This window comes from Bos taurus, chromosome 1, assembly GCF_002263795.3.
Source record: "Bos taurus isolate L1 Dominette 01449 registration number 42190680 breed Hereford chromosome 1, ARS-UCD2.0, whole genome shotgun sequence".
Classification (NCBI taxonomy): domain Eukaryota; kingdom Metazoa; phylum Chordata; class Mammalia; order Artiodactyla; family Bovidae; genus Bos; species Bos taurus.
The window spans coordinates 60,302,809-61,456,241 of NC_037328.1; the positions used below are offsets into that span (position 1 = coordinate 60,302,809).

Consider the following 1,153,433-nt stretch of genomic DNA (forward strand, 5'->3'; position numbering starts at 1 on the left):
TCCTGCAATTCAGGAGACCCAAATTCGATCCCTGGGTCATGAAGATCCCCTGGAGAAGGGAATGGCAACCCACTCCAGTATTCTTGCCTGGAGAATTCCATGGACAGAGGAGCCTGATGGGCTAGAGTCCACAGGGTTTCCAAGAGTCAGACACGACTGAGTGACTAACATTTGAGCCTCCCTTGCTTAAAGGAAAACTAATGCATTAGAATTTATTCCATATTATTCAAATTAAATTTAGAATCTTGATCTCCCTTCTGGGATGTAATTTTTAGAAGTCCACTGACAGAATAGTCTATGTCCAGAGGGAGTCATCCAAAATTGTGAGGACTCTAAATGCTGAGGCACCTGAGGATGGTTGAACATATACTGAGGATATATATATATACACACACTGGGTGGATATATACTGAGGACTTGCTATTGAATGCAGGTATCAATGTGTTCTTCATGACTTTTGAGTGTAAGGGCTGGGCTAATAGGTGGACCTTTCAGGATGCTGATTTCATTTCAACACAAAAGCTTCCACTACACAGTCTAAACTCCTAAGGATCAGAAGTAATGAGGTGTAGAAGCCCATTGAGTGTTGCTGTATTTTAGTGGTTAATGGGGTCTGGAGTTGTGGCTTTACCTCTTGTTACCTGTGTGTCTTCATCTAGGTACTTAATTTATTAGTTTAAATAGTCCCATCAAAATGAAATTAATGATTGTATCTACCTCATTTTGAATATTAAGTGAAATAATGTATGTAAACTGCTGAGAAAACTGGGGTTAACAAAGGTGGTTTAACATACTAGGTCACATAGTTCATCCAGGCCTGTGCCTGATTTTGAACTCTAGACTCTGATTTAATCATGCCATGTTGTTTCCAAGTTTCCTCCCCACAAATAAAAGGGTAAAGAAGATATAAATGGGAGAGCTGAGGAGTCTATTGAAAGGGAAAGGAGTTGGCCCCTTTCCATAGCCAACTATGGTCCTTGTTAGGCCACAGTGTTGATGCAATGATCCTATCTATGAATCTGTTTAAATACCCAATTAAGCTTTCTTTCCTCTCTCTCTCTTGCTGTCTGTTCTCATCCCTCTGCTTCCTCCTTTTATCACCCTCCAGCCCTCAGCACGCTAAGCAGGCAGACACTAATCTCAACAGGAATGACTCTGATGAAGCTGTTTCTTATCCATTGTTTACCTCTTCTATCACTTACATGTATAGATGGTTGTTTTTGAAAACTTGGCTTTGACTGGTCTCATTACAACATTAAAAAAAATATTAAACTCAGAACCTAATTCTTTTTTATCATTAAATATGAAAACTAAGAAGCAAACTGAGAGGAGTAAAAGACCAAGTAAGGCTGGATCTGAAGCAGGTCATACTCAAGAAGTCCTCTGGGAATAATTTATAACCATTACCCCACTGGGAATCTCTCTGAGACAGTCCATTCTAAGGTGAGTGTACCTTGAACTTTGTCAAAATGTACTGAGCACCTATTAAGCCTAGTGATCTTGATAATAAGTAGGATAATAAGTTGTCTGGTTGATGGACTCATGTCTGGGATGGACTAGAAAGAATATGAGCTATTTAATTGGGTTTCCCTGGTAGCTCAGATGGTTAAGAATCTGCCTGCAGTGCAGGAGACCTGGGTTGGATCCCTGGGTTGGGAAGATCCTGTGGAGAAGGGAGTGGCAACCCATCCATTCTTGCCTCGAAAATTCCACAGACAGAGAAGCCTGGCAGGCTACAGTTAATGGGATCGCAGAGCTGGACACGACTGAGCGACTAACACTTTAGTTACTTTAACTGGGAATGCTTATCATCACTAATGAACAACAAGAAAGAGTTTGAAAAGTTCTTCAAGATATTTACTTGAAAATATCAACAAAATTTCAGAAAAGTACAGTATTTGAGGTAAAGCTACTATGTGCTGAGAATGACTCTATTGTGCTTTGCATGAATTATATTATTTGGTCCTCACAACATGTTGACAAGGTTGACATTATTATCCCCATTTTACTGATTGGAAAACTGGGTGAAGGGACTTCCCTAGTGGCCCAGTGGCTAAGACTCTGAGATCACAATGCAAGAGGCCAGGGTTCAATCCCTGGTCAAGGAACTAGATCCCCCAAGCTGCAGCTAAAGATCCCGCATGCCACAAGGAAGACTGAAGATTCCATGTGCTGCAACTCTGACCTGGCACAGCCAAGTACACACACACACACACACACACACACATATATATATATAAAGAAAACTAGGCACGGAGAGGTTCAGTAACATTCCCAAGATCACACAGCACTATATATATCTAAAATCTATGCCATGTATACTTTCTTTAAAGTCATATTTTCCTTCACCCAAATTATGAAAAACCATAGATGAAATTGAAGAAATAGCCTTCATGATATATTTTCTCTTCTCATGACAGATGAATTTACTTTTATTCCTCTTGTCCAAACTGTAAACTATCATTCTGGGCTTGCCAAACAAAGAATGTCACTAACCATCTAACTCTGTAAGGGTTACGTCATTAGCCCTGCTGTCACTGACCTTTAATACACTCTGAAAGTTCAGGGTGGAGATCAGGAATGAAGCACTCTGTGCTCTGAGAAAACCAGCAGAATTGGCCTTCCAATGGATATGTTTAGGAAAAATTTTTAAAGAACATGGATTGTTGTACCTTTCCATTCTTAGAAAAGCTCTAAAACCATTAACGAAGATAAAAGCACTAAAACCATTCATCAAGATATCTGTTCCTTGTGTCTAGCAGTAATCTTTATACCAAGATGGACCAAGCATATGTTACCAAGATCACCTGTGTGCCAACCTCCCCACTTACCTCAGCAGCTCCTCAGAACTCTCTGAGAGCCTGTTTCCCAGGCTATAGTCCTTAACAAATCCCCAGTTTTGTAAAATGGAAAAAGTAAAATGGAAACTCAGAGCTATCACATTGTGTTTTTACTTCAGTCAATAGACATTATTCATATTACACAGATAGCTCAGCTTTTTCAGTAAAATTAGAAGAAACTCCAATTTTCAAACAGGTGTATGTGCATTAAGAAAAAAACTACCATGTGATTTTTATACATGAATGCTAAATCCTAAACATTAGTTATTACTTCTGAACTTGAGTGCTTAGAATGTTTAAAATGCAGTATATTCATGTGGGTTTTTCAAGGCTTTTGGAGCATGTATGAGATATGTTTGTGCATGTCTAAATTTATACACATGTATTTAAGTTATATGAGTGCTGAGCACAGTGTCTACAGGGTAGGATATTCACATGTTTCATTTTGGGGGGAGAACTTAACCCTCACAATGATTAACTGTGCATAAAATCTAAATAGCATATATAATGTATTGTATAGGTCTGACTACTCTTTCAGAATAGCAGTTCTTCGCTTTTACAGTATTGGGAAAAGAAAAAAATTAGTAAAGAAATATTAGCATTCCTCAAGCTCCTCTTCTCTCAAACATATTCCATAAAATCTCTTGAACAGGCTGGAATACCCTTCTATGCCCCCACCCCACCATCCTCTCAATACAGTGGGAAAGTCGGTGGGTAATTGGGTCCAGATTGGAGATGTTTAAATATTCATGAGGCTGGCAGGGGACTGGGAGGGGGGTGACTGTCTAGAATGGGGGTGGGGGCTGGGGGAAGTGATTAGTCATTGAAAGCTAGTGAACAATTCTGAGAAAGAGATCCAGAGACAGGGAAGAAAAAGAGATAGGCAGAGACTGGGTGGGGAGATGAGAAAAGAGGAAGAGAGGCAAGAGAGAAGAGTGAGAGCCAGAGAGGGAGAGCGAGCATGTGCGGTGAGCAATAGCTGTGGACCTTACAGTTGCTGCTAACTGCCCTGGTGTGTGTGAGGGAGAGAGAGAGGGAGGGAGGGAGAGAGAGCGCGCTAGCGCGAGAGAGAGAGCGAGTGAGCAAGCGAGCAGAAAAGAGGTGGAGAGGGGGGGAATAAGAAAGAGAGAGGAGGAAAGGAGAGAAGGCAGGAAGAAGGCAAGGGACGATACAACCATGCTGTGCTGTATGCGAAGAACCAAACAGGTAGACCTAAAGATTTTTACTTCTTCTTGTTGTGAAATTACCAGTGTGCAATATTTCCCTGTGAAGGTAGAAAAAATATTTTAACCGCTTCTGCTCTGGCCATGGTGCTCCCGTTTCCTTAGCATATGGCAACTGATGCTTGCATCCCAGCTTTTATTCTCTTCTTTCATGGTCTGGTTTTGGAATGCTGCTTCTAATTAGGAGGAGGTTAGAAAAAAAATACGCCTGTTTGGCTAGAAAAAAGGTTTTTTTTTTTTTTTTTTTTAAGGTGTCTGGTTTTGCCGGTGTGGATATGAAGAGAGGTGTGGGGGAGAAAATGTGGGGTCTACCTACAAGATGGGGAGGCAATCCTTTATATTATTCGCAAAAAAAAAAAAAAAAAACCCGGGAGGTTGAAAGAATCATATTCAGTAATGAGTATTGCTTGTTCTGTCGTACAATTTTCTCACATGTGCTGCGGAAGAAGCCCTATTTCCCACATGCATGAGCTTCACATTGGCGCAGGTATTAATGGGCAAACATGTGAAGGTTGAATTTATTTATTTTTCAATGAATGAATGAAACTGTAATGTGGGAGATTTTTAAAAGAGAATCAAGAGACTGTTGGGGCTGGGAAAGAAATTGGCCATGTAGAAGGGGAAAATTCAGTCGATTGTGCACCAGCTGGTCCGAGGAGAGGGTGGATGGACCACGCCCCTAGGAGCTTTGAGCACCGACGGGATGGGAAAGACGAGCGGAGAATTACCTGTTGGAAATCAGGTCTCTTCTCCCCTTCCTTTGCATCTTTCCTAGAATTGTAGTGACCAAAGACGGACTAACATTCCGGATTATAAGCATGGTGACTCATTTTCATCAGGAAAAGGGACACATAGAAGATTAGCAAGAAGCAGAGCCCCCTCCCTCTCTCCCACACTGCTCCCACTGCTCAGGTTTTCCTTCCATTTTCAAATTGCTCACTTATTTCGTGAAAGACAGATTAGAAACTTGATTGGGGTACGGGTGGGGAGGAATGACTAGGACGGTATTCCGCAGCAACCGACAGTGCCGCGGCATCCGCCAAAAGGCGCTTTCCAACATTGATGGGAACACCTCTGAGGGATTTTGGCGAAGGTTAAGGAGGAAAATGGATGTGGGATTTGGGTGAGTGTGTGCTTGTACGTGTGTGTGCGTCTTCCTGGGAGGGGAGGATGTCTTGGGCAAAAGAGCCCTTTGCACATTGACTGCCTTATGGGTGGGGTGCAAGATACAGGATTTGGGCATTATTTCTGTGCAGGTATTGGATAGGGGGGTCAATTTGTAATATACCTGGCGAATCCGAAGAGAGTGGAGAGGTGGGGAAGAACCTGGCTGCCAGCTTTGCACTTTTAGCCAGCGCCCTGGAACGGGGGCGCGGAGGGGGGGCGGGGCGGGGAGGGACGAGGTAGTGAGGATGAAGGAGAAGGAAGAGGAAGGGGAAGGGAGACTGAGCAGAATCTCAGAGCAGTGGGTGGAGAGGGTGGAGAGGCCGGGGGCAAAACTAACTAAATACATAAATAAATAGGTAGATAAATATTAATAGATAGATGATAGATAAAGTAGCAGGCACCTGTGGTTATGCGTGTGGTTTGTGTAAGGATGTTTGGGGAAGGCGAAGAGTCTTACATGTGCCACTTCGCTAAACTGCTCTAGGATTCCAGAGACTGATGCTTCCGTTCGCTCATTTTTCAAACCTGCACGTTTCCTCTCCTTATCTTCCTTCATTCTAATACATAAATGCAGTAGATACAGGTGGCTGGGCTAAGCACACTGTCAAGAAAATGTTCTGAAGTTGCCTTCCTGATGAGCTGCAGAAATAAAATTTAGGAAGGCAGAGCCTTAAGAAAATTAATGCTAGTCATTAAAAAAAAGCTTTAATTTGGGGAAAGAAAAAATATGCTGGTTTACAACTTTTTGTCACCTTATGTATACACATACATGTGTATACACACATGCCCCCTCTGACAAAGGAAACCAACCATGATATTTTGAAAGGGAATTGAGGCTAAAGAAATTCCCTTCCCCAAAGAGGACAGCTGCCTTCACCTGGGTCCTCTCACTGACAGCCCCAAGCATTCACTAGGATGTGTGCAAAGTGATGAAACTGAAGCAGTGTGTTTCAGGAGTTGTAGAAATTCATATGTGAATGTGTACAGTGTCCGCATACTTCACATAGGACAGTCATGCATGAGCCCTGTATGGTTTCCATATGCCGGCATGCGTTTTAGCATAATTCGTATTCAAGAGAGAAAATTGAAAGGTATAGAAATAGTCCTCTTTTGCCCATATGTTTTATACATGTGCACTTCTGTGTGAAATGGTCCTGTCCCCTACTGACCATTGCTGTGTATCACTCACATAAGTCAGTATTTAGGATGCCATTAAATCAGATGGGAGGAAATGGTGTATTCAGGGTGTGGGCTCACACTGCACTGACTGGCATTTCTATAGCTTGAGTACTTAGTCTCACACAGGTTTTGTGCTTGAGGGTGAAATGATCCTATATCATTTATGACAGACTCCGATTGTATTTATCTTTTTTCTGCCATCTATTTACCATCCTAGTGCTTAACAGGGAATAAAACAAGGGCAAAATCCTGCAAAGGTCTAAACTCTGCCACACCCATGAAATCCAGCATAAACGTGGGAGGGGGCTGGGGGCTGCACTTCCTTCCTCTTCCACTTGAGCTGCATAAAGAAGCAGTCCAGGATTTCCGAGTTGTAATACATTGCCTATGGCTGCGAAGAAAGCATAAATGATCTTTATTAGCCTCTAATTACCACTATAGATTATTATAGCAGGAAGAAGAGAATGAGAGTGGGGTGGAGAGAAGTAGATGATAAAGGAGGGGTTAAAATAGAAATAAAATAAAAGGATCCCTGAGATTTTATTGGCTTATGATTTTCAAATGTCTTGGGGCTAACTTTAAATAGCTTAATTACCATGCATTCTGCAGATGATGAAAAACTTGCAAGATGTGATCTGTGTCCACAAAGCAATAGAACTGCAAGGTGTTTCTTTTGTTGAAAAATAAAGACTTTAATTTGTAACTGAAGTATAAAGAATACCAATACAAGCAAGAAGCCTTCTAGCCCCCACCACTCAACACCACCAACATCTGCATTTTTCTGCATATGACAGATAATTCTTAGTGTGATCTGTGGTTCAGAATTCCAACCTGGTTGTGTCTTTCCCTTGCAATGCTTGAAAGGTGTGGAAGGATGCTGCCTGGTTGCTTGGTGCAGACGATTCCTTCTAGTGATAAATTGAACTCCTCCTAAATTTCACCGAGCCACACCCAGTGTCACCAGGGACTAAGAGGATTAATTAAATGGAGGCATTCTACTTAATATAGTTGAAACTGTTCAGTTTTTCTTTTAATGGTGATTTCTACCACACATTTCCAAATTTAAACAGAAGAAGAAATCATTTAAAGGGCATTTTTTTCTACCAAATTGTCTAGACTTGCAGAGAATCTTAGAGAATTAATGGTGTATCTAGAAATGCATTAATATCTGGTGAATCTATAATTCCTTCTAGCCCATGCCAGGGTGCAGATACAATGATCCCTGCTCTCTCATGCTGACAGTCTATAACCCTGGTACCCTCTTTCTCCACCCATGTTGAGGCAATTGGGTTAAGAAAATGTAGGGTTAATTTTCTCTCTTGCTGAGCTGGCATAACTACACAAACCTTTCATGTTTTATGCTAAAGGGCAGCACTCCTGTTCACTGAGAAGGAGAGTGGCTCCAGGTCTCCTTTTCCTCCGTCATAGTGAAATTGTCAGTGTTAAGCCTGGGGCTGATTAATCTACATACTTCAGTTTTACCTGGCACCATAAGGAAAAGGGCGGGGGTGTCCTTGCATTAGTGGTAGGCAGATATATTAACCAAATGTTCTCCTTGTTTATACTGATAAAGTAAGAAAAGTCTAGAACTTCCTCTAATATTAAAGGGACATTTCAAAGGGTGCACATACTTAGGTCATCTCAAGAGAAGATACAATATTTAAATAATTACTTCCCTATTAGCTGTCATAGAAGCATTCAGGCAACCAAGTGTGTCTGCTGTCAATCAAAGAAGTGATTGTGGGCAGGAATTCTCCTTTCTGAATTTCTGAAGTATGGTCTGGTTGCCCCTGCACCACTGTACTGATTTTCAGAACATTCTCTTTAGTGTTGGGAAGAGCACTGTGCTGAGAGTCCTCAGTTTATACCACTTTCTGATTCTGTGGTCTCGAATGAATCATATAATCTTTGGCTTCAATTTCCTCCTGTAGGATGGAGACTAAAAACCAAAAAATGAAAACAAACAAAAGTCCTTCCGTGCTTACTTTAAAAGTTTCTGTGAGGATCAAGCAAAATTGATATGAAAACAAAGATCGATACAAATAAAAGAAACTTTTCTCTCTGAGGTTTGCAACATGAGGCTTGGCTTAGAAATTGCCCGCCTTTCAGGACTGTCAAGCGCCTGCTACACTTCCGTTTCCTGTTGGAGAAGTAGTTCCTTCTGTTCATCCTTGATTCCTCCTCTTCATCACTCCCCATTCACTATCCCATTTTTTAATAGAGGGCTTCTGTTCCCGTAATTCCACTAAAACGAGTTCTGAAAGAGATACCATATCCAGTGACTGTCTTTTAGTTTGCATCTCATTTGCTGTCTCTTTGGTATTTTATATTGTTGTCCATGCCTCTTCCTGAAACTATCTCCTCATTTGGCCCTATCATATCCTTCCTCTTTCTCCTCCTTCTCACATAGGTCCTTTTCTGTTCTTTGCTGGCTTTGTTCATTCTCTCCCTCCCCAAATATCAATTATATGCTAATTATTTATCTTGATCTCTTTCTCTTATTCTACACACTAATTTCTAGGTGGTCTCACTCACCTCCAGAGTTGTAAATACCTGTGTGATTTCCAAATCTGTAAACTAGATCTCTCTCCTGAGCTCTGATCCATAGACATCTCTGTCAATATTTCAGAGATGCCCATGCTCATGATGAATAAAGCCAAACTCAGTGTCTCCCATTTTGTACCACTTAGTCTTCCTCCAAATTCCCACCCTTATTGCTGTAACACCATCTATCCAGCTTCCAAACTCTAGAAAAATGGTATTGATTCTAAAACTATGATTTTCTTTCAGTCCCCAAATCTAGTTATGAAATTCTTAGATCCTCATTAAAAAGATTTTGAATTCATCCTCTGCTTTTTCACTTGCACCACAAATAACCTAGTTCTGACTTTCATTACCTCCTATCTGGACAAAGACAATAACTTCTTATCTGGACTCCCTACCTCCACCGTCTTGCTCTCCTTCCATTCTTGTAAATAACACTGCTCTTATCTTTACCTAACACAAATCTGATCAGATTATTTCCTTCCTGACAATCTTCTAATGGTTCTGTATTAATGGTAAGCTAAATACAAACTCTTCAGCGCTGATGGAATGATCTAGTCTTGACTATCTTTCCAGTACTGTCTTCAAATACCTCTTCTCTCAACCGATGCCCCATCAATATTTCAGGCCTTGGTGTCTTTGCTCTATGCCTAGAAAATTTCCATTCCCTCTGCAAAAGTTAGCTTTTTTAAGCCATTCTTGACCTCCCTTGTATTGTTTTCTTCTACCTTCTTTGTGACCATGCTATAGTCTGTATAATCACTATTATACCCCTTGTTACACTATATAGCATTGGTTTTTTCCACATACTGGTGTCCATACTGTGAGCTGCTTAAGGGAAACGGTGAAACCTTGATCATTCTTCTATCTCCAGTGCCTACCACAATGCTTGGCACATAATGTAATGGACTTTAACTGTGGATAATCTGTTTGTTAAGTGAATACAGAACTCGTTTTACAGTCTTTCCATGAGTTGTGGTGTATATAAATGGATGGAACCTCTACTAGATTTTTTAAAGATCTATTGGCACCAAAGTTTGAAGTGGAACTACTTATTGATACCTGTTAATAATCAACAGACATGAAAACCATTGCTTTTTAATGAAAGCAGATACAGAATGCAAAATGAGCCCATGTAGACTATGTTTCTCCCAACTATCGTGACTAGTACCATCGGCAAACCGCTCTTTGATGTCTCCTCCCCACCACTCAGCACACTAGCCCCACCCTCTGAGGTTAGCAGAGTCCCAGGTTATGCACACACTTATCTTGGATCTTCTCAGGCCCTTCCTTTTGGGCCCCAGTTGCTTACACATGTTGCTCTGCTCCACAACTATTCCAAATAGACCATGACTCAATCCCTCACTAGCCTTCGTTATTTCATTGATCACACAAACTTAAAAAAAAATGTGTGTACTCTGGCCTATGCTCAGAGGCCCACATCCAAGAATTAATTTTAGTTACATTTGGGTTTGTTATCTTCCCACTGAACTAGCCACATAATAATATTCTGCAAAGAGAAATCTTGCATGAAGGTAAAGGGAGATTGAATGGTAAGTAGTCCCTCAAATGTCCGTTGAATGAATGAGAATCAGATAAAGTTTATCTTTCTTAGCTTGGAATAGGGTAAAGGAATTTGGATTCTGGGGCAGGCCTATGGTGGCCAGGATGAGGCACATTGTGAATACAGCTTTACCTGAAAATACTCTTTGCCAGACCCTCAGTAGTGGATTTTTCCTGACTTAATTAGCATGGCCTTGAGAACAGTAAGACCAGATGATCTATCAGTGAAGCTGAATAGTGCTTCCCAGTCTCCACACCCTCTTGCTCACGGCTCTCAATTTTTTCCTTTCAGCTTTCCTTTTTTTCTCTCCTCCCCTCATGTTCAAGTGGAGTTTTTCTAATTAAGTAATGCCAGCTCACATTTAGTGGACGAGGCCAAAATATGAGAGTTTTAAGAAAAAGTATGTCCCTTCCAACTTTCCAAATAGGTGTTTTAGACAACACAGGTACGTTAAGCTATATCTGGCACATAGTAGCTTATCAATAAAAAATATTTATTGAGGGAATAAAAGTAGGGAGGGAGAGATCCTCGTGATGGGCCCTGAGGGGATATGTTATGGTACAGAAGACCATAGCCTATGTACCTACTGAGAACTGGCTATGTGTATATGCACACTCAGTTCTACTGATCCTCCTCTCAAGGTGTGTATGTGTGTGTGCTTAGTCACCCAGTCATCTGACTCTTTGCAACCCTTTGGATGGTAGCCCATCAGGTTACTCTCCATGGGATTTTTCAGGCAAGAATACTGGAGTGGGTTGCCATTTTCCTCCTCCAGGGAGCTTCCTGATCCAGGGGTTGAACCTGCGTTTCCTGTGTCTCCTGCATTGGTAGGCAGATTCTGTATCAGCTGAGCCATCAGGGAAGCCCTGACCTCAAGGTGGTGGTGGTCAAAGTTACAATTCTGTCACCGTTCTGCTCAGAGTAGAGTGACACCCTTGCAGTGAGTTTAGATTGTACAATGGGAGCATGACCCTCTAGATTCCCTATCCTTAGTTATTTACAGATCTTATTTTCTTAGATGTTGTGTGTTTAATGTCCTGTTTCATGTCTTTGTAGTGGAATAAACCCTACCCTGGGTTCTAGACCCGGCTCTGCCAATTGCTTGTCCTGTGACCTTGGGTAAGTAACATCATCTTTCTGAGCCTCAGTTTATCCATCTATATAAGTGGGCAAGTACAAAGAATACTCCAAATCCAGACCTGCCTTTTCTACTAAGTTGGTGTGAGGCTCAAATAAAGTCATAAAAATAAAAGTGTTTTGTAAACAATGTGTTTTTCAAGTGCAAAGTATTATTAATTGAGGAATTCCACATATTGAAACCTAAAGTACTCATGGTTCTATGTAAAGGAGTACTCTTGCTCTCTATAGAATATACATACATTTTCAGTTTTCACTCCTCCTCTCCTGTTCTCTAAAGAGTAAGCATACCATGCTAACGGGTGGGAGCATGTGCTTGCATGCTAAGTCACATCAGTTGTGTCCAACTTTTTGGGACCCTATGGACTGTAGCCCTCCAGGCTCCTCTGTCCATGGGATTCTGCAGGCAAAAATATTGGAATGGGTTGCCATGGTCTTCTCCAGGGGAATCTTCCCAACCCAGGGATCGAACCCACATGTCTTATGTCTCCTGCATTGGAAGGTCAATTCTTTACCATTGGCGCCACCTGGAAAACCCTCGGGTGGATAGGAACGTAGCATATTTCTATCATTTCCTTTGAAAACTTCAGTGAGAGAAGTTAAATAAGCAGATGTTCAAATTGTCATGCAACACCAAGGATTGGTTAAAAGACATTTTTCTTTTTATCCTCTATTTTTCTTTTTATCTTTTTCTGTTTTAGCCTGTTCTTCACATTTAGATTTCTCGTCTCCATTTGCTAAACTGGCTGCTTCTCCCCATCCTCGTCCCCACCCCCACATCACTTCCAAACTGTGTTCTCAGCACTAAGATTACCAGGCATGCTGTGCTCACATCAATCACTGGAGGGCCCAGTCAAGCAGAAGAGTGGAGAGGAAATGTGGGGCTGATTGGGAGACTAAAAATGAGGATGCAGCCTGGTTGGGGACAGCACTGTGGAAAGGTGATCACCTAAGTACAGTCTTCAAACAACCTCAGGGTGCCTCAGCATCAGGAATTAACCTTGATCAGAAGTGATGCACAATCCTTGAACCTTTGCCAACTCATCTCTAACACCATAAATAATCCAAACTCTCAGGACCTCTACAAAGAATCTTTCAGTTCTCCTGTGTCCCCTGGTTAATTGGGAAAAGTTACCTATTTAATAATACAAAATTTATCCAATTCTGATACAAGCAATAAACTTTTACAACCCGAAGGATCTGATTTCTTAATGTATGGTTAATATTTTAAAAATATTTTTAAGTATAACAACTGGATCAAGTTTGTCCAAGAGATTTGTTTATCCTAGAAGCCAAAAGTTTAAGCCAAAAGTTTAGAAAAATTAATATCATGGATATTTTGAAAAATATTTTTATAAAGGGAGATTATTTAGAGTTTAGAAAGATATACTAATTAGAAATTTTGGGAAAAGCAGGACTTCCCTTGTGGATCAGACAGTAAAGAATCTGCCTGCAATATGGGAGACCTGGGTTTGATCCATGGGTCGGGAAGATCCCCTGGAGAAGGAAATGACAACCCACTCCAGTAATCTTGCTGGGAGAATCCCCAAGGACAGAGAAGCCTGGCAAGCTACAGTCCATGGAATTGCAAAGAGTTGGACACAACTGAGTGGCTAAGCACAGAGGGAAGCAATTTTTTTTTTTTTAATTTGGAGTATATTTATAGTTGGTTAATGATCACCTTTAATCTTTCACTCTACCTTCCTTTCTCTGTCCTCTCTCTGTCTCTGTGTATATGTGTGTGAGTGTGTATGTGTTTTTCTCTCTCTCTCTCCCTGTCTCTATCCACACACTCACACATATGTACTTGTGTTATTTATACGTCCTTTGATTGGGTATAAGTAACAGACACCACCTTTAGTGGTCTAGAAAAGGAATCTGTTGAAAGGAAACTAGATGTCACAATTAAGAAAGCTGAAAAGCCAAGCTTATGGGAACCAAAGTAGATCTGGAAACTTCAATATAAGGAATTCACAGACTTTCTTTCTGGAGCCCTGCATTTAAAAGATTTGGTTACTAATAACCCCAGCTTCTCTGCCTTTCAATTAAAAATTTTAGCTGAGAGATAGAAATATATCTCTGTACATACACATATACAAAGAGCAATAAAAAGGAGATAGAGAATATGAGAGAAAGAATGAGATTGAGTAAACCTGATTGGTCCTTCTCAGCTCAGCTAGTTATCAGTAGACCATTCATCTCTGACTGGAGGAAGAGCTAGATCATGTGTTTTAGACAATTTCTGGAAACTCATACCTGTGGATCTAGGGAGAGACTAAATTGGCTGAGAAAGAGTCTCCAGTATATATACCTGTATGTCCATAATAGGAACGGAGAAGGCAATGACACCCCACTCCAGTACTCTTGCCTGGGAAATCCCATGGACGGAGGGGCCTGGTAGGCTACAGTCCATGGGGCCGCTAAGAGTCGGACACGACTGAGCGACTTCACTTTCACTTTTCACTTTCATGCATTGGAGAAGGAAATGGCAACCCACTCCAGTGTTCTTGCCTGGAGAATCCCAGGGACAGAGGAGCCTGGTGGGCTTCCGTCTATGGGGTCGCACAGAGTCGAACACAACTGATGCGACTTAGCAGCAGCAGCCGTAATAGGAAAGCTCAGCCAATTAGGAGTGATTTACCTCAGAAGTGGTAGATCACTATTTTTCCTTTGGCTGTTTTAATTTTGCCTATATTAGATTCTTATTATTGGTAGGGTTGTCGTCACTGATGACTCTGAAAGGAAGCAGTAACCACACAAATAACTGATCTCAAGAGCTCTCATACCTAACAGAGAAAGGATAGGGCACATCTCCATACCTAGAGTTAACAAGCACTAGGCCTTCACTCTTTTCCAGGAGTTAAACTCTGGCAGGTACCCCCTGACTAAAAGGAATATCAGCTGCCATATATTCTTGCTAATTTGGCATGGTGGAACTTTGATCTATGTTTTCCGTTGGGTTTATGGGATTCATTTCTGTGAAAGGATTGGGCAATAATGAGTATAAAACATCTCCCTTGAATTTATATCAAAGAAATGCTACTCCTTGATATTAGTCATTTCATTTTGAATGTCCTTGAATTAATTCCAGCTGTAATCATCATATTTATCTATTTTTAGCAAATTGACACTTTCTAAAATATTGAGCTGTTGTCTCCATATGCACCAGTTTGCTCTAAATGGAGAATTTTGGTAATTAGCTTTCATCTATTTGTAATCTCAGTTCCAATAACTATTCAGAATGTTATTTTTAAATGAAAACTTGAAAGACCCTAATGTCTTCCCATTAATGACCATATGTAAGAGCTAGATGAGGCAGAGCAAAAATAAACGAAATGATCTCCAAAGGTTAAGCAAACTCAGGAATTGGCTGCTTTTCTAAATGGCTTCAGAACCTCTTAGTCAGCACAACCAGCCTAGGAACTAGCTTAAAGTAGGAGCTGTTAACATGCAAATCCTCTTCCCTCTCCTACTTTGCTTTTTGTTCAGAAACCAATTTACCAGTTTGGAGTATAAACTGAAAAGTAAAAGCTCTTCTTAATCACCAAACTAGATCCTCAACAGCTATTCCAAGAGAGGCATTCCATAGTTCTACTCAAGCTTCAGTACAGGTGATTGTCTCTGATATGTACCTGCCCTCTCCCCCAAAAAAATTAAGGCAGGATCTCTTTAAAGAGAAATTATTAGTTTCTAAATAATTAACTTGCAATTAGATTTCTAGATACATGTTGTATTGATGGCAACCCACTTTGGCTATCCAGACTCTTACAGAGTTCTAATGGGGGATAGGAAAAAGTATTGAGTATTTTTTTTATTTTTTTTTTTAGAGAGTAACTTCTTTTTTTTTTCTAATTTTATTTTATTTTTAAACTTTACATAATTGTATTAGTTTTGCCAAATATCAAAATGAATCCATCACAGGTATACATGTGCTCCCCATCCTGAACCCTCCTCCCTCCTCCCTCCCCATACCATCCCTCTGGGTCATCCCAGTGCACTAGCCCCAAGCATCCAGTATTGTGCATTGAACCTGGACTGGCATCTCGTTTCATACATGATATTTTACATGTTTCAGTGCCATTCTCCCAAATCTTCCCACCCTCTCCCTCTCCCACAGAGTCCATAAGACTGTTCCATACATCAGTATTGAGTATTTTTACCAGGGGCTTCCCTGGTAGCTCAGTGGTATAGAATCTGCTTGCAATACAGGAGATCTGAGTTCAATTCCTGGGTCGGGTAGATCCCCAGGAAGAGGAAATGGCAATCCACTCCAATATTCTTGCCTGGGAAATCCCATGGACAGAGGGTCCTGGCAGTCTGTGTTCCGTGGTGTCGCAAAAGAGTGAAACAAGACATAGCGACTAAACAACAGCAATGTTTAGGGTGAACATTGCATTTCAAAGCTGATTTTCTTGATATCTTTATTTGTGAGATGTAAAGGAATAGTGAGACTTTATAATTATCTGTTGTAAACATCCTGCATTTCATCTTCAGCTAGGCATTTGGGCCATTTATCTTCCACAGCTTTATTGGATTAATATTTCTAAAAACTTCTAAGATTTTCAAAAGGAAGGAGAGAATATTATCTCATTTAAAAAATACTGGCTATTTCTTTAGACAAATCTGAGTCGGGGGGGGGTGAGTTATTCAAATTTTTTTTCTTAAGAGTAAGCACCATTTGCAATCTTCCCTTAATGATTGCATCTCAAGGACTTATTTACTTCAATGAAAGAGAAAGTGATTCTGTTTTCTCTATCATCCTGGAAAGCTATTCAGGAGAAATCAGGTTGGTATTTAGGATTCATTTGAATAAATCATTCTTGCTAATTTAAAACCTGTGTTCCTCATGACTTTGATTGCCTTTGATTGAGAACACAGAGTGATATCTTTTGATCACTCAGTCAGATTTGTGCTTCATACTGATGGACAGCTAACTGGAGAGCTGTACAGAAAACAGCAACAAGATCTAGTTTCTCGCATAGTTTCTTCCACCTTGAACTTCATACCTTACCCCTTTGGAGCAAAACCAGGATAGAAGAGGAAATGAAGAGGACTCTTCTTGAAAAGGGAAGAGGAGTTACAAAATAGAATTACTGTTTGGAACTGGGCCATTGCCCTCTAGTGAAAACTGTCAAGGGAACATTAAAGGCCACAGATGGCTCAGACTTCACTTCTGAACATCATCTGGAAGATACAGTGAATCCAAGAATAAAAGTGTTTAGGAAAGAATCCAAGAAGTTTGGACACTAGTATACTAAGTATACTTGAGCAAAAAAAATCAGTTTTTATCCTCACTTAAGTGAAAAGAAACTTAATTCTTAGCTTAAAAAAAAAGACTATATCTTTCCTGTAGGCTCTATAATTCTTCTATGTTCTCATTGTAGTGGCACTAGAAACTGATTGAATCATATATATATATATAAACTGAAGTTTGTTTTACTAAATATGTCTTATCAAAATTGTTATTTTTACCATACTTGGGTATATTATAAAAATCCACTCATAAAGGGCCAAAATCATGAGAACAGGAAAGTCAATAGAAAAATTAAATTTCCCATAATCTAAGATTTCCAGATACTAAAAACATTATTATTTTTCTTTATCTTTTTGTTATTACCTCAGAAAGTGTCTTGTTAAGCTAATTATCTTTTCCCTAGACTAGACCCCTGACTCCCGTACTCTTGCAGTATCTTTTTGGAGAGACATCAGACATATGAGTCAGTTATCAAACTCATAATATGGAAGTAACTGATTACTCTTCCTTCCCTCATAAAAGCCACACTATCAGTTACCAAATTCTATTTGCAGTATTTTATACATCTGTCTTTTCCTTCTTCTGCCAGCCTTTCTCAACCAGAGTTTCAGAATAGAACCAAGCCTTAACACCCCTTAATGCCCTAGAGTTCCTAATTGTACATAATGAATTAATCTCCTTCCGATACATCTAGCCCATACTAGTTACACACCATCCTTGGCAGAATGGAGAAACACTCAAATCATTTTTTATGTGTCTGTGGTTCAGATGAGAAACCCCAGGTAAGAAAAGCTGGATGGATAATCACCAAAATTTCTTGCTTTTTTGGCATCACCTTTGCATACTCTCTGATGGTTAATCTTACTTTTTACTCCCCTTTTTCTCAAAATTTCAATGGTTGTTCTTTGTTTAGAGCATTAATTTTAATTTATTTATTTATGATTGGTTTTCATGGCTTCTCAGAATCTGGTACCAATCTTCTAATCTTGCCTTACCTCCTATTGGCTCTGCCATGGACTTGGATTGTGAATTTAAACAAATTTAATGTCTCTGGGCTATCATTTTCCTCTACATAAAATAAGAATACTGAACAAAATTGTCTCTAAGACTTTCCAGCTCATGAAATAACAAATTCTATAGCAAAACTCCTCCTCCACTTTGGCGCTTTGTCTCAGCTGGCCAGACTGAGTACGAATGTAAATATTCGTGTCCCTATACTTTTGTTCATTATAATTTCCTCAACTTGAAATATGCCCTTTGTGCCTAGGTCAGTTTCACCCACCCTTTGAGGCCTAAGGAAAGAGTTATTTCATTTGTGAAGGCTTCTTTGATGGCCAGTGACTTCTTCCCCGCTTAGATCTTCAGTAACATATACTACCTATCCTGTTTTTTCAGCATTCATTAAACAAAGTCCTACTTGATTATCCATTAGTATGTACCTGATCTTCCCACACTAGTCTGCAAACTCTTTGAAAATAAGGTATGGAGATCAGAACCTGGCTCAAGATACACGTTTGAGTGTTTCTGGGGGAATGTACAAGACAAAGTAATGGATCGGTAAGTTTTCAGAAAGATAAGTAAAGCTATCTTTATGACCTCTCTGGGACATTTAAAACCACAAAACATACCTTCTTATTTATTTTCTTGGCTTCCATACTACTTATTTCTGCTGTGTTTTCTCTTCTCTATCCTTAGTTTCACATTCTTTTGTTTTCCCCTTGGCTCGTCCTTCTCTATCAACCCTTGAAATGTTGTTGTTATGTAGGTTTTGTCCTTCTTCTTGGGCTTCCCTGGTGGCTCAACAGTAAAGACTCTGCCTCAATGCAGGAAACCTGGGTTCGATCCCTGGGTCAGAAAGATCCCCTGGAGGAGGGCATGGAAGCCCACTCTAGTACTCTTGCCTAGAGAATCCCATGGACAGAGGAGCCTGGCAGGCTGCAGTCCATAGAGTCACACAGAATTGTACATGATTCAGGTGACTAAGCAGCAGCAGCACAGTCCTTCTTGCATGTTCTCATTTGACAGAAGCTCCAAGAATAATCCATGCCTACAACTCCTACATGGCTCAGTTCAGTTCAGTTCAGTAGTTCAGTCGTGTCCGACTCTTTGCAACTCCATGAATTGCAGCACCCCAGGCCTCCCTGTCCATCACCAACTCCCGGAGTTCACTCAAACTCATGTCCATCGAGTCAGTGATGCCATCCAGCCATCTCATCCTCTGTCGTCCCCTTCTCTTCCTGCCCCCAATCCCTCCCAGCATCAGTGTCTTTTCCAATGAGTCAACTCTTCGCATGAGGCGGCCAAAGTATTGGAGTTTCAGCTTCAGCATCAGTCCTTCCAGTGAACACCCAGGACTGATCTCCTTTAGGATGGACTGGTTGGATCTCCTTGCAGTCTAAGGGACTCTCAAGAGTCTTCTTCAACACCACAGTTCAAAAGCATCAATTCTTCAGCGCTCAGCCTTCTTCACAGTCCAGCTCTCACATCCATAATGACCACTGGAAAAACCATAGCCTTGACTAGATGGACCTTTGTTGGCAAAGTAATATCTCTGCTTTTGAATATGCTATCTAGGTTGGTCATAACTTTCCTTCCAAGGAGTAAGCATCTTTTCATTTCATGGCTGGAATCACCATCTGCAGTGATTTTGGAGCCCAGAAAAATAAAGTCTGACACTGTTTCCACTGTTTCTCCATCTATTTCCCATGAAGTGATGGGACTGGATGCCATGATCGTCGTTTTCTGAATGTTGAGCTTTAAGCTAACTTTTTCACTCTCCTCTTTCACTCTCATCAAGAAGCTTTTCAGTTCCTCTTCACTTTCTGCCATAAGGGTGGTGTCATCTGCATATCTGAGGTTATTGACATTTCTCCTGGCAATCTTGATTCCAGCTTGTGTTTCTTCCAGTCCAGCGTTTCACATGATGTACTCTACATATAAGTTAAATAAGCAGGGTGACAATATACAGCCTTGATGTACTCCTTTTCCTATTTGGAACCAGTCTGTTGTTCCATGTCCAGTTCTAACTGTTGCTTCTTGACCTGCATATAGGTTTCTCAAGAGGCAGGTCAGGTGGTCTGGTATTCCCATGTCTTTCAGAATTTTCCACAGTTTGTGGTGATCCACACAGTCAAAGGCTTTGGCATAGTCAATAAAGCAGAAATAGATATTTTTCTGGAGCTCTCTTCCTTTTTCCATGACTGCTGCAGCTGCTAAGTCACTTCAGTCATGTCCGACTCTGTGCAACCCCATAGACGGCAGCCCACCAGACTCAGCCATCCCTGGGATTCTCCAGGCAAGAACACTGGAGTGGATTGCTATTTCCTTCTCCAATGCATGAAAGTGAAAAGTGAAAGTGAAGTCGCTCAGTCGTGTCCGACTCTTAGCTAATGGGGTTCAACTTCTCCAGGGTCTTTAGCCACATCTACTTCCTGGGCTTTAGAGCTTTGTATCCAACTGTCCACTAGAAATCTTATTCTGATGACCATCAGGAGCCCAGTCTCCACACGTCCTAAAACTAAGTCTTCATCTTTTGGTCCCAAATCTCTTCTCCATTCTCATTCAGTCATCAAAATGGAAATGGAATCCTGACTCATTCCCCAAATCTCCCTTTTATGTTTAGATGCTACTACTTTTTCTAGTTTTCATAGGTAAAAAACAAACAAAATAGCTGTTTATTCTTCCTTTGCCATTGCCCTCTACCTCAAAACATCTTATCTCTGACCCCTTTTTTTCATTTCTACTATCATCTCTAACCCAGTTGTCACTCATGAAAACTAACACAATGGCCTCCCCTTCTAATCTGCTATCTTTCATCCTCAACCCCTTACAATCATTCTCTCCTCAGTAGAAACAGTGGTATTTTAAAAAAGTGTTTATCAGGTTATGTGTTTCCACAATTTAAAAATCTTTAATGCTTCCTATTCCACATAGAACCAAAACCAAACTCATTACCAAGGCCTATGAAAGTCTACACGATCCAGGACCTCCTCCTCCCCTGAATTCTTCTTAGAAACATACCATTCTTGCTTACCAAGTCTAGTGGCCTCCTTTTAGTTTTTAAAATCCACAAAGCACATTCCCTCTTCAAAGCCTTTGCATGTTTCACTCTCTACCCAGAAAGCTCTTTCTCTGACTCTTGAAAGACCTTTTGTGACAAATCCCTCTGAATGGTGTCCAGGTCATTTTCTAATATTGCCCCACTTCTATTTTCTTTAAGGATTGTGCGCAACCTGTTTTTTAAAAAATTTACTGGCTAATTTTCTGGTCCCTGTCTATATCCTCAAACTTCAAAATCCACTCCTCTTCTTATCCCACACCAGGTCTTCCCTGGTGGCCCAGTCAGTAAAGAGTCTGCCTGCAATGCAGGAGACCCAGGTTCAATCCCTGGGTCAGGAAAATCCTCTGGAGAAGGAAATAGCAACACACTCCAGTATTCTTCCCTGGAAAATCCCAGGAACAGAGGAGCCTGGTGGGCTACAGTCCATGGGGTCACAGAAAGTCAGACTTGACTAACTAACACTCATATCCCACACTCCATTGTAATTGTTCAGTTTCATGAAACAACTCATGTTACTTCATTCTTTATTCCTCTCTAAACACTATTCCTTTTTGCTAGAATGTCTTGCTTTCCTTTTTTTCTAGATGCCACATTTCTCATGTATTTCCACAATGTGGCTACAGTCATTACCTTCTTTGTGGAGACTCCTTGATCCTCCAGATAGATACGTGTTTACCATTGTTGTATCTAGTACCTGCCTATACACCATTCCACAGACTTTATTATAAATATTCACTTATGTGTCTGTCCCTTTTGCTATACTAGAAGCTCCACATTATAGGCTCCCATTAAATAGAAGTTGAGTCAATGAAGCCCACGCCAAGGACCAAATATCAGTGTCTAATGAGTCAAAATTTGGTTAGTCTAAGGCAAACATTGCCCACTTCCCACCAATTAATCATGGAACGTGCCCACTCTGGCACACTTTATAATTAGGCACCTGATAGAGATCTCACACAGAGCTAAGATCGCACGGATTTGGATTTCACCCAAGTGGTGCCAGCTGGTTGCTTCAGCAAGTAACAGTCCTCATGTTGTGGAGAGATACTTCAACATGGAAAGATAGCCATGCTGGATGCTATAAACTTCTTATGATTCGAGCTAAGGATGAGTAGCTGTTTAAAATGATATAGTTTTTTAACCCACTAATATGCCTTCTTCCAGTCTTGGCCTTAAATATTCAACCTTTTAATAATATCTAAAACTGGAGACCTCTGAAACCCCTCCCAGAGGAATCCTGGTGAAATTTCACATCTTTCCTCTTTGTTAATGATGTGACTTGTAGTCTGCATGCATTTACTCTTTTTCCTTTTACTCTCTTTAATTCCAAATTAGAAAAAAATGTGCACGATGATGTTTAATTGTTGTTTTGTCTGGTGCCTGTCTATGTGCTATGGAAGCATCCATCTGTCCGATGTTGTATCTATCCACAAACTGATAAACAAAAGGAAAGATTTTCCTACGGGGGAATGAAACAAATGGCCAGGTAATCACTGAGTTAACAACACCTAACATATGTCTCACACACAAAATTTATGATTCTGACTGGGGAATGGAGCTGAGGAAGAATGGGAATAATCTCCAATGTACTCCGTTTCCTTTTTAAGAAAATAGATGATAATCAAGAAAGGAGAAGAATGATTCATGGTCATTAGGCAGCTAGGTCCCTTTGAACTAAATCTATATAACATGGAGATTAAAAATACTTTTTTTGTCTGGCTGGAAACTTAAAAGCTCTTTTAAATTTCTTTCTTCAGGAAATGATATTCTAAGTTTCAAGCTGCTAACTTGCAAAACAAACTTTGGAAACACTTCTCATTTATAGGTTGGGGTAATGCTTATTCCAAAATCAAATTTGAGGAGGATCAAAAGAATATAATTTTCCTGTTTAGGGAACGGATGAGCATAAGGAAAGCAAGCTGAAGCAGACTTCAGCTGAAAAAAAAATGAGTCACTTTTCTCAGTTGTACATTTTTTATTTCGGTAATTATGTGGGAGGTGAAGAAGATACATGAGTAGTTTGGGTTGCTGAGAAAGTAGATGGAGAAGCAAGTATTCAACCTTGGAGAAGTTGGATTGGTTAGATATGATAGAACTCTGAAAGATGTACCTTACATGGATGGAACCCTTGGAGCCACTTCTAGAAGAAAATTCATTTTACATCCCGCTAATCTAGCCAAACATTCTTTTGCCACCACTTTCCAGACTTTTGGGCTTCCTTGTGGCTCAGCTGGTAAAGGATCTGCCTGCAATGTGGGAGACATGGGTTCGATCCCTGCGTTGGGAAGATCCCCTGGAGAAGGGAAAGGCTACCCACTCCAGTATTCTGCCCTGAAGAATTCCATGGACTGTATATATAGCCCATGGGGTCACAAAGAGTCGGACACGACTGAGAGACTTTCACTTCACTTCACTTCCAGGCTTTTCCATAGGCTGTTTTCTCAGTAGACATTTTAAAGAGTGGAAAACCATTTTCACAGAAAGGTTCTACCTTTTCAATTGTTACATACCCAGAGATGCCGCAGTGTCAGGCCAATGTAAATTTTAAGCTGCCAATAACCTTATCATTCTCCAGGAATAGTCAACAAATCTGGGTTGTTTTGATTAAACAAAATTTCAGCCAAATTCTCTGAAACTAAGAAGAAAATTTTCCTTGGATTTCAGTAGAGGTTCAATGGGTCAGGCCTAAGTTGATTCAAAAAGATTAGAGAATAGGCTAATTAAACTAGGGGATAACAAGATCTAGTAAGCATTATACGTATAAGCTATGTGCTGTACTCGGTAGTTCAGTCATGTCCGACTCTGCAACCCCATGGACTGCAGCCCACCAGGCTCCTCTGTCCATGGGATTCTCCAGGCAAGAATACTAGAGTGGGCAGCCTTTCCCTTCTCCAGGGGATCTTCCCAACCCAGGGATTGAACCCAGGTCTCCTGCATTGCAGGTAGATTCCTTACTGACTAAACCACCAGGGAAGCCCAAGAATACTGAAGTGGGTAGCCTATCCCTTCTCCAGGGGATCTTCCCACCCAGGAATCAAACTGGCATCTCCTGATTCTTTACCACCTGAGCTACCAGGGAAGCCCCATACAAGCTATACATATAAGCTTTTATTACCTCCTAACATTAAGTGGTGCTGTCTTCTCCATCTGAAATGTATTCTTTCCTCCATCTGCCAAACTATATTCTGAATCCAAACATTCTGTTGAAACATCACCTTTTTGATAAAATCATGCCAGACCTTTCCTCATTCTCCATCTGAATCCATGCTGTAATCACTGTAGTAACCTCCCTAGTAACTCTTCCTTCCACATGTTGTCTACCTGTTTGTGTATATGTTGCACATATGTATATGTATAAGCACACACACACCAGACACCCACACACAGAGAAAGAGAGAAAGCACTTATATGTTCTGTACTTGCTGTCCTTTCCTATTTCCCTGGACACTGCTTAAGTTTCGTTCCTGGGTTCACCACTATTTTCGATTTCATAAAGCACTCTACACTGCTTGCTACTAACCACCCTTTTATTTACTCTCCCAAGGAAAAGTTGTCATCCTGTCACTGTATGCCTGATGGTAATAAATATCACTGACTAGTAGGGTTAAGGGATCTTTGTTGATGTTTAGTTGTTCAGTCATGTCTAACCTCCTCTGTGACTCCATGAACTGTAGCCTGCCAGGCTCCTCTGTCCTTGGGATTCTCCAGACAAGAATAATGGAGTGGGTTGCCATTTCCTTCTCCAGGGGATCTTCCCAACCCAGGGATGGAACCCAAGTCTCCTGCTTTGGCAGGTGGATTCTTTACCACTGACCCAGGGAAGCCCTGAAGAGATCTTCCAGATTATCTAGTTTGTTTTTTAAATTTCTTTTGAGCCACAGAACTTTTGGTTCCAGATATTTCTCAGAAACCAATACACAAAATAGATAAAAGGTGCTATTTGGCTAGAGCAGAGTTTGGTGGCCCAGACTTCTGTGTTGTCAGTCCCCTCCTGTCTGCCCTGATGCTCTCTGAGGAAGCCTAGGGAGCAGTTTGGGAAACACTGGTCTACGTGCAATCCTCATAGTGCAGATGTTGGGAAATTAAGGTCATTCAGCTCAGAAAAGGCTGAGATGGAATTTCTTCCTGTGTCAGTGCCACTTGTTTCAGAGGGCTAACAGAAGATTGTCCTTCAATTTCTGGATGTATGAGTCCCTAAACATTCTAAATTTGTGCAATCAGCATTTATGTTGTTTGTAAACGTACAGGATTCTTTAACAAATGAAGACTAAAAGTTTTTCTTTTTCTAACTTTTGATTAATTTAATCTTATTTTTCAATTAGTCTTTTTCATCAGTATTCATTTTAGGAGACAATATTTTCCTCAAATATTATGGTGGTGGTGGTGGTGGTAGTCGTTAAGTTGTGGCCAACTCTTGTGATCCCATGAACTGCAGCCTGCCAGGCTTTTCTGTCCAAGGGATTTCCCAGGAAAGAATACTGGAGTAGGTTGCCATTTCCTTCTCCAGGGGATCTTCCCAACCCAGGGATCGAACCCATGTCTACTGCATTGCAGGCAGGTTTTTTACTGCTGGACCACAGGAAAGCCCTTCAAATGTTATATGGAAGACATATATTCATTCAAGAAACATTTTTTTAGCCATCTACTGAGTCAGGAATTATGCAGAGTACTGAAAAATGCAGAAATAATTTTCTTTAAAAACACACACACACACACACTCTACCCTTAAGCAGCTCACAGTATAATGTGGTAGACTTACTTCAGAGTACATATTCTAGACTGTGCTCTGGATAATTTTATTTATGTTGGACATCTTTTCCTAATTGTTCAGAGCTGTTTTCCACTATAGGAACAGACCAGTGTTTCTTCTCATGTAGATATGATGGTCCAATCTCCCTTGGAGGCCTGAAGAGTGAGTTTTGTGAGTAAGAGAACATTTAAAGGCATTAAGATTTAAATGCCACAATGCCAAAGGGTTTTAAGGATTAAATGTGCTAATATACATAAAATACTTAGAACTGTACCTGGTATATAGTGAGCACTTAATGTTAGCTGTTGCTTGTTATTGTTGATGTTGCTGATAATGGTGTGGGGTCCCTGTTTAATGAATCATATATCTAAGTATCTTTTGATAGGAATTCTTCAAGGACTAGTTTCTGAATTTTGAGTAGTGTGTGTGTGTGTACATGTGTACAAACATGTCTGAAGTTTATTGAAAATACAGTTGGTTAACTGGGAAATGAAATAATGATGTCACTGGTTTAAATTTTGCATACCTTGTACTCTCAAAAGTTTTATATATATATATATATATAGTGTGGACTTCCCTGGTCGCTCAGACAGTAAAGGATCTGCCTGCAATGCAGGAGACCCAGGTTAGGTTCCTGGATTTGAAGATCCCATGGAGAAGGGAATGGCTACTCACTCGAGTTTTCTTGCCTGGATAATTCCACAGACAGAAGAGCCTAGAGTCCATGGGGTTGCAAGTCAGACATGATTGAGCAACTAACACACACACACACACACACACACATACATGCATATGTATTGGCTTGGAATCTGAAACTCAGAATTGTAATTATCTTACCTTACAAATGTGGCCAATAAAATAAGAATAGAAATTTTAGCCGGCTTCACACTTAGAAGAAGGAGAGGCTTATCACTTCCAGGCAACTGGAATGTGAGCATCTCAAGACCTAGACTCAGCCACTCTGAATCTTGAAGGAATGATACAAAGATGCAAAGGCAATGATAAATTATCCTCAGTGATAGTGGTATCTGGGGTCTGGTACATATGGTGCCTGCAAACTGATGTCCTAACCAGTCAGCAGTTTTGCCTTGACTGTGTTTCCTGGGTCCAGCTTGCTTTCCTTAGTTCCTGCCACTTTTTGAGCCTTGTTCTTTGGCCTTCCCATCAATAATGTGAACTTTGATATTATCTAAATCCAGTCTAGCATGCAAGAGTCTGACTGGCACAATTCTACTCTCAAGAAACCAGACCAAAGATACTAATATTTTTCCTCATATTATGGCAGCAGTCTCAGGGCTTTTGCACTCCTCGTTCCTTCGGCCTGAAATGCTTTGTTCATGCCTATTCTTGTGATTTGCTCCCTTACCTCCTCAGGACTCTGCTCAGATCTCACCTGTGTAAATCTCAAGGAGGCTTTCTCACATCATCCTGTATAAAGAAGAACCCACCCGACACTCTCTTTCTCTCCCATTTTGTTTTCTTTCATTTTTCTCTTTAACCCTTGCATCCACCCAAGATATTTATTCTGTATTATTTTCTGACACTAGTGGCGTGTAAACTTCATGAGGGCTCCCTAACTCTTTTAGTTACTGATGTTTCCTGACACCTAGCTCAGTGGCTGGTACATTGAGATAATCAATAAGCATTTCTTGAATAAATAAATGAATTTAAATTCTGCTCAAATGTAATAATAACAATAAGCTAAAAATGTGCTATGGGTTTTTCAGGCAGCACTAGTGGTAAAGAACCTGCTTGTCAAAGAAGGAGACATAAGAGACTTGGGTTTAATCCCTGGTCAGGAAGATCCCCTGGAGGAGGGCATGGCAACCCATTCCAGTACTCTTGCCTGGAGAATCCCATGGACAGAGGAGCCTGGTGGACTACAGTTTATAGGGTTGCAAAGAGTCAGACACAACTGAAGCTACCTAGCGCACACACACACAGACGTGCTATAGCTAATACATTCACTCCACCTTCTGCCATGTTCTTCTTGGTCTCTGCCCCTTAATCCTGACCTTCAATAGCCCATATATTTCCATCTATCTGTGACAGATATATCACAATACACGTGATAGAGTGGATTTCCTGAGAGCAATGAAGGCAGAATTTGGTCCTGTCTACCACTACGAAATGCTTATTTATCTCTCCTTTTACATTTTAATTGTTTAAATATTTGGGGAGGATTTTCCTGCTGTGGTAAATTTATACTCATTAAATTGTCAAACATGATGGTATTATTTATTTATTTGTCGCAGGCGCTGTAGGGGAAATGCTTGCTGTTGCCACTGGCACCATCTGGCTTTGACTGATTATTGTATTTCACCTGATAGTCTTTGGACAGGACTATCAGGGTGATGAATGGATGAGAGTGGGAGGAGTTCAAACACTGGTTGAGAAAGGATAACAAACCTGTAGCAATAAGTCAGACACCAGGAGGCATTCTAAACACCGAATAAGATAGAACATCATCCATCGCATGTCCTATTTGCATTCCAAGTTAATCTTCAAAGAGTCAACATGGCAAAAACACTCCAAGATAAAGATTCTAGAAAAGATTTAAGTTGCTAGGCAAAAAGAAAAATCCTTTATGGTGGTTACTGAGTTTACCATGATTCCACGTGGTTGTGACTGCAGCTAGAATTCATATATCTTTTCTCAGCATAAGAAACTTATACTCTTACAGAGATTTAAATAAAAATAAACCTTTTCAAGACATTCCAACATTCTAAAAGATAATTTGATTTGTGGGAATTAAAGAATAGAATGGGTTTCCCTGGTGGCTCAGATGGTAAAGAATCTGCCTGCAATAAGGGGGACCTGGGTTCGATCCCTGGATTGGGAAGATCCCCTAGAAGAGGAATGGAATGTACAATATCGAATGGTGGTATAATGGCCAGGCACTGGGTTCTGGGATGATAACTTTATCTTGAACCAAAACCCAACCTGCCTGGCATTCTCAAAGCCTGATCTTCATCAGAAGTTTTATTCCAGACAGAAATGAAGTGATAGCTTTGCCAATGTGGGGTATCCTCAGCATGCCTGGATCCTTCTGACTGTCTTGTTGAGGCAGGGGGCCTAAAAAAGCTATTATTCAATCATTCATCTTTCCCTGGCTAGAGACATCTTTAAGGTACATGGATTATTTTAGTTTATCAGTAGATCACCTCTTACTTTCATAGTATCTTCCAGTTAGAAGTGATTTTCATTCATGTATTAATCTTTGCTGTTGTCTAGTTGCATCATGTCTGACTCTTTGCAACCCCATGAACTGCATCATGCCAGGCTTCTCTGTCCTTCACTAACTCCCGGAGTTTGTTCAAATTCATGTCTATTGAGTTGGTGATGTCATCCAACCATCTCATTTTCTGTCTTCCCCTTCTCCTCCTGCCTTAAATCTTTTCCAGCATCAAGGTATTTTCCAATGAGTCAGTACTTCGCATCAGGTGGCCAAAGTATTGGCGTTTCAGCTTCAGCATCAGTCCTTCCAATGAATTTCCTTTGTGGATTGACTGGTGTGATCTTCTTGTTGTCTGAGGCACTCTCAAGAGTCCAGCACCACAATTTAAAAGTATCAGTTCTTCGATGCTCAACTTTCTTTATGGTCCAGCTCTCACATCTGTACATAGTTTTGACTATATGGACCTTTGTCAGCAAAATGATGTCTCTGCTTTTTAACATGCTTTCTAGGTTTGTCATAGCTTTACTTCCAAGGAGTGAGCATCTTTTAATTTCATGGCTGCAGACACTGTCTGCAATGATTTTGGAGCCCAAGAAAATAAAATTGGGCACTGTTTCCATTTTTTTCCCCTTCTATTCACCATGAAGTGATGGGACCAGATGCCGTGATCTTAGTTTTTTGAATGTTGAGTTTTTAAACAAACTTTTACACTCTCCTTTTTAACTCTCATCAAGAGGCTCTTTAGTCTTTTTTAAATTTCTGCCATTAAAGTGATATCATCTGCATATCTGAGATTGCTGATATTTCTCCCAGCAATCTTGATTCCAACTTGCAATTTATCATTTATTCATTAGGAAATATTTATTAAGTGTCTACTATAAATTAAAGGATGCTGATTGAAAAAATGAATCACATATGGCTGTCCCCTCTATAGGATACATGAATTTCTCTTCATGACATCATTATTAGCTTGGAGTTCAGCCTTCACTGGAGTATCTCTGACAATTTGGGTGATGGTATTTACAGCACTCCTCAAGTGAGAGAAAGCAGGTTAACCTCACTTAAAAGGGTAGAAGGGCCCAACCAAGACTTTGCTTACCCTCATCATTCAAAAAGTCAGATGCAGAATCTTTGAAGTCAAAGTTACATACTTGAATCTCTGAACAGTTAATTTAGTGAACTGTTTTCCCCGTGTCTTCTTATCTTGACCTTTGTCAAACTTCACTGTGCCTGGCCATTTTTCATGCTCACCCAGAGGTGGGAGCTAAATACCAAATTTAGATATTTGTAACCAATGAGTTTTAGACTCTTGTTGCCAGAAAAAGAATCCCAAACCTTTTAATGAACATTCTCTCCTCTTAATGAATAAAATTTCATCAGCTCAGTTTAGTTTTGTTTGCACAGAAAAATCAAGGTTTGGAATAAGTCTAGGGTGTTAAAATTCCTACAGTTGTCCAAAGCTTTGAAATATCTTGGGAAAAAACACTTACTGAGATTTTTTAGAATTTGGCCTTGGTAAGAATTTCGGTGTTAAATGTTCCCCACAAAATGAAAAATAAAATGACACGCAAATATATACATATATAAACAAAACCCAAACTGTGGATTGGGGTTTTAGAGATTTCTGAGATTTGTAGTTTAGGTCTAATGTAATGGTCAATTGTAATTTGTCATAACTTTGGTTTAATAATAATTTTAAGAAATTTAATAGTGGACTTGTGCAGTTGCTAAGTCATGTCCAGCTCTTTGTGCTCCAATGTCCTCCACTATCTCCCTGAGTTTGCTCAAATTCATGTCCACTGAGTCAGTGATGCTATCTAACCATCTCATCCTCTGCTACTCCCTTCTCCTTTTGGACTAACTTAAAAAAATGTTTAACATGCTGCTGAAACTAAAACATATTAGATTATGCCTTGTGATAACATTTTTCTTAAACCATGATTTCAGATTCTCCTAATATTCCCTCACTGTCAGGGTCCAGAAACTCAGGGCCAAGGGTAAGTCAGCCTTAGATAAACAGATTGTCTGGCCTAGGCCACCAATCTGTCCAGCATTTGTGACCTACAAAGATTTTTCCTGCAAGCATCTTCGCTTATGCCAACTGTTTATATGCACAGTGGAAACTTCCAAAGCTGTCACTCCCAGGTTAGCTTTGCTTACACAACTAACTGATACTGTGCTGGGGCATTCTTTTTTCTTGCTTCCTTTTTCCTCTTTCTTTCAAAGCCAAGAAAGGCTCAATTAACCCATGAGTTTGGTCAAGAAAAGAAGCTGAAGGACAAGACCTGAAGATCACAGCATTTAAACTTTGCACAGTGTCTTGATGATGGGGCAGGGGCTAAGAGATGGCTACTATAGGTGGAGATACAGAAAGAGTCTAGCGAAAAAGCACAGTGGAGATTACACATACACTTTAAATCATTCTGAAGAAATTGAAGAAAACAGAAATAAGCTAAAGACAAAGGAGGCAAAGCTCTGCAGCTATTCTGAATTAAGCACAAATCCTCAGAAATAATTGCAGTGCCCTAATGAGTAGATTACTATATCTTATGAAGAAGATATAATCAGGAAAGATCTCAACCATTGAGAATTACTTGCAATTTGATGCTATATTGTATGTCAAAACCCTTTTTCTCATCCTTTTTTATATGTCATGTATCTTTTTCCAGGAAAGTAAACAACCATCTCGTGTTTCCTGAACTCTGACTGTGGACCTAACTCTGTTACTAATATGTACTATAGGATGCATTATAATAAACCCCACCATTAAGAAGGGGAAAGAAGGCTGATGTCTAAGAAATATGTACAAACTAAATAACACTCATGAAAATAATAAAGCAAGGTAGTCTGTAATTAAGGATATGAGACATGACTTGAGCAACTTCACTTTCACTTTTCACTTTCATGCACTGGAGAAGGCAATGGCAACCCACTCCAGTGTTCTTGCCTGGAGAATCCCAGGGACGGGGGAGCCTGGTGGGCTGCCGTCTATGGGGTCACACCGAGTCGGACACGACTGAAGTGACTTAGCAGTGGCAGCAGTGCTGTAAGAGATCAGTGAGGGGTCACTGATGAGGCAGAGGGACAGGAAGCCTTAAGGATGGGAAAAGTAGGAGAGTGTTTAAGATGAGAGAGAAGAGACAATATTCCAGCTAAGTGGGATGACATAGTGCCTTGTGGAACCTTTAGGAGACTATTCTGAAGAACATGAAGAGTGTCTGATGGTAACAGTTAGGAGGTGAAATATGAGTGTAGATTGTCTTAGCCACACACACACACACACATGCACATTTAAAAAAAAAAAAACCTGCTGTGGTAAGAAATTGTGTCATGAGCAGCTTTTGACTAAGGGAGTGACATGATGAAAGAGGTATTTATGGTACCTGGGTATGCAAGATTGCATGGGGAGACTGGAGACAGGGAAAGCAAGTTACAAGATTATTTTTAAAGAAAATAAGAATGAGCAGATGAAGCCTTGAACTAAGGTGTTCATGACTGGAATTGAAATGTAAAACTAATTGCAGACCTTTTGAGAAAAAGGGGCCATTTTAGTTCCTGTGGGACATGAAGAAGTGTCTCTATCAATACATGTGGTCTGTGACCGTTCTAACTTTTTCAGACCAAGTGACATGTGGTATAGGCAATATCACAAAGCCAGTTGTAGAGGCCTTCTTTGTTTTATACAATTACTATGGGCTCTTCTGCAGATTTATTTGTGCTTCATTTTCACTTCCCTAGTTCTGGGATTGCTAGCTTTGTATATCACTTTATTTTCTGCTTCTGATCCCTTCAGGTAGACCCTATCAAATATTCTTTCTTGGCCTCTGAGATTGGGGATGCCCTGGGCATGATATTCTCAGTCCTGCTGTCTTCTCTAGACTTGGACATCTTCTAAATGCAGATATTCCCCAGAACAAGGTCTTAGTCTTTCTTATCTTTTATCTCTAATTTTCATTAGAAATCTTATCCACCTTTATAGCTTCAAGTATCACCTCTCCATAAATATATCCCTCAGGTTTACATTTCCCATCCTAAAATGCTTCTTATATCTCCAGTTGGATTCCACCTTCTAAATGTTTGAAGCTGAGTCCATTGCCTTTCTCCAAAATCCATCTTAACCTTTGAATTCTCCATTTTCTGTTCATTCTTCCAGTCTCAGTGATGATTTTTCTCTTCTTAATTTCTAAAGCACATATTAGCTGTACAAGTCATTTAATTTTGGGTTTATGCTACTTTATTTATTTAATTTTATTTCTTGTTACCATACATAATTATATATATTTGATGGCAAGAACTGCATTTTTTACATTTCTGTATTTTTTATTCCTACCTAGTATTCAGTAAATGATTTTTTATTGTTAATGTATCTCAACTAAGATGCTAATATGTTGCATATTGCTTTCTCAATTTGTCCATTTTTGAAAGTGTTGACATATTTTGATAAAATTAGTAAATATGAAGATTTAACTGTGGCTCAGACCAGCATTTTGAGACAAAATGGCAGCTAATAAATTTACTGATAAGAGATTTTTCTCTAACATTATTAACAGTGGGTTCTGTACAATTTTATAAATGTTTGCACTGAATAAGTCCTGCTATTCAGAACCTCTAATAGAGTGAGGTATCAGTCAAAACTTTTTGAGTTGAAGGATCTAGAGTTAGGTTAGGTTATGCAGATACCCTAATGAGAGGTAAGGCTGAGCTAAACATCAAAAACTGGATGCCTACACCTTATTTGAGAAAATACTGACAGTAGGAACTACTCATTTCTCAATTTTTATTGACCAAACCACAAGACAGTTTTTTCAGCATCAAAAGAGGTTAGAAAAAGATTTAAGGAATAGTTTCTGCTCTCACTTTGTGTTTTAAGCCATTAGTTTACTTAGGGTAACCTCTGCTTTTCAAACTTTTGTGTCTCCCAGAACTGGGTTTACAGATGCCTAGAATGAATGAGCTAGAAAGAACTTGACTATCTAGTTTATCTCTTGTTTAGAGATATGCTACTTGCCTCCTCTGTGCCTTATCCCTGAAGCCCCGACTTTGTACTGACCCCAGAGTTTGGGTGGTGGTGGTGGTTTAGTCGCTAAGTTGTGTCCAACTCCTGCGACCCCATGGACTGTAGCCCGCTAGGCTTCTCTGTCCATGGGATTTTTCCAGGCAAGAATACTGGAGTGGATTGCCATTTCCTTCTCCAGGGGATCTTCCTGACTCAGGGATCGAACCTGGGTCTCCTGCATTGCAGGCAGATTCTTTACCGACTGAGCTATGAAGGAAGCCCATAGAGTTTGGGTAATTCTATCCAAATGGAAATGTTGCCATTTTTGCCTGGTTCATATTTAATAAATTTTTCCATCAAAAACTAGATTGACTTTTCACTTTTTAGACACTTTCCCATGAAAAAATAGACTGATTCTCACTTTTTAGGTACTAAATATTTGAAATTTACAAATTAGTCCTAAAGAAGAGTTTTCAAAATATGTAGAACACTAGTAGGAAGGAGAAGCCTGGTTGGCTGCAGTCCATGGGGTTGCAAAGAGTCGGACACGACTGAGCGACTTCACTTTCACTTTTCACTTTCATGCATTGGAGAAGGAAATGGCAACCCACTCCAGTGTTCTTGCCTGGAGAATCCCAGGGACGGTGGAGCCTGGTGGGCTGCCATCTATGGGGTCGCACAGAGTCGGACACTACTGAAGTGACTTAGCAGCAGCAGCAATAGGAAGGAAACATCACTTTCCATCTCTCTCCTGCCCATTCCTCCCTCTACCACAAATCCACTGTATATAAGATTTATGTATTGCTTCCACAATAATTCTACCATTCTTAAGTCTGGAAAATCAGTTCAGTTGACTCTCATTAGCTTGAAGTTATTTGTTCTGATGTAAAATAGTCTGTATTTCATGTATTCAGTTGTTTTCATTTATCAATCGGCCACTATGTGTACAAAACCGAGTTAATGCTCACAGCAAAACACTGTACAAAGTCTCTTGAACATTGACTATTATACCCATTTTTGGTATGACCCTAAGCAAGATCCCTTGTGTGTGTGCTCAGTCACTTAGTCATGTGTGACTCTGTACAACACCATGGATTGTAGCCCATCAGGCTCCTCTGTCCATGGGATTTTCCAGGCAAGAATGCTAGAGTAGGTTGCCGTTTCCTCCTCCAGGGGATTTACTGACCTAGGGATTGAACCTGCATCTCCTGCATTGGTGGGCAGATTCTTGTCCACTTATCCACCTACTGTGGATGAAACAGCAAATTACAAGAGTTTATCTGAAAAGTTCTTCTCTGGAGAAAGAGACTTAGGAAATATAAACTCTCCTTACTGAAGAGCCCAGCAACTCTTCCCAGGTTGATCTGAGAAAAAGACAGGCAAATCCAATACTACTTCAGCACACCTCTCCCACAGCCTTTTAAAAAAATCCCTATTTTATTTGAACACTAAGTTCCTGAGCCAAAAGAATGCTTCAGCCAAATCTTCCTTCCTGGGGGCAAAAGCAATCTCACAATGTTATACTCTCAGAAAGGCAGATATTGCTGAATGTTAACTGGACAAAAGATGGCTTTCTTTTTCCTCCAGCAAAAATTGCTCTAATTACTTGAGAAAGAGACACAATGTGATGTTTATGCCTGTTTACAGATGTTTAACCAGTGCCCCTTCAGAGGGTCATGTGTCTACAAACAGCATCATGGTAATTATATCCACTGCTGTAAAGAACAGATGTGGAAATTGGTGGTTTCTTGGGGGAAATAATACCAAGTCCACTTTCTAGAAACGTATCCAGTGCCGCACAGCTGTAACATTCTGTGTGGTGGTCTCTTTAGTGTCTGTAACTGCATGTGTTTACACTCAAAGAATATGGGAGTTCAGCGGGGCACCCAGCAGAAAAGCCCAGGGGCACCTCAAAAAAGATGCAGATCTTTTGACATACCTGACAATGCCTAGTGATACTGGACACATCTCCATAGACGAAGAAGGTAAATCTTTGATTCTAAAATTTTCCAATCAGGAAATATGTACTGAAAAGAGAGTAGAATGAAGAAATCTCTGCTGCTCCACACATCTCCGAGGTCTGTGCATCCTAGCTATAGCAAGACTTTTGTGAGGCTAGACTGCTTCAAAGTGATCATACTTTAACCTGTGAACACCACAGTATTCTTAAACTCATGACTACAGGGTCTGGCAGGGATCAGGGGTCTCTGGTTGTCTCCTGAAAACTAGAATTCAGTGGTTCCTTATCTTAAATGCCTATGTTACCTTGGACATAACAAGAAGAATTAGATGGAATCTAATCTATGTCATATATTGTGAGCAGAATGTTATACAGAGATCCAGTGTGTGCCTAAAGGATGAGATTTCTTCTGAATCAAGGCTATCCGTGCCTTCACACATACCAAGGAGACATGCAGAAGACAATATGTATCCTATAAATTAGTAATCATGATGAAACACTGGAAGTTAATTTGCATTTACATTGCATACAATGATATGCAGTGGCATTATGCCTAATTTAGGAATTTTGCTTCTGGGGCAAAAAAGTGTAATCTTCTTCTTCCAGGCTATGCTTTTCTGCTTTTCATGATTCCACATAAACTACCCAACAGCACCAAACCAGATCTTTATGATTGAAATTTAACAGAGGAGCCATCTAGTCTGCTAATCTGGATCTTTCAGGCCCAGAATGCAGGGATAATAAAGAGACCTGCCAAGTGCCTTAGGCCAAAGCATGCCTTTTGACACTAATGATCCAATTCAGCTATCTACTTTGTCCCAATTTCAGCCTTCTCATTCTCTGTGGCTCTAGGGACTCAAAGGGAAACGTAAGAGGTGAGTAGGCCTAGCCCCAGCTCTCTCACTGTTGCCTCACTCTCTCTCTAGGCCTAGGCCTATGGAAGGACATGGTTTAATGATCTCTCCTAGGTCTCGTGTTGGGTTGAGCGTACCTACACATGTTAGAATTTAAGACAGGAATTCTTGATCCTAAATATGGCGCGCTTGTTTGCTAAGTCGCTTCAGTAGTGTCCAACTCTTTGTGACCCTGTGGATTGTAGCCCACCAAGCTCCTCTGTCCATGGGATTCTCCAGGCAAGAATACTGGAGTGGGTTGCTGTGCCCTCCTCCAGGGGATCTTGCTGACCCAGGGATCGAACCTGCATCTCCTGCAACTCCTGTACTGCAGGTGGATTCTTTATCACTGAGCCACCCAGAAAGCCCTCATATGTGTGGGATAGCTTCCTAATTGTCCCTAAAATCTGGAGGCAATATGGTAGGAATAGAAAATTCTGACTGTTGCTTGATATAAGCATTTTCAGTAAAATCAAGGAAGCGATTTCCAAACGGAAGTGTGGCTTCAGTTTATGACCCTCATTGTGGTCTAAGCCCAGTGGGATAAGGGTCCCAGTCCCCGGGCCCAGAACCTGTACCGGTCCACAGGCAGTTAGGAACCCAGGCCACATAGCAGGAAGTAAGTGGTGGCAAGCGAGGAAGCTTCATCTGCTGCTCACCATTGCTCCTCATGGCTCATATGACTGCCTAAACCACCCCCCAACACTGCTGCCCGCCATCTTTGAAAAAATTTGTCTTCCATGAAACTGGCCCTTGGTGCCAAAAAGGTTGGGGACCCCTGCCCCAGGGTACTTATTAGAATGCATTTCAGGCCTTCTGCAGAGCTACTCAATACTTCCTCAGTCAGCACTGGGGGAATCTGCTTTATGGAAGCACACTAGTGGTAAGATACATACGCTAAGATTGGGAACTCTCCATCTGGACGAATGAGCACTTTTTTTGCTCATCTGTAAGTTGGTTGAGAGAAAATCATTAGTCTACTCTAAACTTCAGTTCTGCAATAATGAAAATCATATCTATCTTTCCCGTTTCCCAGAAAATGTTAGTATCTTAGTAGGACAGGCTCTTAGGAAACAGCTTCTTAGAAGAGCAAGCAATTTTTAGTTACAAATGGCTTGTTTTTCAAAAATAAACTTGATGATAAAAATGCTTTTGCTACAGAAATAGCTTTAAATTGTGTTAATGTTTCTGGGCCTGGCTATAAAACTCAGGTTGATCCAAAATGTAGCTGGAATGCTATACATTTGCAATGAAAACACAGGAGAAAACAATAATGCTATTTGGGTTTGGAAAAGTAATAGAACCTGTTCTTCATATCTAATTCCACACACATACCCCTAAAACTTCCTTTTTCTGATCTAGAGGTATTATACTAGCCCCATTCAACAGTAGCCAGAATGGAAATTATAGTAAAACTCTTGTTTACTAGGTAACTTTGAATCACGATGGGATTCTAAAGAGGAATAAGAAGAGGGGTGAATAAAAGGGAAATTTCTCATGTTGACTGAGCAACAGAAGAAATATTGCAGGGAGGTGAACTCAGGTTGGTGGGTAAACAGTGCAAAGGATATTAAAGAGGAAATGAGTGGTTTGGTGAAGACCTGATTGGAAGTGTAGAAGAGGTTAGTTGCTTAGGTCTAAGGAGAACTTGTAGGATGAATGGCTGTTCCCCAACTCCCTGGCCCCGCCTATCAGTCTACACAGAAAAAAGGAATAGTGGGTAAGAAATTTTGTCAATTACCAATAGTTACCACCAGATGGCGAAATTGATCCCAGGCCTCCTGCTGCTACGGCTAAGTCGCTTCAGTCATGTCTGACTCCGTGCGACCCCATAGAAGGCAGCCCACCAAGTTCCCCCATCCTTGGGATTCTCCAGGCAAGAACTGTGGAGTGGATTGCCATTTCCTTCTCCAATGCATGAAAGTGAAAAGTGAAAGTGAAGTCGCTCAGTCGTGTCCGACTCTTTGCGACCTCATGGACTGCAGCCCACCAGGCTCCCCCATCCATGGGATTTTCCAGGCAAGAGTACTGGAGTGGGGTGCCATTGCCTTCTCTTGCTACTGGTCAGTTTATTGGGAAAAGGTGAAAAGAATCTATGTATTGCTTGGGAATCCATTCATTTATTCTACAAATATTTAATGAGTGTCCACTATCTTTGATGAACTGACTGATACTGAAACAGGAGGGAAGGGAGCAGGGCACAACCTTTAAAAGAGTGACATAGCCCAAGAACACAACATATCAGAACCAAATAGGTCCGAGATGGCAGACAAGTAGACTTCCACTAGACCTTGAGCTTCAGTATACACTCACTGTAACATATCAGCAAAACGACACACCCACAGTCACCTTGAAAGTTCCAAGGCTGACCATCAAAGACCAAAAAGGAGGCAGTGGCCAAATTCCTGGAAATCTTCCCCCTTCCCCAAAATAGAATAATCTTCCCACTCATTATCCTCTGAAATTACCCAGCCCATAGAAGCTAACCACACCACATCTTGTCTCTGCACTTGCCCCTATGATAGCCCACACGCTTGTCTATGGAGTGAGTTTCCCTTTAAATAAATCCACTTATAATCTATCACTTTGTGAATTCTTTCTGCAATGAGACATCAAACTTCAACTTCATTAGGTCCTAAAACCAGGTGTGATCTCAGTTGAAAGACCATGGGTTTTGGCCAGGGATTCAAGTCCCACTCTGAGGTACACAGCTTCAATATGTCCAACCTAACAAAATCTCTGCCCTCAATGAACTTACAGTTGGGTGGTGAGCTAAACTGGCACAAGAATTTTGTTGTTGTTCAGTCACTCAGTCATGTCCAACTCTTTGAGATCCACTGGACTGCAGCACACCAGACTTCCCTGTCCTTCACCATCTCCCAAAGCTTGCTCAAATTCATGTCCATTGAGTCAGTGATGCCATCCAACCATCTTGTCCTCTGTTGTTCCCTTTTCCTCCGGCCTTCAACCTTTCCCAGCTTTAGGGTCTTTTGCAATGAGTCAGCTCTTTGCATCAGGTGGCCAAAGTATTGGAGCTTTGACTTCAGCATCAGTTCTTCCAATGAATATTCAGGATTGATTTCCTTTAGGATTGACTGGTTTGATGTCCTTGCAGTCCAAGGGATGCTCAAGAGTCTTCTCCAACACCACAGTTCAAAAGCATCAATTCCTTGGTGCTCAGCGGTCTTTATGGTCCAACTCTCACATCCATACATGACTACTGGAAAAATCATAACTTTGACTATATGGACCTTTGTTGGCAAAGTAACGTCTCTGTTCTTTAATATGCTTTCTAGGTTTGTCATAGCTTTTCTTCCAAAGAGCAAGCATCTTTTAGTTTCATGGCACAAGAATGGCCCTAGAATATTAGTTAATATTCTTCTTGGGTAGTGAAATACAGGCTTTCTCCTCTGGTGATTTGCCCCAGTGTCAGCTCAGACAAAACCAAAGATAGACAAAGCCCGTACTTCTTTTCCTCCAGGAACCTACCCATACCTGGAAGACCGCCCCCTAGTTTCTCCTCCACCCCACCCATTGGTCTTCTATGAGCCAACCTTCAGTTTTCCCTCAAATAAAAATGTACTAGCCTTTGGCTTCTTGCTTTCAAAATACAATTCACTGTACAGTTCACTAAGTGAACTGTATTAATCTGATTAACCTAGAGAGGTGTTACAGAATTCCTCACCTTTGATATTATTTGCATTTTAGGTAAACTTACTGAGTTTTCAGTGTTTATTTGTTTGCTTGTTTTGCTTCTTTTCCACTGTGCTTCCAAAGCCTCGTAACATTTAACCTTTTTTGGGTATTGAATACCTCTGACAATTTTAGAAAAGCTATAGGGAACCAACTGCAAAATAATCCTATGAACAAAGTACAAGGCATTTTATTTCACAATCAGGGACATCCTGAAGCCCATTCTTAGACCATCTTAGACTTTAAAAAAAAATTATCTATCATCTCATTCAAAGAAGTGACACAAACCATGGGAGCGTGTGGCACAACACTCTGAAAAGCAGTGGAAGGGGTTTAAGCAAACTTTCTTATTTTCCCTAAGCAGAACAAGGGCCTGATTTGTGTCTGTCCCCGGTTTCTGTCCAGCACAGACAGCTGACAGCTAGGTCTCTCTTCTACGAACCACTCAGCCTTTGTCTCCCAGCCCCTCCTTCCCCTCGCATTTCGACTCTGGTTTCCGTCCCATAGTCACTCTTCCCGTCTCATTTTTTCCTCCCTTAGGCGTTTCCTCCGGCCTCTCTTTAGGGTGACCTCATCCCTTTGTTTCTCTTCATCAGCCCCTCCCCACATCCTCGTCCTTGGCTGCGGGCGTGGCCGGGCCGATGGTACCCTGGGGACCTCAGGGCGTGGCTCGGACCCCCTCCTCCAATACCCCAAACCTCGGGAGAGAATTCCAGCGCCCCCGGAAGACTGGGGACTTTTGTTTTATCTTAACGGGCATTCACAAACTCTCCTGGGGAAATAATTGCTTCTTTCAGCTGCTGGGACGACAAAAGCATCAGCCGGCGCCCCAGGCCGCTCGGTGGCTGGGCAGCGCGAGGCGGTGAGTGAGAGGCGGTGTGCCAGCTCCTCCTTTGCCCTCGTCAGTCCGCGGGCAGCAGTACAGCCGCCCAGCTTACCAGAGACCAAGCCCCCAGTCACGTCTAGGTTACACAGCGGGTGAGGAAGGCAGAAGAGAGAAAGTTGGGTCAATTGCAAGTCTCACTCCTGTCCCTCCCAGTTTTCCCTTGTTTGGGGGCTGCAAGGAGCACGTTAGCACTGCTCTGGCTGTTGGCACCTGTTTCTTTAGTGAGGGCTGGGAGCAGCAGACAGGAAGGTTTCTATGTATCAGCAGGGAAACTGAACAGGAATACCTTGTCCTTAGGTTACAACATAGGCGTGAAAATCAGCTAAGGTCAGGGCCAGAAACAATGAGCCTTCATTATTGAAAAAAAAAAAAGTTACCCACATTTCCTCACTTGAGCTTTCCATTTCCCAGGATGAAACACAAGGTCCACAGACAACTGCAAATAAGCTACTTTCGGGTGGGGACGGGGATGGGCGAAGGATGGTAAATGGAGCAGGTGGGAAGAAGTGAGACACTTTCTCTAGGGGTGGCCAAATTTATACTGTGAGATTTTCTCTTAGCCTGGAATCATGGCACCAGCATGAATGTTTCATTCCTTAAATAACATTTTTAAAACGACTTTAAAAGACAATTAAGGTGATATAAACAAACTTTATTCACTTCATGAGGCCAGCAGTCTCTGGTCTCAGGGGTCTGGGCACATGCGAAATAGGGCAGAAGTCAGGATGCTTTTATAGGATAAAAAATAAGAAAGAAACAAGGATAGAGCCCATAGCTGACTCAGCATTTGGGGATTGGCTGACTGGTTACACTCTGTTTCTGGTCACATGGGTAATTTACAGGTACACAAAAATTATCTTAGGTTTCAGTTTGCTGACCTAGCACCCTGGGCAGGAGTGGCTTCATCTTGACCTGAGAGGATGGATGAACTGCAGAGGAAGGAAAATCAACTCCATTTGCAAGTGATGAGGGTCTGAAGCTGAGGGGAGTTAGAGCTTTCTCTCCCTGTGTTCTGACCTCTTTTTCATGTTTAAATAGGTTGAAGCCAACTGCAGCACTGGATGAGTATTTTGCATATCTTGTTTATTTATTTTTAGCAGTCTTGGATTTCTTTTCCCCCAACTAGGACAGTAGATTTCATTCAGATTTTCTATACATTTTTTGGCTTTAAAAATTGTCAAGTAAGGCGTTCCTATAGAAGGCTTTGCTCTCACACTAAGGCCTTTGGGGAAAGTGCAGCTTTTTCAGTTCAGTCGCTCAGTTGTGTCTGACTCGTTGCTACCCCATGGACTGCAGCAAGCCAGGCCTCCCTGTCCATCACCAACTCCCGGAGTTCACTCAAACTCATGTCCATTGAGTCGGTGATGCCATCCAACCACCTCATCCTCTGTCATCCCCTTCTCCTCCTGCCTTCAATCTTTCCCAGCATCAGTCTTTTCCAATGAATCAGTTCTTTGCATCAGGTGGCCAAAGTATTGGAATTTCAGCTTCAACATCAGTCCTTCCAATGAATATTCAGGCCTGATTTCCTTTAGGATGGACTGGTTGGATCTCCTTGCAGTCCAAGGGGCTCTCAAGAGTCTTCTCCAACACCACAGTTCAAAAGCATCAATTCTTCGGCACTCAAGCTTTTTGCTGACTGATAAAAGATGTGTTCTTGCATTCTGAGAGAGTTTGAATTAGGTGCTAAAAGGAAGATGGTGTCTGTTTTCCAAATGAGTAAGGTCATTTGCTGGTTCACAGAGTATGCAAGTAAAGGCATCTTGAAATGTGTTAGAATCAGGAGTCTTGGCACCTGGGGTCCTGGCCAGTGGACAAATTCTGTGCTCACTCACTTTGGTGATTCTCTCTGGGGACTGGTACTTTTCAGAAATATCTTAGTCTCATGATATGTTCAATGTACTACATAACTCATTTTAAAAGGTAAGTGACAGTTGATGTTAACGTGTATGAGAGAGACCTTGTCCATTTCAGAGTAAGATTAGATCACAAGAAACTTCTCTGAGGCTTTCTTTTTCAGGACGAATAGAAAAATGGAACACATATATATTTGCATAGTTGATACCGAAAGCTCACTTCTCTATACACTGATGCCCAATCAAATCTTGGAGATAGACAGAAAGATTGTGGGTAAAGTAGAAAAGGATAGCTTTATCGCTTTGCCAGGCAAAGGGGGATACAGCAGACCCATGCCCTCAAAACCATGTGTGCCCACTTGGGGAAGATAGTGACAAGTTTTATAGTAATGGTTCAAGATGGCTTGGTCAGCTTATGGACATTCTTCTGTTGGGTTGGTGATGAGGCAAGTAGAAGTCAATATCGTCAGCCTTCAGGTCCAGCTGGTCTGTGGTCTACATGCTTGTGGGCAGCATACCATCTTTAATCATTAACTTCTTCCACCTGGAGGGGGCGTCACTGTCTGCAAAATAGCTCAAAGATCCTGTTGTGTTTATCCCTTGATTGGGGCTTCTCAGGTGGCTCAGTGGTAAAGAATGCCCCTGTCAAGCAGGAGACCTGGGTTCTATCCTTGGGTTGGGAAGATCCCCTCGAGAAGGAAATGGCAACCCACTCCAGTATTCTTTCCTGGGAAATCCCATGGACAGAGGAGCCTGGCAGGCTACAGTCCATGCGGTTGTGAAGAGTTGGACATGACTTAGCAAGTAAACAACAACAGTCCCTTGATGTGGCAACAGGACCTTGCCACAAGGCTGCACTTGACTGTCTTCTCCCTGATCTTGCATCCCCTCCCTTCCCTAATTAACAGCTGCTTGAATCTGCCCACTGGAACTCAGGGAAGGTCATGGAAGCTGAAGGAAGACTGTTTCCTATAGTCTAAGAAATGGAGGACACAGAAAGGCCCTGTGCCCAGGTGCTCCACAAGGCCCTGAGTGGTATCACAATTAGGACTTTGGTATTTTGACTGTTTGAGTCTTGACTCTCATAGTCAACCCCCTCAGTGTACAGACACAGAAACCGGGGTCCAGAGAAACAGAAACTTCTATGGGGTTACAGTGGAGTGGGACATGTCAGATTTACAACACTGGTCTCCTGATTGCCAATTCATGGCTTTAGCTAATTTATCTGCTGCTTCTTATTTCTCTGAATTCCATAATAGAGGCATCTCTGAAATTGCACTTTTCGTTTGAAGAAATATTCAAAAGGAACTGTGGATCTTCCAGGACAGGTGTGTTTAGTCTGAGCACCATAGGCCAGGACATTTCACACGGTGATGTGCAAAGGATTCGTGAGAATGCAGATCCTGATGACTAGATCTGCGTGGGGGGAGGACGGCGGGAGGGGGGACCCAGCTCTTGGAAGCATGGACACGGTCACTCCATGTACTCAGCGGCAGAACAGCAGCCAGCATCTTTCCTCCTTGCCTTTCCTTTCTCACTGGCAGAACAGCCCTGGGGATTTCAGGAGCCCTTGTTTCTCCTGTTACCAGGTCGCTATGCTCCCTCAGCTGATCAAGATGCCTTTCACTGCTCTGTCCTCACCCAGACCTGAGACTGTAAGAAAGAGTCCCTAGAGACAGGGACTTGAGCTAGAGGGTGTGATCTTTTGTCTAGTGACTTAGCACCATCTAAGCTGCTTCCACAAAACCTCTTACACATAAGCAACAGACTCAATTCTGATGGTTAAAAAAACAGTCTTTTTTCTCTCGCACAAGTGGCCTCCCAGCTGCAGCTCATTTCTCTCCTTCTGGGAGAGCAGCTGGCGTGCTGCAAGCTCACAGGCCTGACCCTAACCCTGGGGCTCAGTAGGTCTCTCTGTGCATTTCCCCAGATTGCTTCTACCTTGCATTTCTCTAGCAGTTGTACCCAGATTCAGGTCTGAGTGCCTCTGTGCACCCTCTGAGCTGAGCAAACAGCTGAGCAATGACAGGGCAGGACTCTTCGAAGGTAGGCAAGCTTAGGACTTCCCCAGCGGTCCAGTGGTTAAGACCTTGCACTTCCAATGCAAGGCATACTGGGTTTGATCCCTGGTAGGGGGATTAAGATCCTACATGCCTTGCAGTGTGGTAAAAAAACATATAATAATAAAGCAGTCCAGCTTCAGTGGCACCCACTTCTCATGTCTCCCTTCTACGAAGCTTACCTGCCTTTGACGTCCTCTGCTGTGGCTCTTTAAGTTGCTCTGTCAGTTTTTTCAATCTTCCTTATTATCAACTATTCTCAGGAAAGAAACAATTTAATCCAAACTATAACACACATTCACCAGACTTTTATTAAGGCCTTACTATGTGAAACAGGGTTAGAATGGTAGAGAGGATGAGCTCTGGTCTACCTACCTAAATAATCAAATCAGAGCACTACACTTATTAAATATGGAACCTCCCCAAGTATATTTCTGTAAAAAATAATATCACTTATCTCATACATTAAAATTATCATAATACCTACCTCATGCATTTGTTATGAGATTTTCCACGCAAAACCTTTAGCTCAGTGCCTTAGCAAAGTGATCAATAAATGTCAGCCTCTAAAATTAGGGTCCTGAACCCAATTCCAATGTGGCAGTGGAGGGGGTGTCCCACGCAAACAGCCATTCCCCAGGTGCCAGCTATGTATCCCACAATCAATTCAATTCCACCACCATCTACCCAGAGACAGCAGATTCCACTGGTAAACACTCAGTCCTGGAAGACACCTTCCACTTCAGATACCAGCTGCAAGCCCTGGTTGTTCCCTGTGCTTCTGATTGATTGGCTACTTAATTAGAGGTTCCAACAACCCCCTTCGACTCAGGATCCAATTGCAAGTCCATATTATTACCTGTATCTCTTACAGACTGGCTATAAATCGAGGTTCCCATGACCCTCTCCTTGGATTTGATTAATTTGCTACAGCAGCTTCCCAGGTGGGTGCTCTGCTGTGCTTAGTCGTTCAGTCATGTCTGGCTTTTTGCAACCCCATGGGCTGTAGCCCATTAGGCTCCTCTGTCCATGGGAATTCTCCAGGCAAGAATACTGGAGTGGATTGCCATGCCCTCTGCCAGGGGATCTTCCCAACCCAGGGATGAAACCCAGGTCTCCCTCATTATGGGCAGATTCTTTACCATCTGAGCCACCAGGAAAGCCCAAGAATACTGGAGTGGGTAGCCTATGCATTCTCCAGGGGAATTCCCCTGTTCTGGGAGTGCAACTGGCGTGCTTCGAGCTCACAGGCCTGCCCCTGCCTGGGTTTGATTCCAACCCAGGAATTGAACCCAAGTGTCCTTCTTTGCAGGCAGATTCTTTACCAGGTGAGCTACCAGGGAAGCCCAGGTGGGTGCAGTGGTAAAGAATCCTAGTCCACTGCCAATGCAGGAGACAGAGGAGACCCAGGTTCGATCCTGAGTCAGGAAGAACCCCTAGAGAAGGGAAAGGCAACCCACTTCAGTATTCTTGCCTAGGAAGTCCCATGAACAGAGGAGCCTTGTGGGCTGTATACAGTCCATGGGGTTGCAAAGAGTCAGACATAGCTGAGCACACACACACACACATGGCTTCCAGGATTCAGGAAGCTCCTTTACTCACTAGTTCACCAGTTTATTTAACAGATTATATAACTCAGGAACAGCCAGATGGAAGAGGGGCCTAAGGCAAGGTGTGGGAAAGGACACTGAGCATACCGTTCTCCTTAAATCTCCACAGGTTCATGGTGAACCAAACCTTGTTTTGAGTTTTTTATGGAAGCTTCATGACACAGACATAATTGATGAAACCACCGGCCCTTGTTGACTGATTCAACCTCCAGACCTTCTAGCCTTTCAGCAGGTCAGAGGGTGGGACAGAAGCCCCAGCCCTCTAATCATGTGGCCGGTTTTGCCGGCAACCAGTCTCCCCCAGACCCTCAAGCAGTCACTTCATTAATATAACAAAAGACACCTTTATTGCTCTCATCACAGGAAATTCCAAAGGTTTTCCGAGCTCTGCGTCCAAAATGGGGATGAAGATCAGTATGTTTTTTTTTTTTACCATAAATCACAATATCTATTGAGTAGCCTCAATGGAGTAGCCTCTATTATTAAGATAATATTCCTGTCCTCAGAGAGTTTACATAGTAACGGAGAGTTTGAAGAATAAGTACATCGACTACTACAATGAAAACATGATAGATAAATACATAGATATGCAGAGGCAGATGTTTGATGAGGGCCCAATTGTGAGTGAAGTCACAGAACTTGGGAGTAAGGAGCGATTTTCAGTGAGAAGCCCGTGGAGTTTAACATAAGGGTAAACCCTGCCCCAGAGATGAGCAAAGAAACCTTCAAGCTAAGAATGATTTCTACATTTTTAAATGGTTGACAGAAAATCAAGAATAATGATATTTCACGTGCATGGTAAGTCGCTTCAATCTGTCCAACCCTTTGCAACCTCACAGACTGTAGGCCGATCTTCCTTCCCAACTCAGGGATTGAACCCGGGTCTCCTGTGTTTCCTGCATTGGCAGAAGGGTTCTTTACCACTAGAACCACCTGGGAAGGGATATTTCATGATCCCTTAGAATAATGTAAAGCCCAAATCTCACTGTTCATAAATAAAGTTATATTGGAACACAGTCATGCTCATTAATTTAGGTAGCAGCTATAGCTTATTGCATGCTATAAGACAGAATTGTGACAAAATTGAGTGATTGTGACAGAAACCTGACGTCCCAGAGAGCCAAAAATATTTACTACCTGGCCCTTTGCAGAAAAATTTTGCTGGCCTCTGAACTGCCCATCTAGGAAGGTGCAAGAAAACTCTCCAGTCAAGGTGAGGATTGGACTGAATCTTGACAGGTGTTTGGAGTTTCAAAAGACACACAAGGTAGATGTCTGTAGAAAGCCACATTGTTAGTAAGCTCATAGAATTATGGGGGTGAGGAGCATGTTCAGTGAGCTGCATGTGGACCTACTTGGCTACAGTAAAGGGTGTGCTTGTGAGAGAATCAGGCAGGGAAGACTGGGTCCATTCCATGAATTCCTCAAATGCTAAAGCAATACATATCTTCTTGGCTTGCTAAGTTATGGGAATATTTAAAGAATTGTGTGTGGGGGGGCATGTAATGATGAAACCATAACTCTATTTTAGCTTAATCTCACAAAATATGTAGCACAGTGTGGAAAACAGACCAATTAAGAGATCTTCTACAGTGTTCGTTTTTAGTGTCTGTTTTAAACCTTAAAATTAGGGAATAATGCTTGAAGGTGGAATTTCAGACATTGATAAAAAGAGAATTTTTGTCTAGGTCTTTCCTGTATACCCACTCTGCTACTGCCAAAAACTATGCCATTATTACCTCAGTTCTCCACGGTAATTTAAACTTTCTGTTGTGTATTTCTGGGGTGCACAGCCGGGGAGGCTATGGAGGTACCAGGCGAGTACCAGGGTTTGCTTTTACTATGCCTTTGGCTTTTGGAGAAACTAGGGGATTATTCTAACCTAGAGCCACAGAGTTGCCCCAACCATATGGAGAGATAGCTAATGAATTGCCCTGGGAATCTTTTTTTTTTTTTAAACTTTACATAATTGTATTAGTTTTGCCAAATATCAAAATGAATCCTCCACAGGTATACATGTGTTCCCCATCCTGAACCCTCCTCCCTCCTCCCTCCCCATACCATCCCTCTGGGTCATCCCAGTGCACTAGCCCCAAGCATCCAGTATCGTGCATCGATCCTGGACTGGCAACTCATTTCTTATATGATATTTTACATGTTTCAATGTCATTCTCCCAAATCTTCCCACCCTCTCCCTCTCCCACAGAGTCCATAAGACTGTTCTATACATCAGTGTCTCTTTTGCTGTCTCGTACACTGGGTTATTGTTACCATCTTTCTAAATTCCATATATATGCGTTAGTATACTGTATTGGTGTTTTTCCTTCTGGCTTACTTCACTCTGTATAATAGGCTCCAGTTTCATCCACCTCATTAGAACTGATTCAAATGTATTCTTTTTAATGGCTGAGTAATACTCCATTGTGTATATGTACTACTGCTTTCTTATCCATTCATCTGCTGATGGACGTCTAGGTTGCTTCCATGTCCTGGTTATTATAAACAGTGCTGTGATGAACATTGGGGTACACGTGTCTCTTTCCCTTCTGGTTTCCTCAGTGTGTATGCCCAGCAGTGGGATTGCTGGATCATAAGGCAGTTCTATTTCCAGTTTTTTAAGGAATCTCCACACTGTTCTCCATAGTGGCTGTACTAGTTTGCATTCCCACCAACAGTGTAAGAGGGTTCCCTTTTCTCCACACCCTCTCCAGCATTTATTATTTGTAGACTTTTGGATCGCAGCCATTCTGACTGGTGTGAAATGGTACCTTATAGTGGTTTTGATTTGCATTTCTCTGATAATGAGTGATGTTGAGCATCTTTTCATGTGTTTGTTAGCCATCTGTATGTCTTCTTTGGAGAAATGTCTATTTAGTTCTTTGGCCCATTTTTTGATTGGGTCATTTATTTTTCTGGAGTTGAGCTGTAGGAGTTGCTTGTATATTTTTGAGATTAGTTGTTTGTCAGTTGCTTCATTTGCTATTATTTTCTCCCATTCTGAAGGCTGTCTTTTCACCTTGCTAATAGTTTCCTTTGATGTGCAGAAGCTTTTAAGGTTAATTAAGTCCCATTTGTTTATTTTTGCTTTTATTTCCAATATTCTGGGAGGTGGGTCATAGAGGATCCTGCTGTGATGTATGTCAGAGAGTGTTCTGCCTATGTTCTCCTCTAGGAGTTTTATAGTTTCTTGTCTTACGTTTAGATCTTTAATCCATTTTGAGTTTATTTTTGTGTATGGTGTTAGAAAGTGTTCTAGTTTCATTCTTTTACAAGTGGTTGACCAGATTTCCCAGCACCACTTGTTAAAGAGATTGTCTTTAATCCATTGTATATTCTTGCCTCCTTTGTCAAAGATAAGGTGTCCATACGTGCGTGGATTTATCTCTGGGCTTTCTATTTTGTTCCATTGATCTGTATTTCTGTCTTTGTGCCAGTACCATACTGTCTTGATAACTGTGGAATCTTTTATTTGTAGTTTTGTGTCCAGTCCTGAGCTGACATGGAGTATCATTGATTTCTGATGAGTAAATCAGAATTGTGGGAAGAGTGGTTGCATCATCCTACCTTCCCGGAACTCTGGAGTTCAGGACAGTCTCCAAGCCTTCCCCACGTTAGGACATGTCTTTAAAACTCCCCATTTTTTAGAGTTTCATAGTGCTGGATGTGAACCTGACGTTCTGTGTGACACGTTCTGTGTGATACAATGGAAGGTTATGCAACATCTCATAGTTGTCTCCGCATCAAGAAGAGAAAGTAATTTTCATTACTTCAAGACCTCAGAATCAGACTTAATACCTCCTTAGTAGTAATAGAAGTGTTAGTTGTTAAGTTGTGTCCGACTCTTTGTGTGTCTGACTCTTTGTGTGTCTGACTCTTTGTGAGTTCATGGCTGCAGCCCACCAGGTTCCTCTGTCCATGGAATTCTCCATGCAAGAATCCTGGAGTGGGTTGCCATGCCTTTCTCCAGGGGATCTTTCTGACCCAGGGATCAAACCCTGATCTCCTGCATTGCAGGCAGATTCTTTTCCCTCTGAGCCACCAGGAAAGCCACCTGCTTAATTTATTTTACTCAGTTATCCAGCCTAATTTTTACAGCTCAAAGATCAGGTTATCATACCTCTTTGGAAGGTAGGTTCATCTAGTTTAATCTAGAAGTTGAAGAATTTGCTTCAGTCCAGTCCAGTCACTCAGTCATGTCCGACTCTTTGCGACCCCATGAATCGCAGCACGCCAGGCCTCCCTGTCCGTCACCATCTCCCGGAGTTCACTCAGACTCACATCCATCAAGTCAGTGATGCCATTCAGCCATTGGCATCCTCTGTCGTCCCCTTTTCCTCCTGCCCCCAATCCCTCCCAGCATCAGAGTCTTTTCCAATGAGTCAACTCTTCGCATGAGGTGGCCAAAGTACTGGAGTTTCAGCTTTAGCATCATTCCTTCAAAAGAAATCCCAAGGCTGGTCTTCAGACTGGTTGGATCTCCTTGCAGTCCAAGGGACCCTCAAGAGTCTTCTCCAACACCACAGTTCAAAAGCATCAATTCTTCGACGCTCAGCCTTCTTCACAGTCCAACTCTCACATCCATACATGACTACAGGAAAAACCATAGCCTTGACTAGACGGACCTTGTTGGCAAAGTAATGTCTCTGCTTTGAATATGCTATCTAAGTTGGTCATAACTTTCCTTCCAAGGAGTAAGTATCTTTTAATTTCATGGCTGCAGTCACCATCTGCAGTGATTTTGGAGCCCAAAAAAATAAAGTCTGGCACTGTTTCCACTGTTTCCCCATCTATTTCCCATGAAGTGGTGGGACCGGATGCCATGATCTTCGTTTTCTGAATGTTGAGCTTTAAACTAGTTTCAAAAACGAAAGCGGGAATTTTCTCTTTGATGGCTTCAAAGGGTGCAGTGTTTTCTTCTTGTAGAACCACAAAGCTGATTCTTTGTGCCATGATGAGCATTGTCACTAAACTCATCTTCCAGGAAGTTGTGTGGCATAAATAGTGTGATATTTTTTTGAGAATATAATCAGAGCTACAAGTATGACGTCGATGGAATAGTTCTAGATAGATTTCTCTATCTGCCTCAGTACAATTGTGAGTCAAGTAACAGGAATAGTTGGTTCAAGAAAAAGGCAATGTTTAATTCAGGAACTCTGGATTTAATCCTCAGACTTTTGAATAAATCTTTCCCACCTGCTCAGCCCCTTTCCTCTGGTAAGTATAAGAGTGACTCCAGTTTATTCATCTGCTTTTCTCCTGTAATTAAATAGACCTGATTCCTGACCTGAGGCCCTCCCCTCACACTTCCCCCAAGATTACTTCCTCTATTCCGGTGTTTTTTCTCTCTTGCTTTCAGAATTAATAGGAAATCTGGTCTCTGAGCTGTTCTCAACATCGCAAGTGTGAACCTTCCCTGTCAAAATCTTCACAAGGAAAATGAGTCACAGCATCACCAGGGTGATGAGGTCACGATACCACAGCCCCTGCTTTAAAAATGTATTTGTACTTTTCTGTTGTAAATCGATTTTACGAGAACTATGAAATTGGGGTGACAGCTCTGAAGCCTGTTCTTTTCAACACTGGTAACTGGCTCAGCCTTGGCAGGCACTGGCCATGACCAAGTCATGCTCTGGGTTCTCCCACCATGCACTCCGCTTTTCACCTTGCCTGGGAGGCTGGAGACAGCGCAGGCCGTGAGTGCACCAGCCCTATTTTCCTGGGGTCATTTACCTCCTGTGCAACTGTGCAAAGTTTTGAGTTCAAACCCTGTTACTTACTAGCTGTGTGATTTTGAGCAAGTTATTTAATGTCCATGTGCCTAAGCCCCTTCACCTATAAAATAAAATTAAATTTAATAAATCTATTTTTATATTTATAACATATAATAAAGTGCCTAGAAGAGTAGTTGGCACATGGTACTATATAATTCTTCAATTTATTATTAGAATAAAGTACCCTCAGAGGGTATTTTATAGTACCTTTAAAGAGGCTTTTTGAGAGAAGCATTTGTTATTTTTATGAAATATGCATAGCCCTAAAAAATTCCTCCATAATCTATCAGAGACAGAAAACTATAAAATATTTATCAAACAATGCACCTAATACTTAGTCTCTAGAAAGTAGCAACTTTCACTTCACTTGTATTGTCTTCTTCCAGACAATTATTTATTGAGTTTTTAAATACCAGACATTTTACAAATACTGTTTTCTTTCATCCTCAAGAAAGTCTGCACAGTAAATGTTAGTATCTATATGGTGGATGTAGAAGCTAAATTCTGAAGAAATTAAGTCATTTATTGCAGGTCATATATTTAAACCATGGCTGAACCAGGATTTGAACATGAATTGTTTGAGCCAAAAACCATGCCAGGAAATATTTAATCAATGAATTCAGTGCGTGGTGACCTAAAGAGAATTTGATGCCTAAAAACAAAGGGAGGGGCAAGAGAACAGTGACAAGAATAACAACACTAGCAAATTTAGATTCAGTTATGATTTATAGATTTTTCTAGAGTCTTGTATGTTTGCCCTTACACTATCCAACAGCTTGGGGACAGAATTTCAGTTAAAATGGAAATAAGTCTATTTGTCTTGAAACTGTATGCCATTGAACTGACATCCCCACCCCTCCTCACCAAAAATATTGTTTTTTCCACACATGAAAGAATACAACATATCTTCTAGAATCACAAAGAAAGCATGTTGTTCTTTTTTGTTTTTCTTTGGATTTCTCACGTGCTGTTCTAAATGGGCAATCACATACCTGGTGATTGATATAGACCATTAAGGCATGTGCAAATTACTGTTGACAGAGAGCAATGTGCCTGCAAAATCATCCCACTAGTCACCTCATAGAAATAAGCGTACTGTACAAAGCAGTATGCTTGCTGTGCAAGTGCAGTGTCAGGAAAAATCACCCACTTCCCCCTTTCAAACGTGTTCCTGCTCCTAATCCCTCCTATACAGAGATTCTGGAGCCATCTGTTATAAGACCTGAAATGTAGACCAGTTCTGTTCATTATAAAGTACTTCAAGTAGTCTTAGTGCTGATATTAGCATTGCTACTGTAGCAATAGTAGCATTGCTACTATTCAGTGGCTCTTCTTTTTCGGAGTATTTTGTATTGAATTCTTAGATTGAATTCTGTTAGGTTGCTTAAAATTCAAGGAGACTGAAAACCTGCGTTTAAGATCTATTCTACTATTCGCTGGGCTTTCCACCAATCTGTGTTTCAGTTGCTTCGGTTTATGAAGGGGAAAGCATACTTGCTCAGCCCAATTCATTGTAATTCCTCAAGGAACAGTTTTATGAGGTGAAAAGTACCTCATAACCTGAAATATGTAAATTCAATTTACAGTCATTTTTTGTTAAGCAAATAGCATCTCAGGTTCGTTTCCATCTTTTGTCAACTATGTTTCATAATGACGTGCACCCTAATGACACGTGTTAGATGTGTGCTAGGTACACTGACACTTGGAGGAGCTTCACTGACATCCAACGGGCACGCACTGGATAGAGTTGGAAGCCCCAAATCTTGATCTCCCTCTCCTTAGGACCACATGCTCCTAAGCTAACCTCCCACAAAGTTTCTGGCAGCTGCATTCACAGCTCTCACCAAGGATGAATAAACAGAGGAGCTCTCAGAACCTACAGGGCAATTGTTTTCCTGATGTGGAAGAGCTATAGACAGATAGTGAGATAGAGATGTGAAATAGTAGCTATATTAGACTTTTTCTGTTGTTGTTGGATGGGGGTAGGGGTGCCAAGTAAAAGGTACATTTTGAGAATGAACACACTTCTAGTTTAAGTGAATTTCCATCACAAAGATGCTGGATCATGTGGTGGTTTAGACACAAGTAAAGTTAAAGAGGATTGGTGTGTGTTAGAAGAGAGGGATTGTGATTTACCCTTGACAGCATAAACAGATCTGCTCCCTTCCCAAGGATAGGAAAGAACTAGATTGAGTTTTATGGCATGCTTTAGATGATTTTTGTTTCTCTCTGTGAGCATAGATAGTACTATAGAGTTAAAGATCTGGACGCTCTCCTCCCTGGGTGGGGATACCAGCAGTCATGGACTCAGTCTAATGGTAATGTAGACATTACATTGAGATGAGAGTGATGATGACAGTGACTATGATGTGAAAATTAGCTGTCCCTTTTTGAGAATGTACAATATGACAGGGACTGTGCCAAGTACTTTATATATATTAACTCATATAATGCTCACAGCAACCCAGTGAGATAACCCTGTTATTCCTCCATCTTACCTGGTGGCTCAGCTGTAAAGAATCCACTGCAATGCGAGACACCTGGGTTTGATCCCTGGGTTGGGAAGAACCCCTAGAGAAAGGAACGACTACCCACCCCATCCAGTATTCTGGCCTGGAGAATTCCATGGACTGCACAGTCCATGAGGTCGCAAAGAGTCGGACATGACTGAGTGACTTTCACTTTCACAGGTAAGGAAACTGAGGTTAACTTGCTCAAGATGAGGAGCTGGTAATTAAGTGTCAGAGACAACATTTGAACCTATGTATATCTAACTGTATAGCCTATGCTCTTACCACCAGGGAATATTGGCTTCCTACAGTCTATTTTAAAAAGCATTAAGTAGGGCTTCCTTGGTAGCTCATTGGTAAAGAATCCACCTGCCAATGCAGAAGACACAGATTTGATTCCTGGTCTAGGAAGATCCCACATGTCATGGAGCAACTAAGCCCGTGCACCATAACTAATGAGCCTAGAGGAGGCGCTCCGCAACCAGAGAAGCCACTGCAGTGAGAAGCCCGTTCACTGAAACTAGAGAGCAGTCCCTGCTGTCTGCAACTAGAGAAAAGCCCGTGCAGCAAGAAAGACCCAGCACAGCCAAAAAGGAATAAATAAAATAATTTTTTAAAGACAGTTTTTTTTTTTATTAAAGCACTGAACAAAGGCAGGGATTGAGGGAAAGCCCAGTCTTTAGACACTGGATAACAGCTTTCTGTTTCCCAATTTACCTTGATTATAAAGCAGACACAGTGATGTATTCCTCACAGGATTTTGATGAGAACTGAATTTAAATACTAACTATGTATGTGGTATGCTCACTATAAAGTAAGAGGAGAGAGAGCTATGGCTGCTGGGGAGTAGTTTGACAAAACCCCAAGCATTAGTTTTCCAGAGAGAAGCAATGACACCCAGCCAGTTATCTGGGTGCTGCCCATTTACATGCTTGCTGATCACTAACACAAGCATGGCATGGAGTCACTTAACAACAACCACAAATAAATATTTTGGAGGTATCAACCATGTGCCAGCCCTGGCCCTGTCTTACCTACCAAGGCTTTGAGGATTATACAAAATTGACAAAGCCCTGCTTCCAGAGGCTTTATAGTCCAGGGGACAATTCGGTTAATAATGAGATAAAAATATATGTCAGGTTCATATAAGCACAAAGAAGGAAAAACCAGGTACGTAGACCAACAGTGACATTATTTGGGGAAGGACATATAGCAGAGTGAATGAGGAGTGTCTCTCTTGCTCATTTGTTCTCTGAAAAAAATTTATCCAGTACTACTGACTTAGAATGTAGTAAATTACATTTCATAATGAAAGAAGTTTAATTAAGAAAAGAACAAATCAGTCATCGCTAGTCAGTATAGTAGGAAGAATATGGTGATTTAATTAAATATTTATCTCATTGTGTTTTAATTTCCTGAACCAGAGACATTTTGCAGAGTCTTACCAGATAGGAAAGCAGAGCTTTTGGTCAAGTTCACTGGGTTCTGGGGCTTCTCTTCCTCCTGGTTGGCTCTGGGAACCTTCTCCAGCAGCTTGGGGTGTGGTTTGTTCTTGGGAATGCTCAACTGGATGGAATTCACCTGCAATGGTGGTACAAGGGACTGTCTGCCAGTCAGGCTTGTTGTCTTTTCCCAGATGTATTGGCTGCCCTCTGCTCTCCTCTTTCTTCACTTGTTGGCAAAGGAAGCCTCACAGTCCCACTCATCATCTGGTGTGTGAGTTCAGCCGCTTCAGCAGCCTGATAAGGAGTCCCTCTATTGTGTTCCCAGCTCAGTGGCCATTGTAGGCATAGAAACTTCTCCTAGAACAGGGTTTGGTGTCTCCTCACCTTGTCCACCTCTCCTTCCTTCCACTGTGCCACTTAAGAGGTAGTGATCACTTGTAGAGGTTGTTTTGTTGTTGTTGTTTAGTCACTAAGTAATGTCTGACTCTTTTGTGACCCCATGAACTGTAATCTGCCAAGCTCCTTCTGTCTATGTGATTTCCCAGGAAAAAATACAGGAGTGTGTTGCCATTGCCATTTCCTTCTCCAGGGGATTCTTCTGACCCAGGGATTGAACCCAAGTTTCTTACATTGGCAGGCAAATTCTTTACCATTGAGCCACCTGGGAAGCCAAGGTAGAGAACAGCAATCAGTAGCTCTCATCAGAGTCTACAGCTGCTGCTCAAGCATGGAGCCCCTTCCTTTCAGAGCTGACTCTCAGCTAGCATTTGCTTGAGGATCACTGACCTTGACCCTTGATTCAGTTAGCTCACTTATATCTCTTTCACCATACCCAAAGAGTATTCTTTTTCTGAAAGAGTTTAGTCAAATTATTCTGTCTAGCATGGGCCCTTAGAGATTTGTTATTCAGTTGCTAAGTCATGTCCAACTCTTTGCAACTCCATGGACTGCAGCACACCAGGCTTCCCTATCCTTCACTATCTCCTGGAGTTTGCTCAGTCTCAAGTCCATTGAATTGGAGATGCCATCCAACTGTCTCATTCTCTGTCATCCACTTCTCTTCCTGCCCTTAATCTTTCTCAGCATCAAGGTCTTTTCCAATGAGTTGGCTCTTTGCATCAGGTGGCCAAAGTATTGGAGCTTCAGCATCAGTCCTTCCAATGAGTATTCAAGGTTGATTTCCTTTAGGATTGACAGGTTTGATCTCTTTGCTGTCCAGGGGACTCTCAAGAGTCTCCTCTAGGACTATAATTCAGAAGCATTAATTTTATAGACCAGTAGAAGTATATACCTCATCTGAACCCTGGTCTCTTCCCAGTGCCCATTTGAAAAAGGGGGCTTCCTTCCTTGAATATCTAAGGGACCAGTCATCTCTAACCTATAACCCTAGGCCATGGGGCTCATCATACAGATTAAGTCTAAACAGGGAAGACGAGAGTCTCCAACAACCTTCCCTGAATATTTTCACCTGTTTAACTTATAAAGAGGTGAGATGTATATTTGAAAAATAATTTGATTGATATGATTCCAGATAACCCATGGGTAAGATGAATATGGTTTTTTTTCTATATTTGTTTCCCTTTCTAAGTGCTTTTAAAACTATTTTCAATGTCATTTCTATAGTTTTGTGACTTGTCTGATTCCTGCTCTTTCATTTCTATAATTGGATTCTTTGTTCAACTCACTACAAGAAGTCAGTTATTCAGTTAGGTGTTGGGCAAACATATACTTGTCTTAGCCAGATGCTCTTGAAGTCCATCACTGGGAAATGAAGCATTTTAAAAGTTGACCAAAAAAATTAATCCCAGATTAATTTGCTTATCACTGTCTTTCTGAAATGGCAGTAATTGAGTTTAAAATTTTAAATTCATCCAACGAATATTAATTGAGCATCTACTATATGCTAGACACCGTTCAAGAAACTGGAGATTCAGCTGTGAACAAAAAAAGCCTTTTGTATGCTGACTTTCATCTGTCAGAAGGTGCCAATTATAGTATGCTCTTTGCTTCATTTCCATCTGTCTTTGTGGGACAAATAGAGTTATACATACACAAAATAAAAGATAACTCTTTTGAATGGAAACTGAGTTCTTCACCAGTAGTGCTTTATACTGTGTTGAATGTGCCACTTCATATTCTTTAGGAAGTTGCTGGGCTGCACATGTTAAATAAATAATATATGAAAGTGAGTGAAGACTCGTATCTTCATCAGTATCCATTACTTGAAAAGTTCACATCGTTATTCCAGTTTCCATTGTGGGATGATTTGGTTTTTTACATAGTCAGTCAATAAGTAAGCATTTCTTGCCCACTTGTTATGACTCTGGAACTGCAGTGCTATGCTGCATGCTTCATCTGAAGAGGAAAAAGAATTCCCTCACTACCACTGTGCCAGGATTTGCAAAGTAGCTCTTTTTTTTTTTTTTTTTAAGGGAGCAGATATACTCTTAGTGTATTTCTCTCTCTCTTTTATAAAATAATTTTATTCTGTTTACTTTTTTATTTTTTAATGTGCTGGGACTTCGTTACTGTTCTGGCTTTTCTCTAGTTATGGCAAATGGAGGCTACTGTCTAGTTGCAGTGCACAAACTTCTCACTGCGGTAGTTTCTCTTATTTCCCAGCACAGGCTTTAGGGTATGCAGTAGTCATGGCATGTGGGCTCAGTATTTGCACCTCCTGGATTCTAAAGCTCAGGCTCAATAGTTGTGGTACACAGGCTTAACTGATCTACGGCATGTGGCATCTTCCCAAATAAAACCCTCATCTCCTGCACTGGTAGGCAGATTCTTCACCACTGAGCCACCAGGGAAGCCTGCAAAGTCCATCTTGATGTTTCACGTTCCCCCAGAGAATTGCCCAGTTGTCATATGTCTGGGCCCCCAACTGTCTAGGAACTAAAAGAATTCTTCATTGCACTGAAGATCAGAGTTCAAAAACATGATGGCCATTGTTGGCTGGAGCACAACAGTTTCATTGCATCTATTTACATCCTGTTCCCCATCCCCTCACACCCTTATTGAGTGTTGAGAGACCCCCATATCCAAGCTATGCCTATTCATCTTTTAAATGACACCTTCTTTCCTAGAACTGCCTGAAAACCTGAAGAATTTCCTCTACAACACTGAACAAGGTTGGACCATCCTCCTTTTGCTCCTCCATAACGGGTGATTCTCTGAATTTCTGATCTTTGACTAGATTCAGTGCAAGTACAGAAACTCCACTGGGGGTTTCTTTAATACTTGGACATGTCTCCTAAAGTATATGCTATCAACTATGCTCAAAGCCAACTAAATAGAAAAACAGAGTGAAATTTTCTTATGTGAATTTCCCCTCAATACATTATTAACAAAAATAGAGTGAGCCATAAGTAGATATTTATTAGATTTGTACAGATCCATCCACATCTTACTCTGGTTCTGATCTCTCTGGCCCTTCAATCTGGCTTCTTGGAAATATCTTTTGCTCAATCAAATTGAAAATATTTTAGTTTACTAAAGATATTCTTGGAAATAAGAACTGATGCACAGCAATGACTTTTTAAAAGTATTTAAAATTCAATCCTGTTTCAGAGAAAATGTAAAGTATTATCACTGTAGTATTAAGAGCTAGCAGAAGTAGATACAGGGCCACATTTTTCTGTATTTGGAAGGCTGAAGTATTCTGTGATAACTGCAAAAAGCTAAATGAATTGAAGTGTCCCAGTTGAATGCCTGATGTTATATTAGTTCTGAAAACTAGGCATTTATAGATTTTTGCCTAAAGCTCTTTTGTAACATAATAAATGCAAATGTTTGTCCATCTTAGACTGAATCCTAATTTGTCCATCCCTCTCCCCCCAGAGAAAAAGGACATTATTAACCAGAGCTTATTATTGGGTATGAAATAGCTGTTTCTTTTATCTGGCTTTCTTATCTATGATTCTTAAATGGTGATGAAAAGTATTGCCCTTTCACCCAATGGACCTTAAAATTTGACTAGATCCCAGAAAGTTAGTAGGCTTCCCTAGTGGCTCAATGGTAAAGAATCCACTGGGTTTGATCCCTGGATTAAGAAGATCCCCTGGAGAAGGAAATGGCGACCCTCTCCAGGCAAGAGCCTGGGAAATCCCGTGGACAGAGGAGCCTGACAGGCTATAGTCCATGGGGGTCACAAAAGAGTCAGATATGACTTAGCAACTAAACCAAAAAACAGCAAGTTAGTGAAATGGTTCCTTTCATCTCCTTCAAACCAATATTCATCCAAGATTTTACCCTTAGTTGAGAAGTAAACATTTTCCATACTTTCGTTTCCTTTAACATCTCACAAATTACAGTGCTCCCGAAGAACTTTTCAGTAAAAATTCTCAGCTATAACAATGAAGATTTCTGAAAAAATTATGGTGACTCATCATGACCCTTTTCCTACATGTAAGGAACTGCATTGGCAGGTCCCCATTCATTAATTCATGGATAGCAACATCTCCATGTAAAAATGAGAGGATTTCATCAGAGCTCAGCACAAGCTTATTTGTGGCCAAGCTGTGTTTAAGAAATAAATATTTTAATGAAACTATAAACTGACTTTTTTTAGCCATTAAATACCAGGCTCTCCTTTTTACTGACCTCCTCCATCTGTAACTGACATATTTAGACTATTGGCCTTACTATATAGGCTTCCCAGTGGTGGTGCTAGTGGTAAAGAACCCTCCTGCCAATGCAGGAGAGGCAAGACATTTGATCCCTGGGTTGGGAAGATCCCCTGGAGGAGGGCATGGCAACTTGCTCCAGTATTCTTGCATGGAAAATTCAATAGACAGAGGAGCCTAGCGGGCTACAGTCCATAGAGCTGCAAAGAATTGGACATGACTGAGCATACACACCCTACCATCCTTACTTTATAGATGGGTTAAAGTTCAGATGTCTCCTTGAATTCCTGAGAAATTACTGATTGCTAAATACTATGAGGTTATTTTTTTTAAGTGTATTTTAAAGAGAGTCCTGTGTGGAAAGACACAGTTTCTGTCTGCTCACTAGTATGTCTGTGGTGCCCAGCATAGGCACTCAGTGTTGTTAAATGAATAGATGAACCAGGATGTTGACATGACACTTTACAGACGGTCTGCTATGAGAAAGACTAAGTTATTCAAAGTCACTGATGCAATAAAACTGGACTTGGAGTTGGGTAGGAAAGGAGAGGACCTGAGTTCAAATACAAACGAGACCACTGACTGATTCACTCATGCTATAAACTGAAGCAAATTTTCAGGGCACAGCTTTCCCCATTAGAAGCTGAAAGGGTTGTGCTAAATGTACTGAGTGATCTCTGGTCTCCTGGGCTCACATGTTCCTTGTTTGGGGCAAGCTCTTCTATTTCCAGCTGGGCAAAGTTCTATGTGGTCTGATGCTCTGTGGCTTCCCCCACAGCCAGTCTTGGGAAACCTTCCCTCCTTGTCTCCCCTCTCAGCAAAATATACTACCACTGCTATTACCTCTAGGACTGCGAAAGGAAATTTACCAGAAAATAACCTGGAGTTTGTCATATTTATGGAATTAATTACAAGCACCAAAGAAATTATGTACACTTTGGCATTTTCTGGCTTAAGACCTGGTTTGTACTTAAAATATTTTTATTTCTGTATGCCTCTGTACAGTCATTTAAGCTGACCTCATCTTAGGCTGGTTCTCCTTCCCCTCCTTCCTCCCCACTCCCCTCCTCTTCTTCCTTCCCCTGTCTTTCCTTTCCCTTTCGGTTCCCTCATATCTGTCTCTTTCCCTCGATCTGTACGATTTGTATTAGTTGTCTATTCCCACTTAATTCCTAAAATCCAACTCCCCTAAATCTCTGATGATATTAAGGGGCCCAGAAGTGCCTCCTGGAGAAGCTGCATGTCTGTGGGGGTACTTTGGGCACTTCTTTGGGTGTATTTACCTCCTGGGTTCCCAGCTCTTGTAGGGTTGTCTCACTTCTCTGCTAACCATGTTTTTTTTTTTTCACATTCTCTCCCTTCCTGACCACCCCTTCCTATCTTGTGCCCCTTCCACTCCTGGATTGTTCAGGTGAGCCTGATCCCACAATCTTCGCACCCACGTCTAGTTTGAACCTTTCTAAATAGCCATTTCAACACAGAGGCTGTGCACAGAAGCTTAAGTCCTCATCATTTGGAAAGTTAAAGTGACAGACGATTTGATAAATTGAGATAGAGAGAGAAAAACAGATTGGGGATGGAGGTGAAAAGAACTTAGAGGGGCTCTTCCTTCATCCTTATAAAGTAACCTTCTTTATATCATTCAGACACTCAGCTTCCTTGTAAAGTATCTTCTTTTTATCATTCAGACTTAACTTCCTTCTTTTTATATTTTCCAAAGTTTTAAGAGTTTATCCCTTTTCTTTTGTGTTCTTAAAAGAGTAAAGGGTGATGCAGTTTTCTTGAGTCACCAAACGGTCTTTTATGCACTTGCCTACTCAAATATTTGGCTTGTTTACTCTCACAAGTACCAGTACTTGTATTAAAGAACCATTTGGCATCAAGGCCCAAGTGCAGATGTCCTATCACATAAGACGGTGCCTCATTCAGAAAATTCAAGATAGAGTAAAATAAATTAACAACATCTTGGCTGCATGCTCCATTCACAACTGTTAATTTAACAGGGTTATGCTTCCATCTCTGAGCAGAGGGCTCCTGGCAGGGACAGCTGCTCCCGTGCCCCAGATTGTGCTGCGTGTGTCCCAGTAGGAGTCCTCAAGAGCAGCAGGAGAGCGGGAAGGTGGTGGTGCATCAGAGCACCAAGCAGTGTGGCAGCACGGCACTGGTAGGAGGAGGCAGAGGGGCTCCTCCAAAGAGTTGTCGTGCACTCCTTCATTCTCTGTGTGAATACATGTTGGAGAAAAAGAATAACTTGCCTTGAGTTTTACTGGAAATTTATCCATCCTGCTTTTACTCTCAGAGGCAGTTTATTTTCAAAACTAGCTTTGTATACCCATGAGCATGTTGATGGACCTAAGCAATACAGGCCCATATGCTTGTCTGGAGAATGTCAGGTCTACATCATGATGAACAGGATCTGGGTCACTGGGACAGAACTGGTATGACAGGTGGAAAACATGCCTTATGTTGGCCTGCTGTGATTTGCATCCTAAACTGGAGCAAAGGCCAAGGTCAGGCCAAGGTCGAGATTGGGGCCAAGCAGAGGACTTGGTACATGATAAGCATTCTTTAATTAATGGTCTTTTGCTGCATTGTTCACTGCTGTATTTCCCCATTGCCTGAGAGAGTATTCACAAAAGTTAACTCAACTTATTATGGTGATTATTTTGCAATATATACAAATATTGAATCATTATGTTGTACACCTGAAACTAATATAATGGTTATGTGGGAACGATAAGTAACCACTCCGGGACAGCATGGTAGGCAATGACACTATAGTGAATTCTGAGCGCTCACTTGCCTAGGTGTTTCTTTTCATGACTAAACCTTTTATTCCTCTCCTCTGATTCAATTTGCATGTGGAAAAAAGTTATTTGCAGCCTATGTTATTCTGTAACCTGATCAAGTGGTAAAAAGTTCACATTCTAGTCTCTTGCCTTCAGTACTAGGATGGTTCTACTGATGATCATATAAAACTAATTTTAAGTTTAAATTGCTTTGAGAATAAGAAATTGTGATCTAGTGAATATATGCCACTGTTTCAAAAGTGGAAGCTGTGTTTTCTACTCTTTCTGTTTAAAAAGAACTCAAGATTAATGACCATTTTCTGAATTCAAACCTTGAAGGCCTGGTATGTTCATTACTGATGCTGGACCACACACAGAGGGAATTGGATGTTATTTTGTAACTAGCATTTTGAATTCTCAAATCCTGAACAAACCTCACAGAGTGCTGGAACTCTTCTGTATTTTGTACAAGACCCTCATGGAATTTCCTGTTTAAACCCTTAACATACTCTTTGCCCCAAACCTACTGGTTTCCTGACCAAGCTTGAAATCTTGAGGAAACAAATAAACTTCCACAATACTTTTTTAAATCATAAAGTTTTTCACAGAGTCTCTCACAAAAACCTGAAAAACCAACATCTTTCAGAGCTCTTTGATGAAAACCTAGAGTGGGTGTGACTTGAATTTCCAAAGTACATCTACAAAAAGGCTGATTTAAGTTTGGCCAAGGAGAGGCACTGAGTTGGGAAAAGAACAACAGATATGCCAGTGATTCTGGAAGGCCAAAAGGACATTAATTTTTCTGTAAAATAATGTAGTCTCTCCTAAGTTCTTTACCAGGGAAAGAAAGGAGGCTTGGTTTGAATTTCCAGAGTACTGCTGATTGCTTAACTCCAAGTATGGTGCCTAGCACAAAATAAGTCATTCAATAAATATGTGTTGAATGCTGTGATTTGAAGGAAAAGAACATTGTTCCATCTCTCCTTTTTCTCCCCCACTTTTCTCTACAAAGGTTGAAAAAAATGATGAGGACCAAAAGATTGAACAAGATGGCATCAAACCAGAAGATAAAGCTCATAAGGCCGCGACCAAAATTCAGGCTAGCTTCCGTGGACACATAACGAGGAAAAAGCTCAAAGGAGAGAAGAAGGGTGATGCCCCAGCCGCCGAGGCGGAGGCAAATGAAAAGGATGAAGCCGCCGTCGCGGAAGGCACGGAGAAGAAGGAGGGAGAAGGCTCCACTCCGGCGGAAGCGGCCCCAGGCGCCGGCCCCAAGCCGGAGGAGAAGACCGGCAAAGCCGGCGAAACTCCTTCCGAGGAGAAGAAGGGGGAGGGCGCCCCCGATGCTGCCACAGAGCAGGCAGCCCCCCAGGCTCCTGCCCCCTCGGAGGAGAAGGCCGGCTCTGCTGAGACAGAAAGTGCCACTAAAGCTTCCACTGACAACTCGCCGTCCTCCAAGGCCGAAGATGCGCCGGCCAAGGAGGAGCCTAAACAAGCCGACGTGCCTGCTGCTGTCACTGCTGCTGCCGCCACCGCCCCTGCTGCAGAGGATGCTGCTGCCATGGCAACAGCCCAGCCTCCAACGGAGACTGCGGAGAGCAGCCAAGCCGAGGAGAAGATAGGTGAGCGACCTCCAGGGTCAGACGCCAAGATGGGGCGGGGCGGGGGGCGGGGGGCAGGCGGCCTATCCGGAAAGCCAGGCCACCTGTGCCATCAAGAGAGGGGAAAATTCTAGAAGGTATTTTCAGGAAATCAAGGGAAGCTGCGCTGACTTCCCCAAAGTGACAGGAGTTAACTCTGGCCACTTACATTCCCAAGTATCTCCAATCCTGAGCGAGAACTCAGGCAGGTCTGTGTAGCAGCCAGTACTAGACAGTCTGGCAATTGCCTTGTTACTTGAATTGGCATAAAAAGTAAAGCTAGGTAATCCTGGATGGGGGAAAAAAAAAAAACAACACAGCAACATTCTGTGTGTAGGATAGACTTCGTTTAATAAATTATTACGGAGACTACACATATTTTATGGATGGGAATTAGCTAATGTGATTATCTGGCTCTAGGAAGTGCCTGGTATAAATACAGCCAACTCCCTGTTGATTCAGATGATGTAGTTTGTGAATTGCCAGCAGCAAAAACATAATCTCAGACCACCTTTCCCTGTCCCACAATATGTTTCTGGGCATTCTCCCCACCATCAATTGGTGAACAGTGTACATATGTGTATGTACGCTCAGAGAATGTTAATCGTAACATTAATTGGGGTCAAACTAATTAGGAAAATAAGTCTGTTGATCTTGCCAAAAACAAAAGAAAACTCCCAAATATAGAACATGTTGTGAAGTCAAACAGAAATTATCATTTTATTATTGAAGATACTACCTTCTACCATACGCATACATGGTTGAGGGTTGACTCTGCTTATTAAAAGGTACTAGGTTCTCTTTGGTTTGGAGAGCTAACTTGGAGTTTTTTCACTATAATTGCCCAAAGAGCCTGTGAAGTATTGGAATAGGGCTTTCTCAGTGCAAGATAAATTTAAGGGAACTTCACCCCCAACATGACCTGCTCCTCACCCCAGCACATCCACAGCAGTGAAGGAGGTCAACAGTTTCCAAAGTCTTTCTCTGGCATGGTATGACACATAAATATCTTTCAGCCCCAAATCTTAAAGATAAACTTACTTCTGTGCCTGTTGAAAAAGTTGGGTTTACTCTTTTAAGATTTAGTGATTTAATGCATGTTGTGTCTAAGAACTCAGATTTGGACTGGACCACATTGTATCCTTGGGAAAGGAGTCTTGCCATCTGACCATTAGATTGAGAAAGTAATTACTGGACATTTGCCATGATATCCACTTCTCCACATTAGATACTGCAGGATGGCACAAGATTATTCTAGATATTTTCAGGTCTATGTCTTTCATCTTACTCCCTAAATTCTGTAAGAAGCCAGAGTGTATTAATCATTATTGTTATTAGCATTCTCTAACTTCAGATAAAGTGCACATCTCTTTCTACCAGTGACTCATTTTAAATCTTTATTCTAACTATATAACTGCCCCAGGGGCCACACCTTGAGGTTAAGAAGATGGGAATATTTCCCTGGAAAAGGTAAGGCATGTGATAATGATGGTTTTGGTTTTAATTTACTCAGCAAGACAAACCTTGTTAACTATTCTTCTTTAGGTGTAAGTTCTAGCCTTAGGCATGATGGCTGGAAGTCACATTGCATATGATAGACTATCTATTAGGTAATTTTCATATATCTTAGAAATTGATTATGATTTAAATATAGAAAATATTTGACACTGCTCAGATCATATTTTTAAACTGGGTTTTCTGAAGTTGTAAGTAAAGACAAAAGCATATAATGTGATGAGGTAAATGCTCATGATCTGGATTAATAGAAAGAATTGCTTGAATCAATGAAAAGTCTAAAAATAATATATTTTAAAGGAAGTTCGGTTTTATTATTTTTCAAGTTAGAATAATTCCAATGAATTAATAAAATATTTTAAGTAGTTACATGGTCAGTACATGTCACGTGATGAATGAAAACTGGACAGCATCAATTCCTAACTGGACAATTCAATTCTTAATCATTTGTTTACACATTCATATAGTCTTCCTACTGCCTTTCTTATGCCATTCACTTATTTTGTTAAAAATGAATCTGGTCAGTGAAAGCAAGTAGAGATCATGTACTGTCCTAAATTTTACAATTTCTGCTTGAAATATGTTTCAGTTAGTCTGAGTTTCATATGTACACTGAAAGGTAATTGATAAGTATAGATGAAGTTCAATTTGAAGCTAGTCACCAACGGCACTTTATTTTACATTGTTTCTGAGCTTAGGTAGGTATTGTCATCTTGGTTAGATCTTCAAATGCTGCCTGTAGTTTCTTCCTGGACTGATGTATCTATTAGCCTTGCCTGCTATAGGTGACAAGCACAGATTACCCGATATAGCAAGTCTCATGGAGTTGTAGAAACTAGAGGTGACAAGGAGATCCATCACAGCACATCAAGCCCAGATTCCCATGGGCCCTGCACCAAGTCTCCTCTGTGTCTTATTGGATTTCATTCTAATCCAGGATAAAAGAACAATATTCCTAATTGATCTCTACTGTCTGGGAATAGATGGCTACCCTGGGTTGCTTTAGGATTCTGTGACTGCCTGAAGGGGTGGAGAGAGCAATCTGAGAAGGTTGAGTGGGGTTGGGGGCAGAACAAGCCACAAGAGAGAGTCAAGATAAAAATTGCTGTCAGTGAAAGGGTCAAAATTTTGGATCAGTTTGATCACTTCTGCTGCTAAGTCATTTCAGTCGTGTCCGACTTTGTGCGACCCCATAGATGGCAGCCCACCAGGCTCCCCCGTCCCTGGGATTCTCCAGGCAAGAACACTGGAGTGGGTTGCAATTTCCTTCTCCAATGCATGAAATGAAAAGTGAAAGGGAAGTCCCTCAGTCGTGTCCGACTCTTAGCGACCCCATGGACTACAGCCTACCAGGCTCCTCCATCCATGGGATTTTCCAGGCAAGAGTACTGGAGTGGGGTGCCATTGCCTTCTCCGAGTTTGATCACTACTTTAGTACAAATGGAAATTCTTTCTAAATTATAAATGTTTGGTTTATTTTCCTACCTTTGTATTAGTGAGTTTATAACAGATGGATCTGTTGCAGTAGGACTTTTGGATTTTTTTAATCCTCCAACCATATCTTCCTATCTCTGCTTTGCCACTCTGCCTGCACATCCTCTGTATATCTAAGGCAAAAAATTTTCTGTGCATTTCTGATGATGATTCCTTTATAGCAGAAGGAGTGTTTATGTTATCTTTATGGCACTGTCCCCCTTCAGCCATAAGGAGAGCACCTTCAAGCCTCTTTTAATGACAGTGTCTCTGGTGTCTCTTCGATGGATAGAATCACTGTGCTCAGTGACTTTCAGGGAAAAGAATTGTCTTCTGTGTCTCGTCTTCTCCATGATAATCTGCTGACTTTCCCTGACAAAAGACGCCAACATTTCTTCTCTGACTATTCTAAGTGATGTCATACTACTAAGGGAACACATCCAGGAAGCTAGAAATTGAGATGTTGACTGAGTAACCTCCACAGGGTACTTGATTGTGGGATGTAGGATGTATTACTCTAGTTTATGCTACATTTTCTGTATGTTGAATTTGGCTGCATTTTGTTGTCACGGTCTCTTTACCTTTCTAATTGGGGTCATCAATAATGATCTAGGAACGAGAGGAGTTCTATTTATCATCCCTCTGAATAGAAATTCAGTGTCTTCCTACCTCTTTTCTTCCTTTTTCTGCCTCCTTCTTCCTTCCTTCCCTCCCTCTTTTCCTCTCTCTTTTTGTTCTTTCCTTTTTGCCTTTCATTTATATTAACTTTCTACCATACCAAGCATTAGGGTCACAAAGATGAATTAGCTATGGTTGCTGATCTTAAGGAGTTCTCATTCAGTAATGGAATGGGATGAAATTCAAGCAGTAATGTTGAAAACAATCACAGTAATCATCTCAACTCATTTGAACTCTACAAAAATATGTGGAGTACCTTTATATGTTAGTGCTCTGTGGGACAAAATATGGATGAGATAGCACTTCATGCAGTTGGGCTACATGCTAAAAAGTTTTTAGTAATATGTGTCTCTATAACCAAATTATTAGAAAAAGAATAACTACAAATTTTATAGTTTCTGAAACGATAATTAAGTGTAAAAAAAAAATGAAATACCCAATCCGTTTCTAGAATTGGAGAAAATTTTTTACATTCCCCAGAACAAAATGTTCTAAGGCCCAAGGTATCCATCCATAATAGTCTTAGCTCCCCAAAGGATAGGCTCACTTTCACAGCACTGTGTTACATGTGAGATTTCCCAAGGATGTTTACACTTACTTGGCAGGGTGCCTCAGAAGCAGTTTTGATTTGATATGTGGTTTCAACCACTTCCTAAATTTACACACAAGTCATAAAGAGTCAAAATTTGGGTTGTGAAAGTCCATAAATGCTGTCTATAAAACATGGGCACCCTGTTAGCTACTCAGTGACACGCTGCTTAAATACTGTTGAGTATTAAGCTTTAATGGCACACTTTTATATTGCTAGAGTAATCATTTTTATTGGCTTTTCTTGACAACAATCCCGTGGTATTTGATAACGTTTTTCTTTCTGCTTTTACATTCTGAAAATAGGAGCAAATTAAATGGATATATTGCCCATAGACACAGTGACAAAATAAGGGTCAAATTGATAGACCTGTAATCTTAACCTTAGCCTTGCAGTTCTTTACCTCTCTTTTATGTATTATCTCAATTCCTGCATTTTCTCATATCTTAACAGCTGTGACAATTTCTGATTATCGTCAAGAAATACCAACCAGGTCCTGGGACATTTCTGTGTCCTGTGCTCCCAGTAAGATAATGCTGAGGAGAGAATGTTGGACTCAAATAAGAAGACCAGGGCTCTAGCCTCAATATCTTTACTAATCAGACATGGGATACTAAGCAAGTCATTGCTTCTCTCTGGACTTCAGTTGTCTCATCTTTTAGAGAAGGGGCTAGGAGAGTTGGTTTCTTAAGGTTTTTTTCAAGGTTTAAACAATTAAGTGTCAGACCCTGTGCTATGTGGGGATTATTCCATTTAATCATCGGAACCATTCTGTAGTATAAGTGTTGTCATTTCCCATTCCCCTTTTGCAGTTGTGAAAATGGAAGTTTAGACATACTGAGGCACCTAATCATCATCAACAGATTGCAAGGGGCTAAACCAAGAGCTGAACTCTGACAGCCTGATTGCAGAGGTTATTTATTGAATCCTGACACCCAGGGAGAAATGAAGATGAGAGGAATGTCTAAGAGCCTTAGCTTCATGTCCTAATCTAAGACCACTCCATCATTTGTATAATTGGATGCTCAAACCTCTTGTCTGAGAATCATTACTGATCATATGTTTAGATGGGTACCCAATAACTAACCACACTCCTTGGTCACAACTTCCTTACTGCTCCATCACCCCAGAGTTGTTAGGAATATTACACTGGTTTTGAATCTTGAGTTCTTAGTTTAAAAATTCCTCAAGTACTGTTGGATTAGGCCTCAGAGAGCTTTGCTATGCTAAGTCACTTCAGTCGTTTCCGACTCTGTGTGACCCCATAGACGGCAGCCCACCAGGCTCCCCTGTCCCTGGGATTCTCCAGGCAAGAATACTGGAGTGTGTTGCCATTTCCTTCTCCAGCGCATGAAAGTGAAAAGTGAAAGTGAAGTCGCTCAGTCGTGTCCGACTCTTAGCGACCCCATGGATTGCAGTCTAACAGGCTCCTCTGTCCATGGGATTTTCCAGGCAAGAGTACTGAAGTGGGGTGCCATTGCCTTCTCCACAGAGAGCTTTAAGATCAGTTAAAAATTGACTGTTCTTAACAAGAATACTGCTTACTCCATTAAATATGCCAGGAGAGCTGAAATTTAGAAATTGAAGTTTTTGGAACTCAATCAGATTGAAAGTAGTTTCGTCTATTCTGGAAAATTCCTGCCCTAAATTTAGCTTATCAGAATTAATATCTTTTAAAATTCTTGTTTATATTTTGTTCCTCCCTTTTGGCAAGTGCATTTCCAAAGGATGCTGATACTTTATAACCAAAAAAGGGTAAAGAACTTAATAATTAGGACTGATCAGAGAACAATCACTATATCTTTAAACAAAGATTTAAGGTAAAAGATAAGAGATATATTTTAGAGTCAAGAAAATCATATTGTGATGTCTTTTATTTATTGCCCATTCTTTCATAGTTCATATTTAATAACTTCTACCAACAAAAGTCCATCTAGTCAAGGCTATGGCTTTTCCAGTGGTCATGTATGGATGTGAGAGTTGGACTGTGAAGAAAGCTGAGCACCGAAGAAATGATGCTTTTGAACTATGGTGTTGGAGAGGACTCTTGAGAGCCCCTTGGACTGCAAGGAGATCCAACCAGGCCATTCTAAAGGAGATCGGTTCTGGGTGTTCTTTGGAAGGAATGATGCTAAAGCTGAAACTCCAATACTTTGGCCACCTCATTCGAAGAGTTGACTCATTGGAAAAGGCTCTGATGCTGGGAGGGATTGGGGTCAGGAAGAGATGGGAATGACAGAGGATGAGATGGCTGGATGGCATCACTGACTCGATGGACGTGAGTGTGAGTGAACTCTGGGAGCTGGTGATGGACAGGGAGGCCTGGCGTGCTGCGATTCATGGGGTTGCAAAGAGTCGGACACGAATGAGCGGCTGAACTGAACTGATCACCTTATAAAAGGAGCCAATAAGCAGAAAAGCATGTATGTAATTCATTCCAATCTTAAATTGGTGAAAACTATATTTGGAACTGAAAATCAGTATTTCTTAAAATGAATATTTTTCAAATACTAATGCATATTCATCAAGTATTTTTTTCTCTACACACACACATGCACACACACATACACACTCAATTCCAAAGGGATTACAAGGAAAAGGAGGAAGAACCAAGAACAGGAAGAGTTACCTAGTCAGTCCATTTGGCTAAAAACAGAGAGAGAATAGAGTATCCATTTTAACGGACTAGGAAACATTGAGTGGATCATTACTCTTATTTTTTTCTCACAATCATAGGTTCATTAAATGAAGAATGAAAAGTTTTCTATAATCAGACATAAAAGCAAGGGAAGAAGGAAACTGATAGTGCTTCTTAAAGCTACAAGACTGGAGCCCTTGAAGGTCTCCCAAGACATATGGTTTACAGCATGCACAAAGAAGAGGGAAAGGTTTAAAAGGATGTGGAAATTTTGCCAACCCTTACTTGTGTTTGAATTTTGTACCATAAGAAAATAACTTAATCAGGTGCTGAATTTCGGACCAATTCATGTCATCAAGAACATTTGAATCATTGCCTTCTTCAAAAATGTCTCCAGCCAGTTATTAATCTCATAGTGATAAAGCTTGGCTCTTTAAGTAACTAATTTATTTTGAGGCTTGTTTAAAAGAATTGCCCATAAACTTTTTTCACAAGGATGATGAATAGCATCAGGTTTTTAATAGATCCAGTATCTTGTGGGAAGTATATAGTACAAGTGCTCTGTATTTTTAGCACAAGAGACTAAACACAATCTTAAATTAAGAGAACTGGATTCGTGTTCAGATCATATTGATTTCAGGCCAGGTTGTCTGCCCTCTGAGCCTAGGTCTAACACCTGCAAAGTCAATGCTTTCAGCTAGGTCTTCTCTGCCTTCTCACTTCAAAAGGCATGTGTGCAGTGGTAGACTAAAGAGACATCTGGAAGAGTAGCAACCATTTTCTAACTCAACCATTCTCTCTTCCCTGCAGGGCCTTGTTTTCTAAACTATTAGATAGTGGGTTTAGGGGGCAGGGCAGTCACAATAACTGGATCTTTGACCATCAGTGAAATTGGCTAACAGGCCCAAGTATTTGGAATTGGGCTATTGTTCATCCCAAGAAAAGATAGTGTAGATGTTACACAAGTTAGATGTGGTTACTCAGCAGTTCTCACATGTATTTTCAATTTTTGAATCACAAATTATAAGATGGTGGAAGATAAAATATTTTGGTTCAATCATCTCACACCATTCTATTTGGAATGGAAAATGCAATATCTTCAGGGATAAAGGAAGTAACCTAGGAAGGCTACATGTCTTTCCTTATGAATCAGGTTCAATACTAATGTTCTTTTCTGTAGGCATATATGTAGTCAAGTAAGTCCTGAGGCTAGTTCTTGGTTTTTATTCTTTCTAGTATAAGTTGGTAGAATCTTTTGGATTTCAGAATAGAAACCAGAAACCATTAACCTAAATGATCTGTTCTGTGTGTGTCTCTTAGAGTGAAGATGAACAGTTTTAGAGCCCTGCTAGAATATTCTCTTTGGGGTATGAAAAAGTGAAGAATATAATTTAGATATACTTTAGCACTGTCTCCATGCCTGTAGCATATTCTTCTGCCAATTCACAAGTACATATGTAGACATACAAAGACATGCACACATACACACAGATCCAGTATGTAGGAAAGGTCTCCCAAGAGTTTAGGCCATTGGAGAAAATCTAGAAGAACAATGAACTACATATTTTTTCACTCTTCAGGCCAGCAAGAAGTGGGGAATGGCTCCAGGCACATCTCTCTATCCCTAGGAAGGGGTATGTACAGAGTGAAGTTCTTTTCTATCCTGGTTGTGTTATTGAGATGTGTTTGTGAGTCTATATTGAGATGGGGAGAGTTAGGCATTAGTACTAAGGCACCCTATGATGAAATTACTGTGGGTGACAGTTAAAGTCCTGCTTAAGCTGGTTAGGCTTCCCTGGTGGCTCAGGTGGTAAAGCGTCTGCCTAAAATGTGGGAGACCTGGGTTCAATCCCTGGGTCAGGAAGATCCCCTGAAGAAGAAAATGGCAACCTGCTCCAGTACTCTTGCTTGGAAAATTCCATGGATGGAGGAGCCTGGTAAGCTATAGTCTATGGGGTTGCAAAGAGTCGGACATGACTGAGCAACTTCACTTTCTTTAAGCCGATTAGGGAGAGGTGGTTCCAGAAGACTTCTTGGTGTAGAGTTTCCACTGCTGGATCTTAAAGGACAAGATGTATCTAATAAAAAGGGATACTTTTATTTTTAAAAACTTGAGAAACCACCTTTCATTCAAATTAACACAAAAATACAAATAATTGTATTTAAGTCATAACTTAGCAATTGCTTTGGAGAAGGAAATGGCAACCCACTCGAGTATTCTTGCCTGGAGAATCCCATGGAAGGAGAAGCCTGGTGGGCTACAGTTCATGGGGTCACAAAGAGTCGGACACGAGTGAGCAACTTCTTCACTTTGAAGATTAACCCTCAGTGGAAAAAGTAGCTCCATCATTTGTATTGATTATTGTTGAATCTCTTGCACTTATGGAAAGTGTCAGTTGCTCAGTCATGCCTGACTCTTTGCGACCACATGGACTGTAGCCCACCAGGCTCCTCTGTCTTTGGAGTTCTCCAGGCAAGAATACTAGAGTGGGTTGCCATTTCCTTCTCCAGGGGATCTTCCTTACCCAGGGATCAAACGCAAGTCTCTTGCATTGCAGACATATTGTTTACCATCTGAGCCACCAGGGAAGCCCATCTTGCACCTATAGCAATGGGAAATAGAAGGTAACCGATAAGTATTTGATGAATGAGTTAAGAATGAATGAACAGTGTTATCATAGTAAAAGTCCTAAACTGACCTAAAAGACTAGTTTCTAACCTCAACCCAATTATAACTTTAAGCACACATATAAATTGCCTAAAACTGTTGGACAGAGTGCTTCCAAATCATTACCATTTATAAAATAGCTCGATGGTGCCTGTTACGATACATCACAACTTATTTGCAGATTTTAAGTGACAAAGGGAGGCAGACACTTGCTCAAACAGAAAGCTGTGCTGCTGTCCACCTGTCTTTTATTTTGGAAGCTGAATACACAGGCTCCCTGGAAAGTTTTGTTGTTATTCAGGGTCATACGTCATCCTCAAGGTAGCCAGAATTCATACCACTTAGGGCTTTAGAGACCAATGTGAGCATTTTGCATTATGTTCAGGAACATATTGAAGACTAGAGGAAACCAAAGCTACTCCCTCCTGAAAGCAGTTGATTAATTTCATTCCAGCCCCATGAGTGACCTGTGTGTGACTCTTGCCAGTGTGTGACAGGTACACCCAGGGAAGGAATGATTTGCCAGGTCCCTTGGCTTCTTTCCTCATCTGACATGTTTAAGTCATCTTTGCAAGGTGTTAAGAGTCTACCGAACCTGCTGTGCCCCAGCTATAGGCTGAATTGTTAATATGTTCCCAAACCAACAGTGTTGGGACAGAGACCAGAAAATCGGCTTTCCCATTCCTGTTACTGATTCTCCTTTGCCAGAGGAGTGTAAACATAATTTGCCTACAGCTCATGAGCCATTCAGACTGCATACCACAGGGAGGTTGGACTGGGAGGCAGAATAGTTTTGCCCCTGCATGTAACTTGCAGCAACTCTCATGTATTTGATAAAAAGACAGGAATGGCTTGTCTTTGTGAAACTGTCTCTTATTCATTTTAAAGGGCTAAGAAAGACCAGGGTTTAGCGGTGTGGTTGCAGTATTCTCAGATCCTTTGAGAAAGAAAAGCAGGTGGATTCTTTACCACTGAGCCACCTGGAAAGCCCTGAAACAATATCAGTTCCCCCAAAAATGTATTGATATAGAAACACATAAATATCAACTAATAACTCTCACATACTTGTATACATATGTAAGTAAGGCCTTGAGAACTAAATTTAACATGTGTTGTGATTTCTGTTATGGATTGCACACTTATTATAAAGGTTAAGAAAAATGATAAAGTTTAGAATTATAATAATAACTGCTGAAGAGATGGATGGATATATTTTCCTCAAAAGTGTGATATGAATTGAAAGACCTTTTATCTTTTTAGAGATGAGTTCAGCATTTGGATTGAATTGTGATCTTGGTTAACTTTTCTAACTTCTAATGTAGAGGAATGGTTGCCTCCTTCCTTTCCTCAAATTTTTAGTGCAAATGATGCTTTTAATTCTAGGCAGAGCATTGTGAAACAATGAATTCATAGACAGCAGGAGCAGAATAGGAAGTCATTTTTGAAGAGTGAAGCTTTCAAAATTCTTAGCTGGGCATCATTTGTTCAGATAACTGTTTTATATATATATACATACATATATATGTTTCAGTTCAGTTCAGTTCAGTCACTCAGTCATGTCCGACTCTTTGCAACCCCATGAATCACAGCACGCCAGGCCTCCCTGTCCATCACCAGCTCCCGGAGTTCACTGAGACTCACGTCCATTGAGTCAGTGATGCCATCCAACCATCTCATCCTCTGTCATCCCCTTCTCCTCCTGCCCTCAATCTTTCCCAGCATCAGGGTCTTTTCAGATGAGTCAGCTCTTCACATCAGGTGGCCAAAGTATTGGAGTTTCAGCTTCAACATCAGTCCTTCCAATGAACACCCTGGACTGATCTCCTTTAGAATGGATTGGTTGGATCTCCTTGCAGTCCAAGGGACTCTCAAGAGTCTTCTCCAACATCACAATTCAAAGGCATCAGTTCTTCGGCACTCAGCTTTCTTTATAATCCAACTCTCACATCCATACATGACCACTGGAAAAACCATAGTCTTGACTAGATGAACCTTTGTTGGCAAAGTAATGTCTCTGCTTTTTAATATGCTGTCTAAGTTGGTCATAACTTTCCTTCCAAGGAGCAAGTGTCTTTTACTTTCATGGCTGCAATCACCATCTGCAGTGATTTTGAAGCCCCCCAAAATAAAGTCTGCCACTGTTTCCACTCTTTACCCATCTATTTGCCATGAAGTGATGGGAGTGGATGCCATGATACTAGTTTTCTGAATGTTGAGCTTTAAGCCAATTTTTTCACTCTCCTCTTTCATTTTCATCAAGAGGCTCTTTAGTTCATCTTCACTTTCTGCCATAAGGGTGGTGTCATCTGCATTTCTGAAGTTATTAATATTTCTCCTGGCAATCTTGATTCCAGCTTGTGCTTCCTCCAGCCCAGCGTTTCTCATGATGTACTCTGCATATAAGTTAAATAAGCAGGGTGAGAATATACATCCTTGACGTACTCCTTTTCCTATTTGGAACCAGTCTGTTGCTCCATATTCAGTTCTAACTGGTGGAGATGGTGCCTGACCTGCATACAGATTTCCAAGAAGCAGGTCAGGTGGTCTGGTATTCCCATCTCTTTCAGAGTTTTCCACAGTTTATTGTGATGCACACAGTCAAAGGCTTTGGCATAGTCAATAAAGCAGAAATAGATGTTTTTTCTGGAACTCTCTTTTTCCATGATCCAGTGGATGTTGGCAATTTGATCTCTGGTTCCTCTGCCTTTTCTAAAACCAGGTTGAACATCTGGAAGTATACTAACACCCCCTCCCCCCAATTAGGGCCGATCTGGTTGAGGATGGTAGAGGGAAACGGTGATGGCAGGAGAGATCCAGAGCCCCTCTTCTGCTTCTGTTCCTTCCATCTAAATGGACCTTCTCTGGCCTCTGAAGTATAGTTTGAAAAATACAAATTTAAGGAATTTCTCTGGTATTAACTTTCTACACATGGACAGCAAAATGGTCAAGTGAGATCTGAACCTGTCATTCTCACTGTCATGGTCTTCGCAATGAGTATGAATAACTGCAGCTACACTAATTAGGTAGTAGAATACGTGTATTATTTAGAAGATGAACAGAAACTCCTCCAGTATTATAGTCCAATTGTTTAGTCATAGATAGGATTAGTCTGTGTAACCTCCAGGCAGGATGTTAGGTACATTAAAGTACATTCTACTTTGGTTCCAAATTTATTTTTAAAATAAGAAACCCAAGTTTTATTTTCTAAAGCCTTGTTTTAAAACCATAAACCAGTGAATGTTGAATTGTCTCCCTTGGAGCCCTGAAATTCCAGGGAGTAGGACCTCAGAGTGGTATCTGGGAATTAGGTTGTTTCACAGTGGCCAGGTTGGTGGGCACTGGGTCCTCCACCATCCCACAATTCTCTGTTCTTCCATTAGTTCTGGATCTTAGTAAAACTTTGGCATTTTAATTAATAATAACTGAAAATTACTATAGTAAACTTACGGCTAATTTCAAAAGTCCTTGAGTTTTGGCATGATTAAAAATCAACTGCACATAATTCAGAACTCATTTTTCATTCAGGCATCCACTCTATACTCAGCTTCAATTGTTTGTTTTATAAACAGATGATCTTCCCAGATATAGGACTTGTTCAAATTCTGTTTGCATTCAAATGGGAATTGTTCAAATTCTATAAAAATTTGTTTCTTATGCAAATTGTTAAAAAATGGAAGTTGGATGACTCATGCAAGGTTACTAACCAAGACTAAATAAAATTTCTACATCCGTAGCTTCTGAGTCTTTAACAAAAAGAAACACACTAATAATGCAATAAAATTTTTTAGTTCTACTCCAATTTGCAACATAATTGTATAAACAAAGCATTTTCTCTGATGAGATACCACTTAAGGAATTCTATCCATGTAATTTTGAAATATTCACAAAAATAAGATTACTAGAAAGCCAAAGCCCAAAATCTGTCTCAAGAATTCTAAAAAATCTGTCACCTTTCTTTCTTCCATTCCTCAGTCCCAGTGAATGCAACAGGGTCAGTTTTATTTAACTCCAGAGATGAGCATCCTGAATGTCATTTGAATGCTTAAAGTCGTGTAGTGAAACAGCCCAGCTGGCTAAAGAGGAATCGATCCAGTAATGGCAAGACAGGCTTAGGGTTGAATGGGCTTGGCTTCTTATAATTTCTAACAGATGACTTGAAGACCACTCATATAAAACTACAAACTTATATCTGTCCAAACAAATACCTTGCCTTATACCTTCCAGTGCTTACCTCTGGAATGGAATCTAGATTATAACCATGACCTGCAAGGCCCCACATGATCTGACTTCTGCATCTGCCTCTAATCATATGTCCTAGTCTGCCCTTCTTCACTCTTCTCCAGCCATCCCACATTCCCTGGGGTCTCTTGAACACGCTGTTTGTTCCTATCTTAGGGCCACTGCATTTGCTTTCTGCCCCAATCTTTCCATAGCTTCCTCTTCACCTTGAAGTCTCCATTTGGATCTTACTTGATCAAAGAAGACTTTCCTGACCATTTGACCAGAATAGCACCTCCTCTGCCAGCCCCATCAGTTCTACCCAATTTGTGTTCTTCCCATCACTCTCGGTGCCTAGAATGAATGATTTATCTATCTCTCACTACACTTTCCATTCCCTGAAGGCAGGGACATGGCATTCTTCAGCACAACATCCCCAGTGCTCAGAATGGACCCCTGCATGTAGAGAGCCCTCGATGGATGTCATTGATCAACTATTTTTTTAGTATTTATTTTATTGTTTATTTATTTGGCTGTGTCAAGTCAGTTGCAGCGTTGTGCATGTGAACTCTTGCACTGTTCACACTTCTCTTTACTTGTGGCACGTGGGCTCAGTTGCCCTGCATCATGTGGGACCTTAATTCCCCGACCAGGAATCAAACCCATGTCCCCCACATTGGAAGACAGATTCTTAACCACTGGAACACTAGGGAAATCTCTTGGTTGATTATTCATAGGAATTTTACCTATGGAAAGATTTATCCTTGTAAGCAGCTTTAGAGAGGGAAAAGCATCATTTTAGTTTTCAAATTTGAAGACCCACCAAAAACTAAGAATCTTTTAGACAAGGGTCCAACTTTCTTGCTCACAGAGAAACTCTCATAGACTTTCTAAATCAGCATCCTCTATTCCATGACCTGTCATCCAGGCACCAGCCAGTCTGCATCTGGAGGAGAGTGTTTAGCTCAGAAGGGAAATTGGTCTGAATATAAAAAGGAGTCGAGACCCTTAGGAAGAGAACCAGGTGAGGTGTGGTGGGGACTGTACATTTGAAGAGAGAGCAAGGAGGAAGTAGCAGGGAGGATGAATGAGGCAGACAATGGGTGAGGAAAAAAGGAGAAGAAAACTACTGATAGACGCGTTCCGGAAGTGGAAACATCAGAGGATTCAGGAAGAGTAAGAAAGGAAGTAGAGAAAGAAGAGAAGGTAGAAATGAGAAAAAGAAAGCAGGAGGCGTGGGAGAGGCAGGACGGGAGGGGCAGTGATGGGCCCGCAGAGGAGAGGTATGAGAGCTGTGGATGCCCTCCAGCCCTGCTGCCAGCACACCCTCTGCAGTGGATGGTCCCATTTACCTTACTCTCTGGTAAAAGGATATGGTTTTGAAGGTGCCTTCCCTCTCTAGCACTCTCTCTTCTCCACTTCACAAATCAGTCTGTTCATTTGCTCAGTCGTGTCCGACTCTTGTGGCCCCATGGACTTCAGCATACCAGGCTTCCCTATCCATCACCAACTCCAGAGCGTACTCAAATTCATGTCCATCACATCAGTGATGCCATCCAACCATCTCATCCTTTGTCATCCCCTTCTCCTCCCGCCTTCAATCTTTCCCAGCATCAGGGTCTTTTCCAATGAGTTGGTTTTTCGCATCAGGTGTTTCGCATTGGAGTTTCAGCTTCAGCATTAGTCCTTCCAATGAATATTCAGGACTTATTTCCTTTAGGATTGACAGGCCCTAAAGGCCTGCTTCACAAATAGCAGGCCCTAAAAGGACCCCCTGGCAAATGGATTTTCTGTCTCCAAGAAGATCTAAGTGGCAGATGGGGCCCAGCTCCCCAAGGAGAAAGCCATTCCCCTCCCCACCCCCAAGGTTCACTATTGTTCAGTCCTTCAACATCATCAGTCCCCAGCCAGCATAGCCTCAGCAAAGGGAGAGGGGCCGCCCCAGCCTGCTTCTAGGCAGGAAAAGGAAAGGCGGGGTGAGCTTTACTGCCCCACAAGTTTAAATGGAAATCTTTCATCCTAATACATTCTGGATTCCAAGCATTTTTTCAAAAACTGTTTTTACTTAGAATGCCTCATAGGGAAACAGTTTTGGAATTGTGTTACCCTGAGTTCTCACTCTGTGGCTTTCATAATGTGTTTATGAAACACGTCCAGTTTCTTTATGTCCAGTTTATGTCCAGTCTCTTTATTTATAAGATGGAGATAACAACACCATCCTCAAACAGAGGATGTGAGGATTTAAAAATGTAACCTTGTTAAAGAATCTGTTACAGAATAAGTTTTCAAAGAACATTGTTTTGCTTCATCTTTTTTTCTGGTAATCTGAAATAAGTAGTTCTCATACTCCCCTCTCCTCATATGGAAATTCTCTGGGCCGATCTTCAACTTGGAGATGGCAAAAACAAGGATCTTCTATCATCTTTTCATTCATAAAATTGTTAGTGGAAGAGATTCTTTCATCAAGTAAATAAAGAACCACCACCTTTTTTCTTTTCATTTTGGTGACCCAAAGTAAAATATTTCAAGGAGTATAAAATACTACAAAACGAAAGTGTGTTACCTGATGGATACTGTAACAGTAGACAGAATCGCAACAGCAATGGATGTAGCCACCTCTCTTCCTTAAAGGATTGCCATACAAGGGAAGGATCACAGGTGTTGGAATTGGACCTACTTTCATTTGAATGAGGAGGCTTCCCTGGTGTCTCAGTTGGTAAAGAATCTGCCTGCGATGTAAGAGACCTGAGTTTAGTCCCTAGGTCAGGAAGATCTCCTTGAGAAGGGAATGGCTACCCACTCCAATATTCTTGCCTGGAGAATCCCATGGATAGAGGAGCCTGACAGGTTACGTACAGTCCATGGAGTCACAATGAGTGGGACACCACTGAGTGACTAACACTTTCACTTTTCAAATGTTTGAATTAAAGGCCTGATCTCTAACCAGCTTTATGTCACCAACTCAACATCAGTTTTGGTATCTATAAGATAATACAATATCTTCATTGCTGAACTTGGTAGTTGCTAGTACTAAATCGATCACATGTAAGGACCTACTGTGGTGTTTTATTGAATACATGGCGTCTAATAGAAAGTCATCACTGCTTCTGGTTAAGGGCCTACTATGGTATTTTACTGAACACATGTGCATGCTAAGTTGCTTCAGTCATGTCTGACTCTGTGTGACCCTTCCTCAGCAAAGGGAGAGGGGCTGCCCCAGCCTGTCCTCTGTCCATGGGATTCTACAGGCAAGAATACTGGAGTGGGTTGCCATGCCTTCCCAACCCAGGGGTTGAACCCACCTCTCTTACATCTCCTGTGTTTGCAGGTGGGTTCTATACCACTAGTGCCACCTGAGACGCTTTGGTGTCTATGAAATAATATAATATCTTAGTTGCTAGACTTGGTAGTTGCTGGACTACATAGATCACATGTAAAGGGCCTACTATGGTGTTTTACTGAACACATAGTAAGTGTCTAATAGAAAGTCATCATTGCTTCTGGTTCTTTTCAACTGAAGCTATTGAGAAACTTTATTTTTTTCCTTGGCTCTACTACTGACTTTATAAAGGAAGTTAATGAGCAAATAGGATGTATACTATGGCCAACAAGAGAGACACATAATGATTTGCAGTCCTTCTGGGAGTCAGAGACTGTTCTATTTGGCCTACCTTGTAGCTCAGCAAGATTACCAAGTCCTTACATTATCAGTAATGATGGAGCTTCCACCAGGTAGTGATGTTAGGATTAATTTAGGCTCCATATAATTGGTCCCTGGGAAACTGCAATCTAGGGATTCAATAGAAGATGGTGGGGTCCGTTAAGGGAAATAATTAATACACTCTTTCTAGGTAGATACCAACTATAAACTGTCACATCTTGGATTTCAGTCTTACAAACTTAGACCTAAAGGGTAACTTAGAAATCTAGATATGGGAACTGGGTGAACTTCAGCAGGTTCCTTCAATCCCCTGAAATTATTTGCAACGTATTATACTGGATGTGAATATGCATGATATTCTGGTATCCTCCTCTTTCATCAAATATTCAGCTGGGACCATGACACAAGAAGATTAAGATCCACCATACTCATACACACTCCAGGAGAAGTTATATTGTTGTGTGTTTTAATGAAAGCTGAAACGTGCCCCAGAATCCAGCTTGCATGGTCTGTCCATGGTCTCACATTGAGTTCAAATTAGAATAGAGGAAATAAACCCAGAAGTCCCAAAGACTTTATTTATTTATTAATATGCATAATTCCAATACCACACAAGGCACTGTGTGGTGCATAAAAGTGAATATCTGTTATCATGGAAGTTATAATCTGTCTGAGAAAGAAAAGTGACCTTAAAAGGGTAAAAATTCAGGGCCAGTCAAGAACATTGTAAGTAAGTGCCAGCTTGCAGGCTGCAGTCTGTAATTGCAAAGAAAGGAATTCCAAGGTTGGGATGATGGGTAGTGTCCGAAGGAAAGACAGAAACATCACTATGGCATATCAGTGAAGATGCTGGCCCAACACCTCCTGTCAGTGTGCGGAAGGTAGGGTGTGCTGAACCTGCTTATTATTAGAAGCCTGAAAGTGGTTAGAGGATTTCACTCGTACTATCACAGTTAATGGAAGGTGAATAGAGGGTGGTTGAAGTTTTTACTTTATTATATTATTTTTGCTTCAAGAATGACTCTGATGTTTCTATAAGGTTTACACACAAATAGTCTATACTTACTAATAATTTTAGCTTATTCGTAAAAGTGGCTTCAATGAACAGTCTTGAGACTGAGCTTTTAATCATTTTAGAAGGACTGAATAATAAAAAGTAATTTCAGGACAACTTAAAAATAGAACCCAGTCACAATAGGCTGTTCCAACCATGAGGCATCGCTTTATCACTTGCCTGCAGCCCTTTCTTCCTGGAGAGCGGTTCGACTTTGACTTTCACCCAGGCTCGCCGGCTGGGAACAGAATTACGCTGGTGCCCTCTGCTGGGAGGAGATGGGAAGTTCAGCAGGAAACAATGGTGCCCTGGTCTTTGCACAGTAGGGCCTGAGTGGGTGATTCAGGGCCCACAGCAGCCTCTAGGCTGGATTCGTTCAATGCTGTTTACACGCCTCCCAGTCAGGTACGCTCTGGCATCATGCCCAAATTCATTTACAAGGATTAATTAGATTTTTATTGTAAGGAGATTGTCAGCTAATTAAAAAAAAAAATTCAAGGAAACTGTCCCCCTTTACCCTGACAATTTTCGAACTGGAGCCTCCTTTCACTGAACAGAGTACCGTGACTTATGGTGGGAGGTGGCCATCTTGCTACTCAACACTACCTCTTGAGAGGCCAGTGAGAGACTCTAAGGCCATTTTTTAATCGTGTTCAATTATTGTTTTCTTTTAGAGGCAGGGAAAGCACATTGATATTCATCGCTGATTTCTTGGCTCAGATCATCAGAATTAATGCCATGGTGTTAAATTAGATTTAGAGTGTCTACTCTGGTGTTCCTTTGGTACACTGCTCAGCTGATTTTTGGCTAGAGGTGAAAAAAACATTCACTTGCAATTAGGAACTGGATAGGGGAGTGCTGAGAAGGAACGCAAAAGTGAGAAGAGTTTTAAATTCTCCTGTGTGCAAATTGGAGGTGAACTTCTAAAATAAAATGATGGGTGTGAGGGAAGAGAGGATGGTTTGAAATGATTGTTTCCAACATTCCACTTTTATTTTATTATTTTTTAGGATCAATAGCACGGACATGGAGGTCTGCCTGTGGTTTCCATAACAACATGGCTTATTGAAAGACGGCAGGCTCCACAAATCCCCAATTATCAGCCTTGCAGGGCTTATTAATGGAGCTGAGGATCCCAGTGAGGCAGGCAGCTCATTGCTGGCACGTGCCTGGTGGCCTGGCAGGAGGGTGGAGGAGATGGGAAAGGGAGCTGCATGGTGAGACAGCAGCCATTTGTTCCCCTGTCACTTCGGGGGCTGCGGCCATACAGGAGGCTCTGTGAGCGTCCCTGGAAGCCTTGAGTGGTGGTGGCTGCTGTTGCAGAAATCGAAGTGGAGATTGTTCTTTCCAGTCCCGCCCCAAAAGCCATCCGTCTGGAATAAATCCATATGAATATATCACACGCCCTGTATGTTTATTGAGCTCCTATAATTAATTGAGGCTTCCTCACAAAGACAATGGTGACTCTATATTACTAATATTAACTCAAGCCTTAATTAACATGTGAAGCCAACCTAATGCATATTAGATAGCTTTGAATTATTCAGGCTTTGGTCTGGTGTTCGCTTATTAAGTCCTCACCATAGAGTAACTGCAATAGCAATAGTAATAACTGATGATGATAACAATATAAATAACACTTAATTGTCAGGCTCTCTACTAAATGCTCTATGTGGAGTTTCTTGTTTAAGCCTCATAAGAACCCTACAATGCGCAGTATCATTGTCCTTTTACGGAAGTCAGAGAACTTAAAAGATATCTTAAGTCACGTGGTTAGTGAGTGTGACTATATCAGGCTCTTATTTCTGTTGCACATAATTATTTTTATTCTCCCCTTTCATTTAACTTGGGTGTCCTCAAGACAAAAAGGGGACAGCACGTTTATAGTAAGTTCTGTGTTCCCTAGTGTGATTGGGGAATGGAGCATTCTGGCTAATCAAATGTTTTGATTCATAATTGCCATCATGTCATTATTGAATTTTCAATTAGAAAAGGTTTGGGATATAATAAAACATGTACAACATTAAAAGTATAGTAATCATAGTCATAAAATGCTTCAGGACCACTATTACAAATGTCAATTTTTACTGCAATGCAGAAGTGTTAGTTGATAAAGATGTCTGTTTGACAGCATGCCAGATGAACTGCTTTTGTAACATGGAGATATCAATGTCTTAACACTGAATTTTATATATTTCAAAATACTTTATGTGAACTACCACTAAAGTTCTATGTGATCAGAAAAAAAAATATTTTGGAGTCTTTCAGAATTAAAGAATATTAGTACTTGGAATGGAGAAGGCAATGGCACCCCACTCCAGTACTCTTGCCTGAAAAATCCCATGGACAGAGGAGCCTGGTGGGCTGTAGCCCACGGGGTGTCTAAGAGTCAGACATGAATGAGCAACTTCACTTTCAATATTCACTTTCATGCATTGGAGAAGGAAATGGCAACCCACTCCAGTGTTCTTGCCTGGAGAATCCCAGGGACGGGGGAGCGTGGCGGGCTGCCGTCTATGGGGTCGCATAGAGTCAGACACGACTGAAGTGACTTAGCAGCAGCAGCAGCAGCGCTTGGAAAACCTCAAACTCATCAAATACTCTGGGTCCCTAGACTGTTTTTATTAAATCATAATCTTACACTATGTGGAAAATGAACTATGACACTCCATTGAGGTGGTTCGATCCAAATCTGCCATAGAACACCATGAGAATAGATCAAGGTTCACAGAGTTTTCATTATATTTGCTCAAACAATTTTTTTTTGCTTTTAGTTTCCAGAACCAGTAATAGAACTTGCTCACAAGGACCATGTTTTATGAAGGATTAAAAGAAGAGATGATAAGAACTGTTCATGTTAATAACTTACTGAGCACATCAACTAATCATTTCATATGTCTCATACTTTAAAACAACCCTGTGAGGTAGGTACTACCCCCCATTCTGTAGATGAAGAAATCAAGGTACAGAGAGGTTATATAATGTATTCAAAATATCACATTTGGGAAGTGGTGGATTCTCAGTTCAAACTCAGACCATCTAGCTCCTGAGTCTGTCTTCATAATCACACCTACCCTACCACCCTTCACTGAAACAACTTTTGCCCAAGCCGCAAATGACTTCCTCATTGCTAAAATCCAGGGGTCACTTCCGTGGCTCATAGTCTTTGATTTACCGATAGGATTTCATAGTTGATCACTTTCCACTCTTTGAAATACCATACTTACTATTCTAGCACGTTCCCTATCCCTGATTTTTTTCTCCTAACATATTGGCTATTCCTTTTCAGCTCCCTTTGTCCTTGTTTCTTCATCTCCTTGTTTCTAATCATTGGAATCTCTCACAGCTCAGTCTTGAACCTCGTCTTCTCTCATTAACTTCTTTGGTGATCTCTCCCAGTTCATGGCTTCAAATATCACGAACATACAACCTGACAAATCCCAATTGTCCATCTGTAGCCCAAACCTTTCTCCCTACTCCAGACAACCAGTCACTCAACTGGTGTATGTAATAGATACCTTAAACCAAACATTTTGGAAAAGAAAAAAAAGAACTCCTGTCTTTTCTCCCAGAGTCTGCTCCTTCTCAAGTTTCCCCATCTCCAGAAATAGCAAGCCCATCTTTTCCTGAGGCTCAGGCCACATATCTTGGAATTATCCCTGACTATTTTGTCTTTTCCTGTATTAAATCTGTCAGCAGATCTTGTTGGCTCCACTTTCAAAATATATCTAGGATCTGAGCACAATTTTATTTTCTCTTGCTTCCATCTCATTCCAACAAAAGCCAAGGTCTTAAAATGGTCTCCAAGCCTTGCATGATTCACATCCTGCAAAGGTCACCACTGGGAGTTGGTCTTATCTGTTCTCTCTCTCCTACTCCCTTCTAGCATCTCTAATATCTGTGCTAAAACCCCAGTGACCACATGTGCTCACAGCCACGGCATTGTGCTACTGATCTCTCTGCCTCAAAACTCTTTAGATGCTCATTGAGTTACTCTCTATCTTCAGCTTCTGTCCACATGTCACCTTCTCAAAGAGACTTTCTGTCTGATCTTATCATGCTGCCTTCATCCCTGTTCTCCTTCCCAACATTATGTTTTTCATAGCTTTCACCACCACTTGATGTGCTATATATTTCACCTGCTTATTTATAGAATAATATAAGCTCCACAAATGGTGTTTTTTGTTTTTATTATTATTAATATTTTATACACTGCTGTATCCCCAGCAGCTAGAACAGGTACAGAATGTTCAATAGATGTGTGAGAAGGTAGATACCTACTTAGTCAAACAGCAGTTGAATCAGTCCTGATGGTCAATGCATAGGCGGCAAAACTGATCCAAGATCACTGTCACATTCAGTTGGTTTACTCCTTATCACCACTGAAGGAACTTCTCCTCTGCCATCTGGACAGACATTCCCCCATCTTCTTGTGCCCTTTCAAGTTCCTTGGAGACTAACTCCTCTAATTCTTACAGGTAATACCATCCCTCCTAGTGATTGAAAGCTGTTGGCAGTAACCCTGATTGGGATGTCAGTGGCACCGGAAGGCCAGAGCTGTGTCCTAGTCTCACTGCATTATAGTCACTCCCTAGATGGAACACAATCATAGAGAAGAGAGTGCTTTCATCTCCCCATGCAAGGATACATCTGTGAAAGAGAGCCATTTTATTAATAGCAATTCCAAACCACTAGGAATTCTGCTCTGACCAAAAATAGATGGTACAGACACATTTTTGCTTAGGGGAGATCTGCCTTTCTCTCAGGTTAAGTCATCAGATCAAAGTCATGGAAGCTTTAAAGTCTAATGAAGAGTCTCTGGTGGATTAAAATGTTCTACTTTTCACAAACGATAGTTATAGCTAACTCAGTATTTACCTGTTAGTAGCTCTTTTTTGTGGGAAAGGAAATGGCAACCCACTCCAGTGTTCTTGCCTGGAGAATCCAAGGGACAGAGGAGCCTGATGGGCTTCCATATATGGGGTCGCACAGAGTCAGACATGACTGATGCGACTTAGCAGCAGCAGCAGCAGCAGCAGCCCTTTTTTGTGGAGAAGGCAACGGCACCCCACTCCAGTACTCTTGCCTGGAAAATCCCATGGACGGAGGAGCCTGGTGGGCTGCAGTCCATGGGATCCCTAAGAGTCTAACATGACTGAGTGACTTCACTTTCACTTTTCACTTTCATGCATTGGAGAAGGAAATGGCAACCCACTCCAGTGTTCTTTCCTGGAGGATCCCAGGGATGGTAGAGCCTGATGGGCTGCCGTCTATGGGGTCGCACAGAGTCGGACACGACTGAAGCAACTTAGCAGCAGCAGCAGCCCTTTTGAGTGTGTTGAATTCGCCTCCATGTTGATTATAGCTCAAGATGACTGGAAGATGTTTTCATACAGGAATAATTCTTCAGAGTAACCACTGCATAAAAATTTACAGATTCTTTCTCTCTCTCTTTCTCTCATCAGTAAGAGTCCAAGTGTTAATTCTCATATCTTCAATTAGGTTGCACAATTAGAAAACAGTTTTGTGAGCCAGATAACACCAACAAAATCAGAGGTCTTGTTAGACTCCAACAGTGATAGATAAGATTGCCCAAGTGAGGGCAAGACACTGCGAGACAGACAATAAAGGTAGGCCGTGTCAGTTCAGTTCAGTCACTCAGTCGTGTCCGATTCTTTGCAATCCCATGAACCACAGCACGTCAGGCCTCCCTGTCCATCACGAACTCCTGGAGTTTACCCAAACTCATGTCCATTGAGTCCGTGATGCCATCTAACCATCTCATCCTCTGTCGTCCCCTTCTCCTCCTGCCCTCAATCTTTCCCAGCATCAAGGTCTTATCCAATGAGTCAGCTCTTCACATCAGGTGGCCACAATATTGGAGTTTCAGCTTCAACATCAGTCCTTCCAATGAACACCCAGGACTGATTTCCTTTAGGATGGACTGGTTGGATCTCCTTGCAGTCCAAGGGACTCTCAAGAGTCTTCTCCAACACCACAGTTCAAAAGCATCAATTCTTCTGTGCTCAGCTTTCTTTATAGTCCAACTCTCACATCCATATGTGACCACTGGAAAAGCCATAGCCTTGAGTGGATGGATATTTGTTGACAAAGTAGTGTCTCTGCATTTTAATATGCTGTCTAGGTTGGTCATAACTTTCCTTCCAAGGAGTAAGTGTCTTTTAATTTTATGGCTGCAGTCACCATCTGCAGTGATTTTGGAGTCCAAAAAAATAAAGTCAGCCACTGTTTCCACTGTTTCCCCATCTATTTGCCATGAAGTGATGGGACCAGATGCCATGATCTTAGTTTTCTGAATATTGAGCTTTAAGCCAATTTTTTCACTCTCCTCTTTGACTTTCATCATGAGACTCTTTAGTTCTTCTTCACTTTCTGCCATAAGGGTGGTGTCATCTGCATATCTGAGGTTATTGACATTTCTCCTGACAGTCTTGATTGCAGCTTGTGCTTCATCCAGCCCAGCATTTCTCATGATGTACTCTGCATATAAGTTAAATAAGTAGGGTGAGAATATTCAGCCTTGACGTACTCCTTTTCCTATTTGGAACCAGTCTGTTGTTCCATGTCCAGTTCTAACTGTTGCTTCCTGACCTGCATACAGGTTTCTCAAGAGGCAGATCAGGTGGTCTGGTATTCCCATGTCTTTCAGAATTTTCCACAGTTTATTGTTTTCCACACAGTCAAAGGCTTTGGCATAGTCCGTGTAGCTGTAGACAAACTTTAGTGAGAAAGGGCTTCTCTGCATCACCAAAGGGCCTGGAGGTCCTGGCGAGGGGAGTGGGGGTGGGGATGTGTTTGTATGTGGTGGTAGTTGGTCAAGGAAGTGGAGTGGAGAGATGGGGTAGCGAGTGGGAATGGGCACAAAATTAGGTGATGAGAAGGGTGGGTGTTAGGGGTGTCAGTACTACCTAAAAATTCCCATCCAACATGAATGTGTGGTATAAAGGGTCCAGGGTTACAGAAAGCAACTGAAGAGCTGGAAAATCTGTGGATTGGAAACCTCTGATGATAGGCATGTCTCTATGAAGAAGAGAGCAAAATATGTTTATATGATGGACGATTTGACCCTAAACTGGCATCTCTTCATTTTTACTCATTCCCTCAACAATCGCACCACCAACCTCTTTTATTTAACAGTAGCCCAGCCCTTTCCTAGGACGAAGGATGATGAGTGCAGCAGGAAGGGTGGACACTTTGGGTAGGAGCAGCGAGTAACCTTCATCTCTGAGAGCTCGTGAAAGCAGCAGCCATTCTTGAGGACCGGAACTTCCCACGCCCAAGGCTTCCTCAGGGAATTGTTGATCACATCTGTTTTCTGTGGAAAGCCTTGGTTTACTGAGGCAGTACTTTGGCACTGGCAGGAGGTTGATGGGAATATAATCATTCCAGCTCAGCTATTCATCTTTAGCAACCTGTGTCCTGCCACCAGCCGGTATTGCAGATTTGTACCTTGTCACTGCATGTAGAGTGTGCCTGAGAAAGATGGGAACAAGGTCAACGCCCCCATTTCACAGAGAGCTGTTTCCTCTTGTTCTCCCTCCATTACTCTTAACACTCTCTGTGCCATTACTCCCAACCTTCCTCTCTCCCCACCACCAAGCTCCCAACAGAATCTCCTGAGAGTCGTTATTCCTCAGCCCATCAGCCAAAGTTGTGGGTTTCCATGGTAACCAGGCAGCTGGTGTCTAGACACTCTGAGAGATGCCTTGCAATTGAGCTGTGGATCCAGCTTCTATCTCACAACCCCCGCCCCTCCCACCTCCTCTTTCCTCCCATTTCCTCTTATTTACAGCAGGCACTAACGCCAACACAGGATGGAATTTCCTTTTGACAGGCCATTAAAGGAAGGAGGGGAAGGAGAGAGGATGAAAAACCCAAACTTGTCTCATCATATCAGTGAAGTGAGAAAACAACCGAAGTGACAGACCCAATGTGGTTCGCTCTTTCTTCCTCAGGAAGGATTTTATTTAATTAAAATATGTTAAATTAGGAAGAAGTGCCACTAGTCCATTGGGAGCCATCAGCATCTTTAAGAGCCAGTAAAAGCCTTTCAGGATAGGATTTCAGCTGATGACACAGCACTGAGGTAGAACCTTTTCACTGTTTCTTAACAATCAGTGCAATTTCTTTCTGTGCTCAGGGAACTCACACATCCATAAGGATTCCCAGAGGGAGAACTCTGGAGGGGGACACAGGCAGTTACAAGGGAGGACCTTAACAGAGACACCTCAGATCTAGAAAAGTCAAGTTTAGCCTCGCCCCTGTTTCTTCCAAGAAAGAGAAAAGCAGCCTGACAGGAGCTGGCCTGGCCACCACAAAAGAGCCCTAGTCTTCTGCTATTAACATACACGGTTTCATAGAACACAGTGTCGGAGGACTTGTGTGATGGTCCCAGACAAAGCAAGACCCTGTAATCATGTCCGCACACAGACTAAGTATGGACGGTGTCTAAAGCATACAATGACCAAATCTTTCCCTAGCCTGCTGTATGGATGATGATACTTACCTCATTCTTCCTTCTAGATATTTATGGGGAGGCCCAACCATCAAATGACACTTGTGATAGCATCCAATAAAGAGCAAAGCTCTGCTTCCTTGAATCCATCTCCAAATCCCTTCCCACAAGCTCAGATCAGTCCTTCCTAACCCCTTCTTACTGCCATGCTTCCTGATTCCCCTGCTATATGTTCTCCCTAGTTGTGCTGTGTCAATAGACCAAGTTTAGTTCAACTGTGGGTGTGTTCCTGGTAATCTTTTGGTACACTTTACCACAGAAAATTTCTTTCTGCATAGATGAGGTGGTTACCTGATTATGGGATCAGGATTGAAATTGTTAGAATGAGTTGTTTGATGCAGAGCTGGTGAAGAGAATGTAGAATTGAATCTTGGATTGTGTCTTGTTGCTGCTGCTGCTAAGTTATTTCAGTCATGTCCGACTCTGTGCGACCCCAGAGACGGCAGCCCACCAGGCTCCCCCGTCCCTGGGATTCTCCAGGCAAGAACACTGGAGTGGGTTGCCATTTCCTTCTCCAATGCGTGAAAGTGAAGTTGCTCAGTCATGTCCAACTCTTAGCGACCCCATGGGCTGTGGCCAACCAGGCTCCTCTGTCCATGGGATTTTTCAGGCAAGAGTGCTGGAGTGTAGTGCCATTGCCTTCTCCATGTGTCTTGTTAGGGGATAGGAAATAAACACTAGACCCAGAATGGAAAGCAAATCTAGGAAATAGCAAACATAAATCGAGAACTTTGTCTTCACTGAAGTTAAGAAAAAGGGGATATTTAAGAAGATGCCCAAACAAAAATACACCAACAATGAAGGAGCTAGTTTTGTTTAGTCTGTTACAATAGGGACAGTGTCTTGGTAGGATGGCTTTCCCTTAGCTTTTGTAGGAGGAGTAGGTAAGTTCTAGGTGGGTGACTTACAACTGGATTTATTTTGCAATCAAGGAAAGTCTAGTCAGTTAGCGGAACAAGATTTATTTATTTCTATGTCTACCTTGTGTCAGAGGAACAAACAATTCTGATCTAAGCTAGTCATTCATGAAAAAAAGAATAGAAAGTTCAGGAGTCTGGCTTTGTCAGTAGGTTCAAGCAAAGGAAGAATGACCTGTCTTTGGCTTTGTTATGGGTAAACAAGGGAATCACACATGAGTCTTCTGGAATCATGAGAGAGTAGACAGCAGATCACTTGGGGAAGAAGGTTTTATAGTGAGCCATTTCCTAGAGTGTAAAACAGTGAGGAGACTTCAGGAAAAAAAAAAAATTATGAGAATTTCTTAACTTCCACTATTTTCTAGAACATGGAGCTCAAGTAAAGGTCAACACTTTCAAAAGGAGTTGTCAGAAGAAGATCAAGTGTAGTAGTAAATGAGAAAAGTCCTTCTGATTTGGATATAATTGGAGGGGGTGAATTTGAGGAGAGCATTGTTAGAAAAATGATAAAGTCAGCTCCAAAAGAATGAAGAGGTGAGACAAAGAAAAGGTGGCATAATTAAAAAAATATATATATATATATTTTAATGAACTTTGTTGATTGAAGAGGGGAAAAAAAACAGGTAAAATTCTTGAAGAAAGAGGCTGTTATCTTTTCATTTTTGGACCTTCTTCTACAAAAGAAAGCATATTGAGGGTATATTTTGTTTGGTGTTATTCTAGAGGAAAGAACTGCATGGAAACTTAGGGGAAGCAGATGTTAGCTGATTCTCAGGAATAATGTACAGTTAGAGCTGGAGTGGTCTGTTGAGGAGGAGGCTGTCCATCTGCTAGGAGGGTTCTTCTATTAGGTGAGTTGTTGGTGGCGGGTCTCCAGCGAGCCTTTCCATCCTAAGGTTTCTGTGTGTTGCTTTCAAATAAACAGGATTATGAAGAAGGAAAGAGAGTAGGAGGTAGATTCTGGATATAAGGTGTGTCTTAGAAAATAGTTTTATTAGAGAAAAAACTCTGAGTGGAGAAAAGAGAGATAGCCTTCCTAGGACAAGCTTCCCCAGAGCAGTGCTGTGTGATGAGCAGGACAGGTATGAGTCCATGGTTCTGTCTCACATAAGCTACAGACTGACCATGAATCTCATTCTTTAACTGATTTTTGTCCCAATGTCTCCAAATAGCCAGGTGTATTACTCTCTTTGCCACTAAATAGAAGAGCTTTGAGATCTTTACAGAAAAGAGAGAAATCAGCACAAATATGAATATCACCTTTTTTTGATACAGTTCTGGTTATGTTCCAGTGAATGCTATTGATTCTCAAAGCAATTTTTCATTCAAAGGCAATGCTGTAATTTGACAGGCCCCAGGAAACCAAAACACACAATGAGTGCAGAATGAATTGTCCCAGTGAGGGGTTGGGGGTTGCATCTATTTACCCACATGCAAGCATATAACACAAACACCTTTTATAGGGCTTTCTTGTTACAATAATCTTTTTAAAAACTAATTTCAAAATTGAGTTAACCTTCTCAGTCAGCTTTTGAACAATCTGCTTTCATTGGGAAGCAGAGGGAGTGACAGATGGGGGAATGATATGCACTTTTATGTCTTTTTCTCTGGATCTAATACTAATCTCTTACAGATTCCTGTATCTGTAGTAATTTCAGTGACTTCTGGACTTTCATTATCCAGTAACTCTTCAATCCCTTTCACGGTCCAGTAACTCTTCAATCACTTCCCTGGTGGCTCAGACGGTAAAGAATCTGCCTGCAATTCGGGAGCCCGGGGTTCAATCCCTGGGTTGGGAAGATCCCCTGGAGAAGGGAATGGCAGCTTATTCCGTGTTCTTGCCTGGAGAATCCCATTGACAGAGGAGCCTAGTGGGCTACAGTCCATGGGGTCACAAAGAGTCAGACACGACTGAGCAACTAAAACTTTCTTTTCTTCAGTCACTGAGTTTATGAAGCCTACCATAATCAATGATAACTGTTTAGCTTAAGCCACTAATTGCAGAGGTCCCCATTTTTGTCCCCTCTCTATTTAGAATATTCACGTCACCTCTCACCATCTGTGCATAATGTTTTGAAGTTTGATAAAAGAGTAGTCCTCAGACCTGGTTGGGCAAGCCTCCAGCATATCTAATATTATTTCTGGTAGCTCTTAAAGTAAAATTATATTGAGTTTACCCTTTATTTCATAAAGGAGAGAAGGAATGGAGGGAGGGAAGAAGAGTGATGAGGGAAGGGAAAGGGAGGGTGGGGAGGGAAAGAGCAGGGAGGAACAGACCTACACAGTGCATTTAGGCCTAATAAGGAGAGATTCAAGTTAAAACCAACAGTGCAATACATCATCCCCAAAGAGTCATTATGGTATTACAGGAGGACTGCTGAATTTTAATTAGCTGTGAGACGGGGCAAGTCACAGAAACACTCTACCTTCAGTTTTTCTCGGAGTGAGGGGCTGAGATCAGATAATCTCTAAGATCTTCAGCTTTCATTATTCTGTAATTTTACAATTTCACAATTATGAGCTCACTCCACGACAACATATACAGATTTTGCATTTTGTCCTGAATTATGTGGTTTATCCACTTGCAGTGATAAAATTAGCAAGACAACTGCCAAGTCTTCAGTTCTCTTTGTGCTGTGTAGATACAGCCATAAGGGAAAATTAAACAACACAGATAAATAATTGTCTGGCTAATCTCAATCACTACCCAAACACATCATGGTGAGACATGGCAAAGCATGAGCTGAATATGACTCATAAATATAGTGCTTCTATTATAAAATTTAAATGTTATCCAAGCAATAGATATTTATATGTAGGAAAAAAATTTTAGACAGCTGTAGTCACTATTGGAGTGACCCTTATAGAATTAGAATTATTTCTAGTTTGGGTTTATGCATTTTAGCTGTGGAGTCAGATAATCAAATCGATCTGACATATCTAGATCTGCTTTTGCTTTTAAAGACAAACGTTGAAAATATTTGTAATTTTTTAATAAAGCATATTAACTCAAATATGTTAAAACATTACAGATCATTGGTTGAATTTTTAAATTAAAACCAGTATAATCTAGAAAATAGTTCACTAACTTTCTCTAGGTCTGACAGACACAAATTACTACACTTCTGATCACAAGATAAGACTTAGGATAACTCACTGTTGAAAGCAATGAGTATAATGGAAATACCTAAGGAAATACAGTAATTTGAAATAGCTTGGTATAATACCTAAGAAGCCTGATTCAATCAATGGAAAAAACTTCAAGAAAGAATAGCTAAGAGTAAATTCAATGAAAAATGAGCAACAGACACAATTAACCTGTTTGACATTTCCTTATCTCCTAAGTATGGACCTAAATAATTAACATCAACTACATGAGGTTTGATTTTTTAGAAAGTTATTAACTTTCTATGAAATGCAGGAAGAGGAAGTATAGATAATCTTTTGGTGAGGAGGGGGAATGCTAACTTCAATCATGTTTGATCAAGAGTCCTAAAGAAGTATGGCGTTTCTTTGCCTGGAATTCTTTGAAGAAAGTGGCCACTTTTCCTCCATCTTTGATCTCTTTATTCTTCACAATATGCTGGGATTCCCTGCTTGAGAAATCCAAGAACTGAGAGAGCATGTGCACAGGCAGAAGGAATAACCCTATCAGAGCAGTCTTCCACGAGGCAGGGATTTCTCCCCACAACATGCCTTGTCCACAGATGACTGAAAGCCTTCCAGGAAATGAAAAGTTCTTTCTTATAATAAAGCTGAAAAATCTCAGTTTGATCATTTTCTTTGAGACTAAAGGACAAGATGTCCTGGGTTTATTTTTCAAGTCTTGGATTCAATAATTATTATTGAATCAGGGAATTTTTCTTAAAATTGGATGTACTATCTTAAGCCTGGAGAACTGCCATCCCCTCTGTAACTTGCCCACTGGACACAAGGTTTACTGTATATCTGAGAGCAGGAGGTCCCGTGGTTCTTGCTCATCCAATATAGTAAATGTATTTTTGCTACAACCTGGAGGGAATCAAACGGAGCTAAGGGCAGGGATAAGGTGGTTACCTACAGACTGTCATGTAGGTATGAAATAGAGAAGATTGTCCTCTTCTTAAGTAAAAGCAATTTCAGAGAAGTTCCTGCCTTTTGAGATATTACTATTTAGCATCTTGGTTCTTGCATTAGAGAATCATGCCTCTCAAGTTTGGCCAACAGTCAGCTTTGCCCTGGTGATTAATTTTGGGCTTTAGACCTTGACCTCAAAGCTGTTTTTTCAAATAATTATTATTATTTTTACTCTACAAGCAAAAGCTTTATAAGGCACAGACTTCTCTCTCCCTTTCTTGGGATACTTGAAGAAAGTTTATCTTCGGCTGTGGGCTAAGAATAGATGAAAGTGGAAGTTAAAGTCTGCCAGTCATGTCCAGCTCTTTGTGACCCCATGGACTGTACAGTCCATGGAATTCTCCAGGCCAGAATACTGGAGTGGGGAGCCTTTCCCTTCTCCAGAGTATCTTCCCAACCCAGGGATCCTGGGTCCCCCACATTACAGGTGGATTCTTCACCAGCTGAGCCATGAGGAGAGCCCCAAAATACTGGAGTGGGTAGCCTTTCCCTTCTCCAGGGGATCTTCCCGACCCAGGAATTGAACCTGGGTCTCCTACATTGCAGGCAGAATCTTTACCAACTGAGCTATGAGGGCTTCCCTTGTGCATCAGCTGGTAAAGAATCTCCCTGCAATGCAGGAGACCTGGGTTCGATTCCTGGATTGGGAAGATCCCCTGGAGAAGGGAAAGGCTACCCACTCCAGTATTCCAGCCTGGAGAACTCCATGGACTGTAAGGTCCTTGGGGTTGCAAAGACTGTGACACAATTCACCTGTGCTATGCAGATTTCCTGTTTGGACTTCCCTGATAGCTCAGTTGGTAAGAGTAGATAAGCATGAATTAGTGGAGAGAGAGAAAACTCTTATGTATGAAGCACTTAGGTGACCAAGGAAATGGAACCATATTAGTTTTTTTTTCCTCTCATTTAATGATCATCACAAATCTATGAGGTAGGTATCATTATTTCTACTAAAGGAATAGCAAAGCAAGGGAAATATATCAATATATTAAATACCAATATGTGAAAGCACTTAGCACCTGGCTTGGCACATAGTAAACATTAAACCAGTGTTAGTTCCCTTCCAATTACTTAATAATAATATTTACTGAGCAGTTTACTGAAACATGCCATTCATTATTAAGTACTTCAAATAATTAACACATCTGAGTGTTTTAATAACCACATGAAGTGGGTTCCAATATTAACACCAGTTATAGATAAGGAGAGTGAGACAATAGAGGTTGAGTAAATTACTCCAAATCATGGTAAGTATCAGAGATGAAATTTTAAAGGAACTTAAAATGTAAATATAGTAAAAATAAAAAGCAAAAACAGAGCAAAATATGACCACCCAAAGTCATGATCCCCAGGCTGACAGCTGGTACCCAGCTCAAGAGGAAGATCATGTAAGTGACAAAGGGACACATGTGAGTTTGCTACTGAAATTTTTGATTACTTTCCTTTGAGCCTTTGAGGAGATGATATTTAATATTCAAGAAAAGTGAAAATCAGAAGGAAAGGAAGCACACGTCCCAGCCCAGTCGTGGTTGGTAGAGTAATTGTGGGCATGGCCCCAGGATGATAGCAGCTTCTATTTAATAAATGTTGACAAGGCTGGGGAGAGCTGGGCAGGTCCCAAGAGATAATGTTTTACTGGGAAATCCACTCAACCTAATTTCAGTAATGTAGGGCTGCGGAGGGGCCTGGACCAGTGCCAGTAAACAGGGCCATTAGAGTGCAGCGTAGGCACTGGCAGCTGGGAGCGCCGCCATCCCTCCTCAGCCCTGCAGCCGGCGCCTGGCTGAGCACACAAGCAGCCGCTGCTGCATATGCTCCCGGTATTTGCTCACCAACAGAACTTGCAGGCGTGCTGTTCTCACCCTTTCCAGGAAATGAATGGAATGCACAAAGGCAGGAGCTGCTTCCGGAAACTATTTTCAGCAAGAATCAGAGAGCCGGTTAGACATACCTATTTCAAGGACCACCGTGAAAACATCCACGTGGGTCCCCTTACTTGTTTAAGGCAACCACCACCCAGTTCCAGATGGATGTAGAAATGACTTTGATTTTTATTACTGTCTTAATGAGGTCTTGATCTTTCTTAGGACTGGTAGTTGCGGGTCAAGAATATGAAAACTACTAGAGTTTTACATATTTCAAATTTTATGATATTGTTTAGAGATATTCAACTTTGCAAGTCCAGGAGAAGTGGCCTAGGAGAAAATATGTCTTTTTAGGCTGCTCTTGTCTTGTCTAGATATTACTGTTTCCTTTACCAGCCCTTCTCCCACAAACAAAGCACATGAAAATAATTACTAGCATATGAATTCCAAGAAGGCAGATTTTTGCTTGGTATTTTAGTTGCTGTATCGCCATTGCAATGCATTGCATTTGAAATGCATGGCACAGTGTATGGTGTGTAATAAAGGTCCAGGACCTTTTACTGAATAAATCAATGAATGAATGAACACATTTCTTTCTTCCCTTTTGAAGTACCTTTCAACTCTAGAACATGAAGAATACATGGCTTTACTGTCTATAATGTTAACTTACTCTCTTTAAGGTAACACAGAAATCACAAAATTCATGAGATTGCTAGTGAACATGGTGATTTCTGAGAGGTTCAGTGCTGGACATGGGACATTCAAAGTTGACCAGAAGATACTGTCATTACCCTTGAAGATTTTAAAGGTCCCTCTCACTGCCAACATCCTATAATTATGAATGTCATTGCCTATTAATGGTATTAATACTAAAGTCTTAAACAAGAACAAGGATATTTTCTGGTTTTCTCACTTTTCTTCTCAATACTTGGAGGAATGTCTGGCACACTGCAAGTGTTCAAAATCAGTTTATTGAACAACCAAATGAATAATTATATTTCAAATAGTTTGAAGCATTTAAGAGAAAATGATATGTAGATATTGAGGCTCTTTTAATAGGGAACAGACCGCAGTGACTTCCTGTCACAATGAACAGATGCATGTCCAGCTTAACCTTTCCTCCTGGACCCAAGCAAAGGATAACAAGAGAAAGTGAGGGAATTTGGAAAGATTTAACCTGATTCTACCTCCAAAAGTGGATCGAAAGTTTGGCTGCTTCTCAGAATTTTCTGGATCTTTGTTCCTTTGATTTCCCCTTTTGAATTGTGTTCTTTTATTTCCACAAATATACCTCTCTTCTCACCTATCCTGCTTACTTTCTGATCTTTTGGGTTTCTTAACCTCCTTCAAGTCATATATAATAGCTCCCAAGTTTTTGAGTAAGAGAGGTTTGAAGTCTTCTCTTGCTCCTGCAGTCAATCTTTTATGTTCTTCTAGACAGTTCAAATCAATATTCTCTTTCTTTGCAGTTTGGAGACGGCATTAAATATGTTGTTTCTTGGAACTGGTAAGAACAGTAAAGCACTATAGGCATATCTTTAGTCTCCAAAGGTTTGGGCAGGGCTAGGGAACTAAATAAATTATCTGAAAGAATTCCAAATTGCTACAAAAAGATCTAACAAATGAATCTGGAAGCTTTCTTCTGGTAGAAAATTAAGTGGTCCATTAAAGCATTGAATTCTGTGATCCATGAGGCACACTGCTGGTACATAGAGTATTATGAAGATCAGAATTGAGTTAGTTTTCACCCAAAACTTTTGGTTGGAAAATGTGATCAGTGTGCTGGTTCTTCAAAAGTCACCTTGGAGGGAATAGCCTTAAAAAATCTCTATGAATAGTTGCAGATAGTCTTTGCAAACCCCACAAAATAGATCAGACTTTAAAACTTTGATCAAAAACAAGTCATAAGATAAAACGACCTATCATAGTTGCTGTTTACCAGACCTGGAATTTATTTATTCTTAAAACACACACACAGACACACACACACACACACACATTTATTTTCAAAAAGATAAGCATTTTCTCCTACTGAAGAGATTTAAAAGAATATTATTAGATAGATGTTCTAAAGAAGAAATTCCAAAAACTATATTTAGCAGCAATGGTCTTGTTTGGATATAAATGTTTGGCTTTATCAGAATATAAATATGTAGCTGACTGATTTCAAAGAAACATTTTATGAGCTCTTCTAATAGTCTCCCAAAAGTTTTCCATTTCTCTAGTCTCAGCATCTCTTAATTCTTAGAAATATTTTTTGAAAAATTGACTCCTTGGCTGGTATCTGGGAACTTGAATTTTGAGAGGGTTCTCACCACTTCCTAACTAAGAGCATTACCATGCCTAAACTCTTTGTGCCAACAATATGGTTTATGCTGGACATCTGTTTTCCTCTAGGAGTCTGGATTTGGTATATGCTAGGTAGAGGGTGCCTACATGACTAGCCTTCAATAAAAACCATGGCCTTGTACACTTAAGAGAGCTTCCCTAGGCTATGACATTTGCACACGTGCCATAATTCATTACTGATGAGGAATTAAGCACATATTGCATGACTCCATGGGGAGAGGGCTCATGGAAGCTTGTGCCTGGGTTCCTCCAAACTTTGCCCCATACAACTTTTTCCTTTGCTTTAAAAAAAAATTATTGGGATATAGTTGCTTTACAATGTTTTAGTTTATGCTTCATAACAAAGTGGTCAGCTATATGTATACATATATTCCCTGTCTCTTGAATCTCCCCCTACCATCTAGGTCACCACAGAACACCGAGCTGAGCTCTCTGTGGTATACAACAGGTTCCCCCTAGCTATTTATTTTACACATGATAATGTATATATGTCAATACAATCTCCCAGTTCATCTCACCCCCTTAACCCACCTTGCCATGTCCACATGTCCATTTTCTATGTCTGAGTATCTACTCTTGCCCTGCAAATAGGCTCATCTGTACCATTTTTCTGGATTCCAGATTTATGCATTAATATGTGATATTTGTTTTTCTCTTTCTGACTTACTGTATGACAGACAGATTCTAGGTCTATCTGCATCTCTACAAATAAGCCAATTTTGTTCCTTTTTATGGCTGAGTAATATCCCATTGTTTATATGTACCACATCTTTATCTATTCATTTGCCAGAGGATATTTAGGTTGTTTCAATGACCTGGCTATTGTTAATAGTGCTGCAATGAATATTGGGGTACATGTGCTGCTTTTTTTCCTCTTCATATTCTTTCATTTAGTAAATAATAGCCATGAGTAAAACTATATGCTGAATCTGGTGAGTCCTTTAGCAAATCTCTGAACCTGAGGGGAGTCGTGGGGATCCCAACACATGGAGTTTAGTTTAATAACAGATGTGACATCAGAGTGAATGGATTCTCTTTCCATTAGGTGGCATATTAGTAAGCTGTCTATAATACGAAATCTGTGAGTTCTGTCAGAAAACCACACAGCAAGTTATTAGAAAATCAACTCTTCCTTAAGGAAAAAAATGATCCTTTATAAAAGCACAAAGTATTTCTTATTTAGCAAAACACACTTGCCTTATGGATAAGTATAGTCATCTGGAATGTTTTTGATGGCAAAAAACTAAAAACTACTACAGTGGCTTGAAGAGATGAGTTACTTGTCTCACATTAATAAGAAGAAGTCTAAGGGAAAGTGTCCCGGAAGTACTGTGGTCCATCACAAGTAGGTTTTTTCCTGCTTTTCTGCTTCATCATCATCATGTGCTCAGTGTTTCCAGGTGGTGCAGTGGTAAAGAATCCCTGCTGATTCAGGATACATGGGCTCGATCCCTGAGTCAGGAAGATCCCCAGGAGAAGGAAATGGAAACCCACTGCAGTGTTCTTGCCTAGAAAACTCCATGGGCAGAGGAGTCTGGCAGGCTAGAGTCCACGGGGTCACAAAGAGTCAGACACGACTCAGCACACACATCCTTAGTGTGTAGTTTTTGTCTTCATGATCGCGGGCTGGCTGCTACACTACCAGGTATTGTTTGATGTCACGGTCATCAGGAATAGGAGAAAACAAAGGGCAAACACCTCTTCTAGAGTCCTCCTGGGGAAACCTGTCTCTTAAGTGACCATCACTGTGTGACATGAACATCCCTACCTCCAAGGGGATTGTACAAAGACAAGTATTGTACTTTCCAACCTTTATAATATTAGAAATAAGGAGTGAGAAATTTGAAATGGATGTTGAATGATCCAAATAGTATCTGATAAGTCTGACATTGATGCAAAAGAAATACAAGCTCAAGGACTTCTCTGGTAGTCCAGTGGTTGAAACTCCATGCTTTCAATGCAGGGAGCACAGGTTCGATCCCTGACTGGGGAACTAAGATCCCACATGCCATGCGGCAAAAAGAAAAAGAGAAATACGAGATTGTTGTGGACCCTCTATGTGTGGACACCTTGTTTGTACAGCTGAGAGATTACAGACCATGGTAATTTCTGTTTAGTGGACTCCTTGCCCATGATATCATGGTTTGATTCCTGAGCTCTTTCCTATACATCACTGAGCAACTTCTTGGGGGTAACCTCTTCTGAACCTGGAAATTACATTACTGAGATAGCAATAGTCTCTTTATGTCTGAAATCTTTTATGAAGCAGTATGAAAAGAAGAAATCCATCGCACTGTCATCTGAGCATATGAGACGAAATACTAACTCTCCTTCTCTCACCCTCCACCCCTCTGTTTTCTTCCTCAGAAGCTGTAGATGAAACCAAACCTAAGGACAGTGCCCGGCAGGATGAGGGTAAAGGAGAAGAACGTGAGGCGGACCAAGAACATGCCTGAACTTCAAGAAATGGCTTTCCACGTCCCCACTCTCCCCTCTCCTGAACCCTGTCTCTCCTCACCCTCTTCTTAACTCCACTCTGAAGTTTCCCTTCCTGTCCTGCTCACGTCTGTGAGTCTGTCCTCTCCCACCCACTGGCCCTCTTTCTCTCTGTGTGGCAAACATTTAAAAAAAAAAAAAAGCAGGAACGATCCCAAGTCAAACAGTGTGGCTTAAACATTTTTGTTTCTTGGTGTTGTTATGGCAAGTTTTTGGTAATGATGATCCAATCATTTGGGAAATTCTTGCACTGTATCCAAGTTTTTTGATCTGGTGCGTGTGGCCCTGTGGGAGTCCACTTTCCTCTCTATTTCTCTCTGTTCCAAGTGTGTGTGCAATGTTCCGTTCATCTGAGGAGTCCAAAATATCGAGTGAATTCAAAACCATTTTTCTTTTCCTCCTTTTCAATGTGATGGAATGAACAAAAAGGAAAAAAAAATTCAAAAAACCCAGTTTGTTTTGAAAATAAATAAATAAAGCAAATGTGCCAATTAGCGTAACTTGCGGCTCTACGGCTCCTTTTTCAATCTGAATATTAATAAACCATGAGAGTAATCAAACTCCAATGGCTCTGTGTTTCTGTACTGCCTTCTCGTGGGTTGGGTTGACACACTGAGGTTCTTACATTTTATCTTTTATTTCTGACCTCCCAGTCTGATACCAACAACCCTGACAAAGAAAAGATGGATGAAGCCATAAGGCTTCAGTCAGAACAAATGGCGTAGGTCCTTAATGGGCCTGTTGGGCGCCATATTATTTTTGTAGGACTGCTGTAACAAAGTACCACAGACTGGGTGGCTTAAACAAGGACCGACATTTATTCTCTAACAGTTCTGGAGGCTTGAAGCCCAAAATCAAGATGTTGTTGGCAAGATTGAGTCCTTCTCAGGGCTGTGAGGGAAGAATCTGTCCCAGGTCTGTCTCCTCATTTTATAAATGATGGTTTCCTTCCTGCATAACTCTTAGAAACCCCCAGGCTTTTGCTTAGATAATTTATTTTTAATCCAAGTATTGACCTGTGTATTTGATTATTTTCTCAGTTTATTAGCTTCTGTTAGACTCATCCCTTCACAATGCAACTGACAGACTCTTGGTTAGTCATAATCACTGTTCCTGCCAGCGGTGATAGTATACAAAGAGACGGTACATTTAGCACGTCCACCTTTTTCCAATATCCTTCCAGTTTCTGTTTTTTAATATCCTCTACTAGGAAGTAAAGAGTTCCCTTCAGAAACAAAGCAACGTCCCTAAATCTTGAAGCATCTGATGCTGTTCTTTTTCCCTCTAAATTCCCTAAGTCAATTCTGATACAAGTTCTTAACATGTCATCCTTTGCCCTGACCTTGATTCTTACAGACAAACAACGCCAGTGGACTCCCTTCAGCTTCCTACATTCATCTGCACATAGAATTTCCCAGCAAGGAAGAAAAAATTGTGTCAAAGCCTTAAAATTAATGAAGATCATGGAAAGAAGTGATCTTAGGAGATACAACCTACAGGTTGGTAGTTCTCAGCTTTGTGTGGAGCTAGTGCCCAGTTAATGCTCTGAAGAAACCTGATGTCATGTGAAGGATGAGTCCTTACTGGGTTAAGGGGTCTTTCCTCATCACTGACAGTAAGTGGAAGAAGCACAAGGAAAAGGTCTGTAAGAAAAAGCCCAGCGACTTCCCTAGTGGTCCAGTGGTTCAGCTCTGAGCTTCCACTGCAGGGGGCATGGGTTCAATCCCTGGCTGGGGAACTAAGATCTCAGATGCCAAGAGATTTAAAAAAAACAAAAGCATAAAAATATCAAAAGGGAACCATCAATAACATCATATTAAAATGATTTAAGAGTTTTTAATTTATTCTGAGTTTGTGTGATTTCCACAGAGGACTTTGCAAGTATCTGGAATTAAATCTTGATCTGATTATGGTCTCATCAGATGTGAGAAGGGATTTTAAAAAAAGGTCTTCCGTGGGTTGGAGCCATAGTGGCAAGATATTACTTTAGGAATTCTTTACCTCAAAGTTTTTTTGATAGGGTAAATGTTTTAATTTCTTTCCCAAATCTATACTTCAAAGCAGCATTCCTCTGACCTGGCACAATCTACCTTCTTCAAAGTATAATTCTAAACTTCATCCACTGAATCTATGCTGCTGCTGCTGCTGCTGCTGCTAAGTCACTTCAGTCATGTCCGACTCTGTGCGACCCCATAGATGGCAGCCCACCAGGCTCCCCCGTCCCTGGGATTCTCCAGGCAAGAACACTGGAGTGGGTTACCATTTCCTTCTCCAATGCATGAAAGTGAAAAGTGAAAGTGAAGTCGCTCAGTCGTGTCTGACTCTTAGCGACCCCATGGACTGCAGCCTACCAGGCTCCTCCGTCCATGGGATTTTCCAGGCAAGAGTACTGGAGTAGGGTGCCATTGCCTTCTCCGACTGAATCTATAGTTATACTGAAAACAATAGCAATATGACCTTTTAAGTCTATATTAACATTCACTGTTCAGTGGTATTACTTGTTGTGTCAGAGTTGGAATTTTGTTTTTACTGATTTTTATTTAGTTTTTAAAAACTTGTCCCCTTAATAGAAATTTTAGAATAGGGGAAGACACATCAGAGAGGCTTGTAATGATCCTGAAAGACATGCCAGGGATAACTGCAGCTGTTACACTGGTACAAAACAAGTGACTCAAATATATACACAACACACACAAAATCAGCTGATACTGGGAAACAGAGACTGTTCAACATGCAAAGGCGAATAGATTCTAAATTCTGTTCAGAATTTGATGATCCTAAAACATCTACATCTGGATTACTGCTTAAAAAATAAAAGCTAGGTTGGGGACAAGTTAAAAAGGCCTCAGCATTGACAAGTGAATCTTTCAGGTGGTAATAAGATCATATTCTGGGCACCAGGCCAGATTGATAGCAAAACCATGGCCATGTCTGCATGAAATAAATTCTTTTGACAGAGCTATATTATTTAAGTCTAAAATGTTCCAGCATGACGTAATACATTTGATCTCTTTGAAGATGAAGAGGTTTCTAAAATAGAACCTTTTATTCCTCTCACCCAGCTCACACTTTTTCATCTTTCAGTCTTTACCACCATCATCCACCTAGTGGTTTAGTTCAAAAATCTAAAAAGCAGCCTGATTCCTCTTTTTCTCATATAACATTTAATTCATGAACAAGCCTTCTGATGTGGATTCCAGAAGAGAATGAGGATAAAACTTGCACCTGCAGTTCTGACCAAACCTACACATTTCATAGTTACCTTGAGGTGATCTAAGGGCTTTTTTGGTTTGTTTTGGTGGGTGGGAGGGAGGGAAGGTTGTTTTGTTTTCTTTTAATAGTAGTCTCTTCCCATATTCAGCTCATAAGAGAGATCAAGGGAGGATTACCAAACTCTCTATCTCAACTCCCTAGGGAAAGGCACGCTGGAGCTCTCAAAAATGTATTCTTTCCAACATGAGCCAGCTCCAGGAAAGCTGGTTCTGCAATTGGCATGGAATCCTGAGCAATAGGAAAATCAGATTAATGAATGATTTCCATAGAGCATTGTTAAGATCACCACAAATTCCATTAACTTTTTTTTTTACTTTCCATAAGTTGTCTGTTGTCATGGAAACACAGCTTCTGCTAAGCTGCCTATAAAAATAATTTAATGATAGGTGACCCTTCTAGCTAAATGCTAGCTAATGAACATTAAAAATGTGGGCTTTTTTATTTAAAAATAATTTTACTTTTTTCCCCTAGGGGATTAAATCTCATCCTAAATCTCATCCTGCCTTTTATGCAGGAAAAGCCTGCATCCACACTGACCACCTTTTTCAGTCACATATTGACTTGTATATAATTGCACTTTTGTCTTTTCTTCCTAGAAAGAAATTCCCAGTCAAAGGGAAAGAGGGAAAGATTATAGCTATGAGAATGATGAGTCATTAAGAGTTCTTGGGGAATTTGATTAAATTGGCAAGGGCATTTTGAATGTATATTTTCTAGCAGATTGGTTACCTGATTTTTTTTTTAAACAGGTATGCATCCGTGTTGGTAATTATAGCGTATTTAGTGTCACAGACAGTATCTTACTAAATATATTTTTGATGAAGTGAGATGCCTCCATACAAAGAAAATCATTGCCAGCTAACATGGCAATGAAAGCATGTGGGATTGTCATAAGAACCTTAAAATAGTTTTATTGCTTAATTTCTCAAATAATATGCTTTCAACGTAGAAAAGTAAAAAATACAAATAAAAAAGAAGGCAAAAATAATCTACAGTTTACCACCCAGAATTGAGCATGTTAACATTTAGAGATATAGCTTCACATAGCCTGTCTGCCTGCTTATCTGCCTTCCTCCCTTCCCATATATTCTTCACGTATTTATTAAATATTCATATGTGTGCATAGACATATATTTAAGGCTAAAATAGGCTCATGCTGTACATATGATTTTGTAAACTGTTTTCCACACCACAGACTGCTAAATAAGAGAAGACCTTAAAGTCAACGGTTCCCATTGCTGTTTTCCTGTGCATTAGTGAAGCCTGAGCTAATATGAAAAATGTGCATTTCTGTATACACTCATTAAAACATCAGTCTGTATTCTGTAGTTTGAACCAAATAGGAACGTTAATATAAGCTCTATAATAAAACACATAACTATACATATATATTATAGAAAGTTCCACGTTGCCCCAACAGTTGGCACACAATCAGCCCTCAAACCCACCTGCTAGTGGACAAGGGGCACAATGCCAGGCCAGGGAGCTGAGGGCTGATGAGGAAGGGCTGGCCCCAGGATGCAATAACGCAGGGTCATAAAACACACAAGCAACAAAAACAACAGAACTTTTTATTGAAATTTTAATATCTGTTTATCATAGACATTTTAACATTAATTTTGATTTTTAAAATATTGCATTAAATGCGTATATGTGCTCCGTTGTGTCCAACTCTTTGCAACGCTGTGGACTGTATGTAATGCACCAGGCTCCTCTGTCCATGGGATTCTTCAGGCAAGAATATTGGAGTGGGTTGCCATTTTTCCTCCAGGGGATCTTCCCAACCCAGGGATCAAAAATGTGATTCCTGTGTCTCCTGAATCGCAGGATTCTTTACTGCTGAGCCACTGGGAAGCCCTTGCATTAAGTATTATTTATCTTTTTCACTGATTTTTGGATGCACCTCACCCTATCCCTGGCCCTGCTTCTCCCAAAGGGAATGCTGCTGCTGCTGCTAAGTCGCTTCAGTCGTGTCTGACTCTGTGCGACCCCATAGACGGCAGCCCACCAGGCTCCCCCATCCCTGGGATTCTCCAGGCAAGAACACTGGAGTGGGTTTCCATTTCCTTCTCCAATGCATGAAAGTGAAAAGTGAAAGTGAAGTCGCTCGTCGTGTCCGACTCTTCGCGTGAATGCTAGAATTGTGTTTTCTAGATGAACACTTTCTAATGACAGTTGGGCAGCTGTGATTATGTGAGGTCTCAATGACACCCAGGGACTGTAAGGCTTGAGAGTGAGTTGGCCCCTGAGGACCTGGGAATTAAATGTCTAATATTCCCAGAAGTTTCCTTGAGAAATATAGACACGATGGAGTGGTTCCAAGCTGATCAGGGCTGGGATGAACTAAAGAATACATAACTTACCTAAACATTCTGAAAATAAATCAAAAAGTAAACAAGAGTAACTCCGGGCTGCCAAACCAAACCACCAATATATGATGCCTGTTGGGCTTTCACCGCCCTTGCCAGCTGTATCTATCCCATGCCAGGGAGAGCACAATTCTAAAGCCAGACTCAGTCACTTCAAAACTCATGTTCATGAAGGGCTCACTGATTGTACACAGTGGGTACAAATTTATTTTTAAACTATAGATAAGAAGATGATAGATATTTCATTTCATGCATTGGAGTAAACACAAGGTTATGTCTCTCAGAATTTTTATTTTAAGCCTGGAGGGAAGAATTATGCTTTTTAAAATTTCCTCTTCCCATTATATTAAGGAAAGAAAGATGCAGAGTAGAAACAAAAGCAAGAATTTCGTGCCTTTTTCTGTTTTTTCTACCTTCATGGCCTTTCCTCCTCTTCCTTTATGTCAACTACAATTGGCACTTGCCAAGATTTGCCAGCAACTGAACACCACCACCAAGGGCCTTTGCCATCTGCCTGTGCTGTTGCAGCTCCTGACCTTCGACACTCCCTGAAGGGAATTCAGGGTGGAGGGTGAGGCACTCTGTTCTCCCAGGATACTGGTGGAATAGGTCTTTAGATAGCTAGACATTTCAAGAACTGATTTCATGATCCCAATCCTTGCATCGCCTCATATCTAGAAAAGCACTAAATCCCTTCATGGTGACATCCATTCCTCATGACTAGCAAAAAACCTTTTGTAAAAGAAGCGCTTGATTGCACTGAACTCCCCGTTCACCAAAGTCTTATATCCTGACCTCCCCCACTGGCGCTTTGGAACCACTGCTCAGAGCTATCTGAGGCAGTGTCTCCCAGCTGGCAGTCCTCATTTTGCCCCAAATAAAACGAATTCACAACTCTCACGTTGTGCATCTCTTTAGCTAACGTTTATTAAGTAGAGTGAGGACAAAGCCTGGAAACCCAGAAGTGTTCATTAAGCAAGGAGGGGCTGAGGAGCAGCAGGTGAGGAAAGCAGCCCTTGGGTCCCAGTTTTTATAGCACCAAGAGGCGGGAAGCCTCCCAGCATCACTCCACCTGGGAAGGAAGGCAACCTCGCCTCTGTACTGGGGTCCCCGACCCTGACGGTGACTCTGCAGTGCTGCCCTTGCACACCTAAACCAGGCATCCTGCGTTCCCTCCCTGACACAGCCCAGCCTGTCTGCATAAACAACTGCCAGACTGCAAACTGCTTAGCTATGGGATTTTTGTCTAGCTTAGTCCTGTATTGTAGTTACACAAGTACCTGAAACTAGCAAGCAGATACTGCAAGCCATGCTTCAAGAATGTATGAATGGATGAATGAATAAATGAATGAAAGGGCTTTGGTTCTCACTGGTCACTCTCTACCTCCTTTCCCCTTCCTTCAGTTTTGGAAGCTTCTCATGGGAGCTCCAAGTTGCACCTCAGGCCCCTTGTCCAAGAAGAAGGAGGAGTATTTCCCCGAGAACCTAGCACTCTCACATAGCAGATCCAATGCTGAACTTGGGGTAGCCGTGGCCACATAACTCTGAGAAGTCTTGATTCAGGTACTCAGTGGTGGCCAGTACTCCAGCCACCGGGGCCTCCTCATTGTCCGTGCTTACTCCATTCCTGACGTTGCCACTTCTGCCCTCTCTGTTCCCTCTGCTTGAAATGCTCTTCCTGAGATATTCACGTGGCTCTTTCAAGTCTTCCCTGAAATATTACCTTCTCATCAGAGCCTCCCATGAGCAGGTTGCTCAATGTTTTCTATCACTCTTTCTTGTGAAAATATTTTAAGCAGAGATAAGTCCTATTTCTGCTAGAATCTGTTAAAATGCTATATCCTTTCTCAGTTGCTTTATTCACCTAGTTTCAGTCACTAGACTATAAGCTTCCTAAAGTTAACAACTTACTCTGTTTCTGTCTCTAGCTCTCAAGACACTGCTGGTTGTTTAAAAGAATCTCAATAAATGGAAATGAATGCACTTCTCTCAAAACCGTAATCTAGAGCAGCATTGACATATATACTCTACCATGTGTAAAGTACTAGCGCCAAGCTGCTGCGTAGCACAGGGAGTTAGCGTGGTGCTCTGTGGTCACCTAGAAGAGTGGGATGGAAGGGAGGCAGGATCAAGAGAGAGCGAATATATGTATACATGTAGCTGATTCACATTTTATGGAAAAACTAACACAATATTGTAAAGCAATTATATTCCAATTTTTAAAAACTTTTTAATTAGAAAAATTTAAGTGTTTTACCTAAATTTGACACATACTTTTTCACCTTTTCATTTATAAAACAATAGAGTTATCCATGGACCACTTTCTCATAATTTTACTTAGCAGAGGACCTCTTTTGTTCTTGGTCACCGGCACCCTTTCCAGCCCTCTGGCAATAGACTGCCTCTTTCTTCTGTTGAATCTATGCTGATTAGTCTTAAGGGAGCTGACTCTGAACCTTGTCCTTTCCTCCTCAACGTAGAATAGATACAAGAACCAGGCCTGGCCAATCAGATCATATATATCCTGGACACAGTAATTGGTTTAATCACAGGCGTGTGACTTAAGCCAGTTTGCCCATGGAATTTTCTGCCAAAAACTCTTTTTCTTGGTAGGATTTCTAGACAAGTGAATGCATTTCACAAATGATGACTGTTTTCTCACCACGTGGAAAGAGCCTGCCCCCCAAATGGAAAGAGACAGAGTCCTGGTAACATTGTTTGGTTGCCTAGTTCTAACAATGCCTGAAGCAAGTACTATTCTTGGACTTTTCAGTTATATGTGTTAATACCTTTTTTTTTTTTCCCTTTAGTTAAGCTAGTTTGAATGGTGCTCCTGCCATCTACAATTTAAAAGCTTCCTGATATATCAGTCCCTCCATATTTGCCCGAGCCCCAGTAACTGCCCACCAGGTGTTCATAGTTTCTTGATCCCTGGACGTTTTCACACTATCTGTGGCATAAGCATGGTGATTTGCTGCCCAGGGTATATAGTGCATCCTCATTCTTCCTCCAAATGTGTTCATTTGATATTTTCAAGATTTAATGCATGTGTGTGTGCTCAGTTGTGTCTAAATTTTTGCAACTCTATGGACTGTAGCCTGCCAGGCTCATCTGTCCATGGGATTTTCCTTGCATTGAAGGTGGATTATTTACCACTAAGCCATGGGGAAAAGCCCCTGAAAATGCTAAGAGATGAGGTCATTATGTCTACTGAGGAGGAAGACATTATCAGTTCAGTTCAGTCACTCAGTCGTGTCCGACTCTTTGCGACCCCATGAATCATAGCACGCCAGGCCTCCCTATCCAGCACCAACTCCCAGAGTTCATTCAGACTCACGTCCATCGAGTCAGTGATGTCATCCAGCCATCTCATCCTCTGTCATTCCCTTCTCCTCCTGCCCCCATCCCTCCCAGCATCAGAGTCTTTTCCAATGAGTCAATTCTTCGCATGAGGTGGCCAAAGGACTGGAGTTTCAGCTTTAGCATCATTCCTTCCAAAGAAATCCCAGGGCTGATCTCCTTCAGAATGGATTGGTTGGATCTCCCTGCAGTCCAAGGGACTCTCAAGAGTCTTCTCTAACACCACAGTTCAAAAGCATCAATTCTTCGATGCTCAGCCTTCTTCACAGTCCAACTCTCACATCCATACGTGACCACAGGAAAAACCATAGCTTTGACTAGACGGACCTTTGTTGGGAAAGTAATATCTCTGCTTTTGAATATGCTATCTAGGTTGGTCATAACTTTCCTTCCAAGGAGTAAGTGTCTTTTAATTTCATGGCTGCAGTCACCATCTGCAGTGATTTTGGAGCCCAGAAAAATAAAGTCTGACACTGTTTCCACTGATTCCCCATCTATTTCCCATGAAGTGATGGGACCGGATGCCATGATCTTCGTTTTCTGAATGTTGAGCTTTAAGCCAACTTTTTCACTCTCCACTTTCACTTTCATCAAGAGGCTCTTTAGTTCCTCTTCACTTTCTGACATAAGGGTGGTGTCATCTGCATATCTGAGGTTATTAATATTTCTCCCGGCAATCTTAATTCCAGCTTGTGTTTCTTCCAGTCCAGCGTTTCTCATGATGTACTCTACATATAAGTTAAATAAGCAGGGTGACAATATACAGCCTTGATGTACTCCTTTTCCTATTTGGAACCAGTCTGTTGTTCCATGTCCAGTTATATATATAGCTAAAGTTGAAAGTGAGTTTTAGGGATGCCAATGACACTTTCCCTATCCCTAAGCTCTGAGCAAAAGACATAAAGCATATTGTGCGTTTAAAAGAATGGGATATTAGATGTGATCTAATTTTTAAACCATAGGTATCACCTTCAAAAATCGAACCTTATTTTGCATCAGAAGAGCATATGGTATGAAAGTAATTATACATCTTAAAGAACACAAATCCTTTCCTGTTAGCAAACTATGTTGAACAAATATTTTTAAATATTTACTCTGGGTATGTTACTGTTATGCTACAATGAGTGGGTGTTTAATGATATAAAAATTAGTATAATATTTTTTGCTTAGAGTGGCAAACACTGTATACACACACACACACACACACACACATATATATATATATATATACTGTATATATGGGCTTCCCTGGTGACTGAGTGGTAAGGAATCTGCCTGCAATGCAAGAGACCTGAGTTCAATCCCTGGGTCAGGAAGATCCCCTGGAGAAAGGAATGAAAACCCACTCCAGTATTCTTGCTTGGAGAATTCCATGTACAGAGGAGCCTGATGGGTTACAGTCCATGGGGCCACAAAGAGTCAGACGTGACTTAGATACTGAACAGCAACAGCACACTGTATATATATATATATATATATATATATACATATATATACACATACTGTATATATACACATAATGCATCACATGCATGTATACATGAGTATATATGCATGTCTATATGTATATATACATGTTTAATATGTATATGGTATATGTGTGTGTCTATATATATATATATATTTGTTGTTGTTGTTCAGTCGCTAATTTGTGTCTGACTCTTTGTGACCCCATGGACTATAGCACACCAGGTTCCTCTGCCATCCACTATCTCCTGGAGTTTGCTCAAATTCATATCATATATATATGTACATATATATACATATATATATATAATTTAATAAGGTATAGAAAGTGAGATAAGAAATTTTTTAAATTGTAAATAAAACAAAAACACAGGAGCCTCATCTTAACAGCTGTAAAAAAATCAATTGTCTCTAGTAATTATCCTGGATTTTTTTCCCAAAGGAATTAAGATGTAGGAAGAACTCATTTAACCAAGGTATCACTTAAAATAGGGATGATTAGCCAATCCCCTAGGCCTACTCTGTAAAGGGGTTTGTATTCCTGAACAGGCAAAGTCATGTTTTTTTCTCTCCTGGTTGCTAGCCTTTTCTTCTGCATCATGCTGTGTATTATTAAGTTCAAATCCTCGTCTGCTACTTTAAAACCATTATCAGGACCACTTCTCCTGTTTATACATACTCAGTCTCTGTTTTCTGACCACTCCCCTGGAGCCTAGAAACTACTACAGTTTCAGGACATCAATTGATTTTACAGAAATTTATCAAGCCCTTGCACTTCCCTAACCACAGAAACAGCATAAGAAATGACACAGTCCACACAGTTAAATGATAATGGCATGAAACAAGGGAAGGGAAGGGTGTGAAGGCTGCCATAGAGGAATAATCAGTTTTGTGAAAACTGGGTAAGGCATACCTAAACCATGCAGAGAATAATAAGGGCTCCCTGGAGGAGAAGACAGAGTCAGAAATACTTAATCTTAAGTGATAAAGAAGACTGTTGGGTGAAGTAGAAGAAAGATACTTTAGTCAGAGAGACCACCCTTAGACTTAAAGACACAAAACAATTTGATAGAATTGCACATGGCATGAGGTCTGTATGTCTGGAGATTAGATTACAAGAGGATATGTGGTTTTGTGGACAGAAGAGGCTGGAAAAAAGTTCTGGAGATATTTGTAAATCACTTTAAAAATGAGCTAAGGAGTTTTGACTTTACTGCAAAAACAATTGGTATATAGGGACTCAACTACTAGAATCCATCTGGAATAGAATTCAAGGGGCTTGTGAACTTAGATGGGAAATAAAATACATCTTTATTTTTACTGATTGTTATGTGAAATATAGTGTTTCCTTCTGTCTTTTTCTCCTTGGGCTGCTGAAACAAAATACATACACTGAATGGCTTAAACAACAGGTGCTTATTTCTCACAGATTTGTAGGCTGGGTAGTCCAAGATCAAGATGACAGCAGATTTGGTTATTTTTTTTTTCCAGGGAAAAATATATTTTATTGAGAATTAGGAAGGAAGAAACATTAAAGAGCTTGGACTACTTTTCAAAATTAACTTATTTAAAAAAATTTTAATGGAGGATAATCGCTTTACAATGATGTGTTGGTTTCTGCTGTACAACAGTGTGAATCAGCCATAAATATACATGTATTTCCCCCCTCTTGAGCCTCCCTCTCACACTCATCTCCCACATTTGACTCTTGATGAAGACCTTCTTCCTGGCTTACAGATTGCCACTTTCTTGCTTTATTCACACACAGCAGAGAAAGAACTCTGGTGTCTTTCTCATCTCATAATGACACTAATTCCATCATGGGGGGCTCCACCTCATCACCTTCAGAGAGTCAATTCCTAGGCGGGTGGATAAGAAGTCCAGGGTCCCTGAGGAGGAGAAAGGAACTGGGGCTTTCAAAATGGAGATAGGGATCTCAAGCATCTGAATGCAGAGTTCCGAAGAATAGCAAGAAGAGAAAAGAAAGCCTTCCTCAGATACTAACGCATATATATGGAATTTAGAAAGATGGTAACGATAACCCTGTATACGAGACAGCAAAAGAGACACTGATGTATAGAACAGGCTTATGGACTCTGTGGGAGAGGGAGAGGGTGGGAAGATTTGGGAGAATGGCATTGAAACATGTGAAATGTCATGTATGAAGCGAGATGCCAGTCCGGGTTCGATGCACGATGCTGGATGCTTGGGGCTGGTGCACTGGGACGACCCAGGGGGATGGTGTGGGGAGGGAGGAGGGAGGAGGGTTCAGGATGGGGAACACATGTATAATTTTTTTTTAATTAAAATTGAAAAAAAAAAAAAAACAAACAAAAATTAAAAAAAAAAAAATAGAGGAAAACAACAGAATGGGAAAGACAAGAGATCTCTTCAAGAAAATCAGAGATACCAAGGGGACATTTCACACAAAGATGGGCTCCATAAAGAACAGAAATGGTATGGACCTAACAGAAGCAGAAGATATTAAGAAGAGGTGGCAAGAATACACAGAAGAACTGTACAAAAAAGATCTTCACAACCCAGATAATCATGATGGTGTGATCACTCATCTAGAGCCAGACATCCTGGAATGTGATCCGTAGAAAGCATCACTACAAACAAAGCTAGTGGAGGTGATAGAATTCCAGTTGAGCTTTCAAATCCTGAAAGATGATGCTGTGAAAGTGCTGCACTCAATATGCCACCAAATTTGGAAAACTCAGCAGTGGCCACAGGACTGGAAAAGGTCAGTTTTCATTCCAATCCCAAAGAAAGGCAATGCCAAAGAATGCTCAAACTACCGAACAATTGCACTCATCTCACAGGCTAGTAAAGTAATGCTCAAAATTCTCCAAGCCAGTCTTCAGCAATATGTGAACCGTGAACTTCCTGATCTTCAAGCTGGTTTTAGAAAAGGCAGAGGAACCAGAGAGCAAATTGCCAACATCTGCTGGATCATGGAAAAAGCAAGAAAGTTCCAGAAAAACATCTATTTCTGCTTGATTGACTATGCCAAAGCCTTTGACTGTGTGGATCACAATCAACAGTGGAAAATTCTGAAAGAGATGGGAATACCAGACCACCTTACCTCCCTCTTGAGAAATCTGTATACAGGTCAGGAAGCAACAGTTAGAACTGGACATGGAACAATAAACTGATTCCAAATAGGAAAAGGAGTACGTCAAGGCTGTATATTGTCACCCTGCTTATTTAACTTATATGCAGAGTACATCATGAGAAATGCTGGACTGGAAGAAGCACAAGCTGGAATCAAGATTGCCGGGAGAAATATCAATAACCTCAGATATGCAGATGACACCACCCTTATGGCAGAAAGTGAAGAGGAACTAAAAAGCCTCTTGATGAAGGTGAAAGAGGAGAGTGAAAAAGTTGGCTTAAAGCTCAACATTCAGGAAATGAAGATCATGGCATCCGGTCGCATCACTTCATGGGAAATAGATGGGGAAACAGTGGAAACAGTGTCAGACTTTATTTTTCTGGGCTCCAAAATCACTGCAGATGGTGACTGCAGCCATGAAATTAAAAGATGCTTACTCCTTGGAAGGAAAGTTATGACCAACCTACATAGCATATTCAAAAGCAGAGACATTACTTTGCCAACAAAGGTTTGTCTAGTCAAGGCTATGGTTTTTCCTGTGGTCATGTATGGATGTGAGAGTTGGACTGTGAGGAAGGCTGAGCGCCAAAGAATTGATGCTTTTGAACTGTGGTGTTGAAGAAGACTCTGAGAGTCCCTTGGACTGCAAGGAGATCCAACCAGTCCATTCTGAAGATCAGCCCTGGGATTTCTTTGGAGGGAATGATTCTGAAGCTGAAACTCCAGTACTTTGGCCACCTCATGCGAAGAGTTGACTCATTGGAAAAGACTCTGATGTTGGGTGGGATTGGGGGCAGGAGGAGAAGGGGATGACAGAGGATGAGATGGCTGGATGGCATCACTGACTCAATGGACGTGAGTCTGAGTGAACTTCGGGAGTTGGTGATGGACAGGGAGGCCTGGCGTGCTGCGATTCATGGGGTCGCGAAGAGTCGGACATGACTGAGAGACTGAACTGAACTGAACTGCATTCTCAAACATCTTTTTTTCCTGTACACTCCTTAGTCTCAGTCACATAAAAGGTTTTTTTCTTTAAGCCCAGAACTGATGATTACACAACAAAAAACAGTTTAAACTCTGTACTAAGGATTATACAACAACAATGTATCCTGCTTGAGGACAGTTTATCCTTCCTGAAAACCTTCTGACTAATCCTGTTATTGTAAAAATGTAAATTGTGGAAGTGAGTCTGATAAAATTTTCACAAACTTGAAACATTCTTTTGATTTATTGTAAAACTAATTTTAAAAAGTATATAACTCCTTGCAACACTAGCGAGGGGAGCCCTCTCTGCCCCCCTTCTGATGTTATGTCAGAAGTTTTCTCTGTCCCTTTTCTTACTTTAATAAAACTCTGCCACACAAAAGCTCTTGAGTGATCAAGCCTGGTTCCTGGTCCTGAAGCTAAATCAGAGATCACGAATCTGACATTGTTCACAGTAAGCTATCAACCTCATCTAAATCTATTTGCCTCCTAAAGGCCTCACACTTGGATATCAAAATGTTGAGAGTCAGGGCTCCAGTCCAAGCATTTTGTGGGGAAGAAAAGCACTGAGTCCTAAAAACTTCAATTATGAATGTAGCTAACAAAATACAGTGGTCTAGCAATACAAATCACCCTATTCTCAAAAGAAATTGGATATTTTTATTTCATATTTCAGTTGTTACAGACACCTTAAATTGTTTATGCTAATCACATCTTCAAAATGTTGGTAATGTGATCCACAGTTACATCTTGTTATTAACAAAGAAGCACCTTGATAACTATCACAAATTTCTGAAAAAATCAGTAACATATTTCACAATAATTTGTGCTATAATTGTATGCATGTTGTTTGATTATTTTCAGACAACATTCCGGAAAGAGAATAATAAGTGCTGATATTTGGTCAGCTGCCAAATGTTCTATGGAACAAAGAAGGTTAATAATTTTGTGTTAGAGATATTTTAGAGCCTTTATTTGTGGTTTTTAAAACTCACAGTACTGCAGAGGACAAAAACGGTGTGAAGATGAAGGCTCTCATGAGGAGGCTAAAGTTCTTGTTTAGGTGAGATATGATGGGAATGAACAGAAACACTGGCAATAAAGAGTGAGAAGAAGGAAGCTGTGGGAAGAAATGAGGAGGAGACGATGGGGCAGTGGAAATAGCACACGCAAAGCCCTACAGTGGGCAAGAGCTGGCTGTGTTCCAGGAGACAAAAGCAGAGCAATCTGGCTAGAGGTGATAACTAGAGAGGAGTGTGGGACGGTGTCAGACTGCCAGGGTGGAAGGCCCAGGTCATAAGATCATGGTGGCCTTAATAAGGAGATTGCGCCTCACCCTAAGTAGAAAAGGAAGCTGCTTAGGAGGTCAGAGAGGTCAATGTGATTTTATTTATCTTATAAAAAGTAAACTGACTGCTGTGTAAAGTGAGGATTGCAGACAAAATTGAGTGGAAGTGGGGCACTGAGAGATGATGATGGCTGGGACAGGGCAAAATGGTGGCAGAGAAGGAGGGGAAAGGGTAAATATGGTGTGATGATTAATTTTATGTGTCAACTTGACTGGACTATGGTGCCCAGCTAATGTGTTTTAGGATGTGATTCATTTCAGTTCCTCAGTCGTGTCCGACTCTTTGCAACCCCATGAACTGCAGCACACCAGGCCTCCCTGTCCATCACCGACTCCTGGAGTTTACTCAAACTCATGTCCATTGAGTCTGTGATGCTATCCAACCATCTCATCCTCTGTTGTCCCCTTCTCCTCCTGCCTTCAATCTTTCCCAACATCAGGGTCTTTTCAAATGAGTCAGCTCTTTGCATCAGGTGGCCAAAGTACTGGAGTTTCAGCTCCAACATCAGTCCTTCCAATGAATATTAGTATGAGATTAGTATTTATTTATTTATTTTCACACAATGGAACATGGAATATAACTCAACCATTAATAGGAACAGAATTGGTTCATTTGTCGAGATGTGGATGGACCTACAGAGTGTCATACCGAAAAAAAAACAAATATTATATGTTAACTCATATATGTAGAATCTAAAATAATGGTATAGATGATCTTTTTTGCAAAGCAGAAATAGAAACACAGGCATAGAGAACAGATATGTGAATACCAAGCAGGAAGTGGGGGTGGGGGTGGGAGGGATTGGGAGATTGGGATTGACATATGTATGCTATTGATACTATGTATAAAATAGGTAACAATTGAGGACATACTGTCCAGCACAGGAACTGTACTTAATGCACTGTGATGCCCTGAATGGGAAGGAAGTTCAAAAGGGAGTGGATATATGTAAATATAGGGCTGATTCATTTTGCTGTAGTGTTGAAAGTAACACATTATAAAGCAACTGTACTTCAATAAAATTAATTTTAAAATAGAGATTAAAATTTAAATTGTAGGACTTTGAGCAAAGCAGATCACCTTTAAGTATGTGGTCAGACCTCACCCAATCAGGTGAAGACCTGAATAAAATAAGATTGACCCTTCCCCAAGTAAGAGAGCATTCTCCAGTAGATAGACTGAACTCAAACTGGAACATTAGCCCTTCTGGTTCTCCAGTCTGCCAACCCATTCTGCAGATTTTGGACCTGTTAGCCTCCATAATTATGTGAGCCAATTCTTTTAAAAATCTCTTTTTCCTCTGTGTACATATACTATTGGTTCAGTTTCTCTAGAGAACACTAATACATATGGTATGGTTAGTAAATGTATAAAGGAACATCATCACATTAGGTATACACATTTCTTAAAGAGGTGTCTCATTTTAGAAATCCTAACATATGAAAAGTCCACATTTTAGGAATCAGGAAATATGTCCATACTCAACTTCAAATTGTCTACCTGCCAGGTTGTGACTGTCCTAGCACTCCAGGACTGCCTGCCTCTCAGTTCAAAGCCATCTTCCAGGTTTACTTCAACTACTTTATATTCAGTTTAAAATGAAGTTGCTTAGAAAATTTGAGTAAATATAATGCCACCTGCAAAATGGTGTCTCTCTTCACAACTTTGGCATCCTATTAGTTAAACCTTCCTTACCATGAATAAGCCCTTACCTGAGAGCAATCTCAAGTCATATAAGTAATAGCAAACTGAATCATGCATCACTGACAAAATTTCCAGATCATTTCTAATTGCTTGGTCTTTGTATTATAATTCATCCCAAGTAAAAGAAAGAGTAGCTGGATTTTCTGCTGATGGCAAAATTTATAATGCCGATGACTAGAAAAAAGAAAAGAACGTGTGCTGATTGGTATGACCGGTTGAATAGTTAAGAGAGGGAGAAGAACATAAATCCAGAGTCCTCAAAATCTATATTAATACTCTACGCTTATTCTTTTTTCATCTCTCTCATATTAAGTTGGCTCATTTAGCAAATGAAAATGGAACTTTTTTAAAAGACAAAAATCTTCCCTTATGTTTTTGTAAGGAACTGAGAGGGAAAGATCTGCAGGGCAGTGCTGAATCACCATTATTGTAAGTAGGGTTCCCTTTGCCATTGTTCCGGCTCCAGCTTATACCTTCAGAAACAGGCATTCTCCCTGCACCAAATAGAGTTAAACTGGCAGTTGCTGAATTTGGGTGAGAAAAGTTGCTTTGTCCTACTCCTACAATATTGACTCCAGCTTGGCTGACAGTGGGGAGACAGGTATATTTCAGTGACTCGAGCAGATTGAAACCCTCCTCTTTCGGATTTGGTCATGTAGTGGACTCCTGAGAAATAACACAGTGAAGAATTTATCACAAGTTGGGATGCAAAGGGTGAAAAAGAGAGAGAAATTGAAGGTGGCTGTTTGGTTGTGAGTCTGAGAATTTAGAAGGATGCTGGCGGCAAGGAAGACAGATGGAATTGTGTGATCGCAGGGACATTTGACATTAGATAAACAAGTTGGCTGTTTGCCTCTTTAAGCCCCATTTATTACTACTTAGACTGAATTGATTTTTGCATGGCAAATATTGACTCATCTTTCAAAAGTCCCAGCTAAAATGTCACCTCTGTAGAAAAGCCTTTCAGATAATCCCTAGGCATTTAGTTGCCTCTCCAGAGCCCACAAAGTGCTCAGTGCATGCACTGTTCATGCTGCTATATTTCCCATGATGCAAATTGCTTCTTACACATTTTGTCTCTGTGACCAATGAGTCAGCGTGACACGGTAAAAAGAGCACTGCTTTGGTATAGACAGACATGGTTCCAGTCACAGCTCTGTCACCACAGAATAGAGAACTCAGAGGAAATTTGTTACATGTAACATGGGGACACTAGCAATTCTGTGGGACAGTGGTAAAGATTACACTAGAAACATACCCCAGAGCTTGGCACAAATGTGGCACTTCATTCATGCTTTTCCTCTCTGTTTATCTTGTTACATCATGTGCCACAGGTAAGTGCAAGATTGATGGATCACCCAACATCAAAACCCAGAATGACCATGACGAGTGTTTAGGATGAGTTGCATTCAAGATCTGGAGAAGGAAATGGCAACTCACTCCAGTGTTCTTGCCTGGAGAATCCCAGGGATGGCAGAGCCCAGTGGGCTGCTGTCTATGGGGTCGCACAGAGTCGGACACGACTGAACCGACTTAGCAGCAGCAGCAGCAACATTCCAGATCACCATACATGCGTAAAAGCAGTTAGGATATCTCCACAGAGTACATGTTGTGTCATCTGTCTTCATTTTATAACAGCCGCACCTGCCATTCCAGAATTATGAGACTCTCTTGCAGAAAGGTGGAGTGGTACATGACATGGGGGTAACAACACAATGCTCCCGATCATAGTGTTCAATGCACTTCCAGATCATAGTGTTCCATGTCCTTCGAAGTAACTACCTTTTGAACCATGCACAGTCACCAGACAGGGACTGCAAACACCTGATTCTCAACATGTAGGATGGGAGTCTTGTTTAATTTTTATGTGACTTAATTGCCAAGTGTCTAAAGCTTCATGTGCTGTGCTATATAAACATTTTGTAGATTTAACACTGCTTAGCTGTCATTTTGATGCCAGAAAAGTTTTAGGGGATAAAATGATACCTGACCAACATCAAATGACTTTTTGACTGCAAGAAATTTGACTGGCACGTGGAAAGGTTCTGTATGTGAGGAGGAAAAAGTAAAATAAAAGTGGATTTGAAAGATTTAAAAAAAGGAAGGAAGTGGGTTCTTGAGATCCCTGGTTCCTAGCACAGTATAGATCCCCAATAAATGTTTTTTGAAAGAATAAATTGGTCCACTGTGTCTCTACGCTCTATGAAGTCACCTTTTCTTATAGTCACTGTGCAGTCTTTATGTGTCCATCTTTTTCACACTGTGAAATATTCAAAAACAGTAGACCATTAATACTTGGACCAACAGAATCTCCCTGCTACTCAGCAACCCTTCATGGCTCTCTGCCTTCTGGCCACTTGCTGGGATGTGCTTCTTGTTCTCCTTGTGGCTGTTTCTGAGTCATGTGACTAGTTCTAGTCATAGAGTTATAAGTAGTAGTAGTTTCTAACATAAGCAAATACGTGCCCATGTGAGACCTCAAATTCTTTCTTTCATCATTGCAATTGGTAATACTCAAGATGGTCAGTGGCTTGTGTCCTTGAGAGAATACAGAGCAGAGCTCTCATCTTCCACTTACCATCTAGGAGGGACAAGTTAAGTAGTTAAGAATATACCTTAGCTGATTTAAACCACTAAGATATGGTGGATGTTCATTATTGTAGCCTAATCTCACCTGTTCTGACTGATAGAGGCAGTAATGGATAGAAATGTCTAGCACTATACTCAATAAAAGGCAATTATCAGAAGGCATGTTAAATAAATCAAATTTACAGTATTTTGCTATTTAAGAAGAGTTTCAGAAGTATTCTGTCATTAGCACTTCATAATCCCATGACATGGCCAAGAGAGGTATGTGATTGCTATCTTATAGATGGGGCAACTAAAACTGGCAGATGATATCCCTGAGAACTTTAGCAAGTCATACACAATTTTTCGGAGTAAGGAGAAGAATCCATGGGTTTTGCCTTTCAGATAGTTGACCTTTGACAAAAGCACACAGGAAATAGTAGAAATATATAATTCACATTGATAAAACTCCTACTCTTGAGAAGCTCACAATTTCACAGAGAGCAAAACGATTTGAAATAGTTGTAAAGCAGCATTGAAAGCTTTGGCTTTATTTAAGTTCTAAATTATAGGTATAAGGGAATAAACTATAGAAGATCAAAACCAGGTAAGATTAATTTGAAATACAAGAGTCAGGCAGAATTCTTCATATAAAGATGAGATTTGAGATCAGATATATAGCATTTAATCTGAGGGAATTTGCTCTAATGAAACTACAAATTCTATATTGTATTCGACAATTAGTTAATTCTTACTCGTATTTCAAGACTCAGCTCAGATGCCAGCACTGGCTGAGAGATCTTTCCTGACCGTCCCCATCTGCTTAGCGACTCCTCGTGCCATGGCACTTAACTTCTTCTACTAGCACTCCTTGCATTGTTGTTGCTGTTCAGTTGCTCAGTTGTGTCCAACTCTTTGAGACGCCATGGACTGGAGCATGCCAGGCTTCTCTGTCCTTCACCATCTCCCAGAGTTTGCTCAAACTCACGTTCATTGAGTTGGTGATGCCATCCAAACATCTCATCCTCTATGGTCCCCTTCTCCTCCCACCTTCAATCTTATATCAGGGTCTTCTCTAATAAGGCAGCTCTTCTCATCAGGTGGCCAAAGCATTGGAGCTTCAGTTTCAGCATCAGTCCTTCCACTGCAATAAAATTATCCATTTAATTGTCTACCAGTGAGTTGATGATTAGATCCTAAATTCAATTGTCTCTTAGACTCTAGGATTCTAAGGGCAGGGACCAAGTGTTTGTTGCACACCCACCATCTAATGTTGAGGTTGACAGTTCAGTTGTTACTTAGTTGCTAAGCACACCAGGCTCCTCTGTCCATAGGATTTCCCAGACAGGAATATTAGAGTGGGTTGCCATTTCCTTCACCAGCAGATCTTCCTGACTCAGGGATTAAACTCACGTCTCCTGCATTGGCAGACAGATTCTTTACCACTGAGCTACCAGATTTGGTAGTCAAACAATAATATTTGCAAAATGGACTGATTGTGTCTCCCCAAAGTTTTTATGTTGAAGCCTAATCCCCGATATGATGGTATTAGGAAGTGGGACCTTTGAACGGTGCTTAGATCATGAGGGTGGAGCCCTCATGAATGGGATTCGTGTCTTTATGAAAAAGGGCTCCACAGAGTTCCCTCAGTCTTTGCACTGAACAGGGAGAAGTCAGCAGTCTGCCATCCAGATGAGGGTCTTCCCCAGAACCTAACCAAGCTGGCATCTTGATCTTAAACTTTTAGCCTCCAGAACTGTGAGAGAGAAATTCCCACAGTTTATAAGCAGTTTATGATGTCCTCTTACAGCAGCCTGAACTGACTAGGACAGTTTGTGAGTAGAAATTGCAGTATTTTTCAACGGCCCAGAGAAAATTCTGTTAATGTTGAGACTACTTTGCCGATTAACTGATCCCAAAACATCTTGGTCAGTGCCTATACCACCTCTGCCCTTGAGGAATTTACACAGAGCTTGTCAGTGGGAGAACAGAAGTACACCAGTACTCCCAGAGTTCGAAAGAGACACCCACTTGGGCTCTGAGTTGATAATGACACACACATGTGGTCTGACAACTCAGAAGTGATTTTTATATTGGGTGGAAGTCGCTAAAGAGAGACAAGGGAAAGAGGCATATTTTCCCCCCAGACCAGAAAGCAGAAGGTATCCCCTATTATACACCTTCTGACTAAACTGGTCCTGACAGTGCAGGGGCCATTAATAAAGGTTTTCTAGCCTGTCACATGCTTGTGTGGGCTTAAAAGCCCTGTTCCCCCAGGGCCATTAGAAAAAGGAGTGGATCTGCTACAGCATATGCATCTGTCAGGCAGACCTTGGCTGCTTGCCACTGGAAATGCCAGGCCTGGCTGCTGACTTGACCGATGGGGCAGAAGCTGTGCACAACTGTGGTCTGGAAAGAAGTTGGGAGAGGAAGATAGTTCCTACGAGCATAGGAAAAAGTGGAACAGAACAACTTAATAATAATGTTTTTAAAAAGGCATTTAATACATGATTAATCTGTGCTCCGAGATGTGTGTGTTTTGCCATGTGTAATGCTCATCACTTTATTTTAAAGTGAGTGCTGTATCTCTGTCCCTGATCCTCAATTTCTTCATTTGGTAAGGAATAAAATGCCTTTCGAGGTAATGCCAGTCAATGTGAGAACTCAGGATTCTTGGATGAGAAATGCTAATCTTTAACCACTTGCTCTTTGGCCTCCTGTGCCTTTTCATGGTGATGGCATAAATCTGAAAAAATTGGCCAAGAGAAGATAGAAAGAAGAAGGCTAGAGAGGGAGTCGAGATTTTGTCGTGCTGAGAAGCATTTTATTTCATCTCTGCCTGTTTTGCTCTGAAATCGTCTTTGTATCTCCTAACATTTCATTATTCAGCTCTTTCTGCATTTACAGAAGAGTATACAAGGTTTAATGGAGTCCCCTGATTTTTCCCTTTGAAATATTTATGGGTCTTTAGCAGTTTCTTTCATGCTCACCTTCTCCTCCATCAGGGAACAGACCTTGGAGGAGACAGCTGAGAGGAAGCAGTGCAGGAGATGTGTGTGTGTGACGGGGGCTTGCTCCCAGCTCCAGGAGCAGAAAGAAAGTCCTCACCCCCCAAGGAGCTTGCCTGCCTCCACCAGATCTGAAAGAAAGGCAGTGAGGAATGGCACATTCTGGGAAGTGGATTTTGACTATGTCATTTCTCTACCTATGTCTGCCCCTCTCCCCCACCCCTCCACTAGACACGAGTCACCAGGGATCAAATAATGAGAAACTGCCTCCATGAAAAAGCTTAGTGAAGTCAGCAAACAAGATAAAACGGGAATGGGCCTCATGCTTCTCAAAATGGCATCTTTGCGTCACCACCCTGGGGCCCCTGCTCCACCCTCAGACCCTCTCACCCAGCTCCATTTTCTACTTGCATCCACCTATTGCCTCTCAGTCACAGAGTAACATAGCATCACATAGTGACACAGCAGGGACCCTTGGTGGTTTTAATCTTGGTTTACTGAAGTGAAAACAAGAAAAAAAAAATATGTATATATTTATTGTTCAATCGGTAAGTCCTGTCCAACTCTTTGCCAACCCATGGAGTGCAACATGCCAGGCTTCCCCGTCCTTCAGTATCTCCCAGAGTTTGCTCAAATTCATGTCCATTGAATCAGTGATGTTATTTAACCATCTTATCCTCTGTGGCCCTCTTTTCCCTTTGCCTTCAGTCTTTCCCAGCATAAGGGTCTTTTCCAATGAGTCAGCTCTTCACATCAAGTGGTCAAAATGTTTGCGCTTCAGCTTCAGCATCAGTCCATCCAGTGAATACTCAGGGTTAATTTCCTTTAGAAATGACTGGTTTAATTTTCTTTGCTGCCCAAAGGACTCTCAAGAGTCTTCTCCAGCACCACAGTTCAAAAGCATCAATCCTTTCTTTGGCGCTCAATATTTTTTATGGTTCAGCTCTCACATCTGTACACAACTGCTCAAAAAACCAAAGCTTTAACTATATGGACCTTTGTCAGCAAAGTGATGTCTTTACTTTTTAATACAGTGTCTAGGCTTGTCACGGCTTTCCTTCCAAAGAGCAAGTATCTTTTGATTGCATGGTTACAGTCACCATTCGCGTGATTTTGGAGCCCAAGAAAATAAAATCTGCCACTGTTTTCACTTTTTCCTCTTCTATTTGCCATGAAGTGATGGGACTGGATGCTATGGTCTTCATTTTTTGAATGTTGAATTTTAAGCCAGCTTTTATACTCTCCTCTTTCACCCTTATCAAGAGGCTCTTCAGTTCCCCTTTATGCCATTAGAGTGGTATCATCTGCGTATCTGAAGTTGCTGATGTTTCTCCCAGCAATCTTGATTTCATCTTGTGATTCATCTAGCCCAGCATTTCGCATGACATACTTTGCATATAAGTTAAACAGACAGGGTGACAGTATACAGTCCTGTCGTACTCCTTTTCCAATTTAAAAACAGTCAGTTGTTCCATGTAAGGTTCTAAGTGTTGCTTTTTGACCTGTACACAAGTTTCTCAGGACACAGGTAAGGTGGTCAGGTATTACCATCTCTTTAAGAATTTTCTACAGTTTGTTGTGATCCACACAGTCAAAGCTTTTAGCATAGTCAATGAAGCAGAAGTAGCTATTTTTCTGGAATTCCTTTGCTTTCTCTATGATCCAATGAATTTGACAATTTGATTTGTAGTTCCTCTGCCTTTTCTAGCTTGTACCATCTGGAAGTTCTCAGCTCATGTACTGCTGAAGCCTAGCTTGAAGGATTTTGAGCATAACCTTACTAGCATGTGAAATGTAATACTACTGCCCGCCTATCAGGCATGAATCCTTAATTCATGAATTTTTAATTCATGAATCCATGAATAAAAGAGCAAAGTCTAGCTCTTTTAATAGCTGTCCTTTTCAGAGTATTTATTATGTTTCAGGTACCATAACTATCTTCTCAAACAAATCCTCTTTGAGAGAGGAGGAATTTGAGGATGAGCGAAATCAAGTAACTTCAAGCTTCTTTTGGATGAGCTAAGATTTGAACTCCACTTTAATTCCAAACCCCAAGCCTTCTTCATTTTTCTGCCTCTCTTGCTAAAAGTAGTTTGAGAGCTCAAACTCTTAGTATTATTAAAACAAACAAATGTTTTTCAAGCAGAATATAGATACCTTAATTTTAAGCTTGGAGAATTCATGAATAACTCCAATTAAATAAGTTAAAAATAAAGATTATAAATTAAACAAAAACCATAATAATTTCTCATTGTAAGCTTATATAAATATCATATAATCAGATATAAATCATGTTAAATGGAGAAATCCCTATGGGAAGGAATTATGAAACTGTATTTATATGCATAAAGGAAAAGCTACATAAGACTTAGAGATGAAATAATATGCAAGATAAGAAAACAGTGTCTAGAAAAAGTAGATTATTTATTAATACTGTTTTTTAGACCCTAAAATTGTCCTCCCTTTCGCTAGGAATTCTCCATTTAACATAATCTGTAGTCAGATTACATGATATTAATATAACATCTCTGTGTATTCACTGAATATGCATTTATTGAGCAATGATAACTAATATTTATTAAGTACTTACTATGATTTCAGCACTGATCTAAGTATTTTATATTTATTGCCTCATTTAATCCTCACAATGATATGAAGTCCACATTATTTTATTCCCATAGACAGAAAAGCACAGAAAGGCACAGAGGTTATGAAACCTGCCCAAGGCCACTCAGCACAAGGCAGAAACAGAAATTAAACACAGGAAGTCTGTTTCCATACTACAAAAGATACATCTCCTAACATTTCCCCACACTTTCACAGATGTATCTTTTTGTAGGAAATGTATCTCCAGATCTCAACCTCTAATCCAGGATCCTTCACTACTTCTCAAGTGTCAGGCACTGACCATTAGATGACAAAGGTACACACAACTCTCTCTTAAGGATCTCATAGTCTCAAAGGAAATAAAAACCTGGGATCAGACTTCTCACCCACGACCTCTGACCCAAACCCCCCAAACATCCTGCATTCTGTTGAGATTTCAGTGAAGGCAGGTCCCAGAAACCCAGAAAAAAATACATCTACTCCCTAAAGAGAAGCTAATGTTGAACTGTTACAGAATTGTGTAAGAGATGCAAAATCAGTATAAAAGAGCATTAGAGTATTTTACACTATTCCCCTGTAACACACCTCCTGAGGTAGAAAAGTAAAAATTGACATGAGGTATAAAACTGAGCTCTGATTTTATCTGAGAAACCATTTGGCCTGCTTGTCCCAATATGCTGAAAAGGCAGTTCTGCCTGGCCATGTAAAAATAGAGCTTTCCCCAACTCAGTTCTGTAGAGAGCGGGTAGGACTCCTGCCTTAACTACTGAGATAAGAGAAGCAGAAATGAGAAAGAAACAGCAGGTTAGATGAAATTAGTGCAGGGCCAGAGGCAAAGTTCCTGTCCCTCATTGCTATGGATTTTTATCCCCTTTAAAAAAGTTAACGTGCTTTGCAGGGGCTTTAAAACATAAAATGATATTACATAATCATCCCAGCTGGGATAGAGGTTTGATAGTCTTCCTTGCCACCTGAATTAAGTGGATAATCAGGCAATTTCTCTGCAAAGGTCAAATGAGTAGAATCCTCCAGTTTCCCCATCTCTAAGGCCTGAGATGGCGGAGAAGGCAATGGCACCCGACTCCAGTACTTTTGCCTAGAAAATCCCATGGACGGAGGAGCCTGGTGGGCTGCAGTCCATGGGGTCGCTAAGAGTTGGACACGACTGAGCGACTTCACTTTCACTTTTCACTTTCATGCATTGGAGAATGAAATGGCAACCCACTCCAGTGCTCTTGCCTGGAGAATCCCAGGGACCGGATGCCGGGTTGGCTGCCGTCTACGGCGTTGCACAGAGTCGGACACAACTGAAGCGATGCAGCAGCAGCAGCAAGGCCTGAGATGGAGCTGAACATAAGCATCAGGCATCCCCTGCATATGCCCCACTGTCAGAATCTGATAAAATACAACAGGATTAGGGTCCAAAAGAGGGCCATGAGAGTGAAACAAAACTGAATCCAGGACGCCAACCTCTTCCATAAAATATCTCCATCTCACAAAATCAGCACGTTTACGCTTCAATATAGTCTCACTGACAAACTGGTAATTACCTCATTTTCTGCTCTCATTTAAGTTAAAATATTTATTGGTAAATTGTACCTGCAGCTTGTCCCTACATATCATTGGCAACCGTTTTATATCCTCTGGATCTCTCCGGTCCTTTGTTTTCAGTGAAATGTAGCTAATACTACATATTTCCTTAGATTACTGTGACAATAACAGGAAATCAGATCAGATCAGATCAGATCAGTCGCTCAGTCGTGTCCGACTCTTTGCAACCCCATGTATCACAGCACACCAGGCCTCCCTGTCCATCACCAACTCCCGGAGTTCACTCAAACTCATGTCCGTCGAGTCAGTGATGCCATCCAGCCATCGCATCCTCTGTCGTCCCCTTCTCCTCCTGCCCCCAATCCCTCCCAGCATCAGAGTCTTTTACAGTGAGTCAACTCTTCGCATGAGGTGGCCAAAGGACTGGAGTTTCAGCTTTAGCACCATTCCTTCCAAAGAAATCCAGGGCTGATCTCCTTTAGAATGGACTGGTTGGATCTCCCTGCAGTCCAAGGGACTCTCAAGAGTCTTCTCCAACACCACAATTCAAAAGCATCAATTCTTCAGTGCTGAGCCTTCCTCACAGTCCAACTCTCACATCCATACATGACCACAGGAAAAACCATAGCCTTGACTAGACGGATCTTTGTTGGCAAAGTAATGTCTCTGCTTTTGAATATGCTATCTAGGTTGGTCATAACTTTCCTTCCAAGGAGTAAGCATCTTTTAATTTCATGGCTGCAGTCACCATCTGCAGTGATTTTGGAGCCCAGAAAAATAAAGTCTGACACTGTTTCCACTGTTTCCCCATCTATTTCCCATGAAGTGATGGGACCGGATGCCATGATCTTCGTTTTCTGAATGTTGAGCTTTAAGCCAACTTTTTCACTCTCTACTTTCACTTTCATCAAGAGGCTTTTTAGTTCCTCTTCACTTTCTGCCATAATGGTGGTGTCATCTGCATATCTGAGGTTATTGATATTTCTCCCAGCAATCTTGATTCCAGCTTGTGTTTCTTCCAGTCCAGCGTTTCTCATGATGTACTCTGCATGTAAGTTAAATAAGCAGGGTGACAATATACAGCCTCGATGTACTTCTTTTCCTATTTGGAACCAGTCTGTTGTTCCATGTCCAGTTCTAACTGTTGCTTCCTCACCTGCATACAAATTTCTCAAGAGGCAGGTAAGGTGGTCTGGTATTCCCATCTCTTTCAGAATTTTCCACTGTTGATTGTGATCCACACAGTCAAAGGCTTTGGCATAGTCAATCAAGCAGAAATAGATGTTTTTCTGGAACTCTCTTGCTTTTCCATGATCCAGCGGATGTTGGCAATTTGATCTCTGGTTCCTCTGCCTTTTCTAAAACCAGCTTGAAGATCAAGAAGTTCACGGTTCACATATTGCTGAAGCCTGGCTTGGAGAATTTTGAGCATTACTTTACTAGCGTATAAGATGAGTGCAATTGTGCGGTAGTTTGAGCATTCTTTGGCATTGCCTTTCTTTGGGATTGGAATGAAAACTGACCTTTTCCAGTCCTGTGGCCACTGCTGAGTTTTCCACATTTGCTGGCATATTGAGTGCAGCACTTTCACAGCATCATCTGTCAAGATTTGGAATAGCTCAACTGGAATTCTATCACCTCCACTAGCTTTGTTTGTAGTGATGTTTTCTAAGGCCCACTTGACTTCACATTCCAGGATGTCTGGCTCTAGGTCAGTGATCCCCTCATCGTGATTATCTGGGTCATGAAGATCTTTTTTGTACAGTTCTTCTGTGTATTCTTGCCAGCTCTTCTTAATATCTTCTGCTTCTGTTAGGTCCATACCATTTCTGTCCTTTGTGGAGCCCATCTTTGCATGAAGTGTTCCTTTGGTATCTCTGATTTTCTTGAAGAGATCTCTAGTCTTTCCCATTCTGTTGTTTTCCTCTATTTCTTGCATTGATTGCTGAGGAAGGCTTTCTTATCTCTTCTTGCTATTCTTTGGAACTCCACATTCAGATGTTTATATCTTTCCTTTTCTCCTTTGCTTTTTGCTTCTCTTCTTTTCACAGCTATTTGTAAGGCCTCCCCAGACAGCCATTTTGCTTTTTTGCATTTCTTTTCCATGGGGATGGTCTTGATCCCTGTCTCCTGTACAATGTCACAAACCTCATTCCATAGTTCATCAGGCACTCTATCTAACAGGAAATAGTATATATAAAAATGTTAAGAACATAGTTGCCTGGATGTGGTTGGTCTATTGCAAAAATGGTTGCAGATTTTGAGCCCCTTATGTGCTTACGTCCTTTGTAATATGACTTTGGAGCTTCTTCCCTTAAGAGGTGGAGGCTATTTCCAGTCTGGGCATCTGGATTGTCCATGTACTTGCTTTGGCTAATAGAATGTAACAGAAGAGATGGTGCATCTTGTAGGCTTTTGTTCTCTTTATTGTCCCCTGGCTTTTGCTGTAAATAAGCCTGGATGACTCTTTTGGAGGGATGTCAAAGAAACATGGAGAAGAATCCAGGCTGTCTTAAACCACACAAGAGAGAGCCTACAGCCAGTCCCCAACCTTGAGGGAATCCATCCAACTTCAGCAGAGCCTTTACCCAGATGACTGCAGATGCATGACTGAAGCCAATTGAGACCAGAGGAAGCACCCATAGGCTCCAGAGCAATAGTAAATTCTTGCTGGACTTCCCTGATGGTCCAGTGGTTAAGATTCCTCGCTTTCACTGTAGGAGGCTCAGGTTCGATTCCTGGTTGTGGAACTAAGATCCTGGATGCTGCGCAGCACAGCCAAAATAAATAAATAAAAAATAAATGGTTGCTGTTTTAACCCATTAGGTTTGGGGATGATTTATTATGAAGCAGGAGCTTAGCAATATCCTAAGCCTTACCTTGATCCTCAGGGTCAGAAGACACAGGAGTAAAGTCCAGGCTTCTGCAACTTCATAATATCCCAGCTTCACACCTGGGATGTTAGTTTAAAAAATGTACTTTTCTAGGACCTATCTCAGTTTTAAATCAGAAATTAGAAGTAAAGGGACCTGAGATTTGCATGTTTAACAAGCTCCTCAGATGATTCTTAATCACCAGTAAGAACAAATGCTCTAAGACAGCCTTTTTCCCTCTTGAAAGTACATGCCACACTTTGAATAAACTTTTCTCTGTCTATCTGGAGTCATAGAACTATAACTTCAAATTTAACATCTCTTTCAACTGAGTTATGGAGGAAAACCTTTAAAACTATGCAATAGTTTACAAACACACACCTTTACACACAAAATTTCATGAACCAGACTTTGGCAAGACTGAGTGGCAAGGTTCAAAGGCCCTGTTGTAAGCTTGGCTGCATATTGGAATCACCTCAGGGAGCCTTAAAAACTGAGCTGAGTCTCAGCCCCAGAAATTCTAATTTCATTGGTATATGGCATGGACTCGTCACTGGAATTTTTTAAACGTCATCAGATAACTCTAATGTGCAGCCAAGTTTGAGAATCACAACTCTCAATTCTGCTACACAGCACCATTTCCAGTTAAATAAGAAAAAAATTTTAATAAATCAAACAAGACAGGTGTGTGTCTCATGGCCATTAAGATTCCCTGTGATGGTCCAAATTACCTACTCTTCAGGAAGTCTTGTAGCTCAGTTGACATCATTTATCAGCAACCTGGAAGGAATCGTGGGACATGGAAATCTGGCCAGATACTTCTTAAATTGTTAGTACATTAAATTCTCCCATGAGGTTGGATTATTTGGCCATTGATATTCTACACATTTTTTTTTTTACAAATATGCATTTATTCTAGGAGTACTTTTCCCAGTACATTAAGTGTATTGTCAATTACTGTGACTGGAGCACATATTTGGTGAGGAATCTTAGTTTGAACAAAGAGAAATCCTTCCATAGCCTTGGATGGTTTTAGTCTTGGTTGACAATGGCCAGCTCTACAAAAATCATCATGAGTAGATGCCTTGTTTAATTAAAGTGTTGATACTATCATTAATGTAGGATGCTAATGTGATGTGTGAACCATACAACCCCCTTCCCTTATTACTTGAAATCCAGATTAATATAATTTCTTAAAATAAGCAAGGATGGGAGGAGAAAAAACATGGCACATGGGTTGATGCTTAACATTTTTGTTGATTTGTTGTCTGGTAACTAAGCATTTTTAAAGCTTTGATTTTAATTACTCAATCAAGCAGAGCCTGAAACAGCTCTTCTTCTACTGGACTGGTTCTTTCCTGCTGAGTCTTGATTGTGAAATAAGAATTTAAAGAAATCAGTGCTCATAATTGCCTTACCTGTGATGCTTATGTCAATATAACCACCAACAAATATAAGTATTGAACACTTACTATATTCTAGAGATTGTACTAAGATCTTTATAAGCATTGGCTTTTTTATTTAATTCTTAAAGTTGCCTTGCAAGGTAGAGCTATTATTGTTATCATTACCTGTGTTAAGGGAACTTTATGGAGATTATTTACCTTTTTTGTTCTTTAGCTTCTTTGTACTTTATATAAGAAGAAGCTAAAGAATTAAAAAAGCTAAATAATCTCTACAAAGTTCCCTCAATGCGTAAGTAAATAAATGCAGTGCAGTCAAGACTGGATCTTTGGCTGACAGACTCAACCACTAGACTACATTGTTACATGTGGCATGCAATGTATTGTAATAACACTTACCAGAATCAGTATGCGCAGAGTGAGGTGTAAACGTAGAGAAATTTCCAAATCCTGTTTTGTTTTGTGGTTGAAAAAACAAAATCCCAGAAAGATAAAGTGATTTGTTCCAGATCATGGCTCAAGTTTCTGGCAGCAATAAAATTAGAATGCATGATTCCTCAGAAAATGTTCTTATACCTCCACATTTAAAAAAAAAAAAGAATCTTAAAATTTGAATTATCATCCATAAAACACAGTTTCCAGGAATGTTTTCATATTCTAACATATATGTGAAATTATTAGCTCGGTTCCTAGTACACAGTTGGTGCTCAAAAATATTAATACTTCTTTGGCATTTTCACTAAGATTCTTTCTCTCTTTATTAATTATTCAGAAGAATTTAAAAAATACACTTGACCTATATGCTACACACCCTCTTAAAATTCACTCTTCTTATCTTCTCCTGATTACTCTCCACCTCTGAAAAGATCACTTTCAGTCTTCTTTAAGTCTTCTTTTCCTTCACCTGATCTTTAATGATAATGTTTTCAGATTTTGTCTCCATTCTCATCTCTTCCCAGTCTATACGTCCTCCCTGGCAATTTGTTCCTTGTCTATTGTTTCATCTACTTCCTGTGTGCCAATGATATATTTTTAAAAATGTACCTTAAGGTAAGATGTCTCTTCTGAGCTACAGTCTTACAGTTTAAGCTGCCTACTATATACCTAAATGTCATCCTCTCTGAGGTTAAGGGATACATGATTCAATGTAGAACATTTGAGGGGATGGTGCTGATTGCAGATACAGAAGTTCCACCTTAGTGTCTGAAATGGATCACTGCCCTCCCTGCATTTAACAGCAAAGCAGACTAATTCAAGACTTCAGAGATGCCCAGTGGGTTAGCCTGCCCCTCTTACAGGTAGAATCCAGAACTTACCACTTCAAAGGTTTATTTTAGAACCTCTATTTTAGGATATGAGAGTCTTTTCTTTGTTCATTTTTTCCCTAGGCAAACTATATATTTATCTGGATGCAGAAGTATGTATTTATACATACCGATATACATACATATACATTTATATGCATAATAAACATTCATATACACATACATATAGATAAATAAACATTATCCCCTTCTCATAGCATGGTTGAAAGGTAGCTGGGTGGGGTGGGAGTAGAGGCCACAACATCAACATATTTATTCATAGCATGAAAATATTCATCCAACCGCCTACGCACTTTCCAAGAATGAAATGTTTATCAAAATGTTCACAGACTGTGCCATGCTGCTATGAAATCATCCTATCGTGCCCAGAATTATTCCAATTACCAGGTATTCATACACCTCCCACAGATCTTTCTACAGGGGTATGGCATTGACTGAGGAGTCTCTGTCTGCCTGCCTTCCCAGACGTAGAGCCATCCGGAAGCCGCCTGTTTGGAGCAGCTGTCTAGAGATGGTGGAGAGCAGGCAGAAGGCTGTACTTTCCTGGTGGAGATCAGAGTAAACAGCCACTGCTGCCACAGTGCTTTAGTTCACAGGGATGGAAGTGTTCACTTCCAGGTGGGGTTTAGCACATAGATTTACTTCTATATTTTATGAGGGTATTAATTCTGAGTCAGACTTCCATTTTCACTCTGTGAAGGTGCATATTCCTAAATTCAATTTCCTATAAGTATAAAATATATTAACTTGGTTTTACTCTGAATATGAAAAAAACATATAAAGGAGATGGACAATTTTCACTTCTACTCCCCACCTCAACTTATCAAGCCAACCTTCCCACCCTAAAATAGAATTGTCTTAATATTAGTATTATTTCAAACTCCCCCTGAACATGGATCATTGCCTATACAACTGAGGGCTTAATTAGTGCTATTATTTTATAAAATTCAGAAACATTTATGTATAAATTCTATAATTAAAGATCTCCATGAATTTCCATTTGTTATATGTATATAATTAAAACTTAGCTCTTCACCAGGTTTTCAATTTCTAAGTATAAAATTTTACATTAATTTTAAAAGCTTGAAATCAGTGTAGCATAGTAGAAAGAGTCAGAGGCACACAATGCCTGGAATTTTACATTTCTTTTGCATTTAGTTACTGTGTGACCTTGGTCAAGTTACTTATCATCTTTTTTAGCTTTCGATTTCATATCTGTACATTGGGAATAACAATGTCTATGTCTCAGGATTAAACACCTTCTAGAGGTTAGTTCTCACTTCCACTGTATAATCATAAGGGATTTGATTTAGGTCATACCTGAATGGTCTAGTGGTTTTCCCTACTTCCTTTAATTTAAGTCTGAATTTGGCAATAAGGAGTTCATGATCTGAGCCACAGTCATCTCCTGGTCTTGTTTTTGCTGACTGTATAGAGCTTCTCTTTGGCTGCAAAGAATATAATCAATCTGATTTTGGTGTTGACCACCTGGTGATGTCCATGTGTAGAGTCTTCTCTTGTGTTGTTGGAAGAGGGTGTTTGCTATGACCAGTGCATTCTCTTGGCAAAACTCTATTAGCCTTTGCCCTGCTTCATTCCGTATTCCAAGGCCAAATTTGCCTGTTACTCCAGGTGTTTCTTGACTTCCTACTTATATATTCCAGTCTGAAGGAAAGTTATGACCAACCTAGACAGAGCGTATTAAAAAGCAGAGACATTACTTTGCCAACAAAGGTCCATCTAGTCAAGGCTATGGTTTTTCCAGTAGTCATGTATGGATATGAGAGTTGGACTGTGAAGAAAGCTGAATGCTGAAGAATTGATGCTTTTGAACTGTGGTGTTGGAGAAGACTCTTCAGAGTCCCTTGGACTGCAGGGAGATCCAACCAGTCCATTCTAAAGGAGATCAGTCCTGGGTGTTCTTTGGAAGGAATGATGCTAAAGCTGAAACTCCAGTACTTTGGCTACCTCATGCGAAGAGTTGACTCATTGGAAAAGACTCTGATGCTGGGAGGGATTGGGGGCAGGAGGAAAGTGGGACGACAGAGGATGAGATGGCTGGATGGCATCACTGACTCGATGAACGTGGGTTTGGGTGAACTCCGGGAGTTGGTGATGGACAGGGAGGCCTGGCATGCTGCGATTCATGGGGTCGCAAAGAGTCGGACATGACTGAACTGAACTGAACTGAACTGAGAGGTTAGTTCTGAGTCCCTTACCTCCTCTAGGACATGGGAGGGAGGGTGACATGAATCTTCATCCTTTTTGGTGTGGCTAGACTATGAGGGAAAGAGATGGCTTTCATGCAGATGAAGAAGGAACTCTGTGAGTAACAGTAATAGTCATTGCATTCAGCCTGGGTTCTTCAGGTCCTGGGCTTCCCCAGTAGCTCAGAGGTAAAGAATCTGCCTGCAGTGCAGGAGACACAGAAGACTCAGATTCGATCCCTGAGTCAGGAAGATTCCCCTGGAGGAGGAAACCCACTCCAGTGTTCTTGCCTGGAAAGTCCCATGGACAGAGGAGCCTGGCGGGCTATAGTCCATGGGGTCACAAAGAGTTGGACACAACTGAGCATGTACACATACATACATATTTCAGGTCCTAGCAGTGCTCAGAATCTCTCCTCTGCCAGTCTCTGAAGTTCTACCATGCACTGACCCCTCTAGCACTGCAGCTGCCCCCTCCTCTCTGATCCCAGCAGATCACTCATTTTCAAGCATGGATGAAGGTGAAGTGGCAGCTTTTTACTTTTTCCAGGTATCCCCAACAGCAGGAGACAAAGATGACGCAGACAAAACCAATTTGTAAAAAATTTACCAAAGCAATGGGGTTGTTTTGTTGCAAAGGGGTGTTGTTAATGTGGACACATTGAAAGCAAACCCTCTCTAGACTGTAGCCGTAAGAGAGGAACAGCAGGCTCATCCTTAGCTATTAATTTAGCTGTAAATTAATAATTGAAAAGCTGTCCAACAGAGAAGGAGGCATTCAATCCCAGCTCTGGGAGTCAACCTCTCTCAGGTTTTGTCCTTCTTGGACAGGGCTGGAGGATGATTTTCATGGTAGCAAGACTAAAGAAGTATAAATATATGGCTATGGTTTAGCTAACCTTCCTCCTTGACCACAAGGCACAAAAATGACCAATTCTTCAATGATTTAGAAGGCCCAGAAAAGGAAAAATCTGCAGAGGAAATTCTTCTGAAATAACGTAAAAAGATATATGTCTCTATGTACAAAACTGATTAACTGTGATTTAAAATGTCTCTGTAGCACAAGGCTTTTGTTTTGGATGAAGTGGGCTATAGAGAAGGTGACAGATGACTCACACACGCTGACAAACTGAGCTGATGACTCGCTATCCTGAAGTAAACCAGAAAAGATCAAAAGATGAGGAAGGTAAAGCCACATTATTACACTGCAGGATGGAGGGGCCAAGATCTCAGAGGATTCTTTTTCTCACGGTTGTCACTTGTACCTTCCCTGAGCCCCAAGACCAAGGAGGAGGCAGATTAGAAAAGCGCTTTCTCATCCCACTCTATGCAGCATTAATGGCATAAAATCCCATTAGTGCACTCTGGGGGTTCATTTCAAAACAGACAATGGCCTCTGAATCAGTCTGCCATGCATAATCATTTGGCAATAGGGAAATTACACAATCAAAAATTTAGAGAAGCTCTATGAAAGGCAGCTATATGAGGTCATACCTATTCCTTCTTTTGTGCAGATGAGAGGAATCACTTTAAGGCCAGCCAAGTAGTATTTACTTCCTAGCTGAATTTTTATGATCAAGTCCGGAAAGAGATTCTATATTCTTTTAGAAGAGAAAGTAAGAGGAAATAGTTTGACAATTATTTTATAAGCAGATAAAAATAATTCTACCTCCCACCAACTTAGATGCTCCTGTGACCAGCCCTTTTAAAGGGAACCCTCCCACATTCCCTTGTTACACTCAAGTACAGAAGAATTGTCCTTTGTCCCTGTCTTCCCTCTGTATTTGCTCCTCAGCTGGCTAACCCTGCTTTTCCAGTAGTTTGTCAGACTTTATTGCACAAATTTCCTTCAAATGCATGTCTGATAGTAAAATATCATCATCATGTATCTCATCCTTTATTTTCAGATACATTTATTGTTCCATTAGTACAGTTCCTTTCTATTCTTAATGTGAATTCGTATAGTAGATTATCTCAATTCTTATAACTGGGCTGTAACAAATTCTATCAGGGTTCTCTCAAATCCTTCTTTCTCTTTCTATTCCCACTGCCATCACCCAGCTTAAAAATCTTATTATGCCAAGTGAAGGTTATTGCCATCTTTATTCTGGGTTTTGTATCTTCAGTTATTTTTTTCTTCAATTTCCCCTGCTGGTAGAGTAATCTTATAATAACAATTTCTGGTTTAACTCTCTTTTGCTTAAATGGCTTAAATGATTGGCTTAAATAAAAGAATTAAATTATTTGTCATATAAAAAAGCCCTTCAGCCTTGCATTTATAGCCCTCCATGTAAAAGGCCCAAATTATCTTTTTTTTAAAAAAAAAAAAAAAACCTTTCCTTTATCCATCTTTTCCCATCCACCTCTGGAAAATTCCTTCTGGAAAAGGTCTTTGAAGAGTTCACTGGGCCATATTTTCCTGAGTAGCCATGTGAACCCACCCATCTGGCTACATATGATTGAACAAGGGGTAGACAACTTGACCCAACTGGACCAATCAGATTTTCTCTTCAAGGAATTTGGATTTAGGATGCAACAGCTCAGTTGGTTATATAATATTACTGGGCTTAGATGGAAATGTGGATGCGGGAGTGCATGGCTGTCATTTTGCCACAGCTATTTGGAGCCTATGGGATGCTAAGAACTGTATGAGAGCACTCTGCAGAGAGAAGCACGTAAATGGAGCAAAAATCCAGAAAATAGTAAAAATAAGAGGCCCAGAAAGAGAGTTATTAAAAAGTAGATGCCTCAGTTCTTGAAGCTGTATCTACTTTTAGTTCTACACTAATATGAGGTTTGGCTGGTCTTCCTGCACTTGGATTCCATGAAGTACTCTACTACTTAGAATGCTACTGCTGTTGCTGCTGCTAGGTCGCTTCAGTCATGTCCGACTCTGTGTGACCCCAGAGATGGCAGCCTACCAGGCTCCCCCATCCTGGGATTCTCCGGGCAAGAACACTGGATTGGGTTGCCATTTCCTTCTCCAATTCATGAAAGTGAAAAGGGAAAATGAAGTCTCTCAGTCGTGTCCAACTCTTGGTGACCCCATGGACTGCAGCCCACCAGGTTCCTCCGTGCATGGGATTTTCCAGGCAAGAGTGCTGGAGTGGGGTGCCATTGCCTTCTCCAACTACTTAGAATAGAGCCTCATTAAGTTAAGATAGTTTGAGTGAATTTTCACTTCCTGTAACTAAACAGCCCCTAATAAATATTCCCCAGGGACAACCAGATTAGCCTTCCTGCCAGGCCTGAAATACATCTTGCCATTTCTCACACCATCTGTCAGAAAGGCCCTCAATTTTCATTTCTCACATTCTTTAGCATTTATTTCAATGCCATTTCTTTTATCTTTCATGATCACCCTCGTCTCAAAGATAGAACAACTTGCAGCAATTCTGCAATCTCAAAGTGTCAAGAGAATTTCAGGAAACGACTTGTGATCTATTGGATCTTTGGGCAAATAGTTCAAGAGAGAGAAAAAGTAGGACAGTTCTCTGTTTTTTTTCAGAAGGAAAAATCTATGTCTCACTTCTCCTTAGGGACGAACCGGTTCAATGAGTTAAAAGACATTTGGGGCAGAGTTAAATCTTCCATCTTCAGTCCCCATTTGGCCAGTGCCTTGACCTTACCCCCTGCCTCTCTACCAAGAAGCAATTTTTGTCTTATTTTAATGATGCAATCCCATACCTTGGGTTAGTGGTGGGTGATATAACCTCCCTGGGTGTACTAAAGGGGCCCCCCTGTTCCCTTTCCTCCTGTGTTGTGTAGCCCAACCTGGCCACTTCTGACTACCATCTGACACTGAATTTGCCACTCACAGTCACCTCAAGGTCTCTTTCATTAGCATTCGTGTTCAATGGGCTCCTGCTCATTGAGTATGTAGTGCCTTGGCTCTTTTCCACAATGGTTCACGCTGAAACTCATCTTCCCCCTGTTTTCACAGATTCTGTTTTGTACTATACTGCCAAACATTTTTTTTTCTTATCTTGTGTGTTAGAGGAGCCTGATGAATTATGGGCTTCAAGCATTTGGTCATGACTTTGCCCTGACAACTTTACAGTTAAAATGTGCACTGGTTTTGAAATAGGTTGTTGTGATAATTTCTCCTTCATCAGAGGTCTCCATTGATGAAGCCTCATTTGATAGCAAATATTATTTGAATTCTAAGAGTCACTATATTTGGAACTTTAAAAAAATTACTCACACATTTGTTAATTGAAGTTTTAATTTTTTCAGTCTCTTCAGGGTAAGTCTTTAATTCTGTGGAAATCATATTAAAGATTTCTGGTATGATTCCACCACTTGTTCTATTGGGTGCCCTTTCCAGCCCTCATAGACCCTGACACTGCCAATCAGCTGATATATCACCCCTAAACACTTCTCCTTGACTTCCTAGACTTGGGAACCTACCTTTCTAGTCACATGGCACCTGCTAGTCTCTGTTCTTTATCAGAGCTCCCTTTTATGCTTCCTTCTAATCATCTTGTTCCTGAAATTTCCTATGCTGTCTTATAACCAAATTCTTTTCTGAAAAATAATCGTGTAATACATACATTAGTCACATCTAAGCAGACCTTTCTTCTGCAGTATTCTGATAGCCAGATTTCTATGACATGGCCTTGCTCCTTTCACTGCAGCTAGACATGCAATCCAAGCTCAACCATTCATGCTTTTTTCTTTTGGAGACTTGAACAGAAGTGGAAGCATCATGTTTCAGTGCCGACAGGAACAATTTAGTGGAGAGCAAACATTTGATAAATTAGTAGAGAGAAAAGGGAACTAGTTGGATCAATGTCTTTGAGTAGACGAGAATCAGTGGAATCCAGTCCACAAATGGAGAAATTAGTTTTGGATAAGAGTACGGGAATCACCTATCGTTACAGGAGGGAAGAGATATACATAGTTACAGACGCTGGTAGATGGCAGTGTAGTTGGCCATTTTCTACTGACTGTTTCAGCTTCAAGGAAAGTGGGAAATAAGTCATGAGGTGAGGCAAGGAGATGTTGGAGGTTAGAAAAGAAAAAAAAAATCTGAATAGTTGTGAATAGTTGTAGAGGAGGTTGGAAGAGGGAAGTGAATCACACAGATTGATTGCTTACTAGTGGTGAGAGCCCACTTGGGAGTCAAGATCATAAATTTGAAGTTAGTGTTGTTGTGTGTTTTTCTCCAATTATGTTCAATGACACAGGTGCAGTCTGAAGCAAAAACAGATTCCAGCGTGAAACTGAACTAAGCATGTACAAGAAAGCAAAACAAAAAAAAAAGAGTTAAGAAAGTGATTTCAATGACTAAAGAACTTAGATGGGTAAAGAGAAGAGTGCAGGTACCAAGGGGGTAGGAAAAAAATAACAGAACTGTAGGAGCCAAAATTTGGAGATTCACCTAGAGTCAAAGTATTGTACAGGTTGGGATACTAGAGGGAATTGAGCTAGAAATTGAGAAATGATGGACTGAGAATGGGAAGCAAGAAGATAAGCTTCTAGAGGATCTGCAGCTACTGGGATGAAAAATAATGTGAGAGTAAGTGACTGAGGTTGGGGAAGAACAAGATACCCGCAGAGAAAGAGTTTTAAAAAACTGAGAGGTGAGGGTACTGGAAGGATCATCTCAATGCACATAAAAATCATGAAGAATAAAGGTAATCATATTATTAGATGAGCCAAAAGTGCAAAGTCAAGAAAGGAGGGGAGGGCGATTTCCCTGGTTAAGATTTCCAGTGGTTAAGAATCCACCTTTCAATGCAGGGAATGAAGGTTCAGTCCCTGGTCAGGGAATTAAGATTCCACAGGCCATGGGGCAACTAAAGCCACACACTGCAACAGACATCGTGCATACCAAATCTAAGACCAGATGCAGCCAAATAAATAAATAAATATTTTTAAAAAGAAAGAAAGGAGGGGAAAAAATGGCTTAGGTCTTGGTAGATGTAAAGGGTCATAAAGACTATAACCTAATGTCATGCGATTCAAAGTTGAAGGAGTTTCAGGGAGAAGGAACAGAGAATGGTCTAAAAGTGGTGATGGGGAAGCAGCTCGAAATGATTAGACAACCAGAGCTTATTGTGCTTATTAATTGCTGGAATATCTGCTCAGTTGCTCAGTTGTGTCCAACTCTTTGTGATTCTCTGGACTGTTAGCCCCTCATGCTCTTCAGTTTCTGGGAGTTTCCAGGCAAGAATACTGAAGTGGGTTGCCATTTCCTCCTACAGGGGATCTTCCTGGTTCAGGGATCAAACCTGCATCTCTGGCATCTCCTGCATTTGCAGGCAGATTCTTCACCACTGAGTCACCTGGGAAACCATGCAGTAATTGCTGGGGTCAGTCTTAAGACACTAATATGTTTTAACTCATTTAATCCTTAACTATTCAATGAAGTAAATAATATTATTACCCTTGTTTTAAAGACCCTGCTGCTACTGCTGCTGCTGCTAAGTCGCTTCAGTCGTGTCCGACTCTGTGCAACCCCATAAGACGGCAGCCCACCAGGCTCCCCTGTCCCTGGGATTCTCCAGGCAAGAACACTGGGGTGGGTTGCTATTTCCTTCTCCAGCGCATGAAAGTGAAAAGCGAAAGTGAAGTTGCTCAGTCGTATCTGACTGTTAGCAACCCCACGGACTGCAGCCCACCAGGCTCCTCTGTCCATGAGATTTTCCAGGCAAGAGTACTGGAGTGGGGTGCCAGACCCTGATGCTGGGAAAGATTGAAGGCAAAAGGAGGAGAATGGGGCGACAGAGGATGAGATCGTTGGATGGCATCACTGCCTCAAAGGACATGAGTCTGAACAAGCTCCAGGAGATGGTGAAGGACAGGGAAGTCTGGTGTGCTGCAGTCTCTGGAATTCCAAAAAATCAGACTCAACTTTGTAACTGAGCAACAACAATAAGGATGAGAAAATCAAGACCTAGAACTGTAACTTGCCCAAGGTCACACAGGTAGACTGGCTCCAGGGGATGTGCTCTTTTTTCTGAAAAATTTTTCTAAAACCTTTTCATTTATAAATAATTTTAGAATTACAGAGAGGAGGCAGAAATAGCACAGTGAGTTTCCATAGTCCCTTAACTCAGCTTACTCTCATGTTAACATCTTGCATAACCAGAACACTCATGAGAACTAGGACATGAACGTCAGTACAAAACTATTAAACTACAGACTTTATTAGAACTTAAGTAATGTTTATGCCAATGTCCTCTTTCTGGTCCAGGATGAACCCAGGATCACGTTATTGTCTTTAGTTTTGCTGTTTCTTTAGTTTCCTCTAATCTGTGACAGATCCTCATTATTCCCTTTTCTTTCATAAACTTGACGCTTTTGAAGAGTCCTGGTCAGTTACTTCATAGAAAGTTTCTTAATTTTGGTCTGTCTAGTGTTTTCTCACAGCTAAATTCATGTTGTGGCTTTGGGCACGAATATCACAGAAGTGATGGTGTGTCCTTCTCAGTACATCATTTCAGGGGGTCCAAAGGTTCATATATGTTATGCCTGATGATGTTACTCTTGGGCACTTGGCTAAAGTGGTGTTTGTTAGACTTCGCTACCATAAAACTGTTGCTTCCTGACCTGCATACAGATTTCCCTAGAGGCAGGTCAGGTGGTCTGGTATCCCCATTTCTGTCAGAATTTTCCACAGTTTATTGTGATCCACACAGTCAAAGGCCTTGCCATAGTCAATAAAGCAGAAATAGATGTTTTCCTGGAACTCTCTTGCTTTTTCCATGATCCAGCAGAAGTTGACTATTTGATCTCTGGTTCCTCTGCCTTTTCTAAATCCAGCTGGAACATCAGGAAGTTCACAGTTCATGTATTGTTGAAGCCTGGCTTGGAGAATTTTGAGCATTACTTTACTAGCGTGTGAGATGAGTGCAATTGTGCAATAGTTTGAACATTCTTTGGCATTGCCTTTCTTTGGGATTGGAAAGAAAACTGACCTTTCCCAGTCCTATGGCCACTGCTGAGTTTTCTAAATTTACTGGCATATTGTGTGCAGCATTTTCACAGCATCATCTTTTAGGATTGGAAATAGCTCCAGTGGAATTCCATCACCTTCACTAGCTTTATTCATTGTGATGCTTTCTAAGGCCCACTTGACTTCTCAGTCCAGGATGTCTGCCTCTAGGTGAGTGATCATGCCATTATGATGATCTGGGTCATGAAGATCTTTTTTGTACAGTTCTTCTGTGTATTCTTGCCAATTCTTCTTAATATCTTGTGCTTCTGTTAGGTCCATACCATTTCTGTCCTTTATTGAGCCCATCTTTGCATGAAATACTTCTTTGCATGAAATATTCCCTTGGTATCTCTAATTTTCTTGAAGAGACCTCTAGTCTTTCCCATTCTATTGTTTTCCTCTATTTCTTTGCACTGATCACTGAGGAAGGCTTTCTTATCTCTCCTTGCTATTCTTTGGAACTCTACATTCAAATGGGTATATCTTTCCTTTTCTCCTTTGCTTTTTGCTTCTCTTCTTTCACAGCTATTTGTAAGGCCTCCTCAGAAAGCCATTTTGCCTTTTTTACATTTCTTTTTCTTGGGGATGGTCTTGATCCCTTTCTCCTGTACAATGTCACGAACCTCCATCCATAGTTCATCAGGCACTCTATAAGATCTAGTCCTTTAAATCTATTTCTCACTTTCACTATATAATCGTTAGGGATTTGATTTAGGTCATGCCTGAATGGTCTAGTGATTTTCCCTACTTTCTTCAATTTAAGTCTGAATTTGGCAATAAAAAGTTCATGACCTGCCTCTTGAGAAATCTGTATGCAGGTCAGGAAGCAACAGTTAGAACTGGACATGGGATAACAGACTGGTTCCAAATAGGAAAAGAAGTACGTCAAGGCTGTATATTGTCACCCTGCTTATTTAACTTATATGCAGAGTATATCATGAGAAATCCTGGGCTGGATGAAGCACAAGCTGGAATCAAGATTTCTGGGAGAAATATCAATAACCTCAGATATGCAGATGACACCACCCTTATGGCAGAAAGTGAAGAAGAACTAAAGAGCCTCTTGATGAAAGTGCAAGAGGAGAGTGAAAAAGTTGGCTTAAAGCTCAGCATTCAGAAAACGAAGATCATGGCATCTGGTCCCATCACTTCATGGGAAATAGATGGGGAAACAATGAGAGGCTTTATTTTGGGGGGCTCCAATTCACTGCAGATGGTGATTGCAGCCATGAAATTAAAAGACGCTTACTCCTTGGAAGAAAAGCTATGATCAACCTAGACATCATATTAAAAAGCAGACACATTACTTTGTCAACAAAGGTCCATCTAGTCAAGGCTATGGTTTTTTCAGTAGTCATGTATGGATGTGAGAGTTGGACTATAAAGAAAGCTGAGCACCGAAGAATTGATGCTTTTGAACTGTGGTGTTGGAGAAGACTCTTGAGAATCCCTCAGAGTGCAAGGAGATCCAATCAGTGTGTCCTAAGAAAATCAGTCCTGAATATTCATTGGAAGGACTGATGTTGAAGCTGAAACTCCAATATATTGGCCACCTGAAGGGAAGAGCTGACTCCGTTGAAAAGACCCTGATACTGGGAAAGATTGAAGATGGGAGGAGAAGGGGACAACAGAGGATGAGATGGTTGCATGGCATCACTGACTCAATGGACATGAGTCTGAGTAAACTCCAGGAGTTGGTGATGCACAGGCAGGCCTGGCGTGCTGCAGTGCATGGTGTCACAAAGAGTCGGACACGACTGAGCAACTGAACTGAACTGAAGCATTAAACCACTATTTTTTTTCTTTTGTAATTGATAGATACCTTTGGAAATATACTTCAAGACTCTGTAAATATGTTTTTTCCTCTCAACAAAGGGTCTGCCCATAACTACCTTTCTATGTTTCCCCTAATCAAAGTAATTTTATTGGGGAATTAGGAATGCATTAATAGAAAAGAGGGCATTTAATTTTAATCAGAAGCTAGATTTTCATAGCAGAAATAAGAGGGAAGAGTGTTCCTGGCTGATGGGATAGAATCAGCAATGGCTCAGAAGTCTGAACATGCGTGTTGCAGTCAGTGAGACTAGCATGTAGGCTGATGTGGTAAAGCTAGAAATGAGACTTAAAAGATACCAGAGCACCATGCCTTGAATTCTCTGCTAAAGAATTTGGACCATTTTCCAAGTACTTCATTTTCTTCAGTTTCCAACAAACTGCAATTTTGGTGGTGAGGAGGGTGAGGGGGAGAAGTCCTACTTTTTAGAGTCTGTATCTTTATCTATAAAAGGACCTCAGACAATCTCTAAGGCACCTCTCACTCATGAAGTTCTAAGATTCCATGAATTGGTAACATGTTGATTCTATCCATGGGCTTCCCCGGTGGCTCAGCTGGTAAAGAATCCACCTGCAATGTGAGAGACCTGGGTCTGATCCCTGGGTTGGGAAGATTTCCTGGAGGAGGACATGGCAACCCACTCCAGTATTCTGGCCTGGAGAATTCCATGGCCAGAGGAGCCTGGCAGCTACAGTCCATGGGGTCGAAAAGAGTCAGACAGTATTGAGCAACTTTCACTTTGACTTTCTGATTCTTTCCATGCCATTGTATACATAGCTTGCTGCTGCTGCTGCTGCTAAGTCACTTCAGTTGTGTCTGACTCTGTGCGACCCCATAGATGGCAACCCACCAGGCTCTCCCATCCCTGGGATTCTCCAGGCAAGAATACTGGAGTGGATTGCCGTTTCCTTCTCCAATGCATGAAAGTGAAAAGTGAAAGGGAAGACAGTCGTGTCTGACTCTTAGCGATCCCGTGAACTGCAGCCTACCAGGCTCCTCCGTCCATGGGATTTTCCAGGCAAGAGTACTGGAGTGGGTTGCCATTGCCTTCTCCGATACATAGCTTAGTGGCTTTCAAAAAAAATTTATCCTATGAGGCCACTTTCTCTTTTCCTTTCATGAAACCTTACTCATAATCTGAGTTGTTTCAGTTGAAGAGGATGCAGGAATTTATTAGCCAGACTCTCCCTCCCTACCCTCCACCATTGCCTCCAATCAAAAAAAAAAAAGGAAAAAAAGGAAAGGGTTGATCAGGGAGAATGATGGACTCAAGTTTTGGCATAGTTATATTGATGAGATAATAGGATTTTTAAAAATCAGATAGAAAATATAGGGGTAGCTGTGAGGATTCCCTTGCTTTACTGTACAGTCTTCCATGGGTTGGTGGCAATACAATTAGAGACCAAGAACTGTTCCTTCTCCTGGAATCATGAATTTTAAAAAGTTCTGAGATGGCAGTGGGGGCTTCCCTGGTGACTCAGAGGGAAAAGAGTCTGCCTGCAATGCAGGAGACTGGGTTCGATTCCTGGGTCAGGAAGATTCCTTGGAGAAAGGAATGGCTTATCCCCTCCAGTACTCTTGCCTGGAGAATTCCATGGACAGAGGAGCCTGGCAGGCTATAGTCCATGGGGTCACAAGAGTCGGGTATGACTGCACAGACACACACACACACACGCACACACGCACACACGCACACACACGCACACACACGCACACACACGCACACACACACGATAGTGGTAGACGGAAAAGAGGAGAAAAACAACAAAGGATACTTGGAAAGGCAGGGCAGGATGTCAATAAATTGGCAGGAAATGTAAAAAGCGCTGGTCCTGCTGTGAATTTAGAGACCCACCAGAAAGACCACCTTGATTCTTCCCATAGGCATTGGGGAAAAAAAATAAAAGGGCACTCAGACCAGCAGTTAGTAGGGTTTCCTAAATCCACTCAGTTCTATTAGCAAATGTGGCTTTGTAGCCAGGCTATATTGATAAAAATGATTTTACGTTGCCTCCTTTTTATTACTGAATGCTGTTATGCTTTATAAGAGAGCCCCAGACTGATCTTAAAATTCCAGATCAATGAGAGACAAGCTATGATGGATTGTCACCAGGTTCTCAATGTTCTCTGTGAGCTTACTCTGTAATGACTCTCTGTGTCCTGGGTGGTGCCTTTGATGGCTCCCTGGTGTAGACATGATACAGCAATTTTGAAACCTTGCCAATTTGCTGGACTTGTTACTTTAAATCACTTGTCTTTTTAAAAAACTAGCTAATAGTCTGTGTGGTATAACCATTCTAATTTGTTCAAGTATATTATCACAAATAACATCACAGTTTTTGCTTTCTGGGTTATCAGTATCAGGGATATTTTGTTTTACGTCTGCATTATTCCAGGAAAGATTTAAGATGGCTTCAAGGGTACATGCCATATATCAAGATAACGTAAATTAGAAACAAATGAGAAAGAGAAAAGTTAAACATTGGGTCAGGACATAAATTAGAATCAGAAATGAAACTAATGCAAAACCAGATTTCCATTCTAAGCTTTTTAGCATCCATTTATATAAATTCTAAGACTATAAGGACTTAGGAAACAAGTTTGTTTCAGCGAGGAATAGACTTTTTTCTTAGACTCTAAAACCATTTCTCTTGAGGATTTTTATGAAAACATGCTACATTATCAGGAATGAATTCTTCAACAACATTCTTATGTTTGAGGCAATGCATATTGTAGGGCTGCTTCTTAAAAAAAAATCCCTCAAAAAAAGAAAATGTTCTGAAAAGCTATTCTAGAAGTCTTGGAAAGGGGTTGGTGATAAAAAATCCATTAAGTTAGCAGTTCTGCTGGCTTAATTTAATCCAGAAGCAGAGTTTTACAATATCTGGAGAAATGGATGTACTGCAAACCATCAGGCTTTACCTGTTCTCTCAGCTAAGCTCATGAGGGCTATTGGGCAGCTATTATGCTACAGTCAGGGACATGGTTAGTTGGAGGGACCAGAGACCCACATTATTAGCACAAGAAAAGAATATAGGGATACAGAGAGGGCTCCCACAATTTAAATATGAGAAGTAAAGGACAGCTTGGTTTTATTGGAAATGTATCTGGAAACTGCAAAGAAACAAAGGCTGCCGATTGACCTATTTCTTTCTCTGGGCTTACCCTGTCATCTCCACCATTTTGTATCTGCTGTTTTGTTCTCACTAGAGAGGCTTTGCGACCATAGCCCAAAGCAGCTGCTCTAGCCCTCAGAATTAATAATTCAACATCCACGGATGATAAACATCATTCACTTGAATTGCCCAAACCCAAATTCCCAGGAAAGGCACCTGACTCAGCTCTTCTTTTTGACCACCATAGGCAGTTGTCGAGCGTTAGAGAAATGACCTTTGATCAAGTGTTTCTTGGTCCAAAAAGTGTGTGTAGAGGTGTGGGATGTTTGGTACAGATCTTAGGTGTGACACCTGCAGGATAAGAGTTGTAAGTGAGGACAGGACCATCACTCAATGTGGCGTGCCACCCGGCTAGCCACGTTTCTTACGGAGACAGCCTATCGCATGGCCGCGGGATGGGATATTTTCTAGACAAGGCAAGCTGGTCCAAATCAATTCAGAGAAATCTGTTGGGGGGAGGAAGATAGAATCATCTGCTGCATCCTTTCTATATTGTTTCTCCTTAATTAAAATTGGCCCCATAAAGCAGTAGCTACCGCGTGCTTCGTTTATGTCACTCAGGTGCTCCCATGCTCTGCAGCTTCATTTTAGTCCAAAAGCAGTGGGCGGAACCACAGTCCTAACTGATGCACGTTTTTATCATAAGTCTATCCTTAGCCCATTTATCCAAACTAGATGCCCTATTCATTGTCTAGTTATGTAAAGAGAAAGTGCCTAATAACCAAAGGGAATTTGTGTACTGTCTTCACACATCTTACCCTTTCTGCTAACCCTCTGTATTACCTGGGTTCGATCCCTGGTTTGGGAAGATCCCCCAGAGAAGGGACAGGCTACCCACTTCAGTATTCTGGCCTGGAGAATTCCATGGACTCTGTAGTCCATGGGGTCACAAAAAGTCAGACAGGACTGAGCAACTTTCACTTTCCCTTTCCCTCTGTATTAACTGGGGTGTGCATAATAGAGGTGGGGGAGAAGACAAAGGTCACTGATCACTGCTCCTTTCTCAACCCTTTTCCTTGATCAAACTCAAATCCAAGACAAGTTACTTACTTAACTGCACATTTTCTAGCATTTAGGATTAACCTTTCTATCTATTAAACTGTTTTAAGATAGATAGGTCTATTCAGCTAATCAGTGATCTCTGAAGAGTATATGTACAAGATGATTCAACAGAATGCAAAAAGAAAATATTAGACCTTCTATTTGTTTTTATTTCACCCTTTAAAAAGATTTATTATTTCCGTGTGTTTTAAATCACATACAAAACATTAGTATAGAAATGCAGCTACAGACTTTATAAAAAATATATATATTAGAGGGTATATGCTCAAAATTATTTTTTCTGAATTGAGCACATAAACTAAAATTTGGAGCCCACTGGCGTCAAATTCTCAATGAATGGACATTACAGTATGGTTTTTATATCTAGATAAAGATGAATAGTTCCCATTTTGGGCCTGTGGCCAAATCCGACTCCAACGTCCTCAAAAGGACTTGGACTCAGCACATTACATTATTCAGCGCATTAGGCTTTCAAACAGCTCACCATTTATTTAAATGTTTATTTGGTATGAAACACTGTTTATTTTGTATGAAACACAGATTGGGTTATGGTCATTTATTTATGTGTTTAATTTTGAATTAGAAAGTTTGAAACAACTAGTCCATGATTAATACAGAGTGAGGACCAGCCTCTGAGTATCAGCTCTCCTCAATTTACAGGGTTCCCTGGGATCCTTGTTAGAACAGTGAAGTTTTGAACAGGGAACCAGAAAGTTAGGCATCTGTTTTTGTGTGAGTGTGTGTGTGACCACTCCATTAGCTAATATGTGCCTTATGTCCTACAATCAAACATATAGTCCCTCCACATGTATTACAATTCTTAATATATGTAGATAGTCAATGATTGTTTAACTGGGTGGGGCTGAGATCTAAGAGGCCTCAAGGATCACTATTTCAGTGGTGAACAAGGGGACAAAGACAGAAGGCTATGGGTGTGGGAAGAGTGGACAGGCCCTAAGGCTTAGGTGAGCACTTTCCGTTTTATTCATAGAAAAATCCTGTAAAATTGCTGTCATTGTCATTAAACAAGTTGCTCCTTTCCTAAGAGCCTCAGGTTTCTCACTGAGATAATGTTACCTTGCAAGTAAGTGGTAGTGTTAAGATTTGAACCCCAAACTCTCTGCTGTGGCACATTTCCTCTCAGTAATTTAGATCTGCTCCAGAAACCTCACGTTGACACCCAGGATCATACTAATAAATATAGATATTACAAACTTAATACTTAGGAGACCTTTGGAAGTGGCACAGACTGTGAAGGATTAGAGTGAAGGATGGAATTAAAAGTACAAGTTTTAACATACTAAATATCACCCAGCATCGCTGTTTGTGGCTGGCCTTTTCTGAATTTGCTACTTGTGCCAGAGAGGTGAACAGGCAATTTTTCTTCATATCTTTTTTTTTTTTTTTAATTCTTGATATCCTGTTTATCTTATAAGACCATAGTGAATCCTCCTTGTCTTAATTTCTGTTGAAAGGTCTGGGCTGTGTGATTCTACCTGAGTTGATGTGTCTTCTCCTCTCGAGTTCATACTCTAAAATCACCCACAGCACTTTCCTCTTTGCTGATCTTTCTCCCACTGAATCTCTACAGCCCCCATATCAGTGGTGCTAGTGGTAAAGAATCCAGCTGCCAGTGCAGGAGATATAAGAGACATGAGTTTGATCCCTGAGTTGGGAAGATCCCCTGGAGAAGGAAATGGCAACGTACTTCAGTATTCTTGCCTGGAAAATCCCATGGACAGAGGAGCCTAGCAAGCTATAGTCCATGAAGTCACTAAGAGTCCGAGACAGATGAGTAACTGAGCACACACACCCACACACACAGCCCCCAAATTAGGAAAGTAGTCTGATGAGTACCTAGAAAGAATATTGCTGGGGCCCATAGATCTGTGATTTACTTTTGAATATTCAAAATACATTGCTTTCTCCCAAGTAGTAAATACAATGACCTTTATGCTACAACCATAAAGATGTCTATATATATCTGGTGGCTTTGTGCTATGTCTGCATGGCTAAGATGGAACCATACTGCCAAGAATTCTTTGTTTGCAGGTTAGGGCTGGCCACAAGAGACTCTGTATGAGATCTGGATGGCAGGAGAAGAGCAGCCATCCTTCTTCCTTGAAGGGAGGCAACAGCTCATGCAGGTTGCTGCTGATTCACTGGCTCATGCATGCGGCTCTCATGCCTGCGTGGCAGAGACCATATGCCTTGCATGAATGATTTCTTAGTCCTTAAAAAATAATAGAGGCCACCTTTATAGTAGTCTAGTGCTTTAGTGTCCTATTGCCCATTTCATTCAATAATTTTCCATTCAACAGCAATCACTGAATACTTACAATGCTTCCAGATCTATGAATTTCTATGAGGGATTCAAAAGAAATATAAGACAGAGTTCCTAGTCTCAAGAAATTTATAATCTAATAGTTTTCTTTTTATGCTTAATATGAATTTTTTATTTTTCATCAATTGTAAGTTTCTATAAAACTCTGAGTTTAGTACAAAGCTATTTTTTTCCCTCTGAGTCAATAGAAAATGTTAGCAATACAATGCTTCATAATCCTTGAGTCCTTTATTGTGTGCATATATATATAAGTCTTCTATGTAACTTCACTATAATCATCAAATCAAAAATTAACATTGATTCTTTGCTCCTGTCCTATCTTCAGATCCCATTCAAGTTTCACCACCAACTATCCTAACAATGGTTTTTATAACAAAAAGAGGACATGAGTTGCATTTAGTGGTTATGTCTCTTCACGTTTTCTTCAATCTGGAATAGTTCCTCAGTTTTTCCTGATTCATAATCTTGAAATTTTGAAGACTGCAGGCCAATTATTTTGTAGAACCCCCCTCTGTTTGAGCTTGTATACATTTCCTCATGATTATGCTCATCGCAGAAGTGATGCTGTGCTCCTTCACTGCATCCTATCAGAAGCCCATGATTACTGATGATGTCCTCGTTAGATTTTCAACTTATGCATTAATTTATTTATGTCAGTGTGATTCATCTATTTTATTCAATGATTTGTAATCTGTTGCTCTCATACTTTAATGTTCAAATTATCCCAGATTTTTCCAGTGACAGTTCATTCAAGCTTCTATTCTTTTCCTATGCTTCTCTTATTCTCAGAGCTTTTTTTTTGGCTATACTAGATCTTAGATGCGGCATGGCTCTCCTCTAGCTATAGAGATCGGGGGTCACTGGCTGTGGGCTTCTCACTGCGGTGGCTTCACTTGCTGCGGAGCGTGGGCACTAGGGTCTGCAGGCTTCCGGAGTGCAGCTCCTGGGCGCTAGAGCACAGGCTCAATAGTGGTGTCACAAGGGCTTAATTGCTCCAAGGCATGTGGGAGCTTCCTGGATTGGAGATCGAACCCATGTCTCTTGCACTGGAAGACAGGTTCTTTAACACTGAGTCACCAGAAAAGTCCTTGTGTAGCATTTAAAAAAACAAAACTTTTTGACACAGTATAATGCTCCAGGTTTATTTTATACTTTCTCTGCTCTGACCCGGGCTTCAGCCAAGAGCCTCGGTTCCTTTTAATGAAGATAGGTATTTAGAAAGCAGGTTCCAGGAACTGAGCTCATTACTTTGGGGTGTTACTGCTTTTATGGGACAGTGCTAGGATTATGTCTGTGTGCACACAGGTGCATGGTATACATGTAAATCTACGGTTATCTGCTCTCACCTATCTGGTATCATCTATCATCTCTATTTATATCTGCCTCTATAAAAAAAGTAAGTTCCCACCAGTACCTCTGATTCCATCCTATTGTGATAGGTTCATTCTATTTTCAGTATCCCCCCTTTCTTCTATGACAATGAGAAACATGGCTTCCATCATCCTCAATAACTTTATTTTTTTGGTTCATTTCCCTCAGTGTTACTACTTTCCCACAGCCAAGGCCACATGGTGACACTAAGCTTCAGGGCCTCTCACGCCCATGCTGGGACACCTACGAAAGCTGGGGTTCTAGCACCTTCCTGATGGGAAGGGAAAGTCAGGTCATAATCAGCACAGTTTTGCATGGAAGCATTTTTGGTAAATTGCCTGAAAGTATCTCAAAAGAAAACAACCTGATTGTGGACTGCTTCTATTATTTGTTGGGATTTTCTTCTCCTTCTCAGTAAACATTTACTTTTAGTAGCTAGTTTTTTAAGCAATATTTTTTTGTCCTGAGATAGGGTCCTCTAAATTGAATACGAGTAGCCACCTCAAATTCTAAACATTTACTTTCAGCAGCTTCTTTGGTAAAAATGTATTATTCTTTTCCTTAGCTAGCTTCTCTAAACCCAATAAAGTTTAGGAACCCCAAATTCTGGACTTGCCTGTCGATACAATGTATTTCTGGTGCATTTTCTTATTTAGAGCCAGGCCCATAGTTAACCTTTGAGGCAAACACTGGGACTGTCAAATAAAAACACTGAACCTCTGCCAACTTAGGTCATTTGCTCAAAATCACATAGCTTGGAACTTGAAGCCAGCTTTCTGACGTCAAGTCCACTGCTCTTTCTAATATATCATACTCCCTCATGGATTACAGGCTTGATGTAATGATGGCTTGGGGTTGAAGAGCTAGTCCTTCAGGGAGCATAGAGTTTTTCTCGCTTGTTGAAATGTGAGTAGGGAAAATGTCTTTGCTTTTTCTCCACTAGGCAGGAAGTGCCTGCAAAGTGTACAGATTAGTATAGACCCTAGGGAGGACTTGACAGACTATAGCCCATAAGCCAAATCCAGACTGCTAACTGCTTTTCTTCCCCTGCCTGTTTGTGTACAGACTGAGAAGTAAGCTAAGAATGGGTTCTACATCTTTTACTTGTTGAAGAAACTTTAAGAATAATATTTTATGGCAAGCAGAAATTCACATTCCAGTGCTCATAAATAAAGTTTTATTAGGACACAGATATGTTCATTCATTTATATATTATTTCATGCAATAATAGAGTAGAGTAGTTGCAACAGAGACTATACGGCCACAAAGTCTATAAGATATCTACTATCTGACCCATGCTGGGAGAATTTGCTGACTCCTGGACTCGAGTCACACATTCATCTGCATTTAAGACTTGGTGCCACCTTTTACTAGTTGTATGACCGTGCTCATTTTATCTAAGTTCCCATGTCTTATTTTCCTCAGACAGAAAGTGGGAATAACAATGATGTCCACTTCAGTGGGTTATTATAAGAATCAAATGTAGCATAAGAAGCCCTCTGTAAATGTTTTTTTATTGTTTAGTCCCTCAGCTGTACCCAACTCTTCTGGGACCCTATGGACTATAGCCCACAAGGCTCCTCTGTCCATGGGGATTCTCCAGGCAAGAATACTGGCGTGGGTCGCTGTTTCCAGGGGATCTTCCCAACCCAGGGATCAAACCCACATCTCCTGCATTGGCAGGCAGATTCTTTACCATTGATCCACCAGGGAAGAGGCCTGTAAATGTTAGTGTTATGAATATATGGAGAGAGGAAAAAAATTACATCTCCTTATTTGTCTAAGATAAATTAAGTGATGGCCCAGCTCTCACAGATCAACATTGACAGGTAAACTTTCTTCCATCATTTTTTAGAGGGGATCCTTTCCACCTCCATTGGGATCATACAAGAATCCCAGGGGCTCAAGAGTATCCTTAAAGAGGTCACTTGTAGGTAATCCCTGTTGTTTCTTTGATCCAGCCCACCTGGCCTGGCCCCAGGCAGGGAGCTCTGACGGTGAATCCTCATCCATCACTAGTACAAGAGGCCATGGAACCTTTCCCCACAGCTCCCATACCTAGGGCCCCAGGAATGACAACACTCTTCCCTCCCAAGCTTTGGCCACCTCTGAGCACTGTGCGGTAGCAGAGTTCTGATCCATTGTGACACCTTTTATGGAGCCATTTTTCCCAGGCTCCTGAATCCAACTCTGTCCTCAGATCACCCATTCCCTTCTCTTTGTGGAGAAAGGAGCCTCCGCATGGAGCTTCCTTCTTGATAGCTCAGTTTTGCACTGCTATAAGCCCTGAGTATACCAGGAATCTCCTGTTCAGATGCCTCACAAGGCCATGCAGGTGAAAAAGCTGAGTGTAAGGCAATAGGGGGAGGCAAATACTGTGGCAAACTTGCCTCCGCTCCTCGGTTCCCACCCATCATCACCATTTAGGGCCAGCATCTCCAGATGTTCTGTTTGTTCAAGGGAAGCTGTGAATCTGGGTAGTTACATGAAAATTCCCAAAAACTCTCTGCAGGCTGAATCTTGCCTAAAGTTAGCCAGATAACCCTAGCTTCTCTAAAAGTAAATAAATATAAGGCTGCTAACTCCTCTGGAAGTGGAAAGACTGCAGACCTAGCTGCCTTCTTGGCAGGGAAAAATACCTCTCCTGCTCTCAACCTGAAACCATGGAAATATTGATAAGCTAGAATTAAATTCTCAGTTAACGTTATTTTGGCATATTGCTATTAGTTATTATTTTACTACCGTTTATGTAAAAACAGTTCATGCCTGGCACAGTTAGCTCTCAATAAATGTTTATTATTACTATTTTATTAATGGTATTACCCCCATTTTAGAATATTTTAGAAGGAGTGGAATGCCAGTGGGGGCACCAGGAATATGTGTGTGTGGGGGGAGCGGGTCTGACCTATGACAAACACATCCACAGAGCTCCAATTCCAGCCGGAGGAGCCAGCAGGTTGACAGGTGCCGTTACCGCCACCTGCCGTCCAGTTCTCAGAACTATCACGGTTCATAGCCGCGCCCGCAGGGCTGGGATGCTCGCTGGGCTGGCCCTTTGAGGCTGCAAATCCATCTTCCCCTGCAACACACACACACACACACACACACACACACACACACACACACACAGAGTAGGTTGTCTCCGTCTCTGCCTGACGAACACACATACACACACTCTAGGTTTCACTCTGTAGGTTTCTCCGTCTCTGCCTTGGCGCACACACACACACACACACACACACACACCACATACACCCCCCCCCACACACACACACTGTAGGTTGTCTCCGTCTCTGCCTGACGAACACACACACACTCTGGGTTTCTCCGTCTCTGCGTGGCAAACACGCACACACACACACACACACACACCACACTCTGTAGGTTGTCTCCATCTCTGCCTGGCCCCCAGATGGCCAAACACAACCCCGGCTTTTCGATTTCTCCTGATACACACACACACACACACACACACACACACACACACACACACACACACACGGCAGGCAGGCTCCGTCCCTGCCTGGCCCCAAGGTGGCCAAACATAGAACTCCTCTTTTTGGATTTCTCCTGACCTGGCGACATGGGTGATTGGTCCAGCTACCAGGAGAGGGGGAGTAGGAGACCCCGGGGACCCAGACTGAGAGGAGCGAACAGGAACGCCGGGGAGACGCACGGCTGCGGGACCCAGCGGATTCGCCCAGCTCTGCCTCTTTTCCTTCCCTTATCAGAGGCAGCATGACTCACTCCTTTGTTTCTGGAAAAGAGGTATCTGTACTGGCCCGAGGCGGAATTCACCCCGCCTGCACTCATTAGGAATCGCTTGCTTATTCGCTGGGCCCAGCCGTGCTCGCCCGAGACACGGGCAGAATTCTTACGCGGGCTGACAGCCGCAGTGATGGGTGACACCGAACCAGCGACCCTCCGAGCCCGCCTCCCAGGCAATCCCGGGCGTGCCTGGCGGTGGAACTCGCTGGTCGGCGCTCACCTCTGCCCCCTGGTGGCTGGTGTGAGCATCGCAGCAGCGCCCACCCCACAACTCACCTGCAGCCCCCCGCAGCGTTACCTCTGGGTGTTTTTCAAAGGGAGCATTTTTACAGTTCCATTCAGCTGCTGGGGATAGGAGATGTGGTTCTCAGATTAATTACTAATGAATGAGAAGGTTGTGTGTGTGTGTGTGTGTGCGTGCAAGAGAGAAACTCTTAAGAGCGTGTTTGTGACGGGATAATGGAGAGGAGAGAGAGGAATAGAAAAAAGGAAGAAAATTAAGAAGCGAGAGAAGCAAAGTGACAGTGATGAGGGAATAGAATGACAGCAAAGGATGCATAAAGAATGTAGGGAGCAACAATTTGATGAGAAATGGGAAGGGACTTACGCATGAAAAAGGGGGGAAGATTTGACATCTGCGAGACGGAAAGTTTCATTTCAGTGAAGTGAACCTTGTGAACATTTCAATATACCTCTCTCCTATTTTACATTCCATTTTGTTTGGCAGCTGCTAGAAATGAGTTTCCATTTTTCTGTCTTGTTTTAATATTCTTATGTCTCCCACATCACTAGATCATTAGAGGCAGAAACAATTATGCCATACATTCCTGTCTGACAGAACCCGGGGTGCACGCAGGCTTATTATCGCCTGGCCTTGCCCAGCCGCTACCAGCCACATCTGCTTTTGTTGTCTGATCCAGATTTCGTGCTCACTCTCTCTCCACTGACCTCCATGTGCTAGCTTGTCCTTTGGGAAATAGACCAGTAGCTGCTCAGAATCCCAATGTACATGACAATCAGGCTCACAAAGGCTTCTGCCACCTAGTCTTCCACCAACAAACCAAGCAAAGCCCACCAGCAACATAGAGCTTCAAAAATGAATTCTTTTGAATCTCATCTGTAGCTTCTGACCTAATCCTTTTCATCTTCTCTAGAAGTACAACAGAAGGAGACAGGTTTTGCAAGGTGTCTGCTAGCTATAGCTCATACAAACCGTGAGAAGGTTGAAAGGGATTTTCCCTATCCCAGTCTCTGTTACTATTTTGTCAACATTACCCAGTCTGGTTCCAGATTTGAGGGAGGGGGGTCACATTTAGAAAGCCTGGAGAGGATGATAAAAACTGTTTTGGCAGGAGATAAATCAATGCATATGGGCGTGGGCAGTGATGCCCAAACTCATTCACCACAACAAATGGTCTCTTGGAAATGTTTTGGTCAATACAGCTAATTTTGCTATATGAGGAGCAGTTGCCTATCTGCATGAGTGAATGGGGGTGGGATGGACATCTCATGGTCACTTGGAGAGGTCTCTCAGCAGAGTGGTCATCTTGGTGTTTGACCCTTATTCTGGAACATTCTGGGGATATTCTAGGAATGCAGTTTGGAGATAAACTATTTCTCATTGAGTTGAATGGATTGTGATGCAGATAAGAAATAGGAAGAGAAAAACTTTAAATGTTTTAAACACATTAGCTTAGCTACCCATACCAAAATTATGTACCTGATCATAAGCATATGACCAAGAACACAGGAACAGGTATCATTGATTTTTCCTTAATCAGTGTTGGGCCCTCAAAATGCAAAGCCTTTTTATAATATGGTTTCTATTATCAAGTGGGGAGACACATTATTCTTGTCAGTGTATGAGAGTCAAAAGATGCTCCCCAGGGCCAGGGCAAGACAACACTGTGCAGGAGAAGCATAGGTTTTTGCCATAGGCTTTTCAGAAACATTCAACAATCTAAACTCCCATTGTTGAATAATTCTTTAATTATCTTCCTAATGTTTGAACATTTACATTTCACTTCCTCTTTTTTGACAGCTGTTTCTGCTTGAATCTGCTTAGTGCATTTTCTTTTTTTTATTTTTTAAATTAATTAATTTATATTAGTTAAAGGCTAATTACTTTACAATATTGTGGTGGTTTTTGCCATACATTGATGTGAATCAGCCACGGGTGTACATGTGTCCCCCACCCCAAAACCTCTTCCCACCTCACACCAGCTTTGAGTGTCCTGTTTCATACATTGAACTTGGACTGGTCATCTGTTTCACATATGGTAATATACATGTTTCAATGCTCTTCTCTCAAATCATCTCACCCTTGCCTTCTCCCAGAGTCCAAAAGTCTGTTCTTTACATCTGTGTTTCTTTTGCTGTCTCACATATAGGATCATCGTTACCATCTTTCTAAATTCCATATATATGCTTTAATATACTATATTGGTGTTTTTCTTTCTCACTTACTTCACTCTGTATAATATGCTCCAGTTTCATCCACTTCATTAGAATGGATTCAAATGCATTCTTTTTAATAGCTGAGCAATATTCCATTGTGTATATGTACCACCATTTTCTTATCCATTTGTCTGCCGATTGACATCTAGGTTGCTTCCATGTCCTACTGTAAACAGTGCTGTGATGAACATTGGGGTACACGTGTCTTTTTCAAGTCTCGTTTCCCCAGTGTGTAAGCCCAGCAGTGGGATTGCTGGGTCATATGGCAGTTCTATTTCCAGTTTTTTAAAGGAAATCCACACTGTTCTCCATAGTGGCTCCATTAGTTTGCGTTCCCACCAACAGTGTAAGAGAGTTCCCTTTTCTCCACACCCTCTCCAGTGTTTATTGTTTGTAGACTTTTTGATAGCAGCCATTCTGACTGGCATGAGATGGTACCTCATTGTGATTTTGATTTGCATTTCTCTGATAATGAGTGATGTTGAACATCTTTTCATGTGTTTGTTAGCCATCTGCGTGTCTTCTTTGGAGAAATGTATGTTTAGTTCTTTGGCCCATTTTTTTGATTGGGCATTTATTTTTCTGGTATTGAGCTGCATGAGCTGCTTATATATTTTTGAGATTAATTCTTTGTCAGTTGCTTTGTTTGCTATTATTTTCTCCCATTCTGAAGGATATCTTTTTACCTTGTTTATAGTTTCCTTCATTGTGCAAAAGCTTTTAAGTTTAATTAGGTCCCATTTGTTTATTTTTACTTTTATTTCCATTACTTTGGAAGGCGGGTCATAGAGGATTTGCTGTGATTTATGTCAGAGAGTATTTTGCCTATGTTTTCCTCTAGGAGTTTTATAGTTTCTGGTCTTACATTTAGATCTTTAATTAATTTTGAGTTTATTTTTGTGTGTGGTGTTAGAAAGTGTTCTACTTTCATTCTTTTACAGGCAGTTGACCAATTTTCCCAGCACCACTTGTTAAAGAGATTATCTTTTCTCCAGTGTATATTTTTGCCTCCTTTGACAAAGATAAGGTGTCCATAGGTGCATGGATTTATCTCTGGGCTTTCTGTTTTGTTCCATTGATTTATATTTCTATCTTTGTGCCAAACTGTCTTGATGACTGTAGCTTTGTAGTATAGTCTCAAGTCAGGCAGGTTGATTCCTCCAGTTCCATTCTTCTTTCTCAAGATTGCTTTGGCTATTTGAGGTTTTTTGTGTTTCCATACAATTTGTGAAACTATTTGTTCTAGTTCTGTGAAAAATACCATTGGTAGCTTGATAGGGATTGCATTGACTCTATAGACTGCTTTGGCTAGTATACTCATTTTCACTATATTGATTCTTCTGATCCATGGACATGGTATATTTCTCCATCTATTTGTGTCATCTTTGGTTTCTTTCATCAGTGTTTTATCATTTTCTACATACAGGTCTTTTGTTTTTTTAGGTAGATTTATTTCTAAGTATTTTATTCTTTTCATTGCAATGGTGAATGGGATTGTTTCCTTAATTTCTCTGTTTCCTCATTGTTAGCGTATAGGAATGCAAGGGATTTCTGTGAATTAATTTTATATCCTGCAACTTTACTATATTCATTGACTAACTCTAGTAATTTTCTGGTGGTGTCCTTAGGGATTTCTGTGTAGAGGATCATGTCATCTGCAAACAGTGAGAGTTTTACTTCTTTTCCAATCTGGATTCCTTTTATTTCTTTTTCTTCTCTGATTACTGTGGCTAAAACTTCTAAAACTGTGTTCAATAGTAGTAGTGAGAGTGGGTGCCCCTGTATTGTTTCTGAGTTTAGGGGAAATACATTTTCTTACCATCTTCCATCAGAGGTTCAGCCATGGAAGCCATCCTTTAGCTGGGTTTCTTTGAAGCTGTGACAAGCTGAATCTATTGACAATTTACTGAGTGGTTGGTGAGTGCTTCTCAGCTCTATGCTCAGAGCTGGGCCATGATGAGAGCTCTTCTCACAGAATTCAGATAAATCTGTGGATCTATGTTGTGGAGCTGGGGTGGGACACTCTCTTAACTCTATTGAGAGTGGAAATGTAGTATGCATGTGTGTGTGTGTGTGTGTGTGTATAGTCTCACAATATGTTTATTAACCACCCTTCCCCAGTGGCTCAGACAGTAAAGAATCTGCCTGCAATATGGGAGACCTGGATTTGATCCCTGGGTTGGGAAGATCCTTTGGAGGAGGGCATGGAAACCCAGTGCAGTATTCTTGCCTGGAGAATCCCCATGGACAGAGCAGCCTGGCAGGCTACAGTCCATGGTGTTGCAAAGAGTCAGACATGACAGTGATGCAGCACATAGCAGCTCACACACACATGCATACTAATGTTTCTTGTCTTTTTTTAAAATTTTTATTGGAGTATAGTTGCTTTACAATATTGTATTAGTTTGTGCTTTACAGAAAAATGAATCTTTTGTACTTATACATATATCTTCTCTTTTTTGGATTTCCTTCTTATTTTGGTTACCACAGAGCATTGAGTAGCATTCTCTGTGCTACACAGTATGTTCTCAGTTATCTATTTTATAAACAGTATCAATAGTGTATATATGTCAATCCCATTCTCCTGATTCATCCTACCTTCCCATTCTCCCCTTGGTGGCCATACATTTGTTCTCTACATCTGTGTCTCTGTTTCTTCTTTGCAAATAGGTTCATTTGTACAATTTTTCTAGATTCTACATATATGGATACTCCTGCCAATGCAGGAGACATAAAAGATGTGGATTCCATCCCTGGGTTGAGAAGATCCCCTGGAGGAGGGCATGGCAACCCACTCCAGTATTCTTTCCTGGAGAATCTCATGGACAGAGAAGGTTGGTGGGCTACAGTTCATGGGGCTACAAAGAGTTGGACATGATTAAAGTGACTTAGCATATATAGTAATTGTCACCCTAGGGTTGAAACATAAAAAACATTTAGCAAAAATCTAACATGGACCAATAAGCCTGCTTTCTGTACTAGATTGCTGAGACTACTGAAACAGAATACCACAGACTGGGTGACTTAATCAACAGAAATTAATTTTCTTATACTTCTGGAGGCTGGAAGTCCAAGATCAAAGTGCCAGCTGGATTGGTTTCTCCTAAGGTCTTTCCTTGACTCTCAAATGGCCACATACTTGCTCTGTCGTCATATGGTCTTTTTCCTCTGTGTTTGCATCCGTTCTGTCTCTTCTTTTTATAAGGAAACCATTCATATTGAATTCAGGCCCCACACTTAGGACCCCAGTTAACTTTGATTGCCTCTTTAAAGGCCCTATTGCCAAACACAGTCATATTCCAAGGTCCTGGGGGGGGGTATTTAGAGCTTCAACTATGAATTTTGGGGGGACACTATTCAGCCCATAACTCCCTCCAAGCAAATTCACATGGGCTAGTAAAGCAGGCCATTAAGTGTTCTCTTCCAAGTTCCACAGGGAGTTCATTTCAGTTCAGTCGCTCAGTCGTGTCTGACTCTTTGCGACCCCATGAACCACAGCACTCCAGGCCTCTCTGTCCATCACCAACTCCTGGAGTTCACCCAAACCCATGTCCGTTAAGTCGGTAATGCCATCCAACCATCTTATCCTCTGTCGTCCCCTTCTCCTCACGCCTTCAACCTTTCCCAGCATGAGGGCCTTTTCCAGTGAGTCAGCTCTTTGCATCAGGTGGCCAAAGTACTGGAGTTTCAGCTTCAACATCAGTCCTTCCAATGAACACCCAAGACTGATCTGCTTTAGGATGGACTGGTTGGATCTCCTTGCAGTCCAAGGGACTTTCAAGAGTCTCCTCCAACACCATAGTTCAAAAGCATCAATTCTTTGGTGCTCAGGTTTCTTTACAGGGAGAGAGGTCTAATATTAGACCAAAAGGCATAGAGATCAGGACCTAGGGTATCACTATCCTGCCAGCTCTGTGATGTTGGCCAGGCAGTTAATTTTCTGAGGCTTGGTTTCCTTATCTATGAAACATGTACTAACTCTTATTATCCCACCTTTAATTATTATTGCATTATTACTATTTGATGCCCTGAGATAATTATGTAAAAAAGTTCTGTGAAATGATATGTGCTGCTTCAATATATGATATTTTATAGTGAATCTTCCGAATGGTAACTTTCCCTTGTGCTCGGAGATAATATTGTGGTTAAAGAGCAGTGCCTGTGGAGGTATATAATCTGAGTTTAGATTCCAGTCTATTCACTGCCTTTGGGCTATCATTTAGCTATGAAAGATTCAGTTTCTTTCTATACACGATGGAAGGAATAATATAAATAGTCATATAGAATTCAAATGATGATTCAAGAAAAAAATGTGTATAAAATATGTGGGCTTGAAAATGGTTTATTTATCACCACTGTCAACAATGTATTTCCTTAAAATCTTTCCCTTTCCCACACTATGTTCACCTCCAAATGGAATTCAGTCCTACTCTTGATTTGGGGTTCCTGAATAATCTTTATGACACCCTTCTGTGCCAATGATAGCAATTTATTTTTCAGTAAGGTCTTTTTCCTTTTCCTCCTTTTCCCTAACCAGCTTTCAGTGGGATGAAGCTCTGCGCCTTTGTAAAGATGGAAAAAAACACTCACGAAATTTGCTTTCAGACACATCATCTCCAGTTCCTTAAAGCAATCCCATGTCACATCCCACATGATCATCGTAAGCAGTTCTTCCGCTATGCAGTGCTGATTTACAGACACAATGGCATCTCACTTAACATCTTTCAAAACATCTCTCTCAACCTGAAGCTTGAGGAAGCAGCTGGAGATGAGGATCAAAAACAACAACAACAACAACAGTATTCCTCTTCACTCACAAGGGCCTCCCAGCACTTAGCAGAGCACCCAGCAAGTAGTGAGAGCCAACAAATACTTGGGTGATGAATGATTACACAAATGGTGTGTTGACAAGAGAGTAGCCAAAACACTAACCCTGTCTTTTCAGTGACAGATAATAAATGGGGAAAATTCCAGAGGGGATAATGTTGGAGGACAGCATGAAGCTTAAAGTTAAGAAAACATTGTGTGTGTGTATGAAAGAGAGAATGGAGCAGGAAGTATAGTTCAGAATCAAATAGTTTTTTTTTAATTGAATGAAAGATTTTTTAAAATTTACAGTGCTTTACAATGTTTCATACACACGATTTCATATAATCCTATAATAACCCATTTCTTCTCCTACCTTTCCCTTCACCACCCCTCCCCTTCGCTCTCCCTAAGAATCAAATAGTTTAAAAAGAAAAGGAGGAATCAGGACACAGCACATAAAAAAGAGTTCTGAAGAGCTGTGTCTTCTCTTCGTAAACCATGTTCACAGTCCCATCTCTTAGGGATCCCAATTTAACTTGAACCCAGCTCTAGGCATTCATAGTCTGGCCAGAGAGCAGGACTCTGAAAGGGTCATTAAAATTGCATATCTGCATCATGAAAGAATTGACTTATAAACCATTGTTAAATATCTGTCTTTCCAGCCAGATTTGAACTCCAGTGGATCCAAGATTGCCTTCAGGGAACAAGTGAATAACTGAGCATGGTGCCCAGTCCACCACAGCCTCTTCATGAAGAACGAACACCACAGTGGTTGGTATCTTCGTATTTCTCCAGAGTGGTCTTCATATTTCTCCAGAGTGTTTTCCCACCAGTCCTACTGAACCACTTGTTAATTACTAAGCAGTAACCTTGCATCTGTAGCTGCCACATTCTTCTGCACGCACCTCCCTTTCCAGGTTGAATTTTGCACCATGTCAACAAATGGTGGTTTTCTTTCTCCATCTCGACTGGCCACGGATGTCTTCATTAGCTTTCCTTCCTTCTCACCACTACATCACACGTGTTGATCTCCAGTTAGTTCTTTTGTTATTTATGTGATGATATTTTAGGGGGTATTCATTTCAAAAAGGATAATGTACTTAGCAAATGTTATATATGCAGGACGTTTTAAGTGGGACTAAATGCAGCAATTAATGCTAATGAGTCTGCTGTTAGCATGTAATATTCTTGGTTTTATAATCATGCATTACTGGATGTGGAGCCTCAGTTTGTTTAACAGATGCTGAACTTAATGGCTACATTCTCTTCCCATGGATAAGTTAGCTTTAGTTAAATGTACCATTAAAAATAACCATTTAAAATGCTAATGAAAACAGAGACTGTATCTATCAGGAATTTTGTTTTAACCTCTGGTTTTACTACTTCTTGTTTTCAAAAGGACTTTGGGAAGAGGAGGAGCTTTTTGTCTACTTAAGGTGCTTTAAACAGAAAAAGAAAAGTTCAGTTCATTGCAGTTCACATGTAGTGTCTGTAGGCAAAGTCAAGAAAAAGGGATTCACAGTGAAGGTCAATGTCACTACAGTCTGGGGACTTCAGGCCTGCCTTGTTAACGCTGACCATACTTGGAAACTGACTCTCCTGTGGTTGGCATCTCTTGTTTCTTTTCAGTGTTCATTTCGGATGTGAATCAAAATCAAACAGTTCGAGTTAATGGTAGTTCAACTGGTTAATATCCAAATACAGTCTTTGTGAAAGTACCATTATTCTATCACAGATTAGGATCAAAGAGGGAAAAATACCAGGATGTTGCTACTTAGGAATGAATACCTGATCCTTCCTGAACATCAAGAGGCCTAGTTTGGGCTTTCTCATGGGAAGATGGAGTTTGTCTAATGAAGGATTAATAGATGCCCAGGGAGAGCTCTATACCTTTCTTTATGGCATCTCTAGTGATGCCCTAAAACAGTTTCTCCAGGTCTCTGAATGTGGCTGCATGGTGACCAGGATAGGGTCAAGGGATGTCTGTGTGTTGGGAGAGCCCATGTGTATTTAATGGTTATGACTCAGGCCTCCTGGACCTTCTAGTTTCTTGGCTCAGCTATATACCTCTCCAGGCTAAGTCAGTTCAGAGCAGGGTAGCTGGTACATGCTAGGAAGAGCTACATGGGGAGGGATTAGCCAGATGCAGTAAGCATGTTTATAAGGAGTTTTTCAAGTGTGAAATCTAACTCTCTTGTTTGTAGGAAGTGACTTCATCCAGTAGGAATACTCATTCCTTCCCCTGGTGAGTCCTCTTGGTTCTGGGAGCTTTTGTTTTCTCTTTTTCTTTCAGAATTTACTCAAATAATAATGTATCTGGGGGAGAACCAATGCTACTTGAAGGCAATGTAATCTCAGGATTGTTGGTTCAGAGCTTGGGAGCTTATATATTAAGGTAAAAACTCAGTAGAGCAAGTTAGGCTAATTATCTGGAAGCCAGAAAATAATGAAAGGATAGAAAGGCATCTTCATAGTCTGAGGATTTGGAGCCAAAGTGTTTACAGAATACAGGTCTATGGATGGAGCCTGTGGTTGCTGCCACATTTTTTTCATTGACAGTTGCCCAGGAGCTTTGGAAGGCTTTTAAGATGGAGCTGCTGCTACTGCTAAGTCACTTCAGTCGTGTCTGACTCTGTGTGACTCCATAGACGGCAACCCACCAGGCTCCCCCGTCCCTGGGATTCTCCAGGCAAGAACACTGGAGTGAGTTGCCATTTCCTTCTCTAAGGATGGAGCTACTTGGAGCTAAAACTGTACCATTTCTCTTAACCAGACCAGCATCCTTTCTGATTTTGAGGTTTTTGATCATGTCCACCTCTGGATTTGCTCCCATTAGTAGGAACATCTTCTCCAGGCATGCAGAACCTGAGGTAGAGGTTCTTTGGGAAATAGGAACCTTTGCTACCTGATCAGTGGATGTCCAGTCTGATCTGGGAGATTCAATAGGACAGGGTGAGCAGATAGAGTGATACAAAGTAAAGATAACATGACCAGTGAAAATTTCACACTATCTTATGGAGTGAAAACTTAATGTCTTGTTTTAAAATACATGCCAAATCAGCTAGCAGAGATTGTTCAGTTAGCTGGTGCATCATTTCCATCCATGTTCTCACATACAGCTCCCTGGGTTCACTATACCTCCTCAATAGTTTGAGATTCTTTGGTCAGGAAATACCTTTGACTGATGGAAATCTACCCTAACTGTCCAGTTGCCAGTCTGGGGAGTAGAAGAGAACAACTTAGGTAGAAAGTGGAAAGAGGACCTTTTCCTCTTCACAACAAACACCATTTCAACTTCAGTCTTGGGACTCTAGGCAGCCAAGTTTCCATATTTGTGTAACAATTTTTGTGTATGTGTAAGGGAGGGATCTGCCTTTTGTTCCAAAGTTTTAAATTCAGGAATCTTCCACAGCTGTGGTGAGGTTATAGTGATTGGTAGAAAAGAATTCCATATGGACTAAATTTGTTGGTTGCATTGAACATGCTTCAATTCTATTTTGACAAATGTTTGCTAAGCCACTGGGGTCTTTTACCATGCCAGGTCTGAAAGAATCACAAGAGTGGAAAAGACATGGTCCTTTCCTTAAGAAATCATAGACTCACCTTTTCCCCAATCTCACCTACTGCTTTGAATGTATTTTTAAATAGATGGGTATAAAGGGGGTAGAAAATGGGAGTGTATAAGAAGGAATTTCTTCTGGGTTACTAAGAAACTTCTGACTTGATAGCAAAGCCTACAGCTGGTGTTAACTTTTTAACATGAAGCTTCTGTGACTTAAAGGAAATAGAATCTCAAATCAGCTGGGGGACAATGCTGATTGAGACACAAGTGGTTTTTCACAAGATCAGTAAAGGGTGGTGTATACTAAAGACTTCAGCTAACCTTTGTCCCTAGTTCCTGGGAGGTAACCTCTAAATCCTTGGAATTTTTCTAAGTCATAGGTGTTTCTCTGTCATTTCCTGTTGGGCTCTCTTGGACCACGCTTGATGAGGGGATTCATGGTGGGACCCTAGATGGTTTATGCTAACAAGATGACTCAAGGTGGGGTTGGCTATGCCAGAAAGACCCACCCACTATGTGATTAGAGTGCTGGGGCAGGAGAGGGGACCTGGAACACTGAGGTCAACCAGTAGCCAGTGAATCAATCAATCATGCCTAAAAGCAATGAAAGTCCAGTAAAAACTCTGGGCACCTCAGCTTGGGAGAACTTCAGCTGACAACACTGTACATTGTCACCCATCAGTGTGCTGGGACAGTGGACTCATGCTTGGGGCTCTCTCAGACTTCACGCTACACATTTCTCCCTTTGGCTGATTCTTTTCTTTTTGTAAACATTTTTACTGGGACAAATGTTCAGACAATATATTCCTAGTGGTCATCAAATACTTCTTCTTGGCCACATGGCATTTAGGATCTTAGTTCCCCACCAGGGGCTGAACCATGTCCCCTGCAGTGGGAGCTCAGAGTCTTAACCACTGGACTGCCAGGGAAGTAGCTGACTGATTTGTATCCTTCTATATAATAAAACTGTGATCACAAGTATAACATTTTCCTGAGTTCTGTGTTATTCTAGAAATTATTAAGCCTGAGATGCTAATGGGAACCCCTGAAATTGTAGTCAGCTGATTGGTCATCCTGGCCTGAGGATGCTGCATTTGTGTCTGACACCTGATGTGAGGGCGATTTTTCTTGAGAATTATGTCTTAAGCTTGAGTTTGGCAAACTCATTGAAGAAGGGCATTATCAGGAGTTTTACATAAAATTTAGATTGGGGCGATGGGCCCATAAACTGTCTCTTTGAACTGGAGGGGAACAGAGGTTTTGCTTCTGTGTGAGACCCACTGCTGACTGTTGAAAGCAATCATTAGTGCTCGGCTCCTTCACCCCAGCCACCCACCCCAATTTGGGACCAGTTCCTTTTTTTTTGACCCAGTTTGGCAGCTCAGGGTCCAGATCACTTCTGATGCACAATTAATCAGCCTCACCTGTTTGGATTGCTCATTTCTCATTTTCTGCCACCATCTCCTGTCTGTCCTGTGCAATGCTGCTGGGGTTCTATGGAGATTCTGAAGACATTTTATGAAGGTAATAATAGCTCTCACCAAGAACAGAGAACAGCTTATTTCATAAGTTTAAAAAAAGAAAAAGTGACTTTAGAAGATAATTGATTTCCTCCTACTGCTATCAGGTTGGATCTTAATAAAACTAAACCTTAAAGGATGACCTTTATTATGGAGATTTTAAAGGAGTATACCCCCTAATGATTTTTGGTATCATATCCAAAGGTCTCACTCAAGTCTAAAACTCACAGAGTCTTAATGTTTTATCTGTAGCTTCTCAATGGTAATTTCTGCTTATTTCTTATTATCCCTTTAAGGGAGGAAAAGAAAAACTTTCAGAAACTCTCTTTGCTGAGATGAAGACAATTATTGTAAATACCACAGTCCCTTCGGTGACAGAAAAGACACAGATAGAGGGCCTTCAAGTGATTCTTCAGTGTCTGGTCTACCCCTTCCTTTACATATTTTTCATTATCATTGGCTTCATTTCTATATTATTCAGGAAAAACTTCCAAGAAGCAGTGCAGTCAACCACAAGATCACTGACTCAGGTCAATAAAGACACATCTCCTTTTCACGTTTATTTCATTTTGTTTTAAGATCACAGAAGAGCAGAGCATTCATACGTGTAATGTAACAGAAGAGAGAAACTGAATTCAAATACATTTAAAAAGAAAAGGAAAAAAGCTTTTTTAATTTTAATTTGTTTAAACACACACTTGCGCTTTTTATTTTCCTTCACAGAGCTAGTATCCAGGGAAAAAATCCCCCCAATAAACAAATAATAATAAAAAAAAAACCTTGAACAACAAAAAACCCAAACAAAAAATGGCCATGAGTTTTTGTCATCAAGGAAAGTTTTGCTTATGTCTACAGGGATGAAAAAAGGAATATATTTATATATATATATTTATATGTATATAACACTGTTAATAAGGAGAATTCTAACCAAGAGCAGGATTTATACACCCTTCAGTAGAGCAGTGAGAAGGAAGGGGTGAACCAGTGCCGGGGAAGGAAGTTGGAGGTTTTCTCCCATGCTTCTCTCCTTCTGTAATTTCCACTTCACCCTTCTCCTACTCCCAGTAAATACTTAGGGAGCAGAACATGGTCATAATTCACCAGGATGAACCTTTAACGTTCTCTAGTAAAGAACAAAGACTAAGTAAGGGAGTTTTTGTTTTTTGTAAAGGCTCCAAATAGCTTAGAATTACTGCTGCATGCCAGAAAGCGAGTGGTCCCAAGGGTTTTCTTCGTTTGGAAGAAACAGATTTTCACTCTGTACCTGGCTTTACATAGAGAGGGCTTATGCAGAGAAGAACATAGCTGTAGGAGTTGGTCCAGGAGCATCACTCAAAGACGCCTCTGAAATCACCCTGGAAGTGGGGAGTTATCCATGGGCAGGTCACTTTCCCACTTAAAGAGAGTTTCAGACCTACTCTAAGCACATTGCAAATTGTCATCTATATAAAGTGATACTAATGCTGGGAAGTTATGAATAATCCTTGCTTTTCAATGCACAGGAGACTTATATTATTTCTGTTCTCTTAAGCAATGCATGAAAAGCCACCATTGGACAGATGCTAAGTTGAGCATCCAGGATAGTGTGGGTCTATACTTTGATGGGTCAAGACAAGCGCACCTGTGCTCAGGCCATCCAGAACAAGGTGCATGATAGTAATTCCTCATCAACCACCTGAGAAACCATCCTATTTACCCTCTGCTTGGAGTATTTAACTTTTACATTTGATTTTGACCTTCACAACTCCTATTACATTCAGCTCTGTAACCTGCTAAAATGTGTTTATTTTTGTCTTGTTTTCAACTTGTTTCTTTAAAATTGTACTGACTTGTATTTTGTGAACGTGAGGTTTGTTTTCTCTCCATCCATTTACTTGACTACATAGCCTATAAGTCAAATTTAGAGAAACTTATGCCATGAGATGTTTCTTCCAAAACAAAATATATTATCTTGCTCATTTCTCCTAGAACAGACTTTTGAACCTACCTGGGATCACTTGCTTATGGCCACCTGCACAAGCAAAGAGGTTTCAAGGACAACCATTTACTATCACGAGGCACTTGGCCCAGGAGGAGAAGACTGATGTTTCCTTTCCTTTTACATGAACAACTTCCTCACTAGTTATGTGACCAATACCTAGTCTGGCTGTTTTCTCCCTATGAAAGATTATTAGAATATAGTCCAACAGTTAGATTTTATAACATTTCAATTAAAGAAACAACTCCAGCTCTCTCAACGCCATCGGTATAATTTGAATGTGTCCCTTCTCTAGGTTACTAAGAAATTTTGATTAGGAGAGAATTATAGAACCAGTCCAGGGACCCTGTATTCTAGAAAGTTTTGGCTTTTGACATGGAGATGATGGAAGGATGGTTCCAAGAAGTGAAGATCAAACTAGATCAAAGAGATCAAACCAGAAACAACAAATAGCTGCTTAGAATGACAAGCTGGGCATAGTGCTACATGAAGATTCAATTCTTATTCAGAATCAGAGAGTTTGGAGATGGCAGAGGTTTTAGAGAAATCATTCGAATTTCTCACTTTCAGGATGAGAAAATCAAAACTCAGAAAGTTTAACTAATTTGCCAAAGGTCATATGACTTGCTTATAGGCCAGACCTGGGGCTAGAACTCATTTCTCCTGACTCCCAATCCACTTTCCACCTACTTCGCTTTATAAAGTTGTCATTTGTCTTGGGTAGAGGAGTATACTTTAAGCATAATATTAATTTGACCCAAATTTCTTTCGATAACAGTCTTTGCAAAACATTCATGTGATCCGTGAAGAGATCTCTTTGATGACTCCTTATGTACCAGCTGTGCTGATCATAGAAGACATATATATGTCATTCTGTTAAACACACCAGACACTTCAAAAAGACTTCAAGAGAACATGCTGAGAGAGATACTCTCAATGAAAATGATTCTGTCCTCATTTGCAATAGTCAGTATAGAAATATAGGTAATAGATCCACCAGATTAAGCAAGAGTAATTCTTTCCTAGAGTGTTTTAGCAAGATGTTTCTCAAGGACGTAACATTTTTCAATATCCCTTAATTAGGAGTGAGATGACGAAGAAAGTACCCCAAAGTTCTGTTGAATGGAAAATAAAGACTGAGTAGCACTGTGCTCATCAAGATATAGGTGACTTACTTTCCTTCGAGCTATTGAAATAAGACTTTAGGTTGTAAGTAAGAAGTAACAACAATAACAAAAGCACTTGACAGTTGATGTAACAGACACATGAGCCCTTCAAACTCTGTCCTCCCTGTCTCTTCATTTCCCTTGCTCTGGGGTCAGGTGGGACAGCTGTGGTAGGTGTTGGACGGAAGTCCTGACTTCCTAAGTCCTAAGTCAGCACTTAGGTCCTGAAGGAACAAAGAGGTGACCTCTTGGGAACAGAGCAGGATGCGAGCTTATAACAGTTCTGTGGGTCTGCTTCCTTTTGCTGAGACAACCTTATGTTTGGGCCATTAGTCATCTTTCATCCCATTCTGACCTGTGACAGGCTTTGGTTTTTATTTATTTTTACTTGCTTTTTTTTCCTTTCAGATTCATAGTTTAGCTGAACTTGGGCATTGCATGAAAAATGAAGTTTACATAGTTTATATTATGTACATAAACTACCGATTTACATTGATTTACACATGATTGGTGCCTAATTTATTAATCAGCACACAGAATGTAAATGCGCTGAAAGGAAATCAAGGTTTTAAAATAAATTTTCCATAATATCCATAAACATTTACGCTGGTGTAAATGTTAAACCAACACCTAACGTTAACACCAGCTAGCTTGTCAGCGGGTTAGTTATGCACTGGTTGCTGTGGTTGCTGGGTGAAGATAAAGTCTTTCTTGCATATCACGTGGCCACATTTAACAACATAGCTGCAAACGAGAACGGTTTACTTCTCTTCCACTGTATGCACATAAACGTAAACTTCATTTTGCATTTAGTGAGACACTTACAGATATTATGCCAACTACTATAGAAAATTTACTCCACCAGAGCAAATGCACTAGAGAAGAAATATTTTAAACATTTAAGAAAGAAGACTTCCTAAATCGGATTTACATTTCTTAACTCAGGGTCTTCGCTGTTTCTGTGGTATATTTAATATTTGTCTTCAAAATATTAATTGTTTTGTAGGTCGGATAACAGCATTGCACTTATATATCTATAAAAATGATACTTATTAGAAATCAAGGCTAAATACAGGTTGAAAATTTACGAAGTCGAAGAGCTAAAATAAGGTGATGGTTATTCCCATGGAACATGATCCATAAGCAAATTCCTTTCAAACAAATCATTACAGTGTGGAAAAATGGGGCTCCACGTCTTTCAAAATGAAGTATAGCTCTTTTTTAAAACCAAATTCAATACTTTTCTTCCTTTTAAGTTTAAATCATTATTCTAGATTTGGTTTATAATACATACAATATTGCAAATATAGCATCTGTAAAGATAAGGTTAAAAAAAATACATACACATATATATATATTTCCACAAATAATTTAAGACCTTCAAAAAACAAAATGGGAAATTCTGGGATGCAAGCCAATAGACACATTCAAACCACAACCAACCTGGGGATGGAACCTATGATTCTGGAACAGTTAAGAAGCTAATAACTCAGTAGGTAACAACTGAGAAATATTTTCATGCTGAGGAGTTTAGTTTTTGTGTGCAAAGGAGGTAAGTCCATTTTTGGAGGAGAAACAGATTTTTGTTTCTGTCCTCCAATAACATGAAAATCACGAGTACTTTTACAAGGTCTCTATGAATAGCCCAAATTGTCTGAAGATGTAGTAAAAAAAAAAAAAAAATGCCCAGGGCAAAGGTGATGTCTGACTTGGAAGAGAAGGCAAAGGTCAGTGGGACAATTCTTCCCATCAGAAAAAGCAAGGACCTATCCCTAAGCCTTAGTTCTTTCAGGGCAGAGGGATGTTTTGTGCCCAAACTAGTAAGACTTCCTCCAATAGGGCAAAACCTTCTGATGAACAACTGCACAGAGGAAAGAATTTTGCAGCTGTAAAACCTAGGATAGTTTTCATTCTTCAGGAAGGACCCTTCATCAAGGTCATTTCTGCTTTGGTTAACTGTAAGTCAGGTCTCAGGATTTTGTTTTATGAAGAGTGGAGTTTCAGTTTGCATACAAAGGATATTAAATGTGTTAGCCATTCAGATTAATTGATGTATTTCACTCCTCTCAGTATATTATTTCCAGCCAGTTGATTCTTTTCATTGCAGGATTTCATGCTTTGATTACCAACGGACAAAAGTCTTGAAGAAAGTTATCACGTTGTGATGAACTAAATTCCAAGAAGTCCCATGTTTGAACTTATTATCTCGATGTCAGTAATCTGGCTTCTACCTTTTACCTGACCCTTTTCCAAACTATGTTCTCTTCCATTTTTCACATTGCTCAAAAACATCCTCAAACCTATGAAATTTCTGGGGTCAGTGATTGCTCTGAAACGGGAGACAGGACAAAATTCCCAGATCCTACCAGAGATGCAAACATCACATATGCAAACACCACAATATTCAATACATGTTTAATTATGTTTAATATACGGACCATTTTAATAAAATTCAGGGAACAAATGGCGCTGACAAGGCAAAGACATTCCTTTCAATGAGAATCTCCTTCTATAAAGCCAAGACCTTGTCCTTAGGATAGGGTAGAGGCAATAAGAAATCTAGATGTGTGATGAAAAATCCGTGACATGCCATGGGGATCTGTTCCTGAAATTGATACTAAACTGAATTAACTCCTGTTACTTTTCTTTTCTTATGTATCTTTAAATTAGCATGCACTCCACTAAAGCTTCCACTTAAGGATGTGGTTGACTCTTCAATATAGGAAATATTGATCGTCAAGGATGATAAGATTTTATTCCTGTACTAAGAAGACTAAATTGTTAGAGAAATCCCTGATTGTCAATAAATTGATGCTGCCTAGGAACAAGGCTCACCTTCTCTATGTTTAAGTAGCTACCATCTTGGATAAGAATTTTGGTCCTATGCCAGGATCTGCCACAAATACTTTTATGCACTCCCAAGTCCAATTTGTCCTTCTGTTTCATGTCTAAACTGCAGAATCTTAAAAGAAGTCTGGTGATAGGCTTTTAAAAAATCCCCTAGAAGAGATTAAAAGTACCACTCATCAGGAGATCATTACCTTTAAAGATGAGACTCATTGCAAAGAGCCTTCAATTAATAAAATCTATCAAGATAAATTTCAGATTTATTATTTTCCTTCCTTCCTCTTCACTCTCCTTCTATACTCCTTCCCTTTCTTCCTTTTTCTCTTCCTCACTCCCTTTCTTTCTAGTTCTTCCTCCCTTCCTTCTTTCTTCCCTTTCTTCCTTCCTTTTCTGATTTGCAGTTATGAAGCTTCCTGTTTTACATCATATAACAGCCATTTTCCAGGTTCTAAGACTTGGTGAGGTACCATATTTGGCTCGGCTGCAATACATTCTACTGTGACCTCAATAACAATCCTATGTCTTCTCACTAATGAGCCATTTCCAATGCCTATTAGTCTAAGTAAAAGCAACGGTTGGTTTCCTGACAAAGATCTACACACCAGGGAGCTCTCTCTGTAAGGCTTTTCCTAAGAAAATCCTTCTGGTGTGGTGGTGATGTCAAGTTTTGTGGTATGTATATAGCTTTTGCCTAAATGATTACAAGTTTCTCAGCTGTTCTGGTTGAGAGCTAACTCATATATCAGGGTTAACAATAAGATGTCTCTTGTATATGTAAACTTAAATATCATATCTCCCACTGTATCTTTTTCAGAAGACAAGAAGCCAAGAGTAAGTTGGAAAGATGGAATACAGTGCTGTTCCTAGTGGCCTGGTGCAGGATAAGGACAGAGTGCTATCAACAGCAGTGCTGTGAACACCATCCATGGATGAGAAAGGAGATGATGCGGGCAATCAAATCAAGTATTAGCCTAGAACACCAGGACACAGCTGCAAAGGAGCAGCTACAAGGAGTAGATTTCCCCTTTGTTATGGCCAATGCTTGTATTGGGGCTGGCACAGTATTTCTACCACATGAGTAGGGACCTGGGTATCTGTACTTCTCTTGCCTTGCTCATGGCTCACTGTATTTTATCTGAAATATGGAAAAATCTCTGCTCAGGGAAATCCATGGGAGCAAATGCAGTGTTAACTGAAGATTGGAGAGGGGGCATAACAGGGCTGCTAAGGATCTCCGCGTGGCTCAGCATCCTTTCACTAGGACTTAACCCTTGGAGACCTTCCCACTTCTGGGGATTTGCTCCATACCTGCTACTGCTGCGGCAGAGCAGGACCAAGTCGGCCAAAAAGCTGGGAAGCACATGAATCCTTCAGACTCACTCGTGAAACAGAGTGAAATCAGAAACTTCTGTCCTAGGTCACCTTATCCGCATCACTGATTCTTTCTACTGTTTGCTCACCCCATCAATAGTAGGCACTTTCATTGACAGTGATAATCTGAGTGACTCTGGACTGGGTTCTGATGACTGGACTGGGAGGAAGATGAGGATCTGCCCGTAGGTGGGGCACAGCTTGGTCTGAAATACACGCTGAGGTGCAGTGACAGCCATGGATGGGGGAGCGGCTCTGCTCCTTGCCTCCTTCCCCTCCCACGGCCCCCAGCGCCTCGTCACAGCCGCATCTCAAGATTACAATGAGGGACAGTATCTACAGCACAATGAGTTTATGTACACGTGGACCATTCCCTCGGCATGCTTTAGAGAGAGGCGCACACGCCCACACACGTACACCCACGTTGAGAGAGAGAGAGAGAGAGAGAGAGACGGCACGCGCGCACAGTGGAGAGAATTAAAATGGCACTTTCTAGCATCTGCGGCATGACGAGTGCTGGGAGGTGGGGGTTAAGGGGTGGGAGTGAAGGGAAGCGGCCGGGGTGAGGATTAAGAGCAGATATCCGGCGCGGATGCGCAGGGATGCGGGGCAGATCGAACACGGAGATGGTCTTAAAAGTTGGAGGGAGAGTGGAAGCAGGAAAACCAGATAAAGAGTCAGGTAGGACTCCAGCATGGATTCCATTGATAGTCTGAATGGCTATGCGTCAGCTCAAATTAAAAAACAGAATAAAATGATGTTGGTAGTATAAACACCAAGGCAAGACCATATTTTTTTCTTTCCGCGCAGATGAAAAAGGCTGAAGGAAGGATAAAGAGTGTGTGTGTGTGTGTGTGTGTGTGTGTATGTGTGTGTGCGTGTGGTGGGGGGTTAATACCCATCTGGTACTTCTTCACTTGTCATTTTTTTATAACATCAAATCTCCTTAATTGATGGAGTCTTTACACAGTCTACATTTGCTTAGATATACACATTTCTTGGTAGAACTTTTCCCACCTGGAATTATACTTCAATTTTTATTGATGGACTTTCAAATTGTTTTAAATGTTGTATTTTCTTCTTCATTTTCTTATTTCCCCCTTCATTTATAAACACACAAAGTTGTGAAAGAAACAGTCTCCCCCCATTTCACTCTCTCTCTCGCTCTGTATCCTGTGTGACGCATTTTTGTGTGTTTTTTTTTAATTATTTTTAAACTTTTATTCTATTAACATTTGCTGAGAAGGCAGAGCAGAGATGCTGCCAGCAGCCACAGTGGTACGGCCAGACTGATAGATCCATTTATTCCTCTCACCGACCCAGGTCCTGCAGTGCAAAAGAGAGAAAAGAAAGTAATTATTAATACATCCAGTCCACTCTATGTCACAACTGACTGCTCCTTATTTCAGAGGTAAGACTGGGCCGTGTACCAGCATCTCAAAGTCTGGGCACTTATATACAGTCTAAGAAGGACTCACCATCTTTTCTAAATCCTTCTGGTTGATCTATAAGTATCTTAGGGGTATCTTGTATGATGCTGGATCAGTCTCCTCTCCACCCAAATTTATCTTGCACTCTCTGGTCTGCACAGCAGTGGGATGTCAGCACTCATTAAGATTCCAAGCATTGCTGAGGGTCCTTCAGCAGCCAGACACCGGCTCCTCCAGCTGATTCACCACAGTATCTCCATCAATAAAATGTGGAACCAGTCTGTAATGCTCTCTTCTCAAGGGGGCAGGGGAGGGGTGGTGGTGGTGGCAGTGGCTATTTATTTGTTAGTGGGGAGAGGAATTGTTTTAAAGTAACGTTTTTGGCTGGGTGGCACCTTAGCTGCAAGGCAGAAAATAAGTCAACTCATGGTGGGATTTTAAGCAGCAGCAGGGGGTCATCTGGTCCAAACCCTTCATTTGACACTAAAAATTAATTATGATGACAACAAAAACAAACAAACCTAGCCAGGCAGGTCCAAACTGGAGCAGAGCTGAGACTTGAACTTGCCCAGAATTCATCCTGGAGGGGTTATCTGTGGGTTTCCCACTGCCAACCTGAGTTTTCCCAATGTAGAAGAATTTGGGGGATGTGGGTGTGCAAATGGAGAAGAGAGTGGGTGAGGGATTTGTGTATTTATACAGAAAGAATTGAGGCAGTGAGTGTAGGTCTAGAGCTTGCCTCCTACGCTTTGCCTGTTGCATTTCCTCCTTTTGTATAGTTCTGTTCATTTAGATTCATTACAAGAGGAAAACAGTTTTTCACAACAGAGACTTTTGGATTTAAGACTGTATGCTTAGACATGACATTCAAAAGGAAAAAATGGTGTCATTGTAACCATGGGTCAGTTGAAAGTTTTGAGGGCATTTAAGGAGATCAGTATGTGTGAATGAGTGTGTATGTGAGTGTGGGTGTTTGTACTTGTGCAAATGCAATGGAAGCATCCTCTGGCATGTGAACATTTCCAAAATTGTCTACAAACATACCAGGTCAGATATAAAATAACTGGGAAAATGTTGAATATAAGAATATTCTCCCATCTATGTTTCACATATCAATAAAAATAATATTATAGGAACAACAGCAACCAAAGACAGCCAAGAAACAACTACATAGCACTTACGACACGTCCTGTTAAAAATGCTTCACAAATATAAGCACACAACCATGTTACAAGGCAGGTCCTCTAGTGAACCCTGATTTCCAGGGAGATAAGGGAGCCACAGAGAGGGTAAGTTCACCACATGAGTTTACACAGTAAGCAGAGAGCTGGGCTTTCCCCCAGTGACTGACTCTAGAGTCTGTGCCTGTCACTGCTGCGCAGTGAGGTTATGTGGTGAAGGGGTGCCCCGAGTCTCCTGTCAAACATTCGGCAAATGAAATCTGGGTTTGTTTAAAACAGTAGCCCAGAACCAACAAAGCAACAGGAAGGTATCCATTATCTTTGAAAAAAATGATTTTCAATAGATCTTTTTTCTTTAAACTGAAATGTCTTATTGAGAATATTAAAAATGCTACTTAATATATAATATATATATAAAGTTTGAATAGCATAGTTACAGTATAAAATGAGTGTTTGAGTGTTACTATGTGTTGAGCAATGGAAACACAGAATAAAAGATTTAAATATCCAGTCAATTCTTTAAGTTTTCTGAATGACTGCAGGATTATATTAATAAGACACTTTAGCTATCTTCAGGTTCATGCCTTACATGAGGAATTAAGGATCAAAAAGATTATGCATTCTGCATAAAGCGCCTGATTAGTAATGGTGACCAGGCACTAGAATCTAAATATTAAGTCAGTGTTTTTCCTAATTCACACCCCCCACACACACATCATTCTTTTTGGCCTTTGGGGACCGTTAAGCTCCCTTAACGGCCCCTCGCCAGGGCCCCCAGCCTGATGGCAATGCAGTCCCCCATCATTTTCATTTCTCTCTGGGCTTTAGATGTCATGAGTTCTGTGGCACGTTTGTCTGGATTAGTGTGTCAGTGATGCTTCCCAAACAGAGAAAGACTACACACAAATTGAGGCCAGACAGGGTTAAGCAAGGATGATTTTTGTTTTGCCCCAGGGATCCTTTGAAAACAGGTTTTCAGACTCAATTCTGCCTATTTCCTTAATCTCATTTTTAGTGCTGAGACAGGTTGGATTATCTTTCAGACATCTTGGAGTTGAGTGGTACCTGGGGGAAGTCTGGTCTTAAACCATTTTACTTGAAGGATAGTAAATATGTGATAAAACAAAAATGCCATCACTGAAAAATATGATATATGCATATATGAACCTAGATACACATGTTCACATATAACATTCTTGCTAATGTATGTACACATACATATGCAGATGCCAAGAGAAGTGTATTTGTTATATGCATACTCATATACACATATGATAGACACATGTTAAAGGTATTTTAACACACAAAGTTGACAATTAGCTATTACTCTTACATGCTATTCTATGTTATACATAGGGAATCTTAGTGTGACTCTTAATAATCTTTAATTTTATCTCTAATAGAATTGTTACCACATAATTGAAATATATTTTGTGGCTCTCTGAAAGATATTTTCATCTCTATCAATTATTATTTATTAAGTGCATTAAGTGCTCTCATATAGCTATTTGATGTGCTTATATGACTTGCTCTTTTCATAATTGGTTTTGAGAGTAAATAAATAGGCTTGAGAAAAACAAGGGTAACCTGTGATAGTTGGGGAATCAACACAAGTGTGTATACAATTACAGATACGTGTATATATGACTGCATAGGAGACTACTTCAGTTAATGGCTATTTCAGGGAAGAATCATCAGCAAAATCATTAATTGTGTTTTAGTTCATAGTTATGAAATTTCTGCTTATTTGTGGAAATGCAAATGATAAATCTTATTTCCCATACCAGATGGCCACACTCAGCAAGTGCTTTTATACACTGACAGATATAATGAAAGCAAGAGTCTGCAAACATAAATTAGCCTTAAGAATAGATGGGCAAATAGAACCACAATTCAAAAATTGCTACATGTTTTTCACATAACAGAAAAAAATCATATTTTGGTATTTAGCCACATCCTATATATATGTATATATGTGTATGTGTGTTTATCTAGTAAACATTTAATAAGAGGTAGCAACAGAGGATCAGATGGTTGTATGGCATCACCAACTCAATGGACATGAGTTTGAGCAAAGTTTGGGGGACAGTGAAGGACAGGGAGCCTGGCTTGCTGCATTCCAAAGGGTCAGTCATGACTTAGCGACTGAACAACAATAACAAGATTGTCATTATTGTTATTAACTCTGGAAGTCTATGTTACAGGATGGCATGAAATACCTCTGGATCAAAGACACTGGTTTGCGAACTGGGTCAAGGCTTTTAATGTTTGACATGAAAAGTGCAAAATTTAGCTGCAGCGGGAGTGGGAATCTTAAGTCAACACATCAGGTCAAGGTTTTCAACTCCAAAGATAGTTGAGACTCTGTATCAAGGTGAAGGCCGGACGGCACTTTGCCAGGACAATGCTTATCCAAGGGAATTGGTGATTAAGGGCAAGACTGATAGAACATAGTTCAGCCATACAAGAAAAGAAGGGCCAGGTGAATTTAAGCTCAAACTCTTCTTAGAATTATTAAGGATTGACAAAACGACTAAAATAAAAACATAAACAATATGCAAAACAATTGTTAAACAAAGGAGAAAAATAATCTACTAAACGTCTCTTAGATATTATCTTGATGCCCAGGCTGAGGTCCCCTCAGTGGCCTGGAGCCACATTTAAAAGGGAAAAAGATTGACTTTGGTGCCACCTGCTGATCATTTTCTGTCAGTACAGCTTCCTCTGCGTGAAGGAATCCACTGGGGAGGAGAGCCTGTAGTTTCTAGGCCTGGAGCAAATTATAAGAGGGGGTATACTGATGTTTTCTTTGAGCAGTGTGTCTTGAAAATAAATTTGGGTTCCATTTCCACAATGCTTTATGCATTATCTCCCTTTTCTATAAAAACGGTCTTGGAGTATTCTCACAATGAAGTTGGAATTATCACACTTTTTCCATCAAAACAACATCAAATATTTTGACTTGCAAAATCTTGAAACTTTAGGCCATTACTTTCCTTTGAGTGACACTATGAATTTTTCTCATTGATCTTTGAAATTAAAAAAAAAAAAATCGGATGCTCTATTTTCCCCTCCACTCCAAAGCTCTGTGGTATCATTGTGTTCTAACAACACCAGTTACTTAAGATTCAAATGTAATAGACAATCTTGGCATGCAGAGAGAAGAAGGTATGAAGAGGACAGCAGTTTATACTTCTTGTCCCAAATAATCTTGATCCTATATATGTATTTCTGGTCACGTCTTCCCTGCTGCATTCTGTGAGGGCTTGCTAGCACTGGTCATAAACTAGATGCTGGCCCTTTCCTGGGTATAACCAACAAAGCTGGTCCACAGTCTCTGAGGCTCACTGCCTGGTTGGGTCTAAGGACCATAAGAATAGGTTTTCACTCTTGAGAGTGATCTTGGTAGCTTTAGCCCCTTTGACACTCAGACAAGAAGATGTCTTCATAGGAGACACTTATCAATCCAAGTGGGTGGCCATGAAAATTTATGCAGGGTGGTGCCTGCCACATAGATTTTTCCATGACTCTGGTATGGGAACAGACACTGTTAGGGATTTCTGTTGGTCTTGTAAAGATAACACATCAGAATTGGTAATTGTTTGAATCTTAGGGTCCATGTCATGAAGTGTTGACCTGACTATATTGTCTTTGTAGGGGAAAGTGTGTGAATCACGTGCCACGTGGCTGACAGAGCTACATGAGGCAGTTTGACAGCACAAAAAGGCAGTTACCAGATGTCCCTGCAGCCTGGGTATAGGGTGGCAGGGCCAGGGTATGGGAGAAGGTTCTGGCAGGAGGGCATAGGGAATGCTCAAGTTCTTCATTTTTGGAGACCCTACTCTATCTCCTTGAGCAATATATCTGCTTCAACAGCCAATGAGGGGTGATGAAGTGGACTCTCTGTCTCAACTGAGAGCCCTAACACTGGGAAGTGGACATTTCCAGAAGTGCAGCTTTGCAGGAATTAACCAAGGGAACTTAAGGACAATGGGAGAGGGAATAACTTGCTCAGTTCCAGAGATTCAAAAATGAATAAGTCAGAAGCAATAGAGGGGTCATTGTTGGATCAGAGACTTATTGTAAATGAGAAAGTTCACAGTTTGGGAAAAATAGTGGCAAATGTGTTATGGAAATTATCACAAATTATCAATAGGGAATAATCACGTGTAGAAGGCTCCAATGTATTGCTGCGGACTCTCAATTTTAACATACAGAAGGGAATCAGAAATAAGAACCATACCTTTTTGCTTGAAGTGCACGGTGGTGCCAATTTCTAAAAAGGAAACATTTAGCAAAACAAAAACAGGTAAAAAATTCTGAATCAATTGAGAGTAAGCACAAAGGTCGTCTGGTACTCTCCACTGCAAGGAGAACGAGAGGAAAGGAGAAAGAGCACGCTCAGAGGAACACACACTGGTAGAGACTGAAAGAAAGGTACATGGAAAGAGACTGCTTTGTTGGAACAAATGTGCGGTTGGAGGTGGCAAAAGCAATTTGCAGCTTCAGGTACTTGATGTAACATGTGATGAGTGCAGACGAGTACGAGATCTCTGAGGATGACAGATGAAAGGACTCTTGACTGCAATGTAGCCAAGGAGAGGTTGTGTCTGCCTCCCCACACCCAACCCCATTCTACCCTTTTGCATCTGCTTTGCTCTGCTCACACCGGTTACCTTTCTTCCTTTTCCTTTCTACCTTTTTTTTCTAATACACTAAATCCCTTCCAACATTACAACCTTTGCCCTAGCACCTGCTTGGAACGTCCCTCCCCAGACCTCTGCCTGGCCAGCTCAGTCACTTCATTCAGATTTCTGCTGAAATGTCAGGAAGGGTTTCCCCCATCATCTTCTCAAAAACGGTATCCTCTGTGACTTCCTGTTATTTTACCCTGGTTTGCTAATATTAATAGTCCTGATCCCTACTTCTCCCCATGTTACACATTGACTTACTTGCTTGTTCAGTTTCTCTCCTCCATGAAGGCAGCCACAGTGCATATCTTGTCAACCACTGTACCCTGGTGCCTAGATCAGAACCCAGCATGTAGCAGGTATACAATAAATACTTGTTGAATCTACTAATAACTCTCAGTGTTGGGAGAGCTTCTATAGGTAAAATGCTTGGATTCCCTTTTAAGTATCTTGCTCAATTAAAGCACAGCGCTCCTCGATATTTAGAAGTAAATATGGAAAATTTCCATAGGATACTTTGAATCTCAGGACCAACTGGATGACTGATCAGATATAGGAGTCCAAACCATGGAAGCTGGACATAGGTTTTCTTCTCTGTGAGGATCAGGACACAGCCCTGCATTCCTGAGTGGCATGCTTTCACTAAGGGCATAAAGTGACCTGGACTCTGAAGAGAAAAAGAAGCTTCAGATTTGGAACCCAGTCACCTCACCATCCTGCTTGAAACTGGCTTATGCTTTCTCATGACTTCCAGAATAAAGACCAAAATACTTAGCATGCCATCCATGGCTCTGCCCTTTCACCTTTCCAGCCTCATCTCATGCGGAGATGTTTATTATCCCGGTGTCCCAGCCCACAAACCTTCCTGATGCTCCGTGGTACCCCGTTTTCTTTGTCGTGGGGTCTATGGCCTGATGATATCTCTACTAGGAATCCCACTCACCCTTCAAAATTTAGTTACATATTCCACAGAGAAATCTTCCTTAGACTCCTTGGTAAAATGAAGTCCCTCTATTATAAGCTCTGTTCTCCTTCACAACACTCATCTCAGTTTTAATTTCAAATGTATTTGTCTGGTGTTTTGATGAATGCTTATTTCACTAGTGGGCTGTGAGTTCCACAGAAGCAGGAACTGTATCTGTTACTGCCCCCTTGTTGGCACAGCAAATGAATGACGGCACTCTGAGTACACAATGGACCAAATCACTGAAATATGAGAAGAATAAAGATATGCCAGGCATCCTTCTAACAGAGGAGCTGAGACTCTGTAAAACAACAGAGAGTCTGAGTAGCTAAAATCTTTATCCTCTGATTTAGCACAAAGGGGTCTGAGCTTCAGAATCAGGTCTGCAACGTTTTGGAGGTTCAGTGCAATCTAGGAATCCTCTCCCTCGCAGATTTTCCTTTTGCCTTTATGATTTAAGGAGATCACAAGGAGAAGTCTCAAACAGCCTGATGTTTTCTAGCATACTCATGATGGCTATAAGAAGGGCACCACTGTCCTAGCATCCAAAGTCTTGAAAATGTTTGGCTACTATTCAGCATTTGCTGGGCTGTTCATAGAGCAAACTGTGTCCACAAGTGAGGACAGATGTGGGGTGAGGCAGCTGGGGGTGTGTGAAGGTTCTTTTATACCATGATTGCTGGTACACTTCTGAAGACACTCAAAGCCATCAGCATCTGCCCTTCTGTCCTTGACGAGCTAGTCCATTATTTGCAGAAGGATGGAGGTCCATTCAGAAGATTGGAGCACGATTTCTGCTCCTCTTCTAGCAGTAGCCAGTTACTGAGGTCACTGTCAACTTAGAAGTGAAGTCAGATTCTATTAAGACTTAAAATGCTGGTGTCCACCTGTTGACCACACAGATCACCTGACCAGCAATGTTTCATTTGTGTATTAAACCTGCTGTCACCTGTTTCCTTTGATAATACCTGTTCTCACAACTTTTCTTTAAAATCAGCATATTGCTTTCAAATATTGCAAAATCTCTGTAGAGAACTGCTCATCAAAATATGAGGAAAATGAGGCCCAGACAGGTTAATCAGTTCCCCAAGGTCACACAGACAGCAAGAGGCAGAGCTGAGACTGAAATTCAGGGCTCCCACTTCTCCAGGCAGAACTCTGTCCATTATTCACAATACCCCTCTGGAATTTTTATGATAGCAGGGCTGAGTAAATGTACCCTACATAACTCTAGGGTTATCACTGAGACATTTATATGATTCAGTATTGACTGGGGAAACTTTGGCTCTGCTCCTGTGCAAAGTACAAGTTCTCCTCTTTCTTTGCTCAAATTCTTTGGTTTATCATTCTTTAGAATTTATAAGGACTTCTCAAGGTTCCAGGTGGTGCAGTGGTAAAGAATCCACCTGCCAATGCAGGAGATGCAAGAGATGTAAGTTTGATCTCTTCTCCCCTGGAGAAGGAAATGACAACCCACTCCAGTATCCTTGGCTGGGAAATCGCATGGACAGAGGAGCCTGGTGAGTTATAGCCCTTGGGGTTGCAAGAGTCAGACGTGACTGAGCACAGCAGCAGCAGTAGCTCAGGGTCACAGAGTGATGCTCTTCACCCTAAGGGGTTTAGATTTCCTGATGGGATCATCTTCATGTAAAGAACCCCTTAGGTTTCCCATGGTCCATCCCAGGTCTCATAGAATAATTCCAAGCAGTTGTTCAAGAACCTGGGCAGGCAGGGACACCAACAGTTCTGCTTAACTAGAAATTATCACTTCATTTCTTTTTGCCTCAGTTTCATCAACTGTAAAGTCAGTTTAATTACAAGCTTCCTGTAAGTTTGTTCTGGGGCTTCCCTGGTGGCTCAATGATAAAAGAATCTGCCTGTCAATGCAGGAGACCCAGGTTCAATCCCTGGGTTGGCAGGACCCCCTGGAGAAGAAAATGGCAACTCACTCCAGTATTCCTGCCTGGGAAATCCCATGGACAGAGGAGCCTGTCGGGCTACAGGCCATAGCGTTGAAAAAGAGATCAACAAGACCTAGTGACTAAACAACAACAGCTTTGTTCGATCACTTAGATAATTATCATACTCTGCTTGGAATGCTGCCAGACACATGCTAATTGCTCAATAAATAAGAGTTGTTGTTGTCAGATTTATGGTAAAAATTGCTTACAGAGGAGACTGTCAGGAAAAGTTTTGTGGAAAAAGAGAAAAACAGATCTTCAAAGTCAGCCATGGCAGTACTGTTTCAAAAAAAAAATTTTTTTTTTTAAATCGATAGCACTACGGATGAACAAAAGATTCTAGCACACTGAAGTGATAATGAAGCGGACTGATTAGGGAGCATTTTGGTCAGGAGAAAACTAGCAATAGGTTAACCAGTAAAGGGAACAGACTTGAGCAAAAGTCTGAATGTCCTAAATGGGAATGGACACTGCCTTACTAGTTGATTAAAAATAATTTAACAAAAGAATTCAAAAACATCGCTCAAACTTTACATTCTATGAAGAAAATATTTTTAAAAATCAGATAAAAAATATACTCTTGTTTAAGTTATCTTTAAAAAGCAAACTGCCAGTTAAAAGTCTAGGAAGTCTTCCCTATGGCAATGAATGACATAGTTTGTGAAATACCAACGATCTTAAGACTTGGAATTCCATTTGTATTTAGAAAAAAGAGAATGTAACTTTTATTTTGTATTATTATGTCTTATTCATCCGCTTCTGTTGGAGTAGACCGTTCTCTTTTGAGGAGCAAAATTCTGAACATTTTTGAGGAGGGCTCTTTGAAAAGTTGGTTGTATGCTGCCATCTTGTGGTAATACTAAACATGTACCTTTGCGCCGTCTAAAGTAATTACCTTTGTCCACCAGGCGGCAGTAGTGAAAAAATTATCTTTGTTATTTTCAAAAGGAGTCTTTAATATTACAGATCAAAAAAAAAAAAAAAAACCAACACAACTCTTGGTCCTTAACAACTGACAATAATTCTTTCTTTTCCAACATGAAGGCGCTCTCAAGTTCTTGAGTAAAACTGCCTTGCCAGGGACACCAATTCTGTAGGGATTCCTGGATACACTCATTAGAACATACCTGACAACTACCATTTTTATGCCTCTCCTGAAGACTTCTCTCCACACGTCAATTTAGCTTCAGCAAATAGACTTAACAAGTAAGCATGGTAGTGCCAGTCTGAACATTGAAATAAAAGGAAAAATCTACAGCAGCAGTACAATGGACAAAACTTTAGGGGGTTCAAGTACAAAGAAAGTTCTAAAATTCTGTGAATGCATTATTGTCATATGCTTAGATCTCAGCTCCTGATGAGGGTGTAGGAGGCAGCAATGGGGAAAAGAATTTAATACTAGAAAAGGCAAGTGCCTTGATAAATTTATTTATGCCAATCTTTGACTTTCGACTTTCAGATTCTTTACAACCAGCTGTGTTAGACAAATGTCCCTGGTGGTACTAGTCATAAAGAACCTGCCTGCCAATTCAGGAGACAAGAGAGACACAGGTTCAGTTCCTGGGTGGGGAAGATCCCCTGGAGGAGGGCATGGCAACCCATTCCGGTATTCTTGCCTGGAGAATCTCATGGACAGAGGAGCCTGGCGGGCGACGGTCCATAGGGTCACACGCAGTTGGACACGACTGAAGCGACTTAGCACACAGCACACACAGCATCAAAAAGAGCTGAGTGGGCCTGGCTCATCGGCAGGACGTCTTCCTTGTTCACTACTGTAGCCTTGGCCTCACTATTTCTTCAGCACAGAGTCTGTATTCAGTAGATTGGGTGAATAAGTGTCTGAATACATAAATGAATAAATGAATGAGTGACTGAGTGAATTAATCCATCAATACCTTAAGAGCTGCCCTCTAAAATTCTAGGTAGGGGGAAATATTATTCTTTGAAACCACCATGCTTTAACACAGAGGCAAAATGACTGTTGGGAATTCACAGTCATTTAAAGAATAATAAGGGGCTAGGAGGTTCTTCAGAGAAGGCAATGACACCCCACTCCAGTACTCTTGCCTGGAAAATCACATGGGCGGCGGAGCCTCGTAGGCTGCAGTCCATGGGGTCACTAACAGTGGGATAGGACTGAGCAACTTCACTTTCACTTTTCACTTTCATACATTGGAGAAGGAAATGGCAACCCACTCCAGTGTTCTTGGAGAATCCCAGGGATCGGGGAGCCTGGTTGGCTTCCATCTATGGGGTCGCACAGAGTCAGACATGACTGAAGCGACTTAGCAGCAGCAACAGCAGGAGGTTCTTTCATTAGTCTCCAAATCCCTGGCAGGTAGAAAATTTTCTGGAGGACCGAGCTTTATTTATGAATATCCTCATGAAATTTAAACCTTAGAAAACAAAAACCCAAGCTTTTTTTTTTGTTTGTTTCAAAATCCAGAAGATTTCTTCTTACCTTTCATCTGTCACTATGCGGTAGGACTAGGTCTCTTGCCATTAAAGTGAGTGTTGTGAAGGCAAGAGATGCTTCATTGGAAGCTCTACAGTTTACAGTTAACTCTGTCACTGCTGCTGCTGCTAATGCTAAGTCGCTTCAGTCGTGTCTGACTCTGTGCGACCCCATAGACAAGAACCCACCAGGCTCCCCCGTCCCTGGGATTCTCCAGGCAAGAACACTGGAGTGGGTTGCCATTTCCTTCTCCTGTGCATGAAAGTGAAAAGTGAAAGTGAAGTCGCTCAGTTGGGTCTGACTCCCTCACTACCTGAGGAAATTTCTGTATCTATATTTATGAAGAGTTACCACATTTCTCCTTCTTTGAATTCTATCTGGGAGAGGAGGTGAGGGTACAACAAACCCATGAGGAGAAGAATTGATTTCTAGTGCTCTGACAGCTTACCTCTAATCCTCTGCTTATAAGCATTCATTCCAGTTCACAGGTAGGATACATAGAGTTGGAGGGTTTGTATTGTTTGCACAGTTGTTCTAATTCCAGGGTATTTATTTGAACATAAGGCTCACTTTTCAACCTGCCACAGTCACTGGAACAAGGAAATGTTCTCTGTTGCATATGGCACAACTCTTTTTAAGCTTTCTGATGAGCCCTGGGTTTTGAAAATAACATATTAGCGGACTTAACTAACTGGACTTTTTTTTTGTTTCCTGTATCAGAATGGGAAGGTCCGAATTCAACAGGGGAGCTATCTTCCAATTGTCTGGGAAAAGTGAGAGAGGGATAGAGTTAAAATCATTAAGAAGTTTAATAAAATAAACATTTAAGAATATTCCCTGTGCCACTTGCTCCTTCACTGATGCTGAGGACCTGAAGCATAACATTTGTAAGTGTCCTCCATGGGAATTTATGTGTTTTTGTGCTCTTTTTTTTTGCCAATTAAAAAAAAAAAAAATAGAACCTTTCCTATTATATTGGCTTAAAAGGGGGACATTTTTATTAATTCAATTTTCAAAGCCACACTCTGAAAGTTGTTAATTTCTTTCTCAATGGTTTCTCCGCTCTACTTGGAGGCTTTAGGGATTAGCAGCTTCTACTTACAAGAATTATTATTATTTTTCCTTTTGACATAGGAAAAAAACATGCCTGTGGTTTCTATTTGGATTGTTAGAGTTTTAATTTTCTCTTTTGTACTATATCCATATTGTATAAACTCTAATGCCTAATATTTATAGAGTAATGTTCTCTGAGAATCTCAGTGATCATTCTGGGTCTGGTTCTGGAGGAAAAGCCAACATAGAGAAATAGGTCTAATCCTCAACCTTAAGGTTGTAGCTGTTTTCTGACCGAGTTCATAGGCCAGTCACTATCCTGACAACTAGGGAAATATGCCAGACTGGCTGGGGAAACTAAAAAGTCTTAGCTCAGCATGTCATCAATATTTGAGAAGGCAAGTTGGCCTCCCCCTTGGCTAGATTTGGGTCAGAAAGGACTCCTACACTTTACTTTTAAATACTCCTAGGGGCTTCTGATCATTGACCATGACCAGGAATGGACTTCAGATAGTCTGATGCTGTTTCAAAGTGAGTCAGAGACATGAATGATGTATCAAGCTTTTTGCCACCCTGGATATTCTGGTGATAATTCGGTGTTGAATGAATGAGTATACCCAAATCAAAATTAATGTTGATATAACGTCTCATTATATAATAGAATAATTGAGAATCATTCCTTATTCTCATCAATTAGTGGACCAACCCTCCATTATGTTCTATACGAAAGAGAATCGGAGAAAATATTTTTAAAATAAAAGTTCATCTCATTAAACAGAAGATAACTTTGTCTTATACCCCAATTTAGAGAGAGAAAGTAGGAGGTTCAGTGACTCAGTGGAAATGTCTTGCAGGGTGAGTCAGGTTAGACTCAGGACCAGGAAGAGCGGAGGGTGTCCTGGTCCCTGTGGAGTGGGCGGTGGCCTGAGGGGCAGGGACTCCTGAACCTGAGTGTTCTGTGACCTTGAGCAAGACACAGGGCTAGGCCAGCCTCAGAGGGGCAGAACGCAGAGAACCGGTCAGGTGTTTTCACTCGAATATGTTATAATACATCGACAGCTCAAAGATTCAGACAAAACATTTGTTTCTATCATATTAATGGTGTTATCTCTGAGGAGAGAGATTATATGTAATCTTTATTTTCTTCTTTATAGTTTCATATATTTTAAAATTCTTCCATAATGAAAATGCATAACATTTATTATCAGAATGGAAAGCTATTTATAAAAACAAATCTGGGGTAAAGAAAATAATCCCCTAAATCTGGGGAAAAGAAAATAATAATTTTCTGATTCTTTAGCTTTGAGTTGACATCATTACAAGGAGACTGAGTTTTCCCCGCCACTTTTTAGTTGGCTGGTATTAGTGAAACTAAAGAGAAGCTAAGATAGGTGAGGTCTAATTTCTATAAGGAACATTGTCTTTACAGCATGAAATGACAATGCAATAAAATATGTATTATATGGGTTTATGAGGTCCTTCTGACTGCACACTTGAAGTAATTGCTCTGTGGAGTAAGTACAGGTACATGAATTGACTTTAACTGCTATAGGTTCTGCTTGATGGCGATACGGACTGTTCCAGAAAGTACAGGATCACTAAGCACTCCCAGCATAAAGGAAGGGTTTCATTAAGTCTCTTAAAGCAAGTCAGCCTGCTCAAATCCTGCAGGTTTCTTATTTAGCCTGAGAGGTTTAATTTTTAATAATCAGTGAATTATAATGTTAGAGAATGCCCAATGGGGTAAGTTTAATAAAGGAATTTCTCTGGGCCACTCCACCTAAAAATACATATAAGATAGAAAAACTCCAGAAGTAAATTTTTTGAATCAGTAAGTTATTAGAGCCAGACACGAACTCTTTGCCTTAAAGAAGAAACAAATGCTTATGCTCCTGTGCCTATAACACACCCATTGCACCTGTGGGTAAAATCCTGGCATTTGGTCCTCATTGGAATGAAAGAACAGTCATCCAATTTCATAAAGAGCTACTTCCTAGCCCCGAATCTACTTATTGTTGGGGCAAAGTAGATTACAGTTGAAAAGACATAATTTCATGTACATTTGGAAGCCTTCTGCGCCTTCATGTATTTGACTTGCTAAAAAAGGATTTTAAAAGTACAGGTTTGTGTAGGTCTCTAGAGATTTGCCTCCTGTCTGGTTTTCTCCCTCTGTTTCCATGCTCTAAATTGTGAATTGCAGATCCGTTTCAGAATACATTTTAGATTTAAATTCTAAGGGATTCAAGACTGGCCTTAATCCGTGTAATATGTGTTTTCATTTCATATGTTTGAAACCAAAAACATTCAAATACCATGAAACAAGGTAACTCGCTGTGGAATTTGAATGCGGAGATAAGTGAATTTGTGAGATTTCCTGGGATTTTAAGGCTCTCACAAATAAGAAGATAAGGGATTAAAAAACAGTGGTATGCTCAGAGTTACCCCAGAGCCTGCGTCTATAGCACTGACCGCCGCAGGGCAGAGAATTTGGTGAAGGCGGTTCTGCTTTGGAACCTTGGCAATGCCTTTACTACTGGGAGCACCAGGACCCCTCAGGGATGTATCTGTAATTCCTGCTGTGTCACTGACTTGAGACATAATATACCTCCAGGTTCTAGAGCAAGCAGCTCCTGGAAAACACAGATGGCTCCAACTGACCTGACCATCCCGACAACTAACTTAAAAGCCTACTGTCAAGCCTCCTTGTTGAGAGGCTAAAAGCTTTCTCTAGAAGCTCTGATAGAGAATGGCTCTCAGCATCCTCCAGAAAACTCACCTCTGTAACACCACCTACCACATAGTATACCCTATCCACACATGTCCGCACAGTAGTCAAGTTGACAGCTGCTCTTTCTTATCTTAAATGTGTAACAGGTAGTAATGCCCATCTCTTCTCTTTTAACTCCACTGGTTTATCACCTTTCTTTTGTTTTTAAACAGGCTAGATGCAAATGAGGAAAAGTAAGAAACTATTAGGAAAAAAATGTGGGTTTTTCCCCCATATTTAAAAAATTATTTAGACACTACTGTTGAGCTGTCTCTGGATTCTAATTCTCTGCAATCCTGGGATGTTCTGCTCCTTTCTACCTTCTCTTCTTTCTGCCTTAATTTTAAACTTCACTTTCACTGGTAAGAGAACTGACTAGTCCAGGTTAGCTAAGGTGCCCCTGTGCTGAGTTCTCCATAGACCACACAGGTCTCCTCAACTTAGCAAAGTTTCTCGTAACTGCTCATCAACAACTACTGCCCGGGCAGGTCTGTAAGGTCTATTACTGTGGAGGTCGTGTCTGGCTTCTTCCCACAGCACTTCCCAAGTACCTAGCTCAGAGCTAGAGCTTGACATAGAAAGTACTAGGATGGTACTTTTTCTTTGAAGGAATGAATAGTGTAACCAAAATACTGTGTATTGTCAAATAAACTTCGTCTGGGCCAGAAACTAGATTTCACTGCCCATCAAGAATGAGGTTTCTTTCTGGTGTTCCTAATGGTTGAAAATCAGATGAAAAGAAAACATGAACAGAAAAAAAAGGAACTTTACAGAGCGAAGGCAAGTGGAGAGTACATTTAAAGGCAGAATAGAAAGTGATGCATTCGTTTAATGACAGATGGGAAGACCAACCTCCAGTGGGTGAGAGCATGCCGTCTATTTCAGCACTGTGACATGAAGTAAACAACCTTCCACAATGAACTTACCTGTGTTCAGGAACTGCAGGGACGAGAACACATCTCCCAAGTTACTCTCTAAGTTGTGATTCAACAAAGAGAAGTGAAAGCTACTGCTTTTTTTACCTTCCTTTTTTCCCTTAGTCATTTCTGCCCTCCAAACATTCACATGTACAATTGAGAAAGCACTTCAGAATGGCCAAGCAACTTTCCAACATAGCACATGGGTGGGGATGCTCAGTGTCCTGCGGGCTACAGAGGATGGGATGGTGCATGGGATGGGTACTCAGTCAAGGCACAGTTATCTGTTTTGTTTTTGTTTTTTTTTTTTAAACCACAGGATGCTACGGTTGCCCCAAGCAAGATTCTCTTAAGTAGTTAAAAAAGAAAAGTCATACTGGAACTACAAGGTTTGGAAGGTAAGTGGTTAAAACAGAAGAATCTCCATTGTGAGTATGGGGCGGATAAAGTAGAGTGGACTGATAGCTGTGATTTATAGCAAAGATACTCTGTTAGTGGTAATGTCCAGCTATTAAAACGTACATATGTGTTACAGAAACGTGGGAAGCGTTTTCTTTTACAACCAACATTGTGATGAGTAAAATAGTGCAATAAACTATGGCAGTTCTCAGGTCCCCAGGGTCCAATTAGGAAGCATGATAAATGACTTGTAAGGTCTCTCCTCCTACTGATTTGCAGTGGATATAAGCTGCCGATTCTCGGTGGAGTCCTAGTGAGTGGTCTGCCTACTCCCATCATATATCTGGGTACAAATGAACACCTTAAATTGGAATTCCAAGCTCATTATGCCACACTGTGTCCTGACTTGGCAGGTGTGTTCTTCACAGCAGTGTACAAGGGGAGATGTAAGGTGGGACCTCTTAAGCTGGGGGATTTTTCCCCTATGGCAGTGCTTGTTTAATTTAATGCCTACAAATGACTTGTGATGATTAAAGACCATTGTGGGGACAGAGTGACTGTAAAAGGGAGGTTGTTGTGAAGGTTCATTTGTATCTAGCCTCTCCAGATAGATGGGATAATGGCTTTGTGGTGCTTCCCTGGGTGGTATCCAGTGTCAAGAATTGAATGCTAACACCATCAAAACCTTTTCTTTGGTTTTGTTTGAAGGATGTCAAAGAAAGAGTGTATAAAAAATGCAAGGTGAATATGGTGGAAAATGTAGAGAAAAAGAAGATCAAGAAATACAGATAACAAAAATAAGAATTTCAGGTGAAAAAGAAAGAGAGGGAGCCAAGGGGCAGACTAAAATGAAAGATTATAGTTTTGCGGGGCTATCCTATGAAATTTGTCAGGAGCCAAGACTTTACTGATGATTGAATTCTTGGAAGAATATGTGTTCTTTCTTGACTTTTTTTCCTTTGAAACTTTCTACCTATTTTTTTTCATTTTTATTGTAGCATAGTTGCTTTGCAATGTTGTGTTAGTTTATATTGTACAAGGGAATCCATTACACATATACATACATCTTTTTGACTCTTAAATAGTGCCACTTGATCTTAAGGACTCTTGACCTTTTCTCTGAACCTAGAGCAGAACTTCCAAAGAAAGGACCATCTTCTTGGCTACACTCAGCAACTCTCCTCAAAGTACATGGCTATTTAACATTCAGCTGAGGGACTGAACCCAGGTCTCCTACATTGCAGGCAAATTCTTTACTGTCTGAGCTACCTTTTGGTACCTTTTGGTAGGGATGTACTGGAAGTCCCCAGTACATCGCTACCCACCTGCTAAATGTCACACTTGATGCAAACACCAGGGTGAGCTCCCCTGGGGGTGCTCTCCAAAGACCAAAGGGACCTGTATAAGCATTTTCTGTCCATTCAAGATCCTGGTCTTGTCACCCTTTGGGGCAGCAAGCCAGTATTTTCTGCTGCAAATCTCTTTGAGCTCTTCTTAGGCAGCTTTATTCCTTTTACTTAAAAAGACAAGACTGTCAATTACTTAAACTTAATCCCCACATGTAATTGTTACTTTGAAAGATATTTTTTCTCATAAAGCTCATAGAAGAGAAATATTTCCATCAAATTAAAATTTAGTGGGAGCTTGCATTTTCAAAAATTATATATATTCATCTTTAAGTCCCTGCTGGCTATAGAAATCTAAATAGCACAGCAAAGTTTAAGTGCGGGGATCACCATGAAAGGCTGCCTGATGCAGGCCGATCCAGACTAGGAAAACAGGAAAAGGCATTAGGAAAGAGTCCCACTACTAAAAATTCTCCTACCTTTAAATTGATGCTATAGGGTTTTTAGCCATTTCACTTGAAGCTCAATGTAAATTCTAAGAGAGGTTAAGATTTCCAAGCTTCTTTTGAACTTTTAAATAAGAGCATGAATAAATTCAGAATTATTCTGGCTAGAAAACTTTAATGAGGAGAGAATAAGAACTTCTTAGGAAACGGCAAAAGGAAGAAGGAAACGGTTGAAGAGCAAAACAAGAAGTGGATTCAACAGAGAGAAGTGCATGTTACAATGGGTCCAAATTGGTGGTGTGGCCCACCTGTAACAGCTGAGTCTAAGTCACTGAATTGGTGGGTAAAGTATTGATTCTAGGTGAAGTATTGGCCAAACTATCCCCCTTGAGATAAACCAGGAGGAAGTTAGACTTTTGTTCCCGTGAAAGGAGTCAGGGGATTGTTGTCAGATATTCGTGTCAACTCTCAGTTATCTTCATGTGAATTAATCAGGGCTCGTGATTCTACTGTAAATTCATGTTGACATGGCTACCTAAGTTCTGTCAATAAAATCAAGGTCCTTATTTCCATCGGCTAGTGGGAAAGGAGCAATGCACTTAAACACTGAAGCCTTTCCTCGGACATACTTTACACCTTTGACCAGAAAAAAAGTGCAGGTTTTTTAGATTGATCATTATGGACTAGTCTGACAGGTGCTAATGCCCAGTCGGGCATCCCCTGCAAGTGTGTGCCTCACAGTAGAGAACTGTGTAACCGCGGCTCCTCTGAAGTGGAGCGTTATGACAGTGTTGAAAAATAATGAAAAGTATACTTTGTTTGGCCTTAGGATCCTTCTGTATTTACATTATTAACAGTGTGGGTATTTCAGACACCCCTAGAATCCAAAATACAGCCATCTATAACAAAGCCAAGGGTTTCCCTGGTGGCTCAGATGGTAAAGAATCCACGTGCAATGAAGTAGACCTGGGGTCAATCCCTGAGTCAGGAAGATCCCCTGGAGAAGAGAATGGCTGCCCACTCCAGTATTCTTGCCTGGAGAATCCCACAAACAGAGGAGCCTGGAGGACTACAGTCCATGGGGTCGCAAAGAGCTGGACACGATTGAGTGACTGTGCACAAGCACAGAATGAAGCCAAATCAAGTTTTATCAAATTAATATCTAGGCAACGTAATACTCGATACAAGTGCATCTTTAAAAAGTATAAGACAAATGTGTATCTGAATAGGATTATTTTGAATTCAATAAGCATTCTTTTGAGGAACTTGAAGCTCTCTTTTACATATTATTTAAAACACCACTTTGAGTTTGTAGGCATGAAAAATATAATTTCTTTCCCATTTCACAGTTGGAAAAACTGAATTAAAGAGAACAATGCTAGTAATTATCCATGATTAATAGAGGTGTGTATGTAAATCAGCCTGAATAAGTGTGTGAAATTAGATGTCCTGATGCCAGATAGCTCTGCTCATGTTTTTTAACGACTAAGCTTTCAAATCTCTGTGTGTTGAGTGGGTCTGGAATGAACTTTGTAAAGGTGTATGGATATTAAGGCAACTGTATTGTTTATTAGAAGCATTATAATACATAAAATAAATTAGATGAGTGTTTAAAATTCATTAGACAGATATATCTAATACATATCTAATGAACATGAATGCATACATACTGTCTATTTATAATGTGCTAGAGTTTATATATGTGCCTGGGTGCAACAAGGAGTAGACTGAAATTTGGGCGGAATTTGATGGTTAAAAGTGTGGGAGAAGGTGCATGTTAGTTTCTTAGGGGTGTGGGGATTAATTGGATTAGTACATGCCAAAGCTCTTAGAATTCTATTGTTACATGAGAATTCCACTATGTTAACGATTATTATTATTATTACTGTTATTACTAGACAAGGTGACACTGCTGTTATAATAAGGAGCTGAAAAGAAGCATTCTCTCTTCAATACCTGGGAAAATATCCTACAGAAAATAAATGAAGCTGTAGGGGTGGTCCAGGCACCCTCACAGCCTGGGATCTTTGGAGGATTTTCCCCCCAGTTTTTCTTCCATGCCAGTGGTCTGACTTGAGAACCCATTCCTGGGAGTGCCGGGTGAGGGTAGGTCCATCTCTTCCTCTTTCTGGATACAGAATCTGGTTGTTCTGATGCCAGGCCTGCCCTGAGCCAACACTGGTCTCCCTGTGGGAGGAAGCAGGCCAGGCGGACTGCAGATTTCTACAAGCCTGGTTTGTTTGTGGGCTGGATTTTAATTTTTTTTTAAACTTTAATTTGGGAGGGGGGGTTGTTTTGTTTTCAGAGCGAGCTTTAGACAGCTGTATTAATCATGCAAACCCAGCCATGTGCAATGCGTTTTATCAATGGAAAAACAGGAACGGAATGGCAAGCAGCTGTGAACAAACCCAATGCAGTGCCTGAACTTGGAAGATAATCTCAACATTTCCCAAACCCGCTCGCCACATGGGGTTAGTGAATGGAAAGGCTGTTCACTTGGGATAAATAATCAGATGGGAGGCAAACAGAGGAGACAGATTCTAGGGTTATTAATTTTTTTTTTTTTAAGTGGCAGCGATTGCGACCAGAGCGCCTTGAGCTCACGGGAATTCTTCACTTGAGGGTGATAAACACACAACAATGGTGGCTTGTCCTTGGCCTTTTCTCTTCTTTCCCTTTATTTTTAACTTCCTGAGGCTGGTTTCCTCACCTCACTCTGCGCCTGCGGTCCTTCTAAAGGTGAGAGCCTGTCTGGTTCATGTCCGTCACAAGGGGCTGTTCCCAAGCGAGTTGATGGGGAGGAGATGGGAGCCCGGTTACCATGTCTCAGTATTCAGAGCCCTCAGGAAATGATTTAAGACTAACAAAGTGAGAAACGCTCCCTCAGATATTTAGAGTTGGCTCTTTCCTCATTTTACAATTCAGTGGATTTTCTGCAGCGATATAGTCAAGGATAGTTATGCAAATATATGCAATTCAGGACTCATTTCAGAATAAATAAACCTAAATTAAAATTAATGGGAAAAACACCTATCAGAAACAGATCAAAAATGGAACACTATTTGTTTTATTTATTTATATGTGTCTCTTAAATTAAGGAGCAGGGAAGCACCCTGATTTTTGGGTTTTTTGTTATTTGTTTCTGGTATAAGAGGAAAGGAAATTTGAAATTTTCTGATTGGCTGCAGACAATACAAATTATTCTTTGGTGTAATTCCAGTATTATTATTATCACTGCAGAAAATCAAGTAATATGATGAAGGGAACCCAAGGGAAATACATTTGATTTATTGAGCCTTGTTTTTGTTTAATCACAGCTTGAAGGGGTTTAGGACTGCATTCCTGCTGTGACTCTGCTGTTTATCCCCAGTCAGCTTGATGAGCCATGTAGAGTGGGGGTAAGGAGGGGAGACCCTCCAATGAGAGATATTAACAATGAAGCAGCTGAAATTAAACATATGTTTCTGTTACTGGAAAGTAGGAGGGAAAGTTCTCTTTTTTTATGACGGGAGGACAGAAAGAAGCTTTGGGACTTTCTCCTACTTTCAAAACACCTTAAGGAAATTAATTGGCTCAGAATCCTTCAAGCCATTTGCATCAACCATCTGCTTCAAGACATCTTCACACTTTAGGGTGGGAAGGTAGGATTCCACATAGATGATGACAACATAGGATATTTAATGAAATGAAGGTGTCTTGTCCTAGAGCTATGACCACAGTGAAGCAGTCATCTTTTCTTAGAGACTTCAGTACTCAAGGGGCACCATAAAAAAGATTAAGGATCCTGTGTGTTAGTATTTTTTTCCATAGGAAACTGCATTTCACATGGGCTGCCATCTTGACTGGAAAGAGGAGTGGGGAACAGATTTGATTCTAGAAATTAAAAGTCCTTATGAGACATAGGAAACTTAAGGGGGTACTTTCTATAACCACCTCTCACACCAGCTACCCCAAGTCTCCATGAACAGCTTTTCAATTTCTACCAGCAGAAGCCCTAAGTATTAGTAGTAAGAGAAACTATATTCTCTAAAACTATTGGATCTAAAGAAGCTATATCTACGGTCTATCTACAATGCAAAATCAAACTAGGGTCATTCTCCAATCAGCAATTCCGTTTGTGGGAATATATCAAGTTCAACAAAATCCCACAAGCTCCATCCTGGTCCGGACTGTTTTTCAATATCAAACACTGTTCCTTTGTGAACAGTGTCTGGCTTCATTTTGTTCACTGTTATATGTATCATAAAGAGTAATCAGATAAAATATTTGGCTTTGGGGCTGCAGAACTGTTCTCATAAAGGATACCTTGAGTCCTAGTGACACAGTACAAAGCTTGTCTTGGATGGAGCACAACCTCTTTGAGAATGTTGTCCATTGGGACAAATGTGTATGTGCATGTTTGTCACATCAAGATACTTGCAAGATGGCAACACGATAAAATGGTGTCAATCTCTGCAGCAACAGTAGAAGATAAATGTCTTAAAATAATTGCGCATGTCAGGAATTCAAAATGGGATACTTCCCATGAACACTAAGTCTCATGTCATGTCTGAAAAAACAGACACATTTTAACAGTCGTATTTTTAGTGGCTGGGGAAGAAAACGGATTTCATCAATGTTTTAGGGAAGAATCTTATTCAACAGAATTCTTCTCTGAATACTTTGGACCTTACTTGAAATTTAAGAATAATTCTTTTATTAAGTTGTCTAGTTGATCCCTGAAACCTTGCGATTCTCATTTCTAATATAATTAAAATAAGTTTGTCTATATGTGAATATATGCATATGCAACACATTGCATTATTGACACTCTGCATATCTACACTCATTTCTGGCCTAATTTTTAGTTTAGACAAGTGTTAATGAAACATGATCCGTCTTCAAACTTAGAAAACAGCAGCTTCCAACCTTTAATTCTGAGCACATTTCCTTTAGAATGTATATGATAATCTTGTTTAATTGGATTTATTTTCTCCACACGAGGCCCTGCATGGCCTACTTTCCATTTTTTTTCCTCAGGTCTTTGAGTGTTATTTGCAAATCACTTTTCTGGAATTTAATTTCAATGGTAGGTTGGTTTCATTTCAGATTTTTGTATTGTTTTAATTTTATTTGCCAATTTGCCTTTAAATAGCCTTAAGATAGAAGGCTGGGGCTGTAACTTGCATTGAAATGTGCTGTAGGAAGCAAAATTTAATTTGAGTGTGTGGAAAGTTCTGTGAAAAGGAATACCAAATGACTACCTTGTTTTCTCATTTGTGTTTTCTAAAATAGTTGTGTTTAAAAGGAAAAGTCCCCAAATTAGCCACAATTTTAAGAAAAAGAAATGTCCTCATAATATGGTTGAGTTCAACCTTTGGTGATAGGTAAATTCATTTGTACAAGTGATACAAATGATTTCAGATTTGGATTGTATAAGGTGGTCAGTTAGAAGATTCATATTTTTATGAGCTACAGAATTTAACTAGCTGTGTTCCAAATATGTAAGTTCATAGTTACCTGTAATATGTATTAATTGAACAAAAAATCACTTTCTTAGCTTAGTACTATCTCCCCAGTTACTGACCAACTTGAAGTATAGACCAGTTTTCTGCTTTTCAGTTCATGTGAGGACAACTGACTGACTTTTCTTTGAAGGTTTAAGTTAAAAAAAAAAAGTTCCTATTTGTATGTGTATGTGAATTTTGTGAATGTATTTATCCCTTTCTGTGTTTTGAACATTACAGATGATGGAGAATGACCCAGCAATAGAGCTATGATGATAAAAACAATACTGACCTTGAAGGGGGTGGGGGATTGTGGGTGAAACACGCTCTAAAGGGGAAAAAATAGTAAGCATCATGGAGAGTTTATATGGATAGATAAACAGATATAGGTATATCTTACTCATGTTTTAGCTACTTGGACAATTATAAAATAGAAGAGTTTTCATACCTAGGGGATCATATCTCCTATACAGCATTTGTCTGTCTTTCCTGCCACTGCTAAATGATCAGAGAGCTGTTAATAAAATTTTAAATCCGAAGCCTTTAAAAAATTTAGCTAGAGTAGAGGATAACACCCTATTGTGGTAAGCTTACAAATAGAATCCTACCCTCCTCTGGAGAACCCACCAAGATTAGAGACTTTTTGGAGTGTTTAAATTAGTAGTGATCAGATTCAGGGCATATATCTTGGTCCTGGTGCTGGGCTCTTTAACTTCTGATGGATGAACCTTGGTAACTAACAGCTCCTTTCCTCCCTCTAAGCCCTCCTGTTCATATCAGCTTTAGCCAAGCATCCAGAAAATTTATTTTGGTAAACACTAATTCAGATTTTCCTTCAAATTTTTCCTTCCACATTACTGATACCAGGACAAGGGTTATGTCAGGATATAAGCTTCTTGCCATGATACAATTTGAGTTTTAGTCTTTTCCTTAATCCCACCCACTTATGATAACACAATCTCATCTGAAGTTTGAAGTCAAATGTGCTTGATGACACCTACTGGTGAGTAGTAAGACATGCTTTTCTTTTAAACACAAGGGTCTCAGCTTATGAGTTTCTCAGAGTTCCATCCCAAAGCTACTAACCATAAACTGAACATGCTGAAAGAGCTCAGGCTTTAAGGTATCCTCTATCTGACTCATTAAAACCCAGGTTTAATTAAACTCTTCTCTGAGGCTCTTTCAGAGAGAGAGAATGTTGCATTAAGGATAAGATGCTTTACTTGGTACCCCCAAACCCTATAATGTAAGTACAATCATAATGCTTATAATGCTTTTCTACATTCCTCCTAGCAGCTTGGTTAGATAAAGACCAGGGATAAATGAAAATTAACAACAGTCTAAATCATAAAAAGGAAAGCATATTTACATATGCACATCTGTTCTGCTTGCCATCTTATATCATAAGCTCAGAAATTCTGACCAGATTTTTGGCTGAAATTTGGGCACTCGGTACATATGGACACTAAGAAAACCAAGTCTCCTTGCAGAGTGAGCTTTCCTCTAACTTGGATGAAAGTTTTGGTTGAATGCCAAAGTTCTGTAAGTGCATTAAGATGGAACAGGTCAATAACAGCACAGTGAACAATTGTGTCTTAGTTCCACAAGTGTGGAGGAGAAAAATGCTTTAAACCTCCACCAGTTACTTGGTATTAAAGTTTCCAGCTTTGAAAATAAATAGCTAAACTGCTTTCAGCATTTATAAAGCAGTTGGAGACTACTGTTCCATATTATATTCTATACATCCTATCTTATTTTTATTATTACAATTATTATTCATCCTGTTTAAAGGATTCAGCTTAATATTTTCTCATCACACTGTTCACAGCTGGATAAATGCACTCTGCTCTCATTTCAACAAGACCATTTATATTGCTAAACCATCTCATCCACCCTCCTCTTCACCTCTTCAAGTTTCCCAGCTTGTCATTATTGTCTCAGCTCCACCCTGTTATCATCATCTTAGCCCCATCATGGCCCATTAGTTATTCTCATTCTCTTAATTCCCTACCGACTTATCTTTCCTTAGATCCTTCCCCATCCCAGCTTTTTAAGCCTTATTCTTCCAACATCATTTCACTTTCATTTCATCCAAGAGTAGCTGGTTGAGAGGCTTTGCCAAGTCTTAACTAATATCATCAAGTGGTGTATACTTAAACGCTGGGCCCCAGAGATAGTAAAATGGCTTCAAAAGAAGCAGGGAGGCTCTCATTTAAAGCATTCCCTCCAGGGATGGGTTGCTTAGGTGGTACTTGAAATTTAATCAAGCATAGGTTAAAGATTTTTTTTAATTAAAAAGAGAATTTTAAAACTTCCATACATTGATGTGGTACTGGCTCAGTGTAGATTTCTTTGTATTTTTATTCTTTTATACTCAGTCTCAAAATATCTTACTAATCCATGTATTTCTCTAAAATAGAAGGTAATTGATCAGTAGAATAGTCTTTCTTTAATCTGTTGAATACTCCCTTCCTAAGGGTCAAAGGCTGAGTATAAGGCTGGACTCTCTGCTCAAAATCTCAAGGTACCAAAAACAAGCCAACAGTCTCACTAGTGTAGCAAACCCAGGCTGCTGAGAGTTAATGAAAATAGGAGTGGGAGGTGTTGGAAACATTGCCCCTGGGTGAGAAGAAAAAAAACAGTGTCTAGTCAGTGAAAAGACATCATTAGTGAAAAAGGGAGGAAGAAATTAGATGCCATTTTATCTCTGAACTACAAAAGATACATCTCCCAATACTTTCCCTACATCAGTTCAGTTCAGTCCCTCAGTCTTGTCTGACTCTTTGCGACCCCATGGACTGCAGCACGCTAGGCTTCCTTGTCCATCACCAGCTCCTGGAGCTTGCTCAAACTCATGTCCCTCGAGTCAGTGATGCCATCCAACCATCTCATCCTCTGTCGTCCCCATTTCCTCCTGCCTTCAGTTTTGCACAGCATCAGGGTCTTTTCTAATGAGTCAGTTCTTCGCATCAGGTGGCCAAAGTACTGGAGTTTCAGCTTCAGCATCAGTTCTTCTAATGAATATTCAGGACTGCTTTCCTTTAGGATTGACTGGTTTTATTTCCTTGCAGTCCAAAGGACTCTCAAGAGTCTTCTCCAACACTGCAGTTCAAAATCATCAGTTCTTCATCGCTTAGGTTTCTTTACAGTCCAACTCTCACATCCATACATGACTACTGGAAAAAACCATAGCTTTGACTAGACAGACCTTTGTCGGCAAAGTAATGTCTCTCCTTTTTAATATGCTGTCTAGGTTGGTCATAGCTTTTCTTCTAAGGAGCAAGCATCTTTTAATTTCATGGCTGCAGTCACCATCTGCAGTGATTTTGGAGCCCCAAAACATAAAGTCTGCCACTGTTTCCATTGTTTCTCCGTCTATTTGCCATGAAGTGATGGTACTGGATGCCATGATCTTAATTTTCTGAATGTTGAATTGTAAGCCAACTTTCAACAACAGGGTCTTCAGTTCCTCTTTGCTTTCTGCCATTAGGGTGGTGTCATCTGTGTATCTGAGGTTATTGACATTTCTCCCAGCAATCTTGATTCCAGCTTGTGCTTCATCCAGCTCAGCATTTTGCATGATGTGCTCTGAATATAAATTAAATAAACAGGGTGACAATATACAGCCTTGACTTACTCTTTTCCTGAATTGGAACCAGTCTGTTGTTCCATGTCCAGTTCTAACTGTTGCTTCTTGACCTGGATACAGATTTCTTAGGAGGCAGGTTAGGTGGTCTGGTATTACCATCTCTTTAAGAATTTTCCATAGTTTGTTGTGAACCACACAGTCATAGGCTTTGGCATAGTCAATAAAGCAGATGTAAATGTTTTTCTGGAATTCTCTTGCTTTCTAGATGATCCAATGGATGTTGGCAATTTAATCTCTGGTTCCTCTGCCTTTTCTAAATCCAACTTGAACATCTGGAAGTTCTTGGTTCATGTACTGTTGAAGCCAGGCTTGGAGAATTTTGAGCATTAGTTTGCTAGTGTGTTAGATGAGTGCAATTGTGCAGTAGTCAGAACATTCTTTGGCATGGCCTTTCTTTGGGATTGGAATGGAAACTGAACTTTTCCAGTCCTGTGGCCACTGCTGAGTTTTCCAAATTTGCTGGCATATTGAGTGTAGCACTTTCACAACATCATCTTTTAGGATTTGAAAGAGCTCAACTAGAATTCCATCACCTCCACTAGCTTTGTTCATAGTGATGCTTCCTTCCTAAGGCTCACTTGACTTCACATTCCAGGATGCCTGGTTCTAGGTGAGTGATACACACCATTGTAGTTATCTGGGTCATGAAGATCTTTTTTGTATAGTTCTTCTGTGTATTCTTGCCACCTCTTCTTCATATCTTCTGCTTCTGTTAGGTCCCTACCATTTCTGTCCTTTATTGTGCCATCTTTGCATGAAATATTTCCTTGGTATCTCTAATATTCTTAAAGAGATCTCGAGTCTTTCCCATTCTATTGTTTTCTTCTATTTCTTTGCATTGATCACTGAGGAAGGCTTTCTTATCTCTCTGTGCTCTTCTTTGGAACTCTGCATTCAGATGCTTGTATCTTTCCTTTTCTCCTTTGCCTTTAGCTTCTCTTCTTTCCTCAGCTATTTGTAAGGCCTCCTCAAACAACCATTTTGTCTTTCTTTTTCTTGGAGATGGTCTCGATCACTGCCTCCTGTACAATGTCACAAACCTCCATCCATAGTTCTTCAGGCACTCTATCAGATTTAATCCCTTGAACCTATTTGTCACCTACACTGTATAATCATGAGGGATTTGATTTAGGTCATACCTGAATGGTCTAGAGGTGTTCCCTATTTTCTTCAATTTCAGTCTGAATTGGCAATAAGGAGTTCATGATCTGAGCCACAGTCAGCTCCTGTACTTGTTTTTGCTGACTGTATAGAACTTCTCCATCTTTGGGTGCAAAGAATATAATCAATCTGATTTTGGTGTTGACCATCTGGTGATATCCATGTGTAGAGTCATCTCTTGGGTTGTTGGAAGAGGTTGTTTGCTATGACCAGTGCATTCTCTTCACAAAACTCTTTTAGCCTTTGCCCTACTTCATTTTGTACTCCAAGGCTAAATTTGCCTGATACTCCAGGTATCTCTTGACTTCCTTCTTTTGCATTCCAGTCCCATATAATGAAAAGGACATCTTTTTTGTGTGTTAGTTCTAGAAGGCCTTGTTGGAGAAGGCAATGGCACCCGACTCCAGTACTCTTGCCTGGAAAATCCCATGGACGGAGGAGCCTGGTAGGCTGCAGTCCATGAGGTCACTAAGAGTCAGACACAACTGAGAGACTTCACTTTCACTTTTCACTTTCATGCATTGGAGAAGGAAATGGCAACCCACTCCAGTGTTCTTGCCTGGAGAATCCCAGGGATGGTGGAGCCTGATGGGCTGCCGTCTATGGAGTTGCACAGAGTTGGACACGACTGAAGTGACTTAGCAGCAGCAGCAGCAGCAGCAGCAGCAGCAGCATAAGGCTTTGTAGGTATTCATAGAACTGTTCAACTTCAGCTTCTTCAGCTTTACTGGTTGGGGCATAGATTTTGATTACTTTGATACTGAATGGTTTGCCTTGAAAATGAACAGATATCATTCTTTTATTTTTGAGATTGCACCCAAGTGCTGCATTTCAGACTCTTTTGTTGACTATGAGGGCGACTCCATTTCTTCTAAAGGATTCATGCCCGCCGTAATAGATATAATAGTCATCTGAGTTAAATTTGCCCATTCCAGTCCGTTTTAGTTCACTGACTCTTGTTATTTTCTGTTTGACCACTTCCAATTTACCTTGATTCATGGACCTAACATTCCAGGTTCCTGTGCAATATTGTTCTTTACAGCATTGGACTTTACTTCCATCACCAGTCACATCCCCAGTTGGGCATTGCTTTCACTTTGGCTTTGTCTCTTCATTTTTTCTGGAGTTGTTTCTCCACTCTTCTCCAGTAGCATATTGGGCACCTACCGATCTGGGGAGTTCATCTGTCAGTGTCTTATCTTTTGCCTTTTCATTCTGTTCATGGGGTTTCAAGGCAAGAATACTGAAGTGGTTTGCCATTCTCATCTCCAGCGGACCACATTTTGTCAGAGCTCTCCACCATGACCCGTCCATCTTGGGTGGCCCTACACAGCATGGCTCATAGTTTCATTGAGTTAGACAAGGCTGTGGTCCATGTGATCAGCTTGATTAGTTTTCTGTGGTTGTGGTTTTCATTCTGTCTGCCTTCTGTGGGATAAGGATAAGAGGCTTATGGTAGCTTCCTGATGGGAGAGACTGACTGTGGGGGAAACTGGGTCTTGTGATGTGTAGGGCTATACTCAGAGCAGGGCTGTATTCCCTTCCTGTTGTTGACCTGAGACCAAACTATGGTGGAGGTAATGAAGATAATGGTGACCTCCTTCAAAAGGTCCCATGGATGCACTGCCTCACTCAGTGCCCCTGACCCTGCAGCAGGCCATCACTGACCCATGCCTCCACCAGAGACTCATGGACACTCCTGGGCAAGTCTGGGTCAGTCTCTTGTGGGGTCACTGCTCCTTTCTCCTGGGTCCTGGAATGCAAAGGTTTTGTTTGTGCCCTCCAAGAGTCTGTCTCCCCATTCCTGTGAAAATTCTGGTGGCTCTATGGTGGGGTTAATGGCAATCTCCTCCAAGAGGGCTTATGCCACACCCAGGTCTGATGCACCAGAGCCCCTGGCCCTGTGGCAGGCCACTGCTGACCCATACCTCCTCAGGAGACACTCAAACACTCAAAGGCAGGTCTGGTTCAGTCTCTGTGAGGTCTGGTGTGCACAAGGTTTTGTTTGAGCCCTCTGAGCATCTACGTATACACATCTAGATAATGTGTTAGTCTGGAGCCTGGACTCTGGAAGGAGGTTCAGTTCAGTTCAGTTCAGTCGCTCAGTAGTGTCCGACTCTTTGCGACCCCATGAATCGCAGCAGGCCAGGCCTCCCTGTCCATCACCAACTCCAGGAGTTCACTTAAACTCATGTCCATCGAGTCAGTGATGCCATCCAGCCATCTCATCCTCTGTTGTCCCCTTCTCCTCCTGCCCCCAATCCCTCCCAGCATCAGGGTCTTTTCTAATGAGTCAACTCTTCACGTGAGGTGGCCAAAGTGTTGGAGTTTCAGCTTCAACATCAGTCTTTCCAATGAACACTCAGCACTGATCTCCTTTAAGATGGACTGGTTGGATCTCCTTGCAGTCCAAGGGACTCTCGAGAGTCTTCTCCAACACCACAGTTCAAAAGCAAGGAGGTTACCTGAGTTTAAATCCCAGAAGTCTTATTTAGTAACACTAATTATTTGACCTCTTTGTAGAATGGAGGAATGTGAGCGCCTGGTAAAGTAAATCATCTTTCCTGGTGATTAAGCGAGATCACACATGTTAGGTGTTTGGCATGTGCACAGTATGTCCTACGTACTCGCTAGATAAGAAGTCATTATATTATGGATAGAATCATCTCCCTTATTATTCCTCCCTAGTTATTTCTTTAAAAATAACTCCATGTAAGCACTGAAACAAGATAGTTTCCCTTTGTGGGTATCTTGCAGTCACAAGTTTGGATACATGGGATCTGTTATTTTACATATGCTGACAATAGAATATCTCTTGGCACCACCAGACCCAGTCTTCACCTATACGATGCATATTCCTACATCTGACAAAAGCTAAGGAGCTGAATCCTTTTCCATCCATGTTGTACTCCTGGATTAATGTGTTCAGAAAAGCGATATAATGTAACACTTTGCCCAGGATGAAGACAAAGCTATCAAAGGCATTACTTGGCTAAATAGACTAAGGTATTATGGATCCTTAATAAACAAGAAGACTAGAATGAATGGAGGACAAGACAAATGAGAAAGGAATGATTCCACTGGCTTAGAAAAAATTACTATGAATACAATGTATTCTTGCCCTCTCGTTCAATTATTTTGACCCCTTTGGAGGTCAGTATTTGAATAGAGTGTGGAGAAGTGTATGTCTGTGTGTGGTGGATATATCAGTGACCGCAAACTGACACTGTGTACCCAGTCAGCACACGTCACTGTGGTAGACATGGAAAATATGCTGATGCACCTGTGAAGGTGGATAATTGTGAACTCTTCAGGGGTTCTGGCTCGAGATTTACCTGCTGCTGCCTCTGGCTGGCCGCAGCTCACCAGCTGCCTCGTCTGCTCTGGACTGGCTGGGTCAGCAGAGCACACTGCTGCCCACATAATGCTGTCTGTCACATGGGGCTGGCCGTGGCCACCCTCCCAAGCATCTCTCTCCTCCTGACCTTGTGCTATGGGAAAGTACTGCTAACAGCAGTGTCTTCCTTCTTCCCAATAAACCTGTCTACTTTGAATCTAAGTAATGGGCAATATGTTCTCATACATGTACTTTCTTTTTTCCTTGTCTTCTTTTCCTTGTGTGCTCTCTTCCTCCACCCCCACGTTTCTTTTGCCTGTGCAGAACTGGCTACAATAGAGTCATGTTCCTAAAATATCCAGCTATGAAGGCTTTAACAACATATCTCCCAAACCCAAATTGGGGTGGCAGGGTGGGCTATTCCTCCTACAAGAAGCAGAGCTTTCCCCTTAAAATATTCACACTTGGGCCTTGGGTCAAAAAAACAGGACTGTAAATTCACTAATGTTTGGCAATTTTAATAGCTTCTTTTCACCTCAAAGCTCAGTGACCTTTTGCATCTGTTCTTCCGTAAGGATTACACCTCCTAACATTCTCATCAAATGGGAAATCAATTCCAGGCCGAATGCTGAGACAGGTGTCTGTGTGCAGAGCAGGTGCCTGTGTGGGTGGTCCTGCAGAGGGTCCCCTGAAAGTGGCACATTAATCATAGCCCTGTGCACTTCTCAGATGTATAATGAGGGTGACTTCTGCAAAACCATCAAGGACAATATGACCATGATACACTTGCCCGATTTCTTGATTCTTAGTTAACAAGCAGAAATTCTGTAAGATTCTTGATATTTCTTTATCTTACTGGGTGGAGTCCTTAATGCGGACTTTTGTGAACAGAACCATAGTATTTTAGAGCTTGAGATGACCTTTCATTACCACCAGTGGTATCTCTATTATCTTTGACCTAGCCTGGGCTCTTTTTCTCCTCTTCAAATGATTCTTTTCCTCTTCTTCCTCTTTTTCTTTCTTTCATACCTGTGTAAAATAGGCTACCATGGAGCCTACACCATCTTTCTATCCTTCTTGCCCTTCTTCTTTCTCAGTCTATAGGTATCATTGTATTTATTATTTGAAATATGTCATTAGTACAGTCCTTCTGAGTGGGAAAAGAAGATACTTTTATGCCAATTTATAGTTGCTCACTTTCTCTAACTAATCCAATTATACCATTTTCTCTTTTCCAATCCCCCTAAAAACCTCTTGTTAACTGTATGTTGTTCTACTTAATCAGCTCCCCTTAGATTTGTCAGAATCTCAAGTTTCAGAGTTGAGGCTGCTTTCCCCTCTATTTATGGAATCCCTAATGTCAGGAATGAAACAGGTAAGTACATTTCTTAATAAATGTCTTCTCAAATGTTTTGAGATATCAATGTCTCCTCCAGCTTAAGTCAAAAACACTGATGTTTGGTCTTTGGAGACAAGTAAACAGGGATATGAATTTTAAACTTCATATTGACGCAATATTTGTAGCACAGCTGTATCCCATCAAACGTACCAACTGAAGTCAATGGGAGTTATGGATGAGAAACTGAAGGTCAAATTCAGAAGAGTTTGTGGTGGTGTTTTGTTTGTTTGTTTGTTAGTAAGTGGAGTTGGATCTTGAGCAGTTTTAAAATGACTTTAATACTGTTTCAAGGGAACTCTTAAATTGATTCTTCTCTTAAAAATCTTTTCCTTGAAGGCTTATCTAAACTGAATAAAGCAAGATGAAGACATTTCTCCTGGCACTAGTGTTTCTAAATTTTCCAATTTAGCCCATGAAAGAAACAACAACAGCAAAGCTTCTAGTAGCTTGTTATTTCATAATAATAATAATAAATTTGTTGGACTTTCTCTGGCCAAATGAACTCTCTGGTCCAGCATGTGCTAACTCTTTGGTTTGTTTTACTTATTCTGATAAACATTTTCCTATCCTAATTGTCCTCATTTTCCCTGATCTCATGGATCATACTTCTATTTTTCAGGAGGCATATGATTCTACACTCATATGCTCATAGTTGCCAGGCCAACAAGTCGGGGGGCAGGTATCTAACTATAACATGCTATTCAAGGGAACAGCTAGAAGGTGGGCTTTCCTATGAAATTACTGTTTCCAGTAACTTAAAACAACTTGTCCTTCCTTAGTCTGCCTTGAGGATCTTCTTTGGTCTTCAGAAGAAACTTTGCTTCTGTCTCTCATCATCCTATTTCTCTTCCAAAAAATCTATCAGACAAATAATGTTTCTTGCTGTCACACTGAAACCTTTCTGCAACCATTTCTCCTCCTTTAGATTTTATATTATGTTTTAATCATTCATTCCACTCTACCTCTTGTGTTGTTAAAAATACACTTTCTTTTTCCAGCTTCTCCCTTCTCCCAGCACCTTATCCATCCTCCCTGAATACTGCTTCTTCAATCATCCCATGCCTGCCATTTTTAAAGAGCTATCCACTTTCCAGGATCTTACATCATCTAGGCTCCTTAAAGAGACCATCACCAGAGAGATTTTTGTTCAATGAATATTCTTACAGTTTAACCAACCAGGAAAGAAAAACTAAAAAAATCAGACAAAGAAACAAGGCAGTTATCACAAGTAAGTCAGGGACTAGAGAGGGCAGGTATTCCATTTGTAAATTTTGTCTTATGATAGGGATTGAGAACTTGTGGTTTTGTTTCAGTGGTGATACTCTGATTTTTGCATAAGTTTATATTTAATAGTAAGGGAATGATGTTCAAATTTTCCACGGGAGAAACTTCGACTTGGTTCTCCTAAGTGGGCTCCCTCTTTGGCATACTTACTGAAAAGGACGAGGCTGGCGTTGGTCATCCCCAGATTGTTGGCAGCCACGCATGTATAGTTGCCATAGTGCTCCTCAGTGACATTGGTCACTGTCAGGGAAGACTGGCCCTCCGTGCTCTTAATCTCAAGGCCATTGGCACTGTTTATCCTAAGGGTTCAAAGACAGAAGAGTAAAGAGAAACAACTATGAAGATTTGGTGTAGTCATTTATTTTTCATCTTTTAAATTGAAGTAAAGGGAGCGAAAGGAAGTAGTTAGAGCCTGTTGATCCTGCTCAATTCCGCATTTTAATGGCGCAGTCCCAAAGTATCAGAATAAAGTCTACTGATGGAGACAGCTCGGGAATGGATGAGTTTCACTGGGCTTTGGTTTCTGTTCCAGGCGAGAAAGACTTGCAGGTGGAAACTGCCCACTCTGTGCACGTAACCTGTGTGCTTTGGGGCTGGAGTCCAAGAGCTACAGTCCCAAAGCACCAGGTAAAAAGCCTTGGAAAAGGAATAGTCTAATTGGAAAGGCCTAGTAATTATGGCTGGGGTGGGTGTTTCATCAGGGCTTCCGGTTTCCCTCGCTGAGGAGTGAGACCCAGGAGGGCACAGCAGATTGGGAACAAACCTGGTGTCATCTCGGTACCACTCAAAGTCAGGTGCAGGCACTGCCGAGGCCTCGCATTTGAGGGAAGCTTTTCGGCCGGTGGTGGCTTCGTTGCTCTTGGATTCCGTGATAGTGGGAGGATCTATAGGAAGGACAGACACACAGTTTAGTTTACATGAGCTTTGGATGGTGCTCCAGAATTTCCATGCCAGGAGGAGTTAGAAAGAATAGTGTGACTGCAGAGGAGCAGGACAAAAACAGTCTTAAAGCTCCATTTATGTGAATGATGTGATCAGCTGAATGGGATTGATCACTAGAAAACTAAATGAAAATCAGAGATCAATGAAACTGTAGACTTGGTTTATTTAAATGTGGCACTGAAAAGGGTTTTATGGAAATGAAATCTAGGATTTCTTTTTCTCTTCCAATAGATCATCCATTATTCCAATCACAGGTTATCATATTTACATAGTTTTTTTTCTTTTTGTACATTAAGTGGTGATACTAAAGGACTTGGGATTTGAAATGTGTAATCTGAGCTTTTTTCTTTTTCACCTTCATCAGCATCATTATTATTATTGTTACCTTCAGAGATGGTAGTAAGAAATCTGACCAAAACCATAGAGCACTAAAGTCCTTTTATCTCAGGCTTAGCCTGATACCGTTGCAAGAATTCAGGAAAACAAACTGATGCTAAATAATTACTATACTGTTTTTCCTCCTCTGTGTTCCATTATTTCCATTCTCCAGGTCAGTTTTGCTTTTATGAGTGAGAGTGCAGTTTGAAGTCTATTGTGGTACATGAATATCTTCCTGGGGTTCCATCTTCTCTCTTTGGCTGTTGCACACTTGATTTTTTCTGCTTAGTACTGGGCCTACAAAACTGACAGCCTTGAAATGAGCTCAGAAATACATTCTAATTTTCCATGATTCTCTCAAGCAGTCCCATGGAAAGTGGAACAAGGGTTTACAGGATCACAGGACTCAGCCACAAGGGTAAACTTAAGCTCTAGGCTTGAGGATGCCGTGTTTGTGCAACTTATGGACTTTTCAAGGAGAAAAAAACTTCTGTCCAAAGGTCATTTGCCAGAAAATGGCAACTTGGCTGTGTGTACATGGATAAAATAGACCCAAACCACCTGTTTATATTTTACAGATGAAAAACCTTATTTAGGTAAATTAGTGAAGTGAACTTTAGTATTAAAAAATCATTGAATTCATCTCTGCTCTTTAGCACCTGGTTCAAATCACTTTTTTTCAGGGTTTTATCTTCATAATCAAAAACTATTTTCCAAGTTTTCTGCCTCTAGAAGATCTGGATTCTCTTAGTTTAAAAAGATGTACAAAAGCATTAGGTTAGTCTGCAATTTTCTCCCCCATTTCATTTTCACATGAGCTTGGGCATCTTTAAATTACTGTCAGAGAGAGGAAGAGTTAGAGCACACCTGGAGAGCATGGCCAGCCCATTCGTAAACACGTGCCAGAGAGGGAGGGGTTGTTGTTCTGTTTTAGATTGATCTCCTCATTTCTGTAGAGACACAGAAAGGCAACATGGAGAGTGGAAAGAACCCTGGACTAGAACCTAGGCTTGCTGGAATTTAGTCTCTGTTTGGTTGTGAGGACTTCCCATCACACACTGTATCTTTCTGAGCCTTGGTTTTATTATTTATAAAATGAAGGAACAACACATTAGAGATCTATAGAGTATCCCTTCAACTTGGAAAAAAAAAAACGGCCAATTCTAACCCAAACAGCCCATTCATCACAAATGGGTAGCGTGAGGACCCAAGTGTATTTTCATACCATTAATCCTTAAATTGCTAATTTCAAAATTGTAACTCATTTATCTAATATATGGGTTGAGGGGTCAGGATTAGCAACCAGAAACAGAAACTGGAGGTCTGATTTTGACTCTTAACCAGAGCTGTGGCCTGGTCAAATGTCTGTACCCCTTTGAGCTTTCTCTGTCTCATATTTTCAAATAAGAAATTAGTTTAAAATGATCACCAAGGTTCCTTTTAAAATTCTTTCATTCCATAATTGGTTATGTCGATTGTTAGAGCACATGAGTTCAGAGGTTAATGTAATGATTAGAGGTAGTGGTATGAGGGAGGTATTTGTACAGAGGTGGGGCATTGAGTAAAAATTAAGAGCTTGGATTTAAAGTTTGACAGACCTGAGCTCAAATTTAGTCTCTGTCCTTCATAATTAAGAGAGCTCATTACTTTGTCTAGAGTCCCACTGTTGCAATATCGTCATCTATAACATGCTGGAACCAGAGGCAGGGAGGATCATTTGGAGATTGCTGAAGGAACCCAGAAATAGCCTGCACTAGGTTTGTGATAAAGGGGATGGAAAGGAATGAACAGGACCGATTTGAGATGGAGAGATATGGGCTGTAGAACGGACAAGATTAGATGTGAACAGTGAGGGAGGAGTATCAAAGATAACACCCAAGTTTCCAACCTGAGTATCCACGTGATGCCGCCAATGAATAATGTTAGTTTCCTATCTTCACAGCCTCGCTGTATTAGGTTAGGTTCTTACATTGCTAATAACCCTACAATCTGTAGAATGTTGAGCAGAGGGCTGATCTTGTTTGTGAGTCTATAGGTTTGTTTAACTTCTTAATTTGTAAAATGAGTTTTCACCAGTGTTTGTGAGTTTCTGGAGCCACATGGTTAACAGTGTGATGACCAGCCCCAACCTGGGCCAGACTCCATGTTTTCCATCGCCTCCACCCTGGAGCTCGTAGTTGGAGCGCCTCAACATATTAATAGTCCATGGTGGAGGTCTTCCAGCCCCTCCAGCATGGGACCAGTCATACAAGTCCTAGCTGTACAGTTTTACAGAAGCGTTTTTCCTCACTCTGGATGTTTCCTTCTGTGTGGTGGGTGGGAGCTTACTTAGTAAACCTCCTTGCTCTGGAACCCAGGGGGTGATTTTTCTACCAGAAAAATTAGGGAAGAACAAACTTGGTTTGTTTGCTTCATCTCTCTTCTTTCCTTCTTCTGGGACCAAACTTCTGGTGGGGATCAGAGGTTCTCTGCTTCTCTAGACTGATGTCTTACATAGGCTCTCTCCTTCCTGCTCTCATGTGGGCAGGCCTGTCCTGGTCCAGAGCTGCCATGTCTGGGGAGGTAGATGGGGCACACCAAGTTACTACCTCTAACCATGTTGATTTCTCACAATAGGGGCAATTGGGCCTCCTGTATGTCTCTTTTACTCATTTCTCAGAACCTGAATAGCTAAGTAGTAACCTATTTATTGGGCTTCCCAGGTGGGCTAGTGGTAAATAACCTGCCTGTCAATGCTGGAGACATGAAACACAGGTTCAATCCCTGGGTTGGGAAAATTCCCTGGAGAAGGGAATGACAACCCACTCCAGTATTCTCACCTGGAGAATCCCATGGACAGAGGACCCCAGCAAGCTACAGTCCATAAGATCACATAGAATCAGACACAACTGAAGTGACTTAGCACACACACACACACACACACACACACACACACACAAGCTATTTATTAGCTCCCCAGAGATGCCAGCATGGTGAGGGTGGTGTTGAACTAGGGTTAAATATTTTTAAATGCATTGATCTTGGGACAGGATGAACTGGTCAGTTATAAAGGCCAAACACTTGTTCTTCTCCTTGAACATCTAGGAAGTTTCTCATACCAAGGTGTAGTCACAGAGAATGATAAATGTATGAATAGTTCATTACTTCTAGTATTTCTCAAATGGCGCAGGTCTGTTCTGTTCTACAGCTTATTGGAATGAACATTTCAAAATTCATTTGTAATGAACTTTGTATAGGTGAGGCTAAGAAAGTTATTATAAATCATATCATGGCATGTCTAGTATGGTTAAAATAATAGATGTCCTTGTTCAAAATACAGTTATAATTAAAATGTGGCTTAATAAAAATGCTGCACAGAGGTCCATTGTTATTCTTTACCTGACTTTGCAATAGCTTACAATTGTCAGAGGACTCTTCTGGTTATTACTTTAAAATTTTGGGTTCTGAAAATATTAATAAGGGTTTTCTTCTTATATCACCATCAACAAGATTCTTTCAATTAGAATGAACATGATAACAATGATAGTGGCCTAGCAAACAGAATATCATCCATTTAATCTTCCCAGTGTTTGGAATAATAGTATAAAGGAGCAAAATTCTTAATAAAAGCTTCAATTTATAGACATTTACCATGTGTCAGCACTCCCCTAGGCTTTATTCATTCTTTTCATCCAAATAGTAGCCCTAGAAGTAAGGATTATTAACCATATATTATGAATGAGAAGGCAGGTCTGCAGAGGGTTAGTTAATTCTGCAAATTCGCACAGCCAGCATTTGATGGAGTCCATATTTAAACTCATGTTCTGAAGCCCATGCTCTGAACTTCTCTGTATTTCCATTTGAATGAGTTCTTTTGGAGAGAAATTGACTCCTAATATGGAAGAACACCATTTTGGAGAGCATGCTGGTAGCTTAAAAGGTAAATGTTACATATTCAGCTATTATAAGGCACCCAAAGTGGCAGAACATACACTGGCACGGTGGATATAAACCCACATTAGAAATCAGGATTTGTGGGCTCAATTGCTGCCTCTGCCACTTAGGTTGTCACCTCTTGAGGGTGACACAATAATTTCTTAGAGTCCCTCACCTTTGAATATAGATAATAAGACCTTCCTACCTGTCTCACAGGCTTGATGAAAAGACCAAATGAAGTCTCATATATCAGAGCACATTTATCATCTGAAGTGATTACATTTATTATTATTATTATTTTTACTATTTCTCACATGATATCTTGGAAGGAAAGAGGGCTTTAGAGTTAGACCTGGGCAGAGTCCTGTCTCTACCACTCACAGGTTCTTTGGTCTTGTGGCAGACAATGCTTACATTTTCTGAGCTCTGTTTTTGTCCTCTGCATGGGATGATTTGATTATCCCCCAGGTTAAAGTGTGATGGTGGGCCAGCTGGGTGGCAGGGGGCAGAGAACATCGGCAATAAGAAAGTCATTGTTTGCAGAGAATTTAAAAACAATAAAGACTGTGGCAGATTCATTTTGATATATGGCAAAACCAATGCAATATTGTAAAGTTAAATAAAATAAAATTAAAAAAATAAAAAATAAAAACAATAAAACTAACTAAAAGTTGTCTTTTTTTTTTTTTTAAAGATCCATATTGTACCAGCAATGCTAAACCAAACATACCAAAAACTGTCAGTGATAAAGTAGGTCAATACTCCTTTTGTGGAGGCAGGCCAGGTCCCATACACTCTTTCCTTGGCCACGGTTGGTGAGGTGATTACAGTGAATCATAAAAATCTCCAATAGAGTCTTGGTACTCTGGAGGTACGCAGGAAATGATGGTTATTGCTCACATTGCAAAGTTCCAGTAGAAAATTGCAGTACTCTGGATTCTTACTGAGGGGTTCGTCTGACAATCCCATAATAGATTCACGGACATTAGGATGTGTCTTTACTGACATCATCCCCAACACAAGAGTAAACTTCAGGTTGTCATGGAGAATAGAGAGGTGTAGCCATGAAGTGTTAGAGAAGGTAGCCAGTCTGGTTCCATACTGAGCAGTTATTTTCCTCAACTTTTATCATTAGGTGATGAATCAAAGTATTGAAGAGTTCAGTTAAAATACAGATACATTATCTGGAGACAAAGGATGTCCCCAGTCACAGCTGTGGAAAATATGGTAGGTAACCTCACTTCCTTTAATACATGGCTATCGAATGTAAGGGTGAGCTTTAGAAATGCCAAGGTCTCATGTCCCACAGCACCTTGTTGGGTTGGTTAGCTCTGGACACCAGAGTGGAGGTAGAGCTGAGTTCAAAGGGAGAAAAGAAGAAAATAAAAGTAACAGAGTGACAGTGTGATCGTAGTTGGAGAGGTAGCCATGGAAAAGCTGAAGGCAGGAATATTAGCTGCTCAATGGGTTCGGCAGCAGGCCTGACAACTGGGGGCAGATTTTGAGAAAAAGTTCTCCAAGAATAGGAAAAGCATCCAGTATAAGAAGAGTCCAAATAAAATTCAGTCCTCTGGCAGCCCACTCCATTGTTCTTGCCTGGAGAATCCCAGGGACGGGGAAGCCTGATGGGCTGTGGTCTATGGGGTTGCACAGAGTCAGATATGACTGAAGCGACTCAGCAGCAGCAGCAGCAGCAGCACTTGCTGAACACTTACTATGCACTAGACATTATCCTTGGGATACTGGGCACTAGGATAAGACAGATCCATGAGTAGCTACTTTTAACTCTCCGTGAGAACTGAAATGGAGGAATTACACCTAGAACTAGTAAATGGAAGGACAGTGGTCCCTAGGGTTGGTATCTGGATGAAATTGGTAGCTAAATTCTAAGATATGAGAAAATAGAAGTCCTGCCTATTGAATGAAATTTTACTAAGTTTATTTAGTTGAAGAGATTTCAGGTCAATAATTTAGCTTCTGTAAATTCTGGGACCTCCTACCACTTAGAAAACAGATTTTGCATGTCTAATGCGAATGGCTATGCACAGTGCTGTAGACCAGCTGTGGAGAAGGATTATCCAGTGAAGCCGCTCAGTCGTGTCCGACTCTTTGCGACCCCGTGGACTGGAGCCTACCAGGCTTCTCCGTCCATGGGATTCTCCAGGCAAGAATACTGGAGTGGGTTACCATTTCCTTCTTCAGGGAATCTTCCTGGCCCAGGGATGGAACCCGGGTCTCCCGCATTGGAGGCAGATGCTTTAACCTCTGAGCCACCAGGGAAGCCCTGAATTATCCAAGAGGAATAAAAAGGAGAGCTTGTAAGATCCAGCTTGTGAACTAAACAGAGGAACTGTTTTGACTCTCTTGTTTACTGCTTTAGCTTTCAGTGCCCTTCAACAAATATCTGTTGGCAACTAAGTAAATGAATCAATGAGATGCAAGTAGGAAAAAATTACCAGCACTGGGATTTTTTTTTTAAAGTGGTACACTGAATCAGTTTCATTATGATGATCTATTCAGCCATTAATTCTCTTAGTCATTCTGCTCCCCTGACCTAATTGCAAACCTTGTGCCTTGAAAAGGAAGAGGAATCAGCTTAAAGAATAGGCCATTTTCACAGTACAACAACTACTCGTGCTCAGTCATGGAAAGCTCTTTGCGACCCCACGGACTGTGCCCACCAGGCTCCTCTGTCCTTGGGATTCTCCAGGCAAAATGCTGGAGTGGGTTGCAGTTTCCTCCTCCAGGATATCTTCCCCACCCAAGGATCGAACCTGCATCTCCTGCATTGGTAGGCGGATTCTTTTACCGCCTAGCCACCTGGGTAGGCAGGCTTATGTGAGGTGATGAAGGTGATGCTGGAAATTTGTCATTTTCGATGAATTTTGCTAACCAGACCTCAAACTGTAATTTCATCTTGGAGACTTCATCTTCTTAATACAACTGCATTTAAGTAGGGTGAATTGTTTGAACGGACAACAGGTGCAGTGCCTAGTTGTTTTAATATAATATAAACACAGCTTAATGAAGTGCTGGTAACAAGGTGTTTCCAAAGGACATTGACTTAGAATATGCTTCTTGATTTGTGACCAATATCAATTTGCAAAGTCTGGAGAAATGTTAAGAGAGCAGAATTTACCTGTGAGCGTGTGGGTCACCTATTCATTCAGTAAACATTTACTGAGAAATTTTTATAAAGCATGTGTTAGGTGCTGCTGTTTAGGACAGACTGGCTGACTAAGCTCATTTTAGTTTCCTGTGTAATTTCTTATGACATGTCTTTTTAGCATCTTGAGGCTCTGTACACATTCTTCTGTGGTTCACTCATCATTTGGAAAAGCTCACATTTTTATAAAAGGCTTTTCTTGAAAATTATCAGTATTTTCTTCTGTTCTAAGTTACACTTCAGGGACAGTCAAGAAGGAGCAGTGTCAGACTAATTGCACTAATAATAATAGGACCCAGGCGGCTGGCTTTGATCTAGGGAACCATCTGCAACGCCGACCGCTTTGATGTTTCACACAATGGAAGCATAAATATTTTCAATGTACTCCATGATTGGACTTTCAGAAATCTAATTAAGATGAAGGTCAATTAAGAGAAAATAAAATCTTAACTCCGAAAGTCAGAGAAGAGGTGGAAGAGGATGGCATGGCTGTGTGTACATAAAAGAGGCTAGCTAACCTAATTATAAACTTATATCAACACCAGAGAAATTGCCTTTCATGTGAAAAAAAGGTCCTAAAGCATTTTATAACATTGAGATCATTAATGTGTCTTTGAAACACACCCAGGACTGGAAAAGAATAGTAATACTGGCATTTCAAATCTCTATTACTTAAAAAATGATCACAGACAGTGACAGGATAAAAACACTCTGGACCTTTTCAAACACAGCCCCTTGCTTCTTGGAAATGAGTGCCATAGATGATACAGCAGCGTTGTATCTGTAGATCCGTCGAAGTCTGGTGTGAAGGGGATTTCGCTTTCTGTTTCAGAAGGCTGCCAGGCTGGAGCAAGGCCATGGGAAAGAGCGCAGCCCAGAATAGACCAGGTCACCTAAGGCAAGTTTCCTTGGTTCTCTATGCCTCTGTTTCCAAATTTTTAAAATCAGACTAAGGATGATTATCCTATGAGTTTGCTGTGAGGATTAAAACTCAAATATAAATCCCTTAGTACATACTAAGAGTTGAAAACACCTGTTCCTCTTTCTCCTAAGGAAAGGCATGGGCTTTAGAATCACAGACTGGAGTCTGAATCCCTTTTCTCACCCTTGCTTTCTGTGTCACTTTGGAAAGGCAATTACACCTCCTTGGGCTTTAGTGTTTCAAACCCTGAAATAGAGTCACTGGTACCTTCCTGGCTAGCACTTCATACAGAGCCAGCAGCACCTAGGTCAATTGCATGGAAGGCTTAAGATGGTGGAAAGTACCTTATCACTGTCCAAAGCATATTTTCAAATATGGGTTAAGATGTCTATGCATGTGTATCTGTGCGCCTTTGGGCATGTGTGTATATATGTCATCTGTGCATATGTGTCTGTGTGGAGTATGTACTTGTGTGTGTGTATGTGTTAAACACACAGGAGAGAAGAACTGTCAGGACACACTTTTGTCCCTGTCACTAGCCACAGTTATGTGATGTGGAACTTGAATGACATGGAAAGTCACTCCTCGCTGAACAGGGTAAACGAATTCTCTTTATTCCTTTGCTGGGTGACACACATCATGTGGATCTGCCCCTGCCTCCCCCTCTTCTCTTTTGAACTACATCTAAGGATCCTTTCATCTGAGGAGTTCAAAGTATGCCCACTTACCTATGCATCTTACTGAAATCTTCCTTTCTAATCTGCCCAACTTGGGGACAAATACATAACCAGTATTAACCTATCAGGTATCCCTAGTCGCCGTCAGGGACACATGGTATCTGACCACGGTGGCTTAAGTTTGTTCCCAAGGCCAATTAGCTCAATGGCCGAGGATAAAATATGATCTTGAATTATTCTCTTCTGACAAACAATCCCTTAAGATGGAAATTCCAGCTAAAACAGATACGAATTGTTGTTTTTCCCAAAGTGGTATGACCTTGGTCTTCCCAAAGACCAGAAGAGTAATTGCCTGAACTTCTAGTGCTGTCTGATCATGTTTTCTTAATTCTATAGTCTGAGTCAAAGACAGAGTGTATTGTTGAATGCATTATGGGTTATATTTAGAATTGGTACAGTTGATTTATCAAATTCAAAGGCCAAGTCCTGCCCTTGGATATGTCCAATGTACAAATGTGCATCCCTGACCAGAGGAGCATCTGCTTGGAATGCAATGTTCTCTTGCTAACAGGATCTGCAGAACTCTCGGGACGTGGAGGCGGGCCCTGGGCACATGGCCTCTGCCGGCTCCTGCCATACTCACAGTTCACAGTGACCTTGACTTGTTTGACATCCGCTGAGGAGACCTCATTGGCAGCTTTGCACTCGTATTTGCCTGACTGCTCCCTGGTGATGCCGAGGATCTCCAGATATTCTTCTTCTCCTTCAAATTCTCTTCCTGAAAAACAGAGGTTTGCATGATTTTTTTAAGTTTAAAATATGCAGCAGATCACCTTTTTCTTTTTCTTTTTAGAAGCAATAAATCCACATGGCTTTTCAATAATTTGATAGTGTTCTTTGTCTGAGGTCAGGTTCTATGGATGCAGACTCCAAGACAAAAAGTCATGTGAAAATGATAAAGGAGACAGTGTTCTCAGGAAAAACTGGTAGGGGAGTGGGAAAATGGGATCTGGGAGACAAAGGAGCCAAGCCAGGGAGCAGTGCCAAGTCTTGTTTCACAGCGGGCAGCCTGGCTCAGTCCCCCAGGGAGCTCTGGGCACAGCATGGAGCCCAGTTCCAAGTTGTCCCCATCAAGAGTCAAGAAACTGGAATGTTTATACATCACACTCATCAGTCACTGGTTAAAGGCTTAGAGCAAAGTGGGAGTTGTGGGGAGGGGCATGCCAGTCGTAAAGGGCTCAGAGAGGCAGCCCCGAAGGGCTGAATCATCCATTAGACCACATTGCAAATCACACTTTCCACTAAAGTTGTTATTAGGACAAGCTGCTTCCTTTTGAGAAGCTGTCACTCTTCTCTCCCAGCTTACGTGGAATTCTATTCACAAAGGTCATGTCCGAAACCCTGTGTTGTAGTTATGGCTTCCTTCTTCAGTACCAAACTACATCATCCATGAGACTTTCAGGGCATGGACCAGATCCATGAGAATGTGATGCTGATGGCTCATTTTGTCACATGGTGGGGTGGGGAGGGCTAGGGAGCTAAATATCATTGGCCTAATTCATTGGAACCAGGGGTCTGGAGGCCCATTTTGGAAAGCTGCACAAAGCTGGATGTGTCCATTTTTATAAAGACGTCTCAAGATAGGCAGGTTTGTTGATTAAATGACTTTTGTCTGCAGGTGCAGGAGTGAGACATGGAGGGGGAAGAAGAGAAAAAGGGGAGAAAGAAGGTGAAGAGGAAGGGGGATTGAGTAGGGAAGAGTTTGGCCAGAAAGTCCTACAGACTGCAGCTAAATTCAACTTCCGTGGCCCTCAAGTTACCAATGCCTCTGCTGTTGCGTTAGAACAGAGTAGCTGGGAGGGTCCCAGAGGACACAGTCCTGCCACTGCTTCTGGTCCTTCTACACTAAACGGTACCAAATAATAGCTCTGTTCAGATACTACACGCTGCTTTCCTTTTCAGGAAATTCTCTGAAGGCCAAATCAACATAACAGCCAGCCAGCAGAGAGACAAATTCACTGTCTAAATATGTCAGCTAACTCTGCTAACTAGGCTCCAAATAAAAGCTAGTGCCTCTTTGATAACATCCTTTAACACAGCTGTCAGGATTCTCTTAAGTTTCACGTCTTCTGTTAATTGTCACTATCACTAGTTTTGAGGAAACTTTGAAATCCCAGCAACAAAAAGGGAATAGTTATAATAATTTGGTTTGGAGTCCTGCATATTATCAAGTACATGCTTCTACTGAAAATTTTATAGAATTAGTCTGTAAGTGCCTAGCTGCATACGGGCTACTCTGGTGGTTCAGTGGTAAAGTATCGCCTGCCACTTTAGGAGACATGAGTTCCATCCTTGGGTGGGAAGATCCCCTGGAGAACGATATGGCAACCCACGCCAATATTCTTGCCTGAGAAATCCCATGGACAGGGGAGCTTGGCAGGCTACAGTCCATGGGGTCGAAAAGAGTCACACACAACTTAGTGGCTAAATGACAACACGTAGCTGCATATTACAGTATGCATATGAACAAGGTCCATTCCAAGAGCACGTTCCTAAGGCCAATTTGTCCATAAGTTCAACAGAGTTAGCCTAGGTACCCAACTAACATAATCAGCTATATAGTAATGTAATATAATGTGTTTATAATACTTTTCACACAAATAATACATAAAAACAAACAGAAATAAAGAAAAACTTTTAATCTTATAGAACAGTATCTTGAAAAGTACAGTACTACAGTACAACAGCTGGCATACATCTGTGTACAGGCAAGAAGAGTTACTAACTGGAGGAGGAAGAGAAGATGGGAGATAGGAGTTAAGAGTCATCAGCAATAGGAGATGAAGGGCAAGCTGCAATTTCACTCATGCCTTACGTGACTGGACATGCAAGGGTACATTTGCATCTTTGAAAGTTTGCAACTTGAAGGTTTGTATATAGGGGACTTACTGCATTTATAAAACGCTATTTTTTTCTTCCTTTTGTTTTCACTTTTTTCCTTCTCCACACTCATGCAAGTAGTCAGATCTGACTTCTCGTGCCACAGAAGTTGAATGCGGTACGAAAGAAAACAGAAATCTTGGAAAGGGTAACAGTCTACTTTACTGGATTAGCTGGGAAGAATTTGGGTTTGGAGGAGACAAAAAGATCTTTCCAGCATCCTTGCAACCATGAACTTAGAGTCATGCCAACTAAGTGATGCTAAGAATCTTCAAGCTAAATATAAATACTCTGAAGACAAATGGCAACACTGACAACTGCAGACTAAAATAGGACAAAGCTCATTAAAAATCTGAAGTGCAAAAGTGGGATTTACAGTAAAGACAGCATTATTGATTTTGAGAATAATGGTGGATTATAATGAAAAAAGAATTGAAGATGAGTTCAGAATAGTTTGGGATTTCTGCCCTGCTCTGCTTCCACATCCATCAACTTTATTCCTAGGTACAGAGTTGTTAGTAGAAGAAAGAGAAAAGGACTAGAGTTTTCTTATAAATGGCCAACAACACCGAATTCTTTTCCCATTCCATAAAATAACTAGAAATGCTGAGCAATGAATCCCTATCTTGCATTTTTCTTTCAAGTAGTCATGTATGGATGTGGGAGTTGGACTATAAAGAAAGCTGAGCACCGAAGAATTGATGCTTTTGAACTGTGGTGTTGGAGAAGACTCTTGACTGCAAGGAGATCGAACTAGTCCACCCTAAAGGAAATCAGTCCTGAATGTTCATTGGAAGGAGTGATGCTGAAGCTGAAACTCCAATACTTTGGCCACCTGATGCGAAGAACTGACTCATTTGAAAAGACCCTGATGCTAGGAAAGACTGAAGGTGGGAGGAGAAGGGGATGACAGAGGATGAGATAGTTGAATGGCATCACCAACTGAACGGACATGAGTTTGAGTAAACTCTGGGAGTTGGTGATGGACAGGGAGGCCTGGTGTGCCGCATTCCAGGGGGTCACAAAGAGTCAGACATGACTGAGCAACTGAACTGATCTTGCATTTTGAATTTCTGAAAGGTATAGACCAGTTCCAGGCATGAGAAAGATGATTTTTAGCGACAACCAAGGCCCTGTCCATTTGGGAAGATGGCACCTGTGAGAGTAAACACTGCGATGAATTAGAAAAAATAAAGTAACATTTATTGGGTTTGGCATCTGGGATTCTCACATGAATACTAATGTAGGTACTCATCATCTCATTTTTTCCTGATAGTGTGTTAGTCACTGAGTTGTGTCTGACTCTTTGCAACTCCATGGACTGTAGCCTGCCAAGCTCCTCTGTCCATAGAATTCTCCAGGCAAGAATACTGGAGTGCGTTGCCATTTCCTTCTCCAGGGGATCTCCCCAACTCAGGGATTGAACTTACATCTCCCGCATTGCAGGCAGATTCTTTACCATTTGAGCTACCTGAGAAGCCATGATAAGCAGATAATAAATCAAATCTTCATGGGATGAATTTTCAATCTTATGTGTTTAGGAAGAATTCACTCAGTACTCCCTCAGGATAAAGGGGGAGTTTTCCTTTAAATGTCCTACCCATAAGGCAGAAAGGTCATTTTGCTTCTCCCATGCTAGCTCTCCTACGCTCTGAAGGCCACCTGTCTCTCCGGCACACAGTGTGCACAGCTGGTCCATCAGAGCAGGGGATTCTCAAGACGCTAACCAAATATAGTTAAGAGAAACTAGACGGTCTTCCCTCATTCAACAATCTTGACAAAAATTTAAAATATTAAACAATATCTCTGGGCCCTTCTTGTCATTCTTCCTTTATCTCTTGGATCCTTCAGTGGGACCTCTTATCCTGCCACTTTTTGCTAGCCTATTTCTCTTGTACCCACAGGACACTATGCCTACAACACACAATCTCTCACTTGATCGTTTCTCATTAATCCACTGTGATTTGAGAGGAAATGGGCTTTTTTTCAATTGCTAGAAAGTCAAAGAACCAGACTATAAATTCCTTGGAGACTGTGTCTTGCAATATCCCCATGCACAGCACGGGGTCTAACACAGACTGCTGCTGCTGCTAAGTCGCTTTAGTCATGTCCGACTCTGTGTGACCCCATAGATGGCAGCCCACCAGGCTCCACCGTCCCTGGGATTCTCCAGGCAAGAACACTGGAGTGGGTTGTCATTTCCTTATCCAATGCATGAAAGTGAAAAGTGAAAGTGAAGTCGTTCAGTCGTGTCTGACTCCTAGCGACACCATGGACTGCATGCAGCCTACCAGGCTCCTCCGTCCACGGGGTTTGCCAGGCAAGAGTACTGGAGTGGGGTGCCATTGCCTTCTCCGGAACACAGACTAGTTACTCAATAAACATTTGTTAAGTTAGCTTAACTGACTGAGAAAACAACAGCAGAAACTAGGGTCAGATTCAACACATCATCTTGCTTATGGGAACCAACTACTGGAAGGTAATTTCCATACCTTCTGTTCTTTCTGTGACAGAAGCTGATGTGTACATTCACTCCCTTTTAATGATGCTAACAAAGAACAATTTCACTGGGGAAGAATTGGTGTGCTGAGTATTCTGCTGTTGAAACGCTGGATGGGGCATCTCTGGCAGTGTCCTAAGGATGTATCTACTGTGGGTATTTATTATTTCAGGAGAAAGTGCAAGGCCCCAGGTGGAAATGGGCACAATGCCATTTTTTTCATCTGACCAACGGCAGTTTCTTGTTTCAAGGCATGGACTACAACACATTTATCTTAAGTCACAGAATTTTAAAATGCACTCAGATCTTCTTGTTCCCCTCCCTTGGCCCCCATGTGTCTACCCCTCAGGGCACCTGTTTTCCCATTCTTTCAGTTTCAGCAGACTAGCTGCTCTCAACCCAGGGGTCCTGTCACCATCTCCCTCTACTCTCTCAAAGGAAGACTCCTGGACCAGAGTCTGCCACTCTACCTGTTGGTAAATTCTCTGGTGGAATATGGGCCCTTCTCATATTAGCCATAGTGTGGCTAATATGGGCCCTTCTCTTGTTCCTATCATTTCAGCCCTTGTATAAATGTTTACTTGAAATGCAAATTTCAGTATTTTGGTATTTTAAACATCTCAACCTATTTCCACAAGCTTGCTCACGTCGCTGAGTGTTATATTTATTCTGGGATCTGGAGTTTAGTTTAAATCTCCCTTTGCTTGCTGTGCTTTTGTGTCTTCTGGCAATATTCAGCTACCAGGCTAAATAACTTCTCGTCCTCCTCAGTGAATGTACCTTTCAAAGTCTTCACATAATTAGCATATTGCCCCTTAGCCACTGTTTACTCAAGTTGTACATATTAGTTCTTTTAATATTTCTTCATAAGTCAGAGAGAAGGGCCTCGAGCTGATGGCAGGAGGAAAATGTTCTCTTCTGTGTTCCCTGATGTAGAGGCAAATCAGTCAGGAATAACACCAATTAAAGTACACCAGGTGCTACCTTCTGAGTACAGTACCTTCAGAGGATCGTGCTTTGGTGAAATCTGTAGAGTTCACATCCAAGATATTGATTTATTTAGATTTCCAAGGTCAACCAGGCATTTGGAAGCAAGCAGCCATTTGAAATTAAACACATGGCCTTGGTGTTTCTCTATCTCCCCTTCTTTCCTTCTTCCCTCTCTCCTCTATCTCCCTCCCCTTCAATATGCATACATACAAAGGGCTATATATTTACATATAACCATTTAACTTTTAGGAAAAGCATGCAAATTCACTAACACCCAAATATTTGCTCACTAAACACAGCAAGCCTATTGAAAATTCTCCATGGTATGACATCCAATACCCTATTTAAATTAAAAAAAAATTGCTACCCTAATAATCATTGTATCTGTCTTTCTTTTACCTTTATCTGAGATACAGGAAATAAAATTTAGAAAACTTGTTAAATTTGAGTGTTTTATGACTTTAAAGTAAAATTCCAAGGATTCTCACATGTTAGGAAATGGATGAAGCATTTTTCCCCACTATTCTGAGTTATATGTATCACGTTTCTGTAGATCATTCTTTTACAGAAGGGAAGATGGGTTTTAAATGGGGTTGCCATTCCCATTATTAACCTAAATTGGAATATTTTCTAAGTAAGTGACTGTAAACCCATTGGCTGTAAATACAAACACATATACATAGATTAATGAAAGGCAAAGAGGTAGCACTTGTCTTTCAGGTATATATGTATGTATGTATGTGGGTGTTTGTGTGAGTCTGTGGTCAGAAAGGGGGGAGTGAGGAGGGTGAGCAAAATCCAGCTATGAACTTCTACCTCTAAAAAGAAAAGAAAAAAAAGATCACGAATCAATGATGCCATTTGAAGTTTCCTGTGGTAACTTCAAATGCTGTAACAAGTTTCTGTTCTTACAGTACATTTCATGGTTTCATTTTTTTTTAATCCTAAGGACATACCTGTTCCTGTTTTTGCTTCTTCCTTTTTTTATGCACATTACTTTCTGTACAGACATGCTAAAAAAAAAAAAAAAAGGAAGAGAGAAACACAAGAAATCTAGGAAAAAAAATGCTTGTGATGGGGTTCTGTTTATATTTCCAGCCATGTCTCTAGATCCTTTGAAGTTTTTGTTTCTCTGCTTCACATTCTACCTGAGAGATCGTTCAGTATTTGACAACAGTTCTGTCCAAAGGTGGAAACAGCTTCTCATTCCCACTTTTCATCACCTATCAAGGGAGGGTTGAAGAGTAGTAACCGATCCATGATTGAAAGAAGGGAGGGTAGGCGGCAGACACAGCTGCCAGAGCAGCAATCATAAGAGAATAAGGAGACACAGGGAAAAACAATGTATTGAAGGGAATGGGGGTGGGGGGGTGGGAGGCATGGAGGGGATGGAGAGAACGGATACAATGAGGATGATTATAAGGAATAGTTAGAAGAATAGAAATGAAAGAATAGAGAATTCTCCAGAGACAGAGGCATCTGACTATTAAGATATTTGTACCTACATAGAAGGGAAGGGGTTGGTTATTCAGCTGTAGAAATGCTCCCTCTTTGAATAGTGAGACACAACAGGGTGTGGATTATGCAAATTGGCCCCATGCCTTCTGTGGCCCCAAAGGGTGTAGTTAGTACCCAGAAATCAGAGGCAAGCACAATGCCTGGAAAGATTCACAACCGGCTTTGACTCTATGAATGAGCATAGGGCAAATGAAGAAGTACACCCTGGCGTTATATTTCCTGGCATCCAGAGAGATCCAATTCATTACGGTTTGGGTTTTTGCTTTCATATACAAAAAATCAGCTAGCTGACATAGTTTGAGCTCAGCATCCAACCAGAAGCTGCCTTCCACACATCCTTCTCAGGGCCATGCCATTTTGTTATTGTGCTCATACTTAACCATTCCCTCCTACTTGGTGTCAGTTTACAGAAACCATTCAGCCCTTCTAAATGCTAGGCTTGGAATCAAGATCCTCTATGTTTAGTCCTCTGATGGGGAATTGTATTGGTGACAGCTAATCTTCCGCTGTAGGGACCATGTCTGGCTTTGCTCATCATTGTCCCCCTAGTGAACAGCACAATGCGGGATGCTGGAGTGCTCAAGAAATATTGCAGAGGGACTGTGGAAGGAGCTACCACTTGATAAACACACGTAAGATACTTTGCTAAGTGACTCAGACATTATCATATTTAATTCATAGTGATGGCTTAGAGGATAAAGAAGCTGCCTGCAATGCAAGAAACCTAGGTTCCATCCCTGGGTTGGAAAGATACCCTGGAGAAGAGAATGGCAACACACTCCAGTATTCTTGTCTGGAGAATTCCATGGACAGAGGAGCCTGGTGGGCTACAGCCCATGGGGTTGCAAAGAGTCAGACACGACTGAGAGACTTTCACACTCACACCATTAAGATGAGGAATCCAGGTTTAGAGTGTACCTTTAAGGAAATTTCTGGAGTTTGTAACGATATTAAGGAAGAACGTAGGTTTGAACCAGGTCTGTGGACATTTGGAGACCGTTTTCCTATCTAGGCATGACTATTTTTATCAGTAAAGATTCTCGTTAGCTCAATTCTTAGCTCTCAGAATCTGCTCTAGTTCTGTCTTCTGAATATAAATATGAGGTTGAGAATGGGACACTTGGGGAATTTCCAAAACAGTGGAGCTCAGTTATAGATAAAGAAAATAAAAAGACAGTCTTCAGTTTTTTCAAAGTTTCTCTACGTACTTACTCATCAAGAGAATCAAATAAAGCAATCAATGAGAAAAAAGCTGGTATTTAAAAGTTTATACGTCCTCATTTACAGAGGTCCTTCCAAAAGCAGTATAAAGCCACTGCTGTACACAAACGCCAACAGACAGCAAAGGAGCTGCAGGACAGTGTGAAAGTGTCAGTGAAGTCGCTCAGTTGTGTCCGACTCTTTGCGACCCCATACACTGTAGCCTACCACGCTTCTCCATCCATGGGATTTTCCAGGCAAGAATACTGGAGTGGGTTGCCATTTCCTTCTGTAGAATGCACTTATATGAGTAAAGATTTACTGGGAGAAGTGAGTTTTCAGGAAGTTGAAAAACACAAGTGGAGAGAATCAGAGCCAGCGAATTGTAAAAGGGTGTGGCAATCTGGTTATCCTGCCTGAAATAGAGTTCTCCACACAGGAGAAATGAGCAGCGTGATATGACAGCAGTACATAGGCTGCAGTGTGAGGGGTGGTGTGAAGACTCTGGACTTGCCATGTTCAGTATCTCTGCATCTCAATGAAGGCACCGTGGAGCCTTCTGGCTCCCATCAGGCATTGAGTAAGATGACATTTCAAAATTTGATTTATTTTAAGCTTTCTTTTTTCCACTTTTCCTTCCTTTCTTTCTTGAGAAAACAGGGTATGTAAGTGGGGAACGTCATGGAAATTTTACCTGTCTGAAGTCCTTTGTATAACAACACTGCTTACTCTCGGTGCCAATTTCTTGGTGTGCTGAGTACCAAAATGTACAGTGATAAGCTGCCCTGTGAACTGCTGTGAAAGTGGAGATGTTTCTTCAAGGTTGTCAAACAGCCATCATCAACCCTGACAAACTGACAGTGGTTCAACACTGCGGAGGATGCTGAGGCAGAGTCTAGACTCAGTGGGAAAAAGTGCAGATGTCTGTGAGGGCAGGAGAAGGGAATGCATCACCCATCCTTGGAGCCTCACCTGCCCTGGGGTCTCCTGTGGTCCACTTGAGTTTTCTACTGTGTGAAGAAATAAATTCTAAATACAGCATGTTTTCATAGATTGAAAGCTAGTGACTTCCTCGATTTGAAGGCAGTTGGTATCATTCAGGTAAGTAGGAAAGAATGCATATTTGGGGATGAAAATAATGAGCTCCATTCTTGACAAGGTTGGTATCAGGTTGGACTATCCTGGGGATTGCATTTCACAGGCATTCAGAAATATATAGAACTGCTCAGAAACTAGGGCTAAATGTGATTAAACATGTAATATATATACTGGTAGTAATTCAAGCCTTGGTAGTAGGGACTATAGTACATTTGTATGATGTAGCATTATGTCATAAAGCAAGGAATCACTGTCTTACTTCTTTTTTATTATTCTGGGATGAGGGGAAGAAGAAGTAAAGAGGTAAAACTGAAAAAAAAAACAAAAACACTTAGAAGACTCCTTTGGAATAAAATAGACATAAAACTTTCTGCAGGTGTTGATTGTTTCTAGACTATTTCCTAAGAAGGGGGGAGGCAGAGATTAGAGCGGCTGGTCAGAGGCAGCAACAACCAAGATCCTCCCACCATTGTCATCAGAACTGCAGGGGTCTTCCATGACCTGTCATTAGTGACTCTGCCAAGGCTGAGGATTAAATATCAAGAGAGATGAGAGCAGTGGCTGCTGCTTTTAAGAGTCACATAAATCAATTGGCATTTTGTAAGTGAATGTGTTAAACTCAGCAGGGCAACTGCACTGTGGAAGGATTACTGGGCATAATTTTGGGCTGCTGAGAAGTCTTTGAAAGGTAATTAAAACAAAGGAGGCCTTGGCCACATCTGGTCCTAGGTCCTGTCATCCCAGGCCCTGATGTTGCAGTGACATTTCTGGAGCTCAACCCCAAACTCTCAGTCTCCCTTCTTAATCTAGCCTCACTGCTAAATGAGCCCTTCTAACCAATATAGGAAAGTATTCTTGCTTAGAGTCAATAAGCAAGTAATGAAGAGGAAAGTAGTGTGTAGGGATGAGGGGAGGCCAGGAAAGAAAATGGTTTAATAGACTCATAGACAATAGAGAACAGATTTGTGGTTGCCAAGTGGGAGGGAGGGTAGGGGGAGGATAGACTGTTTGGAGCAAGCAGATACAAACTATTATAAATGGAACGGATAAACAAGGTCCTACTGTATAGCACAGGGAACTATATCCAATATCCTGTGCTAAATCACAGTGGAAAAGAACGTAAAAAAGGATGGACGTCTGTATAACTTAATCACTTGGCTGAACAGCAGAAATTAACACAACATGCTAAATCAAGCATATTTCAATTTAAAAAATAAATAATTGAAAACCCAGTGAATAAGAAGAAAGTTTTAAAAAAGTGAAAGAAAATAGTTTAAGCAGGTAAGAAGTCTGGCAATTTGCTTCTTGCCTTTAGGCCGAAGTGAATGAATGAGCAATTACCCCATCAACTTTCAGTTTGTGTTGCCGCCCTCTGTGGACCAATGCCCCTCAGCCTTGGGGTTTTTCAGCCTCTGTGAGGCAGATGGATTGTAGTGGAAGTGAGGGTCTTGGCTGCAGAGTTGGGGCTACACTGGACAGGTGGAGTGGGAGGGACAAGGAGACAGCTCATGCCTACTCTGGCAGCAGTCGCCCTCCCAGGGTGGGCCCAGGAGAGGCTATGAGGCCAGTGGGCCAGCACTTAATAAGAAAACAGCAGCGATTTGTCTCCACCGCTATTTATGTTTCAAGTGCATGACAGGCTGTCGGTGCAAGTGAGGGTCGCTAAATTTACTGCCTTTCAGATTATGGCCACAGTCTCTGACTTGACAAGTCACTTCATTTAAAAAGCACTGTGTGAGGATGTTTCCTCCACTTCTTTTTAAATAAAAACAAAGGGAGAGGAAAAGGCCACCACAGAGGTTTAAACGATTGAAATGAAGGAAGCCCCCAAGACTGCCTTCGCCTGATGGAAGGGCGCTGCCTTCACACACTCCACTGTAATTAAAGTGGCAAGTGAGGGAAAGGGGTGGCCCCGAAGTTCTTGGTTTGACTGATTTGTGGACTGGATGATATTTTTATGCAGCTGGGGTAGGGGTGTGTGTGTGTTATAAAATGAATTTTCATACCTTAAACATTCAAGTGGAGATTCCCTTTAAACAGCTGGATATTGTTGTTTAAACAGCTGGATATTGTTGTTTAAACAGCTGTTGTTGTTTAGTCGCTAAGTTGTGTCTGACTCTTGTGATCCCATGGACTATTAGCCTACCAGGCTCCTCTGTCCATGGTATTCTTCTCCAGGCAAGAATACGGGAGTGGGTTGCCAGGCCCTTCTCCACGGGATCTTCCCAACCCAGGGATTAAATCTGTGTCTCATGCTTTGGCAGGCCGATTCTCTACCACTGAGCCACTAGGGAAGTCCAAATAATTGGATATAGGTGAAGAATAAAACTACTTATTTTTTAATACTTCACTTTTATATCTGTTCATTTATTTTCTGAGCTCTTTATAAACAGAAGAAGATAACTACAGCCAAAAAAAAAAGGAATTTATCATCAGTGGGGTAAATGGGAGAGAGTTAGGGTGACTCCCAATGCTGAATAAGAGTAACAGTTCAAAATATAAAGTTTTGGCATAATAAGACCTAAATACTTAAAAATACATATGCTAGTGGATTTTGATCTGAACAGTGAAGCACAGTTTCTGAGTACAGTTACAAACAGTCATTTGACAAATATCTATTGCTACCATGTAAGGCCAATATTTAAACCAGAATTACAAGAATTAGAGGAAGTAGAAGAAATATATTATTCCTAACTCTATGGAACTCACACACTTATTAAGAATCAGATCAGATCAGATAAGTCGCTCAGTCGTGTCTGACTCTTTGCGACCCCATGAATCGCAGCACGCCAGGCCTCCCTGTACATCACCAACTCCCGGAGTTCACTGAGACTCACGTCCATCGAGTCAGTGATGCCATCCAGCCATCTCATCCTCTGCCATCCCCTTCTCCTCCTGCCCCCAATCCCTCCCAGCATCAGAGTCTTTTCCAATGAGTCAAGGATAGATACAATTAAATACCACTGGAAGGCCCTGATTTTATTTCATATGAGTGGTGGTGGTTTAGTCACTAAGTCCTGTCCTACTCTTGAGACCGCATGGACCCCTGCCAGGCTCCTCTGTCCATGGGATTCTCCAGGTAAGAATACTGGTGTGGGTTGCCATTTCTTTCTCCAGGAGATCTTGATCCAGGAATTGAACCTTCATCAATAAAGTTAATACATAAATATTAAGACTAAAAATGTATTTAAAATACATATGACATAAAACGGGCTTCCCTTGTAGCTCAGTCGGTAAATAATCTGCCTGCAATGCAGGAGACCTGGGTTTCATCCCTGGGTCAGGAAGATCCCCTAGAGAAGGAAATGGCAACCCACTCCAGTATTCTTGCCTGGTGTAACTCCATGGACAGACGGGCCTGGCAGCTTATGGCCCATGGGCTTGCAAGAGTCAGACATGACTGAGGGACTAGGCACACATGACATAAAGTAGTGGCTTCCAGTTGGTGCTAGTGGTAAAGGATCTGCCTACCAATGCAGGAGACGCCAGAGACAAGGATTCAATCCCTGAGTTGGGAAGATCCCTGGAGGAGAGCATGGCAGCTCACTCCAGTGTTCTTGCCTGAAAAATCGCATGGACTGAGGAGTCTGGCTAGTTATAGTCCATGGGGATGCCAAGAGTCAGACGTGACTGAGCAACCAAGCACACACGCACAAACATGACATAAAAGGGCCAAACTCCTCAAAAAGTTGAATTTTCAAAGTCAGCAGGCTCGACTGACTATTTGGGAGACAGTTTGACAATACCTACTAAAGCTGAGGACATGAAGGGATCCAACAATTCCACTACTGTGTGCAGAGCTGTCCACAGCAGCATCGGAAGCACCCACATTGTGAAGAGATTAAATAGATTGTGGCATATTCATATAACAGAATCCTAGACAGCAAAGAAAATGAAAAGATGACAGCTCTATATAGCATGTGGGCCATCTCCCAAACAATATTGTGTGAAATAAATAAAACAATCAGTACAGTATATAAATGCCCTCCTATGAAAATTACAGATAAGCAAAACCTATTTTTTTCATGAATGCTGTATAGTTGTAAAATTACAAAACAAACCAATGGAAAGTTCATCACAAAGTATTTTTCACTGTTTTGTGTGTGTGTGTGTGTGTGTGCTTAGTCATTTAGTCATGTCCAACTCTTTGTGACCCCATGAGCTGCAGCTCACCAGTGCCTCTGTCCATGAAATTCCCCAGGCAAGAATACTGGAGTGGGTAGCCACTCCCTTCTCCAGGGGATCTTCCCAACCCAGAGATCAAATCCAAGTCTTCGCATTGCAGGTTTATTCTTTAATGTCTGAGCCACCAGAAAGCCTGCACTGTTATATCTAGTATCTATTATGTGCTTTTCATATAAATGTATTCACTTAAGAAAGTTTCATTCACATGCTATAACTCTATATAGTCATAAAAAGATTGTTGGTTATAAAATACTATGTATATCTGTTTTGTATTTATGTATATATACATAAATGCATATATTCATATGTATACTTTTTAACACATTTGCTTGTATATACACAATATCTACACAATATTACTTGCAGTCTGATTTATGGATTATGGAATCAGGAGAGGCAGAAGCATGTGGTCAGGAAATTTCTCTTCATTTTATGCTCCCTCTACTGCTTGAATTTTTGACATAGATCATATATTACTTCTATATTAAAAGTCTCTTAAAAATGGAATTGGATTTAGTAATTTCAGTCTGGGGGAAAGACTTACCCACCCTTGTGGCTGTTATCCTCAGGGCAGGATTTTCATAATGAAAAAGAAAATCTCTGAGATTTTTCTATTTCTGGCATAAGGAAAGAAGAATTAATGGGAAAATAAGATACCATTATCAAATGACAGGAGGAATGGTAGCAAGGAAGTTGATACCACATAAAATCAGAGCAATTCTCTAATTAGCATGCATTAAGGAGATCCAACCAGTCCATTCTAAAGAGATCAGCCCTGGGATTTCTTTGGAAGGAATGATGCTCAAGGCTGAAACTCCAGTACTTTGGCCACCTCATGTGAAGAGTTGACTCATTGGAAAAGACTCTGATGCTGGGAGGGATTGGGGGCAAGAGGAGAAGGGGACGGCAGAGGATGAGATGGCTGGATGGCATCACTGACTGGATGGATGTGAGTCTGGGTGAACTCCGGGAGTTTGTGATGGACAGGGAGGCTTGGCGTGCTGCGATTCATGGGGTTGCAAAGAGTTGGACACAGCTGAGCGACTGAACTGAACTGAACTGAACTGAAGGAATTTTATACTACATGGGCATTGTCTGCTTCAGTCTACCTCCTGTACTATGTCTATTAAAAAATTGTGACCTGCAGGCCCACTCTGCACTGAATCAGTGAGACTCAAGCATGGCCAACTGTTAGAAGCTCTTCACCCATTGTTGAGAGGGGTCTGGACTTCCATGCTTACCCAGAATGTGGCAGCTACCTTTATGCACAGTCAGACACTTTTTCTCTTCCTGTTCTCCACCCTGCTGACCAGTTTGCTTGGTTGTTCTTTGGTCCATGTTGCTGGCACTCATATTTCACTCCAGTGCCCATCGGGGGCTAAACTATGAACTTGACCCATCATCTAGTTGTCAGTAACTCCATTCTTCTGAGGCTGGAGGCTTGTAAGTCCTCTCCTTTCTATCACTGATTAATAGCCTGCTAGCCCTGACGCAGCGCCACTACACAGGAATCTCTGTACCCTATTATCATCATAGCCACGGGACCTGCATATTCTGAGAACAATCTCAACTTGATTTTCTGTAATGATATGAACCAAGAGCCTTTCAGAAAAGGGGAGGAGGTCTGAGGTGTAGGTAGAAAGAATCCATCCTTTCTTTCTAGTGTTTTTCTTCTTTTATATTCCTTCAGCCCAACCAAAACTCAACTTATCTTCCCCCTCCCCCCTGCCTGGGGGACTTCTAAATTCACTAGTGGCTTAGGCCCCCTAGGGTCTAACAAGCAAGAATCATGAAATTACTTCCTTAAAAGTATACAATTTATAGGATCTATATAGAGACTTTTTATGGATGGAGAGAGCAGGTACTAAATAATACCTGTCATACAAAAATATTAGGCTCAGTTTTTTTCCCCCCACAGTATATAGCACAGAACTTTGTATCTCAACCAAGCACATAAATGTACTCAATCATTTGTTTATATCAGACAACTTCCCAGGTCAGTGTTGAAGCCATTTTCTTATTCTAGGAAGCTGATCAATCTGTTTAGAAGGTTTTCCTTCTCATTCTTACCTTATAAGGATCTCACTGCAACCATACAAATAACTGTATATATAGAGATTTAGTTGCTAATAGATTTCAATCTGTGCTGTGTGCTGTGCTTAGTCCGACTCTTTGTAACTCCATGGACTGCATCCTGCCAGATGCCTCTGTCCATGGGGCTTCTCCAGGCAGGAATACTAGAGTGGGTTGCCATGCTCCATTCCTGGGGATCTTCCTAACCCAGGGATTAAACCCAGGTCTCCCACATTGCAGGCAGATTCTTTACCGTCTGAGCCACCAGGAAAGATTTCAGTCTAGGACTTGTCAAATGCTTGTTGAAGACACTTGAGAATTGCAAAGCATACTGTTATAGACTGAATATTTGTGTTCTCCCAAAGTCCATATGTTGAAATTCATCACCCCCACTGTGATGGTACTAGGATGTAGGGCCTTTTGGAAGGTGCTGAGTCACTGAGGGTAGAGTTCTCATGAATGGAAGTACTGCCCTTATAAAAGAGGCCCCAAAGAGCTCTCTGGCCCCTTCAGTCATGTGGGGACACAGGAAGGAGACTGCTGTATATGAACCAAGAAGTGAGTTCTCACTGGATACCGAATCTGCTGGCACCTTGATCTTGGATGTCTTAGCCTCCAGAACTGTGTGATGTAAATACTTGTTGTTTAAACCATCTAATTTATGATGCTTTGGTATAGCAATCTGAACTGACTAAGATAACCTCTCTACTGAGTACGTGTGTATGTGTGTTAGTTGCTCAGTCATGTCCAACTCTTTGCAAAGCCATGGACTACAGCTCAAAAGTTCCTCTGTTCATGAGGATTCTCCAGGCAAGAATACTGGAGAGGGTTGCCCTCTTCCAGGGAATCTTCCCAACCCAGGGATAGAACCCAGGTCTCCCACATTGCAGATGGATTCTCTACCATCTGAGCCACCAAGGAAGCCCATTATCCATTTATTTATGAGTCTCTGAAGTAGATCCAAGGACTGCATATTTAGAAAGCAGGCAACTTGGACTGTAATTATTTATGCATGTCCTAGAAATGGCTTCACTGAAGTGAGACCACAGACTTTTCTGTAAGGACTATTAAAAATTACCATTTTGAGTACATTTTCTGTGCATTTGATAAACTTCAGTCAAATATTCTGTTGAATACATTACTCTATAACCTTTACAAATGGCCTCCATGCATCAGATATTTGAGGAGCACGTCACCTCAAATGAGTTTTAAAACTTGCTGCTGTTTTTGAAATAAAAGGTAGCTGCATGAATCAGTGTTTCTTCCCTTTTGTTTTCACTTTAGAAAAATTATGCAAATATTGTGCCTAGGCATAGTGATCAGCTTATCTCAGGTTCCTGCCAGCATCTATTCCAGTGCCTCTCAAACAGTGATCCACAGATGACACGTGTAAGAACCACACTGGGAGCTTATACAAGCAGATCACTGGGCTCTTTAACAGATTTATTAATCAGAACTGCCTGAGGTAGACCCAGGCATCTGTATGTTTATACAGCTCCCTACTACTTGGGCATGCCTACATTTGGTACTCATGCAGCTGATCTCAGTAGTCTGAGATTCAGAGGCATATCCCCTTTCTTCTCTCTAACTGCAGTTGGCAGGTTTAGCCTTCACCTGGGATTGGGGATCAATCCAGTTTTTAGGTTGGGGGAGATTGAAGGAGAAAAGTTAAATTATCAAGAGAAGAATCAATGTTCTGCATTGAACTTGACACTCAAGTCCCATCATTGAGCTAACAATTCTTCTGTTTGTTAGTACCACTTTGTAACATGCAGGCTTCTTACATATACTAGTTCATCTATCTGCACAGGCTTATTCTTCTCTCTTTATTTAAAAATGAAGCTACTTAAGTTTAGTAAAATTAAGAAGCTTGCCCAACATCACACAGAAAATAAACAGCAGAGCCAAGATGTCTGTGTGACCCTGTTCCTGGGACTAATCTCCATCTTGCCTACCAGTACTAGATACCACAACAGCCCATGCTGACTACCTGCTGGCCTGCCTGGAACTCTAAACAAAGCTTGGGTCTCAGTTCCTAATTGTTTGCTGTCCTTTACTTTCCTTTCTTGCTCCTGTATTTCACTGTGTTTTGCCGGATATGATCGCTAGATTTTTATACTGTAAAAATCACCAAGAACAACTCATTTATATGCAGAGTTGGATAAGAAAACACAAACTGCCTTTCCTACCTCCATTATGCATAAATTTTGTGACAAAACACCTTTGATCAGTGGATAAGCTATCTGTGAACTTGAAGAATGACAGATGGATGACTGCTGAACTTCTCAAGAATTAGAAGATTTTCTAAGAGTAAATTAATTTGTAAACAGATTTAATTTCCTCGGATCATGTGACATAGGATTCTGAGCTATCCTATCTCATACTCTTGCAGTGTGGCTGTAGAGTTTGCATGGAAATTACATGTGGCCAACATGAGGTGTAAGCAGATACAGTGATACAAAGCAGAGGCTGCCTGTGTCCCTGAGTCCCTGAGGGTGCCTGTGTGGTGAGATTTGACAGGTTGCCAGACAGGATGAGGGTGGTGGGTTTGGTTGCTAAGTCATGTCCTACTCTTGTGACCCCATGGACTGTAGCCCCCCAGGCTCCTTCGTCCTCTTGTGGAGTTTCCCTCAAGAATACTGGAGTGGGTTACCATTTCCTTCCCCAGGAGATCTTCCCAACCCAGGGATCAAACCCAAGTCTCCTGCACTGTAGATGGATTCTTTCCCACTGATCCACATAAATTGTCTCAAAGATATCAAACTTTAAAGCTTAATTATTTTCCCATTAAGACTCCTTTAACAATGCAAATATTAATGCATGTGGTTACACATTTTATCAGCTAATGTCTTAATTGTCAGTGAACACCTAAGGGACTTGTCAGCCTGCAGGCAATCAGAACAGGGAGCTGTGGGAAGAGGTTCTGAGGAACGCAAGGACTGGACTGAAAGAAGACACTTGGAAAAGAGTGGTTGCAGCTCAATACCACACTGAACACACATCTAAATGTTGGAGCTAACAGTGAGACAGGAAATAATTCTCACTAACATCTAAGTTGTGGTGTGCAATTAATTACAGATAGGAATAAAAAGGTCATAGCTTATGATATTTATAAATAAATAAGTCTTGGAATAGGTATAAAACACACTAAAAATCTTTGGGTTCATTTGAGGTCATGGTAGGGGTCTTTTAAACTTGCTGATCCATGTCTTGATAAGAGCAATACTGTCCAGGTTTTCAGAAGATAAGGGTAAACTCTGAGCAGAATGTCTTGGGATGTATTTAAAAAATCAATAGACTCTTAAATATCTTCAGCCTCCTCTTCTTTATCTACTATTCTAAAATACTGCTGGTTTCCAGAGTATGAAATTTGATTATATCAATATCTCACCATAACATGTACTGATAACCTTTTAGACTCCTGGTCTAACAAACCTTGCTTGCGAAAAAAGTTAAGCACCTCAAATCACTACCTTTGGACGGATGGTTTCACCTTAAGGCAAACTTAGCAGTGCCTCTTGGACAGCAGCACTGTCTGACCTGCTGTGTTCAAGGCTGGAGGAGATCACAGGGAAAATGTGAACGCAGGAAAGCATGGGGAGGGGACCGTGCAGAAAACAAGAAGGCGGTGGAGTGGGGCATGGAGATCATAGGAAGAAATCTAGCAAATCAGACTGTGGGGAAGAGAAAGAGCCTAAAGCAGATTCATAGATACCTGCAAAATCAGCCTGTTGGCAGTCAGGGCAGCCAGCTTCATTTTGGTTGGTTGAATCTAAGCCTAGTCACAAAAATAGTTCCTTTGTATGACATATAATCACCATGCTAAGAAGCAGCTATCTGTCCTACAATCTGAAAGTAAATGAAGAGATGAGCATATGACGGCAAAAGTGGCTAGGTATAGAAAAGCTTAAGGGTCACAAAAGTTTGGAGTGGACATTCCTGTCAACATAGCGATAACCTTTAGGCTTCTTTAAAAGACTGGAGGTTCAAACAATTTTTTTTTTTTTTTTTACCAACATCCCTGGTTTTGATATAGTTCCAGGTGATCTAAGGGCAGGTTGTCAAAGTACTCTCTGCACATCAGGGATAAGGATAAAGTTTTGTCCTTATGTTCAACACTTATTTAATGAAATCTACCTAAAGAACTGTTGAGTGCTGTTATGCATGAGAGCTATCAGCCACTGGCACAAGAAATGGGGGTTCTGTAAATTTTCCAAATTATAATCCAGGACACAGGTTCTCAAAATTTTTCAGGTAGCAGAGCACTGGATAATCACGGTGAAAGGGTAACAAGCAGGAAGGCCAGGGGTCTCCAAACAGGAAATAGGATGCAACTGTCAGATATTTTTTATCTCTCCCTTAAGTGGCAGGAGGCCTCAAACTGCAAGTGTCAGATTTTTTTCCTTTTCTATACAAAATTAAAAGGAGGTGTCTCTTAAAATTCTGTGTTGCCATGATGACACCTGGTTCCATCTGAACTTAACTCTTCTCAAACCTTGAGCTAACCAATGCATTTCTCTTATGGAAATGTTTTTCTTAAGCTATGTTAGTGAAACTGTGCATTTGCTCTGGAATCCGACTTTCTTCAAAATGGTTCCACCTAAGACTAATTTTTTCTTTTCTCAAACCTTGGGCTGATAATAGCTCAACAAACCAGTATTCATATCAACTGTTTTTTGGCTGGGGGATGACACACCTCGTGCCATCTGTCTCAAAAATGCACATTGTGGGAGTAGGGCCTGGTGAAACTCCCTCAGCCTTGAGGTGTCTCTCTTATCTGATTAATAGCTTTCTAACATACATAAACTAGCTTGCTAAAACTAGCAAGGGGGGCACCCTTTCTGCCCTCTTCTGATGTCTATGTCAGAAGCTTTGTCTATCTCTTTTACACCTTAATAAAACTTTATTACACAAACTCTCTGAGCAATCAAGCCTCACCACTGGCCCAGGATTGAATTCCTCTCCTCCAGAGGCCAAGAATCCTGGTGTCTTTCACAGCTCAGCAACAACCTTTCAGTAGTACTGCTTGTCTAACTCAAATACAAGAAGCTAAATATTTGACTATGTGATTTTGTTCATCCTATACCTGCACTGGATTGTTTGATTTTAATTCAGAAAAAAAATGGTATAGACATTAAAAAATTTGAGAATGTTTTATGGGACAACCTTCAGTCAATAAAATCCTATTTTATTTAGTAATATTTTCCTTCTATGAATCAGTAAAAAAAATGCCAATGTTTGATTTTAGCAACAGAACCCTAAGTTCAGTTTCTGGAATGGCAGGGTTCCTTAGCATGTAGTTTGAAAACCATCGAAGAGTTTTTAAAGAACGAATCAGTGCAATCAAACTCAAGAGACAAACTAAAATCAAGTGATATAAAGGGATAGTAGATCAACCGCCAAGCTCCAAGTTTGATAGACATAAGTGGAAAGGTAAATGCAATCAGGTGATTGACATCCTTGGGTTCTTCACAAAGCTGAACTCTCTATCTCATACCACTAAGACAGAGAGAGAGGAGTCTACAAGCACAGGAATGGTGGCTCCCCTTTGTAATGAGTACCAGCTCCTCAGAATAAAAAGTATAATAGAGAATTTAATCTGACAACTATTATACTGCGAAGATAAAGCATAAGAAGACAATACTAAAATGTAAAAGAATATGTTATTACTTAGGAAATTATTATATTAATAACAACTAATTATTAATAAAATTGCTTTAACTGTCGATATTCATTACTTTTGAATATTCTGCATACATGCTAAGTTGCTAAAGTTGTGTCAGACTAACCGGGGTCCTCTGTCCATGGGATACTCTAGGCAAGAATATTGGGGTGGGTTGCCTTACCCTCCTCCAGGGGATCTTCCTGACCCAGAGATTGAACCTGCATCTCTTATATCTCTTGCATTGCTAGGCGGGTTCTTTACCACTAGCACCACCTGAGAAGCCCTTTGAATATTCTAGTTTCTTTCTTTTGAATCTAATGAACAGTGCATAACCTGCCTGATAACTGATGAACCACTTTTAAAATGTAAGATTAGAGATTTAACACAGATGTCTTTCCTGATTGAAAATCTTTCATTGATGGCATATATCTAGAAATCTATATTTATCCTATTATTTTATTGATAGTCAAAAATGTTCTTGAAAAAAGTATTTCCTGAGATTGAGCTTTATTTTTTTTCCAAGTTTGTCTTAAGTTGGAATCAATACAGGTGCAGAGATGGAGTTAGCAAGCTATACCCCATGGGCCAAATGTGACCTCTACATATTTTTGTATAGCCCATAACTAGGAGTGGTTTTGCACTTTAGAGTAATTTTAAAAAATTAAAACAAGAAAAATATCTGTGGCACAAGAATCTGTATTTTAACACTATGGGGATGATCCAGGGGTGCACCCTCACTGCAAAAGCTTTGCAAAAACCCCTTGGTTCACAGTCCCCTTTGCCCTGGACTCAAAAAACTGGCCATGATATGAAAAAAGAGTTCAAAACTCTGGCTGCAGGTCTGAACTGTAATATTTTAGCTTTCATCCTGAGACTTTCTACAAAAGAGAGTTCTGCACTGGCCACGGCGTTGCTCCCAGGTGAAATACAGTAAAAGTTAGAATCAGACGAACAGCCTTCTACTTGTTTCTTTCCAAAAAAGCCAAAAAGACCCAAGGCGTTGCTTTTGCCTGCTGGAGAGACAGTGATCACAAACCCAAAAGGTGCATAGCATTTGGGTTCTCACAGCAGAGAAAAGCCATTATATGAAATCACACACAAACGCCCAACAAGATGGGAGAGAAACGCTCAAGAATTGTTCATGAGCTTTCAAATTATGAAACGAGAAATTATATTTCCAAGAGTTGAAAAGTTTTCCCCACCGAGAATTGTGTTATCCCAAATTCACAATAAACCTCATTCTCATTTTATGCTGCCTGGGAGTTCTTAAAATTGATGGACCATAGAAGAAATGGCATGACATTCTCATAAGGACTGGCAGCCTGGAATGGCTAAATGGTTTAGACCCTGAAGTGTAGAAATATTCATTCCCCCTTCCCCCTTTTAAATTGTCCTCTTTGTTCTGAGTCAAGGCTCAAGACTAAGTCTATACAGCACAGACAGAGAAAGAATGGCCACAGGAAATCAGAAGACAATCGGCCTTAGAAAAGTGCAGCCCTGGGAAATCAACCTTATCATAGAAGATTTCAAAGTCCCTCGAAGATCTTGGAAAAGGCAGTGAGTTAAAAGGAAAAATGTTAGTAGTGCAGTGCTGAAATAAAGTATAAAGAAAGGACAACCCTGTTAAAATTATTCCAATGTACAAACAGCAACCAAAATTGCTTTGCACATTATTTTAATGTACAAAGAAAACCAATCTGAAAGTAATATATGTGTGTGTGTGTATGAGACAAAGAGATAAAAAGAGAGAAAGTGTCTCCAATTTCCTACTCGTTTACATTTTCCCCTCTTTGTCCCAGCTGAAGGTGCCCTGATTTTCCTGGGATACTGTTGATGCTTTGTAAGATTCTAGGAAGAAATAAACATTTAAGTGAATAAGCAAAGCAGGAAACAGCATCTGCTCTATACAGCTGGAAAAAGTATGATGTACACTGTCAATCCTTTCGCTTCAAGACATAAAGCAGTCACCAGCTGGACTCAGAAACATGTAGCAGAGGGCCTTGTGAGAAAGAAGAGTTATAAGCTGCTCAGAATAAGTGTGCAGCTTGGCTGATACAGTTAAGAGGATGCTAGTTCTCAAAGTATTAAAATGTTCACGACTAGTTGTTGTTTATATCGCAGCATCTCCTTTTTTATGTCCTTTTTTATTTCTTCTCAGATTTCTATTGGTTTACATACTTTATTTCTGAAGTCATGAAAACAAGAGAAGAAAAATTAAATATAAATGCAAAAATAAAAGGACTTACAAGAATGAGTAAGGAAGTGATCACATGCATATTTCTTGAGTAGACTCGTGTGTGTGTGTGTGTGTGTGTACTTGAAAATATGGAAGGAGATGAATTGATGATCCTCATTGTTCAATAAATTTTGTTGCCTTCATTTTCCCAAATCAAAGACATCGAAATCATTTATTCTTCAGTGCTTAGAACAGCTTGAAAAGTCCTCTGGGCAGGTGGGATTTCTCCCTCAGCCACCTTTAGACATCACCTGGTCTCTACTTCAGCTCTTGAAGAGTTGGCAAAGGTGAGTGAAAAGGCATCAGGGATTAAGAAGCGGATAACAGAAGAGTGCGAGTTAGAAAACAGGAGTAGAAATCTGAAAAGAAGAGAGTCAACAGTGCCAGGAGAAGGACTACAGTAGAAGGTAGAAAAGTGAACAGAATTGAGATCCTTGATAATTGATAAATGAAGAGTTTAAATGGTGTGCAGAATGAAAATACTAAAAGGAAGAGGAAAAATCACAAGTATTTATTGAGTGAAAACTATGTGCTAAGGACATGAATTCTATTACTCAACCTTCTTGAAAACTTTAATACAAGTACTATTATCTCTATAGATGAGGAAACTGAAGCTCTGAGTTATTAAGTATCTGGCCTAAAATCATACAGATAGTGGGGAAGGAGAAGAGAACTAATATTAGTTCTCTAAACAAATATGTATTGAGAGCTTACTGTGACCCAGGCATGTACTAAGCAATTCCACAAATACTAATTTATTAATTCAGGAAGTTTAACATCCATGCTAAGTCACTTCAGTCGTGTCCGACTCTGTGCGACCCCACAGATGGCAGCCCACCAGGCTCCCCCGTCCCTGGGATTCTCCAGGCAAGAACACTGGAGTGGGTTGCCATTTCCTTCTCCGAGGCATGAAAGTGAAAAGTGAAAGTGAAGTCGCTCAGTAGTATCCGACTCTTAGGACTGCAGCCAGGCTCCTCTGTCCATAGGATTTTCCAGGCAAGAGTACTGGAGTGGGGTGCCATTGCCTTCTCCGTTAACATCCATAGATAACATATATAGTGTATATATATATATATAATTTATACATATTAAATATAACATATAAAATATATAATACATAACATATGCATATATTTAGAGATGTGGTAAGACACAGAGAGACATCAGAATTAGTTTTTCAAGATTATAAAAATAAGTGACAGAATCAGGATTTGAATTCAACTCTGTCTAGCTCTGAAGTCCATGCTTTAAAAAAAAAAAAAAGAATTGGAGTATAGTTTTTTTAGAATGCCGTCTTAGTTTCTGCCATACAGCAGCATGAATCAGCCATATGTATATGTATATCCCCTCTCCCTTGGACTTCCTTCCCATTCAGGTCACCACAGAGCACAGAGTAGAGTTTCATGTGCTATGCAGTAGGTTCTCATTAGTTATCTATTTTATACATAATAGTGTACATATGTCAATCCCAATCTCCCAATCCATCCCATTCCTCTTTCTGCCCTTAATATTCATACATTTGTTCCCTACATCTGAGTCTCTATTTTTGTTTTGCAAATAAGCTCATCTATACCACTTTTCCAGATTCCACATATATGCATTAATAGATGATATTTGTTTATCTCCTTCTGGCTTACTTCATGCTGTATGACGGTCTCTATGTCCATCCACATGTCTGCAAATGGCACAGTTTCATTCTTTTTTATGGCTAAGTAATGTTCCATTGTATATATGTACCATATCATCTTTATCCATTCTTCTGCTAATGGACATTTAGGTTGCTTCCATGTCTTGGCTAGTGTAAACAGTGCTGCAGTGAACACTGGGTTGCATGTATCTTTTTGAATTATGGCTTTCTTGGGGTATATGTCCAGCAGTAGGATTTGAAGTCTGTGTTTTTAACTAGAGCAGAAATTCTATTTTAGAAATTGGAAAAAGGGACTAGACTGAAAAAGAGCTTGAGAGAGAAGAAATTTAGAAATAAAGAAAAAAGAGAGACATGTATTCTAAGATAGGAGATATTTGGTGAATAGATCAAATATAGTTAGATCAGATTTTAAAACTTTCTGTTATAGCAAGAGAGTCAGAAAATTTACTTTAACACTTGCATTGGATTTTTCTGGTGATTCTACTTTATTTTACCTGCTTTGTTTCATTTTGTTTTACAGAATAAGTAAGCCTGTGTAGTATAATCAAATCTTGGAACTGAATTTAGGGATCCTGAGTTTATAGCTTTGCCATTAACTTTGAGCAAGTCATTGACAGTCTCCAAAGTTCACTTTCCTCATCTGTAAAATAGAGGTTATAATACCTTTCGTGATGACCTTATAAGATGGCTATGAAGTTCAAAAAAGGTAATATATGCAAATTACCAAGTGCTATACATTTATAAGTAAATGCACACAGTTAAATTTCATAGCATTCCTGTCCTAGGCTATTGGAGAACCTCCAGCTTTCTCTTCCTTTGTCCCCTCTGTGGATTATCCTGGGATTCGACCTTCCATGCAGGAATCAGTCCATAAAACTGCATGCCCAAAGGAGCTGGCCACTACTCATTTGCATGGGTTAGAGTCTGCATGTTCTTAGAAATACTTTACACTCTGAGCTCTGCCATCTTATAGGTTTATTCTTCCCTTTTGGAGCGATTCCAGAAATTTTATTGTATGTTTAAATCTAATCAAGGCTTGACTATTGCCTTTGACTATTGCAAAACATCCGTTTGTTTTGTTTGGCATAATGGAGGTGGAACTTTAGATTTCAGCGTACAGGTTAATGCAAACAAAACATGCCATCCCTCTTCCTCCAGAAAGACATTCCTCTCCTCTCTCTCTGGGCTTTTTCTAAGTCAACCTTCAAGAATCAGTCCACGTGACGGCTCCTTTATGAAGCCTTTCTCAGCATCTTCCCTTCTGCCTCCTCCTCCTACTCAAAATTACCCCTATTCTCAGCCTAAACTCTTTTGGTCTCCCTATAATTGCCAGTAATTTTGTTCACGCAGTCATGGCAGCCTTGATCAGGTTGTTCTGATGTTGTTTGTATATATTTCTGTCTCCCTGACTTGATGATGAAATTCCTAAGGTGAGATCTCCAGGTCTATTTATCTTTATATCCCTGCCACCGCATTTGTTCATTGACTAATCCATTTATTTATGTCGTCAACTAAATATGTTATTGAGTGCCTGTTACATGTCAGACCCTGTGCTAGGTATTAAAGACAGAGAGGGGAATAAAACCAACCCATTTTCATGTTCACGAAGTTTGCCTCTTAAATGTGTGTGTGTGTATATGTGTGTGATTATTTGATTAAGTTTAAGTTACAACCCTGATCAGTGCTAAGAAGGCAATATCACCTAAGAAAAAGTCACTTAAATTGTTATCTCAAGAATAAGTGCTTTATTAAAAAGTAAGGTGTTCACAGAACATAGCAGATGATTAAACACACAAACAAACAAACAAATGGGAGACTCTTCAAATAAAACATACATTCAATGGAAATAATTGTTATTTTAAAGTCTTTCTATTCATATCTATATTATCTCAGGTAACTCTTGTAACAACCGTATGAGAGAATATTATTGCTTTTCTTTCTTTCTATAACAACTTCATAATGGATAGATTAGAAGTAACAGTGAAACAAATGTAAAACAGACTGTCTACTTTTAGTTCAAATCACAAATTTTTCTGGAGATTCCCTCCCAAATATTTTTCTCAGAAGAGATATTAACCTGTTCTTTTCTATCAGAGAAAACCAGCCAAGTAATCTTAATCTATCATTTGAATTTATTTTTTCCAATTTTATTTTTTATCTTCACTTCCCAAATAAGATGACTTCATACCCTCACTAAACTGTACTGAAATATTTAATTGAGTGAGAGATGAAAGTAGGGGCTTTAGAAGTGGCTGCAGTATTCCATTTTAACAAATTTGATAAGCTGTAACCATATCTCTATAAATAGACATGTATTACTAGAGGGTCCAGAATAATTTAATATTATCCCAAATATCACTATGCCTGTCACTTAGTAGATACTCAATAAATGATGACTTTCTGATGATGAATCAGATGATTTGTCTTTGACAAGCCATTGCTGTTATGACTGAATATTTATTTGAGAGTTCACTACCAGGGTTAAAGACTGTGGTCAGAGGACAAAGTAAAGCTTGCTAGGTTATGGAAACTGTGCTTATTGTTCTGACCTCATCAGCATCAGTTCCAGGGGTCTTGGACCTAATATCAAAAATAAGTCTTATGACTGCATTAAGGAAAATTATAGTTCCTCTCTATAGGATCACAACCAAGGAAAAGTGAAAATATGCATATATTTTGAAGTAACCTTACAAAATGTGACCCTGGCTGAGCTCTAGACAACAATGTTCTGAAGTTTAGGGACACTACTGCTAATGCTGATGGTATATTTCTATAGGTAAAATCCTTCCCCTAACTTCCACATGTGGATTGACTTTTTCTTTTCCTTCTTTCATTAGAAAGAGCACTGAGGAATTCCTTTCTGTTCCAAACTATAATGAGGACTGTGTTTGGGAGATTTGTCTCTGTAGCTAATCTTTTATGCTAATCAGTCCTACGGTTATCTCCACCTTCACACCCCTACTGTTTCAATCTTTTGCATGAATTATGTCTTAGCCTTGTAGAGGATTTTAAACAGTAATGTCTTGAGCTCCTTATTCACTTCTGCTCAAAGAAATAGTTCTGATAAAGAAAGCTAATTGTTTTTTGAAGCAACAAATGATATTCAGAGTTTCATAGCACTCATTCACTTTACCTTGAGGAAAGTTTAATTTCCATCAGTTTAATTTCTGTACTGACCAGTGTAATGTATTCAGACTCACCAAACAGTGTACTGCTAAGAAATGAGCATGTGTTGGCAGTATGTTACTACAAGGAGGTCCAAGTAGAAAATGCTTTCTGCCACAGAGTATGAAGCCACTATTGATTTCTCCCTTATTCCTTTGCTCCGTTGATCTGATTTCTGTTGCAATCCTGCCATAAGTCTATTGTCTGGACCAAGGCCCGTTCATCACAACCCTGTGCAATGACTTCGCCTGTGTTCCTGTCATCATGATCTCACTCTCAGGGTCTCACCCAGGACTTCCCTGTTATCCTGTGCCGCTTATTTCAACCACCCCCGGAAGTTTTACTTATCCCTCTTCCATTCTCTTTTTCTCTTCCTTTGTGCTTTTTTCCTCTGTTGTGATCATAAACATGTGAGGAACAACAGGCTGGGATTTCATAAAACCCCTGAGTTATGAACCTAGAAGGCATAGATAGTTCCCCATTATCAGGAGAGCAGTTTTAATTAGCTTTTTCCTAGAGTTCTTCCTCATTTGGTCCACCCTCTCTCCCCTCCCTAGCTCACCCCTTCCTTTCTGGAAGCTTTCCAGCAATAAAGCAGAAGGAGGCAGTCTGAGAAAGGTTAGGCAAACACAACAATATTACTGGAATAAGTAACATATTGCTCATTAAACATTTAAAATCAACAGTTGCTCGCTCGATCTGCCAATATTTTGAGAAATGCCAGTTTTACTGCTAGGTGCCACTTGGCTTGAGCTGCTTAATTCATGATTTGTGAACTGACATCCAGGATAACAAAACCATATTCCAGTTAGGATTTTTTTTGCCGTCAAGAGGAAAGCTGAAATATCACAACACAAAGCTCCCTGACTGTTCTGCCTCTCCTTCCTGCCTCCCCGCTTCCCTCCCTCCCTCCCTCCCTCCCTCCCTCCTGCCTCTGCCTTCATTCCAGAAACAAATGGATGTGTTAAAACAGTGAAATGTGTTTGTGGAAGATAAATAGTTTATCTTAAATATACTGTTGTAGTGTCAAACCGAGTCTCAAATACATGTACATATTTTATTCACAGACATAACATTTCAAAATAAGTAGCGTTTTTTTCCTTTTCAAACATTTATACATGAGTGGAGGCCTGCAAAAAATAAGAAAGGAACGACAGTGTACCTCAGATCCTATCAGTGTTACGTGCCGATCTCATCAAGAACATGAGCCCAGAGCACAGTGTTTTGTTCCATAAAAGGCATCCCTTCCCGAGTGGCGGCAGAGAGAAGTCTCTAGATTTTTAACACATCTCGTTTCTTGCATCCATTGTGAAGTTTTGCTGTAAGTGCGTCACTTCGTGGCTAAGGCCTTCAATCCTATGGTCACACTCTATGTATACTTCAGCGAGGAAATCCTTCAGTCAGTTGGATCATTAGTAACTACGGCCCAGACATTGTACTGTCCCAGGGAGAGGAATTGCAACAATAAATAGAATGTGTGCTCCCCTACCCTTAGGCGGATCATATGTTACTGGAGAGAGAGCTAAGCAGATGGATGGTGTTGCCATGCTATACACATGCTAGAACTGAAGTGTTTTGATCTTCTACTACAACTCAGGCTTTCAACACAATGGGCTAGGGTGTGTGCCATCAGGCCAATGGGCTCCACCTCCCTGAACCATGCCCACAAGTGCCATTTTCCATCACAAGTATGAAGTGTGTGGCTGCCCTGGCTGAAATGTATTAAACGTACTAAAATGCAATTCTCCATATCTCCACATTCTCCATATCTCCACAATGTCATGGCTTCCCTGGTGGCTCAGTGGTAAAGAATCTGCCTGTCAATTCAAGAGACAAGGGTTCGATCCTTGAGTTAGGAAGATCCCCTGCAGAAGGAAATGGCAACCCACTCCAGCACTGTTGCCTGTGAAATCCCATGGGCAGAGGAGTCTGGTGGGCCAGTCCATGGTATTGCAAGAGTCAGATGTGACTTAGCAAGTAAACTACAACAACAGAGCCAGTAGGGGTGCTCATGAGTAGGAGAGAGAATGTCACAGGGACGTGGGACCCTTCATGAATGTCCTCTCAGAACACTGGTGTGTCTCAGCTTGAAATAATCTAAAATAAAAGGGGAGCAAGGAAAAGATGATGGAGGGCACTCTGCACAAGCCTGATGCCATAGGGCACGGGACACAACTGTGCTGCTTAAACAAAGTGGGATAGGGGGCCTCTCTGTTGGCTCAGATGGTAATGAATTTACCTGCAATGCAGGAGAGCTGGGTTCAATCCCTTAGTTGGGAAGATTCCCCTGGAGAAAGAAATGGCTACACACTCCAGTATTCTTGCCTGGAGAATTCATCAATTTTGGTTCACAAGAGAGAAGCAAAAGAATGCATTCTCCTCGTTCATTCAGTTCAGTTCAGTTCAGTTGCTCAGTCATGTTGGACTCTTTGTGACTCTGTGAACCGCAGCACACCAGGCCTCCCTGTCCATCACCAACTCCCAGAGTTTACCCAAACTCATGTCCATGGGGTCAGTGATGCCATCCAACCATCTCACTCTCTGTCATCCCCTTCTCCTCCTGCCTTCAATCTTTCCCAGCATCAGGGTCTTTTCAAATGAGTCAGCTCTTCGCATCAGGTGGCCAAAGTACTGGAGTTTCAGCTTCAACATCAGTCCTTCCAATGAACGCCCAGGACTGATCGCCATTATGATGGACTGGTTGGCTCTCCTTGCAGTCCAAGGAACTCTCAAGAGTCTTCTCCAACACCACAGTTATTAATAACTGATAAAAAATTTACTCTATACTTTGAGAACATGTTTTTCTATAATAGAACTGTAATAGTAATAATGATGGTGGGACAGGTCAACAGGTCCAGAAGTAAGAGAGAATTACTTGGGAGTGAATCTACAAGTATGGCAGCTAAAAAGGATTTGGGGACTCCATAGAGTTTCGGTGAATTACAGGGTCAAATTGAGTAGTAGAGACTGATGCTCTGTATTTGCACTATCCACGGGATGAATACATTATTCCAAAACTGTAGTTCCCATATCTCAAAATTTTGATGAAAGTTACATGACACTGTATTTATGACAGGCCTTAAATAACCACTTTCATGCATTTGGGACTGCAAGTTCAGCCAAGTTCACATCATTATTACCATTCCTTGGGTTTACAGAGGGCAAATTTTATGATCCAAGAAGTACAGTCCAGCCAAGCAGGTAAGTGGGTTCAGATTTATTGTGAAGATGCACTGTTCTACCCTTTTCTGTAGCCTATGATACAAGTCCAGAAGTGTGTGCATTTAATAAAATTAATGGAAATTGTCCATTTCAAATTACCCAAGCCATTGGATGCTCAGAGTATCATAAATGAGTAAATGAAACCCAAAGATAAAAGTCAAACTTTATACTGCTAAAAAATTTCAACTTCCACCTCCATCACTGAAGCATTTATTAGTTACCATCAGGTGGAAAATCTGACCAATCTGGGTTTTATATGCCTCTTTAGAACTTGTACACACTAGTTTATATTGCTAATAGTAAATAAAAGCTGATGTTATAAAGTAAGAAGAGGAGTTGTAGTCACTCATTCCCTGACTCATTCAACAAACATGTCATTAGTGTTTAAGTCCATTAAGCATAGGACTATACAGATGGAGGGCAGGGCTCCTGTCCTGCCAGGGTTCACATTTGAGTGACAATTTTAAGGCTAGACAGGAAGCCCTGAGCAACTGAGAATTTGTTGATTGGCTAAGCTAACATGTAGATGTGAAATAATATCATCTTATTGAGAAAGAGGTCAACTTTTAAAAAAGGAAGCCCTGATAAAACTAACAGCCATTTCTCTGAGCACTGGGATACCCCAAATACAGTCTTTCTTTTCTGATCCTTCATTAAAGAAGTCTTATGGCAATCCCTATATCACAGATCAAATGCTTAATTTGACTTTAAGATATGAGTATTAAACATAATCTTGGTAACTATGAATTTAAATTTATTTTACATTTTTTGAAACATCCTAACTAGGTGTAAATATTTAGGCCCATTAAAGAAACACATAAATAAAAATAAATTTAAAAGCTTTTATAGATCTTAACACTCTGATGACCACAGATAGTAAGGGTCAGACTCTATTGCTTAAGCCACCATAGACTGGATGGCTGCCTGGACATCAGTAACTTTTCTGGTGACCATTTCTGTGTCACCAGCCTCTGGAAAGGCTTACTGATCCCAGGGGGAGAAATGACTTAGGCTAGACTAATACACTCTTCTAGAAATGCAAAACTTATGTGGGGAGTCTTAGAATGAGAAGTTTCATTGATGGCATCATGCTGCAGAGAAAGTCCCCAGACATCTCCCGCTTTAGGGTCATCTTATTTTTGCCATATCAAGGGTATATTTTCATCCTTTCCTTCAAGTCTAGATTGGCTCCTGAAAATTCCTAATAAATTCTATTTTGCCCTGTTAGGTCAGTTAGTTTCTGTTGCTGATCACTGAAGAACAGTAACAGAGATAAATACTCAAAAACCAACTTTTTCTCTTGAGATACTCAGAGTCTGTACAAAATACAGGGCCAAACTTAAAATTCTGTGTACTTACCAAACCTCAGTAGGATAATCTAAGTTCAGAATTATGAGTAAAATGTATCTAGCAGCAAACACAGAATATTTTTTTATGTTAGAAAATTACATTAAAAGATTATGGTCAGACTGAAGCCTAAACATTTGATATCTGCTGTGTTGTAATAATGTACGTGGTGCTTAATGTGCCATTTCCAGTGAGATTGTATCACCCTTACACCCAAAGTTATTAATGCCATACTTGAACCTGTAACGTTTTAATAACGGTCTTACCATTTTCATTCATATATCCCCAGGTGGCGCTAGTGGTAAAGAACCCACCCACCTGCCAATGCAGGAGACATAAGAGGCACAGGTTTGATCCCTGGGTCGGAAGATCCCCTGGAGAAGGAAATGGCAACATACTACAGTATTCTTACCTGGAGAAGCCATGGACAGAGAAGCCTGGTGGGCTACAGGCCATAGGGTTGCAAAGAGTCAGACACGACTGAAGCAACTTAGCATTCATTTTCATTCACAGATGTTGTTGCTAAAATGGCTGTACACCTGTATTCAGGTAAAGATTTAACACATAACCCTCGTCTTGGTCAGTCTAGGCCCTCGTTCTCTGTCAGTCTATGCATCTTTGAAAACTTCCCTGGGGTCAATAAGTTGTCATGCCTGTGCTTTCTACCATTTGAGGCCCTGGATTAGGTATACTTAAAAAGAGCAATCCATACACCCAAGTGATTTGGGTGTCACTTGCATATCCTGTATTTCCAAGTATTCTTTTTGCCTGGAATTATAGAGCCTTTCTGCATGGTTTAAGACCTTGCTTTACTGTGCTCTGCTAGGATGTCTTCCAATCACCTTCATGATCTCACCTATCCAGCTGCTTATTAGTCTTGTTCTCTTTATCTTGCCAATGAAAACTATCTTAAGAGCAAACATTCTTCTCTTGCTGCTTCTTGACTTGTGTTCTTATATATATTCACTTGCTACTTAAATGTGGGTTCTATAATGCCACTGAGTAAGCCAGGTGGGATGTGTGTAATAGGCTGAATGAGATTAATGGTCATAAAGAAAAATTGGGAAAATATTAAATTTCCATAAAATGTGAAGTTAGAGTCAGATTGGGCTATGCTCATCTCTTCACTCACCTAATAAATATTTATTGATTATTGCAGTCTGTGCTTTGAGGAGCTAGTCCGGATTCCCTTTGCTAAGGGCGTACCTGTTTTCTAGCTGCTGTGAGGACGATGGTCAGCAGCTTATAGCTGTGGCCTTCTCTGAATAATTTTTGGTGGAGGGAAACTGATATGTCCCTAAATGCTGGGGTTGCAACTTACCTGCTCCCAAGTGATTGCTGACATACGGATTCAGGATTAAGCCTAGCCCTTCTGTCTCAAGGTGGGACAACACTGCAGTACTATTTGCAATCCAGAGCCTCCCCATGGCCTGGGATAAGGTAAGAGCTTCCTTGAAGCGCTATTCTTCTTGGATATTTCACCTTCTGCACCCCATTTCTCTTTTGCTTACAGGTGTTTTTCTGAGGAATACTCCTCAGTAAATCACACAACCCTAATCCCCTGTTGCAGTCTCTATGCCTAAGTAATCTGACCTAGGGCAATTACCTACTTTGTGCTAGGTACTAGGGCTAAATATTTGAATAAGACATTGTCCCTTACCCCTAAGTGTTGGGTTATTTCTGTTCTGGATTCCTCTAGACACATTTTCTTCCAATAATTTCTGATCCAATAAATGATTTTCTTGATTATAATTTTCTGTTTTTTGGAACCCATAGCTTCTTGATACACTTAATCAGGATCCATGTGCATAGAACATCATGTAATAGACTCTGTAAATAGAGTCATATTGGAAGTGGCATGATCAGATCAGATCAGATCAGTCGCTCAGTCGGGTCCGACTCTTTGCGACCCCATGAATCGCAGCACACCAGGCCTCCCTGTCCATCACCAACTCCCAGAGTTCACTCAGACTCATGTCCATCGAGTCAGTGATGCCATCCAGCCATCTCATCCTCTGTCGTCCCCTTCTCCTCTTGCCCCAATCCCTCCCAGCATCAGAGTCTTTTCCAATGAGTCAACTCTTCACATGTGGCCAAAGGACTGGAGTTTCAGCTTTAGCATCATTCCTTCCAAAGAAATCCCAGGGCTGATCTCCTTCAGAATGGACTGGTTGGATCTCCTTGCAGTCCAAGGGACTCTCAAGAGTCCTCTCCAACACCACAGTTCAAAAGCATCAATTCTTCGGCGCTCAGCCTTGTTCACAGTCCAACTCTCACATCCATACATGACCACTGGAAAAACCATAGCCTCGACTAGATGAACCTTTGTTGGCAAAGTAATGTCTCTGCTTTTGAATATGCTATCTAGGTTGGTCATAACTTTCCTTCCAAGGAGTAAGCATCCTTTAATTTCATGGCTGCAGTCACCATCTGCAGTGATTTTGGAGCCCAGAAAAATAAAGTCTGACACTGTTTTCACTGTTTCCCCATCTATTTCCCATGAAGTGATGGGACCGGATGCCATGATCTTCGTTTTCTGAATGTTGAGCTTTAAGCCAACTTGTTTACTCTCCTCTTTCACTTTCATCAAGAGGCTTTTTAGTTCCTCTTCACTTTCTGCCATAAGGGTAGTGTCATCTGCATATCTGAGGTTATTGATATTTCTCCCGGCAATCTTGATTCCAGCTTGTTTCTTCCAGTCCAGCGTTTCTCATGATGTACTCCGCATATAAGTTAAATAAACAGGGTGACAATATACAGCCTTGATGTACTCCTTTTCCTGTTTGGAACCAGTCTGTTGTTCCATGTCCAGTTCTAACTGTTGCTTCCTGACTTGCATACAAATTTCTTAAGAGGCAGATCAGGTGGTCTGGTATTCCCATCTCTTTCAGAATTTTCCACAGTTCATTGTGATCCACACAGTCAAAGGCTTTGGCATAGTCAATAAAGCAGAAATAGATGTTTTTCTGGAACTCTCTTGCTTTTTCCATGATCCGGCGGATGTTGGCAATTTGATCTCTGGTTCCTCTGCCTTTTCTAATGCAAAGATGGGCTCGATAAAGGACAGAAATGGTATGGACTTAACAGAAGCAGAAGATATTAAGAAGAGATGGCAAGAATATACAGAAGAACTGTACAAAAAAGATCTTCACGACCCAGATAATAACGATGGTGTGATCACTGACCTAGAGCCAGACATCCTGGAATGTGAAGTCAAGTGGGCCTTAGAAAGCATCACTACGAACAAAGCTAGTGGAGGTGATAGAATTCCAGTTGAGCTATTCCAAATCCTGAAAGATGATGCTGTGAAAGTGCTGCACTCAATATGCCAGCAAATTTGAAAAACTCAGCAGTGGCCACAGGACTGGAAAAGGTCTGTTTTCATTCCAATCCCAAAGAAAGGCAATGCCAAAGAATGCTCAAACTACCACACAATTGCACTCATCTCACACACTAGTAAAGTAATGCTCAAAATTCTCCAAGCCAGGCTTCAGCAGTATGTGAAGTGGCATAAGGAGTATCCAAATAAAAGTGTTACTGTCAATCCCTTTAGAAATTGAATAATCATGACATTATTCTACTTTGAAATTTCCTTACAGCACATTAGTATAAAAAGAATGTACTGATTTCCTGGGTAATGTATTAATGCCAGAGGAATTTACTACTGGCTTCATTCCCACCTCTTCCCCACTCCCCATTCTTACATTTGGACTCCCATTCCTGCCTTAATGGTTTTGATATCTTGGCCCCAGTCCTTCCTTCCTGCTAAGTTTACCTTATGCTGATCAAATCCAGTTATTTTCCCATATTTCTTTATGCTCAGCATGTGGGTGGAATGGCTTATAAGCAAGAATTTGTCATGGTATAGGGAGAATAAGGCAGAGAGACTGAATGAGGAGTAGAACTGAAGTCAACGCCTATTCCACTAAATTCCTAAGGATTACTCACATTTTTTCAGTTTTTAAAACCGTCTTTCATCAATTGCTTCCCTGGTGGCTCAGACGGTAAAGTGTCTGTCTACAACGTGGGAGACCTGGGTTCGATCCCTGGGTTGGGAAGATTCCCCTGGAGAAGGAAATGCAATCCACTCCAGTACTATTGCCTGGAAAATCCCACGGACAGAGGAGCTTGGTAGGCTACAGTCCATGGGGTCGTAAAGAGTTGGACACAACTGAGCGACTTCACTTTCACTTTCCTTTTCCTTTCATCAGTTGCTGCTGGAAACAAGAAGACCACTGGCTAGTGCTTGGGAATACCTTGATTAAACAGAAGATTTTGTTACACTGTAGTCTATTAGAACAAATTTGGATAAAAGAATAGAAAAGTGACCCAAAAAGGATGAGAAGTAAGAAGGTCAGGAGGCAAGAGATAAGCAGAGAGATAAAGGAAAGAAAAAGTGGTGGGGAGAAGAGAGTCATGGTGTGACTGTGTATTGATGGAACAAGGGCTGGGAAATACTCATTACAAGATTACGTGGGTACCCCATGCAGAGCTGATTGGCATATGACTGGATCTATAGTGTAGAAGCAAAGAGTCGGACATGACTGAGGGACTGAACTGAACTGATAGTGTAGAAGGCATAGGCAGTGCATGTGGAGAGCATATGTATAGAATTCAGATCCTCAGTGTAGCTGATAGGATCTCCAAGCAGGCCCTGGGTCCATCTCTTGGGATCTGTAGAAATCCTGGATCTGAATCAAATATGGGGCAGTAATCTTGGCTATTCTCTATTTGCTCACTATTAAAGCCACTGTTTACATAAAGAAATGCTAGGGTATTGTAAATTAGAAGAGAAACAAAAGAACACCAGAAAAGGAGAATGAGTCAGGGTTGGCACAAATGGTTAAAGCTAAAACGAAGTATTTTTAAAACACCATACAACAACGGAGAAAATAACAGTGAATGAAATCAAATAAAAATGAGAGACATGACATTTATGATAAGTCCAAATGGCTAAGAGACTCAATTAATTTCTTAAATATTGTTTTAATAAGAAAACAATTACTGTGTATGATTAGGACATAATTAAGTTTCTGCAAAAACAGGCCCTAAAAGCAGAGAATGGAGTAATTGGAAAATCCAGACCTTAACAAATCAGTGACACTAGGCATACGATACCTACAATTGACTTGATAGTTGAGTGTCACAGTGATTGAACTGGATTTTGCAAAGGTATGAAGAAAAGAGAGAGCTCTATGTATGTCCAAAAGATGTGGTAATAATGGATGAATGCAAATAATTTTCATAATGGGTAAAGAGAATGATTTTGGAGGCTGACTCCAGCAGTTTTTAAAATGAACAGATGTTCATAGAGAACAATCTTAAACATCAAGATGACAGGTAAGCAATATTATCTTGAGAAGAATAAATGGTGGACATCATTTCTGATAGCTTTATGGTGGACGGAATCATAAGCAAGTAAAAAAAAGTCAACACAGGACAACTCATATAGTTAAAATTCAATAAATGTGAAATAGAGAGTAAGATTTTAATTCAGCTCAAATTCAATTCTAATTTAATGCTATTAATTTGTCAACTAGAGATTCCAAGGGAACATTTCATGCAAGATGGCCACAATAAAGGACAGAAACTGTATGGACCTAACAGAAGAAGAAGATATTAAAAAAGGTGGCAAGAATACACAGAACCATACAAAAAAGGTCTTAATGATCCAGATAATCATGGTGGTGTGATCACTCACCTAGAGACAGACATCTTGGAGTGTGAAGTCAAGCGGGCCTTCGGAAGAATCACTATGAACAAAACTAGTGGAGGTGATAGAACTCCAGCTGAGTGATTTAAAACCCTAAAAGATGATGCTGTTAAAATGTTGCACTCATTATGCCAGCAAATATGGAAAACTCAGCAGTGATCACAAGACTAGAAAAGGTCAGTTTTCATTCCAATCCCAAAGAAGAGAAATGTCAAAGAATGTTCAGCTGCTGCTGCTGCTAAGTCGCTTCAGTCGTGTCCGACTCTGTGCGGCCCCATAGACAGCAGCCCATGAGGCTCCCCCATTCCTGGGATTCTCCAGGCAAGAACACTGGAGTGGGTTGCCATTTGCTAGCAAACTAATGCTCAAAATTCTCCAAGCTAGGCTTCAACAGTACATGAACCAAGAACTTCCAGATGTTCAAGCTGGATTTAGAAAAGGCAGAGGAACTCAAGATCAAATTGCCAACATCTATTGGATCATAGAAATAGCAAGAGAATTCCAGAAAAACATCTACTTCTGCTTTTTTTACTACATAAAACCTTTGGCTGTGTGGATCACAACAAACTCTGGAAAAATTTTAAAGAGATAGCAGTACCAGACTATCTCCCTTGCCTCCTGAGAAATCTGTGTGCAGGTCAAGAAGCAACAGTTAGAACCAGACATGGAACAACAGACTTGTTCTAAATTGGGAAAAGAGTATGTCAAGGCTGTATATTGTCACCCTGTTTATTTAACTTACATGCAGAATGTGAATGTACATAATGTGAAATGCCAGGCTGGATGAAGCACAAGCTGGAATCAATATTGCCAGGCGGGAGAAATAGTGATAACCTCAGATAGGCAGATGACACCACCCTTATGGCAGAAAGCAAAGAGGAACTAAATATCCTCTTGTTGAAGGTCAAAGAGAAGAGTGTAAAGCAGGCTTAAAACTCAACATTCAAAAAACTAAAATAATGGCAACCAGTCCCACCACTTCATGGCAAATAGATGGGGAAACAATGGAAGCAGTCAGAGACTTTATTTTCTTAGGCTCCAAAATCACTGCAGATGGTGACTGCAGCCATGAAATTAAAAGACATTTGCTCCTTGGGAGAAAAGCTATGATCAGTGTAGACAGCATATTAAAAAGCAGAGACATTACTTTGCCCACAAAGGTCTGTCTAGTCAAGGCTATTATTTTTCCAGTAGTCATGTATGGATGTGAGAGTTGGACCATAAGGAAGGCTGAACACCACAGAATTGATGCCTTTAAACTGTGGTGTTGAAGAAGACTCTTGAGAGTGCCTTGGACTGCAAGGAGATCAAACCAGTAAATCCTAAAGGAATCAATCCTGAATATTCATTAGAAGGACTGATGCTGAAACTGAGCTCCAATACTTTTGTCACATGATGGGAAGAACCGACTCATTAGAAAAGATGCTGATCCTGGAAAATATTGAAGGCAGGAGGAGAAGGGGATGACAGAGGATGCGATGGCATCACTGATTCAAAGGACATGAGTTTGAGCAATCTCTGGGAGATGGTGAAGGACAGGGAAGCCTGGCATGCTGCAGTCCATGGGATCACAAAGAGTCGGACATGACTGAGTGACTGGACAACAACGAGTTTGTCAATTAGTAAAGATTTATCATGAATGGCCAGAGATGTAGTTCTGATGACCTCTTTAGAGGGAGTATTATATGGTTCATTGGGGCTTCCCTGGTGACTCAGATGGTAAAGAATCTGCTTGCAATGCAGGAGATCCAGGTTCAATCCCTGGGTCAGGGAAGATCCCCTGGGGAAGGGAATGACTACTCACTCCAATATTCTTGCCTGGAGAATTCCATGGACAGAGGAGCCTGGCGGGCTACAGTCCATGGTGTTGCAAAGAGTCAGACATGACTAAAGGACTACAGTTGTTGTTGTTTATAAGGTTAATCATTGTATATAAGAATGACTATGGAGACATTGCAGATGACATAGATTTAAAGATATTACAAATGTCAGAGAACATAAAATAATGCAAGGAATGCCAACTCACAAATATAAACAGAAAGCATCTAAAATAAGATTGAGTTTGGAAAAAATAAATGTTCTAGCAGAGGGAAAAAACAATCTAACAGACACATATATTCAATTAGAAGATAAACCTGGAAATCAGTAACACTGAACAAAGAACAAGTATGAATGATTATAAGAAACACAAGTATATTATGAGTACAGCAAATATAAACAAATAGTTGTTCTTTTAGATGCTCAGCGTAAGGAAGCACTCTTCAAAGGTCAGAGAGGCGCTTGTAGATACGACACAGGGAAATTAAGTTTAAAAAATGTTATTTAACACTTAGGATGTGCAAAATACTAAGTAAGGTTCAAATGAATGTATATGAAACATGCAAAACAGAACTGAATATCTTTATGACACAAATATTTAAAAAATGAGGAAATTTACGGAAGAAAAGAGCAAAGCCTGAGATGGAGATGCTGTAAGAATGCTGCAAACTTAACTTGAACAAGAACACAAATTTAACAACTGCAATGTGCAGTGCAGCGTGCTTGGTGTTCTGAAACAAACAAATACAGCAGAATTTGTATTCATGTATTCATGTTCTCCAGTCTTTTAATTTTCTTTGGGAAAGAGATTTATATATAACATATCTTGCCATATTCAAGAACTTTAAGAGCTGTAAATATGGAATAATGAAAAGGACAGTAGAGTGAGCAGAGATCCAAGATCCATTATGATTATGAGATTAAGTGGTTGGATGAGATAATCTCAAATCCCTTCTCTATTTTACAATTCCATGGTTTTCCTAGAAAAGATTAGAAGACAAGAGAGGGAGTGAAGCTATATCAACCAAGGAAATAAAAAGAGTGAATTGAAGAAGATAGGTGTAATATCAGCTATAGGCATGAGCAGCTGGTCAAAAGCAAGTCTGTACTCATAAAGGATTTACGCTCTAACTAGCACAGGCCAAGTTTGAAAGATAAAACAACAGTTGGGGGGAGGGTACTGTTTGCCATATAATGCAAGATACTCCCTTATCTCAAAGGATATTGGAAGGATATTCCAAAGGACATACCAAACAGGATATTGGAAGCAATTTAGAAAAGCAAAGTCGAAGTTAGAACCAAGAATCATGCAGGTTGATGCTGCCAGGATCTGAAGCAGTACCATGGAGAGCTCCCACCAAGCCTGAGGGCCTGAAGACAAGGTTGCTCTGTCATTCCATTAAAATTCCCCATCCACAAAGGGAGTGCTTGAGCTCATAAATTACCCAAAGATGAGTAACTTTGGAATTTTCATCTGTAACAGGGCTTTGTCTGCCCAAATATGGCTTCCAAAGGAATACTGGTTTCTCTAAATTTTTGGCAGAGATTTATTCTTTATGTCTTTTAGTCTCTAATAGAAAATTGCTTATTTTTTTTTTTTTTGAGAGCACAGATCCTAAGTCTTCTCCTTTGATTCACTCTCTCTTGGTAAAGGACTTATTTAAAAGAGCACAAAGGAATTACTGGTGAACATGAACATCAGAGTGAATATGCAATATCTACCCATTCATTCCTTCCTTATTTTTATTGGATATTTTATAATATTACTATGTCCATATATTAAAATATTATTAAAATGAAAACTATAAGATAGCCTATTAATTTCTACCTTATAACACAAAATAAATGGTAAGGGAGAATCTTATTTTAACATACTATTTATGATATGTTTTGTGATGTCTTGCAGGCATCATTTTAAAAGGTTAGTATGGATAAATGAATGAAGAAAAGTTAAGGTGAAATATTACAAAAACATATTCAAAAGTCAAAAGCATATTCAATAGAATCAGAATGTTAATTATAGAAAGGACTTTGGGGATTTAAGTCCTTATTATACATTTGAGATAAATGAGACCAGAAAGATGAAGTTAGTAGTTGACAGTAGCTCCAATTAAAATTTAAATCTTCAGATACCTATTGGTTTGCAGTCTTTTTCTTAAACTACATGCTAACCATCACTATTATTCAAAATATAATTTATGAATTTCTTTTACTGGTTTACCAGGTAAGTATACTTATTCAAACATTTACTCTCAATTTCTATATTTATCTCATAAATATATACATTTTTATACAAGTATAATGTATATTCATAGACATTAACATTTTACCAGCTGGCACTGGCTGGTGGACCCATATGTTGAGCAGCAGTGATGTAAATGACAATACACACCCATTTGAAATTAGAACAGCCAAAGATGATTATAGAGTGAAAAGACGCTATGTCCACCTAATTGAAGGTTCAAAATTCAACTCTAAATTGTCCTTTTTTTCCCTCTCACTTGAAATACTAGTGGAGTTGTGTTCCTGTATTTCCTCCAAACAAAACTGTTAATGCTGCTTTTAGTCTTGACTTTCTGCGTGCCCAGTTCATCTATTCCTGGTTGTCAGAAACAAAGCGGGCAAGTGGCATGGGCCGAACAGGCTAAAACTGCAACTCCACAAACATGCTTCATTTATGACCCAGGATGAAACGGAGCAGTTGTCTCGAAGGGTGGGGCGCAGGTTAACAATGTGTTATCCTTTTGTATGTACTTTGGAAATTGGAAATCACCTTTAAATAGTAAGTTAACATTTTTTTTTTTTTGCTCAAATTGCTGAATGTTCCATTGCTGCCTATGTCAGCAGAGTTCAGCAATAATGTTCCCTTGGATAAATATGCTCAACTTTAATCATTTTTAAAAAACCATTCTCCCGTGTCAGAGGCCTAATACATATGCCAAAAAAGCATCAGCAATAATTAACATACAAGGAATTTTATATGTTCTTGCTATTAGAACAACAGGTTTTCTTTGAACCATTTTGACCTTAAAACATGGGGCAAAGTAATAGTCCATGCAGACAGGAATGGCCTTCATAAGAACCCAAATCATTTTTTTATCAAATATTTTATCAGCAAATTCAATTAGTTTTTGAAGTAGCTGTTAATACTTTCTAGACTAGGGTTAGTGTGGTGACTCTATGCAGCTGCCTTTCTCCTTCCCATTACATATATTATCAGTACAGTTTTATTATGTCTATACATGTATGCAAGTATCAGAAAGTCTAAGAACAGCTTATTGACTTTTATCTTAGAGCATAAATCAAAGATAAATTTTATTTTAATACATAGCATAAAGCAAGGTTCTGCATATATTAAGACCACTTCACTGCTCTTGATAAAATGAATGAGATGCTTTAATAAATATCAGCCGTCTAATAATTTCATTTGGGGCTTCACCAGTGGTGGCTCAGTGGTAAAGAACCCACTTGCCAATGCAAGAGATGCAGGAGATGTGCGTTTGATTCCTGGATTGGGAAGATCCATTGGAGGAGGAAATGGCAATCCACTCCAGTATTCTTGCCTGGAGAATCATAGGGGGTCACAAAGAGTTGGACACGACTGAGTGACTGAGCATGCATGCATACAATAATTTTATTTAATTCAGATGTTGCTCTTCTGGTTTTTCATTAGGTAGAAAAATTATATTAAATAAATTCATGTAGGAAGATAAATATTTCTAATATTTTTATCCCATGTCTCCTAATAGCAGCCAATTTTGAGGGGTAGAGATAGGATGTGTTGTTTTTCAAAGGCAGGGATAAAAGCTGAGGCCATTGCCATTTAATGAATCATCAATTCATTAAGTGTTTGGTATATATACACATCCACAGTATTTTAAGGGATGAAAGAGGCAATGGCTAGAAATAGGTAGTAACTTAGAGTAGGTGACCTCAGAAAGATTGGTGGATTATGTATTCTCCTTTGTGAATTGCATGTGAACTAAGAACTGTTTCATCTGGCTACAGTTAGCTTAATCATGCTAAAAATAAAAACAAAAACAAAAACACAGAGTGAAGTACTGACTGATATTTATCAGGTAGTAAGCACTGTTTCGGAGAAGGCAATGGCAGCCCACTCCAGTATTCTTGCCTGGAAAATCCCATGGATGGAGGAGCCTGGTAAGCTTCAATTCATGGGTTCGCTAAGAGTTGGACACGACTGGGTGACTTCACTTTCACTTTTCACTTTCATGCATTGGAGGAGGAAATGGCAACCCACTCCAGTGTTCTTGCCTGGAGAATCCCAGGGACAGTAGGGCCTGGTGGGCTGCTGTCTATGCGGTCGCACAGAGTCGGACACGACTGAAGCGACTTAGCAGCAGTAGCAATAGCAAGCACCATAAGATACTCTTTTTCCACTGAATCAAAAATCTTGACCTATTTAATGGTCAGTAAGAGAAGCCACATCTCCCACATCTTAAGGGTCTTCACTGTAGACGGAAGAGATAGATACCTGAAGCCTTAAGGTCTCACAGGTCAGAATTTATCTGGCATCCTTTTCACTAGCAGCTGCAGCCATTTGATGCTGAGGGGGGCTATGGTGAGGTGAAAGATGCTGACTATTCTTCATTGTCATATATTTTATCTGAGGCAAAGGGCCATGAATCCTCATGATCTATAAGGTGACTGCACCAAACCCAGAGAAAATCATGAGAGCAGGTTAGAAATTAGAATGTGACCATTAGGTAGTTCACCGAATCAAAAAAAATTCTATATTTAGGTTAAAAAGTAGTAATATGAAGAACATACAGCCAATCCTATTAAGAATTTAATGGTAAGTACCAAATGTTTATTACTTATAAAGAGTACACAGGTGTACTTCGGAGATATTGTGGGTTCAGTTCCATACCACTGCAGTAAAGCAAATTAAATACAGTTACATGATTTTTTTGTACATATGAAGTTACTTAAATGCATATAAAAGTTATTTTTACAATATACTGTAGTCTGTTAAGTGTACAATAGCATTATGTCTAAAAAAGCAAAGGACATACTTTAATTAAAAAAAAAATACTTTATTGCTAAAATTTGCTAACCATCCTCTTAGGCTTCAGTGAGTTGTAATCTTTTGGAAATAGTAACATCAAAAATCACTGATGACAGGTCACCATAACAAATATAATAAAAATGAAAATGTTTTAAATATTGTGGGAATTACCAAAATGTGACACAGAGACATGAAGTAATATGAAAATGTTGTTGGAACCATGGCGCTGATAGACTTGCTCAAAGCAGGGCTGCCACAAACTTTCCAGTTTGTAAAAAATGCAATTAAGCAAAGCACAATAAATCAGGTATGCCTGTCTTTATGCTTGTAAAGAGTTCTTGCTCTGCTTAATATCCTCTCAGCACCATTCTTCATGTAGTCTTCATGTATTTCAGCTCAGTCTCCTGGGATTCTCCCACTTGCCCTGAGAATATGTCTTGTTCTTGAAGCCTGAGCTCCAGCAAGAACATATATAAAGTTCCCTGCTGAACCCAAACTGCAGCAGGAAGCCAAGCCCATCCGACTTGCAGCCTGATGCATATTCATATAGCTGAGCCTCATCTAGATCGATTGTGTGTGCGTGTGTTGGTCGCCTAGCTGTGTCTGACTCTTTGTGACCCCATGGACTGTAGCTGGCCAGGCTCCTCTGTCCATGAAATTCTCCAGGCAAGAATATTGGAATGGGTTGCCATTTCCTTGTCCAGAGGAAATCAGTTGAAACATAGATCAGTTGAGACATGGTTAACTTGAAAACCTATGAATAGAAGTGTGTGTGCTTAGTCACTCAGTTATGTCCAATTCTTTGCAGTCCCATGGACTGTCACCTGCCAGGTTCCTCTGTCCATGGGGATTCTCCAGGCAAGAATACTGGAGTGGGTTGCCATTTCCTCCTCCAGGGGATCTTCCCAAATTATGGGATAAAACCCAGGTCTTCCACAATGCAGGCGGATCGTTCACCATCTGAGCCACCAGGGGAGCATGAATAGGTGCTGCTGCTGCTGCTAAGTCGCTTCAGTCGTGTCCGACTCTGTGCAACCCCAGAGACGGTAGCCCACCAGGCCCCGCCGTCCCTGGGATTCTCCAGGCAAGAACACTGGAGTGGGTTGCCATTTCCTCCTCCAATGCAGGAAAGTGAAAAGTGAAAGTGAAGTTGCTCAGTCGTGTCAGACTCTTAGTGACCCCATGGACTGCAGCCTACAGGCTCCTCTGTCCATGGGATTTTCCAGGCAAGAGTACTGGAGTGGGGTGCCATTGCCTTCTCCCATGAATAGGTGAGTGAAGGCCTATTTTTGAAAATTCAGAGTTTGAAGACTGTTTGTTACACAACATTATTGTGCCAAGAACTAACTGACATAAGTATCAAGCCTGAATTAAGGGAAATGATCACTGGCTAAATGGTAGACACTGTCTTAGGAAAGTACAGTGACATTCACCTCATCATTTGATTGAATTTAGATCAGGCACTGATGAATAAAAGAGAAAAAAAATCTATCCTTTCATGTAGGCATGCTAAGTTGCTTCAGTCGTGTTTGACTCTGTGCGATCCTATGGACTATAGCCTGCCAGGTTCCTCTGTCCATGGGGTTCTCCAGGCAAGAATACTGGAGTGAGGTGTCTTGCCCTCTTCCAAGGGATCTTCCCCACCCAGGGATAGAAACTTCATCGCTTATGTCTCCTGCACTGGCAGGCAGGTTCTTTACCACTAATGCCACCTCAAAATACATGTATGTGTGGGGTGTGTATACAGCTCTTTATATAAGCAAACTGGTTGATTTAGAAAGCGGCAGCATAAGAATCCTTATTTCATTTTTTTTCTCATACACCATGAAATACCACAGCAAGACTTAAAAGAAATAAAAGCTCTTAAGTGCCAATTAATTATCTTCTTATTGACTTAGGTGTGCTAAGAGCTACTTCTCTTAGTACATTTGTGTTTGTTTTCCTATTACCACCCCAGGCCTTTTCTGAAGCTTCTAGTCCCATCTGTTCCAAAAACCTAGCTTTTATTTAGACTATAGCTGTTAATTAACATCTTTCTGCTACCTCACACAACATCTGACCCTATGCCAGTATCTCAGTGTCTTTTGGTATAAATCCCTTTTGTCGTTCAGAGTTCCACATTTCCCCATTTTCTCTCTAAAATCAATACTTCCCTAATACCTTTAAAGAGAAGTGGGGAATATACTCAAATTGATCTTCATGCACTCTTGAATCCCTGGTCCACTGTTTCACTGAAACCTTGCTCCCCTTGACAATCAGACTTCCATGCTGACTGCCTGGTCTCTTAAAGCTCACCATCTTTCTTTTTGATGTTCTAAAAAATTCAAGCAAAAAATGCACAGGTTAAACAGATTTCTATTTTCTTCACAGTCCCTTCTTTGCCACCCTTATCTCAGACTGTTGGGAAGGATAAGTTTAGAAAAGAGGAGAGTCAACTCTGCGGCACAACGGGATTGTTGAGGTTATTTGGAATGGAAGCCTTGTCTGTCCTCTTTGGCTGGAAGGAGTGAATGTGGAAAAACAAGAGAGAGCCACTCCATACTAGTCTTCTAAGCACTACAGATGTCAGTTCGTCTTAGGGCTAGGCTCTGTCTTCCAGAACATAGAGCAGATAAACTGGTCCCCCTCTCCATTCTGCCTCCAGTAAGCGGAATTAAAAGCTTGTTTTGAGGATGGGCAACATTCTCTGTGTTGAAAACTGGAATGCAGTTAGCTGTTATTCTACTTAGTGGAAATCATGCTTTTTTGAAATTAAACGTAAAATATGAGGTTGAATAGCTGTAAAATCTAAATATCCTTAATTTTATATTAGAGAATTTTCATAGCTCTATGCACTGCTGGCATGTGTGTGTGTGTGTGTGTGTGGTGGTGGTGGTGGTGGTTTCTAAGGAATAAAACTTGGATTCTGGTGCTCAAACTGGGGTTATATTTGGATGGGGTCTAGGAAATTCAGAAGGAGTCCAACTATAAAGTCTGGGTATAGATCCAAGTGCTGGAAAAACTGAGATTTCTCATATGAACATCATTGAATTAAGTCTCAGAAAGCCTGATTTTCAGCTCTGATTTGGCCCCCTATTAGGTGTAACTCATAAATGGATAAGGGGGCATTCAAGTATCGATGAAATAATCCCGGAGAGCAAAATGAGAATGAAAACTGTCAATGGGCTTATAGATTCATATTCTATAACTCTACATGATAAGCCTATAAGAATAATTTATTATATCTGAACTCTCTATAAATGATATAATACCAGCAATTCTGTTTAGGCATCTCTACCACGCTATTGCCTAAGATAAAGTCTTAAAACCTGAACAGCATGAGAGAATCCTTGTCCATGTCTCCATTACTACTAAAAGAATGTGAAAAATGTACAAATCATATTAAAAGCATCTAAATTGCATTTACAATACAGTTAGAGTGGAAAAGATAATTCTAGGCACACCCTCAGAACTGGCAAGAACATCCTCTTTCACATCTCTCTCATTTGTTATTGTTTGCAGACATAGTATGTACCTAACACTTATTTTATGTAAACAAATGAAAAAACTCAATAAACAGTATATCCCTTCATACTTTGTGACAGTAAAGTTCTATTTTAATGAGATTTGAATTCAATAAAATGATTCCGATTTCTCTTCGAGTTGGTTAAGATAAGATTCTATCTGAATTCTTAAATCTTAAAAGCATCCATAGTCCTCAGACAGACCCAATGCAGAAAATGTTAATGCACTCTCTTTCTGGGTCATTCTGCAAATAATCCCCTGAACTTGTACACAGGATATGGAATATCAACCCATAATGCTCCATAATTATTAATGACTTTACAGATTAATAGTCAAATAACTCTACTTGATAATCCAACAAGAATAATTTACTTTCCTACTATATCTAAACTCTGTGAAACAATATGGCATGAGTAGTTCAGGTTAGACATCTCTTCTAGGGTACATTAGTAGCTTGGCATGAGGATACTCTTCACTTTTCCAATAAAGGTTAAGATGTCCGAGGTAGAGACAGTTGAATCCAAATTATGATGATATTTGCTTTTTAAGTCCTCTTTCTTCTTCTTTACTGTTTCTTTTTTAAAATTTATTTTTTTATTTTTTGGCCACATCACATGGTTTGTGGAACCTTAATTCTCCAATCAGGGATTGAACCCACAGCCTCGTCAGTCAAAGCATGGAGTCCTAACTATTGGATTGTCAGGGTTTCCCTGTATTGTTTCTTTTCTATATTTCCAGAGCAAATCTTCTGTTCTGGCCTGTGTAAAGCCTTTTGTAAGTTTATCTTTTCTTTTACCCATACAACAAAATGAATGAAAGTGAAATTTCAGTAAAAGAGAGTGACTAAGCCTTTACATATTCATGCATGATGACTGATAAGCCTTATAGTATTACATCCCCCCCACAGAGATACTTCCAGATGGCAAGAGTTTCACACACCACAGGGATGAGTATGTAGTGGGGAAAGCCTGAGCAGTCTTAGTCTTCTCATTAAGTCCTTCTCAACTAGTGTGCTGGATCGTACAAATGTGACAGGAACCGATTTCAGGTATGCAGAGATACTGTTCTCCTTAGTCCTTGGAGGACTCACCCAATTCCCTCCTCATCATGAGAAGCCCGGGTTAGTAGGTGGAAAGATGTCATAATTTTCCATTCATTTCTTGATGTGAAGCGTTTGTGGGAAGCTTGGTTAGGACACCTGTAGACATTTTGGATGTGGAAGGGGTATTTCCATCGTGATACAGATTACACCACAGTGTGCCCTTTGTATACATTTCTCACCCTACCCTAACTTACTCCTAAAGACACTCCCAGTTGTATGCAGAGGGAAGGCCAGGGACCAGAGGTGGATTTACTAGATACCTATTTGTCATGGAATGGTGGCAGGAATACACCCAATATTCCCCCTTTTTATTTATCCACACTTACTGCTATGTTGCTATGAAGTTTTGTAGGCTCCTTCCATTTCTGACCATTGAAATTTAGCAAACATGATGCATACTGAGGCCTGTTTTGCTTATGCCTTTTGCTACTGCCATGAGAAGAAACAAGCTTAGTTGACCTGATGAAATTTGAAGGGCATGAGAAGAGCTGAGTGATCCCAAGTGATGCCAGTCAAAGCCTTCTTAGAGCAGTTGATACCCTCAGCATACAAGTAATCTCAGCCAAGATGAGCAGAGCCACTTTGTCAATTACCCCACACACATGAGCAAAATATGCTTATTGTTGAATGTCACTGAGTTGTAGCTGTTTGTTGTATGGCAGTACTCAACAGATATTGGATAGGCTAATGAAGCTTAAGTTTCATGGTATCTTACTTGTCAAGGTCTCTTTTGAAGCCCATGGGAGAGGCCTTGGCCATTTGTCCAATTTGGCCAGATATTTTGTAAAATTTGCAAAAGTATGATATTCTAAGCACAGCAGGTTATAACTGTTGCTTCCTTTCACCCCTCATCAAGACAGTATGGTACTGGCAGAAAAACAGAAATATAAACCAATGGAACAACATAGAAAGCTCAGAGATAAACCTATGCACCTATGGCAGCTTATCTATGACAGAGGAGGCAAGAACATAAAATGGAGAAAAGACAGCCTCTTCAATAAGTAGTGCTGGGAAAACTGGACAGCTACATGCAAAAGGATGAAGCCATGATACTTCTGATTAAGGCTAAATAAGGACAAAAATCCCTCCTCCCCTTGGGAAGGTGGGAGCTGCGATGAAAATCAGGAAATACAACCCCAAACTCCTCCCTCTTTAATGAATATTCCACCCATTCATTTTCACACTGCATACGACCAACTTGTCAAAGAAACTCAGGGCAGCTACACAACTGAATCTGGCCCCTCTCCCCCTGAGAGTGACTACTGCTTAATAAATCCTTGATTTGCTCACTTGACCTCTATGCCTTATTTTTTTTTATGTAAACTGAAGGCGTTTATTAGCAATCTTATTTTTAGGAACGTTGTCTTTCACATTATTAGAAATACTGGGTGTGGTGGCATGGAAAGTTGTAAAATCCCACTGTATCACTGAATCAAGCAATATTTAAATTTCTTGTCAATTTTGCATAAAACATTAAAACCAACAAAGATAACATAAAATGTTTAGTTTGCCACCAGAATGAAAACACTGGTCAATAGAGTCAACTCAAAGAATATTTGAATAGTTACTGTATGAGAAAACTTGAAATGCCTTTATTTGACAGCTCAAAGACGAGAGGATCCCAATAGAGGTTTCCTTTCCCCCAAACTGACAACATTCCAAAACATGTGCATGATATTGCCAATAACAGATATGAAATTGAAAGGAATTTTTAAAATTATCAATGCTATAATACATCTTTGAACATTGGTAGCAAAGAAGAAATTAAATTGTCTTTCTACATATTCTATAGAAAAATTATAAAAATTTAGTCTTATAAAGAAGCCATCAAAATATATGCAACCAAAAAATGGAGGGATAAAAGTATTAGATGTATATCAGCAGTTAGTTAATAAAATGATGATAATCTGTTGATTTTGTTGTATTTCAGTATGGTAGCTTGGACTGTAAAGAGTCTGCCTACAATGCGGGAGACCTGGGTTCAATCCCTGGGTTGGGAAGATCCCCTGGAGAAGGAAATGGCAACCCACTCCGGTATTCTTGCTTGGAAAATCCCATGGATCAAGGAGCCTGGTGGGCTACAGTCCATGGGGTCGCAAAGAGTCGGACACAACTGAGTGACTTCTCTTCTTCACTTCACCAGTTTTTAAAGTTTTTCAATTTATTGCAACATCTATCTTTACTGTAAGTAAAAATTGACTTTTATACCCAAAATGTATTCTTGTTTTTCAAGAGGATGCCCAAATTATGGAAGTTTTAAGCCTTAAGGAAGCTGGAGGCCCATGTTGGGAATCACCAGGCATACTTCACAGTTGTCTCCTGCCAGGCAGGATGTCATTGCTTCACAGCCCCTTCCACCTTCTAATTCCTTCTATGCCATAGTTCAGTCAGGTCTCATTTTCTGCTTTCCTACTTGCACTTTCACTTTCTGTTCTCTCTCACTCTTAATTTAGATGGCCCCATTATGCACTACAATCAGAATTAAAGTATGCATGGATACTTCTTTAATGCACCAGCCCTAGCCCAAGAATTTAGATGTCTCTTTTCTAGTGTAGAAGGGGAAAAAGTGGAAAAAGTGACAGATTACATTTTCAGTTCAGTTCAGTTCAGTTCAGTCACTCAGTCATGTTTGACTCTTTGCAACCCCATGAATCGCAGCACGCCAGGCCTCCCTGTCCACCACCAACTCCCAGAGTTCACTCAAACTCATGTCCTTCGAGTCAGTGATGCCATCCAGCCATCTCATCCTCTGTCGTCCCCTTCTCCTCCTGCCCCCAATCCCTCCCAGCATCAGAGTCTTTTCCAATGAGTCAACTCTTTGCATGAAGTGGCCAAAGTATTGGAGTTTCAGCTTTAGCGTCAGTCCTTCCAATGAACACCCAGGACTGATCTCCTCTAGAATGGACTGGTTGGATCTCCTTGCAGTCCAGGGGACTCTCAAGAGTCTTCTCCAACACCACAGTTCAAAAGCATCAATTCTTCGGCGCTCAGCTTTCTTTACAGTCCAACTCTCACATCCATACATGACCACAGGAAAAACCATAGCCTTGACTAGACGGACCTTTGTTGGCAAAGTAATATCTCTGCTTTTGAATATGCTATCTAGGTTGGTCATAACATTCCTTCCAAGGAGTAAGTGTCTTTTAATTTCATGGCTGCAATCACCATCTGCAGTGATTTTGGAGCCCCCCAAAATAAAGTCTGCCACTGTTTCCACTGTTTCCCCATCTATTTCCCATGAAGTAATGGGACCAGATGCCATGATCTTCGTTTTCTGAATGTTGAGTTTTAAGCCAACTTGTTCACTCTCCTCTTTCACTTTCATCAAGATGCTTTTTAGTTCCTCTTCACTTTCTGCCATAAGGGTGGTGTGCATATCTGAGGTTAGTGATATTTCTCCTGGCAATCTTGATTCCAGCTTGTGCTTCTTCCAGCCCAGCGTTTCTCATGATTTACTCTGCATATAAGTTAAATAAGCAGGGTGACAATATACAGCCTTGACGTACTCCTATTCCTATTTGAAACCAGTCTGTTGTTCCATGTCCAGTTCTTGCTGGGCTCCAAAATCACTGCAGATGGGAACTGCAGCCATGACATTAAAAGATACTTGCTCCTTGAAAGGAAAGCTATGACGAAGCTAGTGAAAGTGAAAGTTGCTCAGTTGTTGTCCAGCTCTTTGTGACCCCATGGACTATACAGTCCATGGAATTCTCCAGGCCAGAATACTAGAGTGGGTAGCCTTTCCCTTCTCCAGGAGATCTTCCCAACCCCTGGGATTGAACCCAGGTCTCCCGCATTGCAGGCAAATTCTTTACCAGCTGAGCCACAGTGGAAGCCCCATGATAAAGCTAGACAGCATATTAAAAAGCAGAGATATCACTTTGCTGACAAAGGTCCATATAGTTAAAGTTTTTCCCAGTAGTCATGTATGGATGTTAGAGTTGGACCAAAGAAGGCTGAGATCCAGAGAATCAATGCTTTTGAATTGCAGTGCTGGAAAAGACTCTTGAGAGTCCTTTGGACCACAGGGAGATCAAACCAGTCATCCTAAAGATAATCAACCTTGAATAGTCTTTGGAAGGATTGATGCTGAAGCTTCTATATTTTGGTCACATGATGTAAAGAGCTGACTCACTGGAAAAGAGCTGACTCATTCCCCTGATGCTGGGAAAGATGGAGGACAGGAGGAGAAGAGGGCAACAGAGGATGAGATGGTTGGATGGTATCACTGACTCAACGGACATGAATCTGAGCAAACTCTGGGAGACAGTGAAGGACAGAGGAGCCTGGCATGCTGCAGTCCATGGGGTCACAAAGAGTTGGACGTGACTTAGCAGATGAATAACAACCTCTAGTGTAATCAGAGAAAGGTCTGTGGTGCACCTGATTCATGTAGGGCAATCATATCCAGATATCTGATTCATCCGCCCGAGCCCTAACATTTTCCTCAGCACCTACCATTCCTTGCTTCCGGCCACCATCTATACCCTAATATTCCCTTCTGTACTTCCACTTTGTCCCTATTTACATGCTGCACCTAAAAATAAAAGGTGAGAAGCTGGGAAGTAAAGTATGTGCTAACCATACGTGAGTTTATCCAAGACCCTTTGGATGAAAGAATATCCTCACACTGAAATGCTATGTGATATAAAGTGGGGAGAATAAGCTCATTCTGAGCTTTCTATGTTAGGCTATAATTTGGGGAGACAGAGAACACAATGCAGGAAAAAGTGAGGGCTTCGTGGCAGACCATCTTATTTAAAATACCATCTTCTGAGTTAGAATCACTAACTCAGCATTCAGATTTAATTCACTGTTCCTGAAAAATGAAAACCATTGATACATATTTTTTTCCCACAAGGAGTTCAGAAAAAAGTCTCAAGTCACTGAAAGAAGGATTAATTTGCCTGTAATGAAACTGACACGCAGGAAAAATTTAAAATCAATCTCGTGCTTAAAAGTAGAACAACACAGATAGTACCTCCATATTTTCTCCCTCTTCCTACTGCTAGCTTGTTACCAGTGAACACATATTATGCATATTACCCACCAATCTTTCCTCTATTTAAATTACAAAAAGAAACACCATGTTTTTAATCTATCTATTTGCACTTGGCTGTCAAAACCCACAAAAGCACTCTGATTTCCCTTCATTATTCTCAAGAGAACCAAATGCAGATGAATGAAAAGGAATGAAAGGAGGGGAAATCAAGGGTTAATACATCTTGCTAAATGCAGGAAAATGTAAAAAAAAGGAAAAAGGAGAACTGAGTTTATTCACGGCCTTTAAAAAATCTATGTTAGGCTTTTTCCAATGACAATTACCAGAATCATCAGGTATAAATACAGGCTTTGATTCTTTAACTATCAGATTGTTGTTCTACGATCCTTTTTTTCTATTTCACAAGCAATGGCTCTTGATATCAAAGCAGTCCGATGTCTTGATTGGACTTATAGAGTCTTAAAGGCCAGGAAGGACCATCCCTAAGAACTCTGGGGATGTATCATTTTGATGTTGTTGGTCAAAGATCTTGGACAGCCAAGAGACCAAACGCTCATCAAAGGATCAGAGAGATGAAGTTGGATGACTCCTAGTAAGTTCTGGGTCCTGGGGGCAAGGTGTCTTTAGAGGAACAGCACAATCTCCACTAGTTACACAAATCAATTGATCATTAGAACTTCATGAATGCACTTTACAGGCTTAGCAAATAAAAATAAAGGATGCCCAGCTGAATCTCAATTTCAGATTAATAACATCAATTTTTTTAAATGGCAATGTTTATTTTTTGTCTTTTTTTTTTTCTTGCAAGATATTTACTTTACAGTATTGTGCTGGCTTCTGCCATACATCAACATGAATCACATCAATTTTTAATATAAAACCCTGGATCTTCCCTGGTGGTCCAGTGGTTGAGAATCCACCTGCCAATAGAGGGGACACTAGTTTGATCCCTGCTCCGGGAAAATCCCACATGCTGCAGAGCAACTAAACCCAGGGGCCACAACTACTGAAGCCTGTGTGCCCTAGAGCCCATGCTCCAAAATAAGAGAAGGCACCGCAACTTGAGAGTAGCCCTCACTCTCTGCAACTAGAGAAAGCCTGGGTGCAGCAACGACGATCCAGCACAGCCAAAAATAAATAAATACACAAATACAAATCTTTAAGAAAAAAAAAAAAAACTTTTTCTGGGAGTGGATCAAGGGGCTATACATGTTATTCAGTATGGATCTATGGATTGTGGGAGGAGCAGGTAGGCAGAAGTAGCATGAGAAGGGATGTGTGTCTTTAATACATAATAAGGACATATGACAAACTTGTAATTCCCTTTCAGTATATTTATTCCTGGCAGAATAAAATCTATCTGTAAGACCATATTTATCTAAGACTCTTTGGGAATGATTCCTTCTGGATAGCCAAGTTTTTTGTTTGTTTGTTTCTTAATAGCTGGGGAGTTCCATCTTTAGGCAGTAAGACATTTTACATTTTAGCTTCTTTGCTTGGAAATCTTCCTTAAATATGTCACACATATATTCCTGCCATTTTAAACAGAAAACACTGCTATTAAGTAAATTTCTGGGACTTTTCTGGCGGTCCAGTGGTTGAGACTTCATCCTTCAATACAGGGGGTGTGGGTTCGATTTCTGGTCAGGGAGCCAAGATCCCACAGGCCTTGTGGCCAAGAAATAAATACAGAAAACAGAAGCAATATTCTAACAAATTCAATAAAGACTTTAAAAGAATGGTCCGCATCAGAAAAATCTTCAAAAGATTCATCTTCTTTCTTTGAAGAGTCAGGGTTATAATCATGAGCATCTATTACTTAAGATTTTGATATCTTTAAAATTCATTGAAGGATGTGTTGGACTATTGGCTCTTTCACTAAATATAATCTCTATTCTGCTCTTAGTTTTAAATATTCATATCTGCTTTTGTTTTTCTTGTCTTCTCCTGGTCAGGCTATTAACTGTTATTCTTCCTCTTTTCTAGTTTTTCAAAATTCTTTCTCCCTTCAATTTGTTTCTCTTTATCTCCTAAGGTTTAAAAATAAGACAGCAAAGCACTAAATTTTGCCTTTAAAATTGTATGAAATTTAAAAGATTCCATGCTGCTGCAGCTGCTGCTAAGTCGCTTCAGTCATGTCTGACTCTGTGCGACCCCATAGATAGCAGCCCACCAGGTTCCTCTGTCCCTGGGATTCTCCAGGCAAGAATACTGGAGTGGGTTGCCATAAAAGACCCCATATTAAGATACTAATGGAGTCTCCTATGAAGAAAGCACACTAACAGGTAAAAAGTGACCATAAGCTGTCCAAATAGTTGCCACATAGATATTCTACTCAAATTGATTCCTAGCTAGCACCAGGTAGGTATTGTTATAAAGTGGGCACTATCTATCCCAGGTATAAATGTAAGATGTAATATGCTGCCTCTGGATATATACAGTGGTGCCTAAGGTAAAAATAATCATGGAGAAAAGAGGGTAGAAAAAGATGAGACCAGTAGCCTATAGGGTTGGTGATTTTTGGTCCAACAGACAGTAGACACCAGGGCATCAGAAACAAGAGAGACCATCTGGTCTGCCATGCCCTAGCTTATGTGAAACTTTAGCATTCATTTAATCACCTGTACCATGGTTTTCTCATTTGTAAAATGATGTTGATAGGTAATACCACTCTTGGGAAGTAAGGAATATTTCCTGCTGTTGTCATTTTTCTAAACTGCTCCTAAGAGACACAGTGTCTACTATTTTTCCGTGTGATTAGCCTCAGTGCAAGGACTTTCTAATGGAACAGAACCCTGGTCCTTATGGTCGTGATTTACAAGTGCAGAGTTTCTATGTCTTGAAGGTGGCACTTCCGTGCTTATGTATGGGCTGATCTCTTCTATTCCCTAGAAAACAAATCTTGAGCAAGGCCTGCCATTTGGTTTGGAACTCCATGTCTGTTTCTATTCCCACTCTTTGCCTCTGACACAGATTGGGTTAATGAAGACCTGGACTTGTAGATGTGTGTGGCGGGGAGAGGGTAGGGTGGGAAGTGAATAAATAAGAAGCCTTACTTATGACTCCAAGTTTAAGTTTCCTATTGGTACCTCTTACCTGAGAAACCTTGAACTGCATAGGGTTGGGCTATGGTGTTTGTGGGCAGAATAGGGGGTGGTGGAGGGGCATTCCTTAGGTGTTTGTCCAGCTCTTTATAAAGCCAACAATTTATTCCCTTATTTGGTTGGTGTCATTGTTGCACACAATTTTCTCTATAGCAGACTTGGAGGGAAGAGGGCAGAGCAGCATGAATCTAACTCAGCCCCATCCAGAAATCTTCTCACTACTAAGGATTATGGTGACTACATGATATGAAAGCTTGACACACAGTAGGCCCTGTGTAAGAGGGAAGGGGACAGAGTAGAGGAGAATAAAATGGAAAAGTGGTAAATCACTACCTGTTAGGTAATGTTGTACCTAACAGGGAGGCTGTGAGGAATAACTAATGAATGATTGTAAAGCTTTCTGGAGAGATAAAAGCTATAGAAATGCAAAATAATAATATCAAGGAAGTAGAGATGTCAGTTGAATATAAAAGAGACAGCTTTTATTCTCATACAAATATCTTGGTCACTATCAGCAGCAGTGAAGAAGAAAACAGAAGAAGAATATGTGACAGTTTAATAGCGTTTTGTTAAAAATAGAACACGTTTTAAGAGTGTCTGGACTTTCTTTAAAATGAAAAGATGAGACCTGACTCACTGCCTGATGGAATAGATTCAGAATGCCTCTGGCAAAAATCACTGGCTTTCCCACCTCTGATTTCTTACATTAATTACATTGGAAGGGCAAATTTGGTTTATAAGAGGAACGACGCCAGGAGGCCACACTGGTAGGCAAAGTGCCACTTCCCATGGGGGCAGTTTGTGAGTGTCCAACTCTGAACAGCTTAGTCTTCCACCCTAGATTTACATCTCACTTGAGCTTCAAATCTCTGGCCCATCATATTCCTCCTGAGGATGTCCTAGGGGTTTGAATAAATTGAAAAAACACCCACCAGCTTAAGGATTTACATTAAGGAAACTGGGGTGAGGGGGAGCTCTTAGCTCTTTCTATGAGTGTTCTGAGACTGCACTGCTATGCAAAAAATAGTTCATCTGGCAGAATGAATTTGGGAAACACTGGATTAAAAAAACCAGCTTATTTTTAAATGTAAAAGTCCCTACAACATTTAAAATGTTATATGTATCATGAATTTCCAAAAGGTAAAGGCAGTGTATTCCTCAAATTTATCTGACCATGAAACTGCTTTCCAGAGTGTTTAATAGAGTAAGGCATAAGGCACACTTTGGGGAATACTGTTCTGGGGCCACCTACAGATTTTTCTTTTCGGCTTAGGCTTCCTAAGTATTTTCTAGAGAGAGCTGAATTTCCAGAAAAGCCAAGGAAACAGAGTTGAGGATTCCATTTCACTCTGAACAAATTATTTCGGTTGCATCTCAGACCACTTTAGTAGCAATAGATGATTCTCTAAATTTGTTCTAGAGCCTGAAGTTTGCTGCATACATTCAGGCACCCAAAAGAGAGTTCTTTGAGCTTAACAAGATATAATTAGATGGAGATCTATCTGGTGACCAGCCAGTGGCCCATCCTCCCTCAATGTGCCTGAATCAGGTAGACCTCACGTAGAAAAAAGCTCAAGATTTGGGCAGCACGAAGCTTTTTTATCTGAAGATTGTGAGAAATCTTCAGTTATGACCACCTCACTGAATAGCCATAAAGGGAGCTCAAACTAGGCAAGAGAGGAACTAGTGTGTGTAAAGTTCTCTTTGGTCACTCTGAGTGCACTTCGAGTGTGGGTTACAGAGGCCAATGAGCTATCATTTGAAGCCATACATCAAGAGGTAGACAGCCATGGGCATCTCAGATGGTACCACAGTATAAATGTAGACAAATTAGTTCAGTATCTAGAACCCAAAGGATACAATTGTGCTGAAGTCATGGAAAAGGATAAAAGAAGCCTCATTTTAATGTTAAACACACACGCTATGTAACTAAGTCGGCCAATCTGAAGCCAAAGCAGATGAGTTCAGGGTACAAAGAATAACATTTTTAGCTAGCTCGGCTTCCTTTCAAACAGTCTTTCTCACCAGTGAAAGCTTTCTGAGAAATGCATTTATATAGGTAAAAAGCATGTGTCTCCATGACAGCAGGAGTCTTTATTTGCATCAGATTTACTTTAACACCTGTTTGTTTCAGAGGGCAGAGCCTTCCTAGGAAATCCTCCAGAAATGGGATTACATAAGGGAAGGATGCCTCACTTTGGAAAGAAGAGGCAGAGCAGAGCATTCACAGTTACTATAAGTCATTGGGCCTACTTTCCTTGGTGAATAATAGAAAGGTACTTCAAAAAAAATTATTATTAGGAGAGCTGTGATTACCCTTGTGTGCATAACTGCCTGATGCCTAATTTTAAACTACATCCTAGGAACACATAAGTATTCATCAGAAGGTGGAGAGTGAATTATCTCAATAACTCAATCTTACACATCCACTAAATCTTATTTGTCAAATTGCCATGAAATCTAAATGTGATGCTGTTTTATTCTGTTGATTAGAATGATCTGGTATCTGCCTCTATACATAGTCCAAACATCAACTTTGCACAGTCAGCAACACACTAGATTCTTAAACATCCTGAGAAGGGGACATGGCATCTGGCTCTGCTTTAAATTGTGCTTACTATTGACAACAAAATTCTCTAAAAACGGCACTGGAGTCTATATTTATTCACATCTAATTTATTGCAGAGGGACAGACCTAGTTTCCAAACTGAAATATGGTCTTCCTGATGACCATTAGGAATGTCCTGCTTTCTTAAAATATGAGTGGCAGAAAGACAATGAAGGATCACTATAGATTATAATCCTTTACTTCCTCGCAGTGGTTCTCTAAGTATGATAAATAATTTGGATGTGGAATTACACTTAACTATTTACCCTTGGGATGTCTGTTTCATGACAAGCCTTCCCTAAGCTCGACAGACTACAGAATTTGGGTATGGATTGTGATCTTGCAGATGCTACTTTCTAAAAAAGTTGAAGTAGGAGAAGAATAAGAGCTTCATCTTAACTCAAATTGCTCTTGGATATCAGAGCCAGCATTTCCTACAAACTTTGACCCTAAGTCTCAAAGACAGGCATTTGAGGATCATCTACATTTACCAGTTTTCTGCATAGTGTTAAGTTGGAAGGTAAAAGAGCAGATGCACAACCAAAGGGAGAAAAGTTGGCAGTCCCATTGGTTTGACTCCTGTTTTTTTTTTTTTTTTGTCGTCTTCAGTATCAAGGGGGAAACTAAAAATAAAACAAAAAGGACAAATTAGAAAAAAAAAAATCGTATTCTCTTGTTACGTGCTTCATGGGCCCATGGCCCTAATACAGTGGATTCTGCATCAGATGGAAACATTTGATGTTGGCTTATGGCTATAGATCCTGTAGTCAAAAATGTCTAATGTAGTATAAACTATTTTCTTATTTATTTGTTAAAATTCTTCTTTACTGAAGTTTTTACCTTTTTCTCTCCAGATTTTGACAAGGTCAAAAAAATTTCCATATCTCCGACCCACACATATTCTCCTCATCCCTCTGTGTTCAGCTTAGCTCTGGTCGTGAGTAGCAGGCTCCTCTTTAAAGCTTAGTGAGAAAACTAAAGCAGCAAGAGCACATTTATGGACTGCCGTCAGCTTCTCGGAACAAACCTTTTGGAGTCTCTGCTACAAGAAACATTCTGGGTCTGAGAGTCTGGATTTAAACTGTCAGTGATGGCAACTAAGAGCAACTTACATAATCACTGCCTTTTGCCAATTTAGCAGCAAAATACTAGCTGGAAGGCATATGAAGAAGGCATATGTATAATAATACATTTTTATAGGTTTCAAAGTGTGTCCTTGGCTGCCTTCTCTTCTCGTTCTACTTACTTAACTTAGGCTGCAATTACCCCCTTGACGTGGATACCTCCCAAAATAGTGTTTTAAGGCCACGTCTCTCTGCTGAGCTACAGATACATTATTTTCAACTATTTTCTACATATATTAACCAGCATTTCAAAAGTAACATGTCAAAAGTCAATTTTCCATCCTATCATCACAAACCAGCTTATCCCCTTGTATTTCCTCTCTCAATGTGCTCAGTTGCTCAGTTGTGCCTGACTCTGCAGCCCCATGGACTGTAGCCCACCAGGCTCCTCTGTCCATGGGATTCTCCAGGCAAGAATACTGGAGTGGGTTGCCATTTCCTCCTCCAGGGGATCTTCCTGACTTAGGGATTGAACCCACATATCTTGCATCAGCAGGCGACTTCTTTACCACTAGCGCCACCTGGGCAGGCCAATATATGGCATCTAAATCCCCTTAGTAACCTAAGTCAGAGTACTGTTAAATCATCTTAAAATTTCAACTTCCATAATATCAACATCCAATTAATGAAGTTAGCTCCGATACATCTTCCTTCTCCATTATCATGGCCTTAGTTGGACACGTTATGTTAACTCATTAAGGCAACCAATTTCTAGGCATATTCAGAGTATCATACCTAACAAGTAGAGAATACAAATTCTCCTAAATACATATGGATCATTTACATTAACAAGTCACATTCAGGAACAAAAAAGCAAGTCTCAATAAACAGGACTGGTATTCACAGATCACAATCTCTGGCCAAAATGCAGTTAAAATTATAAGCCGGACAAAATTTAACTAGAAAACAAAATCCTGTCCATTTAGAAATTATAGATAACTCAGGAGCAATGGTATAAATCTTAATAAAATAAGAATGAACAATAAAAGAAATACTGCAAACCAACTTCTCTGGGTTTCAGTTCTCAGAGGGTGACCTATGACATTAAGTGTTTACATTATGAAGAAAAAGATGTTGAAGATTAATGAGCTCGGCATATACTTTTAGAAGTTATTATATGCAGAGTATATCATAAGAAACACTGGTCTGGAAGAAGCACAAGCTGGAATCAAGATTGCCAGGAGAAATATCAATAACCTCAGATATGCAGATGACACCACCCTTATGGCAGAAAGTGAAGAGGAACTCAAAAGCCTCTTGATGAAAGTGAAAGAAGAGAGTGAAAATGTTAGCTTAAAGCTCAACATTCAGAAAATGAAGATCATGGCATCTGGTCCCATCATTTCATGGGAAATAGATGGAAACAGTAGAAAACAGTGGCAGACTTTATTTTTGGGGCTCCAAAATCACTGCAGATGGTGACTGCAGCCATGAAATTAAAAGACGCTTACTCCTTGGAAGGAAAGTTATGACCAACCTAGATAGCATATTCAAAAGCAGAGACATTACTTTGCCAACAAAGGTCCATCTAGTCAAGGCTATGGTTTTTCCAGTAGTCATGTATGGAAGTGAAAGTTGGACTGTGAAGAAAGCTGAGCGCCGAAGAATTGATGCTTTTGAACTGTGGTGTTGGAGAAGACTCTTGAGAGTCCCTTGGACTGCAAGGAGATCCAATCAGCCCATTCTAAAGGAGATCAGTCCTGGGTGTTCATTAGAAAGACTGATGCTAAAGCTGAAACTCCAATACTTTGGCCACCTCATGCAAAGAGTTGACTCACTGGAAAAGACTCTGATGCTGGGAGGGAATATGGGCAGGAGGAGAAGGGGACGACAGAGGATGAGATGGCTGGATGGCATCACCGACTCGATGAACATGAGTTTGAGTGAACTCTGGGAGTTGGTGATGGACAGGGAGGCCTGGTGTGCTGTGATTCATGGAGTTGCAAAGAGTTGGATATGACTGAGCGACTGAACTGAACTGAACTGAAAACAACAACATAATAAACTCATAGGAACTAGAAGAAAATGACAACATAGATAAGACCCTAAATTATTGTAAAATGGAACAATATGACAAAAACACAGAAGAAAATGAACAAAATTATGTTTGTCCTTTAAAAAATTAAAAATTATCAAGCCTCTGTCAAGAGCAGTCAAAAAAAAAAAAGGAGAAAAGATACAAGTAAATATTAGGAGTAGAAAAAGTATCTAGAAGTATAGATGTTAGTCAAAAATTGAATATCACTATAGCTGAAAAAGACAAGAAACGATCATGCATATTTTCAGAATTATTGTTGTGAAATTAAAAATATTATGTCAAATGCTTTAAAAATTTAGATGAAACAATTATATATCCAAACAATATAACTTATCAAAACTGATTCAAGAAGAAATCTTAAAAGCTTACAGTTTTATACTCATTTTAGAAGTTTATCTTATAGATTCAAATTCCCCCATCCCTCAAACACACAAAAAACAGGCTCAGATAAAACTGTAAGAAACAAATTAGAAGAACAATTCAAATTATTTTATCACTCCATGTTACTTCATTTTATTAGGCTAGCAAAACTGAAATTATTTCTAAATATAATATTTAGATATTATATATATAAATTATTTACACATATATATGTATATATTATATTTTATCTATATATATAGATATTATATTTATATATATATTATATATATTATATATATAATATATATATATATAAATATCTGTGTCCCAGTCTCCTCTCACTTCTCCCAGATCTACCCTTCATTCTCAGCACAATTTTCCTAAAATGCAGATCTGATTATGCAAATCTTTTGGGGATACTCTTTATAATCATTTCTCATCACTACCAGGATAAACCATCAAAGTTCCTTCCTCTGGTACCCTGTCTCAACATTCATTTCATCTCTTGCCTGCCTTTCCAACTTCATCATTCTTCGTTCCCCACACATCTCTATTGCACTTTCCCAAAGATACTGTGCTTTTGCACTTCTCTGCTTCTTTACTCACTCTCTGACTTTACATTCTTTTCTTTAAAAACTAGATTTAGTTGTTCCCTCCTTTGCAATGCGGGAGACCCGGCTTCGATCCCTGGGTCGGGAAGATCCCCTGGAGAAGGAAACCACTCCGGTACTCTTGCCTGGAAAATCCCATGGATGGAGAAGCCTGTAGGCTACAGTCTATGGTAGGCTACAGTCTATGTGGTCACAAAGAGTCGGACACGATTGAGCGACTTCACTTTCTTTGGACCCCAGGGCATTTTTGCGTATCTTCCTCACAGTACCTATCTCACCATATTGAACCCTGCTTTCCAAAACAGTTTGTATTTTTCACAATAATGTAAATTTCTTAAGGGAATTTGTTTGTGGGTCTTCATGGCTCAGCACGTGACTGGCACTTGGTGGTTATATAGTATATTTCAGTGTATCATGGATGAAATGATTTTCTGTATGCTTATTTTGCAATTTAATCATCAAGTAGAATCTTATTTCTGCGGGAAATAAGTACAAAGGGTACAGAGAACAACCAAAAACGCACTTTTGAAATACACTCCATTTGTAGGTTGGGATTGTCTCTATTAGGTATGAAAAGTTTCTCAAAAGTTTGGAATATGGGGAGACAATAAGAGCATCGCCTTTCTCTCCTAAGTACTTCAAAGGGCAGGAAGCTCACAGGTGCTCTAATAGGAGACACTGATGAGATTGGGAAGCATTCTTTAGTGCACAGACACACGGCATCCTGAAAAAAATCAATGTTTTACCTTCCTCCCTGCTGGGTTTCATTTCACAATACAGAGCTATCATTACAAGCTTCCAAAATATACCTGTTCAGTTTTTCATCTGTGAACAACATTGCACTGATTTCAATTAAATTTCAAAATAGGTACTCTAGAGTCCTGTCTAGAATTTTTAATATTTGGCCTTTAATATAAATTGATCCTTTTCGAGTGAGTCAGTAACACAAAACCAGGAAAAGGCTTTGAGAGTTATTAAAGTCACAGGCTGTGCAGCTGTATGGGGCTTACTTGGGAACATGTACTACAGGAAATTCAGCTCTGCATAGAGAAGTCACATGTTTACAATACATCAAAGATCTGGCATAAGAACCCAGCAGGAGACACCAAGATGCTCATTTCCCTCAGCTGCACTGGCACTTGCAGTTCTCGGCAAAAGAGGAGGCTTCATGTCGATTGCCCCTCAGGTGCATCTCTCATCCTAGAGTGTCAGCAAGTCAAGAGCCTATAGCATATTTGTGAGGGGCTTCTGGGAGTGAGAAAATACTGGGCACTCCTGGTTTGCAAAATGCTGGGGAGGTGAGATGAGGTCAGCCAGAATTCCCAGGTCATGGGGCTCTGGCAGAACTGGAAATAGCAAAAATGACTTTTGGCATTCTGTCTGTTCATCTGACCACTGGACCATGGAAACAGGTGCTGAAACCTTATGGAGAGTAATTAGAGCTCCCATCCAGACTATAGGCTTTTGCCAATGTCAAAAGGAAAAAAGAGCTGATGAGGTTACCAGCCCAGGGAATTTCACTCTGAGGCTCTTGCCTTCAGTATTATGCCAGAAAAGGATTCAGTGATGGAGTTCTGCCATTTATAACATGTGTCCCTTTGTCTTTGAGAGATCCGAAGTTACTTTTATTCACTCCATTTTGTCTATCTGAGATCAGTATTTATTAGGCATGGTACTGAGACTACACTTGATTTCCCCTCAGTTTTCTTGAATTGTTTTTCATATAAGTCTTGAGGAAAATAATACTGCTCTGGAGAGCAAAAGACTTAAATGAATCAGATGTTGTCTGGGGGTAGGTACTGCCATGAGATCAACTTCGTTATCATAGTTATTGCAACACGTAGCTATCTGCAGAGTAAACTTCAAAGAGCAAGCAGTTCACAGCTCTGTAATCCAAAGAGGGAGACAGTATGGAAGAGCAAAAAGATCTTTAACTTGGGAATCCCATTTCTCTCTCCTCCTAGCTGCATATCCAGGAGCAAGTCACTTCAACCATCAAAGGCTTAATTTATTCATCTGTAAAGTAAAGCTAATAGCTTTGTTTGCTGAAGGCTTTAAATAAATTACTATGTATAAAGAGTTTGGCACAGTTTTTGGCACACAGCAGGTGCTCCTTGCATGTTAAGTCCTGTTCCTTATTTTAGACATGCTTTTCCAAGAGAGCTCAGAGATGAGATGTGGTCCAATAATCAGGTATTACATATTAAACTGAATTAGAGGTGGCTAATTCTATCTTTGCTAGTTTGATTTCAAAGAATGAGCAAAATAACTTTTGGGGAACTGATCTGAATTCTTAGGTTCTACATAGAGAAACCCAAGTAAAGAGGTAAACAGTAACCCTAATAATTTGATGTTATCATCAAGTCAGAATAATTGGGATACGGAAAACAAACTCCCTTTCCTTCAACAACTGCACAAGTGGGTTGGTTTCCCATCTCAGTCCTGAACTGTCAAACAGCCAACACACCCAATGTAATTAGCTACAGTTGTCTTCAAGTCTTGTTTCCTGCTTCCATCTTGCTCCCACTTGGATCAATTTACTGCTCAGCTTATAAACCTTAGTTCTAACTCCCATTCCTGCTTCTCTAGCTTATCCATCTTCTGAGTTTCTGCTCTCCTTCAAGCTCACTGTAGGCTATGTCCCCAGTCAGATTTGCCTGACTCCACATCAAAGAAAATTCGCAGGGAAGAGTAAGATAACAAAGGGCAGTTCCCAAATAATTGGGTACTTGTTTGTGAGCATAATATAAACAGTAAAAAAAAATGTTTTCAATGAAATGGTTTAGCTTGTAATCAAAGCAAAATTACATATTTGTATCTGAAGCATTTTGCAGAAGCAAAGGAAAGGCTGCTGCTGTTAGCTAAGATGCCCAACCGCTGTTGGATAAGACAGGACACCTTGGGAGAAACTCAAAGTCTTCTTATCATGACGATCACCATGACACTTGCTGAGCAGTTTGCACTCAGACAACATAGTTTGTCTCATGTCACTGCTGACTTCAACAGTCTGCAGATGGATCTTTCACGTTAAAAGAGTGCTAGGAGAAGGCAACGGCACCCCACTCCAGTACTCTCGCCTGGAAAATCCCATGGACGGAAGAGCCTGGTAGGCTGCAGTCCATGAGGTCGCTAAGAGTCGGACATGACTGAGCGCCTTCACTTTCACTTTTCACTTTCATGCATTGAAGAAGGAAATGGCAACCCACTCCAGTGTTCTTGCCTGGAGAATCCCAGGGACGGGAGAGCCTGGTGAGAGGCCGTCTATGGGTTCGCACAGAGTCGGACATGACTGAGCAACTTCACTTTCACTTCACTTTCAGTGACCTATACTTAATTCATGGAGAGATTTGAAGCCAGTCGGTGAAGTCCTGCTTCTTAACCAAAAGAGGACAATAAGAAAACTTTCCCTATATTTTCTTAAGAAAAAGAACCAACACTGGAAACCTCTCTCTCAACATCTGATCTAATGATTTTAGGTCACTCCACACCTTAGAAAATTGCTGTACCAAACTTAATCAATTACAGACTTATCTCTTATCTTATTGCTAATATGGATTCTCTAGTATAATCTGTCCATCTGTAAGGATCAGAATAGAACATTACTGATGGGCAGATTTGCAGATCTCAAACATGGGAACTGATCTTGGTATTTAGTTAAGTGAAGGATAAGATGAACTCCTATTTAAATCTTCTGCAAGTCCAACTTTGACACTCATAGCTTGACCTTTTCTCATATATTCTTCATATATTCAGCCTGTGATATCTATATAGAACTTATTTCTACTATGACCAGATCACAAAAGAGAAATAGGAAAATAAAAGGATGAGACAGCATTACTACGTGATTGCTGTTAATATATCCCTTTTAGTGCAAAAAAAAATAATTATTTTTGAGTTCTTAATCTACATCAGAGACTTCACAGTTTCTTTCCTGAAGTCCTCTCCACTTACAGCATGCCTGTCTTCACCACCAACCTACCTAGAAGATCAGTCTGGCCCCAGGCACTGAATCCCTCCTGCCCTCAGTCAAGAGGGACATAAGGTGCTCTAATTCACTTCTAGGGTTCCAAACCAGATCACCCTAGATGTTTGTTTTGTCTCCCATGACCTTGAATTTAAATAGTATAACTTTTATCTATTTCTGGAAGTCTCATTTTAGCTGCTAATTCTGGTAAAACCTGGATTCCAGTGTTGTTTGATATAATATATACACTTTCCTTATCTTAAGGATTGTGTAGATTCAGTATCTGTCTAGGACTGGGGAGTGACCTGATTTTAGACAGTCTTATTGCCTCCTCCCTCTTAGCCTTGATTTCCCTTTTGCTATCCCAATAACAACAGGTTTCTGATACCAACTGCATTCTGGAATTCCAAGTGTTTGGGGTCTAGATTTCTGACTCTGCTCACTTGCCAGATCTCATATTTCTGCTAGTTCCCCAGTTTGGCTTCTCTGAGTGTGCATAATCATGAAAATGGTCCTTTTTGGCTTGTTTTTTACACTTTTGTTTTTTTACACTCATGACATACGAGTGTAAATCAGTTGAAAGATATCCAAATGAATGATTCAAGTGTCAAATGCCCAGGTGTTTATTTCTGTTCTCTTGGTATAGTCATTCACTTAGCTTACAATAGTACTTGTTTTTATTTCAAGAGCAATATAAGATTTCCACCACCATCATTGCCTACAAATACACTTTGACTTGCAAACTCCTATTTCTAGGTGCTGACTCAATCTGTATGTTTGTATTTCCTAACTTTTTCTTTAAAATTAAGAAATATATCACTTCTTAGGATGAGCAGTATCTGTTTGATAGATTGAAGGCCTCTCTCTGTTTGATTTTGGGGCAATGGTACCCAAGGATACAACTTGAAATATTCTAAACAGCCACAGAGATATTATCTGTACTCCATCAATTGTGGGTCAAAAGTAGTAAGAAACTAGTCAAGATAAATATACTTTCATGAGAAATTTGTTATATTAGAGAGGAGGTAATTTTGTGTTCATTTAGCTCATTCTATATAAAATTTCTATTCTATAAAAAATTCTATATAAATGTACCCTTCTAAAAAGCCAACACGAATATATTTATCCTCCTCTTTACACTACTATGTTTAGCTTAGTTATTTTTTGCTTGTAAAGACACATCTGAATTCTTGATTCTGTGTGCTCTTATTAGTGTTTGTCTTAATAATAACAATACTTTTCACACTATATACATGTTCTCTCACTTGATCTTATTATAACCCTGGGAAGAAAGTAAGAAAACATTTTTAGTATACTTAGTTTACAGATGCTCAGAGAAATTAGGTAAAATATTTAAGGCCCTAGGGCTAGTAAAAAGTAAAATCCAGGTATTTCTCTAAATCCTCCTTCTTTCCATCCAGCAGTTCTCAAGACTTTTCACTTAAGAAAACTGGGAAACAGAGTCAAGCAGATTCTTGTTTCTAGAGATCTACAATATAGTTTCAAAAGTCTATTGCAAATGTAAGATGTCTTTGATGTTTCATGTTTTATAAAAATTCAGGTAAAATTTGCATTTTCTCTGTATTATATCAGTGTGTCTTTCATGTAAGCAATGCCTACTCTAGCTTTTCCACCCCTCTTTTTATTTTTTTTTTGATGCATCTTTTTTATTTTGTCTATTACCTAAATTAAAATTAATATTAAGCAAAACTATATTTCATTGTACTTAATTCTGTGTACATAGAACTTAAAAATAGAAACTTTTTAAACATCATTTTTGAAAGAAATTCTGAATGTAGGTTCAAGATATTTACCTTAAGCTGTTTTGATTTTTGTTTTTTTTTTAACTGGAGTATAATCGCTTTACGATGTTGTGTTAGTTTCTGCTGTACAACAGCATGAATCAGCTGTACATGAATCCTCTCCCTCTTGAACCTCCCTTTCATCCCTCTAGGTCATCACAGAGTACTGGGCTGAGCTCCCTGTGCTATACAGCAGCTTCCCAGTGATTTTTTAAACTTTAAAATCTTGAGTTAACTGTAAATTCACATGTAGTTGTAAAAAATAATGCAGAAATCACTGTGAACTGCCTAGTTTCCCCATGGTAAAAATATGGCACAATACCACAGTCAGGATGTTGGTAGTTTAAGATAAAGATACTAACATTCCATCAACACAAGGATCCCTCACATTCCTCTTTTACGGCCACAATACTGCCTACCCATCCCCATCTCTTCCTTAGCCCGAAAAACACTAGTATGTTCTTCATTTCTATAATTTTTTTCCTTTTCAGTGTTATATAAATGAAATTGTAGAGTACATAACTTCTGGTGTTGGCTTTTTCCAGTCAGTGTAATTCACTGAAGAATCATATGGGTTTCTGGGAGTATCCATAGTTTATTCCTTTTTATAGCTGACTTGTGGCCCATGGAATTGATATACCACAGCTTAACTTTCACTGGACATTTGGGTTGTTTCTTCTTTGGGGCTATTATAAATAAAGTTGCTATAAACATTTGCGTACAGGCTTTTGTGTGAACATAACTTTTCATTTCTCTAGGATAAATGCCTAGGAGTATGGTCACTGGAACACATGATAGTTGTATGTTTAATTTTTAAAGAAAATGCCAAACTTTTTTCCAGAGTGGCTGTACTATTTTACATTCCTAATAGCAATATATGAGTAATTCAGTTTCTCCACATCCACACCATCATTTGGTGTTGCAATATTTTTCTTAATTTTAGCCATTTTGAGAGATATGTAGTGGTACCTCATTGTGGCTTTAATTTGCACTTCCCTAATAGTTAATAATGTTGAAAATCTTTTCATCCTTGTTTGCCATCTATACATCCTCTTCAGTGAAATGTGTGTTCATTTGTTTTGTTCATTTTCTGAGTTGTTTTTGTTTGTTTTCTACTACTGAGTGTTGAGAGTCTCATATATTCTAGATATCAGTCTTTTGTCAAATAAGTAGCTTCTCCCACTTTCTAATTTATTTCACTTTTTTCAGAGGTTTTTTTCAGGATATAAGTTTTTAATTTTGATGAAGTCAAACATCATTTTTTTCTTTTTGTGGATTATGTATTTGGTGTCAAGTGTAAGAAAACTCTAACACCTAGGTTGATTTTTTTCCTCTAAAATTTTATAGTTTCATAGTTTATACTCAAGCCCCTTTGTTGGTCTTTGGTTAGAGACAGCAAGCTTTAGTTGAGGCTTTTTGGTCTATATTCATTGGCATTTCCAGGTTGCCAGTTTCTACAACTCTAAGTCTGGGATTTATAAACACAACAAAACCACAGGGAAGTTACAGCCATCTTGTTCCTTGCATCCCAAGGACCTGACCTAGTTTGTCTCTTCTCTCCAACTTTTAGACTCTTCTATGTTTGTTTTAAATGAATCGTGTGCTGCTGCTGCTGCTAAGTCACGTCAGTCGTGTCCGACTCTGTGCGACTCCATAGATGGCAGCCCACCAGGCTCCCCCGTCCCTGGGATTCTCCAGGCAAGAACACTGGAGTGGGTTGCCATTTCCTTCTCCAATGCATGAAAGTGAAAAGCGAAAGTGAAGCCGCTCAGTCATGTCTGACTCCTAGCGACCCATGGACTGGAGCCTACCAGGCTCCTCCATCCATGGGATTTTCCAGGCAAGAGTACTGGAGTGGGGTGCCATTGCCTTCTCCCAAATGAGTTGTGTAGGCTTTTGTAATTTTATTTTTCTGGAGAAATAAGGATAAATAAGTTTACTCTGTCTTTCCATAAGTGGATGTTCCCCAATTTAACTTTTAAGTAGAACCTGATGGTTTAGAAAATATGTCATGTTTATTCTGGCAGGTAAACTATATGATTTTAATATGCTCTTCAAAGTCCATAGCACAAGACTATGGGGGGGGGGGGCACAGATAATAATAAGTTGCAGGATTTTCATGTTGATGATTTAAAAATGAGAGAGAAAAACCGATCTTCATCAGTTAATTACCTCTAGGGGAGAGCATATAATTGATACTATTTTTTTCTCTCTGACTTTACTTTTCTCTCTAGACTTAACAGCAACTCATTTTCCAGTGTTTTTACTCCATCCCACTCAACTGGTTGTATTGACATCTCCAGCTCACCGGCTGCATGACAAATCTACATCCTTATTGACCTACAGGCTTCTGTCAGTCCACAAATGTTTATTGAATGCCCCCTGGGGCAGAGACCTGTGCTGGGTGCTCAGCAAGCTAGCAGCAGCCAGTGTCCTTTGGCCTTCAGCCTCCCCAGAGCAAGGACTGTCAAGACAGCCGAAGGGTGCACAGGTGTTTTAGGTTAAAAAAAACTGCCCTAGAAATGCCTTTCTTCAACAAAGCTCTTTTGAAGCTGTCTGAGTATAATCTTCAAAAAAGGGGGGGGCGGGGGGCGGAATATGTAAACTTCCACTGATGAGGGATCTCTCTTTGACATGGAAATTGAGGAGAAAAGTGAGTGATACATCATTAATATGGGGCTCTTCCATGAAACATTAGTTTTTCCATAAGGACTGTGTCTTCTTCATGCATGTCTCCTAGCATGGTCCCTGGCACAAAGCAAAGGCTAAAATCTACATCACATTGAGCCACAATCATGTGTAAAGCTATGTAAAGCCACCTTGAGAAGGTAATGTCCAGGGAACCAAACTGCATAAATCACTATGGCAATTTTGCCAGAATCCTTCTACCCTGATCACCCTCAATATCTGATTAAATTCCTTATCCCCCACTATGCCACCCTTGATATCTGATCATGCTGGCCTGCCTTTAGCAAGAATCCAGCTAGGTCAATTGCCAAGGTTAAGAAATTCCTCTTAAACTTGGATATCTCTTCCTATAGTAATTTTGATCGGCTAGCCTCCACCGTCCCAACCCCAAGCCCCTGCCCTAACTTAGTCCTTGGCTATAAATTCCTATCTGTTCTTGCTGTACTGGGAGTTAAGCTTGATCTCTGGGCCCTACTGGAGTAGTCTTCATATTTTTCACAAGTCCTGAACAATGCCTTCCTTACCATTTTGACAATGTCAGAATAAGTTTTCCTTTAACAGTCTCTAAATCTAGGGGAGAACTTGAGAGGTAGCTTCTTTTCTCTTCCTTTCTCTTATCATATTTCTTTCTATTATCCCTAAGAGTTAGATAAACTGAAGAGATAAGCATCTCTCTTAAGCTATCCCTAGATCTATGTTTTTTAGCCGCATACCATATAAAATTTGACCTAGTGTCAGAAGAATGGGGCCTTAAGTGCTCTAAGGCACAGAGACACAAAACTTATCCATTCTTCCTAACCTCTCAGGATTTTTCTGCATTGATGGCAAATTGGAACTAGGAAGTTTATTTTTATCCTTGAAAGGGCTGTATCCTGGGTTTGACTCAAAAGGGGGTGAGACAACAATCACCTTGAAAGGGGCAAGGGTGGGGAGAGGTGCAGAAGGTAGGGACTGTTTATTTCTTTTATTTACCAGGAAGCCAGAAAGCAGTGAGAGGTTGATGTCTTGCTGTGATATAGAGACTGTCTGAAAAGGGTTTTCCTCTCACCCTTTTCCTGCTCTTATGTAAGTGAAGCTGGAATTGGGACACCCAGGATTTGCTGCATCTTTCTACTCTCTAGTTCTTTTCAACTGTGACCAAACACCCGAGTGAAAGTCTGACATTGCTAACTTGGCTGAGACAACTCCCACACTATTAAATATGGCTAAATCAGCTCTGTTCTATTGGGCAAAGTTTCATGACAACTCAAGTGATAAATTTAGAAGTGGAGAAATGAGATGGGGTTTTCTCAAGTGTCTGCTTGCCTACTTCTAAGTGGTTTGGCTGACTACAGAATTTTGCTGCTGGAAAAGACCTTTGAGATCAACTAGGTCAACTCCTCCCTTATTTTATGCATGAGGACATGAAGTTTAGAAAGGTGAAACAACATGACTTAGATCCTGCAGCTAATTAACGGCAGGGGTGGCTCTTGAATCTAAGTTTTCTCACTCCCAGCTTTTTCTTCTCCATCACTGAATGAAAAACTTCTGAGGTCACCTTGCTGCAGCCTTTAAATGTTAGTCTCAGGAAGTGATCTGGTCATGGGATGACCTTGTGCCAGATACAATCCCTAGAATATTATGTGAACTCTGGCCCCGAAGGGAGGGTAATTAACATAAAGTCACCAGAAATACCTTGGGAAGACAGCTGTGTTTCCAGTCATTGTCATTTGACAGAGAAATAATGAAATATGGGTTTGAGGCCTTGTTTTTACTTTACAGATGAATGAAGCACATCCTAAATGTAGAATATTAAGGCTTAAGGTCCGCACCAATCATCCAGCAGTGAAGTAGATGCAAGAAACTGCAAGAGGCGTAGAGGATGCCAGACCCTGCTTATAGTTATGCCTCCCACCTGTTTTTTTCTCTTCAAAACATACTGCTTAATCAACTGGGGCCTGAACTGTAAGGGATTCAGAAGAGAGCTCTGATATGGGGAGCTCCAAGGGGCTCAACAGTCATGAGACAAAATAAACAGATATTTTCAATATGGAAGCCAAAACATCTTAAATATACAATAAGCACTATTAACTTTATATAACATGTTTGGCAAATATCACCACTTCCTCTCAAGTATAAATTCCTATCATCTAATGGAACTTAATCAGATCAAGAGCATAAAGGCCATTCAATCATTCATAACATTGATGTATGAGATGTATCAAGCTAGGGAAAATCTCTCTAGTGTTTAGTGGTAGTCTTTTTTACCTTCTCTTACAATAATTTCATGTTTATCATATGTTTTTTGTCCAGCTTTATTTGAGATATAACTGACATACAATATTTTTTAATACATTGTGATAGTTTGATACATACATATATTGTGAAAAAGACAAAATGATCTTGGTTTGTTTCCAAGGCAAACCATTCAACATCACAGTCATCCAAGTCTACGCCCTAATGCTGAAGAAACTGAAGTTGAACAGTTCTATGAAGACCTCCAAGATCTTCTAACATCAAAAAAAGATGTCCTTTTCATCATAGGGGATTGGAATGCAAAAGTAGGAAGTCAAGAGATACCTGGAATAACAAGCAAGTTTGGTCTTAGAGTACAAAATGAAGCAGAGCAAATGCGAACAGAGTTTTGTCAAGAGAACACACTGCTCATAGCAAACGCCCTCTTCTAACACAAGAGACAACTCTACACATGGACATCACCAGATGGTCAATACTGAAATCAGATTGATTATATTCTTTGCAGCCAAAGATGGAGAGCTCTATACAGTCAGCAAAAACAAAACCTGGAGCTGACTATGGCTCAGATCATCAGCTCCTTATTGCAAAATTCAGGCTTAAATTGAAGAAAGTAGGGAAAACCACTAGGCCATTCAAGTACGACCTAAATCAAATCCCTTACGATTGTATAGTGGAGGTGATCAATAGATTCAATGGATTAGATCTAGTAGATAGAGTGCCTGAAGAACTATGTACAGAGGTTCATAATATTGTACAGGAGGTGGTGACCAAAGCCATCCCAAAGAAAAAGAAATGCAAGAAGGCAAAGTGATTGTCATAGGAGGGCTTACGAATAGCTGAGAAAAGAAAAGAAGTGAAAGGGAAAGGAGAATGGGAAAGATACAGCTAACTGAATGCAGAGTTCCAGAGAATAGCACAGAGAGATAAGAAAGCTTTCTTAAGGGAACAATGCAAAGAAATTGAGAAAAACAACAGAATGGGTTAGACTAGAGATCTCTTTAAGAAAATTAGAGATACCAAGGGGACATTTCATGCAAAGATGGGCACAATAAAGGACAGAAATGGCAAAGACCTAACAGAAGCAGAAGATATTAAGAAGAGGTGGCAAGAATACACAGAACTGTACAAAGAAGATCTTAACGACCTGGATAACCATGATGATGTGGTCACTCACCTAAAGCCAGACATCCTGGACTGTGAGGTCAAGCGGGCCTTAGGAAGTGTTACTATGGACAAAGCCAGTGAAGATGATGGAATTCCAGCTGAGCTATTTCAAATCCTAAAAGATGATGCTATTAAAGTGCTACACTCAATATGTCAGCAAATATGGAAAACTCAGCAGTGGCCACCGGACTGGAAAAGGTCAGTTTTCATTTCAGTCCCAAAGAAGGGCAATGCCAAAGAATGTTCCAACTACCGCACAATTGCACTCATTTCACATGCCAGCAGCAAGGTAATACTCAAAGATTCTTCAAGCTGGGCTTCAATAGTACATAACCGAGAACTTCTAGATGTACAAGTGGGTTTAAAAAATGCAGAGGAACCTGAGATCAAACTGGAGAAGACTCTTGAGAGTCCTTTGAACAAGATCAAACCAGTCAATCCTAAAGGAAATCAACCCTGAATATTCATTGGAAGGACTGATGCAGAAGTTCCAGTATTTGGCCACTTGATCCTAAGAGCTGACTCATTGGAAAAGACCCTGATGCTGGGAAAGATTGAGGGCAGGAGGAGAAAGGGGTGACAGAGGATGAATGAGATGGTTGGATGACATCACCGACTCAATGGACATGAGTTTGAGCAAACTCTGGGAGATAGTAAACGACAGGGAAGCCTGGTGTGCTGCAGTCCATGGGGTTGCAAAGAGGCAGACATGACTTAGCAACTGAACAACAACAATATATTGTGAAATGATTGCCACAATAAGGTTAGGTAACACATCATTCACCTCACTACTTACCAGTTTGTTGTTGTTATGGAGAAAACATTTAAGATTTATACTTTTAGTGATTTCATTCTTTTACATTAATTTCATTCATTCATTTCTTTAAAATACAATTTTCCAGGTATTTTAAGTAATTTAAAAATGCTTCTAGGATGAGGTAATAATTGAATATAATTTCATTTATTTCTCATGACAATAATCTGATGAAATAGCTACTATTCTCATACTATAGGTGGGAAAATTAGAGCTCTGAGATTGTAATTTACTTGTCCAAGGACAGAAGCTACATGCAGGTCTGTCTGTCATAAAAGAATTATATACCTTGCATATACACCTTTATATTTCTAGAGACCTGGGGAGGATAAGTATAGAAAGTAGAGAGATAGGAAAAATAGTGGTAATATTTGCCTTATAAATGGTAGCTTCACTTTTCTATGAATGAGATCCCCAATGTGTATATTATTAAAAACTCTTAAGTAAGAGACTCATAGTACTGCAAAATATAGAATAGAGGAACTAGGGGCTTTGTTAATGATTTCCTGAAACTTGCCTCAGGCTTGCAGCTGGGAAGAAGGAAATGATTGCATCCCAAGGCACACAGTAACTTACTGTGGATGGTTTCAGGTATTTCTCAGGTTGGGAAACATAAGGGAAAAATAAAATATTAAGGTAAGGGTTGAACTAGGACATTAAAAAATGGTCAGTAGCTGTGGGCAATCCCTGGATACTTGCTTCCATATTTCTAACTTGCAACCAAACCTTTGGTTCCACCTCTTTAGCTGATTGTTTATTACTCGCCTTGGCTCATATATTGATGCTCCCTCCTGAAATAAAACACGTCAATCCCGGGATCACAGCACCAGGACAAGTCTCTCAGTGATTTCTTCTTCATCACTTTTCTGGAGGTAGCTCCCAAGTTGTGTTATCACCACCTTCTCTTCCTTCCTGATACTTCTAAAACATATTTCCAGTTAATTTTTTCCATCTTCAGAAACTATATAACCCATGTTTCTTTGTTGGGCACTACTAATAAAGGTCACTATATGTTTTTCATATTCTCTTATCATTTTTTTCTAATCTTCTTCATTCTACTAAACACTTTTAAAAACACATTTTTCAAGTTCATCATAACTACTAAGTATCTGAAAGCTTGCTTTGTTTAAGAATAGTATCCCCAGTAGGAAGAAGGGTTAATTTGCTCTTTATTGGATATTCAAAATGGAATGAAATTTTCTTCACTTTTCCCATTTTTACAATTTGCCTGAACATTTATAAAACTATTTATTTTATTAGGTACAGTACATTAACCTTACAAACATGCTAATGACTGAAAATCTGCTGCCTCGGCAACTTCTCTGAAGAGAAAAATTATTTCTCTTTATCAGAGAGATTTTAATTATATATTATTATTTCCTAAGAGCACCTCCTGTTCCAAACTGATGCAGTCTTCAAAATGCAAGGACTGTTCAGTGAAAAATAAGAAACAAAGTAGAACCTGTAGCTAACACTGTGGCTGCAGACAAAGGTCATGTTCAACTGCACATTTCTATCTGCTGACCTCTCCAGCTCTCTGATCCTACGGGTCAGTGGTCATTGACTGTTAGCAGAGGACAAAGAAGCAGTTTTATTCTTTGAGTGCCATTAAGACCCCAGGTCTGATGGTGGATTCTTATGTAGGGATACTACCAGCACAGATCTAGGATAAGATCATGCTATTTCAAGCAATGCAAAGGTTAGGATTACTCTTCCTAGCCATGGCAAAAACAAACAAACAACAACAACACCAAGTGAAATCAAACGCTCAAAGATTTCTCTCAAAGCTGAGAAATGAATGATGTTATTAGGTATGACATTATGTGTTCCTTCAGTAAAACAAATCCCAATTCAGTCATTCAAGGGACACTTTCTGAGATCATGATAACCTCTTAGGATAGCCTGCTTAAATTTGAGGTGTGGGGGAGGGCTTTTTATGCTGTGTCTGGCCAAGACTTTCACCTACATTAGTCTCCTACTGGCATAGCTGTGATGAAGGGCATAGGAATAGCCCACAGTTGGAGCAATTATTCTGGCCCTGACTATGGCTTTGGCAGGGTGATGATGAACAGCCACTCTCAGTGGCTGCTTTGCTCAGAATAAATCCCCAGATGGCTTTATTTTTAGATTTGGGATGAGATTCCACAAGATAGCATTTTGTCCCTATTTCCATGGTGCTTATGGCTCAAAGAGATGGGAGCGGGGTATTCTTAACTGCCTCAAAAGTTGTTTTGAATGAGTTAAATTTGACCAGATTAGATAAGAGCTACCAATCACTTAGTGCTTTCTACATGTCAATCATTGTGCTGAACTCTTTACATGTATGATCTAATTTAGTCTCACAAACTTAACACAATCTACAGTGTCTCCCAAGACAGGCGAAAAGAGGTGAATTATCTGCCCCAGAAGAGTTGATGCATCCTTATTTCCTGTAGGACAGGCCACACAGTACCTAAAAATTTCTGCCATTTTTATCCCAACTGTCCTGTTCAATGCTGGGCTGTCAATAGGACATTCTATATTTAGTTTTCTGAATCTACAAATTAAATGCCAACACAATCCATTCAGAGTCATGTTTCTATACACCTGGGTTTATTTAGCCTTGAGGGAAAAAGTTGCAGGTGACCTTTCTTTATTGTGCTTACCAGACTCAAAATACATATAGTTAAAGTAGCTTGACCAGATCAGCTCAGAGAGACAGATATAACTGCCTCATAACAGGCCAGAGTTATGCTGGCCAACACTTTGTTTTCCACTACAATTCTAGAGGGCCGTTTGGGGTTAAGTATGCACATGAGAGGGGTGTGTGTGTGTGCACACGTGTGTGTACTTATTGATGTATGTGAAGTATGTCTGTGAATGAGTGAATGGGGTGTCTGAGATGTGAATATTGTTAACATCTCCCTTGTTGACTTCTTTCTTTTCTGCACCTGAAAATGCTACAGAACAGGTTTTATTATTTCTTCCATTCATTCACTTTCCACAGAAATCTCAGGTTGCAAGAGGTAGGTTCTGATACAGATGGAAGTTGGTGAATTCTCTGTAGTGGTCAAATATGGGATGAAAAAGTTGAATGTACTATAATAATTTATCTCTGAAAAATAAAAATGTCTCTTTCATATATATATTATGCATAATGTTCTCTCTCTGACTACACATGCATATATACATACACATATTACATATATATCAGTTAAGTTTGCTTCAACCTGAAGAGTCAATAATTCTGGAAAAATGCAAATTCCATAGTGAGGTATAGGAAAAGATTTATAATATATATTTTAAGAATAACTTAAAGGAAAGAGAAGAATAGCATGGTGGTCTAAAGCATCCTGGAGACTTAACTGGCTTTAGATCCCAACTTCATCACTTGCTAGCTATGAGACTCTGGAAAAATTTTGCCTAAGCCTCAGAATTCTCTTCTGCAATAGCAGAGACAGTAACAGTTGTTTATAGGGTCATTGTCAGTCTTTTTGGAGTAGTGTTAACTATAAGCACACTGTTGTACAGCAGCTCTCTAGAACATTTTCATCTTGCATGACTGAAACTTCATTCGTTGAATACTAACACTCTCGTTCCCCTTCCCCCAGCCACTGGCAAGCCCTGTTCTACAGTTGACCCTAAGACAACATAGGTTTGAATAGCGTGGGGCCACATATATAGGAACTTTCTTCAGTAGTAAATACTATAGCATTACTTGGGCTTCCCCTGTGGTGCAGTGATAAAGAATCTGCTTGCCAATACAGCAGATGCAGGAGACATCTGGGTTCAATCTCTGGGTCAGGAAGACCCCCTGGGGGAGGAAATGGCAACCCACTCCAGTATTCTCGCCTGTGGAATTCTATGGACAGAAGAGTCTGGTGGGCTACAGTCGATAGGGTCACAAAGAGGTGGACATGACTGAGCATGCACACACAGGAGTACTACATGATCCATATTTGGTTGAATCTGTGGCTGCAGAACTGTGGACACGTTAGAACCACATATATAGAGAGCTGACTCTAAGTTATAAGTAGATTTTTTTTTGCTATATAGATGGTCACTGTGCCTAATCCCTGCATTGGTCAAGGGTCAATTGGATATTCTGTTTCTATGGATCTAACTACTTCAGAAATGTAAGTGAAGCAATGTAGTACTTGTCCTTCTGTGACTGGTTTATTTCATGCTTCAAAATGACCTCAAGGTTCAACTATGTTGCAGCCTATGACAAGATTTCCTTCTTTTTCATGGCTGAATGATGTCCCATTATATATATGTCACATTTTCTTTATACATTCAACCATTGCTGAACATTAGATTGTTCCCATCTCTTGTCTACTAACAATATTACTGCAATGAACATGGGAATGCAAATATCTCTTAGAGATCTTGACTGCAATTCTTTTGGATACATATCCAGAAATAAGATTACTGGGTCATATGGTAGTCCTAGTTTTAATTTTCTGAGCAACTGCCACACTGTTTTATCATATTAGCTAAACCAATTACATGTCCACCAACAGTGCACAGGTTCCAATTTCTCCTCATCCACTCCAACACTTGTTTTTCTAGTTTTGTTTCTAGTCGCCAGCCTAATAGGCATCAGGTTATATTTCATTGTGATTTTGATAATAATGTTGATCATTTCATATTCATGTTCGCCATTTGTATGTCTTTTTTGGAGACATGCCCATTTTTAATTGTTTTTTGTGGGTTTCTTTCTTTTTTTTTTTCTTGTGCTATTTAGTGAGAGGGGCATGCTGTTTCCCACCTCCATCACTCCCACCCCCACAACCTGGGGCGTTTATAAACTCTTCCTCCTCCTGGCATCTTTCTGTGGCATTGCAAATTACCTTGTTTTATAGCACCTAATGTACTGTTCTGGAGAAGGCAATGGCAACCCACTCCAGTACTCTTGCCTGGAAAATCCCATGGACTGAGGAGCCTGGTGGGCTGCAGTCCATGGGGTCGCTACGAGTCGGACACGACTGAGTGACTTCACTTTCACTTTCATGCATTGGAGAAGGAAATGGCAACCCACTCCAGTGTTCTTGCCTGGAGAATCCCAGGGAGTGAGGAGCCTGGTGGGCTGCCATCTATGGGGTCGCACAGAGTCGGACACGACTGAAGCAACTTAGCAGCAGCAGCAGCAATGTACTATTCTTGTCAGCATTCACAAAGCATCCAAATTCAGCTGGTTCCCATCAAGGCCCAGGGTCAAGAGAACAGATGTCAGTCACTCCCAAAAGCTAGAATGACAGATGCATTCTCCACTCCTCTGTTTCCCTCCCAAAGAAGTCCTGAGTCAGTGCCTTTTCCCAATCATGATGAGCTGTGCCAGCCATGGCAAGTCACCCCACCTCTTTGTTCTCAGTGCCCTTCAAGCATCCAAACCACGTCTATTCTGTGGGCACTTTAGGTGGACAGAAAAAGAAACTAGTCCCTCAGGCAGCCTTCTAACAAGGTGGGGCATTGGATATACTCTACTCTTTTCATTCTGCTGAGGAAGAAGTTCCAAGGTGGTACATTCTTTCCCAGTGCAGAGCTGGATCAGCTTGGGAGAAGGGCTGATGCAGATAAAATGGCTTATCTGTTTCAATGCCACTGCTCTTGGCTTTGTATTCACCTGGGGTGCTGAAATTTCTTAATTGGATTCTGGAATTCTCAGAAAGGTATTTTGGTTCCTATATCATTGTTAAATCAGTATTTCTCTGGGGCAACAAGGACTGGGACTGCTTATTCTGTGATCTTGCCAATATCACTTCTCTCTCTTATTGAGATAATCTATGTGAAGTGCTACGCATAATTCTTATATGTAGTATATGTCCAGTATGTTCACTTGGCTATTACTATTATCAGAATCATCTTTTACTTTACTAAACATTTGAACTACTTACTAAACATTTGAACTATTTACTGAACACATCATCTTTCCATGTCCTGTATCTTCTACCTGGAATGGCTTTTCCTTCCCTTTCCACTCAGTGAACTTCTACTTAGCTTTCTAGAAGAAGTCTTAATGTCATCATTGTAAATCACACACACAAAAAACCTTCTAAAATATTCATAGCACTTTTTTCATTTTTACTTTAAAATCCATACCACATAATATCATCATAGATTCAGATTTCAGCATTACCTGTTTTAGAACTTCGTCAGGAGAGGGGCACAACCTAAACTGATCTGTGTTTCTATTCCTGACACCCATCCTTTCTGTTTTCTGTCCATAGCCAGCAAGGTGACTGGCAGGAGGTGCTTGTTAAATGTCTACCAAATGAACTGTATAGGGTAGACATGCTGCTTTCCTGGAATCTCCAGGAAACCTGATTTCAATTTTACATTAGCAAGAGATAATAAAGTTTTATTCTTTCTTAATTTGAATTTTTTCATCTTGACTAAAATTCTCAGCCAAAACGAAATGTCAGTGGATTTGTTCTGGATGGCTCTAAAACAGTAAATGTATAAGCATGGCAAAGACAATGTTGAAATTGAGAGGAAACTTACTGATTGCCCAGGGGCTTCACTGATGACTCAGCAGGTAAAGAATCAACCTGCAATGCAGGAGATGCAGGTTTGATCCTTGGGTCGGGAAAATCCCTTGGAGGAGAAAATGACAACTCACTCCAGTATTCTTGCCTGAAAAGTCCCAAGGACAGAGAAGCCTGGCAATCTATAGTCCAAAGTGTCACAAAGAATCAGACATGACTGAGCAACTGAGTACACACTACAGATTGCCCAAGCATTGTTGCTTCTCATTTACTAGAGGAATAAACTAACTTATCCAAAGTCACTTAGCATTTTAGAAAGAGTGAAGATACTGCCTCATTTTGGTTCAGGTGGAAGGCAATCTTGAAAGATTATTTCATTAAATATTACCTATGCTGATGAAGCAGGACACATTTTCTCTTGTTATTTTTTTCTAAAATTCTTCACTGAATCTCTTAAGAAGGTATAATAGGAAGTCTCTTAGGAAGGTATAGCACCTTTTAAAAAACATTAGAAATTACCCATGAATAAATGTTGGCTCAAATTGATGTTAACTAGAAACCCATTTTAATTTATTCCTTGCAACTAAAATCCTTCTAAAACATAAAGTCCTACTCCTTTTCTGTTAGTTCTGTCCTGCACATAGACTCAGGCTAGGGAATTCCCTGATGTGGGTCTTACACCTCAGCAGGCCCTATTCTGGCCCTTCTCCTTCTCATGAGACAAAGAATCCATGGGACTAATGGGGCATGTTTTCCCAGAGCCAGTATCTACTCCACAACCTTCTAGACCATGTTCCAGGTGTATGGGACTCCCAAATCCCCTGTCACATAGCTCCTAATCTGCTCCCTGGCTATCCTTGGGCTTCCTTCCCAGTTCATTCTTTGGAGGGTATGCCATGTCTCAGGTTTGCGTATTTGTAAATTCTGGAGGTAGACAAGAGACGACTGTTCATGGGGAGTACCTATGGATCTTGGACACATGGGCCAGGGTGTCTGCACACATGTTCAGAAGGCTGCCTGTGCTATTAGACAAAGCCAAATGTAGAAAGAAGAGAGGAATGGGCTCTGAGCCAGGATCCAGGATTCAGCTCTTATCACCACCATATTCTGGCACAGAATTCTGAGGTATTCAAGAACTTTAATTCAGACTTGGCTTCATTGCCTTTAAAAGCAATTTTATAAGTTAGAGGATAGGCTTTTTTTAAAAAAGCTTGATTTGTAGCTTTATATATATATTAGGTTATGGGCATTTTCACTTTTGCTCCAGGACCCAGCATTAGGGGAGGGCTTGCCTTTCTTGGTAAGTATCAATTGTCATGAAAAAGACTAGATTTGTTTTGATAATTGCAACCTGTACAATATAGGCCAGAGACACTGCCAACATTACATAGGGTAGTTAATGTGAATTGACCCTGAAACATACCCTGAAAGTTCTTCTTAATTAAACTTTCAGTTATTTGCTCATTTATTTTAAATTTTGCTTTTTATTCTAAAAGTGGAATGCTGCTGATTGAGTGTTCCAATTAATTGGGTCAATCAACATTTTTCTGAATAATATTATTTATGAATTGATAGAAGATGTTGACAGGCAGAGTGCAGAAAAACAGGAAGAGATGCTGAATCAATGAGAGGGTCTTCATAAGGCAAACCAGATGCATTTAATCAGGCTTTGGGGACAATGGTAGATTCGACAGCCAAAATCATGAAAGAGAACTGGGCAACATACATTATGAATGCATAAGATACAAAGAAAATCACAGAGAAGTATCACAGTACATCCTAGAATTCATTAAAAGGAAAAACTTGTGAGGGAATGTGTTGAACGCTGTGTAAGATGTATGAAGAAATGAGGAAAACAGGTGCCTGGAGATGAGCGGGTGCTGCCTCCATGGCCACGGGCAATGCTGTGCTAATTCTGGGCACTGCACTTAAGAAGCAACATGAGCACTTGGAACATGTTTAAATGACAGTAACTGGGAGGATAATGACATCATCTTTTATACAGAGGGATCAAGAAAAGGTGCTGTCTTCTGATACCTGGAGGACTGCCACATTCAAGAGCTATTGAACTTCTTCATAGTCCCAGAGGACATAAGGGAGTCACAGGGAGTCACAGGGAAATGGGTTTTGAACAAGTATATATATATATATAAGCACATACCTAGCACTGGGAGTTCACCTAACACAGTTCCGTCAGGACAGAGAAAATGAGTGTTGTGTTTACAGCTGGATCACAAATGTAATGGTTCTTCAATATGGTTGAACATCTGGTGGAGCCTTTTGAAAAAATAGGCATATTTTAACTCCCATCACCAGAGATTTTGATTTAGAAGGTTTTGCAGGGGTATGCTCCTCTGAAGTCCTGAATTGTTCCATAGGGGTGCTGATGTGCATTACAAATCAAAAGCCATTGCCTTGCTGTGAAATACAAGCCCTGGTACATGCTAAAACTTAATAATTTATTGACTCCGGATCTTTGCACTTACTGTTCTCTCTGCCTAGAACATTATTCTCAGACTTCTGAAAGTTTTGCTGCCTCATTTCATTCAGATCTAAGATAGGCCCATCTCGCATTCTCCCATCACTTCTTTTTGTTTTCTTTTCTTTCTTTTTTGTATTGCTCTTTATGAAATTTTATTTATCTCTCTATGGGTCACTTTGCCACTAGAATATAGATTCCATGAGAACTGTGACTTTGTCTTATTCTCTGTTGTCTAGTCATGGCTTAGAATAAAGCCTAGGGAATCATAAATGTTCAACAAATACATGTTAAATTAATGAGGAGAAACTTCATGAATGAGGGCTTGTTGATGATTGATGGTTTGATTGACAGGCTGAATGACAACTCACCCTCCTCCCCACTGGAGAAGTTATTAAAGCAGATGCTAGACCACATTTTTTGAGGATGCTTTGGGGTCAGTCACGTATCACATGTAAGGCTGATCTCAAAAGTTTCTTTCCAGCCACAAAGATGACATAGGGGATGGTGAAGATGAAGAGAAGGAGAGGACAGGCATAAAAGACAGCAGAATTAAGGAGGAACTCGAGAGCACTGGAGTGAAACAGCTTGCTGAGAAGCTGGCAATGGCAGCTGACTTGTTGAAATATTCACCACACTCTGAAATAACAGATGTTATTTGAGGGATCTGTGTGAGCATTTGTAAACTGCTGCTTTCTAAGCCTTTCTCCTTCTCCCTGCATCCCACACACAGCAGCTTGCTGCCTGTCCATCCACTCCCAGAAGGTACTTTTTCTTCTTTCACAAAGAGAGAGCTAGTGCCCCTCTACCTAACCGTGGTCATACACTATCCCATTCTTGAAGAGAAGGATCTGCGTGCCTCCTGCCCTTAATTCTTTGTCTTCGCCTTGTTCCTCTCCTGCCACTTACCCTTGCTCACTCTTCTTGGGCCACACTGACCTTCCTGCTTTTCCTTAAACACACCAGGCATGTCCTGATTTCAGGGCTTGGCACTGGTTGCACTCTTTGCCTAGAAGGTCTTCCTCCAGAGGCCACCTGACTCCTTCCCTCCCCTACTTCAAGTCTCTGCTCAAATCTCACCTTCTCAGTGAGTCTGATTTGACAACCCTGTTTAAAACAGCAATCTCACCCTCTCCACATATTTATGAAACCATTATCCTGCTCTATATTTTTCACTGTTCCATGTACTTCTTGCTTGATAATGTTTTTAAATTTTATTTATTGTATCTAATTAACTATCTGTCTTCCCACAACAGCTCCTCCTATTAGAACATTTATGAGGAGAGCAAAGCATCTTTGTTTTGTTTGAAGATGTATTCCCAATGAGCAGACGAGTGTCTAGCATATAGTATACAAAACAATACATAATAAACATGTGTTGCATGGCAAAATGAATGAATGATGTGTTAAAATTAAATAAAATCCAGGAAAGAGTTCACTTAACAATTCTCTTCCAATGAAGCAACTTGGGAATCCCTGATCCTTTGGACTTCATAGCTTGTGTTCACATTTGTTTTCCTTCTTCAATGATTAATTTACTCAAAAAGCACTTACCACTGTGTACAAAAGGCCTCAATGAGTTCTTGAAGGAGGCAAAATCAAGAGAAGATAGTCCTAACTAGCTCGCAGTGCAGCTATGAAAAGACAATGATAAGAATGTGTGCATACTTGCGTGCTCAATTGTGTCCAACTCTTTGCGACCCCACAGACTGTAGCTTGCCAGGCTCCTCTGTCTATGGGATTCTCCAGGCAAGAATGCTGGAGTGGGTTTCCATGCCCTCCTCCAGGGGATCTTCCTGACCCAGGGATCAAACCCACATCTCCTGTGTCTCCTGCATTGGCAGGCAGATTTTATACCACTGCACCACCTGGGAAGGCTCTTATGATAAGAATATCCTGTGACTAAAGACTGTGGATTATTAAAAAGGCTTGCACCACATTTCCTTTGCTAATATGTAAATGTGAAACATAAAATAACTTTATCACATTATTATATTTGTTTAATGGAAATCGGAGATTTGGGGGAAGATGGGAGCTTATTTCACAATGTTAAGTGCATATTGTGAATCTCTGGATTTGTTTTATAGGATTTCTTAAATCCTGTAAAGTGATAAGTCATAGGACCTTTGGGAAAAATAGACATTGTGACAACAGAGGGATTGTGGGAGGTGGGGGTGGGAGGGTGAGGAGAGGTATAACGGGGCTGCAGGGGAGAGGGGGTGTACAGGAGAAGGGTGAGAGAAAGAGGAAGAATGAGTCCAGAATATTCATAAACTTGATCCCAGGATGTATCAGTCATACTCTGTAACCATGGATCTCAGGTCACAGGCCAGTGAAAGGAAATGGAGAGAAAATGAGAATCCTGAGCGAATGTTAACGTATTTTCATCTGAGGTGTTAAGGGCAGAGAGAAGAATACAAAGGCAAGGATTTGCAGTGTGAGAAGACTATTGTCATGAAGGTTGGGATGTTAATGTGCCTCGTGCCCTATTTCACTTAGGATTTATTGGGCAGATTTTTGAGATTCTGCTTGTATATGACAGGAACTTGAACATGGCCTCCTTTTACCTGTAATAATATTCTACAAATATCTTGCCTGATTAACGTGGACTATGAATATAACCAGATGAAGGGGTGTCCCTAAGCCCCACCAGGAAACCCTCTTAATAATCTAGTGCCCCTAGTGGAGAGTAAAGGTAATTAATTAACTAAGGAACGCATGGCAGAATAGTAAAACAAAACATAACCCTGATGTCTGGAGGAGAAACATAGAACCTTCAAGAGAAAGGAAGGAGAGTCTATAAGCATCTGTGAGGGCTATAAACATGGAAAAATTAATGAGGCTACATGGGACTGTACTTGTGACATTATCACAGACCTCAGGCCTCAATCCTCAAATAGGTGGTATTTCAACTAATGATATTCTGCACAGAAGAAGAGTGAGTGAAAATGCAAAGAAATCCTCTTCCTTAGTCACACGGTGGTGGCTCTGAGGAGGAAACATCTAGATGTACTGAGAAGGTAGGTGAAAATACACACATGGCATTTGTTGCTCAGTTGTGTCGGACTCTGCGACCCCATGGACTGCAGCATGCCAGGCTTCCTTCACCAACTACTGGATCTTGCTCAAACACATGACCTTTGAGCTGGTGATGCCACCTGACCATCTCGTTCTCTGTCATCCCCTTCTCCTATCTTCAATCTTTCCCAGCATCGTGGTATTTTCCTAATAAGTTGGCTCTTTGCACCAAGTGGCCCAAGTATTGGAACCTCAGTTTTAGCATCAGTCCAGTGAATATTCGTGGTTGATTTCCTTTAGGATTGACTGGTTTGATTTCCATGCAGTCCAAGGGACTCTCAAGAGTCTTTTCCAACCTTGGTTGAGAGTTAAAGAATTTGGTGTTCTGCAGAAGCTCAGCCATTGACTAGTTATGTAATCATAGGTAAGTAAATTTTACTTTTGAAATAGGTAGGTTATAAATTCCTTTCCTACTAAAATGCTATGAGATTCTGATTTTGTTACATAAAGAAAAGTAATATCATAAAACCAGAAAAGAGCTCATTCTGAGATACACAGGGCTAGGTCTATGACTCAGCAGTAAAAGTGCTAAACTTCAAGAGAAATTAAAAGGACTAAGTGGTCCTCCTATCCCATCCCTACACCCCCTAGTTTCTTGAAATTCTATCCTTGGTGTCAGTCTTTTGTGATTAAGTATAATTTTATTCCTTGGTGGCACAATTGGTAAAGAAACAACCTGCAATGTAGGAGACCTGGGTTCAATCCCTGGGTTGGGAAGATCCCTTGGAGAAGGGAGTGGAAAATATGTGGTTAATCTGCTACCAGAGCAAGGAGAGACTCTCTTAGTTAGGACAGTCTCCTGGTCAGTAGATTCCTAGGGAGATCAGATGGGGAAACCCAGTCTACAAGAAGTAAAAGGAGAAATATATGAAAGAAGAAAACCTACTCCAATTAAATGGATTAGCATTTCTTATCTATATTTCTTAACTTTCTGTCACTGAGCAGCACACAGACCAATAACTTTTGGTTTGAAGGGCTTTGAATACATCAAAATATTTCACTGGTGGCTTAAATCTCAACTTTTGCATTTTCCACTACGAGGGATGAGAGGGGATTAACAGTTACCTCTGTCTTCGGAAGTTTCTCCCCTTAAACACCATGCTACCATGGGGCTTTTCCTGGCTTGTTTTTCAGGAGGTCAACTGGTCCTCTAGGTCTAGATACATAGGTTGAGAATGTAAGCCTGAAAATCTTAAGCGCATATTCTGAATTATTTGCCTTACATTTTATAAAGACAAGAAGACCAAAAAAATCATATCTTAAATTGAAGTGAGTCTCAGGTTCTTTAATGAATACTTCTTGCAGAAAGTGCGATAAGGTCAACATTGACTGCAGATGATGACAGACCCAGTTGGGTGTTCTTCTAAATACATCACTTTCAGTATCACCCTTGGCAGCACCCCACTTCCTCCTTCCATCCTGGATTTCCCATCAGATGTGGAGGGAACTCATTACTAACCAGGATGGGAGAACTGATGCTAACACCCACTGCAGCAGTTCAGTCAACCCCTTCATTACTCTTCCTTCTGGCTAAACTCCTAGCAGCCTCTAGTGAAAACCTTGGCCATGGCACACTGCAAATCCCAGGGCTCCTCACTAACACTTCACTTTTCATGGAGGTCATGACTAAGCCGAGCAAGACTTTCTTTGCCTGCCCCCAGCTGAGTGACCTGCTTTCACAGCAGCACGATTTCTCTAATGAGATTGTTTCACAAAGAGAAGAATGAAATCAAGTGTCAGGGGCTTGGATCAAAGTGATTCTTATGCTCTGAGGCACAGGGTCAGACTGCAGGTAGGAATGAGCTCTTGGACTAGACAGGATCCTGTTGAGAGCACCTCCCCACCACCCTCACGTCTCTCCTTTCTCCTTGTCAAGACTGACCTTTAAAACTTTAGAAAGGATCTCCCATGCAAATACTTGAATTTGTTTCAAGAAAAATTCCTAGAATATCAAACATACAGCTATTCTTCTGAACATGTAGCTCAACTGATACAAATTCCCATGATGATTCCCATGAGGTAGGAAATACTATTACTTCAAGTTTATTAAAGGAGGAACTGAGGCTCAGAAATGTTGAGTAACTTGCCACCAAACCAAGTGCTAGTAAGTAGGACAGTGGAGATTTTAAATCATTTTCATTCATCTCCAAAGTTTATGAGCTCAAACCCTAAGACACAGCAAGTAATATATTGAGGGGGGATATTGGGTTGTTGAGATGAAACAGATTAGGTGTGGCTTCGAACACCTATATACAATGCATGCTGCTGCTAAGTCACTTCAGTCGTGTCCAACTCTGTACGACCCCATAGATGGCAGCCCACCAGGCTCCCCCGTCCCTGGGATTCTCCAGGCAAGAACACTGGAGTGGGTTGTCATTTCCTTCTCCAATGCATGAAAGTGAAAACTGAAAGGGAAGTCACTCAGTCATGTCCGACTCTTAGCGACCCCATGGACTTCAGCCTACCAGGCTCCTCTGTCCATGGGATTTTCCAGGCAAGAGTACTGGAGTGGGGTGCCATTGCCTTCTCCGATATACAATGCATATTTGAGACTATATACAATGTACAGTATATAGAAATATACAGTGTATAGTTGAGACAGACATGAGTTTAAATTATAGAAAGACAATATAAGGAAGAATGTGAAAACTGTGGGCCTGAGTCTTCTGACCACGGTGCCACATCTCCGCTTCTATGTGATTCTAATTGATGGAAGGGAAACATTTTATAGGGTAATTATAATTTTAGCTGGGCCTGAATTGATACTGTTTTTTAATATGGATGTCTTTTTATTTTTACTTATTTTGGCCATGCTGTGGCATGCAGGATCTTAGTTCCTCAACCAGGGATCAAACTCATGACCCCTGCAGTGGAAGTGAGGAATCTTAACCACTGGACCACCAGGGAGGTCCCAAATTGATTTTTTTTAATATGCTTGCAATGCAGGAGACCCAGCTTTGATCTCTGGGTTGGGAAGATCCCCTGGAAGAGAAAATGGCAACCCACTCCAGTATTCTTGCCTGAAAAATGCTATGCACAGAGGAGCCTGGTGGGCTACAGTCCATGGCATCACAAAAAGTTGGACACGACTGAGTGACTAATACATTCAAAGAGTGTGTAGGTCATTCTAGGCAGTGAGAAAAACATGTAAAAAATCTCAGATGTGGGATAAGATTGCAGAATTAATTTCAAAATCACTGAATAGTCAACTATGGATAGAAAGGAGAGATGGCTCATTGCTAAAGCTAAAGCCTAAAGAAGCCTCCCAGATTTTGTTTTGTACAAATGGTACAATTTATATATTATGAAGATCATAGGGCAGTCAATTTGGAGGAAAAATCAAAACACATTTAACAGTTCTGTAGATAATCTCTAGATATTCTATGTTTATTAATTCTTGGTCTTTTCTAACATGGAAGTCACTCAAAAATTGTACCTATTTCATGACTTTCTTGACTACAGGAATATTCATCTAATTAAAAATGTTTTCTGATTACTAACAATGTACAAGTCACTGGTTAAATAAGAGAGCAGTGGCCAAGAAACACATATTAAATTAAAGAAAGAGAAGAGATAAATGAAGAGATAAAGAGATAAATAAAGAGATAGATTTATCTCAAATGAAGAGATAAAGCACTGGACAATAAGTCTCCATAGTGAAAAGTGGGTACACAGTGGAGACAGGAGGTGACGTGGCTGTTAAAGAAAGGAGGAGAAACTGAATTAGTCCTTGAGCAGTCCTTCAACAGATAATGATTTAGAGGAAGAAGGAGAAAATCAAGCAGGAGAATCAGGGTGAGTGAAGTGAGAGCTAGTAGCCAAGGAGGGCTAGAGCACAGAAGGGCATGATCTAAGTCTAGACAAGAATGGGGAAACTCATGGCTCTGCATGGCAAGCTGAGCTTGAACTCTACTAAGACAGCAGTGGGAAACCACTGAAGGTTGTACATCATGTAGTGACAGTACCAGAGCATTAGAGACTCTGATTCTGCAGTGGTAAGCTTGAACGGTTTGGAGCTGGAGAGACTGAAGTGGGAAAGACCAGGTGCAATTCTATAGCTCTGGCTCAAGTAAGTGGTCACAGTGGTGACAATAGAAATGATGGGATGGGTTGAAAGTTGATACAGAGAAAAGATCAATAGGATTTGTGGGTGACTAAATTTATGGAACAAAGGAGAAAGAAGAATCAAGGTAGTATCAATGGGTAGAGGTAGAATTATTAATATTAAGAGAATCCAGTTGTCATAAAAAAAGATCTATTGACCATGTTGAAATTGAGGTATCCGTTAGACATCCAGATAAAATGATTAGTAGGCAGGGAATTCATGTCTAGAGTTCAGAACAGCCTATTTTTAAGCTCTGGACTATATAGGCTTAAAAGCAGCCCAGGAGGAAAGAGAAAACAGTAGCAGAAAATCTGCTAAGAGATTTTCTTAGCAGATTTCTTATTATAGAGATAAGAAATATCTCTATATTCAGGTGACAAGGAGATGAACAGCTATCTAAGGAGTTGGCAGAACTTTCTTTGGCAAAGTGTTACAGGACAAGAAGAGGAGTGTCAACAATGTCATAAACTGCAGAGACATTAATCAGGATGTGCCATTTGGGGCTGGTAACTTTCTGGGCAGGAAATACAGAGTGTAGGACAGAGGTCAGCAAGTAGAATTAATATGCGCCAAGGAAGCAGGGACAATAAACATAATCCATTCTTTTCACAATGTGGGCACTGAGAGGAAAAGGGAAAGATGGAGCAGTAGGTTGAGTAACTAGCATTATGCTCAAGGGAAGTTTTTACAAAGGAAAGTATAATTCTTTCAATGTCTTTTGGATATGGCCTTGGAACTTAAAAGCTTAAATTTATTCTCCCAAATGGTTTCCTTAAATGTATAGTTTACATCATGTTTTTAAAAAGTATTGTTATTGAACTTAATGAATGCCCTATATAAGATACAAGTATACTACATTTTATTTGAACCTTTAGGCCATGAGAAATTTAGACAGTGTATTATGTAAACAGCAGGACTGAATGCACTAATAGTTTGAGAAGATAGAGTGTGTGTTCTGACATTAAGTCAAATAACTTCTTATATTTTCTGCACAAATTACTTAAGCCTGGCTCTGTTCACATGTGTATAGGAACAATATAGGTAATGGTCCTGGGTGTGTCAGTGACCAGCTGTGCAGCCTGGGACAAATTCATTGGCTTATATGGGCCTCTGCACCACTTTCTAAAAATAATGATTTTAGATACAACCTCTTAAAAAATTCCGGCTAGGAAATGTTATGTTTTCCCTGTCTTATTACATGGAAGGGAGGGTATATTTTGGGGAGGGTATTGAAAACATTCTGTATATGTGATAGATTGGCTTAGAAAATTGGTCAGGCTTTAAGAGAAAAAGTTTCAAAAACTGAGCACCTAATGATTTATTTGGAAATAAGGACAAGGCATGGATTGAGACCAAATACATAAATTTCACCAATTGGGGGGTGGATGGGGAGAGAATGACAGTTTCTGGAATGTTAAATATAATTTTGAAAAAGAAAACAGAAAGGTAATTCAATAAATAAAATATGGAAGCAAATTCTTTATGTGGTCAAACTATACTTCCAGACAAGTGTTTTCTGTTGGCTTAATGAATAAGAATCCTTGAAGTTGTCTTCCAACACATAATAATGTGGCCAGACTCTTTGGATATATCCTATTTGGGTGATGGGAAAGAACAGAATAGGAACGAGGGAGGAAAGAAACAGAGAAAGTAAAGTTCATTCAATACAGGCAATTTTGTCACCTTGCTCAGTTTCAGATGGAAGAAAGTCTTGATTCTGAGGATGATGAATGAACTGGAGGCATGAGAGGGCCTGAGAAAGGGATGTGGGATAAAGAGCCTCTTGAGAAAGTCAAGTGGAAAGAACCACAGACAATGGCAAATTGCAGTCTTACCTTCATGGTTTTCGAGAGGCAGTGGACGGAGCACGTGTGCTGTCCTTCACCTACTGTTGGTTCCCGCAGCATGGAAGTCCATTACCCATAGGAGGTATTACGATCTGAATGTTGTGCCCCTGCCCCCATTTGGATGCTGAAATCCTAACTGACAAGTGATGGAATTTGGAGGTGGGGCCTCTGGGAGGTGATTAGGTGATGAATCAGCCTTCATTAAAATAATTAGTGCCCTTATAAAAGTGGTGCTAGAGAACTCCATCATCTTTTCTGCTGTATGAGGTTGCAATAAAAAATAGCTATCTAGGAAACAGGTTCTCATCAGACACCAAATCTGCCAGAGCCTTGATTTTTGGACTTCTCAGCCTCCAGGACTGTGATAAATAAATTTCTGCTGTTTATAAGCCACTCAGATTATGGTATTTTGCTAGAGTGGCCCAAATGGACTCCGACAGGTGGCTCTGCTCTTTTCTACCAAGTTCTCTCTTCATCTCCTTCTCCACTGCCTTGGGACGGGATGTCAAAAGGCCTCTCTCACTGGGAGTGGGTTGGATAGTTGCCACTTCATTCCTTTCTGATCCTGAGACATATCTCTGCATCTGCTGTATTCTATATGAGAAAAGACTACCATCTCAGAATGCCAGGATGGAGGATGTCTTTGGGGTAGTAGGAAAGGAGGATTTTTCACACTGTGATGATTTCAAGAAATAGCAAAAATGTTTTAGTATCTGTAAAAGCTAGCAAGGTGTCATGACACTTCTTGGCTGTAAATAGCACTCTTTCAGGACCCAAAACATAATTCGAGGTGTCCTGCCAGTCTCCTCTCTATTCTTCTCACCACACATGCTATAATGCCTGTCCCAGGCAATTCCATCAGTTGTGACTTTGTGATCTGACCAAACCTTCACTATTTTGGTATTAAATTGGATTTGAACTTGGGTCTCAATTCAATTCAGTTCAATTAACATTTATTGAACACCCACCAGGCAAGGTCTTCAACCTTCTCTGTAAGTCACATCCAAACTCTCTAAACAAGCAAATTGAACTGGAAGTCGGTAAGAACCACACTTTTCTAAAACACTTCCAGTATCTTTAAGTATTTTGCTTCTTAAAATATCTCAGGTTTGTTTTAGAGAGCAGTATTACTTGGTAACTGAGAAGGCTAAAAGACTAATTTCATGTGAATCTTCACCTGCATCAGGAGAATGGGTTCTGCCAAAGATTCTGTAGGTCATATTTAAATGGTAAGTCAAGAATAACAAGGCCACAGATTTGAATTTCTGACACTGGCATTTCAGAAATCAAATTTGAGTGTTTCATGACTCTGTTTTGGGTGCTTTTTTCTTCACTATTTATTAAACCATTTTGAAAACAGGTGTCATGGAAAAAGAATCCTGGATTGGGCATACATTACTTGTGGGACTCTGGACAAATTACTCGATTCTCGCTGGGTTTACTTATTTCAGTAATATCTATTATCTGTCACACCATATCTAGCACATTAGATGAATAATCCTTCCTCTTATACATTGGTGATTAAATGATGTCCTTTATATATGGAAAGAGAAAATCATTAAATGCAACAACTGGTTTTGTTCTATTCAAATGTGCTTTAAATGTTTAGTTTGGTTGAGATAATGACAACATTATTATCGTAGCAATATTATTGCCAAAATAATAACATCTTCTTGCTTGAGTCGTCAGAAAAACAACAGCTGATGTGTTAGACAGATTCCTTTTGATTTTGGTCTGGACAGACAATTGGAGTGATGATAGAAGGCCATTTTTGTTTTGATTTTTCAGGGAGTTGACGAAGACCTATTACTAGTCTCCAGAGTAAAAGAAGATAGGTGAGACCCCTAGGTGATAAGGGAAAGCAGCAAGAGGGAGATAGGGGTGAGGGGGAGATTTCTAAGCTACTGTAAAAGTCTTGTTCAAAATTAATGTATTCAACTTATTTAAAATTATTATATTAAAGCTCTACAATATTTCTGGGTACAGTTCTAGGTTCAGGTAATACATATAGAGTTGCTACATTAAAATTAGCTACCATAGGGAAATTCTGATCACAGGAAGAAAATTTGAGGAAATATGCAAACTAAATATGAATAACTTCAGCATTTGTCAAAACTGTAATTAATAGGTGTTGTCATTTAGTTCAGTACATAAACTATATTCAGAAATTTTAGTTAAAGCTTCTCATGTTATATCTCTTTCATATATTCATGTATTATCCTAAGGATGCCACTAAAATAATATTCATCAAGATGTTTTAGATCACAAACATAATGTAAACTGAAAATGTGTGCCTTATCTATTTACTGACTTTTTATGTTTTTTTTGTATAAAATTTTTCTTTGAGGAGACCCTATCACTTTTTCTACCAGACTATTAACAGCAGCTGGATCATCAAAAAAGCAAGAGAGTTCCAGAAAAACATCTATTTCTGCTTTATTGACTATGCCAAAGCCTTTGACTGTGTGGATCACAATAAATTGTGGAAAATTCTAAAAGAGATGGGAATACCAGACCACCTGACCTGCCTCTTGCAAAACCTGTATGCAGGTCAGGAAGCAACAGTTAGAACTGGACATGGAACAACAGACTGGTTCCAAATAGGAAAAGGTGTATGTCAAGGCTGTATATTGTCACCCTGCTTATTTAACTTATATGCAGAGTACATCATGAGAAAAGCTGGGCTGGAGGAAGCACAAGCTGGAATCAAGATTGCTGGGAGAAATATCAATAACCTCAGACATGCAGATGACACCACCCTTATGGAAGAAAGTGAAGAAGAACTAAACAGCCTCTTGATGAAAGTGAAGGAGGAGAGTGAAAAAGTTGGCTTAAAGCTCAAAATTCAGAAAACAAAGATCATGGCATCCGGTCCCATCACTTCATGGCAAATAGATGAGGAAACAGTGGAAACGGTGGCAGACTTTATTTTTAGGGGCTCCAAAATTACTGTAGATGGTGATTGCAGCCATAAAATTAGAAGATGCTTACTTCTTGGAAGGAAAGTTATGACCAACCTAGTCAGCATATTAAAAAACAGAGACATTACTTTGTCAACAAAGGTCCACCTGGTCAAGGCTATGGTTTTCCCAGTAGTCATGTATGGATGTGAAAGTTGAACTATAAAGAAAGGTGAGCACTGAAGAATTGATGCTTTTGAACTGTGGTGTTGGAGAAAACTCTTGAGAGTCCCTTGGACTGAAAGGAGATCCAACCAGTCCATCCTAAAGGAGATCAGTCCTGGGTGTTCATTGGTAGGACTGACGCTGAAGCTGAAACTCCAATACTTTGGTCACCTGATGTGAAGAGTTGACTCATTTGAAAAGACCCTGATGCTGGGAAAGATTGAGGGCAGGAGGAGGAGGGGACGACAGAGGATGAGACGGCTGGAAGGCATCACAGACTTGATGGACATGAGTTTGAGTAAACTCTGGGAGTTGGTGATGGACAGTGGGGCCTGGCGTGGTGCAGTCCATGGGGTCACAAAGAGTTGGACATGACTGAGCGACTGAACTGAAATGATTAACAGCAGCTCCTGGGACTGACTTCTGGAATTTTAGGAACAATTAACAGAGAATATAGTTTCAGATCAGATCAGATCAGTCGCTCAGTCGTGTCTGACTCTTTGCGACCCCATGAATCGCAGCACGCCAGGCCTCCCTGTCCATTTGGTTCAATATAATTTTTATGTGAATTGCAATTTTGCAATAAAATATGGTAGCATAAAAATATAATGTTTTAATTTACATTACATACAAATTTTAAAATACTGTGGCTGATCTCTTAATCAGATTCCACTTATCACCTTCATCTTACTTAATGCTCTGTTCATCCATTGAAAGGGATGACCACTGCATGCTGAATGGTATTGGCTAGTACTGTATGGCTACCTATTTCTTCCACAGTTAAGTCGTATGCTTATAATGACATGGTTGTGTTTATTATCAAACCTATTTCTCACAGTTGTATTAATAACTATAATTAAGTGATTTAACTTAATATTGTATAGACCACTAAAATACATATGTGAAAGATATGCAAAGGAAATAAGCCAGTCTGAAAAGGCTACATGCTGTCCATGAGTGATATGATACCAACTCTATGACATTCAGGCAAAACTATGGAGACAAAAGAGCATCAGTGATTGCCTGAGGGGTTGGGGGAAGGATGGCAAGGTGGAGCACAGAGGATTTTCCAGATAGCAGAAAAATTATGCTGTAATGGTGTAAAGGTGACGCTGTGTGTTTGTCAGATCTATAAACTATGGAACACAAAGAGCAAACTCTAATGTAAACTAAATGGAATTTACTTAAAAAGAGAGAGAGAGATTGGAAACATTCACTAAAGGAAAGGTGCTTAAAAAGTATTGTTAAGTTGGATGTGGGCAAGACAACTGTAAAAGAAGAAAAGCAACTGTAAACAGACAAAGGTCTCTAGGTTTTCACTGCACATAATATAAAACTGGAAACTGAGGAGGATCTATTATGGATGTGGTTTATAAGAGAAAAATGACACTGAACTCTAATCAGCAGACCAACCCTCACAAAATACTATGATCCTAAATCAAGAGATAAGTGGATACATTTATTTGTATACATTTAAATACTGAAATGTCTATAGGATGTATATTTTTCTATGATTTCCATGTTTGAACTAACTTGTCCAATGACTAAACATTTAGATTTCCTATTGTATCAGATTCCTTCAGTAATAAGTATCTTCCAAAATATTTTACAAAAAGCCAAGAACTATTATATCAGATGACATATTGAATAAGCTATAAATAGTATTTATACTCTTAAATCATGAATGTACCACTTTAGCTAAGCAAAATGTCAATATATGCCATATTTGGTAAAATTAGTCCTGAATAATATGAGTTATCAACTTATAAAAGGATTTAAAAGACAAAAAAAAATGCAGGTAGAAGAAAGATGAATACTAAAAATTTAATTCTCTAGATATATCTTATTAAAAGTAGGCACATAAATAGAGAAGGATTAATAGGGATTTTCAGTATGTGAACAACTGCAGTTACATAAGGCTACCAAAACAAACATCTGAAAAAACATCCATTCACACTGAAATGCATTTCATTGTTTCTGTAAATATATCCTGTCTGAGATATTAAATCCATTCACTTCAGTACCATGCCTTTAAAAAAAAAATTTCTAGCATAAGGACAGCAGGCATTCAACAAATATTAATTTATTATAAGAACATGTAAACTTGGTAGTTTTCATTCTGTTTCATTGATTTTCCAATTTGGGGTCAATTTTAAGGGAAATCAACCCTGAATACTCGTTGGAAGGACTGATGCTGAAGCTGAAACTCCAGTATTTTGGTCATCTGATGCAAACAACTGACTCATTGGAAAAGCCCCTGATGCTGGGAAAGATTGAATGCAGAAGGAGAAGAGGGTATCAGAGAATGAGATGACTGGATAGCATCTCTGATTCAATGGACATGAATTTGGGCAAACTTTGGGAGATGGCCAAGGACAAAGAGGCCTTGTGTGCTGTAGTCCATGGGGTCACAAAGAATAGGACATGACTATGTGACATGGAACAACAGACTGGTTCCAAATAGGAAAAGGAGTACGTCAAGGCTGTATATTGTCACCCTGCTTATTTAACTTATATGCAGAGTACATCATGAGAAACGCTGGGCTGGAAAAAGCACAAGCTGGAATCAAGATTGCTGGGAGAAATATCAATAACCTCAGATATGCAGATGACACCACCCTTATGGCAGAAAGTGAAGAGGAACTAAAAAGCCTCTTGAAAGTGAAAGAGGAGAGTGAAAAAGTTGGCTTAAAGCTCAACATTCAGAAAACTAAGATCATGGCATCTGGTCCCATCACTTCATGGGAAATAGATGGGGAAACAGTGGAAACAGTGTCAGACTTTATTTTTTTGGGCTCCAAAATCACTGCAGATGGTGACTGAAGCCATGAAATTAAAAGACACTTGCTCCTTGGAAGAAAAGTTATGACCAACCTAGATAGCATATTCAAAAGCAGAGACATTACTTTGCCAACAAAGGTCCATCTGGTCAAGGCTGTGGTTTTTCCAGTAATCATGTGAGAGTTGGACTATGAAGAAAGCTAAGTGCCAAAGAATTGATGCTTTTGAACTGTGGTGTTGGAGAAGACTCTTGAGAGTCCCTTGGACTGTAAGGAGGTCCAACCAGTCCATCCTAAAAGAATCAGTCCTGGGTGTTCATTGGAAGGACTGATGTTGAAGCTGAAACTCCAATACTTTGGCCACCTCATGTGAAGAGTTGACTCATTGGAAAAGACTCTGATGCTGGGAGGGATTGAGGGCAGGAGGAGAAGGGGACAACAGAGGATGAGATGGCTGGATGGTATCACCGACTTGATGGACATGAGTTTGAGTGAACTCCGGGAGTTGGTGATGTACAAGAAGGCCTGGTGTGCTGCAATTCATGGGGTTGCACCGAGTCAGACATGACTGAGCGACTGAACTGAACTGAACTGAACTGATCTGATGTGACTGAAACAACAACAAATGTTTCAATGAAGCCCCAGTCTTAGTTCCCCCATTGTAAAAAGATATACAGTAAAATTGAAGAGGATATATATATATATATATATATATATACATGTAAAACCTAAAATAGAACAAAACAAGCAGGCACTGACCTCATTGTCAGGATTCAGCATCATGTTCCTTTTACCATATCAGATTGCTTACTGAAGGATAATGTTTTATTTCTTTTATAAAATTATTTTATTATTTTTACATTACATTTTCCCTACTAGTTGTGCAGCAATTTGGTACTTATTTAATAAATTCTTCTAAAATGAACATATTAGTACATTTTGAACTGCAAAAGAGAACCAGTAATTTGGCTAGTTGATGAAAGAAGAAGTAATAGATTTCATTATACAAAGACAGGAATGGAAGGATAGGTTAAGGAAAGAAAAACAAAGTAAATACCTTTGCAAACAAATTTAGTGTTGCATTTGAGTTCTATCATGTTATCCAGTTTAAGCATATGTTTTATTACTTTCTCCTTTATATGAAAGCTTGTGTGTGTGCTCACTCACTTTTTAGTGTCCAGCCTTTTGTAACCCATGAACTGTAGCCCACCAGGTTCCTCTGTCCATGGGATTCTCCAGGCGAGAGTACTGAAGTGGGTTGCCATTTCCTTCTCCAAGGATCTTCCCAACCCAGGGATCAAAACTACATTTCCTGTGTCTCCTTCATTGGCAGGCAAATTCTTTACCACTTGAGCCATCTCAGAAGCCCCTTATATGAAAGCTTGGCTCCTTTAAAAAATTTTAATATTTCCCATCATCAAAGTCATAATTTTATTGGTTAATCCAGATGAAGAATTTCTAAGGAGAAGTCAAAGCTGTAAAAACTCAGACAAGGCCAGACTATGAAGATTGAGTCACCATTTCTCCTCTATAAGCTGATAATTATCTCACACTGTCACAGAAGTAATTATGTAGTGGAGAATATATATGTACTATAAGAAGGTGCAACATTCCAAAAAGTATTCCACTGTTTTCAATACAACATTTGAACTGTAATGTTTCTAGTTGCACTCACATCTTTTGTCTTTGCTTCATCTTATCACCATAAACATGATTGATTCCATCATCTTAATACTAGAGTACTAGAAACTCTCAATGTGCTTGTTAAAATGTGTTTTCCAGACTCCCTCCTCCCATAAGATTCTGATTCAATAGGTCTTCAGTGAAGCCTCAGAATGAGTATTTTTTTAAATTGTCCAGTACATTTTCATACAAGTAATCTATAGACTGTATTTTGGAAACCTTGGATAAATACCTATCTTGAACTTTTTGCTTTTATGTTAAAGATGAAAAGGGAATCATACTAGCATTCATGGCTTTGATAGCCTCCTTGTATATAGTTGTCAACACTAGCATTTTCACAGATTGATTTATAGTCCAGTGGAAGGAGATGAGCATAGATTCAAATGAGCGTAATGCAATGCAATAAAAAAGTACTCAGTGAATTGCAAGGATGAACAATGTAAGTTAAGAAGAGCTCAGACAAAGGAAAAATAATTTTCAGCTGTAAGGTTCAAGAGAAGAATTCATTTGAAATGAGATTTGAAAAGTGAGCATTTATGTGGGGGGAGAAAAGCAGCTCCATAACAGGGCAGGTTATGAAGAGACACCTAGAAGAAGAAGGTTTCACCTGTGGTACAGCAGGTGCACAAGCGAGGCAGGAGCATAGGATGTGGGTCAGACTATCAGATCAGTTCAGTTCAGTAACTCAGACATGTCCAACTCTTTGTGACCCCATGGACTGCAGCACGCCAGGCCTCCCTGTCCATCACCAACTCCCCGTGTTTACTCAAACTCATGTCCATTGAGTGAGTGATGTCATCCAACAATCTCATCCTCTGTCGTCCCCTTCTCCTCCTGCCTTCAATCTTTCCCAGCATCAGGGTCTTTTCCAATGAGGCAGTTCTTCGCACCAGGTGACCAAAGTATTGGAGTTTGAGCTTCAGCATCAGTCCTTCCAACGAATATTCAGGACTGATCTCCTTTAGGATGGACTGGTTGGAACTCCTTGCAGTCCAGGGGACTCTCAAGAGTTTTATCCAACACCTCAGTTCAAAAGCATCAATTCTTCAGTGCTCAGCTTTCTTTATAGACCAACTCTCACATCCATAAATGACTACTGGAAAAACCATAGCCTTGACTAGATAGATCTTTGTTGGCAAAATCTCTGCTTTTTAATATGCTGTCTAGGTTGGTCATAACTTTCCTTCCAAGGAATAAGCATCTTTTAATTTCATGGCTGCAGTCACCATCTGCAATGATTTTGGAGCCCCCAAAAATAAAGTCTGACACTGTTTCCCCATCTATTTGCTATGAAGTGATGGGACCGGATGCCATGATCTTAGTTTTCTGAATGTTGAAATTTAAGCCAACTTTTTCACTCTCCTCTTTCACTTTCATCAAAGGGCTCTTTAGTTCTTCACTTTCTGCCACAAGGGTGGTGTCATCTGCATATCTGAGGTTATTGATATTTCTCCTGGCAATCTTGATTCCAGCTTGTGCCTCATCTAGCCCAGCATTTCTCATGATGTACTCTGCATGGAAGTTAAATAAGCAGGGTGACAATATACAGCCTTGATGTACTCCTTTTCCTATTTGGAACCAGTCTGTTGTTCCATGTCCAGTTCTAACTGTTGCTTCCTGATCTGCATACAGATTTCTCAAGAGGCAGGTCAGGTGGTCTGGAATTCCCATCTCTTTCAGAATTTTCCACTGTTGATTGTGATCTACATAGTCAAAGGCTTTGGCACAGTCAATAAAGCAGAAATAGATGTTTTTCTGGAACTCTCTTGCTTTTTCCATGATCCAGCAGATGTTGGCAAGTTGATCTCTGGTTCATCTGCATTTTCTAAAACTAGCTTGAACATTCATGGTTCATGTGTTGTTGAAGCCTGGCTTGGTGAATTTTGAGCATTACTTTACTAGCTTGTGAAATGAGTGCAACTGTGCAGTAGTTTGAGCATTCTTTGACATTGCCTGTTTGGGTCAGAGTATAAGGAAGAGAATTTGGGGAGGTCGGCTAGGCTGAGAATTAGATTACTGGTCTATTCTCATTATTCCCTGATTTGGCTCTGACTTCTCATTAGAAATTCTTCATCTGTGTTGGCTCCTCCTCTAAACCAGTAGCACATACTCTTCTAGGGAATGTGGGAGCTTAAAGTCCCTCTTTTACTGGACAGTTAAAATGAACCCTTTAACTGAGGTGATGACCCCCAGTGAGAGAATAAGTTGAATGCTGTTTTCTTACCACTCTACTATTGTTAGACTGACGTATGCATGCTTGTTAAGTTACTTAGCTGTGTCTGACTCTTTGCGACCCATGGACTGTAGCCTGCCAGGCTCCTCTGTCCATGGGATTCTCCAGGTGAGAATACTGGACAGAGTTATTTTCTTCTGGGGATCTTCCTGACCCAGGGATCGAACCCATGTATCCTGTATTGGCAGGCGGATTCTTCACTATGGTGCCACCTGGGAAGTTCATGAGACTATTATCCCTTAAAATCAGTGAGACTCTGAGCACCTGACAGGCCGTCTTCTCTTAATTCCCTATGATCTTACTTCCTGAAGTTCCCACTGAGGGGATTTTTCTTTAAGTAATAGGCAGCTGCAAATCCTGACTTGTAGCTGTTCTCATTTAAATGCCTGGAAGATGCTACTTCATCTTCTCAGGTCCCATCTGAAATCGGAACTATTAATAGGCTGCACATAAGGAGCTTTAGAGTGTTCTGCTATTTCTGTGACCTCACTGCTGCCTCTGGGAAGCCTTGGGCGGGACCTGGGGTTGTGGGTAGCTCTTAGAGGATCCTACTTTTTCAAGAATGCCTGAACTAGTACTTAAACAAGCCTTTGGGGAAATTCCCAACTGCCTTCTAACTGCTCCGAGGGAGAATGCATCTCCTTCTAACAGACTTATTTAGGAGCAAGTCCTCAGAAGCTCTCTTTCTGGTGGCTTAAAGTCTAGAGATTCCTGAAGAGGAAAATGATACATAACCAAAAGGACAGATTTCTAGTGCTGTATTAAAAGCAGTCATTAATATCACTTTTCTGCAGTACTTAATGAGGGTGCCAGCTGGTGGTAAAGATGAATTTCTGACTGTATACTCTTACTCAGGGCCTCTGGAGAAGGGAGCTATGGCTGGCTGAGGCATTTAGAGTTTGTGCTCAACTCTTAGTAGGAATGTCCTTGCTGGTGCTGCTGAGGGGATGAAGGATTGAAGGTGAGTCATTAGTTCTCATTGAAAGTAAGAACATATCGACCACAGGCTATTAAAGACAATCTCTATGGATGCATGCATTGTTATCAATAAAATGACAGTTTTGCCTATTTGAAATTCAGCCTCGTGCTTCACACTGAACCCTTGGGTGATTGTCAATTCAAACTTTAAAGAGGACTTGACCAACTAAGTTTCAGTCCCTGCAATTCCACCCTGTTATAGTTTAATTATTCCTGGTGGAAACAAACAAACAAAAAATGGTGGCTTCAAGGGCTCTGAGACCCCAGTGTACCTCATTCTACTGATACTGAAGTAATCTTAGCTACCACTTACGGAGTGATTATGGGACCAATACTTTATACATTTTCTTAGTTAATAATCGTAATAGCTGTTTATGTTACTACCTTTATCCAAATCTTACAAATAAGGAAACTGAAACTCAGAGTTAAGGTATTGTCCAAGGACACATGTATGACAAGCAACGGAGTCAGAATTTGAACCCAAGACTATCTGATTCCACAGCCAGGCCTTTTTAACCTCTGTAGTGCAGTGTGTCCTAGGGTCCTGGGCCCATCCATGGGCCTGTCCACTGTGCATTTGCTCAGATTATCTGGGTCACCTGAAGAGTTAGGTCCCCTGTCTGAATTCCCTTCCTTCCTCATATGTACCTGTCAAAAGAATATATATTTATTCAATTCAATCTTCTCTGTAAAGACTAGCCTAATTTCCTTTTCCTCTTTTCTACACTCCTCTAACCAGATATGGGCTCCATTTTTCAGTATCTTCAGCAACTTTCTGATAACTGGCTATTTAACTGAAAAATCTCAAATTCTGGCTCACACACAGACTTAATCAAATGTTTTTCATATGATGGATATTCAATAAGTTATCTATAAAATGCAATTTGCTAAAAGTATTTGTAGGATTAATATGGATCAGGGTTCAGACCAAGTATCTATCCTACGAGGTATGGAGACTTTGGATTACAGGTCTTTGTGTTTCATGGGAGAACTGAGGGTCGTGATGAAGTTTCTGGCTCTATCAGGGTTGAGATAGAGTAAGGACATAGGGGATGAGAGTCAAGAGAATGCTTAACAAAGGTTACACAACTTTGAAGCTCCAGGGCCACTGAGCTATGACTCATCTCACCTTTATCCTAGCGCAACTTTCTTTTTGCTACATCATGCTGACATAAACAAGAGAAGGCAATGGCAAGCCACTCTAGTACTCTTGCCTGGAAAATCCCATGGACAGAGGAGCCTGGTAGGCTGAAGTCCATGGGGTCGCTAAGAGTCGGATACGACTGAGCGACTTCCCTTTCACTTTTCACTTTCATGCATTGGAGAAGGAATGGCAACCCACTCCAGTGCTCTTGCCTGGAGAATCCCAGGGACGGGGGAGCCTGGTGGGCTGCCGTCTATGGGGTCACACAGAGTCGGACACGACTGAAGCGACTTAGCAGCAGCAGCAGCTGACATAAACAGAACGACCAGAGATATTTCAAGGATCTTGCCATCAATATTTCTGGTCCTAGAGTGCAACAACTTTTCCCTAAAAAGGTGATTGGAAAGTTTAGAAAACAGTTTACATTAATTGATTCTTTACTGTTACAGAAACCCTTTGCTCAAATATACACCTCTCAATTAATCACAGATGGATCATCAAGGACAAATTTTGCTTTTGAGTTCTTATTGACACTATCACTACTCAATTTACCTAAATCCTTTGTTAAGGCAAGTTTAGTGTACTATTCTTTGAAGTTTTTGAATACAGTAAGAGTTTGAAAATACTGTTTTAAAGTCAAACTCTTAATCAGAACATTGTCTGAAAATTCTACTTACATATTTAATACATTTTGATTGAACAAAGCCAATTTTTCCAAACTAAACTGAGAAAATTTATCAGCAGGAGGGCAACACTAAACATTAAAAAATACAAAGAGGAGTTCTTTAGTAAGGAGGTGAACAATTCCACATAGAAGTACAGTAGAGCAAAAGAAATAAAGAGCATCCTAAAGGATGAATATGTGGTCAGTTTAACTGAAAACCCATAGTTTAAAACAAAAATAACATCCTGCAGTGTTCGAGATATATGGTGCATTAAAATATGCTGCAACATATATTTCAAACACTACAGGATGTTATTATTGTGGGTAAGTGGAATTGAAGGGTTGTTTTGTTTAATAAAAGTATTAATTTAAAGTAAACTCTAGTAAGTCAAAAATGTACATTGCCATGTTTATGGTAACCATTAAAAGAAGGTTTTTAAAAGTGTATAGTGAACAAGGGAGCACTCTTTATAATGTTGGTGGGAATATAAATTGATATGAAGAACAGTATGGAGATTCCTTAAAAAAAAACAAAAATAGAACTACCATATGAACCAGCAATTCCATACCTGGGCATACACCCAGAGAAAACTATAACTGGAAAAGGATACATACACCCCAATGTTCATTGCAGTACTATTGACACTAGCCAGAGCTTGGAAGCAACCTAAATATCCGTTAAGAGAGGAATGGATAAAGATGTGGTACATATACACAATAGAATATTACTCAGCCATAAAAAGGAATGAAACTGTGTCATTTGCAGAGAAGTGATGAACTTAGAGACTGTCATACAGGATTGAAGTAAGTCAGAAAGAAGAAAATCAAATATCATATATTAACACATATATATGAAATCTAGAAAAATGGTATAGATGATCTTATTTGCCAAGCAGAAGTAGAGAAGAAAGCTATGGACACCAAGTGGGGAAGAGGGGGAGTGGGATGAATTGGGAGACTGAGCTTGACATATGCACACTACTTATACTATAAATAAAATAGATAACTGATAAGCTGAAAGTCCCTCTTCTTTCATCAGAAAGTCAAAATGAGGCCTTCACTGAGGCGACCACTCTCAATGAAAGAACAAACTGGATGCTGTCTAGCTCATGAAATTCTACTCAGTGCTCTGTGAGAAAGTGACAGTCACTCAGTCATGTCTGACTCTTTGTGACCCCATGGACTGTAGTCCATGGAATTCTCCAAGGCACTGGAGTGCATAGCCTTTCCCTTTTCCAGAAGATCATCTCAACCCAGGGCTCAAACCCAGGTCTCCCGAATTGCAGGCAGATTCTTTACCAACTGAGCCACAAGGGAAGCTGGCTCTGTGAAAAAAAAAAAAAACCCAAAAAAAGAGGGGATATATGTAGCTGATTCCCTTTTCTGTACAGTAGAAACTAATACAACATTGTAAAACAATTATAATCCAATAAAAACTAGGAAAAAATCATGAAAAGGTAACGAGAAAAGCCCCAAATGTGCCAAATCAAGCAACACTTTTCTAAATAAGCCAAGGGTCAAAAAAATATTACAATGGAAATTAGAAAAATTTTCAGCAGTATAACAGTGAAAACAAGATACAAGGGTGCAGCTAAATTAGTATTTGAAGTAAATTTATGTCTTTAAGTATATTAGAAAATTTTAAAAGACCAGAAATAATGATAAAAGAATCCATTTAGAAACAAATGAAAGGCAAAACTGAAATAGAAAATCATAAATCATAGAAATTAATAAAGCAGAAGGCAGATATACTATAAAGAAAATAAAGCTTTAGTTTAGTTTTTAGGAAAGAATAATATTAATAAAGTTGATAAATTCATGTGAAATTATTTGCAAAAAGAAATACACCAAAATTTCTGAATACTAGGAATGAAAAGGTATACAATAGTATAGAATTTACAGAGAATTAAAATATAAAAACTAAATGTAAATAACTTAATGCCAAAGAATTTGAAAACTTGGATGAAAATAATGAATCTCTTGAAAAATAATTCATCAAAACTGGCAGAAGAAGTATCAGAAAACCTAAATAGCCCAATATCTATTGAAGAAACTTAATGCATAATTAAAACCTTCCCGCAGAGTAAACTATAGGCCCTTCATTGATGATTTTTGCAAACATTTAAGCCAGGGGAAAAATTCTTCCAGAGAATAAATAGAAGGGGAAATATTTCCAAAAGCATTTTTTGAAGTCATTAAAACTTTGATAACAAAACCTGACCAAAAAATACAAGAAAGTAAAATAAAAAGCCAATTTTTAAATAAATGTAGATGTAAAAATAAAATATTAGCACATTGGAATCATATATATTACCTTATACAAATATAATAATATTTCAAACCAGGTTAGACTTTTTTTCTCAGAAACACACAGTTTGTTTAACGTTTGATAAAAATCAATGAAATTCACTGTATTAAAAGAGTAAAGAAGAAAAAATATCATTTTCTCTATATATGCACAAAATGAATTTTTTTCAATTTTATTACACATTCATTACAAAAACTCTCCAATTAAGATAAGAAAAAAATGTTCTCACTCCAATATAGGGGGTCAACCAAACATCTACAGTAAACAATACATTTGATGGTGAAATACTGAAAGTTTTCCCTTAGAAATAAGAAATGAGACAAGGATTTCTGCAGCCCTTCTAATCATACTACATGAAGCCCAGAGGTAGTGCAGTAAAGCAAGAAAAATGATGAATGTTAGGAGAATTGTAAAGGAAGTACTAAAGCTGTCATTATTTGCACATGACACTATAGTGTAACTAGCATGTACACATAATACTGAGTGAAAGACACCAAACATGAAAGAGTATATAGGATGGCATCCCATTTTACTTAAAAAGGGAGAAAGCAAGCCTTCTTCTAAAAGTGAAAGAAGTAGTCATGACAGTTGTTACTTGAGGGAGTGGTAACGCTGAGAAAGGCAAGAGGGAGGTGTCGGGGTTTCTGGTTGTGTCTTTATTTCTTGATGTGGGATGTGGTAACACTGGTATGTTCACTTTATGGAAAGTCATCAAAATGCATATGACTATTAATCTGTACTGCATGCACATTATAACTTAATTAAAAGTTTATAAAAATAATTTTTAAACTAATTGCCTAATAACCTATGCATATAACAGGCTTAGATTAAAACTGACAAGTTGACAATTAAGTGTGATACAAGTTTATGAATGAACTGGTGGAGAGTGGAATAAACTGAGGGAGGGGTGAACTTGGTAAAAGACAACCTCAATAGGCTGTGCATTCTTGTCATGTAAGAGCTTACTCTTGTGTCTCTAAGCTGGGAGCTCCCTGATGGGAGGGCCACTGTCAGGGGTCTGTCCAAAGACTATGCATTTAGGAAAGTGTTCAGGAGAGAGCTCAGAGAGAAAGTATATTTTTGTATAGGTAGAGCCTTTGATTAAGCTCTGCAGAAAGGCAATGCTCATCTTACTATGGAATTTGAGTGTGAAACAGAAAAAATCTTGGGCCTAGCTAGTCAAATCTAAAAGCATTTCAATCTCCTCTGGACCAGTCTTAACAATAAAGAGGGCCTATTTGAAATGATATGAATTTTTAAATATACATCCTCATAAGTAAGAAAACATATTACAAAGAAGATTTTACTGAATGGAGATTTCATTCATTTGGTTTCCAGTTCATTTTCTGCTTCCCTTCTTTTATGCTTATTCAAAACAACCTCGTGTTTTCTCAGGCTCAATAGGCTTACTTGGGGTCTGATCTCTTGCACAACAGATTTAGGCTGAGGGAAAAGCAGGATATGCAAAAAGCAACAGACATAATAAATTTGAAATATAAAGAAAACTATCATAGTAAAAACAATTGCTGAATACTTACTGTAACTGTGTAAAATACTAGATTATTTAATTTAATATTGACAAAATGTTATTGTGTTAGTCCCTCAGGCCATATCTGACTCTGTGACCCCAAGGACGGTAGCCCGTCAGACTTCTCTCTCCATGGAATTCTCCAGGTAAGAATACTGGAGTGGGTAGCCATTCTTCTCCAGGGGCTCTTCCCAAACCAGGGATCAAACCCAGGTCTCTTGCATTGAAGGTGGATTCTTTACCATCTGAGCCACCAGGGAAGCCCCAGTCTTGACAAAAACACTATACAAAAGACATTGTTAACCCTACACTTACAGATGAGCAAAGTGAGGTTTAGAGATTGAAGTAATTTATCCAAAGTTAGAGAGATGGATGGTAATTGGCAGAAAGGGGATTTGAACTTCTTTCAGTCAGACCCAGAGCCTCTTCTCAAGCACTATATTTCACGTATGTGGCAGTAGAGATAGCCACAGGGGATATTCCTTTTGTTTGGTTTTCAGAACCCTTCATTCAATTCCTGCCGATTTTTCCCCCCATAAATGACTATTTTGTTTTATCTTTGAAAAAGGAGAGTAATCAACTTTGATTATTGGGTTGATTTTCCATGGCACAGTTTAATCCTGAGTCATTTTCTATGCATCCCAGTCACATATGTATGTATGTAGTGGAATCAGACCAATGTTAATTAGCAAAACTGATCAGTGAGACAAATTTAATGAGATGAAACAATAGTGTAGCCTATTTTTATATATACACGTCTCCATGATAAGCCAAATAAACTCCCTTTTAAGCAGCACTGGGGGTTTCTGCAACACTCTCTCCAGTCAGGCTTACTCTTTCCCCAACTTTTCCTTTACTGGGCAACTCAGCTTAGTGCTCTAGCTAGCAAAATTCTGGTGCCAGCAGAGCTACCATAAATGTGACCTAAAAAAGACTTAAAAATTAAAAGGGTAAGTTTGTAAGGAGTGCCAATAAAATAGGAAGACCACAAAATGTGCAAAATTCCTTACCAGAGTCTACAAGTCCTTGCAGAATCTGGCCTCTCCTATCTCTCCAAAGTCTTCTTATGGCAGGGTGGCTCTCTCTCACTGTGCTTACCTGCATTGTCCAGTTTTCTCTTCCCCTAGTCCACGCCTGCTTCAGAGCCTTGCTTGGGCCTCCTGGTCCCCTTGCCTGGAACGCCCTTTGCCCAATTCTTCCCAGGATGGGTCTATTCTTCTCTTCTAGGTCTAAGGTGAAATGTCTTCGTCTGTGACAGGCAGTCCCTGAGCTCTTTTGCTAAAGTAATCATTCCTGAACCCTTGACCTCCTCTTACATCACCCTAGTGATTTTACTCCTTTTGGATCACATATAATAATCTAAAAATATCTTATTCATTTGCTTTTTCATTGTTTATTTTCAGTCTTATCCCCTAATCCCCTTTCCTTATTCCCAGGTGGCATGCTATATCCATAAGATACTTGATGAATATTTGTTGAAGGTTTGTTTGTTCCTTCCTTCCTTCATTCATTTAATTTTCTGAGTCTCCCTGTTTGGAGGGCCTGCAACTTCTCCCCATTCATCTCTGGCATTTGGACTGCCATAAGCAGCCAAGCTAGGAACACAGCTCTACTGTAAGACAGCCCACAGTGGGCCTTTGCTGAAGGACAGGGCCTTATCTCTACTGCCCTACCCTTGGACATTCATGCACTTAGCTCTGAGATCTAGTGATGGGATGAAATCGACCTGCCTGCTCCTCCAGATATACAAGTATAGGGATACAGCACTGGGGAATGAGAAAAACTAAGTTCAAACTATGCAGGGACTTTTTTAAAGAAGAGGCCAGATAAGTTGAAATGGGTATGACAAATGTAGAGAGAAAGAGGACTGGAAAAAATACAAAGGTCTGATACATTCTTTTAGACACTCAGCTGCAGCACTGAGATAGAACACTCAACTGCACTAAAGCCAAGCTCTTTCAACACTGAGACTAAAAATGAACTAGAACAAAAGGGTAATGTGTTTTTAACAAATCGCATTATTTTAGGATGGCTGGCAAGGAAAGGGTATTCTTTTGCCAGAGCCCAGCATGCATTAGATGCTACATTTAAGATAGTCTCTGACCAAAGATGAGCACATTGACTCAGACTTTTACAGTAGTTCCATAAGTATTTCCTCCTCAATGTACCATATCCTATTACCAAATCAGTCGAGCTGGTTCCTGATCTTGCGGATCAACCTAGTCCTTGCCATTTTAGGCTAGGCCTACTCTACTCGACTTTGGTATTATCTTTCTATCTGACTGCTCTCTAATGTATCTGATATTTTATCTATAATTTGGAGGTAAATCTTGAGCTAAGGCTCAACCTTTGAATCTTGAATAGGATTTCTCTGTTTTCTTGAAGCTTCTCTAGAATTATAATTGTTCTACCCATGTTCTGGTTTAATCCTAACTTCTTTACTAAACCATGTTAACATCCCACAAAAATAGAGGTGATAGCATACTGCATTCATTCCTTTAATCCATTCATTTACAAATGCTTATTAGGCATCTACTGTATGTGAGACTGTGTACTACCAGTAAACAAAACCAGCACGGTATTTACCCTCAAGAAACTTACATTTGGGAAGGGGAGACAGATATTTTAAGAAGTCACTGTAATACTGCCAGTGGGAAAAGAAGGGGTGCTCACCCAGCACACAGCTGTAGGTGTGTATTATCACATTCAACTTTCTGGAAGAAACGCTAAGTTGAGGCCTGAGGCATACACTGGAATGAGCCAGGTACTTTGTAAGGACAACTGCAAAAGAAAGTCTCTCTCCTTGCTGCTCTAATGGCACCCACATCCTGCCTGCTTGGCTGGTCAGGGAGCTCATGTAACTCTGGAGTTGCTTTCAACACAAATCTCCAACACGAGTCCAGCTGATTCTGAAAGGATGAGTGGTCTCTTTCACTTAACTATTTGGACAGGTCAAGAGAGTGAATGCCTATGCATAAATCCCCAATGCCCTCATTAGGTCAGCATAAGATCTTTTTTTTTCCAGGAGCTTTATTAAAAAATTTAAGATACTACCAAAGAGGAAAACTGAAACTGAGTCACACATCAGGGTCAACAGGGGTGTAACTCCATTCAAATGTAGGCTACTATGATGCACCTTGCCCAGAACCTCACCTGGAAACGTGGTACTTTCTATGATAAGTTTGAGGTGGCTATATTAAGAAGAGATGGCAAGAATACACAGAAGAACTGTACAAAAAAGATCTTCATGACCAGATAATCATGATGGTGTGATCACTCACCTAGAGCCAGACATCCTGGAATGTGAAGTCAGGTGGGCCTTTGGAAGCATCACTACAAACAAAGCTAGTGGAGGTGATGGAATTCCAGTTGAGCTATTTCAAATTCTAAAAGACGATGCTGTAAAAATGCTGCACTCAATATGCCAGCAAAGTTGGGAAACTCAGCAATGGCCACAGGACTGGAAAAGGTCAGTTTTCATTTCCAGAGAAAGGCAGTGCCAAAGAATGCTCAAACTACAGCACAATTGCAATCATCTCACATGCTAGCAAAGTGATGCTTAAAATTCTCTAAGCCAGGCTTCAACAATACGTGAACTGTGAACTTCCAGACATTCAAGCTGGTTTTAGAAAAGGCAGAGGAACCAGAGATCAAATTGCCAAATCCATTGGATCATCGACATAGCAAGAGAATTCCAGAAAAAAACATCTATTTCTGCTTTATTGACTATGCCAAAGCCTTTGACTGTGTGGATCACAATAAACTGGAAAATTCTGAAAGAGGTGGGAATACCAGACCCCCTGACGTGCCTCTTGAGAAACGTGTATGCAGGTCAGGGAGCAACAGTTAGAACTGGACACGGAACAACAGACTCTTTCTAAATAGGAAAAGGAGTACATCAAGGCTATAGATAGTCACCTTGCTTATTTAACTTCTATGCAGAGTACATCATGAGAAATGCTGGGCTGGATAAGGCACAAGCTGGAGTCAAGATTGCCAGGAAAAATATAAATAACCACAGACATGCAGATGACACCACCCTTATGGCAGAAAGTGAAGAAGAACTAAAGAGTCTCTCGATGAAAGTGAAAGAGGAGAGTGAAAAAGTTGGCTTAATGCTCAACATTCAGAAAATGAAGATCATGGCATCTGGGCCCATTACTTCATGGCAAACAGATGAGAAAACAGTGGAAACAGTGTCAGACTTTATTTTTTGGGGCTCCAAAATCACTGCAGATGGTGATTGCAGCCATGAAATTAAAAGATGCTTACTTCTTGGAAGGAAAGTTATGATCAATCTGCTGCTGCTGCTGCTGCTAAGTCACTTCAGTTGTGTCTGACTCTGTGTGACCCCATAGATGGCAGCCCACCAGGTTCCCCCATCCCTGGGATTCTCCAGGCAAGAATACTGGAGTGGGTTGCCATTTTCTTCTCCAATGCATGAAAGTGAAAAGTGAAAGTGAAGTAGCTCAGTCATGCCCGACTCTTAGCAACCCCATGGACTGCAGCCTACTAGGCTCCTCCATTCATAGGATTTTCCAGGCAAGAGTACTGGAGTGGATTGTCATTTCCTTCTCCGATGATCAACCTAGACAGAATATTAAAGAGCAGAGACATTACTTTGCCAACAAAGGTCTGTCTAGTCAAGGCTATGGTTTTTCCAGTAGTCATGTATGAATGTGAGAGTTGGACTGTAAAGAAAGCTGAGCACCAAAGAATTGATGGTTTTGAACTGTGGTGTTGGAGAAGACTCTTGAGAGTCCCTTGGACTGAAAGGAGATCCAACCAGTCCATCCTAAAGGAGATCAGTCCTGGGTGTTCATTGGAAGGACTGATGTTGAAGCTGAAACTCCAATACTTTGGCCACCTGATATGAAAAGCTGACTCTTTGGAAAAGACCCTGATGCTGGGAAAGATTGAGGGCAGGAGGAGGAGGGGACGACAGAGGATGAGATGGTTGGATGGCATCACCGACTCAATGGAGATGAGTTTGAGTAAACTCCAGGAGTTGGTGATGGACAGGAAGGCCTGACATGGTGCAGTCCATGGGGTTGCAAAGAGTCGGACGTGATGGAGCGACTGAACTCAACTGAACTGATGCTAAGTTTTGGGCTTCTCAGGATGTACTAGTGGTAAAGAACCTGCCTGCGAACGCAGGAGAGGTAATAGACCAGGTTCCATTCTTGGGTCAGGAAGATCCCCTGGAGGAGGGCATGGCAACTCACTTGAGTATTGTTGCCTGGAGAAACCCATAAACAGAGGATCCTGGCAGACTACAGTCTATAGGGTCACACAGAATCGGACACGCCTGAAGCAACTTAGCATGTATGCATGCATAAGTTTTAGAAATGTCACCTCTTCCGTCATTATTCTCCAAATAGCTACATTGAAAAATTTACCATCTGGTAGAAAACAAAGATTCAGCAAACCCCTAGGGTATGAGATTAAGGACTTGGAGCCTGAACCTGTGCATAGAGTTCTGCAAGAGAGATCTGAACTAGTAGGAGTGAAATCCCCAAATGAGTGATTCTGCCTTGTTCTGAAAAACCAACCCTGAACCAGAGAGGCTTCTACTACCGCCCAACTAGTCACTTCCAAATGACCTGAATGCACAGAGGACAAAAGCTCTGGCTTGCCAGATTGGCAGCATTAAATACCTACCCCCATTAAATTCACCACTTCTGTACCATGGGCTTAAATTGACTCAACATCCCGCTGGTTGCCCACCTCTATTTTCAGATAGGAAATACTTTTTGGTAGAAGATACTCATGTTCTAAAGATATGCTTTATGAGAGTTTCACTAAAGATTTGGATTTAGGTTCATGTCAGCATGTTTCCATGACAGAAGAAATCCAAATGGCAAGAAGGGAAAGAAAATGTTGGGGACTTACATCAAAACTTTTGCAATTCTTTAATTACTTTCCAATAAAGTATATCAGTCTAGATTTAATTCTAGCACATAAGGAGTTTCAAATGTTCCTTGGATTTAAGATATTTATCCCTTCATCCCCAATCTCCCCTTATACACTTCAAAGGAGTCAGTCTGGGCTTCCCAGGTGGTGATAGTGATAAAGAACCTGCTTGCCACTGTAGGAGACGTAAGAGCTGCAGGATTGATCCCTGGATAGGGAAGATTCCCTGGAGGAGGGCATGGCAACCCTTTCAGTATTCTTGTCTGGAGCATCCCATGGACAGAGGAACCCATGGGCCACAGTCCATAGGGTCACAAAGAGTTGGACACGACTGAAGCAACTTAGCACACATGCAAAGAAGTCAGTCTACTATTCTTCAGATACCATAAGCCTCTAGAACTTGCAAGCACACTTTCAGAGACTTTTGAGAGACTGACCCAGTCTAAATGTACCCCTAACAAATACTTATAGTCAAAATTAATACCCAAGCATTTATAATTGTCCAACTTTGTTTTAAGGGCCCTGATGCTATCTCCATTGTGTGTGTGTGTGTATCTTGTAGAAAGTTAACTCAAATTATCTGAATATGTTACGTGGCATAAAGATAGTCATGATGGGCATTAGAAGTTTGACATTTTTATTTGAAAAAGTTTAGTATCTAAAAGACTTCCCTCATGGCTCAGACGGTAAAGCATCTGTCTACAATGTGGGAGACCCGGGTTTGATCCCTGGGTTGGGAAGATCTCCTGGAGAAGGAAATGGCAATCCACTCCAGTACAATTGCCTGGAAAATCCCATGGACAGAGGAGCCTGGTAGGCTACAGTTCATGGGGTCGCTAAGAGTTGGACACGACTGAGCGACTTCAGTTTCACTTAGTATCTAAAAAGGGTCAAAACTCCTATCAAAACATCAGAAAGCTCTACTAATGATAGATGCAGGAGTCCATTCTACATCACATTCATTCCCAAGGGCTACAAACAACTCTGCAAAGGGCTGATGTTAGAAACAGAGCCTATTTAGGAAGCTATCAACTTGAGCACTTTGTTGCCACTGACCCACTGAACATTCAGTGAGACTTTGTCAATTCTATCCTGGCCCCAAACTGCATCCAAAGTATCCAGAGGCCCCATCACCAATATATTTACTTTTTATTTTTAATCTCTTCTTTGGGAAGACCTCAGCTCAAATACATCTGTGACAACTGGATATAACCACCTGAATTGCAAAGGGGTACTGGGAACAATAGATAATTCATCAGTTTTGTTTTTTTTTTTTGTCATTACATGACTTTACACTGTGAGTTCTATATCAAGACAAAGGAGCTGAGGAATTTTTTTTCCATGTCAGTTTCAAAGCTTTTGTGATATTATATCAATGACCATAATGGCTCAGTTGCTTCCATCTCAAAGCCTTGGAACCATCCTTGTGGTTTTAGTCTTCAGAGCAAGAATATATCTTTTTTTTTCTGGAAAACATGCTGACCCTCTTACAGTGGAGAGCTCTCAAAAATATGCTCTCCCAAACCATAGGATTTCCAATTGTAACAATCATCACCTAATTATGGAACGTCCTTGTCTATTACCTCTGTGTTACTCATATCTCTTGTCCAGTGTTCTCTCGTATGTGCTGCTCAGGTTTCTCAAGAGCGGAGAGAGGGAGGGAGCTCCTCTGGTAGGAAAAAGTAAGAAAAATTTTACAATTGCCTGTGATGCTGTGACAACCGTTACTTTTATTGAGATGAAAATAATTACTTTTTTTGTTTATTTATTCATATGTATACACACATATGTGTGGCTCACTTTATGAAGAATTTGAAGTGCTGCATAAATACATGCTTATCAGAATTGCACAATGCCTTCTTAATATCTTCTTCATAGAATTTTACATGTAAGAGGGAAAATGACTATAAGTATTGAGATGTTATCACAAATCTTCCAATTACATGTTTTATTTTCCAAGTAGATTACAAATGACTAAAAGGTAGAGATCATTTTTTAAAGGATCTTCAATGGACTCAGAACTGTGTTTTCGAAAGGGGGGCATTTGAATGCTTCAAAGATGTTTGTGAAATTCTCTGCTGACATTAGTATTTCTTCTCAGTGTGCTCAGACATTGTAAGTCATGTGTGGTAAGTGAGGAGGAAGTTGAGCATAAATAGGAGGTTGATACAACTTACCTGAAGGTCAGCCAGCAAGCTGGGGTTTGGGGGAGGACAGAATTAGAACTCATACCCCTCCATTTTCCAGACTGGTGCTTAGCCCACTGAACCCTACTGCCTCTGACTCAGTGCATGAATATAGACTGTGAAACACAGATTGTCTGAACATATGGCAGAGAGGATGAGAAGATGATATTCCATAGCAGGATTCGTTTCTGCAGACGGGTGGCTGCAAAGGTTGTTTTTCTGCAGAGGATTCAGCAAGTGAAGCGTTAAGTGCTTTTCTTATTTCTGTCTCCAAATGAAACAACTTTTCCCCTTGAATGAGATCAATTTCTGGGCGTTCCTATTGTCAAGGGAAACTGGTAGAAGTGAGGCCAGGAGGGTTGCAGGCCTTCTCATAGGCTGTGGGGAATAAGCGATAAATCCCACGCTGAGCAGTCAGCGTTAGACCTGGAGGGGGGCCTGATAATTGTTCCCTCTCCTTTCCCAGCAAACCGTATCCTGTATTTAGGACATAGGTTCTAGAAATGTCTCTTGATCAAAATGCTTCTAATTCTCCTTAGCAGTAATCTATAATATCTATGCTCTTAATAAAGCCTACCTATTTATTTATAACTAGATGCCACTAATAATCTAGTTTAAGGGCTTCATAAAATATATTGGACAAGTTACTATGGATTTTAGCCCCAGATTCTTTCTTGAGCAGGATACAGAAATAAAAAGTTTATAGAGAGGGGAAGAAAGTCAGAGATCAGACAGGGTTCAGGCTTTTAAGACAGAGAATCCAAAAGCATTAAGGATTTAAGGCACAAATTAGGGTTGTGGTTTTCAGATTCGTGGAACCTCCAGGAAGAGGCAGTGGGGAGATTGAATGGACAGGGTTCTATACCCCTTTTCTTGATTTATACACTGTGTATCTGTGCTATCTAATAGAGCTCAGTGTCAGAGTTTGGTTGGAAAAATAGAGGGTTTTGTAACTCAAAAGACAGTTTTCAAAGCCTGATTTAGGAAATGGTTGGTTCTATACAATAAAACGTAGTAGTTAAAAGCATGGCGATTGGTTTAGGCAGAATATAGCTCTGCATCTAACTAACCCTTTGAACCTGGACCAGCTGCTTAGCCTCTCTGGACCTTGGTTCTCTCCTCTATAATAATTTTCTCTGCCTAACTGAGATAGCACATAGGAGTACTTGACATGGAGACTGGCGCACAGTAAACATTCACTGACAGGTAGCTGCTGTTACAATTTTACCATTGCTATTAACTATTACTTTTGCTATTATTATAGATCTGAGAGGGAGATAAAGAAGGCTGAGTGCCACAGAATTGATGCTTTTGAATCGTAGCACTGGAGAAGACTCTTGAGAGTCCCTTGGACAACAAGGAGATCAAACCAGTCAATCCTAAAGGAAATCACCCTGAATAGTCATCAGAAGGACTGATGCTGAAACTGAAGTCCAATACTTTGGCCACCTGATGCAAAGAGCTAATTCACTGAAAAAGACCCTCATGCTGGGCAAGACTGAGAGCAGGAGGAGAAGGGGGCGGCAGAGGATGAGATGCCTGGATGGCATCACTGACTCAAAAGACATGAGTTTGAGCAAACTCTGAGAGATAGTGAAAGACAGGGAGGCCTGGCATGCTTCAATCCATGGAGTTGCAGAGTTGGACACAACTTTGTGACTGATCAACAACCACAACAACCTCCAGAAATGTGAAAAAATAAATCTCTGTTGTTTATCCCACCTAGTCTGCGGTACTTTGTTGTGACAGCCTAGCAAACCCTGGAGATTTCATATTTTAGTTCAGTTCCAAAAGGTGGCCTTTCTTTACCAATCCAAATGCAAGCAAAACAGTCTGAGGCCTAGTGCTCCCCTGGAATTTCAGTTTTACTCCTCCTTTTTCCTAAATAGAATGCTGTTAGTATATGGTTGATCTTTATGTATCCCCCAAATCAGCACTGAATTTTTTTTATCCAATATATTTCAGCCAACTTTTCATCTGGTACTCCCTCCCAACCCCATCTTTTCAGAGTCTTCATAATGACCCTGCCTTCCAGCTACACCCTGGGACCTTGCCTATCCAGGCCCACCTAGAAGAGGAGCTTAAAGAGTTAACAGTTAAGGTTTTAAAAAGATGATATAATGTCTGCCAAGATAATGCCTCTGGAATACCCTGGAATCAACTGTTAATAAAAGGCAAACAATTTTTTTTTAATTGTTTTTTTCCCATAAAGGAAAAAAATTATTTTTAATCCAGCTGCACCCAAAATGAAATAGCTATCAAAGAGAGCTCCCCCATCAGCTGTCAGTTCACAGCAACTTCAATCAGCTAATGTGTCTGAGCCTGCGGTAACATCTCCCCAGCAGCCTCCCACATGCCAAGCTTGACTGCTCTGTTCGAGCCACATTAAACCTGTCTGCCATCAATCCCCAGGTTTCCTCTGCAGCGGCAACTTAACTAGGTGAGGGAGCTGGCATCACCAAGAGGCAAATGCTATTTTAGAGGAACTGAGAGATGCCGAAAGAAGAGTGGTGGTGGAGAAAAGCTAGATACAGGCCATTAAGCAACAGGGTTTTTCTCCTAAGATCTTCCTGTATTGTCATTTCTATGCAGATGTGTTGTTTTAGAATTTTCTAACATCAGAACATACAGTGGAAGATGAGTTAGGAAGCACCAAATCACAGCAGGCTGACTACACCTTCATGCTATTTTATCTTATGGAGAAACTGAAGGATACTCTGTCAGTTTCTTTCCACTCAACTCAGAGATGGAGACCCATCTTTTTCCAGGATGGGCTAGAACTGCTTTCAGAATTCACAGCAAGAAACTCTAAGAAAAGCATGTTTTCTTTTCACCCTTTCAGAAAAATCTGGCTTGAAGCTTACTCACAGTGTGTATCACCACCGGAGGAGCTGATCTAACTCCCCATTCCCCATCCCCACCAACAAAAAGGCCAGTGAAGGGGACCTCACCTCTTGCAGTAGGGCCAGAAAGAGAAACAACTTAGTTACAAAAGATAGAAACAGTCCCCAAACCAATTGCCTGCACTAGCAACCAGAACACCATGTAGGCAGCTCCACCTTCTCCTTCACTCCCTTCCTGGAGGCCAGTTTCACAGACTGCTTGAAGACCACAGCAGGGCTGGATCTGGAGAGGCCTCTGGGAATAGAAGCTGAACTTCTATTTGAAATGCCTCCGTCCTGCTGTCCTTAAATAACACTGACTACAATAATGGGCATTTATACCGATAGGGTTCTTCAGAACCTTTATTAAATCCTTCCAAATATACTCTCTTACTCCTCTCCAGCAAAGATAATATGCTTTGTGGCAGGTGCCCAGAAGATGGATGCATAGCTCTTGGCTACTGGAGCCACCTGCTGTCTAAAATAACTCCCTTATTTGTGTCCAGGTTCTGAAAAATGCCCAGCAAAGGCACTGGCCTGCAATTTTTTTTTTTTTTTTGGACCCAGTAATGTGTGCCATGTTGTTTTAAAACCACAAAAACTCAGCCATGAGACTTTAATGATCCACTTGCTGGATCACACATTCAAATATGTGACATTTGAAGGAGCATTGCAATCAAGTAGCCATCCAGTCTGGCCTTGAAATACTGGGATAGAGAATTTAAAAGTAATAATCTCCGTCATTCTGACTCTCATTGAACATCATTTCCCTCTTAAAAGGCTTAACCTTTCTTTTCACTAATTCCATTTAACTCACTCCTTTCCCCCAAAGCCATGAGTAAAAAGGCAGTTCCTACAGAACATGACCAGTGTTGTAAGAGTAAAATTTTCTTCTTGTCTTGTATTATACAATTTGGGATAATTCTCTAAGGACACAAACTGGCATAGTGAAGACAGTTAAGACCTTGAGTAAGAAGATACAGGTGTGAGTTCCAGCTTGCTCAATTACCACCTTGTGAATTGGGAGGTCTATTAGTCTATCTGTTTATAAGAAGAGAATGAAATGGTATGTCCTCAAGAGGGTTGCGGAGAGAGTTCAATGGGGGTAATAGATGTGAAAAGAATTTGTAAATGGTAAATTGTACATATTCATAAGTTGTTTATTCCTTTTTTAATTTTTCAACTTTTAGGTTATTCCTTGGAAATTTGTGCCAAAGCTGTAAGAAAGGGAGAAGGGCAAGAGTGTGGTGATTTAATTAGATCCACAGGACATTGCCTTCACAATGTAGTTGGAGGCCCCGGCCCTTTGGATTTCAGCTCGTTGATACGTGGTAACTTAACATGCAAACGAAAGGCCTCAGAGGGCACCCAGTCTCCACATGTGCCAATTAATCAGAGGAAACAGTATCATCCTCTAATTCCACTAATTAGAGGATCATTCACAAGCTACTAGGCTTCTGCGCTAGTGAGGTTTAATACATTTGCAATAAATTATAAGCAATACTTTAGCCAGGGACTAAACTTCTGCTAAGCAATATGATAAGAGGAGGGCTCAGGTTACCTGTACATTTAAAGACTTTTTTAAAGTTAATTTCCTTTTTATTATTCTCCATCCTGAAGTGTTCTGAACACATTGGTTGTATGGGGCAGTAGCTCCCCTTGGTTCAAAGTAACATGGGTCCAGAAATAATATATTAAGTACAACTATTAACTATTGTGATTTAATTTTAACCATTAAGCAAATATATAATTTATCCAAATAGTTGCTTGCTTTAAAATAAATTGTGAATTTATTTACTTGTTCTAATGATGCCACTATTGCTAAAAATCAAGGGATTCTTTGAGAATTGCCTTCACAGACTCCTTTATTCATTTAAATCTTCTCAAGAGTGGCAAATTTTCAGCTTCAATTTGAAGGCAGATAAAAGATGTTTGGACCCACTCTGGCTACTAAGGTAGGTAATCAAGCAGAATAACCCTCTGGTCATCACTTGAAGGACCTATCTCATCACCTATATGCCTATGTGAGGGGATTTTGCTAGAACAAAACTCTGGCTATTAGATTTGAACTCCATTACAAGATTGAGTTTGTTCGAGGGTAAATTGGATATATCTAGTTTAAATCTGTTTAAAAGGCTTCTGACTTAAAAAAAAAAAAAATACTGTAGTTAAAAGCTTTCACACAGCAAAGGAAACCATAAATAAGTCAAAAACACAACCCTCAGAATGGGAGAAAGTATTTGCAAATGAAGCAACTAACAAGGGATGAATCTCCAAAATATACAAACAACTCATGCAACCCAATAGCTATAAAACAAATAACCCAATCAAGGTTAGTATGGGAATAAGAGCTAAATAGGCATTCCTCCAAATAAGACATATAGATGACCAAGAGCCATATGAAAAGGTGTTCAGTATCACTAATTATTAGAGAAATGCAAATGAAAACTACAGTGAAATGCACCTCTCTATGGTCAGAATGGCCAGCATAAAAAAATCTACAAACAATGAATGCTGGGGAGGGTGTTGAGAAAAGGGAAGCTGCTACACTGTTAGTGGGAATGTAACATCAGCACAGCCACTAAGGAGACCCATATGAAGGTTCCGTAAAAAAATAAAAATAGAACTATCACATGACCTGCAATCCCACTCCTGGGCACACATCCTGAGAAAATGATAATTCAAGAAGATACATGTACCCCAGTGTTCATAGCAGCACTATTTACAGTAGTCAGGACATGGAAGCAACATAAATGTCCATCAACAGAGAAATGGATAAAGAAGATATGGTACATATATATAATGGAATACTCAGTTCAGTTCAGTTCAGTCGCTCAGTCGTGTCTAACTCTTTGCGACCCCATGAATTGCAGCATGGCAGGCCTCCCTGTCCATCACCAACTCCTGGAGTTTACCCAAACTCATGTCCATCGAGTTGGTGATGCCATCCAGCCATCTCATCCTCTGCCGTCCCCTTCTCCTCCTGCCCCCAATCCCTTCCAGCATCAGGGTCTTTTCCAATGAGTCAACTCTTTGCATGAGGTAGCCAAAGTATTGGAATTTCAGCTTCAGCATCAGTCCTTCCAATGAACACCCAGGACTGATCTCCTTTAGGATGGCCTGGTTGGATCTCCTTGCAGTCCAAGGGACTCTCAAGAGTCTTAGCCATAAAAAGAGGCTTTTGGCTTTTAACCTCACTCAGAGAATGAGTATAAGAATCGAGGCCTTTGCTCATGCTGTCTCTAAACCTAGGATTTTTGTTATAATTCAAATCCTATCCATTCTTCACTATTAATATAAAGTTTATGCATGCATGCTAAGTCACTTTAGTCATGTCTGACTCTTTGCAACCATAAGTACTGTGGCCTGCCAGGCTCCTCTGTCCATGGGATTCTTCAGGCAAGAATACTGGAGTGGGTTGCCATGCCATCCTCCTGGGGATCTTCCCAACACAGGGATCGAACCTGCATCTTTTACATCTCCTGCATTGGCAGGCAGGTTCTTTACCACTAGCACCACCTGGGAAGTCCATAAAGCTCATATGCCATCTCAATTTAAAAGGTTTTTCTGATAGTCTCTAATTTGCAGATTTGCTCTGTTCTTGAGCTTTCATTTGTCTACTTGAACCTCTTTTACGGCACTTACTACTTTCTGTGTTTTATTGTGTTTGGTTTAATATAGTTCTTATCACTTCTCATAGATAGTACACTTTTGAGAAGTAGGATTTGTGTCTGATTCTTCTTTAAATCACACATAACCAGCTTAAGCTTTGAATATTATATTTACCTAATTAATATTAGTTAAATAATGAGTTACTGAGCAACCTGGAGATTTTATTTAGTATACTGCAAGAATGACTTCTATCACCACTTCTATTCAGCATTATGGGTAGGTCCTGACTGGTACCATAGGACAAGAAGAAAAAGTGTAAGGACTAGAAAGAAAGAAACAAAAATGTCCACTATGCAAAGGATGATAAAATTGTTTATATAGAAATTACATAAAAATCTGTACATTTGGGTTATTAAGAGAGTTTACAAAACTGGATGACTACAGAATGAAAAAGCAAAAATCAACTGTATTTCAATATACCAACAAATTCATTCTAAAAAGATAAATGAACAATAGCAGCAATACTGTAACACATTTAGGGATTAATCCAACATGTATGTGCTGGGCCTTTTTGCATAAAATTGTAAAACTTTACTTAAAGCCATTAAAGATCTGACAAATGAAAACTATACCATATTCATGAATAAGACTACCTAATATTATAAAGATGTCACTTTTTCTCAAATTGACCATTAGATTTAGTGAAAGTCTGCCACGTGTGAATTGCATTTTTAAAAATTGTTGTTGAACTTCACAAACTGGTTCTAAAATTTATGTGCAAGGACAAAGAGCCTAGGATAACTAAGAAATACCTGAAGCCAAAAAATAAGATGAAGAGAGGATCCTAATTTAACAGACAGCAAGTCTACTTATAAATGGCTTCTGTGGTGCCTCCGATGGTAAAGAATCCACCTGCAATGTGGGAGACCTGGGTTCAATCCCTAGGTTTGATCCCTGGGTTGAGAAGATCCCCTGGAGGAGAGCATGGCAACCCTCTCCAGTATTCTTGCCTGGAGAATTCGCATGGACAGAGGAACCTGGCTGGCTACAATCCATGGGGTCGCAAAGAGTTGGACATGACTGAGCAACTGAACACAGCGCAGCTACTTATAAATACAAGGCAAATGTGTATATAGATCTTTAAATACAGAGAGAAAATATAGGAATATAGAACTAGTTCTCAGAATCAGACTTCTGTTTGTAAGAAAACTTGTATATGATTGAGCTGGCATTTCAAATTAGTAGGAAAATGTTAGACTCTTATAATTGTGCTGAAACTATTTTAGTTGTCCATAGGGAAATAAATAAAAGTGAAGTACCAGGACTTCCCTGGTGGTCTAGTGACTGAGACGCCGGGCTCCCAATGCAGATGGCATGGGTTTCATTCCTGGCCTGGGAATTAGATCCCGCGTGCTGCAACTAAAGATCTTAGATACCAGGTGCCACGACTAAGACCTGAAGCAGCCAAATAAATAAATACATTAAAAAAAAAAAAAAGTGTAGTCCTTCTCTAAAATATATAAAAAATCAGTTCTAAGCCACTGAAATGCATAAAGCTTCAAAACTTCTAAGAGAAATTGTATCGATATAATCATAAAGTGAGGAAGGATTTCTCAAACAAGATATAAAATGTTTAAATCATAATGGAAAGGACTGATGAATTCAACTCCACTAAAGAACTTCTTTTCATCAAACATTTTGAAAAAATAAAAACCTAAGGCACAACAAGATTTTTTTTCACAATTTTTATAATGATGAAGGGTTATTATTCAGAATGAATCCAAAAACTCATAAAATCAATGAGAATAAGATAAACAACATAAAAACGGGAATACACGAACATGCAGCTCAAAGACAAGGAAATCCAAAATACTAATAAGCATATGAAAAGATGAAATTTTAGTATTAATTATATACAAATTTTTAATGGTCTTATATTAATACCTATCATTTTGACAAAAATTTAAAGTCTGATCATTTTAATTGTGACAAATAGAGAAAACAAAATCTCTCTTAATTTTCAGATGGGGGTATAAATCAGTATAATTAGTGGCGAAGAGCCAGCTAGTTACCACCCAATATTTGTCTTTCTTTTCTTTCTCAGTAATAAGAACTCTATTTTTAGCTGAATTCCTGACCAGTTGGACTAAAGACTTCATTTCCAACTTTCCTCTGTAGCCAGATATGACCATGTAAATTCTGGCCAGGGAGATACAAGTAAAAGCGCTATGTGCATGTTTGGGGAAAGTGCTATCAACTTCTTATTTCTTTCTTCTTGACAGCCAAAATGTGGATGTTTTGGCTGGAGCTTCAGAAAGCATTTGGACCTTAATATGAGCTTGTGGATGAAAACAGCACATGGGAGGTGATCCACACAATAGAAGGAGCCTGGGTCTTTGACAATGTGCCTTCTCACCTTTGGACTGACCACTCTCCAGACTTCTGGAACCTAAGATAGAAATGCATAGCTCTAAACTACTGCGATTCTGGATTTTTTATTACTCACAGTAGCCTAAACTAATCCTAACCAATATAACCTCATTATGAAAATTTGGGGCATTATCTCATGAAGTTGAAGATGTACAAATCCTAAAGCCCAGCAGTTTACTCTCCTAAGTATGTGCCTTGAAAAACTACATCCAAATGTGCATCAGGAGGCATGTCCAAAAATGTGCATAATATCACAGTTCTAAGACTAAAGATGGGAAACAATCTGAAAGTCCATAGATGAAAGAACAGATTATTCACTGTAGTGTTTTCATTCAATAAACTACTAACATACAGCTAAGAGTAAACTAAATCTCTAAGGAAACCATCAGCATGATATAATTTATAAAATTCAATAAAGGGACTTAAACAATATATTCTTTAGTATTACATACATCGATATAATTTGTAGGTAAAAGCAATGGAATAATACACTCAAATTCAGACTAGCCATTACCTCTAGTATCCTGGAGAAGGGAATGGCTACCCATCCCAGTATTCTGGCCCAGAGAATTCCATCGACTGTATAGTCCATGGGGTTGCAAAGAGTCCGACACGACTGAACAACTTTCACTTACCTTTAGTATGAGGGAGAGGGGCTGCAATCAGAGAGGGGCATAGAGGGAGCCTCAAAATACTGAGAAGCTTCTTTTTATAAATGCTAGGCACTAAGGTCCGTCTAGTCAAGGCTATGGTTTTTCCTGTGGTCATGTATGGATGTGAGAGTTGGACTGTGAAGAAGGCTGAGCGCCAAAGAATTGATGCTTTTGAACTGTGGTGTTGGAGAACACTCGAGAGTCCCTTGGACTGTGAGGAGATTCAACCAGTCTATTCTGAAGGAGATCAACCCTGGGATTTCTTTGGAAGGAATGATGCTCAAGCTGAAACTCCAGTACTTTGGCCACCTCATGCAAAGAGTTGACTCATTGGAAAAGACTCTGATGCTGGGAGGGATTGGGGGCAGGAGGAGAAGGGGACAACAGAGGATGAGATGGCTGGATGGCATCACTGACTCGATGGACGTGAGTCTGAGTGAACTCTGGGAGTTGGTGATGGACAGGGAGGCCTGGTGTGCTGCAATTCATGGGGTCGCAAAGAGTCGGACACGACTGAGCGACTGAACTGAACTGAACTGAAGTACAAGAATATTAATTTTATTATTTTTATTATTAGTTTAATACATGTTTTGACATTCTTTGAATTTTACTGTATAATTTTTTTTCCTACAGTACAAGTGGGAAAAGAGTAAGGAGGACAAAGCAGTGCTTGGATTTTGAGGTGAGTGTGTGAAATCTACCTCTGAGACCACAAAGAGATTTAAGCCTGACCATGGTGGCTCGGTGGTGAAGAATCCACCTGCCAATGCAGGAGACGCAGGTTCAATCCCTGTGTTGGGAAGATCCCCTGGAGAAGGAAATGGCAACCCACCCTGGTATTCTTGCCTGGGAAATCCCATGGACAGAGGAGCCTGGTGGGCTATGGTCCATGGAGTTGCAAAAGAGCTGGGCACAACTCAGCAACTAAAAACAACAATCATAACTCTTAGGCTTATGCAAAGTTACGAGAGCAGAGCACTTCCATCTCTGCTTTTAACTATGCAAAAGTTTATCGAGGGTATGCAAACTAAGTAGATGAAGGGGACTACCCCTCTGGCAAGGAGACTGAAAGCTCATGTCTAATCGTTACCACCATAATTGTCCCCTCCATGGCTACCACCTTCACCATTTTCACATCATCATTATTTTGTATTATCTTTTTTTTTTTTTATCTTGGCATTTTACTGGGCTGTATATCATTACTGACCTGCCTCTTGAGAAATTTGTACGTAGGTCAGGAAGCAACAGTTAGAACTGGACATGGAACAACAGTCTGGTTCCAAATAGGAAAAGGAGTGCTTCAAAGCTCTATATTGTCACCCTGCTTATTTAACTTCTATGCAGAGTACATCATGAGAAACGCTGGCTGGAAGAAGCACAAGCTGGAATCAAGATTGCCGGGAGAAATATCAATAACCGCAGATATGCAGATGACACCACCCTTATGGCAGAAAGTGAAGAGGAACTCAAAAGCCTCTTGATGAAGGTGAAAAAGGAGAGTGAACAAGTTGGCTTAAAACTCACCATTCAGAAAACGAAGATCATGGCATCTGGTCCCATCACCTCATGGGAAATAGATGGGGAAACAGTGGAAACAGCGTCAGACTTTATTTTTCTGGGCTCCAAAATCACTGCAGATGGTGACTGCAGCCATGAAATTAAAAGATGCTTACTCCTTGGAAGGAAAGTTATGACCAACCTAGATAGCATATTGAAAAGCAGAGACATTACTTTGCCAACAAAGGTCCATCTAGTCAAGGCTATGGTTTTTCCTGTGGTCATGTATGGATGTGAGAATTGGACTGTGTAGAAGGCTGAGCACCGAAGAATTGATGCTTTTGAACTGTGGTGTTGGAGAAGACTCTTGAGAGTCCCTTGGACTGTGAGGAGATTCAACCAGTCCATTCTGAAGGAGATCAGCCCTGGGATTTCTTTGGAAGGAATGATGCTGAAGCTGAAACTCCAGTACTTTGGCCACCTCATGCGAAGAGTTGATTCATTGGAAAAGACTCTGATGCTGGGAGGGATTGGGGGCAGGAGGAGAAGGGGACAACAGAGGATGAGATGGCTGGATGGCATCACTGACTCGATGGACATGAGTCTGAGTGAACTCCGGGAGTTGGTGATGGTAGGGATCCATGAATCGCAGTCTGGTGTGCTGCGATTCATGGGGTCGCAGAGTCGGACACGACTGAGCGACTGAACTGAACTGATATATTTACTCAGTAATCCTCAACAGTCCAATGAGCCCCATTTTATCAACCTTTCATAAGATCTACTTGAGGTTAAGCTCAGAGTGATGAAAGAACAGGCCTTATCATAGCTAGTAACTGGCAGTGCCTGGGTTCAAATGCAAACCTGTCTGTTTCTAAAACATGTCCTTTCATACAGCTTCTCTTACTTCAAATATGGCTATTTTTTACTGTCATCCCTTCAGTTACAATAATGAGTACCAACAGCTCCTCTGAAGCAATATTCATAGAGATATTTTAAAGGATTAAAAGAAAGGGAAGAATATAGTGAATATATGACTAAATAATGACAATATTTCTGAAAGGTAGAAAGATGAGACACTGAGAGAAAAGAAGCAAGGCATTCTGAAAGACTGAGGGTGAAAGAACATAAATAGAAGAAGACAAATTAAAACCAGAGAAATAGACAGAAAGAAGAAGAGATCAGGATGAACAGAAAATAATAAGATCATCCTAAAAAATTTACTTTTTTCCTTTTCCTTGTCCCCAGAAGCCTCTCTCCTCACCTTGGAATAGGTGTTTCATCTTTTGAAATAAGTTGGATAAATAAGAAGCAAAGGTTGAAAAGTAATTTCAAGTCCACAGAGAAAACCTTAGGAAAAATTGTTTTTCCCTCATAAGCCTTTCATCCAAATAGCTTTAAGAGCTCATGGATTTGGCAATAATTATAGAAGTAATAATAATAATAATACTGTCTAGCTGGTGTTTTCCCCTTAGCAGCATGTCTGTACCAATAGGTTTGTCACAAATATATCTTCAATTTTACACACTCATTTGCATGAGTCCATTTCTTAGCGGACAGAAGTAAGGGCTCTTTCCTGCCCTTGGACATCAGTGTATTTGGGATTTTCTATTTGGACATCTGTGTTAATGAGGTACTTTCAGGTCAGAAAAAAGAAGTTCTTGATTTAACTTATCATGTATATTTGAATATTTTAGCTGTGCATTTGAATGTATATATCAAAGATATATGTAGAACTTTCTTTGGGGTGTGAAGATTCAGACTGTTAGGGCGAGAGTATGAAACTCTGCACTCGTAAAAGTTCTTTAAAAATAGGATATCTACCTGCTTATTAAAAAGGGTAATTTTGGTACTGCTGGCTAGCAGGGGGGATGTGTGAAAGAACTGTTCCTCCTCTAAATTCTGTGACTGTTGTTTTGTCATGAGACCTGTGAGCTGAATGTATTGTGTGGTTTTAATAGCAATCACTGTACATTACAGTTCATTTACACCTTCTTTTGATTTTAATGATGTTATAGGCGTTGAGGATATGAGAGAGGAAAGAGGCAGAAATAGTAATGGATACAGTTCATTCAGATTCTTCAAGGCATACCAGGGCAAGAAAATTCAAGGGTATAATCAGATAGATTTGAGAAGCAATCCTATGATGGATAGATACTATATATGTGCTGGAGGGGAAGCTGGGTCTGGAAGTAGTGGGTCTGGAATCAGGAAAAGGGTGCAAAACAGGTTTTTCATTCTTCATTTTAAACGCTCAAAATTATGCCTATATGTAAAGAGAAATATTGATAAGGAGAAATATAATTATGATGAAATACACCTGTTTTCCCCCAAATTTCACAATAAACAGAGGTTAATAATGAAGTTAAAATCCAGTTGACTTTCTAAAATAACACAATGATGTGTTTAAATTACAATGGCAAGAAAAAACTACTGTTAGAATTGAATGATAAAGCTCTTTAAAACTGCTTTATCTTATTTTCAAAAGCCCTAAAGCAGAATACTTTCTCATTTGCTTTCATATTACTAAAAGGACTCTTGCTTTTATATGAAAACTAGTTCTCATTTTTAATATACTAATTGACTTAATACTACTGAAGCTTTAAACCCATTCTGGGCAGCAAGTCTTATTTTCCTAATTATTATTATTTCATTGCTACTGAGCATCAGTAATATACTAGATATTATCTTAGCTCTTCCTAAATGTTAATAAAATATAAAGGTTCTCTATCCTTTTGGTGATTCTAACATTTAATTATCTTAGCTATTAACTCTTGTCAAAGTCATCATCACTCTGAATTTCCTTTACATAGTACACATGAAGTTAACCAGTTAGAATATCTGTTAAATGGTAGGCTGTTTAAGAAAGACTCATGTTTTTTTCACAAAGAAAGTGCTTAATAAATGCTCACTGGATGAAGGAATGGATGGATCAATTATTTGTATAGGTTTAGCAGAAATGCAGCTTTTTGAAAAAAATGGATTCCATGCTTACAATTCCCCCTATGATTTCATTCTGAATTGCACTGAACCATTCTTTGAGAAGATACATTTTCTAGTTTTTTGTTGCTCTGCTGCTGCTGCTGCTGCTGCTAAGTTACTTCAGTCGTGTCCAACTCTGTGCGACCCCATAGATGGCAGCCCACCAGGCTCCCCCGTCCCTGGGATTCTCCAGGCAAGAACACTGTGGGTTGCCATTCTCTTCACCAACGCATGAAAGTGAAAAGTGAAAGTGAAGTCCCCCAGTCATGTCCAACTCAGCGACCCCATGGACTGCAGCCCACCAGGCTCCTCTGTCCATGGGATTCTCCAGGCAAGAGTACTGGAGTGGGGTGCCATTGCCTTCTCTGCTCTATAACAGTACAAATCTTACAAATTCTATATATCCACTAGATAAAGAAGAAATAGTTTTCAAGACTACAGATCTCACTATGTTTAGGACACCAATAGGAAAGATCCAAAGGGAGAAAATTTATTAAAGCTGGTTATAATTATAGACTTCACTTCTCATTCTATGAACAAATTACCTCAGTTCATAAAGAGGCATGTGGAAGGGACTTTCCTGGCGGCCCAGTGGTTAAGAATTTGCCTTCCAATGCAGGGGATGCAAGTTCAATCCCTGGTCTGGGAACTAAGATCCCACATGCTTGTGCACCACAACTAGAGAGCCTGCATGCTGCAATTACAGATCCCATAGGCTCTGGAACTAAAGGGCCCATGAGTCTCAACAAAGATCCTGCATGCTGCAACTAAGACCTGGAGCAGCCATAAATAAATCAATAAATGGGTTTAGAGAATTGCTAGAAATTATGTGAACAATATCCAGCATTTCCACAGAAATACAGGGCTAAAGGAAAACCAAAAGTTGTTGGAACTAAATCAAATTACTGCAAAAATAAATCATCTGACATTAAATGGAAAAATTTGGAAAAAATAAAGGTATAAAATGCCTAATTAATAGAACTGTGCACTAAACCAGTTAAATTTTACTCTATGTAAATTATACGTTGATAAAGCTGACTAAGAAAAAGGCCTTTTAAAAGTATAATGTCATTATTAAAAAGTTTCCTCCATTACTATGGCTTCAGTAAAGTCATGGAATTTATTATCAGATGAAGGTGATTGTAAAACTTAAAAATATTTCTGTCAAGATTAAGAGTAGTGACTGTGAGGCCTAACAAATAAGGAAAGCTGAGTTATGATATTTTGGGCAAATTTAAAAACCACATATAAGCACTAGCTTATACATTAGTAAAACTTAGAAGAGTAGATATGTGAGAGGGTTATTATGAGAACTTAGCATGATAATGTATATAACACACTTAACATATAGCTCCAAATGTTTTGAATTATTCTGCCAGGGCAATCAACAAATGCTTCCCAGAGAAGTGTGAGTAGAAAGGACATTACTGACAAAGAGAGAAGAACGAACAAAGGAATTGAGACAGACAAGAAAGTCACTCTAGTTTGAAAGCAGTATTGGGTATCTGAAAGGGAGACATGGAAGACACATCTAGAAATGTGGGATATCACCAGATGGTGGATGGTGTTAAATGTTATTTTAAGGAGTTTGGATTTTATTCAATGGGTAATAAAAAGCAGCTAAACATTTTGGAGTAGTAGAATGACATGGTTTCAACTGTACTTTATGATGATTAGTTTGGCAGCAATCTGTAAGGACAGATAAGAGGTGAGAATCACTGGAAGTGGGAAGTTTGTCTAGGAGATGGTAGTGGTGGTGTTTTAGTTGCTAAGCTGTTCCACTCTTGTGACCCGATGGACAGTAGCCTGCCCAGCTCCTCTGTCCATGGGATTTCCCAGCAAGAATACTAGAGTGTATAGTCATTTCCTTCTCCAGGGGATCTTCCTGACCTAGGGGTCAGATCTGCATCTCCTGCATTACAGGTAGTCTTGTGCATTGAAAGTGGATTCTTTACTGCCGAGCCACCAGGGAAGCTTCTTATTTAGGAGATAATACCACACATAGTGACAGTAAGGTCTTGAATTAGAATGGCAGTGGTGGTGATAGTAATAATGCAAAAGGTATGGATTTGGGGGATGTTCTCTAGGTAGAATTGATAGGAAGAAATGGAGAATAGTAAGGAGCAAGATAGATAAACAAGTCAAAGCTGTTTTTTAGGTTTGCAACCTGGACATCTTGGAGTGTTTCTGAGTCATTAAAGATATTTTACTGGAAGATTATGGGTATGTTTGAGATACAAACATGAGACCTCCGAGTGGGCTTTTTGGCTTATCTATTGTAAATACAGATCTGGAACTGAGATTGTGATATAGTTTTGTCATTTTTCTGATTTATAAAGATGATTGAAGCAGAGGACTGAGGATAGAACCTTGGGGGGATTCTTGATATTTAGAAGACAAAAGGAGGAAGCCAATGAGACAGAGAAGATAATATTTTCTGAAAAACTGACTTCAATAATCTTTAAAGGCAGGGGCTTGATTAATGAAAGTTCCAGAGCATGAGAGAGGGAGAGGAGGTGACAGTGTGTAGACATAGGATCAGGAAAACTCATTCAAGAATAAACACAATTTTCTTGGCTTCTGTACTTCTGTTTTCATACTGTTCGGGGGCAGGAGGAGAAGGGGACAACAGAGGATGAGATGGCTGGATGGCATCACTGACTCGATGGACGTGAGTCTGGGTGAACTCTGGGAGTTGGTGATGGACAGGGAGGCCTGGCGTGCTGCGATTCATGGGGTCGCAAAGAGTTGGACACGACTGAGCGACTGATCTGATCTGATCTGTACTTCTGTTTCATGCAGTTATCCTCCTACTTTTCTGACCACAGAGATTTCTAACCACTAAACTATTGATTTTTACTTGGTCATCATTGTAGATAACCTCTCATACTATGTTACTGACCTCTTGATAGTCCTTAACTAATATCTTCTATGTGAAGCACATCTCTGTTTCTAGTACCTGTCTCTTTCCTAAATCCTAGCCTACATTTCTAGCCATTCACATAGTCATAGTCTCATATCTGTCTACCTGATACTCAAACTCAGCATGACCCAATATCTCTCTCTTTCCAAAGCAACTTCTATTTTGTCTTTATTTCACCATTCTTTCAGTTGTGATGGTTGATAGTATATGTCAACTTGCCTGTGCCAGACTTCTGATCAAACATTATTCTGGATGTGTCTGTAAGGGTGTTTCTGGATGAAATTAACATTTGAGTTGGTAGACTGAGTAAAGCAGAGGTCCTCCCTAATGTGATGGGTATAATTAACTGAAGATGTAAAAACAGAACAAAAAGTTGGAGCAAGAGGGAACTTGGTTGAGCAGGGACATCAGTCTTCTCCTTTTCTTGGACTAAAACTTAAATCATCAGCTCTTCTGGTTGTCAGGTCATCAGACTCAGATGAGAACTACATCATTGGTGCACCATGGTCTCCAGCTTGCTGACTGCAGATTTGGGGATTTCACTCAGCCTCTAGTATCATGTGAGTCAATTCTTTCTATAAATCTAATTCCTTGGTTCTGTTTTTCTAGAACCCTAACTAATAGACCAAATCACTACAGTTTGAAAGCTGTCAAGAAACTTTGATTTTCTCTTCTCTTTCACGTTAATCATTAGTAAGTTTCTCAGCTTCCGTTACCATGTTTAACACTCTTCTTCATTTCCTTTGATACCCCTCCAGGGGATGATTGAAGTCTTCTTCCAATTGCATTTCTGTTTCCCCTTATTTCAATCTGTTCTATTTTTGGCTGCCAGATTAGTCTAGCCAAAGAAAATGTTGATCATGCCAAATAATTGCTGTGGCTTCTCACTTTCTACTTAATCAAATGCAAATGCATTAGCCATTCAATAATACTGTTCATAAAATAGTTCCAGTTTGACCGAGGGAATAAAAACTTCCTTATTTGGATTCAAAACACTTAAGTTTTGAATAAGTTTTGAATAATGTTTTCTTATGAAAACATAAGAAAAAGATTAGGGGAGATAGCAAGGAGAAAGGGGTAGAAGGAAGAAACTGGTTTAGCAGCTATAAATAAGCCAAGCCAACTAATTTTATTGGAGGCATACTATAGATATGACAAAAAACGCAATCTCCTCAAAAGTGCTGAGCAGAAACAATAATCAAGAAATATTACTACCATTGAAGGGACTGTGAAGAAAAAAATTTCAGAAGATACTAGAAAAAGATGATCTCTCAGGGATGGATAATACAGTATTACTTCATCCTATTTGATCAGGATTCATGGTGAATATTTTATTCAGTACTAGGTATTATTCTATAAGATGGATACAGGAAAAAAAAAAAAGAACATTCTTAGGAGTAAGCATAATGTTGAGTAAACAAAATGAATTTTATGTCATTAAAGTCCATGTTATATATCATGTTACATGAGATATTGCTTAAGGAACTGATGATATTTTACAAGAAAATGAGAAAATTTAGATGGACCTGAGATGTCTTTTAAATATATAAAGAATAATCAGGAAGAGAGATAATTTAACTTGTATGGTATGGCCCAGACAAGCACATTAGGACCAGTGGGTGAAAGAAGATAGATTTGTGCTCAATGTAGAAAGAAGCTTCTTATAGTCAGTGTAGTCAAAAGGTGTACTAAGGTACTTCATCAAAAAAGCAAGAGAGTTCCAGAAAAACATCTATTTCTACTTGATTGACTATGCCAAAGCCTTTGACTGTGTGTATCACCACAAACTGTGGAAAAATTTAAAGAGATGAGAATACCAGACTACTTGACTTGCCTACTGAGAAAGAAATCTGTATGCAGATCAGGAAGCACAGTTAGAACTGGACATGGAACAACAGACTGGTTCCAAATCGGAAAAGGAGTACATCAAGGCTGAATATTGTCACCCTGCTTGTTTAACTTGTATGCAGAGAACATCATGAGAAATGCTGGGCTGGATGAAGCACAAGCTGGAATCAAGATCGCTGGTAGAAATATCAATAACCTCAGATATGCAGATGATACCACCCTTATGGAAGAAAGTGAAGAAGAAATAAAGAGCTTTGATGAAAGTAAAAGAGGAGAATGAAAAAGTTGGATTAAAGCTCAATATTCAGAAAACTAAGATCATGGCATCCAGTGCCATCACTTTGTGGGAAACAGATGGGGAAACAATAGAAACAGTGGCAGACTTTATTTTGGGGGGCTCCAAAATCACTGCAGATGGTGACTGCAGCCATGAAATTAAAAGACACCTCCTCCTTGGAAGAAAAGTTATGACCAACCAAGATAGCATATTAAAAAGCAGAGACATTACTTTGCCAACAAAGGACCATCTAGTCAAAGCTATGGTTTTTCCAGTAGTCATGTATGGATGTGAGAGTTGGACTATAAAGAAAGCTGAGCACCAGAGAATTAGTGCTTTTGAACTGTGGTGTTGGAAAAGACTCTTGAGAGTCCCTTGGACTGCAAGGAGATCCAACAAGTCCATCCTACAGGAGATCAGTCCTGGGTGTTCATTGGAAGGACTGATGCTGAAGCTGAAACTCCAATACTTTGGCCACCTGATGCGAAGAACTGAGTCATTTGCAGGGAAAGATTGAAGACGTGAGGAGAAATGGCCGACATAGGATGAGATGGTTGGATGGCATCACCGACTCAATGGACATGAGTTTGAGTAAACTCCGGGAGTTGGTGATGGACAGGGAGGCCTGGTGTGCTGCAGTCCATGGGGTCGCAAAGAGTCAGACTCGACTCAGGGATTGAACTGAACTGAATTGAGGGTACTTCAAGAAAGAGTGAGTTTTCTGTCATCAAGTTTTTCATTTATTCTGAGAAGAATATTACAGGGTTAATTGAAACATCACTAAAAGAGCCATATGACCTCTAGGGTTTCTTCCAAACTACCGTATCTAAAATCCTATCTTTCTAATGCAGATTTAGCCCAATCGCTTTAAGTTTACCATAGGTTCTTGTCAGACATGGCTACTGAGAATCTCTTATGTTTATACCTTCCCAACATAATCCCTTTACTCAGGTTTTGTCCTTTTCCTGAAATGATTCTTGACTAACACACTCAGCAGCTTGAATGCTACCTGGATTATTCTTCTTTATTGAATGTTTCCCAATTTAAGTACCTTCTCCTTATCATCCTATCTACTTGTTGTTGTTTAGTAGCTAGGTGGAGTCTGATTCTTTTGTGATCCCATGGACTGTAGTCCACCAAGCTCCTCTATCCATGGGATTTCCCAAGCAAGAATACTGGAGCTGGTTGCAATTTCCTTCTCCAGGGGATCTTTCCAACTCAGGGATCCAACCTGCATCTCCTACATCTCCTGTCTCTACTGCACTGCAGGCAGATTCTTTACCACTGAGCCACCAGGGCTTCCCAGCTATTAGGTATGATGAAAGCACTGGAATGAACATAACAGAACATTGAAAAATCTGTCTTATTTTTTTCCCTCCTTCCTCCCTTCCTTCTTCTCCCATTCCTCCTCCCTCTCCTCCCTTTCACTCTCTCTCTTTCTCTCTTCCATTCAAGTTTAAATATAAATAGTTAATTGGGACAAGTTCCAGTGGTTCCAGTTGTGAAAGAAGGAAAAAACTGAAATTGAAAGAAGATACCATTTTCATGGCCTTGAGGGGCTGAATGAATTAAATTCACTTTAGATTATTAACAACTTGGTAAATCTTATGACAGATGCAATAGCTATCATTTTTGAGTAGTCAAAGGTAAAATCCCCAAGGACACAGCTCTGGGATTTGGAAGGAATTTGAAAGGGCACAGCCTTCTGCCATAAGTCTAGGAAGTTATAATCAACCCCTTCTTTGGCGGAGGCAGCTATACCCGTATAAAAGAGATTGGTAAAGGACAACTTTGATATTATGTGGACCTTTTAAACATTGGTTCCCAGGAAGAACATGATAGATTGAAATGGTATTTTAACATCTACAAGATGCTTTTATGTACAATTTGTCATCTGATTATCACAACAATGAGGTAAACAGACATTTTAATCCTTATTTGCAGATAAGGAAACTCAAAATCCCTGAGGCTAAATCCTCAGGATCTTTAATATTCTATTCTTGGTAGCTCAGTGGGTAAAGAATCTGCCTGCAATGCAGGAAACCCAGGTACAATTCCTGGGTCAGGAATATGTCCTGGAGAAGGAAATGGCAATCCACTCCAGTATTCTTGCCTGGAGAATCCCATGGACAGAGAAGCCTGGCAGGCCACATCCATCGGGTCGTAAGAGTCAGACATAACTTAGCGACTAAATGACGACGACAACCCCCGTTTATAAAAAATGATCCATCAGCAATTTGCTATGAATTTTTGAAAAATTCTGGCGCCAAGTAAGAAATTTTCATCCTTTCATGATAGTGGTAAATTACAAGGAGAAAGTAAGCTCAGAAATGTGGTATTATTAATAGTGTTGCTACTAAGTACAGCAACTTTACCCTTTGAAGATCTCATCCAAGGTAACAAACAAACAAATCTCATCACATTTCACAGAAGGGAAAAAGAAGACAAGGAGTCAGTAAACAAAAGAGATGAGTGGTTAAAAAAAAAGAAAGAAAAAAAAGAAATAGGGCTTAGCAGTGAATTGCTGATGGAGGCTTGGTTTTTAAGGAGGAGGGAACTACCATAAAACAAGCAGAATTAGTATGATGCCAAGATTTGATTTTGCAATTAGGAACAAACTGGTGATTGCCAAATTTAAAGGAATGCAAAAGAGGTGACCAAGAAGATGAAGTTCACTATTTTGAAAGATCTGGTCCAAAAGACAGTATTTGTTTATTGGTAGAAAAGGCAACAATATAAGAGGGTTAAAGTAGAATATTTAGAAGATAGGAAAAACAGCACAAAGAGAATAGGCGGAAAGAAGAGACTACGATAGCTGGTCTTACTGGAGCTCTTTCCTCTATCTTAGAACACTGTTTATCTTGTACTAGTATTTATTTTAGGAAGGATAATCTGAAGCAGAGAAAAGGGAAGATGAAAATGCTGATGCCCACGGAATCAAGCTTATAAGGCAGAGGGAAATGAGAAGAAACCAATGATATTTTGGGAATTATAGGCATTGAAAATAATGGGAAATTCTTGTCATATCCATTATGGAATGAATATGAGATATTTAGAATGAGTTAGATAAAAGTATTTGCCAGCAGCAGCAAGGATTCAGCTGATATAAGAAAGCATGGCTTTGATGGTTCTATGATTTTCTTTAGCAGTACCTTTGGGCTCAGGAATATAAACAGAAATTAGATAGTGGCTATTGCTCTGAGTAGCTGTTTAGAACATAGTTTTTTTATATAACCTTGGAATGAGCTTCCAGGGAAGACCAACGAATCTCCATTCTCTAAAATCTCTAGAAACAGAATAAACAATGATGTTCTTTTGAGTACTATGATCCCATGAAAAATAATTTTGATCACTCAGATATTTCTCCTCTAAATAGATTAAAAAAAAAGAGAGATCATTCCTTATAATCATAATGTATTTTCCATTAGTACAAGTATTAATCTCTGCATGTAATAGGTGTTTAATAAATATTTACTAAATTAGTTCTATAGCTTTAGAGCGATTGGAGCACTTTTAATGAAGCTTATGATTTTTCTGCTTATAGATGCCCTTTCATCATTAGTGGATTTGTTCACTATTTTCCTTCCATATTCTACTAAGCTAAATTTGCATACTATTTCGCTCTAAACTCAATGTATATTTCAATTTAAGTAAGATATGGTACCTGTAATTCACTGCATCTTATTTTAAGTTAAGCCTGTCATACACAATACATAATAAACCTTGTTAGGCTCCAACATTTTATCCTAAATTTGGGAGAGGTTTTAATTTAAAAAAATATTCTCTTAAAATTTCAGACTACAGATCCTTTGCCAATTCATTTCCTTCTTAAGAAGGGATCATTTCAAACAAACAAAACAAAATAAGAGAAAAATAAATGATCACTTTATTTAAACTGTAAATTTATTACTGGTTTCATAATGATGCCAAAAAAAGGTAGATTGTAATTTCTTTCTCCTGCTGAATTAGTGTTGAAATCTTCTCTTATAATTTGGAAATTTTCCACATTTCTCAAAACTTCTAAATAGATAATGTTTTACAATTTCTCACTATTTTTCCTCAATTTTCTTCCTGTATAAAAGAAAAATAAGCCCCATAGTGACCCCTATTTGCAATTTGCCTTTCTATTAGTGTAGGGGAAAAGTCTAAATTTTTACTCTGAGACACAGACAGTAGGAAATATTTCTGTGTTAATTTTCACACATATTCCCTTCAATCCTGGCTTTATAAAAGCATAACGGAAAATACTGGAATACATCAAGCTGGTTGACACGTTTTGAAACTCTTAGATGCCTTGAATAATTATTGAGACCTTTAGGTTATTATGTGTACCAAGTCTTTTAAGGTTCATCCACCTCTATTTTCCATCTAAAGGAGACCTTGGTCCTTGTGACTTCAGAAAGGACAAGCCCCAAGGTCCCAGCTGTGTTCCCCTTTTATCCCCTAATCTGAGTCATCTCACTCACCTCTAAGGCCATGTAGCTCTTGCTGTTCTCTGTTGCATGAAGTGGCCTTTATGCTTCAGAAAATTTAAAGGTCATTTTCCTTTCTTTGAAACCTCACTACATTTTATTACTTAAAGTGTCAGTTTCAGTAAAAGAAAACAGAGAGGTGAATTGTTATTTTACTGGTGATAACCAGAGCTTTGGGGAGTACCCCTGAGAGTTGTTTTCAACCGTGGGTCATAATGCCAATGTCCCAGACTGAGTTCCCTTCCCTTTTAAACACCATAAACAATAACCCAACAATGGCACTGTATTCCTGGTGTGAAATGAAAGTTGTCCCATAAGAAATTGCTTCACCAAAGAAAACATTTATAAATAAGAAAAGAAGTGAGCTCACTGAATAAACAATGAACATTAGGAGAGGGCTAAATGATTTTGCCCTTCAAAGCTAGTTCTTTTAGAAGATTTTGTGAAATTAACATCCACTACAGCTTCATGGTAAGCTTCTAGGATAAATCATTAGATATTTACCTAAGTGGAGCCTTTTGTGGTAAATAGGAAGCAACAGGTAATACCTTACAAAGTCCCTTTTGTTTGTCTGTTTTGGACCTATACTGTTAATAGTAAGATCTTATAAAAAATTATTTTGTTGCTGCTCAGTCACTCAGTTGTGTCTGACTCTTTGTGACCCCATGGACTGCAGTAGGCCAGGTTTCCCTGTCCTTCACTATCTCCCAGAGCTTGCTCAAACTCACCTCCGTTGAGTCAACGATGCCATTCTACCATCTCATTCTTTGTTGACTGCTTCTCCTCCTGTCCTCAATCTTTCCCACTTTCTAAAGATACAAAGTACATTTTCCAAACCAGTTAACACCGTAGCTTTGTAAAGCTGCACTCTGATCCATTATTTTATAATCATTACATACCTGAATGCTGCCTTTACTCCATTTTCTGACATCAACTGGTTACTAATCACATGAAATGAATTCCGGTTAGATGGTCTATTTGCCATGAATTCTGATTGGCTAGTGGCTCAGATGCATGAAGGTCACTTACTGAATTGTTTTGTACACTAGTCAATATTGTCCCATGTTCTCTAGCACTCCCGATTTCTAACAACATTATTTAACAACAAAAAAACAACAAGAAAGAAATCCACACATCGGAATTCTGACCAAGAGCCCTTGTTTCCTCTCAACGTGGGAAGCAGAACTCCAGCTATGATAATTACATCACTCCTTTTTGGGCACTTTCCCAGTGCCAGAGTCAGTCACATAACAAAATCTTCACAGAGATATCTAGAAACACCCACCTTTCATGTGACTAGGTGTTGAATGGTAAAGGTGTCACTAATGATGGGAAAGTGTAATTTGGAGGTCCAAAGTGTACTGGTTTCATTCACATTTATGCTTTTGATGAATTTTTTTTTTTTCTTTAGGAAAAAAAGGAACATTAATGCCTTCATGTGTTATTTCTCTTTGAAGGAGAGAAGCCATTGAATAAAACTTCATCATCATTACCAATGTATTCTGCAGACAAAGGGACAGAGTTGAGACATTCCAAAGCTTTCATCAACTGCTGTTGGAGAACTAGAGGCAGTAACACCTTTATGCAACTGGTGGATGCACATGAAGGATGAACTCTGCATACAGAAGAAAACATTTACAGAAAGGAACACAGGGATGGGAGGGGACTGCAGGAAATGCAGATGGTATGACTCCTGTTCAGAAGATATGTTTGCCAAGTTCTCTAATTTCATATTTTAGGAACTGAGCTTCCAAATCATCTGGATGCCTTTTGTTAGCTCACTCTGATTTTGAACACTTCTCATAACAGAGAGACTCCTTATTTAAATATTTATTTATTTATTTTAAATGAGAGAGGGGAAAAATCCTCCAAATGACCCATGATTCTTCTGGTACAGAAATTAATGAAACAACTCAGAAGTGAGACCGTCAGAGGTTCTTGGTGTCTTTCCATACTCTGGTTTCTCATTTTTCAGCTTCTTCCTGTGTTCAATTTCCCCCTTTATTGTTCACTTCTTTCTTTGCCTCTCTGAGCCTCCATCCCCCATTCCTCCAGCCTCTCCAATTACCAGCAGTACTGATTGTATTTCTCCTCTTTCTCTTTTTATCTCCTTCACTGTCTCAGCCAGGGCTTTTCAGATACCTGAGATTTTTTATTTTTAAATGCTTCTTCCTTTTCTGTTTATCTGCTTGTCACTGTCTTTGCTTGCCTCAGCCTCCTCCCGTGGGCGAATTTTTATCTCTTTTCTCTGTCTTAACCAATCATTGCCCATGGAGGCTTTTTTTTTTTTCCCTTTCTTCTTCACTTTTTTTTTTTTTTAAATCCAGTCTAAGGCAAAGTATGAATAGTGTATCCGAGAGGTCATTTGAGATCCTATTTAAAATGAAGATATGGAAAACAAAACTTTTTAATATCCTTTTCTTGTTGCCCTCACCAAAACCAAAATACAACAAAAAACAAAACCCCAACTAAAAATATGGCTTTCTGAGACACAAAAAGGAACACAGAGATGGATTATTTCAGTCATTATAGGAGGATCCTAACATCTAAGGCGACATTTAGTAGTATAAATAAATTAATGGCTAAATTGCAAATATATTGTTTTTAGATTTTGTGCTTTTCAGTGTTAAGATTTCTGATGATCATATATTGAGTTAACACATATTTACAGAGAGGGCTGCCTATGAGTAGTGTTTTCCGAGATATGTAGTCAACATTTAGCCAGAGAATTATTTGGGGCCTACAGGGAGAAGGAAGATAGGCAAGAGAAGTGTTCCCAAATCGGTAGCAGTAGAACCACAGAGTGTTCTCTGTGTCAGCACAAAGGTAGCAGTATTAACACAAAGGCAATAGGAAACAGCGGACGGTGTTTAAACAGAAATGGCACGTGGCTAATTTATGTTGGAAAACAATCATGTTATAGCCATGCAGAGAACAAAGTGCAGAAATGTCAGAGAGGAGGCAGGAAAACCAGTTTGGAGATTCTTGCAGTATCCTACACAAGACATGATAAGAAATTTTTTAAAAAGGTAGAGAAAGAGGAATAATTCAAGACACATACTAAGTCATAAGCACAGTGACAAGTTGGGTATGAGGAGTAAGAAAATAAGAAAAGCCTGGGATGACACTCAACCTTCTGTCTTGAGTAAACTCTGGTGCCACAATTTCACTGCTAGATACTTTTGAAAAATCTTGGACCACCATGAGCAGAAGTTGAGCTTTAAAAGTTGTATAGTTTCCAAAGAGAACATACGTCCAAAGTCCTACTGCAGATGTCAACAAGGAAATGGTGGGTGAGTGATGGTCTCCCCGACCCCTCACAGAGGGCAGATCTAGGAGCCACTGAGAAAGAAAGCAGGCAAGAACACAAGATCAAAGAGGCTCAACAACCCCCAGGCTGGGGGCATGGGGCCCTTACAATATAACAGCCAGTGGAACTGTCCTGGATCCAAGACCAGGATGCATCTCCCATTTCTCCCTCTCCCAGTGGAAGTCCATTGTGATTATATCACCTCTGCTCCATCACTGTATGTTAGGGGTACACATGATGGGAAAGGGGAGGGGACAGGCAACTTATCTTTTTCTGTCCTCATTTGTTGAACTGAGAAGACCAATATCTGGATCTCATGGGTAAGGCTGTGGAATTTGAGGTACACACCGTGACTGGGTTTTCTCCCTAAGGGAGGGGATCGTGGTATTCTGTGTGAAAAAAGAAGTCTGTGACTATCTGGAGGCTAGAAGAGTTGACTGTGGCAGGGAAAATGTTTTGCATTTACTGTGTCTTCTTTCATTTACTTCTTTCTGGGTACAAATAAAATCACATGTTTAGTCTTCTTTGCAGTCAGGTAGGGTCAAAAGTGTGCGTCTTGGCCAATGAATTATGAGTGGAAGTGAAGTTATGAGCTAGTGACCTACCGTGTCCCCGCCTCTCCCCGCATCACAGTGATCTTGGAGGCCACGTTTACAGCCATAGGGTGGCAGAGCTACACGATGAAGAATGATACACATGGGACTGTAATATTAGGGTGTGGAGTACCTTTTTAGTGTGTTACCTCACTGAGATTTTGGGGATTGCAAAAGAATCAGGCACAACTTAGCAACAAACAACATAGAAGCAACATCCTCATAGTTTAGAGACATTCATCAGATAGAATATAGTTTTACAAAGTTTCATTTAAAGCAAGGTTTCTTGGATGATTTGTGAATTCTTCTTCATGCTATCATATGATAAAACATCAGGACCTATTTTATCTATATATCAAGTTCTGCATCATACCTACAAATGATACTTCTGATATGGGATCTTTAATACATATATATTTTGCAATAATGAAAAAAATGCTTGAATACAGAGCTTCTTTCTACTAAACAATTGCATGGAATGGCTCCCTTATCATTGTATACATAAAAATCTTCAAATCCTTCAAATTCTTCCACCAAGTCAGAACTCCTACTTTCCTTCAAAGTTTCTCTCTATCTAAGTGTAATAAGAAATTGTAGGTCTGTGATGTGTCTAAAACTAAATATGTATTTCCTCTCTAGTCACACTCTACCTGGATGCCTTTCCAATCTGATGTCTACATTGTCCTTTCTTCTCTACGAATATGAGAAGATCCATCTTATCCAAAAGCTATCTAACTACAAGAACACCAGAAAAATGTAAACCACTGCAAGGGGTAACCTCTTTATTCCTTGATTTTAGTGATAACAAAGTCACATAAAAATTGTCACTTCAAATGCTCCCAAATAGATAACTTGTCATTCTTAGCTACTATATTTCACTTAAAATTACATCATTAATTATCTTATAGCATTTCATTTGGTTCCATGTACTCATGGAAACAACAAGCATACTTCAAAGAGTAGTAGCAAGGAAACATATCATATAGATAATTTATCTCTTAAAGGTAAATTTTTACATTAAATGAGTTGTTTTGAGAGATGAGAGTACAGTTCAAGATATGTGGCAAATAGAACTAAAGAAAGTGAAAGAAATTCACAGGGAGAGAAAAGGAGGAAAAAAGGGAAAAGTGAATGCTTATGTTCTGTGTACAATATAAATAAACAGCAAATAAATGCTGGCTACATCCTTAGTGGTTTTCTATTCAAGGAAACAAAACCATCATAATTATCATTTTCATTATATTTCATCCAATATACCTAGCAAGGACTTCTTCCTAAGAAGATACTGGTAATTTGACAAATATCACTAGTCAATAAGTAGTACTTTTAATTTGTACTAACGACAAAGCTTGAGACTTCAGAAGAAGCTTGATACTGGACACTACATTAGTATTATATCTGGCTACTGACATCTAAAGTGAAAGTGTTAGTTGCGACCACATGGAGTATATAGCCTGTCAGGCTCCGCTGTCCATGGAATTCTCCAGGCAGGAATACTGGAGTGGGTTGCCATTCCCTTCTTCAGGGGATCTTCCCAGCCCTGGGATTGAATTCAGGTCCTCTGCATTGTAGGAGGATTCTTTACCATCTAAGTGACAAGAGCTGTCTGACATCTAAAAGGATACCAAAATCTTGTTAGAGTTCTTTTTCTCTTTGTCCATCTGTTAATAATTGAAAAGTATTCTATCAAGAAACTAGATCATATTAATGTAATTGGTCTCATCTGTAGTAGTAAAGGAAAAAAAAATCTTTGTGTGCTGGAATTCCTGGGTGCAGTCTGATATATTTTTATTGTCAGTGACCCAGGAATATTGTTCAAGGGTTTGTAGGGTGTCTATTTCCAGAAGGAAACCATTGACAGTTTGGCAATATAGTTTGGCACTAGAATCATTTTCTTCAATTCTTAGATATAAAATAGACTAGATAGGACAGCTTGTTTTGTGGCCCCAATGTTTAATAGTTAATATTAGTGATGATAAATAGACCAAATCTAGGCTGCGGACACAAGTTAGAGCAACTCCGAAACAATCGAGAATCCTGTAAGAGGCATCTGATACCTAGCAAAATGATAGAAAAGAGTATCTCAGGCATCATTCAGGGCTATAATATAAGCGAGGAGAAGTCCTTGCATAGGATGAACATTTAGGATCAGCCTTAAGATCTAGAGAGGTTTCTGAACTAAGTGTGTTGAGATGACACATAAAGAGATTTGTATGAAGATCAAGAGAATCCAGTTCCTAAGCAGCTGACTGTGGTTTTAAAAACATCCCTGTACTGATTCCTCCTTGAAATGTAATCCAGTCAGTGAGATAGAAATCTCCTTACACTTGAGTCTTATTTGTCATAATTATGCATCTTTAGGGTTTCATAATGACCAATTTAATCACTCTGCTGTTTAGAGGACTATAACAGCCAATCATGATAATAGGTTTGGTATTTGGTAGGAACCATTTAACGCCCAAGAGCCCTTATTCTGAGCCTCTTGATGCTACTTCAACTTGACAGGCAGCTTCTGATTAGCACGCTTTGCAAAACCTTTGGTAAAACGCTCATTTCATTTAAATAAATTCTGTGACCTAGTAGTATGCATGTTGTCTTGCAAACAAGGTCACCATTTGTGAGAAGTTTTCTCCAAAATGCTTATTTTCTTCCTGGTCATCCGTTATAAATCTGAACACACCAATTAGCCTCTACTTCCATAAGAATTCCAAGTGTAGCTTGGTTCTAACTGGTGGCTGGTAACATACCAGGGCTTCCAAACAAGCCTTGCCATTGTCATTGAGTGATATTGTGAAAGTCATGAGCTATGTTGTGATATTGTGAAAGTCATGAGCTATGTCCATCTAAAACTTACCATTTTCCTATCATCAAAGGCACTTTCCAGTAACTTGTCACACTAACATGATGAAAAACAGCACAGGATGTTAGGAGATTTGTTCTCCACCCTCAGTGGACATAAGGATAACCCAGAGAGTATGCTTTCAATGTAGATTCTCTGAATTTACCCTCAGAGACTCTTATTTATTATGTCCAGGATGCCTTCCAAAACCCCATTTAGCAAGCATGCCAGTGATTTTCATATAACTAGCACACAATCACATCTTGAGAATTATTGTATAAGGCTCATTACTGGTAGGTTGGCTACCATAGGTAAAGATATCTCAGAATTTTATCTAAATGCATTGATAAAATGATTTTCCTTTTTTTTTTTTTTTTCTGACTCTGCCCCTATCCCCTCTAAACTAAAGAATCTCTTTTCTAAATTATTTTGCAAATGAACATTTGAGTGCATTTATTTCCTTGGGGAAAAAAAGAAGGTAAGAAAATACAGAGCTCTTGCAATTACATTTAAAAGTGATTTTGGAAATCTTTGCCAAGATCATAACTCACAGTATGGTATTTCATGGTAAGATGTGGGTTTAAGTACCATCTATGGTATTTACTAGATTTTAGTTATTTAACCCTCTAATCTTCAGTATCCTCATCTGTAAAATAGGAATAATGATATATTTCTTTTAGAACTCCATAAAAATTAAATACAATTTTACATATGTATATGTACATGTAAGATACATACAAGATTTTACATAGACATAAAAGATTGTATATACATATAAGGTCAGGGCTTATATCAGGGCTTGTCTGATAGCTCAGTTGGTAAAGAATCCACTTGTAATGCAGGAGACCCCAGTTCAATTCCTGGGATGGGGAGATCACCTGGAGGAGGTATAAGTTACCCAGTCCAGTATTCTTGGGCTTCCCTTGTGGCTCAGCTGGTAAAGAATTCACCTGCAATGTTCAGATCTGCGTTCAATTCCTGGGTTGGGAAGATCCCCTGGAAAAGGGAAAGGCTACCCACTTCAGTATTCCGGCTTGGAGAATTCCATGGACTGTATAGTCCATGCGGTCACAAAGAGTCAGACACAACTGAGCAACTTTCACTTTCTTTCAAGATTACACAAATATATATCTAAGTGAAGTGCTTGACCCAGGGTAATCTTACAACTTCATTGTAATTAGTAAAGGACTAGAAAGAAGTGTTAACATTTTAAAATATCTTTATCTGGGAAAAGGAAAATGTGGCTTCTAGTCACTCTCCCTAACCTAGCCTCCTGGTCCTCCTTACAAGTATAAATAGCAAAAAACCATAGAAGAAAAAAGTCCCATTTGAAGACCGACAGGCTGAAGCTCTGGATGGAATGCCACAGAATGCACTGCAGGTGGCTAAATGTGCTGAGGTCGGCCCATGCCCAGCAGGACTGCTGCAAGCTCAGATGGCAGGGATACAGCAATGCCCTGCTCTAGGGTAAAGCAGATCATCTGGAACTGTCTCCTTTTCCCCACCCATGTTTGCTCTTGCACATGCTACTAGATTTTATTTTTTTGCTCACTAATGACCCAGTTTTATTCTGAAAGGGGACAAATGAAGGTGGATGACATTAGCTGCAGGAACTAAGTTATCTTCTTTGCTGTCAGTAATAGTTTGAGAAGAAAATGTGCAGCACACATGATTTTGTTAGAACATCCTTTACAAAGCATGTCAACAGAAGAGCAACACATTGGGTTGTTTTCCCCAGATCAGATGTCCTTGTCCCCCAGCTCTAGCTCCATGCCAGCAGCAGCTTAGTGTGACGCAGATGGGGACCCGATCAAAATGGCTGCCTAAGCCCTTATTTTTGATGACAGCTGTGGTTAACGAGGTCAGAAGGTGGGTGAGGGCGCCATACTGATGACTCACAGAATTGCAACCACCCCCCACCCAGGGTTAAAACTTTTTGCGGCTGTGGCTGCTGGTCTTCTTGCTTTAGAGTCTTGGAGATAGATGTCTGGACTCCTATCAGTGAGTAAGATGGTCAAAAACATCCTCCTTCCTCTCCTATCAGTATTAAAGTCAGCATGCAAGCAGATGAAACCACTGAGTGGATTTAGTCATTTGAAGCCTTAGAGACAAATCTTTTCACATGTAATGCAAATAAATAACAGAAGATATATTTTGCAAAATATTTTCTTCATTGAAAACTTTGCAGAAATGCATTTATTTTGTGTATTGACGGCCTTCTTTCCTTTGCGGTGGATTGATGACGTGATGTCGACATAGTTCATAAAGATGATGAAAGGGTAACAATGGGATAACTTGTAGTAAAAGTAAATTTATAACAAGTCAAAGCTATCTAGAGGTGGATAATTAAGTCATGCCTTGACGTGACTACTCATAAATTTATCTGCTGCCTGAATTAAAATTGTGTGTCAGTTTAACACTGACTTCCTTCTTCAGTCATAGGACTCTCAGAACTCAGTGGAGATACTCTTCTCTGCCTCTCTTCCTGTCTACCTGGTTCATACTGGTTGTATGGATGGCGGCAATTTCTCTAGCTCTTAGTTTCAGATATAACATGAAGATATCTAACCTCTAAGATATGCATGGTTTAGTGTTCTATTCTGTAAGCATGGAATAATTTAACATTTCCCCTGCACACAATATAGGGGTATTCTTATTATTTACAAGTCAATGTTTGTAGAGCATGAAGATTGTTGAGACAAAATTATAATAAATGTTTAAAAAAGGAAACAAACAACATTTCCTCTGATTTTTTTCAGTGGCCGTTTGAATATCTGACACAAACCTGGGCTCTCAGCTCCAGTGAAATCCAGCATGTCCTTTTGACAGCCTTGAAAGCATTAGGGAAAATCCCACTTTTGTTTTTCATTCCAACTGCTGTGTTACCTATGGCCATGAGTTCCTCTGATCTGTGGGGCATCTAGGAGATATAAGGAATTTAGTATTCCATAAAAGAATCAATCTCTCAAAAATTCTGCCTATATTACATAGGTTCAGATAATCTTATTAACATTTAATGATTATATAAACTAAATTCACCTATTCCTCTTTTGAAATTTGCTAATAACTTGTCTCTTGAAAGTTTTGTAAAGTCATGACATTTCATGCTAATTTGATTTTTTATTTTCATGACTGTTTCCCCTGTGGTCTTAAAGGAACAGATTTTATTTTTCATTGTAAAGATTAATATACATTTTTTTTTACCTTTCCCCTGAAAATTGTGACACTTTTGAAATGGTGGTATTTTTTAAAATATTTAATATAAAAACTGAGATATCCCTTAAAATGTAAAATGATCATATTTCTCCCATCCTTTTCCCTTTTCTTATTGGTATGCAATATTTTTTATTCCTGACAAATGTATGAATCAAAATCAGAATGTTGATTTATCTCAGCAAAGGCATGCTATACTTGAAAAAAATAGTGCTGGTGGGTCATGAGCGCAGACCCTTAGAAAAACATATTGCAGAGATTGTTTTCCCGGTTTGAGTTCTGTTTGAGAGTCTAACAAGTACAAGTTCAAGTCCCACAGTTTCCACGTGGTGGAAGTTGGGACAAATAAACTTCTGTCATTTCCCCCCCATTTCTCTGATATGAGCCTGGACTTTGGAAATGACCAGAGGCAGCCTGGCATTGCAGCAGTGACAACAAAAATCAGGACAGTGACTTCCTGGAGGTCAGAGTGACTTCAGCTCCCAGATCTCCTGTTCATGATGGTGGCATATTCAGGGGGGAAAAAAAAAGTCAGCTTTAGGGAAAGAGAGAGGAACCAGGATGGAATTTCATGAGTCTGGGGACTTGTAAGGGTAATTCTCAGGAGGAGAGAAGGATAGTCTATAGCCAAGAAAGAAGCTCCAGTCATTATGATAGAAACAAACACCACCCCCAGGATGCAGCCTTATTTGGCAACCCAACTTGGGAAGTGGGTCATACCACTTATCAGCTATAAAATTATTTAATTATAAAAGTATATGTCTCTTTCATAAGGCATACTTTCTCTTAGTATTATTTGAGTCTGTATCTGTAACTGACGTATTGTGGTATTGAATAATCAATAGAGGGGACACATTTAACTGCTGAAAGGCAGTTTCATTTCAGCACAGTTAGTGATCCCTACATACTGGTAGTGAAATGCTTTGAGATTTGTATGGTAAGAGGGAAAATAAGTCAATAGAGAGTCATTAAGATTGAATCCTCTTTTTGAGAGGCTTGTTTTATATACTAAACTGTAAAGTGAAGTTTGGCCAGAATGAGGCCACTCTACCTTTAACTTCAATTTGTGTTCCTGAAGGAACTATAGTCCAGTTTAGCTATTAAATCAGTGCATTCTACACGGATTTGGATTTGGTTAATAACAGGCATTTGCGTGGAGATGCTGGGGTGATAACATACTAGTGAATGTCTTTCTCCCCCATATCTCCCTGAAACAGATGTAGCAAGTGCGATACAGGTGTAAGTGAGAATGTAGCTATCTGGGCATGGCATAGAGCCCATTTTTCCAGACAGGTGCAAATAAAAATTTATGCAAAGCATTCCCAGAAGCCCTCCTGTGTGCCTACCATTACTGGTCTTGCTAGTTCAAGTTTATCAGATTTCCCTACACAGAAGTCATTAAAGGAATGTCCCTTTTTTTTGTTTTTTAATAAGGGAAGGAGACTGCACTGCCTTAGGGCCATCCATTTTCTGTGTGATGCCACCATTATTCCTGTCAATAGCAAATAATTAAATGTATACATGGTCAACAGCTTGCCTCTTCCAGCGCTCACTCTATCTTCACCCCAAAGCCCAAACGGCCTGTATATGTTTGAGATCAGTGCTGATCCCAGAGAAGGGGGCCCTTTTTCCTTTTGTTTAATTTAACATCTTCACTCTCCTCTGTATTCAGGACCCAGTTGACTTCTGGACACATGATACTGGCTGCTCAGGGAATATCTGTTGGTGATGGTGATGATTATTCCATACCGCAGATCATTAGCAGTTTCTCTGAAGAGAAACCAAACTCCTTAATTACTGGTTTTATGTTTTTGTTGTTGGTGAATTTAAGAAACTGTATGCATTCCAGAGGGTGTTCAGAAGATAGTTAGATAGTTTCAGGAACAGATTCAGACTTTTTTTCCCAATCATCTGTTTAATAATCAATGTTGTACTAGGTTTACAGAGGTAGGGCAAAAGTAGTAAAATAGGAAGGTATATGTTTTAGTTCACTGACTTTATATGTTAGTAACAGGGCAGAAGAGTCATTCAGTGCAAAACTGAGAAAAGTAATAAATAGTACTATTGATCACCAATGATTTATCCCACAATTGGATTTTCCCATAAAATTAATGAGCATTTATTAGGAGCTGTTGGGGAAACCAGTATATTTTATTTATCTGTGAAGCATCAGTGATTTATCTCTGGGGATATGTGAATAATTATCAGAGAAAGCTTAGCTTGAGACATAATATAGTAACAATCAGAACTCTGAACTGAGTAAATGCCTGGGTTGCATTGATTATTATTGCCAAACAACTGATTTGGAGTGGTGTAGAATATATTAGAATTTGAACAAAACATTTGAAATATGTGGACTAGACAATGGCAGAGTGAATTCATATCTAACTGAAAACTTTTCCCAGAAAATCAAAGGACTGGTGTCAATTTGAGGAACCTATAAAGAACATGAAAATCAAATTTACTGATTATAATCTGTTAAACAGATTAAAATAGCTAACCCACAGAATAACAGTAATAATAATAATCACACTTTGAAATTTACTACATGTTAGGAATAGTTACATGGTCCTCCGTCCATGGATTTTCCAGGCAAGAGTACTGGAGTGGGCTGCCATTGCCTTCTCCGTGAATAGTATCCAAAGGGTGACATATTCTGGAGTGACATATGCAGATAAACTCCCATCACTTTTTATTTCAAGCAAAATTTTCAGGGTATTGATGTCTTGTTTAGACTTTTGTAACAAGAATTTCGAGATCATTGCCTTATTATAATATTTCAACAATAAAACAAATCTAATCTGATTGCATGTAACAAGGATAAATGCAAAGATTTTCCCTGACATTAAAAAACAGTGATGTAAATTCAAGATGGGAAATAGACGGCTCATTAGACTTGTGTGTGAAATCACTGAAAAGCTTTTTGTTTGACTGTGATCTCACAGCCACTGGTATGGCTTTGGGCTAAAAAGAAATTCCATCAAAGTCCTCATGAAACTCATGATAATTCATTTAGGTTAAATTCATATAGTTTTCCTTATCCTTTATTCATTCCTCACTTTATTGCAATTTTCTCAGGAAAGGTCATTTCATCTCCCCTTAGGGTTCCTTCACTTTTCAAGAAAAATAAACCAGGTCTATTCAACCTCAAGGTAAGGATGAATTGGATTCCAGGTCAGAGCCATACTCCAGACCTGCCTCCCCATTTCGTACCCACAGAGAAAACCAAAGACAGGACTCCTAGCTGTTTCCCCTCCTGATAGTAAAGAAGTGGGTCTGCTGGCGAGATACCCATGCAGGCTGGGGAGCAATGCCTCCCTGTGAGTCCAGGAGTTAGTTACTCACTATCTACCCTGGTGGAACGCACACTCCAGTGTGTATAGGAATGGCAAAGAAAGCTTGTTAAAATCTAGGTTCCTGGACCCCATATTTAAGAGACTGTTTCAGTAACTTTGAAGTGAGGCTTTAGAATTCTCCATTTTAAAAAACACATAACCAAGCAGATTCAGCTGTGTGTTCATTCATTTGCTAATTAATTCAACACATATTTTTGAGCAGTAAATATGCCCTGGGCACCCTTCTAGGTTACAGCAGGATTGCTGAGGATACAGCAGTGAACATGACGGACAAAGCACATGGTCATCGTGGGACTCACATTCTGCTGTGGGCTACAGAGTTTAAAATCTCACAAAGAAGCAAATCATGAACTTTCAAACAGTGACAGTAATTAAAAAAAAAAAAACACACACACAGTGGAGAAACAGTAGCAGAGAATGAATGCTATTTGAGCTACGTTGATTAGAACAGCTTTTCTTACAATGCTGTATTTAAACTGAGACGTTAAGATATAAAGAAGCATGTGTATATATATATTATATATATTGTATACACGTGGGTATATATATGTTGTACATTATATAAACACATCATATACATAGGCATGTATATACATATGTGTATATACACATGTATGCATGCATAAACATTTACACACATGCATGTGCACACACATAATATGTGTGTATACACATACATATATGCACACACATGTATATAATATGTGTATACATGTATGCATGTGTGTGTGTGTATACACACACATATATATACACACATATAATGAGTCTGAGGGTCAAGATATACAGCAAGTGCAAAGGCCCTGAAGTAGGAAGAAGCTTGATGATCCTGAGTAATAAAAAGTAGTTCGGTGTGGCTAGAACAGGGTTTCTCAACAGTGGAACTACTGATATTTGAGCTAAATAATTCTCTGCTATGTGGGCCTTCCTGTGTATTATTGGGTTTTAGTAGCATCTCTGACCTCTTCCCACTAGTGCTGGCCATACCCATTCAGTTGCGACAACCTACAGTGTCTCCAGCCATTGTCAACCTGAGTTGAGAACCACTTTATGGTTGAGCTGTTGGGAGAAGGTGGATGGTAGGAAATGAGGTGAAAAGTAGAGAAAGGCTAGAGCACACAGGGCTATAAAGATCACCAAATTTAATTCCAAGAGATTCTGGAAATTACTGGAGGCTTTCAACTGTGATTGTTGAAGTTATATGGTCAACTTTTATTTTTAGAAGGACATTCTGATGCTAGGCGGCAAACACAGGAGGTAAACAAGTGGAAGCTAGGACTACTGAAGCAGTATAACAGAAAGATGGTGGGATTGAAATAGGTTTAGGAGAGAAAATTGTAAGAAGACAGTGGATTCAGAAAGTGTATTGGAAGGAGTCCTAACAGGTCTTTGGGTGGCCGGTAGACCACCCCTGGAGAAACAATAATCTTGATCTTTGCTGCTCAAAATGGGATCCACAGACCAGTAGCATGGTCTTCACCTGGGAACTCAGATGTACTATCCCAGATCCTACCTACCCCAGACATGCTCAAACAAACTCTACACTTTAGTAAGCTCCCCCAGGCAATAGCTATGTATCTCAAAGTCTGAGAAAGCAGCTCCAGGCTAGCTTTTCATTATAAGAAAAGAGATGCTCTGAGAGGAAGGGTGGTCTGTCTGAATTCACAGAGAGAGTCTTGGGGAGTCAGAACTAAAACCCACTTCTTCCATCTCCTGGTCCCAGGTCCTCAGTAGCAGCTTGCTCCATAAGATAATGTCTCCTGTTAGAGTCCTTCCTTAGCCAGAAATTGCAATTTTTGTCCCTTAATTCTTACAGGACAAGAAAAAGTCACCCTTCAAAAAATAAAAGATTGAAATTCCTCCAGGGAAGAAGAACGAAAGACCCACGGTATCAATTTAGAGCAAAAAAGCGTTTAAAAACCAATTACCAAGCTGTGTTGCTGCTGCTCACAGGGCTGGCATCTTTTCCTCGCTCAGAGTGTTAACACTGCAAATACAAAACAAATCCCTTGAAAAATGATGCCAGGCTTGGAGTGTGGGCAACAATGATGAGGCTCTGAGATCAGACCCTGCTCAGAGAGCTGTTCAGTGACAGGAATCTTCTGGATCACAGGCAGCAGCAGGATTTGCAACTTGAACTATGCGAGGAGAGATTTTGGAAAACTGAGTATCAGTCTGTGTTTCCCTTGCCTTTATCATCCCATTCTCTGGCTGCCCAGACTGGCCACTTTCTCATCCCCCAGGGAAACGGACCATTTGTCAAATTCTCTTCTCCTCAAAACCTAAAGCACAAAATAGCTACTGTCCTTCTTGGCAGCTCCTGCAGAGCTAATATGCTGTGCTTATCCCAATATGTGGGCCCCATCATATCATAAATTAGAGAGACTGCTTTGCAGGATGAGCTTGAGGCGAAAGAAGGATAAGGAAAGTAATTCAAATCCTCAAGTCTGATTTTCATTTGACAAGATACTGATCTTGGTCTCTCAGCCCAGTGAGTGCGAGGGCAGTCCTGCCTCCTTCGAAGCCTGGGAGTGAAGGGGGAACCACTTCAGGAAGGAGGTTTTAAAGAGCGGATAGGAGGTTTATAAAGAGTGGATAAACCAACTGCTGAATGAGCACGGTGGTCGGTGGGCAGGGAGATGACCACAGATTCACAAGGGAAGGAAGACAAAGGAGTGCCTTTTTAGGGCTGAATGTGAACTGCTCCTCTCTGTAGGGGTCTGGCCCCCGAAGCACATACTTCTGTCATTGCACAGCTGTCAGCTGCCATTATCAGGTTCCTGACAGAGACAGGCAGAGATCCCCTGTGCTTCTCCCCAGCAAGCGAAGCTAGGCAGTGATGCAGGGTGTGTGTGAGTGTGTGTGTGTGTGTGTGTGTGCATGCATGCGTGCTGGGAACAGACAACAAAGAAAAAAGAAGAGGGATTAAATATTAGTGCAAGTGTGCTCAGTCACATCCAACTCAACTCTTTGCAACTCTATGGACTGCAGCTTCTCTGCCATGGCTTCTCTGCCACCGCCAGGCTTTTCTGTTCATGGGATTCTCTAGGCAAGAATACAGGAATGGGTTGCCATTTCCTCCTCCTGGAGATCTTCCCAATCCAGGGATCAAACTTGTGTTTCCTGCATCTCCCTGTATTCGCAGGTGGATTCTCTACCACTGAGCCACCCAGGAAGCCCTGTTAGTTCTGAACACTCAGATATTTACACAGTACAGAAAGAGACTAGGATTTGAGCCAGATTTTCCATTCTGTTATTAGGACTGTAGGTAAGTCATTTTATGCCTCTGGTTTTCTTTATCCTTCTTCACCCACCGAGAAGAACAGAAACCTATGATTTATGGACTCCTTAGCAAGTGCCAGGCCCCATATTAGAGCACATTGTAAGTGCCAGCTCAATCTTCACAGTAACCCAGGTAGGAACTATCCTTCCCCCCCTTTTTTTTTCTTTGCAGTTGAGGACACTGAAGCTTAAGGAGGTTAAATAAATTTTCTCCACAACACTCAGGCAGGGGATGACGGACCCTGGATTTCACCCAGGCTGTGTGAGTCTGGAGTCCTCAGGCTACAGACCCCTCAGATTACGCCTCTTCAAACAAGGATGTCCAGCTCATTCAGTGTCTGGGTGTCAGCTGAGGCTTTGGTGGGAAAGCACATAGTACTGTGAGAACTGCATGCATGTTGCTGTTGCTGCCGCTAAGTCACTTCAGTCGTGTCCAACTCTGTGTGACCACACTGGAGTGGGTTTCTATTTCCTTCTCCAATGCATGGAAGTGAAAAGTGAAAGTGAAGTTGCTCAGTCGTGTCCTATTCTTCGCGACCCCATGGACTGCAGCCCACCAGGCTCCTCCGTCCATGGGATTTTCCAGGCAAGAGTACTGGAGTGGTTTGCCATTGCCTTCTCTGTTAGCCATAGTTATTTAAAAAATTCAGCATTAACTTACTTACTCATTGAGTACTTGCCGAGAACCTGGTTCTATTCTACAAAGTGTGGTCAGTTTTCCAATACGGAGGAGAGTGAAAATAAAGCTGTTGGCTCTTTTGTCAGGTCACTTACATTTTATCAGGTGTTTGGAAGAAAAACAGTGCTATCCATATAGCAGGTTCACAACACAGGAAATCAAGGATACCCCACATGCTCACCAAGTGAAACTAAAACAAGACAACTGCTACCTAATCTCTGTTCTACTGGAGGTCACTTCCAGTGAGTTCTAGTACCAAATGGCATTTAAAAGTAACTCCATAGTAAAGGACTGATGCTGAAGCTGAAGCTCCAATATTTTGGCCACCTGATGCAAAGAACTGACTCATTGGAAAAGACCCTGATGCTGGGAAAGACTGAAGGCAGGAGGAGAAGGGGACGACAGAGGATGAGATGGTTGGAAGGCATCATCAACTCGATGGACATGAGTTTGAGCAAGCTCCGGGAGTTGGTGAAAGACAGGGAAGCCCGACGTGCTTCAGTCCCTGGGGTCACAAAGAGTTGGACATGACAGAGCGATTGAACTGAACTGAACTGAACTGAACAGTAACCAGGAGTCCTCCTTCTGTGTCTCATTCTCTCTCTCTCTGGCAAATTTCAAAGCAAATATCTGAAATCAGTATTTTAGTTCTGACACAGTTATGCCATATTCCCAAAGCTGTAGTTTAATAGACATAGTCTAGGTGCTACATCATAAATGATGGTTTATCTAGTGTTCATTACATGGAAATGTTACTATTAGCAGGTGCTTCTGTGTTTCAATGGTACAATGATAATTGATGTTCACAATGATTATCCCAAGGCAGTGCAATTTCCTAAAGTGCTTTGTAGATCACAAAAAGATCTACAAAGGAAGAAAAGAAAAAAGGCAAGAAAAAAAGAAGTTTCCACTAGTATATTTTTTGCAGTATAGGTTATCATAATAAAATTCTTTGAATATTAGTAACCAGTTACAAAATGTGATGATATGAATCAGAGCATCTCCATTCCCCATCATGCCAAAACAGGTAATTTGATATAGACACATGCTTAGAATCTTTTTCTTTCCCCAAAGCTTAAGCCAATTTTATATTACTGCATGTTGGCTATGAAAAACTCTTCAGTGTTCACTCCATGCATTATTGTCATATAACTGCTGTAAAAAAATTGCAAATTTAGTGTTTAAAACAATAAACCAATTCTTGAGGTAAGAAATCCCAAATGGGTCTCACTAGGCTCAAAATCAGCGTGTCAGCAGAGCTGCCTTTATTCTGGAGATTTTAGGGCAGAATCTGTTCCTCTGGCTTTTCTAGCTTCGAGAAGCTGCTGTTTCAAGGGAACCCCTTGGCTTGTGGGCCCTTCCTCTTTCTTCATGCCAGCAGTGCAGCATCTCCAAATCTCTCTCTCTGACTACAACCCCTGTTTTTGTCATCACACCTTCCTCACTTTGACCTCCTGCTTCCCTCTGATAAGGACCTTTGTGATTACATTGGGTCCACACAGTTAATTCAGAATAATCTCCCATCTCGAGATTGTAACTTAATCACACCTTCAAAGTCCATTTTGCCAAGTAAGATAACATATTCACAAGTTCTGGAAATTAGAATGTAGTTATGGGGTGCATTATTCCATATACCACATTCGGTTTAACAATGACTCATTCATCGTAATGTTTTCTTTCTCTGTCATTTCTCTTTGGCTTTGACTATTTCAAAGCAGTAGCCTCTTCCCATATACAATGGGTAGGATGACCCTGACATGAAAATTAGCAAAGCTCATGAAGATTAAAAGAAGCAAGTTCATACAGAATCTCTTCTAATATTTTACCAATGGGGTGAAAACCAGCAAGAAAGGGGCAATGTGGACAACTATCCACTTAACCATGTCTGGCCTAATAGCCTTTGAAGTGAAGTGAAGTGAAGTGAAGTCACTCAGTCGTGTCCGACTCTTTGCGAGCCCGTGGACTGTAGCCTACCAGGCTTCTCTGTCCATGGGCTTCTCCAGGAAAGAATACTGGAGTGGGTAACCATTTCCTTCTCCAGGGGATCTTCCCGACCCAAGGATCGAACCCCGGTCTCCCGCATTGGAGGCAGATGCTTTAACCTCTGAGCCACCAGGGAAGCCCAAATGGGAGTTGCTTAGACTTCTATTTCTTAAACTTTTAACTTAAAGGTTAGAACAATTTGAATTTAGGCTATGAAAGGAAGAAAGAAAATGATGGAGAATATTTTCCCGGTGCCAGACAGTAGCGAACTCAAGAGGAAATGAGGAAGGAGAAACGAGAAGGCAGAGAGCCATGCTGAAAGAAGCTTTGGATGCCATCTGACAGGCCTTTTGAATGTGCAGGTTTGGCTGCCTGCCCACTCACCATGTGCCCTACATCCCTCTGTGCATTGCTAGAGAAGCAGGAAGGCACATCCTTGGAGAAAACATCCCAGCACACCCAGAGAATAGGGAAAGTCATAACTCAGGTGATGAGAGAGACACCAGCCAGGGGATAGTCGAGGTTACAGCTGTTGTGGACAAAATGTTCAGACAGCAAGGAAGTTTACACAGGTAGAGCCAGATGGGGTTTCTGTTTCTCAGCTGTAGACAAACATCCTCTCTGCTAACCTTCTGCCCTAAACTCACACTGGCTGCTTGCCTCTGAAGTATGTTGCATATGTCTTTTTTTAGCTCAAGTTTGGGTATTTCATAATTCTTGCTATTTGCAAAACCATTATGGTTTAGACAGGACACGTGAAAGATCCACTATAAGCAATGCCCGAAGGAAAATGTCTATTGTTGCAAGCCCAGGTGAAGCACAGAAAAAATCCACTGCTGAAGCACTGGGGGCACAGGAAAGATGCAGAAGCATCACTGTTTGCTGCATGGTTTCTCTTGGTTTTCCCTCCAGGCGTGATCACTTTTGAATTGGTGCCTTTGCACACAAATCATGCCTTCTTCCATTAGAAATTCTAAGAGAACAACAATAACAGCAACTATCTTTATTAAGAGTTAAACAGGTCAGGTGTTATGGGAAGTACCTCAGGAACATTATCTCTTTTAGTCCCACAATGATAATGAGAAAGTCAGATGATTCTTCTCCATTTCATAAGAGGTCATTGCATGGCTTAAGGAAGTCATTCTGTCATGATCATACAGTCAGCAAATCATATCTAAAACTCAAACCCAGGTGGCCTATTTTCTAATTTTTTCCTCTTAGCAACAATGCATATTTCCTTTATATTTTTCCATAAAGGCCTTTGTCTTCATAGGGAAGCTCATAGAATTATGTAATCTTTAAAATCTATTCTCCTCAGGTTACTTGATAAAAAAGCAAGGTGTAATTACATTTAATTTGAATATGGCAATACTTGGAGATTCCCATATTTTGCCTTTCATAATTCATTTAGATAACACTTGAATTTCATCATTCTTTTCTTTTTTAAGATAGCAGTGGGTTGAACAATGGCTGCCAAAAAGACATGGCCAAGTCCTAACTCCCAGAACTACTGCTGCTGCTGCTGCCAAGTCGCTTCAGTCGTGTCCAACTCTGTGTGACCCCATAGACGGCAGCCCACCAGGCTCCCCCGTCCCTGGGATTCTCCAGGCAAGAACACTGGAGTGGGTTGCCATTTCCTCTCCAATGCATGAAAGTGAAAAGTGAAAGTGAAGTCACTCAGTCGTGTCCGACTCTTCGCGACCCCATGGACTGCAGCCCACCAGGCCCCTCCATCCATGGGATTCTCCAGGCAAGAGTACTGGTGTGGGGTGCCATTGCCTTCTCTGAGTATGACCTTATTTAGGAAAAGGATCTTTGCAGTGGTACTTATTTAAGGATCCTGAGCTGAGGTCATCCTGGATTATGTTGGAACTTAAATCTAAGGACTGGTGCCCTATAAGGGAAAAGAAAAGGAGACTTGAGACACTCAGATACAGAGACACAGAGGAAAAGGGTATATGAGGATGCAGGTGGAGATTGAAACAAGTTGCCACAGACCAAGGAAGACCAGGAGCAACCAAAAGCTGGAAGAGGGCAGGAAGGATCCTCCCCTAGTCTCTCAGAAGGAAAGCGACTCTGCTAATACCTCAAGACAATGAAAAAATAGAGCCACTATGCCTGTGGTAACTTTCAGTGGCAGCAAGTTACCTAGAAAACTGACACACAGGTATATTTTGATGATGCAGGTATCAAGGTAGTTTGGCAAATGTTACGAAGGGAAACTGATTTGTGACTACAACTGTGTCTTAGGAATGCAGCTTTGTACCTTAGTTTCTTACTGATGTAAACTGAGAAATCACAAGGTACATGAAAGTGAAAATGTTAGTAGCTCAGTCATGTCCAACTCTATGTGATCCCATAGACTGTAGCCTGCAAGATATCTCTGTCCATGGGATTTTCCAGGCAAGAATACTGGAGTAGGTTGCCATGCCCTTCTCCAGGAGATCTTCCCAACCCAGGGATCGAACATGGGTCTCCTGCATTGAATACAGATTCTTTATCATCTGAGCCACCAGGGAAAGTCCTATTTCTAAAACTTAAAAGATCCAATAATGTCAAATTCTATAAACAACATAAGCAAATCATGTTTATACATATACATATACACACATATGTATAAGCAAATGTATATGTATACACATCTGTAAGCAAATGTGTACACACATGTATATATACTCATGTGTAAGCAAAATATATATAATATACTATAAATGTATAAAAAATCTGTGTCATTTGTTGTATATTTGATTGGTTTCTTGTTAAAGATCAATTTAGAGAAAAATTCATTTAGAGATGACTAATATCTGGTTTCCCAGGTGGCTCAGTGGTACAGAATCCTCCTGCCAATGTAGGAGACACAGGCGATGCAGGTTCAATCCCTGGGTTGGGAAGATCCCCTGGAGGAGGAAATGGCAAACTACTCCAGTATTCTTGCTGGGAAAATCCCATGGACAGAGGAGCCTGGAGGGTTACAGTCCATGGGGTTGCAAAGGGTTGGATACGACTGAGCACACACACACATTTTTCTCTGTCCCTGATCAAGGCCAGGAACACCCCTAGCAATGGTCTCAGGTCCAATTTTTAATTCATAAGTTATCACCTGGGCTTGAGCTGGGAATTGGTTCTGAAAAATTCATGGAATCATTCCTGAGTGACTGGCCAGTATGTCCTATAATTAGCAATTACAAATGTTGAATTCCTTGGACGTGACTGGCAAGGGCTAGACATCCCATCATTAATAGCAGTAATTGAAACTAGTTAGGGTATTGGAGAAGGAAATGGCAACCCACTCCAGTGTTCTTGCCTGGAGAATCCCAGGGATGGGGGAGCCTGGTGGGCTGGTGTCTATGGGGTCGCACAGAGTCGTACATGACTGAAGCGACTTAGCAGCAGCAGCAGCAGCAGCAGGGTATTATTAGTGTTGATGGTAGGCAACCCACTCCAGTGTTCTTGCCTGGAGAGTCCCAGGGACAATGGAGCCTGGTGGGCTGCCGTCTGTGGGGTCGCACAGAGTTGGACACGACTGAAGCGACTTAGCAGCAGCAGCAGCAGATGTAGTAATAATAGCAGTAACGGTATATGTGGTGAGAAAAGACCTAAATTATTTTTGTTTGTCCGAATCTCATGGAACTCTCTCATTTAAGATAGAAGGATCAAAGAAAGAGAACCAGTTCCAAATCTGGGTGTTTTAATGGATATTGAGAATCTGTTACATCCCAGAAATGTACCACCTTAGGCAGCTGAGATTTTAAAAACAGACTGTGTGGATCTGATAAAACAACTCCAAGTATGTATCCATAAGAAGACACTATTTAGAACCAGGTCAGAAGCAAGATGAGGTACTTATAGGCTGCCATGGTAGTAGCCCTTTATAAGTCTTCCAGTCACCAATCATCCACCCTTACACAGCATGATAGAATAAGCTTGTGAGTTACCATTGCTGCCAGACACTTCCTTGGCAGAACCATACCATAGACAAGAAGCAGACCTAAGTGAGGATTCACACATATTCTTAAAGGCTTAGCAACAGTGCACAGTAGACTCAGCAGAGCCTCTGATCCACTCTGACAGCCAGCAGTCAAATCAGACTGCTACGGAGACCTTAGGGTGCTTAAATGTTCCTGGGGAATTATCTCCTCTAGAGACAATCAGCAACAGAACTGCCAAGGGCAGAAGTTAGAGCTACTCCCACATATATGAAACAAATTTTCCTTCCCACCTGGCTTTGTATATTATAGGAATTACTGAGTGGGACATGCTTTGAACTTCCTACAGTTTCTCTGACATTATGGGGTTTCCTCTATTGATAGGACATTTGGACTCAGAGAGCAGAGCCAGCAAGAGTGCTATTGCCATTCCCAGTTGGTCTCTGGATTATGGCTGTCTAGGATATGCAGCCCTAACCCCTATATGACAATATTTGGAGATGTGGCTTTGGGGTGTAATTATGTGCATGTTTAGTCATGTCCAACTTTTTGCAACTCCATGGACTGTAGCCCACCAGACTCTTCTGTCCATGGGATTCTCCAGGCAAGAATACTGGAGTGGGTTCCTTTTCCTCCTTCAGGGGATCTTCCCCATCCAGGGATCAAACTACATCTCCTATGTCTCTTGCATTGGCAGGTGGATTCTTTACCACTGCATTACCTTGAATTAAGGTCATGAGGGTGGGGCCTTCATGTTGGGATTAGTGCCCTTATAGGAAGACACACCAGATATTTTGCTTGCTCCCTCTCTCTCAATCTTGTACCCACCAAAAAGAGGTGCAGTGTGTACACAGAGAGACACTAGTTGTCTAGAAACTAGGAAGGGAGTTCTCACCAGAGTCTGAGCATGCTGCACCTTGCTAGTGGACTTCTTGCCTCCAGAACTGTGAGAAAATAAATACCTGTTATTTAAGGACCCCAGTTTATGGTATCTTTTTTTACACAGCCCAAGCTGAATAATAAACTATGTGCATGTGTTCTGAGTCACTTCAGTTGTGTCTGACTCTCTGCAACTCTATGGACTGTAGCCTACCAGACTCCTCTGTCCATGGGATTCTCCAGGAAGGAATACTGGTGTGGGTTGCTATGGATAAAACCTGCATCTCTTATGTCTCCTGCACTGGCAGGCAGGTTCTTTATCACTAGCACCACATGGGCAGCCTGAATAATACACTACAGTGATTGTTAAAAAAAAATAAGTGGACTTACTTAATTTTTTAAATGAGTGGGCTCATAGAAGTCATTACAGAGGCAGCAAGCATAGTTACCATAATTAATTAGTTTCTGTGAAAATAAAAGATGTCTTCCTCTTCAAGGAACAAGGGAAGCCACCCATCTTCTCTCACACGGCTCCAAAATTAAGCTGCCAAATTCAAGAATTACCCGAAGAACTGTCCACATCTCTGTCCATACCAACTGATACTAATCTATGGGCAACCAAGTCCTCAATATTTGGAATGCCTCTTGTTCTAAGGTGAAACTTTGGAATTTATAATTTGTTGCAATTTGTAAAGCAATTTTCTTGTGGCTTCCTTCCTTTCTTGGAGTGGTGAGGGTTTTTAAAAATACAAAATGTCTCTTAGATTGCCCCATGAAGGCTAACTTTCTGTAACTACTTTTCTGTTTGCCTTTCAAATCCCTCATTCCTTGATATGAATCTGTCTTTCCACAGGTACACCGTTTCAGTGACCAGGCCAAAAAGAAGATATTTTTGAAAAAGACTGATGTCATTCAAAGACTGACATTTCAGTTTTTATTACTAGAATACCTTGAAGAATTAGATCTGATTTGCATTGATATTTGCCAACTGAATTATTAAAGTTCTTTTTTTTTTTCTTTTCCCTTTCCCTCATCAGATTTTAACACTTCAGTCAACAATAGACAAAGTCACAATTTAACAATCATATGACTTCACAGAGACTTCTGGGCTTTTGAACTGTTGACCAACTTGAGAAAAAAAATATCAGATATGATGCATAAAATGAAGGTGACTACATATAAAGGAAATGGCAAGAGGGCTTACTTAATTTTTTAAATGAGTAGGCTTATAGAAGTCATTACAGAGGCAAAGGTTTTTTGTTTTTTTTGTTTTGTTTTTGTAAAGGAATCTGCTTTTCACATCTATTTCTTAAGTGACCTGGGGTAACTTCATTGACATGTCTTTTGTGGGCAATGTGACACCATTTGAGTTACCTATTGAGGTTTTTCTCTTTTATTAGAATTAATTGTAGACTCAGTGTACTGGAACATTTGAAAATGAACATGTATGCCTAAAGAAGGATGAGGGTTTCAGAAATGTGTGCACATTTAAAGTGATATATTAGCCTTAAATATCATTAGACTGTAGATGGAAAAAAAGTGGGAATTTCTGCGTAGTTTTTACTTCTAAACCTCTTCATCTAAAGTGACAGAACTACTAGTTATAGAAGTGTAATAGTGCACCTCTACATCAAAGTTTTAAACATATCAGACACACACACACACACAAACCAGGTCATCAGGTTATTACATAGAATCTCAAATGGTTCCATACTCAGGCTTGATAAAAATAGCACATAATCCTACCTCAAAAAGATATATTTTCTTTACTTCCTTTATAGTGTGGGAGTCCTATGAGTTTATGGCATATCAGAATCACCTGGCAGATTTGTTAAATTACAAATCCCTGGGGCCCCCTCCTAGAGTTTCTGATTCTTGTAGGTCTGTCTGGGGTCTGATAATTTGCATTTCTAACAAGTCCTCAGGTGATGCTAATGCTGCTGGTTTGGTGACCAGACTCTGAAAAGCTCCGCTCTGGTTTTATTACTTATTTTGGTTCAATGGTGTGCGTCACAGCCTTGCAGTCAATTCTTTCTACTCTCTAACCAAAATAACTACTGTAATTTGAGTCTATGTTTGGCTCTGTAGAATCTAAGATAATAGTAACAGTAAGCATCCTTGAATAATGCTTTATCATTAATAAATCATTTTTGCAAACACTATCTCATTTGACACAGCACAGGTATCCTGGTAGGTGAGCAAGTATTATATTATTCATATTTTACAAATGAAAGTAGAGAGTTTAATGGACCCACTCAAAATCCCTAAAAAGTAAATGGTGAAGAACAGAGATTTGAACTCAAGCTTTCTGACTCTTAAATCCTGCATTCTTTCTACCAAGTCACTCTTTCTCTTAATCCCTTACAGTTTTTAGACAGCTTTACCCTATTCAAACTACCTTCATATTCATTATCTAATTTGATTTCTCAAAGCAACAGCACCAGGCAGACAGAGCACATATTATTGTCTAGATTTTATAAGTAAAGACGTTATAAAAGATGATGAGAAAAGTGGCTACTGTCATTCAGACAGTATTTCTTCATACACAGGCTAAAATTTTCTTGTAGTATTTAGCAGCAGCGTCTGATGTAAAGCATCAGATGGTTCTCCTTTCCGAGTCATATTCTATGGCCCAGTATTCTAACCTCCCCCTAAACCCACACCAGTTTTCGGTTTGTTTTGTTTTCTTGGTAGGAATATATTTGGAGGGAATGCAGGTGGAGATGAAGTTTAGGGTTATTAGTAGAAAGGGAGGAAAAGTTCTTAAATTTTAGACTTTAAATACTAAAGAAAACAGTTTTCTCTGCATACAAAGACTTTTTCACCTCTCATCTTGGGTTTTTCAAAGTTTAATGTATATACAAACGACCTGAAGTTCTTGATGAAATGAAGATTCTGATTCAGTGCATCTGGAGTGGAGCCCAGCATTCTATAAAGCTCCAAGGTCATGCCAATTCTGTTGATCACAGTCCAACCTTGATAGGCAAGGGTCCATCCTATTTCTCAACACCATAATTATTTTAACTATTCTCTAAACTATCTATGAAGCTCTAGGGTGAAACAGAAAATTTAAATATAAAACACTGTAACAATATTTTGTGAATACTCTGTACATTGTGGGACTTCCCTAAATGCTATTCTGTGCTAGGCTATTTATAACACCCTTGTATTTTCTGACCTATTCTCATCTCAAGATCCAGGATGATGCTGAAAATGTGGTCCATGAGTCACTAGCAGAACCAACATTACCTGGTCCTTGTGAAAAACAGAATTTCAGGTCTCATCTCAGACCCCCTGAATTAGAATTCACATTTTAACATGATTCTTCAGATGATTTTCCAGTACAGTGAATTTAGAGATTCACTCCTTTAGATCTTTTTGTCCATGTGTACTTACACAGTTATCATTATGCTCATGTGGCTGGTCCTCCGGCTCACTGGGAGGATCTAATCCTCCAGAATCCCAGAATTCACCAAAGGAATTCAGCAAAAGAGATGATTTAAATGTGGAGTGAGGCAGGAAATCTGCATTTTTGAAAACTTGCTTTGAGGTAATCCCAATGATTGGCCAGATGTAGAAATCTAATAGTGGAGATGAAAGTGATGCCACATATGGCTACAGCCAGAACGGATGGTTTATAGGTAGGGAATCATACGAGATGTTATAAAACTTTCAGCTATGCAGCAGAGGTTCATTTTTCAGACTGACTCAACCTGTGAACTGTTCTCTACTTCTAAAACCAAGGTGGGTCTGAACTTCTGCCACCCAACTCCCACTACAGCACTAATGCATTGGTATGACAGTGCTGAGAGCTTTGTTACCAAGTATTAAATTTTTTTTCCCCAGATACAGAAACCTGAAGTAGGCATTTTAGTGTGTCTTACAGAAAGACAATGTCCTATATATTTGACACAGTAAAGCAAAAATATAGTTTCTGAAGAGTCTATTCTTAAAGTCTAAACTTCAAGCAGATTCTAACAGAGTCTGACATTTAGCTAGCATAAGTAATTCATTTATTCGTTTAGTAAATTTTTGCTGATCATTTACTCTGTGCTAGGCATTATAATGGCACCAAGAACATGTAGGTGTTTGCTTTCATAAGGAAAATAGTAAAAACATAAACATTTAAGACAATTACTGAGTGTGAGACCTGCTTAGGAGAAGAACAACACGTTAGTGATAAAGAGAATGTCAAAGATTTGATACAAGAATATAAAGATTTCAGAGCATTCTCTGTAGTCCAATGGATAATAATGAGAATCCCATAGAAGCAAACCGGCACGTCAGGGCAACAAAGAAGAAATGGATCTGAACACGACCTAGAGAGCTTTCCTGAAATTTCCAAAACCTTCTTAGTAAGAGATTATCAAAACTATTAGTTGGATAGCCTTAGTTAGATAATTCTATTGTAGCATTTGCTGTTTGCTTTCTACTCATCCATCCTTGAATTACTTGTCAATGTCTATGTAGTTTACACTTCACAATGTGAGTTATTTCCCAACAATACTATTTTTATAAAGCCTTTAATTGACTAACTCAATTGGTTGGTGGATTGATTGAGCACTTATATGCCAAGCAATGAACTAAAAATATACACATAAGTAGGATACAGTTTCTGCACTTTTATGGATCTTATAATCCAGAGATTGCACATAATTAAAATGAAATTTTATTACTTCTATTATGTGGCTTCCTGAAGGAAGTGTCATTTTGAACGCTTCAAAAGAAAAAGTTATACGGGCAAAATGATGATACAGGTGAGATATGAAATCATGTTTGAAGAAGAAAATCAGGATGTGTGAAGGCCCCAAAGCAAGTGGACAAGACATATTCTTGAAATATAAGTAGTATTAATTTAATCTACCTACTACCTAAAGTAGAGTGATTAGGGGTTTAGGGATAGGAAAATAAATTGAATGAAGGGTTCTGCCATGCTTAGTTTGAACTTTATCCCAAAGGCAATGGGAATTCTAGCAGGAAAATTAACTCAATAATTTTAAAATTTAGAAATAGCATTTTTGTAGTAGGGGTAAAATCCCATGGACGGAGGAGCCTGGTAGGCTGCAGTCCATGGGGTCGCTAAGAGTCAGACACGACTGAGCGACTTCACTTTCACCTTTCACTTTCATGCATTGGAGAAGGAAATGGCAACCCACTCCGGTGTTCTTGCCTGGAGAATCCCAGGCACGGGGGAGCCTGGTGGGCTGCCGTCTATGGGGTCGCACAGAGTCAGACACGACTGAAGCGACCTAGCAGTAGGGGTAAATACCTAGTAGCAAGAGGTCCAACTGGAAAATTGGGAGAAATTTTGGTCATTTTTTGGTGTTGTACTACCATTGCCTGAAATTATTAATTTTATTAAGAAAATAATCACTGTAATTTACAACCTATAGGTTTTCTACAGCTACAGTTAATAATGTATTAGCTGTTACATAGCCAGACTCCGGGAGAATGGTCCCCTAGGAGAAGACACATGGACACAAGAATAAAGCAGACCAGAAAACTCTCCCTATCAAGTTGTTGTCATGCCCTTTTGAAAAATTAACACCTCAAATGAGTATGTTGAGATATGAGGCAATACAAGATGTGAAATATTAAAACTAGCCTTGCTGAGGAACTTCCCTAGTGGTCCACTGGCTATGACTCTGCGCTCCCAATGCAGGGGGCCTGGGTTCGATCCCTGGTTGGGCAACCAGATACCACATGCTGCGGCTGAGAGTTTGCATGCCGCAACTAAAGATCCCGCATGCCACAATGAAGATCAAAGATATCACATGCCGCAACTAAGACCTGGCACAGCCAAATAAATAACTATAAATATTAAAAAAAAAAAAAAAAAAGACCAGCCTTGGTAAGAGCATTTAAAAAGTCTGCCTGGCTGCTTGCTGGAATGGATAAAGATGGCATGGAAGTCGTCTACAATCAAATCATCAGCCTCCCCCAAACTTTCACTATGGAAAGCTGACATATGGATTAATAATAATTAAAATATATTGAGAATAAGGATATCAATAATAGCTAATGCCGTACTAAAGACTTTGCTAACATGATCTCTTTTAATTCTCATGATAACCTTTGGCAAAGATTTTATTTTTAGAGCTACTTTAAAATTAGAAAACACAGACTCTTTGGAATAATGGCAAAAATATTTGAAGTCATGAGACGCTGAGAGATGTGGACTCTATTTCTGTTCTACTAGGCCATGTGCAAAATGTGATTAAGCTATCCCTCCACCCGCTACATGCCACGCAAGCTTCTAAAATGTCCTGGAGCGCTCATATCCAAGCTAGTGCCCCAAGGACAAATTTAGGACAGCTCATTTCTCTTCAGAAAGTTTTCTGGGGATCTGATGACAGATCTGGGGAGGCCAAGAGTGAGGTGCTGGTGGTCCAAGGTCTTCTGTACAACACTCACCAGAATGGCCAGCACGTCTGCTTGTGGAAATCCTCCCATGGCTTAAAGACTGTCCGTGTCAGTTGTTGTGAGTCTCTTAAGCATTTTATGGTTTGGAGGCCAGTGATCATGTAGTTACATTTTGTAAGTCTTCATTTTCTAGATTACCCATTTGTTTTAATGACAAGGTTACTGAAAGAGTTTGTATTTACTTGATGAGGCTATTATGAAATTATATGCATGGGAAAAGAATATGTTTCTGACCTAAATTTAAGATTTTTTTGTTGTTGTTTAGTCGCTCAGTAGTGTCCAACTCTTTGTGACTCCATGGACTGCAGCCTGCCAGGCTCCTCTGTCCATGGGACTTCCCAGGCAAGAATACCGGAGTGGGTTACCATTTCCTTCTCCAGGGAATCTTCCCAGTCCAGGAATTGAACCTGCATCTCCCGCATTGACGGGCAGATTGTTTACCAATGAGCCACCAGGGAAGCCCAAATCTAAGATACTCACATACAAAAATAACTATCTATATACCTGCTACACTGGTATATACTACATTGTATATTTAAAATCAATGTACCAGTAAGGTTCTGAAAAGAAAACATAGCAAGAGTTTTCTATATTTTCCTGCTCTTTGAAAGGGGAAACTAAGAATGTTAAAAAGTAAAAGGAAATAATGTATGCTAAAGAAAGAGATTAAATGATTAAATTTTAAAAGAAAATCATCATAACCTAACACTGACATCATGGTTTCACGTAAAGATGCTGGCCTGTATTGTCAATGCATTGTTTACATGTGCTCTTTTGTTACAGAGTCCACTCTTGCTCTGCTCACCACATGATGGGCCAATGAATCCAAGAGATGAGGGGTTGAGACAAGGAAGAGACTTAAATCAGGAGCCAGCTGACCAAGAAGATGGCACGCTAGCACCTCAAAATAATCATCTTATCTGAGTCTGGATGCCAGGTTCTTTTATAGATCAGAAATGGGGGGGAGGTGAGGAAGCAAAGTAAAAAAGCCATTAATCTTGCAAAAATCTCTGAGAAAGGTAAGCCTCAGGCAGGGTATGTGTTAATTTCTTCCCTCCTGCCATCTGCAGGTGGACAGGGTTCTGAACAAAGGCAATTTAGCTTAATAGTCAGGCACAGGGGCAGGATTCTCTGAAGCAGCCCATTCTGTATGATTATAATAACAAAAGTAATGAAAAGCAAGTCAAGAAGAAACAGTTCCAACATGGAGTCAGAATTGGCTTCTCTGCAACACCTTCTCTGCCAAGGATAGTCTTCCTGCCTCTATTTTCTTGCCCTGGTTCTATTTATCCTTGAAGTCTTAGCGTAAGCTTCCTGGAGCTTTGCTGGCCTTGCAGATTTTGCTATGTTGGCCCTGTTTTATGGTCTTACTGAATGCTACTATAATTTTCCTTTATACTATATAAATCTATTTAAGTGGTTATTCACGCAATTATTAGCTTAATTCTCTGCTTTCTTGTTGAACTATAAGTTCTACTTGTGTGGGGACCATGTCTGTCTTGCTTCTCATTTTGGCCTTTTACAGAGTGAGCATTCTATAAATATTTCTTTTCAGAAAAACAAAGTGTAATCAAGATTAAGATTAATTTGAATATAATTCTATATTGATGGAAGATATGCTTTAAAACCAATATATATTTTGGGGCTCCAAAATCACTGCAGATGGTGACTGCAGCCATGAAATTTAAAGATGCTTGCTCCTTGGAAGAATCAAGCTATGACCAACTTAGACAGCATATTAAAAAGCAGAGACATTACTTTACCAACAAAGGTCCATCTAGTCAAAGCTATGGTTTTTCCAGTAGTCATGTAAGGATGTGAGAGTTGGACTATAAAGAAAGCTGAGTACCAAAGAATTGATACTTTTGAACTGTGGTGTTGGAGAAGACTCTTGAGAGTCCCTTGGACTGCAAGGAGATCCAACCAGTCCATCCTGAAGGAAATCAGTCCTGAATATTCATTGGAAGGACTGATGCTGAAGCTGAAACTCCAATACTTTGGCCACCTGATGCAAAGAACTGACTCATTGGAAAAGACCCTGATGCTGGGAAACACTGAAGGCAGGAGGAGAAGGGGATGACAGAGGAGGAGATGGTTGGATGGCATCACCAACTCGATGGACATGAGTTTGAGCAAGCTCTGGGAGTTGGTGATGGACAGGGAAGCCTGGCATGATGCAGTCCATGTGGTCGCAGAGTTGGACACGACTGAACAACTGAACTGACTGACAAGACAATGGAAAGAAAACATAGCAAGACTTTTCTTTATTTTCCTTCTCTTTGTAAACAGAAAATGAGAATATTAAAAATTAAAGACTGCAAAAATAAATAAAAGTAATCAATAGAATATGTTGAACCAATATTGTTTAAATTATCACTAAATGGTCAAGACTCCTTACCTGCAAAGGTAGCAGGCTTGACTCTTTCATATCATTATATTGATACTACCAAGACTGTCTTAACAGAACCTTCTGGAAGGTCCATAAAAGAAATCCCAGAGAAAGACTTTTCTGAAACTTCAACTGTAGATTATATAATCTCTACATTCTCTCTGTAAAATGTGAAATAAACTAATTCTAACATGCTAACTGAAAAGGCCAGATGATAGCTACTTGCAATATATGCTTCTGGAATTCAACTTAAAGAAATGAATTTAGTTTAACATTATGTATTTCTTCCAAACCCATGAAGGCAGAGTCTAGGCTGGACATATTAATAATTGGGTAAGTTATAAAATCAGAAGTAAGACAGATGGAGCTATAACATCAATGGAGTTTAAGAGCACTATTAGGCAAGGATTCAACTTGTAAATGAACTGAAAGAGTCTGGCTAAGTGATAAAACCCAACCTCCAATGAACAAGGGGATTTCAGACTCTTCAGAGTCCTGTTCTCCTTAGAATGTTTTCCCAACCCCATCAACATAGAAAATGCTTCTTTTTTACGGAAGGATAGTTGATGTACAACTATATTTATATAAGTTATAGGTGTACAATATAGTGATTCACAAGTTTTAAAGGTTATACGCTGTTCATAATTATTATAAAATATTGGCTACATTCCCTGTGTTGTACAATATATCCTTGTAGCTTATTTATTTTACACATAATACTCTGTACCTCTTACTCCCCTACCTCTATATTGCCCCTCCCCACTTCTGCTTCCCTCCGCCCACTAGTAGCCACTAGTTCTCTTTATGAGTCCGTTTATTTATTTTTTTATATTCACTAGTTTGTTGTATTTTTTAGATACTACATACAAATGATATTATATATTTATCTTTCTCTCTCTGACACTTCACTTAGTATGATAATCCCTAGTTCCATCCATGTTGCCACAAATGGCAAAATGTAGTTCTTTTTTATGGCTGAGTAGCATTCCACTGTATAATTAAACCACATCTCTTTTATCCATTCATCTCTTGGACACATAGGTTGCTGCTGTATTTTGGTAATTGTAAATACTGTTGTTTGAACATTGGGATGCATGTATCTTTTCAAATTACTGTGTGTTCTTTTGTTCTTTTATAAATATAAAATATTCCTTACATGAGCTTTCTATATGTGGTGCTGATGTTAAATCTGACTTAGGCAAGAGAATTATAAAATGCCTACTAAATTGCTCTCAGCCTGAGGGGCTAAGTTCTCAGTGTTCCAGGTATAGAAAGCTACTGAGGATGTAAAAACTTTTGTAGAAATAAAATATATAGAAAAACTATTATTGTCATTGTTGTTTAGCCACTAAGTAGTGTCCAACTTTTTGTGACTCCATGACTGTGGCCCACTAGGTTCCTCTATCCATGAGATTTCCCAGGCAAGAATATCAGAGTGTATTGCTATTTCCTTCACCAGGGGATCTTCCTGACCCAGGAATTGAACCTGCATCTTCTGCATTGGCAGGTGAATTCTTTACCACTGAGCTACCAGGGAAGCCCAGAAACTCTGTAACCGTGAACAAACCTGACAAGGCATGAGGCACAGTTGAGAAAGATACTTCCTCTGGAATGTGAGAAGAAAGATTTAGAAACAAAGTTAAATGAAGATGGGAGCAGCTTAGCTCATAGAAGTGAGATCAAACACACCATAGAAAATACATGTTACAGTGCAATTGCCCTCTGGGAGTTACAGGATTATGAAAGTCTAACTTAATTAAGGGAGAAAATAGGTCACATTTAACAACCGCATATGTGACACATCATTTTGACTACAGAAGAACTGAAGAGGAGAGAAAAATTAAGATATCAAAAATACAGGGAAGGGAACCATAGAATTCATCAATCTCTTCTCTTCCATCTATATCAAGTATGTTCTGATTTTATACATATAAAAAATTCACCATTGTTCTAATCTCCCTCATTAAAAAACACTTGCAGTATTCTTGAAAAAGAGATTTCAGGTGTCAAAAGAAAAGAGAAACAAAATGATCCAACAAATTTTTTTTTAAAAAAGGACTGAATTAAGAGGTAATAAATATTCTTCTTCTCATAAAAATATACCTTGCACCTACCTTCCTTTCTCCCCCTTGTGTCATCAAGTGACAGGTAATCAAGTACTTGTGAACCCTGCATGAAATCTCCCCCTTTTCAGGGCTCAATGTCCCTGTGGGGTCGAGCTAATTACAGGTACATTTCCTCTGCAAGGCAGTCACACTCTGTTCTATTGAAGGCACAATTAATTATTGAACAAAGCTAGCTGGATATTTTTGCTCGTATGGCCATGGGTTACAGGTAGCTTTGCTGTCACACAGGGAGCAGAGCCTCTTCTTTGAGTGTCTTTATGAAAGGCTTTGGATTATAGCTGAAAAGGATCAACCCCTGTTTCCAAATTTTGCAAAGGAAAACACACAAAACAACACCCCCCCCAATTTCCTATATAGAATAGTAAAGACAAATTCTCTCTCATGTAATCAAGAATATGATTATGATCAGGTGGTTATTTAGGTCAGATGTGAAGAAGATGAAAAAGTAGACTTGGGAATTAATACCCATTGTAGAGCGAATTGGAGTCTGTCCTTGAGTCTGTGGGCTTCCCTTGGGCTTCCCTAGTGGTTCAGAGGTAAAGAATCTGCCTGCAATGCAGGAAACCCGGGTTCGATCCCTGGGTTGGAAAGATTCCCTGGAGGAGGGCATGGCAACCCACTCCAGTACTCTTGCTTGGAGAATCCCATGGACAGAGGAACCTGGCAGGCTATACAGTCCATAGTGTCACACAGAGTTGGAAGCGACCAAGCAGCAGCAGCAGCTTGAGCCTGTGAATGAAGCAAGGAAGTAGTTTTGCAGGTGCCAGGGCAGGATTTGACCCAGAGAGAGGGCCTAGATAGATTATAGAAGAATAAAGTTATTTCTCTTAAGATGTATTTAGGAACTTAATGGGAGATCTTCCCAAAGCCCCATGGAGTCATAGACGAATGCAGAAAATCCTTGTCTCACGCTTCAAGCCATAGTCTTGAGCAAGGGTCTTTAAACTATTCTGTAAAGGGCCAGATAGAAAATATTTTAGGCTTTAAAGGTTAAACCATATCTGTTGCAACAAAAGTCTGCTGTCTTTTTTTTTTTTTTTATAGCAGCCATAGACATCATATAAATGACTAAGCATGGCTGTATTTCATTAAAACTGTGTTTAAGGGCACGGAAATTTTAGTGTCCATATATTTTTTAAAATTCTTTTGATTTTTTTCTAACCATTTAAAAATTATTCTAAGCTTGCAAAAAAAAGTGAGGTGGGTTGAATTTGGCCCAGGGACTATAGTTTCCTGACACCACCCTCCCCCAACTACTGGGAATCCTTCTGTGTACACCAATTTTTCTATTAATTTTGAAGTCCCTCAGGTTCTCTGACTGTATGTAAATGGTCCCTTTATTCTGGAAGATCTAGCTTGTCCTTTGATCTTTAGATGACTTGAAATATCATGGATAACCAGATTATTCAGGGTTCAAACCATTTGTTTACTGTCATTAACAAGTTAACTAAAGTTAGCCATGAAAATCTACACTTATAGAACAAGCCTGGGGAAGTCTTGAAACTGGTTTGATTTCATTACTTTTCTGAACTGAGGGGATAAAAAAGAATTATCTTTCGTTTCAGATCATCAATAGTATTTTTCCCTGAAAAAAAACAAAACAAAACTATTTACTAGTCAATAATGCACCAAAGGGATAAGGCATTTTTATTAATATTAATGCAGTTCATTTCTTGATTATAACTTGAATATAATCTATTTCCTCCTTTCTTATTTTCTTTTATCTGCCATATATTCCATAAAAAATAAGAGATCATAAATACTATACAAACATTTAAATTAATTACAAAAGGGAGATGATATGAAAATAATGATGAGAAAACAAGATGAAAGCAAGAGTGTGTCTATATATGGATTTGATGCCATAAATCCCACACAGTTTGTTCAAAATCCATTTCATTAACGTGTAATTTATATATGATTTCCTCTATTCTTTTTCAGACTGGTTATAAATTTGGCTCTAAGTTTGGTAACAGCTAATACAATGAAGGACTCCTCATTATTTGTAAAAATTCATTGGGTTCATTTAAAAAAACAAACCATTGCTTAGAAATAGGACAGTAGAAATACTGAAATAAAAGAGGAACTTCCTCAAAGGGTCCTTTCAGAGCAAACTATGTAATGCAATAACAATCTCTCAAAGCAACATTACAGAAAATACAATGATTTCAGAGGATATATCTTCTGTAAATCCTTAAATATGTGCCCCAAACTTTTATACCAAATTGTCACTTAGTAAAATCAATTTTACAGGAGAAAGGTAGGTATGTTGTGGGATTGAGGGTTAATATATGCAATTCCATTCAAGGAGAATGTGCTCTGGAGGTTAAATTTAATCCAGGGGAAAGGTATATGATAACCAGTGGCTCAAACTTCAGATAATCCTGCATTTGTATTTTTTTCCATGTGAGGTTTAAAATGAGAATGAGAGGATATGAGTTTGAGGTTCATCCCATAAATAAGTGCCTCATTTACTGCTTTTATATATTCTCAACAAATAACAAGCTGTAAGCATTAATAACAAGAATGAGTTTTGACTTAACATCATCTTAAGAAAATAGAAGCCTCTAATCAGAACTGGTGCCTAAATAAAAGACTATTCCATAGGTTAGTCCAAACTTCACCTGGTAAATTAATTTGAGGGCTAATATGAAATGGAGGCCCATATTTTCATACCACAAAATATAAAATTATTTAAAGATGCTATAACCAAACACTACCCTAGTCTGGTCTTTCAGAAGTATATCAATATAGATCCCATTGTCTATCGAGCTTTGCATAACAATATTCATGGTGTTCACTTCAAAATTAATATGTTGTATTTGAATCTGTAGATATTTATATGAGAAAATGTTAAGAGAATATCAGATATAAATAAGTTAAATGTTTGGGGCTAGTTACCAAAATAAATGATATTTTATAAGAAAAATTGATCCATAATTCCTCTTTCTGAAAGAACTAAATAGCAGACCCGATTCTGTGAATGCTGTGTCATTCACAAAGGCATAGTTTTGTAGGTAAGAAAATTCAGTCTGTGGAGTAGGAGAGGACACATGCAGTTAATCCTAAATACTTCGGTAAAAACATTTAAATGGGATTTAAAAGGCAGTAGAACTTCAGAACCCAGTGACGGTTGTGGGAAGGAGGAGGGGAGAATGCAGACATTTCCTGAGAAATGATTTTCCAACTTTCATTAAATTAGCATCAATAGCTGGAGATGCATAATGAGTTCATGAAGGTTAGTCCATGCCTGGTACCCCTCCAGAGAGCCAGATGCTAAGGACAGGCTATTGCAAGTCACAACTTTGTATTATTCCTGAAAGATTTCTTCACAAGGTACTACAGTATTAGGAAACTATATTTAAAAGCAAAGCAACACAAAAAGCACACAAAGAACTATGGGAATTTAATCCATACAAAATATTGTCCCAAGACATTCAGATACCGACCTGCTTTAGACATAATTATTAAGTCATTTAATGCATTTAATGTTTCTATATTGGTTGCCTTGGGGGAGTGGCCTATTAAAATGAAATATACCTTATATATAAACCACAGAACTATATATATAGTATAATATATATACGGTATGGTTATAGACTTTATAGAGATGGACATATTAGCCAAGACCAGAGATGACCCTAAACAAGTTAGCTCTATGCAACTATTCTAACAGTGTTTTTTAAAATTTATTTACTTTTTAATTGAAGGATAATTGCTTTAGAGAATTCTGTTGGCTTCTGCCAAACATCAACATGAATCAGCCATAGTTATACAAGGGAGGGAGTTCTAATAGTGTTTTAATAACAACACACAGGCATGCCTTTTGGATCCAATGGAATCACAGAAGCATGAGGATATTTTAAATGGTGTGTTGTATCTTGGGGCCTGGAGAGTTGCTTACCAGTTGGTGTAAGGTGTCTCCAGGTGATCACGGGTTCAGGACGGCCATTGGCCATGCAGACCAGGGTGACGTTGCTGCCCTCATTCACAGTGACATCCGAAGAGATGTTGGAGATCTTTGGTGGAACTGTTAAGACAAAAGCAAATGGAATAAGTAACCACATCATTAAAAGTAGGTTTGCAGTGCTGGTCCATGCAATTGGAAGTGGCAAATCTAAGCAAAGTACTTTTCTGACTTGAACCATTTGAATTTTTGTGTTAAGAAGATTACATACTTTAGGACTTCCTTACAGGTTCAGTGAGCAGATGTAAAGGATGGGTCTTACTATAAGGTGAGAATCTTTCCACTGTGGTCAAGCACTATAGGAAGTACACAGAGTAACACAATGAAAATATCTTAGCTCTTTTATGATTCCAAGGGACCTGGTTTTGTTATTAGAGAGTGTGCACAAGTATAAGCATTAAGAATAGATTTTTCTTATCACTAGGTACTACTTACATTTATTTTCTTATGTAGATAAAATGAATGTATTTTCTTCAAATGTCAGGAAAAGAAAAGCAATGTTATTTAATATCAGATTGCAATTTCTGTTATTAAGATGCAGTAATCTGGTTGTTTACAATCTAGCCACATAATGAAACCCCTAGTTAATCACTACAACAGAAAGCCCTAAATATCATCTTGGTGACTGACAGGTCTGATGATGTTACCTCAGAGGTTAAACATGGAATTTATAAGGCCTATGTCACAGACAGGAGGGCGTGCATGTGTGCAAAGTCTCTTTAGTCACAACCTATTCTTTCCAACCCTAAGAACTGTAGCCTGCCAGGCTCCTCTGTCCATGGATTCTCCAGGCAAGAACATTGGAGTGGGTTGTCATGCCCTCCTCCAGGGGATCTTTCAGACCCAGGGGTCTAACCTGCGTCTCTTGCATCTCCTGCATTGGCAGGCAGGTTCTTTACAATTAGCGCCACTGGGAAGCCCCAAGTTCAGTTAGGTCACTCAGTTGTGTCTGACTCTTTGTGACCCCATCGACTGCAGAACACCAGGCTTCCCTGTCCATCACCAACTCCCGGAGCCTACTCAAACTCATGTCCATCATGTTGGTGATGCCATCCAACCATCTCATCCTCTATTGTTCCCTTCTCTTCTTGCCTTCAATCTTCCCTAGCATCTGGGTCTTTTCAAATGAATCAGTTCTTTGCATCAGGTGGCCAAAGTATTAGCATTTCAGCTTCAGCATCACTCCTTCCAATGAACACCCAGGACTGATCACCTTTAGAATGGACTGGTTGGATCTCCTAGCAGTCCAAGGGACTCTCAAGAGTCTTCTCCAACACCACAGTTCAAAAGCATTAATTCTTCGGTGCTCAGCTTTCTTTATAGTCCAACTCTCACATCCATATATGACCACTGGAAAAACCATAGCTTTGACTAGACAGATCTTTGTTGGCAAAGTAATGTCTCTGCTTTTTAATATGCTGTCTAGGTTGGTCATAGCTTTTCTTTCAAGGAGCAAGCGTCTTTTAATTTCATGGCTGCAGTCACCATCTGCAGTGATTTTGGACCTCCCCAAAATAAAGTCTGTCACTGTTTCCATTGTTGCCCCATCTATTTGCCAACAAGTGATGGGATCGGATGGGATGATGGGAAGACCCAACACCTTATGTAAATTATAAGTAATATCTCAATAACTCCTTATAATAAGTAAATAATATCCTATGAGGATTTTATTTATGGGTAGGAAAATAAGTTATAGAAGAGGCTAGGTGACAAGCAGAAAACAGATGTGAATCTAAAAAGACTCCAGGGCCCACACTCTTAAGCCCTACTTGAATGAAACTTCATCTTCACAATCCAGGCTACCAGATGGCCAAAAATAATGGGAATTACTTTTTGGTGATGTGAGAAATGAGTCCCCAGGGGCTAGCTGTACTGCCGTCTGACTTCCTTCATTAGTGTTCAGGGCAGCAACATTAGATTTCATACTGGTGGGCTTAAGTGGAAAGTGAATTACTTACTCACAAATTTCATCACAGAGGTTATGCCCTGATTACAAATTGGAGAGTTTATGCTTTGACGGTGATTTTCCTTTTCCTATTTTTTTTAACTCTTAGTTGCTTGTGCTGTCCCTGAGAAACTCTGTGTCAGGGGAGGGAAGAAGACAACAAAGCATGAAGAAGTTCAATAAAAAACAAAACCAAACTAAAAAACTTTCCCCCCCCACTCTTCCTGCCCATTAGAGACTCTGCGCAGAGATAAATAAAACGGGAACATTTTCTGCTTGTAGAAACAGCTGCCTGACAACCATAAGATTCTGCAGATCTCTGTTAGCAGTTATTGATGGGCAACTGACCAGGGCAGAGTGTCAAAGGAGGAAGTGGGAGGAGAATTCTCTTGACTAGCATTCTTCTCACGATGGCATCTTATATGGGCTCTGGGTAGGAACCAATAATTCCAAACCAAACACAATGGCAGAAATAGAATGTAGTTGATTCCTGTTACTTATTAATTTCTATTGGTAGAGTTTCTGTTTCCTCTTTGGGTTAAGAGTATTTTTCTCATATTCATACTTTGACTTATAATATAGTATCTTAGACTTTCACAAGGAGGACCTGAAAAGTTATACCCATTTAATAGGGAAGAACTTGAGGCCCAGAGTGGAATAATGGCTTATCAAAGGTGATCCCATCAAGAAATATGGCTAGGCTTAGAATTCAGAGCTCCTGTATGTCCAATTGTTCTATTGTTTAATAGTCACACTTTCTCTTTGTCAATTGAATAAGCCATTGTTCTGATCATGTCCCATAACAAATACAATACTACTCATGATGGTGTTGGAGAACAAGACTTAGACATCCTAGGAATCTTTCCTCAACAATCTAAAATCTGTAAAAGGAAGCTGTGTAGTAATTACAAGAGCTCACATCACTTAATTCATTGTTAATTCTGAATTCCAAGACAGGACACGGAGTACAGAAAAAAAAAACAAAAAACAACTATGGTCTAATTTAAAAAGAAAAAGTGGAGGGGGAAAGACTCCATACCCCTAAAATATTGACTATAAAAACATGAAAATTAACAAAACAAAAATCTCCAATGGTCAAGATCCCTGAGAGCTTTTAACAATGATAAAATTTACTATATTGCCTCTTCTTTATATGAGAAATATATATGTACTAAGGACTTTGATTTTACATGGCACAAAATGGGGGGTGGTCACTTGTTCAATGTTACATAGACAGGTGGTGATAAAACTGAGAATAAAATAAAGAACAATTGACTACAGGGCTATGTTTCGGCCACCAACTATATTCCTTTTCCTAATTAAGGACAATATGTTTAGGCTCTGGCTCTCAGATACTGGAGATGTAGACAGCATCTGGGCTAAACAGTTAGAAATGTAATCGTGCTTACATTGTATCTCATCCTGGGTCACTAACTAATAGTTTTTACTCCACCATTTATCTTCTTATTTTATTGGAAGTTTTTTCCCATAAGCATTTATATATGATGTAGTCTTTCTGTTCTAGAGAGAAGACCCCCCACAACCCTGCCAAATCCCATCTTACCTATTTTCAAACCTCTCTATCTCCACGTTCTTGAAGGAACTGTTCTATCTCATGTCTTCATTCCCTAATTCACATTTCATACTCCAACCTTCCGTGCAATCTAGACTCACTCATTAACTTCCAAAGAAACTGCTCTTAAGAAGCTCACCAATGTCCTTGAACGATATTGCTTTTAGGTCCAATGAAAAACTTTGTTATTATTCCCATTTTTCTCTGAAGTATTTTTTGTTGATAGTCACATCATTTTAGCATGGGCGGATGTGACCGGTGCATTTAGCGTGGGCGGCCGCGACTGGCGCTACCCCACGTCTGAGGTTAGGGGCAGAAGCCGGGAGGACCCCATGCCCGAGAGGAGGCAGGCCAAGAAGAGTCACCCCACGTCCGAGGTCAGGGGCTGCGGCCGGGAGGAGCTACCTCACGTCCCAGGAGCGGTGGCTGTGCGGGCGCAGGAGGGCCTAGAGGAGCTATTCCACGTTCAAGGTCAGCAGGGGCTGTGGTGAGGAGATACCCCTCATCCAAGGTAAGGAGCAGCAGCTGCACTTTGCTGGAGCAGCCGTGAAGAGATACCCCATGTCCAAGGTAAGAGAAACCCAAGTAAGACAGTAGGTGTTGCAAGTGGACATGAGAAGGCAGACACACTGAAACCATACTCACAGAAAACTAGTCAATCTAATCACACAAGGACCACAGCCTTGTCTAACTCAGTGAAACAAAGCTATGCCCCTGGGGACACCCAAGACAGGCGGGTCATGGTAGAGAGATATGACAGAATGTGGAAACGAACAGAGATCATTCTGTTGTTTTTGAGATTGCAAAACGTTTTTGAGATTCTCCACTGGAGAAGGGAATGGCAAACCACTTCAGTATTCTTGCCTTGAGAACCCCATGAACAGTATGAAAAGGCAAAATGATAGGATACTGAAAGAGGAACTCCCCAGGTCAGTAGGTGCCCAATATGCTACTGGAGATCAGTGGAGAAATAACTCCATAAAGAATGAAGGGATGGAGCCAAAGCAAAAACAATACCGAGTTGTGGATGTGACTGGTGATATAATCAAGGTCAGATGCTGTAAAGAGCAATATTGCATAGGAACCTGGAATGTCAGGTCCATGAATCAAGGCAAATTGGAAGTGGTCAAACAGGAGATGGCAAGAGTGAATGTCGACATTCTAGCAATCAGCGAACTAAAATGGACTGGAATGGGTGAATTTAACTCAGATGACCCTTATATCTACAACTGCAGACAGGAATCCCTCAGAAGAAATGGAGTAGCCATCATGGTCAACAAAAGAGTTCGAAAAGCAGTACTTGGATGCAATCTCAAAAATGATAGAATGATCTCTGTTCATTTCCAAGGCAAACCATTCAATATCACAGTAATCCAAGTCTATGCCCCAACCAGTAATGCTGAAGAAGCTGAAGTTGAACGGTTCTATGAAGACCTACAAGACCTTTTAGAACTAACACCCCCAAAAGATGTCCTTTTCATTATAGGGGACTGGAATGCAAAAGTAGGAAGTCAAGAAACACCTGGAGTAACAGGCAAATTTGGCCTTGGAATACAGAATGAAGCAGGGCAAAGACTAATAGAGTTTTGCCAAGAAAATGCACTGGTCATAGCAAACACCCTCTTCCAACAACACAAGAGAAGACTCTACACATGGACATCACCAGATGCTCAACACCAAAATCAGATTGATTATATTCTTTGCAGCCAAAGATGGAGAAGCTCTATACAGTCAACAAAAACAAGACCAGGAGCTGACTGTGGCTCAGACCATTAACTCCTTATTGCCAAATTCAGACTGAAATTGAAGAAAGTAGGGAAAACCACTAGACCATTCAGGTATGACCTAAATCAAATCCCTTATGATTATACAGTGGAAGTGAGAAATAGATTTAAGGGACTAGATCTGATATACAGAGTGCCTGATGAACAATGGATGGAGGTTCGTGACATTGTACAGGAGACAGGGATCAAAACCATCCCCATGGAAAAGAAATGCAAAAAAGCAACATGGGTGTCTGGGGAGGCCTTACAAATAGCTGTGAAAAGAAGAGAAGCGAAAAGCAAAGGAGAAAAGGAAAGATAAAAAGCATCTGAATGGAGAGTTCCAAAGAATAGCAAGAAGAGATAAGAAAGCCTTCCTCAGCGATCAATGCAAAGAAATAGAGGAAAACAACAGAATGGGAAAGACTAGAGATCTCTTCAAGAAAATTAGAGATACCAAGGGAACATTTCATGCAAAGATAGGCTCCATAAAGGACAGAAATGGTATAGACCCAACAGAAGCAGAAGACATTAAGAAGAGGTGGCAAGAATACACAGAAGAACTGTACAAAAAAATCTTCATGACCCAGATAATCATGATGGTGTGATCACTCACCTAGAGCCAGACATCCTGGAATGTGAAGTCAAGTGTGCCTTAGAAAGCATCACTATGAACAAAGTTAGTGGAGGTGATGGAATTCCAGCTGAGCTATTTTCAAATCCTGAAAGATGATGCTGTGAAAGCGATGCACTCAATACGCCAGCAAATTTGGAAAACTCAGCAGTGGCCACAGGACTGGAAAAGGTCAGTTTTCATTCCAATCCCAAAGAAAGGCAATGCCAAAGAATGCTCAAACTATCGCACAATTGCACTCATCTCACACACTAGTAAAGTAATGCTCAAAATTCTCCAAGCCAGGCTTCAGCAGTATGTGAACTGTGAACTCCCAGTTGTTCAAGCTGGTTTTAGAAAAGGCAGAGGAACCAGAGACCAAATTGCCAACATCCACTGGATCATCATCAAAAAAGCAAGAGAGTTCCAGAAAAACATCTATTTCTGTTTTATTGACTATGCCAAAGCCTTTGACTGTGTGGATCACAAGAAACTGGAAAATTCTGAAAGAGATGGGAATACCAGACCACCTGATCTGCCTCCTGAGAAATTTGTATGCAGGTCAGGAAGCAGAGTTAGAACAAGACATGGAACAGACTGGTTCCAAAGAGGAAAAGGAGTACGTCAAGGCTGTATATTGTCACCCTGCTTATTTAACTTATATGCAGAGTACATCATGAGAAATGCTGGGCTGGAAGAAGCACAAACGGGAATCAAGATTGCCTGGAGAAATATCAATAACCTCAGATACGCAGATGACACCACCCTTATTGCAGAAAGTGAAGTAGAACTAAAAAGCCTCTTGATGAAGGTGAAAGAGGAGAGTGAAAAAGTTGGCTTAAAGCTCAACATTCAGAAAACGAAGATCATGGCATCTGGTCCCATCACTTCATGGGAAATAGATGAGCAAACAGTGAAACAGTGTCAGACTTTATTTTTTTGGGCTCCAAAATCACTGCAGATGGTGACTGCAGCCATGAAATTAAAAGATGCTTACTCCTTGGAAGGAAAGTTATGACCAACCTAGATAGCGTATTGAAAAGCAGAGACATTACTTTGCCAACAAAGGTCCGTCTAGTCAAGGCTATGGTTTTTCCAGTGGTCATGTATGGATGTGAGAGTTGGACTGTGAAGAAAGCTGAGTGCTGAAGAATTGATGCTTTTGAACTGTGGTGTTGGAGAAGACTCTCGAGAGTCCCTTGGACAGCAAAGAGATCCAACCAGTCCATTCTGAAGGAGATCAGCCCTGGGATTTCTTTGGAAGGAATGATGCTAAAGCTGAAACTCCAGTACTTTGGCCACCTCATGCGGAGAGTTGACTCATTGGAAAAGACTCTGGTGCTGGGAGGGATTGGGGGCAGGAGGAGAAGGGGACGACAGAGGATGAGATGGCTGGATGGCATCACTGACTCGATGGATGTGAGTTTGAGTGAACTCTGGGAGTTGGTGATGGACAGGGAGGCCTGGCGTGCTGTGCTTCATGGGGTCGCAAAGAGTCGGGCATGACTGAGCAACTGAACTGAACCGAACATCATTCTTCCTTTTCTTAGTTTTTAGGTCACCAAACTCAACTGCTTTTCCTCTTATCCTTTTGGCCAGCCTTCCAAGTTTAACTTTTGGGCTTACCTTATCCCATTCCCTAAACATCTGAAGGTCTGATCACCGTCCACATTTTTTTATATTATGCAATGTGATCACTCACTACACATAAACTCTGTAGCTTCAAAAGCTACAGCCATGATACTGATGACTTCCACATCAGTATCTTCAGCCCATGTTTTTCTCATGACCTTTACATCTATACTTTCAATGAAATGACTATTCTATAGTTCTATCAACTGTCTCACAGAAATACAGGATTTAATATACTCAGAATTGGGGTCATCATCTTCCTTCCCACAGAGAACTTGTAATTTTGTGATCAGTTTTTTCTTTCAGTAATGGTGTTATTATGCAAACAGTTGCCCAAATCAAAAAAGAAGTTTATCTTCCTTGATTGCTCTCTCTCCTTTACTGTCCCCGCATAAAGTGGACCCCCAATTCTATGGCTTATGACTTTTAAATATCTCTCAGATTCATTTATCACTCTCAATTGCATTATAACTAGTTTTTTTTTTTTTTTTTTACCTCTAAGTGTTCTCTCTTCAAGCTCACTGTCATTCATTCACCATACTGCAATCAAAATTTTCCCCTAAATTGCAAATATGAGTACTATATCCTTCAACCTCATTGCCCTCAAGATAAAATCAAAACTTCTTAATATGACTTAATAGGCCATTCATGGTTAGCCCCTGATTCTCTCTCCTGCCTTATTTCATATTCTGTTTGAGTTGTACCAACCAATTAGATCAAACAACTTTTGGTTCCTGGAATACACCATCTTTGTTTACTCCCAGGCATTTAACATTCTACTTTTTTTTTTTTTCTAATGGAATAGTTTTCTTTCAACTTTTCATATGGTTGTTCCATTTCCTCCTTCGGGTTTCAACTTGTCAGCTTGATTTCGCACTTGTTCCAGGAGACTGTCTTGTCATCACCCCAACCCCACTCCAGCCCACTCCTGCTTCCATACTGGGTGCCTATCTTGTGTTTTCATATTGTACCCTGTATTTCTCCACACAGCACTGAACCATAATTGCTGGATTATTTACCTATGCCTGTCATTAAACTGAAAGAGGCAGATAAGGAGGGCTTTTGTTTTCTTGACCACTAAATCTTACAGAGCACAATATTTGGAATATTAAGTGCTCACAGAGTGTTCGGAAAATAAAAAAAAAAAAGAATGAAAATCTTCTCCCCAACTCTTTTCTGAGCTCAAGGAAGTCATCTCATTAAATTTTTCTCAGGAAAGAGCAAGCTCTTATTCTGAACAACTGAAACAACACAGCTTTTATCAGTATGTCTTTAGTAACCAATCCAGTTATCTATTTTGGTGTCAACTGGAAAAAAAATTAGCCATGGGGCAAAAAAATGTTCATATATTTTAGGAATTACAATAAACTTGATGTCCAGTTTCCCCGATTATAGACATTTCTGAGTTTTAATTTTTTTCTTCTATACCTCAGGAGTTTTATACATAACATACATGTATGTATATAAATATATATATCTTTTTTGTTTGAGGCCTTGAAAGTTCCTTCCTAGTTTCCTATAGCAATCCATGCAGTCTACATTTACCCCATCACTGATAACATTAAAGTGACAAATCGAAGTTTTTATTCTATTACCAGTGAAATTTTAATAAAGATTCTGAGAAGTAAAAAAGTGTTTTTATTATTATTGGCATTTTACACATGTGGATATAAGGCACAAAATGCGGGAAACAAAATCACATTAGCTAAGGAATTATAGAGCTAGTCCCCAAACCAAAAGGCTTACAAATCTTCTATACTTAACTCCTCTCTATTACACTTGCTTTTGCAAAAGTGGTTCCAAATAGTTTTTAATCTATTTTAATTCTCAGTAAGGATGACTACTCAGGAAATACTGTTTAACATGTTAACCTTATTTGCATCAGCAAACATAAGTTATTTATCAAAGTCACTGAAATATTGATTTATGCTCAATTCTTGGGTTATTACAGTATTCTGGGTAATTTGTTTTGGTTTTCTCTTTCTTGAGTATTTCCTAACAATTTTTATTCAAAGGATATTAGTACTTTTCAAATTTATTTTTATTTAAAAATATTTTATTGGAGTATAGTTGCTTTATAATGTTAGTTTCTGCTGTATAATAAAGTAAATCAGTTATACATATGATGTGTAAGATTAACAACTGGTAAGACATCATGTGTGCTGTGCTTAGAGGCTCCATGGACTATAGCCCACCAGGCTGCTCTGTCCATGAACCTTTCCAGGCAAGAATACTAGAGTCGGTTGCACTTCCTACCCCAGGGGATCTTACATATCCCCTCTTTTTTAGCTCTCCTTCCGAGCCTTGTCAGCACTAAGTAGAGTTCCCTGTGCTATAGAGGAGGTTCTCATTAGTTAGTTAACCGCTTTATACATAGTAATGTATGTCCTGGGTGTTCATCGGAAGGACTGATGCTGAAGCTGAAAGTCCAGTACTTTGACCACCTCATGCGAAGAGCTGACTCATTGGAAAAGACCCTGATGCTGGGCAGGATTGGGGGCAGGAGGAGAAGGGGATGACAGAGGATGAGATGGCTGGATGGTATCACCGACTCGACAGACATCAGTTTGGGTAAACTCCGGGAGTTGGTGATGGATGGGAGGCCTGGCGTGCTGTGATTCACGGGGTCGCAAAGAGTCGGACATGACTGAGTGATTGAACTGAACTGAATGTATGTATGTATGTCAACCACGTCTTAATTTATCCTACCCCTTCTTCCACCCTTGGTATCCATAAGTTTGCTCTCTACACCTGTGTCTCTATTTCTGCTTTGCAAATAAGTGGAAGCATGGAGTCCTATCCACTGTACCACCACAGGTAAGTCCCAATGTCTTAACTTTTTTGTTTCTCTTTCTCTTGTGCTTTCTTCTATTGCTTCTGGGTATATTAGATCCTTCTATAACATCAGATCAGTTCAATGTTTATCTCTGCTTCTTTTTTTGTTTTAATGATCTGTTTCATTAAGAAAAATTGAACTCTTTACATCATATGTAATATACTTATGGTGTGAATTGTAACTAGATTTTCTCCCATATTTTTTAGCCAATTTCCCCAATAGCATTTACTAAATAATATAAAATGTGTACATCATTTTGGTTTTCAGAATTACCATACATAGTGTAACCTATTTGGCCAGAGTAATATTTTCTGGGAAATATAAATATAAACCTTACTTACCACTTATCAAAATATTTGAAAATATAATTCAGTAATCTTTCAGACACCACATTATTATTAGGTGTTGCTTGTTTCAAAATTAATTGTTTATTAGAATAACCCCTCCTAAAATACTGAGTGAAAAACATAATTTAGATGCCCATCTTTCAGGACATTATCAAAATACATTATTCAAAGTAATCCTCAGGGTTTCCATTGTTAAAAAAAAATGTAGAGTGAATATGATGCACCCTAAAGTTATTTTTAAATCTGAATTATTAAATAGGTAATATTTTTTCACTGAAATTCACATACAGTTGATGTTAAATGCATGTTTTTCCCCTTATATGCAGTACGAAGTGAATGGAAGTTTCTAAAATAATGTTAGCATCTAGTTGTTCTGGGATATATGAATTCCTTCAGCTGTGCAATGAATCAGCATTAAGTAAGATTAGGACACAGTCAATCAGACTCTGGCACTCATGGTTTTATTGTCCTGTGTCACATTTTTGGTAATTTTCTTATCCACTATCTCTACTAGATCTCTAGGGTTTGCTCTGTATTTTGGGGACTCAGAGCTGCCTCTGCATTTTTGTACAGTTTTCCAGGTTCAAACTCATTCCTTCTTCTCTTTTGTATGAGACTAACATTTCTCGTGTATGAACAAAAGTGGAAAAGCAGGCAAAGTCAAGGATATAGTAGACTGTTTCACCTGCCCCAGTCCATGCCTTCTTCTTCTGGTAAGACACCCTAGTTTTCCTTTGGAGAACTACCTCTCATCTCACTGCCATTGGTTTGCTGGGATTTTCAATCAGGTGACCTTTTTTTCTTCCCTCAGCCAATGAAAATTACCTAAGTTATACATTTCAGACCCTCTCTCTCTAGAACTGACTTCCCCAATAGCTCAGCAGGTAAATATTCTGCCTATAATATAGAAGACACAGGAGATGTGGGTTCAATCCCTGAGTCAGGAAGACCCCCTGGAGAAGGAAATGGCAATCCACTCCAGTATTTCTTGCCTGAAAAATGCCAAGGACAGAGGAGACTGGCAGGCTACAACCCAAGAGGCTACAAAGAGTCTGACACAACTAAGCACACACATTCCCTAGAACTTGGTTTTTATAAAAAATAGATGAAGAAGAAGTGGAAACTGATTGACTGTGTTAATGTCCAGTTTTCCACTCTGCCCTCTTTCTACAGCCTGTGCCATGCCCAGGCCCTCCTATTGCGGGGGGTACACATTTTTCCGTTCCTGGAGCATGTTATTTATTTTGGCCAAAGATATCAGTACAGGTCATATAAGCAGAGTCTTGACAAATGCTGGCACAACTGGACTCCCTTGGTCTCCTGCCTCTGCCTTTATCAGGAGAAGAACGTGCTCAACCGAGTCTTTTGATCCCTGGAGAAGGAGGATGGGAAGCAGCAAATAGGATTGCCAGATAAAATATGACATATGCAGTCAAACAGGAGTTTCAGATAAACAGCAAATTTTTAAAGTATGTTCCAAATATTTCATGGAATATATTTATACTAAAAAGTTATTCATTATCTAAAATTCTAATTTAACTGGAATCCTGTATTTTCACTTGATGAATCTGACAACCCCAGGAACACAGTCACCTGTAGTGAAGCCCAGCATAGAAGTGTCCTGACTTGTACACTTGTGAGAAACAAAGAATAATTATTATTGCTTTATGCCCATGAATTCCAGACTGGTTTGTTCATCAGCAATAGTTAGCTAAAACATAGCATGAAAGCAACCACCTGAAAGAACCATTATTTTTCACTAGTGTCTGTAACTTGCATCTAGAGATCCAGGATTTTGTGGTTTCCAGGGCAAGATATTTCTGCTTTTCCTTTGGTTCTGCGAGCTATTCCATATTCTTCCAATGTATCATCCCCTTCTTACATAAAATTAGCCAGTCAATTTCAGTTTCTTAAACCAAAAAATCCTAATTGTTCCAAATTGAGAAGCAGTCATAATAAGGGAAAATTTTGAAGGGGGTTCTTTCCATAGAGGAAAGGAAAATTGTCATCTCTGCTTAGGTCCTCACTGTACTCCCACAGAATCAACTTAGTTGCATGTCTACAATTGCATCTTATCTGCCAGCACAGACTGCTTTAAAAATACTCCTAGGTTTGCATAGCCATCTAATTTTGGCTGTGAATGTTTTACTGCCTTTATCCTCAGTTCCTAACTGACCAGCCTACAGAAGGAAAATAATAAGTTTCATAATAGGGGAGAAAAGTGGTCAGTTGGCTCATTTCCCTAACCTCAAATAATTAGTGTTATTACTTGTATTCAATTCAAAATGTCATTCCTAATGGTACAAATTAGAAACAAATTGGTCTCAGTTATTGTTCATTTGAAGTTGGGGCAAGGTGTGTGTACCACTGTGTATGGCAGTGAGGGGGTGTTAAAAACACAACACTGTCAGCTTCCTAATTTCTACCCTTTCTTTCCTAAGGTTAGACAAACTTAAACCCTATCTTTTGCATAGATAACAGACTATGGAACAGTATGGCAGGTATATATAAGAATTGGTTTCAAAAATCTACAGGGATTTTTTGAGTAGCACTTGTTTTTAATAAGCACGATCAAAGAATTCAACGATAAGGATAAAAATACACAATATAACTCATAAATGCCATCTTGTGAAACATCAATCATCCATCCAGCCTGGCATTTGCTTCTGAAAATGCCACTGAAGCACGTTTAGCTGCATGGTGTGGTAGTTTCTAGGATGGATGACAGGAATGGAAAATGTAGCACAGTGAACTAGACTGAGAGCCAGGGGATTCTGACCCTGCCCTGTCACCAGCTCATAAGGCGATCACACATTCTCTGATATGTGAGTTTGATTTTGAATCCCCATGATTAGGCACACTGTAGGTACTTAATATATTTTGAATGCCTAAAAATGAGCAAACTAATGACCGATTATTTAAATCTGTTTCCTCATCTGTTAACAGGAAGCAATGTGCAACATTGATATTAGGCTATGTTATGGGATTACTATTAGGGCTGAACATGAGTGAACGGAAAGAGGTTCAATCTATAGTGTAGCCATTATTTATTACATGCTAACACTAGTTAAAAAAAGCAGTGTTGGCCTTATTACTTCTAAGATAACATGATAAAAGAATTCTTAACATTTCTATGGCCAATGGTATTTTAAATATAGTTTTACAGCCACCATTATTGCCAAAAGGATAAAAGTAATTATTACAATTCATAATCGATTATTAATATCAGTATTAAAAATAAATTACCCCAAGGACATGCACTCAGTTTTTATCTATTAATGGACAGAGCTATGTCAATATGTCATATGTCAATATTGACATATATCAATATGTCAACCCTTCAGTTAATGTCTGGACACTTTATAGCTACAACAAAAAGTGACATAAAAATGTCATAGATATGATAGTGTAGAACCATAAGTTAAATAAGTTTTCCCCAAATTTTTAGAAGCTCCAGGGAAAAAGCAAAAACACTCCAGGTCGGGGAGGGATCAATTAGAAGGCTGGGATTAACATGTGCACACTGCTACATACATACATACATACATACACACACAAATATATATATATATATATATATATATATATGGGCTTCCCTGGTAGATCAGTTGGCAGAGAAGCTGCAAATCTGCCTGCAATGCAGGAAATCTTGGTTCGATTCCTGAGTTGGGAAGATCCCCTGGAGAAGTGAACAGCTACCCACTCCAGTATTCTGGCTCGGAAAATTCCATGGACTGTATAGTCCACGGGGTCGCAAAGAGTCAGTTGCAAAGAGTGACTTTCATTTTCACTTTCACACTGCTATATATAAAACAGATAAGCAACAAGTAGAGCATAAGGAACCCTACTCAGTATTTTGTAATAACCTATAAGGGAAAATAATCTGAAAAAGGGATGTACACCTGAAACTAACACAACACTGTAACCAGATATATTTTAATAATAAATAAATAATGGATCAAAGAGGAAAACACTCTCAATAAACTTTTGTCACCCTTATATAATTTGTACTGTCTTGCAGACAACAGATATTGTCAGGTGTTTTGTGTCCATAATTTGAGTCTCTGAAGCCTTAGACCTTGCAGTAGAATAAAATAACTAGCAATGGTAATTTCTTTCCACTAGTACTAGCTCCCACTCTTATTAGGATCCATTTGTAAAGCAAAAAACATCAGCCTCCAAAGTAGGTATTTGAAAAGGAGCACTCTCCAGGAACATGATTCCTTTTAGATACAAATTTCATGGGTGAATGGGAAAATATGGGTTCTCTGAGTGTCAGATGAGGCTGAAGGTAGGAGAAACTCATTATGAGCTTCAGTTACTCAAATTTCTCTGCCAGGAATGATTACAAATGCTGCACTTATGCATGTAGCAAACAATGAACAAAATAACTTAAAGAAAGAGGAATAATATACTAACAATTTTGAGAAAAAGATAAAATGTATGTATAAAACAAAGCAATACCAAGTACCATATGACTGATAATGTGGTAAGTCTAAGTCGCTTCAGTCATGTCTGACTCTGTGCGACCCATAGACAGCAGCCCACCAGGCTCCCCTGTCCCTGGGATTCTCCAGGCAAGAACACTGGAGTGGGTTGCCATTTCCTTCTCCAATGCATAAAAGTGAAAAGTGGAAGAGAAGTTGCTCAGTCGTGTCCGACTCTTCGCGACCCCATGGACTGCAGCCCACAAGGCTCCTCTGTCCATGGGATTTTCCAGGCAAGAGTACTGGAGTGGGGTGACATCGCCTTCTCCGATAATGTGGTAAAGTCAGGGAAACTGCAGTGAGGAAGTTTGTGAAAATGACATATTAAAACAATGGGCAGTCAAGAAAAAGCCATCCTCTTTTAATTTTTTTTTTAATCCGGCAGGAGTAGTTTCTGAACTGTACATGCAACTGAAAGTGCCTGAAGCCTCACTCGTTACAGTCCTCTGAGATGTAGCTGGCAGTTGACCATGTGGCCAAGCTGGGTAAGACGTACTTTTCTCGGCTTTGAGTCCTACATTACATAGCATTCTCAAGTGGTGCCATGAGTTCCTGACACTGTTCTAGGCAGTCAGATTCATCCCAAAACTGTCCCTATAGACCCATCCAGACAGTAAGCACTACCAAAAGGGAGGGTGAATTTGGGTCAGCCTGCTGTAAATTACTCAGATCTAGTGGCCATGGGGCAACGACTTGCTATGCACTCACTTGCATACCGCTCAGTGGTTGATGTGTGCTTAGGGTGTTACATGTATGGCACAGATATCTGCATCTAGTTGAGTTCCCTAGTCTACCTGAAAAGAAAGTACATTAAATTGGAATTTGTCTATATTTATTAAATGCTCACAATTTACCCTGGCATCTAAGTGTGTGGGCTGGTTTAAAAAGGGGACAAATTATTCAGACAGCAACATTTGCATTCATGCCCAGTTAAGGATGCCCATTATTGCTGCTTCAGCAATAGGTTTACTCCGTGGGATGTCAAATGGCTGTTTCCACGTACGGGTCATTGCCTTGCTAAATAAGAGCAAATGGATCTATCCTGACTCTGCTCACTGAGGCTGCACTTACTCAGCAAGTCAGCAGCTCCTCCAAAATCTCCTATTCCCAGATCTTTGTTCCAGCTGTTTGGATATTCATTTTTGCTAATCGGGGAAAGCATCCAGGAGTTGAATTAATGGATAGGAGGAAGGAAGGAATCTGCCCTCTTGCCTTTACCTGGGCCAAATCACTTTCTTGTTTCTGGAACTTACAGAATCATCTTCAGATGCTGTCCAACCAGAGCAGATGGTTTTGTTATTTGGCAACAATAGGGGTAACGAGCAGAGGGAAGCTCAAAAATACCAGGCTACCTAGGGTAGGTGGCAAATAGCAACTGGGCTGTTTCCAAGGTCTGAGAAATGGCACCTGGAGACTTTACAACAGAAGAGAAATGTATCTTTTCCCCCTTTGCACTCAAAAAGACATTTTATATGATAAAGGTTGGTGTTCACTATAATAATAGAATAGGTGAAAATTCAGGTTATTCCTGAATCTACTAAAAACCCACCCCTTCCTCCAGGAAAACCCTATAAGATTTAGCCTTAAATCATGAAAGTGAAAGTGAAGTCGCTCAATTGTGTCCCACTCTTTGGACGCAATGGACTACGTGCCTACCAGGCACGTTCATCCATGGGATTTTCCAGGCAACAGCATTGGAGTGGGTTGCCATGACATATCCTTAAAAGCTACAAAGTACTTTATGGGCCACCTATTTCTTTTTCTGTTTTCCATTCAATTCAGTTCAGTCACTCAGTAGTGTCCGACTCTTTGCCACCCCATGAACCACAGCATGCCAGGCCTCCCTGTCCATCACCAACTCCCGGAGTCCACCCAATACCATGTCCATTGAGTCAGTGATGCCATCCAACCATCTCATCCTCTGTATTCCCCTTCTCCTTCTACCCTCAATCTTTCCCAGCATCAGGGTCTTTTCAAATGACTCAGCTCTTCCCATCAGGTGGCCAAAGTATTGGAGTTTCATCTTCTACATCAGTCCTTCCAATGAAAACCAAGGACTGATCTCCTTTAGGATGGACTGGTTGGATCTCCTTGCAGACCAAGGGACTCTCAAGAGTCTTCTCCAACACCACAGTTCAAAAGATCAATTCTTCTGTGCTTAGCTTTCTTTATAGTCTAACTCTCACATCCATACATGACCACTGGAAAAACCATAGCCTTGACTAGATGGACTTCTGTTGGCAAAGTAATGTCTCTGCTTTTTAATATGCTGTCTAGGTTGGTCATAACTTTCCTTTCAAGGAGTAAGCATCTTTTAATTTCATGGCTGCAATCACCATCTGCATTGATTTTGGAGCCCAGAAAAATAAAGTCTGACACTGTTTCCCCATCTATTTGGCATGAAGTGATGGGACCAGATGCCATGATCTTAGTTTTCTGAATGTTGAGCTTTAAGCCAACATTTTCACTTTCCTTTTTCACTTTCATCAAGAGGCTCTTTAGTTCTTCTTCACTTTCTGCCATAAGGGTAGTGTTATTTGCATATCTGAGGTTATTGATATTTCTCCCGGCAATCTTGATTCCAGCTTGTGCTTCCTTCAGCCCAGCATTTCTCATGATGTACTCTGCATAGAAGTTAAATAAGCAGGGTGACAATATACAGCCTTGACGTACTCCTTTTCCTATTTGGAACCAGCTATTTGTTCCACGTCCAGTTCTAACTGTTGCTTCCTGACCTGCATACAGATTTCTCAGGAGGCAGGTCAGGTGGTCTGGTATTCCCATCTCTTTCAGAATTTTCCACAGTTTATTGTGATCCACACAGTCAAAGGCTTTGGCATAGTCAATAAAGCAGAAATAGATGTTTTTCTGGAACTCTCTTGCTTTTTCTATGATCCAGCAGATGTTGGCAATTTGGTCTCTGGTTCCTCTGCCTTTTCTGAAACCAGCTTGAACAACTGGGAGTTCACGGTTCACGTATTGCTGAAGCCTGGCTTGGAGACTTTTGAGCATTACTTTACTAGCGTGTGAGATGAGTGCAATTGTGCGATAGTTTGAGCATTCTTTGGCATTGCCTTTCTTTGGGATTGGAATGAAAACTGACCTTTTCCAGTCCTGTGGCCACTGCTGAGTTTTCCGAATTTGCTGACATATTGAGTGCAGCACTTTCACAGCATCATCTTTTATGATTTGAAATAGCTCAACTGGAATTCCATCACCTCCACTAGCTTTGTTTGTAGTGATACTTCCTAAGGCCCACTTGACTTCACATTCCAGGATGTTTGGCTCTAGGTGAGTGATCACATCATCATGATTATCTGGGTGTGAAGATCTTTTTTGTACAGTTCTTCTGTGTATTCTTGCCACCTCTTCTTCATGTCTTCTGCTTCTGTTAGGTCCCTACCATTTCTGTCCTTTATTGAGCCCATCTTTGCATGAAATATTTCCTTGGTATCTCTAATTTTCTTGAAGAGATCTCTAGTCTTTCCCATTCTATTGTTTTCCTGTATTTCTTTGCATTGATCACTGAGGAAGGCTTTCTTCTCTCTCCTTGCTATTCTTTGGAACTCTGCATTCAAATCGGTATATCTTTCCATTTCCCCTTTGCTTTTCACTTCTTTTCACAGCTATTTGTAAGGTCTCCTCAGACAGCCATTTTGCTTGTTCGCATTTCTTTTTCTTGGGGATGGTCTTGATCCCTGTCTCCTGTACAATGTCACAAACCTCCGTCCATAATTCAACAGGCACTCTGCCTATCAGATCTAGTCCCTTAAATATATTTGTCACTTCCACTGCATAATTGTAAGGGATTTGATTTAGGTCATGCCTGAATGGTCTAGTGGTTTTCTCCACTTTCTTCAATTTCAATCTGAATTTGGCAATAAGGAGTTTATGATCTGAGCCACAGTCAGCTCCTGGTCTTGTTTTTGCTGACTGTATAGAGCTTCTCCATCTTTGGTTGCAAAGAATATAATCACTCTGATTTTGGTGTTGGCCATCTGGTGATGTCCATGTGTAGAGTCTTCTCTTGTGTTGTTGGAAGAGGGTGTTTGCTATGACCAGTGTGTACTCTTGGCAGAACTCAGTTAGCCTTTCCCCTGTTTCATTCTGTTTCCAAGGCCAAATTTGCCTGTTATTCCAGGTGTTTCTTGACTTTCTACTTTTGCATTCCAGTCCCGTACAATGAAAAGGACATCTTTTGGGGGTGTTAGTTCTAGAAGGTCTTGTAGGTCCCCATAGGACTATTCAACTTCAGCTTCTTCAGCGTTATTGGTCAGGGCATAGACTTGGGTTCCCGTGATACTGAATGGTTTGCCTTGGAAATGAACAGAGATCATTCTGTCGTTTTTGAGATGGCATCCAAGTGCTGCATTTCAGACTCGTCTGTTGACTATAATGGCTACTCCATTTCTTCTAAGGGATTCCTGCCCACAGTAGTAGATATAATGGTCATCTGAGTTACATTCACCCATTTCATTATTTTTCCTAAAAAAATTACACGTGAGACAAGCACTGCTTGTATCCCATGGATGAATTCTTTAGCTGTTAAGGGAATATCATAAACAAGTCTGTATATCAAACGCAGAGAGAATTTTAAATCAGAGAGAAAGGAGCTGTAAGTGATCAGGGAAAAGAATCAGAAAGTATTAAGAGACCGATATACTGCCTATTCTGCTTAAGAATGATACAAATCAACATTTATTGAGAGCTTTCATGTGTAAAGGGCTTATGTGGGGCATGGCAGAGGTGAGAGGTAAAACAATGATGATTATAACCTAGATCGGCCAATTTTTATTGTTTCCACAGAAGTGCCAGTATGAGCTTATGACACAAATACTAAGGCTATTTAACATTTTCAAATGGCTTACTGTTCATCTCTTTTCTTCATTTTATTTTGGGAATCAGAATGCAATACACAGAGGTAACTATAGTGCCGATAAGAATTCCTTGCACTTAAAAATTCCATGTCCATATTACTAGCATAAATTCCATTTTTTTAGTTGCTTAGCCTTAAGCAACTAAGAAAAATAGCACATAGTTATATGTAGGGAAGGAGGTAGATTCTAATAGAAACCAATTAGGGTGAACGAAAGCACGCCTAGATACAATGAAAACAATAACAGCTGTTTCCTGCCACTGCTCAAGAGCCCAGAAGATAGACTATTTAGACAAAGAATAGGTCTGACAGGAGGTTTTAAGAATTTCTTTCTTTGCATTGCCCCTGTTCACATCTTACCATGAACCATTACAAACAGAATGTGGAACATTCATATTATTTACTTCTAACCAAACAGAGTTACTATTGTGAATTAATACATTCATGCTTATTATAATTTTTCAAACACTATATACAATGGTAGAAAACACAGTAATTATTTCAAGTGCTAAATGTAGCTAGGAGAAATAGAATACTTTCTTCAACTATACGTAGTTTTGAAAATTCCAGAGAGGTAAATAGGTGTGCACCATTTATGGTGTGGAGAAAACATAAAAAACAAAACCTCAAGTTGATGAACATGAGGTAGATCTCCATTTTATCTTTGCTTGCCCTACACTGGAGATGCAAATGAACACCAAACAATGAAAGAATATACAAGCAAGTAGAAAAGTAAGGAAAAAAATACTAAAATGGTAAAAGATAATTAAATAATATCTTAGGTAGTATTTACCCCTCACCTCTGCCGACATCCCACAAAGTGCCTCTGTGTGCTCTGCATGCATGTGTTCCCACCTGGGTTCCACTCTTTGCGGCCCTGTGGACTGCAGCCCATGAGACCCCTCTGTCCAAGGGATTTCCCTGGCAAGAATACTGGAGTGTGTTGCCATTTCCTTCTCCAGGGGATCTTTCTGACCCAGGGATCAAGCTCACATCTCCTGTGGACGTGGCAGATAGATTCTTTAACCTGAGCCACCTGGGAAGCCTTCTTGCTGCTCCTGCTGCTAAGTCGCTTCAGTCCATAATGGCTTTCCTGGTGGCTCAGCTGGTAAAGAATCTGCCCAGAATGCAGGAGACCTGGGTTTGATCCCAGGGTTGGGAAGATCCCCTGGAGAAGGGAAAGGCTACCCACTCCAGTATTCTGGCCTGGAGAATTCCATGGACTATACAGTCCATGGGGTCGCAAAGAGTCAGACACGACTGAGCGACTTTCACTTCACTTCACTTCCCTTCCCTGGTAGCTTAGTCAGTAAAGAATTTGCCTGCGATTCAGGAAACCTGGATTCGATCCCTGGGCCAGGAAGATTCCCATGGAGAAGGAAAAGGCAACCCAACCCAGTATTCTTGCCTGGAAAATCCCATGGAGAGAGGAGCCTGGGCTCCTCCTGGACAAGTGGGTTATAGTCCATGGGGTCGCAAGGGTGAGATATGACTTAGCTACTAAACCACCAATATATAAAACAGCAGTATGTCCCTTGCCTTATTTGATCCAAACCTTATCCCTGTGTGATAGCTTGACCAACTTTATTACTACCACCTCCCACCTAAGTATTGATCGAATAATTACTGAGCTTGAAGTTCAATAAGGTCTCAAAGCTTTGGCCAAGGTCTCAAAGCTAGAAAAGGAAACCATTAAATTTATAACCAGCTCTTCTGATTGTGTTAAGATGATCCAGAAGACCTTGATATATCACAGACTACTTCTCAAATGGTAGATGCTGCCATGATGATTAAACAACTGTTTCCAGAGTAAACAAGAACAACTAGAGCCAGGATAACCTGAATAGGTGAGCATTTGTCCCGAGCATGGTGACAGAAATGCTGTTAAATGTATACAGACTCTGGAAATTTTGTTTACTTTCATTTGTTTTCTCTGCATTATTCAATTCAATAATAAGATATAGTTAAGAATTGGGCTTTCTGATTTTTAAGGTATTTTAAAAATAATGCTGATAGTATTCATATCTGCAATTTGAAAGGCTTCCAACAATTTTACAATTGATAGTAGATCCATCCTCACATGCCTTATATACTGCCTATATCACATTTCCTCTCCCTTTGTTTGGCCGAGGGCTTCCTGGGTGGCATTAGTGGTAAAGAACCTACCTGCCAGTGAAGGAGACATAAGAGACATGGGTTTGATCCCTAGGTCAGGAAGATTCCCTGAAGGAGGGCCTGACACCCCACTCCAGTATTCTTGCCTGGAGAACTCCATGGACAGAGGAGTCTGGTGGGTTATGGTCCATAGGGCCGCCAAGAGTCGGACATGACTGAAGCGACTTAGCATGCATGCAGTTTGGCCGGTGCAAACGGGATTCCTCTCCTTAAAACTGAAGAGGCAGGCACGGTGGTGGCGGTGAGAAGAAAATGGTCTGTGTCTGCTTCTCCAGATGAATCCTGAATGGGGTGAGTCTCATTAATCTTGAGTTAAATGTGAAGTTAGACATGAAGGCACCTCGGGTCCCACCTGTTTGTTCAGAGCCTTAGGCATGTTATGGAGAAAATGTCAAAGATTTCTATTCCCTTGTTTCTGTACCCTGCAGTGATGTTTTATTCAAACCTTCATGTCCTAAGGACACAAATGCTGCCTATTAAAGTCTCCCCCACCTGGCTCCCAATCTCACACATAAACATGCACAACAGCCGTGTTTAGGAGACCTGCTGATCAATTCTTGCAAAAAGCAGTCTATTGGTAACATGCTGCGAGGCCAGAGCACTCGGGCAAATGCTTTCTGAGGCAGTGTGACCCTCCACGACTGTATTTGTCTCCATCTCACAATGCCTGTCCTTATACAACATAAAGTGTCCATTGACCTTGTCTTCCAACAAGAGATAGTTTTAACTGTGAGGGGAACTCTGGGTTCATATTGAGAAAAACTGACTGCTGGGAAAATAGGGCAGGGTCAGTGGAGAAGGCAACGTGGATGTGACTGAGGACGAGGGAGAATGAGCAGTGCTTCCATGAGCGACGGGGAGCAGGAGGAATCTCTCCGGCTTGGCTCTGCATCAGCTCTGTAATTGGTATTGCCCTGGAGTCCAGCAAGGGCAGCAGCTTGTCCAAGGGGCCCGGGCCCAACCCTATGGAAATGCATTGGAGTTTCTATAGAGACTGTATGGAAAGTAGGAGCATTAGAGGGGAAACGTGAGCAGGCCCGTGGTCTCTGTCCATCTTAGGTCTCTGACAAGCACACAGGGCAGGTGGTGGAGCAGAAGTCAGGTAAAGGTGGTCATGGTGATCATGTAATGGGATGCACACTGGCCCAGCTGGTCCTCTTGTCTACTAACATTCAACTGACTTAAGGCAGCTGTTGTGGTAGCTGCTTCATTCTCTATAAGCCACATGCCTCACAAGGCAGAAGCGTGCGGAGCAGTAAGATTCTTGTGTCCCTTGTCAGTTCCAAACAGTTCCAGATGGACTGAGAACCAGGCTTTTTGGCCACCAGCATGATTCTTGAGTCTCAGCCCACATCTTTTCCTGTTCAATCCACGGGGAAAGGGCAAGTGCTCCTTCTGCCTGTTGCTTTACCCATTCTTCCTCTGGCCTCAGCCAAGGCACTTAACCTCATCTAGAGAGTGACTTGGTCCTGAGAGTCTTTGGCCATTGATGATCTTTGATTTGCAAGATGCACACTCACTCATACCTGTCACAGCAGCAGGCGAGCACAGTGCCTAGCCTGAAGGGGCTTCTCATTAACTTTATATTAGAGGAGTGAAACAAGTAACTTACTGTCTCCTCAATGCCATGTGTAAAATTATGGAAACAATTATACTCAAGACCACTTGTGATTACTTTGCTCTGTTAGCTTTTTGCTAATGCTCCCTTCCACTAATTATACAGCCATCACATCTCTCTTGATGGTAACACAGCCCAAGAGGCTCAAGTCCAAGCTGTACATTTTCAGCTATTTACCCTTCCTCTAATGATGAGAGGCTATATGAGAGAAAATAATATTGCCTCTTTCCACGTCCTATAAATTGATTGTATGCTCAGAATAGCTAAGGTTTAGTGGAAGTGTAAAAGAAAATCTTCTTCATCAGATTTAACATACATATGTATATATAATGTTACCAAAGACATACATAAGAATGTCAGACACCCCTGTTTTCATGAAGCTCCATAACACATTATGCTTTGCTTTATGCTGGTCCCTCTGATGGCTTTGGGAGTCAGATCAGGTCTCAGCTATAAGCCAGCTGGTGCCATTCATTTAAAGGAAAATAGTTCTGTAAGTGAGCAAGATTCTAATCACTAAATCTAATTACAAAAGAGAGTAAATTATTATAAATGTTTTTAGAAGTGTCTTAAAACACTGTGAAAGAGAAAAATTATCAACCAAACAGAAATCTGCTATGCTGGTTGTTGATAGCATCGTTAGGGATTAGGACATTCACATGTGTAAATGTTCTATGCTCTGCCTATTTCTGAAGCCTGAATCTAGCATTCACACATTAAAAACTTTATAACCTTCCTCTCTTGTTCAATCAGACGCTAAACTGTTTGACTCAAAGTACACCTTAGTTTATAGATCCTAATGGGAGTCATAGGAACATTTCACTTACACAACACTGAAGGGAACCTCACATCATTCCGTTACAATGGTAAGAATTAGTCAAGGGAAGGAAGAGGCGGTGGGAAAAAGAGAGACATGTAAGATAGATATGTGTATCACCCAGTGCAGATCCATCCTCTTCTATTTAATGTCCTTCATTAAATATTTCAAATGCCACACATTCTCCACATCACAATGCAAAACCAAAGACAAACACATTAACATTTAATCTCTGGCTTCAGAGCAGGCCGTCTGCCCAGGCATTTACTGCATCAGTCGTTTCTGTGTGTTGTCAGGGTGTCACGGGCCTCATCCTTTAGCCCATCTGCTTCCTCACGGGATGAATGCGTGTGCTTGCCACGTGCAGAGCGCTTCAGAATGCTGTTTTCAAGTCACTGTCCACTATGACCTTGGGAGTTGTGGGAGAGGTTATTAGTGCTCACCAGGTGTCTACATGTCTCTCTGCATTTTCCAACCACCTGTGGTTAGTATGGAACCATATACCTGGGGTCCAGCCAGTAAAATGTTAAAGAAAGGAAGGTAAGCCACAGCTGGGCCCTGGCCCTTTAAAAAAGTTGGTGTGTTGCTCCAGCTCTTTCTTGTCATGAAACTGCGGGCATATGTGATCCAGATGGCAGAGTTGCTATGCCAGGAGCCGCCCATCCTAGACTGGAGTTCATAAGCAAGAAAGAACCCTCAAGAGTTCAGCAATATATACTGTGGCAGCTAACATTAATTACTCTGATCAAGACATCATTGAGAAGAGCAAAGAATAAAACTACTATTTAGAAGTATATTGGCCTAAAGTTGGAAACTGGATATGATGTTCTCTCGAGGTCCCTCCTATTTCATGATGATGCCTGTTGAATGAAAATTCTCTTCTTCATTCAGTGAAGACTTTGAACATTGCTCATGACTACACAATTGATCTTCCAGTCTAAGCGTCCGTTTATTTTGTTATTTTATGACCAATCATTGCCTCCTGTCTGACATTGGCTATCACCTATAAGAGGTATTGGAACCTCTCCTCTGCTCTGTGGTATGGAGGCCACTGGGCAGAGTCAGAAATGGTGGTCTTTCCCCAATTCTGTGCTTTTCTTTTTCTTGCCACCTATCAGAGGTTTTCTACCTTTATACCTACCTCTGATGATAAGCCTCTGGTATTAAGAATCTGAAGTTGCCTGCTTCCAGTCCCCTCTTCTGCAAGCCACAGATCGTAGAAATTTGGTATTCTCAAGTTTGAATTTTATAATTTCATATAGGATGCAGATTGTGAAAACAAGTACTTATTAAAAATCTAAGCAAAGATAGTATAAAGGAATATTATTTGAATTAACAAAATAGTATTTCCCATCACAAGTCACAACCTCTATTCCCAGCTATAGAGATAATGAAACATTATCAGATATTTCTAGAAATTGCCTGAGGAAATATTGTACTGAAATGCTTTTTGTACTCAGGTATTATAACCAAAGCTCTCTTTATTTGCATATGCTTGCTAGTAAATAGCACAGCTGCCTAGAAATACGTGAGTCCTGGGTTATATTTTTGGTTTTCCCTCTATTCTGGTATCTTTTGAACCTATAGGGTCAATGCTCTTTTTTTACCCTTTCCTCCAGCTGAAGGAGGAGGACAATGCCTCAGGAATTATTTAAGGAAACTGTGTTACATAACCAGCACAAGGACTCCGGGACCTCTGTATTAGTTTCCCTTACTTAAATACCAAATCACACTTTATCAGAACAAATAAGGTTCGAACATGAGAGGAGCATGTCCTCAGCTTTCCCGTAGTGAAATGGTTCTATATTTGGCATTCCACAGGCCTCCTTATTATACAATCACTTCTTCATGGGAAAAACATAAAGGAATTTCACTGAATATGTTTCTAGTACAGGAGTTATTTTTAAGGCCAGCCAGGGAGAATTTCAGGATAATAGTGAGGGGGACATGCTGAAAATGTGTGACTCTGAATAGAAAATAAGATCTGACCCACATAAGTAAACAGAGTTATCTAAGAGCAGCTTCATTCACTAAATAGAAGGCTGCCAGGAGACCTAGATTTTGAGCCTTGTGCATTCGCTCACTCCCAGCAGGGCTCCTTCAGGCCACAAAACTTCATACCTCAGTGTATTCATCTCCAGAAATAGCATATGCTAATTTTCTAAGTTCCAGGAGGGATACAAGGATTAAGAAAATAATTTAGGAAAAGTATATTAGGTATATATGCTTACATACTTTAATTTTTTTCCTGGAAATCATTAAAGGAAGATAAAATTGAGTCAGGATTGTATGTTAATATGACCAATTTTCACGAGACTGTAGAGAATGTCCCATGACTCAGTAGTCATACTTGGCCTCATACGTGTTATAACATGACTTAGGGACTTAGGAATTGACATTTATAGTCTGTATATAAATCAACAATATCCTGTATAAAAAGATTTTACCCAATCTCAGTGATGTAAGCTTATTGTATAGAAAAGACAATTTTAGGAGCCAATAAGGAAGATTGCTCCTTGAGTTGGACCACCCAGCCCCATGGCTTAGGATTCCTTGTACCCATGAATGTAAGAGGTGAAGAGTCTAAGGTCAAGGTGTGGGTGTGATAAATGTTCTGGCCAAAGGAAGAACTTAGTAATGCTTGAAGTTGTATAAGGGTAGGGACCTTCTCTTTCAATACATATTTATAAAGTATAATTTAGTGGCTAGACAGTGAGTTCTGAAGCCAGGCAGTTTCCAATTCTAGTTCCTCATCCATTAGATCTTAGGGAAATTGTTTAGTCTTTCCTGGGCTCGGTCTTCTCATCCACAAAATGAGAATGTTAACCTGTCTCAGAGGATTTTCAAGTATTCGATGAGATAATTAATGCATGTGAAATACTTTAATCTGATGTCTTGAATATGGTAAATGCTTAGAATAAATGCTGCTGACCTTGGAACGTGTTGAAGCCACATGATTAGGATGTTGTGGACAGTGGCTGAAAATATATTTTTGGAACATGTGAAGGTATAAATGAATGAATGAATGAATCAGTGAAAGGCAGAAAACTTCTGTCTAGAAATGCACTTTTAGGCAATAATGGTGAACAGTACCTTCTATTTACTTTGATCTATGATATCTCTGAAGAACAGACTAAAGCATATACCTAGTATTTATTTTTCAACAATGTGATACACTGAATGCTTTCTTTCTAGTATTTCTAATGTTTTTGTTCTCATATGAATCGAAGGAAGCCCAGCTATGTCTACAGTTTCCTAGCGCTGCTGCTTTTAATTGAAGGCAGGTCTAAAATAAAGAAGTGCACATCAAAAAGGCAAAGGAGGACACCAGAATAGAAATATTGCCCAAATGCTTGTTCTTTTTCCATATCATAAGCCTAATAGGGCTTCCCTGGTGGCTCAGGTAGTAAAGAATCTGCCTGCAATGTGGGAGACCTGGGTTCGATCCCTCGGTTGGGAAGATCTCCTGGAGGAGGACATGGCAACCCACTCCAGTATTCTTGCCTGGAGAATCCCCATGGACAGAGGAGCCTGGTGGACTACAGTCCACAGGCTTGCAGAGTTGGACACGACTAAGCAACTCAGCACACAATGACTAAGATCATCTCTTATATGGGTTAAGACTTAAAGTTGATTGGGAAACCACAAATGGATAATTTCTCTTTTGTGCAATTAAAACACCAACCTTAAGGCAGCATTACAATATTTTGCATAATATTTGCTTCAGGTTTTCATGAGAGAGGAAAAAAATTTATTTGATGCATTCCAAGGTCTTGCATTCTTTCCTGCCAGGGTTTGAAATAGCCTATATTTAAATGTATAGAGAGGTGTCTTCAGAGAACCACAGGCAGAGAATTAGAAGTCTGTAACTGGAAGAATCTTTTGGGGTTGAGAAATGTAAGCTATTGTGAAAGCTCAACAATACATGTTGAAATAATTAAATCTTTTGGAAATGATTGAACTAGAGGTTTTCAAATAAGCAAATCTACATTTGTCATGCACAAGTTTTTTTATGGAAAGCTGGTGGGTCTCCTTCCTGTTTAGGTCATTAAAAATAGTCATCTGATAATCATTTATTATCAAACATTTTTGCACATGGAAAAGAAATGTTCAAGGGCTGAGACCTTGCTTGCAAAATTTCATCCTTCAAAGGAAGTCTTTCTCCAGAAGCTATTATTCCCTATCAGAATGGGATTAAAAGCATCACTTCACGCCTAAGTAACATGTTCACAGCACACAGCATCTCTCCCTTGGTGGCTGGGTTCCAGGGCCCGCATTTTATGTAGATGCCATGTGCCATCCTGAAGAGCTGGACCATTTCCAGTGGCATTAGTGTTTGGAGGAAGAGCTGTTGCTCCTCGGAACTTTACTTCTCTTATGAATATTATTGTCTCAGTTTATTTTAATGCAATGAGTGGGAAAGAAGGTAGGAATAAAATGCATACACAGAAACCTCTATCTAACCATCCTGCTGATTTGGGCATCACAAGAAGAGGCACAGGAAAACCTTTGAGAGTTTGAAGCCTGCTGTGTGAGAGAGATAAAAGTAGAAACAGCAAATTGGCTGCAATATGAATGGCAGGTGCATTTGTTCACTGGAGGCAAGTTGGCAATTTTGTTTTCAATGACCAGCTTGTCTCTCGAAGATTCACCTTTCAAAGTCCTCTCTTTGCCCTCAACTTACATTGCCGAGCTCTGCCTCATCTTGAATCCCTATGCGCCAGGTAACGGTGACTCTACACTCTTTCTTTTTGGAGAAGAATGTCCTGCTCCTCTTTTCCGCTTATGAGGTATTGGAATTAAAAAAGAAAGAAATGGAAAACGTGCTGAAGCTAGCACAGTGGCGCAACATAGCCAGAGAGGAAGCAAATGTGTGTTGTGTGTGGATGGTTTTGTCTCATCTGGATAAACACAGACTCAGGGGAGGGCAACTCTCTCGCGAAACACTGGGTGTCTGACCTCCCTCCAACATTCCTGCAGACAGCAGAGAATTCAAAGCCCTTGTTCATACTGCCAGGATGGGGCATAAGAAATGCAGGTCAGAGGAGAATTCAGGATGGAGAGGCTGATGAGAGAAATTTGTCTTCACTAAAAGGAGATGGAGGGAGGTGACAGTTGTCCAACTCCCTGCCACAGATAAGCAAGGAGAAATGACTGCTTTCTGGGTACAGCTCATCTGGACCAAAAAAAAAAAAAAAAATCATCCATTTCCCCTTAACATAAAGGCACACATAACCTTAAAATGTATATGACATACATGCCAACCATTACTTATTTTTGTGCCTAGCAGTCTCATATATTGTTTGGTCCTTAACCTCTGTGTTTCCATCATTGTTAACTATCTTAGCAATTCCTCGTTTGAACATTTTTGGTAGAGATGGAAAAGATCATGGTAGGCTCATCCATGAGAACTTCATATTAGGGATTCTAAAGTATATGGCATGAACGAGGCCACATGATTATAAGGCCTAGTCAACAAAATGGCAAATTGATCTTGGGCAACAATCAAAAGAAGGTCGTACAGCAAGTAAGTGATTTCTGAAATGCACAGTTGTCTGGCAATGAACATCAATTTATTAAAAATGTTTGTCCGAGGGGTAGCTGAAAATTGATGAAACAACACTGTCTCAAAATTGTTTCTCTCCTTTATGAAATCAAAGGCTTCTGTGTTTAGGCAGGTGAATATGATTCCTATTCAAAATTCAGTTTGTTTGCAAATGAATGACTAAACTAAATGAGTGTCCCCCAGGATGGGGCCTCTTCTGCCTGCTCCTAGAGTAGAAGGAGAGGGCAAAAAACTCAGATGTTTCACTTTTCAAGTGGCATTGATCGTGCCATAAACATGTGCACAATAAAGAATGAAACAGTAGAAACTAGTGCTCGATTCTAACAACAACGACACAAAAACTTGATATTCTCAGTCGATATAGCTCCTGGGATATCACTGCATTTTAATTTAGCAAGAAGGAAACAAAGTCATGCATATGTTTTGAGTGCCATTAAAATAAGTTAAAATACACAAAAGTAAACCATGGCTTCCAAATGGAATACATTACTGGATATAGCAAACTGTTGCAAAACTTCTTGAAAGTAGGAACATTGTCTCTAAGAATATACTTGGAGCATCAGTGGTGATGGTTTAGTCACTAAGTCATGGTCTGACTCTTGAGACCACATGAGGGGTAGCCCACTAGGTTCCTCTGTCCATGGGAATTCCCAGGCAAGAATACTCGAGTGGGTTGTCATTTCCTTTTCCAGGAGATATTCCTGGGGATCGAACCCGGGTGTCCTGCATTGCAGGCAGATTCTTTACTGACTGACCCACTGGGGAAGCCCCACTTGGAGCATTAACTTATGCTTTAAGTAAACTGTATTATCTGTTTTTTCTTGTTATAGACTTCTGCACACTGCTAACACAGAAACTATATACATACACCCGTGTGTGTGTATACATACATACATATACACACGATTTAGTTAGATTTGTTGAAGTCGACTGTATATTAAGTTTATGGACAATGTCAGGTGTTGAGCAGGACCTTCAATGCCTGAAAACCATGTCTAACATTCTGAAGCGTGTGTGAGTCCATCAAGTTCAGGATTACCTTTACTTATGTTCCCTCTGTGAGAAGTTGTGAAGGGGCGGGATAAGAATACCTAAGATCTACTGAGCACTTACTGTTTCCACTTATGAATACATTGAATCCTCTTTATTGCACTAGGAGATAAGTACCATCAATATTTCCACTTTAAAGATGAGAAAACTGTTACATAGAGTTGTATAAACAGCTATGTTCTGCTAGAAGCTCCAGGAGGATAGATCCAGTGTCTGTTTTTCTCAGTCTGACCCTGATCTATTTGGAAAATTCATACTCTTCCACAAATCTTTCTAGTGCACGGCCTCTCAGACTGGCACTATTGACATTATGGGGTGGATACCTTTTTTGTGTGAGTTGTTCTACTTATTTACAGAAGGTCAAGTAATACCTTGGCCACCAGTTACTAGGCGAGATGCTGGTAGCTCATCTAGCCCTACTCCTGCCCCGCCCCCAACAGGTGTAACAAAAACGTCTTCAGACAGTAATAAACATCCCCAGGGACTAAAACTACGCCTGGTTAAAAATCACTGCTCCAGACGGTTGTATTGGGTAAACTAAGGAAGCATGTTGATCTACCAAAGTATAGGTAAGGGTAGATGGTGTGGCCTTTCTTTCCCAGAGACAACCGTAGCTCCTACAATAGAAGGCTTGATTATAAAATCAAATGACTCTTGTCTCTGGTCCAAGAGTAAACTTACCTATGGGGTCACATTATTAAACAGCTCTAAAGAGTATATTAATTTCATTCTTTAGGATGGTGCTCATTTAATAAAAAGGAATAAAGGATAGTTTTACCTGTTATCATTACTTTTAAAACATGCATCTCTGGAAACTACATCTTTTTTAAATAACAAATTAATCAATTCTTTAAAAACCTCTTAATGTACGTTCTTGCAAGTTTCTTTGACAAGCATTGTTACCTTCTCCTATATTGAATGTGAGAGATGAGGATTCTGGCAGGCTAATACATAATTACTATCAGCTTAATGCTGATAGACCTGAAAAGGCGGCTGGTGATTCTCGACTCTGCTTAAGGAAGAACTGATGCCAGTAGCTGCAGAACTCAGAGCAGACATCACCTCAGCCCAAGGCAACATAATGCCACTTCCTGGCCACTGACACAGCATCACAGTGTGTAACACAATCACATACAACTTATCAGGAATGCCGCCATGTTATCTCGCTGCTCTGCAAAGCAGACTTGCCTGTGTGCAAATGGCTCTTTATGATTGGATGGCAAATGGAAAGAATCCATTGCTGATTTCTCTGATCTCTCTTTATTAACTTAAGACAGATTTTTTTGCAGGCAGATTCTTCACCATCTGAACTACCAGGGAATCCCACTTATGGAGAAGGCAATGGCACCCCACTCCAGTACTCTTGCCTGGAAAATCCCATGGACAGAGGAGCCTGGTAGGCTGCAGTCCATGGGGTCGCTAAGAGTCGGACACGACTGAGCGACTTCCCTTTTACTTTTCATTTTCATGCATTGGAGAAGGAAATGGCAACCCACTCCAGTGTTCTTGTCTGGAGAATCCCAGGGATGGTGGAGCCTGGTGGGCTGCCATCTGTGGGGTCACACAGAGTCAGATGTGACTGAAGCGACTTAGCAGCAGCAGCAGCAGCAGCAGCAGCGCTATCCCTCTGTTAGTTCGGGTAGTATCAAGGAAGAATGCCTTCGATACATGGATGGACAGCATGTACCCAAGAGAAATGTTCAGTGCTGATTCCCTGGTAGTGTGTGGTGTGCTGAGAGAAGGGATGCTCCGCTTTCAGTATGGAAAGCAACGGGAATAATAATATGTAAATTGATGCATCAAGATTTCTGAAAGCTCAGCATTATTTCCCCTTGCCCAAAGATTTCACCTCGCCTTATTAACTATTCTAACAACCCTGCCTTTTTTTCCCCTGTTTGTTTGTTTGTGTAATTCTTGTTTCCTCCCATTTAGCACATAGAAAAAAGCATTAGTAACACTCTTGGTTTTAAATGAACCCTATTAATATTCGTCTCTGCAAGGGACTCTGGGATAATTTTGATAAATGTGGCCATGAAGCTGATACGACAGAGCTGAGTGTGATGTTTGTGTGTTCATGGGGAACTGCCTCGTGCACAAAACGAGGACAGACTGAGATGGAGAGCCTGGCAGGTCTCTCTGAACCACCACTAGCAACCTAAAGAAATGTAACAATACTTTTTAAAAAAGGCAAAACAAAATGAGCAATCCTTATGGAGACGAAACAAGCCCTACTACTTCGTGATTAGTTCTGATAAGGAAGTTATTTACCCACTGGAATCCTCAGGTCTCATAGCCCTGACCAGCCAGACCCTGAAATCTGTAGGGGAGGGTAAGGAAACAGACTTTGGGTATACAGGAGAAAGAGATGAGCACACAGGACTCAGGCTGTGTTTCTCTCTTTCTCCCGACCAATGGAAGTTGACCCTTAGACTAGATGCCTTGCATGTGGTGTTACATTTCCAGTATGGAAGAGGAAAAAAGTCAGGCTGCCATTTCTGAACAAGCTTTAGAGTGGACGACAGAAGTTCTTAGATATAGGATCATTCTATATACATGGATTGCCTGAAGATAGCCTCACGAAAGCTGTTAGCTTTAAAGTGGAATACATAAATAAACGGTATTGAAGGATCCTGAGCAGCATGCATCCTGCATGCTAAGTTGCTTCAGTCATGTCCGACTCTCTGTGACCTCATGGACTGTAGACCGCCAGGCTCCTCTATCCGTGGGATTCTCCAGGCAAGAAGACTGGAGTGGGTTGCCATGCTCTCCTCCAGGGAATCTTCCCAACACAGGGATCGAACCCATGTCTCTTACATCTCCTGCACTGGCAGGCAGGTTCTTTACCACTAGTGATACCTTAGGAGCAGCATAAAGACAGTTATACATTATGCTAAAGGATCTTTTGACCTAAGTAAGATGAAACTCCACATATGTGCACATAGAATAAAAGAGAGAAAATTAAACTTCTTTCTACAGCTACGTCCAAATGTTGCCTTATTTCTCTTACACATTCTTTTATTAATTTTTATTATGAGATTTGATTCTATTTGGGGAACCAGTGTCCATTTCTCAACACAAAAGTACACAGATAATCACAATGAGCGCCTTTGAAGAGGACACTGGAAGGAAACAAGTAGGGAGTGAGATAATAGTGGTGGTGGTTTGGTGATCATCTTTCAGCAAGAGATAGCAAACCTGGGAGAACATGATAATAGGGCAAAAAATGTGTAAAACCACAGACAGCTCAGAAAGCTTATTCTTGGGGAGGGAGTAAAAAAGTACAAAATATGGGAATTATTCACAATTTTGATATTCCTTAAACGTTTCTGAGAAGCAGAATGGAAAGGTTGATGATTACACAGCTATCATTTATTGAGTATACACAATAATAGCAAGCGGTGTTCTAGGAATGTCTTATTTAATTACCAGATTCTTCTTGATATGTAGATATTATCATTAAACCCACTTTACACATAATTAAACTCAGGCTCAGAGAGATTAACGAGGCTGCAAAGTAAAAGCATTACTTTCACAGGTTCAAGTTTAGGGCTTCAAAATCCCAAAGCCTACAAGCTCCATTCCTGCCTAACCTCAGAGCAGAAGCTCTTTTTCTCTACTTGCTCCTGACAGTTTGACCCTTGTATTGGGACATGGGAAATAGAAATCCCTTTTGATAGGCTATAAGTAAGTGTGTTGCTACCCAAGCCATTCTTCATCCATATAATTGTTAATCTTTCTCTAAAGCCTCAAAGAAACAACTCTATTAACGTAATTCTTATGTTAATATGTCAAGTCAATTCTTAGACTTGAAAAGATGCAACGGAGCTTGAGTGTGCCTGTGAGTGTGTGTGTGAAACTGACATGGCTCTTATCCCGGGCCGCATTGCCTTCGAGCTGTTCTTAGCTTGGTTGCTGGAAGCCTGCACTTGGTAGAGGCAACTCCATCTGGTGGTCCAATCAGCACCCATTAAGCGCAGAGGTAGACTGCCTGGAAGTGGAAAATATGGAGCAAGGAAGCTCAGCTTGGACCACATGACTTCACCTTTGAAAAAAAGAGACGGGGAAGAAAAACACAGCCCACACGGCCTATGAAGCAATTGTTCCCACAAGGCAACTCTGGTCTAATTGATTTGGACACCACAGCTAATTTTCCCTCCGACATCTGTTAGTACACATTAGTGGATGTTGTTAGGTAGGAAGGCACGGAGTAGATGGGGAGCAGAGCTCAAAGGCCCCGGTTTGGGGAGACTGGAGCAGACCGAGGAATGACAGCAGATAGAGTCTGCCAGCACCCAGACAGTCAGACGCTTCTGCAGTAGCAACACTGAAAGCAAACAGTCATGGCTGGAAAGCCATGGCAGTTGTGCATAATAAGCCTGATCTTTTTTTGTGTGTTTGCCCAAATAATAAGTGTTTTCTGCACTTCCAAGGGCAAAAGAAAAGCGCTTCAGACATCAACAGGACCAAAACTAACATGAAATAAAGATAAGCATTGTGAATGCTCCCTTTCATCTTTCCCCAAGTCTCACTCATTCTTGTATTTCTGACACAGCACTGCAGTGATGATTCCTGGGTTCACTCACACACGAGTCAGGCAGGTGATAAAATGCTAGTCAGGTTAGAGTTGTCCAAATCATCTCCCATGGCAAAGGGCTAAGAAATCAGTCCTGTTTTATTTATTCTTTCTTGTGTGGCTGTTCTCAGATACTTAACTGATGCCAGAGTGCAGTTTCTGTCCTTTGGGACATGTTTTGCAGTGGAGCAAGTCAGAAAAATCATCTGATGCCCTCAAGGAAGTCCTTCCCGAGCTGGTCTATACTGATGACTACTTTCTCAACGGATACATTTAAAAGATTATGATCCTCTTTCAGAAGCAGTACAGTGTTCTGAATTGCAAATAAGCTGAAGAAAGAAAAGACTGCCGCTCAGTCCAAAACAGAAAAATCCTACACGTAGGCAAATACTTCTATCAGTGATATAGACCTAATCTTTCCTTCACAGCTCCCGGCGTCCGTTGTAACACATGCCTCTAATCATTTCATTTCATTCCCCTCGGAAGCTTCACATCCCCAAATTCCTGTATTCCTCTTACTCCATTTACAATGGATGACTTGCTATTTTCTGAGCATCCCAGCCAACTCTTCATCTATGTTTCTTTCTTTTGACCACCTGGATAACCCTAGCTTTTATTCAAGGCCCTGCCCCACACCTCCTCCTCAGTGAAACCTTCCTCATATTCCAGGGAAAGGGTCACTCCCTCTCATATGTCAACTAGACTTCACTCACGTTTCCATAGATTTTGTTATACATTGTAATTTTTTGTTTGCGTTCCTATTCTTCCTTCTCAACTTCTCACCCTGGCATCCACACAAACATTTAGCCCCTGATGGCAGGGCTATGATGTTAGTTGTCTTTGAATTTCCAAAATCTAACACAGTGCTGGGCATATAGTAGGCTCTTAATAAATATCTGCTGAAAGGATGAATTTATGACTCAACTTTGCCGCTGACTGTTTTGGCAGCAGGTAGTGGAATAACTCATGCAGGAGAAGAGCATTAATGATAGGACTTCTGAATGACAAGGTATCTTTTACTTGGTAGAGCTGACAAATGTATCCATCTTGAAAAACCTTGTCATGGGTCTGCATGCTTTATATAAGACGGCAGAGACAGACTCTCCAAGCATAACGTCCTGGGTTTTCACCCAGTCTACGAGGGAAGGAGAATTTTGTGCAGTGCAGTTTGGAGGACTCCATTATGGTGGATTCTATCTGAGACCCTGAAAAATGATTAAATAAAGTGGGGTGACAAATGATAATGCATAAGGTACCCACGAAACCATATGTCTGATGTGTGACATAGCTATGGATAATCCACCAGAGGAAATATAAAATAGTCATATGACTTACATCGTGACTAGATCAAATAAATATAAATGTAACAATAGCCTTTCTTGTAAGCTGCTTTGACTCCTGCACTATCTTAGGGATAGGAGAGGGTAGGACTAAATTAAGGTACTTATTTAGTGCTCATTACGTATCAGGCACTATGTCAAGTCTTTTCATGTTGCTTTAGACAGTTCTTATCTGATTTAATAGATTAGAAACTGAGGTTTAATAAACTGTTATGACTCACCCAAGTCACAGATCTCAAGCTGTAGTACCAAAAGCTCTGGTTTCAAGTTCACGACACTTCTCAGTATGTAATAACTTTCTACTTAGGTTCTGCATTATGACATGAGACAAAATATGGTTTAGAGAAGACACGGGAATTAAAAATAAAGATGGCTGAGGAGCTACTGAAATAGAAGAGGTGAAAGGTAGTGCAAGAATGGATGAGGTGAGGCCCACTGCTGCTGCTGATGGGGAGCTGATGCTATTCAAGTTCAATTGAACACAGTGCCTCCTCTTGGTTCACTCTCAGACAATGATTAAGAGACGATAAATACAGTGCCTGCATTATAGAGGACTGCAATGCCCTAGCGGAGCTCAAAGCCAGGGGTGTCCATCTGTCCTAGCTTTAATGGGATTGATCAGGCTTTGCTATCTTTGCTTTCTGCCAAATAGAATCAGAAAGCATCCATGTTAGTAATTTGGGAGCAGTTTTTGGCCACGTAAGTGGTTGTTAGTAGAATTTATGGACAGTAAAGCTTGATTCAGGGCCAGCCTCTAGCAAAACCAGGGAGTAGACAGTTCATCTTCTCTACCTTCCTAAGTGTTCCACTGTTCCCAGAGCCGATTAGTCAGGAAAGAAAGAATTTGAAACATTCCAGTACTTTGTAGCAAGGTATTGGTAGTATCAGCTATTTCTTTCCTCCACCTTCTCCCAACAAAAAGATGTTTGCCTTTTAAATTGTCTTGTAATAGAGGTTTCAGTAGGGTGGTCACTTCCATAAGCATCTTAACTGATTACTCATTAAGTTGTTATTTTCTTTTCCTTTTGTTGATTAGATATGAGGGGCCTCTAGCTGTCTCAGCTATTTCTAAATTTTATTTTATTGGATCAGTTAGCTATTTTTTTCTGAAGCAAAAGATCTCTGGATGTATAAAAATGGATTTTTAATATCAATGATCAGCTTTCAGAAATTAGGTAAAAATATCAGTGTTTTCGCTTTCCTTTTCTATTGCATGCATATTTTAACCAACATCAATTGCTGAACCAGAGCAGACTGCAAGCTCTTATTTGAAGAAAAGCCAATGGTCCTGCTTATTTACCCTACTTAGAGAATCTGTCTCTTTAAACAAGAGATAAAGTGTTCCATGCAGTCAGGGCTTACTCTTTGTGCTGGATAGCTTCCATTTGAACACCTCCTCCCTGCTCTGTACCCTGGAAAGCTGACCATATGAATTATGTCAATGGCATCCTTGCCTGTGGCTTCCAGTTGGTATTGGCTGGTGAGGAACATTGCTGAGAGATTTGAAGGACTGAGGAGAGTGAGGTCTGGGCATGTATGGCCCTGGCTCCTAAACCAGTGTCTTTATGGGCTGCCTGCACTCTCCCACTACAGTCTCAGCTCTTGTTAGAGGCTCCCAGCACACAGCTCTCTCTTTTTCTGGCTTTTGTTAGCTGCTCCCTCCCATTTACCTTCTTCAGACCTAGAGGTGATTACAGCTTCCTGAGGTTCCTAGCTCTGGGGCACTGCACTATCCCCTGTCATCTCATTACCCCCTGCCTCTTGCCCAAATATTAAAAATATTCTCTATTAAACTCCTTTGAAATTATCCAATTTGACTGTGCCATCTGTTTCCTGCAGGGACCCTGACTGATAAAGCCCTATAACTGAGATTTACCTTTATTTTGAAGCCTAAATATGGTCCTTGGGGAAAGTAGAAAAAAAATGCATCCTCTAAGACACGGTGGAAAATAGACAGTCCAGCCTAGAGAACCACCAGGAAACCAGATGAATTTCCCATGCCAGAAACTGGCCGTTATAATGTGGCTCACATTTACCCCACTAAAGTATGCTTCCCAGCCAAGGTTTTAATAGCAAAATAAAAGGTTTGGAGTCAGCTTTGCTTTCCCCATGCCAAGGGCATAGTTCCCAGTTACTTCTAAATGACTTTTTTTAAAAAAAGATCCAAAATATGAGTTGCTATGAAATGCTGTCCTTTTCCCAACAGTCATAAAATTTATTTATATCAGTGTGTGATCAATGACATCTTGTGAAAGATAAATTGCACCTCGGAGGGCCACAGAGAAGGGCACTCTGGAGTCCAGAATTCCAACCAGACTCTAGTAACAAGTACAGAAATTCCAGGAAGGTGTCAAATAATTTTTTTTAAGTGCACAAAGTATTTCAAATGGTGACGTAAAAAAATGTAATTCCATGACTGACTCCAGCAGAAACCTGGTTGACAGCAGAAGGGACATATTTGGGAGCCTCATTTCCCCTCCAGAGGGATGGAATCTGTGATTGAAAAAAACAAGAGCTTCGCACCTGGCACAGCTCAGAGTTGTGATTCATCAAGGCAAGCCCAGGGGCAGCAAGGTGAATGACAGTGACCGCCCCGCCCCCCTTCCTTGTCAGGTTTTAGCCTCGTATACATTTGGCACAAAAAACAGGGGTTTAAAATAGCTTTCCTGCAGGTTCCATGTGACTCGTCACTGGACCCAGACAGCACAAAAGGGCTGATTAGTGAGGCAAAAAAAAAAAAGGATCTTCTCCTGAGATGACTTCCAAAAGCTGCTTCTTGCAGCACAAATCTCCCTTTGAAAATGCAGAACTTGCTGGGAAAGGCAGCAGCATCCTCCCCTCTAAATGACTGAATTTTGCTGGGAATTTTTTTTTTTTTTTTAAATAAAGATCACCTTCCAGCTCCAAAAGTCTTGAGTTGAGAAGCAAATGAAAATTCAAAGGACATTATTTCTCCAAAGCCACTACCCTAGTCTTCTTTCCGCACTGGCCTTGAACAAAAATTTCAACCTCTTCTTCCCAGAGTTAGGCACAGTGGCTTCCTGGCCAGCTTGGGTCGCCAGCTGAATCACAGGGAGGTCACTCCTACTCTGGGTGCCCTTGACAAAGTGGCAAAGGCCCCATGCATGTGGGCCTGTCAGGTGAGAGGCACAGGAGGTGCTGATCACCAAAGTGGTGCAGGGGGTTGGGGGAGGGAAGGATTCCATTTTCCTCTCCTGATGAAGTAAAATCCCTCCCTGCGGAGATACAAGTGGAACAGTTGCAGTCCTGTCACCAAATGCTTCAGAACGGCTTGCACCCATTGATTCTTTAAAGGTTGAGCAAAGCACAGGGAAACAAGAAGTGCTAAGAGGAGAAATGAAGTAAAGAAAACAGATGAAGGTGGGATTTCAAAGAAGAAAAAGGAGTGGTGGGAGAGAAGTCATGAGCTGAAGAATTGCTGGTCCAGGCTGGTCAGCGACCCAAGTACTTCAGGATGGTGGCTAGAGGGTCAACAATAGATGCTTCACAAGGATACCCTGACTGATGATAGCTTATGGTTGTGGACAAATCTTCTATGCATAGAGCTGGCAATAAAGAGAAAGGAGAGAAAGAAGGTTCTCTTTCATAGGAGATTATAGGAGAGGATGAAGGATAATCAAAGAAGGAGAAGACAAAAGAGGAGGAAGAGGAGACAGAGATGGAGATAAAGACGGGAGGAAGAAGAAAGAGAGGGAAAAGACAGAACATACATCATAATTAAAAACTTTGAGGGAGGTTCAAGAGAGAGGGGATATATGTATACCTATGGCTGATTCATGTTGATGGCAATAACCAAAACAATACTGTAATTATCCTCCAATTAAAAATAAAAAAAGAATGAAAAAAAAAAACTTAGAGGAAAACAGAGGAAACATTGCATGTGGGTTTTGTTTTACTTCCCTCTTACTCCATTGAACATTTTGGTTTAGAGCTTTTACAAATAAGTATTAACTATTTATTTTAAATTCAGGAAACATTCATATAGAATGCATACTCTCTGTATAAATTTATTATAAGGATTGCTTCCTCTTAAGATCTTGTACAAAAAACTCTTGAATGGCTTTATGCCTCCAAGTCCCTGGCAGGTGGACACTGTGCCAGTGAGACCAAGAAGTTCAATGTTAAAGGATGCTGGAGCAGCAAGACTAGACATTCTGCAAGAGTTCTAGTGTTTAAACTCTCATTAAGAGGAAATTATTCACCTGCTGGCTATCAGTTCCTAAGCATTTGGGCTCCATTACCCAAGACACTGCTTGCAGAGAGGGTTCACACTTGAGTATTCTGGTAGCAAACAAGTCAGTGTGATGTTTGGGTGCTCATGGGCTCCCAGACCTATTTCACATTCCTTTGCTTAACTGGATGGGATTTGATTGTACATGCTCTTTGGCCTTGCTAACTCGGTAGAGGGAGTCAACTGGTTCTGAAGCAAAACTGGTTTCCATTAAAGGCAGCAGAGTAGAATGCAGAGACTAGAAATGAGATTGGTGTAAGCATATTTTCCTGGCTTTGACTCAGTGGACAGGGAAGGAAGGCAGTCACCCTGAAGCCCTGTGGCATTGTCCATTATCTGCTGCTGTCACCAAAAGTAAAAATTCTTAATTCATAACATCAAGAACCTATTTTCATATTATATTTGAGAACTATATATCCCAGTCTCTGATCTGCAGCCCTGACTGCAATAGTCAGGTGTTCTAGTCAATTAGATCATGGCTATTGAGCTTCTAGCTCAAGGCACTTTGGAGAGAAATAGGCAATTTACTCAGGACTTTTTCCTGCCCTCTGGTCTTACAGTACAGAGGAGAAAACAGGCATACAGACAGCTACAGAATAATGAAATGGGTGATAACCATAGGATAAAAGCAACAAAAGAAGAGTTTTGAGGAAGGATATATCACTTATGGATGCTGGAAAAGTCTCTTCCAAGAGACAGCAATTATTATGAACAGGAATATTGAAGAACATCAAAAGGGTGAAGAGGAAATTCTAGGCAGAGGAACTCTTTGTGTAAAGGTTCCAGGGTGGCAAAGTTCATAAGTTTTATAGGGATAGTTTTCCAGACCAGGAGCTTGATAAGAGTGATACGCAGGGAATGCAAATAAAAGTAATGAGAGACAAGGCTGGAGTATCAGGTTATAGGAAGTGCAGGGAAAAGATGAATGTCAGGCTAAAATGTGGTACTTTATTAACAGGTATTAGTACCGTGGAATCATTCACATGTTTTTGCATAGGAGAGTAACAGCTGCTAAGTGAATTCTCTCAGTCGTGTCCAACTCTTTGCGACCCCATGGACTATAGCCTACCAGGCTCCTCCGTCCATGGAATTTTCCAGGCAAGAGTACTGGGGTAGGTTGTCATTTCCTTCTCCAGAGGACCTTTCCAACACAGGGATCGAAGCCAGGTCTCCCACACTGCAGGCAGATGCTTACCATCTGAGCCACCAGGGAAAGTCCACAGTCACTAGTGGGTTTTCTAATTAATTTATTTTTGGCTGTGCTGGGTGTTTCCTGTAATACACAGGTTTCCCGAGTTGTGGCAAGTGGGGGCTGCTCTCTAGTCGTGGTGATGGGCTTCTCACTGTGCTGCCTTCTCTTGTTGCTCCCCTAGTAGCTCAGCTGGTAAAGAATCCACCGGCAACGCAGTTTGATTCCTGGGTCGGGAAGATCCTCTGGAGAAGGGATAGGCTACCCACTCCAGTATTCTTGGGCTTCCCTGGTGGCTCCGCTTGTAAAGAATCTGCCCGCCGTGAGGGAGACCTGGATTTGATCCCTGGGTTGGGAAGAACCCCTGGAGAAGAGAATGGCTACCGACTCCAGTATTCTGGCCTGGAGAATTCCACAGACTTTATAGTCCATGAGGTTACAAAGAGTCAACACGACTGAGTGACTTTCACGTCACTCTTCTTGTTGCAGACCACAGGCTCTAGGCACGCAGGCCGAGTAGGCAGCTCACAGACTTAGGTGCATCATGGAACATGGGATCTTTCCAGACCAGCAATCGAACCCATGTCCTCTGCACTGGCAGGTGGATTCTTAACCACTGGACCACCAAGCTAGTCCCCACTAGTGTATTTTTAAAGGCAGCTTGAATAATAAGATGGATGGGAGGCTTTTAGAGACAATTGTTAAATTTGCTTTTCTTTCAGTCCAACACGTTTAATGCTTAGCTTTTGAACAGTGTGTTGACTTCCTATTGCTGCTGCATCACAAATTACCATAGACTTGGCAGCTTCAAGCAGCATAAATCTATCTTTTTGTAGTTTTAGAGGTCAGAAGTCCAAAATGGGTCTTGCTGGTCTAAAATCCAGGTTTTGGCAAGGGTGTGATCCTCCTGGATGCCCAAGGGGAGAATCCGCTCCTTGTCTTTTCCAACTTCCTGCCCACACTCCTGGGATCCTGCTCCCTCCCTCCATTTTCAATATCAGCAGTGTAGCATCATCAAATCTCTCTCTTCTCTGACTCTCTTTTTCCATCATCACAACTCCTTCCCTGATTCATTTATAGACCTCGGTGATTACATTGGGCTGACTTGGATAATCCAAGATAATCTCATCTCAAACTCCTTAACTTAATCACATCTGAAAAGTCCTTTTTGCTATGTGAGATAACATATCACAGGTTCCCAGGATAAGGCTGTGAACATTTTCAGAGTGGAGGCATTATTCTGCCTACCACAGACACACTTATCTTACAGTTGTTGCTGTTCAGTCACTCAGTCATGTCCGACTCTTTGTGATCACATGGACTGCAGCACACCAGGTTTCCCTGTCCTTCACTATCCCCCAGAGTTTTCTCTGATTCATATCCATTGAGTCTGTGATGCCATCTGACCATCTTATCCTCTGCCGCTCCCTTTCCCTTTTGCCTTCAATCTTTCCCAGCATCAGGATCTTTTCCAATGAGTCAGTTCTTTGCATCAGGTGGCCAAAATATTGGAGTTTCAGCTTCAGCATCAGTCCTTTCAATGAATATTCAGGTTTGATTTCCTTTAGGACTGACTGGTTTGATCTTCTTACAGTCCAAGGGAGTCTTCTCTAGCACCACAATTCAAACGCATCAATTCCTGGGCACTTGGCCTTCACACAGTCCAACTCTCATATCTGTACATGACTACTGGAAAAACTATAGTTTTGACTATATGGACATTTGTAGGCAAAGTGATGTCTCTGCTTTTTAATATGCTGTCTAGGTTTGTCATAGCTTTCCTTCCTAGGAGCAAGTGTCTTTTAATTTCATTGCTGCAGTCACTGTCCACAGTTATTTTGGAGCTCAAGAAAATAAAATGTCACTATTTGCACATTTTCCTCTTCTATGTGCCATACTCACAGTATAAAGTATAAAAGGAGAGGGTGGAATGTGTGATGCTCCAAGCATAAACTCCCAAAGACCTGTTCTGCATTTCAGCCAGTGAAACTGACCCTGTTCATAGTTTCTCATTGGCAGATCAAAGTAGTCTGGGAAGAAAGGGCTTCATTTGGAACTTTGCTGTACTACCTATATAATCAAACCATTTTGCAATAACACTTCTGATCAACACTGCACAAAGATTTAACAAGAATTCATTGAAAAAGTAGAGAAATAATTTTTGCAAAAAAAATAGATTAAGTATCTGGAAAAACAAGATCATTTCTCTGCTTCTGCCTAAAAAATTGGCAACAAAGAGCCTGATATTTATAGTCACATCTACTGCCATGTGGTAATGTCCAGTTCCAAGATCACAGAACAGTAGTGACCTCTGTTTAGGGTACTTCTTTCTACTAAAGCCTGAAGCTTTGACAGGTTTAGTTATTTTTTTCTTAGTCTGTATTCAATTTTCAATGCTCCAGAATATGAAAACATATTCTGAAATATAAGTATGACAATATAAGGGTATAGTGCAAAGATTCGTGGTCTGGGATGTAGAGAAATACGATGATTGTCCCTGATTTGCTGATGATTAGGACCAGTGAACATGAGGACTAAAGAACATTACCATGCCTCAATTTTCCTTTGTGTCACCCAAGTATTAAAAAATATTAGCTCTAGGCATGCTATGGAGATGTTGTGGGATGAAAAGAGGTAGTGTGTGTGAAAGTCCTGTGAATAAAGTTAAAATTAATGGATGTTACTGTCCATTCATTGACCATATACAGTTTATCATGCATGGTGCTACTCTGGGGATACAGTGATCACCACATGTGGCTTAAAGCCAAGAGTGGACGAGCATAACCTGAAAACAAATACAGTGAATTGTGAACAATGCTATAAGAGAGCACACACAATTGTGTGTTTACTTACCTTATTTGACAGCTGAATGGTTAGAGATGAATATGATAATTTGAGGAGTCTATTTAGAATGATGGGGACAAGTGTTCTCTAGAAGTCAAAGTGATTTCAACCTTGGGAATATAACAATATATCTCCCATTTTTTAAAAAAAATGTAAATGACTGCATTTGACAGTGTCTTCAGCTCACAGGTAGACTAAAGGAGAGAAATGGGGCTCTTTGGAACTCACTGCAGACCACGTTTCTCATCCTGGCTCACTCTTGGACTTATTTCAGGATCAGTCATATTTGTCATTCTTCAAATGTGTGTGGAAGGAGTAAGGAGTGATTGGATAAAAGTGACAGTACATTCCATATGCTTCCTTTTTAAAATCACTTATATAGCAAATCTGCTTAGTCTACATGTCAAAAGAGGATTTTTCAAGCTAAGGTTGCAAATTTCAGTAGGTTCTGAAATTCTGCCTGTTTTTACTTCATCACTATTTTCAAAGTGTTTGCTGTAAGAGTACATCTAACATTATAACTAAGCAAAAGATGGAAAAGGAATCCTGTTTTATGTTTCTTTTTTCCTGTACAGCTTTTTGATTTGATAGAATGCGTGAAGCAGCATTTATATTAAGCCTGGGGGCTTGCCATTTAGCAAATAATATTTCTTATTCTATGATTACCAAGAAAGACATTAGCTCTCCATCCTCATTATATTAATTTTATTTATTTATTTTCACCTGGGATGTATACTTGCAACAAGAAAGAATATAAACTAGAGGATAGAATTTTCAGCTAATAACAGTATAATGTTTTATATATTAATACAAAGATGTTTGACTAAATGACAGTCATTAGACTGTGTCTTTCTCAAGTTGTGGATGGATAAAATCAGATCATCTACTTTCCTGTCCATTTTCTTCCATGATCAAATATACATGGTGAACTTGTTTGGGATAAAGTGAAATCTGGCACAGAGCTAAGAAATTTATGGAGGAATATAACCCATAACTAAAAATATGATTCCAACAGAAGAAATGACCTGAGATATATCATAACCATACTTATTATTATTAGAAAGCAGAGAGTACAACATGCTATACAAACCTTCTTCAGAGAAGACTAGTTCTGATTAACTCTGTGTGTAAAAACTATTTTTTAATAACAAAGTCACCTTAAAGTTTAGAAAGTCAACTCTATAAAACATAATTTCAGCTGCTGTTGTCTCCACTGTCTGTATTTTCTATGCTCTGTTGATGTCTTCCTCATCTGCCAGAAAACTCAAGGGGTTACAATAGACCTTACTTTTCTGCTATTGGAGGAAAGGTAATCAAGAAACAAATCCTTACCAAGGCATTATGTATCTAGATTCTCCATCCCCTGAATAGTTTTACTTATTGATTTGCAGATTCACTAAACAGATCTTTAGCATCTATTACATACTGAGCAGTAGCCAAATATGGCATTTATTAAGTGAACAACAGAGAAACAACCTGATGTGCAATATAAAGGGATGCATAGGAGAACTGAGCTATGAAGAGTTTTGGGTGGAGCTTCTATAAAGTTAATATATATCACTGAAAACCAAAGCCTGACCTTGGCCATAGCACCTGATGAGAATGCTTCTGAATGGATTTCCAACTAAAGTCAGGATCCATTGACAGCCTCTTTTGTGAATGCTGCAGAACCACTGGTTCCTAGGAAACTTCATTTTGGACAGACCTTCACTTACTGACTTTTACTACTTTTACTGATAAAGATGAAACAGTTAAAACACTCAAATGTGTCAACAAGGTACTAGATTATAAGTAGGAGCACATCAGTACATAAAAGGTTATTTTGACATTTTTAGATAATACATGCATGTGTGATTTATCTTCCTGTAGACTTAGTTTCTGGAGAAGGAAATGGCAACCCACTCCAGTGTTCTTGCCTGGAGAACCCCAGGGGCGGGGGAGCCTGGTGGGCTGCCGTCTATGGGGTCGCACAGAGTCAGACATGACTGAAGCGACTTAGCAGCAGCAGCAGCAGCAACAGACTTAGTTTCCCCTTTTTATCTGCCTGTCATCTTTTCTTTAAAGAACTGTATCCACCTGCTAGGGCTATCATGCAACTGATGACAGTGCCGGTCATCTGACTCAAGTGAGCCATCAGAGTACTGTTCCCTTGGAAAGAGTTCTGGGTTAATGCGCATATGACTAACAGGACACATCAGCATCTTCATTTTCGTGGGCTGAAATGGTTGAAGAAAGAGAAACAGAGGAGGGGAGAGGACAGAGAGATAAGGGAAAATTTAAAATTCTCCTTCTGGGTCACTTTTTCATTATATGTAAGATTCCTGACTGAGATTAAGGTTAACATGGGAGAAATCATAGTCAAGAGGTAAGGAAAGAAATGGAGTTCTTAACACATCATTTGAACTTCTGGATCCAACAGTGCCTAAATTTATAAGCAGAGTTCATTATAAAAATGCCTAAAATTAAACCACCCCTATGTCTTCCAACAATACAAGAGAAGATTCTACACATGGACATCACCAGATAGTCAATACTGATATTAGACTGATTATATTCTTTGCAGTCAAAGATAAAGAAGCTCTATACAGTCAGCAAAAACAAGACCAGGAGCTGACTGTGGCTCAGGTCATGAACTCCTTATTGCCAAATTCAGGCTTAAATTGGAGAAAGTAGGAAAAAGCCACTAGACCATTCAGGTATGACCTAAATCAAATCCCTTATGATTATACAGTGGAAGTGACAAATAGATTCAAGGGATTAGATCTGATAGACAGAGTGCCTGATCAACAATGGATGGAGTTTCATGACATTGTACAGGAGACAGGGATCAAGACCATCCCCAAGAAAAAGAAATGCAAAAAAGCAAAATGGCTGTTTGAGGAGGTCTTACAAATAGCTGTGAAAAGAAAAGAAGTGAAAAGCAAAGGAGAAAAGGAAAGATACACCTACGTGAATGCAGAGTTAAAAAGAATAGCAAGGAGAGATAAGAAAGCCTTCCTCAGTGATCAGTGCAAAGAAATAGAGGAAAACAATAGAATGGCAACAATTAGAGATCACTTCAAGAAAGTTAGACATACCAAGGAAACATATCATGCAAAGATGGGCACAACAAAGGACAGAAATGGTATGGACCTAACAGAAGCAGAAGATATTAAGAAGATGTGGCAAGAATACACAGAACAACTATCTAAAAAAGATCTTCATGACCGTGATAAGCATGATGGTATGATCACTCACCTAGAGCCAGACATGCTGGAATGTGAAGTCAAGTGGGCCTTAGGAAGCATCACTATGAACAAAGTTAGTGGAGGTGATGGAATTCCAGTTGAGCTCTTTCAAATCCTGAAAGATGATGCTGTGAAAGTGCTGCATTCAATATGCCAGCACATTTGGAAAACTCAGCAGTGGCCACAAGACTGGAAAAGGTCCGTTTTCATGCCAATCCCTAAGAAAGGCAATGCCAAAGAATGCTCAAACTACCACACAATTGCACTCATCTCACACGCTAGTAAAGTAATGCTTAAAATTATCCAAGCCAGGCTTCAGCAATACGTGAACCATGAACTTCCAGATGTTCAATCTGGTTTTAGAAAAGGCAGAGGAACCAGAGATCAAATTGCCAATATCCGTCAGATCATTGAAAAAGCAAGAGCATTCCAGAAAAACATCTATTTCTGTTTTATTGACTATGACAAAGCCTTTGACTGTGTGGATCACAATAAACTGTGAAAAATTCTGAAAGAAATGGGGATACCAGATGACCTGACCTGCCTCTTGAGAAACCTATATGCAGGTCAGGAAGCAACAGTTAGAACTGGACATGGAACAACAGACTTGTTTCAAATTGGGAAGGAGTTCATCAAGGCTGTATATTGTCACCCTGCTTATTTAACTTATATGCAGAGTACATCATGAGAAACGCTGGGCTGGATGAAGCACAAGCTGGAATCAAGATTGCTGGGAGAAATATCAATAACCTCAGATATGCAGGTGACACATATGCAAAGATATGCTTTCTTCCTTATGGCAGAAAGCAAAGAAGAAATAAAGAGCCTCTTGATTAAAGTAAAAGAGGAGAGTGAAAAAGTTGACTTAAAGCTCAACATTCAGAAAACTAAGATCATGGCATCTGGTCCCATCACTTCATGACAAATAGGTGAGGAAAGAGTGAAAACAGTGGCAGACTTTACTTTTTGGGCTTCAAAATCACCACAGATGGTGACTGCAGCAATGAAATTAAAAGATGCTTCCTTCTTGGAAGAAAAGTTATGACCAACCTAGACAGCATATTAAAAGCAGTGACATTACTTTGCCAACAAAAGTCCATCTAGTTGAGGCTATGGTTTTTCCAGTGGTCATGTATGGATGTGAGAGTTGGACTATAAAGAGAGCTGAGCACCAAAGAACTGATGCTTTTGAACTGTGGTGTTGGAGAAGACTCTTGAGAGTCCCTTGGACTGCAAGGAGTCCTAAATGAGACTCTTAATGAGTCCATTCTAAATGAGAGCAGTCCTGAATATTCATTGGAAGGACTGATGCTGAAGCTGACACTCCAATACTTTGGCCACCTGATGCGAAGAACTGACTCATCTGAAAAGACCCTGATGCTGGGAAAGATTGAAGGCGGGAGGAGAAAGGGATGACAGAGGATGAGATGGTTGGATGGTATCACCAACTCAATGGACATGATTCTGAGTAAACTCTGGGAGTTGGTGATGGACAGGGAGGCCTGGCATGCTGCAGTCCATGGGGTTGCAAAGAGTCAGAGATGACTGAGCGACTGAACTGAACTGATGTCTTCCAGTTACATGAGCTTTACTGTCTTCTTTCTACTTAACCTATTTTGATATATTTTTTGCTATTGATTTACTCACTCTAAAAATATTTAATAAACGACTATGACTATGGTTTGAACATGCATGTACACATAACATACACATAGACATATGCATGTACATATACACAATGAATGAAATAGAATAGACTTGACTTGGCAAAATGAATTACTTTTGAGGAAAAGGGCATATCGTGTTCATGTAATGTACCTACACTTTCCTGTGCCAGGTGTTTGAGAATGAAGAGCTTTTATTCCCGTGAAACTGTAATGGGATGACATGGTTACAGTGGGAACAACAGTCTACTGGGAGTCAGAATAGTCAGAGTCTGCTGAATTACCTATAGTGAATATGTTTTACTTTTAAAATCAGAAAAGGAATGAAGCCAGCTCCATTTTGGAAGTGAAATGAGGAAGGTCTAGGTTCTAGCTTCAATTCTTCCAAAGCTGGGTCTTTGATTATAGCTTCCTTCTTTTGTAAAATGGGGTGGGGGTGGGGGTGGAGCAGTGTCTTTCAAACTAGAATCAGCGATCCTGAGGTGGTTTGTGGAGCACCTAGAGGTGTGAAATGTGAGATGAGCCAACACACTGGGGCTCCCAGACCTTTCTCCTGTGCTTTCTAGTACCGCTCTAAACACATCTCTTTTATCTACTAAGTTGGAATATCAGCGTCAACTGAAGAGCTAGTGTGTTAAAATCTGGGTAGGAAAAGTTTATAATTACTGAGCTTGATGATCCCTAAGTCCCTTTTGCTTTCAACACTCTTTGAAGTTAATTTCCAATTTAAATTTTCTACCAAAGATTTAGTACCCAATTCACAAAAAATAACCATTTTCTGTAACTGCCTTTACTCCAAGTGTATTGGTTACATTAGGATACTTAGAATTTTACCTCTTAGAGTGTGGTATATAGAAGTCAAAACAGGAAACTTAGTGTGAGAGCTAAAATCAGTGTTTTAGATACTGTAGTCAGATACAGAACACTTAAGCAATAGAAAAAGCATGAACCCAATTTGTATCACTGTGACATAAAAGATAAAGAAGCCTGATAAAGATGACTAAAGATCAATGACTTTTATGTTTCTGAGACACATCGAAGTCTTCAGCCCCTTAGCCTCTCAGAAATGGACTAAACACAGATGAACAGTGTTCATAAATTAGCAAAAAGGGCTTTGTTTTATTTCTAGAATTTCAAATAAACACTGGCTCTGTCTAGTCTGTCCCCAACACCTTGGCAAATGACTGTAACATAGAAAGGGCTATGACATGTTCCTCATCTAGTTAAGAATATGCACCCCATGCAATAACCCAAATGGGAAAAGAATTTGAGAAAGAATAGAAACATGTATATATATAACTGAATTACATTGCTGTACGCCTGAAACTAATGCAACATCGTTAATCAACTGTGTCCCAAGATAAAATAAAAATTAAAAAATAAAAAACAGACATGAGCTTAAACATAAAGACAACCGCAGTGGTGTCTGGAGATTAAATTTTCTACATCTAAACAAGAGCATAGCTCATTTAGCACCAGATTAGCTAAAGTTTCAGGGGTTTAGGTTTCACTCTAAAATATCATACTTCTTTGGTAGACTAAAGGACTGAATTATTCTTACTAGAGCACGTTTAGTACACTACAGAGGCAAGACAGCAGAAGAAATACTTGCCTTTTGCCTTACCAACTCTTTCCAACCAACCGCTTATGTATTTCAAGGGACTAAAAGCATGAAAAATACAATTTGGAAAAGATACATTCCTTTACTTGTTTACCAAAGTAGAATTACTATTGGAGAAGTTATATAGCTCCTGAGCATTCTGAAAATGAAATAATTACTACCTTTGTTTCACTTTTTTGAGATATCTCCCTTCTTTCTCCAGCATTTCCTATATCAAGCATCACTGTTCACGTGGGGAAAGGCACAGTATAGCTCCACCAGAGCAGTCAATGGGCTGAATCTTCTTTTAACGGGCAGGGCGAGTGTTTTCTAACATAGCAATTTTCCTTCAGATCTCAGCTGTGATAGACTAGAGTTCTTGTACAGCCAAGTAACCAAACAGATGAAATGAGGTCTTTTAATTAGGTGTCTGTATTTTCACGGGCTCACTTGGCTGCATCTCAGCTTCAGATGATGAAAAATCACCTGAACCTTCTCTGATGAAAGGCCCCTTACTCGGTCAGTGGGTGCGCATGTGAATCACCAGGAAAGGTAAAAGGAGCCTCACTGGTACACCTGAGCCTGCAACCTCCTGCTGGAGGCATGGCTGTCCTGCCACACCCCCTGGGGTTCTTCCTGAGTTCTCCTGCCCCCAGCCTTGTTTCTAGCTGAGTAGAGCCATTCTGAGATTTATATTACATAGCAATGCCTCCAGGCAGAAAATGCTGCCAACAGCTACTTGCTATGGGGGACTGGGAAGATGCAAAGGCTTTCTTCAGATTTTCTCTGCCTCTCTCCTCTCTTCCCTTTTCCTGTCTTCTCTGCTTCCATCACTCCCCTCCTTTCCTTTCTCCCTTTCTCTCTTGCCTAAATCTTATCAGTGCTACATTTCTTTACTAGTAGAGTTGTGAAAATAGCAAAATACAAGTTACTTGTGAATTTTTCTCTTTTCCTTCCTCTTAAATCAAAGTACAACGTTGGAAAAAATGCACAAATATATCAGATCTTTTTAAAAGAGGCAATTCAGATACTCAGGGAGTTAAAATAGCTAAGAAAGCTTGAGCACTAATGAAAGGTAGTGAGAGATGGGATCTCTAAAAGTAAGAATATTAAAAAAAAAAAACTCACATTCAATTCATTAAATTTTAATACTTTTAATATCAAAGGCTCTAGGATATGAGAGATACCCAAATAAAAATAAAATCCCATGATGAAAAATAAAAAAATAATAAATTCATAACATTTTGAAGTTTACTTTCTAGCAGACAGGAATATAGAGGAGACAGGAGACTATTCAGTCTCGAGCTGCAAGGGGAATGTAATCATTGAGAACAGAGTCAGGCTCTAGGAGAGAGCCTGCATGCTTCTTATACTTATTGTAGTAATATTGCAACCTCATGGACTGTAGCCGTCCGGGCTCCTCTTTACATGGAATTCTCCAGACAAGACTACTGGAGTGGTCTGCCATTCCCTTCTCCAGGGAATCTTCCCGACAGAGGATCAAACTCCGGTCTCCTGCATTGCAGGCAGATTCTTTACCATCTGAGCCACTAGGAAGCCCATATAGAACATATTAAACAGATATTTATTGAATATATTAATATTTACTAATTTTTAGGTAGTACATATAGTGGAAAAGCTGAAAGATATTACTCATATTGTCATAACCTATTTTCTTTGTTCTCTTCACAAGCAATATGACTATATGAAATAAAATACCAGTCCAAAACTGATGACAGTTGTTTTTTCTGAGGAGAAAACTAGGCTTGGGAATTATGGTCAAGGGAGCTTCTAATTTATCTCTGTTGTTTGAACTCTTATAATACATATTCATGAACTACTTATAAAGTAGAAAAAAGATAAGTAAAGATAAGGCAATGAGATAGAATCAGTTTCATTGTTTTACTGTTATTACTGTTTTCCTTGATGGCATTTATATATGATTGGTACTCAATGAGTTTAAAAAAAATGAAAGATTTTTTATGGGACTTCCCTGGCAGTCAAGTGGTTAAGACTCTGCACTTCACTGCACCAGGAACAGGTTCAGTTCTTTGGTTGGGGAACTAGGATTGTAATGTTATATGGTGCAGCCAAAAATAAATAAGCAAAATAGAAGTTTTTCTGTCAATAATAATGAAAGAGTAATGTGAGAACCACAAGACTTCATTGGGATTAAAAATAGAAATATTGAGGTAAAGGTTTGCTAGGATAAAACAAACTATTAGTATTTTTACATAGTCTCTCTCTAAAATCCAAATGACATAAATATAGTTTCATTTATTCTCCAAAGCCCAAAATACAGGGAAAACCATGTGCTACTATTTTTCCTTCTCAGAGGACAATGAATTAATAATAACAGTAATAGTGATAATATTAATGGCTAATTCCTTATTGAGTGCATATACTATATGAGGCATTGGATATTTGGATATACATATGTATGTGTATGTGTGTATGTATATATATATATATATATATATATATATATATATATATATATCATTATATATATACGGGAATGGAATGCAAAAGTAGGAAGTCAAGAAACACCTGGAGTAACAGGCAAATTTGGCCATGGAGTACAGAATGAATCAGGGCAAAGGCTAATAGAGTTCTGCCAAGAGAACACACTGGTCATAGCAAACACCCTCTTCCAACAACACAAGAGAAGACTCTACACATGGACATCACCAGATGGCCAACACCAAAATCAGATTGATTGTATTCTTTGCAGCCAAAGGTGTAGAAGGTCTATAGGGTCAGCAAAAACAAGACCAGGAGCTGACTGTGGCTCAGATCATGAACTCCTTATTGCCAAATTCAGGCTTACATTGAAGAACTTTGGGAAAACCACTAGACCATTCAGGTATGACATAAATCAAATCCCTTATGGCTATCCAGTGGAAATGACAAATAGAATTAAGGGACTAGATCTGATAGACACAGTGCCTGATCTAACTATGGATGGAGGTTCATGACATTGTACAGGAGACAGGGATCAAGACCATCCCCAAGAAAAAGAAATGCGAAAAAGCAAAATGGATTCTGAGGAGGCCTTACAAATAGCTGTGAAAAGAAGAGAAGCAAAAAGCAAAGGAGAAAAGGAAAGATATACCCATTTGAATGCAGAGTTTCAAAGAATAGCAAGGAGAGATAAGAAAGCCTTCCTCAGTGATCAGTGCAAAGAAATAGAGGAAAATAATAGAATTGGAAAGACTAGAGATATCTTCAAGATGATTAGAGATACCAAGGGAACATTTCATGCAAAGATGGGCACAATAAAGGACAGAAATGGTATGGAACTAACAGAAGCAGAAGATATTAAGAAGAGGTGACAAAAATACACAGAAGAACTGTACAAAAAAGATTTTCATGACCCAGATAATCACAATGGTGTGATCACTCACTTAGTGCCAGACATCCTGGAATGTGAAGTCAGTGGGCCTTAGGAAGCATCACTATGAACAAAGCTAGTGGAGGTAATGGAATTCCAGATGAGCTCTTTCAAATCCTAAAAGATGATGCTGTGAAAGTGCTGCACTCAATATGGTAGCAAATTGGAAAAACTCAGCAGTGGCCTCAGGACTGGAAAAGGTCAGTTTTCATTCCAATCCTAAAGAAAGGTAATGCCAAAGAATGCTCAAACTACCACACAGTTGCACTCGTCTCACACGCTAGCAAAGTAATGCTCAAAATTCTCAAAGCCAGGCTTCCGCAGTTCATGAATTGTGAACTTGCAGATGGTCAAGCTGGTTTTAGAAAAGGCAGAGGAACTAGAGATCAAATTGCCAATATCCACTGAATCATGGAAAAAGCAAGAGAGTTTCAGAAAAACATTTACTTTTGCTTGATTGACTATGCCAAAGCCTTTGACTGTGTGGCTCACAATAAACTGGAAAATTCTGAGAGATGGGAATACCAGACCATCTGACCTGCCTCTTGAGAAATCTGTATGCAAATCAGGAAGCAACAGTTAGAACTGGACATGGAACAACAGATTGGTTCCAAATCGGGAAAGGAGGACATCAAGGCTGTGTATTGTCACCCTCTTTATTTAACTTATATGCAGAATACATCATGAGAAACACTGGGCTGGATGAAGCACAAGATTGCTGGAATCAAGACTGCTGGGAGAAATATCAATAACCTCAGATATGCAGATGACATCACCCTTATGGCACAAAGTGAAGAAGAAATAAAGAGCCTCTTGATGAAAGTGAAAAAGTAGAGTGAAAAAGTTGGCTTAAAGCTCAACATTCAGAAAACTAAGATCATGGCATCCGGTCCCATCACTTCATTGTCAATAGATGGGGAAACAGTGGCTGACTTTATTTTGGGGGGCTCCAAAATCACTGCAGATGGTGACTGAAGCCATGAAATTAAAAGACACTTAGTCCTTGGAAGGAAAGTTATAACCAACCTAGATAGCATATTAAAAAGCAGAGACATTACTTTGCCAACAAAGGTCTGTCTAGTCAAGACTATGGTTTTTCCAGTGGTCATGTATGGATGTGAGAGTTGGACTATAAAGAAAGCTGAGCACAGAAGAATTGATGCCTTTGAACTGGGGTGTTGGAGAAGACTCTTGAGAGTCCCTTGGACTGCAAGGAGATCCAACCAGTCCATCCTAAAGCAGATCAGTCCTGACTGTTCATTGGAAGGACTGATGTTGAAGGTGAAACTCCAGTACTTTGGCCACCTGATTCAAAGAGCTGAGTCATTTGAAAAGACCTTGATGCTGGGAAACATTGAGGGCAGGAGGAGAAGTGGACAACAGAGGATGAGATTGTTGAATTGCATCACTGAGTTTATGGACATGAGTTTGGATGAACTCCGGGAGTTGGTGATGGACAGGGAGGCCTGGCGTGCTGTGGTCCTTGGGGTCGCAAAGAGTCAGACACGACCGAGCAACTGAACTGACCTGAACTGATTTATCTATCATTTATTTATTTAATTTCATCTTAGGTTTCTTGGATCTGAGATTTGTGTGTTTTGCTAATTTAAAAAAATTCTTCACCATTATCACTTCAAATATTTCTTCAGTTTTATTCTATCTTTCTCTCTGGAATTTTACCATTTCATGGTTATACAATGATTAAAATGCTTTGTTCTATATATATTTCAATTCTTTATTTTCTGTGTGTTTTTACTTGGATAATTCCTATGATCTGTCTTAATGTTTACTGATTCTATTCTCTCTTGTGTCTAGTCTGCTGATAAGACAATAAAATTAATTTTTTTATTGATGTATTTTCCACTTCTGATTTTCTCTTTTGGTCTTTTTATAGGTTTTATCTAAGATTTTCATTTCTTCATGTATGTTGCTGATCTTTCCCTTTAAATTCTTTAACATACATATCATGGTATTGAAGTCTTTTTTGATATTTCTAATATTTGAGTCATCTCTGGGTTTGTTCCTATTGACTATATTATCTCTTAATGGTAAATTCTATTTCCATGCTTCTATTGCCCTATAATATTTCATCACATGCCCCAAACTGTGCATAACAGAGTAGAGAGTGAGATAAATGATGTGTTTACACTTAGACAAAGGCCAATCACTTTTACTTTTGGAGAGTTGATGTTGAGCATTGGATAAATCTAGCCTATAGCTGGTCTAAATTTGGACTTTGTTATTTTAGTTGTCTACACTACATCACTGAGGTTAAACTCTCCTAATAACAGATTGACACGCCTTGATTTTAATCTAAGATCTGGAATGCAGTTCTTTTTTCATTCATCTCCTATGTTTTTGCTCAGATAGGACTTGTATCCTTTCTCATTGGTATTAGGGGGATGGATCTCAGCCCTCCTGCCCTTCCCTTAATTGTAGATGGCCAATGATTTAAACTCAGTGAGAAGCACAAAGTGCAGAAGAGTTTTGGCGGATTTTTAAAAATTTTATTTATTTATTTGGCTGTTTTGGGTCTTAGCATATTCAAAAGCAGAGACGTTACTTTGCCAACAAAGGTTCGTCTAGTCAAGGCTATGGTTTTTCCAGTGGTCATGTATGGATGTGAGAGTTGGACTGTGAAGAAGGCTGAGCACCAAAGAATTGATGCTTTTCAACTGTGGTGTTGGAGAAGACTCTTGAGAGTCCCTTGGACTGCGAGGAGATCCAACCAGTCCATTCTGAAGGAGATCAGCCCTGGGATTTCTTTGGAGGGCATGATGCTGAAGCTGAAACTCCAGTACTTTGGCCACCTCATGTGAAGAGTTGACTCATTGGAAAAGACTCTGCTGCTGGGAGGGATTGGGGGCAGGAGGAGAAGGGGACGACAGAGGATGAGATGGCTGGATGGCATCACTGACTCAATGGACGTGAGTCTGGGTAAACTCCGGGAGTTGGTGATGGACAGGGAGGCCTAGTGTGCTGCGATTCATGGGGTCACAAAGAGTCGGACACGACTGAGGGACTGATCTGATCTGATCTGATTGGGTCTTAGCTGCAAAACATGGACCTTCTCTGGCTGTGGTACATGGTCTTCACTAGTGGCAGCAAGTGGCCTCTCCAGCTGTGGCACACAGGGTCCTGAGTGCATGGGCTCAGTTGTTGTAGCACTTAGCTTCTCCATGGCATGTGAGGTCTTATTTCCCTGACCAGGAATCACACCTGCATCCCCTGGATTGCAAAGCAGATTCTTAACCACTGGAACACCAGGGAAAACCAGAAGGGTTTTGTTTGTTTGTTTCTTTGGCTTCTTCCTCAGAAGTAGAATGGCAATGAATTTTTGCTGCTGCTCTTTCCTTAAGAATAGACTATTGTAGGCATACCTGACTTAGTGCACTTCATTTTACTGCATTTTTTAATAAATTAAAGATTTGTGGTAACCCTGCATTGAGCAGATCTATTAGTAACATTTTTCCAACATTGTTTTCTCACTTCATTTCTCTGTATCACATTTTGGTAATTCTTACAATATTTCAAACTTTTTCACTGTTATATTAGTTATGATGGTCTGTGATCAGTTATCTTTCATGTGACTACTGCAAAAAGATTATGACTGCTGAAGGCTCAGATGATGGCTCAGCAATTTTTCACAAGGTTTTTTTTTAATTAAGGTATGCTCATTTTTTTTAGACATAATGTTATTGCACACTTAACAGATTACAGGATAGCATCAACACAATTTCTGTACACTGGGAAAGCAAAAATTTGTGTGACTTGATTTATTTTTATGTTCACTTTCTTGTGGTGCTCTGAACCTGCAGTAGCTCCAAGGCCTGTTTGTGTAGCTGTCTGGTGTGCGGTATAAAGCCCGAAATGCCTTTCCCAAAACAACCCAAGGACCTTAGAGTGCTTTAACTAACATCTCCTCATTCCCTTATCTTCCTTAGGAACATTGTATTAAATAGTTCTCGCTTATTTTTATTTATTTTCTTTCATTTAAAACATTTAATTATAATAAATGCTAATTATAAAATGTCAAATAATTCAGATATGGGTAAAGTATAAAGTGTTAAGTCCCTCTACTTCCCAATCCCCATTCTATACCAAGATATAACCACACTTATCAGTTGGAGATAGGTTCTTCTTCAAGAGACTTCTTGGATCAGAATTGTTTCTTTTTTTTTTTCTTCTCTCTTTTTTTTTTTTAATTTTTATGTTTTGCCAAATATCAAAATGAATCCAAGAACAGTCTTATGGACTCTGTGGGAGAGGGAGAGGGTGGGAAGATTTGGGAGAATGGCATTGAAACATGTAAAATATCATGTATGAAACGAGATGCCAGTCCAGGTTCAATGCACGATACTGGATGCTTGGGGCTGGTGCACTGGGACGACCCAGAGGGATGGTATGGGGAGGGAGGAGGGAGGAGGGTTCAGGATGGGGAACACATGTATACCTGTGGTGGATTCATTTTGATACTTGGCAAAACATAAAAATAGTTCTCTCTTATTTTTAATTCCCAATTTATACATTGTTTTTAATTCAAAGTCTACTTATAATTACCAAAGTGTTTGCTAATAGCTTTGCTCATGGTTTCTTGTATTTTACTCCTTCCTTGTAGGTTTAACTTTTATCTTAATGAGAAACATTTCCCATCAGGAGATGTATCAGTGAGGTGTATGAGTGTTACATCCTTGCAGTCTTTAATAGTGTGAAGTTTTTATTTTATTTTATTTTGCTGTCAATCTTGAATAATGCTTTGCCTGAATTGATTTCTAGGTAGCTGACAATTATCATCTCTCAAAACTTTAAAACAGCTATTCCATTATTTCCTGGAATCTACATCCTAAAGGGGATCAGTCCTGGGTGTTCATTGGAAGGACTGATGTTGAAGCTGAAACTCCAATACTTTGGCCACCTCATGTGAAGAGCTGACTCATTTGAAAAGACCCTGATGCTGGGAGGGATTGAGGGCAGGAGGAGAAGTGGATGACAGAGGATGAGATGGTTGGATGGCATCACTTGACTCGATGGACATGGGTTTGGGTGGACTCTGGGAGTTGGTGATGGACAGGGAGGCCTGGCGTGCTGCGGTTCGTGGGGTCGCAAAGAGTAGGACACGACTGAGCGACTGGACTGAACTGAACTGAACTGCTACCGGAGGTCTTTAATCAGCCTGACCATTTTTTCTCTGTAGGCAATCGCTTTTACTATGGTGTTTTGAGACTTCTTCCCTTTGTCTTCCATGTGTTTCAGTTGCATCATAATGTGTCAGAATTTGTAAATGTTTTCATTCTTGGTATTTTTGATTGAATGAGATTATTTAATACATGATTTATGTTTTAGGTTCTGGAAACATTTTCAGACTCAATTCAATATCTCTCCTTAATTTTTCTGTTCTTTCCTGAGACTGCTCTTAGATGTATTCTGCAATTTATTTAATGTTCCATATCTGATAACATACTATTTTTCAGATATTTCATATGTTACTAACCTGGGATTAATCCTTGGTGATTTATTTTGATCTATCTTCCAATTACTTAACACTCCTTCTACTGTGTCTAACCTAGAACTTAACTCTTTCATGGCAAGAGTTTTGTTTTTGTTCTAATGTACCTGTTCTTTTCTCAAGATATTCTGTTCTTGCCTAATGAATAACTTGTTTGAAAATTTAAGCATACTAATTTAAAGCCCCTTCTAGATTGTTCTACAATCAGTGCTTTCTCAAGTATAATCCACCCATATATTGGACTCCCACAATATATTTAATGACATCAAGTGATATCACGAGTTTACACATTTAAAATTTTTGAATTAATCTTAAATAGAACCTATCACCTGAAAGAAGCTCTAGGTTGAAGATATCCCCTATGAGGTAGTCTCATGATTGTTTTTGCTAGAGATATATGATAATCATAGGTCTTGAATGTAGTTTCTTATATACACTTGAATGAACAATGTCAAAATGTGGTCAAAATACTGAGCTCAATATCTATTCATTTTTCAAGTTTTATTTTATTTTTTTAATTTGAAAGTAAGAGATTGAGAATTTCTACAGATATTGGTATATTCCTAGTCTCAGGTGTTATTAGAGCCACTAGTTCTCTTCTGTATCCTTGGACAGGGAGAATTACTCCAGATCCAGCTCTCATAGTGACAAGTCTTTGCTGACTCCTAAGTTAAAGTGTGGAACCCAGTTCTAGCAACTCCACTCTGAAGAAGATCTCACATCTTACTTAGTCCCAGCTCCCATCTTGACATTAACGTCTTTACACTTAACCAGTTCTGCTACTACAGTGAACTTTTACTTTTAACTTCTTTTCACTTCAGTGTATTTTCCTTTAATTTTTGACATCTGAAACTTATCGTTAGTTAGAACATTCAAACATCCTTTACTGATGAAGGGCTTAGATTAACCTGAAAAACTCCAGCTTATATATGTGTGTTTAGCTTTGGGCCATTGGTGGAAAATTATCAGGTACTTATTCTAAATGTCCAATTCAAGATTATACAAAATAATAATAATAATAGTAATAGTAAAATGTTGAAAAACTTTACCCTAAGCTGCTTTTTTCTGATGGCCACTTATCTCATACATAAGCAATACTTAGTCAGCCATTACTTAAAAGATGACATTTCAAAAAGAAGTAAATGTCTCCTGTAGACAGGTGGACAGCAATCTGTTTGGAGTTTGTGACTGAGCCAGCACAGGAATCTGTGAATAGCTGTTCACTGGGACTATATGCCCAGTATACTGACAGTGGGTCCAGCCTAGGCCCATGCCAAGCCAAATAAGAAGAGAAATTATAGTAAGTATAAAGCAATTCAATTCATATAGCATTTATTTTGTTATTATTATTATTATCATAATCAAGTCATTTAGGTACTCCATTGCTCAAATAGAGATTGTAGTCCCTAATACCACACATTATACAGGTATGCAGAGAACAAGCCCAGCAGGTATACTGTCTAAGCAATATCTCCAGATGGCCATTTCCCTGCTAATTCAAATTAAATATTCCCAAGAGAATCATTCAGTGTTTTTTGTTTTTTTTTTTTAAATATGCCTCCTCTGTGTCCAAGGAAGCAACATGTTAGGAAAGCAAGCAAGCAAACAAAAATGACCTCTAGAATCAGACAGACCTGAGCTTGAATCACAGAAATATCACATATTAGTTGTGTGAACTGGGTGACTTACTCAATTTTCTCTGTCTCCATTATCTCACTTGTAACAGGCCTGATAATAATCACTCTATAGGGTTTCTGTATAGATAGTGAGTGTGTGTCTGGTACACACAGCAGCTTCTTCAAAGTGGGAGCCCACTGCGTTATCGTGACACTCAGTGATGGTCTAGTGGAAACATGCTAGAAGAAACTTAGGTCCACTTTAAAGTTCTTTATTGTTTTCCTGATAATATTTGAATATTTCTGGTAGACACACAGTCTTAATTTAAAATAATTAGCTCTAGCTTCTTTATCCACAGAATTGTGGTCTAGATATCTTCTTTCTGATACAATGTTTTCCAGAAACTGCCTTCCAAAGCACCCTATTTCAAATTATCTTTTCCATCACTGAAGATTCCGCACCTCGTTTTTACCAAATTAACATCTTTTGACTTTAAGAAACTTTCAATCTCATAGTGAGTAAAGAGTAAGATTCTCATCAATTACCTTTAAAATTCTTTATATGACATCCTCAACCTAATAGAGCTCCTCCTAATCACCTACCACTTTCTCTGCTTCTAAGATCATTTCCACTTATTTATGGTCTATTTTATGAAACTCCTGTTTCTTTAAAATTTTTTCCTCCAAAGCCCTCCCTCCCATTTTATATCTGATCTTCCAAACAACTGTGGAAGTTCCACCTGTTCCAGAAAGCCTATCATACTACTTTTTAAAAAGAGAAGTCTTAGCTGAGTTCATGTCTCCATTAGTAGAGCAATTCTCCTCTTCTTAAGTCCTCCCCAACTTAGGGGAAAGCATTAGTAACTCCCTTTAATATACAAATCGCACAACTCTCTCTTTAGGCTTCAATTTGACTAAATATATTCCTTTAATATCTTCCTTTTTATCTGTATATGATGTCTTAATATCTGAGCTTATACCCTCCTAGAGAGTATATGATGTGTCGGCCTCAAATGGTAGCCCATGCAGAGAGATACTTCAAAAATATTACAAAAGTTGCTGAAGAGGGAGATGACCAAAAATGCAGCATTACTGGCTAACCTGAAAAATGCAGAACTCTAAAATTCTAATTTTACCCAAACCAATTCTACCATCTATGCCCAGAAGCACTCAAGCAGGAAGGCTGCACAGCTTACACACACTGCTGTGAGATGCAGAACTCATACAGCAGCCGAGGTACATAAATATGCAAATCATAGATGTATACAGACACAGCCTTTCAATAGAGAACACCAGCTGTTATAGGCAGCAGAATCACTTCAAGGACTTGGCATTGGTAAACCGGCAAATACCCCCTGGTGGTTGCTGCCCCATCAATCATGGGCCATTTGGCCAGGCTGCATTCTTGAACAGGTTTTCTCCCCCTTTTTAACTGAGTTTAACTCAAATAACTTTTTTTAAGGTGATGAAATAAGCTGCTATAAAGTTTAATCTTAGTTGAATATAGGAAGTTTACTGTTCTCTGGACACATTCTTTCCTGTATTTTGCCATGAAAAAGAAATCTATACCCCCTTACCCATCCCCCACCAAAGAAAACAAAATTAAAACATCAAGTTAATGTTTTTGTTTCTCATTATTTAAGAACTATTAGGAAAGATTCTGCTGGGATTTGGGTAATGAGCAATGTTCAGGGTTTAGCAGTTTGTTCAGTTTTTTTTTTTTTCCCAGAGACTATTGAAGACTATCATTCCAGAAAACTCTAGACCTTGAAGTTATCACAGTGGTTATGAAATGAAAGTGGACTAGGGAGGAGAATGAAAATATATAATGCATATTGACAAACCTGTGGTACCCCCAAAGTCCATGGAAACTCTAGTTTAATGTGGAAATGAATAAGAAATTTATTTCTCAACAAACAACAAGAATGGTTTACAACCATAGAGGCATTCTGAGAGAAGTAAATATGCCATCAATTTTAAATAGCAGTATTATCCAGCAGAGAGCAGATCAATGAAAGTTGCACAGGTTTTCAGATGCTTCAGGATATTAAAGAACAATCCCATTTCCCCCTTCATAACCCACTCCATCCAGAAGCATAATTTAAAAAGTGCCATAAATCATTATCTGCTTGGCAACCAATCAGCATTCAAGAAGCTTCTATCTACCCCTCTTCTTCTGCCTTGGAACTATCTGAAATGCTCTCATTTTTGTTAACTTGTAAACCTGGTACAGTTCTTCTGACTGCATACTTGATAGAAAATAATGTTTTCTTTCAGATTTAGTATCTTTTCATCATAGCAAAAGAAGAAGAAGTTATATTTTTATAAATTACTGGAAGAGTTATATTTATATAAGTTACTAGAAAAGAAACATATTTTTCTTTGGAAAACTTAAAGTACTCAATAATTATTAGTTGCATGATGTTCATTACATGCTTGTAAAGAAGTTTTATTCCTTTAAAGAGATTTATTGCATTTTGAAAGATATAGGGAACAGGGTATAGATAATAACACAGATTTGCTCCTTCTTTTCAAAGGGAAGGTGATGAAGAATCACAATGAATAAAGACTAGGATTTTCATCAACTCTCAACGTCGTTGACATGATTTCATCATCCAATGTGAAGGGGGATGTTACTCCCTTGTGAACCTGGATATTACTGTTAGAAAGTAAGACCATCGTTAATCCATTATCCCATACTTTTGAACCTTCTATTTTCTGAAGTTCTGTGTGGTTTCAAAGAGAAACAAAGCACAGCTGTGCATGCTGGGAGTATATACTTGTAAAGGAGATAAGATGTATATTCAAATAGCCATGTTATAAAGTGAAATGTGATATGTGTTCAAAGAGAAACAAAGTGCTTCCAGTGTTAGAAAGGAGAGAGCTTGCTGGTAGATGGTAAGATCAAATGAGCCATGATCTGTAGAAACCACCCTACATAGAGTGTGCAGGGTGATTTTTAACCCCTCATCCAGGACCTGTTATTCCCTAGCTTAAAATTGTCGATTGATTTCTAACACACCTGAAATATCTGCATTTCTTCCTGCAAAAGCCAAGCCCGACCACAGCTGCAAGGCTCCATGCAACTCTGATGCCTCTTATTTCCCATCCCTCTTTTCTCACCAAAGTCTGGCTCAATGGCCACATACCCTAATTCTGCATGGAATCCCCTTCTCACATTTCATGACAGACTAATTCTACTTGCAAAACTTCAGAGAAAAGTTTGATTATCCAGGGATAGAGTATGCACAGAGGGAGAAATTTTCTTGGAATAATATGTTAGGAAAAATCATTCCTAGGTAGACTGTTCTGTGTTGATGTTAGAAGTTGAAAGTTTTGAGACAAAGAATGCCAATATCAGAACTCTAGTTCACAAATATCTAGAAGGGATAGGTAGGACAATTTAGAATACAGAAAAGTGGGAAAAAGAAATACAACTTTTCTTGAAAAAATATAGGAAAGAGGTAATGAGGGTCTAAATTAGAAAAGGTAAGAAAGCATGATTCACACAGGGTGCAACTGATTGAATGAAAGAGACAGATGGGGATGGGTCAGTAATAAATAACCCTGCTTTCAGGGAGATCAATTACGCCATCATCAGATATAAGGAAATCAGAAGGAAAGAGAAGGGATGCTTTGGAGGGAAAGATTAATTTTGATTTGACACAATAAATATGAAGATAGAAATGTTCACGAAGTATTTTACAGCAGGATTTCCCATCCCCTCCATCCCACTTAAAGGGCAAGGCTGGCAATGGAGACTTAGAATCAAATTATACAGATATTACATCAAAGATGAGGTCATCAAAGGATAGAACCTAGAACGGAAGAAGAAGCAAGGATAGGTCTCATGAAGAATACAGTAAAATGAAATCATACACCTAAAGGATTTCAAGCTGACATAGTCTGAGAGACAGAAGGAACCCTAGAACAGGGCATTTCAGGAAATAAGGAGAAAAGAAAGTGCAAGAAAAAAGAGTCCTTAGCTGTGTGCCTGAATAGAAGTCAAAGAGAATGATAGAAGAGGACTGGTTCTTGAAAAAGGAGGAACAGTGGGAGGTCATAAATACAAAATAAGACTAACAAAAGTTGTTTTAAGCCATTGAGCTGAAAAGCAGCAAGGGATGTATGGAGAGATTTCCAAAAAGCATGAGAAATCAGCTGAAGTTAGGATGACTTTGGAAGGTACTTACTGAAATCTTATGAGGTCCCATTTTCTAGATACCTTTAGATGAGAGTGAGAAAAGGAATATGCAAGTTACTGGAGAGGTAAAGAAGATCATAAGATCTTATGATTAGATAATAACAAGATCAAACAGATAAGATCAAATAGACTTGAACTCAGGGTGCCAGTAAGGAAGCCACCAAAATGTCAGACTGTGGGCTCCAGCCTGGGTAAACAGGCCTCAGTATCAGTCAGTTCAGTCACTCAGTCGTGTCTGATTCTTTGTAACCCCATGGACTGCAGCATGCCAGACCTCCCTGTCCATCACCAACTTCCAGAGCTCGCTCAAACTCATGTCCATTGAGTCAGTGACGCCACCCAACCATTTCATCCTCTGTCGTCCCCTTCTCCTACTGCCTTCAATCTTTCCCAGCATCAGGGTCTTTTCCAATGAGTCAGCTCTTCGCATCTAGTGGCCAAAGTACTGGAGCTTCAGCTTCAGGATCAGTTATTCTGATGAAAATCCAGGACTGATTTCCTCAAGAATTGACTGGTTTGACCTCCTTGCATGCAAGGGACTGTCAAGAGTTTTCTCCAACAGCACAGTTCAAAAGCATCAATTCTTCGGTGCTCAGCTTTCTTTATAGTCCAACTCTGACATCCATACATGACTACTGGAAAAACCAGAGCTTTGACTAGATGGACTTTTGTTAGCAAAGTAATGTCTCTGCTTTTTTACATGCTGTCTATTTTGGTCATAATTTTTTTTCCAAGGAGCAAGTGTCTTTTAATTTCATGGCTGCAGTCACCATCTGCAATGATTTTGGAGCCTCCCCCCAAAAATCTCTCACTGTTTCCATTATTTCCCCATCTATTCATGATGCTGTAATCACTCACCTAGAGGCAGACATCCTGGAATGTGAAGTCAAGTCGGCCTTAGAAAGCATCACTACTAACAAAGCTACTGGAGGTGAAGGAATTCCAGTTGAGCTATTTCCAGTCCTAAAAGATGATGCTGTGCAAGTGCTGCACTCAGTATGCTACCAAATTGGGAAAACTCAGCAGTGGCCACAGGACTGGAAAAGGTCAGTTTTCATTCCAATCCCAAAGAAAGGTAATGCCAAAGAATGCTCAAACTACTGCACAATTGCACTCTTCTCACATGCTAGCAAAGTAATCCTCAAAATTCTCCAAGCCAGGCTTCCGCAATTCGTGAACCGTGAACTTCCAGATGTTCAAGCTGGTTTTAGAAAAGGCAGAGGAACCAGAGGTCAAATTGCCAACATCTGCTGGATCATCGAAAAAGCAAGAGAGTTCCAGAAAAATATCTATTTCTGCTTTATTGACTATGACAAAGCCTTTGACTGTGTAGATCAAAGTAAACTATGAAAAATTCTGAAAGAGATGGGAATACCACACCACTTGACATGCCTCTTGAGAAATCTGTATGCAGGTCAGGAAGCAACAGTTAGAACTGGACATGGAACAACAGACTGATTCCAAATGGGAAAAGAGGTACGTCAAGGCTGTATATTGTCACCCTGCTTATTTAACTTATATGCAGAGTACATCATGAGAAACGCTGGGCTGGAGGAAGCACAATCTGGGATCAAGATTGCTAGGAGAAATATCAATAACCTCAGATATGCAGATGACAGCACCCTTATGGCAGAAAGCGAAGAAGAACTAAAGAGCCTCTTGATGAAAGTGAAAGAGGAGAGTGAAAAAGTTGGCTTAAAGCTCAACATTCAGAAAACTAAGATCATGGCATCCGGTCCCATCACTTCATGGCAAATAGATGGGGAAACAGTGGCTGACTTTATTTTTTTGGGCTCCAAAATCACTGCAGATGGTGATTGCAGCCATGAAATTAAAAGACGCTTAATCCTTGGAAGGAAAGTTATGACCAACCTAGGTAGCATATTCAAAAGCAGAGACATTACTTTGTCAACAAATGTTTCTCATCAAGGCTGTGGTTTTTCCAGTAGTCATGTATACATGTGAGAGTTGGACTATGAAGAAAGCTGTGTGTAGAAGTATTGATGCTTTTGAACTGAGGTGTTGGAAAAGACTCTTGAGAGTCCCTTAGACTGCAAGGAGATCCTAGCAGTACATCCTAAAGGAAATCAGTCCTGGGTGTTCAATGGAAGGGCTGATGTTGAAGCTGAAACTCCAATATTTTCGCCACCTTATGTCAAGAGCTGACTCATTTGAAAAGACACTTACGTTGGGAAAGATTGAGGGTGGGAGGAGAAGGGGACGACAGAGATTGAGACGGTTAGATGGCATCACTGACCCAGTGGACATGATTCTGAGTAAACTCCAGGAGTGGGTGATGGACAGGGAGGCCTGGCATGCTGCGGTTCATGGGGTCGCAAAGAGTTGTACATGACTGAGCGACTGAACTGAACTCAACTGATTTGCCATGAAGTGATGGGACTGGATGCCATGATCTTACTTTTCTGAATGTTGGGTTTTAAGCCAATTTTTTCACTCTCCTCTTTCACTTTTATCAAGAGATTCTTTAGTTCTTTGCTTGAAGCAAGCACACAGTTGAAGCAGCTTACAGGAAATCCAGATAGTTGGAGTTTTGTTTGATTATGGGGTTGTTTTTTTTATTTGTTTGTTTTGAAATCAGGATGGGATTTATAAATTTTATAATGGAAATTGTTTATGCTACAATTTTACTTGATCTGAGGAGACTGACAAAGTCCTTCTCACATAAAATGTTTTGTTTCTCTTTTCCAAGAGTTTGTAATAAAATTCAACATTCAAAAAACTAAGACTATGGCATCCAGTCCCATCACTTCATGGCAGATAGATGGAAAAACAATGGAAACAGTGACAGATTATTTTCTTGGGTTCCAAAATTTCTACAGATGGTCACTCCAGCCAAGAAAATAAAAGACTCTTGCTCCTTGAAAGAAAAGCTATGACAAAACCTAGCCAGTGTATTAAAAAGCACAGACATCACTTTGCAAACAAAGATCCATATAGTCAAAGCTGTGGTTTTTCCAGGAGTCATGTATGGATGTGAGAATTGGACCATAAAGAACACTGAGCACTGAAGAACTGATGCTTTCAAACTGTGGTGCTGGAGAAGACTCTTCAGAAGCCCTTGGACAGCAAAGAGATCAAATCAGTCAATCCTAAAGGAAATTAACCCGAATATTCACTGGAAGGACTGAAGCTGAAACTGAAGCGCCGATATTTTGGCCACCTGATGCAAAGAGCTGACTCATTGGAAAAGACCTTGATGCTGGCAAAGACTGAGGGCAGGAGAAGGAGGCGACAGAGAATGAGATGATTGGATGGCATCACCGACTCAGTGGACATGAGTTTGAGCAAACTCAGGGAGATACTGCAGGACAGGGAAGCCTGGCATGCTGCAGTCCATGGGATTGCAAAGAGTCGACTGAGTGACTGAACAACAACAACACAGCATTATCTTTATAATATCTTTTTTAAAAAGAATATATGTCTTTGAAAGTATAAGAAATTAAGGCCTTATCATTTTAGAATAAACAATTTTATGACTGCTTCCACCATATAGAAAAGACAGAACACTTAGGTGAGAGAATAAAGGAGGACTGAAGGAGAAATGATAAATAAAAGGGAAAATAAAATGGGGGTGGAAGTTGACAAAGAAATTCTGCTCTCTGAAAAATTTTATAAAAGCCTGTCCTTTCAATAATCATGACTTTATTATTTTGATGATTCATAAACAATTTTATAGATATAATACATGTACATATAATAAAACTGGAAACTAAGCAATACAACTTTACCCTTAAAATCAATATTTGAAAAATTAATATAAAACTATTTTGGTATATTTCATTTTATTTACTTTCCCAATGAATGTACAAATGCATATGGTGTAAGCTGTATATTTATTCTAGTTTATAAAATTAAGGTTATGGATTATACTGTTTTGTAATCTGCCACTTCAATTAACCATACATTGCAAATATGTTTATTACATAATAAAATGTCTTATAAATCATGTTTTATAAAGCACGGTAGTTAATGGTTGCTTAGATTCCTAAGTCAGAGTTCTTAATTGGAATAAAGAGAAAGCATCTCTAGTTCTCCTGTGCCTGCCATTGCAACCAGGAAGCATGTAAAACCAGAATTAAGACCAAAAAGTTTAATGAGGCAAGAATGACTGCTGTTGAATCTGAACATGAGATGACATAGCTCTCACCACTGACAGCATGGTTCTAGATGCAGGTCTTAACAGAACATCAGACATACAGCCACTACTAGATAAACTCCGGAGAAGGCAATGGCACCCCACTCCAGTACTCTTGCCTGGAAAATCCCATGGATGGAGGAGCCTGGTAGGCTGCAGTCCATGGGGTCACACAGAATCAGACACGACTGAGCGACTTCACTTTCACTTTTCACTTTCATGCATTGGAGAAGGAAATGGCAACCCACTCCAGTGTTCTTGCCTGGAGAATCCCAGGGACGGGGAAGCCTGGTAGGCTGCAGTCCATGGGGTCACACAGAATCGGACACGACTGAGCACCTTCACTTTCTCTTTTCACTTTCATGCATTGGAGAAGGAAATGGCAACCCACTCCAGTGTTCTTGCCTGGAGAATCCCAGGGACGGGGAAGCCTGGTAGGCTGCCGTCTATGGGGTCACATAGAGTCGGACACGACTGAAGTGACTTAGCATAGCATAGCATAGATAAACTCACTTATGAATGTCACCAACTGCCTGAATAGATTCTCTTTGGTCCTGAGTTTCTTGTATCAGTAATTTGTACTAACAATTCTGAGCCTGAGGCAAATGCAGTGGAGTTTCAAGGCTGAATATTAGGTTTAAGCCCTAGTTTTGAGGGTATCTCAATTTCATTTCAGCTTTCACTCTGGGTAGTAACGTCTATGCTATGCTAAGTCACTTCAGTCGTGTTCGACTCTGTGTGACCCCATAGACGGCAGCCTACCTGGCTCCCCTGTCCCTGGGATTCTCCAGGCAAGAACACTGGAGTGGGTTGCCATTTCCTTCTCCAATGCATGAAAGTGAAAAGTGAAAGTGAAGTCGCTCAGTCGTGTCCGACTCTTAGCGACCCCATGGACTGCAGCCCACCAGGCTCCTCTGTCCATGGGATTTTCCAGGCAAGAGTACTGGAGTGGGGTGTCAGTGCCTTCTCTGGTAGTAACGTCTACATTCCAACAATACTGAAAGAGAAATTCCTAAACACAGGGAAGAGGTTTGAATGTCAGGCATTCTAATGTGCATTATAATAGCATTTCTTTCTATGAAATGACTCAAGTTTACTTCCTCATTCCATATTCTGATATATTTCAGGTGCTTTCCAGAATTCATTGAAAAATAATTCTCTGATGAACACTTTGTACAAAAATCTGTACTTCCATTTCAGAGGATTTTCTTTTTACACATTTTCAGAAGTGGAGTTATTAGGTCAAATGATACAAACATAGTTGAAAACCATGATGGATAGAGCCCTACATTACTACATTACTCTAGGCCTACACTACTCTGGTGAAGTTTCTACTCATTTACACTCTCAGCAGGGAGCTATAAAAGTGTCAGTTTTCCTACTGACTTGCCAATTCTGGCTAGCCATATTCTATCTACATTAACCCTTTCCCAGTATTATGGGTGCAAAAATAATAATTTATTGTTGTTTTACTTTATATATTCTTGATTATAATGGCAGTTTAACAGTTTTCCAGATGTTCTCTATTTTCAATGATCCTTTTGTAAATTGGCAATTTATGTCCTTAAACAAATCTTAGTCATATTTTCTGTACTGATTTTATTCCTATTTATTGAAATTCTTAAACTGATGACATTAAGATTTTATCTGTTGCCTATTTTGTTTTAAAATCACTTTATTCCTCATCTTAATTTTAGATATTTATATATTTATAGTGAAATTTATTCTTTTTTTCCTTTATGCTTTTTTTTTTCACTTGTTTTTATGCTGCTGCTGCTACTGCTAAGTCACTTCAGTCGTGTCTGACTCTATGCGAACCCACAGACGGCAGCCCACCAGGCTCCCTCATCCCTGGGATTCTAAGAAGGCTTTCTTAACCCTGTTTGATGGTATCATCGACTAAATGGATATGAATTTGAGCAAAGTCCAGGAGATAGTGAAGGACAGGGAAGCCTGGCGTGCTGCAGTCCATGAGGTCCCTAAGAGTAGGACACAGCTTAGTGACTGAACAACAACACAACAACTCTGTTTACATACATATTTATTGATGGTCCTTTTTGGTTTTTCTTTTATTTGAAAGACATCTCTATGTTCCTCTATGCAAAGTTTCCACTAATTTACACTCTCAACAGGGAGATATAAAACTGTCAGTTTTCCTTTTCCCTTTATTTTCTACTTTTAAATCTTTAAGGGATCTGGTATTAATTTTCATGAGTGGTTGTTCAGTAAGTACAAGTATTTACTTTTTCTTTAATTATTCAAAATCATCTGTTGAATAAGCATACTTTTTCCCATGATTTTAAATAAAGCTAGATCTAGTGTATGGTATCAGAGAAGGCAATGGCACCCCACTCCAGTACTCTTGCCTGGAAAATCCCATGGATGGAGGAGCCTGGTGGGCTGCAGTCCATGGGGTCGCTGAGCGACTTCACTTTCACTTTTCACTTTTCATGCATTGGAGAAGGAAATGGCAACCCACTCCAGTGTTCTTGCCTGGAGAATCCCAGGGACGGGGGAGCCTGGTGGGCTGCCGTCTCTGGGGTCACACAGAGTCGGACACGACTGAAGCAACTTAGCAGCAGCAGCAGCAGTGTATGGTATATGTTGTAATGTTTATGCATTTCATTTATATCCAGCCACTTGGTCATTTATGAATAGCTTTACAAAAGATGTTAATACATAGAAGTAGAGCAGAATTCCTGTCCCAATAAAACAATTTATAAAAGTGTATTGACTATGTCCATTTATTCTTTATAATTAATTTGACAAATTAAGTATAATTTCAATCAAAAACTCCCTGAGTAATTTTTAGGTGTATAAAATTTATATTTATCTTGGGGAAAATTGTCATTTCTCATTATTTGTGTTGCCATTCACAAATAAAGTATTTTTGTATGGCTGTCCCCTTTACTTTTTACCTGAAACTAATGTGACATTGTTAATCAGCTACCCCCAACACAACATAAAAGGTTTAAAAGAATGAAATAAAAGAACAAGGTATTTCCTTTCCAATTAAGTAGCAATACCAATGAAACAGACAAAGACAAAAGAACTTCTTTCCTGCCAAGTAAAATGATATCAATTTTTGCTTTTAGGTTCTCCACACTGTTTATTTAATTTATTCTTAAATGCTTTTTATATTATTAAGGCTTTGTGAGCAGGCATTTTATAGTATATTTTGTAAACACTTATTATAACCAAATATAAAAATTAGTAATTTTACATGTTTCTTCAGATAATTGGACAACTTATCAAACCGCTATTAGGAATAATATTTTTAGTACTATTAGTACTATATAGAACTAATACTAGTACTAATATTTTTGGTCATTAGTTTATGAGGGTTTTCTAAAATTAGTAATCACTTTAGCTAGATTATAGTTAAGTTTCTTTCTTTTATTCCCCACAACTAAATCTTTTAATTTTTTTGTCCAATTGCATTAACTAAAACTTCCAGAATAATTTAATAAAATGATCATTGGTATCCCCATCTTATTCCTGAATTAATTATTATTGAGGTGACCTATCTTTCTCATGTTAAAAAAGAGACCCTATTTAGTTCATATGTGTGAGTATTTAACAAAATAATTTAAGTTATTTGAATTATATCATAGGTATTTGTGTTGGTTATTGGGATTATCTTATAAAGTTTCTCCTCTGACTTTTTGATGTAATATATCTTATTCATAACTTTTTATAATTATGTATGCTTAAAATCTTGTTTGATTATTCAATATTCAACACCGTATAATTTTGATTACATTTTTTATTTATTAAAATTTAATTTTAATTGTGATTTTGTAATTTTTAATTTATTCACTAATATTTAATCCTGATACCCACCTTAACAACTTAGCAAATGAGCACAAGGACAATATTAAATCCTGATACCCACCTTAAATATTACTGTGTCTGTTTTTAGTTTTCTTTTAAAATAATTTCAAATTTGCAGAAAAATTACAGGATCAATACAAAGACCTCCCATATACTCTTCACACAGCAACTCTATTCAAGTTTTGTCAATTGTCACAACACAGTCTTTTCTAGCAAAATGATCAATGTAAGATAGTATATTATATCCAGTATCATATTATGCCAGGCTGGATGAATCACAAGCTGGAATCAAGACTGCCAGGAGAAATATCAACAACCTCAGATATGCAGATGATACCACTCCAATGGCAGAAAGTGAAGAGGAGCTAAAGAGCCTCTTGATGAGGGCAAAAGAAGAGAGTGAAAAAACTGGCTTAAAACTCAACATTCAAAAAATGAAGATTGTTACATCCAATCCCATCACTTCATGGCAAATAGATGGGGAACCAATGGAAACGGTGACATTTTCTTTTCTTGGGCTCCAAAATCACTGCAGACAGTGACTGCAGCAATGAAATTAAAAGACACGTGATTCTTGGAAGAAAAGCTATGACAAACGTAGACAGCATATTAAAAAGCAGAGAAATCATTTTGCTCACAAAGGTCCATATAGTTAAAGCTATGGTTTTTCCAGTAGTCATATATGGATGTGAGAGTTGGACCATAAAGAAGGCTGAGCGCCAAAGAATTGATGCTTTCAAATTGTTGTGCTGGTGAAGACTCTCTTGAGAGTCTCTTGCTTGAACTACAAGGAGGTTACATCAGTCAGTCCTAAAGGAAACCCTGAATGTTCATTGGAAGGACCGATGATGAAGCTGAAGTTCCAATACTTTGGCCACCTGATTCGAAAAGCCAACTCACTGGAAAAGACCCTGATGCTGGGAAAGATTGACGGCAGGAGGAGAAGTGGGTAACAGAGGATGAGACTGTTGGATGGCATCACAGACTCAATGGACATGAGTTTGAGCAATGTCTGGTAGATGATGAAGGACAGGGGAGCCTGGCATGCTGCAGTTCATGGGGTCACAAGGAGTCGGACACAATTGAGGGGCTGAACATATTATGATAAACTGAGTATTTCTTCTGTCTCTTTAGACTTTCACGACCTTGACATATGAAGATTACAGGCCAGTCTTTCTATAGAGTGTCCCCAACCCCCTTAGAAACATTCCTTGGATATACCTGGGCACAGGCTGGGGCTGCTCTCCCACTACATTCAAACTTACCTAATAGTTTTTCTCACTAAAAAGAAGGAAAAAGGTCTTATCGTTTTTAGCGTCCTTTGTCACTGAGGCAGACCTAGGCTTTGACAAACTTTAAAGAAAACTCAATCATCTCATTGTTGCCTATTTATAGCAAACTTAAGTGATGAAAATACACATATATTGAAAAAGATATGTGTCATCTTTCTTGACTTTTCAGTTCAGTTCAGTCGCTCAGTCGTGTCCGACTCTTTGCGACCTGATGAATCACAGCACGCCAGGCCTCCCTGTCTATTTTAGGTATATGATTTTTTTTAAATGTCTTTAAATTTTGGAGTGGGGATTTATTCTACATTAAGATATCTGTGTGGTTACTAGCACAGAGATGTGCTAGTTTTTACACAGAATTTTACCTATTAAGATAAGGAAAACTACTATTTCAAGTATTTTCAAATAGTACTGTATACCACAATAAATTGTCATCTGTGGCATTTATGTTTTCTATACACTACCAAAAAGAACCCTCTCCCCACAAAAGCAAAAAACCCCGTGTACTAGTAACCACACAGATATTATGTAAATGCAAATAAAAATAACTGTGGCATAGACTGGATATAGCTAAACTAGCAGATGCAGATCTAATGTAGAATAAATCCCCACTCCAAAATTCCTCCTAATCACCATCAAACCTTGACCCAAAGTTATTAAAATTGTTATTGGTATAATGATTCAAGAATATATACTGCATCTTCAAATAGAGCTGAAAATTTACTGGTCTTTGTCGTCAAGTAGCTCTCTTCCCTTCGTGGAGTCTGGGTTTTTACACTGAACCAAGGGAACGGCTACCCATTCCAATATTCTGGCCTAGAGAATTCCATGGACTGTATAGTCCATGGGGTAGCAAAGAGTCAGACATGACTGAGCAACTTTCACGTCACTTCACTTCAGCTCTGGGTACTAAATAACTTTTTCTCTCTTCTTTTACTTCTCTCAGCTTTAAGAAAGACAAAATATAGGTTGGAGCAGAAAGTATGTGGGTGTAAATAGTGGCTTTATTTTAATAACTAAAATGCATGCATGCTAAGTCGCTTCAGCTGTGTCTGACTCTTCGTGACTCTGTGGACTGTAACTCACCAGGCTCCTCTGCCCATGGGATTCTCCAGGCAAGGATACTGGAGTGGGTTGTCATGCTCTCCTCCAGGAAATCTTCCCAACTCAGGGATCAAACTCACTTCTCATTTATCTCCTGCATTGGCAGGCAGTTTCTTTATCACTAGTGCCACCTGGGAAGCCCAAAAATATCTAAAAGATGGACTGCAAATACGTATACAGAGCTTGGAGATCATAATTAATTATGAGCGGGTGGGCCTGCTTTAGACAAGACTTGAAGTTCTTCCTGCAGAGGAACTATCAAATTAAAACTGCATGAGGTAGTATTCCCAAATATTTTAGCCCCAAAATTTCACTTCTTCCCATTACACTGGCTCTCTGATTGCTGATGTGATTAGTGATGTCCTTAAAGTCTGATCCTGACCTAATAACAGCCAATCAAGAGGCTATTGTCTGAAAAATTAAGCTGAAGAGTAGGAAAATTAGTAGACTTCAGCACATAAAATCCAAATGAAATTCTAGTTAATCAGTAAGATTCAATAATCAACAGAATTATCCCTCAGATCAAATATAACTAAAGATGGTCTCAAATTCTTTATTTCATTAGAACATTTAAAAGATGTATTGAGCTCCAGGCTAAGTTGAATTGGAATGCAGTGGCAAACAGTTTGTGTAATATTTTGTAGGTGATGGTAAACTAAAAAATAATCAGTGCAACATGATACTGATTAAGGAAGGGAAAGAGGGACAAAAGGGAAGGGAGAACAAAGGAACTAATGAAAGAAGGAAAGAAGAGAGCAATTAAAAGAGGTCAAAGGATGGCTGCTTTGAGTTCTGGGATAGATATTAGTCAGAATTAGGAATGTTTGAAGGAATGATGCTAAAGCTGAAACTCCAGTACTTTGGCCACCTCATGTGAAGAGTTGACTCATTGGAAAAGACTCTGATGCTGGGAGGGATTGGGGGCAGGAGGAGAAGGGGACGACAGAGGATGAGATGGCTGGATGGCATCACTGACTCGATGGATGTGAGTCTGAGTGAACTCTGGGAGTTGGTGATGGACAGGGAGGCCTGGGGTGCTGCGATTTATGGGGTCGCAAGGAGTCAGACACGACTGAGCGACTGATCTGATCTGATCTGATAGGATTGCAAAATGCATCCAAGAATTTAAATCTTAGGAACAATAAGTTCTAGACCAGTATTCATGAAAACACTAAATGTTTCCCAACATTTGAATTTTCAAGTATTAAATTAAGAGAGCATCTACAGACATGCAATTGCAAGCCAATATGATATGCTTGGATTAATGAGATACAGGAAATATGAAAATTTTAGTGTGAGGATAAAGCACACAGGGTCTCACAAGAGTTAACTTTCATACTTTTTCCATAGTTATATTGGTTTAATTCAGGTAATTACGCAAGGAGATCAAGCCAGTCAGTCCTATAGGAAATCAACCCTGAATATTGGATTGATGCTGAAGCTGAAATTCCAATATTTTGGCCACCTGATACAAAGAACTGACTCACTGGAAAAGACCCTGATGCTAGGAAAGATTGAGGGCAGGAAGAGAAGAGGGCAAGAGGATGAGATGGTTGGATAGCATCACTGACTCAATAAGCATGAGTATCTTACTTTTACATTTTAAAAATATTGTTGGGAGGAGAGTTTGCAGGAGAATAGATATATGCATATGTATGGTTGAGTCCCTTTGCTGTTAACCTGAAATTATGACAACATTGTTAATCGGCTTAATGAAATAAAATGAATATTTTTAAAAATGTTAATGAGAATAGCATAAAAAGAAAGCAAAAGATGCAACATGGAAATGATGATTCCAGTATGGGTAACAGACTCAAGAACAATGTAATAAATACATTGAAAACATGATAAATATTATAAGGTACAATGAATGAGACATTTAATAAGTAAGATCTACGTTTAAAAAATAACATCATGACAGGGTGTCCTTTGTATTCACATACACATGGAGATTCCTAATGTATCAGCTAAAAACCTACCTTGTTTTTGGAGCCTCCTTTCCCAGGGCTCAAGAAGATGAGATTAATCTCTGTATTCAATGAGTCCACAGATTTATTTTTACTTTTAATTTTTCTATGACAAGGCCCTAGTACCTGCTTTGCAGAGTTTTAGATATAATTTGATGCCATGTCACACAGGAAAATGAACAGGCAGGCAGCAACAAACCCCTCTCACTGATTGCTTAGATTGCCACGACAGTGGTTCTTGGTTTTCCCACATGTATCCGAAGCACCTGCAGAGCATAACACAGTTGTAAATTTTGGCCACAATCCCAAGCCTTCCAATTCAGTTGTTCTGGGAGTGGTTCTCAGCAATCTGTATTTTGTAAAGTATAATAAACCAAATTCTTGACTTTTTTGCAGCTTATGCAAGGATCAGATAAAGAGAAATATTGCCTCAACACAAGTGTCTCCATCTCTGGCATAAGCAGAAAAAAATAGGAAATCATAGGAAGGAAGGTAACATTAGGAGAGAAATGGACATTATTAATTGGAAGGATGCCAAATAAATTTATTTATATTATTTAAGTGAAAGGTATTGTTTTCTCAATCTTTGAGTTTAGAATCTGTAAAGGAGGTGATGTAAGAACCAAACTATCTGGCTTTAGAAGTGGGTCCCATCTTTTATTACGTATCTCAAATGAATGTTTGCATTTGAATAGCCTGACTTCTACAGATGCAAAATTTAATTTCACTAATCGCAAGTGATCCCAAAGGTCATTATTGATTTGTGAATTTGCTGATGCAAAACTTTCACCTGTGTTCCTCATGAGGAAGATGTGTGGAGATGTCATTTAGCTAAAGATTGAGTTTAGCGAACCATGAAGCATATTTATTTCAACACAGGTTATTTTCTGTGTAATGACTCTCATGAACTGATTTTTAAAAAACTTACTTTCTCTCTGAAAAATAATCACCAAAATAGGAGAGAAAATGTTGGAGACACTGAAAAGTCATTCACATTGTGGAAATATATATTAATTAAAGGAATATATATATTTCCAGGAGAAATGGAGGGATACAGGAGAAATGTGAGGGGGACAAACACTTAAACATTTATAAAGTTGAGATTTTTGAGGTCTAGAGAAGTTTGCATATCTCGACCAGTTTTTGTTTTGTTTTGTTTTGTTTTAGTTTTGATACATGAAATGGACAGTTTAGGGAGAGATTTTCTTTCCATAGGACTAGGCTAGGTAAGAAGCCTTAGAGGACCTAAGATGTTACCATGAAAGTCAAGTTATTTTCCAAGCTACTATTCCTATCTCATGTCCAAGAATAGTTTAAATATTAGGGGATGTAGCATTATTTGAAATTGAATGAAATGATGCAGGATTATTTCCCTAGATGTTCTTAATGTACATACTATTTTTAAAGTAGTGGCTCTTAAAGTGTGGCCCCAGCACCAGCAGCATCACTATCACCTGGGAATGTGAGAAGTGTAACTAGGGTATGAGGACGTGTGAGAGTGCAAATTATCAGGCCTGATCTCCAGAACGACTTAATCAGAAATTGTGGAGTGGGGTGTACCACCAATCAAAAATAGAGCTTACCAAACTCTCTATGTGTTGTCGATACACGCTGCGTGTTGTCCTCAGACATCCTTATTAAAAGTAGCTAAAAACTTAAAGGTGATGCTGGTCTAAGAAGCCCTTTAGAAGCCCAAAGAAGTAAAGTTCAAGACTAGATGCTAAGGGAAAGGACAACTGAAGAAAATACATTGAAGGAACCCAAATAACAGCTGAAAGAGCCTACTCAAGGGTCTCATGAAACAAGTGGAGGGTGTTGTTGGACTCTGGGAAGCACCCAGGACAAAGAGAGCCTCATGAGAGTTACTCCAGCAGCAGCAGCCTGCTTGTTGTCACAGTGGTTATCATCATCATTAGTATCATTATCACCATCACCACCACCATCATCACCTTATTTGGTGAGAACACATGATCTCCAGAAAACAAGCTAGGGGCTTACCTAGGTCACGTGATCTTTAAATTAAACCAAGCTTTAGAGTGACTAAAGATGGTGACTGCAGCTATGAAATTAAAAGATGCTGGCTCCTTGGAAGAAAAGCTATGACAAACCTAGACAGCACATTCAAAAGCAGAGACATCACTTTGCCAACAAAGGTCCATCCAGTCAAAGCTATCACGCATGGATGTGATAATTGGACTATAAAGAAAACTGAGCACCGAAGAACTGAAGCTTTTGAACTGTGGTGTTGGAGATGACTCTTGAGAGTCCTTTGGACAGCAAGGAGATCAAAACAATCAATCCTAAAGGAAATCAGTCCTGAATATTCACTGGAAGGACTGATGGTGAAGCTGAAGCTCCAATACTTTGGCCACCTGCTATGAAGAGCCGACTCACTGGAAAAGACCCTGATGCTGGAAAAGACTGGACACAGGAGGAGAAGGGGCCAAAGAGGATGAGATGGTTGGATGGCATCACTGACTCAATGGACATGAGTTTGAGCAAGCTCCAGGAGTTGGTGATGGACAGGGAAGCCTGGCATGCTGAAGTCCATGGGATCACAAAGATTCGGACACGATGGAGTGACTGAACTGAACTGAGGCCTTAGAAGAATCAAGTGAAAGTGAAAGTCACTCAGTCGTGTCTGACTCTTTGCAACTCCACGCTCTATACAGTCCATGGAATTCTCCAGGCCAGAATACTGGAGTGGGTAGTCTTTCCCTTCTTCAGGGGATCTTTCCAATCCAGGGATCGAACCTAGGTCTCCCCCATTGCAGGTGGATTCTTTACCAGCTGAGCCACAAGGGAAGCCCAAGAATACTGGAATGGATGGCCTATCTCTTCTCCAGTGGATCTTGCTGACCCAGGAATCAAACCAGGGTCTCCTCCATTGCAGGTGGATTCTTTACCAACTGAGCTATCAGGGAAGCCCCAAATAGGTTACCCCAAAATTGATTTAAAGCAAGAAAGAAAACTGAGATATGACGCCCCACTTTCTTAACTACTATTCTTCAGTGATATCTCACAGCATTTTTAAGCTAAAGGTGACCTCCCCACTGGGTAAAGAAAAAGAATACAGTATTTATTTAATAACGAGTTATGTGGGATTTGCAGAAAGCATGTATGGTGAGTAAGGAAGAACTTGAAAAATTCAAAAGACCCTTATATTTTGAAGGAAGGTGCTGTGGGATTGGAGGAAAGAAGGATGGCAGACATGCCTATAGGCAGAATCTTTGATGTGGTGAAAACATGTACAATGGAGGCAAGGAGAAGGAGGCAGTGTGAATAAACAGCAGTAAAGGGGTGGACCCACTGACATAATCACAAAGTTGAACGTTCTAAGGGGAATTGAATCAGCCATCTGGTGCTAGATATCAAATGCCAGCATCCATATAACTATCCAAAACATCTCCCTTCATAACTCAGGTTCAAGGAGGAAGCAACCTTTCATCATCGCCCTTACAAGAACAGGCTTTGTTGCTCATTTTTTCTTTTAAAGCAGTATGGTTAAAAAGAAAATACTATAATATCTTGAATCAAACAGATATGGGTTTGAAACCCAGTCCTAACCAAGAGGCAGCCTTGGGCAGTCTTATCATTTCTGAACTTCAAACTTTTTTCATATTTATAATAAAGTTATTAATAGCTACTTCATAATAACATTATTAGAAGCAAACAAGATAATGAATAAACAGTACCTCAACTGTATAGTTCTTTTCCATCTCTTAGTATTAAGTTAAACTCAATAACTTAATAGGGAAGTATAAGCAGCATGATCTGACCTAGTTCTAGCTCTAATTCTCTCAAGATTGTTGTGTTAGTAGCTAAAATGTACGTAGATGAATGAGGAAAAAGGAGGAAGGGCTTTGGGCACTTGGCACTAAGAACTCAAATAGGAATTTGCTGCTGCTGCTGCTGCTGCTGCTGCTAAGTCACTTCAGTTGTATCCGACTCTGCGTGACCCCAAAGACAACAGCCCACGAGTCTCCCCCGTCCCTGGGATTCTCCAGGCAAGAACACTGGAGTGGATTGCCATTTCCTTCTCCAATGCATGAAAGTGAAAAGTGAGAGTGAAGTCGCTCAGTCGTGTCCGACTCTTAGCGACCCCATGGACTGCAGCCTACCAGGCTCCTCCATCCATGAGATTTTCCAGGCAAGAGTACTGGAGTGGTTTGCCATTGCCTTCTCTGAAATAGGAATTTGGTAGTTCTTAAAAAGTCACAGCAAAAAAATTCCCATTCCAGTCGAATGTGCTTCAATTTGATTCCTTGTCTGCTTGGTTCCAAACTACTCCCTGAACTCTCTGTGTGACCTTGAGCAAGTAAGCTAAACCTAATTAACTTCTGTTTCCTCATCTAGAAACCAAGGGATGTAATCCTCATATTGCCCAATTTTTTTCCTTGTAGGACAATATACATTCTCTAGCTGTGGTCTCTAGTGAGTTTCCAATAACATTTAAGACTGTGAAGGTATTAAAATTGTGTAGGAATTTCACAATATAATGTGTTGCTGGTCATTAGATAAAATCTGTTCTAAGGGACCTTAAGTAAACTAATTATCCCCCCTCTCTTTGCCATTAAATGAGGTAGAAATTTTCCTTTTGTTTTGAAGTGTGTGTGCGCTTGTGGGCAGGCCTGTGTTGAAGAAGTTGCTAAGTTAACCTTTTACATATTTACACATCTATAGTTATGTTTACACACTTAAATGGACTGCCTGACATCCAAACCCTGGTGTCTCTTACTCAGGAACTCAAGCGCTGTCCTCTAAACTACAAGGAAAAGACTTTGTGCTGTGCTGTGACAGGCACTTCGCAAATCAGCAGACATGCCTTTTACAAGCAATAAAATGAAGCTGTCAGCCATTGCAAATGGACCAAGATAGAGGTCACATGACTAAACCACCCCTGCACAGGTACTCTCTGATGTATTTTACTCTGGTTTCAATCTATTAATCAGAGGAGTTGGGAGAGCAATAATTTAAATGCTGCAATAATCAATTCCATAACACATTAATAGAAGCTACAGTCAAACTTCACATACAACTGACTGCACTGGAATCTTGACAGGAGTCCTAGGGCCATGCCTAATTTGCATTAAATTTACATAACATTGTAAATCAAGAATACATGAACACAGCCCTAATATTTGTTAGTACTTAGATCCTTCCTCTTAGATGGATTGAAACTGCTAGTGGTTTGACTCTGCTTGCAATAAAACTGTACAGATGATCAGCTTTGTTCTCATTCTGCAATTATGGGGAAAGGGCCCCAAGAGAGCTATAGTTTCGGGGCTTGCGTATGCCATTTAAGGTTTTGATCCTGTAAAACCATGACTCAGATGTGCCCTTGGAAACCCCAATCTGGAAGCAGATTATCCCCAATGATTTTGCAGATCTTCGTCACGGCACTTGCTCACAAATAACTTGCCATGAAATAGAGATACAAACTACAAAGAAAGCCAGCCAGCTGAGAGGATGCCAAGGCTTCTGGAAATTTTTATTTTTTCCAAATAACATTTACTATCAGAAAAAGAGATAATTAGTGATATTCTTTAAACTGAGGACAGATAGAAATCACACCTCCAGCAAAAGCATCCAGTATCCAACAGTGTGGAAAAGTGGACCTCACATGGTTCCAAGCATTCTGTGTGTTCTTGTGTCTCTGTGGACAGCTGTGGTCTTTGCTGTGTGTTATGACACTCAGGGTTAAAAGAAAACATTCTCACCAAGTTATTGACTCACAGTGGCAAGACTCCTTTTTCTTTATCCTCCTCAGTTCTATTATTTAAAGTCTATACCCATTTAAAGTTTTTCTATGTAAAAAGAAAATAGATACTAAAGTGCCATAATGAATTTGGAATTTGCCACAACGAATCCTTTATTCCAGAAAGGATTACTCGAGTATTTTGTATGTCATGATTATTTTCTGCCGCCCGCCTCTCCTTTACCATCTTCTCCTTACCTTGCACGATCAAGTAAACTTGGGAGGTCTTCGGCTCATGTTGTGTCTGCACCGAGCAAGTGTAGGAACCTTCATCGTAGACATCCACCTTCTGGATTCGCAGGCTGTACTCCAGAGAATGGCGTTTCTCCAGCTCAACCCGAGGGTCCAGAGACCACTTGTCATGCCCAGCAAAAATGATGCCAGAACGGTTCAACCAGGCCACCTTTGAGTTCTTATCTTCTACAACGCACCTGGCAAAGTAGAACAATGACATTAGAGCCTTAGTTATACTCGGATCTGCATTCATTCTTCACACAATTTGTCTCAACAAGGCCAATCAAAAGAAATGACTGTGTGCAGGATGAATCATGGCCATGCCATTTCTTAAGAGTCCCAAATAGTGTCATAATTTCTCCTTTAAGATCTAATCCCCATCCACTGGATGGATGTCAGTATATCACACTCAATGGGGCAATAAACAATCAGGGAGAGTAATGCAGGCAAAGTTAAATGGATATCAACTTCCCATTGGATTATATTCTTCTTGTCTAGGAAAAGGTCATTCCATTTGTTTAAGTTACTTTGAGAATTAGGCAAATGATAATATGACACATTTACTCAGTTTTGAACTGCATGTATTCTTTCATTCAGTTCAGTTCAGTTCAATCACTCAGTCATGTCTGACTCTTTGTGACTCCATGGACTACAGCACACCAGTCCTCCCTGTCCATCACCCACTCCTGGAGCTTACTCAAACTCATGTCCATCAAGTTGGTTTTGCCATCCAACCATCTCATCCTCTGTCAGCCCCTTCTCCTCCTGCCTTCAATCTTGCCCAGCATCAGGGTCTTTTCCAATGAGTCAGTTCTTCGCATCAGGTAGCCAAAGTATTGGAGTTTCAGTTTCAGCACCAGTCCTTCCAATGAATATTCAGGACTGATCTCCTTTAGGATGGACTGGTTAGATCTCCTTGCTGTCCAAGGGACTCTCAAGAGTCTTCTCCAACACCACAGTTCAAAAGCATCAATTCTTTGGCACTCAGCTTTCTTTATAGTCCAACTCTCACATACATGACTCTGTATGGGACTCTCTCTCTATACACGACTACTGGAATAACCATTGCTTTGACTAGATGGACCTTTGTTGGCTATACTAATTCTTTAGTATTTCTTAAAGGCTTATGTGAAGGTGGATTCAAATTATGCCCCACCATTGAATCAACAGGAATTAGACTGAATTTTAGAGTTTACTTCTGATCATTCCAAGTTTGGAATGCCCACCCCCAGGAATGAGAAGTGTGTGAGCAGGTCTAGGGGTAAGTAGATAGGTATTGTAAACAAAATCAAAGCTCGTATCATCTTGCCTAAGTCTGGTTCCACCTTTTGAAGGGCAGCAGGTTGTAGGCTGGGAAGACAGCTTGCTACCAGCATTTCTAGCACAATAGAATGAATTCAATCTTTTCTAGTAGATAAAAAACTAATTATTCCAAGGAATATGAAGGGCAAAAATATTGATTTGAATAACTACTTATTTTAGAAACCTAAAAGGGTTTAATGGAGAAAATCATACTCCAATTGCAGCAAGAATCTGGAAACGGAAAAGTCAAGCCAAAAATTTTCTATACCTTTGGCAAGATTTATGTCTGCCCCACAGGGAGGTGGTCTCAGACTCTGTTCACAGCTGCAGAGCCAGCTGCTCAGTACTCTGGGGCATGAGGGACGGACAGAAGAAGCCAGGATCCTGACAGCAGAACAATAAAATGCCATGTTCCCCTGTGTTTTCCAAACTGAGTTCAATCCAGATTTTCTGTCTGGTTCAAACAGCCATGTGTGGACAGGAAGCTGGTACACTATCCACAGGTATAACTACATAAAGAGACAGAGTCCAATTCACCTCTTCTAAAAGAAGGAGGAATGTGGAATCTTTTAAAAATAACTCACTTATGGTGCAAAAAGCATTCTCATCCTATTATTTTGGGGTAAATTTCAAATTTTAGTAAAAATGAGATTTCATTTAATTACATGAGTGCATGATATAAAGGTTTTTCTTTTCCTCTTCGCTTATTTATTTTCAGAAACATAGGTAGATTAAGGGCTTCCCTGGTGGCTCAGTGGTAAAGAATCCACCTGCAATGCAGGAGCCACTGGAGATGTGGGTTCAATCCCTGGATCAGGAAGATTCCTTTGAGGAGAGCATGACAACCCATTTCAGTATTCTTGCCTGGTAAAATCCCATGGACAGCGGAGCCTGACAGACTACAGTCCATAGCGTTGCAACGAGTCAGAAATTAATGAAGCGACTGAGCACAGAACACATGTGGATTAAAGTACCATTTAGTAGCTCCAATATATGTTTCTCTGCAATGCAGATATTATTGAGATCAATTATGCTTGATAATTTAAGACTCTTCTAAAGGGGAGGGCAAGGCTAACTTCATGAATGCTACTTGCTTCTCTCCTGACTCAATTTTACTTTCCCTCTTCCATTCCTTGGTGGTACCATGTCTCTGTCCTTGGTGGCATTTGTAGCAATTCTCAACTTAGAATTAGTTATGAACCAATTAATAGATTATTTGCTATCTTCCTCTAGATCAGTAATAAAGTTGCTGATGTAGGTCTCCTGTGTTTTTCTTTTCTACTGAGAATAATGGAAATTTCTCTTTGCCAAAGCATTTTAATTTTCTATCACATTTATTATTGGGTTGCTTTCATCATCTACACAGCCCAACACAGTAGTAACCAGTATGTTATATCATAGAGGTGTACCTTAAATGGTGTTTAGCCTGGAGGAAGACTAGAATATGTTTATCTTGAGAAAATACATATATAAAACTATAAATAAAGAAATGGTATGGACCTAACAGAAGCAGAAGATATTAAGAAGAGGTGACAAGAATACACTGATCTATACAAAAAAGATCTTAATGACCTGGATAACCATGATGGTGTAATCACTCAACTAGAGCCAGACATCTTGGAGTGCAAAGTCAAGTGGGCCTTAGGAAGCATCACTACAAACAAAGCTAGTGGAGGTTATGGAGTTCCAGCTGAGCTATTTCAAATTCTAAAAGATGATGCTGTGAAAGTGCTGCAATCACTATGCCAGCACATTTGGAAAACTCACTAGTGGCCACAGGACTGGGAAAGGTCAGTTTTCATTCCAATCCCAAAGAAGGTTAATGCCAAAGAATGTTCAAACTACCACACAATTGCACTCATTTCACATGCTAGCAAAGGAATGCTCAAAATCTTTCATGCTAGGCTTCAACAGTACCTGAACTGAGAACTTCCAGATATACAAGCTGGATTTAGAAAAGACAGAGGAACCAGAGATCAAATTGCCAACATCCATTGGGTCATAGAAAAAACAAGAAAATTCCAGAAAAAAAACATTCTGCTTCACTTCATTCTACTTCTGCTTCACTGACTATGCTAAATCCTTTGTGTGGATCACAATAAACTGTGAAAAATTCTTAAAGAGACGGGAATACTGGACCATCTTACCCGCCTCCTGAGAAACCTGTATGCAGGTCAAGAAGCCACAGTTAGAACCGGACATGGAACAACAAACTGGTTCCAAATTGGGAAAAGAGTACATCAAGGCTGTATATTGTTACCCTGCTTATTTAACTTATATGCAGAGTACAGCATGCAAAATGCTGGGCTGGATGAAGCACAATCTGGAATCAAGATTGCAGGGAGAAATATCAATAACCTCAGATATGTAGATGAAACCACCCTTATGGTAGAAAACAAAGAGGAACTAAAGAGCTTCTCAATGAAAGTGAAAGAGGAGAGCGAAAAAACTGGCTTTTAAAACTCAATATTAACAAAACAAAGATTATGGCATCCGGTCCCATACTTTATGGCAAATAGATAGGGAAACAATGGAAACAGTGACAGACTTTATTTTCTTGGGCTCCAAAATCACTGCAGATGGTGACTCCAGCCATGAAATTAAAAGACACTTGCTTCTTGGAAGAAAACCTATGATAAACCTAGACAGCATATTCAAAAGCAGAGACATCACTGCCAACAAAGGTCCCTTATAGTCAAAGCTATGGTTTTTCTGGTAGTTATGTATGGTTGTGAGAGTTGGACCATAAATAAGGCTAAGCATCAAAGAATTGATGCTTTGAACTCTGGTGTTGGAGAAGACTCTTGAGAGTCCCTTGGATAGCAAGGAGATCAAACTGCTGCTGCTGCTGCTGCTGCTAAGTCGTTTCAGTCGTGTCCGACTCTGTGACCCCATGGACTGCAGCCCACCAGGCTTCCCGGTCCATGGGATTCTCCAGGCAAGAACACTGGAGTGGGTTGCCATTTCCTTCTCCAATGCATGAAAGTGGAAAGTGAAAGTGACGTCGCTCAATTGTGTCTGACTCTTAGCGACCCCATGGACTTCAGCCTACCAGGCTCCTCCATCCATGGGATTTTCCGGGCAACAGTACTGGAGTGGGGTGCCATTGCCTTCTCCGGAGATCAAACTAGTCAATTGTAAAGGAAATCAAACCTGAATATTTATTGGAAGAACTGACACTGCAGCTGATGTCCAATACTTTGGCCATCTGATGCGAAGAGCCAACTCACTGGAAAAGACGCTGAGCTGGGAAAGATTGAAGGCAGGAGGAGAAGGGGATGGCAGAGGATGAGATGGTTGGATGGCATCACCAACTCAATGGACATGAGTTTGAGCAAACTGGGGGATGGTGAAGGTCAGAGAAGTCTAGCATGCTGCAGTCCATGGGGTCACAAAGAGTCAGACAGGGCTGAGGGACAACAACAATACATATATATTTTGTCTTATTCATTAGGGTACCTCCAAGCACCAATATGGTATGAAACAGACCTTGGTACATGCCCATCATATGAACCAGCAGTGTCACATATGCTGAAAGAGGATATATGGTTACCTGTATTCCACTCCTCCCATCCCAAGCCCTTACAGCATCCACTAATGAACTGCGCTAATTTCCTTAATAGTGAAAGGCAGAGTTTCTAAGTTGAATCTTTTGGGTCCTTTGGACACTTTAGCATTTTTTTTTCTGCAGAAAATTTAAAATTAGCACGTAGATCATTACTCCAAATTATTCTCTGAGAGAGTTCAGATCTATCTTACCTAAAGAAGTAATTGACTATTTCAGCAAAATTGCCAGACCCATAAAAATGCATCTACCCAAACAGTACAAAGTTATGTGGAAATTCTGCTGTGACGGTCCACATGGTATTTTATTTGTATATTGCGTTTTATTTTTCATAATTTCTCCTTTACTTCCAAATAAGTGAAAGGAACACTAGAATACATACATACACACATACACTCACACTTTTCACTAATCAATATTATTAGCCAACTCCACACACCAGAGCACAATGTAGCATTTTTAAAAAGGAAATTGAGACTCCTCCAGATATTTAAGGGTTCTTCTTTTATGCAGCTAATGGTTCAGAGTAAGTGTGTTGACTTTATAAACTAGAAAATAATCTTTCTACAACATGGCTAAAACATTCACAATGAAAAATGAGCAAAAAAAAAATCATAATTTTAGAGTTAATTTAACATTAAGAACGTTTAAATCTTGATTTAAAGTGGCAACTATTTTAAACCATAAGAAGTGCATATAAGAGAAAAGACGATCAAAGTCAAAGTAATAGTCTCAACTACAGAAAAGTGTAGAAGTTTTGTTTGTTAAATGAAAATAACCGGTCACATAGGATAGTCACAGATGCCTAGCTATTGGGAAATGAGGAAATGCCAATTAAAGAGCGCTGGGTCCCAGCAAGTGCTGACTGGCCAGTAAGCATCATAACCTTGCATCTGAAGTTAAGTGGCTTAAATGTCTATTAGGCATGCCTGTGGAGTGAGTGTTCTCATGCCATACCATTGTAATATGGCAATAAATGATCCCCCACCCAGAATGCTGCTTCAGTACCAATCTAGTTCAAAAATAAATACCTAGGCACTTCATCTTCTAAATCGGCTCTGGCCAAAGCAGGGAAAGAACAAAGAGACACATTTTTCAAATCTGTGTTATGTGTTGTTTGGATTTAATAGAATGTTTCCTTTAAAAGCTTAGGATACACAAATCATTCCAGGATTTAGAAAGGACTGCATGGTAAAGACAGTAAGTGTTGGTCCCAAGAAGAGAGGGCAGGGACTGACCCTCCACTCTGGGTGGGATTTCTGGCAGGTGGCTGAGGAAATCTTTGTCTTTCCAAAGTGTCGGAAATCTTGATTAGCACCCCATCCTTTTACTTGGCTCCTTCTTATTACTCCCCAATGTATTTGAGTTATCTGTACTTATCTTTCCTCATAAGCTTATTAATGAGAGTGACCCTCAAGAAGTCACCTATGGAACCTTCATGGGGCCAACAGAATAACCCACCATGTACACAGTAGGCACTCGCTAAAATGTGGAATAAATAAACTGAATTTAACAAACTGCTATTAGATCAATTATCAAATATTTGTTAATTATTTAATAGGTACAGTATAGACGGTAACTATTTTAACTTTTCTTAACTAATAATTAAAATTTTCAGATACATAGGGAAAATTTAAAGAGAATTACTCAGTATGGAATTAATGTGAAATCAAGAGAGAAATAATTGTTATCCATGAAGAAAAATCATTCCCGGGAATTAAATAATCTATATCACACATTAAAAACAGTGAAAAGAAGTATAAAGCACTAGATAAACATTTAGTGAGTTGCCCACATTAACCACGAACCCACAAATTTCACATTATTACTTACCTTAACTATGAACCTATGATTTTTTTTTTTCAAATCAGCTTTAAAAAAATAAAAAGAAAGCGAAGCAAACACATTTCCAACTTCCCTGTTCAGCATGTCTGAATCCATAAAACTGTCACAAAAAATCAATTTACCCATAAAAATTCTCAAGCATTGGATCTCTGTAAGTACGTTACACCAAGTATATTATGCGCAGGTACATAAATAGGTACATTGACAATTCTACTCATACTGCATCAAGTCTGGGGATTACACTTCCAAAACAAAGAATTTAATTGGAGGCAGAAAGAAATGCTAAATTTGGTTTGAACCAATAGATAGATGGCTTAATAACATATTTACTGACAGTACATCCTTGATGTAAGTGATACACATCTAACAGATATTAAGCCTGTTCAGCTGCTACTAGACACAGCTCATTTCTAATAAACATTACTGGCTGCTATAAATGGACCGAGTTAGTATTTATATTTATCCAGACTTTACTTTTGAAGAGTATAATTTGGTATTTATTCTACAATAACAAATAAATATATTTTACTTAGTTTCACACCAGTTATCTGCCTTCATACTTTTTAATTATACAGACTGGGGAAAGTGTAGCTGGATGGGTGAGAGATATTTGTTTCTTAGATTAAGAAAGAACAGTGAGATGAGTGGTTTTTAAGCGGGGGCAATTTGTGCTTCCAGATGATATTTGGTAATATCTGAAGACATTTTTTTGAATATCACAATTGGAAAGAGGAGGCTGTTTCTGGTATCTGGTGGGTAGAGGCCAAGAATGCTGCTGAATCTCCTACAATGTAAAGGATACCCCAACAACAAAGACAAATCCTAAGTGAAATGTTGGCAGGGCTGAAGTTGAAAAAGTTGAGTTAGACCTTGGTCCCTTGGTTTAAAGATCTGGGAGCATAAGTCAAACATCTACAGGGCAATGCTGTTTTTTTTCATAAGCTGCTACTGCTGCTACCAAGTAGCTTCAGTCGTGTCTGACTCTGTGAGACCCCACAGACGGCAGCCCACCAGGCTCCCCCGTCCCTGGGATTCTCCAGGCAAGAACAGTGGAGTGGGTTGCCATTTCCTTCTCCAGTGCATGAAAGGGAAAAGTGAAAGGGAAGTCGCTCAGTTCGGGTCCGACTCTTAGCAACCCCATGGACTGCAGCCCACCAGGCTCCTCCACCCATGGGATTTTCCAGGCAAGAGTACAGGAGTGGGGTGCCATTGCCTTTCATAAGCATATACTCCTAAATTTATAAGCATTTAATTGTCACCGGCAAAGCCCTTGAATTATAAGTCACATTTGTGACAGAGACACTACAATGAAGAGTAGTGATACTCTGGTTATAAGGTAATAGTTAAGGAATCATGCTGCTTTGTTGTTGTATTTTAGAGTCTTAATTATACAACAGTGTAATCTTGTACATTGCTGATAGTACAAGAGAAAGCTATAACTTAGTTCCTTCCTAAATTAATGCTGGAGAAATCGTTTGACCTCAGTGTGTGTTTGTTTGTTTTTTAAATGGGTCAGTAATACTTAGGACAGGTAAGGGAGAATCAACTCAGTCAGGGCAAATTTGACTTTTTAAGGAAATAATTAGCCTTTATTCATAGAAGAACTATTTTTTAAAAATTAACTTCTACTATTTTTTTCACATCTGTAATGTTTTTCTCTTTTACAAGATATGGGATGATTCCAGATACGGATGGGAAGTCTTTAGGAATGTGTTAGTCCTTTATTTTGATGCCTTCTGCTTTATAACTTTAATCCTACAAATGAAACCCTTAATGAAGCAACAAAATTATCTCATTTCCCACTAGAAAGAAGGACACTTGGTCTGGAAATTCATCTGGTTCATTCTCAGCATTACAGCGTGCCATTAGGAAATGCTCTAAGCAGAGGCAATACAGTATCAGAAATATCCCAAATTCTCCTGTGTCAAAAGTCATTACTCTGGGACTTTCCAGTGGCTAAGATTCTGTGCTACCAAAGGAAGGGGCCTGGGTTTGATCCCTGGTCAGGGAATTATTAAAAATCCCACATGCAGCAACTAAGAGTTTGCATGGTGCAACTAAAAATTCCACATGCCCCAGCTAAAGATCCCAAATGCCACAAATAAGACCTGGCACAGCCAATAAATCAAAAAAAAATGCAAATAAAAAGTCATTAGTCTGATTTTATCCTATTAGTATAATGAAATCTAGCAACACATATGCAAACACATTTTTAAAAATACTGAATTAGTTAAAAGCCAAATTTAAAGAATTTTGAGTCATTAAACATTTTGGATCATCTCTGCATTATTACCATATTCTAAGATTAAACTCTCAGTGGGTAAAGAATACACCAGCAGTGCAAGAGACACGAGTTTGATCCTTGGGTCAGGCAGATCCCCTAGAGGAGGAAATGGCAACCCACTCAAGTATTCCTGCCTGAAAAATCCCATGGACAGAATAGCCTGGCGGGCTACAGTCCACAGGGTCACAAGGGGTCGGACATGACTGAGCAACTGACCACACACACACACAAGATTAAACTCCGAAAGAAATAAGAGAATTGTGGTGATTCATTGCTGACCTTCAGTCACTCCTGCTTCCCTTGCCTGTGACAAGAAGCTTCAGTTTTCTAGCTGCCTTACTCCCATCTCTACTTCTTTCCAGTCTTGACTTCTGGCTTGACCACTGCCTGCACATTCTATTTTTCCTGTGCATATCTGCTCTATTAAACTTGATATTCTTTAGGTAGAAACTGATCTAGATTTATGACAGTTTATTGTCCTTGATTCATCCTGAATTTTTAGTCCAATTAACAATGACACCATTGAACCATTGAATGACACCAACAAACAATGACAACATTTACATGATAGGATCATCTCCTCCCCCATAGGTTCTCTGTACACATTCATGCACAAGTCCCTGCACGCACATATGTATATGCACACACAGTAGTGATGGATGCTCAAAAGGATGAGAATACAGAGGCAGTAAACCACAGGAATCCGATTCAGGTGAACCTATTGCTGGTCACAGTGATTCAGCAATCTGCCTACTAGCGATGGAATATGCACTGTTTAGTTCCTGAAGATAACTGATTTAAGTTCTGACCTTCAGTCTATTTCCTATTGCCAAACAGGTGAGTCATTTAGACTTTCTGTATCTTAGTTTTTTCATAATAAAATGAAGTTCATGACACTTTCCCTGACCTCTCGGAAGCAGTCTTACAGTAGCTCTATGAATAAAATGATGTGATGTACCTGGAAATATTTCATAAGATGTAAAACAATATCTATGCTTATACTTTACCATGGTAACATATGGTAGATAAAAAGGAAATGGTCATATATAGGGATGACTATGGGACGGGGGAGTCTGGTGGGCTGCCATCTATGGGGTCGCACAGAATTGGACACGACTGAAGCGACTTAGCAGCACCAGCAGCAGCATAAGGAAAATAATGATTTATACAAATCATTCAACAACTTTCTCTCTTTATAGAATGGTATCTACTAAATACATAAAATCAATAATGCCTTTCTTTACAGTCTCAATTTACATTAGTTATTTGCATGTGCTAAGTGTTCTTGCCTGGAGAATCCCAGGGATGGGGGAGCCTGGTGGGCTGCTGTCTATGGGGTTGCACAGAGTTGGACACGACTGAAGCAACTCAGCAGCAGCAGCAGCATACTAACAAAGCATCCTTTCTGCAACTGAGTTATTATCTATTAGGATGATTATCATCCATGAGAACAAAAGAAAAAAAAAATATCCACAGTGGCAAACAGTAAAGCCAGGCCAGTCTGCCATCCTCAGAGCAGTAAAAAGTCCTCCCTAGACATGCTTTCTGTCTTTTACTATCACTAGGGAGCATCTGGTCCAGCCATGAGTGCATTCTCATGTATGCATATATATGTGTGTGTTGCTCTATTTTCAGGTTCATATTCTTAAAGGAGCATAAATACATATTACATGAAGGTGGTACAGGTGAGGAGAAGGGCAAGCAGAGAAGGAGCAGAACCACCGAATTAAGAGTTGAGTACAGCTCCACAGTCAGTTCTAGAACAACCTGTGTTCCTCTGGTTGTCACATCAACAGTGTCTCTCTACATTTACATAAAAAATGAAAAAGAGGAAGACAAAAATTTTGAAAAGAAAATCTGAGATTGAGACCAGGAGAAAACTGATTTCTATCCCAGTCACAAGTGGAGTTTGGATCAGTCCCAGGAATATTTATATATGGTTAGAAATAGCTCCTCTTGGTTCATTTGAAGAATCCTGGTCCCTTTAGAAAATAAATCACCACCTTAATCATACAATAATTCAAGATTCCCCATTTTCTTGTCACTGGTAGGGTGGAAAAGCCACGGGTTCTGTAGTATAGTAGCTTTAGGCAAGTTACTTAGTGACACAGAAAATAGGTTTAGGCTGAGAAGCCAGTTTCCTGCTCTGCATTTTCGTTCCATCATGTTCTCCACTCTGTGATCTTGGGACATTTGCTTACCTCTCTATGCCTGGTTTTTCTCATCTGTAAAATGAAAACTACAGTAGTATCTACTTCAATGAGTAGTTGTAATGCTTAAGTAAGGTTAGTTTGAAACATATAGAGCAGTGCCTGGCCCTAAATGGGTCCACTCTTACTGAAAAGCTTCAGTGTTTTTCTTTAGCGAAACAGAAACAATTACTATATCTCCATATTGTGATCATTAAATGGGATAAAGTATTAAGAGTACCTAGCAAGCTACCTCTTGCCTGGAAAATCCCATGGATGGAGGAGCCTGGTGGGCTGCAGTCCATGGGGTCACAAAGAGTCGGACACGACTGAGCGACTTCACTGTCACTTTTCATTTTCATGCGTTAGAGAAGGAAATGGCAACCCACTCCAGTGTTCTTGCCTGGAGAATCCCAGGGACGGGGGAGCCTGCTGGGCTGCCGTCTATGGGGTTGCACATAGTCGGACACGACTGAAGTGACTTAGCAGCAGCAGCAGCGAGCTACAGTGGAAACAGTGTCAGACTTTATTTTTTTGGGCTCCAAAATCATTGCAGATGGTGACTGCAGCCATGATATTAAAAGATGCTTACTCCTTGGAAGAAAAGTTATGACCAACCTAGATAGCATATTCAAAAGCAGAGACATTACTTTGCCAACAAAGGTCCGTCTAGTCAAGGCTATGGTTTTTCCAGTGGTCATGTATGGATGTAAGAGTTGGACTGTGAAGAAAGCTGAGAGCCAAAGAATTGATGCTTTTAAACTGTGGTATTGGAGAAGACTCTTGAGAGTTCTTTGGACTGCAAGGAGATCCAACCAGTCCATTCTGAAGGAGATCAGCCCTGGGATTTCTTTGGAAGGAATGATGCTAAAGCTGAAACTCCAGTACTTTGGCCACCTCATGCGAAGAGTTGACTCATTGGAAAAGACTCTGATGCTGGGAGGGATTGGGGGCAGGAGGAGAAGGGGATGACAGAGGATGAGATGGCTGGATGGCATTACTGACTCAATGGACGTGAGTCTGAGTGAACTCTGGGAGTTGGTGATGGACAGGGAGGCCTGGCGTGCTGCGATTCATGGGGTCACAAAGAGTCGGACATGACTGAGCGACTGAACTGAACTGAGCGAGCTTTGGAAGAGCCTAAAAATCTTTGTGCCCATCACTTTTCATAATTTGAATCTAGGAAATTTTCCTGTAGAAATCTCATTTTGGAGCTAAATTCAGATAGCTCCAGGTATTGTTGTTTAATTCAATTTCTTGTTTAGTAATAGGCATATCTTGGGAAACCTCCTTTCAGGGGCCTAGGTTCTCCTATGTCTGGTCCCTATGAACAATAGTCAGTCCTCAAAAGTCTGCAAGTATGAAATTGAAAGCAGGATAATGCAGCATGGTTACAGTGCAGCCATGTAAATTGAGGCTCTAATGCCATTTCTGGAACTTTCTTAGAGGATTTGTGGCATACATGTGCCTAGGGAGCTCCGGCCTTGAATGCCTCACCACTTGTGATCAGATAGAATGATCTCTCTTTAGGCCAGCCTGGACAGAGGACAACAAAAGGTCCATGTTGTACTTTCTGATCTGCTGCGATCTGCTGGTCAGACATCCGAGTTCCTCCTAGGTGAGGCTATGACATGTGGACCCTCAGTTGCAAGAACAAGGCTGGTTTCTTCTTCTCAGTGCCTGAGTGGCAATTACACTCTCACAGAAGTAGGAAGAAGCTAAACCCCTTTGTTCCCCTTTGAACTGTGGATTCTCTTCTTTCCTTCTGACTAGGCTGAGTGAGGATGAGAAGCAATTTTAAAGTTGCTTTTGTTTTGATTCTTGCTATGAGTCCCTGTTTCTGTGAAAAATCTCTCTCATTTAGAAGGAGAAAAAAAAAACAAAACTGCCTTTAAGTTGTACCTTTGAAAGAATAAAATTAGTCTTGGAATCCTGGCTCCAATTTCTAGTTAAAATTTTCAGTCACTATGCAATTAAAAACAACTCCACAGCTATTTAAAGAAAATGTTGTTGCCTTCTGAGTCATTACAAAGTAAATATAAAAAATATGCTAAGTTCTCGAAGGGAAAAAAAATGGGCTTTGTACCACAAAGGGTTTACTCTTTATCTCCTTCCAGCAGTAAGGAAAAATAAAAGTGCTAACAATAAATTATAATGCACTTAGGCTGAGCATCCTGGTGTATGAGGCATGGATGAGGCTACAAAGTCAGGAGACTATTTTCCATAAGTCTGACTTGAAAACCCAGGCCCTTCCTCCTTTATAGTCTTATCATACCCAGCATTATGTAAATATTATCATTGGAGCAGAATCAAGTTAGAATATGACTCATCATTACATGCATTTAGATATAATTTGGATCAAATTTATGCCCTCTAAGATATGACAGTTAATAGATATAGCATGTTTGATATAACAGTTAACATATAGTAAGTATGTAAATAAATAGATAATGAAACTGTCTGCCAGCACTACCATTAGACAAGGGCTTCGTTATCTACATTGCTTTTACAGGTAGAGTAGACATAAGAGAAATAAAGGCAGATAAATATAAAGAACAATAGAAGTCTTGATTTTTTAAATGTACTTTGTGGATTCAAATGTGAAATAGGGGACTCTAGCAGCTGCAACTTGTAGGAACACATGCGATCAAACAGATCCATCTCAGGTGAAGGAAATGCAGTGGTCCCCTCGCCCAGCTGACAAGAAGCTGATAGATGACTGAGGAATGCTTATAAATCACCAGAACAGTTCTCACATGGAGAATTATAATCATAGGGATTTTTCTGACTCCCATGGTTGCTTTTTCCACCACCCACTTTCTCCCTCACCTCATCTCTGTGTTTCTTGTCTCCATTTTTTTTTTCTCCAGCACTTTCTTCCAAAGGACAGTAGTATTTGGAGGACTTCATCCTTGTATGACAAACTAAGTATTTTTGTGGTTTTTCTTCCTTCTCTAGCCTCACTTTCCCCCCTCATTTAAATGCTTCCTTGAAGACCTGTTTCTCCTTGAACAGATCAACAATCAGGACATGAATGGCACTTGAAATTAGGGTGATAAAAAAAAGAGCCTCAGAAGTTACTGAAAGAATGAGTATGAAGGTAAGAGCCGATGAGTTTGAGAAGAAAGCCCACCTGCGAGAGCTCTTGTAAGGTTCTCAGAAGACTCAAACGGGAGAGTGGTACCTGCAGCCTCAATCCCCAGCCTAATAAAGCACTGACCCTGGGAGGCCAATAAAGCTGAGGAGAAGTAACTGGTGTCTGGACTTGGGAGGAAGAAAAAGTCAAAGACCATTACTCCTGGGCTACTAAATTTACAGAAAAGCTTAACTCTGAAATTCCACAGCCAACCTGAGTTAAAAGGAGAGCCACAGATGCTACAAGGTGAAGCTCATGTTCTGAGTTCTAGAAAGACCCTTATGATTCAAAAGCAGCATCCTTTAGCCTTAGAGCATCTGTATTCCATTTCCACCCTCTCCCCCGCCCCAATCCCTGTGGCACTTTGACTGTATTATAGAAAAGGCATCTTCTCTTACAGTGACTCGGAAAATATGGCTGTTAAATGAAAGGACAGGCAGAGAAAGGGAAAGAGCTTAATCTAATACAGTATTGTGTTTAAATACTTCCTTTATTTCTTCTGGGTTATTTATCACTATTTTGACATGGCACCAGGAAATCTGTTGAAATTGGTATATTTGCTCAGGAACCTAACCTGAATAGCAGCCAGAAGTATATTGACTAATTTGTTATTAATTATAATGTTGATATTAATAGTCAATATTACTTTGATTAATAGCCACTCTCCTTCACGAACATGTCACCTTCATCTGGCTTTCTCAAGACCACTTTCAGAGTGATGTTGTTAATCCACTAATTGCCAAATCCAGCGGATTTATTTTAAGTATCTGTCCTATTTAATCGCATCATAGCTGTCAACACTATTCACTGCCTGTTTTTCATTTTCTTGACTCTTTTCCTGAATCTGCTATTTCTCACTTTGCACAATCAGCACCTCTTTCTCCACTTACTTTTCATATATTGTTATCCAGGATTGTATTTTTCTTGTTTCTTGGCTTCATGGAGTAGTTTTCATACACTTATCAGTTTTTTGGCTTTAATTACACTTCATCAGATTGAAATTTAAAACAGCATACTCAGCTATTCCACATAGATTAACTGAAGGCACCTCAAATTCAGCATATTTTGAATTGAAATTCATTATCTCCTATCATTCTTTGTCCTTCCAAATTCCCAATGTTAGTTCCACAGAATCATAATCCATCTATGATGATGTAGTTAGTAGCCACAGAGCTATCCTTGTTTCCTTCTTCTCCTGCAGGTCATTTTTGTAATCAAATGTTCTTTTCACATTTTTCTGCCCCTGAGACCAGCCTCTACTCTCCATCCTCACTCCCACCACTATTGCCTGGGACCTCTTTATCTGTGACCAACATCACTTCCTACTGGTGTTCTAGCCTCCAGTATTGTTCCTCTTACCCACCCCTACCCTACACCATCCATCACTCATACAGAACAGAACATTCATAAAGTTGGTCATGTTTAAATGCACTTCATCTTTTTATTTTAAACATTCACATAGATTAGTGTAAGTCAGTTCAGCCTATCTTTGTAGCCTGGTTTCTAGACATTACATTCCCTGTGAGCTGCTACAAATCTTATTCTTTATTCAGACGCCAACCTAATTCCTCCTAGTTCTTGTCTACCTTTCATCTAAAGTACGTTTTGCAGCCTTATTCAATTGGCAAGTTCATACTGACTGTACAGAATCCATCTCAGACGTGCCCTCCCCGTGAAGCGTTCACCAGTCTCCCTAGCTGCCTGCCTGCTGTGCTAGTATTAGAATTCTTTGTTGTTCTGCTTCTTGTGACAAGTTTAAGAGTGAAACAAGACCAGGTCCTCTCAATCTTTACATTTCTATTGCCATACAAAGTGCCTGCCACATAAAAACTCTCAATAGTCATTCGATGGATGAATAAATACACCAAGAATCTCTCTCCTCTCATCTCACATTCTTAGAGGTATCTTCTTCTTGTTATATCCCTGAACATGGAAGAATCTTACGGTTCCCAGTGGTTTTAAAAGAGGAAAACGGAGGCAGGATGAGGCCCTTTTGTCTTTTCTAAATAAACCATCTTATTTCCTTTCATTTGCTGCTACCACTACTATTTTCTCTGCCTCTCTTTGCCTGAAAAAGATGATAATATCTTTTCAATGATATGACTGTGCTACACTACAATAAACATATAAATACAAAATTCTTAAAAAAAAGTAAAATATAATGGAAACTTTGCAACTCAATTTCTGAAAATAAGCTGCATACTGAAGACATAAGGTGGTTTCGAATATAAGTGTCTCTCCTTTTGTCCTGTGAATCTGAATCTTGATATTACCTTGCTGGTGTCTCCTGTCCTAATGTTAATATTTAAGCATGCAAATGAACATATTTAATCCACACTCAGATGTTGCACTGAGAACTACCTACCTTTGGTAATATAACCTAATCTCTATGAGTTTATAGACAGCCATAGCCCATTTTCTCTTTGTTTATCTCTAGTGAAGTAGGTTTGGAGAGAGCAATGGCAACCCACTCCAGTACTCTTGCCTGGCAAATCCCATGGACAGAGGAGCCTAGTAGGCTGCAGTCCATGGGGTTGCTAGGAGTCTGACACGACTGAGTGACTCCACTTTCACTTTTCACTTTCATGCATTGGAGAAGGAAATGGCAACCCACTCCAGTGTTCTTGCCTGGAGGATCCCAGGGACGGAGGAGCCTGGTGGGCTGCCATCTATGGTGTCGCACAGAGTCGGACACGACTGAAGCGACTTTGCAGCAGCAGCAGTGAAATAGGTTAATTTGACTTCACAAAACATGAACATTTTTTGTATCCCCACTATACTTTACTTTGAAATTAGCAATTTTTTGTTTGTTTCCTTCAAGATAATAATAGGGCCAAGAAGACAACCAGGAAGGGTGATAAAGAGATACATAGATTGGAATTTCTTCACTGATCCTGCCTGGGAGGCCACTGAATTTAGACATTCTACAGTTTTCTAGTCAATAAGGAGCACCGTAGCTATTCATCTAAAACTATGTTCATTCTTTAATATTGGTAAATTTTGTCCCGCATTTCTTTTCTCTGATTATTCTAAGATATATTTTCATTCTGGATGTCAATGTCTCATGTCCAAATCAGCAGTCAAGCAAAACTTCCCCAAAAACAAAATGGGAGGGGGTAAGCAGTAATAAAAATTTTTAAATGATTTAGAACTGAACTTATCTCAGTCAAATGGATAACAATATATCACTGCTTCTTATATCTTGCTCTTTGTTGTCCTCCAAGGAGAAATCTCCCAAAGTTCCTCAAACACTATTTTCTAAAAGAACTCTATTGAACAAAGGAACCCTATAGCTCATGAAGATATGCTCCTTCTATTCAAACTTCAGGAATAGCAGTGTGGATGGCTTTCCTCAGAAGTGAAATAGTCTCTACTGCCTTAAGCATTATATTTATCCTGTCTTGAGACAAGACTATAGTGATCTCATAGGCATGGTACAAATCATTTATTTTTCTTCACATTTTCTGTGTCACTTCCTTTTTTTCCATCATTTTGCCATACTCTTTGCAAGAAGAACATGAATAAATCTAAGAAAACAGCTTATTTATATGTCCTTCCCTTTTGTTCTACTGTAATGTGAATCCCTTAATCTTTATGAACATTCTTCTACCTGGATAAAACCTAATGCCATGTCACACGATGCTTCACATTAAAATTATATCTCTGCCAGACTATAAAATTAAGGAAGTCAGAATCCCTAATTTCTCTGTTCTAAGTATATTAGTGCAGAAATGATTTGAGTGCATAAAAAGCTCGCAGGTATTTAATAAAAAGCTATCTAAAAATAAAGGTAATTTCAAATACATAATTTCCTATGGATCACTCTACCTCTGTTTAAAACACCTGTATCACAGATACTGTGATTGAGAGTAATAACACAGGAACTTTAGAAAATCCACCATTAGAGGCCAGAATCTGAGCATATGAGGGCAAAGAATGCATTGCTCATTAAGCAGATACTCCCTCTAAGTAAGTTTAAGCTGATTTCTTCCTCAGTCCCTGAGTTCTACACAAGGCTTCTTGGTCCCCACAGAACTCAGTGTGAGCACTGGTTGATGAGTCCAATCTCATCGTTTCAAACCCTTTGGCAGTTTTCACTTACAGATTTCTTCTAATCATGATGCAACAAAATGGCAAGAGGAAAATAAAGCAAGATCAAAAGATACATATTCAATGTAAAATAGCTCAGCCTGTTAGCCCGAAGCAACAAATAAGTGAAGAACATTCTCCATTGTGTAGTAAAGTGTGTTTCTGGGAGGCTAATGTTTGATGCAAATCTGCCTGAGGCAACATTAAAACAAAAAACAAAACTCAACAAGCCAACAAGAGCAAATCAGACTTGCATGTTTTGTTCTTCCATAGAGCTCATCTAATCTTACATCCATCATGTAGGAAATTTCATATTATTTTACAAAGAAGATTAGAAGAGATTAACAATCTTACATAAATTATTAACCTCTTCTATTATATTAGCCTGCCCTAAATCTTTCACTTTTAAATAGCAAAGAGTGTCCCATACCGGGATTGCACAGGACAAAGATACTGTAAAAATAAGCTTGTTACAGTCCTTTGCAGACCATGCAAAAGTCTAGTACTGAAATCACTTCTAAAATGGGAAAACACAATTAATTCTGTTGTGTTACTCTACAGTTCCAAGCTTCTTCATCCTACCTCTCCAGAAGGGAGGGTGTGAGATGAGGCCACAATCTCCCCAAAAGACCTCACAGCTAGCTATCCCATTCCTTCTCAGCAAGAGATGAATATCTATAAAGAATATACTATAGGCCAGAATGACGCTTGACATAACAAACACTCTTGTACTTGCCATCCTCATAAAACATTACGGCCATAGTGGGAGCTTAGCTATAGAAGAGCTGTTACCTGGGTGGCTCAGGTACTTTCAGAGTAGATTCCACATTAGAAAAAGGTCAGGAAAAGTGCTTGAACATCAGGAGGCATAGATCTAGAAGAGCCATTTCTTTTCTAGAGGACTTTTGAAAGGTGGACTAGGAGCAGGATAGTTAGCACTTTGACAGCATTTAAAAGGCTCTTTGCTAACAAAGAGATATTCCTCAGTTTAACTGGGGAAAAATCTTTGGCCTCAGCTGGCGACTTCACTTTCACTTTTCACTTTCATGGACTGGAGAGGGAAATGACAACCCACTCCAGTATTCTTGCCTGGAGAATCCCAGAGATGGGAGCCTGGTGGGCTGCCGTCTATGGGGTCGCACAGAGTCAGACACGACTGACGTGACTTAGCAGCAGCAGCAGCAGTGATACCAACATCCGTTTGATCACTGAAAAAGCAAGAGAGTTCCAGAAAAACATTTACTTCTGCTTTATTGACTATGCCAAAGCCTTTGATTGTGTATATCACAACAAACTGTGGAAAATTCTTAAAGAGATGGGAATACCAGACCACCTTACTTGTCTCCTGCAAAATCTGTATGCAGGCCAAGAAGCAACAGTTAGAACTGGACATGGAAAAACAGACTGGTTCCAAATAGGGAAAGGAGTAGGTCAAGGTTGTATACTGTCACCCTGCTTATTTAATTTATATGAAGAGTATATAATGCAAAATGTGCCGGGCTGGATGAAGCACATGCTGGAATCAAGATTGCAGGAGAAATATCAATAACCTCAGACATGCAGATGACACCACCCTTAAGGCAGAAAGCAAAGAAGAACTAAAAACCCTCTTGATGAAAGTGAAAGAGGAGAGTGAAAGAGTTGACTTAAAACCCAACATTCTCAAGATTGCAGGAGAAATATCAATAACCTCAGACATGCAGATGACACCACCCTTAAGGCAGAAAGCAAAGAAGAACTAAAAACCCTCTTGATGAAAGTGAAAGAGGAGAGTGAAAGAGTTGACTTAAAACCCAACATTCAGAAAAGTAAGATCATGGCATCCGGTCCCATCACTTCCTGGCAAATAAATGGGGAAACAGTGGAAACAGTGACTGACTTTATTTTTGGGGGCTCCAACATCACTGTAGATGGTGACTGCTGCTACTGCTAAGTCGCTTCAGTCGTGTCCAACTCTGTGTGACCCCATAGACGGCAGCCCACCAGGCTCCCCCGTCCCTGGGATTCTCCAGGCAAGAACACTGGAGTGGGTTGCCATTTCCTTCTCCAATGCATGAAAGTGAAAAGTGAAAGTGAAATCGCTCAGTTGTGTCCAACTCTTAGCGACCCCATGGACTGCAGCCTACCAGGCTCCTCAGTCCATGGGATTTTCCAGGCAAGAGTACTGGAGTTGCGTGCCATTGGTGACTGCAGCCATGAAATTAAAAGATGCTTGCTCCTTGGAAGAAAAGTTATGGCCAACCTAGACAGCATATTATAAAGCAGAGATATTACTTTGCCAACAAAGGTCCATCTAGTCAAAGCAATGGTTTTTCCAGTAGCCATGTATGGATGTGAGAGTTGGAGTATAAAGAAAGCTGAGCGCTGAAGAATTAATACTTCTAAACGTGGTGTTTGAGAAGACTCTTGAGAGTCCCTTGGACTGAAAGGAGATCCAACCAGTCCATCCTGAAGGAAATCAGTCCTGAATATTCATTGGAAGGACTGATGCTGAAGCTGAAACTTCAATGCTTTGGCCACCTGATGCACAGAACTGACTCACTGGAAAAGACCCTGATGCTGGGATAGATTGAAGGCAGGAGGAGAAGGGGCCAACAGAGGATGAGATGGTTGGATGGCATCACCAACTCGATGGACATGAGTTTGAGTAAGCTTTGGGTGTTGGTGATGGACAGGGCAGCCTATTGTGCTGTAGTCCATGGGATCGCAAAAATTTGGACATGACTGAGCGATTGAACTGAGTGATACACAGTCAGGGTAAAGAACAAGTATCCCCGGCCGATCCTTTGAGACTCTGTCCCGGCCACAGTAGAAGCGTGATGTGAGAGGACTAACTGCCACAAAGACCTCCCAGCTTCTCACACAGTCTACTAACTGCTGGACGCATGCCTCTCAATAGAAACAGTTCTGGAGCTGACTGTAGGACAGTTGGCTGTGAGCTGCTGTACAGTCAAGCAGGCATCCTCATTGACAAATGGTAGCACAAGTAGTAACTGTCTTCCTTTGATCAATATGAAGTTTTATTCCCTCTGACTGGCACCAAACAGAAGGCAATTCCTGATACTTGTGGGTTCATGAATCTGCACTAAGACAGGAGTTAATTCTTCATTTTCATCAAGGCCATTAGAGCGTCCACAATTTATTTAGAATCACTTAATAAAATGCTGATTTCAAAATGCCTATACTTCGAAGCTGGTAACTATAATATCCTAGGTAAAACTAGATTTTCACAAAGTGATACAGCTTATGATCTTAGTAGCTGGTTCTTTTTTTTCCCTCCCTTCTCTCCGCAATTTAACATCTTTTTTTTTTTTTTTGGCCAAAGGTTATGAAAATTTCATATAGTGTGTTATTTGCAAGACTATTTCCTTTCTGTTTCATTAATTCTGCTAATTTTTCAATTAATTTAGGTAATGACATTCACTCTGCTTTTTTTTTTTTTTAACTACTCTCCTGATAAGAGTTTTCTAATGGAAAAGGTATATTGGCTGGCTGTGTTTTCAGTGAAGTTGAGGTGGTCTCTGTAATGAATGTTGGTGCAAAATCAAGCAGACACTAGCAACGAGTTGGCAGCTTGTAAAATCTACTCTAGTTCTGCTAACTAGCACTGAATTTTCAGTGGCAAAGATAGGGAGAGGAATAGCAGGTTTAGATAATACAAGGCAGCTTTTCCACCAGTCTGTGAAAGATAATTACTCAGTGGGACTTATCTGGACAGAAGCCATGTGCCCATGATGAGACCTGCTTCTTGCAGTAATAAGATTTCCGTAGCTGGATAACAAAATAGAAAGTTGCATTCTAACATGGATTGCTGAATAGCTAACACAGAAAAAGTAGAGGTCTACAAATGCTTTTAACAATGGAGTTCACGATTAGGATTGTGATAGGCTGTAGAAATGTAGATCCTGGAACCATGACGGAGCAAAACCAATCACTCTTTTAGTGATAGAGAATATGCAAATACAAGCATCTTAACAAAAGACTAAAATGTATGATTGAGGGCCGACTAGGAGAGGAGAACAGAGCTCAACCTGACTACTTAGTTTAAAATGGCTAGCACATCATTGGGCTTCCCTGTTGGCTCAGCGGTAAAGAATCTGCCTGCAATGCAGGAGTCTCAGGAGATGCATGTTCCATCCCTGGGTCGGGAAGATCCCCTGGAGGAGGGCATGGCAACTCGATTCAGTATTCTTGTCTGGAGTATTCCATGGACAGAGGAGCCTGGAAGGCTACAGTTCATAGAGTGAAACATGACTGAAGCGACTTTGTACACACAGACCCACCACATTCTTAGAACTCAAAGGAGGGGCATGGGATGGGCAGTGAGTATCCAGATGACTATAATAAAAGAGCTAAGAGTTAGAATGGCTCACAGTCTGAGAAACAATCACTATTTTACAATTAAGTGTTATAATCTCTACTCAATTTTTTAGTATTTTAATGGATGGATTTTGATCCGTGGTTCATACTAGCTTTAAGTTTTCAGAAACACTGGAATCAGCCTAGGAAGTCTGTAATTAGAAAGGATGCATCTGGTGGAACCTAAAAGGTGGTTTTGGGAACTCTTGGGATTGTTAGTTATTAGAGAAGGAAGGCAGGAGATAATCTGGTTTGAGAAGGGAATCATCAGAGGAGTTACCTATGCTTGTCTCTCTAGGGAACTCTTTTTCAACTTCCTGGACTAGACTCCACAATATCTACATCATCTACATCTGTATTTCTCTTCTACTTCCTGCAGGCCATTTCAATAACAGAAATTTACAAACTATTGTATTTACAAATAATTGCTTCAAGTGAAATGTTCTTTTCACATTTTGATCAATCAATACCAAAATGGCTGTCATGACTTTAGCTTTTGATATTTTAAATATGAGTTTCCATGTTACATACACACCCAGATAATTTGAGCCTCTGACAGAAGATTCTGAAACATTTTCCTAACAACTAATGAGCTTCCCTGGTGGCTCAAATGGTAGAGAATCTGCCTGCAATGTAGGAGACCGAAGTTCAATCCCTGGGTCTGGAAGATGCCCTGGAGAGGGGGCTGGCTACCCACTCCAGTATTCTTGCCTAGAGAATTACATGGACAGAGGAGTCTGGCAGGCTACAGTCTACAGGGTCCCAAAGAGTTAGACACCACTGAGTAACTAACACTTTCACTTTCCATGAGTTCCAGCTTCTGGAATTCTAGTGGCCAGATACCTTTTTGGGTAAATTTTGATTAATTAATCAATTTAGTGTACTCAGGCAGATAAAAGACTATATCTACAACAAAACATAAGAAAAACATGAGAGAGTGTGCTTGAGACGGAAAGGTGCACCCACAAACTGTGTGAGAAAGTGTGAGGAACAGAAAAAGTGGAGAAAGACAGAAAAGCTGTGGAGCAACTATTAGAGAATCAGATAAAAGTGCTGATGTAAAAAATCAAAGGAAATTATTCTATAAAAATTCAGAATGACCTTTCTAAATACAAAAGATACATAGAAGAGAAATAAAAATATTGTATTCAGAAATGTTAAGTCATGCTCTCTCTCTTCATCTTCTGTCCTACACCACCCCACCTCCCTCAGTAAAACAGCAAACTTGAAAGATCAGTAAATGAGATTGGGTAGAAAACTCTAGAAATTTATAAATATTTTCACTGTATGCTTTATGATTATAAAATAACATGTGTTTGGCATTAAAAGTTAAAAAATACAATATAGACAAAAATAGTCAGAATATTGACAACTGTTTATCTCTGGTGGTTTATGATTAAAGTCATACTCCAAGTCACACATCTGTTTAACTGGAATTACATTGAGCTTACATTTTATCTATTTATACACTTAAATAAATGCATATATCTTTAAACTTGCTTTACTGTATTAGACACATAGTGCATGTTAATCACTGAATAAATTAATTTCCCTCTTATCTACTTACCAAGTAGCTCTTCAAGGTGTTCCCATAAAATAAAAATTCTGGGACAACTCACATCACTGCTTGTGCATTCCACCACTTATGGGGCTGCTGCTGCTGCTGCTAAGTCGCTTTAGTCGTGTCCGACTCTGTGTGACCCCATAGACAGCAGCCCACCAGGCTCCCCAGTCCCTGGGATTCTCCAGGCAAGAACACTGGAGTGGGTTGCCATTTCCTTCTCCAATGCATGAAAGTGAAAAGTGAAAGTGAAGTCGCTCAGTCATGTCTGACTCTTTGCGACCCCATGGACTGTAGCCTACCAGGCTCCTCCGTCCATGAGATTTTCCAGGCAAGAGTACTGGACTGGGGTGCCATTGCCTTCTCCACTTATGGGGCTAGACTCTCATAACTCACTGTGCTTGGTAAAATTAAATTTAGTTGAGAGAGTTGCTTCTGTAAACCAGCAAAGACTCTCCCTCACTCCACTCTCAGGATTTGTAAGCGACTCCTAGGCTGTTCCTAACTAATGTTGGACTGTGTCCCTATGGTGTGTTTATTGCTGCGTGATGTGAGGTTCCAAAGTCAGTCTAGTGTAATCGGACCGTGTAGAAAGGAAGTTCAAATCTCAGCTCCACAAAACATCAGCTATAAAAATTTAGGCAAATTGTTTCAACTCTCTGAGTCTCAGTATCCCCATTAGAATGTTTTGGGGGCTTACTAGATCATTCCATGTAAAGACCTTAGAGTATTACCTGGTAAATGGGGAATGATCAATAATTGTTACATAGTATTGTTGGTGTTGTCATGGTTGTTGTTATTACTATTTCTGTTGTTATTATTATATTTACTAACCACAAAAATGGAATAAAGAAGGATGGTATATGAGACTATTTTTTTTCTGAATCAAGTGGGTCAGTAATTGCAAGATACAGGGAACAATGAGACGAGACCCAGGAACAACCACTCTGAGGAAAACACTGATTGAGGTGTAAATTACTGAGCTGACCTTTTAAATCAGAAGAAAGAAATAAGTTAAAGATCATACGAAAGATATTGAACTTTATTTAAGCCCTGTGCTCCCAGAAAGCAAGAATGTTTGGGAAACCCCCAATCCCCAGGTTTGTGTTCCAGGCAATGGATAACCACAAGGGACCCTGGTGCCCTGAGATCTTATGGATTAAGACTCATCTCCATCCTTCCTCACGACTTCCATAAGGCTCCGATTTGATGAGTCCCTGCCTCCATTAAGGGACTTCCCTGATGGCTCAGATGGTAAAGCCTCTGCCTGCAATGTGGGAGACTTGGGTTTGATCCCTGGGTCGGGAAGATACCCTGGAGAAGGAAATGGCAACCCACTCCAGTCCTCTTGCCTGGAAAATTCCATGGACAGAGGAGCCTTGTAGGCTACAGTCCATCGGGTTGCAAAGAGTCGGACACGACTGAGCGACTTCACCAACTCACTCTGCCTCCATTAAACCCTGATTCCCTTCCCTCCCTCTGACTGCAATAACCTGAATACTGTTTTGTGTTCAGCAGCTCAATTGTGTCCAGCTCTTTGCAGCTCCGTGGTTGTAACCCGCAAGGTCCTTCCATCTATGAGATTTCCCAGGCAAGAATTCTAGGGTGGGTTGCCATTTCCTCCTCCAGGGGATCTTTCCTACCCAAGGATCAAACCTGCGTCTCCTACATTCGCAGTTGACTTCTCTGACACTAGTGCTACCTGGGAAGCCGTATAACCCAAATACTGTTTTCTGTTTTCTTTTGTCTTTAACACGTGTCACAAAGTTCTCCATGCTGGGTCACCTTTTGGAAGAATAGGCTGGAAGCAGTGCCCAGAGCAATCTTGGACAGTGCATGGGATGTCAGGAAGAAGGTAGAAAGAGAAGACTTTATTCCTGTTTGTGTGTGAGTCTGTTCATTATACTATCCCTCATTTCACAAAATATATGCATTCCAGAAATGCACTTTTTCTACTGCCTTAGGGACTGCTATTAGGAAACCAGAGATCTCTGGGAATCATAAAATCCTGAGATGTAATAAAAGCAGACACTTAAGAAAGCAGTAGTACCACTTTTTACACTCATGTATTTAAGAGAAATAACTCTGCTTTTATAAAACCCTAACAGTAATACTCTCAACTTTTATAGTCTTACAATACTCATCAAATAAGTCATACAATGCAAACACTGAAAGTGAACCCCTCAGGTAGATTTCAGACTCCAATGGTCTGCCTTCATTTTGGATCTTTTCTCCAGGTGGGCCATAAAGTTAGGAACCTGGCACTCTTTGTCTATTTAGTTCAGTTATTATGTCAGTGGGGTGCAGAGTCCCTATATTTTATTATGTTTTCCTTTTATTTTACGCCTCTGGGTTAACAGTTGAGAAGCCCTACTTTTAGTATCTAGAATAACTTGCAAATATAGATGCTTTTCAATAGTATTTTATGAAGTGGAAGGAATTGTTTTGTTTATTATCCATCTCTTTATAATTGTTTGCAGGTTTTGAAGATTTTTGGAAACATTTTAAATGGAATTTTTAGTCTTGCTCCAATTCTATAAACTGATACAATAGAAATAGTATAGCTTGCATTTGGAGACTTATTTTTTCTTAAAATAAGCCAATACATTTATGTTAGTTTTAATAGAACCTGAATGGGAAACACAGCCAGAAGCAGCCAATAAATTGCTTTTAAGCCAATATTGTTGAGCACTTATTCTGTGCCAGGCACTGCTCAACTATATGTATTACTAGCTTTAATTCTCACAGCCTTTGTAAGACAGATACTCTTGATTATCTCACTGTACAGAAAAGGAAAATGGTCACAAATAGGTCAAGTACGTTGTTCAAGGAATCTGAGTTAATAAATGGGGCGAGGAATGGTGTCTAGTCCATTCTAAACTGTTTACTTTCTACATTCACTGCAGGACTATAACCATGTTGATATTCTGTTTCTGTCCTGGGCTCAGGCTCTATCTCCTCTAGTCCATATTTTTCTCATTTTCTGTTTATTTAGTCATTTTCATGGAAAACGTCCTCTAGTAACTTTTTGATTAAGATATGTAACATGTATATTATTTTATACATCACAAATGTAATTAACAAATGTGACCAAATGTGTTTAAAAAAAAAAAATCAGCTTTGTTGAGTAGAGAGCTCTAGATCAGAAATCATTTTCCTCCAGAATTTTGAAGATATTTCCCACTGAATTCTAAATCCCAGTTTTGCTATTGAGAAGTCCAAAATCACTTTGATTATCTTTTCCTTTGAACATGACTTGCTTTTCTGTTCTTTTTCCTACTTGGATGTTTTAGTTCTTCTTTGTCCCAATGTTCTGAAAGTTCAAAGTAAAGTGCCTTGAAACTCTTTCAGGCTGGAAATTCATATACTTCAGCTCAGGAAATTTTTATTAAACTATGTCATTGATGATTTCCTCCCTTCCTTTTTATCTCTTTCCTTTCCTGTAGTTACTACTATTTGAATAGTAGGTGTCCTGGACTGGGCCTGCAATGTAATTAGTTTCTCCTTTCTATTTTCCATGTTTTTGTCTTTTGCCTATACTTCCTGTATGATTGTCTCTGCTCTTAATGTCAGTACATTTATTGAGTTTTTCACTTCTACCATCTTCTTTCAAATTTCCCAGACCTCTTGTGTATGAATGTGATATCTCCTCTTATTTAAGAATATCAATAATATTTAAAGGTTTCTACTGTTCAAATCCTCTTTCCCTCAAACTGCCTTATCTATTTGTTTCTTTTGGTTTCTCTCTTTGGTATTGGGGAAGATCCACTAGAGAAGGAAATGGCAACCCACTCCAGTATTCCTGCTTGGAGAATCCCATGGACAGAGAAGTCTGGTGGGCTACAGTCAATGAGGTTGCAAAGAGTCAGACACAACTGAAGCGACTTAGCATGCACTTTGGTATTAGAAGCATTCTTTAGATGTTTGGTAATCCCTACAGTCCATGGGACTGCTAAAGAGTCTGACGTGACTCAGCAACTAACAACAATAACAAATCTTCATATGTTATTCATATTTCAAATAAAACAATACAGTGAGTTCTCAGAAGACTCTCTCTTGGATCCCAGTCAGAAGTCTGATTACCATGAGACCAACATGCTGGAGAGTCTGTGTACGGGTACACTGGCCAAAAAATGTAGCTGAGCCTGCCTTTCTAGTCATCCTGTCAAGGTGCCAGATGAGTGAGTGGAGCTCACCTTGGCTCAGCTGTGGGCTAAATAGCATGGAGCAACCTTGGTCAACACCACGTGAAACAGAAAACTCATCTAGTCAACACTCTGGCGAAATTCCTAGATTTTGAGATATGATAAAGTAGTGCTGTTTTTGGAAATGAAGATTTGGATAATTTTTACACAGTAAAGGATAATAAAATATTAGATTCATATGGACTAATAAGGCAAGTGTTAGTCAATCAATCGTGTCTGACTCTTTGTGACCTGTGGACTGTAGACCGCCAGACTCCTCTGTCCATGGAATTCTCCAGGCAAGAATACTGGAGTTTGCAGCCATTCCCTTCTCCAGGAGGTCTTCCTGATCCAGGGATCAAACCTGGGTCTCCCATATTGCAGGCAGATTCTTTACTGCCTGAGCCACCAGAGAAGCTCTGGTAATATCTTAAAATACTGGTGTGTTAAAATGAATGAAACTTCAATAATGAATTAAAAAGTGATGATTGGGAATTCTGAGTGTGAGTGGGACTCCTTGACTGAAAAGTTAGGGCAGGATGGTCTGGCTGTGCTGTTCTTCTAAGAAAGCCTATTTTCCCTGATAATTATTTATTTGGCCATTATTTTAAAAATAAGATTTATATTTTAGCAATTTTACATGTACAGAAAAATTACAAAGTCAGTATAGACTTGCCATAAACTCCACACCAATAGTTCTCATTATTAACATATTACATTAGTATGATATATTTGTCACAATTAATGGGACAATATTGATACATTATTATTATTAACCAAAGTTCATACATTATTCATATTTTCTTAGATTTGCCAACTATCCTTTTCGTCTTCTAGATCACACGCAGGAGACCACATTAGTTGTCATGTCTGTTTAGGCTCCTCTTGGCTGTGAAATTTTCCCAGACTTTCTTTGGTTTTAATGTCTTTGCTAGTTTTGAGGAATATTAGGTATTTTACAGAATGTCTCTCTACTGGAATTTGTCAGATATTTTTCTCCTGATTATCCTGGAGCTGTGAATTTTGAGAAGGAAACTATGGCAGTAGAAAGCCACTTTTGTAACTGCATATTAAGAAAGGTCCATACTGTCAATATGACTTGTCACTGTTGACACTGACCTTGATCACCTGGCCGAAGCAGTGTATGTCAGGTTTATCCACTGTACAATTACTTGTTTTCTTTTCACTTCCTGTAGTCTCCTCTTTGGAAGGAAGTCATTATGAGCACCCCGTGCTTAAGGAGTGGGGAGTTATTCTCCACCTCTTGAAGGCACAGAATCTACATAGATCATTTTAGAGTACTTCTGCACAGGAGATTTGTCTCTTCCCACAATTATTTATTTACTCAATCACTTATTTATGTCAGTATGGACTCACAGATATTTATTTTATGATGCCCCCTCCTTTTCTTAGATCTTTCCTTGTATGTTAGTTATAGTCCCCAGGAAAGAGCTGCACATTATTCTGACTAGAGGATAAAATCTTGTTGTAAATACACTGGAGTCTCAGTGGAAAATGAGGTCTAAGGTTGGGGTCTTGCTATTTAATATGCAAATATTATGTATCTGACCCTCAGCTGTATTTGGTAACCCCTAGTACAAAGACCCTGTTTTAATTTCTCCAGAGAATGAAATCAAATTATTTTGCTTAGTTTAGTCAAGGAGAGTCAGCCAGAGGCATGCAGAGAGGAAGGGATCTAGGGATTTAACTCACTTTTCACATCATTCAAACACGTTTTCTTATTTCAGTTCCTCCTTCACCTCAACCTTAATCTTTCCCCTACTTTCAGTGGTATATGGTGCTGCCAATTCCTGAACAGTTTGTAAGAAGACTTGGCTTGTTTCTCATGTTTCCTTGTTAACGGCTTAGGCTTCAGCATTTTCATGTCTGCTAAATCAGTTTCGTCACAAAAAACTGTGGAAAATTCATATAGAGATGGTAATACCAGACCACTTGACCTGCCTCCTGAGATAACTGTATGTAGACCAGGAAGCAAGAGTTAGAACTGGACATGGAACAACAGACTGGTTCCAAATAGGTAAAGGAGTCCGTCAAGGCTGTATATTGTCACCCTGCTTATTTAACTTCTATGCAGAGTACATCATAAGAAACGTTGGGCTGAATGAAGCACAAGCTGGAATCAAGATTGGCAGGAGAAATATCAATAACCTCAGATATGCAGATGACACCACCCTTATGGCAGAAAGTGAAGAAGAACTAAAAAGCCTCTTGATGAAAGTAAAAGAGGAGAGTGAAAAAGTTAGCTTAAAGCTCAACATTCAGAAAACGAAGATCATGGCATCTGGTCCCATCACTTCATGGCAAATAGATGGAGAAGCAATGGAAACAGTGACAGACTTTATTTTTGTGGGGGGGGGGGGGGCTCCAAAATCACGGCAGATGGTGACCGCAGCCATGAAATTAAAAGATACTTACTCCTGGGAAAAAAGTTATGCCCAATTTCAGTCAGTTCAGTTCATTTCAGTTACTCAGTCATGTCCGACTCTTTGCAACTTGATGGACTGCAACACACCAGGCTTCCCTGTCCATTACCAACTCCTGGAGCTTACTCAAACTCATGTCCATCGAGTTGGTAATGGCATCCAACTATCTTATTCTCTGTCATCCCCTTCTCCTCCCCCTCTAGGATGGTCATAACTTTTCTTCCAAGGAGCAAGCACTTTAGACAGCATGTTAAAAAGCAGAGACATTACTTTGCCAACAAAGGTCTGTCTAGTCAAAGTATGGTTTTTCCAGCAGTCATGTATGGATGTGAGAGTTGGAGTATAAAGAAAGCTGAGCACCGAAGAATTGATGCTTTTGAACTGTGGTGTTGGAAAAAACTCTTGAGAGTGCCTTGGACAGCAGAGAGATCCAATCAGTCCATCCTAAAGGAAATCAGTCCTGAATATTCATTGGAAGGACTGATGCTGAAGCTGAAACACCAATACTTTCTCTACCTGATGTGAAGAACTGACTCATTGGAAAAGACCCTGATGCTGGGCAAGATTGAAGGCAGGAGGAGAACGGGCCAACAGGATGAGATGGTTGGATGGCATCACCGACTCAATAAACATGAGTTTGAGTAAACTCCAGGAGTTGGTGATGGACAGGGAAGCCTGGCGTGCTGCAGTCCATGGGGTTGCAAAAAGTCGGACATGACTGAGCGACTGAACCAAACTGAAATCAGCTTCACTCATCCATCTCCTTTACAGCTTTCAAAATCGCATTTGCTGTCCTCTCCTATCTCATTCTCCCCATCTCCCTCATATGTTGATCTTTAGAGACAAACAAAAATTCCTTTACAGCAGGTTTAGTAGAGTCTGGGGGAGAGTGAAACTGGAGGTTTGTTTAATCCACCATCTTTTTGCAGATATGCTCAGGATTACAGACTTAGCTCCATGAGACCAGAGGTTCCATCTCACTCATCTTTGTATACTTATCACCCCCACATGTGGTTGACAAAAAAAAGGAGGTAAATACTAATTGAGTTCCTTAAATGAAAACAGGAAACAGAGTCAGGACTCAAATACAAATCTAAGTTCAAGTTAGTTTTCATTTTTTACATTGTACTAAACTTCTGCTCCATCTCAGTTATAAAGTTTGTATTTTCAACATTTAAAATGGAATTTGTCATCCATAAGATCATGCAGATCAGTACTTTTCAAATTTTTTATGTGTGTACAAATATCCTGGGGATTTCTTAAAGTGCAGATTCAATTTTAGTAAGTCTGGATGGGCTGTCTCTCTGCTGGTCCAAGAACCACTAACTTGTAGAGCAGGAATATTTGGTAATGGATATATAGCACTGTGTATCCTGGCATTATAAAATGCCGCCGTTTCCCATTTCATTTCTTTGTAAAGTTAAATTTTGTCAAAATCTTGGCTTGGATTGCAAAAAGTTGAGTTTTCTTGGGGAAAGGAAGGACCAGGACCTCAAGTCAACCTACTAAAGTAGAAACTACTCAATAGTTTCCATCAAATATGCATAAGATTGTGAACTGTAGAGAAATGGCTGGGAATCAGAATTATTACAGACTACATACATGTATGTATTCATATATATATTTTTATACCATACCTTATACCTTCCTTATACCAAGCTGATTTAAAATGGCTTATCTATGCGTGCTAGTAATATTTATTAAGAGAGACAAGGAAATCAAGGCAAAGGCGAACGGATGATAAGAAATATAAAATTAAACTAATGTTGAGGTTAATACACAAAATACATGCCATGGTTTCTGCAAACTAATGACAAGGGTATCATAAATATTTCTATGGGCAGTCAGCACAAAAATGGATAGATACACAGTCATCTACATCAGTTGCTGTGGCTAAGAAGACTTTTTTTTTTTTTTTTTAGTTTACTTTCACAAAGAAGAGGCCACATAATGTTCATGCAATATTGTCAAGGACACCTTGAGAGTAATAATCTTATATGGCCACTCAGATAATATATACTTGTTCAGGCATGAATTTGGGTGCTGATGGTGGCGAGATAAAAATAAATAACCTTTCTTAAAGAGTTCATGGTTTTATGGGGATCCTAGGAAATTTTCAAGTAGGATGTGTCCAATAGAAGTACAAAATTTTCTGGTAGCCCAAATGAAGAAATTAACTCAGCCAGGGTAATGACAGGGGTTTGGACTGTTTTATGGAGTAAGACATAAAATCATGCCTGAATAAAGTATATTAAATGTTGCCAAAAATACAAAATCTTAATCTAAGTGGGTTCTTTATTGTGGTCAGTAGACATAAAAGCAAACAGAAAAAGAAAAGAAATACAAGAAAATATGTGCAATTAGGGAGTTCTGGCAACAAACGTGTAGATATCCAGCTCTGAGAGACAGAAGTTCAAGGAAACCAATATCTTTTTATTTGCAGTATAAGTCAGGAACACAAGTTTCTGGGGACCCAATGTAAGGGCAATCCTAGAAGCAAGGTTCACAGGAGTTTGGCTGCAGCTTCTGGAGCAGTCCAGCAACCTAGATGAGTGGTCATTACCAGTTTTGGTTCCTAGATATATTTGAAAATATGATTAATGTTATTTAACCTCTTCTGAGAAAAACCCCAGATGTACACACATGCAAAGTATTAATTTGGACTTAGGGGTTATAAGAACATTACAGACCTTTTTAAGACTTCCTTAGATCTAAGTAAAAAACAAATTCAATGTAACGGATGTATCAGGCTATCATTATAACTTGAGATTGGGAACAATTTAGGTATTCTTGGAAACCTCTTTTATTTCCTTTGTATGATCATCAACTGACATTCTGATTATAGAATATCAACAAGTTAAGGAGGATGACAAATTCATGAAGCCCATTACGGGAACCTAAGCTTAAGAACACTCAGGCTAAGGGCAATGTGGTGGCCGAGAGTTGCAAAGGTCACAACATCTTCGATTTTTTAAATCCCAATCACATTTCATTTGTGTGTACTTTCCTTATGGCTTGCACTATCTGGCATTTCTGCAGACACGTAATAGTGGCTTACCGTACGACCTCAAGCTAAAAACTGAAATCTTGCACTCTAGCTTCACACTGAGACCTCAGTGAATAAAAGATAAACAAGTACTTTATCAATGTACAAATATCGGGCCCAGCAACAAGTCTGCAACTCTTTGCACCTTCCTAGGAAATGAAACCACAAACTTCATGGGTCATGAAAATCTATACATTCAATCAGTTTGACACAATTTGACCTCAGGTAAACTTACTTGCAGTTCTTTTTTTTCTTCTTGAATGGATCACAGACTTCTCTCACAATTAGAATAGTAGCTAATATAATATATCTTATTCTCTACCCAGGTCCCCAGAATCTAAAAATGGTGGCTCACAGAGAGTGAGATGCTAAGTGGTGCCACGCATTTCTCTGTACAATATTTGACTATTATCTCAACGAAACTGTCCCCATCTGATGCTATGAGGAAGGTGCTGTTATGATGCTTATTTTACAGGAAGTCGCAGGTTATGTAACTTGCCCAAGTTCATATGGCTGATAAATGGCAGAGCCAGGTCAAAACTTAGGCAGGCTGAAACTGCAGGCTGCGCTGTTCATTATTTCACTACACTCTCTCTCAGAGGCCCTCACTGGGCAAAGATAAAAATCAAGGTATTAAAAGAATGGATACACGATAAAAGTGGGAATAATGCGGGAAGCCAATTACATAATATTACTTGAATTCAATGGGATTCTATGCTGTCATTAAAATGTAGATTATAGGAATATTTTTAGTGGGGTAAAATATTCACAATATATTGCTCAAAGATCAGAGCAAATATAACTGCACAGTAAAACCCATTTATATCTACAGACATACACAAACAGAAACTCACAAGCACAAATGAAGGATATATATCAAAATGTTAATCATGATAATTGCCAAGTGGTGGGTAAATAGGTAGTTTTAATTTATTTTCTCAAGAACACTTTGCTCCTGATCTTTGCACAGCTGGTTCCTCTTGTTTTTCAGAGCTTAGTTCAAATGTCATCTTATCAGAGAAGTCTCTCCCGACATGTTGGTGTGAAGCAGACAGCCATTGGTGCTCTCTTTATATTTCTATATATGAGATCATGCTATCACACTTCAATATTTATTATCTTTCATTGGTAATTTTTATATTTTTTACTTTTCTATCATTTCCACTATAATTAATCTCCATGTCCCTCTTACTTACTTCTCTATATTCCCAAGATTTAGAAAGTTATATGAGAGCTCTGTAAATATTTTTTTATAAATGAGTGAAAAAATGATAAATGAACAAACAATATATCTACAATCTAACAAACTCAAAACATGTCATTTTACTAAAGTAAACCTCAACCTCAAATTTAACCAAGGGAAGTTCACAGATTCCCACCCTCCATGTATCCCTACATGGAGTATGTGTAACTGGGTAGCACAGAGCTACAGTAGCCATGCGTCACATGGAGGAGATGCTCCCTGCTCTTAGATTACATCTAGTGAGTCTGAAAGACTTTTAAACAAGTTTGAACAATGAACACTTTGAACAATGTGGTCCATTTATTCACAGATATTTTTCAATAAATACATATTAAGTACTACAATGCTCAGGCAGGCTTCCCTGTGGTTCAGATGGGAAAGAATCTGTCTGCAGTGCAGAAGACCCGGGTTTGATCCCTGAGTCATGAAGATCCCCTGGAGAAGGGAATGGCTACCCACTCTGGTATTCTTGCCTGGAGAATTCCATGGACAGAGGAGATTGATGGGCTATACTCCATAGGGTGGCAAAGAGTCAGACACAACTGAGCAACTAACACACACACACACTACTTAATCCAGGGGTGCAGAACCTCTCCTACATAACTTTAATGTTATATGTGGGTTTTCAACTGCATGGAGGGAGGATGTCCCTAGCTTTCACATTGTCCAAGGGCCAACTGTAATTGTGTAAAGAAAAAAGATACATAATATAAACCATAGGGACTCACAGGATGGGCCAAATAACTAAATAGACATTTCTCCAAAGAAGACATACAGATGGCTAACAAACACATGAAAAGATGCTCAACGTCACTCATTATCAGAGAAATGCAAATCAAAACCACTATGAGGTACCATTTCACGCCAGTCAGAATGGCTGCAATCCAAAAGTCTACGAGCAATAAATGCTGTAGAGGGTGTGGAGAAAAGGGAACCTTCTTACACTGTTGGTGGGAATGCAAACTAGTACAGCCACTATGGAGAACAGTGTGAAGATTCCTTAAAAAACTGGAAATAGAACTGCCTTATAATCCAGCAATCCCACTGCTGGGCATACACACTGAGGAAACCAGAAGGGAAAGAGACACGTGTACTCCAATGTTCATCGCAGCACTGTTTATAATAGCCAGGACATGGAAGCAACCTAGATGTCCATCAGCAGATAAATGGATAAGAAAGCTGTGGTACATATACACAATGGAGTATTACTCAGCCATTAAAAAGAATACATTCGAATCAGTTCTAATGAGGTGGATGAAACTGGAGCCTATTATACAGAGTGAAGTAAGCCGGAAAGAAAAACACCAATACGGTATACTAACGCATATATATGGAATTTAGAAAGATGGTAACAATAACCCTGTATACAAGACAGCAAAAGAGACACTGATGTATAGAACAGTCTTATGGACTCTGTGGGAGAGGGAGAGGGTGGGAAGATTTGGGAGAATGGCATTGAAACATGTATAATATCATGTATGAAACAAGTCGCCAGTCCAGGTTCGATGCATGATACTGGATGCTTGGGGCTGGTGCACTGGGACGACCCAGAGGGATGGTATGGAGAGGGAGGAGGGAGGAGGGTTCAGGATGGGGAACACATGTATACCTGTGGCGGATTCATTTCGATATTTGGCAAAACCAATACAATATTGTAAAGTTTAAAAATAAAATTAAATTAAAAAAAAAAGAAAAAACCCAACAAAAACAAAGAAAATAACTCATTTGTTGTTCAGTTCAGTTCAGTTGAGTCCCTCAGTCGTGTCCAACTCCTTGCGACCTCATGAGTCGCAGCACGTCAGGCCTCCCTGTCCATCACCAACTCCTGGAGTTCACTCAGACTCATGTCCATCGAGTCACTGATGCCATCCAGCCATCTCATCCTCTGTCGTCCCCTTCTCCTCCTGCCCCCAATCCCTCCCAGCATCAGGGTCTTTTCCAATAAGTCAACTCTTCACATGAGGTGGCCAAAGTACTGGAGTTTCAGCTTTAACATCATTCCTTCTAAAGAAATCCCAGGGCTGATCTCCTTCAGAATGGACTGGTTGGATCTCTTTGCAGTCCAAGAGACTCTCAAGAGTCTTCCCCAACACCACAGTTCAAAAGCATCAATTCTTCAGCACTCAACTTTCTTCACAGTCCAACTCTCACATCCATACACGACCACTGGAAAAACCATAGCCTTGACTAGACGGACATTTGTTGGTAAAGTAATGTCTCTGCTTTGCAATATGCTATCTAGGTTGGTCATAACTTTTCTTCCAAGGAGTAAGCGTCTTTTAATTTCATGGCTGCAGTCACCATCTGCAGTGATTTTGGAGCCCCCCAAAATACAGTCTGACACTGTTTCCACTGTTTCCCCATCTATTTGGCATGAAGTGATGGGACCAGATGCCATGATCTTCGTTTTCTGAATGTTGAGCTTTAAGCCAACTTTTTCACTCTCCTCTTTCACCTTCATCAAGAGGCTTTTGAGTTCCTCTTCACTTTCTGCCATAAGGGTGGTGTCATCTGCATATCTGAGTTTATTGATATTTCTCCTGGCAATCTTGATTCCAGCTTGTGCTTCTTCCAGTCCAGCGTTTCTCATGATGTACTCTGCATATAAGTTAAAAAAGCAGGGCGACAATATACAGCCTTAATGTACTCCTTTTCCTATTTTTGGAACCAGTCTGTTGTTCCATGTCCAGTTCTAACTGTTGCTTCCTGACCTGCGTACAAATTTCTTAAGAGGCAGGTCAGGTCGTCTGGTATTCCCATCTCTTTCAGAATTTTCCACAGTTTATTATGATCCACACAGTCAAAGGCTTTGTCATAGTCAATAAAGCAGAAATAGATGTTTTTCTGGAACTCTCTTGCTTTTTCCATGATCCAGCAGATGTTGGCAATTTGGTCTCTGGTTGCTCTGCCTTTTCTAAAACCAGCTTGAACATCTGGAAGTTCATGGTTCACGTATTGCTGAAGCCTGGCTTGAAGAATTTTGAGCATTACTTTACTAGTGTGTGAAATGAGTGCATTTGTTTTTAAATTATCACAAAATTACAAGAGCAAGTCTCATGGTAAAGGCAGTGATAGGAAAGCAGCAATAAGTGATTAGGGTTGACCAGATCTCCTCTGTTCATTTATAAATAGGTTATGAGCAAAAGGTGAGTGAGCCACCTTTGCATTTGGATATAAGTGATTTATCTTAACAGGAGTTTTGGGAAAGTGGACAATTTATTTAATCATGGGGCATAGCTAAATCACTTTTTCCTCAGAGATACAGTTTTTTTCTCTCCATATACTCTATATTTAACTTGTACTTCTGACAATGCCTATGGAAAGAAATAGCAAGGAAAGTCTAGGTGTGTCAACTTTGATGGCATTCTAACAATAGGCAAAGCTATTCCACATGGGAAACATTATGATGTGGAGGAAAGTTGGAAGATTAATAATAATTACTAATTTACCACTGAACTTGAAACACAAAAGTATTCTGCTTTAATTGCTACACTCTTTCCTTTACCTCTTTCAATAAAACCATTGTGAATCAAAAGTGTTCTCTTGGATTATGTTTTGATTTTAAATGAATACATGTACCCAAGATACTAGGTCTGATATGCTAAACTTAAAAGTTTAAAAAAAAAATCACTCTCTGTACCAAGACTTTATTAGCAAAGTAGAAACTAGTAAGGTTTGCGCAATTCACCTTTGGAATATGTTCTAAGTACCTTCTCTTTAACACTGTGCAATAGTCCCAGAAATTTTGAAATGAATTAAATTACATTCCAGGTAATATAAGGTATAATGGGGAGAAAAGGTCTATTCATTACGAGACTACAGGATTGCAACTCTGGAACAAGGGGTCATATGCCTTCCTTAGCACAAAGATAAGATTTGGAGAAAAACACCACAGCAATGCATCAGGAACTACAAGAATTCAAGCTCGGGGCAAAGGCTGCCTTCCAGCCTTACACGGTCAGACCAATAGGCATAAAAGCAACAAACATGGAATTCTTTTCATGCATCTTGTGGGAGACAAATTTCTCATCTAGAAAGAACAATGGAATCACTTAGCATAGACCACTAACATACAAAAATGAGAAGTAACTGAGCAAGTTCAATTAAGAAAGGCCCACAAAGGTCGTAAGTCTTTATCCAATGAAACTTCTGAAGTTTGACTAGGAGACCTGACCACTCTCAAATCTCAGAGAACCAAAGATATCATTGCTTCTCACTCATGGAATTGACCTATGGGCTCAGAGGCTTTCCGAGGTGCTCCAGGGTCATACTAAAGTATTACACTCTTATCCGAAACTAATCCTGTCTTCAGGGAATCATCCAGGGTACAGTCTTTGTCTCAAACCTTGAGCAATTTATTTGATTAAATCATTTGGGAGAACCAAATCTAAATATATATCTTCACATGTAAGCATTTCAAACTAATTAAAATGTAAATAACTTAGAAAACATTTTAGAAATTGATTTACCACCAACCATATTTATAAAAGCAAATTACAGTTGTGAACAAGTTTCTGGCCAAGAGAAATCTGAAAACACAAAATGAAAATGTAAAAATATGAGGGGAAAAACAGAGTCAATATTCTCCATTTAACTCCACGACTACAGAATGGGTGGAGTTAGTTAAAGCAATGAAGTTGTTTATAACAGCTACAGATTGCTGTAGACATGAAGATGACCATGAACACACTCAAGAGAAAAATATACAATTGGGGTAACAACTGAAAATTTTACAAAAATATTCATTTTGCACATGCAAACAAAGAGTGATTATTTTCATTTGAAAACTTTCCTCCTCATCTTTATCAGCAAAGACCTGACTGACTTTTACTGATTCTGAGGGGATAAATCAGATGACAGTCTTCGGAAGGATGCAGAGATTCTGGGTTTTGAAGGGCGAAAGTTAGAAAGAGGACTTCCTCCCTGCAGCACGTCAGGGTCATTTACTTCCCATGGACCTCTGACTTTGCCTTTGATGTTCCCACTGTGTATGGTGTCCAGCCCCCTTTGTCTCTTTTCCACTTGAAAGCAGAGGATAGTTTCTCTTATTGGGAGCAAGATAGTTGCAGACTTACTTCCATATATGAAGCCAGCTCTGGAATATCATCATATGATAAAGTTCTTATACAAACAAAATGAGACTTCATCTGTCGTGTGCTTATTTTTTCCCAGCAATAATCAAGAGGTTGCCATCTTTTGAAATATTGCATTTGCTTCCCCATTCTCTGCTTCTCTCTTTTACAGTTGTCAATTATTTGTTGAAGTTTTTGTCCCCTCCTACTCTTTCTCCTTTCTTCAGTATGTTCCTTTATGTTTCCTTAAGGTTCATTTTCATTTTTTGCAATTTGTCTTTCCCCATTAAGAGTCCCCCCACCCGCACCTCCCCCCCAACAGTGGCATCTTTCATTCCTCTCTGCTTTTTGAAAACCTTTCATCATTCTTTTAACTTCCTTCAACTCGACTTTCTTAAGTTCAATAGGAATTGGCTTCCCACAGATTGATTGTATTCATTTTCTGCTCTATTTCAGTTGGAAAAACAATAAAATGGAGGATCATTTTGCACCCGAGTTCCTAGTAGTTTTGCTAGAAACTCACCTTCAGTCGAGTACTCATAATGGGCTTTATAAACTATGGCAGTCCAATAAATAATAGAGAAAAACAAACCAACAAAAATTTGACAAAGTATGTTTGATGGTATTTCTTCTGGTAACAATGAAAACTGGAAATGATTTACAATTAGTAATCAAAGGCAAAAAGACTAAGGGTAGGGAATCAGCATCGATAGGTCAGGCTCATTCATTGTTTTTTCATAATAAATAACATTCCTTCACACAATGAGGAATACAAGCTGTGGGGAAAATGTGGATGATAGAATCTGGCTTAACCTTCATGATGCAGCATTTTACATCCATTCGCAGACAGGATTCTTCTTTAGACTCCAAGAATGAAGAGAAAGTTTTTGTTTGTTTGGGACAGAAAGATTGAGAAATTGAGATAAACATGTCTCTGGACTTTGAATATAGAGATCTGAAGCTTCTAAGCTTTTACCTACTTAAAAAAGAAAATCATGACAAAAACAGGGAAGCTCATACATGCAGCTGACACATCTGTACATCAGAATGTATCTTCTGTTTGTGCTTAGTTGCTCAGTCGTGTCTGACTTTTTGTGATCCCTTCGACTGTAGCCCACCAGGCTCCTCTGTCCATGAGATTCTCCAGGCCAGAATACTGGAGTGGGTTGCCATGTCCTCCTCCAGGGGATCTTCCCAACCCAGGGATCAAACCCAGGTCTCCCACATTGCAGGCAGATTCTTTACCATCTGAGCCACCAGGGAAGCCCAAATCTTCTGTTTAGCAATATATAAACTCAACTTGAATCTCAGCTGGATCAATATGAGTCATGACCCACTCCTGCTGCCTCAATGTAACTGGTGAGATTTTGTGGGTATATGGAGCCAGAAAGCCAGAGCCCAAGTCCTTTCTCAAGACCACAGTCAATGAACATGCATAAAGGATACTAATCTCTCTATCAGATTTATCTTAGATGTTGGTTCAAGACCTAATGAATGATAGGAAACAGTAGCATGAATTATGTTTGTCATTTACATCTGTTAAGCATCTAAGTCCAGATGTACTGTATGTAGCACGCTTGCAGATATGAATAGGATTTTGATCTACCTAAGGGGTTAAAAGTTCAGCTGGGAGATGAGGAAAGCCTGTCAACAAATCTTATTATTTGTCCATGAGATGTATCTGTATCCCAACTTTTGCTCTGAGAAATTTAAGGCATTCCATGAAACAGAAATCTAGCTAGAATGAAAGGTGCTGGTTCAGACCTTAATTAATTATTTCTGTAAATTTTTCAGATGTTTAATTCACTTTTGTGATTTATTTACAGGGAATAACTCAAATGATATAGTAGGCAACTCCAGGATTTACTAAGAATTGTCTACTAATAAAATGAAAAAATGCATATTTTTTAATTATTTAATTTCCTATATGAGTGTTCAGTTAATTTGGATACCAAAGACATTTGGTTTACTTGTTGAACTACATAGTGGCTGATCTGATTGTTTCTGTGGATAATGACAATCAGTGTATCTTTTCTGTGTCTTTTGTATCTATAGAATTCACCTTAGTCAAATGGTAAGAGTTCACTATTTTTTTTTCAAGTGCAGTTAAGGCATTTTTAATGAAATGAAAGGAGGCCCAACTGGTGGGGAAAGAACCAGAAACTACTGTTCGAATGAATACTATTGAAGTACATTTGGAAATCTTAAACATTTTTATGAGATGTGGAAATTCACAAGTACAAAAATACTCACATTTTAAAATAAAGTTGAGAAAGAAAGTTCTTTTTAATATACCTCTTCTCAAAGTGGGAATTAGTGTCTCTAGAAAGGCAAAAAGTTGAGTAGGCAAATGTTTTCAGTGTTTGTGGATGTTACCTGTGCAGACACTTGCTCATGAGGTAACTAATAGTGAAATCTTCTGCTTTTCTTTTTTAAATGATGGAGACATACAGAAACATAAGACATTTTTGTGTTTCTCTGGTTTATTCTTTAGGAGATTTAATTTCATTTTAAGAAACATGTTGTTTAGTTGCTCTGTCTTGTTCTACTTATTTTGCAATCCCATAGACGATGGCCCTCCAGGCTCCTCTGTCCATGAGATTTTCCCAGACAAGAATATCAGAGTGCTCTTTCCTTTGGAAATGTCAACCCACTCCAGTGTTCTTGCCTGGAGAATCCCGGGGATGGGGGAGCCTGATGGGCTGCCGTCTATGGGGTCGCACAGAGTCGGACACGACTGAAGTGACTTAGCATAGTATAGCATTTCCTTTTCTAGGGGATCTTCCTGACCCAGTTTTGAACCCCCATCTTCTCCATTGCTACATTTCCTCTAAAACCACTGTTTTTAAAGATCAGCTTCATAGATCACACTGCTTAGCATCTCTGCCAGAAGTTTCAAAGCTTCACTGTCAATTGTTCAACAGGTTCCTCAAAACAGCTTTATCTTCATTATCACAACTGGGCCAATCAAGGTGTTCTAAGCTTGTGGACTATTGTTATTGGCTTGTTTTAGTTTTTAACTTGAATCTCTGATATGACTGTCTGCAACTGTCACATTTTAACATTCACTCATTCATCCAATAAACATTTACAGGATATTTCAGGAAGTGTGGTGAATTTGAGGGGTCACAAGAGTGAAGATGGAATTGTCACCCCAACAAGATCATAGTATAGTGGAAGAGGAGTCATGTTGATTGAACAACTATGATCAACCAGACTTCTTTTTATAGACATTTCTTCATCATTTCTCCCAAGAAAACAATGAAGATGCTCAGAGACCTTAGTCAATTTCACACAGCTGGGAAGAAGTTTTAGTGAAATTCAAACACCTGAGTTTCTGACTCCAGAAATCAGACTTTTCTCCAACTAAATGGTTTCCCTGTAAATTGGTGGAGCAGTTTCTTACTTTATGCTGCATGAATGTACACATTCCCACCATGTTCATGGGTAAGAGGTTAACTGTATTTGTTTATGTTCCTTACCTTCAAAACAAATTCTCATAATTGCATTCTGATCTGTATCAGGTGATATAATGAACAAAGTTAAGAAACACCTACACTGCCATCTATTCAGAATGAACATTGGAACACCAAAGAACAAAATTCTACTTCAATATTCCAGAGAACAACATCATCTGAATCAGCAGTCCCCAACCTTTTTGGCACCAGGGATTGGTTTCATGGAAGACAAATTTTCCACGTAGGTGGGGGCAGAGTATGGTTCAGGTGTTAATGGGAGCAATGGGCACCACGGGGAGCGGCAGATGAAGCTTCGCTTGCCTGTCTGCTGCTCATCTCCTGCCATGAGGCCAGGTTCCTAATAGGCTGTAGGGTATGGGTCCAAGGCTGGGCATTGAGGAGTCCTGATCTAAATGTCTATTGTCCCTGTATGTGAGGCCAACCCCATCATTATAATTGCATGAGGTATTTCTCCTACTGCTTGGCACAAATACTTAGAGAAAAGATTCAGACAGTATATTTCTTCAACTAAGATTAGGAAGTAGAATAAGAACACAATATAGAAAAAGAGGGAAAATTTTAATTCTCACTTTCCTGTGATACCTGCAAGAAAAGAACATTAAACAACATTCTCACTAATATTTTTGCTCAGTGCCATTCATATGTCACCCGAGTTAACTAAACACCTTTCAGCAATGTGACAACATTCCTGGGTATTTGTCAAAAACAAATGTTCAGGCTACTGAAAAATATAAAAATCACAGATTGAATTTGGTGGGTTCATAGATGTGCATGGAAAGGCAAGACTGTGTAAGATTATGTGACTATACTTATATTACATCCATGATATCCTTTGAAAACCTTAACAAAATGTGAATTCATAGGACCTTGATATTTGGCAATGGGAAGTGTTGATAAAAATTTACTTGGCAATTCAGAGGAGTGTCAGATAATAGAGTAGGTACACAATATAATTAGAAATACTGAACTTTCTTTTACATACACAACAGCCTGTGGCAAAGCTCTGGGTAAATCATGAACATCAGAGTGGAACCGCATTGCATTTCATGAACAGCCTCCGGCCAAAAAAGACAAATAGGAAAGGTCCTGATTAAATATTTGCTCAGAAAATACCCTCTGATAATATACTGCCAATTTCCTACCTTGGGTAAATAGCATCCCCCTCTTCCAAGGTAAGTAGGTCTCTGCTATATTAGATTTTATTGACAAAAAGGAACTCTGGCCACAGAACACATAGCAGTTATGTGAAGGGTATGGCGCAGCTTGTCTCAAAACATTGTCAGTGTGACCTTTGGTGAGGACCCAGTGGAAAATCACTCTCTCTAAAGGAAACCAACACCCTTTTCTCTATAATCCTGCTAGCATGATACGGCGTTACGGAAGCAAGCTCCGCTTCCAGTGGCCGCAGCACAAATTGCCTCATTTGGCTTGGTCACTGGAAGGACGAATGCCAGGTGGAGATACGCACACATGAGCATATGCAAGGTTTCCATGGAAATGCTACTTGTTCTGCCTGAACGGCCTTGGGGATGCATCCAGCCCTGCGGGGATATGCCATCTTCTTCTGGAGGTCAGCCCAGTGAAAAGTGAAACCTTAAGAAACACACCATAGTCTGGATTCTATGTGTTTGTCTGGAGGCTGATTAAAGGGACTGGATTATCAACCTCACTTTCAACATTTATTATATATCATTTCCTGATATTCTTGTATGGCAGAGTCCAAACATGAAGCTCTCCCAAGCATACTGGGGGAACACTCCCAGTAGTTTCAAACACCGTATTTTAAGGAGACAAATCTTCTAGTCAAGTGTGTCCCAAACCATGGTTTCTGGCCCATCACATGGCTGCTTATCTAGTTGACATTCTCTTCCCCTTCACTTCATATATCTGTCACTGCCTCCTCCTCGATCCCTGTCTCCCGTACTTACAAAATGTATTGGTCTATGGTCCAGGGAATCACTTGGAAAATCATTTGGCTGATTAAGAGTCCTGCAAGCTGACATTAGTACCCAAATGCCAATGTTATCAGTATCTGGATAGAAAGCTTAGGTTGACTAAATCTCAACAGTATTGGTACAAACATAGGTTGCAAAAGTTCTTACAGGACCTGGTTTGTACTTTTAAGTAGCTCTTAGTCACTTAATGACTGATTGGAAAGAATAACAATACTTATTCAACTAAAACATGTACTACAAATGTTTCTATTTTAAAAATAAAAATTCCCAGATGGGACAAGAGATACTTGTATTTTTTTTATACGTATCATTGAGTATGTTAGAAATAGAATTTGAATAGGGGCATCTTTTTATGATAGGGCTTCCCAGGCAGTTCAGTGATAAAGAATCTGTCTGCCAAGCAGGAAACATGGGTTTGATCCCTGGATTGGGAAGATTCCCTGGAGAAAGAAATGGCAACCCACTCCAGTATTCTTGCTGGGAAATCCTATGGACAGAGAAGCCTGGTGGGCTACAGTCCATGTGGTCACAAAAGAGTCAGACATGACTTAGTGACTAAATGACAATAAATCTTTTTAAGATAATGATGAAACTCAAAAATAATTTATTCTTATTCTTACTTTTTTATTCTCATTGTCCCTCTTAAGTGTTTTGTTAATATACATTCTTTTACAGTTAAAATACATTAAGTATAATTTTTAAATATATAACATCTAGTCACAGGTTTCTTAACATAAATAATTAAAAACTACCTACTTAGAAATTCTACACATTTATCTAACTTCATGTCATGTCTGTATGGACACTCTCTTTACCTCCCCTTTTCTCATCTCTATCATCCTTCTCTTTCCTGTTTTTTTCTTTTAAGTTTTATTGGAATATAGTTCTTTACAGTGTTATGTTAGTTTCAGAGTTACAGCATGATTCAACTATACATATACACATATTCATTCTTTTTCAGATTCCTTTCCCATATAAGTTATTACCGAATATTGAGTAGCATTCTCTGTGCCATACAGTAGGTCCTTGTGGCTTTTTATACATAGTAGTGTGTGCATACGGAGAAGGCGATGGCACCCCACTCCAGTACTCTTGCCTGGAAGATCCCACGGACAGAGGAGCCTGGAAGGCTGCAGTCCATGGGGTCGCTGAGGGTCGGACACAACTGAGCGACTTCACTTTCACTTTTCACTTTCATGCATTGGAGAAGGAAATGGCAACCCACTCCATGTTCTTGCCTGGAGAATCCCAGGGATGGGGGAGCCTAGTGGGCTGCCGTCTATGGGGTCGCACAGAGTTGGACACAACTGATGCAACTTAGCAGCAGCAGCAGCAGCAGTGTGCATATCTCTTTCAAGTTCTTCCACTTCTTGCACACAATTTTTCTCTAATAAAAGTGTACTTGTTATTTAGGCACTCCAGCTTCATTCACTTAACTTAGTTGAACATGTAAAAACACACATTTTCAATCCCTTTGATTGTGTATGTTGGCTGAGACCCACTTGCTGACTGAAGGGAGGTTGCTCAGGGCCAAGCCAAGCAGTGTATCAAAGATAGGGATGTGACCCAATCAGAGACAGTAAAATGGAATGAGGATGTTTGAGGATTTGTTTGACTTCCAGGAAAGGCTTGCTCTTCCCAGGGGATTTAAAGCCCAAAGAATATAAGGTCTAGGGCTGCTATAGCCATGCTGTAACCATGAAAAGAGTTTCTCTGGAAATAAAGTCAACAGGGAAGCAAATAAGGCAAGACATAGATAAAGTGGTCAACCGATACAGTTAGCTCTTCTACTATTTCTCATTTATTTGAACCAATAAATAAACTCCCCCAATACTTGAGCCAGTTTAAGTTAGGTTTTCTGTGACTCATAAACTTAATGATACACTCACCCTATAAAAAATGCCAAACAGGAAAACAGAAACTAAGCTGTATCCGAGTAGCCCCCACATTTTCAAGTCCAAGGATCCCTTTGAACAACTGCTGCTTTAATCTTTTGTAGCTCAATATCAAGGTAACAATACAGCTGGTTAATGAAAAAATAGTCCAAAGGCCTCATAACTAATGTCCTTTGGGGACTTGAAAAACAAGTATCTTTAACCTGGTAGCATATATCATTCCTCACAAGACACGTGGCAGCTGTATAAGCATCAACCAGCACACATGGCAATAAGGATTGGGATAAAGAGACTGTAAAAGGTTAGGTTACCTTCAACTCACTACTCCACACCTGATGGATTATTTGTAATAAGACACAGTTGTTCTTATTTCCTTTGTGAAATAGGGACTGTAAGGACTTGAACAGAAATGAAAAGTATAATTTTCCAGTACATTTAATGCATTATTTATCATGAAAATCTTATGACTGGACAGTCTCCAAATTTTTAAGAGGAAAAAAAAATTTCAGGTAGCTTTCTCTCTCATTTTGTTTCCCTACAAATGCCCCCTTTTCTTCACCTGTCCTTTATTTCCTTCATTTCAGTTCAGTCGCTCTGTCGTGTCTGACTCTTTGCGACCCCATGAATTGCAGCACGCCAGGCCTTCCTGTCCATCACCAACTCCCAGAGTTCACCTAGACTCATGCCCATTGAGTCAGTGATGCCATCCAGCCATCTCATCCTCTGTCGTCCCCTTCTCCTCCTGCCCCCAATCCCTCCCAGCATCAGTCTTTTCCAATGAGTCAACTCTTCGCATGAGGTGGCCAAAGTACTGGAGTTTCAGCTTCAGCATCATTCCCTCCAAAGAAATCCTAGGGCTGATCTCCTTCAGAATGGACTGGTTGGATCTCCTTGCAGTCCAAGAGACTCTCAAGAGTCTTCCCCAACACCACAGTTCAAAAGCATCAATTCTTTGGCGCTCGGCCTTCTTCACAGTCCAACTCTCACATCCATACATGACCACAGGAAAAACCATAGCCTTGACTAGACGGACCTTTGTTGGCAAAGTAATGTCTCTGCTTTTGAATATGCTATCTAGGTTGATCATAACTTTCCTTCCAAGGAGTAAACGTCTTTTAATTTCATGGCTGCAGTGACCATCTGCACTGATTTTGGAGCCCAAAATAATAAAGTCTGACACTGTTTCCACTGTTTCCCCATCTATCTCCCATGAAGTGATGGGACCGGATGCCATAATCTTCGTTTTCTGAATGTTGAGCTTTAAGCCAAGTTTTTCACTCTCCACTTTCACTTTCTTTCTTTTTTTTTTTTTAATTTTATTTTTAAACTTTACAATATTGTATTAGTTTTGCCAAACATCGAAATGAATCCGCTACAGGTATATCCACGTTCCCCATAGTGAACCCTCCTCCCACCTCCCTCCCCCACCCTCCCTCTGGGTCATCAAGAGGCTTTTGAGTTCCTCTTCACTTTCTGCCATAGGGGTGGTGTCATCTGCATATCTGAGGTTATTGATATTTCTCCTGGCAATCTTGATTCCAGCTTGTGCCTCATCTAGCCCAGCATTTCTCATGATGTACTCTGCATATAAGTTAAATAAGCAGGGTGACAATACACAGCCTTGATGTACTCCTTTTCCTATTTGGAACCAGTCTGTTGTTCCATGTCCAGTTCTAACTGTTGCTTCCTGACCTGCATACAAATGTCCTTAGCTCTCTCCATTCTCTCCCTTAACTAGAATGACAACAACAAAAAATTTCAATCAATTAGTAATTAATGATATGGAGTTATTCAACAAATCAGTTCACAGTTTATTTTAGCCTTAGGACATACATCCCCCCAAATACCCTTTCTTGATGTATCATGTAAAAGAACCTTCAACCCATTCCTCAACCTATTTCCTATTCCCTCATGGCATCTCCTCCACCAGCTCCATGATGCTATAAAGATAGTACAGGGAAAGGTTTGGTAAAAGAGAATGAGATTGTGATCATAAATGGTTCCTCAGATCATTAAACCAAAGTTTTAGAGCCAAACTTCTTCTCTGGGTCTGAATGAGGCCTGGACATTTTTTTAACCATAAGAAACCCCAGAATGGAGATTTCAAAGATTAGCCTGTGCCTTTTTGTCCAGTCAGCTGCAGAGAGTGCAGAAGAACACTTAATGAATTTAAATTCTGACTCAGTCACATAACTCATGAGAATCTGAGCAGTTGGTTTAAACTCAGTGAGTTTCAGTTTTCACATTTAAATTGAGGGTGGATGGTATCAATAATAACTACCTAATTAATTAATTCTACATTTTTTTAGCACGTAGTTAGGCATGATTCTAAGGGTGCATGGTACACTTTGATTAAAATAGTCAAAAATCCTATTTTAATGGAGTTTATATTTTACTTAATAGTATTATTGAATGAACTAAATGATATAATTTAAACAAATCCACAGCAGTGCCTGGGACACTGTAAAATACAACACGTGGTATCCAAGAGACTTCATTCCCAATTAGGTTGTTATCAACTCTTTCATCTGTTATACATTCCTCTAGTCTTTGAAAGGTTTTTGAAAAACTTCAGTAGGAGGGTTAGGCTTTGGGATGAGCCAAAACATAATTTGAATAAGCCAGAACATTTCCTTGAATAAAATACTGGGGGCTATGAGCCAATATTGCTTTTAAAACAAGACAAACATTTTCTAGAATAAACTATTTTTTAAGCCATCCTTGATTTCTTTTTGCAAATTTTTCTTTGCAGCAATCCTACTCCCCAAACATACTGCATATTATTTCCCTTCCTGCCTTTCTACTGCTACTTTCCTAGTATACATTTCCATAGCCCTAGTATAAATTACCACCATCCCTGTCTTCCCAGCAGCCAGAATTACTCTTAAAAGGGGAAATCAGATCATCCTCACCAGCTCTAAAAATCTTCTGATGCCTTTTTGGTGTTCTTACCATAAAATCCAAACTCTCCTCATTGATCTCCAAAGCCATTACATCACTTTCCCTCCAGCTCTCAAACTTTCTACCGTATCCACCCATCCGTGCTCACCAGGCTTAAGATACTCCTGCCTTACTTCTCAGCACGTTTGTGCCTCAGGGCCTTTGCATTTACGTTATGTTTGCTTAGGTAGGCATCCTTCTCTCCTACAGTTGCATCATGTACTTTTTCCTAGTTCAGATCCTATCATTGCAGAGGGACCTGTGCTGACCCATAACTTCTTCCCATCCTCCAATCACTCTCTTCTCCCATCCCTTTCAAGTACACTTTCTAGGAATGCAAGTCCCTCCTCCACATCTAGACTACAGGGTACTTAAGCAGAGATTTACTGACTTGTTCTCTGTATCTCCACTGTCTAGCTGCTGGAGGCATGAAATAAATATTCAAGTAAATGTATAAAATCTATGGAATTAACAATTATCTGGGCAGGCACATAGATATTTCTTTCTAAAATTTTGCCAGGCTTTCAATCATTATATAAAATGTTACTGATGATACGCTTATGGTGTGTAAGGATCTGCGAGCATATAGAGAGCATTCCACATACATCACTGATAAGCATTTTCCATGCGGTCTTTACAGCAGCTTTGAGGATCTGGAGTTATTATAACGTAGCCATTTAAGGTTTAGGGGAATAAAAGCCAGAGAAAGCAAGTTCTACTCAAGTAAAACCTACTTAAGAATTCACAGGTCATAAGTTGCAGATTTAAATCCAACTGTCTGACACTATAACTGGTGTTCTTAATCTTACAGACATCATCATCAACTGTATCTTCTCACATCCAGAGTGATAACCTGTCAAAACTAATAACGTTAATAGAGAGCATTTACTGAGTGTTTACCATGCAGAGGGAATTATCGTCATTAATTCTCACAACAACTGTAAGATGTAGGACCTTTGTTTTTCAGTTGAGAAAAACTCAGCATAAGTCAGTCAGATGGAACTTGAATCCAGTCTGGTCTGACTCCTGAAACTGAGCTGTTAACTGCTATGGGGTGGCATTTCCAGACCCAGGGGAAGACAGTATCACTTGCCAAGTCACAGATGACAGGAACCACTAGTCTAGGCCTGAGCTACAAGCTGGGTGCAGCCCTAATGCATGACCAGCACATTCATCTTGGTCAAATGACAGATGCATTGTGTCTCTAACTGTGGAAACCAGGAATCACTCTGTTGGCCAACCACCAACTCTCTGTCAAGGAGGGGGAAAACAACCAGGAGCCTGAACTTTCACTATTACATTAGCGGTGCCTCCTTCATTTATTTTGTAAGCAATAAACTCGTCCATTGTTTCAATTAGGAAGCTTCAAATGAGATTGAAGATAACACATCCCATAATTTCTCATCCTTCCTTGTTTCACAGGCTCAGGCAGAACTGATTCCGGGGTGGAATTTGCACTCTCCTGATTGATGAGGCTAATAAAGCACCTTTATTGTGATATAAATAGCCTTAAAAATGTCCTACAGAGTCAATATTGGTGTTTGATGGTCTCACATAGGCAGGGCCCTTGTCTTAAGTAGCACTAAAGCTTGATGAGTTATGGTTTTGAAAAAGTTTGTCATTGAATTTGGATATTGATTTGTGGGGCTACAAGGTGGCAGTATCCACATTAGTGACACAGATGGAGCAAACTATTTAAAAAATACTCATTTCTTTCACACACCTAATACATCAATAATTTTAACACCCTGCTGGATCATGCAGCTTTGACAAGGGAATGGAACATACATAAAACAAATCACAGAGGTATTCATTCAACCAGATCAGTGACTATTGCTCTATCCACACTTTAGTTGTGAAAGAGCACAGTACACTTCCTAGAAGGTAAGAATATGCTTTCAAATCCATCTCTCTATTACACATGCACTCACACACACACTCACTGGGATCGATGCAGGTATAATAAAAGAACAAAATGTTCTTACTCTAATTGACTTCAAAACCCTTGGGTTAAACTCTGAGTGTTGAATTCCAGGGTAAAGGCTATTTATTAATTTCTTGGCATGCTGGGAATAGCATAAGCTAAAGGTTATGGCCCTTTATAAACAGTTATTTCATGTCTTTCTTTCTTTTAAACTTCTTAACAGTTTTAAAAGTTACATTAAAAATCTTTGCTTTTCTCTTTTCCTGCCCATCTCCTTATGCTTGGCAGTATCACTGCCTCCTGTCCACTTGTCTAGTTTTTACAGTTTCCTCAGTTCATATCTGTGTGTGTATGTGTCTCAACTCTTGGGCATATGTATTTCTACACTTGCAGAAACAGGATCAGAAGATGATACAGAAGTAAGGTAAGGGTGTTATGGTGTCAGGTAGGGAAGTTATAATGTCAAAGCTACTCACTCAGTCAGTACACCACTAGACAATGGATTTTTTAGCTCATTATATCAGTTTCCTAGGGCTGTTGTGGGGACAAGCTGGAATCAGGATTGCTGGGAGAAATATCAATAACCTCAGATATGCAGATGATACCACTCTATTGGCGGAAAGGGAAGAAGTAAAGCGCCTTTTGATGAAAGTGAAAGAAGAGAGTGAAACAGTTGGCTTAAAACTCAATATTCAGAAAACAAAGGTCATGGCATTCGGTCCCACCACTTCATGGGAAATAGATGGGGAAACAATGGAAACAGTGAGATAGTTTATTTTGGGGGGCTCCAAAATCACTGCAGATGGTGACTGCAGCCATGAAATTAAAAGACGCTTACTCCTTGGAAGAAAAGCTATGACCAACTGAGACAGCATATTAAAAAGCAGAGACATTACTTTGCCAACAAAGGTCCGTCTAGTCAAAGCTATGGTTTTTTCAGTAGTCATGTATGGATGTGAGAGTTGGACTATAGAGAAAGCTGAGTACCGAAGAATTGATGCTTTTGAACTGTGGTGTTGGAGAAGACTCTTGAGAGTCCCTTGGACTGCAAGGAGATCCAACCAGTCAATCAGTCCTGAATATTCATTGGAAGGACTGATGCTGAAGCTGAAACTCCAATACTTTGGCCACCTGATGCGTAGAACTGCCTCATTGGAAAAGACCCTGATGCTGGGAAAGATTGAAGGCAGGAGGAGAAGGGGACAACAGAGGATGAGATGGTTGGATGGCATCACCGACTCAATGGACATGAGTTTGCTCAAGCTCCGGGGTTGGTGATGGACAGGGAGGCCTGGTGTGCTGCAGTCCATTGGATTGCAAAGAGTTGGACACAACTAAGTGACTGAACTGAGGGCTGTTGTAACAAATTACTACCAACTAGATGACTTCAAACAAAAGAAATGAATGTTCTCACAGGTCTGAAAGTCAAAAGTCCGAAATTAAAGTGTTGGCAAGGCTCCAAGGGCTCTAGGGGATCCACCTCCAACTTCTGGTGACTATTGGCAATTCTGGTTTTCTTGTTTCATAGACACCACTCCCACCCCTGCTTTCTTCTTCACATGGTCTTCTTTCCCATGTTGCTCTCTGTCTTCTCCATCTCTGTCTTTTAAAGAGGTACTCACCATTAGATTTAGGGCTCACTCTAATCAAAAATGGTATCATTTTGAGATCCCTATCTCAAATACTTCAGCAAAGCCCTTTATTTCAAATAAGTTGCATTTTGAGGGCCCAGGTCTTTTGGAGGGGTCACATTCAATTCACTATACCCATCTGTAGACTTTCAATTTGATTTAAAATATACTGAGGTTGTCCCTGTTTTTAAACAAGTAATATATATTTTCTCTGGCAAGACCAACCACAAGTATAAAAAATTGGCTAATAATTCCCTGGTGGCAAGCATGGTAAGAATCCACCTATAATGCAGGAGACTTGGGTTTGATCCTTGGTCAGGAAGATCCCCTGGAGAAGGGAATGGCTACCCACTCCAATATCCTTGCCCGGAGAATTCCATGTACAGAGGAGCCTGGCAGGCTACAGTCTACAGGGTTTCAAAGAGTCAGACACAACTTAGCAACTTTCACTTTCACGGACTCAAGACACTATCTACACTTTCTGCTTTTCTCTTTATCCTTCCAATAAAGTTGCATGTAACATTTACATCTTTTGAGGAAAGGCCAAACACAGTCTTCCATGCTGAAAAAATATATATATATCAAGGTTTATAGTGATTTTATAGCTATCCCAGCTAATCAATTATTTGGGGATTACTGATTGATCTTCAGAAGAGTTTGAAACAAGACAGAAAAATCTTAAGTACTTATAAAATTCTAAATTCTAGTGAGGAGACCATTGTGCTTTATGTTCAAGAAAATTTGTTTCATAGTAACCTAGATAATGATGTCCTTATCAATGGATAATGGAAACTCACAAAAGGGTGGGGGTTTATTTGTGTTTACAGGCACTGAATATAAACAGATCATCTCTTTTTCAATTAAAAATCCCATAGGAATCAACATAAAACTAATAAATACATTCATAAGGCAAGAGCTTAAGAAAACAAAGCTTGACCATGTTAGTAAAAGAATAGGACATACAAGAAGCAGTGTTTTCACATATGAAAAACCTAGAGATCTTATTAAAACGCAGATTCTAGTACAGTATTGTCAGTGGTAGGTCCTGAGATTCTTTATTCTAACAAGTTCTCAGGGTAATGACCAAGAACCATTCTTTGAATACGACCACAGTTTTAGAGAATCAAGCTATAACAACAGGGCTGGCAAATAATTATAATGTTACACAGGCTAAAGATTATAAGGCTTTTTGTCATTCAGCAGAAATTCACTGGGCTCCTGTTCTGTACCAATCATTGTGGTAAATACAAAAATAAATGGAATATAACGCATAATCTCAAGAGTTTCTCTGCTAATTGTGAAATTTTTTTTGGCATAAAATCTTCCATCTACCTTCTGTTTCAAAAACTATTAGGGCAATAATAGAAATAAAATTTTATAAATAGGCAAAAAATAATCCATATTTATCAATTTTTTTCAGAGAAGGCAATGGGACCCCAGTCCAGTACTCTTGCCTGGAAAATCCCATGGACAGAGGAGCCTGGTAGGCTGCAGTCCATGGGGTCGCTGCCGGGAGCCGGCATATTGCATATTGAGTGCATATTGCATATTGCATATTGAGTGCAGCACTTTCCACAGCATCATCTTTCAGGATCTGGAATAGCTCAACTGGAATTCTATCACTCCCGGTAGCCAGCGTGAGGAACTCCACCCATGACAAAGGTCATGAGGAAGGAGGCTCGGCATACGCAAAGGCGGGATCGAGCCTCAGGAGTCCTATCTACCCCCAAAACCAGAGTCTGCCTACTTTCTGCTTTGTGCTTTCACCTACACCTCTGACTTTACGGGGGGCTGTCCCCCACTACCTCTCTCTGAAAAAAGAGTTAGCTTACAGCTCCAGTTAATAATTCCTGGGTGTGACAGTGTTTAACCTACAAACTCCTTTGGAAATCCTCTAGCCTGCCTGAATAGGTTTTTCTGGCCACATGTGATTGTTCAGAGCCTCCCAACTGTGAGAGGCAGGAGATGTTCTAAACTGTCTAAACACAGATTCTTTTGAGTAGTTAAAAGATTGATTAGAAATTGTATTGGTGAAGGGATTTTCACTTGTTGGGCCAATGTTTGCTGCTAAGTCTCCATATCCCTTACCTGCTGTGTCCCTGGCAGTGTATTGATTAATATAATTGGTGTAAATGGTAGCTTTAATGTTTGTAACCTGGGACCCTTGAGTTAATTCTTTTTCTTGTGATAGCCCACCACACCTTTGCTCTGTAGGAATGCAACTTTATCTAATGCTTTTGGAGGGTGGCGCTTGACTTATCACCTTTAGAGAAAAATAAGTTTTCTGAAGAAAGGGTCTTAAAATGTTAACAGGCCTCCGGGCCAGAAGATGATGCAAATCACCTAAGCTTTTGCATATGATAAGTTTGCAGGAAGAAAGCCTGGCTTGCTGCATGACTCTACCCCTTCCCCCATTATCCTCTATGCATAACTTAAGGCATAAAAACTACTTTGGAAAGTAAAGTGCGGGCCTTGTTCACCGAAACTTGGTCTCACCATGTCGTTCTTTCTCTTACCTTCTGGCTGAATTATTCAGCCTCTTTTCTCCACTGAATTTGCTCACTGAGCTATCCTTATTTCAGCCTCTTTTCTTCACTGAATTTTACTGAGCTATCCTCATTCTATTACTCTTTATATCCTTAATTAACATTTAATTAAGCAATTGTTTCCTGATCTTCGCCTACGCTGTCTCTCCTTCGAATACCCTGGATCAGCCGGGGCTGGTCCCCGGCAGGTGGCGAAGAGTCAGACAGGACTGAGCGACGTCACTTTCACTTTTCACTTTCATGCATTGGAGAAGGAAATGACAACCCACTCCAATGTTCTTGCCTGGAGAATCCTAGGGATGGGGGAGCCTGGTAGGCTGCCGTCTATGGGGTCGCACAGAGTCGGATATGACTGAAGTGACTTAGCGGCAGAAGCAATATTTTTAAATACTAGTGTAATTGGTCTCTATCCCAAAAGGTACAGCCTGTCTGCAGTGAGGGCAGCATCCTTCCTAAGGAGTGTTCTCACAGAGATGACATGGCAACACACCCTTGGTAGGATTTGGGGATCAAAAATCAGAAAGGTACTGTGAGTTCTAGGTTGGAAGCAAATGCAATGATGAGCAGGGATGACTCACACAGAGATGATAAAACATTCACAGAAGAAAGCATTTAATTTCTAGAAAAATAGATAGGCTCTTGGTTTTGAATTAATTTAATTCTACACGCTGCTAAAGAGATGTTCTAGAGGATAATGGCCCTAGAAGCTGAAATCTATATTTATGCAATTGCCTCTTTTTTCACTTTGGCTTGAATGAAGATGGTAGATTCATGAGTAGGCAGTAGCCAAGACAATTTGTTTATGATTGCTGTTGAGTCAGGGTTTTTTCCCACCTTTTTAATTTATTTATTTTTAGTTGAAAGATAATTGCTTTACAGTTTTGTGTTGGCTTCTACCAAACATCAACATGAATCAGCCATAGGTTTACTCCCACTTGAACCTCCCTCCTACCTCCCTTCCCATCCCACCCCTCTAGGTTGTTACAGAACCCTGGTTTGAGTTCCCTGAGTCATTCTGCAAACTCCCATTGGCTATCTATTTTATATATGGCATTGTATATTTCCGTGTTACTCTCTCCACACATCTCACCGTCTCCTTCCTCCCCCTGCAGCTGTATCCATAAGTCTGTTCTCAATGTCTGTGTCTCCATTGCTGCTGAGTCAATTTTAAATGAGAATCCACCAGGGACTATTCTAATCATGACAGCTGTCTAGATGTCTGCACTGTCAAGTAAACATATACAGTGAGCACTATTCATACAGGTATATGTTTTAAATACGTCAGGAGGAGGGTTTTTAAGTGCTGGAAAGTGAAGTGAAAGCTGCTCAGTCATGTCTGACTCTTTGTGACCCCGTGGACTGTACAAGTCCATGCAATTCTCCAGGCCAGAATATTGGAGTGGGTAGCTGTTCCCTTATCCAGGGGATCTTCCCAACTCAGGGATTGAATGCAGGTCTGCATTTCAGCTTTACCAGTTGAGTCACCAGGGAAGTCCAAGTGCTGGGAAACTTGCACTGTAAGGAATCTGCTCATGTTCCCTCTACAGTGGAAGACAGCAGTGACTTCCTGATTTTCTTCAGACCTGAAAACTCAAAGCAAGTTGCAGTATCATGACTTTTGACCCAGTAAATTCTCACAAAAGGGCAACTATGCTGGCAGCATCACAAACACAATTATGCTGGCAGCATCACAAACACAGCTCGTTTTGTGAACACTGTGAAAGGATGACTTCACATTTAAACTTATTTTGATCAGAAATATTGAAGACTACAGATTACTCAGTTTTTACATGAGACATGAATTTTTCACCAATTAGTGGATTGGGGGTTCTGACACCAACCTGCCATCATGGCATCAATGAGGACGACAAATGGCTATTATAGCTGCTATCACCAAATCTCATGACATAAAGATTAAGTTCTGTCTTCAAAAAAGTTTAACTGTTATCTCTTCATCCCCAAAGCAGACGCAGTGGATAAAATGTTTGTGTTTGCTATCTATTAATACATTGATCAAACAAGCTAGCTAGATGTCAAATATATGCTCCATGATTTTATGTTCAATTATACTGCTTATGATCAACCTATGGGGTTTTATTTTCCTGGCCTATACTGACCAGTTTAAAACAGCACACATAGGGCCTATTTTTAGATCTATAATGCTTCCCACGATTCCTGCTTTTGGGGGATGGGAAAGATGCAGCCAGAGACAACATGGTTATCTGTTCTCTCCTCAGCCATGCATTCTATGACCCACTTCAGTACAGAAAGGGGAGCATTGTTTCTGCACACTGAGTTTTCTATTGGGTTACAGAAACTTGCCTGTGGTTCTTATAGAAAATATGTCCTACTTTTTGCCGGAAAATATATCCAGCAAAAGGGCATAGTGGGAAATAGATGGTTTTATAAGTCCCAAATGTTACCAGGATTCCTTCAGGTCTCTACAAGTTACAATGCTTACGATGGAAGACAGGAGAGAGCTGTAAAGGATCCCTTAACACTGGGTTGCTCTCTCAGAGGGAGGAATGGTCTTGAGTCTTCCAGTCTTCCAGTCTTCCGGTGGCATGATGGGTTTGTGTAATGGGTGGGTTTGTGTAATAGGCTCCTTGTGTAATGAATGGGTTTGTGTAATTCTCACTCTGAACTATATTTGGCAAAATAAGATGTGCCGCTTAGTTTCTTAGAAGTTGATTCCCTTCTCCTATAGAGGTAGACTTTGAAAACCTTGAGGAAAAGCCAAGTGCAATAACTCTAGTGTACCACCAGGTGGCAGTGTTTCTGAAATTAATCTATGATTCTCGAGCACCCAGGCCTGGTTTTGAAGTGACCACATTTTAACAGAAAGGTTTGTGAACAATCACATGATTGTTTTTAAACAGTAAATCAAATTAGTCACTGAATTTCTTTTCCTAATTCCAATTATTCAAATATGATGAGATCACACACTCAGGTGACAGCAGTGGATGGTTAACTTTATGCTGAGTAGGCCAGAATGATTGGACCATCTTAGAAAAGTGGTTAAGCAGTTTGAAAAGCTGATTTTCAGCAATATCCCTGAAAATGAGAATCCACTAAATTGAATTAGAGAATGCAGAAAGTGTAATTCATATGCATTATGTAATGGCAACAACATACAACAACATGAAATCTTAAAGCAACTGGCAGTCTAGTCAAAAAAAAAAAAATCATGCAATTGCTCTCTCTATATCTAGGAGCATGCCCAACCATTAGAGCTGGTGGCTCAAGTCCCACTCATTTCTATTAAAGTATCTCTAATACACTCGCTGCCAAGCTGATTGAGATCCTGTTTATAGTTTACTTGAAAGTATATATACTTTATATTAAAACTTATCTACAGTAAGTGGCAGGGCTGTGATGTACATTTAGACCCCTGATTATAAACAGAGTTCTCCCTACTACCATACCACTGCTGTCTACTACATCTATTTTTAGGCAGGTTGAAGAAACATGACTATAAGAGGATGGTAGAAAGGTGAGAAAAAGTAGAGGGAGAGATGCTTCAGAAAGGTGCATATTAGTAGAGAAGGGTGAAAATATAATTACAGGTGGAGAAAGAACTAACATGCTCCCAGCGTTCTATTTCACCTCCCCTCCTTCTCACCTCCATTTCCATTGTACTCTCCTATTCTCATTATTACTTCTACATCTTCCTTTTCTCATTATTACTTCCATAAATCCCAAGTTAAATTACAGAACAAGGCAGGAAAAGAAATGACTCTGTAATACTGCTGAGTGACTATGGCAATACACATATCCCATGGGTCTTCATGCGGCCCATCTAGTCGACAAGCCATAAAAAGGAACACTAATAACCAAAGGGATCACCTTATGTTTTATGTCAGATTCCCCAGAAAACAGTCTCTGGAACTGACATTTGCCTGCAAAAGCTCTGGAGTTGGAAGGGCCTTTCAAAGTTGTACAACCTTTGGACAAAAAAACTTAACACTCCTTAGTTCAGTTCAGTTCAGTTCAGTCACTCAGTCGTGTCCGACTCTTTGAGACCCCATGAATCGCAGCACGCCAGGCCTTCCTGTCCATCACCAACTCCCAGAGTTCACCCAAACTCATGTGCATAGAGTCGGTGATGCCATCCAGCCATCTCATCCTCTGTCATCCCCTTCTTCTCCTGCACCCAATCCCTCCCAGCATCAGGGTCTTTTCCAATGAGTCAACTCTTTGCATGAGGTGGGCAAAGTATTGGAGTTTCAGCTTTAGCATCAGTCCTTCCAATGAACACCCAGGACTAATCTCCTTTAGAATGGACTGGTTGGATCTCCTTGCAGTCCAAGGGACTCAAGAGTCTTCTCCAACACCTCAGTTCAAAAGCATCAATTCTTTGACGCTCAGCTTTCTTCACAGTCCAACTCTCAAATCCATACATGACCACTGGAAAAACCATAGCCTTGACTAGACTGACCTTTGTTGGCAAAGCAGTGTCTCTGCTTTTTAATATGCTATCTAGGTTGGTCATAACTTTCCTTCCAAGAAGTAAGCATCTTTTAATTTCATGGTTTCAATCACCATCTGCAGTGATTTTGGAGCCCCAAAAAACAAAGTCTAACACTGTTTCCACTGTTTCTCCATCAATTTGCCATGAAGTGATGGGACCAGGTGCCATGATCTTTGTTTTCTGAATGCTGAGCTTTAAGCCAACTTTTTCACTCTCCTCTTTCACTTTCATCAAGAGCTTCTTTAGTTCTTCACCTTTTACACAAGGGTGGTGTCATCTGCATATCTGAGTTTATTGATATTTCTCCTGGCAATCTTGATTCCAGCTTGTGCTTCTTCCAGCCCAGCATTTCTCATGATGTACTCTGCATATAAGTTAAATAAGCAGGGTGACAATACACAGCCTTGATGTACTCCTTTTCCCATTTGGAACCAGTCTGTTGTTCCATGTTCAGTTCTAACTGTTGCTTCCTGACCTGCATATAGGTTTCTCAAGAAGCAGGTCAGGTGGTCTGGTATTCCCTTCTCTTTCAGAATTTTCCAGGTACAATAGTCATATTTAATTCTTTTTTTGCATGCTACCCCTTCAGACATTTGAAGACAAATCATGACCCTTCTAACATGAATTAAAATCCCCTCCTAGGAGGAGCCAAGATGGCGGAGGAGTAGGACGGGAAGAACACTTTCTCCCCAACAAATTCATCAAAAGAGCATTTAAACGTCGAGTAAATTCCACAAAACAACTTCTGAATGCCTGCAGAGGACATCAGGCACCCAGAAAAGCAATCCAACTCTTCAAAAGGAGGTAGGAAAAAATATATAATACAAAAAAAGAGACAAAAGAGGGAGGGACGGAGTTCCGTCCCAGGAAGGGAGTCTTAAAAAGAGAGAAGTTTCCAAACACCAGGAAACCTTCTCACTGCCGAATCTGTGCCGAGCTTTGGAAGCACAGAGGGCAACATAACAGGAAGAAAAAATAAATAAACAATTAAAACTCGAAGATTGCGAGTCCTACGGTAACTCCCCCAGCGGAGAAGCAGCGCAGACGCCTGCACGCGCCATTAGCAAGCAGGGGCTGGGCAGGGAGGCGCAGCTGCATCGCTTAGAGTAAGAATCTGGCCTGAATACCCTGAGCACTATCTGAGCGAAATAATTTGGGCTAGCAAACCAGACTGTGGGATATCTACCATGCGAAAAGCCAGGCCCAACCTAAGACACCGCCAGGCCCGCGCACGGAACAAAGAATTGAACAGAGATGGCTGGCTGCAGACCTTCCCCCTCCAGTGACAGGCAGCCAGAGCCGGAAGGGGGCAATCGCAGCCCCAGAGAGACATTATCTATAAAACCGTAAGCAGGCTTCTTTGCTAACTAAAAATTTTTGGGGGTCTGGACGGTTAACATCTGCCTGAGAAGGTGCGCCGGTTTTACACCCAGATAACCGAGTGGCAGGGAGGCGATAAGTCGCAGCATTGGCGCTCGCCAAACACCTCATCACTTGAGCTGCTCGGACCTGGGAAGAGCACAAAACTCAGGCCCAACTGAGTCTGCGCCTCTGAGGACTACCCGAGTGCCTGAACCTGAGCGGCTTGGACCTGGGAGGTACATGCAACCCAGGGCCAGCCTTGGATTGTTCCCGGCGGAACAACCTAGAGCCTGAGCAGGGTGGGCAGGGAGGCTACACGTGCCGTGAGCGGGGGCAGACCCAGTGTGGCTGAGGCACTGCGAGCGCACGCCAGTGTTATTTGTTTGCAGCATCCCTCCCTCCCTCCCCACAGCGCGACTGAACAAAGAGAAGAAACACAGCTCCACCCATCAGAACACCGACACAAGCTTCCCTAACCAGGAAACCTTGACAAGCCACCTGTACAAACCCACACACAGCGAGGAAAAGCCACAATAAAGAGAACTCCACAAACTGCCAGAATACAGAAAGGACACCCCAAACTCAGCAATTTAAACAAGATGAAGAAACAGAGGAATAGCCAGCAGATAAAGGAACAGGATAAATGCCCACCAAACCAAACAAAAGAGGAAGAGATAGAGAATCTACCTGATAAAGAATTCCAAATAATGATAGTGAAATTGATCCAAAATCTTGAAATTAAAATGGAATCACAGATAAATAGCCTGGAGACAAGGATTGAGAAGATGCAAGAAAGGTTTAACAAGGACCTAGAAGAAATAAAAAAGAGTCAATATATAATGAATAATGCAATAAATGAAATTAAAAACACTCTGGAGGCAACAAATAGTAGAATAACAGAGGCAGAAGATAGGATTAGTGAATTAGAAGATAGAATGGTAGAAATAAATGAATCAGAGAGAATAAAAGAAAAACGAATTAAAAGAAATGAGGACAATCTCAGAGACCTCCAGGACAATATTAAACGCTACAACATTCGAATCATAGGGGTTCCAGAAGAAGAAGACAAAAAGAAAGACCATGAGAAAATACTTGAGGAGATAATAGTTGAAAACTTCCCTAAACTGGGGAAGGAAATAATCACCCAAGTCCAAGAAACCCAGAGAATCCCAAACAGGATAAACCCAAGGAGAAACACCCCAAGACACACATTAATCAAATTAACAAAGATCAAACACAAAGAACAAATATTAAAAGCAGCAAGGGAAAAACAACAAATAACACACAAGGGAATTCCCATAAGGATAACAGCTGATCTTTCAATAGAAACTCTTCAAGCCAGGAGCGAATGGCAAGACATACTTAAAATGATGAAAGAAAATAACCTACAGCCCAGATTATTGTACCCAGCAAGGATTTCATTCAAGTATGAAGGAGAAATCAAAACCTTCTCAGACAAGCAAAAGCTGAGAGAATTCTGCACCACCAAACCAGCTCTCCAACAAATACTAAAGGATATTCTCTAGACAGGAAACACAAAAATGGTGTATAAATTCGAACCCCAAACAATAAAGTAAATGGCAACGGGATCATACTTATCAGTAATTACCTTAAACGTAAATGGGTTGAATGCCCCAACCAAAAGACAAAGACTGGCTGAATGGATACAAAAACAAGACCCCTACATATGTTGTCTACAAGAGACCCACCTCAAAACAGGGGACACATACAGACTGAAAGTGAAGGGCTGGAAAAAGATTTTCCATGCAAATAGGGACCAAAAGAAAGCAGGAGTAGCAATACTCATATCAGATAAAATAGACTTTAAAACAAAGGCTGTGAAAAGAGACAAAGAAGGTCACTACATAATGATCAAAGGATCAATCCAAGAAGAAGATATAACAATTATAAATATATATGCACCCAACACGGGAGCACCGCAGTATGTAAGACAAATGCTAACAAGTATGAAAGGAGAAATTAACAACAACACAATAATAGTGGGAGATTTTAATACCCCACTCACACCTATGATAGATCAACTAAACAGAAAATTAACAAGGAAACACAAACTTTAAACGATACAATAGACCAGTTAGACCTAATTGATATCTATAGGACATTTCATCCCAAAACAATGAACTTCACCTTTTTCTCAAGTGCACATGGAACCTTCTCCAGGACAGATCACATCCTGGGCCATAAAGCTAGCCTTGGTAAATTCAAAAAAATAGAAATCATTCCAAGCATCTTTTCTGACCACAATGCAGTAAGATTAGATCTCAATTACAGGAGAAAAACTATTAAAAATTCCAACATATGGAGGATGAACAACACCCTGCTGAATAACCAACAAATCACAGAAGAAATCAAAAAAGAAATCAAAATTTGCATAGAAACGAATGAAAATGAAAACACAACAACCCAAAACCTGTGGGACACGGTAAAAGCAGTCCTAAGGGGAAAGTTCATAGCAATACAGGCACACCTCAAGAAACAAGAAAAAAGTCAAATAAATAACCTAACTCTACACCTAAATCAACTAGAAAAGGAAGAAATGAAGAACCCCAGGGTTAGTAGAAGGAAAGAAATCTTAAAAATTAGAGCAGAAATAAATGCAAAAGAAACAAAAGAGACCATAGCAAAAATCAACAAAGCCAAAAGCTGGTTCTTTGAAAGGATAAATAAAATTGATAAACCATTAGCCAGACTCATCAAGAAACAAAGGGAGAAAAATCAAATCAATAAAATTAGAAATGAAAATGGAGAGATCACAACAGACAACACAGAAATACAAAGGATTATAAGAGACTATTATCAACAATTATATGCCAATAAAATGGACAACGAGGAAGAAATGGACAAATTCTTAGAAAAGTACAACTTTCCAAAACTCGACCAGGAAGAAATAGAAAACCTTAACAGACCCATCACAAGCATGGAAATTGAAACTGTAATCAAAAATCTTCCAGCAAACAAAAGCCCAGGTCCAGACGGCTTCACAGCTGAATTCTACCAAAAATTTAGAGAAGAGCTAACACTTATCCTGCTCAAACTCTTCCAGAAAATTGCAGAGGAAGGTAAACTTCCAAACTCATTCTATGAGGCCACCATCACCCTAATACCAAAACCTGACAAAGATCCCACAAAAAAAGAAAACTACAGGCCAATATCACTGATGAACATAGATGCAAAAATCCTAAACAAAATTCTAGCAATCAGAATCCAACAACACATTAAAAAGATCATACACCATGACCAAGTGGGCTTTATCCCAGGGATGCAAGGATTCTTCAACATCCGCAAATCAATCAATGTAATACACCACATTAACAAATTGAAAAACAAAAACCATATGATTATCTCAATAGATGCAGAGAAAGCCTTTGACAAAATTCAACACCCATTTATGATAAAAACTCTCCAGAAAGCAGGAATAGAAGGAACATACCTCAACATAATAAAAGCTATATATGACAAACCCACAGCAAACATTATCCTCAATGGTGAAAAATTGAAAGCATTTCCTCTAAAGTCAGGAACAAGACAAGGGTGCCCACTTTCACCATTACTATTCAACATAGTTTTGGAAGTTTTGGCCACAGCAATCAGAGCAGAAAAAGAAATAAAAGGAATCCAAATTGGAAAAGAAGAAGTAAAACTCTCACTATTTGCAGATGACATGATCCTCTACATAGAAAACCCTAAAGACTCCACCAGAAAATTACTAGACCTAATCAATGACTATAGTAAAGTTGCAGGATATAAAATCAACACACAGAAATCCCTTGCATTCCTATACACTAATAATGAGAAAACAGAAAGAGAAATTAAGGAAACAATTCCATTCACCATTGCAACGGAAAGAATAAAATACTTAGGAATATATCTACCTAAAGAAACTAAAGACCTATATATAGAAAACTATAAAACACTGGTGAAAGAAATCAAAGAGGACACTAATAGATGGAGAAATATACCATGTTCATGGATTGGAAGAATCAATATAGTGAAAATGAGTATACTACCCAAAGCAATTTATAGATTCAATGCAATCCCTATCAAGCTACCAAAAGTATTCTTCACAGAGCTAGAACAAATAATTTCACAATTTGTATGGAAATACAAAAAACCTCGAATAGCCAAAGCGATCTTGAGAAAGAAAAATGGAACTGGAGGAATCAACCTGCCTGACTTCAGGCTGTACTACAAAGCCACAGTTATCAAGACAGTATGGTACTGGCACAAAGACAGAAATATAGACCAATGGAACAAAATAGAAAGCCCAGAGATAAATCCACGCACATATGGACACCTTATCTTTGACAAAGGAGGCAAGAATATACAATGGATTAAAGACAATCTCTTTAACAAGTGGTGCTGGGAAATCTGGTCAACCACTTGTAAAAGAATGAAACTAGAACACTTTCTAACACCATATACAAAAATAAACTCAAAATGGATTAAAGATCTCAACGTAAGACCAGAAACTATAAAACTCCTAGAGGAGAACATAGGCAAAACACTCTCTGACATACATCACAGCAGGATCCTCTATGACCCACCTCCCAGAATATTGGAAATAAAAGCAAAAATAAACAAATGGGACCTAATTAAACTTAAAAGCTTCTGCACATCAAAGGAAACTATTAGCAAAGTGAAAAGACAGCCTTCAGAATGGGAGAAAATAATAGCAAATGAAGCAACCGACAAACAACTAATCTCAAAAATATACAAGCAACTCCTTCAGCTCAACTCCAGAAAAATAAATGACCCAATCAAAAAATGGGCCAAAGATCTAAATAGACATTTCTCCAAAGAAGACATACAGATGGCTAACAAACACATGAAAAGATGCTCAACATCACTCATTATCAGAGAAATGCAAATCAAAACCATTATGAGATATCATTTCACACCAGTCAGAATGGCTGCGACCCAAAAGTCTACAAATAATAAATGCTGGAGAGGGTGTGGAGAAAAGGGAACCCTCTTACACTGTTGGTGGGAATGCAAACTAGTACAGCCACTATGGAGAACAGTGTGGAGATTCCTTAAAAAACTGGAAATAGAACTGCCTTATGATCCAGCAATCCCACTGCTGGGCATACACATTGAGGAAACCAGAAGGGAAAGAGACACGTGTACCCCAATGTTCATCGCAGCACTGTTTATAATAGCCAGGACATGGAAGCAACCTAGATGTCCATCAGCAGATGAATGGATAAGAAAGCAGTGGTACATATACACAATGGAGTATTACTCAGCCATTAAAAAGAATACATTTGAATCAGTTCTAATGAGGTGGATGAAACTGGAGCCTATTATACAGAGTGAAGTAAGCCAGAAGGAAAAACACCAATACAGTATACTAACGCATATATATGGAATTTAGAAAGATGGTAATGATAACCCTGTATACGAGACAGCAAAAGAGACACTGATGTATAGAACAGTCTTATGGACTCTGTGGGAGAGGGAGAGGGTGGGAAGATTTGGGAGAATGGCATTGAAACATGTGAAATGTCATGTATGAAACGAGATGCCAGTCCAGGTTCAATGCACGATGCTGGATGCTTGGGGCTGGTGCACTGGGACGACCCAGAGGGATGGTATGGGGAGGGAGGAGGGAGGAGGGTTCAGGATGGGGAACACATGTTTTAAAATTATTAAATTAAAAATTAAAAAAAAATAAATAAAATAAAATCCCCTCCTAGACAGCATATTAAAAAGCAGAGACATTACTTTGCCAACAAAGAACCACACTATCTTATATTTGTATTTATTATATTTGCACTATATTTGTCAATGTTTTGGAGTAATTTGGTCAAATTTATCTGGATATAATATAAAACTTTCATTTGAGTACATACCAGCTCAGGTTTATTATATGTTGTTGATAAAAATCTATTTGTTACATATTATTGTTACTACATCATATTTCTTTTTATTTCAATTTTCCTGCTTTTCTCACTGTTTTGTTTTCAACCTTTCTATGATCTAGATGTTCCATGGTTTAAAATAATTACGTACATATATACACTCACATACACACACAGAAACACATATATTCAATTTAAATAATAATATATAACTATAGTAGAGTTTTTCCAGTGGTCATGTATGGATGTGAGAGTTGGACTGTGAAGAAAGCTGAGCACTGAAGAATTGATTCTTTTGAACTGTGGTGTTGGAGAAGACTCCTGAGAGTCCCTTGGACTGCAAGGAGATCCAACCAGTCCATCCTAAAGGAGACCAGTCCTGGGTGTTCATTGGAAAGACTGATGCTGAAGCTGAAACTCCAATACTTTGGCCACATCATGTGAAGTGTTGACTCATTGGGAAAGACCCTGATGCTGGGAGGGATTGGGGGTGACAGAGGAGAGATGGGGACAACAGAGGAGGAGAAGGAGACAACAGAGGATGAGATGGTTGGATGGCATTGCTGACTTGATGCACATGAGTTTGGGTGAACTCCGGGAGTTGGTGATGGACATGGAGGCCTGGCATGCTGCGATTCATGGGGTTGCAAAGAGTCGGACACGACTGAGCGACTAGAACTAACCAACTATCTATAGTAGAGTTGGGCATAGAATTTTAGGAAAATGATTATTTTCTGTTGTCACTTTGAAAAGAATGTTTCCATGGTCTTCTGGTTTGTATCGTTGCTGTTGAGAAGTTTGCTTCAACTAAACTGATGTTTCTTTTTAGGCATTGTTTTGTTTTGTTGATTGCCTTCAGGATTACATGTGGTAATTCTTTAGATTCACTACAAGCTGGCTTGGTGCAAATTTACTTTTGTTTATTCTGCTTGAGACTTTAGTTTCTTTAAATTCTTCAGACTTTCTTATCCATTATCCCTTTGAATATTTTCCTCCCAATTTTATCTACTCTCTTTTTCTGAAAATCTTATTAGACCTTTGTTGGAATTCTCATTCTGTATTAGTCAAGGTTCTTCAGAGAACCAGAACCACCCTTCAGTTATTTGAAAGATAGCTTTCATATCTTTCTCAAGTGAAGTCGCTCAGTCGTGCCTGACTCTTTGCAACCCCATGGATAGTAGCCTGCACCAAGCTCCTTCGTCCATGAGATTTTCAAGGCAAGAGTACTGGAGTGGGTTGCCATTTCCTCCTCCAGGGAATCTTCCCAACCCAGGGATCAAACCCAGGTCTCTCACATTGTAGACAGACGCTTTACTGTCTGAGCCACCAGGGAAGTCCCAATCTTTCTCAAGTCTTCTCCAAATAAATTCTGTTCTTAAAAACTAAATCTAATGTGCCAGTTGTTTTTTAAAAAATTTCAAATCCCACATATGCAATTGTGAATGACTTTTTCTCATTGAACTAATAAACAGAAAAAGAGTTTCTGCTTTTACTTCTATATTCCAGTACTTTTCACTACATATCTGTATTCCAAAACATGTTCATATAATGTGATATCTGATTTATATACTTCCATCTATTGCTAAACTGGTGATCTTAAGAGCAGGAATTGAGTCTGGCATATAATTGGTCCCTAAAAATGGTTATCTAAATTTACAAAATTTAAAAAGCTTTAGTATTACCAGACCATGAAACATCTCTTTTTCAGTGGACTTGGAACTGAACTATTTCCATGGGTAAAACGGGTGAGACCTAGCTTAGCTGCTGACAAAAAGCCCGATGTGACTCAATCATATGTTGTACCATTTTAGACAAAATGCTGTCTTGAGTGCAGAGATGTCTCATGTTTCCTCCCATCATCAATTCTAACGCATCAATTGGAATAGTAATTATGTGTTGTATGAATGAATGGCAATCCTAACAGAAGAGATGCTGGCATGGTGGTGTATACTTAACAGGGAAACACAGTCTGGTGAGGGTAAAGACAGAGAGATGCTCAGATACCTAAGGAGTTGTCAGAGAAGAAGGATTAGGACTTTCCTATGTGGTTCCAGAAAACAGGATTGTATCTACGCAGTAGAAGTTAAAGGCAAATCAATTTGGGCCTAAAAGAAGACATTTATGACAGTCTTAATTATACAAAAATTGAATGGACTTTTTGGTGTTGAAGAGATTGAAACACAACTTATTGGAAGTGTTGAAGGAAATTCAGGAATTTAGAATAATGATACATATCACATGAATCATTAAAAAAAAGAAAAACTAAACTTTTCAGGGTTCTGTCAAACTATGGATTTCAGTGTTTTAAGGTCAAGAGGTAAAACTGGATCATTATCCCCCACCCCCCACCCGACTAATTCTATGGTAACCTGTTTGCCTTTATTTTTTTTAACAAAACTTCAATCAGACTACTGATTTGAATTGAAATTGCAGTCAATTTGACAACCAAAGATTTTTGCACATACAAAAAATGGTAAACTTGACATAAACTATCTTTTTTTTCTGAGATTTGTATCATTATTCTAAATTCTTGAAAACATTTAAAATTCTATATCTAGTATTTAGTATGTTATATAAGCTTATCCAGATTTCTGCTATATACCTAGTCTCTATTCTTTATATCCTTATATAATCCATTGACAGAAACACTGGTACTTACAATAAACCTTAAGAAATTCCTTCTAGGTGAATTGAGCCTTATTAAAATTTGACTCTTTTTTCTCTGTTCTGTCACCAGTGGTATCATGGCATACATTCTCCAGTGTTTTGCTAACATTCATCTATGCTACATACACTCCATTCTTCTAATTAAAAGTTTTTCATAAGATACAGGAGCACATAAGTTCAGTTAGACATAATTTTTTTCAGTGATCCTATCTTAGTTCATAGTTATTATCACTATGTGATTATTACTTTCTTTTCTTACAATGAAGTTAGTCATCTCAGGCCCTATATCATATGGTTTGGGATATTTACTCATTTTCAAAAAACTGGGGCCCAGTTTTACTATCTCTAGTCTTCTAGTCCATTGTCTTTAATTTTTCAAAAATCCTCCAATGGGTTTTTTAAAAAATTGTATCAGCAGGCACTGGAACATATTTATTTTCTTGGGCTTTTCTTTGTTTTCTTACGCTCCAAAATCACTGCAGATGGTGACTGCAGCCATGAAATTAAAAGACACTTGCTCCTTGGAAGAAAAGTTATGACCAACCTAGATAGAATAGCAAAAAGCAGAGACATTACTTTGCCAACAAAGGTCCATCTAGTCAAAGCTATGGTTTTTCCAGTAGTCCTGTATGGATGTGAGTGTTGGACTATAAAGAAAACTGAGCACTGAAGAATTGATGCTTTTGAACTGTGGTGCTGGAGAAGACTCTTGAGAGTCCCTTGGACTGCAAGGAGATCAAACCAGTCCATCCTAAAGGAAATCAACCATGAGTATTCATTGGAAGGACTGATGCTGAAGCTCCAATACTATGGCCACCTGATGTGAAGAACTGATTCCTTAGAAAAGACCCTGATGCTGGGAAAGATTGAAGGCAGGAGAAGGGGAAAACAGAGGATGAGATGGTTGGATGGCATCACTGACTCGATGGACATGAGTCTGAACAAGCTCCAGGACTTGGTGATGGACAGGGAAACTGGCGTTCTGCAGTCCATGAGGTCGCAAAGAGTCGTCCACCACTGAGCGGCTGAACGGAACCGCTCTGGAGGGTATTTCATCTGGCCAAGGGAAATGGAACTAACTGAAGGTAGTTAGACGCTCTCGTTATTTCTCTGTGTTTTGAGCTTCATCTTTCCCAGTTGGGAAATCTTTCTGTTACCCAATGGAAAATTCAAAATGGGAAAAAGTGGTTCTATTCTTCTCCTTTTGTTCTAGCCTCCCTCTCCTTTATTCTTACACTTAATTTGATAACATGAATATATACTTATTTATCCTTATACATTTTCCCTACAGTTCACGTAATCCTGACTTCACACTATTAAGAGATTTGTGGCAGTTTTTGATATTTCCCCCCCATCGTATATTGATACTTGATATTTTTTTTCTGCAAAAACATATCCTTCTTCAGTTGTTTTCAAATGGTGTTCAAATTTGTACCCTCAGAGCTAATTGAGAAAACAAAAACAATGACAACCACAACAGAAAACCAAGAAGAAGGAACTGTATTTGATTGTATATTGATAGTTTATACAAATCAACCATTTATCCAATTTCCTTTTAAATGAAATGGGGACTCACCAGGCAGACCTGAAGTAGTGCTTAGATAACGTCACACAGGTGATTCCTGCTCTTCTTCTCTGGATTACGACTACTAGGAAGAGCTCGAGTTAGTAAAGAGAGGAACAGTGAGAGAAATTTGCCTTCACTTTCCCTACATTTTGGTGCAAAAACCTTATATTTTGCTACAACATAAAGGACGTTGGTTACATTACATTTATAGTCACATCAGTTCCAAATAAAAGAAGTTATTTGGGGGGGGGGGGCTCAAACTAGTGTTTAAGAAGGAGATACTGAGCACCTAATAAGTCCACTGCAGTTTCTAACCATGTGGCAAATTTATATCCATAAGTCCTAGTGAGTTAATGACACCAGAACATAATGATAAGCCATCTAACATCTTTGTTGCATGTAATCTCCTTGCCTTTTAAAATGCATCTGTCACAGTAATTTAACATGTGACTGGTAAATAGACAGGGGTCTATTCCAAATGCAGAATAAATGAGTAACTGATATCAGACAATAGTCTCCAGTATGTTCTAAAAGAAACATGAAACAGATTTTGGAAAACAGCACTTCCTCTCTGCTATCTGCAATCACAGAAGTCAATAGAGAAAATAGCAGAGGGCATGAAAAGACTAGTTATACTAGGAGGCTCACTCCTATGCTGTGACACAGCCCAGAGCAAATGACTGCATAAGATCATCAATTCACCCCTAACGAGCTGTTGTTAGTGTTCTGTTCAACCTTCCACTAGTCACCAATTATGCTTACAGTTAGCAGTTTGAGTACATATTTACTTCTCTGGAGAGTGGGTTAGGTGCAGAGTTGTGGTGAATGGATCACAACATGGTCCCCAGGCCCTCAAAATGCAGGCTCTAGGAGACCCTGCAGTAGAGTTAGATCTGTGCTGGAAGAAAGGGAAAGGAAAGAGGATGAGAAAACAGTTTGGTGAAAAGGGCTGCAAAGCAGGGTAGGAGTGGAGGCTGTGGACTGGCTTTGCTGTCCCTAACAGGAAATTACAACAAATCTGAAAGGCTTGGCCTGTGACTAAAGAAGCATTTGTTCCCGACCATTAAACCTGGCTTGCTCACCAGAAGGATTTTACAGTCCCTTTGACCATGTTGAAAATTTGAAGATGGAGATAATCCCTTTCACTCCTGTTTTTGTTGGTCTGCAAAACTGTTTGAGAGATTGCACCTTGGGCATTTGTCAGCGAGGTCTAATGCACATTTTGCTCTCTTTCAACGGGTATTCAGCAGACCTTCACATCTCTAAAAATTCGACTTAGTCCCTGCCTATTTTCTCATCTATGGGGGCTGGGCAGCTCAGCGTTATCTGAGAGGTGGCAGCTGTTGCTATTACAGACAGTACTCAATGGTTCATTTATCTGAATATGTACTGTTACTCGGCAAGATCTCAGGGAAGGAGACTTTGTTGTGATGGTGATGCACTCGTTTTTTGATGGGGCTCTTGAATAAATATCATTTTTTAAAAGGGGGGTTCTCTGAGTGACTGGAAGAATTTCTAATACACATACTGACTTCAGCAGCTGAGAGCTATATGAAAATACCTTGTATATTCACAAGGTTCTATATACATATATAGTGTTGAAAAAGCAAATATCTTTCTAACTATAGCCCTGAATATTACTCAGAATACATACGAAAAGAAATAACTACATTAATTAGTCTGGTTGCAATTAACATGTTCAATTATTAGGTGATATAAAATGTTGAACTGAAGATGCAAAACTGATTCAAAAGTATGTAACTTCACTAAAGCCATTCAGTGTGCTTTAATTAGTAAATTACACTCTTCTGACCTCATGAGTGTCTTAGTGTTAATTTCACACACTTGCTTTTCACATCAGGGGCCTGGGCTTAGTCATCACTTCCAATTAAGCTAACAAGAAATCAAGGCCTAGAATTTATTCAAGTAAACACATTCTTTTTAAAATTCCCAATATATAAATCGATCTTTAATTCATAAAATAGTTAATTATTTTCCACTATAGTAGATTCTATTCTATTGATAATTGAGTGTAATGTCTGTACCTGTTGACTTAAATATCCTTAGATATTTGGTTTAAAGAAATTTTAAAAGCCTCAAGTTAAATGAGGAGTATTTTTCAGCAATGCCATTATGACTTTTGAAACCGCAAATGAATGCTTTAAGTGAAATAAATTCAAAGACCAACTACATGGTAGCAGAAAGAAAAGTAAAACCAGTATCTATTATCAATAAAAAAAGATAGACCAAAGAAAAGCTAGAGATGAATAACAGTTTGAAGAGGGTTGAGGGCCAAGAAAAGGAGTCTGAAGATAAGTGATGCAGTTATAGAAGTCAGAATGATTAAAGATGTGATGAAAAGAGGCATATAGCTATCTATCTCAAGGGCTGAATATGCCCGAAGAGAGGGAAAAAGCAGTTTTAATTTGACCCAAAAATGTTCAAAGCAAGTTTTAAAATATAAAGGAAAAATATGAGGATGTAATGGTATAATAAAAATTAATTTGGAGAGAAGAGAAACTTGCTGAATAAGTAAAAAATCTAAATTGCAAAATATAATAAGAAATGCAATTTCACTACTTTAGCATATGTAAAGTAAACTGTCTTTGATTCATAAAGTATTTCCAGGTAGTGCCCCATTGGATCTGCTTTAGGGATTGAAAGGGTCTTCTACAGAATCTCAGATGAGGGAGGGAATATGCCACAGCCTATTTTGCAGCCGCAAGTAGTACTTAAAGAGTTTTTGCCTTCCCACAGCCCATTTTCAATCCTGTTATTTCAAAATCCTTTCTCACACTGAGCAAAGACAGGTCCTAAGGATACTGAGCTGAAAGTCAAAGTCATCTGCATCAAGAAACTTACACCTTAATGAGGAAGACAAAAGAGCAAGAGTGGAATTTATGAGCACTGCAACAGAGGGCGACAATTATATGCATAGTGTGCCACTGAGTTTCAAAGGAAGGTTTCTGTTTATCTGAGCCTGAGCCGAAGTGAAGAGGACACAGAAAGAAGGGGTTTCTTAGAAATGGTACCATGTCAATTGAGTTTTTAAAATGTATAGGAGCTAACAGTGTAAGTCATGGAATGGGTATTCCAAGCAAAGCCAACACATTTAAAGGCCTAGAGCCTGAAGGGGAATTTGATGTGGTCACGGAGCCTCTAGATACATGGAAAAGATTGAATAGGTATATATTCCTTTTTCAATGAGAGATCCAGCAGTGACACAAGACTCTAGCCATAATGAGACCAGCGATTAGTTGGTGAACAAAGAATAATTTCCTTATATTTCTGTTCCAAGTTTTCTTTTTTTTTTTCCCATTAGAAATTTTTTTCATTTTTTTAAAATTTTATTTTATTTTTAAACTTTACATAATTGTATTAGTTTTGCCAAATATCAAAATGAATCCACCACAGGTATACATGTGTTCCCCATCCTAAACCCTCCTCCCTCCTCCCTCCCCATACCATCCCTCTGGGTCGTCCCAGTGCACTAGCCCCAAGCATCCAGTATCGTGCATTGAACCTGGACTGGCATCTCATTTCATACATGATATTTTACATGTTTTCTTCTTTCCTTTCTAGTTTATCTGATCGCTGTGAACCTGAACTTGGGCCTACTCAACAACCATCACCTCTAGTCTAAGATAACTCTTGGACTTCATTCTTCCTCACCAAGCTTGGGAAATAGTCCAGTTGGAACCGGTTTATTTGGGAGCTAGTTCTTGTGGGGGTGGGTAGCTGAGTTGGAATTAGTTCATTTGTCCTATAGGGTACACACTCAAATCCCACCTTAGGTTTAATTCTTTCTTTTTTTGCTATACAAAATGGGAAAGAAGTTTCTAGTTTTGTGTATAGTATTATTTATTCATTTTCAGCATATGGGATTCTTTTTTCCTTTGGCAGACACTGATTCCACCCCCCCGTCCCCCAGGTCACAAAGATTTAGGGTATTTACCCTATCAATCAGGGAATTGGTTCATCTGTATGCATTGATGCTGGAATCGTTTGTGCTGTTTTTGTTGGAATTTGTTTGCGTCTTTTACATTTTGGTGTTATAAAGCTTATAAAAATGGGAAATGTTTCATCTATCCTGAAAGAAAGATCTTTGGGGTGCATATAGACATGTTAAAATCAGAAGAGCAATGCCGCTGAATGGCTCACAATTAAACAATCTGGCAGTCAGAAGCGCTTTACAAAGAAGAGGAACACTGGTAATGAACATGCCTGGGGTGCTCCCTTGGACTTGAGGTGTCCAATTCTAATTTCCCCTACAGGAGACCTGGAGAAGGAAATGACAACCCACTCCAGTATTCTTGCCTGGAGAATTTCATGGACAGAGGAGCCCGGCAGGCTACAGTCCATGGGGTTACCAAGAGTCAGACACGACTGAGCAACTACACACACACACGCACCAAGCTTGTTTAGTTCCCGGCCCAGATCAGGTCTGACATAAACTCTTGGTATAAGTTATTTGAATTTGATTATGTTTAAAACTTTTTTGGGGGGGGGACTTATTTTGGGGGCTTAGTCTCATTCCCTAGACTTGTGATACACATTATAACACTCGCAAACATTTATTGAGAGCTTTACTCTGTGGCAGGCACACTTCTAAGCACTTCCCATGTATGAACTCACTTATTCCTAATAATTACTCTATTATTTGTCTGTATTGATTATCCATAGTCTGATATTTAAACTGTAACTTTTACACTGAGGAATGTACAGAAGGTCACAGCTGGTCGGTGGAGGAGCTGGTGCATTCACTCAGGCAATCTGCCTTCCAGGTCTGTCCTCTTAACCCTGACACCGTACTGCCTCAACTGTTTGGCTACATTGTGCCATAGCTGGAGTAAATTAAGCTTGTATACCTTGGGTTATTGACTGCATCTCCACTTAAGTGCTTTATTGTAGCAATGGATTGATCAACGAATATTGAACGAGCAACATCTATATGCCAGGCTCACTGTTCTAAGCATCTAGATACACGGAAGTGGGAAGGGGAGGAGTCATGTGGTCAATATTCTTATGTAAATTAAAGTCTAATGGTGGTTGAAATTATAGATCCTGTGAGGTGGAACCTGTAAGGGGATCCAAAAATCATGAAATTTACTGATTTAGCAAAACAGGAAAGTATGATCCCAAACTAAGATTCATTATAAATACACACACACACACAAAATTAAAGCTATAAACACATAATTAGAAAAGGGTGAACTAAAATCCAATCTCTGTATTCCATCACCCTGGTTTTGTCTCACACTGTGAAACTCCTAAACAGTATCTGTGTTAAAGAAGAGCCTCTGAGCATGGTCTCGGATCAATGCACCAAACAATGCTTTAAAAAGATTAGGAGTACATTTGCCAAAATATTATCAGTGTTTACTTTTCCATGATACTATGAATAATTTTTTAAACTGTCTTTTATAGCTTAAAGAGGACGGACAGACACTGAAGATATATAAATAGGAAAATGTTTAAACTGGAGAAAGATCCTTTTCTTAAAAAAAAAAAATTCGGATCATTTAGAATCTCTTTAACCACTGTTACAAAATTCCTTGAAGTTTGAGTTCTTGCTCTGCCCACGTTCCTCTAAAGCAGAAGCTCCTCTGTTACCTTTCAGCCACTCTAAACCACCTGAGAACTCAAGGGATTTCTCAGACTGCACCTCCAATGACTTAGCTAATGACTTATCCCAACTATTGGAAAATGAGAGTGACTCCATATTTAGGAGGTCAGGTCTGCAGGATTTCTTCTGAATAATGGCTCTAAATTATGCCACATGCTTTGGAAGGCTTGCTTTTTCCTAAGAGATGATTTATCAAGCTGTGCTATCCCTATAGTAAATTGACTAGGTGAAAAAACTCAAAGGTGAAAACAGCATTGCCTGGAGAGGCCACACACATTTCCTGATAATGGTCTAATGATTAAGGAGAAAGAATAAGATTAACCTAGAATTTTCAAATTGTCCCATTTAACTAAATGGACTATAGTCCATTTTCCCAACTCCAATGCAGCAGGGTGTGTGTATATATATATAAATATAAAATATATTGATAATAGGAAATACATTTATATGTCAATACATTTTATATATACATATGTGCATATACATTTATATATCAATACATTTATATATATACAAATATATATATTTATATAGAATAATGATGGTACATAATACCAATAGTGGGTTTAACAGAGAACCATAGGACTTTTCTCAGATGGTCCATCCTAAAGGAGATCAGTCCTGAGTGTTCACTGGAAGGACTGATGTTGAAGCTAAAACTCCAATACTTAGGCCACCTGATGCGAAGAATTGACTCATTTGAAAAGACCCTGATGCTGGGAAAGATTGATGGTGGGAGGAGAAGGGGACGACACAGGATGAGATGGCTGGATGGCATCACTGACTCGATGGACATGAGTCTGAGTGAACTCCGGGAGTTGGTAATGGACAGGGAGGCCTAGCGTGCTGCAGTCCATGGGGGTGCAAACAGTCAGACACGACTGAGCGACTGAACTGAACTGAACCATAATAAGATGGCAAAATCATAGAGAACTATGGGTGGGCTGTCATACTATTTAGAGAAGAATTGGTATTGGGAAAATTAGATTGCCCTTCTCTCAGGTCTTGCTTAAGGTTGAGAACCAGTTGCAGAGTCAAAGAAGCACTCCGCCTAGAAACCTCTTAATTTAATCTTATGAGATTTCTTTAAGAGTAGTTTTGACACTGCCTTTAAATAAAACCTAGTCCAAATTTTAATGTTTACAGTAGTCAGCAACTACTCATTCATCACCTTGACTAACAAGATCTGGTAGATTTGCTCTACAAATAAGAGAAAGAAAAACAAAGATAGATTTTACATAAAATTGTTGTCAAATCTTTGTTTTGAGAGCATCAAAACCAACAGATATACTGGAGTTTCAACAATCTAAGCATTCTAAATCTGTGCTCGCTTCTTCCAAAAAAATAGACTAATTTCCCAAAACAGCTCATATGCTAGAATAACCTATAATGATAACCGATAACATAAGCAGCTTAATAGTTTTCCTGGACTTATGTACCTCATAGTGTTGTGAGGATTACTAGAGTTATTGCAAGTAAAGCACTTACTCGCTGTTCTATTATATATTTTCAGACAATAAAGCAATATGCCAAGAGAGATGTGATCCAGATCTTGATGATGATAAGCACTGTGTTGATAACTGTCCATCAGAAACATACTCTAGTCAACCTTAAGAAACTGCCAGGCCAAAGACTCGACTACATGGGTTATGCCACGTGGTACATTATGTACCTTGACTAATTTAGAAAGGCATTTAAAAATATTCTTACTTTTACCAAGGTTTTAACACGAAAAAAATTTACACATACAGAAAAGTCAGTCTGTATAGTGAACACCCATATATCCAGCACTCAGATTCTACAATTTTTTATTATATTTGCTTAGAAAGCCATCTTAATGTCAAAGCTTGGAACACAAGGAGTATTCTCAAAAATGATGCATTCACTGACAAAATCAGTTGCTCGAGGTTTAACATGCTCTGGTAAAATCCATTCTCCATAATTAGTTAAAATCTTTTCCAAACTCAAACAGAATCTTCTCACCTACTGATTAAACTTTTCACAGCTTCCCACTGGGCTCAGGTTAATGACCCAGCAGCATGTTCAGCAATGCCCTGCCTGATCTGGAACCTAAGCTGTTCTTGAGTCTCACCTAATTAGACCTCTCCCTTTCATCTGTACAGGGCTCCTTTCAGCTCTTCGAATATGCCTTGTTCCCTCCACCTTCAAGGCCTTGACACATCTTCTTCCCCATCCCTACTTATTTTGCTTACTTAGCTTATCAATGGCCTCAAAGAGGTCTCCAAAGTAGGAGGTATGCACCTTATAAGGAAAGAAAGCCAGTTGTTTGGAGACTGGAGAGAGAAAAGATGTTTTATTTCTACTTGCTTTTACCTAAATTAAAGGTAAATTATGCTGTGAAAATGTTGAAATATCATTAGGCAAGAACACATAGAGGTAAATCACACATAATAAATGCACATTTGGAGTATAAAAGTGTTTTCAGGTCACTGCCTCAGATCTCAGATCTCAATTGTTACCTCATCATAAATGCCTTCCCTTATTAGTCAGCCTGACACAAAATTCCCCCTGTAGACTCGGGGCATGATACATGTCTGTGAAGCTTTGTGGTAGTAATAATTTTACATTTATCTTGCATGCTAATTGATTACATCTGTTCTCATTCACTGGACATTTGCATGAGGGGCAGGCACTGAAGTTTAGTTTTGATCCTTTTTAAAAAAATACTGCTTAATTAATAGCAAATTCTCGATAAACATTTGATTAATACAGAGGTGTGTGTGAATATGTGTGTACACATGTGTATATGAAATGTATATATATATATTAGAAACATATATGTATACATATATATTTGAAACATATGTGTGTGCATATATATATATATATATATATATATATATATATATATATAAATCAGCTCTTCAAAGGGAAGGCCGAAGGTTTTTTCCCTTCTCTATTTGTAACCAATAAACTCTCCATTTCTCCAGTTCCTTTTTCTGCTGATTTCAGTGGGCTATCTCTGTGTCATATGTTTGTTTGCGACAGACTTGTCAGGACAAAGCTCAAATATCAGCTGGGTCCATGATGCTCACAGTAATTGCAAAACTGTTTGCTGTAAAACAGATTAAGAGGCCCTACTCAGCAAGCACTGAGCCAAGTTCTTCCCTGGCCACTTCAGGAACATGTGGCAGGACTCTGTAATGTGATGGATAACATATGAAGAGCGGAGGGCTGCCCATATGCTGCTGCAATTTTCCTGTACAGGATGTGCTCTTTGGACTTAATAACGGTGATTTAGGACACTGGTGAAAATTCCAGCTCTCCTTAGGTCTCATTCAGAGTTTCCAGGCAGGGGATAGCAAACCTATAATTCCTCACTGCAGGAAAGAAAATGAAAGAAGGGAAAGAGATCCCTAGGACTGACTTGTATCAGAACTGATTAGATGTGTTCCTTTCTACCTGTCACAGAAAGGAACAGATAATGCTACTAAAATCCTGAAAGTTGAGTAAAACAGTGCAGGATGTCATATAAACCCCTTCTAATTTGGGTTGGGGTTCAAGGAAGAAATGCTGGAGATATGTATAAGATATACATATACCTAATATGTATAGTGTTAGCCACTCAGTTGTGTCCAACTCTTTGTGATCCCATGGATTATAGCCCTCCAGGCTCCTCTATCCATGAAATTCTTCAGGCAAGAACACTGGAGTGTTGCCATTCCCTTCTCCAGGAGATCTTCCTGACCTAGGGATTGAACCCAGGTCTCTTGCATTGCAGGGCGATTCTTTACCGTCTGAGCCACCAGGATATAATCAGTGGTAAAGTATTAGCAAAACATATGTTTGATGTTTGGGAGGGGTAACAAGATAAAAGAATACACATAAAAGGATGCTGAGGTCCTGGTGGGCAGGAAGTATGGTGTGATAAGAATATGGCTATTAAATATTTTAAGTTGAATCAACTTTACTTACAGAAAAAAAAAATTCAGAGTGCTACATTTTAAAAGGACACAGGAAACAGGAAATCTTTCGGAAGAAAGAGACCAATATGATGAGATGACACAAAATCATACCTAAAATAAAATGGTTCAAAAAAGCAAGTCATAGTCAGGATGTAACCAGGGGTAAGGAAAGCTCTAGAGGAATGTGATAGGTAGCATTAGGTGGAAAAGGGTGTTTCGTGAAAGGAGTATTTGGTGGAGAATTAGGCTTAGCCTATATAACCTTAAAAAGTAGCATTAGAACCTGTGGCTGCTGCTTAGTCGCTTCAGTCATGTTCAACTTTGTGCAACCCTATGGACTGTAGCCTGCCAGGCTCCTCTGTTCATGGGATTCTCTAGGCAGGAGTACTAGAGTGGGTTGCTATGCCCTCCTCCAGGAGATCTTTTCGACCCAGGGATCGAACCCAGATCTCCTGCGTTGTCAGCAGACTCTTTACTGCTGAGGCACCAGGAAAGCCCAGAACATGTGGAAAGATGTCTTAAAGACAAGAGTTCAACTCCATTTTAGGAAAGGTATTATTAGAACTCTGTGACGATCAGGTAGCCAGCCTCAAGAAGGAGAGTGAATATGGACCACTGGAAGTGATCAATCATAGCCCAGATAATAGATTTCCAAATCTACCAGATTATCAGGGTCATCTGGGGAACCTTCCAACCACACCCAGACCCAATACAGGTGATTCTTTTGTCTAGGCAAAGTGTAGGACCCCAAGCTATGTGAGCATTCTGCGATGGTACAGATATAATTCAAGCAGGACTAAGTAGATCATTTCTAGGAGTCCCTTCATCCCTCAGACTTTGATTCTACCTGTCTTTTTACTTTCTAGTTATATAATAATCAAATAACAGATAAAAGGAGAAGGACATCAGAGAATATTTGAAGAATTTTATGATTCATGATGTTTTCAGTGAGAATTTTTAGTTTCTCCAGCTGTTCTTATGCTTGTCCTTTAGTCTCTGGTTATGTTTACAAATGCAGTCTTTGGCAAAAAGAACAGGTAATGATTCTTCTTGCAAATCACTTTAAAAAATTTTAGAAATTATTCTCCTGATGGGAATCACTTTATGACCCCTAAAACATGGACGAGAGATATAGTTCAGTGAAGAGAAAGAGAAGAAAAATAACGAAATAGAAACAAGCAAGGTTAAAACTATTAAAAATAAAATGTATTTGGTGACATTTTGCTGACTGATATGTGGATGTGTAACAGATATCTGGACATACTCTATGAAGCATTTTAAAACTTCACTGCAGGTAGAAAACATTTGAGAAGTTTGTTAATGTGCAGATTTGAAGGCTGCACCCAAGAAATTCTGATTTAGTGGGTCTTGAATGGGTCAAAATTTTGTGTTTTTAATAAGTAGAAGGAACAACTGCACAGACCAAATTTAGAAAAAGAATATTTTGTAGTGCTCTTTGACAGAACATTCTGCAATGATGGAAATACTCTACACATGTGCTTTTAATGAAGTAGTCCCCAGCCACATGTGACTTCTGAGTACTTTCAAAGCATCTAGTGCAGGTGAGGAACTGTTAGATTTTATTTCATCTTAATTATTTTAAATTTAAATACCCACATGTGGCTAGTGGCTGTCATATGCGGTTTAGTTGCTAAGTCATGTCCGACTCTTGTGACCCCATGGACTGTAGCTCACCAAGCTCCTCTGTCCATGGGATTTCCCAGGCGAGAGTACTGGAGTGGGTTGCCATTTCCTTCTCCAGGAGATCTTCCCAACCCAGGAACTGAACCCAGTTCTCCTGCATTGCAGGCAGACTCTTGCGCTGCTGGCATATTCTTTACCAACTGAGCTAGAAGGGAAGCCTGGCTATCATATTGGAGAATTCTATTTTAGAATATATGTACTTTGTTTTGGGACAAGAACCGTGCAGTTGTCTTCTGTATTGTACCTACCACAGTAAGGAAGCAAGAGATACTATATTGAAATAAGAATGGCATGATATAATTTTTGCAGGATATTTCCATTCAATCCATGAATAAACATAGCAGTATGATTTTATATGGTCAGAGTAAACATGTTTATTTGTATCCCAGTCTGTAAAGAGTGAGGAACGCCATTTTCATAAGGTGAACAAAATGAAACATCTGTGGTTAACTTCATTCATTTGTACTTAAAAATAACTGTACACTAGAAAGGAGGTATGTTATTGGATTATATGGCAATCCCACCAATTAACTTAACAATTTCTCTGCTGATAGCTGATAGGTCAAGCACAGAAGCCTTGACGAGGTGTCAGGAATGGCTGTACCATAGCTTATGACAGTCTCCAAATCCATAGACCTCCCTTCCTAAGCAAACACTAGGAATATCAACTGTCAAGAAAGTCACAACAGAAGAAACTGAGATTCCAAGTTATCTTTTAGTGTTTAGTGCAATATAAATATTCTAAGTCAAAGAGCATCAGGTTATAGTATTCACACACCAAAAAGAGATGACACAGCAGACCGTCCCTCCAAAATTAGTTGGATTCCTGTGTCAAGGTTAGCAGGGGTGTGAAACCTTATTTTCACTAGACCTGTGCTGAAAAATATTTAGCCAGAAAAGTTATAAAATGTACGCATACAAACACACACAGACAAACACACACACACACATAGACTAAATAGATGGGGTTTGGCAGGCGAGGGAAGGGAATGGCGGATTGGGATGTTGGAATGAAAGTGCATAATCATGTCAAAATAACTCACCCCCAAGCAGAAAAGAAAATAAAAGGGAAGTAGGGCAGAAAAGAAAGAACACTAATGGATCCGCCTCCTTTGCCCCCAGAGACAAAGGTTCTTTCTGCACATTCACATTAGCATTTTGGCATATGAAAATGAATTCCAGTGCTGGTCTATAACAAATTACTGCTCTGCTAGCTGAAATCTTAGATAATCTCACGTGGCTGGCAATAAGTGGTTTTAAAGAATTGCTCTTAGTGTGTGATTGGTGATACATGTGTCTTGTGTATGAGTTGGTATTGGCAATATTCCATGCAGCTTGGTGAAGGTGCCTGGTTCTTGACAGACCCTCTTCTGGAAAACTGGCTCTGGCCTGAAAACAGAGGTAGGGAGGGATTCTGAAGCCAGTGTCTCTACATCTTTCCCCATTGATGCCAGAATATCATGAGGGCTCACTTTTAATCAGAGATGGGAAACTATTGCCTCTTATAATGTTTTAAAAAGCTATCCTCTTCATGGCACATCTCAGCATCCCTTTGGGGCAATCCCTTGTGGGTTCAACTTCTTTGATAAGCACTGCTTTATAGATGCAAAAGAGGAAGCTTCTATCACTAAAGGTCATTTAACAAATCAGTGTGTTTGGTTTGGGATTAAAATCCTGATTTTCTGATGCTTAGTCTCAGGAATATTTTACAATTCCACATTATTCCCCTATCTTAATACCATGCTTCTAAAAAAAATTTTTAGAAGAAGTTTACAGATTTCATTCACAAGACATAAAAAGATTCATACCCATTGGTTGTGGGTATTAAACATTTGCACTTACAACTTTGTCTTTCTGTCTATCTAGGTGTGTATATATGTATGTGTGTATATACTTTGCATTCCAAGGCTGTAATTTTGCTGGATGCCCTGCTCTTGATAAATCTCTGTGACCTACTGCTAGAAGCAATTCTAGGCTTTGTTCTCCCTCTAATAGCATTTCCAGCACAGGTTCTGTTAAGGCTGCATAGCATGTAGGTGAGCCTACCTGTCCCCCACCCCCTACCCCACCCTGCCTTCTTGCTCTCTGGCCCACCAAGGAACAAGGGATAACTGGAAGTTCCTGAGTCTGTCGGGGGAAAAAAAGAGCTTCAAGGAGAGGGAAAACAACAAAATGAAAAGGGAAAAAAAAAGTAAGAAGGCCATGCATGTATATTTTACAGTTTTCAAATGCTTTCACATTCGGAAATAAGATTCACACATGCATTCCAGGGAGTCTCTGAGTTATCTAGACAGATTCACTGCTAAGGTTAAAGCTTGATAGAAAAGGTTTCTAAGTATTACTGACTTTTGCTTTGCATTTTGAGATTGTTGCCACTAAATTCTCAGTTTGAATTGGGTCCTTTGAATCACAAATATACCAAATATTGTGCACATGTTAGATAATAGTGATTTTTAACTCAACTACACATAGTACTTCTAAAATCCCCGCCCTGTTTACTTAGGCCATAAGCATCTGGTTTCCACAGTCAGATCATTTACCACCCAACAGTGCCTGATTTTGATGGACAGAGGAACAGACGGTCTACTTAAATCCTTTGAAATTCTCAGCCCAGCTTCTTCCCTTTCATTCCTGACTCCATCACCTAAGAACTGTGCCAGATTGTAAGGAAAATGAGTGAGGATCAGGAAGAGCTTTTGAGGTGACGATGTAGATGTGGAGAAGATGTTTCACTGTAATTAATCTTGTTTCATTTGAAATCAACATGGGGTGGCTTATCCACCTTCATCCTCTTCTCATTGTTTCAGATAGAAGCATGCATATGATGCTTCCTCTGACCTAAAGGAGCCTCTCTAGCTTAGTGAGAACAATAAAAGCAAAAGGTGTCTCTGCCCTGTGCCTATTGGTGTCAGGGGAACATACAGGAGCTGTTCCCACCTAGTAGTACTTAAAGTGTTAGTCACTCAGCCCTGTCCAACTCTTTGTGACCCCATGGACTGCAGCCTGCCAGCCTCTTCTGTCCATGGGATTTCCCAGGAAAAAATACTGGAGTGGGTAGCCAGTCCCTTCTCAAAGGGATCTTCCTGATCCAGGGATTGAACCCAGGTCTCCTGAATTGCAGGCAGATTCTTTACCATGAGTCACCAGGGAAGCCAATACTGAGATATCAGCAATGGCTTCCTGTAGGAAGAACAGCTAATTCTATTACAAGAAGATGGCTTTTATCCACTATTGCCTCTGTCTCCTCACTTGTAGCTTTGATAAAGATCGCATGCAGTTCTAACATTACAGGGATAGTAGATGTAAACATTTGCTAAATCTACCCTTACATGCAGATCACAATGCCTTGTCCAGGCATAAAGTTAGTATGTGCAAGCAGAGGTCAAAAACAAGTTGACATTTTGTACACTGAGCATATAAACCAAGTCTACCTACCTCCACCCTTTGGAGGGGCTGGTTTCAGAAGCCTGGCCCTAGCTTATCTGTAGTCACCACTGACTTCTCTTCAGCCAGATCCTGGTTCCATACCACAGTGGTGCCCCATCATTGCAGCTTTCTCCTCTTGTGTTAAATCAATAGTTTATGACATGTACAAGGGAAAGCTGTAAATTTAATTTTGTTCCCTGCAGTGTGATTCCTATCTTGTTTGCTGGCAACATAATGAATATGTTTGCCCTCCAGACCCCCTACCCAGTGGAGCAATTGGAGGATACAGAAAGAGAAAACAGGAAAGCACAATTAGGTATATGGATTAAAACTGGATTAATCAGAGGCTCAGCTAAAGATAGGCATATGCCTTGCTTGTGTGTATGTGTGTGTATATACATATATATTTTTCCCCAGAAATCCACTAAACAGGAGATGGTAATTAAGGAAAATGTGGGCTCTATCTGTGACTTGGAAATTTAAGGGTGGTTCAACTAGGTTGTTTTTATTTTTATTTTTTTTATTTATTTATTTTTTTTTAGGTTGTTTTTAATTATGATGGAAACTGAAGCAGAACAGGCTGGCTCTACTGACTCCACAGGCCTCATCTGCTGCACCCCCTCCCCGGCTGCTCCACTTCTATGCTACAAAAATGCAAGCTTCCTTATTACCAGGGACCCTGCAATGCTGATTCCCTGAATGTCTTCCCTTACTCTATGCCTGACTGGCTTCCTCCAACTAAGTTCTCAGCAGCCCTCTCAGCCCATCCAGGCTCTCCGGATTCCTTTAGCCCTGCTGCATAATCTCAAGAGCCTTTCTCATCTGAAAACATCCTATATAGAGATAGATCTATCTATCTCTTCATCTGTCTATCTGTTAATATCTTTCTATAGAATAGGCACACGTTTTCTTTTTCTAAATTTTTCTTACTATAATGTACGTTTGGGGCTGGGGGGTGGGGCAGAGAACTTGTCTATTTTATTCCAAAGCAGTTCTAGTAACCACCATAATACCTATCACATGTCATTGTTTAGTGGCATGCAGAACCAGTGAATAAATGGTATACTGAGCTAGAAGTTACTCAAGGAGAAAAAACTCATATTTTAAGCACCTTCTGCTATTATAACAACAAACCAATTGGTACCAACACAGATGCCCTTAAACTAGCACTCACCACACGTCAGACACTGTTCTATGCTCTTTGCATACAAACATATTTTATCCCTACAAAAAACTTAGGAGGCAGGCACTATTATTATCCATATGTTTTAGATGAGGAAACTGAGGCGTGGAGATCTTTAGTAATTTCCCCTCATTCATAGAATTACCAAGTGGCAGCACTGGTATTTGGACTCAGGCATCTTGACTTCAGAATCCATGCTCTTAGGGACTACACTAAATTGTCCCTCAACTAACATCATTATCACAAGAAATTACAGGCACTCAGCATAAATAAAACAATAAAAACAGCAAAAGGCCATATGTGTATGTGTGTCTGTATGTACATATTTTTTTATAATTGCATCAGACTACTGGCTTCAAAACACATAGTCATTGCTACCAGAAAAAAAAAAAAAAAAACAGTATAGACATTCAGAGTCTTGGGACTTGAAGTCACATCACTGAACCTATTAAACTTTGAACTTAAGCAATTTATGCAGCTGTATTATTTACGAGTAAAGATATTTTTCTTCACAGCATCATTTGGGCTGAGAGGTTGTTACAGAAATCTACTCTTCAGAGACTGTAGAGAAAAAACTGTGGTGGGGTGTGTGTGTGTGTATGTATACACAAAGATTGTGGAACTTGAGAAGAGGAAAGAAAGGCCTCAGAATCTTATTAAGTATTAACAGCCTTTGTAGCTGGTCCAAATGTCTCTCCATTTATCCATCTATCTATCCATCTATCCATGGCAGCCACCAATGGCTGCCATGCGTCCCTCACTGTGTAAGTGATATAAGCAGGGCATCTAAGCAGTGACCAAGGCCAATACTGCCCCTGACCCTCATGGAGATATATCCTGGCAGATCCTGTTCTTAGCACTCACCACCTCTCATCTCTATAGAGCTATTACGCAGGGCCAATTTGTAAACAGCACAGAGAAAAATCTGTGTGTGAGTGTGAAGACCAAGTGCAGATCAGGAAGAGAAGTGCAGGGCATTAGAAGCGGCAGTGCTGGGTAATGAGAGGAAGGACTCTTGCGAGAAAAATAGCAAGTAGGAAAACAGGAAATGAAGGTGAGAGGACCTGGGGAAGGAGCAGAATTGAAGAAGGAATGACAGCTTTGTACCAATAGACTCAGCACGTTGATCCCACGTATGTAGGACAAGTCTAACTATTCAAGTTAAAGTGTTTTAAGATTATGGAAATATAAAGCTGTTTAAATTGTTCTTTTTTCTAAAGAACACAAAGGACTCCACCAGCCCATCACCACCGTGTTTGTTTTGGGAAGCTATCCTGAGAGCTCTTGTTTCTTTATAGATCCATGGGTCTGTTAGGGTACAAGAGAGAAAATCCCTGGGGAGGAGCTCTCTGTGCCATGTGGGCGGCAGACCCATGGCTACATTTCCCAAGAATCAAAGGACATTCATTTACATTTGAAACAAGAGGGGGGAAAAAAAGCACCATCATTTCATTGTCAGTTTTGTTCCAATCAACCCAACCCTCACCACCACTGCCAAGTAGACCTTTGACAGAAATTCATCCCAGAAATAGGATGGAAAATTTTAATGAGATTATTTTGATGTTCACAACCTCTAAGAATGTTCCCCAAAAGTTATGTGGTAGGAGGCATTTTCTTCTGCTTTTCCTGTGCATAACTCTGCTCCCTGAGGATGTAACTTGGCAAGTCCTGACAAGATCGACTGGAATGTTCCTGGCTACACAATATGTGCCTGTCCCTGTGGGGTGAGCTGTCAGGGCACAGAATGGCCTTGATGACCTGAGCATCTCCCTCACTGATGCCTCCAAGTTCACTCACTGTTAGTGATAATGCTTAAGGGAAATCAGGGAGTCATTATGGACAAGATGCTTGTAGATTCTGTTTCTTCACTTAATTACCAGAGATCACAGTACAATTCATTATATATTTTGAAAGTGAAAGTGAAAGTGTTAGTCACTCAGTCGTGTCTGAGTCTTTACAATCCCATGGACTATAACCCACTAGGCACCTGTATCCATGGAATTCTCCAGGCAAGAATACTGGAGTGGGTAGCCGTTCCCTTTTGCAGGGGATCTTCCCAACCCAGAGATTGAACCTGGGTCTCAAGCATTGCAGGCATATTTCTAAATATGAAATCTAATTATGCTGTCTTACTTGTATTTTTTTTCTAAAATGGAGATTTCCTCAAAAGGGACATCTGATTTGTTGATCAAATAGTTTTACTCCTTATACATATGAGATGGGGAAAAGCATATGCTAAAAAGTAAAAAGGCAAGAAATACTACAACTTAAATTGTTCCTTTACCCCTAAACTATCTAGTGAACCTTAAAGACCCTTTGCTATTTTGCGATTTACATCCAGACCAGAAACCAAAATTAGAGAGAGACAGGCTTAGGCAAGGGCTGACAACAGGGTTTGAGGTGTCCACCAGAGGTTAAGCTTCTAGAGTTGGCTTCCCTTCCAGTTCATCCACTTCTCTCTCTCTGCCTCCTAGATCAAAGTGCAGCAGTGAACAGCACAGTCCTTTGGCCTGTTTTCAGGAAGACTGGAGCCCAGCAATGCCAACATGAACAGTGTACTGTTTGCAAAGAATGCCATCACCATTTAGAAGGAAGGCCTTCAAGAAATTAAACTTACCTTTTATAGCTTTGGTTTACATTTTAAAAGTAACTCCCCACCCCCTAAGATAACTCAGTTTCTTTATACTCACTCTATTCTTTGTAGGAGCAGGAGAACCACTGATGATTTCTGCTAAATAGGTTTTAAAAATCTAATTTATTTCCCCCCACTTCTGCTGTTGATTACTGGCAGTGGGTCTTGCAAAACTAGACTCATCTATTTTTAATGTCTGCCACTTGGTACATTTTTAAAATAGATGGATGTGAGTTTGAGTAAACATTGTGCCTCTTGTTACGGGCTGTGAACATCCACAGTGGGCGCTGGAAATTTTCTGAGTCAAAGCTCACCGTTATTAATAATTGCTGGCCTTAAACCTCATCTATGAGAAGTCATACAGCCAGGTCTCTTGTTAGTCTACAATCCATTTCTTGTGTTTCTTGCGTTTGTGTGCTTTACTATATAATGTTTAGATGTTTAAAGACATCACATTCTTCAAGTTCCTCTTCAATAAGGCAATGCAATAAAAAAGTATATATTTAAGATTTTTAGATATATAAATGTAAATATATATTTATATATAATATAAATATATATATTTAAGCAAAATTCAATTTGAACATTTTTTCAACCAACATTTAAAGCAAGAAAAAGTAAGAAAAGTATCAAAATTTTAGCTATCAGTTACCTTAACTTGCTGTATAAGCCAATCAGCAGAGACCGGTATTTATGATTCAGTCTAATTATGCTGGTGGCTCAGAGGGTAAAGAATCTGCCTGTAATGCCAGAGACCTGGGGTCTGAATCCTGGTTTGGGAAGATCCCCTGGAGAAGGGAATGGCAACCCACTCCAGTGTTTTTGCCTGGAGAATTCTGTGGACAGAGGAATCTGGTGGGCCACAATCCATGGGGTTCAGCAAGAGTCAGACACGACTGAGCGACCAATACACACACACATAAGTAAAAATGCACTTGCTTTTGTGGCTGTGCTTTGACTTAGAGTCTTTGTAAATACAGACATAGATATATACAGATATAAATACTTACATCAACTTCTACAGGATTCGTAGATATAGATACCTGTCTATCTAGAGATAGACAGATGACTTGCCTATTTTAAAATGTAAAACTTGCTTTGTGTTAAAAGCATTGGATAAAAAGTTTATTATTACGGAATAATTTTATAACTGGGGAAGACAGATGTGCAGAATGTTTAAAAACAGGAGTTCTTGAATCGAGGACACTGACCTCCATCTCTTGCTTGCTGTATGACTGTGGCAAATTAGTTCATCTCTCTGACCCTTACTCTGGAGAGGAGTATAATAAAACCTATTTGAGCTTGTAAGAACAACATAATATGCAATGAATGCATTTACTATGTGACAAGAAGTGGGATTAGCATTCAATGTATTAATAACTACTTGGATGCTTCTGACTATAAAAAAGAGAAAATCCTGACATAGGATTTAAACCAGGAGATGTTTATTATCTCACAGAACAAGAAGAACAAGGTGAGGCAGGCTCCAGGACGGCGTGTTAAGATTGTTGGCTTTGTTTCTCTGGATTTCTGTGTGGGTTCAGTTCTCAGGTGCAAGGAGGCTCTCCAAGAAATTTCTAAATAAATTTTTTCTTACATATCATTGGCCAGATTAGGGTCATGTGCAGGATAAAATATTAAGAGTATGCAAACTAAAATACAATGGCTTGAGCTTGAATTCCAGCATGACAGCTCATAAGTGTTGTCTCAGTGATTTTATTTCACTGAACCTCAGAATCCTTATTAAAATGAAGATATCATGTATGAAACGAGATGCCAGTCCAGGTTCGATGCACGATACTGGATGCTTGGGGCTAGTGCACTGGGACGACCCAGAGGGATGGTATGGGGAGGGAGGAGGGAGGAGGGTTCAGGATGGGGAACATATGTATGCCTGTGGCGGATTCATTTTGATATTTGGCAAAACTAATACAATTATGTAAAGTTTAAAAATAAAATAAAATTTAAAAAAAATGAGGATATCAATACTACTTTCCTCACTGGATTGTTGTGATGATTATTTGGGTTAATACAAAGAAAACACTTAGAAGAGTACCCGGCACATAATGAATGTTTGATAAGAATTAATTATATTGAATTATAAACCAATCACTGAGAACAGGAATGAAATTGCTATTATTGGTTTAGATAAATTTGCTAGCTGGAGAAATGGTCACTTTTCACTGAATAATGTGGAAAAATAGAAATCTTAACTTTAATTGAGTTATATTAAGTAGGCAACCAAGTCTGATCACCACATTCAAAGTACCAATACTCTCACTACTTATCCTGCTTTTTAATAACATCACCATGTTATATTTCTTCCCAAATGAAAATCCATTGGCTGAACTACAGGTGAGTCCTACTTGATGATTTGATTATCTATTATCTTCAACATAAAACATGTATTTGTCAGCAAGTATATTTTAAAAATTTGTACAACTCCTTGTCACCCATGATATCACTGAACTAGGATTTCATTCTAGCCTTGAGTCATTTTAAGTCAACTGAGCCCAAAGGACCCAGAAACCCTGAACGTACCTTTCCTCTAGGAAGGTAAGGGGACATGAAAAGGGAATTTCTAGATGTAAGAGTGTAAGGAGCAGGTAGAGAAGCTGCTAGATGAGAGGGGAAGAGATTATGTATCAGTATCTCTTTGGAATTCAACACAGTGCCCAGTGCATTGTATTTCCTCAAAAACCTGGCTAATGGAATGAATGGGCATGCATGAATCCTTGATGAGGGGAGCATGCATTCATTCGAATACATTTTATTTACATAATAAAATTAATTTAGTTTGCATACAGTTCTATTAATTTTGGAAATGCATACAGTAATGTGGCTACCAACATAAGAAAGACATAGAACAGTTTTATCACGTGTGTTTAGTCATTCGCTCATGTCCAACTCTTTGTGACCCCACGGACTGTAACCTGCCAGACTCCTCTGTCCTTGGGATTCTCCAGGCAAGAATACTGGAATGGGTTGCCATTTCCTCCTCCAAGTTTTATCATACTTTCCTTCTAAATTTATTCAATAAGAATTATCCAGTACTGGCTAAGTATCTAGTTATGAGTTGGTGAGTAAAGAAGAGATGACCTCTCACAATGTAGCATTGTAATTGACTGTATGTCCACAATCCTACATTACTAGATGGCAAAAAAGTTTACAATTTCACAATTCCAAATAGGTGAGAAGTAAAACTGGATGTTTTTAGCAATTTCAATATTTTAAGGTTTTTCTTTCAAATTTTATTGAAAAATATTAAGCTCTTTCAAGCTAATTATCAGTGTCTCTGACTTCTGCTATAGGTAAGAATATCTACTGGAACCAGATACAAATACCTGGAATTTGTTACTGGGGCTTTCCAAACAACTGATATTTTTTCTATAAGAGTTTGTAATAGAGAAGAGAAAATGTAATGAGGAATAGAGGTAACTTTAAATCTAGGTTTTAAGAGTATCTGAAAATTCCCAAGAAAGATGGTAGCAATATTAAAGAGAAGATATGGGGTAGAAATGTAAGCACCTATCATAGCAACTCTCAATTATTCTCTCAAGAAGGTCTGTTTCTGGAATCATTAGTGTTATTGATGCTATATATCATGATCCAAGCTTTATTCAATAACCTAAAGGTTGATGATCAGTTTACTTTCATTGGCACTTCTTCCCTACCCCACATCATGACAGAAAACAGAATAAAGTTTCCACGCCTACAGTGACTACTGGGAGATAGGTAGAAGTGACTGAAAGGAGATAAAAGAGCTCCACTTTCTCAAATAAGATACAGAATGAAATAAATTGCCAATAGTGCAATTCCAATAGTTATGCATGGATGTGGGAGTTGGACCATAAAGAAGGCTGAACACTGAAAAATTGATGCTTTCAAACTGTGGTGCTGGAGAAGACTCTTGGACAGCAAGGAGATCAAACCAGTCAATCCTAAGGGAAATCAACCCTGAATATTCACTATAAGGACTGATGTTGAAACCGAAGCTCCAATACTTTGGCCACATGATGTGAAGAGTCAACTTATTGAAAAAGACATAGACACTGTGAAAGGCTGAGAGCAGGAGGAGAAGGGGGTGACAGAAGATGAGATGGTTGGATGGCATCATGGACTCAATGGACATGAGTTTGAGCAAATTCCGGGATATAGTGGAGGACAGGGAAGCCTGGTGTGCTGCAGTCAAAGAGGTTGCAAAGAGTCAGACATGACTTAGCAGTTGAACAACAACAAGCATAATCTACCACCTTCTCAAAAATCTTAATATCTACTTTTTTGAACATGCGTAAATTTTATGTTAGTTAAAAGAGCCAGGTCAGCTGTGCTAGATACTAGTTAAGCAAAGGAAGCTTCTCATTGGGAAAACCCCCACCTGCATTTATTTTCATTGCCTCGCCCAACTTTGGAACAACAGAGCAGGACATATGTACTGTGTCCTTCTCAGTGTCAATTAAATGGCTAAACACTGATCAACTTGTGGATAACAAAGATCCATTAGAAGAATATTAATGGTGACTCTAGAACTTTTAGTCCTGTGCATAATGTCTGCCAATATTTCAGCAGTTAAAAGATATATAAGCTATTTGCTGTTACCTTCTGTTACCATTTTCTTTACACCAGAAATAGGGCTTTTAATCTGAAAGACGGAAATCTTTCTTTCTGTCTCTGTACCTCTTGCTCTGTCTCCAATGTAGATAGTATGTTTTTAATCTATCATCAAATATTTTGAAAATCTAGAAAATGGATTGTTGGATTATTAAATAAGTTTAAAGGCAAGTGTTTTAATTAAAGGTAAAGACAGAATTTATGTAACAGTTGATGTCAAGGGTGGCATAACAAAAGGAACAGAGGAAGTGGGAGAAACAGATTCTTTTTTGTAACCATTGGAAAAGCAATCTCTGATTTCTCTTGCCTTCTTCCTCTTCCATCTTTCCCTAGTTCCAAAGATGCATTTCACATAGTTGCATTGTTCTTGGATAATCTATTTCCTACCCCTTTTGAAAAAGTATCTAGCACTTTGATTAAACAGTTTTCGGTCCTCACATTCCCATACTTTCAACTTTGACAGTTTAATTTCCAGACTCAGAACTTTTCCAAATCAGAAAATGTCGGATTTGTGCACTGTCACAGGTAAAAATCAAAATGGTCTTGGTTATTTCCAAAGGTTGTTTAGCTGCCTTTGGACACATTTAATATCATGACTCAAAAGATTGTTTCTTAGAGATTATGGCTGCAGTATGAGCTACCATTGCAATTAGTTCTTATAAACTTCCCAAGACAACAATAACAACCAACACCATTATGACTATTGGTAATGACATCTTGCATTTACATGGAACCTTTTATTTGATCTGATTCCTAAATATTCTACAAGCCATATTCTTGGGTATCACTTCACCCATCTTCAGTATGCAGCCACCTTAGGGTAAAAACTAATAGCTGTTAACATAGCACTGGCCCACAAAATAACACATTAAGATGATTATTCTCTCTTTGGATCTAAGGGGATTTTATAATAATAGCAATCATAATAGCTGTGTCTTTTTTATGCTCATTTTCTTGCCCTATTCATAGACCAGAGGCATTATTCAGTAAAGAAAACACAAGGACTTCATTATAAAACACCTAAAGAATACCCTATGAAATTACTGGTCATCAAATCTAGTCATATCTCACATTTGTCCTTTCACTTCCACAACAGGGATAATGAACAACTTACTGCAGTATAGGGGGATTTTTGAGTCTAATTTTCATATAACTTTCTTAGCTTTCTACTCCTCTTTTACATATAGCTAAGTCTATTTCAAATACAATATTCACTTAATCCAAATCATGCAGAGTGGCTCCCTGCTGTCTATCTCATCATATGCAAGCTCTATCAATTTCCTTTCAAAATTGCCCATCCACCTTTCTCTTTTCCATTATTGTCTTTGAATTTGACTATGTGTATTATCTTTTGCTTTAACCCATTCCCCATCACCTGGCCTTATTTTTTGTATCCTGTCTTTCTGCATGGGCTAATGCCTCCCATCCTCTGCCCACAAATGGCTTCTCTATCAATATAAGGACAAGTCTAGACTCCAAGAATTCTTCCTTAATAAATAAATTCACCACTGGAACCATCCTTTAGCCTATGTGGTGATACTTTCTCATAGTATATCAACATTGTCCCAAGACATCTAAGATCATCATTCTCTAATTAATTTTTAGGTTACTCAATTAAGACTATGGTCTGCAAGGCCAAGGACATGCCCTTTTGTTCCTTTGACTCTACCAAAGTATCTCGACCTGTGCTGGGAAGCCAAGGAGTACTCAATAAATACTGATTCAATAATTATATGATAGGTATACATCCAAGCAATATGAAGACAGAACAGACCTGTGGAGCACTCAAGCTAGCCTGAACAGAACCACAAGCATACACAACTTAGAATCAAACTTTTTGGGGTGTGGGAGGGAGGAGACTGGGTCAAAGCTGGTATCATAGAAGAGCAAACAGACATCTTTGCAGATGGGTCATGAAGAAAGCATTTCTGTGCTGAGAAGCAGAGCCAAGTTTCCTGGCACTTTCAGTATAATGCAAAGAACATTGTGCTAATGGTAACTGTATATCCAATGAAGACTCAAATTGAAAGATGTGAAAGCCTAACACCCAAAGGCAAACATTTTTCTGTTTATAAAACTGCACCCTTCTGCAGTAATACAGAATCATAAAAAGTTAAGAGGTAGAAGAAGTTTGAGGTCACACAGTTTAACTCTTTACTTATGCATAAATTTCTGATATAATATAAAGCTTGGCAAAAGACTAAAGAAACTTGCACTATTTCAATCATCATCCTCACCAGTAGAGTCAGAAACACAGAAATATAATAACTGGTATATTCAGACATATTACTGAGTACCCTATAGGTGCACATAATTGCACTAGAGACAGTAGGAAATAAAACAGTTCACAAATGGATGAGAAATAATCTTTGCCCTCAAAAGAGGTAGGAAGGTATAAAGCCTGCAGAAAAAAATCCACAAGGGAAAAATGAAAGAAATATTAAGTATGGGACTGGTATAGAAGTTATCATTCTATGTTTTAAATTAGAAAACAATGAATCATTGACAAAGACTGTCAAATATCTAAGAACAGTTAGTATCATTTCATGATCAAGCCCCATCTTAACTCTTCCACTGCCATGATCTTATCTGTCAAATTTAATGAAGGATGCACCAACCAACCAAGCAAGTAAACAAATAACCAACCAGCCGAAGAAGCAAAACCTCTTCCTTAGTGACAGAAATGATGAATATCAAAATGTAATATCCACTAGATACTAAGGTACATGAGGTTGGTAACTAAGTTTATTCAGCTTCAGGCTGTTACAACAAAACAAAACACCAGAGATTGGATGGCTTATAAATGACAGAAATTTATTTTCCACAGTTCTAGAGGCTGGAAGTTCAAAATCAGTATGCCAGCATGAATCGGCTGAAGGCCCTTGTCCAGACCATAGACTTCTTCTCAAATCCTCACGTTGAAGAAGGGACAAGGAATCTATCTGAGGGTTTCTTTCATAAAAGAACAAATTCCATTAATCACCTCCCAAAGGCCCCCACTACTAATGCCATTCACCTTTGTGAATTAGGATTTCAACCTGAGGATTTGGGAGACACAAATAATCACTCTATAGCAGGAACCATAGGCAGCTTTTATTTGTATAATTGAAGTAGTTAGTTAGACCTAGCAACATACCTAATATCTGGTACATAGAAGGACTCAGTAAATACTCATAGAATCTTGAACCATATGATGAGAGGAAAGTGAGTATGAAAGAAAGTAATAACATTCTGCTTTCATAAGTGACTTCAGACAGGATGCATATTTTAAAAAGTGAGAAACAGATATCAAAAAGCTTCTAATGTTTGAAGGATTGTTTAGAGTTGGACCATAAAGAAGGCTGAGCACCGAAGAATTGATGCTTTTGAAATGTGGTGCTAGAAAAGACTCTTGAGAGTCCCTTGGACAGCAAGATCAAGCCAGTCAATCCTAAAAGAAATTAACTCTGAATATTCATTGGAAGGACTGATGCTGAAGCTGAAGCTCCAATCCTTTGGCCACCTGATACGAAGAACCGACTAACTGGAAAAGACCGAATCTTTCTTGATACTGGGAAAGACTGAAGGCAGAGAAGAAGCGGGGTGATATAGAGAATGAGATGGTTAGATGGCATCATGGGACTCAACGGACGTGAGTTTGAGCAAACTCTGGGAGATAGTGGAGGACAAGGAAGCCTGGACTGCTCTGCGGTACATGGGGTCGCAAAGAGTTGGACAAGACTTAGCAATCAAACAACAGCAAAGTTAGTATCAGGTCTACATATATTTCTATTTATCCCTAGTATAGTTGATTTCGCTTATTTTATTTTTTTTTTAGTTTTTAAAATTTTGTTGTTTTGTGAATGCTGTTTTCCAAAGTAAAATCTCACTGGAAATGCAAGTTATACAAAATAATAAAAGCAAAGTTGGCAAAAGCTGAAGCTTTTCTTATTAGGAAACATCTTTAGAAGTAGTTTACAAATGCTAGAAATCATTGGGATAAGGTTTAAAAGCCACTGCCCTGAAAGATTCAAGAAGCACATTGCAGTTCTAAGGTATAATGTCTGTGTACTTACTTGTATTGTAGTTTTGTATGTAACACTGATTATAAGAAAGAATTGTAATTCCCAAGACTGACATTTCTGAATTGTGGTATGCCTCAGAGATTTGGGATTAGGAAATGTTTGGTTCTCACATTTCGTAAGTGACAAAGGAACCTTTCCAAAATCAAAGGAGAGATATCTTGCCTTCTGATTGACGTTAATAGGAATCCACATACTATAAAGAATAAAAATACATAAGGCAGCCATGATACAGCCCTCGCAAGGTTCAACAATTGTAAAATAGGTTTGGAAGTTTTCACAATGTGGCCAAAGAGGGTTTGTGTATATTTTATAACGTGAAAAGTGAAATGAAAGTCTCTCAGCCCTGTCGGACTCTTTACCACCCCATGGACTATACAGTCCATAGAATTATCCAGGTCAGAATACTGGAGCGGGTAGCCTTCCCTTTTCCAGGGTATCTTCCCAATGCAGGGATAGAACCCAGGTCTCCCGCATTGCAGGCGGATTCTTTACCAGCTGAGACACAAGGGGAGCCCAAGAATACTGGAGTGGGTAACCTATCCCTTCTCCAGGGTATCCTCCCATCCCAGTAATGGAACCGGGGTCTCCTGCACTGCAGGTGGATTCTTTACCAACTCAGCTATCAGAGCAAGATCCTATAATGTGAAATACCACATTATGAACAAGATCAGAAGCAAGTATTATATAAAAGAGGAATGTTTTAAAAAGTAATTCCTTCAGAATTATCCAGGAATTAGAAGTATAACAGATCTCATAGAAGTGTTTTGTAAAAATTCATCTCTCAGAGAGAAAAAAAGGGGAATGGTGGTGATAATTGTATCACTGTTTCTTATGGCCTAAATGATCTCATATTCAAAATAACTATAAGCAGTCACCCATTTATTCAGCAGGTAGCTACTAAGCACCTACTATGTGAAACCTGTATCCTAGCTTTTTATAGGAATGAAGAGCTTGAGAAATGCTGACTTGTGGACTTTCACAATCCAGAAAGAGAGACTAATGTTTCCATCACACAGCTGCTAGGATACAAGGCAAATCATGCTAAATTTTATCAGAGATATTGGAGCTAAGTCAGTAGAGAATTCTGAAAGTAGGAATGAGGAGTTTAGATTTTGCATGAAAAAACAGTGGAAGAAGGGTAAGTATGTGGTGATCTCTTTCTGATAGTCCTATGCATATGTGCGTGTTTATGTGGACTTGCACATACTTGCACACACACACACACACACATACATGCAAAATGGCAGACGTTAAAGTAGGCAGATCAGTTAGGAGGCTGTTCTAAATGTGGGCCTTATTATCTAAACCAAGGAAATGGTAAAGAGGGTGGGAAGTACAAGATGAATTAGAGGCTCATACTACAGTAAAGAATCTGCCCACAGTGTAGGAGACCCAGGTTCGATCCCTGGGTCAGGAAGATCTCCTGGAGGAGGGCATGGCAACCCACTCCAGTATTCTTGCCTGGAGAATTCCATGGACACAGGAGCCTGGCAGGATACAGTCCATGGGGTCGCAAAGAGTCGGACAGGACTGAGCAACTAACACTTTCACTTTCACTATGAGTGCTAGAAAGGACTAGGGTTAAGTGCAGGTAACGAATATTCTCCTTCCCTACAGAAGGCTACCCCTGAAAAAGGAACATATTCTTGTCACCTGGGAGCCCAAGATACACCAAATCTATCTTCTAAATGTCTATTTTAGCCTCTAAGACAGATAATAACAAACATTTTAAATAATGAATAACAAGGCATGAAGTGGGTATTTTTGGATAACACTGCAAGCTCTTTCTTGGTAAAAACCTCTTACCCGAAGCTCCTTCAAATGCAATCTGGTCTTATGGTCTTTGCTTTTCACCCTCCTCCTCCTGAAACAATCTGAACACTTGGAGTTTTGTCAAATTGAGTTTTAACGACTTCATAGTGCCGTGAAAAGATGTTGCATTTCAGTAAGGGTTTCAGATCATCAAGTTTTAAAACTTTCTTAAACAATTGCCTCTTGACAGCAGTGGCTTCTTCCCATTTTCTGAAGAATGAAGTCTGTGCTTGTATCACAGTTTAAATTTCTCCAGGAGTAAAGAATCTGCCCACAATGTGGGAGACCTGGGTTCAATCCCTCGGTTGGGAAGATCCCCTGCAGGAGAGGCTGGCTACTCATTACAGTATTCTTGCCTGGAGAATCCCACAGACAGAGGAGACTGGTGGGCTAGAGCCCATGGGGTCGCAAAGAGTCAGACACAACTGAATGACTAATTACACACGTAGTTGAACAAGTTGAAAACAAAGACAGAAACCAAGACTTCTTCCTGCCAGCTCCTGCTGCTTCAGGCAACAACCTCAATTCCCACAAACCACAAAAACCTTTGCAGGACATCTCTTGGAACCAGATTCATCTGCAACACTTCCTCACACAACTCTTCAGCTCAGCAAACAAACACGCTAGTGAGAGCACTGGGCTCAGCCACCTCCCAGGGGAAATCCCTGTCTACACTTCCCTGAGCACTGGAAGATAAATTTCAGTAGATGGAGGTGCTTAGAGAGGGAACAACTGATCACATGGACATGTTTGACAGTCCCCAAGGACATCAGTGTCAGAAAAATGTGATAAAATTGTACCTTACCAATTGCTACTAGAAAAGCACACTTCTGACCCCGTGGTCTCTTTTGACGTTTTTTTTAAATAACATGCTTGTACCTGACCAAAGAAATAGTATCTGTTCTAAGTATACCTACTATGTTTATAACAGCACTATTACCAAAAGTTTGGGCTCAGATTTCAAGATATGTATTCATTTTCAGTCAATCTTTTTTTTTTTTTTAATATGACAAATATTTTTTAAGATTATAGCCATATACTTAGTCTCCAGGACATTAGAGGGGCTATGTATAATTAACGTATGTCAGAAAGCATGTTTTTGCTAAGGACATATTTATGGGTTAGATGGACATAGTCCCTGCCCTTGAGGAATTCAGAGCTCACATGAAGCAGGGGACACACATTAAACAAATAACTATTTGATTGAACACCTGATTACAAGGATGATAAGGGAAAGACAGGCAACAAACAAGATGCTATGAGAATGCATTAGCAGAACTCGGAGACATGAAGATTTGGATATTTAGATTTCTTGTCCCTGATACTGTGTATCATACTTTCTCTTAAGAGTTAGAGCATTAGACATGGTACTGAGTTCAGTATCTGTCATAGTTAAGAAAAGCGCCGCTCCACAGGGAAGACTTCTGGAAGGGTGAAGAACATGGGGGTGAAAGCTGGAAACACTTCTGGCTGTTATAGAAAAGAATGGTCACAAAGCCCCTTAGGGTGTAATAAGTTAATCACCCTCAACAAGGGTTGAGGAAATGAAGGAGAAGAAGCAAATATAAGATATGACAAGATGTGATGACCAACAGTTTTATGGGCTAATCCCTTTGGTACTTAAAAAAGTTATATGTTTTTGTTACTAGATTATGCTCTGGTATATGCTGGCAAAGCAACCAGCACAATAAAATGCATAACTATTATGATTATTATTACTATAAATCCCTTTAAAGATCTGAACAGAGAATAATGTGTTGATGTGGTGCTTTGTGGCATGTTAAACATCTGCTAATTACTTGTTACCCCAGTGTTGGCTGCATCCTAAAGATGGGTGGAGTGATTCTATCAATAATGATTGACAGAATATTAAAATACTAAGAGATTTTTTTTCACACAAAAGACAGCAAATGGGTGCTGCTGAAAATTAGAACATCTGGCTCAGTGGTAAAGAATCTACCTGCCAATGCAGGAGATGAAGGTTTGATATCTGGGTTGGGAAGATCACTTGCAGGGGGAAATGACAAGCCACTCCAGTATTCTTGCCTGGAAAATCCCAGAGATAGAGGAGCTTGGCAAGCTATACCCCATGGGGTCAAAAGAGTCAGACTTGACAGCATGCAACCCCACCAAAAAAAAGATAAACTTGATAGTTTTATACTTCAAATAGTGAAATACTTTGTCTGACATTTATGTAGGAGTTTCCCAGTTAGTCGACTTCATTCAGTTATAACTTAACTGTAAAAATAAGAACACTGTCCAATAATTCAAGTACCCTTATTTGAATCATTATTTTTAAACTTCTTTGATAACTGCCTTCAGCAGAGCTGTGCCAAAGCAGTAACAAAGGACAGATTTCCAACCCAAAGTGAAAGGTGCTATTCAACATGTAGTTCCCCTGTTGTCAGCCTCAAATACAAAATCCTGATGCAAGGGACCCTGATAATGAGTTTTGAACTGACACAATTATTGTTAAAATACTTGATTTAACGTCTACATAGAAAGCTTATCTCCGCAATCATTTACAACACCCCACATGCACCTCCTCAGTTCCCTGAGCATGCCCATCATTCACAGAATCAAAACCTCTTGCAGATAGTATTTCATAATGATGATATAAGTATAACTGATGCAAAGTCAAGGTATTACCATAGTTTTAAATACCTGGAATTTGTACTGCCCACTTACTTTCACAAAGCACACTCAGACAAATTATTTTTACTACTCATGACAATGTTCTGAGGCAGAGAGCCACTGTCGTTCATCCACCAGACTCCCAAACTCAGAGCTACTGTGAATCGAGACTGTAATTTCCTGTCTATGTATCTAGTTTCCTAAAGAGAAGGAAAGAATACAGAATGGGGAAAAGACAACCTCTTCAATAAATGAGGTTGGGAAAACTGGACATTTACATGCAAAAGAATCAAACTGAACTACTTTCTCACACCATATACAAAAGCAAACTCAAGATGGATTTAAGGTATAAATGAAAGACCTGAAACTATAAAATTCGTAGGGAAAAAAAAAGGGTGCAGTACACTCTTTGACATTGTTTTTTTTGTTTGCTTGTTTTTTTATTTTATTATTATTTTTTAAATTTTATTTTATTTAACTTTACAATATCGTATTGGTTTTGCCATATATCAAAATGAATCTGCCACAGGTATACATGTGTTCCCCATCCTGAACTGGGATGAACCTCTGGGTCATCCCAGTGCACCAGCCCCAAGCATCCAGTATCATGCATCGAACCTGGACTGGTGACTCATTTCATATGATATTATACGTATTTCAATGCCATTCTCCCAAATCATCCCACCCTCTCCCTCTCCCACAGAGTCCAAAAGACTGTTCTACACATCAGTGTCTCTTTTGCTGTCTCGTATACAGGGTTATTGTTTTTAACAATATTTCTTTAGCTATGTCTCTTCAAGCAAGGGGAACAAAAGCAAAAATAAACAAATGGAACTATAGAAAACCAAAAAGCTTTTGCACAGAAAAGGACACTATTACCAAAATGAAAAGTCCTCCTAACGAATGGGAGAAGATATTTGGAAACAATATCTGATGAGGGGTTAATATCCAAAATATGCAAATAGTTCATACAGATCAATATCAGAAAACCAAACAACCCAATTGGAAAAAGGGCAGAGGGCCTGAATAGGCATTTTTTCCAAAAAAGACATACAGATGGCCAACAGACACCTAAAGATACTCAACATCCCTCATCATCAGCTAAATACCAACCAATACTATGAGATATCACCTTACACTTGTTAGAATGGCTATTATCAAAAAGACAACAAATACAAACGTTGAGCGAGGATGTGGAGGAAAGGACTCATCTCATGCACTGTTGGTGGGGAGGTAAATTGGTGCAATCACTACTGAAAACAGTATGGAGGTTCCTCAAAACATTAAAAATAGAACTCCCATGTGTGTATGTGTGTGTGTTCTCAGTCGCTTCAGTAGTGACTCTGTGACCTTATGGACAGTAGCCCCCCTGGCTCCTCTGTCCATGGGATTCTCCAGGCAAGAATACTAGAGAGGGTTGCTATGCCCTCCTCCACAGGATCTTCCCAACAGAACTCTCTAGCAATCCCACTTATGGGTATTTAAAAACAAAACAAAACAAAAAAAACCCATACATATGTCATTTGTGACAACAGATTAATCTAGAGGGTATTATGCTAAGTGAAATAAATCAGGCAAAGACTAATATTGCATCCTTTCACTTGTATGTGGAATACAAGAAAAAAACAAGTGAACAAACATAAAATAGAAATGGAGTCACAGATGCAGAGAACGAATAGGTGGTTGTAAGATGGGAGGAGGGCAGTGAGTGAAACAGGTAAGGGAAATTAAGATGTACAAATTTTCAGTTACAAAATACATGAGTCATGATGATGAAATGTAAAACATGGGGAATACAATCAATAAAAATGAAATTTACATACTATAATAATTCAGTAGAAGTATACTGACAGATAGTAATAGGCTTATCATGGTGATCATTTTGTGATGTATAGAAATACCACATCATTATGTTGTACACCAGGAACTAACAGAGTGTTGTAGGTCAATTATACTTCAACTTATAAACAAACCCATACAAAAAAACAGATCAGATTTGTGGGATCAAAGGCAGGGAGTGGCATGAGGAAGAACTGGATGAAGGTGGTCAAAAGATACGAACTTACAGTTATATGATACATATACTAGGAATGAAATGTACAACATGCCTGGTATAATTAACACTGTTATATGTCACCTATGAACTGTTGTTAAGAGGATAAATCCTAAGAGTTTTCATCACAGGAATATATTTTTAAAGTGTTTCTTTTATTTTGTATCTATATGAGATGATGGATGTTCACTACAAGTATTGCACTAATCATTGCATGATGTATATAAGTTAAATCATTATGCTGTACATCTTAAGGTCATATGGAGCTATATGTTAGTTGTATCTTAATAAAACGGGAAGAAAATATAACAGATTTGCAAATCCAAAACCACAGACTTTTCAAATGAAAATCTCCTTGTGAGGGACACAGGATTCTGTATTTGTGTAAAGTTCCTCCAGTGTGTATGTTTTAGTCTATCCAGTCCATTTCAGTTCAGTTCAATTGCTCAGTCATGTCCGACTTTTTGCAACCCTGTGGACTGCGTCACGCCAAGCTTCCCTGTCCATCACCAACTCCTGGAGCTTGCTCAAACTCATGTCCATGAAGTCAGTGATGCTATCCAACCATCTCATTCTCTGTCATCCCCTTTAGTCCATCCAGTGATTGCATTTAGGAACTATTGATGTGGAATAGTCATGGAGATAAGCTGAATATAAGTTACAAATTTTATAAAAATGAGTGGAACATGTGTTTCAGCTTCTGTGAGAATGGCCACCCTGCTTGGTATCGGCAGGCCTTGAGTGTGTTTTGTTTGAAATTTCTTTTTATTTAAAGCAGCTGGAAATCATTTTCCCATGGAAATAGCCTGGTAGATACTAGTCAATTCCAAGAACATTCAATAAAACCTCTGTAGCCAATGACGCAGACAAATACCAAGCCATGAGTTGCTACTTCAGTTATTCCTTGGGTTCTTTTCATAAAAGATATTTTCTGCAAGTAAACAGATATACCATCATCTAGAAATCAACTGCCTCATTTATTTGTTCATTCAATTCTATTTAAAAATTATATATAAATATATATGTAACTTCATATATGTTAGGCATTGTGCAGGGCAGTAGAGATAAGATGGAAACAGTCTCTGTCCTCATGACCCCTGCAGTCTTAGAGAAGAGTCTGCCATTAAAATAAGCCATTAGAATAAGTTTTCTTAAGTGCAATGACAAAATGCTACAGAAATGCCTGGGGATGGCACCTGATTCTTTCAGCATAATAGTTTCTGCACGTGTAAAGGGAGAGTAGGGGAAAAATTAGAGAAGACAAGAAAACCATGGGAAGCTAATCTTGCCTAACATCATTTTTTAAACAGAATGAGGAAAAAGGCAGTAAAGAATCACCTGGGGTTCTGTTGTTGTTATCTGTCTGTTAATACAGATGCCTGAGTCCCCACATTAAACACAGCTAATCTGAGTTTTGGGAGGGGAGAGTTGAACCTGGTGACGTCTGTTTTTAAATATTCTAACCATAAAATATAGAACATTTTTCTTGAGTTTTTCTTATATATAGGCTCTGTGCTCTACACTGATAATACAAAGAGTAAAGGCTCAGACCTTATTATCACACTGACTATTGTTGACTTATTGAGAGAGATCTATAAACAGACAAGGAACACTGGATAAGGTAGGGTCCATAGTCACTATTAATCATAATTGTTGGTCTCTGAATATTTACAAGTTCATACAATACAGCACCTCTTTTGATCAGTATTTCCCTTGAGTTGCCAAGTTTGCTTTCAGAATTGGACTTCAGACTGAGGTAAATGTGTGCTCTTAAGTTTGATTATTTTGAAATTGGGGCTATCCACATGTGACATGTAGGGTAAGAATGCTTGAGTCCATAGAGGTAAAACTAAACTCCTAAGTGGATCTCCTCTTTAAGGAGACCCCTTAATTTAACACAATAAACACACAACACAGCTGCATCCTACGCTTCCAGCTTGGCCGTGCCTATTTGACTGCACAGGGAAGGTCAGTTCACTTCACCAGGATCACATGCTTATTGGGCAAAAGGCACAACATGAGATGTTACAAAATATGTACAGGTAAGACACTGGCCCTGGAGAGAGTATTTGGGGTAACAGAAGAGAGTATTAAATGGGAAAGAAACATATGCACAGGTGTCAGGAGAGTGCAATGTGTTAGTTAGGGCATATATGGGTTCAGGACTCATAAAACTGAGTCTTCCCAACTTATTGGTTGGGTGATTTTGAGCAAATTACTCTACATTCTAGAGCATAAGTTTCCTTTCCACCAAAATGGTGATAATGACAATTCTGACTTTACTAGATAGAGTTCCTGACACCTTCTTAGCATTCAATTAATAAATGGTAGTTGCTGATTTTAGCATTAACAGTGTGACTATCTTTAGATTTTAGTGAATCAACATTTCTAACTAGGCCATATGGAGGGTATTATAAAAGACAAAGACTAGAGGGGGAAAGTATTCCTGATAATCATAATAAGAAGAAAAATAAAGAGATATCAAACTCAGGACACATTTGAGAAAGGACAAGTTAGACACTGGGGTGGGGACGGAAATGGACACATATAAGCAGAAAGCAAGTATAGGACAGGATACTACATTGATTGAGTCCTAATAGAAAAGTACCTTAAATACCATGTTAATAGGAATAGGAGACATTCTGTAAGTCATAAGGCCTTGAGCAGGAGGGAAAACCCTGGTCAGATATTCTTGTAGGATGCCAACTCTGAAAGAAGTATGAAGACTGAACTTGAGAGAATAGAGAGTGGAATCTGGGAGACCCATTAGAAGATTGTAAAAGATTAGAAGGCTCTGAAATCTACATCTTCATCATCAACATCACCATAATTACAAGTGAATTTATCGAGCACTGCATATATCAACTAATTTAAATTTGAACACAATCCTATGGTATCGTTTACTATATTTCTTTCAACATCACCATAATTACAAGTGAATTTATCGAGCACTGCATATATCAACTAATTTAAATTTGAACACAATCCTATGGTATTGTTTACTATATTTCTTGTTTACAGGTGAGAAAACCAAATTACAATGAGATTCAGCAATCTGCCCGAGATCACAGATGTAGTTAGTGCAAAGACAGGATATATAAGCAGTGGACTCTAAAGCTTGCACTCCTGATCTCCACATTATGCTGAATCTTAGAGGAAAGAGTAGGAGAGACGCATAGGGTGATAGAATCAAGATGACAGAACCAATATGACCAGGTAACTGAATTGGGCATGGAAATTAGGAAAAGGGGGATGTCAAAAATAACCCAGACATTTTGAGCTATGGTAACTGGGTTTTGGAGGCACCCTTAAAACATGACATTTGGTACAACCGTTCCCTTTTTGGTGAGGAGGTTTGAAGAACGTGCTGCAGGTATCTGCAGGGGCACCTGCGTAGATGTACATGTGTAGCATTTGGAAGTATTTTGAAACAGAGACCTCTGTGTTAGAAGACAGGAAAGAAGTGAAGGATGTAGGTGGAGTACATCTGTGGGAAGGACAAACAGACGGAAAGAAGAAATATGGACCTCAAAGAAACCAATCCAAAAATAATCTTGTAGAGCTGAGCTGAATCAATAGACTTTTGGTTCCCCTATGTCTCTTTCTGTTAGCCTTCCACATTATCTGAAATACCACCACTGCCTTTTAACCATGTAAAATCTATCATTCATCTACCATGATCTATCAAACATATATTGCAGTATCACATTTATTAAATTATAGAAAAAGTTAATAGCATTTTCCCCCCTGTTTTAGTTGGCTTTCCTGTTACTAAAAAGCTAGGGAGATGACCAAAATTATTTTCTAATTAATAATTTACAGAGACTGGAAATTTAAGAAGGGGCTGTCATAGGACTGGAAGAAGTACATAAAATATTTTCACTTGTTAATGAGTACTATCATTTTCATAAAGTGTACATTTGAAGCTTTATAGTGTTAAGTCATCTGACCTCTTGTTTTTTTTTTCTCCTTTGGGAATTCAAGCCCTATAAAAACAAAAGGGAAATCCTGTGCATGTAGAAAATATTTTTCAGTTGACAGAGGGGCCAGAGACTCTGAGAGGGTATGGTTTACAATCTTACAGTAAATTGTGAACCTTCACATTCTTCTACTTCTTACTAAAATCCATTTGGAATCAGCGTTCTTGAATACATAGACATCCTTTATTATGCTATTCATATATATAGCATTTATCACTTTTAGACTAAAAAGTTCTACAAATTTAAAATCTACCAAAGTGGAGAATCTTTTCATTTGTCCTGAAAATTACCTTTTTCAAATTTCTAGGGGTGTCCCATAATGCTGTTATATCACACTCTATTAACAAGTGGCATCCTCACTAAGCACTTTCCGGTTTGATCTCAAAGTAGGCTTTTGAGTGTCGTTCTTCCTAGGTTGGGCTTATGCCTTTGGTCCTTTAAATCACTCAGTCTCCACTTTCTGTGGCTCTGTTTTGCCACGTGCAGTTCAGCTGAACAACAGCAGTGTTGTGTTGTATTCAGTTTTGAATTCCCATCTGATGATACCATCTAATGATAGATGATTTTACTAACATCAAGTTCAGATGGTGTCAGCAGGAAATAAGATACAATGACTTCCAGGCCTCCGTTACACTCTTGTTGGCCTCCTAGCTCCCCACACATCCACACAGTGTGCTCAGTCACATCTGACACTTTGAGACTCCGTGGACTCCAGAGGCGACCAAGCTCCTCTGTCTATGGAATTTTCCAGGCAAGAATACTGGAATGGGTTGTCATTTTCTATTCCAGGGAATTTTCCCGACCACGGGATAGAACCCGCTTGCGTCTCTTTGTGTCGCCTGCATTGGCAGGCAAATTCTTACCACTGAGACACCCTTTATACTTGCCTGCATTGGGTTTGACCTATCCCTTCACTGAACTAATCACAGCTTCTCTTGAGAGGTTCTTTCAGTTTATTCCCTCTGAGGTGGTATCTCACAGCCCTGAAAATACTGGCACAATATAGAAGAATTTACTAATTATTTCCTTTTTTGGCTTTTTCACAAGAAGTATAATGTGTATAAATTTGTATTAAGCCAATTTTGTGAATTATCTTTATGTTTGATTTCTTATTCTTAAGTAAACTTCATATCAAAGACACAAATTTTTCCAGTATGAATTTTAAAGTTTTTTTTTTTATATTTTCAAATGTGGTAAGAAAGATCTTAGTAGTTTTGTTTTAAATTATTTCCACTTATAGAAGCTGTGTTACCTTTCTTTCAACAATGAGGATTTGTAAGTAATAACTAATTCTTTTCATTATATATGGCACTAGTAAGACCAATGTGAAAGTGATTCTATCATGTTATCTAGCTATTCTGAATGGAACACTGGTATTGCTCAGAGATTTACTGACCCATTTTATAAATAAATGGAACCAATATTTTGATCAGTTTCTCTGATTTTGCTTTTTTCCTCTAAGCCTGCTATTCATACACTGATCTTCAAGTAATGCTTCAAATTCCCTAAAAGATTCTGTCCCTAGGAATACAGGTATGGTTGAGTTACACATGGACAATACCAGAATATCGAAATCAGATTGATTATATTCTTTGCACCCAAAGATGAAGAAGCTCTATACAGTCAGCAAAAACAAGACCGGGAATTGACTATGGCTCAGATCATGAACTCCTTATTGCCAAATTCAGACTTAAATTGAAGAAACTGGGAAAACCACTAGACCATTCAGGTATGATCTAAATCAAATCCCTTACAATTATGCAGTGGGAGTGACAAATAGATTCAAGGGATTAGATCTGATAGACAGAGTTCCTGAAGAACTATGGATGGAGGCTTGTGACATTGTACAGGAGGCAGTGTTTAAGACGATCCCCAAGAAAAAGAAATGCAAAAAGGCAAAATGATTGTCTGAGGAGGCCTTACAAAACAGCTGAGAAAAGAAGATAAGCTAAAGGCAAAAGAGAAAAGGAAAGATATAACCACCTGAATGCAGAGTTCCAAAGAATAGCAAGGAGAGATAAGAAAGCTTTCCTCAGGGATCAGTGCAAAGAAATAGAGGAAAACAATAGCATGGGAAAGACTCAAGATCTCTTCAAGAAAATTATAGATACCAGGGGAACATTTCATGCAAAGATGGGCTCAATAAAGGACAGAAATGGTATGGACCTAACAGAAGCAGAAGATATTAAGAAGAGGTGGCAAGAATACACAGAAGAACTGCACAAAAAAGATCTTCATGACCCAGATAATCACGAAGGTGTGATCACTCACACTGACCTAGAGCCAGACATCCTGGAATGTGAAGTCAGGTGGGCCTTAGGAAGCATCACTACGAACAAAGCTAGTGGAGGTGATGGAATTCCAGTTGAGCTATTTCAAATCCTGAAAGATGATGCTGTGAAAGTGCTGCACTCAATATGCCAGCACATTTGGAAAACTCAGCAGTGGCCACAGGACTGGAAAAGGTCAATTTTCATTCCCAATCCCAAAGAAAGGCAATGCCAGAGAATGCTCAAACTACCGCACAATTGCACTCATCTCACACACTAGCAAAGTAATGCTTAAAATTCTCCAAGCCAGGCTTCAACAGTACATGAACCGTGAACTTCCAGATGTTCAAGTTGGATTTAGAAAAGGCAGAGGAACCAGAGATCATTATCAGAGAAGTGCAAATCAAAACCACTATGAGGTACCATTTCACACCAATCAGAATGGCTGCGATCCAAAAGTCTACAAATAATAAATGCTGGAGAGGGTGTGGAGAAAAGGGAACCCTCTTACACTGTTGGTGGGAATGCAAACTAGTACAGCCACTATGGAGAACAGTGTGGAGATTCCTTAAAAAACTGGAAATAGAACTGCCTTATGATCTAGCAATCCCACTGCTGGGCATACACACTGAGGAAACCAGAAGGGAAAGACATACGTGTACCCCAATGTTCATCGCAGCACTGTTTATAATAGCCAGGACATGGAAGCAACCTAGATGTCCATCAGCAGATGAATGGATAAGAAAGCTGTGGTACATATACACAATGGAATATTACTCAGCCATTAAAAAGAATACATTTGAATCAGTTCTAATGAGGTGGATGAAACTGGAGCCTATTATACAGAGTGAAGTAAGCCAGAAGGAAAAACATCAATACAGTATACTAACGCATATATATGGAATTTAGAAAGATGGTAACAATAACCCGGTGTACGAGACAGCAAAAGAGACACTGATGTATAGAACAGTCTTATGGACTCTGTGGGAGAGGGAGACGGTGGGAAGATTTGGGAGAATGACATTGAAACATGTAAAATATCATGTAAGAAACGAGATGCCAGTCCAGGTTCAATGCACGATACTGGATGCTTGGGGCTAGTGCACTGGGACGACCCAGAGGGATGGTATGGGGAGGGAGGAGGGTTCAGGATGGAGAACACATGTATACCTGTGGCGGATTCATTTTGATATTTGGCAAAACTAATTATGTAAAGTTTAAAAATAAAATAAAATTAAAAAAAAAAAAAAGAAAAGGCAGAGAACCAGAGATCAAATTGCCAACATCCACTGGATCATTGAAAAAGCAAGAGAGTTTCAGGAAAACATTTACTTCTGCTTTATTGACTATGCCAAATGCCTTTGACTGTGTGGATCACAACAAACTGTGGAAAATTCTTCAACATATGGGAATACCAGGCCAGTTTACCTGTCTCCTGAGAAATCTGTATACAGGTCAAGAAGCAACAGTTAGAACTGGACATGGAACAACAGACTGGTTCCAAATTGGGAAAGGAATATATCAAGGTGGTATATTGTCACCCTGCTTATTTAACTTATATGCAGAGTACATCATGAGAACTGTTGGGTTGGATGAAGCACAAGCTGGAATCAAGTTTTCCAGGAGAAATATCAAAAACCTTAGATGTGCAGATGATACCACCCTTATGGCAGAAAGCAAAGAAGAACTAAAGAGCCTGTTGATGAAAGTGAAAGAGGAGAGTCAAAAAGTTGGTTTAAAATTCAACATTCAGAAAACTAAGATCATGGCATCCGGTCATCACTTCATGGTGAATAGATGGGGAAACAAAGGAAACAGTGACAGATTCATTTTTGGGGCTCCAAAATCACCGCAGATGGTGACTTCAACCATGAAATTAAAAGATGCTTGCTCCTTGGAAGAAAAGCTATGACCAACCTAGACAGCATATTCAAAAGCAGAGACATTACTTTGCCAACAAAGGTCCGTCTAGTCAAAGCTATGGTTTTTCCAGTAGTTACGTATGGATGTGAGAGTTGGAGTGTGAAGAAGGCTGAGTGCCGAAGAATTGATGCTTTTGAACTGTGGTGTTGAAGAAGACTCTTGAGAGTCCCTTGGACTGCAAGGAGATCAAACCAGTCCATCCTAAAGGAAATCAGTCCTGAATATTCGTTGGAAGGACTGATGCTGACGTTAAAATTCCAATGCTTTGGTCACCTGATGTGCAGAACTGACCCTGATGCTGGGAAAGATTGAAGGCAGGAGGAGAAGGGGATGACATAGGATGAGATGGTTAGATGGCATCACCAACTCAATGGACGTGAGTTTGAGAAAGCTCTGGGAGTTGATGATGGACAGGGAAGCCTGGCATGCTGCAGTCCATGGGGTCACAAAAAGTCAAACACGTCTGAGCAACTGAACTGACTGACTGAGCTTCAGGTGGGCTCTTAACAGGGATCAGGGTACCTGTCTGAAATATACTTTTACTATTACATTTTGAGTACCTCTCAGGAAATGTTCCTATAATTATTTCTTGCATGTTTGGTGCTTTCTCTAGTTGGTTGATTATCCAATTTTTCTAGTTGCTTTTCTCTCTCCCAAAGATGCTTGTTTTTTTTTTTCCTTCCAACACAGACATTTTGACTTAGCTGGTTATTCAGTTTTGCTTGGTCTGTTTGATTCTCTAAAGGCACTTATCATGAACTTCCAATGAGGTATTTTAAATGTTTTAAGGTTTCTTGTGGTTTATTTAACTAATTAAAATAAATAAATTTAATTTAAAAAATTACCTGAAAAGCAAAAAAAAAAAAAAAAAAGAAATAGTCATCTATTCTATTTGGAAATCTTATCATTCCCTATTTTTCCCCAATGTGTGCATTTAGACACTCCATATCTGGCAAATTTTTATCCTTTAGTTATCACTACTTGTTCTTCTTCTACAGTTTCTCTCTATCCCTAGGTATTTTAAAGTTAGGCTCACTTTTTTGGGGAAGACTATCTAGAGCATGTCCTTATAGACGCATTTGTTATTTGAGTATTTCCACACACTGGAATTCTCTTGTGTTGCTGTTGTCTTTGTACTACAGGGTTTTACTCTGTTTCTGTTTATACTCTCCTTCATATACAATGCTTCAGACCTTTCTGTGTAACCTTTTTATAGATTTCAAAGGCCAAAAAGCACCATACTATCTTGGTTATCTTTTCTCCTCAACACTACCAGATTTTAAAAATAGCTATCTCAACCAGTGTTTAACAGAATGTGAAATATAGTGCAATGCTTTAAAACATTCTAATTATCTTTTGTAATTGTTTAGCAGTAAATGAATGTTCAGGCTTTTTTATTCACTACAGTGCCATAAGTACTTTCTAGGAGGCAATTTTTTCTCTAGCCCATTCCTGCTCTATAACCAGTGTTATTTCTTACTGTTGAAAGCGGGAGAGTTGGGGTGAAGGATGGAAATGGGGGAAAGGCAGCAGAAAAATCTCTCTAGTATTCTTTAAAGAAAAGTAATGACTTTCTCCCAGAAGAAAATCAAAGGCTGCATGAAATTCTGCCCCTTTAAAAAACGTAAGCTGATTTTTTTTTTAAATGCCAGGCACTTTTATCCTTATAGCTTAAAGGCAAAGAATGAATGAAATGTAGAAAATGAAGAACATGTGACAGCATCAAAGAAGCAAAGCAAAACTGGAGAGTGTGTCTGGCTATGTCAGGCCAGGGTGGGTCTTTCTAGGCAGACCATTAAGGCAATCTGGCTGCCAGATGAAGTGTTTATGAAAGGGCAGGAAAGATCTATAAAGACTTTTTGATGTTTTAAAGGAACCTCTCCTTTATACCTCCTCCTCCCTTTCCGCCCTGCCTCATCTTGTCCCCACCAATGCCATCCCACTTGTGAGGCAAACCACAACCATCTGTAGAAGTGTTTTATGTTTTAAAGCATTTGGATCTTGGCTTGATCTCTATTGTGACGGATACTGGAGCATTTTTCACTTCTGCTGGGAGAAAATGGTGAAATGTTGGGTAGATCAGGTAAATGCTTCTAGGAAATAGTGAGAGGTGGTGGTTAATCAGAGTGGAATTAATCAACTCCTATTTACCTAATCAAGATAAGGATTATTTCTTGAATAGATTTAATTACATCACGTTGGCACCATTAGGACATCATGACAAATCCACTCATTTTATAAAGAGGAAATCGAGCTTCAAGGGCTCACAATTAGTCCAGGGAAATTACAGGACTGCAATCCATTTCTCCACATTCTTGCTTCTTATACCATATAATCTCTCTTTACTCTCAGAAGACTTCAATTGTAATTTCTATTCCTGCCTTTGTCATCCTTTAGTCTGGGAAAACCACTTGGCCAGCAGAATTTGTATTGGCTGGATACACATCCGTTTGTATTCAAGCCTATAGCATTGAACAGTGGTGGGTTAGCATAACAGGAAGGTTCCATTTTCCATGAGAGTATTCCTTGGTGGGGACAGGGAGGACATGGAGAAGGGCAACACTGGTGAGGGGATGTTTATGAGGAACAATGACCATGTTCCCTGGGACAATAAAAGATACAACAGAGGGTGAGCAGTTATCTCTTACCCTGACCACTCTGACATTCACAGTTCTTCCACATGTCCTAACCCTCTTATCTTCTACATCTACATCAACTCCTGGCTCATTTCACACTTTCTCCCTATTGCACTTGTACATAGGTGGCATCTTGATAGTTTAGCTGGACATCATAGTGAAGTACAGTGAAAAGTGTACTTAGGGGAAACCCAAGACCTCCTGAATTCAGGCCCTAATTGTCAATATCCATCTCTGTAGCTTTGAGCACATTGCGCTAAGTCGCATCAGTCATGTCTGACTCTTTGTGACCCCATGGACTGTAGCTCTCCAGGCTCCTCTATCCATGGGATTCTATAGACAAGAATACTGGAGTGGGTTGCCATGTCCTTTTCTAGGGAAACCTCCTGACCCAGGGATCAAACCCACATTTCTTATGTCTCCTGCATTGCAGATGGTTCTTTACCACTAGCACCACTGGAAAGCCCCCATTTCCTACTTCTCTGACCCAGAAATAAGAAGTAAAATGAAGAGAATAGCTTCACTGCTAACTTTATCTAAATACCAGTGGGTAAGAAAGCAGCCTTTCCTTACTTCTTTGGTCCTTATCCCTTCTTAATTACTATAATGTTTCTATTGCCTAAAAATGTTCAGCACTACATTTTGCAAAGTATCAAGGACTCAGCAGAACATGAAAGCTTTGTATACTTCCCATTCCTTTGCCTCTTGAGAGGAAACCTCTTCCTCCCTAATTAGTACACTGTAAGTTACTGAGTCAGGAAACTCCCCTCGAATGCATTCAGCCTCCTTCTTTGCCCAGGACACAGCTTCTCCTCAGTACCTCCTCACATGCACCAAAAAAGGCACATCATACATGGCTTTTTTTCTTACATAGTTACAGAAGTCATACTCTTACCTCTGTATACATCTCTCTATGCAAATAATCCTAACACATAAAAACAACTGTATTTTTATAGCTGTGTCGAGTTCCTTGCTAATGTCAAACATCATACTCACATGTCTGTAAATGCCCTCCCTGTTCTGGACACTTATTAGGGGAGTTCTTTGCCTCATTTAGTGATCCAGCTACGTATGAGGAAAAGCAGATGTGAAATATCCGTAGTCTCAGGCTCATGCCCTTTTCTGAAAGACTCCTCAGGAATAGTTAACCTTGAGACTATTATAGGAAGCTCAATTGAATAGAGGTCTAATATGACATCTTATAACTTATTTATGGATGCCTGGCATCTCTATGTTTTCTGGGGCTCCCATGGGAGCCATTCATCTATTCATCATCATGGTTGCTTCTTCTTTGCTCTGAGACCCCAGGAATTTCAACTGTTTCTCATTGGCAACTGCCAAAATTCACTACATCCTGTGACTCTCTGGTCTCCCTCCAGCCTGTTTGTGGAGTTCTCACTGGCCCTGACAGATGCACACAGACCCCTTTTACTTTAAACTACAAGTTTTGTTGAGACAGAAAACAAGAAAAATAGAAAATATGAGTTCATTCTCTCAGTCTGCAAATATTCATTGAGCTTCTCTTCTATCCCAGGCATAGGAAATTCAAAAGTAAGTGAGAGGGCTTCCCTGGTGGCTCAGAGGTAAAGAACCCCCCTGCCAATGCGGTAGACACAGATTCAATCCCTGATCCAGGAAGATCCCACATGCTGTGGAGCAACTAAGCCCATGAACCACAACTATTAAGCCTGTGCTCTAGAGCCCAGGAGCCCCAACTACCGAAACAGCACATGCGCTCCACAAGAAGAGAAACCATCGCAATGAGAAGCCCATACCCCATAACCAAGAGTATTAGCCCATTCACCACAACTAGAGAAAAGCCCACACAGCAATGAAGACCCAGCACAGCCAAAAATAAATTAAAAACTAAAGTAAGTGAGAAAACACTGCCTTCCTCCAAGAGGCCCCCAGTCTAAAGGACAAAACTCACACATACTCAATAGAGACTGGGAGAGAAAGAAGAAAGCAGAATGGGGAAAACATAGGAAAATGGACAGTTCCTGTTATATTTAAAGTTAAAAAAAAATTCCCAAATTGCACAAAATTTTGCAGTCTCATCTCATGACTACTTATTAATCATATAATTTATTTATTAATTCAAGAATTATTTCTGAATATCTGCTACATGTCAGCTTTATTCTAGGTGCTGGAGTTACAATAATGAAGAAAGCCAACTAACTTCCTAGTTTATATACCAGTGGAGGAAACTAATAAAAAACAGGTCAACGTATAGTTTCACATCATGGTAACTGCTATGAAGAAATAGTGGATGAAAATTAACGTCAATGAAGACCTCTTTGAGGAGGTACCAATGCAGTGGAAGCCTGAGGGAAGAAGGTAGAGAGAACTAGGCTGGGGTATAAGGGAAGAATTTTCTTAGTATAAGGAGGAACAGTAGTAAAATTTCTGGGGTGAGAATGATGTTACAGTTTGGAATCACGACAAGTCTCTCAGATTGCCATGATGGTAGTATTAAACCATGGAAACTGGCAAACACTACAAATTAGGGTTTCCCCAGTAGGGGCCACATTTAGGAAGTATTCTCTCTGGGCATTGCCACAGATACAGGAAAACAAAAAACAAAAAACACTTCTCACAGAAGACCACCAGAACAAGCTCTATTCCAGACAAAATCTCCAACAGAGATGGAGGGTCATGGGGGCTCAGCCCTGTAACCCTAAGGCCTGGAAACTTTTAAAGCTATTTGTGTCCAGGCTGAAAGCTCAGAGGTATTTTGATACAAATTTTTAAATGGCCTAAATTATTGTCGAAAAAGCCATGGCATACACACCCCTTTAAATCAATGTAGAACCTCAGTTTCCCTCTCTACTTACTGTCCTGTGAGGTTACATCAGACATATCAGATGTAAATGCTAAATACAAGAGACAGTGACCTATAGAAGAGAGGGGACCCAAAGTAGCTGAATAAAGAATGAAATAATTATTTCATAATTTAAAAATATTGAGAAGGGTTCCTACAGAGAATGAGTATTAAGTAATATGAGATTAAAACCCAATCACCAGGTTGAGCCTCAGGTGCAACAGTAGAAGCATGCACACACACACACACACACACACACACACACACACAATGCATTAATAAATCCCTACTTTACAAATCTTCATATGTCTGCTAGGAGATCTCCCTACCCACAACCCAAATTCCTAGACTGTGCAATTGTTACACAAGAGATTAAAACAATTATATGTGATACTTAATTAAATATCTATACTTTCAGTGAGTGACGGATTTACCTTCTTTCCCCCCCTTTTTGTTAAAGACAGCCCAGAGATAAAACCTTCAAGTTATGAGTAATTATACCCTGCTGAGAAAAGTGATAGAGTGCTACACTCAGAAGGACTTATCAAGCCCTGAAATTGTGAAGTCGACACTTAAGACTTTTCTTATTATTATTTTCCCCAACACCAACAGTTTCCCAGCTTGCTCCCAGAGGGAGAGAAACAAACAGTATGTACCTGCATTTTAATGGGACTAAATAGAACTGGTTCATTCACTTTTTTTTTTCTTTTTTACTACACTGGTTTCATATTTCCAAACAGAGGGATATGGTACAAAGTGCACTTTTCATGGACAGTGGAAAGCTACAAGATAGGAATATTTTCTGTTACTATGGATAGGGTTTTGGCACAAATGGGATCATAACATTTTGTCAACAGAACCTGTCGGCTTAGAATACTCTTTCAAATGGTGCTACGAAATGGGGAAGCCACTAGATGCCTTCTGAGGCTCATGTTAAATGAGATGCTGTTCTATCTTGGGTACCTTCTATGGAAAAGAACACAAGAACTAAGAACCAAGGGTCTTTGCAGAGCAGTGTCCATCCTAGCATCACTATCGGGCAACATTAAGGTTGGAGCAGGAATGACTGAGTTTGTGAGGCAGCCTCAAATTTATTTTTCTAAGATGTATGATTTTATCTGGGCTCAGTGTATACCTTCAACATGGATTCTCAAACTTTGCATAAAAATCAGCTGTAGGACTTGTTAAAATGAAATTCCTATCCTTCACACACAGAGACTGTTTTGATGGCTTTGGGAGAAGAATCAGGAATTTGCATTTTAGTAAGCTAACACCCTAGGAGATTCTGGGGAAGTGGTCCAAGACGCACACATTGCGAAACAGTCTGCAAACAGGTTTTAGGAAGTCTGTGAATGCCTGATGTTGAGTGCAATAGTTATTGAGTGAATTTCTATGACAACACATTTTTCGGGGTTCCTAAATGAGTCTGCAGTCCACAGAGGGTTGAGAACCTTGGCCCTCCAGATGATTTGAACACCAGGGATTCGATTCAATCTTTGGATCCCCACCAGCCTCACTGAGTCCCAGGGGCTTAGCTTGAGAAAGGAAACTCATTTCTCTGTGGTCTATTTTCTTGGTTTAGCTGCTTGGTCTGAATTTGGCTTTCTGTGCTTTGTCCCAGCATTCCTGCATGATGTTTCTGCTGTCAGCCAATGATATGTTTCAGGGCTTATCAGGGGCATCTAAGGCCCTGTTTTCTAAACTATGGAAGGTTTTAGAAAGAATGGTAAATGTTAAAAATGCCCAAGCAACAGCTCTGGATCCTATTAAACCACATCCTAATTATTTGGTTTGGGAATCAGATCCATCTCTTCCAATACTGAGTTGTGTAGATTACAAACTTGATTAGTGATATACAGGTACTTAATAGCCACAGGTCTTAGCTTTTTAATCTCTAAAACAGAGTCAAAAGTATCTGTTTAAATTTCTGAGTTACCGTGAGGAAAAATGAGATAATAGACATAAACAATTTTTTTTTAACATTCTATTACAGCAAGGTATTTTTTGGCAATGAAAACTTTAGCATGGCTTCTGTGACTCAAAGAATGTTAGATCCATGAAAATGCATGGCATTATACTAAATATTAATATAACAATTCATCCGCTTTAACAGAAATTTCTGATTATTCTTATCTGTCAGAGGTGGCTTGAAAATCACCTTTTTGAGATGGGAACATAGGAGTAACCCTGAGTTGGAAGAAAATGGAACAAGAAAGGTATAGGAGGAAATATCAGACATCTGCTTTTTTGCAAGTTTATATTATTGTAGTTGATTTACAATCCTGTGTTAATTTCTTCTGTGATTCAGTTATGTTGTTGTTCAGTCTCCCAGTCATGTCTGACTCTTTGTGACCCCATGGACTGCAGCACACCAGGCCTCCTTGTCCCTCACTATCTCCCAGAGTTTGCCCAAGTTCAGTTTCATTGCATCGATGATGCCATCCAGCCATCTCATCCTCTGATGCCCTCTTCTTCTGCCCTCAGTCTTTCCCAGTATCAGGGACTTTTCCAATGAGTCATCTGTTCACATCAGATGACCAAAATACAGGAGCTTCAGCTTCAGGATCAGTCCTTCCAATGAATATTCAGGATTAAGGCCCCTAAGATTGACTGGTTTGATCTCCTTGCTGTCAAAGGGACTTTCAGAAGTCTTCTCCAGCACCACCGTCTAAGGCATCAATTCTTTGGCATTCTGCCTTCTTTACAGTCCAGCTCTCACAACCATACGTGACCACTGGTAGAACCCCAGTTTGCCTTCTCTACTTATTGTCTTATGAGGTTACATCAAATATATCAAATATAAATGCTAAATACAAGAGACACTAACCTACAGAAGAAGAGGGGACCCACTGATTCAGTGGGTGAGCATGACCACTGATTCACTTTTTCATAGATATATATTTACCTTTTCATTTTCCTTTCTATTATGGTTTATCACAGGTTATTGAATACAGTCCCCTGTATTATAAGTAGGACCTTGTTGTTTATCCATTCTATATATACTAACCCCCAAACTCCCAACCCATCTCTCCCCTGCCTCCTTCCCCCTTGGCAACCACAAATCTATTCTCTATGATGAAACATCTGTTCTAAATCCTAGTATTCAAACTACTTTTTAAAAATCATCTTTCTTTCTGCCCAGCCATCCTCATTACCTTTTTGCATTCCATTGCTCCCTAAATTTTTCCAGTTTCTCCAGTAAAACTTTCCTTCTTTTACCTTCTCTCTGCTTGAGTCTTCTACTTTCCCAATTTTACTCTCTTTCTCTTTATTTGTCAATATTCTAGGAGGATAACGTTAAATAGAATGAGTTGGAACATATACAGGCATGTTAAAATATTATCAATAAGTGACACCTGGGAAGATGGAAAATTCAGAAGAAAATTAAGTGAATGAGTTAGCAAATGCAGACAAATAGAGATTTTTGTCTGCCACCCACGTCTCCTACAACTTTGGTAATGGTTAATGCTATGACATTCTCTCCTGGTTTACAGGGAGTTTTCTTATGAAGTAATTCAGATGCTGGAACAGATGATCACTAAGAACCTTTTCAGCTCAGAAAGGCTGGCTGATGAACAAAGCTGTCCAAGCTACAGGCTAATTGCCAGTCTAATTTCTTTTACCTGTAAACGTAATAGGCTTATACGAGTACCAGAGGTGTTTCCACTACCATTTAATTAGATGACTGCTGTAGTGATATACCAACCACTGCACTGTGACAGAACAACCCCATGGTAGATAATTCATTTCTTGAGCAATTAGAAATGAGGTTTGAAGGTGATGTTAAAATATTTTACTTTTATAATGCTTTAGCATTTACAAAGCACTTTCATACACATGAACTCACTGAGTCCTCATTAAAATCATGAGCTATATATATGAACTATTTTCACATTTTACAAAATAAAAGAGTTCTGAGCTTGCGGTAACTTGATTTGTTCCAGGTTGACCAGTAACTGTAAGGAGTTCTTCTATCTGCCATGAAAGGTGAAGTGCAGTTTTTCCTCTATAGTTCAGGTAACTGTAGGTTTGAATTCAGAAAATCTCTTCCTCAAAGTTCCCATCTATAGAGTTATTTGTCACAAGAGGCATAAAGCTGGAAATCATTAATCGCCTTGGAAAAGCATGGTATCATTAGTCTTTTAATGTGATGATCTTTTCAGATTTAAATGAAATGTTCCTCATCTGAAAGACTTGATGAACCTTGTAAAAAGATTTTTTATATTTATGAAATGAAGGCTTACTACAAGGCAGACATTGTGCTAGATAAAGGTTATCCATTTTGAAACGATATACTTCATCTGGGGATTGGAACTAGCTCAATCTCATATTCAAAGCAGAACCTGGAGAAGACTTCAAAGCCTGGTCACCAGAATGTAGGAAAATATACCTAAATCTTTTCATTCTTCAGTCCACATCATCCAACCATTATGGTGAAAGGAAGAATACAAAACCATGAAAGCAAAATGTTATAAAAATCTTGCTGAAACAACAAACAATAATAACTGTAATACTCTTTAAGGACTGGATTACATGCCATACTATCACCAGCTACATAATATTCTCTTTCCTAACCCCAGTTCAGAACTACATCCACTCCTATAGAGGTGCACAGCAAATTTCAGACAGAAAGCTGAAAGACTTTTTGTAGCTGCATTGAGGTTGCAATTGGAATTGGTCCTTCCTAAAGCTTACCAACTAAAGCAAACTCCCTCCCACTAGAAAGAAGTCAGCATAAAGAAACGCTCACATGAGGAAGAAGTCGAGGAAATGAGACAGATAGGGAATGAGAAGTGATGATAGCTTAACCTTTAGGAAATGGATACAAGATCTTGATGCTTAAGTCAGGGTATATCAAGCTGAAAATGGCCAGATTCACATGGCCACCACAGGAGACTGAGAGAGAAATGCAGAGAGCAGTCCAGGAACAATTGAGAAGACACGTAGAGAAAAGCTGTTTTCTTTTTCAATTCTGTGGATCTGAGGCACCACACTCTCAAGGAATCAAACTGCAGCACTGGTGTGGGGTAGCCTTAAGTGACCCCCTCCTAACCATTCTTCCACTGTTTGTTGCCTATGCTCGACAAATCATTGCTTAAGGTTCAGATTTGGTACAATATAAAAAGGAGCTTATAAAGAATATTAGACACAATGTTCTTAGCATTCAAGTGGATTTGGGGGAATATATACCTCTCTGCAGTTTCTTGGCTCTGTTACTCTGTAAATTAATTAAACAAGGAGGCCATTAGACTGAAGTGGCTGTAATGCCAAGCTGTTTGAGTTTGGTTTGGTGACAAATCAAAATCTAAGGCTATAAATACCTCAAGGTTAGGAGACTGAAACCTAAGGACAACTAACAGATGACAAGCAGCACCAGGTTTCAAGCTATAGCCAATCAATAATTTCCTTACTTTGCTTGTCTTTTCTCTATATAAGTTTTTCCCCAGCTCAAATAAATTTTTAAAATTTTAAAATGCCTCAGTTATCTGTTAACATCTATGAGTCATCCCTCATTCTTCCTCTTCTCTTCTGAGTCGTTGTGGAGTGACTGGTTCAGACTGTGCTTTCCCAGGCTCCGTGTCAGCTAATTCATTCATTCAGTGAGAAGCACTGGCAGAAAATGAGAGACCACGGGCATGGGAGAGGCCGGGTGTCCCTCCACTCTTGTCTCTGCACTGGTCCCCTTCTTTGGCTGTGACTACATCTCCTATGGAGATCAATCCCTTGGTCCTGGTAATGCCAATTCTCCCACTGACTTCAGCTGGTTCTCATCTCTGGGTGCTTCTGCTCAGCGTCTTACAGTTCTGTAACGTGGGTACCAAATTTGGGGGATTTCATTTCCTTTAAATGCTTTGAGGGGGTTTATGTTTCCTTGGTTGTGCCTTCACTGATTCAACCATCTTCCTTTTTAGATTTTCTAGTATTAAAATATGTTTTAATATTTCTGATTAAATCATTCTGTCACATTGGTATTACTTAGTTGAACATAAATATAATTAAATAGCCAATATATACAATCTAACCATCACTGTAAACAGATTTTGCTACTAGTAAGTGGTGGTGGTGGTTTACTTGCTAAGTTGTACCTGACTCTTGCAACCCCATGGACTGTAGTCTGCCAGGCTCCTCTACCCATGGTATTTCCCAGGCAAGAATACTGGAGTGGGTTGCCGCTTCCTTCTCCAGGGGATCTTCCTGACCCAGGGATTGAGCCCACGTCCTCTGCACTATAGGGAGCCTCCTGCATTGCAGGTGGATTCTTTACCACTGAGCCACCAGGACATCTAATAAGTACTCAAGGAGAAAAGATCCATCCATAGTGGCAGTGGTGTTAGGCTCCATCTTATCATAGTGACTAGAATAATTTCTGGCTCTAGGAAGTCCTCTGTAAATATTTGATTATGACCTTGTCTTATGCATCTTATTCACAGAACCTAATACAGTGTCCAGCTATCAAGAAGTATTTGTTGACATGAACTGAATTGACAATAATTCTACTAAACCTATTTATTTCATGCACATTTACTAATGGGCAGGTGGAAATATTTGAGTACTGTTTCAAGTGGCTCATATGTAGTAAGAACATCGGTTTTATTTTTTCCCCAGTATACTACCTAAGCCATCATATTCATTTTCAGGGATTTTTATTTCAGCTATTGTTGCCAGGATAAAATTTCAATTTTCTATGATAATTATATTGGGTTGCAAAGAGAATTTAGGTACAAAAACTAGAAGATTTTCCTTTTCAGCAATCTGACTTATGAAGTCAAAACACAAAGCCAGTGCATGCCTCAGGTAAAATTTAAAGGGGATTATGCTACGCTATGCTAAGTCACTTCAGTCATGTCCGACTCTGTGCAACCCCATAGATGGCAGCCCACCAGGCTCCCTGTCTCTGGGATTCTCCAGGCAAGAACACTGGAGTGGGTTGCCATTTCCTTCTCCAATGCATGAAAGTGAAAAGTGAAAGTGAAGTCGCTCAGTCGTGTCTGACTCTTAGCGACCCCATGGATAGCAGCCTAACAGGCTCCTCCGTCCATGGGATTTTCCAAGCAAGAGTACTGGAGTGGGGTGCCATTGCCTTCTCCGAAAGGGGGTTAAGTGTGTCTTTTTTCTCTCCCTTTTTTCATCCCTTCTTCCCAGTTGTCTTCTTTAGATCTCTCTCTCTCTCTCCAGGCACTCCCCCTCAGTCAAGATCTCACCTTCTTCTTGGGCCCATATACCCATTCTGGCCACACCCCTAATATCTTTGCTTACTCCCCAAAGCCTTTCATTGCCTCGGCTTTTCATTGTCATCATCTCTCATTCTGTTACTCTCTTCACCTGGGGGCAAGCTGCCAGCACCTCCTAAAAGACATATTCAATTTAAAAGGGACAAGGCCATCCAAAATCTGTTTCAAATAATTAGTGCTTTTAAGCAGTAGTCTCTGATAAAACTACTGCACCCCCAACACACACACACAGCTGGTTTCATCACCCACCCCTGAAGCTACTACCCTTGTCTCTGCCTTTCCCATCCTGAAAAGACCAGGAGAGATGCAAATGGACTGCATGAATGCAGACTCTAGGCATGGAATTTATAACTTTGTCCTTGTCACTCCTTCTTCCAAACATCTCACCTCCAATATTCACATAGAGCCAGCTGCTTCAAGTTGCAGACAGCATCACTTTTTTTTTAACTACAGTGCCAAGCGATCATGGTTTACAAACTAGTATGAAGTATACAAACTCACCTTACTCAGCTAGATCGGCTAAGTTACAACGCTCCAGACTCAGCGTATTAAGTTAAAGATTGCTTAAAGCTCTGTGCCAACTCGTCAAAGCCTTCCCTATTTCACTTTCTAGACAGGGCAGCAGATTTTTGTAACCAAATGATTTGGATTGTTCTCTTTACTTCTCAGTACAATCTTAATTTCTCTCTACCAATATTAAACCATCTACTTTATTTTTAATAATGAGAATCTCTGGTTCTTCAGAACACTAGGAAACTGAGAGCTAGGGGAAATATAGTTTCATTCTACAGATGGGCATATGGGCATCTCTTGAGCACTAGTATAAGCTTGTGTGCGTGCTAAGTTGCTTCAATCGTATCTAATTCTTTGCAATCCCATGGACTGTAAACTGCCAGGCTCCTCTCCAGGCAAGAATTCCGGAGTGGGTTGCTATTCCCTTCTCCAGGGGATCTTCCTGACCCAGGGATCAAAGCAGCAACTCTTACATCTCTTGCATTGGCAGGTGGGTTCTTTATTACTAGAGGCACCTGGGTAGCCCAAGTACAAGACCCAGAACTTTTTCTCAAGTAGATGCAGTCTAGTGGGCAGACATAGGCTTGGCCAGCTTTATTATAAGATGATGCATGCTCTTGTTTTAATATATATATAGATGGATAAATAGAAGTATAGCTATATTTTTGTATGTATTTACCCATCTCTAACTGCTTATGAAGTAATTAATTCTTCCTAGAGAATTACAGGAAGATAGCATTGAAACTAGGACATGAAAAATAAATTAAATTTCACCATCAGAAAAAGGAGGAGGTTATTATACAAATAGGAACACTGTGAAAAATGGCATGGAGATACAGACAAAAATGACTTATGCAGGTGAGCATAAGCCATCTGGTATGGGTGAAATGCAAGTCAGGAATGAAAGAATGAGAAAAGATGATGCTGAAAAGGTAAGAGTGGGGAATAAAATGTTTAAAAAACTGCATAGACTTCCTTTGTAAGCATTTCCATGAGACTAAATTCAGGGAAATAAGATGGGAATTCATTACTATTCATAGTGAGATTTGATGACAATCGTGGCTGTGGGCTAAAAAGGAAAAAAAAAAAAAAAAAAGACATGATATTTCTCTGGGAGATAAAGGCTCCAAATGTTAGGGACCAATGTGTTATGCAGTTTAAAGCAGAAAAATGAGAACCTCAAAATGCCTCCACAGTTTCAAGTTTTAGTGGCTCACTGAAAGAGTATTATCAAATTGGACTGGGTACTCTGGCCAAAAGGACGCTATATGGGCAGGGGTAATGTTCAGATGTGCTATTTAGAGAAGCTTCCACCAAGATGTTCGAAATCCGGGTGGAAATTTCTCTTAGAAAATCAAGGCTTACTAGAAATTACTGTTGAGATGTATGCTAGTGAGTCATCCATGCTTTTCCAGGGTTAAAGCCATAGGAAGTCTGGAGCTGAGTGGGAAGAGCGCTGAGCAGGGAATCTTGGGAAACATTTACTTTTAGAGATACATGGTTAACTCGTTCTTTAAAACTTCAAACTCAACTCAATTGCCACTTCTTTCAAGATGCCTTCCTTGATGCTCAATCCCACAGGTTGTATGTCCTTTCTCTCTGCCTCCAATCACACCCCATTTGCACTACCATGACACAGAACTTGCTATATTATGTTAATTCATTTGCATTTACTGTATCCCCATAGACATAAAGCTGGGACTGTGTCTTCACAATGTTGTAGTCTCAGAACATACTTACAATTCTCAGCATAGGGTAGAAATGCAATGCATGTCTACTAGAATAAATGAATAAAGAAATCACTGAATGAACATACAGAATGAAGAACAGTGAGAAAGAGAATTAACAGAAAGATGAGCTGCAGGCAAGTCAGTTTCAAGAAGGCTAATAGGGTGCAATGGTGTAGAACAATCAAGGAGAGTGAGATCAGGAAAAGGACTTGATCTACCTAGGCCAGTAATATTCTGGATATTTGGATTTTGGATATCCAATAATATATTAGATGTTTGTTTTCTTTTTTAAGAAAATTATTTCAGGGAGCAGGGATCAGAATTCCATTTTTTGAGGGGTGTATGGAAGGGAGGAAGTGGTTCCAGCAACCACTGACTCTTCTCAGAGAAATCTGGAGAACTAAGGGAAAGTGAGATGTTGATGGTGGGTGACAGGGATTATACTTTTAGAAGGAGGAATTGGAAAAAGATAAAGATTCCCATGTGAGGGATACTGAGAAGTTGTGTATAAGGAACTAGAAGTGAGGGATATGGTAACAGAATAATCAAGAATAATGAGAAAGACATCTTTTATTTTTACTGTAGTTCACAATCTCACTTTCTGTCTCTGTCTCTCTCATACACACACACAGAGCTAAAGGCATAGTAGGTATTTTCTAACCATTTATTAGAATGAGAGGCTTAACACTTATTAAATGCCAGGTATTTATTATAAGAGTGAGTATCCTTTTCTCCTGATACTCACTCTGACATTTTGGGAAGCCTCAACCATGCTGCTGGGAGAAGGGGAATATTCAGTTATATACAGGGACTTCAGTAAAGGATATTATAAAAACTATCTCTGGGAAGCTGTAAGAGGGGGTTTTTCAGCCACGTGCTCAAGCTAAGCATAGCATTATCTGGGTATTGTTCCCCTAAGTACAGAAATGTGGAATGTGCTATCCCCAATTAAGAGTCTGATGCATCATATCTGGTTTCCTAATGACAGTGGATTTTTCTGAGGAAAATGATTGTGACACTCTCATCCATTGCACACTGTGGTTTATTGAAGACAAAGTCCAGGTTTCTGCCCTTGTTTCTCTGTAGCTGCAGGACAACCAGCTCCTGACCCCAAACAGAGGACGGAACCCCATTGGCTTCAAATGTTATTTGTCGTGAAATCACTCAGTCCCCTTTAAAATCTGCCAGAACACTTTATTCTATGGCCTTCTGAAGCAAATTCAACAGGTTAACTCTATATCTTGTGAAAAGTGTTCATCTGTTCTAAATTTACCACCTGCTAATGCTGTGGAGTGACCCTTTGTTCTACTGTGAAGCAACTGAAGAAAAGAAAGTCAGTAGCACAGATCAGGTGAAGAATAATGCTGCTGTGTTTTCCCTTGTCTTGTTTCTCTTCTATTTGTAGGTAAATAAGCATCCAAGCTCCTGTCTATAAAATTCAGTCCAAGCTCCCACCACCTTGTCAAACTCTTCAAGGGAAACATTATTGCCTTAATTGCTTAAACCCAATTTGCATAATATGGAGTTCTGACAGCCACAAAACAGGGATGCAAAAAGGAGATTAACAAGTGAGGTGCACGCTCAGCCAAGCCTGTGCAGTTTGGAATCGAGAGCAGAGAAGAATGCATCGGATGGGTGGGTTGCCTGTTTCATTTACTCCCTGGCCCTCCCCGCTGCACCTCCTTTTCTCCATCCCACCTTTGGGTTTGTTTGTTTTTCATTTGCATGCATTGGCTCCTAGCTTGTGCCTAGACTGTTAATAGACGTTCCCAGCAGAGCCTCCTCAAGCCCTGGTAAAGCTCAAGCAGCACCAAACAGTGCAGTTTTAAAAGCAGGCTGGCCTCTTTACAGCAAGCTCATCCAAATAATCAAAATATTAACACTTCCTGGGAAGGCAGGGACTGTGTCTTTTCTCATTTTTTTTGTGTTAGTGTCTTTTCAGATGACTAAATTGCTTTCTCTTTGGAAGAGTCATGGATGGTCAACTCCTCTCTGTGGTTCCCATCAGGATGCTCCTCTGCATGCCCCCAGCCCCCACGGCAGAAGTCGGTCTGTGCCAATCTCTTCTCGGTGCACTTTGGGGGCTTCCTGTTGTCTACAGGCTAACAGACCCTTAAAATGGCTTCCAATCTAGATCCAGTCACTCTGCATTACTTTTGAAAAAGGAAAATGTTCCATCGACTAAGGCACATGCCCAGGAGATACAGCAATCAAATGCTGCTTTATTGCACCCATCTAACCAGCTGGAACTGCTAACACACCGTCAACACTGAGACTCCACCAATCTCCAGAGCTTTATCAGACCAAACTGAAGACTCATTTCTGACTAATGAAAAGTAGGGCTTATTTTAATCAAATGTGTAGACACCAATGGACTCATTCCAGGGTCCTAGATTTTCATTCTCAATTAGCATCACCTTGTCTCATTGGAAAAGACTCTGATGCTGGAAGGGATTGGGGGCTGGAGGAGAAGGGGACGACAGAGGATGAGATGGCTGGATGGCATCACTGACTCGATGGACGTGAGTTTGAGTGAACTCCGGGAGTTGGTGATGGACAGGGAGGCCTGGTATGCTGCAATTCATGGGGTCACAAACAGTCGGACACGACTGAGCGACTGAACTGAACTGAACTGTCTCTTTGTATGCTCAGTTGTTCAGTTGTGTCTGGCTCTTTGAGACCCCATGAACTGTAGCCCACCAGGCTTCTATATCCATGGGATTCTCTAGGCAAGGATACTGGAGTGGGTTGCCATTTCCTTCTCCAGGGGATCTTCCCAATGCAGGAATCAAACCCAGGTCTCTTGCACTGCAGGCAGATTCTTTACCTTCTGAGCCACCAAGGAAGTCCCCTCAATTAGCATAAACACCATGAATTCTCATCTTCCGTTACTTATAAACATTTTATATTTCCCTTCAGTGAACTTCTCAGTGACTCTCTTCACTGGTGTTGGCTAGCAAATCAAACTCACCTCCTTCCCTGAGGCCTTTGATTATTCCCTGTCTCAGAAGGTAAAGAATCTGCCTGCAATTCGGAAGCCCCTGGTTCTATCCCTGGGTCAGGAAGATCCCCTGGAGAAGGGAATGGCAACCCATTCCAGTATTCTTGCCTTGAGAATTCCATGGACAGAAGAGTCTGGTAGTCCGTGGGGTTGTAAAGACTCGGACACGACTGAGTGACTAACACTTTCAACACTAATATGTGGAATTCTGTGTTGGCCCTGGCCTCCATCTCTATATTATTGTACATATCACTTTAGCCAAGACTACCCTGGTCCCACCCATCCACATCCTTTTCTTGACCCATTTCTACCCATACTGAATACTAGTTCCAATGACTCCTGCTCCAGGATAGCCTTTCCTACACCCAAATAAACTCCCTGCTGCTGCTGCTGCTGCTGCTAAGTCGCTTCAGTTGTGTCCGACTCTGTGCGACCCCATAGACGGCAGTTCACCAGGGCCCCCCGTCCCGGAGATTCTCCGGGCAAGAACACTGGAGTGGGTTAAACTCCCTAATGTGCTGCTACTTTGGCTTCCTGCCCTGGAAGTCCTCATCTCTTTGCAAGTTAAGCATCCAAGCCCCAGTCACTGTATGCAAACATCACTAAAGTTACCTGAGGAGAAATATAGAAGTGTGTTTTTTGTGGTGAAGTATACAAACACAATTGATTTTTGTATTCAACCATTTTTATATTTTATAGTTCTCATAGTATATAAATCCTCTTATTTTATGTAGACAATCATATTTTCTTCAAATAATAAAAGCTTTATTTCTCTTTCCAATCTTCATGCCTTTTATTCTCTTTTTTGCCTTCCTGTACAAATTATGAGGCTTTTAATGTGAAATTGGGTTATGAGGAATCTTCATCTCATTACTGGCTTTCAAGGCAATGCTTCACCATTATATTGTTTCCTATATTTTTAGTGATTTCCTTTATGAGGTTAAAAAGTTCCTTTTAATTCTAATTTACAAAATGTATTATGAATGTATATAAAATCGATCAATTTTTTCTCAATTATTTTTATATAAATGCCTCTTTAAATTCTACTCTTTATAGAAGCATGTATACTTTTATTTGTTTTTCCCCATATATATAGTTTTCCATTTTTTTTCATACGTGTGGGATTATTTAAGGCAGTAAGCTTCAAACTGAGCTGTCTTTGGCATCCACTGTGGCTTCAGTGTGTGTATATGTTCTAATGTGTTTCAGGGGAGGGGACTTTAATTTTGGAGAACTAACAAGAGTTTAGTTGGAGTCCAAAGGAAAGCAAATGGGATCAATGAACTGATATTTAGTTCTTAGTCTAGAGTCTCAAACTGAACAGATAGATCTGGGGACTTGACTTTGACTACTCACTTAACAGGAAATTATTTAGAAATAAATACTATGTATCTAGCTTCAGTGTCCCATGTTTTATGTGATGATGTTGATGGTGATCATTATCATCTGTAAACATAAATACACAGTTTACATCAGTAGTACAGAAAACTTCTAACAGTGAATGACTGAATGAAAAATCCAAGACAGATGATCAAAAAGCAATAATCAAGCTTATATTAAGCTAGACTGACTTTAAACTCTGCCAACCCCAAAACATGGGGAAGCCAAGGGCTCTTAGAGTACTTAAAATAAACACTGAGAATCCGAGAAGAAGATAATGTGGGCTGATTCATTATTTACAGATTAAATATGGTAGTGGACAGTGATGTGCTGACTTTATGTGTATGTGATTGAGTTCTTATTAGATGTTCCAGATTTGAGTCCTGGATTTACAAGAACTAGTCACTTTAGAAGTGATTTGGGGTCTGAATTCATCCTGAAAGAAGAGGTCCATATCTCTCTTTGTTTAATGAGGATTCTCCCATCTATCAGCCCTTATTTTCAGACATAAACAAAATGTGCAGATAAGGGTAGAGAGACCACAGCAGGAGACCTTGGTGTTACATGTTAAAGTTTGTGTCAGTATTCTGATTGTGCTTCCTCAAATGTAATAGAAGACAGAAGTCAAGTTACAATTGGATTCTGTGATAAAGACTATGAAAAGAATGCCAAAGAAGCAGACTTTTACCCAATCCAGTGACGCAGGATTTTATTGCTTGACACAGTTTGTTGAGCAGTCATGAGGCAATTCACAGTCTAGTACTTCTGAGAAATAATGAACCGTGTGTGCTGTGATATCAAATAAATGAAAGTTGGAATTGAAAGAATGCTTATGATCAGTCAATCGGAAAGATGCACAAAGTTCAGTTTTAGGTGCAAAATGATTCAGGAGTGATGACAAAGTTACCTTTGAGCAAATTTTAAAGATGTGAAAGATGAAGGTTTTCTTTCCATTTATGGTAATACCATAATATTTCCTGATAAACATCAGAACAGAAGGAAAAGCCAATTTTAAACAGCATAGAGGAGGAAGTAATTGAGAAACTAATCCATCCAGACTGACAGTTTTTTAAGCATATTCACTATGCAATTTCACTTTTACCATTTACCCTATTAAGGCAGAGATTTAATTTAGAGAATTTTGTTTAGAGACAAAATAAAACTTCAAAGAAACTACAGAAGTAAAATTAACTTCAAAGACACCCTTCTGAGTTGATTAGATACAACAAATGTTTACTTAAGCATTTAATAACCATCTAACTAATGTTTAAAGCTTATAAAAGTCATGCAAACAGGCTTTGGAGTTGCAAGTTTCTGTAAGTGCTAGTTCCATTGAGCACTCTTCCCTTTTCATCAGTTGGATGGGTGCAACCGCAGGCAGATACACTGGGGAGGAGCACTTTGCAGAGAACCTGACTAATTTGTTCCTTTAAGCACCAAATACTGTTGCTTTCATGCGCAAATAATGAACCTGTGTGAAAATGTAAAGATTTCAAGTCTCATCAGTAAGCCAGGAGTACTATGAGAATTGTCAGTGTATCACTTTGCAATTTGTACATTTTAAACTGTGTACCTTGGGGTACACAGTTTAAACCATGCCACCTTGGGGCTTCCCAGATGACATAGTGGTAAAGAAGCCGCTGGCCAATATAGGAGATGTGGGTTCCAGTGTTCTTGCTTGGAGAATCCCATGGACAGAGGAGCCTGGCGGGCTACAGTCCATGGGGTTGCAAAGAGTCAGACATGACTGAGCACACACAAACCCACAAACTATATTCACAGATTCTGAAGGTTCACTGTCTTTTGCCAATTCTCTTTTTAGAGGAACTATGGGACATTAATTTTAAAGCACAGAACCTTCATGCTGAAAAAGGACAATGTTAAAATTACTGATAGATCTAAGACTGTAAATTTTAAACATGAACTTATTACTAAACTCTTAATAGAATCAGTGGCAAATTATTATTCAGAACAGCCAAATGTACTGTTATATAAAAGGTAAAAAATAAAGCAACAAACCCTCAAGTAAATAATTCTGAGAGGTTGTTGTTGTTCAGTCACTCAGTCATGTCGGATTCTTTGTGACCCCATGAACTACGGCACACCAGGCTTCCCTGTCCTTCACTGTCTCCCGGGGTTTGCTCAAACTCATGTCCATTGACTCAGTGATGCCATCCAACCATCTCATCCTCTGCTCCCTCCTTCTCCTTTTGCCCTCAATCTTTCCAAGCATCAGGGGCTTTTCCAATTCTGAGGGGTGACCCTCATCAGTTGTGGGATGTTCTCCAAGATCTAGTCTCCCTTTCATTGGCAATGGAATATAAGCTGGTCCCTGGCCACTCAAGGAAGTCTCTGTTCCCTAGTCTTCCTTACAGTCAGTGCAACCATGAGACTAAATTCTGGTTAAGGCAATGTGAGTGAAGGTGATACATGCCACTTCCAAGTTTGCACTTTAAATTATTGATCATGCACTGCTTTGCACCTTGCCAAGAGCCTACTGTTGCAAGAAGGTGAGAAAAGGAAATGTTTCCTGGGCCAGACACAGAAGCCATTTATTAAACATGCAAAACCACCCTCATCAAGATGGCCTGCTTCTGAGCTGTCACCCAAGAGAGGAATGACTTTCTCTTACATTTCTGCCGCTGTCTTTTGTTTGTTTGCTTGTTGATCTTTTTCCCTAGTACATTTGCTACAGATTCTTAGCCTAAATCCTAACCAATTCAGGTACCAACCAACTAGGGAGGTGAATTTAATTTGAGGACACTTTGAGCTGACTTTGAGGGAGATACAGGTGTAGATTGTCCAGGAGTTAGTATGGATGTGCAATGATACATCAGTCAGGAGAAACCATAGTAGGTGGGGACAACTGAATGGATTAAAGCAAAAATAATTCACTATGAAAGTGGAAAATAGCAACTGAGATGTCCTTCAGTTGGTGAAAGGATAATTAACTAGAGTACATCTAGACAATGGAATATCATTTGACACTAATGGGAAATGAGCTATGAAGTCATGAAAAGACATGAAATAACCTTAAATGCGCATTACTAAGTGAAAGAAACCAATGTGAAAAGGCTATATACTATATGAATCCAACTATATAATAATCTGGAAAAATAAGAAGCCTCCAACGTTACAAAGATGGGGAGAAGATCATGGATACCAGGGCTGGCGGAGGAGAATGGATAAGAAAATTATAGAGGAAAGTTAAGGTACTCTTATGGCAGAAAGCAAAGAAGAACTGAAGAGCCTCTTGATGAAAGTGAAAGAGAAAAGTGAAAAAGTTGGCTTAAAACTCAACATTCAGAAAACTAAGATCAAGGCATCTGGTCCCATCACTTCATGGCAAATAGATGGGGAGACAGTGGAAATACTAACATACTTTATTTTCTTGGGATCCAAAATCAAATGGTGACTGCAGCCATGAAATTAAAAGACACTTCTTTCTCCTTGGAAGAAAAGTTATGACCAACCTAGACAGCATATTAAAAAGTAGACATCACTTTGCCAACAAAGGTCCATCTAGTCAAAGCTATGGTTTTTCCAGTGGTCATGTATGGATGCAAGAGTTGGACTATAAAGAAAGCTGAGCGCTGAAGAATTGATGCTTTTGAACTGTGGTGTTGGAGAAGATTCTTGAGAGTCCCTTGGACTGCAAGGAGATCCAACCAGTCCATCTTAACGGAAATCAGTCCTGAATATTCATTGGAAGGACTGATGCTAAAGCTGACACTCCAATGCTTTGGCCACCTGATGTGAAGAACTGACTCATTTGAAAGGACCCTGATGCTGGAAAAGATTGAAGGCAGGAGAAGAAGGGGATGACAGAGGATGAGATGGTTGGATGGCATCACCGACACAATGGACATGAGTTCGAGTAAATTCTGAGAGTTGGTGATGGACAGGGAGGCTTGGCATGGTGCAGTCCATGGGGTCACAAAGAGTCAGACACGACTAAGCAACTGAACTGAACTGAAGGCAGCAAAAATAAATTTTTTGCTAAAAAATTTGTATAGTATAATAATGGATACATGTCATTACACGTTTGTCTAAACTAATAGAAAGTATACCAAGAATGAACCTTAAGGTAAACTATGGACTTTGGGTGATTATGTATCAAGGTAGGCTCATCAACTGTAATAAAAGTGCCACTCTAGTAGAGGATGTTGATAATGGGGAAGCCATTCATGTGTGGGGACAGGAGGTGCTTGGGAAATCTCTGTGCCTCTCAATTTTGCTGTCAACTTAAAACTGTTCTAGGAAAGTCTTGAAAAGCTCCAATGTTAGTCAGTAATTTTTATATGTAAAATCCACCTCACTAAATCTGTTTATAAAAACAAACAAAAAGTGTAAAAGAAAGAAAATGGTGAATAACAAGATTCATATATGGAAGAATCACAATCATTTAGCATTGCAGATAATCCAAGAGGTCTTGCAGTCTATTTGCCTTCTCTATAACTGAATACATCCTACAGAATGTGAAGTACGTTTTCAGGCACTCGCTTCTGCTACAGGAAAGTCACTGTCTCACAAAGGTGTGCATCACTTTTTATAGCGATCAAACATGAGTGATTTCTTCCTTAGATGGATCTGAAATCCAACTAACCCTTGTCTCCCGTCAGTGGTTTAACTATTATTCTTGCAAGTGACAAAAAGAAAAAAAAAAGTTTACTCCTCCTACTATGTAACATTCCTTTAACTCTTAGTTTGTCCTGTTTTCCTTTAGTCTTTCTGTTTTCAAATGAACTCCCTCAGGGTTTTTAACTTGGCTCTTACCTCTCATGACATCCAGACCCACTGCCATCGGGGTCACCCTGTAATGAGTTTTCTTCAGTTTGTTGATGTTCCTTAAATGTGCTCAGAATTCAATGTGCTACTCTAGGTATGCCCTGATGAGGACAGGGAAGAAAAGCGACATTCACTGCCCTTGTTTTGGGCACTGTACATCTTGTAATAGGGCACATGATCAAATTATCTTTTTCTTATTTTTTTTCTGATAGCCCTGCTTTATTATCTGAAACCAATTACTCTTCCATTTTTTTCTGAGATGGCATGAACTTGGGAGAATCTAGAAGCAGGGAAACAAAAGATTTGTGTAATAATCTAATGATGAGATGATATACAAGAGACACGAGACATTGTTTAGAGAAAAAAATAATAGGCATAGTAATGAATTAGCTATGAAGAGTAAAAAAAAAAAAAAAAAAAGAGGGAAAGAGGGAGGAGGCAACCACACTGAAATAACTATTAGTTTAAAGCAAGAGATTTAGGAAGGAGGAGTTTGGGAAGGAGCTATTAGAAAGAAGTGAAGAAAGGGCTTCATTGATGGCTCAGTGGTAAATAATTCACCTGTCAATGCAGGAAACGTGGGTTCAAGCCCTGACTCAGGAAGACCCCACATGTCATAGTGGAACAACTAAGCCTGTGCACCACAGTTATTGAGCCTGTGCTCTAGAGCCCGGCAGCCGCAACTGCTGAAGCCTGCCCCTGAGAGCCCATTTGTTGTAGAAAAAGAAACCATTGCAGTGAGAAGCCTGGGCACCGCAACTAGAAAGTAGCCCCCACGTGCTGCAACTAGAGAAAAGCTCACACAGCAATGAAGACCCAGCCCAGACAAAAATAAGTAAATAAATTTTAAAAATTAATTTAAAAAGGAAAGAGGTGAAGAAGATTCTTTCAGTTCTGCTGAAAAGTTCACAGCTAGCTTCGCTTTTCATGATGGAGAAAGGAGGAAAATAAGCTACTTTGGAAATAGATCTTGTTCGGATGCAAAATGGGACAGGGAGAGGAACGCTTGCTCTTATGTACAACAGCACATGGAACCACGACGGGAGAAGAACAGATGGTTTGGTGGTTAAGATAAGCACTTAAAGTGAGGCTGTTCTTATCCTAAACTTATTCCAAACACCCAAGTTTCTTGAATCTGCAATATGACATTGGAAATATCACAATCAGGAAGCTTTCAGACAAGATTTCTGGCACTTCCTGAGGCAGTTGTATTCTCCAAGGACTGTTTTAATTAAGGCTCGGGAGATGAGTTCTCACTGCTGGTGGCTGTTGTGGTTTGAGCCCACACCTTCACCAAACAGATAAATTCATGCAGGTAATTGTGCCAAAACCCTTTACAATCAAGTCCCCGAGATTTATGGCTGTTTTTATCACCAAGCCTGTAAAGCTCCAGGAATTGTGCTTGAAAAAGCAAGGGCTTATCCTCTATGAAGTAAAGAAACTAAAGAAAGCATTTATGTTACAGAAGACTGACTAGTAGTACACAATAAAGTACTTTTAGCTTCAATGCCAGCTCTTTTAGTAATGGATGACTTTGGGCAAGTTATTTGATCTTCTGAACTCTAGTTTTATGATTTGTTCATAAATGCATGCATTCTTGCACTCATTACTTCCAAATTAATTAAGTGCCTACTATGTTCTGCACAGATACTTACATAGTCTCTGCTCCAAGGAGTTTATATCTAGTGGGAAGAAGCCCAGTGGATTTCAGTTTTCTAGTCATTTGCTTTAAAATGATACCACGTACAAAGCACTATGCTAAACATTTTATACAGTATTTGCTTATTTTGCACAAAAATTTTATGAGGATATTTGTACCTCCAATTACAAATGGGGCAACTGAGAATTAAAAAGTTTAAATAATTCACCCAGTTAATGATTTAAATCAAGTATTTCTAATCCTGGTGCTTTTGTTCCCAACCTCCATACCACACTACTCATATCTGCCCACGTGCTGCTAAGGGGGATGGGAGAGGACCATGGGAAACCCTAAGGGGTTCCCACCACAGGCCATAACCCAAAGGATAGTAAAATATTTAGTTCACAGGGTTTAAAGGGGCTTTTATTTCCATAGAGGTTCAGGTGAAAGGAGAGCACAATTTTAAAACGGACACAAAGCAGGTCAAGTCTTAAAATCAATCAGCGTGTGAAGACGCTACCGAACAATCTGCCTATGCAAGAAAGAATAGTGGGTGTGGGACCTTTGGTCATGGTGCTCAGGAGTGCGAGGCAAGTGTGGGGAGTTGGGGAGGGGAGAGAGGAGAAGAGTGGGATCCATCCTTCCATATAGTCACCTTCCAAGAGCAAGAGGGCCATGAGATGGTGGAAAAAGCAGACTTATAGACTAGATTTAAAACTAATGCAGACTAATGATGCAATCCATCCCAGGAGGAAATAACACGGACCACAGTCAACATATTACCTATGGAATGCAATGGATCTTAAAAGGGTTTATCTGATGAACTTTGTTTTAGAAAGTATAAAAAGAGTGGGTTTCTCCTGGTTATTTGTCACCAGAACATACTCACAGTTTCACTAATTTAAAATGCTTCTTGCCACCACTGCATCTCCCTTATCCCACTGTGTTCCCCACCTGCCAACAGTTTGACACAGATTTGATGAATTTGCTTCCCAATTTTACAGCACTGAGGTCTTCTCTGTACCCAGCAGTACTGCGTGGAGTTCACTGATAATCTCCCGCGACCAGGTGCTTCTCTTTTAAATGGGCTGCCTCTCTCCCCATTCTGCTTTCATTTTTAGTACCGTGTAATCAGTCTTCAGCTTTTTAACTTGACTCTGAGTGGGCTCAAATTTTTTATTGGTAACAGCTTATGCTTCTGCCCTTGAGCCCTAGTAGCAAAAGAACTACATACATTTTAATAAAGTATCTTGCCATTCTGCCCTGTCATTTGCATACCTCTGTGTGCATGGGTATGCACATATATGTGCAAACAAATACATATTGTGTGTAATACACACACACACACACACACACACACACACGATTGTTCCAAAAGGAACAAAGAACCAGAGGAGGAGGTGCAATGACAAGAGATGAAAGAAATTGAGGTTGGAACAGAAGCTAAATATGGGGAAAACGTATAATAGAGGATAATTTGTCAGTCACTAAAAAAGAGAGTACTGTGACTTAGGGACATTTTGTGCTACCAAGCATTAGAAGAGGTGGACAGTTCAAGATGCCAGTTTCTTATTCCTATCATTTCTCAGAATTTGTTGTGATGTGGAGCAGTGATTATGGGTTCACAGGCATCATAACTTTAGGAGTTTTCAGGATTTCTATTTCTCAAAATGGAACTGAGGAATGAGATAAGGGATGTGGGGCCCACATAGCTGCTACCAGAATCAAGCACCAGGGATTGGAAACAATTCTGACATGAGCAGGATGACCAGCCATTCTGTAGTCAAAAGAGTATTCAGTGGGATGCAGAAAGCATGGTTCCAGCCCTGACCCTGAGACAAAGAAATGGGAAAATGACAAAAACAATCGAAACATTTTTTTTCTAATACTGAAATTACCAGTTTATACACACACACACACACACACACACACACACACACTTCTTCATTTCATTTTAAGGTACTATCCTATAGAAAAAATGCAGTTCAGTTCAGTTCAGTCGCTCAGTTGTGTCCAACTCTTTGCACCCCATGAACCGCATCCCACTTCATAAACAAGAAAATAGAGACTCATCAAGTTAAATAACTGGTCCGAGTTAACAAATCTGATAAACTAACAGAGGCAGGCTTCGTACTAAGAACCTCAGGATTTCTGATTGTAGCCCTCTTTGCTTTCCCTTCTCACCTCCTAACTAACCAGGGAGGTCACACAGCCATGCCAGCTGTCTTGAGCCTCCAGGGATTTGCTGGTAAAATTAGATAACTCGTCTAGATCAGTAGTTTCCAAATGTGCATACATATGGGTACATACATGTGTGCCTATATGCTTGAGAGAGGCAGAGCCTTTCTGAACACAAAACCTTACAGAGTTTGCTGGATGTTACAGACACTGGCTGAGCCGTGTTGATTAAAGACTGGTGTCTCACTATCTCCATCCTCACTGTGACCCTCAAGAGATGCCAAGGAATACACAAGTTTTTAGAGAATAGCTTGAAAACCTCTGTGTAACATTCTTTGAACAAGTGTATGTGTGTGTGTGTATGCACACGCGTGTGTGCATGCATGCATGTGTGTGGTCGGGGGGCGGTGGTAAACCCAGTGACATGGTCTTTTTCTATTGTTCATCTTCGAAAGACTTTTTGATCACAGTTTCAGAGTGTGGGAATTCATATGAAAGATACTTATTAAGCATCTATTAAGAGCAGAGCCTTAAAAGCCAGTTTCACCTCTGTACTTGGAATTGGCTGCTGCTTCTCTTCCCAGAAGACAGTCCCATAAAGATGAGGTTGTGCAAATCCACTGCTCTGGGTTCTAGCTCCAGCTCCAACACTAAGCTCCATGATTTCTGGAATGTCACCACTCTCTGAATGTGGCTCCTCATTTATAAAATGAGGGTGATCTCTAGGACCTCTTGCAGCTTTAACATTCTATGATATTATGCCAATTTTATGACTTCAAAAAAACAATTAGATACTTTTTTTATTTCCACAGCACTACATCCTATGGGCTGACAGTTGCCTGCCATGGATGAAATTACTTTTTAATAACTACGTATTTGGTGCTCATTTTAAATTTTTAAAGTATCCCCTTCAGGGCATAAACACATTTCTATATCTAGCTATTAAACTGTGAGGGAGGAAAAGGCTTAAACTCATAATTTTGCATTCTAATTTTGTAGGTTGGACTTTCAGTCTGGGTGTGAAGTCTGGGCAGTAAGAGCTACATTTGAGAGCTGTGCTCCTTGAGCAGAGCACAAAGGGGCTTGGGGACAAGAAGAGGAAGAAAGGCGATGTGCCCCACTTATAGAAACTAGGGGTGGGCTCTGAGGAGGAATTTAACATCGTCCTTACCTCGGCTCTTTTTTCTCATGTTTCACCATCTCACCCATTTTCTAAACAGATCTCTGTAATTTTTCCACACCAAAAAATCCTCTTTTAAAAATATAAGAATTACACAAAGGGTAAAGTATTCTTTAGTATAATAGACACAATGCATGTAAACTAAAGGAACTATTAACCTAGATTCATTTTAAAATGTTTAACAGGGTAACAAATACTGGAGAGGCTGACAGTAAAAGGTACTCACATAATTTTGTCACATTGTAAAACGTATAAAGCTTTGGATAAGGAACTGAGATTCCAAAATCAGAAATACATTCCTGACAATACTAGCCAAGAAAGTCTCATCACCAAATATTTATTAAGCACTTGCTTTATACCAAAACTATTTAAATTGGTTAAAAAAAATTGAAATTTATCTATAGTAATAAAAAATTAGAACCAGTATAAACATCCAAATATAGGAGATTGATCTAGTATGGCTTATTAATTCATTCAAATATTATAAAGCCACTGAACCTTAAAATACATAAGCTGTTTAACATTAAAACATGGTGGAGATTTAGTCACTAAGTCATGTCTGACTCTTGCAACCCCATGGACTGTAGCCCACCAGGCTGCTCTGTCCATAGGATTTCCCAGGCAAGAGTACTGGAGTGGGTTGCCACTTCCTTCCCCAGGGGATCTTCCCAATCCAGGGATCAAACCCACTTCTGCTGCATTTCAGGCAGATTCTTTACCGACTGAGCCACCAGGGAAGCCGTATGTTTAGGCTATTATGTTAAATAGAAAAGCAAATCAGAAAATGGTTTGTATATTATCTCAAACTATGTAAAATATCATTCTTATGGTCAGCAATTTGAAAGAAATATGAAAAAGTGAAATGAGTTTTCATTAAAGTGATGATATTGTGTGTGATCCTTTTGAAGATGGTGTTAAATGACGATATTAGAGTACCTTTGTCCAGCAACAAAAAGGGGCTGCATTCCCTAATGACACCTTGTGTGAATGTGATAGCATTTAGCTACAGGAGAGACTTCTTAAGGTTCATGGTGATTCCAGTTCCACAATGTGGCCGCCTGAGGTCTGACCATTCGTGCCGCCAACTACATAGAAGATTATATAACCTTTTGTAAACTTTCACAGATCTAATTCTTTCTCGAGGGGAATACTGGAAAGTGGCTCCTTTGCAGATTTCATAAATTTTCATTTTTCAACTCCCCTCCTCAGTCTCTTCTAATGAATTTTCTTAAAAAAAAAAAAATCCTTCTGGAAGTTTCATGCTGTAGTACTACCTGTGGGTATGATTCCCTATGTGAGGATGTCAAATTTAATTAGATTTTGCTCTCTGTTACTTAATGACTCAACTAGGCTCACAAGTCCAAGATCATAACCTCCCTACTAGGCTGCCAAGTTAGCTATTTCAAGGAACCACTATTTATGGTACCCAATCATAATTATTTTAAACCATGCCCAGAAAATAATAAAACTAGTAAAACTCGCTTAATTATATCCTTCTTCTGTGGATAATCAAGCATTTCACAAGATTTCTTCACTCAGTCTCACATATAACACAGGCAAGAAACTTCTAAGGGCTTCTTTAACAAAAAAAGACTCATCCTTAATTACCTCCTTTTCCTATAAGAAATTTTCAGTGCACTGAGCAGATTCCAATGATATCTGACAAAAGCATAAGGAATCCAGAACTAGATAAAATAAATATTTTTTTCTTAAGGCAAACAAAGAGGATATATTTTTCTGGGTCCAAAAATGTTCTGTTCTTCCGAAAACCTTTGGAGCCTGTTCACTTTCTAGGTCTTCATTGATCACTTTGGTCTATAAAGTGCCAATAAACATGTAACGAGTAAACAACATATAACAAAAATGTTGAGATCTGAGGAAAAGCCTTATCAACTCTACGGAAGTCAAAAGGCACACAGGAAAAGGCAGCCTCATATCCTTCCTGAGGGTCTCACGCCATCAGCCCATCTGGCTTGAAGCAACACTGATCAGATAATGATGCTCTGTGAGAGTGCTGCCAGCCCTAGAATGAACTCCTGAGTGATTCCCTGTCTTTTTTTGTTCGTCATTGTCATTCAGCTCCTGGGACAGCATATCTTGCCTATAGTAAGTGCTTAGTATCAATCCATACTTGTTAAATAAATGAATCTACACTGCTTTTGATTTACTGATCAGAAACAAATTTTCCCCACTGTAACTGAAACTGTGCAATAAATGGACTTTGATAGTAATTTGAACAAAGAAAGTGAAAGTCACTCAGTCATGTCCAACTCTTTGCAACCCCATGGACTATACAGTCCATGGAATTCTCCAGGCCAGAACACTGCAGTGGGTAACCGTTCCCTTCTCCCGAGGATCTTCCTGACCCAGGGATCAAACCGGGGTCTCCTGCATTACAGGAAGATTCTTTACCAGCTGAACTAGCAGGAAAGCCCCAAATGAGACCTTGTCACCTGAACAGGGACTTGAACCCTAGGCACTCAGATTAAAAATCTGATGCTCTACCAAATGAGCTATCCAGGCTCCCTAAGCCAGCTGTAAAGAGTATTTTGGGGAAATTTGTGATAGAAATGACACCTCTGCAGCTTCTCTTGCATTGCTCTTCACAAAAGTAGAACTCTTTCATCTTTCTGGCCTCAATTTAACCACTTCTTGGGCTTCCCTGGTGGCTCAGAGGTTAAAGCGTCTGCCTGCAATGCGGGAGACCTGGGCTCGATCCCTGGGTTGGGAAGATCCCCTGGAGAAGGAAATGGCAACCCACTCCAATGTTCTTGCCTGGAGAATCCCATGGATGGAGAAGCCTGGTGGACTACAGTCCACGGGGTCGCAAAGAGTCAGACACGACTTAGTGACTTCACTCCACTCACTCACTCTGGAGTGGTCTGACCAGATCACCCAATCTAAAGACCTATCCCTCCAGGCATAATTTCACTATAGCATTAATCAGAATATGCATTTATATAGTACTTTGGAATAACAGTTACTTCCCTCTCTTGTCTCCAAGTTGCATGTCCATTTTCTTCATCACCATAAATTAGCACAGTACCAGATTCATATCAGATGCTTAAATGAGTGCATATAACATATATTCAAAGTCCATTTTTACATCATTTAAATTGTGTCTGAAAATACATTTTTAGACTCAAGCTTGTCTCTTAGAACAGAATTTTCCCTTCTCTTCAACGTCTCCATTTTCCTTTTCATATTAGTCACTCAGTCGTGTCCTACTCTTTGTGCTTCTATAGACTGTAACCCACCAGGCTCCTCTGTCCATGGGATTTTCTAGACAAGAATACTAGAGTGTGTTGCAATTTCCTTCTCTTGGGATCTTTCCGACCCAGGGATCGAAACTGGGTCTCCTGCATTGCAGCCATATCCTTTATCATCTGAGCCACCAGGGAAGGCTTTTCCTCTCCTCTCTCTCCTCTTATTTCTATTATCATTTCACTACCCTCCTTCTTCTTCTAGTCTCTCTTCCCTGCCACCGTATTTATGAATTTTATGAATGACAGCTCACACATGGAAGATATGTTCCCACTTACTGTCTATTAGGTAATGAGCAACAAAAGTGAGAGATGACTCATATTTTAAAGGGTCATAACTTTCAATCACATAATTTTGCCAAGCATTCCAACAGCTGTGATTTTAAAAGTCATCAAAATTCAGTCATGCTGGTACTGCTTCAAAATAGACTGAAGATAAAGCATTCTACTAACTCGTATTAACCATATACAAAGATGTATCTAATTAAACACATGCTATATATTTGTACATAGGGAACACAAGCTGTTTTTGTTTTGTTTGGAAAAACTAGTCTAAGCCAGACATAAAATGCAAAATATAGATGTGCAAGGTAAGTAAACTGTGTTAGTCATTCAGTTGTGTCCAACTTTTTGTGAGCACACATACTGGGTGGGGCCTGCCAGGTTTCTCTAGCCATTGAATTCTCCAGGCAAGGATACTGGAATGGATTGTCATTCCCTTCCCCAGCAGATTTTCCTGAACCAGGGATCAAACTCAGGTCTCCTGCACAACAGGCAGATTCTTTACCATCTAAGTCACCAGAGAAGACCAAGGTAAGCCAAGTTCAGTTCAGTCACTCAGTTGTGTCCAATTCTTTGCAATCTAATGGATTGCAGCACGCCAGGCTTCTCTGTCCATCAACAACTTCCTGAGCTTGCTCAAACTCATGTCTATTGAACCGGTGATACCATCCAACCATCTCATTCTCTGTCGTCCCCTTCTCCTCCTGCCTTCAATCATGCCCAGCATCAGGGTCTCTTCCAATGAGTCAGTTCTTTGCATCAGTTGGCCAAAGTATTGGAGCTATAGCTTCAACATCAGTCCTTCCAATGAATATTCAGGATTGATTTCCTTTAGGATTGATCTCCTTGCAGTCCAAGAGACTCTCAAGAGTCTTTTCCAACCCTACAGTTCTAAAGCACCAATTCTTTGGTGCTCAGCTTTCCATATAGTCCAAATCTCACATCCACACATGACTACTGGAAAAAACCATAGCGTTGACTAGACAGACCTTTGTGGGCAATGTAATGTCTCTGATTTTTAATATGCTGTCTAGGTTGGTCATAGCTCTTCTTCCAAGCAGCAACGGTCTTTTAATTTCATGGTTTCTGTCACCATCTGCAGTGATTTTGGAGCCCAAGAAAATGAAGTCTGTTACTGTTTTCATGTTGCCTGATCTATTTGCCATAATGTGATGGGACCAGATGCCATGATCTTAGTTTTCTGAATGCTGAGTTTTAAGCTAACTTTTTGACTCTCCTCTTTCACTTTCATCAAGAGACTCTTTAGTTGCTCTTTGCTTTTTGCCATAAAGTTGGTGTCATCTGCATATTTGAGGTTATTGATATTTCTGCTGGTAATCTTGATTCCAGCTTGAGCTTCATCCAGCCCAGGATTTTGCATGATGCACTCTGCATTTAAGTTAAATAAGCAAGGTGACATTATAAAGCCTTGATGTACTCCTTTCCCAATTTGGAACCAGTTCATTGTTCCATGTCCAGTTCTAACTGTTGCTTCTTGACCTGCATACAGATTTCTCAGGAGGCAGGTCAGTGGTCTGGTATTCCCATCTCTTTAAGAATTTTCCACAGTTCCTTGTGATCCACACAGTCAAAGGCTTTGGTGTAGTCAATTCAGCAGAAGTTTTTCTAGAACTTTTTTCTTTTTCTATGATCCAAAGGATGTTGGCAATTTGATCTCTGGTTCTTCTGCCTTTACTAAATCCAGTTTCATCATATGGAAGTTCACAGTTGATGAACCATTGAAGCCTCGCTTGGAGAATTTTGAGGATTACTTTCCTAGTGTATGAGATCAGTGCAATTGTGCAGTAGTTTGAGCATTCTTTGGCATTGCCTTTCTTTGGGACTGGAATGAAAACTGATTTTTTCCAGTCCTGTAGCCACTTCTGAGTTTTCCAAATTTGCTGGCATATTAAGTGCAGCACTTTCACAGCATCATCTTTTAGGGTTTGAAATAACTCAGCTGAAATTTCATCACTTCCATAGCTTTGTTTGTAGTGATGCTTCCTAAGGCCCACTTGACTTCACATTCCAGGGTGTCTGGCTCTAAGTAAGTGATCACACCATCGTGATTATCTGGGTCCTGAAAGATCTTTTTTGTACAGTTCTTCTGTGTATTCTTGCCACTTCTTAATATCTTTGCTTCTGTTAGGTCCATACCATTTCTGTCCTTTATTGTGCCCATCTTTTCATGAAATGTTCCCTTCAGTTCAGTCGCTCAGTCATGTCCGACTCTTTGCGACCCCATGAATCGAAGCACACCAGGCCTCCCTGTCCATCACCAACTCCCAGAGTTTACCCAAACTCATGTCCATCCATATATGACTACTGGAAAAACCATAGCCTTAACTAGACAGACCTTTGTTGGAAAAGTAACGTCTCTGCTTTTTAATATGCTGTGTAGCTTGGTCATAACTTTCCTTCCAAGGAGTAAGCATCTTTTAATTTCATGGCTGAAATCACCATCTGCAGTGATTTTGGAGCCCAAAAGATAAACTCTGATACTGTTTCCACTGTTTCCCCATCTATTTCCCATGAAGTGATGGGACCAGATGCCATGATCTTCGTTTTCTGAATGTTGGGCTTTAATAAAACTTTTTCACTCTCCTCTTTCACTGTCATCAAGAGGCTTTTTATTTCCTCTTCACTTTCTGCCATAAAAGTGGTATCATCTGCATATCTGAGGTTATTGAGATTTCTCCCAGCAATCTTGATTCCAGCTTGTGGTTCTTCCAGCCCAGTGTTTCTCATGATGTACTCTGCTGCTGCTGTTAAGTCACTTAGATGGCAGCCCACCAGATTCCCCATCCCTGGGATTCTCCAGGCAAGAATGCCGGAGTGGGTTGCCATTTCCTTCTCCAATGCATGAAAGTGAAAAGTGAAAGTGAAGTCGCTCAGTCGTGTCCGACTCTTAGCGACCCCATGGACTGCAGCCCACCAGGCTCCTCTGTCCATGGGATTTTCCAGGCAAGAGTACTAGAGTGGGGTGCCATTGCCTTCTGCATGTAAGTTAAACAAGCAGCCTTGACGTACTCCTTGTCCTATTTGGAACCAGTCTGTTGTTCCATGTCCAGTTCTAACTGTTGCTTCCTGACCTGCATATAGGTTTCACTGGCTTCTCTAATTTTCTTGAAGAGATCTCTTGTCTTTCCCATTCTATTGTTTTTTTCTTTGCACTGATCACTGAGGAAGGCTTTCTTATCTCTCCTTGCTCTTCTTTGGAACTCTGCATTCAGATGGGCATAGTTTTCTTTTCTCCTTTGCCTTTAGCTTCTCTTCTTTTCTCAGCTATTTGTAAGGCCTCTTCGGACAACCATTTTGCCTTTTTTTTTTCTTTTTGGTGATGGTCTTGGTCACTGCCTCCTGTACAATATCATGAACCTCCATCCATAGTTCTTCAGGAACTCTGTCTATCAGATCTAATCCCTTGAATCTATTTGTCACTTTCACTGCATAATTGTAAGGGATTTGATTTAGGTCACATCTGAATGGTCTAGTGATTTCCCCTACTTTCTTCAATTTAAGTCTGAATTTTGCAATAAGGCATTTTTGATTGGAGCCACAGTCAGCTCTTGGTCTTGTTTTTGCTGATTTATAGAGCTTCTCCATCTTTGGCTGCAAAGAATATAATCAATCTGATTTCAGTATTGACCATCTGGTGATGTCCATTTGTAGAGTTGTATCTTGTGTTGTTGGAAGAGGGCGCTTGCTATTCCAGTGCATTCTCTCAACAAAACTCTGTTAGGCTTTGCCCTGCTTCATTTTGTACTCCAAGGCCAAACTTGCCTGTTACTCCAGGTATCTCTTGACTTCCTACTTTTGCAATCCATTTCCCTATAATGAAAAGGGCATCTTTTTTGGTGTTAGTTTTATTAAGTCTTGTAGGTCATCATAGAACTGCTCAACTTCAGCTTCTTTGGATTAGTGGTTGGGGCACAGACATGCCTTACTGTGATACTGAATGGTTTGCCTTGGAAACAAACTGAGATCATTCTGTCATTTTTGTGACTGCACCTAAGTACTGCATGTCAGAGTCTTTCAATGACTATGAGGGCTACCCCATTTCTTCTTCAAAGGGATGCTTGCCCACAGTAGTAGATATCATGGTCATCTGAATTAAATTTGCCCATCCCAGTCCATTTTATTTCACTGTTTCCTAAAATGTTGATGTTCACTCTTGCCATCTCCTGTATGACCACTTCCAATTTACCTCGATTCACGGACCTAACATTCCAGATTCCTATGCAATATTGTTCTTGACAGCATCCGACACTACTTCAATCACCAGTCACAACCACAACTGGGTGTTATTTTCACTTTGGCTCCATCTCTTTATTTTTCTGCAGTTATTTCTCCACTCTTCTCCAGTAGCACATTGGGCACCTACCAATCTGAGGAGTTCATCTTTCAGTGTCATATATTTTTGCCTTTACATACTGTTCAGAGAATTTTCATACTGTTCAGCGAGTTTTCATACTCTTCAGAGAATTCTGACAAAATGTGCTCCACTGGAGAAGGGAATTGCAAACCACTTCTTGCCTTGAGAACCCCATGAACAAGGTAAGCCAAGCCTGCCTTCAAAAGGAAGAAAACATTATTCCTGATGGTTTCTCTAAAATTCATTTGTTTGCTTTTTTAATCCTTTTTATTTTAAGTGAGCCATAGTTTTTACCACACTCATCAAAACTCTTCTTGAAGATGGTGCAAAGTATCAGAGAAGACATCCCTTCATAAAGCCTCCTGTGACAATTGTTCAATTGCTAAACTGTGTCCTATGCTGTGACCCCATGAACTGCAGCACACCAGGCTTCCATGTCCTTCCCTGTCTCCCAGAGTTTGCTCAAATTCATGTCCACTGAGCTGGTAATGCCATCCAACCATCTCATTCTCTGTTGCCCCCTTCTTCTTCTGCCCTCAGTCTTTCCCAGCATTAGAGTCTTTTTCAATAGGTCAGGTCTTCATATCAGGTGGCCAAAGTATTGGAGCTTCAACATCAGCATCAGTCCTTCCAATGAATATTCAGCATTGATTTACTTTAGTATTGACTGAGTTGAAAGGGTCTCTCAAGTGTCTTCTCCAGCACCACAATTTGAAAGCATCAAATCACTGGTGCTCAGTCTTCTTTAAGGTCCAACTCTCACAGCTGGACACAAATACTGGAAAAACCATAGCTTTGACCATACAGACCTCTGTCAGCAAAGTGATGTCTCTGCTCTTTAGTACTCTGTCTAGGTTGGTCACAGCTTTTCTTCCAAGAAGCAAGCATCTTTTAATTTCATGGCTGCAGTCAATGTCTGCAGTGATTTTGGAGCCCAAGAACATAAAATCTGCCACTTTTTTCACTTTTCCCCCATCTATTTGCCATGGAGTGTTGCGACTGTATGACATGATCTTCATTTTTAGAATTTTGAGTTTTAAGCTAGCTTTTGCACACTCCTCTTTCACCCTCATCAAGAGACTCTCTCATTCCTCTTCGCTTTCTGCCATTAGAGTGGATTATCTGCATATCTGAGTTTGTTGATATTTTTCCTGACAGTCTTGATTCCAGCCTGTGATTCATCCAGCCCATCATTTTGCATGAGGTACTCTGCATATAAGTTAAATAAGCAGGTGACAATATACAGCCTTGATGTACTCCCTTCCCAATTTTGAACCAATCTGTTTTTCCATGTCCAGTTCTAACTGTTCTTCTGGACCTACATACAGCTTTCTCAGGAGACAGCTAAGGTGGTCTGATACTCCCAGCTCTTTAAGAATTTTCCACATTTTGTTGTGTTCCACACAGTCAAAGGTTTTAGCATAGTCAATGAAGCAGATGTTTTTCTGGAATTCCTTTGCTTTCTCTATGATCCTGTGACAGAATGTGATTATAAATCAATGTTGTTAAGGTTAAACAATATATTAATCATTCTTAAAGGATACATAACTGTGAAAGAAGAAACATACCCAAATGCAGAACCTCACCTTTAGCATCAGTAGAATAGTTACAACTCAATCTCTGCAATTAAGACAGACCGAGCTTTGATTTCAGGTTTCACCTTTATTGATCATGTCACTTTAGACAAAGCACTGGACTCTCTGAGTCTCACCTTTCTTATATGTAAAATAAAGGTATAATAATATCTACTAAATATGGTGATTGAATGGGCCTGAAAAATAATGTGTAATACAGTAGTAGGTACATGAAGTAAGTACTCAATTGTTTTTGTTTAATTGCAAAGTCATGTATTACTCTTTCATAACCCCATGGACTGTAGCCCACCAGGGTCTTCTGTTTAGGGAATTCTCCAGGCAAGAATACTGGAGTGGGTTGCCATTCCCTCCTCAAGGAGAAGTTCCTAACCAGGAATCGAACCTGGGTCTTTTGCATTGACAGGCAAGTTTTCTACCACTGAGTCACCAGGGAAGTCCAAGTACTCAATTAAATGATAGTTATTACTACTACTGTGATTCTCATCAGTAATGCTATGTTATTCTGGTAGTGGCAGTGATTACTTCATTCTTGTCAAATGCTAAAAGAATGTGGCAAAATAAGGGAAGCCAATTCTAAGTGCCATCATGTGGAAAATATATCAAGTAAAGCAAATGTGGGTGCTATAAGAAAACTAGACTGGACTCTCAAAAGGAGATTAACTTAATCCCCCATTTACTCATGAAGGAAGATGAGGGCATTAGGGTCAGCAGATAGCCTATTCAGGCTTCACTTTTGGTTCAACTGGTAAAGAATCTGCTTGCAATGTGGAAGACCTGGGCTCGATCCCTGATTCATTTTCTCATCCAGTATTTCCTACTGCTACTGCTGCTGCTAAGTTGCCTCAGTCGTGTCCGACTCTGTGCATCCCCATAGACGGTGGCCCACCAGGCTCCCCCGTCCCTGGGATTCTCCAGACAAGAACACTGGAGTGGGTTGCCATTTCTTTCTCCAATGCATGAAAGTGAAAAGTGAAAGTGAAGTCACTCAGTCATGTCCGACTCTTTGCAACCCCATGGACTGGAGCCCACCAGGCTCCTTGGTCTATGGGATTTTCCAGGAAAGAGTACTGGGGTGGGGTGCCATTGCCTTCTCCAGTATTTCCTACAGGTTTTTCAAATAAGGACTTGAAGAAGCATTTAGGTAACATCAGCTCTATCATATTACTCTAGGAATCAGTGAATATGTCTGAATTTAAAAAGTTATAAATATGTTTGACAAATTTAAATCCAAACACATATTTAAATTCAAATAAAAATTTGAATAAATCCCACAATTAATTTTCTCCAGTTTCATTTTCATTATTTGTAAGTTAGCTTTATCATGGAAATTTCACAAACAAAAATATCAAAATTTCTTTTGAAAATGTTTTTTTTGAAAGTGTTTTCTTTATAGTTTTAGTCTACCAAATTAAGACATTCAGAGAAAAATGAACAGAAACATTTGCATTTTTCTCATATCTCAAATAATAACACATGATCAATTACCTATGTAAAGAAAACAAAAGGAAATCTAGAAGTTACAAAATATTCTCAGAGTAGTCATGAATAAAATCTAAATTCAGATGTTAATACCACAAATAAACTTAGCTGGAAATTCCTGTTTATTTTAGATTTTTATAGGCTAGACATAAATTTGCTATTAATATAGAGAGACTCATTGGAAAAGACTCTGATGCTAGGAGGGATTGGGGGCAGGAGAAGGGGATGACAGAGGATGAGATGGCTGGATGGCATCACTGACTCGATGGACATGAGTCTGAGTGAACTCCAGGAGTTGGTGATGGACAGGGAGGCCTGGCATGCTGCGATTCATGGGGTCGCAAAGAGTCGGACACGACTGAGTGACTGAACTGAACTGAACTGAGTTGTACTTCAGAATACCAATAACTACAGGCAATTGCCAATATATAAAGCATGCATTCCAAAATTTCATTTATAATTCAGTCATTTGGAACTTGCAACAGCTTTTCCCATATAAATATTTACAATTTGTGGTTAAGTTCATATGTAAGGCCACATATGCTACTTTTACATGAAATCATTGTAAAACATTTATCTACAGAAGGAAACTAATATATACTTTCATTAATAAAACATAAACTAAAATAATACAATGTTAAACTGAGATAAAGTTTATTATTATATATTTATTCAAAACTCTATGCATTGGTGAAAAGAATGGCAAAACTCAAAAGGGAAGAGGTGTGGTAGGTTTGGTAGAATTCCTGAAGAAAGCTTAAGAGTATCTTCAAGGACTTAGCTATTTTCGGCCAAATTCTCTTTTTTCCTAAATCATTTCAGATCTTACAAAAGGTACAGGTAGATTTTCAGAACCATATTTAAATATTATCAGTTACTGACTAAAAAATGTAAATGAAAAGAAGAGAGGGTAAGTGAATTATAAGGAGCTATGGGGGAGGTAAATTTGAAATAAGCAAGCAGAAATGTCTGGAAACAAAGGAGACTGCCTGGGAGGAAAACTGAGCTACATGCAGAGAATGCCAGAGGTGCAGGATTGTGTATAATCCTTTGGTAGCAGATTAAGAAAGTGTTGGAGCAGAAATCCGGCCAACTTGTCCTATGAGCTGACTACAAAATGGCAGGAGTGCTTCTTCATGACATTTTGGTTGCCAGAGAATGTGCACAAGTTGTAAGAAGGTAAACACTTAGCAGGCTCTGCTGTGATGCTCTTATAGAGCCTTTCACGCCTGTGGGTGGAACACTTTTTCTGTCTTTACCAGGTTAACATGCAAACCTTATGATCTTAGAAACACTCAACATTGATTGGTCTTCTCTAGCCATGTGTTGGGTATTGGGTTTTAGCTTTTTAGCACATTGTGATACTGCTTCTTAATTAGTGGAACAAATGGGTGGTAGAAATAAGGACATTTGATATTACAGTCATACATACTGTAGTATAGTGCTATGCTCTTGCAGCTATTTTCATATATTACAAAATGTGTTTGATTTCTGACTTCCCATCTGACAATAGACCCAGTGATAAGTCCAGACAGACTCTATGAATAACCTTTTGCCTGTAATGCAATCATGCTGTCCCTAGTCTGTGGGCTATGTCACCTCCAATTAAACAGTGGCTCAGTCGGTGTGAAGACAGCCTTCATATTGTTACCATAGAAAGGTTTCTCCTCTGTGAGTAAGCCTTTTCCAGCTGTCGAGATGTTCACCAATTGCTGCCTCAGCTCCTTGGAACCTGCTCGGCTTGTGAGCGCCGATGCATTTACTGTACTAGTAATTAATGCCGTTAGCATTGTAATTAAAAAGAAAAAAAAAAAAAACTTTTTGCCTTTATACTCAGGGTGATAATGCTGCAAGTAAAAATTAATTAAAATGAGATGAATTGCCTTCAGTTAAACGAAACGGAAAGAGAAAAGGAGGGGTGGGGGGAGGAGGGACCTGACATAGAGTTTGCAGCCTTATTAATGAAGCAAACTGAGGAGGCTGGGCTTCACATTTTCCCCTGATTCTTCTTCCTTTGTGTTACAGTCTGGGTTAATGGAGCCCAAAGCTATCAGTTGGTGAGGCAATACAAAGAAGTTCCATTTTTGCTCCATTTGCTATGGGTCACTATGAAGACCGCAAACATGAGCGCCCATGTTTGTCAAGCCCCTCTTTAATTTCCCCTTATTGGTCTGTTTGAAGTAATGGGCTGTGAAATTGACTTCTATATTACTATTAATTAGATATGATGCCTGATTTTTCTTAACACTTGATACAGTGAAAAGGTCTGGTTCTTTGCATAGGACAAAATCCTGACAAATTCAATCATCGACTAAAACAGAGCTTGAGTGGGAAAGTCTGACCTCTTCTCATCCTGAAAGCAAAGACCTGGTGATCATCTTCCAGTCTCCTGATTTTTCTGAATTTAGCCTCCCAGTTCTGACTGAAGGACACAGATCCTTTAAATGAAAGTAATACACCAGCATTCTAAATTTCATAAACGAACAACAATCAATTAATCAATAAACACATGCTTAATGAAATCCTGGTGTGTATCTTAGGATTATGTCAGTGCTTCAGGGGATACAGAAACAGTGAAAAAACAACCCTTGTCTTCGAAGAATTGATAAACTCACTTAAAAAAAAAAAAAAAAGCTTAGTTGCATAAACCACTTATAAGTGGGTAATTGAAGCCTAAAGGCTTTGACACTCTGAGTGAAACAGGTTGGTATAAAAGAAGGGGTACTGGTCTGGAAGTCAGTAATAACTGCATGGTGAATGAGTGAGTGAGTGAAGTTGCTCAGTCGTGTCCGACTCTTTGCGACCCCATGGACTGTAGCCTACCAGGCTTCCCCATCCATGGGATTCTCCAGGCAAGAATACTGGAGTGGGTTACCATTTCCTTCTCCAGGGGATCTTCCTGACCCAGGGATCAAACCCACATCTCTCGCATTGGAGGCAGACGCTTTAACCTCTGAGCCACCAGGGAAGCCCTGCATGCATGGTAGAATAAGCGAAAGAAAAAGGAGAAGATAAAAGGACACAGTTAAAGAGGGAAGAATTTTCATTACAGCTCACAGCATATAATTTCTATATATCTCAAGTCATTCATTGGTCAAGAAGGGAAAAACTACCTGCAGCAGGTAAATTTCTGCTGGAATTTCCAGTAAATTTCTGGAATTTCTCTAGTGCTCCGAGAGGCTTCTTTCATACTCTAACAATTACTGACTGACTCCTCTGGTTCTGTTTGGTGTTCTATGGACTGTCACACATTGGACATTCTACCCTTTTAAGCCTTGATTCTCTGACATACCTTCATTCCATTTTCAGGCAGAAACATATTCCCACAGCTTAGAGATGGGAATACATGGTTCATCTTTTAGAGTTAGGGCCTGACACCTGATGCAGGAACTGAGCTCATTTAGAAGAACAATGCATTGAATCAACAGCTCTCAGCATGGGTTTTAAAATTCGTACAAGAGATTCTGGGGAGCCTTCAGATAATCTCTTGAAGTACTAAATATAGTTCTTCAAATTCCACAGTCATCTCATGTTTGGGGCCACTTCACTAGCATCCCCAGGTAACAGCTTTCCAAGAAAACGGTAGTAAGTGTGACCATATGACTTACTTTTTCAACGTCTGTTCGTGGATGTTACAGACTGTAAAATTAGAATCTTCAGATTTAAGAACAAAGTTGGTATTCTCTTTGTGAAGCCATCTGTATTTGTGCAAAGGGAATTTCTTAAAGTCCCTTCAACCAAAGACATTTCGAGAAAAATGTTCACTTGCTCCATTCACTATCTAGATGGAAAGCCTGATGACTGTCTGTTGCGCCCTAGAGAAGCTGCCCAGATGCTTTATAAAGGCCATGGCTTAGCTGCAGAACATCTGCAATTTCCAAATAGGGGAAATCAATCCAAGCTCCAGCTAGTTCAGCCTGAGAAAGAGGCAGTTTGAGAAGCTTTTTTTTTTTTTTAATTTTTTAGCAGCAGGGTAGATTTGCTGCCTGAGGCAAGGAAGGTCTTGAGTCTCAGATGTGCACAGGTCTTAAACACCAAGAAAGTAGAGCTATTAGGGTAAATGAACCTAGCTGGGCCTTGATGGATGTCAAATGGGCTCAGAGAAGCTGCTGAACTACCCAAACTAGAGAGAGGCCTGTACCAATCAGAAGCATCCTTTTGCTACACTAGTCAGAAATTAGCAAGCAGGGGAAATGTATTTAACCCTGCCCCCTCTCTGTGACGGGCTGCGAGTGTACTATCAAGCTGTGTGGCATTGACAAAACTGAAATACACAGTTAATTCTTTCTCTACCTGCTTTTAATCATTTCTTAGAACCTTATAGAAAAAGCAACTACAGTTTAGAATACCAGAGAGCCATAAGAAAAAAAGATGAAGCCCTACTTTAATTAAGAAATGATGGACTTGATTATACTTGTGTGTGTATTAGTTGCTCAGTTGTATTTGACCCTTTGTGACCCATGGACTGTAGCCCACCAGGCTCTTTTGTCCATGGGATTTTCCAGGCAAGAATACTGGAGTGGGTTGCTATGCCCTCCTCTAGGGGATCTTCCCAATCCAGGGATCAAACCCATGTCTCCTGTGTCTCCTGCATTGCAGGCAGATTCTTTACTCATTGAGCCATCAGGAAAGCCACATGATTATACTTATGACACAAGAAAAGACAGACCTTGAAGTAATGAAGCAGTGTGGGGGAAAATGGGCCATGGAAAGAAACAATGGTAAATTACTAGTTTATGGTGCATTACTGATTTCCTGTGACCTCTATGAATTCCACATTGTAGTTCAGTAGGTAATAGTCACATGGTTTACTTGATTCTCCCTTCCTAATTCCAGAAGGCATAGCAACATGCTCTGTGAGCAGCAGAAAATTCTCCCGCTGACTGGTTTGCAGACTCTCCACTTGAAGTGCTGGACTTACAATCTGGTTGCAGCAAAGAACTGCTGACTGGCAGCTGGCACCTGTACAACTACTGGCTTGCATACTTTAAGGCCTGGCTCTTAAAAACAAATACAGTGAGCTCTGGGATCTTGGAGTTGGCTGCACAGGACACAGTCTATGTCTATACATACTCTCCCTGTGGTAGTACAATGTTCTGTTGTATATGTTGAATGGGGGCCTTTCTTAGGTTTTCACAGGTCTAATTACAGATCCCATGGATTGGAAAATACAGGCTCATTCATTTTTCATTTTAACTTCTCTTGGGATATGAGAGTGGATAAAGAAGAAGGAATGAAAGGGCATACACAGAAAATAATTCATGAAATGACCAAATGCTGTCTGATAAATAAAAAGGTGGAATTTGGCAAAAGACGGACATAGTGAAGAACACTATAGCCAACTTCGAGACTTCATCTTTTCTCTCCCACCGCCCCCATTCCTGTCTCTCTACTACCTATCATTGTCTCTCTCCTCTCTCTCTATCTCATTATCTCTCCATCTCTACACATTTCTATCTAAAAAAGAATCTTATTCCACCAAAGGAAAATGATAGCTTGTTTAAAACCCTTAGCATCAGAGCTGAATGCATTAGTCCTGACAGAGCAGGTTATTAGAAAAGAAATACATTTTCTTCTAAATGTGTTAACTGAAAGATAACAAAGACAAGGCCTCTCCTGAAAAGTAAAATTTATCTTTTCTTCCACATTCCAATTTTTAATTCTCTGTTTTTGTATTCAGCACATGAGTACTTGGACTTCTTGATACTGAAAATGAAAACAGCTATTTTTATAGACCTTTGCTCTATCACTTTCAATTCTGAAGTGCAATGAACCTCACAATATGGTGTTCCATGTAACATGTGGGTTCTTTGGGAAATGTCTGAGATATTTTAGATAATAATATGCTTTTTAGAAGTCTACAGCCCATATAAACATACTAAAGGCTATGAGAAGTTCTGTAAAAAAGAAAGACTTTAAGTCAAAATTCACCAAATTTTTTGACCAAGAACATTTTTTTTACACAATTATTTCTGCTACACAATTATTTCTACAGAACAAATATTCTAAAAGACATGATTTCGGACATGACATTAAAGTGCAAAGCCTGACACACAAATAGGCCAACATTCAAATTTTTGCTTTCCTGCTAAAGTGTGTTCTTATTAACTTTGAAAATAACAGTACATATGCATAAATACAGAGAAGGAAGAATGCAAGGAGAAAGGAAGGGAGGCAGAGAAGCACAGAGATGGAGAAGGGAAAAAAAGAGAAAACAGAGAAATTAATTTTGCCCTAAATTTTAAATAATTGAATCTCCAAATCTTTGTTTTTGTATGTAATAGTAAGAGTACTGTTATGTACTAGTACAGAAAATGGAAATGACAATTGAATACCTACCATGTGTCATTCACTTTTAAAATATACATTATATATGTTATTTCATGAAGCTATAAAAATTATTGCAAAGATCATCTTGTATGATGACATCAGGGTAAATCTAAGAGATGGCCTTACTATATATAGAAAATAATGTACTTTCTCAATTTCTGTGACTACATTCTGTTCTTGGATTAAATAAAGGACTGAAAGATAAATCTTATCTGGATAAGATAAGGATATTCTTTTAATCTGGGTGCTACATGGGATTTAGACCAAAGTGAGTCTTTCTTTCTAACTTTTATATCTTACTTCCAAACATTACTTTTTCCCATATGTGTCAATAAACATTTTAGGATTACTTGAATTATTATTTTTCTGTGAAAAATGCTCTTGGTATTTTGTCAGGGATTGCATTGAATCATTAGATTGCCTTAAGTAGTACAGTCATTTTAACATTACTAGCTCTTCCAACCCATAAGCATAGTATATTTTTTTTTTCATTTTTGTGCCATCTTCGATTTCTTTCATCAGTGTCTAGAAGTTTTCCAAGCATGGATCTTTAACCTCCTTAGTTCAATTTATTCTTAGTTATTTTATTATTTTCAATGGCATTATAAATGGAATTGTTTTCTTAATTTCTCTTCCTGATAGTTTATTGTTCGTGTATAGAAATACAATGGATTTCTGTATATTACTTTAGTATCTTGCAACTGTACTTAATTAATTGATAAGTTCTTCTAATTTTTTGATGGCACCTTTATATAGTATCATGTAACTGCAAACAGTGATGGCTTTACCTTTTCCCTTTCAGCTTAGATGCCTTTTATTTCTTTTTCTTGTCTGATTGCTGTGGCAAGGACTTCCAATACTATGTTGAATAAAAGCTGTGAGAATGTGCATCCTTGTCTTATTCTGATCTTAGAGGAAATGCTTTCAGCTTTTCACCACTGAGTATGATGTTACCTGTGGGCTTGTCATATGTTCTTTTTACTATAATGAGGTATGTTCCCCCTCTTACTGTGTTGAGAGATTTTATCACAAATGGATGTTGAATTTTGTTTAAAAGCTTTTAAACAAAAGAGCAAGTCCCAACACTTTCCAATAGACATCCTAGGATTAGTAAATGAATTTTCCTCATGGATAGTCTAGATACCCTTCAAACCACTGTTTTTGGAAGCTATTTAATCAGTCCTTAGTACCTGTGGTGGATTCATTTTGATATTTGGCAAAACTAATACAATTATGTAAAGTTTAAAAATAAAATTAAATTAAAAAACAAAAAGAGGAATCATTCTAAATGTACATGCAGATTCAGTGTGCATATTCAAGGAGGTGTGTTCAGAGTCTTCCTATACTGTGGTCTGGGACAGCTTTCAATTTTTTTGTAGATTATTTATTTGTAAAGCAAAAGAGCTATACTAGATGACTTACAAGAACATTTCCACACTCCAAAATACCATCTCTACAATTTAAACAATATATAATAGCCCTACCCATCAACACAAAATTGGATTAAAGATTTATGAGCATGGCCCCGCCCATCAGAACAAGACACAGTTTCCCCCAGTCAGTTTCCCCCACAGTCAATCTCTCCCATCAGGAAGATCCCATAAACTGTTTACCCTTATCCCTCAGAGACAGAATGAAAAACGCAATCACAGAAAACTAATCAAGCTATTCACATGGACCACAGCCTTATCTAACACAATGAAACTATGGGCCATGCCGTGTAGGGCCACCCAATATGGACAGGTTATGGTAGAGAGTTCTGACAAAATGTGGTTCACTGGAGAAGGGAATGACAAACCACTTCAGTATTCTTGCCTTGAGAACCTCATGAACAGTATAAAAAGGCAAAAAGATATGACACTAAAGATGAACTCCCCAGGTGGGTAGGTATCCAATATGTTACTGGAGAAGAGTGAAGAAATAACTCCAGAAAGAATGAAGAGATGGAGCCAAAGCAAAAACGTCACCCAGTTGTGGATGGGACTAGTGATGGAAGTAAAGTCCAATGCTGTAAACAGCAATATTGCATAGGAACCTGGAATGTTAGGTCCATGAGTCAAGGTAAATTAGAAGTGGTCAAACAGGAAATGGCAAGAATGAACATCAACAATTTAAGAATCAGTGAACTAAAATGGACCAGAATGGGCGAATTTAATTCAGATGACCATTATATCTACTACTGTGGGCAGGAATCCCTTAGAAGAAATGGAGTAGCCATCATAGTCAACAAAAGAGTCTGAAAAGCAGTACTTGAATGCAATCTCAAAAATGACAGAATCATCTCTGTTCGTTTCCAAAGCAAACCATTCGATATCACAGTAATCCAAGTCTATACCCCAACCAGTAGCGATGCTGCTGCTGCTGCTGCTAAGTCGCTTCATTCATGTCAAACTCTGTGTGACCCCAGAGACGGCAGCCCACCAGGCTCCGCCGTCCCTGGGATTCTCCAGGCAAGAACACTGGAGTGGACTGCCAATTCCTTCTCCAATGCATGAAAGTGAAAAGTGAAAGTGAAGTCGCTTCAGTCGTGTCCGACCCTTAGTGACCCCATGGACTGCAGCCTACCAGGCTCCTCTGTCCGTGGGATTTTCCAGGCAAGAGTACTGGAGTAGGTTGCCATTTCCTTCTCCAACCAGTAACGCTAAAGAAGCTGAAATTGAATGGTTCTATGAAGACCTACAAGAACTTGTAGAACTAACATCCAAAAGAGATGTCCTTTACATGATATCTGGACTAACAGTTAAATTTGGCCTTGGAGTACAAAATGAAGCAGATCAAAGGCTAACAGAGTTTTGCCAAGAGAACACATTGGTCATAGCAAACACCCCCTTCCAACAACAAAAAGGAAGACTCTACACAAGGACATCACCAGATGGTCAATACCGAAAACAGACTGATTATTTTCTTTGCAGCCAAAGATGGAGAAGCTCCATACAGTCAGCAAAAACAAGACTGGAGGTGACTGTGGCTCAGATCATGAAATCCCTACTGCCAAATTCAAACATAAATTGAAGAAAATAGGGTAAACCACTAGACTATTCAAGTATAACCTAAATCAAATCCCTTACAATTATGCAGTGGAAGTGACAAATATATTTAAAGGATTAGATCTGATAGACAGAGTGCCTGAAGAACTATGGATGGAGGTTCGTGACATTGTACAGGAGGCAGTGTTCAAGACCATCCCCAAGAAAAAGAAGGGCAAAAAGGCAAAATGATTGTCTGAGGAGGCCTTATAAATAGTTGGGAAAAGAAGAGAAGCTAAAGGCAAAGGAGAAAAGGAAAGTTATACCCATCTGAATGCAGAGTTCCAAAAAGAGCATGAATGGGAAAGACTAGAAATCTTTTCAAGAAAATTAGAGATACCAAGGGAACATTTCCTGAAAAGATGGGCACAATAAAGGACAGAAATGGTATGGACCTAACAGAAGCAGAAGATATTAAGAAGAGGTGGCAAGAATACACAGAAGAACTATACAGAAAAGATCTTCATGATCCAGATAACCATGATGGTGTATTCAGCCACCTAGAGCCAGACATCCTGGAATGTGAAGTCAAGTGGGCCTTAAAGGGAAGCATCACTATGAACAAAGCTAGTGGAGGTGATGGAATTCCAGTTGAGTTATTTCAAATCCTGAAAGATGATGCTGTGAAAGTGCTGCAATCAATATGCCAGCAAATTTGGAAAACTCAGCAGTGGCCATAGGACTGGAAAAGGTCAGTTTTCATTCCAATCCCGAAGAAAGGCAATGCAAAGAATGCTCAAACTACTGCACAATTGCACTCATCTCACACGCTAGCAAAGTAATGCTTAAAATTCTCCAAGCCAGGCTTCAATACTATGTGAACTGTGAACTTCCAAATGTTCAAGCTGGAAAAGGCAGAGGAACCAGAGATCAAATTGCCAATATCTGCTGGATCATCGAAAAAGCAAGAGTTCCAGAAAAACATCTACTTCTGCTTTATTGATTGTGCCAGAGCCTTTGACTGTATAGATCACAACAAACTGTGGAAAATTCTTCAGGAGATGGGAATACCAGATGACCTGACCTGCCTCCTGAGAAATCTGTATGCAGGTCAAGAAGCAACAGCTAGAACTGGACATGGAGCAACAGACTGGTTCCAAATTGGGAAAGGAGTATGTCAAGGCTGTATATTGTCACCCTGGTTACTTAACTTATATGCAGAGTACATCATGTGAAATGCCAGGCTGGATAAAGCACAAGCTGGAATCAAGATTGCTGGGATATATATCAATAACCTCAGATACACAGATGACAACATTCTTACGGCAGAAAGTGAAGAGGAACTAAAGAGCCTCTTGATGAAAGTGAAAGAGGAGAGTGGAAAAGCTGGCTTAAAACTCAACATTCAAAAAATGAAGATCATGGCATCCACTCCAATCACTTTATGGCAAATAGATGGGGAAACAATGAAAAGAATATAGACTATTTTCTTGGGCTCACTGCAGATGGTGACTGAAGCCACGAAATTAAAAGACTCTCACTCCTTGGAAGAAAAGCTATAACCAACCTAAACAGCATATTAAAAAGAAAAGATAGTATCTTGCCGACAAAGGTTCATCTAGTCAAAGCTATGGTTTTTCTAGTAGTCACATATGAATATGAGAGTTTGACTATAAAGAAAGATGGGTGATGAAGAATTGATGCTTTTGAACTGTGGTAATGGAGAAGACTCTTGAGAGTTCCTTGGACTGCAAGGAGATCAAACCTAAAGGAAATCAGTCCTGAATAATCATTGGAAGAACTGATGCTGAAGCTGAAACTCCAATATTTTGGCCACCTGATGCAAATAACTGACTCATTGAGAAAGACCCTCATGCTGGAAATATTGAAGGCAGGAGAATAAGGGGATGACAGAGGATGATATGGTTGGATGGTATCACCGACTCAACAGACATGAGTTTGAACAAGCTCCAGGAGTTGGTTATAGACAAGGAAGACTGGCATGCTTCAGTTAATTGAGTCACAAAGAATCAGACATGACTGAGCAATTGAACTGAACTTGTATTTTTTTCTGACACAAATTTCCCATTTCAATAACCACTTCAAAATCTAAAACCTAAAACTGAAGACACTAGGACTCGTTTCTCGTGATGATGTTGAAAACATGCCTGTATAAGTATGATTTAGTTAGATTACGAGGTCTGCGTTGTGCCTAGTCACTCCACTGGGTCCCACTCTTTGCAATCCCACAGACTATAGCCTGCCAGGCTCCTCTGTCCATGGGGAGTCTCCAGGCAAGAACACTGGGGTGGGTTGCCATGCCCTCCTCCAGGGAAATTACAAGGTCTAGTCCTATCTTAAAGTGAAAGGTGAAGTCGCTCAGTCATGTCTGACTCTTTGTGACTCCATGAACGGTAGCCTACCAGGCTCCGCGGTCCATGGGATTTTCCAGGCAAGAATACTGGAGTGGGCTGCCATTTCCTTCTCTAGGGGATCTTCCCAACCCAGGGATCGAAACCGGGTCTCCTGCATTGCAGACAGACGCTTTATTGTCTGAGCCACCAGGAAAGTCCTATCTTAACATGCTACTAAAATCCACTTTCATTCTTTACATTCTTCAAAGAGTCACAAAGGTTAGCCTAACATCATTATTAGAAACAACACAGATTCTACAGGCAGTGTGTTCTTTTCATCTTAAAAAGTGCAACTCTTTGTTCAATATGCTAATAAGAAAGTGCAGCATCCAAATCATTAGCAAGTTGACAGCTTTTATCCGTTGTTTTCTCTCTTCTTTTGCTTAGACTCTATGGTAGCAAAGCAGAGTCGGGAAAAAAAGAGAGCAAAAAGTTTTGCCATTATATATAAAGTAATGAGGGCTTCCACGGTGGCTCAGCAGGATAGAATCTGCCTGCAACTCAAGAGCCACAGGAGACACAGGTTCAGTCTCTAGGTCAGGAAGATTCCCTGGAAGAGGGGCATGGGAACCCACTGCAGTATTCTTGCCTGGAGAATCCCACGGACAGAGGAACCTAGCAGGCTACAGTGTAGAGGGTAGCAGACATGACTGAAGCAACTTAGTATGCACACATAAGGTAATGAAGTATAGAATGGAAACCTAGTACAGTTCTATGGAGAAGGTGATGGCACCCCACTCCAGTACTCTTGCCTGGAAAATGCCATGGATGGAGGAGCCTGGTAGGCTGCAGTCCATGGGGTTGCAAAGAGTCGGACTCAACTGAGTGACTTCACTTTCACTTTTAGCTTTCATGCATTGGAGAAGGAAATGGCAACCCACTCCAGTGTTCTTGCCTGGAGAATCCCAGGGATGGGAGAGCCTGGTGGGCTGCCATCTATGGGGTCGCACAGAGTCGGACACGACTGAAGCGACTTAGCAGCAGCAGCAGTACAGTTCTAGGTACATGAACTTCATACATGCCTTTGAACCCAATCAACACAGACGTATTGCAGCTACAGGATATCTAAGTCAATCTGCTTCATTTATTTTCACCATCATTTACTAAATATTCACACTAACATCGAGTCTTCACCAAAAATCCTACAGATACTGTAAGCCCTATTTTATGTATGAAAAATTGAGGTTTAAAGAAAATTCTAAGGGGCAAGAAGTCATAAAACTCACTGACTGGGATTCAAGCCCAGGCCATTTAATTCTGAAACTCATGTTTTATATCTGCACAATTCAACAACACACTAAACCAAGTTCTCCTGTGTGTCTTAGAAAGATGTGTGACAGAGAGAAAGTGTATCAGTGGGCTGACATACAAAGGCCAATCCAAATAAATTTCTTGAGCAGGGTTTCTCAGCCTTAGCACTACTGACAATTTTGGAAGAATAATACTTAAATGTGAGGGACAGCCCTGTGCATTGTGGGATATTTAACAGGTTCTCTAGATTCTATTCACTAGATACTATTACATTCATACCTTCCTCCGCCAAGATGGGAAAACCAAAACTGTCTCTAGACATTGCCAACTGTTTCTCTGGGGGATTAAAAGCACCCCAGATTGAGAAGCTCTATTCTAGAGAAAAGGTGTCTTTACCATGACCACCTAAGTCATCAATCCCCATAAGGGTTTCAGTGTTTATTAGAGGCCTTCTGGGGCTTGGACCTTCCTGGTTCTCTCCTACCAAGGGACTGACTCCCTCAGAGTTTCACTAAACAATATGATCATTTTAGCCTTCACACACTAATTAAGATTTTTCGGGTCACTGCATCATTGTTTTGATCCTGCCTGACGTTTCTGAGAAATGTTTAAGATTCTAAATTAAAGCATAAATTAAGGGCAATTTTGAAAGCATTTTTTGTGATCTTTTTACTATCCCTGCATAATCATCCCTGCATAATCCCTGTGCTCTGCTTAAATACCTGCCCTGACTGCTACAGATCATTACTCATGTTTGGGACCATAGCTAAGCAGACAGTTCTTTCTGAGTCCACGTCTAGAGTACTTACTCCATGACCCATAACTCAGGTACGAGATATCCAAGAAGGGAAGGTCCAGAGAAGAGGAAGGAAATAACTGTGTCTAATACCTTGATCAGTTCAGTTCAGTCTCTCAGTCGTGTCCGACTTTTTGTGACCCCATGAATTGCAGCACGCCAGGCCTCCCTGTCCATCACCATCTATCGGAGTTCACTCAAACTCACGTCCATCGAGTCGGTGATGCCATCCAGCCATCTCATCCTCTGTCGTCCACTCTTCCTCCTGCCCCCAATCTCTCCCAGCATTAGAGTCTTTTCCAATGAGTCAACTCTTTGCATGAGGTGGCCAAAGTATTGGAGTTTCAGCTTCAGCATCAGTCCTTCCAAAGAAATCCCAGGGCTGATCTCCTTCAGAATGGACTGGTTGGATCTCCTTGCAGTCCAAGGGACTCTCAAGAGTCTTCTCCAACACCACAGTTCAAAAGCATCAATTCTTTGGCGCTCAGCCTTCTTCACAGTCCAAATCTCACATCCATACATGACCACAGAAAAAACCATAGCCTTGACTAGACGACCTTTGTTAGCAAAGTAATGTCTCTGCTTTTCAATATGCTATCTAGGTTGGTCATAACTTTCCTTCCAAGGAGTAAGCGTCTTTTAATTTCATGGCTGCAGTCACCATCTGTAGTGATTTTGGAGCCCAGAAAAATAAAGTCTGACACTGTTTCCACTGTTTCCCCATCTATTTCCCATGAAGTGGTGGGACCAGATGCCATAATCTTCGTTTTCTGAATGTTGAGCTTTAAGCCAACTTTTTCACTCTCCTCTTTCACTTTCATCAAGAGGCTTTTTAGTTCCTCTTCACTTTCTGCCATAAGGGTGGTGTCATCTGCATATCTGAGGTTATTGATACAAAACTTACTTAATGGGTAGTACCAGTGCCCCTTTACCACGTTGTCATGTCAGTTTCCTAATCTCTCTTCCCTGTGCCCAAAATAATCAGCCCTTAAGATTCCAGTTCACCTGCTCTCCTCTAAAGTTAGCTAAAAAATACTAACCTTGTATTAAGCCATTTCATATGTATTAGTATTCCCTGACTTGAGTAGAAAATGTGCTTGCTTAATATAAAATCAAAATGATGACTTTTTTTTTGAAGTAGCAATGCTAACCCACTCTGCCTACAGTCTTAAAAACAGACTGAATGTTGTGCTTCTATTTTTCCTCTCAGCTCATTCATCAACATTGCATTTTCTAACCACAACCCAACTGACAAGGTTTTGATTATTCACAAGGTGAGAGTGAGTTTAGCTTAGTTCTCCCTATGTGGCAAGGTACAGTTATGCTGTTAGAAACTATGAGTAGTAGACCTGCATTTGTGTCATGTCACCTGTGATAGTCCAAGTCTAGAATAAAGGGAATCTATTCCAGTCATTCTTCTGTGAGGGTTGCTGACCTCACCACAGGACTGTGAAATATATATATAGTCCTCCTGATCTGCCTCTTGAGAAATCTGTATGCAGGTCAGGAAGCAACAGTTAGAACTGGACATGGAACAACAGACTGGTTCCAAATAGGAAAAGGAGTTCGTCAAGGCTGTATATTGTCACCCTGTTTATTTAACTTATATGCATGAGAAATGCTGGACTGGAAGAAACACAAGCTGGAATCAAGATTGCCTGGAGAAATATCAATAACCTCAGATATGCAGATGACACCACCCTTATGGCAGAAAGTGAAGAAGAAATAAAAAGCCTCTTGATGAAAGTGAAAGTGGAGAGTGAAAAAGTTGGCTTAAACCTCAACATTCAGAAAACGAAGGGCATGGTATCCGGTCCCATCACTTCATGGGAAATAGATGGGGAAACAGTGGAAACAGTGTCAGACTTTATTTTTCTGGGCTCCAAAATCACTACAGATGGTGACTGCAGCCATGAAATTAAAAGACGCTTACTCCTTGGAAGGAAAGTTATGACCAACCTAGACAGCATATTCAAAAGCAGAGACATTACTTTGCTAACAAAGGTCATCTAGTCAAGGCTATGGTTTTTCCAGTGGTCATGTATGGATGTGAGATTTGGACTGTGAAGAAGGCTGAGCACCGAAGAACTGATGCTTTTGAACTGTGGTGTTGGAGAAGACTCTTGAGAGTCCCTTGGACTGCAAGGAGATCCAACCAGTCCATTCTGAAGGAGATCAGCCCTGGGATTTCTTTGGAAGGAATGATGCTCAAGCTGAAACTCCAGTACTTTGGCCACCTCATGCGAAGGGTTGACTCATTGGAAAAGACTCTGATGCTGGGAGGGATTGGGGGCAAGAGGAGAAGGGGACGACAGAGGATGAGATGGCTGGATGGCATCACTGACCTGATGGACGTGAGTCTCAGTGAACTCCGGGAGTTGGTGATGGACAGGGAGGCCTGGCTGCGATTCATGGGGTCGCAAAGAGTCGGACACGACTGAGTGACTGATCTGATCTGATCTGATGGGGAGAGTAAGGTAGATGACTTGGGGTTCCAATCAGCATGTTCTGCTGAATAAATGGTCAAGTGGGAGCACACATGTATGCACGCAGCCATATGTCTCTGTCTTGATAAAGTTCACTTACTGAACTAGAGAAAAGTGAAGTGACTTCCTGGCTTACTGGGCTTGAGAATTACAACTCTGAGTTCCAAATATTCTAGGTATGCAATCCGAAGGGTTATTTTTTTGTTTGTTTGCAAAGGAGAAAAAAATATTTGTGAAATCAAGCACTATTGAAGGCCAGGAATCCTATTCTTAAATTCCTGATTAACTTTAAGACATGGTACTATATTAAGGAATGTGTTATTTGATTCATTGAATAAATTAACATGTCACATAGATAAGAAATGATTAACTTTTTAAATGATTGAAGCAGAAAAGATAAATCTGCAGAATAATCAGGAGGGACCATTGTGTGTGTGTGTGTATGTGTTTTCCAATTAGCAGTGGAATACAGGGAATATAATAGTTCTGTAAAGGAGTCAACACTTTAGATTTAGAATAATTTGCAAACTATAATTCTTCTTTTACCCATATGTAGATGACCCTTAATAAGTTTCCTAACTAATGGTCATGTATTCTCTGTTTGAACACTTCCAGGGCTAGAGAGCTCACTGTTTCAAAGATCTAGATTCTTCTGGTGGATGCATTTACTTGTTTAGTCATTTTAATATTAATCTGACATCTTTCTATCTCACCCCCTCCACATATCTCATTCTCACTAGCCCTAGTTCTGACTATGAAGAATTAGTTCTACTAATTCAGAATTAATATAATCCTTCTTCCCATCCCAGTCCTTTATGAATTTGGAGAGAGTAATGTCTGTCTCTCTGCTCAAGGTTAGATTTATTCATGTAGGTTACATTCCTTGCATAAACAAGTTTATGATCTGCAGATTTTGACATTTGAGATTCCCTCAATTGAACATACTCTAGTTGCTATTGTGTGCTTCAACTTTTTTCTCACTTTTGTGATCATGGTGTATATACAGTTAGTTACATATAAGCCACTAAGTATCATATCACAACTATTTTTTCATGTTTTTTAAAGATTTTGTTTTTAGAGCAATTTCAGGTTTACAACAAAATCAAGCAGGCTTCCCACATACCCTCTGCCCTTATATATGTATAGCCTCCCCCATTACGGACATCAGCCACCAGAATGGTAAATATTTTTAACCTATGTTGACATGTCATAACCATCCCAAGCCCAGAGTTTACCTTAGAGTTCTCTCTTGCGTTGAACATTCTATGGGTTTTGACAAATATATAATAACAAATATCATTATAATATCATGCAGATTATTTTCACTGCCCCAAAAATCCTCCATGCTCTGACTATTCATCCTATCACTCCCCTCTGGCAACCACTGATTTTCCTGTTGTCTCCAGCTTTGTCTTTTCCCAAATGTCATACAGTATGTAGCCTTTTCAGCTAGCTTCTTTCACTTAGCAATTGCATTTCAGATTCCTCTATGTCTTTCCATGGCTTGATAGCTCATTTCTTTTTAGCACCGAATAATATTCTATTGTCTGGATGTATCACATTTATTTATCCACGCAACTACCAAATGACATCTTAGTTGCTTCCAAGTTTTGGCAATTATGAATAAAGCTGCTATAAACATCCATGTGCAGGTTTTTGTGTGAATATGAATTTTTAACTCTTTTGGGTAAATACCAGGGAGCACAACTGCTGGGTCATATGGTAAGAGTATGTTTAGTTTTATGAGAAACTGCCACACTGTCTTCTAAAACGGTTGTACTGTTTTGCATTCCTACAAGAAATGTCTGAGAATCACTGTTGTCCCACATCTTCTCCAGCATTTGGTGGTGTTAGTGTTCAGGATCTGGGTCACTCTAACAGATGTGTAGTGATATCTCACTGTTGATTTTAGTTTGTATTTTCCTAATGACATATGATATGGAGCATCTTTCCATACTGTTAATTTTCAATCTGTATATCTTCTTTGGTGAAACATCTGATAAGGTCTTTGGCACAGTTTTCAATTGGGCTGTTTTCTTATTGTTGAGTTTTAAGAGTTCTTTGTATATTTTAGATAGCATTGCTTTATCATATGTGTCTTTTACAAACAATCTTTCCCAGTTTGTGGCTTGTCTTCTAATTTTCTCGATATTATCTTTTGCACAGTAGAAGATTTGAATTTTAATGGAGACTAGCTTATTGATTTTCTTTTTCATGGATTGTATGATGGGTTTGTTGTACCACAAACCCATCATTTACTCAAGGTCACCTAGATTTTTTCCTTATATTATCTTCCAGAAGTTTTACTGTCTTCTATTTTACATTTATGCCTATGATCCATTTTGAGTTAATTTTTTTGTGGAGCGTATAAGGTCTCTACACTCATTTTTTTGTATGTGGATATCCCAGTTGTTCCAGTACTTGTGCTAGTGCTAAGTCAATTCAGTCGTGTCCTACTCTTTGTGACCCCATGGACTGTAGCCTGGCAGGCTCCTCTGTCCGCGGGATTCTACAGGCAAGAATCCTGGAGGGGGTTGCAATGCCCTTCTTCAGGGAATCTTCCCAACCTAGGGGCTGAATCCACATCTCCTATGTCTCCTGCATTGGCAGGTGGTTTCTTTATAACTAATGCCACCTGAAAGCACAGTTGTTCCAGGAGCATGTGTTAAAGAGACTATCTTTGCTGAACTGTGTTGTCTTTGCTACTTAGGCAAAGACCAGTTGAGTTTATTTATGTGTGTCTATTGCTGGGTTCTCTGTTCTGTTCCACTGGTCTATTTATCCATTTTATTTCCAATACCACACTGTCTTGATTATTGTAACTTTATAATAAGTCTTGAAGTTGGTCAATGTCAGTCATCCAATCTTCTCCATCAATACTCTATTGGCTATCCTGGGTCTCTTGCCTCTTCATACAGACTTTAGAATTAGTTTGTTGCTATCCATAAAATAACTTGTTGGGATTATTTTTTTCTTATTTTTACAAAGTATCTATAATGAAAAGATATTCTCAGATTACATAATTAATAGTTGTTACAAAGAAGTGTGTTCTGATAACAAGTTAAGAAGCTCTACCAAAACAAATATTCTTTAAACTTCTCTTTATGAAGGGGATGTTCATGAATGAGTGCTGAAATGAACAAAAATAATGCCTCTCATGAGTGATATTTATAAAACAAGAGGAATGCAGGTCTCTTGAAGCTTCTAAAAGACCCGTAAGTTTCCATAAGGTCTTCCATTAGACCTTAATGAGAAAACCACATCACTCAACCTGGATTTATTGCTTTGGGGATATCAGAATAAAACCTTGCCACTTAGCTCCAGGTAGGGTGGGACTGAGGGGTAGGGAGATCCCACAGTAAGAAGATCCAAAAAAAAAACAACTTTGTAGAGAATTTCCTGGTAGTCCAGTGGTTAGAACCCCACATTTTCACAGCTGAGGGCCCAGGTGTGAGCCCTAGTCAGGAACTAAGATCCCATGTGCCTTGCAGTGTACCTGAAAAATTGAAATTAATTAATTAAATATATATATATATATATATATATATATAGTAAGTAAGTAAGAAAGTTATATGGGATTCCCAGGTAGCTCAGTGCTAAAGAATATGCCTGCCAATGCAGGAGACACAGGAGAGGCTGGTTCAATCCCTGGGTTAGGAAGATCCCCTAGGGGAGGAAATGGCAACGCACTCCAACATTCTTGCCAGGAAAATACCATGGACAGAGGGGCCTGGTGGGATTACAAAGAGTCAGATATGACTGAGCAACTGAGTGCACACACACAAATGCTGTATTATTAATTTATGTTGAGAAATATTATCTGTCAAGTAAACCAAAAATTTATATTAGACCTGGCTGGCATAATCTATCTCCTAGAGAAAACACTGTAGAAGAAGGAATATTGAAATTAGAAGCTCAGTTGATGAGCATGAGATCAGCTGCTGCTGCTAAGTTGCTTTAGTCATGTCCAACTCTGTGTGACCCCAAAGACGGCAGCCCACCAGGCTCCTCTGTCCCTGGGATTCGCCAGGCAAGAATACTGGAGTGCGTTGCCATTTCCTTCTCCAATGCATGTATGCATGCATGCTAAGTCGCTTCAATCATGTCCGATTCTGCGCGACCCTATGGACAGCAACCCACCAGGTTCCTCTGTCCACAGGATTCCCTAGGCAAGAATACTGGAGTGCGTTGCCATTTCCTTCTCCAATGCATGTATGCATGCATGCTAAGTCGCTTCAATCATGTCCGATTCTGCGCGACCCTATGGACAGCAACCCACCAGGTTCCTCTGTCCACAGGATTCCCTAGGCAAGAATACTGGACTGGGTTGCCATTTCCTTCTCCCATGAGATCAGAGTAAAGTCAAAATGAAAAATGATCTATATAGCTCGCAGCACCAATTACAGAAGTTGCATTCTTAACACATGTCCATACTCTTTAGATTTTAAGGCATGTGTGAAACCCAAAATGTTGTAAGGGAAAAAAAGTGTCCTTAGAGGCAAATGTTTGTTTTTCAGGAGTGAAAAAACAATAGTTTCATCAGATCCTCAAAAGAGTCCATAAAACAATGTTAAGCATTAAATAATATATCCTGCCAAGTGAACAGGAAATCTTGTCATCTGTACAGAAATTTATTTTCCTAACACAACTTACAGACACACACATTTTTCCCTTTCACTCACTTTGTTCCAGGTTTTTAGCAAGCCACTCTTTTTGCTAATAAGTTCTTAATGTACATAATTTCTTGATGTATACTCTTGTTTATATTAAAAACTTCCCATAAAAATATATATGATGATGACACATATCACAGCATTTGGAGTATACTTGCTTCCCAAGTTTCCTAGTCACATATATTAAGGACTGTTTCTAAGGGGTGGCTGTATCTACAATCTATAACATGTCATCCCCTGAATATCTCCATGTTCTAAGGGCATCACAGGTATGTGTTCCAGCAGCCTTTAGAGTAGCAACATTTGCAAAGGCAGATCTATTGATGTTGGGGATATAAACTATGCAAAGAACAGTGGATTTGTATTCACCGCTTTTTACCTTTACACGTCGTATTTGGTAACTTGAGAGTAGGAGATTTGACACAACTATACAACTACCATAAACGTAAGACTTTTAGACCCAACTTTTGGGGCTTCCCTGGTGGCTTAAATGGTAAAGAATCTGCCTGTAATGAGGGAGACCCGGGACTGATCCCTGGGACAGGAAGACCATGGCTACCCATTCCAGTATTCTTAGGACTTCCCTGGTGGCTCAGGTGATGAATTTGTCTGCAATGTGGGAGACTTGGGTTCACTCCCTGAGTCAGGAAGATCCCCTGGAGAAGGGAATGGCTACCCACTCCAGTATTCTTGCTTGGAGAATTGAGGAGCCTGGTGGGCTGCAGTCTTTGGGGTTGCAAAGAATAAAACACAATTGAGTGACTTACACTTTCAACACTAACCACTCAGGTAGATGTTCCCCTCCTCTCTCAAGCATTCAGACTGCACATTTCCTCTCATGTATTATTTGGCTCAGTGGCTTCTATCTCTGGAATATGGGAGCCGAAAACTACCAAAGACAGAAGAGTGAAATAAAACAAACTGCCAAGGAAAAAATATCCAAAAACTCATCACAGAGAAAAGGGAAAAATTGAGGTCTCCACAGATGAGTGCTTTTAATTAGGAAGAGGGCTGAACGGCAAAGAGCTTATGCTAATAAGCAGCCTCTTTTAATCAGCTTATTAAAAAGAAACATTTTTAACAGCCAAAATAGTTTCAAAAATGGTAATTATTAGAAAAACATTAGCAGGCTGATGGTGGGGGAAGGAAAGAACTGGTCACGAACTGAAATTAAAAAGCTTTTCAGATACGCTGGGCAGGACCAGTAGTCCTGAAGGAATGGGATAGTGCCAGTGTGGGCATGTTCCCTGTCAGCGTCATCATTTTTCTTTTATAAAACACTAACTCTTTTCTCTTCCAGGTCCCCTGGTTTCCCATTTTCCTTTCTTTTCATTTTTTTTCTCTTCCTGCCCCTTTTTCATTTCTAACATGTTTCTTCCCAATATTTTTCCTGCTTTTTTTATTCAAGGCATTGGTCCCACTTTCTTTCTCCTTATAAATGCTTTCCTTGTGCACGATCTCTGCAGTCCAAACTTGTTCAACCTATCCAACTTGAATTTTAACATGAAAACCAATCTATTAAGATTTGGCTTGTAAGAAATATTTCCAGCACTTTCACTGTTCTGCATCTAGTTAGAAAAAAATTTGAAATAGTTACTGAATTATATTCCAATATGGATTAAAATATCAGGATATCTTCCCCTAATGTAAGTTCCTGCCCAACTCTTTGTGACCCCGTGGACTGAAGCCCGCCAGGCTCCTCTGTCCATGGGATTTTCCAGGTAAGAATCCTGGAGTGGACTGCTATTCCCTTCTCCAGGGGATCTTCCTGACCCAGGGCTGGAACATGCCTCTCTTGCATTGGCAAGCGGATTCTTTACCATCTGGGAAGCCCTTAAATCTACAGTACTAATTTTAGTGTTAGTTAAGGTATAACCAGAAAACATAATTCTTTGAGTCTTTAAAAGGAAAGGAAATTAATGTAGGGTCTTGATAAACAGATGATGGATGAGAATCAGAAGCCAAACAGAGGACTCTAACTGATTAGCACCAGTGGTTATAAAGACAGTGGAGATGGTATTACTTGACCCAGGGGGCAAAAGCCAGAACTATACAGGCCCGTCCTAGAGATGTGGAGTCACAGAGGATCTCAGCAACTTCTCAAGATACCAAGTGCAGCAAAGAGAAGAGAAAGGGAGATACTTCCGCTGTTCCCTTTCTCTTACTCTCCAATTTCTCACAATGCCTCACACTGGCTGAGCTCAGCAAGAGGCCAGCTTAACAGAGGAAACCTTGGAACCAAAGTCTTTGCAGGCCAGACTCCAGCTACAGAGAAGGGAGCAACGCAGTGTGAGGACTGGACCGGAGGAGCAGCCGGCCTGGGGCCAGCACGCTCCAGCTCTTTAGTACAGGAAGGAAATGGAATCTTCTCTTCTTTCATGTTTCATCTTCCATATGTTAGCAAATTGTCACTGTCTGGGTCGAAATAGAATTCAAATACCAAATACCTATAAGACCCCAAATATGAAATATTTGGAAATATCTTAAGTTCTCAAGATCTTTAGTACTTAATGCATGTTTTAGCTTTGAAGTTGCAACCTTGAAACAGTGAGGGTTCAAGAATTAGCCTGCTTACAGACAGAAATTTCCCCTCTTTATTCATATGTTCTGTGCTTAGTCGCTTAGTTGTGTCCAGCTCTTTGCAACCCCATGGACAGTGGCCCACCAGGCTCCTCTGTACATGGGGATTCTCCAGGCAAGAATACTGGAGTGGTTTACCGTATGGGATGAGAAAAACAACTTTTGCTGTCTAGGCAATTTTATGTTGTTCAGTTGTCAAGTCGTGTCCAACTCTTCATGACTCCATGGACTACAGCATGCCAGCCTTCCTGTCTCTCACCATCTCCTGGAGTTTGCAAATGCCCAGGCATTTTATAATCTAATAAATCTGCTCACACCCAGAATCTGGACACTTAAATAAGGACTGGAGTTGAGGGTGCCCACTGTCACTTCACTTCTACCGGGGTACCTTTTAGAGTAACCATTAAGAGTTAAGCCCACAAAAGTTAGTGACCTCCATCCCAGTCACCTTATAAAGCCATATGTGCTTGCTACTCAACCATCTGTTCACTGGTGACCTAGTTTGGAGGACTGCCCTTCCCCCAGCCCACAGCGCCCCCTTGCTTCTGAGATCCGTAAGTAACAAACCTTGTGGGTGTTGAAGGGTATTGAAGATGCACACCTTCAATCAAAACAATCCTGTGGTTCATGTCCCCAGAATGGGACTCAGATGCAGAGGGAGCTCCCTGCTGCCTCTGTGTGAATGTCTCATTGCGACCTCCTCATTCAGCAGGTCATAATCTGCATATTCCTAAATCAACACACAGATCCAGCTTCTCAGCACAACTGGCACCAAGCAGCATGGGACTGTGGGTATAGTTTGTATCCCCTTACAACTCCTGAGAGCTGGGAAAAGGCCTCATAACGTCCTCTCAGTCTCTCTGGGAAGGAAGCGGGCCTTGATGGTGCTGCTGGACATCACTGCCACCAGATGCCGCTGGGAACCCCCACCCTAAATTGTTGCTGTCATAAAAAGTCAGATCCCCTGTAGAGACCAACCAGTGGGCCTCAGTCTGAGATGGGTGTGTTGCCCATTAGTCTCTAAATGAGACCCATTCTGGCAGGGATGGCTGAAATCATATGCCCCTGCCCTGAGCCCAGAGAAGTTCACCAGGATGCTGGGGCTCTCAGATCCTGGGAGCCAAGAAGAGTTGCTCCACATTAATGTCAATCAGGGAGGGTGGTGGCTGGCTCCAATGTGTCCCCAAGGTGTTGAATTTGGGGAGCTGGTCCTAACCTATGACAGGAGCAACTCTATCACAGCACCCCAGGTAGGCAAACCCTACTGAAACAGGTACCTCCTATGTTGCTACATTCCTTGCTGCTGTTGCAAATTTCCCCCTGACCCCCAGGGATATAAGGAATCTCACCCCTGGCATGGTAAGCAAGACAAATACTTGCTCACAGCAGATACTTGCTCGTAGCACCAGCTCCTCTCAAGTTCCCAGAGGAGGTCAAAAAACCATTGCTTAAATGGCTTGGGATTTACTGAACATGGTGGCACATCAACATGTCAAATCACAGGTGCTACGTTCTTGGGACTCTCAGTTTTCCCAAATACATTACCAAACACCATACTGGTGGAGGTGGACCGTGCCCCTTAGAGGTTGGTTTGGACAGCTTAGATTGGGAGGCAGCAACATATGAGTTGGGGATGACCAAGAGTCTGCTTTGTAGGGGCAGCTCCAGAGACCCTGGGCCCCTAGTCACTCCATCTCAGGTCAGCCAGGGCTGAGCTATTAATAGAAGCCTTCACTCAAGTGTTGCAGGCTCTTCAGGAAACTGCCAGCACAATGAGAGCAGACGCTGTCCCCTCTTGGAATGCCCCTGCCCTGGCAGCAGAATCCAGAATTTCATACTGTGATTTTAGAGTGGTGGTTACCAAGGCCCCTGCCCTAGGGACCAGGGTATTCCCTGGAGGTCATCCCTCCTTCAGGAGACACTTCTCTTGGATGCATGCATGTTAAGTTGCTTAGTCGTGTCCAACTCTTTGTGATCCTATGGACCACAGTCCCCCACGTTCCTCTATCTATGGGATTCTCCAGGCAAGAATACTGGAATGGGTTGCATGCCCTTCTCCAAGGGATCTTCCCAACCCAGGGATTGAACCCATGTTCCTTACATCTCTTGCATTGGCAGGCAGGTTCCTTACCCCTAGCACCACACATCTACTTCTCTAAATATCCCTCTGGACACACAAAATAGACAATATTTTAAGCTCTCGACACTAGAGCCCAAGTTAGAGTGCCTCCTGGGAACCTGTCCAAACAAGCCAGGAGCACCCTCTAAATTACAAGACATAGCACATAGAATCATAGAGGGCTTCCATTGGATGTCACTCTTGGAACAATCTCTGTTAAAAAAACTTTTAGTGGCTGTGGTCCCTTTGCCCTATACTTTCCTGTTAGAGGTGTGAATGCCTTGATGTGCCACCATGCCATCTGGAGCAAACCTTGATTCCTGGTGGGAGCTGCACATTGGGAACTCATAAGACTGCCGCACCCGATTAAGACTTCAAATACACCCCAATGTCACTTGTGACAGGGGCCTGAAGGACTGTGGCCCATAATTCAAGATTTATTATAGGAAGAAGTCATTAAACACACCATTTCTCCTTTCAATTCCCCTATTTGGCCGGTATTAAAGCCCATTCCTAATGAGTGGTGCCTTATAGTTGACTGCCCAAATGTAAATGGTCAGGTGCCCCCATTAAGGCTCCCATTCCCAATGTTGTCTGGTTAATTGAGAACATCCAAAGGGCTCCAAGGGCTATTTTGCCATGATCAATCTCACTAATATGTCCTGCTCAGTACTGATCATCGAGGAGTCTCAGCTACAATTGGCCTTCACGTTCAAAGGCACTCAATATACCTTTACCTGGCTGCCTCTGAGCTATCTTGAGTCTAGTTATTGCCCATGATCTTTGCCAGCAAGACCTGAGGCCCTTACAGTGTCTGCCTTGCACCATCTGGCACTATACTGATAACATTCTAATCAGGGGTCCTTGGAGGATGCAGCGTGTGAGACCCTAATGCTGCTGGTGATGCACCTGAAATATACAAGTTGGGCTATTGTCTCATCTAAAACTCAAGGGCCAGCCACCACTGTTATATTTCTGGACATTAATTAGTCCTGTAACAGCTAAGAAGTTCCACTTACAGTTAAATGTCAATTGTTAACTATTCAGTCTCACTACAGCAAGCCCAAGTCTTAGGTGTCTTCACATTATGGCAACACATACAGCATTTACCCATCCTTCTTAGACCATTTATGTAGTCACATGCAAGTCCTTCACATCTACTGGGCTGGGGGAGGCTCAACAGAAAGCCTGATGGCTGGCACAGAGGTCCATGCAAGTCTTCTCCCTGGTTCCCCTGGCTCCTCCTTCTGGTTGAGACACTGGCCACCATGGACTGTGGTCCAGGAGGCTATGGACTAAACACAGCTCCTCCTGGCTGCCTATGGGCTTCTGGACCAGGTGTCTGCTCTTCACAGTCATCCATCACAGCCCCACAGAACATCAGGTTCTGGCTGCTTACTGATCTTTGTTAGAAACAGAGACACTTCCAGGAGTGTAGCCTCTGGAGGCATAACATTCCCATGAAGATGTGAATATGGGATGCCTCCCAAGAGCAGCTAAGCACAGTTAGAAACACCTCTTTGCTAAAATGGAAATGGTACCTTCAGGAACAGGCTAATCTGACATGGTCGATCTTTCCAAATTGCAGGAGGATGACTTCCCCACTTGTCAGCCCCCTCCCATGGGCCTTGAGGAAGTGATGGTGGTACCCACTTTGTGTAAGCCTCTGGAGACCTGGGGTACCCCTGAGAAGAGCTGATGGAGCAAGATAGGAAGTCTGTGTACTTCTCAGACGGCAGTGCTACCATCATCAGTGGTGATACCTCCTGAAGAGCAGCAGCTCAGCGGACCACTCTGCCAGCGGCACCACATGCATCAAAGCCAGCAAGTCAGGGCTGACTCAGCTCCCGAGCTTGTGACTGTACAAATGGTTGGGGAGACTGCTGCTGACCATGAAAAGCCCCTTGTCAATATTTTTACTGACTCATAGGTGGCTGCTAAAAGCTAATCCTTTGGTTGAGTCAATGCAGCATGATTTTCACAATCAAGGCCATCCCCTTCGGGGTCCCGAACTTTGGAGGCACATCACCTAGGCACTAGTCACAACTGAGATTACTCACCTTTCATCACTCACAAACACTACCATACCAGAGGCTGTCTTTAACCGCAAGGTGGATGCCCTTGCCCAAATCCAGGTCACCAGCCTTTCAGGGTTCTCAACCACTGACTCTTCACCAAGAATTCTGTGGGCTCCACCCATTACCACAAAACCACAGCCTTCACCATCAGTCAGTCCTCGGTTCTACCAATCTGGCCTTCCTTGGTCACTGCTTCCATATTCCTCATTCCCTGGCAGAATGGTCCCATATCTCATATGGTTATGGAGAGCTGCTGCCACCTGGGCCTCCTGTTGCAGGGATGTCTGGCTTATGGAAGCCCTTTTAAAACACATCGCTTGAATTGCAAATTATGCTCCCAAACCAAAGAGTGGAAAGTGCCCCACCACACTTTGGTTCTGCTCAGGAACAACCCTTTTAGCCCTCTGATTTCACAGGGCTGCTTCCTCTCTTGGCAGGCACTACCCACTTTGCTATTACATGTGTGGGTACTTTTAATGCCTTGCTGGTTGCTGAAGTCACCAGGAACGCTTCTGTGGAATAGGTGATCTCTTTCCTTTCTAAGTATATAATTTCCCATCACTCCTGACATCACTCACTCAAATAAAGTATCTCATTTTACCCACATAACACAGCACTGGGCTCTCCAACAGAGCATCCAATGGAATTTCACCTCCCTTACCAGGCAGAGACCTCTGGCATTACTAATCCCCACTACAGTCATATAAAAACCTTGCTCCTTAAGTTATAACGTGGTAAATGGACTTCTTTGTGCCAGAGGCACTTACTACTTTAAACTCTAAGCCGTATGGCCACCACTCTCCTTATACCAACTAAGCTCTCCTGGTCACAGAGCCTATGATTGCTACCTTGGGGGTATCTGATGCCTTCATCTTACAGGACAATATTATTACATTTTCGCCTTAAAGATTTAAAATGTCAATCATCTCACCTTCCAGTATTCAATGGTGACCCAATTAGGAACGAGTGGTTAGCTGTGAGCCCCTGGCCCATTAGAACACAGACCCACCATGCTGCTTCTGAAACACACTTACCTGCTTGATTCCAATGTACAGTGGCTCTAGTGGATGGCTCCTCACCATACCTACCCACAGGAAGCGGAAATAACTGTACCTGGACCCACTTAGAAACAGTATGGATCTCTAAAAGGGGATAAGAGGTACTCAGGCTGAGTGACATTAGCAGATAGCATGGCAATATAATGACAACACTTGGATCTACTCCATTTTAGAGGAGACCACCACTGAGCTAGTGACCCATAAGGGCCCCATAATAAGTGTTCAGTGGGCAAGCACAAAACTTCAGAATACAAATGCTCACTGCTTCGGGCCTTACTCTGTGCTTTTGTATGATATCATCTGGATCACAGAGCTTCTCCTCCACCCTAGAAAGTCAACTCTAGACAGTTGCTAGAATTACACAGCAGTCACCTGCAATTGCAACCCAGGATGTGGGGCAGGGGCAGGGTGGGGCTGGGGGGCAGCAAATGCTGATAGTCACCTCTAGAGGGGCTGTGCTCAAAATGCCATGTGGATCCTAGCCAGCTGAATCAAGCCTAAATGGGACCAATAGTATAAATGCTTAAAGGTCACCAGCCCTGCCCAAATGGTCAATGACATCCTGATCTCTGGCTGTTACATTGCTCTAATTTCAACCCCAATTGGCCTTATCCAGTTAAGGCCCACCTCTGGTAATACAAGGCCAAACAGTAAATTATTGGGAGTGTAAAATTGTATTTTCCTTAAACCAAGGCGACATGTGTGCCTCCAATTTTACCATTTATGGACGGAAACCTCCTATGCTTCAGAGGGAAACAGTGCCCAGTCATCTGCGAAGTGACATCTGCCGCAGAGAACTCCTAAATTTACTGACAATCTTTGATACTAGTTAATGCTTCTGACAGATCATAAAAAAACTTTAATGAAGACATTCAAAATCTATGTGACCCTGTTAAACCTCTTGGCCTCTCACTCAGTTCCCTTCCTGGGTGGTTCCCTCCACCTGTGACAACCCTGAAGATGACAACGTCCCAGACGATGACATCACAGGATACAAGCGCATCCTGAATGGCGCCTCCTCAACTTTCCACTGTAGTGGCCATGACACCAAGGAAGATGGCAGGGATGATGGTGAGCACTTTCCAGGACTTGTTTGTTTATCTAAATTCCCTGCTGGGGAGCCCCTTGAGAAGCATTTTGCTGGGTTAACATGTTTATTCAAAGTCCTCTTGCTCCAGTTCAGTTCAGTTCAGTTGCTCAGTTGTGTCCGACTTTTTGCGACCCCATGAACCTCAGCACGCCAGGCCTCCCTGTCCATCACGAACTCCCGGAGTTCACTCAAACTCACATCCATTGAGTCGGTGATGCAATCCAGCCATCTCAGCCTCTGTTGTCCCCTTCTCCTCCTGCCCCCAATCCCTCCCAGCATCAGAGTCTTTTCCATTGAGTCAACTCTTCGCATGAGGTGGCCAAAGTACTGGAGTTTCAGCTTTAGCATCATTCCTTCCAAAGAACACCCAGGACAGATCTCCTTTAGAATGGACTGGTTGGATCTCCTTGCAGTCCAAGGGACTCTCAAGAGTCTTCTCCAACACTACAGTTGAAAAGCATCAATTCTTCTGTGCTCAGCTTTCTTCACAGTCCAACTCTCACATCCATACATGACCACTGGAAAAACAGCCTTGACTAGACGGACCTTTGTTGGCAAAGTAATGTCTCTGCTTTTGAATATGCTGTCTAGGTTACAATTGATATAAAGTTTGCTGCCCGAGTGTGCAGAGAAGGCAATGGCACCCCAGTCCAGTACTCCTGCCTGGAAACTCCTATGGACAGAGGAGCCTGGTAGGCTGCAGTCCATGAGGTCACTAAGAGTCAGACATGACTGAGCGACTTCACTTTGACTTTTCACTTTCATGCATTGGAGAAGGAAATGGCAACCCATTCCAGTGTTCTTGCCTGGAGAATCCCAAGGGGCAGAGGAGCCTGGTAGGAGGCCGTCTATGGGGTCGCACAGAGTCGGACACTACTGAAGCGACTTAGCAGCAGCAGCAGTAGCAGCCCGAGTGTGAGGTGATACAGTGACTGGCAACCTGCTTGCTGCTGCACCTCTGAGGTGTGGAAGGCCCAGATGTGTATCAAATTCATAACCTTACAGGGGCCCCTTGAAACACCCCACTTAGCTGCTTGCCCTCACACCCACTAAACTGGGTGTTTAATGGATGTGACACACTATGTAGGACACACTAAGTGTCCCACTGGTTGGTGAAATTAATTACTGAACCACTCCTTAGCTGCAGATGCTGCCACCACACAGGACCCCCCCACCCCTCCCAGGACCAGAGCTGCAGGGTCACCTCCCCCCACTACCCTGAGGGGACACTTGCCCACCACCACTATTCAGGGCTCCACAACCCTCTCATTCAAGCTTTCCAACAGTCTGAATATTTTTATACACCAGGTAGAAACAGGAGCTCATTTTGGTGGTGCCTGTAAACGGAGACATTTTACTGAGCTCAATAAAGAGTGGGCTGCTGCTGCTAAGTCACATCAGTCATGTCCGACTCTTTGTGACCCCAGAGACAGCGGCCCACCAGGCTCCCCTGTCCCTGGTATTGGGACACTGGAGTGGGTTGCTATTTCCTTCTCCAATGCATGAAAGTGAAAAGAGAAAGTGAAGTCGCTCAGTCGTATCCGACTCTTAGCAACCCCATGGACTGCAGCCTCCCAGGCTCCTCTGTCCATGGGATTTCCCAGGCAAGAGTCCTGGAGTGGGTTGCCCTTGCCTTCTCCGAAAGAGTGGGCTACCCCGCAGCTTTACTGACTCAGTCCCCATGTGCCCAACAGAAAACACACCATGCATCTCCGTGGCTCACCTGGCCACCTTCTATGGTGCTCAACTACTCCCATGCAGGAAACTCTGCAATAAAGTATGTGGCACCCAGCAGGAACCCTCATGTTCTTGGGCCATGCAGCCCAGCCATCTAGAGAGAACTCCGACTTATTTCAGTTTCTCTGATCATGTAGCTGGTGTCCACAGTGGGCCCAGTGCCCAAGGGCATCACATGTCCATGTTTCTCCATACATGCACTTCTCCCCTCCTCGACCTCCAATGCACGTACCTCCTTGTTGGTCCCTGGGGAGTGCAGTCTGTTCATACCAGTGTACTTCAGTCTTCCAGGGACTACCCTTATAAATCACTGAACAGGACTGCCATTGGGCTATTACATCAGAGCCAAACCTTAATGAAACAACAAAATGATTCTTCAGCATGGATGGTGTTGGATAACCGTTTAGCTCTAGATTACTTATTGGGCTGGGAAGGTGTATGGTCTGAAAGGGCACCACGTGCTGCATGTATATTAATAATTCTGCACAAATTCAGACAAATTTACAAAAGATGACTCAACAGGTAAAGTATTCCATAAACTCACCCAAGTTCATAATCAAATACATACCTTAACTCTTATCCAAGGTCTTTTCTTTACTTTTTTAGCTGAACCCCAACAAATGGTGAGATGGTTATGGACATTTTTTCAAACTGTTGTTTGCCTATTGATACTGCAGATTGCCATTTTTGCTTTGCTTAAATGTTTCATGTGTGGGGTGACCAAAACCCTGCTGGGAGCTTTTAATAGTTCCATTGTCCAGACAACGTCTATGATTTTCCCTTTAGATTAATGCCTAGGCATTATGGGGTCATGTGTAATCGAGAAAAATAGCTTTTGGGGAAAAAAAATCTCTGCTTCTCTGAGTTGCTGCCTAGGTATGTTACAATATGGAATCTGGATATTTAGATAAGGACTTGAATATATGATGACCACCGTTAAGTTCCTGCTTTACCTTTCCCCAGGCACTTTTCAAAACCCTCGCTTAGGGACTTCCCTGGTGGTCCAGTGGCTAAAAACTCCATTCCTACTGCAGGGATTCAGGTTTGATTCCTGGTCAGGGAACTAGATCCCACAGGCCGAAACGAAGATTGAAGATCCTACAATAAATAATGCAGGTGCAGCCAAATAAATAAATTTTTTTTTAAGTTTTTTTAAAATACCCCCTTAGAACTAAAGCCTAGAAATTTAGTGACCTCTGCCCCAACCACCTTATAGGCAATAGGTGCTTGCTACTATTTCTCTATCTCCTGTTCTCTTGTGACCTGAGATGGAGGGCTGCCTTCCGTTACTCATTATGTACCCTCACTTCTAGGATCTGTAAGTCATAAATCTTGTGACTCTACTTCCTTGCTGTGGGTGTACAATATTGAAACTGTGTCTTCAATCAAAACCACCCTGTGTGCTTCACTTCCCCAAAGTGGGAGCTTGGATGCTGAGGGAGTTGCCTGCTGCCCCCACGCAGGTGGCTTGTGCCTCCTCATGCAGCAGGTCGTAATCTGCATATTCTTAATTCAATACACCAGCTCTAGCTTAGCACACCATACAATTTGGGGAAAGTCGGGGCTAGCAAAAGATAGGGTATCTGTGCAGCTGCAACCTCCATTTATTCCACAAATCATATGCTGCTAACAAACTAAATGTGTATAGCGGTGTGGTAAGAAGATGTGAAGACAAGACAGAAATAAAATTTATGACAAGCGTTTTTGATTCAAATGCCAAACTTAGTTCATTATAAATTATCTGCGGATTCACAATTATGAAATTTATATTTCTATATTATCAACAGGGTAAGTGGCAGAAAAAGCAGAATCAGGTAGTCTAACTTCAGTGGAATAGTCAATGTGCTTGGTAATTTTTTCAATTTGTCCTCAGTGAGTTCTCTTGTGCATGAACTCCTTATGGTTGAACTTCTTAATTCAGTTCCAGTTCAGTCACTCAGTCGTGTCCGACTCTGCGACCTCATGAACCACAGCACGCCAGGCCTCCCTGTCCATCACCAACTCCTGAAGTCTACCCAAACTCACGTCCATTGAGTTGGTGATATCATCCAATGATCTCATCCTCTGTCGTCTCCTTCTCCTCCTGCCCTCAATCCTTCCCAGCATCAGGGTCTTTTCCAATGAGTCAGCTCTTCGCATCAGGTGGCAAAAGTTTTGGAGTTTCAGCTTCAACATCAGTCCTTCCAATGAACACCCAGGACTGATCTCCTTTAGAATGGACTGGTTGGATCTCCTTGCAGTCCAAGGGACTCTCAAGAGTCTCCAACACCACAGTTCAAAAGCATCAATTCTTCAGTGCTCAGCTTTCTTTATAGTCCAATTCTCACATCCATACATGACTACTGGAAAAACCATAGCCTTGACTAGTCAGACCTTTTTTGACAAAGTAATGTCTCTGCTTTTTAATATGCTGTCTAGGTTGGTCACAACTTTCCTTCCAAGGAGTAAGCGTCTTTTAATTTCATGGCTTAAAGGTTCCTAAATTTTTGCCACTGTGCTTTAAAGGCCATATCCCAAAGACGTTAAAAATAAATTCCTCTAGCTGAGACCTTCCTTAATTTCCCTTCCCACTGCTTTAGTACATAGGTTTATTCATCTTTACTTATTCCCTATCATAAGGGAACCACTCTGTCCATTCTCTCTGGAGTCCTATGCTACCCTGGGCCATAGGTCCTATCTCCTCAGCTCTCTGGCAATTGTTTATATACTTCGGTTCTTTCTTTGAAATTGTCTCCTTTATCTCCTTCTCAACCACAATCATCACTTGAATTTTCCTCTATAATTTGGTTATACCCAAACATATGCCCATTGATGTACTCTTTTATCATGCATCTCCAACTGCCTACTAGACAAATCCATGTCCTCATTTGATATGTCCTCTATGCAGTTATTACCCCTTCCAAAAATTCTCTGCTTCCTTTATGCTCATCTATTTAAATTCCAAAACAGAAGTCCATACCTGCCCCTGGAATATTTTTCCTCCCAATCTTTATGAGTCTGGATCTTTCCTATGACTCTCCTCTTTGCTTCCATGAGACTTTCCTAATCACACCAACTGAAAACAGCTGTCCTGTTGGTCTGACACAGCATCCTGCAGCACTGTATGGTGTGGTAATGATCTGCAGAGCACCACCATCACTGGATAATGTCGTTCATTTGTTCTTGTTTTGCCTATCCCCTCTTCATTAGAAAATATGCTCCCAGGAAACAAGGATTCAGTGCTATTTATTGCTCACACATTACAAGTGTTCAATAAATATGTATTAAATTAATTAATAAACAGTGATGACCTGATTCCATCAGATACACAATCAAGAACCAAATTTTGTTGATCCTACCTCAGAAATATCTTCCCAAGACTCTTTTAATTGAGATTCTTAGTACATTTTCCCAGACTACTTCAAATGGTCTGAGATTCCAGCCTCTCTTCAGGTAAAACATCCTCTAAATTACAGTCAAAATCTTAACTATTATAAAACAAGTGATCTGATCATGATACTTGGTTTTGTACATAAAAACCTCTGTTTCCTTATTTCTTAAGGAGTAAAATTATTTATTTATTTATTTTTAGATAGGAGTACAAAGCCTTCAAAATCCAGTCCACATTTTTCTCTTAACCTTGAATTCCTGTTTTTCATCTAAATCCTATATTTAGGCCATATAAAATTTCTCACTCTTCTCTAAACATATCTGACCTTTTCATGACCCGCAGTTCTAATATATACTGTTCTTTCTGCATAACGCATTTTTCTTTGTTCACTGGAGAAATTATAAGAGTTTCTCTAAAACCCAGCCCAATGCAGTCCCTTTTGTGACATGTTTCCCATATCTTCTTAACAAAATTGGTTCTGTCCCCTGTGTTTTATTTTGGCACTTAACATCACACTTCAGATATATGCAGAAGGTATGCCTCCCACTAGACAGCCAATTCCTATAGGGCAGGGAACCTCCTTACCATCACTGTATCCCTATAGCCTAGTACTCGCCTGCAACAGAGTTTGTTGAATGAATTAATACATGAATTTGTTAATTCTAACACATGAAAAACGACAGCCATTTTCACAGAAGTTGCATATTTTCTCAAAGGAAATCAAAACTGAGGCAAAGAAGTATTGATTCTAAGGGGAGAGAGAAAGAAGAAAGGGAAGAAAAGTGGAATGTACTTCAGAAATAAAATGCATCCTGAGTCCTGAGGTCATTTTCATTGTGTTCTCCCACTTTTCCCTTCATTGTTCACTCTTATAAATAAATAAATTTTAAAGCACACACATAGGCCAAAAGGTATAAAGGTGGCCTGAATTATTGTTTCATTAGTTTGCATAGAAATACCTAATCAAATAAAATTAGAATTAGAAAAACACCTTAGCAATCACCCAGTCCAAACTCTTTTACTTTACCAGTGAGAAAAACTGTAAGTCAAATAGGTTTGAATTGTTTAAAGTTACCCAGTTAATAAGTAGTATAACCTTAATTTGAATTTTATAAAACAAAGATTAATGATCCCTTCATCACCTCATATTTTTCTTTTAGACATTTGTTAGTTTCCAGAATTTAAAACACATTCTAATTCTGCCACTGTTATTATTTCTACTTGTTTCACACACAGTCTACATGCTTAAATGCAATTTTCTGACATCACTAACCAAGAAGATTTATGGGAATAAATAGGAAGATGAATATAAAAAATCCCAGTCATATACAAAACTCTGCTTAATAAAGAATGTCAGAAGTTCAGCCATGTTATATGCACATAACAGGAGCCTATAGCACCTAAATGAATGTAATTTAAAATCTCAATGCCTTTTCCACAAAAGTACCTTGTTTTCATTGTTATGTTTTGATGTGGATGACTACAGCAGGCAAAGCCAGTATTCACAGTCCTAGTTCTAGTTTGTCTGAGAAAATTATGCCAAGCATGCAGTGCCATCTGCTCCTGTAGCGATGCCATCCTTCCATTTTTCAGCACGGTGATAAACAGACCAACTGCAGTCATTCTCTGAGCTCCATAAGCACCTCAGGGCAGGAGAAGGGAGTGGATGCGGGCCCCTACATCAGATGCAAAATGATGCGTATGAAACAGACACAGACTTGAAGATATAGATAACAAACCAGGGGTTACCAGTAGGGAGACGGACCAGGGGACAGACAAGACAAGGGGATGGATTTAAGAGGTACAGATTCCTATGTATAAAATAAGACACAAGGAAATACAGCAGAGGGAATAAAGACAATGTTTTACAATAACTTTATTTCTTTTTGTTTAGCTGTTTTTGGCTCTGCCACAAGGCACATGGGATCTTAGTTCCCCAACCAGGGGTCAAACCTGTGCCCCTGCAGTGGAAGTGTGGAGTCTTAACCACTGGATGGCCAGGGAAGTCCTTATAATAACTTTAAATGGAGTATAATCTATGGAAATACTGCATCACTATTTTGAACACCTGAAACTAATATTGTAAATCAACAATGTTTTTTTTTTAAGTGATGCCAATGGCAGGGTGGAAAGGAAGAGGCAGTGAGGGAACACTAAAAGTGATGAGAGAGGGCAGTCCTAGAAATACTAAAAGAACTCCAGCACAGAAAGATTCTCTGCTACTTTGCAAGTGTCCTGGAGGAAGTGGTGGTGGTAGGGTAGAAAGGCAGCAGAGTCGGGATGGGGGTGATGTTCATTTCAGAACATTTTGAAATCAACAAGCCTCATGTCCACTTTTCGATTCATAATTCTTTTGTGACTCTGGTCATCTTCTAACTAATAAGCAAATCGTCAAGAAATGGATATGTAATTAGAAACTAAGCTGGTGAAATTGATTAGAATGGGGTAGTGTTAACAATTCATGCAGAGCTCATATATCATTTTCAGTGAGGCACTGAAGTGAGGTCATAGAACTCTGATCTCAACAAAATGATGTGAAAGATGAGAGAATGGCAAGTCTGAGAGTGGCCATTATCTAACATTTAAATTGCTTCTGCAGTGTTCCTACCTCTGTATCGAGTTGCTTTCTGTTTGTCCACAATCAGGGATAAAAAACTTATTACCTCATTCTATCAGACCAGGACCTTTGTTTATATTCCAGACTTTCCAAATCTTTTTTTGATATGTATCAGTCACACAGTCTCTTCGTTTGTGAATAAAGTAAATTTTCATATGGTATCAATGTCATCCTCTAAGACACTAATAAATAAGTTGAAGAAATTTTTAAGAAAGGTAATACATCAAGAGATATTTTGCTTATTTAAGAATGAAAATCCTATAAATATGACATAGAAGTATTTGGAGATTTCTTTGGAGAAACTGTGGGAATAAAAGTATACACTTTTGGAAAGAAAGATGGGGAACACGTGTATACCTGTGGTGGATTCATTTTGATATTTGGCAAAACTAATACAATTATGTAAAGTTTAAAAATTAAATAAAAACTAAAAAAAAAAAGAAAGAAGTTTGAGGACTAGGATGAGATTTTTGGTTGTACGCAAGAGAAAAATGTGTCTCTATAATTAGAAACCATGAGGAAATATGAAATGGAATTTTGTCCTTAAACCAACATGGGGTCCAGAAAGAAGAGTCTTTAGCAATTAATGCATATGCCCGGGCTTCCCTGGTAGCTCAGATGGTAAAGAATCTGCCTGCAATGCAGGAGACCCCGCTTTGATTCCTGGGTTGGGAAAATATGTAGTCTTTGACGATTTAAAGTACAGATGAATTATGTAGTTAAACTTAAGGTGACAATACAAACCAACCAACAGGAATTTTTATCAGGCCAACTTGACCCATCTGAGAGAATTTACTGTGATTTACTTATTTTCCCCTGAAATTATAATGAAATAGCACATGTGCACCTTGAGACCTAAAGAACATGGTGGGTTTGAGTCCACACAGTATAGTAGAGAAATCACAGGAGAAAAACAAAAAGAATGGTGACCCCAAGAATATAGTCTTTAAAAGTGGCACTATTGATCACCTGCATAGTGACAGTTACCAAACTGTGCCAGATAATATGAAGATACAAATATGAAGCAGACACATGAAGGTAGACATACTACCTCTAGAAAGAAGTTCATACATCAGAAGGAGAGTTTGATGTAAACATAACGAATTCACTTTGGAGGGAGGGAAGAGTGCCTGCCTTCTGGGGGAAATTAGAAATGGCTTCAGAGAGGAAATAGGATTTGAACTTTCAGGATTTTGAAAGATGAGTGTGGTTTTAATAATTACAAATGGAGAAAAGGGCACCTAAGTAGCTGTGATATAGGGATAAGAACTATGAGGCACAATAAGCTGTTTGGTCTATATCGTCCATTCTGCAAACATTAGCTTGACTTGGAAAAAGTCAGGCAAAGGAGATAGGGCTGTCTTTCATATCATGGCCTACCTATTCAACTTCCAGGCCAGTCACCTCGGACCTTTTTGATCTCAAGCTCTCCTCTACCCTAGCCTGCTCACACCTCATCAGGCATGCTTAAGTAAGAAGCCAAGCCAAAAGATGCCTGGGTATGTACAAAAGGCAGGCATTTACTTTTTAGGCTGATAAAATCCCCATTTGAAGAACTTTTAATGGACTAAAGTTTAATAAGACTTTTGATACTAAGAGAATCAGGGGATGCGTTGACCTAAGGTATGTCCAAACTATTATATCTGGACTTTAGGATTAATGAGTCATCAAGTTCCTTTATCAGATATTATTTTTGCTTTGGTGCCTAGATGACACAGCAAGCTTTCTGTCCACTTCTGGGAGACAATAGTGCTCAAATGCTTCTGGAAACTAATAGAAGATCCTCTAATGTCTAGCCTTCTGGGCATTACAGACCCAGGAGACTCCCAGAAAATACTGCTGTTAATGAGCCCTTTTAGCTTAAGTTTGTCCTTAGCCAAAGGTATGTTCATATATCCTACTATACTACTCTATGGCATAAATTTATTAGTGTTATTATAATTTTGTCAATGATAATATCATACTTTCGATAACACCTGCCATTAAAATGATCATTTATAACTTATAAAATATGACTAAATGCATTATCTCATTTAAGTCTCCCCTGAGGCCTAAGATTGAAAATTATTATGAACCCCTTTTACAAAAAGTAGGCTGAGATCCAGAGGAATAACTGACTTACCCTGAATCACTCAGGTATTTGGTAGAGTTGGCTCTTTCACTCTGACTTCCATTCATTTTCAACACATCTCTCTCAAGAAAATACCCAAAGAAGAACCAGATGTGGTTGAGATTAAATACAAATTAGTACCAACACTGGAGCAGCCATTTCCTACCTCCTCCTTTGGAAAGCTGTGATGGGACCAACTCAAAGTTGTGATAGAGAAAAGAAAAAAGGGAAAGCAAAGAAAGCAAGAAAAGAGAAAGAAAAATAAAACACTGCTGTCAATACGCCCACTTATAAATTAGAAATGGGACAAAATATTCAAGCAGAGAATGGATGACCAGCTCTTTCTTCAGTTGGGATTCCTTCAAGGGACAGAGGTTAGCTGTCTAGGTGCTCACCTCTATTTTGTCACCATGTGTTCAGTCCCCTCCTTGCTAAGACACTTTACCCTCTTTCAAACATATGTGGCCCCAAGCAACAGTTTCCATTTTTATAAAACATGTCCCTGCCTCTTACATGGATCAACTGAAAAAGCAAACTATTAGAAAAACATATTGTTAATTTCAGGTAGAAACATCTGGCTTCAGGGTCAATTTGACTTAACAATTTCTCTGAAGAAATCCTCATTCAAATTTTATAAACTATAAAATCCAAAATTACCATTTCAGTTATAAAGCTTAGTTTCCATTTTTGAGGAGCACATGGTTCATACAAAAGGTAGAGATAAGAAGGAGGCAGTAAACACATGAATATCATGAAAACCTTTCTAACCACTGTGAACCATGGGAGGCAAAGCCAACAGCAGGTGCTTTACCCATAAGGTGAAACACAGAATCCAGGTGGATTCATCAGCAAAGGAAAGGTTGTAGATACAGATACAGGTAAGTGAGAAGAGATAGTTTAAGTCTGATGGGTCATTCCTTTCATCTCAAGACTGTAGAGGGCAGCTCTTTCAAAGAAACTGAACTAGGTAGGGCAAAATGTTCAAGCAAGAATAGACGGTTGGGCCATTCCTCAGGAGGAATTCCTATAAGAGGTAGGAGCTCAGGCTGAATGACATTTAAGAACAATTCCAGGGCTAAGATACTATGAAAGACTTGGATTTGAAAATACCTTAATTCCACCTTATGGGAGCCTAGCTGTTTTTATCGAAATTCAGAGCTTATCACTTAAATCATATTGTACCTTTAAATTTAAATGGATGGTAAACAGCATTATTTGTTAAGCCTTAATCTTCAAAGATGGAAAAACTCATTCTGCTTCTCATGCATTTGACCAATAGTGACAAATCACCAGCTGTAGGCAGCCCAAGCAGCCAATGTTTATTAAATGTCTCACTCAACCCCAAACCTCATGAATTGTTTAACATACAAGAGAGACAAAAAGCTAGTATTTTTCCTTGTGTCAGCTCTTGTTAGGAGCGTCTCTGCTCTGCTCCTCTCCCTGCTGGCTAGCAACAACATTAACATTCATTGTTCTTAAACACACGGGGGCTTTGGGGGCCTCTGTATACACAGCCAATCCTGTGCCAAGTGTCTATAAATGCACACCCAATGTGCAAGCACAGAGAAGCGAATCTGAGGACCACACTGATGATATACATTTAGGAGGGCAGGGCAGTGGGCAGAAAGTTCTGTCACCACCAAAGACAATTCAGACATGTGAGAGAAAGAACCTAGTAAACTCACACCAAGAAAAATCCCCTGTTAAATCAACAGAGATAAAATGAGACTCTTCATGTCGCCCTTTTAAAGTTAGCAAAAGGGGACCTGGGTTAGGTAGCTGGTGACCCGCAAGACTGAGACTCTCATCCAGCCTCAGGGATAGCTAAAGAATCTCACCAATTTTGCTTTTCCCCCTGGCTGCTACCTTCCATAGTTGGTGGGAAAGAATGGTGGTGCTAAAGAACCCGCCTGCCAATGCCGGAGACACAAGAGACACGGGTTTGATCCCTGCGTCAGGAAGATCCCCTGGAGAAGGAAATGGCAACCCACTCCAATATTCTTGCCTGGGAAATCCCATGGACCGAGAAGTGGCAACAGTCCATGGGGTTATAAAGAGTCAGACACAACTAAACTGACTTAGCACTGTTTGGGTGGTAGGTCATTTATTCAGAAAATCTCCAGGGGCACTTGTAATCATGAACCCCTGGGATTCAAAGTAGCTGGACAATTTTAATAAATAACCTGGATTTTTCTCTGAGAATACAATATTCTAGCATTATAGATGTGAAAAGTTCAAGGAAAACTTTATTTCAATAAATGTCTGCTTAAGAGTCATTCGATGCTACCATATCTATAAACAGGTTTCAGCTGGCCCCACAAAAGTCACCATTAAGTTAATCTTAAAGGATTTTTTTTTTTTAAAGCTTTGTAACAGCCTCCAGGAAGGCCAATTATATGACATTCATCATTAAGAATCAGGGGACAACTCAAGTGAGTTGGAAACATAAATTGTGATCAACAAAGACAGAGTTCTCTTTGGTCTATAATATTTGACCCTATTAAAATGGACCCTGAACACTGAATAAGTCTATCTCTTTCTGGAGTTCTTTGATCAGTGAGATTTTGAGCTCAAGCAGCAGCCCCAGAGCAGCTCTAGATGGGAGCACAGCGCATGGCCTCGCTTTCTCTCTCCTCTTCTTTCCTGAAGGGAGAGCTAGGGGTCTTCTTATTATTACTTCCTGTTACTATTGCAAAAGGGTCTAAGGGATGGATACATTTTCAAACTGAATAAATACAGAAATAAAACAATTTGCCATCTGCACACACCAACCAACTATATAACATAATTTGTAGTAATCAGAGGTCATCCACAGAAATACAGAAAGCTGGAGGTGGTATTTTCCATTCATGACATCCAATCCCCAAGCAAAGATTTTCTCTGGTGACTGTAAACAGCAGCTGAACTCCCTGGAGAAACACATTTTTCTAGAACACTACATATATGTGGTTCATACAGCATGTTTTCATTACTACTATTTGTCTCTTATCTTCCACATATCTTTGCAGATGAAAAGTCACAAAGACCCAAAATAAGACTGCAAAGGCAAGGGAAAAAGAGAGTCCTAGACAATGGTAAATATAATAAACTATAATAATTCTCTCTTGCTTGTTCACATAGCTGAAGCTAATCTACAAATATAGAATTTTTTCATTTTTTTGTTCTACATTGGACATCAGCAGTTGCTGTGCTTCAGTGAACTCAAAAGTTTTAGAGTAGCAAGAAAAAAGTGAAAAAATAAAAAACAAAGCTAGAAATTTAAGAGTGGAGCACAATGCCAGGAAAACAGTAGAGTGACATGATTCAAGCTGCTGTATGGGTCAGGCTGATAGCTCTTATTTCTCAAGATTGTTCTCATTCTCTAATCATTATAACATTTTATAAAGTGCTCATTTATTTTCAGGCCATCAAGTCCTTCCCAATTTAAACACTATGTGCTTCACATTACTTCCTTTCTCTACAATTCCATGATGATCTTCTATCCTCTAAAGTCCTGTAGCACTGACTGCACTTCACAGGGAACATTTAACATGATAACCTGTAGTTTCTCTTTTAATACAATGATTAAATATGACATATTCCCTAATGACCAAGACCATGATATATCATCTCTTCAGTTCAGTTCAGTTCAGTCGCTCAGTTGTGTCCGACTCTTTGCGACCCCACGAATTGCAGCACACCAGGCCTCCCTGTCCATCACCAACTCCCGGAGTTCACTCAGACTCACGTCCATTGAGTCGGTGATGCCATCCAGCCATCTCATCCTCTGTCGTCCCCTTCTCCTCCTGCTCCCAATCCCTCCCAGCATCAGGGTCTTTTCCAATGAGTCAACTCTTTGCATGAGGTGGCCAAAGTATTGGAGTTTCAGCTTTAGCATCAGTCCTTCCAATAAACACCCAGGACTGATCTCCTTGGTATCCCCAATTCCTATACCATCCATCCAACACAGAGACGGAGGTAAAAAATCACCTATTGGTGATAAAAGTTTCTATATTCATTTTGTAACCAGGAGTCTGTACATTACTTAGAGCTGGACTCAATACTTCTTATATTCATTCATGCAACAAACAGATTTATAGAATTTTACTCACCACTGCCTACTTGCTTATCAGAAAAGGACAATGACATCATGTGGCCAGAGCACAAATGAGAATGTAACAGACTATTAAGAACAGAGTAAAAGATTAAGAAAAGGCAGCCTAACATGCCATGGTAAAAATGCCTGTTGCCTCCATCTCTAGTGGGTAAGCAAAACCAGTTCCTCTATTAATACCTTCTCCTGTCAGTAATGTCATAAGCATAACCCTTCTGGACTCAAATTTTAAGCAAGTGCTAGAACTTCATCAGGGAGAGAGAAAAGCCAGCATGTGGCTTTACACAAATCTCTGACTACAATTTGTTTAGTGATTTGACTTGTTAGTTTCAATCTTCTTGGAAGAAACTGTAACAGTTGGCACTATTTCTCAAGCAATTTCCCAGAATCCAAAAACTGCTCCATAATGTACTTTTTACAAACCTCTCTTGATAAAAACTCATAATTTTTCAAAAATATTCACTTTTGCATTGGGTGTTTGTTATCCAGGCTCTCAGACCACACCTTTCTGTTTCCTTTGGGAGAATATCTGATAGGAAATCTACCCCCTGTGCCTCTTCCAGTTGGAAGGGACTCTATACCAACTGCTGAATAGGACATCAGAAAAACACCTTGCTCCTGGCTTTGTGGTCTTAATATGTCTTTCCTTATACAATACAGTGTGAAACTGAATTTTCTTTGTTTCCATCTAATTCTAAAGAATAGCTCTATTCTAGGTTTTTATACACATGACCCTCCTCTTGGTGACCCACCCACAATCCCTGTGGTGATGTTTGTTTCAGTAACATACTTATGTACTGACATGACAATTATGGAACTAAAATGAAAAAAACAGAATAATTGAGTGAACTAGATTTAAAAAGAAAATCTAAAAGCATAATTATATTTTAACACATAAGTTAAGAAAAGGAAAACTGACCCGAGAGATGCATATGAATCCAAGAGAGAGAAAACTTGGGATGCTTTAAACATGAATTTATTGACAAGATTGCTACAGGGTAAAAGTCTTCAACTGGAGCAGACACAGTGTGGGAGTATACATGCTAGAGCAGCTTGGTTATGTGCCAGAAGGCTTTTTCAACAGCCACTTTGAGACATGTATATTTATAGACAAAGAGAACTATAAAAATTGCATACGGTCTCCTGACCGCTTGAGCACTTAACTTCAAATAAACAAGTGAAGTGGAAGCCAATTTAATCTTTATTTCCCAATTTTTTAATACTTTGGTGGCACAATATTACACCTACGGTTACAATTTGCTACTCATAGTTAAATCCCTGAAGTCCATGCTCTGAGATTCCTAAAACAAGAAGCTGAAGGATGTTATAAGGGGAAGCCTTGAGCTTCCATGACAATTCAACAAGACGTTCCTCTAGGAATCCAAATCAGCTTGGGCTTTAGGAGGGAAATACATGCTTTCAGGAAAAAAGAAGAGATTTGTATTACCCACATAGCAGAGTGGTGAAACCATACTTAAATAGGAGAGGTTGAGAGGTTAATGTGTTTTTTTTATTTATTTATTCAGTGACATATTGAATCAAAATGGAAACAGACACCAACGGGTTATTGATATGACCATTTTCCTTCTTTCCTGGTTTTCCTTTTTCTTGCTGGTGCTTCCCTGTTTATCCGATCTAATGCAATAAAATGCATAATTAATTTCTAAACGCTTCTGTTGAGCAGTGCAATTTGTCAAGTCAAGTTGTTAATAGAATTAAGCTTTTTATCAGTGATTAGCAAAAGAAGGTAAAAAAAATTAATTATGGAATTGTATGCCTCCCTGGTTCAAAGCCAGGTTTTGGATTAAATGTTCAATAAAGGTTTCTTGACACGTTATAAAACATTTAGCAAAAGCTGCTTTCCTCTAGTGTGTTTAGAACCTGTCTCCGTGCAAAAACAACCAGCAAGGAAAGAGCATTTGGGTAGACCTTTGTGCACACCAAGGTGGGGGGACAGAAAATCACCCACACCACCTACTGAATAGGAGAAGATATTTGCAAATCCCATATCCAATAAGGGGTTAATATCTAAAATACATAAAGAACTCATATAACTCAACAACAACAAAACAACCCACCCAATTTTGAAACGGACAGAGGATCTCAACAGACATTTTCCCAACAACAACAACAACAACAAAAGCAGATGGCCAACAGGCACCTGAAATCAAAGGTGTTCAACATCACCTATTATTAGGGAAAGCAAATTGAAATCACAATGAGACACCACCTCACACCTGTTAGAATGGCTTTCATCAAAAAGACAAGAAACCAGTTTTGGAGAGGATGTGGAGAAAACAGTCCATATACTGTTGGCTGGAATAAAATTTTGGTGTAGCCACTGTGGAAACAGTATGGAGATTCCTCAAGAAATTAAGAAGAGAACTACCATTCAATCCAACAATTTCACTTCCAGGTATTTATCCAAAGAATTTGAAAATAAAGATTTGGAAAGTCATGTGCACCCCTTTATTCACTGCAATATTATTTAAAATAGCCAAGATATGAGAACAAACTAAGTATCCATTAATGGATAAAGAAAAAAATTATATACATGTATATCAGTTCAGTTCAGTTCAGGCACTCAGTCGTGTCCGACACTTTGCGATCTCGTGGACAGCAGCACGCCAGGCTTCCCTGTCCATCACCAACCCCCAGAGCTTACTCAAACTCCTGTCCATCGAGTCAGTGATGCCATCCAACCATCTCATCCTCTGTCATCCCCTTCTCATCCCGCCTTCAATTTTTCCCAGCATCAGGGTCTTATTTTCTAATGAGTCAGTTTTTTGCATCAGGTGGCCAAAGTATTGGAGTTTCATATTGGAGTTTAACCTTTAGCATCATTCCTTCCAGTGAATATTCAGGGCTGATTTCCTTTAGGATGGACTGGTTGGATCTCCTTGCAGTCCAAGGGACCCTCAAGAGTCTGCTCCAACACCACAGTTCAAAAGCATCAATTCTTTGGCGCTCAGCTTTCTTTATAGCTCAACTCTCACATTCATACCTGACTACTGGAAAAACCATAGCCTTGACTAGATGGACCTTTGTTGGCAAAAAAAAAAAAAAGTCTCTGCTTTTCAATATGCTGTCTAGGTTGATCATAGCTTTTCTTTCAAGGAGCAAGCATTTTTTAATTTCATGGCTGCAGTCACCATCTGCGGTGATTTTGGAGCCCCCCAAAATAAAGTCTCTCACTGTTTCCCTTGTTTCCCTATCCATTTGCCATGAAGTGATGGGACTGGGTGCCATGATTTTAGTTTTCTGAATATTGAGTTTTAAGCCAACTTTTTCAGTCTCCTCTTTCATTTTCATCAAGAGGCTCTTTAGTTCTTCTTTGCTTTCTGCCATAAGGGTGGTGTCATCTGCATATCTGAGGTTATTGATATTTCTCCTGGAAATCTTGATTCCATCTTGTGCTTCATCCACATACACACACACACACAGTGGCATACTACTCAGCCATAAAAAAGAATGAAATTGTGCTATTTGCAACTACCCAGATGGACCTCAAGGATATTATGTTAAGGGAATAAGTCAGACAGAGATGGATAGACACCATCCTATTTCATTATATATGTCATCTAAAAACAAAACAAATGAACAAATAGAACAAAACAAAAACAAACTCATAGATAGAGAATAGACTGGTGGTTATCAAAGGGAAAGGGTTTGAGGGGTGAATAGACTGGGTGATGGATGGCAATTAGACCTTCAGTGGTAACCACTTTGCAGTGTATACAGATGCTGAATTATTATGTAGTACACCTAAAACTTACAAAATATTATACATCAATTTTACCTCAATAAAATTAATCACTTTTACAAAATACTAAGGAAAACACCGGTTTCCCTCATAGTACTAAAGAGAACAGACAAGCTATGACCTCACAGGTATAAAACCAAAAATCTTTAATGTTCAATAGTGTGATTTGTAGCTGGAGCAAAGCTGAAGAATTGGTTGGACTGAGTAATAGAACAGTGCCTTGATGACATGAATAATATAATATGCCTTCACTTATAGTTATATATCACATACCCACCAAGGTTATTACATAAAGGGCTAAAAGTGAAGAACTGAAAGGTAGCTCAGAATACGTTGTTGTTGCTTTTCAGTTGCTCAGCCATGTCCAACTCTTTGTGACCCCATGGACTGCAGCATGCCAGACTTCCCTGTCCTTCACCAAGCTTGCTTAAATTCATGTCCATTGAGTTGGTGATGCCATCCAACCACCTCATGCTCTATCGTTCCCTTCTCCTCCTGCCTTCAACCTTTCCCAGCATCAGGGTCTTTTCTCAAGAGTCTTTTCCTCTTTGTATCAGGTGGCCAAAGTATTAGAGCTTCAGCTTCAGCATCAGTCCTTCCAATGAATATTCAGCGTTGATTATTTTAGGATTGACCGGTTTGATCGCCTTAAAGTCCAAGGGACTCTCAAGAATCTTCCCTAGCACCACAGTTTGAAAGCATCGATTCTTCTCTAAATCTCTAGTTTATCCCCTTCTTCTATGCTTGTTACTCTATTCTCTCTCCTGTGAACCTGTCACCTCATTTTCCTATAAAGTTGAATAATTCAATCTATTTCATTCTCCCACTTTCTCCAGTCCACGTTAGAAGGAAGGAGAAAGGATGAATCTGATGGGTTAGATGTGACTCCACTAAGACACTTGTACCACTCTTATATAAGTGGTACAAGTTACTGTTCCCCAGTAGCAGGGAAGTGAAACTGTTAAGTCGCTCGGTTATGCCCGACTCTTTGCAACCCCATGGACTGTAGCTTACCAGGCTCCTCTGTCCACAGGATTCTCCAGGCAAGAATACTGGAGTGGGTTGCCATTTCCTCCTGCAGGGGATCTTCCCAACCCAGGGATCGAACCCGGGCTTCCTGCATTGCAGGCAGATTTTTTTTATCAGTACCAAGAAACAAGCCCCAATTTACCTTGATTTGGCTGCTTCTACTCAGGAGCAGCAAGCACTTCTGGCCTGCTCTTCCACATCTGGAGCTACCATGCTCAGGCTGTTTACTTCCAAATTGGATGCTGGGGGCACTGTGGGGCAAGGCCAGGGCATGGTTTCCAAAGGAAAGTTTGTGCTCTTCAAAGAAGGTGCACTCATTGTAGAAATCCCAAGCACCAAATTCCAAATTTAGAATGGAAGGTTCAGTGGTTGCCCTCTAGCCTGAAAGTGAAGTTATGTTCTCTAGTCCCTTTTTATAGTAGCAGAGAGGCAAGGAAGTTACAGGGAACTTTTACAGACCAATAAAATGGGCACACATTTACACACAGAGTATATGCAATATATACATGATATATATGTGCATATATATATATATATATATATATATATATATACCATTCCTCAGAAACCTGGGAGGAGAAGGAGTAAGTGGCAGTCACCAAATACACAGTACGTAAAGCTCTCTGCTTCTATTGTGGGCTCTCTAAGTTCAAGGTGCTATAACAAAAATACCAGACTGAATGGGTTAAGCAACAAACAACTATTTCTCAACAATTCTGGAGTCTGAGAAGTCCAAGATCAAGGTACCAGCAGATTTAGTGTCTGGGGAGAGTTCCTGGTTCATAGTTGGTCATCTTCTCGCTGTGTCCTCATGTAAGAGAAAGGGTAAGAGCCCTCTGAGGTTACGCTATTACAAGGGCACTAATCTCATGTATAACAATCCCATCCCCATGAACTAATCACCTCCCAAAGACCCTGTCTCCTAATACATCACACTGGGGCTTAGGATCACAATTTATGAACTAGGGAAGGGATAGTGAAGCACTCAGAGAAGGCAATGGCACCCCACTCCAGTACTCTTGCCTGGAAAATCCCATGGACGGAGGAGCCTGGTAGGCTGCAGTCCATGGGGTCTCGAAGAATCGGACACGACTGAGCGACTTCACTTTCACTTTTCACTTTCATGCATTGGAGAAGGAAATGGCAACCCACTCCAGTGTTCTTGCCTGGAGAATCCCAGGGACGGGGGAGCCTTGTGGGCTGCCGTCCATGGGGTCGCACAGAGTTGGACACGACTGAAGCGACTTAGCAGCAGCAGCAGCAGTGAAGCACTCAGTCTGTACCAATGTTTACTCATTTCTTCTGTTTTCTTAGTCCTCTTTCTTTCCTTTTATACTCTTCTATATTTTCTGCTTTCCAACATACTTTAGATAATTTCTTGACTACACATGCAGGACTTAATTTTAAGAAGCATTCAGAATAGCATAGTAAGACTATTTTATACAACAAATTTGAATTCTAGGAAACAATGGTGTTATTTTACTTTTCTATATAAATTATAGATTTTTTCTAGATAATTGCTGCTAATTATAAAATAAACAATAACAACACAGAATCAGCTTAGCTATCTGGTTGAGAATTATAATGAGTAATGTGATTTTTCTAGTTGTTTGAGCTCCATGAACTATGGAGATGTTTTTAGCCTTGCTTATTGATATTATCACTGTAATCTCATTACACAGAGTTTCTGATTCAAAGCAGGTTCTTCATAAAGATCAGTTAAATCAATGAACAGTTAAGTGACTGTTTTTCTTTGTGTCTTTTTCTTATTTCAAATCTTCTACTGAAATGTTTTAAAAAGTATTTCTTTGCTTGCTTCCTCAGTAAACATGGAGACATACTTTGACTCTCCCTAATGACTCAAAATTTTGCAGTGCCTCATTAAGTACAAGTAATATTAATTAGTACTATAAAATTAATAACTTGACAGCTATCAGGTAAAATGGGAGAAATTAAAACAGATCCTCACTGACCCTAACTTTTCAGCCTGCTTGGTTTCTTTGACTGATTCCTTGATTGCAACTTGTTTTCCTGTACTTTATCTCATTCCCATAAAAGAATGAAGAATGCTCAATTCTATGGCCTTTTGAACTGAATTTAACACAGTTGCCTTTCTACAAAATTAATGAGTAAATCTAAGCATGAATCTATCTTCTCCCAAATTGGTTTCCAACCTTCATTATCTTTCTTGCCATCTGTATGTCTCCTTTGAATTTTGTTAGCTTTAAAATATTTTTATTAGCTAAGCATTAACAGTAACTTAGTTAAATATGAAAGTTTTACCCAGTCTTTTTTTTAATTGAATAAGAATACACTCTATTTAAAAAATTAGTATATTTGAGAATATTAATCCTTACTAAACAGTGTCAGGGACATTTTTCCAAGCTTTTCTTTCTTATTAAAATTTAGTAGAACTCTAGAAGAAAACAACATTGTAAAAAAAATCCTATACTATAATGAAGTGACAAAAATCTCTTTTACAGAAGTGTATCATATTCTAAGTAACATGTAGGTCCATACTTTGAATGAAGAAAGCAGCAATCACCAATAGGAAAATGATAAAATATTACCTTAGCTCTGCTTTTAAAAATGAGCACAATCACCTAACAATAAAATAGTATTTTCAGCCAAGCACATGCTGTTACAATGGTCCCTTTGCATTAATATACAGTGATTGCATGTGTAACAAAACAAAGGGATCCCTCAACAGAGAAAAGAAAGAGAATCACATTATGCATAAATTTGTACTTCATTAGCAAATGGTTTATGTATAACATCCTTGAAAATTATTGTAATGATTTTTCATTAATAAAAAAAATTTTTTTTAATTTTGTTGTTCTGTCTTTAACCTAATCTTCAGATGTTCAAATTTGGCTTGACCCTACACAAGGATTGAATTTTCTTTTTAGCAAAACATATCAGTTCCTTTATGCTCTAATACTGTTCAGCATATTTAGTAATCAAGATAATAGAAATTCAAAATTCTGTAAAATTGTGCAGTTGCTAAGCATTCAGCTGATAAATTTTCACAATGTAAATTTAGCTATCCAACAACATGTCAATCTTAAAATGCCAACAGTATCTTCCCAGCAATGCACATGCCTCAGTCAGTCAGTTCAGTGAGTCAGTCATGTCCAAATCATTGCAACCCCATGGACTGAGGCACGCCATGCTTCCTTGTCCATCACCAACTCCTGGAGCTTACTCAAACTCAAGTCCATCAAGTTGGTGGTGCCATCCAACCATCTCATCCTCTGTCATCCCCTTCTATTCCTCCCTTCAATCTTTCCCAGCATCAGGGTCTTTTCCAATGAGTCAGTTCTTCTCATAAGGGGGCCAAAGTATTGGAGTTTTAGTTTCAGCATCAGTCCTTCCAATGAATATTCAGGACTGATTTCCTTTAAGATGGACTGGTTTGATCTCCTTGCAGTCTAAGGGACTCTCAAGAGTCTTCAACACCTCAGTTCAAAAGCATCAATTCTTCAGTGCTCAGCTTTCCTTAGAGTGCAACTCTCACATCCATACATGACTACTGGAAAAACCATAGCTTTGGCTGGATGGACCTTTGTTGGCAAAGTAATGTCTCTGCTTTTTAATATGCTGTCTAGGTTGATCATAGCTTTCTTCCAAGGAGCAAGCGTCTTTTAATTTCATGGCTGCAGTCACCGTCTACAGTGATTTTAGAGCCCCCCAAAATAAAGTCTCTCACTGTTTCCATTATTTCCCTATCTATTTGCCATGAAATAACAGGACCAGATGCCATGATCTTCATTTTCTGAATGTTGCTTTTTCACTCTCCTCTTTCACTTTCATCAAGAGACTCTTTAGTTCTTCTTCACACATGCCTCAATCAATTATATTTACTTTAAAATATTTATTTTATTTTATTCCAGATTCATTGGTCTAGAAAAAGCAGTTGAAAACATTCAAATAAAATACAGTCTGTATGTTCTAATACTGCTCTATGAGTAAAAGACAGTACACAATAGTTACATTTGCTCCCAAATGGTAAAGAATTTAGATTGGCTCATTTTTGCTCCTGATAGCCTTCACTATAGACTAAAATTGGAAAAGACTGTTCAAGTTTTTCCTTACCTTCATTATTCCTTAAAATTATATGTGCATTTTCCTATTTTAAGGCTCATACCATTTTGATAGGTTACTTTCCAATCTTTCACAACTAGCAGCCAATTTACCAGTGATATGTATGGAACTAATACTTTATTAAAAAGCACTGTATTATGTGTAGTTGTGGTGCTGGTGGGTTGGTAGTGATGTGCAATGATGTGGTCTTGTTACCTGCAGTAATTGCTTATCTTCTAGTGGCTGAATGTATAAGTGACTGGGAAATTCTTCTGGTAACAAATGTTCTTAGATAAAAAAGAGTGTTTGATTCTCCTCCTTCACTCTTTGCCATTGTAACTGCTAGCCTTATCCTCCAAAATTACACTGTGCTGTATGCACCCTTTTTCTCATTTTGCTTCATCTCACAATATCTTTTTTTCTCCTCAGTTTTCTACCTGAAACTCCCCAGGTATGGATTGGTGCTTGAGAGGTTATATTTCCAAGTGTAAGTATTTGCCTCACAAGTAGGTTCACATCTCTGGTTTGCGTTCAGGAAAGGAAGATGTTGTCAGGTGATTGATGGAATCACCAAGGAAAAGGATGCCAAACTTTCCTTCCTTCTGAGTCTTTCGGTAAAGACCCTTCTTTACATGTGCAGCACATTTAACTTTCCCAAGAAATGATACAAACACACTTCATTTCACGTGATATTTACTGAGACGTCCTGGTTGTAAGGAGGGTTCTAACCTCTAAGCATCTCCCTCCTTTCCAGTAATGCACAGATTAAGAAATAATAATCATTAAAGCACATGACCTCAATGTATACATATTTATTTGTTTTAAAATAATATACCAAAACTTCTTTCCTAATATATTATAAGCCATACTAATATAAGAGCTTTCCCAGGTGGCTCAGTGGTAAAGAACTTCCTGCCAGTGCAGGAGACATGGGTTCAATCCCTGGATCAAAAAGATCCCCTGGAGAAAGAAATGTCAATCCATTCCAGTATTCTTGCCTGGAAAATCCCATGGACAGAGGAGCTTCAGGGGCTAGAGTTTATGGGATCACAAACAGTCAGACACAACTTAGCAACTAAAGAACAACATATTATAAATGCAAAATATATTAAAATAGAAATAAAAATATAGAATTTCTAACCATTTCTTTAAGACCTCAGTGTATAGTCTTGGGACTGTCTCAGAGCCCTGCATGATCTGCCAAGCCAGTAGCAGCTGCATTTGGATATTTAGAGGGAGCACAGATCACCAGGGGAGCCTCTTAGGAGGCGTAACATTTGTAATGCCACAGCAGCATAACCCCTAGGTTCCTACCTCTGTTTCCATTTTCTCTGACCTGAGCCAGATGAACATTTGTGAGACTTACAATAGTGGAAGCTAACTGTGTGCATTTGTGCCTTGGGAGGGAGAACTTGGGCCCAAGGCCCAAATCCAAGGCAGAATTTCCTGTGGAAGATTCAGCCTCCCTGCAAAGAGCATCTCCTTGAGTGTTTGTTGGTGGGGGCAGAGTAGCAGAGGGCTTCCCTGGTGTCTCAAGGGTAAACAGCCTGCAGTTAGGGAGCAGCAGAAGACAAGGGTTCAATCCCTGGGTTGGGAAGATCCTCTGGAGGAGGGCATGGCAACCTACTCCAGTATTCTTGCCTGGAGAATCCCATGGACAGAGGAGCCTGGTGGGCTACAGTCCATAAAGTTGCAAAGACTTGGACACGACTGAGCGACTTTGCACACACACATGTAGAGGTGCAGATAGAGACAGCACATCACCTGGGGAGGGCACAGCTGATTACCATTCTGGGCATGTGAAACTGTTTGTGTAAAATCACCTTTCTGAAGCATACCCCAGAGCTTTCAAATTATGTTTTGTGTAGTGTAATTCTATCCTGTTACCCTTAGCCACACACACCTTGGTATCATGATATTGTAAATTACTCCTCTGCCTCCGTAGTGTTTACAACTTTCCGATAAAACACTTGCAGATAGTGATCATGCATATTCCATCCTAGTTATCACACCACAAGTAGAGCTATTTTACTCTTCTAATCTTTCTTCATGTGTCCTAAAGTTCTTTAATCATTTTTGTTGTTGACTCCATCTTTCATTTCTAGTTATCAGTATCTTTCTGATCCTGGGGCACTCAAACTTAGAAAGAGGATGCCAGCTAGAGTCTCACCTTACTGTATAAATAGGAGCCCTGGGCTACAACATTCCTGTTCTGTGATAGAGTGTCTGTTTATTAAGTTGGTGCTCTTATACATTTTTATTATCGTAGCATCAGGGTGAATTGTCAGCATGTCACCTTGCTATTTAGAAAGGTGTCATCTGATTCCCTCTTCTTCATGGCATCCTCTACTTTAGCTCAGTCTTTCTCATAGCTTTGAATTCCATTTCTTCCAGTTTTGTTTTGCTCAATATAGTGATCTATGCATGCATGCTAAGTCACTTCAGTCGTGTCCAACTCTGCAACCCTATGAAATGTAGCCTGTCACCTCCTCTGTCCAAGGGATTTTCCAAGCAAGAATACTGGAGTGGGTTGTCATGCCCTCCTCCAGGGGATCTTCCCAACCCAGGGATCGAACCCACATCTCCCTCCACTCCTGAGTTGCAGGCAAATTCTATGCCTCTGGGCCACTGGGAAAGCCCCCATAGTGATCTATGGTTTGCCCCATATTCTGCTTAATAAACAACTGCCTACCTAGGAAATTAGCATCCTATCATACTATCTTGCATCCTATCATTCTGAAGACTAGGTTCTTCAGAAAATTCTTGGCCAACTGTGAGCAGGTTTGCAGAAAGTACTGATCTTGGAAATCTCCTTTCCAAAATGTGCTATCTTTGATCTGTCTTTTTACCACTAGAATATGTTGTTATTCTCCATTTGTGTATATTTACATTCACATATTTTTCTAAATTAAAGGAAGAGAGGATTTAACAAATATTTTAATACTGTATTTGGTCGATGTATACAACTGAAGAATAATCTGAGAATGTAATAAATACTAAATCACTTCCCTAATGAGCCTAATGAATCCTCCTACCATTTTCTTATTATTTTTCTGACCTAAATAGAGGTTGAAATACGCATACTTTATTTGCTATTTTAGGTTTTTCACCCAAGTGTAAGGACTTGTGCTAAATAATAATAATAATAATAAAGATATTCCAGTGTCTCCCACTGGCTATAGAAACAGAACCAACAATTACCACCTGTTATGCCTTTCACTTGGTGATATTGAATCTACAACTTGATTTTAAACATCAAGAAGTAGCAGACAAAAACTATAGATCCTACACTGTGGCAGGGGAAGACTTCAGTCTTCTTGGGCTTCTAGATTTTAGAGGATAAATGACATAATTGCTGACAAATTTCCCTCCTGACTCCATATAGAGGTCTTAAGTAAGTCCTCCCCAAAACACATCTTTTTGTGTTAATGTTCTGGACACTTTTGACTATCAGAATGTTCATGGTACTTTCTGAGATTCTAGGTTTTGGGGCTGAAGTCATATGACTTTCTACTCACTCTGATATTGTCTGTACCAGAGAGGTGGCAGGCACTTTTTGGTACATGCAAATCACAGTTGCTAAAACTTGTCTAGACTACCATATCAGGAAAGCTACAGTGGTAAAGAGATGAATGCAGTAAAATTCTGATCAGAGATCACATAATACATCTTGTTAAGGGAGAAGGAAACGAGTTTAAAAGATATCTTGTGATTAAGAGGGTAGTGAGAAGAAAGAAAAGGATCTTTACTGGGGAAGCATGAAATTATCAAAATCAAAGCAAGCCACATAATTTCCGATCTTCCATGCTTGGCAACCTCTTCTAGGTCCCTCAAGGCAGGGGGAGGGGTTCAGATACATTCAGAGAAACTAGTATGGTGAGTGCCCAATGAGCAGAAAGCACACTGACCTTGTTTTGAGGCTCCTAGAGCAAAGGTTTGGTTAGGGAGATGTTCTAGGGTTGGGCTCCATCACTCCAGCCATCCTCACTGGGGAAACTGGTCTGCTCTCTAACAGCCAGAGAGAAAATAACACGAAGTAGAAGAGGGAGAAAAAGAACATTGGCATAAGGCAGCTTGTTTAAATTATGATTATGAAGACACAAAGAATGTGCTCAGGACAGAGAAAGGAAGGTTATCACGATAAACTACGTATGTGTCAATTGTAGGTACTGATGAATCTGCTATATAAAAGGATGGATTTTTTTTTAGTCACAGTTTTGGTAAGAAAGTATATATTGAGTTTAATATTTTCTGCTTCACATCTGTGAAATGAAGCATACTTCTATGTAACATATATCAAAATCACAACAGTTTTTATATTGCTTCTCATTAGATCAGTGGTTATATGTTTTTAAGTACAGAGTTCCAGAAGTGTGAGCTTGTATTTGTAAGACTCAATATAATTAATGACTTGATTCCTTAACATCACTAATATTTATCTACATGGAAAATATATTACTTTGCTGCATCTTTGACTTCTAAGGAATTATGGCAGCATGGTTTTGAGGCCAGGATTCTTCCTGAAAGTAGAAGGGAGTCATCTGTAGCTTCTTTAGTCAGATAGGAATGGAGCATACTCAGGTGCTTGAAAGAATAAGAAGGAAGAACAAAGTGTAGATCAGTTCCAAGAGGCTCCCTCTGAAAACGATAGTGTGTTTTCAATGGTAGTGTGACCATGTGCCACAGTAGTGTGCTGCTACCAGGCAGAATGGCAGTGGAACATTCAGACTGCATTTGGCTAATAACCACCTGCCTATCTTTAAGGGAAAGTGCCACCTTTAGTATTAAGCCATCTGCTAGTTCTGCTAGTTAGGTATAATAGCTCAGCAAATTAAAGTCAAAAATGCTCAGTATACTCTCTGCCTCCTTGGTCTCTTCCTCTGTATTTGCTAGAACCCTAAAAATTCACTTTTTTGTGATGAAGAGAAGAAAATTTTTCCTCTGGTTTTTTTTTTTTTTTTTTTTTTTTAGATTTTATTCTTAATCTGGACCTCCAATCTGGATTTCATTTGGGGCCAAGATGGAGAGTTAGCTGAAATTGACTGCCTGCCAAGCTAGGACAATTCTGAAATGTCTTTGTGATATTTCCCAAAGAGGGGAAAGGGGTGGCTTTGCAGACACTTAAACCATAGGCCTAGTGCAGCCCAGTTGAATGCTGGCACAGTTCTGCTTCTGATGTCAGACTCTTTGGGAGGCTCACAGGAGCTAAGGGAGATTGTTCAGTGTTTCTGCTTTGCTGTGAATAACAAGGGATACAGAAGAGTTAGAGGAAATGGAGTTGGGGATAGGTAAACATTAAACTCATCAGCCATATTCTATTTATGTTTAATCCACTTATTTTCCAAGTCTCCATTTTAGAGTCATCTATTTCTTTGACAGCCTCTCTAGTGATGTGACAAGTGCTATCTAATGTCCACATATTACATGTGCATTATTATCTCTCTATATATATTGACTTTCAGTTGAAAGAGGTTGGTTAGAGATTACACTGTCATTTTAAGCAGGTTTATAATGCTGCACACACTTTACTGAAAACCATCTTTGGCCTGAAAAAGTATCTGCTCAGGAGCACCAAAGCTGACAATTGCTTTTTCCTTCCTGAAGAAGGGTCGCCTACAGAAAAACTAAAGTTTATGTTGGGAAAAAAAATTAAATTGGGAATTTGGCACTTGTTGTGTAGTAGTTATGACTTCTAAGAGATTACATGACTGCATTACTATTAATGTTCAATGCGGAGTTGCATTTGGTACTTTATATCATAACGGGTTTACATCTGTCCTTTTGATGATATGGTAACTTCAAATCCACATATAGAGGGCTCAGAGCACTGCCATCTGCTTCCCCATAGAAGAAACACAACAGTTTACACTTTGCCAGAATACGGCTCTAGTTTATATGCCCTGCTGCTCTGGCCATAGTGATTTAAATAACTGTTCCAGGGTGAGGGAGTCCTTATGAGGGGAAATTTCTCCCCCCAACGCTATGCTTCATATCAATGTCATAACAACTATCGAGAGGACAGACACATTATCTTTCTGCAGGTGAGAGAAGAACGTATTACAGCCAACAGCACAACTAGCTTGGTCATTCTTTGGGGCTTACATATAGGCCTGCTCAAATGCTTCTGTGCTGAACAAATAAAGCTGCACTAAGGTTCCTTTGTCAGCTTGTGATTTGGGCACTTATTTCCCCTTGTCCTCTTCCTCTGACCTGGGCTGGCGCTATAAAATACACTGCACTCTCATATCAAAATCTCGTATCTTTGGTTTAAATTTTTAAACATTTTTCCTTCAAATATCAGCATGAACAGAAAGCGGGATAATTTTTTTTTTTAACATAAGGGAAGAATGTTATTCTCTCCTCTTGAGAGTTTGCTAGCTGTTTTCTCCAGGGTCACAATTACCTAAAACTTTATACTTAGCATTTAGCACCACTTCCACCAATAGCCAACCTCTTCCCTCCCTTTTTCTCCCCCACACAAGGGGAAACTGCAGAGAAATGCTACTTAATTATCACACCACGTAACTAATTAAAAGCAGGATGCTTGTGTATGGTATGCTAATGAGCTATTAGAGATCCAGCATATTTTAGTGACAAGACATGGGTTCCTATTCTGCCCTTCACCTGGCTGTGGATTTCCAGTTGACAGTTAATGATGATGAAATGGGAATTTATTATGCCACTTGCAAGCCAAGAACTTTGGAAGAGGGCAGAAAGGTCAGAATCACTCAGAGGTGAGATGAAACCAAGAGACAAGAAAAACCCGAGGATTTCATTTATAGAGAACCATGGTATGTGCATAGCACAAGATAGAGGGTGTAAAATAAATAGGAAAGTTTCTCTATTATTTTCGGTGGCGATGGAAGATGAATACATTTGAGGTGAACTATTGATTATTTGCTTGTATGTGCGCCTTCAGTCCCGATTTGAGTATATTAGTTTCAAAGCTCTCCAAAAACACCCTAAAAAGACTGGCATTTTATAAAGAGGTGAGTTCAGAGGCCTGCAGAGAAGCATACAGGGAGGAGAGAAAGAGGATACAGGGAGAGAGGGGAAATGGGAAGAATAAGTGTTTATAATTACTTTTGTCTGATGTGTGAGGAAAAGATTACAAATGGAACAAGCAGGGATGTTAGCAGGGAGATAGCCACACTAATGCTAACAATAATGATAATCAACACTGGGTGTTCCTTTCCTGGAGGCAGGTACCTGCTAAGCACTTTAAAGCACTATTTCACAGACACCCCATCTTAGCCTATGGTAATATCAGTTTAGGGGTCTGAAGCAGAGTGTCTCTGACCACTATCTCTACATAGAGAGTCAGGACTAAGAACTTCTGCAGTACATCGAGGAGAATGGACTCCCACTGCGTACACTCAGCCGGAATGCAAGGCAGGTGCTGCATCTTTTAAATGTCCATATTCTCTGCATCCAGAATATAACAGATCCTCATTTAAGTGGAAAGAAACAGTAGAACTTTAACAATGTAAGTGAACTTTGAGGAGGTCCAGCCCTTTTTGTTAACGGATAGAATAGGTCAGAGAAGAAGAAATGGCTTTTATGAGTTGATGCTGGCACCACCACGTATTTTGGATCTGTTACTTAACCTCTTGGAGAAAGCGATGGCACCCCACTCCAGTACTCTTGCCTGGCAAATCCCATGGACGGAGGAGCCTGGTAGGCTGCAGTCCATGGGGTCGCGAAGAGTCAGATACGACTGAGCAACTTCACTTTCACTTTTCACTTTCATGCATTGGAGAAGGAAATGGCAACCCACTCCAGTGTTCTTGCCTGGAGAATCCCAGGGACGGGGGAGCCTGGTGGGCTGCCGTCTATGGGGTTGCACAGAGTCGAACACGACTGAAATGACTTAGCCACTTAGCCACTAGCCACTTAACCTCTACTAAGAAAAATACATTTTGAAGCAACAGAATGAACATAGCAAGGAACTGTATTTTGCTGTCTCCCCAATGTTTGCACAGTGTTACTAAAGCGCTTCTGTCACTGCCTCCTTTAAGTCAGAAAGAACGATTCCCTTTCTATTTAAGTTTTATTATCAACTCAAGGTAAAACAGCAGCTGGGATTTACAGGGAAGTCCCTTCCTTGCAAAAGAGAGAAGACACTACGCCAGGCTCATTTCTGCCCCCACCCCCGGATCCCCAGAGTTAAGTCGGCAGAGACACTGTCACTAGAGCAGCAACTCCCCTAGTGAAGGGCTCATAAAGGTAAGGAACTTCTGTTTTCCTGTCATCATGTGCACTTTAATAATAAAAATGCAATGTGTTCTCTCCAATATTTATTCTTCCCATCCCCCTCCATAAGAAAATATCTGTATTACTGACAATTAGTTCAGTAATAAATAATAATAAAAACCTCCATTCTACAGCCTCCTTTGCAATTAGAGTGGCCCCAGGAGACATAAGTAAAAGTCAATGGACAGAGGCTTCAGGACGTTCTCTGAAGGAGACATGAAACATAATGGTGGGCCCTCCGAAAATGCCCTTGAACCCTGAGGATGCAAACTGTACATTAAAGATGGCAGAGCCAAATGACAGGCCCAGAGCAGTTCTGATGTAATTTCAGCCCTGGATATCTCTTCTGGACTGTTTCACATTAAAGAAAACCAGAAGTCTTCATTTATTTAAGCTGCTTTATTTGAGTTTGCTATAATATGCAACTAAATCTAACCCTAACTCATCCTTTTTCTAGTTCTTACTATTCCTAGACTAATAAGAATGGCCATTTCCAATTTTTCTTTGTGGTAGGTAAGACACCACCACCTTCTAAACTTTAGTTTAGAAAAAGGATTCCTTTTGGTAAGCAGAATAGCCATGTCGGCTTTGAATGTGTTCTTGCATGGCTAATCAAAACTCCTTTTCATTGCTATAATTCAAAGGCCAGGCATAAATCCATAACATTTATGTAAGGCATAACATTTTTTTCTTCTTTCTTTCTTAACTGTATCTGAGGAAGTTGTGGGGGTTGGTTGAGATGTGGAATGAAAAGACAACCAGCTTATTTATATGCTGGTATTGCCAGATGGGATTCTTGGAAGTTCATGGCATCTCTTTAACATCCGCTGGACACTGTAATTTGTGAAAGAAAGTGAAGTCGCTCAGTTGTGTCCAACTCTTTGCGACCCCATGGACTGTAGCCTATCAGGCTCCTCCATCCATGGGATTTTCCAGGCAAGAGTACTGGAGTGGGTTGCCATTTTGTGGGAGTTCCACAAAGAAGCATTGCTTTTTGGAAACTTTACAAGTGTAAAATCCCTTTGTTTTTGGTTTGATTTTAATATTGTGTGTGTGTTTCAAGACTTCTAAAGATCTTTCTTTTCACTGTTTTTTTTTTTTTTAATTCTTTCTGTTTTGTTTCTTCTGGACTTTAAAAATTTTAGAAACTGTTGCACATTTAAAGAAATATTCTTCCGCTTTTGAAGGATAAAGAACAGAGTTGGTAAGGGGGTAAGGATTCCATGAAGTAAAAGAGGAATTAACTTTTGGGGTATTGCACAGTACATAAAATGCATCCAACCAGATGGAAGAATCTATGGAACAGCAGACATTTCTGTGAGATGGACAGCCATGCTATCTCTGTCAGTGTATCCACATGGGTCTCAATTTCCTTATCTAGGTAGGACCTAGACATGCTCTCCCATTGGGTGGCCCCAGCAGCTCAGGAAGCTGCTGCATTGAGGAGGACTCTACCCATTCCTTTTTCATCATCACCTCTATCCGTGTTTACCCATAAACTAAGCACAAGATTCTTTCATGAATCTCTCAATTAAGCCTAAAAGGTAAAATACTAGAGGGATAAGTACAACATTTTAATAATGAATGGCTATAAATTCCAACTTTACCATTCATGAGTTGGGTAGTAATAAGCAAGATATAAAATCTCTGAAAACCCTTTTCCTCATTTATACAGTATGAATTGCAACCTCTCTTATGAAATGTTCAATGAAATATACAATGTATATTTTATATATTTTGCTTATTTAAAAATCACATTTGAACCTCTGGCATCCTATCTGCTGCTGCTGCTGCTGCTAAATTGCTTCAGTGTCTGACTCTGTGCGACCCCATTGACGGCATCCCACCAGGCTCCCCCGTCCCTGGGATTCTCCAGGCAAGAACACTGGAGTGGGTTGCCATTTCCTTCTCCAATGCATGAAAGTGAAAAGTGAAAGTGAAGTCGCTCAGTCATGTCTGACCTCTAGAGACCCCATGGACTACAGCCCACTAGGCTCCTCCATCCATGGGATTTTCCAGGCAAGAGTATTGGAGTGGGCTGCCATTGCCTTCTCCAATCCTATATACAATGTTCAATGAATTGTTCAAAAATATTTATTGGCACACAATACCCAGGAAATACTTGCTTAAGTTTGAATAATATATAATGAACTAATGAATAAATGTCTTAATGACACTGCTTTGAGTCCTGGCTGAAATTTACATGTGTAATGCCACTCTATTTAAGCTAACAATGATCTTATTCCATTGTACAGCAACTCTAACATTAAGGTGACCATGTAATCCAAACCAGGACACGTTTGAGGATGAAGGGAGACACTGTTAACAATTACTTCAAAACAACTGATATAAACTGGGACTGTCTTGGGAAAATAGGGACATATATATGATCACCTTCTTAAATCACTTATAACTCTTTGTTTTATCCCTTGGTCAGAATCACAAGTGAATGTGTAATTGCGAAAGTATGCACAAGTTTGATTCCCTCAAAGTTTAAAGCTAAGAGAAGTCCCCAAACATTGTACAAGTATGTCTTACTCTGCACAGTAGACTGCTTCCTGAACGACTCTATCAGATTTTTAATAAGTGAAAGCACATATATACTTTCCCATGAACAGTCTATAAAGAATCTCAGTACCGAACCATTTTAAAAGTGATAAAATTCTAAAATATGAATAATCAATCCTTACTGATTATAAATTACTTAAAATTATGGTTTGTTTTGTTTAGTTTTATATTGAGTTTTCCAAAGTATGGCATACCTTTAGATGACTCTTGTATGAAACATCATAGTAATGTGTGATCCGTCAATTAGTCATCCAGCACGCTAAGTTGTAGTGTGACAATTACTGTGATGAAAGTTGCCCACTTAATGGGTGATAGAAATGGTAGAGAATTATCATTGAGCAATGGGAAAAGACAATTCCCTCCAAGATAGCACCCCATGTCCCTGGATGGCCACAGAACTAACATATTTTGTGTCCCATGAAATTCAAGCAGGGTTGACTGCAATTGAGGTTGTGGAATTAGATGGATTACAAAGCTTCTTTATCACATTTGAGATCTAGATTGTGATTATCTTAGCAGCTGAGTTTGTCCGAACAATTTCAGTAATACTAGAGATGGCTCTGGTGCCACCACCAGCAGCCTTGGCCCTTCAGTAGCCAACAAGGACTAATTAAGAAGTGAAACATGGGTTAACTTGCTCTCACTTAGGTCCAAGATAATGTATTCCTGGAAGCACGTGGGCACTGTAATCACTAGACCCTGAATAACTTTGACTTGCTAAGGGAGCTTTAATGTTTAACATATATTGGAGGTTTACTGAAAACCTTTCAGCTGTGACTTTTATGAGGGCTCTCAGTTTATCCTGTTTTAGCTGCAAACACAGAATACCACTTTATGAAGATGTTAAGTAAAACTTGAACATGCTAAACCCACACTTTTCATACTCATCCATTCATACCCACTTGAATAGTTCTATACAATAAGCAGTAATAAAACCATAACTTAAAGTCAAGAAAATTTCAAGTGCAATCCAGATTGTGTTAGTCATTAGCTCTGAGATCTAGACATAGCCTCTTTACTTATTCAAACTAATTACTTCATGTGTAAAATTAGAGAATTTGATCCATGTATATTAAGATTCTTTTTATAACTAATAATTCAGGAGTAATTCGTTGAAATCTCAGATAGAAACCTAGGATGTAACAGAATGAAATAATGATTTTCCATGGCTCCATGGCCAATAAAGAAATTAACTCAAGACTTAAGCCAATAAAAAACAGAATTCAGCCTTTCTGATATGATATAGGTCATTTCCAGCATGTAAAGATAAGATACCCTGCTAGTACTACCATAATATGTTTTTTAGTTTAAAAATTACTCTATAATACATAACTGTACTCCTTATCTTACAGAAGAGGAAAAAGACCTAAAGATACTTAAAGGAGTTAAGTATCTTCCCCAACTATGCTAGAACTTGATATAGTCCAGATTTGCTTATTCCCAGCTAGTTTGCTTCATATTTTAGATTTCTTCAGGTGGAAAAGAACAACAAAACTGGACTATGTTAATAACCAGCTGGCACAATTTACTCTAGGGTTCTGAACGAGAATATTCTACTTTACCAACAGTAGGAAACAAATGGAAATATTTTTCTTTAAATCTCCTATCTTATACCATAGAAATACTTTGTAAACAGAATAAAATGCAAATTGCTGAGGAGTAACAAGCCAGCTCACAGTTAGTCTAAAAGAGAAGCTGAATTTTTATTCCTGTTTTGTGGGAGAAGTAATCCAATAATGATACCCAAACCTGGGCTCCTTTCTACTACAGAGAAGAGCTAGAAACTATGAGAGAAATAAAATGTACAATGGAGTATTTTCCTATATATGCTATCTGACTTGAGTTCAGTGGTGTAGGGATGGACTGAGATTCTGTACTGAAAGGAAAAAAAAGCAGTGGTGAAATGGAGATTGCTTTTTAGAAAAGCAAGTAGAGTGAAAGAGGAGATAGATATAATGATGAGAGAATTTCCAGAAGCCCTTTATCTTTCTTTGTCTTCGCATTGACCACCTAAACATATGCTTTGTGATCTATAGAATCACAAACAAACATGCACATAAAAAAAAAAAAAAAAAACAGAGAAACCATACATGTGTTAATAACATTTCTGTCTAGTGATACGTTTGTGCACGGACAGAGGCTTATCATGAATCTCATTACAACATGGGAACACAAGCCATTAATTACTTGGAGAAAGGCAAAAATAACACTAGAAAACAAAAACTAAAATCTACAACATCAAGATTTTCAACTGATATTCTTTCAGTGGGCAAGGTAAGTCCCACTGTTAGATACAAAAACCATCTGGTTTCGTCTTCTTGAATTCACTGAATGATTATCCCCAAGCTAACTGTATGATAATGGCCATAGGTAGTTCAGTATAAATCCTCAAATATGTTGTATGATGGCCTACTGGCTAATGAGAAGATGTATTTTCATGAAGAATTAACCTAATTTTTGTCAGCTTTCTATTTCGAATCAAAGCCTCTGAACCATATTGATGTTTTATGTTTCCCTTGGTCATGTTTTCTTGTTTTTTGTTTTGCTTTCATTCAAAGACAAAAGGAATAACTGTTTATCTCTGGCAGAACCATTATTTTCTGCATGATTTTGGCCCCTACAGATGCAAGGCACAATCATAAAATGTCATCCTCTCTTTATAGGGATCTGTTCTAAGTAGGTGATAGAAAAGTTGATTAATATGAAAAAAAGTTAAAATTTTTGGCTTGCTATTTAAATGTCTTAGCTGTAATGAACTTTTTTTTATTTTCTATTCTTTCATGGAAAAAGTACTTTGAGTATAAATAGTGTCTGAAAATCAGGGCTTTATTTCTAGGGCTTTATGACATGCTAATGTGTTCCCTTGGACTTCCTGAGTCCCTCTCAGGTGTTATTAAGTGCTGTCATTCATTGTTTGAACACGACTTCGAATTCCACACTGTTCCCCCAAAGGTCATCAAAGCACTTAATAATTTTAGAAAGAGATAAGCAGGACAGAAGACCTTAATTATATGTCAAATGTGAGGTCATGTGTGACCCGCTGCACCAGCCATTCTGCTGTCCCTGTCAATCCTGTCTCCCCCTCATCCTACCCCTGACTAACACAGCGCTGAATGCGGACTCCACAGTTCCCCATGCCAGCATCCGAACTGACGTACTTCATAGCCTCTGAGTGGTCGCAGATGGAAAACTATCCTCATGTTAATATAAAAAGGAGGCGGAGAGGAGTAGAATATTTCATGGAAAATGTATTCAGGAGAGAGGGAGGACGAGAACTCTGGTCTATAAAATGTATTAAGTCCAAAAATTTGGGGGGGGAGGGGTTTAATTTCAGTTTCATATAGAAATTAATTACCTTCTGTCTGGAGAAATATTTAGAATGTGGAATTAGGACATTTTATATTGAATTGCATATATGTTTAATGCATTCTCTCTTTCCATCTCTTTGTCTACATCTCTTTCTGATTCTTTGTGTGTGTGTCTATGTGTCTGTCTGTCTGACTCTCCAATAAAGCCTGGATGGCCACTTATTTGACCATGGACTACAATAGCACCAGATAACTAAGATTCCTTCTCATTTTAAGATTCTCCTTTGGGCTTCCCAGGAGGTGCTGTGGTAAAGAATCCACCACAAAAAAGAGATCCAGATTTGATCCCTGAGTCAGGAAGATTCTCCTGGAGAAGGAAATGGCAACCGGCTCCAGGATTCTTGCTTATAAAATTCCATGGACAGAGGAGACTGGAGGGCTACAGTCCATGAAGTCACAAAGAGTCAGACGCAACTGAGGATGCACACACACACATCTGGCTCTTCTCTGTCACATTCTATCTACTTCCTTTCTATTTTCTCATTAAATTTCACCTCTTGATTGTAAATCATCTCGGAAGACTTTTCCTGTCTGGCCTGCCTCACATTTAGTATATTAGTTTCAAAATTTACATGTTCTCTTCAGACTGCCTTTGAACTTTGCTCTGAGTTTCCATTCTTAGCCCATGTATTAGAATTTGAAAGACATAGAGGTTGTACTGGAATATGATTAAAAATAAGTTGTTACTATATTGTGTAGCGTGTACTTCTGCTTCGTTTTCTCATTATTATCTTACTGATCCTTTAATCAGGATTTCAGTAATGGAAGAACAGATAACTGTCAGGAGCTTTTAAGAACTGGGAACATAAAGGAAAGAATGTTAATACATCTGATGATTTTCTATGTAGTTAGTGTTGTATGACTGAAATCTATACCACTGTTTTGTTTACTTTTAAGAAAATTTTTTATGCTTAAAAATATTTGTCTACATGAAATAAACTCCCTTGATACATGTACTAGAATTTCAGTAATTAATTCAAAATATATGTATTGACCACTTACTAGATGCTGAAAAAAGTTTTTTCTCATATCTCAAGCACTTAAAACCATACCTACTGCTGCTGCTGCTGCTAACTTGCTTCAGTCATGTCTGACTCTGTGCAACCTCAGAGACAGTAACCCACCAGGCTCCCCTGTCCCTGGGATTCTCCAGGCAAGAACACTGGAGTGGGTTGCCATTTCCTTCTCCAATGCATGAAAGTGAAAGGTGAAAGTGAAGTCACTCAGTTGTGTGTGACTCGGCGACCCCATGGACTGCAGCCTACCAGGCTCCTCCATTCATGGGATTTTCCAGGCAAGAGTACTGGAGTGGGGTGCCATTGCCTTCTCCAAACATACATAAGGTTAAAAATGATGAAGCAGTGAAACAAAAGATATTTGTCACTAGAGTTGCCAGGAAGTTGTTGTTTGCTTGTTAACTTTTTGTTTGTTCTTACCATTTTATAATTAAAAGATTTTTACAGGAGAGGATGAATTTATTTGCATGCTGTAGTCTTTTTTCTAAGCATTAACAAATTAAATACACAAAACTCAGTTAATTCATCATGTACCGGCATTATATCCACATCTATATCTATCAGTTCTGTTCAGTCACTCAGCCATGTCTGACTCTTTGCCACCCGATGGACTGTAGCACGCCAAGCTTCCCTGTCCATTACCAACAGGCAGAGCTTGCTCAAACTCATATCCATTGAATTGGTGATGCCATCCAACAATCTCATTTTCAGTCATCCCCTTCTCCTCCTGCCTTCAATGTTTCTGAGCATTAGGGTCTTTTTCAGTGAGTCGGCTGTGCATATCAGGTAGCCAAAGTATTGGAGCTTCAGCTTCAGCATCAGTCCTTCCAATGAATATTCAGGACTGATTTCCTTTAGGATTGACTGGTTTGATCTCCTTGCAATTCAAGAGACTCTCAAGAGTCTTCTCCAATACCACAGTTCAAAAGCATCAATTCTTTGCTGCTCAGCTTTCTTTATAGTCCAATTCTCACATCCATACATGACTCCTGGAAAAACCAGAGCTTTGAATAAATGGACCTTTGTCAGCAAAGTAATATCTCTGCTTTTTAATATGCTGCCTAGATTGGTCATATCTTTTCTTCCAAGGAGCAAGCATCTTTCAATTTCATGGCTGCAGTGACCATCTGCAGTGATTTTGGAGCCCAAGAAAATAAAGTCTCACTGTTTCCATTGTTTCCCCATCTATTTGCCATGAAGTGATGGGACTGGTTGCCATGATCTTAGCTTTTTGAATGCTGAGTTTTAAGCCAGCTTCTTCACTCTCCTCTTTCACTTTTATCAAGAGGCTCTTTAGTTCTTCTTTGCTTTCTGTCATAAGGGTGGTGTCATCAGCATATCTGAGGTTATTGATATTTCTCCCAGCAATCTTGATTCCAGCTTGTGTTTCATCCACTCTGGCATTTCACATGATGTACTCTTCATATAAGTTAAATAAGCAGGGTGACAATATACAGGCTTGATGTACTCCTTTCCCAATTTGGAACCAGTCCATTTTTCCATGTCCAGTTCTAACTGTTGCTTCTTGACCTGCATACAGATTTCTCAGGAGACAGGTCAGGTGGTCTGGTAGTCCCATCTCTTGAAGAATTTTCCACAGTTTGTTGTGATCCACACAGTCAACGGCTTTGGTGTACTCAATAAAGCAGGAGTAGATGTTTTTCTGGAACTCTCTTGCTTTTTCTATGACCCAAAGAAACATTTCTATGATCCAAAGAACATTTCTATGATGTTGGCAATTTGATCTCTGGTTCCTCTGTCTTAGATTTCTAAACCCAGCTTGAACATCTGGATGTTCTTGGTTCACATAATGTTGAAGCCTTGCTTGGAGAATTTTGAGCATTACTTTGCTAGTGTGTGAGATGAGTGTAATTGTGCAATAGTTTGAACACTCTTTGGCATTGCCTTTCTTTGGGATTAGAATGAAAACTGACCTTTCCCAGTCCTGTGGCCACTACTGAGTTTTCTGAATTTGTTGGCATATTGAGTGTAGCACTTTAACAGCATCATACCTGAGTATACTTCCATGATAAATTAATCAAGGATTAATAGTATCATCCAAGAAACTGTTGCTCACAACAGACTTTTCTTTTTCAATTGCTTAAAACACTTGTTGTTTTATATACATGATCACATAGGAATTTTTGTTTTCTGTCTTTTTCTTCATAAAATAACATCTGAAAAACATTTATGTTTAACCATCTCAGTCATTTTTGTGGAAAAGTCCAATGTATGTCTGTAGGTGGGGGTGAGGGGAAGCATTTACAAGTTAAAGAAATGTTATTTATCTAGATAAGTATTTAACAGGACAGCAACAGAAAAAAATCACATAGGATGTCACTGCATTTTCTATTCTTTTAGCCTCATTTTTTAGGCTTTTATTTATTTTTAAAAAATTTTTATTATTGTTATTTTTTTTTTTTTACTTTACAATATTGTATTGGTTTTGCCATACATCAACATGCATCTGCCACAGGTGTACACGTGTTCCCCATCCTGAAACCCCCTCCCACCTCCCTCCCCATACCATCCCTCTGGGTCATCACAGTGCACCAGCCCCAAGCTTCCTGTATCCTACATCAAACCTGGACTGGCAATTCGTTTCTTATATGATATTATACATGTTTTAATAGGCTTTTAGACTAATGCAGAAAAATCTTTAGGACAAAATAATACTCTTCCTAGACTTCTGAAAGAGGAATTGTGGGTAAAAGTTCAAAATCAGCTTCTTAAGAGGATGAAAACATCACTAGCAATAATAACAAGTAAATCTTCCCCATCTCCTTCTCTCTATGTACATCTCTTACTCTTACCTCCATGATTCCAATCTGGAACCTATATATCAATTAATTTTATTCCCATAACAGAAAAAGAGGAGGAAGTCAGGACAAGTCGTAGGATCATTCTTCACTTAACTGAACACACCCAAATTGGGCAAAGGCACAAAGGTGAACTTATATGAATTTTAAGTTCTTGAACTATTTATGAGCACATGTGGAAGGAGATTAAAAAAAAAAAAAAAAACCTGAAGGCTATAGGTGTTAAGGGCAACAAAACTTAGAAGTGGTTATTTTTTAATATTGGAACTAACCAATTTGATGGATCCAAAAAACTATTCCTTGGAAGCATAAATAACAGATATCTCAGGGAAATATTTCTTTATACAGTCAGACCTCTAAAATTGCAGGTTCCACATCTGCAAATTCAACCATAAATAAAAAATATTTGGGAAAAAAATCCAGACAGTTCCAACTGCAAAATTTGAATTTGCCACATGTAGCAACAATTTATATGGTATTTACATAGTTTTAGGTATTGTAAGTGACCTAGTAGTCATGTAGTCATGTAGTCACATAGTCAGATTCTGCTGAGTGCAGAAGAATTGATGCTTTTGAACTGTGGTGTTGGAGAAGACTCTTGAGAGTCCCTTGGACTGCAGGGAGATCCAACCAGTCCATCCTAATGGAGATTAGTCCTGGGTGTTCATTGGAGGAACTGATGTTGAAGCTAAAACTCCAATACTTTGGCCACCTGATGAGAAGAGCTGACTCATTTGAAAAGAACCTGATGCTGGGAAAGATTGAGGGCAGGAGGAGAAGGGGAAGACAGAGGATGACATGGTTGGATGCCATCACCAACTCGATGGACATGGTATTGGGTGGACTCCGGGAGTTGGTGATCGACAAGGAGGCCTGGTGTGCTGCGGTTCACGGGGTTGCAAAGATTCGGACATGACTGAGCAACTGAATTGAACTAAAGTCATCTAGAGATGATTTAAAGTATACTGGAGGAATTGCATAGGTTATATGCAAGCACTACACTATTATATAAATGGGAATTTTACATCTCTGACTTTGGTATTGCAGGGAGATCCTGGAACCAAATTCCCATGGATGCTGAGGAACAACTCTATAGAGTATAAAAATTTAATATAACTGCCCTACAGCTTAGGATATTTTTTAATCTTGTGAGAAGGTGGTATAAGAGCATTACCTATATCTGGGAATATTTGGATTGCAAAGTAAATGCATCTACCTTCTTTCTTTTGTGAGGGTTGGATATACTTCTTAAAGTCTTCAAAAAGATACATTTGAAATGTAAAGAAATACGTTATTTTAGTCGTGATTACTCAACATAAGAATTTAAGGATTAATTTCAAAAGTTAGTTAGGCTGGAAATAAAGATACCTCTAAAAAGAATTAAGTTTCATAGGTAATAGATATACATGATATTAAGAGAAGAGGATCTTTGTGGTAGATACTAAGATTCAAAGATTTAAGTCTCTGATGAAATCCCAAGAGGAACAGAATCTGAGTCCAAAAACATGGAGCTGGCCTGGAGGAGCAGTTCTTATTGAGAACATCCTAGAAAACCTGCTGAGAAAGGCAGCCAGGCGGAGTGTGCATTATTGAATGGGCTGACCACCAATGGCTGGTCACCAAGGAGGAAATCTGGAATGAAAAGGATACCAACGAACTGGATCTTAATGCATTCATGTTCCTCACATTTGTTCATGGTCAGTCATGGCAGATGCTGTCAACCCGCAAATTAATACACAGGGAGCAGAAGACATAGAGCTTGGTGAATGAAAAGAAAAGCCAGTAGTGGCAGTAGGGCTTGCAGTTTTGGATACCAGGTCTATGCATCTGTGAACACTTGAATGATCATCAAGCAACATGCAACAGAACGTGATCCCTGATAAGGAAGGTCAAACAATATTACATCTATAAACATAAATAAACCATTATATTCCAGAGGAAAATTTCATATGGTTAATATGTGGCTAATATTATCATTCAGCACCTGTCCATTCAGGTAGTATACTAAACTTTCTAAGGAGGTAGCATCATTCTAGATAAAAGAATTTCAGATTATTTGTTCAGATTATTTGTTCAACATCTGTTCCAAATGCAGTAATTTATTTGTTCTTCTTCTGCCATTTTTTATAATCTGCAAAAGAATGTAACCACAACCTGCCTACCCATGCAGACATAGGTCAGAGTTGTATCAATTACCTGGCATATGGCTTGCAAATGTCCTAGGATAGATATACCATTTGTTTAGACAGACATGATGGACTCAGCCTATTCTTATTTTCATCACATAAAAGAAAGTCATGTTTACTGCTTCATATAGGAAGTTGTCCTATCTTTTGGAAAACCTAAATGATATTGGTACTGTGATGTACGAGATTTCACTGCAATGTTTAATAATCATTGTAACCCCATTTAATGTTATTTATCTGTATGAGATATTGTGGTGACAAAACTACACATTTAAGAGAGGGGCTGAAAGCAATAATCCTATAATAAAAGTGAAGTGTATTAAAGATGGAAAGCACTATTACCACAGGTAAAATCCTCTGAGGGCGCTGAACGTTCCTCTTATTTATAATTTAGTCCCAGCAGGGTAACTCTTCTATGTGCTGATTATCAGAGCAATTCTAGCTTTGGGGTGCAAAAAAAGTCACACACAAACCCAGAAGCTGAAATAAGCTTTTCCCTTTGTGTGATTTAAGAGCTATTGTCACTCTGTGGAACTCTGCAAATTATTCCATTCGAAAATAATTCAGCTCCTAGATTATATATTGTCTATGTTTCCTCTTCCTGCTCTTTACTACTGAGGACACTTAAATGAAACTATTAGCTGATTTTTTTTTTTTTTTTTTGCTGCTTATTCTCCACCTGAAGTTATTATCCTCACTTCATGATATCATATTCAACTGGGAAACAACCAAACAAGAACATGAATTTAGTGGGGGAAAATAAAATGAATGGAGGGATCTATAAGGCAGAGTCAGGAAGAGGGGGGTCCCTGAGGAGACATAGGGATATATATGTCTTTTCACCTCTAAGTTGCTGTTTCAACTGTACCTGGGTTTGAAGTTACCAAGAATTGTTTTTTATTGTGATGTAATAGAGGTCATGGATAAAGTAAGAAACCCATTTTCTGTTGAATAAACAATCTACCATAATTAGCTCCTAGAATGGCAATGTTGTCCATGTTTAATACGAATCAAGTTACAACTCAACATCCAACAGCTAGCCCAGAAAATGGCTGTTTCTCAATAGATTTTTGTTGACTAGATACTGAATAAACACATCTTTATTGAATTAGACTGTACATCTGCCAAACTGAATGCTTTGTTAATCTTTCTGTTTTAACTCATCTGGTTTAAACAAGATGGGTGGTTCTTCTGATCTAGGGTTACCTTCCAGGGACAGCTGAAGAAAGCTCTATTCTGCCACTGCCCTGGGAGGGTCTATGTGATGTTTCAGTCTACAAAACTGTCAGCAAGTCTTTGCATCTGTTTTTGGCTTTTTACTGTAGGAGGGTTTCCATTAAGATTCATTTTGCTAGTACTTGCCACTTGAGTAAAATTCAGATGTGAGTCACAGGAATGTATTCACCTTTTTTTGTCCTGTTTAAAATTATCTTAAATGTTATGTGTCCTCAGGAAAAGAGAGCTATAGAGGAAACCCCGAGAGAGTGGAAGAGTCTTCTGCCTTGCCCTCAAACAGATAACTGTCACTCCTTAATAAATTACTGGTCACAAGAAGTCTGCCTTCAGGAGAAAGTAGAATCACACAAGAGCACCACCTAAAGAATGGTCTTCTCACAAAAAGCTTGATTTCCAGTTGAGTTTTTGTAAAATGATGGCATCCCTGATACTAGCTTTCTTGGTTGCCCAGAAATTATACTTCCATCTCCAGACCAATATCTCTTCTTTAGTTTAACTCTTGTCTCTGACTAAAATCAGGGGTAGAAGGGGACTTCCCTGGTGGTCCCATGGCTAAGAATCCACCTTGCCATGCAGGGGACACAGGTTTGAACCCTGTTTGGGGAGCTAGGATCCCACATGCCTTGGAGTACCTAAGGTACCTAAGGCACCACAACTACTGAGCCAGCAAGCCACAACTAGTCTGTGAGCCGCAGTGAAAGATACCACATGCAGCAACCAAGACCTGATGCAGCCAGGTGAGTAAGCAAATAAATACATATTTTTAAAACATTGATTTTAAAGGGGTAGAGAGCAGGAAGCTTATGAAAGAGTGTCTGTGTCACGTGAAAGAGTCTCTGTGCTGACTTTTGCTTGTGCTAGACTCAAATCGTGGAAAATAATGTAAACGTTTCATATTTTTTAAAGAATTATGTGCTTGCCTAAATAAAATACACTCTTGGTTATTATATTTTATTGCTTATAATTATTGAAGAAATAAAATTATGTTCAATAATACTGCTACTTGTATATTGCTGACTGTTATATATTATCTGTACTGAATTTTGGAAATCTGTTATAGAGTATATGAAGATTTCATCTAAAATAGTAAGCATTTCTGGAGACACATTTTCCCCAAATTCTACAAGTTAATGATTATTGAACTCTGTTGTAAATGAGTTTTGCATATACTATGATAGATTGGCTGCATTTACCCTTTTTACAATATCATCTGTTCTGATAAATGTCAGGAATACATTCCAAGCACTTACTATTATTTATAACCAGTCCTAGTAAGGAAAACAGTAAACTGAAAATTTGAGTTTGCACCAAATATGGAGCCCGTGATACAGGCATTTACAGGGACATCTTTATATTTAAAGAAGACATCTTTGTGTATATGTTTAAAGAAGACATCTTTATATTTAACAACATTGGTGGCTTCAATTACTGAATGAACCTTGTAAACTTTCTGTTTTGGTGTAACTTAAGCCATGACAAAATCTGACAAGAAACATCTATACCACAAAAGAAAAAACAACAAAAAGTGATAATGATATTAAACCAATACATAACATTTCTTTTTTAAAATTCATGTCAGTTCCCCACCATGACAACTGAGTGAGGAAGGCACAGCCAATCAATTCACTGCAGAGATGACAATGTAGAGGCTTTGAGAAGTCAAGCATCTCCAGGTCACATGACCAGTGAGTGGACCTGAAGGGACCTGGACCCAGCTTCCTGAGCCCCAGTCTTCTGCTTTATTCCCTGTACCAAACTGGAAAGAGGGGCATTTTCAGGGACTGGGTGACTGGAACTTTCCATTTATATGTGCCAAATTGTTCTCCTTTCCTAAAGTAGCTTGGCTGTGGGTCAGAATTCAATAGACTAAAGAAAGAGTTCCAGTATTGGCATCTGTTTTCACAGTGCTGGCCAGAAATATTTTAAAATTCTGTGCTGCCGGATGATGCTTAGGGGCTGGGGCTTCTAAACAAACTTGTATAGACTTGGAAATAAACATCTTTTGAGAATGTGGTTCACTTGCAGGAGGAGGCAACTGACAGCATTTGCTAGGTGACTGGCTCTTGTCCTGTAGCTCCTTTTTTTTGCCAAACGTCTCATGTCTATCCTTTCTGATTCTCTAGCCAGGGTAAATGATCACTCAGCACAAACATAAAGAATGGAATAAGAATGACATACTGCTTGGGAAGTGTATTTTTTCTTCCTGATGAAATATCTATCTAATAAATAACAGAAATCATTCCATCCTCAAGAAACTGAAAGACATCAAACACACAAATGAAAGGAAAGGGAAGAAAGGAAATGGAGGAAAGGAAAACGCAGGTGGTGGAATAAATATGAAGGAAAAATCAGTAGTCACATCTGAAATAACAGTCCTGAGACGTCTGAGATTCCTCAAACGGGAGAAGACAAGAAGTGCAGGAAGTTAGACTGAAGAGGCTTTGTGGAAGAGAATTTTAAAGAGGTTTGAGGAGGGAAAAAAGAAGGATATTAAAGATGCACAGCAGTGAAGTAGAGCTTCCCTGGTGGCTCAGTGATAAAGAATCTGTCTGTAATGTAGGAGACCCGGATTCAACCCCTGGGTCGGGAAGATCCCCTGTAGAAGGAAATGGCAACCCACTCCGGTACTCTTGCCTGGAGAATTCCATGGACATAGAGGAGCCTGACAGACTACAGTCCATGGGGTCACAAGAATCGGACACAACTTAGCAACTAAACCATCACCACCAGCAGCAGTGGAGTATGGGAGAGGCAGGGGAAAACACCTTGCAACTCCTTTGAAACTCTTACAATCTATTTTTAAGCTTCACATCAGTTGACATCTTACTGTTTTCAAAAAGGAGTGCATGTTAGGAAGGTTGGTGCGACAGTGCATTTCCTTTGGTTCCTGACAATTATCCATTTTTTAATTAGATGAGAAAGAGTTACAGCTATCATAACTCATAAATGTATACAGAAGAGTTGTACTTTAGCTCTACAATGGCCAGATTCACACATGACTGAGTGTGCATTAAACACCATCCGAAACACAAGCACAAACATGGTTTCTTACAGGACTTTTCTTTTTCTTACAGGACCCTTGTGAGAACTAAATTTGAATATGAAACTATTTTATAAAATACAAGATGCTACACAAATAATAAAATGCTATTACTACTATTATTATTAATATGAATGTATTCTAAGGATCTATTTCTTCAAGTCAGGTAGATGCTCTGTTATGTCTAAAGACACTAGCAACATCTTTTGAGAGGAAGATGATTTCGTTTAGAATATGACTGTAATCTGAAACAGATTTAACTGAATTTTCTATGGCTATTGGGTATTTACCTATATCAACATCATATTTTTTTAAATGTTAGCTATATACTTACACCTGAGAGGTGTATATCTGAAATGAAAACATCCTTCTTCACATTAACAGTCTTATTAATTAACCTCTGCTACTGCCAATAAGAAGGTTCGCTGCTGTTATGGAAAGAAATGATATTTAAGTGATTATGCATGTGCTGCCACTTTGTTTATTTTCAATAAGAAAATCCAGATGCTCTTTAAAAACATCTTTAGTGTCTACTAAAAGGGAGCATAAGTTTGATAAATTTTCATGCTTAGAACACAGACCAGGCTCATGCTGAGCAGAACTTAATTGAAACAGTGACAATTTGGTTTGATGTAATGGAAGAGATGTAGAGAGAAGGGGTCAAAAGTCAGGATCAGAGCCAGCTGCAGCTGGTTTCTTCCATCCCCAGTTTTACAACAATGAAAACTCCAGGTAATACCCAAATATATATCTTGGGGAGTTAGCCTAAAAATAGAAAATCCAAAACAAAGCTCCACAACCCTTGTTTCAATCAATGGTAGAGATAAGCTCTTCTTAAAAGTTATTTAATTGGCTGTCTGTCATTGTAAGATTCTTTTTTCTTCTCCTAATACGTTCTTTTCTTTGTTGTTGTTGTTCAGTTGCTCAGTCGTGTCTGATTCTTTGCGACCCCATGGACTGCAGCATGCCAGGCTCCCCTGTCCTTGAGCTTGCTCAAAGTCATATCCATTGAGTCAGTGATGCCATCCAACCATCTCATCCTCTGTCATCCCCTTCTTCTCCTGCCTTCCATCTTTCCCACCATCAGGGTCTTTTCCAATGAGTCAGGTCTTTGCATCAGGTGGCCAAAGTATTAGAGTTTTAGCTTCAGTCCTTCCAATGAATATTCAGTTCTTTCCTTATTCATTATGAAATAAGTCATGACATAGCAGGAATGAGGGTTACATCTTACATATGTCATACATAGCTGTTCTATAAACCCTGCTCCCATGCTCCTTAATCGGTACATCTGTGAGTTTTCAGGCTCTGAAACTCATACATTCTGGCACGTGGGCATGTAGATCTGGACTCTGTGCTAGCAGTCAATATAGGGCAACCAGGTTAACAACAACAATGCTCTGCAATGTAAGTAAACCAAGGATGTTGTGACTTATTGTTCTGACAAAGAGAAGATTTCTCATTAAGTCAGGAATTAAAATTATATTTCTAGGAAGGATATGAGAAGCAAACATCTATGGCCCACTTTACAGTTGACAGTGAGATCTTAAGTGAAGCCAGTGTCTGTCACAGACAAAACAAACCTCAGCAAACTCGTGGAAGTGTTTGGCTTAGACTCTTCACCAGTTTTGATTTCCATGCCTCTTACTCTCTCTTCCATTTCCTCTCTTCCAACAAGCTGCTCATTGCCCTCATCCTGCTTTTGGCTATCCGTGGTCCCAAAGACATTCTATAGCATTTTGCCCTTCCATGACAGCTAGCCACTGCTGCATGCACCTCTCTGCTCTCCTCTCATACGTGGACTGTGATAGTACTGAGGGTGCAGTAACAACAGCAGTGGCAGTAGCAGTCAGAACGATTTACATTTGATGAATACTTTAAGCTTGTACTGTCCTTAAACAATCATGGTCTTATTTAATCAATATGACAAGCCTGTAAGAGAGATATTTACAACCACATTTTGCAAATGAGTAAATTAAAATTCAGAGAAGTTATATCTTGCACTACTAGCAATAAAATCCTATAGGTGTTGAGTGAAGAAATGGAAATGGTTCAAGCTTAGGTTTTCTGACTCTAATTCAAAACAAATGCTCTCATGCTGGACTTTCAAAAACCATGTAAGTTATTATTAGAGGTAGAGAAGACAGTTATTAAAAAGCATAAAGGTCTTCTGGGTTATTAAATTATGCCACAGAGATAAACTGCCTATAAATATCAATAAAACTGTGCATACTCAGGCTATCTATTCAGGTACATTAGGTGAACTAAAATAAATATTTTCCAAGTACACACTTGGATAAAATTTAAAGTCTATATTAGAATCTATACAAGGCTTCTTAATAAATGATGCAATAAGGAGAACAACTTCCTAGGTGGATATTAATGAAGACATAGCCTGCTACATGTAATAAGAGGTGCTGAGAATATTACAGTATAAGTTTTGATGGAGAGAGATATCCAATACCAACGGGATTTCATTTAGGGAAAAAAAAATACCAAAGGGATTTCATTTTACACTAGAAGATTTTAAACCTCTCACCAACATAAAAAATAAATAAATAAAAGGTTTGAAAGCTACAAGGCATGAAAAGAGAAACTCTTAGGAATAAGCTGTGCTATGAGCCAGTTGCCAATTGATTGATGGCTCCCCAGTCATTTCAAGAGCAGCTTCAACAGGACTCTCGGAGAGCTTTTAGGCAGTTAGGGGTTACAAGGGACTTGCATCTGACTTTCATCTGAACATTCAGAAGGGCAACAGCTAGACTGAAAGTGGAGCCAAGATAAAGTGATTATTTGGTCTTCACTTCCTAGTTATTTCCAAGAATCTTGGAGTATTTCCTATACTCTAGACACATTCTTTATGTGGCAGAGAAGCAGGATGAGGCCCCATTAGGTCCTTTTCAATAAGGTAACCTGTAGAGGAAAGCCAAATGAAGCAAAATTCAACTGAGTTAATGCAACTTATTTACAAAGGCTTTGAAAGGATCCAGTCACCATTGGAAAAGAAGATGAATTCAGAGTAGTCCAAAGAACTGCTGGTGAGTACTTTCCAGAGATGGATGGGGTCTCCTAAGAATCCTAAAGAGTATCCATTAAAGGTAACAAACCTTTCCCAGGATTAGCAAAAGCAAAACTGTCTTATGATAGCACCAGTCAGGTAAGATGCTTCTTGTTCTCCTTATCCTTTCTCCCTCCCTAAAGCACCAATCCCAAATAAAAAGGAAAGTAAAAAATACTTACTGACTTACTGAGTGGGATGGAAAGGGAAAATAAGCTGGTACCCCCTTTCCCTGTTTAAAGCAGTCTTTAGATGAGAGAGAAAGCTTTTAAATTGTTCACTTTAAAATTGTTGACTGTCAATAGGGCTTGATAGTTTATTTTTTAATCAAATCTATGTTTTTTACTTAAAATGCTTTGTATTATCTGAGTGACCATCAGGATCTTGGTCAAATCGTTTTTCCCCTAAAAAATACCCCAGTAGATAAATTTTGAAAAGATTCTAAAATAAAAAACAAAGATGATTTATAATGCAACATATAAGTCTTGTCTTTTCACAGTCCAGATAAAGGGTGTGATTGTATGAGGAGTCTACCCAATAGAAAATGACATTCCCACCTCTACCTTCTCTAGTTTTAATTTTTCTTCTCATTATAATTGTCCCAGCTTACTCAAAACATTTTATTTATATATAGGCTTGTGATTTTACATGTGGTCAGAAAAGAAGGTTAGAAAAATGGGACAAAATGTATATGAAAAGCATTGTTATTATTCTGTCTTCCAAAAAATAAAGATGGAAAAGGTGATTGGAAGTCTTACTAGAGCTTCAGCACTGTGAAGGTCATTTTGTTTCAAGTCTTAAATTCCTTCTCTATTGTCATGTTTCCTCTTGTAGAATAATTCACTACTGGGACTTCCCCAGTAAAAGTCCAGCGGCTGGGAATCTGCCTTCCAGTGCGTGGGTGGGTTTGATTCCACATGCCATGGGACAACTAAACCCATACGCCGAAACTAGAGAACACTCTGGGTGCTACAAGTAGAGAAAGCCCGCGCACAGCCATGAATAGCCTGCACGCTGCTATGAAGACCCAGCACAGACCAAGAAAAAAATCACTACTTAGATCCTTTAATTCAGAGTTCTATACCCACCCTCAAAATGGTCATTTTTGTATGTATTGATTTTACAAAGCTATCAGTATAGTTTTCAAGATTCTTCTATTTTCTTAAATAATTTTTCCCTAGGAGAGAACTTACACATTCTTTATGACTCAAAAGGACATAGAAGGCATGCAATTTGCCAATAATGCATTTGCATGTTTCTGGTTCAACAATTTAAAAATTGAATTTTATCTTCTCCAAGGCAAATGGCTAACATATCACATATCACAAACAATTTCTGAGAAATTCAGTCTACCTTCTTTCTTACCACCAGGTAAGGTCTTTATAGCATTCCATTTCCCTCACCCCCTTTTTTAAAGAAAGCCAGACTGCCATAGGCAGCACTTCATTTGGATGTGTCTGTAGTCTTAGAAGCTTAACCACCCTATGTTGTCCTACAGATAGACCTTGAGAGCTTGTTTGGCAAGTTCTGGCAAGAAAGCGCATATAGGTTTCCATTCCGACTGCAGCACAGGGCGCTGCACATTTGGTACTGAAGCAAGGATAACTACTGAGTTTATTTCCCTCATGGTTGCTACCCTGCTGTATAAAAGACAGCCCAACAGCAGCCTTCCTTCCTTTTCATTAGCTCCCAAACCAAAGAATACAGTGGACAGTTTCCAAACTTTAGAATCCCCCTAAAATGATCAACTTCCTCTGAAATTTAAATACTTGCTTTCTGAAATGACCAAGTCCACCCATAATTCCAAATCATCTGCTCATCAGTGGTATTTGGAGAAATATGAAGTATGCTACAATTGCTACTTTCAAAGATAGAAACTAGAAGGAACAAAGAGAGTAAAGGTCTTGATCTCAACGTTGAGACCAAAATCCTTGATCCCTGAGGCAGGCGGACATGAAGCTGGAGCTATAGAATTGGCTCAGCCTCAAACGAGCTAAGTGCTTTGGGGAACTCTCTTCAATTTCCCAACCCTTAGTTGTACCGAGTTACCTTACAGAATGTGAGTTATCTCATGTCACTCTTCTGTACTAATCGGTGGGTTACTTGCCACCAGCCCGTGCTCTACTCTTTCTCCTCTAGATATACTGGCAACCCTGCCATTCTCAGGCAGCCCAGTCATTTGGGTACCATTGCCATTGCCATTTCTTTTCCCTTGAATGCTCTGCCTCCAGACTTTTGTATGGCTCATTTCCTCTTTTTCTAGGACTGTGCTCTAGTGTAACTGCTCCTTAGAAACGTGTGATTAATTAAGAGTATATTATTTTAAATATCTGCTATCCCTCTAAAAATCCACTATGCTGCTTCAGTTTTCTTCCTAGAATTTATATAAAAATCAGGGGAGGGGAGTTGGTATTGTGAGCTATTTATTGTCCTATCTCACTTCCCTGGTGACTCAGATGGTAAAGAAACTGCCTGCAATGCGGGAGACAGTTTGATCCTTAGGTTGGGAAGATCCCCTGGAGACACAGATTGGCTGCCCACTCCAGTATTATTGCCTGGAGAATTCCATGGACAGAGGAGCCTGGCTCTATGGTCCATGGTGTCCCAAACAGTCAGACACAACTGAGCAACTAACACACATTGTCTTATTTCACTAAAATATAAGTGTTATGAAAGTAGTGACTGCTTCCACACCAGGGTATTCCCTGCATCTAGAATGGACCAGGTGACCAAGGGTGTAGTAGGTACACTCTTTGCGACCCCATAGACTGCAGCCTGCCAGGCTCCTCTGTCCATGGAATTCTCCAAGCAAGAATATTGGAGTGGATTGCCATTCCCTTCTCCAGGGGATATTCCAGACCCAGGGATCAAACCTGGGTCTTCTGCATTGCAGGAAAAATTCTTTACCATTTGGGTCACCAGGGAAGCCCCCAATAGATATCAGTCCCAGGTAAAAATAAACAGCCTCTTTCTTGCTGCCATTCTTTTTCCCACACTAGCATCAGTTATAAAACACTTAAAAGGGAAACTGCATTTGTGTGAGTCTATTGATGGGAGAATGGGAGAGAGGGAGGTTATGAGCTACTCTGGAGTAGTTCTGTTATAGAAAAGAGCTGAAAGGGGTAGAGCTCTTTTAAAGAGGACAGGAAAGCAGTCTTCATCTCCTGGGCTTACAAAAAGGAGGGCAAAGACTGTGAGGGAGCCAGCCTAGGTCCAAGACATGCCCCAGAGGGCTGAACCATAGAAAGTGTCCTGCAGTTCACAGCAGTCCTAGCCCATGCTTTGAAATTCCAAGAGGAAGAAAGGGCATTTGAGGCAATGTCCTCTTCATGTCCTAGGAAACAAGGGATTTTTACAATGCATATGGAATCTACTCTGCAGCCCTGGCAGACATCCTGCCTTGGGAATGACTTTCTTACTTCAGCCAAAGACCTTGAAATGGAGACCTCATGTGTAAATATGTGCAAATGTTGAACTAAATTTATCCCATAAAATTTTTAGGAAACAACCTTGCCATGGATACAAGCTGTTGAATACATTATCTGCTGGGGTTAACAGGGTTTCCTTCTGCAGAAATAAATAAATTAAAAGGAAGCATTGAAGGGTTCACTACTCCAGATTTGTCTTTAATAACATTCCATTAAAAATGACGGAGAGGCACAGCTCTCACAGTAATTCAGGCTCAGAGCGTCACTGTTCTCTTTCAGGCTCATGTCCTTAGATGAAGCTTCTGTGGTTTTAATCACTGCTTTTCCTCGAACTCACCCTCCTTCAACTTTTTTTTCCTTTCATTTTTTTGGTCTATCTTTCCATCTATCTGACCATGGCTCATTTACCTTGATTAGCAGAGGGACTGCTATCACATTTTTCAATAAGGACTAGTAATTTTTAAACTATTTAGACCAAAAGTTACATAAATCATCTCTACCATGCAAAAACAAGAATCTATGATTAAAATATGTGTTTAGCATCAAGCTAGTTTTTATCAGTACAAGAACCTAATGTTGAATATTAATGCCAGAGGCTCTTCCTAGCTCCACATTTCCTACTTTTGTACAATGTCTGTCATCTCCAAAGTTAAAAAACAGAAGGTAAGTAGGGCCTAAAAGCTCTATAAAAAGACACTATCACCACCAGCTCTGACTATTTTATTCCTTTATATCCATGCCCATCTTGATATAAGATGAAACATTCCACTTAAGTCTCTCATTGCTTGCCTCCTAATAGCCACTTATGGTATAACCAGAATTGGTTTAAATTTGTAATGTTTTCTTAAATGTTTATATGGAACTTGTTCTTTTTTTAACTTTTAAAAACTTTTTATTTTATATTAGAGTAGAGCTGATTAACAATGTTGTAAGTTTCAAATAAACAGGGAAGGGACTCAGCCATATATATACATGTATACATTCTCCCCCAAATGCCCCTCCCATCCAGGCTGCCACATTACATTGAGCGGAGTTCCCTGTGCTATACAGTAAGACCTTGTTGGCTATCCATTTTAAATGTAGCAGTGTATACATATTGACTTCAAATTCCCTAAGTTAACTGTTTATGGGTTGGCAATGTGTGTGTGTGTCTGTGTGTGTATGCAGGTGTGCATGCAGAGTGGAGTGGTATCACACACAGAGAACCAAAATTGATCTTTGCACACAGACATTGGTGTGGTACTGTTTGCATCCTGGAGATGAGGTCAGAACTGCTGCGCACTCACCTACAGCCCTCACCACCACGTGACCCTGTAATAGGAAAAGAGGCACTCCCAAGCACGAAAGCTTAATTTACAATCCACATGAATCCCTGAGTCAAAGTGGGTTAAGGGCATACTCATCAGACTTTCATCCAGGGCTGTGTGCCTGTGCACACTGGTAAAGAGAGGCTGCCTGGGAAATGTTTATTCCTTCCTGTGTGTGTTACATCTAGCTCCATTGCTTAGTGAGGCTTGACAGAGTCAACAGTTTCCAAAGACAAAGAGGTGAAGATTTAAAACATTAAGGACTTTGAAAGCAAAACCCATTTTCAATGGAAAAATCAACCCCAAAAAATGAATATACGAAAGGGAAGAAATTTTTAAAACATTGCTTCCTTATCAGATGAAAAAGAAACAGAAAACAATGCCATTTATCTAACGTTACTGTTCTCATCACGGGCAAGTCCCAAAGCCGCACCACCAATCTGATTGTTTCAGGCTCCAAACACTAACCTGTGATTCAGATTTTTCCACTTGCTCTTATAGAGCTTTTAGTTGGCCCTCGACCACAAGTATTAACAGGCAGCTTCCCTAAGAACTCTGCACAAGACCTAGACTTTATGTAATTCCAAACCAACTGGCTTAGACTCAGGAAGCATGATATTTCCTCTTCATTTCTAATAACTTTGACCTTGGAAGAGAACAAACAGTGCTGCCTCCTCCAAAGAAAGGCAGGACAAAGTTACATAGATTACTATGACCATATCAAAAAGGGCAGGATATGTTTCTTTATTTTAAAGGAAGGAGGTGGGAGCTTATGATCCTGGTGGTTCTGGGGTTGCTGTTTATCTGAGGTGGAGGGAATGGGGGAAAGAGCAAGACAAACATGCCTAATGAACACATGTGGGCCAGGTGACACACAGTGCCCTCTTAGGGGCGGATGGAAACTACCATTGAGCTCATCCCTATTGTCTTGCCCTTTTTCACCATCTGCTTTTTCTGTTTTCCTCTCTGTATGGATTCCTTAAAGAAAAGACAGAAGAAAAGAGGCATGTTTAAATGTGGGCAACATGATACAGTTGTTGGTGAAATGACAGAACTATCATTAGCCTGAGCCGTCCTCCCACCATGACCATTACAAGCAGTGAATTAAAATATGGGTTCACTGGCGCACATGGCATTATTCTCAGAGTGTTGATGTCCCACTGGCGACTTATAGCTTAAGAGTTCTTGAAATTTCTAACTCATTAAACTTTAAAAAGGCAGGTGAAAACTGCTCTCCATTTTATTTTTCTCTTTCTTACAAAGTCTGAAGTTTTGGGGTTTTTTGTTTGTTTGTTTTTTTGATGAGCCTCTACAAATATTGAGAGTTTCAATTTGCCACCTTCCCCATAATACGAACCAGTTGATTTTTTTTTTTTTTTCAATTCATCCCCGTCTCTCGGGTCTTCAGCACAGCACTATTCATTTTCTTGACGTAAAGCAGTGAGAAATTTATTTTGCTCTCAAATTATCTGGTAGAATATTTTTCATAAAGTGACCTCAATAACAACCGGATTCTGGTATTAACCACCCTAGTATTTAAGGCATGCCAAGACCAGGAAAAGACAAACAACAAACTGAAGTCCAATTCATTTAGAATAAATGAAGTAAAGATCAAGTTTCTATAAATGTTTAAGCCATTTCACACATAGTAAAAAAAAATCTGTGCTTTTCCAGTCTTGAATCCCATGGGTTTATTAGACTGGCTTGAAATGATTTACCTTAAAATACAGTGCATGCCTAGAGTTAAAAACTAAACGCATGAAACTCTGAGTTGTTTTTTGCTATTTTATCTGTTTTGTAAAGTTCCATGAAAGAAATGATCAGTAGTACCTACACCAAATAACACAAAAGAGAACACACCAATTTATGAGAGACAGGATCTAATCAAGACTGATATTCCCCTGAGATATAAACATTTTCTCCAAATATAAGGGCAGGGGTTTGCATTGTCAATTACAATGAAAATCACTGCACATTGTACCATTATTTAAAGGTATTCACAATGGACCATAACATAAAAAAAGGTTGAAAAGTCCTACTTTTCCAAAACCTCATTAATTTGGTTAAACTGTTAAATAGCAATTTCTATCTGTATTTAACTTAGAACATACTTTTTTCCCCCCAGGAAAATGGAATACTCACAATCATTTATAGGATGGCCTAGGCTGTGTGTGTGCTAAATTGCTTCAGTTGTTTCTGACTCTTTGCGGCCCTTTGAAATTGTAGCCAGCCAGGCTCCTCTGTATATGGGATTCTCCAGACAAGAATACTGGAGTGGGTTGCCCTGCCCTCCTTCAGGGTAGCTACATCTCCTGCATTGGTAGGTAGGCTCTTTACCACTAGTGCCACCTGGGCTGCCCTAGTTTGTTACAACTCAGGGAAATGATCAGGTCAACAGCTCAATCAGTTGAGCTACTGGAATCTTAGTCCACTATTTCCTTCACAAACCTCAGTAAGTTTTTAATTATCAACTTATGACATAAAAATTAGCTTAGTATACTTATCAGTTAGCTGCAACTGGACACTCAGGCTACTTTAAGAAAAGAGGATCTACTGTAAATACGTGTAGCCTGAAGTGAGACCCGAACAAAAAACTTGTCACACTACAAGGAGGCTGTATGAACTAGTTACTTGTCCCATTTCTCTCCCTTTTCGGATTTCTTCTGACTTCTCTTTCTTTATCTACTGATTCATCCTCTCATATTTCCTAAGACAAATACCTGAGGCAGCTACTTGGATTGATTAGCAAGTCATGAGTTACCCTATTGTGCAGAATTTTTTATATCAATGGATCTCATGCACTCTAAAGATGGCACCTTTGCATTGGGTGTAAACTCCCTCTTTTAGTCAAAAAGGCCTCTGTTCAGGCAGCCTAAAGTGACTTTCATAAGAAGAAACTGAGTTGATACTGCTGCTGCTGCTGCTAAGTTGCTTCAGTTGTGTCCGACTCCGTGAGACCCCATAGATGGCAGCCCACAGGGCTCCGCCATCCCTGGGATTCTCCAGGCAAGAACACTGCAGTGGGTTGCCATTCCTTCTCCAATGCATGAAAGTGAAAAGTGAAAGTGAAGTCGCTCAGTCGTGTCTGACTCTTCGAGACCCCATGGACTGCAGCCTACCAGGCTCCTCCGCCCATGGGATTTTCCAGGCAAGAGTACTGGAGTGGGGTGCCATTGCCTTCTTCAAGAAACTGAGTTAGTGATATTTTAGTTCACAACAGACAGTATATGTGGCAATTTCCTTAAATGTCATGTCCTTGTACACTGCCCCCTGCTACAATGATGTCAGGAAAATAGTAAATTTCACTGCCTAAGCTATACCACATTCAAAAACAAGTGGACATCAAAAATTGGAATCTGTATATTGAAGAGTTTCCCCCAAGATATATATAAAATAACCTAGACATAAAAATACTTTCCTACTTGGTCTTTATACCTGTAAGTTTTCCCTGATATAGTCAACTCTATTTTCTGCTATTACATTACTCTAAATTAATAATGGGCTTTTCTGGTGGCTCAGTGGTAAAGAATCTGTCTGCAATGCGGGAGCAGAGAAGGCAATGGCACCCCACTCCAGTACTCTTGCCTGGAAAATCCCATGGACTGAGGAGCCTGGTGGGCTGCAGTCCATGGGGTCACTAAGACCCCATCAGACACGACTGAGTGACTTCACTTTCACTTTTCACTTTCATGCATTGGAGAAGGCAATGGCAACCCACTCCAGTGTTCTTGCCTGGAGAATTCCAGGGACGGGGGAGCCTGGTGGGCTTCCGTTTATGGGGTCACACAGAGTCGGACATGACTGAGGTGACTTAGCAGCAGCAGCAGCAATGCGGGAGACAGGAGACATGGGTTCCATAGGAAGATCCCCTGGAGAAGGAAATGGCAATCCACTCCAGCACCCTTGCCTGGAGAATCCCTAGGACAGCCCTGGTAGGCTACAGTCCATAGGGTCGCAAAGAGCTGCACACAACCAAAGTGACTTAGCATGCAATCAATGGTTAGGCAAGCCACTGTTTTCTTCAAAAATTTCCAGTTTCTCTCCTTATACTTAGGATTCCACTTAAATTCTGAAATTTCCCTGAAGATTCTCTCTATATTCTAACCCTAAACAATGTCTCTAAATTTATGTGTCCCTTTAGTCTAAAAGGAAGCTGTTAGTCTTCACACTGGTTGCTAAGGACACCAGCCAAATTCTCACATGTAAGTCTTTTCTCAGGTCCCTCTCCCTGCTGGGCATGTTCCTCTCTGCCTCTTTACCCTAATTCAGCCTACTTACTCTTTTGCACATACATGGTCTAAATTATAAGCTTGTGCCTTACTAATGAGGTTGACACATACGGGTAGGTGAATTAGAAACAGAATTTAAAAGGAAACAATGACCAGCTTAGATTTTCTGGAGGCAGAACTAGATCTTTGAGGACTCTGCCATATGGCTTGGCCATATGGACAGACTATATTGAATCTGACCAAAAGCACTGGACTAGTAGTCATGAGATTTGGGCTCTAATCCCAGATATGGTACTAACAAGCTATTTAACCTTGGGCGAGACACTTAACCTCTTTGGGTTTCATTATCTTCATCTGCAAAAGAAGTGTTTTGGCCTAGATGATACTGGAGTGTTTTCAATTACTCATAGTCTATGACGTTGCCCTGATAGATGTTTTTATTCTAATATGAGTTAGCTTCATTGGTTTGCCATAACTAACATTAGATTAGGAAATTACCTAGGGTAAACTGGGAGATGGGGATTCATCCCAAAGCCTCATTTCAGGTATACAATCAAGCTTGAGTGGCTTCTTTCTTTCTTTAAAGCCCAGGTATTTCTCAAGCCCTGCAGCAACTTCCTGCACTCATCATGGCTTTAGAAAGACGTAGGTACTGGAAATTTTGGCAGACTCCCCAGTTGTGAAACAGACACAAACCACTTGCAAACCAGACTTCAGGAGTTGTATTCATCTACAGTTCTTTTGGGGAAAAAAAAAAATAGCCCTTGATTCACACATGAAAGCACCTGGCAGAGCTCCCATTGTTATGGAGCAATCAGGCAGACAACCGTTCTTTGGAGTTTGTTTTTTTTTCCTTCTTCTTCTTACTCTCTTGCACAGCCTACAAATTTCCCAGCTCTAAGGGCACCACTCAGCACTCTTTTTCAAAGTAAGTTGTGTAACAGCAACTCTAGTTTAAAAAAAAAAATCCTGGAAAGATTCAAATGAGTCACTTTTTTAAACAAACTCTTTATGAGAATACCATCCATATAAAATGATGCCCCTCACACACACACACACACACACACACACACACACACACACTGAAAAAAAAAAAACACAGGAGAAGGTATTTTCTCTTCTGGCCTACAGAGTGGTGAGTTAATTTAAAATTTATCTTTGATAATCTCCCTTACTTCTTTTATTTATTTCATTTCTGCAGTCTAGATGGAATGTATATTTTATAATTAAATCCAAGTAGGAAATAATATCACACTGACAAAGCTCCTAATCTCCCCAAGATATTAATAGTCAGTACATCAGGTCAATCCATCTTTAATCCTGGATCTCAATATGAAAAAGCAGCATAGGAGAATGAAAAGATGAGATCAACCATAACTTCTAAAACCGTGATGACAGAGGACTGTGTGTATATGATAGAAATGAATTGTGGATATGGAAAAATACATCATGTGCCTTATGTGTTGTCTACCTCAAAGGTTAAGTGAGAAAAAATTTTCTACTATGAAAGAAGAAATCAGGTTTCTAATCTCAGCCCCACCACTATTTAACTGCAAGATCCTGGGCAAACGTACCCAGTGCATTCTCAGGGTTTCCTGAGAAATCAATAAGACAAGGCCAACATTTGAGTTTATAATTTGTGGTGTGATTTACAAATGTGAAATGCTGTTCATAGATCTTTTACTTAACCTCAGTGTATCTTGATATAGCCTCCTGACTTCTGATTCATAGTATAAAATTTATAGCAAAAAATGACTGCACAAATGACCGTGTTCCCACCTTTATTTTCCAGAGCAGATAACTGAAGCTTACAAAGTTAAATGGTTTGCTTCATACAGTTTTTTTCTGTTGTCCTAAGAGTGTTTGTTTACAAGATAGTGAACTTAAGGGCAAGTGAGGGCAAAGCTCAGAATAATATAAATGTGTAATAATCTAAAGGCTATCACATTAACCTTTCTTAACTCTAGAGCCTATGGGAGGGTTACCTCTTGAACCTTATCCTGTGAACCTTAACACAAAAGACCAAACACAATTTATTTCCCCATTTATTTTCTTTGTCATCAATACCAACCCAGAGGCCTTCATTAGTAACACCCTCACTTTCTTATACCCACCATCATTTTCTTCAAAGAGTGTTCATCTTGAATCTTTTTTGCTTTTTTCCTGTGAGGTTCAAGACACCTCCTCTGAGAGAATGCCCCTTGTTACTGAATGTCCCTCTGAATGACACCTCCACCTTGTCCCTTGCTGCCACCAAGGTGACATCTATACAAATGTTAGGTTGAGGCAAAAATAATTACCGTTTTGCATTGTTGAACTTTGCCATTTATATTTGAATACATTCTTAAATAAATGTGGCAATGTTATACATCATTTTAATGCACATTTCTTGCTTTATGTTTTTTGCTAATGAATTATTACTTGCTATTTATTTTACATGCATTTTAGACTATGGAAATGATGTTAAAAAGCAAATTTGAGCAATTTTCTTATTCAAGTTCAAAAATGGGTCATAAAGCAGCAGATACAACTTGCAACATCAACAAATCAACAATGCATTTGGCCCAGGAACTGCTAATGAACGTACAAATGATGGTTCAGAAGTTTTGCAAAGGAGGTGAGAAACTTGAAGATGAGGAATGGTGTGGCTGGCCATCAGAAGTTGACAACGACTGATGATTCAGCAATCACTGAAGCTGATCCTCTTACAACTACACTAGAAGCTACCCAAGAACTCAACATTGACCATTCTACAGCCATTTAGCATTCAAAGCAAATTGGAAAGGTGAAAAAGTTTAATAAGTGGGTGCCTCATGAACTGACTATAAATGAAAAAACTTGTCATTTTGAAGTGTTGTCTTCTCTTATTCTACGCAACAACCAACCATTTCTCAATAGGACTGTGACATGTGATAAAGAGTAGATTTTAGACGGCAACCAGTGATGACCAGCTCAGTGGACAGACTGAGGAAAAGCTCCAAAGCACTTCCCAAAGTCAAACTTGCAACAAAAAAGGGTCATGATCACTGTTTGGTGGTCTGCTGCCTGTCTGATCCACTACAACTTTCTGAATCCTGGCAAAACTATTATACCTGAGATGCATGCTCAGCAAACTGATGAGATGCACTGAAAACTGCAATGCCCGCAGCTGGCATTGGTCAACAGAATGGGCCCAATTCTTCCTCACAACAATGCCTGACCACACGTCATACAACCAATGCTTCAAAATTTGAATGAACTGGGCTACGAATTTTTGTCTCAATTGACATATTCATCTGACCTCTTGCCAACCTACTACCACATCCTCAAGCATCTTGACAACTTTTTGCAGGGAAAATGCTTCCACAACCAGCAGGATGCAGAAAATGCCTCCCTTGAGTGCACTGAATCCCAAAGCACAGATTTTTATGCTACAGGAATAGATAAACTTATTTCTCATTGGCAAAAATGTGTTGATTGTGTTAGGTAGTTAGAATAGGAAAAAGGAGTCCAAAATGGCAGTGGCTAAAAGACAAAAAAAAAGCCTGTGAAAATGGCACAAAAGAAAATCCAAGGACCAGAGTGAGAGCCTCGGGTGAAACAAACAGCCCTCCTAGCTAGCGCAATTTGCATAGGGCAGGCCCAGAAAGGAGGACAGAAATGAATAAAAGGAGGAAGCCAAGATGGATTGAGGCCTCTCCTTTGAGGTCTCATGCCTCGAGTATGTACTATCCTTTGCTTGCTGAATAAAACCCTGAGCTGTAACCAAACTGTAACATGGGTCTGCCATTTCATATCTTTGCTGTGGCTAGACAGAACCGAGTAATGGTTCCTATTTTGATTTATAAAGGTATGTTTGAATCTAGTATAACGATTGAAAATTCAAGGTCCAAAACCACAGTTACTTTTTCAACAACCTCAGACAAAGTGAAAGTGAAACTGTTAGTCATTCAGTTGGGTCTGACTCTATGAGATCCCATGGGCTGTAGCCCAACAGGCTCTGCTGTCCATGGGATTTTCCAGGCAACAATACTAGAGTGGGTAGCCATTCCCTTCTCCAGGGGGTCTTCCTGACCTAGGAATCAAATCGAAACTGCAGCCAGATACTTTACCTTCTGAGCCACCAGGGAAGTCCCTATTACAAGGTAATAATGCTTCATTTTCTGTTTGCATTAACAGATATTTTTGAGATGAGAAAGAAATTCAAACGTTCTTAATTTAAAAAATAGACGTTAAGAAGTATTATCTATGCTTCATGGAACAAAAAAATGGAGTTTTTAATCTGACTATAAATGGTTCATACAGAAGTGACCAGTAAGAGAAATGAGGATATTTTTATAATCAAACTGAGCTGAGGAAAGTATGGGATGGTTTGAAAAAGTAAAATTGTTATATAACATGAAATCAATAAATAATATCTAAAATTGATAAATCATTAACATGATTATAACATTATAGTGAGGTATATGGAGTTAATCAACATAATTAAAACAAATTATTTTTTTATTTGTTTTAAAAGCAGGATTGGGGAATGGATAAGGCAGGAGAGTATTCTATACTGTTTTTAGCTATGTGCATATATTACTTCGGAGAAGGCAATGGCACCCCACTCCAGTACTCTGGCTTGGAAAATCCCATGGATGGAGGAGCCTGGTAGGCTGCAGTCCATGGGGTCGATAAGAGTCGGAAACGACTGAGCGACTTCACTTTCACTTTTCACTTTCATGCACTGGAGAAGGAAATGGCAACCCACTCCAGTGTTCTTGCCTGGAGAATCCCAGGGATGGCGGAGCCTGGTGGGCGGCCGTCTATGGGGTCGCACAGAGTCGGACAGGACTGAAGCGACTTAGCAGCAGCAACAGCAGCAGCATGTATTACTTTGAAAACATATACACATATGAAAAAACACAATTTTTTCCTCTGCAGGTGATTTACAACATAAAATATATACACAATGAACTCAAAACTTCATTGGTTTTTCCGTTGTCTAGTTTGGGGTTGAATAAATAAATAATTGAATTAACTGAATGCATGATAGAAGGCATCATCATTATCATCATCTTGAACTTATACCTTCTACATATACAACTACTAACTCCACAGTATAAGAATCCAGACGATGGTAGGTACCTGAGGAACAGCCACTTGACATTGAACAATGGTTACAATCAGTTCATCCAATGTATTCTTCACATAAAGATTACCAAATATTGATGTTTGTATTTCAAGAAAGAGGCTGGAAGGACAATGCTTGGGGAACAATATTTCTAGGCAATTTTGAGTTCTGATTTTACTATAGTTACTTCAAATGTTGATTTCTATGTCTTACCACAGTCTACTAAAGCACTTGAATATTCTAGGATTCAGAAATAAGGAGCAAAACAAATAATCACTTCTATTTCAGAAAAGTAATTTTTTACAAAATGAATAAAAGCATGTAGAAATCAATCTGAAATATAAAGAAAACCTTTAACAGACTCATTATAACAAAGAAAGGATTTTCTTTTTTTTTTTGGTTACCATAGTGGCAATGATTTTTAAATACTATTCAGACAGATTCAGCATTATAGTAATCAGTGTTTCCTATTGTGGTTCAAGGTATTAAAAGTAACATACAATGTTAGAAGCTTAGACTGCTGTTACCTTTAAATATTAAGAAATGTTATGAATCAAAGGTTAATTTATATGTTGTCTGGATAATACCTCATGTGGGATATTATAGGCCCAGTCATTTCACCATTAACAGCAAATAACATAAGCAACCTGCACTTAACTTTCAAGCCTGCAGTGATTAGATATGGGAGGCATGTAGTGATGCAGGATGACAAAGCATATAAAAATTTTACTTTTTGCTAATAGTACTCATAGAATTTACACTGACTTCAGGCCTAATCAGATATAGCCATTGCGCAGGTCTTCCTGCAGTCTTTATCCAAAGTTCAATTAAAATTTATTCACAAAGGAACACAATATCAGAAACTAATAGGAATGATTTATCTCCTGGCCTTGGGGGAAGGGGTGGGGGGTAATAAGCATTCCCCTGTATGAATCACAAAAGATTGATAAAATGAAAGTGATAAAAGAGGACATGAAAATTGTATCTTATAGTTGAGCCACATAGAAAAAGTGGCCAGAATTGATATCGCACAACTGTCCTCCTCTTAGGGAGTCATACATCTGGCCAACACTAACTGGATTTTTAATTCTGAATAAAAATAATGCTGAGGAGAGCCTCCTTTCCTTGGTTTCTACCATCCAGCCAGAGGGACTGCCAGTACAGGAATACCCTAGTCTCTGACTCTCCACGACAGAGTTATCTGAATATCAGGTGACATCCATGGATCCATACTTCTTGACTAGATGGAGCCAATTTCCATTTAAAAGTAGGCTATAGAAATTTATTTATTCTTTCTTCATCTTGAAAAGCATTCAGCTATAATTCTAGATGAGTGTGACTGTTCTATAGGGGTAAACTTTCTATTATGTGGTCTGTTCCAAGGTCTAGACACCAGGGACGAAGGAAGTTGGAGGGAAATAGAGGGGACAGAAAGTATTATCACATCCTTTTAGAACAATTTCTAGAGCTTTAGTCTCCAGTTGGCTTTATCAGTAATAAATAAATCATTATTCCATTATATCAGAGGATGTACTTATCTTTTGTATTAACTGGATCAGAACTCAGAAAGGCAACAAAAGGGATACTATAATATTGACACCCCCCCAAAGCTCCAAAAAGGTAGATCCTATAACTATTTTGCTATTAAAATCAATGCATTAATGAGACATTATCTGAGGAAATACACATACTTCTAAACTTTCAGGCCTTAGATTAAAAGAGACTAGAGTGGTTTTGTGCCTTCATAGTAGCATACTAAGAAACCACATACTTGATTACATAAATTTGGATGGGATATTAAAACCTAGCTTAGAATCAGGTACCACTGAGCTTCTAAGGTAAGTGTCTGTGCATGCTAGATGCACTGTGCCATTCTGGCCACATAATGCAGTGAGTATGGGTATGTAAAAGTATGGTCATTGCAGACAAAGCATATGTAAACAACTAAATCAATTGATAAAGAACCTGAAATAGACACATATTGTAGCTGTCATCTACACCCTTAGTTAATCACCTATTGAACTTTGAAGACATAGAAGACTTTCTTCTTAGGTTTTGAACAAAACAAAGTTGCTACACTCTATGGATTATTTAAATCCTAAAAGTTTCACTTTACTGTAAAACATATCCTGCAAAAAACCCATACTGAAAGGGATTTGATAAGAATAGCCCAGAACTACATTGTTTGACTACAGCAGGTTTTGCTTTGTCCAAAGGAGGTAGTTTCATGTCCAGAAAGTTCTTTAGATGTTAGTCTTATACCTGAATAAGATTGTTTTTTTAAGAAATCCATAAATATCTACCAAAAATCCACTGCCATAGGTAATACATTAGACCAAGTTTTGTGAGGAGTCCAAAGAAACTGAAAAACGTAGTCCTCGTGCCATGAGGGTCCCTAAAACCCATAACTGAAAGAACTGTGCAAAAACCTGATTTTACTCAAACTCAAATGACAAGAATCCAGAGGACTGAAATGAAAAGCCCCACAGCCAGCAGGGATAGACCTGAACTGAAAGCCCCATGTCCTAAATGCCCTCATCTAATTCATAACTTTTGTCTCTGTAGATGTGAAAAGTAGAACAAGAAAGATGTAAGGACTCTGAATACCATGATTTACATGCTTTCCAGATTTCCTGCAAAACCTACAAATAAAACAGAATGTTATGACTGGATCTCTTGTGGGTCTTAGTGAAGAGACGGAATTCCATATCTAAACTGAAAACAGGTGAAAGAGAGATGAGAAGACACACAGAAAACATGCAAAGAAAACTATAAGACTATGTCCACAGGAGTTTTCAATACTCTTCTAATCAGAGCACTAAAATCTCGAGGAGACCACTGAACCTCCTCAGGATTCAACATCATTGACATGGTCAAAGAAATCTGTCCTGGGTAACACAGGGTAATGACTCCCTCTAGCTGACATCAGAAAGATGAAATACTATTCCATCTGTAAGAAAAAATGCTGCTTGATATTTTTTTAAAATAAAGGCTATTTGATATATTATTGTTGTTCAGTTGCTAAGTTGTGTCCGACTTGTTTCCACTCCATGGACTGTAGCACGCCAGGCCTCCCAGTCCTTCACTATCTCCCAGAGTTTGCTGACTCTGAAAACCCTGAGTTTTCAAACTCAGGTCCATTGAGCTCCTCCTGCCCTCAATTTTTCCCAGGATCTGGGTCTTTTCCAGTGAGTTAGCTCTTCTCTTCATGTGGCCAAAGTATTGGAGCTTTAGCTTCAGTGTCAGTCCTTCTAATGAATATTCAGGGTTGATTTTCCCTAGGATTGACTGGTTTGATCTCCTTGCTGTCTAAGGGACTCTAGCCTTTGTGTTATTCACTGGGAGCCAAAACCAATACTTGTTCTTATACAGGTGATGATGTTGTCTATTTTTTTTTTTTTAATTTACTAAAATCCTGGAAGATGATGTTATGAAAGTGCTGCACTCAATATGCCAGCAAATTTGGAAAACTCAGCAGTGGCCACAGGACTGGAAAAGGTCAGTTTTCATTCCAATCCCAAAGAAAGGCAATGCCAAAGAATGCTCAAACTACTGCACAATTGCACTCGTCTCACACACTAGTAAAGTAATGCTCAAAATTCTCCAAGCCAGGCTTCAGCAATACGTGAACCCATGAACTTCCAGATGTTCAAGCTGGTTTTAGAAAAGGCAGAGGAACCAGAGATCAAATTGCCAACATCAAATTGCCAACATCTGCTGGATCATTGACAAAGCAAGAGAGTTCCAGAAAAACATCTATTTCTGCTTTATTGACTATGCCAAAGCCTTTGACTGTGTGGATCACAATAAACTGTGGAAAATTCTGAAAGAGATGGGAATACCAGACCACCTGACCTGCCTCTTGAGAAACCTATATGCAGGTCAGGAAGCAACAGTTAGAACTGGACATGGAACAACAGACTGGTTTCAAATAGGAAAAGGAGTATGTCAAGGCTGTATATTGTCACCCTGCTTATTTAACTTATATGCAGAATACATCATGAGAAACGCTGGGCTGGAAAGCACAAGCTGGAATAAATATTGCTGGGAGAAATATCAATAACTTCAGATATGCAGATGACACCACCCTTATGGCAGAAAGTGAAGAGGAACTAAAAAGCTTCTTAATGAAAGTGAAAGAGGAAAGTGAAAAAGTTGGCTTAAAGCTCAACATTCAGAAAACGAAGATCACGGCATCTGGTCCCATCACTTCATAGCAAATAGATGGGGAAACAGTGGAAACAGTGTCAAACTTTATTTTTGGGGGCTCCAAAATCACTGTAGATGGTGACTGCAGCCATGAAATTAAAAGACGCTTACTCCTTGGAAGGAAAGTTATGACCAACCTAGATAGCATATTCAAAAGCAGAGACATTACTTTGCCAACAAAGGTCCGTCTAGTCAAGGCTATGGTTTTTCCAGTGGTCATGTATGGATGTGAGAGTTGGACTGTGAAGAAAGCTGAGCACCGAAGAATTGATGCTTTTGAATTGTGGTGTTGGAGAAGACTCTTGAGAGTCCCTTGGACTGCAAGGAGATCCAACCAGTCCATTCTAAAGGAGATCAGTCCTGGGTGTTCATTGGAAGGACTGATGCTAAAGCTGAAACTCCAATACTTTGGCCACCTCATGCGAAGAGTTGACTCATTGGGAAAAACCCTGATGTTGGGAGTAGTTGCGGGCAGGAGGAGAAGGGGACGACAGAGGATGAGATGGCTGGATGGTATCACCGATTCGATGGACGTGAGTCTGAGTGAACTCCGGGAGTTGGTGGTGGACAGGGAGGCCCGGCGTGCTATGATTCATGGGATCTCAAAGAGTCAGACATGACTAAATGACTGAACTGAACTGAACTGAATCGTTCAGTCATGTCTGACTCTTTGAAATCCCATGAATCACAGCACGCCGGGCCTCCCTGTCCACCACCAACTCCCGGAGTTCACTAAGACTCACGTCCATCGAGTCGGTGATACCATCCAGCCATCTCATCCTCTGTCGTCCCCTTCTCCTTCTGCCCCCAATCCCTCCCAGCATCAGAGTCTTTTCCAATGAGTCAACTCTTCGCATGAGGTGGCCAAAGTATTGGAGTTTCAGCTTTAGCATCAGTCCTTCCAATGAACACCCAGGACATAGAGAATAGACTTATGGACATGGGGAGGGAGGAGGAGAGGGTGAGATGTATGGAAAGAGTAACATGGAAACTTACATTACCATATGTAAAATAGACAGCCAATGGGAATTTGCTGTATGGCTCAGGAAATCAAACAGTGGCTCTGTATCAATCTAGCGGGGTGGGATTGGGCGGAAGATGGGAGGGAAGTTCAAAAGGGAGGGATACGTGTATACCTATGGCTGATTCCTGTTGATGTTTGATAGAAAACAACAAAAGTCTGTAAAGCAATTATCCTTCAATAAAAAATAAATTAATTAAAAAAAACGTAACTCCCAAATATAAATAAATAAATGCTAAGTTTGCGTCTAATCACTCAGAATGCTACATTTCAATCCCTTTAAATTATTCTTTTCAGCCTTATCCTGAGAAATGTCATTCTGGAAATGTCTTTTACAGGGAAATAATCATGAGATTACTGTTGGACATACTAAGCAAACAGATAAAGTTAACTAAACTTATCCATACAGTGGTTTCTTCATATACAATACGAGAGCCAGAAATTATCTTTTGGGGAAAAGTATGTATCCTTTGAGCTCATACAAGGGTAAAAAAGCATAGTATTTCAGTTTGGCTCATGTTGTCTAATTTTATCTTCATTATTCTTTGGTGATACCCCTACTTCCACCTTTTCTTTTCTCCCAGAATCTACCAACCTGTACTCATAATAGATTTCCAGCTTATTGGCTCTCTCTCTCCTTTATCTTCTTTATGTGTGGCATCTCTGGCAGCCAAAGAATCTTCCGAAGGCATTCTGTGACAGAGTTCCTCAATGCACATTCCATTTCTCTTTATCACCCATCTAGGTATCTATCTATAAATCCATCTAGCCATCCATTGTGCTTTTGTTGCAGCCGCAGCTACCTAAAATATAATGCAACAATTGACTTACTATCTCTTGGAAGCTAAAGAAACCTTCTGTCTGATTCTTCTCTTCTGGCTCCAACAGAAATCCCTGCAGAGCCATGGACAGAAGGGAGAGACCCTCCTTCTGTTCTCCTCTCTAATTTTCTGCCCAAAATCATGCCCAGTTTTAGCAAATAAATCATGGGCTTAAAATCAGCAGCTTTATATCTGCTGGCTCCAACATGTCTGATATGTTTGACAGATATGTGTGTGTTCAGAAGTTAAAAAAAAAAAAAAAAAAAAGGAGATACGAGGCTTTTCTCTGATTTCTGAAGTTTGTGAGAAAGAGAGAGCATTGGAGAAGGGTGCAGAGGCACAAAGAAATCTAGGCAGTATTGTTCACTGGAAAAATGTATTTAAGTGTTTTCTTCTCAATCTCAAAAGATGCAAATCATTAATCTACAGCATTTGGCGGGGGGCGGGGGGGAGAGGAATCTAACTCATAAAATTATTTCCTTATCTATCAATTAAAGTATGTTATATATGTTTTGAGAACTAATTTCAAGGGGGCAGTTTACTTTATTTCCTGTTTTTCATGTTGTGGGAAGAAATGATTTTCCAGTCAGGCTTAATTAAGCGCTTGGAATTTCTAAATCTGCAAGAGCCTGCTTAGTGACACTGGTTTATTTCCTGGTATATTTAGAGTTGCCTCTCCTTCGCCACATTCTTGGTACAAGGAACAGAAATAGATACAACCTATCTTTGTAAGCTTTTCAAAGCTAACTAAGCAGCAACTACCCTTAATCTGGTATATCTGCCAATCACTTAGGGACTTTGGGAAAAAATGTGTGGGGGGTAGAGGGAAAATGGAACCAAAACAGAAGGACAGGATAATAAAGCCTTATTCAAATGACAGAGAGCTTACCTAGCAGACTATAGACTGCCTTGTGTTTTGACCATCTAAGTATTCTGCCCTTTTGCATCTCTAGGGAATCACCACTCATAAGCCTTTAACTGGTGGAGTGGGCGAAGTAGAGACACAATGACTAACCTCTTCCAAAACAGGAGCTATGGAGGGGAAAGGATTACTATAAATATACTAAAAGGTCACTGATGTATATAGGCTGTGACAGGTAGAACCTCCAGGAGACAGCATGCCATGTAATGAGAACGGTATAGACGAAGAGCAAATTCTTAGCAAATATTACAAAAACATTACGAGAAGACTGTGAAGAACCACTCAGGACTTGGGCCATTCCTTCAATATCCATTTGATTGATAAAGTGCACAGCGATGAGAAGTTGCTATAAATTCAGAACTAATTTAAATGAACTCAAATTTTACTCACTATAATATGCAGTAGTTGCATCGGGAAACAAAAGCAATACTTATATGAGTTGAGTCTGTTCTTCATTCTACTTACAGATGTTTCTTAGCATGTGTAAGTTTTGAGGCTCTACAAAATTTCTCTGGCTCTCCAGGTATCTGCAACCACTAGACCATTGGAACAGCTCAGAACTGGGCCCAGCTTTAGGGGCAGAGATTCAGAGATCTCCACTGCGGCTAGTTGTATATGACTCAGGAAGTGCTATGAAGCAGCCTACAGCTCAAGAAAGAAAAAAATGGTCTGTGGGAAGATCCAGTCCTGTTGGGAAGGCCTAGAGAGACTGGGCTGTTAGAATATCTCAGGAAACCAAAAGCCAGTGGGGAAGCCGATAGCTTGCTGCAACTACAGCCACAAGTCAAGTAAGCACCGAGCCCGACAGCTCAGGAAAATGACCCACTTCTTGCCGACTCAGACAAAAAGCTTCACTTAGGCCCAAGGAAAGTGTCTTTAATAAGGCCATCCGTTAACCGCGTCGCCTGAGTCCCTTGCAGCAATTCTTCATTCCCTCCCTTCTCACCTCCCACCTGAAGCCAGCCATTAATGCAGCAGGCACTGAGGAAAATGAAGCTGTTGGGCTCAGTAAATATTACTGAGCTCCACAAGGAAACGCAGCTCCATTATTTAGGCGCCCGTGTCTAAGGCACACGTTGATCACATCCATTTAGCAGCGAGGTGAAGGGAGGAAGCAGGCTGGCTGTGCAGCAGCCCTCAGTCATCCACCCCCTTGGTCAGCAAAGCCACAAGGCAGCGGAAGAATATGCTCAGCCACAGATCCCAAGGCTTTGAACCCAAAGCGCATATGATACAAGGAGCCACAGAATCACATGGAAGGGGTTCTGGGCAGGTGTTCAGGGGTCTTGTAATTTGTTCTCTTGTTCTCCCACTGATTTGATTTGTATCATGCATAGAGTTGCTTAAATGTGTAGCAATAATCTATCTTTCACATCTATGATGGATATATTACTCTTTATTCATGACAACCATGATATGCATAAAATAAAATACCAACCTAATATTTAGAGGGCATCCCAGGTGGCGCTAGTGGTAAAGAACCTGCCTGCCAATGCAGGAGACCTAAGAGACATGGGTTTGATCCCTGGGTTGGGAAGATCCCCTGGAGGATGGCTGGCAACCCACTCTACAATTCTTGCCTGGAGAATCCTATGGACAGAGAAGGCTGGCAGGCTACAGTCCATAGGGTCTCAAAGAGTCAGATATGATTGAAGCAGTTTAGCAAACACACACACTAACATTTAGAAATAGGATACTCATTTTGGGGAAATGATTTAACTCTTTCAGATAATCTGTGCTGTCTTAATAAAAACAAAAATAAATAAATAAATTTTAATACCTGGTTTCTAACCTAATGTCTCTGAATATTATTTCACTTGAAAATAAGAAAAGTTAATATATTAGACATATTTAAATATCTCTTTAATATTTGAAAATGAAAGAGAAAAAAATTTTGACATCACCATAACTAAAATTATTTTAGTTTAAATATGTCTGCTGAAATGAAAATCTAGGACTAGAAATAGGCAATTAAAATGTCACACCCATATGCTTGAGACTTAATAGTATTTAACAAAAGCTGAAGGATAAGATCATCAAATTACAGGTAGGCTGCAATTGAAAAATGTCCCTCTGATAACCAAATGTTGTTAATGACAACTGACACTGAACAAAAGAGAAAAGTTAACTCAATGTCAACAAACAAATAAAACAAAATAAAATGAAACCAATAATAAAGCCTTCAACAAACAGAAGCAGAGAAGGGAAGATGACAGAAGATTATGTCTATAATATTTTTTAATATTCTTTTATCTTGGAAAGAGGTAAATTGTCTGCTGATATCCAAGATATACCTATTCTCCAAAATGATTTCTTGAGAGAGCTGTCCACCATGAAGGTTGGGGAGCTATTTTCAATAATGGCCTGAGATTTCTGCATTTCATCAGTTGAGTCACTGGAGATATGACTGGGCCTCATTCTTCATACATATATTCATAGTAAAAAGTATTCCTGCCAAACTATGAAATGGAGGCTTTATAAAGTAAGGGGGATAGTTAGAATAAAAGTATAAAGTTATAATTTTAGAAATTATAAAGACAGCAAGTAAAATATTTCCTTGACCCAAAGCCATCATGATACAACTTGCAATTTGATTCTAATTGGTATGTCTCTCTTTCTCAATGAGGGATCCCCTGGTGGCTCAGTCAGTAAAGAATCTACCTGCAATGCAGGAGACCTGGGTTCAATCCTTGGATTGAGACAATCCCCTAGAGGAAGAAATGGCAACCCACTTTAGTTTTCTTGCCTGGAAAATCCCATGGATAGAGGAGCCTGGTGGGCTGCAGTCCATGGGGTCACAAAGAGTCAGACATGACTGAGAGAATAACACTTTTACTTTCACTTTCCTCCTCAGTGAAGCGTTTCCTAAAGAAAAATGGTTGATTGTAGCTATGTGGACAAGGTGAGAATGTACCCACTTATCCATCACCAAGAGCAGCCCTGCTGGACAAAGACAGGCAAATTCTCCAGCTCAGATCTCTTCTTTGTAACAGACACTGCCCAAGGGCTACAAATATTAATTCTACACTCATTTACTGTAGAGACCATGGCAATCAGTCAAGAAGGAAGAATGTGATTTGAAATTAAGGCACTGATAATTGTGACCCAATAATGGAACAGAAAGGTTCCCTTGTTATGGTAATTGCCAGTGGCATTCTAAATAATGTGTTCAGTTTGTTTATCATGGCACATTTTCAGAAAATGTTCCTTTCCAAATAAACATGCCTAGGCTAGCTCTAGGCAAAATTATATGTGAGTAACTTTTTTCCCCTATAATTCACAACCCCTCTATAAGTATGCTCATTTTACCTGCTCCTTCTTCCATTACCTAGTTCTCAGCCTTCATCTTTCTAAGCTCCTTAAATAATTTTTCCCAACAGTTATTTATAACAGCAATCACTTCTATAAACTCCTCCTTACACAATCCATTTTATATAAAGACCATCTGCATTCTGCTAACTTTCTACAAGCTAGCTTTCTACAAGTTAGCTTTCTACAGCACATCAATGTTAAATGCAGCGCCTGACACATAAGAGGTACTCCATAACTTTTGTGGACTGCTGAATAAAGACCTCTCACTAAAAATATGAACAGTACTTGATTTATAAGTCTGAATGGTTATCAGGTTTTACCATGTGTTTACTTTGATAAAACATAATAGCATTCAAACTTAACAGTTCTGCTTTTTATTTCTTTAAGTGATTTTTCTAAAATGCCTTTTATGCATGGAACACACTAGGAAGTAAATAACTAGTTGTGGGATCAGAAGAATATATAAATGGATGGCTGGTTAGATGGACAGCTGATAACACTGTAGGGAGAAAGCTGACCTTCCAGTAGCAGCTAGATTCCATTGTTTCATTATATATTCCATTAGGATATACAAGGGAGAAGGCGATGGCACCCCACTCCAGTACTCTTGCCTGGAAAATCCCGTGGATGGAGGAGCCCAGTAGGCTGCAGTCCATGGGGTTGCTCAGAGTTGGACAGGAGTGAGCTACTTCACTTTCACTTTTCATCTTCATGCACTGGAGAAGGAAATGGCAACCCACTCCAGTATTCTTGCCTGGAGAATCCCAGGGACAGGGGAGCCTGGTGGGCTGCCGTCTATGGGGTCGAACAGAGTCGGACACGACTGAAGCAACTTAGCAGCAGCAGCAGCAGCAACAGGATATACAAGATGGAAAGCACTAGTCTACAAGGTAGTCACACATGTATTTGTGAGTCTATCAAGTAAATACACAAATCTAAATCAGAGAATCCAGAATTTTAAACTATTTTGACATTTGGCTCTCCATAGTCCTGAATTCTAAATCACACATATCCTGAATTTGGTTTGGGTTTTAACTTCATTTTTTCATGAACTCTGGAAGTCCATGGCTTCCCTCGTGGCTCAGCTGGCAAAGAATCCACCTGCAGCAAAGGAAACCTGGGTTTGAAGTTCAGTCCCTGGGTTGGGAAGATCCCCTGGAGAAGGGAACAGCACCCACTCCAGTATTCTGGCCTGCAGAATTCCATGGACTGTATAACCCGTGGGGTCACAAAGAGTCAGACATGACTGAGCAACTCTCACTTCACATGAACACTGAAAAATGAAACAACTAGATAGCCCTTTTCAATCTCATGCAAGTGTCTGGCTTCATTTTGAATGAGCATAAATAGCAACTGAAGTGTCAAGTTGTCTCTGACTTGAATCAAGCAAACTGCAGAAGCCATGCCTCTTGTAGAAGACATTTGGGAGAAATACAGATTCTGAAAAAAGTGCCATATGTCATTAAAGTTTAGAAAAATATAAGAGAGGTCTGCATCATTTTGTTTCTTTCAAATCAAAAACATTGAAGAAGTAGATTTTAAAATGAGTGGCTAACCTGGAATCAAAGAATTGGATGCCCATCTAGAAATAGATATATTTTGGCATGCAGGCATAGCATAAGTAATTTCTATTGGATCTTTCTTTCTCTCTGATTTGTAATTCAATGTCCATTATGTCTGAGACAGAAACAAATAAAACCAGAAAAATGTGCTGTTTTGATTCTCCTTGGGTTTGAGGAGCACTGCATTATTCCACACTAGTAAACACTATACCAATAGATATCCAGCAGCATCTCGGTGATTCAGGACATCTTCACAATCTGAACAGGACCCAGAGTAAGTGCTTGTGAAGTGTACAGAGAGGTTAATCAAAAATGTTACAGTCACTAACCCTGCAAGCGAATAATCTGTATGTGCAGACTGGCACGAGCATTACCCAGAGCACAACAGATTTAACAACTGGATGCACAGAACAATCTTTTACACGGTGTGTGATATTTGGACTGCTATCTCTTATATCATTGTGAAAAGCAAGTGTGAACTGATGGAAGTGTTAAAACAGTCAAAGGAATTTAAGGGATGGCATCACTTGAAGGTGGGTAAAAGGATCTTAAATGACAGGGCTGGAGTTATACCTCTGAAGGAATGAGATTAGGGGGCAAAGCAGGTTATGAAGCCTGAATAATTATGCTGCTGCTGCTGCTTAAGTCCAACTCTGTGCGACTCCATAGACGGCAGCCCACCAGGCTCCCCGGTCCCTGGGATTCTCAAGGCAAGAACACTGGAGTGGGTTGCCATTTCCTTCTCCAATGTGTGGAAGTAAAAAGTGAAACTGAAGTCGCTCAGTCGTGTCTAACTCTTAGCGACCCCATGGACTGCAGCCTACCAGGCGCCTCTGTCCATGGGATTTTCCAGGCAAGAGTACTGGAGTGGGGTGCCATTGCCTTCTCTGGAATAATCATGAACAGGACACTAATACTTCTTACTCTACTAAACATGGCTTGGTCAACAGCACATATGTTCTCTCATTGGTTGTGCTAACAGAGTGGTCTGCTTTTGTGGTAGGATGTTCTATGCAGTTCCACACATATACTGAGCTACTGTTACCTGCGGTATCCTGGGGACTTGGGGACAACTAAAAGACAACTTTTGCCTCAAAGAGTCAAGAGTTAATTGGAAGGATGAAGACATGTAAAAGTTTCCACCCAATATGTTTATAATCATAGAAAGACTGATGAGATACAGGAGTATACAGACAAAAGGTTAAGTAACTGAGGTGGGGCCTGTGATTAGAAGGGAAGTTCATAATTAGAACAGTCTATCTTAGTAGTTAAAAGCCAACTGGATATCCAGACCTGAAGAAGTTACAGACAGAAAATACTATAGGGACAACACTGTGAAACAACCTGGAGTCCAAGCAAAAACAAGTGAGTCACATTTGTGGAGAGATGAATATTGGCGGGGGGTGGGGTGCTGTGCCAGAGAAGGCAATGGCAACCCACTCCAGTGTTCTTGCCTGGAGAATCCCAGGGACGGCAGAGCCTGGTGGGCTGCCGTCTATGGGGTTCGCACAGAGGTGGACACAACTGAAGCGACTTAGCAGCAGCAGCAGCAAGGGATGGAGGGTGGGGGGTGGTGGAGCTATGGGAGAAGAAATTAAGAAATTGAGCAGGGAGGCATGGGTCTATATGACATGTTTGTAATCATCCACGATGAAGACAAAACAAAGGATATTAAGCAGGTGAATGAGAAGGTCAAACACAGATTCTAGAAAAGAGTTCTCTAGCAGCAATTAGGGGAAACAAATTTTGGTGTGAGTATGGGGTATGGAGAACACAAAGGACCCTATTATAACAATCCTGCTAATTGCTGATAAGAACCTAAACTTAGGCAATGGTGTGGAAGGTACCTACAAGAAGGATACCATATGATGCTGAAATAGAATGAACTTAAATCTATGCTGGGATGTTACTGATGGGGAAAGGTGAAAATGGAAAAGAAAGACCATGTCACTTTTCTACTGCTGAATAATTTCCTCATGGATAAGGAGAAGAAAGTCACAAGTTGAATTACAGAATCCAGGATAAAGATCATGGAGAGAACTTAAAGTCATAGACTTAAGGTGTTTTTAAGACTTCAGGATAGTCGTAGGCTGCTGCTGCTGCTGCTAAGTCGCTTTAGTCATGTCCAACTCTGTGCAACCCCATAGACAGCAGCCCACCAGGCTCCTCCATCCATGGGATTTTCCAGGCAAGAACACTGGAGTGGGTTGCCATTTCCTTCTCCAATGCATGAAAGTGAAAAGTGAAAGTGAAGTTGCTCAGTCATGTCCGACTCTTCACGACCCCATGGACTGCAGCCTACCAGGCTCCTCCGTCCATGGGATTTTCCAGTCGAGAGTACTGGAGTGGGTTGCCACTGCCTAATTTGATATAACAAGCTTGTCTTTTAAAGAAAGATCAGAAACAAGGCAGCCTTCTTTTGCTTAAACACATTGTTCCAATGTCCTGCCTATTTTTATGGTAGTGCCAAAATATTATCGACATGCATGACGGTATCATAGCTCCCTCATAATATATCCTGATTATAGCTTATAGTGTTTATTGTAATAGCAGAAAGATTTCATTATAGGACTAGCTCTTTTACACAAATAGGTTAATAAAAGTAAACAGGATTACTGGGTTAAAAAAAGAGATGAGAGCAAGAGGACAGCCATAAATTTTCTATGGTTCTATAATCTAGGACCACAGCATTGTAGCATCTGCTGCTGCTGCTGCTAAGTCACTTCAGTCATGTCTGACTCTGTGCGACCCCATAGACAGCTTCCCTGTCCCTGGGATTCTCCAAGCAAGGACACTGGAGTGGGTTGCCATTTCCTTCTCCAATGCATGAAAGTGAAACGTGAAAGTGAAGTCACTCAGTCATGTCCAACTCTTAGCGACCCCATGGACTGCAGCCCACCAGGCTCCTCCGTCCATGGTATTTTCCAGGCAAGAGTACTGGAGTGGGTGCCATTGCCTTCTCCAATTGTAGCATCTGCCCTATCCCAACTCTTTGTATCTTGAATAAAGAAGTCCTAGAAACCCCCAAAGGCTGAATCAAGATGCCCTTAAATCAAGAAGGATCTGACTCAAGCACAATCTATCATCTCTAGTCTCATTTCCTTCTTATTCTTCATCTCCTGCAGGTTAGAATAATGTATGGGACAGCTCACAAGAAAAAAAAAAAGAAGGGGTGGAAAAAAAATGCAATACTATTCAGAAAGTATAAATATCAAGGCCCAATGAAAACAAATGCTTCTTAGTTTCACAAAAATAAGTGTACTATGTATATCCATCACAGTTCTGCAATTATTCTCAAAGTCCCTCATAATACTCATTCTGTAATAGGACACTAAAAAATGAAATGTCCAACCTATTTGAAGTATAACCACATTAAAAAAAAAACAAAACACTTCTCTCGTTTCTCAGCTTGAAGGAATCTGAACTTCTGAAGAATATTTTTCCTGTCTCTCACATTTAATCATACATGTATTTTTTCTTGAGTTAATATTTTGAGTTTTTATTCTGTGACCAACACATGCCTAAGCTTCTCTATATTAGACTATTATCTCCCTGGTTGCTCAGAGGGTAAAGAGTCTGCCTGCAATGCAGGAGACCTGAGTTTGATCCCTGGGCTGGGAAGATTCCCTGGGAAAGAAAATGGCAACCTACTCCAGTATTCTCACCTGGAGAATCTCATGGATGGAGAAGCCTGGCGGACTACAGTCCATAGGGTCGCAAAGAGTCGGACATGACTGAGCGACTTCACTTTCACTTTCCTTTGGAGTAATATTTATTTAATTAACAAATATTTATTGTTAGTCTTGATAGACTATCAAGTACCAGAGTTTGTGCTAGACCCTGAAAAAACTATGGTTTGTAAATGAGGTTACACTCTTTAACCTCAAAGGGGAAGGGGGTAAGGAGAAATGAAGGGATTATTCTTCTTACACAGAAGAGGGCATCCCATACCCCCTTCTCCAGGCTCCATTATAACAGGAAATGGAAGGTTGAAGGGATTAGTGGAGGTGTAGTCAAATTAGAATGTTTAAAGTCAAGAAGGGGAGAGTGTTCTTATATGAAAAAATCTACAAGGCAAGATCATTTGTTGAGGGAGCAGGAGAGGGCAGGGTCAGAATCTTTAATTCACCTGTATATTCTTGGCAACACTACCAGGACTCTTAGCACATAACTAGTATTCCTGAAATGGTTATTACATAGAGGTTTTTAAATAGGAATGAAAGAATGAAGAATTGAATGATTTTATTGCACTTGTACTTAAAGTGCCTGATTGGTCAAAAATTAATAAATCTCAGGGCTGCAAAAGTGTCTATCAAAGCAGATATTACTAGGTCTGTAACCTGGGAGTAGGGCTTCCCACGTGGCTCAGTGGTAAAGATCCCAAGTGGCTCAGTGGTAAAGAATCCTCCTGTTAATGCAGGAGATACAAGAGACTCAGTTCAATCTCTGGGTCGGGAAGACTCCGTGGAGTGAGAAATGGAAACTCATGCCAATATTCTTGCTTGGAAAATTCCATGGACAAAGGAGCCTGGTGGGCTACAGTCCATAAGATCGCAGAGTCAGACACAACTGAGCACAGGCAGAGATAGAGAGAGAGAACCTGGGGGTCATCCCTGGGCTCAGTGGAAGAAACGTCCAGGAGAGTTTACTGTCCAGATTCCATAGCTGCTGGGAAAAGAGATGAGTTGGAGAAGAGAACTATAAAACAAAACTTACAATAAACGATAATAGGATCATTGTTTTCTGCATGTCTCTTGTTCTATTTTCTGAAAGCAGGCACATTTTGAGTGAAAACAGGTTTTATATCCCAGCAATAAAGAGGTATAACTATAAAAATATATGTCATATCAGCAAGCATGTCTCTAAGTAGAATGCTTTACCAAGTTTCCCAAGAGGCATCTGAGGCCCTTTAAATTATAGGGTATATAAGCTTCCCTACAGGGCAGCCTTTGAACTACAACTCATTGTCAGTCTAAAGCAGGGGTGGGAAATGAACCTTTAGGAAATGACGAGTGTGTTCTTCACTCAGCATTCCTCGGTTTCTCTCTTAAACTGGATGCCATCACCAAGCAAGAAAAGAGATGTAAAATCAGTATGGGTCAAGTAAAGCTTAGTAATTTTAATTGCATTCATTTAGGGGGGAAAAAAAAAACCTCACATCTTAACCTAAACCTTCACATTTCTTTCTGCCAAATTTGACTTAGGGCAAAGCAATAAAAAACTGCCAGCATTCACTTAAATGGACAGAGCGATGTAATAAGTTATTCAGAAGAGCAGATCACTCAAAGATCACCTCTATTTGGGTTTATAATAACAATTTTCAGCTGATTTACTTTCTTAATTATATTTCTCTTAGGTTATTAAATTTGCAACTCTTCAGAATATACTAACTGGGTGGCAGAGGCCTGGAAAAAATCAGCTCTTCTGAAGGAGCCAACTCAGGTCACATAATACACTGGGGGGAATTTCCAAAGAGAATAATCCAAAACAGAGTGCATCAAGTGTGTGCTCCAGCCTTCTAGAACTGCTTTCCCTTTTGGTGACAGTCTAAGGAAATATCACGGGGCTTTCTCCTTTAGGTTGGGCCTCTAAAGAAAATCCTGATTCACAAAAATTGTCATGCAGTGTTATTCAAAATAGTAAAAAATTGGAGACAACTTAATATCCAACAGTAAAGGACTAAACAAATTATAATACATCATTAAGATGGGTTCTTGTACTATTAAAATAGCATTTATGGAGAATTTTAATGACTTGAGAAACAGCTTATGATATACCATAAAAGGGAAGAAAAATCAGGTTATAAAATTGCACAGTATCATCACCACTATGTGGTTAAGAGCACAACTGCAGGAATCTGGCTATGAACATCTGATTCCTGATTGTAGCAGTTATTAAATATTTGACCTAGAGTAAATTACTTCACCTTTCTGAGCCTCAGTTTCTTTACAAACACAGAAAATAACAGTACGTATCTCATAGTACTGTTATAAGGATGTAAAGACACTTAATGTATTTATAAAATGCCTGAAACATAGAAAGCACAATTAAGAATACTATTTTTATTTGCTTTAAAACAACATAACTCTGCTCATGCTGTTCATTCTACTTAGAAATACTTCCCCTTAAAAAATTTAACCTATAGCTCTCCCTTTCCATCTTAAGGTCCAGCCACATGTTACTACAGAGGATGGAGCTTTCTCTTATGACCAACCCTCTAGTCAGAATTAATCACCCCTTTCTTTTCAACTCCAGACCATTTTGTAATAAACTCTACCCCTCATCTATGCTATAGGATGGTAATTAATGTGTCTCTCTCTGTCAGAATATGGGCTCTGCCAAGATTAGGGGCATGTCTCATTCTTCCCTGTGGAAGACAGAGGAGCAATACTAGTCTCCAGAGCCTCACCAAGTGCCTGGCATAGGCGAAGTCCTAGGTTCAGCCTGGACTAATGAATGAATGCAACCTAAGTTCCACATGTGAAGCAGGAAGGAAGGAAAGGTGAAACAGCGGTTTCTTTCCCTGTGACTTCCAAAGGCTCAGGGGTACTCTTTTGAAAAAAGAGGAATATTTTCAGTCTATATTTTGTTATTCTAAAGCCTCAACATTTCTGTCCTCTTTCTATTGTTGTCTTTCCTAATTATAATGAGGAGGGCATGGCAATCCACTCCAGTATCCTTGCCTGGAGAAACCCATGGACAGAGGAGCACTACTACTCCTGGATATCTGGAAACGGGGTGGTAAACAGAATCAAAAGTGAACTTAAGTCAAAAGCCTGGGTTCTATTGCTGACACTCAAATCATCTGACCCTGAATAAGTAAGTCAACCTCTTTGAATGTAAAATAGGAATGATAATATATACACCTTGCCCCTAGCTCCTTCACAGTGTTATTGCAAATATCAATTAGAGAATGCATGTGAGAATATTTGGAAAAAGGTGATATACAAATATATGATATCATTATTCCTTTGCTGGTAAAGCTTTGGTCATTTAGTTAATATCAAACATTTTATATATTTACAGTAGTCTATAATTCTCTGACAAGATGAACGATAACCTTTCAGTATTTCTTTTTGCCGCCTTTTACAGAGAAGTTGTTGGAAGTATGATAAGGTTTAAAACTGTTAGAGCTCTACGGAATATACCTAAAATGAGGAATGTGATTCACATTAGTATTTAAATGTACACCACTCTTTGTTCTATTTATAAAGCATCAATTAGCAATTAAAGTGCCCACATAATTCCTACTTTGTTGACACCATCCTTTCCCATTACATGGACAAACTGAAACACAGCTGGGTCTAGGAGTGTTACTGTAGATTACCAAGTATGATCTGGCACAAGAATTGAGAATCCCTTTCTAACTCAGAGCTGCCAATAGAATTGTCTGTGATCAAAGAAATGCTTGATAGTCTGCACTATTCAGTAAGTAGCCACTAGCCATATGTGGCTTTTTAGCCCTTGAAATGTGGTTTATATGATGGATGAGCTGAATTTTTAATTTAATTTTGATTAATTTAAAGTTAAATAGCTGTATTTGGCTAGTGGTACTTACTAAATTAAATGGCACAGTTTTAACCAAGTCACTGTATTTAGCATGAGGATTTGCTCATTAGCCAAATGAACACTTAAAAAAGAATGATGATATGTTATTTTATAATGTGAAAGAAAACTCCCTCACAGACTGTCAGCATGGCCAGAGTCTTCCTCATTGGAAGAACATTATGATGAGAGGTTAGTGTAGGGGGCATAGAATCAGAATATGAAGGTTTATTCTGATGATTAGATGATTCAGAATAGTTATAAAAACTGGGGCAACGGAACAAACTGGTTTTACTGCTAGAATACTTGGCCCACCAGCCAAGACTTTCCTTGGATATTGCTTTGGCAGGTATTGCTACCTTTGCTCTGGTGACTCTCCTTGTTAAGCCCCTTTCTGGTTGACAAGTCCTTTCTGCTCTTTTTCTCCAAACTCATACTTCATGTATACTGGCAGAGAGAAAAGTCTGTCTCATCTTTTTGGCTTTGCTCCCCCATAACTCTCAGTCCTAGAAACAGATCTCTCCTTTCATCAGCAAGAGAAATGCTGGGAAGGCACAGAAGGGAAAGAATATTTATTTTAACCCTTCTGATAAGGAAAGAACTCAACCTGTCTGGGAAGCCATTCCTTCTTTTCCTTCAGACATACCGTCAAGAACATCTTAAGGTCAGACTGTAAATCATGTAAAATATCTTTATCTTTTCAAGGCGCAGTTTTTCACCTATATTATAATCAAGGACAAGAAAGGTCGCAGAATTTTGGCAACACAAGTCCTTGCAGTGGCAGGTGGGAGGGAAACTTTTAGTACTGAAACTGCTCTCACATAACGAAGGCAGGTTCTGGGAGGTGCTCCTTCTCAGTCAAGATGAGGTCTTTGGCTTCCCAATTTGGTGTGTAAGAGATTCTGATATTCATTAAAATGACAGGCTGACAGAGTGAGACAGAGGCAACCTTTACCCACTTGTCAGCTGTCCAGTCCTGAAAACTCTGGGCTATTTCGATCCTCTAGGCTCTGTGTATATATAGCATTTCAGACACAAGCCGCAAATCTGCCTAGCAAGATTCCTAGTTATCCCAGAGCTGACCTTTGAAGTAGTGATTCTATATTTACTGAATTATAAAGAAGTTTCCCAATTTGAACAAAAGAAAACTGTCTCAAGATAATTGAGTACTGATGATTGACAACCCAAGATCTCAATTTCAAGGATTTCCATAACTTAGAGTTTACTTAGTTTACTTACTAATGTTCCCTTTAACATATATGAGGAATTTGGGTCCAGAGAGGTGAAACGAAATATACAAATAGTGTCTAAGCAAAAATGTTAACAGTTACAGCTGAAAATAATGATGTCTGATGATAATATATTTTTACTTCCATAGATATGGTAACTACATTAGGAGAATAAGTAAACTGAAAGGTGAGAAGATCAAATTAAGGTACTGAAGTACATCAGTTTAAGCGTACTTTAAAACATAAGATCGATTCAAGCCGGTGAGGGTTAAAGCCAGTCATTTTTAGAATTAGTGAGTACTAGTGTAAAGCTATTGGAGAAGAAAATGGCAACCCACTCCAGTGTTCTTGCCTGGAGAATCCCAGGGATGGGGGAGCCTGGTGGGCTGCCGTCTATGGGGTCGCACAGAGTCAGACACGACTGAAGCGACTTAGCAGCAGCAGCAGCAGCAGTGTAAAGCTACAGACAACTAATTTTCACAAATCATGCGATTTCTAATACTTAAATATCCTCAGAAATTATAATCAACTAAACAACCTCAAATAGTTTTCCCTAATCTCTACTTCTTTTGGTTGGATCTATGTAAACTCCTTATAATAAGGGGTAACGTATTGCTTTGGCTATCAGCAGTTCTCAAAGTTGTCTGGACGCTGGAATCAATGGAGGTTTTTACATTTTCTTTTTTATTTTTTAAATTATAGATTCCTTGGTCCCAGCCCAAAGTTCCTTGATTGCAGTCTCCAATATGTATTTTTAATAAATTACCCCAAGCAACTCTGATGCACCATTTGAGAATCACTGTTCATTGAATTCAACATTCAATACTATTTACACTGAATTAGAGTTATTTCTGAACCTCTTTTCACCCACTAAATTATAAAATAGTGGACAATAATTAATTTTATTCCATTTATTTATTGGTCTGGTCGCTAACCTTATTCCTTGCCCAGTGATCTACACAATGGGTTAGAACCAAAAACATCTCAGTTTGAATTCCAGCCCTACCACTACTAATTACATGACCTTAAGTAAATTATAAAATGTCCATGAGCTCCTGTTGCTTGTATATCTATGTACACATCAAAGTAAATTATAAATAAGATGATGTGCCAAGCAGGTCAATGATAACAATATGAGTTTTTGATAAATGATAACTAGAGGTTATGGGTCCCTCGTGGCTCAGTGGTAAAGAATCCATCTACCAATGCAGGAGATGATCCCCAGGTCAGGGGTTCGATCCCTGGGTCAGGAAGATCCCCTGGAGAAGGAAATGCCTCTCCAGTATACTTGCCTGGGAAATCCCACAGACAGAGGAGCCTGGCGGGCTATAGTCCATGGGGTCTCAAAGAATCGGACACTACTTAATGACTAATGACAACAACTAGTGGCTATTGTAGTGAAGGACAGTGGTATTAGCAGTAACAGCAGTTACTAAAGGTAGTATTAGTAGCACTTGCTCAATAATTATCTTTTGATTTAACTAAGGAAAAAATAAAACAATCTATATATCAATAATCTAGAAGAAATAAGACCCACTGACAACTAAGACCTATATAAGAAGTAAATCTAGAGCCAAGCCATTTAATTTTCATCTCTGACAGAGTGGTAAGCCACTTAGAATGGAGAAAACAACAAATGCAACCTGTTAATCAATAATGGTTTTGATTCACTTCCATTTGGCATTCTTGTAAGATGGTAAAAGGTGGTAAAGATCTGTGCAGCTAAAGCTCTTTTATTACATCACTCTAAACCTCCCTCTACATTCTCACTTTTCTTTCTGCATCTCTCTTCGAGAAAAGCAAAAATTTTCAAGGAAAATAGTGAAAGATACATTTATATGGGGGTTGGGCACAGATGACAGAAAAGGAAGTCCTCCTGAGAAATACTGGCTAAGCATCCCTGATGGTCTCTGAACTTCTCTTTGTCCTCTCAAAAGGATATGACAGACCACCTAAGTATTACTCTCCTAAGATCCAGTCTAGGAACCTGCCTCAGTCAGTCCCCATGTAGCACCCAAATGGACAGGTGGTGGCACGTACCCCTCCTAGACCACACTCACTTCCTTCTCTTTCTCTCTTTTCTGCTCTGAGCTCTTACTTGCTCTCTCCTTCACTTCCTTGCATCTTTTCATAATCCATTCCACTTCCCCTTCTCCATATTTTCTCCCACTTTCTATGCCTTTTAACCTATACACAATTCTCATATGCATTTCTCAAGTATACCAGAGCACACAGGGCCTAGCAGCTGTCCATATTCCTCACAAGAAGCAGCAGGGTCTCCAGACACACACACACACATACACACATATACACACACATACACACCCCACCCCCCAGAGGATTCCTCTCAGGAACCTGAGGTTATAGCAAGGATAAAGGAAGTCACAATAATACCACAATAGGAGAATAGTAAGGTTATTAAACAAAAGATATATTTTTTAAAACACCAACATGTGTCTTTGCAAGCATGTGTATGTCTTTTGATCTGCAGACACCTAACTGACTCAGAAAACATGCATTTCACTCACGCCATTGCTCCCCAACACAATTTTCTCTAAAATGTGACTTCCCTCTTGATTTTGCAGTGATAGCCTTAGTCAACTGTTAAGGACTTAGTAATATAAACACAGACTCTGAGTTCCTTGAAAGAAAAGTGTATTCTAGTGAGGTGTGCATGAGTGCTCAGTTTCTCAGTGGTGTCTGACTCTTTGTGACCCCATGGACTGCAGCCCACCAGGCTCCTCTGTCCATAGGATTTTCCCAGCGAGAATACTAAAGTGGATTGCCATTTCCTTCCCCAGGGGTTCTTCCCAATCCAGGGATCAAACCTGCATGTCCTACATTGGTGGGAGGATTCTTTACCACGGAGCCATCTGAGGACCCCATAGCTAAAAACAGCTTCGTGGGTATTTTTTTTCTAACAGTCTCAGCTGTACTCCTTAACATCCTGCTTTGCTTAACCCATGGAGGCCTGGCCATGGGGGCAGCCTATTACTCCATGGCTTTCTAACTTGTCCTTCAATTCATCACTGCAGCTTTATAACACCTTGCAGTGCTCTGCTGGAGTCACATGAAACAAAGTGTGCTCTTCTGCCGACAAAACTTTGCTGTCTGTGGCGATATTTCAGCCTTCTGCCTGGATAATTACACGTGTAGCTCACATTAATAATACAGAGTGATTTGAGGCGAGTGCATGCAGCCTGGCCACACATGGCCCTGCACAGATGTGATGGCCCCTTGGCATCAGGGGTCACTGAAGTGGCAGCTGCAATAACCTCACCCAGCTCTGCCCTCTCAATCCTCATCTGGCACTGTCTGTGCTTCCCCTCCTGAAGGGGAGGGCAAGCACCTTCTGGCCGATGGGGGTTGGGCACAGATTGAGACAGGATGTCATGTGCCTTAGCTAAGTCAAGATTGGTTCACAGACCTCTCAGGGCAAAGAAGGGTGAGAAAGCAAGGAGAACCAGCACTTATAAAAACTGCAAAGGGAGCAGGCCTTGTGCTAAGCACTTAGACACACATCATATAACTTAATTCTCACAACAGTCCAGTAAAGAAATGAGGCTCAAAGAAGTGAAGATAATTGCCCAAGGTCACTGAGCTAGTCTGAAGCAGACCTGTGACTAGAGATCAGGTTTCCTAGTTCCCTATCTGATGTTCTTTCTACCAAAATGTACATAGTAGCGTTTGCTCCCTTTATTCACACATTCAATCAGCAAATACTCATTTTTGTATGTTTGACACTTAAGACATAGGTTCTAGAGTTAGACGGAGTTCAAATCCTAGCTCTAACATCTACTCATTACACAACTGGATGATTTCCTTTCCCTCCACATACACCAGTTCCTTATTTGTAAAGGAGGATTAATAATAATATCTACCTCATAGAATTGTTATGGAGGCTAATAAATATCCATGTAAAACCCTTAGCATACTACCTGAGACATGGCAAAGATTTCACAAAACTCTGATAGGGCTCACAGACTCATGGGGAAGACAGGTGTGTAAACAAATAAATTACCCTACAACATGTCAAATACTGAAATAAAGTTTAAAAGAAAATGCTGTGGGATTTTAGAGGAGAATCCCTGCCTAGCACTTCCCATCCTATAAAATCTGAAATGAGCCTACTCTAATAAAAGGAAAACACAACCCACAATGGGTGTCTATGGAAACTGGCTGTGCCAGAAAATAGAGGTTTAACCAGTAAGGTCAGATAAGGTAGTTCCAGGGGCCATTTTTTACTCAGAACTCTCTGGACTGTTTCTGGCAGCCCTCTGGGGTTGCTGTATTAAATAGTTAGCTTGACCTTTAGTACTGTGGTTTTTAGAGCTGTCAATGTTTATAAAAAGCTGAACTCATCTTATTCAAACATGCCATATATAAGACTTAAGAATGAATCATTTTCCCTTAAAAAAGAATCTCACAATTTTCCCAAAATGGAAAGCAATATGAATTGCTAGGTTTCTTTTTTGTTTGTTTCAGCTACTAAATGATGATATTTAAGCAACATAAATCAGATAAAAATATCACTGACCCTTAGACAGGATGATCCTCAAGTATTTCCTTCTAATTTTCCAATTATTCTGCTACACCAGCTAAACTGAATGACTTGTAATTTCCCTGAACAGGTCTTCATGTTTCCTGGCCTACAGACTTTGCTCATTCCATCCCTCCATCTGGATAGATCTTGACCACATCCTAATCTCTAGCTCTCAAACTCTATTTACCAAGCCCCCAAGATTCACCCAGTTGCCTACTGCTACCTAAAGTGGCTTTAAAATGTCAAACATTTCTCCAGATGTAACAGGGGCCCAGTCTCATCTACATTACATTTTTCTAAATCCCCCTGGCTCTGTACTAGTTCTAGACAGCCTCTTAAACCAAGACCCACAGCACATGGCATAAATTTTTAAAAAGTAGGGGAAGATGATCTATTGTCTATGTTAGGTCAGGGACAGAGTCAAATGGAAATATATATATATATATATTTTAATTTATTTATTAAATACCTTAATCAATCTAGTTTGCATTATAGGTCAAGGACCACAGAGAGTTCTTCCATTGGCTACAGAAGAAATAAAAGATAGCATTTCTGCTTTTAAAGAATTTATGCTTAAAGAAAGGGGATGTATACCAAGAGAATAGTTAATTTCAAATGTACATGTGAAACAATAATAGCCTCTAACATTTGGCTGATTGTTTACTTTGAATCAAGAACTGTTTGTTCTAAGTGATAAAGTGACATCTTGCTCCATCTACCTATCCGTCTTTCTAGCTATCATTTATCTACTTGCCTATCCATCTCCTCATTTTATCCTCTCCAATAATTATAGGAGGTTGGTGCAATTACTATCTCCATTTTACTGAGGAGAAAATAGAAACATGTAGCCATCACTCAATTGGTAAATGATAAAAACACTAACTCCAAAATTCATGTCTTTGATGTACTGTCTTTGGTATATGACAAACAGTTACATTTTGGAATTCTGAACACAGGTCAGAAACTGATGGCATTCTGAGGGGGAATAAGTCAATATATTCAAATAAGAATCCACGTGTTCAGAGAGAAGGGCATTAAAACAGAAAATACTCCTTGAACAGTTGGAGAAGATGAAGTGAAACATTAGGGATAGAGGGAGAAACATCTACAAAGTCACAGAGATGAGAGCTACTTTGGTTTGTGTGCAGAGAATGAGTGACACATAAGGACCAATAGGTGAAAAAAAAAAAACCACGATGCAGGGCCCTAACCACAAGTTAAAGAGCTGAGATATGACAACTCAAGTAATATGGAGCCATCACGGGTCCTACTGAAGCAGCATGATGCTAGATTGAACCTACTACTCATTTAAAATTATATGCTTGTAAATAGGATTTCACACTGTATTGCACAATCCTATATTATTTCCAAGATTCTCTCCTTATAATGCTTCTTAGGTTGTTTTAAGAATCATTTATTATTCATCAGTGTACCCTCCATGCCTAGCAAAATCCCTGGCAAGTGGCAGGTGATTATAAATGGTTGTTGAATGAATGTATGAAAAGAAAGTTGGGAGAAAATAGGATAGGACAGTATGGGAAGGCAAGAAAAATAAGTGCATGCTTCAAACATGAGGAGGTAAGTCTAAGAGTTAAAGCCAAAATGAAATAAAGGAGGATGAGAGCTAAGAAGAGGTCATTTAATTTGGTGGAGGGGTATTTGAGTGGTATTCAAGAATACTGTAATGACAGAAAGAGCACAATCAAATCTGCATGTTAAAGGAGAAAATGAAGGCAACAGGACAGTCCATAATTTTTGATGTCAAAGAGTAACTTAAAAAGAGATTTGTTGTAAGTGAGCAATTGGATCAAGCATCCATTTCTTTTAAGAACCCAGATGTCTCTTCATTTAACCTGTTAATGCAAATGCCTTCTGTGAACTCAGTGATTAAACATTCCCTCTCACCTCTGATGGCTACAAAGATGCATCAAACCCTTGAGGTCCCTTGGACAACCTACATGATACTGATAGAAAGTTGTAGCTTTGACAATAAGTTGTATCAACCAGACACTGAGAAACTAAATCATTCATCTAAAGAATTCCTAGCAAGTCACAGACAGATGTAGAACCTCATCTTTATTTAGTCTCCATGTGAGAAAAAAGGGATTGGGCATGACCATCTCTGAAGCTCTGCCAGTCTGACATTCTCTGTCTACGCAGATTCTGTCTCCTCACTGCCATCCATTACCCAGGAAGCCTCCTGCTTCTCCCCAAGCCAACGGCCAAACTGACCTTTGCAAATGATTTTTACTTGTCTAATTAGCTCCAAGTGAGATTTCTATCATCCCATGGTTATAATTTTAACTAACTTGAAATTACAAGAAAAGTTAAATAACAAAAGTAATTAAACATATTGCAGTTAACATTCAATGTACACATACAATTATTGCCAATACCCACATGAAGACAAAATTCATGAAAACAAAACTCAATGCAATATATTTTATTTGGATACTCTAACAAAGGGCTTCTTTAAATATTTTCTCTAGAAGTGGAACATTAGGGGATGATTAAAGATAATTAAATGCTGTAAGAGTAGTGATCCATTTGACAGAGGGAATTAAAGCTATGAATCATTTCTAATAGAAATGTGATCTCCCAACCTGTATTCTACCAGGCTGGCACCCTTTATATGAGAGGAAGAAGCAGTGGAGAAAAGGGAAAGCCAAAGGAGTTAAAGGCCAAGTTTAAGGCTCAACATTTATGTCCTAAGATAGTTATAAGCTAGTTCCTTTGCAAGACAAAATAGTGTTGTATAGGACTGGTGGCGGGGAGGGGGGGGGGGAACTGGGGAATAATGCAAACAGTAATTTGTGAACTGAATTCATGGATTATGCCAATGTGTTTTACAGAAAAGTCACATGCAAATTAGACTAAATTTACTACACTTCTTTTCCATTATAAAAGAGTGAACAGATTAAAGATTGAGGTTTCCCTATAATTTGATTTGAAAGTGTTAGTCGCTCAGTAGTGTCTCACTTGTAGCAACTCCATGGACTATAGCCCACCAGGTTCCTCAGCCATGGAATACTCCAGGCAAGAATACTGGAGTGGGTAGCCATTCCCTTCTCCTGGAGATCTTCCTGATTCAGGGATTGAACCTGGGACTCCTGAATTGCAGGCAGATTCCCAAAAATTTGGGTATCCATATTCCCAGCTGCACAGAGTATGCTGTCGGCCATGTTGATTGTCAGACATCACCCCGACTCCCCATTCAGGAGGCCCACTATGGAGATAGATATGTGATTTCTCTTTCTATTCTGTATTTTAAATTGGCACCATCACCATTCATATTACATATGGCAGTGCAGCCATACAAGCTAGCAAAACACTGGAAAAGACTTGCATGCCTCTAGCTGATTCACGAAACACAAACATTAAGGAACAAAATTTGTTTTTAATCAAATTTTTTTCCATTTAAATAAATATAAAAAGGAGATTAGGTGGAGAGTGTACATGAGAAAGAAAAGGGATATGTGTTCAATTCCTCATCTCCCTGTGGATTGGCACCCCTCTAAAGGTCAACTCACTAGCCTCAGGTTTAATTCCCTTTCTTGCTGCTACTGTTCAGAGGTAAATGCTTGCTTTTTATTAAAAATCAAAAGCACAGGAGCTTGTAATCCTCTAGACTACGTTTCTCTTTCTCTTTTTTTTTTTTTTTTAATAAAAATGGAAAGTTTAGCTCAAAGCAATAGCAGCTAAAATTAGAGTGAAATCAGCAGCTGCTCCCCAGGGAAAATGAAAAACCAAACAAAGGTTTGTTTTTTCTGACTATACTGTATTTTTTCCTCCTTTAAATTTGGAAGATTTTCCAAAAATTTGCATGCGTCAGCCAAACAATATTTTATGTTTGTAAGCCCTCAATTGTACACCTCCCAAGTAATGTCAGTCACAAGCCTTTCAGGTAAAATGTATTAAAAAACCCACTATTGTGTTTTCAATGTCATGGCCCTTAGAAACAATCGCAGCAATTAATAACATTACCAAGGCATTAATCTGCACCTCCAGCTAAACTTTCCTGCGTTTCCCCCTCAGTACAATTATGTCAATACACATGACAGCTGGCACAAATCTGAAGGACCCAGGTTCTCTGAGGATGCTGTGGCATCCAACTGGTTGCACTGCTCAAAAATTGTGGTCAGAATGGGACATGAAACAAAGACAGACACTGAGCTTAAAAGCCATTTATCCTCATTCTCACCTGCCTCTCTCCACCCTGTTCTCTGCATCATTCTTTCCACTGTTCTCTTGACACTGGATGTTAATGAAACTTACAGTGGCAATCATTTTCCAATAAATACATATATCAAGTCATTATGTTGTACACCTAAAACTAACACAGTGTTGCTGTTGTTTAGTTTCTAAGTTGTATTTGACTCTTCTAAGACCCCTGGACTGTAGCCCACCAGGCTCCTCTGTCCATGTGATTTCCCAGGCAAGAAAACTGGAGTGGGTTGCCATTTCCTTCCCCAGGGGATCTTGTCGACCCAGACACTGAAGCTGTGTTTCCTTCATTGGTAGGCAGATTCTTTACCACTGAGCTACCAGGGAAGCCTAAAACAAATATATATGTCAATTATATCTCAATTTTAAAAAAAGATATATTTTTTCTCCCTCTCACCATTTACCACTCCAAACCCAACACTTATTATAGTGGCAGCCCTAGTACATGCCTGGCATATTGTAAGTAAACAGTGAATAGGATCCCACGCTTGGGTAAACTTGCTCTCAACATTTTTTTCCTTCATCTGCCTTCAGAGTTTTCTCTTCCTGCCTCCAGGATCATGGTAGGGCATTTTTCTTCCAATCTTTTTTATACAAGTTTCCCGGCCCAAACCTGCCCCTTCCTCCTCTTAATCACTTCTCTGTAGGTATGTTTTTCATTCAGTTCAGTTGAGTTCAGTTCAGTCGCTCAGTCGTGTCTGACTCTTTGCAACCCCATGAATCGCAGCACACCAGGCCTCCCTGTCCATCACCAATTCCCGGAATTCACTCAAACTCATGTCCATTGAGTCGATGATGCCATCCAGCCATCTCATCCTCTGTCGTCCCCCTCTCCTTCTGCTCCCAACTCCTCCCAGCATCAGGGTTTTTCCCAATGAGTCAACTCTTCGCATGAGGTGGCCAAAGTATTGGAGTTTCAGCTTCAGCATCAGTCCTTCCAACGAACACCCAGGACTCATCTCCTTTAGGATGGACTGGTTGGATCTCCTTGCAGTCCAAGGGACTCTCAAGAGTCTTCTCCAATACCACAGTTCAAAAGCGTCAATTCTTTGGTGCTCAGCCTTCTTCACAGTCCAACTCTCACATCCATACATGACCACTGGAAAAACCATAGCCTTGACTAGACGGACCTTTGTTGGCAAAGTAATGTCTCTGCTTTTCAATATGCTATCTAGGTTGGTCATAACTTTCCTTCCAAGGAGTAAGCGTCTTTTAATTTCATGGGTGCAGTCACCATCTACAGTGATTTTGGAGCCCAAAAAAATAAAGTCTGACACTGTTTCCACTGTTTCCCCATCTATTTCCCATGAAGTGGTGGGACTGGATGCCATGATCTTAGTTTTCTGAATGTTGAACTTTAAGCCAACTTTTTCACTCTCTTCTTTCACTTTCATCAAGAAGCTCTTTAGTTCCTCTTCACTTTCTGCCATAAGGGTGGTGTCATCTGCATATCTGAGGTTATTGATATTTCTCCAGGCAACCTTGATTCCACCTTGTGCTTCTTCCAGCCCAGCGTTTCTCATGATATACTCTGCATAGAAGTTAAATAAGCAGGGTGACAATATACACAGCCTTGACGTACTCCTTTTCCTATTTGGAACCAGTCTGTTGTCCCATGCCCAGTTCTAACTGTTGCTTCCTGACCTGCATATAGGTTTTTCAAGAGGCAGGTCAGGTGATCTGGTATTCCCATCTCTTTCAGAATTTTCCACAGTTTATCGTGATCCACACAGTCAAAGGCTTTGGCATAGTCAATAAAGCAAAAATAGATGTTTTTCTGCAACTCTCTTGCTTTTTCAATGACCCAGCTGATGTTGGCAATTTGATCTCTGGTTCCTCTGCCTTTTCTAAAACCAGCTTGAACATCTGGAAGTTCACGGTTCACGTATTGCTGAAGCCTGGCTTGGAGAATTTGAGCATTACTTTGATAGCTTGTGAGATGAGTGCAATTGTGCGGTAGTTTGAGCATTCTTTGGCACTGCCTTTCTTTGGGATTGGAATGAAAACTGACCTTTTCCAGTCCTGTGGCCACTAGATATTTAAAAAGGAAATCTGTCTACTTATAGGAGCAGGCTTAATCACTGCAACTACAGGAAGAGCCATGGTCGGCCTTACTATTTTACCTTCATTTGTTGTTGTTTTTTAGTCACCAAGTCGTGTCTGACTCTTTACGACCCCATGGACTGTAGCACACCAGGCTTCCGTGTCTTTCATTATCTCCTGGAGTTTGCTCAGACTCATGTCATTGAGTTGGTGATGTGATCCAACCCTCTCATCCTCTGTCACCCCCTTCTCCTTCTGCCCTCAATCTTTTCCACCATCAGGGCCTTTTCTCATGAGTCAGCTCTTCACATCAGGTGGCCAAAGTACTGGAGCTTCAGCATCAATCCTTCCAATGAATATTCAGGATTGATTTGCTTTAGGATTGACTGGTTTGATTTCCTTGCAGTCCAAGGGACTTTCAAGAGTCTTCTCCAACATCACAGTTGCATCACAGAAAGCATCAGTTTACACACACACACACACACACAGACACACAGACACACACACATACACACACACATTCTAAGGGCCTGGAGAAGAAAAAGTAAATTACTTCTCCAAAACCAAATGATTGGGTCAAGGCTGGGGCTGGTGGTGAGAGAGGGTTTGGACTGTGAATTTGGCCCCAGTTACTTTCAACATGTTTCCCTGATCTGAAGCCTCAGTCATTTTTAAAAGTTGTTTTCTAAAATCCATTCAGTCTATAGGATTGGTGATGTCCAACTAATATGTGAAATGATGACACTAGAAAATAAATTGAGGAAGACACATGATGAATGCAATACAATTTTAAGGGAAGACATAGTATTTATAGGACAATAAAAGAGATCTGCAGTTACATTATCCACTGAAGCAAAGTTATGCTATAAGGGTCATCAACCCATATGTTTTATAACATAAACTGATCAACCAAAAGGGTTAGGAGAATATTTCCCTCGGGCAATACAGTTTGGGATAATTAGACACATTTGAGGGATTTTAACACCTTTCTCAGTTGCATCCTACACTAGCCATTTTGAAAACTGATAAACTGTCAGCCACTTCTGGTATTTTAATTTTATGATCCAATATAAAAATAAATTTTATTGTGTTATTGAAGTGGCCATAACCATTCTATTGAGTTGTTATATGGAAATATGCCTGCCTCCTTTATACATATTCAACCAGGGATATCCACATATTTTTCTTTAATATATTTTTGGGCTCTGTAAGTAGGCTTATGCTTTTTTAAAAAAGAAAATATTAGTAGTAGATGGAATCTTGGTACAGAAGTCACATGCAAACATCACCCCTGTATTAACACCATTTGGCTATGTTTATTTTGTGTTATACTTACAGGCATATTGTTTACTCAGAAGATTTAAGCCTTATATATTTGAGCATTCAAAATTTTTGAAATTGACTCTCTTCTTTTGACAGATGGTAATTTTAAAAGACTTATTATAGGTCCACAAACCTTCTTACCTCCAAACTCACATAGGGGAATTTGCTAACTACTTATTGGACCATATTCCTTCTATCCAGATCTTTCCATCTTTATTTCTGTGAGTCTTCTTTCCCTCCTCCTTTTCTCTCTCTGTCCTACCCTTCCTTCTTCTTTGCTTCCCCTACCATCCTTTGTCTGTTCTTCTCTTGCCCCATTCTCTGAAAACTGAATCAGGCCAGCTAAGAGTACAGCACTCATATTTTCAAATCATGAACAGAACCAACTTCACTAGCTGTATGTGAACAATGGGTATTCATCTAGAGTAGAATAATGAATCAAATATTCATCAAACGTCAAGACTGTGCCAAGAAAAACTGGTTGTTCATCATATGGGGTTTAATCTGTTATACTTTGTTCATATAGTAGGTTTACCACAAAGAAAAGAGTTTTACTGTAAAGATATGCTGTCTAGTGAGCCAGGAGAGTTGGAAACTCTAAAACTCAGCAAGAGCAGTAGTTATAATAGAACAAGAGTGTAGCAAAAGCAGAAATTGGTTAGTAGGGATCTACCACAAATTTGACTTAGCTACTCTCCATAAATCTTCATCTCTGAATGCCCACCTCTCTTCCCAGTGCCAACTGGACTGTGAGTTCTCTCCTCTTACCTTGGTACACCTTTTTCTCAATTTCACAGCTGGCTGATCACAGGTTGTGTTTTCTCACAACTTGAGCTACTTAGGATAATAAACCTATGGATTCTATTCATGATTCAGTTCAGTCACTTAGTTGTGCTTGACTCGATCCCATGGACTGCAGCATGCCAGGCTTCTTTGTCCATCACCAACTCCCAGAGCTTGCTCAAACTCATGTGCATCCATCTCATCCTCTGTCGTCCCCTTCTTCTCCTGCCTTCAATCTTTCCCAGCATCAGGGTCTTTTCCAATGAGTCAGTTCTTCCCATCAGGTGGCCAAAGTATTGGAGTTTCAGCTTCAGCGTCAGTCCTTCCAATGAATATTCAGGACTGATTTCCTTTAGGATAGACTGGTTAGATCTCCTTACAGGCGAAGGGACTCTCAAGAGTCTTCTCCAACACCAAGGTTCAAAAACATCAGTTCTTCAGTGCTCAGCTTTCTTTATAGTCCAGCTTTCACATCCATACATGATTATTGGAAAAACCATAGCTTTGACTAGATAGACTTTTGTTAGAAAGGAATGATTAAGTTTTAATTTTCTTTGCTAACTAAGCCATACTGTAGTAACATTCCCAATATGAAGTCCAGAACAAGTCTCTTTAGCCCAGTTTATTATTTTGCATGGGCTATACCTTAGGCCAACTTATATATTCGGATCCCAGTTGGCAGATATCCACTGCAGTCAGTGAATTGTGGCACAGTTGAAATGAGAATAGTTTGGACAAGAGGGCAAAACCTGATAACTTGGTTTCTCAGCAGAGGCAGTAGGTAAAGGGTGGGGCAATTCTCTTCAGATGGGGTTGTGTTCACCGCAGACAGCATGATGGAAATGTTTAACTGGAATAATATAAACCAACTATGGAGAAAAAGCAATACTTCCTACCACCTTTTCTTCAGATTACCTGATCTGGATATTTCTGCATCTATGTGAGTTTTCTTCCTTCTTGATAACATTCCTTATTTCTACTGTCATTAAGGGACAGAGCTGTTTGGGTTCTTAGGTTCCTGGAAAAGCAGAGTCTTTTTCCATCTAAGGTCTATTCCACTATCTCTTTGGGTTTAGACAAACTCTTCCAACAAGTATGTAGACTCACCTGTAGACTCTGATCATAGCTCTCAGAAAGTCTTAGAACATACTATCCTGCTTTCTGAGTACAGAGACCACTTAACTGTCTCCATTAGAACACTCTCACAGCTTTGACTTCACCACTTCTTGCTTGCTACTGCTGCTGTTTAGTCACATAGTCATGTCAGACCCTGTGCGACCCAATGGATTGTAGCCCGCCAGGCTCCCTGCCTGTTTGATTTCCCAGGCAAGAACACTGGAGTTGGTTGCCATGTCCTTCTCCAGGGATTTTTCCAACCCAGGGATCAAATTCGTGTCTCCTGCATCTTCTGCTTGGCAAGCAGATTCTTTACCACTTACTGCTTCAGTTCAGTTCAGTTCAGTCGCTCAGTCGTGTTCAACTCTTTGTGACCCCATGAATTACAGCACGCCAGGCCTCCCTTTCCATCACCAACTCCCAGAATTTACTCAAACTCATGTCCATCGAGTCGATGATGCCATCCAGCCATCTCATCCTCTGTCGTCCCCTTCTCCTCCTGCCCCCAATCCCTCCCAGCATCAGTGTCTTTTCCAATGAGTCAACTCTTCGCATGAGGTGGCCAAAGTATTGGAGTTTCAGCTTCAGCATCAGTCCTTCCAATGAACACCCAGGACTCATCTCCTTCAGAATGGACTGGTTGGATCTCCTTGCAGTTCAAGGGACTCTTAAGAGTGTTCTCCAACACCACAGTTCAAAAGCATCAATTTTTCGGCACTCAGCTTTCTTCATAGTCCAACTCTCACATTCATACATGACCACTGGAAAAACCATAGCCTTGACTAGACGGACCTTTGTTGGCAGAGTAATGTCTCTGCTTTTAATATGTTATCTAGGTTGGTCATAACTTTCCTTCCAAGGAGTAAGTGTCTTTTAATTTCATGGCTGCAATCACCATCTGTGGTGATTTTGGAGCCCAAGATGTAAAAACTGAAGATCCAAAACAATCTTCAACCCTTCTTCACAGGGTCAGACTGCAATTATTCAAAGAACCATTGCATGGTCTTTAGGCTGAGACATTGTTCTTGTCACAGAACACTAACACAGTTCAACTAATAATGACTTATCTGCACTGAGGTCACCTTATTCTTATAAAGACCAGGAGAACTGAACTCCTACAATTAACATAAAATGAGGTATTTCAGTATTGTTTATTTGATTAATTTTTGGTATGTTTATCTTATGGGAAATTGCTATTGGAAAGTAGACACAATCGATGATAGTTCTTTCTGAAGTTTTTTTTATGAATAAAAGTGACAGTTTTCTTTCTAGGGTGAAAGTGAAAGTCACTCAATCATGTCCGACTCTTTGCAACCCCAGGGACTATACAGAACATGGAATTCTCCAGGCCAGAATACAGGAGTGGGTAGCCTTTCCCTTCTTCAGGAGATCTTCCCAACCCAGGGATTGAACTGGGGTCTCCTGCATTGCAGGCAGATTCTTTACCAACTGAACTATCAGGGAAGCCCTCTTTCTAGAGTAGAGGAAGAGTATTCTTCCTAGAGGCAATAACAGATTTGAAGGTGTCACGGCATTTAATGTGCTCCTGAAATTCTTCAATTTCCTGGTTTGGGAACTGTGAATAGAGAAAGATACAATTCCCATTTCTGACCTCACAGAACTTAATAGCACAGTCTGACTATATTTTTTCTTATTTTTAAATATATCAATAGCCACTCTACAGTTATTTTGCCTAAAATATCACTAATCTCCAAATCTACCTTAAAAGATAATGAAATCTTCATTGTATAGGTGAAAAAAGTGAGGTTCAGCTAACATGCCAATTAGCTTAAACCCCATAGGACTGGAAAGTTGCAGAGTCAGCATCCAAACCAGTTTGATTTTAAAGACTACACTTTTTCAATTCATTGCACAGACTTCAAGATTAGTGAGGATCTATTATTTGCATATGTGCTAAGAAACAGGGTTCTAAAGAGGTATAAATAATTGCCTCCAATCTTAAGATATTTTATAATCTAATTGGAAAGCATATTCTTTCTTACACTGATATTTACTAAGTGTCATTTGAGTGACTGAAACGAAAGTGTTGCTTTAAGTCAAATCTCATCTTCAAACCAACACTATGAATCACTACTCAGGATTAATACTCTTATATCTGAATTAGGCAAGTGAATGAAGTTACTTGTGGAATGAATAATAAAGTATTTTGGCATCTTTGAAAAAAACTACTGGTCTATAAGCATATTAAACTCAATTTCATTTTTAACAAACAAGTATATGCATTTAGCAACTGCCATCATTAAACAAAATTCCATTCCTTACAGTAGCCATTCTTCGTTAAGTAACCACCATGCACATAGCACTGTATTAAAATTAAAGACAATTCTTTGAACTCTGTTGGGACTGAAACCAGTCTTTAAAGGGCTTCAAAGTCCAGAGATGTTTTTGTTATGCTTAAGAAACACTGCAACTCTAGAAAATAGAGATACGTGACCTTCATGGACTCATAAGGAAAAATTGGCAATTTCTGTTTTTGAGAGAGAAAGAGAGAGAACAAGAGAGAGTCTCTCTTTAAAAATTTCAGGACTTTGCCATGTTAGCAAATTATTTTTTTAGTCTCTGATCTGCATATTCTGAAATAAACTAGGTATTCCTCATTTTCTGCTATATGTACGTATGTTGCTGACATAGTATGGCTTCTTCTCATCATAGGTTTCAAATGACACCACAAAGAGGCCTTTCCAGACCACCTCATATAAGCAGTCTATCTTCTTTATCTTACCTAAGCTATGAAATCTCCATAAAGCCATCTTATTTTCTTTCCACATAGGAATTTCGCCATCTGAAATAATCTTGTTTAGCATTTGTTTTTGTTTTTAACGTGTCTTTCTCTACTGGTCTATAAGCTCCATAAGTGCAAGAATGGGGTCTGTGTGGTAACAACCATGTACTTAGTACTCAGAACACTTGCTGGTCATTAACTAGACATTTAACTGTTGTTTATAGAACGAATGAACATACAAATGAATGAATGAATAGACAAAGTAAGTCGATGATAAACAAGGTGGCACCATAGCTCATATTCCAGGGCTTTTCCTATTTTTTTAACAATTGTTATAAATGTGTCAAAGCATAGGCTTCAACTGACAAATTCAGTTTATCTTCTAAACTTGTGACTCACCATACTCTCAGCTCTGAGCTGTAGCAGGCTTTTTGGCTTACTTCTGTCTAGGTGATATTCAGCCTATCCAAGACCTTTCTAAATCTTAAGTTTTGCCTTTGGAATTAAGCAGACATAGTCCACAAAATATCACTCTTAGTTTTTAACTGAAATCAGACTCCAGAAATTTGATCATTTTATATTACATTACCAGATCAATATAGACATCCATATACTATGTAACTAATAAACCCTTCCATGAATAAACTAATGTCATAGTCTACTCATTCTGAGCTCTTAGATACCTGACTACAACAAGACCTTGTTTTCCTCTAGATGTCCTCCTTTTGATTTCCTTGAATTCGTCTTCTTGCTGCACATCACTTTGGATGCCCATAGCCCGTGTGAATAGCATTTTCCGTTTCATTGAACTTATTTTCCTCTTCTGCAGCTTGTCTTCTCTGAGCTGGCCCACACCAACCAAGTTACCTCAGCATTACCTATAGCATTTGAGGTTTTACAAGCAATTACATTCTCTCTTAAACACTTCTTCTTTTTCAAAGATATAAACTGTCAATTTATTTTTGACCCTTCCAAGCTTAGATTGGGCCCCTCAGCCTCTCACGCCTTCCACTGCCCTTCTTCATAGCATTTCCTGATAGTAAGGTATTGATCAACACCTATGTTTGCTGATATAGTCCAAGACACGGACTCTTTTTTAAAATGTTTCTTGACTATTTCTAGAAGATCTGACCTCAGATGACTATGTTAGCACATAAACTAGTTAATTTTTTTTTTTTTAACAAGGAGTCATTACTTGTCTCTTCCAGCTGCCCTCTGCTCTAATGCAATCTCACCTTAGTCACACATACTCGTTCCCTGTCTTAGTGGTGCTCCCAAGCTTATGAAGTGAATGACAAAGAAAGAAGGGAAAGTCATCTTTCCCTTAAAGGTTAACATTTTTTATTTCAGTGAAGGCATAGATGTCCCTCAAATCTTGAAATAAATCAAAGAGTTGTGTTTTTTTGTTTTCCCAATAGGAGGTAGAATTTCCAAAGCTGGGGGAAAAAAACTAATATATAATAAAAAGAAACCATCATATTTATATTTTCTTAACTTTACCTCTCAAATATTATCCTTTCCCTCTGTGATTTCTGCTTTCTGAATTTATAACAGTTGTACTCTCTTCACATGCATATTAGATGCAGGATTTTAGGGTTCAAGCAACACTATTTGCTTCTGAGCTGAAGGTACCAAAGAACTGAATACAGAACTAATTTGAGCCCTCAATGATCAGAGTATTATTTGGGGACCCCCACGGCAGAGCACTTCTATTTTGATAATATGAAAGCATATATATATACATATATATATATGCTTTCTCTCTACCAGCCAAAGAGAGCTTTAGACCCAAAACTCTCAAAGGAAACAGAGTGAAGAGAGCACAAGCAAATAAAAAATACTCATGATTTTTCCCATGGATCTCTTATCCTCGCTTTCAGTTGATGAACACAGGCTGAACAATTGAGGAATGGGAAATTTTACTCTACCTATGTTTGAACATTCAGATACATCTCTGTAGAATCTTTATTTCCAGTTTAACTATATGAGTAATGGCTGATCTCAATTTAATCAATCAAATCATCTTTGAAGACATTTCAATTCAATCATTAAGATGAATTCTAAATCTTAGACTGGCCATAATTCAATGGAGTGGTTTTATTCTAAAGACATGATCTTTTATACTCTTGAACAGTGAAAAAGGAAAGGAAGGCGACTTTCATCAGAATTTGATTCTTGTTCTTAATCAGAATTAATCTAAAATTAATTAAAATTTTTTTCCTGCCTCTGTTCTGCCTCCCTTGGTAACTGCTTAGGGAGTAAAAAGAATGACATTGCTTTAACATTTAACTAAATCCCAACTCCTCTGAGCAGGTGAAAACAACCACCTTCTAACAGACCTCTGCCCCGAGTGTCCCCCAACTCCCATTATTCTTGGATCCTCCATTGCAAAACAATGGTAGAATACAGTGCAGCACCAAGGACCAATCAGGCCAGGGCTCCATGAGCTCACAGGCTAGAAGAGCAGCCTAGAGAAGAGGAAGACTCATTAAACCTCACATTAGAAAACCTGGGTTTAGTCTGCATTTTGCTTCTTCCTCAGCCATGTGACTTTCAACAACTGAAATCACTGTCTCAATTATTCATCTGCAAAGTGAGGAAGCTAATCGTGATCTCACAGGGTTGATGTGAGCAAAATGTATGTGAAATATTGACAACCATGATGCAGTGAAAGAATATTAGCTGTTAACATTAGTCTTCAAGATTTTCCATGGTGTATTTGCCAACTTCCTTTTACCCTCATATACTCAAGATTTTCCTTGCCCAGGTTTTCACTGGTCAGGGTGGAGGATGGGGTAGGTCTCGCTGAAATCAAGCAGCAGAAAGCAAGAGTTCAAGGGCTAAAGTTACTCTAAGGAGTTCATTCTTGGTGATGAAGGAAAAGAAAAGGTAGAGACTGGCTGAGAAAAAGTTCTAGTCCCTAGCTTCCAGTTATGTTTTCCTTAGATCTGTCCACATCTGCTATACCAGTGCTTTTCATGCTTTCCTGTGTAAACAGATCACCTGGGGATCTTGTTAAAACTCCGATTTTGATGTAGTAGGTCTGGCTAGAGTATTTTCAACAAGGTCCAGCCAAAGTCAATACTGAGGGTGATGGATGATAACATTTGGAGTAACAAGGTCCTACATGACCCTCCATGATTTGTTGTCTGCTTCTGCCACCACATGTCTTACCCATCTTCCTGCACTTTACCCCATGGTAAGACCAAACCGTTGTTGCCAGGAACACTAGTGATTCCTTACTCTATACTTTGAAAGTGGAAGTGTTAGTTGCTCAGTCATATCCCACTCTTTGCAACCCCATGGACTGCAGCCACCAGGCTCCTCTGTCCATGGAATGCTCCAGGCAACAACAACGGAGGGGGTTGCCATTTCCTTCTCCAGGGGATCTTCCCAACCCAGGGACTGAACCCAGTTCTTCTGCACTGCAGGCAGATTCTTTACTGTCTGACCCACCAGGGAAGTCCTCTCTATACTTTAGCTCATCCTAATTTCTCTGTTTAGAATATATTTTTAACGTCACTTTTAGACTCTGCCAAAAGATTATCCTCTCCAGGATTTTATCCTATAAACCACCAATCTCAATTGCTGCCTTGTTCTCTATTCTACAGTACCTTCATATCAAGGTTTAAGGTCGTACGGCTATTTCTCCCCAAGTTAAGAACAAGAACTCCATATGAGTTTCTATATCCTAGGCTTGTAATACTCATTGTTGTACACTAGAAAACTATAAATACTTGCTCACTAAGTAGTGTATAAAGAGTACACTGAATTTTAAACCTGTAACTGACTAATCAGATAGTTGATGACCATGAAGAATGTCAGTCCTTAATAACAGCCTACTATGCTGCTTACCAGGAAATAATTTCCAGTCAGCAATGAGTGTGATTGTGACACAAGTCAAAAAAAGAAAAAAACAGAAAGTCCATGTTTAAAAAATTTAAGCGGCGGAGTGGATTAGGTTAGCATTTGCGTGATATGTCTTGAGGACATCAGTGATCTCACACCCATCTTATTTGTGCAGAGACTTTACAAAGGTCAGGATGCTCCAAGTACAGTTGTGCCACCAACCCAATCAGTTACTGAGTTCTGTTCCTTATTTACAGGGCACTGATTCCCTTATCTTCATTCTTCTTGTATTTTTCTTTCCAGTGCTTTCTCTGTGGTCCTCTTGATGCTCATTAGCCAAGAATCGAAGGGTCTAAGCCTGCTTCTCTGCTCTCATCTTTCTTTCTCCAAGCTGGATAGAAGGAAGGGTGGTAAATCATCATATAAAAGAAGTGACCTCCCACAGTCACTGGGGCACAAAAGAGATGCCAGGCCAAGAATATTTCCCTGCATCACATTCTCTCTTTACATTATGAATTCCAGCTACTCTTCTCTGGGCTTAAGAGATCGTTCCTGCAAGCCAGACACTGCTAACAGAAAATCAGATTTAGAATTCTTCACTGACACAGATTAACAGACATAAGATTGAGAGGTGTAGAGGTGTATCTGTGTTCCTACTGTGACCTCTAAATAGCACATTCTATTCCCAATGTACAAAAGAAACTCAAATTAGAGATGAACACTTTAGGTAATATATTTTGGCATTATGTGCCTAATATGCTTCTATAAACATTAATTATTAGGATTGTCATGTAAAATGAGAACCATTTGTTAACATTTAATATACTGAACATGCGGGGAATCAGAAGTAATAAATGAAGGTGGTTAGGAGGTAATGAGAAGAGCTAAAGAGTGATAGGGGCATCATCATTAGTACCTTGTCAACAAAGAAGGCCCATCTGTACACAAACACAGCAAAGCAAAATGGGGAGGGGATGGTGCTTTTATACACGGTTGATGAAAATAAGCTAATTATCTTTTTTCAAAGATTTTAAAATCATTTTTAATCTATTTTTTTAAACTAATGTATATTTTTCTGTATGATTTTAGTGAAAATCATTGTTGCTTTCTAGTCGCTAAGTCTTGTCCAACTCTTTTGTGACCCCATGGACTGCAGCCTGCCAAGCTCTCTGTCCATGGAATTTCCCAGGCAAGAATACTGGAATGGGTTGCCATTTCCTTCTCCAGGGGATCTTCCCGACCCAGGGATCAAACCTGAGTCTCCTGTATGGCAGGAGGATTCTTCAGCACTTCAGCCCCATAGTGAAAACTAAGAGTATATTATTCTTACTATTTACCATTGAAATAAATCTCCACAATAAAAATAAATAAATCTCTACAATATAGTACGACAGCTTGACATACATAGAAATAAAAGCAAATGAGTTTGAATTTCCAGATCTTTATAATGCAGAATTTCATTGTCAGCAAGATAGTGTCATAATTATGATTATGTAAAGCATTACCCAATTCAGAGTAACTTGGGGTAGAGAACTGTCAGCTTACTAAAATGTATGAACCATAGGGTAGTTTTTAATCAGACTAGACTACTGCATGTAAGTAGAATTTAATATATGTTATAAACTTGTCTGTTTAATTAATAATTGGAAGCATGAATCTAACTTTAATAAGCTCCGTGCTAAGTACTGAATGTATATTTTCTAATTTAGTTTTCACAACAGCCCAATGAACTTGATCCTTTGTTCATTTCTATTTTAGGGTTAAAGAAACTAAGGCACAGTCACCCAAGGCATATCAGCTACAAATGCAGAAATCCATACATAATGTCTTTTAACATTCAGTCAATTTTTTATGAAAATTGTTAAACCAAAGTAATATTAGTCATTTCTGGCTTATGAAATACGTTGAAATTAAAGTAATTTCCTTATTAAGCATAAGAATAAAAATTGTTATCAGGAAAAATATATTTAATAAAATGACTTTTGGATTTTGGCTTCTTTATCTAAAAAGTGTCTTAATCAAATCTAAAACTCTGTGGTACTATATATGCAAATACTTAACTATCAAAAGAAGTCACAAATGTAGTGGTATCTAAATTTTCAAGATTCAATAGTAATTCTGCCAATACCAGGTGTTCAGATATTTTCCAAATATTACGGATTACGATTTTATGATATAATGGTGAAAACTGGACTAGAACAAACGACCATTTAACTTCACTTCACATGTTCAATGGCATTAGATCTAAATCCTTTCCCAATCACTTCCATTTTACTTTCAGTGATCTCTTTTGGGGGAGGATAATTAGTGTCATGCATAATAAATAAGCAATAAGAATCTACTTAACTTATTTATACTGATTTATATATATATAAAAATACCCAAACATATACATATATAAAGCCCACTTGCATTGGATTAAAGAAAATTTGTAATGTCAATAACCTAACACAGTGCTTGGCACATATCAGGTGCTGAATAATTATTACTTTCCTTTTTTTTTTTTTTTCCTATATCACTCTTCGAAGTTCAGTTCAGTTCAGTCACTCAGTCGTATCCAACTCTTTGCGACCCCATGCTGCAGCACTCCAGGCCTCCCTGTCCATCACCAAATTCCAAAGTTTACTCAAACTCATGTCCATTGAGTCGGTGATGCCATCCAACCATCTCATCCTCTGTCATCCCCTTCTCCTCATGCCTTCAATCTTTTCCAACATCAGGGTCTTTTCAAATGAGTCAGTTCTTCGCATCAGGTGGCCAAAGAATCAGTTTCAGCTTCAGGATCAGTCTTTCCAATGAATATTGAGGACTGATTTCCTTTAGGATGGACTGGTTGGATCTCCTTATAGTCTAAGGGATGCTCTACATGCTCTAAGGGGTCTTCTACACCACAGTTTAAAAGCATCAATTCTTTGGCACTCAGCCTTCTTTATATTCCAACTCTCACATCCATACATGACTACTGGAAAAACCATTGCTTTGACTAGACAGAACTTTGTCGGCCAAGTAATGTCTCTCCTTTTTAATATACTATATAGGTTGGTCATAACTTTTCTTCCAAGGAGCAATCATCTTTTAATTTCATGGCTGTGGTCATCATCTGCACTGATTATGGAGGCCCAAAAAATAAAGTCTGATACTGTTTCTACTGTTTTCCCAGCTATTTGCCATGAAGTGGTGGGACTGGATGCCATGATCCTAGTTTTCTGAATGTTGAGTTTTAAGCCAATTTTTTCACTCTCCTCTTTCACTTTCATCAAGAGCCTCTTATTTGCTTTCTGCCGTAATGGTGGTGTCATTTGCCTATACGAAGTTATTGATATTTCTCCCAGCAAGCTTGATTCAAGCTTGTGCTTCATCCAGTCCAGCATTTCTCATGATGTACTCTGCATATAAATTAAATAACAGGGTGACAACATACTCTTGTCATACTCCTTTCCCGATTTAGAACCAGTCTGTTGTTCCATGTCCAATTCCAACTGTTGCTTCTTCACCTGTATACAGATTTCTCAGGAGGCAGGTCAGGTGGTCTGGTGTTCCAATCTCTAGAAGAATTTTCCACAGTTTGTTGTGATCTATACCGTCAAAGGCTTTGGCATTGTCAATAAAACAAAAGTAGATGTTTTTCTGGAACTCTCTCTTTTTTGATGATCTAAAGGATGCTGCCAATTTGATCTCTGGTTTCTCTGCCTTTTCTAAATCCAGCTTGAACATCTGGAAGTTCACAGTTCACATACTGTTGAAGCCTGGCTTGGAGAATTTTGAGCATTACTTTTTGGGGGCTTCCCTGGTGGCTCAGAGGATAAAAGCATCTGTCTACAATGCAGGAGACCTGGGTTCAATCCCTGGGTCGGGAAGATCTCTGGAGAAGGAATTGGCAACCCACTTCAGTACTCTTGCCTGAAAAAATCCCATGGATGGAGAAGCCTGGTAGGCTACAGTCCATGGGGTTGCAAAGAGTCGGACACGACTGAGCGACTTCAGGTTTACTAGCGTGTGAGATGAGTGCAATTGTGCAGTAGTTTCAGCATTCTTTGGTATTGCCTTTCTTTAGGATTGGAATGAAAACTGATGTTTCCAAGTCCTATGGCTACTGCTGAGTTTTCCAAATATGCTGACATTTTGAGTGCAGCACTTTCACACCCATCATATTTTGGGATTTGAAATAGCTCTACTGGAATTCCATCACCTCCACTAGCTTTGTTTGCAGTGATGATTCCTAAGGCCCACTTGACTTCACAGTCCAGGATGTCTGGCTCAAATATACTTTGTGTGCACCAGGACCCAGAGACTCCACAGAGACTAAGACAGAACTGTGTTTGAGTGTCTTCTGAGGAAGTACAGATTAGCAGTGGACTGCTGCAGGGGCAGAGTCTCTGGATGCAGTAGACCTGGGTGTGGCATAAGCCCTCTTGGAGGAGGTCGCCATTAACCCTACCATAGAGCCACCAGAACTTACGCAGGACTGGGAAAACAGATTCTTGGAGGGCACAAACAGAACCTTGTGTGCACCAGGACCCTGGAAAAAAGAACAGCGACCCCACAAGAGACTAACCCAGTCTTGCCCATGAGTATCCAGGAGTCTCTGGCGGAGGCATGGGTCAGTGGTGGCCTGCTGCAGGGTTGGGGCACTGAGTGTAGCAGTGCATGCATAGCACCTTTTGAAAGAGGTTGCCATTATCTTCATTACCTCCACCATAGTTTCACCTCAGGTCAAACAACAGGAAGGGAACAATATAGCCTGGTCCATCAACAGAAAATTGGATTAAAGATTTACTGAGCATGGCCCTACTTATCCTATCAGAACAAGCCCTAGTTTCCCCCTCAGTCTCTCCCATCAGGAAGCTTCCATAAGCCTCTTATCCTTCTCCCTCAGAGGGCAGATGTATGAAAACCACAATCACAGAAAACTAACCATTTTGATCACATGGACCACAGCCTTATCTAACTCAATGAAACTATGAGCCATGCCATGTAGGGCCACCTAAGATGGAAGGGTCATGGTGGAGAGTTCTGACAAAATGTGGTCTACTGGAGAAGGGAATGGCAAACCACTTCAGTATTCTTGCCTTGAGAACCCCATGAGCAGTATGACAAGTTAAAAAGATAGGACACTGAAAGATGAACTCCCTAGGTCAGTAGGTACCCAATATGCTACTGGAGGTCAGTGGAGAAATAACCCCAGAAAGAATGAAGAGATGGAGCCAAAGCAAAACAACACCCAGTTGTGGATGTGACTAGTGGTGGAAGTAAAGTCTGATGCTGTAAAGAGCAATATTGCATAGGAACCTGGAATGTTAGGTCCATGAATCAAGCCAAATTGGAAGTGGTCAAACAGGAGATGCCAAGAGTGAACATCGACATTTTAGGAATCAGCAAACTAAAATGGACTGGAATGGGTGAATTTAACTCAGGTGACCATTATATTTACTACCGTGGGCAAGAATTCCTCAGAAGAAATGGAGTAGCCATCATAGTCAACAAGAGTCCAAAATGCAGTACTTGGATGCAATCTCAAAAACGACACAATGATTTCTGCTCTTTTCCAAGGCAACCCATTCTACATCACAGTAATCCAAGTCTATGCCCCAAACAGTAATGCTGAAGAAGCCAAAGTTGAACGGTTCTATGAAGACCTACAAGACCTTCTAAAATTAACACCCCAAAAAGATGTCCTTTTCATTATAGAGTACTGGAATGCAAAAGTAGGAAGTCAAGAAATACCTGGAGTAACAGGCAAATTTGGCCTTGGAGTACAGAATGAACCAGGGCAAAAGCTAATAGAGTTCTGCCAAGAGAACACTGGTCATAGCAAATGCCCTTTTCCAACAACACAAGACAAGACTCTACACATGGACATCACCAGATGGTCAATACCGAAATCAGATTGATTATATTTTTTGCAGCCAAAGATGGAGAATCTCTACACAGTCAGCAAAAACAAGACCGGGTGCTGACTGTGGCACAGATCATGAACTCCTTATTGCCAAATTCAGACTTAAATTGAAGAAAGTAGGGGAAATCACCAGACCATTCAGGTATGACCTAAATCAAATCCCTAATGATTATACAGTGGAAGTGACAAATAGATTTAAGGGATTAGATATGATTGACAGAGTGCCTGAAGAACTATGGATGGAGGTTCATGACACTGTACAGCAGACAGGGATCAAGACCATCCCCAAGAAAAAGAAATGCAAAAAGGCAAAATGGTTGTCTGAGGAGGCCTTACAAATAGCTATGAAAAGAAGACAAGTGAAAAGCAAAGGAGAAAAGCAAAAATATACCCATTTGAATATAGAGTTCCAAAGAATAGCAAGGAGAGATAAGAAAGCCTTCCTCAGTGATCAATGCAAAGAAACACAGGAAAACAATAGAATGGGAAAGACTAGAGATCTCTTCAAGAAAATTAGAGATACCAAGGGAACATTTCGTGCAAAGATGGACACAATCAATGACAGAAATGGTATGGACTTAACAGAAACAGAGAATATTTAGAAGAGGTGGCAGGAATACACAGAAGTATACAAAAAAGATTTTCATGACCCAGATAATCACAAAGGTGTGATCACTCTCCTAGAGCCAGACATCCTGGAATGTGAAGTCAAGTGGGCCTTAAGAAGCATCACTATGAACTCTTCCAAGAAATACAGTCAAAAGGACAATTACCTCAACATGATCTCTGTACATTATTTTATTAACCCACCTCACATTGTTTTTATCTGTTGGCTTTTCATATTGATTAGAATGTTATACTACCTCTACTAGTTCTTTCATGGCGGAAGAAATTTAGTAGTTATTTGGACAAGCAACTTTACTGAGTTCAAATACAGAAAATTATATCTAACTCTTATTCAAAACCCAGAGGCATCTTTACTGTATTGTGTACTATAGGTAATTATCCTTTAGAATGTTTGCTGACATAATGACAAATTAATATCAAAGAAGATTCTAACTACTTCATAAAGGTCAACTAGTTAATATCAAGCTTCAAAAAACCTCCTAGTGCCCTTGAGTCCCCTTGAGGGACAAGTACAGAGATAGAGTGTGCTTGTTAATAAAGACCTATAGCAACATGGCTGGCTCTCCCAACATGGCCAGTGACAGGATCTACATTAATACTTCAACTTGAGTATGTTTCGGAATCATTGAGCAACTTGTTACTATTATTAATTCTGATTCCAGGGTCCTACCCCCAGATTTTCTGACCAGTAGATCTAAGGTGGCTTCTAGACATCTTCATTTTTTATAAAATTCCTAAGGGATTCCAATGCAGACTCATCAAGAAATACTTTTTTGAAGATACAGATGGCTGGACCCAGTCTGAAATCACCAGAGAGGAAGGAAAAAAAAACAAAAAACCTATTTGCTTTTCGCCCTCCACAACCTTACCCAACTCCTGAAAAGAATATGACATGGTTTTCATTGGCTTTTGCTTGTTTTATCTACTTCTAAACACTCTCACCTCTACGAAGGATTTGGAGAACATGATTCTAATTGATCACATCTCTTTAGCCTCTGTCAGGTATAGTTATGAAATAGTGGCTGAGATTTATAGATTAGTGGTCCAGTAGGCTTAGCAAGCTGAGTTTGACTTTTCTGCCCCATGGATGAATGCAGCAGGGTTCTCTTCATAGCCTCTCTAATTGAATTGCAGGCCAATCTCCTTAATAACCTGTCTCTTGCTCAAGATAACTACCAGGTGCCTTTCAGACTCAAAGCTACAAAAGCTCTTACTGCAAGCACTCTTTCCTCAAATCCCTTCATCCTCCCCAGCGAGTCTCTTTAGTCTCTTCTCTCTCACTCCATGCATGGATAGTAGATGTGTAAAACTACTGACAATCTGAAGACTGGAAACCAGGCAGATAAAACAGAAGTACCCTTTCTCTTTTATTCTTAATTTGAGCAGTGCTCAAAGTCCCACTGAGGGGACTGATTGCTGATACAGCTATGAGATATTATGTCTAAGGGGAGAAAAAGTTCACAGATTTCATCAGCCGTTCCTCCAGAGGTGTGGACTGCCACCCACTCTCTGGTTCTAAACCACACAAAGAAAAGCTGAAGAATGCTGACAAGGCTCTTTGAAGATGTTTTCATTGGAATGGAGCTGCTGCAGTGGCACCCCGAAGTGGCACTTCTGTGCATATGTCAAGTTATAAATATGCAAATCAAATCACTGGGTGCTACCAGCCCAACCATTCATAGTAGAGTGATTATCAACTGACAGCTTTAAACTGGTACACCTCTTGCCATGATAGCTTCAGCAGAGATTTTGCTTAAAGTCCTGTCCTCTATCCCTGATGAGATGGGATCAGGACTGCTTTTGTAAATCTAGAGGAGGTATTCTGTGAAGCTTCAGGGGCCTCTCCAAGGCAGGGAGAAGAGATGAGAATGACAAACAAGCAGCCGTAATAGCAGAGGCTGAGGAATTTACTAGGTTGGGACAGCCCAATCAATTAGAGGGCCTGGCTGTAGGCTTTTGAAAACATCTTCACCTATAGAGGCAGTGTAAGTAAAATTTAGCCCTTAGATTAGGCCAACTTTCTAAGAATCATGAGAAGCTTGGTAAAACTACAGACTCCCAAGCTCCCCTCCCCTTCAGAATCTTTGGAGTAGAGTTCAGAATTTGATAGGTTTATCAACCAATGTTGATGAATTACAACCATTGTTAAGAATATACTATAACAACCAAAGCCATAAGAAACAGATTTCTTTAAGAACTCACATCAAAACTTGAATTATAAAGGTTTTAAATATGTCTGAAAATGAACACTTTCCCAAGGGGAAGGGAAGTCTACATCCTCTCCCCTTGAACCTGGGCTATCTTAGGAAACAGTTGACCAAAGGAGCACAGAGGAAGTGACACTAAATGATTTCCAAGTGCAGGTCATAAAAGATGATACAGTTTCTGCCTGATTCTCCTAAGACTTGATTTCAGAGCCTTGATCCACCTACCAGGTGAGAAGTATCAGGCTGCTACACTTCACAGAAGTCATCACTGTAGGCATTTTGCTGACTGCCCCAGCTGAGGAACCAGTCAACAGCAAGCGTCACTGGTTATATATCTAAGTACAGACGCCTCCAGATAGTGAGTCACTCCAAGCCATTGAGTCACCCCCAGCTTTGGATCTTCCCAACTGAAGACCCAGATATCATGAAGCACAAAAACACTGTCCATATTAAGCCCTACTCAAATTCCTGACTCACAGAGTCTTGAATAGGACATGCATCATGGCCAGAAATCATGCAAAGCACTGTGGGTGGAGAAAGGATTACAGAGTCTGATAGTCCTGGCTCTGTCACTCAATTATCTTTGTCATTCAATTAAAACTTGTGTGGTTTTGGGTAATTTGCTCATGCTCTCAGAAGGTCAAATTTATAATATGTAAATTGGAAAGAAAAGTATGTCTCAGGACTAAAGAGGCAATGTGTAGGAATGTGCCTATAACATAGTGAGAATTTAGTAACTATTGCTATGATCTTTGTTACTATTATAACTAAATATCAAAGCTACCTAGATATCTCAGGGGAGATCAAAGCCATTACCCTTAATTATTGAGGGAAATCAATAGAATGTATCCAAGTCACAGCAAATAAATCTTATGGTAGAAAAGAGGATTCTAGAATCTGTCATTCCCTACATACTGCTTTCACAGTTGAGATACTGTGTTGAAATGTTTTATTCCAGATCAGTGAAACCAACACTTTCCAACATAAGTATCTTTTTTTAAATGTTTAAAACACACACACACACACACACACAGGACACTCATGACAGTAGTATTTGTCCTAGGGAAAAAAAAATCATACTTTGTTACTAACCATAACTTCTATGCTTCTTGGGGCTTCCCTTGTGGCTCAGCTGGTAAAGAAATCATCTGCAATGCAAGAGACCTAGGTTCAATCCCTGGGTTGGGAAGATCCCCTGGAGAAGGGAAAGGCTACCCAAACTCCAGTATTCTGGCCTGGAGAATTCCATGGGGTCGGACACAACTGAGCAACTTTTACTTTCACTTTCTTTTATAACTTCTATATACATGTTTAAAGTAGCAGTGTATATTTGTCATACAACCTACAGATTATACTCTGGAAATACTGATTGAAGGCTCTATCAGAATAATTGTCTTTACCATTCAGTAAACATCAGAATCTAGGGACTCTTATGACAATTCAATGTCCTTTTCCATTTCCCCACTCTCCAAAAGTGATACTACACAAGTACACCCAATTAGGAGCATGCTTTAAAGTTGTCTTTGGCTCTTTCAACTAAATAGAAGGGAAATATTTCTGATAAGCTCTGTATACATCATTAATCCTCCTATAAGAGGAGAAGCTGATGTGATTACTTGTGTGGCATATGGAGGGAAGGGAAGCTAAAGGATCCTTTTAGGAATCCAAATGTCCTCCAAGTAACAGAGATAGTGACATTTAAATATTTTCAACAGTGATTTTTATTTTAACTCCAAATCATGCATAGGTAGAATGTAGTCTCCACAAAAAATACATATGAGCACACTCTCAAGAATCTCCATTAAGAAAATAATCATAATTAATTCACATAATTCAAAAATGGAAAGAAGTAGAAAGAATATTTTGTTATGTATGAAAATAGTGCCAAACAGTATTTTTTTTGTAGGGGTATGCTTAGCTCAGGTCCTAATAAATCTCTTTTAAAATGACCTGAAAGAAGAGTTATTTTCATTATGTTAATGATCTCCTGGGTAAGGAAAGGGTAGAAATAGCTCATTAATGGAACTTGCAGGTGATAAGTTAAGATGTATGGCAGGCACTACTGAAGTTCCTAAGATGTTATATAAATGGATCCAGAGAGGGTAGGGTTATGACTCAAAAATAACAAAATGAGATTCAGCTGAGAAAAATGAAAACCAATACATCTTGAGCAAAATAATTCAATGGACAGGAGAAACCTGGAGAGAAGTAACACTGATGGAGACCTGGATCTAATAACAGAGGACAAATTAGATATCAGTTTGCAATGTGATATGGCTGCCAAAGGGGTTGATGGTATTCTGAACTGAATACAATGATCCATTATGTTGGGGAAGAAGAAAATACAGAGAAATGACTCCTACCTTCCTTGATTCTGGTTAGGCTAAACTACAGTCTCAGACCTCTTGACACTTGAAATATGGTGAGAAATTGGACTGCGTACAGAGGACAGCAGAAGATGATTAAAGAAATGGAACGATGTACTTACGGGAAAAGATTAAAGGAACTAACTATATATTGTCTGGATAAGTAATAACAAACAGAGCTAGAGTAGCATTAAGTCAACTTTTGAAAGGTATAATTCTCCTCAGGTGAGAGGGTTATATAAATGTAAAATAATAGCAATGCTATTAAAACACTATGAAAAAAGTCTAAGGGGGATGGCATAATCTTAGCATATGGTTAGTGTTTGAGATTATTTTCTTAATGGAGATCCTTGAGAGTTTGCTCAGATATATTTTTTGTGGAGACTACATTTTACTTACTCATGATTTGGAGTTGTTAAAAATCACTATTCAAAGTGTTTCATTATCGTATCCGGGAGATGGTGAGGGACAGGGAAGCCTGTGTGCCACAGTCCATGGGGTCGCAAAGAGCTGGACTTGGCAACAGAACAACACTGGTGTCAGTAACACAGACAACAATCGTTCCAGCTGCCATGTTGCTACTGGTGATCACCAGACAGAGCCTCCTCTCAATCTCACGGTAGAGAAACTTGAGCAGTTGGGAATTGTTAACCAGGAACAATTAAATTTTGTGTACTGTGGTTTTAGTGCCTTTCTTAACACCGGTCTCCAATACCACACTCTTCAGTCAAAATTTAATCTCCTCATCCTTGCCTTCAGAACCCACATCAAGCCTTGCTTTTAATGACCCATCTCTAGGAACTTTCTCCTTCTAAGTGAAAGAATGGAGGAAAGAAAATGGAGGATCTGAACCAATTTATACCAAGATACTAATCTGTGAGGTAACAATTTTAATATATTTCTCAAATATATGCATATGGGACAATATATCCTTCCTCACAAAGAGGTCTGTGCCCAGTGGATGTGGACCATCTCTGTGTCCTTCAAATCACATTTCTAAGCTTTCACGTGGCAAATGCTCACATTTGGAAGTGCCCTCAGCACCATTTCAAGCTGCTAGAATAGCAGCATAGTCTTAGAGATTGAATGGGCTCAATTTAATAGATGTTTTGGGTTCTGCATTAAAACCCTAAACATCAAGAGCATGTGACATGCTTTATGACATATGAAGCTGCGTGGGGGAAATTTTCATGCAGCTACAACAAGCCAAGACATGCTCTATTGGAAGTACGGATGCAAGAGAAATATAACTTTGCTCCCTTCCAGCTCTAACATTCTATGACTCTATAATTCAGTGACTGGAGGATCATTTTCATGATTCAGGAGTCAATATTGATGAATTTCTTCCAAAGTGAAAATGTGAGAAAGAGAGTGAAGGAGAAATGAAAAGTTGTTCCATTATGTGTTAAGTATTCACAATACCAGGAAGATACAATTTGGGAACAGAGTGAGTGATGAAATATGTAGGATTAGCAAACAAAAGGGGGCAGGGGGGCGTATCTGAAGGAAAAAAAAAGAAACTGCAGTGACCATCCATCACCGATCTCTGGAGTGGAAGGGAAGAAAATGTGAAATTCCTGCACCTACTTGTGATGTATTTGCAAAGACAGAATATCTTGCTCAGGGGAAACTTTAAAGAGTCAGACATCTGCTATAGAGCAAACACAGTGAAACATGGGTCACTAAAGAGCCCCTAAGTTACAGAGAGGACAGGTTTGTGACCCTGAAAGTAGGCAGTGCAGGCAGAGCAAAAGCCTACCCTAGATTTGCCACTGACCGTCCTGAAGGGATCGATGGGGAATGTGAAAGCAATAAAATAATCAGCAGGGTCCACATGTTATTTATATTCTAATAGTAAAGAAAATGGTTTCTTAGGTTTCAGGTAATTTCCTAATACAAGTGCTTTAATGGAAACAAGAGAGTCACCTGAGGCAGCAGTTTAGCTCCACATGGTCAGTAGAATGCAGCATGCCATGTAGAAAGTGACCTGTACTGCTGGCCACAGGCAGTCTTTATGATAGATTCAGGTCACTCGGGGTTTACTGAAGGCATGCGCTCTGTGTTGATTAGTGGCCGAGCATAGGAACTATTTTTGCCATGTCTCATAAATTTCTTCAGCTTCCAAGAGGCACAGCCCAGATCAACACAACAGAAGCTGAAGGCAGAATGCAGGTCACTCTGAACTGCATAGACAGGCAGGACAAGCCAGCCTGCTGAGTCTGTTTTTGCTTCAGCCTCATCCAGGTAGGGATTATTCAGCTACCTGATATCTTCAAATGAACCTGGATAGTTATCAATTATAGCATCACTCTATAGACATTGTGAGAGTGTAAGTCTATTCTTAATGAACAAGAGGGAAGTTACATAATATGTGATGATCTCCTTGCCATGATTTTAAGGCAACAGTTGTGCAAAAAGTAGTATTTCAAGACTTACAAAGATATGGTCTATAGCCTGGTAAGCTCATCATGGAGCTCATGACCAAAAAAAAAGAAACAAAGAAAAATTTAGCAGGAAACTGACCGCATTTGAGTAGTGGTATCACTCAATGCCAGAGGAGTTTTGCCATATGGACTAGCTACAAGTATTAAGGTCACAGGGCACTGTGCTCTTGCTTTTAGTCCAACTTAGCTGTGATTTCACAGATACAGACAAGTTCGGTTCAGTTTAGTTCAGTTGCTCAGTTGTGTCCGACTCTTTTCAACCCCATGAACTGCAGCATGCCAGGGCTCCCTGTTCATCACCAGCTGCTGGACAAGAGGCATACATAAAGACTTGAGTGGAGAAAAAACTGTGAAATTCTAAAAGGAAAAGCAAAAAACCCAACATTCCCCTAGTAATTCATGGCTGTGGGACAAGGAAAATCCAAACGTAGAGTGGACTGATATCAGTCAGTCATTTGGCTATCAAGCCAAAGTGGAGTTGAAGGGAGACATTATATTTCAACTCAATGAAAGTTTGCAAAGATATTTGAGAAGTCCTTCACCAGAGATTTTATTTAACCATACCATATTTACTAAAGAAATATCTACCTTCAGCCTCTTCCATTTCACCTCTCTTAATCATCATATCTGAAATGCACTTAATGCCAACATCTAGAAACCCCGTACAAATGACTCCAATTCTAATTTTCATGCAGCTCTATAATATTATGATTGAATAATGACTATTTATCTAGACACAAAATGTGTCGGGGCCTCAAAAGTATATTTAATCCATACAACAATCCTATGAGATAAGTGTTATTACTCTGATGTTAAAGAAAACTAGGAAGATATATATTTAAACAATCAGTTTAATACTCAAGGTTCAAAGTTAGGTCTGGCTAACTCTAAAGTTTTCAGCAGAGAAACAATGAAAAAGAGATAAATAGGTTTCCTTAAATTCATTTAGATCCCACTCTCTGATTTCTACATCTGCAGGCATTTCTTAAAACTTGCTTTAATTTCTTTTAGGCTAAAAGTAAATAGCTTGTGGTTCCTATGAATGTGCGTCTGTGTGCACACACATGCCTGTACCTATTTTATTTGTTCAATAAATATCTACTGAACACATAATTCTGTGCTAGGCACTGTGCCAAGTACAAAAATGGATAAAACAATTGGCATGGTCTCTGCTCTCACAAATATTACCGTCTATCTGTCTGTTCTGCTTGATGAGGTAAAGTTATTTAAAACCAAATAGCAGCTGACTGCATCAAAATATGGAGGAAGTTGATTCCTAGTGACTTATAAAAGGAAATATGAAGCTATGTATGGGATCAACCATATGTGAAAGACTGACCATCTCATACTATTATTGTCATCACCATCGTCATTACTATAGTTATAAACGAATTTTACTATTGTAAAACTGGAGAAATGAGAGTTCTGCAGGGCTGCAAACCCTCAGAGCAAGAGTCACCTGGAGAAACAAGAGCAGCTAGACACCTTCCCCCCAAAGTTCAGGACTTAGAGTATGTCAATCTTCTCTTTTCTACAAAGGAACAGAAAATTGACTACCTTATATGAATAACAAGCATTAAATTATCTCCAGAGACTTCTAGAAACAGGCAAATGGGGATGGTTGCTTAATTACATTCAGTAATAAAACTGTGATTTAAATTCATTGATTTCCATAATTTCAGTTTTAAAATTTTTAATTTCCCCTGATTTCCTTACTTTTTAGGCCTTATTTTATTTCTTTTCTTTGATTGATCTGAGGAAGAAAATAATGTTTTGTTAATACCTAAAAATTACCCCAGGAAGACCAGCAAGTGTTCCCTAAAATTCAGCATCATTACTAGTCCAGCTACTAAGCCTAGATGAGCTGGTATAACTAGTTGATGAAAAAGCAAAACCAAACAGAGAAGCAGAAAACAGAATTAGGGATATTAATAACTACTGATTGCTTCCCACTAGAGTGTTCCTTTACTATGAATGCCATACTTGGTAAATAAAAAATATGGTATGCCATATACATAATCTAAAGGAAGAATGCATTTTGAAATAAGATGAAGGAAGAAACTAAGAAGTATTCTACAAATTAAAAAAGCCAAGTGTAAATTATTAAAATTAACACACACCCTAAAAGAGTTAGACTCTGGAACCTCAGGCAAAACTTATGAAAAAGAAAATTACCTTTTAATTGCAAATAATCATATTGCCCAGATAAGCATTTCTTGGAGATGAGTGCTACTATGCATTGTCAGATGTTCCTGTTAATGAGATTTTTAAATTCTAGGTGCCCCATATATGTCCAGTGAATACCCCCCACCCACAACCAGAACAAATGATTTCTTTTTCTAAGGCTTAGTTGTGTCTTATCAGATAGAGTTCTAACACCTCTCTGTAGTTTGCCTGAGTATCTGTAACCCTTTGGAGCTAATTCCTATTTTTATTTTCATTGTTATTAATTATTATGATCAATTACAGAATCTTAAGAGATGAACCAACCCATTTGGATGATTGTCTGATATCTTGGTTCAGATGGTAAAGAATCCACCTGCAATGTAGGAGACCTGGATTTGATCCCTGGGTTGGGAATGTCCCCTGGAGAAGGGAATGGGTACACACTCCAATATTCTTGCCTCGAGAATCCCATGGACAGAGGAACCTGGTGGGCTACAGTCCATGAGGTTGCAAAGAGTCAGATACGATTGAGCAACTAACACTTCGAATTTTGAATTTTTGAACTTTGAATTTGAATTTTGAACTTTTATTTTACAGAGGAGAATAATGAAAACCATGTATTGCCCCATGTCACACAAGTATTTCAGGCAGGCTTGGAAATTTATTCATTCAACAAAGATTCATTAAGTATCGGCCATGTGTTGGTTTTAGTTCCACACCATTCTCCTACAACAGTGCCTCCTGACATAACCATTATCATATTGTCTCCTCTCTCCCAATATCCTTAAATCTGTATGCTCATTTAGTTACCAAAGTAAGAATAATTTATGCAACAAATCCCTCTACCCATAAAATCAGTTCCTGGACTTGGTAAATAAACTAATAAAGATGATTTATATGTGCAGTTTTGGAAAATATCCAAGTGACGCTTTTAATTTATGTTAAAAACAATAACACAAGAAATCAACTTTCCACAAAAACAGAAAAAATCCAAAATATTGCTAGAAGAATATAATCTTGCTTGGAGCTATGCACTTAGCATTGAATTGCTGATCATTTTATCCATATAAGATAGAACAAAGTGACAATAACAACAATCCACCTTCCTCATACTCATTCATCATGAAATGAGTTTTGATAAAGGTCAATCTTTTACTATTGTACACAGAAGTTACCTCTTCTTCCCTAACCTGATCCTTAACTTGAAGTATTTTCACAGTTGGTAGGTCAGTCAAATAATTGCTTCAAAAACAAATAATGGCTCTCTTTACACTTATAGGCAAATTCATAAAGGTCTAGTTTAACATGGTCAGGCAGTAACAATGTATGTGCAGAGAACTGACACTAACTGACACCGTTGAAGGATTTGATCGTTTATATCAGGGTAGCCTTCTCACCCTTTCCTCCTTTGACTCTCTAGCTCAGTCTCTGCCTTTTTCTCTTTCAGTGTCTCTTTTTCTCTCTTTTTATATTCGACTACATTTGTTTTCATGGATTGCAAGAGTTTCCATTTTAAAGATGACCTATACAATGGATTTTAAAAACAGGGATTGTAGGTAATGAGACAGTAGCACCAAAAGGGCAACTATACAGTCAAAACTGACAAGACCATTGCCCCATGGCCCACTGGAACCAGAACCCAAGAGATTCACAGTGAATTTCAGGTGATCTTTTATCCCACTCATAATCTTAACAGTTAGAAATAGATACACCATATTTTGAAGATAAAGGAATATAACAATGTGAAAAAATAGGAAAAAAAAGAGAGTCAGAAAGAGGGACAGATATAAAGAAGTAAAAAGATGGAAAACATTATTGTCCATCACTTATTCCATCCTTTTTTCACAAATGAACTCTAAAGTATGTACATGGGAGAAGTAGAAAATGAAAGTCGAGGATATGCCAAGTGATCATACACCACAGCCAGCTGGTACACCTGTTACCACAGCATCATTACTGGTAGCGCTCCTTCCACTCTCAAAAGTTTCACAGGTCAAACAATAAATTATACAGTCACCCTAAGGATAGAAACTACTCTCAATAGTTTGGATTTTTCTACAAGTGAATAAAATTTATCTCATTTCCCATTTATAGCCCATTGTTTATTATACAAAGAATCATATTCTCTTCATGCCTGAATACAATGAATTTGATCCCAGTCAGAATAAACTCAGTCACAGCTGTGTTCTTGGAAATCTTTGGATGGTGGACTAGGTAAATAGCCTAGCACCAACATACCAACAGCCCTGTGTACTTGGCATTATGACCTCACTGTCATGTGTTCAACTTCCTTTCTTTTTAACAAGGCACCTGACATTCAAGGTTTGGTTCATGGAAAGAAAAGGGTGGTGGTAATTAGAAATAGCATTATTAGGAATAGGTCTTCTCTAATCCCTGTGTCCTTGGTAGTAAATTAAAGGTACGTGACTGTGAAACCAACATTAATTACCCTTCACTCCCACTGCATTGAAAGCAGTAGTTATAGATATTTTCTACTAGTGAAGTAATATAACCACCAGTATTCAATCCCAATCACAGGATTAATCCTCATTAGAAGCTATTTTTGAAAACAGCTTTTCTTTTAACCTATTGTGTCTGTAAAACTTTAAAAATCAATAAAATGAGAAACAAAAACATCAAAACCTTCCTGATGAAGATGGGAGAAACAGACTCTTATTCACTGCTAGAGATGATAACTCTAAAACCTGTTTGGAAATTAACTGGCAAAAATTTTTAGCTTTAAACATGTACTGCTTTTGACAAGCTGATCTCAATTTAGTAATTAGCATAATGGTTAAGAGAGCAAGCTCTGGATGCAGACTGCTGGGGTGTGAACCTGGACTTAGCCTCATAGCACAAGTGTGACTTTGAGCAAATTTCTTAAAGCCCCTGGGTCTCACTTCTATCCGCTATCCCATCTATGGAGATAAAAACTAACCTACAGTATACAACTGCAGGGGATGAATGTAACATGCTTAGAAAAGTTCTGACCTAAGAGCAATCAATAATAGCTATTATTTTTATTATGATTTAGAAATGGCGGAAAGTGAAGAACTGAAGAGCCTCTTGATGAAGGTGAAAAAATAGAGTGAAAAAGTTAGCTTAAAACTCAACATTCAGAAAACCAAGATCATGGCATCCGGTCCTATCACTTCATGGCAAATAGATGGAGAAACAATGGAAACAGTGACAGACTTTGTTTTCTTCGGCTCTAAAATCACTGCAGATGGCAACTGCCATCATGAAATTAAAAGATGCTCCTTGGGAGAAAAGCTATGGAAAACCTAGAAAGCATATTACTTTGCCAATAAAGTTGGTCAAAGGTATGGTTTTTCTAGTAGTCATGTATGAATGTGAGAGCTGGACCATAAAGAAGGCTCAGTGCCAAAGAATTGATGCTTTCAAACTGTGGCGTTGGAGAAAACTCTTGACACTCTCTTGGACTGCAAGGAGATCAAACCAGTCAATCCTAAAGGAAATCAACCCTGAATATTCATTGGAAGAACTGATGCTGAAGCTGAAGCTCCAATACTTTGGCCACCTAAAGCAAAGAGATGACTCATTAGAAAAGACTCTGATGCTGGGACAGATTGAAGGCAGGAGGAGAAGAGGACAATGGAGGATGAGATGGTTGGATGGCATCACCAATTCAATGGACATGAGTTTGAGCAAGCTCCAGAAGATGGTGAAGGACAGGGCAGCCTGGGATCCTGCAGTCCATGGGGTCGAAAAGAGTTGGACACAACTGAGCAACTGAACAACAACAAAGAAATAAAGTACCAACACAAAGGATAATATTGAAAGTATATTACATTGTTTCCAATGTGGGGAAAAAATGGAAACAACTGGATAACCATCAAGATGAGAATGGTTAAATATATAAGTTATAATGTAGAATATTATATACTTTATTTTTTAAATGAGTTAGAAATACATCTGTTGTTTTTGCTTGGGTTGTTTCATATGAAAAGCAAACTGCAGACTTTTTTGCTCAGTATCCTCTCATTTTTAAAAAACAAAATAACCATTTCCAAAGAAATACTCTATATGTATAATATTCATTATACCAATAATTTTTGAGCACTATCAGACTCTGTTGTAGGACTGAGTTATAGCAGTAATAAAAACAGACACAAAATTTCACCCTAAGAAGCTTATATTCTAGTGGGCAGGGGCCAACAACAAAAAAACATATAGTATCTCCTATGGTAATAAATGCTTTAGGGAGAAAATCAAGCAGTGTCGTTGCACATAGGGAGACCCTTAGAAGGCAGTGGTGGTTAGGGAAATCTTAATTTTAAACACAGTGTTAGGACATGTCTCAGGAGGGGAAAAAGATACTTCAGTAAAATTCCAAAAAAGAGGTGAAAAGGTAAAGTATGCTTCTATGTTTGCTGATGAGGTGCATATGTTTACATATTTTATATGAATATGAAGAAACATGAAAGAGTATACCACGGTATTAAATTTAACAACTTCAGGAAAGACACAATAGGGGAGGGGTCAAGACTGAGGAAGGTTATAAGTGTTATTCTTTCTCTATTTTTTATTGGTACAACAATTACTAATAATTAAGTAAATTAAGGAAAGATGTATATGCAGGAATGAAAAACATTAAAAACTCAGATTAATAAATTTCCAGTCATAGCACATAGGAGGTGCTCAGAAAACACAGGGGGAACTGAAATATAAATGTGTCCTCGTATCATTCAAGGACTCTCTAGGGTTTGGCAGAGAAGGCAACTGAGGCCAACAGAGGTTGCATGTTGGTTAAAGACACAAGTTTTAATTGTCTTTATGTACTCTACACCAATCTGTCTTCAAGGAATTTACCTAGAGAAAATCCTCAGTACTTTTTGTAAAGAACTTTCCAAATGCTGCCTTAGAGGCTATTAAACAGGTCCCCCAAGAAGAAAGGAGGGATGTGGAAGTCTGGGGTTGGTGGAGGAGGAGATAAGAAGACTGCACTGCTGACAGCAAAGATAAGGTAGCATACCTGTTGGGTCCCACACACAATATAACTGATTTGTTTGAATTTTGCCTTTGTTTCTTCTCCATATCCTACCTTCCAGTGGAGGTGTCCTGAAACAGGAAAAACGATCAAAAGCTAAACATGTGAAGGGAGAAGAAACAGAATAAGGATGCTTCAGCAGCGTCAGTCTCTGAATACCGGCCTGAGCAACTGACAGAGGACCTGCAGACAGGGCTGGCCTTTGCTATGTCAGGAAAGAATCCTGAAGAACTTTCCAGAGTCAGCAGCATATTTTCATATGCACACATCCATCCTCGCTCTCACATTACATGTAATTATGTCCCTTCTCAACTGAATAAAGTCAGAGCTCCTCAGGCTGGACTAAACATGCTCTTTCTATTGATTGGGCTTCCCTTGTAGCTCAGTTAGTAAAGAATCTGCCTGCAGTGCAGGAGACCTGCGTTCGATCCCTGGGTTGGGAAGATCCCCTGGAGATGGCAACCCACTCCCTCATGGACAGAGGAGTCTGGTGGGCTACAGTCCATGGGGTCGCAAAGAATCAGGCACAACTGAGTGAATACTCCACTGAAAACTAAGAATGAATAGCAGTGATGATCTATTAATCATTAATAAATAAAAGCATAGCCCCATAAGCTGTCGTCTGTTTATCTGGATTGGTGCTGAAAATGTGAAAGATGTTATTGCTCTCTGATACCATTCCCTTCAAACTGTCTGCTCTGGCTCATTCAGGATTTGGGTAAACACATTTCTTGAAATGTTCAAGGACAGTACTAACCAGAAGACAAAGGCATTATCTCATTTCTGATAATGCCAACTATTTCCTTATTTAAACATATCAATATTGGCAATCTGTGAATATTATCTTCTTTCAGTTAACAGAGTGAAAATACAGGTGGTGACTTCAGAGATAACTTTAATCCTTCAGACATTGTGAAGTGATTTTTCCATCAGCTCCTGTAATTTGGTTAAAAGGTTAATCAAGCTTCACTATATGCACAGATAGAGAACAAATACACCTACCCTAGATATTTAAGCAGAAAGCTCCACTTGTCTTAAAAATTCTCCCTGACTTCTCTGACATTTCCATCATTAAGGTTAATTGTCAACAGAGGTTGACAACAGTGGTTTTAACTGTTAAAACCACTTAACAGTGTGGGGTTGGTTATCAAAGTCTCTGGAAAAGAACAAGGTTCTGATAGGTAGTCAAGGAAAGAATTAGGATGGGAAAGGAGAAGATGAGACCATTTCAGAGGGTGAGACTTGCCTGTCAAGGCCAGGTACAAAAGGAGCACTTTCACGGGGAGCCAGGGACCTCAGAGGGAGACTAGTGCAAACAGAAACTGAGGAGCAGCAAGCGAAGGCAGAGGTGAAGACAGGAGTAGAAAAGGCAAACCAGCCTTGTTTACAGCGTAGGCTAGAGACGCGCCAAAGGAGGGTCCTTAAATAAGTCTCCTTTGAAGTTTTAAGCTCTAATATGGAAATATTCCGGTAGATAAAACCATGGTTGTAGTCCTTTATCTCGCCTCTCTAGAGATGTAGTGTGCCTCAAAGTAACATATTCAAATAACTGAAACATTCAAAAAATATTCAAATGACTATTTCTTTAATCTCTAAAACATGCTTTCATTTTAAGTTTTTCTTGTTGTAAAATATATCGATTCATTTTCTTTAATCCACATATATTCCATTCCTGCAAGCATCAATTGTTTTACTGCCTTACATGATACAGTTAAATTGGGCTTCCCAGGTGGCGCTAGCAGTAAAGAATCCCACTGCCAATGCAGGAGCCTCACGTTCAGTCCCTGGGTCAGGAAGATCCTCTGAAGACCAAGTAGCAACCCACTCCAGTATTCTTGCCTGGAAAATTCCATGGACAGAGAAGCCTGGTGGGGTACAGTTCATGTGGCCACAAAAAGTCAAACACAAATGAGCACACATACATATGATGCAGTGAGAGAACTTTCTTGGAGTCTCTTAGTATATGTACATAGGTTATTTGCCCCAATGTGGAATGCTTCAAACACTGTCCTAAGTTTCTTTAGCTTCTTTCCTTTGTCATTAGTTGCCTATACACAGAAATACTTGCACCTTTTTATAGGATTTGGAATAATGTTCACATCCAACCTTAAAATGGTTAGTCCCCCTTCTTCTAAAACTCATTCAGCTGGGCTCTGTTCCCTCAAAATCTTCACTACTTGTTCTTGTGTTCAATATACCTTCTGGAAGATAGTAATTAGTTCTAGTCTGACCTCTGGTTAATCTGCATATGAGACTTAAGTAAAAATGTAAGAATCATGAGACAGAGATGTAGCTGCAGGCAAACCAAGAGGAAATGGGGGTTAATAATGCCACATGCCTAGGAATGTGACTAAGTTAGAAAAAGGGTTGAGTGACCTAACTGGGAAAATTCAGACAAAGATAAATTATATTCCTCTACTCTTCTTGAATTATTCAAAATGATCAATTAACTCAGGCTAGTTTCTGCCCATAAGAGTTAGAGTTTGAGCCATATAATTATGGTACTTGATGATATTTAATTCAGCACTTTATAATAAACTATCTTGCTATTGTTATTTAATTGCTTTGTGTTCACACGTTTTATGTCCTGGACCAAGACTACATACACCTTGAAGGCAGGGGTCAAGTCTTACCACCACGTGGGGTTTTTCCATAGCTATTTAGATAATCTAGTGCATGTAGAGAACATGCTACAATTCTGCACTGAATTGAATTGTTATATACGAATCTTTAAAATTAAGGTGAAATTAGGATAACATAACGGAGAAGGCAATGGCACCCCACTCCAGTACTCTTGCCTGGAAAATCCCATGGACGGGGGAGCCTGGTAGGCTGCAGTCCATGGAGTCGTTAAGAGTCAGACACCACTGAACAACTTCACTTTCACTTTTCACTTTCATGCATTGGAGAAGAAAATGGCAACTCACTCCAGTGTTCTTGCCTGGAGAATCCCAGGGACGGGGGAGCCTGGTGGGCTGCCGTCTATGGGGTCGCACAGAGTCAGACACGACTAACGTGAGTTAGCAGCAGCAGCAGCAGGATAACATAAACCTCTTTCTGCTACTATCCAGCCCAGTGACAATACCAAAATGGGACAAAAGTGTCTAGGTGTGGGTATCTGGATATTATGTCATAAAAGTAATAAAATCCATTTTCTATATCATATTTTAATATAATGGAATGGCTAAATTATGTAAATTATGTTGAAAGTTTACAGACATGTGCATATTCATATAAGCAGTGGATTATACATAATAGACTTTAGGAAATAATAATTTGAGTCTAATAACAGAATGATTCAATTAAGAGAAAGTTCATAAAACTTATTGTAGAAGAGCTTAGTTCTAAGATACCTCAAATATATATCCACTCAATGGTTTATTTTTGTTGATAGCTAGAGTATCACTGATAAGAGTGTGGCTGAAAAGAATATTATCAGGATCTGCTAGCGCCCTTCCCACCCTTTTCTTTTAACCTTTGAAGGTAGAGCCACTAACACCCATGTATGTGCTCAGTCAACCAGTCGTGTCCAACACTTTGCAACACCATGGGTTCCTCTCCATGGGATTTTCCCAGCAAGAATACTGGAGTGGGTTACCATTTCCTCCTCCAGGGAATCATCCTAACTCAGGGATCAAAACCACATCTTCTGCTTCTCCTGCATTGCAGGCAGATTCTTTACCACTGAGCTAACCAGGGGAGCCCAATATTTACATTTAACACTGGTCAGGGAACATTTCAAGGCAGCTAAGCTATTAATAACAGAATAGTTAGTCTTGCTTTGCCTTCACATCCAAATTCTGAAATTAACTGATAATCCTATCCCTTCCAGCCATACATCCCTGATCCTTTTTAGACCATCCTTGGATCAAAGCCCAAAGCAGGTATTCCTACAGTCAACTGAAAGCGAAAGTGAAGTCGTTCAGTCATGTCCGACTCTTTGTGACCCCATGGAGTGTAGCCCACCAGGCTCCTCCCTCCATGGGATTCTCCAGGCAAGAGTACTGGAGTGGGTTGCCATTTCCTTTTCCAGGGGTTCTTCCCGACCCAAAGATCGAACCCAGGTCTCCCGCATTCCAGGCAGACACTTTAACCTCTGAGCCACCAGGGAAGCCCAACTACTTGGATGCAAACTGCATACTTTGCTGATGCTGTCTGCCTCTCTACCTGTATCCTATTTACAATCATCATTTTAGAAACATCTTGACCACCAGGCCTAGGCATTCCAGGTTTGACTGTCTCCACTACAGTCTGAGCCATGGTTCTGCTAATTACCAAATACCTTGCTTTTGTTGCATTAACCTTTGTTGAGTTGAGAGAATCATAGATCCCCTGGCTTTTCCTTGATGGTGAAGGAGCTTAAGTATTTCCTTGTACCTATTTAGAATCACCAAATGATTAAAAAGTTTCAGAGCTCAGAGGGACTGAAGAGATGCTACAAGTTTAAACCTGAATTGGGCAGTTCCTGTAAAAGCAAAATTTTATGGCAGGTTTCCTTAGGGTCTGCCAGAGGAAAGATAAAACATCTATCTGGCACCCATGCATTCTCCTAGGAAATAGAATGAGGTAGACACTGGGGGCACCATCAATGATTTTGTAATTCTGTAAGAAACTGGGGGAAAGCCACAGAGTCTAAGGCTGAAGAAAAAAGTGCTGTTTGTGTTGTGTGTCTCTGTCGTGTGTATATGTGTGTGTACAATATTTTCTTCAGGAATAGAGGATTCATAAGACTACATAAATGTACACGACACTTACATCTAAATAGCATGACTAATTCCCCAGCACTCCCCTATGGAAGTTGTTTATTTCTTATATAATAATACACAACTGGCTTTTATATATTAATTCAAATAAGAAGCTGACTCTGTTAGCTACTGATTCTGTAAAATGAAACCCACTGTGTAAAGATAACTTGGGTTCAGCACATATTTGATTTCCATATATATATATATATATATGTGTGTGTGTGTGTGTGCGTGTGTGCATAAATTCTGAATTTTAAGATTTGAGTAATATCTGTAATAAGATATTACAGTAATATCTGTAATAAGGAAAACAAACAAATTCATACAGTCTGCTTTGCATTTTCTTTTAAGATTTTTTTTTAATAAGCTTTCCTGCTGATTAGGAATTACTGTATGAAAATATCTTAAAAAATTTTTTTTCCATAGAAAGTCAGTTTTTTTTAATAATTATAGACCTAATCAAGAATTAGGTCCTTAATTTAACCTTACAGCAAGATCATCAAATTACCAAACACGATCTCTAGGTTTGACTACCCCGATATTACTTTTTTGAGCTAATTTTGAAAACTATAATTTTATAATAAGATAAAAGCAGATTTCACTCATTTAATTAATCTCTATGTAATTAAATGGGAAAATTGGTTATATTTTATTAAAAAAGTAATTATTTTCAACATTTTCCCTGAAAAGTAAAGTACCAGAATTCTCTTTGACAAATATGAATCTTTTGTGAAATAAGTGGAGACTTTATGGAATCAAAGTCTTTTAACTTTATGGAATCAAAGTCTTTTCGAGTTCAAAAAAGTCAATGACTATCCTGTTAAGATTACCCCAAATACTACCAATGGATGACACCTATAGGTTTAATAAGTAGATAATCCAAAACTACGCACAATGGTAACTAAATCGTTCACGAAAGCCTGGTCTAGGAGACTTAAAACCATAATTCACCCTGTACATTATGAGACAATAAAACAAAATGTTCATATACAGAGTATAAACCTCAAAGAGATGGCCAAGTATGCAAACTGACTGGTATTTTTAAAGACCAATTTTATGTATATGCTGCATGGATTTTTAGATAAGGTTTACAACCACTGGGCCCAATTATCTTGTTCCAAAGCTAACACAAATAAATAATAAATAAACCCTGAAAACATACATTCAAAAAAAAAATGTTTTATCAGTTTGTGCTTTATTGAAAGCAACAGAAAATTTCTACTAAGGTTAACACAAGGGGGGGAAATGGAACTGATTGGCTTTACAAGGTAAGACAGAGAATCAAAACACACACACACACACACACACAAAACAGTTGAACACTCAGGTTTTAAGAAAATAAAATACCAGGGAAGCTTCAGAGACTGTGGAGGTAGGAACCCACAGAGCATCTCCTTAGTTTCATTTCCAGTTGTATGAGTTCCAATCACTTCCCATCCTGCTCCATGTTCCAGCACCTTCAAATGCTGAGAAGACTTGCTCAGTCCAATCCCCCTAATCCAGATGGAGAAGGCTTCATGGTTGATAGCCTAAGCAACAGGTGGAATGCAGGAGTAACAGTTTCCCAAAGGAAAAGCTAGCTGCTTTTATAAGAATAGAGAAAAATGGATCCTAGCAGGCCAAACTCCTTCACTCTGCGTGGGCCTTATTCAGGGTAGGCATTTGCTGCCATTTGCTGGAGCTAATGTCTGAGGACATATGAATATAGGAGTTATTGGATGACAACAATCTAGATGCCTTAGGAATAAGGCATTAATTTCAACTGCAAGAAAACACCAGAGGGAATGCCACAGAAGCCTAAAGCCCTCCCCATATTTGGAAGGAAAGTAAGCTTTGCTAATGCCAAGTTACATCTGACATGAGAATAAAAAAATGAAGCCCATTAGTTATGCTCAGTGCTAAAATACAATAGTAAATTTACTAGCTGTAATGCTTTTTTTAAACTTTGATATGAGTGATCTATTAAATGAAAGACATTTTGTCTTTATGTAGACCTGTTTCTATAGAAAAATGCTGACTGGAAAAAAACCCTACTACAAAACAAAAATGTGAGATGTTCATGTTATATTTTAATAATAGGTACTGCTGGTTTCAGTATAATTTTTAAAAGAGTACAAACAGAGAAGGCAATGGCACCCCACTCCAGTACTCTTGCCTGGAAAATCCCATGGATGGAGGAGCCTGGTAGGCTGCAGTCCATGGGGTCTCTAAGAGTCGGACACGACTGAGCAACCTCACTTTCCCTTTTCACTTTCATGCATTGGAGAAGGGAATGGCAATCCATTCCAGTGTTCTTGCCTGGAGAATCCCAGGGACAGGGGAGCCTGGTGGGCTGCCGTCTATGGGGTCGCACAGAGTCGGACACAACTGAAGTGACTTAGCAGTAGCAGTACATACAAATAAAAAGCTAAGAATTGTTAATAAAACAAACATGGATTTGAAAAATGTATTTGGTAATTATTATTCCCTGTCAAAGAGCACTTCTGGAGTTATTAGAATGTAAAGAAATGAACAGTCTTATTATAAATTTTGGACTATTTTTAAATATCTGCCCATCTTCTATGATATCTTTATCATGTATGAAATCTCTTTTGCAATACTAAAGAAAACCTAGATTCCATGAAAGAAATTTTGATTTATGTGAGCCTTTCAATTGTAGTTATTATAAAATATCATATTCAAATTATATTTTAAACTTATTGAGAATGGAGACTATGAGTTTAGTTCTTTTTTAAGCTAAGGTACATTTATACTATGTATATAATAATATTTTAATTAGTTAATCCATCAATGTGTAATGATTATTTCCCCTTGAATTAATCAGTGCTTAAAAAAATAATTTTTTTTAGTGTGATATAAACACATACACTCAAGATGCTGAAGCCTTTCAAATGGCAAAAATTATAAAGATACATACTTGTCCCATCTTCAATACAACATTATGAAATCACTTTGTATCAGACCAGTCATGCCATCTTGGTAATCTAGAATGGGATCAGAGGTCAACATAGCTTCAGGTATCTACACTGTGCAAACACTGCATAGCCTTTAGCAGCTTTTGGGTGGCACTTGAACATTAGGAAATTAAACACAAGGGAACAGAACTTGAAAGCAGGAACTCAATCAGAGCTGAGTTCATTATCCTTAGGATGATGTGTTCCAAGACAGTATTCTGGAGAACAAACTATAGTTTACCTTAAGGAAACTTTTTGTTGCTGTTGTTCTAGTGAAGTGGGCCAAGAGAGACTTGGATTTCCTTGAAGTCAATATCTTACTTCTATCAAAAGCAACTCTTTTTATGACTCATCAACTTTTCATAAAGGTGAAGACCAGGATTGATAAGCAATAAGAATCAGTGCATTTTTCCAGCAATAGCTTTTGGTATTGACCACTCAATTTATCACTATATCTTTAAATGGCCATTCAAATTTGTCTGCACATAGAATTGCCATTCGGGATCTTCCCACACATACTTTAACATAATTGGATAAAAAGTTTCAAGGAAACATGGAGAAAAGTTCCAAAAGATCAAAGAAGTCCAGGCGCATAATCTCCAAAGAGTTCTGGAGGAAGTGCCTGAGAAGCCATGCATCTGTTCATTTATTACTTTAGAAAACCATGTATTGAGTAGCAACTTGGTGTTTAGGGCTGTTGCTGCTGCTGCTAAGTCGCTTCAGTCGTGTCCGACTCTGTGAGATCCCATAGATGGCAGCCCACCAGGCTCCCCCGTCCCTGGGATTCTCCAGGCAAGAACACTGGAGTGGGTTGCCATTTCCTTTTCCAATGCATGAAAGTGAAAAGTGAAAGTGAAGTCGCTCAGTCGTGTCCAACTCTTCGAGACCCCATGGACTGCAGCCTACCAGGCTCCTCCATCCATGGGATTTTCCAGGCAACAGTACTGGAGTGGGTTGCCATTGCCTTCTCCAGGCTTAGGGCTGGAAATGTAGAAATACTAGATCAATTCTGTGTGCTTAAGGTTTACCATTTCTGCCTTGCTTTATTAGTGGTGGCTGGGATTAGGGAATAATTCTAGGTACCAAAATCAAAGACCTATTTATTTTGCCCTATTTTTTAAAAAAAATTTTTTTTAATTTTTATCAATCACACCCCACCTAGTCTTGAGTCACTTTCTAGCCATTTGTATTGCCTACTACTACTACTACTATGTCGCTTCAGTCGTGTCCGACTCTGTGCAACCCCACAGATGGCAGCCCACCAGGCTCCTCTGTCCATGGGATTTTCCAGGCAAGAGTACTGGAATGGGCTGCCATTGCCTTCTCCATTGTATTGCCTAGCCCATCCCAAAATAGATTGGTAGGAGAGGGGATGAATTGATTTGCCAGACTTTGGGGGAAGGCAGTTAGCATATCTTGTATCTAGAACAATTACTCCTATGCCTTATCTAAACATTTCCAATTGGCACATTAGACACTAACAACCTGTTCAGTAGCAATTGATTAGATTAGTGGTAAGATAATTGGATCCTTTCATTAGAAGAATCCAAGGTATGAACATAGCCCAATAAGATCCTATATTTCTTGATATGTGTATCTAAGAACTTAAACTAGGGAAATCACAAACCCTGGCATCTTCAGTATGTTGATCTATTTGCTAAGTTGGGCATGGAGTATGTGTGTGCTGAATACATCATAAAACCCAAAAAGAGAAATCAGACAGCCATCCATTACAAAGACATGAGGACTTAAATATACCTTATGTTTGTATATCCCTTCTATGGCCTCACTTTCTACCAAGTGTACTTCTTTCTGACTTAAGTCTTTTGATGTCTGAACAGGGTATTTCTTTCCATTTTTTACATGTATTCATTTTCTTACTGTTCCTTTTATGTCAAATGAAACCCACTGCTTATGAGCAACAGTAATTATTTTCACTTGTCCTCTTATCTTTGTTTCCCCACACATTCCTTTTAGGCCTAATGCCTGTGACTATATGCCATCTAAGAACGTACTGGTCTGTAAGCACAAATGAACATTCTTTTAACCTCAGGATGTGAGTGGCAGGTGAGTAAGTGGGAGCACAATTGCTTCTGGTAAATGCAGGTGGGTGGAAAATGTTAGCTGCCTGATATGTTCTTTTAAATGCTGTAATAATATTTCTGATTTAATTAATAGTGTGAGAAGAGCACTGGTAAAGGCTCAGAGGGATGCCTACAGCATTCAGCCATGCACAAAGAAGGAGGAAAACCTCTCCTGACAGGTTAAAACCATGCTAACACATGGAAAACAGGGCTAAAGGCAATCTGATACTCAACTCCAAAAGAAGAGACTGCCAAGCATGGGCAGAAATCATACGAATTCTTCTGTAAGCCCTTCAAAATACTTTCATTACTATACATGTAGCCTACCTGTATCTCAGAAGACATATTTTTAAACACAGAAAAAGATCGAGTAGGAAGTTGCAACTAATCTTTGTAACTGACAGTGATTATTTGTTTATTGTTCAATAAAACATGCTCAAAGTTAGGTGAAAGTAGTTAGCCTGGTTCTGAATGTACTTTATTAGCTCCCTCTAAAAGAGGACTCATTTGGAAAAGCTGGCTCTAGTCAAATGGGCTTCTTTGCACTCAAATCCAAAGGAAAAACAATGTCTACAGTCACGTTAAACACTTTTAATAGAATTTCCTATCTGTGAGTATGACATGTTGAAGGAACCATTAGTGACTGAATGCTTCATCAAAACAAGCTATAATAGAGGTCAGTTCTTCTATTAATTGTGGAAAAATAACAAAAGCTTGGGCCATCACACACATAAATCAGAATATAAGAAATGCAATTATTCCTAAACAAAAAATTTGCATTAATATTTCTAAGACCTAGGTAATATTTGTATAATTGTATGTATATATACATACACACAAGCATGTATGCATATTATATGTATATACATATATGTGTACATATATATGATTTAACTGAAAAAATTCATCTAAGGTTGGCTATAAATTTACCCTATATAAAATTTCAAAAACAAGCAGCATTTTAAAAGATGAAACATAAATTCATGGCCAACTAGAATTTTCTCTCCTTAGAAAAAAAAAGCTTATATTTAATAAATCTAAGTAGCTATGAGATTTAACAACAACAACAAAATCTAGAATATAAAGTAATCTGTGCTAATGGAAGTATATAGGTAGTGTTTAAGGGCAAATTCAAGAATGATATTTAATATCCAATGTGTAAAATTTAGCCTAAAATTTTAAAGAAGAAATAATTTTATTATGTAGCACTGAAATTCATAGCTTTTCCACAGGCATAAGAACAAAGTTAGAAAAAAGAAGGCAGATCCTATCATATGAAGGCTTTCACATGGAGGTTGTGAGGAATACAATAATAAAGACAGAACCTTTGCCTACAAAGACCTTACAACCTACAGGCTGAGGCAGATGGATGTAGCAAACAGTTTTAATAAATGTCTGGATGTGATACACAGAGAGCAGTCAGAAGAAAAATATTATTTACAACACTAGCTGCAGTCTGAGCCAAAGGATAGGAGCATTCATTCCCATGAGAGATTTACTCTTATCTTCTGGAAAACCTCTTTCTGGAATTCATTGGTTGTACTCCCTCTCCCCACCTTGGTAGGTCTATCAAAAAAAAGGGACATCAAGAAGTAATGAAGAACTGGGATGTGGGCTTGCCCTCTAGCAGCTCTAGAATGCACAATTGTTTTAGGAAGTGGTACAGGAATCTAGAGAAGATTGAGAGAAAAATGGTCACATGCAGAACATAAAGGTATTCTGGAATCTTAGGGGAAATACATTTTGTTATGGGTTGAATTGTTGTAATTGTCTAGTCAATAAGTCATGTCCAGCTCTTTTGCTGTGACCCCATGGACTGTAGCCCTCCAGGCTCCTCTGTCCACAGGATTCTCCAGGCAAGAATACTGGAGTGGGTTGCCATTTCCTAGTGCCACCCAAAATTCACAGGTTGAAGTCCCAACCCCTTGTATCTCAGACTGGTTTTTGGAAATGCATGCATGTGTGCTAAGTTGCTTCGGTCATGTCCAACTCGTTGCAACCCTGTGGACCACAGCCTGCCAGGCTCCTCTGTCCATGGGATTCTCCAGGCAAGAATACTGGGGTGGACCGACATGCCCTCCTTCTTTCATAATTAAAAAAGTATTTTACACACATTTTTAAAGAAAATGAATGCACTAAGTTTAGCAAATTCATAAAACACTAAAAATGAAAATAGTAAATATAAAGACCCCTAGTTGCACCATTTAATGCAGAACACTACTAAACATTTACTATTTTTTCTTGTGTGGATTTTTGCGTGTGTGTGTGTGTGTGTGCACACAAGTCTGCTTTTGTGTTATACTGTGAATATCAGAATATACATAAAGTGTTGCATCTTTCCTTTTTACTCTTCTTTTTTTTCAATAAAAATCACTTTTTGTTATTTATGATAAAACCACTGCTTAAGGGTAGATTTCACGTGAGATGCCTGTAAGTCATTCTATTAACTTTTAGAGTTGAAGAATATTACATCATCCTGAAATTAAGAATTGAGAAGAAACTGAGTAAAATCAACAATTTATTTTGAGAACATTCTAAATTATTACTTTAGTAACTGAACCCTCTAGTGTTTTGAGGATTAAAATCACAACACATTTTCTATACACTAAAGTCTTATTTTTTATAAAAACACTTCAACATGTATACATTCATGTGAACTTTTATCATTTGTGACTACTTTCTTTGTAGGATAACTATTGTACATATTTTTTATTATGTATAAATTTTACATTTTTATAATTTTATCTGATGCAACAATACATTAAGTTCATTAATGTTCAGGGAGTTTTGCTGCCAATATAGCAAGATTTACTCTTCAGAACCTTAGAATAATTAGAACAAAGTTTGCCAACAAACTTTTAAAACATAAGTAGGAGAGGTGTGGTCATTAAATGTTCTGTGTCTTATCAATTCCTTACAAAGAATACTCCAAATTCTACAATCATAAAAAGGTAAAATACCCACTGTGTGGATTAGTTTTAAATATTGATGATAAACTACTCTTGAATTTCATTACCTATTCCTCTAATGTAAAAATCTTGTGTTTCTCATTTTAGATAAAATGTGTGATGAAGAAGAATTCTTCTTTCTTGTTATAATGACAAAATATTTTCTCTTCACAGACCACACCAGAGCTTGACCTGATGTTTCAAAAACAAAAGACAAAAGAAACAGCAACAACAGCACTTCTTACATTAGGAGTCTGTAATGGGATTGGAGTTTTATCCTTGAAACTACATAAACACTTTATGAAAATCATAGTTTAATTTTTGTTATTAATGGTACTTGGGTTCATGCAAGTAAAGAACATTTCTTTACTATCAGTCAATCCATCTTTAAGCATTTATTCTTAACACAGTTCTTAATTTAACCAGAGCAATGCTTTGATTTATACATTCAGATATCTCCAGATTAGGTATTTTTACTGATGCCAAAACAAAACTTTTAGGAAATTAAAGATGGAGAAAACATTACAAAGATGTCCCTGTGAGGTCAATTAGCATCTATTAATATTTATGTAACCCATCACTTAATGCCAAATCAATCTTCCTAAAATACTTTTCATCAATCAGTTCCATAACCTCTCAACAGATATTTTAACATAAAACCCAACTCTTTAGCTCTATATTTTAAGACAGCCATCAACATAATTCATCTTCTTTACTAGAACTATTTCTAAGAAAACAATTTCAAGCATTTCACCTGTATCCATCCTTTCTTCACCCTACCAGTTCAAATACTATTTCCTCTATCACATACAGACTCGCTGTCGAATGTATTGGCCACCGCGCTACTTTTTGTTCAAAGTCATAGCCCATCCACCTCTTTTATTTTCAGGATTTTCATGACTGCTAGTAAAATTTAACTTCTGAAGAACCCCTTATTCTCTATAAAGAATACATGTACCTGTAACACTTGAACACACATATATATACAATATATATATATATTAGAAAAACAGCATTAGCCTCCTTTAACCAATACAGTAACAGAGAATACAGTTGGCTTGAAAATAACTTGCTAATTGGGGGACCAGAATTAGAGCCAGCAACTCAATTTAGCACATCTCTCTGAGTGTATTATGCTCCAGGTATCAACACTACTTGCTCTTCTACTCCAGACCCTAGAAAGTAGAACCATGACCAGGTTCCTATTCTGAGAGGTGGGGGTGGGGGTTAAACTTTGGAGTGCCTTTCTGAGAATGTTTGTTCTGTCTAGGGCCTAAAACCAAGCAGAGCTATCCCTCCCCTTCACAGTGCCCAACTAAATGTCCTGAAGGGCACTAAGTCTTATCACTATAGAGTCAACCTGAGGTTCTATGACCAGGCTCAGCTCCAGGTGAGTGGTCTGGTTAGTGAATTGCTCCTGGTCGCTGATATGGTATTTCCTTCAAGAGATATATGTGATTAAACTGCCAGAATGCTGCTGATTCACTAATTTGGGGAACTTTTCATAGTCACATGATAGATAGAGGCCTCTATAAAAATATTTTCTTGTTATCCACTTACCCTTTGGGTGCGTTTTTCTTCCATGGGTTTAAAGAAGAATGAGAAGAGGTTATAATAGTGAAGAGAATAATTTAATTCTGTACATTTGCAGTGGATTTTAAAATTCATAATATTTGATACTCAGAACTTAAGTAATTAATTCAACAAATATTTATTGAGGGTCCTCTGTTTAGGCACTTAATTTGATGCCAAGGATTCTTAGACATACAAGATAGTTGGTATCTTTGATGTCTTGAAACTTGCAGTCTAGCAGTATAGACAAAAATTTAACTATAGAAATAAATAATCATTGTATAAAACTACAATAATGTTGACTTGAGAACTCCCTGAAATCTCTCAATTAGAAAACCATTTCACCTAGTCTGTATGGTAGATATGGCCATAAGATAATTAAATGATTTACATTAACAGCTGATTGAATTGAATTTGACAAAGTTAAATTAACCTTGGTCAAGGTCACATAATATGTAGATGGCAGAATTAAAACACGTAACACAAGTTATGTTTGGCCTGTTCTTTTTCTATTAGTAATTGCATAGAGCAAGAAAAAGTGAGTCCTACCAGATTTAAATGAGTTCATTCTTATTGAAAAGAGCATTTGTGTGTTTGCAGGAATTTCAAATGTTGTTATTATACAAGGTAGACTTTAAAGACGTAAAAGTCACCATCAATGAAAAATTCAATTGTATTACTGACTATAAGTTTAATTTCTATAGTAATTGATCAATGATATATCCTTATATGTTCTCATACACAGAAATAAAACAGTCTGCTGGAGCAGAAAGTGACTGGGTGGCCAAAGCTACCTGAGAAGCTGAGAAAGACAAGGAGAACCCAGACACAGAGATCCAGGGATGGCCATTTCAATAAGTGAGTACAGCTAGTCTGAGTCATGTAAAATAAAGTATATGTTATTGGAAATGACAAAAAGGCCAGATCATGTGTGGCCTTTGTAGGCTGAGGCGGGAATTTAGATTTTATCTTAAAAGCTATGGGAAGACTGTGATGAGTACTAAGAGAAATGGCATGGTATAACAAACTTTCAGATGATTGTTCAGATCAAGTGGGTATGTGGAATAGAAATGAAAGTTCATACAACTGGAAATGATACTTAAGAATCCTCTAAAGAAAGTCATAAGATATTGGAGGAAAAAAATAAAAACTGACCATGAGTAGATGCCATAAGAATCAGCACAATCAAAATGATTTATGATACACAGAAGAACCAAGGTGAGAAGAAATACTTTTGACAAGCAAAGAAAAGGGTTATACATAGATAACCTGAAGCAATGTCATAATCTGGGTTAATGTATAGGCAAATATAGGATTAAAAGAGAAAAACATAATCATCCTCATAAACTCACAAGCCTTCTGTGTTTAGAATTTCTGATTCAGCAATTATATAGTCACTGACTTTCTTATGTGTAAGACTCTATATACTTGGAGCCTTTTTAGGGCACCACCATACACTTTTTATAATAGCAAGACTTAGCTGAGAACAAGGACTTTAGATGAGCAACTGATTCCACCTCATGAATCTTCTTATTGGTAAAATGGGGTCATCAATAGCATCATACTCCTAGGTTGCTCCTAGGGTTACTATGGGTAAAAAAAGATAAGCAATATAAAGTGCTAAGCATAGTACTGCTGCTGCTGCTGCTGCTGCTGCTAAGTCGCTTCAGTCGTGTCCGACTCTGTGCGACCCCAGAGACAGCAGCCCACCAGGCTCCCCCATCCCTGGGATTCTCCAGGCAAGAACACTGGAGTGGGTTGCCATTTCCTTTTCCAATGCATGAAAGTGAAAAGTGAAAGTGAAGTTGCTCAGTGGTGTCTGACTCTTAACGACCCCGTGGACTGCAGCCTACCAGGCTCCTCCGTCCATGGGATTTTCCAGGCAAGAGTGCTGGAGTGGGGTGCCATTGCCTTCTCCGAGCATAGTACTAGAACCACATGAAATTACAGTTAGCTATTATCATTATCTATATGTCAGATTAAAGTTATAGAATCTATGATTATTAAAATCAATGTTTCTTATACTTTGGTTGGCATATAATTGATGTATACCTCATTAACTGGTATTATTAAGATTAATTATAGATTCATGTAATTATACCTTATATTTCCTTTACCTTTGTGCTTTTGCCTATCTTAATTGTCTTTGCTAAGTTGATGAATAAAGAAAAAATCACAGTCTCTACCCTACTGGACCCTCCTGAAAACCAATTTAAACAGCCATGATGTATGCTATATTCTTCCATGCTCCTATTAACCTGTATATCCATTAAGGGGGTCATGTTTACAAAGTGGGGATCACAGTATATAAATGACTCTGTGACTCAGCAACACATTGTGGACGTTCTTCTGCATTAATAAATTCAGATCCAACTCATTCCTATCACAGATTGCAAAATATTTCATAATACGAATATACATATCAACTTCAAGCATTCTTCTATTGATTGATTTTTAGATTGCTTATAGCTTTATTTTTTGTTTGCTTTTATCTCTTACAACTATGATTATAGTTGGACTTATATTCTTACAATGGATAGGTTCAATGCATCAAAATCAGAATGCTAAATCAAAGGTTGTTTCCTACTTATATTCTTCATTGTACAAAGATATAATACAGGTACAATTGATCTGAATTTGGACAAAATGGACTTAGGTTTTTAGTCTTTATTAGCACTCTTATGGAAAAGTATGCTTGCTTTATTTTAAAGGAAATATTTACTCCCATTTTGTTTCCATCACCTTTTTGGTGTCATCAGATTTCAATGCGAAAAGGATATTAAAATGTTGCTGGGTTCTTTCATATAAAGCATTTCCTTTGGTCTCTCCCTACTAAGGATTCTCTTTGGCAAATGTACAAGTTCTCTGGGTCACTGGGAATACCTGATGAAACAGGTATTAAGTACTTGACATATTCAGCACTGCGTGTTTGTACATGTACACATACGCATGCATGCATTATACATGTATGAAGAACCGTGTATTTTGGTTGCCTCTTGACTAACTTTTCACAGGCAGTATTGTATAGGAGAACAAAGTGAATACAATTGGTCATTACTGAAAATGAAGAAAATATTAGTATTATAAAGGTCATATTCTTCATCATGTCTTACAATAATATATTTTTCCCCCTAAGAAGCCATTGTTGAAGTTAATATGGGGAAAAAAAGGAGAGAAAAAAAAAAAGATTCACTCTGCAATATTCAATTTTAGCACTACTTTTCAGAAACACATCACTTGTATAAACTGGAGATGCCTTGAACAATGAGCTATACTGGGAGGCCAAGAAGCTTTTGACAGAATTTGAAGATCTGCTATTTAAGATTTCACATTGCTTATTGGAAAATATATTCTTTGTAAGAAATGGGTCTTGTTTTTGGTTGACTACCACAGAGATCACCTCTTAGATGCCAATTTAATGAATCTTGATGTCCCTGAATGAGCACCTGAATGTAAGCATCAGTGTTCCCCTTGGCCTAAGTGTCTCAGGACTTAGGACTGTCTCAGTCTCAGGACTACACAATATGCGCAGGACTCTAAGGCGGGGGGTGGTGAACTATGACCCAAGGGCCAAACCTCGCCCATGGTCTGTTTTTTTAAACTCTTCAGGAAAAAATTGTTTTTCATTTATAAAAGGTTGCAATTAAAGAAAAGAAAGAATATGTGACATGTGGCCTACAGAATCTAAAATACTTACTCTATCCTTTTATAGAACAAGTTTGCTGACATTTGCTCTAAGGTAATGTTTAAATATTTTTTAATTTTTAAAAATATCTCCAAATTTGCTATTTGTTACAGCTTTTGCCTCTTTGGAGAGTAAAAAGTGCACTCTTTCTCAATTTAACTTGAAGGTGAAAAAGGATATAGTGCCTTACTATGCTGAGTTACATTTGCTGAGAAAGTAAATACACACACACACACACACACACACACAAGGACAGTCTTGAAGGAAAGATTGCTTTAAAAGGTAAACATGCATTATGCAAGTTCACTTTGACTATAAATGTTATTAATCTCCTTTTGCCTGCTTCCCATCAACAAAGAAGGGATAGTTATTAGCTGCTCCAACTATCTCACAGGGATGTTAAAACTGAGATGAGAAGAGATCTGAGCTCATCACTAGATGCTGTACTGATCCATGGCACTGCTATGATGATACACTGTTTAAGAGATTATTAGTGAAACATTATTCCACAAGAATAACTATCCTAGGAGAAAGTTTGGAGGTGGCAGTGTCACCTTGCTATGTAGTTGGGAGCATGTTTTCACTGAAACACTCCCAAGTATCTGAAAGTTCTATTTTCTCCTTCCTCCGCTAAGTCTCTATAGTAGGTAAACTCCATTTCCTGTGCCATTGATTACTAGTAGATATCTGGCTTACTTACATGTCTCATGGTTCAAAAATGAGTCATCACAGTGAAAAGTTAAAAAAAAAAAATGATGCCATGGACACACAGAGCAGACATACAAGGGAAATCCAGAATGCTATGATTTTAAAGCTAAAAGGACATTGTCATCATTTACCTAGTTCCTTTATTGTGGCTTATCCGGTTCCTTAATTCCTATAAACAGACACAGAGAAATGAAATGGCTTGCCTTTATGGTAGAACCAGGATTAGATGTTGAGGCTCTTGCGTTCTCATCCAGTATTTTTTGCAACAAAAGGAAAAGGAAATAGGAAGAAAAGATGAAACATGGAGCTTGGGAAAGAAGATGATAGAAAAATATAAATACATATTTTAAAGTATAGAGAAAATGTCATGTAGGATCTTTATGTGAGGACAAATATTAACAGAAAGAAAGACTCAAAGTAAGTGATAAAACTGGCAATGTATGTTCTTGTTCACCAATGCCAGGATCATCCCAGTGAATCTGGGCCAAAATGCTATGACAATAATTAACTCCGGTACTTTGACAGATCATTATGAAAACATTAGCAGGGCATTAGTGAGAATCACCCATTTTTCACCCATTGATTACATGCCACAGTTGGCTCATTAGGGTATTGGTGCCTAATAGCTGTACTCTAACTAGCACTTTCCTCCTTCAACTGAGATCTACATATGCTAAGCTCAAACCAAGTCATGTAAAGGGACTTTGTTAAATAAGTACAAATCCATTTCACTTCTGGTTAATCAAACCAGAGAATTATTTGGCTCATCTCTGCTTAGCAATGCACTGTAATCTTCCACCTTCCTCTTTAAAGTGATGCATCATGTGTTTTGAGGCCAAAACCCAGTAGCACCATCCTCCATACTCTATCTGCTTACTTCCTAGGCTGCTGCTGCTGTCCCAGGTCTCAATTCAGGACGAGATTGCCTCTCACTTTATTGTCATTATTCCCAGGTATAGTCCTATATTTCATCCATCTCAGTCATCAGTTGTCTTGACTCATGGAACCACTAAATCAGTTGTCCTCAGCAGCCTGTACATTAGAATCACCTGGAAAGATTTCAAGGAAATACTGACGTATGATCCACATCTCAGCCCAAATGACTCAGAATTTCTGGAAGTAGGACCTCAGCATCTGTGTTTGCTTATTTGTGTTAGGCTCACAAGATGAGTCTGATGCACAGTCAGGGTTGGTAGTGACTGCATTTTCAAATATATATTTAGATTCATTAACCTGGAGGAACAGGTGACATGGGATATACAGAGGGATAAAGTTAACAAATCAGCTGGATGATTCCCAATATTGATGACAGATGGTGCATTGTTCTCAGTACATGTGAACAATATAAAATTCCTAAGCAGAGAAAAGTTAACTTTGAGGGGGCGTTTTGTGATTTTTTTTTCCCCTTTTCTTGCATAGCACCACCTGTCCACCCACACAGAAAACACATTTATTTCTGAGTCATATATTTTAGAAGGTGCAATCCTCTCACACAATTTTAAAGTGATTATCTTTGGCTAATTTGAAGAAGTCCAGCATGCCTACCCAGGGCAAAGCTCCCTCTCCTCTCCCTTTCCTTCCCTTCACTTTCAAAAGCTGTATGTCAAAACAAAATTGACTAGAATACGCAAAATGAATTATTGAGATGCTTGGAGCTAAGCAGTCTCCGAGGCTGGCTGGAGTATAGGACAAGCAGGAATGTGTATAAGTCACTGAGCTGCACTCAGTAACAGGGTCACAACTTGGATCCTGTTATTTCCATGCAAAACTCAAGAAGGAGGAATACTACAAGATAAAATCAAAGAGAAAGAAGATGAGGAGGAAATACTCTGCTTATGTGTCTCTCTCTCTCTTACTAAGAGTCTAAAAAGGAAGAGTGAAATTAGGTAAAACTGAAATGAGCTGCACAACTTTGGCCAAGATATTTCCTATCTTATGGATTCAGTTTCCATATCTACTGCACGAGAAAATTGATTAAAATTCTTCTGATCCTCAGGTGTTATGATTCTATGAGAAAACTTCTTAGAGTCCCAAATAGTAGGGAGCACATAGCTGCCTTCAGCAATGTAAGGTAGATCTTTGGCATTGCAGGATTTTTTTTTTTAGTCCCAACTACATGAGAGGACTCTTAAAGGTACAAGAAATAAAATAAAATGTGACCTGTTGAGGGTCAAGTTGAATCTCAAGTCCAGAGAGGCTGTGCTGTAGGCAAGCTGTAAGCCAATCCAGCCTGAACATCAAAGTGTGTTTGTATGTGCGTTTGCTGTCTGACTCTCTGTGACTCCATGGACTGTAGCCCACGAGGTTCCTCTGTCCATGGAATTCTCCAGACAAGAATAGTAGAGTGGGTTGCCATGCCCTCCTCCAGGGGATCTTCCCAATCCAGGGATCAACCCTTCATAGGGCCAAACTACTCATCTCTGCAAACTTAAAGATTCACCAGGATCTCAGGCTCTTCTCTCACCATTATTAAGAGACTCTTGTAAGTCTTTTTACAGAAATGCCTTTACTTAATATATTTGACTATTTTAAGATATCTATCCTATCCAATTATCATGTGAGGCAGAATGGAGTAAGTAAAAGATAATGAATGCCTTGGGAACTGTTTGGGGTATGTATTGGTTTTCTAGTGCTGCTGTAGCAGAGTTTTTAACTTAAACAACACAAGTTTTCTTTCTCACAGTTCTGGAGGCTAAAACTCTGCTATCTAGGTGCTGGCAGCGCTGGCTTCTCTGAGGGCTGTGAGGAAGGATCTGTTCCAGGCCTCTCTCCTTGGCTTGACCATGGCCATCTTCTCCCTGTACTTTCATATCACCCTCCCTATGTATCCAGGTTTCCTTTCTAAGGATAACACTCATATGGATTAGAACCTACCCTAATGACCACATTTTAACTTGATTATCTCGATAACCTATCTCCAAATAAGGTCACATTCTGAAGAACTATTTTGTTTTGTTTTGTTTGGGCGGGGGGTGTGGAACACAATTTAGCCCACAGCAACAAGTGTTTTATATAGGCAAAGAAAGTCTTAGCAGTGGGTGATTTTAGTCAGTGTGTGTACATTGATCTTATTGAAATGTGAAGTACAGAAATCAAGTAAGGAACATTTATTATTATTGATATTAATACTACTATAAATAGATACCAATTACTGAGTACTTACCATAGGATTACCTTACATATATCATTTTATTTAACCCTCAAAAGAATTTTGTGAAATTTTTAATATGATATTTCTCATTTTACAGATAAGGAAACAAACTCTGGGAGAGCCCCAGGATCACATGGTCAAAAAGCAGCAGACGTGGGTGTATAATTCAGATTTGCCTGAGTACGCTAAAGCTCCAGCACACAGGAAGAGCCAATGACACAGTGGTTGGTTAGTGTGGCACAGTGGTAAGATAGTAAAAGGATTATCAGAGAGATTTTTTTCTAGTAAGTCTTTTATTAGCCACAGAATTAATTTCCCTAGTGTTCTGTTCTAATAAAAAATATTATCATGATTTTACATCTCTTACCTCCTAAGTTCTACAGCCTTGAGCAGACACTCAAGGTAACCCACCATCTGGTCTACAACCCACGTTGCCACCCTTCATGCCCACTCACCCGCCACAGGTATTCCAGAACAGTCATATGGCATGCATTCTTTTTCACTTCCTCTAAAATGCCATCTTCCAGCCTGGAGCCTCCAGCTAATGGGATCAGAGAAATATTAGTGGGAGAAGTAATATTTACACTGAATCTTGAAAGCTGACTAGAATATTGACAGGTGGAAGCTGAACCTTTGGAGGAAGGAGGTGGACATCTAAGAAGAATAGGTATGAAAAAGGTGTCATAGCACAACAAATGTTGCAGAAGCATCAAGAAAAGATGTCAGGTCACTTGACTAAGAAATTAAGACGTCATTAGAAAGATGCATACACTGACTCTGTTTTTCAGAGTTTCAAGTAATCTTCTGGTCAATTCACCTGAAGGTAGAGATGGGACAATGTTGACTATTTCTTCACTTAGCTATTGATTCTCAATTACTTTTGCCATTTTATGGCTCTGGACAATTTACACCAACAACCATCTCTATCACCCAAAAGGCATATTATTTTGCAATTGGCTGGATCTAACAAAAGGACTTTTCTACTTTTATAAATCTTTTTAAAGATGAAAATAAGGGCTCTTTTACTAGATGCCAAGGGAGGGCTTAGAGAAGAGAAGGCAGATAGAATACACACACACACACACACACACGCACACATGTGTGTGTGGTGGCCCAGCAATCTGGGAAAGGTTCTAATTTTCAGCTTCACTGTCTTCTTTCTCTGTTCCCAATCTCCAATAATCAAAATAAAGAGACAGATGAATACAAAATTTTCTTTTGAAGATAATGCCAAAATGATTTGGCAAAAGACAACTATAGGTCTTTCACCAGCTTTAATGTTCACCAGAACCAAAGTTCTGAAAGTTCTGAGCGCAAGCATATTTGAAGGTAAATCAAGGTTGTCAGCAGTCATCTTTTCAAAAAGATAAGCCTAGTAGAAAACACAAAGAAGAAATAGGAAGCCAGGCCACAGAAAGAAGAGGTGCTCTTGTGAATTTCCAGGAAGGGTTGCTAGGCAATAGCCAGAGGAGCCAGTCAAGGGACCCAAGTTCTTATTGCAGATGTTACATTCCAGTCTTGCAGAGATGTGGAAGAGAGTTTCAACTGTCAAACAGGATGCTGAGACATCTCTCCTGACCTCGGGCCAAGACAATCTGCTTTTTAACTGGAGGCAACTGTAATCTATTCTGTGAACAGATGGCATAGGGAAAAAAATGAAAACACAGGCTCTCTCGTTTCTATTCCAAAACCAGCCAACTTCCAGCTGTGGTAAGATAGGCAAGGGATGACAGAGGTCCTGTTGGGTGGGGAAAAGTTGTGTAAAGAGCATAAAACATACTTTCTAACATAAAAGAAGGATGACAGGCAGAGAGGCCTGCTTTGGTTACAGTGATGCTGGATAAATTCACATTGTAGTCACTTTTATATCAATTATACTTCTTACCTCTTCTAGATCATCCATAATTTCTGTCTTTAAAACAGGCCTGTGTCTTGTTCAGAGTCTACATTCTTTGTCCTTCTGAATATAACAAAGCATTGTTCATTATTATTTATTTTTCATTTTCTCTTCACATCAGACTATTGAAAGCCACAAACTGTATTGCTAAAGTTTGGCCATATGATTTACAAACGTATGACAGGGTCACAGAAAAGACTTCAGCAAGAGGATACCCTTCCCTTGACATAATCGGTGAAAACACACAAGCGAGAGTGAATGTTCATGCTCCTGGAATGTGCAGTGATGGGATAAGGTCAACTGTGCACGTGATCTGCATATAGATTTTTGTGTTGATAGTCTCCTGACTTCTCAACCTAGAAAGTGTTGATCATCAAAAGCACTACTAAGTCTATGAAAATTTAGCTTAAAGTTCTAAAAATAGAATTTCAGGACTAATATTAACTCTAATTACTTAGGGAAGAGTGTGGAGGTTTTGACCCCAAGCAGCAAGCATTACCACAGCAGATTATTACTGCTGAACCCTGCCTAAACAAAAAGGTGATAGTTTTAGTTAAAACATTATTCAATATAAAAAAGAACAAATATCCACTGGTGTGAATTCAACAGATAGAGATTTTTACACTAGGTAGGAACTTGGACATGATTACTTCCAAAGAATCCTCCAAGTCAAAAATTCCATGTGTCTCCTAATATTCAATTTTTTTAATATACATTGAGTTCTAATCAGAAACATTTCCTGATGCTGTGTGTTAGTCACTTAGTCGTATCCAACTCTTTGCAACCCCATGGTCTGTCCATGGAATTCTCTAGGCAATAGTGCTGGAGCGGGTTGCCATTCCCTTCTCCAGGGGATCCTCCTGATCCAGGGATTGAACTAGGGTCTTCGGTATTGCAGGCAGATTTTTTTTTTACCACCTGAGCTACCAGGGAAGCCACTGATACTACCACATACCAAACGTGGATCAGGGTTCTACGTTTTCAAAGATAAATAAAAATGTGGATAACATAACCTAAGTAAGCAGTTATACAAATTAAAAGTTACAATATAGGATATGTCCTGTGCTAGAGACTAAAGGTGCTACAGTTTTATGATGAAATAAGTATCTATTCCTTCAGATTCCGTTAAAGAAGACATCACAAAGAAGGTAAAGCTTTAGTAGGGTTTTCAAGGATGGGGCAAGAATTTGTCAGCCAGCCAAAGAGAGGAGGTGAGTTAAGGGCACTCCAGAGAAGGAAAATCATATACAAAGACAAGGAAACATGAAACAGCATGGTGCTTTTCAGATAATGAGGCAGTTCTCTAAAGTTGGAACAGGGGAGGGAAATGGGGAAAAAAAAGCCAGGAATGTACTAAGAAATAAGGGCGATATCCATATTTTGTAGGCAACAGTGCTATCCTCTCTGAAGTACATTCTATCAGTGCTCTGCCCATATTGCTTCACATCCCCTACCATTTTCATGAATATTGTCTCCAAATGAGGTGCACTTAGAACAGCCAGTACCTGAGGACTTTTGTCAGTGGGTTGTCCTCAGGCTGCTAGAGGTTTTGTTTTGGTTTTGACTAAACATATAGAATTCTTGAAATGCTCAGGAATTTCTGTCCCCATGCCAATAAAGCCATTAACCAATGATTCCAGGGTGCTGGAATATAAATATTCAAGCCTCTTACTACAGTCAGGACAGCTTGGAGGTATGCCTTACCCACTGTGGGATTTGGCATTATACTGCATTCTCACTTGCGATTCTTCCGCTCCAAAACCCAGTCTCCTACTCCACCACTGGTTTATCTGTGAACATTTCCTGGTAAGTCACTTTGACACAATTTCTCATTTCAGGCAATGGCAACCCACTCCAGTACTCTTGCCTGGAAAATCCCATGGACAGAGGAGCCTGGTGGGCTGCAGTCCATGGGGTTGCTAAGAGTCGAACACTACTGAGTGACTTCACTTTCACTTTTCACTTTCATGCACTGGAGAAGGAAATGGCAACCCACTCCAGTGTTCTTGCCTGGAGAATCCCAGGGACGGAGGAGCCTGGTGGGCTGCCGTCTGTGGGGTTGCACAGAGTCAGACACGACTGAAGCACAGCAGCAGCCTAAGATAAACCCACTCCAGTGTTCTTGCCTGGAGAATCCCAAGGACGGGGGAGCCTGGTGGGCTACCGTCTATGGGGTCGCACAGAGTCGGACACAACTGAAGCGACTTAGCAGCAGCAGCAGCCTAAGATATCCTTTTAATTTATAACTGTGAGCTATTAAAGTGAATCTGTAGAGAAGCTGTCTCATTGATAAACCATAAAGCCATGGTGGAATGGGAAATCTGTTTCTAATTAGCTTAAGGTGTATTGCCAGGTTGGTGGCATTAAGAATAGATGAGACTATACACTTATATATTCACCTAGAACAGCAAGGAAGTGAGGCTTTAGTTGTTTCATTTGCACTGGAGTGCTGCTTCATGAATGTGCCCTGGGTTGAAAATGATGCTATTATGGCTGGAGGACTGGCGAATTCGGTCCTCTGACTCCAGGTACTGAGGGCTCTATGTATCTTTATGCAAATGTTTCCGGTTCCTTTCTACATTCCTCTCTTTATTCAGAACAGGTCATTTTAATCCCACATATATGAGGTGAGAGGACAGTCATATAAGAGGGAAGCTTATTACAGGGGCAAACATCCAGGGTCTGTGTTTATCAACAACATCTCCCGAGTCTCAACCCACTCTTTCCCTTATAGTTATTTCACTGTAAGTCAGAAAAAGACTCGAATTCCTCAAGAATGAGAGGCAACTAAATGATCATTTGTATTCAACACTGATATATGTACACAACACTATCCTTGATTATAATAGTAACATGGAGAATAACAATCATAGAGTCCATTAATGCAACTAAATCCTGTGTTTCCTCTGCTACTCCTGGCCTAACCCAACACCAATTTTGTCAATACACCTAGAGCTTTGTTCTCCCCTGAAATCTGATACCTTGCCTTCTGCCCCGCTACCACCACTACCACCGCAGATACCAAAGTCTGCCTGTTGTAATTCTGATTTATCAAAGCATGACTCAGACCAGCCCCCTCATTATGATCACTTTCTAATCACCAGGACTGGTCAGTTTTAGACAGAAAACACACACACACACACACACACATAGTGAGATCTCTGATGCTTGATATTGAGTGACTTTTTATTCTGGTCATGACTCTGTCCTTCTTGCTGCTCCTCACCCCATTCCAACATCCTCAGTTTTCTCAACTAGTTTGTGTTTTTCCTCCCAAATCCATAGCAAGGAGACATAATCCCTCAGCAAGATTTAATATGTAAACTCTTTCCCCCTCATTCATCCTTTCCTTCATCATTAGCTGTTCTAAGCCCAGTGGCTGCCAACATACAGTTGCATTTTTATCAACTGACAATGACTTAGCAAAGAGATCTCAAATCCACTTATTTCCAAATGTTACTGAGTGCTAGGTACCAGCTTCCTACCAGGCAGGCCCTCTGTCCTCTGTCCTCATTTCTATAGCTCCTTTCCTCTTCATAATCACTATTTCCCTCTATTTTCTATTCCTTTTGTCATTCTGTTTTCCTTTCTTTTTTTTCTTTTTCCCCTCACTTCTACCCTGCTTCACATGTAGTGACTTATAGATTCATTTTCTTTCCTGAAAATAAAATAAGAACTTCAAAGAGGTATGAATGATCTTTCCTGTTTTAATAATTAAAGATGAATCCTCCACAAAGCTCGCTCTGCTGTTCCCAATGTTCGCATTAGATCAGAAATGGCATTTTTTAGCCCCAAAAGAAATATATCAGAGTAGTTCCCACCCTGAAATACATGGCACGAAGCCCAGCTTTTCCCTGGAATCAGCATGTTACCAACAGGTCTGTTTCAAGCAAGTGGAGTCGGAATATGGGAAGGAGGACTTGATAGTGTTTGATAATTCACAATTTAACAGCTAAGGAAAGGCGACTTATTATCAAATGCAAATAAAATGAAATGAAGTCCAGCTGTCTGGGTGCAGATAGAAATTACACAAAGCCCATAAGCCACTGTGGAGATCCTAACAACTAGACAGAACAGAGCTTTGGGAGCTGCCAGCAAGTACAAATCCCTTCTTTGAAGGGGCCTGCACCCTGTATTATCTCCAGAGAAAGACTCAGATTATACACTCCGCATGGAAAACTAAGGTGCGACTAGAAACTGCGTAAGTACAGCCACTTCATGGAAGGCAAATGTGTTCTGGGTTTCAAAGTATTTTTTACCTTCTTAGTTCCTGTTGTTACCTTTCCCTCTACAAGATGGTTTTTGCTGGCCAATGGAAAATTGCCTCTTTTCTTACAGGGTGGAAAGACAGCCTGCGTAGAGCAAAAAGATGCATATTGCGCCAGACTATTCAAAATCATAACATTAATGTGACTGCTTCCCCATGGTCCTAAGTAATAGTTTTGAGAACATGATAATTTCACATAAACTGCACTTACATACTTTTGCTAGGTCTATTTATATTTTAAAACAATGGAAATATTTCAAAGGTATAGACTTAGATATACCTTTTTTATTTTTATTTTTTATCAGTTAGGCTTTAGGACTCTGATGGATTTTGGAGGAAGTACTAAAGCTGGATTTGCAAAGCTAAATAAATTCAATGTGGCTACGTGGTTCATTTACTGAAAACAATCCATTGCATATATTATTCACTAACTCAGAAAATCTCCAGAGATATTTTTCACCAGGTCAAGTCCACATCACTTCTTCAGCAATTCTATATTTTGTGACCTAGTTTGGGATTTCCACACATACAACTTAGATAAATGGGAAGATCTCCCTATGTTTCAAAAGTTTCCTGTTGTTCTTACTTCCTAACTTCTGGGCCTGGAATACCTCTGTCCTCTGAAACCACTAAAAGTCAACAAATGTTGCAAAGCTACTTCAAATCCTGTCTTCCCTCTGGACATTCCCCTCTACCTATATCTCCCTTCTCTCTGAGGAATTATTGTACCTACTTTCACCATGACTCATTTTGCTATAACACTCTGTATAAATAAGCTGTATCTATTGCTTTGCATTTCTTGTTAATTACTTTTATGTATCTATCAAGTTCCAACCAGTAGATTATACATGTCTAGAGAGCAAAGATGGCATTTTAGAGCTACTTTCTATTTCCTGTATTATCTATCATCACATCCATTCTGGACATCAGCCACTGGACTTCAGACTTCTTTACACATCCATCTACTCAACATCTCCACTTGGAAGTCTAATAGGTAATCAAACTTACAATATCTGAAACAGAATGTTCCATCTTTTCCCTTTAAAATCTGCTGCTGCCACTGCTGCTAAGTTGCTTCAGTCGTGTCCGACTCTGTGCGACCCCATAGACAGTAGCCAACCAGGCTCCACCGTCCCTGGGATTCTCCAGGCAAGAACACTGGAGTGGGTTGCCATTTCCTTCTCCAATGCATGAAAGTGAAAAGTGAAAGTGAAGTCGCTCAGTCACGTCCGACTCTTCGTGACCCCATGGACCGCAGCCTACCAGGCTCCTCCACCCATTTTCCAAGCATCTACCCCCACACAATTGTTTTATCTCAATTTTTAGATGCTCCATCCTCTCAGTTTTCATGCAAAAATATCTTGGATATATCCTTCTTTCATACTCCACATCTCATCCATTATGAAATTATATCACTTCTATCATCAGAACAAATCCTAAATATAATCACTTCTTCTACATCGCTTTTGCCAAATCATCAACATCTCTCTCTTATTACAATACTACTATTATATGTGAATTGGTCTTCTTGCTTACATCCTGCATGCTGCAATCCAGTATCAACACAGAAGCCAGGAGGTCCTTTGGAAACAGAAGTCAGATCACATCATTCATCTCCCCCAATCCCTCTAATGGCCTCACATTTCAGAGTTTGCATCAAAGTCTTAACAGAGTAAGTGCAAAAGTCTTAACAGTGACCCATAAAGCATTGTCAGAGAAGGCAATGGCAACCCACTCCAGTACTCTTGCCTGGAAAATCCCATGGATGGAGGGGCCTGGTGGGCTGCAGTCCATGGGGTCGCTGGGAGTCGGACACAACTGAGCGACTTCACTTTCACTTTTCACTTTCATGCATTGGAGAAGGAAATGGCAACCCACTCCAGTGTTCTTGCCTGGAGAATCTCAGGGACAGGGGAGCCTGGTGGGCTGCCATCTATGGGTCGCACAGAGTCGGACAGGACTGAAGCGACTTAGCAGCAGCATAAAGCATTGTAGAGTTAGGTAGCAGTCCCATTCTCTCTTTGATCTTATCCCCTTCTCTTTATACCACTCCCTCCACTCCAGCATACTGGCCTCCTTGCTATTTCTGGAATACTCCAGGCAAGCTGATGCCTCAGGGCCTTCTCATTTGCTGTTCCTTCAGCCTGGAGTGTTTTCTCTCTTTAAACTATACCCACATACAAACACCTTTAGCAATAAGTATATCTTTGGATACTTCTTTCAACTCAACTGTGGTTCTCCCAGTACTTATGACTATCTAACACAGGAAAATGTTTACTTATTTATTTCTATTATTATCTGTCTCCCTTCACTAGAAAATAAACTTCTTGTGAACAGGTATTTCTATCTGTCTTGTTCACTGCTCTAATGCCCAGTGCTAGAATAATTCCAGGCAAGAAGTATATGCTCAAAAATTATTTTGATGAAGACATGAATGAATAAATAAACAGGTAGGAAATAGAGTCTTGCTAACTGAGTAAGTTCTTAATAAATGAGCACAGTACAAAATAAATTTGCTTTGAAAATAAAAATAAAAAATAAAATGGCTCTGAAAAAAATCTCCAAGACAGGCATTACTCAAAGAAAGTCCATTTCATTGGTCAGGGAAGGCTTCTCCAAGGGAGTAAAACCTGGGATACAGACTGAAGAGTTGGAGTTAGACAGAGTAAGGGTTGGAAAAAGAACTGCAAAAGAGAAAATGGCATATTGGAAGATATAGGAGAAGGCCTATATAGAAGATATAGAAGAAGGTGTAGTTGAATTTCAAATGCATTAGAAAGCAAGAGGAAGGCAAAGGGGAAAGAAGGAAGGCCAAAGATAATTTAAAATGAGACTGGGGAAGTGGAAAAGTAGGAACAAGATTACAAAGAATTTGTTTGCCTTTCTAATTTTATTCTAAGAATAATAGAGAACAATTGAAGTGTTATAAGAAAAACAATGATATAATTAAAGTAGAATCTACATTTAGAAAGCTCTGCCTACAGTATGTAGAATAGATTAGCAAGACAATACCGAGCACTGAAGCCAGCTGAAGGCTCTTTCAATGATACAAGCAAAAAATAACAGAGATCTGGGTTTGGGTACAGAAGACAGTGGAGGAAAACAAGGGTGGCAGATTTGAGAGATTTTAAAAAAGTGAAATTGGTGCAACACTGCAGAAAACATCATAAGAAAGAGGAAAAGTAATGAGGCAATGTGTTTAGGATCAGATGGAGAGGAGGGGAACTAGAAATGGGCAATCTGGCAAAATCTCAGATAAGGACTGGTGACAGAACAGAGGCTTTGTGAGCATGGAGAGAAAGAAAAAAAACCCTAGCTAGTTATAAGAAATATGGTGCCTGGGTCTTCCTTTCTGGCTCTGAGAGTTGAAGTCACATATGCTATGGAGTCATGGAGAGAAAGACTTCCTTCTGATTCACAAGTTTGTACCTCACTGAATAAAATCTACTGATCAGTAGCCCCAAGTCAATGTGAGTTACCAACTCTGAGATCCCATCACAGCTCATGTCCAAACTCCATCTTGGACTTATTTCTGTAGAAAGAATTGGCAAGATATGGCAAGAGACTGTGTATTTAGAGTGCTGGGTATTTGTGTTCCCTGCTGGCCAGAAGAGAGGAAAAGAAATAGGAAAGCAAAGAAGAGATGCAAAATTAAACTATTAGAGCAGAATTTGGCTCAAATCATTTTTTCTATGTTTCATTCCTTCTGAATTATTCAGGAAAACCTGCAGACTAAAGACTAACGCTGGGCTAATACTTTCCACAAATTTCAAAAGAGCTCTTCAATTTCTCTGCTTTCCTCATATATTCCAGAAGAAACTAGCTGGTTAATTTATTTTGTTCTTACTTTGCATTGTTGGCCTATAATCTTCTGATGAGAAGACTTTCCTTTCTTCCAATAGCCTTAGTTCACCACTGGGGATGTGTCAACCTTTGGCATTATCTTTAAGTATCTCAAAAGCTGGATGCTCTTTCATACCTGGCTTGTCAGCATCAATACCACTTTCAGCAACGTGTGACCTTGTTGCTTTGAGATACCACTTTTTTCTCGGTGTACTTTTTTCATGTTACATTTCGGACTCCTTCTTTAGTAATTTATTTGCTTTCCTTTAGATCTCTGCAACGGTTGATCTTATTACTATAGTCACCTGTGTATCATGGGATGAACCCACAAGTAAATAATGTCCCATCTCCTCACTCTCACCTTTAGAAAAGAATTCTATAAGTATAGGTCCTCCAAGAGAAGGCTCACCAATGACAGCGCCATAGTTCTGCTCTAACTTTATATTTTTCTTGGCCAACCCTGGCCCCCAGGACATTTCGGACATGAGCAAGGTAAGGACTTAAAGTAGTGATCACCTAATATTCCTCTGTGCTTTGTGTGTGCATGCTAAGTTGCTTCAGTCTTGTCTAACTCTTTGCAACCCCATGGACTGTAGCCTACCAGACTCCTCTGTCCATGGGATTCTCCAGGCAAGAATGCTGGAGTGACTGCCACCCCCTCCTCCAGGGGATCTTCCCAACCTAGAGATCGAACACACATTTCTTATGTCTCCTGCATTGGCAGGTGTAATCTTTACCACCAGCACCACCTGAGAAGCCCTCCTCTGTACTTTACCACATGCTAAATAACTCAAGAGCTTCTATGTAAAATTCAAGAAACACTTGTTAGGTGTACTGGTTGCATTGTACTCTACATCTTTATATCACCTTAACCCGTCCCTTGCTGACTTGATCACCCTTCTAATCCTTCAAGACTCACATCTAATCTTCTCTTGCAAATCATACCTAACCAGGTTCTCCTGATTCTTTTTGTGTACAGGATTAGGTTTTTCTTCCTCTGAATAGTTCAGAATAAAGCAGCTCATACTAATACTTAATTCACTACTCAAGGACAAGAGACCACATAAAGGTTATGTATGTTATCCCGTATATCATATGGGCTTCCCTAGTGCCTCAGATGGTAAAGCGTCTGCCTGCAATGCAGGAGACCTGGGTTCAGTCCCTGGGTCAGGAAGATACCCTGGAGAAGGAAATGGCAACCCACTCCAGTACTCTTGCCTGAAAAATTTCATGGACTGAGGAGCCTGGTAGGCTACAGTCCACAGGGTGACAAAGAGTCAGACATGACTGAGCGAATTCACTTCACTTCACTTCATATCATATATGTATACATATATATGGGCTTCCCTGGTGGCTCAGATGGTAAAGAATCTGCCTGCAATGTGGGAGACCTGGGTTCAATTCCTAGGTCAAGAAGATCCTCTGGAGAAGGGAATGGCAACCCACTTCAGTATTCTTACCTGGAGAATCCTCATGGACAGAGGAGCTTGGCAGGCTACAGTCAATGGAGTTGCAAAATGTCAGACAAGACTGAGCGACTAAGCACTGCACATACATACATATATATATATACAGACACACACAAATCTGTTCATTCGGTAGACTGTGATCCTGAGATCACAGGTTTGATATTATTTCTGTGTTAATATTTTTATGAAAAGAATTAAACTACTTGCCACTCCATGAAGAATCTTATTTCATGCTTCCATTGCCCAATATAGAAAACCAAAATAGCAAATTCAACCACTGTCATTTTTCAATAATACACTTCACTCTGTCATTGCAGAAAACATTTGGTGACTCATAACCTAAATATATTATAAAAACAGCTGATATTATGCTATTTTAAAGTAAGAATTATATATTTTATTTGTGATTGTGCACATTAGAGCTAAAAAATCAAATTTAGGCTAATATCTATAAATAGTAGATAGACATTAGCGTATCTACTCATTAAGGTACTGTCTGCATTTCTATCATGATGAATAATCATTTTCATTTAAGAAAGATCTTGACTCTTTCTTAAAACTGTTATCCCATGGAACAGCTGACAGAGGACAGGCTTGGGTAGTAAATGCAAAATGTGTATATATTACTTATACCACTCTAAATTAAGAGTAACTTATCTTAAAACCTCAATGACTAAAAGGAGAAAAAGTTTAAATATAAACAAATAATGCCTAAGATACTTGTTTAGGCAAAAAAGTCATTTTATTTGCTTACATTAATAGAAATATAAATATAACCATGATCCTAAATAAGCTTTTAAATAATTAATTATTTATGACATCAAATCAAGGATATATGTGTGTGTGTGTATATGTATATATACAACAGATGGAGTTGATTTATTTATAGTATGTACTATGATTATCTTCAGTTCTAAAAGATAAATTGATTATATGATATACTACATGCTACAAAACCTTGTGTAACTGTGCTTACTGTGCCTCTGTTCAGCATTCCTTGTATAGGCCTCGCACTCCGTCCTGACTTAGTAGACATAATGTGTGTGTCCCCTGTGTATTAAGTACATCTTTATGCTTTTCATCTGCTTTTTGCCTTTAGGGACTGTTTCTTTCTCATCCACCTGTGTGGAAGATGCCAAACACATTTCTCTCAGTCTCTGGCCTCAGTTGTTAGCATAGGATTCAGATATGGCTAATCACTGTATCTCATTCTTCTAATCCCAGTGATTTCTCCAGAGAGGGCATAAACCTAAACTTTATCAGTCTGCTCCAAGATAGGGTGACAAGTTATTGCCCAAACTGGGCTTATGAGAGTGAAAGACAGTGTTATTAATAGCTATGGGACAAGAGGCTTGCAGACAGTTTCTTGGGCCGCAAACAGAGACTAACAGTACCTTTCTTCCCAGGGTTTTCCAGGATGGTGTTGGCACGGCAAGTTGTCTCTTCTTTATGGTCATAACTCTGTAAGTATGGGTGTAAGTGCAGCACTGCCAGCAATTCTATGGTCCTCTGATACAGAGAAAATGTCAGTGAGCAACCCAGAAGAAAAAAGCCAAAAATGAGAAAAGGTGAAGATCGGAGGTAGAGAGAAAGGAAATAAGAGACAGTGCACACAAGTTAGAAAATTAGATCCCACTGCATCCTGAAGCCATTCTCATTCATATCCCTGGAGACAATTATTCTTCCTTAAGCTGAAAGGGGTTGGGTTTTGTTACCTGCCAAACTCTAAATAAAAGAGGTATTGTAGGCCATAGAGCTCAGGCCCTTTATTTTATATATAAGGAGACTAATAAGGCCCACATAGGTTAATTATATAAGGGTCTTCAAATGTATACAAGTAGGCATATAACTCAGGTCTTTATCTTTTTGTCTATTTTTTTATATATGGAACATTTCTTCTAGATCAGAGTTATGATTTTATTATTTTATGTTGTGCATATAGTCATTATTCCAAGAGAAGATTGTGGTTCCTTTTTTTAATCTTTCTTTTTTTGAATTAATTTTTATTGGAGTATAGCTGATTTACAATGTTGTGTTAGTTTCTGCTGCACAGAAAAGTGAATCAACTATACATATCCATATATCCACTCTTTTTTAGAGTCTTTTCCCATATAGGTTACTACAAAGTGTAACTGCTTTAAAGAAAACTCCTTGACACAGTTCCTACGTCCCTAATACAGTGAAAATTTAATAAATACTTCTAGAATTAATAAGTGATAAATGAATAAAATTCAGCACTTCATGGTCTGCCTCTGAGTTTCCTTTATAGGGACAAAAATGGACCAAAATAATAATTTTATACCATACACCAAAGAGTAAATTTTTCATTTCAAAGTTCGAATGCCTCCAGAAACATACCTCTCTGTAAGTATTAAGTATGTGCATATGTGAATGATTATGAAATTATAACAACAAGAACAACCAGTCTCCAAGAGATATTGGTGCTCAGTTGGGAGATGAAAGATATTTCATCTAAGGGATAGCAATGTAGAGTTTAAAGAATAAAACATGTAACAGAATGAAATCTCCATGAGTATAGATATCATTTTCATCTCAATCACTGCTGTCAGTGATTGAGAACTACATTTGCTTGAATGGTAAAAAGAGGAGTAGCCAGGTGAGTTAACACGGAAAGTTGAAAGTGAAAAAAAAAGGAAGTCTAAACTTGAAGAGTCAGGGCAGCCATAGGACAGTTCGACAATGGGTGGGGGATTGATAAAGACTTGCAAACAATGAACAGTGGATTTTCACTTCCACAAAAACCACTACAAACGCATTTAGACATCTAGATATGCACCCTAGAGTTTGTTTTTACAATTCATGTTTATTGAACCCTTATGTATCAACCACTGATGCTAGATTAATCTGAAAAAGTCTGTGCATTTTCAAAAACTATTAAAAAAATCCCTTGGTCCAAATATAATCAATCCATAGCTTGGAAAGCATGCATTAAACAAGTTCACATTAATAAAATTTAGCTAAAACTCTGATTGAAATGATTATATGTGCTCTCAAAAAAATCTGTCTTGAATACACATGGGTTTACTATTTTATATATTTTTTCAAGCTTGATGCTGTGAATGTCTCTCATGCATGACTGATTAAACATTTGAACTGATTAAACATTTGAACATGAAAAAGTTCAAAATTTAAGTTTGGCTTAGAAACATTTACCTGTTAAAATAAGAGATTTAATATGAAAGTATTTTTCTTCAAAAATTTTAATTCACAGTGGAAAAAATAAAGAAATAGATGGTAAAAGCTTACCAATGAAAATGTTCTTGTAGATATTTAATAGCAAGAATGGTATAGGTAGTCTATCCATAGTTATATTGATAGCAAGTTTTAGATTCAGAGCGCACAAAATCAAATTTAAGTGTCTAGTTCTTATAACCTAATGGTGAAAGCTGAAATTCCCTCAATTTCTCTTATGTCAGACAGTATTAACTTCTGCCTGTGCTGTTGTAATTTCTAATAATGTAAAAATAAGTGAATTATTAATGGACCCAACTGGCTTGAATAGACAGTCAATATAGACTTCTTCACAGCAGCTCCAGACTCCTTACACTGTGCCTCATACAAAGTGTATGCACAGAAAACACGTGAGAAACTAATGGGTGGAGGGATAATAGGTTGATGAATACAAATTGTACAAAGGAAAATATTCTGTCAATGGTGATGAGTAGGAGGAGGAGGAAAAGGACAAGGAAGAGGAGGAGGAGGAAGAGGACCACTCATTATCCCTATAGGTCATAAAAGAAGTACTGTAATTTAGTTGAATAAAGTACACTTTTTTCTTATCAGCTGACCTCAGATCACATGATTTGAAGGAAGGAGACAAACGTGTTTGTTGGATTAACTAGCAAAAGCCATGCTCAGAATTCACAAGAGAAATATAGATCATACTTTCTGTAGACATTTTCTTCTTGTATGTCATATTTATGCTAAGTCACTTCAGTCGTGTCTGACTCTGTGCAACCCCATAGACGGCAGCCCACCAGGCTCCCCCGTCCCTGGGATTCTCCAGGCAAGAATACTGGAGTGGGTTGCCATTTCCTTCTCCAATGCATGAAAGAGAAAAGTGAAAGTGAAGTCGCTCAGTCGTGTCCGACTCTTAGTGACCCCATGGACTGCAGCCTACCAGGCTCCTCTGTCCATGGATTTCCCAGGCAAGAGTACTGGAGTGGGGTGCCATTGCCTTATGGCAATTCCAGTTTTCTCTCTCTTACTCTCTCATTCTCTAGTATCTAGAGGTTGCTGTAACAATGCATCTCAGGACTTTAGATACATTAACAATGTACAAAACAGGGATTTGCTGAAAAGAGATGAATCAGTGGAAGATAGTAATAAAAATAGCCCCAAACCATTGAACTAAGGGGCCAAGAGTTCTTACTCAAATTAGACTATCCATGAAATACGTATTTTAAAAAGCAACATATTTACTACTTAGAGGTAGGCAGCTCAAAAGACTCAAAAAGCAAGCAAAGCTGAGTAGTGCTGACCATGATTCTTCTGTGAGTAGGGGACCAGATCACTTTACCATTTTTAACAACAGGGCTGTCTGGGTTGAAGTGTGGGGGTGTCTTATTTCCTATTACATTACACTATCAAAATTGCAGGAATGGCAGATGCTATGTCATTACCTTCTAGATAGACAAGCTACTAAATTATTTGTGTGGGGAAGATGAGCCATTTACTTATCTTCCTGATATGGGCAGAAAGATAGGTGGGGACTGTCTAGGAGACAGACAGTGGTGGGGACTCCTCTGTCTGGGTTTTGAAAATGCCACTCTTTGAGATGTTCTATCTGACACTGATAGTAACAAACATATCAGCAATCTGAAATGTTTCCTATATGATAAATCGTTAGAGGTGACACTGCTTCTTCTTGACTGTAAAAGAACAAGTAAAGAACATACAAAACTCCATTCAAAGGAGCACTTCTTGTGATCACGGAGAGTGCTGAGTATAAAATAAGAGGAGAACATTTTTAATGATTCTCAAATATTTAGATCTATAAGGCTCATTAGAGGTGATATAGAAGAATCCTTTTTCCCCTTCAAGTGAAGAGACTAAATCCACAGATGTGGAATCTGCAGGAGCTCACACAGTTCATTAAAAACTGAGATGGGAGTAGAATCCACCTTCTGATCTGTCAGAAAATACACAAGTGTGAATCATGGTGGAGAGGACAGAAAGAACTATATAAAGTTGGACAAACTAAAAACAAGTGACATTTGAGTTTCTTATTGTTATAAGAGCCGAAAACATTATCTGGACTCCTGGGCACCAGATAATTTATGAGGTTTCTGGGTTGTCGCTATGTTCACTTGGCTGCAAGTTCAAATGGTATAATTTTCTCATGGCAGTTACATTTCTATCTTTTTATATTCTTTTTTTAGTTCTGGTTAAAATCTGAAAGTGTATATCTGCAAAAGAAATCAAAGGTCAACAAACAATATGGTACCCAAAATCCTTTCCTACTTGGAACATTTATTTGAGATTAGGGGACCCGCTGGATGTACTTCATGAACCAGGACAGGCCACAGATATCAGTGGTGAATAAATTAACATACAGAGAGATGCATGCAAACACCCCACCCTTTCCATACCTTGGAAATCACATTATAGATATATAGGTTAAAGTTTACAATATAGAGTCTGGTACCAGTAAGTGACATCGAAATAGTTATTAGCTTTAAATTCTTGAAGCCATGACTTGCTTTAAGGAGAAATAATATACATATTATCATGAATCCTTCTTTGGCTCTTCCTTCTTGATTAAGCCTTACTGAACCCCATCTATTACTCTGCTGGCATACATTGGTTCCCTGCCTTTTCTATGTATTGAAAGTGAAAGAGAAAGCCGCTCAGTCCTACTGGATTAGGTAGCCTTTCCCTTCTCCAGGGGATCTTCCCAACCAGTTTAAATCAAATAACTCCACTTGAACTTCCCATTTCTCTGCATCTTCTTCTCCTTCTTTGATTAGGAGTTAGGTAGAAAATGCTTTTTATTGCAAGAGAGAGGAAAAATGGGAAATTTAGAAAGCACTCATATTTCTTCTCTAAAGGCCTACCTCCCTCTGTTTTCCATTCTGCAGTTCCATGATAAAAAGCAAAAACTAAAATAAATGTCTTTTTGACAGACATTAGGAGGCAAAAAACTGAGAGAAATGGGGAGACTGCAAATAAAGATTAGCAAATAGGGGAGCAGAATACACAAATGTAAAGAAAAGCAAGATACAGGTTAGAAAGAAGTAAATAAAAGGGGGAGCACAGTTAAGACAAATTATGAAAAGTAAAGAATATAAGGAAAGAAAAAGACAAGTGATAGCTCTTTTTAGTAATTCTTAAGCCACCTGCCTTTGATTCTCAAAGCATCTGCTGTGAGAACATGAAGAAAATTTAACTTTCTGCCTTCACTAATTGAATATTTTAAATTAAAATTTCAAGTTCTTCAAGAAGACTGATTAACACAATAGCCAAGCAGATCTGTCAGTGAAGGGAACACATAGTACATTCCCACCAGTTCATCATCCGTTCATGTATCCCTCTCTCTATTCATCTTCCATCTGCTTGTCTACCAGTATATTATTTATGTATGTGTCTTTTCAACCATGCATCCATCAAACACCTATGTGAATCAGATACAGAGGTGAGGCTATTCTGAACAAGGCAGAAAGGGCTTTGTTATTAGACTCAGAAATGTGAAGGTAATTAAAATTAAAGTCAAATTCAAAAGACCTTAGTCAATAGAAACTGATGACCCTTTGTTGAGTCTCAAGACCGATTATTTGATATCTTAAATAATAATTCACAATGGTAGCAAGCCTTTGAATCATCCCTATGCCACTTAGTTTTGTTTAGTTTTGCTTTTGTTTTTTTCCAGTGAGGAGAAACCAAGTTATATTCCCTATCTTCAGTACAGCTTGAGGATTTGCACAAAAGCAAATGGTACTGCATAGAGGCAAGCCTGGGCTTGTTCAGTCTTAGGATATTGCTGTTTATTGTTCATGTATCATTCTTCCTGACTGTGGTGCAGATTTACATGCCTGATCTGCCCTGTCATGTAAAATGATGAATTTACAGGCTAGGCCCTGTAAATTGAGCATGACAGGGGCAATCCAGAGGCTGGTGCCTACTTAAGCCCAACTTTCCAGGTGGCCAACAAAGGTATTTACTCTTAATTCAGGTCCAAATATCATTCAGCAAGGAGACCCATTCTAGTGACACTCTGCCAAGCATAAGCTTCTAGGAACTCAGACTCTAAGTTTTATTATATTTACATAATACCAAAATATAATATACTAATACCTGCACTATGGTGGATAAGAAGTTAACATTAGAGCCTGATGTGAATTTATTGGGGAATAACCATTGAGGTAACCATCACATAAACTTCTTATCACAGTATTTATTAAGGACAAAACATGGACTCTTTAAGAAGTATGTTCATGGAAACTATCTTGAAAGAGAAATACCAAATACTATTAATGTTTTCCTTCTTTATACAAATCTCTGTCATTTAGATTTGATATAATGAGTATATATTGTTTATAATTAGAAATGTGATTTCTATAAAAAGTTACAATGGAAAATAGTAAATGTTACTCTAAATAAGTAAATGGATGGATAGACCATGCGTTTGTTCTACAAGTGCAGGAAAAAAAAATCTGTTTCTTCCTTATGAGAAATTCACTAGAGAATTTGTTTGACATGGGCAAACTCACAGTGTGTAACTTCAGAAAATGAAATCTGAATAAGGAATGATATTTAGCATCCTTCCATATTAGCCATCTTACACTGATAAGCCATGAAATTAAAAGATGCTTACTCCTTGGAAGGAAAGTTATGACCAACCTAGACACCATATTAAAAAGCAGAGACATTACTTTGTCAACAAAGGTCCGACATTACTTTGTCAACAAAGGTCCGTCTAGTCAAGGCTATGGTTTTTCCAGTGGTCATGTATGGATGTAAGAGTTGGACTATAAAGAAAGCTGAGTGCCGAAGAACTGATGCTTTTGAACTGTGGTGTTGGAGAAGACTCTTGAGAGTCCCTTGGACTGCAAGGAGATCCAACCAGTCCATCCTAAAGGAGATCAGTCCTATATGTTCATTGGAAGGACTGATGTTGAAGCTGAAACTCCAATACTTTGGCCACCTGATGAGAAGAGCTGACTCATTTGAAAAGACCCTGATGCTGGGAAAGATTGAGGGCAGGAAGAAAAGGGGACGACAGAGGATGAGATGGTTGGATGGCATCAACGACTCAGTGGACATGGGTTTGGGTGGACTCCGGGAGTTGGTGATGGACAGGGAGGCCTGGCGTGCTGCGGTTGATGGGGTTGTAAAGAGTTGGATACAACTGAGCAACTGAACTGAACTGATACTGATAAGAAGCAGTGGGCATTGAGTTTTCCTGCCTAGGAATTTAATCACACCTGGATGACCAGAACAAACTTTACATTTATGGTCAACACATTGAGAAACATCCAGTCCTGACTATGGCCATAGCAAAATAGGCATGTAATCCTTGTAGCCATCATGCATGATAGATAGTATCTCCCCCATTTTACTGGCTCAGACAGGTTGGAGAGATTGCACAACATCTCACAGCTAGTTAAAAGTACCTAAGTCTATCTGACTCCAAAGTCAATTGTCTTTCTATTATAGCAGAAACATAATAACGACAAAAAAAAAAAAAGCATTACAACTGGCAGGATGAAAATGAGTTAGCTTACTGACACTCAGATATACAACAATTACGAAAGCACAAATACTTCTTTACTTTAGTTGTAAACAGATTCTTTCTCACAGAAAATTCCTCATTAAGTATGTGGTCCTATGCAGACTATAATCAGGAGACGTATGTTCTATTCCCAGGGCCACTGCTCAGTTATAATGCAGAAATGAAATAAGCATTTTTGCCCATCTTCTACATCAGTTTCCCCATTTGTACACCAGAAATTGTAGTTGCTCCCTAGTTCCTTCACAGGACTGTTGGGAGCTCTAATGAATTATCGTACCTAGAGCTTTCTAAGTTTCTTAGATGAGAGATGCCTTCAAGTACAAAGCTTTAGTTTATCACTGACATTATTACCAGACACAGTAAAAGCTTAACTACCAGCTGTTTGCTCAGTATTTTCCCTCTGGACCCCTCAAGCACACTGTAAGACAGGTATGGACAATGCATACCTGAAAATTTTTCAGGCCAAATTTGGCACAAAGGCACTTCACAGTGACCTCAGTCATCTTCCTCTTTACTGATGAGGGAGATCTCAATGAGATGAAACATCTCTTTATGCAGTCTTTTTTTTTTTTTTTTTTGATTAGCACTAGGAAGTTGTTTTGCATGATGGGGTCTATAGTTTTTACTTCCCTTTTAAAGATAAAAGGCAAAGTCACCTGTTCTAAATTATACATATGGGAAACCGTCCTGGTCACATGGAAAAATAAAGGCCACAGGTGAAATCAACTCTCTCCATTCTACCCTTTAGCTGCTGCTGCTGTTTTAGTGGTTTCAGTCATGTCCAACTGTGTGACCCTATGAACTGTATAGAGCGCCAGGCTCCTCTGTCCATGGAATTCTCCAGGTAAGAGTACTGGAGTGGGTTGCCAGGCCCTCCTCCAGGGGATCTTCCCAACCCAAAGATCCAAAGGTCTCCTGAGCTGCAGGCAGATTCTTGACCACTGAGCCACCAGGGAAGCCGACCCTTTAGAAATAGCACTAATGAAGGCTGGAAGGGTGAGCAATAAATCCATTGTTGTGCGGATACCATTGGTTAGCTCAGAGGCACTTTTCCTGCCGTTGTTTAATTACCACATATTAATGTATAAATGCAGGCAGACAACCAAAGAAGAGGTAGGCAGAGAAGGAGCTATGCTTATTTAGTTAATTATTAATTACTAGGAATTTTCAACAGTGGGACATTAAGCACTTACTCTTTTAAATGGTAATAAATAGCAGACATATGTCTAATTAAGGAGCTGTAAATGCTCTGGAGAAGCTGAATGGAAGGAGAAGGACACTTATTTACAGACCTATACTGAATAATTTCCTTCTCCAATACTGAATAAAAAAGAGAATTATTGTTGCACTTAAAGGCAGCTCTCACATAGTAGCTGCTCAGATTCCTAACTCTCTCTGCCTTCTCTGCCAGGACATTTCTTGCTGAGGCTGGTGTCAAGGTAAAGAAGACTCAGGGTTCTTTAAATGGTGTCTTTCAAGAACAATCTCTCAGTGAGCCTCACATCTCAATTCTTCCTTAAGTTTTCATTAGTAGGATATGATTTTCATCACATGAAGTCAATTCCTTCTGCATCTATCATAATTCTAAGTAATAGGATTCTTAGCGCTCTTCATAGATTGTTATACAAAATCTATGGAAGGGCAGATTTTTTTTTTTTATCAGACCCTTGATTCTTAGCCCGCATTCACTGAGATTGAGTTAAACACTGAAGTGCCTGGATGAGATCATAAAAGGGAGTTTCACACAAAGACTTCCAGTGTCAGGTTAGTCCAATGGACTCTGGCAAAGCTGAAGGACAGAGCAGAGCTGAAGGATTAGTGTTAGAGGAAAATCTCTGAACCTTCCTTCGTCACCTGCTGGAATTCACCTCTAAAAGTAACTGCTGATTTGTAAAAATCTATGTAGGATTACCGAATTAGTCAGTTTTTTCTTACTTTGGCACAAATTTCCTTTGCTTTCTTCTATTCCTACTTTCTGTTTTGAAATACCCTCCCTAACTGCTTTTTATACCAAAACTTTTCAAAGCAAATTTCAGGTCACAGCAAAATGACACGTGGTCAGAGAAGTGCACGATGGTTGCCCTTTGGTCCACCCAGGGACCTCTGAGCCAACAGCCCTGTCCACATCAGCTCTCTGCTCTTCACTACCCAGCCCCCAAGCTTGGGAACCCTGCCAGAAGAGATGGGGTTTTGGCCAGGCTTTCTTTCTCTGGTCTGACTGGTATTTCCAAGGCATGAGCAGCAAATGCTATATAATGACTTATAGTAAATGCTATAAATGACTCAATTTATCACAGGGCCTTCCTCCATGCAGTGACCCCCCTCACATAATAGCTGCTATATCCCTTCAAGCCATAGGTGGTTGGCCATCTGTAAGGATATATTACTGAGACTATTATTACCACTGATCTGCTCCCCTAGAGCTCTTCCTGTACATGGACACAGCTGGAAGTCCTAATTGTTCATATATGATCATACTACCCCAAGCCAGAATGGAGAAGAAAACACAAAATGAGCGGGGAGCCTAGGTGATAGAGTATATTAAGTTTAAAATATACACTCTCTAGGAAAAGTCACAGAGGATTTTCTTGGCTCTGCTTGCCTGGAACTCCCTTAGGACATACAGTACTAATACTGCAGGCTCCCACATCAAGGGCATTGCAAATACTTGCTTTATGGATGGCTACATCTCTGGCAACTCAGTTGAACTCTCTTCCTCCTTTATAGGAAATGTTCTGAGAAACCAAGGACCTGCCTCAAACAAGTTTTTAATGGGAACATAACCTACTGTCAAGCAAGAAATAAGCACTGACTGCAAGTTCCTAGTTCAGTAGCATCTTTAGTAGAAATCACTAGTTATAATTCAGCTTGGATCAAAAGAAGCAGTCACACCACTGAGAACCTAAGGGGTAAATACCCAAACGATAACAAAAAAAGGAAAATTTTATTGTTTGACATTATTTTTTGCCCAATTTCACTGAAATAATTGACATACAGCTAACTTCATTATTTAACATCATTATGAGTTGGTAACTTTCTAAACATTACAGAAAATGAGATAAACCTAAATATCAGGGGAAGTGAAAGTCTTTTATTATTCTCAACATGAAGGAACAAACCTGAATATAAATCTGCAGTGCAGACATTTAATAAACTGTTGGTAAGGAAGCAGAAATTCACTCTTTGAAGTTAATACTAAAATTTCGTTTCCATGTACCAGGTAGGAAAAATTAAAGTGACTGAATATCAGGGAGTGTTGACCATCAGCAGTGACTAGAAGTGATTCTCAAAATGTGGTTCCCTGGATTGCCCCTTCAGCTTCACCTGGGAACTTGTGAGAAAGGCAAATTACTGGGCTCCACCCAGAGTTACTTAATAAGAAACACAGCTGGTGTGGCTCAGCGATCTGAGTTTTAACACATCCTCCAGGTGATTCTGATGCAAGCTAAAATTTGAAAATCACTATAGTAGTTTCAGTGACCTTAGGACTATCCCATTATAAGTACTGATTACTAACAAAAGAACAAATGATCTCAAATTAATAAGCCTTTGGCAGCAAATGCATGATTTTGATATATATATAATAACATATTATAAATATACAGAGATGCATAAAATCACATTTCTTTATTTCATTTACGATAAATTAGCTTCTTCTAAAAAATAAACAATTTACTTGGAAAACCTGAAAACTATTTTAATGCTTTAAAAAATTTCATTTTTAAACAAACACTTCCTTGTTTATTGAGCACGTACTTTACACTCGGCACTATCCTAGTCTTTACAGATATTCTATATCATCCTTAAAATATTTATACAAGATATTCAAGTGCTCTTTCCACTTGCTTACATGCCCTCTTACCTGCTTGCCATGAAGGATGGAGAGGTTTAATCTGATTGTTCATAGATTAGACATTCACTGAACCAAATAATTCTGTCACCAATAGCAAGGTCACTATACTTTAAATTGGATCAGCACAGTTGCCCTGCACTTTCTCCTCCCCTGCTTCCTGTTTCCACGTTGCAGGCAGGAAGAGATTACTCTGCACCAAAGAGTGTTGGGACACACAATCCACAGAAAGTCTCAGCCATGAATCATGGTTCCAGATATCATAGGTAAGTAAACACAGGAAAAATCAAGAGGAAAAAAATGTCCAACGAAAGAGGCAAAGGCTTCTCTAGCAAACTGGGAGCTCTGGTCAGGCTATAGAAAGGACAGAAAAGCTTTTTGGAAATAGTCACTTAGTAACCTCGCAGAAAAGAAAAAAAAAATATGAAAATGGTTTTGGAAATCACTCCTTTTTATTTCTTTATACTGCATTCATGTCTCTAATATTTCATCAAATATAAGGAGGTTGAAAAAGGCAAGAGGTAGGGAAGTGGAATGGAGTAAAAAAAATGTCCAATAAAAAGAATATACATTATTCTTTTTAAAGAGAACTTTCTTCATTTTAAACTGACTGTTGTACACTGTCAGATCATCATACCAATTTCCATTTTGGGGAATTTATATTTTTGGAAGGTGAATTTTATAGCTCATCTGGAGACTGTTATTACTGTTTGATATGACACAGTGAAAGCAGAAGTGGCAGAAGTATTCACAATAGAAAAAAAGTCAGTGGAATCTTTATCTTTCCCTAAAATATCTCCTACTCCCTTGGTAGCAGGTTCCTCAAAATGTTCCACCTCGCAGTACAGTGGATTTCAGTACTGCATGCATCCTCTGTGGTTTACTACACAATTCCTTCAGCCCTTCATAATGCTGTCTGGCCTATGCCTTCCAAGTTAAGTGGTTCATTCATTTGTTCACTCATTTATTCACTCATTGATTCTTCATTCATTCATCAGACATGTATTAAAAATATAGGTCTTACCTCAAAACCTTACATCTCAACTATTTGGAACAACCAGAGCAATCATCCAGCTCTGAGGCCTTCTCAAATCATTGGGAATTATATTTCAGCAAAACCTAATCTAGTTCACAAGAAAGCCTGACTAGACTCTACAGTATGCTGTGAGGTGCTATTAGGCATTGGAGTCACTGAGGAATCAGACTAGAATCAGACTAGATCCTATTTCTACTGACTTGTAGAGCTTCAATGAGGTCTGTGAGTTCTACTCTGTGAAAGTGTTAGTCACTCAGTCGTGTCCAACTCTCTGTGACCCCATGTGGACTGTATCCCACCAGGCTCCTCTGTCCACAGAATTCTCCAGACAAGCATACTGGAGGGGGTTGCCATTTCCTACTCCAGGGAATCTTCCCAACCCATGGATCAAACTCAGGTCTCCTGCATTGCGGGCAGATTCTTTACCATCTAAGCCACCAGGAAGCCCTACTCTGTAGGCTTGGCTGCAAAACTCTCCTCTGTGGTTGGCTGCAATCACCCTGCTTACAAGGCCATTCAGTTCCCCTGACGGTCCTCAGCAGAGGTGAGCAAGTGTCCACAACTGCCCATTTCTTGTCCTTCAATTTTGTCTGTTTCCGACCCATCTTTAGTCAAGTTTCTCTTCTTCCCACAGGTCTGAGATCTGCTTACCCCCAAACCTGAGCAGCACTTAAAAAGCAGAACTTGAGCCCTCATCAGTTTTTCCTGGGAACTGGCTTGCCACAGAGGGGTACTTTCCTACCAGACCACAGTGGTCATTTCCCCTGGCTTGTCCAGCATCCCCTCAAAGATTTGGCTTCTCTCTGCTTGCCCTCTTTTACCCTATAAAAGAAAACCTTTTCCTGTTTGACTTTTGAGACACCTGCAGATTTTCAAGACCAGTGTTCTCCCTACTGTGACAGTCCTGTTTTTTAACTAAAGTTTCTCCCTATCTAAATCCAGATAGATTTTTATTTGGCTACTGTAGTTATTACCATGTCCACTTTACAGATGAAGAACGTGAAGCTCTCAAAGGTCATAAAATGGTCATCTGAGGTCATAAATAATAAAGTAAGGAAATATAGAGAGATGTGTCCAAAAAATAGTTGTTGAAGAAGGTAATGACAAATATTTCCTGCTTCACGATATTACTGAGTGAGAGCTATAGCTGTATCGGCCCAATCTGACAAAGGTTAGAGGACAAAGTTAAATTTTCTATAATATATACGGTTTGGTCAATGAGCTTGAGACCAAGAAACAGGTTCCTTGGTGCTCTTCAGTATGTATAACTAAATGACCAAGAAGTGTTGTTTTTTTTTTTTTTTTGGAACTGTGGCAGGAAGAGTTACCCAGATTGTCTTAGTTTTCTTCTTCTATCTTAGAGAGAGAGCTGACGTGCCCTCAAATTCTGTGTACAGATGATTACTGCAGACTGGCACAATGCAGGCATTTGAAACTTCCCACAGGTAAAGTATAAACTCAAAGCATCATAATAAATAATAATAGTGCTTTACCCTTCATGCTGCACTGTAATGTTGCTGATGTCAAATTAACATAGGCCCTTGCAGAGAATGCAAATGAAAGACTTTGAAATATGTCAACAGGGCTTTGGGCAAAGGATGAAGTGAAAAAGCAGCCAGAGGAGGAAAACAGGTGGTCTAGTGGGGGATGGGGGTGAAAGGAACAGGGCTGGGGGAAATGCACTCACTATATTTTGTAAATTTTAAAACAAGATGTTTATTCCAATTCATACACTTTCCATAAACTTATGACATTCACAAAGGCTTCACTGTATATTCTTGGAATTCTAAGCATGGAAGTCATACATAAATTCAAAGAGGCAGAGTTATAATTCACAAGGGCTTTATTTCCATAGATTATAAGTTTACTTTATTCTGTAAAACTGAGGTAGTGTGGGAAATGATTCTCAGCCATTTGCCTTCAGTCAGCATTATTGAAATAAATGATTCAACAAGCACAAATTGAGCGCTTCGACATGCCAGAAATTGTGCCGAGGCTGTACAAGACGAGATCTCAAGCAACTCACATTTGTAGTTTAATCTATTTGTCTTTCCTGTTCCTATGCATGGCAACTCCCTCCAGTATTCTTGCCTGGAGAATCCCAAGGACAGAGGAGCCTGTTGGGCTACGGTCCATGGGTTCGCAGAGTTAGACACAACTGAAGCAACTTAGCACGCATGCACATCTTTCCTGCTCCTAGCCCTCTCTACAAACCCCAGCATATTGCTGGCTTCATTTCCTTCTTAAGATCCATCCTGGACAAGCCTTCCTAGACTTTTCCATAGTCATGTTCCTCTTTTCTTTCAGGACCCAACCCCTCTAACTACTTGCTTTCCAAACTGCTCACAGTTCCTCCCTAGTGGATACCTACACATGCTTTGTCCCAGGACTGGAAAAGGAGTGAGGCATTTTTACTTAGTTGTGGTCACCTGTAACTGCTAAACAGAGGGTGCTGAGGGAGCACCAGGACTAGAGTGGAGTAAATAGAACACTGGATCACTAGTGAGATACTACATTTGGAAAGATGTATAGAAGAAAAATATCAGTAACCTCAGATATGCAGATGACACCACCCTTATGGCAGAAAGTGAAGAGGAACTAAAGAGCCTCTTGATGAAAGTGAAAGAGGAGAGTGAAAAAGTTGGCTTAAAGCTCAACATTCAGAAAACTAAGATCATGGCATCCGGTCCCATCACTTCATGGCAAATAGATGGGGAAACAGTGGCTGACTTTATTTTGGGGGCTCCAAAATCACTGCAGATGATGACTGCAGCCATGAAATTAAAAGATGCTTACTCATTGGAAGGAAGGTTATGACCAACCTAGACAGCATATTAAAAAGAAGAGACATTATTTTGTCAACAAAGGTCCATCTAGTCAAGGCTGTGGTTTTTCCAGTGGTCATGTATAGATATGAGAGTTGGAATATAAAGAGGGCTGAGCGCAGAAGAATTGATGCTTTTGAACTATGGTGCTGGAGAAGACTCTTGAGAGTCCCTTGGACTGCAAGGAGATCCAACCAGTCCATCCTAAAGGAGATCAGTCCTGGGTGTTCATTGGAAGGACTGATGTTAAAGCTGAAATTCCAGTATTTTGGCCACCTGATGCAAAGAGCTGACTCATTTGAAAAGACCCTGATATTGGGAAAGACTGAGGGCAGGAGAAGAGGACAACAGAGGATGAGATGGTTAGATGGCATCACCGATGCAATGGACATGAGTCTGGGTAAACTCCAGGAGTTGGTGATGGACAAGGAGGCCTGGTGTGCTGCAGTTCATGGGGTTGCAAAGAGTCGGACATGACTGAGCGACTGAACTGAACTGATAGAAGAAAAATGGCAATCAAAAAACAGTGGAGTTAAGTGATTGAATGTTAGCAAGGCAGGTGATGGTGACTCTGCTGCAATTGTCAAGGTGGAACACATGCTGACTTTGACCTGGTTATTTAGTGGGGCTGGAATTTAGCTAACACACTACCTCAAGTACACCATGCTCCTGCACATGCTGACTTCTCTTTAGAATGCTCCTTTCCCTGCCCTGGTGAACACTTTCAAGGCCTAGGACATGGCTGCTTTCATACACGAAGCCCCCCATCACACCAGTTTCCTTTTGTTCTCATGGCAAACATTACTTTGTTCTAGACTTCTCACATTGCTGTTGTGATTTATCTACCTCCTGGGTCCCCTGCTAAGTTAATAGTATGCCCATGATACAGACTTTTCTTGGTCTCCTTGGCATTTAGAGAGTATCTTAATAACAGATAATAAGTATTGTTAAACAGAATCAAGAAGGAGATTAGAAGGAATGAAGAAGAAGCAGGCAGGAAGGAAAGATGAAAGTAGGCAAGGAAAAGGCAAAGGAAGAAAGGGAGAGAAGCCGAGAAGAAAAAGGAGGGAAGGAAGGAATCTCTTTTCCCCTCCTTCATATTTGGGAGCAGTCTTATAATTATATGCTTTTCTATTTTCACTTTTTAAAATCCTATCTTCTCTATTGCCTATGTTTTTTTCTACTACAAAAACGTCCATGCCTCAATTCTTGAAATTCAAGAGGGAAAGGTCCCCCTCTTTTCTCTTTTTTCGGTTCAACTAAAAACTCATAAAAGAGACATCTCTATGCCTTTAGTCTGAGTGCCATAAAGTAAGCCTAGAATCTGGCCTTCTGCTACAGTGGATTTCAAATCAGAGGGAGGCAAGCTGGGGTTTAATTTTTTTCTTCTCAGAAGGAAGAGATTCTATTGCGTTTTTAACAGCATTGTTCCTCTGTGCCAGCCCCAGTCACATGGAAACCTATTTGGGATGCAGCCAAGGGGCTATGCTGTCCATGATGGAGGATGGCTACACCAGAGAGCAAGCAAAGATTAATCAATCCAAGACAACATCTGTCAGGATATTGAGTCTGGCTCTTGTTATCAGCTGCCTGCACTTCAGGCGCTGTGTAATATTCAATTTGATTGTCTCCCACCTGCAAAGAGAAGGATTCTCTCTTTGCTTAAAAATCCCTGGCACAAGATGAAGAGGAATCGATCCGTTGGAGAAAATGATGACAAGAAAATCAAATCAGAAATAGGACAAAGGGATGAGAAAAGAAGGGAAAGAGAGTTTGGCCTACATCCTGGCCTGTTTTTTTGTTTGTTTTGTTTTGATTTTAATCAACTGGTTTGTTTCCTGTTGCTCTAAGGGAATAAGTCTCTGTTTCACTTGTCAGTCCTGATTATGATAAATAAATGATGCCAAGAGGGTAACACGACTCTTTTGTATTTCTTTTGAGGTTCCATTAGTAAAATAGGTGTGCCCCTTGTCTTTGAGTACCAGGACCCTTTAGGTCCTGTGGATTTCCTGCTACAGGGATCACAGCAAGAACCCAAGGCACTTTTGTACAGTGGGGAAGAAAATATTAGATCCTAGAGATGTGAGTGACCTATTTGAGACTAATCACAGTGCTTCTAATAACTCAACTCCCCTGAGATAATACTGATGCAATCTTGAAAAGCTGTACCATCTCTAGAGTATCTGTTTCATAAATATGTGTCTATTCTCTCTCTCTCCCTCTCTGGTACCTGGATTTTCACTTGGTCACTTTCCTGTACAACCACAGAGAAGTCAATGTTTTTGTTTGTTTGTTTGTTTGTTTGTTTTTATGCCATTTATATTTATTTTAAGTTAGGACTTCCCTGGTGGCTCAGATGGTAAAGCATCTGTCTACATTGTGGGAGACCTGGGTTCGAGCCCTGGGTTGGGAAGATCCCCTGGAGAAGGAAATGGCAATCCACTCCAGTACTATTACCTGGAAAATCCCATGGACAGAGGAGCCTGGTAGGCTACAGTCTATGTGGTCGCAAAGAGTCGGACATAACTGAGCGACTTCACTTTAACCACAGAGAAGTCAATGCTTTTTTAAATGCCATTTATGTTTATTTTAAAGTACTACTCCTTCTTCCTGCATGTAAAATTTTCCAATCTAATATTTATCACTGGTCTCGCTCATGAGAGTTAGTCATTTATCTTAGTTCACCAGTTGAAAAGCTTCACAGATATTTTAATGTCATCTCAAACTCAGCAGGTCTGAAAATCAAATTTATCACCTTTCTCTCACCAAAAATACTCCCTTTTCTTAATATTCCAATTTAAGCAAGCTTGAAATTTCAATGACATCTTTGGTTCCTCATTAATAAATCAACAAGCCACAATGCTTTTGATCATTTCTTCAAGATATTTCCGATGTATTATTATTTATGCCAGTGTCACACTCACTAATTTATCCCTTCATCATTAAACCTCTACCACCCTTCCAGATGTTGCCCCTGTTGCCAGGCTTTCCCACCTTCAAGCTATCCCATGAGCCACAACTATAGCAGTGTGTGTTACCAAATCACTTCCCCTAGCCTGAAAAAATTAAAATTAAATTCAGACTCCTAAATCTAGTATTCATAGTGATTCACAATGGATGTATTCTACATTTCCAAATATATCTATCTATCTACTTCCTTCTCTTTGTAATCTTATTTGCCCAGAGTCACCATTTCCTAAAAGCACTTGTACCCCATTGCTCATGTTAACACTCATACTATGCTTCATCCATACCAATGCACTTTCAATTCCCTGAATTTTTCGTATATCTTTAAGTGTCTCCACCTGTGCACATGTTATGTCCTCATCCTGAAACATCTGTCCTTCTTCCTTCTAACCACAATGGGTTAACTTTTACTTAAATATTAAATATTCTATAATGATGTCATCTTTCCAGCAATGTTTCCCCTTGTCTCCCATTCTGTGTAAATAACTCACAAGGATTCTCCAAAAGCACTCTGTTTTCGTTTTCTCTAGCATTTTGCCTGGTAATAAATGAATGGATGAATGATAAATAAATGAAACTATATTATCTGGAATTATGTACTTTTCTATTCTTCCCATATTAGAGGAAAATATTTTGGATACACAATTGAACAACCATTAACATATTTATCAAAGTGAATTTTATTAAAATAACTTCCATATATCAGCTTCTTTTGACTTATAATTCTAACTTTTCTTCATTTCGCTCTTTATAACATCTGAAAGTAATACTGTACCTACTTTTGTTGATATGCAGGTAAATTCATATATATAACTCCCACATTAAAAACTTTTGAAAACAAAAAGGGCCTCATATCTCTTTGTACATAATATAGTACCTAATCAATGAATGAATTCCATCTTGCACAACTCTTAGAAAACCAAGCAGTAACAGGCATGGAATACCAGGTGTCAGGCATGCTATGGCAATGGCTGAGCTAGGTACAAACTAACAGGTTTCAGCTTCATATGCTCCTATTCCCTCCTGACATAGAGCAATTGAAAAATAGATTGGCAAAGGTACAAAATCAATTGTATAGGGATAGGAAAGTCTTTTCAATTCTATAGGGATAGGATAATCTTTTCTGAACCAAGCAGATATATTCATATTGAAAAAAAATGAATTTAGAACCTACTTCATACCATATATATAAATGAATGAAAAGTGAATCACAGACCTGAATATAAGAGTTAAAACTATACACATTTTAGAAAAACAACTTAGAATAAATTCTTGTAACTTTGGGCTAGGTGAAAAGGTTTTAGATCTGATACCAAAAGCACAATCCATAAGAGAAAAAAAAGTTAATAAACTAGACTTAGCAAAATTTTTTTTAAAATGTATACTTCAAAATAAAAAAGATGAGCCACACACTATAAGAAAATATTTTTAAGTTCATATACCTGATAAAGGACTTGTATCCAAAATATATTAAAATTTCTTACAATTCAATATAAGATGGACATACCAATTAAAAAGGGGACAAAATATATGATTAACATATTACCAAAAAATATATACAAATGTATATTAAGCACTTGAAAAGATCAGTGTTAGACTTCAGGTTAGTACAAACTACAATCACAATAAGGTACAACTATATACCCAAGCAAATGGCTATATCAAAAATATAAACATCAATACAGATGGCAAAATGTTTTGAAACTGGAACTAGGTACACTGCTGGTATAAATGTAAAAAATTATAGCTATATTAAAAAACTGTGTAATAATTTCCTAAAAGTTAAGTATAAATTTTCCATACAATCGAGCAATTCCAATTTTGGTCTGTATGGAAGACAAGTGAAAATATATGTTAGCACTCAGAATGGTTAATAAATGTTCACAGCAACATTGTTCTTAATAGCTGCAAAGCGTCCATCAACTAGAGAATGATTAAATAAAACATGGTATATCCATATAATGGATCATCATTCTGTCATAAAAAAAGAGGAAACCAGTGAAGCATGCTACAATATGAATGATCCTCAAAAGCATGCTAAATGAGAAAAGGCAGGTGTAAAAAATTTCATATTGTATATTTCCATTTATATGAAATGTACAGGCTGCTGCTGCTAAGTCGCTTCAGTTGTGTCCGACTCTGTGCGACCCCATAGATGGCAGCCCACCAGGCTCCCCCATCCCTGGGATTCTCCAGGCAAGAACACTGGAGTGGAACACATTTCCTTCTCCAATGCATGAAGGGGAAAAGTGAAAATGAAGTTGCTCAGTCGTGTCCAACTCTTAGTGACCCCATGGACTGCAGCCTACGAGTCTCCTCTGTCCATGGGATTTTCCAGGCAAGAGTATTGGAGTGGGGTGCCATTGCCTTCTCTGGAAATGTACAGAGAAAGCAATTAAATAGAGACAAAAAGTAGACCAGAGTCTGGAGTGGGAAGGGGGATTGACTAAAATGGGAATGAGGGATTGTCTGGGGATGAGGGAAATGTTCTAAAACTACATTGTGGTGATGGCTGCAAAACTCTGTACATTTACTAATAGTCACTGAATTTCATAATACATGTTATACCTCATTAAAACTGCTAAATATAAATAGTGCTGATAAGCTTGTAGAAGCAGCTTTTATGTCTCAGTCTCAATATTACTCCTTCAAAGGGGCCTTATCTAGAAACATTATCCAAAGTACCCCTCTTCATGACTTCTGTTATTATATCCTGTTGATTTTCAATCATTGCACTAACACAAACTATAACTCTTATTTATATATTGAAATATTTATTTATTATCTTTTCCTTGGTTAAAATGTAAGCTCCATGAGGGCAGGTACTTTTTTTAATCTCATTTACCATTTTACTCTCACAACTTAGGACAGTATCTGGCACAAAGGCAAGCTTAACAGCCATCTGTCAAATACAGGAATAAACAAACAGATGGACAAATAGATAAATGGCTAAGTAAATGGGTGATCAACATTTTCTAAGCAAATTAGTTTTCTGTAATTTTAGAAGACACAATAAATAACCTCCCATTTCCAGAAGGAAAAAAATATGCAACAGAAAGGAAGTGATATTTCCTGATGATCAGGAAAGTAGAATCCCTTCCACAGATCAGGCATCTGAGACTTTTATTCCCAAGGAGTTTAAGTTGCCAGAACTCCAGAACTGAGCACAGCCAACTTCCACCTCTCTTTTTTCTTTAATCATCCCATTAACAAAGTGATTTTCTCCAGAGTCTAGATCCAATTAAGAGCAAGGGCAGCAGAGAGGAGAACACTGAGTGAAGCAATGTTAAAGACTTTTACGCACATTCCTCTGGGGGATACAGGAAGCTTTATTGGTATTCCTCCTCCTCCTGCTTCGTTTCACCCTCCATCCCCCACCTCTTAAAACTCCTTTGCAGAAGGCATCGGGACAAAGAAGCACCCAGCATTCAGCTCAGGAACAGAAAATAAATACACTGGGAATACTCCATGGTCCCTGGCTGAATACAGAGCAGTGATTCAGCAAAGAAGCTGTAGCCTCAGTGAGAACAGAGAGCCTGCACTGAACACAGCACCAGGAATAGAGAAAGAAGATAGAGAGGCAGGGAGGGACAGAGAGAGGGAGAGGAAGAGGGGAAGAGAGACAGAACAGCAGAGACAACATCTAATGGCTTTACCATCTTTCCTTCTTGCAATATCCCCCTCAATAACACATTTAAATGCAATCATAAGTTAAAGAAGAAAGTGAATAGGAAATGGAGTGAAAACAACATTGCACAAATGAAGGAAGAATATACTGAGATTTTTTTAAAAAATCAGCTTTCTCTAAAATGTAAGATGAGAATGAACTAGGATCTAAAACAGGTGGCAAAAAATAGATGATTTAAAAAGGGAAAACAGAGAAAAATAAGTAATATCACTTATTGGTTAGATCAGAATGAATCAGGAAGTTGTGTTCCATTCATGTTATGTGACCATTGACTTTAGTTATCTGGCTTAAAGAGTCTGAGCTTTATTTAAATGTGTGTGGTGGGGATAATGTGCATGTCCCCTCTTCCTTCTTCACCAGGGTCTGGTGAGTACTGATGACAGAAAGGACATGACAGGTCTTTAGAACTTTAGAGTGCTAGGTAAACAGAATGCTCTTTTGAAGTGGCTGTACATTGTTGGTGCTGAATAAACATTAAATCACACTCCAGTTTTGAGGCCGAGCAAGAGAGAGCAGTTTATAGTTCATTGGGGAAAGATTTAAATTTCATTCCAGCATTTCTAAGCTAGTGACAAAACACTACTAATTTTCCACAGTCCTACTTCTCCAAGGGGCAATTATCTGTTGCGGGGGTGGGGGGCCAGGAATCAAGGAAAGCTCTTACTCATGAAAGCAGAGTTTTATAATCCAGTGCGGGTCACAGGAAGATGCAGAGGACAGCAGTATATGGGTAAAAAGTGGAACTCAGAGGAGTACAGGGCAGAAATTATAAGGACTATATCTAGACTTTCTATAGATTCAGTCTTACACAGGGAAACAGAAGAAATATTGTGGATTAAATATTATGTTATTTACCCAATAAAATCAACAGAACCTAGTTAAGTCCAATGCCCTAATAAGAGTCTTAGAAATCTAGGCTTTCCATTCTTCTGATTGATGGAGCTCTGTATGCAGCAAATAAGGCTGGGTGCCAGGTTAATACTCTACATATTAAGAAAACTTTCGGGAGTGTGCCATTTTATTATAATTTCATTTCTCCTGTATGCAGACTTCCATTTTTCTTGCCTTTCAACTAGATTAAATACTGTAAATCACAACTTTATTGATAGGAAAGGAGGTATTTGCATTACTCTTGAGAATGCCTTGCCTAAGAGGCCAACTTCACTAATGAAAAGAAAGAGAGTGAAGTTTGCCCAGCCAAATAAATTACTTCCTATGAGAGGGCTGGGCACTGAGATCCGGTGGTATCTAAGTCAAAAAGTTTTTGCCAGGTCATCAACTCTAGAAATGCAATTATCACCCATAATAAGCATGAAAGTAATTTCAAAACCATTGCTAACCTTTGGTATTTTCACTGGCCCTACAGGTCAATTGGAGAAGGGAATGGCAAACCACTTCAGCATTCTTGCCTTGAGAACCCCATGAACAGTATAAAAAAGCAAAAAGATATTACACTGAAAGATCAAATCCCCAGGTCGGTAGGTATCGAATATGCTACTGAAGAGCAGAGAAATAGCTCCAGAAGGAAAAAAGAGGCTGAGCCAAAGCAGAAAACAATGCACAGTCATGGATGTGTCTGGTGGTGAAACTAAAGACTGATGTTGTAAAGGACAATATTGCATAGGAACGTGGAATGTCAGGTCCAGGAATGAAGGTAAATTTGAACTGATCAAACAGAAGACAGCCAAGAGTGAACTTTGATGTGGTAGGAATCAGTGAACTAAAATGGACGGCAATGGGTGAATTTAATTCAGATGACCATTATACCTACTACTTCGGATAAGAATCCCTTAGAAGAAATGGAATAGCCCTCAGAGTCAACAAAAGATTCCAAAATCTTGAATCTCTTTGTCATTACTTGGATGCAATCTCAAAAATCAACAGAATGATCTCAGTTCATTTCCAAGGTAACCCATTCAATATCACAGTAATCCAAGTCTATGCACCACTGATGCCACTAATGTCAACCACTAATGCCAAAGAAGCTGAAGTTGAATGGTTCTATGAAGACCTACAAGAAAGACCTAGTAGAACTAACATCAAAAATTAAGCTGTCCTTTTCATTAGAGGGGACTGGAATGCAAAAGTAGGAAGTCAAGAGATACATAGAGTAACAGGCAAGTTTGGCCTTGGAGTACAAAATGAAGCAGGGCAAAGGCCAACACAGTTTTGCCAAGAGAACAACTAGTCATAGCAAACACCCTCTTCCAACAACACAAGAGACGACTCTACAAACGGACATTACCAGATGGCCAATACCACAATCAGACTGATTATACTCTTTGCAGCCAAAAATGGAGAAACTCTATACAGTCAGCAAAAACAAGACTGGGAGCTGACGACTGTCGCTCAGATCATGAAATCCTTATTGAAGAATTCAGACTTAAATTGAAGAAAGTAGGAAAAACCACTAGGCCATACAGGTATGACCTAAATAAAATTCCTTATGATTATACAGTGGAAATGACAAAGAGATTCAAGGGATTAGATCTGATAGAGTGCCTGAAGAACTATGGACTGAAGTTCATAACAATGTACAAGAGGTGGTGATCGAAACTATCCCAAAGATAAAGAAATGCAAAAAGGCAGAACGGTTGTCTGGGGAGGCCTTACAAATAGCTGAGAAAAGAAGAGATGCAAAAGGCAAAGGAGAAAAGGAAAAATATATCCATCTGAACACAGAGTTCCAAAGAATAGAAAGGAGCGATAAGAAAGCCATCCTAAGTGAATAATGCAAAGAGAGAGGAAAACAATAGAATGGGAAAGATTTGAGATCTCTTCAGGAAAATTAGGGTTACTGAGAGAGCTTTTCATGCCAAGATGGGCACAATAAAGGACAGAAAACGGTATGGACCTAATAGAAGCAGAAGATATTAAGAAGAAATTATAAGAATATATAAAAGAACTATAAAAAAGAGATCGTAATGACCCAGATAACCACGATGGTGTGGTCACTCACCTAGAGCCAGACATCCTGGAATGCAAAGTCAAGTGGGCCTTAGGAAGCATCATTACGAACAAAGTGAGCAGAGCTGATGGAATTCCAGCTGAGCTACTTCCAATCCTAAATGATGATGCTCTGAAAGTGCTGCACTTCATATGCCAGCAAATTTGGAAAACTCAGCTGTGGTCACAGGATTGGAAAAGGTCAGTTTTCATTCTAATCTCAAAGAAGGGCAATGCCAAAGAATGTTCTAACTACCACACAATTGCACTTATTTCACATGCTAGCAAGGTAATGCTCAAAATCCTTCAAGCTAGGCTTCAACAGAATGTGAACCCAGAACTTCCACATGTAAAAGCTGGATTTAGAAAAGGCAGAGGAACCAGAGATCAAATTGCCAATATCCATTGGATCACAGAAAAAGCAAGAGAATTCCAGGGGAAAAAATCTACTTCTGTTTCACTGACTACACTAAAGTTTTTGACTGTGTGGATCATAACAAACTGTGGAAAATTCTGAAAGAGATGGGGCTACCAGACCACCTTACCTGTCTCTGGAGAAACCTGGATACAGGTCAGGAAGCAACAGTTACAGCTGGACATGGGACAACAGACTGGTTCAAACTGAAGGCTGATTGAAAGATTGAAGGTAGGAGAAGGGGACAACAGAGGACAAAACAGTTGGATGGTATCACCGACTTGATGGAAATGAGTTTGAGCAAACTCCATGAGATGGTGACAAACAGGGAAGCCTGGCATGCTGCAGTCCATGGTGTCACAAAGAGTGAGACACAGCTAAGCAACTGAATAACAACAACAACAGGTTTTACCACCTCATGTTTACTTACGACAGAGAAAAATGTCCCAGAGATGTCCTGTGGTCACTCCATAGCTTTAGCCATATAAGATCCCACAGAATGCAGCACAGAGACAAACACACTCCACTCTGTACCTACCATTAAAACTAATTACTGAGCACTTTCTACTTGTTCAGCTCTGTTCCAGGCAATATATGGGGCAAAGAAAAAAAGGCTTTATGGAAATAGCAGCGATCTAAACTGGGATCTGTTAATAACTAGCTGTTTGACCATAGGAGACTCCATTATTCTCCCCAGAGTTTTATATCATCTCCTTTAAAATGCAGACAATGTGATATACTTGAGTAAGTACATCAATACGAGTACTGATGGAGAGATTACCCAGACCAAGGTACCTGTATGGTCTCTAACCTTCCTTGATTCTATGATTTAGGGAGTTTTCATTCTAGTTGAGGATACAAGCTAAAATGCAGAAAACCATTAGCAAATCCTTAAGCATGGAACTGTTGGATTTACTGAGAGGTTCCAAAACATACAGACAAATAAATAAACAAGGAAAAATAATAAATTAAGGATGGGATAATTAATAATTGCTTAAAGGAAGAAGGGCTTAGGGTGAGTAGAGTTTATGTAGGTGGAGGGGATAAACTAAACCACTTACCCTGAAGGAAAATCAAATTTAATATAAAAAAGGAAGGGCACACGTATCAGGAAACATTCTGACAAAAAGAGGATGAGTATTACAGACAGAAGCACTAAGGCCTGATGGTTAGATACCCTGAGGGCTTTAAAATTGAGGCCAAGGGGACAAACACTGGAAGCTGACCACAGTTTATTGAGAAAAGTAAGGGACTGATGAAAACCTGTGTTTGCAGAAGAATCCAAACAGAGGTGAAAATCTAGAATGTTAGACCACAGGCTCTACATTATTTACTTTTCATTGCTGGGACTCAATCCAGGGCCTAGCATGAAGTAAGAACTCAATATATGAACAAACAAAGTCAGTTATGCACTGACAAAGCTGTGGAATCGAGTGACAGCAGTAACAAGAAGTCCCTTTACTAAGAGACAGCTTAGGAAATTTACCAAAAAGAAAAATAAAAGCAACCGAAAAACAACTAATCTCAAAAATATACAAGCAACTCCTACAGCTCAACTCCAGAAAAATAAACGACCCAATCAAAAAATGGGCCAAAGAACTAAATAGACATTTCTCCAAAAAAGACATACAGATGGCCAACAAACACATGAAAAGATGCTCAACATCACTCATTATCAGAGAAATGCAAATCAAAACCACTATGAGGTACCATTTCACACCAGTCAGAATGGCTGCGATCCAAAAGTCTACAAGCAATAAATGCTGGAGAGGGTGTGGAGAAAAGGGAACCCTCTTACACTGTTGGTGGGAATGCAAACTAGTACAGCCACTATGGAGAACAGTGTGGAGATTCCTTAAAAAACTGGAAATAGAACTGCCTTATGATCCAGCAACCCCACTGCTGGGCATACACACTGAGGAAACCAGAAGGGAAAGAGACACGTGTACCCCAATGTTCATCGCAGCACTGTTCATAATAGCCAAGACATGGAAGCAACCTAGATGTCCATCAGCAGATGAATGGATAAGAAAGCTGTGGTACATATACACAATGGAGTATTACTCAGCCATTAAAAAGAATACATTTGAATCAGTTCTAATGAGGTGGATGAAACTGGAGCCTATTATACAGAGTGAAGTAAGCCAGAAGGAAAAACATAAATACAGTATACTAACGCATATATATGGAATTTAGAAAGATGGTAACAATAACCCGGTGTACGAGACAGCAAAAGAGACACTGATGTATAGAACAGTCTTATGGACTCTGTGGGAGAGGGAGAGGGTGGGAAGATTTGGGAGAATGGCAATGAAACATGTAAAATATCATGTAGGAAACGAGTTGCCAGTCCAGGTTCGATGCACGATGCTGGATGCTTGGGGCTGGTGCACTGGGACGGCCCAGAGGGATGGTATGGGGAGGGAGGAGGGAGGAGGGTTCAGGATGGGGAACACATGTATACCTGTGGTGGATTCATTTTGATATTTGGCAAAACTAATACAATTATGTAAAGTTTAAAAATAAAATAAAATTGGAAGAATTAAAAAAAAAAAAAAAAAAAGAAAAGAAAAATAAAAGAAAGCATAATAATAACTGTAACAGCACTGCAGCCCAATTGGGAGACCACATGTGAAACATAAACATATCTTCTGTGACCGCCCTGTGTCTTCTTTATTCACCCTGAACCCCAGAGTCATCATCACCATCTTTCCTAAATTTGAAGCAACATAACAGCTGTCAACATCTATAGTAAGGCTGTATCTTGTAGTGAAGAATGATGAGTCCAAGGAGTCTACAGTATGGTGGGCCATGATTATAATTACTCATCTTCCTAGAAGCAAAAAAGTGTGTCAAAAGTTTGAAAACAAAGATCCCCTGGGGTTTTCCTTCTAGCACACAATCTGAGATTGGCTTACCCTATTTAGCTTGCCCTCAGTCCCTTACTGAAGTGCCTGCCTTTCTATTTTCTCTCTCTGCCCCCATTTCAGTTTCACCACAACACTTAAGACTCAGTTCTTTCATTAAAAATGTCCATAGTAACACATCAGCCCACAGAATTTTTGAAAAGCCACTGAGCCACCATTAGGAATGTATTCCTTTCATTGTTACTTAACGTCTCCTATGTACAAGTTTCTTGATGGATTAAAATAATATGGATACATATTTCTGTGGAGCTTAAAATTTATACAGTATGAAGTCTTTCTTTAAAAAAATAAAATTAAAAATTAAACACAAAGTTTCTGAGTAACTGGACACCGTAAGGGAAGAATCCTAAAACTTAATATTCACTACAAATTTACTTTTTTTTTGACATTTGTTTAATCCCCATAGAATATATAACACAGGGTTATGCATACTATAGTAACTACCCATATTACACTCTTTCCCTTATCAATTCCATCTACAGTTTAAACTATTCCTAACAGGAAAATAGTTGGTTATCCTCAGTAACTCAGATCTTTTTTGAACATTATGTTCTCATATTTACTTGCCAATGGGCAACTCTGCCTGAATAACACTGGACCTATCCTTACCTAGTGTAGAATGGTTTGCAACCTTTCTAAATAAGAGGATCCTTTTGTTATGAAATACATTTTCTTACCTCTTTTTAATTTAGGAAATGTCTAGCAAAAAAAAAATTCAAAACTCTCATATATTCAGAAAATCTTTAATACATTTTTCATTATAATAGTCTACAATTGATATGAAAGAATCTGTTTATTTACATGTGAGATATAGGATGTTTACACATAATGCTTAAGGTATATATGGGAAGTTTGGACACTTTGCAATGATTTTGTAGCTTCCTAAGAGACTAGGGCTTGGGAATTGGATTGCATAAATCTTTCCTCTTAGGACTAAGATTGAATTTAACTGCGACTTTATCCACAAGGAATTAACTCTGACATATTTAGGACTTTGTTAGATAATTCTTAGGATCTCTTGTCATTATCTTTTAACGAGCTCCATTTTTATTTTGGCATCCACAGACTTTCCATCGGGAAACTGTGACATTCTTGGAAATATTTTCAGCTTTACACACAGATAACCCACTTTGAAATGGGGCTAACTGTGTTCTACTGAAATCCTGACACCTGATCCTTCCCTAATCTGCTTGCCCCGACCTGTCCCTGTTTTTTTCCTTTCTCCCTTGAAATCTCCACTTTTGTTTGCTTGGACTTTCAGAACTCTTTCCAAACTATTACCCAAAATGCCACACTCTGTATTTAAAAGTCATCTGGTTCCACAGACAGAGCCGAGCATCAATGCTTCTTTTACCGTGAACACTGCTAAGGTGATGACAAGGCAATTGGCTAAGTACCTGTCGGCTCAGAAGGAAAGAGACTGGTTTCATACCCTGATAATTGCCATTTCTAAATTTTAACAGCTGAGCTTTTGGGTAAATTAAAGTCATTTTACAAAAAAAAAAGGATAAAATAAGGAAACATGCCTATGAAAAATAAGAAAACAAAAATGCTGAAGTTGGAGAGAGATTGGGTTTAGCAGGAGGTGGAAGTATGGTTTATCTGGATACACTGAAGGACACAATTTGTTGGGTGACCTCATATTTAGTGAGAGCAGAGGTTATCTAAATAGTAAGAAGAGAAAATAAGACCTTCAAGTTCTGTTACTTCATTTTTTATGGAGAAGGCACTTGATATGAAAAATAAGGGAAAGGAGTACAACAAGGTTGTATATTGTAACCCTGCTTATTTAACTTATGCAGAGTACATCATGCAAAATGTCAAGATGAATGAAGCACAAGCTGGAATCAGTATTGGTGGGAGAAATATAAATAACCTCAGATATGCAGATGACACCACCCTTACAGCAGAAAGCAAAGAGGAATTGAAGAGCCTCTTGAGGAAAGTGAAAGAGGAGAGTGAAAAAGTTGGCTTAAAACTCAACATTCAAAAAATGAAGATCATGGCATCCAGTTCCATCACTTCATGGCAAATAGATGGGGAAACAATGGAAACCATGACATACTTTATTTTCTTGGGCTCCAAAATCAACACAGATGGTGACTGCAATCATGAAATTAAAGGCACTTGCTTCTAGGAAGAAAAGCTATGACAAACCTGGACAGTGCATTAAAAAGCAGAGACATTACTTTGCCTACAAAGTTCCATATAGTCAAAGCTATGGTTTTTCCAGTAGTCATATATGGATGTGAGAGTTGGACTATATAAAACTGACCAAAGAATTGATGCTTTCAAACTGGAGTGTTGGAGAAGACTCTTGAGAGTCCCTCGGACTACAAGAGGATCAAATCAGTCAATCCTAAAGGAAATCAACCCTGAACATTCACTGGAAGGACTATGCTGAAGCTGAAGCTCCAATACTTTGGCCACCTGATATGAAGAGCCAACTTATTGGAAAAGACCCTGATGCTGGGAAAGACTGAAGGCAGGAGAAGGGAATGACAGAGGATGAGATGGTTGGATGGTATCACCAACTCAATGGACATGAGTTTGAGCAAACTCCAGGAGCGGGTGAAGGACAGAGAAACCTGCGTACCATAGTCCATGGGGTTGCAAAGAGTCAGACACAACTGAATGACTGAACAACAATAATAAACCACTCCTCAGTGTAAGAATAACAGATTTACCCCCTGACTAATAAAAATAAAGTCCATGGCCACTGCTACCCCACTTCCATTCTACTGGAGAACATCCCTGATAATACTTCAGGGTCAGCAGAGGGGAGGTTCTTACATCAAACTGTAGGGAGGTGACTGAGTCCTTTCAGGTCTCAGGCAAATTTGAGAAGTTCAAGGCTTAGGGCATCTAAGGCCTCTGTATAGAAAGAGAGTCAACGGGAAGCGTAGACTTGGAGGTAGCATCATGTTTTACTCTTTGTAAACTAGGTAACAATTTCAGCCATGTTGAATAAGAGTTTGAGATAGGGCAGAGATTTGAAAGTTAACGTAAAAAGTCTTGCTTTCAAAATTTATTTTTTATACTAAGTCCTTGTTGGTTATCTATTTCAAATATAGCAGAGTGCACATGTCAATTCCAAACTCCCAATCTATCCCTCCTCCCATCATCCTTCCTCCATGATAACCATAAGTTCATTCTCTGTTAGTCTGTTTGTGTTTTGTAAATAAGTTCCTTTGATTTCATAATTTTAAATTCAGATGGCAGCAAGATGGCCATAGATTGGATTTCAGGCAAAATTACGTTAACATGAATGCTGAAGTAATAGAGGGAGTCAGAAGATGTAAGTGATGAGCTCACCATTTGACCTGATCAAACTCTATGAAGCTGCATAAATATAAAAGTATCTTTCTAATATCAAATTTTATTTTGATATTTTTCTACATAGGACAATACAACACCTAAACAGATCTTCTGTTTTAATTCTACACAGCCCCTCTCTTGACATGGTTGCAAATTCTCCGGTGGAAAGAAAGTATTAATAGCTAAAAGTATGAATTTTAAAACTTACTAAAAAAATGAGAAGATCCAATTCTGAATGGAATTGTTTATAAGCAGTCAAAGTTACAAAGGGATATGAGCAAGAACATACATAAATGAGAGTAGAAATTCAGAGTATCACAGAATAGTAGTAGTAGAGACATTGAGAAATCAACCTTCTACTACATAAAGGTTTTTTTTTTTTTCCTAAATAACATTTCTCAGTAGTGGTTACCTGGGCTCTACTTAAACATGAAATGACTAACAGCTTACGTCTTCACAAGGAGATCTATTACACTTAGCAGAATAGCAAATGACATTTATAAAATAAATACACACATACCTGCAGATAAGTATATACAGTGGACTCTTGAAAAACATGGAGAAGGCAATGGCAACCCACTCCAGTACTCTTGCCTAGAAAATCCCATGGACAGAGGAGCCCGGTAGGCTTCAGTCCCTGGGCTCGCTATGAGTCGGACACAACTGAAGCGACTTAGCAGCAGCAGCAGCTTGAAAAACATGCATTTGAACTGCACGGGTCCACTTATACTTGGATGTTTTCAATAGTTTATACAGTACCACATGATCCTTGGTTGTGTGAATCTGAGTTGTAATTACAGAGATATCTAGGATACAAAGAAACCAAGCACACAAGAGGAAGATTTTCAAACTGCGCTGAGGTTCAGGGCCCCCAACCCCTACACTGTTCAAGAGTCAGCTGTACATAGTCATCCCTAAGTATCCACAGAGGATTGGTTTCAGGACTTCCATCCCATGAATACCAAAATCCACAGATGCTCAAAACCCTTATATTATAAAATGGTGTCATACTTGCATATAACCTACGCACATATTCCCATAGACTTTAAATCATCTCTGGATTACTTAGAATACCAAATACTACACAAATGCTTTGTCAATAGCTGTAAACACAATGTAAATGCTATGTACATAGTTGCCATCACTCTAGTAAATTCAAGTTTTGCATTTTAGAACTTTTGAGGGATTTTTTAAAAAAGTATTTTCAACCCACAGTTGGTTGAATCCATGGATGCAGAACCCACAGATATGGAGAGACAACTGGAATTGTAGATCCTTCTTATTTTATTCTTATAATAACCTACTGGAATAAGAAGGTAAATAATATTATTGCCATTTTCATTTTATAAATAAAGGCCTTGAGGCTCGTAGGGGTAAGTGATTTGTCCATGTTTGCAAAGCTGATAATTGACAGACATGATACTTGGAGCTAGGCCTCCTGGTGAGAAGCTGTGCTATTTCCACTACATCATTAAAAAATGTTCATCTTTTAAAAATTACTCAAGTTGATTTGCTTATTTAAATGATGCTTTGTTTAAATTATAAACTACCCTAAGTTCTTTGCCTCTCTTTTCTCTTTTTTTTTGAAATGAGATAGGGCATAAACACACACAAACATAAGAATAATGTTCTTTTTTATGTATGTTAGTTGCTCAGTCGTGTCCAACCCCGTGGACTGTAGCCTACCAGACTCCTCTGTCCTCCTAGAGAATTCCTCTGGAATTGTCTAGGCAAGAATACTGGAGTGGTTGCCATTCCCTTCTCCAGTTCTCTTTATATAGGGCTACATTTGCCCCCCTACAGCTAGCGCCAATTTTCATCTCATAAACTTGTCGACAAAGAGAATCCTTTTATTTTTGTGTCATACACATGGTAGAAGTTTTGCCTCCTGCTTTCTTTTTATCCAAATATTGAACATGGCCAAGGACAGACTGAGAGAATCCTCAGCCACCATCAATCAGTTTCTCTGGCTTGATTGTTGAAGCCAAAACAAAAATCTAGCTCATTACAGATCCATAATCTGTTCATAAATACAGATTCTGAGAGTGAATGGCATTTCCCTAATTTACTGGAATTTTGTTTGCTTTAAAGAAATTTATTTCCCTTATTATAGTTTGTTTCTAGGGAACCTACGTTGGCATCTAGTGATTGCTGCTTCCTTTTCAAAATATTCTAGCATTTATAATTTTGCTGTTTTGCTGATTTAATATTATTTGCCCCTTTTATTTATAACAGGACAATATTGTATGCCACCAATAGAATGAAAAATTTCTATTTTCTACAGGTTTTTAAATGTTAGCAATAATATTTCTACAATCATGCTGTTAAGTTATTTTAGTGACCTAGGTGTAATACATATGAGACTTATAGCTGAACTTATTTATACTACTCAAATCATTTCTTCACATGCCTTGAGTGTTTAAGATTGAAAAGGGTATAAAAGCATAAATATGATCATTTGACTTGATAAATTGAAATTTAACTTAAATTCTTATTCTTCTTTTAGTGGCCAGTTTCTCATCTTCAGGAAGATAACTAGACATTTTGGTGACTGAGATGAAAGAAAATAGAAATTTAGTCTAGCATTGGAATCATATATTAAAAAATTGCCTATTTTTTAAACTATTTTTCATTTAGCTAAGATAGTATTAATTTCTACTCCATAATATACATAGAAAAAATGTTATAAGATTTCACTTTCCTTTCTTGGAACTCTATGATAACCAACATGTAATAGAAACAAGAAATATTAAGTATGACTTCTTTTTCAAAATAATTCTAGAACTTGCATAATTACTAATTACAAATAAAACATATTAACCAAAACAAATTAAGAAAGCCAGCATGTGATGCTTCTTATATACTGTATATATTCACATCCTTGATAACCTGGAAAACTTGGTTGTTTGCCATAAATTTCCCCAATCATTAGTGCACCAAATTAATTAAGTTCCTATCAGAGTGTGCTATGATCCATGTTCACAATAATATTCACATTTACACTTTGTGTATGCAAATTTTGTGTACATATAAAAGGTACATGTATGCTTCTTCTTTTTATATATAATTATAAATATATGTTGAAATTAAAAATAAAAATGTGTTCAAACACATCTATACAGTACAGATTAATAAGTATATCTGTGACACAAATTGCTTAAACATAACAGATTCTGTATAAACACTTATTATTTTCTGAATATCTATATTTTGAGCTGTTTCATTTTTATATAAGAATTAAGGCAGTAAGATGTGAAAATATTTTTATTTCCTACACTATAACATTTATGGCTTCCCTAGTGGCTCAGTTGGTAAAGAATCCACCTGCAATGCGGGAAATGTAGGTTCAATCCCGAGGTTGGGAAGATCCCTGGAGAAGGCAATGGCAACCCACGCCTTGTATTCTTATGTATATGCCAACACTCCTTGTTGGCAACCCAACTCCAGTATTCTTGCCAGGAGAATCCCATGGGCAGAGGAGCCAGGCATGCTACATGGGATTGCAAAGAGTCAGACACAACTGTGAGACTAACTTTCTGTTTCATGACATTTATAATACAGGAGTTTATTATTCTTTTTAATTTGAGCATATCATCATACGATTTATAACATCATGCATTTCATCTGATGTACTCAACCATATTCAAAAATATAATGTCACTTTACCAGACCGACATCTTTGTTTAATAGGCAAGTAGGAATTATACCAGTTTTGGAGGTGAAACTATGGAAACTAATTTCCAACTTTCTACAGACAATACTTTTTGTCGGACTAAAGTCTAAATCTCTTGATTTTCAATCTAGAATTTCTCTAATCTAGTAATATCCTATAGACTTTAGGCAGTTCCTTGTCATGGTGATAATATTAGATATTAATTCATCAGATTAGACACCAAAGATACACAGAAGAATAGAGGTCAAAAGAGAGTCAAATAAAAATCTATTCATATGCTCAGCTCACGATTCAGCAATAGAAAATGCTGATCTTAAGATATGCTCATACAATTGCATCATGAACATACACAAGATGACAACAAGCTTTGGTTATCTCAAGATGAAAGTCAGCCACAAACTGGCAGCCATATGTGATTCAAACTCCATAAAATAAACAGCCCTGATGCAGTATGTTAGAATGAGATGAAGAAGCACAAAAATTAGGAACAAGAAAACCAATTATTTTTCACAATCAGTGTTTTCACATGTATTTTGGTTACTTATGACTTAGTACTGAACTGCATCACTTTCATTGTTATCTTTTGTTTCTAGAAGGATAGTGTGACAAACAGTAACATGTCTAAAGCACAGCTTCAGAAAGGATGTTATTAACTTTCAAAAACTTCAAGATACAGACATTCAATATAGAAACACATCATCAAAGATTACAACAGGATAAATATTAATGCATTATTGTATGAGAATCTGGGTTGCATTTCCCCTCTGACCTAATACAAACAATGCCCTTGTGCATTATGGCAAGATGTACAAAAGGGAATTTGGGATTATTACAAAGCCCACTGTACAGTCAAGCTGGAATTTCTCCAGGAGTGAGTAATGAACCCTACACTGCAAAACTCAGGTAGGCATCATTGTTCAGTGTGAATAATTACTTTGAGTCAAATGAGTATGAGTGTTCTGCCCCTTGCCTCATTTCACACCAAAGGAGAACAGATGAGGTGCACAACAATCCTGCTCCCAAATCCCCAACTTAGTCCCTGAAAGTTCATGGCCACCACTAGAGGGAGAAAGTCTCAGCGGTTTCCAGAAAGTATATCTTTAACAGGCAGCTGCTGCGAGGCTGAGCTCTTCAGACTGTGGATATGCCTCACTTCAGGAGCACTGAAGGTCTCTTGGCTCGGTCACAAGCTGCTCATCTCTCAGAGGAAACTGCATAATTGTCTGGGCCATGTGACTTCAGTATTGCGATTCTCCTAAAATACCCTATTTGACCTTCTCTAGAGAGCTGTCCTTGAAAATAGCTGCAATGAGAAATGTTCAAAGTATTGATATTTCTAGCAAAACCCCCTAATCCACCTCACTAATGATCAGAAAACAATCAATTTCTTATTTTACTACATCTTCTTTATCACACATCCATGATCACTCTAGGGCTGGATGATTCCACCACTAACATAACTTGCTTCACCCATGTCTCCTTCTAATTTGTTTCTTCTTTCATTAACCAATATCTGCTCAGCTTGATTTACAGTATGACTATCCCTCTCTGCTCAATTCAGTGAGCAAATATTTATCTGAGCACCTATGGGTTATAGGCTAAAAATACTGGAATGAAAAGGTAACATAGATGAGACACGTGATTTTGAAAAGCTAATAGGACACTGGAAGCAAGATACAAGTGAGTATAACTTTTAAGTGTAGTAAATGCTACACTAAGATATGCATATACTGAAGTGATCCCACTTCTGGGTATATATCTGAAGGCAACAGAATTACTATCTCAAAGAGATCTCCACACTCCTGTATTCTTTGCAGTATTATTCAAAATAGCTAAGTCATGGCAACAAACTAAGCATTCACAGATGTAAGAATGGATAAAGAAAGCAGGAGACCTTTATCTACATACACACAGTGGAATATTATTCAGCTATTAAAAAAATAAGAAAATTTTGCCCTCTGCAACAATGTGAATAAACCTGGAGGACGTTATGCTAAATGAAATAAGCTAGACAGATAAAGATAAATTCTGTATTGTCTTACCTACATGCAGAATCTAAGAAAGTCAAAGTCATAGAGGCAGAAAGCAGCATGGTGATTGTGAGGGGCTTGAGGGGCGGCAGAAATGGGGAGATATTAGTCAAAGAGTACAGATTTTCAGTCATAAGATGAATAAGTTTTGGGAATATAAAGCACAGCATGGTGACTATGGTTTTTATATTGTATATATGAAGTTTTCTAGGTAAATCAATCTTCAGTGTTCTCTCTCTCTCTCTCACACACTCACACACACAAAGATAACCATACGAGGTGATGAACGTGTCAATTGATTTTAGCCATCTTTTCACAGTTGATACATATATCACATCATCCCTTTGTATACCTTAACTATATGCAATTTTGTCAACTACATTTCAGTTAAGCTGGAGGGCAGTGTACAGAGTGGCTGTTGGTGATAATAAATAAGATATTGAGGAAAATTAGGGAAGATTACCTGAAACAGACAAACCCAGAACTAACCTGGAGCCTACAAAGAGCAGCATAGAGGCAACCCAACAAAGAAGTGTAAAGGGAGGGGTGGAGAGGGGAAAGAAGAGGTTCCAGGCAGGGAGAGCATCATGAAGAAAGGAAAGAACCAGCACTGTGTGTGCACACACACCAGCGTGCTCAAGGGCACCGACTGTAAGTGGTTCTGAATTAGTGGACACAGTGAAGTAGCAGGTCATGGAGCATCATACAGGCCAAGGAGCTCTGACGTTACGTTGTGAATGATGAGAAGCCTTTGAAGGATCTGGGGACATTTCTAGATTAACACTGAAAGACAGTAGGCTTGGGCTAGTCAGGTGAGCTCAGATCCATGGTTCTGCCAACTATCTGGAGTCTGGAAAGTCTAAGTAGACTAAAGAGGTAATCCAGTAAGGTTACCTATGGCAAGGAGAAGCAAGTAGTGTCATTCCTACTTCATTGCAGACCTTTGTCTTCATCTTTACCCCACAAAGCTGGACTGGGTTTACGATCCTGAACTTATATAGTGAAAGTATAAAAAGATGGGTTTCAGCATTCTGAGATAAATCTCCGTGTCACCCCTTGTTACAGCAGCTTTGACAGAACTTCAGTTCTAGAGACTACATCCTTCTCTTTTACTCCTTGAACAAGTTACTTATCTTGGCAATATGTCTGGAGAATATCCCTTATTACTGAGGACTCTGTCCTGTTCAAGCCGGTGTTTAAGCCAAGGACTCTTGTTGCTTTTCCGAGCCTCAGTCTAGAGACTAAGTCTCTGCTAGGAGCTGAGACCTCCCTGTAACACTGCCTGCCACCTGGGGGGGTCTCAGTGAAAGCTGCTGACCTGCTATTTTCCCCTTACTGCGTGCTCTGCCCTTTTCTTGGTGTTCCGTGTTGTACCTCCCGTGGCTCTGCCACTTACTAGGTAAGAAAGCTTCATGAGACCTTGTCCTCATGCCACACCAGAAACTCCCTAGGCACCTGCAGCAGGGCATAAGTGCCTGCAGTGCCTCCACCATCCCCAGAGACAGGTCTAGATCTATTTCTAGTTCCCCCAGTTTACCACCATCAGTCCCAACTATTAGCCCAAAGTAACTTTTGTACAAATTAGAAAAAAATAAAATAAAAAATCTATCTTCACTGAAAGAATCTGATACAAGTAACAGTGTCTTCAAAGACTGAGTACCCTTTGAGACTGTGCAAAGGAGAGCCTGCCAACTGACGCCACAACCTTACTGCAGCCATCCTAGTCGAGTCTCCAAGAAGGACAAATCATAGGAGACTTAAACCAAGCAGAAGGTCACAAGTGGTCATTAGAAGGTAGTAGAGCTTAGGAACCCAAGAGAAGTACTGGGCCAAAGAATTTTCGGATAAGAAAGAAACCAGGTAAGAATTCAAATAAGAATTCTGAGTAACAGGTAGGGGTATCAGAAGCAGGAAGGAAAGGCTTAAAAACAAAAGGAAACAAAAGTTGTTGAAGGCAGGAGATCTCTGCAGAGTTTCCACCAAGTATAAGAATAGCTTTGAGAATATGATACAATGGAGGCTACACAAAAAGAAAATCCATCTCACAAAAAGAAAATCCATCTGGCTCAGATAGACAGCAAACATGGGAAAGATGCATTTCCTGAAAAGTCCCTCCTTGATCAGCACTACCTGGATGATCCTCTGCAGGCAAGTTCAGTTTTGATATGCAGGGCTGAGAAAGTGAAGAGAGGAGAGTAAGGAGGAGAGAGAGAAAGGGCGGTGAGAAGAGAGAAGGGCGGGGCAACAATAGAGAAGAAAGGAGGCAAGGGGAGGGGAAGGGAAGGACAGGGAGAGGAGGAAAGAGAGGGCAGAATCAGGGAAGGAAGGGAAAGAGGAAGAGATGTTTTAACAATTTTTAGAGGGGCAACAATGGCATATCATGGTATAACAAGAAAACAATTTCAGGGGTACTGTGGAATAAAGAACTCTGAAATGAGAAATAGGAGACATCTATTCTAGTTCTCAAATAGTCACTCAAATCTTTGGACAACCAATTAAATTTTTCTCTTCTCAGTTATATCACTTTAAAAGAAAATGGTAGACTGCCTAATCTCCAAGACCTTTCCTAGTCTAAATTTCTACAAATTTACCCAGAGTAATTAACAAACTCTGAAGCAACGTGTTTTCTTCTGAAAGGTTAATCACTCATTAACTTGAGATTATGTTTTGATTACAGGTGACTACAAAAATGTGTTCATTCATCCTGCACTCCTGATACCAAGCTCAATCTATACCCTAAGATACACATTACTTTAAAGGGCTTGAAAAGGCCAGTCCTGGTGTCTGAGTGATTCCCTGGGCCCAGCAAAGGGACCAAGTTTCCAGAGCCTTGAAGACAAGGGTTAACACCCCAAAATACGGACTCATTTTCCACTCTACCTTCATTGGCCGAGCAGCTGCCAAGAACAAAGGTCGCATCTCCCAATACCTGGCAAACAAATGCAGTATTGCCTCACGAATCGATTGCTTCTCTGAGGTGCCCACCAGTGTTTTTGGGGAGAAGCTTCGAGAACAAGTTGAGGAGCGGCTGTCCTTCTATGAGACTGGAGAGATTCCCCGAAAGAATCTGGATGTCATGAAGGAGGCAATGGTTCAGGCAGAGGAAGCGGCTGCTGAGATTACTAGGAAGCTCGAGAAACAGGAGAAGAAACGCTTGAAAAAGGAAAAGAAAAGGCTGGCTGCGATTGCCCTGGCTTCTTCAGAAAATAGCAGTGCCCTGGAGGAGTGTGAGGAGACAAGTGAAAGACCCACAAAGAAGAAAAAGCAAAAGCCCCAGGAGGTTCTTCAGGAGAATGGAATGGAAGACCCTTCTGTGTCTTTTTCCAAACCCAAGAAAAAGAAATCTTTTTCCAAGGAAGAGCTAGTTAGTAGTGATCTTGAAGAGACAGCTGGTACTGGAAGTCTTCCCAAGAGGAAGAAATCTTTTCCCAAAGAGGAACCAGTTACTGACCCTGATGAGTCAGAAAACAAGAGGGTCCCCAAGAAAAAGCGGAAATTGTCTCCCAAGGAGGAGCCACTCAGCAGTGGACCTGAAGAGGCTGCTGCCAGCAAGAGCAGCGGCTCCAAGAAAAAGAAAAAGCTCCAAAAGCTATCCCAGGAAAGTTAGAATGGACCCTAGTGGGGCATAACTTAACACAGGTATTCCCCATCCCATTCCCTAGAGCCCAGTAAAAATAAAAACAAATTAAAAAAATAAATAAATAAATAAAGGGCTTGAAAAGAATTGATACAAACATCTTAGAGCAAATGCCCAACTTTCTATTTTTATAGGAATACAAATAAAACGCTTAGTTTACAGTTTTCTAATTTTATAAAAGTTATTTCCTACTGTGAATATAATGATAAAAATTTTACTAAGAGATTACATTTTATGCCATTTTACGGTTTACAAAACAGTTGGATACATAGTATCTCATTTGATCATAGGAATAGCTTGCGTAGTAGGTCAAGTAAGTGTCACATACACACATTTAATAGATCTGACTCTTTCAGGATGTTTAGATCTTGGTCTTCTGACTACAGTTGGCCCTCTGTATCCACAGATTCTGCATCCATGAATTCAACCAACTGAAGATTGAAAATATTTGGAAGAAAAATTCCAGAAAGTTCCAAAAAAGCAAAGCTTGAATTTGCCAGGGCACTGGCAACTATTTACATAGCATTTACATTTTATTTACAACTATTAACATAGCATTTACATTATATTAGGTATTATAAGTAATCCAGAGATGACTTAAAGTATACTGAGGCATGTGCGTATGTTACATGCAAATACAATTCTGTTATATATAAGAGACTTGAACACCTGCAGATTTAGGTATAGAAGGTGTTCTTGGAATGAATCCTCACAGATATCATGAGACAACTCTACTTTCTGAACATTCTAAACTTATACCCTTGATAAAAAAAATTCTTTATCTTTGACATAAACATTTGCCTATTAGTTTCAGGTCGACTGATCACCATGTAAAGTTGAGATGAATTCTGAAACATCTAGCTATTTTGTAGATCATATTTGTGGCAAACACGACAACAGAAGTACACAGAAGTAAGCCTATTTGAATAAGACCAAAGACATTTTCCTTGACTAAAGTCTCTTTTCCGCCATTAAAAAAAAAAAATCTAAAACCGTTTTGTATCTTTTGTGTCTTGGCTAACATAAATGAAAGAGAGAACACAAGACAACAGGACATGAAAAATCAAGCTTTAATGCTGTTTCAGGAGATATTATATAAATTGGATCCATATTAAAATAAAATCACTCTATTTTCCATGACACTGTAGGGATGAGATTGTGTGGTGAAGAAATGGATCTATGATGATCTCCTTCCTCTCTCTCAATTGAATTTGTACATCTATGCTGTTGAAATATTTCCCAAACTGCACACATGACTATACTTTTTCCTACATATCTAGAAAATGCTGCCCTGAACATGGTTTGTAAAAAATTTTTCAACCAGTAAAGCAGTAGTTCTCAACTCTGCTTTTTCTCAACTATACACATCAGATCATTTTTTTAAATACCTACACCCAAGCCCCATCTCAAACTAATTCAATCAGGATTTCAGAGAGTAGGGAATATGTGGCTTCATTCTTTTTAAAAAGGCTTCCAGTAGAATATAATGTTCAGCCACGGTTATGAACTCTCTGCAGCACCATTTCTCCAACTCTAATGTGCTTATGAATCACTTGGGATCTTGTTAAATGCAGATTCTGATTCAGTAGGCCTGGGACAGGCTCTGAGATTTTGGAATTTAGCAAGTGACTATCAGATACTGAAGATGCTCATCTACAGAAGACACATGTAGCAGCCAGAGTGGGTGGTTCTCAAAGTGTGGCCCAGTCCCGCAGCATCAGCACTATCTGAGTACTTGCTAGGAATGCAGACTTCAGCCCCCTGAAATTTACTGAAATCAGAAACTCTGAAGATGGGGTCCAGGTAGTCTGTGTTTTTAATGAGCACTCCAGGTAATTTGGGCTTCCCTGGAGGCTCAGCTGGTAAACAATCTACCTGCAATGCAGGAGACCTGGGTTCAATCCCTAGGTTGGGAAGATCCCCTGGAGAAGGGAACAGCAGCCCACTCCAGTATTCTGGCCTGGAGAATTTCATGGACTATATAGTCCATGGGGTCACAAAGAATCAGACACAACTGAGTGACTTTCACTTTTTCACTTTCCAATTTGGATACACCTTCAAGTTTGAGAAACATTGGTCAAAAAAAGAGGTCCCTAGAGTCTAAACAATTGGCTACATGTAGTTAGAGAACAACTGACACTTTCTGCTTTATGTAGCAGTTTATGATTTACCTAACTGAACTACTTTATCTCTTATGGGGTGTTTAAAACAACCCTATATCTGATCTGATCTGATGATAGAATAACTAAAGCAGGTAATTTCATCATTTTATAAATGAAACCAGCAACTCAAAATATTTAAGAGATGTTTTCAAAGCCATGTAGCATACAAGGACAGATCCAAAGTTATAGTCCAACACTCCTGAGTTATACAAAGTAACAGGCAGGATATTCACAGAAGAGCAAGACCAATGGTCATAAGGGTACCTGAAAGGGTAGGCTTTTGGGGCTCCGGTGATAACAGCAAGGGGTGCCTTGCTGCAGGAAACCTCCTACCAGCTGAGTCACAGACATTGGTACTTGGAGCTCTAAGAGACCACATTAACGCACTAGTTTTTTTTTTTTTTTGCCTGAATTTGCTATTATGCCCACATAATGCTCACCGGCTTCAAGAAACACAAATGTTTAACCCTCACCAACTGATTTAGTAGATGAGTCCGTCATCTTTGGTTGTTCACACCACAGTTCTAAAAATAATTCATTCAAAGTCAAAGTGCACAGGACAATTAGCTTAACATGTGTTGTATGTATGTGTTTCATACTTACAGAAACACAAATTACCACAGTTTGCGTTTGTCACATGAGATTTGCTGCTGTATTCCTCAGGACATAAATGAACAGTAAGTGATATAAATGCATAAACATCTTTAATGATGTATATGGGATCTCTTTGGAAGGAATGATGCTAAAGCTGAAACTCCAGTACTCTGGCCACCTCATGCAAAGAGTTGACTCATTGGAAAAGACTCTGATGCTGAGAGGAATTGGGGGCAGGAGGAGAAGGGGACGACAGAGGATGAGATGGCTGGATGGCATCACTGACTCGATGGACGTGAGTCTCAGTGAACTCCGGGAGTTGGTGATGGACAGGGAGGCCTGGTGTGCTGCAATTCATGGGGTCGCAAAGAGTCGGACACGACTGAGCGACTGAACTGAACTGAACTGAACTGATGATATGCTATATTCTTAGACAACAAATATTCACTCCACTATTTACTAAATATATTTGAGACAGGACTTAATGGGCAAAATGATCAGTCCTTAAAGTATCAGTAATAACCCATATATTTTGATTACCTTTAGTGAGTTAGCTACAGAAAAAGAAAACTTTCTCAAACTCTCCCTGTATAAATATAAAGTTTGTTTTCAAATAATAAATAATTATAAGTGGTAGAAAAATCACATATTGTGTCAGGAGTTTGTTTGATTGTTGACAGTTTCTTTGTGAATGTAGGCGTGCCAGATGCTTTATAGAAGAGAAGCCATTTTTTCCCTTGAAATTTGCACAAAATTTTTACATTTTGCTGTCAAATAATCACATCTTTTTAATGTTTCTTCTTTTTCTTTTACTGTAGAAACAAACAAGGAAATAAAGACCAAGAATTTTGAAAAACTAAACATTTAACTATTTTAAACATAGATACTTAGTTTCTTATACCTAACACTTACTAGGTACATTTACATTTAAATGGGAAAAATCTGATCACCATAGAAAGTATTATAATATCCTGAAAGCATCAAATAGGGTCAGACTAGTGAAATAAATGCAATTTCAATACCCCCAATTTTAAATATTTAAAGTCACAACACAAATGTGTACTCTCTGCATCTCACCATACATGTACTTAGGGAATATGTCCAGATATGCAGATATGTCATTCTACAAAGTTACCGTATGAGCAGATATATTGGAATTAACTATTTTATAATTATCTTTCCAGACATATGCTGCTAATATTGAAAATACTGTTTGTGGGACTGTTAAAAATGAAATGTTAAAGGCCAGATTGGAACATTATTTCCACTCTTCCTTTAATTTATCAAAATGTCTGCATGGTTTCAACCTGCCAAGATTCATCAGGAAGTGAATCCCTATGGGAACCTGAGTACAAGGAGGAGGGTTAGAAGGACCAGGGCTAGAAACTCATCCAATCATTGATGAACACTTCCACTTGTGGGTAGTGGTCGTGAGGTGGCTTCAGAAAAGCAACCGAGACTTCCCCTCAAATGGACATGAGTCTGAGCAAACTCTGGGGGATGGTGAAGGACAGGGAAGCCTGGGGCGCTGCAGTCCATGGGGTTGCCAAAAGTCGGACACGACTGAGTGACTTAACAACAAAAAGGTCAGGTGGATAAATGTGCCTCATACTTTACTGCGCAAACCAATGTCAACGCAGATTCTGGTCCAGTAGGATTTAGGAAGGCAACCCAGGTGCTGCAGCTTCTGCCTCTGGTCTCTGACACACACTCTGATCCTTTGCCTTTGAGATGGAAGTTGGTGCTGTGGTTTCCTTTCATTCTCACAGGCTCTTATAGAGGTGCTCAGAAAGATCTAGAATTCCTTCTGGGAAACAACAGGGTTAGGCAGGTATACATGAATTCTTTCTCTTTCCAACTAGTTTTGTCACCTTCATTCTATAGTCTTTTTATTTTTTACAAAAGATAGAAATTAGAGAACAAGACACCAAGACTTGTATATGCTCTCCTATCAAGACACACATTTATATCAAAGACCATAATTATACAAAAATATGCATCAATTACGCCCAAAAAACACTTGCTCATGGAAGTAAGGCAGTGAAGGTAGATGTTTTGGGGACAGTCAGCCAAGCTCCCGTCACTGGACCACCAGAATTACAAACCTCCCTTGTCTCTTGTTGCCATTTCAGATCATTCAGGGCCACAGACTCACTGAGAGAGGACGTTTTTTCCCTTTGCCATTTCACTTTCTCCGTGCCAAACATCTACTGTGGCTTCCAATGAATCAAGTTCTCCTTCCTCTCCTCCCCTGGAAGCTCATGCTCCCAGTAAAATGTCACAAATAAAGTGGAAGCAAGCCTTTCCCAGGCTAGACTTGTAAACAGAAAGCAAGAGTGCCATTCTTCAGCAGGAAACTGACCCACAAAGCTTACTGGACTCAGTTAAAGAGATTGAGAAGAAGGTCAGCTAAGAAAACAAAGGGAACTCTCTCCATAGTTACTTCTGATAGAGCTCCACGAACCCAAAAATAAAGCCTTGTCCAAAGCAAAGGAAATAAAAAGGGGGCACATTAGGTGAGGTCTGGGAAAGCAATGGACTCTCTCAGGTGACTTCTTTACATGCACTATTTGTCTACCTTCTCTCTCCCAGAGAATAACTGCTTCTATATTTATTCTCTATTCTCACAATCTACCATTTCCATATTGCAATGTCTACTAAAGTGTAGTGCTTAAAGAAAACTCAATTTCTTTTGAGACACAGAAGTATGTACATATCATATAGATATTTATGTAGTGAGACTGCCTCTCATAGACATAGATTTCTATGCATACAGTGCACAAAAATATAAACATTCCTTTTTTTCCTTCTAAATTAGCATTGACATGCTTACCTAACTCTTGGATAACTGTAGCTTAAGACATAGGTGATGCTGAATTACAAAGACGTTACAAAGTTCATGGACACATAAATAAAAACTTATACACCCAGAGTATTCACTTTTCCCATATTCATTTTTAAAATCAGTGAAAACAAATCTTTCTAAGAATAGCATAAATTTACAGAGAATGCTTCCCTTGTAAAGGGTTAATGATGTTAGGGAATATGAATGCTAGCAGTTAAGGTGACATGCTTGCAAAACATTTTCTGCATTATGTCCATATCCCTTTGCAAACAGATAAATTACTCTATAAATCTTATTACTCCGTGTGGATAAATCACACTTGCAGGTTTTACAGGGCTGGAGAGCTGGAAGGGAAAATATGCTTTGGATAGTAGGATCTTTGGGATTCATAATCTAGTGCTCAGGAAATGAAGAAAGGGATACTTACACATTAGGATTTTCTTAGTTTTTATACTCCACAGCAACACACACACACACAACACAACATGCACAATATACACATTCCTCTCTAACAAGGCAAACGATCCCAAAGCAGGACACCATGACAGCCAACCAAATTTATTTCTGAGGAAAGGAAGGAAAACTTTGCTGCTGTAGGCAGCTCTGCTACAGAACTGCTCCCTGATGCCCCAGGGTTTATGCACTATCAGCTCCTTGCACACAGATTAGAGGCTTCTTTTCTATAGGATGCTGCTTTTTATTGCCACAACAAGCAATATTAGCTAGCCAGACAGACTGACACTAGGTCATTTCATTTGGATGAAATAAGATTTTAAAGGATCTCCAAGGAGAACATTTTCTTTCATTCTTTTTTTTTTTTTTTTTTTTATGTTTTTAGTATCTGATAGAAATTCAAGGAAAGCTATAAAAAGAGACAAGGGATATATGCAGTGGATAGAGAAGGGAAAGAGAGAAAAGAAATGCAGAAAAACAGGCTAGGAGCTTTTTAGAAACAGAATTATGGCTAGGTTCCATCCGAGTTTCTCCAGCTCACTGTCCCTTATAGGGGTCAAACTCCAAGGACTTGGGACTCTTCCTTTACAAATTTCAATCCCAAATTATATTTCAGAGTTTGGCAGAACTGCATAGAGATGAGATGGTGAGGTCAATAATCAATTTGAAATATCCATTTTATGCCAGGTTAATTATTTCCTAACCTCTGTGCTTAAGACTACTATTCTTAAATAACAGCAATTTGGCAAGTTCCTTTTTTTCTCCTCTTCATTCTTGTGTTGAAGGCTACATACCAGAAAAGGCTCAGTAACTAACCAAAGTTCTAAAGATTGATTTACTGTCCTCCATGTCAATTAGAAGATCCTTAGGAAAAGTCTCCTAACCAAACTACTGTTGGGGCAGAGTGAGAGCCTTTATGTACATATCCACACGCACATAAACACGGACACCACGGAGAATGCAATCCTGTGTACACTCTCTAAAAGCCAGAACCAACAACTCTTCTTTCTCAATTAAGGAACCCTAACAAAACTCCAGCATCTCCAGTCACAGAAGCAATACCGCCCTAATGTCACTAACACCGTAGATGAAGTTATGCTTTCTCAGTAAGAGAAACAAGATATGAAGAACCAAACAACATTTAATCAACCCTGCTGGTCCTGGACAGGGACCAGAATCCCCTTGAGATTGGTTGGCAGATATTTCGACCCGACCGTAAAAGGCGCACGAAAGCAGCGCGCGCGCGCGCGCGGACACACACACACACACACACACACACACACACACGCACACCCTCCACAAGCCTGCAACATCAGGAACTGGAGTTCAAGGAGAACACACATCCACACACACTTAAGCGCCTCAGAAAAGTTGCCCGAAAGCCCTACCTGAGGATGGCCGTGTCCCCCTGCCTCACGGTGATGTTGTCGGTGCCTCGGTTAAAATCCACGCTGCGGACGGGCAATCCTGTGGGAAGAAGGCAGAGCAATCTCAGTAGGACCAGAGGCAACTGTTTCCGATCAGGCTGAACTCTGGCGACCATGGTGGCCACGCCGAGGTGCGGGGTCGGGGCTACTCTGGAGGGCGTGTGTGTGCGCGCTGCTCGCCGAGCGGGCTTTACCAACGGAGGGCTTTCATCCACAGCAGAGGCGGAACGCTCTCTGCCAATCTGAGGTCCTTTCCACTTTGCCTCTCTCTTTCCCTCGCTCAGTCTCTTCTCCCTCTAAGACTTCACAAAGCCCTCATAAAACCCGAGCTGAGGTGGGAAAAAGTCAAAGGAACACAATTTTAAAGGTGAGAGTACAAATATAAAACCCTCCAGGAAAGATGGAGAGAAGGCGGCAAAAAGGAAGGTGGTCTCTGGTCTCTCTGGCTGGATGCTCCTTGGCCAGCGTCGGAGAGGAGCTTCTTCCCTCCGTAACCCACTTTCCCGGGCGGGTAGGCGAGGGAGCCGGCACTCAGCCTGCCAGCGAGTGTAAAGAAACCCACACAACAGCGGCAGAAGCCGGGAGTCTCCCTCCTCCCCCTCCTCCCCTTCCTGTTTCTCCTTCCAGTCCCTCCCTCCCTGCCTCGCTCGGCACCTCCCCCGCCCCCCGCGGATTTCAACAGCCCCTCCACCCTCCCCTCAGCGTGGCCCCTCGCTTTGCACAACTGCCCGCTTCAGCAGCAGCCAGCCTCAATGAAAGCCTGATGCGCCTTTAGGTTGTCAGGACAACAGCTCCATCTGAGGCCTGGCTGATTTCCTTAAGAAGAGGGGATGGAGCTTGGAGGTACTGTGCAAGAAAGGGGAGAAGGAGAGGGACTCGAGCTATACAAGACTAGAAGAAAGAGTCCAGGGAAGGAGAGGCGAAGAGTGGGGAAAGAAGGAAAACGGACTGGGGAAGGAGAGAGCACCAGGAGAAGGCAAGCCTTGACAGATGGAGGGAGGGAAGCAGAGAAGGGCAGGAAAGACTGAGGGGTGGAGGGGACCGCTGCTGAAAGATGGGATGAGGAATGCAAAACAGAAGAAACTTGACAGTGGAGTCTGAAGATTAACAGCCAAAGTGGATTTCAAAACTAAATATTCCTGGCAACTGGCTTTTCATGCTCACATCTGTTCATTCTTTCCTCTCTCCTGCACTGTCTTTCACAGGATTAATAAGGTTTATTTTCTCTCCTTCCTTTATCCCCTCCCCCTCTTGGAGCCCCCTTATGAAAGATGGATTGGACACAATGCTGGTATTGAGTTTTCTGGAGTGTGAATGCTTGGTTTGTCTTTTCCAAGTGCCAGCCTCAGCAGCTGATCCCTGATCCCTCACTCTCCAGGAAACCCTTACTCAGTCCCACACGTGAGGAATGGTACTAAGGACTATTGTTTCAGGGTCACGTTGCTGTGGCTTCCCAAGTTTTTACTGGTGCTTGCTTCTCAAAACGTCCTTAGGCAAGGAAGGAGATTTGTGTTTCAGAAAGCTTGTCACTTACAGGGTGACACTGGGGCCGCATCCAGCACTGCAGTGAATGGAAGATAGCTTACCGTCATTTGTCATTCCTCCTACTCCAGGAGGCAATCCAAGTGATAAGGGCCAGAAGAGCCTACAGTGTTAGTCACAGTGATAGCCCCAAACTATTAGCATCTCCCTAGGTACCGATGCTGAGCATAAAAGGTGGAAATGCACCTACCAAAACTTGTTTCCTTTTAGTTTTATTTATTCAAATAGTTAAGGCATTCACATGGTGCCAAAATCAAGTGGTACAGAATGCTGTAGAGTGAGATGCAGTTATCTTTCCTATCCCTGTCTTTAGACAATCCATTTCTCCTATTTGGAGGCAACAAAAATTTCCAGGTCCTTATATAACTTTCCCTAAATAGTCCATGTACATACAAGTAAATGCACAAATATACACATACACACTCATATATTATGCTTACTCCTCTTATTTACACAAATGGTTAGCCAAGGATATTTGAAACAAGACATATGTTTAGGAATCCTTACCAAACTCTGCTAAAATACAAGTCTATGGAGGTGATTACTGTGCTGCCACCTGCCTTGTCCCCCCAGACCATTCAAAGAATTTATCTGCTATATTTTATCAACTGCAAAGTAGATTCATGCTTATGGATTATGTGAGGAAAGGAAGGAAGACCTTTTGCTTTTATAAGAAAAGAACTTGGGAAGGATTGGAATCTAAACGGTCACAAATTCAAGATTGATGGAATTCAATTAGTTTTGTTTCTATCATACATTAAATTTACGTAAATCAAGTTTTCCTATATTAAGGATAATAAAGAGTCCCAGATAATAAACCAATGATGCTTTACCACTAATTTGGAACTGAGCTATTTAAAACTTGAAACCCATTTTGCCAAGGCAAAAAAAAAAATGGTTAAACCAAGTGGAGGTTGAACAACAAAACCCATAATCCTGTGGTTCCCAATATGAATGGGAAATGAGCTTCAAGTGCCAAATGCAGATGGAAGGATTACTTAACTCTATGCCAAGAGTGCAAGGAAAAGAGTACCAACCCCCATCCTCTGCTGCCAACAAGCTGCATGATCCCTGGCAGGATGCTTCTGAGTTTTCAGAGATGAAGTGTTGGCTGACACAAGTGTTTAGATATAACCTTTCTTTGAGTGGGTGGTGTTTGTCCCATGTTAGGAAGAAGAAAGACACAGAGGACTGGAGCTTCTAGAACATCTCTTTCCGTTAATGGTGATAGGTGAACGATGTGACCCCTGCAAGGAGAACTATCAATAGATACTGAGGGGAAGGATCAGATATATCAAGGGTATGAAAATTCTCTTGCATCAGTGGACTACATTTTGAATAAAGAAAGAAGGAGTTTTTTCCAGGGTAGGCGAAAGTATGGTGGGGTGGTAGCATATCACTTGCAGAAGATGCCTAGACATGAGTGTTGACTTGTCTATATCAGTAATCTCAAGTTATTTATAAGACTTGTCAAGACCTAGGACAACGAATAAAGATGAACATATTGGGGTACAAAATAATTCACACCAAAGTTATTGGAATGTGGACTCTGTAACAGATCAATCAGATCTGGAGTTCATCTCTCTAATCACTTTGAGAAAAGGATGTATATGTTGATCAGGATTATAATCAGAATCACAACAGACCTATGCCTAAGCACCCAAGAAAATAAAATCCTAAGTACATATTTATATGAAGAAAAATCATATAATGCAATTATTAAATACTTTCCATATATTTTCAATATTTTAATATTTTCAATAGATAAAGTTCATTTCTTGGCAACTTTTATTGAATTAAATTGACTTACCATGTGCACTGGAAGTAAAATACAAAAAGAGGACAATATATTTTTTTAAATAGATTTTTTTGATATGGACCATTTTTAAAGTCTTCGTTAAATTTGTTACAATACTGCTTCTGTTTTGTATTTTAGTCTTTTGGCCATGAGGCATGTGGGATCTTGGAGCCCTGACCAAGGATCAAACCCACACGGTTTGCATTGGAAGGTGAAGTCTTAACCACAAGGCCTCCAGGGAAGTCACAACATTTAAAAATTCTCTAATTTAGGTAATTTGATAATTTTGATATTTGATAATTCAGATTGAATTTCTGAACAATTTCAAAATCATGATGTTTATTATGTAAGTTTTTTAATATTTATCATTTATGTCCAGGTGGCACTTCAAATACAGTTTTCTAACCCAACCCATGGCCTTAGCAGGAACATTCTATAATTAATGAATATAAGAGAAAAGAATGATTGAGTGTCCAAGCCCACTCAGGTGGTTAATCTCATCATTTACACAATAATAAATCTATTTGTGGGTATACTATAAACTTGTTTCAACCTTATATTCTCTCAGAGTCCTTCCCCTTTGCAGTCCCTCATGAGCGCCTTCTGATTTTCTGTCCTCTGTGATCTCTCACTGAGATCTAATAGATTCTAACAAATCTGATCGTCTGTATATAGTGATCTCATCCTAATGGTCACTCTCCACATCTACTCCAATATGAATTCCTCTGCTCGCTTTCCTTAGAAACGCCTAGTAGGAAACACATAGATGAGTTACTGAAATTTATGCAAGCTACTTTTCTTCAAAGTACTATATACATTCTTCCAAGAGGGCTGGCAAAAATGAACATTCTTTCAGGTTATTTGTGAGGCAAGTATGGTGTTAGCCATGTGAAACAGCCATCATCACCCAAGTAAGATGATCTCTACTACTACTTTTAAATAACATAGCGCCTTTCTTAAAAAAAAAAAAAAAAAGGCTTTAGAAGATTCTGGCACTCTCTAGGGACAAATGCTGCAGCAAAAACCAAAACTGGCTAATGTCTGAGAACCCTAAGAAGCATGAAAGGTTTATTCTTCTGTTCAGCTTTGTAAGGTAATAGGCTCACAAGAAATCCAGATGCAGCCTGGAATGTACAACTAACTTAGTTACATTGGTTGCATTTTATGCTAAACATGTCTATAATATTATTAATACACCACTCTACATTTCTACAGTTGTAAAGTCTTAATCATAATAACAGCATGCCTGTGCTTTACTTACATAAGTGGAATTAGCATTTCCATATGAACTGGAAATGCAGAATTGTTAATACTTCTCCTTAGGATTCCTGCTCTGACATCCTCAATGACTTCATCATAATTTAGCCATATTCAAGTATCTTGGTTTATGCTCATAAGCATGGCACTATCTCGTGTGAATTCCCTTCAGAACATAGCTCCTTTGAATACAATAGCTTCATTTGCATGTATCTCTGTGCCTAACAAAATCAATCAGCTTCGAGTCAGTTAAATATTTTTCAAATCTTTACTATAGAACCCTCAGTAGTTAGAGCATTCAAGCCATATTCTGCACAATTAAAAATCGTTCTTTCATGGTTTGCTTTTAGCTCATGCCTTTGTGGTTCATTTGTCTTCTGCTTCTTTTTGCACTCATTTTCTTTTGGTAGGTTAGTGCTTAGATTTGTCCAAGTTTGCACAAGGTCTTTGAGATTCTTGAGCAGCTGTTTGGGTCCTTCCCCACCAACAAACTAACTTTCATAGATAAGCAATTACTTCATCGACACATACTCACTAGCCCTTGGACCTTCCTCTTTTTGAGACTACCCACTCTGCCACCATACACAAGGAGGTGGCAGTTGCCAAGTAAAGCTGCATCTACTCTTTTTGATCTACCCCTCACATGGGAAGAGCACTGCAACATCTGGAAAGACAGTGGTAGCAGCATCTTCAATACAGCAAGATGATGTTAGTAGGAGCAGGTAACCAGGCAATCGTATCCTCTATTTGTGGTTGTGGCAATGACTAGATTCCTACAACCAGAGAATAGGTCAAGGAGAAATGAGGAAGAGTGGAGGCAGGTGTGTAATCCCATATACTGATATGTCCAGTAAGTTTATGATCCATTCATTCACTCAGTACACTTTTATTGACATGGTAGTGAATCAAGAGAGACCAAGACTCTGTTTTCACAGAACTTACATCCTTGATGCAGAGACAGACACTAAACAAGTAAATATATATTAATGTTATTTTGGAGAGTAAATGCCATGGACAAAAATATTTGTGATAGAGAGAAATGGCATGAAGGTGTGGTGAGGGGAACATACATCCTGAAATGTAAGGAGGCAGCCATGCACAATCAGCAAAAAGACCTTTCTCAATAAAAGAAATGACATGTGCAAAGGCCCTGAGGCAAGAATGAGTACCTCATACACCAGGAACCAAAACAAGAATAGGAAACTGGCCTGCACTTGGTGTGTATGTATGGGAGGTAGCTGGAAAAGCAGATGAGGTTAGAAATTGAGGACAGAGCATCCTGAAGAGATTCCGAGGTGAGAAATTTAGGTTTTTGTTCCAGTGACTTGATTGATCAGTAAAAAGATTTTAAGCAAGGGATCATCATGATCTGATTTACATTTTAGAAAGATTTCTCTGAATACCACATGGACAAAGGACTGTAGAAGGACAATAATGGAAGCAAGGAAACAGACAGAAGGAAATCTTAGTGTCAATTGGCTTGGGTGAAGAGAGAGATAAGAATGGAGAGAAGGCTGAGTTAACCAGGATTGCTCATGATGGTAAGACTCCCCCCAGCAGGCCACGTTCTATCACAAGTAATCAACAGTTTCCACATATCAGCCTCCTCTGTTACTATACTAGAGCAGTTACGGTGTTCCCTTGCAGGAAGCTGCCACTCATCCAATAAGAACTGACAATACCAAGCATATTGTCATTTATACCAAATAGAGAAAAAAATAAAATAAACAAAAACCGTGTCCCAGTTGGTGCTTTTCTTCAGATATAAACTTTACTTCCCCTTTATATGGTTATTAGATGTTAATTGTCAGTGTAAGAAAATATTTTTTTACAGATTAAGAAGTGCCTAACAAGATAAGCAGACGCTATTAAATTACTAAACTTTGCTAAATATTCTCTTCCATACCTAATATCTTTATTTATTTGGCAGGCAATAGCTATCCTGCTAAATCTAAATGGAATGCCTAGTTAAATATCTCAAGGCTGTAAATCATGTAAATAACACTAATATGTTTTCTCAAGAGTTTACTGACAATATTGAGCTGCAGGGCAAGTCTAGTGTTAGGGCATTACATTATTCAAAGGGTCCCAGAAGTTTGCCTACTTAAAGGTATCTTTCTTTACTGTCTGTAAATCACATTCTCAGCCCTCTTTGCTTTCAGTAGTGAAGGTAGGAGCACTGCTTCTATAAGAAGAGAATTCACAAGATGTGTCTCATCAGTCATGTTATCATGTACAAAACAATTCATTAAAATAATCAATATTTTTTAGGTCTGCCATATGACAGGCACTGTGCTAAGCTCCAGGGAAATAATAATGTCCAAAATTGACTCACTGCCCTAATGCAATCTGATGAAGGGTATGCCACTGAAGGGCTTCCCTGGTGACTCAGTGGTAAAGAACCCACTTGCCAATGCAGGTTTGATCCCTGGGTCAGGAAGAATTTCTGGAGAAGGAAATGGCAACCCACTCTAGTATGCTTGCCTGGAAAAATCCCATAGACAGAGGAGCCTGGTAAGCTACAGTCTATGGGGTCGCAAAGAGTCAGACATGACTTAGCGACTAAACAGCAACAATGCCACTGAAAGCCCCTCCTAGAGCAGGGCCAAACGTGATCACTGTACAATGATAAGGCAGGCCTTCCAAATCTGTTCTCCACTATAAAAAAGGACCAAAATTAGCCACCACCTATGCCCAGTCCTCTCTGGGGTTGACAAATAATGCAAAATAGTAAAATTCAGGGTTATTATCTTCACAAACCCAGGAACTCACACCCAAGATGGAGAAGGAAAGTGAGTGCACATTGAACAGAGAATAATATGGATCAGTGAGTAATTGAGACCTGCGTTATAAGACAGCAGAATCTCAACACAATGGTGGTTCAGAACAGGTGATCAAGAAGGAGGCTTCCTGGAGAAAAATTGGCATTTTAAGTAATCTTTGGCACACGTGTAACAGGAGGGTGGAGGAAGGCCACATCTATGCATGGCCATGAGAACATACGTAAAACAAAGAATGGAGGTGGAGGAAGACTTGCCTGACTAGCAAGGATGAGGAGAGAGAGAAGGTTGGAGAGAGACACTGAATCAGGAAGAGTTCTGAATGCCTGAGTGAAGAGTCACACCTCACCTTATCATCTACTACTTAGAAGCCTACTTTAGACTGTAGAGGAGGGAGATGAGATGCTGATATTTTGGGGAGGTAATTTTCCCAATGGGAAATTAGAGGTCAGAAGGAAGATGAAGTCGAGAAACTAGACAGGAGACTAATAAAGTTGCTAGTGTCAAGATGAGAAAGGGATTATTGATTATATAGACTATTGCTCTCTAATAATGATGAGGGATGAACTCCTTTACTTAGAGACTTTACATTAGTGGGAAAGGTAAGTTGTAGGAAAGTATGTGGGGGTAAAGATAGAAAAAGAACGAAAAATGACTGATTTTTTTGTAATTTGGGGTCAGTAAGGGTCTTGACAGACATGATAATGAGTGTGGCTTTATTCTACATGCAAAGAAGAACCATTAAAAGCTTTGAGTAAGCGAGTGACATAATCAGACCTGTGATTTAAAAAGATGACTAACTGGCAATGGAGTCAAAGATGGATTGGGACAAGTCAAAGTCAGGAAGACCAGTTATAAAGTTTCTGAAATAAGACAGGCAAGAGAGGATAAAAGCAGGCCACAGAACAACAGCAGTAGAGAAAGGGAAAAGGGTGACGATTTTCAGAGAAAGTTCACAGGGGACTGATGGGATTTGCCAACCGTTTGTTTATGGAGGTTGAAAAAGGACAGGCAAAATATTCTTCTACTTTTTGTTGTTGTTGGAAATCCATGCTGATAACATGGGAAAGTTGAGTTAAGAAGCTAGTTTGGGAGAAAATTTAGAAATTCTACTTTTAGACTTCTGGATTGGTTCCTAAACTGGTACTCAAATAGCCTATACCTCCAGATGGACATGCTTAGGAAATTGTTGCATGAATGACATTCTTCACAAGGAGAGCTCTCTCTGAGTTCTGTAATAAACTAAGCCCCCAAATCAAGATCCTCCCCGTATATTTTTCCTTGTGTTTTCTTTCTTTTTCTCCTAACTGAAATATGCAAACGTAGCACTGAGTAAGTAACATTTTCTAATAATATGAATCTCATTTTGATTTTTGAAAACATGTACACATAGTAGCTAACTGGTTCTGTTTCAAGAAGAAATATAATCTGAACTTGTCTCCCTCTGCTGGTGGCACATTGAGGTATCATGGGTCTTTTTAAACCAGAGTAATACTAGAAAGAAAAATGTCTAATAATAATTTGAAATGCACAAATCTGGGACTTTGCGGTCCACAATGCACAGTGACACACATAATTTCACACTTTATTTTCACTGCAACCCTGTGAGATATATAGTACAAGTATTATTACACCACTTGTCAGAAAATGCTTTGAGACTGCAAGCCATTAAGCTCTCATATGAAATTAGAGATATTAAAGGAAAATCAGGAAGTATATGTAATTAAAATAATTGCATAATGTTATATTTGCAAAAGACCCAGAAGATCTTCTTGCACAGTCCCCCCATTTTGCAGCTGAAACACAGAAACTTATTAGAGTTTACACGGTTATTTAGGATCACTGAGATTAGTATTCAGACAGCACAGCTCTCAAAAAGTGCTCTATCTATTGTACCATGCTGCCTGACTAATAATGTCAGGATGTTAATCCTTTACATCATAGCTGAAACATGTACACAAATAGATGAGATTAGAAATGCCTATTTCTCTAAGGCCAGCTGCACATTGTATCCAAGCAATCCACAGCTATGCTAAACTTATAAGCAAGTAAGAAACAAAAACAAAATTAATGTCCATCAGTTGGATAAACAGATAATAAGGCAAAGACCAATCCTCAATTAGCTATTTCAATAGATTTCTGCTCAGTCCAGTCTGGGGCTCTAGAACCATAGGCAAGGCTTGAGATGAATTTTTAGGGATGCCAGAATATGATAGATTGTCAGCAGAAGAATTGGAGGGGAGGTCCTTACCCAATAACTTCCTGGGGCATTCTTTTCTTCTTTGTATGTCCTCAATAAACACTCTACCACAGTTCTCTGGCTATTCACCTGACAGCATACTTTCCTAACTTATCTCCATTCTTAATGGATATTCCCATTCTCTCTTGGCAGAAAAGACAAAAGCTAATTAAGATAATTTATACCTGTGTGTAAGTGACTGGTAAATTCCAAACTCCAAAGGAATATTGTACAAGAGTAGCTTCCCAAACCCAATTAATCTCTAATAGGTGAAATATGTAGAAAAGATATTTTTGAATGGGAGAGTACTTTCATAACTCTTATTTCTTACTGGCAAGAGATAATGACCTTTGGGCCAAAACTGTGAAAGTACCTTAAAAGATCTAAAATTAAAATTAAAAACATAATCCACATGATCTTTATCCATTAAATCATAATATTTCTCCATACAGGGGGAAAAAAAAGCTTAGACCACTGTGCCTATTATGTATCTGGTCCCATCACTTCATGGCAAAGAGATGGGGAAACAGTGGAAACAGTGACAGACTTTACTTTTAGGACTTCCCTGATGGCTCAGAGGTTAGAGCATCTGCCTGCAATGTGGGAGACCTGGGTTTGATTCCTGGGTCAGGAAGATCCCCTGCAGAAGGAAATGGCAACCCACTCCAGTATTCTTGCCTGAAGAATCCCATGGATGGAGGAGCCTGGCAGGCTACAGTCCATGGGGTCCATGGGGTTGCAAAGACTTTAATTTTGGGGGCTCCAAAATCACTGCAGATGGTGACTGCAAGCCATGAAATTAAAAGATGCTTGCTCTTTGGAAGAAAAGTTATGACCAACCTAGATAGTATATTAAAAAGCAGAGACATTACTTTACCAACAAAGGTCTGCCTAGTCAAAGCTATGGTTTTTCCAGTAGTCATGTATGGATGTGAGAGTTGGGAGTATAAAGAAAGCTAAGCAGTGAAGAATTGACGCTTTTGTACTGTGGTGTAGGACAGTACACCTCGAGTCCCTTGGACTGCAAGGAGATCCAACCAGTTCATCCTAAAAGCAATCAGTCCTAACTATTCATTGGAAGGACTGATGCTGAAACTCGAATACTGTGGCCACCTGATGGGAAGAACTGATTCATTGGAGAGGACCCTGATGCTGGGAAAGATTGAAGGCAGGAGGAGAAGGGGATGACAGAAGATGAGATGGTTGGATGGCATCACTGACTTGATGGACATGCATTTGAGCAAGCTCCGAGAGTTGGTGACAGACAGGGAAGCCTGGCATGCTGCAGTCAATGGGTCGCAAAGAGTCAGACATAACTGAGTGACTGAACTGAACTGATTGTGCCTATTAAAACATTTTATGCAAGTAATAGATATTGGTTGAAAACAGAAAAATGATAATACAGCAAAATTGTATATTGCCGGGGACCAGCCCCGGCTGATCCAGGGTGTTCGAAGGAGAGACGGCGTAGGCGAAGATCAGGAGACAATTGCTTAATTAAATGTTAATTAAGGATATAAAGAGTAATAGAATGAGGATAGCTCAGTGAGGAAATTTAGTGGAGAAAAGCAGCTGAAATAAGGATAGCTCAGTAGGAAAATTCAGTGAAGAAAAGAGGCTGAATAAAATTCCAAAGCAGGGAATTAATGTCACCTACGAAGGCCGCAGGCGTCCTCCCGTTCTCCCGAAGGAGAGGAGACACTAAGGCCTCCCCGGTCGGATCTTAGAAGCCCAGGCAAAATTAGTAGGCTTGACAAGCTTCCCGCCTCAGAGGAAAAATTCAGCCAGAAGGTGAAAGAAAGAACGACATGGGGAGACCAAATTCCGGTGAACAAGGCCCGCACTTTATTTTCCAAAGTAGTTTTTATACCTTAAGTTATGCATAGAGGATAATGGGGGAAAGGGTAGAGTCTTGCAGCAAACCAGGCTTTCTTCCTGCAAACTTATCATATGCAAAAGCTTAGGTGATTTGCATCATCTTCTGGCCCGGAGGCCTGTTAACATTTTAAGACCCTTTCTTCAGAAAACTTATTTTTCTCTAAAGGTGATTGGTCAGGAGCCACCCTCCATAAGCATTAGATAAAGTTGCATTCCTACAGAGCAAAGGTGTGGTGGGCTACAACAAGAAAAATAATTAACTCAAGGGTCCCAGGTTACAAACATTAAAGCTACTACTTACACCAATTATATTAATCAATACACTGCCAGGGACACAGCAGGTAAGGGATATGGAGACTTAGCAGCAAACATTGGCCCAACAAGTGAAAATCCCTTCACCAATACAATTTCTAATCAATCTTTTAACTACTCAAAAGAATCTGTGTTTAGACAGTTTAGAACATCTCCTGCCTCTCACAGTTGGGAGGCTCTGAACAATCACATGTGGCCGGAAAAACCTATTCAGGTAGGCTAGAGGATTTCCAAAGGAGTTTGTAGGTTAAACACTGTCACACCCAGGAATTATTAACTGGAGCTGTAAGCTAACTCTTTTTTCAGAGAGGTAGTGGGGGACAGCCCCCCGTAAAGTCAGAGGTGTAGGTGAAAGCACAAAGCAGAAAGTAGGCAGACTCTGGTTTTGGGTGTAAATGCTCAAGAATTTCCAGGGGGACTCCTGAGGCTCGATCCCGCCTTTGCGTGTGCCGAGCCTCCTTCCTCATGACCTTTGTCACGGGCGGAGTTCCTCACTGGCTCCCAGCAGTGATAGAATTCCAGTTGAGCTATTCCAGATCCTGAAAGATGATGCTGTGGAAAGTGCTGCACTCAATATGCAATATAAACTATGCACTCAATATGCAATATGCCGGCTCCCAGCATCGTATATAATATACATACACAAATATAAACAACATAGAGAATTCCAAATATACACAATTTCCAATATACTTGGTAAATATTCCCATTACCCATATCCAACAACTTATCGGATAGAATTTTCATATAACATTTTTCTTCAGTAACAAAATCAAAATGAGAGCCTTTTTGTCTTCAGTGGTGTTGTCCTTTTCTACTGCAAGAAAGCATGACAGAGTATTGATCTTAGGATAGAGTCAGGTTGGTTAAGTGGCTAAAGGAGCATTTTATGATGTTTGGAAGCACTGAGAATGAGCTGATACCAGTAATATTGTCTGTTTCAGGAAAAACAGATTATAGTTAGAGCTGCGATAGAGGAAATATCTAGCTTGGATATAAGGGCCAGGTGGTTTTGGTAGGAAGGATGATAGAGAAAATGATACGCAGGTATGAAGACTTGGATTGTGATAGCCCTAAGTGAAAAAGAGGGAGTGTGAGCCAACATTGACAATGAGAGAAGAAAATGTATAAGGAAGTAAAGGGAATCTTGCAAGGTGACCTATTATCTCTTAAATAGGATTTTTATTCACCAGTTTACTATATATAGCAATTGAGTAAAATTATGTTTCTTGGGGGAAAAAATGATCACTTTTAAGGAGTAATGCTGCTGCTAAGTCACGTCAGTCGTGTCCGACTCTGTGCAACCCCATAGACAGCAGCCGACCAGGCTCCCCTCCCTGGGATTCTCCAGGCAAGAACACTGGAGTGGGTTGCCATTTCCTTCTCCAATGCATGAAAGTGAAAAGTGAAAGCGAAGCCACTCAGTCGTTTCCGACTCTTTGCGACCCCGTGGACTGTAACCCACCAGGCTCCTCCATCTATGGGATTTCCAAAGCAAGAGTACTGGAGTGGGTTGCCATTGCCTTCTCCATAAGGAGTAATACTCCATGATAATTCACTTCTTTACACCCTTAACAACCTGGGTTACATTAGTTTTGGTTTGTAATATTATTAGCAATGACTTTTTATTATTGAATTAAATACAAATTTATTGATCACCTACTAAGTAATTGGGCATTCTGAAAGATCTAAGAGAACCATTCAGTATGGTCTCTATAATAAGATGCTTTGTAATAAGAAATTTCAACCTTGTTGGGAAAAGATCATCAAATGGACTGTTGAATGATTCAAAAATTGTATATAATTAAGTCTGCAATTTTGAGTACAGTGTCCTAAATACAAAGACATTCAAACATAAGAAGATCACTTTAACCTTCTATGCATCAATCAGGATGTTATGCAGTGAGGTCATAAAGAAGCCCAGGGAAAGATTCTGCTCTCAAAGAGTGAACAGCTGGGAAAGAAATACAAATAACTAAGCAATGACAATAATTATAAACTATACAAGCACCTCCATTTTACTGTGTCCACACAAAAGATATCATCTAAACCAGACTGGCAAGAAGGTTTTCTGAAAGAGATGGCACCTGAGTTTGTCCTAAAAGAGAATGTAAGACTTGGGGACGGCTCCTTAGGGATATTTTGGATGTATACAGTTAGAAATGAGTGTAGGGTAAAATTCAGGAGGGCTATCAAAAGGATAAATGACAAATTAGGAGCCAACATCTGGGAACAAAGCAGTTGGGCAGGGAAGAATGTGTCCCCAAGCAGAGAGGAACCATGCTGGGAGTAGTAGGAAACTCAGTGATTCAAAGGTTTTAAAAGAAAAGAAGGGGGAAATCTAAACTTAAGGCATTTTATTTGGGAGGGAGCAAGTCCTTGAAAGTGGCATTTGGTATAGCAGTTGTAAAAAATAGAGGGCCCAGATAGATATTATTAATATCTCAGCAATTCAGGTTTGAAAGGTTACGACCTTCCATTGGAGTGGAAAAGAAGGATAAATGTGAGAGACATAAAGAAAGAGTCAAAAGAAATTGTTGAATAAGTGGATATATGAAATGGATAAGAAGAAGATATTCAAAACGAGACCTGTGAATCCCCCTGCGTTACTAGAGGATGGGATCATCACTGTTAGAGAACACAGAGTTGAAACAGCGAAATGGTGTGTGCTGGGGACAGGAGTAGGGTGAGGGGACTAATTCCTTCTAATCACCCGGTCTGCCATTTGGTTAGCTGTCCCCGGTGGCTCAGTTGACAAAGAATCTGCCTGCAATGAGGGAGAAGATTGAGGGTTGGGAAGAGTCCCTGGAGAAGGAAATGGCCACCCACTCCACTATTGTTGCCTGGAAAATCCCATGGACAGAGGAGCCTTGCAGGCTAAGTCCATAGGGTCACAAAGAGTTGGACACAACTGAGCAACTAAGCCCAGTACAGCACTGGAGGGAGTGTGCTCCTTAATGGATTTGGCTGCATCAGCGCAATCGGTATGAGTTTCCCAGATATGCATAGTTAAGAAGGAAAAATTCCGGAAGGAAACCATATGATCCTTTTAATATTAATGCTTATATTTAAAATTACTCATAAAAACACCATTAATTGTTCTCTAATGTCCACTCTAAAAATGTGATTTGCACTTTGGAACATATCTAAAATACACATAACACCTGGGCTAAAGTGGACTTTACTAAAGTTTGTCCTAAATTTCTGTTTAATATAACCCTATTTTTTTTTTAACTAGTTCTCACTAGATCTCATTTTCAAAGTCTTAGAGAGTCCAAAATATTCCAGCCTATTCTATACTCACTAAATTTGATTGTTCATCATGACCCTTTGCCCTTGATTTTCTTATACCTTTATTCTAATCTATTTCTAGCTCAGATCAGACCATTAAAAAAAATCTGCACTTTCAAAATGCATTCTGAATATCAAATAAAGTGATAGAATAGTTTTTCTAATGATAAATAAATAATGAGCTTTATGTTGGGAATGCTAGATTTGTTTAAATATTAAAGAAGAAATTTACAAAAGATAGTTATAAATATGGAGCAGGGATTTAATAAAGGATCCAGTAGTGAAACACAGATTGGGGGCATAATCAGGATATAGGTGAGAGTTGAAATGCATGTGCCTGTGTGTGGGGGGAAAAAAAAGAAGAGAAGGGTCTAAGAGCTGCACTTTGGGTAAGGTTTGCCATGTTGGAGCAAGCAAACAAGGAAGAAGCAAGGAAAGTTGTTCCTGGAAAAGAGCAGGTCCGGAATGCATCTCCTTTCATCTGTAGAGCACAAAGTGCTTTCATGTTCATTTGTCTTCACTTGACACCCTATTGCACTCCAGAGAGCTCTTTGGGAGAAAGTTATTATAAATGGCAGGTATTAAGATAATAAACATAAAAATAATAACAGATATTTAAGACCTTTAAATAGAAGGAGAGTGCTGCTTGTATTCGTCACTAAGTGGTTTGGATCGATATCAAAGGATAATGAGAACTCAGGGTAGAGAAAGCTTAGGACATCTCTGTGTATGCAATGAGGTGATAAACACCCTGAAGGAGAGGGGTGGTCTCCTCTCCAAATGTTCCCTCTGCCTTATCCAGAGCTCCATTAGGCCTGACACTAATTCAACAGATGATTAGAGAGATTCATCAGCAGATGAATAGAGAGATGATTGCTACATGCATAATGGGACTTCCATGTTCCCAAGAGAAATTCTAACATCACAGGTCCTAACTTCATCATTAGCAGATGATGGACCTTTATGAAAGGAATGGTTTAAATACATGTTTGATGTTTTATGGTAAACAAGTGAAATGAAATCTATTCCCTAAAATGCCATTTTATAATAGTTACTCCAGTGTGCAAATATAGTTTGAGATTCTGCTGTTACTCAAGCATTTCACAAATGAAAAAAATTACCTTTGGTAACTAGCACTAAATCATTTTCCCCAAGAAACATTTAAAACATAATTTGAAAAGCTATGGAACATTAGACACCCCCCCACACACACACACATACAGACACACATGCAAAAATACTTCCACCACAAACTGGACAGTTGGTGACTTATTAACCAGATACCTTTTGGTCCAATAACTCAGTACTAATGCAACTATGTAATTGGCAGAATTTAAATTTCAGGTTTGCTTCTCAGTCATGTTCAGGTGCCTCCAGGTGAGGCAAATGAAGTACTAGGGAACTGAAGATTGAAACCTTGAACTCCAAGTCTTGGATCGATGTTTACAGAAGGAAGGCTAACATATCTGGTGCTATCTCTGGAATTACACGTGGTTTCTGAGCTCAAGTTTTCATATTTGACAAATGCAAATCCTACAGATAATCAGATATGAGCATGAGATTTAGTACATCCTTACTGTATTTTTAGCCATTTCATTCTGTCACCTGGAACTCGGGGCTCTGTGCAGCACTGATCCTTTATCATCTCCTTTTGCCTAGGCAAAGCCAGACAGAGTATTATAATGTACTATATGTCAATGTCCCAACTCTTATCCATGCCTTTCCTTGCCTGAATTTTAAGGGGGAAAAAGTGTCTTTAATTTTTAGAGAAAAAATTCAAATTTACAATCCAAGATCTCTGTGTTACCAAGTAGTAAACCAATTCAAAGCAAAGACATGTTTAACTTGCTATTATTTTTCCTATTGATGAGACTCTAAAATGTTTCCTTTTTATGAAACAAAAAACAGGCTAGCTTAGATTGCTTCAATAAGCTATTCTTATATGCCCTAAGTCATGATTTTAGATCACACAGGTTTAGCTGTAGCTCCCATTTTCATTAGATGGGGCCATAGCCAGCATGAATCCAGTCCTTTCATCTTACAAATGGAATAACTGGGATCCAGATATTTTAAAAGTCTTGTGCAAGGTCACACAATAGATCCTAGGAAATCCAGGATGAGAACACAATTTCTTATTCTCACTTCAAAACTCTGATTGACATATGCTGAGAGTACAAAAGGGAACATATATGAGTGCATAAGTGAATGTTCGTATGTGTGCATGGCTTTGTTTAGTCTGTTTCCTTGGGTAGAATATCCCTGACCCCTGCCCTCACTCCCTGCCTCTGATTTTTCTTCATACTGCAAAGCCTTACTCCTTAATCAAAACCTAGTTCAAACACCATCTCTTTCCACCTTCCTGATTCATCTCAGGAAGTGCCCACTGCTTTACCTTCCCAGAAAGCAGTTGAGTCATTTGGGTAGTACAACTTCAAACACAACGTCCGGTCAGTTCAGTTCAGTTCAGTCGCTCAGTCATGTCCGACTCTTTGCGACCCCATGAATCGAAGCACGCCAGGCCTCCCTGTCCATCACCAACTCCTGGAGTTCACCCAGACTCACATCCATCAAGTCAGTGATGCCATCCAGCCATCTCATTCTCTGTCGTTCCCTTCTCTTCCTGCCCCCAATCCCTCCCAGCATCAGAGTCTTTTCCAATAAGTCAACTCTTCACATGAGGTGGCCAAAGTACTGGAGTTTCAGCTTCAGCATCATTCCTTCCAAAGAAATCCCAGGGCTGATCTCCTTCAGAATGGACTTGTTGTATCTCCTTGCAGTCCAAGGGACTCTCAAGAGTCTTCTCCAACACCACAGTTCAAAAGCATCAATTCTTTGGCGCTCAGCCTTCTTCACAGTCCAACTCTCACATCCATACATGACCACTGGAAAAACCATAGCCTTGACCAGATGAACCTTTGTTGGCAAAGTAATGTCTCTGCTTTTCAATATGCTATCTAGGTTGGTCATAACTTTCCTTCCAAGAAGTAAGCGTCTTTTAATTTCATGGCTGCAGTCACCATCTGCAGTGATTTTGGAGCCCAGGAAAATAAAGTCTGAGACTGTTTCCACTGTTTCCCCATCTATTTGCCATGAAGTGATGGGACCAGATGCCATGATCTTCGTTTTATGAATGTTGAGCTTTAAGCCAACTTTTTCACTCTCCACTAGTTTGCTACAAATACATCAACCTATTCACTGGAGTAGATTATGAACTATTATCATTACATCATGAATTACTTAAGGATAGGAATCATACATAGCCTCCTTGCCTTGGAATGCATGGTGCCTACAGCTAGTACTTAATGATGATAAGTGCTTCATAGGTGGTTGTATTGATAGAAATGGCTTGATTTAATTTAGACCAATGGAGCAAAAACCTTAGTTTTCAGAGTAAATTCTCTAAGACTTGTACTGTTACTGTAGGCATCAAACTACATTTTACCCACGTATAAGGACCTAATTTTAATAAGTACTTTGTGGGATGTTGGGGGTAGACCAGGTACTGTGGTTTCAGAAGCTACACTGGTCTATGCCCACAACTTTGATAACCTAGATGAAATGGACCACATCCTTTAAAAAAAGAAAACAATGGCATGTCCATTTCCCACCATGTCTTATTTCTGAAGAAACAGCAACTTCTCATAAGCTATTGAAACCTTCTTGTGTGAAGATATTTCTCAGCCATTTATAGCTATTCTGCTAAAGCCATCAGAGATAAACTGAAATTTCGGGCCTCATCATAAGTGTGTGATGCTTCAGTAATGATCTGTTCACTAGCCTAAAGAGATGCTACTGCTGCTGCTGCTGCTGCTAAGTCACTTCAGTCGTGTCGACCCCATGGACTGCGGCCCACCAGGCTCCTCCGTCCATGTGATTTTCCAGGCAAGAGTGCTGGAGCGGGGTGCCATTGCCTTCTCCAAGAGCCACTGCTGCTGAGTCACTTAAGTCATGTCCGACTCTGTGTGACTCCATAGATGGCAGCCCACCAGGCTCCCCCGTCCCTAGGATTCTCCAGGCAAGAACACTGGAGTGGGTTGCCATTTCCTTCTCCAATGCATGAAAGTGAAAAGTGAAAGTGAAGTCACTCAGTCGTGTCCGACTCTTAGCGACCTCATGGACTGCAGCCTACCAGGCTCCTCCATCCATGGGATTTTCCAGGCAAAGTACTGGAGTGGGGTGCCACTGCCTTCTCTGATATCTATTTCTATGAGACCATAAATAGATTATTTAGAGAAGGCTACAATTGTGGAATATATGAACAAGACCTCTGAGGACAAGACAAAAAAGAGCTAGCTATCTAGTTCAGCTATGTCTCCAGAGACTGACTGTGGCAGTTCATTCATGCTAAGCTCTATGTCCAGACCTCCTCAGACTGAAATATGACAGATATTGACCAGAGGAAATTAGAGGATCACTCACAGTTTTCCCTGTTTTAACAAGTAACATCATGTCTGTCTTGTCTATTGTCTGTTTCCACCTTTTCTCTCACCTTCCCTACACTTTCAATTCATATTCAGTGTAGTTCCTAAAATGTCCCTTCTTTGCATCCCTTTATCTGTTTAAAAACTATACCATTTTCCCCCTTACCTTTACCTCATATCCTCCAATGGACCATAAAAAATGGAACTTCAAAGTTAAGCATCCAGTATATGTACTAAAAACCTTTTCTATTTTTCTGTTGCTGTTGTTGTTCTTAATTTCCCATTTCAAAGGTTCCCAAGCACTCTTATTGGGATTGTTCAAATATGAAAAGAGTAAACTAATCCTAAATATTTACTTTTGAAAAATGGAACAAAAAAGGAGCCAGGTACTATGCTAAATGCTGGGGCAATTTTTGAAAAAAGACAAAGCCCCTGTCCTCAAGAATACCATATTGTAGTCAGTAAGACACACAAATTACTTTTTTGCTTACACGTGATCTTAGACTGAATTTCAAATTTTGTTCTGTAAGTCCCTGGCTCATGGAAATTCAAAGATTCCCACTCTGCATTTTGAAATATTAAATGAGACAAAGAATGGAATATTAAATAGGAATACTAAATTGGGAACATAAGGTAATCCTTCTAGACCTTTATTAAAATTGGCATAGACTCTGAAGACTTGAGACAGTAGTGAGAAGGAGGAGATTTGGAGAGGTTCTAAAACAGAGCCCCCAAAATGATTAAAGCAATTAGAAAAATTAGCAGATGTCCATGAGTTTGGAGCCAAGCAGATATTGTTGGATCAAATCAGGGTCTGCCCAAAGGCCTTAGGAAAACAATTCTGTAATGTTTTTAAACCATGAATACTACCACAACTTCATTTTGTTGACATTGCCTTAATCAACCCCAGGTTAGCTCAGTTCTCTTCTGAGCACCCTTCTGTAAGGTCGGGTTTGCCTCGTTCCTAAGACATCTCAACAGAGAAAGGATGTGATCATTGGTTTCTCTACTGCCATTCCTTCACCCTCTAGACTCAGTGGCCCACCCATGAGTTCCGTCCTTCCATTAGATCTTCTCTCTTCTCCCTGCTTTATACTCTCAAGAGTAACTTCACAGCCAGCCCGTCCTGAAATCCAGCATATCACATGCAGAACCCAATTAATCTGCCACTAACTATATGCTTTGAGCCTTCTGCAAGATGGAAATTTCTCATAATATTGTGTATTTATGTATATATATTCTAATAGTACTATAATATTTTAAATAGCACTGTGTATATATACATATATTTTATTTATATATAAAACCAGGTGCCAGATGCTAGAGATACGAGAAAGAATTAGATATAACTCCACTCTCATAGTTTAGTAGAACGGGATATATTACTCAAACTAACACATTAGCACACTAGAAATCTGGATGCTGCAATAGTCATCTGCAGCAGGAAGAGTGAAGACACAAAGGTGGGACTGATTAAGTGTTCTCAAGGTTGCTGAACAGGGCAAATAATTTCAAGAAAAACCTTCTGGTTAAAGGGATTGAAGTGAAAGTGTTAGCCACGCAGTTGTGTCTGGCTCTGTGTGACACCATGGACTGTAGCTTGCCAAGTTCCTTTGTCCATGGAATTCTCCAGGCAAGAATACTGGAATGGACAGCCATTCCCTTCTCCAGGGGATCTTCCTGAACCAGGGTTCGAACCTGGGTCTCCCCCACTGCAGGCAGATTCTTTACTGTCTGAGTTACCAGGGAAGCCCAAAAGGGATGTTGGAACTAAATATTTTAAAAAATTAAGAAGAGGAAGGAGAAGAAATACATACATTGTTCTACTCGGTTGGTACCACAAGCTGTTTACTATGTCCAGAAGGAAGTTTATCTATAGAAAATCTAGAGGAATACACAGGAGTCAAACACAAAGGGTTTATCCTGACTCTTATCAGCAACCAAACATGAACAGAGTGATGATGTTAGGAAACTACATACACAATCATATAGGCTGCACTTCTGCAGACTCATCATACACATTCCACATATACCATACACTTCATTTTCTTCCTAGATTGTTGTTATTCAGTTTCTAAGTTGTGTCTGACTCTTTGTGACCCCTTGGATGGTAGCCTGCCAAGCTCCTCTGTCCATGGGATTTCCCAGCCAAAAATACTGGAGTGGGTTGCCATTTTCTTCTCTGGAGGATCTTCCCGACTCAGGGACCAAACTCAGGTCTCCTGCATTGCAGGTGGATTCTTTACCACTGAGCCACCAAGTAAGCCCCTTTCTAGACTACAGAGGTGTAATGTCACTTATTTGTCCAAAATAAATACTCATTTTAGGGTCTGGCTCAGTTCTGGCCAAAGAACCTGAAATAATAAAAAGTAGAATTGAAATGCTTCCTTCTATTTTCTCCCCAAATCTCTAACCTTAGTATCTATTCTTTTCTTCTCTTGCACCTCTTCATAACACACACACACACACACACACACACACACACACACACACTAAGAAAAGTCAAAGGGAGGCTAGAAAAGACAGAAGGACAGAAAAAAAATGGGAAGAGACAAGCCATGAGACCTTCAACTGCTTAGATAAGAAGGAGCTGAAAAGAATTAGAATTCCAGTTCCTCTTACTCATTATTTGTTCCTTCAGATATTAGCCATAAAATAAGCTGACTCTCCAAGATTATAAAACACACTAAGTGAGATTTAAGCTAAATGTCTAATTTACAGCCCTGAGCCAGGGCATCTCATCTGAAAACCAACAGAAACTTTTCAAGATTAAAAAATTATTTGAACAATAAGTCGCAGGGGCTTGTTACTGTATCAACAATATACGGATGACAGCTGTCAGAAGACTACCATATAAATGTGTTTTCCCACCCAAACAAGCATTTCTCCATTTGTTGTCTCAACTCTGTAGCCCATCTAGCTGTGCATTTATAGACCTCTGGGATAATTCAAACTTGGAAATTTAAATTTCAGCCTTAAATAAAAAGTGAAGTATTCAGGATTTTCCCAAAACTTTTAAATGTCCAACAGTAGCAATCCTACTCTGAAACTCAAGAAAGAGTTGTGTGAACATTTTTGGAAAAGTACTGTATTTGTTTTTAATTTTTATTGGAATATAATTGATTTACAATGTTGTATTAGTGTTAGGTATACAGCAAGCTGGATCAGTTATATGCATACATATATCCACTCTTTTCTAGATTCTTTTCCCATATAGGTCATCCCAGAGTTACAGAGTTCCTTCTGTTATACAGTAGTTACTTATCAGACTGGGATTGATAATAAATTCATAGGAAAGGAAGGGGACTCCCTCAGTACCTAGCCCTCAGACCCACCCTTTACCTGCTGTTACAAAAGGTTGAATGAACCTGGTCAGATGTCTGTCAAGGTATCTCTTGTTAGGAGTGGGTCACTGAATTCAATATTTCCCACTACAAACTTCACTGAATCATTGAGGAAAGGGAGATAGAATGGAACAAAGTTAAAGTGAAAAAACCAGCAGAAATTAAATCCCTCACAACATGTTGCTGGGGTATGTTGGGGTGTATTGCCCCTCTAGGTTGTAAACTTGCTCAGACTGCATTGGCTATCAAGGAATATATATAGTTCTGTCTTCTGATCCAAGTTATTTTCATGCAGTATTGTCACAGTTCCTCTTCCTACTCTATTTATGTAACTGTTTTTTAAAATAGTATTGATTTGGGGGACATTAATTCCCCATGAACTAATCTTTCTTTTACAGTGAATATTGTTTCTAGATATTTGTTTTCAAAGCAGTCAGTCAACAATAAGCTTAGTTGACAATCACCTACCTTTTCAATCAGAGTAAATCTTTAACATCCAATTTAATTCTCTTCTCAAGGGAATTCAAACTTCTCTAGGAGTGTCTGAATCTCAAACACAAAAATGATACCATTAGAAAGACCATAAGATGCCATCTACTTCCCTGGTTTTCAAACTAGGATTCTCCAAATTCTTGGATTTTTAAACAGGTGACCCAGGGCCACAGTGTGGAGTGGGAGTAAAGATAGGTTTCAACAAAAGAAACAAGACTCTAAGCTGCTTTCATACACTGAGGTTCCTCTTTCAATTTTATCTGATAAAAATCTTTCTGTTAGTGGATGAGAAGTTCCAGTCTAAGAGAGATTCAGTAGCTTGTTGCAGATCACTCAGCTGGTGACAGAGCCAGGATCTGAACCACGTCTCCAGAGGAGCCTTCATCTATTCATCAGTCACTCTACACCCAACTCTTCTAATTCCTCTTTCCATCCCGTTGGCATCTACTTATTCTCTTTTAAAAATTATCCCATTCTCCTATCTTTGTTCAAGGACTTTATAGTTGTGTTTTGAGCAGTCAATTTCTCTTTATATTTTACTCAATATTGTTTTCTCCTCAATTCTGAGAGTCATAGTCTACCACCAGAAGACAAAAGGGGCCATTAATATCCCAAGTAATACTACATCTTCCACACTAATAATATTTTATTTAGAGATTTTCAACTTTAATAGATTCACACACTAACAATATTGGTATAAACTCAAATATCTTTATGAAGCACACAAAGAGGGTATAAAAACTCAGACCCAGAAACAAGCAACATCATGTCAAATGGTGGAGTCCTATTTCCCAGTCTCCTCTCTTTCCACTTGACCATGCCAAATAAAGAGGATTGGGTGAGGGGTGTAAATTCCCACCCGCATGGGAGATTAGTCTGCTTTTCCTTGACATTTCAAATGACTTGGTTTCTTATTAAGTCAGTCATGCATAAACTTACAAATTACTCCCTCACCTTGCCAACCTCACCACCAACCCACTGAAGCAAAGCCAAAGGGCCTTAAGTTCCTTCATAAACTTTTCTCCACAATTCACATGGATGACTGCCCTTTCGTCTAGGCATTTCTGCAGTGTTTAAATTTTGACAATGTTTTCAACACAGTTGATCTTTTGGGGACCTCTCATCAGTCCTACATATTCTTTTCCATTGAATTATTACTCACATAGTCATTCTGCTCTTGCCAGACCAGAATATTTGATTTTGGGGATGTAAATAAAAGTGAAAGTCACTCAGTTGAGTCTGATTCTCTGTGACCCTATGGACTATATAGTCCATGGAATTCTCCAGGCCAGAATATTGGAGTGGGTAGCCTTTCCCTTCTCCAGGGTATCTTCCCAACAGAGGGATGGATCCCAGGTTTCCCACATTGCAGACAGATTCTTTACAAGTTGAGCTACCAGGGAAATCCAATAATACTGGGGTGAGTAGCCTATCACTTCTCCAGGGGATCTGCCCGACCCAGGAACCAAACTGAGGTCTCCTGCTTTGCAGGTGGATTCTTTACCAGCTGAGCTACCAGGGAAGTCCATTTTGGGGATAACCCTGTGTAATATGCCACCAAAGCCTTTGACATTACTTTTGCCCCTTTGTAAAGATTCTAATTCCAATCTGAATATTCAAACAGCAAGCATAGGAGACTGGAATAAGGACTAGTAGAGGCCAAATAATGGAGAAGGAAATGGCAACCCACTTCAGTACTCTTGCCTGGAGAATCTCATAGACAGAGGAGCCTGGTGGGTCACAGTCCCTGGGGTCTCAAAGAGTCAGACACAATTGAACAACTAACAGAGGCCAAATAAAATACATACTCTACATAGTAAGTAACCAAAAGAAAAAGCAAAAAATAAGCAGATGGGGTTATATCAGACTAAAAATGCTTATGTACAGCAAAGAAAATCATCAACAAAATAAAAAGGCAATCTACTGAATCATAGAAAATATACATAAATAATGTATCTGATAAGGGGTTGTATCCAAAATACATAAAGAACATATAAAATTCAACAGCAAAAAGCAAAAAAAAAAAAAAAAAAAACATTTAAAATGGACAGAAGATCTGATTTTTCCAAAGAAGACATACAGATGGCCAACATGTACAAGAAAAGATGCTGTACACTAGTAATCATCAAGGAAATTAAAACTAAATCCACAATAAGATATCATTTCATACCTGTAATGGCTGTTACCAAGGAGACTAGAAATAATATGTGCTGGTAAGAATGTGGACGGAGAAGGCAATGGCAACCCACTCCAGTACTCTCGCCTGGAAAATTCCATGGACGGAGGAGCCTGGTAGGCTGCAGTCCATGGGGTCGCTAAGAGTCGGGCACGACTGACTCGACTTAGCAGCAGCAGCAGCAGCAAGAATATGGAGAAAAAGGAACCCTTGTGTACTATTGGTGGGATATTCAAATTGGTGAAGTCACTATGGAAAACAATATGGAGGTTCCTGAAAAACTTAAAAACAGAACTACCATATAACCCAGAAATTCTACTTCTGGGTATTCATCAGAGAAAATGAAAATACAAATTCAAAAAGATATATGCACTCCCATGTTCACTACAGCATTATGTACAATAGCCAAGATATGGAAACAATTTGTGTACATTGGCAGATTAGTAAATAAATAAATTGTAGTACTTTCACCTTCACACATTGGAGAAGGAAATGGCAACCCACCCCAGTGTTCTTGCCTGGAGAATCCCAAGGACAGGGGAGCCTGGTGGGCTGCCGTCTATGGGGTCACACAGAGTTGGACATGACTGAAGTGACTTAGCAGCAGCAGCAGCAGTACTTAAATACAACAGAATATTATTCAGCCATAAAAATTAAATCTTACCATTTGCAACATCATAGATGAAACTCAAGGGCAATATGTTAAGTGAAATAAGTCAGGCAGAGAAAGACAGATACCACATGATCTCTCTTTCATGTTGGATATCATCTCCAAGGTCAGAGATGTAGAGAACATACTTGTGGTTGCCAGCGGTTGGGGAGGCTGAGAGGTGAAAGAAATGGGTGAACTTTTGTTTTTCAGTTTAAATTAATTGAATTTTTAAGTGCTACAAAATTAAAGATGATGAACCACAAATGGTATAAAATGCCTTTTTAAAAATAAAGGTTTTTGATGCTATACTTCTTAGAAAAAAAAAGAAAAGAAAAGTAACAATGGCAGGAAAAGGTAGTTCCCCAGCACTGGCATATGCATAACCCCAAGGTAAAATGTGCATATAAGCAATTAGAAATATGAAAGTGAAAGTTGCTCAGTTGTGTCCAACTCTTTGCGACCCCATGGATGATCCAGGCCAGAATACTAGAGTAGGTAGCCTTTCCCTTCTCCAGAGGATCTTCCCAATCCAGGGATTGAAGCCAGGTCTCCCACATTGCAGGCAGATTCTTAACCAGCTGAGCCATAAGGGAAGCCCAAGAATACTGGAGTGGGTAGCCTATCCCTTCTCTAGGGATCTTCCTGACCCAGGAATCAAACTGGGGTCTCCTACATTGCAGGCAGATTCTTTACCAACTGAGCTATCAGGGAAACCCAAAGATATGAAAGAAATAGATATATTACATAAATCTCATACAGCCTCTGAACCCTTACTTCTCTATACTATAATGGATGTAGAGACCAAAAAAATAGCCCAAGCTAGAGGGAGTAACATATTCCCACCACTGCCATGATTTTCATCATAATCTAAAGAGTTACCAAGCGATTCCTCCATTTCCTCCATCCTCCAGACGAGGAAAGGCACTTAAATTGTAGCAATACTAATAAATCTTGATCTAAAGCTCATATTCTTTGCCCTACACCAGGCAGTTGAGAGGTTAAAGGTATCAATTCAAACACCTGCTGAAGGGTGAGAAACTTCTTTATGGTATCAGTAATTCAGCTATCTATTGAAAACTAGCATCTCACAGAAGTTATAGAAAAAGGCATTTCTAGGTCAGTCACGGCAAATGATTACAATCATATTTCTCTATAGCTTGATTGGGCCACTGTTCACTAATGCCCTGTAATGATCAGCTTCTTTGAGCTGTCATCTCATACCTGATACAAACTGTGATGAACTTCCCTAGACCCAGTTTGGAAAGCCAGTTAAAAACAGAAGGTGGTTTTCTTTTTCTACTCTAGAGTTTTGAGTCATGGGTGGTTGCCTTCCCACTGTGCTTTTAAAAGAAAGAAAATGCCTTCAGTTTGCTGGGAGCCATTTCCTGCATTTCACTAAATATTATTAAGCATCCCACAAGTAATTTATCATCTATTTGCACCAGCACACTGAATGTATTAAGAAAACCTGTTCAGAGTGGTAGAGCCGAGCAGCCCAGGAAGCTTTGGGGAATGAAATATCTGACAGCAGGTGGCCGGCGAAGACCAGCTGTATGGCTGGACATAGGCACTGTCACTTAACAAGTTAGGGCAGCTTGTTTCTGTAGCTTGTAAGAAGTTGGGCACAATTCTATGTCCTTTAGACACTCTGAGCCACCACGGGAAAAGCAGGGATTTCATCATGTCCTGTGCCTCCTTGTTCACGTGATTTTAGTTTGTACTTGAACAGAACAGCTTCATGTGCAGGAGTATAAACATCAGTCCCAGGAGACACTGGACTATTGACCCAGAGTCCATATGTCAGTAGCCTCCTTCCCTTTTGGGACTGGTCAGTTACCATGGTAACTGGCAGCTAAGGCTTATTAGCGCTTGTTAGTATTTAAAAGATGATTTATAAGCATATAAATAATTGGCAGCTCATTACCAGGTGGGGCTCCTGAACTCAGCTGCCTTTGGCAATTATCTACGGGATTGGAGAGTTGTGCTCCTTCCTGTCCTCTATGGCTGCCTGCTATCCGCCTCAGAGAGTATCAACCTTGAAAATAAGGCAATGAGGAAACAATCCATCGGTGGCACGGATGGACCCGACTGTGTGACCAATGGTGTTGCTCACCTAGCGGAGGGCACACAAACAGATGGGAGGAGGACAGGCTGCACGCTTTCAATTTTTCCTTCAGAAAATATACAAACTGTATCCTGCAGAAAGCCTTTGTCTCTTGGCAAATTCATTAGGAATGGAGCCAGGCTTACACATAAGTTGTTGTTTATTTTGGAAGAGCCCCTAGCCCTGCTAGCCCTCCCTGAACTAGCAGTCACAAACCTGACAGTGCATAGAATAGGCGTATTGCATTACTCTCAGCGTGTGTGATGCGGTGGAATTGAGGGGCGGCTAGAGAGAGGAGAGGGCGATGGCACCCCACTCCAGTACTCTTGCCTGGAAAATCCTATGGACAGAGGAGTCTGGTAGGCTGCAGTCCATGGAGTTGTGAAGAGTTGGACACGACTGAGTGACTTCACTTTCACTTTTCACTTTCATGCATTGGAGAAGGAAATGGCAACCCACTCCAGTGTTCTTGCCTGGAGAATCCCAGGGACCGGGGAGCCTGGTGGGCTGCCATCTATGGGGTCGCACAGAGTCGGACAGGCTGGGAGATAAACGAAGTAGTTCAATACTTGAAATAAGAATAAACACAATAACCTTGCAGCTGATCACATTTTGAATAATTGTAGAGACCCAGGACAGCCTGAGAAGATCTAAGAAAACATAGCCCTGAATGTCAAAAATTGCAAGTTTTTGTTGATCAGAGCCACAGTTTTTTCAAATTACAATTCTGACAGATTAGACCTGACTTAGATAATTCTAAGGTTTGGGAGTTTTGTTTTTAATTTTTAAGGACTTCTTTCAATGTGTAATATGTTCAATGGTTTTGGAGTCCTGAATAATCAAGAAAATATACTCATGGAAGAACATAATGCATTCATCTGAGAAACAATATATTATTATTGTTGTTGTTTTGGCTTGAAATATAAGAAAGGAGGAAATGGGAAGGTAACTGGAAAATACTACAACGGTAATAAGAAATAGAGAAATTTTGAAAGAAGGAAAGACTTTAGAGAAGAGACTAAGAAGAGGAAAAAACTGGATGCTAAAAAGATGTTCCATTTGAAGCTTTCTTTCTTTCATTTATAGGGGATCTCAGGAACCTAGATCTAAGCATAGCCAGGCATTGCTGCTTGAGGGATGACACAAGAAAAGGTGAGTATCAGCCGTGAATTGCTCTACAAGGCATTCCACCAACTCCAGGAGTAACATAGACCAGCAATGATGATATGTTTCTCAAAGCCAGAGACACTGATTAACCCTTCAATTATTTTAATTTCTATAATAGCATATTTTCTCCCCCACTCAACTAAGTACCTAATTCCACTGATGAAGCACCTAACTTACCAGCAACTAGAAAGTGTTATTCAGGTTGATTAAATACTATTTATGGAAATACCCTTTGTTTTAATAATTGGTAGGGGTACCCTCTACAAAGTGGGGGTTAATTTTCTTGATCCTCTCTCCATCTTGCTGAGATTTTTTTAACACATCATAATGCTTTCTGAACAAAAGCAAGAAGTAAATGAGAAATAGACCTTTGCTCTATTCCAAATAAAAATAGAAATAACAAGCACTTATATAATTTTAACTATATTTTAGATATCATCATAACTCATTTAATCCTCTCAAAACATTTATAAATTAGGCATTCTTTATCTTCCTCTTTTTACATTTGAGAAAACAGATATGTTAAAAAAATTATTTAAGAATTCAACAAGGAGTAGTAAATCAGAAATGGATCTGGAACTTGAAAACTTAACACATGAGATACTGTCCTCCTCTTTCCCTCCAATCCATCAATAAATGTATCAAGAAATGTTTCCATGCCCAGTTATGAAGCAGAATGCTATAAGAAAGCATAACTCACCCCATAATAAACAAACCAAACCAACTAAGGTACAAAATCTGTTTTCCTGAATCCCTCAGAAAAGTGACATTTCAAAGAATCTCTAAATAAATTCAATTCCATGGATGAACACTTCATAGGAGAGAAAACACACAAAGTTGCTCCCTCCCTGGATGACTAGGAGGAAAAGAAAAATTTCCCCATAGACAGGAAATCAGCAGAATTTTAAACAAAGTGTTAAGGCCTGCTGGGATAGATTTGAATTCTGAGCTCCCAGTGGCAGAGTAAATCTGGATTTGCTCACCAACTCTATTGCTTAAGTGCTTACTGAGCGTTCAGGGGCAGTTTACCAAAAGCTTGAAAACAGGAGAGGAGAACCGAGAGAGATCGATTTCAACTCAGAATTTCAGCTTCTAGGAGTTGGAGACAGACAAGAGTTCTGAGAAAGAGAGTGCTTTGAGGCATTCTGGGCAAAAAGATGGCCCTAAGTATAGTGGGACCAAAGGAGAACGCAGAAAATTTCCCAAAAACACAAAGAGCTGGGACCCAGGCTGTGAGAGCTGAGAGATCTTCATGTTTCAGAAAGCTAGTAGTAGGACAGAGAGGCAAGGGGATCTACGAATCTCACTAGTGCTCAGATCCTAAGCCTTGTTATTGTTGTTGTGTCCGACTCTGTGTGATCCCGTAGACGGCAGCCCACCAGGCTCCCCAGTCCCTGGGATTCTCCAGGCAAGAACACCGGAGTGGGTTGCCATTTCCTTCTCCAATGCATGAAAGTGAAAAGTGAAAGTGAAGTCGCTCAGTCAGGTCCGACTCTTCGTGACCCCATGGACCGCAGCCTACCAGGCTCTGCCGTCCATGGGATTTTCCAGGCAAGCGTACTGGAGTGAGGTGCCGTTGTACTCTAGACAACATTGTTCACAATTAGAAAACCCAAGTTGGTCTTACCACATCCTAACTACTGCAGAATATTTTTCTCTATGCTTTCATTTTCCTCTTCCCCATTCTTTTATTGTACATAGTTACTAGTGTATATACTTGAGCATACTGCACTAAAAAAAAAAAATAGTAAATGGCCAGTGTTATGCTTTGATCAACACCAAATGGGGATGGGATGGGGGAAATACTAGTTCTGTGAAAATACCCACATTTCTCCATTAGTGGCATGTTCATTCAGCTCTTATCTTTATATTCCAGTAAGTTATTTCATACTCACTGTTCAACCACAAAGGAATAACATAAAAATCCTTATACATTTGGCTCAGTTGGGGAATTTTAATGCTCTTCCTTTATCACTGTAAAATCAAGAATAATATTATACATTTTTTGTATATAGAGCAATCTGCCTTTAAACAGAAGTAAATTAGCCTGAAATAAAAGAATCATAGTTTTCCCTTCATGTTAAGCATCTTGTATTCCCCAACTAGGAATTGAATCCAGGCCCCCCAGCAATGAGAACACAAAGTCCTAACCACTGGACCACCAGGGTATACCTAAGCATCTTGCTGTTTAAATACACTTCTTGCTTAAGATGGAAAAAAAAAAAATGTCAATAGAAAGTATTCAAACTAAGGCAAAAATAGTGAAAAAAGACAGAAATGCTTGAGATCTGTGGGACAACATCAAGCCTACCATGAGTGTAGAAAGAGAAGACAGAGAGTAGGGTAGGAAAAAAAAATATTTAAAGAAACACAGCAGAGAATGATTGAAAATGACTGAAAGACATTAATTTACATATCTAAGACACTCAGTGGACTCCAGACAGAGTACTATAAAGCAAAATACACTTAAGTTCTTCATAGTCAAATTACTGAAAATTAAAAAAAAAAAAGCAGCCAGTAACAATAGATACATTACTTGCAGTGAAACAACAATATGCATGATGGCTGATTTCCAATTAAAAATAATTGTATAATACATTACTGGACAAAGCAACATTACAAATTCTTAAAAAGTCAACCCAAGAGTTTTATATATAGATCTATCTCTCCTCTACAAAAAAAAAGAGGGAGCAAATAAAGTCATTTCAAAGAACAAAACTTGGGGAATTTGCCTCCAGCAACCCTGTACTATAGGAAATGGTAAAAGTAGTTGTTCAAGCTGAAGAGAAATGATACCAATGGAACCCCAGATCTGTAGGAATGAATAAAGGGTCTGAAAGAGAGTAAACATCTGGGAAAATATAAAACAATTCTCAATCTGTATCTATATTATATATATCTATGTGTATCTTTAAAAGAATATAGAGCATTTCAGAGAAAAATAACAACATTTAGAATGCATCCAGGGGTTTTAGCATATGTGGAACTAAAGTACAAGAAATAAAGTGGTTAAAGGGCAGGAAGAAGGCAAAAAGAAAAACAAAAATATACAGTTCAGAGGCATAGCATATTATTTGAAGGTGGGCCACAATGAATCAAGATTCATATTGTAATCTCTAAATATATACGTTCAATAGTCAGTAGCTACATGTCCATATTTAAATTTAGGTAGAAAATAATAACAATATATAAAATTTAAAACTTACATTCTAAATTGCACTAGCCACATTTCAATTATTAAATAGCTACATACGTCTAGAGTCTACCATATTGGGTTGAACAAGTAGAAATTATTTCCATCATTGAAGAAACATATTTTAGACAGTACTGCTGTAGATAAGCCATTAACATACAACACAAACACAGGTATTTGAATATTAAAAATAGGAGTAAAAAATATGAAGAAATCATGAGATTTAAACTTAACTATATAACTAATTATACTAAATGTCAATAAATTAAAAAGTCCATACAAAAGCCAAAGATAAGATTCTAAAAAGAAAGAAAAACATAATCCTATAGATTTTGCATAAAGACAGAGAAGTTGAAAGTAAATGTGTAAAATTTTATAGCATTCAAACACTAAGATTAAGAAATATTTTTAAGGTTAAAATTTGCTGTGTTAAATATGCCATCTAAACACTAAGATTAAGAAAATGGTGACACAGAGCATGGACTTGTGGACACAGCAGGGGAAGGAGAGGGTGGGATGGACTGAGAACATTGACATATACAGACCACCATGTGTGAAATAGCCAGTGGGCAGTTGCTCTATAGCACAGGAAATTCACCCTGTGCTCTGTGATGACCTAGAAGGAAGCCTGGTGTGCTGCAGTCCATGGGGTCACAAAGAGTCGGACACAACTGAGCGACTGAACAACCCCAGAGGGGTGGGATGGGGTGGGTGGGAGGGAGGCTCAAGAGGGAGGCGGTGTATGTATACCTGTGGCTGTCTCATGTTGTTGTATGGCAGAAACCAACACAACATTGTAAAACAATCATCCTCCAATTAAAAATAAATTAAACAAAAGAAAACAGTAAATGAAAGAAAATTTCATAATTTTAAGGAATTGATTTGTCAGGAAATTGTAACAATTCTAAATGTGTATGCAACCAATAACAGAATTTCAAAATAAATGAAACAAAACCTGACATTAAATGGAGACATAAACCAATCCACATTTGTAGTCAGATATTTCATATACCCATTATCTCATACCTCTATGTATATAATTCTACCCCTAAAACTATACACAGTCTTACATGTGCACATGAATCATTCATCAAAAACAGACTATGTAGAAAATCCTAAAATGTTTGGAATTTAACGACTGATTTGTAAGTAACCCATGGATCAAAGAAGAAATCACAAAGGAAATTATAAAATATTACAAAATGAATTATATTAGAAACATAGTATTTACGTTTCTGTTTGATTCAGCTAGAGCTGCACTAGAAGGACATTTATAGTAGAAAACATGAATGATTTAAATGATCAAAAACTCTACTTTAGAAGCTAGACAAAAAAATTAAGCTCAAAGTAAACAGAAGAAATAATGAAGACAAAAGCAGAAATCAATCAAATATGAAACAACAGATGATCAAAATATCAAAAGTAAAATCATTAAAAAGATTAATAAACAACAAATTTCTAGCAATATTTATGAAGAAAAAAGATGGAAAATTAAAATTACCAACACTAAAAAGGGGGATTTCATTAGAGATTCCACAGAAAATAAAAGAGTAAACAATATCATGTCATTGAATTGTATAAGTTAGATGAGATTTTATCAAGTATTTAAGTAAGGAATAATGCCAATTCTACATAAATTATCTCATGAAATGAAAGAGGAAGTTACATTATTTAATCAATATAATTTGATACTAAAACTTGGCAAAGATGATATAAAAAATATAAACCAATATCAATTATGATCACAGATACAAAATTCTTAAAGAAAATAGAAACAAATTGAGTATACATACAGATACAGTGATACAGAGTGATGCATCATGAACAGATGTATTTTATCTCAAGTCTGCAAAGGTTGTTCAATATTTTTTCAAAAACCAATTAATATATAATTCACTGTACTAACACAGTAAAGAACAAAAAACATGTATGTAATCATTTAAACTGATGCAGAAAACTATAACTGACAAAATTGAATATACATTCTGAATAAAAACTCAGCGAATTAAGAATAGAAGGAAACCTCAACTTAATAATCTATATCTAAAATAATCCTACAGCTAACATGATCCCTAATTGCAAAATTTTATATGCTTTGTCCATATTCTCCCAAAGAAGATAAGAACATATTCTCATTATTTCTATTTAATATTTCCTGGACTTTCCCTCCTTTGCAATAAAATAGGAAAAATAAATAAAAGCTTGATGATCTAAAAAAAGAAGAATTAAAACTGTTATGTACCTAAAAATAATTACATATGTGGCAATCCTCTCAACTACGAAAAGGGAGTAGAGCTACTAATTTCGTGAAATTGCAGGAATCAAAGTCAATAACACAGATCAAAAGTATTTGTATCTACAGCAATGAAAAATTACAAAAGCTAATTTTCAATATCATCAAAAATATTAAATATATAGGGGGATTGAAAAATATACAAGATCTTGACAAGGAAACTACAAAACATTGGTGAAAAATTTAAAAGGCCCAGATCAATGGGGAGTCATTCCTATGCACATTGACAGAACTTGGTATCTTAAGGATTTTGTTTCTACCTTAATTGATCTATAGATTTATTATAATATGTGTCAAGTTCCCAACAGGCCATTTTGAAAATAATGGCAAGCTGATTCTAAAAGTTGAGCAAAGAATAAGGATCTAGTGTAGCTAAAACAATCTTTTAAAGAAAGTGAGAGAACCTAACACTTTACTTCAAGATTTAATATAAAGCTACAGTTAACAACACAGAGCAAACATGGACTTAAATATGTAATATATAGATAGATCAATGGAAAAGAACAGAGTCCAGAAATAGACCCATAAAGTCAGCTGATCTTCAGATAAAGCATTCAATGGGGAGGGGGGCGGGATTAACAAATTTAACAAAATTAACAAATGATGCTGAGACAACTCAACTTTTATACTCCACAAACAAAATATTACTTAGAGATAAATCTTAGACTTAAGCTCAAAAAGCACAGAAGAAAAATAAAGAGTAGTTTGTAACCTTGGGAGTAAGCAAAGATGTTTTCAAAAGGGCAACAAATCAGTAACTCTAAAAGAAAAATGTATAAATAGAAATTCATCAAGGTTAAAATTTACATCTCATTAAAAGAAACATTATTAAGAGACTTAATAAGCAAAAAACAGATTGGGAAAACATTTCCATATATTTGACAAAGATACATACATCCAGAATACATAGAAAACTCCTATAAAACAATAATAAAAAGGCAACAAACAGTTACAAAATGGGTAATGATTTGAACAGATACTACATAATGAAGAAATACAAACAACTAATAATTATATGAAAATGTGTTCAAAATGCTCCTCCACCAAATTGTAAAAGACTGTTCATAGGGACTTTTGTACTCATAATTAAACAAACATCCTTCTATAGGAGAATGAATAAACAAAATGTTATTACCATGAAATACAATTGTTCTACATAATATAAAAGGGGAAACTACTGATAAACACAATATCATGAATAAATTTCAAGAACATTGTGAGAAGTCAAAGAAACCAGACACAGAAATATATTGACTTATTTAATTTGTATAATTTCTATGAAAATATAAATATATTGAGGTATGTTCCTTCTATTCCTGCTTTCTGGAGAGTTTTTATCATAAATGGATGTTGAATTTTGTCAAAGGCTTTCTCTGCATCTATTGAGATAATCATATGGTTTTTATTTTTCAATTTGTTAATGTGGTGTATTACATTGATTGATTTGTGGATATTGAAGAATCCTTGTATCCCTGGGATAAAGCCCACTTGGTCATGGTGTATGATCTTTTTAATGTTTTGTTGGATTCTGATTGCTAGACTTTTGTTAAGGATTTCTGCATCTATGTTCATCAGTGATATTGGCCTGTAGTTTTCTTTTTTTGTGGCATCTTTGTCAGGTTTTGGTATTAGGGTGATGGTGGCCTCATAGAATGAGTTTGGAAGTTTACCTTCCTCTGCAATTTTCTGGAAGAGGAACATACCTCAACATAATCAAAGCTATATATGACAAACCCACAGCAAACATTATCCTCAATGGTGAAAAATTGAAAGCATTTCCTCTAAAGTCAGGAACAAGACAAGGGTGCCCACTTTCACCATTACTATTCAACATAGTTTTGGAAGTTTTGGCCACAGCAATCAGAGCAGAAAAAGAAATAAAAGGAATCCAAATTGGAAAAGAAGAAGTAAAACTCTCACTATTTGCAGATGACATGATCCTCTACATAGAAAACCCTAAAGACTCCACCAGAAAATTACTAGACCTAATCAATGACTATAGTAAAGTTGCAGGATATAAAATCAACACACAGAAATCCCTTGCATTCCTATACACTAATAATGAGAAAACAGAAAGAGAAATTAAGGAAACAATTCCATTCACCATTGCAACGAAAAGAATAAAATACTTAGGAATATATCTACCTAAAGAAACTAAAGACCTATATATAGAAAACTATAAAACACTGGTGAAAGAATCAAAGAGGACACTAATAGATGGAGAAATATACGATGTTCATGGATTGGAAGAATCAATATAGTGAAAATGAGTATACTACCCAAAGCAATTTATAGATTCAATGCAATCCCTATCAAGCTACCAACAGTATTCTTCACAGAGCTAGAACAAATAATTTCACAATTTGTATGGAAATACAAAAAACCTCGAATAGCCAAAGCAATCTTGAGAAAGAAGAATGGAACTGGAGGAATCAACCTACCTGACTTCAGGCTTTACTACAAAGCCACAGTCATCAAGACAGTATGGTACTGGCACAAAGACAGAAATATAGATCAATGGAACAAAATAGAAAGCCCAGAGATAAATCCACGCACATATGGACACCTTATCTTTGACAAAGGAGGCAAGAATATACAATGGATTAAAGACAATCTCTTTAACAAGTGGTGCTGGGAAATCTGGTCAACCACTTGTAAAAGAATGAAACTAGAACACTTTCTAACACCATACACAAAAATAAACTCAAAATGGATTAAAGATCTCAATGTAAGACCAGAAACTATGAAACTCCTAGAGGAGAACATAGGCAAAACACTCTCTGACATACATCACAGCAGGATCCTCTATGACCCACCTCCCAGAATATTGGAAATAAAAGCAAAAATAAACAAATGGGACCTAATTAACCTTAAAAGCTTCTGCACATCAAAGGAAACTATTAGCAAGGTGAAAAGACAGCCTTCAGAATGGGAGAAAATAATAGCAAATGAAGCAACTGACAAACAACTAATCTCAAAAATATACAAGCAACTCCTACAGCTCAACTCCAGAAAAATAAATGACCCAATCAAAAAATGGGCCAAAGAACTAAATAGACATTTCTCCAAAGAAGACATACAGATGGCTAACAAACACATGAAAAGATGCTCAACATCACTCATTATCAGAGAAGTGCAAATCAAAACCACTATGAGGTACCATTTCACACCAGTCAGAATGGCTGCGATCCAAAAGTCTACAAATAATAAATGCTAGAGAGGGTGTGGAGAAAAGGGAACCCTCTTACACTGTTGGTGGGAATGCAAACTAGTACAGCCACTATGGAGAACAGTGTGGAGATTCCTTAAAAAACTGGAAATAGACCTGCCTTATGATCCAGCAATCCCAGTGCTGGGCATACACACTGAGGAAACCAGAAGGGAAAGAGACACGTGTACCCCAATGTTCATTGCAGCATTGTTTATAATAGCCAGGACATGGAAGCAACCTAGATGTCCATCAGCAGATGAATGGATAAGAAAGCAGTGGTACATATACACAATGGAGTATTACTCAGCCATTAAAAAGAATACATTTGAATCAGTTCTAATGAGGTGGATGAAACTGGAGCCTATTATACAGAGTGAAGTAAGCCAGAAGGAAAAACACCAGTATAGTATACTAACGCATATATATGGAATTTAGAAAGATGGTAACAATAACCCTGTGTACGAGACAGCAAAAGAGACATTGATGTATAGAACAGTCTTATGGACTCTGTGGGAGAGGGAGAGGGTGGGAAGATTTGGGAGAATGGCATTGAAACATGTAAAATATCATGTATGAAACGAGATGCCAGTCCAGGTTCGATGCACGATACTGGATGCTTGGGGCTAGAGCACTGGGACGACCCAGAGGGATGGTATGGGGAGGGAGGAGGGAGGAGGGTTCAGGATGGGGAACGCGGGTATACCTGTGGTGGATTCATTTTGATATTTGGCAAAACTAATACAATTATGTAAAGTTTAAAAATAAAATTAAAAAAATTTGAAAAAAAAAGAAAATATAAATATAGTCTATGGAAACAGACATTAGAAAGTAGTCACTTGTGTGGGTGTGTAGAATGAATGTGAGGTTGGCCATCAAATAGCATGAGGAAATTTTCTAGGATAGTGTAAATGAAATGATAAAGAGAAAGAATAAGTGAGCCACAGACTAGGAAAAAGTTTTCATAATATGCATTACTGACAAAGCACTCATATATAAAATAGTGTCCATCTGGTCCATTCAGAATAGATGCTCACAGTGTAGTCTGTTCACGGTTATATTGGAGAAGGAAATGGCAACCCACTCCAGTATTCTTGCTTGGAGAATCCCAGGGATAGGGGAGCCTGGTGGGCTGCCGTCTGTGGGGTCACACACAGTTGGACACGACTGATGCGACTTAGCAGCAGCAGCAGCAGCACAGTTATGCATATATAAAATTGCTAAGATTCATCAAACTGAATGCTTAAGTTCATATTACTGTATGTAAATTACATGTCAAAATATATATATTGACCACCTACCAAGTGCCAGATTCTGAGCAACTCACTGGAGACATAGTAATGAATAAGATTCTGCTCTTATAAAACTAGAATATACAATAAGTAGCCTTTTTTAGGTTATTCAAGGACTTAGAACTCAACTACATCCTTCTCTTTATTGTCAACATAAGCAACTATTTTTTTTCTCAATACATAATATACTGAAAATGTGCTACATAAAGAAATCAGGAGTTCAGAGTTTTACTCACATTTCTATCACTGGCTAGCTTTATGACTCTGGACTGCCTTTTTATCACTAAATATCCTGATCTGCAAAGCAAGTGTTAAGAGTCCAATATCCTTTTAAGTCCTAGATCCTTACTGACTTTTATTTTTGTTCAGTTCAGTTCAGTTCAGTCGGTCAGTCGTGTCCAACTCTTTGCGACCCCATGAATCGCAGTACGCCAGGCCTCCCTGTCCATCACCAACTCCAGGAGTTCACTCAAACTCATGTCCATTGAGTCAGTGATGCCATCCAGCCATCTCATCCTATGTCATCCCCTTCTCCTCCTACCCCCAATCCCTCCCAGCATCAGAGTCTTTTCCAATGAGTCAACTCTTTGCATGAGGTGGCCAAAGTATTGGAGTTTCAGCTTCAGCATCAGTCCTTTCAATGAACACCCAGGACTGATCTCCTTCACAATGGACTTGTTGGATCTCCTTGCAGTGCAAGGGACTCTCAAGAGTCTTCTCCAACACCACAGTTCAAAAGCATCAATTCTTTGGCACTCAGCTTTCTTCACAGTCCAACTCTCATATTGATACATGACCACTGGAAAAACCATAGCCTTGACTAGACGGACCGTTGTTGCCAAAGTAATGTCTCTGCTTTTCAATGTGCTATCTAGGTTGGTCATAACTTTCCTTCCAAGGAGTAATGATGATATCATCTATTTACCACGAAGCTACAAATGTGAAGGGGAAACTGTTCATTCTGGAGGGAGACAGTCCCAATTTGTTGACCACAATATGGTAACTCTTATTACTTGCTATTCTATGGCACTCCCACTGAGCCAGTTCTTGTGAGTTAAATCAAGGAGTCTGGAATTACTGAGATCTTGGAGAAACTGAGTTCTGATTAGTCCTGACTTTATTCAAACTCTAATTGCCTTTTTTAAAAATCAGATTTTTCAATTATGTTAATTTTGAAAAAGAGGGACCAACCCAGAACTCAAATCTTCAAATAAAATACCCCAGTTGTAGAAAATCTTTTCAGTTTGCCAGGGCTTGAAAGTTGTTTTGTTTTGTTTTCCTAAGTGAATTAGTTAAGACTCAGAGATGGGAGGGAATCTAAAATCCATATGTTCATAAAACATTCTCTCTTGTACACATTTAGAGAACGTTCAAGAATAAATTGCTCTTTTATGAGGTCTGCAGAGAAACATAATATATAACTTGCTTTTGCTGTGATTTTTTGAATTTAACCTTTCTCTAAAACTGCTTAAACACTTTTTGATTAGAGAAAATAAACCTCAATATTGCCAAAACTTTACACAAAGATCACTTTCCACATCCAGTGCTGCTCACTTCCTCCTGGAATCTGTAACCTCTTCTTCCACATCCACCCAATGTCTTTTCTTTCTGCCTGTGTGCAGTCTCAGCTTACTCCTATCAATCCTTTTCTCCATCCTCTTACACAAATAACCCCTTAACCTTCTACATCATTCTTAACACCTCTTTCCAATAATCTTAAGTCATTCATTTAACTTATTCCACAAAAAGTGACTGAAGAACAAATAATGTATGCAAGGTGCCACCTGGGTCCAAGGATACATGGGTGAAGAAAGTCCCACCATCCTGGAGCTTATAATCTAAGAGATACTAACAAAGAATTGTACGTGTGGTTGTTCTTCTTTATTAAGTCCTCTTGCAACCATTTAATTTGGTCTGTGAGTGTGTGCTTAGATTTACTTCTCAGTGGCCCCTGAGTCAAGGTGTCAAAGCACAAGTTTCTGCCTAAACTGCCAACTGTCACTACAAACCTCCAATTGACACATTTCTTGCTTAAGAAATAATTTCTCAACATTCTAAAAATATGTCTTCCCAAGATCTCTCTAAGTAGCCAAAAGAAAAACACTGGTGACAAAGGAAAGACAAGTATAGTCGCTATTTTATTCCTTCTGAGACTCTCTGCTTCTAACATTTTGCCTTTTGCCTTTCACTCTGCCACTTATACATTCACTTACTGATTCATTGATTTACTTAAAAATATGTATTTAGTGCTTACTATGAGCCAGGGACTGTGGTGGATAAGTAATCCTTAATCTATGTCAGGGAGGAGCTCAGAATCAAAATTACTATGTCAACTTATCTTGGTACAACAAATGATAACTGCCTTTGCCAATCAAAGAAGTGGAGTTTTCTCACTCTGTTCAAACACGTGTTATAAAAAGAAAGAATGTTTAAAGCTGAAAGTGCTGCACTCAATATGCCAGCAAATTTGGAAAACTCAGCAGTGGCCACAGGACTGGAAATGGACAGTTTTCATTTCAATCCCAAAGAAAGGCAATGCCAAAGAATACTCAAACTACTGCACAACTGCACTCATCTTACATGCTAGTAAAGTAATGCTCAAAATTCTCCAAGTCAGGCTTCAGCAATACGTGAACCATGAGCTTCCAGATGTTTAGCTAGCTTTAGAAAAGGCAGAGGAACCAGAGATCAAATTGTCAACATTTGCTAGATCATTGAAAAAGTAAGAAAGTTCAGAAAAACATCTATTTCTGCTTGATTGACTATGCCAAAGCCTTTGACTGTGTGGATCACAATAAACTGTGGGAAAATTCTGAAAGAGATGGGAATACCAGACCACCTGATCTGCCTCTTGAGAAATGTGTATGCAGGTCAGGAAGCAACAGTTAGAACTGGACATGGAACAACAGATTGGTTCCAGTTAGGAAAAGGAGTATGTCAAGGCTGTATATTGTCACCCTGCTTATTTAACTTATATGCAGAGTGCATCATGAGAAAGGCTGGGCTGGAAGAAACACAAGCTGGAATAAATATTGCTGGGAGAAATATCAGTAACCTCAGATATGCAGATGACACCACCCTTATGGCATAAAGTGAAGAGGAACTAAAAAGCCTGTTGATGAAAGTGAAAGAGGATTGTGAAAAAGTTGGCTTAAAGCTCAGCATTCATAAAACGAAGATCACGGTATCTGGTCCCATCACTTCATGGCAAATAGATGGGGAAACAGTGGAAACAGTGTCAGACTTTATTTTGGGGGCTCCAAAATCACTGCAGATGGTGACTGCAGCCATGAAATCAAAAGACACTTACTCCTTGGAAGGAAAGTTACGACCAACCTAGATAGCATATTCAAAAGCAGAGACATTACTTTGCCAACAAAGGTCCATCTAGTCGAGGCTATAGTTTTTCCAGTGGTCATGTATGGATGTAAGAGTTGGACTGTGAAGAAAGCTGAGAGCTGAAGAATTGATGCTTTTGAATTGTGGTGTTGGAGAAGACTCTTGAGAGTCCCTTGGACTGCAAAGGAGATCCAACCAGTCCATCCTAAAGGAGACCAGTCCTGGGCATTCATTGAAAGGACTGATGCTGAGGCTGAAACTCCAATACTTTGGCCACCTCATGCGAAGAGCTGACTCATTGGAAAAGACCCTGATGCTGGGAGGGATTGGGGGCAGGAGGAGAAGGGGACGACAGAGGATGAGATGGTTGGATGGCATCACCAACTTGATGCACATGAGTTTGGGTGAACTTCAGGAGTTGGTGACAGACAGGAGGGCTGGTGTGCTGCGATCCTTGGGGTTGCAAAGAGTTGGACATGAGTGAGCGACTGAAGTGAACTGAACTGAACTGAAAGGTAAAAAAGACACTTTCTGTGGTTATATATTCTATGAAATAGTATTTGATGTCTGAGTGTCTATGATTGTGTGTGTATTTATATGTATACACGGAGAAAGCAATGGCACCCCACTCTAGTACGCTTGCCTGGAAAATCCCATGGATGGAGGAGGCTGGTAGGCTGCAGTCCATGGGGTCGCTAAGAGTCGGACACGACTGAGTGACTTCACTTTCACTTTTCACTTTCATGCATTGGAGAAGGAAATGGCAACCCACTCCAGTATTCTTGCCTGGAAAATCCCAGGGACGGGGGAGCCTGGTGGGCTGCCGTCTAGGTGGTCGCACAGAGTCGGACATGACTGAAGCGACTTAGCAGCAGCATATATAAATATGTTTACCTTACATTTTTCTTAGTATCATATTCCTACAGAAGTCTTTCAAATTACCATTGATGCAAAAGTATTTTAAAACAGCCTTTAAAATACACACAAAAAAATGAGGTTAGAAGGATAATTTTTAGATGATATACTGCATGAAAATTGTAATGCATAGATTTAAAATATCTTTAGTACATCTTCCAAAAAGCCAAAATATAAATGATGACAACATACATACACAGAAACATTCATTCAGTTTAGAAGAGAGTGGCAGTAATTTTGATTTCCCTAATTTATATAACACACAATTACTGTTATAAATAGTAAGGGCTATTCCTATTTCTCAGCAAGTATTTGTTATGTTTGAAGTTCTTTTAGGATAACAATTCATTCAATCAACACTACTCTAAGAGCCTCTCTACTTTATAGGTAAGAAATCTTAAGGAAATAGAGGTGAAAACCTTGGTTAAATACTGAGTATAAAATATCATACAAGACAATAAACTCTGTTAGAAAACACAAAAAATCTGCCCCAAAGGATCTTTAATAATAGATAACAATTATTTTAAAATAACAAATTATAGTACAAAGTTATGGAATGCTGGTTTAAGGACACTACTTTTTCTCCTGATTGAAACATGCCCTTGGGAAAATTTTATCTCCATGCCTTCATCTTCTTTTTGGCATTTCATCAAGTCTGAGTTTCTCTTTGCTTTCTTCCTTTTCTTCTGCAACTGAAAAGTTTTAAATGACTGCTGAAGAGCCCAAATGCATTCTGTATACCAGAAGGGTTCAAATATAGCATTTTAAGCTTTAAAAAACCTCTGTGTCTCTGGGAGAAATATAGCATGCTGGAAACATTTGGAAGCATAAAAGGAACTCCTTTTTTTAAAACTTTTCTGTAATTATAAACAGTTCTCAAATGTTTTCATTATTAACTGAATGTATAAAATTTTTAATATCATAGCAAGCTCAGCTATTTTTCCATAAAGCCCCACAAGTATCTTATTTTGCCTTCCCTGAGATTTCTGTCTTGTGTTATCTGTGAAGATTCCTTCTGCCTTTTGTCATTTTTCCATGGTGTCCTTATCTACTTATGCTACACGTTCCTTTCTCCTAATCCTCTTCTTATACCCATTATTTTTCAATATTATTAGCCAGGATCCTTTTGACATAAAGGCTTAAACGCCACTGCCTATTTCTGTCTGTGTTGCCAACTTTTCATGTCCCTGTCATAGTGACACCTTAAATCTCTGACAGCAAATGTCAGAATCTCCCAAACTGCACTGTAGACCAGCTTCAGCTAAATTTCATAAAGTATTGGGTAATTCTGATTAAAACAATTGGTACCTCTGGGAATAAATTACATTGGAGTCCAAATCCAAGATACTGGCTATCTCAAGATATAGCCAGATTTTGCAAACTATGTTCAAAATCAGTTAGTTAAACCTTAGTATTCTGATCCACAATTTCAGGGGCTATCTCCAGGTGAATTGGGGACAGGCTTGAGTAAACTCTCCTAAAAGTTTTAAGTGTTTTTCCATAGCTTTATAGTAAATAATAGAGCTGTGATACAAAGGTTAGAAAAGGTTAGAATTTAAAAAGTAGATAAAAGGCTTAGTCCTCATACTCCACCAGTTACCTACAAACTTTTGACTTTTAATTTCTGATTTGATAAACATACCTTGGAAGAAATGCTCTCATCACTCTTGTTTTTCACCCTCATGGCATTTAAAAATGTTCTTCTTTTTAACACTTTAACTGTTTATTTATTTATTTTTGGCTGTGCTGGGTCTCTGCTGCTTCACTGGCTTTTCTCTAGATGTGGTGAGCGGGGCCTACTCTCTAGTTGCAGTGCATGCGCTTCTCATTGCGGTAGCTTCTTCTGTTGTGGAGCACAGGCTTCAGGGCGCCCAGGCCTCAGTAGCTGCTGCACGTGGGCTCAGTAGTTGCGGCTCCCAGGCTCTAGAGCACAGGCTCAGTGGTTGTGGCACATGAGCCTTGTAGCCCCGTGGCATGTGGGATGTTCCCAGAACCTGTGTCTCCTGTACTGGCAGCTAGATTCTTTACCACTGAGCCCACAAGGGAAGCCCTCTCTCTTTGTTTTTAATTACTAGTAAATATTTAATGAATTTTCTTTTGGACTAGGGATCACAGCAGATTTGTACAATTTAGCCACAAAAGCTCAAAACAATCTTCTGAAATGTTTTCTGAACCTTGGTTCAAAAATAGATTTTTCCCTCCCTAACCTTTAAAAATGGTTTGAAATGTAAAAGGACAAAGCGATTCTTAAACACAGTCACAATGACATTCGGCAAAAGCTAAAAATACCTCATTGGTTTCACAGGACAAATTTGTGGCCACTATGAAGTCCTAATGTTATTGTAAATGCCCTATGATGGGCTACACAGGCAGAGTAATGTGTTAGTAGAATTATATGGCAACCCAAAGAGACACTGATAAGCTATATTTTACACTTTTGTTCCAGAGGCAGGAAGGAAACATTCAGTCCATCTGATTTGATCTAGAAAACTCTCCTAATGACATTTGCAGGGACTTAATGACATTTTCCCTGGTTCCAGCCCTACTATTCAGTCTTACTCCATCTTATAATATTAGGATTTGTCTTTGCAGACAGTCATGGGCTCTCCTGATAGCTCAGTTGGTAAAGAATCTGCCTGCAATACAGGAGACACCAGTTCAATTCCTGGGTTGGGAAGATCTGCTGGAGAAGGGATAGGTTACCCACTCCAGTATTCTTAAGCATCCCTTGTGGCTCAGCTGGTAAATAATCTGCCTGCAATGCAGGAGACCTGGGTTCAATCCCTGGGTTGGGAAGATCCCCTGGAAATCAGAAGGGCTACCCACTCCAGTATTCTGTCCTGGAGAATTCCATGGTCTGTATGGGGTTTCAAAAAGTCAGACACAACTGAGTGACTTTCACTTTCACTTGCAGACAGTCGTAGTGCCTAATCCACCAAGTTCATGATTAGAACACACAGAAAAGTTCAATTTTGCAAAACACTCCTTTCCAAATAATCATGACTAGAAATTCTCTCTCTGTTCCCTGCTGGGCCCTGATCTGTGAACAGTTGCTTAGACGGGGGCCATCTCAGACATGACCACCCTAGGATCTGTGCTAACTGCTCTCATCTTCCAGAATCCTACTATGATTCAGAGTTTAAAAGATGTTGCATAAAGTAACAGAAGTATAAGAATGCAGGACTCAGTGGTTGCAAAGTAAAAATAGGAGGCCATAACTAGAGCACTGGATTAAAAACAGGCAGTGCTATGTGTAGGAATGTGTCCCCTCAAAATTCGTATGTTGAACTCCTACCTCTCAGTACCTCAGATGTGACCATATTTATGAATACAGCCATTTCAGATGTGGGTTAGATGAGATCATTACTGGGGAGGAGCCCTAATGCAATAGGACAGGTGTCCTTGTAAGAAGGGAGGATTTGAAATAGACATATACACAGGGAGAACATCATGTGACGATGAATGCACTGATCGAGGCAAAGCTTCTAAAAGTCAATGAATGACAAAGATTTCCAGAAAAACATCAGTGGCTAGGGGCAATGCACAGAAGCTCCCTCACAGCCATAGGAACTGATCCTGCTGATCACAGACCTTGACCTTCCAGAACTGTAAAACAGTATATTTCTGTTGTTTAAGCCACTCAGTTTGTGGTACCTTGTTATAACACCCCTAGCAAACTCAAACTTGGGAAAATGGCTTGTAGACAACTGGTGTAGGTACAGAGGAGAAGGAAGGATAGCCTGGTATAAAAGCAGAGACCAGCCATGCTAACTGGCCTTTCTGACCTGTGGCAGGGAAAAGACTGAATCCCAATTACCTAGAAATCAAGGATCTCACAAGGTGAGTGCAAAGGCTCAGACACTGGCAAGTTGATGTCATGTGGAGAGATAGCAAGAGAAGATGGCAAAAGCAGCTGGTTCCTGTGACAGAGTGGAGGCCAGTGAGGCAGCAGAGCAGAACTTTGACTCCAAGGTCTCAAATCCATCACATAGTTATTCAGCCTGTTGCGGGGGTGGGGGGCAGGGGTGGGGGTAGTCATTGGAAAGAGTCAGTAAGGAGTTAAACTCTGATCAAAGCACTATGTAAGAAGGTTTCTCTGGCAACTGAGTGCAAAACCTATATTTTGAAAAGATGAGATGCAGAAATGATTTGAGCTTGAGCTTGTTACTTATCTCTAGCTATTTTGTCTGAAAAATAAAACCAAGAATACACTCACTGGATTTTGGCAAGAATTAAGTGAGATATCCCCCACACAATGCCTGCTACAGTAGCCCGTTGATAAACGTCAGAAGCTGAGTCAGATGTGTACACAGGTATAATTCATATATTTCTTCAAATTAAATGTGGACATTAACATTTCTCCTTGTTCCTTCCTGTCACTTTCTTGAAAACACTACCTGTAACTCATGCTTGATTCTATCTCAGGTAACACCCAATTATTACCCGAAATGAAGAAATAGACATTTAAGGTATGGGTGGATTATAAACGATGGAGAAGGGAGAGGGTGTCTGCTGAGTTCCCGCCATCACTCCCCAACCTCTACATCTTCTCAACATAAATCTGAGTTCCAGGCTGATTCCATCACAAGAGAGTCAAAACTGCTTGTAAATTCAGACCTCATTTGCTCTAATGAGATTTCACTCTTCCTCCATTTTGGGGGAATATAGAGCACTAAATGGCTCAATTCGGAAAGAAAACACCTTTTTAATATCTCTCCACATGCTGACCTATTTCAATACTGTATACTTCTCAGAGATGAGCAGTTATGCAAAGTCTAGAAGAAAAAGACGCGAAATGCATTCCCACCTCCTCCTGGGAATGTTTCAGCTTTTCAAGATTCTAGGTCATCCCTCTCCCTGATATTTGGAGTTCATTCCCACTGGGAGAGCAATCTGTTCATATAGGTTTTTTTTTTTTCTTTAAAAAAAAATTATTGTTTATCCACAGTCTAATAGAAACCACTTTAAAAAAAAAAAAAAAGCCTTATAGTCTTTCCTTTTAAATTTCATCAGTTACCTCATTTTACAATGAGTAAGATGCATTAAGGCAATTTGATTAACTGTGAGTTAAATTAATTGAGCCACCTGAGAAAAGAAGCATTTAACTGTTTACAAATAGCCAAACAGAGAAACTGATGTGATTGATGACATACGTCAGGGATGGGTACATTTATTTAGGGACTGAATGGTGTACTGTGGTGATAGGGTGACTGACTAGGAAGCATTTCTAGCCTCTGGTGGGCTAGTAACTTCCTGCTGCAGAGAAAGATGCTCCCTGAAATGACTAGATATGAATTTCATCATGACCTGCCTTCAAATGTCAGGGAACCTCCTCTTCATAAGTGTACCAGGGAAAAATATAGGAAAATATGAATTTGAGACTTGTTAAGATCAGATGCATATTCATTTTGGTGTGTTGTCTTTTATGTGAGATAAGTGATCAACCACGGGTAGGATTTCTGGAGACAGGAAACTCTCTTCCTAGATTAGCTTGTTTTATAGGCATTTCAGTTATAATCCTAAACAGTCTTTATGGTTCTCAATCTTGCCACACTCCTGCAGCAAGTATGCAAGTTTCCTAGAATGAGAGATTATGTTCTCTAGGCAGTGGCCTCAATAAAACTACTTTTCAAAGTTTTTCAAAGTTACCCAATTTTCAAAGTTTGGAAGAATGAAGCAGCTTCAACATATGGTCTCCAGTCTGCCCATGAAGCAGAGAAGGCAATGGCACCCCACTCCAGTACTCTTGCCTGGAAAATCCCATGGACGGAGGAGCCTGGTGGGCTGCAGTCCATGGGGTCTCGATGAGTCATACACGACTGAGTGACTTCACTTTCACTTTTCACTTTCATGCATTGGAGAAGGAAATGGCAACCCACTCCAGTGTTCTTGCCTGGAGAATCCCAGGGATGGGGGAGCCTGGTGGGCTGCCGTCTATGGGATCACACAGAGTCAGACACGACTGAAGCGACTTAGCTGCAGCAGCAGCTGCCCATGAAGTCCTCTTCTCCCACTTAGTTTTCTTTCCCAATTTCTTTTCTAATTGGAGTGTTACGTGTGGTGTGTCTTCGTAGGCGAGTATCTTTGTATGCAGGTGTGTAAGTGGTGGGATTGTATACTTGGTGTGTATGTGTATGTACATGCCTGTGTTCATGAACAGTATCACTGGCTGTTTCCAGACAGAATTTCCTAGGAGGGTATTACTTTTTTCTAAACCACCATATGACAAGATGGTTCCTGACGGCTATCTGCACTTGCCATTTAACTTTCTTAATTTTAATAACTACCTCCTCACCCCTTGATGTTCCATTTCAGACCATATCAAATGGGATTAACTTAGAAATTGAGATTAGTTATGACACCACTTGCCTCATTTTAACTTCCAACAGTTAGCATTCTCGCCATTTGGTTTTCTGGAGGGTCTATACTTTTAAAATAAGGGAGAGCTGACCTCAGTGCAGTTTGCAAAACATGTACCAATCAGCATATACAAATGCACACAAAACTGCAAAAGCTAGTTTTTGCAACTGAATAGCAACTGCTGTGATGGTCCAGGTATTCCCACTGCTGTGTACTGCTGCTGCTGCTGCTAAGTCGCTTCAGTCGTGTCTGACTCTGTGCAACCCCATAGACGGAAGCCCACCAGGCTCCCCCATCCCTGGGATTCTCCAGGCAAGAACACTGGAGTGCGTTGCCATTTCCTTCTCCAATGCATGAAAGGGAAAAGTGAAAGTGAAGTCACTCAGTCGTGTCCGACTCTTTTCGACCCCATGGACTGCAGCCTACCAGGCTCCTCCGTCCATGGGATTTTCCAGGCAAGAGTACTGGAGTGGGGTGCCATTGCACAAATAGTAGGGGTACAGTCACTGTTCATCTGAAGACAGAGCTTCGCAGAAAGACTGGCAGAATTTTCCATTAGAACACAAAGGCTAACTTCCTCCAAGATCAAACAGTTCATGAAAGACGAGATATGGTAGGTTGATTAAACTGGAAAACCTGCAGCTTCCCAAAATCCTACATTTCTTACCTCCACAAAGAGATCATGGAGAAAGAAACTGCTTCAAGGTGGATGAATGTTAAAACACCCCCAATGTAGCAGGGTTCTCAAGAGGTAAAAGGGGTCTGGTAAAACAAATTTATGTATATAAGGGATAACAAGGGGCCTGGGATATGAAATAGCCTGCAAAAAAAGAGTGATGAAGAATATTTTAAAGTAGGAAAAAATGACAACAGAACCTCAGTTACTGTTTCCTCAGAAGGCACGTGCAGTTCAATGGCATCTACTACACAAAGGAGCCAAGCCCCGCTACCTGTGCACCGTGAAGTACTTGACAGTCCAGCTGCCCGCAGAGGCCTGGATGATCCTGGAGTTCCCCAGCTTCCCATCTTCATTGGGAAACTGTTCAAGTGGCTGAACCTATGCTTAAGTATGGACTTAGGGCATGGAACTGGGCCACTTCACGAGTTGTTTTTTCTGGGACCTCTCTGTCTCCTTGGGAGTGCGCATCTGACTTTATGTGCAGTGGCTTTGATTCCTGGATGCATTTCATGTAAGGCTAATATACTTTTATAAGAGCATAGCTAATAATAAGCGATTAATGAAAGAAAAAAACAAATGTTTCCTAGTGGTAAAAACAGAGTATGGAAGATTTATCTAGGGCATAAGTCTTAAGTCCCTGGGTCTCAGGTTGAAGTCTTTCTTGGTCAGTGGCCTACTTAAAGGAGAACAAAAGCTGTATTTAGAAACCAGAGGCCACATCTTGCTAAATCTAAGGTTTTTCACAATCATCCAGGCTTTTAAAAATGTCTGTCTATTCTTGGTGACTTCGCAAATCATTTTAAGAAGATAGAGGAAGAGAAGGAAAACAAGTTTGAATATTGTTTTTTAAAAACCTTGCAGCTTGGGAAGGTAGAAGTTATACTTATTTTAAAGTATTTTCGTTGTGTTTGTTTAAATTGTGTTTGCCATATTACACGTCTCAAATGATGTAGGTTATTGTTGATTACAGTATTTCAGGGTCATAGTTCACTTTTAGCCTTTTTATTTATGTTTTATTGGTTTATATGTGTGTGCTTAGTCGCTCAGTTGTGTCCAACTCTTTGTGACCCCATGGACTGTAGTCCTCTATGCTCCTCTGTCCATGGAATTCTTCAGGCAAGAATACTACAGAGAGTTGCTATGCCCTTCTCCAGGGGATCTTCCTGACTCAGGGATCAAACCTGAGTCTCGTATGTGTCCTGCAGTGGCAGGTGGCTTCGCTACCACTCATGACAGCTGGGAAGCCTGCAGGTATCTATAGCTCCTCTCAGAAGCAGCCCGAGGTCACCTCCCTTCCCCTATTGAGGTCATCCCAGGTCTAGCACAAGGCTGTGATGTGGAGTGGTGGGGCCAGATCGTTCACTAGGTTGGTATTGGGGGGCAGGGTGTTACAACTATAGAAATGAAGCAGATGCCCTGCCATCAGAGATCTGGGTTGCTTCTAGAATCCTGATATAACTAACAACACTATTCACTGTTCTACCTGGACCACACCCCAGGCCCCCAGGATATCTCTGTAACTAGATGAGCCTATTCCCTTGGCTTTGTTGGCCCAGATCCTGGGTGGTGTGGTGGGGTGGGTTTGGGGAGTGGTGGTGAGAGTGGGGCCAGGTATTTGCCACACTTGTGTTCAGGAGCTCAGCAAGGGAGCAGCCACCAGTACAGAACTCTCTCCACCCTGTTTGTTAGCAAGCCAGCACCCCCTTATTCTTTGAATGGAGCCTAGGCCTCTCCAGCCCTTTTGTCTGTTCCGGTGGTTCTTCCAGAATCCAAGGGGGCTTGTCTCCTTCATATAGGACTCGAGGACTGGGATGGTCAGTTTGCGGCTTGACCTGCTTGCTCCCCAGCTTTAGAGTCTTCCCGTGTGAACCTTTTCTTCATTTCAGATTGCTCCTTGAGGCAGAAGTTTTGACCCTTTGACTTTTCTTCATTGTACTTGGTTACATGTAAGTCTTTCGTGCAACTTTGGTTGTACAGCTGTTCTTTTTTCCAGTTTCCAGTTTTCCATGAGAATTTTTCTACACATAGAAGTATTTTTGATGTGTTTGTGGGGGAAGGTAAGCTCCACATCTTCTTATTTTGCCATCTTGATCCAACCCCTCCAGAATTCTTTATTATGTCTCAGCTTTTCCCACTGTTAGCTGTGTGATTCTGAGCAAGTCCTAACCTCAATTTATTTAGTCATAAAGTTGTACATGTGTGTTTGTGTGTATATATCTCTTTCTCAAAAAGATGGGAGAGGGTCAGGAAGATAACAAAACTTTTAATTGGTGCCTCCAGTCAAGCAGTTCACCAACAGAACATTAATTTTTATTTTAATAATGTGATTGAATTGAATACTTTGCTAGTGCTGCACTAAATTGGGCCTGTTATTTAAAATTAAGAAAGATCATCCCCCTTCTACAACTAACACCACCCCACCCACACTCCCAAATAACATGTTATCCATTTGGGAACAGGCAGAATTTAAATCACTATTCCTTGAGGGATTTTTTTTTTTTTAAGCAAAAGTGGAGTAGGTGTCAATAGACTAAAAAGTTATTGTTTTAGAGTAAACAAAAATGCAATTGAAGTACAGATTTTTTTTAAAAAACACTGTGGCAATGATCTCTCACTGTCCATTGAATTTCTATTGTTTTCTCCTCCAGTAATACAGCTGTAACTAGGAACCTCCCCTTATAGCTAGGTGTATCTGTATGACTATGTCTTGCCAATAGATATGAGAAAATGTTATGTGGGTCACCGTCAGACCAAGACTCTTATAAAATGTGGTGTGTCTCCTTCATGATTGCTTTTTTTATTTTTCTGCCTGGATATTTATTATGACATGGCTCTATGAGATGGTGAAACAAGATAGAAGGAATCTAGTCCCTTAATGAATACTTGGGGTAGTTTTTCTGCTCACCTGAATATTTACCCAGGCATGTCTATTGTGTTACTATTAAAATTTAGGTGTGTACTATTTACAATCTAACATGCCCTATCTATTACATGTCTCTCTTTAGTTTGGTTATATTTCTTAATAAGTGTAAGAAGCAGGAAATATTCATTAGTGGGTTATCTGTTTCTTTTGACATTTTCAAGGAGAGCCAGCGTTTAATAGGGAGCTTGTATTAGCAGCCTAACATTCTGTTAGTGACCATTATGTCCAAGATTTTGAATATCAGAATTTTTTCATGCTCATAACCATTTTTTGAAGACTATGTATTTTGATCAAAGGAAAAATAAGATGAAGACAAAGGAATGTAATATAGGTTTATAAACAGCAAATTAACTTAAAAAATGAGTGAGCAAGTAGTATGGATAGATGAAAGAGGGAAGTCCAGCATGTAGGTGAGGATGCAAGAGGACCAGCTCCTTTCTCAGCTTAGAAGTGCACATGTTGCCATAATGGTGCATCCTCCCAAGAGGGAGCACAAACAGCGTAGAATTTATAACCGCACAGATGAAAAATGGCATTTGTTGAACAAGCACAATATGTCATGCATTGTTCTACGTATTTTCACATACAGTTTGGGCTTTCACGTGCATGGTTTCATAGAAACCCTGCAAGGGAAAAACTATGCTATACATGTTTCACAGGGAGAGACAACTGAGGCTCAGTTTTACCATCCCTGAATTATATTGCAGGTATGTGGATGGGCCAGAATTAGAGTTAAGTATTTCTAGTTTTAGGGCTTGTGTTATTCATATTTTACTATGTATGGGGACTTGGTAGGTAATTAACATTGACATAATAGTGTATACATACTTAACGGTATTATTAACATTCAAAGTGATTATTGTTATCAGTACATTGAGTGAATTTTATTGTATCTTAGACACATCAAGTCTTCTGTGTTTCATAAGAAAGTATTTTAGATTAGGCAATAATATATTAATTTTAAGAGAAGTAGAGGGAATAGAAAATAGGAAAGGAAGTAAGTCTGTACTCCAACACCTTCACCTTGCTGACTTTCCAGAACTCAGTAACTACACTGCCCGCAAGTTCTATTCTCTTCCATTTCCATTTCTGTTCTTGACTTTCTATATCCTTCAACCTCATCTTTTTTCTCTGCTTTTTGTCATTACTTTGTGTCCATGTGCAAAAGTGAAGTAAAATCAGCTATTCTAATGAATTAAACTACATTAGTTGGGTGATACTGTGTTACTATTCACTGATTTTCTTTTTTACATGTGCTGTGTTAAGCCTAAGAGTTATATATAGAAAACATTTGAAGTACTAAAGAAGGCTCTGAGAAACTTGTTTTGGGACTAGGATGTTGGGTATAAATAATAAGTACTCTTACGGCAGCTGCTGCTGCTGCTAAGTCGCTTCAGTTGTGTCTGACTCTGTGTGACCCCATAGACAGCAGCCCACCAGGCTCCTCTGTCCCTGAGATTCTCCAGGCAAGAATCCTGGAGTGGGTTGCCATTTCCTTCTCCAATGCATGCATGCATGTTAAGTTGCTTCAGTTGTGTCCAACTCTATGGGACCACATGGAGCACCTCTTTAAGAATTTTCCACAGTTTGTTGTGATCCACATAGTCAAAGGCTTTGGCATAGTCAATAGAATGAAACAGATGTTTTTCTGGAACTCTCTTGCTTTTTCAATGATCCAAAAGATGTTGGCAATTTGATCTCTGGTTCCTCTGCCTTTTCTAAATCCAGCTTGAACATCTGGAAGTTCTTAGTTCATGTACTGTTGAAGCCTGGCTTGGAGAATTTAGAGCATTGCCAGCATATGAGATGAGTGCAATTGTGCAGTAGTTTGAACATTCTTTGGCATTACCTTTCTTTGGAATTGGAATGAAAACTGACCTTTTCCAGTCCTGAAGCCACTGCTGAGTTTTCCAAATTTGCTGGCATATTGAATGCAACACTTTAACAGAATCATCTTTTAGGATTTAAAATAGCTCCACTGGAATTCCATCGCCTCCACTAGCTTTGTTCGTAGTGATGCTTCCTAAGGCCCACGTGACTTTACATTCCAGGATGTCTGACTCTAGGTGAGTGATCACACCACTATGGTTATCTGGGTCATGAAGATCTTTTTTGTATAGTTCTTCTGTGTATTGTTGCCACCTGTTCTTATCTTTTGCTTCTGTTAGGTCCATACTATTTCTTCCCTTTACTGTGCCCATCTTTGCATGAAATGTTCCCTTGGTATCTCTAATTTTCTTGAAGAGATCTCTAGTCTTTCAACCTTACCTGCCTCCTGTGAAACCTGTATCCTGGTCAAAAAGCAACAGTTAGAACCGGACATGGAACAACAGACTGGTTCTAAATTGGGAAAGGAGTACGTCAAGGCTGTATATTGTCACCCTGCTTATTTAACTTATATACAGAGTATACTGTGCGATATGCTGGGCTGGATGAAGTACAAGCTGGAATCAAGACTGCCGGGAGAAATATCAATAACCTCAGATATGCAGATGACACCACCCTTAAGGCAGAAAGTGAAGAGGAACTAAAGAGCCTCTTGATGAAAGTGAAAGAGGTGAGAGAAAAAGTTGGCTTAAAACTCAGCATTCAGAAAACTAAGATCATGGCATCTGATCCCATCACTTCATGGCAAATAGATGGGGAAACAATGGAAACAGTGAAAGACTTTATTTTGGGGGGCTCCAAAATCACTGCAGATGGTGACTGCAGCCATGAAATTAAAAGATGCTTGCCCCTTGGAAGAAAAGCTATGACCAACCTAGACAGCATATTAAAAAGCAGAGACATTTGCCAACAAAAGTCTGTTTAGTCAAAGCTATGGTTTTTCCAGTAGTCATGTATAGATGTGAGAGTTGGACTATAAAGAAAGCTGACCACCAAAGAATTGATGCTTTTGAACTGTGGTGTTGGAGAAGACTCTTGAGAGTCCCTTGGACTGCAAGGAGGTCCAACCAGTCAATTCTAAGGGAAATCAGTCCTGAATATTCATTGGAAGGACTGATGTTGAAGCTGAAACTCCAATACTTCGGCCACCTGATGTGAAGAACTGACTCACTGGAAAAGACCCTGATGCTGGGAAAAATTGAAGGTGGCAAGAGAAGGGGACGAGATGGTGGATGACATCATCAACTCGATGGGCATGAGTTTGAGTAAGCTCTGGGAGCTGGTGATGGACAGGGAAGCTTGGGTTGCTGCAGTCGGGGTCACAAAGAGTTGGTCACAACTGAGCGACTAAACTGAACTGTTGGAGAACCTAACATGTATCAGGCTCTATACTATTTTATAAGTATTATCTCATTTAATGGAGAAGACAATGGCACTCCACTCCAGTACTCTTGCCTGGAAAATCCCACGGACAGAGGAGCCTGGTGGGCTGCCGTCCATGGGGTCGCTAAGAGTCAGACACGACTGAGAGACTTCACTTTCCCTTTTCACTTTCACGCATTGGAGAAGGAAATGGCAACCCACTCCAGTGTGCTTGCCAGGAGAATCCCAGGGACAGGGGAGCCTGGTGGGCTGCCGTCTATGGGGTCACATAGAGTCGGACATGACTGAAGCGACTTAGCAGCAGCAGCATCTCATTTAATGTAAATAATAAACATGGGAAACAGTACTATTGAGGAAGAAATTGGAAGTCAAGTATCTTGCTCAAAGTAACATATTTTGTAGAGAACAGTGGTGAATTATGTGGGTAAACTAGTCAAGGATTATTTTCTATGTAGTGGGATTAAAAATAGGCCTCTCAAATACTTTGAGTGTAAAGAAACAGTATTTTAGGTGGAAAAGGGGTAGGAGATTTGGCTACTGAATCTTAAATCCAGTGAATGAACCCTAAATAGCAGTAAAGTATCTGCATACTAAGAACTTCCGTGACATTCAATAAGGTATCCAAAGGGGCAGTAATAAAAAATGGCTGGTTTGTTAATGAGACTTAAATGAAACCAAATGAAACTTAATGAAACCAAATCTTCAAATGTAGGAGCAGTACTATATTCTGAGGGAACCCTACCTTGTGCTTACTTATAATTAAGATAAACATGGTCTCTGCCTTCTAAAGGAACAAAGATGACCACTGAATTTGTGTGCCAAGATCAAAGAGCTGTACTTTTTAAACATCTATATGTGGAATATTTGCAGCAGGTAGTACTTGTGTCAACTTCTGAAAGTAAAAACAAACCAAATATCCTGTACATTTTTGCTTTTTTTTTTAATTGAAATATAGTTCTGCACAACAAAGGAAACTAAGCAAGGTGAAAAGAGCCTTCAGAATGGGAGAAAATAATAGCAAATGAAGCAACTGACAAACAACTAATCTCAAAAATATACAAGCAACTCCTACAGCTCAACTCCAGAAAAATAAATGACCCAATCAAAAAATGGGCCAAAGAACTAAATAGACATTTCTCCAAAGAAGACATACAGATGGCTAACAAACACATGAAAAGATGCTCAACATCACTCATTATCAGAGAAATGCAAATCAAAACCACTATGAGGTACCATTTCACACCAGTCAGAATGGCTGCAATCCAAAAGTCTACAAGCAATAAATGCTGGAGAGGGTGTGGAGGAAAGGGAACCCTCTTACACTGTTGGTGGGAATGCAAACTAGTACAGCCACTATGGAGAACAGTGTGGAGATTCCTTAAAAAACTGGAAATAGAACTGCCTTATGACCCAGCAATCCCGCTGCTGGGCATAAACACTGAGGAAACCAGAATTGAAAGAGACACGTGTACCCCAATGTTCATCACAGCACTGTTTATAATAGCCAGGACATGGAAGCAACCTAGATGTCCATCAGCAGATGAATGGATAAGAAATCTGTGGTGCATATACTCAGTGGAGTATTAGTCAGCCATTAAAAAAGAATACATTTGAATCAGTTCTAACGAGGTGGATGAAACTGGAGCCTATTATACAGAGTGAAGTAAGCCAGAAAGAAAAACACCAGTATAGTATACTAACGCATATATATGGAATTTAGGAAGATGGTAACAATAACCCTGTATACGGGACAGCAAAAGAGACACTGATGTATAGAACAGTCTTTTGGACTCTGTGGGAGAGGGAGAGGGTGGGATGATCTGGGAAATGGCACTGAAACATGTATAATATCATATATGAAACGAGTTACCAGTTCAGGTTTGATGCACGATACTGGATGCTTGGGGCTGGTGCACTGGGATGACCCAGAGGGATGGTATGGGGAGGGAGGAGGGTCTGGATGGGGAACACGTGTATACCTGTGGCAGATTCATGTTGATATATGGCAAAACCAATACAACATTGTAAAGTTAAAAAAAAAAAAGAAATATAGTTGATATGCAATATTATGTTTTAGGTGTACAACAAAATGATTCTCAATTTTTAAAGTTCATTTTCTAATTTTAGTCATAAAATGTTAGACATTTTCCTTATGCTATACAATATATCCTTGTGCCTTATTTATTTCACACATAATAGTTTGTACCTCTTATTCCTCTACCCCTATCTTGCCCTTTCCCTCTACCCACTGGTAACCACTAGTCTGTTCTCCATATGTGAGTCTGTTTCTTTTTTGTTACATTCCCTAGTTATTCATTGGAGAAGGAAATGGCAACCCACTCCAGTATTCTTGCCTGGAAAAATCCCATGGATTGTGGAACCTGGTAGGCTTCAGTCCATGGGGTCGCAAAGAGTCAGACACGACTGAATGACTTCACTTCTAGTTATTCATAGTCTATTTTTGATTCCACATATAAATGATATCACACAGTCTTTCTCTCTCTGACTTATTTTACTTAGCTTTATACTTTCCAGGTCCATCCATGTTGCTGCAGAAGGGGAAATTTCTTTCTTTTTTGTGGCTGAGTAGTTTTGTATTATGTATGTATACCACATTTCTTTATCCATTCATCTGTCAGTGGACAGTTAGTTTGCTTACATATCTTGGCAATGGTGAATGATGCTGTTGTGAGCTTTGGGGTACACATGTCTTTTCAGTGTTTTCTTTTTTTGTGTGTTTTCAGACAAATACCCAGAAGTGGAATAGCTGGGTCATATGGTAGGTCTATTTTTAGATTCTTCAATAGACTTGCATACTGTGTTCCACAGTGGCCACACTAATTTTCATTTCCACCAGCGGTGAACGAGGGTTCCCTTTTCTGCACATCCTACCCAGTATTTATCATGTGTGGTCTTTTTGATGATACCCATTCTGACAGGGGTGGGGTGATATCTCATTATGGCATTAATTACTATTTCTCTGATGATTAAGTTTGTTAAACATCTTTTCATGTGCCTGTTGGCCATCTTTATGTCTTTTTTGGAAAAACTTCTATTCAGTTCTTCTGGCCATTTTTAATCAGGTTGTTTTTTGATGCAGTTGTATGTACTATTTATATATTTGGAATAGAAAGTGAAAGTGAAGTTGCTCAGTCATGTCTGACTCTTTGCGACCCCATGGACTGTAGCCTATCGGGCTCCTCCGTCCATGGGATTTTCCAGGCAAGAGTGCTAGAGTGGATTGCCATTTCCTTCTCCAGGGGATCTTCCCAACCCAGGAATCGAACCTGGGTCTCCTGCATTGCAGGCAGACGCTTTACCATCTGAGCCACCAGGGAATATTAACCCCTTATTAGTCATTTCATTTGCAAACATTTTCTCCCATTCAACATGTTGTCTTTTTGTTTTGTCAGTGGTTTCATGTATTCTGCAAAAGTTTTTAATTTTAATTAGGTTTCATTTGCTTACTTTTCTTTTGCCTTAGGAAACAGATCCCCCAAAAATGTGCTACAGTTAATGTCAAAGAGTGGTCCACGTATTTTGTTTTTCTGGGTGTATTTATGGTTTCCAGTTTTATGTTTAGGTCTTTAAGCCAGTTTGAGTTATTTTTGTGCATGGTGTTAGACTATGTTATAGTTTCTTTACATGCAGCTATCCAGTTTTCCCCACACCATTTATTGAAGAAACCCTCTTTCCTCCATTCTATATTCTGACCTTTCGGTTATAGATTAATTGCTCATAAAAGAATAGGTTTATTTCTAGGCTGCTTATTCCATTAATCTGTGTGTCTGTTTCTGTGCTAGTACTATGTTGTTCTGATTACTGTAGCTTTGTACTGTAGCCCGAAGTCAGGGAGCATGATTCCTCTGGCGCGGTTCTTTCTCAGGATTGTTTTTTGCTGTTTGGAGCCTTTTGTTTTCCATGTAAATTTGAAAATTATTTGTTCTTTTTACTTGAAAAATACTCTTGGTATTTTGATAGGGATTGCATTGAATCTGTAGATTGCTTTGGATAATATGGTCGTTTTAACAATATTCTTCCAATGCATGAACACAGTTTATCTTTTGACCTGTTGTGTCATCTTCAATTTTTTTTCACCACTGTTGTACAATTTTTCAAGTACAGGTCTTTTACCTTACTAGGTAGGTTTATTCCTAGGTATTATTTTTGATGTGATGATAAATGGGATTGTTTCCAAAGTTTCACTTTCTGATAGTTCATTATTAGTTTATAGAAAGGCAACAGATTTCTGTACTAATTTTGTATCCAATACCAAACTCATTAATGAGTCCTAGCAGTGTTTTTGGTGGCACCATTAGGATTTTCTCTCACATCATCTGTGAATAGTGACAGTTTAATTTTTCCTTTCAAATTTGGATGCTTTTTTTTTTTTTCTTTTTAATGATTGCTGTGGCTAGGACTTCCAGTACTATGTTGAATAAAAGTGCTAAGGATAGGTATCCTTGTTCTGATCCTAATCATAGATGAAATGCTTTCAGCTTTTCACCAATTACTGTGATGTTAGTTGTGACCTTGTCATATACTGCCTTTATTATGTTGAAGCATGTTCTATGCCCATATTGTCTCTATGTGCACTTTCTGGAGAGTTTATCATAAATGGGTGTTGAATATTGTCAAAAGTTTTTTTTTGCATCTATTTAGATGATTGTGTGTTTTTTTTATTATTCAGTTTGCTAACATAGTATATCATACTGACCAATTTGCAGATTTGGAAAAATTTTTACATTTGTGGGATAAATCTTGCTTGATTAGGGTGTATGATCCTTTAGATATATCATTGGGTTGGTTTTGCTGGTATTTTATTGAAGATTTTTGAATCTGGGTTCATCAGTGATATTGGCCTGTGTTTTTCTTCTAATATCCTTTATTTGTTTTGGTACAGAATAAGTTTGGGAGCATTCCTTCCTCTGCCATTTCCTGGAAGAGCTTGAGGAAGATAGGTGAACTCTCCTCTAAATGTTTGGTAGAATTCATCTCTGAAGTCATGTTCTCCTGGACTTCTGTTTGTTGGTAGTTGTTAAGTTACTGATTCAATTTCACTACTGGTAATTAGTCTATTCATAATTTCTATTTCTTCCTGGCTCAGTCTTGTGAGATTGTACCTTTCTAAAAATCTGTCCATTTCTTTTAGATTGTCCATGCTTTTAGCAAATAGTTCTTTGTAGTTGTCTTTTATGAGCCTTTGTATTTCTGTGGTGTCAGTTTTAACTTCTTTTCCATTTTTAAATTTTATTTATTTGGGTCTTGGCCCTTTTTTCCTTAATGAGTCTGGCTAAAGGTTTGTCAGTTTTGTTTATCTTTTTAAAGAACCAGATGTTAATTTCATTGAACTTTTCTAGCTGTTTTTAGTCTCTGTTTCGTTTCTCTTCTGATATTTATAATTTTTTTTCTTCTATTGACTTTGGATTTTGCTTTTTCTTTTTTCTCTAATTCCTTCAGGTGTAAGGTTAGGTTGTCTATTTGAGATTTTTCCTATTTCCTGAGGTAAATTTGTTTGACTATAAACTTCCCTCTGAAAAAAACTTTTGCTGCATTCCATAGGTTTTGGATTGTCGTGTTTCCAGTTTTCACTTCTTTCTAGGTATTTTTTAATTTTTTCTTGATTTGTTCAGGGATCCATTGATTGATTGGTAAAATATTGTTAAGTTCCCATGTCTTTGCAGTTTTTGTAATTTCTTCTTATAATTGATTTCTAGTTTCATAGCACTGTGGTTATAAATGATGCTTGATGTGATTTTAGTTTTCTTAAGTTTACCAAGGCTTATTTTGAAAGAATGTGTATTCTGCTTTTGGATGAATGTCCTATAAATACCTCCCAAGTATATCTGGTCTAATATGTCATTTAAAACCAGTGGTTTTTGGTTCTGTTTTCAAATTTTATTGAAATATAGTTTATTTAAAATGTGTTCATATCTGCTGTACCAGAGTGATTCAGTTATATGTGTGTGTATGTATATGTGTAGTTCTATTTTTTCCATTATGAATTATCACAGGATATTGAATATACTTCCTTGATCTGTATAGTTTTTGTTCAGTCACAGTTGTGTCTGACTCTTTGTGACCCCTTACTATATCCCAGAGTTTACTCAAACTCATGTCCATTGAATCAGTGATGCCATCTAACCATCTCATCCTATGTCATCCCCTTCTGCTTCTGCCTTCAATCTTTCCCAGAATAAGGGTCTTTTCAAGTGAGTCAGTTCTTTGCATCAGGTGGCCAAATTACTGGGGCTTCAGCTTCAGCATCAGGGTTGATTTCCTTTAGGATGGACTGGTTGGATCTCCTTGCTGTCCAAGGGACTCTCAAGAGTCTTCTCCAGCACTACAGTTTGAAAGCATCAATTCTTCAGTGCTCAGCCTTCTTTGTAATCCAACTCTTATATCCATACATGGCTACTGGAAAAACCATAGCTTTGACTAGATGAACCTTTAAGGGAAAAGTGATGTCTTTGTTTTTAAGATGCATCTCGCTTTGTCATAGCTTTTCTTCCAAGGAGCAAGCATCTTTTAATTTCATGGCTGCAATCACCATCCACAGTGATTTTGGAGCCCAAGAAAGTAAAGTCTGTCACTGTTTCCATTTTTTCCCCATCTATTTGTCATGAAATGATGAAACCAGATGCCATGATCTTTGTTTTTGTGTTGAGTTTTAAGCCAACTTTTTCACCTCTTTCACTTTCATCAGAAGGCTCTTTAGTTCCAATTCACTTTTTGCCATAAGGGTGGTGTCATCTGCATATCTGAGGTTATTGATATCTCTCCCGGCAATCTTGATTCCAGCTTGAGTTTCATCCAACCAGGCATTTCACATGATGTACTCTGCATATGAGTTAAATAAGCAAGGTGACAATATACAGCCTTGACGTACTCCTTTCCCAATTTGGAACCAGCCCGCTGTTCCATGTCTAGTTCTGCTGCTTCTTGACCTGCATACATTTTTTTTTTTTTTTTTTTCAGGAGGCAGGCAAGTTGGTCCGGTAGTCCAGTCTGTTTCAGAATCTTCCACAGTTTGTTGTGATTCACACAGTCAAAGGCTTTAGTGTAGTCAATGAAGCAGATGTTTTTCTGGAATTCCCTTGCTTTTTCTATGATCCAAAGGATGTTGGTAATTTGATCTCTGGTTCCTCTGCCTTTTCTAAATGCAGCTTGTACATTTGGAAGTTCTTGGTTCATGTACTGTTGAAGACTAGCTTGAAGGATTTTGAGCATTACCTTGCTAGCATGTGAAGTGAGGGCAATTGTGCAGTAGTTTGAACATTCTTTGGCATTGCCCTTCTTTGCGATTGGAATGAAAACTGACCTTTCCCAGTCCTTTGGCTGCTACTGAGTTTTCTGGACTTGCTGACATATTGAGTACATCACTTTAACAGCATTATATTTCAGGATTTGAGAGTGCGGGGCTGAGATTCCATCACCTTCATGCGCTTTGTTCATAGTAATATTTCCTAAGGCCCCCTTGACTTCACATTTCAGGATGTCTGGCTCTTGGTGAGTCATCACACCATCCTGGTGATCCAGATCATTAATAACTTTTTTGTAAAGTTCTTCTGTGTATTGTTGCTACCTTTTCTTAACACCTTCTGCTTCCTTTAGGTCCATAATGTTTCTGTCCTTTATTATGCCCATCTTTGCATGAAAGTTTCCCTTGGTGTGTCTGATTTTCCAGAAGAGATCTCTAGTGTTTTCCATTCTAGTGTTTTCTTTTATTTCTTTGCACTGTTCACTTAAGCCTTTCTTATCTCTCCTTGATATTCTTTGGAACTCTGCATTCAGATGGGTGCCTCTTTCCTTTTCTACTTTGCTTTTTGTTTCTCTTCTTTTCTCAGGGATTGTAACATCTCCTCAGACAACCATTTGCCTTTTTGCATTTGTTTTTCTTGGGGATGGTTTTGATTGCTGCCTCCTATATAATGTTACCAAATGTTACTTAGCCTTTGAGGACTCCTGAAAGTAAGCCCTGTTGGCCTTCAAAGAAAAATGCTCTGGGGGCTTGTCTTCTTGGTGCAGATCCCCAGGCTAGGGAGCCTGATCCAGGGCTCAGATCTCTCACTCCTTTGAGAGAGCCTATGCAGTTGCAGTTATTCTCCTGTTTGTGAATCGCCCTCCTTGGGGTATGGAATTTGACTGTTAAGCAATTCCACCCCTCCTAGTACTTGCTTCTTTATATCTTTAGTTGTAGGAGATCTTTTTTCATGGTTTTCTGACTTTTACATCAATGGTTTCTCTGCAAATAGTTGTGATTTTGGTGTGCCTATGAGAGAGGGTGAGCTCAGGGTCTTTCTACTCTGCTATTTTGTACACTAATTCAGGGATAAATATTTTTGATAGTGTGCTGTGTGTCTTTAAAAAGACTTCACATTTGCCTGTGGAAGTAGACATTGGAAGGGTCAGAGCTCTACGTCCTTTTGGAGTCCACCCTGTACATTTTTGTTTGATTTGTATAAAAGGTATTGCTGTATTATGGGCACTCAGAATATGTACTGAATGAAAATACAGTATTTAGAATAAAATAGAAGATAAAAGCAATCCTGGAAGGGTTGGGACAAAGGTTAGAAATGACAAATCAAAAATAAATCTTTCATTTTTTTAAGACTGCTTACATGGGTAATAAAGAAAGGGAACAGTATTTAAAAACTATTAGGTTTTCTTTGGGTATATGCACAATAATGGGGTTGCTGGGTCATGTGGTAGTTCTGTTTTTAGTTTTCTAAGAAACCTCTAGGCTTCCCTCATAACTCAGTCAGTAAAGAGTCTGCCTGCAATGCAGAAGACTGGGGCTTGATTCCTGGGTCAGGAAGATCCCATCGAGAAGGAAATGGCAACCCACTCCAGTATTCTTGCCTGGAGAATCCCAGGGACAGAAGAGCCTGGCAGATTACAGTACATGGGATCACAAGAGTTGGACATGACTTAGCGATTAAACCACCACAATACTGTTATCTATAGTGGCTATATTTGTTTATATTCCAACCAGTAGTATGTGAGGGTTACTTTTGCTTCACACTCTTTCCAGCATTTATTGTTAAAATTTAAAAATCTACAATTTTTAATTGAAGGCTAATTGCTTTACAGTTTTGTGTTGGTTTGTACCAAACATCAACATGAATCAGCCGTAGTTAACCTATGGCCCTCCTACTTGAACATCCCTCCCACCTCCCTTACCATCCCACCCCTCTAGGTTGTTACCAAGCCCAGTATGAGTTCCATGATTCATACAGCAAATTCTCATTGACTATTTTACATATGATAATGTATATTTCCTTGTTACTCTCTCCATACATCCCAGCCCCTCCTCCCACCCCCCAGCTGTGTCCATAAGTCTGTTCTCAATGTCTGTATCTCCATTGCAGCTCTGCAAGTAGGTTCACTGGTACTATATTTCTAGATTCCACAAACATGCATTAGTATATGTTATTTCTTTTTCTGACTTACTTCACTGTGTATAATAGGCTGTAGGTTCATCTGCCTCATTAGGACAGACTAAAATGCATTCCTTTTTATGGCTCAGTAATGTGTGTGCTGTGCTTAGTAGCTCAGTGTATCCAACTCTTTGTGACCCCATGGACTGTAGCCTGCCAGGCTCCTCTATTCCTGGGGATTCTCCAGGCAAGAATACCAGAATGGGCTGCCATATCCTCCTCCAGGGGATCTTGCCAACCAAGGGGTCAAACCGAGGTCTCCTGCATTGCAGGTGGATTCTTTACCATCTGAGCCACTAGGGAAGCCCCTCTATTGTTTACATGTACCAGAGCTTCTTTATCCATTCTTGTTTCAATGGACATGTAGGTTGCTTTAATGTCCTAGCTATTGTGAATAGAGCTGCAATGAACACTGGCACTCAAAGATGAACTCCCCAGCATATTGGTCAGTAGGTGCCCAATATGCTACTGGAAATCAGTGGAGAAGTAACTCTAGAAACAATGAAGGGACGGAGCCAAAGCAAAAACAACACCCAGTTGTGGATTTCACTGGTGATAGAAGCAAGGTCTGATGCTGTAAACAGCAGTATTGCATAGGAATCTGGAATATCAGGTCCATGAATCAAGGCAAACTGGAAGTGAAGATGGCAAGAGTGAACATCGACACTCTAGGAATCAGTGAACTAAAATGAACTGGAATGGGTGAATTTAACTCAGATGACCATTACATATACTACTGTGGGCAGGAATCCCTTAGAAGAAATGGAGTAGCCATCATAGTCAACACAAGAGTCCAAAACGCAGTACTTGGATGCAATCTCAAAAACGACAGAATGATCTCTGTTCGTTTCCAAGGAAAACCATTCAATATCACGGTAATCCAAGTCTATGCTCCAACCAGTAATGCTGAAGAAGCTGAAGTTAAATGGTTCTAGGAAGACCTAAAAGACCTTCTAGAACTAAGACCCCAAAAAGATGTCCTTTTCCTTACAGGGGACTACAATGCAAAAGTAGGAAGTCAAGAAACACGTGGAGTAAAAGGCAAATTTGGCCTTGGAGTACAGAATGAAGCAGGGCAAAGGCGAATAGGGTTTTGCCAAGAGAATGCACTGGCCATAGAAAACACCCTCTTTCAACAACACAAGAGAAGACTCTACACATGGACATCACCAGATGGCCAATACCAAAATCAGATTGATTATAATCTTTGCAGCCAAAGATGGAGAAGCTCTATACAGTCAGTAAAAACAAGACTGGGGGCTGACTGTGGCTCAGATCATGAACTCCTTATTGCCAAATTCAGACTTAAATTGAAGAAAGTGGGGAAAATCACTACACCATTCAGGTATGACTTAAATCAAATCCCTTATGATTATACAGTGGAAGTGAGAAATAGATTTAAGGGACTAGATCTGATAGACAGAGTGCCTGATGAACTATGGACGGAGGTTCATGACATTGCACAAGAGACAGGGAGCAAGACCATGCCCAAGAAAAAGAAAGGCAAAATGGCTGTATGAGGAGGCCTTACAAATAGCTGTTAAAAGAAGATAAGCCAAAAGCAAAGGAGAAAATGAAAGATACACCCATTTGAATGAAGAGATCTAAAGAATAGCAAGGAGAGATGAAGAAAGCCTTCCTCAGTGATCAGTGAAAAGAAATAGAGGAAAACAATAGAATGGGAAAACTAGAGATCTCTTCAAGAAAATTAGAGATACCAAGGGAATATTTCATGCAAAGATGGGTTCAATAAAGGACAGAAATGGTATGGACCTAACAGAAGCAGAAGGTATTAAGAAGAGGTGGCAAGAATACACAGAAGAACTGTACAAAAAAGAGCTTCATGACCCAGATAATCACGATGGTGTGATCACTCACCTAGAGCCAGACATCCTGGAATGTGAAGTCAAGTGGGCCTTAGGAAGCATCACTTCCTAAGTGATGCTAGTGGATCCACTAGCATCCACAAGCTAGTGGAGATGATGGAATTCCAGTGGAGCTATTTCAAATGCTAAAAGATGATACTGTGAAAGTACTGCACTCAATATGCCAGCAAATCTGGAAAACTCAGCAGTGGCCACAGGACTGGAAAATGTCATGTTTTATTCCAATCCCAAAGAAAGGCAATGCCAAAGAATGCTCAACCTGCTGCACAATTGCACTCATCTCACATGCTAGCAAAGTAATTCTCAAAATTCTCCAAGCCAAGCTTCAGCAATACGTGAACCATGAACTGCCAGATGTTCAAGCTGGTTTTAGAAAAGGCAGAGGAACCAGAGATCAAATTGCCAACATCCGCTGGATCATCAAAAAAGCAAGAGAGTTCCAGAAAAACATCTATTTCTGCTTGATTGACTATGCCAAAGCCTTTGACTGTGTGGACCACAATAAACTGTGGAAAATTCTGAAAGAGATGGGAATACCAGACCAACTGACCTACCTCTTGAGAAACCTGTATGCAGGTCAGGAAGCAACAGTTAGAACTGGACATGGAACAGCAGACTGGTTCCAAAGAGGAAAAGGAGTACGTCAAGGCTGTATATTGTCACCCTACTTATTTAACTTTTTTGCAGAGTACATCATGAGAAACCTTGGGCTGGATGAAACACAAGCTGAAATCAAGATTGCCAGGAGAAATATCAATAACCTCAGATAGGCAGATGACACCACCCGTATGGCAGAAAGTAAAGAAGAACTAAAGAGCCTCTTGATGAAAGTGAAAGGGGAGCGTGAAGAAGTTGGCTTAAAGCTCAATATTCAGAAAACTAAGATCATGGTATCTGTTCCCATCACTTTATGGCAAATAGATGGGGAAATAGTGGGAACAGTGGTTGACTTTATTTTTCTGGTCTTCAGAATCACTGCAGACGGTGATTATAGCCATGAAATTAAAAGACGCTTACTCCTTGGAGGGAAAGTTATGACCAACCTAGACAGCATATTAAAAAGCAGAGACATTACTTTGCCAACAAAGGTCTGTCTAGTCAAGGCTGTGATTTTTCCATTGGTCATGTATGGATATAAGAGTTGGACTATGAAGAAAGTTGAGCATCAAAGAATTGATGCTTTTGAACTGCGGTGTTGGAGAAGACTCTTGAGAGTCCCTTGGACTGCAAGGAGATACAACCAGTCCATCCTAAAGGAGATCAGTCCTGGGTGTTCATTAGAAGTACTGATGTTGAAGCTGAAACACCAGTATTTTGGCCACCTCATGCAAAGAGCTGACTCATTTGAAAAGACCCTGATGCTGGGAAAGATTGAGGGCAGGAGGAGAAGGGGATGACAGAGGATGAGATGGTTGGATGATATCACTGACTCAATGGACATGAGTTTGGATAGACTCTGGGAGTTGGTGACGGACAGGGAGGCCTGGCATGCTGCAGTCCATGGGGTCACAGAGAGTCAGACATGACTGCATGACTAAACTGAACTGAACATTGGAAGGTACATATGTCTTTTTCAGTTTTTGTTTTCTTAGGGAATATACCTAGTAGTGGGATTTCTGGGTCATATGATGTTTTTTATTCCTAGTTTTTTAAGGCATCTCCATACTGTTCTCCATAGTGACTGTATCAATTTATATTCCCACCAACTGTGCAAGAGGGTTCCCTTTTCTCCACATCCTCTCCTGCATTTATTCTTTGTAGATATTTTGTTAATGGCCATTCTGATTGGTGTGAGGTGATATATCTCATTGTAGTTTTGATTTGCATTTCTCTAATAATGAGCGATGTTGAGCATCTTTTCATGTGTTTATGATTCATCTGTATGCCTTCTTTGGAGAAATGATGTCCATTTAGGCTTCTGCCCACTTATTTATTTATTTATTTTTTATATTGAACTGCATGTGCTATTTGTATGTTTTGGATATTAATCCCTTGACTGTTGGTTCATTTGTAAATATTTTCTCCCATTCTGGGGTTTTCTTTTCATCTTGTTTATGGTTTCATTTATATTACATATTTACAATGGAATACTACTCAGCCATAGAAAGGAACAAATTGAGTCATTTGTAAAGATGTGGATGGAATTTGTACTATACAGAGCGAAGTCAGAAAGAGAGAAACAAATATTGTATATTAACACATTTTTGTGGAATCTAGAAAAATGACATAGATGATCTTATTTTCAAAGCACAAGTAGAGACACAGACTCTACTCACACAGATTGGGACTGACATGTGTACACTATTGATACTGTGTATAAAACATATAACCAGTGATAACCTGGGCTTCCCTGGTGGCTCAGAGGGTAAAGTGTCTGGCTGCAATGCAGGAGACCTGGGTTCTATCCCTGGGTTGGGAAGTTCCCCTGGAGAAGGGAAACTCTTGCCTGGAAAATTCCACGGATGGAGGAGCCTGGTAGGCTACAATCCATGGGATGGCAAAGAGTTGCACACAACTGAGCAGCTTCAATTCATGAATGATAACCTACTATGTAGCACAGGGAACTCTACCCAGTGCTCTCTGGTGACCTAAATGGAAAGGAAATCCAGAAAAAAGGAATGTATGTCTAGCTTCTTCACTTTGCTGTATAGTGGAAACTAACTCAACATTGTAAAGCAACTATACTCCAATAAAATTAATTAAAAAGAAAGAGTGAGCTTAAAAAAAAAACTCTCAGGAGTATCAATGTCTTTTTATTATTGGTTCAATGTCATATTGTGACATTTTTCTTCCCCTCTGCAAAGATGGCTAATATTTACTTTGAAATATAAGCATATTAATGTTAGGATGGTAATTACATGATTTACCATTGTATGACTTTTGTCTTCTTTCCATGAAAACATTTGACTCCCATTATTCCTGTAGGACCTAGAGTCTAATTGTAAAATAATTTTATTACTGTGTCTTTATATAATCATGGGATGCTGGACAGCCATCCCACTAGAGATAATTAAGGGCAGTTCAGCACAGAGAACCAGGGTAATATTAAGAACTTGTAATCTGAGCCAAGAAAGACCTAATGATTAAGTGGAAAATATCAATCAACTCTGCTTTGCAAATAAACAGGGATATAGGAACTATTCAGATAGGACAGTAAAACATGATAGAAACACAATAAACTGATGATTGTAAATATACAGTGATTTTTCCCACTAAATTTTTAGCACTCTGAGGGCGGGCACACCATGTTAGTTGTGTCTGTGGCCTTAATACCTGGTTCTTAGGAGTCAAATTCTTGCATTAGATAGGAACTTGGTCATGGGAATGAGAGGTGGATAGGAATATAGGACGATGATGTGAGACCAACTTACCCCCAAGAAAGTAAGTTGATCTGTCTTTAAAAATAGGACTCCTACAGATGACTGCACCATAGAGTAGGACTAGTCCTACCTGCAGGTTAGGTAAATCAGATGCGAAGAAGGACAATGAGCGAGGGCTTCCAAGCAGAGAGAACCACAGGGGAACAGATAGTTTGGTGTTAGGGAAATAATGATCAGTGAGGTCAAAACCTGGCAAAAAGCATGAACTTCCACCTAACCTAGAATGAAAAATATAACCCTGGGGTCTCTACCTGTAGATGAAAATGTAATCTAGGTTATGAGAGAGGCTGAAGACAGAAATCCTTATTGTTAAACCAAATGAACCTTGAAGTAGTTGTTCAAGTGTCTCAGTCAGCTGGATATTCCTCTACATTAAAGTCTCATCTATTTGACATGAAGAAAAATAACAATTTTCTAAGACAAGCGAAGTCTTTTTTTTGTTAATCATTCATATGAAGTCTTGCTTCTCATTGTTCTTTTTGTTGTTTTTATTTAAACTCACTTTTCTAATCAACTAAAACATAGTTGTATTTTAGTTAAGTGCTAGGAAAACTTTACTTTTCCACACACTATTTAGGATATGTAGAGGGATTGATTGGCCTTTGAAAGTGAGATATGGGATATGGCAAGGAAGGGACAGTTAATCTGGGCAGAGAGTACCCGGAGAATGAAAAGAGGTGTTTGAACACATCTAAAACTTTCAGGAAACAACTAGAATGCACCTAAAAGAAGAGTGAGAATCTGGGAAGGAAGACATTGCTGAGAGCAAACTCCCAGGAAACAGAAGCAATCCATGTTTTTCTGCAGTTGTTATCTGGACATTGTAGACTGATACTTTATATTATGCATTAAAATGTGCTGCAGATGAACTCATTGTGTTTAAGATGATGAGGCAAAGAGGGTTAAGAATACACAAGGGAGAGTTAAGATTGTGAAATTCATGATTAGTAGAAAAACTTCAGCTAGGATTCTGCCATTTTTATCAAAAAACTGATATATGGCCAAAAAACAAGGCTGATTCACAGACTGAACAAAGTCTAACACTTCTTTAACAGACGCAGATTTGTACACTTTCCATCATCACTTGTTTAAATTGATAATCAAATCACAAACATCATAATATGCAATAGATAATAGATATTAACTAAACATAGTTGGTTATAGAAAACAAGTACTGTTGCATTTTTCTTGACACTATTATGAACTGAATGTTTGTGTCCCCTATAGCCAAATTTGTATGCTGAAATCCTAACCTCCAATGATGTTATTAGGAAGTGGGGCCTTATAAGATCATTAGGTCATGAGCCCTCATGAATGGGATTAGTGCCTTTACACAAGGTGCCCCATAGAGCTCACCTTCTTTCTGCCATGTGAGGATACAATGAGCAGTCAGCAGTCTGCACCCCCAGGAAACAGCTTCCACCAGAACCTAACCATGTCGGCACCCTAATCTAGCATTTCTAACCTCCTGAAGTGTGAGAAATAAATTTCTATTGTTTATAAACCACCTGGTTTGGTTTGGTTGGTGGTTGTAGTTCCTAGGTCATATCTGACTCTTGTGACCCCTGGCAGGACTGCAACATGCCAGGCTCCTCTGTCCTTGGGATTCTCTGGCAAGAATACTGGAGTGGGTTGCGGTATCTTGTTCTAGCAGCCTGCACTAAGATACCAACTTAATAGAAAATATTTAGTAATATAGGCAAATTCATTACAGTCCTAAATTATATACATGTATATACATGTATATATATAATGTATATACATTTATATGTATATGCAATATGCATATATGTATATACATGTATATGGCAGTATTAAATTCAACAAACATTTAAAAAATTTTTAATTTAGAAAAATGAATGTCTTTTGGAAAAGTATTTTTTAGCCATATGAAAAATACCCTATATACCATCTTTGGATAAATGCTTTCCTACGTCATGGGCTCTCTTGCCGCATTTTCTTTACCTCTCCTCACATTGCCAGCTCATTTAAATGAATATAAAATGGATAAAATGTAGGTTCTTATAGTCATTTATGTGAACTGACTTCTTTTTAAAGTATCTTTTCTCTTCTCTTACAGTCTTGCCACTGTGCTGGCCTGATTTTATTACCTCTGTATCACTTATCTTTCCCCTTACTCTCCTACCAAATGCTACCAAATTAATCTATGAAATTAAATCCTTTGCTTAAAAATCTTTCATTAGTTTTCATTGACTCTGAGAGAGCAAATACCTAAACCTTCCATTCAAGGTCCTCCCTAACCACCTTTCACTCTTCTTAGTTTTAATTCTTACCTCATCTGTACCCTTTCCCTGAATATAAAGTGATTCATTAATCCGCTTTCACCTTTGCCAATTGGTTCCATTAATGCACATTCCTGTTCGCCCAAGTTCATGTCCTCGGTTTTGCCATTCCTTTTGCATGGAATGCTAATTTCTGTTCCACACATCTGTATCTGTTAAATTTATACACTTAAAAACACAGTTCAGTGCCATCTCCACCAGGATTGCTTCTCATCCCTACAGTTAGAGGTGATTTCTTTCTCTTTTTGCTGCTGCTAAGTCGCTTTAGTCGTGTCCGACTCTGTGCGACCCCATAGACGGCAGCCCACCAGGCTCCCCCGTCCCTGGGATTCTCCAGGCAAGAAGACTGGAGTGGGTTGCCATTTCCTTCTCCAATGTATGAAAGTGAAAAGTGAAAGTGAAGTCGCTCAGTCGTGTCCGACTTAGCGACCCCATGGACTGCAGCCTACCAGGCTCCTCTGTCCATGGGATTTTCCAGGCAAGAGTACTGGAGTGGGGTGCCATTGCCTTCTCTTTTAGGTGTTTTTAAATGTATTGATTAGAGCAGCAATAGTACTACATGCATGATGTTTATCACATGTTGCTTTGTACCACATTTCTTAGTGCATTTATTTTATTTCTTCAGCTGGTTTACAACCTACTTAAGAGGAGCCATTTTCATTTCTCATGTTTGACCCCACCATATTATACGTGAGAAATACTTAGTAGAGACTTATTGAATGAATAAGGAGATCTTTATGATCTCTAATAGTGTCTAAGACATGGTATGTGACACCTGGTAGTTAAGAATTTAATTGAAAGTTGGACGTGAATTGAGTGGAGACCTTCCAGAAAACAAAAATAAGTGTTCATTTCTCTGTTATAAAATCAAGAACTATGGAAGGGGCTTCCCTGGTGGCTCAGCGGTAAAGAATCCACCTGTAATACAGGAGACATCGGATCGATCCCTGGGTTGGGAAGATTCCCTGGAGAAGGAAATGGCAACCTACTCCAGTATTCTTGCCTAGAAAATCCCAGGGACAGAGGAGCCTGGTGGTCTACAGTCCATGGGGTCGCAAAACATTCAGACATGACTTAGATGTGACTAAACAACAAATAACTATAGGAACAGATGTCTTAAAACTGTTGCATATAAACATGTTACTATAGTTTTCTATATATAGGTCTTTAGTTTCTTTAGGTAGATATATTCCTAAGTATTTTATTCTTTCCGTTGCAATGGTGAATGGAATTGTTTCCTTAATTTCTCTCTCTGTTTTCTCATTATTAGTGTATAGGAATGCAAGGGATTTCTGTGTGTTGATTTTATATCCTGCAACTTTACTATAGTCATTGATTATTTCTAGTAATTTTCTGGTGGAATCTTTAGGGTTTTCTATGCAGAGGATCATGTCATCTGCAATTAGTGAGAGTTTTACTTCTTCTTTTCCAATTTGGATTCCTTTTATTTCTTTTTCTGCTCTGATTGCTGTGGCCAAAACTTCCAAAACTATGTTGAATAGTAATGGTGAAAGTAGGCACCCTTGTCTTGTTCCTGACTTTAGAGGAAATGCTTTCAATTTTTCACCATTGAGGATAATGTTTGCTGTGGGTTTGTCATATATAGCTTTTATTATGTTGAGGTATGTTCCTTCTATTCCTGCTTTCTGGAGAGTTTTTATCATAAATGGATGTTGAATTTTGTCAGTCTTTCTCTGCATGGATGCTTGGGGCTGGTGCACTGGGACGACCCAGAGGGATGGTGTGGGGAGGGAGGAGGGAGGAGGGTTCAGGATGGGGAACACATGTATGCCTGTGGCGGATTCATTTTGATATTTGGCAAAACTAATACAATTATGTAAAGTTTAAAAATAAAATAAAATTAAAAAAAATAAACATGTTACTAATTTTTATCATTTTGTTTTAGTGGTCTAACATTGGTAGTTCAACTCCTTGGTTAAGTTTATTCTTTTTTTTTTTTTTTTACATCAGTGTCTCTTTTGCTGTCTCGTATACAGGGTTATCGTTACCATCTTTCTAAATTCCATATATATGCATTAGTATACTGTATTGGTGTTTTTCCTTCTGGCTTACTTCACTCTGTATAATAGGCTCCAGTTTCATCCACCTCATTAGAACTGATTCAAATGTATTCTTTTTTAACGGCTGACTAATACTCCACTGTGTATATGCACCACAGATTTCTTATCCATTCATCTGCTGATGGACATCTAGGTTGCTTCCATGTCCTGGCTATTATAAACAGTGCTGTGATGAACATTGGGGTACACGTGTCTCTTTCCCTTCTGGTTTCCTCAGTGTGTATGCCCAGCAGTGGGATTGCTGGATCATAAGGCAGTTCTATTTCCAGTTTTTTAAGGAATCTCCACACTGTTCTCCATAGTGGCTGTACTTATTCTTAAGTATTTTATTTTGTTGGGCCTAAATTTGAACAGAATTTAATTTTTTCTTTCTCGTAATTTGTTGTTAGTGTAAAGAAACACTGCAGATTTCTATATATTAGTATTGTATCCTGCTACCTTGCTAAATTCATTTATTCGTTCTTACAGTTTTTGTATGTAGTCTTCAGGATTCTCTATATAGGGTATCATGTCATCTGCAGATAGCTTTATGTCTTCTTTTCCAATTTGGATACAATTTATTTCTTTTTTCCTGTCTGATTTCTTTGGCTTGAATTCCCAATATTATGTTGAATAGAAATGGTGATAGTGGGCATCCTTGTGTTGTTTCTGAATTTACTGGGAATACTTTCATGTTTTTGTGGTTGAGTATTACGTTAGCTGTGCATTTATTGTAAATGGCCTTTATTATATGTTCCCTCTATACCCACTTTGAAGGGAGTTTTTTTTTTTTTTCTTTTGTAAATGGAAGTTGAATTTTGTCAAATGCTTTTTCTGAGTCTATTGAAATGGTCATGTGGGTCTTGTCTTTTGTTAACGTGGTGTATGAAATTGATTCATGTATGTTGAACCATCCTGGTGACCATGGATGAATCCAACTGGATCATGGTCTGTGATCCTTTTTATGTATTGTTGGACTTGTCTTGGTAATATTTTGTTAAGGATTTCTGCATCTACATTTATCTAAAAATACTGACCAAACACTTTATTTACCTATGGAGTCTCTGTTTGGTTTTGGTATCAGGGTAATGGTGGCCTCATAAAACGAATTTGGGAGTATTCCTTCTTTGTAATTTTTTGGAATAGTTTGAGAAGGATAGGTATAAGTTCTTATTTATATGTTTGGTAATAGTCCCCAGTGAAGCTGTCCGGTCCTGGACTTTTGTTTGCAGGGACTTTTTGTTTATTTATTTTTAATTACAGATACTGTTTCACTTCTAGTGATCAGTCTTTTCAGATTGTTTCTTTTTGACTATGCCACGGCTAACTGTGTTTCTAGAAACTTGTGCATTTCTTCTCTATTGTTGACATATACGTCCTTCAATGATTTTTTTTTTTGTATCTATGTTATTGGTTGTTATTTCTCTTTTTTCATTTCTTTATTTAAATCTTCTCTTCTTCTTGGTGAGCCTACATTGAGGTTTGTCATTTTATTAGTTTATCTTTTCAAAAAGCCAGCCCTTGGGTTCAACTGATCTTTTAAACTCTATTTTGTCTTTGAGCTTTATTCTTTCCTTTTTTTTTTTTTTAATTTGGACTTTTGTTCTTGGGTATGTTCTTGATTACTGTACAATGTCATGAACCTCCATTCACAGTTCTTCAGGCACTCTATCTTTCAGATCTAATCCCTTGAATCTATTTGTCATTTCCACTGTATAATCATAAGGGATTTGATTTAGGTCATACCTGAATGGTCTAGTGTTTTCCCTACTTTCTTCAATTTGAGTCTGGATTTGGCAATCAAGAGTTCATGATCTGAGCCACAGTCAGCTTTCAGTCTTGTTTTTGCTGACTATATAGAGTTCTCCATCTTTGGCTGTAAAGAATATAATCAATCTGTTTTCAGTATTGACCATCTGGTGATGTCCATGTGTAGAGTCTTCTCTTCTGTTGTGGAAAGAGGGTGTTGCTATGGCCAGTGCATTCTCTTGGCAAAAGTCTGCCTTTGCCCTGGTTCATTTTGTACTCCAAGGCCAAATTTGCCTGTTACTCCAGCTGTTTCTTGACTTCCTACTTTTGCATTCCAGTCCCCTATATCGAAAAAAGACATCTATTTTGGGTGTTAGTTCTAGAAGGTCTTGTAGGTCTTCAGAGTACTATTCAACTTCACCTTCTTCAGCATTACTGGTGGGAGCATAGACTTGGATTACTGTGACATTGAATGGTTTGCCTTGGAAATGAACAGAGACCATTCTGTCATTTTTGAGATTGCACCCAAGAACTAAATTTCAGACTCTTTGTTGACCATGAGGCTACTCCATTTCTTCCAAGGGATTCTTGCCCACAGTAGTAGATATAATGGTCATCTGAGTTAAATTTGCCCATTCCAGTCCATTTTAGTTCACTGATTCCTAAAATGTCGATTTTCACTCTTTCCATCTCCTGTTTGACCACTTCCAGTTTACCTTGATTCATGGACCTAACATTCCTGGTTCCTCTACAGTATTGCTCTATAGCCTCGGACTTTACTTCCATCACCAGTCACATGCACAACTGGGTGTTTTTGCTTTGGGTCCATCTCTTCATTCTTTCGGGAATTATTTCTCCACTTTTCTCCAGTAGCATATTGGGCACCTACCGACCTGGGGAGTTCATCTTTTAGTGTCAGTTATCAACCTTTATTGATAGTTTTTCTTAATTCTATTAATGTTTGCATAACCCCTTCTTTGAGCACTGGTGTGCTCTGTTTCATTATTTGTTCTTTCTTGCAGTTTGTCTTGCTCTTTTAATTGGGAGTGGTTCCTCTACTTTTTCATTTTACTTAACTGTATCTCTATGAATTTAGGAGAAAATAATCTACTGTGGTTTTAAAGGGGTGTTTTTATGTGAGGATGTCCCTGTGAATCTAGACTTTCTGTGTCCACAGTCTTTGGTAAGAAGGTTGATTTTGATACACCAGCCATATTTTTCCTCAGAGTGTCCTGGCCATTATCCTCTTGAGTATGGTTGATGTTGGGGGATTTATAGCCTTTTCAGAATGTGAGGCGGGTCCTCCTCTCTGCTCTATAGTGTCACCTCTTTCTCAAGGTTGGGGTTTGCTCCCAAGTTGGAGTAGAGGCTCTTACTGTCAGGCTCAGTCAGGCTTCACTGCCCTTTAGTGCATGCCCTGCCACAAAGGAGGTGGCTGCTCACAGAGGGTCTATGCTTTCCCTGTGTAGACACCCAGAGCTCTACTCAGAAGCAGCCCAGGGTCACATCCCATCCCCTGGTGTGTTTGTCCCGGATCTAGTACAGTGCTTTGGTTTAGAGTAGACTGAAGCTAGGGTTAGAGTGTTGTGACTGCAGGAATTGAGGTGGCTGTACTGCCACCAGAGTTCTACACTGTCTCTGTGGTAGATTTCTCCCAGGACCTGTCTGTTTCAGATCTAGAAAAAGCTGTTGTATGGAGTGGGCTGAGCCAAAGTGCTCTTGCTGGGAGACAAAGCTCTGCATGCTCCTGAGAGTGATGACAGTGTTCACCACCACCCTACCTAGATTACACCTCAGGCCATCTAGTACGTTGTGTGTAACGGTTGTTGATCAGTTGTGTTGAACTCTTTGCAACCCCATGGACTGCAGCATGCCAGGCATCCCGTCCCTCACCATCTCCCAGAGTTTGCCCAAGTTCATATCCATTGCATCGGTAATGCCATCCAGCCATCTCATTCTCTGATGTCCTCTTCTCCTTCTGCCCTCAATATTTCCCAGCATCATAGACTTTTCCAATGAGTTGGCTGTTTACATCACGTGACCAAAATACTGGAGTTTCAGTTTTAGCATCAGTCCTTCCAATGAGTATTCAGTATTCCAAGGAGTCTTCATTTCCTTTAAGATTGACTGGTTTGATCTCCTTGCTGTCCAAGGGACTCTCAGGAGTCTTCTCCAGCACCACAATTTGAAGGCATCAGTTCTTTGCTATTCTGCCTTCTTTACGGTCCAGCTCTCCAAACCCTATGTGACCATTGGGAAGACCATAGACTTGACTATGCCTTTGGCTAAGATCAAGTGTAGTATTGTGTGTGTGTAACTAGACCTTGTCTTTTTCCAGGGCTGGTTGGCCCAGATTCTGCATCAGTCTGTGTTGTGGAATGAGTGAGTTTAGGGAAGTTAACCTCTTTCAGCTAGGGGAGTGCAGGTGGGTGGCAATTTCCAATGCAAGGTGCTCTCTCTCTGCCCTGGTCGTTGGCAAGGCAGCATGTGTGTACTCCTAAGGAGTTAAGTCTGGGCTTCTCCAGCCCTCTCTCTGTCCCAACAGTCCTCCCAGGGGCTCTTTACCTCTACATAGGACCCTAGGACTTGAGCGACCAGATTGTGATTCCATCTATGTGCTCCCCAGGACAAGTGTCTGTCCATGTGTACTCTTCTTTGCAGTTCCCTCCCAGGGATGCACCCATTCTTCAGTGCTAAGCTTTCTTTATAGTCCAACTCTCACATCCATACATGACTACTGGAAAAACCAAAGCTTTGAATAGACAAACCTTTGTTGGCAAAGTAATGTCTCTGCTTTTTAACATGCTGTTTAGGTTGGTGTATAGAAATGCAACAGATTTCTGTGTCTTTATTTTGTCTCCTGCAACTTTATCAAATTCATTGATGAGCACTAGTGATTTTCTGGTAGTATCTTTAGGATTTTCCATGTACGGTATCATGTCATCTGCAAACAGTGACAGTTTTACTTCCTTTCCAATTTAGATTCCCTTTATTTCTTTTTCTTCTCTAATTGCCATGCCTAGGACTTTCAAAGTTGTGTTGAATAAAAGTGGTGAGAGTAGACATCTTTGTCTTATTCTAGACCTTAGTGGAAATGCTTTTAGCCTTTCACTGTTAAGTATGTTAGCTGTAGGCCTGTCATATATGGCCTTGATTATGTTGAGGTAGGTTCCCTCTATGCCCACTTCTGGTGAGTATTTTTTATTATAAATGAGTGCTGAATTTTGTCAAAAGACTTTTATCTATCTAGTGATATGATCATATGGTTTTTATTCTTTAATTTGTTGATGTGGTGTTTCACACAGATTTATTTGCATATTCTGAAAAATCATTGCATCCCTAGGATAAATCCCATTTGATCATGGTGTAGGATCCTTTTAATGTAGTTTTGGATTCAATTTGCTAGTATTTTGTTGAGGATTTGTGTGTGTGTGTGTGTGTGTGTGGTCATCAGTGATATTAACTTGTTATTTTCTATTTTGTGTTATCTTTGGTTTTGGTAGCAGGGTTATGGTGGCCTCATAAAATGGATTAGGTAGTGTTCCTTCTGCAATTTTTGGAAATAGTTTTAGAAGGATAAATGTTAACTCTTCTCTAAATGTTTGGTAGAATTTGCCTCTGAAGCCATCTGGTAATGGACTTTTGTTTGTTTTTAAATCACATTTTCAGTTTCACTGCTTGTTATTGGTGTGTTCATATTTTCTGTTTCTTCCTGGTTCAGTTTTTGGAGATTGTACCTTCTAAAAATGCGTCTATTTCTTTTAGGTTGTCTGTTTCATTGGCACATATAGTTGCTTGTAGTAGTCTCTGACGATCCTTTGTATTTTTGTGGCATATTTTTAATTTTATTGATTTGAGCCCTCTCCCTTTTTCTCTTAGCTAAAGATATATCAGTTTTGTTTATCTTCTCAAAGAATATCAGTGAAATTAAAAGCTGGGTTTTCTATAATTGTTTTCATTGCTATTAATTTCTGGTCTGATTTTTATGATTTCTTCTGGTAACTTTGGGTTTTGCTTTTTTCTTTCTCTAGTTCTTTAGGTGGAAGGTTCAGAGAAGGCAATGGCACCCGTCTCCAGTACTCTTGCCTGGAGAATCCCATGGACAGAGGAGCCTGGTAGGCTGCAGTCCATGGGGTCGCTAAGAGTGGGACACAACTGAGCGACTTCACTTTCACTTTTCACTTTTATGCATTGGAGAAGGAAATGGCAATCCACTCCAATGTTCTTGCCTGGAGAATCCCAGGGATGGGGGAGCCTGGTGGGCTGCCGTCTATGGGGTCGCACAGAGTCAGACACAACTGAAGCAACTTAGCAGCAGCAGCAGCAGGTGGAAGGTTAGGTTGTTTATTTGTGATTTTTGTTGTTTGCTGAGGTATGATTGTATTGCTGTGAACTTCCCTCTTAGAACTATCTTTGCCATGTCCCATAGGTTTTGGATGGTTGTTCTTTCATCTTCATTTGTCTCTAGGTATTTTTTTTTTAATTTCCTCTTTGATTTCTCCAGTGATTCATTGGTTGTTTAGTAGCATATGGTTTAGCCTCCATGTCTTTGTGTTTTTTTTTACTTTTTTCTTATAGTTGATTTCTAATCTTACAGCATTGTGGTCAGAGAAGATGCTTGATATTATTTAAGTTTTCTTACAGCTTCCCTTGTGGCTCAGTTGGTAAAGAATATGCCTGCAATGTGGGAGACCAGGGTTCAATCTCTGGGTCAGAAAGATCCCCTGGAGAAAGGAAATGGCAATCCACTCCAGTATTCTTGCCTGGAGAATTCCATGGACAGAGGAGCCTGGTGGGCTATAATCCATGGGGTCTCAAAGAGCTGGACACTACTGAGCAACTTAACACTTTCTTAAATTTACCAAGGCTTACTAGTGACCCAGCATGTGATCTACCCTTGAGAATGTTCCTTATCACTTTAGAATAATGTATTCTGGTGCTTTCTGATGGGTTGCTCTATACGTGTCAATTAAGTTCTGGTGTAGTATGTCATTTAAGGCCTGTATTTCCTTATTGATTTTTCTGTTTGGATGATCTGGCCATTGATGAAAGTGGAGTGTTAAAATCCCCCACTGTGCTGTTTCACTGTCAATTTCTTTTTTTTTAATGGGTGTTTGATTTGCCATATATATTGAGGTGCTCCTAATTTGGGTGCATATATATTTACAATTGTTCTCTTTTTTCCTTGGATTGATCCCTTGATCATCCTCTAGCTTTCTTTTTTGTCCCTTATAACAGTTTTATTTTAAAGTCTGTTTTGTCTGATATGAATATTGCTACTCCAACTTTCTTTTGATTTCCATCTGCAAGGAATACCTTTTCCATCTGCTAACTTTCAGTCCATCTGTGTCTCTAGATCTTGCAGACAGTATATATATGGGTCTTGTTTTTGTATTCATTCAACCAGTCTGTGTCATTGGTTGGGGCATTTAATACATTTACACTTAAGAGAATTATTGATATATATTTTCTTATTGCCACTTTGTTTAGTATTGGGGATTTATTTTTGTAAGATTTTTTTTCTTCTCTTTTATGTTCTCTTGTGATTTGATGACTAACTTTACTATTGGGTTTGGATTCCTTTTTATGTTCTGTGTGTGTATTCTAGCTTTTTGGTGTGTGGTTACCATGAGGTTTTTATATAGCTGTCTGTACACAAGATTGCTTTTTAAGTTGTTGGTCTTTTCATTTCAAATGCATTTCAGTCTCCTACATTTGTGTTCTCCTCTTCCCACACTTGCTGGTTCTGCTATTGTATTTGTGTGTGATTTCCTACCTATATTGTATGTTTGCCTTTACTGGTGAGCTTTTCCATTTATAATTTTCCTGTTGCGAGGTTTTCTTTTCCACCTAGAAGTTCCTTTAGCATTAGTTGCAAAGCTGGTCTGGTAGTGTTGAATTCTCTTATCTTTTGCTTCTCTGTAAAGCTTTTGACATCTCTGTCAAATCTGAATCTAAGTTTTGCTGGTAGAGTATTCTTGGTTGTAGGTTCTTCCCTTTCATTGCTTGAAATATTTTGTGCCACTCTCTCCTGGCCTGCATAGTTTCTGCTAAGAAATCAGCTGATAACCATATGGGAGTTCCCTTGTATGTTATTTGTTGCTATTCCCTTGTTGCTTTTAATATTTTTTCTTTGTCTTTCAGTTCAGTTCAGTTCAATTGCTCAGTCATGTCCGACTCTTTGCGACCCCATGAATCGCAGCACGCCAGGCCTCCCTGTCCATCACCGACTCCCGGAGTTCACTCAAACTTACGTCCATTGAATCGGTGATGCCATCCAGCTATCTCATCCTCTGTTATCCCCTTTTCCTCCTGCCCCCAATCCCTCCCAGCATCAGAGTCTTTTCCAATGAGTCAACTCTTCACATGAGGTGGCCAAAGTACTGGAGTTTCAGCTTTAGCATCATTCCTTCCAAAGAAATCCCAGGGCTGATCTCCTTCAGAATGGACTGGTTGGATCTCCTTGCAGTCCAAGGGACTCTCAAGAGTCTTCTCCAACACCACAGTTCAAAAGCATCAATTCTTTGGCTCTCAGCCTTCTTCACAGTCCAACTCTCACATCCATACATGACCACTGGAAAAACCATAGCCTTGACTAGACAGACCTATGTTGGCAAAGTAATGTCTCTGCTTTTGAATATGCTATCTAGGTTGGTCATAATTTTCCTTCCAAGGAGTAAGCGTGTTTTAATTTCATGGCTGCAATCACCATATGCAGTGATTTTGGAGCCCCCAAAATAAAGTCTGACACTGTTTCCACTGTTTCCTCATCTATTTCCCATGAAGTGATAGGACCAGATGCCATGATCTTCGTTTTCTGCATGTTGAGCTTTAAGCCAGCCTTTTCACTTTCCTCTTTCACTTTGTCTTTAATTTTTGTCAATTTAATTGCTGTATGTCTCACTGTGTTCCTTCTTGGATTTTTCTTGCCTGGCACTCTCTGTACTTCCTGCACTTGGATGACTGTTTCTTTTCCCATATTAGGAAAGTTTGTAGCTATTATCTCAGGTTCTTTCTTCCTCTCTTGGAGCCTATAATGCAAATATTGATGCATTTAATTTTGTCCCAGAGATCTCTTAGACTGTCTTTATTTCATTCTTTTTGCTTTGTTCTTTCCCACAGTAGTGATTTCCACCATTATGTCTTCCAGATCACTTATCCCTTCTTCTGCTTCAGTTATTCTATTGATTCTTTTTAGTGTATTTTTTATTTCAGTTATTGTTCATCTCTGTTTTTCTTTAATCCTTCTAGGTCACTGTTAAACATGTCTTTATCCTCTTGATCTATACCGCCATCTTTTTCTGAGATCTTTGGTCTTCTTTACTACCATTATACTGAGAGCTTCCTCAGTGGCTCAGTGGTAAAGAATCTACCTGCAATGCAGGAGACACAGGAGACACAGGTTCAGTCCCTGGGCTGGGAAGATCCACTGGAAGATGGCATGGCAACCCACTCCATTATTCTTGCCTGGAGATCCCATGGACAGAGGAGCCTGGTTGGCTACAGTCCATAGGGTGGCAAAGAGCTGGACATGACTGAAGCGATGAAGCATGCACTCCAATTACTCTGAGTTGTTTTACAGGTGGATTGCCAGTCACTGAATTGTTCTTCTGGGGTTTTATGTTTTTCCTTCATCTGGGACACATTCCTCTGCTCTGTTATTTTGCCTTAACTTTCTGTGATTGCAGTTTCCATTCTTCAGTCTTCAGGGTTGTAGTTCTTGCTTCTGCTGTCTGCCCCTGGTGAATGAGGCTGTCTAAGAGACTTGTGTAGGCTTTCTGGTGAAGTCAGGGGGAACTGGTGCCTGCCTCTTGGTGGGTAGAACTGGGTCCTGTCCTCTGGTGGTCAGGGCCACATCAGGGCAAGTTTTTAACTGGCAGCTGTATGCTTAGGAAGACTTCAAACAGCCTGTCTGATAATGGGTGGGGCTGTGTCCCTTCCCTCTTGGTGTTTGGCTAGAGGTGTCCCAGCACTGGAGCTTAATGGGCGGGGCCAAGTATTTGTGAGAAAATTGTGGCCTCCAGGAGGGCTCATGCCAATGAGTATTCCCCAGAGCTATCAATGTCTTTGTCCCTGCAGTGAGTCACAACCACCTCCTGGCTGCCAACCCTCCAGTACCAGCAAGTAAATCTGGCTTAGGCTCTCTGAAGTCATTACTTTTTTCCCTGAGTCCTGGTGTACACACGACCTTGTGTTTGCTTCCTAGGAGTGTAGTTTCCATTTACTCCAGTCTTATGGAATTCCTGTGAACCAGCCCAACTGGCAATCAAAGCCAAATTCTCTGGGGGTTTCTCCTCTTAGTCCTGGACCACCAGGCTGGGGAGTCTGACATGGGTTGCTGAACTTTCACTTCTGTGAGGAGAAGTTCTGTGATGTAATTATTTTTCAGACCCGGTAGATATGGGATTTGACTTTATCATGATTGCACCCCCTCCTACCATCCAGTTGTGGTTTCTCTTCTTTGGATGTAGGATACTTCTTTTTCACTTGCTTTTGGTCAATGTAGGTTTCACCATTTTTTGGTCAATGATTGTTTAGCAGTTATTTGTGATTTTGGTGTTTTTGTAAACAGAGGTTAGCTCATGTACTTCTACCCTACCATCTTCAAGACAGTAAATATTTTTTATTTTGTCAGCCATAGTGCCTTGACCCAGCTATTCGGTTCTGTTGTGGCAGCATAATCACCCATGGACAAATATGTAAATAAAACTATAGTTGTGTCTAATAAAAGTATTTACAAAAACAGGTGGTGGGCTGTATTTGGCCCATGGGCTGTATTTTGCTTTCTCCTGTCTAAAGCAGATGATAGTGAATTAGATTTTAACAGCAGTCTCATTATTTCATTTTCTGTCAATAAAAAGAACCAGGAAAATGAATACTTTACATTTTAGCAAAGTGAATAAATAACGAATTTAGTTCATTAATTTTACATAAAGAAATGTGGTATTTGGTTTCACAGCTTATCTGTATGATAGCACTTAAAGTGATCCATGATTATGAGATTGCCAGCTAACTTAGAAAAACTTAGCAAGAAAAGCAACAATGAACACTATAATACTTCCTAAAAATATTTGAACTTTTTGCTGAGTTTCTTAAGTCTTAAAATAATTAAGGATAAAATTACAAGATTCAGTAAAACTGTAAACTAAAATGTGCGTATTTCTGGCATAATTGGCTTGCCTATTCATCAGATATTGTACTAGGTCAGATACTGAGAGATTACAAATAATGACAGATTGTTTTGTTAGGTAGTTGTTAAAAATTTAAATTTAAAACTTTACAGCCGGCATAGGGAAAACCTCCTATCTTCAGTGGTTTTGCAGAATGAATATATCATTGTACTCCAAAGTTGGAAGTGTCCTTAAAGTAATGGAAACTAAAGACAACCTTGTCTAGAGGTCTTTTGGTACAACTGCGTTCACTGAGGTTTTCCGTTTATAGAGTCGGAATGGAAGCATTAAGGCAGTATGTCTGCTTGATACTTTGTGGAAGAATTTGTTCCATTGGCCCATAAAGAACCACAGACATGCTTAATTGCTATGCTAATCCAGCTTGTTAACTCAGAAGGTAGCTTCTCATTATTTATAAAAAGAAAAGTAGTCATTCTAAAGTCATGACTCTAAAATCAGCTAAATGTCAGGTACTCTGTTAGGCACTGCAGAAAGCATTTCCGCCTTGGCTACATGGTGACAAAAGCAGGTGAAAAACTGAGGACAGTTGTTTATCTATGATCAGGAAACTTTCTGTTTGGTACAACTTAATATAAGCACTATTCAATACAACTAAGGAAAAGCCATCACATCTTCTTACAGTTAGTCTAAGGTCTCACCCATTGATGTTAGTCACAAAATTATAGACATTACTACATCAACCTCAGCTTAAGTAACTTTTTTTTTTAATACTTTTCAAAGGACTTTCAACTTATTTTCAAAATACTGTGATAGGCAGTGCATCCTATAATTGTTGATAAATAAGTTCAACTTATTAATCACAGCAAACTTGCTTTTTTAATCTTGTTTTTTTATGAGTTAAAAATATTAAATATGGAAAAAATAAGCAAAACTTGATAACTTTTAAACTGTACTCACACTTGCCCTTCATCTTTCCTTCCTTTTAATATTTCTGTATTTTATAGTCATTTATATTTGATTTACGTTTCTCTTAATAGAGGAAGAACTTTTAGATTTTAGCTAGAGGGAAAGGATTGTGATTGATTGAGGATCAGGAAGTGTGAGTATAAGATGTAAGCTCTGCCATTAACAGGGAGTGTCACCTCAGATGTCTGGGCCCTGGGTTTTTTATCTGTAAAATGAAACTTCTTAATGACTTATAACGAGCCTTACACTTCAGAGTGATATGAAATGCTTTTGATATTGATATCCCTGAGGTCTCACATGGAGTAAAGATGCTGAAAACAAGTTAAAGTAGTCTCTCTGTGTATCTCTCCATTTCTGTCCCTCTGACACACTATGTCCTATAGTAGAATCTGCAGGAATCTCTATCTCTAATAGAGCTTGTGCCACAGGTAATGCCAAATTTTGGGGGTCTTAGATTTATATGCATATTACAGAAAACTCACAATTGATAGATGATAGCTGGGGTCTATACATAGTTGATGGATAAATACATAGACATTGATGGAAGGGGAGAGGGAAGAAATAGAAAACAGGGAAGTTCAAAGAGACTGTTAAACTTTTGGTTTGTTAGACTGTTAAACTTTTGGTTTGTTAAACTAAAGCTCTTCTACCCATGATGCTACATAAATAGCAACCTCTCCATGATGACTCTTCAGTGGTTCCAAACACTGCTGCTTTAAATTTAGGACTTAATGTAGGACTAGATAGTTGAAGCCAGAAAGCTAATCTGTTATTAATACTACTAAGACTGTGTGTCTAGAATACTTTCTGGCTGTGCTGTTGGAAAAGGCTTCATTGGTGCCTCAGATGGTAAAGCATCTGACTGCAATTCAGGAGTCTCAGGTTCAATCCCTGGGTCAGAAAGATCCCCTGGAGAAGGAAATGGCAATCCACTCCAGTATTCTTGACTGTGAGATCCCATGCACAGAGGAGCCTGGCGGGCTACAATCCATGGGGTTTCAAGAGTCAGATACAACTTAGCGACTAAACCACCACCACCATGCTATTGGTACATAGAGAAGAAGAGAAAGGTTATTCTGTTATGTAAACTAATATCAATGTTTAATTGTAGGATAAGCGTAGCATCTCTTGGTACATTTTGCATTTCTTAGTTGTTGGCCTTGATGATCAATTAGAATGATGCACCAAGAAAACTGAATGAAAACTAAAATTGGAATGAGGTGCAGCAAACACAGTAAGTATTTGTAATTTGTTCTCTGTAAGTTCTTAGGGGAACATGGATGTGATTAAAATGAAAATCACTCAGTCGTATCCAATTCTTTGCAACCCCATGGACTCTATAGTCCATGGAATTCTCCAGGCCAGAATACTGGAGTTATAGGTAGCCTTTCCCTCCACCAGGGGATCTTCCCAACCCAGGGATTGAACCCAGGTCTCCTGCATTACAGGTGGATTCTTTACCAGCTGAGCCACCTCAGAGCTACAAAAAACAAAAACAAAACAAACAAACAAAAAAACCTTAGAGACTCTGATAAAAAGAATTTTGTGTAAAAGGAAAAACAACAACGCAGAGTTAGAATAGCTCTTTTTAACTAGTGAAACCATGAATAGTAGGGATAAGAAACAGTGGGAACCTGCCTGATTGAATCTACCTCACATTTGTGAAATCTAGTTGCAAAAGAAACAAAGTATCTGAAACTCTTGAAGACAACCCTCATTTAGACATTTCCATTTGTCTCAAGTAAGGAAATGCTTTTCCTATAATATAGATCTTTCTTTGGCTATGCTATACTTTTATTATCATAATCTAATAGAGCAGCACTGTTATCTCATCAGTGATGCACTGTGAGATATTCTACTGCATTCTGAGTATACTTCCAAAGTTTCAGTCTGTAACATTTGCATAGTTTGGGTCCTAAATTGTGTATATATATACACACACTGTGGCAAACAAACAGGCATAGCTAATTGTGTATAGATTAGAAGACCAGGGTAGGGGGCAGTTAATTTTCCACAGAGATCCCAAACCTCCCCTCCTAGTATGATAAAAGGTATTTATAGTTGTTTGATCTATTTGTTTAACTTGGTTCATTTTCTTGTGTTCTTTTTTTTTCTTCCTTATTATTAGTCTTTATACCATGAAGTTTTCTAATGGTTGCCCAGTCATCTGGAAAATATGATGAAAGAGGGAGAAAGCTTCTGCCACATCAAAGGTAAATGAGGTTAAACTACCCCAAGGAAACAAAATAATAAAATCATGCACTAGGTAAGACCTTGAAAGATACTAATTTTTGAAGGCCATTGCCCTTCAATCCAAATTACACCTAAATCATTTCTAGGCTAGTAATATTATTTTGAAAGTCTTCATAGGAAAAAAAAACAACAGAGGCTTACAACCACTTTAAGTGTGTAACATTTTTAGAAAATGATAATATATTTCAGCATGGTAACAAGCCATGGTGTCAAGACAGTCTTCCTTATGTTCAGCTCAATTCTGACAGTGTGTTTTCATGTTCTTTCTTAGTAAAGCCAGGGTATATTTAGAATTAATACTTTGGCTATATGTGGTTTTTTCAGTGTCTCCTATCATATAGGAGCAGAGAAGTCAGAGAAGACTTGTTTCACCCTTTCAGATACATAACGGAAGGCATTCAATGCCTTAAGAAGAAAAGGTATTGGAACCTTGGGTTTCTTGACTCTTTACCTTCTCAATGGGAGTCTGAAAAATCAAGGGTTCTGTTCTTCAAACATAACCATGGTTCATAGGCTTTGTGAAGAGTTACCTCCTGTCAGATTTTTGGATCCTGGGCTCTCAGTATCTCATGAAGAACTGATATTTTAATTCATAATAATTATTGGGAGTCAAATAAAGGGGAAAAATTAGACCCTTTATATTAGGAACTTTCAAAAAACTTTGTTATAGACCAGTTGGCCTATTAAAAGGTCGTAGTTAATTCCAATGCCATCCTTTGAGAAAAAGTTATATTACTGGATTGATTATATTTTGAGGACCAAGATACAGAGTTTATATCTTATTTCTCTACTGTCAACTGTTTTTGTAATAGTTCTAGTAGTTTCATGTTAGTTTCATCATTATATATGCTAATAGTGATCCCACAACCTTCTGCATGCACCACTTCTCTCTTCATTCTGTTCTTAATCAGATAATGCCATCAGCTTTTAGGCTTCTATTGTTGTTGTTTAATCGCCTCAGTCATGTCTGACTCTCTGCGACCCTGTGGACTGTAGCCTGCCAGCCTCCTCTGTCCATGGGATTTTCCAGACAAGAATCCTGGAATGAATTGCCATTTCCTACTCCTTTTAGGCTTTAAATGCTACCTAATGAATCCCAAATGTATATGTCAGCACAATACCTCTTCCTTTATCTGGACTCTTCCAGCTGGCTACTGCCATCTCTATATGAAACAAGTGTTTCAAAATCAGTGTGTCCCAGAGAGAACTCATGTCAACCCCTGACACCATTCAACCTGATCCTTCCAATCTCAGTAAATAGCATTTCTATTATTCTAGTTGCTTATGCTAAAAACCATGGGAAAATTCTTGAGTCCTGTTTCTTTTTACACCTTATGTTCAACTAATGCACAAAATGTTGTCCTTTCCCTCAAAGTATATCCCCCAGACTGGCCACTTCTTACAACTACCATAGCTACAAGCCTTGTCCTGGACATTCTCTCATTTGTCTGGATTATTGTGGACTCCCTAGCCCAGAGTCTGTTTTCTATTCAACAACCAGAGTAATCCTTTAAAAATATGTCAAGCCTCAGCACTCTGTTTAAAAATACCCACTAGTTTCCCATTTCAGACAAAAATCCCATGTTATTCACCTCCTATTTACCTTTCTCTGACTTCATTTCCTATTAACTTTCTTCTACTTAATCTCTTTCAATACACACCGGCTTCTTTACTAGTCATTGCCTTCTGCTTCAAGGCAGTTTTACCCACTATTTTCTCTCTCAGGAAAACTCTTCCCAGGTTATCTTGAAGGGCTTGTTTCTTTACTTTCTTTCAAGCTCAACTCATGTAATTGGTCGAAAATCCTTCCCTGAACATCTTATTTTAGATATGCTGTCCCTTCTTTAGCTCCCTGATCATACTTTTACTTTTATTCAAAACACTTTTACACTACATGTGATTTTATCTAGAGTTCATAAACTCTTTTAAGACATACTTTTTAATTTGCTTACTACTGTGTCCACAGCACCTACAGCAACACTTGAATGAGTGAAATGTTTTATGTGAGATTTTCTCAGGTGCATTATCTCTAAAACAGAAATGGCTATTTTCTGGGCTGTAGTTACTACAAAACATTCTGTAAAATTATTAGCTAATTTATCAGGACAAAGCAATTCAAACAACAAATGGATAACATTGTCTAAGCTAATAATTTTACAGAATTCTAAACTTGTAATTTTGGAAGTTTGGAGAAGGGGTACTTAAAAGTTGGCAAGGATTCTTTGTTGCATGCACTGGTGAAGTACTTTGACTTGTCCATTCATTCACTATTTGACAAGTGTTTCCAAGTCTCATTCATACAAAATGCTCTGGAATAATGTGAGGTTGTTTCAAAGATCAATCAGGATGGCAGAGTATGAAGACATGGAACTCATTTCCCCCAAGGGATACATCAAAAATGCACCTACGTGTGCAACAATTCTCAGTGAAAAGTAACTGGAAACTGGCAGAAAAACTCCTCTACAACCAAGACTGTAAGAAAGATCCATGTGTAATGGGGTAAGGGTGGAGAAACACAGTCTGGTCAGAAAGGGAGAATACAGGGGTGGGGAGTGAGTGGTGGGGTGCTCTGGTCCTGGGGTCTTGTACAGGGGATTTGAGCCCCCTTGGCTGGTTAAAGGACATTTGGGAGTAACAGGAGAGCTGTGGGAAGCCTGGACTTCTCTCATAAGGAGTCTGCATACGTTGGCTTGCCCTCAAGGCGAGGCAGAGAGGCAGGACTGAAGACTGCTCCACCGTTTGCCAGGTTCCCTTCATGCGCCTCAGTGTGCATGCCAGCCCAAGCTGAGTGAGAGCTCTAGTCCTACTTATTCCACAGCAGAGCACAGCACTGGATTGAGAGCTTCCATGATCAAGGAAAAGACTTTACCTTGGGACACAGAGGTTATCCTGTCCTGAGGTGGAGCCTGGGTGGGTTAGTAGCAGCTTTGGTTGGCACTTACTCAAGCAGCACATTGGAAGCAGCCCGGATCTCTGACTCCCCATAGCTCACACATGGTACATACTACGAGTCCACACATCCCACATCCCTCACCCTAAGTGTGACTCCACAACAGGGCACGGGTGTGGTGGCTGGAGGCAGTGATCGACAGAGGAACAAAGACTTGGACCCAAGGCTGCATCTGAGTGGAATGAGGGAAGCGATTGCTGGCTCCTGCACAGGCAGCACACTGGAGACAGCTCAGACCTGTCTGAAGCCAACACAAGCTGTGAGCACCTGTACAACCTCCTACCCCTTGCTTCTTTACTCCCCCACTCTGAGACAAGGGTCCTGGTCCTGGGAGAGGAGAAAACATACACTTAAAGGGGACAGTGCCAGCTCAGAACTTCTACTCTAGCAACTTGGGACCAAACCCTGTCTCTGATAGGGTGGTGACAGCCACTGAGAAGAGGGTAGGTCCTGCCTTAATCCAACTCTAGCCCTATCTTTTCCCAAAGTGATAGTTGCCAGCTCACCCTGAGGAAAGTGGTGACTTGTGTCCATGTCACATCTCTCTCTCCCATCAAAGGCATTGGGCACATACAGTCTACACAGGGGTGCTCCCACATAAAAACATCTTTTAAGATCACAATAGGTAATTATTTTACCTAAACATACAGAGGCAGAAAAAGTTAAGCACATGAAAAGGCAGAGGAACTGGCCTCAATCAAAAGAGCAAGAGCAAAGTCATGAAAAATAATGAAACAGGAATAAACAACATACCAGATAAAGAATCCACAGAATTGGTAATATGAATGTTAACTGAATTAGGGAAAAGAATAGATGAACACAGTGAGAATTTTAATGAGGAACTAAGAAAGACTCAATCAAAAATGAAGAATTCAATAGCTGAAAGAAAAAAATACACACACTGGAAGAAATGAACAGCAGCCTAAGTGATTCAGAAAAACTCATATGTGATCTGAATGATAGAAAATGGAAATCACCTAATTGGCAAGAAGAAAAAAAAAAAGCCTGTTTAAATGATAATAGTTAAAGAGATTTCTGAGATAACATTAAGCATACCAATGTTAGCATTATAAGAGTCCCAGAAGAAGAGAGAAGGGGATCAAAAGTATATTGGAGGAAATTATGGCTGAATACTTCTTAACATGGAGAAGGAAACAGATATCCAGATGTAGAAGCACAGAGGGTCCCAAACAGATCCACACCAAGACATATTATAATTAAAATGGCAAAAATTAAAAACAAGGAATCATATACAGTCTAATCCCCATAAAGATATCAGCTTGAAAACTGAAGCTGAAAGTCTTTCTCTTAGGTTTAGAAACAAGAATGTTCACTCTTGCCACTTCTACTTAACATAATATTGGAAATCCTAGCCACAAAAGTATTTGCAGGTGACACGGTGCTATATACAGAAAACTCTCAAGTATCCACCAAAAAAAAAAAAAAAAGGACAACTATATATATATTAGAATGAATAAATTGATTCAGTAAAGTAGGATACAAGATTAATCTACAGAAATATGTTGCTTTTGTATGAAGTAATGTACTATCAAAAAAGATATTTTTTATAACTCCAATTTAAATCACACACCTAAAAAGAATAAAATATCTAGGAATAAACTTAACCAAGGAAAGGAAAGACCTATACTCTGAAAGCTATAAAACATTTAGGAAGGAGACTGAAGATGATACAGAGATAGAAAGACGTCCTGTGCTCTTGGATTAGAAAAAATTAATATTATTTAAGTGGTCATAAATAACTCAAAGCAGTCTGCAGATTTACTGCAATATTATCAAAATACCCATGACATTTTTCATGGAAACTAGAAAGAATAAATCTTAAATTTATATGGAACAACGAAAAGACCCAATATTGACAGAGCAATCTTGACAAAAAAGAGCAAAGCTGAAGTTATTACCCTTTCTGACTTAAGAGTATACTACAAAGCTATAGTTGCCAAAACAGCATGACACACAAAAACAAACATAGTTCAATGAAGCAGAATAGAGAGCCACAAAAAAAAAGCCACACTTCTGTGGTCAATTAATCTACAACAAAGGAGTCAAGAATATACAGTGGAGAAGACTGTCTCTTCAATAAGTGGTGCTGGAAAACTGGACAACTACATATTAAACTATGATATTAAAACATTTCCTCACATCATATACAAAAATAAACTCAAAGTGGATTAAAGACCTAAATGTGATACCTGAAACCATGATACTCCTATAAGAGAACACAGGCAGAACATTCTTTGATGTAAACTGTAGCAATATTTTTTTTGAATCAGTCTCATAAAGCAAAAGAAAAGCAAAAATAAACAGGACCTAATTAAACTTAAATGCTTTTGCACAGCAAAGAAAACCATCAACAAAATGAAAAGATAACTTGTGAAATGGGAGAATATTTTTACAATATAACCAACAAAGAGTTAACATCCAAAATATATAAACAGCTCACACAAATCAATATAAAAACAACAAATTCAATCCAAAAATGGTCAGAAGATCCAAATAGAAAGTTTCCCCCCCAAAAACAGATAGCTAATAGGCATATGAAAAGATGTTCAACATCACTAATCATTAGAAAACTGCCAATCAAAATGAGAGATCACCTCACACCTGTGAAAGTGGCCATCATCAAAACGTCTATAGACAAATGTTGATGAGTATATGGAGTGAAGGGAATTCTCACACTCTGTTGGTGGGAATGTAAAAGTGGAGCACCCACTATGGAAAACAGTATAGAGGTTTTCTTTAAAAAACTAGAAACAGAACTACCATATGATCCAACAGTTCCAATCCTGGGTATTTATCTGGAAGAAAAAAATGAAAACAAAATTTGAAAAGATATACCTACCCCAGTCTTCCTAGCAGCACTCTCATACAGTAGCAAAGATGTAGAAACAACTCAAGTGTCCATCAGCAAATGAATGGATAAGGAAGATGTGGCATATATATACAATGCGATATTACTCAGAGAAAGACAAATACTGTATGGTATCACTAATATATGGAACCTAAAAAATAAATACATAGAGAAAAGTAGAAGCAGATTCATAGATACAGAAAACAAATTAGTGATAACCAGTGGGAAGAGGGACAGGGAGAAGGGCATGATAGTGTATGGAATTAAGAAATACAAACTACTAAGTAAAAGATAGATAAGCAATAAGGATATATGGTATAACATGGGGAATTATAGTCATTATTTTATAATAACTTTTTAAAAATTTAAATTTATTTATTTTAATTGGAGGTTAATTACTTTACAATATTGGTAAAGTAATTACCCATACATCGACATGAATAACTTTTAGTTGATTATAATCTGTAAAAATACTGAATCACTATTCTGTACATCTGAAACTATATTTCAATATATTACATAATTTATAATAGGAAAAAAATAGTTGATTCAGAATTTGCCCTCAGCTTATTCATCTAAAACAAAGGTTGTGATTTACAATAACCTGCTTTCAGTTCACAGTGGCTACTTATGTTCTAGACATTCCCAATGCAAATTGGTACTCTAGAAATAATGAAAACCCAATGTATTTCATTAGAAAATAATAGCAAGAATAAAATTATTAAGCAATTGGAATTCAGAACTGCCTGAAAACCCAAACCTTATTATGCTCTTTGCCTAGACTTCTAGAATGACATTCCTTGAAATTGCTTAGTATTTCCATTTATCATTTTACTAATCAAAATCTGAGAGTTGTATCAAATACATAATATAGAGTATTACTGTTGGTTCCCTTTTTACAAATGGTCATGTTATATGATTTTATTTTAATTGGAAGTTGACTACCATACCTTTAGAAACTTCCAAACCCAGGGATGATGAACTATTTGTTCAATTTGCTATTGTACTATACGACATCAACACAAAAATTACTTAGCAATAATTCAACTATGAAGATGTAGGAATTTATATTTCAAAATTAGAAATCAAACTGTAATTAAGATTGCAGAAGTGGGCCAAGTAATCTTGAATTGTAAACATAAAGACATATAAATTACTTTAGAAATGGAAATCATATCTAATAAATATTGACGTGAACCATTTAGAGAAATAAGACCACTAAAATATACTACATGGCAATTAAAATAAAATAAACATTTATTAAACGTACTAATTTATTAGGCTGTGTTGGACTAAACAAATATAATTTGATATCTTATTTTTCAGGCTTATTTAATGACAGATGTATCATATCTCATTCTGATACAACCTTCATTAAATCTGAAGTCTTGGATTTGAACAGGGATATCATATGTTCCCTTCAGTTTTTAATCTTCTTGAAATATCAGTTTGATTCTTGGGAAGGCTCTGAAAGTCACGGACTGAAGTCTCCTGATTATCAATGAGGCTGTTCTGCCAGTAGTGGCCAGAGAACACAACCTGTCATGAGGAATATAAACCTCTATAAGGGTAGAGATCTTTGTCATTACCAAGTACCTAGAATACTGCATGGCACTGCAAGGCACAAGGTGAGGACTCAACATTTATGTCTGTATCTGAGTTACCCCTTAATTTATTCACTTGTAAAATTAAGTGATTTAATTATATAAAAATTTCCTTAAATGGGATCCTAAGAGTCAACAGATATTAAAAGGTATTATCTATGTCTCAGATATGTTTGGGAATCAGGGGGTTAAACAAAATTAGTAAGATTTCTTTACTGAAAGACTTTTATATGCAAATATGAGAGAAGAAAAGCATGTGTAATAGTTCTCAACCTTTCTTTTTCCTATAAAGCATCTATAAAAACCATAATACATAAATTACCATATTTCCTCCCATCCACTGGCTTATGAAAGTGGTCTCTGCTAATTGTTCAATATTGTTCCATTTCAGAAGTACTAATAATATCCTTTCTTACTTCCTCTACAGCTACCTGGATTACTGTTGCTCTGTTCCTACTAACATAGACAAATTAAAGCTGAGATTTGAAACATTTCTTAAAGTAAATTTAATGTAAAACTTCATGAAAAGCAATGGGCTTAATGCTACATGTCATGTAAGCATTGTCTGGGTGGCTAGCCCTGCTCCTTAGTTTTCTTACCCTCTAAGAAGTGTGACCACAACTCAGAAACAATCTAATGATGTTGGAAAAAATAAAAGACCTAGTCTCAGTGTAGGTTGTTCTTAAGTTTCTAATGACATCTGGGAAATCTATTCATAAGACACTAAACAAGTATCTGCAGGTATCATCTCTTAGTTGATGTAGGTTTTTTTGAGTAACCAACTTTGATGCCTAGATGCGAGTCATTTCTGTTCCAGTATTTATCTTCTTTGGGTTTCTGGGAAATCTCTTCTGTGATAATGTAGGAAATTCTGAAAGTGTTGGAACCCAGCATCATTCTCTCCTCAGACCTTGATTTCTGAAAAGTTCTACATTTTTCTTTCTCTTCTCTCATTTTGTAATGAGCTGTCCATCAATACACTCACCTGACTCCCTAAACATGGGGGCTTTATTGAGACTGTTGGTTCTATAGTGAGTCTGACTTAAAAATTACAACTCTACCATTTACTCCTTGACAACTAATTTCTCAACCTCAATTCCTTCTTTTGGAGGGGACAATGACATTTTTTTTAACCTCAAAATTATTGTGAGAATTAAGCAATGAATGGCATTAGGGGACTTAGTGGTGAGTTTAACTCTAAAATAAGGTTTTCAGTGAATGTATGTTATTAATACAATCTTGTATAAAAGTCCTTCTTCTTCCCAACATTGTGCTGCCCTCTATCCCCAGGGACCTGCACTCTTTTAACCTGCTTCTTTCTAAGATTCTAAATGATACTGACTTGCCTAAATTAGATAAGCAACTGTTGTTTCTCCAATAACGTTTAGCTATAGTGTTTACCATATATAAGCAAACTGACAACTTGGGTATCTACCAAACAGAGCACATTTGAGATGTGTGAAAAGGAGGATTTCTGGGGTAGGGAGAGCAGAGAGGATGAGAATAAGTGTTGAGAAATACTGAATTTTCTTCACTGGTGGTTTGTTCTGATTAGTCACCACTTAATTATTCAGCAGTATATTTCTAGTCTATAAACTCTGGTTTTTCTATGTCTGTATGACACGTCTAATCTGCAGTAGCATAGCTGATTCTCACCCCCCCACCTCCACACACACACTTTTTCCCCTGCCATATTAGCAAGTGATAGCCAAACAATTAACCACAGCTAGACTATGGTGCTCTGAACAAGCTGTCAAAGAAGCTAAAATAACTAGATCAACTAAGACACAATCTGCTTATTTTCAGTTGTCTTGAGCATGGCCTGAATCTCTCACTTCATTCAATTTTGGGTTAACTCTTACTCTCCTGGAATTTAGTTTTCCTGATTTTACTGAATAATGAAGGGACAGTGACAGAAACAGGGATATAAAAAGTTGAGCACAGTTACGTGCCACAGTTGTATGGGAGATGTGTGGAAGACATGACAGCTGGTTGTGTCCAAGGGCAGTAAACAAAGAGTGGACTATCACTGTCCCTCAGGCTCCTAATCAAAACTTTCTAGGTACATTAATGAAACGTCTGGCTTAAGTATTCAATATGTCAGCACATCATCCTTTCCTTTATTATTTTTTTTCTTTTCCCAGGAGAAAACAAAAGAGAGCTTGCTCATCTCCACAGGGATCGTGCATGACAAATTTTATTCAAAAAGGTAAATTTACAAGGAAAATGTGTGACACCAAATGTGTGGAGAGACTTGGAAAGTAAGCAGCCAAAACTGTAACAAGCAGCTAACAAGCAGCAACTTTCTAATGAGTACAGCCAACCACAGTGACAAAAGTAGATGAGGACTGGGCTGAAAATGGAATGGTAGTCAGGTTAGCAAGGACAGAAGAACCCTGGGCTTCCTTGGAGGTTCAGTGGCAAAGAATCCGCCAGCGCAGGAGACATGGGTTCAATCCCTGTTTGGGAAGATCCCACACACCACAGAGCAACTAAGCCTATGTGCCAAGAAAAACAGATGGCACTAATGGCATCTGGCCCCATCATTTCATGGGAAATAGATGGGGAAATGGTGTAAACAGTGTCAGACTTTATTTTGGGGGGCTCCAAGATCACTGCAGATGGTGATTGCAGCCATGAAATTAAAAGACACTTACCCCTTGGAAGGAAAGTTATGACCAACCTAGATAGCATATTCAAAAGCAGAGACATTACTTTGCCAACAAAGGTCCGTCTAGTCAAGGCTATGGTTTTTCCAGTGATCATATATGGATATGAGAATTGGACTGTGAAGAAAGTTGAGCACCGAAGAATTGATGCTTTTGAACTGTGGTGTTGGAGAAGACTCTTGAGAGTCCCTTGGACTGCAAGGAGATCCAACCAGTCCATTCTAAAGGAGACCAGTCCTGGGAATTTACTGGAAGGACTGAGGCTGAGGCTGAAACTCCAATACTTTGGCCACCTCACGTGAAGAGTTGACTAATTTGAAAAGACCCTGATGAAGGGGGGGATTGGGGGCAGGAGCAGAAGGGGATGACAGAGGATGAGATGGCTGGATGGGATCTCTGACAGGACGCACATGACTTTGGGTGAACTCCGGGAGTTGGTGATGGATAGGGAGGCCTGGCATGCTGTGATTCATGGGGTTGCAGGGAGTCGGACATGACTGAGCGGCTGAACTGAACTCAACTGAATGGTACAGAACCTGTCTGCCAGTGCAGGAGACATAAGAGACACAGGTCTGGTCCCTGGGTCAGGAAGATTCCCTGGAGGAGGGAATGGAAACCCACTCCAGTATTCTTGCTGGGAGAATCCCATGGACAGAGGAGCCTGGCAGGCTACAGTCCATAGGGTGGCACAGAGTCAGACATGACTGAAGAGACTTAGCATACATGCATACACACACACACACACACAACAATAATCCTAATCCTAATTTATAGTAAATCCCAATTCAAAAGTAGGAAGCTTTTCTATTAGTAAATGGACTAAATAATGTTTCTTTCTCAGAGTCTTTTCATAGTGAGAAGACACCATGGTCATAGGAGTCAGAGACATTGCCTTATCAGTGTCATCAAAGATATTGTTTCATACATTATCCTCTGCCCACTTTAGGAGTTTCCAAGAAGAAGATTTTTTCAGAATAATATTCTTCCTGCCATAATGGATTACTTTATCCTTGTAATGTTTGGAATTTCATTTTGATGTGTGTGGATCACAATAAACTGTGGGAAAATTCTGAAAGATGGGAATACCAGACCACCTGACCTGCCTCTTGAGAAACCTGTATGCAGGTCAGGAAGCAACAGTTAGAACTGGACATGAAACAACAGACTGATTCCAAATAGGAAAAGGAGTACATCAAGGCTGCATATTGTCACCCTGATTATTTAACTTATATGCAGAGTACATCATGAGAAACACTGGGCTGGAGGAAGCACAAGCTGGAATCAAGATTGCTGGGAGAAATATCAGTAACCTCAGAGACCCAGATGACACCACCCTTATGGCAGAAAGTGAAGAAGAACTAAAGAGCCTCTTGATGAAAGTGAAAGAGGAGAGTGAAAAAGTTGGCTTAAAGCTCAACATTCAGAATACTAAGATCATGGCATCCAGTCCTATCACCTCATGGCAAATAGATGGGGAAACCGTGGCTGACTTTATTTTTCTGGGCTCCAAAATCACTGCAGATGGTGATTGCAGCCATGAAATTAAAAAATGCTTACTCCTGGGAAGGAAAGTTATGACCAACCTAGATAGCATATTGAAAAGCAGAGACATTACTTTGCCAACTAAGGTCCATCTAGTCAAGGCTATGGTTTTTCCAGTAGTCATGTATGGATGTGAGAGTTGGACTATAAAGAAAGCTGAGTGCTGAAGAATTGATGCTTTTGAACTGTGGTGTTGGAGAAGACTCTTGAGAGTCCCTTGGACTGCAAGGAGATCCAACCAGTCCATCCTAAAGGAGACCAGTCCTGGCTGTCCATTGGAAGGATGTTGAAGCTGAAACTCCAATACTTTGGCCACCTGATGCAAAGAGCTGACTCATTTGAAAAGACCCTGATTCTGGGGGGGATTGAGGGCAGGAGAAGGGGACGAAAGAGGATGAGATGGCTGGATGGCATCACCGACTCAATGGACATGGGTTTGGGTGAACTCTGGGAGTTGGTAATGGACAGGGAGGCCTGGTGTGCTGCGGTTCATGGGGTCACAAAGGGTCAGACACGACTGAGTGACTGAACTGAACTGATACATATATATATGTTCATTTTATTTTGGCTTTCCCAGGAAACTCCCTCAGAGACAAGGATTCAAATAAAAGTAGTATATTTGGGAAGGACAAGCAACACTAACAAAGAAGTGGTGAGGTAATACACAAAATGGAAGGACATGAAAATCTATCAGAGTGAGGCTGCTAAAATTTAATCTCACAGAGAAACTCTGGGAAAGGATAAAAACACATGCCTTTGAACAGTCACTCCTAAGTGGTGGGGGAGCAGAGATATTTATATACAACCTATGGCCAGTCTTTGGTTGAGGCTGCTCTGGGATGTTACTTTCTCCACACTTCTCTCTGCTTCTGATGTTTTGGGGAAGAGTCCTAGGCACAGATGTAGGTAAGGTCACCTGAATGCTGGCTGTAACATACAAAAAGGGCTGACAATAGGGGCCAAGCGCTAATAGCATCTATTACAACGTTACTGGTTTGGTTTGGTGTTTCATTTCAGTATTGACATCTATAGAGTACCAAATGAAAAGCAGGCCCATATCTAACAACTGTACAAGACAGTATTTCAGTATTTTTGTACAGTTCTCTTACCCCTTATTCCACTTATTCTTTGTACCCATTTTCTCCTTGTCCTATTTTTTATACATTTACTTTTACTTTTATCCATTTATGTTTCCTTATATCACTTTTAGAAAGAGATTCAGTGTAATCCAACCAAAAAAACTCAGTGATTAATTCAACAAAGTGGTTGCCAAAATATGTATGGTATCTATGTTTACTGAAGGTATAGTCTATAGTCTATTTAGATTCTCTCTGATGAACCAGAGGAGATGACATAATTGATTTAAATAAAATCTGTAAAAGATCTGTATTGTGTTCTCAATATCTTTTAAGAAGGAGATACAAAAAGTTACAATCCTTTCATTTCCTTCTTGGTAATTCTAACTAGTCAGTATTATAAAGTTACATAGAGATTTTAAGTATGAAGAATATATCAGATATCCACTGTCCATCCAGACTCATTAGGGAGTCTTTGATACTGCTTTTAGTTAATTCAAATAGTATGAGAACCTACTTTGTGCCAGGCATTAAGATAGGCTCTGGGGGTACAAAGATTAACAGTATGTGATTTCTACCTTCAAGGAGCTGACAAGCTGTCTGGGAGAATGACAAATGAAGAGAGAAGGACAGTGACAGAGCCAGGGTGTGCAGTGAAACATCACATGACCTACATGGTTATTTCTATACCATCAGATACTATTTCTGTCAGCCCAAATTTGGGGAGGCAGTATTTAAAAGCAGAAATATTTACTACCTTAACTGTAGTTGAATTGAACTAGATATGATATGACTGTGTTCAAAATGACATGGTCCTGTCAGAATAGTAATTGATAACCCCCTTTATCTCACTCGGTAAAGAATCTGCCTACAGTGCAGGAGACCCTGGGTTCAATCCCTGGGTTGGGAAGATCCCCTGGAGAAGGAAATGGAAACCCACTCCAGTATCCTTGCCTGGAAAATCTCATGGACAGAGGAGCCTGGTGGGATGCAGTCCATGAGGTCGCAAAGAGTCGGTCACGACTGAGTGACTAACACCTTTAAACATCTATCTGTCCGATACAGATATAACAACTTGTCCCTACTCTGGTTGCACAAAACAATTCAAAACTACCATAGTCCTGCAGCCTTACCACAAATCATTCTGCCTAACAAGTCTTTGGTATGGCACTTAGATGTAGAAAGATTGGGTAAAACTATCTGCTACACATTCACCCAAAACTATGATCTTCATTTAGAGAGTCTAAGCTAGGGTCCTAGACTGCTAATGTCAGTAACTCAACTATGGAACATCATTTAATTAGAAAGAACTCTGCTCCATAAGTTTCACTTCTGGGAATCTAGAAAAGAACCATGCCCTTCCCACAAAAGTAGGCTTTAATCTGTTTTGGAAAGTTCAAAATAGATATGGGATCAGTTTTTAGGCCTGCTTTCAGAAGTTAGCTAATTATTGGCAATATACCTTAGGGAGAACACTTAACCCAAAATTTGTCACATATGTTTACATTCTGAGGTCCCTGAATAAAATCTAACAAAGAACTCTTAGCATTTGTATAGATGTGATGTGGAAATGTTTGCCTCCCTTTAAGATCTGAAAATGAGTATATAAATACTGGTTTTCATAACAGGCACAGGAGTTGGAAGAATAAGGAGAAACTAAACAGAGTGAAGTCAGCATCATGGCACCATGAATAGCTCCCTTTTTCTCTCCCCTTTTACAACTAATTGGACATTCATAGCTAGAAAAAGAAGAAAAAGCCACCTCTGCACATCATACCAGGACGATCAAGAGATACATCCATCTGTGTACCTGAAAGGGGATAGATTAGACCGGGGAGGAGGTGACAGTGACGTAAGCAGCAGTGCGGCTGCCATCAGAAGAGATGATAAGAAGAGAGAAAGCTGCAGCTAGTCCAGCAGTGAGCCAGCACAGCCTTCCTGGCAATGGAAAACAGTGGCCACGCAGGGGATGGGGCAGAGGTTAGAGTGATGACATTTAAGGATACAAACCTGTACCAAGTAAATAAGCCATAGAGACATAGTGCACAGTATAATAACTATAGACAGTAATGATATACTATGGTTTGTAATGTGAATAAATATCACTCTTAAACAGGCAATCATATTACAGTCTGTAAATATCAAAGTAACATGTTGTACACTAACTTTACACAATATTACACATCAAACATACTCAATTAAAATAAGTCGTAAAAGAAACTAAGCTCTAGATCTACCTAACAATTTGGGACTTTGGCCAAGTCAAAAACAAAACAAAACAAACCCTGTGAAGACTGAAAATGGTTGCTAAGATTTCTTCTGGCTCAAATAATTTATTTCTTGCTGATTTTTCAATACAAAGACAAAACTCAAGATGATGTGTGTTCATGTAGAAGAGAGCAGTTTTCCTCAAGAATAGTATTAATAGAACCCATATTAGACCTAGGGTTTCCCAAGTGGTGCTAGTGGTAAAGAATCCATCTGCCAATGCAGGAGACATATGAGACATGGGTTTGATGTGTGGGTCTGGAAAATCCTCTGGATGAGGGTGTAGAAACCCACTACAGTATTCTTGTCTGGAGAATCGCATGGACAGAAAAGCCTGGCAGGCCACAGTCCATATTGTTGCAAAGAATCAGACACGACTGAAGTGGCTTAGCACACAGCACACACACGTACCGGGCCTGACTTAGGTGAAGGCCAGTTAGGAAGGACCCAAGCACTACAGCTCTCTGAAGAAGCCAATGAGGGATTTCCATGTAACTGCAGGAAACAGCCTTTCTTAGGCCTCGTAATCAAAGGGTAGAATAAGAAAATGACGTAACAACCTCTGTGAGGTATTTTATATGGAGTATCTCATTTCATCCTCAAAATGATGAATTTGTTATATCTGTTTTACAAGTAATAAAAATCAAGACAGAAAAGTCAGGTAATTTAATCAGTATCACAAACTGATGAATTCTGAAACTAAGATTAGCAGTGGTATTCAAAATCCCACTCAATACAACTAAAAACTTTTGCCTAAACAGAACAAAAAAGCCCAGCTATCTTAAGAGTTGAAAACTAGATAAAAAAAAGGAAGAATGTGAAGGAGCAGCAAACCCTGGAGACGAAACCTGCATGGAGTTAACTTCTTGTTCTTTTTTTCCCTTGAGGAGAAATCCGCCTCATTTGGAGGATATTACAGGCAACTAATACTTTGAAAAAGATCCAGCTATCTTTCTAGTCAGAGAAAGCACAGAATGGGACCTGAGCACGGGGAGAGGAAGGAGGAAATCCTGGAAGGATTAGAACAACAAAACGGGGCCCTCAATTTCTATATAGAAACCCATCTAAATCTTACTCTAGACCATGAACCATGCGTGCTAGCTATCACAAAATAAGATAGGCTGAGAGAATTCAGTTGTGACGTGACAGCATCCTGTGAAAGTAAAGACAAATCTATAGTCAGTCTAACCTGATTGCTGGAAAAATAAAAACTAGAACATTCTCCAAAGGATTATAACAAGACCAAGAACTTACACAACATCACATTCAAACTTACTCACCATATAAGTAACCAGAAAATAAATGATCTAATGGTGAAGAACAGAAAGAAAAAATGTTTGTTTGTTTTTTTGAATGAACAGATACATAAGTTGATAGATAACTAAAAGGAAGATTTTAAAAATATAACTGGAGTTCCAGTACAGAGTACAAGAAGATTAAGCCTTCCCAGTTTGTGAATGCCATACATTTATACACTCACTTAGCTCCTTAACCCTAGATAGGTTAAATCTAAGAAAATTATGTCTAGGAGAATAATAATCAAACTGATGATAAACAAACCTAAATAATATCTTAAAAGTAGAGAAAACTGTCATGTTGTACACAGGGGAACAGTATTTCCAAAACCCACAGATTTAATAGTTCCATTTTTAGAAACAATGGGGGCCAGAATGCATCTTTTTATAACGAAGGTAAAATAAATACATTTCATCTAGAGAAATACTTAGATAATTTGATTCAAGCAGAACCTACTCTACAATAAATTCTAATGAGAGTTTTTCAAACTAAAGGAAAATGATGTGAGGGCAACTTCAGGAACAAATGAAGATTATCATACTAAGTGAAGTAAGTCAGAGAAAGACATATGATGCCACTTATATATGGAATCTAAAAAATCATACAGATGAACTTACTACCAAACAAATAGTCACACATAGAAAACAAAATTATGGTTACCAAAAGAGAAACGGGGCAGGGGAGGGATAAATTAGGAGTTTGGGATTAATAGACACAAACTACTATATATAAAATAGATTACCAACAAGCATTCACTGCATAGCACAGGGAACTATATTCAATATATTGTGATAACCTAAAATGGGAAAGAATCTGAAAAAGAATAAATATATAACTGAATCACTTTATGCCTGAAACTAATGCAACATTGTAAATCAACTATCAGTTCAGATCAGATCAGTTGCTCAGTCGTGTCCGACTCTTTGCGACCCCATGAATTGCAGCATGCCAGGCCTCCCTGTCCATCACCAACTCCCGGAGTTCACTCAAACTCATGTCCTTTGAGTCAGTGATACCATCCAGCCATCTCATCCTCTGTCGTCCCCTTCTCCTCTTGCCCCCAATCCCTCCCAGCATCAGAGTCTTTTCCAATGAGTCAACTGTTCGCATGAGGTGCCCAAAGTACTGGAGTTTCAGCTTTAGCATCATTCCTTCCAAAGAAATCCCAGGGCTGATCTCCTTCACAATGGACTGGTTGGATCTCCTTGCAGTCCAAGGGACTCTCAAGAGTCTTCTCCAACACCACAGTTCAAAAGCATCAATTCTTTGGCTCTCAGCCTACTTCACAGTCCAACTCTCACATCCATACATGACCAAAGGAAAAACCATAGTCTTGACTAGACGAACCTTTGTTGGCAAAGTAATGTCCCTGCTTTTGAATATGCTATCTAGGTTGGTCATAACTTTCCTTCCAGGAGCAAGCGTCTTCTAATTTCACGGCTGCAGTCACCATGGGCAGTGATTTTGGAGCCCATAAACATAAAGTCTGACACTATTTCCACTGTTTCCCCATCTATTTGCCATGAAGTGATGGGACCAGATGCCATGATCTTAGTTTTCTGAATGTTGAGCTTTGAGCCAACTTTTTCACTCTCCACTTTCACTTTCATCAAGAGGCTTTTTAGTTCCTCTTCACTTTCTGCCATGAGGGTGGTGTCATCTGCATATCTGAAGTTATTGATATTTCTCCTGGCAATCTTGATTCCAGCTTGTGTTTCTTCCAGTCCAGAGTTTCTCATGATGTACTATGCATATAAGTTAAATAAACAGGGTGACAATATACAGCCTTGACGTACTCCTTTTCCTGTTTGGAACCAGTCTGTTGTTCCATGTCCAATTCTAACTGTTGCTTCCTCACCTGCATACAAATTCCTCAAGAGGCAGATCAGGTGATCTGGTATTCCCATCTCTTTCAGAATTTTCCACAGTTTATTGTGATCCACACAGTCAAAGGCTCTGGTATAGTCAATAAAGCAGAAATAGATGTTTTTCTGGAACTCTCTTGCTTTTTCCATGATCCAGTGGATGTGGGCAATTTGATCTCTGGTTCCTCTTCCTTTTCTAAAACCAGCATGAACATCAGGAAGTTCATGGTTCACATATTGCTAAAGCCTGGCTTGGAGAATTTTGAACATTACTTTACTAGCGTGTGAGATGAGTGCAATTGTGTGGTAGTTTGAGCATTCTTTGGCACTGCCTTTCTTTGGGATTGGAATGAAAACTGACCTTTTCCAGTCCTGTGGCCACTGCTGAGTTTTCCACATTTACTGGCATATTGAGTGCAGCACTTTCACAGCATCATCTTTCAGGATTTGAAATAGCTCAACTCGAATTCCATCACCTCCACTAGCTTTGTTCGAAGTGATGCTTTCTAAGGCCCACTTGACTTCACATTCCAGGATGTCTGGCTCTAGGTCAGTAATCACACCATCATGATTATCTGGGTCATGAAGCTCTTTTTTGTACAGTTCTTCTGTGTATTCTTGCCATCTCTTCTTAATATCTTCTGCTTCTGTTAAGTCCATACCATTTCTGTCCTTTATCGAGCCCATCTTTGCATGAAATGTTCCTTTGGTATCTCTGATTTTCTTGAAGAGATCGCTAGTCTTTCCCATTCTGTTGTTTTCCTCTATTTCTTTGCATTGATCACTCAAGAAGGCTTTCTTATCTCTTCTTGCTATTCTTTGGAACTCTGCATTCAGATGTTTATATCTTTCCTTTTCTCCTTTGCTTTTAGCTTCTCTTCTTTTCACAGCTATTTGTAAGGCCTCCCCAGACAGCCATTTTGCTTTTGCATTTCTTTTCCATGGGGATGGTCTTGATCCCTGTCTCCTGTACAATGTCACGAACCTCAGTCCATAGTTCATCAGGCACTCTATCTATCAGATCTAGGCCCTTAAATCTATTTCTCACTTCCACTGTATAATCATAAGGGATTTGATTTAGGTCATACCTGAAATGTCTAGTGGTTTTCCCTACTTTCTTCAATTTAAGTCTGAATTTGGCAATAAGAAGTTCATGGACTGAGCCACAGTCAGCTCCTGGTCTTGTTTTTGCTGACTGTATAGAGCATCTCCATCTTTGGCTGCAAAGAATATAATCAATCTGATTTCGGTGTTGACCATCTGGTGATGTCCATGTATAGAGTCTTCTCTTGTGTTGTTGGAAGAGGGTGTTTGTTATGACCAGTGCATTTTCTTGGCAAAACTCTATTAGTCTTTGACCTGCTTCATTGCGTATTCCAAGGCCAAATTTGCCTGTTACTCCAGGTGTTTCTTGACTTCCTACTTTTGCATTCCAGTCCCCTATAATGAAAAGGACATCTTTTTTGGGTGTTAGTTCTAAAAGGTCTTGTAGGTCTTCATAGAACCATTCAACTTCAGCTTCTTCAGCGTTACTGGCTGGGGCATAGACTTAGATTACTGTGATATTGAATGGTTTGCTTTGGAAATGAACAGAGATCATTCTGTCGTTTTTGAGATTGCATCCAAGTACTGCATTTCGGACTCTTTTGTTGACCATGATGGCTACTCCATTTCTTCTGAGGGATTCCTGCCTGCAGTAGTAGATATAATGGTCATCTGAGTTAAATTCACCCATTCCAGTCCATTTCAGTTTGCTGATTCCTAGAATGTTGACATTCACTCTTGCCATCTCTTGTTTGACCACTTCCAATTTGCCTTGATTCATGGACCTGACATTCCAGGTTCCTATGCAATATTGCTCTTTACAGCATCGGACCTTGCTTTTATCACCAGTCACATCCACAGCTGGGTATTCTTTTTGCTTTGGCTCCATCCCTTCATTCTTTTTGGAGTTATTTCTCCACTGATCTCCAGTAGCATATTGGGCACCTACTGACCTGGGGAGTTCCTCTTTCAGTATCCTATCATTTTGCCTTTTCATACTGTTCATGGGGTTCTCAAGGCAAGAATACTGAAGTGGTTTGCCATTCCCTTCTCCAGTGGACCACATTCTGTCAAATCTCTCCACCATGACCTGCCCATCTTGGGTTGCCCCACGGGCATGGCTTAGAAATCAACTATATTTGAATTTAAAAAAGAAACATTAAGTACATAAAGATATAAAATGTATAATTTTTATTTTGTTCTTTAAAGTACAAATAACTTCTTAAAGCAAAAACTATAACATTGTCTGGTGGTGTTTTCAACGTATACAGATATAATACATACTACCTCAGTAGACAGCAGAGGAGTAGGACAGGACATTTATCCTTTATGGTTACAAAATCTCTACATTTTACATCAACTAGTGTAATATTAACTCTAAGTAGACTGATATTATATTTTTGAAAGAACTGTGTGCCCTACCAGTTTTGTAGCAATGATATCTACAGTTGGTCCTTGAATGATGTGGGGGTTAATCTGCATATAACTTATGATCAGCCCTGTGTATCTGTAGCTCCTTTGTACCCACAGATTCAGCCAACTATAAACCATGTAGTACTATAGTATTTACTATTGAAACATCTCCACATGTAAGTGGACCTGTGCAGTTCAAACCTGCAGTGTTCAAAGGTCAACTCTGTGTGTGTGTGTGTATACACACACAACCTTTCTTTGCATGATTTAAATATTTTTATAATTACATGATAATTACTAGATTTTGGTTGTGTGTGTATATCAGTTCAGTTCAGTTCAGTCATTCAGTCGTGTCTGACTCTTTGTGACCCCATAAATTGCAGCACTCCAGGCTTCCCTGTCCATCACCAACTCCCGGAGTTTACTCAAACTCATGTCCATCGAGTCGGTGATGCCATCCAGCCATCTCATCCTCTGTCGTCACCTTCTCCTCCTGCCCACAATCCCTCCCAGCATCAGAGTCTTTTCCAGTGAGTCAACTCTTCACATGAGGTGGCCAAAGTATTGGAGTTTCAGCCTTAGCATCAGTCCTTCCAGTGAACACCCAGGACTCATCTCCTTTAGAATGGACTGGTTGGATGTCCTTGCAGTGCAAGGGACTCTCAAGAGTCTTCTCCAGCACCACAGTTCAAAAGCATCAATTCTTCAGCACTCAGATTTCTTCATAGTCCAACTCTCACATCCAAACATGACCACTGGAAAAACCATAGCCTTGACTAGATGGACCTTTGTTGGCAAAGTAATGTCTCTACTTTTGAATATGCTATCTAGGTTGGTCATAACTTTCCTTTATATACATATGTAAAAAATTTATTTTAAAAGAATGGCATTGAAATACATATAATATCATATATAAAACGAGTTGCCAGTCCAGGTTCGATGCATGATACTGGATGCTTGGTGCTGGTTGCACTGGGATGACCCAGAGGGATGGTGTGGGGAGGGAGGAGGGTTCAGGATGGAGAACACATGTATACCTGTGGCGGATTCATTTTGATATTTGGCAAAACCAATACAATATTGTAAAGTTTAAAAAATAAAATAAAAAAAAATAAAAGAATGAAACACCAAAAATATTCTCTAACCACATTTGGAATTAAATTAGAAATCAATAATAAGATACCTAGGTAATCTCAACTATCTGCAAATTAATAATCCCACAGGTTAAATAAAAAATCACAAGGTGAAATATTTTGAACTAAATGGTTTTAAAAATACAACACAACAGTTTGTGAAAGGCAGCTGAAGCAGTACTTAGAGGGACATTTATAAGCTTCAATATGTATTCTAGTGGAAAAAAGAAATGACCTAAATGACCTAATTCCTTATAAACCAAATAAGTCAGAAGAGTAAATTAGCCCAAGGTAAGTAGAAGTAATAAAATAATGTAATGAAAAGTGAATACAGAAAGCTTCCCAAAGCCAAAAGTTGATCTTTTCAAAGAACCATCAAAATCAACATAGCCCCAATTGGAATAAACAAGAAAAAGGATAGAAGACAAGTCACCAATAACACTAAAAACAAAAGCTATCACCACATAGAGAACAGACTCAGGGACACAGCAGGGGAAGGAGACGGTGGGACACATTGAGAGAGCAGCACTGAAATACGTATATTACCATATGTAAGGTAGACAGCTAATGGGAATTTGCTGTATAGCACGGAGAGCTCATCCTGGCGCTCTGTGATAACCTAGACGGGTTGGATGGGGTGGGAGGGAGGTTCAAGAAGTGAGGAACATTGTGTATACCTATGGCTGATTCACATCGATGTATGGCCGAAACCAACACGACACTGTAAAGCGATTATCCTCCAATTAAAAATAAATTTAAAAACAAGTTATCCCCAAAGTCCTGTACACAAAAATGATACTAACAACTAGTAATAATAACATGCAACAAATTAAATGAAATGGACAAATGTATTAAAAGCAGAATTCATCAAAATTAAGAGGATAAGAAATAGAAAATGTGACTAGCTTTATAGCTATTAAAGAAATTCACATTATTATCAAAAACCTTTCTTAAAACTCCAGACTCAGGTATTGTTTCACTAGTGAATTCTGTTACTCTGGGAAGAAAAACTTTCCTTTACATGTGTTTTTCTAAAAAATAGAGATGGAATATCACTTGTTTTATGAGGCCAGTATAAACCTAATGTAAACCTTGACAAAGACATAATGAAAACAAAAATGAAAACAGCCCTACAGGATTTTTTTATCACTCATAAATATATCACTCATATAAATATATTTATCACTCATATAAAATTCTTAAAGGGTACTAGCAAATTAAATCCTATATAACATACACACATCTATATATACATGTGTATAGATATTTTGTTGTTGCTAAGTCTTGTCTAACTCTTTTGTGACCCTATGGACTGTAGCCCGCCAGGCTCCTCTGTCCATGGGATTCTCCAGGCAAGAATACAGGAGTAGATTTCCATTTCTTTCTCCAGGGGATCTTCCCATCCTGGGGATCAAGCCTGCATCTCCCACATTACAGGCAGATTCTTTACCCCTGAGCCACCAGGGAAGCCTGTGTATGTATGTATGTGTATGGGTATGTATGTCAACATAAGTGAGGTTTATTACAGAAATGGTAAGTTATGGAAGCAAATCAATCAAAGCAGTCTCTTGTATTAACAGTATAAAGAAGAAAGATTGGATAGAAGCAAGTAACACTACTGTTTGCAGTTGGTATGATTATCTTCACAGAAAATTCCAAGAAATTTACAAAATAATTTCCATAACAGGTAATGAATTTAGCAGTATCATAGGGGTTCAAAGTTAATATATAAATCAGTTCCTATATATTAAGGACAATGAGAAAGTACTTTGCTTTTAAAATTCCATTTATAGTAGCACCTAAAAATAGACACTTAGAAAGGTGTTCAACCTTTCTCTACATATAAAGCTATGAAAGATGTATTAGAAAATTTAAAGATCCAGATAACAGATAAACCTACCATGTTAATTGGTTAAAAGATTCATATTTTTAAGACAGCAGATTTTCCCCAAATTTACTTTTAGAGTTGACACGATCTCTATAAAAATACCAGAGACTTTTTTTTTAATTGACAAGTCAACTCTTAAAATTTAGATAGAAATGCATTGGCCCTAGAACAATTTTTAAAAAGAACTATATTGAAGGATGTGGCATACCTCATTTCAAAACTAATTTTAAGGCTAATAGCAATCCACATAGCTTGATATTTGTGAAAAGATAGACATATATACTAATGACATAGAAAGTCCAGACATGAACCTACACATTAATAATTAATGATTTTCCACAAAGATGCCAAAGCAAGTTGACCAAGAAAGATAATGTCTTTTCAGCAAATGGTGATGGGACAGCTGTGTATATGTGGGGGGTGGGGGATTAACTCTTACTTCACACCATCTACAAAAATTAACTGGAAATGGATCATAACCCTAAATGTAAAATCTAAAACCATATTAAAGTGATAGGCTTTGTAACCTTGGAGTAGTTAAAAAAGTATATTTAAGAACACAAAAAGCATAAAACATGAACCAAAATTTGTTAAATTGAACACTGAAATTGCAAACTTATTCTTCAAAAAATTTCATTAAGAGAAAGAAAGTGGAAGCCCCAATTGGGAGAAAATATTTGCAGCACATGTATCAGGCAAAGAACTTGTATGTGGAATAGATAAATCTTAACAACTCACTAATAATAAGTTGAACACACTAAAAATAGTTAAAAGATTTGAACATAGCCATTAAGCACATAAAACTTCGCTCAACATCACAAGTTGAGAACTAGTGATGAGAACATCAGAGAACTACAAATTAAACCCACAGTGAGATACCACTACACACTTACTGATTGGCCAGGATGTGGAGCAACTGGAAGTTTTCATACACTGGTGGTGGAAAATACAAAATACTAAAATCATTTTGAAAAATGCTTTGGTAGTTTCTTAGAAAATTAAACATATACTTCCCATTTGATCTTCTCATTCTACACATAGATATTTTACCCAAGAGAAATGAAAACATAGGGCCACATAAAGCCTCATACATCAATGTTCTTAGCATTGTAATAGCTTAAAACTGAAAAAAAAAAATTTCCATCAAGTGATTATTTAAACAGATTATAGTATATCTACATGTAATGCTACTCAGCTATAAAAAGTTATTGATACAAAAACACAGCTAAATATCAGCATCATTTTGTCCAGTAGAAAAAGCCAGACAGAAAATATACATTCTGGATGAGACCATACAAATAAAATTCTAAAAAAATACAAATTATAGATGGCAGCCCAGTGGTTGCCCAGGATGGGGTTGGGTGATGAATGGGCTACAAACAGGCAGGAGGAAACTTGAGGGTAATAGAAAGATTGATAATCTTGATTGCAGTGATGTTTAGTATACATGTGTCAAACCCCAACAAATTGTGAACTTTAAATACATACAATGTATTAAAAATCATTTACACACGATAGTTATCCCTGTGAATTCAGAATCAGTATGTCTACTTTGTTTTTTTCCCTGAAGTTAAATATGCACCATTTTCTGAAGTTTCATGCTCTCAAGAAATAATTTTTATAGAAACTCACTCAAATATTGTGGCATTATTTCCATTTTTAGAATTAAGTATATATCTTATACAATTTAAAAAATGTAATCCAAATTTTTTCCAAGCAGATAATTCTTTATAATTAGTCTCTTAAAGAGTTGGAAATACCAGAACACCTTACCTGCCTCCAGAGAAATCTGTATACAGGTCAAGAAGCAACAGTTAGAACTGGACATGGAACAACAGACTGGTTCCAAATCGGAAAAGGAGTACGTCAAGGCTGTGTATTGTCACCCTGCTTATTTAATTTATTAGCAGAGTACATCATGAGAAACGCTGGACTGGAGGAAGCACAAGCTGGGATCAAGATTGCCGGGAGAAATATCAATAACCTCAGATATGCAGATGACACCACCCTTATGGCAGAAAGCTAAGAGGAACTAAAGAGCCTCTTGATGAAAGTGAAAGAGGAGAGTGAAAAAGTTGGCTTAAAGCTCAACATTCAGAAAACTAAGATCATGGCATCCAGTCCCATCACTTCATGGCAATAGATGGGGAAACAGTGGCTGACTTTATTTTTCTCGGCTCTAAAATCACTGCAGGTGGTGACTGCACCCATGAAATTAAAAGACACTTGCTCCTTGGAAGGAAAGTTATGACCAACCTAGAAAGTAGATTAAAAAGCAGAGACATTACTTTGCCAACAAAGGTCCATCTAGTCAAAGCTATGGTTTTTCCAGTATTCTTGTATGGATGTGAGAGTTGGACCATAAAGAAAGCTGAGTGCCAAAGAATTGATGCTTTTGAACTGTGGTGTTGGAGAAGACTCTTGAGAGTCCCTTGGACAGCAAAGAAATCCAACTGGTCTATCCTAAAGGAAACCAGTCCTGAACATTCATTGGAAGGACTAATGCTGGAGCTGAAACTCCAGTACTTTGGCCACCTGATGGGAAGAGCTGACCCATTTGAAAAGATGCTGGGAAAGATTGAAGGTGGGAGGAGAAGGGGATGACAGAGGATGAGATGGTTGGATGGCATCACCAACTCAATGGACATGAGTTTGAGTAAACTCCGGGAGTTGGTGATGACAGGGCGGCCTGGTGTGCTGCAGTCCATGGGGTTGCAAAGAGTCGGATGTGACTGAGTGACTGAACTGAACTGAAGTCTCTTAAAAGATTCATAATACAAATCTGCATTTCTTCTTCCTAATTCTGAAAATTTTATTTTAATGAACTTGGCCATCTGTCAACTCATAAATAGATATTTATGAGAATACTCCTTCTCAAAATTTATCTAAAAATAAATTATTGTAGTGACTGCAACCCCTGCCTTTCTCAGCTTCTGAATTACAAGCATCAGAACTTCAAGTGGCCTCTAACTGTTGAGTTTTACTTTCTTCTTAAAGGGGATTATTCTGCTTATCCTCTGATCCATTAAGAACCAGGTAAGAAACATAGAAACAGGATAGAGAAATATGAAGACACTCAGAAAATTATTTAGAGAGAACTGTCAAATAATTAAATACTAGGTATTTTTGACCTGTGCTTTTGAGGTTTTATGGTGTTTCCCTTAGTACACGCTGGAGACCCTAAAAGTATGACTTATGTACTTCCACTGAAACTAGTAGCTTTAAAAACTTCCCTAGGCCAGGGTTTCTGCTCTTTTCCCTTTAATTTACTCTGTAGTTTTTCTTAAATATATATGTTCTTCTGATTACATAAAAGTTATATATAGTTTAAATGAATATGCTATGTATTATGAATAAAGAAGGTGATATAGAAATGTATAACATGGAAAACATACCAATGTTTATTTCACATACCAATATATAGAAGAACAGCCAAATTAGATATTTCACATAAAAGTACATAGGTCCATTCAATTACCTTGAACTTTCATCCTCACACCTTTTGACATACAAAAAAACCAAAGGATTCAAGTAGTGTTATTTCATCAGCCTCTCTGCTGGGCAAAGATGTGTTTGCTGATGGAGCGGAAATGCTTTGCCAGCCCATATTCCATTGTCTTCAGAAGCTATTCTGAATGGGAGCCACTGCCATTATGTGAATAAGTCATGCATGATCCCTGGGTATATTATCAGTCCCTTGTGGAACATTTTTACCAATGATGAAATGTTATTGTTGTCAGTGTCAGACATTCAGTCTTTATCAGTCTCCTTCATGACAGCCCTCGTTATTCAGGCAGACTTGGGACAACTTCAAGGTGAGAACTTTCAATACAAGGTCAAGTGGACCGAATTTCTTTCCTAGCCACTGCTCAACCATTTCCCTTTCCTTTCATCATGACTCACAGATCAACCCCTCTGTCTTAAGGTCTGCAGTGGGAGGAGTGCAATGGCAACCTCATTCTGGTAAGAACCTAGAACCATTTAAATAACAGAAATTTACATTTCCTCACTGTGTCACTCCTAAAATAATTTAATAATGTCCTTAAATGTTGACACACATACTTATCTACAAAATTCCTTTGGAATCAATATTATACGTTAAAAACACTCAAGGGCTTTAGAACCAGAAATAATTTTTTCAGATTTGAACTACAGGAACTTTGGCCAGCTGCTTAACATCTCTGGGCCAGAACTCTCCTCTCCAAATGGATCAAATGCAACCTTTCATGCAGAACTACTGTGAGATTTAAAGACAATATAAAAGCATTATAAGAATAGAATAGAAGCAAGAAGTAAACATCATCCTGGATGATTATAGGAGTCCAACAAATGTTTGCTTCTTGCTTCTACTTTATTCTTATAATGTTTTGTTGAAAATAATGTCACAACATCTTTACACTTACCTTGACCCCAAATTAAAATCTTTGAGAATGGGAAAATAACATAATCTTAATTAAAATCTTTGGGAATGGGAAAATAACATAATCTTAATACCCAGGTATTTCTTGCAGTTACCTAAAACCTGAAGCCTACATATTAGAGCTTTGACTCCAGTGTAATTGTTCCTTTGTCCCTTACTCCTATAACCTTTGCCCACTAATTCTGACTCACAGCTGTTTATGGATTACTAACAGCTGTGCTGGGGGGGTGGGGGTGCCCACAGGGCTTAGAGGACTGTCTGGATTACACAGGTCAACATGTCAGAATGTCAGCTCTCCACACTAAGACTGGCAGAACTGGGCATGCATTATGTGTAATTAGGCAAGTATTAGAATGATGATGACAGCCCTTCAGTCTCAGAGGAGCAAAGCAGAATTGATGGGGTTCATAAAGACAGTGTGGGACTGAATGGAAACAGATCTTCCATAGCAAAAGATCCTTCATGGGAAAACACAGGGCCAGGAGAAACATATTTTCTCATACTGTGTATGTATGTATGTATGTATCTACCATTTTGAACTCTTCACCATCAAAAATAAACACATCATAAACCTAATGGTACTTGGAGCTATAGTCTCTCCAAGAAGCTTCTAATCAATGACCTGATGCATATGCCAACAAAATTCTGTATCAAAGAAAATATTTAAAGCTGCTGCTGCTGCTGTCACTTAGTCATGTCTGACTCTGTGTGACCCCATAGATGGCAGCCCACCAGGCTCCACCATGGCAAAAACACTGGAGTGGGCTGCCATTTCTTTCTCCAATGCAAGAAAGTGAAAGTGAAGTTGCTCTGTCATATCTGACCCTTAGCGACCCCGTGGACAGCAGCCTACCGGGCTCCTCCATCCATGGGATTTTCCAGGCAAGAGTACTGGAGTGGGTTGCCACTGCCTTCTCCAATATTTAAAGCTAACACTAGTCAACTTTAGTGAATAAAACTCTATTTTAAGAGCATATGGACTGTGAGGGAAAGGATTGAGAGAGCATATCTAAGAGCAGTTATTGTTACTACTATTGAAGAGTGGCTTATAGAGTATAATGTTATGCCTACTATGTGTGGGCAGTGCAATGAGCACTTTACATGTATCATTTCATTTAATTCTCACAGAAACTCTTTGAAGTAGCTACTATGATCATTCATGGAATGGACAATGAGAAAACCGAGTCTGGTGGAAATTGATTGTTCACTATTACCCAGTTGGCAGCCATGAGTTTGGAATCTACATTTATCTGATTACAAATTTTTTTAATTTAAAAAAAATTTTTTAATTTTGCTAAATTTACACATATGATGAAATTAATGCTGCAGCAACAGCTGCGTTATCTCAGAAGGCAAAGGAGATAGGTTTCCAAAACAGAAATCACTGAAATAATGAAAAAAATACTGTTACTTATAAAATTCATTCATTCCTGAGAAAACTCTTGAGTACCTAGTATACAAAAGACCCTAACAGACATCTCAAAATTAGAGTCAGAAAAAAATATCCAAGACTAACAATTACAAAGTCTTAGGAGGCATAATTAAAATATTCTTAATGTTTAGGTATTTAGGTTTTACCATGTGTCTTTCACTGAGTTAAAAAAAAGATCTGTTGAGGAAAATATCAATGTAACTGTTACATGATAACTCCTTTATAAGTGAAGCCCTTGGATTGATCACATAGAAACAAGTCTCTGGGACTCAATAGTCTAGCAACAAAGAAACAGCCAGCATTAAGTGACCCATTTCTCCCCTGGTAGAAAAAAAAAATGAACTTTTCTGTTTCATTCAAAGATATTTGTATAAAGAATATATTCTCAGTTCCACCATATAAAAATGAGCTGGGAATCAGGATCACTAAATGGTTAAAAGTGCAGGCTCTAAAACCAGATGCTCTGGGTTTGAATCCTGACACTACCATTGACTAGCTGTAAGACTCTCTTCAACCTTTCTGGGCTTCACTGAAGGTTGGGGAGAAGATCAAATGATTTACTACATTTAAAGTGCTTAGAAAACACATTAAATAATAGGGACACACATGAAAAACACACAGACGCTAGCTAGCTGTTGTTACTATTGTTATCATTACTATTAAATAATTTTCTTGCTATGGTTTATATTACCGCTCATTATAAAATACCTCTTCTGATTTTAAAAAGAGAGAGCAAACTAAAGATGTATCCCAAATGCAATATCTGTTGGAGTGTAGAATCACTAAGAAGGTAAACAACCATATGATGAAAGAAAAATCAGTAACATTTATTTATATATATTTTCTTAAAGCCTCTTATAGTAATTGCTAGTTAACTGTAAGTTTTAAACCAACAACAATGTCTAAAACAATGGAATGATGATGAAAGGCAGGTATCAGTAAAATGAAGATAGAAAACAAACCAATCACATGTTTAAGTGAAAAAAATAGAGTGGACCTGCCCATTATAAGTCCTGTTTTAACTACTGTTATTATAAGTTTTGGAATATGGGGTAAACAATGAAATTTCAGGTTTACAGGTTACTCTGAGTTCTTCATTGTATATTAAGATGCAGAAGTATCTTAAAGATTATGTGTTGATTTCACATATATACAGTATTTGATAAATAACTTGTACTTGACTATGTTCAAACATCTTTAGGGGGAAAAAATATTCAGAAGGAGACTATGGGCCTTTCACTAAGCGTAAGCCTAATAGGATAGTACAACCTAGAAAGCAATATGGGAACCTGTTCTGACATGCTCATACGAGACACGCTCAGTTGTGTCAACTCTTTGCAACCCCATGGACTATAGCCTGCCAGGCTTCTCTGTCCATGGAATTCACTAGGCCAGAACACTGCAGTGGGTAGTCCTTCCCTTCTGCAAGGGATCTTCTGAACCCTGGGATTGAACCCAGGTCTCTCTCATTGCAGACAGATTCTTTACCCTCTGAGCCACCAGGGAAGCCCCTGTTCTGATTAATTCTTGAAAAATCTGAACTAGTGTTTCTGTAGGATAAAAATATAAGCAACAGGAGAATGATCTTCATTATGAAGGAAATTGCAAATAACATCCAAATCATAATCTTATATATAACAAAATCACATTTTTTTCTCATTTAAACTGGCATACTAATTTTTTGTCATCTATTCTTTTCAAGAAATAAAACACACTTGTGTGGTTAAAATTATCAAGGGAATGGCAGCAAGCAATGATGCACTCTATGATCCAAATTCTAAAAATTCTTCATGCTGTTAAGATGAGGTCACTGAGGGATATGAGCCCCAAACCAATGAAAGTTATGGATGGGATGAAAGTGAGCTTACCCACAAAATTCCTTTATAAGCAAACAGAACATCCCTTTTGAGTCTTGAAACAGTTTGTCTTTTCTTACAAAGATAATAGTAAACATTCCAACTTACATCAAAATGAGATACAGGTTAGAAAAGTTTAGATAAATAATGAATGACACTCATGAAGTGTTTTTAAGAGGGGGGTTACAGGCTTAAACTAAAGAAAGCGGGGAAAACCACTAGGCAAGTCAGGTAGAACTTATCAAATCCCTTATGAATATACAGTGGAAGTGATGAATAGATTCAAGGGCTTTGATGTAGTAAACAGTGTGCCCGAAGAACTATGGAGTGAGGTTTGTAATACTGTACAGGAGGCAGCAAACAGAACCATCGCAAAGGAAAAGAAATGCAAGAAGGCAAAGTGGTTGTCTGAGGAGGCTTTACAAATAGCTGAGGAAAGAAGAGAAGGAAAAAGCAAGGGAGAAAGGGAAAGGTGCACACAACCGAACACAGAGTTCCAGAGAAAAGCAAAGAGAGACAAGAAGGCCGCCTTCTATGAACAATACAGGGAAACAGAGGAAAACAACAGAAGGGGAAAGACTAGAGATCTCTTAAAGGAAATTGGAAATATCAAAGGAACATTTCATCCAAAGATGAGCACAATAAAGGACAGAAAGGGTAAAGACCTAATAGAAGCAGAAGAGATCAAGAAGAGATGGCAAGAATACACAGAAGAACTGTACAAAAAAGATCTTAATGACCTGGATAACCACGATGGTGTGGTTGCTCACCCAGAGCCAGACATTCTGGAGTATGAAGTCAAGTGGTCTGCAGGAAGCATTACTACAAACAAAGCTAGTTGCGGTGATGGAATTCCAGCTGAGCTATTTAAAATCCTAAAAGATGATGCTATTAAATTGCTGCATTCAAGGTGTCAGCAAATTTGGGAAACCCAGCAGCGGCCACAGGACTAGAAAAGGTCAATCGTCATCCCAATTCCCAAGAACGGTAGTACCAATGAATGTTCAAACTACTGCACAACTGCACTCATCTCCCATGCTAGCAAGTTTATGCTCAAATTCCTTCAAAGGTAGGCTTCAGCATTATGTGAATGGAAAACTTCCAGATGTTGAAGCTGGGTTTAGAGAAGGCAGAGGAACTGTTGATCAAACTGTCAACATTCATGGGATCAGACAGAAAGCAAGGGAATTTCAGAAAAAAAAAAAAAAAAAAATCTACCTCTGTTTCATTTACTACACTAAAGCCTTTAACTCTGTGGATCATAACAAACTGTGGAAAACTTAAAGAGATGGGAATACCAGACCATTTTACCTGTCTCCTGAGAAACCCGTTTGTGGGTCAAGAAGCAACAGTTAGAACCTTATATGGAACAAATGACTGGTTCAAAATTGAGAAAGAAATTAGACAAGGATATTTATTGTCACCCTGTATATTTAACTTCTAAGCATAGCACATCATATGATATGCTGGGCTGGATGAGTTACAAGCTGGAATCAAGATTGCCAGGAGAAATATCAACAACCTCAGATATGCAGACAATGTCACTTTAATGGCAGAAAATGAAGAGGAACTAGAGAGCTTCTTGATGAGGGTGAAAGAGGAGAGTGAAAAAGCTGGCTTAAAGCTCAATATTAAAAAACTAAGATCATGGCATCTAATCCCATCGTTTCATGGCACTTCCACTTCATGGAAGCAGTGACAGATTTCCTCTTCTTGAGCTCTAAAATCATTGTGTATGGTGACTGCAGTCATGAAATTAGAAGACAGAAGGCAGGAAAGCTATGACAAACCTAGACAGTATATTTAAAAGGAGAGACATCACTTTGCCGACAAATGTCCCTATAGTCAAGGCTACTGTCTTTCCTGTAGTCATGTGTGGAATTGAGAGCTGGACCATAAAGAAGGGTGAGTGGCAAAGAATTGATGCTTTTGAACTGTGGTGCTGGAGAAGATTCTTGAGAGTCCCTTAGAGAGTAAGGCGATCAAACCAGTCAATCTTATAGGAAATCAACCCTGAATATTTATTGGAAGGACTGATGCTGAAACTGAAGCACCAATACATGACCAGCTAATGAAAACAACCTATTCATTGGAAAAGACCCCGATACTAGGAAGGATTGAAGGCAGGAGGAGAAGGGGGCAACAGAGGATGAAATGTTTGGCTGGCATCACTGATTCAATGGACATGAACCTGGGTAAACTCTGGGAGATTGTGAGGGACAGGGATGCCTGGCATGCTACCGTCCATGGGGTCACAAAGACTTGGACATGACATGGTGACTGAACAACAACAGTGACAAGTATTTAGTATCTGTCACACTTTGAAACAAACATAGTTAAAAACAATTATTATATTTTCTACCTCATAACATTTTTTTAAACCAGCATTAAAAATAAGCACTGAACATTTTTATCCACTGTGGCATTTGTTATATTGCATTCCTTGTTTTTTCATTCATAAATCAACCCATTTTAAATATTGAGTTGTCCAAAAAGTTCACTCAGGAACTTCTTATGGAAAAACCCAAAAGAACATTTTGGCCAATCCAATACTTGCTATATGTAAGCAAGCTAACCACAAAGATAACAACGTGAAATGGACAAATATCTGTTCTCTAGAACTGCATATGTTAGTGGGAAAGAGGTAAAAATAAGTTGCAAAATGATAAGGATTAACACAGAAGTATGGTAAATATGGCATAGACATATAAAACATTATATTGTACTTTTTTTTCTGAGATGGGAAGTAGAGTAGATGTTCATCAAGCATGCTATACAATCGCATGAGGGTTAAGGAGTCTGAAACACGGAAAGAAACCTCTAAGAGTGCCTAGCAAGAGGGATGGATGACTGGTAGGCTAAGACTTGGCCAGTATTATTATTCACTATGAGAACAGGAGTTAAACAACCCGGAGTTATTTTGTAAGATTTTAGTGGAGAAACTATTTTAAGGCTGTAATAGAATTCAGGTGTAAATTACTAGACTATATTTTAATTATGGGGTAAATGGCATCCATATTCATGACCAATAAGTAGAAAGCAAGTGAATGATATAGTACAACATTTGCATACCATAAGTCCAGGCTATGACAATATCTCCCTATTTAAACCACAAATATAAACCAAGGGAACTATGAAAAGCCCAATGCTTACAGCATCTTTTCTTCTGAGTTTTCTCCTCTTTTGGTTATTATGGTGTTTTCTGCAATGTCCATTTGTTTAAACTTTCCTCCAAGTAGATATTAGCTTCTGATTAGACTTCATGTCTTGAAAGAAAGTGTGCTTGATAAAGTTGAAAATGGAAAACAAACTTTTTTTCCAAAATATTTTCTTGACATACTTTTCATACTAGAATTTAGAAGACCACAACTTTGAAGAGGAAGGAAAAGACTAAGGAAATTAGGGAAGGCCTAAATTTTGTTCTGGTCACTTTATCACTTTAAATAAGATGGCTTTTTATAAAAGATTTACCAAATAGTATTAAATATTAATAAAAGCATAGGAGCTTAAATATATATGTGGATAGGGTTTCTACTCAATAGGCACACCAATATAGTCCTCAGTTCAGTTCAGTCGCTCAATCGTGTCCAACTCTTTGCGACCTCATGAACCACAGCAAATCAGGCCTCCCTGTCCATCACCAACTCCCAGAATCCACCCAAACTCAAGTCCATTGTGTCGGTGATGCCTTTTAACCATCTCATCCTCTGTCGTCCCCTTCTTCTCCTGCCCTCAATCTTTTCCAGTATCAGGGTCTTTTCAAATGAGTCAGCTCTTCGCATCAGGTAGCCAAAGTATTGGAATTCAGCTTCAACATCAGTTCTTCCAACAAACACCCAGGACTGATCTCCTTTAGGATGGAATGGTTGGATCTCCTTGCAGTCCAAGGGACTCTCAAGAGTCTTCTCCAACACCACAGTTTAGAAGCATCAATTCTTTGGCACTCAGCTTTTCTTATGGTCCAACATTCACATCCATACATGACCACTGGAAAAACCATAGCCTTGACTAGACAGACCTATGTTGACAAAGTAATGTCTCTGCTTTTTAATAGGCTGTCTAGGTTGGTCATAACTTTCTTTTGAAGGAGTAAGCATCTTTTAATTTCATGGCTGAAATCACCATCTGCAGTGATTTTGGAGCCCAGAAAAATAAAGTCAGCCACTGTTTCCACTGTTTCCCCATCCATTTCCCATGAAGTGATGGGACTGGATTGCCATGATCTTAGTTTCCTGAATGTTGAGCTTTAAGCCAATTTTTTCACTCTCCTCTTTCACTTTCATCAAGAGGCTCTTTAGTTCTTCTTTACTTTCTGCCATAAGGGTGGTGTCATCTGCATATCTGAGGTTATTGATATTTCTCCCGGCAATCTTGATTCCAGCTTGGGCTTCCTCCAGCCCAGCATTTCTCATGATGTACTCTGCATATAAGTTAAATAAGCAGGGTGACAATATACAGCCTTGACGTATTCCTTTTCCTACTTGGAACCAGTCTGTTGTTCCATGTCCAGTTCTAACTGGAAAAATTAGAGATACCAAGGGAACATTTTATGCAAAGATGGGCTCAATAAAGGACAGAAATGGTAGGGACCTAATAGAAGCAGAAGATATTAAGAAGAGGTGGCAAGAATAAACAGAAGAACTGTACAAAAACGATCTTCACGACTCAGATAATCACAATGGTATGATCACTCACCTAGAACCAGACATCCTGGAATGTGAAGTCAAGTGGGCCTTAGGAATCATCACTACGAACAAAGCTAGTGGAGTTGATGGAATTCCAGTTGAGCTATTTCAAATCCTGAAAGATGATGCTGTGAAAGTGCTACACTTAATATGCCAGCAAATTTGGAAAACTCAGCAGTGGCCACAGGACTGGAAAAGGTCCGTTTTCGTTCCAACCCCAAAGAAAGGCTATGCCAAAGAATGCTCAAACTACCGCACAATTGCACTCATCTCACATGCTAGTAAACATACTCATCAAAGATCGCTAGAGCCCAGTCCAGGAGCTTCCGGTGTGCATTTCTAGGGAAACACTATTGCTTGTTAATCTTCCCATCAGCTAGTGGCTGATGGGAGCAACAGAACTTCTGGAGGTACCTAGTATCCTATCTGATGCTCATCCTCCCATCTTTGAATTAGACTCTGGAAAAGCCAAGAAAGAAAGGGAGAGCAGGTAAAAAGGAATAATGTGAGTTTCTACAGGCACTGACTTGTTTCAGACACTAATGTATTTAGCCAACACTCCAACAATAGAAGTTGAAAGAGGAAGAGGGGACTGATGTTAAATAAAGCTTATCTTCAACAGTTCACAGGTCATACAATAGGTTTTCTTGAGTTTTCTGTAAGCAAATTCTTTAACCTACTTATCATCTATTTATCACCTTTCCTAACCCAGACTTGACCTCAGAGGTCTTACTCTCTCCTGGAATTCCAACACAAACATGGAACAATTAAGGTAACTTTTTCAGAACACTTCTAATTGTCCTGCTTCCTCCTTTTCTCTCCCCATCCTTACTTTTCCCAAATCACCCATCCATACATACACACCAATCAAGTAAACAAGGGGAAAAAGAAAAGGGTCTGTTTTAAGGGTGCGTCTCACCTACATGAGTAGAACATTCTACAATGTGATACACATGGAAAGACAAAATTGCCCTTCTCCAGAAGAGGCTCTTCTCCGAAGATTGCCACTTAAGGGGTCACCTTGGATTCAATTTTATATCTGACTGGTAGCATGTTCTCATTCTCTCCAATTAGAGTCATAACATATTCAAATAGCCTGAATTGTCAATTCCTATTTTCCCTAGAAAATTGTGAACTCACATAAGGAGACAGCAGTGGAAAGGCAAGGTTATACCTTATTTCTCCTTCCCAGCCTAACAGAGCAGGGGTCCTCCCCTGAATTTGTCTAAAGGCCCCTGTTTTTTCCCAGTTCACCCAGGACACAACAAGAGTGCTGGTAATTAAAAGATAACACTTACATAGTACTCCCGATATGCCAGGCACTGCTTTAAGTTGTTGTTGTTTAGTCACTAAGTCATATCCAACTCTTTCGTGACCCCATGGACTGTAGCCCCCAGGATCCTCTGTTCATGGGATTTCCCAGGCAAGAATATTGGAGTGGCTTGCCATTTCCTTCTCCAGGGGATCTTCCTGACTCAGGGATTGAACCCACGTCTCCTGCATTGGGAGGCAGGTTCTTTACTGCTGAGCCACCTGGGAAGCCCTGCTGCTTTAAGTCCTTCCTAATTATTCACTCACTAAATCCTCACACAAACTCATTATATGGCTTCCTCATACAAGCTCATTATATGGCTTCCTCACATAAATTCATTATATGGCTTCCTCACACAAAGTCATTATATGGCTACAGCCAATACCCACACCTGAATAACTTGCTCAGGGCCATATTCTAATCAATGGCATAAGTGGGATTCGACTGCAAGTGGTCTAGTCACAGTCCTTAACCATTATGCTATAGTGAAATGGGCCAGAGAAAAGGTCTAGGCCAGACAGAAGAAATTAGATCCAGTCTGGACCCTTTTCATTGTTGGGTTGAGCCCAGAAGTCCCCAGCTGTGAGAATCATAAAGCATGCCTTAACTCTCATGTCATTGCTGGTTTCAGTGAGCCAGAACCTCATCTTATCTCAGCATTGAGAAATTCCTTAGGAATTCAGCAATCAAACTTTCTCCCCTTTTAAGAATCTGTAAATAGAGGGGTATTAATAAAATCTTCTTCAGTGTGATATAAGAATTCACTAAGAGGTTGGGGGGGTGGGTTGGAATAATGCATCTATATCATGGTGGCTGACATACAGATGGTGTCTGTGTATGGTTATTTATCATCACAAAAGCAAATGAGTATGGATGACGGCACAAACCTAAGCATTTAGGAACTATAGAACGTGATATATGGTTCCTGCCCTTAAGAAATTCATAGTTTCACAAATCTGAAGAAAATCAGAGAACAAATCTTTTGAAAGCTAGAGAAATGATTGTTAAATAGAATCAGAGAACTATATGGCAACTATCTTGGAATCAGACTTCTAATCACACCTCTATATTCTCTCTCTCTTCTGTATTGTTTATAGTCAATGATTACATCGATTCACTGTAGGTTACCATAGTGTCAAATGCTATTTTCACACTCTTCTCATTGGTGGGTGTTCCAAATCCTTCTAAGAATTTACACCTCTTGTTGCTAGTTCAGAGCCATTTTCAGATGGATTTCTTATGCATAGCAAGCTGTTTATTTTTTAATAATAATAATTCTTAATTTAAATTTATATAGAGCCTCTCATAAGATTCTATATACAAAAAGATGATTACTATTAGTAGCAATTACAAGCATTATACTCTGACAATTCCAAATGGCTTATAAGTTAATTTATATTAAATACAGCAGTGTTAATACAGCATATTATGTGTATACTTTATTTTCTTGATATTTTATACTATAATTTTTTATTATGTACTTTTCTTAGATTTCTAATTTGATTTTCTTTCAAGTATATTGTACATGTATGAAGCACTAGGATATGGAGTGAAAAAAAGAACAATTATTGCTGATAAATAATTTCTGGTTACTAGCATACTCAAGTCCGGTGGTGGGGGCATGGGGGATGGCTGTATCGTTTGGGTCTTTAACACCTAAGGAATTCACTAGAGAATTATGTAGGTGCTCATCTCATTACTTCCAATGAAAATCTATTTTCTTCCTCCAGGGGTTTTCAGTGGATTTTGTAGAATAGGGGTTTCCTAGTCTTTCCTATTTGTGAAAGATACTGTACTGATAGATTTCCATGATGAATTCTCTCACTTCTGAGTTTTGAGTGATTTTTAACACCTGATATGGAAATGAAGAAAGCAAGTGAGGAAGAATTTTGAAAAAAAGGTTATGGAAATAGCTGGGAGTCTTCCTGCTGAGCCATCCCAGAACTAGAGTTTTGAATAATGTATGTTCCATAAATCTAAGTGTCCCACTATGCCACATTTTAGAAAAGGGAGAGAAAATAATAGCTACTGTCCACACTTATCACCAATAATAAATTGCAGGGCTCCTGTGTGTGTGGCGATTAATGCAAAATGCAACCCAAAACACATAACTAAATAAATAGATAGTTTGACTTTCGTGGGGGTTATCTTTCTTCCTCCTCCTTTCTCTCTCTCCTCTCTAAATAGAAAATACATTTTTAAAAAATCTATAGAACACCTATGCTATTCTCTTTGAGACAGACAAATGGGTTCTTTTTTTCCCCAGGTAAAAGTAGGTATGTGTGTGTGGGTGTGTATAAGAGATAGAGGCAGAGTTTCTACAAGAAACAGAAACAGAGACACAGAGACTGAGAACTCAGTGGATGGGGGTCTCAGTGTGCAGAATTCATGTATATTAGTGAGATGCAAAGGGAGAGTGTGCAGAGCACCTAGCAGTGGGAATCAAACATAGTCATGCAATAAGCAAATTTTTAGAGGACGAATTTACAAAGGAACACTGACTCTAATTGATTTCAGTTAGATTCTGAAATATTTTACATAGAAAACTCCCTACATCCTTCAGAATTTAAGACTGTATCAACATTTACATGAAAATCAGATACTGATCATGCATCTAGAAAAGAAAACCCTTTCAGAAGAGTTTTCAAACTCTATCATAAATCATTGTTATCAGTTTTTATGGGACCTCCTAAATACTTCCCTGATAGCTCCGTTGGTAAAGAACCCACCTGCGATGCAGGAGAGCCCTGTTTGATTCCTGGGTCAGGAAGATCCCCTCAAGAAGAGATAGGCTACCCACTCAAGTATTCTTGGGCTTTGCTTGTGGCTCAGCTGGTAAAGAATCCACCTGCAATGCAGGAGACCTGGGTTTGATCCCTGGGTTGCAAAGATCCCCTGGAGAAGGCAACTGCTATCCACTCCAGTATTCTGGCCTGGAGAATCCCATGGACTGTATAGTCCTTGGGGTCACAAAGAGTCGGACACAACTGAGTGACTTTCACTTTCTTATCTGAATACCGCTGTACCCTAGATGGAGCCATCATTTATTGAGGCCCTTCAGTTAATAGGCATTTTACACATGTGAAAGTATGTTAGTTACTCAGTCATGTTCAACTCTTTGCAACCCTATGGACTGTAGCTCTCCAGGCTCCTCTGTCCATGGAATTCTCCAGGCAAGAATACTGGAGTGAGTTGCCATTCCCTTCTCCAGGGGATCTTTCTGATCCAGGGATTGAACCCAGGTCTCCCGTATTGCAGGCAGATTCTTTACCATCTGAGCCACATAGTTCATATCAGTTTATTTAATCTTCTCACCAAGCTTGTGATACTTTAGTACTATTATCTTTGTTGTTCAAAGGAAGAAACAGACTCAGAAAGACTAAGTGTATTTCCCAAAGGCACCCATCTACAAGGAAGCAGAGGTGGGATTTGAATTCCTTTTCTGGTAAACCCCAAGATTTTTCACTCTGCCATTATGGGGTTGCCAGACAAAATAAGGCTATCCAGTTAAACCTGAATTTCAGATGAATAACAGATTTTTTTTTAAAGCATAGCTGTGTCCGACATATTGCATAAGATATATTTATACCAAAAATGTACCTTATTTATCCACAATTCAAATTTGGATATTTTCTATTTTTATTGCTATACCTGGCAACCCTTGTCATATGTCTTCTCTGGAAACAAATGTATCTGTCCTTGAGAGGGAGCAAAGCAATGAAAGAGAAAGCTGTTCTTCTTGGAAGAGAGGAACGGAATACTGAGGCACCTACCCCACTAAGTGTTAACATCAGTTCACTTCAGTTCACACACTCAGTTGTGTCCAACTCTTTGTGACCCCATGACTGCAGCATGCCAGGCCTCCCTGTCCATCACCAACTTCCAGAATTTATTCAAACTCATGTCCATTGAGTCAGTGATGCCATCTAACCATCTCATCCTCTGTTGTCCCCTTCTCCTCCTGCCTTCAATCTTTCCCAGGATCACAGTCTTTTCCAATGAGTTGGTTCTTTGCATCAGGTGGCCAGTGTATTGGAGTTTCAGCTTCAACATCAGTCCTTCCAATGAACACTCAGGACTGATTTCCTTTAGGATGGACTGGTTGGATCTCCTTGCAGTCCAAGGGACTCTCAAGAGTCTTCTCCAACACCACAGTTCAAAAGCATCAATTCTTCAGTGCTCAGCTTTCTTTATAGTGCAACTCTCACATCCATACGTGACCACTGAAAAAACCATAGCCTTGACTAGATGGACCTTTGTCGATAAAGTAATGTCTCTGCTTTTTAATATGCTGTCTAGGTTGGTCATAACTTTTCTTCCAAGGAGTAAGCATCTTTTAATTTCATGGCTGTAGTAACCATCTGCAGTGATTTTGGAGCCCAGAAAAATAAAGTCTGTCACTGTTTCCACTGTTTCCCCATCTATTTCCCATGAAGTGATGGGACCAGATGCCATGATCTTAGTTTTCTGAATGTTGAGCTTTAAGCCAACTTTTTCACTCTCCTCTTTCACCTTCATCAAGAGGCTTTTTAGTTCCTCTTCACTCTTTGCCATAAGGGTGGTGTCATCTGCATATCTGAGGTTATTGATATTTCTCCCAGCAGTCTTGATTCCAGCTTGTGCTTCTTCCAGCCCAGCATTTCTCATGATGTACTCTGCATAGAAGTTAAATAAGCATGATGACAATATACAGCCTTGACATACTCCTTTTCCTATTTGGAACCAATCTGTTGTTCCATGTCCAGTTCTAACTGTTGCTTTCTGACCTGCATACAAATTTCTCAAGAGGCAGGTCAGGTGGTGTGGTATTCCCATCTCTTTCAGAATTTTCCACAGTTGATTGTGATCCACACAAAGGCTTTGGCATAGTCAATAAAGCAGAAATAGATGTTTTACTGGAATTCTCTTGCTTTTTCCATGATCCAGCAGATGTTGGCAATTTGATCTCTGGTTCCTCTGCCTTTTCTAAAACCAGTTTGAACATCTGGAAGTTCACAGTTCACGTATTGTTGAAACCTGGTTTGGAGAGAATTTTGATCATTACTTTGCTAGCATGTGAGATGAATGCAATTGTGCAGTAGTTTGAGCATTCTTTGGCATTGCCTTTCTTTGGGATTGGAATGAAAACTGACCTTTTACAGTCCTGTGGCCACTGCTGAGTTTTCCAAATTTGCTGGCATATTAAGTGCAGCACTTTCACAGCATCATCTTTCAGGATTTGAAAGAGCTCAACTGGAATTCCATCACCTCCACTAGCTTTGTTCGTAGTGATGCCTTCTAAGGCCCACTTGACTTCACATTCCAAGATGTCTGGCTCTAGGTGAGTGATCACACCATTGTGTTTATCTGGGTCATAAAGATCGTTTTTGTACAGTTCTTCTGTGTATTCTTGCCACCTCTTCTTAATATCTTCTGCTTCTGTTAGGTCCATACCATTTCTTCCCTTTTTGTGCCCATCTTTGTATGAAATGTTCCCTTGGTATCTCTAATTTTCTTGAAGAGATCTCTAGTCTTTCCCATTCTATTGTTTTCCTCTATTTCTTTGCACTGATCACTGAGGAAGGCTTCTTATCTCTCCTTGCTATTCTTTGGAACTCTGCATTCAAATGGATATATCTTTCCTTTTCTCCTTTGCTTTTTGCTTCTCTTCTTTTCACAGCTATTTGTAAGGCCTCCTTAGATAGCCATTTTGCTTTTTTTGCATTTCTTTTTCTTGGGGATGGTCTTGATGCCTGTCTCCTGTACAATGTCACGAACCTCTGTCCATAGTTCATCAGGCATTCTATCAGATCTAGTCCTTTAAAGTGTCACCTGCTTCTGTGTAAATGGACTTTAAAATGGAACTGGAGGATGTGAAATGGGGAATATCATACTCACACCCTCAGAAGAATAGAACTTAAGAGCTTAGGTACTTATTTCCATTAATTCATGATTTAAAAGAGAGCAATAAACATCTGCCAACAATCTCTCCCCATCCTCATATCAGTGAAAGTACTGCTAGGACTCTGGCTGGACTTTTGCCTCTTTGCATTCTTTGCCTACAAATAAAGCCCACCCCTAAACCTTCAAGAATTAGCCCACAGCTTGCTACACCATGCATTCGCCCAATTGCCATTCCTCTGCTGCTGTTGCTGCTGCTAAGTCGCTTCAGTTGTGTCTGACCCTGTGCAACCCCATAGACGGCAGCCCACCAGGCTCCCCCCCGTCCCTGGGATTCTCCAGGCAAGAACACTGGAGTGGGTTGCCATTTCCTTCTCCAATGCATGAAAGTGAAAAGTGAAAGTGAAGTCGCTCAGTCGAGTCTGACTCTTAACGACCCCAAGGATTGCAACCTACCTGGCTCCTCCATCCATGGGATTTTCCAGGCAAGAGTACTGGAGTGGGGTGCCATTGCTGAATAAAAGCAATTTCTGGGTAATTTGAGTTTGCCTCAGTTTACGTTCTTTAAATTGGCAGCACCAAGGTACCTGGTGCTCTTGGGAAGATTATCAGAGTTTGTGGGATCATATCTGGCATCAAGGGCAGTGAAAATGTGGCAGTTACACCATGAACTGACTTTATACTATATATATATATATATACTATATATACTATATATATATATATATACTATATATACTAAAAGTATCTCTGCCAGTCACTGGAGGGAACTGGGTGGTCTCTAAGTTAGAATGTTGTCTTATCTTCTCTACTATACATGTAGCCAGTCAAGAAAGAAATCTGTACCCAAAGATTTCTGAATCCATTCTATCTTACCCCTTCAGTTTCCAATTAATGGAAATTTATTATTTCCATTTCCAATTCAGTTTCCAGCATCCCATTCACAGGAAAGAAAAATGGTGGAACTGTGGAGGGGGAAAAAAAATCCTAGAATTGTTTCCTAGTAAATATGTTTGAGTGCAACATTTGGCTATGCAGCTGAGATGTCAGTATTATCCTTGCCCACACCCCCTGCTCCAGGCACTGCTGCCTCACTTGGCCTGCTACAGCCCCTAAGGTGTGGACGTTCTACCCAGTTTTTTTGCTTCCAGAATTCTATCTGTTATAACCTCTTTGTCCTTTGCCTCACTGGCCTAGCATTCAGTCTTTTTGCTCTCTGCCAGGGAATTGATAAATGTAATATAAGCTAATCTGTTAATGACCATCAAAGGGCTTATCCCTTCCAGATAACATCTGTTGCCTTAAATGCTGTTCACACCAAGGCATAAGTAGGCTGGTAGTGGAAATAATTTAGATCAAGGAGATGTTTTCATATCACTTCTATATTACATCAAATCAATGATCCCCCAATCCTCCACCCTCACTTCATGCAATTGATTATATCTGTTTCCCTCACTGCATCACACTTTTCCATTTATTTAAACATGGTATATTAGGAAAACCAATATTTCCCCTAATTAGTTATTGAGGTGTAGTTGATTGAATGGAAGTAACTAAATCTGTTGTACAGAAGCCTTGTTAGTAAAACAAACAAACAAAAAACATTAACAAAAATGACTGTACCAGGTAAGTAAATTGCTGGCTCTTTTTCCTCACATCCCTACCCTCATTCATACATATTATTTTGAAAGAATTGACTTAGATTCTTTCTCTTTTTAGGATACTTTTTCTTGTCCCCCAAACTTCCCTCATTTATGTGCCCATTGTAGCTCCTATGTCTTTCCATTCTAGCACTGTGGTTAAACTTAGAACTCAGGAGCTTCTGCCAGGTGTAAATCCTGACTCCATTTAATAGCTGTGTAACCTGGGACAAGTTAACTTAATCTATGTCTAAAGTTCCTAACTGAACTGGGATAATATGTTTCCCTCCTCAAAGAGTTGCTCTGAATGAATGTATATGAATGGGAAGCAGGAGAGATATACAGTGCATAGAATGGGCCTGGCACAGAGCAAGCCTATCATGTGTGCACACTGTTATTTATTCTATATGTAGGTTTATACATGTGCCTTCCAAAAGTATAACGTTTTGAAGGGCAAGAAATGTGTCAGCACTCAATAAATGCTTGTGTAACACATAAACGCACACATATGGTTTCAATGAACAAAGTGAAAATAGGCTTGGACTCGTGATTTCAGGGTTAGAATGCCAAGCAACTGGCAACAGAACTCAAAAAGATAACTTTTTTTTTTTTCCCTGTACATCTCAAGGGCGAGCTTTCCTGCTGGTCCAAATCAATGCGGGAGACTCAGGTTTGAGCCCTGCTCCAGGAAGATCTCACATCCCCTGGAGCACCTAAGCCCCTGCACCACAACTACTGAGCCCACATGCTGCACTACTGAAGCTCCCCCTCCTAGAGCCACGTTCCACAGTAAGAGAAGCCACTGCGATGAGAAGCCTGTGCACCACAACAGTAGCCTCTGCTCGCTGCAACTAGACAAAGCCCGCACAGCAACGAAGACCCAGCACAGCCCCAAATAAAGAAAAGTCTCAAGGGCTATTGAAACCTCCAGACTTCAAGAATGAAAAATAGTTATTTGGCTGATTGATTTGCTTATTTATCTATGCTTATGCAGTCTATGGGGTTGCAAAGAGATGGGCACAACTGAGCGACTGGACAACAATGTAGTGTCTGGCCCGAAATGACTGATTTTGATTGTGAGTCTCTTTCCTTCCGTATAGAAAATCCTTCTCTAATCAAGCATTCTCATGTTGTCATTTCATTTTTCAGTTAAGTTTTCATTTATTCAAAATATTTTGAGCTAGTCATTGCCTATTCATGTGTGTATATATCTTTTATATTACATATATATGTTACAGGTATGTATGTGTGTATATATATATAATGGGCTTCCCTGGTGGGTTAGTGGAAAAGAATCTGCCTGCCACTGCAGGAGACACAGGTTGATCCCTGGATCAGGAAGATCCCTTAGAGAAGGCAAGCCACTCCAGTATTCCAGTCTGGAGAATCCCATGGACAGAAAAACCTGGTGTGCTACAAGTCCATGGGGTTGCAGCGCTGGACACGACTTAGCGACTAAACGAAATATATTTACATATATCTATATAAAACGATCTTTGTCTGACTCATGTTTTCTCCCCAATGTTTGCTATAAAAAAACTTCATAATATAGATTCAAGTTTCTATATTCCCCAAAACTGAGTCCCCAGGATGCTTGCCTGCGGTATAATTAAAAACTAGGTCACATCTGTTTTTCCTGCTCCCTTTGTAGCCAGGCTTTGTACCAGTGGGCACCAATGGCCTTCATACTTTCTTTCTCTTTCCCCAGTCCCTGTGCCTACCAGCTGCCTCAGCTACCACTGCAGTAGGCCAAGATCATTGTCTTTTGTGCTTTATTCCTTGGTGGTTTCTTTTTTTTTTTTCAGAGACCTAATCCACTCTTGTGAGCTAATGTGTTTACAGCTGACACTGAATTAGTCTTCCCAGATAAGGGACACATTAAAGTTTACATAACATCCAATCACATTTCCATTACAAAATGGCAACAGAATTTCACCCTAAGGTGGAGGTGGGGGGGAATGGAGGAGTAAGAAAGGAGATGAAAGACTTCTTAAATTCCCTTACATTTCAGCAAATCAGTTTAGATTCAACACATATGTTTGTGAACTACACCATGAGAAGAAGAGAGAACCCCTGTTCTCCAGGGGTTGGGTGCCTAGTGGGAATCCATGGCTGACCTGGTCTACTCAGGAAGCCACTGAGCTCCAACCCAGAGTGAATGGCAGCACATGAATGCTTGCAACTGAGGAATTCAAATTCACATCTGAGCGTCCTACTATATGTATTATTCCTTTTAGGGGAGAATTGCAGAGGGCAAGGAAAGATGTATTGGACAAGCTATCTACAGTATAAAACATGGGGCATTTCTTTTATGAATATCAAGTGTGATCTATATTAATATATCCTAAGTTTAACTCAATTCTCCAAGGTCAGAAAATTGAATAAAACACTGCAAGTACTTATATAAGGCTCCCAGAAAAGTACCCCATGAATTTATGATAAATAGCTAAACTGTTTGCCCAACCTGATGGGGTCATTCACACCCCATCTGGGTCTTCCTGACCCCAGAACACTCCATATAGAGCATAGTGATGCACAGTGCCCTACTGGTCACCACCACAGAGAGATTTTGTTGTGTTGTAAAAACAAACTCAGCTGAATGTTATAACTGTCTTTTCTTTTCCAGTGAATAGGAATGAAGAATTAATTCACTCTTTGTAAGTTTCAAGGGGTGGGGACCTTTGGTGAGATAAAATGAATAATGAACTTCTCTCATTACTAAGGACTAGTAACAGTTTACTCCTGAAAAACATCATCACTGAGTGAGCAAATGTATAAATTTCCAAAACCTAACAATGAGAAAAGGACAAAATGAGAAAAGATTCAATATAAAAGGAAAACCAAATAACTCTCAGCCTGTTGTCATATTTCTCAGGGAGCTGACTACAGATAATTATGCTGGGTCCTGAACACATTTTATACTCCCGATTTAACCTCCATCTGGGCAAACTTCAACAGCTTTACTTATCACAATTATACAAACCTGATATTCCCTAACGCCTAGCTTGGCACCAGAAAAAAATTCCAACATTTCTTTTAATACTGAAATACTTTGAGTCATTTCCAGGTAAATGAGCAAACAACCCAAGAGTTATCAATGAGATTTTCTTCTCTTCAGCAACAGCCCATTCTTTTTTTTCTGGTTCATGTACTGTAATCAAAGATACCACTCAATAGTGCATGGTGTGTGGAGAAGGAGACAGAAGATGGACGGAGCATGAATGCAAGCACTTTCTTTTTTTTTAATTTTGCCCAAGAGAAATATAAAGTCATTTGTCAGACCAGTGATTTTGCACTGTCATGTATGACTCTCAAGAAACACACACACACATACACATTCTACCATTTCAAGGTCTTATGAGGCAACTGAAAGAAATCTGAATTTTTCTCTTCCTTTTAAGATTTTTCGTTCTTCAGGTGCTAGGTCCCATCTTCCTCTAAAGGCCACCCCATAGGAATGAAAGTTAAGCTTGAGACACTATTTTGTGAATGGTGACAGTTTTTAAGGGCTGTGACTGAGTAGGGATATTGGGGAAAACTATTTCTTTAAAAGAAGGATAAACATTTATACTTATATTTCAGGTTATAGTAGTTTTTTAAGAGGGAATGGGTGGAGATTTGTTGCCATGTGCACCTTGAGGTTTATAATGAGAATGTTTTTTAAAAGATTTTTATTGTTGTTACGATTTTCTCTCTCTTCTCCCACCTTTTGAATTTTGAATATTCTTGCTATTAACATTATTTGCACTTAGTTTATAATTGATTTTTTAAAAGTTTCTAGTTTTATTAAAAACAAACTTTCATTCATATTAGTACATCAGCCTTGCTTAAAGCATATTAAGGATGAAGAAAATCATGGAAACTGAGAGGCAAGATTGAGCATAAGAGAGAGACTGAAAGAAACAAAGAGAGATAAAGAGATTTGAAAAATTATAGTATGCATGTTTATTTTATTTGTCTTTTTCAAGTTTTTAAAATTGTACTACAAACTGCACTTTGAGCAGGGCAGTGTTTGGCACCAGCTACCATATGTCTACATCAGTTCAGTTCAGTTCATTTCAGTCACTCAGTCGTGTCTGACTCTTTGTGACCCCATGAACTGCAGCACACCAGGCCTCCCTGTCCATCACCAACTCCCAGAGTTTACCCAAACTCATGTCCATCGAGTCAGTGATGCCATCCAGCCATCTCATCCTCTGTCATCCCCTTCTCCTGCACCCAATCTCTCCCAGCATCAGAGTCTTTTCCAATGTGTCAACTCTTCGCATGAGGTGGCCAAAGTATTGGAGTTTCAGCTTCAACATTAGTCCTTCCAATGAACACCCAGGACTGATCTCCTTTAGGATGGACTGATTGGATCTCCTTGCAGTGCAAGGGACTCTCAAGAGTCTTCTCCAACACCACAGTTCAAAAGCATCAGTTCTTCGGCGCTCAGCTTTCTTCACAGTCCAACTCTCACATCCATACATGACCACAGGAAAAACCATAGCCTTGACTAGATGGACTTTTGTTGGCAAAGTAATGTCTCTGCTTTTCAATATGCTATCTAGGTTGGTCATAACTTTCCTTCCAAGGAGCAAGCGTCGTCTAATTTCATGGCTGCAGTCACCATCTGCAGTGATTTTGGAGCCCCAAAAAATAAAGTCTGACACTGTTTCAACTGTTTCCCCATCTATTTCCCATGAAGTGATGGGACCAGATGCCATGATCTTCGTCTTCTGAATGTTGAGCTTTAAGCCAACTTTTTCACTCTCCTCTCATTTTCATTAAGAGGCTTTTTAGTTCCTCTCCACTTTCTGCCATAAGGGTGGTGTCATCTGCATATCTGAGGTTATTGATATTTCTCCCAGCAATCTTGATTCCAGCTTGTGCTTCTTCCAGCCCAGCATTTCTCATGATGTACTCTGCATTTAAGTTAAATAAGCAGGGTGACAATACGCACCCTTGGCATACTCCTTTTCCTATTTGGAACCAGTCTGTTGTTCCATGTCCAGTTCTAACTGTTGCTTCCTGACCTGCATATAGGTTTCTCAAGAGGCAGGTCAGGTGGTCTGGTATTCCCATCTCTTTCAGAATTTTCCCAGTGTATTGTGATCCACACAGTCAAAGGCTTTGGCATAGTTAATAAAGCAGAAATAGATGTTTTTCTGGAACTGCTCTTTCTTTTTCCATGATCCAGTGGATGTTGGCAATTTGATCTCTGGTTCCTCTGCCTTTTCTAAAACCAGCTTGAACATCTGGAAGTTGACGGTTCACATACTGCTGAAGCCTGGCTTGGAGAATTTTGAGCATTACTTTACTAGCGTGTGAGATAAGTGCAATTGTGCAGTAGTTTGAGCATTCTTTGGCATTGCCTTTCTTTGGGATTGGAATGAAAACTGACCTTTTCCAGCTGTCTGGCCATATTTATCCCTATTTTCCATTTAGAAGATGGAAATCTATATGGATGCTATCAGTGTCACTAGTAACATAACATTAGTGTATAGCTCATGTGTTTTGGTTGCACCATTAAAAGCATTGATATTTTTTTAACATTAGAAAGTGTAGGTGGCATTCTAATATTTACTGGGGAAGTCACCTCTGGTGTGCTGATATTTTCACTCTAATTTGGGTAGGCAAAAGGAGGAAGACAGTCACATCTCAGGCAGACTACTATAGTCATCAGAAAACTTCACTAGTCTTTATGTCAACAGCCCATTTTAGGAAACAATAGTGGGAAATCAACAAAGTAAATTAGAATCTAGAGCTCTTTAACACTACCCTTCACTAATTCCTTTAAATCAAAAAAGTGTAATGTGGAGAGTTCATCTTTTTAGAGAAAGTCTCTTGCGGTGGGAGGGAATGATTTACAACTGATGACAGATGGTGTTTACATTTATAATTTCCTTATTTTTCATGTTTGGGAATGGAATCAAAGGGAAGAGGGATCAGGCAACAGTTGCAGCCCCAGATATCATTTATGGCATCTTTCCTGGACATGTGGAATACATTTTCAGAACAATTTTCCTGCTCACTGGTGAAACGAGGTCACTGGGGGGCAGAAACCAGAATGGTGGGGGCGAAACTGCAGTGTTCTGCTTGGTAGTCCTGGAACTGGCCTTCTGGGGGTTTCATTGCCTTAAGTAAATACCATGTGTAATGTGACTGTCATTGATTACTAGATCATTCCATGGAATTAAGGCTGTAAATTCTAGATTTAAAGCTGGCTAGTGAAATTGCCTATGCAGGAATACATAATTTTTGGGGGGATGAAATAATTTGAATTTAGGAACCAAAGCTATGTGTTTTAAAAATATTAGTGAGTTTTTACCTTAGAGCGCTATAATCTTCAGAGTCTTGAGCATCCAACGTATCTACACATCTGGTCAGCCTCCAAGTGACTAGGTTGTTTGACACTCAAATGCTCTCCTCTGGCAAGAAAAGATTATACCATGCTGACGCTATGAAAAATGGGAGATCTGATGGTTTCTCTCCAGTACACCCTGAGGTAAATAGATGCGCACTTGGACCATGCTACTGCTATCTAGGCTTCCCACGTGGCGCTAGTGTTAAAGAACCTGCTTGCCAATGGGGGAGACATAAGAGACGTGAGTTCAGTCCCTGGGTTGGGACGATACCCTGGAGAAGGGGATGGCCACCCACTCTAGTATTTTTGCCTAGAGAATCCCATGGACAGAGGAGCCTGGCGGGTTACAGTCCATGGGGCTGCAAAGAGTCAGACACGACTGAAGCGACTTAGCATGCACGCACCGCTATTCTAACAGGCTGGGACCCTAAACACTTGGTTTGTTTCCTATGACTTGTGGTCAAGGGGTAACTCTCTGAGAACTCTTGGATTCCTTAACATTATCGTGCACTGTCCTAGACTAGAAAGAGACTGATCCTTAGTGTCAGTTAAAGCAAAGATTTCTCCATGTCCTTTCTAAAGGAACGAGGATGTCAAGAGGCAGCACTGAACCATGCTTTGCTTTTTTTCACTCCTCCATTACCTGGGAGTAAATGTCTCAGTATAAACATAACAGAAAATGACTTGTTACATATTGTATTATACTTAGTATATTAAATAACTTATTATATAAACAGAAAATAAGTTGTTCTACACTCCATTTTAAGTTATTTATATAGCATACAATACATACCATACAATTTACCCACTTAAAATTATAATTCAATGGCTTTTAATATATGCAAAGATGTGTGCAACTGTTACCATAGTCAATTTTAGAACAGTTTCATCACCACAGAGAAACCCTGTAAACTTCAGCCATCACTGCCTGTCTGTAATTCCTCACCCTAGCATTAAGCAGTTACTAATCAAATTTCTAGTATATTATTGACAATTGCATATTCTGGATACTCCATTTAAATGCAATGACTTATGAGTTACTTTGTGACTGGCTTTTTACACTGAGTATAATGTTGGCAGGCTTTATCTATGATACAGCAGATAGGTAAACAGATAGATAGATAGATAGATAGATAGATATCAGTACTTCATTCCTTTTTATGGCCCAGTAATTCATTGTATGGTGAAATAACATCTTGTTTATCCATTCATTCATTGATGAATAAATGGGTTGTTTTCAGCTTTTGGATACTGAACATAGAGCTGCTCTTAACATTCCATATACAATTTTTTTGAATACTTATTTTCAGTTCTTTTGGGTATATACCTAGGAGTGGAATTATTGGGTGATACAAAGTTCCGTATTTAACTTTTTGGGGAACTACCAAACTGTTTTCCACAGTGGTGGACCACTGTACATTCCCACCACAAGCTCCATTTTGAAACTAGAAAATTAGTCTTAATTCTTATTATTGGAGGTAAGTTTAAAATACTGGCTCTTCTCTTTTCCAGTCTAGGCCTTGGAATATGTACATTACATATTCCATTACATATAATCCAAGAGAGAAAATAGTTAACTGACAGAATTAATGATAAAGCATGAGTTACAGAATTTCTCTGAGAAGTTCTGGTAGTGCAGGCTTCATGGGAGAAGAAGAAGGTTTATGTTCAATGTTTTTAAGGAAAGGGAAGAGGTAGGAAACGCAGACCTTGAGTACACCATGAGCAAAATCCAGGAGGCAGTGGGTGAGGATGGAATGTCCAGGAGACAGTCCATACAACATTCTACATAGAGAAGAATTCATGTAGAAAATTAATACAATGAAAGATTGGGGAAAAAAAGCTGTGGTCAAATTTGGGCCTTAAATGTCCCATTAAAGCTTTCTTTAAAAAAGGCATCTCCTAAAAAGTTTTCAGTGAGGTGAGTTATCATCAAAATATGATTTTAAAATGCCATTTAACTGTGGGAGCAGGATAGATTGAAGACCTCATGAAAAAGAGAAAGAGACGGGGGATCTAGGGACAATTATAATAATTCAGGACTGTAGTAGTGAGGGCCTACTTTATGGAGATAGAAATGAAAATGATGGAAGAAGCAGAGAAATGGCAGCAGTTGGTGGTTAGATTAGACACAGTGGGTAGAAAAAAAAGCCAAAATAAATTTCAATAATGTTTAATAAGAAAAGTATGGTGGTTATTTTGAAATTGTAGAAGAAAACTGATCACAAGTCATCAAAGATACAATATCACTGCAATAGTATTTCATGAACCAATGGCATGAAAAAAATAGTTTTTAAAAGCATCCCTCTGCTATTTGTGTCTGAAATGCATAAGCAAAAAAACCCAAAGGAGAAAAGATAGGGTGTCAACCATTCCAGATTAAATTTCGTGGCAAAGGCAAGAGTATGGAGTGGGTTGCCATTTCCTTCTCCAGGGGATCTTCCGGACCCAGGCATCGAACCCAGGTCTCCTGCATTGCAGGCAGACGCTTTACCCTCTGAGCAACCAGGGAAGCCCATATATTCCTTTAAATACTAAATAAATAAAATGTGTACATTTTCTCAAGGTAAATAAGGTAAATGATGACTTCAGTGTGCTGATATCCTCAAACAAATAATACAATATTTCTCTATGGATCTATTTAAAATAATGTCAGTGTCCCCTAGCAGTTCTTTGCTGGTGGGTATTATTTTAACTTTCCTTGTCAAATCTTTTGGTAATTCTTCAGAAAATACTGTGATATTCCTGGAAGGTTGGAATTTTTCCAGGATAGTCAGAGAGTATCTAGGATCATTCTTCTTTACATATTGGCAGTGGGCTTTAGTAATGTAAAGAAGCTTTATGTTCAAAACCACTCCAGCTATGAAGATATTGGAAGGGTTGTGGTTAAGAAGGAGGGATAGCACCAAATTTTTAAGGGAAAAAAAGAAAAGTTTAGTCTTTGAAAATATTCACCACCTTTTCCACGTCCTTAAATAGATGTTTCCTGCGTATTCACCCACATTCATTTTTTGACACACCAGGAGAAGGACAGTGGGTAGTATTCAAAGAAAGGGAAAGAGCAGAATTTTAAGACATTAGAAAACCTCAGGGTGGGGAGAACAATTTTAGCCAGTGTCCTGGTGCAGTTAAGGATTAAGCAGGTACAATCTCAGCTTCACTGGAATATCTGACAGCGGGTAGGAGGATACACTTGCTCCCTCTAGTAGCATTCTAGGATATTATTTTATTTTCCCTTTTCATGAAGGACAAACAAATTGAAACTGATACACGAAACATTCCTGCGGCAGAATCAGTGAGTCCCTACCACTGATATAGTAGTTGTGATCACTTGAATACCTTGAACTAAGTATTGTAATCCAGTGTTACTTAACATTGTGAGTGTAGTCATAAAAGGGCTAACTTTTTTCTTTTTTTCTTTTTGGTTCTGAATTCAAACTGATACAGTAAAATGTGCACATCTCAGTGAGTAAAATTATCTGATTTTCTAATTGTACTTTGAATATTTATGGATTTAGGGAATATTTGCATTACTTTCTATCTTTTTCATTTTAAAAATACTGTAGAAACTAACAGTGAATAGTGTAACCAACTGAGCATCTGCTCCAAGGCATGCATGTCAAATTACCTTCCAAATTAACTTCTATCCCATCTCTGTCTACCTTTCTTTCCCATTCTTTTAGGCACCTCTAAACTAACTCGAAAAAATTCACACACTGTTAATAAATACGCAATTCTAAACTTTTTTTTTTTCTCTGTTAAAGGGTATTTGGCTCTAAATCTAAAGTTGTTGTTTTGCTTCTGGACCAAAGAGAGAGATACAAAACTGTCATTCCTAGCAGTGGATGGTGAGACTGCCAGAAGTACTTCCATGTTGCTGAGAATCTGGCATAGTACCAAATATGAAGGAAGCAGTGCTCCAAATCTTTCCCCATCCCTGATATCTTTGCTACCTCAGAAGACTACATGAAAACAACCTTAAAATGCACCAGTCTATCATAAGAATTCTGATAACAATTTTAGTTCATTAAGGATATAGAAACACAAAGTACAAATTTAGGGGTAGTTATTAAGATAAACATTCACTTCTTCCTGGATGTGAGAGGGCAGTTTATATTGAATCCAGTGATCCACCAAGTCCCACAGTGAAAGAACCTCTCCACCCACCACTCCATCTATCATGAAGGCAGTCTACCTTTACGGTCTTGTTTAGCAGATTAAATCCAGTTTGAAGACATCCAGGACCTTCATCTATTTGGTGCTTTCGAGATCCCCTCTCTAGATATTGGAGAAAGTTGGAACTTTTGCAGAAATCCTTCATAAGCGCCTGTGGGAGTATTTAAATTTTTATTCCCAAGAAAGGGAAGTTGTCTCTGGTGAGCTTTAATGTGAGGTAGCATCAATCTTAAGAAAACTAGAATAGGAAACAGGAGCTGGTTCTATTTCAGAATCCTGACTTAGATATAGTGAAAGTTTATCACCCCTAGTGGCTCAGACAGCAGAGTCCGCCTGCAATGTGGGAGACCCAGGTTTGATCTCTAGGTCGGGAAGATTCCCCTGGAGTAGGAAATGGCAACCCACTCCAGTATTCTTGCCCTGAAAATCCCATGGATGGAGGAGCCTGGTGGGCTACAGTCCATGGGGTCACAAAGAGTCAGACATGACTGAGCAACTAACACATACATACACACAGAAAAGGATGTGTGAGAAACAGTGAGTGTTTATTTTTTAAATCATTAAACTACCATGGATTCTTTCAACATGGGCACTGTACTAGATAGAAAGTATTGCTATATTTTTATGCCACTAGGAAATTTTAGTTAGTTGGAAATCTGAATTGATTCTGCTTCTAAGTGGGGGAAGGAGGAATAAATGCAAATGAAGTATTACTCTAAAACATTTGTTTTTACATTTCTTTTTTTTTTAATGTACTTTTTTTTTTTCGTCTTCTGCCAATTGAAAGGCCTTCTCTGTCAGTGCCTGGAGGAGGCTGGTAATGATTAATTGATTTAGCTGTCAAATCAAGGCAGTGTGTATATAAGGAGAATGGTGTGAAGGGCACAGGCCATGTTTTTATGGATAAACTATGTTTGGGGCCCCTTTGTAAAAAAGAAATAATGGGAGTTGGTGATGAAGAAGGAAAGATAAATGACTATACAAATGACTATGTGTCCACAAAGAACTGCATTATTAAGGGACATTTTAAGCTTCTGCTGCTGCTAAGTCACTTCAGTCGTGACCGACGCTGTGCGACCCCATAGACGGCAGCCCACCAGGCTCCCCCGTCCCTGGGATTCTCCAGGCAAGAACACTGGAGTGGGTTGCCATTTCCTTCTCCAATGCAAGAAAGTGAAAAGTGAAAGTGAAGTCGCTGAGTCCTGTCCGACTCTTAGCGACCCCATGGACTGTGGCCCACCAGGCTCCTCCATCCATGGGATTTTCCAGGCAAGAGTACTGGAGTGGGGTGCTTCTAAATATCTCCTAATCCTTCTGAATGTGAGCACAAATGTCCTTTACCTTTTAGATACTCCCTATCAGCTTACATAGTATCACTTTACATTCTTTATCTTTTAAATTTAAGATTCATTCATTTATTTATTTAGCTGTGCTGGGTCTTCGTTGCTGTGTGGGCTTTTTCTATAGTTACGGCGGGCGAGGGCTGCTCTCTGGCTGCAGCATGCGGGTTTCTCATCGGACTTCTCTCATGTAGCATAAGCTCCAGCGCGCAGGCTCAGTAGTTGTGGCGCATGGGCTTTGTTGCTCCGGGGTATGTAGGATCTTCCTGCACCAGGGATCGAAACCATGTCTCCCGAATTGGGAGGCAGATTCTTTACCATTGAGCCACCAGGGAAACCCTATCAGTTCACATTCCAACACTGCCCATTTGAATCTTTCCCTGCTTTGGCTGTCCTTGGAGTTTCGGGAAGTTACTAAGTTTACCATATTCTTATTTTTTCTGAAAATGAAAGCAAAACCCATCACAGAGGAGTGCTCTGAGGAAACATACAATCAATAATCTGACAAAAAAATATGTAGTCATACTAAAATGGGGACTGTGTAAGATTTTGTTCTCACATTGTGGGAGGTAGATCTTTGTAATCTAATACTATTTCAGTCAGTCAGCTCTCCACAATACATCAGGCTTGGAGTTGTTCAACCTTCTTGATCAAGTGAACACTTAAAATGATTGAAGACAAATTTTGTTGTTTTTGTTAGTTCAGTCCCTTGAACTTATTGATAAGATTGCTGATGAAACTATGTTAAAACATTGAATTTTCTTCCCCTAAAAATAACCTTATTATTAAACGATGAAATGCAAATTCTGTATTTATTGATATTCTGAAACTCTTGGACTTTTCAAAAACATTATTCTTATTTACTTTCTCGGATCCAGGTGGGGGAAGGGAAGAATGCAAATAAATCATAAGTCCAATGTTTTCTAAAGTCATCATCATAATTCAAGAGTCATATCAACATAAAGAGGGACAGTCAAATCTTGACCATGTTCAAACTTTTAATCATAAGTTGAGTTGTATGTGTCTGTGTTCACATAGAAGTTAGTTCACTATGTATATCCACTGGTAATGGAAAGAGTGGTATTTGCTTGGTTTTAACCTTTTCTTTTAAAATATCGGTGAGCTATGGATCTAGAACCTTATCAATTACATAATGATTAGAAACTTAAAATAGAAACCATCTACTTCTTACATTTAATTTCATTAAAAAATAGTTCATTATTTTATTATGCCATTAAGTCATTGTATCTGACTTATTTTTTTCTGCACTAAAGATACTACTGTCTTAAAAGTACAAATTATATGCAAATATAAATAGGTATACAGTGAGAAAAAAATGAGATGTACACAAATATCAAGTATGTAAGTGCATAAATTTCAGCAGTACCTCTAAACTACAGTTTTAAAACAAAGTTCTGTGGATTTAGTCCTCAAGAATTTTGCTGATTTAAATTGTTAAAATAATAATCATATAATTACATTGCTTCCACTAACAAACCTAGAACTTATCTATGCTAATGATGATAATAGCTAACCTTTATTTAGTAGTTACTTATGCCAAACATTTAAGCTCAGGTTACTTAAGCCTCATAGCAGCATTCAAAGGTAGATTTCATTTTCCATATAAGGAAACCAAGGCTGGGAAAGGATACATAAATTTCCTACAGCCAATGACAAGTTGCTAAACTGCAATTAGAAACCAAGTTCATCTGATTCTAAAGTTCATCCTCTACCATCCCTTGCTTCAGACACTCTTGTAACTGCTCTCTGACTTCTGCTTTTAAGTCTAGTTTTCTATGAGTAAACACATCTAAAGGTTTTTCTGCTTTTTGTCATTCGAACTCTTTGCATAGATAATAGAATTACTAAAGAGTGCTACACATCTCTTCCAGGAGATAGGCTTCATTCACTGTTCTTTGCTTTATATGTTTTCATTTTCTTTCCTCATATACTGTTAGAGTCTTTCTTATCAATTTTGGATTTATGATCTTGGTACTCTATGTTTGATTCCCTGTTCAAAAACTCTACAACATTTTTATAAATGACTTTAAAATTCGACAGAATCTAAACACACAAAAACAAAATGAGAACTTTGGACAGTTAAAGTACATTAGAAACTAGGCTGGGAAGTTGAGGATCAGGGACTTATTAGAGTGCAGTCCACAAAGTAACTAAGACAAAAGGAGACAGGCATGTAAACAAATCAATTAGAACACGGGTAGTAAATACAAGTGTAGGAACGTGAGTAAGTTGTGGATGATGTTTTGAGAACTGATTAATTTTATGGAGGTGGAGGTAGAGGTGAAAGAACAGAAAATTAGAAAATGACACCTGAGTTGAGTTTTGAAATATGAATAGTTTTCCTCATGGGGAAGTGAAGGCTTGAAATGGTTACGGGAGGAGGAAGGGATTCTGGGCTAAGGGTAGATATATCACGAGTGATCCAATTACCTACAGCATAAGTTTGAACTACAATTTCCCAAGGATAACTTTAAAAAAGCACCTCTTTCCAAAGCCATCATCCTGAAAATGCCAACGCCCAACACACCCTTCATGTCGAAAGCTCAGAATGCTGTAGTGGCAATTTAAATACAAGTTACACCTCCAGTCTGTAGGTGTATGTTCTCCAAAGATCTTATTTGACCGTAATTATTCATGTTTCTGTTATTTTATACACTAATGTTCCTGGATCTGCTTATATTAACAGGATTCATTATTAATACCAATGTACAGAGAAAGGAGCATGCGACACTATTAGTATTATTAATTTCTTTAAAATTTAAGAAATTATTACTTCTTTATTAATAAGAAAAGGTGTAGAGAAGAGTGTGATTATCCTAACCATCAAAAATGAAAGCTAAAAACTATCCAGTTGGACTACAGTGCTTGAGGGCAAGATATATTGACAAATATATTTTAGCAATTCTTGCGTATCTGGCTTTTTTCTAATAAGTGGTTTATAGCACTAACTCAATTTAATCTTCACACTATCCCTGTGAGGTGGGCCTTATGGCAACTTCCATATTATAAATGTGTAAACTGAGACACAGATAAGTTTAGTAACTTGGCCAAGTCACACAGCTCATAGGCATAGAGTTCAGACTCAAGCAGTTTGGCCCCAAAGTCCATGTTCCTAACCACTGACTGTATAAGGCTGCTTGCTGCTGCTGCTGCTGCTGCTAAGTCGCTTCAGTTGTGTCTGACTCTGTGCAACCCCATAGATGACAGCCCACCAGGTTCCCCCATCCCTGGGATTCTCCAGGGAAGAACACTGGAGTGGGTTGCCATTTCCTTCTCCAATGCATGAAAGTGAAAAGTGAAAGTGAAGTCGCTCAGTCATGTCCGACTCTCTGCGACCCCGTGGACTGCAGCCCACTAGGTTCCTCTGTCCATGGGATTTTCCAGGCAAGAATACCGGAGTGGGGTGCCATCGCCTTCTCTGATAAGGCTACTTACTGAATACAATAGAAAAATCTTGTTTCTTTTAGGGTCATTTACCAAATTATTACTCAGCTCAACTTTTTCAGTATTGTACACAATTAAGACAAAAGAACAGAAGTCAAAATCTCTGCCATAAAGGAGGGTACAACTTTTCTTTAAAGATAATATTAATATACAAAGCAATCAGACAGTATAGCAAGATGAATTATAGAAGCAGTAAGCAAAAAAGCAAAATAATGATAATAGAAAAATAAGAATAAAATAAAATGGACTTCATTATTTAATTTTGTGATGACACCTTTGGTTATCTACTAAGTACAGAGCTTTACAAAAGTGTTAATCTGCAATTTCAGGGGCTTCATAATCCAGGGAGCTTTTTCTAATACCAATGTGAAAACAAACAGTGACCCAAGGAATAGACCATTAGGAAAGTGAGAGAATTAGTTAAGAGATAGTTGTCTAACCTACATGGGGAAAAAACCTGAAAAAGAATACATACATGTATATGTAGAACTGAATCACTTTTTTGTATGCCTGAAACTAACAGAATATTGTAATTCAACTATACTCCAATATAAAAAAAATTAAAAAAGAAATAGTCATCTAGTGTCTTTTATGCATGAAGTCCTATACTAGGCATAGAAAAATGCAAAATCACTTTGTAAAGAAGATCAGCAATAAGCATTTATTTATAATTTAAGAGGAAAAAAAGAAAACAGGTTTACAGAATTCCTCAAGAAAGACTGTTAAGGTAACAGAGGAAAAAAAGAAAGCTGGCAATTATGTTGACACATAAAGTAAACTGATGCAAAGTAGAATATATATTAAGGTATATGACAATCTTCAGACTTTTGCAGGAAGGTGAGAGGTTTGAGCCACTCCTAAGGAAATGAAGCCCATGCACTGGCCGGGTGCTGACAGGACAATCTGTCCAAGGACTCCAAAACACCATGAAGGAAATGAGTCAGTAGTCTGAGGGGGTATGAGGCAATAGGCGTTGGCTATAGCAGAGGCAGGTCAAAAGGAAGGATAATAAGTAATGCCACTGGGGAAGAATGGTGGGGGCAATTGACAGAGGGTCTTCAATTCTAGGCTTGGAGAAGAAAATGTGACTTATCAGACATTCAGGAGCCATGTTGGTGGGTGGGGGTAGAGAGGGAAAGAAAAGCTTGTCTGGAAGCAGTGTGAAGGGTAAATTGTATGTAGGAGGGGCTATGGTTAGCAACTCAAAGTGAACGGACGGCTAGGCTAAGGGAGAGGCTGTAGGATTGGAGACAGAGCTGAATTTGAGAGAGATGGAGATGGAATTTGAAGCAAGGGACTGATTACAAGTTATTAAGATAGTCCCAAATTTGCTATTTGAAATGATTTTTAAAACCATTTAAGGACCAAGAAAAAAGATAGCTATCAGAAAAAGAAGCTAAAGTAAGTTAGAAGGAGGAGAAAGGGGATGAGAATGGTGGGAGAGAAAAGGAAACGTGTGTGTGTGCGCGCATGCGTGTATATGTTGTGACTCATCTGAAAGGATCATCATACTCATAAGCAGTGTCAGTAAATCAATTCTACAACATTTTCTTTTATCTTTCAATTACCACAGTAGTAGGGGCTTGATCTTTATTGTACATCCACGTGTCTTCAGTGGTGGTAGGCAGGTCTCTCTTCTGCTGTCACAGGATATGTGTTGTACATGTAGAACCAGCAGGGACTAAACAATAATTGGGCTTCATGGAACAAGATAACATTTTTACTGTACATATTTGCTTCCATAATACCAAGAACATGCAGATTTTTACCACAGGTATTGCAGAGAATTTTTTTTTTAATATGTGTTGTCTACACTTAGCATTTCTCATGAACATTTCTAATACTCATTCACAAGGCATGCAAGTGTTAACTACAGCTTAATAAATGCACAGGTGGTCAGGAGAACACTGTTTGTAACCATCACCTTTGTAGAATGCCTGTATTTTTCAAGGCCCTGCAGCATTGAGAACGAGGCAGGGACACTCTGCTCCATCCCTCTCTTGACAATGCATCCAAGTAAAATAGAAAATGATGGCCTCCCAAATCTGCACATTAGTGAACACAAACTCAGCCACACAGTGACATCTTTCTCCTTAAAAATAATGATGCAGGCTGTCTTCATGACTTAAGGAAGCCAGAACTCACACTGAAAGGTGTCAAAAAAACACTGTATTATTCCACTTTGCCTGGAGCTGCCTTGACAGCACCTTTCCTGCCATAAAAGTGGATTACAGGCAGGGTAGTAATCAGCCAAGAAGTTAGTAAAAAAAAAATAGGCTCTTTTAAGAGCAGGGTGTGAACCTGCGAACATCATAAAAAGAGTTTACCACCACACTGACTAAGGGAACAATTAGCTCCCTGCAGCCTTAAACTAACCAGGAACAGCATGGCCCCTTGCTACAGGTTGGTGAAGGGCAGCAGGGAGTTAACTGGTCCTTTGATGAAAACAATGATGAATGCTCTGCAAAGTCTACTAAGGAACAACTATGCTGAGCTCTAAGGATCTTTGGTAAAGGCTGCCATAGGAATGTGTAGAGAAAAACCAATATGAGGAAAAAGTGAGAGACAGATGGGAAATGAAAGGGAGAGAGGCAGGAGAGGAGCTAGATGATACTCAGACAGGCAACAGAAGGAGAAAGCAAGAGTCAAAGACAGAACAGGAGAGACAGCAAACAGAATTCAAAGAGTTTAGCTCAACAAATTTAACCCAGTCGGATTCAGCAGGACTTCTCTGAGATGTCCAACAACTGTGCACAATTACAACAAAGCATGATCCCAGGTGAGCACTAAAGAGGTCCCCTAAGGACCCCACAGTAGCAGGTGTTATATTATTTCTTTAGGTTTTCCACCTACTGCCCTAATTAACTCAGTGAACTCTCACCAGCTAACACTGAAATTCTAATGAGACACAAACTCAAGACAGACCCTAGACTAAGGGGAGTCAGTGTTATCATGTGAGTCATAGAAAGTGCTGTGAGGGGAAAAAAAACCCAGACAAGGATAAAGAAAAAAACACGTAATTGAAACTCTTCCTCATCTCTTCTCCTGAAGAGATGCCTTGAGTTGGCTTTGTCTGTCTATAGGAGACCAGCAGTTGGTTGGTTCTCCAACTTGAGAGGATAACTGTTGCCACCATGTTGGTCTCCAGGACACGACATTTTTCTTTACATCTTTGTGCCTTTATATTACAAATAATGATGATAGCTATTTAATGAAAACTTACTACATGCCACTCAGTGTGCTAGATGCCAAAACTGTGATCTTTAATTCTTACAGTGATCCTATAAGGAAGGCATTTTTATTAGCTTCATTATTCAGAGGTTGGTGCTGGGAGTTCAGAGAAGTTAAGTACATTTCCCATGTCCAGGTTACCTAAAGGCTGCAGCTGACATTCAAGCCCAGATGTGTGGATCCCAAAGTTAAATTTGTTTCACTCATCTGCTATGATCCCTTACTTTTCAATAATTAAAAGCTGGAATTTTGCTAAGCAACATAGTCTTGGGAGCAATTATAAAAATCAATTAAATTTTTTGATTGGCCAAGCAGACAGTTCATAAAACAGTGTGGACTGGGATCACCAGTGTGACTGGATTAAGATCCTGGTCAAATCTCAAAACTTTTCCTCAATCAGTTTCAACTGGTTCCATTTTCTGCAGTATATTCACTATTTAGGCACACAGACTGTTCTCACTCTCCAGGGAAATTCTGCTTCTTAATCCATAGTTTTTAGCTAGTATCTATGTCCAGATGGAGAATTCTTCTGAGCTTCTTCACCAGAGGTCCTACAGTTGACATCTTGTTTCTAAATTCTGCTTCTTCCTTGGATTTTCCATTAATTTTATCTTTCCTATCTAGGAAATGCCCTTAGATACCAGATCAATTGTATAACAGACATGACTGGTGTCTCTAGAGAATAGTACATTCTTTTAAAAAATTGGGTTATATAGCTTCTTGCTCTTAAGGACTGTAACACTGGAATGCATAAGAATCTGACCACATCTTGTGAACTTTAGGACAACATACACATTCGTCAAAGCCACCACTGACTCTCATATGCATGATTCCAACAGCCTCCTACCATGTTGCTCTGCTTTCACTACTTTTCCCCTATTTATTCTCCCCAGAGTAGAGAACAGCTGGAATTATTTTTTGACATCCTAAATTAAGATCGTGTCCCTCCTCTGCTCAAAACCTCCTCTGGCTTTCCTTCTCACTCAGAGTAAAATCTAAATTCCTTATGATTGGCTCAGTCTCTACGGGGTCTGTGCCTTGCCTGTCCCCTCCCATCCACACCAGCCTGCTTGCTGTTCTTCAAACATGAGCATTGAAGGCATGTCCCTACCTCAGGAACTTTGCATCTGCTAGCCCCTCTGTTTAAATGTTCTTCCTCCAATAGTCATACATCTCTTACCCTCAAGTCCCTTGAGTCTCTGCTTAAATATCACTTGATTAGTAAAGCTTTTCCTGACAACCACTGCAGACACTATTTCTTTGATTTAAGATGACCTTTTCTTTTTTTAACTTTAACATCTCTGAGAATTAGACATGTGTTACAATTAATGGCATCTTATCATTATAATTGGAAGCTTTTCTCTTCGTATCAGTGGATAAATATAGGGGCATATTTGCAATTACTCATGTCTTTGGTTTGATGAAATACAGTATTAGAGCCTCACTTACTCACTTCCACATCACCGCTTTTTATGCCCCATTTTATTTTCTATCATCCTATGGTACACTATATATTAGTCTATCTGCTCTTTTTCTCCCCTTCTTAACTAGAATGTAAGCCCCATAAGAAGAAGAACTTTGCTGCTTTGAGTCATATTGTACTCTGGATTGTAAACTCACACCCAGAACTCTGCTTAGCATGTATTAGAAACTCCATAAAGCACCTGTTGATTAAAAATTTCTCTCTTATATTTCATTCAAATATAAGCCTGCTGCAATATTCACAACCACCATATCCTTCATATTAAGAAATAGTTAATAGACACTAGATTCTCATAGATAGTAACAGGAGAATATAGTCTTTCCCAAAACCATATGCATAAAAAAACTGGAAGCAAACCATTAACCATCCAGTGAAAAGTCATAGGCATATTTCATAACGATAAAATCTTAAAATATTTCCACAGTCCAAAGGGGAAAAAAGTAAACATCCATCAAACATCCTAATAGAACTCTTAGCTGATAATCCTGGCCCAGACAAGGGACTCTGTCAGATTATGGAAACAGTTTTTTCCAGAACTATTGATAGTCATTCATTCAGAAATCTGAAGAACTCCATTTTAATAACTGGTTTAATGACTGCTTGCAACATTGTCCTAAAGATTTCTGGACTTTATTCAGAACACCAGCGACGCTGGAGTGCAGTCCCTCCCATGTCTGTGTTATCTACCAGGGAGAGAGGAAGAGCTGCTAAAATGCTGAAGCTGCCCAAGCACATCCATTAGCAGAGGATCTAGTCTCTGCACAGCTTTCCAAAAGGTGTGAAATATTTTATTCCATGTATATTTTATGGGTTTTTAATGGTTTTTTGTCATAAGCCCTGTAAATAAATGATTTACCAGTGTAGCCAATGAACCACAAGATCATTCCCTTTATTTCTGTAACTCAGTGAAAACTTTAAAAGTCTATGACTGGGGTCTCTAGGGAGCAGCTCCCAATTTGTTCAAACACAGGAATTTGCTGAAAATTCCATGAACTCATCTCTGAGCAGTCACCAATATGTGAGGTTTCATTTGTTCTTCTATGGACATGAGCATTTCGGTGCTTTGTGGACTACAGACTTGCCTGTGGAGGAAATGCAGGTGCTTTGAGTGGCAGATATCCCTGTGAATGTATTTCCCTCACTAGGGTTAGATTTGCTGTCTTCTAACTTAATAGCCAGACCAATTTTAAGGAAAATTGGGTTGAGAGAAATATTTTGAGACTGAAGCTTTCTGTGTCAAATGCTGCACCCTGGGGCCAATTTATACAGCAGGGAGAGAGCAGGCATGGAATATGATGACTGACAGGCCCTTGGGAGGGAGCGTGCCTTTGGGTATCACAATCAACTTCATATATTTTGCCTTGGCCTCAGAGACCCTTAAATAGAAGCTACCCCAACCCCAAATGACATATTCGTGGTGATTCCAGAAGACACTGGTCTCCTTTGACAATAAAACAAAAAGCCATGCTGCTCTCTTTCAACTCTGGGTCCTACCTTTCTGGCATTTGCACTTGAAAGTCTTCCAACACATTTGAAGCGAGAGATTTGAAATTTTTTCTGGTTGCTTGGAGTACATAGTTTGGTAGATCTCAATGTTCCTAGGATGGCTGAGATTTTCCTGTCCTTTCTAGCTACAGGAAAAGCTCCTGGGTTACCACTCAGCACCATGTCAGAGAGATACTGTTCTGCACCTTTCCTACTGCTCACTGGCTGTTCAGAATCTGGTCAGACCAAGAGAATGGCTTCTATTGTCTCTTCTGTCTCAAAGGGTGCCCAGGAGGGATACTGGAAAAAGTCTACTTTTTAAAATAAACATCTCTGTATGTGTATTAAATTTCTTTCAGGGAAAAGGAAAATTACTAGAAATCAAGTTGCAAATTAATCAACTAGCCATCCAAAAGCATGTAGCTACCTGGAGCAGCTGGGCCAGTTTGCATTCCTCATCAATTGTGGAAAAGGCATTATGTAGACCAAGACAAGAAAATGTTATTTGACCCTATTCCAGGAAAAGAGCCCTTTTAATGAATAGATGATTCCCTACAGGTCACAACTCATCTACTCTTTCATGCAAGATGCACACAAAGTTTTTCAAGTTGCTGCTATGCTCATCCTTGAGCAAACTGGCCCTAACATCCCTCATGGGAAATACTTACTAGTGTTTAAAACTAGTAGTAATATTTTACAGACTGGGGTCAATAATTAACTCTAGCAGTGGAGATCAAACTATAGTGGGCTTAAGATTCTACTAAGGATCTTGTTAGAGCAACTGAATCAGAATCGTTTAGTGGGGTCTAGGAGTCTGAATTCTGGTCATATGTGTTGAATGATTTGGACACAAGTAATCTCTTGGCCAGACCATTAGTAGTCCTGGCTCACAGAGGTGGCTTCTCCACGGGAAGTTTATGGAAGAAACCACTAACTTAAATGTGTCTTCCCCCTTAGGTTTACCATGTTATCTGATAGAAAGCCCCCTTTTTTTTGAGGTATTGGAGGAGCACTATCTATTGAAATATGAGTATATTAACTTGAAAAATAAGCATATTTAATGCATCAAGGACTATTAATATACTGAGCATGGAAAAGTTTACTAGACTTCAACCAGGAGAATTCTGAGAGACTGAAACAGGAAGTAATGAGTCACTGCAACAGGGCTCAAGCATACCAGGGAACAGAAGGAGGTCAACCAAGAGTAGGAAGAGCAAGATTTCTACATTTGAGGAAAATAACACATCAGCCATATCTACGTATGACCTTGGGGTTTACAAAATGTTTTCATATGCACATTTAATTGTATGCACATATAACAACCCTTGTAAAGAAGTTAGTAGTATCAGAAGTCCCTTGGCAAAATATGTCCAAAGTTAAATTTTTTAGGTTTGGTTCTGCTTCTCTACTTTCTACCTTTGTGAGTTCAGACAGAAAATTAATCTCTCTGTGTCTCCACACTCTCTTCTGTGTAGAGGCTGCATCAAAGCTCAATAAGATGAACACAGATTTAGTTGTCACAGTGTCTGACACATAGCAAGAGATCAAATGTTAACTCTTCTTATTTTTAATTTGAAATGGAAACTAAGACTCAGAAAATGAAGTGGGTCAAAATAGCTTGCCAAGCAGTCTCCCAAGTCCTTACTGCTATGCACATAGAAAATATATGTATATATATATAATAATTAAAAGAAGAAAAAGCTGTGGCAATGTTATCTGTTGATGCCAAATTAGAATGTATAGATTCTAAAGCAATTTGTGACAAAAAATGCCACTGATCTACAGAAACTCTCTGGCTCTGTAACAACTACCCTTCTACTCACCCCCTGCCAACTCTTACACCAATTCTGACACTTCCTAATGCACTGGCCACCTTTCTCAAGGGGAATAAGCTTGAATAGAAATAAATCACCTCCAGCCATTCCTGCAAGAGCAGAATGCACCAAAGTAATGATTTCCTTAAAGCATTTGATCTAAGTGTTAAACAGCAATGGTTAAAGCATAACGTGAGATTTTTCCTTCTCTCACTCTCCTAAGTACTGAACTCCAAATTACCCAGTTAGCCCTTGGAGCATGTACCCTACATTATGTATGGAGGAGAAATATTGACAGTGAGTGCACTTAACAAAGCCCACTCGGTGCTCTGAGGTTCAAGCCACAGAGTATCCATGATCAGTGCACTCGTGGAGCGGTAAAAAAGCCAATGTGTACAAGACTGTGGTCTCCTGATGAGCCCCACAACATACTTATTAAGTAACAAAACCACTGGACTAATGTGTATCAAGTAGCTAGGTGCAAAAGGAACCTGATCTGGAAAGGATTTTAACCTCTGGTAGCAGCTTCCCTTTCCTTTCTGTCCTGTGGCTTTTTAGTTAAAAGCTTTGACGGAGAAGTAAAAGTGCTGTGAGTCATCTTTTTTTCAATGAAGTAGAGAGTTTGATTTTTCCTTCAGCTTTGTTCCATATTCACAATTTAGGATTCCCATTAATCTCATGCTATTTGCACCTAAGTCATTAAACCCAGGACTGCTGATGGTTAAATGGTTGGGGCAGAGAAGCAATGGTACAAGATTAAATTTTAGGCCTCTGAGCTAAATTCTGCCAAATACTTATTCACCTCAAACTGGAGTCTTCAGGATAAACAGGAAATTTCCTGTCTTAAACCAGAGGACAGAGCAAAATTTCATTGTGGCACATATACTGTGACCATTAATCTCATGCTGGTTGAATTTTTCTTTTTCCTATAGCTGTAACTTCAGTTCTTTGTATTTCCAGCAAAAGTAATTGCAGTCTCTAGCTACAGACATAGTCCTGCTCATTCCCGTATTTGCCTGGTTAATGTTACCACTCTCCTGGCCTCTGAGTTCAAATCACCATGAGAAGTGTTCCCCTGCCAGTCATCTGACCGCATGGTGGTGATGAGGTCAAATACAGCTGCAGGCCTGGTTTGAAATGCTAGTGATGACATAACTTTGAGAGCCAGGCAGGACAGGATTTGCGGCCCCAGACACCAATTCCCACGGACAGTACAGCCAGGCTACTGCTAGATCAGCTTCTGGTTTGGCGTGCTGTATGGTGACATGTTGGCTGTATTCTGAAAACCTTTCAAATGACAAGCTAGTTTCTGGAATTCATTGTCATTTTGAGTTTGTATATCTGACAGTATATTCACAATTTCAACTGAGGCAATCCCAACTCAGACTAGCTTAAGAAAAAAAAAATTCTTCATAATGAAAGTCCAAATATGGATCTAAAGTCAACTACAGCTAGGTCCAGCTCCTCAGAAGACTGATAATCAATCTTTCTTTTTCTCCATCTCTCTGTCTCTTTCCTTTTCTCCTTCTCTTCTTCCCACCTTCCATCCTTCAGCTTTGTTTTTTTCTCTACTAGTTTTATTCTCAGGCACATTTTCTTTCCCCACAGAGGGCAAGTTTGTTAGGTAGAGCTCTCAGAAGCATCTCCCTCACAGCTTTCATAAATGGCCCAGTGAGGACTCCGAGTCATCAGGCTGGGTCCTGTCACTACTTCTGAACCAATAGCTGTGGTCAGGGCGGGGGTATAGTGTTCTTCTCATTAGCCAGTTGTGAGTCAGATACCTTCTCCTGGGCCTCTGGGTGAAGGCAGAGTTATAAGTGAATAGGACATGATGTTTTTCAAAGAAAGGAACAGGCAGAACAATTAGATTTCACTTTATTGGCCATGGACGGACAGTTTATAACTGTCCAGCACTCTGCCTTTGTATCTCAAACAGGAACTATGCTTTGTACCTCTTTTCTCTTAAGCAGGCTAGTGTACAACCTCTATTTTCTTCAGTTATTCTTTGAACGATCTGCTTCTTTGCACGTTATGGTGCATGGAAACTACTAAAGACTTCTTCTGTTTATAGACTCCCCTGGCAAAATGTCTCGACAAATGTCTAATGTTGTTCATGACTGTACTAAGCTCAAAGGCTTTCCAGCTGCACAGGAAGGCATTCCTGTGCTGTCCTCCAAGCTTCTCGTGGCTTGCAATACTGTGGTGTAGGGACTAGCATACTGATGGGTCTACCGTGGCAGTGTTCCTCCTGACCGATTATGGGGACAAGGCAGGCTGGGCATCGGTGGTGCTGAACGAAAACCCATCAAGTAGGCTGGGTAAGTTTCTTGGGGACAACTAAGCTTGTAGTTTTCTAGAGCTTCTAAAGCTCTCAGAACTTTCTAAAGTGAATTAGCAGAGTGGATTAGTCCTTAAAATTTTACTACAACTGAAATTTAGGGGAAAAAAATCACATAGTAAATAGTTGCCGAAATTATTCTGTCATTCCATGAGTTTCTTTTTTTTTAAACTTTTAATTCGTATTGGAGTATAGCTGATTAATGATGTTGTGATAGTTTCAGGCAGACAGCAAAGGGACTCAGCCATAGACATACATGTATCCATTTTCCTTCAAATTCCCCTCCCACCCAGGCTGCCACATAACACTGAGCAGAGTTCCCTGTGCTATGTAGTAGGACTTTGTTGGTTATCCACTTTAAATACAGCAATGTGCACATGTCAACCCCAAACTCCCTAACTAATCCTTTCCCTCCATGAGTTTCTGATTGATGATGTCCTATAGAAGATTATAAGGATGCTAACTGAGATTTTCCATGATATCCAGTTAGGACATGATTTCAATCAAATTAATGCACTAGGTCAAGCCATGTTGCGGATGTTGCTTTGGTGTTGATGATTAAAATGAAAGGGTAAATATATTCTAATATTACATGCCTTCAGCTTGGGGAAATTTTTGACATATGTTCCTGTTTATGAATCTAATTGCTAAGAGACAGTTCACTTTTCATAGAGATGAATACCCAAATACTTTGAGACAAGTAGGGCCATGCATGTCCATGCTCCGTATCAAGAACTCTCAAAATGTAATAGTCTAACTTCTTTGCGATTCCAAAGCTCAAGCTTCATTCAGTGTTACTCCTTCCATTCTACACCAATGTAGAAGACTGATGAAGAAGGGAACTAGAGAAATACAGTCTAGAACTATGGGTGATATAGTTGATTTTTCCTGTTCCAACATGTCTTGACACATTCTTTTTCCCCTTTGAATTCTTTCTCTCCTTTGAATACTAGTTCCTCCTCAAAATCATCCTTTAAAGTTTGCCTTAGAGCAGAATCCAGATCATGCAAGCCCTGTGCACTGACCACATGGATGCTACTGCGTTTACCTCTATGGATACAGATAGAAACCATCAAATTCATGGATAAATGCAGTGAAATATGAAGGGCATGACTCTATTACCTTCATCAAATGTGCAAACAAAAAAAAATGCATACAAGTTAGCATGTATCTTTCTCTTCAGACCAGTAAGAAACACAAAAGTCATTCTTGCCATATTTATGGATGCAACTAAAATCAGCTGCCTGAATGGGAGCCACAGTCGCTAATTTGCCATGTTTTCAGCATTTATAATTCATCTAGATACAACTACTAATTAGCTACTGTTGGTAAACTTAGATTTCTGCACAAGTCAATGCCTTGATAATCTGGTTCCTCCTATTTTCTAATGTATCGGGGGCGGGGCGGGGGGGGGGGGGGGATGGTTTCTGTTCCAAGAAGCTGAAAGTTCCCCAATTAAAGTAAGTATTTAGAAAAGCCAGTTTAACACCAAATGCAGCCATCCTGTTTGAGAACTGGCATATTTGGGTAAATGGAAATATTTAACACATGCTAGTTGTTGTTGACTGAAATCTCAATGGAAAGAAAACACTGGTACTAGACTGGAGAAAATAATTCACTTATCAAGTATTTCACTGAGGTTTTACCTTGTGGCAGTTGATTTATCTATTACTCAACTGTCTAATGTTCTTTCTCTCTTCCTTCCTTAAAAAGTCCTAATTAGATTGAGAGCATCACAGTACTTAGGTTAAAAAAATAAATAAATAAAACAAAACTTTCCAGCATTAAGAGACAGTCATAGCACCTCTTTCCGTCTCAATGAGGTGGAAGTGGATATCTGCTAGTGGTTCCTGGAAAAGTTTTTTTTTTTTTTAACTGATGAAAGTGAATATTTGTGACTGGCTCTTCATCCCCCATACCTCCTTCCCCACCCTGCTTTTCTTTCTGCCTTGAATAGAACTCAACTCAGTATCTGAGGTTGAGGCCAACATCCTACATCATAAAGGAAAGCCCCAAATATTATATATATGTTAACACTGTCAACAATGAAATATTGAACTATGAGCTACAACCTCATACATCTAGCCTTCTAGAAAAGAAAAGAAAAAGGAACTCTTGTTTTAAAAAATCACCAAAAAATGGGATTTTTCTTACCTGCAATTGAATCAATGAAATTGACATGTGAACTTCACTTTCTCTTTAACTGTTCAAGAGCACCACTCAAGTCTAATCACTAAGTGGAATGGTTCAGCATTATCTAAGACAGTCACAAACACATCCTCCAAATTTCATTTTATTTAAACCCATTACAATTACAGGAACATGTGAATTAGTTTTCATGGAGTTTTCTGATATGCATTATACACTTGTAAATTGTTTCCTTAATATCTACAAGCTGTAATTAAACTCTCTTTCCAAATAAAGAAAACTGTGGGTCTAAGAGGACAAGTAATGTTTTAAAGGACACAAGACCTAATAAATGGCTAAGTCATGACTAAAGCTCAAGGTTTCTGATTCCAGGTCTGGTGTTTCTCTGTAATACACTGCATCTAGGTCAGAGAGGAAGGACAGAGATAATGCAGTCCTGGTTTCAATACCTACTGCTGCTGCTGCTAAGTCACGTCAGTCGTGTCCGACTCTGTGCAACCCCACAGACGGCAACCCACCAGGCTCTTCTGTCCCTGGCATTCTCCAGGCAAGAATACTGGAGTGGGTTGCCATTTCCTTCTCCAGATTTCAATACCAGCAGTAGAAAATTCTATCTATTCCAAACCTGGAGGTAATGCAAGTTGCATGTAGGGTAGACTGAAATAAGAGGTGCTGGAATCCAGGTAGGGGTGCAAGTGTATGGGTGCAGGTGATGGTGAACACGCTTCTTATGTCAGGAGCCCTGTGGTATCACTGTGAGTCCTGCTGGTTTCATGCTGTTTCCAGGACTGTGATCTCTTCTATGTGTGAATCCCGCTCACTGGGGCAGTATAGAAAGCACTAATGATTTTCCATCTTGTTTATAACATGAGCTGAAAAAATATGCTCCATATTTCTCAGTTTCTTTTCTTTTGAGTCATTATTTGTTATTTGGAAGTTAACTATCTTCTTGAACTATGGGAAGCAATTGAGAGAGCTACTTTATGCAAATGTATAAATAAACTGAGATACAGCAAGTTATGTTAGAATTTTTAGCATTGGTGACCAAAATCATCAACAGATACTAGAAAGCATTTATTGTGAGCAGCAGTTAAGTACTGTAAGCTTGGTCCTCCTGTCATGTCCAGACGTTTTAAAATCATGATTCTTGATTTATAATACTTGAGCTTTATGCCAGAGACAAGTGAGGTTTTAAGGATATTTTCAGTGTGTCAACTCAGTGGCTCTTCCAAAGACAGATCATTAGAGGTCATGTTATCAAAACAGGAGGGAAGAGGAGAGGACACAACTTTTAAAAAAGTGACATAGACAAAAGACATGACAAAAACTGTTTACAACCAACTACATCCAAGATGGCAGAATATTCAACTTCCAGTGGACCTTGGGCCTCATCAGTTAAGTTCAGCTCAGTCACTTAGTCGTGTCTGACTCTTTGTGACCCCGTGGACTGCAGCACGCCAGGCTTCCCTGTTCAAAACCAAATCCTGGAGCTTGCTCAAACTCATGTCCATCAAGTCAGTGAGTTTTTCCAAGAGAACGCACTGGTCATAGCAAACACCCTCTTCCAACAACCCAAGAGAAGACTCTACACATGGACATCACCAGATGATCCATACCAAAATCAGATTGGCTATATTCTTTGCAGCCAGTGATGAAGAAGCTCTATACAGTCAGCAGAAACAAGACAGGGAACTGACTGTGGCTCAGATCATGAACTCCTTATTGCCAAATTCAGACTTAAATTGAAGAAAGTGGGGAAAACCACTAAACTATTCAAGTATGACCTAAATCAAATCCCTTGTATAGTAGAAGTGACAAATAGATTCAAGGGATCAGATTTGATAGACAAAGTGCCTGAAGAACTATGGATGGAGGTTCATGACATTGTACAAGAGACAGTGATCAAGACCATCCAAAAGAAAAGAAATGCAAAAAGGCAAAATGGCTCTCTGAGGAGGCCTTAAAAATAGCTGAGAAAAGAAGAGAAGCGAAAGGAAAGGAGAAAAGGGGAGATATATACCCATTTGAATGCAGAGTTCCAAAGAATAGCAAGGAGAGATAAGAAAGCCTTCCTTAGTGATCAATGGAAAGAAATAAAGAAAAATAATAGAATGGGAAAGACTAGAGACCTCTTCAAGAAAATTAAAGATATCTTGGGAACATTTCATACAAAGATGGGCACAATAAAGGACAGGAATGGTATGGACCTAACAGAAGCAGAAGATATTAAGAAGAGGTGGCAAGAATACACAGAAGTACTATACAAAGAAGATCTTCATGACCCAGATAACCACTATGGTGTGATCACTCACCAAACACCAGACTTCCTGGATTGTGAAGTCAAGTGGGTCTTAGGAAGCATCACTACAAACAAAGCTAGTGGAGGTGATGGAATTCCAGTTGAGCTCTTTCAAATCCTAAAAGATGATGCTGTGAAAGTGCTGCACTCAATATGCCAGCAGATTTGGAAAACTCAGCAGTGGCCACAATACTGGAATAAGTCAGTTTTCATTCCAGTCCCAAAGAAAGGCAATCCCAAAGAATGCTCAAACTACCGCAAAATTGCATTCATCTCACATGCTCGCAAAGTAATGCTCAAAAATTATCCAAGCCTGGCTTCAACAGTATGTGAACTGAGAACTTCCAGATATTCAACTGGATTTAGAAAAGGTCGAGGAACCAGAGATCAAATTGCCAACATACGTTGGCTCATTGAAAAAGCAAGAGAGTTCCAGAAAAACATCTACTTCTTCTTTATTGATTATGCCAAATCCTTTTACTGTGTGGATCACAAGAAACTAGGGAAAATTCTTGAGCCTCATAAGCTCATTGTAATTTATTAGCATATACTAAATGACCCACCAATCCATGACAGTTCTCAGACCAACCATAAAAGACCCAAAAGTGGGCATTGACCCAGTACCTGGAAATCCCTGCCATTTGCCTCCTCCCCTAAATAGTTGGAATAATCCTCCTGTTCACGGACCTGTGAAATTACCCAGCCCATAAAAACTAACCACTCCAACTTTCAGGGCTCTCTCACCTTTTGAAATGGCCAAAACACTGTCTGTGGAGTGTTTCTCTCTAAATAAATAATTCACTTCCTACCTATAACTTTGTCACTAAATTATTTCAGTGACATCAAGAACCTCAGATCCACCAGGAATGTTATTAAGGCCATCTCTCTCTCTCTTTAAAATTGTGGTCTAATCATTCACAGGCCAGCTTTGTGGTTCTCAGCTGTGTATAATTTGGCAAATACCCTTGCACTGTAAACTGGTACTATCATGCCAGAAACACAGTACCATCAGCTATTTCAATCACACATGCTTCTCTGGAGAAGGACAACATCTATACCCTCCTCATCTTCCATCACCTTCCTCTCAGTGTCTTGCACAGAGTAGGCCCTCAGAAAAGGAGAAAGCCTCAACAAGAGGAAAGGGATATAAAAAGATGGAAACCAAAGATCAATTTCAGATTTCAATTGTTTTACAGTTTTGCCTTCTGTTAACTTGGCCTGGGAGAAAACACACAGGCAGCTCACTGAGCCACTGCAGTCCTGCATTTTGCCTGAGGCACAGCGCGGTGACGGTTCTTCCCTTTGTAAGTCAGTGACCTTTGTGTGTCTGGCACTGACCTGAAGGCATAACAAGGATGTCAGGGATGGTGTCTCTCTTGTAGAATCACATCCCTCCAATAAAAGAGAGAATGCCTCAAGGTATCAGGGTGATGAGAATGAAGACAACATAGCTGCAACACACAGGAAAATATCCCTGCTGCAAACATTTCCCTATCAGTCTATTTATCACCACTTCTGGTCCACTTGGCCCTATTCCTATACTAAGAGAGAAAGCAGTTGGTTGGAGGAGGAGTGCTCGAGAGCATTAGCCAAATCCCAGTTTGAATGCTTAACAACTGACAGTGTTTTCTCAAAGTACTTCATTCACTACACAAAAGCACATTAACTAGACATCTCTGTTGGTGATGTCACCCCTAATCCCCATGACATTTGAAGTGGGCATCAGATCCTTCTTCCATTTCATGTGAAGCATTTATGTAGCTGTGTATCTGTTAAAAGAGAGGCCATGTTGTTTCCTAGAACTGGCTGCATGTCAGCGATGTCTAAAATAGTTACATAGCAGATCATCTGTATCACTTAATGAACAGTGTGTGAATCTAGCTTGGAACACAATTTGGCTGGGAATCTTTAACATGATTTCTCCAACATAATGAGTGATATGGCATTAATAACATTGTAACTAATACACAAGAAATGGATTCTATTTATTCCACTCATTACCCATCCATGAAACATTAACTTTTGGATTATCTTTAAAAATGTTACCCTTAATTTGGAGAAGGCAATGGCACCCCACTCCAGTACTCTTGCCTGGAAAATCCCATGGATGGAGGAGCCTGGTAGGCTTCAGTCCATGGGGTCACGAAGACTCGGACATGACTGAGCAACTTCACTTTCACTTTTCACTTTCATGCATTGGAGAAGGAAATGGCAACCCGCTCCAGTGTTCTTGCCTGGAGAGTCCCAGGGACGGGGGAGCCTGGTGGGCTGCCGTCTATGGGGTCCCACAGAGTCGGACATGACTGAAGTGACTTAGCAGCAACCCTTAATTGGCTATACTCCAATATAAAATGAAAAGTTAAAGAAAAAAAATATGTTAACCCTAGACTGAATCCTCTTACCACTTTCTTGGCCTTAAGGTCATAATTTCTGCCTTCCCTTGTCTCTTCTGAAAAAATACCAGCTCTTTAGCTTTGACTACTGAAAGCTGAATGAATGTGAGCAAGATTCATTGTAAACATCCAATGGCATCATGCACGTGAAGACGTCCTATAAGATATAAGCATTATGCAAATGTGAGTGATTATTACTATTACTGCTGACTTCTGTAATTACACGGAGTGGTCCTCAGGTAACAGGCATTGTCCTGTTGTTGTTCAGTTGCTAAGTTGTGTCTGAATCTTTGTGACCCCACGGACTGCAGCATGCCAGCCTTCACTGTCCTTCACTAACTCCCAGAGTTTGTGCAAATTCCTGTCTGTTGAGTCAGTGACTATGGACTCATTGCCTTGAGAGCTTTGCATATATTATCTCACTTAATTCTCACAATAATCCTGTCAGGTGAATACTATCATTACTGTAGTTATACAGAAGAGGGAAACAGAACCTAGGGAGGCTAAGTAACTTGGCTAGCATGATACAACTACCAAATGTTGAAGAGGTAATTAAACCAAGTCCCCCTAAAATTGAGTTCCCACGATGAGCTTGTGATGAAACTTTCTGTCCAAAACTTTATTCCCTTTCTTGTATACTCCCAACCCCGATTCCCCTAAGGGTTGAGGAATATCAAGGAAAGGGGGGATGGAAACCAAACAGGACCATGTGGTGCCCTCCCAGGTCCAAAAGCCATTCTGTGTCCCCATTTCTTTTTTATAGGAAAAAGCTACAGCTTCCTAGGGCTTCTATTGAGATTCAAGCAGTTGCTAGTTAGGGAAGTGAGGGAATGCAGAATCAAAGGAAAAGCAGTCAAGAAACAGTAGTTCAGTGATAAAACAGAGTCCTAGTTCTTCCGCAAGGGATACACAGGGCAATCTGACACAAGTCTGAATTGTTCTGCAGGAACTGAGACCCCCCCTTCCAGGTGGAGGGTGGTGACCACAAGCACAAGCACAGAGACTCTAGACTGGTTGAAACCGGAAGGCTGATGACTGAGATTCCTGGAGCACCACCTTGCCACTTCACCACCAACCAATCAGAAGAAAGTCATGACTCCGGCAACCTTCAAATGTAGCCTTTAAAAACCTTATGCCTTGGCTAGTCAGTAAGACAACCTTGCTTGGTTCTAAACTCTAATGTTTAGATTTGCTTGGTTTCAGAGTGCATTGGCCATCCAAGCTTGGGATCAGCAACAGTAAAACCTGATGTGAAACCAAACTAATACTGTTAAAAAACAAATATAAATAAAAATTGTGAGTAGTTGCTGTTTGGGATTATCACTATCACTGTTTCCCTGTAAAAGTACAGTGAATGGAATTTTCTTAAATTCCTTTTACTCTGAGAAAGCTTCAGGAAAAATTCATTCTGGGACTTCCCTGGTGGTCCAGTGGCTAAGACACTGTGTTCCCAATGCAGGGGGCTGAGTTTCAGTTCCTGGTCAGAGAACTCGATCCTGCAGGCCACAACTAAAAGGTCCTCTACACCGCAACAAAGATCAAAGATCCTACGTGCCACAGCTAAGACCCACTGCAGCCAATTAAATATTAAAAAAAAAAAAGATTGTTTGAATAAAAAAAGAAAAAGGTAAGTTCATTCTGTGCTGATTAAGAAATGGAGAGTATATCTGTTTCCTGGTCTCTTAGTAAAACTGGAGCCTACCAGCTATTTGCACACACTTCTTGGGGTAAGGGCATGGTAGGTTGTTGGACCCTGACCTACTCCAAGGCCATCTGGAGCTGGAAATGGTGATACAACATCTTCAACCACAGCCCACTCCTCCCCTAAATGATCTCACAATTCCCCATTTATTTGCTCTAGACCTTTTAGCTAAAGGGCTTGAGCAAAAGTTCAGTTTGCGCTAAGGCTAAATGACAGAACTATTCTCTAGGATCCGTAACTCAGCTTGCTTCATCCCTGCATACAATTACTTCCCCTCTTCCAATGTATCTTCCTGTCACAGATGCAAAATAAGCATGAAATTGCCAATGGTGGAAGTCCTCATCTCAGCCTATCATTCCAACACACACTGGCTCTGCAAATTTTCTGACATAGCTCATACCTCTGTCTCACTGCTGCCTTTGTACCCTGGTCTTCCTTCTGCTCTTCACATGAACCGGACTTTTGTCTCTATACTCTGCAGGGGCAGTGTGTGCATTTCTGCGTCTGTGTCTCATGAATTGTTAGAATCCAAAGGAGCCCGCAGACCAGCACACACATTTGTGTGTACAAATGCCTCACAGGCTTGGGCATCTTCCCGTTATTATCCAAAACTCAATTCAAATGGTATTTTATCTGAGAGGCCTTCCTTGAATGCATGATCTAACTATTCCCCACTGTCTCACATGAACCTCTTCAGGAGCTTCACTCACTGTCTCACACTTCCCCTTGGTTTTGCTGTTATCCTCAAAACATTTATTACTACCTGAAGCTACACTGTTCATTGTCTGTTCACCACTGTATTATTTGTCTTTTCCTTTGGGATTTACACTTCTTGAGAGTAGTGTTTCATTGACCACTGTATCCCCTATGTCTAAAGCAATGCTTCGTAATTTAGGCGCTCAATATATATTTGTCAAATGAAGTAACAAAGCGGTTGACACAACTACTTCAACTTCTAGCACTGAAAGATCAATAACTTGCCTGAATTACTGCAGTATGAGGTTGGCCATATGCAATGTTACGTTACGTGGAAGAGAGTAAGTGGGAAGTTGTATTAGCTGTTTTTGCCAACATCCAGAGCCCGAGCTTTAGCATTCAGTTATAGCAATGTGCTGCATTAAAAGGAGATTGCCTTTGAGCACCAATAATGTCTCATAATTGCTCCTTTAATAAACCTCAATGTAAAAATTGGGGGCCACAAAATAAAAAGTGAATTCACAACATAATGTACAGGGAAAAAATATTTAAGGATGACAGTGTTAAAGCCCTGTTAAAATAACTACTCTTAACAACTTTGGAAATAAAAGTCTTAAAGTTCCTCCAATATTACAGCATTCTTGTTATATTTAGTAACTGCTAATTAGGGAAGAAACACCAGACCTTAGAGTGTGTGTGTGTGCTCAGTCATGCCTGACTCTTTGCGACCCCAAGGACTGTAGCCCAACAGGCTCCTAAAGGTCCATGGAATTTTTCCAGGCAAGAATACTGGAATGGGTTGCCATTTGCTTCTCTGATTCAAAGATTCATCCTTTAGTCTGAAGGAGGCAAGGCAGATACAGGAAAAAAAAATATAGGAAGATACAGAAGCTCGAACAACACTTCAAGGGTTTGAGAAACAAAAAAGTGCGTGGCAGCTGAATCAAGCTGAAGAAAAGGAGAAAGAAGAAAGTGATGTCAAAGAGGGCACAGAAAAAAATCAACACTATTAATAAGTTAAGAACAAAATGAAGAATCAAAAATTTTGAGTTAATAATGCTTGAAACCTCTAGGGAATATACAAAAAAAAGTGAAGTTTGTTAATACTGTGTATTAATTGATATTGGTGATGACTCCCTTTCTACACTGTGTTCCCACTGTTTCTTTGGTATCTAGAATAATAAGGAAGAATATAATCTTCATGAAAAAAGCATGCTACTAGAAGGAAATGGATTCTGTGTGGGAGTTTCTCAAGTTCTTCTGAGCTCTATGATGATATAGCATTTGAAAACATCTAACCTTTGAAAAATCCAAAAACAAAAATGATGTACTCCATAATTTCATCATATTTCTCAAAGAGTAATCACATTAAAATCATGAACAGGGGAGTTAAAACATAAAAACATGCTCATGCACACATGTACACACTCATATGTCATAGAAGTCATAGTACATATGAAAACTCTAATAGACGCTATAGGGTATTCCATCAGCAGCAACATGAGATGGATGCATAATAATAAAAATACTTCTGTTTTATTTTAATTACTATTTTATTTTATGACTTTAAAAGGATTTTTCAAGACAAAACTGCTGTCAAACAGGTGAACTGTTTCTTTCCTGAAGAGAAGTTTCTTGGGGCTATGAGTAATGTTAGAGCCAGGCATTGGTTCTTTCTGTAGAAGGATGCCCTTCGTCTACCTCTTAAAGTCCTCAGAGAGTAAATTAAACGATGTCCTTAAAGTTCTCTTAGCTGGAGGTATTACGAATGTGAGGCAATGTGTAATTGGGCCAGTCTGCAACAGCTATAGAAGAAGTACAGTTCCTATTACATGGCCGCCCCTTGGAGGCAGACAGAGCCATCTGGCTGCTTACCTTGAGTGGGAAAATTGGATTCAGAACTGAAAGGGAAAAGGGTCCCTGGAGGAAGGAATGACCTGGGAACCCACTCAAGCCTGTGAGGCATTTGTACACTCAGCCACATGTGCTGTTCTAGGGGATCCTTTGGATTATGACGATGCAAGGAAAGCAGGTGTGTAAGTGCTCACACTACCCCTAGGACTCGACACCACAATGTAAGAGGGACTCAAAGCACAGCGTCCACAAGAGGCAGCTGATCTCACGTGAAAAGAACAACTTTAAAGGCATTTACTTAAAAAGAGATCTTTAAGGTAACGAAAAACCAAACCCCAAAACCAAAAACCAAAAACTCCCTGCCTACCTTGCCATAGCCAAGAATGCAGGGGCTCATTCCTTAGAAATTTAGCCCTGCTATTCTTCTTAAAATAATTTTTAAAAATTAATTTCAAACTTAAAAAAGTTTATAAAATATAGAGAACTTCGGTATACCCTTTCCTAGTTTTAATGATTTGTATTACTTTGCCACCATTTTCTCTCTCATTACATTAACTAACTTAATGTTGGCATATATATTATATATGCATACTGTGGATACATATGTATCTCAAACTCACAAAATTGAACAATGCAATGCTTATCTAATCGATAGCCTATATATTCCAGTTTTATTAAATCACCCAGTTATGGCCTTTTAGCTTTTCTTTTATTTCTCTTTAGTATAAGATCCAACAGTTCATGGTTATTTATTGCATTTAGTTGGCACATCTGCTCTTTCCTTTTATTTCTATTTAAGTAATATATGCCCAGTTGGTATACTCCATAAGTGATGTGTCCCTTCTTAGGGTGTCATATCTGAACTCACCATGTCCATCTGCCACTCATTAGTGATGTTAATTTTGATCACCAAGTCAAAGTTTTGTTCCTTTCTTCCACTGTACAGTAACTATTTTCCCCCTTGCGACTAATAAGTATTCTGTGAGGAAACAGTTGGAGATTATGCAAATATTCTATTTTTCAAACTTTTCCTCTAGATTTAGTATCCATTGATAATTATTGTCTAAAAGAATTTATACTCTCATGGTTGCAAATAATGTTTTCCCAAATTCACTATTTTCTCCACAGTGATCAGTTTGGCATCAATTAGGAAGAACCATCCTTTCTTCTCCATTTATTTAATTGTTTGTTTACCTATTATTTATAATTATGCATTCATGGATTCCTATTTTATTCACTGTGTTATATTACATTATGCTTCTTAATTTTGGATGCTGAAATTATTCCAGATGCATACAATGGGAGTGCCTTCAAGCTGGCTCCTATTTTCTTTAAAAATGCTTCCTTTCTCTCTTTTTTAAAAAAGCACTTCTTCAACAATGTTTCAGGCTTATCTTATACTATCCCTGCCCGAGACCTGGACTTACCCATGTATTCAATTAGCCCTAGTATTTTTAGTAGGGAATGACATTCAGAAACCAACATCTAGATTTTAAGCATGCTCATTATTTCCACGGAGAAGGCAATGGCACCCCACTCCAGTACTCTTGCCTGGAAAATCCCATGGATGGAGGAGCCTGGTAGGCTGCAGTCCATGGGGCCTCGAAGAGTCGGACACGACTGAGTGACTTCACTTTCACTTTTCACTTTCATGCATTGGAGAAGGAAATGGCAATCCACTCCAGTGTTCTTGCCTGGAGAATCCCAGGGACGGGGGAGCCTGGTGGGCTGCAGTCTATGGGGTCGCACAGAGTCGGACATGACTGAAGCGACTTAGCAGCAGCAGCAGCAGCAGCATTATTCCCAAAGTGTCATCACTTCTTGTGCTTTCAATGGGAATTATATGTTTCTACTGATATTTCCAATTCCAGTCTAGCCCAGAAAGTTTCTTCTCTCCTCCCCTCATTCCATATTCCCTTTATCACCAATATCACATTTAACTGATTTTTTCAGTCCTGCAACACACACAAATTAATTTTAGAGTTGTTAAACCCAAGAGTTTAAGAAATCATTTGCAGTTTTCCCCTCCAGATTGAGGAAAATCACGGTACTCTTCAAAATATAGGTGTAGACACTTAAAATGTAAATTGAATGTAAATTACATCTTAGTAAATGTATGCTGCTGCTGCTAAGTCATGTCAATCGTGTCCGACTCTGTGGGACCCCATTCGAACCCATAGATGGCAGCCCACCAGGCTCCCGTTCCCTGGGATTCTCCAGGCAAGAACATTGGAGTGGGTTGCCATTTCCTTCTCCAGTGCATGAAATTGAAAAGTGAAAGTGAAGTTGCTCAGTTGTGTCCGACTCTTGGTGACCCCATGGACTGTAGCCTACCAGGCTCCTCTGTCCATGGGATTTCCCAGGCAAGAGTACTAGAGTGGGTTGCCATTGCCTTCTCCAACAGTAAGTGTATAATTATATTAAAATATTTGCATTAGTTCTTTGTTTTTTTCCTTTAAGTGTGACTGTGCTCTTCTTGAGATTATTTGTTTCTGGTTGGAGCTAGTTATTGGTTTTCTTCTTCCTTTTCTTCCTGATTTTTTACTTTTGAATACTTAGAACATTAACAAACTTCCAAAAGCCCAAACTGTACAAAAAATTGGACTCAGAGAGTTGTTACCTACTCTACCATTCTAACTTGCTGTCCTGCCATTGTTGCAGAAACTAGTAATTGAGAAACCAAGCACCATACTCGGAGAGTTGGAGAACTCAGGTTTATTATGCCAGCGGGCCCAGAGGAGTAACACTCTAAGCTCTGAGTCCCGAACAAAGGGGTTACAGGGTTTTTACAGACAGACTATAGTGGGCAACACTAGTTGCTAATAGGCTGGTTTAAATTAACGGGCTTCGCAAGTACAGGAATAGCAGTCAAGATGGGGAGGGGGATGCCTGACCTTTAGATGGACAGGCATGATCAAGCAGTTTTGAAGGGGCTGGGCAGTTGCAAAGAGCAGGACAAGGGTGAGTGAGATAAGCTTCAGTTTCCCACTTTCTGAGACTACGTGACGTACATGATCGAGACTTTGCAAGGAGCAAGCTCAGTTACAGAGGCAGAAGGAGCAGGAGGACATATAATATTTTAACTTTTCCTCTTCACCATTGCCTTGTAGATGTAAGTTATTTGGGTTAAGTCTACTGTATTTCTTTTGTAAAAGTAAGTGGATACACATTTATTTTCTTTTTATACTTTTCTCCTTAAATAAAATTTAGTATGTGATATATATACTTGTATAGTAACCTACTTGTAAATAAGACAAAAGTCAAGAAAGAAGATAAAAGATATCCTACTATTATGTAATTATTTTTACAAATACCCATTAGATGCATAAAAACACAAGATGAAGAGAGTTTTTATTGACCTCCTCTTTAATTCTGGAGTCTTTTATCCAGTTGTTCAACTCTAGTATATTTGTAGATTATTTTATTAATAATTAGATAAGTAGACTATATGTTACTTTTTAGTAACTCTTCAACTACGGTTCAAAACCTTCCCAGTTTCATTAATGAAATGGTCTTCTCTAATTTCCCCACCATCTTTTTTTTTTCCAATCTTCAGCAACAACAAAAAATGCAATCCTGGGTTGTTCTTTTTGAGTTAAGTTCTATATAGAATTTTTCTCTCTACTACTCTTTAGTCCTTTCTTTTTAATAACAGATTTCTCCTGATTTATTAGGCTCCTGCCCTCACTTGGAGGAGGTCATGGTATGCCTTCAGGTCTAAAATCAATAATTACCACTGTTTCCCTATACATTTTGGATACATTTTCAAGATACTTTACTGTAACAGCAGCTATAAAGTACATTGCCTCTTAGGTGAACATTTTGCATAGTGAGATAAAAAAATTCTGGACAAGAAGCCAGGACATACGACCTTGATATCCAGTTCTTTCCTTGAACTTCCTTAAACCAAATCAGCAATCTGGGCTATGCATGTGTATGTGTAGCATTTGTGCTCAGCTAAAGAGAGATCTAGCCTTTGCCATAGCTCCTAGGAGGCAAGCTCTAAAGCCATGGAATTTCCCAAGTGGTAGATGTGTCTTTATTATTGATGGTGACCCTTCAACCACATCTGATAGTTTATGCTAACAAGGGGACAAGTAGAGGGTCTCTAGATAGTTTATGCTAAGAAGGTGACTCATGATGAGGGCTAGCCACTCCAGAATGTGACTGCAGAGTTTGTGCTCAGGGAGTATAGGTGGGAGGCTGGAGACTGAGTTTAACTACATAAGCAATAATTCAATTGATCATGCCTATGTAATGGAACCCTAATAAAAACACCAGAGCTCGAGTGAACTTTCCTCATTGCAGTACTCCATGTATAGCTATGCACTAATGTTGGGAGTGTAACAGGTCCCTGAGGACAACGGAAACTTCACACCTGGAAACCTCCTAGATTTTTCCCTACACATTTCTTCCTTTGGGTGGTTCTAAATTATATCCATTTACTCTAATAAAACTGCAATCATAAGTATAACACTTTTCAGAGTTATGTGAGTCATTCTGCCAGTGATCAGACTTGAGGTTGGCCATGGGAATCGTTGAACTTAGAGGCAGCTGCACTGCAATGAGAGGGGCCTTTGAACTATGACTGGTTGTCTTCAGTGATGGCAATATCATCACTGAGGGATGATAACTATTTGCAATGTATTTTTACAAAGGAGTTAAAATATGACTTTAAACTCCTTTACACCCCTAAAATTCCAATTCTGTGCTATTTTCCATTAAATTCCCATTTTTCCAATTTCATGGTTCATTTTGAACCTGAGGGAAACAACCTATTGAAATACATACATACATTGGCAAATGAGGAAAATAAACAAAATACCCATATAACACAATCTTGCTAATGGAGATAGGGACAAAGAATTACAGAAAAGAGGCTTTCCTTCCAAATTATGTTTACAGTTTATGAATGATCTAAAATGGTAAAACACATGCCTTTTAAGCATGCAATTCCCCATGTCTGTCTATTAAGTGACATCACTGCTGTTTCTCCAAAATTATGAATCTTTAATTATTCCTATCCTAAAAGCAAGGGTCCGCTTTCTGTCTAGTTATGACCTGCCTGTGTTAAACACTGCCCAGGAACATACTCTGTTATGCATAATTACCTCACAGTGAAAAGTTAGCAGATAAAAACAGAGATCTGCTTTTCTCCAAGCAATTCAAAACCTGAAAATTAGATGTCAACGTTCACTCAGATCCAGCTCTGTTTGGTGCAGTGCAGTAATTACTAAATGAAAAAAAAAATTAATTCATTGCATTTTTTATTTATGCCTTGTGCCTTTTTGAAAATAAGCCATCATCCAGGCAAAGAAATAAAGCAAACAATGGGAATATATACTAGATAGTGGGTAGTAGCTATACAAGGAGACCTGCCTTGCTAATTCCAACCCTTGTCCCAGAGAAAGCCTTGCTAAGATGCCTCCAGGTGGGCTCCATCAGGTGGGTCATGTGTCCAGTATGACAACCACCTCCAGGAAAAGAGGCTGAGTAAAGGAAGCAGCAGGATGTGGGAAAACATTACTGAATAGTGTAGGAAAGTCTACATAAAATGATTTTTCCTTAACAAGGCTATAACTAAACAAGGTTTGTGCAAATTAATGCTAATTTCTAATCTTTTTCAGGTTAATGTCAGTTCTAGGAATGAAGAAGGAGATGACCAGCCAGCACAGAATCAGTACATTTCTGAAGCTCATTCATTCATTTTTCCTTTCACTTATATGCAATATTTATTGAACATTTACTAAGTTCTAGGCATGGTTTAAGTAATGTGGATATATAGTGTTTTGTTAGATAGATATGCTAATATCTGAAGACTATGTAACTGACTTACAGAGTGTTGAATGCATAAGCACCCACAAGTGAACGGGACCAGGGAAAAAGGAAATAGTTGACCCTTGAAATTCACACTGGTGTATTAATGATAGAGAACTTCAGTTCTATATGGAACCTCAGAGAATGGACAAGAAACTTATCATTTCAGTACCTGAGAGGGTCTCTATCACAATAGTTTACTTTCATGAGATGTCCTAATAATGCACAGGCATAGTAAAAAAAAAAAAAATGAAGATTATTTCTCTACAAGCAAAGTATCTTTAAGGTATCCTAGTAGAAATAATACAGAGGGAAAACATAAATAACAATCTTGCTGAACAGTTCTGAAAACAGACATGAAGGCAGAGACAAATTCTGTCTTATTCACTCTTTTATGCCCAGTGCCAAAGAACATGGTCAGAACGCATTGGAAGCTCAACAATCTCTTGTGGAATGAATAAACAAATGGGAGATTCAGAAGACGGATATGACACAGAAAATAGGGAGAAAAAAAAAAGCTGTATTTCTTAAAATGAAGTCATCCTGTCTTTTCCCACAGCAGCTGAAGAAGCAACTACATCCCATGAGCCACATTTTATTCAGGAGGAATTATAGGCACTAATAAATTCAAGACACCTTATCATAGACCTTAGAAGTAAGACGTGATCATAGTCACTTACATAAGTATCTTTATGTAGGTTGACAGGGCTGATTGAAGACTTTATTATTTTCCCAGAGCACTTCTCCAAGGGTGATGCTGTGCCTCCCAAGACTCATCAAACCCACCATTTGCCACCCACTTTGTTGATTCAAGTGAGAACAAATGGTTGAGCCAGAGGAACCCTGGAATGTATCTGTAGCGACTTTTACCTTGGACAAGTCATTTCCTATTTCCAGGCTTTGTTTTTGTTATTGTCAAAAGAAGAGGGTTGATGTCAATGGTATTTAGGTTCCCTTCATGAACTCAATTCTATGACTTTCAAGACTAGAAATTATGGCTGCAAGTGGAATTTTCTTCTAAATTTAAAGATTATGGCTTTGGAAGAGATTTTTGCATGTAGATATTCAGAGTGAAGATAACGCTGCAGTGTCTCAAATGAAAACATGCCAAATGATGGCTTTTAATGCCAAAAAATATGGATTTCTAGAAAGTATACAGTACATATCACAGAATGGGAAAGAATGCTGGGCAGAAGACATGAAATCTTAAGAGGATGAAAAAGAACGCTCATACAACATCAGATATAATAGAGAACTACAGAGCTGATGGAGAAAGGAGAAAAAAAATGTGTGTGCACATGTGTGTGTGTGTGTATGGGGGTACTTTTCACTGTGATTCTCCAAAAATAAAGTGACAAGTCTATGACTTCAGGTACTATAAATCAATGCACAACATTTGGGAAATTACAAGTGGCCTTGGATTTTTAATAGATTTAAATATGACCTTGGTTTTTAGGAAATAAGAACTGTGGTGATTGTATAGAAATGCAAAAGAAAGTTTCTGATCTCACAACATAGTGGAAAGTATTTTGGTGAAAACAGTTAAGATGATTCATTGAAGAAATACTCCACACATATCTCTATTATGGTCTCTGTTACATTGCATTGTAGTGACTGTTCAAATATGTTTTTTCCACTATTGCAAGCTTCATGAGGGCTGAAACTTTCTCCTCAGGACTTACTGTAATTGCAAGAACAGAGTAACTCAACTTATTGGAATTAATTCTAAGCCAGTGTTAACTACATATCAACTATTTGAATAAAAACACAAAGATAGGCAAAATACTGTATGATTCCACTTATCTAAGGTACTTAAAGTAGTCAAACACATAGGCCAGAAAACAGAATGGAGGTGGCTAGGGGCTGGAGGCTGGAGGAAATGAGTTCTTCCGTGTTAGTGTTTCGTTTTTGCAAGATGAAAAAGTTCTGTAGATCTGTTGCACAACAATGTGAATATGTTTAACACTACTATTGAATTGTACACTTAAAATGGTTAAACCTATAAATTCTATGTCATGTGTTTTTTTTTAAATATAGCTAAAAATAAATAAATAAATAAATAAATAAAAGCACAGACCATAATCTATAACAAAGATACTTGACCAAGATAGCAAAGTATATTAAAGATACAGATAGACAGCTGGTCTTAGAAGCCAGGGAAGAAATTACTTTTCAGAAAGTCTATACAGGTTTTAGTGTAAACACTAGGGGAGCAAATGTTTAAAGAATGAGTAGTAATTGGCTAACTAGACTCTCAAGTTCATCCTGGAAGCACAGCTCCAGTGTCTCGCTGCTCAAGGACTCCTGCCATCTGACCCCATCTAAGGAGGCATGGACAATCTCCATGAATAATGCTCCTCTCATCCTCCACTACACTGGTCTCCATAGCCATGAAGGGCAATGTGTCCGTTTATAATTCCCTTGTGACAACTGGACTCCCTTGTGTGAAAGAAGCTGAAACTCCATTAAAGAGGATGTGGCACCTGCAATCTTTCATTAAGTGCTTTAGCAGCAAACACAGCTATAGACATTCCTTTCCCCCTCCCCAAGAAGCTCTTCCTGGATTTTAATTCTGAATAAGGAGGGATGTAGGGGATTCTTCAGAATTCAGTCCTGAAAAACAACTTCTCAGATGGAAATTTAGAGAATGTCAGTAAGCAACCTCATGCTCTTGCAGGAAAATAAGGAAGAATGGATCTGATTGCATTTCCTATCAATACTGTTAAGGAGAAGGAGGGGCAGGAGAAAGGTGGTAAGTTTGACAGTAATAGTTTTCAGCAGCTCTGACAAGCCAAGAAACTTCATCCGTTCATCACACTTTCCCCTCTCTGCTGAATTTAAATGCAAGCCCCTTACTTCAAGCCTGACTGACTTCTCTCTTGATTCAGAGTAATTGGGATCCTCAGAGTCTTCCCAGAAGGAAACATGTGCTGGTTGTATCATCTCTGGGTATTAACACTAGATAGTGGTTTGGCTTATGTTCAGCATCTTTGGATATCACATTGGGGACTGAGAGTGTTGGGCTGCTGAAACCCAAAAAGCCCCAAAATGGGGGAAAAAGTCACTGTAGCAGCTTCTCCTTTCTTACTTGGATCATCACCCATTTCAATTATATTGTGTAATAGAAACCATGGTACAGCCTGAAATCTTAAGTGATAAAACAATCCTGAAATATCTCCAGTCTCTCCGAACCATTCTACATGTATGCATGCATGGAAATACGAAAGCATTAAGCACATACTCCAATCACATTGATTACCACTTGTCATCATTACAGATGGGCCTGATGGAGTCTAAGATTTTAATGAGCCCGTATGGATTTGGTATTCTACTTTTGGGCTGAGAGACAGCAGTAGCTCCTTTCAGTGGAGACTGATTCCAAGTCTGAAATTTTTAAGGTCAGTTGTTTCCCTTTGGTTTGGACTCTTATTTTATTAAAGGGGCAAAACACAAGAATCAGATATTTCGGAGAAAGTAGAAGGAAGAAGAGAGTGATTTTCTAGGCAATATGATTTATTAGAGAGTTAGCATGGATAATTCAGAACTTTTTCATCAACAACTTTCAATATCTAGCTGCTTCAGCTCTTCCTTCACTTTGCCTAATAAAATATTGGAAAAAGCATTACTTATAATATCTTCCAGTCTCTAGAGCACGTTTTCTTTGAACTTAGCAGAGAGTTTATCTTTTCTCTTCACTTATCTGATCACATATTTTAACACTAATATTCATAAGGATATCATTGTGTACACTTGATGGGAGAACATTTTTGTAGATGTAAAAAATCATTATTTTTGTGACTGTCCAGTAACTCTTCAGCCAAGATTCCGACCACTGCCAGCTTGGTGTGAATGTACTCTCTCATGACTCCTTCCCCCTGGTTTTTTTTTTTTTTTTTTGTAAGTAGTTTTGTTGTTATTGTTTAGTCACTCAGTCATTTCTGACTCTTTTGTGACCCCATGGACTATGGCCCATCACGCTTCTCTATCCATGGGATTTCTATGGCAAGGATACTGGAGTTGGTTGCCCTTTCCTTTTCCAGGGGATCTTCCCGATCCAGGGATCAAACTCAGGTCTCATGCATTTCGGGTGGATTTTTTTTTTTTAAACCTACCGATTAGCCACTGGGGAAGCAAGTATTTAGTAGAATTGACTAATACCTCCTCATCTCTACAGTGCTACTGTAAGCCTGATTCTTGGAAATGCTTGAGTTGAGGAGGGAATACTTGATAAGCTAAACTCTTTGGCTATAGGTCATATGAGTACACAGACCCAGAACTGTCTCTCTCTTCTCAAAAAATGAGTCCACAGAGGAGATGATGCTAAATTTCCATTTTTTTTTTTAGGAGGCTGAGTAAATATAACTTTGTGAGCCAGTAATCTCCAACCATTTGCATCTCCCTGGTCCTGGCAGATTGGAATTTGGGAAAGAAGAGCTTTGTATTAAGGATGCAATTGTCACAGCAATCAATCCATCAAGAGGCTCTTCTTTTTCCCAAGGGGAATATAAAAGGATATGAAACTTCTGAGTGAATGTAGGAGCAGCTGAGACTTGAAAACAGAAAACCTGTTATCAGTCAGTTGTCCTGTATTTTGGTCAAAGCTTGCATACCTTTGGATTCTATTTCCTTCTGACTTTCTCAATCACCATGTGTTCTGATTTTTGCCTCTCCTGTCAAGTCAATTTGTCTCTTTTTAAATGTATTCTCTCACTAAAACAAACTCTTCTTGCCTTATCTTTTCTCCTCCCATTTTCCAAGCACCATTTTAATTAAGGTGGAAATGTATAGAAATATCACATCTCTGACAGAAACTATGGAGAGAGCAGATGCAAAACAAAAGCCCTGAAGACACAAGTGTACTTATCAATAAGCTTCAGAGACTGTCAGAAAAAAAAATGTCTTAGAAAAACAGTCATAATAGTTTACTTTCTATTTCACCTTTGATTCAGAATAGGAGACAAAGGGTTCCATTTGACAGCAAAATAATATTTTCCTTTCTAACTGATGATCTAACTTTTGAAATAGAGCTTTTAATAAAAGCTTAGCAGAAGAATTTGGGATGAGGGGTAGTGAAAAGATAAGGTTAGCAACAATATTGATTTTATAATTTTTAACCATGAAAGGCAAGTGTGTTTGTGTGTGTGTGTATGTGTGTGTGTGTGCATGCGCACATGTGCTCACAGTGTGTGGCATATGTGTATCTGATTCTGAGGCATAATGAAGGAGATAGACAGAACTGACAGCTATAAAACATCTCCCAGTAAGTGTTGATTTCCTACCATCAGTATGTTTGTGATGTTTGTTTCTAAACTGATTTCAGAATTCCAGTAGGCATATTTCTTCTTGCATTACTCTGAGATCTCTATAGGCATTTTCTTCTTCCCATCATTGCTCACAGACCTCCCCCACTCCAGCTTCTAATTCAGACCCAATCTTTCCTGTCATGCTACACACTCCAGAATTCTGAACCTCTGCATGAACATTTGCTTATCCATTGTCTCATGCATGTTTTCTAAGGCAGGTTTGTCCAATAAAATGATATTGCAAGGAAAAAAGATAGATCTAGATGATATTGCTCAACTAGACAGTGCAGTTTTCACCATTTGCTTAGATCATCACCAGAATTTCAGCTGAAAGACTTTGGGCATCTGTACTCAACAATAGCAACTCTGATGGTGAATTGTATTAAGTACAGTGAATGTACAAATAGGCCAGGAATGTGTCATGGCTTGCTCGGAAGTGCAATATTACTAATTTGCATATTTTGCAAGTTATCACTGAGATTTGATGATTTGTCCAAGTAAAAGTGCTTAAAAATATAAAACTTTAATGGGTTCATAGTCCATTGCACTTTCTGACATTGCCTGTTGACATATCCTAGCATATTTTAATGCTTTTTCACACTTGACATGGTACTACTGTACAGTAATTAAGTTCCCATAAATATGTTCAGTAATGATTGTTATTTAAACTGATTAGCCATTGATTTGTTCACATCAATTCAATGACAACTCTGTTTCTCAAATTAAACAAGTCAACAAGATTATGACAGTCTTAACTTACATCATTTAATTTGAAGTAGAAGACTAAGAATAGACCAGGACAATATGCTCGGCATTGATCACTGTAAATTCATTTTTAATAACTGTTGATTTTTATACAGCATTGGTACTTATGTTTTCTTACAAGGATGAAAAATAGGGATTCATGTGAAAAGTACTCAATTTACAAAATGTCTCTAGGAATCCAGAAATAAATTGTAAAATAAATATGAAGGGCTTATCACACATTAGCTTCATCTCAGAATATTCACCTTGGCTAAATTGACCAGATGAGTTTATGTTGTTTTACATGTACATAACTCTTAAAATTAAAAAAAAAAAAAGTGAGTATTCTGCCTGAAAGCATCCCCTAACTGCTTACTTTCACTTTGAATTCTTCTGAAAATTCTCTTCCATCTCAGATTTCTTCATAGCCCAGGGACAATATCCAAACTATATAATCTGGTATTTCAAGACCCAAATTTGATTTTTTCAACTTCTCCCCAACATGAGCTCTCTTTCAGAGAATTTAGTCTACTCTCTTTCAAACCAAAACTCCCCAGAATCTCCTCTACCACTCTCCTCCAGTCACCGATTCTCTTGCCTTGATTTCCCTGTGAAATACATATTTTATTTTAAACAGCACAAAAGGAGAAGAACAAAATGAATGAAGAAAATATTGACTCCATCTGTGTATCTGCCCAGGTCAGAAAATCTTCTTCTGTTCATGATCAGTTGCCTTGTTTCTTTACTTGTTTTTCTGAGTGTACATTGGGAAAACCAATTTATAGAACAGTTTGGCAAAGCTGAAGATCCTCATACATAGAAAGTCTACTCCTGGGTATACACCTTGGGGCAACATTGGTACATGTGCATAAGACTGGTACAACATCATCACCATTTGTTGTGTTTCAAGTGAGGCAAATGGTGAGCTTGGTTGATAGGCAGAAACAGAGTTTGGTATTTAGATCCTCCTCTTGATCTAGGGGAGCTATCTTGAAACTGGGAATTTGACCTCAGTTATCTTTCCAGGCTGTGGCTTTACACTGACAACAACCTCATGCCAAGCTCTTTTGTTGGTTATTTGTATGATACAACAAAATTTGATCTCTATTTTCCAATATTCCTGATTAAAAAAAAACCCAAAAACCTTTTTTGAAGCATTTTCCTATTTTGGCTTCTCAGATATTCTATGGCATTGTCCACCTCCACTCACCAGTCCCGTGATCACTCTTTCCTCTGCTTTTTATTTATTTTTTAATAATCTTTTTCTGATTTCTATTCTCTTCTTTTTCCTCCAGTGGTCATGCTTTAAGGTTCAAATCTCTACCTTCTGTTTTTCACTCTATACTCTGTCCCAGATACCTCATTTAATTATCACATTTCCTGATCATCTCTTTGTAGAAGAAGAAGAAGAATGTCAGTTTATTCATATATTCCTGACCTTTTCTCAAGCTTTGTGCCCATATTTTCAACGCCCTATTGAACATGATCAATGGGGCATGCTGCCATCCAACAAAATTTAATGTGTCTAAATAAACCTTGGGCTTCCCTGTGGCTCAGCGGCAAAGAACCCGCCTGCCAATGCAGGAAAGGCAAGAGACGTGGGTTTGATCCCTGGGCTGGGAAGATCTCCTGGAGAAGAAAATGACAACCCACTCCAGTATTCTTGCCTGGGAAACTCCATGGATAGAGGAGCCTGAAGGGCTACAGTCCGTGGAGGGGTCACAAAGAGTCACCCACAACTTAGCAACTAAACAACAACAACAAATAAACCTTATTCTGGTGAATCCTTCCTTCTCTGAAACTGTTAATGTACTATCAGTCTTCCTCCCCTCAAGGATTAAAACCTTGAAGCTATCTTTTTAATTTTCTTCTACTTATCTCCCCTAAACCCCTAATCATCAGTAATCAAGGGGTGCTAATAATTCATTCTAAATTACTTCCCACATCTGGCACTTTCATTACATTCATATCATTCTCATAGTACATGTTCTTATTACTTTACATCTGGATTCAGATTACGATGCAGGAATTACTTTGTGAGCACCTGCTAGGTGCCAGATTCTGCTAGCTGCTTTCATAAACTTAATGTTTCTCTAGATTGGCTTTCTTTCAGACTATCCTCAACCTAGTTTTTAGATTAATATTCATAAAATACTAATTTAGTCATTTCTCTTTTCTGCTGGCAAAATACTTCCAGTGGCAACTATATTTCTTCACTGCTTTTCACTACTCCACTGAAGCTACATTTTGTTCATTTCTTTACATACTGTGACATTTTGGGAAGAAAAAAAAAAAGTCTGTTAGACCCATCCTCACATGAATACCACTTTGTAATGTGAATCTGTTCTTCCTCCAATCAAGATATGGCATCTATTTTTCTACTTTGTCTTGTGACTAGCTTTGGCCAATGGTGCAGGAGGAAATACGACTCAAGCAGTGACTTGAGAAGTGGACTTGCATAGTTCACTTGCCCATTCTTCTTGCACTTGGAACCTTAAGAACACCATGTTGATAACCCTAAGCCAGCATGACAGAGGAGCATGCTAGTTTAGAGTGGAAAATCGCCAGAGATGGATGGAAATGAGGCCTTCCTTCATTAGCCAGCTCCCCAGCACCCACACTGTATAAGAGAACCTGCAGAAATCAGTAAAACCTTCCTGGACTAGAACAACTATTCAGCCATCTACAAAATCATGACCTAAATAAATTGGTTATTTTAAACCGCTAAGTTTTGGTGGGGATTATTAGGCAGCAAAAGCTAATTAATAACTAGACTTAGTTGCCTTCCTTTTGATGTCTTCTTTCATTTTACACTGATTCTATGCTCCCCTTTTGTTGACTATACCAAGAGGTCCCTGAGAGCCTGTTACTTTTTTCATGCAAGCTTACCAGTGCGTCTTTCCTGGGAACAACTGGTCTGTACCGCCACTGATCAGGCACTTGACAACATCCTGTCTGATTGTTAACATTGCATGAGACTAAGTTTGTTTTCTCAAAGTAGATAACATTTCTGACCTATCTTCTTAGAATTTTGGTATCATTTCAGAATTTACCAGCATCCCATGACCAAAGTAAGCATTCAATAAATAATTATTGATTAAACAAAAGGCCCCTCCACAATTAAAAAAAAATTAAACATTAAACCATTTTAGTGCAAAAGCAGGTTGACAGTTTACATGACCAAAAATACCATATTCAACAAGGTTGTACATTAGAGCACAGTTATCTGTCCTCTTCCTGCACTCATCTCAGAAATCCAACTTAAGCACTCCCTGCCCAGAGAGATACACAAGAACAAAACACAGGAAAGGGTAAGACCCTGACTTGCCCTTCATAGGTTTTTCTAGCCCTTCATCATAAGTAGTAAAATGAAAGTGCTTTATCTCATTTATCTTTCAGCTTTATGTCAAATGTTCATTGTAATATGCACAGGATACACAATGAAGCTGAGAGTTTTCTTTCGCAGGATCATTAAGTTAGAAATTTCTCGCTTTTATTTTCTGGAGTGCCTACAGCATTTTTACTTCAGTGCTGCATTAAAGTAATTTTTACATTTAGGATGGAATAAAGGCGAAGCTGTCTCACAGTGCCCTAACCACAGGTATGTGGGCGAACAGTTGTCTACAGATTATAGCTTGGAAACGGATTCAAAGGAAAGCTAAGAAAGGCAAAACAACTCAATTTGGAATATGAATCGGCCTTGGAATTGGCATGCTTCAGTGAGAATGGTGTGTTTTCTTTCCTGCTTCAGAGATGGTTCCCCAATACAAATTCTGCTTCCAAGATATAAAGGGTATAGTATTCCAATCTGGAGAGGTTCTGAGGCTCCTTTAAGCACAGGATTTCTTTAAAAAGGAATAACAAATGCAAATAAATGCTGACATATAGTTATCATCTCTAGGTATTTTATCTTCTGAGTACCTATAACTTTCATACCTTAAAGTCCTGGTCCATGAAAGTCCAGAAATGGGAAACTTTATAGCATCTGAATTAAAAATACAGTAGTTATAAATTTTTGCCATTATTTCTGATGGCTGTATGTTTGATTTTTCTCTTTTATGTCGAAAGGGCCTTATTCATAATATTCTTTAAGGAAAAGAGTATAATGATACAGTCTTCTTTGGTTTTGGATTTTGGATTAATTCTATGCTATGTATAATAAATTCACAGAATTTTCTTTTTGCTTCAAAAGCTACACTCCTCAGTGATAAGCAGTTGGAATTACATTTCCAGTTAAGTAGGCAGGGTGTTGGCAAGGAAGAAAGAGTCAGCAGAGAAGTTGAGGTCGAAAGAAATGAAAGGCCTTAGATTCTTTCCCTGTTCTAAATCTTCAAGATTTAGAAACAATCTGAAGATATTGTTTTGTTCACTCACATATTCCATTATTTCACTGATAAAAAAAACAAAAACAAAAACAAAACAAAACAAAACAAGAACAACTGTGCTAGAATTGGAAACAACAAGATCTTTCTTCATAAGTGAATAAAGAAACTGTGACATGCCCATATCATGAAATATTATTCAGAAATAAAAAGAAATGAGTGATTGATAAAAACACATGGATGGATCTTAAATGTATATTGCTATGTAAAATAAGCTTGTCTGAAAGGATACATATGGTATGATTCCAATCACATGACATTCTGGAAAATACAAAACTATAGAGACACTAAAAAGATCAATAGTTTCCAGGGATTCCAAGTCTGGGTGGGGGGCAGTGAATAGGTGAAGCGTGGGTTTTCTTGCATATGATATAGTAATAATGGACATATGACACCATTAATCTGTTAAAACTAATAGAACTTTTAAGCACAAAACATGAACTAACTTAATACATACAAATTCAAAAAAATCTATGAGGTCAAGGATCTCAGATGGAATAAAGAATGTGAAATACAAAACAAATTAATTATATCATAAATGTATGAAGCCATTTATGAGGGTGGGGGAAAAGGTAACCCAAGTAACTTTGGAAGTTGATGAAACTGCTTCCCATGGAGGGACAGATTAAAAATTCTCAAACCACTTTAGATGTATAGTGAAGCCGAAGTGGGAAATTTAATGCAAGGTCAATGAGAACTTTCTATACCATCTTAAAAATTGTTCCATAAATCTAAAGCTGTTGTAAAACTAAGTTTTTTTTACAAATATCGTACATATACTTTGTTATATGCTATTCAAGACTAAAAAGGAGAAACTGGGAGTTTATAATCTAGTGAAAGGATATGGTAGAGCAGTGAGGTTTATTGAACATCTAATATATTTTTATAGATGCTATATGATTTAATCCACAATGTTATCTCCATTTTACACATGATAAAAATGATTCTTAATTAAATTATAGACTTTTTCAAAGGATAAATAGCCAAGACTACAAGTCTATACGCCTCAAAGCTCATGCCTCTTGAACCACTAAGAGTTCCTACCACCTGAATAGATAGGATGGACACATGCTTAGACCATGGGATTCAAAACAGCTGTTATTAAGTTCCATGAGTGCAACCGAAAAGATAGTGCTGGTTCAAGGAGGGTGAGATCCACTGGGATTCATTGTAGAAAGAGCTTTTGAGTTGGGCATTAGAGGCAAGTAATATAAGTGAAGAGGGCTTCCCTGGTGGCTCAGATGGTAAAGAATCTGCCTGAAATGCAGGACACCTGGGTTTGATCCCTGGGTCGGGAAGATCACTTGGAGAAGGGAATGTCAACCCACTCCAGTATTCCTGCCTGGGGAATTCTATGGATAGAGGAGCATGGTGGGCTATATAGTCCATGGAGTCGCAAAGAGTCGGACATGACTGAGTGACTAATACTTTCACTTTCAAGATAGGTGAGGAGAGGGGAAAGTAATTTCACAAGGAGGAAATGGATGGGGTTGAAGCCCCATAAGACAATATTTGGAAATGAGAGCTGGTCTAGTTTAGATAGAAAGTAGTGTTTATCTATGCCAATACTGGGACAAAACCCATGAAAGAAGGTTTCTCCCTTTCATTGTCTTTCTTTCCCAAAGTCCAGACTGAGCCTCATCAAAATATCATTACATGGAGATACCTTAATCCCTCAGTGAACATAGCCAAGTCCTTTATGAAAGACCTAATAGAACTGTCATGTATAGACACACACACATACACACAAAGCTTATACACATTAAGTTTCAACTCATCAGTAATAAAGTGAAAGTGGCTGTTTATTAGACCTCATTATTGTCAACCAGTCCATTCTAAAGGAGATCAGCCCTGGGTGTTCTTTGGAAGGAATGATGCTAAAGCTGAAACTCCAGTACTTTGGCCACCTCACGAGAAGAGTTGACTCATTGGAAAAGACTCTGATGCTGGGAGGGATTGGGGGCAGGAGGAGAAGGGGATGACAGAGGATGAGATGGCTGGATGGCATCACTGACTCGATGGACGTGAGTCTGAATGAACTCCAGGAGTTGGTGATGGACAGGGAGGCCTGGCGTGCTGTGATTCATGGGGTCGCAAAGAGTCGGACACGACTGAGTGACTGAAATGAACTGACTGTCAGCCTTATACTAGGTCCTTTTAAATTCATGTAGCAGATAACTACTATGAACTAGACAGTATTCTAGACAATGACAGCACACCAACATAATCCTTTCTCTTTCTCAAGGTAGTATGACTATTCATTTATATGTCTATCTTTCCTGCTAGATTATGAATTCCTAATGTGCAAAAGATCACAGAGGAAGGCAGCTTCCTTCTCTGACTTTAAAATACCATTTCCTTCTATTGTTTACACTGAAATAATCAGGTTGAAAGCAATGATTTTATAGAGAAGTAAAACTTCTTTTTTTTCTTCCTTAAAACAAAATATTTTAGTCTTGGTCTAATTATCCCTACAGATAAATTTTTCCTGGGGGCTGTTTTCTTGGCCTAAGAATGTAGAAAAAAGTTGGGTTTCAAGAAAATTTTGGAAGAGAAAAGAGAGTATGTGTTAACCTTGCATTTTACCTTCTTGAAAACCATAGATTATATATAAAATTTTTCATTTACTGAAAAAAATATTTATGTCCCATCAATCATGTGTCAGGCACTGTGCTTCATGCTTGTTGCCTCACTGATAGAAACATACCTGGTCTGCCCTCAATGAGAGCGCAGTCTGGTGGAGAACAGACACAAATAATACTCACAATAAATATATCAGTATCATCAACTTTTAATTGAACATCTTCTGTGTACCAAGCATTAGCCTCGGCAGTGAAAAATCTGTTGCTAAACAAAATAAACCCAATATTTCCTTATGAATGGTATAGTTTAGAGGAGAAGACAGAAAACAAATCATTATATCTTACCAAATATAATTATAGACTCTACACCAGGGTTTCACAACTTCAACACTATTAACATGCTAAGAGGAAAAGTTCTTTGTGTATTATAGGATGTTTAGCAGCATCTGTGGTCTCTACTCCCACTAGATGCCAGTTGTACTCCTCTCTCCCAGTGGTTCCCAAATGCCAAATGGCTCTGGGAGGGATATTGCCCTAGGTTGGGAACATGTATTATATTGGTGGTGGTTTATTTGCTAAGTCGTATCCAACTCTTGTGACCCTATGGACTGTAGCCCGCTGGGCTCTTCTGTCTATGGGATTTTCCAGGCAAGAATACTGGCGTGAGTAGCCATTTCCTTCTCCAAGGAATCTTCACAATCCAGGATCTAATACCAATCTCCTACACAGCAGGCAGATTCTTGAATGACTAAGCTACCAGGGAAGAAACTATTTGTATTAGCACTGTAATACAAAATGCTGAGAAATCATGGAACCAAGGGATTTAACGTAGCCCCAGGGCCCAGGGCCTGCTTTCCTAAGGAAGGGATATTTAGGTTGAGCATTGTATGGGAGAGATGTCATTAACTGAAGAGTAGTGAGAGGGATTAATAGGGATAGATACCATTGTAACTTGGATGTCAGCAAGAGCCTTCATATACTTTGAGCTCTAAATAAAGTGAACCTGAAACCCTCCCCCAGCATCCTCTACCTCTGTATTTGAACTTCCCTTTCTGTATATGTTGTCTCTGATTTACACGGAATTGTCTCTGGTGTGAAAATCAGTCCTTCCTTGATTGTTCCAAAACCCACCCCCACTTATCTACATGTACACAAGACAGCAACTTCTTGAAGACTTAAGGAGGAGGCAAAAGAGAGGTTCAAGAAATGCAAACAACTTCACATTCAACATTTAGCACATCTGTTCTCAAATGCCCTTCAGCCTCCCCTATAAAATTGCTAGTCTACTGATTCATCACCCTCAAAGTCCCTAAGCACACACTGGCTCCTTTTCCTCAGAACCCAATTTCAAATAAAAGTCAGTTTCTCAGCAGAGAAGTTTTAATGCTCTTTGTTGCTTGGGATCTTATTGACATGTAGACACTCATTATTGTTCCTTCTACTGAGGACAGCTGCCTAATGTTTTTTCCCCAAATAAGGGTCATGTGCAAAAGCAAACACTGGTACCAGCTCTTAAGATAAGAACTTCATTTTGTTCTGCTGTGGCAGTCATATGAAGGCTACAAAGAAGGGACACATGAAGGAGAGTACACCCAAGTTGGTTTGTTATATTAGCCAAAGAGAAAAAAACTTACAGAATTTTGCAGAAGAGATAGTAGTTTGTTAGGATAAGGAGAATGGAGAGGCATTTGTAAGTACCTGAATGGAGCAGTGTAACTTGAGTGTGGGAGGAAGTAATAGGAAACGAGACTGGATGAGGATGAAGGAAGGACTGGCAAGAGAGGAAAACAGTAACGTAATGTGACAAATAACACACTCTGTGATTTGGAACTTATCATATAAGCAATACCGGAGTCACTGTAGGATTTTTATCTAGTAGAATCAATTGAACAGGTTCGCGTGTTAGAGGGGAAAAAAAAAATCCCTAACAGAGTTTGCCACCTGATTCAGGGAGGCCAGTTAGGAGGATGGTGTAATGAGTATTCCAAGTGGGTGATGGTGATGCTGAATCTAAGGGGAGGTGGTGGTGTTTCATGCTTAAACATAACGAAAATAAGCGCTAAAGAGATAGCATCCACGGAATGCCCTATGCCAAGAGCTAAGCTCTTTTTACTTACAGACTAATCTACACAATGATCCTATGAGGTCATTATCAATGTTGTCTTCATTTTACAGAAATGGTTTCTAATTTGGTTGGTCATACAGCTTGCAAGAGAACACTGATTCTAATAGAAGTCTGATTCTAACTTAGGCCACCCTATGCCAACTCTTTGCGATCCCACAGACTGTAGCCTGCCAGGCTCCATTGTCCATGGAATTCTCCAGGCAAGAATACTGGAATGGGTAGCCATTTCCTTCTCTAGGGGATCTTCCCAACCAGCAACTGAACCTCAGACTCCTGCATTGCAGGCAATTTCTCTACCTTCTGAGCCACCAGGGAAGCCCATTACTATTCTTCAAGGGAACCAGATTTTTTTAATGAATAAAAACAAATTTAAAGGATTTTTTATGAATGTGGTTTCAAAAATTCTTAGGCAAGAGTGAGAAAAAAAGATATAACTGAAAGGTTATTTTCAGTACATATTTTAAATAGAAAGGTTGCTAGGGATTGGTGCATGATGACTTAGATATAATAGTAAGAGAGAGGGAAGCATCTGGAATGACTTTGGTTTTTGACTGACTTGAACACCATCCAACCATGAAAAAAATTGTGGAGAACAAGGATGGAATGAGGTATTAAGTCTCACTTTAAACATAGCAGTCTTAGGATACTTAAGTACATTCCAGGTAAAAATATCTAGCAAGCTGTTGAACATAGGAATCTAGATTTCCTTGAAGATTTCTGAGAAAACATTTTTAAAACATTATTTAACAGCCAAATCACAAATAGCTTCCAAAAAAAAAAAACCACCCCAAAACCAAAACAAACAAACAAACAAAAAACTAGATTACTATCTTGTTTTGACTACTATTCACATCTTTAAGTGTCTCCACTTGGAGACCAAATACACATATATGTTATCTCTAGATACCACCAAAGTTATCTGAACAGTCTTCCTTATTTTAGTAAATAGCAACTCTGTCTCTCCATCTTTCTATTAGTTTGTCAAGCCAGAAAACTTACAGACTTCCTTGATGTCTCTTTTTTTGTCATATGCTATGCTAAGTCACTTCAGTCATGTCTGACTCTGTGTGACCCCATAGACGGCAGCCCACAAGGCTCCCCCATCCCTGGGATTCTCCAGGCAAGAATACTGGAGTGGGTTGCCATTTCCTTCTCCAATGCATGAAAGTGAAAAGTGAAAGTGAAGTCACTCTGTTGTGCCCGACTCTTAGCGACTCCATGGACTTCAGCCTACCAGGCTCCTCCGCCCATGGGATTTTCCAGGCAAGAGTACTGGAGCGGGGTGCCATTGCCTTATCTGTCTATTCTCATAAACCACGTCTAATCTATTAACAAATCTTGGTTTACCTTCAGAACAAGTCTAAAATTAGACCTGCTACCACTATTGTTCAAGCCTATTACTTGAATTATTTCAATAGTTTTTTAACAGTTAACTCTCTTTCTTTCCTGCATTTCCCATGGTATATTGTCAATACAGGAAGCAGTGATCTTTTTAAAATAGAAGGCTTGTTTGGTAAACTGATGTTCAACCAAGCCAATGAATAAGGAAAGTCTTTTTAACACTTGGATTTCTATATGAGAAAGAAAGAAACAAAAAACAGAACCCTTCAATTCTATTTTATTTTATATACAAAAATTTAATTTGAGATACAAAATAAAGCTCAATGTAAAAGGCAAAATTATAAAACTTCTGGAAGAAAACAGAGAATAGCTCTGTGAACCTGTGAATATGTACTAAACAGGACATATAAAGTACAGATATGAAAAATTTTTTTAAATGATTAACTAGATTTCTCCAAATATTAAAAATTCTGGTCATCAAAACTTTCCATTAAGAAAGTGACATAGGAAAAAATTAAATGCAGGGAAAAATATTTGCAGTACGAACATACGAAAATAGCCCCTTTTAGGGTTAATATGTAAAGAATTGCTACAAATCAATAATACAAAGACAAGTGGCTCATTTACAGAAAGGCAAAGCATGTGAAACTGCCAATCACAAAGGTGTAGGAATGGCCCAATAAGCATAGGAAATGTGCTCATCCTCTTTAGCAACAGACAGATGAGAATTAAAAACAAAGACAGACCACGTCATACTTACTTGTATAAGTAAAATTTTTAAAAAATACTAGCAATACCAGTGGAGAGCAACAACAACCCTTATACAATGCTGGTATGAGCATAAAATGATACAACCACTTTGGAGAAATCTTTGGCAGGTTTTTCCTAAAATTGACCACAGCTCCACAGCTATGTATATACTCAAAAGAAATATAAACATGCGCTCACAATCTTCAGATAAATACACGGTACTAAACTTTTGGTGATGAGCACGCTGTAGTATACACAGAAATATAATGAAATATAATGTTGTATACATAAAACTTATGCTATAAACCAATGCTACCTCTATAAATAAAAAATAAAACCAAAACAAACAAAAATACACATACTCAAAAGACATCACAGCAGTCTTATTCATAACTACTTAAATTGGAAATAGCCCAAATTTCCATCAACAGGAAAATGGATATATAACCAATATAAACAAAAATTAGAATACTACACAGCAAAAAAAAGGACTATTAACTTATGTAACATCAAGAATAAACTCTATAGACATTATGTTCAGTAAGAGATACCAGACGCAAAATAATTCAAACTATATAATTCCATTTATAAAAAGCTCAAGAATAGAAAAAGGAGAAAACTGACTGGAAAAATGTATGAGGGGATTTCTGATGTGATATGTCTTGTTCTGGATGGTAATTATTCAAATATATACCAATACCCAATTGTCAAGGCTCCTGTTAAAAGTTGAAAATTTATAACCAGTGCATTTTATTTATTGTAAATTATACTTCAGTATTAAAAGAAAGAAAGGAAGAAAGGAAAACACACACACACACACACACACACACACGGCAGATCACGTCATCCTGTGAGGAAGCTAACATACCTTAGCAGTCCGAACATGATCTTCCTGCCTTCAGCCTCACTCTGTTGCATTCAGACCTCATCTCCTCCACAACCCTTCCCTTCATTCTGTCCTAACCATTCTGGCCTCCTTGATGTTCCTTGAACATATCAAGCAAAGTCGCCCCTCATACCCTTTATATCTGCAGTTTTCTTCTGGAAAGCACTTCTTCTAAGCTTCATAATTTGCTCCATTGGTTCCTTTAGTATTTACCCAAATGTCATCATGAGACTTTTTCTGCCAACTCTTTTAAAAATAACTTCACACACATACACACATGCACACGAGCATGTGTGTACATACACGCATGTACATACACGCATCTACACAGTATCACCTCCATCAGGATCCGCTTTCCTCGTAACTGCTTTCTTTCTCACTGTAGCACTTTAAAACAACCTGCTTACTATAAAATTTACTTATTATTATTACCAAATATTTCTCCTAACTAAAATGAGTGCTTATTAGGGCAGGGACTTTGTATTTATACTTCTTCATTTCCAGTATCTAGAACAGTGCTTTATATAATAGGCTCTTGAAAAATATTTGCTGAGCAAATATTACTTCAACATAAAAGATTCTTTCAAACCTTAAATAGGCTATTAAATCTGGGGAAAAAAAAGACTGCATGGCCAAGGAACAGAATGGATAAATGAAAAGATAAGTAATTACACAAAGAGAAAGTGAAGTGTGAAAGGGTTAGTCACTCAGTCGTGTCCAACTCTTTGCAGCTCCATGGATTGCAGCCTGCCAGGCTCCTCTGTCCATGGAATTCTCCAGGCAGGAATACTGGATGGAATTAATAATAGGGCAGCTGGAGTTTTGTAAAAGCTTGTGTGTCAGGTAGTACTCCATGTAAAAGTTTAAATAAGCTAAATTCATGCACATTTACAGCTATTTATCTAGAGAACATTTAGCTAAAATGTGCTAGAGCACATTCAGCTATTGAGCTTCATCATAGCCTTGCAAGTGACTGTATTCAGTGTTATTAAGAGACCTATTAATTGTATCCTAATGAATTAAGAGGTAGTAAAGCATGTGGAGCTACTGAGGGAAAGTGCTTTTTTTTTTTTTTTAATCCATCCAAGCTTTATTCGTGTTTGTAACACAATAAAATAATAATGCTTGTTTTAGTGAAATAAAATATTTTGGATCTGAATAGAAAGAACATTTGTCTATTTAGATCTTTATTTTTAAAATAATTAATCCTGAATATTCATTGGAAGGACTGATGCTGAAGCTGAAGCTCCAAATACTTTGGCCACCTGATGCAAAGAGGTGACTCATTGGAAAAGACCCTGATGCTGGGAAAGATTGAGGGCAGGAGGAGAAGGGGATGACAGAGGACGAGATGGTTGGATGGCATCACTGACTCAATGGACTTGAGTTTGAGCAGGCTCCTGGAGCTAGAGAAGGACAGGGGAGCCTGGTGTGCTGCTGTCCACGGGGTTGCTAAGCATTGGACAGAACTTAGCACCTGAACAACAACAATGTATTATTTTAATTCTCTATGTTAAATTATGACTGTTAGACTGTAGCTAATCCATCATTCTTTAAGAGTTTAGCAAGAAGTGGGTCCCTTTCACCTCAGCTCTACTTTACAGTGTGCAAAATAATTGACCACAATAAAGATATGAATTAAATTTAAAAAAGGCTCTTAGGAAGAAGATACATAAAGACAAGAAACTGGAACTTGAAAAAGAAGGTAAAGAATATTATGAAAACACTTTGTAGAAATGTTGTGAAAACACTGAGACAAAAGAAGTTCTTTCGCATGCTTCTAGTTTATTCAGAAACCAAAAATAAAAGAAGTTTAGCCCAGAAATTGTAAGGATTGAATTAGAAACTCTAGATACAGGAGGAGGCAAGAAGTAGTCACTGAAAAACACAGTTTCAAACAGTTTAAAATTAGAAGGAAGCTTACCCAAATGAAGGAAGGCTGAGTGACCTACGAAATTTTACACACCATAAGTTATATCTAAGACCATCCCTGATTCTTTTTTTTTTTTTCTAATTTTATTTTATTTTTAAACTTTACATAATTGTATTAGTTTTGCCAAATATCAAAATGAATCCACCACAGGTATACATGTGTTCCCCATCCCGAACCCTCCTCCCTCCTCCCTCCCCATACCATCCCTCTGGGCCATCCCAGTGCACCAGCCCCAAGCATCCAGCATCGTGCATCGAACCTGGACTGGCAACTTGTTTCCTACATGATATTTTACATGTTTCATTGCCATTCTCCCAAATCTTCCCACCCTCTCCCTCTCCCACAGAGTCCATAAGACTGTTCTATACATCAGTGTCTCTTTTGCTGTCTCGTACACCGGGTTATTGTTACCATCTTTCTAAATTCCATATATATGCGTTAGTATACTGTATTGATGTTTTTCCTTCTGGCTTACTTCACTCTGTATAATAGGCTCCAGTTTCATCCACCTCATTAGAACTGTTTCAAATGTATTCTTTTTAATGGCTGAGTAATACTCCATTGTGTATATGTACCACAGCTTTCTTATCCATTCGTCTGCTGATGGACATCTAGGTTGCTTCCATGTCTTGGCTATTATAAACAGTGCTGCGATGAACATTGGGGTACACGTGTCTCTTTCCCTTCTGGTTTCCTCAGTGTGTATGCCCAGCAGTGGGGTTGCTGGATCATAAGGCAGTTCTATTTCCAGTTTTTTAAGGAATCTCCACACTGTTCTCCATAGTGGCTGTACTAGTTTGCATTCCCACCAACAGTGTAAGAGGGTTCCCTTTTCTCCACACCCTCTCTAGCATTTATTATTTGTAGACTTTTGGATCGCAGCCATTCTGACTGGTGTGAAATGGTACCTCATAGTGGTTTTGATTTGCATTTCTCTGATAATGAGTGATGTTGAGCATCTTTTCATGTGTTTGTTAGCCATCTGTATGTCTTCTTTGGAGAAATGTCTATTTAGTTCTTTGGCCCATTTTTTGATTGGGTCGTTTATTTTTCTGGAGTTGAGCTGTAGGAGTTGCTTGTATATTTTTGAGATTAGTTGTTTGTCGGTTGCTTCATTTGCTATTATTTTCTCCCATTCTGAAGGCTGTCTTTTCACGTTGCTTATAGTTTCCTTTGATGTGCAGAAGCTTTTAAGGTTAATTAGGTCCCATTTGTTTATTTTTGCTTTTATTTCCAATATTCTGGGAGGTGGGTCATAGAGGATCCTGCTGTGATGTATGTCAGAGAGTGTTTTGCCTATGTTCTCCTCTAGGAGTTTTATAGTTTCTGATCTTACGTTTAGATCTTTAATCCATTTTGAGTTTATTTTTGTGTATGGTGTTAGAAAGTGGTCCAGTTTCATTCTTTTACAAGTGGTTGACCAGATTTCCCAGCACCACTTGTTAAAGAGATTGTCTTTAATCCATTGTATATTGTTGCCTCCTTTGTCAAAGATAAGGTGTCCATATGTGCGTGGATTTATCTCTGGGCTTTCTATTTTATTCCATTGATCAATATTTCTGTCTTTGTGCCAGTACCATACTGTCTTGATAACTGTGGCTTTGTAGTAGAGCCTGAAGTCAGGTAGGTTGATTCCTCCAGTTCCATTCTTCTTTCTCAAGATCGCTTTGGCTATTCGAGGTTTTTTGTATTTCCATACAAATTGTGAAATTATTTGCTCTAGCTCTGTGAAGAATACTGTTGGTAGCTTGATAGGGATTGCGTTGAATCTATAAATTGCTTTGGGTAGTATACTCATTTTCACTATATTGATTCTTCCAATCCATGAACATAGTATATTTCTCCATCTATCAGTGTCCTCTTTGATTTCTTTCACCAGTGTTTTATAGTTTTCTATATATAGGTCTTTAGTTTCTTTAGGTAGATATATTCCTAAGTATTTTATTCTTTCCGTTGCAATGGTGAATGGAATTGTTTCCTTAATTTCTCTTTCTGTTTTCTCATTATTAGTGTATAGGAATGCAAGGGATTTCTGTGTGTTGATTTTATATCCTGCAACTTTACTATAGTCATTGATTATTTCTAGTAATTTTCTGGTGGAATCTTTAGGGTTTTCTATGTAGAGGATCATGTCATCGGCAAATAGTGAGAGTTTTACTTCTTCTTTTCCAATTTGGATTCCTTTTATTTCTTTTTCTGCTCTGATTGCTGGAGCCAAAACTTCCAAAACTATGTTGAATAGTAATGGTGAAAGTGGGCACCCTTGTCTTGTTCCTGACTTTAGAGGAAATGCTTTCAATTTTTCACCATTGAGGATAATGTTTGCTGTGGGTTTGTCATATATAGCTTTTATTATGTTGAGGTATGTTCCTTCTATTCCTGCTTTCTGGAGAGTTTTTATCATAAATGGATGTTGAATTTTGTCAAAGGCTTTCTCTGCATCTGTTGAGATAATCATATGGTTTTTATTTTTCAATTTGTTAATGTGGTGTATTACATTGATTGATTTGCAGATATTGAAGAATCCTTGCATCCTTGGGATAAAGCCCACTTGATCATGGTGTATGATCTTTTTAATGTGTTGTTGGATTCTGATTGCTAGAATTTTGTTAAGGATTTTTGCATCTATGTTCATCAGTGATATTGGCCTGTACTTTTCTTTTTTTGTGGGATCTTTGTCAGGTTTTGGTATTAGGGTGATGGTGGCCTCATAGAATGAGTTTGGAAGTTTACCTTCCTCTGCAATTCTCTGGAAGATTTTGAGCAGGATAGGTGTTAGCTCTTCTCTAAATTTTTGGTAGAATTCAGCTGTGAAGCCGTCTGGACCGGGGCTTTTGTTTGCTGGAAGATTTTTGATTACAGTTTCAATTTCCATGCTTGTGATGGGTCTGTTAAGATTTTCTATTTCTTCCTGGTCCAGTTTTGGAAAGTTGTACTTTTCTAAGAATTTGTCCATTTCTTCCACGTTGTCCATTTTATTGGCATACAATTTTTGATAGTAGTCTCTTATGATCCTTTGTATTTCTGTGTTGTCTGTTGTGATCTCTCCATTTTCATTTCTAATTTTGTTGATTTGATTTTTCTCCCTTTGTTTCTTGATGAGTCTGGCTAATGGTTTGTCAATTTTATTTATCCTTTCAAAGAACCAGCTTTTGGTTTTGTTGATTTTTGCTATGGTCTCTTTTGTTTCTTTTGCATTTATTTCTGCTCTAATTTTTAAGATTTCTTTCCTTCTACTAACCCTGGGTTCTTCATTTCTTCCTTTTCTAGTTGCTTTAGGTGTAGAGTTGGGTTATTTATTTGACTTTTTTCTTGTTTCTTGAGGTGTGCCTGTATTGCTATGAACTTTCTCCTTAGGACTGCTTTTACTGTGTCCCACAGGTTTTGGGTTGTTGTGTTTTCATTTTCATTCGTTTCTATGCAAATTTTGTTTCTTTTTTGATTTCTTCTGTGATTTGTTGGTTATTCAGCAGTGTGTTGTTCAGCCTCCATATGTTGGAATTTTTAATAGTTTTTCTCCTGTAATTGAGATCTAATCTTACTGCATTGTGGTCAGAAAAAATGCTTGGAATGATTTCTATTTTTTTGAATTTACCAAGGCTAGCTTTATGGCCCAGGATGTGATCTATCTTGGAGAAGGTTCCATGTGCGCTTGAGAAAAAGGTGAAATTCATTGTTTTGGGATGAAATGTCCTATAGATATCAATTAGGTCTAACTGGTCTATTGTATCGTTTAAAGTTTGTGTTTCCTTGTTAATTTTCTGTTTAGTTGATCTATCCATAGGTGTGAGTGGGGTATTAAAGTCTCCCACTATTATTGTGTTATTGTTAATTTCTCCTTTCATACTTGTTAGCATTTGTCTTACATACTGCGGTGCTCCCGTGTTGGGTGCATATATATTTATAATTGTTATATCTTCTTCTTGGATTGATCCTTTGATCATTATGTAGTGACCTTCTTTGTCTCTTTTCACAGCCTTTGTTTTAAAGTCTATTTTATCTGATATGAGTATTGCTACTCCTGCTTTCTTTTGGTCCCTATTTGCATGGAAAATCTTTTTCCAGCCCTTCACTTTCAGTCTGTATGTGTCCCCTGTTTTGAGGTGGGTCTCCTGTAGACAACATATGTAGGGGTCTTGTTTTTGTATCCATTCAGCCAGTCTTTGTCTTTTGGTTGGGGCATTCAACCCATTTACGTTTAAGGTAATTACTGATAAGTATGATCCCGTTGCCATTTACTTTATTGTTTTGGGTTCGAGTTTATACACCGTTTTTGTGTTTCCTGTCTAGAGAATATCCTTTAGTATTTGTTGGAGAGCTGGTTTGGTGGTGCAGAATTCTCTCAGCTTTTGCTTGTGTGAAAAGCTTTTGATTTCTCCTTCATACTTGAATGAAATCCTTGCTGGGTACAATAATCTGGGCTGTAGGTTATTTTCTTTCATCATTTTAAGTATGTCTTGCCATTCCCTCCTGGCTTGAAGAGTTTCTATTGAAAGATCAGCTGTTATCCTTATGGGAATTCCCTTGTGTGTTATTTGTTGTTTTTCCCTTGCTGCTTTTAATATTTGTTCTTTGTGTTTGATCTTTGTTAATTTGGTTAATATGTGTCTTGGGGTGTTTCTCCTTGGGTTTATCCTGTTTGGGACTCTCTGGGTTTCTTGTACTTGGGTGATTATTTCCTTCCCCATTTTAGGGAAGTTTTCCACTATTATCTCCTCAAGTATTTTCTCATGGTCTTTCTTTTTGTCTTCTTCTTCTGGAACCCCTATGATTCGAATGTTGTAGCGTTTAATATTGTCCTGGAGGTCTCTGAGATTGTCCTCATTTCTTTTAATTCGTTTTTCTTTTATCCTCTCTGATTCATTTATTTCTACCATTCTATCTTCTAATTCACTAATCCTGTCTTCTGCCTCTGTTATTCTACTATTTGTTGCCTCCAGAGTGTTTTTAATTTCACTTATTGCATTATTCATTATATATTGACTCTTTTTTATTTCTTCTAGGTCCTTGTTAAACCTTTCTTGCATCTTCTCAATCCTTGTCTCCAGGCTATTTATCTGTGATTCCATTTTAGTTTCAAGATTTTGGATCAATTTCACTATCATTATTCGGAATTCTTTATCAGGTAGATTCCCTATCTCTTCCTCTTTTGTTTGGTTTGGTGGGCATTTATCCTGTTCCTTTATCTGCTGAGTATTCCTCTGTCTCTTCATCTTGTTTAAATTGCTGAGTTTGGGGTGTCCTTTCTGTATTCTGGCAGTTTGTGGAGTTCTCTTTATTGTGGCGTTTCCTCACTGTGTGTGGGTTTGTACAGGTGGCTTGTCAAGGTTTCCTGGTTAGGGAAGCTTGTGTCGGTGTTCTGGTGGGTGGAGCTGTATTTCTTCTCTCTGGAGTGCAATGAAATGTCCAGTAATGAGTTATGAGATGTCTATAGTTTTGGGGTGACTTTGGGCAGCCTGTATCTTGAAGCTCAGGGCTGTGTTCCTTTGTTGCTGGAGAATTTGCTTGGTATGTCTTGCCCTGGAACTTATTGGCCCTTGTGTGGTGCTTGGTTTCAGTGTCGGAATGGAGGCATTTGATGAGCTCCTGTCAATTAATGTTCCTTGGGGTCAGGAGTTCCCTGAAGTCAGGGTTTGGACTTAAGTCTCCTGCTTCCGGTTATCGGTCTTATTTTTACAGTAGTTTCAAAACTTCTCCTTCTATACAGCACCATTGATAAAACATCTACATTAAAGATGAAAAGTTTCTCTACAGTGAGGGTCACTCAGAGAGGTTCACAGGGTTACATGGAGAAGAGAAGAGGGAGGAGGGAGTTAGAGGTGACCCAAATGAGATGAGGTGAATCAGTAGTGGAGAGAGTGGGCTAGCCAGTAGTCACTTCCTTATGTGCACTCCACAACTGGACCACTCAGAGATGTTCACGGGGTTATACAGAGAAGAGAAGAAGGAGGAAGGTAACAGAGGTGGCCAGAAGGATAAAAGAGGGGAATGAAAAGGAGGGAGACAGATCCAGCCAGTAATCAGTTCCCTAAGTGTTCTCCACCGTCTGGAACACACAGAAATTCACAGAGTTGGGTAGAGTAGAGAGGGGTTAGGGAGGAGACACAGGCGACCTGGTGGAGAAAAAGGAGAGTCCAAAGGGAGAGAGAGCAGTTAAGCCAGTAATCTCACTCCCTAGTGAAAAATGGGTCCTGAAGATTGGGTCCTTAAAGGTACAAAATTGGTAACAAATACATAAAAGCAAAAATTAAAAATCTAGAGTAGAGTTTGGAATTTCAAAAATACGATGTTAAAGAAAAGAAGAAGGAAAAGAAAGAGAGAAAAAACGAACAAACAAAAACAAACAATGTCGCGAAAATTATAAAGAAAGTACAGGTACAAAATTGATAACTAACACCAGAAAGCAAAAATTAAAAATCTAGAGTAGAGTTTGGAATTTCAAAAATACGATGTTAAAGAAAAGAAGAAGGAAAAGAAAGAGAGAAAAAACGAACAAACAAAAACAAACAAGGTCGCGAAAATTATAAAGAAAGTACAGGTACAAAATTGATAACTAATACCAGAAAGCAAAAATTAAAAATCTAGAGTAGAGTTTGGAATTTCAAAAATACAATGTTAAAAAAAAAAGAAGAAGAAGAAAAATAAAGAGAGAAAACAAACAAACAAATACGAACAATGTCACAAAAATTATAAAGAAAATACAGGTACAAAATTGATATCAAAAAGCATAAATTAAAAATCTAGAGTAAAGTTTGGAATTTCAGATATACAATGTTATATAAAAGAAGAAGAGAAAGAAACAGAGAAGAAGAAAAAAAAAAGTCACAGAAATTATATAAAAAAAAACTATAGGTACAAAATTGATAACATATACCAAAAAGCGAAAATTAAAAATCTAGAGTAGAGTTTGGAATTTCAAAAATACAATGTTAAAGAAAAGAAGAAAAAAACAAAAACAAAAACAAACAAACAAACAAAAAAACAAGGCCAAAAAATTATAAAATATATATATATGAAGTTTGCTGAAGAAGAAAAAAATAGGGTCTTTTTTTTTTTTTTGCAAAGTAATAGGTTATAAAAGTGAAAATTAAAGGAACAATAGAGGACTTAAAAAAATTTTTTTAATTAAAAAAAAAAAGAAAGAATGATTGTAAAAATAATAAAAATATATCTAGGACTTTTTTGGGTTTTTTTGTGGGTGTTGTGGGTCCAGTTCATTTTTGGCTAGTTCCTTGGTCAGATTTATATTTCTCAAGATCTATAGGCCCCTTCCTATGTAGTCCATAGTAACCACAGGGTTTTGATCTATTGCCTGTAGCTTCCAAGGCGTTTCCCTCTGTTATATCTTCTTCTGTTTGCTAGTCTCTTCAGTATCTGGTTTCCGCCCTGACACAAAGGTCACGGTGGAGGACACTTTTTTTTTTTTTTTTTAGGCTTACTTGTTCAGTCGCGCTGTGGGGAGGGAGGGAGGGATGCTGCAAACAAATAACACTGGCGTGGGCTCGCAGTGCCTCAGCCACCCTGGGTCTGCCCCCGCTCACGGCGCGTGTAGCCTCCCTGTCCACACTGCTCGGACTCTAGGTTGTTCCGCTGGGAACAATCCGAGGCTGGCCCTGGGCTGCATGCACCTCCCAGGTCCAAGCCGCTCAGGTTCAGGCACTTGGGTAGTCCTCAGAGGCGCAGACTCAGTTGGGCCTGCGTTTTGTGCTCTTCCCAGGTCCGAGCAGCTCAGGTAATGAGGTGTTTGGCGAGCACCAATGCTGTGACTTATCGCCTCCCCGCCACTCGGTTATCTGGGTGTAAAACCGGCGCACCTTCTCAGGCAGATGTTGACCGTCCAGACCCCCAAGAAGTTTTAGTTAGCAAAGAAGCCTGCTTACAGTTTTATAGATAATGTCTCTCTGGGGCTGCGATTGCCCCCTTCCGGCTCTGGCTGCCTGTCACCGGAGGGGGAAGATCTGCAGCCGGCTATCTCTGTTCAGTCCTTTGTTCTGTGCGCGGGCCTGGCGGTCTTAGGTTAGGGCTGGCTTTTCGCGTGGTAGATATCCCACAGTCTGGTTTGCTAGCCCAAATTATTTCGCTCAGATAGCGCTCAGGGTATTCAGGCCAGATTCTTACTCTAAGCGATGCAGCCCGCGCTGTGCCTCCCTGCCCAGCCCCCGCTTGTTAATGGCGCGTGCAGGCGTCTGCACTGCTTCTCCACTGGGGGAGTTACTGTAGGCCTCACAATCTGCGAGTTTTAATTGTTTATTTATTTTTTCTCCCTGTTATGTTGCCCTCTGTGCTTCCAAAGCTCGGCACAGATTTGGCAGTGAGAAGGTTTCCTGGTGTTTGGAAACTTTTCTCTTTTTAAGATTCCCTTCCCGGGACGGAACTCCGTCCCTCCCTCTTTTGTCTCTTTTTTTTTGTTTTTAATATTTTTTCCTACCTCCTTTCGAAGAGTTGGGTTGCTTTTCTGGGTGCCTAATGTCCTCTGCCGGCATTCAGAAGTTGTGTTGTGGAATTTACTCGACGTTTAAATGCTCTTTTGATGAATTTGTGGGGGAGAAAGTGTTCTCCCCGTCCTACTCCTCTGCCATCTTGGCTCCTCCCCCCCATCCCTGATTGTAAAGTCAAAAGCATATAGGGGAAAGGTCACCAGCTTCTAAGAATTGTTACTGGAAATAATGAAGCATTATAGGACCTGAATGCATGAAATATTGCTCCCCATTACATATTTCATCACGCAATCTAGGTCACAATGTACTGATCCTTACCTCAAAGTCTGGAATTCATAAAGTCATATCATATGACACATGCAGATCATTAAATATCTTAAGATTTCAAAACAAAATAATTATAATACCTTAAGTACAAATACTTAAGTAGATTTTAAGGATCTTAATCATGCACACACACACACATACAAAGAGAGAGAGGGGGAGAGGGAGGGAGGGAGAAAGGAAGCTGAGGGTATAGAGAAGTCACAAATATAAAAATGAGAAGGTAAACTAATATTTACTGAGTGTTTTCTATGTGCTGTTCTCACATGTACTTGCATTATCTCATCTGATAAATATAATGATAAATCTAAGTCTATCCCTGGGATTCTGATCATGAAACTTCCTTGCAGGTAAGACTATGTTTCCTTAAGGGGTTTTAGTATTTTTGAAACAATGAATATACTTTAGCTACAGTCATATATGGGGTCATTAATACCAAATTATTTTTATTGTGAATTATGAATTAAAGTTCTAGTGTATATACTGAGGAAACCAGAATTGAAAGAGACACATGTACCCCAATGTTCATCGCAGCACTGTTTATAATAGCCAGGACATGGAAGCAACCTAAATGTCCATCAGCAGATGAATGGATAAGAAAGCTATGGTACATATACACAATGGAGTATTACGCAGCCATTAAAAAGAATACATTTGAATCAGTTCTAATGAGGTGGATGAAACTGGAGCCTATTACACAGAGTGAAGTAAGCCACAAAGGAAAACACCAATACAGTATACTAATGCATATATATGGAATTTAGAAAGATGGTAACAATAACCCTGTATACAAGAGAGCAAAAAAGACACTGATGTATAGAACAGTCTTTTGGACTCAGTGGGAGAGGGAGAGGGTGGGATGATTTGGGAGAATGGCATTGAAACATGTATAATATCATATATGAAACGAGTCACCAGTCCAGGTTCGATGCACAATACTGGATGCTTGGGGCTGGTGCACTGGGATGACACAGAGGGATGGTATGGGGAGGGAGGAGGGAGGAGGGTTCAGGATGGGTAACACGTGTATACCTGTGGTGGATTCATTTTGATACCAATTGCAAAACCAATACAATATTATAAAGTTAAAAAATAAAATAAAAAAAAATAAAGTTCTAGTGTATATAAAGCGAAAGCAAAAGTTTCTCGGTCATGTCTGACTCTTTGCAACCCCATGGATTATAGAGTCCATGGAATTCTCCAGGCCAGAATATTGGAGTGGGTAGCCTTTCCCTTCTCCAGGGGATCTTCCCAACCCAGGGACTGAACCCAGGTCTCACACATTGCGGGCAGATTCTTTACCAGCTGAGCCACCTGGGAAGCCCTATAAGTACCTCAAAAATGCACTGATGACAGCTTCTGATAATATATATATATATATATATATATATATATATATATATCTGGCTCAGGATGTGTCTTTTTTCACAAAGTGAAAAAGCAGAACAAATAAGTTATCTGGTGAGTAGTTTTTTTTAGTTTCAAGCCAGAATCAATGTAACACTTGGCTTAGGATTTGGGAAATGGTAAGTTTAGGAAGTGAGGAATTCTTGTAAAATCCATGCTTGAGAAGAAGTTTAATTTAGAAAAAAAAAATTAAAGACAAAAAAAAGTATAGCCCAATCTGAAGAAAAAGGGATGGAGGCAGATTTGAAAGAGGAACTTTTTAACCTTATTAACTTCTTGGCTTTGAGTATAGATGTCATTGGTCAAATGATTGAGCCCTGCGGACATCATCCAGGAAAATGCTAAAAGAACATGAGGAGAAAAACATGTGTTTGGGCATGGGGGTGCCCTGTACCGTCTGAGTACAGGCAAGAGGGCAGTTAAAGAGAGAGGTGAAAGTGAAAGTCTCTCAGTCATGTCTGACTCTTTGCAACCCCATGGACTACACAGTCCATGGAATTCTCCAGGCCAGAATACTGGAGTGGATAGCCTTTCCGTTCTCCAGGGGATCTTCCCAACCAGGGATCGAACCTAGATCTCCTGTACTGAAGTCAGATTTTTTACCAGTTGCGCCACCAGGGAAGCTCAAGAAAAGAGGAGTCATGAAAAGTCAAGACAGTAATAGTGTTACTGTGCTGAAAGCAGTACATACCTCAGGACACTTAAAAAGAGAAGGAAAACCTTAAGCAAAAGTGGAATAGGACTGCAGAACCCAACAGTGTAAGCGTCCCACATACAGGAATTGTGACACCATTACATAGGTCCATCATTTGTACTTTAAAGAGGAATTACATTTTAAAGCTTTTCTCTTCCACAGTTATCCTATAATTAAGTAGTCACAATAAATAGACTAGTTTCTGGTCTTCAGTTTTGGCCTACTTAATGTTGGTAGATCACAAAATCTTGTGGTTTAGCCAATGCCCAGGTATATATTAGATGATCAATAAATATCTGTCATTTGACATCTAGGTTATGGCAAAAGTTTCATAATAGAGTAAAAATTTCATTTCTAACATAGTGTTAAAGGGTTCTTTATTTCAGGTGGGCAGAAAATATTAAGAAAAATCACCTGAGTTGAAAAAGTGCACAATTTATTCCAATTAGGGAACCATTAAATATGAGGAGAAAACTCAAAGATCTCAGAAGTCAGTCCTGCTCTATTTGACTCCATCTTTATAAAGAGTGCTGTGTATATTCTCAGAGACAGAAAGGAAAGATTATCTGTCATGTAGGATACAAATCATGCTTACTCAGGAATGCTGTCTTAATAGTAAATCAGTAGAAATTACTGCCTAGAAGAAGATATTATTCATTTTCAACAAGCTATCATTTGCAGGTGGGAACATATTTATCTTATTAATATGTACGGTACAAGTGTAATTCACCTTACCAAAGTGTTTATGTTCAGCCCTGGACAAAATAGGCTTCTTCATAGCTCCCTCTTTCTGTTCGAACACAATTTTCATGTAATCTTCTCTCTTTAGGTCACCAAACCCAACCATCTTCTGTTCTAAACAACTCTGAGTTTGCATTTCCACATCCAGGCCTGCCTTCAAGTCTAATATGCTGTCCATCTGTAGCTAAATACATTGCTCCTAATTGATCTTTTCACATGTCAATCCACTACAGTTTATGTCTGCTGTCTCCTTTGGTAGGAAGGAAATCCCAGAATACGATGACTAGACCTAGGTTAAGCACATTAAGACCTGGTAATGGAAGCTAGTGCCACTCTAAATAATTTGATGAGGGAATAATTCCTTGTCTGAAAGGTAGAACTATAGCTATCTGTGGCAACTAGCAAGGCAAACTTTCTGTTGCAGAACTTTAGGAAAGAATGTGATCTTTCTCAAAGAGGGTACCGAGAGGAACCAGAGATCAAATTGCCAACATCCACTGGATCATGGAAAAAGCAAGAGAGTTCCAGAAAAACATCTATTTCTGCTTTATTGACTATGCCAAAGCCTTTGACTGTGTGGATCACAATAAACTGTGGAAACTTCTAAAAGAGATGGGAATACCAGAAGACTTGACCTGCCTCTTGAGAAACCTATATGCAGGTCAGGAAGCAACAGTTAGAACTGGACATGGAACAACAGACTGGTTCCAAATAGGAAAAGGAGTACGTCAAGGCTGTATACTGTCACCCTGCTTATTTAACTTATATGCAGAGTACATCATGAGAAACCCTGGACTGGAAGCAACACAAGCTGGAATCAAGATTGCCAGGAGAAATATCAATAACCACAGATATGCAGATGATACCACCCTTATGGCAGAAAGTGAAGAGGAATTAAAAAGCCTCTTGATGAAAGTAAAAGAGGAGACTGAAAAAGTTGGCTTAAAGCTCAACATTCAGAAAATGAAGATCATGGCATCTGGTTCCACCACTTCATGGGAAATAGATGGGGAAACAGTGGAAACAGTGTCAGACTTTATTTTTTTGGGCTCCAAAATCACTGCAGATGGTGATTGCAGCCATGAAATTAAAAGACGCTTACTCCATGGAAGGAAAATTATGACCAACCTAGATAGCATATTGAAAAGCAGAGACATTACTTTGTCAACAAAGGTCCTTCTAGTCAAGGCTGTGATTTTTCCTGTGGTCATGTATGGATGTGAGAGTTGGACTGTGAATGAGGCTGAGCACCGAAGAATTGATGCTTTTGAACCGTGGTGTTGGAGAAGACTCTTTTTTTTTTTTTTGGAGAAGACTCTTGAGAGTCCCTTGGACTGCAAGGCGATCCAACCAGTCCATCCTAAAGGAGATCAGTCCTGGGTGTTCATTGGAAGGATTGATGCTGAAGCTGAAACTCCAATACTTTGGCCACCTCATGCAAAGAGTTGACTCATTGGAAAAGACCCTGATGTTGGGAGGGATTGGGGGCAGGAGGAGAAGGGTACGACAGAGGATGAGATAGCTGGATGGCATCACCGACTCGATGGACATGAGTTTGGGTAAACTCCGGGAGCTGGTGATGGACAGGGAGGCCTGGAGTGCTGTGATTCATGGGGTCGCAAAGAGTCGGACATGAATGAGCGACTAAACTGAACTGAACTGAACTGAGAGAGCTGGTGGTGCATCTCCAAGGGATACATTTTTAAAAAGAGTAGTGAAGGCAGTGGTAATTGTGTTTCAAATGTAAGGCTGTATTCTATAATCATCTGAAAGTAAACTCAGTAGTCATTAGCAGTTTAACCATTTAACCAGAAATTGTGGGTTTCTTCCTATGTTTGTATTGGCAAATATACTAATGCATTAGTCAAGTTACTTTCTGTAGTTTCTTCATAAACACACACTCCTGAAAAAAAAAAAGTGTGTGTGTGTATATACACACACATATATATTGTTTAGCGGCTAAGTTGTGTCCAACGCTGGTGACTCCATGGACTGTGGCCCATCAGGCTCCTCTGTCTATGGGATCTCCCATACTGGAATAGGTTGCCATTTCCTTCAGATATATATGAAGAACTTTAAGGATATAAGAGAATATATTATATTGTTTTTTTAATATAAATTTATTTATTTTAATTGGAGGCTAATTATAATATTGTATTGGTTTTGCCATACATCAACATGAATCTGCCACGGGTATACACGTGTTCCCCATCCTGAACCCACCTCCCACCTCCCTCCCCATACCATCCCTCTGGGTCATCCCAGTGCACCAGCCCCAAGCATCCTGTATCATGCATCGAACCTGGACTGGCAATTCATTTCGTATATGATATTATACATGTTTCAATGCCATTCTCCCAAATCATCCCACCCTCTCTCTCTCCCAGAGTCCAAAAGACTGTTCTATACGTCTGTGTCTCTTTTGCTGTCTCGCATACAGGGTTATTGTTACCATCTTTCTAAATTCCATATACATGTGTTACGATGGCACCCCACTCCAGTACTCTTGCCTGGAAAATCCCATGGGTGGAGGAGCCTGGTGGGCTGCAGTCCATGGGGTCGTGAAGAGTTGGACATGACTGAACGACTTCACTTTGACTTTTCACTTTCATGCATTGGAGAAGGAAATGGCAACCCACTCCAGTGTTCTTGCCTGGAGAATCCCAGGGACGGGGGAGCCTAGTGGGCTGTTGTCTATGGGGTCGCACAGAATTGGACACGATTGAAGCGACTTAGCAGCAGCAGCATACTGTATTGGTGTTTTTCTTTCTGGCTTACTTCACTTTGTATAATAGGCACCAGTTTCATCTACCTCTTAGAACTGATTCAAATGTATTCTTTTTAATGGCTGAATAATACTCTATTGTGTATATGTACCACAGCTTTCTTATCCATTCATCTGCTGATGGACATCTAGGTTGCTTCCATGTCCTGGCTATTATAAACAGTGCTGTGATGAACATTGGGGTACACGTGTCTGTTTCAATTCTGGTTTCCTCAGTGTGTATGCCCAGCAGTGGGATTGCTGGGTCATAAGGCAGTTCTATTTTCAGTTTTTTAAGGAATCTCCACACTGTTCTCCATAGCAGCTCTATTAGTTTGCATTCCCACCAACAGTGTAAGAGGTTTCCCTTTTCTCCACACCCTCTCCAGCATTTATTGCTTGTGGACTTTTGGATAGCAGCCATTCTGACTGGTGTGAAATGGTACCTCATTGTGGTTTTGATTTGCATTTCTCTGATAATGAGTGATGCTGAGCATTTTTTCATGTGTTTGTTAGCCATCTGTATGTCTTCTTTGGAGAAATGTCTGTTTAGTTCTTTGGCCCATTTTTTGATTGGGTCATTTATTTTTCTGGAATTGAGCTGTAGGAGTTGCTTGTATATTTTTGAGATTAGTTGTTTGTCAGTTGCTTCATTTACTATTATTTTCTCCAGGATATAATAAGAGAATCTATTAGAATTTCACTTTGTCATAGGTCTCAACATTCCTGCTTTTTAATTTTCATTTATTTATTCATTCATTCATTCAGCTGACATTGAGATCTCATTATATGTCCAACAATCATCTTTGTGCTGAATATGGAAAATTTTTTCATAGAGCTATTTTAAAGGTCAAAGTTCTGGTGATTAAGGAATGGGTGTATAGATGAGGGTGAGAGATAGTTGTATAGTCACATGGGAAAGGAACTAGCAAATGATAGCCAAAAAAAGAACCATCCTAAGAGCACAGTCTTCCTTTGGCAAACATGGGAGATTGGTTCCAAGACCCCTCTAGATACTAAGCAAAATCCATGGATGTTTAAGTCCCCAATATAAAATAGTGGAGTATTTGCCTAAACTACGCATATCTTCCTATATACTTTAAATCATTTCTGAATCACTTATATTACCTAATACAAAGTAAATGCTATGTGGAAGTTAGTCACTCAGTTGTGTCCAACTCTTTGCGATCCCATGGACGGTAGCCCACCAGGCTTCTCTGTTTGTGGACTTTTCCAAGCAAGAACACTGGAATGGGAAGCCATTTCCTTCTCCAGAGAATCTTCCCAATCCAGGGATCGAACCCAGGTCTCCTGCATTGCAGGCAGATTCTTTACCATCTGAGCCACTAGGGAAGCCCAAAGGCTATGTAAATAGTTGTAAATAAAATGTAAGTGCTATATAAATAGTTTTGTTTTTGGAACTTTCTGGATTTTTTTCCCCAATATTTTCTACCCACAATGGTTTCAGTCAGGAATGCAGAATCTATGGATACGGAGGCCTGACTGTATAGCAAAATATATATATATATATTTTTTTTTCTTTTTTTCCCCAAAAAGATATACATAGGATGGAACAAGAAAATATAGAACAAGGCAAAGGACAACATCTGTTTTCTAAGATAATACCTAGGTTAGAGTTTTATTTCAAAATCCAAGTACACATTTTGAGGAGAATAGATTTTAACATGATTTCTAAATATTGTACCAACAATATTTAGAGTGATCTAATGACATTACTCATTCTGGTCTTTCCCAAGTAACTTGCTTATGCTTTGCATCAACTGAATACAATACAATACAATACAATACAATACAATACAGTTCAATACAATAACAGTTCAGTTCAGTTCAGTCGCTCAGTCGTGTCCAACTTTTTGCGACCCCATGAACCGCAGCACACCAGGCCTCCCTGTCCATCACCAACTCCCAGAGTCCACCCAAACCCATGTCCATCGAGTCTGTGATACCATCCAAGCATCTGATCCTCTGTCATCCCCTTCTCCTCCTGCCCTCAATCTTTCCCAGCATCAGGGTCTTTTCAAATGAGTTAACTCTTTGCATGAGGTGGCCAAAGTACTGGAGTTTCAGCTTCAAAATCATTCCCTCCAAAGAAATCCCAGGGCTGATCTCCTTCAGAATGGACTGGTTGGATCTCATTGCAGTCCAAGGGACTCTTAAGAGTCTTCCCCAACACCACAGTTCAAAAGCATCAATTCTTCGGTGCTCAGCTTCATTCACAGTCCAACTCTCACATCCATACATGACCACAGGAAAAATCATAGCCTTGACTAGACAGACCTTTGTTGGCAAAGTAATGTCTCTGCTTTTGAATATGCTATCTAGGTTGGTCATAACTTTCCTTCCAAGGAGTAAGTGTCTTTTAATTTCATGGCTGCAATCACCATCTACAGTGATTTTGGAGCCTAGAAAAATAAAGTCTGACACTGTTTCCACTGTTTCCCCATCTATTTGCCATCAAGTGATGGGACCAGATGCCATGATCTTCGTTTTCTGAATGTTGAGCTCTAAGCCAACTTTATCACTCTCCACTTTCACTTTCATCAAGAGGCTTTTTAGTTCCTCTTCACTTTCTGCCATAAGGGTGGTGTCATCTGCATATCTGAGGTTATTGATATTTCTCCCGGCAATCTTGATTCCAGCTTGTGTTGCTTCCAGTCCAGGGTTTCTCATGATGTACTCTGCATAGAAGTTAAATAAGCAGGGTGGCAATATACAGCCTTGACGTACTCCTTTTCCTATTTGGAACCAGTCTGTTGTTCCTTGTCCAGTTCTAACTGTTGCATCCTGACCTGCATATAGATTTCTCAAAGGGCAGATCAGGTGGTCTGGTATTTCCATCTCTTTCAGAATTTTCAACAGTTTATTGTGATCCACAGAGTCAAAGGCTTTGGCATAGTCAATAAAGCAGAAATAGATGTTTTTCTGGAACTCTCTTGCTTTTTCCATGATCCAGAAGATGTTGGCAATTTGATCTCTAGTTCCTCTGCCTTTTCTAAAACCAGCTTGAACATCAGGAAGTTCACGGTTCACATATTGCTGAAGCCTGGCTTGGAGAATTTTGAGCATTACTTTACTAGCGTGTGAGATGAGTGCAACTGTGCGGTAGTTTGAGCATTCTTTGGCATTGCCTTTCTTTGGGATTGGAATGAAAACTGTCCTTTTACAGTCCTGTGGCCATTGCTGAGTTTTCCACATTTGCTGGCATATTGAGTGCAGCACTTTCACAGCATCATCTTTCAGGATTTGAAATAGCTCAACTGGAATTTCATCACCTCCACTAGCTTTGTTTGTAGTGATGCTTTCTAAGGCCCACTTGACTTCACATTCCATGATGTCTGGCTCTAGGTCAGTGATGGCGCCATCGTGATTATCTTGGTCATGAAGATCATTTTTGTACAGTTCTCCTGTGTATTCTTGCCACCTCTTCTTAATATCTTCTGCTTCTGTTAGGTCCATACCATTTCTGTCCTTTATCGAGCCCATCTTTGCATGAAATGTTCCCTTGGTATCTCTAATTTTCTTGAAGAGATCTCTAGTCTTTCCCATTCTGTTGTTTTCCACTGTTTCTTTGCATTGATCGCTGAAGAAGGTTTTCTTATCTCTTCTTGCTATTCTTTGGAACTCTGCATTCAGATGCTTATATCTTTCCTTTGCTCCTTTGCTTTTCACTTCTCTTCTTTTCACAGCTATTTGTAAGGCCTCCCCAGACAGCCATTTTGCTTTTTTGCAGTTCTTTCCCACGGGGATAGTCTTGATCCCTGTCTCCTGTACAATGTCACGAACCTCATTCCATAGTTCATCAGGATTGTCCAGGTTGGTCATAACTTTCCTTCCAAGGAGTAAGTGTCTTTTAATTTCATGGCTGCAATCACCATCTGCAGTGATTTTGAAGCCCAGAAAAATAAAGTCAACCACTGTTTCCACTGTTTACCCATCTATTTGCCATGAAGTGATGGGACTGGATGCCATGATCTTCGTTTTCTGAATGTTTAGCTTTAAGCCAACTTTTTCACTCTCCTCTTTCACTTTCATCAAGAGGCTCTTTAGTCCTTCTTCAATACAATAACATATATTCTCTAAATGTTTTATATACAAATTATATATACATATATTTTATATAGAAATATACTATACACATGCTTTATATACAAATATATATATACACAAACGTGTGTGTGTGTGTATATATATACACACACATATATATATATATACAAATATATATACACATATATATATTTGGCTTTAGGGAAGAAATTGCAAAAGAGCCTTAAGTTGGGTAATAGGATAGTCAGTGTAAAATGGAAACCACTCAGATGAATAAAGTGAATTCTAGAAGAGGAAAAGATAAACAGTGATTTTTCAAGTATAAGTTAAGTCCAAGCTGAAACTGAGGCAAGAAAACCTTGAAGATTTATATGTAATGACAAGTGACAAGCAATCACCATAATGATTTTTCTGGAATGGAGTTCTGCTAATCTCTCCTCTAAGTCTCACAACAACTGCTCTGGTCTTGTAATGCTCTTTGAAACAGTATGTGTTGTGAGTACAAGCAGCTGAATTGTCAAGAAGGAATTTTTTCTTATGTTTTTAAAAACCCAAAATGACTTTTGGTTAGTCATGATTAATATTCAGAAAGAAAACTATTTATGCTTTCATTGTTATTTATGATCCAACAACTGTATCAGTCGTGGATAGATTTGGTTGTATGCTGGGGGATGGGGACAGGTGCCTCCAGAGTAAGACGGCAAAGCCCCTTATCTCTGACTCAGAAAAATGTGCTTCTGGAGAGAAAAAATCTATTTCATTACAGATTTTATAAATGGCTTGAAACAACAACAAAAATAAGAACTTAACTACCAGTCTTCTGCTTGCTCCCTTTGAGGTCTCTCTCAGAATCAAGAAACAGTAAATGAATTTTTAACCCAATTATCCTGAACAAATGCATCTTTTATATCCAGAGTCTCAGCTATCGTTGCCATTTTGCTGACCTCACTCTTACTTCCTGACAGGTGATGGCAGGTCAAATATATTCAACTATGATCATATTTCCTGTCTCTCTCTACTTCCTTGATTCTTTATCATTAAGCAATCAGTTTGAGTCATTCAAGAGTCAGCTCAAATGTTTCCTGCTGTGTGAAGCCCTCTGTGACACCCCCTCCCTAGGCAGAATCAATTTCTCCCTACTCAGAATCCCCATAATAATTTGCTTATATGTTTCCTCCTCCCCTGACGCCACACTCAGCAGCTGGAGGATAGAAATGATCCATTATTCTATTTTTCTATCTCAAGGAGCCTAGACAAGGGGAGAGGATGAAGAAGGAACTGGGCGAAGAAGAAAAGACTAAGAAGCAAATCTTAATAACAGCTAAGATATACTGAGTGCTCATCCATGCCAAAATATATAGTATCCATATTCTATGTATTCATTTCATTTAATCAAACAGTGGGCCAAGCACCACACATATACCATTGTTTTCAGTCCTCACAGAACCCCATAAACTAGTAGCTATTCATATCACCATTTTATGGCCAATGAAAGGAAGATTCAGAGAGGTTAAACAACCTGCCCAAGGTCAAACAACTAGCAAGTTATACAAGGGATGTAAAACCATGTCAAACCAATTCTCAAGTCTGTGATCTAAACAGCCATGAAATGCTATCAATTTGTGGAGATTGAAGGAATCTGGCAAATGTAGTTTCATTGTTAAAAATATACACTCTTAGGAGAGATGGTAATGGTAGCAGGTAGGGTAAAATGCCTAGCCTGGAGACTGAGGAGATAAACCGCAGTGATGAGAAAAATTATAGAAGATGCTGCATAGGCAGTGACAAGATGGAGAGGTTATTGCCATGTGTGATAATAGATAATAACTCTGGGCTTATGGATTATGACTCACAGTTCATTCTGGTACAAAGCTTAGTTCCCAGCCAGATGTAATTGCACTTTCTCTATGCCCTAATCAGAATGGTGGTTAACTTGAGATATGGTCCTGCTTCCACGTGGCCCTGCAGGTTGTGACAGTATCAGAATCTCTAGGGCCAGCTTGGGCCTTATCAAGTCAAAGGAAAAGCCCCAGGTGAGCACCACTGGGATGTCTCCTAGTAGCCTATTCTCTGAATCCTGCTAATACTTGGCCAGACTGAAAACCCATCCTCCACTGATAGTGCTTGTTCACAGATCAGTAGAGGGTTCTATATATTGGTTCACATTCTGAATGGCCTGCAGCGGCTTATCCAGAGACAGCATCAGAAATAGAGCTGTCAATCACAGAGGAACCTTCTAGAGTAGAAGATGCCAGCCCCTGAAGCACTGCTGTCTGGGGAAGAGTTAGTGAGGGTGTCTGTTGGTGTGTCATACTCCAAATTAAGAGCTGCTAATTACACATGTTCCCTTTAAGCTATGGTCCATACTTCCCTAGGAGGGTTATTGTGTTCTGTAACAACTACAACAAAATTACAAATTGTAACAACAATAACAACAAAAGCAGCAACAACCAGCAGTTATTAAACAGTTTCAGTGGGCTAGGAACTCTCATGTGCTTTACGTCTATTAACCCATAAAATAAAGATAAATATATAAAGATGTGAATATAAAAATTCAAACATCAGCCATACATAGCTCAAACTCAATCAATCCTCATACCTCTGTCTGAATCACCCAATTATCAGTCAGAATCCAGGAAACTTGAACCCTGGTGTCCTCAGATCCCAGGTTAGGGGATGTTTATGCCAGTAAACAGTGACAAAACCTAGTGTAGAATGGTAGCAAACCTTTAACAAATTTTCTAACACTGGATTGGGCAGGAATCTCTTTAATTTAGAGAAGGGCATCCATGAGTAGAATTTGAGACCATAAAATCCAAGATCATCTTTAACCCAAAAGTAAATTTTGAGGGAAAATTGTTGGTAGAGCAGTTACAGTCATCACTTTATGCTGGCAGGATACTTAAGAAGACTTAAAGTTAAAAAAACAAATTCGAATAATGGATGTTTGTGAACAGGAAACAATTGCCCAGTTATTTGACAAGCAAGAAGAGTATCCTGGCAGCTAAAAAAATGTTTTATTGGCCTCTCATCCATGCACCAACCAATATCTTTTCTTGTATTTAATGTCACCCACTTCCAAAGAAGTCATCTAAAAATACTATTTGATTCACATCCAGGTAGAAAAACGTGTCCTTTGGATTCAGACACAAAGGATCTAATGCTCTAGGATATGGCTCGAGAGGAAAGGAGACAACACTTGACTGCTGCATCAGCAAAAGTTTCTTTGCAACCCGAGTAAAAATTAAATTGTGCCAAAGGCAGTCTTCTAATTTCTCTATCAATAGAATATGCTTTGTATTCTTATTCTCATTCCCCAAATCTCTACTCTGATATCTTGTAAGCTCAAATTTATTTGCAGCTTACTTTAAAAAAATCCTAATAAAAAACTTGCCACTTATTACCTATTTTAAGATCAACCTCATTTTTTAGATACAGTTTCTGATCTACATGCACCTACTTACAATGTGGCCTCTGAAATACCTCTTGCTCATTATTATATTTTTGAGAGAAAAATATAATAAGGTAATGTTAAAATGAAGTTAGACTATTAGCTCATGTGTATGGATGTTATATCTTCCTGCTTCACCAAAACTCTAAATCCAGACAAGTCTTTAGAAACAAGATGGCAACGCTAGAAATATCAATATGTTTACACTTATTTATATAAGACATACGAGATTTTCATCTCTTTATTCATCACAGTTAGATTTTAAAATGGGAATAATTTTTGTCTTATTTTGTGTATGTATTTTTATTATGTGTGTGTGTATGTGTGTGTATATATATATATATATATATATATATATATATATATATATCTCCACACATATATAGGACATATACATGTGCATTCAGTTCAGTTCACTTGCTCAGTCGTGTCCGACTCTTTGCGACCCCATGAATCTCAGCATGCCAGGCCTCCCTGTCCATCACCATCTCCTGGAGTTCACCCAAACCCATGTCCATTGAGCCAGTGATGCCATCCAACCATCTCATTCTCTGTCATCCCTTTCTCCTCCTGCCCTCAATCTTTCCCAGCATCAGGGCCTTTTCAAATGTCAGTTCTTCCCATAAGGTGGCCAAAGTATTGGAGTTTCAGCTTCAGTATCAGTCCTTCCAATGAATATTCAGGACTGATTTCCTTTAGGATGGAGGGTTGGATCTCCTTGCAGTCCAAGGGACTCTTAAGAGTCTTCTCCAACACCACATTCAAAAGCATCAATTCTTAGGCACTCAGCTTTCTTTATAGTTCAACTCTCACATCCATACATGACTACTGGAAAAATCATAGCCTTAACTAGACAGACCTTTGTTGGCAAAGTAATGTCTCTGCTTTTTAATATGCTGTCTAGGTTGGTCATAACTTTCCTTCCAAGGAGTAAGCATCTTTTAATTTCATGGCTGAAGTCACCATCTGCAGTGATTTTGGAGCCCAGAAAAATAGCCAGCCACTGTTTCCACTGATTCCCCATCTATTTGCCATGAAGTGATGGGACTGGATGCCACGATCTTAGTTTTCTGAATGTTGAGCTTTAAGCCAACTTTTTCACTCTCCTCTTTAACCTTCATCAAGAGGCTCTTTAGTTCTTCTTCACTTTATGCCATAAGGGTGGTGTCATCTGCATATCTGAGGTTACTGATATTTCTCCCAGCAATCCTGATTCCAGCTTGTGTTGCTTCCAGCCCAGCGTTTCTCATGATGTACTCTGCTTATAAGTTAAAAAAGCAGGGTGACAATATACAGCCTTGATGTACTCCTTTTCCTATTTGGAACCAGTCTGTTGTTCCATGTCCAGTTCTAACTGTTGCTTCCTGACCTGCATACAGGTTTCTCAAGAGGCAGGTCAGGTGGTCTGGTATTTCCATCTCTTTCAGAATTTTCCACAGTTTATTGTGGTCCACACAGTCAAAGGCTTTGGCATAGTCAATAAAGCAGAAATAGACATTTTCCTGGAATTCTCTTGCTTTTTTGATGATCCAGCGGATGTTGGCAATTTGCTCTCTGGTTCTTCTGTCTTTTCTAAAACCAGCTTGAACATCTGGAAGTTCACAGTTCACGTATTGCTGAAGCCTGGCTTGGAGAATTTAAGCATCACTTTACTAGTGTGTGAGGTGAGTGCAATTGTGCAGTAGTTTGAGCATTCTTTGGCACTACCTTTCTTTGGGATTGGAATGAAAAGTGACCTTTTCCAGTCCTGTGGCCACTGCTGAGTTTTCCAAATTTGCTGGCATATTGAGTGCAGCAATTTCACAGCATCATCATTCAGGATTTGAAAGAGCTCAACTGGAACTCCATCACCTCTACTAGCTTTGTAATGATGCTTCCTAAGGCCCACTTGACTTCACATTCCAGGATGTCTGGCTCTAGGTGAGTATCCATGCCTATGTATGCAGACATGTTTATATTTATATGTATATCTCTATTAAAAAAAAACTTACAAAACTGAATCAAATTGGTAGAAATCTAGTAATTGCTAAAAAAAAGCAAAGAATAACCTCAGTATTCAGAGAAGGCAATGGCAACCCACTCCAGTATTGTTGCCTGGAAAATCCCATGGACTGAGGAGCCTGTTAGGCTGCAGTCCATGGGGCCGTGAAGAGTTGGTCATGATTCACTTTCACTTTTCACTTTCTTGCATTGGAGAAGGAAATGGCAACCCACTCCATTGTTCTTTCCTGGAGAATCCCAGGGATGGTGAAGCCTGGTGGGTTGCTGTCTATGGGGTCACACAGAGTCAGACATGACTGAAGTGACTTAGCAGCAGCAGCAGCAGCAACCTCAATGTTTACAATCCCTGGTCTGAAAAAAAAATGGTTTCCATAAGAAAGAAATATTTTAAAGTTTGACATGGAAAGATGCCACCACTCTACAAGGATATTTTGAGGTATTATATATTATTTGGAGGAAAAGAGATCTTCAGTGTCTGAATTCACAATGGCAACCTGTCTTCCTACACGTATAATAATTCAAGAAGTGTAGGATATCAAATGAGTTCAAGGACTAAGGGATTGGGTTGACAGCTGTCATTTCTAGTTGTTTCAACCAAAACCCAATTTAAATTCCCAAATGCAGCTTAGCTTTTCCACATTCTAGTTTTTTAATTTGTAAATTGGGATTTAAAGTCTTTAACCTCTTTGGAGCATATTTAACAATTTCCAATGACATTAGAGCACAGTAATTTGTATTTGTAAAGAGATATGGGACTTTGGATAAAAACAATTATAAAAGTAAAAAATACTAGTATTCCTGTATATCATGAGACAACCTTAAACAAAGAAGCAAACAAAAAATAGGACAATGCCATAATCTACAAGAAATCACATGTACATTAAGCCTTCACCTTAACAACACCTGTATTTTTTTTCCTGTGGTTTTCAAGCAGGGTTTACTTTAGCAAATATTAAAAAAAAATATCGACTATATTAAGTCAACATTTTGGTACATAGATACATGTGGGCTTTTTCTTTTTCTTCCCTGAAAGATGGGATTAGGCTGAGCAGCGGTAGCTTTCGGAAGCTCAAATTCCCTGCCTCCCAGAATGGGTACTTGTAATTAAAAGCTTAGCTCACCTTATCCTTCCAGTTTCCCAGGCGAAAAGTCAAAGCCTGCATTTAATTGCATATATATGTGTGCATGTTTCTAACACAAAGCTCCAAAGAGAAGCAGTGCTTAGGAGGCAAGGCTATACACAGACAGATATTTAACACAGAGTCAAAAATAAAAGTAAACAGAGGAAAAGGGATGATGTGACAGAAATGTGGTGCTCTGTTCCCTTGTGGTTTGTTACCAGCCAAAATAGGCAGTGCTTGTGGTTTGGCATTTCTATTTAGATAAGCAGCAAAAACAAACCAATCCAAGTATGCTGAATTTGCCTGATGATTTGCCATAAGCATCTGGTTGGCATATTTAATCAGAGTTCGGTCAGAACTCTGATTAGAATGTAGCAGAATAATTCTGTTGAGAGAAAGCCAGCACTGAGTGTACCCAGTGGAGCCTCTCTGTAGCAAAGAAGTCAGGCCGGGTGGTTTATCATGAGGATGGCCATTCAGGGATCAAGATGCTGACCAACTTACCAGGATGGCAGGATGCAAAGCTCAAGAACTCTGGGCCAGAGTCCAAAGTGCTTTCTAGTTTTGTTTTTTTTTTTAAAGTTTCCAATAGCAGCTAATACAGGATCAAGGTGGTCAGGGCAGAGTAGTAATGGTCATGGGAGGGCTGGAAATTAAATAGCACAAATTTAGTTTTTGAGAGGGTTGGACAGCACTTATTTTAAAATACGGAACTTTTTGACTGGCTACACAGACCATGTCATGATCCACAGCAGCAAGTTGAACCAGTGATGAGCCTTGTCCTGGACTAAAAAACAAAGCCTGAGGATTATAGAGCAGAAAGGGAGGTCAGGATTATCTAGAATCACAGTGCCCAGTGAAGACAGGTCCTTAGGAAGCTACTGCTTAATAAAAATGAATGAATTCTTCCAGTACAAATGGAGAAACTCAGTCCCAGAAGGGAGAAGTGACCGGTCGATGTTGAAGTGTTAGTGCATCATCACAGCTAAAATCCAGCTTCTTTCCCAGGATATAGCACTTAACACTGTTCTCTGCTACCTAACCCCGCAGAGCAATATGGAGATTTCCTGGGGCAGATAGTCAAGTATGTGTGGGTGCTGAGGTCAATGGGAGTCAGCAGGCCCGAGCAGGCTTTTATGAAACTGTCACTGACAGTGCAAGAATGACAAAGCAGTCACCTTTGTATCAAGACGACTGTGAAAAATGTTCTGGTCATTACTATCTGTGTGGCAATTATGATTGGGGTTTTCTATGGTGTAGTTTCAGAAAAGATGATATTCAAGAGGCTGAACCACTGAGAAATAGAGTTAAAAGCATTGGTGACTAAGGGTCACTGGGGTGGAATGTGCCTTTGGAGACCACAGTGACAGAGCACTCACTCTATGCCACAGTGACCAGCACAAACTGGCCTCCCAGGTTGCATGCCTTAATTCCATTTTTGGCCTCTCAGACATTACATGATCCTTAGAGGTCTGGCCTGCTTGACCTCTGGCCAGATTGCTGAGGTAAGTAACCTATTTCCTCTCTCAGGGTCTTAACCCTCATCTAAACATTCCTCTTACTGAGGCTCCTGCACGCAACTAATTCCTCTAAGGCATTTGCTGGTAAGACTGAAGTATTACCATTTACTGGGGTCCATATTCCCTCCTTACCTCCCTCTCTTCCTTCCTTCCAAGTGGCGTGCATTTAACACGTCAGTTTTTTAATAGGCAAGGACATGAATCTATGATCGAGGAAATTCACGGAAAGACAGAATGAGTGAGAACAAAAAGATGAAGAGCAGTGTAGTCCTTTTACTGCTCCTAAATCATACAATGGAGCTAAAAACTTCCTTAAGTTTAGCCCTAGACTATGGCACTAAAAAGGGAAGCCATACACCAAGGCCCAGCAAACAACTGGTTTATTTCTTCAGGGGTGGAAATGAAAAAAATTTTCACTAGACTTAGAGGAACAGAGGAAACTGGCTCCAGTAAATTACCAAACGAGACGGGGTCCTTCTTTCCTTCACAGCACCACGGTTTAGACAGAAAAGCATCCTGTTAAGATGCTCTAAACCCAAAACCTCACTCATCTCCTCTTGTAAAACTTTTATATAGCTTTATAGAAAGCAATTTCTTTTTTTTGATACTAACTCTCACTTTAAGTTCTGCCTGAAACCCTAGTTTTCTATCTCATCTCAGAAGTTCCTGCTTCAGAAAGTCATCCTTGTTATTCTGTTTTCTCTCATTGTGTTAAGGGCTAGGAGATCTTGTCTCTGAGTATTCTGTCCAGCTCTCTATAGTATATTCTCTGCTGCACAAGGACACACTATTCCTCTATTTCCAGGGAACATAAGACCACAGGTTTATTGATTTATAGTTGTTTAGCTAGTGTCTCCTAGCAACTGTTTAAGATACAGAGAGAAAGAGGTTTTCAACTCATAGAATCCCTTAGTACACAAAATAATATAGAACTTTAAGTCCTTTCTTTGAGCAAATAAAAAGGAAATAACATCAAACATTAGAAAGAGGTTGAGGGAGATAAAGAACAAGAGTAGGGCTGGAAGATCTTCCTCACCTAAGCTCTGTATGGGTTTCTCTCCTTTTGTTGTATGTGTGTCCTGATGGCTGTGTTATATAGAAACATGGCTATTCTTCTGTTGTCTGTGTAGAATCAGGGCATTGATTGATTAAGGTCAGGGAAGAAACTATCAAGTGCTGGGAAGGGGGCCTGAATTTGTTAATAATACATGTTGGCCTGTCCTGATCTATACTTTAGAGAGTCTAGGTAAATAGAAACGTTGTGTTGAGTGCTGGCTATTAAGATGAAGAAAAGACCCAAGAAAGAACAAGTTTTTTGGAAGAAATAAGCAGTAACCCAAGAAAGTAAGACATGGGTTTTCAATCACATTATCTCCACCAGATATGAGTGTTTATGTGTAGTTTAATCAGTAACAGAACCCATGATTTATATTAGATTCTCAAATGTCTATAATAGCACATCAATGAGACATGAACTCTCTGTTGAGTTTCCCTTAACAGTATGTTGCTTGATTATTCCAGACTTGCCTAAGTTATGGTATAGGCATTAAATGAAGAGTTATTTATCTGGGCTATGACCAGGGTATTAAAAGAGAAATCAAGTCTCATGGGCATATTTGCAATGGCAGCATTAACAGTGAGAAAATCTGTGGGGAAGGTGGTTCTTAGAGACAAAGTGGCATTGAATAGTTCAGTTCCTCTTTCTGTGTAGTAAAATATCTCAACAGTGCTGGCCATAGAGGTGTGACTCTTACCTTTACCCCAAATGGTGTTTTTTTGATAATAAGGACTAAGGACTTTTGTATACAATGATATCCACTGAACTACATGTAAATTATATGCAAATGAAAGGCCAGTTGGCACTAGCAGGCTTTCTTGTAACAGATATCACAGATTTTTAAATAATAGATCCAAACTAAAATACACTTATCCTGCCTTATCCTTACCTCTTATCCTACCTCCACAAAGAGAGGGTAATGAAAGGCAAACTGAAGAGGCACATGTTGGACCATCAGGGAAGCACATGTCTTGGAGTTTCTTGGTTTACTCAATGTATTAATACATTATAGCTGTCCTGCTTATCTCGCAGGATAGTTATAAGAGCCAAATGTTCAATGAATGTGAAAGCATTTTACAAACACCAAAGGGTGTTTCATTATCACTGTGTATATATATATCAGTGCCTGATCCATTAAGCATTCCCCTAGTGAAAAGGAAAATATGGCCCAAACATCAGGCAGTCTGAAAAATTGAATTGTAACTCTAAATATGTGTTCTCTTAGATCCAATGATTCAATGAGAAATATAATACAAAATTATATATCAGAATATAACCAGATTTATATTAGTTATATTTTTAAGAAGGTCCATGAGTGTTGTTTATAGGAACATAAAACTTAAATAGTTAGTTCCTTACATACAAACCTTTAAGTTGCAAACTTTCAAAGATGCAAATTTGTGTGCCAGCCACTATATGTCAGCTGTTGTACTATACTGCTGTGGTTTTTAGAGTACTGATGTTGTTTAGTTGCTAAGTTGTATCCAACACTTTTGTGACCCTATGGGCTGTGGCCTGCCAGGCTCCTCTGTCCAAGGGATTTCCCAGGCAAGAATACTGGAGTGGGTTTCCATTTCCTTTTCCAGGGGCTCTTCCCAGCCCAGGGATCAAACTCACTTCTCCTGCACTACAGGCAAATTCTTTACTGCTGAGCCACTAGGGAAGCCCTCGACATACTGCACTATAAGATTGAATTTTTTGTTTTTTGTGTTTGTTTGATTTTTATGTATTATTTGTGTGAAAAGTATTAAAAACCTATTATAGTACAATACTGTAGCTGATCCTGTCAGCTGAGTACCTAGGCAACTTTGCTGGACTTAGAAATGTACTCTTGTATGGTACAAACCAAACTCATTTGTATATAGGGCACTTGCTGTAACCAAAATGCTCCTTAATAACAAAAATGTTTGAACAAATAATGACATTAACACACAATAGAAATCTATGCAGCCATTAAAAAGGATGATGTAGTTCTATGTTGATACAGAAATCTCTGGATGAGAAGAGTATCCTCTTTAAGGTTTTTAGCTCCTCAAAGGCCCACACAACTAGGCCCAAAATAGTTCCTACCTACTGTCAAGATTCAACCATGGAAAAAAAAAATAGTAACCATGTATGGTGATGGATGGTAACTGGATTACTGTGGTGAGCATTTTGCAAGATACACAAATGTCAAATCATTACATTGTACACTTGAAACTAACAAAGTTATGTCAATTCTACATAAGTACAAAAAAAAAGATTGGACATGAAAAGGCAAAGCAGTGCAAGGATACACATCACCCACTTCACATTTGCCCGGCAGCCACAGTACTTATCATCAGCATTAAAGCAAGCATCTCCCATAGACCATCAAATTTCCAATGGCTCAGTGGGTAAAGAATCTGCCTGCAATGCAGGAGACACAGGAGATGTGAGTTCGATCTCTGGGTCAAGAAGATCTCCTAGAGAAGGTGCAACCCCTCCAGTATTCTTACTTCAGTTAAGCACAATGAAGTCAACATTTTTCCTTCTTTCTTTCCCCTCCCTTTTCTGCCTACTTACTTTTCCTGATGCCAGGCACATTCTCTTTATGCCTTTACATCATAGAAAATAAAAGCTGTTTGCTGGAAAGATTGGAGAGTCATATATTAACAACTTTCTCTTACTCAAGACTTATATTCCATTTCCTACCATATCCATGTAGAGAGTATGGAGGGAATAAAGAAGTTACATGTTTTGAGACAGCTCTTAAAGTAAGTTCCTTTTTATGTAAATTTCAAAATTACCTTTTTCTCTATTATTAAAAATTATCCCTCTCTCATTTAAAATTACCCTTTTTTTCTCCCTCATTTTTTTTCAGATGCTAAAACCAAAGCACAATAAATTTGAAGAATTTCTTAAAGTCAAAAATAAGACACGGCATGGCATTTTTTGATCTTAGATCTATATGCCTCCAAAGCCAAAGTAATTCAGCAATGTCTATTACTTATTGAATGACATGCCAATCACAATATTAGGTGCAGGTACTATATAGCCATGGTCTTTGCCTTCAAGAACTTCACACCCTAGAAAGATAATCTGTGAGGAAAAACTATGACACAGTAATTTGACCAGATTCCTTACACAATCTTCTAAAATAATTTGGGAGTAGCAGTACTTGTCTTGTTATGAGATTTTTATTTTACAAACACACAATCTCAGAAAAAAAGCAAAGAAATTCTCTGAGATCACAAATCTGGCCCTTGGGTCGGGAGGCCCTAAGTTAAGCAATGCATGTAAACTCAGATTATTGGAACAACTTCACACTGCATGCAAATTGTTGTGCTAATTTGTTTTTTAAGGTAAATGTCCATAAACCTGATATTAATATTCACTTACCTAAAGTTCAAAATATGATTTAAGGAAGTAGGCTTGAAGTGCTGCCCCTTCTTTTTTTTTTTTAAAGAAGCAAACCTTTAATCAGAGGAAATTTGGAGATTCAAGCAATGTGTTTTAATTGAGGAAGTAAACATATTAACCAACAATTAGATATATAAACACAATTTTCAAGTGGGATCATGGCAACATGGACCATGCTTACTACACTGCTACAGATTAGTTATAAGTCCTTATTGCAAATAGGCGGCTTGGATTTCATGGTCATTCATAACATTACAGAAAAATGCTACTTATTTATGTGTGTCTTCCTTAAACAACAGAGTAAAATATAAGGAATGGATAATTGTGTCACATTTAGCTATATTTTACACGATGTCAATTTCTTTTATTTTTGTGGTGATACTTTTGCATTTTTGTACCTGCTATCCAAGTAACCTTGATGAGAAGATATGAGATTTCCAAATACGGGAAAGACATTCATTCTCATCTATGTATAAGTGAACGACTAGACATGGAAAAAGAATAAGGAAATAAAAGCCTAGAGGTACTCATCGTTTTCTCTTTTTCAAGGCTTATTGTACAGAGATGAAATACAAATGAAGGGGGGGACCTGGGTAGCACCCTCCCCTCCTAGGTTTGTAGCTGCCCTCCACATCTGCCTGTCATGTCATCCAGGGGTCCCCACTGTGAAAGCGCTGGACTGAATATTAATGGTACTCAAAACGCAAGTCCATTGCCTTTTCTTTTGCTTCTAAGTTGTGAATACACTAGCATCTCTGGCTGACTGAGTACCCATCAGCAACCTCAAAATATATCCAAGGCTTAAATTAAAACACAAAAAAGGTGCTTTCAAATGCTATGTCCACAATGCTGCCCATATGAATGGAATATTAAAAGTGGCACTTGGAAATATTATTCAATATTTCATTTTCCCCTTAAATGTACGGTGTCTGTCAGAATGAAAGCTGCTGACTTTTGCTTAGATTTCTTACCATTCACTAAGGGCAGCGTGGAGCCTGACACAGGAATCAACATAGACCAAGAAGGCACCAGAAAGGGCAGAAGGGCTTCGCAGCTGCTTTAAGATAAACTCTTTACTTACTTCATAGCACTTCCTAAATCTAAGCTGCTAGCATGATGTCTCTAACTGCTCGGTGTCAGTGCATTGTCAAAACGAAGGGTACCGCTTGGCATCTTTTTAATTTGCAGCTTTCTAGTGCTGTTTGAGAGTTGGGATGCTTTTAATAGTATGCAGTCATTTTCTCATAACAAACTAGTTTTAATTTCATGCCAGGAGTATACAGAGTGTAAACAGGGGAAATGTGCCTTGGGGGCTCATGAACTGGGGACTGACATTCGGCAGGATATGGTTTAATCGCCAGTCTCCAAGTCAGCAGTCTATCAGACTAGTGACTTTCCAGCTTCCAACCATTAGTCTGCCCAGCTTTTACAAAGGCAGAGAGGAAAGAGGGGTACATGCTGCAGGATGATTTATTGGAGTTGTAATGCTGGAACAGCACAAAAACCCCATAAATATTCTTCTTAATGTTTTACTTTATATGACAGCCTGCGAGTGATGTATTGTCTGACAATTTTCAAGATGGCTATATAAACACATTTTTTGCTGCCGCCTAATATATGATGAAGTCTTCACAGGCTAATATATGGAACCAGGGTGTGTTCTGGTGTGCACAGTCCTGATAATAGAGATTTCTAAATCTAAAAAATCTATCTTGACTTTGTACTATGGGTTTCTTCTCAGCATCTCAAAAGCAAAAAAAAAAAAAAGGTGAAAGCAAGAAGAAAACAGTCCACAGTGCGACATGACATGTGTTTCCATTCTTACAAGAATCTGATTTTCTACATAAACACAACTCACAGCATTTGAATCTCTTTTCTCATCTCTATGAGGCCCTATATATAGCTAATGTTTTGATAGTGCCTTTTAAACAAGATATTTCAAATTAGATAAATGATTAATGTATCTTGGTAAAACAAAGTCACTAAAAATATAACAACCTTGCAGAAAGACTCCTAGTACCCACTGAAATAAGACACTGTAACACAAACCAGTATTTATTATTCTGTTTCTGAAAACTGGCCAGAGTCTGACACTCTACATAACTTTTGCCTGAACCATGCTATGCCTTGCAGCAAAGGAGTAGGGAGGGAGCTATCTGGAAATAAGGACGTTCAGGCTTGGACGAATAATCCTAAGGTAGATGTGATAATTCCAAGGGAAGAGAGTTTGAAGTCCAAATTGCTAGATTCAGAATAACACTAGGAATCTACTAGGTTTAGGTGACGGTTCCAAAAGGTCTGATTTAATAGAAAAGAAACAAAGCAGGACAAAAGAGAGACTGACTTGATCCCTAGCAATAGGTAAAGCAACTGAGTTGTACCAGCAGGGGGTTTCCCTGGGGTTTAAGCAGGGCAACAGCCAGTGACTAAGGCTGCTGGGAATAGGAGCTAGACCTGGAAGAAGAGATCTGCAGGAGCTAGAAGTAGGCAACTGGGCTTGGGCTCAGAGGTCATTGCTAGGGGCCCAGAAGGGCGAGCAGCTCAGGGGCATGCAATGGAAATGCAGAAGGAAGAGAGGGAAGTGTGAACAGATAAAGCAAGCAGAGCTTGGTGCTGATGCAGTCCTTGGGAGAAAAGGGACACCTGGTGTAGGGCTACAGACTAATGTTCTTATTCCTGCTGGCAGAGATTTAGTTTCTAATATACCACCAGGCTTGAATCTTAATGATTCAGGAATTAGACGAAGCCGAGCAATCTTTCGGGAGCTCTTCAGGAACCACAGCTGGGAGTACAGTAGCAGGAACTAACAAAGAAGTCCATACATAGCCGGGATTTTTTTTTTTTTTTTTAGGATATTTTAAATAAATGGGAGAATCCATTTAAAGAGACACATTTGTTGCTTCAAGAATACATAAAAGTTAACTACTTAGAGGAAGAGAATTTGTACAGATGTATATTTTGGTCACTTGTAAAAAACATAGGAAGCCCTGGTGGCTCAGTGGTAAAGAATCTGTTTTCAATGAAGGAGATGTGGGTTTGATCCCTGGGTCTGCAAGATCCCCTGGAGAAGGAAATGGCAACCCACTCCAGTATTCTTGCCTGGAAAATCCCATGGACAGAGGGGCCTGGTGGGCTACAGTCCCTAGGGTTGCAAAAGAATCAGACACGATTTACTGACTAAACAACAACAACAAAATAAATATATAAGCCACATGCCCAAGAATTATTCTACAGGGGTATAGTATGCATTCAGTCTGGTCTGACCACACTTTGAAAGGAAATGTTCTTCTAAAGCAAGGTCTTGATTCTTGCTATCAGTATGGAAAGAAATGTAGTATTATGACTACTTCCTTACTAACAAACTAAAAACTTGGGAGAGGAGGGCGTGGAAGCATGAATAATATGGTAGTTAAGGTCCCTTCCAACCTTAACAGCCTATGATTCTATGACTCGTTCTTTCCTGTAGCACACTGACGCTATTGAGGGCTGTATCTCTAAGAAACAGTAGAATTCCATCTGCACAAGGACTATTTTGGAGAGGAGAGAAATTCTCAATGCTTGTTTGTTTCCTGAATGTGATTATCCAGTAGTGAGGAGCCTGCAATTCCCCAGTCCCTCTACCAATCCAAACCATTCACCTGTCGGGGACATGGTAAAGTTTACTGAAAAGAAGACAAACTGCTCTAATACCAAATCAGATGAATTCTGTATTCATCTATACTCATTGAATCTGGAAAGAAAGAAGTTGGAAAGCCTGGAGTATAGCAACTGAGCCTGATTTGGTCACAATGCTTCCTAATCCCATCTAACACTGCTCAAATTAACATGGCATCATTCCTCTTCATGAAAATGAGCTCACTTTCTCAAAGGCCTTTGAAGAGAAAAAAGATGACTTTTCCAGCAGCAAAACTGACAAACACTACATAGGCACTGCTGATTTTTATTTACTGGGTCAATTAAATATTCTTTAAGAAATCCTTGAATATTCTATGACTAGTTTGATAGATGTTCTCATTTTATATATAGTTTCAGCTCAATAACCATTGATTAAGCCAAAGAGATGAAACTAGAAGCAAGTAACAGTATCTAATCTCATGGCACTTACTATCCATTCCTCTACTGTTCAATATAGTAGTCAGTGCCCAAATGTGACTACTGATCACTTGAAATGTGACGAGTCTGTATTGAGATTTAATGTAATGTTAAATACATATCAGGTTTCAAAGATTTGGTATGAAAAAATAGAAAATGAGACGTCATTGATTTTTAAATTTTTATGTAGATTACACATTGAATGATAGTATTTTGGATACATCGGGATAAAAACACATTAAAATATACTTCCTCCTTTTAAACATTTCTTAATGTGGCTAATAGAAGATTTTAACTTACACATGTGGCTCACAGTAGTGGTTTACATAATATTTTTATTGGATGGAACTCATCTGTAACCTGACAGAGGTAGAACCAGGAAATTTAAAACCTCTGAGACAAATGTGTGTGTGTGTTAGTTGCTTAGTCCTGACTCTTTGTGACCCTGTGGACTATAGCCTACCATGCTCCTCCATCCATGGAATCTTCGAGGCAAGAGTACTGGAGCGGGTGAGACAAATGTGGCAAGTGCTAAAAAGAGGCCACAGTGAAATATTATGGAAACCTGGAAAGACTATAAGCCATAAGTGATTTTGCCCAGCTCCCTGCTCTTCAAATCTATACATTACTGGGAATCCACATCTAACTTTCTGTCTTTCCTGCTGCTCAGTTTAGTTTAGTTCAGTTGCTCAGTCATGTCTGACTCTTTGTGACCCCATGAATCGCAGCACACCAGGCCTCCCTGTCCATCACCAACTCCCGGAGTTCACTCAAACTCACATCCATCGAGTCAGTGATGCCATCCAGCCATCTCATCCTCTGTCGTCCCCTTCTCCTCCTGCCCCTAATCCCTCCCAGCATCAGAGTCTTTTCCAATGAGTCAACTCTTCACATGAGGTGGCCAAAGTATTGGAGTTTCAGCTTTAGCATCAGTCCTTCCAATGAACACCCAGGACTGATCTCCTTTAGAATGGACTGGCTGGATCTCCTTGCAGTCCAAGGGACTCTCAAGAGTCTTCTCCAACACCATAGTTCAAAAGCATCAATTCTTCGGTGCTCAGCATTCTTCACAGTCCAGCTCTCACATCCATACATGACCACTGGAAAAACCATAACCTTGACTAGATGAACCTTTGTTGGCAAAGTAATGTCTCTGCTTTTGAATTTGCTGTCTAGGTTGGTCATAACGTTCCTTCCAAGGAGTAAGTGTCTTTTAGTTTCATGGCTGCAGTCACCATCTGCAACTAATAATTAATTAACCTCCTGTCTAAGGCCAGCACTTTGTGTGCTTTCCTTGCTTCTCGGAGACCTACTGAACAAGAGTATTTTTAATTTTGATCTTTTCTACTGGACCTTTTTCTGTATGTCTTTCATAACTAGAAACATTTTTTCCCCCAACCTACATTTACCTTTAGCTACCTTTGTCCTTCTTTCTACTCCTTCAGAGCCAGTTTCCTTATAATAGTTCTTACTTGCAGTGTCATTTAGCCTCCCATTCACATCTCAGTTCAAGGTAGTCTTGATCTGCCACCCATGGGTCTGCTGAAGATTCTTTTGCCAGCGTTCCCCATGATTTTCTTTTGGCTAAATCCAAAAGGAACTTGTCATTCTTCATCTTACACAATTTCTTAAGAGCATTACTTCCTGTTGATCACACTTTATCTTATTTCTTGCCGACGTGCTATCACACTTCTATTTTTTTTCCTCCCACTTCTCTGGCCATTTCTGCTTAGACTTCTTGACCATTCCTTAAATACTGGTATTTTTCAGGGTTATGGGCCTTCCTGGTGGCGCATACTGTAAAGAATCTGCCTGCAATGCAGGAGAGCCAGGTTTGATGCCCGGGTCAGGAAGTCCCCTGGAGAAAGGAATGGCTACCTACTTCAGTATCCTTGCCTGGAGAATTCCATGGACAGAGGGGCCTGGCAGGCTACAGTCCATGAGGTCACAAAGAGTCAGACACAACTGAGTGACTAACACTAACACTTTCAAGGTTTTGTTTTAGGTTCTCACTTTTGCATATTCATCTTGGTGATATTGTGCTCTGTTACTGAGTTAGTGACCATCACTTTATTGAGGATGATCAAATCTCAGTTTTCAAATTATCTCTCTCCGCTTTCTTGTTCTGTAACTCCAATGTCCTATTGGATAAACTTTCCTATCATAATAGGATAGCTCAGTCATAACTATTGTAAGTCCTTACTCTCCTCCCAGCATCAGCTTTCATCACTTCTTTGATTTGTTCTATGCTCAGATCATTGGGAAATTCTGTGTATTGCTTAAATATTCTCTGCCTTTTCTCACCCTTAGGCCTTCACATATCTTTTCCATCTGTATCGAGCCTTCTCCCCTTTTCCTTATTCATCATCCTGACGTGTGGTGAATTTTTATTCCAGCCTTAGCATAGATGTCAGTTTTGCTCAGAATTCTTCCTTCATTGCTCGAGCCTTGGCTAAGTTCAATTTCTATGGGTCACCACAGAAACCTGTGGTTCCTCCATATACCTTTGCACACTGCTGTGCTTGTCTTTAACCTCTCCTTGGCTTAGAAATCCTAAAGGCAGGAAATTCCTATTGATAAATTATTCATCATGTATTTCTAGCAGCTAATGCTGTCCCTAACTAACATATGGTAACTCATCAATAAAAGTGTATTGTCTATGCAAAGAGGTATACAACTTCAGATGGACAGAATGAATGGTTTTCTGGCAGAAATAGCATTAGAGCTGGATCTTGATAGATGATGAAATTTTATCAGCTGAGATGTTATTTTACATAGTAGAAATAACAAAAGTAACTGGCAAAATAGTGATAGAAATGTAAGAAACATATTATAGGCCAGTTGGGAAGCAGATCAAATAGATGTGGGAGGGATAGTATAAGGGGAGATTAGAGAGAACTTTTGTTATGAAAGACCTTGAATGCCAGGCGAAACTTGTGCTTCGAGTGAATGAAGGTTAACAGGAGATCATGAAATATTTTTGAGAAGGAATGAAATGATTGGTGATATTTACAAAAAAAAGTAGCAGTATTTTGTAGGATGAATAAGAGTAAACATTTTGATATTTTAATAATACTAAAAGTTAAAATTTCTTACTATAAGATATATGGAGTGATATAAAGTAGAAAGAAAAGAAAAAATGAGTGGGTGATAAGAGAAACTAGGAAAAGGCTTACCATCTGAATGAGGGAAGGCAAGTAGAAACAATTGAAATCAAGCCAAAATAGGCCTTGACTATAAGCCTTAATTATCTTCAAGCATAAATGATCACTAGGAACCTCATAATCCTGCCAATGTATAAATATGGCCACATGTGCTTGTGAAAGCAAACACCAAGGCTGGTACATAAGTAACTCCTACAGTTGAATCAGCAGAGATAGGAGGAATGTTTTTTTTTTTTTTTAATCATTTTGCAGCATAGAGATCAGTCCAGAAGGGTAAACTGGACTTTACATTTGGACTAGATTGATGGATTCTCAGTGATTAGGAAGTGTCCCTTGAAGAAGGAAGGGAAAGATGAAATGGCATCATCAAGGACAAACCATTTCCTCTTTATTCTCTTAAAAATCAAGCCATTATGTAGGATAGTACATAGGAATTACTAATTTAATAAGAATAGTGTAGACTGGCAAATGGAAGAGACTATCAAGGGTCATTCAAAAACTTTACTTTTCTTAGTTAAAGTGTTGGGCCGTCCTTTTTGAAAAAAACATGCATTACGTATGCTTCAATTCCTCTATTCCTATCAACATGTTTACCTATAAGAAGTCACCTCTCCATTCTGATGAAGTAAGGGGGCTTCTGGCTCTTAAATAGAAAGGTAGACAAGAAGAGAGAAAGCCCAACCACATATTTAATTACGTTGTTCTTAATTTCAAATCAGCTATTTTGATATACAGATGATAAAGACCGCTAGTGACATGAGATGTGAGAAGCAGAAGACACGGTAGGCAGCCACAGAGCCTCTGTTCTTGGGCTCATTCTACCTCTGCCCTACAGGTTTTGTGATCAGGGGAGCTAACACTTTTATAACTGTATAATATTTAAGATCCATTTAGATTTGACATTTTTTGGTGGGAGAGGAAGGTTTGGTCTTTGTCATGGGTTCTGGGCACAAAGCTTCTAAAATTCTTGGAATTTCCCAAATGATACAAGTGTCCTTTTTATTCAGGAGCCCCTGAAGCTGGGAGGGATTGGAGGCAGGAGGAGAAGGGGACGAGAGAGGATGAGATGGCTGGATGGCATCACTGACTCGATGGACATGAGTTTGAGTGAACTCCGGGAGTTGGTGATGGACAGGGAGGCCTGACGTGCTGTAATTCATGGGGTCTCAAAGAGTCAGACACAACTGAGCAACTGAACTGAACTGAACTGAACTGCGGCCATACGTGGGATTAAACTGATGATACTCATGGTGGCCCCCACATAGCTTCAGGGTGGGACCAGGCACCAGAAGAAGACCAACCGCATGCTTAGAGAGTTGGGATTTTGATCCAGCCTGACCTCTGGGGGAAAGGAGGCTGGATATTGAGTTCAATCATAAAATCAATTATTTAATAAAGTGTGTTTATTCAATAAAACCTGAATATCCAAGGAGGATGATCATCCTGATTTCATGAAGAAAGGGCCACTGAAGCTCTGCATTTTGGGCTCTCCCAAATGTTTCCTGGTATGTCTCTTCATTCGACTGGCCCTGATTTGCATCCTTTATAATAAAACTCTAATATAACCACAATACTTTCCTGAGTTCTGTGTGATATTACAGTGGATTACTGAAACTGAGGGGGTCCTAAGAACCCCAGAATCCTTTGCCCATCAGTCAGAAGTGTGAGGCTGGAAAGCCCTTATGTGCAGCTGGCATCTGAAGTCAGGATAGCCCTGCTGGAGACAACAGCCTTAAACCTGTGAAGTCTGACACTAAGTCTGAGTGTTTAGTGCTGAAACTGAATTGCAGTACATCAGCTGGTGTCAGAATAAACAATATTTCCTTGTGCAAGGTCAGAGATAATTAATGCCAAAAAGAGGATGGAACCATTCTTTAACTCAACTTTTAGAACATATGCTTGAAGAGAAGTATGATTGGCATAAGACTGCTAAATTCTAACAAGTTTGGGTGACAGGCATGAATCTGGTGGTTTTTCTGACCTTAGTGAATTATAAAGAAAAAGAGTATCATGGCAGCCTTGTAACCTTTTGCCCTTTTAGTCCTCAAAAAGGTTACTCGTTGTTAGTGCAAGCATTAGAAATATGTTAAGTAGACTATGGGTCAAGCTTGTCCCATATAGCATCTCATCTGTGTCTCACAGAGAATTTGAGACTGGTAACCGGAAGCTATACTTGACATCTGGTAAATACTTCCATTTTTCTCTCTCATATAAAACCTGCTGAATCATATTTCAAATTTGCAAGGCTACATTCTCATTCTGCCTGGAGCCTTTGGGTGGAGGAAGGAAAAGAGAGAGGGGAACGGGGATGAACACGGTATTAGGTTCCTACTCTCATGCTACCTACCTCTCAAAAGGCTCCTACATCAAACAGCAGTGAGTGATGAGAGACAAAAAAGCACCATCAGGTCTCCCTCTCTACTAAAGAAGTTTAGACTTTCAACATGATGAATTCTCTTTGATAAGAGAATAAAGAGAAATGTTGTCTCTAGAGGAAGCTGCTGGGGTTCCCATGGTCTTCACAATAGGCAAAGCACCCGCCATCCACCTCTCCTGTCTCCTCCTTGTTTTGTCTCTTCCACATGGCTAAAATGAAAGACACAGATGTCCGATTCTACTCAAATATTTTCTTTTAAACTACAGAGATAGACTGCTACCTCCCTCCATTTGAAGGATTGAGCTTTTGGGAGAAAAGAAACCACAAAAGGACATTTTCGTTAGAGGCTGCTGAATAATGAGGCCATGAAGTATGGACGGGACATGTGGTCCTTTTAAAACATCATCAGAAGGATCAGCGCAGCACTCATTCAGCCATTTGCCCAAAGGAGCAAACACGAGGTCCTCTGGTGACACCGTGCTCTTTCTTCTTTCCCTGTTTCTCTAACGTTTTGATTAAATATTTAATCTTTAAAAGTTATGTCAGGAGCTTGAGAAAAATTAATCTTGGGCCAGTCAGTATTAGATTTTTGAGTGAGAAAATGAGTTCCCCTGCCTGCTTCTGGATCCAGCAGAATCATGAGTGATTTCAGTGCTTTAGAGGAAAATTGCTTATATCCTGAGAGCTGAACTGTCCTTGGAATCCCAGTTAGTGTCACTTTAAGATTAATGGAATCCTAAAAAATGGAAATTTAGAATTTAAATCATCTGGCTGCCTTTTTGCTCAGCAAGTAGAGCTATTATTTGAAAAATTTGACCCGTTCCAGTTTTCCTGTTCTTCCTTCAGCCTCTTTTTGTGCAGAGAAACACAATTCCAGATACATGCAGATAAATTCACACCTCCTAGCCAGCCAAGGTCTGCTGGAAACTACATTCACACTCTCATCCTTTACCCATTAAGTTTCAAAACATTTATAGCATTTATGAAGTCACAGTTCCTAGATTCTTGTTTATACTGGAAAACCCCAATTCCTGTCTTGTATACATATTAAAACTCATGATTACATCATTTTATTGGGTGATTTATTGTGACTATAAATCTATCAGAATGTCCAATGATGGAAATTCAAGGCTCAGACTAAAATTCCACAGAGTGGCCAGAGCCTCTGTGCATGTCAGGTTGATGTTATCTGTGTGCTGTTTCCAGTCTGCACAATATTTATGTATTTTATTCTGGAGAGTATCTATGCTGATGATTGGGAGTCATTAAAAGAGACATGACAACTGAGTTTAGTCTTTAACTGTGCTCAGACACATGCTCCTGCACAGAGTTATTGGTCATTCCTGAGTCTTTACCCTGGTTATGGTTCTCTCTTCTCCTGTGTGGTGACGACAGCCCATCATTTAAGCACCAGACAGACCTAGTCCTTCATTGCGCACTTCCTAGTCAGTGATTTTGGGTATGGTAATATTGGATATATCTCATCACCATGTTTTAGTTTCTTCATGTGTGAAAATTAGGATAAGGATGCCTACTTCAAAATATTATCAGATAGATTAAACAAAAAGTTATATTTAAAAGCTCAGCATAAAGTGTGACCCATAACAAGACCTAAAAACATGCTCGATTCCTACTCATGAAGAAAAATCACAAAGCCTAAAGCATCATCTGAAAAAAGAAGGAACCATTTAGAACATTTGAGCCAAGGTCAGGAATGTTTTCTTTCCAAGGCAGAGAACTGGTATTCCATTGTGTATGAACCTGTCCTAAATCTTCAACTCCTCATCCAAAAAGCTATAAAACTGTTCCCTGGATACCCATTCAAAAGGGAGAGAATGGGGAAGAAAGGAAATAAGTGTGCTCCTCCCTCTTCTAGGACACTGTCATTTTGGTTTAAATATCATCATTTGCATATTTTTTATCTGAACTGAGAAAGGCCACTTTCTTATACCTAATCACCAAGAAGCAGCAGGCAGAAGTCTTGGAAGCTTTTATCAATATGCCAATTTTTAGTTTATAATTTAAAAAGTGAGAGTAAAGTGACATAGATGTATCATTTCAAATATGATTTTAAACATATTAAAAAGTTCCCTCTCTCTGTGTGTCTCTTGTGAGACTCAGTAGGAGGAGGATAAACATGGAAATTTGGTAGAAAACTAAAATGAGAAATAACCAGGATCTAGAGAAGGAAAAAGTAGCAATATCAACCACCCCCTCTCCCTGCATTTATCAAAATTATCACCATGGCAAAAGAACATAAAGGTAGATGAAACAAGAGAAAAAATAACAAGGAGGCAGCGTACACTGGAAAAGATAACATCAATACCCCCATTGCTTGAGTTAAAATTACCATTCGTTTGCTAAACTATGGAGGGAGGAGCCTGAAAGGCTGCAGTCCATGGGGTTGCTGAGGGTCGGACACGACTGAGCAACTTCGCTTTCACTTTTCACTTTCATGCATTGGAGAAGGAAATGGCAACCCACTCCAGTGTTCTTGCCTGGAGAATCCCAGGGACGGGCGAGCCTGGTGGGCTGCCGTCTATGGGGTTGCACAGAGTCGGGCATGACTGAAGCGACTTAGCAGCAGCAGCAGCGGCAGCAGTGTATACAGAGAAAAACTGGGCATTAGAAAATTGCATAGAACTGACTTCAATCTGCTTTTTTTTGGGAGCAAATACTTCCAATGTGAGTAATAATAATATTAATAATAATGTATTTAATTTAAAGTATAACAGAAAATATTTATCTGAAAGTTGAATTTGAAGTACGTGCTTAGAACTTTAATGGGGTGAGGTGGGAGTGTGATGCGCTTTCACCTAAAAGAACATATGTTAGAATGAACACATCTAACCACAATGTCCATTTTTTCTACAATCTGTACATGTGCTCAGAGTGACAAGGCAGAATTTCCTCTTCACTTTACTTCCTTTTGTCCTCCCTTCATCACTTCTTGAGTAAGAGGTGCCTTTGGTAAGACAGAGTAGGAGTCAGACATATTTAAGCATAATAACACATCAAAGTCATGCTATGTGAGTTGGCCAGTATTATCAAGAGGAAGAGGCCTTTGTCCATAGATGTACTTGCTCTGAGGAAAAGATCTTTCAGAAATATCACCAAAGTTGCACAATAAAAAATTGACACTCCCTTCCAGGACAATCTTATAGACACAAAGACCTTGGGATGTGCTTAGAGCCACACAGGTTGGCAAGAACTGGGGAATCAAAACAAATGACCAAGGCAAACATGAAGGGGTATATAAAGAGAAAGGGTGGTCCAAGAAGACACTGTGGATGCCCTTGTCTCAATGGAAAAATTAGAAGGAAAGGAAAGGAAGATCTTTCCATATCTTCAGGTCTCTCTACCAACCCAAATCTAACTCTATTCTTATCTGGCTCCATGTCTTAGTTTAAACTGCTCCAGCTTCACGGCTTCAGTGGCATGCCCCTTTCTGGCTGCTCTTTTAAAATCATGTTATTTAAAACCGGTAAATTTCCTGTACTTATCCTTTAAATGTTGGTGTTTCTCAAAGTTTGGTCTGGTTTCTTCTGTTTTTCTTATTCTTAGAAACTTCACAGGACAGTTCTTTCTAATCCCATGGTATCAATTGCCAACTATATGCAGATGACTCACACACACACACACACACACACACCCAGGCACACAACACCAGATGTCTCCTGTACTCTAGGCATGAATATCCAACTGGCTAATTAAGCACTTATACACATGCACTTCTGAAAATCAGTGTGTCAAAGCTAAAATCCTTCCCCCAACAAATTTACTTCTACTTATCATGGCTCCAGCGATTGCTCAAGTATGATATTTAGTTGTTATCCTTGACTCTACTCACTTTGCAAGCCCCTCAATCCAATCAATAACTCAGTCTCATAGAATCTAGCTCATAAATCTCTTACTCTTTCTACTTCCTTCCATTGTTACTGTCACCACTGTCATTCAAGGCCACATAGTTCACCAAGAACACTACAATGCCCTCCTAATTGGTCTCCTGAGGACTGTGTTGGTCTCCCCAAATCCATTTTCTACTTTGTAGTTGGAGCAGTATTTTAAAACAATTTCACATGGCACTTGCCTTTGTTTTCTTTCAAATGTGGTTCAATCTCCACCGCACCCTCCTCCCGACACACACACTACTGCCCCGCTCACTTTTCCAGCTCTGTCTCTAGCTTCTCCTTCACTAGCAATCCATTCAAGCCATAATAAATGCATTCCACATCTTCAAAAACCCATGTAGGCTTTTTGTTTGTTTGTTTAATGGGAAGACTCTTCCCCTCTCAGCTGCTATTAGTGTAGTATTCAAAAATGATAAAGTTTATCCAGAGGAGACACACAAATGACCAAGAGGTACATGAAAAGGTGTTCAATATCACTAATAACAAGGGGAATACAGATCAATAACACAAGATATCACCTCGCACTTGTCAGAATGACTATTATCAAAAAAGACAAGAGATAACATATGTTGGTGAGGCTGTGGAGAAAAGAGAACCCTTGTGTACTTTTTTTTGGGAATGCAAATTGGTGCAGTCACAATGGAAAAGAGTATGGGGGTTACTCAAACAGTTAAAACTAGAACTACCATTTGATCCAGTAACCTCACTACTGGGTAAATGGCCAAAGGAAATAAAATAGGATGATCTTGAAAAAAATTATCTCTAGTCCTTTGTTCACTGCAGAATTATTCACAATTGACACGACATGGAAACAACTTACATGTCTATCAGATGAACAGATAAAGATTATGTGGGGTGTGTGTGTGTGTGTGTGTGTGTGTGTGTGTGTGTGTCCCTTGGGATTTTTTTCAGCCATGAGAAAGAAGGACATCCTGTCATTTGCAACATGAATAGACCTTGAGGGTACAAGTGAACTTAGCCAGATGGAGGAAGATAAACACAGTATGATATCATTTATATGTGAAATCTCAAAAAGCAAAACTCATAGAAGCAGAGAGTAGAATGCTGGTTACCAGGGGTGTGGGAGTAGGGGAACTAGGGAGATGCTGGTCACAGAGCACAAACCTCCAGTCTATAAGATGAGTAAATTTGGGGGATCTAACATACAACACAGTGATTGTAGTTAATAACACTATTTGTATTATATATTTTCAAGTTATTGAAAGTAAACCCTAAATGTTGTCACCACAGAAAAGAATCAGTAGTTACGTGATGTGATACAAGTGTTTGCGGGCTTTCCCATTGGCTCAGTGGTAAAGAATCCACCTGCAATGCAGGAGACATAGGAGATGCAGATTTGATCCCTGGGTCAGGAATATCCCCTGAAGGAGGAAATGGCAACCCACTCCAGTATTCTTGCCTGGGAAATCCAGTCCATGGGGTCACAAAGAGTTGGACATGAATGATGGATTGACAGGTATTAGCTAAAGCTATGGTGTTCATCTTGTGACATATAAATGTATCAGATCAACACATTTTATACCTTAAGCTAATATAATTTTATACATCAATCATATTTTAATAAAGCTTGGAAAAAATGATGGTTAGAGATGAGCCTTGGTTCTGGCCCTTGCTAAATATGCGATTCTCTACAAATGTACTGGTTCTTTCTGAACCTCAGTTTCCTCTTGAGTTATTAAAAATGATTAGTAGCTATCTTAGCAGCATCTATCTCATGGCATAACATTAATAGAGTAAGTATTTAGTATTATAATTTATAATTAATATCACTGAACTTCCATTTTTGTAACTGTCAGTGAAGGACAATGCTATGGAGTGGTTTAATTGATGTGAAGATTAAAATACATAATGTATATTAAAAATGTTCTATAGACTTCACATATAATTCTTGCTATTCAATATACACAACAATATTAGCTATTACTAATTTCTCTGTATTATATTAAACAAATAATATTTACTCAATAAATAGTCCTAAATAGATTTATGAATTAAAGAGAAATATGTTACTTGTCAATATCCTACAGTCAAAAACTACCAGAAACATGTACACTAGAAAAAATCTGGATTTATCAATTCACTCTAACAAAAGAATAAAGCCATGAAGAACTATGGGGTGTTTTAGTGAGCATGTCAGGAAGGACTTGTTGTAAGAACCAGGCTTGTATTGGGTGATTTGGGGAAGATTTAAACAAATAGAGCTCACTTGGAACTAGATGCTGAGAGAGTCAGTTCCTAGGCAGGTTGATAGGGAGTCTAGGGGTCCTCAAGGAGAGAGGTGTCTGGAATTATCAAGGAGGAAGAAAGGACAAACTTTTTTCTTTCTCCACATTCCTTAGGATTATATAACAATAATGTATCCTGCCTAAGGACAGTCTTTGGATTCAACCTTCTGTTATCTTAAAATGTTAATTATGGGAGTAGACCTGGTCTTTACAAGGATGTATCTTGCCTGAGGACAGTGTTATCTTAAAATGTAAATTATGGGAGTAGGTCTGATGAGGTCTTTACAACCTCCAGACATTCTTTGGATTATATAACCTCATTGTTAGCACTAGCAAGCGGGTACTCTTTCTGCCCCCTTCTGATGCCTATGTCAGAAGCTTTCTCTATCTCCTTTATACTTTAATAAAACTTTATTACACAAAAGCTCTGAGCGATCAAGCCTCGTCTCTGGCCCCGGATTGAATTCTTCTCCTCTGGGGGCCAAGAATCCCGGTGTATTCGCGTGATTCAATAACCTTTCAATGCTATGACCCAGATGGTAAAGAATCTCCCTGTAATGCAAAAGATCCGGGTTCAATCCCTGGGTCATGTAGATCCGCTGGAGAAGGAAATGGCAACCCACTCCAGTATTCTTGCCTGGAGAATTCCAAGGACAGAGGAGTCTGGTGGGCTATAGCCCATGGGTTGCAAAGAGGTGGACACTACTGAGGGACTAACACTTTCACTTTTCAGAACTAGATGCTGTCAGGAAGCATTTGATTTGTCTAATTAATTGTCCTTTTATCACCTCATTAAAAGTATTCACAAAAACACATATATCGTGTACTGTTTTCATCTTGCTTTACACAAAGAGATGCAGTGGGGCACGGAGAAGACTTCATCAAATAATAATTTAGGAGCTAGAAACACAAAATACCTTTTAAAATGATTCAGATAAAATAATTAAGTTTATTTTCTGTTAAAAACAATATTGATATTCATACACTGCTCTATGTCAGTTTTATCACAATAAAATTGGAAAAAACAATACTAATGAAAATTACTTGCACAACTAACACGCTATAAAAGTCAGGTTGAAGATGGCAGAATAGGGACCATTATCTGTTCTCCATAGAGCCACCTCAAAGCTGTAACACAAATGAAAAGTAGAGAAGGAAACTCCACCTTCTCTGAAATTAGCAGATGGCAACAATTTTAGACAAGATAGGGTTCATTCGGGTGGTATGGCCGTAGATGAGAGCAACAAAACTTATGAAGAATAGTTCATAGATGCAGATTTGGGACCAAACCAAGGGAGGTTTACTGTAGCCGATCCAGTGTTCTATAAATTCCAAGTCTATAGACTCCAAAAATGCTACAGCATTTTTCAGAAGCAGTTGGCATGACCCTGAAGATCAAACAGCAATCTCTCATTGGAATATCTCACATGTGGGTGCCAAGAGCATCTTGGGTCCCTCTTCTTAGGGCTGAGGGAGGCAAAAAGCAGCTAGACAACACTCCAGTGGTTGGTATACTCCCTTTCTTCAAGAGACAGGTAGGATGAATTTCAGGTTTGACTGTGTACAAACAAAAGATGGGTAAGAAGCAGCTAAAAACAGCTGGGTAAATGCTATACCACCGCACAGAAGGCCTGTGCATCTATCAAGCTTGATTGGGAGCATGTGCATCTCCTGCTGATGAAGGAGGCAGAACCTAAGAGAATGAAGACATGCCACACTGGCAGGGAACTCAGTAGATTCAATGAGAAAAAAATGGTCCGAGACAACCCACCTGAATTGAAGATCTTATGTCCCTAAATTATTCTGCCCCCCACACTATTTTTAAACAAACACTTGCTTTATAAAATAATAATTACAAAAACATTATGTATTCTATCCAAGGGATATGAAGAAAGCTGTGCTTGAAAGAATATTTGCATAATTAAATTCTTACACCTTTAAAAAGAAAGAATGAAAATATAAGGATTAATTATTCAACTCAAGAAATTGGAGCAACAAAATACAATTAACAGAAACAAAAGGGATGTATTAATAAAGATAAAAGTCAAATAAAATTAATAAATTAAAAACTACAACAATAATAAATCCAAGGGCCACATTTCTGAAGAAAAATATATCATGGATATGATGCTAGTTAACCTAGACAATAAGAGAAAAAATCATAGAAATTCAAAATTACAAGGATGGAGAACCACCCAGATCTATCAGACACTGATAATTATATAAAAAGCATAATAAGAGGCTTTTTATTAAATGTATATGGATACTTGCAACACTTGGATGCAAGATAAAGCTGATGCAGAATAAAGGCAGCAACAAAAAAGAAAAGAAATGATACACATACCCTCAAAAGAGGATAAAATGGCAACTTACAGAGTGAGAAAAGATATTTGTAATACATTTATAACAAAGGGTTCAGAAATTGTGATGATAATATATAAGTATCTCCTAAAATAAATAAGCAAAAGACAGGCAATTCGGCCAAATGATTTAACAAAACTTCACAGAAAAGCATCTCCAAATGGCAAAAAAAAAAAAAGTATGAAAATGTGTTCAATTTCATTAGCCACTGCTAACATGCAAAGTAAAATCTCAGTATATAACAAGACCCACAATGCAGAATGACTAAAATGAGAAAGATAGAAGTTACGATGGGTTGGTAATCACTTAAACTGGTACCCATTAATCAGTCACTCTTAATTCCCACCCCTCACTACCAGCCTCTGGTAACCACTAATTGCCACCTGTCTCTATAGATCTGCTCATTCCATGAACTCTATGTAAAAGAAATCTCACCATATGTGATCCTTTGTATCTGACTCTTTTTGCTTAGCATGTTTTCAAGGTGCATCCATGCTGTAGTACGTATCAATTGCTGTTCAGTTGCTCAGTCGTGTCTGACTCTTTGCAACCCCATGGATTACAGCATGTCAGGCTTCCCTGTCCTTCACCATCTCCCAGAACTTGCTCAAACTCATGACCATTGAGTCAGTGACACCATCTCATCCTCTGTCGTTCCCTTCATTACTTTTCAGGCTGAATAATATTCCATTGTATGGACAAAGCATATTTTGTTTATCCAGGTACCAGCTGGTGGTCACTTGTGTTGTTTCTACCTTTTGGCTATTATGATTATTGTTCCTCTAAACATCATGTACAAGTTTTGGTGTAAACATCTGTATTAGTCTGCTAAGACTGCCGTGTCAAGAACACCACAGAATGGGTGGTGTTAACAACAGTAATTCATTTTCTCACAGTTCTGGAGGCTGAAAGTCAAAGAGGTGATGGCAGGTTGCTTATTTCAGAGGTCTCTCTCCTTGGTTTGCAGCTACTGTCTCACTGTGTTTTCACACGGCCTTTTCTCTGTGCATGTAAACCCCTATTACTGCTCTCTTCTTATAAGAACACCCATCATGTTAGAGTAAAATCATAATGTTATAACCTAATTTAATCTTGATTACCTTCTTAATGTCCCTATGCCCAAATGTAATCCCCACTGGGGCTTAGGGCATTAACATGTGAATTTGGCATGGGAGGGACACAGTTCAGTTGATAATAACATCTTTAGGTTGAGATATATACCTAGGAGTAGAACTGCTGAGACATATATTAATGCCATGTTTAATTTTTTTGAGGAACCACCAAACAGTTGTCCACAGTGCTGCACCATGTTCAGTTCCCACCAGCAATATATGAAGGTCTCAATTTCTCCATATTCTCACCAACTGATACCTTATCAGCACTTATATCATAACCACACATATACATTCGCACAGATTTCTCTCTCTCAAACGAAAAGTGAGTATCATGATTAGGCACTGGACATTTCAATGTATTCCCATTAAAGTTATTACCCAAAATAGAATGTCCAATGTCACAAATATTTAACATCATTCTGTAATTAACACTACAAATAGACAAGGTAAAGAAATAAGGTATGCACCAACAGAAAAGTAACGACACTGTGATTATTTAGAGATAGTATATCCAAAACTTCCCTGGTGGCTCAGACAGTAAAGCGTCTGCCTACAATGTGGGACACCCGGGTTCAGTCCCTGGGTTAGGAAGATCCCCTGGAGAAGGAAATGGCAACCCACTCCAGTATTCTTGCCTGGAAAATCCCATGGATGGAGGAGCCTGGTAGGCTATAGTCCATGGGGTTGCAAGAGTCAGACACGACTGAGTGACTTCACTTTCACTTTCTTTTTTTCATGTCTAAAACCAGAGGTGGGGGGAGAAAAAGCATTAGATCAGTAAAGAAATTTGATAGTTTGAGTGAAAAGTTAACATATAAAAATCAATAGCTTTTCTATCACAATAGCCAAGACAAGGAAACAACCTGAATATCCATCGATAGACGAATGGATAAAGAAGATGTGGTACATACACATGATGGAATATTACTCAGTCATAAAAAAGGATTAAATAATGCCATTTGCTGCAACATATAGACACAGAGATTATCATACTACGTGAAATAAGTCAGAAAGAGAAAGACAAATACCATATGTCATTTATACATGTAATCTAAAATATGACACAAATGAATTTATCTATGAATAGATTCACAGACATAGAGAACAGACAGTGGATGCCAAGGAAGGGAACGTGGGGGAGGGATGGATTAGGAGCTTAGAATTAGCAGATGCAAACTATTATACACAGGATGCATAAACAACAAGACCCTACTGTATAGCACAATATCCTGTGATAAACTGTAATGGAAAATAATATGAAAAATAATGTAAATGTATATATTTTATATAATTATATATATATATAACTGAATCAGTTTGCTCTATAGCAGAAATTAACACATTATAAATGAACTATACTTGAATAACACAAATTAAAACAGAAACAATAGCTTTTCTACATACAAGCAAATGGCAGTGTAAATACAAAGAAAGAAAATATCCCACTTACATCAGTATCATGATGCAGTAGAATTAGACTTCTAAAGACATTACCCAACCTTAAGGTTCAATTTCCTCATCTATAAAATGGGTATAATAATCCCTACCTCTTCTATCCCACCTCATAGTTGCAGTGAGGATGAAATGAGCAGGAACCGGCTTGGCAAGAGACAGAGGACTACCCAAATAGTGCTGCCACTGGCACATGGCAGAGCTGAACTGGCTGTGTCCACTAGTACTAATTTCAGTGGGCAAACACACGTGCATTCGACCTTTTATAAAATCTTCAGAAGCTCCCGACTCAAGAGATAGTTTCTGATTCATCTCATCAATTAACATGTTGTTTTCTTCCCAGGTGGCTGTGCAGCCACTCAAAAGAACTAAAAATAGGATTAACTGCTATGACAAGATTTAAAATAGTTGGGAATTATTGTAGTTCTTACAAAAGAAAGGCAATGCAATATAGAAACAACCTAAGAATACTGATTATTATATATATGAAAAGAAAGTAAGAATGTCTTGGAGGAAATAGAGTGCATGGTTATGAATTTTAGGTTAAGTTTAATTACATAGAGTTTATGTGTTTGCATTATCTTCTCCTAAGGCATTATCTTATCTTCTCTAAGGTTAATACTGTAACACTGAAGGTTGTTAGGGATACTGATCATTGAGTCACTTGAGATAGGGATTTTATGAGGGTACTCAATTCTGACTATGGACTAGAGTCACCCAAGAAGTATCCATGCTCAGGTTCCCCCTCCAGAGATTCTCATTTAAATAGTCTAGACTGTGACTGGGGTATGTTTTTTGTTTTTTTTTTTAATTTTTTTAAAGCATCACAGGTAATTGTAATCTGCAGCCAAGGGATGAGAGCCATGCAGTCATTGGACCCAAATGAAAAACCCATTCCACCCTTTCTCCATTTAACTTCCCTCCTATATCAAAGATCTTTTTTTTTTTTCCTTCAAGCAAACTATGAAATGCTGGACTTTTATACCATCTTTCCATTAAGTGACTCAAACATCTTTTTTTTTTTTTTTTAAAGTGTGAACTACCTTAGTATATATATACAGATATACATATATATATATAAGTAAGTGAAAATGGTCAGGGTACATTAAGTCACTCTTTTGATAGGCTTTAGCCATTTGAAGGCAATGGCACCCCACTCCAGTACTCTTGCCTGGAAAATCCCATGGACAGAAGAGCCTGGTAGGCTGCAGTGCATGGGGTCGCGAAGAGTTGGATACGACTGGGCGACTTCACTTTCACTTTTCACTTTCATGCATTGGAGAAGGAAATGGCAACCCACTCCAGTTGTTCTTGCTTGGAGAATCCCAGGGACGGGGGAGTCTGGTGGGCTGCCGTCTATGGGGTTGCACAGAGTCGGACACGACTGAAGCAACTTAGCAGCAGCAGCAGCAAGATGTCATGAGTTATGGGTGTCCCAGGGCATGCTAGCAGTAAAGAACTCACCTTCCAATGCAGGAGATATAAGAGACACAAGTTCGATTCCTGGGTCAAGACCTGAAAATCACATGCCTAAAGTAGATCTTTAATACTGGAAAGCCACTTGGATCTTGACTTTATGTATAATCAAAAAATCAGTGTACCCTTAGAAAACCAACTATCCCTGTAAATGAAAGGAGTATTCATTTCTTCACATAGGTTACAGCCTTAAGTGTACTGTTTATGCTAGGTCTTCCCTGATGGTTCAGACAGTAAAGAATCTGCCAGCAATGCAGGAGACTCAGGTTCGATCCCTGGGTCTGGAAGATCCCTGAAGAAGGAAATGGGAACCCACTCCAGTATTCTTGCCTGGAGAATCCCACGGACAGAGGAGCCTGGCAGATCCCAGTCCATGGAGTTCCAAAGAGTCAAACATGACTGAGTGACTATCAGACACTTAGGCTAGTTACACAATGATAAAGTGATCCACTCAGAGAACAGTTCTGTAACGGCACAGATTGCTGGGAAATCAGATATCTCCAGTCATCTCTCAACCAAACCTGAAAGAATTTTAATTTACTGTAATTACAAACCAGGACCAAAGCTGTCATACACATAGACACACCCACACACCCACTCTCCACAGATACCCTTTGGTTTTTTTCAAAACCAATCTAAAATTTAAAGTTTATCCTAAGAACATAATATTCATATTAAATGTTTTAAAGAATTCCTCATGGGCAGATTGTGATAGGGAGATATGGTAACTTCCTAGGAGAATCTTTACCTCTTTCTTCCCTATTTTACTCAGTGGCTGGGGCTTGATGCCCTTTGAGTTTGGAGACTTAAAGGCTTTTGTCACAAATCTGCATCCACAGTTGCAGATTTAAATTAAAATTGGGCACCCTCATTCAGATGAACCTAGAGAGTGTCATACTATGTCAGACAGAGAAGGATAAATATCATATGACAGCCCTTATATGTGGATCTAAAAAGAAACAATACAAATGAACGTACTTACAAAATGGAAAGAAACTCACAGACTTATAAAACAAACTTATGATTGCCGAGGGAAAGGGATAGTTAGGGAATTTGGGATGGTCATGTACACACTGCTGTATTTAAGAAGGATAATCAACAAGAACCTATTGTATAGCACATGGAACTCTGCTCAATGTTATGTGGTGGCCTGGAGGGGAGGGGGGTTTGAGGAAGGAGGGATATATGTATACGTATGGCTGAATCCCTTTGCTGTTCACCTGGAGCTATCACAACATTGTTAATTGGCTCTACAAAAGAAAAAATTCAACAGAAAAAATTAGGCACACTTTACCCCTGCCAACCCAGCCTCTCCTGACACTCAGGAGTTAGAAATATGAACCTCCCTTTTCCTTATCAAGAGAGGCAGCCCTGTGAAGGATCAAAGTGGCTTTCAGTTAGCAACCCATCTCAGTACTTTCTATCATTCTGGGGCCCCTGAGCACGGGCATCTTGTGATGTTAGGAAGTTTGGGGAATCCTGACCATCTAGAGCGGTCCCTCAGAATCTACTCCAGGTCGGAGTTACCTCTGGCCCTGGGGTTCCCTCTAGTGAGTATGCTGGCTTTATGGTGAACCTAGGAATGCTGGCTCTCAAGAGGAGGACAGGATATAATCACACCACCAGGACCCAGACCCTTACACATCAGACAACCATGTAGTCTCACAGGCAAACACCTTGCCTACCATCTAGTCAATGTAGCCACTTTGGCCTTAGAGTAGTCTTTACTTTCAATCTTGTCTCACTGAGATCCCATGGACAACAGGTCCCTGGGGAATTGTAGGTTGGGTAGTGCATTCATCAGATTTCTTGGGTTGTAAACAACAAAACTTGACTTTGGAACACTTCAGGCAGTGTTCAAGCTTAGAACAGTATGCACTGTTTCCACAAATATAACTTAAAAAAAGACAGGGACTCAGGCATGCCCCAGAATTTGATTTGCAGAAATTTATAAGATATCTCATTAGGGCCTTTCCATCTAAACCACTGATCTTCAGCCATTTATGTCTTTGGGCCAATTAGATGGCAATGGACATCTTTAAGTAGTCTTATTTTAATCTTTCCGTAACCCCAATATCCTATGGATATTATTATATCATTTTACATTCACTAGGAATTTGCCCAGATCTGACTACAGCTATTCTCAAAACCATATTTCCTAAGTCTAAATTTTATGTTCTTTATCTTCTCATATTACTTTCATGACTTAGAAGAAAATTTCTGGAAAGGCACTGAAGTAAATATTGTAGTGCTATTCTCTTCACCCAGGAGAATTTGCTGTGAGACACTGGGAATGCCAGAGTGAGGTATAACAGAATGAGGAAAATGCATGGCTTTCTTTAGAGGCAATATCAGATATAAAAACCAAAACAAACAAACAAAAAAAAACACATAGTCTTTGTGATCCTATAATCACAAGCTAAATTCTGGCTTTTTCTCCTATTACCTACATGACCTTGGGCAACTTGCTTGCACTTGCAATATAGGAATAGAAATCCTACTCATAGATTCTTGAAAGAATTAAATGCAATAATGTAAGAAAATCTCCCAGCAGAGTGAACTCAAGAGATTTTAATAGAATAAGGAAGAAAGAGAAGTAGAAAATAAGAGAAATAAGAATGTGTGTTACTAGCTCAGTCATGTCCGACTCTTTGCGACCCCACCAACTGTAGCCCTCCAGGCTCCTCTGTCCATGAGATTCTCCAGGCAAGAATACTGGAGTGGGTTGCCACTTCCTTCTCAAGGGGATCTTCCTGACCCAGGGGTCGAAACCGGGTATCCCGCATTGCAGGTAGATTCTTTACCATCCGAGCCACCAGGGAAGAAATAGGGAAAATCAGATGGGAATAGAATAAATCCATCTAGGGAACATATGTCACTAAACCAGAGGCTGGTGTAGCTGGAAGCTGATACATAGCAGAGATAACAACAGGGCTTTTAGGGTTTGATTGTAATTCCATCTTTTGGCCTGCTATGAAGCAGAGGATGCATAACTTACGCCATTTTAAGAAGCAGAAGATGTCTGATGGGGATTCGGCACCGTGATTATTCACCAAGGAGAAGATGAGATTTTGTGCTATGCCAGAGATGGAAATATCACCTTAACAAGCATGGACAGCCCCCAATGGACTATAAAATTCATTTGGTGGCTGTGATAATTCAAAAGAGCCAGGTGGCAAATCAGTAACAAGGGAAGACATAAATTTTAATTCATGAGGCTCATCAGTGTCCTGGTCAGAAAGGGACAAACCCACAACTCTCTGGCTCAATAATCCAATCTAATGGGAAGAAAAAGCATTTTGAAGTGACACTCATCACATTAGAGAACCCTCTTTAAAAATTACTTCATATGGGTATGTACATGGAATTGGTGGCTAAATCCTTGAGGGGGTGTAGTATGAGTGGGAAACAGTCAATTTTTGATTTATCTATAAGCTAACACTTCTCATCCTTAAGGCAATTGTTTCTTTACTGAGAGTCTGATGACTTTATTAACTACCTTCAGTCAGTAGGGCTGACCAGGCTTTGTGTCCTGCAGGGAAAAGAAGACTTGTTTATGTAATACAGGCATGACTTTAAATTGAAAATATATTTTCCTTTGCTAACACACTCTAAACATAATTATCTCCTTTTTGAGAAGACACACAAAATGTGACAGGCACAGTTCATGAATTTGCTAAGTATTCTCTGATGTAGACACATGTTGTTTGACATATAACAGACCTTCCTATGTAAAGTATTGTGCACCCACACATGTGTATCATGTGTCTAGCGCATTGTCCAAGTTAAGCAGCTGCCCAACAGACTTAAAAAGGGTCCAAGTCCTGTCCAGTCTACTTTTTTTATTTTGAAACATGGCTCACAACTTCTCTATTCAGTCTCTTCCTCTTCCTAGATATACAGATAAATACAACAACACATATTGATATAGAGGCTTCCCAGTTGGTGCTACTGGAACAGAAACCACCTGCCAATACAGAGGACGCAGGAGATGTGTGTTTGATCCCTGGGTAGGGAAGATTCCCCTGGAAGAGGAAATGGCAACCCACTCCAGTCTTCTTGCCTGGAGAATCCCTTGGATAGAGGAGCCTGGTATAGCATCACAAAGAGCTGGACACAACTGAAGTGACTTAGCATGCACATATTGATATATAGTCATACATGTATATGATGCATAATTATACACATATAGACCTATCCATTTACTTATACTCTTCCTTACCTCACTGTCAGCCCCTTCGCACAATCATTGCCAGCTCTGCCCTGTGCAATTACAGTGATACCTAACCAGCAATCCCTATCTCACCACCATACAAATTAGCCTTCATATATACCACCAGAACTATGTTTCTCAGCACAAAACCACCCCTGAAAATAATATTTCCCTTTGTTTCATCTCAGATTCATCTCCATACCCCTACCCCTGGCTCCATTCCACTTAACTGGCTTTATTTGTCATTGTAGCACTTGCTGGCACCTGGCGATATTTGTGTGTTTTTGTTTTCAGTTACTTGCATATTATCATCCTCTGTTCATATTATGCGAACTCAGTGGAAGCAGGAAATTTGACGTATTTACTTCTCTATTATTAGTACTTGAAATAGAGCCTGGCACTAGTAGGGACTCAAAACAGAACTTTTCAATAACAATGAATGAATCCCTTTGTTACCTAGGTAGAACATAGCACCTAATACAGAACAAGTATCAGATGGTCACAAGAACTACGAAAATTGAAAACACATCGAAGTTTTCAGATTTGTGAAGTCAAGGCTAGTTTTCACTAAAGACTAAATCTCCTCTTGTTTGTATTACCTTCCTCTCCATCCTCACATTCATCCTTATAATTTTGCAGTTAATGATAAAGTCTGCATGAATTCTCAGGTTGAGTAGGGCATAGTAGAGCTGATTGAAACAGGTATAGGGCCTCTTCTGCCTATTTAACCAGCCTATTCTGGGCACAGCATGCCTTATTCTCCACCCCCTTAAAATTGGCATGAACCAGAAATTGATAAATTAACATTATTCTGCTTATACGTGTAATCAATTAACACTCTGCCTACTCATTCATTTCTTTCTGGGCTTCCTCCAAAAGCTCTAAATCTAACAGACAGTGGGGGAACAACTGTGAGACTATTACCCAAATGATTCAAATGAGAATAAAAAGCCTCCAAAACCAGAAGCAAAATATTCACATGTCCCCCCCTCCCCTTAGGCTTTTATATGCATATTTCCAGAACATACTTCACAAGAGTATAACAATCCTTTAAATCTTTTAAAAATTCATTTTTTCTAAAGCTAAGAGTCATGATTTACCTTAAATCTATGTTTGAATCAGATTTCTCCCTTAAAAAAAAAAAGTCAATGGAGATCTTCTAAGATCAACTATTTAAGATATTTTTCAGCATTCTTAATATGGTAGTCCTCCTAGTCATAATTTTATGGTTATACAATGATTTTAGCACATTTTAAAATATAATAATAAGTGATGACAACAAATTTCTTAGAAAAAAATATTGAGATACAAATATCTCTAAAACAATTGACTACTCACTTATTCAGCAAATATTTATTGAGTGTTTACCATCTGTCAAGCACTGTTCTAGAGACTGCAGATGTAGCAATGAACCAAATAGACACACATCCATGCTTCAAGAAACCCCACATTCTATTTGGGCTGGGGGAGATGCACATAGAACAAAGTAAAAATGTTAAACATGTAGGTTGTTAAATGGATTTAAGTGTCATGGAGTCAAATGAAGTAAGAAAAGAGGATGGAGGGTGTTGAATTGGGTAGTGGGGCACTTTTTAAATGGTCAGGAAAACCTCCTGGTATTTACTTCATGGTGTCATCTAAGAAAAGATTGTTCAGAGGTAAGGGAGGAAACCAAGTGAACATCTGAAGAGGAAACTCAGATACCACACCCTATATTTGATTTCATAGGCATGCTTATAAAGCACATCTATGCATACTATATTACTTATAGCAGGAGTTTTGACTAAAGGGGGAAATTATCTAAAGACATTAAATTCTATTCTGGAAGTACACTTTCTTTTCTCAAATTTGTATTTCCCCTCTTTTGTTTCTGGGCAGTTCACTTTCCTAATTTTATCTTATTACTTTTTTTTTTTTTAATAACGAGGTAATTTAATTTTTTGGATATTTCTGTCATGGGATTGGTTCTCCTACTGCATAATTGTTAGCACAATCAAAATGCTCAAATTGCTTACAGCTCAAAAATAGGTAGTAAGCTGAACATCACCTGCTTTTTCTGTCCCAGGGCCCATTCCATTCCTTCTCTTAATCTTTTTAAAGGAAATACACAGTAGAACTGGGGTAGTTATTAGCTTTGGGAAATTTGTCCAGGCTTAGATGCTCCCATGTTGGATCCTTCCTGTATTAAACTTCCTGTATTAAACTGATATCAACCAAGGAATAGCAAATCATTTGCAAAGAGAAGGTCTGATATGGGTAAGTAGCATTAAAAATCCAAGAATTAAGGAATAAGAGACTGTTTGGGTTGGAAGAGACTGTGTATGTATCTCTGATGCTAAAATTTAGCCTTGTAACTTAACGAAACTAAGACACAAGAGGTAAGTCTAATGCCAAAGTCACAACAGAAAGCAAAGGAAAAGTGCAGATCTTCCAAAAAAAGGGAAAAAATATGATGAGGTTGAATGAAATGGGACATACACAAAAAGGCACAAAAGTTCATAATGTTAATATGATAGAGTAAAAGCAGCTTTCATTTAGAAAGAATTGAAAAGTATGGGCTACTAAATGAAAGATGGTAATGCAATGTTGCTCAAGACTATTTTATTTATGTTATTATTGTCTGACATCATCCTACCCTATTACATGGTATGTGTGTGTGCTCAGTGGTGTCCAACTCTTTGAGATCCTGTGGACTGTAGCCTGACAGGTTCCTCTGTCCATGGGCTTTCCCAGGCAGGAATACGGGAGTATTCCTACTTCCTACTTCAGGGGATCTTTCCTGAAGGGGAATTCCATTTCCTACTTCAGGGGATCTTTCAACCCAGGGATAGAACCACGTCCTCTGCATATCCTGCATTGGCAGGTGGGTTCTTTACCACTGAACCACCTGGAAAGCCCTATTACATGGCATTCCTCTTCATTTATTTCTTTTCCCCCTTAAAGCACTACTTCTCCACTTTCCCCTCTCTTGGCAAACACTATTGCTATCCACCCAGCTGCTCAAGCAAGAAAGAAGAGTTAGCCTTCACTCTTCCTTTTTCTTTGCATCCCACCTCCACACCTCCCCTTCTCTAGACCAGACAGCCATCTTCTGGATTCTGAAACCTCTCTTATTGATGTCCCTGCTTCCAGTTTGCACTATTCCCCAACATCCATCAATCTTCCATCATGCTGTTAGAGCCATCTTTCTAAAACCTAAGTCACATTATGTTTTGTTTTTCTTAAAACTCCCCAGTAGCTGCCTGTGAATTTCAGGTTAGAACCCAAACTACCAGTGTGTTATACCAGGCTTTTCATGCTGATCCCTTTGTTGTTTCTTAATAACTCTTATCACTCCCATTCTACACACTGAAAACACCATTCCTGCTCAGCTTTCCCACTTCTTAGCATGGCCACCTTCTAATCCCCATTGCTTGGTTTGGCTACCTCCTCCTTCCTTTCAAGCTCAGCTCAAGAATTCTCTCTTCCAGGATATGTTTTGTTCTTCCCCTGGCTAGGCAGCGACTGTCCTACATTGTCCCACAACTCTTTCTATATATTTCTCCTTAAAAGAGTGAATTGAGATATTTATTTCTGTATTTCTAGGCTGTACAACAGTTCAGATATATAGCAGGCATTAATGTTTGGTAAATGGACAATTAAATGAATATCAATCTACTGGGCTCCTGAAAAGCAAAGAAAAATAAAATGAGGTGACTAACTTCAGAGCTAACACTCCATTATATTTGGTTGTGGATTTCACTAATAGATTCTACAATGATTTAGGTTCCTTAAATAAAGATGCTTTTGAGTTATGGTTTGAACAGCCCTAAAGCTTCATTTGTACTTAAATTTGAAGGAGCTTGTTTATTTCCGAGTTGGATTTGAATTTCATTTCATACCATGTTACCAAATTCAAATGACCCAACCTGCCTTTCAATTAAGTGAAAGGAGCAGTGACTTACAAGAACTGTCAGTGTATTAAAAATGTTGCAATCACTTTATTTATAGAGCAACATAAAAATGTAATTCAAGTACTTAAAAAAAAAAAATTGACACAGACTAAGCAGAGAAGACGAGCCAGAGGGGATTACTTAGTGATCTAAAACTCCTCTCTGCAGTATCATGAACCTCAGCTTCAAATCCAGCCTGGGTCGAGACAACCTGTCATTCTCCTGAGACTGAGCACTGCCTATCTCGTGGTTCACTGTGTGTGTTTTTCATATTGCTGGAGGACTCCATGTACTTAAAAAAACCTCATGGATTTTTCTCATAAATGATAATGCTATTCCTAATAAGCTTAGCCAAATTCAGAGAACTCCTTGATATATAACTGGCAGCTCTGGATAATGCCCTCGAGTTGTTAACTATTCTACAAAAATCAAATTCAGTCAACACTGCAGAACTTGACTTTGCCAGAAAATTACCCCATGCCACTTCCCCCCCTCACTCAGTGCCCCTAATAAACGGAGTGTCTAATGACTATTAACTGATTTTGCATGAGTGACAATGTTTCTTAAAACCAGTGAGAAACAAGTCTTTGACTTTTCAAGTACACGGAGGAAGTGACCCGATTAAGAGTCTCGCATCTATACTTCTTTTTTTTCTTCTTAAATGACAATACAAACAGAATAGAAGGAGACATCTGCATAACTTGGGAATTTTATGGATTGATAAGGCATTATCTTGTCAGCTGAAGACAGTAGCATGACAATATTTATGATGGAAGGCGGTTCCTGGTTATAAAGAAAGAGAGTTTAGTCTGATAAAGGACTTTCAAGATTCTAAACACCATCCCCTTCAGGGCAAGAGGATTAGTGCCGCTATTTCAGAACACAGTCTTATTACAGTCTGAATCCAGCTAAGTGGGGAGAGACAAGGCTTTTCACTCTCAGGATACCAACACACATACATGCACAAGTATACAAACAGACTTTAGAGAATATAGAGTGAGAGAGAGGACTGATGAGTTGGGACAGGGAGGACCCTGAGGTCTCAAGGGAAAAGAAGCAGAGCCATTTCAACAGTTGTCTGACTGACTCCCAGCTGAAGGTGTAACAACGGCATCAAAGAAGCTTTCAGTCGTGCAGGAACAAAACTGTATTTAAAGTTCAGATACAACCTGTGACCTCAGAGGAGTGACAGAGAATCTTAAAGGCAGGCATAGATCAATGGGCAGGTTGAATTTCAGGCTATGAGTCTTGGAATCAGTCTGACAGTTTTTCCTGAGGCTTTTCAAAGGAAAAACAAAACAAGAAACTCTTTGGAAAATCACAACCATCTCAAAGCAAAGATGTTCACATTCTTCCCTCCAGTGCTCCAACTGAGTTTTGAACAGTAGAGATCTGAGGGTGCCTCGCCATGTCAAGAAGACTGAAGTGAGCTTGAGAAACAGAACTTTTTTACCCTCATGAGCCCTTTTGAGTGGGCAGAAGCTGAAGCAAATCACCTTCATCAGGCACCATAACACATGAAATCAAGCTGAGGTTCATCTTCAGAAAAAGTTTCTCAGGAAAAGCACAAGGGAAATGTGGAGTCTAGTGAGCACAATAGAAGGCCTTGACTTGGAGATGGATCAGAAAAGACTGGCTATGAAGGGGCTGGCAGAAATACATGCATGCCCCCCATGGGCATGCGTATAAGCCTGTGAACTTGCCTGTGAGCCCTAGGTGGTCTTTGTAGGTGTATCTCTGATTTCTTCAGTAGCAGCCATTTCCTCCCTACAAGGCTACTTTCCATCTTCCTTTCAAAATTGGGCCTAAAAGTATCTGTCATATCAAGACACGGTTTAGTCCAGGGGATGGTGGCAGTCAGAATGATGATTCCCCCAACAATGCTCACATCCTTAGCCCTGGAGTCTGTGAATATGCTACTTTACATGACATCAAGGATTCTGTAGGTGTGATTAATTAAGGACCTTGAGATGGGGAGACTATCATGAATTACATTGGTGGGATCAATATAATCATGAGGTATGGGAGAGGATGATAGAAGAGTCAGAGAGGAGATGTGACAATGAAGTAGAAGTCAGTGACGTGGAGCCACAAGCCAATGATAGCAGGCAGCCTCCAGAAGCTGGGAAAGGCAAGTAAACAGATTCTCTATAGTCTTCAGAAGGGATGCAGCCCTATTGACTCATCTTAGACTTCTGACTTACAGAGATGTAAGATGATACGTTCATGCTTTTTTAAGCTACAAAGATTGTGCTAATTTGTAACAGCAGCAATATAAGACTGATACACTGGATGAGCCCATTGGAAGATATTCTTCCATGAGAGTATCACATTTGGATCATTCATTTTCTTAGCACATGTTTGTCATTTATGCTCTCATTTGCCTTGTGATGAGCCATTGCTAAATTCTATTCACTCTTCCAGGAGCTAGACAGACCAATATCTGGATCCGGACTTTAGGGGCTTACAATCAAATGGAAATAGATACAGAAGGAATAAGGATAGATGTATGCCCAATCTACATGAAACTCAAGGGTGAGGAAGGTCAATACTATTTAGGAAAATGATAGGAAGGTACTTTCTTAAATGAAAATTTGAAAGGTGATTTTTTAGTTGTCAAATGGAGAAAAGATGAGAAGGGGGGATGATTTGGGAGAATGGCATTAAAACATGTATAATATCATATAAAAAAAAAGAAAGAAAGAAAGATCATTTCAGGCAGGGGAACAGGATGAGTAAAACTCCAGACGCTGAAACAGCTGGATGTGTTCTGGTGGGAATGTAGGGTGTAAGTGTCTAGGCTGATAGAAACAAAACAGGGGGCCTAAGTTTAGAATATTGGGCCTGAACTCTTGTGAGTAACAGAGAATGCTAATAAGAGCACCATCAATTTTAGATCTATGTTTTAAGAAGTTGTTTAGGTAGAAATTCAGAGTCAGAGAAACCAGTTAAAAAGTTAAAAGGGTATTGCAATGGTCTAAGCCAAAGGTAATACAGGCCAATTTAAAGTAGTAGCATAGTGACAGAAAGAAAGATGTTGAATAAAGATATAATATGGAGGAAGGATCAACTGGATGATAACAGACTGGGTCTAGTGGGAAGACAGAGGGAGGAGTTAAGGATAAAACTAAGTCTGAGGATTGCATAGCTAACTGTGCTATTTTCTAAAAGACCTGCAGGAGAACCAGCTTGGTACAAACAGATAATGACTTAATCTTTAAATGCAAGGCTCCATCTTTTGTATTCTTTGAGATTCTATTTCATGGAATAATAAATATGCTGTGTAGAGAGAAGGGGCCATATTTTCTATCTTCAGCATTTCCCTTGCCTAACATAATGTTGGGCACATGATAAATTCCTGTTGAATCGAAAAGTATATTGTGCTCAGCAAGAAAGATATGTGTTTTTATTCCAATTCTGATGTGGAGCTTTGGGTTTAAAATTACCCTGAAGGTCAATCAACATACTTCTGGGCAAAGGCATAGCTCTTAGAAATGGATTAAAGAACTATTGATGTTAGAATTTTTCTTCTGGCATGATGCATTATCCTCAATATTAAGAAAAAGAAACAATTCCCCTTGTACTCTCTTTCCTTCACTTTACACATAACTACTGATCAGGGTAGAATTTTACTGTCTTTACTGAAAATCTAAGAAATAGAAGGTATTTTTGAGTACCTACTGTATTCAGAGAGTTCCCCTGATATAGAGAAAGAGGTATTCTTTATTCTGTTAAAAAAATGATTCAAATTTCTGCAAGGCTGATCAAATCCTCTGCTGTACAATTAATGACTGAAAGTTAAAAAAAATATTGAATTAGGGCCACACAGCTAATTCAGTCACAGTGGTAGACATGACAGAGTGAAAGAAATTTTAATTCCCCCAGAGTTGAATCTACTCAAGCAAAATGGATTTTTCTTTTGATTTGAATCAAACACTATCCCAATTCACCAGTTAATATACTTTATTTTTGCTCTGTAGTCAACTGTGTAGGAAAAAATGTCCTAAGGTTTTCCCATTTTAATATCAAATGGGAGTCAGGACTTCAACAAACAAGCTTCTGAAACTGAATATTGAGAATAGTATGCTAGAAAGACCTCAACACCACAGCAACAAACTCAGGGACCAAAGCAGGTTTGAATATTAATTATATGGTAATATGCAGAACAAATCTGGTGTCATGGCACTTTGGGAGAACAACTCTTGAGAATTTTCTAGATACTTTCATTGTGTTTTCTTCACATAAAGCGGTAACAAAATGAAAAGTAAGACTGTAGGAGTTAATTATTAATCCACAATAACTGGCAGAGAAAATGGTGGCATTTTCTGGCAAAGAATGTATCAGTAAATATCATTTCAGAGGTTTAATCTTACAACCAGAGTCAGTAATTGCTTTACTATTCCTTGAGCATGAAGGACTAAGAGAGTAAGTGATTTATAGTTCTGACAACATAGAACAAATTTTAATATTTTGAAAAAAATTGAGACCTATTAATCCTGGAGTGTGTTACTCTTAAACCCAAGGAAATGAAGAAACATTGATCTAATTTCTGCCTTTCAGGAATGAAATTATATATTAACCACAGAGCGCCCAGCAGCATACACAACCAGCATTCCCAGAGATAGTTAGCCTGACATCAGAATTGTGTTTTGCTAGCTAAATACTGATCTGCTGCATGGCATTATACAATTTATTACAAACAGGCTGCTTGATCTAGCAGCCAAGAAATCAAATCAGAATTCTCAGGAGGACATGGTGAAATAAAGGGGACAGACACAAAAAGGCAGAAGCCTTTCACAGTGCCTAAGTTACTTGGAGTTCTTTTTAAATGTATATTTTGATTCAGGAGATCTGAGATGGGGCTGAAGATTCTACATTTCTGACAAGCTCATCAGAGATGTTGCTTACCCTAGGAACCTAGTCTGAGTAAAGGGTAGCACTTTTCTCTGTTTAAGAAAGTTCAAACAACCCAAATAATACCTACACTACGTATATGCCCCCCCAATTTTCCCTTCATATACTCTTTTATGGAATTTCTTGCATATCATCTCATTTGCTTTGTTTATTGTTTTAGCCCGTTACGCTTGCTATGTTACATAGTGACTTGTTTTCCAGACAAAGAATAGCATCCGTTCCTTTATCACTGCTTCCCAGTTAGACTATGAAGCAAGCATTGTGTCTTTGTGTTACTGTCTCTTTTGAAAGACACCTGCTTGATAACCTTGAGTGGGACTTCCTACTTGCCCTCGAAAAAGAGGATAAGTAAATGGCAGAATTCTGCAAAACTCAAGCTAGTGAAGGGGAAAAAAAACACAAGACTGTCAGTCTCCAAGGAAGAGACTACTGTGATTATTAAAAATAATTTTTAAACCTTTGAAAAACATCCTTCATGCTTTGGTTTTCTCATGTGAAAGACTGGATCAGACCAGAAGGTCTGCTGTGGGTAGGGGATTCAAGTCTGTCTCTGCTACTGTCTAAATATTTCCTCAGCTGAGGAAAAAACATTGCCTGTAAATCTCATGCATGAAAGCCAGACACTCTTGCCAACTAGGAAGACAGGGGGAAAATAAGGAGTCAGGTAAGGGAAAGGAAGAAAAGAGGCACTTCACCACCTGTTTCCTCCTTCAAGAAA

General features: G+C 39.5%; 2 protein-coding genes and 2 non-coding genes across 5 annotated transcripts; 1 reads left to right on the forward strand and 3 right to left on the reverse strand.

Moving 5' to 3' along the window:
- Window positions 1-3,866: 3,866 nt before the first annotated feature.
- GAP43 (growth associated protein 43) lies at window positions 3,867-104,969 on the forward strand. Its single transcript, NM_203358.2, has 3 exons — window positions 3,867-4,046; window positions 65,003-65,612; window positions 104,275-104,969. The coding sequence occupies exons 1-3, from the start codon at window positions 4,017-4,019 to the stop codon at window positions 104,361-104,363; spliced, it is 729 nt and encodes a 242-aa protein (NP_976234.2). The 5' UTR covers window positions 3,867-4,016; the 3' UTR covers window positions 104,364-104,969.
- A 68,983-nt stretch (window positions 104,970-173,952) lies between these two features.
- On the reverse strand, window positions 173,953-889,486 carry LSAMP (limbic system associated membrane protein). 2 transcript variants are annotated; one of them, XM_005201255.5, is made up of 9 exons: window positions 888,889-889,477; window positions 495,245-495,477; window positions 410,169-410,294; window positions 227,349-227,483; window positions 217,469-217,589; window positions 216,856-217,004; window positions 206,168-206,203; window positions 187,634-187,666; window positions 173,953-182,105 (listed from the first exon to the last, which is right to left on the reverse strand). In XM_005201255.5, the coding sequence occupies exons 1-9, from the start codon at window positions 889,041-889,043 to the stop codon at window positions 182,008-182,010; spliced, it is 1,086 nt and encodes a 361-aa protein (XP_005201312.1). In that variant the 5' UTR covers window positions 889,044-889,477; the 3' UTR covers window positions 173,953-182,007.
- TRNAK-UUU (transfer RNA lysine (anticodon UUU)) lies at window positions 641,311-641,383 on the reverse strand. Its single transcript has one exon. It is a non-coding gene; the product is annotated as a tRNA-Lys (tRNA).
- Window positions 889,487-949,118: 59,632 nt separating the features above from the next.
- TRNAC-GCA (transfer RNA cysteine (anticodon GCA)) lies at window positions 949,119-949,190 on the reverse strand. The gene has a single exon. It is a non-coding gene; the product is annotated as a tRNA-Cys (tRNA).
- Window positions 949,191-1,153,433: the final 204,243 nt, after the last annotated feature.

Coding starts and splice junctions, on each gene's coding strand:
- GAP43 (NM_203358.2), top strand. CDS start 4,017: ATGCTGTGCTGTATGCGAAGAACCAAACAG. Junction 4,047..65,002: donor GTATGCGAAGAACCAAACAG/GTAGACCTAAAG, acceptor TTCTCTACAAAG/GTTGAAAAAAATGATGAGGA. Junction 65,613..104,274: donor CCAAGCCGAGGAGAAGATAG/GTGAGCGACCTC, acceptor TTTCTTCCTCAG/AAGCTGTAGATGAAACCAAA.
- LSAMP (XM_005201255.5), bottom strand. CDS start 889,043: ATGGTCGCCAGAGTTCAGCCTGATCGGAAACAGTTGCCTCTGGTCCTA. Junction 227,484..410,168: donor GAGACACCTTACACCAACTG/GTAAGCAACTCT, acceptor TCTGTTTTTCAG/GAAGAGAATTTGAAGGAGAA. Junction 182,106..187,633: donor CGTGCACTTCAAGCAAAAAG/GTATGGTTCTTA, acceptor TTTGCACTGCAG/GACCTGGGTCGGTGAGAGGA.